Source organism: Schistocerca serialis, chromosome 1, assembly GCF_023864345.2.
Source record: "Schistocerca serialis cubense isolate TAMUIC-IGC-003099 chromosome 1, iqSchSeri2.2, whole genome shotgun sequence".
Lineage (NCBI taxonomy): Eukaryota > Metazoa > Arthropoda > Insecta > Orthoptera > Acrididae > Schistocerca > Schistocerca serialis.
The window spans coordinates 222,423,506-223,398,680 of NC_064638.1; the positions used below are offsets into that span (position 1 = coordinate 222,423,506).

At 43.0% G+C, this 975,175-nt stretch overlaps 1 protein-coding gene, 1 non-coding gene and 2 pseudogenes across 4 annotated transcripts; 2 read left to right on the forward strand and 2 right to left on the reverse strand.

The window, feature by feature from the left end:
• Positions 1-372,009: 372,009 nt before the first annotated feature.
• On the forward strand, positions 372,010-969,211 carry LOC126466320 (uncharacterized). Of its 3 annotated transcripts, none has more exons than XM_050096378.1 (10): positions 372,010-372,030; positions 909,970-910,111; positions 927,328-927,478; positions 929,480-929,532; positions 930,948-931,127; positions 935,940-936,147; positions 938,104-938,251; positions 939,185-939,356; positions 955,346-955,553; positions 966,220-969,211. In XM_050096378.1, the coding sequence occupies exons 2-10, from the start codon at positions 909,992-909,994 to the stop codon at positions 966,369-966,371; spliced, it is 1,392 nt and encodes a 463-aa protein (XP_049952335.1). In that variant the 5' UTR covers positions 372,010-372,030; positions 909,970-909,991; the 3' UTR covers positions 966,372-969,211. The 3 variants fall into 3 exon arrangements, with proteins under 3 accessions (XP_049952335.1, XP_049952333.1, XP_049952334.1); XM_050096376.1 differs by lacking the exon at positions 372,010-372,030 and adding an exon at positions 536,448-536,572; XM_050096377.1 differs by lacking the exon at positions 372,010-372,030 and adding an exon at positions 845,848-845,973.
• On the reverse strand, positions 763,920-764,037 carry LOC126429814 (5S ribosomal RNA; annotated as a pseudogene).
• On the forward strand, positions 906,707-906,824 carry LOC126419834 (5S ribosomal RNA; annotated as a pseudogene).
• On the reverse strand, positions 958,921-958,995 carry Trnas-uga (transfer RNA serine (anticodon UGA)). The gene has a single exon. It is a non-coding gene; the product is annotated as a tRNA-Ser (tRNA).
• Positions 969,212-975,175: the final 5,964 nt, after the last annotated feature.

The following is a 975,175-nucleotide window of genomic DNA, read 5'->3' on the forward strand; positions in this document are numbered from 1 at the left end:
ATTATCGAGTGGGCACTTATCGAAGCACATGCTCTGACAATTCTATCTTGCATATCTTCAGGTGTAGTTGGAACGTCTTTACAAACAATGTCTTTTACGAATCCTCACAAGAAAAAATCCAGAGGCCTCAAGTCTGGCGAACGAGACGACCATGACACATCTCCTCCGCGTCCAATCCAACGATTTGGGAATTGTCTCTACAACTCATTTCTAGCCAACAGCGAAAAATGTGCCGGACTCCCATCGTCTTGATACCACATTCTTTTCCTTGTTCCTAAAGGTATTTGCTCCAATAACAGAACTAATGTTTCTTGCAGGAATGTGGTGTGCTTCCTACCATTAAGATTTCCTTCGATGAAATAGAGGCCTATAATTCTGTCCTCCAGAATCACACACCATACACTAACCAACCACGGTTTTTGGTGTGCAACTTGCCGCAGCCAGCATGGCTTTTCAGCTGCCCAATAATGCCTGTTATGCAAATAAACATTTCCATGGTTCGTTAATGTAGCCTCGTCAGTAAATAAAATCAAATTAATAAATGTGTCAATCCTCTGAATCTGAAGTTGAGTCAAATTGTTCAAATGACTCTGAGCACTATGGGACTCAACTGCTGAGGTCATTAGTCCCCTAGAACTTAGAACTACTTAAACCTAACTAACCTAAGGACATCACAAACATTCATGCCCGAGGCAGGATTCGAACCTGCGACCGTAGCGGTCTTGCGGTTCCAGACTGCAGCGCCTTTAACCGCACGGCCACTTCGGCTGGCTGGGTTCGTGTTGCTGCTCGTTGTGTTGCCGAGGCGAAGAACAGCGAGTGGAGTGCTTGGGGAAGACGGATCTGATTAGTTTTCCTGGACTTCTAATTACTATTTATTGCGTTCAGTTTTTCACTATTTGTTCAACCAGCGGTATTTTTCCTGCCCCGTGGCCACCAACGCCCCAGTTACCTGCTCTGGGGGCTAGTGTATGTAACAGCAGTGTACGTTTCCTCGCCTTGCCGCTGCTGTCCAGTGAGGCGTTTACGTTTCACAGCTTTCTTGATTGTAGGGTGGCTGGCGATTCTTCTACTCTGGTGGTAGTGATTCCTTTCTCGTTCCGGGCGCTCTAAGCGCAGTATTCTGCGGGGGGAGTCCAGACCGCCGGTTCCGGCTTTGGCGTATTTTTACATCTTTGCACTTGGCTTATTGGAGATCAGGTAGCCTCTGAAAGATTATCATTAGTCATTCGTTAGACTGCCACTAGTCTGAGTTACCATCTTGTGAAGGGAATGCAACTCTTGGCTGCCTATCTCATCTCTCCCGAAAGTATTTTTGGCCAAACCTACTCAGAGGTCGATTCCTGGTGCACTGTCTGTGACTGGACGTTGTGTTTTATTACTGTATTTGCTGTTTTATTACTGTATTTGCTGTTTTATTGTATGTTTCAATTTTTTTATATAATTGCCATTCTTGGCGTTACAGCAGGTTTAAATGGTTGTGCTACCACCTGTTTGGTGATCAGTTGCCTGTCTTTTTAAATTAACCTTTGCTATTGCATTGCTGTTGAACAGTATGTTTGTTAAAATATTTTATTATTGCCCTTCTTGGCGTTTTTGGCCTTCAGCCATGACTGTGGTTACTTGCCTTAAAATTCTTATTGGATGACATTGACTTGTTTTCAAAACATTATTTTTTGTGTCTGTATTTTATGCTCATTTTGCAAATTCTAACGCACTGAAAGCACTATTAATTACACAGTTGTTTACTCCTTCATTAATATTGTGTGATATCTTATTTATTGCTGAATCTGGAGTTACCGTTTTAAAATAAGTGTGTGTAATTGCAAAAGGGAGCCAACAGTAACTGATTACGGCTCCGTCCACAATCGTAACCGAATCCTGCCTTCCTTGACTACCAGGTCTGAGCTGTGATTCCTGCAATGTTGGAACGTGGGGACGCTCTCATTCGAGTCGTCCCTGTAAACGCCCTAAAATTTTCTGTACGTAATTTTGTTACACGCGGTACATATGAATAGAGAAGACAGTGAAAAAAAAACTCTTAGTGGTTGGGATTTCAGAGCAGAGGAGCAGAAGGGGTCGGGACCAGCCCGCACGTCGCTTATTGGCACGCACTCCTGAGCGTCGCCTATTGTGTTGCGACAACGTGCGGCACGCACTGGTCAAGGCTTCAGCTTCCTCACTCTCATTGTCCATGCAGTCGTTGACAACGCTCTCTCCCCATTCTGGGCTGTGGTGTGTAAACCGTAGGACAAGTGAACCATTCTGCGAGGCCTAAAGTAATAAGTACATATCCATATAGATTTAGCCGATTAATTGCTCGGAATACACCACTTCCATTCTTACAGATACAAAACTAAGAAAGATATGCTCGTTCAGCTCACAAATTTCGACGTGTCTACAGTTTGTCTTCTGCTGTTTTTGATTCCGGTCTGCTTGTAGCGTGTAGCCAGGATGTTACTCGTAAACACCGATTTCGTCGAAATTTATGTTGTATGTAGGGCTTGGTCAGAAATGAAAATCACAGAATCGCGTTTCGAAAAGGCAGCATTTCTGATGCCGATCGAGTGAGGCATGAGCCATTCATGTCAGCGAAGTTTCGAGGCAGTGATTGGCGCAGAGGAAAGACTACAGAATAGTAATCAGAGATTCGTAGAGTCGAATCCCTATGTGGAAAACTTCATTTTCAGTTTTTATGTTACTTACACTGAAAATAAACCGAAATAATGGTAGGTATATTATATTTAGTAATATTTTGATAAAAGGTTTGAGAAGAAAAGCCAAAGAAACATTCGGTGTTTCAAATAAATCTCCAAGAAGCAGTTGTACTCACAGCATCCATGAGGCCTCTGCAATAACTTCCCTAGAAGGATTTGTACAGGACATCGTATTCCGTTGCTTTTGTTTTGAACTTGGAACAGCCCTCGGTACTTACACGAAGCCGGCCGCGGTGGCCGAGCGGTTCTAGGCGCTTCAGTCCGGAACCGCGCGACCGCTACGGTCGCAGGTTCGAATCCTACCTCGGGCATGGATGTGTGTGAAGTCCTTAGGTTAGTTAGGTTTAAGTAGTTCTATGTTCTATGGGACTGATGACCTCAGATGTTAAGTCCCATAGTGCTCAGAACCATTTGAGCCAGTTACACGGAGCAATAGGTTGCCGGAGCAGATAAAATCGGCCCATCGACCATTGAGGAAAACGACTACCGAGCTCATTCAGTTGCTAGGTCTACAAGAAGTAACGAGAATCTTTAGAGAATATTGCGAGAACACAGGGAGAATACTGTTTTTCTATAGCAACTTTAAAGCAACCATGTAATTGTAAAAATGCAGAGTTTATAATGTGTGAAAGATGCCAAGAAAGTTATTGCTTTCCGCATTTGTTTTATGAATATTGCTCCAACAGGTGTAAATCAGCAACTGTAAAATAATAAAAGTATCTAATTTTATGTACTAGGGTCTTATGAACGTCTTACAATCCTTTCCTGGAAATTTATCTGTAATCTCAAATTTTCCGTTCCTTTCCCTTTCAAGTCTTTTATGAAAATATTAATAAACCCAAGATATTGAGCATATTTGTTTGCACTGTAAGCAACGTAAAAATTAAACATCAAAGAAATAAAGTTTAAGAGTAACGAGTAGATCTCACGACCATCAGAGTACCGTTCTGTACACTTTCCGCTGCTCCAAGCGCTACATCTGAACATCGCTAGTACAAATACGTCATGCCGCACCCGACACACGCAAAAGCTATTTTTGTTTTAAACTCTTGACAGTCTGGCGATCTCACTTTTGACAATTTCGTTTCTGGCTGAGCGTTGCATATATCATAAATCTGAATGACGAATACACGCGGTCCCGTTATAAGCAGAATTCGACACCCACGCATTTGTTTTGTGCACTTAACGTACAGGAGAAGTAACTTCGTTGATCATGAAGGATCATTAACTCCAAACTTCCGAAATGATAACCGCTTTAAAATGCGAACTCCGTCCCCGAGGACCCACCCCTCGCCCCCTGAACTTTCACAAGTGTGCCGGCCGATCCTTCGATTTCGCGAGATCCAGAACGCTCCACGAAATTATTTAACTTTGCGAACTTTTAGCCAGTCAGAATCAATAGCAGACTGTTGGCCATATTACTGACCACGTCCTGCTCCTGCTTGAAGCGCATCTGTGAAGTGCCGCCTCGTGACAGGACTGTAATAACTTTTCTGCGACTGGTGTTGGAAACACAGGTCGTTACAGGGATATGACTCAGCATTAAAATCCACCTAATCAACTCTCATCACCACCCATTGAGGAGGATTAGGGAAAACTGGTGCATCATCTCAGATCGAACGATAATCCCTTTTCCCGTGCAGCGGAAAACTGAAGTGATTACAACAGCGAACATGGCTAGCAGCTAGGAAGTTACAGGAAGACTTCCGAAAACCAGTTGTCTCAATACCACACCAGCGCTCATTAACAAAATTACGATCATATGTGGTATCAAACGAAATCTGTGAACGGACTGAGGATTTCTTGGCAGAGAGGACGCGGCGTGTTATCTTGCCTGGAGAGTCATCAACAGAGGCAGAAGTAAATTCAGGCGTGCCGCAAGGAAACACACTAACAGAAAAAAAATCGCGACACCAAAAATAATTAATGTAGAGCAATTAAACTTCGGGTTTACATTTGTCTACGTTACATATTTAAGTGATAAACAATGCAAGATCTCGGGTTAATGCAAGCGCGAGATAACCCATTGCAACTGTAAAATGTTGATACATTAATAACCGTGGTAACCCCCACAATATTGAATGAAAGCACGCAAACGTGCATACATTATGTTGTACAGGTGTCGGATGTCACTTTGTGGGATGGAGTTACATGCCTGTTGCACTGAACAGAACTCTTTTTATGGACGTGTATGCTTAGGAAAGTATCTTAGAATACCCTGTCTCACTGTTCAAAATCGTGTTGGCTGAAAGTCTTGGATGTTGGTCTTGTGTTAGTATGCCTCAAAACTTGTAATATGGAATGTTAGACTGAATTTCTTCAAATTCTACTCAGCGAACAGTCCAGCCATCAAAATAATGTTAAATATTGACCAGAAAACCAGAGACTTCTTCGCCTTAATCCTCCAAAGCCATTACACGTGCATTATGCGTTATATGAAAGTCACAAGTTCCATTGTTTATAAGTCATGTGGACAGAATTATCTAAAAGCAAAAGAACCTTTTTATTGATGTTAGGTACGTTTGATCACAGCATAAGGTTGGGACAAATTGGCACCAGAAAGTGCTTCGCATAATTTCTGATGTAACATTTCACGAACTGTTTTGTGCCTGAATAAAGTTCTTAGGTGATGCGCCGTTATGCAACACTTAGTCTCTGATCAAGATGTAACGACTAGTTTTAATTCTTTCTATTCCTTAACGCTGGTAGTTTCATTGAAACTTCATGCGTAATATGATGAACATTCTGCTTCTAGTATATCTTCTCAGAAATAAAATCTATCAGTTTGTACGTATCTGACTTTCATGGACAAAAGTGAAAAACATTCACGATCATTATCAGGGAACATAAATTAAAAAGGTTACAAATTTCGTTTGACGAACCTACTGGAGTTGTCGTCCAATAGCATACCATATGTGGTCGATTGGAGTAAGATCTAGTGAGCGAAGAGGCCAAAGCAACATCAACATGTCGATACTCTGTAGAGCATATCGGGTTACAAGGGCGGTACGTGGCCGAGCGTTATCCTCATGGAAAACACCCCCTGAAATGCTGCTAATGCGTATTAGCACAACAAGGTTGGCTGGTTGATACGGGGGAGGGGACCAGACAACGAGGTCATCGGGCCCACCGGATTAGGGAAGGATGGGGAAGGAAGACGGCCGTGCCCTTTCAAAAATGGTTTAAATGGCTCTGAGCACTTTGGGACTTAACGTCTGAGTTAAGCTACTTAAACCTAACTAACCTAAGGACATCACACACATTCATGCCCGAGGCAGGATTCGAACCTGCGACCGTAGCGGTCGGGCGGTTCCAGACTGTAGCGCCTAGAACCGCTCGGTCACTCCGGCCGGCATGCCCTTTCAAAGGAACCATACCAGGCAGTTGCCTGAAGTGATTTGGAGGACTCACAGTAAACCTAAATCAGGATAGCCGGACGCGGGTATGAACCGTCGTCCTCCCGAATGCGAGTCCAGTGTGCTAACCACTGCACCACCTCGCTCGGTAGCACAACAACTCGAACCACTAGGTCGACGTACGAATTTGGTCAGTATGCGTGGGATAACTACGAGAGTGCTCGTGCTGTCATACAAAATCGCACCTAATACCATAACGCCAAGTGAAGATCCAGTGTGTGTTGCACGCAGACAGGATGGTGACAGCCCCTCAACTGGCCACCGCCTAACAAACACACGACCATGACTGGCACTGAGAAGCAGCTTTCATCAGAAAACACAACAGACCTCCAGCTTTCCCACCAATGAGTTCTCGAGTGACACTATAGAGGTCGCAAATGGCGGTGGTTTGGTGTCAGTGAAATGCACAGTACAGGGAGTCTGGCTCAGAGCTGTCCTTGAAGTAATCGATAATCGATTTGTAACAGTTCGTTGTGCTACTGTGGTGCCAACTGCTGCTCAAATTGCTTATGCAGAAGCAGTACGATGCGCCAGAGCCGTACGCCGAACAGGCGGTAGTCACATGTGGACGGCCGGGACCCGGTCTTCTTGCGACGTAGATTCTGGTGACTACCACTACTAGCGCCGGCCACTGTGGCGGAGCGGATCTAAGTGCTTCAGTCTGGAACCGCGCAACCGCTACCGTCGCAGGTTCGAATCCTGCCTCGGGCATGGATGTGTGTGATGTCCTTAGGTTAGGTTTAGGTAGTTCTAAGTTCTAAGGGACTGATGACCTCAGATGTTACGTCCCATAGTGCTCAGAGCCATTTGAACCATTTACCACTACCAGCAGTCTTGTACAGTGGTTGCATTCCTGCCAAGTCTTTCTGGAATATCGCTGAGAGAATATCCAGCTTCTCGTAGCCATATTACATGACCTCTTTGAAACTTCGTGTGGTTCTGATGAAGGTGTCTTTGGCGAATTATAGGCTTTCTTGGCTAACATCAACTCGCCACGTCAAATATCAAAGGTAACTCATCAACGTACCATCCATTAGGAATCTGGAACGCACTCAATGACTGTGATATGACTTTCAAAATGATGAAGCAGAGCAATCGGTCGTCCTTTCCTTTCACGCTGTATTGAAGCAAATCTAGATTTCTGCAAGTAATTAGCCATTATCAATGCAGTATTTCAGGGTTTTAATACATGTACTAATAAGTCAGTCCCCTGTTTTTCGGGGTCTTGCCAAAGTTCAAAGGTAACTAAGGCTGGGGACCGTAACGGCCACTGATTTCCATCTTGATAGCGCCTCCCGTATGCGACTGGCACGAAATCTGAAAAAACACCATCTTTCAGATGTAGAAACAGACCTACCAACTTTCGTTTATATCGTACAACTCCTGTTTGGTGTTGCGATGTTTTTCAGTTTGTGTATAAAAAACACTTGCTGTTCATGTCGCAAATGAGTGATCTAACACACAGTATTAAAATTAAGAAACTTCCTGGCAGTTTAAAACTGTGTGACGGACCGACACTCGAACTCGGCGGGGCGTGAGTCGTGCTTGGGTTGCTCAGTTGGTAGAGCACTTGCCCGCGAAAGGCAAAGGTCCCGAGTTCGAGTCTCGGTCCGGCACACAGTTTTAATCTGCCAGGAAGTCTCATATCAGCGCACACTCCGCCGCAGAGTGAAAATCTCATTCCAGTATTAAAATTAACCTTAGACATTTTTCCAGATGATGTAGTTTTCTGGTACGATATAGTATTTGAAAAAAAAAATGCATAGATATCCCAATATGCGTTCCGTCAACTCAAGCGCAGTTACAACTGCGTACTCAACGCATGGCGCTGGCGGGTTCACAGACAGGGAAAGTGTACTTTCGACAGTAAACCCCTAAAGACGACCACAAGATTCTGCGCCAGAATATCGTCGCAGCAACTGACTGATGTCCGGCAGTTCGCTCGAAACTTCATGGAACAGTCCAATCAGATCTTGACTAGGTTTCAAAGTGATGCAAAGGTTGGCAACTTGCTGTAAATATTTGCTAATGTAAACTTCTGCACTTCGGAAGGAGCAAGAACACATTGTCCTAGAACGAGTCACAGCTGGACTCAGTCAACTTGTACAAATACCTGGGTATAACAGTTTTTAAAGACATGAAACGATCCTACAAGCTAAGCTGCTGACAAAGAGGTGGTGCACTTCGGCGTATCACCAGGATATTGGGAAGCTGGTGCGAGTCATCATAGAATATTGCTCAACTTCGTGGGATTTGTAACAAATAGCACTAATATGGGATATTCAACATATACACTCCTGGAAATTGAAATAAGAACACCGTGAATTCATTGTCCCAGGAAGGGGAAACTTTATTGACACATTCCTGGGGTCAGATACATCACATGATCACACTGACAGAACCACAGGCACATAGACACAGGCAACAGAGCATGCACAATGTCGGCACTAGTACAGTGTATATCCACCTCTCGCAGCAATGCAGGCTGCTATTCTCCCATGGAGACGATCGTAGAGATGCTGGATGTAGTCCTGTGGAACGGCTTGCCATGCCATTTCCACCTGGCGCCTCAGTTGGACCAGCGTTCGTGCTGGACGTGCAGACCGCGTGAGACGACGCTTCATCCAGTCCCAAACATGCTCAATGGGGGACAGATCCGGAGATCTTGCTGGCCAGGGTAGTTGACTTACACCTTCTAGAGCACGTTGGGTGGCACGGGATACATGCGGACGGGCATTGTCCTGTTGGAACAGCAAGTTCCCTTGCCGGTCTAGGAATGGTAGAACGATGGGTTCGATGACGGTTTGGATGTACCGTGCACTATTCAGTGTCCCCTCGACGATCACCAGTGGTGTACGGCCAGTGTAGGAGATCGCTCCCCACACCATGATGCCGGGTGTTGGCCCTGTGTGCCTCGGTCGTATGCAGTCCTGATTGTGGCGCTCACCTGCACGGCGCCAAACACGCATACGACCATCATTGGCACCAAGGCAGAAGCGACTCTCATCGCTGAAGACGACACGTCTCCATTCGTCCCTCCATTCACGCCTGTCGCGACACCACTGGAGGCGGGCTGCACGATGTTGGGGCGTGAGCGGAAGACGGCCTAACGGTGTGCGGGACCGTAGCCGAGCTTCATGGAGACGGTTGCGAATGGTCCTCGCCGATACCCCAGGAGCAACAGTGTCCCTAATTTGCTGGGAAGTGGCGGTGCGGTTCCCTACGGCACTGCGTAGGATCCTACGGTCTTGGTGTGCATCCGTGCGTCGCTGCGGTCCGGTCCCAGGTCGACGGGCACGTGCACCTTCCGCCGACCACTGGCGACAACATCGATGTACTGTGGAGACCTCACGCCCCACGTGTTGAGCAATTCGGCGGTACGTCCACCCGGCCTCCCGCATGCCCACTATACGCCCTCGCTCAAAGTCCGTCAACTGCACATACGGTTCACGTCCACGCTGTCGCGGCGTGCTACCAGTGTTAAAGACTGCGATGGAGATCCGTATGCCACGGCAAAGTGGCTGACACTGACGGCGGCGGTGCACAAATGCTGCGCAGCTAGCGCCATTCGACGGCCAACACCGCGGTTCCTGGTGTGTCCGCTGTGCCGTGCGTGTGATCATTGCTTGTACAGCCCTCTCGCAGTGTCCGGAGCAAGTATGGTGGGTCTGACACACCGGTGTCAATGTGTTCTTTTTTCCATTTCCAGGAGTGTAGAAAGGACAGCACGAATGGTCACAGTCCAGCACGAATGCTAACAGTTTTGTTTCGACCGCGAGAGAGCATCACAGATATGTCGAAAATCTTGAATTAGCAGATACGTCAGTGTCGACTTTAACTATCCCTCGGAAATGTATTTACTAAGTTTCATCTGCCAGTATTAAGTCAGGTTTTAGAAATATATAAGGGAATTCTGAAAAGCAAAGCCTCCTAATTTTTGATGTGAAAATTCTTATAGCTTTATAAATAAAACAAATTTTGTTAACATTCTAAATCTTTATTCTTGATGATTACATATTTAATTGTCAAAGTAGTGTCCCTATCGACGAACATATTTCTTCCAACGAGAAACCACTATGTTGATATTGTCGCTGTAGAATGTTTTAATTTTTGACGGAGGTACGTCATCACTTTCTCTTGCCCTCTACACAACTATCAAAGAGAAGTCCTCTATGGTATTTTTTAAGTTTTGCATACATGGAAATCGGATGGCGCCAAGTCGGCACTCAATGGTGTATGATCGATGAGAGTGAACCCAAGGCGTCGGATTGTTGCAGATGTCGCAGCGCTCGTGTGTGGTCTGACATTGCCATGCCGATGGAGAGGGCGCTCTATGTGTGGACGAACATTTTCTGCGGTTAGAAACTCGATGGTAGCACGCTGTTTCTGAAGCAGCGATATAGCTACGCTACACACCGCTATCACCCACCACGATTCGGAGCCCTCGGAGGGTCAGATCATGCGTCAGGAAAGCGGGAAAGTCGACCGATATTGAAAACGGAATTAAAAAATTTGGAGGTATTTCATTTCAGCAAGGCCTGGTACTACAGCTTGGTACTCATCACTCCCGTAGGGACTGTAAAGTCAAGATCAGAATAACTACGCCACGCACAGTGACAATTAAGAAATCATTACTCCCTAGCTCTATACACGAATAGAATGGGAAGAAACTCTAATATCTAGTACAAGGGTTAGTCAAAAGCTTTCACTTAACACGTCGAAAACATGAATTTACGTGCGCAATTTCTTGTTTGTATACAAGATGCTGAAATGTCTGTGGCCCACTACCGTAGTACGCCTCTAAAGGAGCGGAAAGAAAATGGTGCAGCCCACTGATAAAGCGGATCATAGTGGGAGAAATACTTTACAGCAACAGCGAAAAGACTGCAGCTGTGTCTGGCCAAGCCAGGCAGCTACAGATTTCATCTGGATTTTTCCTGACACAGCTGGTGACGAATTACGCTACTCTATTAATTGGCGACACCATTTTGTTTAAGCTACGGTACCGTGGCGCTGGGATTCTAATGTGTACCAGGAATGCAGACGTGTACCTGGAAAAAAACAAATGTCTAATTACGTAACTTTATTTTTCGAAGTGATACGCAAATCTTTTGTGAAAGCCCCTAATTCAGTATGGAGTACACTCTATCATCCATTTCATAGTGGTCTGGAGAGTATAGGTGCGGGTGTATATTTATTACAGATGAAGAATATGCACGAGAAGCCGGTGTGAATGCAGACCGAATGACGTAGCGAGTTGCACCGAGAATGCAAGGCTCAACAAATTCTCGGCGCTCGACACATCAGATCTCCTCTCGCAAACTACTTTTTCAGACAGCACACTTGTCAATTGAGCTATCCATTATTGCCTAACGGAGCCACTAACAAGATGACCGTCAGACCTGTTAATTACGGATCTTGATGAGTCTTTGATATGTTGTAGAGGGAGCTGTCCTGAGTATCTGGCTAGCGGCTTTTCATGTGACTGCCCCTAGTTTTCGAGAAAATACATGTCCGAAGTTTCTTTCATACGTACCTCCTACACCTGTAACGCTTACATTATTTAGACCGAGCGAGCGTAGCGCAGGGGCAAAAGATCACACCTACCGCACTGGCTGTGCGATCCTACCTTTTTTTCCAATTTCATTGTACATAATATTATTAATTAGAAAATTTCACGAAAAATGACGAAAAATTATTAAAAAATAATCATTTTCGCCAAAGTAATTTCATTAATAAATCAATAAATGCAGCAAACTTTCTTTAAATACATATATCCCGTTCCTCACAGAATACATTACAGAATCGGCTTACATGCTATCGCTAGCAGCGCTAGAACGGGGAATTCCGGATGGCATTTGTCGCAGAAGCAACCGAAACACAAATTCGTAGATGGTCAATCACATTTAACGAGACATATTTCCGTACAAGCACATGCATTTTTCAGATGCAATGTCAGATAACACAGTTTAAATGCGAAAAGAATGTTCTATCTTCGAGAGTACACAAGTAACTGATCATACCGGAGAAAGAGGGTGCACTAAATTGATGCAGAACTGTAGAATGTCTTTTAATGAAATCTTCCACCGAAGCGAATTCTCTATTAGTCTTTCGTAAGTCGGGAAAATTTTAAATTTTTTTTTGTGAAAATTTTAAACTGCCTGCAAAAATAAAGAGCAAAGGTTTTGGAAAGTTACATTTGCAGGCATAATTTTTACGGAGCAGGTACATGCTTTGTCTTTCATCAAGAAAGATTTGATTAAAAAATGTTTGATGAGTGTAATATTAGTATCTGTTTCGATGGCTTAAATAAACTTACATTCGATAATCTAACCATGCAGGTTCATAAAACCCATCTGTGTAAAAATTTCTTAGATCGTAGCTGAGCAGCGACCACCTGATATTTCAAAGAATACATTACACGGCACGGCGCGGAATACAAATTGTTCATAAATTGTATCGATAGGGATATTTTGTGTTTCTTATTTTTTGAGAGCTGAAGCATTGTAATCCTCTTCTGTTACCACAGTCGTGATATTTTTTAAAGACGGCGGACGCCTATACGGCGTGGTCCGCAATCACTAATTAGTTATTATAAAATATTACTATTGTTTAGTGCTATGTAAGAATTTATGTGTGCAGCTAAGATGAAGTATCGAGGATGTTAAAGGACTTTATTTATGGAAACAGCCAGAAAGATAGAAAATTGAAATTGTACGTAATCTATTGTTAGCAATACTGACTAAGATAATTAAATAAGTTATTGTGCTCTCAAATGCAATAGTGCCTACTTATTACTTAAAGTATTTTTATGCTATCCATCTCCTATTAATAGCAACAGAAATAACGGTGTTTTTATAGTTTTCATACAGCTACCAGGGAGCGACTGCATGTTGGCAAACGTCGTAGGTAAGGCGGAGGAGGCATTGCTATTTACCTTGTTTGTGATTTAAATCCAACTTCTTTTAATGTGTGGTGTAGTATAGCAAAGAAAATTTCCAGCTCTGTCTGGTCCCTTAGGTTTCCCTGTTCTTAGTTGCTATCTCTCATATCCGGTCGTGATCGAACATGATCACGACACAAATAAATTAAGTGGCAAAGCGAACTCTGTTCTTGATCTTGAGAACGCTACGCCTTCTGCAAACGATTTCAGGTGACATATAAAATATGACATACAGTACTTAAATTTTTTGAAAAGTCTTTGCTCTTCCCGCAAAGAAGTGGTGCAAAACTCACAACAGATTTCTGAATCTTCACAAGAGAATAATGGTGTAATCAAAACATAATTTAAAAAAACACCACATGAGGCTGCCCTCCCAAAGAACCAATCATGTAAAGAAGTGTTTCTTGTCCAACGTACGGTAGAATGACAGATTTTAAAAAACTCTTCGTGCAGCCCTTCCGTGAATTTCCCTGATTTCGTTCAGGTCACAGTTACTTTTTTTTTTCTTAACTCGTCAAGTGTTTTTGAACATTCCAACCAAATTTTTCGGGTAGCACTTCCATAATAAAAAAACACAAGGGAACATCTTTTCTGATGCAGTTATAGTATTCTGTGCTGTGAAGCAATGACTAACCTTGTACAAATCGGTTTTCGACCCTTGTTCCGCAAGGGCTCTGTTGTACGTAGATTGGTATCTGCAGCTGCTTTGATCGGTATTTATTACATAATCAAGATAAAAATTAGGGATGAGTACTTTAATCTGTATCTGGAATCCTTCAGTAGCTGCTAATACTTCGTCCATCTTTGAGAAATCTTTGAAGATGTCCAAATATGTGAAATTTATGCTAAGAACCATAAACAGAATATATGTTTGAAGAAAGTTTGCTGTAATGGGAGACTTATTAATGAAGTTAGTATGGCGAAATAATGTTTGACTAATTTTGCATGATACATACTCTTTGAAGGTATTCGGTACGATAAAATGGATACCCCAGGCAGGGTTTGAACTCTCGCCGCCAGTATGGTAGTCATAAACCTTAGCCATTGCGCTGCGCTCGCTCTATACACTGTGAAAGTTAGGGGTGTAGGAGATAGACGTAATACTTCCAGATCGAATTTCTCGAAAACTAGGAACTGTACTGAAAAGCCACTTGCCAGATACTTAGAATAGGTACCTCTTCAACGTAGCTAAGATTCATCAGAAAGGGAAGAAGGAAGGAATAAAGATTGGGTTTAACGTCCCGTCAACATCGAGGTCAATAGAGACGGAGCTCTAGCTCGAACTGTGGCAATGATGGGGAAGGAAATCAGCCGTGCCCTTTAAAAGGAACCATCCCGCCGGGTGCGATTTAAGGAAATCGCGAAAAACCTAAATCTGAGTGGTCGGACACGCGTTTGAAAGACTCATCAGAATACGTGATTAACAAGCCTGTTGGACCCCTTTAAAGCTGGAACTCTTTCCATCCTTTAATATTGCTACAGTGACATTGCTGTGTATTTTTCTGGGCTTAATGTGCCAGATAGCTACAATAGCAGTTTTTGTTTCTGTCTCATTTTCGAGCACTACGTCAACAATATCGTTGGGGCTACCTCTTCTCCAGTGCATTTCTTAGCGAGTCCCTGTGATGGAGTTCTCAGTTACGAGCCGTAGAGTGGTGAAGAAGGCGGAGTATCCTACGATGGCAATTTGTGAACTGTCCGCCACAGAAGCGCCAGCCATCCGTCTCAGTAAGCGTGCCTCTGAGGGAAGGGTCGGCCCACCGAAGTGGCAGTCTGGAGGGGATCAAAGATTGATCCTGCAGCAGCTGCTGTTGTCAACAGTACACCCCCAGGTTCGTGGCTGCTTTGCGGTGCCTTGGTTAGGGTTGGGTTGTTTGGGGAAGGAGACCAGACAGCGAGGTCATCGGTAGGTGCCTCGGTTACACCGGAGCGCCTGAAACCGAACGAACAGTCGCAGACAATTCACTTGTGTTCACTACCAGCCGCTTGTAGGTGTGAACAAGCGTTTATGCTTCAAGAAACGGAAGTGAACACAAGAGAACTAGACCCTGCGTTATAATCGACATATAGATAACGCTCGATACATCGCCAGTTAAAGTTGCCATCAAAACTAAGGTAGTTTGTAAGCATTATTTTGCTTGGCGAGCGCGCTGTGTTTGCCGAAGCAAGCAAAGTGGAATAGGTAAAGGAAAAAAACGTTGCCATGGATCCAATGCACTTGTCACTGAATTGCAGTTACAGCCTTCCTTAGCATTATTCGGAAACCTAACGCGTATGACAATTGACGCTTTTCACTGCCTTCTCTTAGCAACAAGCCGAACACTAATTACTGACGAATAAAATTATCTGAAAGCATTTACACTGTTATTCTCATCAATAGGAGACAGTTTAGTTAGAAGTAGTTTCTCATTTCAATAGCTGTTGTGTATCTCCGATAATTCTTGAAGTGTGCGGTGACATACGTAAATTACTCAGTGATTATAATAAAGTATCTATAAGGAAGATAATGTCAGTAGGGTATTAATACTAATGTTCTCACGTACTACCTATTAACGTAGGCTATAGATAAAAACTGCTGTACAGTTCGGATACGAGCTAACGTATTCGAAGGAAAGACGATCTTAATTTAGTTCAATTTTTCATCAGAACGTCCTGAAATAAGAATGTTGCATACTTGACGTAATTACAGCTGCCTCTAACATAAGCCACTTGAATGAACAGGTCTTTCGTACATTTTTAATTTCACAACTATCAAAATAACAGATACATATTCGTGTTTGTTTACTTTCAAGGACAATTATTGTACTATTCCTTTTCAACAAATAGAAGTCCAAAAACTGCACCCTTTCCAATCCGCTCCCGCCTGATGGAAGCAGATAATGAATTGATCGTCTTTGTCGCGTCCACAGTGGGGCCATTGAGTGCTTCGGTAATTTTCTACGAAGCATACATTTCCATAAGGTATTTTTTGCTCTGGATCTCTTTGATCACTCAAACATCTACGGTTATCTAGATTCTTCAGCAAAATTACGTTATCTTATAACTAAAGCAAACTTTCAATAACGAAAGAATTTCGCACCAAAACAAAAGGCTAATGCCTTCTGTATTACTAGCGCAGAAGCGGACACCACGCGAACTTCCTTTGATGGTTCGCTGAGAGACCAATAACCAAACACGAGCTAGTATATGCGAATAAGAACTAAACACGACCGAATGCTGTTCGTTCGTGCTCACCTATCACTTACACCAGGCATGGACAATCTTTGGTTTTATTTCAGTACCCTCTTAACCGACAGTAGCGCTCTTAGCGCATAAAATCAGAACTACACCGTCCGCGACTTTTATGTTTGTAGGGAAATGCATTGTTTGTTTTGCGAACAAACGACAATGCTTACGAGCTAATATATCTTTATCTCTGGCACTACGGTTGTTGGAGTACACGAGCGCTTCTCTATATATTAATGTTGTGAAAAAACAGTTATGGTCCTTCAAATAAACAGAATGATTCAATTCCATTAAGTCCGATTGCCTTCTTGCAAAATAAGAATCCAGAGCCCCCGGAATGATGCTCTTTAAATACTGTACTATACGAAGTGTTTTTAATTTCACCATAATGTGGTTATCACACTCTTTCCATATTAGAATTTTCTGTTTTGTCATTACAGCTTGCTTCCTTTCTTCTTTCTCTACTTGTTTCTTTGCCTTGCTTCCACTGCATAGCCTGCTTCATATAATATCCTCCACGTCTCTTTCTTTGCTCCAAAGCATTAAATCTTCATATATATACACTGTACCAGTATTATTCCGTTTGTATCAGATGAACCTGGACTGGTTGAAGTATAGGGTGGGTAAAACGGAGAAGAGGTGCCTGTCTGAAGGTGTCTGAAATATTTTCCAGAGCAGTTTAATTTTTCGCACCCTCTAAATACGAATACAAAATACGAGGAGTGGAAAAGAACCTAGCTCAAGGAAAATGTTGACATTTGAGATCAACCAGAATAGATTGGAAAACAAGAGGGCCGTCATTAATTTTACCGACGTAATAGTTCGGTTTAGTGTAATGAGAAACATCGCGTAATCTTTAGTGGTTTCCAGTCCCTGCAGAACGTTAGATGTTCTTGGTGGATATGTATGTGAATAAATGAAGATAACAAAGCGTGATATCGTATTGCGCTGAGAACTCCTGAAACTCAAAAAATCTTAAGTGTTCATCTTCAAAGAAACTGCAAAACTGTTACGAAAGCAAGTTTAACTTTTCTTTCGGCAGCATTGCATTCCGATTCGCTCTCAGGTAAAGCTGTCAATTTATTTATTTTTATTGTTCCCATTGAACATAGTGACCCTAAAATGTGCTCGTTTCTTTATAATTTGCATATGGCATCCACTGTCCTGTTTCCTGTAAGTGGGCGAAAACTATAGGGATTAATCTGATAACACTTCGTGCTCCACAACTGGATGGCGTAACATGTCGCTGCTTACGTTAGAATACTGTAAAAGTTAGCAGTTGCCTAATCGACTTATGGGATAATCATGCAGATCCGTGTTTAGTCATTATCTGCTCGTTATAGTTACTTAGCCTAATAGCAGCGCACTCGTGTTTGGTGGGTTGCATAAGCGAAGGCGTAGCTGCTGCTCCCTCCTGCTCATGCCTTGCAACTTCGCAACTCCATTGCTTGCTTCTTAGCCATTTTTTTCTTTATGGTTTGTGGACAAGGAAAGGTTCTTTTTAAGTTCATTGGAAGGAAGCTTATTTCCTTTGTGAATCATGGGCTTCTTTGTTATTCCAGACAGCTCACGTTCCGCGGTTAACGTTTTTCTTTCTTTTTCCCTTTGAAAAACGATATTGCGTTTATCATTCAATTTTAAGTAAACAGTATTATTCACACTGATGTTTTGTTACTATAAAAATATATCTATTTCTTCTTCGTCTTTCTTCGCTTTAATTTCATCCATAGCGTGTTCTCATTAGACTGTTCATTCCATTCAACAGTTCCTGCAGTGCCTCCTCACTTATACTGAGTAAAGCAACATCGTCAGCGAATCTTATCATCGATATCCTTTCATCCTGAATTTTAATTCAACTCCTGAACCTTTCTTTTGTTTCCATCATTGCTTCTTTGATGTACAAATTTAATTGTAGGGGTAAATGATTATGCCCCTGTCTAACACTCTTTTTAATTCGACCACATTGCTCTCAGATTTCCATTCTTTTTCTAACGATTCTTGTTCAAATTCCCTATAGCTAACTTCCGTTTCGTGAGAATTCCGAACATCACGTACTTTTTAATTTTTCGTATGCTTTTGTATGTCGGCAAATCCTATGAACGTGTCCTGATTTTTCTTAATTATTGCTTCCGTTATCGAGCACAACGTCAGTATTGCTTTATATAGCATCTTTAACTTTCCTAAAACCATCTGATCGTCATCTAACAGTTCCTCAATTTTCTTATCCAGTTTTCTGTCTATTATTCTTGTTAGCAGCTTGGTTGCATGATCTGTTAATGTGATTGTGTGGTAGTTGTCGCACGTATTTATACTTGCTATCTTCCAGATTATGTGGATGATTTTTTTCCGAATTTCTGATGCTGTGTCTCCGGACTAATAGATAGTGTTTTCTTTGATAAAATATATTGACATATGACTGCATATTACTGTATTTTTCTTCTGTACAATCTAGACTTCAGCTTTTACGCTATTATCGAGTACAATGTTCTTAGACCACAGGTCTTGGCTTTACTTGCTTTGGGGTGTTTATCCAGATGCAACGTGTTGATGGTCTAAGAACGTTGTATTCCATAACGGCCTGAAAGCCGAAATCTTCATTGTACAAAAGAAAATAGAGGAGTATACAGTCAAACGGCGGTGTATTCTTTCAAAAAATACTGTCTTACTGTGGATCAACACCATTGATAACTTCTTTCATAGGTAATAATACGAACCAGCTTGAATAGACGTTTGGATACTACTTCCATCAATGATTTTAGAATCAGAGTTCCGGAGGGATGTTATCTATGCCTTATTTTATAGCAAGCCATCCAAATCCCTATAAGCCACTGACTCTAATACTGGATCCTCTGTCTTTCATATCTATTCTTATTTAGTCTTCTCTCATGCCATCAATCAGTTTCTGCTCCTCGTAAAAGCATTCAGTGTACTCTTTCCACCTATCCGTTCTCTTCTACGCGTTCAACAGTGGAATTTCACTTCGTCTGTATGTGTTGATGGCTTTACTTTTAATTTCACCGAAGACTGTTCTGACTTTTCTAAATGCGGGATCAGTCCTTGCGACGACCACTGCTTTTTCGATTCCTTCGAATATTTTCTGCAGGCAATTCTCCTTGGTTTCCCTCCATTTATTGTCCATTTTATTCCTAAGTTCTTCTGTAACCCAAGGTTACCTTCCCTGTACCTATATTTCTCTGTCCAACTTTTGTTCTTGGCCTTTTTGTAGATGTAAGTTCGTCATCCAACATAAGCGCGAGAACGTCACGGAGATTCTCATCATACTCTAGTGGCAGACGCAACTAGATAGTCGTTATGCATCATCATACGGTTTACTGTGAAAATCCCGGAGTTCAGACCGAGCGAGGTAGCGCAGTGGTTAACACAATGGACTCGCATTCGGGAGGATGGTGTTCAAACCTGCGTCCGGTCATCCAGATTTAAGTTTTCCGTGTATTCCCTCAATCACTTATGACAAATCTCAGGATGATTCCTTTGAAAGGGTATGGCCGATTTCGCTCCCCACCCTTCCCTAATCCAAGCTTGTGCTCCGTCTCTAATGACCTCGTTGTCGACAGGACGTTAAACACTAATGTCCTTCTCTACCTTCTCCGGGGTTCAGGGAGTGTAGAGCACCCACGAAGCAGGTAGCTTACAAAACCGTCCTTTGACAGAAACCTGAATACTGCTGCTCAGTGATGAACAGAAAAAATGGAGTATATCCAAAGAAGAACAGTGCGTTTGCTACAGCTTCACTTAGTAAGCGGAAGAGACTCACGGAGATGCTCCTCCAACTCTATTTGCAGACGTTACAAGAGAGGCTTGTGCATCACCATGTGGTTTACTGTTAAAAGTTCCGAGAGCGTACGATCATAAAAGGGTCAAACTAATGTATTGCTTCCTCATGCCATAGCTCGCGACAAGACTGTGGAGATAAAATTAGAGAGATTCCAACTTACACGGGGGTTTACTAAAAGCTGTTTCCGTGCACCATTCGACACTGGAAGAGTAAACAAGGGTAGAAACACAGTGGTACACTAAACTCCCCCCCCCCCCCCCCCCCCCCCCGCCACACACGGTAAGGTGGCGTGCAAAGTATAAATTTAGATCTAGATCTAGATGTTACTATGATTTTATTATATTTATATAATTTACATATTCATAATCCACTACAAAGTGTACGGGGGGGGGGGGGGGGGGTAGGGAGGAGGGAATTGCATAATAGTTCTTTTACTTCTTTTACTCCTTGCGTATGTGACTATGGTTAATGGCTGTCTTTGTAGGTATGTACATAGAAGTAATTTCACTTAACTTGTTCTTACACAGTTCAAGCAAAATACAGGACGATGAGTCAACTTGTACCCATTGTGAAACACAGGATAACGATGTCCAGACATAAACATAATGGTAAAAGAACGTCGTCTTTCCTTTATCATCTCCGTAACACTTTCGCGTAAATACAGGTTCCTTAGAGCCCTCACACGGGCTATCTTTTTCGCTCTGTACGAGATTGATTTGTGCGTCCTATCGTTGTACGTGGAAATCTAACCTGTAACTTGTAGGTCAACGGAATAAACTGTTGATTCTTTTATAGGAACAAGTAAAACATTGACAATGTAATTTCTATTATTTGAAGCTTTTTTCAAATACCGGCTTCTTGTCAGTTATATTATGAAACGTCCCCTTAGAAAAATTAATGAATTACTGTGTTGATAAACCTCTACGTTATTTGATTTTCAAACAGCTGAGCAAAACTGAACGTAATCAGACATTTCTCTCTTTGCTTATTCTGAACATCACTAAACTGACATACAATATTTTTAACGCAACGCAATCTGACTTTCAATAATCCCTGCAAAGGAATGGCCCTGACTAACAATAACCTATACCTTGCATGAATCACATACCTCACAAAAATTTTCGTTACTTGAACTACTGCAATACAGCGAGCGCCAATACTGCCAGCTAAATAAAAGATTCTAACTACTGAAGGCACTAACTACTGATAGGCATAGTTGGCAAATGAAAGATTTTGATAGAGAACAAACAATGTATTTACCTTAATAGTGTTCAAAAGTCATTATATATATATATATCAGTTCATGACATCCAGTCTTACAAATTTACTCTTTCTGATGGACACACATCCAGATCTTCCACTCTCAAAATTCTGCCATCTCTCTCCCCACATCCACCACTGTTGGCGGCTCGCCTCCAACTGCGCAACGCTACGCGCTGTTAACAGCCAATTGCCCAACACTACAATAGCAAATTCCAACAATGCAAACCAGCCACAGACTGCACACAGCACAGTCAGTGATTTTCATACACAGCGCCACGTGACGTTACCAACATAAAAACCTAAACAGCCTACTTACAATATCTTGTAAATATCGTTGACACAGTTGTTTCGCGCCTGTAGAAGCGCTTCTGTTTTAAATAAGTCTTTTGAAATAAGAAGTGTCGTAATAAATACGTTACCTGACTTAAATGAGTAATATGTATTAGCCTGGCACAAGAAGCTTTTATTAACGGGTTAAACAAGGACCAAGTCCATTGTCAACTGTTTACATCAGATGTGATGGTCGAATCCGAGTAGTGTACGCTGTTTGGCACCACGCACAACGCGACATGCAACAGAAAAATATCGTGACTATAAAACAATGTACAAGTTAATTATAAAATTGACCACCTTCATAGGCCACTGACGAAGCTGCAAACTGTTACATCATGAACACCATGTACATTTTCGTCGATTGCTATCAAATTCGTAATCTAGTATTTCCGCGCGTGTGGATTATGTTGATTAAGATGAAATATATTCGCAATTGCGAATATGGACTACCAGCAGCTGCATATTGCAATGACAACAATGAAAGTTTGTGCCGGACCTGGACTGGAACCCAGATTTACCGTTTATCGCCAGCGGTCACCTTTAGCACTTCGGCTATCCGCGTACGCTTCCCGGGTCGATCCCAACCTCCATATATTGCTGTACGGCCACGTTCTGTATTCGCGCACTTCCTGTAATTCCCGCACAGGGAGAGACTTTAGTATTATAGTCTCGGCCTGTCTAAGCATTTTTTGTTTTTTGTTTTTTGTTTTTGCAGTGTCTGCTCCTTTGCGTTTCTGAAGGTCACAGCGAAAGACCACAAAGATACTGAAAAAGACACACACTCCACAGTGATATTGGGAGTTTGGATCGGTCTGGGAAGCGTACTCGGGTTAAGGAAACCGCTCGCGTTGAGCGGGAAATTCACGTTCGATTCCCGGTTCGGTAGAAATTTTCGTCTGCCACTAATAAAGTGTACAGTAAGTTTGTTAATTCGTATCCTCTATTTCATACAGCCGTAGATCGTCTGTAGTGTCTGCACCTTTAGATAAGCGTGCATGTATGAAGGACGTTGCATAGTACTTCACACACCATGAAAATTACAGTCTCTGCAAAATTGCATTAGATTACTGTAAGATCCATAATTGACATGTTATGTTTACCGCTGACACCTTATCGTCGACAACAGAGCCTTGCATGATGTGGATCTAGAATTAACTGGGGCACTGAGTGGCTTATTGTGGTGACCATCGATGAATTTTGTTCACGACAAACGATGGCAACGTGTCCACAGACGACCTGGTGAAAGGTCACAGCAAGCAGCTGTTCTCGAGACTCATACGTCTTCGATAGTTGGAATCATGGCGTATGGAGCGACTGGACAAGGGGACTGATTTGGTAATTGTTGAATGCTCATCAGCAGGTAGCAAGAACGATAAAACTTGATGTCATACCTCTGATTACCGGAATGCTAAAACGTACACTCCAGCAGCATAATTCAGTTAACTCCAGTGCTCTTCAGATCACAAACGTCTTGAGGAATGTGCGGATCCTTGTAAGCCTGCCGGTTCCATGATTTGTCGTCCACAGAGCATGTCCGAGAAGCGATGGGAAAACACTTCCAGCCAAGGACTGACAGCTCGCGTTTCAGACGTAACAAGAAATTCCTCAAGATGACGTTCGGCGGCTGTTGGGTTCCTCGCCACAATGTTTACTAGAATTTTCGTGCCTCTGGGGACGGAGGAACTGCCATACATCTACTAATGATGACAGACATCAGTTCCGACTGGCCGACCGGAGTGGCCGTGCGGTTCTAGGCGCTACAGTCTGGAACCGAGCGACCGCTACGGTCGCAGGTTCGAATCCTGCCACGGGCATGGATGTGTGTGATGTCCTTAGGTTAGTTAGGTTTAAGTAGTTCTAAGGGACTGATGACCTCAGATGTTAAGTCCCATAGTGCTCAGAGCGTAGAACCGCTCGGTCACTTCGGCGGCAAAGCCGAGCAGAATAACTGCTTGCGTAAGGGCCACAGGTGGAGAAATGCGGTATTGAGTTTCTCAGTTTGTGAAACTTTTAACCTTGAATAAATCATCCAATTTTTCTGAAATTGTCATCATTTGCTTTTATGTAAATGTACATCACATCCGGTGTATTTCCTTCCCCTTCTGAAAGATCATTCGCGGTGCGTCTTTTTTTATCTTTTAAATTTTTTAAAAGTGTATTATCGATGAACAGGTATATTTACAAAAGCATGGTACACTACTTCATGCTTCTCGGTATATCATGACAATTACTCACCCTGGCAAGCCAGTATGGTTTAGGCCTAATAATATCGATCAGAGGACATGTAAACAAAGGTTACACCGTCGGATCATGTTCCGACACTGGCAAAAACCCCAGGGGTATCCTGAATTGTTCCTGCTGCTGCTACTATCCGGGCAACCAGATCCTTGTTGTGAATAAATAGTCGTATTAGATCTCCTAAGCGTTCGTGTTGTCTCTTTTTTTTTTTAAATACTGTACTTGTTTTCACGCGTAAGATTTATTCGCCATTAATGTGTTTGATAATAGTCGTTATTTCTGAAAACAGAGACATATAATTTTACAGTCTGCGAAGTTACAGGGTATACCTGTGAGGGAGCCAGAGTTACTTTGGACTACGTGCGCTCTCCGGAGGTGAGACAGGAAGCAAGGAACTCTGAGAGCGTCCTTATGGGCTGAGGTCATTAGGCGGCAGCCTCTGAGGAGCGTTAAGTGGACAGCCCTAAAGCTTCTGCCGAAGGGTGCAGGGCATAGGATGGTGCAGGGGGAAACAGCTCTGCGCACGCCTGCAGGGCACGTCAGAGGCAGGGAGGGGCTTCCCTCCCCCATAAACGAGATCACGGAAATATCGCCTTTTAGACTGAGCTGAAGTACCACATTTATTATCGCCCCTTTGTGTGCGACAGAAGCGCTGAGAGGTCGCTCTAATATCTGCGAGAGGGAGATAACACGAGGCGAATATATTTTTCACGTCGTTCCCCGCAGTCAGAAAGCTATCTACTGTAAGTTCTCTCTACCCCCCTACGCATTTCTTTCCAAGAGCACAATTCACGTCGGTTAATGGTATAACTGCATTTGTCAGGCATTTCACTGTGGTACATTTCCGGAAAAAGAAATTAATACTGATGTTTAACGAACTTTGCAGCGTTTTGTGCATTGAGATGGGGTTGAAATATTTGTTAGCTTTCCATAATTAATTTTCCACTTAGCAGCGAAGGTGCTATAATGTGAACCTTACTAACAGATAACAACTGTGTACCAGACTGGGGATCGAAAGCGGAATTTCACAGGGGTTCATTTGGATACATTGCTAGAGATTGAAAAGTAGTTGCGAGATACTGGCAGAATTGAAGGTGCGAAGACGGGTCTATGTGTTGTCCCAGCAGGTTTTAATTCGTGTGACTATTATATGTAAATTGAAGGTGGAGGGGGGAGAAGGAATAAAAGGGAATTATTGATGTGAGCGGAATCCGAACTTTACGCGGAAATAGCAGCGACGAGTGAAAACGAGTGCCAGACCGGGATTCGAATCCAGGACCTCCTGCTTACTAAGAAGTTGTTTTAACCAGTGCGCCACCCGTACACATTGTTTATCACGAGTGCACGAACTATCCGTGCACGCCTCTCGGCCGACCAACATTCCCACCTAGCGCTACCTATCCTCAGTCCGTGTCCATGTCCTCCATGCTCGCTACTGTGAGACTCCCACAGGAGATCAGACGTAACCCTGCATCCGCACTGAAGATGGATATCTTGCACATCGAGGCGAATGAGTTATATGAATGCGTGGTGTCTGCTCTTTCGGACATGTCCGAAAGAACAGGCGCAACGCATTCATAAACTACTGGCCATTAAAATTGCTACACGACGAAGGTGACGTGCTACAGACGCGAAAGTTAACCAACAGATAGAAGATTCTGTGATATGCAAATGATCAGCTTTTCAGAGCATTCACACAAGGTTGGCGCCGGTGGCAACACGTACAACGTGCTAACATGAGGAAAGTTCTCATACACAAACAGCAGTTCACCGCCGTTGCCTGTTGAAACATTGTTGTGATGCCTCGTGTAAGGAGGAGAAATGCGTACCATCACTTTTCCGACTTTGATAAAGGTCGCATTGTAGCCTATCGCGATGGCGGTTTATCGTATCGCGACGTTGCTGCTCGCATTGGTCGAGATCCAATTACTGTTTGCAGAATATGGAATCAGTGGGTTGTGGAGGGTTATACGGAACGCCGTGCTGGATCCCAACGGCCTCGTATCACTAGCAGTAGAGATGACAGGCATCTTATCCGCATGGCTGTAACGGATCGTGCAGCCACGTCTCGATCCCGAGTCAACAGATGGGGACGTTTGCAAGACAACAACCATCAGCACGAACAGTTCGTCTACGTTTGTACCAACATGGACTATCAGCTCGGAGACCACGGCTGCGGTTACCCTCGACGCTGCATCACAGACAAGAGCGCCTGCGATGGTGTACTCAACGACGAACCTGGGTGCACGAATGGCAAAAGTCATTTTTTTTTTTCGCAGTGGTTAGCACACTGGACTCGCATTCGGGAGGACGACGGTTCAATCCCGTCTCCAGCCATCCTGATTTAGGTTTTCCGTGATTTCCCTAAATCGTTTCAGGCAAATGCCGGGATGGTTCCTTTGAAAGGGCACGGCCGATTTCCTTCCCAATCCTTCCCTAACCCGAGCTTGCGCTCCGTCTCTAATGACCTCGTTGTCGACGGGACGTTAAACACTAACCACCACCACCACCGTCATTTTTTCGGATGAATCCAGGTTCTGTTTACAGCATCATGATCATCGCATCAGTATTTGGCGTCATCGCGGTGAACGCACCTTGGAAGCGTGTATTCGTCATTGCCATACTGGCGTATCACCCGGCGTGATGGTACGGGGTGCCATTGGTTACACGTCTCGGTCACCTCTTGTTCGCATTGATAGCACTTTGAACGGTGGACGTTACATTTCAGATGTGTTACGACCCGTGGCTCTACCCTTCATTCCGATCCCTGCGAAACTCTACATTTCAACAGGATAATGCACGACCGCATGTTGCAGGACCTGTACGGGCCTTTCTGGATACAGAAAATGTTAGACTGCTGCCCTGGACAGCACATTCTCCAGACCTCTCACCAACTGAAAACGTCTGGTCAATGGTGGCCGAGCAACTGGCTCGTCACAATACGCCAGTAGTGTATAAAGATGGGAACATTGTCCAGGAATGACCATGAGTCCGGCACACGGCTTTAATCTATTAGCAACTTCTGATATTTAATTTTGTTCTTCTCTAATCGGAAATTATTCATGTTGTGGCCACTGACAGTTACAAATATTCAGAGCTAGACGAAGGATTTTCCTCGATCTATCTCTATCAGCCAGTGAATGCGCATAGCTATGGAGGTCGTTCAAAAAGTAAGGTAAGGTGTATTCAGTAAATCAACGACATACACAAGGAACTATACGTTACTTTCCTGCGTAGCTGGTATGGTTGTCTAAGCATTTGTTCCATTGGTGAACCAGACCTTAAATCATCGTAAAAGAAGTTAGGGTCCAATTTTAGGTATCACTTAGCAACAGCTTCCTAAACATCTTCATTTGTTCTAAGGAGGAGACAGGCCAGTTACTTCTTTAACGGTCCAGTCAAAACAATTCGGTGCGAGATAGGGTTGTATGGGTGGTGTTCCAATGCAGTCCATCGGAAACACCGATCCATTTCACTGCAACCGAGGCCGAAAGCAACCGCGTTCGTCTCCTACGAACCGACTTCTGCAATGTATCAAGCATAGTGTCAGTAACTGACAACATTCAGTCTCTCCACGAGTGAGTACATTAGCCAGCAGCGCACCCTGGGTGTCACGGATCCCGTTGATTTGAGCTTCTCATGGGGCGGTGAGAAGGGTGAAAGGTGACAGACAGACATGACCGGAAGCGCTATGCACCGACAGGTGGTGCGGAGCGACGGGAATCCAGAAACAGTGGAGCTTAGCTTGGGATGAGGTAGCGAGTGGAGCCGTCAGTGTAAGCAACAAACACCTGAACCTCTGCTATTGGCGAAAAGTTTTTTGTCATCAGTCTTCTGATAACACTTTCGATCTACTTCCTCAATTATTTGCTGGATGTACACAAATCCCTGTCTTCCTGTACAGTTTTTGCCCTCTACGGCTCCCTCTAGTACCATGGAAGTCATTCCTCATGTCTTAACAGATGTCCTATCATCCTGTCCCTTCTCCTTATCAGTGTTTTCTACATATTCCTTTCTTCAGCGATTCTGCGTAGAACTTCGTCATTCCTTACCTTATCAGTCCACCTAATTTTCAGAATCCGTCTGTAGCACCACATCTCAAACGCTTTGATCCTCTTCTGTTCCGGTTTTCCCATAGTCCATGTTTACCACACAATGCTGTACTCCAGACGTACGTCTTCAGAAATTTCTTCTCAAATTAAGGCCGATATTAGTGGACTTCTCTTGGGCAGGAATACCTTTTTTGCCGTAGCTAGTCTGCTTTTGATATCATCCTTGCTCCGTCCGTCATTGCTTATTTTACCGCCTAGGTAGCATACTTCCTTAACTTCATCTACTTCGTGACCATCAATCCTGATGTTAAGTTTCTCGCTATTCTCATTTCTACTACTTCTCATTACCTACGTCTTTCTTCGATTTACTCTCAGCCGGTACTGTTTACTCATTAGACTGTTCATTCCGTTCAGCATATCATGTAATTCTTCTTCACGTTCACTCAGGATAGCAATGTCATCAGTGAATCGTATCATTGATATCCTTTCGCCTTGAATTTTAATTCCACTTCTAAACCTTTCTTATTTTTCCATCATTGCTTCCTCGATGTACAGATTGAACAGTAGGGGCGGAAAGGTACATCCTTGTCTTACACCCATTTTAATACGAGCACTTCGTTCTTGGCTGTTGTACATATTGTATATGACACGTCTCTCCCTATAGCTTACCCCTACTTTTTTAAGAATTTCGAACATCTTGCACCATTTTACACTGTCGCAAGCTTTTTCCAGGTCGACAAATCCTATGAACGTGTCTTGATTTTTCTTTTCTTTAGTCTTGCTTGCATTACTAACGGCAACGTCAGAATTGCCTCGTCCGTGCCTTTACCTTTCCTAAAGCCAAACTGATCGGCATCTAGCGCATCTTCAATTTTCTTTTCCATACTTCCGTATATTATTTTTGTAAGCAACTTGGATGCATGAGCTGTTAAGCTGATCGTGCGATAATTCTCGCACTTGTCAGTTCTTGCCGTCTTCGGAATTGAGTGGATGATGCTTTTCCGAAAGTCAGATGATATGTCGCCAGACTCATACATTCTACACACCAACGTGATTGGTCGTTTTGTTGCCACTTCCCCCCCCCCCCCCCCCCCAATGATTTTAGAATTTCTGATGGATTGTTATCCATCCCTTCTGCCTTATTTGATATTAAGTCCTCCAAAGCTCTTCTAAATTCTGATTCTAGTACTGGATCCCCTATGTCTTCTAAATCGAATCCTATTTCTTCTATCACATCAGACAAATCTTCCGCCTCATAGAGGCTTTCAGTGGCGAAATGTACGGACCGTGAAATAAGTGAGGGGCAGCAGCTAGTCTGACCAGATACTGCAAGTCAGTTAGTTGCATGTTCCATAGATCACCTGAACGATTCTTTTATCGAAATGATGTGAAGACCGCCGGCGAACACCACATATTATTCTTACTGCTCAGTTTTGCACAATCAGTACTTCCTTTCCAAGTGATGAGTTACTCCTGTTCATATCCCATATCAGTGGTTGGTGTGACTCGTCGTTGTTTTCTCAAAATTTAGGGAGAATCAGTTTTCAGAGACCTACTTATAGTGCCTTTAAAATGAGCTGCGACTTTTGACAGTTCAGTACGCAGCGAATGGTGGGTAGCGTAGTTGCCATCGTGTGCTGAACGCGGAACCTGTCAAGCTCGCTTGACTGCGTGAACAGGAAGCCGGCCGATCTGCAAAATTTCTCAAACAATTGTAAAGAAACTATTCGGGAATAAACTCAGATTCTCGCACGCCTTATAGCTTTATTCGTCAGCTTCATGATGAACTGCCTTTCATTTCGTTAATGGTCATAGTTAATGTGATATTTCGATATCGGGGAGACTACTGCGCGAAATTATAGAGTTTGTAGTGAAAAATATGGATAGCCATAAATTTGCGTTCGGTGAGTGTTAGATCATGTGTAGCTGCGTAAGAAATTTAGATAACATATTGAATTATTGTTTATACTACGAACATATCGCTGTCTCCAATGTCGAGAAACTGCAATTTATGTAAAGGGCGCTGTCACGAATTCACGCGCCAGTGAGAAAGCCTGAATAAAATATTAATAAATCCCTCATATCTCATAAACGGTCTGAGATACCAAAACAAGATTTTGGCAAATGGTACCGTGTAAAGAGGGGAGTATTTTGCCGTATGAGTGATATGCGAAACTTCCATATCTAATGCGATATTCAAGGAACTGCAATTTCTTGGACGAAATAATGTAACACTTAAGGACCTTCAATAGCTGATGAATCGAGATTTGTTGTCGATTTTGCAACAATGTAAGTGAAGAAGTTACAAGTTTATTTTAATACTGAGAATGGGCTTTCTCATACCTATTGACCTTGACCCGTCTTGAGCTCAGTTTTTAGTTTAATAGCACACTGTTTTAGGATTCTGTCACAATTTCAACTGCATTAGAATGATAGTGAGATGAATATTTGTAAACTCTGCTGTGTCTAGATATGGGACAAGAGAAGTTACATATTGTATTGTATTGAACTGAGGACCCAGAAACGGCGGACAGGCTTCGTCCCCACCGTAGACTCATTGGTACACAACCCCACAACAGGTTACAGCAGTCTTCTCACCCCAACGCCGCCCCAAAGCGAATGCACGGTTATTTTCGGCCCCCAGTAAACAGGCAGAGCACAGCTTATTGTGCTTGTCCGAGTACCAAAAAATTAATCTCATGAATTCAATGTAGCAAAAAATTATTCTTATTATTATTATTATTATTAATATTTTTTATTATATTATATGCAGAAGGTACCAATTCAGCTTTTTGAATGTCAAGTGGAAGGTCATTCACATATATAACGATCAGGAATCCACCCAAAATTGAACCCTGCAAGAATCTGTTTCAGATTTATTCCCAATCAGTAAAATTTCCGACCTTTCTAACTTTGTTTGAATTGTTCAGCGCAACGTTTTGCAGCCTGTTCCTTATGTTGATTCAAACCAGTTGTATAAACCTTAAATTTTCTAAGAGTTAACATGATCTATATCATGAAATGGCTTGAAAATATTACAAAAATACCGTCTGGTGACATTTTATTATTTAATGCGTTTAATATTTGGTGGGTCAATGTGTAAATAGCATTCTCAGTTGATTAACTCATCTAGAAGCCAACAAGTTGTACGTTAAGTAGTTTCTACTTAAATGTAAGATTACTTTTGAACACATTACTTTTTAGAATATTTTGGGAAAATATGTCAGTAGGGAAATTGGACAATAATTATTTTAGTCTTTCTTATCGACTTTCTTATAAAGAGGCTTCGCAATTGCATATTTTAACCTGTCTGGAAAAATTCCCTGCATCCGTGATGCATTACATAATTACATTACTCAGAACATTATTTATTAAGTTAGAACAATTTTTCAGAATTCTGTATGAAATTCTATTAACACCATATGAGCTTTGGTTTATTTACAATTCCACTGATTTTAGTAAACGACGTTGTGGCTACTTCTAGGTGCTTAAATTTTTGTATAATGACATTTTTAGTATATTCTCTTGCTACATCAACTGAACCATTTAACCCTGCTCTTGCTGCTACATTTAGAAAGTGAGTATTAAAAGCACTTGCAACTTCCGAATTATCAGTCTCAAGAGTATCATTAATATAATTGTTATGATATCGTGTACACTAACTGACTGTCATGTCCCTGTTTAACATCCCATATAGCATTAATTTTACTATCTGCCTCATTAATTTCTGTCAGGATGTGAGTACTTCCGGGAATTTTAATGACTGTCTTGCATGATATTTTAATCCCCTTAGTTATCCATGGCTCAATTTTTTTAAATGGATTTTTTGAATAACTTTCTAGGAAAGCTGCTTTCAGATATTGAAACAAATTTGCAGTGGAGTAGATTAAATTTGACATTAGCATCTCTTTCTAGCTATAGCTCATCTCTTACTGCCTGTAGAAGATGCATTGCTTATTTCCATTACTTCTGCATCATGATCAGGTATTCCATTAACTACTGAACTCATACACATTGTTTAAATGTTAAAAACGCGGTCCGACTATCTTGCTGCAAATGTGTTGGAAATTTTGCCACTGAAATTGGATTGGAACACCCAAATAATTATTCCAGATTATTTCCCCTGCCATATCTTTTAACGAATCTACACTGAAACCTCCACAAACCACTAAATCTTTCCTTGTCCGACGAGTGCCTCAATAATGCAGCTAGATTTATTGTAAAAATGTGGAAGTTTCCTAGAGAGGGTCTGTAGACTTGTTTCATTACAAGAGAAGTATTCTTCAGTGACAACTGCACACGTTTCTAGGTTCTGATCTACACAAAAACTGCCTGTATCAATATTTTTGACTTTTTGTCCAACTTTTACTTATGATGCAACTCCTTCTTTTTCCAAATTCACTCTATGAAAAAGTGATGCTAGTTTGTAATTCATTATGTTTAACTTTTCTATCCCTGTGGTTAAATGCTGTTCAGAAAGGCACAGAACATCTATCACTTCCGATTTTTTCAGATCTTCTACCTTTTTTTCAGCCCCCTTAACATATTTTTCTTTTCTGGTTTTCCGCAGCCGAATGGCAATTGTAGACTCTCGGGGCCTGATAATATCATTCTGTCGAATACTCAATGGAAGCAAATTATTTCACGGCCACATAAGTAAATACGAAATACGAAATACGAAATACACAGTGGAACGACATGAGAGAAAGAAACGAGATAAGGAAGCGCATCTAACCATCCGCTTTGTTGATGTAATAGGAGATGCGAATGTGCCTATCATTTTGTCTTAGGCCATATTGACGAATAAAGTGTCAACTTATAGGGCTTGAGCTCGTAAAAAGCATTTACCCAAATCCCTCTCATAAAAAAAGTTGACTCCAGGTTAGTGCTGCAGAAAACAAAATTTACACAACTCTGTTGGTATCAGACTTAACAGATGGACGTACAAATTACGTGCACTAAAAAGAATTTTAAAACGTGCATTAATGCATCACAGCAAGCTTCTGTCCTTAAGTGTTGAGGTACATATCACCTGGTCAGATGATGCAATTTTAGAGATTTTTTTGGCATTCAAATAGCAACTACAAGATTTGAAAAACTCTCATAAAACATAAAAACTAATAGAACACGCACAATAAAAAATATAGAAACAGTGAATTCTAGAGTAACACATACGGCTTACTTAATAAAACTGAGCCTTAAGTACAAAAACTGTTCCGAGCTCTGAATAACAGTTTATAAATCCATAAAGGTTGAATGGCAGTAAACACAATAGAACCCGAGTAATAATAGCTCGTGTACGTAATCCCCACAAACCCTGTTATAATTTAACAAGTAAAAATTTTTCCTTTAACATTTTGGCAGGGTAGCTATAAGCATTGCAATTGAAATCACAATCGTCGCCTAACAGCGTTGCAACGACACAGAAAGAACAAATGACACTTCACAAGTTAAATAAAAATTAGGAGCCCAGTCTTGCATTGACATTGCTCAGAAACCCAAGTCCTTCCATCGTAGTAGTTAGGAGAAGTGCTTGTCTTGTATTGTTCCTCGGTGAACTACATTTTCTTCTGTGCCACACACGCGGTGCAGTGAAGGAAGAAGACAGATGTTGGGTTTGTATGCGCATCTGCGATCGGCCTGCCACCAGCGGAATCCCTCAGATCACAGCGTGTTCAGGCTAAGGTCCCCTCCAATGGTACTAATCTGAGCAGTGTGGCGTACACTGCAGCACACACTGAGAGCGAGACTGCGCACGCAGTACACTTAAAGTGGAGTATTCCGCGCATTCTAGAGGGATGTTAGGTTAGAACGTGCAAAGATACAATAGTGCGGCGAGATCGATAATCCACTGAAATGGCAGAAGTCACGGGATACCTCCTAATATTGCGTCAGCCCTCCTTTTGCCCATTGTAGTGCGACAAGTCGACTTGGCGTGTGCCCAACAAGTCGTTGGAAGTTGCCTGCAGAAATACTGAACTATGTTGCCTCTATAGCCGTCAATAATTGCCAAAGTGTTGACGGTGCAAGATTTTGCGGGCAAACTGACCTCTCCATTATGTAACACAATTGTTCGATAGTATTCATGTCGGGTGATATGGGTGGTCATATCACTCGCTTGAACTGTCCGGAATGTTCTTCAAACCGATCGCGAACGATTGTGGCTCGGTGACACAGACCACTGTCGTCCATAAAAATTCCATCATTGTTCGAGAACATGAAGACCACGAATGGCCGAAAATGGTCTCCAAGTGGCCGAACATAACCATTTCCAGTGATGTGTTCAGTTGGACCAGATGATACAAGGCCTTCCATGTAAACACAGCCCACACCTTTGTGCACCCACCACCAGCTTGCATAGTGCCTTGTAGCAAAGGCACTCTTGTCGGTCGTCTGCTGCCATAGCTCTTTAACGCCAGATTTTGCCGCACTGTCCTAACGCATCTACATTTACATCTACATTTATAATCCGCAAGCCACCCAACGGTGTGTGGCGGAGGGCACTTTACGTGCCACTGTCATTACCTCCCTTTCCTGTTCCAGTCGCGTATGGTTCGCGGGAAGAACGACTGTCTGAAAGCCTCCGTGCGCGCTCTAATATCTCTAATTTTACATTCGTGATCTCCTCGGGAGGTATAAGTAGGGGGAAGCAATATATTCGATACCTCATCCAGAAACGCACCCTCTCGAAACCTGGCGAGCAAGCTACACCGCGATGCAGAGCGCCTCTCTTGCAGAGTCTGCCACTTGAGTTTATTAAACATCTCCGTAACGCTATCACGGTTACCAAATAACCCTGTGACGAAACGCGCCGCTCTTCTTTGGATCTTCTCTATCTCCTCCGTCAAACCGATCTGGTACGGATCCCACACTGATGAGCAATACTCAAGTATAGGTCGAACGAGTGTTTTGTAAGCCACCTCCTTTGTTGATGGACTACATTTTCTAAGCACTCTCCCAATGAATCTCAACCTGGTATCCACCTTACCAACAATTAATTTTATATGATCATTCCACTTCAAATCGTTCCGCACGCATACTCCCAGATATTTTACAGAAGTAACTGCTACCAGTGTTTGTTCCGCTATCATATAATCATACAATAAAGGATCCTTCTTTCGTTCGTCGTACGTCCCACACTGATTTCTGCGGTTATTTTACGCAGTATTCTTGTCTGTTAGCACTGACAACACTACAAAAACGCGCTGCTCTCGGTCTTTCAATGAAGGCCGTTAGCCACTGCGTTGTCCGTGGTGAGAGGTAATTTCTGAAATTTGGTATTCTCTGCACACAGTTGACGGAGTGGATTTCCGAATATTGAATTCTCTAACGATTTCCAAAATGGAATATCCAATGCTTCTAGCTGCGAGTACCATTCCCCGTTCAGAGCCTGTGAATTCCCGTCATGTGGCAATAATCACGTCGGAAACCTTTTCATATGAATCACCTGAGTACAAATGACAGCTTCGCCAATTCACTGCCCTTTTATATGTCTTATTTACGCAATGCTAACGCCGTCTTTACATGTGCGTATCCCTGTTGAATGACTTTTGTCACCTCCCGATAAACGGCTCAATCTTCTCCCTTTTTTTAAAAAAGAAATGGAAGCTGTCACTGCGTTACAATGATTCTTTACAATGTTCACGTTAACCTGAATTGTATGAAAAGGACTAGTTTTTACTTGTAGCCTAATTTCTTACCAAGGGGCTAGCTAGAGTAAAAATTTTAACAACCTAGCAAGGTCCAAAAAACGTGTCCAAGGTTATTCACACTGGTTTTGGGCGCCAAAATTTTTTGGCATCTCCAATGCGCAATTTTGCAGGATGCTTACCCCAGTGATACCTCCCAGCTTCTCTCCGCTGTGCAAGATCCAACATGTTTCGCACGTCTCCAGTTTTGTCGGATAATGTCTGGATTTATCTATTCTGGATGGAGCTCATTAACAGACGATAGGTTTGATGTATATGAATAGCATTATTCCATCTGTATTTGATGTAGGCCTATTGAGGTCCTCCTTGATTTTCATTATGGTTTTTATAGATTCCCAGAAGTCCTCCAAGGGAGGAGTCATGAAAATACCTAGGAGTGGGAGGGACAAATAGCTTGGAGAGACGAATTTTTTATTTTCCATTATGAGCGTGATACCAAAAATGTGCTTTATTAACTTGGCAAACCTGAACTTCTTCATAAGCGAGAAGCCTGTGTTTAACACAGTGTACATCTGGATCCAGATATTGCGTTTCCCTTAAATTACTGAATAGGTATTTCGTCTAATGCCGTCCAAACCAACGCCCCACCTTTAGTATCCTGTAACACCCGCGGATTTGTGCGATTGACCTCAAATATATGGCTCACGGTATCCGCGATCTGATTACCTGATCCCGTTGTATGACTTACTGAAAAGAGAAAGGCAGAAAAGTGGGCAGCCCAAAGCGCAATCCTACCGGTTTTGAGAGACCTGGCAAACACCTGAGTGTCGAACATGAATTCCTTGTGTCAAGGCTAAAATTTAAATTTCTCCAAGTCGAATAGTACCACAAGCGCTTCTAACTCGGAGACAGAATATGTCAGTTCAGCCACAGCATACACGATGCTCTTTTGTCAGCGTCATGCTCCTGGAGCAGTACAGCTACAGCCACAAAATTGTAAGCATTGGTTTGCACCGTAAAGGCACTTTCAAAATCTGGAATAGCCAAACCAGATGCACTACTTGGTGCAAGTTCAAGTGCATCAAAGGCCGCCTGCTGACTATCAGTCCACTCAAAAACTTTACCTTTATGGTGCAACTGACTCAACGGCGCGGCTAACTGGGCAAAATTAGCACACCGATAAATCGAAGTATACCTTTCTTTTAAATGAAGGGACATTCTGGATAGCCTTAGTGCGCACTTGATTCATTCTCATGTCAGCAGCAGAAGCTAAATGCCCTAAAAAGGAGATGATGATGATGATGATGATTGGTTTGGGGGCGCTCAACTGCGTGGCCATCAGCGCCCGTACAACTTCCTAATTTTTACACAGTCTATTCTTTTTTTGGTAATCCAGTCTAGCCACTAACACGAATGGTGGTGGTGGTGGTGGTGGTGGTGATGATGTTGATGTTGATGTTGATGTTGATGAAGATGATGACGACAACAAAAACACCCAGTCCCCGGGCAGAGAAAATCCCCAACCCGGCCGGGAATCGAACCCCGGACCTCGCGATCCAGAGGCAGCAATGCTAGCCACTAGACCACGAGCTTGCGGACTCTAGAAAGGAGATTTCATGACAGGCAAGATTAAATTTAGATGGTTTAACAGTTAATCTCACTTCTCACAAACGAACCAAAACTTAGCTTGAGTGGCCTAAATGTTTCTGAGAGGTTTTGCTATGTATCACGACATTGTCAAGCCATTTAGAAACATATATATACTTAAACTGGCCCAAAACTAAATTCAATAAATACAAAAGAACCGCTGCGCCTGTAGGTAAACCAAATGAAATTTGACTGAGTTTAAATTCAAACTTGAAGATAACCTTTTAACTGCGAACACAATAATCTAAACTGACTTACACCAGATAGATGGGTGTAACATAAAGTGAGGTGGATGACCTAATGACAACATCGGCAAGTAACTTGTCAATCTGACGTGACTCTTCCGTTTCAGAAGGAGAGAAACAATAAGTTGCTTGGTGAACGGTTATGAGGGTAAACTAAATTTGATGTTAAATTTTATCAGTAACTTCCAATCTATCAGTCAATATATATGGAAACTGACTGAGAAGCCTTAATGTTTGTTTGGTTTCTGCTTCTTTCAAATGAACAAATCAAAATTAACAGAATTACCGTGAATGTTGTTAGTGTTTTGGGTGACGCCATGGTTACACAATTTATAAAAATCAATGTTAAATGTAAAACCTTGTCATAGTAATTACAAGAAAGTAACTACCTAGCAACACACTAGTGGAGAAAACCCTTACAGCAAGAAGATTTACTTCACGTGACAAACCGTGAATGCTTACACGATCACGTACCCAGCCGACCAATAGCAACACTTGCCCATTCACGGGGTGACACTAATAAGTGATTGCAATAGAGAGGATTACATGTATCTGAATTGGAATGCTTTAGAATCTCTGTGTGTGCAGCGATCCTTGATAACTTCAGTACTGAGAAAGGGACAGCAGTCAGTCTCTAAATAAGTCGTTAATTGGAGAAGATCTAGATTTCGACTATTACATATTCATCATCGGTGCTAACAAATACAAGGAAGGGTGGAATCAAAAACATATACGAAATACATATCTAATACACAGATACAGGAATCCATAAGTAAGTACGTGGAAATAAGATACCAGTTCCCAACAGGTGAAGTAGGTCTCAATGTGTCAGAGTACAAACAGTAATACATGATACGGGCATGCGTCTGACTGGCAGATAACTGAAGCCTTAGCTTACATCACCGCAATCGGCATGTACATACAGCTTCGAGGACCTGTGGTAACCTGTATTGGAGTATATATCGAAAAAATTTTATTTCAATATTTTTATAAAACCATTTTTAACAAAACCATAACTGGTAAGTGGAGCTTATAAAAGTGTAAGCGCAGGGTTTACAAATTAATAAAAGTATGATCAACAAAAACAAACGGCCCTTTTATTACATGGGAGTAAAGAAAAAAGGACATGCAGCGTCCTCTACAGAAATGAGATACGACAAATGCGCGATGCATTTAATATTAAGGCTAATTGATTGAATCCATTCAAAAAAATTCATCCAATAAAAGATTTAAAGTATATGAAGATGCTTAAAATAATTTAAAACTAAGGAATGTATATGGCGAGATAAATTAACGTAAAACCATGCCGTATGGGACTCGAAGCGCCCTCTCTAGGCTTACGACACAATATGGCGCAAATCAAAGCAATCTTTGTTTTGTAACATAACATTATTTTTGCTGTCAGTGGAGGAGTGGCTTCCAAACAGGAGGGATCTGTAGTCATAGCAATACTAAACTGCAAGTACACAGGCTGAAAGTGTAGCTTGTAAAACCCATTTGAAAGGAAAAGCACTGGCTGACCACTACATGAGAAGAAGAAATTTATAGTTCTGTCAAGGAGTTTTTGCGACTTACAATATTTCAGTGAAGCGTCGCGCAGAATATCAAAATTGTAGGTCTCCTAAATCATATTTGTTTGAGCCAGACGTGACTTAGTTTTCGTCCCTGCAGATTTGTGGTGGCAGTAATAAGTTAGCGATAACGGACGCTCCGATAACCAAAGACAGTCTAGAGGTGTCCTAGTAAGAACACGATAGGTAGTTAAAATACGACTGCCAACGAGTGAACGAAGTTTCTTGTGCCTGGGTACGCTTATGTTTCTTTGTTATCTGTGATATGCGCTACACGTGGCGAAGTAAAATATATTACGTGGTGAAATGGACGACAACGTGAGAAATGGCGTGGAAGGAAATACTGTGCTGGCTGTTGCGCAGTTAGCACTTAGCTCAAGATCATATGCATAGCCTCTTTGGTAAAATACAGGGTGTCCCACTCAAACCTCCCTGATTTAAAAGACCCAGGGAAAAAACCACAGTAGATACAATGAAAAATGCACCATATTGTAGAGCATCTCAAAGAATTGATTTATCTTATCATCAGCACACCTCTGTATGTAAACCATTTGTAGCACGAAGAATATTGAGTCTATATTCAATTTCTTGCCAAGTTCTTTGTAACATTTCCTCTGTTATTGTTGAAACCACATTAATTATACGATTTCGCAACGTAGGCATATCTTCCACTTTGGTCGCATACAAGCGGTCCTTCACGCGGCGGAGCTCCATCTTGTTGAAAAATGATGTTGGGTTCCAAGTCTTGTATCTAAGGGTACACAAACTGCTCCAACATGTCCAGATACACTGACCCATTCACTATTTGTTCAGCAAAGAAGAACGGTCCAACAATCCTGTCGTGCATTAGCCCGCACCAGATGTTTAGTTTAGGGCTATCACGAACATGTTCAATGACAACGTGCCGATTTTGCGAACCCCAAATCCGAACATTATGCCTATCAACCCTTCCTGATAGATGAAAGGTTGCCTCATCTGAGAATAAACATCTTTCCAGGAAGCTGGCACCCATATCAATATGCTGCAGCATATCTGCAGCAAATTGTTGTTGGCGTGCTTTGTCGTTCGACGTCGGATGTAGCAGAATTTGCACTTTGTAAGCGCACATACGAAGATGCTGGTGAGCTACATGATGCAATATTGACCGAGGTACATCAGGCTGCCTAGATGCCTGACGAATTGACTGACGTGGGCTTCTGAGAAACGTTTGTCTCATGTCCTCCACTGTCTTTTCTGAAACTCCGTAACGAGCACCGCCAGAATGTTTGAGAACAATTCCTGTTGCCAGAAACTTCCTATGCCATTCCTTAATTGTTTTCACATCAGGTGGATCGCATTAATACAAACGACGATAATTTCTTTGCGCAGTAATCGGCGATTTCGTCTGCAAACCACACTGGTGCTTGCGCGCACTGCTGTGGAGTCGCCATTTTCACTTCATGCGACAATGCTGCACTCTGGGGACGATACTTGGCACTTCTGACGCAGGATTATAAATTCTTTGAGATGCTCTACAGTGTGGTGCATTTTTCACTGTCGTATCTACTGCGGTTTTTCTCTCCTGGGTCCTTGAAATCAGGGAGGTTTGAGTGCGACACCCTGTACTATTTGTGATGAATGTTTCCCCCTTGTTTTCTTTTCTATGTAATTCAATAAAAAATATTTACCTATTACTTCCGCTGAACGTTAACGTCAGTCAACTGCATTTTGTACTTCGCCGTGAAAATACTCACTTCGCAAACTCAGTTACACCCACAGCTCTTATCTACAGACAAAGAGAATAAAGTACATCATGTGGGAAAATTGAAGTACTGCTGAGCTTAGAGAAGATACCAAACTGAATACAGCTCTGTAGTCTGTTTGCTTTATTTTATTTATGTCACATATCAGCTTAGGTCGTCCACTATACATGAAATTACAAATTTTGATCATAAAATTAACAAACAAGGAAATAAAAAAGAATCTGAGCTGACACTATAGATAAGCAATGTCTTGTGGCACTCAGCGAGGGGAAAAAAAGAACGAGGCCTCACTGGAGATCGATATACCGGATAAAGCAGAACAAGACGATAGTCTTCTGTTAAGTGTCCCTCTCAGGCGTGATGCAATTTTTAATAAGTGGTTGTCTTTTACAATTGAAAACACGTGCTTTTAATTTCATCTAAACATGCATTGCTTGGTCGTATTGGCATGTTACGCCTCTTTTTAAAGGACGGCAAATGTGTCACTTTTCTCTAGAATTATACTGCACAGTAATGTTAGTGATTCTGTTGCCTGTCTTCCGTCGAACAATATGCCTTCACTTTATTCTGTACTTTTTAAAACATCCATAACTGACTCCAGGTTTAATTTCTGTGTAATTTCAGTATTCGTCTAATAATCTAGGAGCAAATTAACGGCTACATGTCATAGAAACCTCGTCCCCAACTACTCAGTAAGTCTTATTTAGTCAGGAGCCCTGTTTTTTCATCCGGAAAAAAATAATGGAAGATCAATAATTTTGTATCGTTTGAGTAGGTTTTCCTTTCGTACGTTACGTTTAAAGGGGACTACACAAACACCAACCGACAGACTGACCGACCGACCGACCGACCAGCTTCGTGTGCAGCCTACAGACGTTCCGACCGACTTCAGTCAGCGATTGTAGTACCATTCCGTTCCTATCGCTGGTTGGAAATTGTTAATACTAAACTCGATGAGTTTATGTCTGCCGACAGGCCTCTTGGACTCACACAGAAACAAAAACATGGATTTTCATTGACTGTTTTAGAGGTATCAAGGCCAAGAAAAGCGAAAGAAAGCTGTGGGAAAAGAAGTAGCTAATGCAAGGAAAGAAATTCAGCCACGCCCTTTTAATTAGGAGATGGAAGCCAATTATTTTCGTAAATTATCTAAGGGTGGATGTAATATTCTTTTCGGAGCCGCAGAACATCATGAAACCACTCTTAACGAAATAGTATGCACATGTGTGATTGCAGGCTTTCTCGGCGTCTTTCAGCTATAACATCTTCTCGGGTTATCAACAAAGCGGCATTGTCGTCTTGTCGCAACGTTTCAATGGATTCCGTATCCATCCTGGCACTTCGCCTGAAGGTGATAGATACGGAATCCTTTGAAACGTTGCGACAAGGCGACGCCACTCGACTGATAATCCGAGAAGATTTCATAGCTGTAACAGAATAGAGGGTTTGTAAGTTGCGAGGAGAGGCTGTTAGCTACATCACAATTTTTACCCACTGCCAGAAGTTAAGAGGACCTGAATTCAATGTAGTCGTAGCTCCACAATTATTACCTAAAATGATTCTTGAAACAAGGAATGTCATTTACAGCTGCTTGAGGAAATAAGTCATGGTAAAACAAAACAAATAAGACTAATGATGCTCATGAAATGTGCGTTAAATTGTTTTTTATGTAGCATGAAAGGTGCCTCTATAATTTTAGGGAACTCATTTCAAATTAGAAGAAAGAGAAGTGGGGAGGGGCACATTAATAAAAAGGGGGAAAGGTACATAAGAAATGAAACATTTCGCAAATATTATAACTGCAAAAAAGTCCTACAATGTGCGCTTCATAGAAAAAGGCGTGGCGATAGGCTGGATTTTTCCTGAAAATGAATGTACAGTTCTTGGACTGTCTATGTCTCGGTATGTATGCTTTATTTCCGATTCATATTGGAAATGAAGTCTAAAAACTAGTCGATCTGTATTTCAGATTTTTATCTGTATAAATAAAAATCAGTTGCCGCATATAGGAGAGATCATAACCTGAGAACGGCTTGGCTGATTTGGTTGATTTTTTTGTGTGTGTCGTGTCCGTTTCATGCAAGATGAGGCCCAATCGCATATTGCTCTTGAAGTTCACCTGATTCTCCGAAACACGTTTGGAAATGATCGAATTATCAGCCTGTCATTTCCAAATGCTTGTCCGGCACGATCACCTGATCTCATTCCCTGAGATTTCTGGTTGTGGGGCTACCTGAAAGAGAGGCTTCACCAGTGGAACATTCACACCTGTGCTGATCTGAAGTGCAGCATATCAAGAGAAGTAGCCAGTATATCAATGGACATGCTTCGTTGTGCTGTGCAGAATGCAATCCTGCACTTTCAGACTCTTCCGGACGCTGATGGGCGTCACATTGAGCCCCTTTTGTAGCAGTAATGGTACTAGTATGTTATGGTATGATCTACTGTAGCAGCACATTAAATGAGTTTCAACTGAGTCTGCATTATCTCTCTTCCCCATGTCCTTGACATTAACGATACCAAGTTTGGTCCTCGTGTGGTAATTAGTTTCCGTGTTAAAACATGTTAAATAGGGAAGCTTAATTATAATCACCCGTTGTATATATGTATGCAGTATATGAAGAGGTAACGTTGTTACCGAAAATCTCGAAAAGTTCTTGACTGATTTACTACAAATTTTTACACGACACTCTAACCAATGTCGGGACAGAGTAGCCTATGTGTCTGTAATATATAAAATAAACACATACATACGTGATGTATGTAGGGGAGGCGTAGTTACCACAAATCTCGGAAAGTTCTTGACCAATTCACTTCCAATTTCTACGTAATACTCTAATAAACATTTGGACAGACATAGATTATGCCTTTTCGTAATACATGCATTTGACGTATATAAATATATATTATGTATATAAGGGGGAAACGATGTTGCCAAAAAATCTCGAGAAGAGCTTGACGGATTTACATCAAATTTTTACACGATAATCTACTGAACATTCAGACGGAAATGGACAGAGAAAGGGGGAGGAGGAAATCGACAGAGAGATTGGGAAAGAAGGAGATGTGTGGAGAGTAAGTGGGGATGAGAAGATGGGCAGGGAGAGGGAAGGGGCAAAGAATTACGGATGTATATTCAATTCCTATACATATTTAGCAATTTTGAAGCATTTCCAGGTTCGCTAGTTTCCAATAAGGGAAAAATCTAATGTCACTAGTTTGGCTTGTACATTTCGTTTTGGAAAACTATCGGAAATAAAACCTAAAAAACGAAGTACAGAAGGTCTATGGACTTCTATTCATAAAATATGTATCTTTTACTCTGTCTACATGCCACGTTGTATCATTACGGATTCGTTAAAAAATGGAACAGAATTAGTAGGGCAACTCCGGCGTCACCCCACTTTGCTGGTTGCCTACATTCAGGGGCAAGAATACCTTCAGGGGCGAACCTGTTCTCTTTTGATTGACAGGTCCTTAAGCTACTATTCTGCTAAGAGGATTATGACCCTCTGAGGATAATCTTACCTTTTGATTGACAGGTCGTTAACGTATTGTTCCTGCCCCTCCTCCTCCCTCTCCCCCCTCTACCTCCCCCATCCCTCTGAGAATTTCCATCCCTGATACAAGCACACTTTTGATATTTGATTGACTAATCAGTTAAATCGATCAATTAATTACCTCCTCTGGGAAATCTCCCAAACCATCCCTTCTCCTCCACCACCTCGAAATTTTCTGGGAAAAGACTCAGTTGATTGGCTATTTGAGGGAAATCGATTGCAGTGTATAGAATAGTGCTTAAACAATTTAGACTTGACTGGTTCTCTGCACTACACCAGGACAAAGAAGGAGGAAGGAACGGGTCTACCACATGATGGGATAGTAGAAACAACAACAACAATTAACTGTGCAAGACAGTGTCCACAGCACGGTACTGAGAAGCGCTAAACACGACAGACACTTAAACCGTGATCCAATCTGTAGTAATAAGTTGTCATAGAACTTCTAAATTAGTTCACTATGTTCGGAAGGCCTGGTAGGTGTGGTAGGATAGAGACAACAGCAAATACCACTGCAAGCTGCGATGTATTGAGAAACACTAAACACGACACACTTAAACCACAATCCAGTCGGTAGCAGTGGCTGTCATGGCTAGATGTCAGAGATTGTTGAAACACTTGCACATCCCGCATGCTCAGCTCCTGATTATCCGCACGAAGCACGCCTCCGGCGCCGACGCTCAGAGCTCGTTGGAAATTACCGCCGCGGCCGCAGCTGTAGTCTCGGACGCGCATGTATACCAGAGTGCACCATCCCCGGCCATGGAGGGCATCCAGCGCTATTGGAATGGTACGAATTCGGATGTTATCAATAGGTCCAGCGCAAGCACACACCCATATTGAATCTTCTCACACACAACACAGACGTCTGCTTCTGTCGCGCTTACGAGGGTTGACTGAAAAGTAATGCCTCCACCACTGTAACTCTTTAACAGTTGGCAGCATTCGTATGCGGAAGGTACTGGATTATTCCGTAGCCTCTTCTCTACAGCTCCTGTTGGCTGGAAGCCTTAGTATTGAACAGTTTTGCTGTTACAGTGTAAAGTATGGAATCTTGTGCAGACTATCGGTCAATGCGATTTAAGCAGCGTGCAGTCGTTGAATTCTTGACAGACGAAGGTGTCACCCCAAAGGAGATCCATCGGAGAACGAAAGCAGTTTATGGTGATTGTGTTGATGTGAGTACTGTGCGTCGTTGGGCGAGTAAGTTTAAAGATGTTGAGGCGGGAACATCTGACGTGCCTGACAAACAGCGTTGGACGTCCCTGTCAGCAACCACCGAGTTTGACAAGTAAAATGTTGACAGATTGATTTAGGACGATCGTCGTATCATTCAGAGATAAATTGCAAGCACAATCGGCATTTCACAAGAACGGGTGGGTCACATTAATGCTTTGCTTGGCTATTTGAAGATCCGTGCACGATGGGTACCCCGCATGCTGACTCCTGAAGTGAAAGCCCACAGAATTGAAATTTGCCAGAAACTCCTCTCGCGTTACGAGAATGAAGGTGACGCTTTCCTCCATATTTGTGACAAGAGACAAACGCTTCTCATGAAGACGTTGGGAGAACTGTGAGACTTTGGTTACGGAAACAAGAGTGTCGACTTCTTCCGTGAAGGCTTCAGAAAACTTGTTCATCGTTGGCAGAAATGTATCCGATTGGCTAGTGATTATATGGAAAAGTGAATATTGGTATTTAAGGATTATTTCTGCGTTTGATTTATTAAAATATTCCCATCCAAACCCAATTAACGAAGGTGGAGGCATTACTTTTCATTCAACACTCGTAGTAGTTCTAACCCTCCAGATTAAAAAAATCTACTTTACCCAAACCGGGGCAGCGATGCTGTTGACCATACACTCTCACGTGAAATGTAACTTTCTCTGTCTTACACGAGTTATTTTCGAAGACAGAAGAAATCGAGGCATACACGCGTTCTCACAACGCCAAAGTATCGTTACTTCCTGCAAAAATATGTAACAGTATGGCAAAGGCTACATTTCCTCTGAGTATTTTCTCATCAGGTAGGAAAAAATATTTTCTTATCTTTTACGTCATGCATCGCAGGAGTAGAATATTAAACTCATTTTTAGCTCATGACAGAGTGCTTAGGTATACTTCTATCACAGGACGCCTCCTCACTTTTGAACACCCTTAATTTAACCAAATGCCTCGCCACATACGAAGTGTCTCAAAGTAAGAGCGCAGAAGTTGAAAGTATCTGGTTTATACTACGAATCACTTTATAAATTCGGTGATACATCTGATTTGATTACGATGCTGTTCTGTCCCTGCGTCGGTGAGAAATTGAAATATCGCTAAAAGATATCTCCGCAACGAAAACAACGCCTGTTTACCGCTGCAAGTCAAGAAACGTATTTGCTGTACACTAGTCATCGCTTCCAACCGACTGGCGGCACTTCATTGATATCAAATTGATGGACTAATTAATTAAATTGATGACGAGAGTCACTTTTCATGGCGAGTAATATCATCAGAGTTTCATTTCTTCGGCAAGAACGTTCGTTGTGATGCCAACGTGCCACAAACACGTATCTCCGGATTTTGTTTGCTTTCCTTTGCACATGAAATCACATTTAGTTGCTCCCATATCCTGCTTACACATAAAGGGGTTGGACAAAAATATAGAAAAACCAAAAAGCATTGCACATTACCACTCCTATTATGGTGTAGGAAATCTGCTAGCATTCAAATTCACCCACACCCTGTTACTTCAGGTGATGGGAGCTGTTTATTTCCTCCGACTCGCTAGACAGGCTTAAACTTAATCATTGCTTCATTGTCAATAATTAGAGCCTTGTGGCAATGACACTACTTTCAGTGATTGACGACTAGACTGGATAATGTACTCCACGTGCAGTTTCTACACTGCCTCCACCCTGCTCTAAAGAACTTCTGACAATCTCCACATAACAAAACTGGAATATCCATCAACGTCAATAAGGGAAAATTCACTCAGAAAGGTTACCCCCACATCTCCATGGAAGCAACGCATTCCGTTCAGTTGCCTCTTGCATTTAAAGAAAATATGAATCATGTTTTTTCGTCTTCGTCATTACGTTTTCCTCAAAAACTGACATTTCAGCCATTTCTTATTGTCAAACAGTAAAGCAAATTCTTACTTCTTCTTCCAGGTGCGTCTGTTTCCCCTTTTCTTTTGTTATTCAAGCTTTTTTTCTACCATAGTTTTTTCTTCCATCTCCTGTGTGTCACGAACATTGCTGTCACAGTCCGCAGTCTAAACCTGTAGAATCACACAACGTAAATCAAAGCCATCCTGGCAACAGACGGTCCAATCGGGACCGATCGATCGCCGTGTCATCCTGCACAAATGGTGTCATTGGATTCTGCAGACAGTTGTTTCGGAATGGATAAGTACAGGTTCCGAAAGGTTTTCAACGGAATATTGTACTACTCTTCCTGTAAAATAGTAAGTACAGGTAAAGACGATGGAGGTGGATACTGATTACGCACCCTTCTTTCCAAAGTATACCGTAAACGCTGAATAATATGAAGATCTCGTGACTGTGGAGGGATAGACAGTTGATCCTAGTGCTCGTAAAACCAGTCTTAGAAGACGTGAGCTGTATGAGCAGCGGCCCTGTCGGAGCACAGCATCATCACTGGGGAACAAAGAATGTGCTATGGGATGGACCAGATAAACCAAAAGTGTAACATAATCCTTGGCAGTAATGCGAACTTACAGGGTAGCGATTAGACTCATTGTAGCGATTAGACTCATGGAATATCACGATATGGCAGTCCAAATCATCGCCGAATTCCCATCATTTTTCACACTTGGAACGTAAGTTCGGCCGCAAGTTTGTAACAGAGTGACACAAGACTCATCCACCAAAATAAGATTCTTCCATTGCTCTACAGTCTGGGTTTTACGGTTTCGGCACCACGTTTTTTTGTTATGGACATTTGCTTCACGTTTGAGTGGTTCTGAAATTTAAACTCGCCCTCCAGTTCCCAGTTTGCGGAACTCGCTTCGTGTTGTTTCGGTGCTGACAGGGGCCGCGAGTGCGACATTCAGTTCTGCAGCGCCTTTTGCAGCTGTCTTATTTTTCGTCACAGTCCTCTTCGATGAACGTCTATCACCATCACAGAACGCATATTTTCGTCCGCGTTGTGACTTGGCAGATGATGTTCTTTCAATTTCCCTGTAGACGATATAAACTATCGATACGGTGCCTCTCGAAACTCCAACCTCTTCGGTTTCCGTGGTTACGAACAGTTTCCCAACTTTCGAGTCGCGAAAGCTCCGACTAAATGTAATCACAAAAACACAGAACACTGTTCTGATGACAGACCCCTGCTACGTATTGGGGACATTGCATAGGTGCCGTTCGTGGTCGAATACAACAGCGCATCCAGCACACATGGCTAACATCTGCATCTGTTCAAATGGCTCAAATGGCTCTGAGCACTATGGGACTTAACTTCTCAGGTCATCAGTCCCCTAGAACTTAGAACTACTTAAACCTAACTAACCTAAGGACATCACACACATCCATGCCCGAGTCAGGATTCGAACCTGCGGCCGTAGCGGTCGCGCGGTTCCAGGCTGAAGCGCCTAAACCGCTGAGCCACACCGGCCGGCTCTGCATCTGTGTTCAAATATGCATTTTCTCGCGGTGTTTTCATATTTATGTCGAACACCTGCAACAGGTTTTCAGTTTTTATGGACGAATATTCATTGTGGTGTCAACACGTCAGAAACGCGAACGTGTGAATTTTGTTGATTTCCTTCGTACACGATATCACAATGAATTAAATCCCACATGTTGTTTACATCGCAATGAAGTTTTTCTTTCTACTCGGCGTAAGTAGAAAACATTTTATGATAACTCGCACAGATGGTGACATAGAGATTGGTTCCTGTAGTCGATGACGGCAGAGATTATAAAGTGAACAGCTAACCAGAAGCAAAGTGGAGAGCGTCGTGGAAGTCGTCGTGAGCGTGTGCAAGCAGTCCATGGAATGATTGGATTGTCATACACAGGGAAGGTCCATCACTCAACTACCAATGCCACTTACTGAGGGATTCAGAGTATAGCGAGAACGGCCGGACAAGTGCGGAACCGCAATGTTTACGGACAATGTCCCGTCAGTGAACAGCTCACGTGACATGCCCGCGGCAGCTGCGACCAACTCCACGGGAGCAAACTGCGGTTGTAAAATGAAGCTTGAATATCTCTGACTTCTCCCTGTCGATAATCAGTCTGGTTGGGGAATCTGAATCGCGATCGGATACTAAACGCAGGTGTTACATAAAAGATGTAGTCCTGATGATGAACCTGTGACTTCGAAATTTACATTGGTGTAGCAAAAACGCTACACAAAGGCGGGTAGTTTGATTTTATTCTTAAGGTTTCGCTGTCTCGATTTTGTTAACGAGAGCTGCTGTGCTACCATTAAATCTTGGAGTTTTTTAAGCAATAAGTAAACATTACACCATTGATTATTAGCCATTATTAGCTATTTCGGCACAGCTCTTCATTAGTTTCGCTTTCTGACGACGAATACATTCATAGAAAAGCTTCAGGAAGTGTATACTGCACAGTAACAACCAATTACTGTTTTTCTGAGTCGCTACACAATGCAAGTAAGTTCGATGAAACGGCTGCTGAGTTTATATTTGCGAATTAAGGGGAGTTGGAACGCTCTATCCCGACAGTGTTAAATTTAGTGCCTTGGCTTCCCTGTATTTCAGGAATGACTGTAGCTTTTGATATGACAGGACATTAAACTGTATGTTCCGAGTTTACTGAACTACAATAATTGCATTTCAGCCACTGCTTTCGGAAATACAACTTTTTAGTTACACAGTTAAAATTTTGTGTTCTTTTATTGTACGTTATCATAAATAATTTTAATTATATGTAACAATATGTTCTTCTTTTAGTTCAGTAGACTCAAAAATGGTTCGAATGGCTCTGAGCACTATGGGACTTAACTACTGAGGTCATCAGTCCCCTAGAACTTAGAACTACTTAAACCTAACTAACCTAAGGACATCACACACATCCATGCCCGAGGCAGGATTCGAACCTGCGACCGTAGCGGTCACGCGGTTCCAAACTGACGCGCTTAGAACCGCACGGCCACACCGGCCGGCCAGTAGACTCAGGATGTGTTAGTTATTACTTCCTGAAAATACTATCTTCTACATCTACATACCTTCAAAAACGACGCGCGATTAGCCAGTCCATGCCATCTCCTATTTTATTTTAATACTTTCCACCGCTTTTTTCCTGTTAGTCCAAGTTTTCCCGTTTTGGTTTGCTTCTTTAGCTTTCTCTTTCAGTTAGGTTCCCAGTTAGTTTTCCCCTTCTTACTTTCCCCGACTCCTTTTGGGAATGGTTTTTAATCCGAGGCCTGTTTGCACGAGGAAAAAGGGACTGATGACCCAATCAAACATGAGATACTTGAAGGCGTTGCGATTTGTATAAAACGCATAGGTAGGGGCAGCTTTATCACCTTGTATATACTTCTGAAGCCAACTTATTATGTGTGACAGAAGATATTTTGTGTATCAGCGTCACTTTCTTCCTTTCCCGTTCCACTCGCTAATAGTCACGAGAAGATCGATTGTTGGTAAGTGTCCGCGTGAATTCGGATGTCTCTAACTGCACCTTCGTGGTCTTTTTTGCGCTATGTATACGTAGAAGAAAGCAATATACTGAATTACTCAGATAAAAATGTACACTCACGAAATTTTAGCAGACATGCTGTGATGTTCAATGTCTCTCTTGTAGCGTCTTCCACTGGAATTAAATAAGCATCTCCATGATGAATTCGCATTTACTAAACGAGTTTGTGTCGAAACGTGGTTAGGTTCGTCATTTTTGCATGTCGGGGAAGCGTCCCGCACTGAGGAGAAATATCCAAGTATCAGTCAAAGGAGGATTTGGTAAGATATCTCCCTTGTGTTTAGACTACACGTCCTGAGGACTCTTCCAAAGAACATCAGTTTGACATCTGCGATTAGTTTTCTGTGGTCCTTCCACTTAAACTCGCTCTGTGCTCATAGCAGTAGATCCTGAATGGATTCACACTGCCTCCAGTGGTTGATAAACAATTGTGTAATTAATAATAGGTCCCTCTGGATGCTTATGCACAGTTCACTCTATTTGTTTGCGATACGTGTCAACTGCTAATACCTGCAAAAAACGTTGATCCTCGGCTTAATTCGACGCATTTCGCTACAGTTTCTAGCTTCGTGACTTCCCTGTATGTAACGGCCTCGTCCACAAACAGCATCGAAGCTTCCTTTGCACTGCTTGTGTGTGATGTTAAACAGCGTCGTTTAGTCGCCTCTACAGCTAGGTTTTATGCAACCCGCAGTGCCTTCAAACGCCAAGTGCGAGTTTTTCATATTCTGTCACTCGCTATGTGTGTACTATTGGTCCTATAGAAAAAAATGAACAGGACCTTTTTCTAGAAAATTTAATGCAGTCAAATTTTGTAATGGAATATACAAGGGTTGTTCAGAAAGTAAGAATCCGGTAAAGCTTTGCACAGATCTGTTGGGCAGTGTCTCTAGTATGCCCGTCGATCGTGTCGCATCGCTCTTTTCAGCTTTGAGTGAACAGTGAGCACGTAAAGATGCGTAGGGAATAGCGTCTCTCGCCAAGTATGAGGGCCTGGTTAGAGATTTCGCCTGTGTCATGCAGCCCACATAACACAAGTGTCGAGCAGTTCCTTCTTCATGCCAATTCTCGGCCGCACGCTGCAGGGGGAATGAAGACGCTCCTGCAGCGTTTCCGATGAGAAGTGGTTGATATCCCACAATACAGCCTGTAATTAGATCCCCATGGGTCTCATCTCTGCTCACAAGAACCGCTGACTACGGAGACAAAACTTTTCCAGAGACAACGAGCTGCAGACCAGTGCAGATAACTGGCCGAAAGCACAGCGGCTGCTTTCTATGGCCAGGATATTGGAAAGTTGATACAACACTACGACAAAACTCGAAATTAGAGCGGCGACTACGTAGAGAAGTAGGTGGGAGGTGTATCTAACTGGTGCAAACAAAATGTTTCTGGTTTTCACTGTGGTTTCCATTTCGCGACCGATCGGAACTTACTTTCTGGACAGCCCTCATATTTTCAATCTAGGCCACGGTTTTTCAGTTATTCAAGAAAGTCGTGTATGAAAATCACTGTCGTACATTTTTCTCGAATAATTCGAAAATTAAGGCCTCTAGCGAAAACGTATCCTAGTACGAAATTGAACTACATTAAATTTCCTACAAAAAGGTCCTGTTCATTTTTTCTATAGGACTAAAAGTTTGCGTGTAGCCAAGCGAGAGCATATGATAATCTTGTGCGTGTATTCGGTGGCGTTGCAAGTTGCATAAAACCCATTGATAGGGGCAGCTGAATCACCATGTACACAGAAAAATCACAACGCTAGAAAACTGAAGCAAAATTCAGAAAGAATGCAGTAGCCTGGTGCAGGGATTAGCAGTTGTTACCTCAAATATTACCTGACTTCGTGTGAAGGGGATTTTTACATATCCTGAGGAGGTTTAATTGGAAGTCAGGTTTCTCAGGAAAACAGGGATAATCCAGCATAAATCGGGATACCTGGCAACCCTGTCCACCATATCCGTGTCGCTCGCAGACGTTGTGGACCTACGCATCGCTGCTGAGCGCAGAGCAGGGAGTGCCACGAACCGGCAGCGGAACTTTTCACCCGCAACCATTGCGTGCCCCGGGAGAGCGCCTGCAGTTACCTACGGGACGCACTGGGCTGTGCTGGTCTGTCGGTCACGTGTCGACAGTAAAATGCCACTTACGGCGCCCACTTGCTGCTCAACGGCCGTAATTTGCTCCACAGGTCACCGCGTTTGTGAGGTTACGGCGCGAGTCGTGACGGAACAAGCGACGCCTGCCCGCGTTATTCACGCTTCCTGCCGCGTCAAGAAACCCCGATTCGACTGCGCAGGCGTTCGCCAGTGTCGTGGAAACTACCTGTTTCGCTTGAAAGGCTGCCGCACAGTGTAAACTTCTGAACGTAACGTGGAATGCCAACACCTTCTGAAGGCTCAGTTCATTCGCCAGTGTTTAGTGCGGCACTCAGACAGTGACACGTTCCACTCATCCGTATCCTGGAACAACGGTGGCACGGCCAGAATCCAGGCTCTAACAGCGATGTGCAGCACATGAGGCCAGTTATGTCACCTACTGTTCCCCGGATTTACACTACTGGACATTAAAATTGCTACACCGCGAAGATGACTTGCGACGGACGCGAAATTTAACCGACGGGAAGAAGATCCTGTGATATGCAAATGATTAGCTTTTCAGAGCATTCACACAAGGTTGGCGCCGGTGGCGACACCTACAACGTGCTGACATGAGGAAAGTTTCCAACCGATTTCTCATACACAAACAGCAGTTGTCCGGCGTTGCCTGGTGAAAGGTTGTTGTGATGCCTCGTGTAAGGAAGAAAAATGCGTACCATCACGTTTCCGACTTTCATAAAGGTCGGATTGTAACCTATCGCGATTGTGTTTTATCGTATCGCGACATTTCTGCTCGCATTGGTCGAGATCCTATGACTGTTAGCAGAATATGGAATCGGTGGGTGCAGGAGGGTAATACGGAACGCCGTGCTGGATCCCAATGGCCTCATATCACTAGCAGTCGAGATGACAGGCATCTTATCCGCGTGGCTGTAACGGATCGTGCAGCCACGTCTCGATCCCTGAGTCAACAGATGGGGACGTTTGCAAGACAACAACCATCTGCACGAATAGTTGGACGACGTTTGCAGCAGCGTGGACTATCAGCTCGAAGACCACGGCTGCGGTCACCCTTGACGCTGCATCACAGACAGGAGCGCCTGCGATGGTGTACTCAACGACGAACCTGGGTGCACGAATGGCAAAACGTCATTTTTTCGGATGAATCCAGGTTCTTTTTACAGCATCCGTGTTTGGCGACATCGCGGTGAACGCACATTGGAAGCGTGTATTCGCCATACTGGCGTGTCACCCGGCGTGATGGTATGGGATGCCATTGGTTACACGTCTCGGTCACCTCTTGTTCGCATTGACGGCACTTGGAACAGTGGACGTTACGTTTCAGATGTGTTACGACCCGTGGCTCTACCCTACATTCGATCCCTCCGAAACACTACATTTCAGCAGGATAATGCACGACCACATGTTGCACGTCCTGTACGGGCCTTTGTGGATAAAGAAAATGTTCGACTGCTGCCCTGGTCAGCCCATTCTCCAGATCTCTCACCAACTGAAAACGTCTGGTCAATGGTGGCCGAGCAACTGGCTTCTCACAATACGCCAGGCACTACTCTTGATGAACTGTGGTATCGTGTTGAAGCTACATGGGCAGCTGTACCTGTAGACGCCATCCAAGCTATGTTTGACTCAATGCCCATGCGTATCAAGGGCTTTATTACTGCCAGAGGTGGTTGTTCTGGGTGCTGATTCCTCAGGATCTATGCACCCAAATTGCGTGAAAATGTAATTACAGGTCAGTTCTAGTATAATATATTTGTCCAATGAATACGCGTTTATCATCTGCATTTCTTCTTCGTGTAGCAATTTTAATGGCCAGTAGTGTAATCGGAAACGTTTACTGACACACCTGGAATAATCCTCTGCTCTGCTACACCATCAAATCAGTCTAAATAAGGGGAGGCAGTCTTGCTTTCACCCACTTGACAGGATTAAACTTCTCACTGCTTCAGTGTCAATACTGAAAGCTTTGTGGCAACAATAAGGAAAAAAGTCGCTCAGAAATATTACCCTAAAAATTTCCTCGGAAACAACGCGCTCAGTTCAGTCGCCTGTTGCATTTAACAATAAACTGAATCACCTCCTTTGGGTCTACGCAATTACTTTTTCATCAAAAATTGACATTGTAGCAATTTCTGTCTGTTGAATAGTAAAGCAGATCCTCCCTTCTCCCGGTTGTGTTTCTTTTCTCTTTCCGTTTGTAAGTCACCCTTTCTTTTTCTTTTCTTCTCTCTTCATCACTTACGTTCCACCGCTAGCTTTTCGCTTTGTCTTCGTTGTCTCACCTCCATTGTTGCCACAATCTGCAGTCTTAACTTATACATACATACTACAAAAATGGATATATGTATATATAGGTTACTGTTTGGAAATCATCGCTGTGGGGCTAGGAACCACGTACCTATCAAAGCGGTGGGAGTGAAAAACCAGTGTATCCCATGCCATGCGAATACCCATACTTTAGTCGTCCAGTATTCCAGAATGAGAGCACTTGTTAGAACAAACTTTCTGAAACTTTTTCTCGTTAACGACACCCGTAAAATGATGAAAGGAACAAAGTTTATCGCTTGCTAGATTTCCGCTGTTCATATAGTAAAAATGCCGCATCAGGCAGGACGTTTTATTTTATTACTTGCTTACTACTAACTCTGTTCGAAACATATTTCGCAGACAGTGGTCACATATACCACAGGATGTACCTGCAAAATTATATCATTGTAAAACACATAGTTCAGGAGATAAGCCAAAAACATTGAGCTGCGTGAAAATGAAAGCGCAGGGCGAAATTCGATAGAGATACATGTCAAATATGTGAACAAATACGTATAAAGTATGTTAAATACATGGGCAATATATTTGACAGATGTGTACGCGCTAACACCACGGGTGAAGAGCTCATCCCTACCTCCCGGAACGATTTCGTACACATATCAGTCAGAATCTGGAAGGAAAGAAGAACTACCAGCCTCCTATTGGGAAGAGCGTAATAATGTAGAGAGAGAAAGGTTGGGGGCAGGGGGGGGGGGAGAAGGAAGAGACGGACAGACGGAGAGGAGGAGGATGGCGATGGGCACCGACGGGGGGAGAGTAGGAGATGGACAGAGAGTGGGTGAAGGAGATGATGGGCACAGAGAGAGAGAGAGGGGGGGGGGGGGGGCGAGGATTAATAAAAAACTGAAATAAATGCTTCCTCGTGCAGTTCCGGGTACTCAGTAAGGAGATATACAGGGTGTTACAAAAAGGTACGGCCAAACTTTCAGGAAACATTCCTCACACACAAATAAAGAAAAAATGTTATGTGGACATGTGTCCGGAAACGCTTAATTTCCATGTTAGAGCTCATTTTAGTTTCGTCAGTAAGTGATCAAATTGTAAATTTTCCCAGTCAACATGTGTGGGCTGACGACAATCCGCACGCAATTGTGCAATCGCGTCATCAACACAGATTTTCTGTGAGCGTTTGGGCAGGCATTGTTGGTGATATCTTGATTGGGCCCCATGTTCTTCCACCTACGCTCAATGGAGCACGTTATGATGATTTCATACGGGATACTGTACCTGTGCTGCTAGAACATGTGTCTTTACAAGTACGACACAACATGTGGTTCATGCACGATGAAGCTCCTGCACATTTCAGTTGAAGTGTTCGTACGCTTCTCAACAACAGATTCGGTGACCGATGGATTGGTACAGGCGGACCAATTCCATGGCCTCCACGCTCTCCTGACCTCAACCCTCTTGACTTTCATTTATGGGGGTATTTGAAAGCTCTTGTCTACGCAACCCCGGTACCAAATATAGAGACTCTTCGTGCTCGTATTGTGGACGGCTGTGATACAATACCTCATTCTCCAGGGCTGCATCAGCGCATCAGGGATTCCATGTGACGGAGGGTGGATGCATGTATCCTCGCTAACGGAGGACATTTTGGACATTTCCTGTAACAAAGTGTTTGAAGTCATGCTGGTACGTTATGTTGCTGTGTGTTTCCATTCCATGATTAATGTGATTTGAAGAGAAGTAATAAAATGAGCTCTATCATGGAAAGTAAGCGTTTCCGGGCACATGTCCACATAACATATTTTCTTTCTTTGTGTGTGAGGAATGTTTCCTGAAAGTTTGGCCGTACCTTTTTGTAACACCCTGTGTAATATAAGCCAGCGCCGTTCTACCATAGACCACCGGATCGAGACCGACCGACCGCCGTGTCACGTTTCGCTAGTGGCGTCGTTGCATACGATATGGAGGGGTGGGGGTCACCACACTTTTCTCCAGGCCGTTGTCGCTTTAGCAGTCCTGGTGCTGCTACCAGTCGCTCAAGTAGCTCCTCAGTCGGCATCACGAGGCTGACAGCACTTCGAAGCATCTCATCAAAGAAAAATTCCTGTCAGTTGTGGGAATAGAACTTGGGTCCCCCATATGGCAGCCATCCTCCTCCTTAACCCTACCATACACTTGCCATAGAAAAGGCCTCAGTCGGCCTGAGCTTGTAGCTCGTGACTGTATTGTCCTCACGGAAGTTATCCTGAGGCGTCTTCCAAACTCCTTACGTAAACCGTCGTGGTAGAAGATGAGCTTCCATGAGAAATATAGAAATAACTTCCCCGTGTAAATGAATAAAATAATCTCTTCGTGGGAGGAAAAATAAATAAATCTGCTCTTGGTAAAGTAAGAAACGTCATCATGGAAAGATAAGACATCGTATCAAATTATGCTGGGAAGCGACAGGAAAGAAAACTTTTCTGACAAAACCAATAGCCACTCCTCTTAAATAAACAGTTAAAACATCTCGGAAAAGAAACGCAATGCAGAGACTCTTTATGAGAAATCGTGCAACTATCTTTTGCAAAGAAAGCAATAAGACTCCCCTCAAACAGTAAAAAAAGAAAGTTGAAAAGAACGTCAGTGTATGTCTTCTGGACGAAGACAACAGCGCACCACCTGCAAAAGGACCATGCCAAGTAGAGCACTGTGGTGTTGAAACCAGTCTTCGGACTGATGAAAGTTTATTTTTATTTTACTACTGCTTCTATGATGTTTGTCATAACTACAAGAATTTCTAACAGCTAGATTCCATAACAGTTTTAAGACACATTGTAATAAGTGGCCAACAACTAATACAATGTAAAATGTGAAGAATTACTGTTTAGATTTGTCAGATGGTCTTGGATTCCTAGTCTTGTCAGTAAAAATTAAGTACACAAGCTTTGTAACTGGCTCCCTCCACTGGTCATCTACATCCGCTGAACTACTACAGCAGTAAGCATTGTGCACTGACGTCAAATTAAGAACATCAGTTAGTCGTTTACAACTACCATAGTCACAGTGACTCGCCGCTAGTTTTCATCCAGCTAGCAAAAGAGTATGCAGTATATACCTTTTTGAAATTTGAATTGCTTCTGTTTGTTGCTGTAGCACGAAATCTGTACTTCCTTGGACGTGCATTCCAACTCAATCTTATTTGCGTCTAGCGCCCTCTACAAGTTTAAGAACCAGTAAGAAGAATTTCGGAACAGTATAAGCCCCTTTCATTGTTGGTGGTATAACGACATTGATTATATTATGAGACCGTATTGTTTATATCTGCCGCGCAGGATTAGCCGAGCGGTCTTAGGCTCTGCAGTCATGGACTGTGCGGCTGTTCCCGGCATGGGTGTATGTGTTTGTCCTTAGGATAATTTAGGTTAAGTAGTGTGTAAGCTTAGGGACTGATGACCTTAGCAGTTAAGTCCCATAAGATTTCACACACATTCGAACATTTTTTTGTTTACATCTGTACATGGTGCATTACGAAATACAAAGGACGCGGTGCAATTGTACTTTCATTAATGTACAACCAGAGCAATACACATTTTATGTCAGTCACTCACCTTTCAACGGTACACAGTCTGCAGCCGTTCACTATACGCACTCCAACAGTCCGTACCTGTAAGTGTTAGTTAGCTAAGTAGGTAGCGAGATGAGTTCCGAATTACTCACCGCAAGTTCGTTTATATTCCGAAAATCTGTCAATGAAATAACCAGTTCCTCGGAATAATCACTATTCAGACGTTTGTGACCAGAAATAATTCTTATTTCTTCGTTACTGTACGCGTGAATATTTTGCGACTTAGTACTCCAATAAATTGTGTAAGTACTGTCACCGTACGTCAGTAAACATGTTTATACACAAGAAGCACAGTTCAGATTAGTAATGTTTCTGAAGTTTCTCAGGGACCCTCACAACGATCCAGATAATTCATGTTCGCATCTGCATAAATACTGTGGACAACAACTCTTTCTATGTGTCAGTCAGTACAGTAACACTTATGTAAAACTATTATTGCCCGATTATTCGCAATATTCAAACCACATTGCAAGAAATCATAGAAATATTAATACCACGTTCGCGACTTAAATTACGAGGTTTTTCAATATGTAATACGAAACTTTTTTTCTGGAAGCAGGTTGGTTTTATTACCCACTCTTTTGGCTATAAAACTGTAGTTTCCAGTATAATTTCTGTTCAATGCGACGCCTTTGCGCCACCTTACTAGGGGTGCCTGTGTGCCCGCACGGTGCCAGTCGAGTGATCGACGTCGGATCCAACGTCTTACTGCATCAGTAACTTCCCATAATCCACGTACTGCTTTCCTCGGAGTGAACGCGTAAAGACAGTCGAATGACGTTCTGTGAGCTGCTGTCGGGTGCGCAGACTTGGGTGAGGCCTTGCATTGTCTTCGTTTGCATTTTCGTGGGGACGAACACGCTGAAGTCATTTCTTCAATTTCCTGAGGGGTACCATAATACACTTCAGTGTTGATCGCTGCACTATGAGGGAGGTCATCGAACAGAATAACACATCAAAGTCCCAGAAGATCGTCGCCAGGGCTTTTCCGGCTTAGCTTGCGGCTTTGAACTTTTTATTCGGAGGAGAGGTGGTGTGGCCCCACTCCCTGGATTGTCGTTTCGGAGAAAGCATATTTGTGACCTCAGCTGTACTGTTTTATGTTTATGCTCTACCAGTTTCTATTGTAACAACCATCTTCAAGTAGAAAAACAATGTACATCAATGGATCAACCAAATATTTTTCTCCTTGAAGATGATTGTAACAGTCGAAACCGGTAGAGAACAAACATAAAATTGTACAGCCGATGGCACAAATATGCTTTTTCGCAATTATTAACAACTGTAGACAAGCACCTATGAAAAGCTCGACTGCCGTTTTGTTTCCGATTGTAAGTGATGAACCTACGTTCGACAACAAATTGCTATAATCGGCCTCGTAACGCGCAAGCAATTCCGCACAGCTGGTCCTTCGTTGCTCTCTGTGGTCTTCTGTTAGAAGGCGAGTAACCCGGCGAGCACACGCCATTTGAGTACCCCCAACTGGTGGACGAGTGAGTCAGCGCTACCAACAGAGATGTCGAGCTGAGTAGCGAGGTGGCTGACTTAGATCCGTCGATCACCTCGAATGAGACTGTCCGCACGTTCCAGTGTCGCAGGATTCTCAGATTTGCGCGGGAAATCGGACAGCTTTGCGCCTTGTTGCGATGATGACAGACGCCTCGCCCAACAACGCTCAGTGGTGTTTCTCTGCTTTTCTGCCAAACAAAAACTCGTTGTCAGCTTTCTGCTTGTAACGCACTTCCGTTACAAACATCATCATGAACTTCTGATATACAGGGTGGTCCATTGATCGTCACTGGGCCAAATGTCCCACGAAATAAGCGTCAAACGAAAAAACTGCAAAGAACGAAACTCGTCTAGCTTGAAGGGGGAAATCAGATGGGGCTATGGTTGGCCCCCTAGATGGCGCTGCAATGTGTCTAACGGATATCAACTGCGTTTTTTAAAATAGGAACCCCCATTTTTTATTCCATGTTCGTGTAGTACGTAAAGAAATATGAATTTTTTAATTGGACCACTTTTTTCGCTTTGTGATAGATGGAGCTGTAATAGTCACAAACATATGGGTCACAATTTTAGACGAACAGTTGATAACAGGTAGGTTTTTTAAATTAAAATACAGAACGTAGGTACGTTTGAACATTTTATTTCGGCTGTTCCAATGTGATACATGTACCTTCGTGAACTTATCATTTCTGAGAACGCATGTTGTTACAGCGTGATTACCTGTCAATACCGCATTAATGCAATAAATGCTCAAAATGATGTCCGTCAACCTCAATGCATTTGGCAATACGTGTAACGACATTCCTCTCAACAGCGAGTAGTTCGCCTTCCGTAATGTTCTGACGCATGTTGTCAGGCGTTGTCGGTGGATCACGATAGCAAATATCCTTCAACTTTCCCCACAGAAAGAAATCTGGGGACGTCAGATCCAGTGAACGTGCGGGTCATGGTATGGTGCTTCGACGACCAATCCACCTGTCATGAAGTATGCTATTCAATACCGCTTCAACCGCACGCGAGCTATGTGCCGGATATCCATCATGTTGGAAGTACATTGCCATTCCGTCATGCAGTGAAACATCTTGTAGTAATATCGGTAGAACATTACGTAGGAAATCAGCATACATTGCACCATTTAGATTGCCATCGATAAAATGGGGGCCAATTATCCTTCCTCCCATAATACCACACCATACATTAAGCCGCCAAGGTCGCTGATGTTCCACTTGTCGCATCCATCGTGGATTTTCCGTTGTCCAATAGTGCATATTATGCCGGTTTACGTTACCGCTGTTGGTGAATGACGCTTCGTCGCTTAATAGAACGCGTGCAAAATTCTGTCATCGTCCCGTAATTTCTCTTGTGCCCCGTGGCAGAACTGAACACGACGTTCGGAGTCGTCGCCATGCAATTCCTGGTGCATAGAAATATGGTACGGGTGCAATCGATGTTGATGTAGGATTCTCAACACCGACGTTTTTTGGATTCCCGATTCTCGCGCAATTTGTCTGCTACTGATGTTCGGATTAGCCGCAACAGCAGCTAAAACACCTACTTGGGCATCATCATTTGTTGCAGGTCGTGGTTGACGTTTCACATGTGGCTGAACACTTCCTTTTTCCTTAAATAATGTAACCATCCGGCGAACGGCCCGTACACTTGGATGATGTCGTCCAGGATACCGAGCAGCATACATAGCACACGCCCGTTGCGCATTTTGATCACAATAGCCATACAGCAACACGATATCGCCCTTTTCCGCAATTGGTAAACGGTCCATTTTATAACGGATAATGTATTACGAAACAAATACCGTCCGCAATGGCGAAATATTAAATGATACCACGTACTTATAGGTTTGTGACTATCACAGCGCCATCTATCACAAAGGGAAGAAAGTGGTCCAACTAAGACATTCATATTTCTTTATGTACTACACGAATATCTAATAAGAAATGGGGATTCCTATTTAAAAAAACGCAGTTGATATCCGTTTCCCCTTTCAAACTAGACGAGTTTCGGAGTTTTTTCGTTTGATGCCTATTTCGCGAGATATTGGCCCGGTCACTATCAATGGATAACCCTGCATAGTGCCGCCACCTATCGGAAGCTCACGAAACCATAGGGGCGGAAGCGGGAATATTCGACGATGTCCAACAACAAATTCCGCATTTTATTTTGTCAACCAAAAGTGGCGGAGGTAATGTTGCGCTTCTTATTGAACGCCCCTCGTGCGTTAAGGCCCTGTCTAGTTACTTACGCGATTCCAGGCACACGCAGACTGCCTCCGCCCCTCATCTCCGTCCTGGCGACAGCGACCAGCTCCAGCGAGAATCTCTCAGATCAAATTACAAGCGTTGGTGTGCGGCTTAAATGTTCAGATTCTGCGTAGGGTGGTGTGTGAATACGCTCACAACACCATGTAAAAAAGTTTGGTTCCTTAGAAATTCACACACACATATCCTATTTGTGATACTGCTATAATTTTCTTACGCCGGGAACTAACGATGGCCCAGGCGTTTGACATACCCAGGTGACAACAGCTTTATATTTGATGTTACAATGTTCATTTTGTCAGCCAGTCATTTCAGTAATAGTCCACCCCTGTTTATCTTTTTGATAATAATAACTTACTTTCCTTTCGTAACCGAATTTTATGCTTGTTTTTGGTCAAATATCTTTCAATTAATTATGGTAGTCTCTTCATTATGCTAAAAAGGAAATTATTGTTACAATAAATATATTCTTAACGGTAAATATTTTATTTTGAACCATTTGGAATTAGTGTGTTCATGTTACCAATTTTAACCACATTATAATGAATTAACCTAAAAATGTAGCTATGAGACATTACATATATAAATCATTTCCTTGTTAGACAAATGGAGATGTTTAAGCCTGTAAGGTGCTACGTTTCGTTAAAAAACTGGAAAAATATTCTGTTTGCGAAATGCGCGTAATAGGTATTGTTATCTGCAAGAGAAGTGGCATTTATGTTAAAGGCATAATTTGATACACGGCACCCACTTTATTTCAGATGTCTAGCCTCTTGTAGGGTTTTGAAATAGGCATCCTGATACTGTTCTCTCTTGTGTACATTAACTCATCGGTTGTCTGTAGGAATTGCCCCTACAGTAAGAAAGGCGGCACTTCATTTTCAGTACTGATCTTCAAACATTTTTCGTGTATTTCGTGAGTTGACGACATTCTGACAAAGTATGAGAGGAGCAGGAAATGCCACTGTTACATTGATACCTTTACTTAAGCAGGACAGCAGCTTGCATAACGTACGGGCGAGGTGGACCTCCTGCGGAGTTAGGTCAGCAAACTGGTAACCCTACACGCCGGCCCTTGCTGGTCGCGGCTCTAGCTTCGGCGACTGTTTCCGTAATCTCAGCAAGGTCAAGACTGGTAGTTGAGTCGGTTCTGCATGCGGGGCAACGAACAATGGCAGATCGGTTTCGTAAGAGACAACAGCAGAGTCTAAAACGTGTCGCTTGATTGTTATGACGATGTTAGTGAACATTTTCCAAACAGTAAGCTTACACCACGCATATATTTTCACCATCTACAGACCAGTGACATACAACTCTTTATAAAGGAATTAATTTACGAACTAATTAGCAACATTGTGTCCAATATGGCTAATGATTGAATATGGCTAATGGTTCCATTCGATTACATGAAGACAGTGAAAATTTCGGAACCGGGTATGCAGACAGCGCGCCTTCATTTCAAGAGAACTGCTTTGTGCCGTCTTGAAAGATATCTTCAAATAATTAAATTGGGGCGATGAAGGAACACGAATAAACGGATCTTATCTGAACCATCTTCGATTTTCGAGTGCTTGCTTCAGATTCACAAACAAGAAGTTCAGCAAAGGATGGATCAGCTGGCAGCAAAGGATGGATCAGCTGGATAAAGCAAGTATGACAGTAACGTTTCAAATTTAATTACAGTAAGAGCAAAAGAAAGAACAACCAGTACACCATAGAAATGTAGGAAAGATTAATAACGGCGTTACACATTATCTGTTCAGTAGTATCTGAACACTTATTAGTGTCCATCCTTCGTCTTTGTGACGTCTTGAATTCTGCTGGAGACGCTTTCAATGAGGTGTCTGAAAGTCTATGGAGAAACGTGTGAAGGCATTGCTAATAACGCATATAAAATTCTTTTCGCGGTTTTCTTTAGATTTCTATTCTTTCTCTTTTGTTCATATGGGCATTTCTAATTGTGATTATGTAACATTCTACTGTGGTTTTTAAATGTAAAGTGTAATTGTGATTATTTCGTTTGCCAGTGGATAAATATGTTTCTTGCTTTGTACCTGTGGTAAAGTTTGCAAAGTTCTCTTTTGGAATATTATTAATTGTGAAAAATGCAGTCAATAACATTTATAAAGATTTATGTAATTTACGATAACGATATAACATCTATAGATAGGGGACAGCGATAGTGATATCTATAGTCGAAAGGTTGTTGTGTAGTAGAGGGGATGGTGGATGGTGTGTCTGTGAAGCGTGCGCGGAATAACAGTAGTGTTTTATGAAGAGCATACGTAATTGTATGGACAGTGATACCGAACTATCAGATTGTTAATTCTCTTTACCACTGTGGTATGTAATGCCATCACCAGCGAACTTCAAGAGCAAATAAACCGGACTGTGACAGTGCCGCTAACAATAGTTTGTTGGGGCCGACACGAACAGTGCTTTTATGCGAATGAACTTTGCTGGTATTAGTTTTGGGTGGTGGAACTGTTGTCTATCACATTCTATCAAGCGTGAGAACGAAGACTTTAATTAACTGTGCAATATAAATGACTTTCAATGACGCTGTCGAAGTTTGAAATGCGAGAACTGAGTGGACATTGTTTACGGTGTGCTTCACACACAAGAACAATTCTATGAACTGTGTATTTGTGGCTAAGACTATATGAATGTGACGAACTGTGCAATCATGGACGATAGCGTCACTGACAATGCATAAAGTGTAAAAGCGAGAGATGTCTACGTAATGTACTTTGAAAGAGAGGACATGTCAACAGCGGTCGTATATTGGCGTCTTGTGGTTTGTTAATCACCACGGAGTTAATGAAACAACTGTGCCGGAACCTTATCTGCGTTTCGCCGGAGAAGATTAACCAGCGGAACTGCCTGTATCCTGCTCTCATCATCGTAACCCGCCGACATCGTGCTGCCCAACGCAACGCTTCGTATGCAACAAAAGGTTAAGAAATTTCGCCGAACGCTGTCCCCTGACCTAGAAACTTTCTTTCTCTATTAAAAGTCTAAGAATTACAGACTCTATTCAAATAAATTCTTTGTTTAGTTTATGTTTCCTTTCTGCTAACGAAAATAAAATTACAGTCAGTGAATTAAAAGTTGCCTGGTAGTCGTTGTTGAAACACCAGTAAATATAAACTTCTTCCTCTCATTAGAACTAATTCTCCTTGCATGTCAAAATTATTGTAGTTATTTTATGTAGTTTTATGTATTGTTATGAGACTAGATATATGACAGTGACTAATAAGAGTATTTTGTCGCGAAAAATGGCGTCGCGCAAAAATTACGGCGACCGCCATAATTGCTTGCTTTCTGACCAATAACGTAAAACTTGCTATTCCCGTATTGGTGCATTTCCTGACGTGAGCGTGAATTATAAATGTCAGCTGTCAAATCACGTAGGGACTGTTTACACAGTAATAAAAGTTATTGATATTGTACTGCTACGAGTCGTAGTATTAAGAGACACTGGTTATATTAGAAAGTGGGTAGATGTATGGTGAACCCAGTGTTCATGCAATTATTAACAGTATTGTGTGTGATTCACGAAATTTTGTCACTTTCTCTAATTCCTTTCAGATATTGTCTTAGATGTCTTTGAAGTTTCAGAGAATATATACACAATTTTGTCGGTTCAGGTTAATTTCAGAGCAGTTTCTCGTGAATATTAGAGTTTTCAGTTCATGAACAAAGTGGGATCGTGACCAATTGAGAAGTATAACAAAGAGTGTGGTTTTCCAACTAGAATTTAGGATGACTTCACAGTCCAGATTTTGATAATTATTTTTCCTGTGGGTTGAGGTCATCACAAACGCCAGCTCAGTATTCCTCAAGATCCAACCGGAGAAGGTACTGATTTTGGATGTTGGGGCATGGGGCGAAATAGACATTCTAACTCATCCCAAAGGTGTTCCATTTTGTTCAAGTCGCGACTCTGGACTGGCCAGTCCATTCCAGGAATTATTGCCCATAAACCATTGCCTCACAGATCTTACGTTATAACAGGGTGGATTGTCAAGCTGATAAAAACATCTCAACATCTCCAAAGTTTTCCTCTACTGTACGCAGCACGCAGTTACTGTAAAATATGTTGATATCCTTCCGAATTTTGCGATATCTTGAAAGCAGTGAGGGGACCACACCCTAAACACGAAAAGCAGCCCATACTGCAACACCAGTTCCTTCGTACTCCACTGTTGGCACCACATGATGGCAAGTAATGTTCTCCAGGCATTAGCGAAATCCAAGCCCTTCCTTCGGATTGCCAAAGGGAGCAACGTAATTCATCACTTCAAAACATACTTTTCCAGTCATCCAATGTCCAGAAGCGTCACTCTTTACACCATCTGAAGCTGACCACAGGAATGAGTTTATTATAGGGCTCTGCTCGACCTCTTACACTCCGTTCCTGCCAACTCCTTACTGAAAGCATTGTTTTAACTGGGCTGCCGGTAACACTTTGGAACCCACGAGTGGTTCCTTCCCCAAATTTAATGCGATATTCAAACAACATCTTCCGCGGTCCCTGACCTCCAGTACCTACCTGGTCTTACTTTAGCTGTGACTAGTAATTGCCCCATACCCATCCCTGTAGTCAAACTATCCTCTTCGAATAAGGCTGGAAGTTCGTTTTCAAGAAAGTCTTAGATAATGGGGTCCTGCAACAAGATGCGCCAATACAACAGGCACAATCAACTGACTATCTTTCATACTATACCAAACATTAACAAAGGAGCGTTCTTGCAAATGTGACTGCACAAAGGCACTTGAAAATTAGCCAGCTGTAAAATTCTAATCGTCTACTTTCATCTCCTTCTCAAAAGTACTGGACTCGCATTAGGGAGGACGAAGGCTCAAATCCACAACTGGCCATCCAAATTTAGATTGTCCCTCATTTCCTCAAATCGCTTCAGGCAAATGCCAGAAAGGGTTCTTTGAAAGGGGGCGCCCTATTTCCTTTCTCCTTCCGTGCAACAATCTCGCGCAATTAAGCGAAAACACGTGTTCAGCGGGTAATGCAAAACACTTTTCTTCCGGCCAGTTTTGGTTGAAAAAAAAAATGCGGACTTTGCCGTGGGACGTCGTGGAATATTCTCGCTTCAGCCCTTATAGTTTCATAAAGTTACAATACTTGGCGGCACTATACGTAGGTCTCCAAACTGGCTTGTGTAACGGTAGTGCGTCTCAAGCAGTTGGCAGAAAACCAAATCACTGTAGATATTCACAAGTGCTTGCAAAATGCCTGCGGAGACCTGGCAGTGAACAAAAGCACGGTGAGTCGTTGGACGAGGCGTCTATCATCATCGCAACAAAATCGCGAAAACCTCTCCTATCTCCCACTTGCCGCACAGAGCTGTGACTTCTGCAGTGTTGGAACGTGGGGACCGATGGATCACAATCAAACATCCCACTGCTCAAGTAGACGTCTCTGTTGGTAGTGCTAGGACACTCTTCCACCAGTTGGGGTATTCAAGGTGTGTGCCAGATGGATTCCTTGACGCCAAACGGAAGAGAAATGGTTCAAATGGCTCTAAAACTTAAAATCTGAGGTCATCAATCCCCTAGACATGGAACTACTTAAACCTAACGACATCACACTCAACCATGCGCGAGGCAGGATTCGAACCTGCGACCGTAGCAGCAGCGCGGTTCCGGACTGAAGCGCCTAGAACCGCTCGGCCACAGGGGCCGGCACCAAACGGGAGAGCATAAAGAGCAACGAAGAACCATATGTGCGGAATTGCTTGCGCTTTACGAGGCTGATCGTGACAATCTTTTGTCGAATATCGTCTCAGGTGATGAAACGTGGGTTTATCATGTCGAACCGCAAACAAACGGCAATGCATGGAGTGGCACTACACCATATCTCCTTCGGAGAAAAGATTCAGAGCCGCGCCCTTAGCCGGTAAAATCATTGCGACGGTCGTCTGGGACTCTAAAGAGGTTATTCTGTTTGATGTCCTCCCTCAGGGTGCAATGATAAACTCTGAAGAGTACTGTGCTACCCTCAGGAAGAAACGACTTCAGCGTGTTCGTCGCCACAAAAAAACAAACGCACTTCTCCTTCTCCTTGACAACGGAAAGCCTCACGCAAGTCTGCGCACCCAAGAGGATCTCACAAAACTTAAAACTGTCGTTAATCATTCATTCTACAGCCCGGATCTTGCACCCTCCGACAACCATCTGTTTAGTCCAATCAAGGATGCACTCTGCAGAATGCAGTATATGGGTGATGGGGAGGTTTACGAAGTAGCAAGACGTTGGTTCCGATCTTGATCATTAGAGTTATATCATGCTTTCAGTAAGGTGGAGTGAGGCCGTCGCGTTGATCGGGGATTATGTTGAAAAATAGAGCTGTGTAGTTAAAAGTGCGAGGAATAACATGGCGTATTGGAATGCTGAATAAAACCAACCTGCTTTCAGAAAAAATTTCATTACTTGTTGAACTACCCTAGTATTTTACCACATTCTCTACAAAGGACAGCAGCGTTTCCAGTACAAAACCCGCAGACATATATCATATCGACATGCTCAGTGTTTTTAAAGGCGCGCGAGAGGGTAAAACGATACGTTATAATTGGCCGACAAACCATAATCACAGCTGTAAAATTCAGGTATGTAAACTCGGGTACAACTTCACAACTTGATCTTCGAAATAAAAATGATAATCGATAAATAAACATACAGCATCTTCAATGCCAGCAATCTGTGTAAACTGTTGAATCGGGTGCAACCAATTACCATCTTCTGAAGTATTTTCTATTGCTCTTTAAGTATCTCACATCCAGCACGACCAGTGTCTTACTTTGCTCAGTAACTTCCTACTTGGACACTGCTTCACCTACCGGTTGTTGTTGTTGTGGTCTTCAGTCCTGAGACTGGTTTGATGCAGCCCTCAATGCTACTCTATCCTGTGCAAGCTTCTTCATCTCCCAGTACTTACTGCAACCTACATCCTTCTGAATCTGGTTAGTGTACTCATCTCTTCGTCTCCCTCTACGATTTTTACCCTCCACGCTGCCCTCCAATACTCAACTGGTGATCCCTTGATGCCTCAGAACATGTCCTACCAATCGATCCCTTCTTCTAGTCAAGTTGTGCCACAAACTTCTCTTCTCCCCAATCCCACTCAATACTTCCTCATTAGTTATGTGATCTACCCGTCTAATCTTCAGCATTCTTCTGTAGCACCACATTTAGAAAGATTCTATTCTCTTCTTGTCCAAAATATTTATCGTCCATATTTCACTTCCATACATAGCTACACTCCAGATAAATACTTTCAGAAACGACTTCCTGACACTTAAATCTATACTCGATGTTAACAAATTTATCTTCTTCAGAAATGCTTTCCTTGCCATTGCCAGTGTTCATTTTATATCCTCTCTACTTCGACCATCATCAGTTATTTTGCTCCCCAAATAGCAAAACTCCTTTACTACTTTAAGTGTCTCATTTCCTAATTTAATTCCCTCAGCATCACCCGACTTAATTCGACTTCATTCCATTATCCTCGTTTTGCTTTTGTTGATGTTCATCTTATATCCTCCTTTCAAGACACTATCCATTCCGTCCAACTGCTCTTCCAAGTCCTTTGCTGTCTCTGACAGAACTACAATGTCATCGGCGAACCTCAAAGTTTTTATTTCTTCTCCATAAATTTTAATAGCTACTCCGAATTTTTCTTTCGTTTCCTTCACTGCTTGCTCAATATAGAGATTGAATAACATCGGGGAGAGGCTACAACACTGTCTCACTCCCTTCCCAACCACTGCTTCCCTTTCATGTCCCTCGACTCTTATAACTGCCATCTGGTTTCTGTACAAATTGTAAATAGCCTTTCGCTCCCTGTATTTTACCCCTGCCACCTTCAGAATTCGAAAGAGAGTATTCATGTCAACATTGTCAAAAGCTTTCTCTAAGTCTACAAATGCTAAAAACCTTCCTTAATCTAGCTTCTAATAAGTCGTAGGGTCAGTATTGCCTCACGTGTTCCGATATTTCTACGGAATCCAAACTGATCTTCCCCGAGGTCGGCTTCTACTAGTTTTTCCATTCGTCTGTAAAGAATTCGTGGAGGAAGTTGAAAAAGTTGGACCCAACGACATCTTGACCGACGTATTATCAGTACCTTGGAGAGGTTGTGAATCCTATCGGATACCCATGCGAGGCAAGTAGTGTTCTGTGGAGAGAAGGTAAAGGCCTGGAAGCTGGATGGCTGCATGCAGTGTGTGTGTGCGCCCTTGAACACTGGGCTGGTGTAACGCGACCCGCTCAGTGGGACGCCGGGCGCCGTCTTCTCTGGTGGCGCCGACACAACGGGTTCTGCGCGACACGTCACCTCTGCGCCGTCTCGTCTGGCCATTTGCCAGACGGCGCGACTCTGCTCAGTGGAACAGGGGTTCCCAAACTTTTCTTGTGAGAGAACACTCTGAGAATCCTGATACTTTGATGGACGTCCTTATTTATTTTGAAGATCAATAAAACTTTTAAAAAATTAAAAAATGAGTAAAACTTGTTTTATACTTTAAAAAAATCCTTTATTTCCAATCATAATAATCATACAACAAGGATAACCCACCACCTTAGTGATTAGTGGGTCTTAATATTCTACAATGTCATCTATAATTGCAGCTACTACATTGTTGTAGAATTTTTGAGTTGTAGAATTTTGGAACACGTATTATGTTCGAGTATAATGACTTTTCCGGAGACTAGAAATCTACTCTGTAGGAATCAGCGTGGGTTTCGAAAAAGACGATCGTGTGAAACCCAGCTCGCGCTATTCGTCCACGAGACTCAGAGGGCCATAGACACGGGTTCACAGGTAGATGTGTTTTTTGACTTCCGCAAGGCGTTCGATACAGTTCCCCACAGTCGTTTAATGAACAAAGTAAGAGCATATGGACTATCAGACCAATTGTGTAATTGGATTGAAGAGTTCCTAGATAACACAACGCAACATGTCATTCTCAATGGAGAGAAGTCTTCCGAAGTAAGAGTGATTTCAGGTGTGCCGCAGGGGAGTGTCATAGGACCGTTGCTATTCACAATATACATAAATGACCTTCTGGATGACATTGGAAGTTCACTGAGGCTTTTTGCAGATGATGCTGTGGTGTATCGAGAGGTTGTAACAATGGAAAATTGTACTGAAATGCAGGAGGATCTGCAGCGAATTGACGCATGGTGCAGGGAATGGCAATTGAATCTCAATGTAGACAAGTGTAATGTGCTGCGAATACATAGAAAGATAGATCCCTTATCATTTAGCTACAAAATAGCAGGTCAGCAACTGGAAGCAGTTAATTCCATAAATTATCTGGGAGTGCGCATTAAAATGGAGTGATTTAAAATGGAATGATCATATAAAGTTGATCGTCGGTAAAGCAGATGCCAGACTGAGATTCATTGGAAGAATCCTAAGGAAATGCAATCCGAAAACAAAGGAAGTAGGTTACAGTACGCTTGTTCGCCCACTGCTTGAATACTGCTCAGCAGTGTGGGATCCGTGCCAGATGGGGTTGATAGAAGAGAGAGAGAAGATCCAACGGAGAGCAGCGCGCTTCGTTACAGGATCATTTAGTAATCGCGAAAGCGTTTCGGAGATGATAGATAAACTCCAGTGGAAGACTCTGCAGGAGGGACGCTCAGTAGCTCGGTACGGGCTTTTTTTAAAGTTTCGAGAACATACCTTCACCGAAGAGTCAAGCAGTATATTGCTCCCTCCTACGTATATCTCGCGAAGAGACCATGAGGATAAAATCAGAGAGATTAGAGCCCACACAGAAGCATACCGACAATCCTTCATTCCACGAACAATGCGAGACTGGAATAGAAGGGAGAACCGATAGAGGTACTCAGGGTACCCTCCGCCACACACCGTCAGGTGGCTTGCGGAGTATGGATGTAGATGTAGATGTACATATTAATTTGCAAGACTACAGACAGTATTACTTGGGTTAATGGGCAGACTATTTCTAGTGTTAGCATTACTTTCTAATAACTACTGGTGATTTGTGTTAACTACCTGCAGCGTTACATTGTGTGCCAGTGTTAGTATAAACCTACTTGAGTGCCTGGCTCATAGAGCTAAACACCATGAGCGTGCCCCTGACACAAGGCAGGCAAGAAGTTTATTGTCGCTGCAGGTTTCTAATCTACTATCCTATTCTATTCTAGTAAAACTACTACCTAATCTACGTCATCATCGGTGCATACGTCAAGTCCGTGAAATAGATCACCCCAATCCCCTAGTCCTGCACGTGGCGGATTCCAACTGTTTAGTCGACCTATCCACGAACAGGCGGTACAGGATCGGGGTGCTGGACCCGATTGGTGATTAGCAACTAGTAGCGAAAGTCTCTCAAGAATATTGTCAATACTTTTCGCGATACCTCGTTGGCTAATGTATTCAGTGTTTGAAGGGTCTCTTCTTGTCTCAGTAGGTCGTAAGTGTTGTTACTCTGCAGTTGTTGTCGTAGTGCGGTTGCTACATCATCGAAAAGGGGGCACTCGTAAACCAGTTTTTGTTTAAATAATAACTAATAACACAGAAATCACAACATTTAAAACAATAAGAAAAAATATCCGAAAAATCTCCGTGTTGTTAAGTTTTTCGCGGAGCACTTATTCACATACCGCGGAATACCGTGTTCTGCGGAACATAATATGAGAAACTCTGCATTAAAATTGCTGTTTCCTTGCCTCTCTGTCTCCTGCTGTCCTCTGCCAGTTGAAGCCTGCGACATACTTAAGTTGTTTATTCAAGCGTTCGGGTGTTCTGCGTTGTGGTCTTCGTCTTTTTCTGGGACTCCACTTTGGTACTGCCTTTGCCCATCTTCCGTCGCTTCTTTGTGGAATATGTCGTGCTCGTTTCCTGTTTAGAGGCTTTATCCTTTTCATAACACATTTGCTCTTGTGTTTTCACTTTTTTTCATCTTTCTTAGTGAGACCTAGGGGTGACCTTTTCATATCTCTACAAGCTGCTCGATGTAAAAGCGGTTGGGTTCCTTCCATAAGCCCTCAAAAGCAGCTTGATTTGATGGAAAATTTCAGGTTTCAAGTATGCCTGGAAACAGATTACATTTCCATTATAAACATACTCATTAACGTGTTTTAGACAGGTTTTGTCTAGTATTATTTGTCTTGCAGCTACTAATTTGTTGTCCATAATATTTGTTTTGGACAGATTCATCTTAAGGCCCGTTTCTTTTTGGGCAACTGTGTGATAAATATTTTACAGACGACCGCATTTCTATCACATTATTGGTTTCGAAAATTATGTCGTCTGCATATCTCAAGTTAACGAATCTTTTACCAGTTATTCTAATTTCCCTTTCTCTCTAAATATTTTCGGACATAGCCATCTCAAGGACTGTTGTAAATAGTTTCAGGGATGTATGGTCATCCTGCTTCATGCTTCTTGCAATAGAAAATATCCTCGTGTGTTTTCCTAAGCTGATAGACTATCATAGCTGTTACATGGTACGTTTCTGTACCTTTTTTCCGCACCTTGTTCTGTCAGTGCTTACGTAACTGTAGCGTGGCAGACATAATCAGTATACTTATCAAAGTTTATAAAAGCTGTTTTAGCGGCATTTTATGTGGTTCGCCTAATTATTCATACAGGGTATGCATAGTTGTACTATAATCACTGCATAATTCAGCCTGTTCTATGGCTTGTGCGTTTTCCGCAATTTCATTGATGTGATTTGTCAAGACTTTAGTGAAAACTTTGTGCGTGACAGGGAGTAAACAGGTGTGAGTGAGAGTGAGAGTGAGAGTGAGAGAGAGAGAGAGAGAGAGAGAGAGAGAGACCTGGATTAGTGTAATGCGTTAATGGCAATAAAAGCAATGAAGATGCGAAGTTATGAAATCACATAATTCAGAAATCCTAAACCTGCAATGTAATGAACATGTAGTAACAAATGAATGTCTGTGCCAGACGGAGATTCGAACCATAATACCCTTCTTTCTGGGAGCAGTTACGTTAACCATTTGGATATCTGCACTCAGAAAGCGCAGTTGTTAAGACGACTGCCCGCAAAAAACAGGAAATCCCAGAGTCGAGTCCCCATCTGGAATAAATAGTAAATTGACAGAACTTGTTCATTTTTATTTTGTTTGAAACATCATCATACATCTGGACATAAGTGCACTGAAGAGCGAAAGAAACTGGTATACCTGTCTAATATCGTGTAGGGCCCCGGCGAGCACGCAGGAGTGCCGCAACACGACGTGGCATGGACTCGGCTAATGTCTGAAGTCGTGCTGGAGGGAACTGACACTATGAGTCCTGCAGGGCTGTCCATAAATCCGGAGAGTAGAGGGGATGGAGATTAGCACGTTGCAAGGCATCCCAGATATGCTCAATAATGTTCATGTCTGGGGAGTTCGGTGGCCAGCGGTAGTGTTTAAACTCAGAAGAGTGTGCCTGGAGCAACTCTGTAGCAATTCTGGACGTGTAGGATGTCGCATAGTTCTCCGGAATTGTCCAAGTCCGTCGCAGTCCACAATGGACATGAATGGATGCAAGTGATCACACAGGATGATTGTGTACGAGTCACCTGTCAGAGTCGTATGTAGATATATCAGAGATCCCATGTGACTCAAATTTGCACGCCGGCCGCGGTGGTCTAGCGGTTCTAGGCGCTCAGTCTGGAACCGCGCGACTGCTACGGTCGCAGGTTCGAATCCTGCCTCGGGCATGGATGTGTGTGATGTCCTTAGGTTAGTTAGGTTTAACTAGTTCTAAGTTCTAGGGGACTGATGACCACAGATGTTAAGCCCCATAGTGCTCAGAGCCATTTCAACCATTTTTTTTCAAATTGCACACACCCCACACCATTACATAACCTCCACCAGCTTGACAGTACCCCGCTGACATGCAGGGTCCATGGATTCATGAGGTTGTCTCTGTACCTGTACTCGTCCAACCGCTCGATACAATTTGTATCTAGACTCTTCCGACCAAGCTACATGTTTCCAGTCATTAACAGTCCAATGTAGGTGTTGATGAGCCGAGGCGAGGCGTAAGACTTTGTGTCGTTCAATCATCAAGGATGCACGAGTGGACCTTCGTCTCTGAAAGCCCAAATCGATGATGTTTCGTTGAATGCTTCGCACGCTTGATGGCCCAGCATTGAAATCTGCAGCAATTTGCGGAAGGGTTGCATTTCTCTCACGTTGAATGATTCTCTTGAGTCGTCTTTGATCCCGTTCTTGCACGATCTTTTTCCGGCCGCAGCGATATCGGAGATTTGATGTTTTAGCGGATTCCTGATATTCACACACAGCCGTGAAATGGTCGTACGGAAAAATCCCTACTTCATCGCTACCTCGGTGATGCTGTGTCCCACCGCTCGTACGCCGACTATAACACCACGTTCAAACTCACTTGAGTTTTGATAGCCTACCATTGAGGCAGTAACCGATCTAACAACTGCGCCAGACACGGGCGTTGCCGACCGCAGCGTCATATTCTGCCTGTGTACGTATCTCTGTATTAGAATACACATGCCTATACTAGTTTCTTTGGCGCTTCAGTGTAGATTCCGCGTTACGAGATAAGTATAATAGGATGTGGAGATAAGCATACAAATCATCACAGCCTATTTACGACTGCTGCGGGTTTGAATGTCACTCCGATGCATCAAACCCAAAACAGCATAAAGGCAACTAATTCCTTGCTATCATAAGATAATGATGAACACACATAGCAAAAATCCTGATGGGGCAGCAATTTGAGCCCCGGTAGCGAAAGATACAACCAGTGCAGTAGGAAAATGTGTGGCAGTAGTAATAGTTACTAAGGCTGGCATAACACTATCAAGTATCTTGGTCAAATATCTTTGTCAAAGAAATTTGATGGTGTAATAGGGAACTTTGTCAAATGTCGTCTGTCGTCAAATAAATTTGATCAAATCTATAGCGAGGCCCTAGAAGTCGCTTGTCTTCTGTACATTGCAATGTGGAGCGGTAGCATCGCTGCAGCGCTCTGTCATCTGTAGTGTTTTTATAAACATGCCGGTAAATACAATTGGTGTGTACCGTCAACTGCAAAATTAATAGAGATGTATGAAACTGATGAGGCGCTTTACAACGTGAGGCACCCTGAATGCAAAAATAGATTAAGAAGATTGGAGACCTAACCTAACTCAACCTAGCTCTCTCCTGTAGCAAGGAATCGGAGTGTTACTGTGAGCCTGTCTTCTGCAAATATAGCAGTTCTTAAGTGAGTATTGTGCTTTTTAATGTGAGGATACACTTCACTGAGCACATACTGAAATGTATGCTCATCCGTTCTTAAGTAATTGATGTACGACTTGATGGCCTCCACTATAAGCTCACGTAACAAGTTTTGTTGAATGCTTTTATCGTGTCGTAAAACCCACGGCTTCATCCAGGTACGTTTCCTTCCCCCCCCCCCCTCCCCCCCCCCCCCCCCCGCTTCTCTTCCTCATGTGATGTGCACACAGTGCAATTGTGGTACATGCAACTGCTGCCATTAATAACAAGTTGTCGTTGTCAACCATCTTGAACTTTGACGAAAAGTATGACTGTGTAATACCCCTTTTTAGCGCCACGTCAAAGATCTTTGTCAAATATATTTGACGGATATTTGATAGTGTAATACTGGCCTAAGCAGAAAGCAACAAATCAAACGTGCGGCCGTAAAAGCCTTTAACAGTGGGTATGTAGCGTCACCGCCATCGTCACCATCATCAGCCATTTGACATGCAATGATGGATATAGGCCTCCTCTACGGTTTTCCGTTCCCAGCCATACGAACTCAAGTTGTTCTGTATGTTTTCTAATGTAGTCTGCTCGCTTCTATTAGGTATCGCTTTTGAATTACGTCTTGTGTAAGCACTCCACTAGTATACTGTTTGGACTGTGCGGCTGATCCCGGCGGAGGTTCGAGTCCTCCCTCCGGCATGGGTGTGTGTGTTTATCCTTAGGATAATTTAGGTTAAGTAGTGTGTAAGCTTAGGGACTGATGACCTTAGCAGTTAAGTCCCACAGGATTTCACACACAGTTGAACAGTATACTGTTATCAATACTACGACGGTTAATATTATTATTACAAGCATGCGCTATCAAAGACTGGGAAAGCGAGTAATAACAGTTCGCTTCACAACTCCTTGCAGTTTATCATCACATACTAGTCGCTATGATTACTACCTTCAGAGTTGAGTATTATGGAAAAGTAGAAATTTGTGGTAAGGTCTTATGTGACCAAACTGCTGAGGTTATCGGTCTCCAAGCTTAAGCACTACTTAATTTATCTTAAACTAACGCTAAGGACAACACACAGCCATGCCCGAGGGAGGACTCGAACCTCGGACAGGGGTGGGGGGAGGAGCCTCGCGGACCGTGACAAGACCCCCAAGACCGCGCGGTGAAGATTATACAGGGTGTTTCAAAAATGGCCGGTATATTTGAAACGGCAATAAAAACTAAACGAGCAGCGATAGAAATACACCGTTTGTTGCAATATGCTTGGGACAACAGTACATTTTCAGGCGGAAAAACTTTCGAAATTACAGTAGTTACAATTTTCAACAACAGATGGCGCTGCAAGTGATGTGAAAGATATAGAAGACAACGCAGTCTGTGGGTGCGCCATTCTGTACGTCGTCTTTCTGCTGTAAGCGTGTGCTGTTCACAACGTGCAAGTGTGCTGTAGACAACATGGTTTATTCCTTAGAACAGAGGATTTTTCTGGTGTTGGAATTCCACCGCCTAGAACACAGTGTTGTTGCAACAAGACGAAGTTTTCAACGGAGGTTTAATGTAACCAAAGGACCGAAAAGCGATACAATAAAGGATCTGTTTGAAAAATTTCAACGGACTGGGAACGTGACGGATGAACGTGCTGGAAAGGTAGGGCGACCGCGTACGGCAACCACAGAGGGCAACGCGCAGCTAGTGCAGCAGGTGATCCAACAGCGGCCTCGGGTTTCCGTTCGCCGTGTTGCAGCTATGGTCCAAATGACGCCAACGTCCACGTATCGTCTCATGCGCCAGAGTTTACACCTCTATCCATACAAAATTCAAACGTGGCAACCCCTCAGCGCCGCTACCATTGCTGCACGAGAGACATTCGCTAACGGTATAGTGCACAGGATTGATGACGGCGATATGCATGTGGGCAGCAGTTGGTTTACTGACGAAGCTTATTTTTACCTGGACGGCTTCGTCAATAAACAGAACTGGCGCATATGGGGAACCGAAAAGCCCCATGTTGCAGTCCCATCGTCCCTGCATCCTCAAAAAGTACTGGTCTGGGCCGCCATTTCTTCCAAAGGAATCGTTGGCCCATTTTTCAGATCCGAAACGATTACTGCATCACGCAATCTGGACATTCTTCGTGAATTTGTGGCGGTACAAACTGCCTTAGACGACACTGCAAACACCTCGTGGTTTATGCAAGATGGTGCCCGGCCACATCGCACGGCCGATGTCTTTAATTTCCTGAATGAATATTTCGATGATCGTGTGATTGCTTTGGGCTATCCGAGACATACAGGAGGCGGCGTGGATTGGCCTCCCTATTCGCCAGACATGAACCCCTGTGACTTCTTTCTGTGGGGACACTTGAAAGACCAGGTGTACCGCCAGAATCCAGAAACAATTGAACAGCTGAAGCAGTACATCTCATCTGCATGTGAAGCCATTCCGACAGACACGTTGTCAAAGGTTTCGGGTAATTTCATTCAGAGACTACGCCATATTATTGCTACGCATGGTGGATATGTGGAAAATATCGTACTATAGAGTTTCCCAGACCGCAGCGGCATCTGTTGTTGAAAATTGTAACTACTGTAATTTCGAAAGTTTGTCTGCCTGAAAATGTACTGTTTTCCCAAGCATATTGCAACAAACGGTGTATTTCTATCGCTGCTCGTTTAGTTTTTATTGCCGTTTCAAATATACCGGTCATTTTTGAAACACCCTGTATTTACGGTTGTTATAGCAATTTCAGCGCTTAAACAGCTACATCCAGCTCTCCATAAGGACCTCACAAGCCACTCCATAGTGCTCTGCGGAAGAGCCTTTGTTCTATTGCTGGTCATTCCCTTTCCTGCTCTACCCTGAAATTGAGCGGCAGAAAAACGACTGTGTGCCTCTGTATGAGCTGTACTTTCCCTTATTTTGTCCTGGCAGCAGGACTATCCTGCAGTTTGTCCGATTTTTCTTCTTCTCTTCAGATACTCCGATCTACGCTTCTACATCTATATGGATACTCTGCAAATCACAGTTAAGTGCCTGGCAGAGGGTTCCTTAAACAACCTTCAAAATAGTTCTCTATTATTCCACTCTCGGACAGATCTTCCGTGCTTCTCAAACTTCCCTTATTTTATTATGATGATCACGTCTCCCCTCGTAAATCAGCCTCAACAAAATAATTTCGCATTCGGAGGAGAAAGTTGGTGGTTGAAATTTCGTGAGAAGATCCCGCCGCAGTGAGAAACGCCTTTCTTTTAGTGATATCCACCCCCAATCCTGCCACATTTCCGGCACTCTGCCCCCTACTTCTCGGTAATACTAAATTTTCTGCTGTTCTTTGAATTTTCTCGGTGTAGTCCGTTAATCCTATTTGTTAAGGATCCCTTACCGCGGAGTAGAACTCCAAAAGAGTACGGAAAATCGTAGCGTAGGCAGTCTCTTCAGCAGATCTGTTGCATCTTCTACGTATTCTGCCAATAAAACGCAGTCTGTGGTTCGCTTTCACCACAATATCTTCTATGTGTTCTTTCCAAGTTAATTTGTTCTAAATTGTAATTCCTAGGTATTCAGCAGAATTTACGGCCTTTAGATTTGACTCATTTATCGCGTAACCGAAGTTCAACGGATTCCTTTTAGCACTCATGTGGATTACCTCACACTTTTCATTATTTAGGGTATATCGCTATTTTTCGCACCATGCAGCTATGTTATCTAAATCGTTTTGCAATTGGTTTTCGTCTTCTGATGACTTTACTAGACGATAAACGACATCATCATCATCTGCAAACAACCTAAGATGACTGCTCAGATTGTCTCCTAAGTAGTTTAGAAAGATAAGGAAAAGTTGAGAGCCTATAACCCTTGGGGAGCGCCAGAAATGACTTCTGTTTTTCTCGATGATTTTCCGTCAGTTACCACGTTCTGTGACCTCTCTGATAGGAAATCACAATTCAGTCGCATAACTGAGACGTTATTTCATAAACACGCAATTTGATTACATGCCGCTTCTGAGATGCCGTGACAAAAGCCTTCTGGAAATCTAAAAATACGGAATCAATTTGAAATCTCTTGTCAGTAGCACTCAACATTCATTGTGAATAAAGAGCTAGTTGTATCTCACAAAAGGATGTTTTCTAAATCCCTATTGACTACGAGACGACAAACCGAACTTTTCAAGGTAATTCACAATGTTCGAACACAATATACGTTCCAAAATCCTGCTGCATATCGACGTTAATGATATGGCCCTATAATTTAGTGGATTACTCCTACTGCCTTCTTGAATATTGGTGTGACCTGTGCAACTTTCCAGTCTTTGGGTCATTATCTCTCATCGAGCGAATGGAGCATTTCCGTAGCTCTCGTACCGATCAAACCAACCAGTAACCAACCTAGTAACATGCTTCTGATTTGCTTCGATATCCTCCTTTAATAACTAGAATCAGCCTTTCGCTGTCTCCTCAGAACCCAGCGTCCCACATCACAATCTTCTGTCTTCTGCTCTGAAGAATAATAGGCTACTTTTCCTCCACAGATATTCAGACACCTCAATGAAAGTTGAACGGATCTGTGTTTACATCTACATACATACTCCGCAAGCCACGCAATGGTGCCTTTTGGAGGGTCATTTCCCTTTCCGATTAACTTGCAAATAGAGCGAGGGAAAAGCAACTGTCTGTATGTTTCCGTACGAGCCCTAATTTCTCGTATCATACCTTCCTGGTCCTTAAGCGAAATGTACATTACCTGCCGTACAATCGTTTTGCAGTTAGCTTCAAATGCTTGTTCTCTGAAGTTTGTCAATAGCGTTCCTCGTTAAAAATGTCGCCTTCGCTCCGTAATACTTGCGTGCTGATCGAACCCACCGGTAATAACAAGTCTAGCAGCCCGCCTTTGAATTATTTTCCATGTCCCCGTTTAATCCAACCTCCTATTGATCCCAAACACTCGACAAGTATTTAAGAATGGGGCACTAGTGTTCTGTACACGGTCTCCTTTACAGATGAGCCACACTTCTAAAATCCTCTCAGTAAGCAGAACTCCCCAACATCCGCAATCCATAAAAGCTCATTCCATTTCATATCGCTTTGCAACGTTACGCCTCATATTTAAACAACGTGGCTGTGTCATGCTCGACTCTACTAATGCTTTATTCGAACATTACCGGATCATTTTTCCTATTGATCTGCATTAGCTTACATTTTTCTTCATTTATTGCTAACTGTCATTCATCAAACCAATTAAAAATTTTATCTCCTGCAGTCACTCAACGACGTCACCTTCCCGTACACCACAGCATAATTAGCAAATCTGTACACTTCAGAATTTCATGCTGTTTGGAAACAGTATACGAATGTAATTAATGGAGGTGACTAACTTAAGCAGGATACCAGTAAAACTCTAGACGAACATTACAGGAATATGTCTCCTGCAAATTCGCATTAACTTACTTTTATCAACATTTAAAGGAAGCTCCAATCATAGCATTCATTTCTACTAAGTATAAATTCTGTCAAAAGTATCCTGAATCAACCTATAGTCACTCGGCGTCGACACATTCTCGTATGTACAAAACATGGAAAACTTATATTTTATCTACTTGTAGTTTCTCTCGCAGTGTAGGGGGGATCTGTTGGCCAGAATTTGGCTCAGACAAACCCACTTACAGTTATAATAATACATAAGTTACTTAGAACTTACGGAAGTTGGACAAAGAGGTGAATATACAGGGTGATTCAAAAAGAATACCACAACTTTAAAAATGTGTATTTAATGAAAGAAACATAATATAACCTTCTGTTATACATCATTACAAAGAGTATTTAAAAAGGTTTTTTTTCACTCAAAAACAAGTTCAGAGATGTTCAATATGGCCCCCTCCAGACACTCGAGCAATATCAACCCGATACTCCAACTCGTTCCACACTCTCTGTAGCATATCAGGAGTAACAGTTTGGATAGCTGCTGTTATTTCTCGTTTCAAATCATCAATGGTGGCTGGGAGAGGTGGCCGAAACACCATATCCTTAACATACCCCCATAAGAAAAAATCGCAGGGGGTAAGATCAGGGCTTCTTGGAGGCCAGTGATGAAGTGCTCTGTCACGGGCTGCCTGGCGGCCGACCCATCGCCTCGGGTAGTTGACGTCAACAGCGCCTCAAGCGAACAAATGTACAACTAAATGAAACTTTATAGCTCCCTTAATTCGCCGACAGATAGTGCTTAGCTCTGCCTTTTGTCGTTGCAGAGTTTTAAATTCCTGAAGTTGTGGTATTCTTTTTGAATCACCCTGTATATTTATAATAAATAGGACAAGACATAGAAATATATCAGTAGGAACAGTGAAGATTTATTGTACTGTCTCGCAACTTATCATGACCATGTAGCTCCACTGAAGGACCGAGAAAGTGTAAATTAAATGAATATAGTAGAGAGCTTAACAAAATTGCAGGAACTGTACGGAGTGTTCAAAATTGTCGCTTAATAAGTGGTATAAGCACCGCCGAAAAACACACTACCTCATATTTCTCTGGTCTCAGGAAACTGGGGTGAAATGTATCACGCAGTGTATAAAAGTGATTTGATATTCCGGCAATGGTTTAGATAAATCATCAGATCGAAACAGGAAAAACTTCAAGACCACCGTGGCTCGATGAGTAAGAATTTCTCCCTTCAGGGTATGTGGCCATGATCGTCCTCCAGCTATACAGGGAGTCCCATTAACCTTGACCACTCTACATAACTGTTCCTCCAGATGCAAATGACAAAATGTTTCAAGCAAATGTCCTTTAGTAGTCAGAGGGACATCAATCAGCATGATTTCCTTCGTTGTAACTCTGTTTTTTACAAAGATATGAACAGCGGTATGTCTTTTTGAAATGGCACCGTGTGTTTTTTATTCCGTAATTCATTTCCTCACCTAAAAACCTATTCAAAACTGTATCACAGTGTAACATTCACTGAAACACAACGTTATTAATTACATAACACAACACTGACGTTGACGCTCCCAGCGCTTAGTGCAGGTACTCGGGGTAATGGAACCCATCCACGTGCTGTCGTTGACAGAGGTCCAATGTAAACATAAGTCGAATGCACACCCATCATTCCGCCAACCATCGTCAGTTGAAGAGTTGTGTGAGTAGAATGTAGACCAACGAAGAGAAGGTAGAAATGCTACTCATCTATGGGGAATGTAAGTCAGCACAACAGTAACTGCAGTACTGTTTTCTTATGTACGGGCACATTTAGTACAATAGTTTAGCCATTTTAAATACTGTTGTGTAGAGTAGATGTACAGTAAAGGCTGTCCTTCCTACAAACAGCATCGACATAACGTTTCTTTTATTGTTGTTGTTGAAAGTAGGCGAAATGCTACGCAGGCAGCGGAACTGTACAGAGAGCGATATCCTGACAAGAACCCAGCTTCCCGACGGATGTTTCCTCGTCTTGTTGCGACGCTTCAGGAAACGGGAAGTTTCAACCCACGACAACGTAATCGTCGTAGCACTCCCACAAACGAAGCTGCCGAAGTTACTGTTCTCGCTTCCGTTGCTATGAATCCACATGTGAGCAAACGACAGCTTGAACAAGAGGTTGGCATTCCTAAAACCAGTGTACATCGTATTCTTACAAGTCACCGGTTCCATCCTTACCATGTACACCTACATCAAGAATTGCATGGGAATGATTTCCAGAATCGTGTACAGTTCTGGCAGTGGGCACAACAGCAAATCCTCGCCAATCCGAAATTCTTCTCCAATGTTCTATTTACCGATGAATGTTGCTTCTCAAATAAAGGACAGGTGCCACGCGGGATTAGCCGAGCGCTCTTGGGCGCTGCAGTCATGGACTGTGCGGCTGGACCCGGCGGAGGTTCGAGTCCTCCCCCGGGCATGGGTGTGTGTGCTTTTCCTTAGGATAATTTAGGTTAAATAGTGTGTAAGCTTAGGGACTGATGACCTTAGCAGTTAACTCCCATAAGATTTCACACACATTTGAACATTTTGAAGGGACAGGTAAATACAAGGAACATGCATTATTGGTCCAGCGACCACCCACGATGGTTTAGACAGGTGGAACATCAGCGTCAGTGAAGAGTTGACGTCTTGTGTGGGATGCTTGGTACTACAATTATTGGCCCTTATTTCATCAATTGTAGTCTAAACGGCACAGCATACGCCTACTTCCTCAGACGAATTCTTCCTCCTCTTCTGGATGAAGTGCCGCTAAGAACCATAAGGCTTATGTGGTATCAATACGATGGATGTCCTGCACATAATACCTTGCGTGCACGTCGTGTTCTGAACCGAAGGTATCCTGCCAGATGGATTGGTCAAGGAGGAACAGTTATTTGGCCTGCTAGGTCTCCTTATTTAAATCCTCAGGACGTTTTTCTTTGGAGATGCATTTAAGACGTTGTCTGTCGCAGAGGACATGCAGGAATTTATCGTGCTTGCTTGTAATTCTCTTCAGCAGGCAACAGTGGAAGCAGTAAATAACTCTTTCATTCAATGAGTGCACCAGTGTATCAGAGTCTAGGGTCACCACATCGAGCACCTTTGAATGTTCTACTCCAGGGCAATGGTTTCAACTTGGATGTTAGTGTCCGCGATTATCTGAACAACACGCACTCTCATCGTTGAACTGGAAGGGGAGATCCTGTCCCACGGCCAGCGCGATTGCCGGTTTCCACACTTATGGACATTTTCTGCTGGTGTTACGTCAAGAGGTCGGTGTTTGAAATCCCCGTAGAAACGGAAAAGTCCTGCTTGCTAGTGTCCAAGCTGCGTGTCTCATGGTACAACAGACACCAGGGACCTTGGAGAGAGTGTGGCAGAACTCCATGCGCCATTGCCATGCATGGATTGAGAGTGGCGGTCGTCACTTTGAACATTTGTTGTGAGCTATGTTGTTGTTATGTGATGTATGCTGTGTATGTTCACAACACAATTAATATGTATTTCCGACTATTGGTTCCGTACCGCAATAAAATTGGTTGTGGATCCACTATCACCTATTTCAGTTTGACCCAAAAGATTTCATACATCCTGTATAATGGATAGGACAAGACATAAAAATATGCCATGTATAGACTGGGAGGGTCATGTTATCAAAACTGGTGCCAGAGACAGGGATTCATATGACATTGTTCCGGATGTCTTGTCCGAAAATAACCCTGAGTGGATAGTTAGAGAAGCAGCTCGTGAGGGTGATCATAGAACCGTGATTGCATCTAAGACAACGGTCTTACAAAGATTATTAAGAACGGTAGGAAGGTAATTTTTCTTAACAAGAGCTGTAGAATACAAATTTCAGAGTATTTCAGCAGTCAGGATCAAATATTTGGTTATGAGGACGAAGATGTCTCGAGAACAAATGGAAAAATTGAAAGGCATCGTGCAGTAAGGCCTACACAAGTATGTTTCGAGTAAGGTCTTAAGGAATGGGAACGACCCACTATGGTTTAATAGCTGTGTTTGCTCTGGAAATAAAGAGAACTTCGTCTCAGGTTCAAGAGAAGTAAAAACTTAGCTTACAAACAAAAGCTGAACGATGCGAAAATGAGCGTAAAGAGAGCATTAAGAGAAGCTTTTAATGACTCTGAAAGTAAAAGTTTGTCATTGGATCTGAGTGAAAACCCTAAGAGGTTTTGGTCGTATATAAAATCGGTAGGTGGGTCAAAATCACCTATTCATTCACTCAGTGACCATACTGGTATCGAAACGGAAGATAACAGAGAGAAGGACGAATTACTAAATTTGTTCATCCAAAATTGTTTCACCGCGGAACGTCGTAAGACGATCCCTCCTTTCAACCGTCGTACGAAAGTCGAAATGGCAGATATTGACATAATCGATCGCGGAATAGAAAAACAACTGCAATCGCTTAGCGGTGGAAAGGCGTCAGGACCAGATGAGATACCTATACGATTCTACAAAGATTATGCGAAAGAACTTGCTCCATTTCTAGCAGTAAATTATCGTAGGGTACCTAGCAACTGGAATAAAACGCAATTCATACCCGTTTTTAAGAAGGACCGTAGGACAGGTGCGTACAATTATAGACCTATATTTTGACGTCAATATGTTGTAGAATACACGTTTTATGCTCAAGAATTTTGACGTTTTTGGAGAATGAAAATCTCTGTAAAAATGAACATGGATTTCGCAAACAGAGTTCCTGCTACACTCAGCTCGCTCTGTTCGTCACCGAGATCCAGAGCCCCGTGTTCCTTGACTTCAGGGAAGCATTTAAGACGTCTCGCGCTGTCATTTAGTGAAAAAAATACGAATTTATCAAGTATCGGACCAGATTTTCAACTGAATTTAAGACTCACTTGCAGACAGAATTCAAGACATCGCTCTTAACGGAACAAAGTCGACAGGTGTAAGGTTATCTCCGGAATACCCCAAAGAAGTTTGATAGGACCGTTACTGTTTAAAAAATGGTTCAAATAGCTCTGAGCACTTTGGGACTTAACATCTGAGTCATCAGTCCCCTAGAACTTAGAACTACGTAAACCTAACTAACCTAATTACATCACACACATCCATGCCCGAGGCAGGATTAGAACCTGCGACCGTAGTGGTCGCGCGGTTCCAGACTGAAGCGCTTAGAACCGCTCGATCACACCGGCCGGCGTTACTGTTTACAATATACATAAATGATCTAGTAGAAAGCGTCGGGTGCTCTTTAAGGCTGTTCGCAGATGATGCGGTCGTCTATAACAAAATAGTAATGCCAGAAGATAATAACAATTTTCAGAATGACCTCCAGAGAATTGATGAATGGTGCAGGCTCTGGCAGTTGATACTGGACGTAAATAAATGTAACATATTCCGCATACGTCCACAGGAAAAAGAGATCCACTGCTGTATAGCTACACTATTAATGATAAATCGCTGGAAACAGTATCTGAAGTAAAATATCTAGGAGTAACTATCAGGAGCGACCTTAAGTAGTATGACCACATAAAACAAATACTGGGAAAAGCAGATGCAAAACTCAGATTCATGGGAAGCATCTTAAGGAAACGTAACTCATGAACGAAGGACGTGGCTTATAAGGCGCTTGTTCGACCCATTCTTGAGAGTATTGTTCATCAGTGTGGGATCCCTACGAGATAGATCTGATAGAAGAGATTGAGAAGATCCAACGAAGAGCAGCACGTTTCGTCACGGAATCGTTTGGTCGGCACGAGAGCGTTACGGAGATGCTCAACAAATTCCATTGGCAGACGTTACAAGAGAGGCGTTGCATCACTGAGAGATTTATTATTGAAATTTCTAGAGAGCACTTTCCGGGAGGAGTCGGACAACATATTATTACTCCCCCCCCCCCCCCCCCCCCCCCCCACATACGTCTCGTGTAATGACCACGAAGAGAAAATTCGAGAAATTGGAGCCGATACAGAGGATTACCGACAATCATTCTTCCCACACGCTACTCGCGATGGAGAAGAATTGGAGGGCTCAGTTAGTGGTACAAAAAGTACCGTCCGCTACCCACCATTAGCTGACTTGCGGAGTATGATGTAGATCGAGATACGAATACTACGCTGATGTCTGATGTAGATCACATAGGCTCAGTTGTGGGGAAAGCAGGTTGTAGTCATCAGTTTATTGGTAGAATACTGAGGAAGTGCATTCTATCTAGAACGAAGATTGCTTACAAATTACTTGTGCAATCCATTCTAGAATATTGTTCAAGTGTGTGGAACCAAATAGAACTAACAGGGGATATTAAACATATGCAGGAAATGGTAGCATGAATGGTCACTGGTTTGTTTGACCCATGGGAAAGAGTTACAGAGATGCTAAAGAAACTGAACTGCCGGACTCTTGAAGATAAACGTAAAATATCCTGAGAAAGTCTATTAACAAAGTTTCAAGAATCGGCTTTAAATGATGTCTCTAAGAATGTGCTACAACCTCCTACGTATCACTCACATAGTGATCATGAAGAAAAGACAAGATTAGAATAATTACTGCATGTAGAGAAACATTCAAACAAGCTTTCTTCCTGCACTCCATACGTGAATGGAACGGGAAGAAACTCTAGTAACGGGTACAATGTGATGCAACCTCTGCCATACACTTCATGGTGCCCTTTTCAGAGTACTGATGTAGATTTGAAAGTACATCACTAAAAACAGTGAAGGCTCGTTGCACTGCCTCACAATTTATCATGGCCATGTAGGTCCACTGAATGAGAAAGTGAAAATCAGTTGGATACAGTACAGAGCTACACAAAATTGCAGAAATTGTTGGTACTATTTAGAATTATCGCCTAGAACGTGGCGCGAGCACCGTCGAAGAACTCACAGCCGCATGCATCATTGGTCTCAGGAACACAGCTGGAGAAAAATAAACATAAAACTCGCTTGATATTCCGGCAGTGTTTTCATAAATCAACAGATCGGAATAGGGAAAGCTTTAAGGCCAGCATCGCTCGATGTGTAAGAATTTCTCCCTTCACGCTATGTGGCCATGATCGTGCTCCAGTCTATACAGGTATTCGTTTAAACAGTTGCATGGAGGCTTAATTAAATATTATGCAAATAATTTTAATTTTTTTTAATTTTTAGTAGCTAACTGTCCGATTACGAGGTCTCGTAAACGGTTGGCCCTGACTAGTATTTGTACGCAATCTGACTGCATAGAATAACAACAAAGAATGAAAGAAGATTTTCATTAACACAATTAATTAATTAAGTCCCCAGCAACTATAAAACGTACGAAACCAAAACACAAGTGTAATTGTTCTGTGTGTGGAAGTGTGATTCAACGTACACATCTGGCACGGTTCTTCTTCAATAAGACAAGAAATTTTAAATACCATTTATACTGAAGTAATTAAAAAAAATAGAAATACTATAATTGCGTAAGGAAACCAGAATTACACTCTAATACAAGAACACAAGCCAGATGCTTTGTTGACTGAACCTGTAATGACGCATTATTTAAGACATTGAAATAATAAAAAGAAAAGGGAATTTTTTTACCTTCATATATATTGACGAAAAGCACTCTGATCATTACCATATCTCCATTCGAACAACATCTGCTGTCTAGCCCATCAAACAACTGCATAAAACATGGAACAAGCACTCCCTACTACAACATCTCAACACCGACTCACTACTACCACATCTCAACAAGCACTCTCCACCACAACTTCTCGACAAGAACTGCCAGTGGAGGCGGCGGAATAAAACTCTTTGGCGCAATCTCTGGCGCTGTGGCTCAGTGTAGCCACCTTTCACAGTTCTTAGCAAAATGAAACTGAGATTGCAGCATAGCTACACTGAAACAGGAACATGAATGCAGTAAAGCTATACTCGTTACTTTCTTATGTATTTGGCGACCGCTTGCTGCATGCAGTACCCCACCAAAACAGCGCGCGCGATCCAGGAAGTAGAAAGACATTGGCTTTTCCATTCACATCAGAGCAGGGAAGACGCCAACAAAGATTGCTAGCACGACGTATTTGAAGTAGTTAGTGGACTCGAGCGACCGAGGACCTATTTGCTACACAGAAAGGAGGAAACCTACGGAGCGCGAATGGATGTAAACTTAAAAATCCTCAAAATGATTAAAGGAATGAAAAGTAGACCGGACGTGCGCAGTACATTCTTCATACTCACAATAGATTCTGATATCACTAAATTACTTATGTCATTGTTCCTAACCATCACTACCCCGAAAAGACGTGTTCGCATCCGATTTTAATCAGCCTTTCCGATTAGCTCGTCAGGGACTGTGAACTGCGGAAATAGTTGGCCACCGTGTTGCGAAGTCATTATGTTCCCAATTTCCTGCCCTTTATTCTGGTGCGCGAGCGGACGATTCGCAGCGGAACTGATTAGATGTGATTTTGCAGTCCCGCATCGCTTGCCGATATTACAGTTCATACGGCTTCATATTCCTGCAGGCGCCACGACAGGAAACAATGACGCAAGCGCTGACGAGCCCTCCTCCGCGGCGGCAGCGGCGAGCAATTCGACCGCGAACAGCGGATCGGGTCGATCAGGACTAATGGACCAATTAACTGCATAATTACCGGCGCCAGAACAGATCATGCTGCAGCCCCGCGTACAGCCTACCTCCAATCCATTCCTCCTCCCCCACATTTCCTCCTCTCTCATAAACAATAGGACACAAACACACACACACACACACACACACACACACACACACACACACGAAAAATAGGGAAATCAATTAGCGTGCGGTTTGTCCAACGTGACACAAATTTCACACACGGTACAGTGTGCGGATCTCACCTACGAGTTGGCTGCAGAGAGTACACGTGCGTGCGTGCTCTCGTAGCTGTTGTTACGCGTATACAAAACCTTCGTTCCGCTCCTGCAGTGGCCAGTAAACATAGCTGCCGCTGCCACTCAGTGCTTGTATATTAAACAGTTTGTGTTTATGTGTCTGCACGACATTCCTGTATCTTTCGTGTTCGTTGTTGTTTGGATATTTTTCTTTTCTGAAGCTAACGACTGTCATCAATATCCGGAAGTGTAGCTCCGTGTGTGAGTAGGGGAAGTCTCCGAGCAGCATGACGGACTAGTTTACCCTTTGAAGAATAAAACTTCGCAGTCGCTATGACTTGATGGAGCAGTGTTACTCTGAACCTTTCTTTCGTCCTCGTCACTGTCCCTGGGTAAAGAACGAGCGCAACACTTACTTGCTAATGTTTCTTCTTTTTTGTGAGCGAGGATTGTGCGTTCCCAGTATAGCGTGGAGCCGTATTTCTTTTTTTTTTTTCCCTCAAGATGTTCGGGTTCCTAAAATAGGAGAGGTCGTGACAGACTTTGTAACTGCTTAAACTTGCTGTGAAATATCCTCCTCATGGCCAAAGTGTAAAGATGTGTACTGCCACAACCACTACTTTTGTATATCACACGAGAACACTTCACAGTAATAATAATGATAATAATAATAACTCACTCAGTGTTTACACCGAGAGCCACGTGATTTTATAACAGCCGATGTTTTGTTTTGCAACCAAAGTGTTTCTTTTGAGAATAGGTGCAGATACGTTACTATATTTTGTTAGGCGTAGATATAGCTGAAAGATTAATGGAGCATTTTGTGACAGGTACCAGACGGTACATCAGCAGCTCCATGCACCCGCTTCTCACGTCATCTCGAACTTCTGGTATGAGGACGGTTTTATAGACCGAAACCAGTTACCAAGAATAACAAATTTAAAAAGAATTATTGCGAACTAGACAGTTTTTTTATTAAAATATTAAATACGATCGTTATTGTTCCACAATAACTTCAGTTCTGTTTTTGAATCAGCAGTCTTCTGAATGGTTTGATGCAGTCCTCAATGAATTTCTCTCTTCAGAGTTGCACCTGCACCCTACGTCCTCATTATTCGTTCGATGTGTTACAGTCCCTGTTTCCGTTACAGTTGTTCCCCTCTACAGGGCATTTTAGTACCATGCTAATTATTCCTTAATGTCTTAGCAAGTGTCATAACCTCCCTCACTGACTCGCAGAGAGCCTCTTCATTCCGTGTCATATCACTCCACTTAATTTTCAACATCTATCTGTAGCACCACATCTCAAATGCTTCCTTTTTTCCGGGTTTCCGGCAGTCCATTATTCACCGCCATACAATACTGTGCTCCATATACATATTTTCGTTATTTTTCTCCTTCTTCGGTTTACTCTTAATCCGTACTCGGTACGTGTCAGACTGTTCATTCCATTCAAGTAGTACCGTATTTCTTCTTCACTCTGGAAAACTGCCTGTTGGCTTTTGTCTCGGTTCCTTCGGCCGACATTTATTTGTTAATTTTTCAGACGTTTCGCCAGCACGGGTGGCTACATTGTCAAAGATTCACTCTCCATTACTGGTGGTGAAAGTTTTGACAATGCCAGCCAATCGTGCTAGCGACACGTCGGCCGAAGAAACCGAGACAAAAGTCAACAGGCGGTTTGTCAACAAGTGGCCACGAAAGCCTTAACAGTTTTGTGCTTCTTCACTTTCAGTAAGGACTGCAGTGTCATCAGCGAATCTTATCGTTAATTACCCTGAATTTCAATCCCACCTTTGAACCGTTATTTTATTTCCGGCATTGCTTCTTCGATGTATAGATTTAACAGAGGAGGAGAAGGGGTGCAACCCTGTTTTATTCCCTTTGCAGTCTGAGTACTTCGTTCTCGATTTTGCGCTCTTAATGTTCCTTCTTCGTTCTTGTAAATATACTCCTATACTATCCATGTTTCTCTATAGCTTACTCCTACTTTCCTCAAAATTTTGAAGATCTCGCACCATTTTATATTTCCAACGCTTTTTGTACGTGAAAAATCAATTAACGCGTCTTGATTTCAATTAAGTCTTGCTTTGAATATGAAGCGCAACGTCAAAAATGCCTCTCTTGTGCCTTTGCCATACCTAAAGCAGAACTGATTTTCGTCTTTCCATTCTTTTGTGTATTATTACTGTCAGCAGCTTGGTTGCAAGAGCTGTTAATATGACTAGGCGATAGTTTTCGCACGTACTTGTCCTTCCTATCTTCTGGATTGCGTGGATGATATTTTTTGGAAAGTCCGATGGTACGTCTTCAGCTTCGTATACTCCCTATCTTGAATAGCCGGTTGTTTTGCCACTTGACCCAACGATCTTTCAATTTCTGAAGGCCGTCCGCTGTGGTCGAGCGGTTCTAGGCGTAGATCCCTCAGAGTGGTTAGTGGGCCACATCGTCCATAAACAGCCGTTTTCAATCTATCCCAGGCATGTTCGATAGGATTCATATATGGAGAACATGCTGGCCACTCTAGTCGAGCGATGTCTTTATCCTGAAGGAAGTCATTCATAAGATGTTCACGATGGGAAAAGACGAATGCCTCGCCAATATGCTGCCGATATGGTTGCAACATCGGTCGGAGGATTGCATTCACGTATCATACAGCCGTTACGGTGCCTTCCGTAACCACCAACGGCGTACGTCGGCCCCACATAATGCCACCCCAAAACAGCAGGGAACCTCTACCTTGCTGCACTTGCTGGACAGTGTGTCTAAGGCGTTCATCTTGACTGGGTTGCCTAGAAACTCTTCTCCGACGATTGTCTGGTCGCAGGCACATGCGACACTCACCGGTGAAGACAACGTGATGCCAATCCTGAGCGGTCCATTCGGCATGTTGTGGGGCCCATCTTTACCGAGCTGTATGTGTCATGATTGCAAAGATGGACCTCGCAATGGACGTCGGGAGTGAAGTTGCGCATCATGCAGCGTATTGCGCACAGTTTGAGTCTTAACATGACGTCCTATGGCTGCAGGAAAAGCGTTATTAAACATGGTGCCGTTGCTGTCAGGGTTCCTTCGAGCAATAATCCGTAGCTAGAGGTCACCCACTACAGTAGTAGCCCTTGGGCGGCCTGAGCGAGGCGTGTCATCGACTGTTCCTGTCTCTCTGTATCTCCTCCGTGTCCGAACAACATCGCTTTTGTTCACTCCGAGACGCCTGGACACTTGCCTTGTTGAGAGCCCTTCCTCGCAGAAAGTAACAATACGGAGGAGATGGAACCGCAGGCATGATTGAACTACAGACGACACGAGCCGTGTACCTCCTTCCTGGTGGGATGACTGGAATTGATCGGTTGCTGTCGTACCCCTTCTGTGTAATAGGCGCTGCTCATGCACGGTTGTTTACATCTTTGGGTGGGTTTAGTAGCATCTCTGAAAGCCGGACTTTGTGGCCCAGCGGTTCTAGGCGCTTCAGTCCGGAACCGCGCTGCTGCTACGGTCGCAGGTTCAAATGCTGCCTCGGGCATGGATGTGTGTGGTGTCCTTTGATTAGTTAGGTTTAAGTAGTTCTAAGTCCAGGGGACTCATGACCTTAGATATTAAGTCCCTTAGTGCTTAGTGCCATTTGCACCATTTTGAACATCTCTGAAAAGGGAATGTGTCTGTGATACAATATCCACAGCCACCGTCTTTCTTCAGGAGTTCTGGGAACCGGGGTGATGCAAAACTTTCTTTATGTGTGTACAATAGTGTTTAATTGGGTTGGCCAGTACCACGCCACATCATGGATATGTTCATGAGAGAAGGGATCATCTATCCATATCAGAAACACATTCTCACTGTAATAATTAGGTATATGGACGTAAAGCATCAATGCACGAATTATAGCGTGAGGGTAAGGTGGCAGCAGCTGGAGATTCTGAACCCGCTCGCCCTCTGTACTCAGTATTACAAAAGTTAAATTAAAAATTAAAAAAAGACACAAAAGACTCTAGAAACTCAAAAATAGTATGTATTGTCCCTTTAAGTTTAATGTGAGTAGTAACATTTTTATCAAAGAGTCGTCGCGTCGGAGGACCGTTAAGTAAGTAAGTCGTTAAGTAGGCTGTTTAGGTTTTTTTATTGGTAACGCCACCTCTGTATGAAAATCACTGGCTGTGCTGTGGGCAGTCTGTGTCTGCTTTGCATTGTTGTAATACTCGCCATTGTAGTGTTAGGCAGCTGGCTGTGAACAGCGCGTAGCGTTGCGCAGTTGGAGGTGAGCCGCCAGCAGTGGTGGATGTGGGGAGAGAGATGGCGGAGTTTTGAAATTTGTCATGAACTGCCATATTTATATATGATGATATCAAGGTAAATACATTGTTTGTTCTCTATTAATATCTTTCATTTGCTAACTATCCCTATCAGTAGTTAGTGCCTTCCATAGTTTGAATCTTTTATTTAGCTGGCAGTAGTGGCGCTCGCTGTATTGCAGTAGCTTGAGCAGCGAAGATTTTTGTGAGGTAAGTGATTTGTGAAAGGTATAGTTTAATGTTAGTCAGGGCCATTCTTTTGTAGGGAATTTTGAAAGTCAGATTGCGTTGCGCTAACAAAATATTGTGTGCCAGTTTAAGCACAGTCATGTATAAATTGTTCAAAAGGGACGTTTCATATGTCGACCCTTAGCCGAGGATACCTCACTGGAATCTTCTGATTTTTTCTTGTAGTTTGTGTAATTAGTGTAGCTATTGTTTATTGCTAGCGCATAATTGTAGAGAAAATCTCCTTTGTAGTTGCAGTCTTTCATTGTTGTACAGTAAAACAGTTGTGGCATGCATGTAGATTTTCACCAAGTATTTCGCAGCTGCAATTAACTAGATATTATTTTCAGTGCTATGTTAATGTGTTCTCTTATTTTTGATCTTCAAATTGTGTTTTTCTGTGTTGTCGTGTGAAATACTGTGATAATAATGGCGTGTGAAAAACGTAATACTAGGCTCCAAAGTAAACTGAGAAATGACAGTGAAAATGAAAGCAGTGTGTTAGCGCCACCGAGTACTGAATTAACTGATGTTCAAAGTAGTAATTTGGTAATTGTGCATAGGGAAATGGAGCGGGCTGCAAACAATGGTGTAGACAGTGAAACAGGTAGTGAACAGGGAAGCATTATCGATCGATCGGTCGGCAACAGCTCGCCTAAGGAATCCGAAATGACAGGACACAATTTCGCAAATACTGTAGATTCAGGTTTTGGGTCATCACCGTTTTCTCAAATAAGTCAAGACACATTTTCTGCTTGTCAAAATGTGAATGTTGCCGGTGCAAATGCACTGCCGAAAAGCGTAGAGAAACAGATTCCAGACACTAATACATTATTATTGCAATTAATGCAACAAATGGAACAAAATCAGAGACAAATGCGACAAAATCTTAAAAAGTTAGACACAGTGGAACAAAATCTTAAAAAGTTAGACACAATGGAACAACATCAGAGACAAACACAGCAACAGTTAGACACAATGGAACAAAATCAGAGACAAACACAGCAAAAGCTTCAAAAGTTAGACACAATGGAAGAAAATCAGAGACAAACACAGCAAAAGCTTCAAAAGTTAGACACAGTGGAACAAAATCTTAAAAAGTTAGACTCATTGGAACAACCACTTGAACAAACACGTGAAGATTTAACTACTGAGTTACATAACATTGAATCGAAATGTCAAAAAGTCTGTAATGACGTAAAAACACAAATTTGTGAACATTTTCAACCTATTTTTTCGCGGCATGAAAATGCATTACAGAATCACGATGCAGCCATAAAAGAACTGCAAACCATTGTTCATGAAAATCATGAGACCTTGTGGGCTAAAATTGACTCAGTTGCATCTACCGATTCGGTTACGCAACTTGCAAAAACTCAGGAAAACTTAAAGGACACAGTAGATTCGATTTCAACACAAATGGACACTCTGAAACTTGGTTCAGAAAAACACATTGAGGAAATGTGTTCACTATCGGAGAAAGTAGCCGAACTTTCGGATCAGGTCACTAACTTATCTACAAAGGTAGATGATGATCTGAATGACACAAGACCTGTAGCCTTCACTGACACAGAAGAGTATGAACAAATTAGAAAATTCAAACAGAATCAAAATCAAATCAATACACAGTACAAAAGACAAATCCGGGAAGTACAAGATCAGCTGACACAGGTAATACAAGAATTACGTATTTCAGAGGATACTCGCGCCCCAATACGGGAAGAGGGACACAGAAATACGGAACAGCCACAAAATAATATCACAGGGCATTTCGAAGTTATGAAAGAAATTGGCAATGTGCACCGAATTTTGAGATGGAACGGCCGACACGACCTAACAATGACCGATATGCGACTCGGCGACATGATGATTTTGACTATAAGCTGTTCATTACTACACGTAAATTCAAAATATTTAAGAATTCCGGCAACGACATTCATCCACAAGCATGGCTCCATCAATTCTCGCATTGTTTTCCTCCCAACTGGTCATTAGAACACAGATTAGAATTTATGTGTGGCTACTTGGAGAATGAACCAGCTGTAAGAATGCGATCGGTAATTCACGATTGCCACAGTGAAGGAGAGTTTTACCATGCCTTCCTCTCAGCATATTGGTCTCAAGCTACACAAGACCGAGTAAAACATGGCATCATAATGATGAAACATTTCGAACAATCTGAATTCTCCAGTCTTGTGAAATATTTTGAAGACATGTTGCACAAGAATCAGTACCTGTCAAACCCATACAGCCCCTCAGAACTCATCCGCATTTGCTTAATCAAATTACCTGAACATTTACGACATATTATTTTGGCAGGACGTTGCAAAGACGACATTGAAGCATTTCAGGGACTCTTACAAGAATTAGAAATTGACACTGACAATCGCGGAATGCGAAACCAGGAACACAACAATTACAGGTCACATCCGTCGCAATTCCGCAATGAAAGAAGTAATAACTTGACACGACAAGGCTATTCTCACAACACAAATCGTGACCAAAACAGACACCACCCATATGGCAACCGCTGGCAGAGTAATAATAGTTACAGAGAAAGATCGCATTTCTGTAGTAATGACTATCACAGAGACAATCAGAGAAACAGACAATATGGGAACCAAAACAATTATTATTAAGGGAGGCAGAATAACTTCAGACGCAACAGTTCGGCACACAGTTATGATTCAGGGAGAAACTCTCCACCACGTGATGGACAAGGAAGAATCTACGGAATCTACCGACATGACGACAGACGATATATTCGTAACGACAGACCTGAATTGCATCAGAACTGGCGGGATTCAAACAGAGCAGGGCACTTTCGACAACGTGAATTTGTAGAAGTTAGGTCTCCTAATCCCAATAACAACGCGCGCCAACAAAGAGACAGACAATGACTCGCGCCGCAGGCACCCACGTGCGCTGGCTGGCTCAGAGAAAAATAACATAGACGCTAACCGTGAGAAAAATTCCAGTATTCTTTACCGACGTATACCGCATGACAATTGCATTCAAGTTCAAACTCTGAGTACTATGAAGATGCAACAATGTTTGAAGTTAAATATCCAGTCTAGAACCTAGGGAACATTTTTAAACAGAAATTACGATTGCATTGTTATAGTGAACAGACGACACAGTGTTGTATTTGTACATTCTTGCTTGTTAGTTGCACGATTACGTAACGACTATAAGGCTCACATACTTAGAACATATACTGGCACTGCTAATGAGATTTTCATGCAACATTTTGGTTTACTTGAAAATACATTTGGGATTTAAAGTACTTTTTGTGAGATTAAAGATGACTTAGTATTTGGTTTCTTTGACAGCTACACGGTTATATTACGACACTACTAATGTGTGACATAATTTACATTGTTGCTTTTGCGGTGTATCTGTTTTATATCTGCACAGTTTTTCTGTTTTATTCTGGAAAGTAAAACAGGTTTTATTAGTAACTTTTGTGGTATAGCTACAAGGAGACAGCCTTTTCCATAGCACAACAATACGTTACAGCACAGTACTTTCATCATCACAACAATAAGCGTAATAACTAAGATATCTCTACGCAAAGCATTTCACTTTTGTTTATCATGAGGTAAGTACATTGGCTTCTGCAGAACTTAGCTTTCGGAGGAAAATAACTACGACACTTCCACAGAGATTATCTTACAACAAGATGCACATTTAGCGCTACAGGACACGCATTTCAGTGATTAATTTTGTACTTAAAACATTTATTTTTAAAGATTTTTGAATTACAAAGAAAGTTTTCCGTGATACATTTCATTCCATTGCTGTAATCTGTAACACCTGAGGGTATAATTACATTAATCCTCAGGGGGGTACACGCCTACTTTGTGTACCATGTGTGTGGCAACCACAAGGAACCCTAGCTAATATGGTATTTGCTTATACAACTTTACACATCGGTACCATATTTCTCTAACACAGAATTACACAGCTATCTGATCATTTAACTGAGAGATAAACTTTTTTTACTACATCAGTGACACATGTTTACACAATTTCACAGTTGGGTAACTTCACACTTATGAAATTGTATTTTGTCTGTACTTTGTGAAATGCTCATATTTTTCGGAACCATTGTGATACTATGAGAGCTTTATATGATGTATTTGGTATGAGATCATGATTTTTAAAGTACGTTTGAGGCAGATGACACTTTTGACATGAGCAGAGAATTTTTTTAGGTTTTGAAATTATTGGAGGAAGCTACGACGATTTTGAGAGTTGACTAAGATGTTATGATATTATTACGACGACGATGTGTATTATACTGTTGAGGTATGTTTATGATTAATAAGATGATGATACCGTATATGAGGAGTTTGATTATGCTACATATTTCTTATGATGAAATACTGAAGAAGTGTCAACGAATAAGGTAAGGAATAATGAGTAGTGATTAGGGACTCTGATTTGTGAAAAAGGTTGTTGGAAACCAAGAATCATACTTTAAGAGTTATGAAATGTGTGTATATGAGTGAATGTATCACAATGCTGGTGAAAATTTTTTGGACACTGTTATATTTATAGGGTTTTGTTTCTACAGATTTGCAACGCTAATTCTTGACCTGTGAAATATTTTTATGTGAGACTGTCACTGTAGCGCAAACTGCTGTCGTAAATATTTCCGTAAGAAAGTTAAGTGACCACCTGCACGTAATGCGTCGCGGGCACCCACCTGGGCGACAGCCGCCCGAAAAAAAGCCATTAGCCTTTCAGTGGCACAGGTAGAAAAAAAAAAAGGGGAGGCCATTATAATGACAAGTGTCTTTCTACGAGAGTTGGGAGCTACTGACTTATGAAATGTCACATGACTATTGAATTATATTTTTATGCTTTGCTTTTCGTAGTTGCTTATTTCACTTGATATCTGGTTTCCAGCTGTGTTGCAGCATTGCTTTTATAAAATAAAATGCATTTGCTAATGTGAACACTTTCTGTCAACAGATCTATTAAATAATAATTTTGTAATCCACATTCTTTAAAAAAGGAGCACTTGGAAAGGAAGGAACAATAAGAAGGGACTAGTAACAGTAACTGTACACATAATTTTCTTTTCAAGTACATGGTAATATTTTTTTTACAATAAGTTGTTGTGGTGCACCACTTTAATTACTTAGACATTAAGATGTGATTATACATTTGCCTTATCTGCATTGTTATCTTTAGTGTACTATTTTTTCTGCTTGAGCTATGTCATGTTTAGACATAAGCTGCTGTTTGCCAGGCATAGTGCTACTGAACTTGAATTTGTGTTACTCTGCTAAGCCAGATTTATTTTTTTTTGTTTGCTGCTCATTGCCTTATATTCGTTGTAATTTATGCTGCTTGCTTTGCCTTTTGTATTTTTTATCATTGCTGTTTGTATTAATTGTTTTGTGCTGCTGCATTGCCTCGTCCCTTAGTTTAATATCTGAGCTCAGTAGATTTAAGTTAGCTTAAGAGGGGGTGGACTATATAAGAAACGAACTATGGAGAATAGGGGAAGAATGCTTTGAAAGTTACATGAAAACGGTTTGGGCCTAAATGAGTATTGTACAATGAGCCATATTTATTTTGAAAGAAATATGAATAGAATACAGAAAGCAGGTATAGATAGGACTTTTTGGGAATAATGACGAATGAAGGGAGATCTCCGAGAAATAATGCAAAATACTGCAGTACAACAAACCCTGTCCTTTCTTTTTGTGTTATCCCACTATATGTTTGTGTACCCTTGTGTATTTTTCTTCCTGTCTCTGTGTAGTTTCATAGAATTTTTTCTTCTTTTAATATTAAGCTACATTCACTATGATGAGGAATACTGTTATCCTCGAATATAATTGGCATTAATAATATGTTATTTACTTTGTAAAGATGTTAGACATTATTAATTCCGTTCTGTTTAATGCTCATGTGTGAAGTTGATGTTTCAAAAGTTATTGTGATCTTTTATGTATGTACTCATGTCATAATTCCACTGATGCATATGTTAGTTCGATTCTTTTGTAAAGCCTGTACTACAAATGTTATCTGTATAGTTATGTTTTTAATGATGTATTTTGTACCTTTGTTATTGTATTCTTATGTTATAAAATTGTAATTATCACCAGTTCATGATATTATTAACATGTAAGTTACATTTCACTGCACACGTTTCCGTTGGTCATAGTATATGGACAATATGTGAGAAGTAGGGACTGTTAGTGTTTGCACGTGTGTTAATAATCCTGCAAGGGACTGGATAACAGCATTGCTGGTTCTAAGGACAATTCCAAAAACTTTGTGAGTGCACAAGTGGTGGTTATGGACTTGCTATATTGTCTGCAAGACTCTTCGATGGTGATTGTGCACCTGCACATTTGCAACAGATGGCTGCTGGCCGTCTCTACAAGGACTACAGTGGGTCTACATCTTTGATGATCCATCAATACCATTATCTCTGCAAGGACTACAGTGGGTCTGCACCTCTGATGATCCACCAATATCATTATCTCTACAAGGACTACAGTGGGTCTGCATCTATGATGACCCACCAACGCCATTATTTCTACAAGGACTGCAGTGGGTCTGCACCTCTGGTGGCCCACCAATACCATACTCTCTACCAGGACTACAGTGGGTCTGCTCTGTGATGACCTACCTACCAATACTCTTCAAAATTTCGACTGACTCTGCTGTGGGTTTGCTCTGTTGTGGCCCATTATCTGTCAGCATGTCAAGAGTCAGCACTGTCTTTCCGTTGGAAGGACAACGCTACTTCTTCAAGACTGCATGGAAATCCACTACTTCCGTGTGCATTTTCTTTTACTGCTCAGACTTTGAGAAAAACACTGCTATTCTACTGTTATGTACGATTAGGACTGTCTTTATGGACCGTGAGAAAATTTTAGCTTTTGACCAACATTGTATCAATAAGTGTGTGCATTTGATTTCTTTGTTATTGTAATTATGAAAAATTTTTTTTTAAAATCTGTATTGGCCACTGCCCAATCCAATTTGTAAAATTTTTTGTGGGGAGCATGGGGGCTATGTAAGTAGGCTGTTTAGGTTTTTTTATTGGTAACGCCACCTCTGTATGAAAATCACTGGCTGTGCTGTGGGCAGTCTGTGTCTGCTTTGCATTGTTGTAATACTCGCCATTGTAGTGTTAGGCAGCTGGCTGTGAACAGCGCGTAGCGTTGCGCAGTTGGAGGTGAGCCGCCAGCAGTGGTGGATGTGGGGAGAGAGATGGCGGAGTTTTGAAATTTGTCATGAACTGCTATATTTATATATGATGATATCAAGGTAAATACATTGTTTGTTCTCTATTAATATCTTTCATTTGCTAACTATCCCTATCAGTAGTTAGTGCCTTCCATAGTTTGAATCTTTTATTTAGCTGGCAGTAGTGGCGCTCGCTGTATTGCAGTAGCTTGAGCAGCGAAGATTTTTGTGAGGTAAGTGATTTGTGAAAGGTATAGTTTAATGTTAGTCAGGGCCATTCTTTTGTAGGGAATTTTGAAAGTCAGATTGCGTTGCGCTAACAAAATATTGTGTGCCAGTTTAAGCACAGTCATGTATAAATTGTTCAAAAGGGACGTTTCAAGTGTGAATCTTAAATACAAGTAAACCACCTAGGTAGATCTCAAAACGACAGTATCTAGTCATTGAGTCTAAGCCTCAATTAATTTACTCCGAAAAGTTCGCATTGTAGACACAACCGTCAGCGGTGCCTGCCCTCACGCGCCTGCCCCTTCGGGTCGCCCTACTTATATCACGCCCCGCGCGCCACATACCGCGCGACTCGCGCTCGCGGTCTAATGATGCGTAGCTTAGTACGCTATCATCACACCACTGCAGGACATACACCTCACAAGATAGTTTACTGCTTGAAACTAAGATCGTACGTAATTACGTAAAAATGTGGTATAAAATGAATAGGTGAGTCTATTCTTCAACAATGTTAGGCTAATTACAGACATTGATTTTTCATATGTTGTAGGATAAGAAATTATAACTCCACTGGCTGTTTTGACGTGTGGATGCGGGACGCGCAGGACTGGAAGAGAGGACGCCAAACAGAAGAGGCTTGCACCCAGCAGTAATGAAAGTATGCTGTTGGGCAATGTTAACTTCTTATTTTTTTATTTACTTAGCGTTCCCCCGACGCGACTACGCTTGAATCAAAATATTACTCCTTATATTACATTTTTTTACTTTTTAGAGGTTTTTTGTGGCAGGATGTTTTTCAATTTTTTATTTAAGTTTTATTTCATGCTTTTTAAACTTCATATTTTACTAGTAGACACGGTACGGGTGGCATTCTATCTCCACATTCACACAAACACTTTCCGGGACGTAACACGAAATTGCGACGTGAGATATTGTCCCGCCGAAATCGTCACATTCTGACAATAGACGTATTTTCATAGATATTATTACAGTTGTAAGATTTTGACATTGCAACATCGCACGTGCGGTTTTGAGTTTCGACCTGAAATTATTATCCCAACGTTTTTCTTTTCTTTAATATTTTGTAAATAATTTCAGATTTTTTTAGTTCTCACTTGTAGCTCTTACTATTAATTAAAATGGATTAAACAGTACTATCGTATTTACCATTGTCACTTATACGAATTATGTGCTTCTTTTTTTCAATTCATACGTTCATTGACTATGTTTTAGTATGTATTTACCTAATTCAGATAACATAAGCAATAAGCAGGCGTGATAATTCTACATAAAGTCGGAAGAAAGTGTGGTGCCTTTGCGTTCTCTTGCAATAAGCCGCCTAAACTATTAGGGTAAACTTATTTGATTTAGTACTGAATTTTAGACTTCAACAAAAACTACAAAAAAGCGTGCGAAAACATATGTTTATCTTTTACAGTTGACTCACAATCACCTTTTTTCTGCTTTGTAGTTGTTGAAATTGGTGCCTTCAAAAGACAAAAATAATCATTATTGTTGGTCAACCACAAAAGATAAACATATGTTCCCGCGGACTTTTATTTAGATCTTTTTGAGCTCTATCATTGTTACTACGTAACTCGATATAACTCTTGTGTAGCGTATATCAATATTGCGCTGGCGGAAAACGTTTTACTTGATTAAGGTGGTGAAATTTAAACGGCTGAACAGAATTTTCATGTAACATAGCTAAGAACCATCCCAATTAAAGAAGCTTTCAAATAAAGAAAACTGCGTTAAAATCGGACCTTTCGTTTCGGAGCTAGGATGCCACAGGCAGATACGCACGTTAAACTTACGACATCCATCTGTTTGCGTCGGGGTTCAAAATAGAAGATACAGTATCTTTCTACATCACACAAGTCTTGTCTGGCAGCAAGTATTAACATTTCATTAGCCCAGCAATAAGTGTTCTCTACCTCAACGCTCTAAAACTTAGCTGTTTCTGCCAGAGCAGGAAACTTTCGCACGAACGATATTTTCTAAAGCCATGCTGATTTGTGGACAGAAACTTTACATCTGGGGTGTGACTATTCGAAATGATCTCAAATGGAATGATCAGATTACACAAGTAACGGGTAAGGCGAACTCTAGATTGCGGTTTATTGGTAGAATCCTGAAGCGATGCAGTCCTTCGACAAAGGAAATAGCTTACAATACGCTAGTTCGTCCAGTTTTTGAGTATTTTTCGTCTGTATGGGATCCTTACCGGTTGGCTCTGATTCAAGAGATTGAGAAGGTCCAAAGAAAAGCGACAAGATTCGTGACTGGTGCATTCAGCCATCGCGAGAGCATTACAAATGTCATAGAAAGTATGAAGTGGGACACACTTGCAGATAGACGACGAGCTAAACAGAAGGGGCTGCTCACTAAATTCCGAAATCCAGTCTTCGCCGAGGATGTAGAGCATATATTATTACCACCAGCTTTCAAAACGCGTAATGATCATCATTCAAAGATAAGGGAAATAAAGAGCTCGTACTGAGGCGTTCAGACAGTCGTTTTTCCCTCGCGCGATCCGCGAGTGGAACAAAGGGGGGGAAATATGACTTTGGCGCTAATTGTGCCCTCCGCCACACACCGCTTGGTGGCTAGCGGAGTATATATGTAGATGTAGATCTCAAGGAATTTCGTTATATTCGACGGTGCATTACACTGGCGCTGCGTTGCATCCCATAGAATTTACGGCGAGCCCAGTCCATGGAGAGGACGTCTAGAAATAGGAATAATTTACCTCGAACAACTTGAGAACTACGAAAATGAAAGATATACAGTACAGTAAATGCTAAAATCGAGTATTTACCGGCGGGCTTAGCAGCGTTAAGTGCGTAGTTCAGTACAGTCGCTGACAGTCATTGCTAGAAATGAGTAAGAGGTCTCTACCTAGAAATCAAATGGTTCAAATGGCTCTGAGCACTATGGGACTTAACATCTATGGTCATCAGCCCCCTAGAACTTAGAACTACTTAAACCTAACCAACCTAAGGACAGCATACAACACCCAGCCATCACGAGGCAGAGAAACTCCCTGACCCCGCCGGGAATCGAACCCGGGAACCCGGGCGTGGGAAGCGAGAACGCTACCGCACGACCACGAGATGCGGGCACCTAGAAATCGGCAGGGGACAAGTATCCCCTCTTATAGGCTCCTGCGAACGTCCATCTACCACACTATAGCAACAGCAAAAAAACATTCGGCATTACCTTGCCAGACGGTGTTTGGGTATTCCCTATTTTCGGCCGTGGTGAATGCACAGGTTTCCATCGCCTTCTTTGCTCCTTGATCTTGAAGTGATACTAATGTACCCTAGCCCTTGTTCTTGCTCATTAGGCAGCTAAATATACTGTCCAATCACATTAATGTGACGACCTGTGGAAAAACCTCAGCTGCAGCGCGGATGGCTGCGAGACGTGCAGGAAAAGTCAATGAGGTTCTGGAAGGTACCGACAGGTATGTGGAGCGACGCCAGCTTCAGCGCCGTGGTCAGCTGACCTAGGTTTCTCGTTTGAGGATCCATGAGGGTCGAAGTGGCCCTACAGTGTCACGACTGAGATTAAATCCGGGGCTTTTGGTTGCCAGGGAAGTACAGTAAACTCATCCTGTGCTCTTCGAACCACATTCGTGCACTGAGAGCATTCGTGCCGAGGAAAAACGAACTGCATGTAGGGGCGGACATGAACCCCAAGGATAGATGCGTACTTGGATTGATCCATTGTCCCGTCCAGAACGACGAGGTCACCTGGGAATGCCATAAGAAAATCTCAAACCATAACTGTTCCATCGTGATTGTTTTCAGACATTTCATCCGTACAACCTGACAGCAACCTGTCCGATGGATCATAAAGCGTGACTCATCTGAAAAGGCCACCAGTCGTCATTCAGTGGACGTCTTCGTGCGTATATTTGGGAATAATTTTTTTTTTTTTTTTTAAAGTCCAGCCTGTGTGGCCGAGCGGTTCTAGGCGCTGCAGTTAGGTTTAAGTAGTTCTAAGTTCTAAGGGACTGTCACCTCAGATGTTAAGTCCAATAGTGCTCAGAGCCATTTGAACCATCTTCTTGCGGTACTGGCGTACAAATTCCAGCCTTCGTCGCTGATGAACACTAGTCAGTGCGAGTGCATGAATCAGGCGGCTCATGCAGAGGTCCATACGCAGCAACGTTCCCTGAACTGTCGTTGAGGAGACACTGTTGATAGCCCCCTGATTGAGCTGGGCGGCCAGTTCTCAACAATTGCCACAACACATTTCAGCAGCCGTCGTTCACCCCTGTCATCTATAGCCCGTGGAGCTGCGCCGGTTTTAGATAGCGTCATTTCGCCACCCCATGTGTACTATAACCGGGGTGGCAGGTGAACAGTTTAAAAGCTTAGCCGTTTTGGAAATGATTCTATCTTGGCTTGAAAGCCAATGATGGCGCCCTTTTTGTCACCAGATAAATCGCTCCGTTTCCGCACTGCGACAAGGACTGCACCGTTCCCCGCCCCCACCCGTAACATTTTATGCAGCATTGTACCCCTTCGAATGCGGAAAATGAACTACCACATGATAGTCCATTGTACCAATCTGCTGCACCATTTTGTTTTCGTTCTAGTCCCCTGGCGGCTTGCTACGGTACTTGGCTTGAGGATTTCAGTGTGTACCAGCACCTACAGTCATGTACCTGCAAAAATCAATAAATAAATAATATAGATAAGGCGACTGACCTCTAATGTTTCGAGAGTACCGTCAGGCTAAGGAATTACAGTTTCTTCGGAGAAATATGGTTTATAAGACTTCGCTCGTTAGTTTCCTGGATGTGGAGACATACCGTGGCCAGCACTGCGCAGAAGCCCGATACAGATGCGATGAATAGCTCCTGTAACAATCTTTGTAATCTTATCTTCCTTAACTGATATTGATCACGCCAATTAATGATGTCAGAATGGATTTAATGATCTGAGAGTGACGCCTGCTCTAAAAGGCACCTGAATGGCACTTCGATCCTATACATGGCGCAGTCGGTCAAGAGTGCCTCGTCGTGTCGCTATTAAACAACCGATGGCCATGTGCGGGCGACATTAACGGGCTATGACGCCACTATAAAGCCATCATCTTCAACATTCTTTCATTGTCACTTCTGTTTACGACCACTTACAGGTACCATATTAGTCGGCCAATTATTCAGCAGTAGGTCACCCGTTTCTTTAGCGCTCGAAATCTAAGCGCATCGTCAGGACGTGGTAGACAATGTATGGGATGAATTCACGTTTTAAATATTGTGAAGCTTTTCACTTGATTGCAGGTTTCACCACGCATATCAGGAGATCCTTATGTAGTCACAACCATCTGTCCACATTCACCGAGTTTTGGTTGAAATGTGAGAAGAACGTATTGGTTCTGCCCGGAGCAAGAAATTTGTGGCGGTTGTTTCCGATTACCTGCATGTGACCTTGTGTGTCGTGATACAGAGTGACAAGGACATGTGCTTGTGCAATATTATGAATGGATATGTGGCAAGAGGAAAGGACAGAATGTAATTTGCCGCCGACAGGTATCTCATCTTCCCGGACATTGCGCCTTCGCAGCCTCTTAGAAAATCTATCCAGGCTGGCCGGTGTGGCCGAGCGGTTCTAGGCGCTACAGTCTGGAACCGCGCGACCGCTACGGTCGCAGGTTCGAATCCTGCCACGGGCATGGATGTGTGTTTTGTCCTTAGGTTAGTTAGGTTTAAGTAGTTCTAAGCTCTAGGGAACTTATGACCTCAGATGTTGAGTCCCATAGTGCTCAGAGCCATTTGAACCAAAATCTGTCCAAGTCCATTAGGTCGGCAGCATGAGGGTAGCAGAGTAATCAAACCCCTTCATGGCCAAGACGCCCTTACCTACAATTTATTTTGTTAAATTATATAGAATATTTTCATTACACATCCTCTTTTTTTATTTAAAGCCCCTGCAGAGGATGCTTCATGTATGTAGCAAGTAAATTCTTTTGAAAATCCACCTTTTATGGGTATATTCACAAGGGTTTCCATGAAACCTACGGTAGTAACCGAAGGCAACATGACACCTGTGGATTACGAGAACATTATTGCGAGCCACCTGCTTGCCGGCTGCACACCCACAAACCACAGGCTTATAATTTACGGGACATGCGTGACTTGTTCGTAGATATCGGGAGCCACACACAACGGAAACCCACCGAGGACGTGTAGAAACCACACCACGCAGAATCGCTACCGCTTTCCGTTCCAAATTTCGATCAGCACACTATTAAGCAGATGATCATACTGTTTCGGATCTTCATTGTACCTCTCCATAATGACTATGATTATGAATATACAGCGGAATTCTTTTCCACCCTGTACAAACCCTGGGGATTGATCGATGAGACGAAACGGAACAAAAAAGTTCTAATGAACTTATGTCCGGAAATGCATGGTTTCCATGCTAGAGACCATTTATTCAATCATACATTGTTACAGAGACTGCGGTCTAACACTCGTTGTTGCATGCAGTTACAGTTACAGCATGTGTAAAACATGCTTTCTATGTGCCTCAACGCATGTGTGTACGAGCCGCAGCATTTTCTGTCTCACATGTTAACATCGGCCACGGTGCATCTGAAGAGCGTCAAAGGCAGCACGAATAAGCTACAACAGTGTCTCCACATCTGGAATGGACTCTGCATGCACTGTACTTTTGAGATGGCCCCATAACCAGAAATCGCACGGGTTGAGATCCGTTGAACGAGTAGACCATGCAACTGGACCCGCTCATACGATCCATCGACCAGGCAAGACACGACTGAGATGCGTCCGGACGTTAACGGAGAAGAGGGCTGGAGCACTATCATATAGCAGCCACATAATCCTTGGAGTCGTCAGTGTCACTTCTTCCAGCAGGGGATACAACATCACTCACAAGAATCGGCGATAGTTCCTGCCTGTTAGACGAAGTGGAAAGAAGACTGGTCGCAAAACGCTGTCGCCAATTATCCCGGCCCACATATTCCGGCTGCACCGATGCTGATGATTCGCTTTCACCATACCATGGGGGTTCTGCATACTGTCCCACAGATGCTGTTATGAAAGTTGAAAATATCACTGAGCGTAAAGGTGGCCTCATCTGTGAATGAGATGGATGACACAAATCCTGGAATCGGGTTTTCCTAGTGAAGAAAACAGGGACGAAATTACACCCGACGTGGACAGTCTGTCGGTAGTAATCCCTGGACACGCTATAAGTGATAAGGGTACTAACAGTTATCATAGAGAATGTTCCACACGGTTCTCTGGCTAACCCTGTACTGGCAAGCCAACTTCCTGGTACTGACACGGCGGTCGCCTTCCATAGTGTTAATCACATTTTTCTCCAAGTCTGGTGTCCGAACATTTCGGGTACGTCCTTCATGATTTTCTGCTTCCTAAAACGACCCTGTCTCAACAAACGGAGAAACATTGAATGCTTTGGTGGTTGTCGGCGGGGATAGGTGTCCTGAGGTAACCTTGTTGCCCGACGCCCGTTGCCATTTCCCCTACCCGTAAGTAAACACCATGTCGGCACCATACGGAACCATAGTGTGTAATGCTGTACCACATCCATTACAAGGTGAGACAGCAACAGAAATGAATCGGGCACAACATTACCAATTACTATGGCAGTAGAGGGCGCTAGGGCATGAGGTATGAGGAACAGTACCATGCTTACTTTAACTGTGGCTGCATGGCACAGCGCGTGTTAGACTGCAGTCTGTAACAAAGTGTGACTGAATAAATGGTCTCCAGCATGGAAACCATGTATTTGCAGACATAAGACCATTAGACCTTTTTGGTTCTGTATCCTCTCATCCATCAATCCCTAGAATTTTTACACGGTGGAAAAAATCATCCTATATACATGTAATACACACATTATGCAAAAATATCCCTGACAACAAATTCTGTTTCCAGATTCGAATATCTTATGGTAAATTTGTTTAGAATCCCATACATTCATATCGGAAATACGCTGAATCATTGTCCTAAGCGCATTGCCTGCAGACATAAGGAATATAAGAACGTTAGATATATTTAAGACAGAGTTAATAAAGATTCTAATCTCTAATAATTTTTATTACATGGCAGAATACATAAATTATTCACATTCACACAGGATTGTTACTTCCTTTTTTCACGAAAACATACGATATTTTTGCGGCATCTTCCACACAAGGAATGTTTCTGCTGTTGCCTCTCTGTTTTAATTGTTTCAGACTGTCGGGTAGCCAGAAATATGATCTAGTGAACAATGAAAAAACACCACATGTGTAAAATTCAATGAACTGAATCAGAAAACCACGAGATTGACGAACTCTTAATACCTAAGCTAAATTACTGGACAAGTATCAAAATAAAAATTAAAATATTAAAGTTGCTAACAACAGCAACATTTAAACGAGCTTATTAATTTATTCAAAGCTTAAATACGCACATGCATCCTACAATAAACAAAGTTAAAAAATAAAAACTGCAGTAATACTACGTACGGAAAGCAAAAACGAATTCTTTACACAATGTTGGTTAACGTAGTACAAGTATTACAGCATTACTTACTGGTTGTGAGACAAGGGACACATGGGGTGGACTGCCCACGAAGACTACGTCCAACATTGAGAAAACGTCATAACTAACATGAAATATGCAAAAGAAAGGTTCACAAGGACGTAATTAGATCGCTGTAGGTGGAGGTGTTTGCTCTTTATCATTTCGGCATGGATTTAGCCTGACCGTGTTACCGCGTGGCAGACTCACAGACAAAGGACCAAGTTCCAAAAGACTGCTTAATGGATTAAAAAGGACGAAAATTCCTAAAGAAATCTTGTGAAATACTGTGATCAATTACATGTATGAGTTAGTAACTAAACGACTCATTAGAGACTAAGTGTAACAAACCATAGATGCATGTGGTTGCATTTTGCAGTGGCTAATACGCTTCTCACGGAACTGCACTCAGAACTTAAAAAGTAAATGAAAGACATCAATACTCAATTGTAAAACATTTTATATGGGGCTACACAACTTGAAGAAACAAATTAAGCTCAACTGCATGTCAAAATAACTCACCCTTACCTGAACTGACAACTCTTATCGAATAGCATAATTTTGTCCAGTGGCCTGAATTTGTAGCGCAGTGCGTGTTTCGAGCAGCTCTTCGTCTGCTTATCCAGTACAATCATGGACCTTGTGTAACAAGAAATTTAATTCATCCGACCAGGCAACACATTTACAGTGGTTCACATTCCAATCTCAATGATCCTGTACCCACTGTTAACGACGACGCAACGATATCTTTGGGTCAGTATGAGAGCACAAAGGGGTCGTATCCTGGGACGTCACTTGTTCGACAATGACTGCGGAATGACGTGCTCCCAAACGCCTGTGCGTACACCAACATTGCATTCTGTCGTCAGAAATGCCACACAGCGTCATCTATCCACTTTACAGAATGGGCTAGTATATGATCTCCACGTTCTGTGATGAAGCATGGACATCAAGCACCTTGCTGTTCCATTGTCCTTCAAACACTTTCCATAGTTGCTCACGACAGTAGTACGCGAACGGTCGACCAGCTTCGTCTTTTCCAATTGCTGGGCCATAACTACATAACTACCTGCTGTCGAAATTGCTTATGCCAGTGGATTTCACTGTTTCTGTCCATGGCATCGCCAGAATAATCCTCCGTTTGTCCATCCTCTGTTTCTATACTTTGCTTACGGCATCACGGATCCGCAACAACGCTCGTTTGCACTCCGGAGACGCCACGTACTACTGCAAAATTAATAATTTACTTTTTTCAGCCAAGAAGACAGTAATTAAGATCTAACGCACTAATTTTTTTATTTTTGAGGAAAAGGTCAGTTTCAATTTTCATATTCAAAAGCAACACCAAATGACAGATTTATCTAAATCATTTAACACTAGGAAGGAAATAGGACCTGGTAAGCGTAGGGAACAGTAGTTATAATTAATTTTGCAGCGGAAAATTTCGAGACTGCCTGCCTGTTTGTTCTTTTTGTTCTTATCAGGAATACTTAATAATTTTTCTAGTGGGCAAAGAAGGGTCATTAGAACCTGTAATTTAGTGGATTTCTCTTATTGCCTTTCTCGAATGTTGGTGTGACATGTGCAACTTTCCAGTCTCTGGGTAGGAATCATTCAGCGAGCGAGCTGTTGTATATGATTAAGCATGGAGCTATTGCATCTGCATACTCTGAAAGGAATCTAATTGGTATACCGTCTGGAACGGAAGACTTGAATTAAGTGATTTAAGCTGCTTCACTACTCCGACGTATATAATCTATTTCAAATTCTGAAGATGGCAGGGCTAAAATACAAGGAGTGAATGGCTATTTACAATTTGTACAGAAACCAGATGGCAGTTATAGGAGTTGAGAGGCATTAAAGGGAAGCAGTGATCGACAAGGGAGTGAGACAGTGTTGTAGCCTATCCCCGATATTATTCAATCTATATACTGAGCAAGCAGTACAGGAAACAAAAGAAAAAATTGGAGTAGGAATTAAAATCCATGGAGAAGAAATAAAAACTTTGATGTTCGGCGATGATATTGTAATTCTGTCAGAGAGCAAAGGACCTGAAAGAGCAGTTGAACGGACTGGACAGAGTCTTGGTGGAGGATATAAGATGAACACCAACAAAAGCAAAACGAGGGTAACGGAATGAAGTCCAATTAAATCAGGTGATGCTGAGGGAATTAGATTGGGAAATGAGACATTTAAAGTAATAGATATGTTTTGCTATTTGAGGAACAAAATAACTGATGATGGTCGAAGTAGAGAGGATATAAAATGTAGACTGGGTATGGCAAGAAAAGCGTTTCTTAAGAAGAGGAATTTGTTAACATCGATTACAGATTTGAGTGTCAGGAAGTCTTTCATAAAAGTACTTGAATGGAGTGTAGCCATGTACGGAAGTGAAACATGGATGATAGAATAGTTTAGGCAAGAGGAGAATAGAAACATTCGAAATGTGGTGCTACAGAAGAATGCTGAAGATTTGATGGGTAGATCACGTAACTAATTGTGGAGGTATTGTATAGAATTGGGAGAAGAGGAATTTGTGGCACAACTTGAGTACAAGAAGGGATCGGCTGGTAGGACACTTCTCAGACATTAAGATATCACCAATTTAGTATTGGAGGGAAGCGTGAAGGGTAAAAATCGTGGAGAAAGACCAAGAAATGAATACACTAAACAGATTCAGAAGGATTTAGGTTGCAGTAGTTACACGGAGTTAAAGAAGCTTGCACAGGCCTTTTGCATATCAAAAGGGCTGTCTTCAATGATGGCTGATGAAGGTGCTACGGAGGCCACGAAATGGCACGAGAGGCAACTCTGATGACTTGTTCATGGTAAAGTGGTAAGTGCAGAATGTGTTAGCAAGAGCTGGCTGTACTAGACGTATAATATACACTTCTACTTCTTGATAAGTTAATGAACACCAAAGCAACAAATTACAATACGCAAGCATTTAAAGTTGTTCAGATAAAAGGCAGTTATTTTATGGGTTTTCAGCAAGCAACTAAGGTTCTGCCTCACGAACTGAAATCATCCCACCTGAGGTAATTCAGATAAAAAAGACATTTGGTGAAATAGAGGGATGGGAAATGATGAGGGTATTGAAAATAGTGTGCCAATGTGAAGATTTCAAAACGATTACATTCATTGTGATCACTGGTGCAAAAGGCTGTCTTCAGAGAAGAAAAGATATTTCAAACGTATGATGAAATATTTCCTGAGGTACAGAAACAGTTTACACTGAACTGTGCCAGACTGAACAGTAAAATGATTACTAGGGATAGAAATTGTTTGGTGGACTTAGACGATTTAGCATTTCAGCGGAAATTTATTAAGAAAAATCAGTGTTTATTTATTTTTTTGGATCATGCCAAGTTATAACTAGCTTTCCTAAAGTCAATGAGCAAAAGTCGGTACGAAGCTAGTGCACGTTATTTGAATAAAGTTTATTCTGAATAACCTAGGAAGTACATGGTGTTACTTACACCCTTTATCATGATAACCCTTCAGTTGTTTCGTTCTGATGTGTGTTTTTACAATTAGAACCCATTTCCTTTAAACAACCTTCCCAAAGTATTAGTTTTGATTTGTCAATTTTCTTCAGATCTTTATCGTTAACTTCCAGTGTAATAAACTGAATTAATTGTGGGCATTTTTTAATTTCGTAGGTAACGATTTCCTTATTCGTTTAGTTTGGATGGCAACAATTATATCAGATTAACAGTGCCACTTTACTCTGGTAGAAACACATCCCACAGATTCTACACAGGAAATATTCTACAAGAGACAAAAATGAACTGCAGTACTGGCTCATTTTTTGTCATTTTTCTATAACTGTTCATGTGGAGTAAATGCTACGGAGCGAATATAATGAGAATACTGACACATGTAAAATTATGACATGCTCTGATGTGATGAACGTATTAATACAGAAAAAACTGTTATGTTTCTTGAATTCCAGTCAGTGTTTCTTGAACTTCAGAAACATAAGACGAGTTCCGTAACTTATAAACTGACTCCGAGAAGAATAACAGTAGAAAGATTTCTTGAGGCTCTTAACTAGAGTTGGTAATCAATGAACCGCGTACATGTTCATGAAGACATTGTGAAAACGAACGTTTGCAGCAGCAGATGAGTACTGTCACGTCAGGACACCAGTGGAAGCTCACATGTGATTTCTGGTCGCTTCTTCCTTGTACTGGCCAAAGCGCCCCGCGCACCACTGCGGCCTCGCCCTTGAGAGGCGCTGCCGGAAGGAACTAAGCCTCTCGCTGTGTGTGACGTGCCGCGAGAAGTTCTCTTGTCTTCGTCCAGCATATGACCCCCAGTTGCCACAGCCGCCGTTCCAGCACCACTTGCTGTCAGTTGCTGTTCCCTTTAAACTGATGAAAATTTCTCGTCTCGAGAAGTGGGCGAAAAATCCTTTGCAGTGTAAGGTGTCAGGCAAATCCAACACCTTCCATGAAAACCCTGACATGATAAGCAAATCCGGCAGTATGTCACATAGCTCCGAATAAATCCTGAAATTGAATTAACCAAAGTAATACGATCAACGAGTGAGCAAATGGAATACCACAGACTAACACAAGAACGCCTAAATGCATGTCATACCTTCCCACCGTGAAACAGACGCAGTTCCGAGGGAAGAAACGAGAACAGAAGCCGAGAGCAGAACCGTGTTAAGCTAGAAGGCCCTACGATAAGGGACGGACACCCACATCTCCTGCCGACCACCAGGACCACCCCCCCAGCCCATGTCAAAAGATAGAGCCCTCCAGAAGAACAGTATAGATCTTACGATAACACTAAAAGGGCCACACCAGCTGCAAGTTTTAGCGTGAGACTTTTTCGCCACTCTGTTACGTTGCAAACGTTAAAAACATTGCCCCACCACGAAAAGTATAGCGTTTCTCATTGGATAGACAGAATTTTGTAGGCGGAGCTTAAGGTTAACATTGAGACCCTGATTGGTCAATTGAAAACATGGCCAGATAGCTTTTTTTAAACCAACTTCGGTAAATTGTAGTAAGGAGAAGTTAGAGAGTTGCTTCCGAGACGGCGAGCTGGATGGAGCTATGCCGCCCGCCGCCCCCTGACACTGCCTAACTAACGACAAGGTAATGAACGCACGCGATGTCGCATAACAGCGCATAAAGCTTCACTCAGAACTGCAGAAGTCTCATCTGTTACACCCTCTTTTTACGTAATACTAGTGTCGATCGTCAATTAAATCTCATGGTGTTCACATTTGCTACTTGAAGTAAAAATCTGAAACGTGATGATTTTTCTGTTATATAATTATTGAGAAGCCACGTCAGTCACTGTAATTTACGACAAGTTAGATAAGTAATTAAAGATAATTGAGGGTCACTGCAGACCATTTTGATAGTTTTCTCTCTGGTGAAACTTAATTTAAACCTAGATTATAGATGTGATATGGCATAGGTCATCCTTCGATCCATTGTAGAACTTGGAAACCCATTGAGGGAATATTCGTTCACATTTTTGTTGAACGCAGTTGGTTTTTATCATCCCGTATTAAAACATTTCCTTTTACCAATAGTGGAATTTATAAACAATGTTTTGTGAGTAGAATAAAATTTCCAATGGTAAACTTAACTGCTTTTTCGACGTTATTTTACCAGGTAACTAAAAATAGGAAAGCCTTGAACCCCTTCCACTAAATTTAGTTAGTATTAAGATTCTTTTACAGAGCGTGCAGTGGAGCTGACGCTGAAATCATTAAGTATTTGTTTATATCATCGCTAGTCTCACTGAACTTTTTTGAACTCTACACGTCATGTGTGGTCTGGCGTCTCCTTACCAGCAACAGGTCCCAGGTTCAAACTAGTCAATTCCCTAAAAAACACGCTCAGAGCGTCGTTGCGCGAAAGTGGTAGGGAGATACGATATAGAACAAACAGCCACCACGCAGAATGTTAGAGCAATTTACTTAATGAATAACGGTAAGGCCTGTAGCATAGTCTGTAAATTGAAAAGCGAGCAGCGCTTTCGGAGACAGAGTGAGAGCGGGGGTGGGGGGGGGGGGGGGGGAGGGAAGGAGAAGTGCTGTTGTCAGGAAGAACGAGACCGTTACAACTGCTATACAGGGTGACTAAGAATTAGTTTCCCGTCAAGCAATGCAGCGCAGTATACATTCTGTACGTGTTCATTTGTCCCGAACGTAGTGTCTTTATCATTAAACGGCCAAGCGGAGCACGGTCTTAATTGCAGGCTGCCGATCTGACGGTTTTCAGGGGCAACAAATATTTGACATTCAGTATTTCCCATAATTATTGACAGAATTCAAAAACTTAAAATGTTGCCATTATATACTCATTAAGAGGTATAATCTTACGCAGCGTAACTCAGGACGCGCAAATTGTCCAGATCATATTCAACAAACTTTATGCAGAATTTCAAACGTTTACGGAACTTTTTCTCGCTTACCCTCCAAAAAATGGTGAAAGGGAAAAAGTTTATCGTTTACTGCAATTTTGTTTTTCGTGCAATAGAACTTCAGCATCAAGCATGACGTTTTAATTTACTATTTAAGAGTAACTGTACTCGCAACACATTTTACAGACAGTGTTCACATATCCCACTGAATGCAACTACATTATATCATCGTACGACACATAGTTCGGGGAAGATGGAGTTTTATACACCAGAGATCGATTCTATGTATACAATAGTGTTACTTAGTAATTCGGTATTGCCAGCCCGATTAGCCATGCGGTCTAACGCACGGCTTTCCGTTTAGGGAAGGAGCGCCTGGTCCCCGGCACGAATCCACCCGGCGGACTTGTGTCGAGGTCCGGTGAGCCAGTCAGTCTGTGGCTGGTTTTTAGGCGGTTTTCCATCTGCTCTGCGAATGCAGGCTGGTTCCCCTTATTCCGCCTCAGCTATACTATGTCGGCGATTGCTGTGCGGTTCTAGACACTTCAGTCTGGAACCGCGAGACCGCTACGGTCGCAGATTCGAATCAGCGGAAGTTTATTTAGAAAAATCAGTGTTTATTTATTTTTTGGATCATGCCAAGTTATAACTAGCGTTCCTAAAGTCAATGAGCAAAAGTCGGTATGAAGCTAGTGCACGTTATTTGAATAAAGTTTATTCTGAATAACCTAGGAAGGTTCAAATCCTGCCCCAGGCATGGATGTGTGTGATGTCCTTAGTTTGGTTAGGTTTAAGTAGTTCTAAGTCCTAGGGGACTGATGACCTCAGATGTTAAGTCCCATAGTGCTCAGAGCCATTTGAACCATTTGAATTTGATTGCTGTGCAAACAAGTTCTCCACGTACACGCACACCACCATTACACTACCACGCAAACATAGGGGTTACACTCCTCTGGTGTGAGACGTTCCCTGGGGGGGGTCCACTGGGGGCCGAACCGCACAATAACCCTGAAAGAGTGGTTCGGTGTGGGGCCGCGGAGGGGTGAAGTGAAGTGGACTGCGGTAGTCGTCGTGCGGTTGTGGACCACTGAGGCTGCGGCGGGGACGGAGGCTCTCCGTCGTTTCTAGACCCCCGATTAACGTACAATACAATACATACAATACAATTCGATATTCCATGTAGTTTTAACGCAGTTATTGGAAAATTTGGAAATATGTCTATGAACTTCATCGTCACTGACTTAAAAAACGTGCAACGCAAGTGTTGGTATAACGTCTTGAAACAACCTGTAGGTGCTCCTGGGACGATGGAAGAGAGAGTGGGGACTTACCTGCACGTTCTTCAGCTTCCAAACAGACTTAGTTACAAGGATAACAAAAGAATGATAAAAACAACAGACAGAAACTGTTTAGTTTCCTGAGAATCAAACATCTATAGGCGTTTAAGAGCTTCCATTCGTTTAAGTGATTGCATGACGAGAAAGAGGACGAAAACACAGGCCATGTTATTACATACGATACAAGCTCTATGCGTGGCGCTGCGACGAAGTAATACCGGCAAGCTAGGCTCCTGTCACCGCATAAGCTCCGATCCCTTCGTCAGACTCCGGCACGTGGTGTATCGTTTTCAGCCAAACTAGACGTGTTATGAGCCACCTTAGAAAAATGTCCGAGGAGATGGCCGTACCACTTCGCAATTTATCCTGCTGAGTATGTTGCTTCTGCTCACACAAATGTGCACTGTGCCATGGCTTGCTCATGCCATGCGTTGGATGAAAACCTTGGTTGCTCTTCTGTGTTTAGTCTCACGCAGTTATCGCGATTATGCTGTTATCCTCTCTTTCCACGGGCGGCAGCAGTCGTGTGTATCGATATTCGCACCTTGGACTATCTTTGGTCGGTTGGTGTGGAGCAGCGAGGATATCTCTGGGGTGCATGGTTTGGCCGGGGCCGCTGGTGGCATCCAGGCGGTGTCGGAGTGTGTGGTGCTATTCCCATTGCTACGAGGTTCGCGGCTCACCCACCCTGGACATGAAAGTGGAGTTCTGACATAATCTACCAAGTCACGACTGTTCACCTTGTGTCGTTTGGAGTTCGTTGTCGGCTGTTGGGATATTCCCGCGAGCAACAACGTGTGTTTTCAAGTAGGCAAATTTTAGCCACCCTCTGGTGGATTCAAAATGGTTCAAATGGCTCTGAGCACTATGGGACTTAACTGCTGAGGTCATCAGTCCCCTAGAACTTAGAACTACTTAAACCTAACTAACCTAAGGACATCACACACATGCATACCCGAGGCAGGATTCGAACCGGCGACCGTAGCGGTCGCGCGGTTCCTGACTGTAGCGCCTAGAACCGCGCGGCCACTCCGGCCGGCCCTCTGGCGGAGTTTAACTGTACTTGGTTATTTGAATTGAAGTGCACCAGCGGAATCTTCTGCGTCGTGGCCGTTAACTTTCCAGTTACCTGCCCTGGACGTTGATGTAAATTCAGGCAGTGTATTTTCCTCATCATGTTGTCGCTGTCTAGCACAGTGTGTAGTTTGACAGCTCAATGTACAATTGGTTGTGGGCTCCAATACCTTCTACGTTGTTCCATTGAACTCCCGCGTGCTGGTCGGGTGAAGTGGGGGTTATCTTGTCGCTGTGTCCGTTGACTGTCTGTCCGTTGGGTTGTCGTCGGATCGACAGTGGTTGGGCCGACTGCTTTTCTCACCTAAGTGAGCATTAGTGTTTGAATTCCAGGCCGACCCTCAGAACTTCTGAGCGCCCTTGATTGTACTGCCCTTTCTTGTTTGTTCTTGTTGTTTGTACTTGTATGGCTTCTAGCCGATTTTTAGATTACGGTTGTTTTGCACTTAAGGCGTCAGATGGTTTGGGTCTTCAGCCTAATTTAAGAACTGTTTTACGTAAAGCCTTTGGCATTTTTAAAATTAATGTTGGGCCTTAAGCCAATTTTGAATTTAAGTTGTTTTGCTTTTAAAGTGTCAGATTCTTGGGGCCTTCACCCGATTTAGAATTAAAGTTGTTCTGGTCTTAAGGTGTTAGATGGTTTGGGCCTTCAGCCTAACTGAAGAACTGTTTTACGTAAAGCTTTTGGCATTTTTAAAATGAATATTATTGAGTCTTAAGTGTTGGGCCTTCAGCAGATTTTGAATTTAAGTTGTTTGCTCTTAAAGTGTCAGATTCTTTGGGCCTTCAGCCTAATTAAGGAACTGTTTTAAGGTAAGGCTTTCCCTTTTAAATTTCTGATTTTGATTGAGCTTAAAGTTCTTGATAAAAGGTTGTATGTTCGAGTATAACTGACAGCCGGTTGTTTTGGCCCCTTTCCACAACTTAAACTACCTGTCCTGTCCTGCAGGTTTAGCAGGGCGTCTCAAGTAGCACATCCACTGACCAATTCAGATACTTTGATTTTGCAGTGTCTGTGTTATTCTGATTACGATGAAAATCTCTGTAATCAATATTTCCTAATCTGATAGCATACTTGATTTGAAAAAAAGCATACTTCACTTGAAAAAAAAAAGTGTTGCCATAAGTGAAATGAAACCAGGGAAGGCCTTGGATTTGATGATGTTCTTCGTAAATTCATAACATAAGGGACGATCAATAAGTTGTCAATCAGCCAAAATCGCCATGCGCGTTGAGGTAATCATTCCACCGACGCACCAGATTGAGGGTACCCGTTTGGTAAAACACCGTGTCTTGATGTGTGAAGAGTCCATAACTGCCTGCCGCACGTCTTCGACCGACAGGTATCTTCGACCTTTCAAGGCCGTTATCAAGAGACCAAAGGAGTGATAAATGTTTGGGAAGAGATCAGGACTACAGGGCGGGTGCTCGAGTGTCTTCCAACTGAGTTGGCGTAACTTCTGCGTTACGACATTTGCGATACGCTGAAGTGCGTTACCATGAAGCGGCAGCACCGCCTGTCGCAGTTTTCTCGGACGTTTCACCTTAAATGCACGCCGTACTTTCTCCAGCGTTGCGTAGTACCGTTGTCCACTGATGAGAAACCGGTTTTCGTGAAATCAATAAGCAGTGGGACCTAGTAATCAGGGTGACCATCACCTTTCCAGCAGGTGGCTGGCTCTTGAACTTCTTGGGATGAGGGGACGATGGAAGACACAAGTGCATCGCCGATGCTTTTGACTCCGGTTCTCAGTGGTGGCACCAACTTTCGTCGCCTGCAACAATGCGCTCAAGGGACGTGTTGCTTTCAAGATTGGCACAGACCAGGTGTTTCAGGCAAACAGCCATCTGGTTTGCTTTTTGTTGGGCATTCAATTCCTGGGGTACCCTTTGGCTGCAGACCTGATGATAACCTAACTCGTGCCAGACAATGTGTTGCACACTACGGAAGATGATGTCGAGATCCTTTGCTCGCGCACGAATGGTTATGCGGCGGGCCACCCTAACCACATCATCAACAGCCCGCTTGTTCTTGTCCGTAATGTATAAGGCTGGCAACCAGCACTGATCTTGGCGCACCATTAGACAACGGTGGTTTTCGACAGACGCGCTGTCCCCATACACATTCTCCATTCTTCAATTGATGTATATCGGTGTTTGCAAAGAAAAGAATAACACCACATTGGTCCTGTTTGGACTCGTTCGGTAATGACGTCGCTGTAGTTAACGTCTCCGCATTTACCTCACGCACGTCGTAAAGACACGAATATCATGTTATTCTCTTGCCTTCATGTCGGTGCTCATAAACCCGCATCGTAGTCGCGGTACGTTGCATAGTCGCTGCAGCAACGCCCTCAGGCACTCCCTTATACATTCCAGCTGGTGAACCAGAGAATGGCTGAGTCAGTTTTTTTTTTTTTATACAGAGATTGGTTAAAGTTCTTCCCTGTAATCAGTTTCCTAAGTACCTTGGCGTCATACTGGACCTCACTCCATCGGCCGGTGTGTCCGAGCGGTTCTAGGCGCATCTGTCCGGATCCGCGTGGCTACTACGGTCGCAGGTTCGAATCCTGCCTCGGGAATGTATGTGTGTGATGTCCTTTGGTTAGTTAAGTAGTTCTAAGTTTAGGGGACTGATGACCTCAGATGTGCTTAGAGCCATAGTGCATAGAGCTATTTGAACCATTTTTTGGACCTCACTCTGTCCTTTAAACGACTACACAATCCACACAACCCAATCCTGTATTAAGAGTGTGGCGGCAGGTAGGGAGCATATCCTCCTCCCCTGGGCCTTATAAACGGGAATACTGATCCATTGCAAGGTTGAATAGAAGCTATGTAAGGTAACGTCAAATTGCACGGTGTGTATCCTCAGTGGATGCATCAAAAGTACACTTCTGCAGTGGTTGCACGCACTAAGCCATACTGCCCCACCTCCGCTCGCCAGAAAAGGCATATTGTGGTCCGTCAGTTGAATAAAATTCAAAGTGATCCACAAGAGACAGTCCTTAAGGACATTCCTCACATATCATTCAGTATGTTGAGATCAAGGAAACCCGAATTAGTCGTAGCCGAGCTACTGTTAGACAGCGACTTCAACATCAATGCAATTCAACGGCCCACTTCTGACACCAAAGACCTATTGGGGTCAAACTTCCCTGTCGACGCTGAGAAGCTCTTAACTGGTTTCGAACACCACATGGTGTTTGCTAGGACCTTCTGTATAAAAGGGACATAACTCAAATCCTCAGTGTAACTGTAGTTCTCTGTGCTACGAAATGGATCATATTGTGATGGCGGCAACATCAGAGCCTACGCAGGACCAAAAACATCTATACGGACTGAAGTTCCTAGCAGTATGGCTTAGACATCAGTACTTAAGGATTACGTTTACCGTTCGTCTTTCTGAATCCACAGTCTATTTCTAGTCTACATTTATTGTCCATTTTAATGTTCATTTCTGTAATTTTTTGCTGTTCTTTTATTGCTAATTTTAACGCTCATTTAATTGCTCTCCTTCCTGTACACGTCATTAATCCTTTTATTGCCTCCGTTTACAGCTAATTTTATTGGTCATTTTACAGCCTGTTGCATTGCAATATGTGCTGTTCATGTTACTGTATATTTTATATCTGTTTCATCTCCGAGCTGCTCCTTCCTAAGCGGGCCTTTTCATCTCTGAATAACTATTGCAACATACATATTTCTGAATCCGATTACCGTATTCATATTTTGGTCTCCCTGTATGGTTTTTACCTCCCACATTTTCCTCCAGTACCAAACTGGTGATCCCTTGATGTCTCAGAATGGGTGCTATCAACCGATCGCGTCTTTTGATCCAGTTGTGCCACAAATTTCTTGCCTCCCCAATTCTACTCAGTACCTATCCATTTGTTATGTGATCGACCCATCTAATCATCATTCTGTAGCCCACATTTCGAAAGGTTTTATTCATTTTTATCTAACCTGTTTATCGCTCATGTTTCACTTACAGACATGGCTACACTTCAGACAAATACCTGCAGAAAAGACTTCCTAACACCTAATTCTATACTCAATATTAACAAATTTCTCTTCTTCAGAAATGCTTTTCTTTCCATTGCCAGTCTACATTTTATATCCTGTCGACTTTGTCCATCGTCAGATATTTTGCTGACAAAATAGTAAAACTCATCTACTACTTTAAGTGGCTCGTTTGTTAATCTGATTTCCTTAGTATCATTTGATTTACAGTCCATTATCCTTGTTTTTCTTTTGTTGATGTTCATTGCTAATACGCATAAAATTCGCCGTACTCATTTTCTCAGCTCCTCATCTGGAGTAATTTAAATACCCAATGTATCATACGTGCCCACATTTTCACGCTAAATGAATTTGAAATTTACCAGAAAGTCACAAAAACAATTATTCGAGTGGTCAAAAAATGAATCACTTGCCTTATAATAATCTTATAGAAAAAAATATATTTCACCATACGTTTCATCTAAGAAGGGAATTTTCGGTAACAGTAAAAACTTATGCTCCAAATTTTTGTAAATGTTATAAGCTGCAAGCCTTTGTCAAGATTCTCCATCGTCACATAATTCTAGAAATATAATATGGATATACGGGAATGAGAATTCTGATGAAGCAAACTTTATTTCATAAGGTACCATACACAGCACAGTAATAGAACACATGTAAAAATATAACAGCCCGGAATCGGTATGCTAATCAGGCAAAATCGTCGTGAGCATTGAGGCAATCTTCCCACCCATACACGAGGCTGAAAACTCCGTTTGGTAAAACACCCTGTCCTGGTGCGTAAAGATTTCTGCTACGCATCACCGTTGAACCGTCCGACGGGAATCGTCGATCCTTAAAGGCCGTTTCTAAGGGACCAAAGGCGTGATAATTGGATTGGCAGAGATAAGGACTATGGGCGTGGGGGGAGGGGAGGGGCGGGTGGTGTTCCAGTGTCTCCCACTCGAGTAGGCGTAACTTACGCGTTACGACATTTGCGATGTGGGGACTTGCGTTGTCATGAAGCAGCGGTACCCCTTGTCTCAGTTTTCTTGGACGTTTCGCGTTAACTGCACTCTGTAATTTTTCCAACGTTGCGCAGCACCGTTCCCCAGTGATGGAGACACCAGGTTTCCTGAAATGAAGCTGGCCTCCCAGATCGACCGGCTTCTTGTGTAGAATAGCGAGCAGCACGGAACATGGCACACAATTCCAGACATGCTGGTCCATACACGTTCTTCATTTCCTGATGGAAGGCTACCGGTATTTGTCCTTCGGCAGCCAAGTAAAGAATAACCGCACCTTGGTCCCATTTGGACGCGGTTGGTAATAACGTCGCCATAGCTCACATTTCCGCATTTCCTGCACGCTCGTCCAAAAGACACGAATATCACACTGATCTCTTGCCTACATGTCTGTGCTTATATACCCGTATCGGAGTCGCGCTACGCTGCAACAACATTCTCAAACGAAAACTTTTTTGTCGGCTCGTATAATGATATACCCTGTTTTCAATCTTTTGTCCAGATGTGTACACTGAGCAGTTGCAAGTATGATTTCGAAGAAAAATTCGGCTGTTTCTTAGCTTATAAAATGAAACATGAACTTTCTCACTTTTAAAACAACTGAAGAATGAGCAAAAAAAACTGACGGTTAGTAGTACAGCCTGGTACTGCAGGGAGTGTTGAGTACCGTGCTCCACCTTCTCTATATATTCTCTACCTCTTTGGTATAGTTCATCACATGCATACTCCGCAAGCCACCGTACGCTAGGCGACAGACTGTCTATATGCGTCCACACGAGCCTTAACTTCTCTTGTCTTCGCGTTCTACAGTCAGCCGCAAATGAGAGTCCTCTAAATTTTCTCAGAAATAAATGTAGATCTTTCTCCAGGGATTCCCATTTGAGTTTACAGAGGATTTCCGTAATACTCAGTGTCAATCGAATTTACCTGTAACAAATACAGAAGTACGCCTCTGAACTGCTTCGATGTCTTCCTTTAATCCTTCTGTTGGGTATCCTAAACACTCGAACAGTACCCAGGAGTGGGTCTCACTAGTGTTCTATACGAGGTCTGTTTTATAGACGAGCTACAGCTTCCTAGAATTCTCCTAATAAACGAAAAGCCTATTCGTCTCCCCTATAACCGACCACATTCCATTTCATGTCGCTTTGCAGCTAAATATTTAATTGGCCTGACTGCGTCAACCAGCAAACCAGTGATACTGATTGACTGTTTTTCCTAAAAAAGCAAGGCGTAATTAATATAATTTTGATATATAATTATAAATCACAAAATTAATGTGACATTTCGGAAACTAATGTATCAATATGCGTTCAAAACCATGCCTACCTCGTTTGACAGTAATACAATGAACATTAATAATATGTAAGTCTTGCTGCATAGGAAGCTAATTCGTGAGCTGCCGAACGAGGAAACAGAATTGAATTAAAGCTCATCCCTTCTTGCCTAGCACGCTAGGTGACATGCTTGGATTATTACGGTCCAGCTGCCGTATACTTACCATCGTTTTGCTTCTATGTTCAGTGTTTGCTACCGTAGTCTGTTCCAACAACTGCAATGCTCTGTAAAATTTCTTTTCTTGATCGCATCATTAACTTAGATTTTTCTACATTTAGAGGAAGCTACTGTCCGTCACACAAAATAGAAACTGATCTAAGTCATCCTCATACAGTCGAATTACCATACTGTCACACATACCACAGCGTAATCAGGAAAGAGTCGGAGATTGCTGGTCATCCTATCCATCAGATGGTTACTGTACTGAAAACTAATGCCTCCGAAATTTTTATGTGAAAACTTTTAAAGATTTTTAGTTAAAACAAACGTTAGTAAAATTCTACATCTTTACTCTTCACGTTTACATATTTATTTCTCAACATAGTCACTCCAGCGATGTATACATTTCTCCCAACAAGAAACAAGTTTGTTAATACCGTCACTACAGAATATTTGACACAACCTCATCTATGCTTGCACTAATTCATCACTTAGGTTGTAGCCTCTCCCCGATGTTATTCAATCTGTATATTGAGCAAGCAGTAAAGGAAACAAAAGAAAAATTCGGAGTAGGTATTAAAATTCATGGAGAAGAAATAAAAACTTTGAGGTTCGCCGATGACATTGTAATTCTGTCAGAGACAGCAAAGGACTTGGAAGAGCAGTTGAATGGAATGGACAGTGTCTTGAAAGGAGGATATAAGATGAACATCAACAAAAGCAAAACAAGGATAATGGAATGTAGTCTAATGAAGTCGGGTGATGCTGAGGGAATTAGATTAGGAAATGAGGCACTTAAAGTAGTAAAGGAGTTTTGCTATTTGGGGAGCAAAATAACTGATGATGGTCGAAGTAGAGAGGATATAAAATGTAGGCTGGCAATGGCAAGGAAAGCGTTTCTGAAGAAGAGAAATTTGTTAACATCCAGTATTGATTTAAGTGTCAGGAAGTCATTTCTGAAAGTATTCGTATGGAGTGTAGCCATGTATGGAAGTGAAACATTGACGATAAATAGTTTGGACAAGAAGAGAATAGAAGCTTTCGAAATGTGGTGCTACAGAAGAATGCTGAAGATTAGATGGGTAGATCACATAACTAATGAGGAAGTATTGAATAGGATTGGGGAGAAGAGAAGTTTGTGGCACAACTTGACCAGAAGAAGGGATCGGTTGGTAGGACATGTTCTGAGGCATCAAGGGATCACCAATTTAGTATTGGAGGGCAGCGTGGAGGGTAAAAATCGTAGAGGGAGACCAAGAGATGAATACACTAAGCAGATTCAGAAGGATGTAGGTTGCAGTAGGTACTGGGAGATGAAAAAGCTTGCACAGGATAGAGTAGCATGGAGAGCTGCATCAAACCAGTCTCACGACTAAAGACCACAACAACAACAATTCATCACTACCAAAGTGAACTCAGGGGTTCTCCAAGTTTTTGAAACATATGAAAATCGCATGGAAAACTGAGACTGATCGATGACAGTAAACCCAAGGCGTCGGATTGTTGCAGATGTCGCAGCGGTCGTATGTGATCTGCCATTGACATGCTGTAGGAGAGGTTGTGTGGACGAACTGAAGTTCTAAGGTACTGTGCCTCTTTCATCACACAGAATCATTCTGCGTAATGGAATAGGCACAGTACGTAATAATTTCATAAACACGGCTACGGTGCAAGAGAGGCGTAAAACACAAATAATACTGGTGCAAATATTTGCACTTGACAAATGAGGATAAATTCTCGAAAAGTGTTGTGCTAAGCATGATGTAACACGTAACTAGTGCTGTGTTTCATCATTTAAATCGTGAACGACACAGCTGCAGGCTTCCTAAAAGCATCGATCATAATGAATTAAATTAAGAATGTTTGTCAACAAACTTTGACTCCACGGTTGCGTGACTACGGTATGACCTAAGGTTTAACTGTAAGTGATGTGCAGACTTTATTTGCCATTTCATTGACACTAAAACCTGATGCCGTTCAAAACCACCGTGGATTTTCTACACGTTCATAATTATTGAGGGCATTTTTGTTGTGTTTCGCTTTAAATGAACCAACAAGTTTCCTGTTACCAGTCGCTGTTTATTTATCTCCACGACGCGTTTCAAAGGTTTAAACCTCCATCATGAGGTGGATTTACTTGTTAATATGATATTTGTGTGTGTGTTGTGTCACGATTTTTTGGAGGAACTTGTGGCACTGTCTCCAGTGGTCACAGGCTCCTTTCACTGTCGTAATACATCACATGTATACTGTCAATTTTGTAAACACACACACACAAATGTCATATTAACAAATGCAAATCCACCTGATGATGGAGGTTTAAACCTTTGAAACGCGTCGTGGAGATAAATAAACAGTGACTGGTAACAGTAAACTTGTTGGTTCCTTAAATGTCAATAACAGTAACGGTAAAGCCTAATCTAAAATGTTCGCATTTAAACTGTTTCGCATTATTGAGGTCAAGCATCATCAGTGGTCTGTGATTAAGTTATTTACTTTCTGATTTGCTTTAAGATCGAAAAACAGTTTCTTAACAGTATGTTGATTTGCACTTATGGTGATTTCCGTTTGATTTCTCGCTTACGTCCTGAAATGCCGTCTGCTAGCACATCGTTTCTGTTTGTCTTTTTTAGACACAAGTATTTGTGCTCTAATTTTTAGTTGTTCTGCAGCACTATGCGTTTCTTATGTTTTGCACACCACGCTTTTTCGCACACCTCTGTTGACTGTTTGTTTTTATATTTCTAAGAATCCAGTGGTGTGCGAAAAAGACCACTGATGATGTTTTAACTCAATAAAGCAAAACGCCTCTGGAAAATAACCACGCATTTTTGTAGTTGCGACGACAGAACAAAAATACCCTCAAGAACTGTAAAGCAACAACGGACAACATATCCAAACAAATGAAGTAGTTCATAATTATTATTCGATATCTGGGATGAACACGGCTGAAATGTTTTATGAGAGAAATTTAAGGACATTCCGCTTGTTTGTGACAACTGTCACAGCACTTATGTCGTTATTTTATTTTGTTGTCATAAGAAGAGATAATAGCCAGTACTTTTTTGTTTTTTACTGCCCTTGGTCGTATCACCGTGCCTTTGCTTTAATAAATTATTATGTGATGGCATTGCGGAGTAGTTTCAGAGCACGCCAAGTGAATTTATTCGAAAAACATTGCATTTGAGGCTATGACATACAGGAAATCAACGATTTATCACATTATGAAATATTTTTAGGGACGGAATTCTTTTTCCACTTTCTGGTACCACACGTTTAATTTTTGTCCACGTTTAGGAAAACTAAAATATTAATCGCACATATTCACTTTTCTCGTTATGTGTAGGTACAAGAATTACAGTTTGCTATTGTAACTATCGTAAAATAATTGTAACGGTTTGAATATGAGGAGGTAATGACTCAGAAATCGTATCTGCAGATGAAAATTGCTCGAAATGCGTGTTTATTTGAGTGATTTATTGGAAGCACGCTCCCACACTAGCGGATGTCTCTAGTACTTCTCTCGTAAATGTATTGCCATACAGTCGCGTAAGATACTACAGTATAAAGGCGGCCGAACCCCGAAGGGGGTATTCCGGCCAATAAATCTCACACGATCATTTCATTTTCAACTGTTTATTACACTGTTTCTTGATGTCAGTCAAAACACAAATCTCCTCGTACTAGTAAGATAGCCATAATGCTTACATGTTTCGTTTATTCATCTTGCCAGAGCTACACGACACCCACACTGCTGCAGACAATTAATAAATATGCACCATTTGATGGTGAATCGCTAGGCGGCTCGAAATCGGTAATGGAATAATAAAAAAATTGAAGAACAAAACAAAAGGCGATTAGTTGCAGTAATTTCTAGAAGCCTTAAGCCATAGTTACACCTTTGTGGTAATTACATGTGAAGAGGAACTTTTCCTCTTGTGTTTCGATTTTCATCCGTAGCAGCCAAAATTAAGCACCAGTACTGTTACTAAGACATAAGTGTGTGGAAACTGGGCAAATACGTGTAGTATTAAAGTTTCGGTCTTACAATAAGGTAGTCAGCAGCGCCGTATCAGCGTTACGTGACTATTTCTGCTTGTTCTAATCGACATGGGCTCTAGGCTGTAGTAAATCAACAGATATTTCTGCGCTATGAGAGTCACTAATCTGCCAGCGCGTGCGCTAGGAGTCGGGGAGAGGGCAGGGGAGGACCCGCAACAGCTGTGGTTCGATCGGGAGGCGGGCACAGGCGGCGACCTTGAACTTGGAGCCGGTACTCCCCGTTACGTAACAAGCTTCACGTCACCGCCGCTGTCGGCGCTGATGTAGGCGCCGCCCTGACCCGCCAAGGCTGCCGCAGAGTGCGGGGAGCTTCATGTCCCAGGCGCTGTTACATTATTTGTTTAGTCATTAACAAAGAATTTTACAATTGTACAAATACAAACTTAATCCATACATGTTCTAAAATTCGATCTAAGTATACAGGGTGGTCCATTGATAGTGACTGGGCCAAATATCTCATGAAATAAGCTTCAAACGAAAAAACCACAAAGAACGAAACTCGTCTTGCTAGAAGGGGGAAACCAGATGGCGCTATGGTTGGCCCGCTAGATGGCGCTGACATAGGTCAAACGATTATCAACTGCCTTTTTTTAAAATGGGAACCCCCATTTTTTGTTACATATTCGTGTAGTACGTAAAGAAATGTGAATGTTTTAGTTGGACCACTTTTTTCGCTTTGTGATAGACGACACTGTAATAATCACAAACGTTTAAGTACGTGGTATCACGTAACATTCCGTCAGGGCGGACGATATTTGATTCGTGATACATTACACGTATTGAAATGGACCGTTTACCAATTGCGCAAAAGATCGATATCGTGTTGATGTATGGCTATTGTGATCAAAATGCCCAACGGGCGTGTGCCATGTATGCTGCTCGGTATCCTGGACGAGATCATCCAAGTGTTACGTTATTTAAGGAAACAGGAAGTGTTCAGCCACATGTGAAACGTCAACCACGACCTGAAACAAATGATGATGCCCAAGTAGGTGTTTTAGCTGCTGTCGCGGCTAATCCGCACATCAGTAGCAGACAAACTGCGCGAGAATCTGGAATCTCAGAAACGTCGGTGTTGAGAATGCTACATCAACATCGATCGCACGCGTACCATATTTCTATGCACCAGGAATTGCATGGCGACGACTTTGAACGTCGTGTACAGTTCTACCACTGGGCACAAGAGAAATTACGGGACGATGACAGATTTTTTGCACGCATTCTATTTAGCGACGAAGCGTCATTCACCAACAGCGGTAACGTAAACCGGCATAATATGCACTATTGGGCAACGGAAAATCCACGATGGCTGCGACAAGTGGAACATCAGCGACCTTGGCGGATTAATGTATGGTGCGGCATTATGGGAGGAAGGATAATGGCAATCTGAATGGTGCAATGTATGCTGATTTCCTACGTAATGTTCTACCGATGTTTCTACAAGATGTTTCACTGCATGACAGAATGGCGATGTACTTCCAACATGATGGATGTCCGGCACATAGCTCGCGTGCGGTTGAAGCGGTATTGAATAGCATATTTCATGACAGGGGGATCGGTCGTCGAAGCACCATACCATTGCCCGCACGGTCACCGGATGCATGTGTGTACCACATCTCCTCAATCGGTTTGAAACAAACTTTGTACATATAGCTCTTACTGTCTGGAAGAATGGCCCTTATGTTAAGAACCACCTACTATCACAGTGGTGGGGCGTGGGTGGAAAAGGTGTAGCCCATGACGCGCAATTACTAGATTTTATAGATCCATTATTCGAGAATGAGATCACTTAGAGACTTGCAGCAACATTTATGCATAGTTTCAAACGTTTACGAAGCTTTTCTCGCTGACACTCCCCTTATAATACTGAAAGGAAAAGAGTTTCCCACTTACTACAATTTCGCTGTCCATTCAGTAAAAGCACCGCATCAGGCACATATTTAGCACACAGTATTCACAAAACCCAATGAAAGTGCCTGGAAAATTATATCACTGTACGATACATAGTTCGGGAAAAATTAAGTCACAACCACTGGCATGCGTGTAAAGCTGCCGCATCATGCATTACGTTTTAATTTACAACTTGTTTGCTACTAACTCTATCCCCAACACATTTCGCAGGCACTGCACCGCTGAATGTAACTGCAAAATTATATTAAAAAAATTGTTCAAATGTTTCTGAGCACTAAGGGACTAAACAGCTAAGGTCATCAGTCTCCTAGAACTTAGAACTACTTAAACCTAACTAACGTAAGGACATCACACACATCCATGCCCGAGGCAGGATTCGAACCTGCGACCGTAGCAGTCTCGCGATTCCAGACTGACGCGCCTAGAACCGCACGGCCACAACGGCCGGCTAAATTTATATCATTGTATGATACATCGTTCAGGAGATACGACGTCATAGACATTGAGTTGCGCGTAAACGATACTACAGAGTGAAATTCGCTAGAGATACACGTGAAATATGTTTACAAGTATATGTGAAATATATTAAATATGTGTGAAATATGTGTAACATGTGCATGCACGGATGAAACCATGGGTAAAAAGGCCCTCTGAAACACCTGTATCGATTTCAACCAAACTTAGTACACATATTACTTACTCTCTGGAAAGAAATATTGTCAGGGTTAGAACCACCAACCTCGTATTTTTGTGGCAGTGATGAGTAGTTAAGGACAGAGGAGGAGAAGATGGAGAGATAGAGAGGGGCGTGGAGGAGATGGACACAAACAGAGGAAGGGTGGACAGATAGAGGGGGTAATGTGGAGAGGGAGAGAGATGAGGGGGGAAGGAGATGGACAGAGAAAGAGAAGAAGAGGAGGAGGAGGACAGAGAGAGGGGAGGAAAAGCTGAACAGACAAAGCAAAGAGGAAAAGATGGACAGAGAGAAGTGGAAGAGGAGATAGCCGAGAGATGGGAGAAGTGTAGATGGAGAGAGATAAGGAGAAAGTGGAGATGGACAAAGAGAGGGGGAGGAGATGGGCGGAGAAAGAAGGAAGATGAGGTAGCAAAAAAATGGGAGGAGACGGAGAGATGTAAAGAGGAAGAGGAGGAGATAGGCATAGAGTGAGGAGTGGAAGGAAAGAGTAGTACAGGAGGAGATGAACGGACAAAGAGGGAAGAAGGTGGTGGATTGCTCTCCTACAGTTTTACGTCCATACATATGTGAACTATTCCTTGGTGCCTGATGTGTTTTATCAACCGATCACCACTTTTAGTCAAACTGTGCTATAAATTTAACTTCTCTCCAGTTCCATTCAGCTCTCTTTCTCTTCTGATCTGAATTGTTCAGAGTCGAAAAAATGGTTCAAATGGTTCTGAGCACTATAGGACTTAACATCTGAGGTCATCAGTCCCCTAGAACTTAGAACTACATTAACCTAACTAACCTAAGGACATCGCGCCCACCCGTGCCCGAGGCAGGATTCGAACCCGCGACCGTAGCGGTCGCGCGGTTCCGGACTGAAGCGCCTGGAACCGCTCGGCCACAGCGGCCGGCTGTTCAGAGTCGACGTTTCACTTCCGTACAAGGTTCCGTACCAGACAAATACATTCAGAAAATACTCCCAAATATTTAGATTTGTATTCAATGTTGAGAAATTTCTTTTTCTCAGAAATGTTTTTCTTGCTATCACCAGTCTGCGTTTTTATCCTCTCTAATTCGGCCCAATCTAATCCAACCATCATATCTGATTTAATTCGTCTAAATTCTGTTAACTTTGTTTTACGTTTGTTCCTGTCCATTGTTGTGCCTATAATTGATACCAGATGGCATGACCAACTAAGGCCACTCCAAACATCTATTAAATGCATAAAACGTAAGCATATTTATTTACACTGTGCATACTGTACTTGAGAATGTACATAGCTTAGATTTCTTGATTCTCTGTTCCACGCTGGTACACATACAATCAGTCCGAACTGTCTCTATAATAATATTGCTCAGTGGCTAACAGTGTGAATCACAGAACACCAATAGTGTCGTGCTAATTCATAGTTGTTGTCTTACTCCGAGAACGGGGAAAGGGGGGGAGGGAGAAGGGAGGGAGTCTTAATAAGAAGCGCTGACGTTTACATGCAGCGAGAAAAGGCGAGGACAGCGTCCTCTGGTGGCGTCTGTAGCGACACCAACAGGGAGACGGCGGGCCCTGGCTCCCCATTGCATGTTGACGGCTTGTTCAAATACAAGTACGGCCACTTACATAGAGGCATACCAGGAATTACCTTAGAGTCATTACGAGAAACTCAAGGTTTCAGCGAAATGAAAACGACTAAAACAAACACGCAGTAAACAAACACACATATCAAATCACCAAACTTGAACCACTATCCGTAAAGAAATGAATTATATCGACATAGAATTAGATGTCAACGAGACGAATGGATTAGCTCAAATGAGGTCTCCGACAACTGATCCCTTTGACATTAACGCCATAGACGAGGTAAATGAACAATAATACGTGCATAACACATACATCACACTAAATGATGAAATAGTAATACATAGACAAATTACACTGGAGTTCAAAATTAAAACAGCAAACGGAGATTTTGTAAGGCTGCTTTTATTTTTCCACAAAACGGTATAAACGGCTGATAGTAAAATAGAAACAATGTAAAGAATACAGAATGTAAACAACTGCTAGATGAATAACTGTGGAGAAAAATGTTCTTCGTTTTTTCCAACTTAACGGATTTGCACACACACATTCCGAGAACTGGTTAGTGTGTTCAGTATGCGTTGTGATCATCTCTGGCAGCAATATACGCCTGACAACGACGGGACAAGCTGTGACTGACACTATCAGTCTCATGTTGAGGCAATAACGCCCATTCTTCTTGCAGAGCTGTTCGCAAGTCTTGCTGGCCAGGGTAGTTGACGTACACCTTCTAGAGCACGTTGGGTGGCACGGGATACATGCGGACGTGCATTGTCCTGTTGGAACAGCAAGTTCCCTTGTCGGTCTAGGAATGGTAGAACGATGGATTCGATGACGGTTTGGATGTACCGTGCACTATTCAGTGTCCCCTCGACGATCACCAGTGGTGTACGGCTAGTGTAGGAGATCGCTCCCCACACCATGATGCCGGGTGTTGGCCCTGTGTGCCTCGGTCGTATGCAGTCCTGATTGTGGCGCTCACCTGCACGGCGCCAAACACGCATACGACCATCATTGGCACCAAGGCAGAAGCGACTCTCATCGCTGAAGACGACACGTCTCCATTCGTCCCTCCATTCACGCCTGTCGCGACACCACTGGAGGCGGGCTGCACGATGTTGGGGCGTGAGCGGAAGACGGCCTAACGGTGTGCGGGACCGTAGCCCAGCTTCATGGAGACGGTTGCGAATGGTCCTCACCGATACCCCAGGAGCAACAGTGTCCCTAATTTGCTGGGAAGTGGCGGTGCGGTCCCCTACGGCACTGCGTAGGATCCTACGGTCTTGGCGTGCATCCGTGCGTCGCTGCGGTCCGGTCCCAGGTCGACGGGCACGTGCACCTTCCGCCGACCACTGGCGACAACATCGATGTACTGTGGAGACCTCACGCCCCACGTGTTGAGCAATTCGGCGGTACGTCCACCCGGCCTCCCGCATGCCCACTATACGCCCTCGCTCAAAGTCCGTCAACTGCACATACGGTTCACGTCCACGCTGTCGCGGCATGCTACCAGTGTTAAAGACTGCGATGGAGCTCCGTATGCCACGGCAAACTGGCTGACACTGACGGCGGTGGTGCACAAATGCTGCGCAGCTAGCGCCATTCGACGGCCAACACCGCGGTTCCTGGTGTGTCCGCTGTGCCGTGCGTGTGATCATTGCTTGTACAGCCCTCTCGCAGTGTCCGGAGCAAGTATGGTGGGTCTGACACACCGGTGTCAATGTGTTCTTTTTTCCATTTCCAGGAGTGTATACCAGAGATCTTCGCAACAGCGATCGGCAACCCTTCAGGCACCTCAGGCACGGGTGCAGCCTACATGGCCCCTGCATGCCTCAGCGTCACGCACTCGCCCTGTCACAGCGACGGATGAACACTAGGTGGCGGATCGGCTCTAGCAGAGGCCACTACTTCTAAGGGACCGATTGGCATCCGCCACACACGTGACCCGAAAATAGTGCCAACGCCGGCCGCTTAGATAGCCTCTCCTACCCTCTGGTGGATGCTACACACCGAATCGTCTTAGGACCTTCTCGAAGCGCATCCTAGGGACCGATGCCGCTTTACTCAGCATTCATCGTTGTTTTCCTTGGTATAATTAGACTATATCCAGGATACACGTTTCTATCGCTACGCTAGTATTATTCAGGACAACTTCATCGGACTTAGAATATTTCACATAGAAGTGTAATTGTCTGTGAAGATCCTCATTTTGTTACTTGTCAGACTCTGGAATCGCCATACTGTCAGGCCTTCTTACCTGTGAGACATGAAACTGTGATTTTATTACCATCGTCCGAAGCAGAAATTCCTTTCCTTGATCAATAAACTTTTGTAAACTGCGATCACAGTGTCAGTGCGAGCGACACATCCATCGATGTTTTATTTTTTAATTTCCACGAACCTAAAAATATTTTCCAATCTTTACCTTGTGTTCAGTATGAAATTTTTAGGATTAACTAAGCATTACACTTCTTTAACCTCGTTTGACGAACCTTACTATCAACGACCAAAACGAAGGTGATGGAATGTAGTCGAATTAAGTCTGGTGATGCTGAGGGAATTAGATTAGGAAATGAGACACTTAAAGTAGTAAAGGAGTTCTTTTATTTGGGGAGCAAAATAACTGATGATGGCCGAAGTAGAGAGGATACAAAATGTAGATTGGCAGTGGCAAGGAAAGCGTTTCTGGAGAAGAGATATTTGTTAACATCGAGTATATATTTAAGTGTCAGGAAGTCGTTTCTGGAAATATTTGTTTGGAGTGTCGCCATGTATGGAAGTGAAACATGGACTATAAATAGTTTGGACAAGAACAGAATAAAAGCTTTCGAAATGTGGTGCTACAGAAGAATGCTGAAGATTAGATGGGTAGATCACATAACTAATGAGGAGATATTGAACAGAATTGGGGAGAAGAGGAGTTTGTGGCACAACTTGGCTAGAAAAAGGGATCGCTTGGTAGGACATGTTCTGAGGCATCAAGGGATCACCAATTTGTTATTGCAGGGCAGCGTGGAGAGTAAAAATCGTAGAGGGAGACCAAGAGATGAATACACTAAGCATATTAAGAAGGATGTAGGTTGCAGTAGGTACTGGGAGATGAAGAAGCTTGCACAGGATAGAGTAGCGTGGAGAGCTGCATCAAACCAGTCTCAGGACTGAAGACCACAACAACAACATTATTAATGTATGATCTAGAAGCCCGTTTTATAGTACACACAAACCAAAAAGGTAACTGAGCGAGGCGGCGCTGTGCAACTGGACTCGCATTCGGGAGGACGACGGTTCGAACGCGCAACCGGCCATCCTGATTTCGGTTTTCTTTCCATGATTTCTCTAAATCGCTTCAGGCAGATGACTTGATGTTTCGTGTGAAAGGGCACGACCGACTTCCTTTCCCATCCTTCCCTAAACCAATGGTACCGATGGCCTCGCTGTTTGGTCCCACCAACCAAAACTGAACTGTACATTTTAATTCCATGGTACGAAATACTGTTTTAAGTTTTTTTTGTTTGATTTTTCTCGGTACGTGTAAGTTATGTACGGTGCTTTTACCGTAACCATGAATAGAGATATTAGTCTGCTAATTATTGTATGTAGATGGAGTTATATGATGTAGGTAGAATCTTTACCTCTTTACACAAATTTTTACAATGAATCTAATAATTGTTTTAGATACGTTCTTGTGACACATTCTTATCATTTGGATATTGCTGCCATTTTTGTGTCCTTGGTCGACAGTAAAAAAATATCGGAGGCAAGGACTGAGTGCATATAGGGATAGTAAGTGACTACGATGCACTTCCTGTGACAGTGATCACAGGACTCTGTAAGAGCATAGCACGCTCTTTGTTAGTATATGGGCTTGCAGCTTCCATTTAAGCTGACAGACGACGCATTCATCGCATGTAAAGCAACTATGATTCGAAACAGAAGTCGCCTTCTTTCGTTACTGTCACGTGACTTCTGAATGTTCTCCTGATCCGCGGTCACATTATAGAACAAGCATCACTTTCGATATTTCTCACAGAGAGGAGACTAAGGAATACGGAAAGACGCACACCGTATTTAAGTGCAACAGCACCGATTAACTGGAGGTTACGGAAAAAGGTGATATAATACTGCAGTGCAAATAGAATTTCGACCAAAAGTATTAGTATACATCATCCCTCAGAAGATCCTCTTCGTTGGAGTGGAAAGAAATGTCTAACAGTTATTTCATTCACTTCAAACCCAACTAGGTTATCGAAAGGCCACTGAATACTTTGGCAAGTCGCCCAATAGTTGTACACCGTACATCAGATTCCTATCCACACAGTGGAATAAATCCTTCACTCGCTTAGACCGGAGCACGTTTAGACACGGAGCACGTTTGCAAAGAACACTTTCCTCGGGAACCGTTCTTGGTAGAGCGTGACTATGGAAGATTTGCAGTACCATCTGCTGCGGGCTCTGACAAACTTCACGGCATCAGCTAAGTGAACGTCTTAGCGCGAAGAACATACCTGTGGTTTTGTCCAAGGTGAGAAAATTTTGTTCCTCAAATATCGGAGCTCCTACGTAGCGTACCTTTTAGAATTGAGAATAGATAAATATATGTTCGTTTACAAGAGAAAAAAAAAAGGTTCAAATGGCTCTAAGCCCTATGGTACTTAACAGCTGAGGTTATCAGTCCCCTAGAACTTAGAACTACTTAAACCTAACTAACCTAAAGACATCGCACACATCCATGGCCGAGGCAGGATTCGAACCTATGACAGTAGCGGTCACGCGGTTCCAGACTGTAGCACCAAGAACCGCTCGGCCACCCCGGCCGGCTTTACAAAAGATTATTGTGCTTTACGAGCTATATTTGCGTGATTTGAAACCCTGAAAGTTACTGTTGTAGTTTCGAAAGTAAGTCCAACATGTCGATGAGGCACATTGACGCACTGTTTTGCTTTGCCATCGTAACTGATACCCCAGTTAAGGGATCTTTAAGACGACAGGAGTTGAAAACGGAATCTGACAAAAAGGGAGGAGGAGAATAAAATGTATAAATTGCTAAAAAAGAAGCTATTTGAACCTATATCTATATCAAGCAGAAAGAACTAATTCCATTAGGGCAAAGACACGCCGGCTGGAGTGGCCGAGCGGTTCTAGGCGCTACAGTCTGGAACCGCGGGACCGCTACGGTCACAGGTTCGAATCCTGCCTCGGGCGTGGGTGTGTGTGATGTCCTTAGGTTAGTTAGGTTTAAGTAGTTCTAAGTTCTAGGGGACTGATGACCTCAGAAGTTAAGTCCCATAGTGCTCAGAGTCATTTGAACCATTTGTCAAAGACTCGTAGTGCTAGAAATTTCTAAAAGCAAGAACAAGGGAAAATATGAATAGGCCTGCTTTTGATGTCATCATTAGTGTTCTGTTCAAAGGCAGGTTTTCACATGATAAGTCTCGGCCGCTTGCTCTCAATCTCCTCTCACATTCTAGTCCTTACAAATCTTCTGTTAGCAAGCACTTCCTTCTGAACGAATGCCTCATCCAATTCTTCTTCCTCTCTCTTACAACCTGCAGCTATCTGATCAACATGATGAAAATTGTCTTTATATTTAGTGCTTGAAACAATAGAACCAACCAAAAAGAAGTTTAAAAAAAATGGATCTGGTGCCTTAGTTATAAAAGATAGGGTCACGATGTTTGTGCCATGGGAAACACATTTTTAGTGTGCATAAATTACAAGTTGGACAGCGACGATGAACGGGCCTGTAATTAGGGTTCAAACTTATATGTAGGTCATATTATAATAACAAAGTTTGGAATTTCACCAAAAAATTTGTTTACTGCCAGTATAATATTTGTATTTTATCACGTTAATTGGTGTAAGTAACCCTGCAATTTTCTTTACAGCCAATAAAATACATTCTGAAAATTTTAGTAGTGTGTTTCGTGTGCGCATTGTGTCCTGTGATACGTGTAAACGTGCCCCCATAGATGCGTAAACCTACTGCATAATCGGGGCAGCTTTACGCACTCGACTGCACCAATACCAAATTATTTTGCACTGAGCTAGAAGTATATATATCAAGTTATACCATAATACTCATAAAACAAAATAGTTTTAAAACTTAAGAAGTTCCGAAAAGAAATCTGCTTAAATGTGCTCCGGTCTACCTTACAGGGCGCCCCCCTATGACACTACTTGACTGATGTAGCTGTGTGTTGGATCATGTTTAGAACCCAGCCTCTTGTCCTTGGTGGACAGTACTCCCACTGACTGAGCTATCTAGGTAAGACTTGCCTTTACGGCTGCGATTCTTCAGGAAGTGCTGCTAGTCCAAGAAGGTGTGCAGGAGAGCACCCGCCAAATGTGAAAAGTAACTATATGTTTTGTGGCTTGCGGAGTATGTAGGTGGATGCAGATATAGGTATGGACTGGATTTGGTTTATGATCTGTCTCGTCTCTTAGTCGCTTACTATCGACGAACACGTCTGGACAGATATTTCACACTGTCACTTTACTGTGCCTAATCCACGAATATACTTTGTCTAACGAACAGTGCACGTTTCGCTTTACCATGTACGATAACGTTGAAGAATAAAGCTTGTGCTTGAATTCTGTCAAGGCAACACATCAGTGGCCCATCATGTTGTCAGAACTTTTGGTGTGATACACTACTGGCCATTAAAATTGCTTCACCAAGAAGAAATGCAGATGATAAACGGGTATTCATTGGACAAATATATTATACTAGAACTTACATGTGATTACATTTTCACGCAATTTGGGTGCATAGATCCTGACAAATCAGTACGCAGAACAACCACCTCTGGCCGTAATAACGGCCTTGGTACGCCTGGGCATTGAGTCAAACAGAGCTTGGATGGCGTGTACAGGTACAGCTGCCCATGCAGCTTCAACACGATACCACAGTTCATCAAGAGTAGTGACTGACCAGATGTTTTCAATTAGTGAGAGATCTGGAGAATGTGCTGGCCAGGGCAGCAGTCGAACATTTTCTGTATCCAGAATGGCCCGTAAAGGACCTGCAACATGCGGTCGTGCATTATCCTGCTGAAATGTGGGGTTTCGCAGAGACACGGGTCGTAAAACATCTGAAATGTAACGTCCACTGTTCAAAGTGCCGTCAATGCGAACAAGAGATGACCGAGACGTGTAAGCAATGGCACCCCATACCATCACGCCGGGTGACACGCCAGTATGGCGATGACGAATACACGCTTCCAATGTGCGTTCACCGCGATGTCGCCAAACACGGATGCGACCATCATGATGCTGTAAACAGAACCTGGATTCATCCAAAAAAATGATGTTTTGCCATTCGTGCACCTAGGTTCGTCGTTGAGTGCACCATCGCAGGCGCTCCTGTCTGTGATGCAACGTCAAGGGTAACCACAGCCATGGTCTCCGAGCTGATAGTCTATGCTGCTGCAAACGTCATCGAACTGTTCGTGCTGATGATTGTTGTCTTGAAAACGTCCCCATCTGTTACTCAGGGATTGAGACGTGGCTGCACGATCCGTTACAGCCATGCGGATAAGATGCCTGTCATCTCGACTGCTAGTGATACGAGGCCGTTGGGATCTAGCACGGCGTTCCTTATTACCCTCCTGAACCCACCGATTCCATATTCTGCTAACAGTCATTGGATCTCGACCAACACGAGCAGCAATTTCGCAATACGATAAACCGCAATCGCGAAAGGCTACAATCCGACCTTTATCAAAGTCGGAAACGTGATGATACGCATTTCTCTTCCTTACACGAGGCATCACAACAACGTTTCACCAGGCAACGCCGGTCAACTGCTGTTTGTGTATGAGAAATCGGTTGGGAACTTCCCTCATGTCAGCACGTTGTTGGCGCCAACCTTGTGTGAATGCTCTGAAAAGCTAATCATTTGCATATCACAGCATCTTCATCGTGTCGGTAAAATTTCGCGTCTGTAGCACGTCATCTTCGTGGTGTAGCAATTTTAATGGCCATTAGTGTAGTTTTAGACCATTCATTAGGAAAGCAGATTTTGATAGATGTCAACACATCCTTGATATTCTTACGGTAGAGCTACTTTACTGAAATGTCTGCAGTACGGCTTGTACAATCTTGTCTCGTGGGAATATTTCAATATGGGTATATTTTGCTGTTACAGGTGGGTTCCCGATATCCAGCTCTACATTACGCAGAGTTCCGGAATCCGACTGCTATTTCAAAGGTATGGACGCTCGCATGAAGGCCTATCAGTTATTTTGTTCCCATGCCATAACATCAAACAAGAGCCAACCTCCAGGTATACTGTAGCAGCGGAAAGCCGTTGAGTCTAATGTTCGAGCTTTCTGAATTCTCTGCATCCAGTCTAAATCAACACAGTCGTGTGCCTTGGGAGCTTGTTAATGTTCAGCTCGACGATTATGGTCCACAAATTCAGCAAGTTACGAACTGTCTTTTTGCACGACTACAAGCGTAATAATTTGTTGTTTAACACACAAACCTTCACGATATCCTGAGAAATGACTTAGTGAGTAATATGTAGAAGAAAAATACATTTCTTGGTTATTACACATTGTCTGAATAATTTCGATCATCAAAACCAAAAGGAAATGCATAAAAATGCTTTACTCTATGGAAAATACTCTGACCTAGGAACGATATAGGAATAATTTATCAATTACAAAGTGTTCTTTACGGATAACGTTCGCAAAAGTGTTATGCAGTCGTCCGAGTCACGTAATTGCCTGTGTTAGGCAGTTTAGAAACCAGTATCCTGATAATGAACGACACTGTGTGTTGTCACAAATTTGAAATATAAAAAGTCTTCATCGCAGAGTTCTTCATTAAGTGTTACGCGTTTCAAAATTTCACTTCAAAATTTGTCTTGCTTTCTACGGTCAATGCAAGCGCCACCTGCTGGCCATCGTTTACCTCTTAGATAGTTTAATCGTCACTCTCAGTCTAGCAATGGTTCTATTCGATAGATGACAGCACTGTCAAATATCCCTACATGACATGAGATTTGTACTGTATTCAGTTTATGTGCTCACTTTCGTGAGCTTTGTACTAAGGTTCGATTTTTATATAAGTACGATGCCGTTTGGAATTTCTGTGTATTGGAATAATTATATGCACTCTTACGTATATATTCTGTCATTAATTTCTTGTGCACTTCATTCCACAGCCTCAGTCTGATGATGAAATTTTGAAGCGCATAACGCTTAATAAAGAACTGTGCGATCAAGACCGTTCTGTATTTCATATTTGTGCCAAATCTGAACGGTTGCCTCCTCTACTACGGACGTATTTCTAGATAAAGTAATGGACTATGTATTGTGTAGCAATGGTAGTCAGACGTCGTGACTGATAGGAAACACTCGTCGAAAATAATTGGAGTTTTTCTCAAGTTTAACATTCCAATTTGGGTTGAATATCGCCCTTTTCTCTTGAGACATGCGATACACACGATTATTGCAATAACGAAAACAAAATAATTTTCTCAAATTACATAAGAGAATCTTTGTATAAAATTATATAAAATACGTAAGCAACAATCAGAAAGGACGTAAAGGACAGAGACTATACCCGAAAATAAAATCAAACGTACGTCTACGTCATACTTACGAGAAGCTAGTCCATAGAAGACTACCATCAGGTGAACTCACTGGCGTCAGTATTATTTAAATGTTAATTATTTGTTTTAATTTTGGTCCAAAATTGCAGTTATAAGAGTTGAAGGACATTAAAGCGCCAGAGAAAAGTCTTTAGCCTATCCCCGACGTTATTCTGGCTGTACACTGAGCGAGCAGTAAAGGAAAACAAAGAGAAATTTGGGGAGTACAGGCAGAAGAAATAAAAGCTTCGAAGTTTGCCCCTGACACCGTACTTCTGTCACAGACGGCACATACTTGCAAGATGAGTTGAACGGATTGGATAATGACTACAAACAAGTTGTAAGCTGGACACCAAGAAAAGTAAAAAAAGTTTAAAGAAATGTTCTTAATTTAAATCAGCTGATACTAGATTGGGAAATGAGAGGCTGAAAGTTGTAGAAGAAATTCTATTACGTGGCTAGCAAAGTTGCAGACGTTGGCAGAAGTAAAGAGGATATAAAATTTAGACTGATAATAGCAAGACAAGCCTTCTTGATAAAGAAAATTTTATTAGCAGTAAAGATAAATTTATGTTTAGGAATTATTTTCTAAAGATACGGATATTTTGAAATGTGGTGCCACAGACGGACGCTGAAGTTAAGATGATTGATCAGTGAATAAATACTGAACCGAATTTTAGAGGCCGGCCGAAGTGGCCGCGCGTTTCTGGTGCTGCAGTCTGGAACCGCGAGACCGCTACGGTCGCAGGTTCGAATCCTGCCTCGGGTATGGATGTGTGTGATGTCCTTAGGTTAGTTAGGTTTAACTAGTTCTAAGTTCTAGGGGACTAATGACCTCAGCAGTTGAGTCCCATAGTGCTCAGAGCCATTTGAACCAATTTTAGAGAAAAAGAGTTTTATGACACTATTAGCTTAGCGCCGACTGCTTCGCTCTGTAGACTGTGTGGCCTGCAATGATTTTTTGTTTTTATTTCATCGAATTTTTATGTTGTCCACACATTTGCAACATCTAAGATATTCACGCTAATTAGGCCATATAATCATGGTCTTTTCCGAATGTACTTCTGATCAAAATGCGAGTCTGGTAGATGGAGTCCAAAGCTTTTGTTGATCATGCCTTTTGCGTTCATGTAGAGATATTTCCATAGCAACTTCCATCCATTAACAAACATTTCTTTGTAACTGGCCGAGAAGGAAATACCAATTTTCATTAATTTAGGTTTAAATTTTTTTATGCAACGAAATATTTTCTCTAAAATTTATAGCCTCTTAGGGGTTAAATCTCCAGCAACCCTGAAACACGTAATTTATTTTTTCATTTCTAACTGAGAAGTCAAATGCCAATTGTCATAGGTGTAGCCTTAAAAAATCCTTTAGTAGTTCTTTAGTAATGATATATGTTCAATGAAGCTATCACCCATTATTTCAGCCCCATAGGGTTACATTAAAAAAATTCTGAAACAAGTATTTCTTTATTTCTCACTGAGAAACTAAATACCAAGTTTCGTAGGTTTAGCTTCAAAATCGTCTTGATAGCTCCATTTAAAAAAAAAATTTTAAAAATAAAAAAAAAACTTAATATCCCTTTTCACCCCCCCCCCCCCTTAGGGCGGAAATTTCGAAAACTCCCTTTTTCTTCAATGACACCTGTAGTGTAAGATCCACACCACATTTCAAATTTCTTTCCTTAGCGGCTTGGGCTAGACGATGATGAGTCAGTCAGGATATTGCCGTTTAAACGTAGAGATCTGACCAAAGAAGCGGTAGGTTTATATGACAGATTCTGGAAGATCAAGGAATAGTTTATGTGGTGTGTGTGTGTTTGTTTGTTTGTGTGTGTGTGTGTGTGTGTGTGTGTGTGTGTGTGTGTGTGTGTGTGTGTGGTGTGTGCGTGCGGACTAAGGTCCTGGTACAAATGGTAGAGCGAGACCATGTTTTTAATACAGTAAACAGATGTAATTGGATGAAAGGTGCAATATCTACACAGGCACGAAAATCATGCACAAGATGAATTAGCATACACTGCTGCTTAAAACCAGTCTTTGAACTCACGACCTCTGCAAAAGCAGCCACTTTCCCTTCCTAGTAGATTCCACACCTGGGCCCCATTTTTCTCGAGATGTGAATGTCTTTAGGAGAGACGATAAGTGTGGCGGGCTACTTGTTGGTCGACCCTCCGTCCAGGCCCCGTATCATGTGTGCACAGGGTCGGCCGGGGCAGTGATACAGGGTTCCCGGCCACCCAGGATGTCGAATGGCGCTGTCTCCCTGCCCCTACCAGAGAGAAGCTCATCGCTTCCCTGAGGCGACTCGGCCGGTAGATCTTGCCACTTACGTCCAGTTTCTAAAAGATTTGTGATGTTATCGGCATTTATTGGACGAGACTTCAGCGGAAAGTCTCGAAACGAAAGGGTGTGGTGGTCAGGCAAGGGTCTCGTTTTGTTGTAGAAATAAAACAGGGAAAGAGATGGCGATACCGTTGTGATTTTATACCTTCTGGTGCCACTGATGACATTGTCACCATAAGAACCATAAATATGAGCATGTCTGATATAGTCACTGTCTTATTTTCAAGTGGAGTGCGCTTCTCAGAACCGCAGCCAATCGGCGAAGGACACCTCTTTGTAGTAGGTCCTCAGCGGTTAAGAAGTGTCACAAGATACAAATGGAGTAGGTTTAGGGAGCGACAGAGCTTACCCTTCTAAGCATCCAATACTGTCAGAACCTTTCATCCGATCTGATTCAAGCCGCGAGGAGTGGCCGCACGGTTCGAGGCGTCATGTCACGGACTGCGTGGCCCCTCCCGCCGGAGGTTTATGTCCTACCTCAGGCATGGGTGTGTGTGTGTGTGTGTTGTTCTTAGCATAAGTTAGTTTAAGTAGTGTATAAGTCTAGGGACCGATGACCTCAGCAGCTTGGTCCCTTAGAAATTCACACACATTTTGATCTGACTCATCCATCCTCATTCATATTTCCTTAAATTACTCTAACAAGGGAACATTCCCAGGTGTAAATAATTCATCTAGATGAAGCTTGGCGGGTATATAGAAGGGTCAAAATAATGCAGTACATACTTCTTCATTTTTGCCCAATTTCCCTTTTAAGGGGTAAAACAAACCCCGAAAGATAATTTAGCTTGTTACGTATGGAGAGAATATGTTTGAAACCATGATACATAAAAATATGTTTCATAGCAAAGTATAAATATAAGCAATGTTCTTGAAAATTGTTTACATAACTTTTGTAATAATCTGAAATTTTGAAGAGTGCCCCACCAACATTTATTAACTTTTATAAATAATTATTTTACAACATAAATTGAAGAAGCTTTCACATCGCATCCATCAGTCCATTTTTCGAAAATAAGCCGTGCACAATGTACTGTGGGGAAAAATTCTTTTGAGCGTCATATACCTGCGGACAAGGACTTATTCATCTAGTGATCCCAAAAGGCTCAATGAAACAGGTACAGCCGTTGGATTCGATGTTGGAAGGACATTGTGAGAAGATTTTCAGATCTAGTTCGCTGAATGACTGTGATATCAGCCTCCACTTGCTGAATGACTGTGTAATCAAGCTGCAGTGACCAGTACATGATCAGTTTTCTTCGCCAAGGTTTTCCAATATACTGAAATATGCTTCATACAAATCAGGATATTTAAAGGATCGTCGGCCACAATTTGCGATTCCTGCTGAATTTTTTTATATTGTGTTGCCGTCATCTGTATTACGTGAAGAAATTTCGTTCTTTTCATGCGCATAGTGTTTAAAAAAGCGTTATGATTTAAGTAATCTTTAGAGATTATCATCACTGTAATGATTTTGTATCATGATAATGAATTACTCATTATTTGCAATTGGCAAAATACACGTACGTGAAAAGGAAAAATAAAAACAAAACATGAATGTAAAAAATAAAAAATTAGAAAATAAATGAAAGATATGTAAAATAAACAATTAGAATAACAATCAATATTTAGATATTTTAATTAGATATGTTGCAAATACTTCGACAGCATGTTGTGTACAGCATATTTTCCAAAAATGAGGTTTTAGAAAACCAGCTGTATTACACGTGAATGGATGTGGCTCGAGGGCTTCTTTAATTTATGTCGTAACTAAAGTTTTTATTTTTCGTAATTAGTTAACGGTGGTGGGGTGTCTTGCAAAATTTCAAATTATTACAAAAGTTGATTCTACAGTTGCAAGACTGTTGCATTTCTACTTCTATGTGAAACATTTTTTTTTTATATTTCAGCGTTAGAAGATACTCCCCCTGAACCTAATATGCCAAATTTCTTTTTGGGGTGTGATTTACCCCTCACAAGTGAAACTGGGTAAAAACGAAAAAACACGTATTGCATTATTTTGACCCCTCTACATATCCGCCAAGCTTCATCAAGATCGTTTGTTTACACCTGGGAATGTTCCTTTGTAAGAAAAAAACAGAACGAGCAGAGCTATCAGATAGTATTCACTGAGCATGTTATTGGCACGTACACTCCTGGAAATTGAAATAAGAACACCGTGAATTCATTGTCCCAGGAAGGGGAAACTTTATTGACACATTCCTGGGGTCAGATACATCACATGATCACACTGACAGAACCACAGGCACATAGACACAGGCAACAGAGCATGCACAATGTCGGCACTAGTACAGTGTATATCCACCTTTCGCAGCAATGCAGGCTGCTATTCTCCCATGGAGACGATCGTAGAGATGCTGGATGTAGTCCTGTGGAACGGCTTGCCATGCCATTTCCACCTGGCGCCTCAGTTGGACCAGCATTCGTGCTGGACGTGCAGACCGCGTGAGACGACGCTTCATCCAGTCCCAAACATGCTCAATGGGGGACAGATCCGGAGATCTTGCTGGCCAGGGTAGTTGACTTACACCTTCTAGAGCACGTTGGGTGGCACGGGATACATGCGGACGTGCATTGTCCTGTTGGAACAGCAAGTTCCCTTGCCGGTCTAGGAATGGTAGAACGATGGGTTCGATGACGGTTTGGATGTACCGTGCACTATTCAGTGTCCCCTCGACGATCACCAGTGGTGTACGGCCAGTGTAGGAGATCGCTCCCCACACCATGATGCCGGGTGTTGGCCCTGTGTGCCTCGGTCGTATGCAGTCCTGATTGTGGCGCTCACCTGCACGGCGCCAAACACGCATACGACCATCATTGGCACCAAGGCAGAAGCGACTCTCATCGCTGAAGACGACACGTCTCCATTCGTCCCTCCATTCACGTCTGTCGCGACACCACTGGAGGCGGGCTGCACGATGTTGGGGCATGAGCGGAAGACGGCCTAACGGTGTGCGGGACCGTAGCCCAGCTTCATGGAGACGGTTGCGAATGGTCCTCGCCGATACCCCAGGAGCAACAGTGTCCCTAATTTGCTGGGAAGTGGCGGTGCGGTCCCCTACGGCACTGCGTAGGATCCTACGGTCTTGGCGTGGATCCGTGCGTCGCTGCGGTCCGGTCCAAGGTCGACGGGCACGTGCACCTTCCGCCGACCACTGGCGACAACATCGATGTACTGTGGAGACCTCACGCCCCACGTGTTGAGCAATTCGGCGGTACGTCCACCCGGCCTCCCGCATGCCCACTATACGCCCTCGCTCAAAGTCCGTCAACTGCACATACGGTTCACGTCCACGCTGTCGCGGCATGCTACCAGTGTTAAAGACTGCGATGGAGCTCCGTATGCCACGGCAAACTGGCTGACACTGACGGCGGCGGTGCACAAATGCTGCGCAGCTAGCGCCATTCGACGGCCAACACCGCGGTTCCTGGTGTGTCCGCTGTGCCGTGCATGTGATCATTGCTTGTACAGCCCTCTCGCAGTGTCCGGAGCAAGTATGGTGGGTCTGACACACCGGTGTCAATGTGTTCTTTTTTCCATTTCCAGGAGTGTACTTACCCGAGCAAATCTCAACTCACTGCACAAGAACCAAAATTTTAAGTAACTTGGAGAGGCGTACAGCCGACACGTCTTTCACGATATATCTGAAAGCGGTTCCGGCAGACAGGTAATGTATCTGCAACGTTCCCTACAACCTACATTAGTTTTGTTTATTGTATGGTGACGAGCGTGATTATATTTAATTTCTTTTATTTTCTCCTGCAAAATTACGATTATAATTACAGATAAACAATTCTGACCGTCTTAAACAGACATCTTTAGATCTAGTTAATGCTTATTACCTTTAAGTAATGTCTGAATTGGTGCGTACATTATTATCCCTTATCGCTGTAGCGCAGTCAACGATTGGTGTTAAACTTTCAGCTACGCCTCACTCCACCTTTAGTTAGGGCTAGCCAGCTGGGGAATTGGACGGCTATAATGAGAGAAAGCATAAAAGGTAAAGCTACGAGAGAATGTGGGCTCGGTAGGAATGAGACACCTTGAGTCCTGTTAGAAATTACACCTAGTGAAAAATACGTTTTAAGAATCGCAAGAAGAGAGGGGTACACTTGGAAAAAGGCCTGGAGGCAAGGGAAGGTACTAGGTGGATTACAGGGTATTGAGAAAGACGTTCTGATACGAGATCTTAGTTTGTAAGGCGTTCCAGGAGCAGACGTAGACTCGGATCACAATTTTGGAATGATGAAGATGATCGTCAGAAAGAATCAGCGTCTAAAGAACTGAGATACTAAGTATCGAGAAACGGTAATCGACTCTTGAAGTTCTCTGAGGCTGTAGAAACTGCAATAGTGAATTCCACAGTACGCATTTCAGTTGAAAAAGAATGGTCATCCCTGAAAAGGGAAATAACAGTTGAATGGATAAATATAAGTACAAGGAATGTGGCTACACAGAGCAAGAGAAGAAATACTTCCGTGAGAAGAAAATACAATAATGTTCAAGAAAAGAAAGCAATACAGGAGTATAAGTTACAAGTAGTGAATGTGCTTTGAAGCTAAACCAAGATTGGTGGAGGAATCGGTCGGTGAACTTGAAAACGTGGTAGTCGACATTAGAAGCGAAAAAGGAATTCCAGAGGAGAAAGCAGAAAACTGGAAAGAGTACAATGAAGGGCTCTCCGAGGGGGAGGAATTCACTATTGACCGTTTAGAAGAAGAAATGATTGTCGATTTGGAGGCCTTACGGGAATACAGTAATAGAATTCAACAGTTCTTTCCAATACACGCAGTCAAACAAGGGAGAAGGGATAAATAACATTCCTTTGGAAATTCTAAAGTCACTGAGGTTAGCGTGCAGAATCTGTGAGACTAGAGACATACCACAACGTCTTCGAAGAATGTCACGCACAGAATCCCGAAGACATGAAACGCCGATAAATGCAAGAACTACTGCATTCTGTGTAACAGTTTTTTTTAGCTGGTACAAAAAAATGCATGTAAGTCTTGTTGAAACTAGAGCCTGTGGATATTGATCCACAGGTCTTAAATGTAATTATACGTAAATTACATTAATGTTATTTTTGACAGTAGGAGGCATGTATATAAATCTGAACTTCTACAGTCACCCCACATCAAGTGCAACTTAACGCTTTCAGAGAGCGCTAGGAAGCGCACACCGTGTAAACTTTTAGAAAGTGAGATATAAACGTGATTAATGCCCTTCTCTCTCTCTCTCTCTCTCTCTCTCTCTCTGATCTTGTTTTTAATCGTATATATTGGCAACTAAAAAAAGTTAATACTAACAGTTGTAAGCAAACGTTTAAAAGCGAACGTCACGAGACAGAACATAACTATGCGTACAGTCTATTCAGATGAGTTAGACATTCCAGAATGAAATTTTAAAGCTGTGTGCCGGACCGAGACTCGAACTCGAGTCCTTTGCCTTCCCGAGTTCGAGTCTCGGTCCGGCACACAGTTTTAATCTGCCAGAAAGTTTAGAGTTAGACATTTTTATGAAATATGCGACACTAGCCCACACAGTGCAAGTTTTAAACGTAAATTAATGACGACTGAAAGAATTGCTTGCCAGAAGCGCGTGTGTGCTAATTGCAGGATGGACTCTGCGAGAGGACTTCCCGCTGCCGCATCCTCTTCGTCCTGTGCGCGATGTTTGTCCTTCGTGTTCATAATGCGGCAGGCAGGCGATGCGGCATCCGATAACGGGCAGCACGGATGTGGCTCGCAAGGTCGCACGTAAGGAGGATGCGCATCCTTATCTGTTCTCACCATCAGGTGTTGAGGCATGTATAACAGATACTGAATGGAACGCTCAAGGGCGTTGAAAACGAGTTCCAGTCAAATGCGCCCCAATAGGAAACTTGCCCCGACCGTAGCGTACAAGTCTGTGAGTACCTGTGGCACCCATGTGAACCAGCTGTCCACATGGAATGAGTCAGCAGAAGCGGTGTCGGAACGTAAATCTCAATTTCCACTTCGGAGAAGAGTCGTGTGAGTTGGTGCAGTAGTTAAAGAGCCCTCCACATTATACGTGGGAGCTCAGCGAGTGATGAAACGTGCTAACATGTAAATGCTTCGTGTGGACTGCAACGTTCTCCGTTATTCGTCGAGGTCTGTACTACACGTCTTTATCGGATGTTAACCGTTGAAACAGTAACATTTCGAAGTATTTACTAATCTTTGGCACATTTGTTTCTTTTCTTAACAGTAACTAATAAAGCAGTCTTCAATCCGAAGGGCCTTTGGAACGTCTTGCTGACACTCATCCTATTGGAGGTGGTATTCCCCTCCGATTCATAACTTTTGGGCTGACTTGTCCCACCAATTATAGAGGACCTAAGTTAACGTGGATTCCGAAACACGGCGAAACGTTCGGTTTTTCAGGTCATCTCGGTAATTTAGTTGTTAACGACATTGGCTATTAACGCGGAGGTCCTGGATTGGATTCCCGATGGCCACGTCAGACTTCTCTGTCGCGAAAAGATATGGAACATGCTCCGCTCAGTTTCATAAGGTCTAATGTGAAGCCGGTTGATAAAATAATCTTTGAAGTTCCCTGGCAGGCCGTGAAATGAACGTCGAATAGAAAGGCTTACAAAGGGCTGGTAGCCGCATGTCATCTGTTTATTTATTAATTTTTATTACCCTAGTGGCGACGGAAGTGACACAATCGTAGGACCCACTGCGGACTAAACGCAAAGTATTGGATTTTGAATCTGTTACTTACCTACTTAGTAACCGAACAACTACTTACCTTAAGTTGCTTAATTTGCGACGATGACCCAAATACACATTAATTTTCCAATTTACAGTCCAATATTAATTCTCTTTACAAAGTGTTACAGTAATTTTCTTTACATTATTTTGCTATGAGCTACATAACTTCATCGGGTTGTTTCCAAGTTTCGCAAAATTAATATTTTAGAAAACAACTGCTCGGTTTAGAAAACAAAAAATGAGAAAATATCTTTATTTAACATTATACGTTTATCATATGCGAAGTGGCGTTGGTTGTAGGCCGTCCGGTGTGTCCGAGCGGTTCTAGGCGCTTCAGTCTGGAACCGCGAGACCGCTACGGTCGCAGGTGCGAATCCTGCCTCGGGCATGGATGTGTGTGAGGTCCTTAGGTTAGTTAGGTTTAAGTAGTTCTAAGTTCTAGTGGACTGATGACCTCAGAAGTTAAGTCCCATTGTGCTCAGAGCCATTTGAACCATTTGATTGTTATAGTTTATCAGTACTATGTGTTAGCGTTAAACCAATTTAACGTGCTTCACACAATTCAAAAACACGTTTCATCATTAGTTGAATTTTCTCATTATGAGAGTACTGAAGAGCGACCTACTTTAACTGGTAAAAATCAGTCAACAGTCTTAGCTGTCATCTTCAGATGACAAACATGTTTTGTTGTCAAGCATGTTCATTTTATGCTGAAATCATGCATAAGATGTCAAGTGGATAAAACACAGCACATTATAAACGTTTGTCATCGCTAAAATATTTAAAGCCACACAGCGTCTTGTCCAAAACGCCACGTCCATAAAATATTTTAGTGATGACAAACGTTTATAATGTGCTGAGTTTTATTGGTCCAAATGGCTCTGAACACTATGGGACTTAACATCTGAGGTCATCAGTCCCCTAGACTTAGAACTACTTAAACCTAACTAACCTAAGGACATCACACACATCCATGCCCGAGGCAGGATTCGAACCTGCGACCGTAGCAGCAACGCGGTTCCGGTCTGAAGTGCCTAGAACCACTCGAAGAGTTTTATTCACTTGAAATCTTGTGCATGAGGTCAGTGGTTTACAACAAAAAATATGCAGGACCTGAAGATAACAGTTATGACTGTTGAAACCGGTTGTCTTGGGAAAAAAAAAGAATTTTGTGCTATCTTGGCTTTTGAATGGTTTTAATTCTTATCATCAGGTTATCGTCATTCAGCTCGTATGGCTAAAACATTAAAACTCCAACCACATTTGCTGAGTTTTGCCAGTCTGATGATGACAACTCTCTCGTGAAACGCATAGTTGACTGCTAATAAATAGTACTGACGTCTTTGTTCTCTGTTTGATCGTGACTATAACTTTCTGATTACAACTTTATTAGAATCTGTGTTACATCATTTCCCTTAGCCTTTATGTAGCGGGGGTGACACCTTCGGCTGTAGAACTTGCTTTAGTTAGAATTGATTTCAGTGTTACACCGCTATCAGGCTCATGTACGATAACCGGTGGCCTTGTTGAAACCGATTAATCATCACCATTCATCTCATAAAGGGGCGAAAAATCGATGTCCGCTACACTGAAACTTCTCGACGGCAGCATAGTTACTGTACTTGCTGATGTACTGCGGCCGTTCACATATAAGCAGAAAAGAAGTTTCAGCACAGCGGATATGGGATTTTGGCCCCACTCTGAGTTGTTTAGTGATGATTGTCTGCCATCGTAGGTGAGCTTGAAGATGGTGCAATGTGACGCCGAAGTTAACTGCGAAGAAAACACGACGTGTAAACACAGTTAAAGGGCCGGCCGCGGTGAACGAGCGGTCAGCCCGGAACTGCGCTGCTGATACGGTCGCAGTTCTAGGGGACTGATTACCTCAGATGTCAAGTCCCATAGTGCTCAGAGCCATTTTTGAACAGCTGAAGGTGTCACCCCCACTACATGAAGATTGAAGATACTGTAGCATCTGTTGTTGCATGATATATCGAAAATGGATGTACATATAATCTGTATGAGACTGTAGCTGTCTGACACAGTAAATTAGAAGCACTGACCACAAAGGAACAGGTTATATACCACCGTCGCTTTGTCTCTCGCTCAGAAATTACGTGACAAATCGTATGGAGTGAACTTGTCACTGTGATCTGCGGCCGCAGCTCTGTCAAGTGGGGAATAGACGATGTCTGCCACATTAGTCAATAGCGTGCAGTCTGCCTAAACGTTCACCATTTGAAGTACATTTGACAACGTGATGGCTTGATGTTTTGCTCCGGCACAGTCGTAACACTCCGTGGGGATGGCTCACAGTATCTGGACGCTGTTATTTGGTTACTGGTTATATAAAACTGTGTCTGTACCAAAGAATTCCTACCAAACGAACCTGATCTCCGCAACGACAGAAACGTTTTTCCCAGTGGTACTCAATACTGTAGGAACGCTACTCTCCGCCATTAGTTTTTGAATGTTAACCAGTCTTTTATTTGAAACTTCCTGGCAGATTAAAACTGTGTGTCGGACCGAGACTCGAACTCGTGACTTTTGCCTTTCGCGTGCAAGTGCTCTACCAACTGAACTACCCAAGCACGACTGACGCCCCGCCCTTACAGCTTTACTTCTGCCAGTACTTCGTCTCCTAACTTCCACCTTCTCACTAGGATTTCTACTTTCAAAACCTGATTTATACAAGAGTCATTAATAGCTATCTTTCGCAGCGGATGGATTCGTCTTTCTGTCACCTGGTAAAAGGTACTATTAGATGAGCAACTCAATTAAGAGATAGCTGCTGTGACAATGAGTGAGCGCTCCCAGTGTGAAAAGCGTACTCCAGCGATGTCACCTGACTGGTGTGTTGGGACGCCAGTCGGTGTCAGAGCGATCAAGGCGTTCAGTACGCGTGCCAATGGGTTTCGTCAAGGCCTAGTCATTGGAGCCCGGTGCATGCGACGCTCCACCTCTGTGCTGTTGAAGATCAAGGCCTTTGGCGTACTGCTTACCAAGGATCCATCGTGGGTGCTACCGTGTAGGCAACAGAGTTTTCGTAAGGGGATTCATGTTCAAACAGCTAGTAGACAGGCTACATCAGTGCTGCTCAAGCTCAATGCGGGACAGCAAGCAATTTTATGTACTCCTGGAATAAGCGTTACTTGTACTCGTATGTTGTTGTTGTTGTGGTCTTCAGTCCTGAGACTGGTTTGATGCAGCTCTCCATGCTACTCTATCCTGTGCAAGGTTCTTCATCTCCCAGTACCTACTGCAACCTACATCCTTCTGAATCTGTTTAGTGTATTCATCTCTTGGTCTCCCTCTACGATTTTTACCCTCCACGCTGCCCTCCAATACTAAATTTGTGATCCCTTGATGCCTCAGAACATATCCTACCAACCGATCCCTTCTTCTGGTCAAGTTGTGCCACAAACTTCTCTTCTTCCCACAACAACAACAACATACGAGTACAAGTAACGCATACTTCCTCATTAGTTATGTGATCTACCCATATAATCTTCAGCAATCTTCTGTAGCACCACATTTCAAAAGCTTTTATTTTCTTCTTGTCCAGACTATTTATCGTCCATGTTTCACTTCCGTACATGGCTACACTCCATACAAATACTTTCAGAAATGACTTCCGGACACTTAAATCTATACTCGATGTAAACAAATTTCTCTTCTTCAGAAACGCTTTCCTTCCCATTGCCAGTCTACATTTTATATCCTCTCTACTTCAACCGTCATCAGTTATTTTGCTCCCCAAATAGCAAAACTCCTTTAGTACTTTAAGTGTGTCATTTCCTAATCTAATTTCCTCAGCATCACCTGACTTAATTCGACTACATTCCATTATCCTCGTTTTGCTTTTGTTGATGTTCATCTTATATCCTCCTTTCAAGACACTGTCCATTCCATTCAACTGCTCTTCCAAGTCCTTTGCTGTCTCTGACAGAATTGCAATGTCATCGGCGAACCTCAAAGTTTTTATTTCTTCTCCATGGATTTTAATACCTACTCCGAATTTTTCTTTTGTTTCCTTTACTGCTTGCTCAATATACAGATTGAATGACATCGGGGAGAGGCTACAACCCTGTCTTACTCCCTTCCCAACCACCGCTTCCCTTTCATGTCCCTCGACTCTTATAACTGCCATCTGGTTTCTGTACAAATTGTAAACAGCCTTTCGCTCCCTGTATTTTACCCCTGCCACCTTTAGAATTTGAAAGAGAGTATTCCAGTCACCATTGTGAAAAGCTTTCTCTAAGTCTATAAATGCTATAAACGTAGGTTTGCCTTTCCTTAATCTTTCTTCTAAGATAAGTCGTAGGGTCAGTATTGCCTCCCGTTTTCCAGTATTTCTACGGAATCCAAACTGATCTTCCCCGAGGTCGGCTTCTACCAGTTTTTCCATTCGTCTGTAAAGAATTCGTGTTAGTATTTTGCAGCTGTGGCTTATTAAACTGATTGTTCGGTAATTTTCACATCTGTCAACACCTGCTTTCTTTGGGATTGGAATTATTATATTCTTCTTGAAGTCTGAGGGTATTTCGCCTGTTTCATACATCTTCCTCACCAGATGGTAGAGTTTTGTCAGGACTGGCTGTCCCAAGGCCGTGAGTAGTTCCAATGGAATGTTGTCTACTCCGGGGCCCTTGTTTCGACGCAGGTCTTTCAGTGCTCTGTCAAACTCTTCACGCAGTATCGTATCTCCCATTTCATCTTCATCTACATCCTCTTCCATTTCCATAATATTGTCCTCAAGTACATCGCCCTTGTATAGACCCTCTATATACTCCTTCCACCTTTCTGCTTTCCCTTCTTTGCTTAGAACTGGGTTTCCATCTGAGCTCTTTATGTTCATGCAAGTGGTTCTCTTATCTCCAAAGGTCTCTTTAATTTTCCTGTAGGCAGTATCTATCTTACCCCTAGTGAGATAAGCCTCTACATCCTTACATTTGTCCTCTAGCCATCCCTGCTTAGCCATTTTGCACTTCCTGTCGACCTCATTTTTGAGACGTTTGTATTCCTTTTTGCCTGCTTCATTTACTGCATTTTTATATTTTCTCCTTTCATCAGTTAAATTCAATCTTTTGTTACCCAAGGATTTCTACTACTTGATCCTCTGTTGCCTTCACTACTTCATCCCTCAAAGCTACCCATTCTTCTTCTACTGTATTTCTTTCCCCCATTCCTGTCAATTGTTCCCTTATGCTCTCCCTGAAACTCTGTACAACCTCTGGTTCTTTCAGTTTATCTAGGTCCCATCTCCTTAAACTCCCACCTTTTTGCAGTTTTTTTAGTTTTAATCTACAGGTCATAACTAATAGATTGTGGTCAGAGTCCACATCTGCCCCTGGAAATGTCTTACAATTTAAAATCTGGTTCCTAAATCTCTGTCTTACCAGTATATAATCTATCTGATACCTTTTAGTATCTCCAGGGTTCTTCCATGTATACACCCTTCTTTCATGATTCTATGATTAAGTTGTGCTCTGTGCAAAATTCTACCAGGCGGCTTCCTCTATCATTTCTTAGCACCAATCCATATTCACCTATTACGTTTCCTTCTCTCCCTTTTCCTACTACCGAATTCCAGTCACCCATGACTATTAAATTTTCATCACCCTTCACTATCTGAATAATTTCTTTTATTTCATCATACACTTCTTGAATTTCTTCGTCATTTGCAGAGCTAGTTGCCATATAAACTTGTACTACTGTAGTAGGTATGGGCTTCGTATCTATCGTGGCCACAATAATGCGTTCACTATGCTGTTTGTAGTAGCTTACCCGCATTCCTATTTTCCTATTCATTATTAAACCTACTCCTGCATGACCCCTATTTGTTGTGAAGAAGTCTTGTTCCTCCAGCCACCGAACTTCATTAATTCCCACTACATCTAACTTTAACCTATCCATTTCCCTTTTTAAATTTTCTAACCTACCTGCCCGATTAAGGGATCTGACATTCCACGCTCCGATCCGTAGAATGCCAGTTTTCTTTCTCCTGATAACGACGTTCTCTTGAGTAGTCCCCGCCCGGAGATCCGAATGGGGGACTATTTTACCTCCGGAATATTTTACCCAAGAGGACGCCATCATCATTTAATCATACAGTAAAGCTGCATGTCCTCGGGAAAAATTACGGCCGTAGTTTCCCCTTGCTTTCAGCCGTTCGCAGTACCAGCACAGCAGGGCTGTTTTGGTTATTGTTACAAGGCCAGATTCGTCAATCATCCAGACTGTTGCCCTTGCAAATACTGAAAAGGCTGCTGCTCCTCTTCAGGAACCACACGTTTGTCTGGCCTCTCAGCAGATACCCCTCCATTGCGGTTGCACCTACGGTACGGCTGTCTATATCGCTGAGGCACGCAAGCCTCCCCACCAACGGCAAGGTCTATGGTTCATGGGGGGGCGGGGGGGGGGGGTGCTCGTATAACAGAAAGAAAACTGATAAGAAAAATAAATATTTAAGGGCCTAGCAAGTGAAGCTATTGTAGTTTGCTACGTTTCAGACTGTACACTAACGTGTTAGCTTCGGTGGTGATGATAAGGTTTTATGGACGCACGACAGCGAGGTCTTTAGTGCGCGTACTAAATGGTTATGAGACAAGTGTGGAAGAATATCATAAAATTACTAAAATGTGAACTGCAAATGAAAACGTAAAAAATGTTCCCGAGACTTGAACACACACACACACACACACACACACACACACACACACACACACACACACACACACACACACAAACGAAAAAGGAAAAAATCGGCGGAAAGAATTGAGACAGCAGACACCTGCGGCTGGCTGATCGTTGGAAGAAAAGGGTTTGAGCCAGACTCTAGGCAACACAATAAAATCTCCAGCCTAAAAGCTTAGGCCACAGTCGACGAACCGCAAAATTTTAAAAGTTTGACCACACCAGTGTAATCATTAGACAAAACAGAGGACGGATACTCTCATAAATTCGTTTCTGCCCGCTTACACGAAATAAAATACTAACTTAAAATGTGGCGTACAATGACTTGCACGCCACAGGCATCATAGACAGAGGGGTCCTCTCACCGGAGTAATATGTGAGGGGATAGTGCCCAATACGGGGGCAGGTGAGGGGCATCTCATCTCGCTGGAGCTACCGTCATGAGGGTCGCGATGACGGAAGACCTGGTGACACCAACTGCACCTTATTGTCGGTCGCTGCCACCCACTCCTCCTCCCACAACTGCATGGAACTGCGACCTACCAGCGAAAACACAGCCTCCAGGGGAATGGCGCGTTCCGTTGCTGTTATGTTTCCTGCAGGCCTCCTTGTCGGCTTTACCGACCTGTTCATTTCCCCAGTTCCCACGCGTCCTGGTACCCAGCACTATAACACCTTCTTCCCCCGCCGCTGTAGGAGGTACAATTGGTCACTTGTCAAGTGCACTAATTTCTCCTCTGGGTACATCTGTCTCAACGATGGCAGGGCGCTAACGGAATCAGAGCAGATGAGAAAATGTGTGTCCTGAAGAAGGTTCGACTGCTCCAGTGCCTTCAGGATCTGCAGAAAATACAGTTTGACTATGGCGAAAGCGAATTCCGAAGACATGGTAGGAGAAGGTGACTAAATAGCCGAGGGTCTCACCTTGTTGGCAGCCATCTAGACGACGGGTGGTTTGACAGTTCTGCTACATTTCCATGAAAGAATGGAACATTTTTATTGTGGCTTCATGGTTGGTGACCTTGATTATTTCAAGGATCGTGAGAAGTTTCAAGTGGCTCTGAGCACTATGGGACTTAACTGCTGAGGTCATCAGTGCCCTTGAACTTAGAACTACTTAAACCTAACTAACCTAAGGACATCACACACATCCATGCCCGACGCAGGATTCGAACCTGCGACCGTAGCGGTCGCGCGGTTCCTGACTGTAGCGCCTAGAACCGCTCGGCCACCCCGCCCGGCACGATCATGAAAAGAATTTCGAAAATATACAGTGTACAGTTCATTGTTGACAGCCGTCTGAACTGGGCGGTGTGTCGACTGCAATTGAAACTGGAGAAAACCGAGTTTCATGCTGTTATTAATTTAAAGGGTTCGGCTGCCGCACAAATCAAAACAGAATTGGATGAATCCGCGGATTCTCATTCAAGGCCGTTTCCTTGTGGATTATTGAAATTAGACGTGGTCGACAAGCACTGAGGACGTAGCTAGCTGTGGCCATCCAATAGAGGTCACCGCGAAGGAAACAATTGACGAAATCCATGATGCAGTAATGCAAGACCGCCGAATAAAAATTCGTGAGATTTCTGAGACAGCAGTCATCTCAGCTGAGCGAGTGTATCTTATCGTGCACGGATAATTGGTTGTGAAGAAGCTGTGTGTAAGGTGAGTGCCACAACTGCTCACAATTGACAACATTTCAGCACAATGTCTGGTTATGTTTAATCGCAATCCGCAAAACTTCTTACGTCGATTTGTGACTGTTGACGAAACCACTATCCATCACTACACACAAGAGTCAAAGCAGCAGCCAATACAATGGCAATGCCTGGTGAAAGTGCATCGAAGAGGGCAAAGCCCATTTTGTCACCTGATAAATGGCCACTGATTTTTTGGGATTCCCAAGGAATAGTCCTCATAGATTACTTCGAAAAAGGCTTCATTGTTAGATCATTGAAACATGTGTTGGCTTAAAAAAGGACCAAGGTCGGCACGCAAAAAGTGCTCTGTCGCCAGTATAATGCATCATCCCACACATCAGCGATAACAATGGCGAAAGAGCACGAATTTGGCCTTCAAATGGCTCCTCATTAACCCTATTCACCTTACTTAGCCCAAAGTGACTTCTTCCTGTTCCCTAACCTGAAACTTTGGCTTGCTAGGAAGAAATTTTCATTGAATGAGGAAGTGATAGTTGCAACCAACGAGTATTTTGCAAAGTTTGACAGAATCTGTTTTTCTGATGGGATGAAAATGATGGAGTATCGCTTGGTCAAGTGTATATCCCTCAAAGGAGACTACGTCCAGAAATAAGAGTGGTTGTTTACGAAACAAACATTTTTTCTTTCTTTTTTTGCCAGACTTAACAAACCACCCAGTTGTAAAACTGTGATGTCTGTCTAAAATATTAAAAAAATCAAAGATTTGGATTGCAGTCTTCCTTAAAATTCGCCAAATCTAAAATAATTCAGGACCTCTGTAAGGGCCAAGGTGGAGATCTGCTCCAATCTTGGTGTAAAATGTTAAAACCAGCCACAACCATCTGTAAAAGGGAACCCTTCGCGCGAATCTTATAGGGTACTGTTGCTCCGTTTCGAGAACGAAAGTGCCTTTCCGTTTGTGGCCGAGCAACACTGTGATATGCAGGTGTGTATGGCGTGGACAATGTTCTATAGGCCTGTCGTGAGGAGTCGTTTCCGGATGCGAAGTGGTGGCTCACGGAGCCTCAGCACAGAGGCTCGCAGGCCGTTGTGACCGAGCGGTTCTAGGCACTTCGGTCCGGTACCGCGCGACCGCTACGGTCGCAGGTTCGAATGCTGCCTGGGGCATGGATGAGTGTGATGTCCTTAGGTCTGTTAGGTTTCAGTAGTTGTAAGTTCTAGTGCAGTGATGACCTTAGATGTTAAGTCCTGTAGTGCTCAGAGCCATTTGAACCACAGAGGCTCGCCAGGAGGCAGGTGCGAAAGGCCTCAGAGGGCAGCCAAAGTCCTTCTACGAGGGCAGTTCAATAAGTAATGCAACACATTTTTTTTCTCGGCCAATTTTGGTTGAAAAAACTGGAAATTTCTTGTGGAATACTTCCAAACATTCCCGCTTCGTCTCGTATAGTTTCATTGACTTCCGACAGGTGACAGCGCTGTACGGAGCTGTTAAAATGGCGTCTGTAACGGATGTGCGTTGCAAACAACGGGCAGTGATCGAGTTTCTTTTGGCGGAAAACCAGGGCATCACAGATATTCATAGGTGCTTGCAGAATGTCTACGGTGATCTGGCAGTGGACAAAAGCACAGTGAGTCGTTGGGCAAAGCGTGTGTCATCATCGCCGCAAGGTCAAGCAAGACTGTCTGATCTCCTGCGTTCGGGCCGGCAGTGAACAGCTGTGACTCCTGCAATGGCGGAGCGTGCGAACACACTCGTTCGAGATGATCGACGGATCACCATCAAAAACTCAGGGCTCAACTTGACATCTCTGTTGGTAGTGCTGTCACAATTGTTCACCAGTTGGGATATTCAAAGGTTTGTTCCCGCTGGGTCCCTCGTTGTCTAACCGAACACCATAAAGAGCAAAGGAGAACCATCTGTGCGGAATTGCTTGCTCGTCATGTGGCTGAGGGTGACAATTTCTTGTCAAAGATTGTTACAGGCGATGAAACATGGGTTCATCACTTCGAACCTGAAACAAAACGACAATCAATGGAGTGGCGCCACACCCACTCCCCTACCAAGAAAAAGTTTAAAGCCATACCCTCAGCCGGTAAAGTCATGGTTACAGTCTTCTGGGACGCTGAAGGGGCTATTCTGTTCGATGTCCTTTCCCATGGTCAAACGATCAACTCTGAAGTGTATTGTGCTACTCTTCAGAAATTGAAGAAACGACTTCAGCGTGTTTGTAGGCACAAAAATCTGAACGAACTTCTCCTTCTTCATGACAACGCAAGACCGCACACAAGTCTTCGCACCCGAGAGGAGCTCACAAAACTCCAGTGGACCGTTCTTCCTCATGCACCCTACAGCCCCGATCTCGCACCGTCGGATTTCCATATGTTTGGCCCAATGAAGGACGCAATCCGTGGGAGGCACTACGCGGATGATGAAGAAGTTATTGATGCAGTACGACGTTGGCTCCGACATCGAACAGTGGAATGGTACCGTGCAGGCATACTGGCCCTCATTTCAAGGTGGCGTAAGGCCGTAGCATTGAATGGAGATTACGTTGAAAAATTGTGTTGTGTAGCTAAAAGATTGGGGAATAACCTGGTGTATTTCAATGCTGAATAAAACAACCCCTGTTTCAGAAAAAAAATGTGTTGCATTACTTATTGAACTGCCCTCGTACATCTACATCTACATGATTACTCTGCAGTTCACACAATCATACTATCTCCTTACCATTCCACTCCCGAACAGCGCGCGGGAAAAACGAACACCTAAACCTTTCTGTTCGAGCTCTGATTTCTCTTATTTTATTTTGATGATCATTCCTACCTATGCAGGTTGGGCTCAATAAAATATTTTCGCATTAGGAAGAGAAAGTTGGTGACTGAAATTTCGTAAATAGGTCTCGCCGCGACGAAAAACGTCTTTGCTTTAATGACTTCCATCCCAACTCGCTTATCATATCTGCCACACTCTCTCCCCTATTACGTGATAGAAAACGAGCTGCCCTTTTTTGCACCCTTTCGCTGTCCTCCGTCAATCTCACCTGATAAGGATCCCACACCGCGCAGCAATATTCTAACAGGGGACGAACGAGTGTACCGAGCGAGGTGGCGCAGTGGTTAGACACTGGACTCGCATTCGGGAGGACGACGGTTCAATCCCGCGTCCGGCCATCCTGATTTCGGTTTTCCGTGATTTCCCTAAATCACTCCAGGCAAATGCCGGGATGGTTCCTCTGAAAGGGCACGGCCGACATCCTTCCCTAATCCGATGAGACCGATGACCACGCTGTCTGGTCTCCTTCCCCAAACCAACCAACCAACCAACGAATAAGTGTAGTGTAAGCTGTCTCTTTAGTGGACTTGTTGCATCTTCTAAGTGTCCTGCCAATGAAACGCAACCTTTGGCTCGCCTTCCACACAATATTATCTATGTGGTCTTTCCAACTGAAGTTGTTCGTGATTTTGACACCCAGGTACTTATTTGAATTGACAGCCTTGAGAATTGTACTATTTATCGAGTAATGGAATTCCAACGGATTTCTTTTGGAACTCATGTGGATCACCTCACACTTTTCGTTATTTAGCGTCAACTGCCACCTGCCACACCATACAGCAATCTTTCATAAATCGCTTTGCAACTGATACTGGTCTTCGGATGACATTACTAGACGGTAAATTACAGCATCATCTGCGAACAACCTAAGAGAGCTGCTCAGATTGTCACCCAGGTCATTTATATAGATCAGGAACAGCAGAGGTCCCAGGACGCTTCCCTGGGGAACACCTGATATCACTTCAGTTTTATTCGATGTTTTGCCGTCTATTACTACGAACTGCGACCTTCCTGACAGGAAATCACGAATCCATTCGCACCACTGAGACGATACCCTATACGCCCGCAGCTTGATTAGAAGTCGCTTGTGAGGAACGGTGTCAAAATCTTTCCGGAAATCTAGAAATAAGGAATGAACTTGAGATCCCCTGTCGATAGCGGCCATTACTTCGTGCGAATAAAGAACTAGCTGCGTTGCACAAGAACGATGTTTTCTGAAACCATGCTGATTACGTATCAATAGATCGTTCCCTTCGAGGTGATTCATAATGTTTGAATACAGCATATGCTCCAAAACCCTACTGCAAACCGACGTCAATGATATAGGTCTGTAGTTCGATGGATTACTCCTTCTACCCTTCTTAAACACTGGTGCGACCTGCGCAATTTTCCAATCTGTAGGTAGAGATCTATAGGTGAGCGAGCGGTTGTATATGATTGCTAAGTAGGGAGCTATTGTATCTGCGTAATCTGAAAGGAACCTAATCGGTATATAATCTAGGCCTGAAGACTTGCTCGTGTCAAGCGATTTGAGTTGCTTCGCAACCCCTAAGGTATCAACTTCTAAGAAACTCATGCTAGCAGCTGTTCGTGTTGCAAATTCTGGAATATTCCGTTCGTCTTCCCTAGTGAAGGAATTTCGGAAAACTGCGTTCAATAATTCCGCTTTAGCGGCACAGTCGTCGGTAACAGTACCATCGGCACTGCGCAGCGAAGGTATTGACTGCGTCTTGCCGCTTGTGTACTTTACATACGACCAGAATTTCTTCGGATTTTCTACCAAATTTCGAGACAATGTTTCGTTGTGGAACCTATTAAAGGCATCTCGCATTGAAGTCCGTGCCAAATTTCTCGCGTCTGTAAATTTTAGCCAATCTTCGGGATTTCGCGTTCTTCTGAACTTCGCATGCTTTTTCCGTTGCCTCTGCAACAGCGTTCGTACCTATTTTGTGTACCATGGGGGATCAGTTCCATCTCTTACCAATTTATGAGGTATGAATCTCTCAATTGCTGTTGCTACTATATCTCTGAATTTGAGCCACATCTCGTCTACATTTGCACAGTCAGTTCGGAAGGGATGGAGATTGTCTCTTAGGAAGGCTTCTAGCGACAATTTATTCGCTTTTTTAAATAAAATTATTTTGCGTTTGTTTCTGGTGGATTTGGAAGAAACGGTATTGAGCCTAGCTACAACGACCTTGCGGTCACTAATCCCTCCATGGTGCACCGCGAAGACGTTCGTACGGACAGATGCACTGTGCCCCGACAGTTAAGTCGAGAACGCACTGAGGCACTGTATAACCGGAGTGTTAGCCTCATGGAAGCGGAGAGGCCCAATACGCCATACTAGATGTCAACAGACGTCGCAGCGCTGATGAAATGCAGCGCTGCGTGAGATATGCGTGGTGACCTCGCGCAAAGCAAGGCGCGGCGGCCAGCCTGCAGAGATGATCTCCGCAGCAGCTGGGGATGCGCGCGCACCGCCTGACGCAACACCTGCCTGGCTCCGGGCTGCCCCAGTGCGCTCCGCTGGCGCGCCTTCCTCCCGCCCTTCTCTCATTTTTTGTTTTTGTTTGTCTGTTATTCCCAGCTGGCCTCGGTTGTGGATACCTATCTGCCACATTGTTTACCCAGGTTTCCCAGAACCGCTGCATTCTCAGTAAGAGGACGGCGCAGTAGGTGACTTTCACGGTCGCCAGCTCAGGGAGTGTTTCTTCAGTCACGGGACTTGTTCTTCCTGTCCTTTCTTCTGATTTTGCAGCAGACCATCGGCATAGTTACTTTCCTGTCACGACTTCAGAAATTCTAGTGGCGGTAGTGATTGATAGTGAAGAATGCAGACGTAATACACCTACTGCGACCTATCGTAAGTTGCCATAAAACAGGGATAGCAGCTTCAGCAGTTCGAAATTGCAGATCTTGAAGAGTAGCCGGCACAGGTGGGACAAAAACAAGGTATTCTATGCACCCCCATAGATAAAAATGGCAGGGGTGAGTTCTGGTGATCTAGGAGGCCACCGACGATGTAACGGCGATTTTCTTCTCCTTCTCTACCAATCCAACGTGGTGGGATTTTGTTGTTCAGGTGACGGATTTTCATGAAGTTATGTGAATGACTTTTTAAGTTGCAGAAATACCAAGTTTTCTAGCGTGTCCACATTAGAGATTCCTAGAACAGGAACATGCACGGATATTTTCGACATTTTCTCCGATGTGCGTGCACATTAGGCAATTTTCCGTTTACAGATGCAGCCGCCTTCTATGAACTACGGATGCTACTCATAACTTTGCTTATGAGGCGACGGCTCTTCGTGGAATTGCCGACAAAGTGCAATTTGCGCATTAACAGCGGACTCTGATATGCTAACCGCAGCCCACAAGACGAGGTAGTTCCTGTGGTCTCGTAATTTTTAGCAAGCAACAGCGCCTCTGCGACTTTGAAATGAAATTCCGTGCGGAATGCTAAAAACTTTAAACTTTACTCTGTCCAGTTTATTTCTGCTTATCGTAATTTCCTTCTTTCTGAAAAACTCTGTACACAAAAACTTCGTTTATCAGGTCCTAATTAATCTCGATTTCCAGGTTATCCGGATTTATCTTCTGTTTCCCTTTCCTTTTTTTTATAATGTAGGAAGTTTCGGTATACTGTTAGTAGCCGGCCGCTGTGGACGAGCGGTTCTAGGCGCTTCAGGCCAGAACCGCGCTGCTGCTAGGGTCGCAGGTTCGAACCCTGCCTCGGGCTTGGATATGTGTGCTGTCCTTAGGTTAGTTAGGTTTAAATAGTTCTAAGTCAATGGGACTGATGACCTCAGATGTTAAGTCCCATAGTGCTTGGAGCCATTTGAACCATTTTTCTACTGTCAATACGGGGCGGTATACCATATGTACGGCTGTCATGCCGGCACTGCAGCTAGCATAGAGGTCGCCGATTCCACGTCTCCAGTTACAATTACTATGGTCAGTATGTATCTCTTCCTTGCTTAAGAAGTTGTACTGGTATTATTTCGTTCCCATATTTTGAGTGTGCGTGGGTGGAATGGATTCGAAGCAGAAGAAAATGGCTGCTACGATGGGCAAAATGTTGGGAGCACTAAACAGAAAAGATAGAGAGGCACCGTTGAAAAACATAGCTGCAAATTACTGTGCAGGGACATCAACTGCGCCACACTACAAGAAGAACAAAAAACAAAGTGAAGACTCATGCTTCAAAATGACGATTAAACGCAGTTTACAGAACTGCGGTACAATAAAGAAAGCAAGAAATGAAACACTGTATGAAGCATTATTCATTTGCCGCAGTGGAAAAAAAAATAGGAGCACGGTGTTCCGACATCCCTTGGAATCCTGCAGGAAAAGGACACTAAACCAGGAAGCGACCTGTTTCCGATCCTAGCTTAACAGCCACCCAAGGTTTGTTGGAAAGGAAGTCTCGTTGTGGCAAACACCAGTTTTTAGTGACGGTTGAAAGTTTTTTGGGGGGATACAGTGCCTTCAGAAAACTTCAGAAAAGAAAGAAAATTTGAATTTAAGTGAGTGAGTTTTTGTACTTATAGTCTGTCCAAAATTACATTAGGGTTGACAGCGATGATGGAAGTGGAAGGGGAGAGCTCACGAGGCAGGCCCGGGCTACTTTCCGCCAATATCACACTACCTGCAGCTGCAGCAAATCTCCGAAGTTGCCAAACCTTTACACCACACCAAAAAACTTCCCGTTGCAGAGGGCTTCCGTTGCAACCAGCTTGCTGCTCTGTGTGACCGTAGTCCGCTGTGACTTTCTGTGTGTCCATCTTTACTTTTGGTAGGAGCTATTCCTTTATTCGTTGTTACTATTATTCGTTGGTTCTGTTGTTCACTGTGTGCTGCTGAACAATGTTAGTGGGAAGCTCGTCGAAAGTTACAAGTGGAAGAGTTCGATGTTGTTCTCTTGGCCAGGTGACTGCCATACGAGGACTGTCAAGAGAAATGGTTTTTGCGTTACATGCCTACTTTTGTAACGAAAACTTAATGGTGGCTCGCTGCTCTCCGTTATCGAAGTGATCAACAGAACTGCTGCAGCTTTGAATGTAAACAAAGACACTGTTGTGAAGATTGGGAAACGAATGATCCACAGAGAAAAGGAAGCTGAGGAACCAGCTTAACAACCCTGGGAAAAAAGGACGAATGGATAAGCGAATTACTAATATCGATTCTTTTGCAGAGGATGCTATTCGTCGTCATGTTAATCATTATTATCGCAGGAAGGAACGTCCGACATTGACTTTCACTGTGGACATTTCTGTGGCCGTAAGCTGTTGATGGAGAGGGAAAATGTAGCTGCATGGCAATGCGATTTTTAAGGGACATCTGTAGTATCAATATTGACGAAGTGCTGTGACTTAACGAAACGTTGATCAGTTTTGGCCTCGTTGTCAAGCAGGGCTCGACAGACGACACAGCTAAATGATCAATGGCAGTGTCCTCTGGCGAGGGGCAGACTCATTCTTCTTCATGCAGTCACCTCGTCAGGTTTTCTCCCAAACAGTCTCCTGCTTTTTAAATCAAAGAAACAGGAGAGTCTCACGAAGAAATGAACCATGTTACATATTGACGAAGTGCTGTGACTTAACGAAACGTTGATCAATTCTGGCCACGTTGTCAAGCAGGGCTCGACAGACGACACAGGTAAAGGAATAATGACAGTATCCTCTAGCGAGGGGGCAGACTCATTCTTCTTCACGCAGGCACCTCGCAAGGTCTTCTCCCAAGCAGTCTCCTGCGATTTAAATCAAAGAAACACCCCCGAGAGTCTCACGAAGAAATGAAACATGTTACATCTATGAAGTGGTTCAATCTTGGAAAACCGTCAGCAATCGTTCTAGGTAATGGTCCTTGCGATTCAGTTGTTGTTGACAAGGGACCTACCATGGCAAACCGATAAGAGGAAATGATTGATTGGCTTCATTGTAATAACATAGATGTAAGAGACGACCTTAAAACGGTCGAGCTAATGGAAAAAATATCCCTTCATGAGACACAGTTCCCCCTACACGAAATCGACGAACTGACAAAAAATCATGTGCATACAATCATTATGCTACTACATTACCACTGCCATTTCAACCAAACAGGGTTAATATGAGCCCATATGAAAGGTTACGTTCCCAGGAATAATAAGAAATTTACCCTCTCTGCAGTTGAAGCACTCACAACAGAAGCTGTGAGGAACGTCGCCGCTGAAGATAGGAAGAAAACCGTGAAGCATAAGCAGAGCATTATGGAAAGAGCATGGCAGACTGAAGCTCTTTTGGAAAATTCAGTGGAAGAATGATAATTTCATTAAATGACAACAGTGACAGTGATAGTGACACTTCAGGTCCGCAGCTCGTGGTCGTGCGGTAGCGTTCTCGCTTCTCACGCCCGGGTTCCCGGGTTCGATTCCCGGCGGGGTAAGGGATTTTCTCTGCCTCGTGATGACTGGGTGTTGTGTGATGTCCTTAGGTTAGTTAGGTTTAAGTAGTTCTAAGTTCTAGGGGACTGATGACCATAGATGTTAAGTCCCATAGTGCTCAGAGCCATTTGAACCATTTTTTTTTGACACTTCAAGAATCCGTCAGTCCGTCATAGCGACGAGAGTGGTATAACTGCAGTTTTTCCATTATCCCCGGATCCAACAACGTTGTTTGGAGTATGCCGTTTACACCTGTAAGTACCTGCATGACAAAATTATATCGTCGTAAGTTCCTAAATTTTAATAAGAAGGCCTTTTTTTTCTTTTTTTTTTCTTGTGCCTTTGCCCCGCAGAGTTCGCAGGGTCAGCACGGCTACAATCGGATTTGGCACAATTAGTGTGAAGGGGTGGCCGGATGCCCTTCCTGCCGCCACCGTGTACCCCCCAGGACGGAATCAGTGTAACCCAGCTGTGTGTTTCTAGTGTAAATCATGAAATAGTGCGAACGTGTTTTCAAATGTGTGCGAGTCATGGAACTGAGGTGGGACATGGGGACCAGCCCGGTATTCACCTATCGGGATGTGGAAAACCGCCTAAAAACCAACTGGCGTGTCATTTAATAAGAAGGTCTTGATAGCAACTAATTATAAAGGATGTTCATCTCAGAAATTCAGCATGTATCACAAAAAATAAATATTACTGGTTACAGTATAACTGCTGTAATACAGAGGCCCTCTTATTTCTACCATTTTTGTTCTTTCTAAACAATAGAGTTTGGCTTACTTCAGATATTTTTTATCACCATGATAAACACGTTTCATCTTATTTTTCGCTGTGTTAGAATTAAGTAGAGGGATCACAAAAATTAATAACAGTTTCATCACAAACATAACGATGTGTTTCTCTTGTCTAAATTGTACGGGCGCCGGATAGGAAGTTGACGCGCGAGCGGACCATTGTGTGTCATATTTCACTTAAATTATCTCGCATAACAGATCTTAAGACAGAGTTCTGGTTTTTAACACATTAAACTATGATGTGTTCTTAAGATTTCATTCCCATAACATATTCACTTAACTCAAATACCAAAAACGTTTCCTGCGTGTGGAAAATTCATGAGAAAACGCACTTTCATAAATTGTCCTTATATCACCCTAATAATTTGTTGGCGCAGGTAAAACTAAAATCAAAACATAGTGTAGCTCTTCCAGAACACATTAATGCAATTTCCAGATTTATAAAGTGAATAATTTGCCTGTTTGGGCGAGTTGAATAAAATGTGAGCTTGTGCGTGTTTTCCGTGCGGGACGTGGCAACTTTGTTCCGCGCCTACACCGGCTCCTGCCGAAATGTCAATCCTCAAGTAATTTTGGAGAAACTAGACTACAGTAGAATATATCCGGGTTATCGAGATTTTCGGAAATCCAGATTACAGTCTAAAGTGGGTAAAAGAAGTCCTTGTACATTTACTCTCCCAGCGCCTGAAATGAGTCGACTGGACAAGTGATACAATTTCGATATGACACAAACCCAAGTGAATTATTAATCTGAAAAAGTCACTAATACTTATAGAAACAGATAAATTCTTGACTATAATGCATTAGTGACTCCTGCCTGATAATTCGCAGCACCTCCTTTCACTTGATGATGGTGGCGACTCGCCGTGGCACGGGCTCAAGGTACACCGAAAGCGCTGAGGAGCCATCTTGATCTCAGCCGCCAGTACACTCCGTTCACCGAGAGAAGCTCTCAGGCGGCTGGCAGCGCTTTTGCTGGATAAACTCGTCAGCTTTGAGCAATGACGTCATACCAGAGGCAATATTTGAAAGCAGCGGATGATATTCGTAAACAAAGGAATGTAGCGTGCGATAAAATTACAATCACAATTCACGCTATTATTTTCTTAGGTACGAATTACATCGAAACGAACTGAAGATAACGGAGATACACAAGAGCAAAACAAAAGAGAAATATTTATGCGTGAAATAAATTACTGTCGTAATTCATGCGAATAAGGAAAACACAGAGAACCCTTAGATAATATTCATTACAGCATAGCGTGTGATGAAGTCGTAATATTAGAAAATAGCGTTAACTTATAACAATAATTATTGAATCTAACGGGTCTGTCACCGGCGAGCGGGGGTTTTGGCCGGGGGAGAAACTAAAATGTAATACGAAAATGAAACATACAATAACATAACGAAATAAATCTCGGGTGAACAGCCTGGTATGAGTGTGCATAGGACACAATATTTCGGCAATGGGCCACATTGCCATCAACAGGTGCGCACCTGATGATGGCAACGTGGTCGATTGCCGAAATATTGTGTCCTATGCACACTCATACCAGGCTGTTCACCCGAGATTTATTTCGTCATAAAATAAGCCTGGAGAAATTGAAGAATCATATAATAACATACATGAAAGTAGCATGAAATTTGGAGAAACTGACACAGCAATCCTAAAACAAAAGCCAGTACACAAATAACAAAATTCACAAGAAGTAACAGGTATTGGAATCTATAGTTAGAATCGATCTATATACGTTAATTCTGGTTACCGATTCCGATACTGATTACTTTTTCGCAGGAGTCCAGAGAGAAATTACAAGTTCAGATATCCTATTACATTTCAGTGCAAAAATGGTCTAAATAACACATCGCGCAATGGTTGGAATCGGTAATTAGAGTTGACCTGTATAGCTTAATTCTAGCTCCCGATTCCAACATTTGTTACGTTTTCTGAATTTTCATTTGGGATATTTCAAGTAGGACTTTCCTTTTGGCACTTTTTATTGGTAGAAGTTTATCATTACAAGAGAGAGAAAACTGAAATGTTATGTAGCGGAAGATTTCTTTTCCCAGTTCCTCTCAGCTCCGTTGCAATGCTTTGACAAATCCACGGTTTGCAAACTTTTTATGATTTTTTCCTGCCTTTTATATACGAGGCCTGTTCAGAAAGTAAGCTCCGACTGATTGCCAAATTGAAACCACAGTGAACATCAGAAATGTTTTACTTCTAACAATTAGCTACACCTTTCAGCTACTTCTCTACGTAGTCGCCGTTCTGACTTAGACTTTTGTCATAGCGTTGTACCAACTTTTCAATAGCCTCATCGTAGAAGGCAGCCGCCAGTGCTTTCCGCCAATTCTCCACGCTGGCCTACACCTCGTTGTCTGTGTCAAAATGTTGTCTTCAAAGACAGCGGTTCATGTGACCAGAGATGAAACTCAGGGGGAGACAATTGCGTACTGTATTGTGGGTAATCTAACATTTCCATTTGAAAACGATGCAGGAGCATCTTCATTGCCCCTGCAGAATGCGGCTGAGAATTGTCTTGAAGAAGAAACAGCACGACAGTTATGTAATGTTAGCTGCATAGCTTCAGGCGAAATTTCTCACCAGGCCCTCGTACTTGGCGGCAGACACTATTTTCTAGACATCTTTACGCACTCACTGCGAGCTCAGAAATGAGAAGAGCGACGTGATGCTAACTGGGGTTATACTAGAGACACTACCCAACACATCTGTGCAAAGCTTTATCGGATTTTCAGAGTCGTTTCCATTTCGCGACCGATCGGAGCTTACTTTCTGAACGCCCCTCGTAATAAGAACCTCTGATAAAAATTTGCCGCCAATATAATCTGTTATTTTGAATAAGCCTCTGTGCAATACTCGGTGTAGAACACTGAAGATCCCATAAATCCTCTAGTTACACCTGGTACACAAGGAATCCGTCGTCCCTGGCGTAGGCATCGACTGGAATCCATTCGTATGCGTGGTACAGATGAAAGGATTTTTTGTTCCTTTCTATAAGGACAAAAGCTCTATCATATATTAAGAAACAGTGGCCTGTAACGAGTAATTTTAAGTCTACAGCAATGGAATGTTTACCATCGATCAGATTTTGGAAAATTGTCCTAATATTTTGAAAATCATACTGGAACGGCGAGATGTCAAGTGGTTGCTACGTGCAGTCACCAAGGACCCTCACTACGGACGTGGGTGGGTGTTACTGACGGTGTTGCCGAACTGAGGGATCTTAGGGGAATTGTTTGCCGTTTTGTTCGCGCATGTGTCATACCGAACGACTGCAAGATCACGCCACAGAAGGTCGCTAAACAGGACGGCTGAAAAACCATGAACACCTCTTGCTGCTTCGGATCGCAAATATCGTCGAATGGTTTTCAAGGGTGAAGTAAGTACACATAATGAAAATTGTAAATTTTAACGTATTATCCGAGAGCGTAAGCGATATATCGATTACGAAGATGTGCGTGTGACAGAACGCTGCGAGGTAGCTTCAGCTGAGGCAGAGTATGTGTAACAAAGAACTTACGTTAGGCCGCGCAGTAGCGATAAGTGGCTGCTCGGAGTAGCAGGAGCAGCGCGTCAGAGGCTGGCAGTGTCTGTTTCGATGTTGCGTAGAGGGCAGACGCTTAGTATTAAATATTCAATGTAACAATCTCAATGTGTATTAATGATTTATGAAAGAAATAAGATTTGAAGTAAAATTAACTAAGAAAATGCTACAAATAGGAGGCCTATTATGAAATTTTGATGAAGAGTCTTTCTACACATTCTTACATCGATCTACAATAAGGTAATTAACATTCATGTATTTATGAGTCCACCCCGATAGCTGAGTGACAGCCGGCACGGTAGGTTAGCGTGTTCGGTCAGAGAGCTGATTGGCCTCTGTAATAAAAAAACTGAGTGGAAGGATCAACAAACGAACGAGAACGGATGTCATGTGACGTCCGCAACGACCAAACACAAAACAAACAAAAAATGGTCAGCGTGACGGGGTGCCGCCCTACGGGTCCGGGTTCGATTCCCGGGCGGGTCGGAGATTTTCTCCGCTCAGGGACTGGGTGTTGTGTTGTCTTTATCATCATTTCATCCCCATCCGTCGCGCAGGTCGCCCGATGTGGCGTCGAATGTAATAAGACCTGCACCAAGGCGGCCGGACCTGCCCCGCAAGGGGCCTCCAGGCCAATGATGCCAAACGCTCATTTCCATTTCCATGTATTTATGAGCTTGCTGTGGAACGAATTTGAATGAGTCCAGCTTTGTGTGTAACTCCAAGTTTTTTATTGTATTTTCTTGTAAAGGTAAGACGGAAATGTAATTTTCCTTATATGGCTTAACAATCGCTATTCACCTCCACAATATAATAAGATATTCAAGTAATATATTACATTCTCCTTAGTCAAGTTCTGCCTCGAAATTTCAAGTCGTTTTTATTGAAACAAATTCTAAATGTGTCTCAGTCAAATATCTTGCATTTTGGCTTTTGCAACTATAGTTAGTATAGTAGTTCTTTTCCGGGCGGGAAGGAGCGCCTGTTTCCCGGCACGAATCCGCCCGGCGGATAAGCGTCGAGGTCCGGTGAACCGGCCAGTATGTGTATGGTTTTTAGGCAGTTTTCCATCTGCCTCGCCGAATGCGGACTGGTTGCCCTTATTCCGCCTCAGTTACACTATGTCGGCGATTGCTGCGCAAACAAGTTCTCCGCGTACGCGTACACCACCATTACTCTACCACGCCAACATAGGGATTGCACTCGTCTGCTGTGAGACGTTCCCTGGGGGGTCCACCGGGGGCCGAACCGCACAATAACCCTAGGTTCGGTGTGGGGCGGCGGAGGAGTGAAGTGGACTGCGGTAGTCGTCGTGGGGCTGTGGACCACTGCGACTGCGGCGGGGACGGAGCCTCTCCGTCGCTTCTAGGTCCCTGGTTACCATACAATACAATACATACAATAGTAGTGCTGCGAGCAGAACAACTGGTTATCCAAGGCGAGACCAATACGAGGTAAGAAATTTATTTCACACAGTTTATGGATTTCGCACAGTTACCACTTTTGTACTTATTCAGATTTGCTGGGCCGTAGTAAGATCTAGTAGATCTGAATGTACTTACCCCTAATTTGTCATCATCGCGCACAGGTTTTAATTAGTTTGGGTCTACCGGTGTTGCTTTCTTGCTAGTAGATGGACTGTGTAAAGACAGGGTCAGGTAAATAAACAGATAGGCAGCCAAAATCTAGAGTATTTCTTACAAAACTACAAAGACGCTGCATCTAATAAATGTTCTCAGCGACTTCTCGCGTTAGTTCTAGAAGTACATGGCGCAACTGAATTAAAGAATATTTTTTTCGAAACCCTGTAATCATTTCCCACTGCGACGTAAAAGTTTGGAACATGGTTCAACGTGTCAGCTCTTCTTTTGACGCCTCCGCGATGGAGGTTAGAACAGCAACGCCCAGTGTTTAAATCATGTAGTTTTCTTATGTGTGGTCGAGGAGAACGTTCCACACACACCGCCGCTCAAAATCGCCACTAAAAGGTCTCAGTGACATAAAGGGCGTCAATGAAACCGCCCCTTCCCTAACGAAGAAGAGTTATATTAGATACGCAGCCAGCACACCACTTGATATAACTGTTCTCCGTCAGACATAAACTGCATACCTTACTTAAGACACAAACGTTACGACGACCTTTGTGGGTCCACACTGTACACCAGAGCTACAACCGCGGTCGCACTGTACTGCAAAGGGCGCGGCCACGTTCAATGTGGTTTCTGGCCCACGATGTCTTTAGAGAAGGTATGAGACGTCCATTGGTTGTCAGCAGTGTCCAAGATCGTCAAGAACGTTGTTCTGTTGCTCATTGCAGTGGTTTTCGACCGCAAAATGTGTGGGAATTAATGCCCCAAGGGAAAGGGCTGTTTCATTGACGCCCTTTATGTCAACCTCGGAGGCCTTAGTGTCAATTCTGACCGGTGGTGTGTCTGGAACGTTCTCCGCGACCTAGGCTGACCAGACGTCCGGATTCATCCGGACATGTCCTCCTTTTTAGCTCTTTGTCCGGGGTCCGGGCGGATTTTTACAGTGTCCGGCTTTTTCGCAAAGTTGAGCGTAATACATTTAAATTTACAATTCGTCCCGTTCTGTTGCTCATTTCTTAAATACTTTAACTATTGGCACAGCCTTCGTGATAAACACGCACAAAGGCGGTGTTAGTAGGTGGCACCAGGATCGTCGATGTTATCGTTGATCGACCTATAAGCGAATGCGAATATCGATTATTTAATATTTTCCTTTCGCATCTTCGCTTTGTATTGGTTTGGCTTCCTGTAGTGCACATGTGATTTGTGAGTGTAATTTTTAACCGAGTGAGTTACGTAAAATATTTGGCTATGCCTAAACGAAACTGTACATTTTCTGATGTCCTTTCCTGCAAATATCGGGCTTTCAAGAAAGGGAGAAATGAATTTGATGCGGAAAGTAAGATATGTGGAGCTGGAACGTACGTCTCAGTGGACAATAAAGGTAAGAAAGAACTCGACAAATTAACTGTCATGGTTTTATTTCATTGTTTCATAGTCATTCAGTTTATTTGTAGAAGTATCAATAATTTTTAAGGAATGTATGTATGTTATGTATATAAATAATAAACTCATTTATTAAAATTGAACGTATATTCGATGGGGAATAGTGCATATGAGGATACCACCCATCAGCTTTGGACAAATCACATGAAAGTAGCCAATCAGGAGTGGAGTTTAGGCAGCCGTCTTTGTTAAATCTTAAGACTCCGCATAGATATAAAAACAATTGATGCCATACTGTCACCACAATCAATGTTTTTAATTTAAAATAAAAAAATGTTGCTCTGGGAATCACCATCGGACCACCAGTAACAATTAACTACTAGTTTTACCCGTAATTCCCGGCAGTCACTTGACTTGTCCAAAGCTGATGCGTGGTAATCTCATCTGGAGTTGACCCGTTTGATGTGTCCTCTTTTCTCTTCCTTTGTCCTCCTTTCTGAAGCTGTTTGTCCTCCTTTTTCAACAACTGCATCTGGTCACCCTATCCGCGACCACACAAAAAAAACTTCATGATTTAAACACTGGGCGTTGCTGTTCTAACCTCCATCGCGGAGGCGTCAAAAGAAGAGGTGATACGTTGAACCAAGTTCCATACTTTTACGTCGCAGTGGGAAATGATTACGGGGTTTCGAAAAAAATATTCTTTAATTCAGTTGCGCAGTGGACTTCTAGAACTAACGCGAGAAGTCGCTGAGAACATTTATTAGATGCAGTAGACTAGCCTCCAAGTGGTGTACCCCGGGCAACGTAACTAAGTTACGGCTAAATAGTCTACAGATATAGGCTGCTGGACCTCTGGTGGTTACAAATTACCTTAGGATATCCCAGCTGTTAGAGGATACATAGCAATGAAGCAAAACAGTTCTACCAAGAACTACCTGACAAAGGACTTAGGGAATACCCTCCGGCTCTTACAGCTAAACATAGAGGGAACAAGCAGAGCAAAAAGTGAGTATCTCACTCAAATATTGATTGAAAACAAGGTGGTCGTTGTTCTACTACAGGAAACCCAACTTCATTCCAGGTGTAAGCTCCCTGGCTACACGTTAGCTGCTGCGACATACCATGCAAGTTACGGATCTGCAACATATATCAAGAATGATGTTGAAGAGGTAACAGATGTCCAAACAAAAACGGAAAATAACATCCATAACATCAGCTGAAAGTCGCCAACACAGAGATTGTGAACATCTATAAGCCCCCAGCACAACCATGGGTAAATGAGGCTGCTCAAAATATTCCATATCCAGGAATAGTAATTGGAGACTTCAACAGCCATAACACACAATGGGGCTACAGAACCACGAATGAAGATGGTGAGAAAGTATCAGAATGGGCTGAAATGGAACGCCTTTTCTTACTATTTGACGGGAAGGACAAAGGGACATTCCGCTCAGCTAGATGGGCTCAGGACTACACTCCCGATCTCTGTTTCGTTACCACTAACAACAAAGGATTACCCTTGCCGACAGCAGGAAGGTGCTCAGTGATTTCCCTAGAAGCCAACACCGACCTGTACTGGTGAAAATTGGACTCGAAATCCCAGTTGTGAAGTCTATACCAAAGCCACGATGGAACTTCCAAAAAGCCAATTGGGAAAAATTCTCTGAAGAGGTTGATCATATTATTCAATTTATTCCACCTAAATTTAGGCCCTACGACCGCTTTGTTAGACTAATTCATTCCATTGCCAGAAAACGTATTCCAAGAGGCTACAGAGAGAACTACATTCCTGGATGGAGCCCTAGATGTCAAGAATTGTATGACGAATTTAAAACGACTCGAGACACAAAGGTAGCAGATGAATTGATTTCGGCCCTAGATTCAGCTAGGCAAAAGAAATGGATGGAACTAACTGAAAACATGTCTTTCAACACTCGAGTAAGAAAGCTTGGAATTTATTAAGAAAGCTTGGCAGTGCCACAAAAGTTAATACCTTATCAGACAAAATAAATCCTAACAAAATAGCAGCCAGGATTGTTAATATAACAAGAACACCAAGCAACAACAACAAACAGAAAGCCAAAGAAATAAAACATGAGCTAAAGTCTGAAATGTCTCAAGCACAGCCTTCCGAATTTGCACAGAAAATCTCTGCAGCCGAAGTTGTTTCAGCCCTAGATACTCTGAAATCTGGTAAAGCGGCTGGTTGTGATGGTATATACCCGGAGTTCCTTAAACATGCTGGCCAAGGTGCAGTGCAGTGGCTAACTGCACTGTTTAATGAAATTCTCGCAACAGGAAGACTGCCAAATCTTTTTAAGAAAACTAAAATAATTGCCATCTTGAAACCGTCAAAATCTGGTAACAATCCTGAAGGCTATAGACCCATTGCACTTCTAAGTGTCTGCTATAAACTGCTGGAGAGAGTACTCTATAATAGAATTGCATCAACTATCCTGAAACGCATTCCTGTAGAACAGGCTGGCTTCAGACGAGACCGCAGTTGTAGCGATCAAGTGCTAGCGTTGGCAACATACATAGAGAAGGGCTTCGAAGACCTGAAGAAAACAATGGCCGTGTTTATTGATCTAACATCAGCGTATGATACAGTGTGGCGGAAAGGCATGCTTCTTAAGTTCTTAAGAATAATTCCATGTAAAAGAACTGAATCCTTCACCTTCCATCTGAGTAATAGGCATGCTCGCTATAAACCGCAAATTTCCTTCAGAAATCAGTTGCTGTTATATAACCCATTCCCAAAATATCTCGGCGTGACCTTGGATCGTTCGTTAACATGTAGAAAACACCTAACTGAAACAGCTTTAAAAATGAGAACCAGAAACAATATATTACACAAACTCTCCGGAACAAGCTGGGGAGCTAAGGCATCAGTACTCAAAACAACTGCCCTCTCACTTGTATACTCTGTTGGGGAATATTGCAGCCCAGTATGGCTGAACAGCGCTCATACAGCCATGGTAGACACGCAGCTGAATGTAGCCATGAGAAGCGTATCCGGGACAATAAAATCCACACCCACAGAATGGCTACCTGTTCTGTCTAATATTGCACCACCGAAGTTATGACGTCAAGCAGCGTTGAAAAGGGAATGGGAGAAATGCTCCAAGAATCCCGCTACACCAGGACTGTGATGCCACTCAAAGGCAACGTCTTAAGTCCAGGAAACCCTCCTAGAGACTTGGAAGGAGGCTTACTTCTGAAGGATTCCAACCAGAAACAGCATGGCGGGAAGAATGGTTCGCAGCCAATCCCGATTCTGCAAGTCTCAATGCTGATCGTACACTAGTCCCTCCTGGATTCCACTTACCTAGGGGGTCGTGGACCACCCTAAATCGCATACGCACCAAGCACGGAAGATGCCAGGACTTGAAGCGTAAGTGGGGAATGGCTGAAAGTGCCAAGTGTGACTGCGGACACCAACGACAAACAATACACCACATAGTCACAGAGTGTCCCCTACGGAAATATGCTGGAACTCTGATCAGCATACATGAGGTCTCTGAGGAAGCAATCTCCTGGATGGATACTTTAGATATTAACCTATAGTTTTTATTACAACTTGAAGCTCTGTTTGTCAATATTACTGTTTATAAAAACCACATTTTCTCTTTTACATGTAACTCATCCTAGTGATTTTATCCATATGTATATTATTGATTTATCGATCTAATCTAAGACTTTTATTACCATAAATGAATGTAATCTATTTTATTTGTAGTATATGCATATTGTGTTACCAGTAACATCATTGCTGTTCAATTCAAGTAATGTATCCTTGATGCCAAACGAAATAATAAAAAAAGCTTCTTTGTAGTTTCGGAAGAAATACTGTAGATTTTGACGGCATATCTTTGGTCTCTGAAGTTATGGAGATAGTCGTGTGTCAGATATCTTATGATTACGTTTCACATTGGTCTGTAACCCGTTAAACGCCCCGTTCGGAATGTATATTCTCATTTCTTGATAATGTTTTACACATTAGCATATTTTCCGCACATTTGTTAGCGTTCAAAAATGGTTCAGATGGCTCTGAGCACTATGGGACTTAACTTCTGAGGTCATCAGTCCCCTAGAACTTAGAACCTAACTAACATAAGGACATCACACACATCCATGCCCGAGGCAGGATTCGAACCTGCGAACGTAGCGTCGCGCGGCTCCAGACTGTAGCGCCTAGAACCGCTCGGCCACCACGGCCTGCTTTGTTAGTGTGCAAGAGCTGAAAGGAGGTGGGGCTCAAAGTATTGCAGTACGTAATACAGATTGCCAGCGATTGATGGTGTAAAGTGAACGTCGCAGGACAGGACGTGATGGAGCGCAACAAACCTACGGGAACAGCAGCAGCTATAAAGAAAAGCGTGATTTCCAGAACTCGCCCGCCGAGCAAGGAGAGCAATCTCGAGCTTCTTACGTACTGTTCTGGACAATACGCCGGCAGACAAAAGAACGTCCGCCGAAGCGCCACTAATAGCTACGACGTTGCGTTGCCTAACATCCGGTTGTTGCAAGGACTGCATTCTGAGGCACCTGGCAATGTGTGAAGAACAATACGGTAACAGACAGTTCGCTTTATGTGCAATGACAGCTGCGACAATGAGAAGGAAACTCCAGCTTCATTGTTTTGTAGATTACGGCTGAGGAAAGAGGATGGAATGTTAGTGTCGTTAAAGACCACGTACCAGTAACTCAGTCTGAACAAGTTGCGATACTGAACATCTCAACTGCTGAAGGAGCTGGCTCTCATCGTAAGTGTTTTAGGAAAACCCTACAACCATTCCAATCCATCCTCGATATAGTAACAACATCAGGAAACGTAGCTTGCTAAATAAGAATTGCAAACCAAAGCATAACTCTACAAAGAGGCAGATGTTGCAGAAAGCACATTGTATTTTTGAGTTGTAGTAGGCAGGATTTTCCTGAAGTACCGTATCAGAATCTTAAAACATGGGCTCTGGCGACATCCTAAGAAATTTTATTAGCATTTATAGCAGTCTATGGCACAAATATTAGTATCCATACACTTGTTGATGACTTAGGAACACAAATAAGTAGACCAATAGCTAAACGAAAGCCGAAATGTTCAATTTGCGTCTTCAGATATAGCTTAGAAAGGAAAAGCATGGAAATGTTAGCACAGTTTAGTTACCATACCACTATAGCGATTATGGAAATGATAATCTGTACTGTCCGCAGCTCGTGGTCGTGCGGTAGCGTTCTCGCTTCCCACGCCCGGGTTCCCGGGTTCGATTCCCGGCGGGCTCAGGGATTTTCTCTGCCTCGTGATGACTGGGTGTTGTGTGCTGCCCTTAGGCTAGTTAGGTTTAAGTAGTTCTAAGTTCCAGGGGACTAATGACCATAGATGTTAAGTCCCATAGTGCTCAGAGCCATTTGAACCATAATCTGTACTGCTGGCGCTAAAAGTCAGTTGGGACCACCAGTAGTGGGCCAATGGCGGTGTCAGCGGATTTTGTTAGTGCAGGTTGCACACATTCAGTGGCAAACTTGATTGGTTTATGGTCCCCTCAGCTTAACATATTATTCTGTTAATTGATTTATGACCTCCTGGAGCTAATTCATCCTTCTCAGAAACCCCCACTCTTCCCCATACCTCCTCCTTCCCCACCCTTCTGGGAAATCCCCTCACTGATGCAGGCACACCTCTGATATCAAATTAATTGATTACTTAATTAAATCGACAAATTATTAACTCCTCCTCCTCTGGGTAATTCTCAAGCTGTCTCCTCCCACCACCCACTCCTCCTCCACTCCACAATCTGGAAATTGGCTGGAAAAGGACTCAGTCTGTGCCTGACAGGAAGGATCTTATGACAGGCAATTCAAATCAATGTCAGTTTCATAGCAAATGACATATTGTTTATTTATAAAATTCAATTCAAAGAGGTTTAATCTCTTTTCTTTGTTGGAAAACATTATTCTTTGTTGTTTTGGAAGATGCAGGTCTTGTAAAATACTTCAGAAAGAAGTAATTTAATCGACTGCTTTTTTTGTCTGATCACAGAAGGAATAATGTCATGAAATTTATGTCAACATAGTTCATCACACGTAATTAATCTGTTAAAAAAACTTCTGACTGCATCTTCGCACCAACTGCAGGGCAAACATGCCGGCAGGGCCATATTGTGGCCATGCACTGGCTGCTTTGATGGGCCACACCATGTGCCAGTGTCCAAGAGACCACTCTACACCCACTTGTATTAACATGAATCAAGTGGCCACTTTCTGTTGCATGTCACTGCTGGGTCTGCACATGCCATCGGTCACAGCTGGACTGAACCAAAAACAAAGCAGCGTTTTCTTGGGAAAGCCCCAAGCCTTCCCATGCTGAACACTGCTGCATGCAAAAAAACTCTTCCAAGGCAAATGCCTAACTGGGAATCGATCTAGAACTACTACTGAAGTCAATAAATTGGTTGACTTATTAATTTCTGGTCATGTGATCGTGATGTGGGGGATATAAGGCGGAAGCTGTAGCTCACAGTCTCAGTTGCAATCAGTCTCTGGAAGAAGAAGAAGAAGAACTTTGAAGCGTCAACAGCAGCCAAGATCCTCATCTGCCTCTCCATCACAGAAGAAGCATCAAAGTAAGTACTCATTAAATGTCATTTCTACTACTAGTGCGTGTAGTGGTTTCTCTTCTTCTTTGCAGAGTTCCCTTTCTTTGTTCAACTCCACGTCACTGTCTGTGGATGCCTACTGTTTCTTCTTCTTTGTTCAATGACCTCTGGTGTGTCTGGACCAGCAGTGACGTCAAGCATGTCTGGAGCAGCTGCAGTTACCATCGGCTCGACGGGACCTGCAGCAAACTCTGGCCTGCCAGGACCAGCAGTGGTAGCAGCACCAAGGATCCTACAGCACACCTGACCAGCATGTTGGAGAAGGACAATGAGCTGGTACTCGTAATATCCATCCTGATCACCAAATTGTGTAATGAAGACACCCAGCAAGCCACAACTCTCAGAAGAACTGTGCTGGGGACCATACACCATTCTGTGTGGGTCACCACTGGATTACAACAAATGCACCATCCCTGAACATCCCAGTGTTACTCAAGGACAGAGTGTTGATGTGATGGTTGAGAAGCTGTCGATTCATTCTAGTGCTCTACTGCTTTTCACTTCAACTTATAATTTAACAGATAGCTCTTCAGAATGTTTAAATATTGGTATAGAAGCATCAGTGGACAGTGACTGGCTAGTTGTGTTAGAGTTTAAAAATGCATTGAGAATTGTTAAAAAACACTTTACGGAGTTGGAATGGTATGAACTGTCTCGTGCAGAACATTACCTCAACCAACAGATGACCTCTGAGTATTCTCCACCTCCAGACATTTACTGCGCTAGCCTGATGCTATCTATAACATCATTGTATGATGGTGTGACACTTATGATGTGGAGGCCATTCATTTATCTGCAACACTCCACCATTACAAACTTGTCCCTCATATGGATAGTGCTATCACTTGTGCTGGGAAGACTGAACCGTGGGCTGCTGTGTGTTCAAACTGTGTATAATGACATCTTGAACTATCTCCATGTGTATGATTTGCATGCTGATGATTTAGAACAGTGTATCAATACGGTGTCAAACTAAAGGAACATTCAACCATATGAGAGGAATACATGTGGAATTTATTATTTGCAAGAAACAGTTGTTCAGGAAATACTGTAAACAATGCACCAGTAGTTTTTTTTTGTTGATGTAATGCAGAATACGTATGTATGTTGCTGAAATATATATATATATATATATATATATATATATATATATATATATATATATCGCACATCTTCGTTGTTTTTCTTATTTATCTGCCTTGTCATTATGTAATATAAAGTGTAGCCATTGTAGCTCAGTCGATAAGATGACTGCACTATATGGCTACAGATATTTTGCCACAAGCATTCATTTTTCTCTAAAAGCCAATCACACACCAAAATCTGATGTAGTTAGTACCATGGCCATGTGGGTGAAGTATCAGGACTTTGTTGCAAGTGACTGGTCCTGTGATGGTAGACTGGAACAAGAAGAAGAAGAAGAAGAAGAAGAAGAGTGGGGTATTCCTACCAGATAATAAACATGCTGTAATTTTTAGGTCCATCCAACTGCGGCAAGACAAATGTTCTCATGTCACTACCAACACATCCAGATGGAATCCACTTTGAGCATGTATGTGTACCAGGTGTGGAAGTATGAAACCAGAATTTGGTTGCAGTAATTACACATCTACTGTTTGAAACTGACAAACAATATTTTATTCAAAATAATCCGACAGGCTGTGAATGCCACGCAAAAAAAAAGGCAGTTCTTCTTTGAAGCAAACCGACCAGCGAGCCATCTTCGTACATTTTCGTTGTTCAGCGACAGCGTGTCCCAGTGAGACAAATAGATGATAATCGGAGGGAGCCAAGTCTGGAGAACAAGCCGCATGCCCCAGTATTTTCCAACTGAACTCCTCGATCGTTTCCCTGGCCCGTTTTGCTGTCTGTGATGGGGCGTTATCATGGAGAAATATGACTTTGTGTTACCTTTTTCCATGTTCCTATCGTTTTTCACGTAATACTCGATTTAAAGCGATCATTTGGTGTTTGCAGCGAACAGTGTTAACGATTTCACCAGGTTTTAGCAGCACCCTTCTGATACTACCAAACACAGAATATTGTATTCTTTCCAAAGCGATTTGGCCTTTCAGTGGATGTCAATGGTTTGCCTAGATCCACCCATGATTTACGACGCTTAGGGTTCTCAAAATATATCCATTTTGCATCACCTGTCACTGTTCGATGGAGAAACGTCTTACTTTTGTATCTGGCGAGCAGAATTATACAAGTGGTCTTTCGATTTGCTTGCTGTCTTTCATTCAGTTCATGGGGAACCCATTTTCCCACTTTCTGCACCTTTTCCGCAGCTTTCAACCGAAGAGAAACGGCTTTCTGCGTCACATTCAATTGCTCCGCGAGTTCCTGTTTAGTTTTAGTATCATCTTCATCCAATAAGGCCTGCAATTCGTTGTCTTCGAAATTTTTAGGTGGTTTCCCGCGCTCATAGTTTCTCACGTCAAAACCAGCACTTTTGAATTTTTTTAACCAGTCGGAACACTTTTTTTCCAAGAGCATGTTCGCGGAAAGCTTCGACAAGCATTCGATGCGATTCTGCAGCAACTTTCTCCAAATGATAACAGAAAACGAATGCTGTCCGCAAATCGTAGTTCGTAGGCACAAAATTCGACATGTTTATAGGTTTGAACCAGATACCGATATATGGAACTTGGGTTACTGTGCATATAGAGTGCGACTGTACGTAGATAGAAAATTTCAGTCTCTCAGACACAAAATTGAAGAGCTAGATACGTATGTCCAGACCCTTTTGAGACTGATCCATGAATTAGATTCTAGGGTTAAGAAACGAGAGATTTACACTTGCATCATTGGAGAAAGAAAGAAGACGACTTAACTGCAAAGGTTGATAGAATTGAAAGGAAAGCACATGACTTAACTGTAAAGGTTGAGCGAAATTTATGTTAGGTGCAGCCTGCGAAGCAGTCCACTTAGTATGTAGCAACACGTCAACTAAGCATAAGGTCATTACTGCACAGAAGGCTATTCAAGTGAGGTTACAGTTGCTAAGGTTAGGACATCTGGAGTGAAATCAGACACTGTGAGAAATGTTTTAACCAGTTAGTGAATCTTCAATGAACTATCAGCGAAATTATGCAACAATGACGATGTTGTTATTACTGGTTTTATTAAGCAGCACAACAACGCTAGGAGAGACAAAAAAATCAGTGTCAGCAGTGAAAAACCATACATGTTGGGCACGCAACCTCCAACTTCAAATAAAAAAAACAATACAGATTGGGGATAGGGAATTTCAAAGAATACCAGGTCCACTGAACCTCAATTTCCTAAAGTCCTCAAACAAAGTTACATTTTCACCCAAAGATCTGGAGATGTATGGTGAAATACTACAACTGACCCGTGTACACAGGAAAGCAGGAGACCAATGCTGTGCAAAATACAGAGACATTATAAAACGATAGTTATTAGACGGTCAGTACAGCAGAGGAGATGATAGTGGTATTGGTCATCAGTCAGTCCCCTCAGTGTAGGTGCTACGATGACCCCAATGAGATAATAGATCGACTATGACTGCTCATGGAATCAACTGCTGCGGGCAGTACTGCTCATTCGAATGAAGATTGTCTTAATAATTCAGAGTGTAGAGAGAGAGGTATAATCGAATGAGTGTGGAGACAGTAATTCAAGAACTGCAGAAGCCAGCATGCAACATATACAACGTATACCCCCATAGGCATGTTATGATTGAAGGTTTGGATAATTTACGGCAGGCTGATCTTGTAGATATGAAGGAATATTCACAGGCGAATAATGGGGTCTAATATATTTTAATGGTTACTGATATATACTCCAAATCCGCCAGGGCATTACCTGTTAAAACAAAAACAGGCAGAAATTTTGCAGATGTGTTTGTTGCTGACAGGGATGCCTGGACAACCTCCGAACTGATCATAGTAGGAAGTTTTACGATAGGTATTTCAAGACTGTGATTCAGCAGTGTGGAATACAGCGCTATTTAACATTCGCCCATCTGAAGGTTAGTATAGTGGAATGTCTGAACGGAACAATAAAAGGTCAAATGTGGATGCATTTTAATCTTCACAGATCATACAAAAGGACAGATATCTTCCCATAAATAATTGCCCTGTATAACCAAACTGAATATAGCGCAATAAAAATGAGACCAATCGATGTTTATGATAGTGTACTCATGGATACTAACATGTTAAAATGCTGGATCTACATAAACAGAAATTTAATGTGGTTGATTTGTATATATCTCAAAACACAAGACAAAATTTGAGAAGTCATGCCTCCCAAACTTGTCGAGTGTAATATTCACAGTCTTGTTTCCAAAGTTCAGAGGACAAAACCCAGAACTTACATCTTAAAGGATAGCAGTGGCACTGAAATTTCAGGATGCTTTTACACCAAGGAAATGCAGAAGAGCTCAGAACCACACGTTTGTCATAAAGCCTGATATAAGACGTTGAGGGAATAGAGCAATAGTTAAATGGCTTTGTTTTCCTGGAACATAAAACAGCTGAAGTGGTACTGACATTTTGCTATAAAGCGTGAAGAAATTCGCGCACTAGGACTTCACAGCGCGATAGCTGACATACTAGCAATACAGAAAAGTCTCTTGCTAAATTCCGTCCTGCTCATACTTCCTGCGGTTAATGTACGTTAAAAACTGGCAATTTGGCAACACTGTAATCACATATATGGTAACTACCTGTGTCAGCATATAGGTGTTGTGATGTGCATTTAGTGCAGTGGAAAGCGTTTTGGATTAGCATGCAGGAGGTGGAAGATTCGATTCAGGGTCGAGGTGTATTTGTTTTTATTTGCTAAATGTAATCTGTGTGGTATGGTATCTGGCAAATTAATTGTCATGCAGAGGTTACAGTGGGCATGTCTATTTCTGACTTGCCTGACCACATTTTTGTTATGTTCACCATTACAAAATACTGTCCTATGCAAATGTTGGATACGTGTGGCTTATGAAATGGTATATACTACAGCATTACATTTCAGATTGGCAACTAAAAACAAATACTCATCAACCCAGAATTGAACGCTCAGCTTCTTACATGTCAACCTAAAACGCTATCCACTGCACCAATTGCACAGAATCCCACCGATCTGCTGACAGAGATAGTTACCATACATGTGATTAAACTGTTATCTGCCAGTCCTTAACGTCCGTCTACTGCCGGAAATATGCACAGGACGAAATTTTGTGAGAGACATTTTTGTATTGCTAGTACCTGAGTAATCGTGCCTTGAAGTATTAAGACACGAGTTTTTATTCCCCATGTGTAATGGGGTGCTCAGAGCACAACCAGTACAATAGTACAACATGCATGATAGTAGATGCATTATAGGAGGTGGTGGTATCCGTGACAATCTTTCTGTCGAATTGCACATTCCAGGGTGTGATTACTGAGAATGGGGTACAAAATTTCAAAAACGATTGGCTTATGGAGAGAACCGATTTACCTGCTTGATGAGGCGTATTTGGAACATGACAGTGCATACGCATAACATAAAGATCTCCCAGGACCTCAAGCTGCACATCGAATTTTAGCTGCTAAAGTCGAGGCAATATGTGCAAGAAAGGAGACTGGTGTAAAACAGTTCGTTATAGCATTTGTAATTGATAAAACCAAGCATGTTAAAATTAACAAAAAGGGCAGGAGTGTTAAAAAACAGTATCCTGACAGTGGTCTATGCAGTCAAAAGTGGAGGTTCTGCCAATACCCAAGACATCAAATGAAATGCAGCCCTGAACCACTTGCCGGAGGGAGGGTGGCCCATGAACGCCAGAGTGGCGCTGAGGTGGCGGCAGCACGAGCACCAGCTTCCTGCACAGCCACTAGTGCCGGCCTTGCCTGTGAGGCATGCCTCACCGGGCCCCACTTTGGTGAATCAGGTTCCGCCACCCCCTGGTACCAGCGCCACAGCGTATTCTGAGAATTTTTCTCAGATGCAATGGCTGTGGAAGAGAGAGAAAAACGAAAATTAAGTATAATGTCTCAGACATTGCCAGTTGGTGCCGCTGCTGCTGCTGCAAGGAAAGAAGGAACATGGATTATTATTATTGTAAGTAGAATGAGTACATGTTTATAAATTACCTATTTCGCTCTAGTTCCTCTCTCTAGGTCATCCAACATGTCCACACATCTACAAAAGTCTCTCTCCATCACCTCCACCCACTACAGAATTTCATACTCAGCTGAGCTGAGAAGTTTAATAATCAAAATATAAACACAAGCAAAAACTATGATAAAAGACTTATAGGAGATCTGTGATGGCTCCTGCTTATCCCTGTGATGGCTTCTGCTTATCCCTGCCACAGCTGTTCCTCTTCTTCTGCCTGGAAATCATCTGCAATAACAACAAAGAATATGTGCCAGATTCCATATGTGATGAAATTTTTTCAAACAGCAAAATATTATGTATATATAGTACCAAGAAGATGAAAAAATATGTGCACTTGCACTGCTGATGCTACTGCTGTTGCTGGCTTTCAGCAGCCAGCTCACCAATTATTCTTTGCAAATATACTGAAACAATAAGACAACATATATTCTGTACAACAAAATTCTTAGTGAATTTCGAAATCATGTACAACAGCAAAGACACTCTGACTGACCACTAAATAACAGCAGCATATTACATAGAGAGAGAAGAATATACACTACTGGCCATTAAAATTGCTACACCACGAAGGTGACGTGCTACAGACACGAAATTTAACCCACAGGAAGAAGATGCTGTAATATGCAAATGATTAGCTTTTCAGAGCATTCACACAAGGTTGGCGCCGGTGGCGACACCTGCAACCTGCTGACATGAAGAAAGTTTCCAACCGATTTCTCATACACAAACAGCAGTTGACCGGCGTTGCCTGATGAAACGTTGCTTTGATGCCTCGTGTAAGGAGGAGAAATGCGTACCATCACGTTTCCGACTTTGATAAAGGTCGGTTTGTAGCCTATCGCGATTGGGGTTTATCTTATCGAGACATTGCTGCTCGCGTTGGTCGAGATCCAATGACTGTTAGCAGAATATGGAATCGGTGGGTTCAGGAGGGTAATACGGAACGCCGTGCTGGATCCCAACGGCCTCGTATCACTAGCAGTCGAGATGACTAGCATCTTATCTGCATGGCTGTAACGGATCGTGCAGCCACGTCTCGATCCCTGAGACAACAGATGGGGACGTTTGCAAGACAACAACCATCTGCACGTACAGTTCGACGACGTTTGCAGCATCATGGACTATCAGCTCAGAGACCATGGCTGCGGTTATCGTTGACGCTGCATCACAGACAGGAGCGCCTGCGATGGTGTACTCAACGATGAACCTGAGTGCACGAATCGCAAAACGTTATTTTTTCGGATGAATCCAGGTTCTGTTTACAGCACCATGATGGTCGCATCCGTGTTTGGCGACATCGCGGTGAACACACATTGCAAGCGTGTATTCGTCATCGCCATACTGCCATATCACCCGGCTTGATAGTATGGGGTGGAGTTGGTTACACGTCTCGGTCACCTCTTGTTCGCATTGATGGCACTTTGAACAGTGGACATTACATTTCAGATGTGTTACGACCCGTGGCTCTAACCGTTCGTTCGATCCCTGCGAAATCCTACATTTCAGCAGGATAATGCACGACCGCATGTTGCAGGTCCTGTACGAGTCTTACTGGATACAGAAAATGTTCGACTGCTGCCCTGGCCAGCAAAGTCTCGAGATCTCTCACCAATTGAAAACGTCTGGTCAATGGTGGCCGAGCAACTGGCTCGTCACAAAATGCCAGTTACTACTCTTGATGAACTGTGGTATCGTGTTGAAGCTGCATGGGCAGCTGTATCTGTACACGCCAACCAAGCTCTGTTTGACTCAATGTCCAGGCGTATCAAGGCCGTTATTACGGCCAGAGGTAGTTGTTCTGGGTACTGATCTGCATTTCTTCTTGTTGTAGCAATTTTAATGGCCAGTAGTGTATATACATCACAGTTTGTGATGTGGTCACCAGTCAATAGATCCTACCAATGTTGCTTGGGAGTGCTGGGATCACTCGCTAGTTGTCCGCAGCTCGTGGTCGTGCGGTAGCGTTCTCGCTTCCCACGCCCGGGTTCCCGGGTTCGATTCCCGGCAGGGTCAGGGATTTTCTCTGCCTCGTGATGACTGGGTGTTGTGTGATGTCCTTAGGTTAGTTATGTTTAAGTAGTTCTAAGTTCTAGGGGACTGATGGCCATAGATGTTAAGTCCCATAGTGCTCAGAGCCATTTGAACCATTTGATCACTCGCTAGTTGTCCGTAGATGTGGTCACAAGGCATCTGGACACCCTTAAAAGTAGACACATTGTCATGAGGGGTCCAGCAAAGTGCAGTAATGGAGTTATTTTTGTAGCACTGTGCGTTTGCTTGGACTTGTTTGTGGTTGCGAGTTAGGTGGATTTTTTCTGTAATTTTTCTGGAATATTTAGGTCATTATTAATTTTGTTTTTTGTGATACATTATTCCCATCGCCAATCTGTAGCACTGTAATAGGAGCAGGACATCATTCTTGATGTTTAAAGAAGCGGAGAGCTAGTGCTTCCTATCAACTCTGTGTGCTGTGGGCACAGCTGCACAAGGTTTGCCGTCACCTGACACGTTGTTAGGGAATGAGCACAACTTCTGGTGTGCGACACGAGCTAGCGGTGTGTGCAAGCCCCTCCCAACTTGTGCATGCGAGAATACATGAAGTGGCCAGCATGTCTGGCATGTGATCAGTGTGAAGACATAGTCAAAAGATTTTTAACAGTGTAACTACATGCAATGAGTTGTGCTGACATCCATTTCATGACGCTATTCCTTGCGCAATCCGAGAAAAGCGATCTATGTAATGACTTCTTTTCAATGTATTTTTAAAAAAGGCAGAGACAATGAATTTTTCCCACCAAATAAATAGAGATCCAACCACTGTGAAATGAATTTTATAAATAAAAATTATATCCTTTGCTGTGTGATTAACACTGATCTGAATTTCCTGTAACGTGATCCATCCTCTCCAGCACAGACTGAGTCACCAATTTTCAGAGGGGGTAGCGCCTGGGAGGTAGGAGGAAAGAGCTCCCAGTTTCCCAGAGGGGGAGGGGTTAATTAATTTATCGATTTAATTAGTTAGTCCATTAATTTTATGGCAACCATGTGCTTGTATTGGTGAGCCACTTACCCAGACGAGTGGAGGATTTGGGGGGAGTGAGAGGGGTGGGAGATTTCTCAAAGGGATGGATTACCCCCATGGGGTCATAAATCAGTTCACAGAACAATAGGTTAAGGAGAGGGGGAGGGGGTCATAAATCAATCAAGTTTACCCATGAATGCTTGCAACCCACACTAACAAAATGTGCTGATACCGCCATTTCCTCCACTGCTGCTGCTAGTGGTCAAACAGGTGCCTCGCCACAACCACGAATCATCCAGGATGTACACAGACTTAGCAAGTAAGTTAACTTCTTTCTCTTCTTGAAAGCCATCAAAATTTTGTGTTTTATTCTTAAAAAGTTCCTTGCTCTTATCTCTGAGTCTTTGATGTTGTGTCTTTGCAGCACTTCTCTTATTTATGTTTTTCACACTAGAGTTGACTTCATTTTTGAGAAATACTTAAGTACTGGTTACATTATACTGGTTTAATACATTCGGTAGAAGTGTGAAATGAAGATTAAACTCTGCTTTACCATTAATTCTGATATTTCTGTATATTTTAGTAATCGCCTCGCCACACCTCGTTTTCCAACCATCTGCAATTTAATCATTGTTTACCCTTCGTGGATATGGACAGAGTCCGGTCAGATGTTTACCAAAGAAAAATCACCAAACAACCGTATCTTTCCAGAAGTTGTCATTTTATTTAAACAACCAGTTTCAGCATCTCATTAATACTATCTTCAGGTCCCTATGCACTCAATGTATAGAGAATCAGATATATCGGTTTGTTATCAAGGCATCGAAGCACACACTCTACAAAAAATTCACGGAATCCAGGTATTGACGTCTCCAGCTATGCATGCATCGATGTACCAGATTCTCTACACATAGAGTGCATAGGGACCTAAAGATTGCGTTAATGAGATGCCGAAACTGGTCGTGTAAATGAAATAACAACTTCGGAAAACATACGACTGATTGGTGATTTTCCTTTTGTAAATATCTGCAATTTGTGTTGCAGCTTGTGAGCAGCCGTTAATAAATTCCTCTGGGGAGAAAAATACATTCCTGAAATACCATGAAGCCAGAGGAAAAAGTTGACTGGAATTTATAAGAAATACCGCTGCTTACGTCAGTTCAGCTGCCATGCTGATGATGTGCTTTTGTGTCGATCGAGCATTGATCTGAAGGTAGGAAATGCTGGATGTTAAGTTGAAGGTCGCTGTTGCCCTCTTGGCATGTTTCTTTAAGACAAAAGACTAAAATCCTGTTGTATGGTTACAACAGTCGGCGTTTCAGAGTTACATCCCTACTCTCCAATACACAGTGAAGTGCGTGGGAGAAGGTACTTTCCATCGTACGAAGTATCAGATTTTTTCCCCTTTCCATTCACGCATGAAGCGCAAGATGAATGCTTGCTGAAATGCCTCTGTGCATGCTGTAATTAGTCTAATTTTTTCTCTGCGGTTGCTACGGGGTCGTACGTAGGGTTATATATCTAAATTCTGCTCTTGATTTTGGTGCTTGATATTTTGTAAGCTATTAGGTTATTGTTGGTGTCTTCCCAAGCAGGTTTTTCAGCATTACCCATATGTGGAACAAACCTGCGACCTTTCATGTTGTCCATCTTCGAATACGATCAATATCTCTCGTTGAGCCTATGTATTTCGGATTCCATTTAGGCGAGCAATATTGTCGTCTGGGACACAAGAATGTTTTGCAGACAGACTGCATTTTGCCAATATCTTACAATGAACTTAAGTCTGACATATACTTATGTGATCGTTCCATATCATGCCCCTCATGCCCCACAAATCGTTAGGCATTTGTATGAGTCATAGGATACAGCCAGGATCGACCAGAAAGTAATGCACCACATATTTTTTCTTTGACAGCTATTTGTCGAACACAATGAAACATACACACAAGAGAGAACGACGTTTCTTGTAGACTCCCTCGTTTCCACGCCATCTCCTTCCCGTTCTATGGCCTTCCTCCAGCGTGACACAAACGCTCCTATATCCTGTCGGTACCACTTCTTTTCCTAATTACGAGGCCATTTATTCACAGTGTGAATCACTTCCTCTTCATCTTCAAAAACTCTTCCACGGATGGCATCATTTATGGCCCAAACCAGTGGAAGTGTGAGGGAGCGAGGTCATGGCTATATGGTGCATGAGATAACACTATCCACACCTGTTTCGTGATGTTGTATTCATGTCGAGTCTCCAGCCGGAACATACCGTCACCTAGACACAATATTTCGGCGGTCCCCCTGGCTGCCATCGTCAGGTGAGTAGGCCGTTGCTCTAACTCGCCGGAACTGAAATTAAACACGCCGCGGCGGCTCCTTTATACACCTACTGTGGGTCCACCGCGCGTGCGCGAACTTAATTGCCCTCTAGCGCAAGGAACAACGGCGCACCCGTGGTGAAAACACTGTAGACAGCTTTTGGTGACCGATAAAAGTCTGTTGTTTCTTAATGTCAAACGGAACAGGGTTCCAACTCTTACTTAAAGCATACCCCTGATTCCTGTTTATGATATTGTCAGATTTCAATGGTCTCTTTCACTACACAGTCCCAATACCGAGACGCAGGCGCAACCGCTTGTGTCTCATCGTACAACATTTTATGGCCTTCAGTTGGTTCAAATGGCTCTGAGCACTATGCGACTCAACTGCTGAGGTCATCAGTCGCCTAGAACTTAGAACTAATTAAACCTAACTAACCTAAGGACATCACACATATCCATGCCTGAGGCAGGATTCGAACCTGCGACCGTAGCGGTCGCTCGGCTCCAGACTGTAGCGCCCAGAACCGCACGGCCACTCCGGCCGGATGGCCTTCAGTAAGACAATGTTCCGCCAGTGCAGATTTTTCTGGCTGAAATAAACGCGTGTGGCGATAATGCTCCACGAAACGATCCTGGACCGTACAAATCGTTAGTCCAATATAAGCTTTCCCGCAATGGCAGGCAATTTTGTAGACCCCCCCCCCCCCCCCACGGCTTTCTTAAATCCAAATCATCCTTCACTGAGGTCAGCACAGCTCTGGTCTTAGCTGGCGGACGGAATACACTTTTAATATCAAATTTCTTTAAAATTCTTCCTATTTTTGAAGATATGCTGTCCGTAAAAGGTAGGAATGCCACCGATTTGCTTGTATCTTCTGTTGGTTCCCACGAAGGTCCAATCTGTAGAGCTCGACGGATCTGATTGTCAGTATAACCATTCTGCTTGAACACAGTCTTCAGATGATCCAGTTCGTATCTCAAACTGTCTGCATCTGAGATAGCGTAAGCTCTTTTTACTCATGTACGTAGGACCCCATTGTGTTGGAACGATAGATTACAACTTGATGCATGAAGATATCGGTCCGTATGCGTGGGCTTACGACAAACACTATGTCCTAATGTCCCATCATCTCTCTTGTAGACCAAGACATCTACATCCATCCTTTTTAACTTTCATCGTGAACTTAATATTGGGATGCAGACAAATAAAATGGTCTAGGAAACGACCCAGAACATCCCTCCCATGTGGCCATACCATAAAAGTGTCGTCGACGTATCTCCAGAAACAAGTTGGTTATAAGAATGCCGTCTTCAGTGCCATGTCCTCAAAATCTTCCATAAACAAATTGGCAACTATGGGGGATAATGGGCTATCCATAGCCATTCCGTCAGTTTGTTCAAAGTATTTGTCATTAAATAAAAAATACATGGACGTCAGCACATGGCGACAAAGCTCAGTTGGTTCCTCCTCCAATTTTCCAATAATTAACTGCAAAGAATCTACAAGAGGAACTCTGGTACACAAAGACAAAACATCAAAACTAACGAGCAAATCCGTGAGACTGAGACACAAAGACATGGCAAGCCGTTCCACAGGACTACATCCAGCATCTCTACGATCGTCTCCATGGGAGAATAGCAGCCTGCATTGCTGCGAAAGGTGGATATACACTGTACTTGTGCCGACATTGTGCATGCTCTGTTGCCTGTGTCTATGTACCTGTGGTTCTGTCAGTGTGATCATGTGATGTATCTGACCCCAGGAATGTGTCAATAAAGTTTCCCCTTCCTGGGACAATGAATTCACGGTGTTCTTATTTCAATTTCCAGGAGTGTAGAAATGGACCAACATCAGGTGGCACAGATCAAAGTCACCACCGATTGCGATTGAAGTACCGCAGTGACAATTTGCAGTTTTGCAGTGACGTTTGAAGGAGCTCGTGATATCGGCACAGAATGAGGTTGGAGAGATGCTGAATTTTTGTGTTTTTGTAGGTACTTACGGTACCATTCACTCGAATCGTGAATGACAGAACTCCACCTGTAACAACAGTGGAAACGTAGTTTGTCTTTACTGAGGCTTACCTTTCGATCTTACTAACACAATGTTAAAAATTTTGTGTTCAGGTGAATAAAAGCAAGCTATGTTTTTCTCGTACTACTTTCACCTCAGTTTATTAAGGAACATCGCAAAATATTAGATCTACATTTCAAAATCTGCGAAAAAAATAGCACATCTCCTCCGGGCATATCCCAGCTAACTGAGGACACAAGGGACAAACTCAGTTACATTAACATGCAGCTAAGCCAACCAGCAGAAGGAAAAAACTGTCTCAAGTGACTCATCCTGTATATGACAATATCAGCAAGAGAGAAGAGTTTTCCGTACTATAATTCATCTATCCGCTATTACAACCCGTTGTTAGGTGACTCACCACTTAGCTGTCCAAAGCAGCTGGCTCTAGCGGCGGTGATTTCCCCCAAATGGGCATGGTGGCACGTCTAATGTCAAGTCTCTAGACAGCCTTGAGACGGAGAGCCCCATGCGCTGGCTACACACAAAATGTGATCAAATGCATTGCTGTCGTATGTATTGCCCATCCTTAGCTTGACTGTCACAGCGACGGGCATTACAAGTTTTACTAATTCCTAGTAACGACAACAGAAACAGATACCAAGTAGATCGTATTTTGGTGGATAATACAGGGCTGCATCGAAAAACTCTCATGGACTACCAGGAGCTAACATTAATGGATATCACGTGTTAGTCATAATGCAAACGGGCATAACGTTGACAAAACTGAAGAAAGTATGCAAAGTAAAGACTTGGAATAATAGAAAAAGAGATGACATCACTGGGAGAGATGATAGCCCAAACCATAAAAGAATACAAAAGAAGGAAGGAAGAAGTAGATGAAAGATGGGCAGGAATCAAAAGTGCTGTAACCAAAATAGGACAAGAAGAAATAGGATACCTCGACGGAAAGAAAGTAAAGAAACCTTTGGTAAAAGAGAGGTGATAAAGAAAATTGAAGAGAGAGGAAAATATAAAAATAAAGGAGATGACAATAGTCAGACAATGTACAAAACAGACGACCTGGAGATAAAAGGGAAATATGGCCTTATTTTATAAGAAGATGCTGAAAGTTGCTTCGGGTAAACTGACAATGACCGTAGGGGAAAAGAAACTGATGACGCATATGGTAAGACACTGTACAAGGGGGAAGAATTAAAAAGTAAACGGAAAGAGTGCATGAAAAACTCGTACAGGACAAAGGAGAATACAGATGTAACCATTGAAATGGAATATGAGAGAGAAGCAGAGGGAGAAGGAAATGCAATTCTGACCTTCGAAGTAGGAAAAACCGATAAAGAAAATAAAGAGAGGAAATGTGCTGGATTGAATAATCTTCCTGTAGAATTAGTTCAATATGTGGATGAAAAAGTAAGTACAGAAATGACGGCTTAGCGCAGTGCGATATAAGAAACTGCTACATGGCCGTAAGACTTTGTCAGGACAAGGATGGCTCCAAACTCCAAACAATAGGATGCCAAGAAATACTAATATACACAACAATAATATCTAGAGGGCACTTAATCGTAGATTGTTGTGTACAATATAGTAGAACATCGAGGAAGAGTAGTTTGGTTTCAGAAAAGGGAGAGGCAAAATGGATGCTACTGGACCAACTACAATGACTGGTGAAAGATACAAAGAAGGAAGAAATGTACAGAGTTTTCGCTTCATATTACTGAAAAAGGGCCTTTGACCGAGTGAAATGGGACAAATGATAAAATTCTAAAACTGAAGACGGTGAACTGAAAGGACAGGAGACCAATAAAGAAGTTAAGAGCAGGCAGACAGCACCCATGACCGTAAGATATGGTATAATGAGCCGGTCTGAAACAGAAAGAGGAAAGACGGAGATGTTGTCTCTCACCAGCTCTGTTTTCCATATACATCGATGACTTGATAATGATAATGCTAGAAATAGAGAAGGATGAAGTAAGCATCAGAGGCCATAAGATCATCTGCATCAGATTTGCTGACGTGATTCTCTTGCAGATGTAACAATGTCTCTTCAAAGAACGCTATCCTCGCGTGAAGAAGCATTGGAAATGTACAGAATGAAAATCAACATCAGAAAAGAAGATGATGAGAAGTACATGACATGGTTCGCTTGCAGATGTAACAATGTCTCTTCAAAGAACGCTGTCCACACTTTAAGAAGCATTGGAAATGTACAGAATGAAAATCAACACTAGAAACGAAGATCATGAGAAGTACATGACGAAGAAGATTTGGAAAAGAAAACAACTGAATGGCAGTTTGAATATGTTGCACAGTACCTATATTTGGGAAGCATGTTAACTGATCATTGGACATGTGGAAACGAAACAAGATCAAAAATTGCAATGGCAAATAAAGCTTTTCAGAAAAAAGATATTCTTATTACGTAGAAAACTTCGGTAGAATTAAGGAAAAGTTTGAGTGAAGTGTTTTTCTGTACAGCGGTGAAAGTATACACTGAAGAAAAGAGAAAGATACAAAACTGAACCATTCGTGATGCATGTTGGCGGAGAATAAAGGAAATAAAATGTATGGATAAAGTGAAAACAGTAAAGGACTGAAAGAATAGAGGAACAAAGTGATGTGTTGGCAGAAGAGCCAACACCGTGTTGCTAGAGGAGGCCGAAATGCACGCGTTTAAGCTCACGCAGGCTGGCGTGAGGTCTGGAAAATGACAAGGAATTATAGTAGCCAAAAATAGTACATAGCTTCTGGAATACTTAACTTTAATCCATAATTGGATAACATCGCTCTTGATGATACATAATTACAATCTCAATATAAACGGGTAATGGCGCCTTGCTAGGTCGTAGCAAATGACGTAGCTGAAGGCTATGCTAACTATCGTCTCGGCAAATGAGAGCGTAGTTTGTCAGTATAGCATCGCTAGCAAAGTCGTCTGTACAACTTGGGCGAGTGCTAGTAAGTCTCTCTAGACCTGCCGTGTGGCGGCGCTCGGTCTGCAATCACTGACAGTGGCGACACGCGGGTCCGACGTATACTACCGGACCGCGGCCGATTTAAAGGCTACCACCTAGCAAGTGTGGTGTCTGGCGGTGACACCACACAAATAACTTTCCTAAACCTGGTTGAGAAAAGGAAAGGAGACTGAGTTGGACCAATTAGAAGAAGCAAAGGAATTCTAACAGCAGCTCTGGAAGGTACACTGAAAGGCTACAAGGAAACAGGAAGGAGAAGAGTAAAATGCTGGATGAACTGAAAAAAGTAAGATACCATGCTACGAAGCAGTTGATCTCGAACAGGATCGTGACCGAGCGGGTCTAGGCGCTTCAGTCCGGAACCGCGCCGCTGCTACGGTCGCAGGTTCGAATCTTGCCACGGGCATGGATGTGTGTGATGTCGTTAGGTTAGTTAGGTTTAAGTAGTTCTAAGTTCTCGGGGACTGATGACCTCAGATGTTAAGTCCCATAGGGCTCAGAGCCATTTGAATCATTCGAACAGGATCAGTTGAAGACAGCAACAGTGCCAGGTACCTGCCAGTAGGCGTAACACCTTATGATGGTGACAGTAACGCGACACTCAGCACTATTTAAATCACCTTGGCAGGAGGGCTGATCACTCTCTAATGCAGCAGATAATCCAACTGCTCGCTAGTGTATGGCTTCAATAAATTCATATGTTCCACCCAATAGGTTATTTTTCGAAATCACCTGCAGCAAGTAGTAAGTAGGCTGTTTAGGTTTTTATATTGGTAACGCCACGTAGTGCACTGTATGAAAATCACTGGCTGTGCTGTGTGCAGTCTGTGGCTGGGTGGGATTGATTTAATATTCGCTATTGTAGTGTTGGGCTGTTGGCTGTTAACAGCGCGTAGCGTTGCGCAGTTGGAGGTGAGCCGCCAGCAGTGGTGGATGTGGGGAGAGAGATGGCGGAATTTTGAGAGCGGACGATCTGGACGTGTGTCCATCAGAAAGAGTAAATTTGTAATATTGGATATCATGGACTGATATATATATTATCACTTTTGAACACTATTGAGGTAGATACATTGTTTGTTCTCTATCAAAATCTTTCATTTGCTAACTGTGCCTATCAGTAGTTAGTGCCTTCAGTAGTTTGAATCTTTTATTTAGCTGGCAGTAGTGGCGCTCGCTGTATTGCAGTAGTTCGAGTAACGAAGATTTTTGTGAGGTAAGTGATTTGTGAAACGTATAGGTTAATGTTAGTCAGGGCCATTCTTTTGTGCGGATTTTTGAAAGTCAGATAGGGTTGCGCTAAAAATATTGTGTGTCAGTTTAGTGTTGATCAGAATAAGTAAAGAGAGTAATGTCTGAGTACGTTCAGTTTTGCTCAGCTGTTTGGAAAGCAAATTATGTAACAGGTTTATCAGCACATTCATTCAATAATTTTTCTAAGGGGACGTTTCAAACTACTAGGTTAGTGACAGATGTAAGTCCATACAATATACATGGTGTAACAATGCGACACCTAAAAGCTTCCGATTGCCAGTAGTTGCGCAGTTTTTGCGGCAGTAAACTGCTGCTACAACTCATTCTCGTGCAAACTGTGAGGTAAAGTCTCTGATAAAATGTTTACGATCGCACATCACGTCGCGCATCGACAGACGGTCATGAGTGCGCAGAAGCCGCGTTGTTAGTGAGGCAGTTTACCGAAGTCGTCAAAACTTCCATCACGGGGAGACGCCGCAATGGGCAGCTCAATCAATGACGACCTTGTGGGACAGGTGCTGCAACGTGTTATATAAAACGGAGCTTCACGATCGCGGATCTCTGTACCCACTTTCCACAGGCACTTCCAACCTAGAAATTGCAATAGATCGTAAAGATGCTAAGACACGGGATATTGAGAGCAGTTGTAGCGTTGATCCACGGAATTCTCCCCCACGTTCGGAAGGAACACACACATTTTGTAGGCGTCACACTGGTAGGTTTCTTTTTCCAGTTTGCTCCCACCGATCGCCTTTTTTTTTTTGCTCCTGATGAAATCTCGATCTGTTCAACATTTTCACAGGGTCAAACTAGAGCAAACTGCTTTTCACATCAATTCCAATTCCACTGTGCCGGCTTCTCGTACAGTGGGATCAGTATTTCGCCTCAGCCATAGATGTTTCTCTGTTCCGATGGTAACGATAATGTGTAGCATCTCAGGGATTGTTGTATCTGTCCCTCTAAATGTTTCCAGGTTTCTTTCGATGATAGTCCTACGGAAATTAAACTGTCTCAGCAGACTTCTTTAGTCCTTTATTTATAACATCATTAGCCCAGCTTGGACTACGTTGCATATTTTTCTTCAAATTGTTTCAAATTTTTATCAGCTCATCTCTTATACATCTACACGTAGCTCCAAACATTTAGGGTCAAAATTGTGTACATATTAGTGTATTATACAAAACTTACTGGTGTAAGGAACCAATTAATCGAAAACAAATGTTTGGTATTTTTCTGAACGTAAATAGCTTATTCCTCACAACAACAACTTAAGCTCTTAGCAACAGCTCATATAACTTTTTAAAGCTCTGTTTGTGGCTGGTTGCTGTTTCAAATTATATTTCCCATTCGCGGTTGGAAAGGTAGTCGGTACCACTCATTACTACGGAATTCCTCTGATTTTTACCCTGACGACGAGCTATAAATTGGAGGACTCAGTAGATTTCTTGACTAGTATTTGGACGTGTCTTCTCCTTTTTCCTGACCTTTATCCCGTATCTCCACGGAGTCGGCTAGTTAATTTGGATGTGGCAAATGTTCGTGGTAGAGGGTGGCCGGTTGCTCTTCCTATTTCCACGCTTTCTCTATCTATGGGCGACGGCGTGGCAGTGGGAACATTCCCGCTTCATCATTTCAGTGGCTTCAAGACCAGTTTTACTACGTTTGAGTAAAAATGTGTGTGGTGTACATGTAACTGAACACGCCACAAGAAGACGACCACTTCATGTCAACAAAGTGAGTGATTATTTTTTAAGGAAATTACGTGAACAGCAGACTAACCAAAGAAACCAATATTTCTGCACATTACGTTATACTTTCCTTTCTTGGTCTGAATAAAAATGTGTGTGGTTGGATGTACCTGAACACCATCAGCGCGTGTAAGACAGCAATTTCATATGAATATAGCAAGTTATTATTTTTTTAAAAGTTACATCGACAGAAGACTAACAAACAAAGAACCTATTCCTTCATGTTAGGTTAGTCTTCGATTTCTCCGCAGATGACCACAGCCCATGCCAAGACTGTAGATGGCAAGTTTAATATCTGTCTGTTTGCCATTGTAGCCTGAGGATGAGGGTTGTGCATCGAAACATGTTTCTTCGTTCAATCATTTAATCAACCAAAACCTGTGGCTGTCAACTGTCTCTGAAAAACCTTCTCATGTTAAATGACCTTGTTCCGTTTGTTAATAGCCTACTTTTCTGAACTTTCACGTACAGCCTCCACTTCCTCCCTGAGATATTGGGATGCTCCAGTCATTATACATATTTAGCAGTGTTGGGAATATTTTACGAATAATTTCTTGTCAAATACTCACAGCAAACATTACTTGCGTCTTACGCCCAATGTTATCTCATTCGCAAGATTTTCAACATGCGAATTATTTTTCAGTGGGGGGAAGTTTTTTTTGTGAACTTAAACATGTCTATGGTTAACGTAAATAGTTTAATATGCAAATACGGAAACGCTGTGCGGTAACTACTCTCTTATCGACTTTGCTAGATTTATGAACTGCTACTTCTGTTTCGCAAACAATGTGAACACGAACTGTGCCGACAAAATTTCCGAGGCCGCTCGGAAATACTTTCAATTTTGGTATATGGAACTCGGTAGATCGTTGCAAAGTAATTATGTTATTTTTCCATTTCTGATCCACATTCATCTTTGTATTATCTGTATTGAACTGAAAATATTTGCACAACAGAGCAAAGGTTGACAGACTGCACTGTCTAACTTGTTCTGAAACGAACTTTTTCCGTTCACTTGTAAAATTTGGAGTTCACAACAAGCGTTCATTCAGTACTGCCCCCCGAGGACAAAGTGATCCTTACACCAAAAAAATCCTGTTCAGGCTTCGAAATTTTTGCAATGAAGGTGAGATCCGCCCAGTGCATACTCATTCGTACTTACGGTAACAACTGCTGAGATCTGCATTTGCATCGAATGGTCATGATGAATCCGTTTTTGTGACGCAGACATGAAAAGGGGGTCGTGATACGAGGGCAGTTCAATAAGTAATGCAACACATTTTTCTTCTCGGCCAATTTTGGTTGAAAAAACCGGAAATTTCTTGTGGAATATTTTCAAACATTCCCGCTTCGTCTCGTATAGTTTCATTGACTTTCGACAGGTGGCAGCGCTGTACGGAGCTGTTAAAATGGCGTCTGTAACGGATGTGCGTTGCAAACAATGGGCAGTGATGGACTTTCTTTTGGCGGAAAACCAGGGCATCTCAGATATTCATAGGCGCTTGCAGAATGTCTACGGTGATCTGGCAGTGGACAAAAGCACGGTGAGTCGTTGGGCAAAGCGCGTGTCATCATCGCCGCAAGGTCAAGCAAGACTGTCTGATCTCCCGCGTGCGGGCCGGCCGTGCACAGCGTGACTCCCGCAATGGCGGAGCGTGCGAACACACTCGTTCGAGATGATTGACAGATCACCATCAAACAACTCAGTGCTCAACTTGACATCTCTGTTGGTAGTGCTGTCACAATTGTTCACCAGTTGGGATATTCAAAGGTTTGTTCCCGCTGGGTCCCTCGTTGTCTAACCGAACACCATAAAGAGCAAAGGAGAACCATCTGTGCGGAATTGCTTGCTCGTCATGTGGCTGAGGGTGACAATTTCTTGTCAAAGATTGTTACAGGCGATGAAACATGGGTTCATCACTTCGAACCTGAAACAAAACGGCAATCTATGGAGTGGCGCCACACCTACCCCCCTACCAAGAAAAAGTTTAAAGCCATACCCTCAGCCGGTAAAGTCATGGTTACAGTCTTCTGGGACGCTGAAGGGGTTATTCTGTTCGATGTCCTTCCCCATGGTCAAACGATCAACTCTGAAGTGTATTGTGCTACTCTTCAGAAATTGAAGAAACGACTTCAGCGTGTTCGTAGGCACAAAAATCTGAACGAACTTCTCCTTCTTCATGACAACGCAAGACCTCACACAAGTCTTCGCACCCGAGAGGAGCTCACAAAACTTCAGTGGACTGTTCTTCCTCATGCACCCTACAGCCCCGATCTCGCACCGTCGGATTTCCATATGTTTGACCCAATGAAGGACGCAATCCGTGGGAGGCACTACGCAGATGATGAAGAAGTTATTGATGCAGTACGACGTTGGCTCCGACATCGACCAGTGGAATGGTACCGTGCAGGCATACTGGCCCTCATTTCAAGGTGGCGTAAGGCCATAGCATTGAATGGAGATTACGTTGAAAAATAGTGTTGTGTAGCTAAAAGATTGGGGAATAACCTGGTGTATTTCAATGCTGAATAAAACAACCCCTGTTTCAGAAAAAAAATGTGTTGCATTACTTATTGAACTGCCCTCGTACATTTCCGAGGCAGAGACAACGTCACTGTGCACTCCAGTAGTTTTCATACAACAGAGAATAGTCCCCAACTAACATGAAACGACTGTCTGCAGTTGTTCTACTTTTGGTGCATTTGTGTTCCCATAAACGTAATAACTGTACAAATTCCTCCTCAGTACGCCAAAAGGGCTGTCCGCTGAATGAGCACCATAATCTTCCTCTTAACCGCCTTTGCTAAATAATGGTGCTTTTTGTCTGCGAATCTAGATCGATTAATGCATTTTCATGTATTACGTCATATCGACTACTGCCATCATGAAATAGAAATAAAAGCCGTATATTTTATAGCAATTACAATGTTTTACGGCAGTCAGTGGTTTTTACTCCTGACGACGATGGCGGATATGGCCATCGAAAACTCGAGAATTTTATTGGAACTGACGCGGCGTGATTACATTGCCATCGAATGATCTAGGATTTTATTCGAACTGTCGTGGCTTGAAAACCGAAAAGATTTCATTCAGACATGTCGCCGCGAAAGACTCCGAAGACACTGCGTTTTCTACAACTTCTAAGTATTGATTTGATGATAGCGGTAATGCAAACGTCATAATAAATGAAAATGCGTTAAGCGATCTAGATAGGTTTATTCGGAAAAACACAAAAATGATTGCAGCCTCATTTGGGGCATTTACTATTTTTATTAATAAGACATCTTTACATTTAAAGCAACCGCCCCATGACGTTGGCGACTATGGTACCCAATTACAAGGCAGGCGACCTTTCATCGTTTGTTTATTGCTTCTGTGCGTTTCTGCGGCAGCAATATTTTGGAAGTGGCTCTCTTAGCGACAAATAGGCATTCGGGGATATGCTCTTTTAGCGTCTGGCGGTCGGTGTGGCCGAGCGGTTGTAGGCGCTTCAGTCTATTCGTGAGGTATATAAACGATTTCGAAGACAATCTAGGCAGCTCTCTTGGATAATTTGCAAATTATGCTGTCATCAGAGGGTAAAAATGAACACAAAATGATTTACACGCGGTATCTTCATGGTACAAAAAGCAATAGTTGAGTCAGCACGAAAAATTTGAGGTCCTCCACATAAATTCTAAAACATTTCTGTTACGTTTTGTTTACAAGATAAACACACAAATTTAAAGATTGTCGATTCATCTAAATATCTAGGAAGCGCAATTACGAACAACTTAAATTGGAAACACCAGATAGAAAATGTTGTGGGAAAGATGAGCAAAAGTTCATCTTTTATTGACACAGCATTTAGTAGGCGCAACAAATCAACGAAAGACACTGCCAGCATTACGATTGTTCGTTCTCTTGGGACTATTGCTTCGCACTATGGGAAACTTACCAGACTCGATGGACGACATGAAATACGTTTTAAAAAATGTAGCTCGTTTTGTATTATGGCTAAATATTGGAGACAATGTAAAGGACATAGAAAAGCGACTTCGGGTTTCAGTTAGTAAAACAAAAGCGTTTTTCGTTGCGGCAAGAAAGTTTCACGAATTCTGTATCACAAACTTCTTTTCTTCGAATTCCAAAATATTTTATTGGCTCACTCCTACGTAGGAAGAACTGACCACAATAATAAAGTAAGAGAGCTATAGAATTCGCGCGGAATCATTTAGATGTTCATTATTGCCAAGTCTGATAGTAGTTAATGTAAATTATTGAGCTACGATGTATTCGATCGTTCTCTCTGTCTTTGACCACGTCACAAGGTGGCTAACTAGGCTTGATAAAATCGAAGAGTGGGTAAATATCAAACGAGAGAATCTCTTATATATGAATGTGCTAGTAAACAATGAGTCAGGAAAACTATCTGTCATATGTCGCTACTATCGTGTTGACCACCCATCCCTTTGGTTACCATTCGATGAAACGTTCCATCCTCGGAGCTTCCGTGGTACGGCACGAAATCCCACCCGCAGCTACGGTCAGAACCCACACACTTTGTGCGACTACGGCGTACGTGACCCATTACGCGACGTGTTTCTCCGAAGCGTTTATTGGCGGAATCACATTAATTCTCTGCACTGCTGCACTTATTAAATCGGTGTTTATAGGTGTCGCCGTCCTTGCTTTGTCACGCGAGACAGGGTTAAACCCGTCACTACTCCTTAGTCAATAATTAAGACCCTTTAGTTGTCTATCATCAGAAAAATCCCAAAAGATTCCATTAGGCGAACATAACATCCAGCTGGCTGCTAGAAACCTTACGGAACCGCGCTGCTGCTACGGTCGCAGGTTCGAATCCTGCCTCGGGCATAGATGTTTGTGATGTCCTTAGGTTAGTTAGGTTTAAGTAGTTCTAAGTCTAGGAGACTGATGACCTCAGATGTTAAGTCCCATACTGCTTAGAGCCATTTGAACATTTTTTGCTAGAAACCTCCACCGACAGTATCCATAGTAACAAAACAGGAAATAGTTCAAAGCAGCAGGTAACAACCATACCAAAGTACTGCACTTCAAGTCTGCACAAATGTAATTTATTGGTTTCAATAGAAACCTCCTCGGCCCCGTCATTTTTATCAAACAAATACCAAGATAACCAGAAAGTAGTTAAGCAGAATTCCACCTTTTTTTTTTTTTAAACAAACAAATCTTGCCTACATCTTGAAACCTCAATTGCAATTACTGCACGTCGTAATTTCTGACAAACTTTCCTTAAGTGAGATTCAGTCAACATTAAATTCAGTCAGTGTGGCCTGGCGCAGCTAAAAGTATTACGTGAGGTAAGAGTGGATTCAGCGCTAGACTGACTTTAATACGTTCATATATTGTTCTTCATTCTGCAGAAAACATCAGCGTGCCGGGTGTGTAGCACCGCTTGCTCCTTGATGATTATGTATATTCTTACAAGTTTTTGCTAAAATTGACACTTCATTAAGTCGTTATATTTACATCACGAGAAGCTCGTTTCGGCGTTTTTGCGATTTTCAGATGATCCTGCAATGATAGTTCATTTTTTTGTGATATTATACGAGAAACGTATGTGGCTTACGCCTAAATTAGTAGTTGTTTGTTCTACAATTTATGCCACAGTATATTATGCTACAAGAGTATACAGGTTATGATTATGTTAATGGTTGTTTAATTTACGTTCAAATATAGTGTAATATAAATGTATATGGCTTACGTACATATCAGTAGTTGTTTGCTTGACGTCTTGCAAGAAGCCACGAAGTTTGGACCATGGGTTTACTTCAAAATTTGTACACCTTTATTAGACTATTAAACCAACATAACGTGCAAGTAGAAAGATGCACCACACTGGCAGTTCGAGAAAATCGCAAGACAAGACTTACACGTCTACTATGTAACTGATATACACTCCTGGAAATTGAAATAAGAACACCGTGAATTCATTGTCCCAGGAAGGGGAAACTTTATTGACACATTCCTGGGGTCAGATACATCACATGATCACACTGACAGAACCACAGGCACATAGACACAGGCAACAGAGCATGCACAATGTCGGCACTAGTACAGTGTATATCCACCTTTCGCAGCAATGCAGGCTGCTATTCTCCCATGGAGACGATCGTAGAGATGCTGGATGTAGTCCTGTGGAACGGCTTGCCATGCCATTTCCACCTGGCGCCTCAGTTGGACCAGCGTTCGTGCTGGACGTGCAGACCGCTTGAGACGACGCTTCATCCAGTCCCAAACATGCTCAATGGGGGTCAGATCCGGAGATCTTGCTGGCCAGGGTAGTTGACTTACACCTTCTAGAGCACGTTGGGTGGCACGGGATACATGCGGACGTGCATTGTCCTGTTGGAACAGCGAGTTCCCTTGCCGGTCTAGGAATGGTAGAACGATGGGTTCGATGACGGTTTAGATGTACCGTGCACTATTCAGTGTCCCCTCGACGATCACCAGTGGTGTACGGCCAGTGTAGGAGATTGCTCCCCACACCATGATGCCGGGTGTTGGCCCTGTGTACCTCGGTCGTATGCAGTCCTGATTGTGGCGCTCACCTGCACGGCGTCAAACACGCATACGACCATCATTGACACCAAGGCAGAAGCGACTCTCATCGCTGAAGACGACACGTCTCCATTCGTCCCTCCATTCACGCCTGTCGCGACACCACTGGAGGCGGGCTGCACGATGTTGGGGCGTGAGCGGAAGACGGCCTAACGGTGTGCGGGACCGTAGCCCAGCTTCATGGAGACGGCTGCGAATGGTCCTCGCCGATACCCCAGGAGCAACAGTGTCCCTAATTTGCTGGGAAGTGGCGGTGCGGTCCCCTACGGCACTGCGTAGGATCCTACGGTCTTGGCGTGCATTCGTGCGTCGCTGCGGTCCGGTCCCAGGTCGACGGGCACGTGCACCTTCCGCCGACCACTGGCGACAACATCGACGTACTGTGGAGACCTCACGCCCCACGTGTTGAGCAATTCGGCGGTACGTCCACCCGGCCTCCCGCATGCCCACTAGACGCCCTCGCTCAAAGTCCGTCAACTGCACATACGGTTCACGTCCACGCTGTCGCGGCATGCTACCAGTGTTAAAGACTGCGATGGAGCTCCGTATGCCACGGCAAACTGGCTGACACTGACGGCGGCGGTGCACAAATGCTGCGCAGCTAGCGCCATTCGACGGCCAACACCGCGGTTCCTGGTGTGTCCGCTGTGCCGTGCGTGTGATCATTGCTTGTACAGCCCTCTCGCAGTGTCCGGAGCAAGTATGGTGGGTCTGACACACCGGTGTCAATGTGTTCTTTTTTCCATTTCCAGGAGTGTATGTGTGCGAAGGTGCCAGCTGTAAGAAGTCATATAGGTAAGTGGTTAGCGTTCGCGTGTGCAAGAAGATCGTGAACAAAACGACGGGTCGAATCCCGCTGACATTTATTTTTTAATCTATATTGTTTTATCACTGGTCGCATTATTTAATTTATGTGACATATGAGAGGCAATATAATGAAAAAAAAACTATGCGCATTTTCATGAAGTTTAGCGAATTTCATATTTGACTATTTACTATTTGTGATTAAATTTTCAAGGACGAGGGACGGGCTTGGAAAGTCCAAGTCAAACCTTGGAAAGTCCAAGTCAAACTTCGATAAATAATGATGCGACGGGTGTTATTCACAATCAGTAATACAGAAAGTCGCAATGTGCCACACCACAAGAGTAATGTACAATTATTTGTCGGATGTGCTCTCGACATCACATGTCACAGAATGGTATTTGTCATACAGACGTGGAAAACATAAAATGAAACTTCGTGCAAATACACGTGATTTTATTTCATTATATTACCTCTCATATGTCATAAAAATTAAATAATGTGACCGTGATGAAAAAATACATTAATAATTAAGTTTGAACCGTCACCTCGCACATGTTTGTTATACGAAGCTCGAACGCTAACCATTTGACCGTCATGAAATCTAACGTCCGGAACCTACGCACAGATATATAGGGTGTTACAAAAAGGTACGGCCAAGCTTTCAGGAAACATTCCTCACACACAAATAAAGAAAAAATGTTATGTGGACATGTGTCCGGAAACGCTTAATTTCCATGTTAGAGCTCATTTTAGTTTCGTCAGTATGTACTGTACTTCCTCGATTCAACGCCAGTTGGCCCAATTGAAGGAAGGTAATGTTGACTTCGGTGCTTGTGTTGATATGCGACTCATTGCTCTACAGTACTAGCATCAAGGACATCAGTACGTAGCATCAACAGGTTAGTGTTCATCACGAACGTGGTTTTGCAGTCAGTGCAATGTTTACAAATGCGGAGTTGGCAGATGCCCATTTGATTTATGGATTAGCACGGGGCAATAGCCGTGGCGCGGTACGTTTGTATCGAGACGGATTTCCAGAACGAAGGTGTCCCGAAAGGAAGACGTTCGAAGAAATTGATCGGCGTCTTAGGGAGCACGGAACATTCCAGCCTATGATTCACGACTGGGGAAGACCTAGAACGACGAGGACACCTGCAATGGACGAGGCAATTCTTCTTGCAGTTGACCATAACCTTAATGTTAGCGTCAGAGAAGTTGCTGCTGTACAAGGTAACGTTGACCACGTCACTGTATGGAGAGTGCTACGGGAGAACCAGTTGTTTCCGTACCATGTACAGCGTGTGCAAGCACTATCAGCAGCTGATTGGCCTCCCCAGGTACACTTTTGTGAATGGTTCATCCAACAATGTGTCAATCCTCATTTCAGTGCAAATGTTCTCTTTACGGGTGAGGCTTCATTCCAAATTGTAAATTTTCATAATCAACATGTGTGGGCTGACGAGAATCCGCATGCAGTTGTGCAATCACGTCATCAACACAGATTTTCTGTGAACGTTTGGCCAGGCGTTGTTGGTGATGTCTTGATTGGGCCCCATGTCCTTTCACCTACGCTCAATGGAGCATGTTATCATAATTTCATACGGGATACTCTACCTGTGCTGCTAGAACATGTGCCTTTACAAGTACGACACAACATGTGGTTCATGCACGATGGAGCTCCTGCACATTTCAGTCGAAGTGTTGGTACGCTTCTCAACAACAGATTCGGTGACCGATGGGTTGGTAGAGGCGGACCAATTCCATGGCCTCCACGCTCTCCTGACCTCAACCCTCTTGACTTTCATTTATGGGGCATTTGAAAGCTCTTGTCTACGCAACCCCGGTACCAAATGTAGAGACTCTTCGTGCTCATATTGTGGACGGCTGTGATACAATACGCCATTCTCCAGGGCTGCATCAGCGCATCAGGGATTCCATGCGACTGAGGGTGGATGCATGTATCTTCGCTAACGGAGGACATTTTGAACATTTTCTGTAACAAAGTGTTTGAAGTGACGTTGGTACGTTCTGTTGCTGTGTGTTTCCATTCCATGATTAATGTGATTTGAAGAGAAGTAATAAAATGTCGACGTAACATATTTTCTTTCTTTGTGTGTGAGGAATGTTTCCTGAAAGTTTGGCCGTACCTTTTTGTAATACCCTGTAGAAGCCACAACAGATGTTTAATATTTCTCTATTTCTCTTTCTATTTTCTCGGGATTGCTAGAGTTGTGCACCGTATTACTTGCCCATTATGTTTCTTTAATGTCCTGATAAAGATGTACAAAGTTTGAAGTAAATCTGTGATCCCAGCGTCGTGGCCGCACCTTATTACGTCCATTACAATTACAGCAGTTTCGATAGTTTGAGGTGAACGGGACTGGGAGCGCCCCGAGCTACTGAAACGCGGACTATCGAAGTTTGTGCTAGAAAAAGAAATAAAACGACTTTGAAAAGAATTCAGGAATCAAAATACGAACTTTATTGAAACAAGTGTTTACATAGGCATTTACAATGGCAGCATAAAGGCTGTATCTTAATCTGTTAACAGTGTACTCCGTGAGATAATGGTAGAGTGTCTTTGGTCTGGTGAAACTGCAACGATTCCGCGTGACAATATCACGCCAGCGACCGAAGAACATGCCGTTGGTTCGTATCGCCTCAGGCTGCTGTTCCACGTAGCGCATGGCAGCCTCAAGAGCAGGCCCGTATATAGTGGTGGAGGGAGGGGGCCAAAGCGGGGTATCAGCCTCGGGGCGGCAATTGCAGGGGGCACCAAATTCATGTTCTTGAAGAGAAAAACCTTGTTTTAGAAAGCGCTACCACCAAGCGCACGTTGGTGTGTCCATTGTTCATATGCTTTTGAAACGCATCCCTGTTGGTTTTTGACATCTTTGAACACATTCTAAGTTCGTGTTTGAACGCAACATAAGTCGATTTTTGAATGAATGCGTAGTTTACATGATGTCTCTGCCAGGGAAATACTCGTTGCATCTAGGAATAATAAACTTTCCCACAGGCATAAGGGGACAGAGGTATACGAACTGAGCCGAATAAACCTGAACGAGTGAATGCCAATTGCTGTTTGCTTATGTGGTTGGTTGGGTGCGCGAATGAGAAGCGTTGTTGTAATTATTAGCGAAATCCATAGATTCAGACTACCAGAGTGAAAACAAACGACTAACAGGAACAACAGGTAAGAAAGATTGCATATTATCTTCTCGGTGTATACAAGAAAATGAAATTCTAATATAAAATGTTTGCCAGATCGCTGCACAACTAAGGGCCAATTGTACAGTCCCCGGTTAGCAGCCGCTTAATTCTGTTCTCGGAACAGCGCGGGAAACACGTTGTACGAACTCGTAATATCGCCTAACCGGAGGATAAACGCACAATAATTGCACCGGCGATTCTGGTAAGGTCAGTGAAGTTAACCGGAGAATAAGCTTTGACAATGGCGGGAATAGTTACAGAATTAGTGATGACAAGATTGTTTGTTAGGACTAGGAAGGAGAAGAAACGGTGACAACACAGAAATTATATCGGAGAATATGACGAACCCAAATTTATATAAAAATTTAGTACTGCTGCTAATTTTCGATCTAATGCTTGGGAAACTGGAGCATGTAATTGAAATGTGAAACTATTTTCTAACATAAAACTTTTTGCTTGCGATAGGCATACTAGGCAGTTGGTATAGCTACTTTGTGACTTACATTCTGTCGTGTGTTACGTAAATGGGGTAGGTCAAAATGACCAATTGTACCAAAACAGTCTCGCTTGTTTGGAGTGCGTTGCAACTGCTGCAACATTAGAAAGCCCTTTTGCGTTTTATCTAGCAGACAGTGACAAAATAGACGTAATCAAATCGAGAAAACACACCAGTGTTGGGTACTGTTCGTATTACCAGTATTTTTACGTGCTAGGCAACGACATTTTGATTTTTCGTACAGCAAACCGTTTGACGAACTTTGGTGCGGTAATAGATTCTTTCGCAGAAAGGAAAGCACGCCGTGTAAGCTGTAACAAAATTAGAGAGAAAAAATGCTGGGACGTAATGGTTGAAGAAATATGTCCTGTTTAGCTTGTCGCTTGTCTTTACTGGTTTTATGTTTCCTAGATTTAATTTTATCTCACACAAAAGAGAAAGTTATTAGCTAATAGGCAATAAAGAGTGCAACTTTCCTGAGGAGTTCGTAGTCTCCCGATCACAAATAAACTCACCCAGTATTAATTGTGAGCTTTTTAAGGGAGTAGGATGTCAAACCGGCCAACTGGGAGCATGAGAGACAATACAGAACATTTTAATTTCCACTGTTCTGAAAATAGGTTTGAGGTCTTCCATTACAGAATATGCGTTTGAATTCCACAGAGCGAAATAACAAGGACGTACAACAGAAAAGTACTGTGAGAAGAGGCGTGGCACTGCACTAGGGCACACTTAAAACCAAATAACATGTCTTATATTTCCTCAAGATATATGGTTTATACAGGGTGATCCATTGATCGTGACCGGGCCAAATATCTCACCAAATAAGCGTCAAACGAAATAACTACAAAGAACGAAACTTGTCTAGCTTGAAGTGGTCCAACTAAAACATTCATATTTCTTTACGTACTACACGAATATGTAATAAAAAATGGGGGTTCCTATTTACAAAACGCAGTTGATATCCTTCGTTCTTTGCAGTTTTTTCGTTTGATGCTTATTTCGTGAGATATTTGACCCGGTCACTATCAATGGACCACACTGTATATCAAACTGCTCAGAAAGATGTGGGCTACAAAATGAACATCTTAAATTTTTGACGCCCTATCCTAGACGCTCGAGGGGGTGGCGCAACAGGCATGTTTTTGCCCCAGTTCGTAAATATCGTAGATACGGGGCTGCTGAAGAGAAGCGTACACATCATTGTGACTCGTCATCGGTACAGTCCCATTACTCCCACGTTACGGTGGGGCGTCAACCATGTCAGTTATAGAAGAGTCTGTAACTTCCAACTAGTCATCTGAATTTATCCACTCAGTTTATTTCCAAATTTTCTCCCTCTTCGCAGCCAGATAACCTTTTGATTAAATTACACAACGGGTGATCATCCTCATCGTCAAAATCTTCAGTTTCTACTTCCCTTCAGAATTTATCTCCATGACACAGAATTGTATGTGATTTTATCTCGTTGCAAGATTCACTGATCCAGTACACAACGTCCTTCAGTCACTTCCTTAAAACTCATACGATTCGTTCATTGTCTTCGCAATCAAGAAAGGTTGTAGCAGTTGGCAACGATACTTTTTGTTGAGGCATTTCAGAACACCCTGACCCATTGGCTGAATCAAACTGGTAACGTTTGATGGGAGAAACAAAGCACGGATCACGTCGCACTGCAGTTCTTCTACTTTTGGATGTGAGAACAAATAAGTTCAAAAACAATTCTTGAAATTTTTTAAATTCATCCAGGCATTATTCTGATGCTTGTAGATGGCCGAAAGGTTCATTCTCGAATGCTCTTGGCTTGTAAGATTTTCCAATAACAATCACTTTCAGTTTGTGGTTTCCAGATGCATTTGGAGCCGCCAAAACTGGGAACCGCTCTACTTTTTTTGTGCCCAGGAGCAATTTATCTTCACATGAAGCAAGTGTTTTTGCCGACAACATTTTGAAATCTATACTGATTTCGTCGCAGTCGTAAATCAGTTCATTAGATAAATTTACTTCAGTTATGATTTTTTCAAACTTTACCATAAATTCCTGAACGTCTTCAGTCTCCAGAAGGTTTTCTCCTCCTGCGTCTAGTTGACGCACCAACACCTTTTCTTCCACTTGTCGAGCCAGCCCACACTAGAGGAACAACTATCACCTCCTTCCTGCAGCTAGTTTCCTTACAAAAACCAGGTCTTTATCCTGCAATATTAGGCCAGAAAGGGAATCACAGTTTTGCCTTTGTTACGTAAACAACATGAACAACGCCTCACTTGTTTTTTTAAACTCTTGCTTCTTTGTAGATTTACGGTTAAGAGATACCTGGTAGCATTTCTTTGAAGAAAACTGTTCCAATTTAAATCAGTTTTTTCGAAAGAGACCAACAGTAACTTCGCCGACACCATATTCTACATTAAGTTTTTTTATTGTACTTACTTTCTCAAAACGTTAGTGCTTCTAGCTTGACACTGAAAGGCATAGAATTTCTCTTCTTTTTGCAGCACTCATTCTTAGAAAGTGAACGTACAAAAACAATCAACAAAGTTAACGAAATACAGCACTGTACCGTATCGACAGTGACAAACTTATAACACCACTTTCAGCGAAAGGTTTGCTTGAGCAAACTGGAGAAGCGTATGCATGAGCTGATTGGCACAGACACAACTAAAGTGAGTTGTGTGACAAATGTTGTGCTAACAGCGCGTGGGGAAACGGATCCGGGATCGATACACCGTACAATAGTTTTTTATTTTTATGTTCTTGTGGGATAGTCGTAATTCCGAGACTCGAAATGTCAAGATTCTACTGTATTGCGTCCTGGAGCGTCTTTTTCATTATCTCTCAGTCTTTGTGCTGCTGGTAATTTTTGTATGTGATAACATTTATACTTTTATACTATACTATACTATATTGAAACACAAACTAAACAGCCAATAACAAAGACATATATAAAACACACACACACACACACATACATAACTCATTCTCAGCTCTCAAACGCAATCTTCAGCTACTTGGCAATAACCACGCATTTCGCTTAGTAAAATTTTAAAGAATTACCACCGAAAACAGGTTTTCATAAAAACTTGCACTTGGAGTTTAATATGGAATGCTCGGGAAATATGGAATACAATGATAAAAATGCGGATAATCAAATATATTTGGGAAATTTTTTTTAACAAAATACAATCTAAGGTTGCTGTTAATTCAAATTCTTAAAAGGATTGCTCATCAGTAAAAGAAAGAAATTATTTGATCTGATAAAAATCTTCTAAGTTTATTAACTTCAAAACAAAGCTATGAAAAATTGTTCATGTGGTAGACGTGTGGAGTTTGAAGTTTATCTATTTGCAGAATTCACAAATGTAATCTTGGTTCTCAGCTCTAGCACAACTACATTTTACCGTGTATTCCATTTTGATCGACACACCATTACCAAAAATCGAGCAACACATAACGTTCTACCACTTTTTTAGTTGAAAAATTACGTTGTTTTAATCGTTGATGGACATTTTGAATAATTTTTGCGTATTTTTGAAGACATACTTGCATAAATTTTGTCAAATAGTTCAAATGGCTCGGAGCACTATGGGACTTAACTTCTAAGGTCATCAGTCCCCTATAACTTAGAACTACTTAAACCTAACTAACCTAAGGACATCACACATATCCATGCCCGAGACAGGATTCGAACCTGACCCCGTAGCGGTCTTGCGGTTCCAGACTGTAGCGCCTAGAACCGCTCGGCCACCCAGGCCGGCTAAATTTTGTCAAAGAGGAAAACAATTTCTCTGCACCGTAACTCATACGATGCCTGGAAACGAACTGAAAGCGCTGCAGCGCATCACGGGAACGTTTTAAGTCGCTCATGAACCTTCAGATTGTGAGCTTCACTCGCCGGAAGAAAAAACACGGTATTTCTTATTGCCCGACTATTCCGTAATGCCAGAGGTTCATGTACATATATTCTGGCATGCGTTGTAGAACAAACAACTACTAACATAAACTTAAGTAACATACTTTTATCCTATAATTTTTCAGAAACTTGTGCCATCACTGCAAGGTCACGTGAAAATGGTAAAAATTGCCGAAAAGAGCTTGTTCTCATTTAATATAACGATTCAATAAAGCTTTAATTGCAGCAAAGACTTGAATGAATATATATATAACATTTCCTCCTTCGACCCTAATATGCGCTGCAGGCCCATCAGAAATAAAATTTCTTGATCATTGTTTCGCCCATCCGTTGAATCCTCATTGGCAGCCCGCCACGTTGTTGTTGCCCAGTGCGTGGCGCTACACGGCGTCTCGTGCACTCTTTGATGCTGACTTGAAACATATTTTTTACGAACAGCAGTTAAAGGATTTTTCCACTTCTTGTCGCCCCTTTACCAATTTCAGTATCGAGCTGCTTCCAGCCGGAGCCTCTCAAAGGTTATTTCCAACAGGTACCGAAACATACCTGGCATCAGGGAAAAATCATTAGCCTCGAGCCAGTACAGGCCGTGACCGCAATTCATTTTTAATTTAGAGAAGCCGAGCGCTTCAGCTGCACTCTGAACAAAAAGCCCGATCTCTGGATACCGGAAACAGGCTGTGGAGCCCTCAATAACGAAGAGGAAGAGCGCGTTAACGAGTCCAGGAGGGATATATTACATGGTCAATGATTGGAAAAAATTCAGCGTCAATCGGAATCTGGAGAAAGTCAATACTTGAAACGACTCAAATCCCGATAATGTTTTATTAAATCGTAATGCTGCAAGACTATACATCCTTACACGGAAAAACAACCTTTCGCTTGTTCCGTTTGCTCTGCGTTAGACTAGTAGTTGTTGCGCGGACCAGGAACACAGTCCAGGAGGCAGAGAGAGAGAAAGGCCAGAATCTGGAAGTAAGTCTGGAGGCCTCGGCGGGCAGGTTCGGCCCACCAAATTGGTGTCGGCCTAGTTTGCCGCTCAATTAGGTGCAATTTGAGCGCCGCCCCCGTGTCACGCAGCGCTTGGGGAGGGGGGGGGGGGGGGTGAGGGGCGGAGAGGGGGCGGAGAGGAGGAAGTCCCGCTACTCAGCCGCCCACACACCTAGCAGTGAGACAGGCCACAGCTTGTTCCCTGTTACTCTGCCCACGACCCGCATAGCACGGCGCATCAATGAATGTCATTGTCACGAATGTACACAATACACAATCCGTTCACAGCGTTCCCGCAATGATTTTCCCAGTGAAGCTTCACTAGCGCGTCGTTGAGCGCTTTTTCAGGATATCTTTCCAAGCGACAGTTAATTTGGCCGTACGTTTAGGGTATGTAGTTTGTAAGTCCGGTTCCACCCAAGATTGTAATGCAAATCCTGGAACTGCAAATTCTCTTCCAGATTTTCCCAGCCGAGAACGCCACTGCCTCACTAATATCTCCCTTGGTACTGGCTGAAAATAAATAGGCTCTGCAGTCGGTTGGAACTCGAAAAGACCGTAGCACCCTTCGGGGAATGAAAACTATTAATAAACTAGTGGAAAAACGCTTCTGTCAGAGCACACAAGAGGCAAAAATGTTGCTCTATAAAAGTGACAAGAAAACGGGAAACCAATTGCCGCAGCCCTCATTCCGCTTACACACCAAAAACATGTGAACATATTCAGTCTTTTTCAACACAGAACATTCTAAATACTTTTACCAAATCTACACTACTGGCCATTAAAATTGCTACACCACGAAGATGACGTGCTACAGACGAGAAATTTAACCGACAGGAAGAAGATGCTGTGATATGCAAATTATTAGCTTTTCAGAGCATTCACACAAGGTTGGCGCCGGTGGTGACACCTACAGCGTGTTGACATGAGGAAAGTTTCCAACCGATTTCTCATATACAAACATCAGCTGACCGCCGTTGCCTGGTAAAACGTTGTGATGCCTCGTGTAAGGAGGAGAAATGCGTACCATCACGTTTCCGACTTTGATAAAGGTCGGATTGTAGCCTATCGCATTGCGATTTATCGTATCGCGACATTGCTGTTCGCGTTGGTCGAGATCCAATGACTGTTAGCAGAATATGGAATCGGTGGGTTCAGGAGGGTAATACGGAACGCCGTGTTGGATCCCAACGGCCTCGTTTCACTAGCAGTCGAGTCCGCTCCTGGTAGCTGAGTGGTCAGCGCGACGGAATGTCATACCTAAGAGCCCGGGTTCGATTCCCGGCTGGGTCGGAGATTTTCTCCGCTCAGGGACTGGGTGTTTTGTGGTCCTAATCATCATCATTTCATGCCCAACGACGTGCAAGTCGCCGAAGTGGCGTCAACTCGAAAGACTTGCACCAGGCGAACGGTCTACCCGACGGGAGGCCCCAGCCATACGGCATTTCCATTTTACTAGCAGTCGAGATGACAGGCATCTTATCCGCATGGCTGTAACGGATCGTGCAGCCTCGTCTCGATCCCTGAGTCAACAGATGGGGACGTTTACAAGACAAAACCAGCTGCACGAACAGGTCGACGACGTTGCAGCAGCATGGACTACCAGCTCGGAGACCAAGGATGCGGTTACCATTGACGCTACATCAGAGACAGGGGCGCCTGCGATTGTGTACTCAACGATGAACCTGGGTGCACGAATGGCAAAACGTCATTTTTTCGTATGAATCCAGGTTCTGTTTACAGCATCATGATGATCGCATCCGTGTTTGGCGACATCGCGGTGAACGCACATTGGAAGCGTATATTCGTCACTGCCATATTGGCGTATCGCCCGGTGTGATGGTATTGGGTGCCATTGGTTACACGTCTCGGTCACCTCTTGTTCGCATTGACGGCACTTTGTACAGTGGACGTTACATTTCAGATGTGTTACGACCCGTGGCTCTACCCTTCATTCGCTCCCAGTGAAACCCTACATTTCAGCAGGATAATGCACGACCGCATGTTGCAGGTCCTGTACGGGCCTTTCTGGATACAGAAAATGTTCGACTGCTGCCCTGGCCAGCACATTCTCCAGATCTCTCACTAATTGAAAATGTCTGGTCAATGGTGGCCGAGCAACTGGCTCGTCACAATACGCCAGTCACTACTCTTGATGTACTGTGGTATCGTGTTGAGGCTGCATAGGCTGCTGTACCCGTACACGCCATCCAAGCCCTGTTTGACTCAATGCCCAGGCGTATCAAGGCCGTTATTATCCGGCCAGAGGTGGTTGTTCTGGGTACTGATTTCTCAGGATCTATGCACCCAAATTGCGTGAAAACGTAATCACATGTCAGTTCTAGTATAATATATTTGTCCAATGAATACCCCTTTATCATCTGCATTTCTCCTTGGTGTAGCAATTTTAATGTCCAGTAGTGTATCTTTGTAGTTCATACTCAGCATCTCCCTCGCACTGACATTGTCGATACAGGGTGAACATAAAACCGAAAAACTACTGGGACGGATTCCTGACTTAAATTGAGGAGAAAAGGTCCTATGAACATGCATCGTTGCCACAGCAGACGGTACTGACGAATAATAATTTGATCACGTGTTGTATGCCCCTTTTGTGTTGAACGCTGTGTGCTTGACGTTGCGTACTGCAGCAGCACAATGGTCCGGTATACAAGTCAGGAACAAGCCGAGATGATGTCTGTTTACGGCCAAGCAGATCTACATCTACATCTACATCTATACTCCGCGAGCCACCTTACGGTGTGTGGCGGAGGGTACTTATTGTACCACTATCTGATCCCCCCTTCCCTGTTCCATTCACGAATTGTGCGTGGGAAGAACGACTGCTTGTAAGTCTCCGTATTTGCTCTAATTTCTCGGATCTTTTCGTTGTGATCATTACGCGAGATATATGTGGGCGGTAGTAATATGTTGCCCATCTCTTCCCGGAATGTGCTCTCTCGTAATTTCGATAATAAACCTCTCCGTATTGCGTAACGCCTTTCTTGAAGTGTCCGCCACTGGAGCTTGTTCAGCATCTCCGTAACGCTCTCGCGCTGACTAAATGTCCCCATGACGAATCGCGCTGCTTTTCGCTGGATCATGTCTATCTCTTCTATTAATCCAACCTGGTAAGGGTCCCATACTGATGAGCAATACTCAAGAATCGGACGAACAAGCGTTTTGTAAGCTACTTCTTTCGTCGATGAGTCACATTTTCTTAGAATTCTTCCTATGAATCTCAACCTGGCGCCTGCTTTTCCCACTATTTGTTTTATGTGATCATTCCACTTCAGATCGCTCCGGATAGTAACTCCTAAGTATTTTACGGTCGTTACCGCTTCCAATGATTTACCACCTATGGCATAATCGTACTGGAATGGATTTCTGCCCCTATGTATGCGCATTATATTACATTTATCTACGTTTAGGGAAAGCTGCCAGCTGTCGCACCATGCATTAATCCTCTGCAGGTCCTCCTGGAGTACGTACGAGTCTTCTGATGTTGCTACTTTCTTGTAGACAACCGCGTCATCTGCAAATAGCCTCACGGAGCTACCGATGTTGTCAACTAAGTCATTTATGTATATTGTAAACAATAAAGGTCCTATCACGCTTCCCTGCGGTACTCCCGAAATTACCTCCACATCTGCAGATTTTGAACCGTTAAGAATGACATGTTGTGTTCTTTCTTCTAGGAAATCCTGAATCCAATCACAAACCTGGTCCGATATTCCGTAAGCTCGTATTTTTTTCACTAAACGTAAGTGCGGAACCGTATCAAATGCCTTCCTGAAGTCCAGGAATACGGCATCAATCTGCTCGCCAGTGTCTACGGGCAAATAGGGCGAGCTGAGTTTCACATGATCTCTGTTTGCGGAATCCATGTTGGTTATGATGAAGGAGATTTGTATTATCTAAGAACGTCATAATACGAGAACACAAAACATGTTCCATTATTCTACAACAGATTGACGTAAGCGAAATAGGCCTATAATTATTCGCATCTGATTTATGACCCTTCTTGAAAATGGGAACGACCTGCGCTTTCTTCCAGTCGCTAGGTACTTTACGTTCTTCCAGCGATCTACGATAAATTGCTGATAGAAAGGGGGCAAGTTCTTTAGCATAATCACTGTAGAATCTTAAGGGTATCTCGTCTGGTCCGGATGCTTTTCCGCTACTAAGTGATAGCAGTTGTTTTTCAATTCCGATATCGTTTATTTCAATATTTTCCATTTTGGCGTCCGTGCGACGGCTGAAGTCAGGGACCGTGTTACGATTTTCCGCAGTGAAACAGTTTCGGAACACTGAATTCAGTATTTCTGCCTTTCTTCGGTCGTCCTCTGTTTCGGTGCCATCGTGATCAACGAGTGACTGAATAGGGGATTTAGATCCGCTTACCGATTTTACATATGACCAAAACTTTTTAGGGTTCTTGTTTAGATTGTTTGCCAATGTTTTATGTTCGAATTCGTTGAATGCTTCTCTCATTGCTCTCTTTACGCTCTTTTTCGCTTCGTTCAGCTTTTCCTTATCAGCTATGATTCGACTACTCTTAAACCTATGATGAAGCTTTCTTTGTTTCCGTAGTACCTTTCGTACATGATTGTTATACCACGGTGGATCTTTCCCCTCGCTTTGGACCTTAGTCGGTACGAACTTATCTAAGGCGTACTGGACGATGTTTCTGAATTTTTTCCATTTTTGTTCCACATCCTCTTCCTCAGAAATGAACGTTTGATGGTGGTCACTCAGATATTCTGCGATTTGTGCCCTATCACTCTTGTTAAGCAAATATATTTTCCTTCCTTTCTTGGCATTTCTTATTACACTTGTAGTCATTGATGCAACCACTGACTTATGATCACTGATACCCTCTTCTACATTCACGGAGTCGAAAAGTTCCGGTCTATTTGTTGCTATGAGGTCTAAAACGTTAGCTTCACGAGTTGGTTCTCTAACTATCTGCTCGAAGTAATTCTCGGACAAGGCAGTCAGGATAATGTCACAAGAGTCTCTGTCCCTGGCTCCAGTTCTGATTGTGTGACTATCCCATTCTATACCTGGTAGATTGAAGTCTCCCCCTATTACAATAGTATGATCACGAAACTTCTTCACGACGTTCTGCAGGTTCTCTCTGAGGCGCTCAACTACTACGGTTGCTGATGCAGGTGGTCTATAGAAGCATCCGACTATCATATCTGACCCACCTTTGATACTTAACTTAACCCAGATTATTTCACATTCGCATTCGCTAATAACTTCACTGGATATTATTGAATTCTTTACTGCTATAAATACTCCTCCACCATTGGCGTTTATCCTATCCTTGCGGTATATATTCCATTCTGTGTCTAGGATTTCGTTACTGTTCACTTCCGGTTTTAACCAACTTTCCGTTCCTAATACTATATGCGCACTATTTCCTTCAATAAGAGATACTAATTCAGGAACCTTGCCCTGGATACTCCTGCAGTTTACCAATATTACGTTAACTTTTCCTGTTTTTGGTCTCTGAGGACGGACGTTCTTTATCAACGATGATAATGTCCTCTCTGGTAAGCCGTCAGGTATTTTATCGTTTCGCCCAAGGGGGGGTCCCTCTAACCTAAAAAACCCCCGTGTGCACGCCACACGTACTCTGCTACCCTAGTAGCTGCTTCCGGTGTGTAGTGCACGCCTGACCTGTCTAGGGGGGCCCTACAGTTCTCCACCCAATAACGGAGGTCGATGAATTTGCAACCATTATAGTCGCAGAGTCGTCTGAGCCTCTGGTTTAGACCCTCCACACGGCTCCAAACCAGAGGACCGCGATCGACTCTGGGCACTATGCTGCAGATATTAAGCTCAGCTTGCACTCCGCGTGCGATGCTGGTTGTCTTCACCAAATCAGCCAGCCGCCGGAAGGAACCAAGGATGGCCTCAGAACCCAAGCGGCAGGCGTCATTCGTTCCGACATGTGCTACTATCTGCAGCCGGTCACACCCAGTGCGTTCAATAGCTGCCGGAAGGGCCTCCTCCACATTACGGACGAGACCCCCCGGCAAGCACACCGAGTGCACACTGGCATTCTTCCCCGACCTACCCGCTATTTTCCTGAGGGGCTCCATAACCCGCCTAACGTTGGAGCTCCCTATAACTAATAGGCCCGCCCTCTGTGACTGTCGGGACCTTGCCGGAGAATCGGCCACTGGCCCAACAGGCGAGGCATCCTGTGGTGGCTCGGAAACGATGTCATCACCACTAGGAAGCACCCCGTACCTGTTGGAAAGGGGTAAGGCAGCTGCCACGCGGCCAGATCCCACCTTCGCCTTTCGGCCAGGCACGCGCGAGCCCACCACTGTCCGCCATTCACCCTGGAGTGATGGCTGACCGGTAAGATGCTCACTGCCTAGGTTTTCCCAGAAAAACTATTTAAAAGCTAAGCGCAGCAAATAAGTACAAAAACGCTTTATACAAACAGTACTAGCTGCTGCTGGTGCTCTCGCTCTGGCTGTCACAAGACAACTGCTGATTCAAGTGACTAGTGGCTAACGGCCGCGAAACAAACAAAAGACGGTTTTAGGGCGCTTTCTGTTCTAAACGATCAAGAAAACACTAAGAAATCTAACACGAAAACTACGTAAAGTTTTATCAAGAAATGTTAGTTACTATGCAGAGCAGATAAACACAAATAGAATCCCTTCCTTAGTGGAAGGTCGTAAACGAAATGCAAAATAAATGCTTTATACAAACAGTACTCGCTGCTGCTGGTGCTCTCGCTCTGGCTGTCACAAGACAATGATCGAAACGATCGAGAGGCAGCACGGCTATACCGAAACAAGTACCCTCAGAGACATCACCCTCATCACATAACAAGTCAAGCCCTTTTTGGGCGTTTCTGTGACTGTGGGTCCTCCCAGGGAGACGATCGTGCAGGGCCATGGCGTACATCAGATTTGGAGGGCCGGGTTCTACAGGATATTGAGAGGAACGTTAGTACGAACTCGAGGCAAGTCGCCCGCCAACATGGTGCAAGCCAAAGTGTGTGTATCCTGCAAGACAACCGCTGCTATCCCTATCACCTGTAATCCCACGGTGGCTACTTTGAACATCTGTTGTGACATGGATGCGATGCACCTCTGTAACGTGTTCTCGGACGATTTGTCATCATTGCTTGCATACTGTCCATTTCCGAACACATGCTCATAAGATATTTTTTTTTTTCATTTCCAGTCAGGAATTCACCGTGCAGTTTGTAGTTTTTATTCATGTTCACCCTCTGTATGTCTCTCTCCCACTGCCTCCTTTTTCTCCTATTGATTTACAGTGTGTTCCACTGCCGCTGTCTCATTTAGACTGTCTCCTTCTGTGTTTCTTTCCCACTTCCACTGTCTCAACGATACCTCGTAATCCAAAAATCCTGGGGCGGGGGTCCAACTTACTTTTTCCCCTAGACCTTCATATTATAGTTCGCTGCCCAAGCCTAAATACGGTCTCCACTCATCTCTCTTATTTATTTCCACTGTCTCCTCTACGTTTTGTTCCCACTCCTATCTCCATCCATCTGTCTTTCTCTTTCATTGACACATTCTCTCAATGACCACTGCTATTGTCTTCATTCATCTCTCTGTTTCACTGCCGTATTTTCTCTCCACCATCACTGTCATCCCTCACTTTCTCTGTCACTGGCACTTGTCTCCCTGTCTTCCGCCGCCATTATCTCTCTGTTAATCTCTTTCAGCACAAAAAGCATGAATATGTCTGCATATTAAAATGTTTGGTGAGGCAGGCGGAATGAGGATTGAGGCAGCTGGTCCCCCCTTTTCAATCACAATCTATTGTGGACGAACATATTCACCTTTTTTCTGCATCGAAAGGAGCATTTTTTCGCTGGTTCTCTTCTTTTCACCTGCAACAGCAGGATGTGCTGCTTATATAAAATGAACTCTATAGTCAGTAAAGCCGTAGTACAGCGTCAAAATGGTGTCTCCATATGAATCGCGTTACAAGCAGCGTCCTGTAATTGAATTCTTGTGTGCAGAAAAAGGAACTGTGGTGGACATCCATAAACGTTTGTGTCAAAGTATGGCGATGCTGCCGTTGATAGGAGTACAGTTGGGCAATGTACAAAGAAATTTACAGCCTCAGGAAATTCAGAAACAGAGCTCCTTGATTAGCCACGCTCGGGACGTCCTGTCACAGCCATTGCTCCAGACATGCTGAGTCGCGCGGATGCCATTATTCGTGCCGACCGGCGCTTCAGAACTCGACAATTGGCTCTATAGTTGTCGGTCAGCATTAGAAATGCGTCTGCAATGATCGAGACTCTCGGATATTCAAAGGGGTGTTCAAGATGCGTTCCACGAATGCTCACAGCGGACCACAAGATTCAATGAAAGACCATTTCATCTGAATTGTTGGAGCGTTTTGAGACCGACGGAGAGGCCTTTCTGTCACGGATCGTTACGGGGGACGAAAGCTGGGTACAGCACTTTGCGCCGGAAACAAAAAGGCAGTCCATGGAGTGGCATCATCCCCATTCACCACAAAAGGAGAAATTCAAGACAACCTCCTCTGCCGGAAAAATCATGGTGACTGTCTTCTGGGATTGTGATGGCGTCATTCTTGTGGATGTGATGCAAGGATGATCAACCATCAACTCAGAGGGATACGTGAAGACTTTGAATAAACTTAGTAACTGTTTGCGACGTGTACGAAAGGACAAGAATCCAGCAGAAATCTTGCTCCAACACGATACTGCACGCCCACACACAAGTCTGAGAACCCGGGAACACATCGCCAAATTGGGTTGGACATCATTGCCTCATCCACCCTACAGCCCAGACCTGGCAGCCAAGGACTTCCATATCTTTAGGCTGCTTAAAGATTCTCTAGGGGAAACACACTTTGAAGATGACGAGAGTGTCAGTCATGCAGTGAAAACATGGCTACGCCTACAAGACAACAGCTTGTACCAGCAGGCAATACATGCTCTTCCACAACGTTGGCGTACGCCATAGAACGTGATGGAGACTACGTAGAAAAATAGGACATGGACAAGACATGTTGACGTATATTGTCACGAAATTTTGACTCTTAATAATAAATATGTTCTGAGAAAAAAAATGTGGGGCATTACTTTTTGAACGACCCTTGTATAATACGCCACGCATCACTGATCTACGTGTACATTCGGTGTTCCGTGCGTCATTGAGAGAGCCACATACACAAGCGAGATACCGCTGGCAAACTAAGAGCCAGAATCGTCTGAAAGTAGCAACTGTCCTCGACTATGCCACAAACGAATTGCCAAACAATTCCAGCGCCATTGTATCATGACGTACTGATATGGAAAATGTGCAATATTCAGCAGCAGTGGCAATTATTCTTAGTATGGCAACGAAAGTAGTTAAAAATGGAAGTTTAGATCTATTAAACGTCTTTTGGAACGCTTTTCTAGGATGCTGTCCAATGAGAAATTGTTCAGACCTAATTATTTATTGTTTACTTAAAATAAAACCTTATGTAGATTTCAAAAAAGCATACGACTCGGTAGATAGAGAAACATTACTGAAAGTATTGGAAGAATTTGGGGTCGATACGAAAACAATTCAAATTATCAAACAGACGCTAACAAACAGTAAGGCCAAAGTTAAATTTATGGGTGAAATTTCAAGGAAGTTCGAAATTAAAACAGGTGTTAGACAAGGTGATGGTTTATCCCCAATCCTCTTCAACTGCGTACTGGAAAAGATATTGAGAATATGGAAAGAAGAACTCAAAGGCACCAAGAATGACATCAGAATTGGAACAAAAAAAGAAAAAATAGAAGTGGACTGTTTAGCTTTTGCAGACGATCTGGCAATAATTACAGAAAACGAAGAAATAGCTCAGAACTACCTGGAGAAACTACAAGAAGTTTCGGCCAGAGCTGGACTGCAGATTTCATTTGAAAAAACCGTGTATATGTCTAATCATAGAAATAACAAGAAAAATCTTATTACTAAATACGGCAATATTAAGAGAGTAGAAAAATTTAAGTATTTAGGTGAAATAATTCAAGTGAATGGTTTAGACAAGAGTGCAAACCAGGCGAGAGCAAGGAAAATGGAATTTGCTTTTCAAAAAACCAAAGACATATATAACAAAAAAAACATTTCGATTCAAGCTAAATTAAGACATTATAAAACTGTCATTAGACCAGAATGCCTGTATGCATCGGAGTGCCTAACTCTTAACAAAAAGGGGGAAATAGAAAACATGGAAAAGAAAGAAAGGAAAATTTTGAGAAAAATATTAGGACCGAGAAAGATTGGAGAAGAGTACAAGCTAAAGAGTAATAAGGAAATATACAAAACTATTGAGAAAGTGAGTGAGGCAATGCGTAAACGCAGACTAACGTTTTATGGTCACCTGTCGAGGATGGATGGAAACAGACTAACAAGAAAAGTGTTTGAACATAGTAACAGGAACGAAAAAACCAACAATAAATGGATACAGATGGTGAAAAAGGATTTGGCCTATTTTAATGTCACCCGTGAGTCAATCAGGGACAGGGAAAAGTTTAGACAAATAGTGAACGAAATTAAGTGTTTTCCAGAAGAAACGAAACTAAAGAATAATAACAGGAAATGGTCGGAAGAGCGGAGGAGGAACCACTCGAAAATGATGAGGAAATATTGGGAAGAGAGAAAAAAAGATCAAAAAGCCGGGCAAGTGAATTGTTGAACGTGGTCCAAAGATGGCCGAAATCGAAAGAAGAAGAAGAAAACCTTACTGAAAGTGTCGACAATTCTGGCGCAATCTGTGATCATTTCATTAATTACCTTTAAAGAAATGTATTTTTTTCTGATTCATCTTTGCCTGTCTCATTTTTATCATGTTCCAAATAGTTGTCATGTTGTTGCTGGAGGAACCCACTTTTTCTTGGAAATACGTACGCGTTGATTCTCTAATGATTCACTTCTTACGTTGTGTTTTTCGGTTTCATTTTTCTAAGTTGCTTTTGCTCTCTGGGGAGCTATAATTTGAAATGTGATGTCCTTTCTCCATGTGACTATAGTGAAACGAAACAAAACGATGCAACCACGTTTAATACATAGACAAAAATGTGGAATTCCAACATATTCGTCAAAACATATAATGATGAAGAATGACAGTTTCCGTCAGGCTGTTATTTTAAAATAGTACTTTACTCTCTGTCAAGTAATAACGTATCTGGATACACAATTCTCATACGTCGGGTGAAACGAAAGTCACACGACATGCACAGCTATGCATAGCTCGATCGTTGATATACGCGATCCAGCCATGCATTACTGTGCATGACATGTGACTTTCGTTCTATAAAAGATATAAGCACTATATATCCACATCTATTACGCACTTGAGTGTGAGGAAAGCTCCAAAATAGCTGGCAGTGCACCATAAATTACGGGTTTAAAACACTAGACTGCATGAAACTGCCTTTCTTCCACTTTATCAAGACCGTCGTGAACACCAAGAAGTCAAAATGTAATGACGTTAACAGTCAGCCATCTCTCCAGCCTGCAACGCTTTTTTTCCGCAGTCATTATCCGTGCTTGCACTGTGAGGTTTTTCCATGCACTATGTGAAGTGGAATGTCGCAGTAGCTAGTTCCCCTTACAGCTCTTTTTGGAGGTGATAATTAAAACACAATGACTGCCCTTTGTAAAAGATATAGCCTTGTAAATGTTATGACTAGACGAAACTACAGTCGTCTGGTCGTAACTGTGGGGTCTTTGATTGCTCTGAGAGATCAAAAAAATGGTTCAAATGGCTCTGAGCACTATGGGACTTAACTTCTAAGGTCATCAGTCCCCTAGAACTTAGAACTACTTAAACCTAACTAACCTAAGGACATCCCACACATCCATGCCCGAGGCAGGATTCGAACCTGCGACCGTATCGGTCTCACGGTTCCAGACTGTAGCGCCTAGAACCGCTCGGCCACCCCGGCCGGCTCTGAGAGATCACTCATTGGAACTACAACATAGAAACAGTAGCTCACTTTATTACATGAATGAACAGAAAGATTTATTTAACTTGATACAGCTCTTTGCCACTAGAGTGCTTGATTACTTACAACTGTCGTTGACTATTGAGGCATCACTTGATGAATACGGTCACAAATTCTCCCCTTGAAGTTACAAAGATTTACAAAAGTACATTTCCATCTGTTACTTGAATTTACTCTTTAGTCCTACTCGATTACATTGACTGCTTCAGCTGAAGTCACAAACCGTGGCAGAGCCTTCCATGCGTAGCTCTACATTGATCTCTGTGCGATGGTGCTGACGTGCTGAGAGAGAGGGCGTGTCTTCTTCAGCCTCTCCCATTCCTCATTGCGGATTGCAGCTAGACATCGTTAATATCTTTGGTATCGAAGCACGTTGTCGACTGTTGTGTGGCACAGTGGTCTTTGAAAAGTACCTCAGTAAATAGTGTGTGATGACCAAAATAATGATGGCTGGTTGGTTGATTTTGCGGAGGGGCCAAGCAGCGAGGTCAACGGTCCCATAGGATTAGGGAAGGAAGTTGGCCGTGCTCTTTCAAAGGAACCATTCTGGCATTTGCCTCAAGTGATTTAGGGAAATCACGGGAAACCTCAGTCAGGATGGCTGGACGGGGATTTGAACCGTCGTCCTCCCGAATGCGAGTCCAGTGTGCTAACCACTGCGCCTCTTCGCTCGGTAATGATGGCTCAGCAGGGTGTGGCCTACAGTTTGCTGATCACCACACCTGGTGATCGAATGCCATACAAGAAAGAGCCATAGTCGAAATGGCGTAAGAAGATCCCAGGAAGCTCAGAGCATTGTTGCCAGCTTTCAGTTGTGAAGTGGTAACGGCTGCAAGCGAAGAAATAGCCGTCTGCAGAGCTGTTACAACTGAGGCGTTGTCACAGACACGTTTAGAAAATCGCATTACGTTTTTGGTTGATGTAGGCTACGAATCTACCGCATCCAGCCCAATGCGACTTACCGCCGACACCGTATTTACTCGGATCCAAGCCGCACTCGAATCTAAGCCGCACCTGAAAAATGAGACTCGTAATCAAGGAAAATTTTTTTTACCGAATCTAAGCCGCACCTGAAATTTGAGACTTGAAATTCAAGGGGAGAGAAAAGTTTTAGACTGCACCTACAAATCGAAACAAAGTTGGCCCATTTTAACATGAGACAAAAATTAGGTCGAATGAATGAAGAGACAGCAACAGTAGTTTGGTTCGAGTCGTAAGCTTAACAGTTAAACTTTACCAAGTAGCCATTGCTATGTGTCAGGCGCTCCGTCCGTATTTATACGGGTACCCTTCCTTTTTCACGTGCTTCATCTGGTTTGAATCGATTGCTTATTTTGCTTTGATCTGATAAGTGCCGTTCTCTTTGTTATAGGTGTTTACATCACTCTAAGCTGAAAATGCATTATTGTACTGTGTCACGCATTGTTTGTCGCATTCTGATAATGAGTGTTTACGACCTGTCGCCACTGCTATTTGTTGTTACTTACACTGCTACTTTCTTTGATGATGGTCAGCAAGAACCAAATAATAGACTGCGTATGATAGAAGATGTTCTGAACGAGAGTTTACCGAAAAATGTTTCTCCGTTTGAAAATCTTTGCAGACGCCTCTTTAGAACATTACATTCTGCACAGAAATTACAGTCATCTTAGATTTAAAAATCTAGTCAGTTGCTATGCTTCATTTCTGACTGTATCACTATTCAGTATAAGAATAATAAGAATATAAACATGACATGATATGTATATTGTCGGCCGGAGTGGCCGACCGGTTCCAGGCGCTTCAGTCTGGAACCGCGCGACCGCTACGGTCGCAGGTTCAAATCCTGCCTCGGGCATGGATGTGTGTGATGTCCTTAGGGTAGTTAGGTTTAAGTAGTTCTAAGTTCTAGGGGACTGATGACCTCAGATGTTAAGTCCCATAGTGCTCAGAGCCATTTGAACCATTTGATATGTATATTTTTCCGCGTTTGCTGTTGTCTCACCCTAGTTTTGTAGTTCATTAGGCAGACAGGATTTAAATGAGATAGCAGCAAACACGAAACGATACATGGCATAATGTTTACATTCTTCAACCTTTTCTTTTAATTTATTTACTGGCGCAGAGGTTTTGGCGCCAGTATTTATCTTTGTGCCTCCAAAGCATGCCTGTGTAGCGCTACATATATTCGACGGCAGAAGTTAGTTGTGCCGGCACCTACCAACATTTTTCAGAACTTCCGCTTACTTTGCACTCAATTCTAAGCCGTAGGCGGATTTTTGGATTACAAAAACCAGAATAAAAGTGCAGCTTAGATTCGAGTAATACGGTACGTGTTTCGCACGCAGTGGCAAGTGCGCGGAGTACTGCAAGCGGCCGGCACGCGACCAGAAGGCGTGGCACATGCAGATATTGTAGTGCAGATCGGTACTCGGCTGCGATCCGCTCGTCGCCAGATACGGCGTCACTTCCGGCATCCCGCATCGGCGGCAGGTCTGACTTCCGGTGCCCCGGTCTCGCCACGCCGCTACGCACTTTCCCCTGACCTGCGCTCGCGCCGCCAGCGGCTCGTGACGGAATGCCTGTGGCCCTCCCACGCCACGCTTCTCGTGCTGTCCCGCCTAGGGCTGTGCATACCTGTCTGTGGCGACTTTCCAGACGTAAACAACAGACAGCTCTAGATTTCCCCGGTTTCACGTGCTCGCAGGTACAAAATATTTTTCACCTGCTCTTACAGCAGGACGCGTTAGATGTTAAGCTTGGGTTGCACCTGTGCTATCCAAAGGAATGAAAGTCAGAGAACGAGCATACTCTATGATGCAAAAACTGTAAGCGAATGCGAGCGAACAACATTTAGTCCTGTTGGGTCAGCATTCGCAGGCGCTGGTTGTCGGTCTTATAGCGAATTATCAGAGGAAGTTAGAGTGCTCTGTAGTTCGGAGTTCGCATCGGCGTGAACAACATTGATAACGTTCGTTTTCACAGTTTCCCGTTTTTCTCATGTGAACCAGTTTTGTTACTATACGAGAGTCGTGTGAATAATTAAGTGGTGAGAAGGGATTATAATGTTGCTGATATAAGACTATAGATATCATAGGTGCTTAAAAGAACGATAGTAAACATAAATACACACAACGAAGTTAAGATCTCCTGAAGGCGTTAGACAAGGGTGCTATATGTCCCTAGACCTACTCAGCATCTACATAGAACACGTACAAAATAAGTACAAAGAGTGCTGTTCTGCACTCATGGGTAGCACAGCGCGTGTAGTACACGTCCACCGCGGCGCTCGGGGCCCATATCACAGCTACGACACCTGAAGACGGGTTTGTAACAGCCCGAAACCAGTCGTGGGATAACAAAATGAAATTTACAACTGAAGCGGTATTTTCAACCTCTAGTTATCAAAAGTATTCGGATACTTATTAGTGCACATTATTATGGGAAGTGCCCACATTTTACCTTTAAGACGACATGAACGGAGCTGGACGCTTTCAATGCAGTGTCTGCATGTCTGTAGAAGAATGGCAACCAATTCATCCTCAAGAGCAAAAACAAGGGAAGATGGATTTTGCCGCTTGGGGTCTGGAGAGAAGTCGATATTCTAATTCATCCCGAAGGAGCTCCATCGGATCCATGTCGGGATACCCGGCAGGCCGGGCCATTTAGAAATGTTACTGTCCACAGACCATTGCCTCACAGATGGTGCTTTATGACAGGGTGCACTACCATGCTGATACAATCATCGTCTCCGAACTGTTCCTCTAATGTACGCAGTAAGAGGGCTATAAAATATATTCATATGTCAAAAATCCGCCTCAGTTCCGAAATTTTACTGTTATTTACCCAGGTTTCAGGTAGAGTAATCTAGCCTTCTTCAAAAGCATAATATAAACTAATATATGGCAGAATAAGACACGGTAAAATGTAAAAAGCTGAAGTACCGTGGTACCATGTCAAGCTACGTTACTCAGAGCCCCGGCCCCACTTCGTGGAAAGCGGTCGGTTAGCCGCGGATGCTACGTTGGAACTCAATTTATTCATGTATTTTTGCGTTACTTTAAGCACCGTAAGGGTTCCACGGTTTAACCACGAGAAGGACCTCTATACCGTAAGACAAATACCTCTGTACTTCACTATTGGCAGTAAATATAAAGGCACTAACGGTCTCCAGGCATTCGCCAAACCCAAATCCAATGCCCCCACTCCAAGCCACTCGTTTCCAGTCATCCATTGTCCAGTGACATCGAGGTTCACGCCATTTCAAGCGTCGCTTAGTCACAACTACAGAAATATGTGGCTGATGATCAGCTCTCGGCCCTTGTACTCGATTCTTTTTAACTCCCTACGCACAGTGTTTGTGCTGTCTGGACTGCAGGTAGCGCTTTGGAACCCACGAGCGATTCCATCCGCTGATTTCATGCGATTATTGACAACCACCCTTCGCAATAATCGACGAGCCCTATCCGTCCGTGCATTACCTTTGCCTGGTCTCGGTTTAGGTGTGGTTGATCATCCGCGTTCCCACTTTAGTCACACCATCAACAGTCGACAGTGGCAACTGCAGGAGTGTTGAAAGGAAAGGTTCGTAATGGATTTGTTACTGACTGAAGTGACATTCAGTTTATAGTCCAACTTCGAAGTCGCTGAGCTCTCCTGACTTATCCGTTTTGTTGTTATCGCTTCTCTACTCCGCGTCTCCTTTTATATTAGCGCATCTGTCTCTCGTGGCACCTAATGGTCTAGTCCGCATTATATAGGGCTGACCGGACACTTGTGATCAGGTAGTGTAAATCTCCAACGAGAAATTATGGACACAGTTGTGGCATAATTAGAGGAAACAGTGAATGGAGATCATACACATATTTAAGAAGTAAGATAACTGAAAAAGGGTGAAGAGAAGAAGAAATTAAACACAGAATTACTGAAGGAAAAACAATGTTCATGAAAAAAGGAAAAATAATTTTGTTCAGGCAAAATAAATATTCGTAATTAAGTGTGAAGAAGGTGGTTAACAGCCGCATCAGATACGTCGGTGTTATTGTTAGATTTATTTGTTTTCAAGTAGATTTAAAGTCTTTAATTGCAGATTCTTTTGATCCTCGTTAAGAATAATTATTGGTAGTTTTAATAACTATGAATTGATGAGGTTGTATAGGAGAACTATAGAACGAAGAAGACACGACTGGAATGGTCCCACAACCAGTTCCTTGTAAACATCCTTGAAGGAACTTTAAAAGGAAAGATAACCAGAGGAAGATGTAGACATAATGCAGGAGACTTTAATTATGGAGAAATGAAGAAGTTAGCTTCTAAGAGATCCAGATGAGAAACAGCCAACTGGCTACCATTTTGGCTGATCAGGTCCATGCCATGGTATAATTTTTGTTCCTCAATGGTGATGTTGTGTTACAAGAGGACTGGGCCCCCGTTCACACAGCTCGCAACTTTCAGGACAGGTTTTGTGAGCACGAGGATGAACTGTCGCATTCCCCTGGCCACCACAGTCAGCAAATCTCAAAGGAATTGGCCGTGTGTGGTCTACTTAGGAAATAAGGGTTCGTGATCGCCGTTCACCTCCATTATCGTTATTTGAACTTCATTGTGCAGTAATAATGGTATAAGATTCCGTTGAAGACTAGAGAAGACTGTATTTATCCACTCCGAGACGACTGCAACCTGTAGTGAATGCCAACATGTTTCCTACGTCGTATTAGGCATCGATGTGTGTCGCTTATGTTCCCATATTTTTGTCCAATATATGTATCCATTAAGTCGATTAATGCAAAATGCAAGAAAAAATTCGGAGTTAGAATTAAAATCCATGGAGAAGAAATAAAAACTCTGAGGTTCGCTGATGACATTGCAATTCTGTCAGAGACAGCAACGGACCTGGATGAGTAGCTGAACGGAATGGACAGTGTCTTGAAAGGAGGATATAAGATGAACATCAACAAAAGCAAAACGAGGATAATGGAATGTAGTCGAATTAAATCGGGTGATGCTGCGGGAACTAGATTAGGAAATGAGACGCTTAAAGTAGTAAACGAGTTTTGCTATTTGGGGAGCAAAATAAATGATGATGGTCGAAGTAGAAAGGATATAAAATGTAGACTGGCAATGGCAAGGAAAGCGTTTCTGATGAAGAGAAATTTGTTAACATCGAGTATAGATTTAAGTGTCAGGAACTCGTTTCTGAAAGTATTCGTATGGAATGTAGCCATGTATGAAAGTGAAACGTGGACGATAAATAGTTCGGACAAGAAGATAATAGAAGCTTTCGAAATGTGGTGCTACACAAGAATGCTGAAGATTAGACGGGTAGATCACATAATGAGTAGGTATTGAACAGAATTGGGGGGAAGAGAAATTTGTGGCACAACTTGACTAGAAGAAGGGATCGGTTGGTAGGGCATACTCTGAGGCGTCAAGGGATCACCAATTTAGTATCGGAGAGCAGCGTGGAGGGTAAAATACATAGAGGGAGACCAACAGATGAATACACTAAACAGATTCAGAAAAATGTATGTTGCAATAGGTACTGGGAGATGAAGAACCTTGGACAGGATAGAGTAGCATGGAGAGCTGCATCAAGCTAGTCTCTGGAATGAAGACCACAACACCAACAACAAATGCAAAATTAAAAATATGTGAAAGACCGGATCAATCTCATCGCTTACGGTCAAGATAACTGTAAATATGTGACTTTGCTATAGAGTTTTTACTGTAGTAACCGAATGGAAGGAAGTCTCTCTCCAACACTATACCGCTTCTCCAGAAAACTAAACTACCTGAGAAAAAAAGTTAAGCACGCGCAGAAGATATGCTCGGAGACAATGTAACTTCGTACCATCAAGCGCTAGTATGTAAATGATTTGGGCTGCAATTCTGTAGTACAGGTAGAACGGCGACCAGAGTGCATTAGTGTAGTTCATGTTTAAGTCTTATAATGTATATGATGAACATGAACAGCTTCAGATGTCGAGTGTTCACTGGAACTGGAAGAGAGATGCTGCATACTCGTCTTAGACAGCATTATCAACACTTAAAGAGTTTGAAAGAGCCCTCAACATGGTTCTCTATTTAGTCAGCAGGTCGAATCGTCCAATACCCATATTTGTGGGGCATTCGGAAGTGACAGTGTCCTGATGTTGGAATGCATGTGAACGTGAAGAGAAGAATACTCGTTTCGATTGTCCGCGTGTGACCACCACAAGGGAGCATCGCCTTATTGTGCACCAAGCACGTCCCGTTCACATCTGCTCCTGCTGTACGAGAACAAGTGACGGGTCCCTTTGAGTTTCTCTGTCATCCTGCACCATGGGTCGGAGACTAGCAGCAGCCGGACTTGCAAATTACCGTCCCGTGCATAGGGTGCTGTTAACATCACTACACAAACGGCTGCGTTTGGATTGCTACCGTGTTCAGCGGCTCCACCCCACATGACCATCGTCGGCCACTGTGGCGGCTACCTGGGGAGAAGCCCCATTCTTCTGTTCTTTCGTAGAGGCACAACGGTGTTACGCCTGGTTTCAGGGCGTAGGGAGCCATCAAGGTACGACTTTAGGTCGCGACTGATAGATTGAGGGATCTCCGCTGGCACAAAGGTAGTTCATAGACGTTCTGTTTCCTTATGTGTTATTTTTATTTATTTATTTATTTTTATTTACACGTCAAGTTCCTTAGGACGAAATTGAGGAGCAAATCTCCAAGGTCATGGAACGTGTCGGTACATGAAATTACAACATATTAGTAATAAAAACAAAAATAAAATTTTTATCACCCCAACAAAAGTTAAGCTATAAGCTTAAGTAAACGTAGTCATCAATATAACCTAAAAATCAGCTTAATTTATCAAGGAAGTCCTCAACAGTATTCGCGACTGCTACGGACGCAGGTTCGAATCCTGCCTCGGGCATGGATGTGTGTGATGTCCTTAGGTTAGTTAGGTTTAACTAGTTCTAAGTTCTAGGGGAATAATGACCTCAGCAGTTGAGTCCCATAGTGCTCAGAGCCATTTGAACCATTTTGAACCTCAACAGTATTGAAGGATTGACCCACGAGGAAGCTCTTCAGTTTCGATTTGAAAGCCCGTGGATTACTGCTAAGATTTTTGAATTCTTATGGTAGCTTATTGAAAATGGATGCAGCAGTATAATGCACACCTTTGTGCACAAGAGTTAAGGAAGTCCCATCCAAATGCGGGTTGGATTTCTGCCGAGTATTAACTGAGTGAAAGCTGCTTATTCTTGGGAATAAGCTGATATTGTTAGCAAGGAACGACATATATATATATATATATATATATATATATATATATATATATATATATATATATATACAGGGTGTTTCAAAAATGACCGGTATATTTGAAACGGCAATAAAAACTAAACGAGCAGCGATAGAAATACACCGTTTGTTGCAATATGCTTGGGACAACAGTACATTTTCAGGCAGACAAACTTTCGAAATTACAGTAGTTACAATTTTCAACAACAGATGGCGCTGCAAGTGATGTGAAAGATATAGAAGACAACGCAGTCTGTGGGTGCGCCATTCTGAACGTCGTCTTTCTGCTGTAAGCGTGTGCTGTTGACAACGTGCAAGTGTGCTGTAGACAACATGGTTTATTCCTTAGAACAGAGGATTTTTCTGGTGTTGGAATTCCACCGCCTAGAACACAGTGTTGTTGCAACAAGACGAAGTTTTCAACGGAGGTTTAATGTAACCAAAGGACCGAAAAGCGATACAATAAAGGATCTGTTTGAAAAATTTCAACGGACTGGGAACGTGACGGATGAACGTGCTGGAAAGGTAGAGCGACCGCGTACGGCAACCACAGAGGGCAACGCGCAGCTAGTGCAGCAGGTGATCCAACAGCGGCCTCGGGTTTCCGTTCGCCATGTTGCAGCTGCGGTCCAAATGACACCAACGTCCACGTATCGTCTCATGCGCCAGAGTTTACACCTCTATCCATACAAAATTCAAACGCGGCAACCCCTCAGCGCCGCTACCATTGCTGCACGAGAGACATTCGCTAACGATATAGTGCACAGGATTGATGACGGCGATATGCATGTGGGCAGCATTTGGTTCACTGACGAAGCTTATTTTTACCTGGACGGCTTCGTCAATAAACAGAACTGGCGCATATGGGGAACCGAAAAGCTCCATGTTGCAGTCCCATCGTCCCTGCATCCTCAAAAAGTACTGGTCTGTGCCGCCATTTCTTCCAAAGGAATCATTGGCCCATTTTTCAAATGCGAAACGATTACTGCATCACGCTATCTGGACATTCTTCGTGAATTTGTGGCGGTACAAACTGCCTTAGACGACACTGCGAACACCTCGTGGTTTATGCAAGATGGTGCCCGGCCACATCGCACGGCCGACGTCTTTAATTTCCTGAATGAATATTTCGATGATCGTGTGATTGCTTTGGGCTATCCGAAACATACAGGAGGCGGCGTGGATTGGCCTCCCTATTCGCCAGACATGAACCCCTGTGACTTCTTTCTGTGGGGACACTTGAAAGACCAGGGGTACCGCCAGAATCCAGAAACACTTGAACAGCTGAAGCAGTACATCTCATCTGCATGTGAAGCCATTCCGCCAGACACGTTGTCAAAGGTTTCGGGTAATTTCATTCAGAGACTACGCCATATTATTGCTACGCATGGTGGATATGTGGAAAATATCGTACTATAGAGTTTCCCAGACCGCAGCGCCATCTGTTGTTGAAAATTGTAACTACTGTAATTTCGAAAGTTTGTCTGCCTGAAAATGTACTGTTGTCCCAAGCATATTGCAACAAACGGTGTATTTCTATCGCTGCTCGTTTAGTTTTTATTGCCGTTTCAAATATACCGGTCATTTTTGAAACACCCTGTATATATATATATACTACTGGGCCATTAAAATTGCTACACCACGAAGATGCCGTGCTACAGACGCGAAATTTAACAGGCAGGAAGAAGATGCTGTGATATGCAAATGATTAGCTATTGAGAGTATTCACACAAGGTTGGTGCTGGTGGCGACACCTACAACGTGCTGACATGAGGAAAGTTTCCAACCGATTTCTCATACACAAACAGCAGATGACCGGCGTTGCCTGGTGAAACGTTGTTGTGATGCCTCGTGTAAGGAGGAGAAATGCGTACCATCACGTTTCCGACTTTGATAAAGGTCGGATTGTAGCCTATCGCGATTGCGGTTTATCGTATCGCGACACTGCTGGTCGCATTGGTCGAGATCCAATGACTGTTAGCAGAATATGGAATCGGTGGGTTCAGGAGGGTAATACGGAACGCCGTGTTGGATCCCAACGGTATCGTATCACTAGCAGTCGAGACGACAGGCATCTTATCCGCATGGCTGTAACGGATCGTGCAGCCACGTCTCGATCCCTGAGTCAACAGATGGGGACGTTTGCAAGACAATAACCATCTGCACGAACAGTTCGACGACGTTGCAGCAGCATGGACTATCAGCTCGGAGACCATGGCTGCGGTTACCCTTGACGCTGCATCACAGACAGGAACGCCTGCGATGGTGTACTCAACGACGAACCTGGGTGCACGAATGGCAAGACGTCATTTTTTTTGGTTGATCCAGGTTCTGCTTACAGCATCACGATGGTCGCATCCGTGTCTGGCGACATCACGGTGAGTGCACATTGGAAGCGTGTATTCGTCTTCGCCATACTGACGTATCACCCGGCGTGATGGTATGGGGTGCCATTGGTTACACGTCTCGGTCACCTCTTGTTCGCATTGACGGCACTTCGAACAGTGGACGTTACATTTCAGATGTGTTACGACGCGTGGCTCTACCCTTCATTCGATCCCTGCGAAACCCTACATTTCAGCAGGATAATGCACGACCGCATGTTGCAGGTCCTGTACGAGCCTTTCTGGATACAGAAAATATTCGACTGCTGCCCTGGCCAGCACATTCTCCAGATCTCTCTCCAATTGAAAACGTCTGTTCAATGGTGGAAGAGCAACTGGCTCGTCACAATACCCCAATCACTACTCTTGATGAATTGTGGTATCGTGTTGAAGCTGCATGGGCAGCTGTACTTGTACACGCCATCCAAGCTCTTGTTTGACTCAATGTCCAGGCGTATCAGTTCTCGTTGAGAGGGGGGGGGGGGGGCGGGGGGGGGGGGAGAGAGAGAGAGGCCAATGTCGAAATACCTCGTGCAGCAGTATTGTGGTGCCATTTATAACAGGTCAGTGATTGTCCATACATTGCACGTGTGTCTGTGAACTGTCTGCGTGATGTTGAGGTATCCTATGAGCAGCGAGGTCCCCAGATATGTCCCTGAGAGAACATGTGTGGGGCCAGTTCGGACGTCAACTTCGTTCTAGGGCCAGTATCTTGGATAGCAAGCACCACTAACAACGCAGCGGACCTGCCTGCCTTAGAAGTGGATACAACAGCTTTATGGCACCCTTCCTAAACTAATCAGCGGTTGCATCCAAGGCAGATGATCGAGCGAGGCGGTGCAGTGGTTAGCACACTGGACTTGCATTCGCGAGGACAACGGTTCAAACCCACGTCCGGCACGCCCCATTTCCTTCCTCAAGCTTGACACAATCCGACCTTGTGCTCCGTCTTTAAAGACCTCGATGTCGACGGGGTGTTCAGCCCAATCTTCCTCCCTTTCCTTCTAAGACAGAAGAGGGAAAGTGGGCTCATACTGCCAAGTTCTTTGTAAACTTAATTACGTTTTGTTATCACCAAAGAAGCATCACATGACCTCGCAATCCATTAAGTTTCGTCTCCTCCTCCACATCTTGGCGTTTCACGCTTTTTGTGTGGCAGTGTATACCGCATATTTTATCAAGTTGTCTATGAATATTTTTTTTAATCGTTTGTTATAATCTTCCTTATACAGTATGTACTTTATTAAAATCTTCGAGTGCTACGCATATGTCACTGCAGACGTCAAGAGCTGTCTGAGATTTATATGCGAAAGACGTTACGAGGGTTCAAAATGTCCGGTTTATGTGTTTTCGGCACAGCTCGGCGAATTTCGAATGAAAAAAGAATGGACGCTGTCTGAAGCAATCCGTTATAATTAGAATGAACATCTTTGTTTATAATACACTGTTATTTAAATTTATCAATGTTATATGGATGTTGTTTGAGGTCTGAGACTTTATTATAAGATTATGTTGAATAATTTTATACTGCTGCAGGCACTTTTTACTAATATTTTATTAGCACAATGCATTTCGGCAGCATGCTGCCATCATCAGTTACTTATACATCAGCTGATAGGTTATGTGCAGTAGCTGTGTGTGCCAGTGAGATTAAGAATGGAAGCATAAATATTTTTTTGGCGATTTCATTTTCTGGCACACAGAGAACAGTAACAGGTAAATCACAACTTAGCATCTACACAGACGTCTGTTTACAACTTTCCAAAGAGTTTTAAAACTTTACCTGTTACTGTGCTCTGTGTGCCAGGAAATGAAATCGCCAACAAAAATGTTTATCTTTCCATTCCTAATCCAACTGGCACACACAGCTAATGTACATAACCTATCAACTGATTTATAAGTAACTGTGTAATGCACCTGATGATAGCAGCATGCTGCCGAATTGCATTGTGTAATAAAATATTAGTAAAATGTGACTGCAGCAGTATAAAATTATCCCACATAATACACTGTTATGGTAGTGATATATGTTTTACTGCCGAAAGACGATTTTTCGAACGTTGATAAGAGCCCCAGAAAATACCCTCAACTCCCAGACAGAGAAGGCATAGTCAATTTTGATTGTTTAAGTGAGTTATTTTTTATGAAAGTAAAAAGCTTTTCATTTGTGAAAACAGTTTTATTAATTGTAAGGGTATTGCACTGGATAATGCTGGCATGTTGGACCCTAGATAGTATCAGGAGGCCTTTTGAAAACTATTTGTAACAGTAATTGTGACTTATATGATTCCCAAACAACGTGTATTATTCTGATTATTGTAGAATGAAGGCTTTCACGACCGGGTGACATGGCTGTTGATATACTTTCCGGGATGTGAGGTCGTGGTCCAAGAACTTTTCTGCTCCTTACGTTTCGTCCAGGACTGCGCTGGACTTCCTCAGAGGCGCTGCTCCGCTGAGTCTTGCCGACTGGCTGGTCGGGTGTCTGAGAGCGACTTATATATTGTGAGAAAGGGGGGCGTGGTTCAGGTGACACGTGATGAGCAGTGATAATCCATAGCAAAAATAAGGTTGACTATCGACTACCACCTTGTCAAAGATAAAAATTGTTAGCAATTTTGTAGAGCCACTGTCCATATATCGCTAAGTTTCATAGCCTCCTCTTTCCTATTAAAATTGTCGTGATGTTTGTAAATTTCAATAGCTTCTCTATATAGCCGTGGATAGTAATTTAACGTTGTAGATAAAACTTCGGTATCCGAAAACTTCACTTGGTGGTTGCCTGGTTGTAGAGCATGTTCCGCTACAGCTGATTTTTCTATTTTTCCAAGTCGACAAAGACTTTTATGCTCTTTCAGTCGCGTGTTTACGCTTCTTTTTGTAGTACCAATATAAACTTTACCACAGGTACATGGAATTTTATACACACCACATGTCGACAGGGGAGGGCGTTTATCCTTCACAGATCGTAGTACTTGACTTATTTTCTTTGTTGGTTTAAAGACAGGTTTTATGTCATGTTTTCGTAAAATCTTACCGATCCGATCTGTTACTTTGTTAATAAAAGGGAGAACTACTGTATTTTTCTGTCGTTGTGGTTCATTCTTATCTATTGGTCTTCTATTCCTTGGACGCAAAATTCTATTTATCTCTTTTCTTGAGTAGCCCTTTTTTTCAAAAGCCTGCTTCAGATGTTTCACTTCAGCATCCAAATGTTCAGGTGTACATATCCGTTCCGCTCGATCGACAAGACTTTTTATGACACCTCTTTTTTGTTGTGGATGATGATTAGAATTTTTATGTAAATATCTGTCCGTATGTGTTGCCTTCCGAAAAACTTTATATTCCAAGCTTCTATCGGACCGTCTCATAACTAAGACATCCAAGAAAGATATTCTGTTATCCTTTTCTATTTCCGTGGTAAACTGTATTTTTGGGTGAATTTTATTTAGATAATCAAAGAAATCGTCCAAGGCCTTTCTGCCATGGGGCCAAACCACAAATGTGTCATCTACATATCGATACCAACGAGATGGTTTTGTTATTAGCTTTGTCTAGGGCTGATTGTTCATATTTCTCCCTCTAGTTTTTCAATAAAATGACGCGAGTCTTTTATAGAGGGACTAACTCTGGCCCCTGAAGATATTCTTGTAAGTTTTGACATTGTGTCCTTATTCACAATGATTCCTGTTAACGAAGTTATGATTTTCATAGAGGATATTTTTCCAGAAGATTTGACTGTTCTTTTCAGACATTGTCTTACATCAAGTCAGTTCCAGTGGGATAATGAATTTTATGAACAACTTGATGGAGTAGCAATGGGTAATCCATTAGGCCCTGCGATTGCCAATCTTTACATGGAGAAATTTGAACAATCAGCCCTAGACAAAGCTAATAACAAACCATCTCGTTGGTATCGATATGTAGATGACACATTTGTGGTTTGGCCCCATGGCAGAAAGGCCTTGGACGATTTCTTTGATTATCTAAATAAAATTCACCCAAAAATACAGTTTACCACGGAAATAGAAAAGGATAACAGAATATCTTTCTTGGATGTCTTAGTTATGAGACGGTCCGATAGAAGCTTGGAATATAAAGTTTTTCGGAAGGCAACACATACGGACAGATATTTACATAAAAATTCTAATCATCATCCACAACAAAAAAGAGGTGTCATAAAAAGTCTTGTCGATCGAGCGGAACGGATATGTACACCTGAACATTTGGATGCTGAAGTGAAACATCTGAAGCAGGCTTTTGAAAAAAAGGGCTACTCAAGAAAAGAGATAAATAGAATTTTGCGTCCAAGGAATAGAAGACCAAAAGATAAGAATAAACCACAACGACAGAAAAATACAGTAGTTCTCCCTTTTATTAACAAAGTAACAGATCGGATCGGTAAGATTTTACGAAAACATGACATAAAACCTGTCTTTAAACCAACAAAGAAAATAAGTCAAGTACTACGATCTGTGAAGGATAAACGCCCTCTCCTGTCGACATGTGGTGTGTATAAAATTCCATGTACCTGTGGTAAAGTTTATATTGGTACTACAAAAAGAAGCGTAAACACGCGACTGAAAGAGCATAAAAGTCTTTGTCGACTTGGAAAAATAGAAAAATCAGCTGTAGCGGAACATGCTCTACAACCAGGCAACCACCAAGTGAAGTTTTCGGATACCGAAGTTTTATCTACAACGTTAAATTACTATCCACGGCTATATAGAGAAGCTGTTGAAATTTATAAACATCACGATAATTTTAATAGGAAAGAGGAGGCTATGAAACTTAGCGATATATGGACAGTGGCTCTACAAAATTGCTAACAATTTTTATCTTTGACAAGGTGGTAGTCGATAGTCAACCTTATCTTTGCTATGGATTATCACTGCTCTTCACGTGTCACCTGAACCACGCCCCCCTTTCTCACAATATATAAGTCGCTCTCAGACACCCGACCAGCCAGTCGGCAAGACTCACCGGAGCAGCGCCTCTGAGGAAGTCCAGCGCAGTCCTGGACGAAACGTAAGGAGCAGAAAAGTTTTTGGACCACGACCTCACATCCCGGAAAGTATATCAACAGCCTATTCTGATTATTACAGTTTGGTAACTTAAAATACGCAGCCAGCCGCCAACATGTCAGTCAAGGTAACTGGTTACTTAACGTTTGCGACACTGTGCATGCGCGGCTTTCCGCGTAGGCCTCGCCACAGATAGCGGTTAGTTGGCGCCGGCAACACCAACGCTTCCTCCCCAGGCTGTCTATAATGGAGGTTGGAGCCTGCCTTATGCCCCAGTACATTTTATCATAGACGCTCGCACATCCGTGAGTCAGAAGTTTTAAATACCTGGGTATAACTGTCGGGAATGGCTTTATCCGGTTTAAATAGAACCTTTAATCTTATGACTTAAAGCACCTGAAGATGCATATTTAAGGTGCGAAACCGGTCGTGTTCTCCAATAAAGAATTCTAACAGTCACAGCGTTCTTGTTTATTCAAATCGAAATAAACATTCGTACAATCATTTTGAAAATCATTCTTCATTCTCAGGTTACACCGCAAATAGAAATCTATGTGCGGTACATCTGGTACCCATGCTGCTCGCTCATGACACCACTCCCTCTCTCCACGATTCCACTACTGTTACTACTACTACTACTACTACTACTACTACTACTACTACCGTGCAAGGCCACGGCGTGACTCAACTGTTACATACCAGCTTGTCCACGCTTTTCTCAATAATGCAGTCTCTGGAAACAAGAGACTGTATCTCTCATGTGCTCAGCATGTAAAGATATTTAAAGTGGCAATATTCCGAATAAACTGATAATTTTCACTGTATTTGCATTCAAAGATGCACCAAGTGTTAATATACCAAAATAACTGTGATTTAATAGCATTTCATGTAGTGTGCAAGCCTTGCGACGTGTTGTTCTAACAGTTGAAAGGAAATTAGTAATTACAAATGAACTAGAAAATTTCTCCAGCTTATCGGATCGGCTTTCAAAGAGAAAGAATTAAAAGAAAAGGAAAGAAAAGCTGTCGAATTTAGCATCCAGAGATGATAAGCTCGCCGAATCGTCACGGCATTGTGCTTGAAAACTTCAACTTAGGCGAAATTAGACAAAGCTCTATTATTTTAGATCCAGCAGAAGGGAGCAGAAAGTGTCCCGTACCAAATTTGATGTTAATAGAGGAAGCAGTTCCATGAAGCTCTTAATTTAGCGCTTCATCGGGACGTCTCACTCGATTAAATATCGCTACGGGAGTCGAGAAATTGCTATTCAGGGCGAGAGATCTAATGCAACAAAGGAGCAGCTGATGCTTTTTGCAATGAACTGTTCAGTTATATCGAACAGGTTTTCCCGTTTCAGGTTAAACCACTATGAAAGTTGACTGTACTGGAAGAGTGCACCCTCTTTACCCTCTTGCACTGAAGGAAATGTTATTGAACACAAGTCTAGTGAAGAAATGCCAATTGTTATCGTCTGCGCAGATTTATACCGGTAACCCTATTTGAAATACTTGATTTTTAAATGAAACCGTCTTTCCCTGCTGTCACTTACTTTATAAATTAAGTGGCAGCGGAAAAGGCGGGTTTATTTACAAAACAAGTATTTCTATGCTTGCTGCGGAGGATAACCAAGTAAACAATCTTGCTTAACACTATTTGATGCTACTCGTTAACGGTAAATCTGAAAAAACCGTGCCAACACGAAGGTGTAACGAATTTACCACTTTATTACATGCATCAAAGAGGAGCCTGGCTGGACAAAAAAAAAATGGTTCAAATGGCTCTGAGCACTACGGAACTTAACATCGAAGGTCATCAGTCCCCTAGAGCTTAGAACTAGTTAAACCTAACTAAGTGCATCACACACATCCATGCCCGAGGCAGGATTCAAACCTGCGAACGTAGCAGTCGCACGGTTCCAGACTGAAGCGCCTAGAACCGCTCGGCCACCGCGGCTGGCTGGCTGGACAACACAGTCTTCAATATTGTATCCACTCTGTATTTGTTCCTGCTGTGTGTACGTATTTCGAGGGGAAAGGTTTATCTGATAGAGCTATTCTTATAGTGGACAACGTGATATCTTCCTATAGTTTATTTTAAATAACATTAATTCCAGCCCGCGATAATACAGTATATTCCCAAAACCAATACTTCCATGGATAAACGTATCTCTCAGTGGTTTGTTGTCCAGGGTTGCAGGTCCACGGTACCACATGTTAACTGAGGATTGTTTTTAGGCTTCCGTACCTCCGTGGCTAAAAACGAAACACATATAGGATCAGTTTGCTGTCCGCCCGTCTGTCTGTCTGTTCCACTGTTAAGACCTCTGATTCTCAAGCTGAAATTGATGTCACATGGTAAGCTCTACGATCCCTTGGCTGTGTGAAAAACTGAAACCTCTAAGTCATTGCAGTCAAAAGATACAATCAGTTATACAACATATTTTGATACTTCCAATTACATTGATCAAAATCTAGAGATGTGCTGTTTATGTAGATGTCGTGCCAGGTGGGCTAACAGTAAATCGCGTGCCTGAAAATGGAGAGATTGCTGGATTGAATTTCGGTTGAATCACAGATGTTTCAGTCTTCGTTTTAAGCTGTCCTTTATCTCTCAGCTACATAAGGAGTCGTCAGAAACGACACGTGGTTCGGATCCCGTGTTAAACTGCAGGTTGGATAAGGACGGGAGGCTTGGGATATAAAAGTCGACGAAGTGGCGTTCCATTGAAAGACTTACACCAGACCACTGAGCCACACGAAATTATTTTTAAGATCTTGTTTGCTGATTTTATTGGAGCGATTTGTGATGCCATAATCATGGCGTCAGACAATTCCTGCGTCAGAATTAGGACGTGTCTAATGAACCAGACCTATTTGCTTGGAATTTTAAGCCATTCTGATGGCAAATTATAAAACCGCCGCGCGGTTTGAAACGCCGCTTCTGGGATGAGGAGATACACTGGCCTAGAATCGAATCAGCTCGACGGATTAAAGAGCAGGGTCGGTTTACCTTTCAGCCTGGAAGTGGCTTTTAAGCACTTTCCCACATTTCACTAGAGGTGTACCTGGCTGGTACCAAAGTCCCACCTCAGTTACACAACGAGCTGAAGACCAGCGCAGAGAATTGGCGGAAAGTACAGGCGACGACCTTCTGTAACGAGGGTATTGGACAATTGTTACAATGCTATGATAAATGTCGAAGTCGGAACGTCGATTACGTGGAGAAGTAGCTGTAAGATGTTGCTAACTGTTTCAAATAAAACCTTTTTGATTTTCATTGTAGTTTCCATTTCGCGATCGGACCTTAATAAACGAATAGTCCTCATATGAATGGAGGATAAAATCGCGTGGAATTGAATCACGCACCGTGGGAAACTGGAAAACCAGAGCAGCGAAGCGTTTGAGAAGTGGTGCTATAGCAGCATGCTGGAAGTTCACTGAAAAGAAACGAAGATGTTTTCCACAGAATCGGTGAAGAAGAGATACACATCTGATCAAAAGTGAGTGGTGAGTGTTCATCGGAGGTGAGGGTATCATCTGGAGTGCCACAGGGAGGTGTGGTAGGTCCGCTGTTGTTTTCTATCTACATGAATGATCTTTTGGATAGGGTGGATAGCAATGTGCGGCTGTTTGCTGATGATGCTGTGGTGTACGGGAAGGTGTCGTTGAGTGGCTATAGGAGGATACACATGACTTGGATAGGATTTGTGATTGGTGTAAAGAATGGCAGCTAACTCTAAATAGTAGTGTTCGCTTGACACAGTCACGTCGATTAAATATTTGGGCGTAACATTGCAGAGCGATATGAAGTGGGACAAGCATGTAATATCAGTTGTGGGGAAGGCGGATAGTCGTTTGCAGTTCATTGGTAGAATTTTGGGAAGATGTGGTTCATCTGTATAGGAGACCGCTTATAAAACACTAATACGACCTATTCTTGAGTACTGCTCGAGTGTTTGGGATCCCTATCAGGTCGTCTTGAGGGAGGACATAGAAGCAATTCAGAGGCGGGCTGCTAGATTTGTTACTGGTAGGTTTGATCATAACGCGAGTGTTACGGAAATGCTTCAGGAACTCGGGTGGGAGTCTCTAGAGGAAAGGAGGCGTTCTTTTCGTGAATCGCTACTGAGGAAATTTAGAGAACCAGCATTTCAGGATGACTGCAGTACAATTTTACTGCCGCCAACTTAAATTTCGCGGAAAGACCACAAAGATGAGATAAGAGAGATTAGGGCTCGTACAGAGGCATATAGGCAGTCATTTTCCCCTCGTTCTGTTTGGGAGTGGAACAGGAGAGAAGATGCTAGTTGTGGTACGAGGTACCCTCCGCCACGCACCGTATGGTGGACTGCAGAGTATGTATGTAGATGTAGAAAAGTAACATATTAGTTGACTTTAATATTGTAAGAGTCCACCCTTCGCCCTTGCGACGAATTTTAACTCTGATGGGGATACTTTCAGCGATGCATTTAAATGTCTGTGCAATAATGGCAGCCTATTATTCCATCAGAGCCGAAACCAGAAAAGGGAGCGATGTTGGACGCTGCAGTCTGGAGCGAAATCGACGTTCTGACTTATCCAAAATGTGCTTCATTGGTTACACATCGGAACTCTCGGCAGGACAGTCACTTTCACGAATGTTCTTGTCCATAAACAGTTGCCTCACAGATGCTGCTTTACTAGAGGGTTCATTCGTACTGTTCCTGTACCACAATCAATACAGAAAGACATAAAACCTGTTCATTTCTCTCTGCATTCAGTGTTTTCTTAAGTGTAATTGGGGGACCACACTCCAGTCACGTAAAACTCGCCCAAACCGTTACACCTACCTCCTCCATACCTCGTTGTTGGCTCTACATGATGACAGGTAACGTCCTCTAGGCCTTCCCCAAACCCAAATCCTCCCATCGGATTCCCGCAGGGTATAACATGATTCGTCACTCTAAATCACTCGTTTCCAGTCATTCACCGTCTCGTAGCGTCGCTCTTGACCCCACCTCAAGCGTCGCTTAGCACTGACTGTAGAAATGTGTGACGTATGAGGACCTGCTCGACCATTCTACCCCATTAAGTCCGTATGCACAGTCATTGTGTTAGCTGGACTAATGGTAGCACTTCGGGACTCACGAATGACTCCTTCTTCTGATTTCATGCTGTATTTTACAGTCACCCTCTTCAATGCTCAACTGTACGCATCCCTCAGTTCATGAGGTCTGTCTGGCCTTGCTTAAGCTATGTTTGGTCCTCACGTCACCAACAACTTTAGAATGGTTAAATGATGAACTTCGAACTCAGGTTACTTCCAGTGACTAGCCCCCTTAGCAACCGCTGATATCTCCTGACTGAAACGTTCAACTGTTATTGCTTTTCCGCGAGACCGCTACGGTCGCAGGTTCGAATCCTGCCTCTGGCATGGATGTGTGTAATGTCCTTAGGTTAGTTAGGTTTACGTAGTTCTAAGTTCTAGGGGACTGATGACCTCAGATGTTAAGTCCCATAGTGCTCAGAGCCTTTTTTTGTTATTGCTTTTCAACGCACAACACAATACTCCTCGCATCATTTTATCGTGGTCAGTTCTGCATTACATAAGTCCGTCCGGATACTTTTGATCAAATGGTGTATATGTAACACATTAACTAAAAGACAGGTTAGGATGACAGTCTATGTCTTATGTCAGGCAATATTTTTTGTGGTTTTAGAGACATCTGTAGAGTGCAAAAACTGTAGGGAAAAGAGAGATTGAAATACAGAATGAATACTAAGTAACGGGGGCAAACTACAGGGTGTGCTTACTGACAGGAAAAGAAACAAAAGAACTCAATATCAAGACAAGTCTGGATATGGTGAGTGAGTCTGCGATAAAGCTATTAGCACTGGTACAAAACTGAAAACATTGTAGGGTGTTAATTAATCATTAACCTAAACAACTGTCGTAGATGGGCTAGAGAAAATCCTCCGGGAACCGTTGAATCGTCTCAGCAGTAAAGCTACAGCGTCAGTGTTTGGTCAGTTGTTATTGACGACCAGCCCCATGCACCATTCGTTTCGCCAAACGGTTTAATGGATACGTGTATGTACGTGTAATTCCCGCAGAACTCTGTACCTGTCTTGACGGAGAATGCAACTTCAGCAGTATGACAGATAATGCAGCTGATGCTTGATGGAGCACCAGGCCATTCTGTAACATTGTACGTCAACACCTCAGCATCTTCTACGGAGATGAACTGAACGAGGACGCCCTTGTGCCTAGACATCTCCGTCATCGGACTTGAGACCTCGCTGATTTTTACTTGTGACTGCATCTGAAAAGTTTCATGTATGCTGACCAAGTTTGTTGCGCAAATCCTTGAACAGCGTTTCTTTTTAGCCTGTGGCACTGTTCGGCTACAACATGAGACGATCGAAAGAGAGCAGCAATCTATAATGCGACGTATGAACACATGCGCTGAATCGTCCACGACAGGGGCGTCTTCGGAAACTCACGAACAGAGACAAAAGGAAGATAGTTCGAATAGTTAAAAAGGACCCGCAGACAACGGTCCGTGCTATAGCGGCAGAACTGGCAGAAGCGTTGGTACCGAAGTTGGTGTTAGACAAGAGGGAAAATCTCTGAACAGCGCTGGTTACATTGCCAGAGTGTCAAGGCGCAAATAGTTCGTCAGTAAGTGTAACGAAAACGCGGATGGTTTTTTCAGAAGAATTTGTCAGCAAGGATGTGAGTTTACGGAACAAGATTCTGTGGAGTGATAAATGCAAATTTACTTTGAGTCATCTGAATGCTGTAGCAGGTTCGAATCCTGCGTCGGGTATGGATGTGTGTGATGTCCTTATGTTAGTTAGGTTTAAGTAGTTCTAAGTTCTAGGGGACTGATGACCTCAGATGTTAACTCCCATAGTGCTCAGAGCCATTTGAACCATTTCTGAAGCCATGTGGATGGCCGCAGTTTATTGTGACGTAAAACAAACACAGAGTGGGAGCCCAAACATATGCAAACAACCATGAAACATGGAGGCGGTAGTGTGATAGGCGGCAGTGTGATAGTGTGTGGATGCATGTCTTCCAGAAGTGTTGGCGAGCTTGTCTTTATTGAAGGTGCCATGGACAAATCTGTCTATCTCGACATACTCAAACAAAATCTGACGAAAAGTTCAGGGAAGTTGGGTCTTGGAGGTGACTTTTATTTCCAACAAGACAATGGTCCTAAGCATACGGCGGAAACTATCAAATTTTGGGTCCTATACAACACGCCTCATCGCGTCGTTACCCCACCACAGTTTCCGGACCTCGATCCCATCGAAAACGTCTGGAATGAACTGAAAACGGGACTACACGAACGACATGTGACCAGTTTGATGCATTTGCATGCCTTAATAGAATTAGAATGGGTGAATATCGGTTCGGATATAACTAAAAAGACTATTTACTCCTTGCCACAAAGAAAATTTGGAAATTTGTGGTAAGATCTTATGGGACCAAACTGCTGAGGTCATCGGTCCCTAAGCTTACACACTACTTAATCTGACCTAAACTAACTTACGCCAAGGACAACACACACACAGCCATGCCCGAGGGACGACTCGAATCTCCAACGAGAGGAGCCACGCGAACCGTGACAGGACGCCCAGACCACGCGGCTACCCCGCGCGGCCCATGCCACAAAGACTGAGGACTGTAATACAGAGAAAGGGACGCATTACCAAACACAAACTGCTTAGTGTCTGAATACTTTTGCGCATTGTATATTTCGTCGAATTTTTTTCTTTTTTTTACGTAAGGCGTGTTTTGTTAGTTGTTTTTCTACACATGTTCAGACTGACATGTATTATACATTTGTAAAGAATAAAATATATGTTTTGAGTAAAAAAGACATTTAAGGATTACTTCTATGATTACTCCCAGTGTCTAAATACTTTTATCTGCCTCTGTATAATGGTAGATGTGCCAGTTCTTCGTGGTGACACTGTATCTTGGTGGGCCGCACCAAACCAACCGATAGACTGACGACATGAAAGAAACGTAAGTGCTACATACAGTCATGGAAATAAGTATTCATACACTAGAGCGTGGAAAAGTAAACTGCCTTTATTGACAATACGAAACCAAAAACACTAATTGTATATGCACTATACACATTGGCCAGTCGCCAATGCAGCTATGCTGGTATATAGAACGAAAATGAAGAAGCCTTACGAAACAAAGTACAAAAACGTCTGCCAAGTTCTCTACTGCGCTGGGAATTAAGTATTCATACACCAACAGAAAATGACACTACTAACAAAGCCAGAAGATGTTTAATACTTCGTATGCATACCCTTCCGATGTATTACTTCTCGCAACCTCCGTGACGTGAAATGGACCAATTTTCTTGTAGTTTCCGACGTGATACCTTCCCATTCTCGAAGGAGAGCCTCTTTCAAAGAGGCCTTACTACGGATGTTGTATTTTCTCACTCGTGTTTCCAGCTCACTCCACAAGTGTTCGATGGGATTCAGGTCCGGACTCTGAGCTGGTGTTTTAAGAGTGTGTGGAGTGTTGTAGAGCAACCAAGCCGGACAATTTGCGCCGTATATTTGGGATCATTGTCCTGTTGAAAGTAATAATTTCAAAGAAGACCTAAGACGTCAACACTCTGTTGTAAGTTCTGTTTGAGAATCTTCATATACACGAATCTGTCCATGGTACCTTCCACAAACACTAATTTTCCGACACCGGAGGCTGACAAACAGCCCCATACCATCACTCTACCACCTTCGTGCTTCACCATGGGTTGAATGTTGTATCTCTAGCGGTTCTAGGCGCTCAGTCCGGAACCGCGCGACTGCTACGGTCGCAGGTTCGAATCCTGCCTCGGGCATGGATGTGTGTGATGTCCTTAGGTTAGTTAGGTTTAAGTAGTTCTAAGTTCTAGGGGACTGATGACCACAGATGTTAAGTCCCATAGTGCTCAGAGCCATTTTTGAATGTTGTTTCGGTCGAGGTCTGTATTCGGTCTTCTCCAGACCAAGATCCTACCATCATTGTGCAAGATATTAAATTTGCTTTCATCACTAAACAATACAGTATCCCAGAAGTCTGCTGTCTTGAATACATGCTGTTTCGAGAATTCCATCCGCCACTTCCTGTTGTTTTTGCTGATGTAGGGCTTTCGTCTCGGGACCCTGGCTCTGTAGCCTGAAGATTGAGAATGGTACGAACTACCCTTGGAGTGATGTCCTTTCGGAAGTGGTCATGTACATATGCGGGTAGTACCGACGCTTTCGTTTTCGGTTTTTTTTTTTTTTTTTTTTTTTTTGGTGATTCTTAGTAGCATTCTGGTCTCTCTTGTTGTAAGCTTCTGTGGCCGTGTCGTTCACTGTTTATTACTACATGCCTGTCCTTATATCGCTTAATGATAGCTTGCACAGTCGCTCGGCTTCGTCCTAGGATGTTCGCAATTTCGGCATACGACTTGTGTTGAAGATATTGGGCGACAACGATGTTTCGTTCCTCAATGGTCGTTTCCTTCCCCTTGCGGCGCATTCTGCTGTTCCACGGTACCCATGTCCGACTCGCTGTTGCTTTACGGCTGCCACACAACTACGCAAGTGTGGCATACACTAGAGTCCTGCGTGACCGAATAAGCGGGCACAAAATACGAGACGGGGCGAGCACACCCTAACTGGATAGGCTGCCCGCACTAGTTCTCGTGACCGAGCGTAGAAGCTGTGACCGAATACGTAGCACGAAACTTCAAACATTTTACACGTGTCATTATCCATGTGAGTCTATAGCCAGTACGGGCTTCTCATTTGTGGTGTGTCTCTCTCTGTAATCATGCAGCGCGACGAAGCCAGTGCGGTAAGACGTAAGGCTGAAACCAATGTTTACACATTGAAGGAACGGGAAGGTCCAAAAAGTCAAGTAAGGAGAACATTTCTGTTAGTTGTAGACGAAAACCGTGCGTCTACTGGGTACGTATCGTGCATAACCTGCTCCACATTATTGTGTTTCCAGCCGGGAACCACCCATTTAAAGAAACACAGTTGCAAGAAACCTCACAAAGATGCAGCTCCTTCAGAGATACCAGCAATAATAAAAAGTAGTATTACAGAAAAGTGTGTTGCAATGTATGCCAAAGATATGAGACTTTCAATGCTGTTTCCGGTTAAGGTTTCAGAGAACTAGGCCAAAAAATTAATTCATCTAGGTGCGCATTATGGAGAAGTTAAGGTGGCAGATGTCATGCCACGTCCCTCAACTATAAGCAGACATGTCAAAGAACAAGCTGATGCAATACGAAACAGCATAATGCCTATCAATGAAAGGAAAAATATATCTTCTGTTTGGAAATGAGACTCGTCATCTATCAGCGATTGTATTGAAATATCATTTTACTTTCCAAGTGCTTTATGAATTTAGCTATGTCACGTACCCGCTCTTGGCAACGTTACCTTTGTATTAAAAGAGAGAGAGAGAGAGAGAGAGAGAGAGAGAGAGAGGCGTTGGATTTGTACAGTACAGTACAGTGCAGCGAGCTGGGGCGAGGCGAGGTGAGACGTCATGCTCGGTTATCCGCGTGTCCGGAATGCGGACAACAGACATGGGGCGAGTACGTGACCGAGCCGAGTCGTGTGGGGCCGGACATAAGCGGCTCGGTCGCCCCGTCAACAGGCGAGCAGTGACCGGTCAGACATTATGCGTTGCAGCACTCCGGGGCTGCGTCAGCCGTTTGTTTGGTCCGCTGTATGAATACATTTTGACCTGTCGTAGACCGTGCGGAGTGTAACATATTTTATTTTTCCCGGAATAGATACGGGAAGCTTCATTACCAAGAGCATGATTATCTGACGCTACATCATCGTACTTATTCGTATCGTCGCTGTGGTTGATTTACTGTCCCAACACACCATCGTAGTTTGTCACCACCTACTGTATGAATACTGATTTCCATTACTGTATGCTGCGACGAGGGACGCACCCGCACTTGTGCAGAGTGTGCGACGCACGCGCCGCCCCTCGACGCCGTGGTTCCCGCTGACGGCGCAGGCGGCCGAGAGCCTGCGTCAGCGTCGGCGTCGGCGTCGGCGTCGGCGTCCGCAGAACCACCGGCTGCGCTGCGGCGTCATCGCGGCGCGGTCGAGCGCTGCGGCCACGGCCAGCTGCACTTCAAAGGCTGCTATCAACCTGCGCGCCAGCCGTGTGGCGGTGCCGCCAGCTCCGCTCTGCCCGTAACGGGAACGCCGCGACATAACAGGCCTCCAGCCACTGTTGTTTTCCCCACTGTCAGCGCCTGCCTGCAGCGTGGCCTCGTACGGAAAGTTTCGTCACTGGTTCCGTTTGCGCATCCAAACGCCAGGAACTCGCGGTTTACAAGAGGATCGTACGAAACTGGCCTCGCCGATTTTATTCATATCGGCACGGCGTGAAGGGCTCGACTATGACTTCAACATACGTAAACAGGACGACACAACTCTCAAATGTTATCGGGAAAGGCGCTCAGACCGGAACCGCGCGACTGCTACGATCGCGGCCGGCCGGTGTGGCCGTGCGGTTAAAGGCGCTTCAGTCTGGAACCGCGTGACCGCTACGGTCGCAGGTTCGAATCCTGCCTCGGGCATGGATGTGTGTGATGTCCTTAGGTTAGTTAGGTTTAATTAGTTCTAAGTTCTAGGCGACTGATGATCTCAGCAGTTAAGTCGCATAGTGCTCAGAACCATGCTACGATCGCAGGTTCGAATCCTGCCTCGGGCATGGATGTGTGTGTGATGTCCTTAGGTTAGCTAGGTTTACGTAGTTCTAAGTTCTAGGGGACTGATGACCACAGATGTTAAGTCCCATAGTGCTCAGAGCCATTTGAACCATTTGTTATCGGGAAAATCGATTTTTGAGTGGGAATGTATGTAAAACTAGCCAAAAACGTTGAAATTTTGTTTTGCCGCCATATGATTCTGTATTATGTTAGAAATACTGTCTCCAGTTTTCAAACTTTAACTCGTACTACAGAGTAGTAAAAGCCACCTTGTTTGAACCAATGCGCAGTGCCACGCCCCCTTTTGTATACAGCTCTGTCCATTTTTGCGATATTTCATTGGTTCAAATGGCTCTGAGCACTATGCGACTTAACTTCTAAGGTCATCAGTCGCCTAGAACTTAGAACTAATTAAACCTAACTAACCCAAGGACATCACACACATCCATGCCCGAGGCAGGATTCGAATCTGCGACCGTAGCGATCGCTCGGCTCCAGACTGTAGCGCCCAGAACCGCGCGGCCACTCCGGCCGGCGATATTTCATTATTTCCTGCACTTTCTACCATCAGAGGAGACATCTGTACACTTACGATGCGGTTAATTACGATTTATTAAAGAAATGGACACACAGTGGAACACACAACCCAAACAAAACGTTCATTTAGAAGAGACGTGCAAAGACAACATTTTGCTCACCTGCTAATCTTAAAATATCCTCGTATGTATAGTCTGCTATTCCATAACGGTAACACTGAAAGAGTCAGGACCCTTGTGAGACTAGGATTTGATGCGATTGCTTCACTGAAGAAGATGATGTGCGTATTGCTAGTTTTTGAAATGTCAGTGAAGGATATTGGCAAAATGGCAGCATAAAAGGATCGGTCTAGATGGAAAGAGGTATAAAGACCAAATGTGTAGTTATGGATAGCTTAAAGGTACTTGTTTCTGGCAGAAATCCTAATAAAATCTTTGTCCTGTATTTCCTGCAACTTGAATTTTTCCTTGTATGAGGAATATATTCTGCTGAACAATTGCAGATAAGGAAATGAAATTTGCTGCAGACTTTGTAGATGCTGTAACACCACTATCTGTGGTACAAAACTTTTCAAAGTGCGTTACTGTCGAATTTGTTGAAATTTTTTGAAATAAAAATTGCTGTGTGTCATACACATAAATTTAAAATAATGTCTCGAGAGTTCTTAGACTAATATTAAAAAAGTACCACATAGATCGCCGGCCGGTGTGGCCGAGCGGTTCTAGGCGCTACAGTCTCGACCCGCGCGACCGCTACGGTCGCAGGTTCGAATCCTGCATCGGGCATGGATGTGTGTGATGTCCTGAGGTTAGTTAGGTTTAAGTAGTTCTAAGTTCTAGGGCACTAATGACCATAGATGTTAAGTCCCATAGTGCTCAGAGCCATTTGAACCATTTTGTACTACATAGATCTGTTTATCTAATTACTAAGAATACCCTACCACATTTTGAAAGTGATAAACACAGTAACCTTTGAGAAAATGTACCTCACGAGACAGTACGTGACCTGAAAGTATCCAGAACGTTCTAATAAAATTACGCAATAAAAAAATTAGAAAATCCATATCATATACAAAAATGTAATGACAACATGTGCAAAATTTGATTCAATTAGCTCTCAAATAATAAAAGTTACGTTAGTTTATACGTATCCATTCATTTACTCGCTCGTCCTGCTTTCAAATTTTTGGCGTGTTTATTCACTTGTTATGGTCACTAGTATTCAATGATGACGCGTCCGAGCGAATAAACGCTTTGTTTCATAAGGTTTTTTTAAGTTTTTTTTCATTCGCACGTAATGCTAACAAGACATATCCGCGGTACGACACGAAATACGGAATTGTGTGATGACCGAGAGTCATTTATGAATGTAAACCAAGTTTGTATTGCAATAGACACATCGAAGAAAACAATGCACATGCAAAAATTCGGCATTCATTACAAATGCTTCATGTCCCAGTTATCATTATTTTCCACGTTTCTATGATCAGGATCATCATGATATTGCAGTGTTCCATAGGTTACACATCATACTTGCTACAAATGACAGTACTGATTTGGCTGAAAGTTTTTGTGTATCCTTTTTTATTTCCAATCTACTTACGAAATTTTTTTTCCTTTATTTTCAGGACAAATATTATGTGGATAATGAGGAGCGGCTCGACTACTGTCCCCTATTCTTTTAAGCTACCTTCGCACAGACATTTTGTTAGCTTTACGACTGATAGCCCTTTGGAAGTAAAGAGTTACCCCCTGCTTTCATGCGATTTCTTACGACCAACCTCCGCAGTGGTTGACGCTCCCTGTCCGTTACTACAAGAGGCCTGCGTGATCTTGGTTTGGCTGCGTTGGTCCTTCGTGTTTCTGCTTGACAATCACATCACCAACAGTCGACTTGGCCTGATGTTGAAGGCTCGAAATGTCTCTGATCGATTTGTTACAAAGGTGACGTCCAATGACTAGTTGACGTTCGAAGTCACTGAGCTCTCCCGATCTACTCATTGTGCTGTTACTACGTTTCCACCTGACGCGGCAGTACTCTTCGCTTCCCTTTATACTGACAGGTCAGCCTAGTGACATCTAGTGGTCAATTTCTAGTTCCTTTTTCTGTGACGAATCATCTCCTGTTGTGTGTCCCCGTACTTAACATTCAGCCTTTGTAGCAGAACTGTTTTACTTCTTCTATTACGTCATCTACAATTTTAATGTTTTGAAGGTGTTATACCACTGGCCATTAAAATTACTACACCACGAAGATGACGTGCTACAGACGCAAAATTTAACCGACAGGAAGAAATGCTATGATATGCAAATGATTAGCTTTTCAGAGCATTCACACAAGGTTGGCGCCAGTGGCGACACCTACAACGTGCTGACATGAGGAAAGTTTCCAACCGATTTCTCATACGCGAACAGCAGTTGTCCGGCGTTGCCTGGTGAAACGTTGTTGTGATACCTCGTGTAAGGAGGAGAAATGCGTACCATCACGTTTCCGACTTTGATAAAGGTCGGATTGTAGCCTATCGCGATTGCGGTTCATTGTATTGCGACATTGCTGCTCGCGTTTGTCGGGATCCAATGACTGTTAGCAGAATATGGAATCGGTGGGTTCAGGAGGGTAATACGGAACGCCGTGCTGGATCCCAATGGCCTTGTATCTCTAGCAGTCGAGATGCCAGGCATCTTATCCGCATGGCTGTAACGGATCGTGCAGCCACGTCTCGATCCCTGAGTCAACAGAAGGGGACGTTTGCAAGACAACAACCATCAGCACTAACAGTTTGGAGACGTCTGCAGCAGCATGGACTATCAGCTCGGAGACCATGGCTGCGGTTACTCTTGACGCTGCATCACTGACAGGAGCGCCTGCGATGGTGTACTCAACGACGAACCTGGGTGCACGAATGGCAAGACGTCATTTTTTGTGATGAATCCATGTTCTGTTTACAGCATCATGATGGTCGCATCCGTGTTTGGCGACACCGCGGTGAACGCACATTGGAAGCGTGTAGTCGTCATCGCCATACTGGCGTATCACCCACCATGATGGTATGGGGTGCCATTACTTACACGTCTCGGTCACCTTTTGTCTCATTGACGGCACACTGAACAGTGGACGTTATATTTCAGATGTGTTACGACCCGTGGCTCTACCCTTCATTCGATCCCTGCGAAACATTTCAGCAGCATAATGCACGACCGCATGTTGCAGGTCCTGTATGGGCCTTTCTGGATACAGAAAATGTTCAACTGCTGCCCTGGCTGGCACATTCTCCAGATCTCTCGCCAACTGAAAACGTCTGGTGAATGGTGGCCGAGCAACTGGCTCGTCTCAATACGCCAGTCACTACTCTTGATAAACTGTGGTATCGTGTTGAAGCTGCATGGGCAGCTGTACCTGTACACGCCATCCAAGCTCTGTTTGACTCAATGCCCAGGCGTATCTAGGCGACAGGTGGTTGTTCTGGGTACTGATATCTCAGGGTGTATGTACCCAAATTTCGTGAAAATGTAATCACATGTCAGTTCTAGTATAATATATTTGTCCAATGAATACCCGTTTATCTTCTGCATTTCTTCTCGGTGTAGCAATTTTAATAGCCAGTAGTGTATTTTAGTGCATAATTTTTTTAGCTCCTCCTACTTCTTCTACTGGCCATATTCAGTCGCCAAGACATGGAACATCATTTGTGTGTCAGTTGTGTGACAGACATCTAGCAAACGATGCAAGCAATTGTGCAAAGTGGAGTGCGAGTATAAATTTCGAAAAATCCTTCATTTCTGATGCACTATAAGGCTATCGCAAGTGTAGCCTATTTAATCTGACTCAATGAGACTGTTTGTGACAGACTTTAACCTCCTCCCTCCCCATAGGACCTAACAGCCTAAAAATGTTTTTGGTCGATCACGAAGATCACCACTGAACAATATTTGCTGATGCTCGATGGCGGAAGCTGGACCCTACAGACCTTGCGGAATGATCAGGTCTCTGCCACTAACAGGAGAGTTGATGCCGTAGCAGCACGTTCGACGCCGGATGTTTTGATTACTTCCGGCAATACCGGAAGGCGGGAAGCGTGCACGGCCGCCGCTCATGCGGGTCTTCATCTGCGTCTGGTGGCAGGCTGCGCATAATATGTGCAGATATGTTTATTCCTCTCCATGGACGTACCGTACTGCGTTGCCACTGAGCTGCAGACACATGCGAATCTTACGAGTATCAACATCTGCTCTTACACTGAAGAGCCAATGAAACTGGTACCCATGCTCAAAAAATGTTCAAATGTGTGTGAATTCCTAAGGGACCAAACTGCTGAGATCATCGATCCCTAGACTTACACACAAACTAACTTACGCTAAGCACAACACACACATACCCATGCCCGAGGGAGGACTCGAAACTCCGGCGGGAGTGGATACGCCTGCCTAATATCGTGTAGGGCCCCCGTGAGCACGCAGAAGTTCCGCCACACTACGTGGCATTGCATCGACTAATGTCTGAAGTAGTACTGGAGGGAATTGACACCTTGAATCTTGCAGCGCTGTCCGTAAATCCGCAAGAGTACGAGGGGGTGGAGATCCCTTGCCCAGCGGAAGTGTTTAAACTCAGAATAGTGTTCCTCGTGCCATTTGTAGCAATTATGGACGTCTGAGGTGTCGCATTGTCCTTCTGGAAGTCCGTCGGAATGCACAATGGACATTGTAATAGTTCTTTATTTACGTGACTATTACGGCACTCCAACCCCAGTTCTCGATACCAGTAATGCGAAGTAACAGACACATTTTTGTGACAATATTCACATTTGGTTTTATTAATGTATAGGTACTTCGATGTATCGATATATTACAGTGATATGGTTCTTGTGTGTATTCATTTCTGTGAGACTGTCATAATCTTTGACTTACTTGTAACCGTTTTGGCGCGAATGCGCAAAGAGCAGTCTTTGTTTCACTTTGCAGAAGTTAAGTTGTTATTTCACTTTGTAAAAGAACAGTCAAGCCTTGTGTTTGGTTGAAGTGGAAATTAAATATATGAAGATTGATACAAAACTGTTTTCTTGATGATGGGGCTATTAAGAAGAAGTATACGTGAATTTACAAGAAGTTTAATAAAAATGTGGATCGTGAACACCAAGTCAAAAATTATTTCTACCATGCCACTGTTCTGATCTGGGATTGTTTGATCATTAAGAATTTTCTGAAAAACGCATTTGTTAGGTCTTCAAATATTGCTAAAATACAGATCTGGACCTTCTAGCAGTCAAAGTGGAATCACCCTAGAATCAACAAGATGAGCCATAAAAACTTCGACGAAATCTACGTGGGAATCCATTCAAGATAAGTGCCAAAACTAATGACTTCTTTTTTACAGTGACTTCATTATTTCCATTCTGACGATACCATCCACAGTCAATAACTTTGTTGTTGCCCGATAAAGCGAACATATGCTGCGTGAGCAACATTATTAATCTGATTTCTAACCTACTTTGCAAGTGGTGGTATTGTTAGAACATGAATGGAAGCAAGTGATCAGACCGGATGCTTACGTACTTGTCACCTGTCAGAGTCGTATTTAGACGTATAAGGGGCCCATACCACTCCAACTGCGCACGCCCTACACCATCACAGAACCTCCGCCAGCTTGAACAGTCGCTGATGACATGCAGGGTCCATGACTTGTGAGGTTGTCTCCATACGCGTACACGTCGATACAATCTGAAATGAGTCTCGTCCGATCGGGCAACATATTTCCAGTCGTCAACAGTACAATGTCGGTGTTGACGGGCCCAGGCGTCGCGTAAAGCTTTGTGTCATGCAGTCATCAAGGTACACGAATGGGCCTTCGGCTCCGAAACCTCATATCGATGAAGTTTCGTTGAATGGTTCGTACGCTGTCACATGTTGATGGCAGAGCATTGAAATCTGGAGCAGTTTGCGGGAGGGTTACACTTCTGTCACGATGAACGATTGTCTTCAGTCGTCGTTGGTCCCGTTCTTTCAGGATCTTCTTCTGGCTGCAGAGATGTCGGAGATTTGATGTTTTACCGGATTCCTGATATTCACGGTACACTCGTGAAATGGCCGTACGGAAAAATCCCCACTTGTGACTCTTGAAGTTTTCCCGGCGTGCCGGCCGCGGTGGTCTCGCGGTTAAGGCGCTCAGTCCGGAACCGCGCGACTGCTACGGTCGCAGGTTCGAATCCTGCCTGGGGCATGGATGTGTGTGATGTCCTTAGGTTAGTTAGGTTTGGGTGGTTCTAAGTTCTAGGGGACTGATGACCACAGATGTTAAGTCCCATAGTGCTCAGAGCCATTTTTTTCCCGGCGTATCGAATATTCCACAAGATTTCGGGATTGCAGCCGGATCTCATCGACTTCTTTCCACGATATTTCGGCTGACAACCTTACAGCCATCTTCAGGCGAGTGTTTGACACTGGAGATTGCTAGTGCAAGTCGCTCTATTTATACGTAAAAGTGCCGCAGGCGCGCATGCTCAAGTTACCGTAGCATGCGCGCCACCTGTCGATTCCAAGGCCCTCTACAATATTACTGCATCTATGGAGCGCAATGGAATGCGTGAAAAAAGTAAAACATGCACGCAGAAGTGTCCAAAACAATAAAATTTCAATATTAAAATTACTTGTCGCTCGACGTGTCAGAAGCCATAAAAAGTTTTCTTTTGGTTGAAATTAAAGAAATCAACGGGTCCCAGGCCTTATTCAATAAAAAGCCGCCATCACGATTAATGAGATTATCCGCTAAACGTATTTCCACGGATTCCTTCACAACTGAATCCCAGAAGGATCTCGATGGGGCCAAGATTTTCGTGGCCGAATAATCCATAGTATGTCCTGTGGAAATACAATGTTCGGCTATAGCCGACTTACTTGGCTGTAAAAGGCGAGTGTGGCGCTCATGTTCAACGCAGCGGTCGTGTACTGTGCGTGTGGCTTGACCAATGTAGGCTTTCCCACACTCGTAAGGTATTTTATAAATTCCAGCCTTCCGTAATCCCAGGTCATCCTTGCCAAGAAGTTTCATATCAGTGCACACTCCACTGCAGACTGAAAATCTCATTCTGAAAACACACACCAAATCCAGAATTTTGAAGACACAGCACTAAGATTTTGTACCTCGCTATGCATGAAATTAAGACATTTACTGCTAAGTAAGTATTTATTTATTTTTTTATTCAATTTAAAAATTTATATGTACAAAAATTTCTATGTTTAACCTCTTTGCACTTTGTAAAGAGGTACTGGCCCCTCATTGGCTGGCACAAACAATCGTTGTGCGAGCTTCAAGAGACGAGACCACTCACGAAAGGCACTTATTCTTTAGCCGGCGGACGCAGAAAGCTAGTTCACTTCATCAGAATAACGGAAAACAGTGAACAGTAAGAGTAATGCTGCAAGAATAACACGATTTGCCGCATTCCTTTATCCAAAGGCTGGCCGAGGGAGATGTCGCCTGTTAAGTGTGGGTCATTAATGTGACGGTCCATATTTCCACTATTACCGACTCAGAGCAGCTACAAATTGAGCTGTCAACGCCATCGCTGCAGATACAGATTGAAATGAGCATCTCGCGTGACGGTAAGCTTAGCCTGTTTCGCCTTGCCGCCCCGTGCCAGCCACAGCGTTTACACGAGGAATTCGCGACGTTCATAGCTCTCAGAACATTAGTCAAGAAACCGCTCAGAACTTGTACATGCCAGCGCGCTCCACCTGAACCTTCTCTTGCCGAACTTTCTCCTGCGACAGTTGCCGTGTAACGCTGTAGCTACAACAACGAAACATTTAAAGTCGGTGTGACCACACTGAACGTAATTCCTAGTGCAATACGTCCAAGGTAAAGCCGGCCGTGTTCTGTAAGAAAAACGTTATGGCTTTTTAGTGTCCACTCTTTCGATCTTCCCATGACGTGACGGGTGCGGTAGTCACAGCTTCTTTCCGTGACTTTCTAGAGCCCGCTCTTTCGATCTTGCTATGATGTGAGGGTGCGGTTAACTGTCACAGTTACCGTTGTAATGACCGAAAGTTGATACGAGGCCAGTTCAATAAGTAATGCAACACTTTTTTTTTCTGAAACAGGGGTTGTTTTATTCAGCATTGAAATACACCAGGTTATTCCCCAATCTTTTAGCTACACAACACTATTTTTCAACGTAATCTCCATTCAATGCTACGGCCTTACGCCACCTTGAAATGAGGGCCTGTATGCCTGCACGGTACCATTCCACTGGTCGATGTCGGAGCCAACGTCGTACTGCATCAATAACTTCTTCATCATCCGCGTAGTGCTTCCCACGGATTGCGTCCTTCATTGGGCCAAACATATGGAAATCCGATGGTGCGAGATCGGGGCTGTAGGGTGCATGAGGAAGAACAGTCCACCGAAGTTTTGTGAGCTCCTCTCGGGTGCTAAGACTTGTGTGAGGTCTTGCGTTGTCATGAAGAAGGACAAGTTCGTTCAGATTTTTGTGCCTACGAACACGCTGAAGTCGTTTCTTCAATTTCTGAAGAGTAGCAGAATACACTTCAGAGTTGATCGTTTGACCATGGGGAAGGACATCGAACAGAATAACCCCTTCAGCATCCCAGAAGACTGTAACCATGACTTTACCGGCTGAGGGTATGGCTTTAAACTTTTTCTTGGTAGGGGAGTGGGTGTGGCGCCACTCCATTGATTGCCGTTTTGTTTCAGGTTAGAAGTGATGAACCCATGTTTCATCGCCTGTAACAATCTTTGACAAGAAATTGTCACCCTCAGCCACATGACGAGCAAGCAATTCCGCACAGATGGTTCTCCTTTGCTCTTTATGGTGTTCGGTTAGACAACGAGGGACCCAGCGGGAACAAACCTTTGAATATCCCAACTGGTGAACAATTGTGACAGCACTACCAACAGAGATGTCAAGTTGAGCACTGAGTTGTTTGATGGTGATCCGTCGATCATCTTGAACGAGTGTGTTCGCACGCTCCGCCATTGCAGGAGTCACAGCTGTGCACGGCCGGCCCGCATGCGGGAGACCAGACAGTCTTGCTTGACCTTGCGGCGATGATGACACACGCTTTGCCCAACGACTCACCGTGCTTTTGTCCACTGCCAGATCACCGTAGACATTCTGCAAGCGCCTATGAATATCTGAGATGTCCTGGTTTTCCGCCAAAAGAAACTCGATCACTGCCCGTTGTTTGCAACGCACATCCGTTACAGACGCCATTTTAACAGCTCCGCACAGCGCTGCCACCTGTCGGAAGTCAATGAAACTATACGAGACGAAGCGGGAATGTTTGAAAATATTCCACAAGAAATTTCCGGTTTTTTCAACCAAAATTGGCCGAGAAAAAAAATGTGTTGCATTACTTATTGAACCGCCCTCGTATATCTACATCTACATCTACATCGATACTCTGCAAATCACATTTAAGTGCCTGGCAGAGGGTTCATCAAACCACGTTCACACTAACTCTCTATTATTCCAATCACGTACAGCGTGCGGGGAGAACGAACGCCTATATCTTCCCGTGCGAGCTCTGATTTTATTATAATGATCGTTTCTCCCTATGTAGGTCGGGGTAAAAAAAATTTTCGCATTCGGTGGAGAAAGTTAGAGATTGAAATTCCTTGAGAAGATTCCACCGCAACGAAAGACGCCTTTGTTTTAATGACATCCACCCCAAATCCTGACCGAGCGAGGTGGCGCAATGGTTAACACACTGAACTCGCTTTCGGGAGGACGACGGTTCAAACCCGCGTCCGGCCATCCTGATTTAGGTTTTCCGTGATTTCCCTAAATCGCTTCAGGCGAATGCCGGGATGGTTCCTTTGAAATGGCACGGCCGGCTTCCTTCCCCATCCTTCCCTAATCCGATGGGACAGATGACCTCGCTGTCTGGTCCCCTTCCCAAAATCAACTAACCAATTCAAATCCTGTATCATTTCAATTACACTCTCTTCCCTATTTCGCGATAGTAAAAAACCGTTCTTTGATCTTTGTCGATGAACTCCGTCTGTCCTACCTGGTAAGGATCCCAAACCGCGCAGCAGTGTCCTAAAAGAGGACGGACAAGCGTCATGTAGGTAGTCTCTTTAGTAGATCTGTTACATTTTCTAAGTGTCTTGCCAATAAAACAGAGTCTTTGGTTAGCGTTCCCCACAACATTTTCAATCTGTTTCTTCCAATTTAAGTTGTTCTTAACTGTAATTCCTAGGTATTTAGCTGAATTTACGACCTTTAGATTTGACTGATTTATCGTGTAATCGGAGGTTAACGGATTCCTTTTAGCACTCACGTGGATGGTCTCACACTTTTGCATCATACAGATATCTTTTCTAAATAGTTTTGATCTTCCAATGTCTAAATCTACATCTACATGGTTACTCTGCAATTCACACTTAAGTCCCTGGCAGAGGGTTCATCGAACCATTTTCATACTACTTCTCTACCATTCCACTCTCGAATGGCGCATGGGAAAAAGGAACGCCTAAATCTTTCCGTTCGAACTCTGATTTCTCATTTTATTATTATGATCATTTCTCCCGACGTAGGCGGGTGTCAACAAAATATTTTCGCATTCGGGAGGGAATTTTGGTGATCGAAATTTCGTAAATAGATCTCGCCTCAAAGAAAACCACCTTTGTTTCAGTGACTGCCACCCCAACTCGCGTATCATATCAGTGACACTCTAACCCCTATTGTGCGATAACACGAAACGAGCTCCTCTTCTTTGCACTTTTTCGATGTCCTCCGTCAATCCTACCTGGTAAGGATCCCATACCGCGCAGCAATATTCCAGCAGAAGACGGACAAGTGTAATGTAGGCTGTCTCTTTACTGGGTTTGTCGCATCTTCTAAGTGTTCTGCCAACAAACCACAATATTATCTATATGGTCTTTCCAATATAAGTTGCAGGTAATTGTAATTCCTAGGTATTAAGTCGAATTGGCAGCCCTTAGATTTGTACGATTTATCGTATACCCAAAATTCATTAGATTTCTTTTAGTACCCATGTGGATGATCTCGCACTTTTCTTTGTTTAGTGCCAATTGCCACTTTTAGCACCATACAGAAATTCTCTCTAGATAATTTTGTAATTGGAATTGATCGTCTGATTATTTTACTAGATGGGAAATTACAGCGTCATCTGCAAACAATCTAAGGGGGTTGCTCAGATTATCAGGCAGATCATTTATGAAAATCAAGAACAGCAGAGGGCCTATGGCACTACCTTGCGGAACACCAGATATCACTTCTGTTCTACTCGATGATTTACCGTCTATTACTACGAACTGTGACCTCTCTGAAAGGAAATCACGAATCCAGTCACACAACAGAGACGATACTCCATATGCACGCAATTTGATTAACAGTCGCTTGTGAGAACCAGAATCAAAAGTCTTCTGGAAATCTAGGAATATGGAATCGACCTGAGATCCCTTGTCGACAGCACTCAATACTTCATGGGAATAAAGAGCTAGCTGTGTTGCACAAGAACGATATTTTCTGAATCCGTGTTGGTTATGTATCAATAAGTCATTTTCTTAGAGGTGATTCATAACGTTCGAGTACAGTATATGACTTTACTAGTCCATAAATGACGACGTCGTCTGCAAACAACCTAAGATGGCTGTTCAGATGGTGTCCCAAATCGTTTATATAGATGAACAGCAAGGGGCCTGTAACACTGCCTTGGGGAACGCCAGAAATCACTTCTGTTTTACTCGATAACTTTCCGTGAATTACTACTAACTGTGACCTCTCTGACAGGAAATCACGAACCCAGTCACGTAACTGGGACGATGTTCTATAAGCACGCGATTTCACAACAAGCCGCTTGTATGGTATAGTGTCAAAGCCTTCTGGAAATCCAGAAATAAGGAATCAAATTTGATATCCCTTGTCAATAGCACTCAACAATTCGATTGAGTAAAGAGCTAGTTGTATTTCACATGACCGATGTTTACTAAATCCTTGTTGTCTGCGTGTCTTCAAGATAATCCATAATGTTCGACTACAATATACACTCCTGGAAATTGAAATAAGAACACCGTGAATTCATTGTCCCAGGAAGGGGAAACTTTATTGACACATTCCTGGGGTCAGATACATCACATGATCACACTGACAGAACCACAGGCACATAGACACAGGCAACAGAGCATGCACAATGTCGGCACTAGTACAGTGTACATCCACCTTTCGCAGCAATGCAGGCTGCTATTGTCCCACGGAGACGATAGTAGAGATGCTGGAAGTAGTCCTGTGGAACGGCTTGCCATGCCATTTCCACCTGGCGCCTCAGTTGGACCAGCGTTCGTGCTGGACGTGCAGACCGCGTGAGACGACGCTTCATCCAGTCCCAAACATGCTCAATGGGGGACAGATCCGGAGATCTTGCTGGCCAGGGTAGTTGACTTACACCTTCTAGAGCACGTTGGGTGGCACGGGATACATGCGGACGTGCATTGTCCTGTTGGAACAGCAAGTTCCCTTGCCGGTCTAGGAATGGTAGAACGATGGGTTCGATGACGGTTTGGATGTACCGTGCACTATTCAGTGTCCCCTCGACGATCACCAGTGGTGTACGGCCAGTGTAGGAGATCGCTCGCCACACCATGATGCCGGGTGTTGGCCCTGTGTGCCTCGGTCGTATGCAGTCCTGATTGTGGCGCTCACCAGCACGGCGCCAAACACGCATACGACCATCATTGACACCAAGGCAGAAGCGACTCTCATCGCTGAAGACGACACGTCTCCATTCGTCCCTCCATTCCGCCTGTCGCGACACCACTGGAGGCGGGCTGCACGATGTTGGGGCGTGAGCGGAAGACGGCCTAACGGTGTGCGGGACCGTAGCCCAGCATCATGGAGACGGTTGCGAATGGTCCTCGCCGATACCCCAGGAGCAACAGTGTCCCTAATTTGCTGGGAAGTGGCGGTGCGGTCCCCTACGGCACTGCGTAGGATCCTACGGTCTTGGCGTGCATCCGTGCGTCGCTGCGGTCCGGTCCCAGGTCGACGGGCACGTGCACCTTCCGCCGACCACTGGCGACAACATCGATGTACTGTGGAGACCTCACGCCCCACGTGTTGAGCAATTCGGCAGTACATCCACCCGGCCTCCCGCATGCCCACTATACGCCCTCGCTCAAAGTCCGTCAACTGCACATACGGTTCACGTCCACGCTGTCGCGGCATGCTACCAGTGTTAAAGACTGCGATGGAGCTCCGTATGCCACGGCAAACTGGCTGACACTGACGGCGGCGGTGCACAAATGCTGCGCAGCTAGCGCCATTCGACGGCCAACACCGCGGTTCCTGGTGTGTCCGCTGTGCCGTGCGTGTGATCATTGCTTGTACAGCCCTCTCGCAGTGTCCGGAGCAAGTATGGTGGGTCTGACACACCGGTGTCAATGTGTTCTTTTTTCCATTTCCAGGAGTGTATACTCGTTGTCTCAAATGTAATTACGGTAGCGTTTTGTGTAATTTCGCGCGTAGCTCGTTTTTTTTTCAAGGGATCTCGTTGTATCTGTATTATTTTCAGTTATCAGCATTCCTTTGCCTTTTTATGAACATTACAACGTTCAGAGTAAAGACCCTTCGACTGTCATAATTTTATCAGTAATCTGTCAAACTATTCATTATAAAGTTCCCAAATTCACTGTCCTCCAGAAAAGTTCTCTCGCTCAAATCTTTCTTGGTGCCAAGAGCGAGCTGAAATCCGAAGTGGAAAGCTCCGAGACATTTTGCGAGTCGTGCAACGTATATCAGAAAGACAGATTAGAAGCCATAGGGGGGGGGGGCGGTGGGGGAGTGTTCATTGCAGTTGACAAAAGCATTGTGTCCAGTGAGGTCGAAGTTGAGTGTGATAGTGAAGTTATCTGGTCGCGTATAGCAGGTGTAGGTGAAACCATGGTAATCGCCGGACGTTTTTACCGTCCACCCGATTCCGCAGTGGAAGTTCTAGAGACATTCAAAGACCGGTTACGGCCAGTAGTGCGTAAATACACAGATAATGCAGTACGAGTTGTAGGTGACTTTAACCTGCCGAGTATAGACTGGGATGTCTATGGATTCATTGCGTGGGCTACCGACAGACAGTCATGCGAAATACTTTTGAACCCGTTTTCTGAGAACTGTCGTGAGCAGTTAGCTCGGCAGACCAAACGCAACGGAAATATCTTAGAACTTGTAGCTACAGATAGGCCGGACGTTATCGACAATGTCAGTGTAGAAACGAGGATTAGAGATAATGATGTCATTATAGCATCTGTGATTACGAAAGTCAGGAAGGTTATGTGAGTGTTTCTTCTGGATAGAGCAGATAAGCAATTATTAGCATCTCACTTAGGTAGTTTAAATAGTTTTTCTGGGAAAACCTAGCGTAGTTTTCGCGTCTCGTATTTCAGTGAGTGTTTCTTGATTATCAGAGTAGCTCATCAGAAGATTATCTTGGGAATTTGTCACCGTATAGAGTAGGGTAAACATAGTCATGTGTAGGGACTGTGGTTGTTGTGAGCGGACGCAAGGAGAATTGGCCACTCTTCGGGGGCAGGTGGAGGCTTTGTCTGTTAGGCTCATCGAGCTCGAGGCGCAGGCGTCGGCTCGTAGTGGCGTTGGGGCAACTGTGGTGAGACCTATGCCTACTTCGGTGGCCTTGGAATCACATGGAACCCCTGATGTCGCTGCGTCTTCCGGCAGTGAGCATCTTACCGGTCAGCCATCACTCCAGGGTGAATGGCGGACAGTGGTGGGCTCGCGCGTGCCTGGCCGAAAGGCGAAGGTGGGATCTGGCCGCGTGGCAGCTGCCTTACCCCTTTCCAACAGGTATGGGGTGCTTCCTAGTGGTGATGACATCGTTTCCGAGCCACCACAGGATGCCTCGCCTGTTGGGCCAGTGGCCGATTCTCCGGCAAGGTCCCGACAGTCACAGAGGGCGGGCCTATTAGTTATAGGGAGCTCCAACGTTAGGCGGGTTATGGAGCCCCTCAGGAAAATAGCGGGTAGGTCGGGGAAGAATGCCAGTGTGCACTCGGTGTGCTTGCCGGGGGGTCTCGTCCGTAATGTGGAGGAGGCCCTTCCGGCAGCTATTGAACGCACTGGGTGTGACCGGCTGCAGATAGTAGCACATGTCGGAACGAATGACGCCTGCCGCTTGGGTTCTGAGGCCATCCTTGGTTCCTTCCGGCGGCTGGCTGATTTGGTGAAGACAACCAGCATCGCACGCGGAGTGCAAGCTGAGCTTAATATCTGCAGCATAGTGCCCAGAGTCGATCGCGGTCCTCTGGTTTGGAGCCGTGTGGAGGGTCTAAACCAGAGGCTCAGACGACTCTGCGACTATAATGGTTGCAAATTCATCGACCTCCGTTATTGGGTGGAGAACTGTAGGGCCCCCCTAGACAGGTCAGGCGTGCACTACACACCGGAAGCAGCTACTAGGGTAGCAGAGTACGTGTGGCGTGCACACGGGGGTTTTTTAGGTTAGAGGGACCCCCCCTTGGGCGAAACGATAAAATACCTGACGGCTTACCAGAGAGGACATTATCATCGTTGATAAAGAACGTCCGTCCTCAGAGACCAAAAACAGGAAAAGTTAACGTAATATTGGTAAACTGCAGGAGTATCCAGGGCAAGGTTCCTGAATTAGTATCTCTTATTGAAGGAAATAGTGCGCATGTAGTATTAGGAACGGAAAGTTGGTTAAAACCGGAAGTGAACAGTAACGAAATGCTAGACACAGAATGGAATATATACCGCAAGGATAGGATAAACGCCAATGGTGGAGGAGTATTTATAGCAGTAAAGAATTCAATAATATCCAGTGAAGTTATTAGCGAATGCGAATGTGAAATAATCTGGGTTAAGTTAAGTATCAAAGGTGGGTCAGATATGATAGTCGGATGCTTCTATAGACCACCTGCATCAGCAACCGTAGTAGTTGAGCGCCTCAGAGAGAACCTGCAGAACGTCGTGAAGAAGTTTCGTGATCATACTATTGTAATAGGGGGAGACTTCAATCTACCAGGTATAGAATGGGATAGTCACACAATCAGAACTGGAGCCAGGGACAGAGACTCTTGTGACATTATCCTGACTGCCTTGTCCGAGAATTACTTCGAGCAGATAGTTAGAGAACCAACTCGTGAAGCTAACGTTGTAGACCTCATAGCAACAAATAGACCGGAACTTTTCGACTCCGTGAATGTAGAAGAGGGTATCAGTGATCATAAGTCAGTGGTTGCATCAATGACTACAAGTGTAATAAGAAATGCCAAGAAAGGAAGGAAAATATATTTGCTTAACAAGAGTGATAGGGCACAAATCGCAGAATATCTGAGTGACCCCCATCAAACGTTCATTTCTAAGGAAGAGGATGTGGAACAAAAATGGAAAAAATTCAGAAACATCGTCCAGTACGCCTTAGATAAGTTCGTACCGACTAAGGTCCAAAGCGAGGGGAAAGATCCACCGTGGTATAACAATCATGTACGAAAGGTACTACGGAAACAAAGAAAGCTTCATCATAGGTTTAAGAGTAGTCGAATCATAGCTGATAAGGAAAAGCTGAACGAAGCGAAAACGAGCGTAAAGAGAGCAATGAGAGAAGCATTCAACGAATTCGAACATAAAACATTGGCAAACAATCTAAACAAGAACCCTAAAAAGTTTTGGTCATATGTAAAATCGGTAAGCGGATCTAAATCCCCTATTCAGTCACTCGTTGACCACGATGGCACCGAAACAGAGGACGACCGAAGAAAGGCAGAAATACTGAATTCAGTGTTCCGAAACTGTTTCACTGCGGAAAATCGTAACACGGTCCCTGACTTCAGCCGTCGTACGGACGCCAAAATGGAAAATATTGAAATAAACGATATCGGAATTGAAAAACAACTGCTATCACTTAGTAGCGGAAAAGCATCCGGACCAGACGAGATACCCTTAAGATTCTACAGTGATTATGCTAAAGAACTTGCCCCCTTTCTATCAGCAATTTATCGTAGATCGCTGGAAGAACGTAAAGTACCTAGCGACTGGAAGAAAGCGCAGGTCGTTCCCATTTTCAAGAAGGGTCATAAATCAGATGCGAATAATTATAGGCCTATTTCGCTTACGTCAATCTGTTGTAGAATAATGGAACATGTTTTGTGTTCTCGTATTATGACGTTCTTAGATAATACAAATCTCCTTCATCATAACCAACATGGATTCCGCAAACAGAGATCATGTGAAACTCAGCTCGCCCTATTTGCCCAAGAAATTCACAGTGCCGTCGACACTGGCGAGCAGATTGATGCCGTATTCCTGGACTTCAGGAAGGCATTTGATACGGTTCCGCACTTACGTTTAGTGAAAAAAATACGAGCTTACGGAATATCGGACCAGGTTTGTGATTGGATTCAGGATTTCCTAGAAGAAAGAACACAACATGTCATTCTTAACGGTTCAAAATCTGCAGATGTAGAGGTAATTTCGGGAGTACCGCAGGGAAGCGTGATAAGACCTTTATTGTTTACAATATACATAAATGACTTAGTTGACAACATCGGTAGCTCCGTGAGGCTATTTGCAGATGACACGGTTGTCTACAAGAAAGTAGCAACATCAGAAGACTCGTACGTACTCCAGGAGGACCTGCAGAGGATTAATGCATGGTGCGACAGCTGGCAGCTTTCCCTAAACGTAGATAAATGTAATATAATGCGCATACATAGGGGCAGAAATCCATTCCAGTACGATTATGCCATAGGTGGTAAATCATTGGAAGCGGTAACGACCGTAAAATACTTAGGAGTTACTATCCGGAGCGATCTGAAGTGGAATGATCACATAAAACAAATAGTGGGAAAAGCAGGCGCCAGGTTGAGATTCATAGGAAGAATTCTAAGAAAATGTGACTCATCGACGAAAGAAGTAGCTTACAAAACGCTTGTTCGTCCGATTCTTGAGTATTGCTCATCAGTATGGGACCCTTACCAGGTTGGATTAATAGAAGAGATAGACATGATCCAGCGAAAAGCAGCGCGATTCGTCATGGGGACATTTAGTCAGCGCGAGAGCGTTACGGAGATGCTGAACAAGCTCCAGTGGCGGACACTTCAAGAAAGGCGTTACGCAATACGGAGAGGTTTATTATCGAAATTACGAGAGAGCACATTCCGGGAAGAGATGGGCAACATATTACTACCGCCCACATATATCTCGCGTAATGATCACAACGAAAAGATCCGAGAAATTAGAGCAAATACGGAGACTTACAAGCAGTCGTTCTTCCCACGCACAATTCGTGAATGGAACAGGGAAGGGGGGATCAGATAGTGGTACAATAAGTACCCTCCGCCACACACCGTAAGGTGGCTCGCGGAGTATAGATGTAGATGTAGTTCCAGTAAGATGGATGCAGAGGGATTATGAACAACAGATTGTAAATCGTGTTCTTCAGAGTCATGGATAAAGGATGAAAAGACCCACCATGGCTTAATAACTACATTCGGAGGATTCTGAGGAAGCAGAGGCTACGCAAGCTCGGTTCAAAAGGGGAAGCACAAATGATGACAAGCGAAGGTTACTAGAGATTCGGGCGTCTATCAAAAGATCCATGCGCGAAGCATACAACAGCTACCACCTCACGCCTTATCAAAAGTTCTAGCAGAGAACCCGAGAAAATTCTGGTCGTATGAAAAATACAGTAGCTAAGCGGGTCTAAAGGTTGCATTCAGTCCCTTCTTGACCAGTCTGGTATGGCAGTTGAAGATAGTAAAACGAAAGCCGAAATTTAAATTTCACGTTCAAGAAATCGTTCACTCAGGAGAATCGAACAAACACACCGTCATTTGAGCATCGATTAGACTCCGTATTGTAAGAAAGTGAAACACCTTCAGCCGTCCTTGTGTTGTCATATGTTGAGTAGCTACCAGTTTCGGTCCTTCATTGCACCATCTTCAAGCCTTAGCTGATGCTGAAGGAGTTTTGACGATCCATATACAGGGTGGTCAATAGATCGTAACCGGGCCAAATACCTCACGAAATAAGCGTCAAACGAAAAACTTCAAACAACGAAACTCGTCTAGCTTGAAGGGGGAAACCAGATGGCGCTTTGGTTGGCCCGCTACATGGCGCTGCCATAGGTCAAACGAATATCAACTGCGTTTTTTTAAATAGAAACCCCCATTTTTTATTACATATTCGTGTAGTACGTAAAGAAATATGAATGTTTTAGTTGGACCACTTTTTTCGCTTTGTGATAGATGGCGCTGTAATAGTCACAAACATATGGCTTACAATTTTAGACGAACAGTTGGTAACATGCAGGTTTTTTAAAATAAAATACAGAACGTAGGTACGTTTGAACGGTTTATTTCGGTTGTTACAATGTGATACATGTACCTTTGTCAACTTGTCATTTCTGAGGACGCATGCTGTTACAGCGTGATTACCTGTAAATACCACATTAATGCAATAATTGCTCAAAATGATGTCCATCAACGTCAATGCATTTGGCAATACGTGTAACGACAACCCTCTCAACAGCGAGTAGTTCGCCTTCCGTAATATTCGCACATGCATTGACAATGCGCTGACGCATGTTGTCAGGCGTCGTCGGTGGATCACTTTCCCCACAGAAACAAATACGGGGACGTCAGATCCGGTGAACGAGCGGGCCATGGTACGGTGCTTCGACGACCAATCCACCTGTCATGAAATATGCTATTCAGTACCGCTTCAACCGCACGCGAACTATGTGCCGGATATCCATTATGTTGGAAGTACATTGCCGTGCTGTCATGCAGTGAAACATCTTGTAGTAACATCGGTAGAACATTACGTAGGAAATCAGCATACATTGCACCATTTAGATTGCCATCGAAAAAGGGGGGCCAATTATCCTTCCTCCCATAATGCCGCACCATACATTAACCCGCCAAGGTCGCTGATGTTCCACCTGTCGCAGCCACCGTGGATTTTCCGTTGCCCAATAGTGCGTATTATGCCGATTTACGTTACCGCTGTTGGTGAATGACGCTTCGTCGCTTAATAGAACGCGTGCAAAAATCTGTCATCGTCCCGTAATTTCTCTTGTGACCAATGGCACAACTGTACACGACCTTCAAAGTCGTCGCCATGCAATTCCTGGTGCATAGAAATATGGTACGGGTGCAATCGATGTTGATGTAGCATTCGCAACACCGACGTTTTTGAGATTCCCGATTCTCGCGCAATTTGTCTGCTACTGTTGTGCAGATTAGCGGCGACAGCAGCTAGAACACCTACTTGGGCATCATCATTTGTTGCAGGTCGTGGGTGATGTTTCACATGTGGTTGAACACTTCCTGTTTCCTTAAATAACGAAACTATCCGGCGAACGGTCCGGACACTTGGATGATGTCGTCCAGGATACCGAGCAGCATACATAGCACACGCCTATTGGGCTTTTTGATCACGATAGCCAAACATCAACACGATATCGACCTTTTCCGTAATTGGTAAACGGTCCATTTTAACACGGGTAATGTATCACGCAGCAAATACCGTCCGCACTGGCGGAATGTTACGTGATACCACTTACTTATACGTTTGTGACTATTACAGCGCCATCTATCTCAAAGCGAAAAAAGTGATCCAACAAAAACATTCATATTGCTTTACGTACTACACGAATATGGAAAAAAAATGGTGGTTCCTATTTAAAAAAACGCAGTTGATATCCGTTTGACCTATGGCAGCGCCATCTAGCGGGCCAACCATAGCGCCAACTGGTTTCCCCCTTCAACCTAGACAAGTTTCGTTCTTTGAAGTTTTTTCGTTTGACTCTTATTTCGTAGTATATTTGGGCCGGTCACGATCAATGGACCACCCTGTATAAGGTAGCCAACAATATATGGAGAGGAGATGTTTGTGTCGGTGCTTGTGATGTACTGCCACCCGTCCTCCACAGCGCCTCGTTCCATTCCCTACAGCGTGTGTGAGTGTCACTGCTGGAGGAAGCGAAAGCGGTGGGCGCACTCTCTATAACCAGGCCGCTTAGTACACAAAGCGTATCGCTGCGTCCCATCTGGAGGTCTCTCAGGAAGGAGACTATAATGCAATTCGGCCGTTTGTAGCGCAGCGAAGTGCCTTTCCGCTGAAGACTGCCAGTTCATTTCCCGTCGGATGCCCCTGGGCATCACTGTTCGTTGGGTCTAGGCTGCAGCCAAAACGACTTGTCGACACACTAACGACATTTCAGCATTTCATCTCTTACAGGTTACTAGGTTACGAGCGTGTACATGTCAAAACAACGCTGCCCACAGAAATCGTCAATAGTGTCATAATAATAAAATACAGTGAAATTGTAGGTTCCAATACCGAGCAAGGTGATGTAGCGATTAAGATACGTGGCATGTATTTTGGAGGAGCGAGGTTTAATTTCCCATCCGGTCGTGCGGTCTATGTTTTCGGTGGTTTCCGTTAAACGCTTTTGGTAAATGACGGAATCGTGTCTTTGAAAAGACCACAGACAATCTACCCTTTTATGCGTAACAGAAACATTGTGGTGTAAATACATTGAATTTTCCGCTGTTTTCATAAGTCTGAGGTCGACTTCAAGCACTCATCCTACGTCAAATTAATTGCTTTGTTCACCATAATTTAAATTTGCATGTAATAAAACTAACTTCTGATGTAACATAACAAAAAATTGCTGCTTGAAATGATCCATCGCTTTTCATACCAGACACTGCACTTACATGTACTATGTCAGCTTTCAGCGTGCCATTCAAGTTTTGCGTTTGGTTTTCTACTTAGAAATGATACGTAACACTACTAACTTTTACTGAAAGAACCTCCTGTTACTGTCAGTAATGTAATAGGTTTTGTGGGCGGTGGTTCCATTGAACTGACCCTATAAAGCCTGAAAAGGAGACACTGACAATCTTAATTTTTGACATATTTAAAAAAAAAGTTTTTACAAGCAATTGACATATCTTAGTCGAAGTGCTAAGCCAAAATACTTCGATTCATATAACAAGGTTCTCTTAAAAGATGGTATTTTTATTAATACTTACTAATTAAAACATCGATAATAATACATCGGCAAATTTCTAGCCACTTTTCTCTAAAACAGTCCGACATAGATTACCGCTCTTTAATCAGATTAAATACGTACATAACAAACAATATTGTGCTCAGTTTTTGTATTGGTGTTTTTGTAGTGATTTCGATTTTTATGAGTTTTCGGCCTCAAGAGAGCCTGATTATTTGCGACCGAATAGAACCAGCTAACAACATTGGGATACGCAGATTTTCTTTTTAATGCCTTCAATCTTGTATAAAGCTGGCCTTTACAGCCACCTGATAATTTAAATTAAGATATTTTGTAATTATTACACATAGCTTGATTGTCGCTATAACAGTGACGTCATAAGCCACCTCTACCGAAGAACTGACGAGGACACAGTACTGGGAGAGTGACGGACGGAGATAGACAGTGGTCGATCTGACAGCAACAGCTGTGTATCGTGACAAAAAATAAAAACACCTACAGCCGTCCTTATGATTTTATTTTATTTTGTCACTACCAGTTTCGACGCTTAATTGCGTCATCTTCAGGCTGTTTTGATGCTGTGCAGGTTGATACGATCCCCATGTATAACCCATCAGTTGCCAGCATTACTGGATTCGCAGATGGAGTGGAGTGCTGACACATTATCTGCGAATCCAGTAATGCTGGCAACTGATGGGATATATATGGAGATCGTATCAACCTGTACCGCATCAAAACAGCCTGAAGATGACACAATGAAGCGTCGAAACTGGTAGCTACAAAATAAAATACAATCGTAAGGACGGCTGTTGGTGTTTTTATTTTTTGTCACAATAGTAAACGGCCGCCGTCCCAGAGACGTCCTGCTAAAAGGATGGACATACAGCAACTGTGTATCGTTTCACATGGCGCTCTATTTTCATTTCGAATAACAGTATTGTAGCAAAACACTGGTGGCTGTCATATTGGAGTCACAGAAGTTATTTGTTCTTGATTGTACTGGAAATAAAGAAAAAACAGACATTCCATAAAGTTGTTGTTCTTTATTCCAGCCTCCATATTATCCCAGATATCAAATTCAGCCGTGATCCTGTAACTCTGGACGAAACGACCACAACTGAGATAAAAATATGCATGAGAGCTGTGGATTTAGTCATCTACTAATCAGGAAGCTTGATTAGATACCAGAAAGTAAACATAGGTAGATCTCAGGAATTCCGGAAGAATTCTCTGAACATTTATATTTGTTGATGTGAGTGCACATACGTAGCTCCAAGCGAGGCGGAACAGCGGTAAGACACTAGACTTGCATTTGGAAGGACTTTGTTTAAAATCACCGGCTGGTCGCTGAGATTTAGGTACTCCTACACTTGCTGAAATCGCTCAAGATAAACTCAGGGGAGATTTCTTTGAAAATGACGCAATCGATTTCCTTCCCTAATCAGAGCATGTGCTTCTTGTCTGATGAGCTCATCGTCACTGCAGCGTTAAACCCTAATTTTACATCCTCCCTTTATCGACAAATACATAAGCTGTCCGAGAATGCATTTGTCGAACACACAGAAGATAGGTACCAGTGGCCCATGGTATTCTATGTACGCAATATGATGCCTGTCAAAGATAAGTGATGCACGAAGAAGGTGAAGAGGAAAAAGAAATCATCACGGATGAGATGGTATGTCATGTTATTTAAGTGACTGCAGAATCGAGTCTACTTCTCAGTGTGACGTTGCATCCCATGTGGACTGCATCCATGCATTGATTCGCTTGGGAAGGGCGACATAACGTCGTACATATTCTTCTGAGGCGAGATGGCCCACAGCTGTGCAAATGGTCTCATTACCTAGATACTGCCAGGGGGACGGAGTTGCCGCTGAGCTGGTCCCGCACATGTTCTATCGAGGACAGATATGGCCACGGTAGTACCTCGGCATCGTGCAGACAGTTCACAGAGGCACGTGCCATGCATGGACAAGCGTTGGCTTGTTGAAAAATGGCACCACGTTACCCTGGCATGCGAGGTAACTTATGAGGATGCAAGATGTCCGTGACGTAGAGTTGTGCCACCAAAGTTGCCTCGATCACAATCAGCCGTGACCTAAAGTCGTACGAGATCACTCCCCGCACCATGACGTAACAGCACTGTTGTTGTTGTTGTGGTCTTCAGTCTTGAGACTGGTTTGATGCAGCTCTCCATGCTACTCTATCCTGTGCAAGCTTTTTCATTTCCCAGTACCTACTGCAACCTACATCCTTCTGAATCTGCTTAGTGTATTCATCTCTTGGTCTCCCTCTACGATTTTTACCCTCCACGCTGCCCTCCAATACTAAATTGGTGATCCCTTGATGCCTCAGAACATGTCCTACCAACCGATCCCTTCTTCTGGTCAAGTTGTGCCACAAACTTCTCTTCTCCCCAATCCTATTCAATACTTCCTCATTAGTTATGTGATCTACCCATCTAATCTTCAGCATTCTTCTGTAGCACCACATTTCGAAAGCTTCTATTCTCTTCTTGTCCAAACTATTTATCGTCCATGTTTCACTTCCATACATGGCTACACTCCATACGAATACTTTCAGAAATGACTTCCTGACACTTAAATCAATACTGGATGTTAACAAATTTCTCTTCTTCAGAAACGCTTTCCTTGCCATTGCCAGCCTACATTTTATATCCTCTCTACTTCGACCATCATCAGTTATTTTGCTCCCCAAATAGCAAAACTCCTTTACTACTTTAAGTGCCTCATTTCCTAATCTAATTCCCTCAGCATCACCTGACTTAATTAGACTACATTCCATTATCCTTGTTTTGCTTTTGTTGATGTTCATCTTATATCCTCCTTTCAAGACACTATCCATTCCATTCAACTGCTCTTCCAAGTCCTTTGCTGTCTCTGACAGAATTACAATGTCATCGGCGAACCTCAAAGTTTTTATTTCTTCTCCATGAATTTTAATACCTACTCCGAATTTTTCTTTTGTTTCCTTTACTGCTTGCTCAATATACACATTGAACAACATCGGGGAGAGGCTACAACCCTGTCTTACTCCCTTCCCAACCACTGCTTCCCTTTCATGTCCCTCGACTCTTATAACTGCCATCTGGTTTCTGTAGAAATTGTAAATAGCCTTTCGCTCCCTGTATTTTACCCCTGCCACCTTTAGAATTTTAAAGAGAGTATTCCAGTCAACATTGTCAAAAGCTTTCTCTAAGTCTACAAATGCTAGAAACGTAGGTTTGCCTTTCCTTAATCTTTCTTCTAAGATAAGTGGTAAGGTCAGTATTGCCTCACGTGTTCCAGTGTTTCTACGGAATCCAAACTGATCTTCCCCGAGGTTGGCTTCTACTAGTTTTTCCATTCGTCTGTAAATAATTCGCGTTAGTATTTTGCAGCTGTGACTTATTAAACTGATAGTTCGGTAATTTTCACATCTGTCAACACCTGCTTTCTTTGGGATTGGAATTATTATATTCTTCTTGAAGTCTGAGGGTATTTCGCCTGTTTCATACATCTTGCTCACCAGATGGTAGAGTTTTGTCAGGACTGGCTCTCCCACGGCCGTCAGTAGTTCCAATGGAATATTGTCTACTCCGGGGGCCTTGTTTCGACTCAGGTCTTTCAGTGCTCTGTCAAACTCTTCACGCAGTATCATATCTCCCATTTCATCTTCATCTACATCCTCTTCCATTTCCATAATATTGCCTCTCCAAAACACTGGAAGAATGGGACACCTCCCTAGGTAGCCGCCGTACTCGCCGACGGTGGTCCGTCCGGGTATTCCGAAACGACATTTCATCACGGAACGCAAGGCGATGCCCTTCATCAGCAGTGCATCCTTCCCGATCAGAGCACCACCCCAATGTGTTAACGGCAGCCTATTCATATAACGGTAATTCCCGAGTTAGACTCTTACTAGTTGACGACTCCATTCCTTGTTCTCCGATGGCAGACGTAGTTGTGAAGAGGTTACATTGTGCTTGGTGCATAATTTGGGGATCGACTTCCGTATTGGTTAGACATGGTCGCCGGCCGCTGGTGGCCGAGCGGTTCTAGCGTTACAGTCTGGAACCGCGCGACCGCTACGGTCGCAGGTTCGATTCCTGCCTCGGGCATGGATGTGTGTGTGTTGTCCTTAGGTTAGTTAGGTTTAAGTAGTTCTAAGTTCTAGGGGACTTATGACCTCAGCAGTTGAGTCCCATAGTGCTCAGAGCCATTTGAACCATTTTTAGACATGGTCGGGCGGAATCTTGACAAGTATAACTGTCCTCACCTTCTAACGCAATGCAACATCGGGCCACTGTCACTTCCGAAGGCCCCAGAAATCTAGATGCTGCACGATTCGACCAGCCGGCCAAATGCAGGCCCATAAGAATGCCTCTTTGAAACTTTGCCAGTTGCTGATAAAACTGTCTCACACGAGTGTGCGACATCTCCGTGTCCTTTACAGTCATCCCTTAACATCTGGAGCTGGCCACACCCCTAATGCACCCTACCAGGCGTGGTAACAACATTATTGCACTCCGAAGGTCGTTCTAACTTTCACAAAGAATCGCAGCTCTAAAAATTTTAAACATGGCTGAAGCAGCAACTGTTGAAAATCTTCACGGTAAATGATAGCAGCCAAACAGTTGCAGGATAAAGATTTATTGAAATCCATGACCACGGTTTCGGTATATCTAAATATACCTTCATCAGAAGCAAAATACACTAAAATCACATCCTGCAGTGGAGATACATAAAACAATAGTGCCAAAGACGTCGTCAGTGTATATCTATTTATATAAGAATATACAGCCTACAGATACAGGTTAACTTTATCGTTTACCTAGGTTTCAACGTTAGTAATAACGTCTTCTTCAGAACATAAAATATTATTTAAATTTTTGCCTAAAACAAGCCATGTCCTACGTCAACTTTATAAAACTTGATGCATAACCATAAGGTTTTGTCACTTCTATTAAACAAGCTGTAGCAAGTTCACTTTAAGCCGGTTGTATGGGCCAAGAGACTAGAGACACGATTGTTTTATGTATCTCCAATGCAGGATGTGATTTTAGTGTATTTTGCTTCTGATGAAGGTATATTTAGATATACCGAAACCGTGGTCAAGGATTTCAATAAATCTTTATCATGCAACTGTTTGGCTGCTATCATTTGGCGCGACCTAACGGTCGCAGGTTCGAATCCTGCCTCGGGCATGGAGGTGTGTGATGTCCTTAGGTTAGTTAGGTTTAAGTAGTTCTAAGTTCTAGGGGACTGATGACCTCAGATGCTGAGTCCCATAGTGCTCAGAGCCATTTGAACCATTTGAAGCTATCATTTACCGTGAATCGCAGCTCTAATTATTTACATTCCCATCGACGGTGTGTACGTGTACAGAGCTAAATTAACACCCGACAGTGTCTTTTTTGCTTATGTAACGTCCAAGGTTGTTGCATCTTCTGTCACACCCGTTAGTTTCAGTATCATAATTAGTCATTTGGTGTATAGACTGCTGGCCCAGAAGCGAAAAACCACCTACAGTTCTGAGGCTAAACAACTTTCCCATCCACTTTAAGTTGAAGAGACTTGGCATAGTCTGCAGTTTCTTTGCGTTTTCGATTTAATTTTGCACCTTAAATATAGGTGTTTTCAAATCTTTTGCAGCAATCTGTCGTTTGAATAAATGGATGGCCAAGTGAAATCCATGTCTGTTCCACAAGATCCCATAATGGTAAAACGAACTCTTATAATTCTTGATTACTGTGATTCAAAACGTCGCACCAGACGCTGAACCAGACGATCAGTCGACATATTACCCTGGGCCGTGATTCTATGCTGCTGTTAGCGACTGACATCGATTCTCCACAGTACTGCTACAGCGCACTGTTGACACGCGTGGAATTCCATTGTCTTATTTACATGTAAGTATCATTGACACACCTGGAATTCAATTGTGTTATTTACATGTAAGTTTTTTTCGAAGTGAGGGGAAAAGAATTAGGTCTGCCATTTTACTGTCATTCTAATTTAGGAGAAACACGTAATTATTGAGATGCCTCTGTAAAAGAGGATTTTCCTTTGAGTTGGTACTTGATCATGAGACACTGCCGCCAACATAATATCTCCCTGGGGCGGTGTGATTGTAGTATTTGCTTGACAAATAGTGTATCGAGTATCTGGAATGAAGGTAAAACGTATAGTGCCAGAATAATTTCCTGTTGATACAACAGAATGTATTCATCTTTCAAGTCTGTTGATAAGTTCGGACGATATATTATCTTATTCTGTTTAACTGGCATTCACCCAGGAAATTTTCTGGGCAACTGGAGCTAAGCTTCGTTCCACATCGTATACTCAAGAAGTAAAGAGGAAAATAGATCGAAGACATAACTAAAAATCTACTTTTAATAAACTTTAATTGCGCTTCGACTCTTTCGTGAAGGGAGTAGTCGTTATGCATAAACAACATAGCTTTAATTCCAGCTCATAAAGGGGGAGGAAGACCGGGAGCTACCACAAAACATCACGCTTTGGGAACGTACAGCCTGTGCCCAAGGCAAAACAAAGGGGGAGAAAGAACGCTGAGAAGTGTTGCACCTGTGCCAACAGAAGGCGGCTTGAAAGCGCTGGAGCTCAGCTTGTCCGGGAACTGTTCGCTGTAAATAACACTTTGGATGCCAAAAATACAACGTGTTTTTCTATCATGTCGTTAAGTAGATGAGACCGATGAAATACAGTGTAATACTTTTCAGTGGTTGTGGAGAAAAAACAGATTTATGCACAAGCTAAATGACTTGATTTTTGAGATACAAGTACTAGAACAATCTCTCTGGAGAATCAGAACGCAGACAAGATACTGACACTGTGGTTGAATAAGGGTACAGCGTTACACCTGACCACTAGCCGAAACTTATCTGGCTAGCCTCCAACAGATTAACCAATTAAATGCACAAGCCTGCATTTTTAAAATTTTTGTCTGGTAATTTCTCAAAAATAGGCGTTCCAGAATTTATTTGTAACGCTCATTCTGAAAATTACTTTGCTTTTCTTCTGTCACGTCAGGATTCTTCACCAAATAAGATCTGATATTTTTTTGGAAATTTAAGTAATCAGAGCACAAATATTAAAATAAAATTTAAATAAATTTCTATATTTTTACTGTTATCGTTTTCTTTTTAGGCATGTACTGCAATCACTACAAACAAATGTCTTAGAAACATTATGGATACTCTGCTACATTCAATATTCAGACTTTCTCATTTTTTATTTCCTTGCGTTATCTTCATTTTTTGATTGGCCCTCTTGAACATCCAACAATAATCGGCCATCATACTGTGTTTCCTCGTTCCCTGGTAACTCTTGACGAGGGTTCTTCCTGTTTTTAACTATAATCTCTCAGCAGTCAATACGTGACTGTGAAGTGGGCCGTTACTCTCGGTCTACAATACAAGGTCTTGAAATTTTCCAACACAGTGTTGATAATGTTCTTATTATATGGGTTTTCCTATTCCCCAGAATGCTTTCAGTAACAGACCTAAAGCCCTCTATGCATCGTTTTCCCTATCATTCGCTGTATTCCCAAATTCGTGATCCTCCATCAGTTTGTAAATTTGAGGACAAACATAAAATTTCAGGTTTCAGTTTTTTTCACTAATGAAGTTAAATTTCGTAGAAAGATGCTTAAAACGCGATGCATCTTGTGGAGGAACCCTTACAAACTGCTCCATCTATTTCAGTTCGATATGTAATTGTGATAGTAATATTTTTGTAATATATAAGCAGCCTGAACTAAGACGCTTTTAGACCCACGTACAAAATGTCTCCAATTTCGACAGAGGTTTACATTCCAATTCTTTTGCTTTATCCAAGTACCCTACTCACACAAAAAAGGCATTTTTGTGTACCCAGCTTACTGTCCTAGTAAAATTTCTATGATTAAAAATAAAATATATTTTACTTCATTATAAAACTATACGTGATAGGAAATGATTAAGAACAGTTTTGATATCAGCATAAAAAATATTTAGTAACACGTAATTACTTTGGAACATCTGATATCGCCAGACTGATGATGGAGGAACATGGACAATGGGATTACAGAAATGACTGTCGGAAAGCGTAGCACCGTCCTTCACCATCATTTCGAACGTCACCAAAGACAACGGCACCATTGGACTCTCCCTCGGGAAGAGCGGAGTACCAATCTCTGTTCAACCAACCAGATTTAAATTGTTCTAAATGTGTTAAAGCGAATGCCGGAACCGTTCCCTTGACCGGAGCGCGAACAATTTCCGCAGACATGATTGTCCTAAGAAGAAAGGAAGGCAAATTGTGTCCCATCAAAGTCGAGGTCATTAACGATGGAGCTCAGCTGGAGAAAACTAGCGACAAAAACAGCGTTGATACGTTAAAAGAACAGTCCTGGCATTGTCTAAAATTGAGGAAATCACAGGAACTGCAACTGGATCATATGATGAGAATTTCAACCCCTCCCCTTCCACACGCACCGCTCTGATCGGTAATTAGCAATCGTTTCTCCGTTATAACAAATCATGGTGTGAAAACGCATTCCGCTTTGCAGGCCGGCGTAGCTTAGAAACAAAGCACCCTATTTTTCGGTGAAAATGATGACAGGATGTTTCGTCATATGAGTGAAAATTTCGATTTTTAATATTTAGCAGCCAGTGGCTTAGCATGTGGGAGGAGGCAAAGGGGACGTGGCCCAGGGCGGTAAAGATGTGAGAGCGACTAGGCTGAATAATCTTTACCTATAATATCAGGCCATGGCAATTATCTCAGATAATTGTACGTCATCGACGCTACATTGGCACATATGCAGAATTTCAAGGCAATTGGACAAGTGGAAGTGGTTTAGAATATATCTAAATATACCGTAATTTACGGCTACTTGAGGCTGGGAGTTATCTTCTGTCCAAAAAGGAAAAAGAAGTTTAGTCTGTTGTCAGAGAGATCAGTTACTGATGTGAGAGTATTTTTAGTACGGAGAGAGTTGTTAGTTCATATACTCGCCACAAGAGGCTAGTTTGTCACAGTGAAAAATTATTGTTTCATTTACTACACAAATTTCCGTCTGTACACGCACCTTCAAAGGAAACAGATTGTTAATTCGTGTTATTTTTCAAATTTCACATTTTTTACAACTTTGTCCATAGTATTGTAAGTTCAATGTAATTTATGGAGTAAATCATACAAACAGGATGATTTAAAAATTTATCAACATAACACGCTAAAGTGGTCTCATAGGCTCAAATAACCCTGAATCACATGTCTAACCCTCAACTGTGATCTTAATGAGAGCTCAAGTAACCCATAAAATACATTCAGTTGAGTAACCACACTGCTGTTTCTAATTTAGTTTATTAGAGGTTTTCCTGGTAATTAACAAAGAGATGTTAATAACCAGAAAATCTTTTAATAAACTGCATTTAAGAAACAGCAGTGTAGGTACTCAAATGAAGCCATTTTATGGCTTAATTAGATGGTGCTGAAAATTAGATGGGTAGATCACATAACTAATGACGAGGTACTGAGTTGAATGGAGGAGAAGATAAATTTGTGGCACAGCCTGACTAGAAGAAGGCATCGGTTTGTAGAACACATTCTGAGGCATCAAGGGATCTCCAATTTAGTACTGGAGCAAAGCGTGGGGGATAAAAATCGTAGAGGGACACCAAAATATGGCTACAGTAAGCAGACTCAGAAGAATGTAGGTTGCAGTTGTTACTGAGGGACGAAGAGACTTGCACAGGATAGAGTAGCATGGAGAGCTGCATCAAACCAATCTTTGCACTGAAGACCACGAGAATGACCAAATAGATGATAAGGGTGCTCTAATCAAATGCTTGGGGGTCACCAACAAAGCCCGAAAATGGTCGACTACAGGATATTTTGTCCCAGAAATGGGAAGACATTGTTGGAAAAAATAACTCCAAAACTTGTAAAGAGAGGTCTTTTTACGGTCATTTTGAAGCGCAACATACAAATGCTTAAAATGTAACTAACTTTTGAAAATTTTATTTCTCAGTCGTTTCCCACAAATTCATGCGCATCATCCATTTGCTGCTATTGATCAAGCTTAATAATCTTTTAAAGCAAACCATTTTTGTATTTTTTTTTTCTTTTGTAAGTGCAAGACAACCTTTTAACGTGAATTTTCAGTCCTACTTCCTCAATCACTAAGAAAAAGGACTGGGCCCAAGTTAGCCAACTGTAACATGGCACAAAGTAAATTAACTTCTTAGTAAATTAAAGCGTGTAAAATAAGTAAGAAATAAGAGATGTTTCCTTGCAAATATTCTGTACTTTCGGAAAGACTCAACAACTCATACACGTGACGGTGAGGAGGCGACATTTAATTTCTTCAACTTTTTTCTTATTTAGAAGAGCGGTGCAGTGTTGATACGTTTTATTTTATACTTTGATAAAGTTTCATGTCGACCTAAATTTGCCGTTAGTTATTAAAGTCAAGTCTGTTTGTTTTATAGGATTCTTAGAACATATAGGAGTGTTACGTAAATGTATTTTTTTTAACTTTTCAGTGGTTTTAAGGTTTTATCGACGTTGAACGTTGTTTATTCGTTTAATGTACTAAACTACAAGTAATTTAATTTTATAAATGCGTAACCCTTTTGTGTTATTACACCCCACCTAAACATGACTAGCGTAAGAGAAAATGGTGCATCGTATCGAAATAGGAAGTAAGCCAAGGAGGAAAGTAACAGAAAAAATGAAAGGGCTATACTAAAGTTTGTGAAAGTTTCTTCAGAGAAACCAGAACCTACGCCAAGGCCATCAGGTGTGGGTTCCAGAAACGCTAGTTCAAAATGTTCAAATGTGTGTGAAATCTTATGGGACTTAACTGCTAAGGTCATCAGTCCCTAAGCTTACACACTATTTAACCTAAATTATGACAAACACACACACCTATGCCCGAGGGAGGACTCGGACCTCCGCCGAGACCAGCCACACAATCCATGACTGCAGCGCCTTAGACCGCTCGGCTAAAAATGCTAGTTCTGCCAAAAACTAAGAAGAAGCTGAGGCATTACAAGTACCCAACAACGATAATTTTCTAGGACCTGAGGCATCAGAATAAACTGTAGCGATGTCAATTGGTTCATACTTTGTCGGGAACGATACAGAAAAATGGCCTGAAAATATAATTTCAAACATGCGAACGCTATATGTACGGTGAGGTCCCGAAATCTGTCAGCACGTTAGTAGAGACTCCGGTAATTACCCTACAGTGCCAGGCACTGTTCAATAAGAGTGAGACAATGAACCTGTCATACTAAAAGTATTGTCAAAGAGACAGCTAATGCGAGAAATGGCGAAAAAGTTTCACTGACTAGGATCACTCATTATGCTTTTTGTGTTGTCGTTTGTCTGAGAACAAAACTCACCGAAAATTCCATAATCATAAACCATGAGAGATGAATCAAGTGCTACACACAGCATTTGTTTTTTGTAAATGGTAGGAGAATTCGAAAAGAACAAACAATTGATAAAAAAAGAGCATTAAGTCGCGGCAAAAGAAGTAAAAAATGGCATGAAATTCTAACCAGAATGTTTGACATGAGAAGATCCCTGACAAAACAAAATTCGGCGTTACATGGGCACAGGAAAAATAACAAGTGGTGTTAGAAGTGTTTTTAGAACTCTTGCAGTACCATCCAACTCTCCGACAAAATTTAGTAAGAATAAGAATGGGCTAAAAAATTTCACTTATTTATATGTTACCAGAAATTCAAACTGAGTTTCCTGAAATTTTAGGGAATTAGGTTACCCAGAAAGTTATAGGTCATATACAAAAGGCCAACTGTTATTCCATGATATTCGACAGTATCTCGTATATTTCGCACAATATTAAACAAGCCAAGTATTACCATGCATGATGATTAAGAATCGGATATTCGAGTAGTGGAATTTCACTGAAACGAAAAACAAAACAGCCGAGGGTATTAGTGAGATGATACTTAGCTCGACGCTGATGGACTCTATGAATTGTAGAGGGCAAGATTAGGATAATGTTTTTGCATTGGCCGGAAGATAGACAGGTGGGCAGCAACGAATAAAATTTATCAATCCTAATCCCGAATTTGTGCCCTGCTCGAACCGCTCATTGAATCTAGCTTGTATGAATCATACACACATCAAAAAAAGTTTTGCATCACCCCAGTTCCCAGAACTTCTGAAGACAGACGTTGACTGTAGATATTGTATCACAGACACAGTTCATTTGCTGTTCAGAGATGTCACTAAACCCGCCCAAAGATGTAAACAACCAAGCATGAGCAGCGCCTATTAGACGGAGAGGATCCGACAGCCAATCAGTTCCAGTGATTCCACCAGGAAGGAGGTACACGGCTCGTGTTGTCTGTAGTTGAACCATAGACAACGGTCAATACCGCGGTTTGATCACGTCCGCATTGTTACTGTCTGCCAGGAAGGGCTCTCAACAAGGGAAGTATCCAGGCGTCCCAGAGTGAACCAAAGCGGTGTTGTTCGGACATGGAGGAGATACAGAGAGGAACTCGCTCAGGCCGCCCAAGGTTTACTACTGCAGTGGATGACAGCTTACGGATTATGGCTCGGATAAACCCTGACAGCAACGCCGCCATGATGAATAATTCGTGTAGCCACAGGACCACGTCTTACGACTCAAACTGGGCACAACAGGGTGCATGATGCGCAACTTCGCTCCCGACGTCCATTCCGAGGTCCATCTTCGCAACCACGACATCATGCAACGCAGTACAGATGGGCCCAACAACATGCCGAATGGAGCGCTCAGGATTTGCATATGCCTTCAACCAGACAATCATCGAAGACCTGTTTGGAAGTAACACAGTCAGACTGATCGCCTTAGACACACTGTCCAACGAGTGCAGCAAGGTGGAGGTTCCCTGCCATTTTGGGGTGTCATTATATGGGACCGATGTACGCCACTGGTGGTCATGGAGGCGCTGTAATGGCTCTACGATACGTGAATGCCATCCTCTGACCGATAGTGCAACCATATCGGCAGCATATTGGTGAGGCATTCGTCTTCTTGGACGACAGTTGACGCCCCCATAGTGCACATCTTGTGAATCACTTCCTTCGTGATAACATCGCCCGACTAGAGTAACCAGCAAGTTCTCCAGACATGAATCGTATCGAACATGCCTGGAATAGATTGGAAAGGGCTGTTTATGGACGACGTGACCCACCAACCACTCTGAGGTATCTACACCGTTGAGGAGGGGGCAATGTGGACCAACAGTGCCTTGATGAACTTGTGGATAGTATGCCACGACGAATAGAGGCATGTATCAGTGCAAGAGGACGTGCTACTGGGTATTAGCTGTGTACAGCAGTCTGGACCACCACCTCGGAAGGTCTCGCTGTATGGTGGTACAAAATGCAGTGTGTGGTTTTCATGAGTAATGAAAAGTGCGAAGTGATGTTTATGTTGATCTCTATTCCAATTTTCTGTACAGGTTCCGGAACTCTCGGAACCGAGGTGATGCAAAACTTTTTTTGATGTGTGTGTAATTGATTGGCCTCGATGGGCAATGAATCCACCAGTTTTATTGCGGATGCACAATTACGTTTAACTCCCGCAGGAATCTCAAAGTAGCGAGTATGAAAGGAGCTGGATGTGGACTGCGGATAGGGGGCACAGGGTGGGAGTGTGGGTTCAAATGGTTCAAATGGCTCTGAGCACTATGGGACTTAACATCTGAGGTCATCAGTCCCCTAGACTTAGAACTAGTGAAACCTAAATAACCTAAGGACATCACACACATCCATGCCCGAGGCAGGATTCGAACATGCGGTCGCAGCAGCAGCGCGGTTCCGGACTGAGCGGCTAGAACCGCTTTCTTCCCCATGTCCACACACCGATGTGAAATTCTGATTGCTCCTAGAGGCAAAAGTCTGAAGAGGGCTCAGGATACACGTTGGAGCGCTAGAAGCGATGCAATAAACATGACACGAAATCACTACAAAGAATTTGTGACGACGATAGAGAAGCGAACAGAAACAGACGAAAGCTTGAACACACGAACGGACGAATGTAGTTGATGGTCTTGATGAATTGATTTTAGTTTTTATGTTTCTTGGGTCTCTGGCAACTGGTGCTGCCTGAAGTGAATGATGCCCAAAATTATTTGTAGACGGAGTGCTTTAAGGTACACCAGCGGGCTCAGAAAAGAAGCGCCTGACAGAAGTTGTTGGAAGAGAAACTAAAGGAATTCATAGACGAGACTTTAATTTATGCTGAAAAGCTTGCGTGAAGAACTTACCATTTTCATTGATCCTTCAAGACGAATTAGGAGGAGGTACATTTCTTGTGACGGAATTAGAGAAGCCGGATTATAGTACTCAGCCGATTTAAAACGAAAAATGATTTCTTCATTAAATAGCGTGACTGGTGAAATTCGAAGAAGGTTCCAGTAACTTCAGAATTTGGCCGAAAAATATGCCTCCCGAAGGCTTGCAATAACACTAAACGTCGTTGATGAAGACTGCAACTTCGACCAAACTGCTGAAGATAGAGCAAAATTTGAGTGCTTGCGTCTGTGGGCTTTCGCAACTACAATAGACAGTAAGAAAGAAATTATTTTTGAATTCGATCCGTGCTACGGCCTTTTGAAACCATGTTTGCTAGGTCGATATGCAAGAGGATAGTATGGGGGAGAGGGGGTGCTTACGTTGGATCGGCTGATGTCATTTGACGTCTATCCTACGCCTCTGACCTCGTTCGAGCTTCATTCTCGTGTGTGCGAGTGTTAGAGCAACATGACTGAGTATATATTTGCAGAACACACCCACATGAGCGTTGTGATTCGGACGCTCGCGGTAATGGAAGAGCTGCTCGTCGCCTTTATCAAGATCGTTATCCGCAACGTCCGACTCCATCGTATACCCTTTTCGCCACAATTACGCAACGGCTTCGAGAAAGCGGTACCTTGGCAGTCAGCAGGCGCGTCTGTGGTGTTCCAAGGAGAGGCCGCACACCCGAATTGGAAGAGGCCGTGCTGCATCACGTTGAAAGCAATCTGTCAATGAGTACACGAGTAATTACACGTCCAGTGGATCTTGTTCCCATCACCGTCTGGTATGTACTGCATTACAAACAACCATACAACCTCCAAAGACTACAGTCACTAATACCAAGCGATTTTGCACAACGCGTTGAGTTCTGTACGCAGGTTGTGCACCGCTGCATCCACGATTCCCTAACATTTCCACGGCGGATTCTCTTCACAGATGAACGTAAATGTACTAGGCATTGTGTTCTCAATTCTCGAAACAGCCATGTCTAGCCAGACGAAAACCCGCATGCCATGCATGTCTATTCCAAATATGGTATCAATTTGTGGACAGGTATTCTGGATGGTCACTTGATTGGACCATACATGCTTGCACCAAAGCTCGCGGGTTCCGTCTACTTGACTTTCCTGCAACAAGTATTGGACGTGTTGTTGGATGCTGTTCCATTAGACGTCCGTCAAGGCATATGGTGTCAGAATGACAGCGCATCCGTTCACTTTCCACGTCATGCTTGGGAACATCTGGACCAATGATTCGGACACAGGTGGATAGGCTGAAGCTGTCCAATCGCATGGTCTCCACGATCACAGTTAGCAAACCCTCATTTGAAAAGCACAAAAAGAGTTTAACTGTAAAAATAGTTTGTGTGAAAACTAATTTAAGTTTTCTGTTTGTTTCTTTGGATATTAATGAGTGGAAATGTGTCCGCCCCCGCTAGCTGAGTGGTCAGCGCGACAGAATGTCAATCCCAAGGGCCCGGGTTCGATTCCCGGCTGGGTCGGAGATTTTCTCCGCTCAGGTACTGGGTATTGTGTCGTCCTAATCATCATCATTTCATGCCCATCGAAGCTCAAGTCGCCGAAGTGGCGTCAAATCGAAAGACTGCACCCAGCGAACGGTTTACCCGACGGGAGGCCCTAGTCACACGACATTTATTTTGTAGTGGAAGTGTAAAGTAAATGATGTATTTGGGTCATGTCTAACAAACTGGTAGCAAACATATTGTAGCACCGAAACGGTACCTTTCTGGACAGGTGTTCCAATTCAATTTATCTATGCACCACCCTCTGCAAGTCCTAGAAGTCTGTAAGAGGAATTTTAGAGCACTCTGTATAATTAAAGCGATGATGGCCAGTGATCCATTCAGTGCAGAAGCACACCAGGCTCAAACTCTTGCTGGAATCGGCGAGATGTCGCGAGTAATAGGGCTAATGAGCAGGAGTACTACAACGCTAATATGTGGTGTAAGTTGAGAATTTCCGTCTGACAGGAGGCCTGCTAGTATCATTTGTGCCATGGTAGTAACCACTTTGTCCGGGTTGCGCATCTGCCTACTAAGACGAAGACCTGGATTCGAATCCCAGTCTAGCACAAATTTTCAAGTTGCCCAGCTGGGATAGATCAACGCCCACTGCCAGGTAAAGTCTTTAATTCCTTCGTGCCTTAATAGTTACAATGGTTATTATATATTCCTCACCGCTGCCATAAGTAATGCCAGTTGTGAGAGGAACTTTTATAAACTAAAAATGATTAAAATTAAGCTGTATAAATTCCACGTTGAGATTAACGAATCCAGAGATTTTGGCAATCAAACAAGACGTACACATTAATATTCATGAATGTATTAAAGAGTTTGAGTTGAAAAAGACACACAGAATAAAATTTTAATTCAAGAATCCATTTGAAATATAACAGAGCATCACAGATTTTTTTCCTTAATTGTAAAAATAGGAAGGAGTGGCAGATTTAGGGTTCGCACCGAATGGCAGAAATCCACGCTACGCCACCGTTAGTGGGCTACCATTTTAGGCTGTGTGACATAACGCTGGGTGTAAAATCCTACACATACCGACATTACTTTGAACGAACAAACCGTCGTAATACAAATCTAAAATTTCGCTTTCTCTTGTGTACAGAAAAGCTATCGACGAATAGATATTCTGAAAATAATCGAAAAGTTATGAGCCATTTATCAAGCAACTCAATATTCACGGAGCTGCCACCGCCTTTCTGTTGTCACAAACGACATGGCAGAAGAACATAAAACTAACTAATTCATCCAAGCATTGGTCACGTAGTAAAAGTATCATGCAACTGCTTCATCCAAGCGCCAAAGAGGCGTAAAAAGCGCGATTCGAATGCGGCGGTTGTGGCGGCAGAAGCAGCGTGACAGTAGCCGCGCGTCTGGCCAATGACACTCCTTTAACGTAGATGAATGGCGCCGTTTCGAATGGTGCGCCTGATGTAGTGCCACAGCAGAGGCATCAAAGAAGGGCACGATTGGACTTTTCCAAAAGCACCTTGTCTCAGTGGTGAGAGTAGATGGACGCTCTGCGGAGGATCCAGATTCGATTCCCGTTGCAGCTAAGGATTTTTTCTCGGTGCGGGGACTGTATCGTGGCGCACTCAGCCTCGTAATGCCAAGTACCTGCCTAATTGAGAGATCTAAGCAATGACAAAGGCCAGGAGGGTGATGGCCTAACCCCATGAACCTCAATTTCGCGTCCACATGAGGCTGCGTGGCAGAGGATGACACGGCGGTAGATCGAGGGCCTGGTCGCGAAGTATCGGTTTTGTTTCTCGTTTCATAGTCGTCAGCATTAACCAGGAAGTGCCCCGTATGACTGCTTGTTCTTAAATCCGCATGCTGCTGCTTGTTATAGCCCCAGGGATTTCCAGGCCAAGAAATTTCTAAAGGTCGTTCTTTTCTTAAAAAAAAAAAAAAGTTTGACGTAAATTATTGACTAAACTAATTTCAAACAAAAGAAATGGAAGAGAAATTTTCGTATACAAAGAATAATCTGTACATTCTGCAAGCGACGTTTCCAAATGCAACGATGTACAGTTATACCGATGCAGCAAATAAGGCGGAATGCATTGTGCCTCTGGGTTTGGGAGGAGCTACGTAATTTTGATGGAGTAGCGAAGAAGATGACGCTGACATAGGACAGGACAGGTCGAATGAAGGCTTTGTAGATGTAGTAGATGACAGATGAATGAAATTCCACCGTGTAGTCCTTAGTCGTATTTTTATGTGAAATTGCTGTTTCATGGTTATTAGCTGAAGTTGTAATCGATGAGTAGTCCCATGTATCTTCCAAACAACTTCATTGGTTCCCCTTTATTTTACTGTTACTATGTGCCTCTGTGCGTACACCGACACAGCTTCCCTCCCGCATCCCCCTATCTGCAGGTCTTAATGATTTTCGACTCTACTCTTGCACACAGTCCACTTCCTCTCTTAACACTTCTGCCCCAGGCCCCAAATTCCAGACTATGAAGCCTGTCCTGGCATATTCCCTCTTATAAACTCTTTCCAAATCCTTCCAATCCATTAGCAAATGTGAACTATCTTCCCTCCTTTTCCATTATTCCCCTACTCATTTTCCGTCTGAAATGGCGGCGCTTTACTCAGAACGTTAAAGCCTCTCACACAACAAATCAACCTCTCCTCTTGTAACTTCTTTCACTGTGGAGTTCCTTTCCGTTTCGCAAATTGCAGTGCTTTTTCCAACATCGTAGCTTTAAAATAGACGGCAGCTACCTAGCGCATTTCTGACACCATCAATGTAAACAACCTGTTTTAATAATTTCAAAACACTTTTAATTTTTCATCTTTCTTAAATTTTTTATCTCAGTTTTTATTTTAAATTTGTGTTGGCTGATGAACTGCACTCATGAGGGGCGAGGGTATGATCTAACAATAACTGAAAATGTGTTAATGTATTAGATTGCTACACAGAGGCATAAAACAACATCAAACGGAAATCACAACTCAGATATGAAACTACTGTGAAGCGTAGCATCTGATGAGTGCTCACCTCTACAGGCAGCGTGCTTATGTATGCTACTCAAGCAGTGCGGCATTCGGTTCACTAGCATCAAGGACACAGCCAAAGGCGTGTGGGGTCCAGGAGTTCCTGACTTCCCCCTCCCCTATCGCCCAAATGAAATTGAAAGATTCTATATTTAGGGTCCAGGGTCCGAACCGCCTCTGCCAACTAAATGAGATTACTAGAGATGGAATTATATGAATTTGCATGTTGCATATGCAGCTGCGTTTTTGGCTCCTTGTCACCGGTTACTGCATATTTTAAGTAAAAACTAGTGACGATGCGTATTTTCGCTCTATGTTTACAATGTAAGTAGGCTGTTTATGTTTTCTTGTTGGCAACGTTACGTAGCGCTCTGTATGAAAATCACTGGCTGTGCTGTGTGCAGTCTGTGGCTAGTTTGCATTGTTGTCTGCCATTGTAGTGTTGGGCAGCGGCAGCTGGATGTGAACAGCGCGTAGCGTTGCGCAGTTGGAGGTGAGCCGCCAGCAGTGGTGGATGTGGGGAGAGAAATGGCGGAGTTTTGAAATTTGTCATGAACTGCTATATATATTATGACTATTAAGGTAAATACATTGTTTGTTCTCTATTAAAATCTTTCATTTGCTAACTATGCTTATCAGTAGTTAGTGCCTTCCGTAGTTTGAATCTTTTATTTAGCTGGCAGTAGTGGCGCTCGCTGTATTGCAGTAGTTCGAGTAACCAAGATTTTTGTGAGGTAAGTGATTTGTGAAACGTATAGGTTAATGTTAGTCAGGGCCATTATTTTGTAGGGATTCTTGAAAGTCAGATTGCGCTGCGCTAAAAATATTGTGTGTCAGGTTAAGCACAGTCATGTATAAATTTTTCAAAGGGGACGTTCCAACAATATTTTAAAAATTTAGACGAGCAGTCTCTAGCTCCATCTAGTTTTTTTTATGTCTCACAGATTGATCGCGTCCTAGAACTGCGTGCAATCGCTAACTGAGAGACCACTGCCTGGCGAAATCATTACAGAAGAGAAACAGGAACAGGCAGACAGTGAATGCTCCTGCGCCCACGCCCCCGGTTAATCCCCTCCGCTGTCATACTGTACGCGTCGGCAACATTTAAACTACGCAAGCTTATAGTCGCACGTCCATTGTTTCAGTTTAGCTTTCTATTTACTTGTACACAGCTGAACGTGTTTACGACGTGTAGTGTGTAACGTGTTGTGCGTCATGGCGCCCGAAAGAAAAACGTCGTTTCGTGGATAGCTGACCATCCTGGAACATTTACATATGACGGAATTGTTTTATATTGTTGAGTTTGCGAGAAAAACGTTTCGTGCAAAAAAAAAAAGTTTCAAATAGACCAGCTTGTCACACGTCTTCATATCGCAGAGGGGTTGGATTGGGTTGTTAGGGGGAAGAGACCAGACAGAGAGGTCATCGGTCTCATCGGATTAGGGAAGGAAGTCGGCCGTGCCCTTTCAAAGGAACCATCCGGGCATTTTCCTGGAGCGATTTAGGGAAATCACGGAAAACCTAAATCAGGATGGCCGCACGCGGGATTGAACCGTCGTCCTCTCGAATACGAGTCCAGTGTGCTAACCACTGCGCCACTTCTCTCGGTCATATCGCAGAAATGCAGAAGAAAGGACCACGAGAACTACTTCCGACAACAGCAAGTCGCAGTAGTAGGGATTTGTCCAAAGGTAACCAAAAAAATCGGGTTTAACATGGATCTACGTGAAGCATTAATTGCTAGCAATATTCCTCTTCACAAATTTACAAACCCTATTCTCAAAGGCTTACTCCACAAATACTGTTTAAATCAAAATATACCAGATGAATCAATATTGCGTAAAAATTACATACCGACAATTTACGTAAATGTTCCGGAAGAAATACGCAATGAACTCAAGGACAGCATTATCTGGACTTCAATTGACGAAACTACAGAGACTTGTGGCGGTTACATTGCAAATTTAATTGTTGGTGCTTTAAAAGAAGAACCTTTTTCCTATTTAGCGGCCTGCAAAGAACTTGAAACAGTAAATCATCCTACGATCGCCAGATTTGTGAATGAGAGTATTAGAAAAATATTTCCAGAAACTTCTCTAGATGAAAGGGTGTTTGTGTTTATTTCAGACGCTGCTCCCTATATGATCAAAGCAAGAAAGGCCCTCCGAGTATTTTATCCCAATTTCATTCATAAGACGCGCTTTGCTCAAGGAGTACATCGCCTTGCTGAAGAAGTACCTTCCACTTTTGTGAATGTAAATAAATTGATTTCATCCACAAAGAAAGTGTTTCTAAAGGCTCCTGCTCGAATCAGTACCTACAAAGAAAAACTATCAAATGTGCTTTTACCTACTTAACCAGTGGTAACTCGTTGGGGTACGTAGGTCGAAGCTGTGGTGTTTTACAATGAATATTTCGAGGCCATTACAGGAGTAGTACACGACTTCAAATAGTGCAGAGGCTTTGGCACTTTCTCAGTGCAAGAAAGAGTTTAATGTTTCCGGTATTAAAAAGACATTGCTTTGATTAGCACTCATTTTTCCCACATGCCTGCAAGTATTAAAAAGCTTGAAACTAAAGTTCTGGCTTTGAATGAATCTATTTAGTTAATGAATAAAATTATTCTAGTGAACTTCTCATTGCAGGAGGTATTCCCAACAAAACTTAAAGAAAAGTTTGAAAACATTTTAAACAATAACCCAGGCTTTGAACCCTTGTGCTATATTAATAGTTCTGTTAATGGCACGGGTGAACTTTTACCGGAAACAGTTAAGTGCCTGCCGGCCGGAGTGGCCGTGCGGTTCTAGGCGTTACAGTCTGGAGCCGAGCGACCGCTACGGTCGCAGGTTCGAATCCTGCCTCGGGCATGGATGTGTGTGATGTCCTTAGGTTAGTTAGGTTTAATTAGTTCTAAGTTCTAGGCGACTGATGACCTCAGAAATCGCATAGTGCTCAGAGCCATTTTTTGAACCAAGTTAAGTGCTTACATAGTATCCAAATTCAGATACTGCCCAGTTACCTCAGTTAATGTAGAACAGTCCTTTTCTGCTTATAAAAATGTTTTGAGTGATCGAAGACAGAATCTTACTACCGAACATTTGGAACAGTACTTGCTCATTTATGTTTACAATAGTAGAAATATGTAAAATAAATTGTAAATATGCTTGGTCCAATAATCTTAATTAAAAGTTAAAGTTGTTCAAAAGATTTCATGAGTGTATGTTGTTTTTTTAAATAAAATATTACGGAGTTTTTGAGCGTGCACCTCTGTATGCGATATATCCCGAAGTTGTCCCTCTATATATCGACTGTTTCGCTGCGACTCACTCGCATCGCATCCGCTTGTTATCGTCAATAATAGCAAAAAAGGAACAATTCTTGGAAATTTTGCAAACTTTTAGAATAATTACTATTAAAAACAGTCTTGATCACGATTTATTTTACAAGGTGACCGGTTTCGACCACTACTGTGGTCATCTTCAGACCTACAAGATGTATACAAAGCACTAATTAGAGGGCTACATGCATTAATGAAAATACATAGAGTTATACGGCTATAAAGCTATAAAACGTTGAATTACCACTGAGTAGGAACCCCTTTCTGTTGGAGAATCACAACTGGAGAAACCAGTGCACGTCTTACTTTATATAATGGAGGCTCCACCCACTTCTGACTGCATGACGTCATTATTAACCAATGAGTTATAAGTCGAATTACAATTTAAAATTTCTTAGTTAAAAGAACATTGTCAAGAATTAGAAATAAATATACATTAAACTTAGCTTATTTAACAGCTATTGTCAATTAAAAAGCGTTAAAAATATTTAAAAATGTAGGAAAATGAACTTCAGTTTGGCAGTACATGGGTTGCCCTCTCGTGGCCTGTCAGTGAACCATTTGGAACCACTGGTTGCTATGGTGAAGTTAGACGCCGTTGCAAAGATGAAGGAGCAAGCTTTTTCCACTGAAGTTGTTGTAGAGTCGATAGTTGAACTAGTGGTTGCCATGGTGAGGACAAACGCCGATGCAAAGATGTGGCAGCAGGCTTCTTTCCAATGAAGTTGTTGCGAAGTGGAATGGAAAAGACTGTGGCGTCAGACGATGTATTATTGAGCAGCAACTTGTCTTTATTGAAACGAAAAGAGTAAGCTACAATAATCTGTAGCTGATATATATAACTCATGCTGCACAAATATGCTACGAAGTAGTTGACCGTATATATGAAATATTATCTATGAAGTTAGTATGTAGATTACAAGTGCCATTTTCTTTTATAAGGCATTGCTATTCCTCAAGTTACATACCAGTCATATAAGCAAATAAAATTGAAAAAATTTTAAAATTATAAAATTATTAAATTATGAGCCATTGTCAATAATAAAATAAAACGATGTGAATTAGCAGTCTAAAAGCATAAAAGCAATAATTCTAAAACAGATAGTCAATCATAAAATAATGTTTGGTAAAATACAATTACAATGTAAAGATAAAATATTTGCTAAAAGTCTTAATAATTTGAAAGACCTTTTTTTAAAACAAATACAGAAGAGTAGACATTCTAAAGCAGATCATCGAAAAGCTCAAAGAAATGTTTGTCTTTGAACTGAAGTTGTTCGTTTAAAACAGATAATGGATTACTTTTGTGAAGTGAAAAAATTTCAATTTCTTCTAAGGTATTTAGCAGTGGTCCTTTTGGCACAGTATGTAATATTTTCAAATTGCTAGAAATGCAACCCTCAGAATGATAGTATTCATCAAGATGTTGACCGAATATTGATTTGATACGTGCAGCACCAGTACATTGTTCTCTGAAACGTGTTAAAAAGTTTCGGCCAGTTTGGCCAATATACTGTTTCTCACAGTCATTACATATTATTTTATAAACACCTGACTTTTGGTATCTATTTGAGTCTCCAATTGTGTGTTTCAGTTTCATCTGTAGGGGGTTATTAGTTTTAAATGCTATTGCCACGCTTGTGTTCTTAAATAATTTATTTATTTTATCTGAGATAGGTGCCATGTATGTCATTTGTGTAAATCTCTTCTTGGAATTTATAACAGCATCATTTTTTTCTTGTAATTTTTTATATAACAGATCAACCTGATGGGAATTATAATTGTTAGCAACTGCTATCTGTTTTAATGTATCAATTTCCTTTTAGATTGCATCATGTTGGAGAGGTAATTTCAGTATCCTATGTATCATAGTTTTAAAAAATGCCATTTTGTATCTTAATGGATGGCATGATGTAGCATTTATTATTACGTCAGTTGATGTGGGTTTTCTATAAATAGAAATATTATGTCTTCCATTCTGTTTTGTAATTGTGAGGTCAAGGAAATTAATACTATTTTTACTTTCATGTTCTACTGTAAATACAAGTTTTGGATGTAAATTATTTAAGTTGTTAGCGAAAGCATCAATTTCTTCCTTAGAGCCGTTATATAATAGCAGTGTGTCGTCAACATATCTTTTGTAGTATATAATTTTATTTGTTATTTCTGGATTATTTTTGAAAAATTGGATTTCAACATAGTTGATGAAGATATCTGCTATAGTGCTAGCCAGGGAATTTCCCATTGCAAGTCCATCTTCTTGTATGTATATTTTATTATTAAATGAAAAATAATTAAAATCTAGAGTAATTCTTAACAGTTCAATGAATTCTACTATTTCTTTGGGGCTCATGATTTTGTGATGCGTTAAGTTATCATTAATAATAGAGATAGTCTCTTGAATAGGTATATTCGTGTAAAGATTTGTGATGTCTAACGATGCAAACCTTGCGTTTTTTGGAATATCAACATCATAAATTGACTTAGTTAATTCGAAACTATTTTTAATACTATAATTTTCATCATAAACATAGAAGGATTTTAAGATTTGATTGAGCTTTTTGTTTAGGTTGTAAGAGGGACAGTTGGTATTGTTAACAATTGGACGAATTGGTAAGTTTTGTTTGTGTAATTTGATTTGCGATCTCAACTTAGGTAAAGTGGGGTTCATAACTTTAAGTGTTATTTTATCTTTAGGTGAAAGTAAAGAGTCATTATCATCAATCAGTTTTTTAATTTTTGTTTGAAATCTTGAAGTCGGGTCTTTATTAACCTCAGTTATTCCATTAGCGTTAAAAAATTGTAAAGTTTTAGAAACATAATCATCTTCGCTAACAATGACTAGAGTATTCCCTTTTTCTGCCTTGATTTCAATAGCTTTATTAGTTATTAACTTCTGGTTGATTTGCTTTACAAGTTTTAATTCATTATTATGTTTATTTTTATCTTTTTCATTAGTAATAACATTCTTAGTTTTACATGCAATGTCACATATTTCAGACCTACTAAATTGTGCATGTTTTGCAGCGATCTTTACATCAGCAGTCACACATTTAATATTTGCATTGCTCAATTGTGGAGCTAAATTATATTTTAGGCCTTTGTTTAAAAGTGTTGTCTCGGCAGGAGTAAAAGAAATTTTGGTTAGATTGGTTACTCTTGGATGAAAGTGATGTACATTTGGTGAAACATCTTGTGAACACATATTTTGGTGACTAACAAGGGCTGCAATTTTCTTATTATGCTTATTAAAAATAGTTTCTCGCACTGCATTAATTTTCTCATCTGTAAAGTTAAGTAGCTGTGAAAATATTAATGGTGACAACTGAATGCTAGTTTTTAAATGTAAATTGTACATTTCAAGATTTAATGCATCTTTTTCTTTATATGCATCTTTAATTTCAGATCTGATCCACAGAATGCTACTCTTCTGTCGTATAAACTTTTCTATATTTGATCTGGTATTAAAACTAATTTTTACATAATTAGGAATCACATTATTCATCAGGCATTGTTTGTTAAAAGATATTTTGGTATTAAGTTTCATAATTTCAGTGTGTAACCCTCTAAACTTCTTGTAATCTCCCAATACCTGACTAGGCAATAATTGAATTACTTTTGAATGCATTATGGGAACAGCAGTGATCAATGTCTTGTAAATAATTACTATTAAAAACAGTCTTGATCACGATTTATTTTACAAGGTGACCGGTTTCGACCACTACTGTGGTCATCTTCAGACCTACAAGATGTATACAAAGCACTAATTAGAGGGCTACATGCATTAATGAAAATACATAGAGTTATACGGCTATAAAGCTATAAAACGTTGAATTACCATTGAGTAGGAACCCCTTTCTGTTGGAGAATCACAACTGGAGAAACCAGTGCACATCTTACTTTATATAATGGAGGCTCCACCCACTTCTGACTGCATGATGTCATTATTAACCAATGAGTTATAAGTCGAATTACAATTTAAAATTTCTTAGTTAAAAGAACATTGTCAAGAATTAGAAATAAATATACATTAAACTTAGTTTATTTAACAGCTATTGTCAATTAAAAAGCGTTAAAAATATTTAAAAATGTAGGAAAATGAACTTCAGTTTGGCAGTACATGGGTTGCCCTCTCGTGGCCTGTCAGTGAACCATTTGGAACCACTGGTTGCTATGGTGAAGTTAGACGCCGTTGCAAAGATGAAGGAGCAAGCTTTTTCCACTGAAGTTGTTGTAGAGTCGATAGTTGAACTAGTGGTTGCCATGGTGAGGACAAACGCCGATGCAAAGATGTGGCAGTAGGCTTCTTTCCAATGAAGTTGTTGCGAAGTGGAATGGAAAAGACTGTGGCGTCAGACGATGTATTATTGAGCAGCAACTTGTCTTTATTGAAACGAAAAGAGTAAGCTACAATAATCTGTAGCTGATATATATAACTCATGCTGCACAAATATGCTACGAAGTAGTTGACCGTATATATGAAATATTATCTATGAAGTTAGTATGTAGATTACAAGTGCCATTTTCTTTTATAAGGCATTGCTATTCCTCAAGTTACATACCAGTCATATAAGCAAATAAAACTGAAAAAATTTTAAAATTATAAAATTATTAAATTATGAGCCATTGTCAATAATAAAATAAAACGATGTGAATTAGCAGTCTAAAAGCATAAAAGCAATAATTCTAAAACAGATAGCCAATCATAAAATAATGTTTGGTAAAATACAATTACAATGTAAAGATAAAATATTTGCTAAAAGTCTTAATAATTTGAAAGACCTTTTTTTAAAACAAATACAGAAGAGTAGACATTCTCCAACAGAAAGGGGTTCCTACTCAATGGTAATTCAACGTTTTATAGCTTTATAGCCGTATAACTATGTATTTTCATTAATGCATGTAGCCCTCTAATTAGTGCTTTGTATACATCTTGTAGGTCTGAAGATGACCACAGTAGTGGTCGAAACCGGTCACCTTGTAAAATAAATCGTGATCAAGACTGTTTTTAATAGTAATTATTTACAAGACATTGATCACTGCTGTTCCCATAATGCATTCAAAACTAATTCAATTATTGCCTAGTCAGGTATTGGGAGATTACAAGAAGTTTAGAGGGTTACACACTAAAATTATGAAACTTAATACCAAAATATCTATTAACAAACAATGCCAGATGAATAATGTGATTCCTAATTATGTAAAAATTAGTTTTAATACCAGATCAAATATAGAAAAGTTTATACGACAGAAGAGTAGCATTCTGTGGATCAGATCTGAAATTAAAGATGCATATAAAGAAAAAGATGCATTAAATCTTGAAATGTACAATTTACATTTAAAAATTAGGATTCAGTTGTCACCATTAATATTTTCACAGCTACTTAACTTTACAGATGAGAAAATTAATGCAGTGCGAGAAACTATTTTTAATAAGCATAATAAGAAAATTGCAGCCCTTGTTAGTCACCAAAATATGTGTTCACAAGATGTTTCACCAAATGTACATCACTTTCATCCAAGAGTAACCATTCTAACCAAAATTTCTTTTACTCCTGCCGAGACAACACTTTTAAACAAAGGCCTAAAATATAATTTAGCTCCACAATTGAGCAATGCAAATATTAAATGTGTGACTGCTGGTGTAAAGATTGCTGCAAAACATGCACAATTTAGTAGGTCTGATATATGTGACATTGCACGTAAAACTAAGAATGTTATTACTAATGAAAAAGATAAAAATAAACATAATAATGAATTAAAACTTGTAAAGCAAATCAACCAGAAGTTAATAACTAATAAAGCTATTGCAATCAAGGCAGATAAAGGGAATACTCTAGTCATTGTTAGCGAAGATGATTATGTTTCTAAAACTTTACAATTTCTTAACACTAATGGAATAACTGAGTTAATAAAGACCCGACTTCAAGATTTCAAACAAAAATTAAAAAACTGATTGATGATAATGACTCTTTACTTTCACCTAAAGATAAAATAACACTTAAAGTTATGAACCCCACTTTACCTAAGTTGAGATCGCAAATCAAATTACACAAACAAAACTTACCAATTCGTCCAATTGTTAACAATACCAACTGTCCCTCTTACAACCTAAACAAAAAGCTCAATCAAATCTTAAAATCCTTCTATGTTTATGATGAAAATTATAGTATTAAAAATAGTTTCGAATTAACTAAGTCAATTTATGATGTTGATATTCCAAAAAACGCAAGGTTTGCATCGTTAGACATCACAAATCTTTACACGAATATACCTATTCAAGAGACTATCTCTATTATTAATGATAACTTAATGCATCACAAAATCATGAGCCCCAAAGAAATAGTAGAATTCATTGAACTGTTAAGAATTACTCTAGATTTTAATTATTTTTCATTTAATAATAAAATATACATACAAGAAGATGGACTTGCAATGGGAAATTCCCTGGCTAGCACTATAGCAGATATCTTCGTCAACTATGTTGAAATCCAATTTTTCAAAAATAATCCAGAAATAACAAATAAAATTATATACTACAAAAGATATGTTGACGACACACTGCTATTATATAATGGCTCTAAGGAAGAAATTGATGCTTTCGCTAACAACTTAAATAATTTACATCCAAAACTTGTATTTACAGTAGAACATGAAAGTAAAAATAGTATTAATTTCCTTGACCTCACAATTACAAAACAGAATGGAAGACATAATATTTCTATTTATAGAAAACCCACATCAACTGACGTAATAATAAATGCTACATCATGCCATCCATTAAGATACAAAATGGCATTTTTTAAAACTATGATACATAGGATACTGAAATTACCTCTCCAACATGATGCAATCTAAAAGGAAATTGATACATTAAAACAGATAGCAGTTGCTAACAATTATAATTCCCATCAGGTTGATCTGTTATATAAAAAATTACAAGAAAAAAATGATGCTGTTATAAATTCCAAGAAGAGATTTACACAAATGACATACATGGCACCTATCTCAGATAAAATAAATAAATTATTTAAGAACACAAGCGTGGCAATAGCATTTAAAACTAATAACCCCCTACAGATGAAACTGAAACACACAATTGGAGACTCAAATAGATACCAAAAGTCAGGTGTTTATAAAATAATATGTAATGACTGTGAGAAACAGTATATTGGCCAAACTGGCCGAAACTTTTTAACACGTTTCAGAGAACAATGTACTGGTGCTGCACGTATCAAATCAATATTCGGTCAACATCTTGATGAATACTATCATTCTGAGGGTTGCATTTCTAGCAATTTGAAAATATTACATACTGTGCCAAAAGGACCACTGCTAAATACCTTAGAAGAAATTGAAATTTTTTCACTTCACAAAAGTAATCCATTATCTGTTTTAAACGAACAACTTCAGTTCAAAGACAAACATTTCTTTGAGCTTTTCGATGATCTGCTTTAGAATGTCTACTCTTCTGTATTTGTTTTAAAAAAAGGTCTTTCAAATTATTAAGACTTTTAGCAAATATTTTATCTTTACATTGTAATTGTATTTTACCAAACATTATTTTATGATTGACTATCTGTTTTAGAATTATTGCTTTTATGCTTTTAGACTGCTAATTCACATCGTTTTATTTTATTATTGACAATGGCTCATAATTTAATAATTTTATAATTTTAAAATTTTTTCAATTTTATTTGCTTATATGACTGGTATGTAACTTGAGGAATAGCAATGCCTTATAAAAGAAAATGGCACTTGTAATCTACATACTAACTTCATAGATAATATTTCATATATACGGTCAACTACTTCGTAGCATATTTGTGCAGCATGAGTTATATATATCAGCTACAGATTATTGTAGCTTACTCTTTTCGTTTCAATAAAGACAAGTTGCTGCTCAATAATACATCGTCTGACGCCACAGTCTTTTCCATTCCACTTCGCAACAACTTCATTGGAAAGAAGCCTGCTGCCACATCTTTGCATCGGCGTTTGTCCTCACCATGGCAACCACTAGTTCAACTATCGACTCTACAACAACTTCAGTGGAAAAAGCTTGCTCCTTCATCTTTGCAACGGCGTCTAACTTCACCATAGCAACCAGTGGTTCCAAATGGTTCACTGACAGGCCACGAGAGGGCAACCCATGTACTGCCAAACTGAAGTTCATTTTCCTACATTTTTAAATATTTTTAACGCTTTTTAATTGACAATAGCTGTTAAATAAGCTAAGTTTAATGTACATTTATTTCTAATTCTTGACAATGTTCTTTTAACTAAGAAATTTTAAATTGTAATTCGACTTATAACTCATTGGTTAATAATGACATCATGCAGTCAGAAGTGGGTGGAGCCTCCATTATATAAAGTAAGATGTGCAGTGGTTTCTCCAGTTGTGATTCTCCAACAGAAAGGGGTTCCTACTCAATGGTAATTCAACGTTTTATAGCTTTATAGCTGTATAACTCTATGTATTTTCATTAATGCATGTAGCCCTCTAATTAGTGCTTTGTATACATCTTGTAGGTCTGAAGATGACCACAGTAGTGGTCGAAACCGGTCACCTTGTAAAATAAATCGTGATCAAGACTGTTTTTAATAGTAATTATTTACAAGACATTGATCACTGCTGTTCCCATAATGCATTCAAAAGTATACTTTTAGAAAATAATCTCAGAAAGGCCCATTCCTAACCTGTATCAGAAAGTATTCAGAAAATGATATCACCTTTCTAAATGTACCGATTTTTCGCGTGGCCGGCGCTCTTCCTCGTAATTGATATGCACAGGATCGACTTTTAGATATAAAGCACTACCATGATTTTTATTGTTTTATATTGCACATTTCGACACTTTTCATGCATTTTAAACATTTTCGTGAAAATTTTGATGCATATTTTAAAGTTTTTATGATGCATATAATACGGTCTTTGGAGATTACCCACGACATAGTTTCCGAGAAATGAAATTGAAAGATATTTTGATCGTCAATCATATGACGAAAAGAGGACATTCAATATCGATACTCAACAAGGCGAAAGATAGATATCGATAGCACTACCGGCCGTTACCCATCCCAGCCAAGACCAACTACCATTCGTTGTTAGGCCTCAGATGAGCTGAGTTATTGTTATGTTACTCACTTCGGTTCTTACTTGCAGTTGAATTTAATGTAAGTGCCACCGTTTATTGCTTTTCTGCCGTGGGCTGTTGTGATAGTTTCCAACACAGAGGTAACCCGATTCTGATTCGTCCACTAGCGATATGACAAGTTAAAAATATGTGCGTACTACTACTGAGCCTAATTACTTATCTACAGCAGTTTAATGTTAGCACTAGAATCGTTATTTGGAGCATGGTAGAGCTTTGGTGTTGCAGTATTTCAGTACCTCATAAGGCAGCGGAGCATTAAACATCATTACAAATAACGTCAAATTAATATCACTGCATAAAAATACACTTGGAATTGTCCGAGTCGCCCAAAAGTTGCATTGATCAAGAGAAACAGTGTCTAAACGGCGATAGTTGCATTTCTTTAAAAAGTTTGCTCAGTATTCTATCATTAGTTGCCCAAACGGCAAAATATCACTCAATCCGGTCGCCCTGGCAGTAGTCAGTTATGAAAATCAGTTCGGATATGAAGCGATTGGGAGTGGTTTGTGGAGAGCGGAAGAGGAATGTGATGACAGCACATTCTATAGTTTTTTTCGTTTCTAACAGATTTTTTTCAGCGGACTGCTTGAATTCTTCCGAGCGGACTGCGCCCTACATCCCTACCCTACAACCCCCTCCCCCCCCCCCCCCAAACTTCTTTAAAGTTTGTTTACTCTCATGTGTTAGTATAAACACTGAAGCCATAATTTCCACACACAATTAACTCTTAAAATATGCATCCATTCCGTCTTTTGTTGTGACGCATTTTACATGTATTTTATCTTATTTTAAGTTAATTTACAATAGCGAGTTTCTCCAAATTCTATACCGACGAGGGAAGCTCTACTCTTTGAGTTGCTGAGCTGTCAGTTCCTGGATTCAGGAGGCGAGGTGATTCGAATCCTCCGCCGGCAGCTTAGAAAATAGTTTTGCGTGCTTTCCCATTTTCAACTGAGGTATATTCCGAGGCTGGTGACTTAGTACAGGCCACAGCCAACTCATTCCGAATATCTTTCTTTCCTGACAGATTCCAATTCCCTTAAAGATGCAGTCCCACTGCTTAAATGAAAATACCCGCATTCAAATCAAGCTGAACATCTTTCCGGGTACTCCCAGCACTAAAACCGATGTTGTTGTTGTTGTGGTCTTCAGTCCTGAGACTGGTTTGATGCAGCTCTCCATGCTACTCTATCCTGTGCAAGCTTCTTCATCTCCCAGTACTTACTGCAACCTAAATCCTTCTGAATCTGCTTAGTGTATTCATCTCTTGGTCTCCCTCTAAGATTTTTACCCTCCACGCTGCCCTCCAATGCTAAATTTGTGATCCCTTGATGCCTCAGAATATGTCCTACCAACCGATCCCTTCTTTTTGTCAAGTTGTGCCACAAACTCCTCTTCTCCCCAATTCTATTCAATACCTCCTCATTAGTTATGTGATCTACCCATCTAATCTTCAGCATTCTTCTGTAGCACCACATTTCGAAAGCTTCTATTCTCTTCTTGTCCAAACTACTCGTATTTATCGTCCATGTTTCACTTCCATACATGGCTACACTCCATAGAAATACTTTCAGGAACGACTTCCTGACACTTAAATCTATACTCGATGTTAACAAATTTCTCTTCTTCCGAAACGCTTTCCTTGCCATTGCCAGTCTACATTTTATATCTTTTCTACTTCGACCATCATTAGTTATTTTGCTCCCCAAATAGCAAAACTCCTTTACTACTTTAAGTGTCTCATTTCCTAATCTAATTCCCTCAGCATCACCAGGCTTAATTCGACTACATTCCATTATCCTCGTTTTGCTTTTGTTGATGTTCATCTTATATCCTCCTTTCAAGACACTGTCCATTCCGTTCAGCTGCTTTTACAAGTCCTTTGCTGTCTCTAAAAAAACTATAAAATAAATAAATAAAAATCTAAATTCTCCTCATTTAGGCTAATGCATTTGTCTATTCTTGATCACTTCTTCATCTCGTATCCAGATTGTAGGAAGAGGAGTGTGAAATGACCTTGGAGGCTGAAGATTGGAACATAACTGCTTCTGAGCGGTTTGTGAAAATACAGCACTCCTGAGCAATGAGGTAATATCTCTGATTAGTGAAAATTCCGAAATCATTGTCGAATAATACGGTTTATAGTTCAGTATGGAAATTTTCAGAATAAATCAAAATCACGATCCTTGTTGCTGTTCCCGTTAACAAATCGGACCACACCCCCGACCACCCCCACCTCCCCCCCCTTTGATAAAATCCCGGCTGCATCCTTGCTAGTAGCAGAACTGTGACAGATTATATCGTGTCAGAAGAATTTCTTGAATCACTTGGAGATATCACCTATTTCCTTTTGTAGTGCTTCCAGTGTGTTGTGAGTAACCTTCCTTTTACATTCCCTCCTAAATATATTAAAGAGAGTCGGCGAACAGGCCAAAGGGACCATCCAATGCTGATCTGCCGCTGTGGCATCCTCTGCTATATGCCCTCGTTTGGATGCCATGTGGAGGGGCATGGTTTCACCACAAGGCTCTCCTGCCCTTTGTCAAATTACTAGACCTCTGAATCGCTACTTCTCATTCAAGCAAGCTCCTTTGGCTTCTCGACGCTAAGTGCATCCTGTTCCAGTCCTCCCACCAAGAAAAATCTCGGGAAGTACCGGGAACTGAACCCGGATCTTCTGCATGGCTATCAGACGCACTGACCACTCAGTTACGGAGGCGAGGCCTTATTTCATTAATTGTTGTTGTTGTTTTTTGGGGGGGAGGAGACCAGACAGCGAGGTCATCGGTCTCATCGGGTTATGAAAGGACGGGGAAGGAAGTTGGCCGTGCCCTTTGAAAGGAACCATCCCGGCATTTGCCTGGAGCGATTTAGGGAAATAACGGAAAACCTAAATCAGGATGGCCGGACGCGGGATTGAACCGTCGTCCTCCCGAATGCGAGTCCAGTGCGCTAACTACGGCGCCACCTCGCTCGGTGCAATATTTCATTAATTCTACGACCTTCAGAACACGTATTTATTTCTAATCGAGACAATTGTGCCTGATTAAATCTGTCTGACTCACGTCAAGTGATGTAGTTCTGAGTAATGCGGTCTACTATCTACAGTCAGATTAGTCACCAACGGGCGTTAAGGCATCCTGGGTGTGACAGGAAGTCTCTATTGCCCTTTCTGTAATCCTCCCGCGCAAATGTCAGGCAGATGTTTCAAGCGGGTGGGTGACACCACTGCGGCAAAAGTAAGTTTAGTAATGAGAAAGTTACCTCATTGTGACATTCAGTAGCGTTTTGCGTCAGCTGGTTTGAACACGATAAGTACGTGGGACAATGATTGATTCCTCTGTCGATATTAGTTGCCGAGGAATAGACTACTACGTTGCAATCCGGCACAACCTGGTCATATTGTAAATGAAGTAATCAACCAGGAGGCGAAATTTTTATCTAACGGAAACGTATGCAAGCAATGCCTTCGTTGTATACAGCGTGTCGTCGTAGCATCTCCGGCGATCTTGTTATCCTACGACTACATTTACTGTGTTCTGGTCTGATGTACCACGTATCTCTATTGAACAAGTTTATTTAATTAAGGTGGCTAAATATGACGTCATGCCCTGAAAATTTGCCTGGAATGCGGAACAACCCAGTTATTAAGTCTGTTTTTGTCTTCTAAACAGGAATGTTAATAAATAATTACACACCTAATAGGAATACGTAGCAAGATGGAGCAGTTGTTAAGACACTGAAAAAGTGTTTAGATCGAGTGGTGGATTTAATCCCTAAGCATTCAATCTAAGTTTGGTCCTGGAGTCCTTTTGGAAAATATTAAATTTGCTGCACCAATGACCGATCTCTACCTGATGGACTTACTTAATGACTCTTTACAGGAAAGGAAAATATCTGCCTGCTTGAAGACGGTCAATGTAGGAATTATTTAGAAATCAAAGGACGAGGCCTCAACAGACCCGAAATCATACAGACCACTCTGTCTACTGAATGTGCTAGGCAAGGTCCTGAAGAGGCTGCAGTCACTTACACAGCTTCCGGGCCTCAGTCCACATCAGTATGAGTTTAGACGGTACAACTGTATCGACGATCCAGTAGATAACTCAGAACACACAGAACAGGTATGTGGTGGTAATATTAATTGACACATCTGGCGCTTTTATCGATCTTCATATACCTGCGCTATTCGCAAAGTTAAGCCAAACGCAAATCCCAACACCTTTATAAAACAGCTTTCTCGACTATTGCAGAGACATAATTGAAGAATGGTGAGCGGGCCACCGAAGGGTTGTCAAGAAAATCACCAACAATACCCACAGGGGTCCGTATGTGGACCCATATTCTGGGACATTGGCTATTGAGCCGCTGATAGACAACCTAGACAGAGATGATAGAGGTTGTAATTGTATCGAGAAACTCAAGAAAAGGCTACGCAGCTCTTCGTAGACATCAATGAATGGCTTAACAACAATAAATTAATAATTACAGCTAATAAAACGGTGTACGTACTACTGAAAAACGAACTTAGAAGAAACCCCAGCATCAAGCTAGAAAAAACAACCTTTCCACGCAAAGAAGTGACAAGATATGTAGGTTTACACATTGACGACAAACTGAAGTTCACAGACTGATGACGACAAAGCAATGATAATAACGCATAAATTTGCAAGACTAAATACTACAAAAGACATACTACTCATAAAGGCAATCGGTAAATATCATATCACGCTGTTTGAATCCATAGTTCGCTTTGCAACGAGCGCTTGTGCGCATCGACTGAGGCTTGCAACACATAAAATTATTGTGAGACGTGGCCAAAGGAGCATGCTCAGGATGTCTAGTGCCTTCGGCACAACATCGATGGAGGCACTATGCGTAGTGATGGGAATGTGCCCCATTGACATCACCATCCGTCAAAGAGCAGAAGCGTGCTAATAGAAGAAAGGCAGACGCGACAAGGCATTAGAAATTATGGGACGGGACACCACAGAAAGGTGCCAGCTAAACCGCTGGCGAAATTGTACCTGGCAGAGAGAATGGGATTTGACAAAAGGGCATCGGCTCTACACCTTTTCCCCGAACATCAAGGAACGAATGAGGCTAAAACATATAGATCGCGCACTTGGCTTGGTCCATGCTCAGAACACTTCCATCGGTTTGATCTCAGACGAAGCGGAGAGCTAGAATCTCCTAAACATGTCACTTTACACCAAGAAAGACTCACACATATGCGACCCCGAACTGAGTGCGACAACATAGGAGAAATTCTACGATGGCCGGACGATTGGTGCATAATGAATGACACAACAAATAATACGTCACTCACGTTACACAAATTATCGAAACAAGAACAATCAGGCACAGAAGTAAGAGCAAACACACAAACAACGGGGACAGGGTACTTGGAACGACGTACACAGACACAGACTCGGGAGACTCAGATGATGAAACATAAACGAACAGTGAGATTAACATTCGGACCTAGATATAAGATAAGACTAAATTAAAGAAAACAGAAATGGATACAATATTTTAATATACATAGAAACGTCTTGAATAATAGACGTGATGTAAATGATTACTAATCTTAGGTGAAGTAATGCCTGTAATGTAAATGGTACGATTGGTTATTAAGTTTAGATAAGGTTTTACCTTACAGACAATACAAATATCATGCACACAATAAGTAGAAATAAGAAGGTCAAATATGAACAAATAATTTACCGATCATGCCCTGTGTAAAGCACATATTGCCTGTAACAAGTGTAGTATAAGAGTAATCCAAATACAGGTCTGTACACACAAATTTATCAGATGAATATTAAAGATATATTTTGTACGCTACCTCGAATGAGAATGGCTCGACGAATTGCCAAGTCTTCAAACCCGAGGAAGCTAGGTGGTGGGATGTCCACTACAAATCTATGTACTTTCTTACCATCTTTCATTTCTCCTTCTTAACTGCAATAATTGTGTTATTTCAGAAAAATTTTCCGAATTTATATGTTACAAAGTTATAATATGTCATAATCCATTTTCTATCTTTCTAAATTCCTATCTTCTGTTCAAAAATCGTTAACTTTAATATTTTCAAATCTTAACTACTTTTAAGTATGTTCTTACTTAAAGCTAAAATATTATTAATTCTTATTACAAATAAGAAATATCAAGTAAGTCTCACATTCTGTACATGTACAATTTAAAATGTGACATTTCTTTGTTGCAACTACGTGGCGGATGATTTGTAGATGACCGCAAATAAAATAAAAATAATACAGGCGAACTTTTCAACATGTAATATGCCAATGTTTGACTCGCATCCAGTAGAGGACTTTGGGATTAGCAGCTTCAGTGCTCTGTGACACGTGTTAGAAACTGAAAGGGGACTGTCGTATTTGCCATGACGATTTTCAAGTAGTTTTGTCTATAAATGAGAATGAAGTTGCAAATTTGATAAATGTACTCAGCCTCTGTAATACGGCGTTCTTTGGCCAGAGAGATTACTTCATTTGGAAGAGAGTACTAATGTGTGTTGGACGGTGGGGCTATGTACTTGTTTTGTTGGAAGCTGATCTGCCTTGTAGTGGAGGCTGCATTATTTAAAAAGGATTTTGTAACAATATGTTTTGAGGGAAAACACTGAGGAAATTAGATGATATGAATGGAAGAACGACAAAAGCCAATTTTTAATAATCCAGTCTTTTTGTATTTGTAACTATGTAGATCTTTATTCTTAGAACACTGCGTGTGGTAGGAGTTTGCTGTAGAAATTTTATAATGAGACATATGGTTTTGTCTTATTGTTGAAACAAGTGTCAAGGAAGATAACTGTACACGAGAAAGTTATTGAGGAATGTTTTGTTAACTTGTCTAGATGTGAGAACTTTATGAAAAGGTGTTGTTTTTATGGCTTCATGAAGCATACTGAAACCCGAAGTCTTTGTTCTCTTTTATCAGCCGTTAAGATCAGTCCCGCATTGGCATCTTTTTTCATTAAACCTTGCCGGCCGAAGTGGCCGTGCTGTTCTAGGCGCTGCAGTCCGGAACCGCGAGACCGCTAATGTCGCGGGTTTGAATCCTGCCTCGGGCGTGGATGTGTGTGATGTCCTTAGGTTAGTTAGGTTTAACAAGTTCTAAGTTCTAGGGGACTAATGACCTCAGAAGTTGAGTCCCATAGTGCTCAGAGCCATTTTAACCATTTCTTTAATAATTCTTTTTCCACACTCGCATTGCACATCGCGAGTTGTGTTCTGAGAAGCATTTTTATGAAAATTAATAAGATACTGTCTTGCATTGCTCGTCGCAAGTACGCAAATGAAATTTGACTTTTGATTACCTCATCATTATCCTAATAATGACAGGTTGCAGAGCAGACGAGCGTTGCGTGCGCGCAGGTATTCCAATACATTTAATTACCACCAAAGTCCATGTCCCTTATAAGGCGCAGTGATTGTCAGAGTGTTTTTGTGAAAATATCAGCGTCAGTTCTGAGTCTTAACGTTAGTAAAAGATTTCAGTAAAGTGGCTATCATGTGAATTTTCAAGCAGTTTTATCGGAAAGTCGGATGCTTTAATTTTTATGTTCATTTGCACTGAAACTACAATAACAGTTCTGATATAGTGATTGTTTATAAGACTAAGATAAAGATAAACTATATTCAGGGCCAATATTTTAATACGAGTAATATGTTTTACAGTCAGATGACACATGTAAATTTCACTGAAAACGGATTGTTTTTTCGTGGAAGAATTCTTTGATGTACCGGCTAGCCTGGATTTCGCATCAAGTAGCGTGAGCTCCACATATTTCCGTTCAGAATTAAATTTTCACGTATTTCTGTTGCACTGCACCGAAACTTGGCACATTCTGATATCAAAATAAGTTTTATCAATTTTCCACATACCGACTTCAGACTTACAAACAGGAGTTTACGTTTGACACATTACTTTCAAAACTAATGACAAATAACACTCTTTCGCACAGCAGTTGCTTGTTATAGGCATGCCAGACGTTTATTTATCAAATGAGAGCAAAGTATAAAAACTAATTCCACTAGTTTGGCTGGCCACAACGCAAGTGGAATAGTTACAAATCTTGCAAAGCCAAGTCTATGTCCTCCCAGTCCACTGATAACAGGTGTGGTGTCCTACCCAGTAAACAATCGAATCGGTGCTGCTAAGCAACAAGCAAGTTTGTGCCACGTTTGCTAACACATGCGGGGTATTACTGTTGGAAACCAGTTAGAATGCAAAATTGACCATATTTATCATGGAATAACTACATGCTGTGATCAAGGACGACCAAGTGCCGAAAATTACTATTCCTTTCATCGTCATTGTTGTTAGATTGTCTTTAGTGTATAATTCCTGTGCCAGTGTATGGTTGGAGGAAACACAAACACCATTAAAACAGACGACTGGTGTCAGACACGTGAAATACTTAGTATGTGACTGATATCCCTATCTTCATAAATAATGCTATACCAGTATGTTGCGTAACACGCTAGCAGTCGTCTTCTTTTCGAGCGCCGGCTGCTGTGGACGAGCGATTCTAGGCGCTTCAATCCGGAAACCGCGCTGCTGCTACGCTCGCAGGTTCGAATCCTGCCTCGGGCATGGATGTGTGTGATGCCCTTAGATTATTTAGGTTTAAGTAGTTCTAAATCTAGGGGACTGATGACCTCAGATGTTAAGTCCCATTGTGCTTAGAGCCATCTAAATCATCTTTTCGTGCCTTTCAGGAAGGAGCAAAGACATAATTTGTTATGTACAGATGTGATAAACTCAGCTGCTATTTTCGTTTATATTTTGTAAATCAAGAGTTAAATTCAAAATGGTTAAAATGGCTCTGAGCACTTTGGGACTGAACATCTGAGGTCATCAGTCCCCTAGACTTCGAACTACTTAAACCTAACTAACCTAAGACATCACACACATCCATGCCCGAGGCACGATTCGAACCTGCGACCGTAGCAGCAGCGCAGTTCCGGACTGAAGCTACTAGAGCCGCTCGGCTAGAGCGGCCGGCAAGAGTTAAGTGTATCGCAAAAGTACTCGTTCTTCATCTACATCTACATCTACATCTACATTGATACTCCGCAAGCCACCCAACGGTGTGTGGCGAAGGGCACTTTACGTGCCACTGTCATTACCTCCCTTTCCTGTTCCAGTCGCGTATGGTTCGCGGGAAGAACGACTGTCTGAAAGCCTCCGTGCGCGCTCTAATCTCTCTAATTTTACATTCGTGATCTCCTCGGGAGGTATAAGTAGGGGGAAGCAATATATTCGATACCTCATCCAGAAACGCACCCTCTCGAAACCTGGCGAGCAAGCTACACCGCGATGCAGAGCGCCTCTCTTGCAGAGTCTGCCACTTGAGTTTATTAAACATCTCCGTAACGCTATCACGGTTACCAAATAACCCGGTGACGAAACGCGCCGCTCTTCTTTGGATCTTCTCTATCTCCTCCGTCAACCCGACCTGGTACGGATCCCACACTGATGAGCAATACTCAAGTATAGGTCGAACGAGTGTTTTGTAAGCCACCTCCTTTGTTGATGGACTACATTTTCTAAGCACTCTCCCAATGAATCTCAACCTGGTACCCGCCTTACCAACAATTAATTTTATATGATCATTCCACTTCAAATCGTTCCGCACGCATACTCCCAGATATTTTACAGACATAACTGCTACCAGTGTTTGTTCCGCTATCATATAATCATACAATAAAGGATCCTTCTTTCTATGTATTCGCAATACATTACATTTGTCTATGTTAAGGGTCAGTTGCCACTCCCTGCACCAAGTGCCTATCCGCTGCAGATCTTCCTGCATTTCGCTACAATTTTCTAATGCTGAAACTTCTCTGTATACTACAGCATCATCCGCGAAAAGCCGCATGGAACTTCCGACACTATCTACTAAGTCATTTATATATATTGTGGAAAGCAATGGTCCCATAACACTCCCCTGTGGCACGCCAGAGGTTACTTTAACGTCTGTAGACGTCTCTCCATTGATAACAACATGCTGTGTTCTGTTTGCTAAAAACTCTTCAATCCAGCCACACAGCTGGTCTGATATTCCGTAGGCTCTTACTTTGTTTATCAGGCGACAGTGCGGAACTGTATCGAACGCCTTCCGGAAGTCAAGAAAAATAGCATCTACCTGGGAGCCTGTATCTAATATTTTCTGGGTCTCATGAACAAATAAGGCGAGTTGGGTCTCACACGTTCGCTGTTTCCGGAATCCATGTTGATTCCTACATAGTAGATTCTGGGTTTCCAGAAATGACATGATACGCGAGCAAAAAACATGTTCTAAAATTCTACAAGAGATCGACGTAAGAGATATTGGTCTATAGTTTTGCGCATCTGCTCGACGACCCTTCTTGAAGACTGGGACTATCTGTGCTCTTTTCCAATCATTTGGAACCCTCCGTTCCTCTAGAGACTTGCGGTACACGGCTGTTAGAAGGGGGGCAAGTTCTTTCGCGTACTCTGTGTAGAATCGAATTGGTATCCCGTCAGGTCTAGTGGACTTTCCTCTATTGAGTGATTCCAGTTGCTTTTCTATTCCTTGGACACTTATTTCGATGTCAGCCATTTTTTCGTTTGTGCGAGGATTTAGAGAAGGAACTGCAGTGCGGTCTTCCTCTGTGAAACAGCTTTGGAAAAAGGTGTTTAGCATTTCAGCTTTACGCGTGTCATCCTCTATTTCAATGTCATCATCATCCCATAGTGTCTGGATATGCTGTTTCGAGCCACTTACTGATTTAACGTAAGACCAGAACTTCCTAGGATTTTCTGTCAAGTCGGTACATAGAATTTTACTTTCGAATTCAATGAACGCTTCACGCATAGCCCTCCTTACGCTAACTTTGACATCGTTTAGCTTCTGTTTGTCTGAGAGGTTTTGGCTGCGTTTAAACTTGGAGTGGAGCTCTCTTCGCTTTCGCAGTAGTTTCCTAACTTTGTTGTTGTACCACGGTGGGTTTTTCCCGTCCCTCACAGTTTTACTCGGCACGTACCTGTCTAAAACGCATTTTACGATTGCCTTGAACTTTTTCCATAAACACTCAACATTGTCAGTGTCGGAACAGAAATTTTCGTTTTGATCTCTTAGGTAGTCTGAAATCTGCCTTCTATTACTCTTGCTAAACAGATAAACCTTCCTCCCTTTTTTTATATTCCTATTAACTTCCATATTCAGGGATGCTGCAACGGCCTTATGATCACTGATTCCCTGTTCTGTACATACAGAGTCGAAAAGTTCGGGTCTGTTTGTTATCAGTAGGTCCAAGATGTTATCTCCACGAGTCGGTTCTCTGTTTAATTGCTCGAGGTAATTTTCGGATAGTGCACTCAGTATAATGTCACTCGATGCTCTGTCCCTACCACCCGTCCTAAACATCTGGGTGTCCCAGTCTATATCTGGTAAATTGAAATCTCCACCTAAGACTATAACATGCTGAGAAAATTTTTGTGAAATGTATTCCAAATTTTCTCTCAGTTGTTCTGCCACTAATGCTGCTGAGTCGGGAGGTCGGTAAAAGGAGCCAATTATTAACCTAGTTCGGTTGTTTAGTGTAACCTCCACCCATAATAATTCACAGGAACTATCCACTTCTACTTCACTACAGGATAAACTACTACTAACAGCGACGAACACTCCACCACCGGTTGCATGCAATCTATCCTTTCTAAACACCGTCTGTACCTTTGTAAAAATTTCGGCAGAATTTATCTCTGGCTTAAGCCAGCTTTCTGTACCTATAACGATTTCAGCTTCGGTGCTTTCTATCAGCGCTTGAAGTTCCGGTACTTTACCAACGCAGCTTCGACAGTTGACAATTACAATACCGATTGCTGCTTGGTCCCCGCATGTCCTGACTTTGCTCCGCACCCGTTGAGGCTGTTGCCCTTTCTGTACTTGCCCAAGGCCATCTAACCTAAAAAACCGCCCAGCCCACGTCACACAACCCCTGCTACCCGTGTAGCCGCTTGTTGCGTGTAGTGGACTCCTGACCTATCCAGCGGAACCCGAAACCCCACCACCCTATGGCGCAAGTCGAGGAATCTGCAGCCCACACGGTCGCAGAACCGTCTCAGCCTCTGATTCAGACCCTCCACTCGGCTCTGTACCAAAGGTCCGCAGACAGTCCTGTCGACGATGCTGCAGATGGTGAGCTCTGCTTTCATCCCGCTAGCGAGACTGGCAGTCTTCACCAAATCAGATAGCCGCCGGAAGCCAGAGAGGATTTCCTCCGATCCATAGCGACACACATCATTGGTGCCGACATGAGCAATCACCTGCAGATGGGTGCACCCTGTACCCTTCATGGCATCCGGAAGGACCCTTTCCACATCTGGAATGACTCCCCCCGGTATGCACACGGAGTGCACATTGGTTTTCTTCCCCTCTCTTGCTGCCATTTCCCTAAGGGGCCCCATTACGCGCCTGACGTTGGAGCTCCCAACTACCAGTAAGCCCACCCTCTGCAACTGCCCTGATCTTGCAGACTGAGGGGCAACCTCTGGAACAGGACAAGCAGCCATGTCAGGCCGAAGATCAGTATCAGCCTGAGACAGAGCCTGAAACCGGTTTGTCAGACAAACTGGAGAGGCTTTCCGTTCAGCCCTCCGGAATGTCTTTCGCCCCCTGCCACACCTTGAAACGACCTCCCACTCTACCACAGGTGAGGGATCAGCCTCAATGCGGGCAGCATCCCGGGCAACCACAGTCGTAGTCCGATCAGCGGATGCGTGGGACGAGCTGGCCGTCCCCGACAAACCCCCATCCGGACCCCCACAGTGATGCCCATTGGCAACAGCCTCAAGCTGTGTGACCGAAGCCAACACTGCCTGAAGCTGGGAGCGAAGGGATGCCAACTCAGCCTGCATCCGAACACAGCAGTTGCTGCACTGAAAATTGGCATATTGCCAATTTTTATTTTTGCAGTTACTGTAATTATTATAGTTATAATACCGACAGTTCTCCTTTATCAGTGAGAATTCATTACCATAAGGGATTCACATTGTCCTTACTTTCCCAAAGTGTTTCGGGTTGTAGTGAAATTGCGACTACAGTCTCAAGAGACAAGTTCTTACATATTTATGTTCACCTCAGCTAGGGGCTAGAAACTGTGTGGTCTCTGCTTGTGCTCACAAAAGAAGTAAGGAAGTAAGAATTAGGGTAGAAATACTACCAGCCTGGGTGGCCAAGCGGTTCTAGGCGCTACAGTCTGGAACCGCGCGACCGCTACGGTCGCAGGTTCGAATCCTGCCTCGGGAATGGGTGTGTGTAATGTCCTTAGGTTAGTTAGGTTTAAGTGGTTCTACGTTCTAGGGGAGTGATGACCTCAGAAGTTAAGTCCCATAGTGCTCAGAGCCATTTGAACCATACTGACAATCACTGTGCTATCAAAAAGCAGCTGCCTCAAAGTCTGGTAACTACCGTATATTTCCAAACCGTTTGCATAACTATTTCTATGCTACTCCATCATAAGGAACGAGGTTTGTTTTCGTATTACTAACACGCTTTCCTTCTTTAATTTTATGTAAGTAATGTTTACACTAATTTTTTCATTATATCAGAAAGTGCCCAGATTTTATCAAGATTATTGGCGCACTGACAGAAATTTGTCATGGAAACAGAATGTTTCCTTGGTTTTGTAATGTTGACGGCAAGAATTCAAAAACAATTCGGAAGGGATTATTAAAATTATGTTAGACATGATCTGTGTGTTGTAATATATCCATGATTATACATTATAAATGTCGTTCAGCATATACAATCAGAAGAAAGGTAACGATTGTATTTACTTTATGCTGTGATAGGACAGACTGCCTGGTGAGTAATAACGGAGATTTCCTGTGAACTATGTCTTGTGGTCTGGCATAATGTAATGGAGTAACTTATATCGAACAAGACACAGACTTTGCTCGCAAACACTTGTGCAGGTACCAAGGAAAATATCTTTCTAGACTGGGCTGTAATGTCCCAGAAAAAAATTTAAATAGGTCTAATCTCCCATTCCGTTCAGCGTTTATCGAATTTTTTCCTTGTTCGCAAGACAAATGCCGCACTAGAAATATCCTCTCAGTTATTCCCGACTGGGAATCTCTTTGTCGCTTTGGAAAGAAGAGAATACTACTTTATTCATTGCACAGACGTCAGCTTAAAAATGAATGATTGTTAGCCACTTACTGAGGCCCACTGAGAGGCCACAACTGCAAGTAATTCTGTACAACAGCACTACAGTCACGTAGCGTAAGCTTCTCAGATATTCTCGAGCGTATCCTGGCAACGTCATCGGAAAGGGTTTTCCACGTGTTGCTGTGGCGATAGGTGTTCCAGCTGTAATATTTACTGTTACATGCAGAAAACAACTGTTATTCTGCCTAGGTTAAAAATAAGCAGCTTCTTCGCAATGAACTCACAATAGAAAGTGCCGATTTGCAGCTTCATTAAATTGGTATCTTAAAGGGAAAAAACGGAGTCTGTCAAGAAAAATATAACGTAGTGCTGTAACCCAGAACGGTGAGTTGTGAAAAGAAAAGTCGGGACTGGGGCTGATTTTAGTGTTCGGTTTATGAACTTAGTAAGCGGCCTGACTTCCCTCTCATTTGCTGACAATCATATGAGCATTACGAACCGTTTCTGAAGTATTATGCAAACAATAACGTCTTCTCGGCTGAGAGTTGTACAGACAACAGTTTAGATAGATTTTAAACTTCTCATGTGATTTTATTTTTATGGACGATGGCTGTATAATTTGATATTACTGATTATTTGTTTCATGATCAAGCTTAAAATACAACGTTACACATCGCAAGAATTCTAAAATGGTCATTTTCATTATGCGCGAGAGTTATTCTTTTCTTCTTTGTTTTCTGTAGCAGCGGCTGTTTGCTACTTCCCACGATGCTATTCACGATTGTCATTAACGCAACAGGGGTGGTTTTCAGAAGTCATTGACCTCGATCGAGGATAGCTGTTCAATATTTTAGCACATCTGTTTGAAATTCTGGCAGGGCGTTCCAGATTCTGTGCACTGGCAAGGAACGCCCATTGCGAAAACAACCACACCCTTCCGCGCAGTTAATGGAGTTATGGGTTCCCGCTGGCAGGAAAATAAACGACGCTTTCTACCCGATTGCAATTCTCTCGTCCGATGGCTTCTTTAGAAAATTCACAAATAGTTAAAGTATTGTTTAAAAGGAAACGTTCAACTAAAGAATATGCGACTAATATTATAACCCAGAATATCGAACTTAAAAGAATAACACCTTTAACTCCGTAAAAAAAAAAAAAAAAAAAAAAAAAAAAAACTAGAATAATTTGAGAGTAAGTAGCTGATATGCGCCCTCTTATTCCATTTCCTGTTAGCCGTCGCCTAGTTTGTCTTAGCAAGTAAGAAACCTGCAATAGGTAGTGTCATAACAATCTGTAGTGACCGTCCACTGAGAAACGATACGTCTAGTAAAGAATGAGCACACATTTACGAAGCACAATTTTTATGAGACACCGTTCACTTACTTTATACGGGAGCCTCATTAATTGTGGGTAGAGCAAAGCAGGTAGTTTCCATGTACTACAATATCCGATGCTGCACTGCCCTGTCGACTCATGAAACCGGACTACCTCCCAAAAATGTTATTGTTTCTAACATGCTCGTATGTCGGCAGACACAATCCAGCCCTTAATCTAGGAGGGAGAGAGTTTACAATAAACAGTTTTATTGTCGGTTGTGACAAAAGAGTGTCAGAGTAACATCAACAGTGCAAATACTTATTAAATATCTTACAGAGTGTTTTATTCAGTTGCTGTCAGACGGTCCATAAGTGAAACTTATCAATATACCGTAGTATTACGCGCAACTGAGGAGGACAGGACCACAAAAGTTGAAGATCTTACAGAGTTACTAATACTCTCAAATTTTTGACTGATAAAAATTATACATAGAGTACACAATTATAAAGTAAAAAACCTTAAAAACTCGATAAAATATTTATTTAAGGCAAAATTCAATTTTAATCAACATTTTAGCCCTTCCATCGGGAATACCAATAAGTAAATAATTGCTGGGTGAATATGGATAGGTAACTTTGTGCGTGTTTCTTCCAGCGTAGGACGCCTGGTACAAATAACAGATTACGCCACACTCTTTCTCGCGATCCTTCCAAAGCCTGAATCTAAAAGTATGTGTATACAGGAAGACGAACGATTTCGCAGACCATAAAGGCCTGAAGAAAGGAGCGGTTCTAGGTGCTACAGTCTGGAACCGCGCGACCGCTACGGTCGCAGGTTCGAATCCTGCCTCGGGCATGGATGTGTGTGATGTCCTTAGGTTAGTTAGGTTTAAGTAGTTCTAAGTTCTAGGGGACTGATGACCTCAGAAGTTAAGTCCCATAGTGCTCAGAGCCATTCTACAGTTAGCCAGGTACGTTAACGCGACCCGCTTACGAGACGGGGATTTACACCGGCACGTGTTCGAATCCGCCCAGCGGATTAACGACGAGGGTCGGTGTGACTGCCAGCCAGGATGTGGTTTTGCGGCGGTTTACCAGAGCCCACTAAGTGAATAGCGGGATGGTTCCCATGTTCGGTCTCAGATACAAACATTTAGAGCACTTGCACACATAATTTACTCTGTATGCAGATAGACTGGATGCGCTGCTTCTGTCCTGGATGGTGAGGTGGAGACTACCGATTCTCGGCGTTTGCTCTCCTTAAACACTTACTCAGAATCAGCATCACCTAAGTTTCTACAGATTTCTGTTGGACAAACGTGGTATTAAATGTCACTGCAACTGTCACCAATACGTTTAGCGAGCTCCAGCACTAATATCGTTCGTTATCGATTACGAGTCTCTCCGTTTCTACTCCCATTTTACCCTCAGAGAATCTGTCATGTGTTACTCCCACAGTAGTTTTTTTTTCAGCTAGTGCGTCACATGTGTTGCAGGTTTGGTGAAATTGGACCAGACATTCTAAAGTTATCCGTTTCTCAGATTACACACCATTCCCAATCTCATGCAGTTACCCAAGAGTTTCGGGATGTCTTACGCTAAAGTTTTTTTTTCCGGTAGTGGCTGAGTGAAACAGCTCGATGAGCTCGAGAGCTGTGATGGAACATACTCACCCACTCATATCCACGTATAATACATGGTGCAAAAAAAAAAAAAAAAAAAAAAAAAAAAAAAAAAGAGAGAGAGAGAGATAATAACAGATAATAAGATCAGAACCGGCTGGTCCCGGCAGAGGTTCGAGTCCTCCCTCGGGGATGTGTGTGTGTGTGTGTGTGTGTGTGTGTGTGTGTGTGTGTGTGTTTTTGTCCGTAGGATAATTTAGGTTAAGTAGTGTGTAAGCTTAGGGACTGGTGACCTTAGCAGTTAAGTCCCATAAGATTTCACACACATTGGAACATTTTTAAGGTCAGAATAGGTAAGGGGACGTAAACTGAGTAAAATCTACCACATAGCCAAAAGTGTTCAATTTTCCTATTGTGGTACTACGGCAATAGATCGAGCGTGCGGAAGTGTCTTAACTTTCGTTGACTCAATAACACTTTTTATGCTAAATAGTGGAGTTACTGGTTAACTAACAGAAGTTATTTGTTTAAGCTGAACACTGAAAGCAAAGGAAAATCTAAATTCATATCCACGACTAATTTCGCTACTTTCGCTGTTAAATGTAAATGTCGTGTGTAGGGCCTCCCGTCGGATAGACCGTTCGCCGGGTGCAATTTGTTCTATTTGACGCCACTTCGGCGACTTGCGCGTCGATGGGGATGAAATGATGATGATTAGGACAACACAACACCCAGTCCCTGAGCGGAGAAAATCTCCGACCCAGCCGGATATCGAACCCGGCCCCTTAGGATTGTCATTCTGTCGCGCAGACCACTCAGCTACCGGGGGCGGACAGGTACCCTGTTATACACTGATTAATATTTGTCTTACTACCTTTCCTGTACAGGGGTCAGACAGTAGCTTATTTCGGTCTCTTACAAAATATTTCCTGTGATGATTAAAAACAGGAAATGATGAACAATACAGGTAGCGAAAATAACTCAGTATTTAAACCAACGTGTTGGAATACACCCTACCTGACCAAAAAAAGTGAAGGACCCAGAAAGGGGGGCTGAACGAAATAAAAAACTTCATTCATTGATGGAGTCAATTTGAGAAAGAACTTGTCAGTAGGAGCGCATTTATCAGTGTTACGTCGCACCCCGTCTGTCCCTGATGTATGCACTGATTTGGCAGCCGCTGTGTGCTCTCCTGAAACAAACTGGTCCACAACGTCCGGATTTGGTTCCACATATTTTTCTATTGGGAACAGGTGACGACCTTGCTGGTGGTGGGAGTAACTCAGAACCGCGCAGACAGTGGCTTGTGAACACGTTCAGTGTCCTGTACATATGAGATCACGATATTGTCATGTGAGACGCAGGATGCCTGTGACATACCGCTGAGCCGTTAGAGTTACATTACTACTACCAGCCGCTACCACATATAGTACATAGTGGCTCCCAACACCTTGCTGCCAGGTTCCCAACGACCGCCTCTGACCAATACGACGGAGCATCGCCTTATTGTGCCTTCATGTCTACGCCTACCACACGAGAAAGATTGATGGACACTCTGGAGTATTTTTTGTCATCTCACAGCATTGATAGGAGACTATGACCAGGCGGACTAGGGAATTACCGCCACGCTTAGGCTGGTGTTAATAACATAACACGAACGGGTGCGTTTTTGAAGTGGTACTGTGACTGGGAAGTATGGTCTGCTGATGAATGCTGACGTATTCTGTTTAGCGATGAAAAGCGGTTCTGCACTTCCCTGGATGAACATTGTCGGTGTGTATGGCAGCGACCTTTGGAGAGATCCCACTCTTCCAATACACTACTGGCCATTAAAATTGCTACACCAAGAAGAAATGCAGATGATAAACGGGTATTCATTGGACAAATATATTATACTAGAACTGACATGTGATTACATTTTCACGCAATTTGGGTGCATAGATCCTGAGAAATCAGTACTCAGAACAACCACCTCTGGCCGTAAAAACGGCCTTGATACGCCTGGGCATTGAGTCAAACAAAGCTTGGATGGCGTGTACAGGTACAGCTGCCCGTGCAGCTACAACACGATACCACAATCCATCAAGAGTAGTGACTGCCGTATTGTGACTAGCCAGTTGTTCGCCCACCGTTAACCAGACGTTTTCAGTTGGTGAGAGATCTGGAGAATGTGCTGGCCAGGGCAGCAGTCGAACATTTTCTGTATGCAGAAAGGCCCGTACAGGACGTGCAACATGCGGTCGTGCATTATCCTGTGAAATGTAGGGTTTCGAAGGGATCGAATGAAGGGTAGAGCCACGGGTCGTAACACATCTGAAATGTAGCGTCCACTGTTCAAATTGCCGTCAATGCGAACAAGAGGTGACAGAGAGGTGTAATCAATGGCACACCATACCATCACGCCGGGTGATACGCCAGTATCGCGATGACGAATACACGATTCCAATGTGCGTTCACCGCGATGTCGTCAAACACGGATGCGACCATCATGATTCTGTAAACATAACCTGCATTCATCCGAAAAAAAAGTTTTACCATTCGTGCAACCAAGTTCGTCGTTGAGTGCACCATCGCAGGCGCTCCTGTCTGTGATGCAGCGTCAAGGGTAACCACAGCCATGGTCTCCGAGCTGATAGCCCATGCTGCCGCAAACTTCGTCGAACTGTTCGCGCAGGTGGTTGTTGTCTTGTAAACGTCCCCATCTGTTGACTCAGGGATCGAGACGTGGCTGCACGATCCGTTACAGCCATGCGTATAAGATGCCTGTCATCTCGACTGCTAGTGATACGAGGCCGTTGAGATCCAGCACGGCGTTCCGTATTATCCTCCTGAACCGACCGATTCCATATTCTGCAAACCGTCATTGTATCTCGACCAATGACAGTAGCAATGTCGCGATACGATAAGCCGCAATCGCGAGAGGCTACAATCCGACCTTTATCAAAGTCGGAAACGTGATGGTACGCATTTCTCCTCCTTACACGAGGCATCAAAACAACGTTTCACCAGGCAACGTTTCAGAAAAGTAAATCCTGACGAGGAGGAGGAAACAAAATGAAACTTGCATGTGATGTTATTTAAGTAATTACAGAGTCAGATTACAAAGAATTTGGCAGTTTGAGCCCACTTATCAGCACGACGTTGCTCCTCTTCTGGCCTTTTGTTGGGAAAGGTGTCATTCAAACGTTGTACCCTTTCCTGAGGCAAACTGCCCACAGTTGTGTATCGGTCCTTCATATCCTGGATAAGGGGGCTGGCACGTAGTTGATGTCTGAGTCGGTTCCACATATGTTCTATTGGGCACAGATCATCGTGGTCACGCGAGTACCTCAACATTACGCTGACAGTTAATGGACACAAGTAGACACAAGTGGCATCCCGATTCTATCAGAGAAGAGTTACTAAATGAGTACGCAGGATGTCCGTGCAGAGTTACCTCAATCACTACAGGGCATGGCTTCCGACACCATGATGACAGAAGCAGCATTGCTTGCAAAATACACTAGTGGCCATTAAAATTGCTACACCACGAAGATTACGTGCTACAGACGCGAAATTTAACCGACAGGAAGAAGATGTTGTGATATGCAAATGATAAGCTTTTCAGAGCATTCACACAAGGTTGGCGCCGGTGGCGACACCTACAACGTGCTGACATGAGGAAGGTTTCCACCGATTTCTCATACACGAACAGCAGTTGACCGGCGTTGCCTGGTGAAACGTTGTTGTGATGCCTCGTGTAAGGAGGAGAAATGCGTACCATCACGTTTCCGACTTTGATAAAGGTCGGATTGTAGCCTATCGCGATTGCGGTTCATCGTATCGCGATATTGCTTCTCGCGTTGGTCGAGATCCAATGACTGTTAGCAGAATATGGAATTGGTCGGTTCCGGAGGGTAATACGGAACGCCGTGCTGGATCTCAACGGCCTCGTATCACTAGCAGTCGAGGTGACAGACGTCTTATCGGTATGGCTGTAACGGATCGTGCAGCCACGTCTCGATTCCTGAGTCAACAGATGGGGACGTTTGCAAGACACCAACCATCTGCACGAACAGTTCGACGACGTCTGCATCAGCATGGACTATCATCTCGGAGACCATGGCTGCGATTACCCTTGACGCTGCATCACAGACAAGAGCGCCTGCGATGGTGTACTCAACGACGGACATGTGTGCACGAATGGCAAAACGTCATTTTTTCGGATGAATCCAGGTTCTGTTTACAGCATCATGATGATCGCATCCCTGTTTGGCGACATCGAGGTGAACGCACATTGGAAGTGTGTATTCGTCATCGCCATACTAGCGTATCCACCGGCGTAATGGTATGGGATGCCATTGCTTACACGTCTCGGTCACCTCTTGTTCGCATTGACAGCACTTTGAACAGTGGACGCTACATTTCAGATGTGTCACGACCCGTGGCTCTATGGTTCTACCATTTATTCGATCCCTGCGAAACCCTACATTTCAACAGGATAATGTACGACCGCATGTTGCAGGTCCTGTACGGGCCTTTCTGGATACAGAAAATGTTCGACTGCTGCCCTCGCCAGGTAATTCTCCAGATCTCTCACCAGTTGAAAACGTCTGGTCAATGGAGCAACTGGCTCGTCACAATACGCCAGTCACTACTCTTGATGAACTGTGGTATCGTGTTGAAGTTGCAGGGGCAGCTGTACCTGTACCCGCCATCCAAGCTCTGTTTGACTCAATGCCAGGCGTATCAAGGCCGCTATTACGGCCAGAGGTGGTTGTTCTGGGTACTGGTTTCTCAGGATCTATGCACCCAAATTGCGTGAAAATGTAATCATATGTCAATTATAGTATATTTGTCCAATGAATACCCGTTTATCATCTGCATTTCTTCCTGGTGTAGCAATTTTAATGGCCAGTAGTGTAAAAGAGAAATACGAAACAGGACACTGAGGGACAAAGTAACGAGTCAGTTGCTGCAGCAGAGTCCTCAGAGAAATGTGCGACTCCCCCTCTGCGTAGCTTTTGCGGCAGATCTGCAGCAACAGCCTGCAGAAGCGGCGACGCAGAAGTGAGGACCGACGCCAGCCCCCGCGCCCCTCAGCGTCAATATCAGGGCCGCGGCGCGTCACACACTGCGGGGGACGCCTCGATTAAATTCCCGCTCCGTCGACTCGGAGCCACCGTCTCTTCGCGCCTTTCCCTCATCCCCTGCCCAGTGTGCGCTAGCGATCACGCCAGTGTCAGGAAACAGCTCCCGTTGCTTGCTAAACACAAAGTATAGTTTCAGGTGCACGTCACGAGGTGCAGCTGCGTTCGACCGCATTACGACACTCGTGATTGTTTTCCAGTCTTTTGTGGTCATAATGCTTTTGTTTCCAACCCGCAGGGATGTGTGAGGTGGTTTCAAACTCCCTGGCTGATTAAGACTTACTTTTCATTATTTTGGCTGGTTTGATGCGGCCCGCTATTTTTCCCTAGTTTTCATCTCTACATAACTATGACATGTTCCTTCCTCCCAGCGGGATGTTTACTACTTCCTCGTTTCTTACTTTACCTTCCCAGTTAGGTCTAACTTCTAATATTTTTCAACAGCATCGTATTTACATCTACGTCCATACTCTCCAAACCACAGTGAAGTGCATGGCAGAGGACAGTGTCATTATTATTATAATTATTATTGTCTTCATTTTTATTTTCACCCGATTAGTAATATCGGCACCAGCAGTAATATGAGTATTTTCACTAATAACATTATTAGGTCTCAGTCATTATTATTTACTCACATTGTCGCTATGGATACTCACCATTTTATTGCTAGTAAATAGTAATAAAATTATTATTACTATTCTGATTATTACTACTAAAAAATAATAAATGATTTGAGTATCCATAGAGACGATGTGGGTAAATAATACCGACTATGAACTACTTTAATATAACAAATTGTCTTTTAATAAATCATGTAGAAAATGTACTGTATATGTGAAACTCTGGTCCGATGTAAGAGGGCCTGATGGTCATACTCAGTTCAGGTAAAATAAATAAATAAATAAATAAATAAATAAAAAATAAATAATACTTAACACTTCCCATTGTACCAATTTACTTACGAATCTATCTCAGCTGAAAATTATGTACAGAATCTGATGCGGATTACGTCGGGCTCTGAAGCTTCGTACAATATTTATTATTTTAGCTATTTCTCGATGCTGCTGACAGTAATAATACTCACCTTTGCAGTGGTGCGAGAAATGACGTTTGAAAATGGAGTTCACCATTTCTGTTTTTACTTTGTTACCTTAATCCTATGTCAATCGTGAGTATGTGGATCACAAATTGCCGCGCCACTGACTGCACAGTCTGAGAGGATATATGAAGTCATTTCAGTGATTACAAAATCAGTCAGATGTACAAAGAAATTGGCAGATTTTGTCCACTTATCCGTATAACATTGTACCCTCTCTGGCCTGGATCCAAATATTGATTCGGTTGAAAATGATTTCATAAGGCTGTTGTATCCTCTCCTGATGCCATCTGGGCCACAACTGTTGTATCACACCTTGATATCCTGGAGCTGGCTTTGCACATGCTCTACCGGAGACAGATCTCGAGATATTGATGGCTAGGGGAGTACCTCAATTATTTCAGGTAGACAGTTCATTGAGGCGCGTGGTATGTGTGGATGAGCGTTATCCTACTGAAAAGTGGCATCAAGATACTGTTGCGTGAGAAGTAAAGCATGAATACATAGTGTGGTATCGATAGCTACGATGCCACAGCGTAGGTGCGCGTTCTTATGTTGGCACTACGAGAGCGGAAGATCTTCGCCGACGACAGCGCCCTCTAGCCGGCGCTGTGCAGCTCTACGAGCGCCGCTCCAGATTCAGCCCAGTTGATCACGAGCAGACGACCGACCAACATTGTTTCATTTTCATAGAGGGCGAGCCTGTGTAACTTTCGTGAGCTTTGATACATCCGGCTCCGCACCTACGTGCTCCTCAGTGCAAAGTTATGTATTCACGTATATGATTGTGATGAGATACAGTAAAACCACTTTTACTTTAATTACAGTACCAAGAGTTCTACTTCACCTGCTCCTCCTAGCTTCCTACATTCGGCCTACCTTTCAGTTTTCAGGAGCAGACCCACGCACCGCCTTCCAGGCGGGATACAAAACATAGGATTTCCATAACGTTTCTTTACTAAAAGCCATGATCTGAAGATATAGTTGATGGGTCCCCACACCCGTCGCCGAGAGTAACATTGTCGTACCTCTCCAAAACACTGGAAGAATGGGGCCTCTCCCCAGCCCACAGCCAAACTCAACGACAAAGCCATCCAGGGTACCGCAGAATTGCAATTCATGGCTGAATACAATGCGAGGGCATTCATCAGCATTACATGCTTCCCATTCACCATTGCAAACGCAGCCACTTCTGTGCGGTGTCAACGGCAGCCAACGTATGCGACTACAATTCCTTGTAGCCCGATTAAAATTACTTCATAGCTGACGTCTATCACTAGCTGCTAAAGTGTTGCCACATCGGCTACCGGCTGCCACTGCGGTATAGGTGACACACAGACACGAACGGTTACTTCACAAATGATGTAAACGTGTAACGCGGAGCAATGTTGGAAGAACAGATACCATTGGTGATCTTGCAGCTCTCGAAGAATGAAATTACAATGAAATCCAGACCTTTAGGTGCTGACAAGCGTTGATAACTATCAGCGGGGACAATTGAAAATGTGCGCCCCGACCGGGACTCGAACCTGTTATCTCCTGCTTACGTGGCAGACGCTCTACCCATCTTTTTTTTCATTTTGTTCGGTATTTTTCGTTGCGTTTGATCTGGGCGGACGCCACAAGATATCCGTTTAAGTTGATCGTTGATTCCTATACTCAGTTTTCTTATTACAGAGGGCGGGCAGCTCTCTGAGCGAACACGCTGAGCTACCGTGCCGGCAGCTTTTTTTTACTCTGTATTGTTCGTTGAATTTGTTCATGGCGGACGTCCGATGACACTCGTTCAGGTGGTTCGTTGATCCGTTTACTCAGTTTTTTTATTACAGAGGGTAGCTAAACCCTCTGACCGAACACTCTGAGCTACCTTGCCGGCTCCATGTGAGCCACCGAGCACACAGGGGATAGTGCGACTGCAGGGATCCATCTCTGGCACACTCCCCATGAGACCCGTCCATACACTACACTTGTAGTGCCACTGCCCACTTCACTCATTACTCGCGGCAGCCAATCTACCGATTCCCGTAAGAGTTCGGGCAATGGGAGTGCATCCGCACTGAAGAAGATCATTGGCCAGTAAGCCTTATTTATATGAAGATGGTATTTGTTCTTTCGGAAATGGTGATATTGCATCTCTGGAAGAATGAAATTACCATGAAATCCAGACCTTTAGCATGACACAACTTGACTAAAAGATGGGGATTGATATCTGGTATCAGTTTGATCGTAGAGGAAGGTTTGTGTGTATGTGTGTGTGTGTGTGTGTGTGTGTGTGTGTGTGTGTGTGTGTGTGTGTGTGTGTGTGTGTGTGTGCGTGTGTGTGTATGTGGTGTGGGTGGATGGGTTGGTGTGGGGAGGGTTAAAACTGCAGATGGAGACCAGGGTTTGTCTAATCAAGCTCGATTGGATGTAGGTCGCAGTAATCGTGTAGACATGAACAGTTTCTACAGGATTTTCAAGTGTGGAGAACTCCGCAAAACTAGTCTTCGAACTGAAGACCACAGTAACCATAAATATAATTTATTCTGGTCATCTATAACACAGAGCCATCCTATATGTACTGAGTGGTGCTGAAAGTCTGAAGTCCCTGGGAAGGTGATACTTAAGGAATGCAGTGAGCATGACGTATTTCATCCTGAAACTCTACTTCAGTAATTTGAATTAAATAATTGTGGATGTTAGGACGCACCATTACAAAATGCGAAATGAATTTTGCAATTTTTTTAAGTCCCGACCTAACGGTTCAAAATAACTTGTTCAAATTTACAATGGTCGTGGAATCATACAAACGTATCTTCTTAAATGCTTTAGAACGCATATGAGAGTGCCAATTTTTTGTTGCAGGTGAGTGGTTGCCATCCAGAGCTGAAGAATGAACTGCTGTCCCAAGAGTGGCGGTATGCTACAAACATTGTTCTCATAGGTACGTTAACAACTGTGTACCGGCAACATCCCTCTAGGGATAAGGTCACGATAGTACCATTCCACTTATATCATATTTTACTGGATTGAAAGTGATCCTTGTATAATCAAGCCTTCATAAAATCATGCTCCAGTGAGCAGCTAACCATACTAGACCTCAGATGGAATTGCTACCAGCAGGCGACTGAGTAATTCCACAACAACTAAGCTTGCCATTTAGGTGCCCGTCAGACTACATACTCTTACATTAGCCAGCCTAGATTATCACGCTAACAAAGGACGAACGCATTGGATCATCGCCACTTCATGGCGCTTAGCTAACAGGTTAACTAGGAGATCACCTGTAACTAGGAGCAAAACTGAATTGTTGCAGATGAATTTTATGCAGATGACAGGACTCCGGAGTAGTCTGATGCTAAAGTAAAAAAAAAGATATAAGACGGAAAACAACGTGTGGCCTCTCCGCAAGTACACTATCTGATAAAACGTATCCAGACACCTATTAGAGGACTTTAACATAGGGTTTGTTCACCTTTCGCCTTAGTGACGGCTTGAATCCTACTGGAGACACTTCCAGTGAAGTGTAATGGCACTCATTCTGTGATGTCGTCAGTCATACGACCACACCGCCGCCTGAGTGACCGATCCACCGGATGCGATTCTCTCGATAAACGGAACAGAAGAACGGCTGTGTTAGCCAAAGAGCACACAGCCAGTAGCAGTACTTACGCTCGCCGCGAGGCGCCGCTAGGCAACTTTATGTGCAGCAGGAGAGTAGTGCAGTTGTGCCAGTCTACAGTACGTAGCCGCGCTCAGTGGTCAGCCAGCGCCGATGTTAGTCATCGTCTGCAGCTCAGTCACTGCTGCCATCAAGTCTTTGTAGCTCCGTTTCAAGTTAGTGTTCGAATTCACCGGATTCGACATTCACGGTTACTAGAGATTACTTCGTCACTGCAAGATTTGTGACTTGTAAAATATGTCATTCTACAGACGCTTAGTCCAGTCGCGTCGTCTATAATTGTCAACCAACTGATCATGGATTACAGCAAAGTTAAGTAATAAATACTTTCTTATTTCGTACACCTGCTAATTAATTGTGTTTTCCTGTTGTAGCTACCAAGCCGTCTTTGCATAGTACGAGGGCAGTTCAATAAGTAATGCAACACATTTTTTTTCTGAAACAGGGGTTGTTTTATTCAGCATTGAAATACACCAGGTTATTCTCCAATCTTTTAGCTACACAACACTATTTTTCAACGTAATCTCCATTCAATGCTACGGCCTTATGCCACCTTGAAATGAGAGCCTGTATGCCTGCACGGTACCATTCCACTGGTCGATGTCGGAGCCAACGTCGTACTGCATCAATAACTTCTTCATCATCCACGTAGTGCCTCCCACGGATTGCGTCCTTCATTGGGCCAAACATATGGAAATCCGACGGTGCGAGATCGGGGCTGTAGGGTGCATGAGGAAGAACAGTCCACTGAAGTTTTGTGAGCTCCTCTCGGGTGCGAAGACTTGTGTGAGGTCTTGCGTTGTCATGAAGAAGGAGAAGTTCGTTCAGATTTTTGTGCCTACGAACACGCTGAAGTCGTTTCTTCAATTTCTGAAGAGTAGCACAATACACTTCAGAGTTGATCGTTTGACCATGGGGAAGGACATCGAACAGAATAACCCCTTCAGCGTCCCAGAAGACTGTAACCATGACTTTACCGGCTGAGGGTATGGCTTTAAACTTTTTCTTGGTAGGGGAGTGGGTGTGGCGCCACTCCATTGATTGCCGTTTTGTTTCAGGTTCGAAGTGATGAACCCATGTTTCATCGCCTGTAACAATCTTCGACAAGAAATTGTCACCCTCAGCCACATGACGAGCAAGCAATTCCGCACAGATGGTTCTCCTTTGCTCTTTATGGTGTTCGGTTAGACAACGAGGGACCCAGCGGGAACAAACCTTTGAATATCCCAACTGGTGAACAATTGTGACAGCACTACCAACAGAGATGTCAAGTTGAGCACTGAGTTGTTTGATGGTGATCCGTCGATCATCTCGAACGAGTGTGTTCGCACGCTCCGCCATTGCAGGAGTCACAGCTGTGCACGGCCGGCCCGCACGCGGGAGATCAGACAGTCTTGCTTGACCTTGCGGCGATGATGACACACGCTTTGCCCAACGACTCACCGTGCTTTTGTCCACTGCCAGATCACCGTAGACATTCTGCAAGCGCCTATGAATATCTGAGATCACTGCCCGTTGTTTGCAACGCACATCCGTTACAGACGCCATTTTAACAGCTCCGTACAGCGCTGCCACCTGTCGGAAGTCAATGAAACTATACGAGACGAAGCGGGAATGTTTGAAAATATTCCACAAGAAATTTCCGGTTTTTTCAACCAAAATTGGCCGAGAAAAAAAATGTGTTGCATTACTTATTGAACTGCCCTCGTAGAACCCACGTTTCCACCTCCTTGGCTACCTCATATTTGCCACCTCATGTTGATGGACTCGATTATGGTGGAAGATCGAGAGCCATCACATTCACCCTCAATATCCGAAACCAGAGAACATATTGATGTTGCACGCTGGGGACAAGAGTGGAATTTGAGTTATAATTCATACCAAAGCGTTCCACTGGGTTCACGTAGCGTGTCTTGGCAGGACTGTACATTTCAGGAACGTCATTGCAACTTCCCGGCAAATTAAAACTGTGTGCCTGACCAAGACCTCATACTCTTAGCAGCACACAAAATCCAGTTTAGTGGTCGAATTTCTGTATGCGCCTCAGAGCAGTCAGATAGTGGACTTACTGACTTTAGAAGTAATGAGATCCTTAACCCTGCCTCATGCGCAAAACGAGACTGGCGATCCTTATTTCAAGTGATTTCAACACTGTAGCAGTGTAGAAAATTAGTCAAGATCCGCCAATAAACGCTTCCGAGGGAGATGTTAAATTGCATAATTCGTCTCGCGCGCCACACGTAGCTAAAGGCGCGTACACACTAGGACAACGAACAGCAGAGACTGGATTCAGCCGAACGTTGGTCGCCAATGCATTGACGTTCCGCTTCTCGTCCACCCAAACGAAGGGCTTGGGACCAACGGATATGGCCATGTGAATCGCTGTTGGCTCTGTTTACTTGTCGACGTTTTTTTGTTGTTAGAAAGCAGCGTTTTAATGACAATTTCACCAGCAGATATTATGAGGGAAGAAGAGGATTTAGCAGTCGTTGCATTTATTTTACTGCAAGAAGCTTATCGTCAGAAAAAGAAAAAGGAGAAACGACGCTGGTGGACGACGTCTCTTTTAAAAAGTAGGAAAAAGTAAGATGGGACAAAATTAATGTCTACGTTAAAGATGAAAAGGAATATATTCTATTTCACAATTTTTCCCTAATGAAAGCTACAGATTTCGGATTGTTAGAGAATTGTGTAGGCCCTAAATTTCCCGAAGATAATACCTCTTTTAGAAAACCGTACCAGCAGCAGAAAGTGAATACAGTGTCACAAATTTCCAGACAACCGGTTGCAAATAGAATTTAAAATTCTTTAACTAGTTTTCAACGCCAACTATGGGCGCCGTCTTCATAAGAAACTGTTACCTTACGTGTTAATCACTCTTGTCCTATACCACTGTAGTGTCCTTAATGGCATACTTATATACTGTTTTAAAATATTGACTTTACCTATTAATGTCGCTCAAATTTCCTTTTAACCACATGTAAGGTAACAGTTACTTCTGAAGAAGGCGCCCCTAGTTGGCGTTGAAAACTAGTTAAAGAATTTTAAATTCCATTTGCAACCGGTTGGCTAGAAATTTGTGACATTGTAATTAATTACTGTTGCTGATCACAGCGATGTTCAAAACATTAGAAAGTTAATAGTCACTCGAAGTTTTGTTTGTTACTTTTAGTCATTCACTGCGAATAGATGTCAATAAAGATAACATTTTCTTTTTCACATCTTGCATACCACTTTCTAATATCACTTCCTAATAGCTCTTCTTTTCATGTTGTTTTTACAATCCCAATTCCTGGGGGTCCATAAACATTACCCGTTCACGATGAAACTATCTTTAAATGCTCTATGCATATTCAATCTTACACTCGAGTATTTTTAAACGCAATAAATATGCACCATTATGGGAGCAGACATTGGATGCAGGACAAACAGGGATTGTTGAAATAAACAACCAGCTATAAATTCCATTGTTTTTGATGGTGCTTTTGTTAAATTAAAGAGCAAAACCGATTAATAAAACATACTGAGTGCGACTTGTGTGGCCGAGCAGTTCTAGGCGCTACAGTCTGGAACCGCGCGACCGCTACGGTCGCAAGTTCGAATCCTGCCTCGGGCATGGATGTGTGTGATGTCCTTAGGTTATCTAGGTTTAAGTAGTTCTAAGTTCTAGGGGAATTATGACCTCAGATGTTAAGTCCCATAGTGCTCAGAGCCATTTGAACTTCTCAATCAAGTAACTCCTTAGTTTGCCTCACAAGGGCTGAGTGCATCCCGCTTGCCAACAGCAATCGGCAGACCGGATGGTCACCCGTCCAAGTGCTAGCCCAGCCCGACAGCGCTTAACTTTGGTAATCTGCACTGAACCAATCAACATTTGACCTGGCGTTCACACTAGAAGAGGGGTACAAACGCCAACCAACCGCCAACGCCTTTATGTTAGCGTCAGCAGAACGAACCACAACTAAGGCGAGCTGCTTCATTGGCTCCCATTTGCCGCCGTACACACTAAGCAAGTTGTAACGCCGGAAATGCATATCCTCCTATTTCCATCTATTGTACTATAATTTGTTTTCCTTATTTTTGTTACCTGAATATATGACATTTCTGTGTCTTTACATATTGTAATTGTTTTACTATTTGTATATATACACTCCTGGAAATTGAAATAAGAACACCGTGAATTCATTGTCCCAGGAAGGGGAAACTTTATTGACACATTCCTGGGGTCAGATACATCACATGATCACACTGACAGAACCACAGGCACATAGACACAGGCAACAGAGCATGCACAATGTCGGCACTATTACAGTGTAGATCCACCTTTCGCAGCAATGCAGACTGCTATTCTCCCATGGAGACGATCGTAGAGATGCTGGATGTAGTCCTGTGGAACGGCTTGCCATGCCATTTCCACCTGGCGCCTCAGTTGGACCAGCGTTCGTGCTGGACGTGCAGACCGCGTGAGACGACGCTTCATCCAGTCCCAAACATGCTCAATGGCGGACAGATCCGGAGATCTTGCTGGCCATGGTAGTTGACTTACACCTTCTAGAGCACGTTGGGTGGCACGGGATACATGCGGACGTGCATTGTCCTGTTGGAACAGCAAGTTCCCTTCCCGGTCTAGGAATGGTAGAACGATGGGTTCGATGACGGTTTGGATGTACTGTGCACTATTCAGTGTCCCCTCGACGATCACCAGTGGTGTACGGCCAGTGTAGGAGATCGCTCCCCACACCATGATGCCGGGTGTTGGCCCTGTGTGCCTCGGTCGTATGCAGTCCTGATTGTGGCGCTCACCTGCACGGCGCCAAACACGCATACGACCATCATTGGCACCAAGGCAGAAGCGACTCTCATCGCTGAAGACGACACGTCTCCATTCGTCCCTCCATTCACGCCTGTCGCGACACCACTGGAGGCGGGCTGCACGATGTTGGGGCGTGAGCGGAAGACGGCCTAACGGTGTGCGGGACCGTAGCCCAGCTTCATGGAGACGGTTGCGAATGGTCCTCGCCGATACCCCAGGAGCAACAGTGTCCCTAATTTGCTGGGAAGTGGCGGTGCGGTCCCCTACGGCACTGCGTAGGATCCTACGGTCTTGGCGTGCATCCGTGCGTCGCTGCGGTCCGGTCCCAGGTCGACGGGCACGTGCACCTTCCGCCGACCACTGGCGACAACATCGATGTACTGTGGAGACCTCACGCCCCACGTGTTGAGCAATTCGGCGGTACGTCCACCCGGCCTCCCGCATGCCCACTATACGCCCTCGCTCAAAGTCCGTCAACTGCACATACGGTTCACGTCCACGCTGTCGCGGCATGCTGCCAGTGTTAAAGACTGCGATGGAGCTCCGTATGCCACGGCAAACTGGCTGACACTGACGGCGGCGGTGCACAAATGCTGCGCAGCTAGCGCCATTCGACGGCCAACACCGCGGTTCCTGGTGTGTCCGCTGTGCCGTGCGTGTGATCATTGCTTGTACAGCCCTCTCGCAGTGTCCGGAGCAAGTATGGTGGGTCTGACACACCGGTGTCAATGTGTTCTTTTTTGCATTTCCAGGAGTGTATATTTATGCATTTATGTCGCTGTATAATCGGTTTGTTTCGTAAATATTATTTGTATTTTTACGCTGGGTCTTGCCTAGGAAAAACTGCTATCGAACGATTACATCGATAGGTCGTGTGAAGACTCAAAATGTGTAGGATCTTTGGTAGTGTTAACTCTGCCGCGTGGAGCGCGGGCAGAGTTGTGGGAGTCTGGCGGGAGTAGCGTTGGAGCAGGTGTGTTGTGTGACGCTCCCGCGAGTTGCCGCGCTTTCGGGGTTTGGCAGCATGTAATTGCGCTCGACTCGCGATGATAGTTTCTGACATGGTGTCGTGGACGGGAAGCATTAGCTGGCGCACATCAAGAGCCCGTTTCGCCTGGTGACCGTGTCGAGAAGAAGGCGCGCCAACATCCAGCTTTTGCAACAGCGACGGCCGACAATGAGTGACTGTCGCCACCTCCTCGATCGACGGCTTCAAACCTTCAATCAACCAACAAGGAAGACTAAAAGCACGTAAAGTTTCAGAACTGTATGACAGACCTCAGCTTTTCAAATTGTTCCATTTGCCTCGCAAAATTACAGCAACTTAGCATGAACCTTTGTTGCTCATTGTCCCAATTGCATTGCCAAGCAGGGTCCCTTCCTTTTCCGAAATGAACCCGAGTGTCGTTGAAATTCAAACGCCAGCATAATTCCATTTCACTGCTTTAATTTCAAAGTTCAATTTAAGTATTCATAGCTGGCTACAATAGTTAGATTACACAAGCACAAATTAAGAGTGCGAGTTTTGTTACCGTATTTTAGCTTACCTGTGACTGCAGCTCAGCTTGGTACGTACTAAATTTTACTATTGTTAATTGTTCAGAATCGTTTAATTCAAGTTCAAAGTTAAATCTCTTCTTTCTAAATTGCGTAGATTCAAGTAGCTTTAGAAATGATTGTTGAGGTAGTCCAAGACTAACTGTATTTCGATGTGCTTCAGAAAGAAAGCTCACTATTAACTTCAGTCACTAAATTAACTTTCGATTTTCCGGTTTCATTAATTCTTTTGCTAAATTAAGTGTAGCGAAATTTATTACTTCTGACAAACTTTCAGTTTTCACACTACACGTGTCAACCTTCAGTTGCCACGCTTCTAGTGCTAATTATATGTGTAATAACCTTTCCTTTTCAGTTATTATAGTAATTGTCCATAGGACTGGTGACCGTAATTTCCCCCAAATCTCAAATATCTAATTACCGCTAGTTGATTGTTAACGTAACGGCAGCACATTTACTTTCTTTATTAACTTTATCCCTATTTCAAAATTAATTTCCACCAGTTTCACTTGCATTTTTCCTTTCATTTAGATGTAACCCTTTCCTCCCTCTTTACCGACAGGTTAACTTCGGTGACGATTGCTTTTCCAAAATTCCCATTAGGTACACGCGGTTTCATTTTTCACTGTCATTAAGGTCGATAAGTGAGGGGGAGGTTACAAAGTCTCGGTCAACGAAGCGGTTGGCAGTCATCCGTTGGCCTGGTCTGTGCGCGCGCCCAAAGAAAATGCGACGTCTAGCCACGGCAACAAGTGGGAGTTGGCGCGTCGCGACAGAAGCTTCGAGGACGACAGGAGCGTTTCTAAGTACGTTACGACTTCCCGCTCTCGGATAATAAAAGCAACAGCAGACAACACGCGGTCAGGATGCAGCTGGTAGAGTGCGCCCGCAGGCGTGGCGGGCAGAGAAGGTGCTTTCACTGCCTGCCAGCGGCCCGGTCTGACATCCTCCCGCCCGCCCCGGAGAAAGTCCGCCGCCGCCGCGTTTAAACCGGTGGCCCTAGAGGAGTGACTTTTACGGCAGTAGCGGCCCGCCGCCTGGCTGCAGCCGACACTGACAGTGAGACAAGCTTCCATCACGCCGTCTCGCCATCCCGTCGCGTTTCTTGTGCCCCGGGGGAACGGAAGCGTGTGCGGCGCAACAAGACGAGCCGCGGCGAGAATTACAAGCGACCGAAGTCGGAAGTAAAAGCCGTATATCTGCTTTAGGAGGTGACTCGGCATACCAACAACCACAGAACTCGATTCGCTAATTTGATTGCTACTGATATAGAACCCTAACGAAATGTAATGATGTGTGAGCACTTCTTTATGGAAGCGACAGATGCCTAATGATAATGAAGGATGGTAGATGCTGACAGGTCAAAAGTGGTTCAAACGGCTATGAGCACTGTCTGACTTAACATCTGAGCTCATCAGGCCCCTAGAACTTAGAACTAGTTAATCCTGACTAACCTAAGGACATACACAAATATAATGAATTTCCTTGAGTCAGAGAAGTTGCTGTCCATGCATCAGCACGGCTTTAGAAAGCATCGCTCCTGCGAAACGCATCTCGCCCTTTTTTCTCATGATATCTTGCGAACCATGGATGAAGTGTATCAGACGGATGCCATATTCCTTGACTTCCGGAAAGCGTTTCACTCGGTGCTCCACTGCAGACTCGTAACTACGGTACGAGCATATGGGATTGGTTCCCATATATGTGAGTGGCTCGAAGACTTCTTAAGTAATAGAACCCAGTACGTTGTCCTCGGTGGTGAGTGTTCATCGGAGGTGAGGGTATCATCTGGAGTGCCCCAGGGAAGTGTGGTAGGTCCGCTGTTGTTTTCTATCTACGTAAATGATCTTTTGGATAGGGTGGAGAGCAATGTGCGGCTGTTTGCTGATGATGCTGTGGTGTACGGGAAGGTATCGTCGTTGAGTGACTGTAGGAGGATACAAGATGACTTGGACAGGATTTGCGATTGGTGTAAAGAATGGCAGCTAACTCTAAATATAGAAAAATATAAATTAATGCAGATGAATAGGGAAAAGAATCCTGTAATGTTTGAATACTCCATTAGTAGTGTAGCGCTTGACACAGTCACGTCGATTAAATATTTGGGCGTAACATTGCAGAGCGATATGAAGTGGGATAAGTATTCAATGGCAGTTGTGGGGAAGGCGGATAGTCGTCTTCGGTTCATTGGCAGAATTTTGGGAAGATGTGGGTCATCTGTAAAGGAGACCGTTTATAAAACACTAATACGACCTATTCTTGAGTACTGCTCGAGCGTTTGGGATACCTATCAGGTCGGATTGAGGGAGGACATAGAAGCAATTCAGAGGCGGGCTGCTAGATTTGTTACTGGTAGATTTGATCATCACGCGAGTGTTACGGAAATGCTTCAGGAACTCGGGTGGGAGTCTCTAGAGGAAAGGAGGCGTTCTTTTCGTGAATCGCTACTGAGGAAATTTAGAGAACCAGCTTTTGAGGTTGACTGCAGTACAATTTTACTGCAGCCAACTTACATTTCGCGGGAAGACCACAAAGATAAGATAAGAGAGATTAGGGCTCGTACAGTGGCATATAGGCAGTCATTTTTCCCTCGTTCTGTTTGAGAGTGGAACAGGGAGAGAAGATGCTAGTTGTGGTACGAGGTACCCTCCGCGACGCACCATATGGTGGATTGCGGAATGTGTATGTAGATGTAGATGTAGATCACACACATCCATGCTCGAGGCAGGATTCGCACCTGCGCACCTGCATAACTGCGGCCGGCTTGCTAAGAGGAAACAGATTACATTACACTGCTATGCAAAACTTAAGGAGGAAGGTGACTTTCGCATGATGTGTCACTAGCAAGTAACATAGCTCGATGAAACTTGGACCATACATAGAGAACTGCTACAGTATAGTACAAAGGTAACTAAATAAAAAGGCAATCTGGCGAACAGAAATTACGCTTTTATTCAAAGACAATAAATAAACTGAACTTAGCGCGATGTGTGATGGCTCCCTGGGCATTAAAAAAGGCGGGACATGGATTTAATAGCGTGTATGATCACCACAGACGGCAGTGGATGCTTTGCAAAGCGCTCCCATGCCAGCCACTAGGTTCGTGAGAAGTGCTTCTAGAAGAGCGTTCCATTAGTCCAACTGCTGGATCCTCGCTAGTGCTCGTGGACGTGCTGCAATACGCTAGCCCCACGCTTATCACAAGTGCTCTATGGTGAAGAGGAGTCCAGTCCATTCGCCGAATATCCTCTCGTTCCGAGAGCTCCAATTGCGCTGCTGAATCTGGTTGCACATAGTCGTCCTAAAAATAAAGTCAGAGCCGAATACATTCCTGAAAAGATGTACATGGGAAGGGAGAACAGTGTGACAATAATTCCTATAGGTGAGTGTACCGAGTTCAATGATTTGGAGGCCAATGCGCCCACGAATAATTATGCCTCCCCATAACATAACACATGGACGACCAAAGCGATAGGCAATAGTCCTAGGTGCATTTTCCCACCTCTCACCATGTGAGGCTACGTCCAACATTGTCGAACATGATTGTTTTCGTGGTACAGGAGTTGTCGTGTAGGGAGGCATAATATTGCACTAACGTATGTGTATGCGCGTGTGGTCATCAGTCCGAAGACGGCTTTGATGCAGCTCCCCGTGCTACTCTATCCTGTGCAAGCCTCTTGATGTCCAAATAACTACGGCAACGTACTTCCTTCTGAATCTGCTTACTGCGTTTATCTCGTGGTCTTCCTCTGAGATTTTTATCCCACAGTTCCCTCTAATACTAAATTGGTGATTCCTTGTGTCCAATCAACCGATCCCTTCTTTTGGTCAAGTTGTGCCACAAATATCTTATCTCCCCAGTTATGTCCAGAACTTCCATATTAGTTTATGTGATTGACGCATTTAATCTTCAGCATTCTTCTGTATCAGTCCAAAAGCTTCTATTCTCTTTTTATCTAAACTGTTTACCATCCGTGTTTCATTTCCGTACACGGTTACACTCCAAACAAATATATCCAGAAAGGACTGCCTAACATAAATCTATATTCGATGTTAACAAATTTTTCTTCTTCAGAAATGCTTTGCTTGCCATTGCCAGTCTACATTTTATATCCTCTCTGCTCAAAGGTGGCCGAGCAACTGGCTCGTCACAATACGCCAGTCACTACTCTTGATGAACTGTGGTATCGTGTTTAAGCTGCATGGGCAGCTGTACCTGTACACGCCATCCAAGCTCTGTTTGAGTCAATGCCCAGGCGTATCAAGGCCGTTATTACGGCCAGAGATGGTTGTTCTGGGTACTGATTTCTCAGGACCTATGCACCCAAATTGCGTGAAAACGTAATCACATGTCAGTTCTACTATAATATATTTGTCCAAAGAATACCCGTTTATCATCTGCATCTCTTCTTGCTGTAGCAATTGTAATGGCCAGTAGTGTATAATGTTGTGGATACATTTAGCGATAGATGTGGATATTATTTGCGAAATTTATTGCGAATAGAATTGGTCCAGGGGTTTAGGAGGCGATGTGGAATACACACACACACACACACACACACACACACACACACACACACACACATATATATATATATATATATATATATATATATATATATATATATATATATATTGTGTGTGTGTGTGTGTGTGTGTGTGTGTGTGTGTGTGTGTGTATGTATGTATATATCCGCAATTGCGATTATGGACAACTATCAGCTGTATAATAGAATGGCAGCACTGAAAATTTGTGCTGCGCTGGGACGCGAACCTAGAGTTACCACTTATCGCGAGCAGACGGTTAGCATTTGGCTGTCTGACCATGATTCACTGCCCGACCCAGACTTGCATATGTCGTCAACAACCTGCCTCATGGTGAAGCGACCACTCGCGATGATCGGGAAATCCGGATCGAGTCCCGATCCGGCACAAGTTTTCATTGTCGTCATTCCATTATATAGCTGATAGTTGTCCATATTCGCAATTGCGAATACATTTCATGTATTTCATAACGGCTGTAGTGCCTGTCCCTTCGGAAACGCATGAATGTCCAAAGGATCATTGCATCGTAATTCGGAATAACACAAGCAATGCAGTATCACTTTTTTATAAGGGTATGTGTCTGTGTAGGAACAATATGAATGCGTGCAGCCGAAAACCGTAGCGCATGGACGCTTTTATCTAGCTTTGGATACCAAATGGCAGATGATGCTCCTGCTGCAGCAGAGCATGGTGACGTACGAAGACGGCACGAAGGGGACAGCAGGTCCAGCGAGAGCCGCTACAAGTAATGAGGTGCGAGCCCCGTGAGAACTGCGGCGACAGGGCTGCAGCTGCGTGTAACGCGATGCGTGCTGCGTCGCCGGCGTGCGTGCGTGCGTGCGTGGGCCGGCAGGCGCCTGCGCGGCTTGTCCGGCGACCACCAACTGGGCGCTGAGCACGCGCTTTATTACGGCTGCAGGGCAGCACTCACTAGCGCCGCGTCTGCACGTGCGCCTGGCACGCTATCTCGCCGAAAACTGTCAGCGCTGCGTACTTAGCAACCGCTCAGGTGATCATGATGTGGCTGATGTACCACAACATGAAATGTGCGAGGGCTATTCCACCCCCCCCCCCCCCCCATCCCCCGCCCGATCGGTCGCAAAATGAACCACAGTACGTTTTTTCTCTGCCAATTTCCGCTGAAAAACTGCAGAATTAGTTGTGGAACATCGTGGAATATTCCCGCAGCACCTCCTATACTTTCATGAAGTTCCGATAGTTATTTTCAGCCATAATGGCTATGTTTGTGAACCGTGACTGTGTGGGACAATTGTTTGTTTCAAGTTTCTGCAACCAGTCACTTTTTATTTTATGCTTAATCTAACATAGTGCAACGCGTTTCGAACATGTTTTGTTCGTCTTCAAGCGTTTGTACATGCATACATACGTCGAGAAATGTTACATAAAAATAAACAGTCTTAAACTAGATTTTCAAAAAATGGCTCTGAGCACTATGGGGCTTAACAAGTGAGGTCATCAGTCCCCTAGACCTTAGAACTACTTAAACCTAACCAACCTAAGGACATTACACACATCCATGCCCGAGGCGGGATTCGAACCTGCGACGGTAGCGGTTGCGCGGTTCCAGACTGAAGCGCCTAGAACCGCTCGGCCACGCCGGCCGGCCGGCAAACTAGATTAATCTAGAACACTTTGTTTTTATACTGTAGCTGCAGGTGTAGCATTTGGGGGGGAAGGAGGGTGGCAGTGTATATCTAGAAATCGGTGATGTCTTCTGCTGGTTTTCTTCTTTGTTGTTGACTATGTATATCACAGCCTGTATCGGATGCAGATAGATTTGCATCAGTTATGTGTTACGAAAATAGGGTGAAAGGCTTTTATATGACAGTTGACCACTTAAAGTTACATTGTAATGTCAATCAACAGCTCCGCCACTACACCAGTGATGCAAAAAAATGGTTCAAATGGCTCTGAGCACTATGGGACTTAACAGCTCAGGTCATCAGTCCCCTAGAACTACTTAAACCGCAGTCGCGCGGTTCTAGACTGAAGCGCCTAGAACCGCTCGGCCACTCCGGCCGACCAGTGATGCAAGTGAAGCAACAAGATGATGTAACTGTTAGGTCATCAACTGTCATATAAAAGCCTTTCACACTATTTTCGTAACACGTAACTGATGCAAATCTATCTGCATCCGATACAGGCTGTGATATACATAGTCAAAAACAAAGAAGAAAACCAGCAGAAGACATCACCGATTTCTAGACGTACATTGCCACCCTCCTTCGCCCCAAATGCCACACCAGCAACTACAGTAAAAAACAAAGTGTTCTAGATTAATCTAGTTTAAGACTGTTTATTTTTAAGTAACATTTCTCGGCGTATGTATGTATGTACAAACGCTTGAAGACGAACAAAACATGTTCGAAACGCGTTGCATTATGTTTGATTAAGCATAAAATAGAAAGTGTCTGGTAGCAGAAACTTGAAATAAATAATAAGTTCCGATAGGTTTCGGCCCTATACGTAACCTTCAAAATAGCGTCTTACTGTAAGGTAGGGGCGTTCCAAACAGATAGCTGTCACTGAGTTTCCATTGGCGGAAAAACAGAGCATCACCGAAATCATAGGCTCTTGCAGAATGTCTATGGGGAATCTGGCAGTGAACAAAAGCACTTTGAGTCGTTGGGGAAACGCCTGTCATCATCGCAACGATGTCGCCTAAACCGATCCGATTCCCAGCGTGGTGCCCTGCAGGCCGCACACAGTTGTGATTCCTGCAATGTTGAAACGTGAGGACACTCTCATTCGAGGTGATCGACGGATCACAATCAAACACCCCACCGCACGACTGGTCGTTTGTGTTGGTAGTGCTGAACACTCGACCACTAGTCGGGGTACTCAAAGGTGTGTGCACGCTGGGTTCAAAAATGGCTCTGAGCACTATGGGACTTGACATCTGAGGTCATCAGTCCCCTAGAACTTAGAACTACTTAAACCTAACTAACCTAAGAACATCACACACATCCATGCCCGAGTCAGGATTCGAACCTGCGACCGTAGCGGCCGCGCGATTCCAGACTGAAGCGCCTAGAACCGCTCGGCCAAACCGGCCGGCCACACTGGATTCCTCGCCGCCTAACAGAAGACCATGAAGAGTAATGAAGGAACAACTGTGCCGAATTGCTTCCATGTTACGAGGCTGATCGTGACAGGTTTTTGTCAAACATCGTCACAGGCGATGAAACACGGGTTCATCACTTGGAAACAGAAATAAAACGACAATCCATGGAGTGGCGCCACACCACATCTTCTCTGAAGAAAAAATTCAGTGCCGGACCCTCAGTCTTAGCGAAGGTATTCTCGAACTCTGTAGGGGTTATTCTGTTTGATGTTCTCCTTCATGGTGCAATGTTCAGCTCTGAAGTGTTTTGTGCTACCCTTAGGAAATCGAAAAAACGGCTTCACCTTGTTCGCCCCTACAAAAAAGTAAACGAACTTCTCCTTCTCCATGACAACGCAAGGGCTTACACAAGTCTGTGCACCCGAGAGGAGCACCAAAACGTTTTTGGGCTTTTCCTCGTCATCCACCCTACAACCCGTATCTAACACGTTCGGGTTTCCGTCTATTTGGCCGAATTAGGGATGCACTCCGCGGGAAGCAATATGTGGATGATGGGAAGGTTATTGATGCTGCAAGACGTTGGCCCCGACGCCGACCACTAACATGGTACCATAGGGCAATACAGGCCCTCCTAGTAAGATGGCGTAAGGCTGTCACATTGATGGGACATTACGTCGAAAAACACGGTTTTGTAGCCAAAAGAGACTGGAATAATGTGGTGTACTTGAATCGTGAATAAACCAATCCGCTTTTGGGGAAAAAATGTGTTGCATTATTTACTGAACGACCATCGTATTTTAATTGCAACATTTAGCCACTTCTTCTAGATACTTCTTTACACAGTCGCCGTTTCGACATACAGTTTGTTGTTCCGTGGTACCAGCTTTCAATAGAAGTCAGCCGCCTGTGCTTCCGGTCAATTTCCTACTCTGGTCTGCTGCTCTTTGCCCGTACCAAAATGCTGTCCCCCAAGGCAGCGTTTCATGTGAGCAAAGAGATGAAAATATGAGAGAGCCAAGTCCGGGCTGTATAGTAGATGATAAAACACTTTCCATCGAAAACGCTGTAGGGGCGTCTTCGTTGCAGCTGCAGTGTGCGGCCGAGCATTGTCATGAAGAAGGACGATGTCTGATGACAACATTTCCCTTCGCTTGTTCTGAATTGCTCTTCGTAGACGTTGAAGAGTCATCTTGCATCAGGCTGCAACGATGGTCGTGTCACGTTCCATGAATTCAATCAACAAAACTTCTTTTCGGCCCTTGCACATGTTAACCATACACTTTCTGATGGAGAAGGTTCGCTTTTACTTCTTTCATTTACTGAAAGAATCAGAATGCTCCACTGTCTGGACTGCTCTTTTGCTCCTTCATTTCCGGAATGGACCCATGTCTCGTCCTCCTTGTTCAAAAAATCTCCTTTATCATAGTAGCGCTGGAGAAACTGCTCATTCGCTGTGTTTTGTAACGTTCCGAAAGTATCTTGGGAGACCATGTCACACGGGGTTTGTCTCTGATTCACAATAGTGTAGAGAGAGGAGTTTGAAATTTCGGGAAACAAATCACTCAATACAAAACTGTGAAGCAGCGATTTTCTAGAATCGCCTAATCCATTCGCTGAACAATACCATCGGTTGAGACTCGCTTTCTTCCCTGACCGCCTGCTCCACGTACGTCTATCCCTCCTGCTTCAAAGTTTCTGCACGATCGCCGCACTTTGTTGTCACGCATTGAAGTTTTGCCATACACAGTATTTATCTGTAGATACATTTCGGCTGCACTGCACCCCTCATTGTGAAGAACACGAATGACAGCACGCGCTTCACACTTATAAGGAGGCACTACGGTTCTAGTCATCACTCTGTGCTCACTCTGTGCTGAGAATTAAAAAAAGGACGTGGTGCGATCGACCGGCATACTAGAAATACTACGCAGCTCATCTGTGCAAAGCTTCATCGGATTTTTACTGTGGTTTTAACTTTGCGACCTATCAGACTTTGAAAAAAAAATGAGCCCTCCTGTAACTCTTTGTAGCAGCCATTACTGATTTTAACGTGAGTGTATGTACACTCAGAAATTGATCTCTGACGATACAAAGCAAATTCTGAAAATACAATATCTCTGATGTGAGTGCGTTTGTCTTTTACGGATGCGAGACCGCTATGCGTCCAGAACTCACATTTTTAGGCCTTAATCTTCGTGAGACACGGACGCAGAACTCTACTGCTCCCATAGCAGCACACCTTAAGTTGTAAATAGAAATATTTTGTGCTGACGTATTCATTGAGGAACGAGTCTTTAATGTGTCAATGTCACTCTTGACAAGAATGATTAAACATGGTAAATTACTAGTGCATCGAATATTCACTTTAGAATACCTATGTTCACTCATTGTCATTAATATTTTTTATATTTTTATGTGATATGCACGAAATGTGTATTTAGAATCAGATGTGCCGTGAAAGCACGCTGTTAAGCTGCTGCGAGATAAATTAGTAATTAGTGCACAGTACCTGTGGTAGTTAAAGATACTACGAATTCGCGGTTAGAAATACAAAGGCTTTCATCACTATTATTTATTCATTGAAACAAGGATGTGAATCTGTATCACTGTACTGATCATCATCATGTGTTATATTAAATCTATTTTATTTTTCTTGGACGCAACATCGTCAAAGCCAAGCCCGGCGTCTGAAGTAACTAAACTTCCACTAGGTAATAAATATATTTCCTCTTTGAGTCTGAAAACTAATCTGTTAGATGACAATCACTTTGGCCTTCGGAAAGGTAATGGCACCAGCGAGGCAATTACGACGTTGCGATTGATAACTGAAGCAAGACTTTGTTGTTGTTGTTGTTGTGGTCTTCAATCGTGAGACTGGTTTGATGCACCTCTCCATGCTACTGTATCCCGTGCAAGCTTCTTCATCTCCCAGTACTTGCTGCAACCTACATCCTTCTGAATCTGCTTAGTTTATTCATCTCTTGGTCTCCCTCTACGATTTTTACCCTCCACGCTGCCCTCCATTGCTAAATTGGTGATCCCTCGATGCCTCAGAACAAGCCCTACCAACCGGTCCCATCTTCTTGTCAAGTTGTGCCACAAACTCCTCTTCTCCCAATTCTATTCAATACCTCCTTATTAGTTATGTGATCTACCCATCTAATCTTCAGCATTCTTCTGTAGCACCACATTTCGAAAGCTTCTATTCTCTTCTTGTCCAAACTATTTATCGTCCATATTTACTTTAGAATAATCAAATGCGCTCGTAGAATGTACCGAATGCTTCTGTACATTGGTTGAAGGTAGGCGGAGAAGTGGGCGACGCGAACCTAACCCATGACGTAATAAACAGCGCAGACTATCAGCCCTGTTGCAATGGAGCCGAGGAGGTCGCAGATCCGTCCTGCAATGCCATTCGGATGAGGTGTCGATCTTCTTGCGGGGTGGGCTGGGTGGTGCGAAATGACTCATTTCGTAGTGTTCTACGGCCCTCCGTGAACCATACGCCACACACCCGTTGCACTGCCGAAACACTTCGTCCCGCAAGAGCAACAATTTCCCGGATGGATGCATCACATTCTCTCATGCCAATAATGCGCCCTCTTTCTTGATCATTGATCTGACGGTACGGTTCGCGCGTACGACTGCGAGGCACCTTGTACGTCTGCTCAAGTCGCACTGATCCATTACCTTCGATTTTATAGCGACAACAAAAGCCGCCGGCACATTTTACTGGTAGCTGGTGTTGGGCTGCGATATCGTTGTCGACCTCGATTCCGCGAGCCGACATGGCTCAAATGCTAATCATTTTTGCAGAACATACTAATGTACTTGTCCTACGAATATGAACGTCATATCTCTAGTCGTTCAACGAGTGTATACAGTAAACACACACAACCAACAAAAATAAACAGTGAATGTGAAGTGTGCAGTTAAGCTGTGTTCGAAAACTGCCTGAAATCGTACATCGTGGTGTACGCAGGCTAGCTTCCAGTAGACGATAAAAATTCACATTCTGCGATTGATGGTAGCGTGGGCCCGCGTAAATAGCGGGCTAGCAGCAGAGGAGCGGGTACCCTGGTGCTTCGCGCCGCGGGGTAAAACCACCCATTTGGCCGCGGTAGGCGATAGTGGAAAGGTAACGAATACGGCGGGAACAGCCGCCCTGAAATATTCGCTGTACAGATCAAAAAATAAAAAAATAAAAGCTTATACCGCCGGGCAATAACAAAGTATATTAATGTAAAGAGAAAATTAAGATGATATAGCCTGGTTGGAAGTTTAACATGTGAAGCCAAGCTGGGGACTAACATTTAATTTTCGATATGTTATTTATGGATTCTCCCGTTGGTTCTTGGTAGAACTTGAATAACAAGTACACTGATTTTTGTTTATTTCTAATTAGTTTTCGCTCTATTAGGCCATCTTCGGGAAACAACTGACTAGCGTGTGCAAGAAACACTGCTACTTAAGTAACCAAACATTATATATACACTCCCCTTGTACAGAATGTTGTGCACCAAATTTGTTCTTCAACATTGAAACTACATTTTACGCAGTGAACAATATTAAGTGCAATAAGTAACTGAACTATGCAGTATTACAGTATTACAAATTAGATGTCTGTTATCCTGTGCAAGCTTCTTCATCTCCCAGTACGTACTGCAACCTACATCCTTCTGAATCTGCTTAGTGTGTTCATCTCTTTGGTCCCCCTAACGATTTGTACCCTCCACGCTGCCCTCCAATCCTAAATTGGTGATCCCTTGATGCCTCAGAACACGTCCTATCAACCGATCCCTTCTTCTAGTCAAGTTGTGCCACAAACTTCTCTTCTCCCCAATTCTATTCAGTACCTCCTCATTAGTTATGTGATCTACCCATCTAATCTTCAGCATTCTTCTGTAGCACCACATTTCGAAAGCTTCTATTCTCTTCTTGTCCAAACTATTTATCGTCCATGTTTCACTTCCATACATGGCTACACTCCATACAAATACTTTCAGAAAAGATTTCCTAACACTTAAATCTATACTCCATGTTAACAAATTTCTCATCTTCAGAAACGCTTTCCTTGCCATTGCCAGTCTACATTTTATATCCGCTCTACTTCGACCATCATCAGTTATTTTGATCCCCCAATAGCAAAACTCCTTTAATACTCTAAGTGTCTCATTTACTAATCTAATTCCCTCAGCATCACCCGACTTCATTCGACTACATTCCATTATCCTCGTTTTGTTTTTGTTGATGTTCATCTTATATCCTCCTTTGAAGACTCGGTCCATTCAGTTCAACTGCTCTTCCAGGTCCTTTGCTGTCTCTGACAGAATTACAATGTCATCGGCGAACCTTGAAGTTTTTATTTCTTCTTCGTGGATTTTAATACATACTCCGAATTTTTCTTTTGTTTCATTTACTGCTTGTTCAATATACAGATTGAATAACATCGGGGAGAGGCTACAACCCTGTCTCACTCCCTTCGCTACCACTGCTTCCCTTTCATGTCCCTCGACTCTTATAACTGCCATCTGGTTTCTGTACAAATTGTAAATAGCCTTTCGCTCCCTGTATTTTCCCCGTGCCACCTTCAGAATTTGAAAGAGAGTATTCCAGTCAACATTGTCAAAAGCTTTCTCTAAGACTACAAATGCTAGAAACGTAGGTTTGCCTTTTCTTAATCTAGCTTCTAAAATAAGTAGTAGGGTCAGCATTGCATCACGTGTACCCATGTTTCTACGGAATCCAAACTGATCTTCCCCGAGGTCGGCTTCTACCAGTTTTTCAATTCGTCTGTAAAGAATTCACGTTAGTATTTTGCAGCCGTAACTTATTAAACTAATAGTTCGGTAATTTTCACATATGTCAACGCCTGCTATTAGATGTCTATAATGCTAAAATTTGTAAGATCTTGATCCACTGATTGAAAAACTGTCATACTGAACACACTTCATTTATGTTGTGCCCCAAACATGCTTTTCAACATTGTAAACTACACTTTACGCAATGGACAGTACTAATCACAATAATTAGAATACACAGAATTAAGATATTATACGTACAGGGTTATGATTCCATAGTTTGTGGGGTCGTGACATTGGTTGAGAACTGTCTAACTGAGCACTAGTCACTGAAATTGTGCAACAAATATATTTCACATTGTGGGATTACAAAATGGTTCAAATGTCTCTGAGCACTATGGGACTTAACAGCCTAGGTCATCAGTCCCCTAGAACGTAGAACTACTTAAACCTAACTAACCTAAGGACATCACACACATCCATGCCCGAGGCAGGATTCGAACCTGCGACCGTAGCGGTGGCGCGGTTCCAGACTGAAGCGCCTAGAACCGCTCGGCAACACCGGCCGGCTGTGGGATTACAGTTTACGCAATGGCCAATATTAAGCACAGTACGATTAAAATATACAATATTACAAGTTATGTTGTTGTAACGTTAAAGTTTATGACGTAAGCAAGGTAAGGAATATAAAATTCTATCGTGTCTTAATTTTGTGTAACAGTATGTCAGTGTGACGTTTTCGATATGTGTCTAACGCTATCGTGGTCTTCTGCTCTTCGTAACTTCTTGTAAAACCAATTTGTTGTGTCAACTTGTGAATCAAAAAAATAAAAGCATTTAATAAACTTTAGCTATTTTAAATACAAACTACGTGAATTGTGTACATTATTTAAAGTGATCACCATTTACAATATTGCCTGGGTTTATTTTAACTATGTTGTCAGCACGTCGATCTGTTGGTTGATGCGACGAGCGTTCCCTCTAGACGAGACTCGCAAAGCCAAATAACTTTTTTTAAAACTCCATCCACATATCTAGCACCCATAACTTTCCATCAGGATACTTCGTTTTATGTAGTACAGATACAGGCAAGTACCCCACACCAAAAATATAGAAGCAACAAAGGAATGACAGAAAACACAAAAAAGCTGACATGAGTTGCCCTCCACTCTGGCTAAAGTCCTTACTCATGAGTTCTCTCTTGACATGCACTACCGTCTCATCTCTGAGAGTGGTCGGCACAAAAAATTATCACCCTGCAGTCTTCTGAGTTATACCATTTAGGAAATAAGGATCCCAACAATAAACAGAAAGCTTTCTGACTGCACAGAAAATATATATTGATGCAAGCAGCGAGGGAATTGTAGTAAGTGAAAGAACTAATAGAGAAACTGTTCTGAATGAACAGAAAAACTTATTTTATATACAATGTTTTTAGACGACTATCCCACGTTTACTAAATAAAGCGGATTACATGTTACGAGTGGCTATGGAAAATTTTACTATACATGTAAATGTAAAGTCAAATAAATTGATGTCAAAATGTGTGTAAGAAGATGTTGTTGTTGTTGTGGTCTTCAGCCCTGAGACTGGTTTGATGCAGCTCTCCATGCTACTCTATCCTGTGCAAGCTTTTTCATCTCCCAGTACCTACTGCAACCTACATCCTTCTGAATCTGCTTAGTGTATTCATCTCTTGGTCTCCCTCTACGATTTTTACCCTCCACGCTGCCCTCCAATACTAAACTGGTGATCCCTTGATGCCTCAGAACATGTCCTACCAACCGATCCCTTCTTCTGGTCAAGTTGTGCCACAAACTTCTCTTCTCCCCAATCCTATTCAATACTTCCTCATTAGTTATGTGATCTACCCATCTAATCTTCAGCATTCTTCTGTAGCACCACATTTCTAAAGCTTCTATTCTCTTCTTGTCCAAACTATTTATTGTCCATGTTTCACTTCCATACATGGCTACACTCCATACGAATACTTTCAGAAATGACTTCCTGACACTTAAATCAATACTGGATGTTAACAAATTTCTCTTCTTCAGAAACGCTTTCCTTGCCATTGCCAGCCTACATTTTATATCCTCTCTACTTCGACCATCATCAGTTATTTTGCTCCCCAAATAGCAAAATTCCTTTACTACTTTAAGTGCCTCATTTCCTAATCTAATTCCCTCAGCATCACCCGACTTAATTAGACTACATTCCATTATCCTTGTTTTGCTTTTGTTGATGTTCATCTTATATCCTCCTTTCAAGACACTGTCCATTCCATTCAAATGCTCTTCCAAGTCCTTTGCTGTCTCTGACAGAATTACAATGTCATCGGCAAACCGCAAAGTTTTTATTTCTTCTCCATGAATTTTAATACCTACTCCAAATTTTTCTTTTGTTTCCTTTACTGCTTGCTCAATATACAGATTGAACAACATCGGGGAGAGGCTACAACCCTGTCTTACTCCCTTCCCAACCACTGCTTCCCTTTCATGTCCCTCGACTCTTATAACTGCCATCTGGTTTCTGTACAAATTGTAAATAGCCTTTCGCTCCCTGTATTTTACCCCTGCCACCTTTAGAATTTGAAAGAGAGTATTCCAGTCAACATTGTCAAAAGCTTTCTCTAAGTCTACAAATGCTAGAAACGTAAGTTTGCCTTTCCTTAATCTTTCTTCTAAGATAAGTCGTAAGGTCAGTATTGCCTCACGTGTTCCAGTGTTTCTACGGAATCCAAACTGATCTTCCCCGAGGTTGGCTTCTACTAGTTTTTCCATTCGTCTGTAAAGAATTCGTGTTAGTATTTTGCAGCTGTGACTTATTAAGCTGATAGTTCGGTAATTTTCACATCTGTCAACACCTGCTTTCTTTGGGATTGGAATTATTATATTCTTCTTGAAGTCTGAGGGTATTTCGCCTGTTTCATACATTTTGCTTACCAGATGGTAGAGTTTTGTCAGGACTGGCTCTCCCACGGCCGTCAGTAGTTCCAATGGAATACTGTCTACTCCGGGGGCCTTGTTTCGACTCAGGTCTTTCAGTACTCTGTCAAACTCTTCACGCAGTATCATATCTCCCATTTCATCTTCATCTACATCCTCTTCCATTTCCATAATATTGTCCTCAAGTACATCGCCCTTGTATAGACCCTCTATATACTCCTTCCACCTTTCTGCTTTCCCTTCTTTGCTTAGAACTGGGTTTACATCTGAGCTCTTGATATTCATACATGTTGTTCTCTTATCTCCAAAGGTCTCTCTAATTTTCCTGTAGGCGGTATCTATCTTACCTCTAGTGAGATAGGCCTCTACATCCTTACATTTGTCCTCTAGCCATCCCTGCTTAGCCATTTTGCACTTCCTGTCGATCTCATTTTTGAGACGTTTGTATTCCTTTTTGCCTGTTTCACTTACTGCATTTTTATATTTTCTCCTTTCATCAATTAAATTCAATATTTCTTCTGTTACCCAAGGATTTCTAGTAGCCCTCGTCTTTTTACCTACTTGATCCTCTGCTGCCTTCACTACTTCATCCCTCAAAGCTACCCATTCTTCTTCTACTGTATTTATTTCCCCCATTCCTGCCAATTGCTCCCTTATGCTCTCCCTGAATCTCTGTACAACCTCTGGGTCTTTTAGTTTATCCAGGTCCCATCTCCTTAAATTCCCACCTTTTTGCAGTTTCTTCAGTTTTAATCTACAGGTCATAACCAATAGATTGTGGTCAGAGTCCACATCTGCCCCTGGAAATGTCTTACAATTTAAAACCTGGTTCCTAAATCTCTGTCTTACCATTAAGAAGATAAAGACAGCAATTAAATAAAACAGCAATAAATCAAGTATAAACTCAGCTGGAAGTTCCTTCTGTGATTAGCTTGTCGATGTCTTGCTCTGGAAATGATACTTTCAAAGGGAGCTTTCTTCATACACATACTTTGACTATTAAAATGAAGTCACTCCTTGCATCATGAGCTGCACGAGAACCTCGCCATGATAAACACGCCTCGGACAGGGCACCCAGCTTAGTAGAGATGCTAAAGTTTCTGGCAGTTTAACGGGTCAAGTGGCAGAACTGCTATCGTAAAAGTGACGGCGCCCAAGGACTTCCTAAGTGACTCTGCGTTCATTGGGTGAACTAGTGCTGGCTGCATCTCTGTGTGTAGATAACGCGCAACAAAAAAAGAACGCATTTCAGCCCGAAGACTACTGTGAGTATTGTGTGTCTGTGGGAGTCGATGTCGAGAGTCTTGGCACAAGTTTCTTTTTATCGCTTAATTTTTATATTTCACAGTTTTACAAGGTTTCGAGAAAGAGAAGCCACACTTCAGGGCTGTAATAAGTTTGTCATCAGAAAAGAAAAGAAACTGAAGAAGACAAACTCTGGCTCAATAACGAATTCATTTGTTATATTGGTATGGTGTGTGAGCAAGTCTTTCGAATGTTCCGTTGGAACTATGTTACAGTCAAATATTAGAGTTGCAGGCAATGGTTTGAAACCGAACGCAAGCGTTCGAAACTGGTCACCATTAAAGATTATGAGAAATTGTGACGAAAAACTAAATGTTGCAGTTACACAAAAGATGCTGACTTTTATGGAGCAAACAAAATAAAGTCCAAAACTTTATTAAATGTGAAAACAGTAAAGCAAGTAACAAACTTCAAATACTTAGAATGCAATATATCACATGGAGACGACATTGATTTTCGATATAAGATAGAGAATTTGAACTTAATGAATGGTAATAGTAGATGAAACCGACAAAAGAAAGTAAGAAAAGAAGTACTTCTGAAATTTTATAGAACACTGTCGTTTCTGTTGTACTGTATGGAAGCGAAAGGCGTCTAACTAAGAATCCAGAGTGCCGAAAAAAAATTTCTTGGACGTGAACCAGGATACACAACACAAGATCGAAAGGAAAATACAGAAAGAAGAGCAGAGGTTTGATTACTATCCACATCTAAAAAAGAGAAGACCATACGAAGGGAATGGAAAGATTACGCCAGTGTGATGGAAGATGACAGACTGCAACAATACCATACAAATATAAACCAGCTGGAAAATTATACACAGGGAGACACAAAACCATACGCAAGGACTAAGACTAATCTCAGTAGGTAGTCGTAATACGTAAAGCAAAATAAGTGCAGAAGATGCGAAACCAGGCAGAGAGTTAAATCCCAATTCCTACACGTAGGGTATTCCTTCAAAAAGCATAAACGAGATCTATTTCCAACAGACGGATCACAAAGGACAATGTAACCTATTCTCCGTTCATGACACACCTCAGAGAGATCCGGACTTCAGTCCTTAATGTAGACGCACCATATACTGATCAGGAACTGCACTTCATCATCTCATTTGCCTTGACGTGTGAATATGGGAGAAATTTGGTTTTCATAATCCAATCAAAACAACGAAGCTTTTTCTCTCTTTAATGACACTGATAAATTTTGGCACTTGCATGCTGTAGAATGAACCGCAGCTAGGTGAAGAACTACAGCTGAGATAGACACTACAGAAAATTGTGGGCCTACAACTATAATATTCGAAACCATTCAAATTGAGTAGTGATTTTCCAGAAACTGAGACCCACAGAAGACGGAATATAGTTCCCAGAAAAATACTTGGACATTAAAAAGAGAGAAACACTTTGCGTTATGCGGAAGGTGTAGATATAAAAACTTTTTTTTTAATTTTTTGAATAAAACAACCGACACAGTGTTTTCGTATTTCACTGTAGTTTTGAGTTTCGTCAGAGTTGTCCCACCTTCATACACTACTGGCCATTAAAATTGCTACGCCAAGAAGAAATGCAGATGTTAAACGGGTATTCATTGGACAAATATATTATACTAGAACTGATACGTGATTACATTTTCACGCAATTTGGGTGCATAGGTCCTGAGAAAACAGTACCCAGAACAACCACCTCTGGCCGTAATAACGGCCTTAATACGCCTGGGCATTGAATCAAACAGAGCTTGGATGGCGTGGACAGGTACAGCTGCCCATGCAGCTTCAACACGATACCATAGTTCATCAAGAGTAGTGACTGGCGTTTTGTGACGAGCCAGTTGCTCGGCCACCATTGACCAGACGTTTTCAGTTGGTGAGAGATCTGAAGAATGTGCTGGCCAGGGCAGCAGTCGAACATTTTCTGTATCCAGAAAGGCCCGTACAGGACCTGCAACATGCCGTCGTGCATTATCCTGCTGAAATGTAGGATTTCGCAGGGATCGAATGAAGGGTAAAACCACGGGTCGTAATACATCTGAAATGTAACGTCCACTGTTCAAAGTGCCATCAATGCGAACAAGAAGTGACCGAGACGTGTAACCAATGGTACCCCACACCATCACGCCGGGTGATATGCCAGTATAGCGACGACGAATACACGCTTCCAATGTGCGTTCACCGCGATGTCGCCAAACACGGATGCGACCGTCATGATGCTGTAAACAGAACCTGGATTCATCCGAAAAAATGATTTTTTGCCATTCGTGCACCCAGGTTCATCGTTGAGTACACCAGCAACGCCGGTCAACTGTTGTTTGTGTATGAGAAATCTACAAACTTTCCTCATGTCAGCACGTTGTAGGTGTCGCCACCGGTGCCAACGTTGTGTGAATGCTCTGAAAAGCTAATCATTTGCATATCACAGCATCTTCTATCTGTCGGTTAAATTTCGCGCCTGTAGCACGTCATCTTCGTGGTGTAGCAATTTTAATGGCCAGTAGTGTATCTTAAATGCATGAAGACGGTAACTACCCCCTAGCGTTGGCTGGTGTGCACATGACGTCATCGTGACGATGTTGCTCACAAAATAATAAAACACAATCTCTGTGCCGGCCGCGGTGGTCTAGCGGTTCTGGCGCTGCATTCCGGAACCGCGGGACTGCTACGGTCGCAGGTTCGAATCCTGCCTCGGGCATGGGTGTGTGTGATGTCCTTAGGTTAGTTAGGTTTAAGTAGTTCTAAGTTCTAGGGGACTTATGACCTAAGATGTTGAGTCCCATAGTGCTCAGAGCCATTTGAGCCACAATCTCTGTTTCCTCATGCTCAGTCTGAGAAAGGAGTGGTAACGTCAATCAAGATGGACAGCAGAAAAATGTAAAGAGTGTTACTGCTGAGTTTGAGAAGTTTTTGTCCTTTGTACTCGCCTTTTTCAACTACGCAGAGTCGGCTTTTGCTATTCATGCGGCGCCATCTATCACTTTGATAGGCGGCTTGGCTTAGCTTCTACATACGAGGGTTGGACCTTATTCACAACCGATACAAAAGAGTTACTTGTTTGCACCTGTTACTGTCCTTCAAAGAAGTCAGCAGCGTTGTGCAGAACCCGTTGCCAGCGATGTGGAAGGCGTAGTGTACCGTTAGCAGAGCCTGTTCCGTTGATGATACGAATGGAGCGGTTTACTGCCTGTCGAATCTCTGGAACAATTCTGAAGCGAATGATACGAAGCCAAAACTGAAACGCCAATTCAACGAATGGCGTCATTATGGGTCGCCGCGAAAGTCGAAAGTGCGTTAGAGCCCCAATATGGTGAGAGTTATGGTGATTTTCGTGTACGTCTGTGATGGTATTATCCGTTCTCCCATGGAAGACCGTCAATGCACACTATTACTGTTCGTTTTTGGAGCATCACCTGCGACCAGTCTTGCGAAAGAAGAGGTGACACTTTCTGCGCAACGCACTCATCATTTTGCACGACAATGTGCGGGCGCATACAGCTCACGCTGTGGCTGCTCTGTTCGGTCGATGGGACGGGGAAGTACTGTACCATACACTATAGTCCCTGGACTTAAGTCCTTGTGACTTTGATTTGATTCCGAAGATGAAGGAACTACTTGGTAGCATTCGCTTCAGAACTGTTCCAGAGATTCGACAGGCAGTAGACCGCTCCATTGGCACCATCAACAGAACGGGCTCTACTAACGGTATACTACGCCTTCCATATCACTGGATATGAGTTCTACACAACACTGGTGACTACTTTGAAGGACAGTAACCGGCGGAAACATGTAACTCTTTTGTATCGATTGTGCATAAGTAGTTGCCACTATTTAAGTTCCAACCCTCGTATCACTTTACGTATTCATCAGACACTTTTCCGCGGCACGGCATTCAGGTCTTAGTGTTATGTGGCCGTACTGTCTCAGCCTGGGTTCTGGGAGTTTTTCATTTATGCCTTATGAGAACGATTTTAAAACTACTGGTCAAAGCATTCTGGAGAAGTGATTGCAAAAATCAGTAACTGAAAACGAAAAAAAATGAGTGTATGGGAATGAAATTTTAAATAGAGTTTATTTTTCATGCAACTCGATCGAAGATGGTGAACATAGCCCAAAAAAGAAATCCGAAAAGTTGCAAAAAACGGTTCATCTTAAATAAGTAAACATCTAAAGCTCCGATCGAAAATGTTGAGCGAGAAACTTGAAGGGCTGAAAAAAATCTATCGATTTCTTTTTTATAAGTATGGATTGCTTTCTTACGCATTGTGATGTTTCGAAAAAAAGTTAAGGGTCGGGTTCTCTTTAACACATTAATATTCACGTTCCCATACTTTCTATTTACTGTAAGTATAGCCTACGGTAAGTCAAGAAAGTACTTTTTCAAAACGTAAAAACCTTAGTTATTTTTCGAGATGCATCTATTTTTTTTTAAAAAATGCGTTTCTGATAATTGGCTACTTATTCTCTGCAGATAGCCCTACACTAACTGTTATAGGTTTATTTTCTTCGCAAAGAGTTGTGTTACCGCGCTATTAAATAGTTTTTACGATATTTTTAATTGTAAGGATCGCAAACGACTTCGAAAAACTTGCACAGTTGGTGGGTGACTTTTTAACTAACTATATCAATTTTTATTTTATGAAAACAGGTGTTAAAGAAACAAATTGCTGATATTTTATCACGAATTTTAAAAAAAGAAATTTTAAGATAACTTATAAAAAATAAACAAATAAAATAAACACTAGTCGATACAGTTAAATTTTACAGCGATGCTCTTGATGGAGGTTCATGTTGAATAGAAATACATTCAAGAAATAAATATAATATGTGTAATCGATGTTTACTATTAGTAACTGAATGATAAAGTGAGGCGTGCAAACACAGAGTGCGTCAGCTCGAGCGGACGGCGGAGTGGGGGGAACCGGCGCGCGGTCGCCCTGAAAAGTGTAAGTTTTTCGTTGTCGTTTCTCGATCCCTACAACTAATAAAATCGTACGAATTGTTTAATAGTATGATCGCACAACTCTCTTCCAGGAAAATAAGCCTAAAACCATTGCTATAGGGGCTATCCTCTGATAAGATCTAGCAAATTCGCGAGAGCGCCTGTTTTTTGTAATCGATATATCTCGAAAAATAATTAATGTTTTTTTTTATTTTTCAAACAAGTTTCGTTTTCAACTTACCGCGGATCTAATTGCAGTAAATAGCAAGTATGGGAACGTGAATGTTAACGAGGTAAAGAGAATCTGATGTTTAACTTTTTTTTTCGATATATCACGCAGCGTAAGAAAGCAATCCATACTTATAAAAAAGGAATCAATAGATCTTTTTAAGCCCTAATACTTTCTCGTTTAACATTTCTCGCTCGGGGATATAGATTTTTATTTATTTAAGAAAAACAGTTTTTTGCAACTTTTCGGAATTTTTAGGCCAAGTTGGCCAACTTGGACTGAGTATCATGAAACTATTTGAAATTTAATTCCCTTTACGCTCATATTTTATGTGTTGAGATAACAATTTTTACAAATTTAACTATGCTGTCACAGAATGCTTGGACTATACCTCCGAATTCATCGCACTATTTGTATTTCAATGTTACTCCTCGGGCCCTTGATGCTTAGACTTCACTGTCAGACAATAGCACTGGCCTTACAGCTATTTTATAAATTTTGTCTTTGGTTTTTACGGGTTTTTTGAATTACACAGAAACTCTGAAAGCATATGCGACTTTCGTCAATCAGATGTTATTCTTCGAGACGTATGTTTCAACTGATCCGTTCTCTGATATTACTAATCCCAGATAATTGAAATTTTTACCTCTTGCAAGTGTGACGTTATGAAGCTTCATACGCTGACTAGGGTAAGTAAGAGCAATTTATAACAGGCATCATGGGCGAGAGCGAAAAAAAATCAGTAATCACAGAGCAGCAAAAGAAAGTGAATATAGTGACTGCCCCAAAACCATGAATAATCTTAAAGGTCGTACTGACTGGAAACAAGCCAGACATAGACAGAGAGCACAACGCTGTCTCCTGCTGCTCCGTACTCAGCCGTAGGCTGTGAAAGGTATCGCAGGGCGGAAGGAGAGGGGAGGGTGTGTTACGAAGCCTGACCGAGCCAACCCCGGGGGTTCCCCAAACGGTATCGACTTTTTGGGTCATCCCGGGGGCTTCCAGCGTCGGCAGCGGATGGCGCGCTGGACTGGCTGTCTGGCTGTGAGTGCACTTAATTGTGTCCAGTGGTTCGGTAGCGCTGTGTAGGAGGGGACGCGGACAGCCGCTTTGTACGCCAGTAGCAGGGACGGGCGAACAGCAGCCGTCGCTCCGTCTGCAGACGGCGACCACTTTACTCATAACAGGTATGTGAAAGAGCCTCACTGTTACCTTCTTTCCTTCGTTAGGATGGCGACCTGACTAGGTGACCTGGGAAACCGGGATTCCTCAGGGAAATTAAATTCGCTGAAATAATGCGGTAAATATCAGGGAATTCTAAAAGATTTGTTTGAGAGTTCTGAGAGACTGCTTAAGGAGTAATATTCGTTGACAAAAAGAAATAAGCTGAATCATTTTGCTTCAAATCACTCCGAGATTCTGCTTCCGAAACAGTCGGTCCTGAGGTCGAGTAAAGAAAGGTGAAGAAGTTCACTGAATTAATGTAATCAAATCACACGTTAATTTTATCTAATAATAGTCTTCTTTGTTGCGAGAAGTAACAGTTTACAATAAAGCAAATGTACCTAGGTGATTCAGAAAAAGACAGACATCAAAAGTAAATTGGGTATATATATTTCGTATTTCAATAAGAGGGAGTTGTCTTTTACCAAAATCAAGGTAATTTCCAATTGCCTATTGAAGTCGCGGAGTCCAAACGATACATATCGATCATGCGACTCTGGTGCGGGCGTTATGATCAATTGTTTGTGATCGTAATTCTTATCTGTTTTCCGTCGTTCCCTTAAGTTACATACCTCCGCGAATTAAGGGCAAAAAGAGAATTGTTCCCATAGCGTACACATCACATGACCTTTCACATGACGACAACACTGACGACGAGTAAGGTAAGTCATCTCCTTTGTAATTACAAGTATTTTTGTAACGGTCTTCTTTTGTCATTGCTGCAGTGACCACCGTAAACATACTCATAACGCCCGCCACCAGAGTCACATGATCGATTTAGGATCGCACGTTCGATATGTATCGTTTGGACTCCGCGACATCGTTAGGCAATCATTCTTGGAAATTACCAAAATCAATTTTTGGGGTTATGAGCTAGTAACCTCCACAAAGCATATGACCAGTGATACACACTGTAATTATTTGGGGACTATTTGAAATTTTTTCTGTCATGGTACCCTTTGGGGACTGCAATGTCAATAAATGGTCAGTGTGTAGTGAGAGGTCATCTGTCATTCAACTATCACTGATTGTATTTTACAATCTGGATCTGGATGTGTAATAGACTCTGCGAAAGTAGTTCCCTGACAGTCGCAGTGAACTTCAGGCAGCTGCTTCGCGCGCCCACGTCGACCAATCACTTAACGCGATTTTGTGTACGTCCCTATGGCAACGCCTCACTGTTGTCATGGTTCTACAGAAGACAATTATTTTGTTTCTTCGGCTGCCGTTCGCGCTTCGCAGTTGAAAACTGGTCACAGGGCGGCCATCTGCCAGGGAATTTCTTTTGTTCACTCTACTGTAGGACATAAATATTTTACATGTCTCTTCCACCGAACAAAATGTAACGAAGTACTTAGTGAAGTAGGTCATTCTTTGTGCTTAGTGGAGAGCAGGGTGACACTCGTAACTTTGAAATTACGAAACAGCTTATTTCTCACAGAAAGTTACGGTTCATATTTACTCTGTACATGAATAATTCTTGAATACATGGTTAATTGAAGGTAATATCCATAAATCAGTTGAGTTACTTAGTTGGAAGGTGTATGACAATGAACCGAGTGAGGACAAAGTTGAATATAGTCAGTGTAATAGACTACGCCAAAGTTGCCGATGAGATTACGTCGATAATTATTCTAGGCTTTGTTAGCAGCGTGCAGTGAATATAAGATACATAGGCGAGATGTCTCACTGAATTTTCTGAGTGTAATATTTTAGTTCTATGTAAGTACGAGATGGCAATAGAAACAAATTTGTGGTTTAGGCTATTTTATAGCGATCATTGTTATCGACAAACTGCAGGGAATTCATCTGTCGTTATCACCTAGATCCTTAAAACATCTTCGTTCCAGAAATGGTACGTAATTCCTGCTATACACGCTTAAGTTTCTACAGTGTTGGAATTCTTGTGATCCTTATTATGCTCTCGATTTATTTAAAAAGAAAACACATTTCAGCGTGCCGGTAGTCCTACCCCACTGCTCTAAAATTCCACAATACACTTCTCTCTTATAAAATGCATCCTTTCGATGTGATGCAAGGTTTTCTTCCCACTTACCATTCTTGTTACAATGTTGCAGCACTTATTTCATCTGTAAGGGTTAACGCCACTCGCAGTGCACTAACAGAAACGTATATTTTCCTTTTCCCTGCACGATTCTCCAGCAAATTAACATGCTTTATTGTACGTACTGCATTTCCGATCCTGCTGTCTCTCTCTCCAGACGTCTCTGCACGTCACTACTTCAAGTATAAAAGAAACCGGAAGCTAGCAAAATCAGTCGCCTGAGCTTGCAATATGAGAAGTATCAGCCGTCACCCTACTCATAACACCTGTTTTGTAACATAAACCGTGTTGATATTCGTCAAAAATATTTTCTTCGATCTTCTAATGACTCGAAAATTTCTAAGCCCATCAAAAGCAACTTTTGTCGAACGTAGCACAATAGTTTTGTTCTCCCAATTTCCGTGAATTTACGTCAGTAATTAATTTAATCGCAGTGTGAAACAATTACAATTTTAATGTGTAAAGTATAGGGAAGTAAATGAAAAGACTACTAAAAATCCCTTTAATAATGGTCATCTACTTAGTTCAACCGCTGTAGCAAATAGACCGCTCCTCAGACGTGTATTCTGAACTATCTTCAAGTAATAAAAAAACAGAGAAAAAGTGCTCCTACGGGAGCACAAAAAAGGCTAATATTTCCCTGTTTTAAAAGACCCTGACTGAAACGTGGGCACAAGCTGCCTGAGTCTATCTTCCTCAGCACCCAGAAACCGATAACGGATAAAGACTTTTGAGATAGGAAGATGGCACTTCTAGATAAATACCCGTAGAATATACTATTGAAATTTGTGCAATTTGCTGCGGTTATTTAGATTTCACCTCACAACGGATTCTACGTTTTCACGTGAGTATTTCGCGCATAGAAGTAAGATAACTTTGAACCTCTGTATCTCGGAATCGGATAAAGATACCAAGAAAAACGTTCAAGGTTTTTTTAGATAGGAATCTTGGGAATGTATCGTAAGTAATTCAGCCATTCATTTGCTGTACGTAGCCGTCTTGGAATCCGCGGCTCTATTTTGGTACCGAGAAACCATATTTTTTGGGTTTTCTCAGGAACCGACCATGAACTAAATGATGCCTCCATAAGCCCGTTAAAGCGCACCATAGAGTACATATAATGCAAAAATAACCAACGTATTTACTGCAGTTGCCAAATCTGGAGGAAGTGTGTTCAAACTTTGACCCTGTACGGTATACAAATGGTCTCTAGCCCAAAGGCTATCCAAAACACTTGAACCAACCTGTTACCATTAGAATCCGAGGTATGAGCTCCGGAAAAATCCCATTTTTATTCGCGGTGTTTTGGAACGTGCATACCGATGTTGCACACCCGAGATATTATGTTTACTACACTACTGGCCATTAAAATTGCTACACCAAGAAGAAATGCAGATGATAAACGGGTATTCAATGGACAAATATATTATACTAGAACTGACATGTGATTACATTTTCAATCAATTTGGATGCATAGATCCTGAGAAATCAGTACCCAGAACAACCAACTCTGGCCGTAGTAACGGCCTTGATACGCCTGGGCATTGAGTCAAACAGAGCTTGGATGGCGCGTACAGGTACAGCTGCCCATGCAGCTTCAACACGATACCACAGTTCATCAAGAGTAGTTGCTCGGCCACCATTGACCAGACTATTCAGATGGTGAGAGATCTGGAGAATGTGCTGGCCAGGACAGCAGTCGAACATTTTCTGTATCCAGAAAGGCCCGTACAGGACCTGCAACATGCGGTCGTGCATTATCCTGCTTTTGCAGGGATCGAATGAAGGGTAGAGCCACGGGTCGTAACACATCTGAAATGTAACGTCCATTGTTCAAAGTGCCGTCAATGCGAACAAGAGGTGCCCGAGACGTGTAACCAATGGCACCCCATACCATCACGCCGGTTGATACGCCAGTATGGCGATGACGAATACACGTTTCCAATGTGCGTTCACCGCGATGTCGCCAAACACGGATGCGACCATCATCATGCTGTAAAAAGAACCTGGATTCATCCCAAAAAAAAGACGTTTTGTCATTCGTGCACCCATTTTCGTCTTTGAGTGCACCATCGCAGGCGCTGCTTTCTGTGATGCAGCGTCAAGGGTACCCGCAGTCATGGTCTCCGAGCTGATAGTCCAGGCTGCTCCAAACGTCGTCGAACTGTTCATGCAGAGGGTTGTTGTGTTGCAAACGTCCCCATCTGTTGACTCAGGGATCGAGACGTGGCTACACGATCCGTTACAGCCATGTGGATAAGATGCCTGTCATCTCGACTGCTAGTGATATGAGGCCGTTGGGATCCAGCACTGCGTTTCGTGTTACCTTCCTGAACCCACCGATTCCATATTCTGCTAATAGTTATTGGATTTCGACCAACGCGAGCAGCAATGTCGCGATACGATAAACCGCAATCGCGATAGGCTACAATCCGACCTCTATCAAAAGTCGGAAACGTGATAGTACGCATTTCTCCTCCTTACACGAGGCATCACAACAACGTTTCACCAGGCAACGCCGGTCAACTGCTGTTTGAGTATGAGAAATCGGTTGGAAACTTCCCTCATGTCAGCACGTTCTAGGTGTCGCCACCGGCGCCAACCTTGTGTGAATGCTCTGAAAACCTAATCATTTGCATATCACAGCATCGTCTTCCTGTCTGTTAAATTTCGCGTCTGTAGTACGTCATTTTCGTGGTGTAGCTATTTTAGTGGCCAGTAGTGTAGTTTACAACTGAATGCAGTATTGAAGTTACGTATGTTGTCAGGTTCCACCCGATGCGACAATTCCAATCTTGATCGCAATGCTCGTACTTCTGCAGCCTCCACCTTCGGTCTTAGCATATGCTTAAGACATCGAAATATTGTTTAGAAAAATATCATTAAATCTGTTACAATTCGAAAACATACCATCAGTTAATCACGCCGAGAAAAACATACGAATTTTAGGCACATTGTAAATAACAACCTACATTCAGAGACTTTTCTTTTGCTAGTTTAAATGTATCCTACCAATAGCGCTTGGATAACAGTTACAGGTACATCATTACATCTCGGTGTAAGAGTTCGTCGGTGGCTGGCGAGTGACGGAATGCCATTCTCGCGGTAACCTTTATCCAGATGTCTTCACTGGGCAAGAGACCTGGAGAACATGCGTGCCAAGGCAACAGTCAGTCGAACACTCTGTGTACTGAGATAGGTCAAGACAGCAAGGAACACATACTGTCTCATACGATCTTGTTCAAGAATAACGTCATGGGGATCTCGAAGATAGGGCACAGCCAGTGAACATAAAACATCGGAAGTGTAGCCACTGTTGTCAGAACTGTCGGCTACGCGAAGCAGAGGTGATCGTGTTGCTAAGACGACGACAGCTCATACAGTCATGCATGCAACTGGGCCAATAGGACGAAGGCGAATCAGTCCTGGCAACGCTTGTTACCTTCGAGACCTGCACACATACGGAGACGTCTATTCTGCTCTTCTGCAGAGAACTGGGACTCGTCTGGAAAGACGACGTGGTACAACAGCTGTCGCTGGGCGCACCACGGTTGAGGTGCCTGCGTCTTCTGACGTGTCAAGGAAAGCCGCAACTAAAGTCGTCGTACTGACAGTTCGTGGTGCTCCTTACGTCGTCGCACTCTCCGTGTGGATACTTGTTCCACAAAGAAGCCGATTAACTGATTCAAGGCATTTGATATAGCTACACCCTCTCGCACGATCGAAGGAACAAAATGTCTTCTTGGCCGCTAGTTCGGTAAGACTTGGGATCTTCCATGGCTTTTAGTGTAGCTCTTCTGAACCGACAGATTCTGTATTCGCTTGGTAGTAATTGAATCCCGACGAACGTCAACATCAATAACGCGGTTCGAAAAGCACGTTCCAGCACGTTCTAGTAGAAGTATCTCCTTCTCACACAAGACAATGTCACCACTGAAACGGGAGGGACAAAAAGTGGAACATTTGTGGAAAAAGCTATACGGGTGACGACAGTTTGTGCTGTCGAGACGAGCCTACCACAAAAACTACAAAGTGCAGAAATTCGCCTGAAGGGTCAGCGACCTGGTGACTTAATCGACATCCAATCTAATGCGCCGTGCGAGTTGGATAACATCTAAGACGGCTTTTTCTGATCTCTCGTGTTGTTGTATGAGCGTCCTAGTGTGTTGTACTCGAGCGTAGCAAGACTATGTAGAACACCTGAAGCATTATGAATACCGTCTTAACTCTCCTCTAATTTTTAGTAATCGCCTAGAAACTTTTCGGACTGACGGAGTATGATTACTTGCTAGTAAAACACCAGTTGTTGTTGCGGTTTTCAGTCCGAAGATTGGTTTGATGCAGCTCTCTATGCTGTTCTATTCTGTGCGAGTGTCTCCACCTGCGAATAATTACTGCAACCTACATCTTTCTGAATCTGCTAACTGTATTCACCTCTTGGTCTCCGTCTACAATTTTTACTTCCCCACTTATAACATTATTTGCTTATGGTCCATTTAAAATTTTATAAATTTTTTGCTTTATAATTTTCACATATTGGTACTATAATTTCTGAAGATGTAAAGTGTGTTATACTATAGTTTTGAAGTTCTGTACATTGTACGTGAGTAATGTATGTAAAATACTATGTTAAATGTTTATTACGTTAAATAATTTTCTGATGGCATTTTGTATTTAAAATATTTGTGTGTATAAATTGTTCATGGTGATGCAAATTTGACAGTTTAAGAAACGGTCACGCTTAGGAACAGTGTAAGAAATAGCTATTATGTAAAAGCCAGTGTGATTTCGTTTGAAACGAAAGTGGCTTTGGAGAGTGGAAAAGGTGGCAAGGGCGTACTGGCGTGCTACCTAGAGCAAGCGCGGGAAGTAAGTGACAGTCTGTAGGCAGCAGTGATCGAGGTAACACCTTTGTGGAGCAGGACAAGCTTTGCCTGCAAATTTGCACAAAAATGCTTCGGATGAAGACTGCAAATGGCTTATGGGGATAGCTGCGAGTTGTTGGGCTGCTGTATGTAAAACTGAACGACGCCAAGAAGAGAAGTTGAGCCCATACAGCAAGATACTTGCAGGCCGTACTGTGGTTAGTGTAGCCGTCATAATTGTTCGCTATACCCAAGCCTACAGCCACCAGATAAGATTTTTTTTTATATTTTTACTTTTGTACAGCGTGAAGCATTAATTTAATCCTCCGTGCTGCCACGTTGATGTGTATGTGATAAGTGATAGTGAAGGTTTTGAATCATCTAGGGAGATACAGTACCTGCAGTCGGCTATACTGTCAGCACAGTCTATGAGCCAGATGTTTTCCTTCCTTGTAGCAGCCACCAGCCAAGGTCGGAAGCGAGTACCCCACTTCGGCAGCATCCGTGCTGCATGCGCCCGCTCATGGACGTAAATTTGCTTTTCGAATATTGGTGAGGGGTTATTGTTTTGTGACAGGCTTTGGCTCTAGTTGTTTTTTATTGTTGTACAACATTTTTACCATGAATTATTTAGTAGAAGTATGCATGAAGATCAACGTTTTTCATTGAATCAACATACAATATGATAGGTTACCTATTTCATCTACTCGTATATTGTTACATTCATATCAGCAGTGTAATGCAAATAATTATTGCTACTACCTACCTATTTTATGATAACTGCACCTACTATTTAGATTTACCTATCTATGTCTATTAGTCTTCACCGTCGTATGTTGTACCTAGGGCGAAACGTGACACTTCCGATGAAGAGATCAGGAGACTTATAGAGCAGTTGGACGCTGACGAGAAGAGGCGGGTTCAAGAAGGGACACTGAGTAGTGAAGAAGCCATAAACGGCTCAGATGTTGAGGATGAAGAACAGTTCGTGGAAGTAAATGAGCGTGACAGCGGTTCAGAGGTTTCTGAAGAAGAAGCACTGAAATGGAGATTGATGAAATGGAGGATTTCTTTTTTTACATCGGAAAAGACAAGGAAACTATTTGGTGCAGCAAATCCCCAGTAAAAGCTGCTTCACGAATATCATCAAAATTTTTCCCCATCCAACGCGGATTTCCAGGCATACTCCATTGATGCATTTCTCAAATTTATAGGTTTGATATTGTTAATACAATTATAGACTGTACCAACGCTTTTATTGCGAACAGAAGGGACGAAGTAAAATACTCCAGATATCGGAACTGTAAGGACACTACACGGGATGAGATGATGGGTATTTTGGGTCTTTCATTCCAAGTTGGAGTGAAGCATGGGAATCGTGCGAACTGCAGAGAGCAATGGAAAGATGATGGAACAGGTATGAGGATCACAAGGACGACATTCAGTTACAAGCGCTTCCTGTTCTTACTTCGATCAATGAGGTTTGATTACCTGTGCACGAAAGTGGAGAGAGAAAAGACTGACAGGCTCGCAGCCGTCTGCAATATTTATGACAGGGTTTTGGCCAGCTGTAGGAATAATTACAGTCATGGTGCAGTCACAATTGACGAGATGCTGTCCGCATTTAGAGGGTAGATATGGTTCTGTCGAATATATACCTAGCAAACCGGCCAATTATGGACTGAAATATTATGCAATATGTGACAGTAAAACATGTTATACATCGAATTTCGAGGTGTAGTGTGGAAAGCAGAGGCCAGGCCCTAGGGATGTATCAAATAAACCACACGATGTAGTTCAAAGACTTTCTCAAGATATTCAACGTTCCAACAGAAACATTACAATGGACAGCTACTACACTATTGTGCCATTAGCTCAAATCCTTCTTGAGAAAGGATTGACTGTCATTGATAGCCTCAAAGCCAACGAAAGAGAAATCCCTCCTGAATTTATCTCAAAATCATGGGAAATCGGTTCATGTATTTATGGGTTTCAGTAAGATAAAACACTTGTTTCCATCCATACCAAGTGTAGGAAATGTGTACTCCTTCTATCGACTATTCATGACCGCAAAGTTACCGATGAAATGACGGGTAAACCACTGATCAACACCGATTATAATTCCACCAAGGAAGGTGTCGATACAGTCAATAAAATGTGCGCTGCTTACTCAAATGCACGGCAAACAAGGAGATGGCCTCTGAGGATTTTTTTCAGTTTTTTGGACCTGGCTGGCATAAATTCACAAGTGCTGTTTCTCCAAAAAAAAACTGAATTCACAATACGCTGTCGCGACTTTCTCAGTGAATTAGCGCTCGAATTTTAAGAGGCTCATTTCAAAATAAGGGCTCAGATGGGCACATTTCCAAAAGATATCTGACTGTTTCTTGTAACATACCGCGAGCCGTCCCAACCAATTGCAGCCCCAGACGCTGCAAAAGGAAATGGACCATGTCATCAGTGTGGAGGAAAAAAAGTGCAATCGTACAACTATCACATGTAATGATTGTAAACAATTTGTTCGTAAGAAACACTCACGGCATATTGCAACGTGTAAATATTGTGATAGTTTGAAAATCCTGCATATTAATGTTTCCTATTTAGCTCGATTTTCAAGAGAGAAACTTACGAACCTATAAATTATGTTCAGACGGGTAGTGGTCTATTCAGTTACTGTACTCTTGCTCAACGTTGTTTATTCTGATAATGTTCTCAGCGTAAGCAGTTACCTACTATTTTTCCTGTCAAATTCTGGTTGTATTTTATTATAAGTTTGATTTGTAATCTTGTGAAATTGGCTGTATTCAAAAGGTGTACGTTCTTTCTTTCAAAAGGTTATGTTACCACCGATAACGAAATATATTTTCATTTTAGTTACTTGCGTTTGATATTTTATAGTTTACTGAGGAACGATTTCTAGTTTACATTGAAGAAATACATTATACTGAAAGGCTCTAATATGCTCAAGAGCCAAATATATAATTCAGTTCGATATTGTGATTTGTTTCTAATGATTTTACCTATCTTACATCGAAAACAGGACTGCTACAAGAGTGAAAAAGCCGATTTTCTGGAGGTAGCAGTCAGTGCTACATGCGTCCGCTCTTGCTAGTTTCACAGGCTCGTCCACCGGAGGGTTAAACCGTGTTGTAATAATCATTTTTGAACTTAAAAAAGGCTGGTTCACCCTGTTATTTCATCCTACTCATGCACCTATAAAGGGTTCCTTCCTGGTGTTTGATTAATCCGAGTATCCTGTTTTACAAACTTATGAAGTGCCAAGTTAATATAAAGAGGCACCATTTAAATTGTTTACGTGTTTTCTTAAATATTGCAAAGTATTATAGTAAAAGTTTGCTTACGTAAAATTCAGTCAGAGTGTAGCCAAGTACTAGAATCTGTTAAATGACTATACAGAGTTACTAAACTGGCGATCCCTTGATGTCTCAGAATGTGTCATATCAACCAATCCCTTCTTTTGGTCCAGTTGTGCCACAAATTCCTTGTCTGCCCAATACTTTTCAGCACCTGCATATTAGTTATGTGATCTACCAATCTAATCTTCAACATTCTTCTGTAGCACCAGATTTCTATTATCTTCTTGTCTAAACCGTTTATCGTCCATGTTTCACTTCCATACGTGGCTACACTACAGACAAATTCTTTCAGAAAAAACTCCCTAACAATTAAATGTGTATTGGATATTAATAAATTTCTTTTCTTCAAAAATTCTTTTCTTGCCATTGCCAATATACATTTTATATCCTCTCTACTTCGGCCAACATCAGTTACCTTGCTGCCCAAATAGCAAAAATCATCGACCACTTTAAGTGTCTCGTTTCCTAATCTTGTTTTGCTTTTGTTGACTTTCATCTTACACTCTCCTTTCAAAACAATCACCAGTGGTACAAGGACGACCCATTACGTCCAATATCGGAGAGCCATGGCAGTCGTGTCAATATGTAAGGGAAAAATGAATTGAAGTTTGTGTTAGTGCGGGGGGCACTCAGCTTAGGTAGTTCGTGCAGTAATGTTGACTATTGTGCTGTGGTGTAATGGTTAGCATTACTCCCTAGCAATGAAAAAAGACCCGGGCTCGAGCCCCGGTCGCACTACAAATTTTAATTCATTTCGTCTGCTTCGATCATAATCTTCATTCCGTTCAACAGCTCTTCCAAGTCCTTTCTTGTCTCAGACAGAATTACATTGTCACTGTCAAACCCCAAGGTTTTTATTTATTTTCCCTGAACTTTAATCCCTACTCCAACCTTTCTTTGGTTTCTTTTACTGTTTGTTCAATGTACAGCTGGAATAAGACCCGGGAGAGGCTACAACCCTTCTCAACTACTGATTCCCTTTCATGCCCCTTGACTCTTATAACTGCCGTCTGGTTTATGTGCAAATAGCATCTCACTCCTCTGCTGTCTTCAGGATTTCAAAGAGAGTATTCCAGTCAACATTGTCAAAAGCGTTCTCCAAGTCTACAAACTATAAGCGTAGGTTTCCCTTTCCGTAACCTATCTTTAAAGCTGCCCATTTGTCTTCTGCTGTATTCTTTTCCTTCCCCTCTTCTCTACAACCGTTACCTAATGCTATATCTGAAACTATCAGCAGATGCTTCGTACATTATACAGTTATAACTAAGATCTAATATGAGCTGTTTTTTTTCTAGCTTATTGTACAAAGGAAATGCGCAAACAACTCAGGTAGCAACCAATGACCATCACTACGTCATTAAGAGACTGTTTAACAATGAACGTCATTAAGAAGAAAGGAACAAACAAAACTGAGAATACCAAACAAACTAGGATGATGATTGCAGTGATGCCCTGTTGCTGTGATTTCCCTTCAAAGATCCTTCGAGTAACATCCATTGCCGACACGGGAGCTGGTGTCGAGAAACACCTTGTCGAGCAGTGATGTATTGTGGCTATAAGTGCACTTGAAAAAGCAGCCGCTAGTGCTGGAACGCAACTTAAAACCGGTCATAAGGCTGGCGTGACTGGGCGTACATTAAATGGCTCCCACAAACGTACTGACTTCCGTACACAAGCGAGTGCTGCAGCGCTCTCGCTAACTTCAGCAGCTAAGGAACAGCAGCCACAGTACGACAGCAGCGGGTGCGGTTTCGTCTTATACAGTAGACCGAGTCACTGCTCACAGAGGCTACGCGAATGAGGATAACTACGGAAGCGCAACCCTACGGCTGCTAAGAGGACAGTCGTTGACTAGCAGTGGTTCACTTCTCACAAACAACCAACATTCAGATGTGGTTTCTTAGTGGGAAACTCGCTGCGTAATCTTTCTTTCTATACAGACTGTGGGCGGTGTTACTCTTACCTACTTTTGGCGGTTGCGCTGAAATGATAATGATCTGCATATCCAAGCTTATCTACTGCATGCCAGTTTGACGTTTTTTGCTTATTCAAAAAATGCCTCTGAGCACTATGGGACTTAACATCTGAGGTCATCAGTCCCCTAGAACTTATAACTACTTAAATCTAATTAACCTAAGGACATCACACACATCCATGCCCGAGGCAGGATTCGAACCTGCGACCGTAGCAGTCGCGCGGTTCCCGACTGAAGCGCCTAGAAACGCTCGGTCACCGCGGCCGACTTTTGCGTATTGTCTTCATGATGTGTCAGGTTTAATGCCTATATAGCAGAAGATGGATAAAAATTGTTGGAATGGGCACAAGTCACTGTGGTTGACTTATTCGTTAAGGCTTTGAATTATACTCTGGGAAAAGGGACGTAATATACCATTCAGTTTGCTGCTACAACCAACATAACACCAAAATCAATCTTTCAGTATGCTACGTAGCGCGCCGCTGGTGTGAAACTTCTCCTGACAGGTAAAATCTGTGTACAGCTCGAAATCTTGTCTCTCGTGAGGATTGCTCTTATCAATTGAGCTGTTATCACGCAACACTAACGACTCCCCCTCACAAGTGTAATTCCTGATTTACAGTTTTTTAGCTGTGAGGATGTATGGTGAGTCGTTCTTGTCTAGCTCAGTCGGTAGGATGGTTTGATTATTGTAGATGTGATATTATTGAAATATTATTTCTTTCGTGTCATTAACTAAAGTAAAAAATGAAGGCTACCTGCTGTCACAATATTTATCGTGCAGTATGATTTACAAGCAACCACAAAATCCTGACTTGTACCGAACGAAATAATAGTCGTCGGCACAGTGCTGGGTAGAAGGAAGAGGCTGAGTTGATACCACAACACATACAAAACAGCAGATCACTTTATTATAACTAAAACAAGTGAAATCTTAACTTTAAAACAATTCATGTCCACATTTTATTCCAATTGACAAAAATGTTACATTTTTACAGTTTAAGTTTATTTCTTGTGATTATTTCAATTTGACAAGAGCTTTTTTGCTCAGATGTTTTTTACCTATGGTGTGATTACATGCAAGTACACTGCTTGTACAGTGTTGTTGTTGTGGTCTTCAGTCCTGAGACTGGTTTGATGCAGCTCTCCATGCTACTCTATCCTGTGCAAGCTTCTTCATCTCCCAGTACCTACTGCAACCTACATCCTTCTGAATCTGCTTAGTGTATTCATCTCTTGGTCTCCCTCTACGATTTTTACCCTCCACGTTGCCCTCCAATACTAAACTGGTGATCCCTTGATGCCTCAGAACATGTCCTACCAACCGATCCCTTCTTCTGGTCAAGTTGTGCCACAAAGTTCTCTTCTCCCCAATCCTATTCAATACTTCCTCATTAGTTATGTGATCTACCCATCTAATCTTCGGCATTCTTCTGTAGCACCACATTTCGAAAGCTTCTATTCTCTTCTTGTCCAAACTATTTATCGTCCATGTTTCACTTCCATACATGGCTACACTCCATACAAATACTTTCAGAAATGACTTCCTGACACTTAAATCAATACTCGATGTTAACAAATTTCTCTTCTTCAGAAACGCTTTCCTTGCCATTGCCAGTCTACATTTTATATCCTCTCTACTTCGACTATCATTAGTTATTTTGCTCCCCAAATAGCAAAACACCTTTACTACTTTAAGTGTCTCATTTCCTAATCTAATTCCCTCAGCATCACCCGACTTAATTTGAATACATTCAATTATCCTCGTTTTGCTTTCGTTGATGTTCATCTTATATCCTCCTTTCAAGACACTGTCCATTCCATTCGACTGCTCTTCCAAGTCCTTTGCTGTCTCTGACAGAATTACAATGTCATCGGCGAACCTCAAAGTTTTTATTTCTTCTCCATGGAGTTTAATACCTACTCCGAAATTTTCTTTTGTTTCCTTTACTGCTTGCTCAATATACAGATTGAATAACATCGGGGAGAGGCTGCAACCCAGTCTTACTCTCTTCCCAACCACTGCTTCCCTTTCATGTCCCTCGACTCTTATAACTGCCATCTGGTTTCTGTACAAATTGTAAATAGCCTTTCGCTCCCTGTATTTTACCCCTGCCACCTTTAGAGTTTGAAAGAGAGTATTCCAGTCAACATTGTCAAAAGCTTTCTCTAAGGCTACAAATGCTAGAAACGTAGGTTTAGGTTTGCCTTTCCTTAATCTTTCTTCTAAGATAAGTCGTAAGGTCAGTATTGCCTCACGTGTTTCAGTGTTTCTACGGAATCCAAACTGATCTTCCCCGAGGTCGGCTTTTACTAGTTTTTCCATTCGTCTGTAAAGAATTCGTGTTAGTATTTTGCAGCTGTGGCTTATTACACTGATTGTTCGGTAATTTTCACATCTGTCAACACCTGCTTTCTTTGGGATTGGAATTATTATATTCTTCTTGAAGTCTGAGGGTATTTCGCCTGTTTCATACATCTTGCTCACCAGATGGTAGAGTTTTGTCAGGACTGGTTCTCCCAAGGCCGTCAGTAGTTCCAATGGAATGTTGTCTGCTCCCGGGGCCTTGTTTCGACTCGTGTCTTTCAGAGCTCTGTCAAACTCTTCACGCAGTATCGTATCTCCCATTTCATCTTCATCTACATCCTCTTTCATTTCCATAATATTGTCCTCAAGTACATCGCCCTTGTATAGACCCTCTATATACTCCTTCCACCCTTCTGCTTTCCCTTCTTTGCTTAGAACTGGGTTTACATCTGAGCTCTTGATATTCATGCAAGTCGTTCTCTTATCTCCAAAGGTCTCTTTAATTTTCCTGTAGGCAGTATCTATCTTACCCCTCGTGAGATAAGCCTCTACATCCTTACATTTGTCCTCTAGCCATCCCTGCTTAGCCATTTTGCACTTCCTGTCGATCTCATTTCTGAGACGTTTGTATTCCTTTTTGCCTGCTTCATTTACTGCATTTTTATATTTTCTCCTTTCATCAATTAAATTCAATATTTCTTCTGTTACCCAAGGATTTCTACTAGTCCTCGTCTTTTTACCTACTTGATCCTCTGCTGCCTTCACTACTTCATCCCTCAAAGCTACCCATTCTTCTTCTACTGTATTTCTTTCCCCCCATTCCTGTCAATTGTTCCCTTATGCTCTCCCTGAAACTCTGTACAACCTCTGGTTCTTTCAGTTTATCCAGGTCCCATCTCCTTAAATTGCCACCTTTTTGCAGTTTCTTCAGTTTTAATCTACAGGTCATAACCAATAGATTGTGGTCAGAGTCCACATCTGCCCCTGGAAATGTCTTACAATTTAAAACCTGGTTCCTAAATCTCTGTCTTACCATTATATAATCTATCTGATACCTTTTAGTATCTCCAGGGTTCTTCCATGTATACAACCTTCTTTCATGGTTCTTAAACCATGTGTTAGCTATGATTATGTTGTGCTCTGTGCAAAATTCTACCAGGCGGCTTTCTCTTTCATTTCTTAGCCCCAATCCATATTCACCTACTACGTTTCCTTCTCTCCCTTTTCCTACACTCGAATTCCAGTCACCCATGACTATTAAATTTTCGTCTCCCTTCACTATCTGAATAATTTATTTTATTTCATCATACATTTCTTCAATTTCTTCGTCATCTGCAGAGTTAGTTGGCATATAAACTTGTACTACTGTAGTAGGTGTGGGCTTCGTATCTATCTTGGCCACAATAATGCGTTCACTATGCTGTTTGTAGTAGCTTACCCGCATTCCTATTTTCCTATTCATTATTAAACCTACTCCTGCATTACCCCTATTTGATTTTGTGTTTATAACCCTGTAGTCACCTGACCAGAAGTCTTGTTCCTCCTGGCACCGAACTTCACTAATTCCCACTATATCTAACTTTAACTTATCCATTTCCCTTTTTAAATTTTCTAACCTTCCTGCCCGATTAAGGGATCTGACATTCCACGCTCCGATCCGTAGAACGCCAGTTTTCTTTCTCCTGATAACGACATCCTCTTGAGTAGTCCCCGCCCGGAGATCCGAATGGGGGACTATTTTACCTCCGGAATATTTTACCCAAGAGGACGCCATCATCTTTTAATCATACAGTAAAGCTGCATGCCCTCGGGAAAAATTACGGCTGTAGTTTCCCCTGGCTTTCAGCCGTTCGCAGTACCAGCACAGCAAGGCCGTTTTGGTTATTGTTACAAGGCCAGATCAGTCAATCATCCAGACTGTTACCCCTGCAACTACTGAAAAGGCTGCTGCCCCTCTTCAGGAACCACACGTTTGTCTGGCCTCTCAACAGATACCCCTCCGTTGTGGTTGCACCTACGGTACGGCTATCTGTATCGCTGAGGCACGCAAGCCTCCCCACCAACGGCAAGGTCCATGGTTCATGGGGGTGGGGGGGGGGGGGCTTGTACAGTATATGGAAGTATTGTACAGTATATGGAAGTAATACTATTAATTATATTGTATTATTGAGCCATGTCATTATATTTTCTAGGTAATCCTATGTAATTTTTATTCTGATGAAGACCGTCTTAGAGCTGTCGAAACCATGGCCAGTTTGACAACAATTTTATGCAGCCGAGGTGACTATGTAAGTGGGCTGCTTCTGTGTTGGCAGCGGTGTGTAGCGCTTTGCATTGGATCTCCTACTACGCTTTCTCTGTAAGAGACTGTGGCTGGTTGGACTCGTTGTTGGAAGTTAATCGTCAGTAGTGTTGGGCAGTTGGAAGTTAGTCGCCAGCAGTGATGGAAGTACTGTTGTGTAGTTGGAGGTGAACAGCCAACAGTGATGGATACTAAATGTGAGAAGTTAGCACTGATGGAGGGTAGAGGTCTGAAGCGTTAGCGCAGGCTAACGATCTGTACACGCTCGACTTGGAGATTGAATATTATTCATGATTATATACCTTTGTACTAGATGTCAATGACGATTTACATTCGTGTCTGAACTGGATGTAACATTATTAAGGTAAAAGAAATGCATTATTTGGTTTGCAACAAAATCTTTCCTTTGCTTACCATATGCCTATTAGTAGTTAGTGACTTCAGTAGTCAGAATATTTTATTTAGCTGGCAGTACTGCAGTAGTTCGCGTAATGAAGATTTTTGTGAGGTAAGTGCTTAATGAAATGTATAGGTTATTGTCAAGATTGCTTCTTATTCAGGACCATTCTTTTGTATTAATTATTTGAAGTTAGGTCGTAATTTTCTGAGCAGTCAGATTGCGTTGCACTAGAATATTGTGGGTCAGTGTTAACATGATAAGAAAAACCAAAGAGAAAGTAGGCTCAGTACGTTCAGTTTTACTGAGCTGTTCCAAATAACGTAGAAGTTTCATCTTATCAGTCATTCAGCAATTTAAGTACAGTTTCACACATTTAAATAAAGAAGTTTCAACTATAAGTACAATATGTAATTAAGTTAAAGCACGATTGCTGGACTTCAACCTATAACAATGTTTAAAATTTCAACATAACGTATCACTTTGCACTGTATAAGATAGTAGTTTCTGCTCTCAGTGTACAGAACAATGGTTCAAATGGCTCTGAGCAAAATGGGACTTAACATCTGAGGCCATTAGTCCCCTAGACCTTAGAACCACTTAAACCTAACTAACCTAAGGACATCACACACATCCATGCCCGAGGCAGGATTCGAACCTGCGGGCGTAGCAGTCGCGCGGTTCCGGACTGAAGCGCCTAGAACCGCTCGGCCACCGCGGCCGGCTCTCCGTGTACATTTGGCCATAATTTTTACTATGTAGTTACTGTCTAACACAGCTGTCGCACTGCTGGCTATAGTGAGACGATGCTCTCGTCTTCGGCAATGATTGCAGATTGGTGTGAGCGGCACCCTGTTCTGACGTAACCAAGGATGTTGCAGCGGTAGCGTCTGGAAACTCTTGAGGACGTGTCTACGCCGATGTCCCTCATTCATCGTTGCGTTGTTAACATGCCGAAGAAAATTAAGTACCTACAGTCGTCGGCTGAGTGCATAAATACAACACAATTTGCGCGAACTTGTTACAGGCTACTAAGCGATTTCAACACCAGTTCGTAAGGAACGTATATCCATTAGCAACCGCGATGAGCACATTTTCGCGAAATATCTGACAGCAGTTATTTTCATTCAGCAGTGAATAATGAGCGTCCCGAAGTCTCCCGCTGTTGTGTGTGGAAATCGGCGGCGTTTGCGTTAATGCTGAGAGAAGGGCCGGAGATGAGCGCAGGAAACAATTTCCGACAGCGCAGGTTGCGAATGCGCAGGCGTAATGACAATTTAAATGGCTTTAAGGAGTTATTTTCCGCTGAACACAGAGAGGATTGCAATGCAACGCGACGGTAGGATCTACGATCTGCTGCATGTAGTTGCTAGTTAGACGAGCTCCATAGGAAACCATCAACTTATCGGGAGAACAAACCTGTTTCCGTATGTCACTAGGACACGTCTAAATTTAGCTTCTTTGAAGTTCTTGTCGCTCCTAAGCTAATACCTCGCGATGTTCTGTTATGAAATCTGCATCTTCTGTAATGTTAAGGTCACAAATATGTCGAAAGTAGCGAAAATATTGAAATCCCGATTTTATTTACAGCTGTGCTATTTTCAAACAAACACAAGACCGTCCACTTTCCGGAAACCTGGAACAGCTATCGGAGATACCTTCGTTAACTGCAGGGGAGATTGAAGTCAAGATTGTTGTTGTTGTCGTTGTCAGTTCAGAGATTGAAGTGATGCAGTTCTCCAGGCTAGTCTATCATGTGTAAGACTCATCTTTGCATAAATACTGCAACCTACATTCATTTGAGCCTACATACTGTATTCAAGTCTTGGTCTCTCTCCAGAATTTTTACCCTCACACTTCTTTCAATCACCAGACTGCCGATTCCTTGATGCTGGTAGACTGATGCTGGTAGACTGTGTGTCTATAAATTGTTCTGTCTTTAGTTAAGTTCGCCAAATCTTGCTTTCTCAACCAGTCCGACTCAGGATATCCTCGTTAATTATTCGAGCTATCCATCTGTTTTCAACGTTGTTCCATAACACATTTCTAAAGCTATCCTCTTATCGTCTGAACTGTGTATCGTACACATTTCATTTCCGTACAATTCCACACTCTAGACAAATGTTTTCAGAAAACATTTTGTAACATTCAAATTTATAGAGGATCTTAAAATATTTCTCTTTTTCAGGAATACTACTTCGGCCATTGCCACTTAATTTGCTACCCAATTAGCAAAATTCATCGACTGCTTTTGGAGCCTCATTTCCTAATCGAATTTCCTCAGCATCATCTGATTTAATTCGACTACATTCCATTACCCTTTTTTTACTTTTCTTGATGCCATCTTGTAACCTCATTTTCAAGAGCCTATCCGTTCCGTTCAACTGCTCTTCCGTCCTTTGCCATCTCTGACACAATTACTATGTTACTGGTAAAACGTCAAAGTGGGAGTAGGCGACAACCATTTCTCACTGGCTTCTCAACTACTGCTTCTCTTTCTTGCTCTTCGACTCGTTTTACTGCGTCTTGTATTTTTCCCTCTTGCCTTCAGAATATCAAAGAATGTATTCCAGTCAGCTTTGTCAAAAGCTTTCTCTATTGGTTCAAATGGCTCTGAGCATTATTGGACTTAACATCTGAGGTCATCAGTCCCCTAGAAATTAGAACTATTTAAACCTAACTAACCTAAGGACATACACACATCCATGAACGAGGCAGGATTCGAACCTGCGACCGTAGCAGTCGCGCGCTCCCTGACTGTAGAGCCTAGAACCGCACGGCCACAAAAAGCTTCCTCTAAGCCTACAAATTCAATAAATGTAGGTTAGCCTTTTAATAGAAGTTGTAGAGTCAATATGGACCAGAGAGTTCCCGCATTTCTCCGGAATCCAAATTGATCTTTCCCAAGGTCGTATTCGAGTAGTGTCTTCATTCATCTGTAAATAATTCCTGTCTGTTTTTTGAACCATGACTTATGAAGCTGGTGGTTCGGTAATAATCAGACCTGTCTTCACGGGACTTATCTGGAACGGGGATTATTAAAAAAATGGTTCAAATGGCTCTGAGCACTATGGGACTTAACATCTGTGGTCATCAGTCCCCTAGAACTTAGAACTACTTAAACCTAACTAACCTAAGGACATCATACACATCCATGCCCGAGGCAGGATTCGAACCTGCGACCGTAGCAGTCGCCCGGTTCCGGACTGAGCGCCTAGAACCGCTAGACCACCGCGGCCGTCTCTGGATCAGAAGAAAGGACAGGAATATTTTAGTGGCAGCATTGTTGAAGAACTGTTCTGGAGTGTGCATGCAGTGACTTGAAGAAATCACAGGAAAGAATGAGTAGCCGGGCGGGTATTTGTACCCTGCGATTCCAGTGTCGTAACCAGCACGCTACCTCGCTAGATCGTAAAAATCGTAGGGGGAGACCAAGAGATCAATACACTAAGCAGATTCAGAAGGATGTAGGTTGCAGTAGGTACTGGGAGATGAAGAAGCTTGCACAGGATAGAGTAGCATGGAGAGCTGCATCAAACCAGTCTCTAGACTGAAGACCACAACAACAACAACAACAACAACAACAACCTCGCTAGATGTTTAACTCAACTCATAACTTATATTAAAGGCCACCCCATCGATTACAAATACAAGTTACCAAGATTTAGCAAAATCCTCCAAGGTGTGAAACAATATAAGAATTTTCTTCCAACTCATACGTGATGATGACCTGGTGGGTTAGGTATTTCTATATAAAAAAGCTCTTGATTCAATAGGGCACTGATAGGTACTAAAGAAAGTAACGAGAATATAGTAAACACAGTCAGATTTGCGATATCACTGAGTACTTCTTAGAAAGAACCATGAAGCACGTTACTATGGATGGACAGATGCCCAGAAATACAAGAGTAATTTGGGAAGTTTCCCAAAGATCATCAGTGTTCACTGATTGTGTTAACCGCCATCTCAGACTAAATCGTAATAAATTAATCTCATCTGTTATAACTGCTCAATCTTGTGCTGAATCTTTGCTGTTATAATGTAGATACTCGCACTTAAACAGTTTCTCTCTCCTATAATTGCTGTTGTCATTACTGCTGAATGTTAGCCATTCGCTAACTCCACTACTGGTTTCTCATTAGCAAACTGTTACGCTCGATAACATTGCTTCTCCAGCAAGGTCTGTTTAAACTGCCTAAACTATATACATTCATACGCTCACTCATTCATCATCATCATCTTGGACAGTTTCCAGCCACTGGCTGGGTCTGTCGGGAACACAAGCCTCTCCATCGTGTTCTGTCTTTCCACCATTCCCCCTCTTCCACCTTCGCTGACTCATTCATTGACATATATCACAGGCACGTACACTATGTGATCAAAAGTATCCGGACACTCACAAAAACATACGTTTTTCATATTAGGTGCATTGTGCTGCCACCTACTGCCAGGTACTCCATATCAGCGACCTCAGAAGTCATTAGAGAACGTGAGTGAGCAGAAGGGGGCGCTCCGCGGAACTCACGGACATCGAACATGGTCAGGTGATTGGGTATCACTTGTGTCAGACGTCTGTACGCGGGACTTACACACTCCTAAACATCACTAGGTCCACTGTTTCCCGTGCGTTAGTGAAGTGAAAACGTGAAGGGACACGTACAGCACAAAAGCTACTGGCCGACCTCGTCGGTTGACTGACAGAGACCGCCGACAGTTGAAGAAGATCGTAATGTGTAATAGGCAGACAGCTATCCAGACCACCACACAGGACTTCCAAACTGCATCAGGATCCACTGCAGTTAGGCGGGAGGTGAGAAAACTTGGATTTCGTGGTCGAGCGGCTGCTCATAAGCCACACATCACGCCGGTAAATGCCAAACGACGCCTCGCTCGGTGAAAGGAGCGTAACCATTTCGGTGGTGTTATGGTGTGGCCGTGTTTTTCATGTAGGGGACTTCCACCCCTTGTTGTTTTGCGTGGTAATATCACAGCACAGGCCTACATTGATGTTTTAAGCACCTTCTTGCTTGCCACTGTTGAAGAGCAATTTGGGGATGGCGATTGCATCTTTGAACATGTTCATAATGCAAGTCCTGTGGCAGAGTGGTTACACGACAGTAACATCCCTGTAATGGACTGGCTTGCACAGAGTCCTGATTTGAATCCTATAGAACAGCTTTGGGATGTTTTGGAACGCCGTCTTCGTGCCAGGCCTCACCAATCTACGACGATACCGCTCCTTAGTGCAGCACTCTGTGAAGAATGGGCTGCCATTCCCCAAGAAACCTTCCAGCACCTAGTTCAACGTATGCCTGCGAGAGGGAAACCTGTCATCAAGGCTAAGGGTGGGCCAACACCACACTGAATTGCATTGTTACCGATGGGTGGGGGGGCGTCACGAACTTGTAAGTCATTTTAGGCAGGTATCCGGGTACGTTTGATCACATAGTGTATGTAGGATAAACTTATAGTACAATTGAAGTATATGGTATTGAGAATCAAAACGATTGTGCCTGGAGTCGACGTACTTGAAAGATTCTGAAATAGTTTATAATTTTGATTTAGTCGGCCACACTCAGTATAGCAAACTTAAGCAACGAAACATTCAATATTTACTGTTAGACATCACATTCCAAAATTCAGATCAATAAAGTAAATGCATTGTTACAATATCTATTTCAAAATTTTCTTATCAAACGAGTGCTTTTTTAAAAATCTTTTCGTTCTCCACTCCTAGGAGGGGAGCAGGTAGTTCGATATTCGACCCTTTAAAAGTCTCGGTTCTGGTCAGTCAGTTATCAAACTGATAGTAGGGCAGATAGGGGATCCTAATTGAGAATAAATGGAAAGGGCTAAGCATTTGTGGCATTCGCCTTATAACAAAGGGAAATCTCTTGGTCGGAACCAGCACGATTTGAGCCATAATGGTGCATTTATGGTGCATCGTCCTTCGTTCAGAACATTAACCTAGCCAAGTATTAAAATGTAGTGTGTGTGTGTGTGTGTGTGTGTGTGTGTGTGTGTGTGTGTGTAAGTGTAATATGGCTTAACCTAGTTTCGCCTGCGAGAAAGCATTCTGTTCTCTCGATTTCTAACCAAACGCTTTAGCTTGTTGTACCTTGCACCACAATAAACTCTATTTATAATTTTGCTTATTACGTTTCGAAATTTCTACAGCATAAGCTACTTCTGAATTTTTTTTTAAATTTAAATAGCCCGCCGCTGTGACCGAGCGGTTCTAGGCGCTTCAGTCCGAAACTGCACTGCTGCCAGGGTCTCAGGTTCGAATCCTGTCTCGGGCAATGATATGTGTGATGTCCTTAGGGTAGTTAGGTTTAAGTAGTTACAAGTCGACGGGGCTGGTGACCTCAGTTGTTAAGTCCCATAGTGCTTAGAGCCATTTGAACTATTTTTTTTTTTTTATTTAAACAGTAATTTTCACAACGACAGTCAGTAGTAATGTCGGAGTTCGTACTGTGCAAATCCACAACGTTTATGTTATTGTTTTGATTCTGTGACCAGCTATGTATCTTCTTACCTCGCCGATGCCGCCAGCTGCTGCGATAAAACATCACGTTTTCTCTTCTCCTCTTTCGCCACCGTAGGTGAATGTGGTTGTTAATGCAGATTGCAGTCTTCGGCAACAATTTTGGAACACATTACATTGAAAATTCTGAGTCACCAATGTCTTGTTCTTGAAGTCCATCCAAAAATTTGGTGCAAAATAAAATTGTAAACAATTCCTGAGAACTGCTGTATGAGATTTTAATCGAGCTCCTCGCCAGATCATGAGGGCCCAAGGGATGTCTACCGGCCGCCGTGTCATTCTCTGACATGCGGTGTCATGCGGATGCGTACGGAGGTGCACGTGGTCAGCAGATCGCTTTGCGGCCGTTTCGGAGACTTTCAAGACCGTGGAGCTGCTACTGATCGGTCAAGTAACTCCTCAATTGGTATCACCGCAACAATCAAGGGCAAATCCGAGGGAGTGCCGGGAATCGAACCCGGTTGCTCCACTAGGCAGCCATCTATGCTGATCACTCAGCTACGGAGTCATGCTGCTGGAGAAAATTTGCTGTGTAATTTTAAAGAAGACTCAGTATTACGGTAGCAAATATCAGATGCATGACCGTGTATTTGTTTCATAACATGGACATTTAAGAGCGAAGTCGCTTCACGCAAAACCTCGTATTATCTGAGTTTCCTAATTAAGCTGTTACCTCGATTGTTCATGTGGTATAGTAAATAATCATATACACAGTTCATCCACCAGCCACAAGTCCGTTCACACACAACCTCTCTCTCCAACAAGATTAATAACACTTAATGCTAACCGTTTCTTCATCATTTCTCCAACTACAATTTGCTACAATGTCCATCACCTGCAAAATTTCGCCAGCTGGGGTGGCCGAGCGGTTCTAGGCGCTACAGTCTGGAATCGCGCGACCGCTACGGTCGCAGGTTCGAATCCTGCCTCGGGCATGGATGTGTGTGATGTCCTTAGATTAGTTAGGTTTAAGTAATTTTAAGTTCTAGGGGACTGATGACCTCAGAAGTTACGTCCCATAGTGCTCAGAGCCATTTGAACCATCTGAATTTTGAAAAACTTCTAGTATTTCACCCGGATGCTGTTCGCCATTACAGTAATCCTGAATGTCATCTATTCATTCTTGTCAGCAAATAATCACCAGTAAAATGCCTCTGTCCACTGGTCAGGTGTCGTCCATCTAGCCCAGCTTCCTATAACACAGGGGTGGTTAAGAACTCGGCTCACAAACCCTGCCCTGGCACGAGTTCCATAGAGCTCGACCTGGCTGGTACATTCCCCACTCACGCTGTATCGACACACGGAGTGAAAGAGGGGAAACTGCAATCGCTCCACATTTACAGTGAGGTGATAAAAGTCTTGGAATACGAAACTTCCTGGCAGATTAAAACCGTGTGCCCGACCGAGACTCGAACTCGGGACCTTTGCCTTTCGCGGGCAAGTGCTCTACCAACTGAGCTACCGAAGCACGACTCACGCCCGGTACTCACAGCTTTTCTTCTGCCAGTACCTCGTCTCCTACCTTCCAAACTTTACAGAAGCAGAGTGAAAATCTCAGTCTTGGGATACCTTCTAATATCGTGTCGGACCTCCTTTTGCGCAGCGCAGTGCAACAACTCGGAGTAGCATGGACCTAACAAGTTGTTGGAACCCACCTGGAGAAATATAGAGCCTTGCTGCCTGCATAGCCAATTGCTAAAGTATTGCCGTTGCGGGATTTTGAGCAAGTACTGACCTCCCGATTATGTCCCATAAATTCTCGATGGGATTCATGTCGGACGATCTGATTTTGCGAAATCTCTCGCTCAAAATGTTTGAGAATGCTCTTCAAATGAACCGCAAACAATTGAGGCCCGGTGGCAGAGCACATCGTTGTTTGTCAAAATGAAGTGCATGCACGGCTAAATATAGTCTCCAAGTCGCTAAACATAACGATTTACTGTCAATGGTCGATTCAGTTGGACCAGAGGACCCGGTCCATTATATGAAACACAAGCGCACACCGTTTTGGAGACACACCAGCTTGTACAGTGCCTTCTTGACAAATTTGGTACGTGACTTCTCGGGGTCTGTGGCACATTCGAACCCTACCACGAGTCGGGACTCATCTGACCAGGCCAAGTCGTCTACGGTCCAACCGATTTGATGACGAGCCCAGGAGAGGAGCTGCAGCCGAAGTCGTGCTGTTAGCAAAGGCACTCACGCCGGCCATCTGCTGCCACAGCCCATTAACGCCAAATTTCACAGCACTCTCCTAACGGATACTTTCGTGGTACGTCCCACACTTATTTCTGCGGTTATTTCACACAGTGTTGCTTGTCTGTTGGCACTGATAACTCTAAGCAAACGCCGCTGTTCTCGGACGTCGGCCACTGCGAGGACCGTCGTGAAAGGTAATGCCTGAAATTTGGTACTCCCGGCACACCCCTGACACTGCCGATCGCGGAATACTGAACTCCATAACGATTTCCGAAATGGAATGTCCCATGCGTCTAGCTTCCCCTTCTATTCTGTCTGTTAATTACCGTCGTGCGGTCGTGATCACGTCGGAAAACTTTTCACATAAATCACCTGAGTACAAATGACAGCTCCATCAATGCACTACCCTTCTTCACCTTATGTACGCGACACTACTGCCATTCATATACACTGAAGAGTCAAAGAAACTGGTACACCTGCCTAATATCGTGTAGGGCCCCCGCGAGCACGCAGAAGCGCCGCAGCATGACATGGCATGGACTCGACTAATCTCTGAAGTAGTGCTGGAGGGAACTGACACCATAAATTCTGGAGGGTTGTCCATAAATCTCTAAGAGTACAAAGGGGTGGAGATCTCTTCTGAACAGCATGCTGCAAGGCATCCCAGATATGCTCAATAAGGCTCATGTCTGGGGAATTTGGTGGCCAGTAGAAGTGTCAGAACAGTGTTCCTGGAGCCACTCTATAGCAATTCTGGACATGTAGCGTGTCGCATTGTCTTGCTGGAATTGCCCGAGTCCGTCGGAATGCACATTGGACATGAATGGATGCAGGTGATAAGACAGGATGCTTACGTATGTGTCACCTGTCAAGAGTCGTATCTAGACGTATAAAGCGCCCCATATCATTCCAACTGCACACGCCCCACACCGTTACAGAGCCTCCACCAGCTTCAACAGTCCCCTACTAACATACAGGATCCATGGATTCATAAGGTTGTCTCCATACGCGTACACGTCCATCTGCTCGATACACTTTGAAACGAGATTCGTCTGACCAGGCAACACGTTTCCAGTCGTCAAGAGACCAATGTCGATGTTGACAGGACCAGGCGAGGCGTAAAGTTTCGTGTCGTGCAGTCATCAAGGGTACACGAATGGGCCTTCGGCTCCGAAAGCCCATATCGATGATGTTTCGTTGAATGGTTCGCACGCTGACACTTGCTGATGACCCAGCATTGAAATCTGCAGCAATTTGCGGAAGGGTTGCACTGCCGTCACACTGAACGATTCTTTTCAGTCGGCGTTGATCCCGTTCTTGCAGAATCTTTTTCCGGCCGCAGCGATTTCGGAGATTATTCCTGGTACTCACGGTACACTCGTGAAATGGTCGCATGGATAAATCCACGCTTCATCACTACTTCAGAGATGCTCTGCCCAGTCGGTCGTGCACCGACTATAGCAGACTCACTTAAATCTTGATAACCTAACATTGTAGCAACAGTAACCGATCTAAAAACTGCGCTAGACAGACACTTGTCTTATATAGGCGTAGCCGACCGCAGCGCCGTATTCTGCCGGTTTACATATCTCTGTATTTGAATATGCACGCCTATACCAGTTTCTTTGGCGCGTCAGTGTGCGTACATATCACTATCCCCTTACTTTCGTCACTTCAGTGTAAATGGCAGGGCAGTCGCACTGCATAGGACTTGGTTTAATATTTCACATTTTTCAGAAACATAGATCGCAAGCTGAACAAATTTTCAGTATTAATTAATTATTTATGGTGCGCTGAATACATAATATAATTTTTCTCTGGCATGAACTGTCGACAAACGGACAGACGACAGACGCAGACAATTTGACAGATGTTCGTCCTCACGTTGGCACGTAATCGTGGCTTATTTAGTTTCGTAAACACAAAAACGCCTTTCACACACACATTTTGGTCAAGCTTAGCGAACTGGACTGTGTTTGTCACAGTGTGTCCCTTGTAAGATAAGATTTTGTTTTAAAGTGCATCCCCATCAAATCAGAAAAAAGTTTTTCTCGCCTTGCAATAAATTACTGTGGACGGGGCATTGTGCAAACAAGTCCACTTAAAACGTGAGGTCTGTAATCTGCTCCGGATGTTCTAATTTTCGATCCTGCACTCCGTTTCCTTCATAAATTTAACAATAGCGAGTTTAAAAGCGAAAAATCGTTCTACGCATGCCCCTTGACTTAACCAACGTACTTTACAGTAATGTGTAAAGTCTCCAACTAGAAACAACACCAAAAATTTATCAATCACTGCATTGTGAGGACACTGGAGCTCAATACACAACAGCAACGCCCGTCATCGGTGGCGAATAGTGGCAGTTTGACAGCGAAGTGTAGCTAACAATGTAATAAGAAATTTTTGATCATATTTTTCTGTGCAGTCCGTTATTATGGGCCACCATGAATTACAAACTAATCGCCATAAAACGAGAGATAATTAGAAGCCGAAGTACCAAACAATTATTTTTCATTTTTTGTACACTCGTGAATTCATTAAACCAAAAATTCTGTATTAGAAGCTATGTACCGTTAAATAATAAACCTTAAATGCTGCATTATGGCCGCAACAAACCAGTTGAAAGACTGACGACTCCATAAAAAAGTTTAAGAAGGGAGAACAGCTTACTTGTGGAAATTATAGATTCTGATGTTTACTGAATACAACCTAAAAGATATTTTCAGGGGCGCTGACCAAAATGGTAAAAAAGTGTGCTTATAATGTCCTCGGAGAATACCGTTGTGCTCGCTTCCCACGCCCGGGTTCGATTCCCGGCGGGGTCAGGGATTTTCTCTGCCTCGTGATGGCTGGGTGTTGTGTGCTGTCGTTAGGTTTAAGTAGTTCTAAGTTCTAGGGGACTGATGACCATAGATGTTAAGTCCCATAGTGCTCAGAGCCAATAGAATAGAATACCGTTGTGATCTCTGGTCAAGTAGAGGCACTTTGTACCAGTTGTTTGTTTCACAGACAAATAATGGAAAACAATTTATGATTATGACGTAGTTCTCTATCTCCTCTTTGCTGATTCTGCGCAACCTTTTGACAAAGTGAACACAGCAGCTTTGTAGAAAGCACTAAAAGACTTGCACATCTGTGAGACAGTAAGAACGGTAGTTGCTTTAACAACGAAGGACACAAAGGCAAAACTGAAGATGAACAACAAAATGACCAAGTATTTCAACATTACAGCTGACGTGAAATAGCGTGGCTGTCTCTCGCCGCAGTCCTGATTAACCTAGCACTGCATAGTCTGATGCAATATGTCGACAGGGAGATATATATGCTCATGTGGAGATGATACTGCAGTTGCGACAAGAGAGATAATCGCCCTTAAAGAAACATACGAAATATTGTATGCATAAGGTACAAATACTGCACTTACTGTAAACGAAATCAAGACAGAATACACTGCCCCAAAAATGCAGTACCCTTAAGGACGGAATGGAGCCGGCCGGAGTGGCCGTGCGGTTCTAGGCGCTACAGTCTGGATCCGCGAGACCGTTACAGTCGCAGGTTCGAATCCTGCCTCGGGCATGGTTGTGTGTGATGTCCGTAGGTTAGTTAGGTTTAAGTAGTTCTAAGTTCTAGGGGACTGATGACCTCAGAAGTTGAGTCCCATAGTGCTCAGAGCCATTTTTTTTTTTTTTTTTTTTTGACGGAATGGAGTGTTACCAGGGCATACTATATGCGTACTGATGGGCTATATGGTTAATGATTCATCTGTCACGGTCATTGGCGACCATATGGTGCTCAAGCGGTCTGTCTTTGCGCGCTGTGTTTTGGCTCTGGGGGAAGTAAATTTGCTGAATTTAGAGGTGAACAGTGTTTGCAACATTCATTCTAGGAAACTACCATGCTCCGCAGACGAGTACGTTCTCCTGTTTAACACCTTCAGGCATTTGAATTGGATCGCATTGTGGGCCTTTGGGAAGCTGAGTGGACTGATTGCTGTACATGTTGGGCACAATGAATCAGTGCTGTGTCGCTGCTTTCAGCACACTCTTCGACCAGGCTCTGAACTCGTGCGTAGTACAGAGGTCAAGATCGACACGTTGTGCGAGCAGCTGTGGCCGACCGAACATTATCCAGGGAAGAAATCCAGACACACGTTACACCAGCTGTGTCGCCAGTGACCACAGGGAAGCGTCTGCTCGCAGAAGGACTAAGATCACGTGTGTCTCTCCCTAGGCTACCACTCACACTACGACATCTCCAAGCACGGGTACTATGTATCGTGAAAGAGTCAACTGTAGTGTTGAATCTTTCTCCATTCTGTTCAGTAATGGCAGTAGACTCTGTAGGTACGCGAGAGATGGAGGTCCCCGTGTGCGGCGTAGACTTCATGAGCTGCCTATTCCAGAGCGCGCTCGCCAACGACACACGGGTTCCTGATGTGCTGGGCCATCAGTTACAGAGCGCGTTCACGTCTGGTGTTTCTGCACAGTGAAGTGACCAGTGCCCCAAACATCCATGTCTTGCGTTTCTGCAAGGTGAAGTAAGTGTTTTATGAAGATTTGAGAGCAGTTTCTAGTTTACTTAGCTTATATTGAGTTGGCTCCAGTTATTCTGGTCTAGGGCTCTGATTCTTGAAGATGTCACATGTGTTCCTCACGGTTGGTTTGAACTATATAAATCTGAAGTTTGTTGTTGCAGCATTTTTTTACGTAAATATTTTTTCTCACATTTTAGTACATCATACAGTATTTTGAATTTTCACATTAACAAAGCCGAAATTACATTGTTCGTACAAAAATACGTCCGGTCATATCAGAGGCATTCTTACGACCCTCCCATTCTTCGGAAATAACAATATTCCAAAGGGTTTAGAATTTTTCTTAACAAAGAATTCCTACTATTTACTTACGTTATTAATTTCGATTACTATTTCATAAATGAATCCAGAAATAAACATAATAAACATTACAGGATTGCGTAATTAATAAATTTTAAGTGTGCCAATAATTCGTAATTACAAATGTTTCTAAAAAATAATTTTAACTGTACATTCAGAACTAGTACTTATCGATTATAACATCGAGACTAAAATATTTTATAAAGTAATTCCTTTTCATAAATTTTAGCTTGAAATATAACATACTGTGTATAAAATTACATGAATGTTTCCAGAAAAGCAGCTGAGATAGTATTGACCTCTCCAAAACTCGAAAAATAATACTGATATCGACAGCTATTGTTGAGGAAAAGTAATGCTAGAGGAAGATGTCCCGTTACAAGCCTCCTTTAGATATTTAATCAGCAATAAGGATCAATATCACTCCTGCATTTCTTCTAATATTAGCTACCTGTCTTCCATGAGCTTTTCTTCGCAGTCTTCTCTTATTTTTTGAAATCCGAAAAAGAACTTTCTTCGGCCATCTACTATTCAACTTCCTGGCTTCTATCCAGCCCACATTCACTTTTTGCCATCACTTTCATAGTTACGTCTCCCATTGTAATATTCTGATATTTATTTGCTTCCCTCTCTTTCCCAGTAATTCGCAAAGTACATATCTCTATTAGTCGATGGGCCACCTTTAAGTTTTGAATGGTTTTCGTGTTAAAAGGTGACGTCTAACTCTCATGAGTAGAAACTTTAGTATGAACGTTTTGCTAACGTTGAGTTTGATACACATGTAAAGCTTCACTTTAAAAATTTATTTATCTTATTAATACCGTAGTACTTAAGGTCAGCTTTACTCTTCTATTTATTGCAACTGCTGGTATCCAGTGGTGATAATCACTTGCCATCAGTAATGCATTCTTATAGTAAAAAATTTTCCAGATTTGGATTACTGATCTGAGTTCCACGACCAGTTTCAGTGGCTAAATAAATATTTTCAGGAAGTGTAATTTGAACCAAAGAATAATTTCTTAGGCCTTGCAAAGGCAACAAACTATAAACTGATTTTCATACGATAGAGCCGTGTGGGGTAGCCGCGCGGTCTCAGGCGTCTTGTCACGGTCCGCGCGGCTCCTCCCAGGTTCGAGTCTGCATTGGTGTGTGTGTTGTCCATAGCGTAAGTTATTTTAAGTTAGATTCAGTAGTGTGTAAGTTTAGGGACCCATGACCTAAGTAGTTTGGACCCATAAGATCTTACCACAAATTTATTTCATACGACAGAACCGGCCCTGTTTTAGCGAACCGTCTGTCGTTAGCAGCAATTATTACTGAAATAACTCTTTCGAATGTCGATTCCATTCGCCGCAACTGATAGGTGTGATGGTACACTTTCAATTGCGGGAACAACGAAACCAAAAGTGAATTACTAAATGAACTTGATACATGTCTTCCGATGTGTAGTGGCGGACCTCAGAGAAAATATTAAAAGGTATTTAGAAATGAGCAGAACCAAACACACTATTTTTTGTTTAGTCAAAAACTTAGAAAACATGTAGGTTTCAGTTGTTCGAAAATTAACTAAGTATTATTAGTAATTTGCCACTTTCAAAACATTTTTTAAAATCCCAGACTTTGTCTAGGGTATTCGACGACATACAATCTCACGCATGGGTAAGGATCTCAGAAAGACCAGCACCCGCAGCTGCTAACGCATCTCCTGTACGTTGCTGCGCGCGTATGATAAAAAACAGATTTCGGTATGAATGAGAAACCCGACAGTAAATCATAAGGAGTTGTTTACGACAGCTTGTTTACATAAAATCAGCGTCATACGCGTGGCGCCATAACGCAGACAGTGGCGCAGGCGGCAGACGAACTCTTGTGTTTGGTGTTCCTCGCGCAGTGCGAACGCACAAGGCCGCGAGACCGCATTGTTCATTGTTCATTTGCCTTTCACGCCACAGTGCCACGTCGTCATCGTAATGGCTCCGTTCCGGTACTTCTTAGACCACGCCGTCGTAAAGTGGTTTTAGAGATCCCCTGTGTTACCACTATAGCTGAAAGTTCTCTGCTTCCCTTTCCAAGAGACCATTGTTCCAGTGGGAAGTTGTGCCAGTTCCCTCAGAAAAAAACATTTCACTGGCCTATGATAATGAAAGTTTACGTATAGGGCCGGAGTTCGCTTTTCGCTGGCTCCCAGAAGTTTGTGTTTCGCAGTCAGGAACGTAGCAGATTGCCCTTGATACGATAAAAGTTCATTGAGTTTCAAAAATGTCAAATGGTTACTGTCATTAATTGTTATTAAATGGCTATGTCATGTGTGTGTGACATCTTATGGGACTTAACTGCTAAGGTCATCAGTCCCTAAGCTTACACACTACTTAACCTAAATTATCCTAAGGACAAACACACACACACACCCATGCCCGAGGGAGGAATCGAACCTCCGCAGGGACCAGCCGTACAGTGGCTATGTCATGCTATGACGAGTGAAACTGCTCGGCTCTTCCTGCGAGCTGGGTAGAAAAATAGACTCTAATCGACTTAAATAAATACAGCTACAGCAGACTATTGGACTTTTCACTCACTTTTAGTTTTTGATAGTTTTAACACCTCTACGTAAACACCTGTTATACTGTAGGAATTTGTCAAGCAATTATGTATATCTAACTAAAATGAGTAAATGATATACAGGGTGGTCCCGAATTCATGGTACAAACTTTAATGGTAGGTACAGGACATTGTAACAAGGATTTATTGTATAGGAATGTATAGTCGCAGGTGACGCGGTGAGGCGTAAACAGGGGAAAGAGAAATGGAGTGATCGGTTGGTGTCACTGCCGGTAGAGGGCAGTAGATGAACATGATGTATCGCAGTAGGGACAAGCGCCATTCACAATTGTGCTGCCGTAGACGATGGGTGACTTTACGTATGCAGAAAAAGCAGACATGCATGACATGTACGGCCGTGCAAATGGTAACGCCAGAGCTGCGTTACGAATGTATCGCGCGGAGTATCCTAATCGACGAATGCCGGATCATAGAATTTTTCAACGGTTACATCGTCAACTTTGTGAAACAGGTACGTTCGACGTCAACAGACATGACGCTGGTCGATTAAGAGCTGTACGCACTCCAAGACTGGAAGAACGCATCTTGAACATAGTGGCTGATAGACCCGAGTCAAGCACAAGAACTGTTGCGCGTGACGTACATGTGAGTCATCAGACTGTATGCAGAGTGTTAAATGAAAATCGCTTACACCCCTTCCATTTTCAAAAAGTACAAGCATTGAATCCGGCAGATTATCCTCTTCGCGTGAACTTCTGCCAGTGGTTGTTGCAGCAATGTGCGTTGCAGCCGGATTTCGTAGGTCATGTGCTATTTACAGATGAAGCGACATTTTCACGCGAGGGTGTCTTTAATGCGCACAATTCCCATGTGTGGGCAACAGATAATCCACATGCAACGCGTCCACATGCGTATCAACAACGTTTCGGTATTAATGTGTGGGCTGGTATTGTGAACGACTTTTTGATTGGGCCATACTTACTACCCACGCGACTCTGTGGCGAAAGCTATCTTATTTTTCTGCAAGAAGTGTTACCAGAACTGCTGCAAGATGTTCCGCTCGCCATTCGTAACCGCATGTGGTTTCAGCACGATGGAGCGCCAGCACACTTCAGCACTGCTGTACGGAATTACCTGAATGCCACGTTTGGTGCTAGATGGATTGGGCGTGGTGGACCAGTCCCTTGGCCACCCCGATCTCCTGATTTCTCTTGCCTCGATTACTTTTTATGGGGACATCTTAAGAGTCTTGTTTATGAGACTCCAGTTGACTCAGATGAGGATCTCGTTGCTCGCATATCTGTAGCTGCTGCAGGTGTGCGTGAAATACCAGGCATCTTTGAACGTGTACGCCAATCGCTGCACCGACGCTGTCAAGCATGTATCGCTCATGGTGGACGCAATTTTGAACACTTACTGTAAACATGACACTTGTCAACAACGATTTCAATAAAATCTTTCGTTTTCCTTTCGGCCGTTATTTCCCCTGTTTACGCCTCACCGCGTCACCTGGGACTATACATTCCTATACAATATATCCTTGTTACAATGTCCTGCACCTACCATTAAAGTTTGTACCATGAATTCGGGACCACCCTGTATTTAAGCATATATTAACATTGAGGATGCGTATGTATCGAGTCATGTTGTGCATGGAGCGTAAGGGTAGGCGACTGTCTGACACACGGAAGTTTGTGTCGATCCTGGAGGCGTACTCAGATACCCGAAGTGGTTAAAGCGACGGTAATCGGGAATTCCGGGTTCGAGACCCAGTCTGGCCGAAGTGGTTAAAGCGACGGTAATCGGGAATTCCGGGTTCGAGACCCGGTCTGGCACAAATTTTCATTTGTCACAAACTGCAGATGTCAATCCTCATTCGCAAAATGCGAATCAATTTCGTAACAAAAGGAAATGACTGATAGTGGTACAACCCCCCCCTCCCCCCCCCCCCCCCACCATGCACCATAGCGCGGCTGGCGGAGTATGTACGAGTGTATAGAAGTAGATTCAGATGCCGGTCGGACGTGGTCGACCAGAACAGTAACTTAAGTGTATGTCTGCCCCCACATTCCCAAACAGCCCATCACTGGAGGCTGTCACATCCCAATGACCTACAAATCTGAATATTGCATGATTCGACCAGCTGGCCAACTGGAAACCTAAAATGAGCCTCCTTTCAAACTCTTTTAGGAGCTGAAAACACTGTCTCACTCAAGTATACGGCCGGCCGCAGTGGCCGAGTGGTTCTAGGCGCTTCCGTTTGGAACCGCACAACCGCTACGGTCGCAGGTTCGAATCCTGCCTCGGGCATGGATGTGTGTGATGTCCTTAGCTTAGTTAGGTTTAAGTAGTTCTGAGTTCGAGAGGACTGATAACCTCAGATATGCTTAGAGCCATCTGAACCATTTTTGAACAAGTATACGACGTCTTCGTGTAATTCAGTGATCAGTTAACATGGTATTCGCATCCCATATACACCCTAGCAGGCTTGGTAACAACATTCAGCATGAACAACACTAATTCACTCTGGAGGCAATTCTCCCTGTCACAGAGAATTGCGACTGTAATGATTTACATGATTGTTAGAGTAAGAATCCTCTTCAACCACCTATAATTTATTGTTTATTGCACCACTGATTTCGAAGCCTAAAACTTCATCTTCAGGTGCCCCAAAATAATTATGGAAATATAAATGTGTGTCAGTCCTGTCAGTCAGTCATGAAGGGTCACACCAACGCCGAATGAATGCAAGGACCGTAAGACCAGCAGCCGGTGCGCGTTCCACGAGAATCGACAGGGAAGTCTTATTTACGTACGGTACTTTTATGTCGGTTGTGTGTACGTTGCAGCTGGGTCATCATGGTCGGAGAGTTATACACATAGTAGGTCACAACGATACTGCAAAGTGGTAAATTTGGAAGTGAGCATGGAGAACCAGCTCCTCGACCGTCATGTAATCATTCAGGCGAAAGAAATAGCAATAGGTTTATTTAATAGACATCGTATAGCGGCTGAAGACGTTATGTCGTTGGCAAGTGATGCCTTCAGGCAGTCAAGCCCGCGCGAGTAGAACACCGGTGGTTTGCTGGGTGTGTACAGATGCCACCAGTCGGAGTTGCTTGTGCCTGAGGCCTTGCAGCCAAAGCATCACCAACAGTTTGCCGGTAGAAAATGCAAGTGTTGCTCAACACCAACAGCCGGCGACAGTAGGTCTGGAACAAGGCGTCCTAGGGTGCAGTCTGTGAACCAAGAACCTACATCCTACAGTCAGTTGAAGTCAGCCAACAGTAGGCCCCACCTGGAAGGTACCATTCCAGCATCAGGTCTGTGTACAGCCCTTAGACTCGTGGCTGGTGGAGGCAGTACCAAGTAGTAGATGACTCACATGGGATCGACGACTGGCATGAAGTACTGCTCAGGATAGGCTGTTGTCGATGACAGATACTGCACGGCTGGAGAACGCGATCGTTCGACTTGGCCTTGTTGTGAAGGTCGTCACTTTTTATCAAGTAGAACACAAAATATACCTATCGCCATGGACAGGTATGGTGTAATCCAGGTCACCACTGTGGCAGCCTGGTGATCAGTCCCTGGTGTGCCAACAATTTTCTAGCCCCAGCAGCAGATGCAAGGCTAGACATGAGGTAAACAACTCACTTCCGTGCTCAAGTGCAGACTTTAGTCATGTCAGATCAGCGTCTTTCCAGTTTTTGTCGCTGGAATGTGGTGGCAGTGTTCTGGTTTGCCGGTCTGCAAGTTAGTCTCGAAATGTAATGACTTTCTTTATTCCCCTTTTTAGAAGATCCGGTTCTGTGATGAACGTGTGGTTGCTATTCTGTCATTCTGCGCAACAGATTAATCTGAGATGTACCCTTTACCCTGTGGCTCCTGCAAGATGCAATTTCCACCCCCACACTACAACAGAAGTCAGACAGACTCTCCTAACGTTCTAAAGAGAAATGCCTGAAAAACTTTCGGCAATAAATATCTTCTGGAGTCGTCCGCTGTAAGGAAATGACACAAAAATTCACAAAATTTCTTACGTAACTAGTGGGATACTTGGGTACTGGAGTAGTGCTAGTTAGTGTAAGAAAAACACAAAACTAACGAAAATTATAATTTATTTTGCTAAAATTCTGAGAAATCACAATGGCACCTTTAGTTATGAACTGAACAAGTTATTTCCGGGTTCTTTTTGGAATCTGAAGTTACCTCTCAAGGATAGGATTCGCTAATGAAATTTCTATACAAAGTTTAAGACTGTTATTGACTCAGCAGAATGGCTGAGAGCCGCGCCTACTCAACATGAATAATTATCCGTTAGAATGTTGCTAGGTACGGTCGAGGCTGTCGAGGCTGTGGAGGAAATATGGGGCTCGCAAGAGCTATAGCGCACAATACCGTAAGCTGCGATGACTACTGTCTGCGCCGCTCGCTGATGACAAATAATATAACTCTCGTTCTATCTGGATTGACCTTCGCCAATCAAACTCTCCCTACGCCTCGATGAAGTCAAGGATTCCTATTCGCCCCTAGTCTAACTATTGGCGTGGTACACCGGTCAGATAACCAGTCCATCGCAATGCCACTCAAAAATTCGCTCGCAGGAGTTTAGCTATAACTCTGTCCGTTCACACCGCACAATAAGTGTGGCGGCCAACACAGTGAACAACGCTTAGTCACAAGGACTCAATATAGAGTCGCACTCTGATTCACTCTCTACAGAGGTGCTCTCCCAGTGAAGTACTGAGGAGAGACTTGTTCTTCGCTCTTTGAGTACACGTACGAGCGCGCACGCTCTCGTTACATGTTCTCGCTCCAAGAGCGACAACAGAACGGCCCCCCTCCACGCCAGACGTGAAGGGGTATGTCTTTCGGTCTCTTCCATTACTCCTTCAGCTCAAGGCGTCAGAAATATCGTCTGCCAATCAGCATTGCTCTTCTAAAACGGGAGAATGACGGTTCGTTTAAGGCGACCAATCCGGAAATCTCTAGCATCGGCGTTTGGCGTTTGCTGTCTCCCTGTGAAAATCTCTGAAACTGCATGCTGTTTGTAAAGAATGCGTAGGTTGGATGCTCCCACATAATGTAGCGGAATTTGCTTTTAAGCTGAACACGGGGTCGTTCTTTCTTTCACTCGGGCAAATGCTGTCCGCTCCATGGGTGGTCGAGGTTGACTTGTTCTCTGAAGGAGCCAGCATCCCGTTGTGCGGTTTGCGTCCCTCGAACTAAAAGCTCCTGTGACCGTCGTGTCTGGAATGTATGTGTGTACGCCAGCCTCGAGTATTTCAACCATGGTGCGCTTACTTGTTATTTGCATATCGTTTACATGAATTCATACAACATTGACTTTATCTTATCGAGTTTGGGTTTGAATGAAGCGTCTTGATGTGTGCGGAATATGATTGTGAGGGCGGAATATGTAAGCAATGAAGGTCAGGAGACCACGACGTCTTACAGGGTCCACCAGATCACAGACTGATATTACTTCTGAAAATTACTTAACAATACATCTTACATTTATGTACACTTCCCATTCTATTTTTTATTATGCTAACCCATCCAGTTCACAATGTTCGATCAATGGCATGCTTAATGACTAATTATTTGGTAAAGATGACACACTCAATTGTTATATGTTTTATAGAGAATTAAGGAGGGAGAGGGGATTATCTGCCAGAAATAAATATAAGCTACAGAGATGAGAGTCCCAGAGAAGATGGTACATGAAGTTGAAAATCCTATTCCACGACTTTGTGGTGGTAATTTCGCCATATTGTTGCACATGCTGCAACATTTGCTCCACACTTACATGGCCCTTCTGTGCTGCTATCAGCTAGTCAAGAGAGTTAAAGCAGGTTGGATTCTTAGGTACTGTTCAGAAAAGTCAGGTTTTGGGTAGATACTATGTCTACAGGTTTGGCAGGCCAGTATAGTAATGGATATGTTATGTTTAGCATCGTAGCCCCTGAATTGTTGCAACAACATCACAGATTAATTAATGACCTATATAAACTACATCCTCAAAATAATCAGTGATAGATTAACAGTTATTTTCTGTACACATTATCACTCAAAATACCGCAGTTACTTTCTTCATCATTTGTACATCATCTCATACTTTTATTCCTATGGTACATGACAATAAATACATGCACAAAAAGTAACTCTACTACTTAATGACCTCAGCAGATACAGCAGTGTGCATGTAGCCTACGCAGGTGCAGCTGGTTTCTCCTTCTTCTTTCTGTAGCCAACTCTCTATCTTTGAGAGTGCTCCTGGTAGGTGCAGTCATCACAATACCGGATGATAAATTTCTTCACTTCCCCTTTCGTCCATTTGTGTTCTATGGGTTTATCAGTGCTACCTACCGACCTACATGATATTCCTGTAGCTTAACATTCCATTTCCTCATCCTCTTTGGACTTTTAACAGCACTAACGTATCACAGTCATTAAGTTTCTCTTCACTGACCCCACAGCGCTGATGGCGTTGTATGCCGGTTCACTACATTGCTCGATGTCGCTGGTTACTACTGACGTCAGTTATAGGGGGACAGCATGGTCTGAATGAGTGTTTCAGACGCCTTAGTAGATCGTGATGACGTTTCAAGATTGCACGGAGACCCAGCTCCTCAACCGTCGTGGGATCACACAGGCAGTGGGAATAACAAAAGGTTTATGTAACTGAAGTCATATAGATGGCATGCGAAGCGTTCAGTTAGCCGACGTCATGTCAGAGCAACACCTGTTGCCACCTGACTGTGCACAGACGCCAGCAATCGGAATCACTTGCGTCAGTGGCATTGTAGCTGAAGCAGTTCCAGCAGCTCACCATTAGCAAAGGCTTGCACACACCAGACGCTTACAGCTGGCGGCAGTTAGTCACAAAAGATGTGCTCTCAGATGTGGTCTGTGAACCAAGGAGCATGGAGTGGTGACCTGGAGCGGGCTGAAGTCGGCCAGCAGTGGACTGCCAGCTGGAAGGCACTAGTTGAGCACCCAGTAGCATCAGGGCAGCTCGTAGACCGGTGGGTAGTGGAGACAGTGTCTGGTAGTGGTCGAGACTGGAGACCCACATCGGGTCGATAACAGGAATGGAGTATTCTCAGGATAATCTGCGGCTGCCAACAGGTACCGCTTGGTGATAGCGGGCCATAATTATGGCGATTCGTTCTGGCTCAGTAGTGACAGGACAGCACTTTTGATCACGTAGAACACGGAAGCGGTACAGCGCCAGGCGTAATGATGTAATCCAGATCACCATTGGAGTGGCCCGACCCTCGTGTTTATAATTAAACTGATGGTGCTCCGACTGCTGAAGTGCGAGTTGCATACATCGCACGATGCTGGAACATTCATTAGTGGGTGTGCTCGAAGATTATACTGAAGAAGAATAATAGTTTCACTTCCTGCCACCAGGTGAAAGTACGGCACTGCAAGTAGTCACAGTGTGTTATGGGTGCAGGAAAGAGGAGGAACGAACAAACACATGATAACGGTGGCTCTGCCAAATTTATTACGATATAGTTACAAGATACCGGTGGTCAGATTGCTCTCCCGATTCAGCAAACTGCTGCATCCGTAACACAGCATAGCCGCCAATTGCTTGCAGCATATCCAGTGTAATCAGAGAGATGTGCTTGATACGCAATCCTTCGGATCAAGAAAAATCCAGATATGTCCCTCATAGACACGATCTTTTAGATACCCCTCATAACCAGAAGTCACATACGTTAGGATCTCGAAGGCCATACGTTTTGAAATTGCTTATAGATGATGCGATCGTTACCGAAGGTTTTTTTAAGCAAATCTTTCATCTGTCAAGCGACATGTGATGCATTTTTGCAAAGCTGGAATCACATGTTGCACATGGAAGCCCTTATGAAGTTCAAGTGTCACTTAACACCTAACAGGCCTGAGAGCTGTCATCTACTCGAAGGAAAACGAACCAAAAATGAAGGAGCTTGTGCAACCACACCACACAGTAATACAAGCGGAGTGCAGTGGATGTTCCTGCAGAAAACGTGGCCGAGTAGAACCTCATATGCGACGGTTCTGTGCATTCACGGAACCGTGTACAACAAAATGTGCCTGGTCCTCCCAAAGAATATTCCTGGCCACATATCATCCACTTCCATGCATTGCAAAAAACGAAGGGCATAGTCATAGCGTTGTAGCCTATCTTGTGGCTTCATTTGGTGCAATTGCTGAATCTTGTAGGGACGCCAGTACAACATCTGAGGCAAAATCTTTTGAACTGTTGACCACGGGAAAGATAGTTTTCGTGACACAACTCGAGAACTGGCTGCAGAATTTGAAGCATTTGCTGCACGATCAGCTATAGCTACATCAACTTCAACAACAACAGCGTTGGGGATGGGCCGCTTCCCTCTCCCTGCTGCACTACCTAAGTTACCTGTTTCTTCAAATTTCTGATCATAATTTTTAGCTCATTAATTGATACGGTGCCTCTTCCCTTCTGTTTTTGTTGACGATATTCCCGCAATGCAGCACTGCCATTGCTGGCGTCTTGATAACACAACTTTACCAATTGTGCATGATCCTCCTCCTCAACGGTTATTGTGTATCGGACGTAAAACTTCACCCTTCTTAATTCTTACAAAATTACTCACTTCACAAAAGAAATCAACACATGTCGCCAAGCGACAGCCGGCCGCTGTGGCCGAATGGTTCTAGGCGCTTCAGTCTGGAACCGCGCTGCTGCTACGGTCGCAGGTTCGAATCCTTCCTCGGGCATGGATGTGTGTTATGTCCTTAGGTTAGTTAGGTTTAAGTAGTTCTAAGTCTAGGGGGCTGATGACCTCAGATGTTAAGTCCCATAGTGCTCAGAGACATTTGAACCATTTTAGCTAAGCGACAAACAGCATGCTGTCGACATAAAAGGAAACATTTCACGTTCTAACTGCTTACAGCGCCATATTCTCCCCTATGGGCTGAAAGTGGAACTGTTATTTTTGTAGCATACTCAGCGAGCGCACCGATTAATGAACATATCTTATAACTTTTCAGCATATTCCGATGAATACAGGCCGCACTGCAGTACTCGGAGCACCGTCAGTTTAATTATAACCAGTATCGTGATGTGCCTCCCATATTCTTGTCCCGGCATTACCGGTAGGGCGCGCTTCAGTAAGTTACTTGATGGCAGACCTTTGTCTCGTCAACTCAGCACACTTCCAGCGAAATGCGGTGTTAGCGTTCTCCCTCGCCTGGCCGCAAGATACTGACGCCAGTTTGGATAGGGTGGCATAACAACATGAACTTACTCCCCTCACGTCTCCAGGATGGTTTACTTGTTTTGTCAGGCAGAGCTTTTGCTTTTAGATACGTCAAAACAGAGATCGGATGTCCGGCAGTTTTTTGAATTGTAGTGTAGCACCAAAAGCAAGTTGTATCGTCATCAGTCCGTGGGTACATATATACGCACTTAAAAATACACGTCGCAAAATTAATAACTAGTTTTTAACGCTAAATCGCATCACACTCCACTTGCAGTGCCATTTAGGATGATTTGAAGGTATGACTCGGCAGAATGACAAGGATGTCTCTAAATGTAGCTACGAAGATTGTACATCACGCCCAAGAACCGTGTATAAGTGTGTTCTTAAAAAAATTGCTTTTTAAAAATTGCGTGAACAAGCATCTTAATATGTGTTATCAATTTTTTTCTTCTAGTGATTAATACCTGAAGGACTGATATGTATAACTTAAAAATTTTAAAGAAAATGAAGATTAAAACAATATAATTTAGAACGTAGTTATGTATATTCCGTATATATAGCTTGTGCGGGCAGTCCGATGCTGCATGTGAAGGAAAGTGTGATCTTCACGGTTATTTAAAAAAATGGCGTCAAATGTTATTTTAAAAGTGAGGGGCAAAAAAAAGTGCTGTATAAGAGCAGCGTAATTCATGTAGAACTATTATTTTGGCACAACAAAAAGTGCTTTGTTTCATTTGAAAAAACACATTTATTACCTGCATTTCGGTAGTTAATAAGTTTTCGATAACGTGCTATTCGCTATTTTATAAGGCCGTAGAGACTTTTCTTCAACGTTAAAACAGATCATTTGTATTTACAGCGTATGAATATTATGAAAAGGAAAGATGCTGTACTCTGTGTGGGAGATTCGAGGAAGCGACACGACCTCCGAAACCACGGAGACTGGCTGTTTGAAATTCCCTCGTTCTCAATCAGCCGGAGGTATTCGGAAGCTCCGATTAAAATAGCGTAAAAGCTGGAAAAAGCTGCTCGGTTACCAATATTGATAAAGGTGTTTGGCTTGAAGATTAATGCATGGGAAAGTGAATGCTACTGTTTAAATTTAAAGAAATAGTTCAAGTGGCTGTAAGCACTATAGGGCTTAACATCTGAGGTCATCAGTCCCCTAGACTTAGAACTACTTAAACCTAACTAACCTAAGGACATCACACACATCCACGCCCGAGGCAGGATTCGAACCTGCGACAGTAGCAGCCGCGCGGTTCCAGACTGAAGCGTCTAGAACCACTCGGCCACAGCGGCCGTCCATGGAAACGTTCGGAGGTGCAATTTACACAGCAGTGGCTGTAAAACGGCTGGTAATAATATTCAACTAACCAGTTTCGAATTCACTGCAGAATTTTTAAATAAGAATTTGCTCACAATTGCGTACACTACCACGTCCAGACAGTTGACATGAAAGTTTTATAGATGCGTTGCTCCGTCAAACTGTAAAATATCTACTATGATAAAACCGATTCTTCGGACACAATTACAATGACCTCCTTCTGGGTCTACTGGTGTATTTCGTTGTCTACTGTCCGCTATATTTCGTCACGACTACTCCACTAAACACAACATTACGTCACAATGTTAAAACCTTTGATATTATTGGTTTCCTATGACGTACCACTATACCTCGTAAATTGATGTCCCCTGAGGAAAACAAGAACCCACACACCACTGACTGCACACAAACCGATAGCTGTATGTGGCGATAAACCACAGATCCTCACTCCCTACACTACAGGAAACTAGTAGCAATAAAATTTTCCCATTTCTTCCGTCAGCGGAGACAAATAATATCGACCATGGACAACAAGTACACCATTAGACTGAAAGAAAAGGCACTGTAAGCGTGGACGAAACGTCGGTGCCGGCCGGAGTGGCCGTGCGGTTCTAGGCGCTACAGTCTGGAACCGAGTGACTGCTACGGTCGCAGGTTCGAATCCTGCCTCGGGCATGGATGTGTGTGTTGTCCTTAGGTTAGTTAGGTTTAATTAGTTCTAAGTTCTAGGCGACTAATGACCTCAAAAGTTAAGTCGCATAGTGCTCAGAGCCATTTTTGAAACGTCGGTTTTATCCAATGATAATTATTTCAGAATATTACCCGGCAGCATACGCAGAAGGCTTTCATGTTATCCATTTTGTTTGTCTGCAAACAGTTGTCCGTTAGAGAGGCACATTATAGAAACCGTCGTAACACGTGCTAACGCCACACAACAACGTGCGTAATACAATATCCAAACTTTGATGAAACAGCTTTGACTGTATTACATCACAATACGGCTCTTAACGTCGTGCGTAAAGCCTCGTAAAATGCCGCAGAGAAGTGGCGTTGTTGCGTAAAACACGCACACAGTGACGATGAACGCGATGAAATATAAGCGTATCCACGAGCAATAAACAACACACTACACAAGAAAAGCCCAAGAAATAAACTACGTAGTATACATTACATGTGATTGATTGCGTAACAAATAGAGAATGGATCACTGACGATGGATGATAAATGATGGATGGAGAGGGTTGTATGGGCGCACGACGGCAAGGTCTTCAGCGCCCGCTCAGTAACAGATTGAGACGGGTGTCAAGAAAAGACTCAGAACAGTAAGATAAAACAGAACATAAAACATAGGTAACAACCTCGGAAAAATATGGGCCTACCCACACCGAAGCGTGGGACGAAGCATTCCGCCAACAGTAAAACATGGACAACACAGGAAGAAAGTGGTAGAGGGAGCTAAAACAATATAGCAAATGGAAGTGGCTGGCTGACCGCAAGGAAAAATGGAGGAGCCAGCCACTGTGCAATACACTAAAACCTCCAGCCTAAAAGTTTAGGCCAGAGTCCAGACACGTCACGAAACTTTAAAACCCTAGACACATACTTGTTGTTGACTTCACCAACCCCAGTTTATCGGCCGTCACCGCCAGCCATTCTTCCTCCCACAACTCCATGCACTTCTTGTGGAGTGCAGAAATGACAGACTGCAAGGGAATAGGACACTTGACAACATCCTGCTCTCTGATCACTGACGATAATACACAAGTAGACTTGAAACATAAATGATGAGTAACTTACAGTAGTCGGTATTTAATACAACTAGTTACTCAGTCGCAGGGAACAGACTGCCAAGGCACTAACACAGTACAGTAAAACAAAATTATAAATAAAGTCTTTACGTTTGAGTATGAAATGATAATTTTAATGAAAAATGGGTGCATTCATCGTTAAATGTGTGGTAAGGTAATAGATGTTTTATGTTGAATATCACAGGGGAGAACAAACATTTTACTGTACTGTGGACCTGGACTTCAAATTTTTGCATAAGCTAACATGTTACAGAATTTCAGCGATCTCAACAGAGCATACACAAAATGGTGATCCCTTCCTTTGAAAGAATGCCGTTGTCGTCCTCCAATCAAGTATGTGGTTACATATATATGTGGTTACATATATATGAACCAATGTTATGAGGAGACCACTCTTCGGGGTCACGCCACCATCTACTCTGTTTTTAATTTTGGAGAGAAAAGAGAGGGATGGATACAGCTCCTGAATGGTTTGATTCAGCCCGCCACCATTCGCTGGCTCTGAGCACTATGGGACTTAACTTCTGAGGTCATCAGTCCCCTAGAACTTAGAACTAGTTAAATCTAACTAACCTAAGGACATCACACACATCCATGCCCAAGGCAAGATTCGAACCTGCGACCGTAGCGGTCGCGCAGTTCTAGACTGTAGCGCCTAGAACCGCTCGGTCGCAACGGCCGGCGCCACCATTTCGTGTATTGCTTCAATCTTTTCTTATAAGAGAAGTACTTACAGTTAACGTCCTCAGTTATTTTTTCTGTTTTCCAATCTCTGTCTTTCCCTACAGTTTTATTCTGTGTAGCTCCCTCTGGTATCATAAAAGTCATTCCCCAGCGTCTTAACATATGTCCTATCATCATATGTGTAGCGTTTTCCACAGATTCCTTTCCCCTTCATTTCTTGCATTAGTAGTCTGCTTAATTTTGAGCATTCTTGAGACAGTTTGATTCTCTTCTCTTTCTTATTTCCTCACAAACTATTATACATTCTATACAATATTGCACTGCAGATTTGTATTCTCAGACATTTCTTTCCCAACACATGAGTTATGTGTGCTACACTTTCGGTGAAGAATAATATTTTGTCTGCGTTGGTCTTTTTTATGCGCTCCTTGCCTCCAAGGTAGCAGATTGCCCTAATTGACTTCTTCCGGGTGGATATCACATCCACAATAAATTTAAAGTGTGGTACCGTTGCCAACAGGTTGTTGTTCTAATGTAGGAGTTTACTAAGCGCTACTGGTTAGGTTCAAGCCTAGCTCTTAGTTAAATGCAAGACAGATGTAGATACATCAGTCTCTTAAGTTTTATAAGTCAGATTCACATGCCATAGGCACTTCATACATAGCATTGTCGTAAATATATACGCCCTCGGAACAAGCATCCGCAAATAAGCACACACACATAGCTAAACAAACAAACACCGTCTGGACAACCGCATTTATTACCGACTACCGGTTTCAATTTGCGCTACAGATCAAAAAAATGGCTCTGAGCACTATGAGACTTAACTTCTGAGGTCATCAGTCCCCTAGAACTTAGAACTACTTAAACCTAACTAACCTAAGGACATCACACACATCCATGCCCGAGGCAGGATTTGAACCTGCGACCGTAGCGGTCACGCGGTTCCAGACTGTAGCGCCTAGAACCGCTCTGCCACACCGGCCGGCGCTACAGATCATCTTCAGGTCTAACGTCACGAAGTGCACTTTGTCAACAACATGCACGTGTCTGACATGAGATCCTGACCAATACTAGCAGCAATACCGCAGACCGTTAATACACACGTCTGATAGACCACTACCCTGCTGTCGAATTCTGACGCGAGGTGGTAGATGATTATCATTCTTGGATGAGCCACAACACGATCTTCTCACGCAAAACAAACATTCATAAACAATTGCGGAATAAGAAACCTGCATAACTTTTCATTACATTCAGAATGTCGATGAGATTACTCCTACCTATGAAACAGTAGTGCTCTGATTTATGTGAAAACTCGTAAAGCTTTTCAAATAAAACGAAGGTAGGAGACGAGGTACTGGCAGAATTGAAGCTTTGCGGACGGGTCGTGAGTCGTGCTTGGGTAACTCAGATGGTAGAGCACTTGCCCGCGAAAGGCAAAGGTCCCGAGTTCGAGTTTCGGTCCGGCACACAGTTTTAATCTGCCAGGAAGTTTCATATCAGCGCACATTTCGCAGCATAATTAAAATCTCATTCTGAAAACGACCTTTATTGACATTGTACACCTTTATTGTTCACGTCTGCATATTTGCAGCCTTCTGCGCTAGAGGCTCCGAATTGCAGCGTGTAACATGTAACGTAACAAGGTCGGTGCGTGAGAAACAGCTTGCTGTAATCGAGCTTATAATTCGAAGAGTTCATCCACACATCGCCTCTTTAGCATGATAATAGCAGACCATACACGAGCGCTGCGGTATCTGCAACAATACAACGCCTTGGATCCACTGTCACCTACCATGCTCCGTACAGTCCCGAAATGGCCCCATCCGATTTTCATCTGTTTCCAAAACCTATGGAACACTTTCGAGGACTTCACTATCATAGTGATGAAGCGGTGCAAGCAGAGGTGAAGTTGTAGCTCCATCAACAAAGTCAGACATTCTACAATGACGACATCAGGAAACTGGATTTTTGCTTTGAGAAAACTGTACATCGCTAGGGTTAATATGTTGACAAATAAATATAAAGACCTGAAGAATAGAGATGCAGAATGTTAATAACGTCTGTTTTATTTAAAAAGATTTAAGAGTTCCCACATAAAAAATTCCGAAGGACTAGTTTCTAGCACGCCATTACACTTTTTGCTGCTGCACTGAAGTGCTAATCGTTTGCATATCCAAGTATGTGATACGCATCATTACAATCTGGTGTTTGTCGCTGCCGTATTCACTGCCTTGTTATTTTAATTGCCAGCAGTGTATTATTCAGTACATGCGCTCTAACTGTATGTATTTTTTGGAGTAACGTAATGCCTCTATGAAATAATTTTAATTGCTTCATCACTTTTTACTAATATTTATTAGCATGAGGCGTTTCAGTATTACCTAGTGCACCACAGTTACATGTACGTTACATTAATCTGAAGTGTGACGAGAATTATTTTCTGTGAGTCCCAGCGGCGTCATGTAGTGAAATTTAAGCCTGTATAGAAAGATTAATGTATTTTAGTGAATACCTTAAGTGAGTTGTCTGTTTAAATTAATTCATTACTGTATTTACTACCATTGTTGCTGGACACACAGATCACATTAATACACATCATAATTACTTGAAACTATCACGTTCAGATGTTAACATGCCGAAGACGCTTAACTGCTAAGCAAAATTGATTGAAATTACTAAGGTAGTACAAACAAAGAAAATACAATTTTTCTTATATAAGCATATTTATGTCATGGCACAACTTAAATCATAATGGTTCAAATGGCTCTGAGCACTATGCGACTAAACCTCTGAGGTCATCAGTCGCCTAGAACTTAGAACTAATTAAACCTAACTAACCTAAGGACATCACACACATCCATGCCCGAGGCAGGATTCGAACCTGCGACCGTAGCGGTCGCTCGGCTCCAGACTGTAGCGCCTAGAACCGCACGGCCACTCCGGCCGGCACTTAAATCATATGATTATTTGTTATTTCGTGGTTATTCAGTAATGATAGGACATTTTTTTCTTCAGTTGATTCATTCTATTAATAAAACAAGCGTTCCACACTCAAGAAATTTCTGAAGAAATTAACATTGTTACTTTCTAAGTTATGGCTTAACAACCTGTTATTGGTGCTGTGCCATTAACGAAAATTTCTAATTCTTTATACAGACTGATTCAGCTGCTCCTGATTCTTGGTTTTTATGCATACCACAACGCCTTCATATATCACATGCAAGATATTCACAATATCTCGCACTCTACATAAAAACTATTAGTCCTGTTTTGTAAGTAAAAAACTTCTTTTCTTGCTGCAATGTATTTAATTTCTCGCAGACGTGTTTCGCCTTTTTCACTGTTAAGGCTTAGTCAGTGGGATACAATTTTGTTTTGATATGCATTATTTATAGATTTCAAAACAGTTCACGTCTCGTTTTTAATATAAATAGCTGATTACTTACAGTTCTTCGTTTTTTTGGTCGGCATTTGCGTTTCTTCTCACCTGGTCACATGCTGGAGGTACCACTACAGCTCTATTTACGAAACACGAGCATGTTTTTATGTTTCGAACTTTTTTCTTCCCACTTTTCATCTTGTTTGTCCTTATTTTTGTGATGCATTATCAGTCTTCTGTCATTAATTACAGGTATTTGATGGGAAACTGTGATTTCATGACGTAACTACTGTAGGGCCCCCCTAGACAGGTCAGGCGTGCACTACACACCGGAAGCAGCTACTAGGGTAGCAGAGTACGTGTGGCGTGCACACGGGGGTTTTTTAGGTTAGAGGGACCCCCCCTTGGGCGAAACGATAAAATACCTGACGGCTTACCAGAGAGGACATTATCATCGTTGATAAAGAATGTCCGTCCTCAGAGACCAAAAACAGGAAAAGTTAACGTAATATTGGTAAACTGCAGGAGTATCCAGGGCAAGGTTCCTGAATTAGTATCTCTTATTGAAGGAAATAGTGCGCATATAGTATTAGGAACGGAAAGTTGGTTAAAACCGGAAGTGAACAGTAACGAAATCCTAGACACAGAATGGAATATATACCGCAAGGATAGGATAAACGCCAATGGTGGAGGAGTATTTATAGCAGTAAAGAATTCAATAATATCCAGTGAAGTTATTAGCGAATGCGAATGTGAAATAATCTGGGTTAAGTATCAAAGGTGGGTCAGATATGATAGTCGGATGCTTCTATAGACCACCTGCATCAGCAACCGTAGTAGTTGAGCGCCTCAGAGAGAACCTGCAGAACGTCGTGAAGAAGTTTCGTGATCATACTATTGTAATTGGGGGAGACTTCAATCTACCAGGTATAGAATGGGATAGTCACACAATCAGAACTGGAGCCAGGGACAGAGACTCTTGTGACATTATCCTGACTGCCTTGTCCGAGAATTACTTCGAGCAGATAGTTAGAGAACCAACTCGTGAAGCTAACGTTTTAGACCTCATAGCAACAAATAGACCGGAACTTTTCGACTCCGTGAATGTAGAAGAGGGTATCAGTGATCATAAGTCAGTGGTTGCATCAATGACTACAAGTGTAATAAGAAATGCCAAGAAAGGAAGGAAAATATATTTGCTTAACAAGAGTGATAGGGCACAAATCGCAGAATATCTGAGTGACCACCATCAAACGTTCATTTCTGAGGAAGAGGATGTGGAACAAAAATGGAAAAAATTCAGAAACATCGTCCAGTACGCCTTAGATAAGTTCGTACCGACTAAGGTCCAAAGCGAGGGGAAAGATCCACCGTGGTATAACAATCATGTACGAAAGGTACTACGGAAACAAAGAAAGCTTCATCATAGGTTTAAGAGTAGTCGAATCATAGCTGATAAGGAAAAGCTGAACGAAGCGAAAAAGAGCGTAAAGAGAGCAATGAGAGAAGCATTCAACGAATTCGAACATAAAACATTGGCAAACAATCTAAACAAGAACCCTAAAAAGTTTTGGTCATATGTAAAATCGGTAAGCGGATCTAAATCCCCTATTCAGTCACTCGTTGACCACGATGGAACCGAAACAGAGGACGACCGAAGAAAGGCAGAAATACTGAATTCAGTGTTCCGAAACTGTTTCACTGCGGAAAATCGTAACACGGTCCCTGACTTCAGCCGTCGCACGGACGCCAAAATGGAAAATATTGAAATAAACGATATCGGAATTGAAAAACAACTGCTATCACTTAGTAGCGGAAAAGCATCCGGACCAGACGAGATACCCTTAAGATTCTACAGTGATTATGCTAAAGAACTTGCCCCCTTTCTATCAGCAATTTATCGTAGATCGCTGGAAGAACGTAAAGTACCTAGCGACTGGAAGAAAGCGCAGGTCGTTCCCATTTTCAAGAAGGGTCATAAATCAGATGCGAATAATTATAGGCCTATTTCGCTTACGTCAATCTGTTGTAGAATAATGGAACATGTTTTGTGTTCTCGTATTATGACGTTCTTAGATAATACAAATCTCCTTCATCATAACCAACATGGATTCCGCAAACAGAGATCATGTGAAACTCAGCTCGCCCTATTTGCCCAAGAAATTCACAGTGCCGTAGACACTGGCGAGCAGATTGATGCCGTATTCCTGGACTTCAGGAAGGCATTTGATACGGTTCCGCACTTACGTTTAGTGAAAAAAATACGAGCTTACGGAATATCGGACCAGGTTTGTGATTGGATTCAGGATTTCCTAGAAGAAAGAACACAACATGTCATTCTTAATGGTTCAAAATCTGCAGATGTAGAGGTAATTTCGGGAGTACCGCAGGGAAGCGTGATAGGACCTTTATTGTTTACAATATACATAAATGACTTAGTTGACAACATCGGTAGCTCCGTGAGGCTATTTGCAGATGACACGGTTGTCTACAAGAAAGTAGCAACATCAGAAGACTCGTACGTACTCCAGGAGGACCTGCAGAGGATTAATGCATGGTGCGACAGCTGGCAGCTTTCCCTAAACGTAGATAAATGTAATATAATGCGCATACATAGGGGCAGAAATCCATTCCAGTACGATTATGCCATAGGTGGTAAATCATTGGAAGCGGTAACGACCGTAAAATACTTAGGAGTTACTATCCGGAGCGATCTGAAGTGGAATGATCACATAAAACAAATAGTGGGAAAAGCAGGCGCCAGGTTGAGATTCATAGGAAGAATTCTAAGAAAATGTGACTCATCGACGAAAGAAGTAGCTTACAAAACGCTTGTTCGTCCGATTCTTGAGTATTGCTCATCAGTATGGGATCCTTACCAGGTTGGATTAATAGAAGAGATAGACATGATCCAGCGAAAAGCAGCGCGATTCGTCATGGGGACATTTAGTCAGCGCGAGAGCGTTACGGAGATGCTGAACAAGCTCCAGTGGCGGACACTTCAAGAAAGGCGTTACGCAATACGGAGAGGTTTATTATCGAAATTACGAGAGAGCACATTCCGGGAAGAGATGGGCAACATATTACTACCGCCCACATATATCTCGCGTAATGATCACAACGAAAAGATCCGAGAAATTAGAGCAAATACGGAGACTTACAAGCAGTCGTTCTTTCCACGCACAATTCGTGAATGGAACAGGGAAGGGGGGATCAGATAGTGGTACAATAAGTACCCTCCGCCACACACCGTAAGGTGGCTCGCGGAGTATAGATGTAGATGTAGATGTAGATGAGTTCGCTATGTATCGCATCCTGTTTGGTTTATTTACGTACATGTTGCCAACCTAATGAAGTATATGATGAAAGCGAACGTCTATTCATTTCTGTTATGTTTACATCTCTCTCTCTCTCTCTCTCTCTCTCTCTCTCTCTCTCTCTGTGCGTGTGTGTGTGTGTGTGTGTGTGTGTGTGTGTGTGTGTGTGTGTGAGAGAGAGAGAGAGAGAGAGAGAGAGAGAGAGAGAGAGAGAGAGAGGAGAGTCTATATGCATGGATTTTTTGTGGGGTGGCGGTGTTTTTGGTTTTCCATTGTGAGTTGTAGAATGTTGAATATTAATGTAATACCTGTTAGAGAACGGTTGAAAGTTTTAGTGTTCAGCTGATTTGAGTTTTGGTTTAAATGTTTCGTGGAGAGGTTCATGGACAAATGAGTGGATAGAGGTTTCGTGGAATTATTGTAATTATAATAACAGTTCTCTGTTGTAGTGTTGCTCTGTTATTTTGTCTATTAGTATAAACAATGAGTTGTTTGGCATGTGTACTTGACCATTCAACAGAGTTTTCTTTTCTGATTCAGTATGCTGTATGTGGTAATATTCATGCAAGGCTAGGGAGAGTTTCTTATTATTGATTCTAATTCTTTTTATGTCTTCGTCTCTAGTGGTTGGTTTGTGATTGTATTCTCTTATTTGTTCTATAAATGTGGAGTGGCTTGTCCCATACTTTCTATGTGTTCTGTGAATGTGTAGTGGCTTGTCCTGTACTCTCAGGCTCTCATGTGTCCTTTGTATCTGACATCAAATGTTCTGCTCGTTTGTCTGTATCTGCTACCACAAGTCCTAAACTGTATTGATATGTGCCTCCTTTCTGGTACATCTCTATGTTTATGTTCAGTTTTGGGTTGTAGTTTTGGACAGAATTGTCTGTTGTGTATCCTATGTTTATTTCTTGTCTTCTTAAAATATTTGGTGATTTTATGTGTGAGCTTTTGTTTGTGTGTCTTTGTTCACTGTCTTGTGTTTTCTGTTATATTTTCCTGATTATCCTGTGTAGTTGTTATGCTAGTAAGCGTCTGTGATTGTGTTTGGTTCTGTTGTGAGATTGTCAATGGTTTTGTGCTTTCTCCTTTTATTTCACTTAAAATTTTGTTATTTGGCTTTGTGACTATGTTACTACAATAACCATCGTTTGGGCTCTCTGTATTATTATGCCAAATTCTTTTTGGCAGTTTTCTTTGTGAGTGGCACTGAATTGAGTCTACTGAGCATGTGTCAGAGTGCTGCTTTTTTTGTGAGTGTGGGTGGCTTAAGGATTGGGGAATGATAGTCTCAGTTGCTGCTGGTTTATGGTAAATTTTAAACATATGCTTATTGTTCTGTTTTTGATTGTTATATCCAGCGAATTAATTTGGTTATTCTGTTGTCTTTCCATTGAGAATTTTATATTTTTATGTACCTTGTTGATGTCTGTATGTCATGTTTTAATTTTTGTTTGTGTTTCAACTATTAAGCAGAGGATATTATCCTTATACCTGAACCAATATAATATGTTGTATTCTTTTGTTACTATTTTTTTGAAAATGATCTGTTCAGTGTTGTTTACAAAAATATATGCTATGGCTCCTGACACTGGGGACTTCATTGGTACCCCATCTTCTTGTAAATAAAATTCATTATTAAACTGGAATTAATTTTGTTCTGTTTGAGCTTTATTAATGGAATTCATTACTCTGTTCATCAGGGAGTTGACCATGTGTTTTCAGGTTCTTATCTATGATTTCTGTTGCTTCTGATATTGATATGCTGGAATACATGCTTTCTATGTCAAAGGAGAGGAGTGTTGCTGTGTCTGGGATTTTTGAATCTTTTATTTGTTGTATTAGCTTTGTAGAATTTTTAATGTTTCTGTCTTCTTGTACTTTGAAATTACCAGGCAGTAATTTTAACATGTATCCTACAAGCTTGTAGGTGGGGGATTTTCCTAAATCCTTCATTGGCCTCATGCTTCATAGGAAGATTCAGGTTGTGGATCTTTTGTTGGCTTCAGAGGACACGTGCAGCAAGATTCATCTGTGTCAGCTTTCTTTTATCTGTTATTCAGTTTGATGTGTGTATTTTTCAGAGTGTTTTTTACATTTTTCTGGACTCTTTCTTGATTCTAATTTTAATTTTATAATGTTATTTTGTGAGATGAATTCTTGTGCTTTCTCAGTGTGTTGCTCTTTGTCCATAAGTACTACTGTGTTCCACTTGTCTTTACTTTTGAAATGATGACTTTTCATTTTGATATTTTTTCCTACATTTTCAAGTATTCCAGATTCTGTGTTTGCATTGTTTTTGTGTTGTTGTTTTTTCATATTGGTTATTATATTATGGATTTCTTTTCTTCCTAGGTTTCTTGTTAATCCAATGTTGAGAATGCCATTTACTGCTTCTATAATTAGATTTTCCATGTAATCTTCCTCTATTTATGAATTTAGATTCTATTTTAATCTTTTCTCCAATTGTTGTCTCTCTTTACTTTTTATTTGTGTGTCTGAAGCTTCACTAATCTTGGATAGAATTTGTGTTTCTTTTTGTTGATTGTGTATAGAGTTATTGTGTTGTGATTTGAGTTTTTTGAGTCGACTAATCTTTCTTCGGTGAACTGTTTTTATTCTCTGTACAGCAGTTTCGAACTTGTTGACCAGATGGGAAAAAATCTTATTAATGGTGTTTGCAGCTTGCCAATGTGGCTTATATAATTCGTAATTTAGCTTTTGCTTTGTAGGGTACAGGGATTTGTTTTCAAATTTTAATCATATTTTCTGAGCAGCATGCATTCCTTTTTTAGCACTGGGTGAACTGTTTTCAATCTATACAGTGGTTACAGTAGAAAGATAGTCACAAAGCTAAACAACAAAATTTAAAGTAAAACAAAAGCAGAAAGCACAAACCACTGACAATATTACAACAGACCCAAACATAATCACAAACATTCAGTAGCATTGCGACAATATTCAATAATCAGGAAAATATAAGAGAAAACACAAGATGATATACAATGACATACAAACATAGACTCACACATAAAATCACCAACATTTTCAAAAATCTGGAGTAAATATAGCATATACAACAAACATTTCTATCCAAAACTATATCCCAAAAATACAAAAAGCAGAGATGTATACCAGAAATGTATATATCAATTATAGTGTAACATCTGTGATGGCAGATACAAAGACAAAGAGGCAGAATATTTGATGTCAGATGCAAAGAACACACGAGTGTCTGGAAGTCTGGGGCAGACCACACCACATCTGCAGAACGCCTAAGAGAACACAATCACATTTCAATCACTAGAGTAGAAGAACACAAAAATAAATACAATCAACAATAAAAAACACCCCCTAACTCTGCAATAAAATTACCATATACATAATACCAAAGCAGAAATTAACACATATGGAATACCAATGCAGGAAAGAAAACCCTGTTGAATGATCAAGTACACATGCCAAACAATTACTTGTTTATACTCAGAGATAAAGTAACAGAGTAAACTACAACAGAGGACTGCTATTATAATTAGAATAATACCACAAAACTCTGTTCCATGAACTTCTCCACAAAACCTTTAAACCAAAACTCAAATCAGCTGAACAACAAAACTTTCAACCATTCCCTGACAGGTATTTCATTCATATTCATCATTCTACAACTCATACTGAATAACCAAAAACGCCGCCAACCCACAAAAAATCCATGCGTATGTACTCTCTCTCTCTCTCTCTCTCTCTCTCTCTCTCTCTCTCTCCTTCTCTCTATCTCTCTCTCCCTCCCTCCCTCCCTCCCTCCCTCCCTCCCTGACGCACACACGCACACACACACACACACACACACACACACACACACACACACACACACACTCACACACACACACTCAAGGGTATAAATGTAACGGAAATGAATAGCCGTTACTTTTAAACAGATACTTCATTAGGTTGGCAACAAGTGCTTAAAAAACCAACCAGGATGAGATACATAGTGAACTCACAGTAGTTATGTCTTGAAATCACAGCTTTCAATCAAATATATATAATAAATGACAGAAGACAGACGGTGTATCACAACAATAAGTACAATCAAGATGAAAAGTGTCAAGAAAAACGTTCGGGACATAAAAATATACTTATATTTCGTAATTAGAGATGAAGTGCGATCTTCAGCATGTGCGCACATGAAAGGAAACGCAGTTGCCAACCGAAAACGTTAAGAACTGTAAGTAAAAAAAAAAAAAAAAAAACCTGTCCGTGCTGCGGAAGAGGACCACGCAAACAAACTCGTTAATAAAGTTAAATTTTGTACTGGGATATATGTTCACTGGAGGACACGGTTTTCGAGTTATTCAAGAAAAACGCATTTGACGGTCACTTTTCAACATTTTTCCTGAATTATTCGAAAATTATGGCCTCTAGCGAAAACGCATACCAGTACAAAATATAACAACAATTTTGTACATGGCCGTTATTCGGCAACCGTTTACTAGTCTCAACATAGGATTAAACATCCAAACGGTTGCACACAAACTGTAGGTACATTGACCTAGGTTTCGACACATATTACGGGTGACCTCAATAGAACGAATGTTGCTAACTCAACAATGTATCTTCCGCTTATGTGCAGCCGGTTGGCTATTCAACTCTATATTGAAATTTAAGTACATTACATTTCCTAAAAAAATATCCTGTCATTTTTTCGATAGGACTAATAGTTTCCTTGTAGCAGGTCAGAGAATATGAAATGCTTGCATGTTGTACTTGAAGGGAATGCAAATTGCATAAAACCAAGCAGTAGGGGCAGCTGAATTATTCTGTATAAGTCATCCGGTGTCCCTTGTCCATTTTATGTAATAAATTAAGATCACTCACATTCTGGAATGGGTGACCAATGTACTTACTGTGTGTGATGATTGTTGGTTTAATATAATTGTTTGTACGGTAGGCACTTCTGTGTTCATTGTATGTTTTTTGGAAGTTCCTCCCAGTTTGACGTACATACAGGCCTCTGCGTGTACGACAAACTATTTTAGAAAGGCGTGATTGCGTTTGTTTATCTATCCTTGCGTTCGTTTGTACCCTGGTGTATGTGGATGTGTGTTATGTGTTGTGAAAGTAATGTTAACGTTGCGTTGTCTGAGATATCTGTTTTATCCGAATCTAAGTACCACTACCTCTGACTTAAGTCTGTAAAGGTCGCCATGTTCTGTAATTTATATGTAACTTAACGGCCCGCGAAGAAAGTCAGAAAAATCCACGTAGAACTGAAATTTCCTTCCCGTCAGCGAGCGAAGATCTGCACAAGGGCGGCCACATCAATACGAACGCACAGTGTAGATACTATTCGCGCAAACCAAGTTGATACTCGGTACGGTGGCTTGGCTGATGGGCGCTCTCTGTGCCTTTAGTACGACGCGAAATGCTTTTACGGTTGATCTGGCTTATTTCAGTTTTGTCTGTGCATCAGCAAATACACAAATTTTCAACTTTAGTGGATCCATGAACATTCCGAAAAAAGTAAAATCAGTGATGAATGCCGTGTGTTTAATGAAGACTGAACAAACACGTATTTCTTTCTTGAACCGTGGAATAAAGTAGCGTGTTTATTGTGTCAACGATAGGTGTGTTTACGGGATAAAATCTGAAATGAGATTACGAAATAAAACGTAGAGAATTTGGCTGCAAGCTTTCCAAGGAAAAGGAAGAACGCACAATAAAAAAATCTGCAGAGTGTGTGAAAAGGCTGAAGAAGCAACAAAATCATGTACAAAGCGATCAGCACTTCAATGTGGCGCCACAGAAGTAAGTTGCAGGGTAGCACTAAGCTTGCTAAACGCAACAAACCCTTTCCGAATGGTGAGTTCATTAAGCAGTGTATACTAGTGTCTGTAAGCGTATTGTGGCCTGGAGTTACTCAACTTTATCCGAAGAATTATAGAAAATTTTGGCTTCACAGAGAAGTTACTTGGCCTGGAATCAATTACAGATAAAACAACTAGTCATAACTGCTGTGCTGTGAATTGTGTGGAGAAAAGTGGCTTGTCCTGGAACGAAATTGTAAGCGTTATAACAGATGGCTCAGAGCTATCAATGAGAAAAACGTAGACATGGTAAAGATTTTAAAAGATTAGTTAGAGTCACAAGACACATACAGTGATATCTTTTCATTGCATTTTGCATCAATAGAGCATTTATAAAGCTGCACTGGTCTTAAAGCTTTTGGTAGATCCTGTTGTTGGTGACGTGAAGACATTTCAGATCTCTTTTTGAGGGTATGAGGGAAGAGTATGAAGCTCTAATTTACGAGAACAGTATTATGTGGTTGAGTCTGGGCAAAGTTCTAACAAGACTGTGGGTATTGCAGAATAAAATCATCTTATTTCTGGACACGAAGAAATTATCTCATGAATGTATTACAAAAATAGGGTGTGAGGAGTGGAGATATGGTTCAAATGGCTCTGAGCACTATGGGACTTAACAGCTGAGATCATCAGCCCCCTAGAACTTAGAACTACTTAAACCTAACTAACCTAAGGACATCACACACATCCATGCCTGAGGCAGGATTCGAACCTGCAGCCGTAACGGTCGCGCGGTTCCAGACTGTAGCGTCTAGAAGCGCCCGGCCATCCCGGCCGGCAGTGGAGATATGAAATGATGCTTGCAGCTGATATATTTGAGAAATTTTATGAACTGGATGCGACATTACAGAGAAAGGGGGTTATTTGCACATGAAATGCAAACGCATGCGAAGCAGGTGAAGCAAAATCAGGTCTATTTGTAAGGCAAGCAGGTGAAGGCAGTTTCTTTTCTTTCCCTCTACTAGCAAAACAAAAAGTGCCTGAAACTGTTTCTAGTAAGATTAGGGGGTACCTGCAGAGTCTGGACTTTATGAAAACTAGACTCAATTCAGTTTACTGTCTTATCCCATCACTGTTGATAGTGGCACTGTACCTGTGGAGCGGCAGCTTGAACTTGATGATAGGCTATCAGATCACAGTGTCGAAGGAATGATTAATGCTGTGACATTAGTTGTCTTTTACAAATATTTGTCAACTGAAAAATTTTCATGTGTGAAGAATTTTTCTGGGAAAATGTTCTCCGTATTTGGGCTTATATATGTTCGTGAGCGAAGTTTTCTTTTTCCTTGAAGTTCAACAAGAATATATATCGATGCTCTTTGACAGACACAAACTTTGCAGCCTGTCGACCGTAAACTCACTGGGGATTACAAAAAAAAATTGTAGAAAAGTGTGATTGGATACATCTGTCTCATTAAACTGGTTCTAAAATTAAATGAGCTTGCAGATGTAGATGATATGAAATTAGCAAAATAAGTAAACCGAATGAAACTACGACTGTTTAATTTATGTCTATTGATTTTTATCGTACATTTTTCTGAAATGCAAAATTAACTAACGAATGCAATAATTTTAGTAGGTGGGGCCTTCCGCTAACCTCCGCTTGCACAAAGTGCCACCCGACCCAAAACAACTGCCCAATCCTGTCTCAGAGACAATCCCGCCGGGAGCTGAAGAGACACTTCAACACTGTTGGCGACATTAGCAGCTCGCCTCGGGTCGTAGTAATTTTCCTGATCATGCCGTTGTAATAGGGGTTTACTTCAACTTGCCAGGTATAGATTGGGAGTGTTATGCCATCAAAACTGGTGCCAGAGACAGGGAATCGTGTAGCATTGTTCTGGATGTTCCGTGCAAAAATTACCTCGATCAGATAGTTGGAGAACAAACTCTTGAGGGTAACATCTTAGACCTCCTGGTAACAAACAGACCTGTACTTATCAATCCAGTTAAAGTAGAGGAAGGTATCAGTGATCATAAGGGTGTGACAGCATCTATGACGACGGGTCCTACGAGGAATGTTAAGAAAGGTAGGAAGATATATTTGCGCAGCAAGGGCGACAGGATACAAATTTCAGAATATCTCAGCAGTGAGCATAAAATATTCTGTGATGAGGGAGCAGCTACAATCGCTGAGTAGTGGAAAGGATTCAGGACCAGATGATATACCTATAAGATTCTATAAAAATTATGCCAAAGAACTTGCTCCCCTTCTAGCAGTAACTGCTCGTAGATCGCTTGAGCAATGAAAGGTACTTAACGACTGGAAAAAAGAGCAGGTCATACCCGTTTTTAAGAAATGCCGTAAGACAGATCCACACAATTATAGACCTCCATCGTTGACGTCAATCTGTTGTAAAATTGTGGAACATGTTTTATGCTCCAGAATTACGACGTTCTTGGAAAATGAACAGCTGCTCTATAGAAATCAACAAGCATTCTGCAAACAGAGATTTTGCGAAACTCAGCTCGCTCCGAGATCGACAGCGCAGTGGACAACGGCGCTCAGGCTGATGCCGTGTTCCTTGATTTCAGTAAGGCATTTGACACCGACCCGCATTGCCGTCTAATCAAAAAGAAATACGAGCTTACGGAGTATCGGAGCAGACCTGCGATTGGATTCAAGACTTTCTTGCGGATAGAACTCAACACGTCGCTCTTAACGGAACTAAATCGACAGATGTAAAGGTAATATCCAGAGTACCACAGGGAAGTGTGGTGGGATCGTTGCTGTTTACAATATATATAAATGATCAAGTAGAAAGCGTCCGATGCTCTTTAAGGCTATTCGCAGATGATGCAGTTGTTCATACCAAAGTAGCAACGCCAGAAAATAGTAAGAATTTGCAGAACGACTTGCAGAGACTTGATGAATGGTGCAGGCTCTGGTAGTTGGCCCTAAACGTAAATAAATGTAACATACTGCGTATACATAGGAAAAGAAATCCACTACTATACAGCTACACTGTTGATGAAAAATAGCTGGACACAGCTTCTGCTGTAAAATATCGAGGCATAACTATCCAGAGCGACCTTAAGTGGAATGAGCATATAAAACAGGTAGTGGGAAAAGCAGACCCAGATTCAGATTCATCGAAAGAATCTTAAGTAAATGTAACTCATCCACGACGAAGTAGCTTATAAGGCGCTTGTTCGCCCGATTCTTGAGTATTGTTGATCTATCTGGGATCCCTATCAGGTAGGGCTGATAGAGTAGATAGAGAAGATCCAACGAAGAGCGGCGCGTCACGGGGTCGTTTAGCTGGCGAGATAGCGTTACGGAGATGCTAAACAAACTCACACTGGCAGACGCTACAAGAGAGACGTTGTCCATCACGGAGAGATTTACTATTGAAATTTCGGGATAGTACTTATCAGGAGGAGTCAAACAACGTACACTACTGCCCATTAGAATTGCTACACCACGAAGATGACGTGCTACAGACGCGAAATTTAACCGACAGGAATAAGATGCTGTGATATGCAAATGATTAGCTTTTCAGAGCATTCACACAAAGTTGGCGCCGGTGGTGACACCTACAACGTGCTAACATGAGGAAAGTTTCCAACCGATTTCTCATACACAACCATCAGTTGACCAGCGTTCCCTGGTGAAACGTTGTTGTGATGCCTCGTGTAAGGAGGAGAAATGCGTACCATCACGTTTCCGACTTTGATAAAGGTCGGATTTTAGCCTATCGCGATTGTGGTTTATCGTATCGCGACACTGCTGCTCGCGTTGGTCGAGATCCAATGACTGTTAGCAGAATATGGAATCGGTGGGTTCAGGAGCATAATACGATACCCCGTGCTGGATCCCAACGGCCTCGTATCACTAGCAGTCGAGATGACAGGCATCTTATCCGCATGGCTGTAACGGATCGTGCAGCCCCGTCTCGATCCCTGAGTCAACACATGGGGACGTTTGCAAGACAAAACGTGCAGCCCCGTCTCGATCCCTGAGTCAACACATGGGGACGTTTGCAAGACAACAACCATCTGCACGAACAGGTCGATGACGTTTGCGGCAGCATGGACAATCAGCTCGGAGACCATGGCTGCGGTTACCCTTCACGCTGCATCACAGACAGGAGCGCCTGCGATGGTGTACTCAACGACGAACCTCGGTGGACGAATGGCAAAACGTCATTTTTTCGGATGAATCCAGGTTCTGTTTACAGCATCATGATGGTCGCATCCGTGTTTGGCGACATCGCGGTGAACGCACATTGGAAGCGTGTATTCGTCATCGCCATACTGGCGTATCACGCGGCGTGATGGTATGGGGTGCCATTGGTTACACGTCTCGGTCACATCTTGTTCGCATTGACGGCACTTTGAACAGCGGACGTTACATTTCAGATGTGTTATGACCTGTGGTTCTACCCTTCATTCGATCCCTGCGAAACCCTACATTTCAGCAGGATAATGCACGACCGCATGTTGCAGGTCCTGTACGGGCCTTTCTGGATACAGAAAATGTTCGACTGCTGCCCTGGCCAGCACATTCTCCAGATCTCTCACCAATTGAAAACGTCTGGTCAATGGTGGCGGAGCAACTGGCTCTTCACAATACGCCAGTCACTACTCTTGATGAACTGTGGTATCGTGTTGAAGCTGCATGGGCAGCTGTACCTGTACACCCCATCCAAGCTCTGACTGACTCAATGCCCAGGCGTATCAAGGCCGTTATTACGGCCAGAGGTGGATGTTCTGGGTACTGATTTCTCAGTATCTATTGCGTGAAAATGTAATCTCATGTCAGTTCTAGTATAATATATTTGTCCAATGAATAGCCGTTTATCATCTGCATTTCTTCTTGGTGTAGAACTTTTAATGTCCAGTAGTGCATTACTCCCTCCCACATACATCTCGTGTATTGACCACGAGGAGAAAATCCGAGAAATTAGAGCCAATACAGTGGCTTACCGACAATTATTCTTCCCACGCCTTATTCGCGTGTGAAACTGGGTCTGAGGGATCAGATAGTGGTACCGAAAGTACCCTCCGTCACACACCCGTAGGTGGCTTGCGGCGTATGATGTAGATGTAGATGTAGGCCGGGCGGGTGAGGGAGGGTTCTACGCGCTCCTGAGCAGCGTGCTGGCGAGGCGACGGTGGAGAGCGTGCCCGCGACCTGTTGGGGCGCTGCAGACAAGTGCGGGCGGCACGCACAGCCACGCTGCGCCGTGGTGTGTGCTGTGGGCGTGGGTGAGGGGAATGCCGAGCAGGCCGAGGTGTGGGAGGAGATGCCGAGCAGGTGGCCAAGGCCGCAGCTGGCGGCTCTGACGCAACGCCACGCTACGTACGACACGAACGTGCAGCGTACGTGCCGCGGCACACACGGGGCACCGAGCAGCTGTACGCGCCAATGACGCCCCTTTCATATCTGAGGTTGTCACCTGTTCGTTTACCACGGAAGCATCCATTCCGACCCAAGTTCGCTGCCCAGATCTCACGAGGTGACCCTACACTCTGGCCATCTCCATTTTTTTTATTTACGCAGCAGTCGAGGGTCAGTGTCCGGACATACATTTCCTGAAGCACGAAAAAATACTCGAAAAGATCGATTCTGGAAATTTCCGAGTGGTGTCAAGTATAAAAAATTTCGAGCCATTAACGGAGCCAACAAAAGAAGCATTTAAACGATGTGTTCAAATTATTCTCTGGACAGCTCTGCTGTAGCTCGAAATTTGATAATGGTTGATCACAATAAGAGAATTTCAATTAAAAAAAAAAAAAGAGCTAGGTTATGTAGTTATTTAACCTCCAGGTAGCTGGTTCGATTGTCGCTTGACGCCATCTTCTTCTTTATTATTATTATTATTTGAATTCTATATTTATTTTCACATTAAAATTAATAAATACTGAATCTAAATTTCTTGCTAAAAATGAAATATTTTTGTATGTAATTACTAATCCGATAATAAACTAAAGTATGGTGTATAAGTCTGAAACGTGTTATTGACTTTTAATGTCATGTTTTCATTTTTTGTAACCTCTGGAAACAAGAAAGTATTTTATTGTTTTTTCGATGTTTCGCATTTTTATGCCAAATTCCAATTTCCTGTGCTTACTTTTTATTCTTATCCAATTAGTGACTTGAAACAAAACGTATTATTTTTATTAGAAAATTACAATTCAGTGTAAATAGCATTTCATTTTCATAATAAATCTTGTCCTTCCGGTCTTTAGTCCAGCGGCTGGTTTGATGCAGCTCTCAAGTAATCCTGTGTAAGCCCTTTCCCACCTGATTAACTACTACAACCATCATACAGACATCAAAAAAAGTATTGCATCATCTCGGTTCCGAGAGTTCCGGAACCTGTACAGGAAATTGGAATAGAGATCAACTTAAACATCATTTCCACCTTTTTTATTGCTCATGGTTAAAATGGTTCAAATGGTTCTGAGCACTATGGGACTTAACATCTGAGGTCATCAGTCTCCTAGACTTAGGACTACTTAAACCTAACTAACCTAAGGACATCAGACACATCCATGCCCGAGGCAGGATTCGAAACTGCCAACGTAGCAGTCAAGTTATTGCTCATGAAAACCACACATTGCACCTTGTAGCGCCATACAGCGAGATCTTCAGAGGTGGTGGTCCAGACTGCTGTACACACTGGTACCTCTAATACCCAGTAGCACGTTCCCTTACATTGATGCATGGCTGTATTCGTCGTGGCATACTATCCACGAGTTCATCAAGGCACTGTTGGTCCAGATTGTCTTCAACAGCGATTCGCCGTAGATCCCTCACAGTGGTTGAGGGGTCACGTCGTCCATAAACAGCCCTTTTCAATCTACCCGAGGCATGTTCGATAGTATTCATGTCTGGAGAACATGCTGGCCACTCTAGTCCAGCGTTGGTGTTATCCTGAAGGAAGTCATTCACAAGATGTGGATGATGGGGGCGCGAATTGTCGTCCATAAAGACGAATGCCTCGCCAATATGCTGCCGATATGGTTGCACTGTCTGTCGAAGGATGGCATTCACGTATCGTACAGCCATTACGGCGCCTTGCATGACCACCAGCGGCGTACATCGGCCCGACATAATCCCATCCCAAAACAGCAGGGAACCTCCGCCTTGCTGTACTCGCTGGTTAGTGTCTAAGGCGTTCAGCGTGACCAGGTTGCCTCTGAATAAGTCTCCGACGATTGTTGAAGGCATACGCGACACTCATCGTTGAAGAGAACGAGATGCCAGTCCTGAGCGGTCCATTCGGCATGTTGTTGGGCCCATCTGTACCGCGCCGCATGGTGTCGTGGTTGCAAAAATGGATCTCGCCATGGACATCGGAAGTAAAGCTGCGCATCGTGCAGCCTATTGCGCACAGTTTGAGTCGTAACACGACGTCCTGTGGCTGCACGAAAAGCATTATTCAATATGGTGGCGTTGCTGCCAGGGTTCTTCCGAGCCATAATCCGTAGGTTGCGGTCATCCACTGCACTAGTAGCCCTTGGGCTGCTTGAGCGAGGCATGTCATCGACAGTTCCTGCCTCTCTCTCTCTCTCTCTCTCTCTCTCTGTCTCTCTATCTATCTATCTATCTCCTCCGTGACCGAACAACATCGCTTTTGTTCACTCTGAGACGCCTGGACACCTCCCTTGTTTAGAGCCCTTCCTGACACGAGGTCACAATGCGGATGCGATCGAACCGCGGCATTGGCTGTCTAGGCATGGTTGAACTACAGACAACACGAGCCGTAGACCTCCTTCCTGGTGGAATGACTGGAACTGATCGGCTGTGGGACACCCTCCGTCTGATAGGCGCTACTCATGCATGGTTGTTTACATCTTTGGGCGGGTATAGGGACATCTCTGAACAGTGAAAGGAACTGTTTCTGTGATACAATATCCAAAGTCAACGTCTATCTTCAGGAGTTCTGGGAACCAGGGTGATGCAAAACATTCTTTGACGTGTGTAATAAAAATGGTACGAACCCCACCACATCATTGTCCTGAAATCGTCTAAATTTGTTACCTTCGATTGTAATTACGTGAAATAATTTCCATTAGTTGCCAACAACGATTAACTTTTATAATATGGTTAAATTTATGTGATTTGAGCACTGACTTAGCTCACAAAGGAAATAAAATTTTTCAGGTCAACTTATATTTCACATTTTTGTTGCCATTACTGCTTCGAGCCCACGATACGGAATACTCTGAATTCCTCCTTAGTACTACGTACGGCGCTGGCAGCCCCTATGCTGCACCTGCTGTGACTTAACTGCTGACGAACTGCGTCCGCTGCACGCCACCCAAGGAGGAACACCAGCAAATGATATAATACAAACTAAATACCTGAATATGTACAGGATATCATCCAAATACACTCCTGGAAATTGAAATAAGAACACCGTGAATTCAGTGTCCCAGGAAGGGGAAACTTTATTGACACATTCCTGGGGTCAGATACATCACATGATCACACTGACAGAACCACAGGCACATAGGCACAGGCAACAGAGCATGCACAATGTCGGCACTAGTACAGTGTGTATCCACCTTTCGCAGCAATGCAGGCTGCTATTCTCCCATGGAGACGATCGTAGAGATGCTGGATGTAGTCCTGTGGAACGGCTTGCCATGCCATTTCCACCCGGCGCCTCAGTTGGACCAGCGTTCGTGCTGGACGTGCAGACCGCGTGAGACGACGCTTCATCCAGTCCCAAACATGCTCAATGGAGGACAGATCCGGAGATCTTGCTGGCCAGGGTAGTTGACTTACACCTTCTAGAGCACGTTTGGTGGCACGGGATACATGCGGACGTGCATTGTCCTGTTGGAACAGCAAGTTCCCTTGCCGGGCTAGGAATGGTAAAAGGATGGGTTCGATGACGGTTTGGATGTACCGTGCACTATTCAGTGACCCCTCGACGATCACCAGTGGTGTACGGCCAGTGTAGGAGATCGCTCCCCACACCATGATGCCGGGTGTTGGCCCTGTGTGCCTCGGTCGTATGCAGTCCTGATTGTGGCGCTCACCTGCACGGCGCCAAACACGCATACGACCATCATTGGCACCAAGGCAGAAGCGACTCTCATCGCTGAAGACGACACGTCTCCATTCGTCCCTCCATTCACGCCTGTCGCGACACCACTGGAGGCGGGCTGCACGATGTTGGGGTGTGAGCGGAAGACGGCCTAACGGTGTGTGGGACCGTAGCCCAGCTTCATGGAGACGGTTGCGAATGGTCCTCGCCGATACCCCAGGAGCAACAGTGTCCCTAATTTGCTGGGAAGTGGCGGTGCGGTCCCCTACGGCACTGCGTAGGATCCTACGGTCTTGGCGTGCATCCGTGCGTCGCTGCGGTCCGGTCCCAGGTCGACGGGCACGTGCACCTTCCGCCGACCACTGGCGACAACATCGATGTACTGTGGAGACCTCACGCCCCACGTGTTGAGCAATTCGGCGGTACGTCCACCCGGCCTCCCGCATGCCCACTATACGCCCTCGCTCAAAGTCCGTCAACTGCACATACGGTTCACGTCCACGCTGTCGCGGCATGCTACCAGTGTTAAAGACTGCGATGGAGCTCCGTATGCCACGGCAAACTGGCTGACACTGACGGCGGCGGTGCACAAATGCTGCGTAGCTAGCGCCATTCGACGGCCAACACCGCGGTTCCTGGTGTGTCCGCTGTGCCGTGCGTGTGATCATTGCTTGTACAGCCCTCTCGCAGTGTCCGGAGCAAGTATGGTGGGTCTGACACACCGGTGTCAATGTGTTCTTTTTTCCATTTCCAGGAGTGTATAATTAACACATCTCTGTATTAATTAACTATAATAAAATCAGTTAATGACATGCTTCCTCTTATAACGTGGGAACAGAAAATTTCGCATCTCAGATGCTTCTGGAAAACTTTCTGAATTTCATTCTGCCAAATTCAGTACTCTCACAACATCCATCTTCTTTTAATAAAGTTGTGCCACAAATTTATTTTCGTCACAGTTCTATTCGGTACCTTCTCATTAATTACGTATCTACCCGTCTAATGCTCCGCATTCTTCTATCGAACCACATTTCCAAAGCTTCTGGTATGCCTCCGTAGCGCAGCGGTAGTGTTAATGCCTACCACGCGAGGGGGCCCGGGTTCGATTCCCAACAGGGGACTGGGTGTTGTGTGTTGATAATCATCATTTCTTCTTCATTGACACGGAAGTCGCCGAAGTGGCGTCAACTAATAAGACTTGCAATACGGCGGTGGAACCCCGAAGGGGATATCCCGGCCAATAAATACCATACGATCATTTCATTTCCAAAGTTTCTCATCTATTCTTGCTTCGACTGCTTAAATAGTCGAAAGAAATGTTAAAAATGCACCTGGCGAAAATCGAATCAGCGACCTCACGATAACGCTACGCAGTTTACCACATACAGCTCTGTTAAACAGTTCAGAATTTTTCGCCCTCAACAGAGCTCGAATTTCCAAATCTTCAAAGTTGAGTTTTTCGGGTGGTTTTGAGAAGTGCACTCTACTGATTTTGGACATCAACGTCGAGGTATTTACCTTCAAATTCTAAAATTATGAAGAAGACCTATAAAAATGGAAATGTCGTGTGGCTACGGCCTCCCGTCGGGTAGACCGTTCGCCTGGTGCAGGTCTTTCGATTTGACGCCACTTCGGCGATCTGCGTGTCGATGGGGATGAAATGATGATGATTAGGACAACACAACACCCAGTCCCTGAGCGGAGAAAATTTCCGACCCAGCCGGGAATCGAACCCGGTCTCTTAGGATTAACAGTCTGTCACGCTGACGACTCAGCTACCGGGGCGGACAAGAAGACCTATGAGAGCAGATACTTAACGTCTCGTCATCAGATACGTGGAGTTGTGTCTTCCTTGTCCTCGAGAAGTTTGAGGGACGTTCATTGCTGTCACCCACGTGGTTCAGGTGATTTGCGAAGCGAATTGACCCATGAAGCCACCGGAGTCTAAGTACACGTTTTTTATGCTTAACAGCGACATTGGAGGAGCACTTCGGTGTTCGTATTTCACGCAGAAAGTTCTCCACTCTGCTAAGTAGATGAGCTCTGCCAGCCACTGTTACGAATGAATATTTGGTGTAGTAGTTATTAACATTTAGCATTGTGTGGAGAACAACACATTTGATTATGGAGTACAAAACAATTTAATTAAATGCCTACGTAATTGCCTTTGTCTTCTTCTGGCCGGCCGCGGTGGTCTAGCGGTTCTAGGCGCTCAGTCCGGAACTGCGCGACTGCTACGGTCGCAGGTTCGAATCCTGCCTCGGGCATGGATGTGTGTGATGTCCTTAGGTTAGTTAGGTTTAAGTAGTTCTAAGTTCTAGGGGACTGATGACCACAGATCTAAGTCCCATAGTGCTCAGAGCCATTTTGTCTTCTTCTGTTGCGACAGCCCTTATTTACCGGCACTGAATTCTCAACATCAGTTATAATAATAATAATAATAATAATAATAGTAGTAGTAATAATAGCAACACTAATAATTTAGTCAGCCTGTGATCATTTTGTACAATTAATGGAGCAACTAGTTCTTAAATACGTATGCTATAGTAGAACTAAACAATATAACACAAAAGGAATTATGTACAAAACCAGAGAAAATCTTATGTTCTCATATCACTTCTATATTCATACATTTATTCCTCTCTCACCATTTAACCAAATAATTTCACTCACAGGGTTATTGTTATATTTCTAGGTATCCAGTTGTATGGACTGTCAGAGAAGCAGCAGCAACGTTCTTCATACGATAGACGTATAACAAATCATACTTTTTCTTCAATAAAATGGCAGACTTGTTTTAATATGAATAATTTATGATTTCCTCAATGTTACAGAAACTGTTAGATATTAGCATCATTTCGAACTATTTCTTAAATGTACCTGTAATATTTATATGATTTATTTCTGCAGTCAATGCAGTGAAGTGTATTTTATTTATATGTATGGTGTTTGTTTTTTTTTGTTTTTGTTGTTTTTTGGGCTGTCCGAAGGAACACACTACACATATAAATGAATGCGCCTTGACGACAAATAATGATACACTCAGTGCGGATGCTCTCTTCATTCGACCTCTTGCAGGATTCAGGTTAGGCTGCGAGCAGTGAGGATAATGGACAGGGAATAATACGTATGCAGCTGTGTAGTGTGCGACATATGGGAATTAGGTTGGACAGGAAACGCGCTCAGATAGGCGAAGTTCTTAAGGCGACCTGTCGCGATAAGCGGGGATTCCAGGTTCAAGTCCCGATCCGGCACAAATTTCCACTTATAGCTACTGGATTTATCTTAATGGCGTATTGCAGCTGATGTCGAAATTTCTTTTTGGTCAAGTTTGTTTTAGGTCAAGAAAACATACTTTCCTCGTATGGGCCCTTGCTACGTAATTATATATGAAAATCAGTAGTACTTCTAGTTTCATAACTGTGGAATTATGCGTTTAATGCTGAAAATTGCCTATGTGATTACACACAAAACACATATTCTTATATACACTCAGAGATCGGAGGGAGTCAGTGAAAGAGCAACTCCAATAGGGCCGTGCCTGATCCGGGGAAGGAAGTGGCAAACAAGGCGCTTGCTTGACGTATTCTTGACTATTGTTCATCACTCTGGGACGCCTGCCATCTAGGATTGATCGGAGAGACGAGAAAATCCGCGCGTTTCGTCACGGTATCGTTTAATTAGCACGAGAGTGTTACAGAGATTCTCAAGAAACTCCAATAGCAAACAGGCGTTGAGCATCACGGAGAGGTTTATTACTGAAATTTGGATAGAGTACTTTCCGGGAAGGCCAACGACATTGCCGCAGTGGTAACACTGGTTCCTGTCGGATCACCGAAGTTAAGCGCTGTCGGGCTGGGCTAGCACTTGGATGGGTGTCCATCCGGTCTGCCAAGCGCTGTTGGCAAGCGGGGTGCACTCAGCCCTTGTGAGGCAAACTGAGGAGCTACTTGATTGAGAAGTAGCGGCTCCGGTCTCGGAAACTGACATACGGCCGGGAGAGCGGTGTGCTGACCACATGCCCCTCTCTCCATATCCGCATCCAGTGACGCCTGTAGGCTGAGGATGACACGGCGGCCGGTTGGAACCGTTGGGCCTTCATGGCCTGTTCGGGAGGAGTTTAGTTTTAGTTTTTTGCTTTCCGGGAAGAGTCGGTCAAAGCATTACTTCCTCCCACATACATGACGCCAAAAGACAAGGATGAAAAAATTCGAGAAAATAGAGCTAATACAGAGGTTTACAGACAATTAATCCTCCCACGCGCCATTCGCGAGTGGAACACACAAGGGGGATCAGTCAGTGGTACGCTGTGAGGTGACTTGCGGAGTATTGATGTAGATGTAGGTGTAAGGGACTGTAGTGTTCAAACCAGTCATCAGGTTAATTACAGCAGCATAAACGCAAGAATTAACGACTTCTGTTTAAATCTACTTAACACCATTTCCCCCTGAATGTCTTTCTTTCTGCTTTAGTTACTTCATTTTCCCTTTCGTTACTTACCTTTATGTAATCTATAGGAGCTGAGCTTGGTACTCAAAAGGTTTTCGCAGTTTACAGATTTTTAGTTTCTTCATTTTTCGCAGTACCACATTTTGCCTGAAGACTTGTGATTTGGACAATATCTGTTTTTTCTTTTTAACATTCAGCATCTTAGAACCTCTAATTATTTAGAAAAATCAATAATAACGTGTTAAATTTATGAAAAGTAGATAAAACAGTTAAAACTGTAGGAGAAATATTCATGTTTCTCAAACTGTCATAGGAAATATTAGGCACATGTTGGTGGAAGACATTAAACAACCAGATTAATTGATAAATAAGTAAATCTGTCATTAACCCAAACGTTGGCCTTAACCCCCAGTGCTTTACTAAGCTCTGTCCTGTTCAATATGGTATGCCTTTCGCTTGTTCTGATCTCTGAGCTAACTTACCCAGCCCGTTAATGAGACTGAGCTTAATGTGTACTCCGAACGGAACTCGGCATTTTTCACATACACAAATTATTGTCGGAGTTCAAGAAGCACCCTGTTTTGGTCATCATTCACAAAGTTGGTTGGATGCAGCCCGACACGACCTCCTCTCTTGTGTCTATTTCTTCATCTGAGACTAGCACTTGCACCTAACTTCCTCATTTCTTTGCTGCAAGTACACTGGTGTACAAAATTAAAGCAACAAACGTAAATTTAGCAATGTTGCGTTTATTTTGCCAGAGAGCAGTATAAACAGGTGATAGCAAAGTAGAAACAATGTAAATGATACAGAAACTAAACAACTGCAACATGCAAAACAGTAGATGAAAATATTCTTCGTTTTTTCCAACTTAACAGATGTGCACAGACATTCCGACAACTGGTTAATGTGCGCACTGTGGGGCGTGGCCACCTCTGCCACCAGTACAGTACTGACAACGACGGAGCATGCTGTGAATAGCATCATCAATGTCATGTTGAGGGAAGGCAATAACGCCCATTCTTCCTGCAGAACCGCTCGCAAGTCTCACAACATGGTTGGTAGATGTTGATGTGATGCAATCCATCTCCCTAGTGCGTCCCAGACATGCTCTGTGGGGTTCAAATCGGGAGAGCGTGCAGTACCTTCCGTTTCGAAGAAAGCATCAACCATTCGTGCTCTATGAGGTTGCGCATTGTCGTCCATCAGTACGACGTCTGGGTGCACACCACCTTACAACAGCCGTACATGAGGTCGCAAGACCTCGTCACGGTGCCTAACAGCAGTTAAACTTTCCGATTCACTCGTACAATTTCTTGAAGAGGTGTTCGAGTGGTCAACATAATCCCTTCCTACACCATTGGGGATCTTCCTCGATTATGGTCTCTTTCCACAGTTTTTGGGTCCCGCAATTGTATCCCACGTTCCCTCCAGATACGAATCCGTCAAGAATCACTCCCCAAACTAAATAGGAATTCACCTATGATAAGAACATTGGCCCACTGCTCGTCCGTCCAGGTGGCATGTCGACGACTCCTATCTGGAAGTTCCTTTTCTGTGAAAATGTGTTAGCGGTACACCTGCAGCAGGTCTCCGTCAGTAAATGCCACTCTGCCGAAGCCTTCCGTCCTCCGTTTGCTTCGATACAACACGTCCAGTAGATGATGCGAGGTCAGTTGTCAGTCTCTAAGGCGGTACCGTCGTGCTCTTACAGCCAATAACAGTCCTCTCTTTCTGACGTCACACGTGGTCTCTCCTGGCCTGGTCTTCGGGACACAGTTTCGGTCTCTATAAACTGTCGCCACATCCTAGAAACGAAGAACGATTCACGTTAAGCCATCGAACCACATGAGTTTGCTATTATCCTGCTTCTATTCTTCCTATGGCCTCCCACTGTAGCTAGTCTGGTAGACGTGTTCTCCATGTCTTACTGCATCGTCTGTGACTGTGTGCACAATGGTTGTGGACGTGGAACTACACGGCAAAAACTACTCCGTTTGATAGGTGCCCTGACGTCATCGTTGGCGTGGTTTTCCGTTGACTGAAATGCGATCTTCCTTGCAGGACACGATAGTACCACAAATCTATTGACAGTTTGTATGATTATATAGAGAATTAGACACAGGACGAGGAAATAGCGGTTTGCTGCTTTGATTTTGAACACCAGTGCATTTCAGTATCTGTCTTACCCTAAAATTTTTCATCTACAGCTCCCTCTAGTACCATGGAAGTTATTCCCAGATGTCTTAACACGTGTCCTTTCATCCTGTCCCTCTCCTTGCCAGTATTTTCCTCATTTTGATTTCCTCGCCTACTCCGAGAAGAACTTCCCCTTTCCTCGTCTTATCAGTCTGCCTCATTTCCAACATCCTTCTACAGAGTGACTTATCAGAAGTTTCGGGTCTCATCATTCCCGGTTTTCCCACTGTTGACGCACGTTCTCAGAAATTTCTTCCGCGAATAAAGGTCTAAAGTTAACACTAGTAGAGTACTTCTAACCAGGAATGCCCTCTTTGCCCGTGCTGGTTTGGTTTTTTTGTCATCCTTTCTTTGTCCCTCTTCACTTCGTCAACTTCTTGGTCCCCTATTTTGATGTTAAGTTTCTCATTCGTCTCATTACTTCTACTCTTCATTACTTTTGTATATCTTCAGTTTACTCTTAATCCATATTTTATGCTCAGTAGTCAGTTCATTCGTTCAGTATGTCCCGTGGTTCTTGCTAGCTTCCATTGAAGACAGCAATGTTATCGGGGAATCTTATCATTGATATACTTTCGCCCGGAATTTTAATCCCACTCTTGAACCTTTCTTTTATTTCCGTCATTGCTTCTTCGATGTATAGGTTGAACAGTAGCGGAAAAAGACTATATTCCTGTCCTACACCATTTTTAATGTGAACACTTCGTTCTTCGTCCTCCACTCTTATTGTTCTTCTTTGTTGTTATATATACTTCATATTCAGTTTTTAGCTATAGCTATAGCTTTCTGAGGACTTCTAACATCTTGCACCATTTTACATTGTCAAACCCTTTTCCTAGATCGACAAATCCTATGAATGCGTGTTGATTTTTCTTACATTTTGCTTTTATTAGCAAGCGCGACGTGAAAACTGTCTCTGGTTGCCTTTTCGAAATGTTCAAATGTGAGTGAAATCTTATGGGACTTAACTGCTAAGGTCATCAGTCCCTAAGCTTACACACTACTTAACCTAAATTATCCTAAGGACAAACACACGCACCCATGCCCGAGGGAGGACTCGAACCTCCGCCGGGATCGCCTTTTCGATTTATGGAGTCTAACTGATAGTCACCTGAGAGATTCAGACTTTTTTTCCATTGTGCTGTACACACTGAACTGAAACAAGCCATGGGATACCTCCTAATATCATGTCAGACCTCCTTTTGCCCGTCGTAGTGCAACAAATCTACGCGACATGGACTAAACAAGTCGTTGGAAGTCTCCTGCAGAAGAATTGACCCATCTTTATAGTTGTTACCGGTGTTAGATTTTGTGCACGAACTGACCTCTCGATTATGTCCCATAAATGTTCAATAGGATTCATGTCAGGCGATCAGAGTCGCAAAATTATTCGCTTGAACTGTCAGTTGGACTCTAGACGACTGGAAAATAGTGGCCTGGTCAGATGAGTCCCGATTTCAGCTGGTAAAAGTTAATGATAGGGTTCGAGTGTGGCTTAGACCCTACGGGTTCACGAACCCAAGTTGTCAACAAGCCACTGTGCAAGCTGGTGGTGGCTCCAGAATGGTGTCGGCTGTGTTTACATAGACTGGGCAGGGTTCTCTGGCCGATCTTTGACTGCAAATGGTTATGTTCGGCTACTTGGAGACCATTTGCAGCCATTCGTGGACTTCATGTTCCCAACGATGATATTTTTATGGATGGCAATGTTTCATGTCACCAGGCCACAGTTGTTCGCGATTGGATATACCTTCTTTAATTCAACACTTGTCACTGGTGTTACATGTGATGATCTTTTAGAAATTAAAGTCTTTTATGGATAAAAACCTGATGTCAACGTGGTACTCTCCAGTGTGTCAAAATGACATTTCGTCATTTGCTTTGTTAATTTTCATTTCTTAATAGAAGTGGAGATATAAAATGTAGACTGGCAATGACAAGGAAAGCGTTTCTGAAGAAGAGAAGTTTGTTAACATCGAGTATAGATTTAAGTGTCAGGAAGTCGTTTCTGAAAGTATTTGTATGGAGTGTAGCCATGTATGGAAGTGAAACATGGACGATAAATAGTTTGGACAAGAAGAGAATAGAAGTTTTCGAAATGAGGTGCTACAGAAGAATTATGAAGATTAGATGGGTAGATCACGTAACTCATGAGGAGGTATTGAATAGAATTGGGGAGAAGAGGAGTTTGTGGCACAACTTGACAAAAAGAAGGGACCGGTTAGTAGGACATGTTCTGAGGCATCAAGGGATCACAAATTTAGCATTGGAGGGCAGTGTGGAGGGTAAAAATCGTAGAGGGAGACCAAGAGATGAATACACTAAGCAGATTCAGAAGGATGTAGGTTGCAGTAAGTACTGGGAGATGAAGAAGCTTGCACAGGATAGGGTAGCAAGGAGAGCTGCATCAAACCAGTCTCACGACTGAAGACCACAACAAAAACAACAACAACAATAGAAGTGGCCGGTAATATTCAAAGTTTCCCGTGACAACATTTCATGCACATCATAAAGCGCGTCTACCTATGAAGCCGAGATTTGCTATGCGCCGATGAAGTACCATTTGTCAACGAATTTTCGAACGGAAGGTACACCGCCCGAGTAAATAATTCAGCATTGCCATCCATGGTAACGAATGAAGATTGGGTTAGCAGTTAACGGTAAACCTCCGGTGAGCGCTGAGAGTGGATTTCAGAACAGTCCAATGGAAAGCTCCTATCATTCCCGCTCCGTCCTTTCGCTGCGCATCCCCTACTTGCGGGCAACATATTCTGTGTAGCCCCTGTTCCGAGAGGATCACAGATTCAGCTTCGTTGGCCTCTGGGCAGACTAGACGTTGGCCACTGGCCAGCAGCGTATCCCCTTTCCCCAGATAATGCGTAGCCTAGGAATGCACCCATTCACCAGTTGAGCGTAAGCGTATTTGTTTTTCATTAGTTAACGGAAGTGACTGGAGTCTTTACTTTTATAATACCTAGTCTTACCAGTTTCATCCACACACACCAGGCTATTATCTGTGGAAGTGCTTGCCGTTTTGCATCCCAGCAAACTTACCAGCTTCTCCGAACCACAGGTTATTCTATCGTCGCAACAGTAACTGTATTTGCGCGAGTATAAGGTATAACAATTTTAAGGAAAAATCAGAATTGTAAAAAAGCTAAGCTACAAAATCAAATGACGAGGAAAACAATAAAAACAATGACAAGTAAAGGTGGTCTCAGCTGGGTTGAAAACCACAACATTATAAGAGGCATGGTTGATGACCAAATGTGCCCTAAGACAGTTGATCCTATTGAAGGTTTAAGGCATTGCCTTCCTCTGGCTCACCGATCTACTGAAACACGGACTAAAGTGATCTTGACGTAATTCTACGCACAAAACATTGCCAGAAATAAAAGTAGTTGTAAGTGACATAGAGATCGTAGAACTGAGCCTAAGAATTTCATCTTACAAAGCTTTATAATGTGCAAGCATCTGATAACGGAGTCTGACATGAGCTATCAATATGAAGATCTGAAGAAAAAGAGATGGAAAACCCATATTAGCATACCTCACGAAGCAAATCATTCTGAAATCTTTTCACATAGTGGTGCTCTTTCCCTACTTCATTGCAATATATTTTAATTATAATAAAACACTGAAGCAAACGTATATATTCCTACTTAAACTATGTATTCTTATTTTTAAATAATTTCAGTGAACCACAACTACAATAACACATTAAAGTGGACCTTAGTTATTCGGATGTGAACTGTATTTACTACTTTTGCGTTCGTTTTAGTGACCTGATTATAAATCAGTTAAGTGGAGCTAAATAACTTATTGAGGGAATGGAACGAGTTAAGAGAAAAGCGTTCCACTAACAACAAGTACACTATCCGAACGGTATCTGAAGTAAGTGACAGTTCGACACGAAAAGTAGTCTACATTGCTTCTTTTCATTCACTCATGACGTATGGTATTATATTTTGTGGTAAGCCCATTCTCAAAGGATGTTTTTGGCTCAGAAACGGGCGGTTCGGCCAATAAGTGGTGTAAGTTCGCGAACTTCTTGTCGACCCCTGATCATTAGAATAGGTATTCTGACATTGGCCCCTCAAATATATATATATATATAGATATATATATATATATATATATATATATATATGATGTCGTTTCTTGTTAAAAGAATTAGCAGCTTTCACTTAGTCAATATTAGGCAGAAATCCAATCTCATTTGTATCACTCTTCCTTGACTCTTGTGCAGAAATGGGTGCAAAGGTACCACAAGAATTCAAAAATATTAGCAGTAATACATGCGCTTTCAAATCGAAACTGAAGAGTTTGCTCATGGGTCGCTTCTTATATTCTGTAGAGTTCCTTGTAAAAATTAATCCGATTCCTGTGTTACATTGTTGATTGCATTTACATAAACTTACGGCTTGTCTTTTTTTGGTTTCATAAACATTTATTTTATCTGTTATCACTTTAATGCTGCAACTTCATGTACTGACACGTTCCATGACGTTGGAGATTTGCTCCTCAATTAGGTTCTACGGCGTTCTAGACGTGTAAAATAAAAATAAATAAATAAAAACGCGTCAATTTATCAGCGCACCTGACGACGACGACATTTCTGATCGCCGACATATTGTGCCCGTTGAACACTAAGAACTGGTAGTACACCCGTAGGCTGTTCGACCAAGGCATCTAAAATTTATCGCTGACAGCGCCCAGCTGTTGCGGAGGACTGTTGCACTCGTTTATTGTAGACTGATGAACACTTTTTGAATAGTATTTGGAGAAACACTCACTATTAAACCATTGCTTCCCTGTCTCGTTTTCACTACAAGGATACTGCTTTTCATTTTCAGCATAATTCTTTACTAGTACTTAAAATAGTAACTGTCAACCAGCCATTACCGGTACTAAAAATATCATTCGCATTGTGAAGGGACAGATCAAGATAAGATGGATAGTTTTTAAGACGCACTCAGTGATGTAGTTGTTAGAGTAAAGGACAAAAAAATGGTTCAAATGGCTCTGAGCACTATGGGACTTAACATCTATGGTTATCAGTCCCCTAGAACTTAGAACTACTTAAACCTAACTAAGTACATCACACAACACCCAGTCATCACGAGGAAGAGAAAATCCCTATCCCCGCCGGGAATCGAACCCGGGAACCCGGGCGTGGGAAGCGAGTAAAGGACAAGGACAGTGTTCTGCTCATGGGTGATTTTAATGCCAGGATTGGAAATCGAACAGAAGGGTATGAAAAGGTTATGGGTAAATTTGGAGAGGATATGGAGGCAAACAGGAAGGGGAAACAGCTGTTGGATTTCTGTGCCAGTATGAGCTTAGTAATCACAAACTCCTTTTTTAAACATAAGAACATTCACCGGTATACTTGGGAAGGCAGGGGAACCAGATCTATCATTGACTGTATAATAACAGATCAGGAAGTCAGGAAGGCTGTGAGGGACACACGTATATTCAGGGGATTCTTTGATGACACTGATCACTATTTAATCTGCAGTGAAATTGGTATTGTGAGGCCGAAAGTGCAGGAGGTCAGGTCCATGTGTAGGAGGATAAGAGTGGAGAAACTTCAGGATAAGAAAATCAGACACAAGTACATAACAGTGACCTCAGAAAGGTACCAGTTAGTTGAATGTAGTCAATTGCAGTCACTGGAAAAGGAATGGACAAGGTACAGGGACACAGTACTGGAAGTGGCCAAAGAATGTCTTGGAACAGTAGTGTGTAAAGGTAGGATGAAGCAAACAGCTTGGTGGAATGACACAGTCAAGGCAGCCTGTAAGAGGAAAAAGAAGGCGTATCAAAAATGGCTACATACTAGAACTCAGGTAGACAGAGAAAGTTATGTTGAAGAAAGCAACAAAGCCAAACAGATAATTACAGCATCCAAGAAGTAATCTTGGGAAGAATTTGGAAACAGGTTGGAGATCTTGGGTCAAGCTGCTGGAAAACCATTCTGGAGTGTAATTAGCAGCCTTCGAAAGGGAGGTAAAAAGGAAATGACAAGTATTTTGGACAGTTCAGGAAAACTGCTGGTGAATTCTGTTGATGCCTTGGGCAGATGGAGGGAATATTTTGAAGAGTTGCTCAATGTAGGTGAAAATACGATCAGTAATGTTTCAGATTTCGATGTACAATGGGACAGGAATGATGACGGAAATAGTATCACATTTGAGGAAGTGGAGAAAATGGTCAGTAGATTGCAGTGCAATAAAGCGGCTGGGATGGATGAAATTAAGACGGAACTCATCAAATACAGTGGAATGTCAGGTCTTCAGGTCTTAAATGGCTACACAGGATAATTGAAACGGCGTGGGAGTCGGGACAGGTTCCATCAGACTGGACGAAAGCAGTAATCACACCAATCTTTAAACATGGAAACAGAAAAGATTGTAACAACTACAGAGTTATCTCTTTGATCAGCGTCGTGGGTAAAATCTTCACAGGCATTGTTGAAAGGAAAGTGCGAGTATTAGTTGAGGACCAATTGGATGAAAATCAGTGTGGGTTTAGGCCTCTTAGAGGTTGTCAGGACCAGATCTTTAGCTTACGGCAAATAATGGAGAAGTGTTTCGAGTGGAACAGGGAATTGTATCTATGTTTTATAGATCTAGAAAAGGCTTATGACCGGGTTCCTAGGAGTAAGTTATTTTCTGTTCTACGTGATTATGGAATAGGAGGCAAACTTTTGCAAGCAATTAAAGGTCTTTACATAGATAGTCAGGCAGCAGTTAGAGTTGACGGTAAATTGAGTTCATGATTCAGAGTAGTTTCAGGGGTAAGACAAGGCTGCAACCTGTCTCCACTGTTGTTCATATTATTTATGGATCATATGTTGAAAACAATAGACTGGCTGGGTGAGATTAAGATATTTGAACACAAAATAAGCAGTCTCGCACATGCGGATGACTTAGTTGTGATGGCAGATTCTACTGAAAGTTTGCAAAGTAATATTTCAGAGCTAGATCAGAAATGTAAGGACTATGGTATGAAGAGTAGCATCTCCAAAACAAAAGTAATGCCAGTGGGAAAGAGATATAAACGGATTGAGTGCCAAATAGGAGGAACAAAGTTAGAACAGGTGGACGGTTTCAAGTACTTAGGATGCATATTCTCACAGGATGGCAACATAGTGAAAGAACTGGAAGCGAGGTGTAGCAAAGCTAATGCAGTGAGCGCTCAGCTACGATCTACTCTCTTCTGCAAGAAGGAAGTCAGTACCAAGACTAAGTTATCTGTGCACCGTTCAATCTTTCGACCAACTTTGTTGTATGGGAGCGAGAGTTGGGTGGATTCAGGTTACTTTATCAATAAGGTTGAGGTTACGGATATGAAAGTAGCTAGGATGATTGCAGGTACTAGTAGATGGGAACAATGGCAGGAGGGTGTGCACAATGAGGAAATCAAAGAAAAACTGGGAATGAACTCTACAGATGTAGCAATCAGGGCGAACAGGCTTAGATGGTGGGGTCATGTTACATGCATGGGAGAAGCAAGGTTACCCAAGAGACTCATGGGTTCAGCAGTAGAGGGTAAGAGGAGTCGGGGTAGACCAAGGAGAAGGTACCTGGATTCGGTTAAGAACGATTTTGAAGTAATACGCTTAACATCAGAAGAGGCACCAATGTTAGCACTGAATAGGGGATCATGGAGGAATTTTATAAGGGGGACTATGCTCCAGACTGAACGCTGAAAGGCATAATCAGACTTAAATGATGATGATGATGATGATGACTGACATTGAAAAATTAAATACACATGCTACCGGAACAGAGGGTGTATCAAGCATAGAAGAAGAAGCAACTCCTTTCAGTTTATTTTTAGCGACTCCGACTCCCTGTTGATGTTCTCATTAGTCTTGACTACTGGCAGTGCCCCTCGACGTCTACGACGTAATAAAAAAAAATCACAGCAACCAAAACCTTCCGTCCTCGTATTGTTCAACTTTGCCATATTCGTTACTGTTTAAAATTGTTGCTGCCCACCGACTTCTTCGGTAGCCTAAACGGCAGGTCACTGACCGTCCTTTCAGTACTGCGTTGTATGCAGACGAGATAAACTAGGCAGTACTCGTAACTGATACAGATATGCGCGTCGCATTACCTTGCGATTTCACCAGAAAAAGGTTTCGTGTTTGTATAATATGACTACAGCTTTAATAAGTACAACACTAAAACAGATCCATTCAGTGGAGAATCTGCGTATCGGGCATGACTTCTCGAAGCCTTCACAAGGAAAGGAGCTAGTAAATCGTGACCTTGTTGCCACAGCATTCTGTCTCACTCAGTGATCGTTGCCAAAATTCGAGGCAATATAATCTCGTGTGGGCCAAGTGGCAACGTAGAGCTTTGCTGCGGTTTCTTAAGCTGACAGCTGACTGACGCAAGACGCATAGCCAATGCTTCCGAATCTACGTTATGGAACGCAATAACCCGGTGAAAGCAAGAGAGTCTTAGAAGCCGTATTAAGCACAGTGGCCGGCCTACTTATTAAAGAATTTGGCTTAACGACAAAGAAAAGAAAGATGAAAGTAATTAGGAGCAGTAGAAAGAGAAAAGTCGCATGCAATAAATCTGGCAGGGATAGGATAAGCTGTGTTATTTAATAGTCGAAGGTAACCAACTACAGTCACAGCGAGTGAGCAATCGGAACAGCGACAGATCCCGTATCAGTCTCCGGGTCCGCTCTACCAGAGACATGGAGTCGCTGAATAACAAAACGATTTAAAGGACAGCCGAATCCGTGTGCGCGCTGTCCGCACGTACAGCTGTTTGCCTTGTGTTAGCTGGTGCACGCTGCAAATTGCCCGCTCCGTTACGTAAATGCCTCGCGCCGGATGTGAGCAGGCGGACCCAATGCTGCAGGCTGTCCCACAAAGCAGTCCGCACGGCAGTGATCGGCCGCCGTCCCAGCAGCTGGGATAACCGCGTCTCAAAGACTCACTTCCAGGAATTGGAAACTGCACAGCTACAGCCTTTCAAATCCGCTGGCTTCCGCGACACTAACGGAGTCGACTGATTGCCAGAAGTACTGTGTGTTCTACGCAAAGTGGCCACCCCAAAATACTTTATAAACTTTTTTTATCCGTTATGAAAGGCTTGTGAAACGCTGCGACTATAAAATTAGTGAGTTTGTTTATAAAATAAATTCTGCTCCCGTTGGTCGCAATTCTCTCTTATTTATTTGCTGCGCGATTTTTTTATTTGTTGTACGATTTTTTGCACGACACGTTTCGCTAAATCGTTCCCATTTTCAAGGCTAATTTTTCCGTGTGTTATGGCATTTAGACTTGGTGTTTACGATGTGTGAGGAGCTGCAGTATTCTGTTGCCTTAATGTAATATTTATAAACAGGCGCAGCTTTGTGGTTAATGATGGATCTTCATGGAGACTTTGCAAAAAAGTTTACTTGCAGTTTTTCCATTAGTCGACTTACGCAGAAACTCAGTCCAGGATGCGGCAAAAAGACCTTGTATTTCAAAAAGTAGTTGCAAACAAACAAAAAAGAAACAGAGCAAGTACTTTCATTTGTGAACAACAAATATTGTGGCATTTTACATTAGTTTGTTTTAAAATTTATGTCCGGTAAATGACGTCGTCCGTTGTTGACACACTGACGAAGTCTTTTCCTGAAGTTGTCCGTAGTTCTGTGGAATGACAGCAACTTCCTGGGTGATTGCCTTCTTACGTGCTTGCAGAGTTACGGGGCTATGTTTGTACACTTGAGCCTCTAAGTTTCCCCAAAGAAAAAAAATCACAAGAAGATAAATTGGGTGAACTTGGGGGACAGCCGATGTCTCCTCACGAAAAGAGAAGACATCCAAGAAACAACGCTCTCAAAATTCATAGAGAACACCGAGAAGTGTGAGCTGTGACTCCGTATTGTTGCAAACACACTTCTCCCTCTTCGTGGTCTCTAACAAACTCTTTTAGCTTACGTCTTTAGCATGCGACAGAAGTAAACAGAATTAACCTTTACCGTTACGATATCTTCACCGAAAAAGGAGGGACTCCACGTACGTAATTCAGCAACGACGCACCTAACTGTCAACCGATAGCTGTGAAGTGGTCGTTGGCGAGGTTCCTACGGGTTTTCTGCTGCCCAGTAGTGGAAATTTTGTTTATTTACAGTATCTGACACGTGGAAGTGGGTTTCATCAGAAGAAATCAGAACAGAGCTTGGGGGAATGTTTTGATAAATTTCTTCCCACCACAGCTCTGCGAGTTTCAAAAACTCTCTTCACTGACTTCATTCCTGGGTAACCATCATTTTGTGGGGGTTTATGTGAACATCTCTGTGCAGATGGTGCTATCCGATAATCCCATGTCAACAGCTTGTTTAAGTGCTGAACATTTTGGAGACTGATGGACGGACAATCTCACACGCGTCACATTTTCCGGCATTGTTACAGTTCGAGGTCGGCCAGTAGATTTTCTTTTCGGTGGAGAGTGTGATGCTCTAAAGTTTGCTACCCAAATTCGAGTAATTCTTCTATCAGGAACACAATCACGTCGGCAAGTATGAACCGAATGCGAAATGCTTGCTAAATGGTAACCACCATTATAAATGTACTCCTCCACAAAAAAGACACGAAGCTGACCTAGCGAAATCATTGCGCCTGTTGAAAATTACACATACACAGCTATCGATTGTTACCTCTTTTTGCCGGACTCTGTGTTCAACGTAAGTCACAAAACTTACAGTGCACGTTACAATGAGTACACCAAACGTTCAATAACAAAGTCACAAATATATTTTACATATAGCCAACAGAGGACACGCTATACATCGTCCACAGATTATGTATATACATCAACTCCACTTGAGGTTACTGGGTGAAAAGCGGGATAAATGAAAGACGAAATAGTCTTCATTTCACGAGGAACTCTTCAGAGGAAATATCGAAGAGTATACTTCTCATGCAACCACGTTTCATAAAATTACAGTAACAGAATTTTAACATTAACGGGTTAACGCCTGCTCTAGACTTCTCGAAGCGCAACGATCTTAAACCATACCCATCCATGTTGCCACTGTGTAGCGCTCCATTACTTAACAATGAAACTCAGAATCTCTCTGTGAAACGACGCAGAAGCGAGTAGAAGTCACTTACGTAACTAATTTCCTAGTACTGTGGTGCAGGGCTTCCAATGTGTACTGGGACTTGTAATCTATCCCCTCCTTCCTACTTCCATCTGCTGTCCACATTAAAGCCTTTTATGAAGATATGAGAGGAACGAAGATTACAATAAACTTTCTAGTTTACTTAGCTTGTCATGTTGAGCTGGCTCCAGTTCTTCTTGTCTACGCGTCTGATTCTTGAACCTTAAATTGTCACATCAGGTCCTCACGGTTGGTTTGAACTAAATAAATCTGAAGATTGTTATTAGCAGCATTTTTTTCACGTGAATATATTTTCTCACATTTTAGTATATCATACACTCCGTCTTCAGGCCACGAGTGGCCTACCGGGACCATCCGACCGCCGAGTCATCCTCAGTGGAGGATGCGGATAGGAGGGGCGTGGGGACAGCACACCACTCTCCTGGTCGTTATGATGGTATTCTTGACCGAAGCCGCTACTATTCGGTCGAGGAGCTCCTCAATTGGCATCACGAGGCTGAGAGCACCCCGAAAAATGGCAACAGCGCAAGGCGGCCTGGATGGTCACCCATGCAAGTGCCGACCACGCCAGACAGCGCTTAACTTCGGTGATCTCACGGGAACCGGTGTATCCACTGCGGCAAGGCCGCTGCCAGTATATCATACAGTTTTTTTGATTTTTCACATTAACAAAGCCGAAATGACTTTCTTCGCGTATCAGAGGCATGCTTACGTCTCTCACATTCTGCGGAAATAACAATATTCCAGAGGTTTTACAATGTTTCTTAATAAATAAATTTCTACTACCTTTAATTTTCATTATTATTTCATAAATGAATCCAGAAATAAACATAGCAAACAGTGCAGGATTGTGTAATTAATAATAGAAATTTTAAGTGCGCCAATAACAGGTAATTTCAAATGTTTCTAAAAAAATTTGACTGTACAATCAGAACTGATTCTGCCTCGGTGCCAGTGATGGCCGTGTTGTTTAGAAGGAAGCCAGCCAGGGCCTGCAACCAACCTCTCCGCGGCAAAGACACAGTGGATCTACATAGTTGAGTTACGGCCTCGGGTGAGATTTCGTACGACAGCACGAGCACTCTTATGGTTATTCCACGCAGCCTGACTGCAAATTTGTATGCTAATGGAGTAGTCGACCAACTAAGTAACGCTCGCCGACATACCACTTCTGTAACCCAAAACGCTCGGCAGAGTGTCGACGTGTTGCGTTGGCCCCCTCGGTCACTATATCTGTCTCCAATCGTGCACATATGGGACATCATAGGATGACAACTCCAGCGTCATCCACAACCAGTATTAACCACCATGTATTGACCGGCCAAATGCAACATTCGTGGAACCCCGTGCCACAAACAGACATCCGGCACCTGTATAGTCTGTCTGTAAACTCAAGAGCGAACAGCGCCTTATGTGGGGGAAGTGGCCTATCCCGGAAGAACGCTGCCACCGGCCTACGGCGGCACCCAAAATGTGTTGCCCGTTACCCGTCTAGCGGTTTGGATAGGCGTGCAGTGATATACGTCGTTTCTGTTGGTGGGATTTTAGTTACCAGTGTCAGTCAGTTAAATTTGTATATTTACTGATATACTTCGATATCCGGAAGTGATGGATAATCGTCTAGAATTGCAAGAAAATGTGCAGAATACGAGGAAGCGGAGGTATTTGCGGAGTAACGAGCGTTCGATCGTCTCTAATGTTATTACAGCGTGTATTAAAGAGGCGGCCCAAAAAGAACTGTTGGCTAGTATTACCAGTCCCAATCAAAGGGCTGCAATTTATGCAAATATCAGCCTCGCCTAATAGGACGCATAAGTAAGGAATGGAAAAATAAGCCGCATGGTTTACTGGAATCGCCACGGAGGAAAACTAATAATTTTGGGAGGAAACCCATCGTTATAAACAGTTTAAAAATCACGTGAGGCCTTTGGTGCTTATGGAACACTAAATCTCTATCTCGATCACTCTTCACCTGATGCTGAGACATATTGCTTTAAATATGTGCACAATACCTATTCTAAACACTGCTGAAATTTTCTTCGAAATATGTACATCGATTCTGGACTTCTAAGCAAAAAGCTTGGCATACTAGGTGCGTTCACATATTAATTTTTATTTTTTGATAAGAACTTTATTTGTTAATCTACAGCAAGTCTCTTCAAAATATTCCCATTATGTACTATACACTTGCGCTAGTGCTTTTTCCAATTCTCGAAATTCTTTAGGAACTGTTCCTTCGGGGTAGTTTATAGGTCTCTTAACTGTGCATTTTCAATCTCATTCATGCTTGTAAAACTGCTGTCCTTTAACGTCTGCTTTGAAATGTTTACACCACTTGTATGCCTTTGGTTCACTCATAAAAGGCTCACCAAAAGCAATATTTAACATTTCTAAAAATTTCATACACTTTATTCCATTCCTATAACAAGATTTAATACAGATTCTCTAATCTGTTTTTATACAAAACAAATAATCGTCGATGCTACCAAAACACATGTAACCTTTTTGACAGCTGACAACAGAGTAAATACCCAATATGCATAACATTGTACACGTACTTTTGAGACATGTTTACGACGACAGGGACAAAGAAGTAGTGCAAATCGGACTAATACAACACACAAAATTATTAATTTCTGCTTACTTTTTAACACTCTTCGTGTTGCAAGTCCTTCAAAGAAAACTTCTTACTTTTAATAGAAACACAAAGTAAGAAGAAGCCATAAATTCTACAGATTTATTGCGCTATATGGGATCCGTTTCACGAATAGCAATAGGGGAACATACATTCACATGAACAGGCACTCGGTTCTATATTTGTAGTATAATACTTACTTCCATTCTTAATATTATGTACTCTATAATGTCGTGTTTCGGAAGAAGCTATCGTTTTTTGTATCCCTTATGGTCTTAATGCATTTGTCTAAAAATGAACGCAGCCGAGACGTATTTGTACACGGTGTCGCCACAGATTTAAAGCGCACGCCGCGGCAGGGCCGGCACTACGTTGTGGAACAGCCTGTAGAAGAGCCTCGTGACGTAGCTGGGTTGGCAGAGAGGGGACTCGCTAGCTCGCTCTTCAGTTTACCGACAGACTATACAACACAACGCATGCACGTTTGCACGCTTGCATTCAACATTCTGGCGGTTAAACAGGTTATTAATGTACCAGCATTTCACATTTTGCAGTGACTTATCTGGAGCTTACACTAACTTGTCGTTTTGCGTTATTAATCACTTAAATACATTACCTAGACAGTCCGCCCCCGGTAGCTGAATGGTCAGCGTGACGGACTGTCAAACCTCTGGGCCCGGCTGGCTGCCCGCCTGGAAATACGTGTGCCGCAGGTAGAAGAGGATTTCCCGGCCGCCCCGCCGTCGCCGGCCGGCCACGAGAACGACCCCGCACTGCGCCCGCCGCATGAGGTGGACGCCGAGCTGCAGCTTCTTCGCCTTGGCGAGCATAAAACTTTGTACCTTTAACGTTTAAAAATCGGAAAATCATGGCAACGCTCAATCGTGAAGACACGATCCAGTGCACATTTCATAGGAATTTGGAGAAGCCGACTGCTTTCGCCATCCACAATTGGAAAATTGATGACGTAAAAGTGCCGATAGAGGACATTCTCGGAATTCAGTTGGACTTTATTCTGTACGCTCTGATTACAAAAATAGGAAATCCCGCAGAAATTGACAGACTGGTGAATACAAATGGGGGAACCTGGAAATTTAAACACAGGGATGGGTCAGTAAGCAACGTTCATATGCAGCCTTCTGGCTACGGGATCCGTAAAGTCAAAATCTACAATTTACCGTTTGAAGTACCGGACGAGGAAATCATTAAGAGCTGTAGGCTTTATGGGAATGTAACAAGAGAAAAATGGGGCAGTGCTTATCGAATACAGGTGGACTCGGGCGTCCGAACGGTAAAAATGGACCTCAGAAAACATATCCCGTCTTTCATTAACGTTTGTCCAAATGGTTCAAATGGGTCTGAGCACTATGGGACTTAACATCTGAGGTCATCAGTCCCCTAGAACTTAGAACTACTTAAAACTAACCTAAGGACACAAAATTGTTAAGGCTTTTGTAGCCACTTGTTGACAAACTGCCTATTGGCTTCTGTCTCGGGTTCTTCGGCCGACGTTCATCTAATGATTTTTCTGACGTTTCGCCAGCACGAGTGGCTGGCATTGTCAAAGCTTCACCCTCCGTTGCCGGTGGTGAACTGGAGCCGAGCTCGCGGCCGCAGACTATATGTACCTGGCGCGCCAACGTCCGAGGGCTTCTCCGCGGTCATTTCCGGTGTGGTTCTCCTCTTGCTACCTGCGACGGTCGTGCACTGCAGTACGGGAAGCCAGGATTCGTTTACCTTAAGGCTTTCCTCTTTCTTGTTGAAACTGTTGGCGTGTCTTTGTATTTCTACAGCTTCTCTGATCAAGCGCGCGTGATAGTGCTTCTCTACAGCCAGAACTTCCGTGTCGGCGAATTTTATTACGTGGTCGGTCTCATTCAGTGCGTGCTCTGCCACGGCCGATTTCTCCACCTGCCCCAACCTGCAATGGCGCTTATGCTCTTTGATGCTGGTGTTAATTGATCGTCCAGTCATTCCGACATAAACTTTTCCGCATGTGCATGGTATACGGTATATTCCCGACATTGCAAGTGGGTCTCTTTTCTCCTTCGCCGTTCTAAGACACTCTTCGATCTTCCTTGTCGGTTTGAAAATCGTCTTTACGCCATGTTTGCGCAATATACGGCCGATTCTGTACGTCACTCTATCGGGTACGGCCTTTCTGCCATACATTCCCAGAGCACACCTTTAAAAATTCGAGCCCTCGCGGACTTCCTACGCCACAGAAGAACGGACGTTGCACTATCGCAAGAAGTGGTTACGTTTAAAATAAACCAGATACCAGGATATCCGACAATCACAAATATAGACCCAGAATCCCAATGCGGTACGGCAATAATGGTACGGAACGGGATCGATTTTGGCGGGACTAAAATGTTGTCAAGCGGCGCTAAACATAGAAGAGACGCTCTTTATCAACATATACGCACCGTCTGGCACAGACAACAAGCGAGCAAGAAGCACCTTCTATAATGAAGAAGTAGCCGAACTGCTGATACAGAACAATAACAACATCATCATTGGAGGAGATTTTAAACTGTGTCGCCGCAGCTGAAGACCAAATACCCGTACCAAACATATGCCCAGAGCTGCAAGAACTGATCCGACGACTGAAAATAGAAGATTCGTGGCGCCTTCTCCATCCAACACACACTGAATTTACATACCACCACAAAAATGGTAAAAGCAGAATGGACCGTATATATGTCACCAGAGCAGCAACTAAAAATGTAGCGCACGTCGAAGTCTATTCTGTCATCTTTTCGGACCATTGCAGCTACGAATGCAGGCTGCATCTCCAGTATGGAAAGACCGTGGGCACAAGAAGCACGTGGAAGCTAAATACGGAACACCTGCAGGACGCGGAACTGCGCAAGCAAATAGCGGAATCGTGGCAAGAATGCCTGGCGCAGCGCGCACGCTACCGCAGGACGTCCAAGTGGTGGCTGGCAAGAGCGAAGCCAACAATGCTCAGCCTGTTGATAAAATAACAGCACGGAAAAGTCATTCTGGAGGCGAACCACGGTCGAGTTCTACCATCGGTGCCTGAAAGACGCACTCGACGCACCAGCAGACGACCAGCAATACCTGCCGAGAGTAAGGAAAATCAAGGCAAAACTCCTTCAAATTAAGAAACAGCAAATAAGAGGCGTCCTCACCAGAAGCAAAACATACGGTGAGGTGGATGAAGATCCACTCACCATGCACCACCTAAATAGGGAAAGGGAGAGAGCCGCAGGAAAGTGCGTAAGTGAGCTTCAGGACATGCAGGGAAAGACGCTCACGACGGAAACGGAATCAACAAAACACATCGAGGACTATTTTCGAGACACGTTCCGTCGAGAAGCGACAGACGACCGCGGCGACTGCTGAAATTCTCCAGCAGACGAGGAGCGTGCTCACAGATGCGGACAGAGCTTTGGTGACAGAAAATGTCGACGTGCATGACATCAAAGAAACGATGAAGACCAGCGCCAGAGGAAGAGCACCCGGCGCCGACGGCATACCGCTCGAGTTCTACTACGCATATTGGGACGTGCTAGGAGTGCAATTCACGGAGATGGTGGATACTCGATGGGGCGGAAATTCCACCTGGGCTGACCGAAGGGACCATAACCCTCATCCCTAAGAAGAGAGCCGCCCGCCGCATTGAAGAGTTTCGTCCGATTACGCTCCACAACGCCGACTATAAAATAATAGCGAAATGCATCGCAAACAACCTGACATCGGCGATGAGGAAAGTCATCAGTCCGTGGCAAACATGTGCGGTACCAGGGAAAAATATATTTGATGCCACATGCACCTACAGGGACATAATAGCACAGGCAGCCACCACCAGAAGCGCAGGTGCCATAATTTCGGTGGACTTCAACAAAGCCTTCCACAGGATCGATCACAAATATCTCGTATAGACACTAAACAGACTCGGGTTTGGGCAAAAATTCATCACAATCATCCAGAAGATACTAAGTACTGTGAGATCGACAGTAATAATCAATAGTTGGAAAACAAAACAGATAAAACTGGACAGATCCGTGAGGCAAGGCTGTCCATTGTCAATGGCTCTGTCCGCTAAAGCACTGGACCCACTGCTGCGGAAACTCACAAATAACATCAGAGGATTGTCCGTAGAAGACAAAGCAACAGCATGTATAGCCTACGCTGACGACCTAGGCATCTTTATTGAAGATCAGGTAGATATTGGGAGTAGAAACTATCATGAACACATTCCAAAAAGCGTCAGGCGCCCAAACCAACCCCAGAAAAACAGTGCTACTGCCGATAGGGAATCAACAACTCAAACCAGACGGCCAGTGGTACAAAATAGCAGAAAGCCATAAAGTTCTTGGAATATTTATACAGTCTTGTCCACTTAGAATGGCCGCATACAACTGGAGGGACTTGCTACACACCATAAGAGGTCTCTCGAAACAGCACGCGAACCGGCAACTAACAATCCACCAGAAAACAGACCTGATAAACACGACGATCCTGTCGAAAGCATGGTACCTGGCGCAAATCTTAAGCATCCCGACAGAAATTGCGCGAGCACTAACGAGCGCAGTGTACTACCTGTTGTGGCGTCGAAATATATTCAAAGTGGCGCAAGCAACGTGCTCGCTGCCAACGAAAGAAGGGGCATTAGATCTAGTTGAAATAAGACCAAATGTGCAGCCCTTCTACTAAAACGAACGATCGCCATCCAGGACAAAAAGCCCTGACAGTGTCACAGCCAAGATAATTGGAAGATACAAGCCCGCATCAGAAGAAGCGCCGGTCGACACGAGGCACTTTCCCTTCAGAATGCGACACGTCAGGCTGCACTACGCCAACAAAACTTACGTTCTGGACACCGTGGCGAACCCCAGCCACAGAACACCCAAGAGAATATACTGGGCCCTCAGGGGGAAGCCGGCAAAAAACAAAATTGAACACAAATTCCGCAATACAGTTGGAAACAAATATGGGGATACGTCTCGGAAAACGTGTTGCCTAAACATGCGAAGGAGACATGGTACAAAATAGTTAACAGAATGGTACCAACCAACCAAAGACTGGCGGAGATAAAACTCGTCGCAAGTGACAAGTGCGACGTATGTGCCATGACCGACACCCTCGAGCACCGATTCACCTGCGGGAATGCCATCAACATATGGAAAGCGTGCCAGCAAATGGTGGCCCGCATCAACAGAACGGCGCCGGGAAGCATCACAGTGGAAGCAATCACCGCCCCAGACTGCAACCCATTTCCACGACCCAAGCGACTGGCGACTCTCTGGATCCTCGCCATGACGGCACACGCCATCGTAGCGCGGAAGCAGACCGACCAGCTGGCCTTCCTGATGGACCTCTGGGAGGAGAACAAGACGGCCCAGCAGCACAGGCGCTACCGCGAGAACTTCAGAAACTTCCTGCAGATTCCACTGCAGACAGCGATCACCAGAGTCCTCCCCAGCCTGTGACCCTCAGCACCGCCACCAGCCACCTCACCACACTCACCACAAGAATAACGTGTGCAGTGATAGTGAATAAGTGCAACAGAAAACATAAAGTGCTTTCTCCTCTCGCCTCAAATAGTGAAGTATAGTAATATAAGGTATTTCTTCTTAGTGAAATCAGTGATACAAAGTGCTTCTCACCATGCGAGGTGCCGGGGCTAGCAGTGTATTTAACACTAAATTCTTCTAGAATCTACATATGTAAATGATGCTCTAAGCCCACCGCCCCCCCCCCCCCCCCCCTATTCTAACTCCGACTTTTGCTGTTGCACATGGATTAAAAAGAAACGCGAACTGACTGTAATGACCCTGCAAGTGGTGTAGAAAAGAGTTTGGCACCTGCAATAATTTAATTTGACAAATAAGTTAAATAAAGGAAAGTTCCATTAACGTAGTGAGAAATGATAATGTTGTTCTACCGATTAACAGAATGAAAGTTCTGTCCAAAATAACAATATGATTTATTATGACTAATTTCAAAATAATAAACAAAACACATGAAACATTTACAATACATCAAATTGGCTCAAATTGGATATTCAAATAAATGCTGCAAAGATGAAGTTGTCCCTAAACTAGATTGTGACATTTATGACGAAGTGTATGTGGAGCCAATTCCTTGCAACTCAAATCTTAAGAGAAACACACAGCCAACCCAACATTAATTGCTGCTACAGTACTGAGAACTCAGACAATGAACACCCAAGACAGAACAAAGTTAGAAAAGACGAATAGGCGCGCTCTGCTGAGCTCTGATTATCACCTAGCAAAATTGCCTGCTTTGCTGGTGCTGCGGACGTACATTACCAAGCTGTCTTCTTAACTACAAGGACACGATCTGGCGTACTGGAGGCGATGGCTGGTTGCTTCGACGTCCCGTCATGGTGATGACAATGTCGCGAGTATAGCCCGAAACAAATTATCCTGGTCTGGTTGTTCCAGACTAAAGACTTCCTAGCAATGTAAATGCGCCTCTGAGGGAGACGAAGAAGGCTCGCCACACAATCACTGACAGTACAGTGATTGATTTTAACATGCGAAGTCACACAGTAACTCCGGTACAGTCAACTTTAGCCAAAACTGCTCAAGACAGACAACATAGGCCGCTTGTATGCAGAACGCTCAATTGCCAACTGTACTCGCAAAGATACGTTGAAGTCGATACTTCAGCAACTTTGTCAAACAGTTACAATTAAATAAAAGTATATTAGACAGCCACCGGAAGGCAGGGTGTCCAGAGCAGCGAGAGCTCACTCTTGTAACCTACTCCGACTGAAAGGCGAGAGCTGACCTACAAGAGCACCCATACAAAACCGAACACAGAACATTCCCGCCCCCACGACAGTGGCCGTGGTTAAACGTTCCAATCAGCAACGTGAAAACCGGCGGAAAATTCCACTCTATTGCTGAAGCACTACCATTCCACCAATGGAGATTCTTGGCGCCAATTTCTGCACCGATTATGCTACGTCACGGAGCTATGCCCTGAGCAAGCCAATCGCAGTTACGATTTTGCAGAAAATGCGGGAATTTGCCCGCCAAGACTGCCTGGAAACACAAGTCATTCCCACGCCTCACTGGCAGCTGGCCAGAAAGTGTTTTCGCAAAGTTTCTGCGAAGTAACGGAATCTCTAGCCCAGCCGCTCCTTCAGGCCCCTGCAGGCGTGTCTCCGCCGCTCTTATGACAATGTCGGCGTCTGGAAAGCATTCACTCGACTCCCTCACACCCGTCGGATTAACCCCTTCAAGATCAGCAGAGCCCGCCTGTCGCCGGACCACCCGGGTGACGAGAGAGGCTGCATGGGAAGTCCGCGTGTGAAGGAATAGCGACTTTTCACTGCATGCAATTAGAGAGGAAGATCGAATTACTCAGACTAAGATAGAAATATGAGAGGGGGCTCATGCCACCTCTCAACCAAACATCTGTCATGCTCGCAGCCAAAACAGTGTCAAAAGTATGCCCAGTAGTACTACCAGTTTTTTTTAAATTTTTTTTCGTTATTTGCACTATATTGTCTAGGAGACAATCATTACTTAGTGGAAAGTGCCAACTACTCATATTTTTTTAAATGATTTCCTTTACTATGTGCCCTATAAAATTATATTGTTTACTCACACTCTCCTTTCTGCTTCTCTTATATAATATGACAAAATTTTCTCTCTTCTTCAATTTATGTATAATCGGTATATGTAAAAAAAATTTCTTCCACTTCTGCTCCATCTATCATGGTGATGTTTCCCTCATACTGTCCCACCTAACAGTGCAAACTAGAGGAAGAGATCAAACCAGAATGCACAATGTGCCTGTGGCATCACAAGTGCATGACATACAGAAACATGAACTCAAAAACAATTTGTCGATGCTACATATAAATTATTATGCCTGTCCTGCAATGTCTACCCAAAAAAAGATGACAAATGGCTATGTAAAAGGGTTCAATTAACAACAATAAGAGAACAATAAAAAATGAAAAATATAAAAACGAAAACCTATAAAATGACAGTAATATTAACCAACACTAGGAATATGAAAGGTTAATAGAATAAAATGTCTTTTTTTTAATGTATCGTTGTTAATATATTTAAATAAATATATATGGTTACTCCGCCACTGCCGGTCCCAAGCCCGGGGCCTCATCTCGCAAGTGATGAGGAAGGAGGAGGGGGAGGAGTAACACCTCGTAAAAAAAAAAAAACCTGGGTCCATCTGGCTCCGGATGGTAGCACCCTGTGAGGGCCCCTGCATAGGGTTACATGCGAAGCCCCAAAATCCAGACACGTCTGCGTGGCAGCCACCGGTACTCTGGTCAGCGTCTGTTGGCTCTGTGAGCTCGGCTGTAAGTTAATCTTCTGGAACTCAAAACTCCAGTCGAAATTATGTGAGATCCTTCGTGATTTCACCACCAATACCTCAACACAAACCAATAATCATGACAGAACAACGGGAAAGAATCCACTACCCTGGGCCCCAGTCAGTAAGACTGGGTAATAGACCTGATCATCGGATTCCAGGGGATCAGGCATGTCATGAAGAGAAGAATCGGAGCCTCTCAAAAACCCTCAAGATGAAGAAAGTATTTTACATGGAAACACTCAACACCAACACACTACTGAGGCCAGGTAAACTGAAACAATTAACAAATGCCATGGATAAATACAACATCAAAGTTATGGCAATACAGGAAACACGATTTGCAGATGAGAACCACTTTTATTCTGAAAATTACAGGATATATAAGGGGAAACCAGCCATAACCATCCCAGGAAGAAATCTCAAACTCTTCGGAACTGGTTTTGTAGTACATAAATCGATACTGGACTCCGTAATAGATTTCACCTCAAAATCAGAAAAAATGTCGACACTCACGATAAGATCTGGAAACAAAACCTATACATTAATCAATGGACATGCCCCCACAGACAATTATAACAAGAAGAACCCAGAGATGATTGAGGAATTCTGGGAAGATCTGGAAGAAACTACCAGCAAAATCCCCAAGAATCACATAAAAGTGTTACTAGGAGACTTCAATGCCCAGTTAGGCAAGGAAAGAAAATTCAGAGACACGACAGGGAAACACACGGCCCACATGAGAACAAACAAAAATGGAGAGAACTTGATAAACTTCTGTAGAAATTTTGATCTGAAAATCATGTCAACGCAATTCCAGAAACCACACAGAAAACTTGTAACTTGGAAATCCCCCAACCATGCTCTAAGAGAATTTCAGATAGACCACGTAGCAATATCCACAAAAAACACCAGAGAAATAATGAACGTAAGAACAAGGAAAGGAGTTTTCGAATCTGATCATCACCTTCTCCAAATTAAAATAAAATTTATACCCAATAGACAAATCAAGAGAACCAACAGATCTTTCAGAACAGAAAGAAATAATAGAAGAAATTACGAAAATAAACAGCAACAACTGGACAGAACTGTCAGAAAAAATAAAAGAACTGATAAAATTGGGGCAGCCACCGAGAAAAAGGAAACACCGATGGTGGAACATGACATGCGACAGGGCCATAGAAGACAGAATACAAGCCTGGAAAAAATTTAACAGCCATAAAACACAAGAAAAATGGGAAAACTTCAACAGGATACAGAAAAACACTTCAAAAATAATCCGAAGAGAAAAAAGAGGTTACGAAAACAGCAGGTTGAAGGAGATAGAAGAAGACTTCACCAGAAACAACACACGAAATTTTTACAGAGTATTCCGAGAAAATTTGACAGGATATCAGCCAACAAGCTTATGCTTCAAAAGACAAGATGGAACACTGGAGACAAATCCGAAGAAAAACTGTGAAATATTAGCCAGATACTTTGAAACGTTACTTAACTGTGATAAACCAAAGCAGAGATTACAGTTTACAAAACCAGAACCCAACCGGGACTCCGAACCCCCAACATATGAAGAAATCGTGAAAATAATAAAATCCTTGAAAAATAATAGAGCACCAGGAGAAGATGGACTGATTGCAGAAATCTGGAAATTAGACCATGAAAAAATTACACCCAAAATTCATAGTGTAATCAAAAACATCTGGGAAACAGAAAAGATACCAGAAGAATCGAAGTCAGCCCTAATACACCCCCTCCATAAGAAAGGAGACAAAACAGATCCTAATAACTATAGAGGGATTTCGTTACTGCCGGTGGCATACAAAATTCTATCAAAAGCTCTGTTAAATCGCCTAGAACCTCAGATAGATCCACAGATCGGAGAATACCAAGGAGGGTTCAGGAAGGGAAGATCATGCAGTGAGCAGATCTGGTGTCTGAGAACATTATTAAGAACGAGAAAGTCCAGAAACACCACAGTAACATTTGTTGATTTCAAGAAGGCTTACGATTCCATAGATAGAGAAACACTTTTTAATACACTAGAAGAAATGAAGGTAGACAATAAGACCAGAAAACTAATTCAGGAAACATTAACAAATACAAAGTCAAAAGTGAAGTTGATGGGCGAGATCTCAGAATCTTTCGAAATCAAGACAGGAGTGAGACAGGGAGATGGCCTGTCACCCATTTTATTTAACGCTGTTTTAGAGAAAATTATCAGGACGTGGGACAAAGGAGTCAATGGGGTAAAGATGGGGAGAGAGAAAAATAGAACCGTCAACATAAAATGTCTGGCCTTTGCCGACGATATAGCCATCATTACAAATGACAGAAAAGAAGCCAGAGAAGCCCTAGAGATATTGCATGAAATCGCAGCCAGAACAGGATTACAAATATCATATAAAAAAACCCAGTACGTGGACACAAAATCTGCAGACAGAAGCCCATTGATAACAAAGTACGGAAAGATAACACAAGTAGAAAGTTTCAAATACCTGGGAGAGATTATACAGAAAACAGGACTGAATTCAACAGCCAATGAAGAAAGGGTTACAAAACTACAAAAAGCATACAGACTTACCTGGAACCATTACAATAAAAGAAATATTTCTGTCAATGCCAAATTAAGACATTACAAAACAGTAGTCTTACCTGAGGCCTTGTATGCCTCAGAAACAACAGTAATCAGAGGAAGAACTAAAATCAAAGAAATGGAAAAGCAAGAGAGGAAGATTCTGAGAAAGATCTATGGGCCAGTTCAGAGACGGGGGATCTGGATAAAGAGACCAACAAAGGAATTGTACAAACAGGCAGAGACAATTGCAGACAATATCAGAAAAAGAAGGGCAAAATTCTATGGGCACATTCATAGGATGAATGAAAATAGGCTGACCAAGAAGATTTTTAACATAGTGGTGACGAATAAGGTGAAAACTAACTGGGTAAAGGAAACCACGGAAGACCTCAAAAATCTAAACATCTCCACAGAAGAAATATCAAACCGAGGAAAATACAAAGAAAAAATCAACAAACAAAAAATTCGAAGAAACACCAAAAGAGAAGAAACCAGGAAAGAAGTGGACAGAAGAGAGGAAGAAGAAACACAGTGAATTTATGAAAGGTTTTTGGGAAGAGAAAAGAAAGAGACAGAAAAAAGTGTCATGAATTTGAAATGTACCAATTTATGTACCATATTGTCATTGTGAATATTGATTGTGTTTTAACGCTCTCCTTAATGGGAATTAACGATAATAATAATAATAATATGGTTACAAAAAAAAAAAAAAAAAAAAAAAAAAAGGTTCGATTCCCGGCTGAGTTGCGGAATTTTCTCCGCCCAGGGACTGGGTGTTGTGCTGTCCTCATCATCATCCTCATCGACTGCAGTTCGCCGAAGTGGCGTCATACGAATAAATAAATAAATAAATTGCCTAGACACATGTATTCCCGAAATTTCATTACTCTACATTAAATATGTATATCAAATATAACAAATATATTAAATATCAAAAGAGAAATTCGGAATAGGTATTAAAGTCCATGGAGAAGAAATAAAAACATTGAGGTTCGCCGATGACATTGTAATTCTGTCAGAGACAGCAAAGGACTTGGAAGAGCAGTTGAACGGAATAGACAGTGTCTTGAAAGGAAGATATAAGATGAAAATCAACAAAAGCAAAACGAGGATAATGGAATGTAGTCAAATTAAGTCGGGTGATGCTGAGGGAATTAGAGTAGGAAATGAGACACTTAAAGTAGTAAAGGAGTTTTGCTATTTGGGGAGCAAAATAACTGATGATGGTCGAAGTAGAGAGGATATAAAATATAGACTGGCAAAGGCAAGGAAACCGTTTCTGAATAAGAAAAATTTGTTAACATCGAGTATAGATTTAAGTGTCAGGAAGTCGTTTCTGAAAGTATTTGTACGGAGTGTAGCTATATATGGAAGAGAAACATGGACGATAAATAGTTTGAACAAGAAGAGAATAAAAGTTTTCGAAATGTGGTGCTATAGAAGAATGCTGAAGATTAGATGGGTAGATCACATAACTAATGAGGAGGTATTGAATAGAATTGGGGAGAAGAGGAGTTTGTGGCACAACTTGACAAGAAGAAGGGACCGGTTGGTAGGACATGTTCTGAGGCATCAAGGGATCACAAATTTAGCATTGGAGGGCAGCGTGGAGGGTAAAAATCGTAGAGGGAGACCAAGAGATGAATACACTAAGCAGATTCAGAAGGATGCAGGTTGCAGTAAAAACTGGGAGATGAAAAATCTTGTACAGGATAGAGTAGCATGGAGAGCTGCATCAAACCAGTCTCAGGACTGAAGACAACAACAACAACAACATTAAATATTTTTTTGGATTTGCGACTTTTTTCGGTTAGTGAATCTGACATAAATGGTTGTATCTTTTGACTGCATTGATTTAAAAGCTTCAATTTCTTACACAGCCAAGGGAGCAAATATCGTATTATAAAACATAAATTTTAACTTTTCACTTGTACTTGTTCCTGAGAAAAAGGGCTTTTAGCAGTCAGAGAGACAAACAGGCAGACGGACAGCAAAATGATCCCATAATGGCCCCGTTGATTCTACTACTTCGTTGTCAATTTGCTAGTTGTACATTATTGTAGTGCTATTGTAACTTAAGCAGAAGCATACTTTCAAGAGTACTGAGCTTTTCCAATCTTTGTTGCAGTAGAGGCAGACAGCACACTCCCTCTTCTTTTCCTTTTTGCCTTTTCTTGTTTCTCTGTAGTCGGCATTGCTTTTGGAAGTGGTCACATGTGGTGGCGGGATGTACTTTCTTACGCCATCACTCCCCTCCTTCAGGAAATCTACACCATGTGATCAAAAGTATCCGGACACCTAGGTGAGATTGAGTTAAAAGTTCGGGGCGGCCTCCATCGGTAATGTTAGAATTCAGTATGGGTTGGCCCATCCTCAGCCTTGATGACACCTTCCACTCTTGCAGGTATACGTTCAATCAGGTGCTGGAAGGCTTCTTGGGGAATGGCAGCCCATTCTTCACGGAATGCTGCACTCGGGAGAGGTATTGATATCGGTCGGTTGAGGCCTGGCACGAAGTCGGCGTACCAAAACATCCCAGAGGTGTTCTTTAGGATTCAGGTCAGGACTCTGTGCAGGCCAGCCTATTACAGGTAGTTATTGTCGTGTAGTTACTCCGCCACGGGCCGTACATTATGAACCGATGCTCGATCGTGTGGAAAGATTCAATCGCCATCCCCGAATTGCTCTTCAACAGTGGAAAGCAAGAAGGTGCTTAAAACATCAATGTAGGCCTGTGCTGTGATAGTGCCACGCAAAACAACAAGGGGTGCAATCCCCTTCCATGAAAAACACGACCACACCGTAACACCACCGCCTCCGAATTTTACTGTTGGCCTTACACACGCTGGCAGATGACGTTCACCGGGCATTTGCCATAGCCACACCCTGCCATCTGATCGTCACTTTGTGTACCGTGATTCGTCACTCCACAAAACGTTTCCTCACTGTTCAGTCGTCCAGTGTTTACGCCCGTTACACCAAGCGAGGCGTCGTTTGAGATTTACCGGCGTGATGTTTGGCTTATGAGCAGCCGCTCGATCATGAAATCCAGGTTTTCTCGCTTCCTATCTAACTGTCATAGTTCTTGTAGTGGACCCCGATGCATCTTGGAATTCCTGTGTGATGGTCTGCATAGAAATCTGCCTATTACACATTACGATCCTCCTCAACTGTCGGCAGTCTCTGTCAGTTAACAGACTAGGTCCGCCTGTTCGATTTTGTGCTGTACGTGTCCCTTCACGTTTCCACTTTACTTTTTTTTTTTTTTTTTTTTTTTTTTTTTTTTTTGTAATCAATCTACTGACTGGTTTGATGCGGCCCGCCACGAATTCCTTTCCTGTGCTAACCTCTTCATCTCAGAGTAGCACTTGCAACCTACGTCCTCAATTATTTGCTTCACGTATTCCAATCTCTGTCTTCCTCTACAGTTTTTGCCCTCTACAGCTCCCTCTAGTACCATGGAAGTCATTCCCTCATGTCTTGGCAGATGCACTATCATCCTGTCCCTTCTCCTTATCAGTGTTTTCCACATATTCCTTTCCTCTCCGATTCTGCGTAGAACCTCCTCATTCCTTACCTTGTCAGTCCACCTAATTTTCAACATTCGTCTATAGCACCACATCTCAAATGCTTCGATTCTCTTCTGTTCCGGTTTTCCCACAGTCCATGTTTCACTACCATACAATGCTGTACTCCAGACGTACATCCTCAGAAATTTCTTCCTCAAATTAAGGCCGGTATTTGATATTAGTAGACTTCTCTTGGCCAGAAATGCCTTTTTTGCCATAGCGAGTCTGCTTTTGATGTCCTCCTTGCTCCGTCCGTCATTGGTTATTTTACTGCCTAGGTAGCAGAATTCCTTAACTTCATTGACTTCGTGACCATCAATCCTGATGTTAAGTTTCTCGCTGTTCTCATTTCTACTACTTCTCATTACCTTCGTCTTTCTCCGATTTACTCTCAAACCATACTGTGTACTCATTAGACTGTTCATTCCGTTCAGCAGATCATTTAATTCTTCTTCACTTTCACTCAGGATAGCAATGTCATCAGCGAATCGCATCATTGATATCCTTTCACCTTGTATTTTAATTCCACTCCTGAACCTTTCTTTTATTTCCATCATTGCTTCCTCGATGTACAGATTGAAGAATAGGGGCGAAAGGCTACAGCCTTGTCTTACACCCTTCTTAATACGAGCGTTCTTGATCGTCCACTCTTGTTATTCCCTCTTGGTTGTTGTACATATTGTATATGACCCGTCTCTGCCTGTAGCTTACCCCTACTTTATTCAGAATCTCGAACAGCTTGCACCATTTTATATTGTTGAACGCTTTTCCAGGTCGACAAATCCTATGAAAGTGTCTTGATTTTTCTTTAGCCTTGCTTCCATTTTTAGCCGTAACGTCAGAATTGCCTCTCTCGTCCCTTTATTTTTCCTAAAGCCAAACTGATCTTCACCTAGCGCATTCTCAATTTTCTTTTCCATTCTTCTGTATATTATTCTTGTAAGCAGCTGCGATGCATGAGCTGTTAAGCTGATTGTGCGATAATTCTCGCACTTGTCAGCTCTTGCCGTCTTCGGAATTGTGTGGATGATGCTTTTCCGAAAGTCAGATGGTACATCGCCAGACTCATATATTCTACACACCAACGTGAATAGTCGTTTTGTTGCCCCTTCCCCCAATGATTTTAGAAATTCTGATGGAATGTTATCTGTCCCTTCTGCCTTATTTGAGCGTAAGTCCTCCAAAGCTCTTTTAAATTCCGATTCTAATACTGGATCCCCTATCTCTTCTAAATCGACTCCTGTTTCTTCTTCTATCACATCAAACAAATCTTAACCCTCATAGAGGCTTTCAATGTAATCTTTCCACCTATCTGCTCTCTCCTCTGCATTTAACAGTGGAATTCCCGTTGCACTCTTAATGTTACCACCGTTGCTTTTAATGTCACCAAAGGTTGTTTTGACTTTCCTGTATGCTGAGTCTGTCCTTCCGACAATCATATCTTTTTCGATGTCTTCACATTTTTCCTGCAGCCATTTCGTCTTAGCTTCCCTGCACTTCCTATTTATTTCATTCCTCAGCGACTTGTGTTTCTGTATTCCTGATTTTCCCGGAACATGTTTGTACTTCCTCCTTTCATCAATCAACTGAAGTATTTCTTCTGTTACCCATGGTTTCTTCGCAGCTACCTTCTTTGTACCTATGTTTTCCTTCCCGACTTTTGTGATGGCCCTTTTTAGAGATGTCCATTCCTCTTCAACTGTACTGCCTACTGCACTATTCCTTATTGCTGTATCTATAGCGTTAGAGAACTTCAAACGTATCTCGTCATTCCTTAGTACTTCCGTATCCCACTTCTTTGCGTATTGATTCTTCCTGACTAATGTCTTGAACTTCAGCCTACTCTTCATCACTACTATATTGTGATCTGAGTCTATATCTGCTCCTGGGTACGCCTTGCAATCCAGTATCTGATTTCGGAATCTCTGTCTGACAATGATGTAATCTAATTGAAATCTTCCCGTATCTCCCGGCCTTTTCCAAGTATACCACCTCCTCTTGTGATTCTTGAACAGGGTATTCGCTGTTACTAGCCGAAACTTGTTACAGAACTCAATTAGTCTTTCTCTTGTTTCATTCCTTGTCCCAAGCCCATATTCTCCTGTAACCTTTTCTTCTACTCCTTCCCCTACAACTGCATTCCAGTCGCCCATGACTACTAGATTTTCGTCCCCCTTTACGTACCGCATTACCCTTTCAATATCCTCATACACTTTCTCTATCTGTTCATCTTCAGCTTGCGACGTCGGCATGTATACCTGAACTATCGTTGTCGGTGTTGGTCTGCTGTCGATTCTGATTAGAACAACCCGGTCACTGAACTGTTCACAGTAACACACCCTCTGCCCTACCTTCCTATTCATAACGAATCCTACACCTGTTGTACCATTTTCTGCTGCTGTTGATATTACCCGATACTCATCTGACCAGTAATCCTTGTCTTCCTTCCACTTCACTTCACTGACCCCTACTATTTCTAGATTGAGCCTTTGCATTTCCGTTTTCAGATTTTCTAGTTTCCCTACCACGTTCAAGCTTCTGACATTCCACGCCCCGACTCGTAGAACGTTATCTTTTCGTTGATTATTCAATCTTTTTCTCATGGTAACTCCCCCTTGGCAGTCCCCTCCCGGAGATCCGAATGGGGGACTATTCCGGAATCTTTTGCCAATGGAGAGATCATCATGACACTTCTTCAATTACAGGCCACATGTCCTGTGGATACACGTTACGTGTCTTTAATGCAGTGGTTTCCATTGCCTTCTGCATTATCATGTCGTTGATCATTGCTGATTCTTCCGCCTTTATGGGCAATTTCCCACCCCTAGGACAAGAGAGTGCCCTGAACCTCTATCCGCTCCTTCGCCCTCTTTGAGAAGGCCGTTGGCAGAATGAGGCTGACTTCTTATGCCGGAAGTCTTCGGCCGCCAATGCTGATTATTTATCAAAATTTAGACAGTGGCGGGGATCGAACCCGGGACCGAAGACGTTATGAATCAAAGACGCTACCCCTAAACCACGGGTACAACTTTCCACTTTACTATCACTTGGAAAACAGTGGACCTAGGAATGTTTAGGAGTGTGGAAGTCTCGCGTACAGACGTATGACACAAGTGATACCCAAGCACCTGATCACGTTCGAAGTCCGTGAGTTCCGCGGAGCGCCCCATTCTGCTCTTTCAGGACGTCTAATGACTACTGAGGTCGCTGATATGGACTACCTGACAGTAGTCGGCAGCACAATGCACGAAATATGAAACACGTATTTTTTGTGAGTGTCCGGATACTTTTGATCTCATAGTGTATGTACCACAATTGTCTGTATCTAGTGGAGTTCTCATGTATAAGTGGGATTACGTCTTGTAAGTGGTTGCGTAGTGTTTATATGAGGCAGGACGTGTATAGCAGACCGTTATTGATCTAGTGGGGTGTGGTAAACCGCCTAAAACTGCAACCAAGCTGGGCACCTCACCCGCGCTCGTTAACCCACGAGTCGTAATTCGGTTGGGGCATAGGCAGACAGCACAGTGCAGAAAATCGATGGAGATTCGACTGTGATCCACCAGCGCGCATTCTCCCTTCGGTTCCTGAACTTAAACATCTGAGACCTTCCTCCAGGACCTCCGAGAATACTTACGGCTTCTCTTTCCGATCTAACTTTCCCACTAACCTTATGAAATCTAACGGAAGAAAAATATTTTGCAAGAGCATTATTCCACAGCTTCCATGTACTTCAAAAAATACTTTGCGAGTGCATCGAGCAGTAGTCAACCGCGCTGGTGGAGGAATGGAGAACGCCCTACACACGAACTCCTCACCAAGCTTGTAACCAGCATGGGAAGGAACACGTTGCAGAACATGCATTGCCGTCCGTTGTGGTTACACTCCTTGTTAAGAACTGTGTCCCGCTTTTTGTAATGCCCAGAGGACTATCATAATGGCGATGACATCAGTGTAATTATTGTCTTTGAATAGAAATGTGTAAGTAGGCTGTTTATGTTTTCTTATTGGCAACGTTACGTAGCGCTCTGTATGAAAATCACTGGCTGTGCTGTGTGCAGTCTGTTGCTAGTTTGCATTGTTGTCTGCCATTGTAGTGTTGGACAGCGGCAGCTGGCTGCTAACAGCGCGTAGCGTTGCGCAGTTGGAGGTGAGCCGCCAGCAGTGGTGGATGTGGGGAGAGAGATGGCGGAGTTTTGAAATTTGTAAGACTGGATGTCATGAACGGCTATATATATATTATGACTATTAAGGTAAATACATCATTTGTTCTCTATTAAAATCTTTCATTTGCTAACTATGCCTATCAGTAGTTAGTGCCTTCCGTAGTTTGAATCTTTTATTTAGCTGGCAGTAGTGGCGCTCGCTGTATTGCAGTAGTTCGAGTAACGAAGATTTTTGTGAGGTAAGTGATTTGTGAAAGGTATAGGTTAATGTTAGTCAGGGCCATTCTTTTGTAAGGATTATTGAAAGTCAGATTGCGTTGCGCTAAAAATATTGTGTGACAGTTTAAGCACAGTCATGTATAATTTTCCTAAGGGGACGTTGCAAATGTCATTTCTGTTCGTCTCATTGGGTATTTCGTATAGTACCTTCTGTGCCATGTATGTACGTCTTTCTGTGTATGGTCTAAGCTACGAACTACGTTACTAGGCAGTGACATATCACGCGGAAGCTACTTTCGTCCTTAAGTTTTGAACAACAGTACACTTCTCATTCCTCGTTCGCCTGAGACTATAACAGTGCAGGTTTGAGTTCAATGAATTAAAAGTGAAAAGCTGACACACAAGAATTAACGATCTCTCTTCTTTCTTGATTACAGCATTCGGAAGGTAATAATTACTGTTCTCAGAAATTGATACGTCCGCTCACATGAACAGTCATCACAGAAGTGTTTGCCTTTCGATAAATTTTTATATTCTTATTAATTTATTATCTCTGAAAAAACAATAAATTAATAAGAATATAAAAATTTAACGAATGCCAAACACTTCTGTGATAACTGTTTATATGAGTGGACGCATCCATTTCTGAGAACAGTAATTATTACTTTCGGAACGCTTTAATCAACAAAGAGGAAAGCTTCTTAATTCTTGTGTATCAGCTTTCAGATAAAGCAAACAACCTAATCGAGCTGAAAAACCACCAGAGCAAAAAAAAGGACTGAGACCCAGGACAAGAATCGGGATTAATTTAAGGAAAACATGTGAAAGGGAGGCCCAACTTGACGGGCCTTTTACCATTCCCAAACAAACTTTTTTTAATCTAATAACCGTTCTATCATAAGCCAACTAACAGTCACCAAGATTCTTGCCAAGTACATACAAAGATAAGGTTTTCAAATCAAAATCGCATGCTTAAGAACATTTGCATTCTACATAAAATTACAAATGGCACTCGGAGAACATGTCAACTGTGCAATACAATGGTAGCCCAATTACAAATTAATTAAATAAACCTGTGGCGGCACTCTGTTCCCGCAACTAGATCTCAACTGTGGGCTAATCCCTTAACAGGAATTGAATATAAGTTCAACAAACATTGTATAAAAGACATTACAAAGCATACATCTCCACTGGTTATTCTGCTCTCATACAGGCAAGATACGACGAAGCTGCCCAACGGCTACCCAAATGTAACGCTGAAGCAAAAGTAGTACTTCACTGATTGGCCACAAGCCTGTTCCACGTAAGTCACCTTAAGTACTAAAAAAATTACGAGGCCCCTAAACCACAATCAAAATGATAGTGACAAACCCTTAATTTTTTTAAGAAATTATTATTATTTATTTTATGGCCTTCATTGGACCACTGTAGTCAAAAATACAAAGTTCTAAACAAGTTGTTACACATGGATACAATTTGGTTCGACAATAACTTAATATATTTAGGTAATATAATTATTAGAGGCTATCCTGATATGAAAGGTGTTTTGCTCTTCTGTTTGCCCAATATTTCTTCATTCTTTCAGATATTTTCTTTCTTTCTTCATCTGAGACAACTCTTCCTGTACTCCTTTTATTGATTTTCATTTGTAGTCTGGTTTGCGGGTCTTGCAGTATTCTGGTTTTCTCTGTCTTGTTTTTTAGGTCATCTACTGTAATTTGAAGTTCTTTTATATCTTCCTTAATTTCTGTGATCCATTTAATGTCGCTCTTGTTATTCCACAATTTTTGTATTATTTTTTTACTAATTCTGTTTTCTGGAGTTCTCATCAGATGTCCAAAGAATGAGATGCGTTTCTTCCTGATTGTGCTCATGACTGGTCCTATTTTCTTATATACTGTTTCATTTGATGCTATTCTCCAATGTCCATTTATTTTATACTGTTTATTTATACATGTCCTAATTATTCTTCTTTCTATTTTTAGTATTCTGTCAGTTTCTGCTGTATTAGTTGTTTTGAAGATAGTTTCAGCCGCATACGTTATTTCTGGTTGTGTAACTGTTTTATAGTGTTTTAATTTTGCATCTATAGATAGGCTTTTTTTGTTGTATGTAGTTTTGGTAATGTAATTTGCATAGTTCAGTTTTTTTATTCTATTTTGCCATGATGGCTTCTCATTTAGATTGTATGTTATTATTTCGCCTAAATATTTAAATTTATCAACAATTTTGATTTCCTGTTCTCCTATTGTAATTTTGTTTGCAAGTGGTGGATCAGTTAGCATAATCTCCGTTTTTTCAAATGATATTCTAAGGCCTACTTTCTCTGTCATTTCGTGTAGTGATCACACTTGTCGCCTGGCTTCTTGAACGGTGTTGGCTAGGAGAGCAAGATCCATCATTTTTTAAGAAAATCAAGAAACTCAGTGCTCATTTTGCCCACAGGATCATACACCTACCTTGGAATAACATAAACACTGAGTAAATTACTTCCTAATCCGGTGACACTCCCAACGCGGAACGACACCAAAAGGATGACAATAAGTTACTCAACTCGAGACTGGAACTCCAGATCCATTAGAAGCGCGTGTGATCCGGGAACACCTGGGCCTCGTGCGATAACGGGAAAGCGGCCGAACCAGAAACATGGTGGTGGTGGTGGTAAGTTCCTATGGGACCATCTCGGCATATTTAGCAGACCACAGCTGACTGACGGAGTTCGTAACCAGGTAGCATGCTACGGGAGCCGCTCCTTGCTCGCTAAATTCGCCGGTAGCAACGGTCAACGCTGCAGGAAAACGCGAGCCTCCATAGCCTTAAGGTCAAATGATTCAAATGGCTCTGAGCACTATGGGACTTAACATCTGAGGTCATCAGTCCCCTAGAACTTCGAACTACTTAAACCTAACTAACCTAAGGACACCACACACATCCATGCTCGAGGCAGGATTCGAACCTGCGATCGTAGCGATCGCGCGGTTCCAGACTGAAGCGCCTAGAACCGCTCGGCCGGCCCCTTAAGGTCAACGGTTTCAACTCGCTACAGCGTCAGGATGGCCAGTACTCAGGCACACCCATCCAGCCCCGTGTCCCACACCACTCACTACCAAGCAGCCACAAAGGGAATACGTAACCAAGCAAAAAAGCAAAGATGATACAACGAGGGCCAGAGTCGATGGAATGCACGCACACGTGGCGCCAGTAGGATCTCGCGCGCACCCTGCGCTGCGGCTCAGATATTAAAAACAGGATCTTTTCTGAAACTGTAAAACCCACCTCTGTACAGCGATGATCAACCCAGAAGCGCTCTAATCAGTAGAGACATTTACGCTCCACCACAAAACATTAAAACAGAAATTAGAAGTAAACGGACGGAAAATTATGAGAAAAATCTTAAAACCATGAATAAAAGGTGGAATATATCTCCTTAAACCCAGTGCGGAAAATTTTCAGTCATTCCTAAAAATGACAGGTATATTGCATATTTGAAGACTCCATGCCATATTCACGCTACGCAAGAATGGACCCATACAGGCTAACACATCAGATTCACACATTTTTGAATTAGAGTACTGGACCCAACTAGTATCAACAAACAGACGTTATGACCGGCAAATTTACAGACCAAAATGCACTCAGGAAAATCACATTAAAATTTTTAGACAGCATTATTTCGATGGAGCAGCAGTCGGTGTGAAATACTGTAATCCAGTATAACTGTCTTGTTTCATCTGGTTGGCAACCGCTTTAGATCTATAATTCAGACCATCTTCAGGCTATAGGCACCATGATGCAACTTTCAGCAGTGTGGAGTGTCCATAACGAGGCATCTCTCTTTGTGAAATTGCAAATAAAATCTTACGTCGCTCTGTCCACGAGCGAGGCAAACACTAACAAACTTCTTGATAAAAACTATGGGATGAATTGTTTTCTTATTCTCGTTAAACGTCAGAAACTGTTGGTGCTTTATTAAGCTTTCTTCCTGCATTAGATTGGTCAACGTTGGCAGGGCGGTTTTATGCCTCTCATATTCCTGCTCACTTCATCGCTGGTTTCTTGCCTGTCACACTCCACTTCCGGCAAATGAGGGCTAACATCTCCATGAAACATGGATTCAAATCATGTTGAGGCAAAGGTATATTCCTATACTGTAATACAGGATGATCTACGTTCCTTTACTCCAATCTTTTATTACTTTTTACACCCTGTTCAGATTCTCAAACCTGACATCCGTCTTTACCACGCTGAAAACTTGGACTGAACTACACTCCTTATATCCACTAATTCTTTTTTCAAACCTTAGCAGGTCTTCCCCTTCCCAAAGGCTGCTTCGACAGTTGCATTCTCCCCTTTTGTTTTAACCTCCTCCTTAATAACACTTCTCAAACCTTCTTCAATCTAATCCACAGAGGTGGTTAACTGCTTAACATTTTCCTCTAAATCGTTCTGGGTTAAATGCATGTTTGCCACATCTGTGCTCCGCTGATACACAGTCTGTGTTAAATCTTTGCCGCGCGGGATTAGCCGAGCGGTCTCAGGCGCTGCAGTCATGGACTGTGCGGCTGGTTCCGGCGGAGGTTCGAGTCCTCCCTCGAGCAAGGGTGTGTGTGTTCGTCCTTACGATAATTTAGAGTAAGTAGTGTGTAAGCTTAAGGACTGATGATCTTAACAGTTAAGTCCCGTAAGGTTTCACACACATTTGAACATTTTTGTTAAATCCTTGCAACTACACTACTGGCCACTAAAACTGCTACACCAAGAAGAAATGCAGATGATAAACGGGTATTCATTGGACAAATATATTATACTAGAACTGACATGTGATTACATTTTCACGCAATTTTGGGTGCATAGATCCTGAGAAATCAGTACCCAGAGCTACCACCTCTGGCCGTAATAACGGCCTTGATACGCCTGGGCATTGAGTCAAACAGAGCTTGGATGGCGTGTACAGGTACAGCAGCCCATGCAACTTCGACACGATACCACAGTTCATCAAGAGTAGTGACTGGCGTATTGTGACGAGCCAGTTCCTCGGCCACCATTGACCAGACGTTTTCAATAGGTGAGAGATGTGGGGAATGTGATGGCCAGGGCAGCAGTCGAACATTTTCTGTATCCAGAAAGGCCCGTACAGGATCTGCAACATGCGGTCGTGCATTATTCTGCTGAAATGTAGGGTTTCGCAGGGATCGAATGAAGGGTAGAGCCACGGGTCGTAACACAACTGAAATGTAACGTCCACTGTTCAAAGTGCCGTCAATGCGAACAAGAGATGACTGAGACGTGTAACCAATGGCACCCCATACCATCACGCCGGGTGATACGCCAGTATGGCGATGGCGAATACACGCTTCCAATGTGCGTTCACCGCGATGTCGCCAAACACGGATGCGACCATCATGATGCTGTAAACAGAACCTGGATTCATCCGAATAAATGACGTTTTGCCATTCGTGCACCCAGGTTCGTCGTTGAGTACACCATCGAAGGCGCTCCTGTCTGTGATGCAGCGTCAAGGGTAACTGCAGCCATGGTCTTCGAGCTGATAGTCCATGCTGCTGCAAACGTCGTCGAACTGTTCGTGCAGATGGTTGTTGCCTTGCCTACGTCCCCATCTGTTAACTCAGGGATCGAGACGTGGCTGCACGATACGTTACAGCCATGCGGATAAGATGCCCATCATCTCGACTGCTAGTGATACGAGGCCGTTGGGATCCAGCACGGCGTTCCGTATTACTCTCCTGAACGCACCGATTCCATATTCTGCTAACAGTCATTGGATCTCGACCAACGCGAGCAGCAATGTCGCGATACGATAAACCGCAATCGCGATATGCTACAGTCCGACCTTTATCAAAGTCGGAAACGTGATGGTACGCATTTGTCCTCCTTCACACGAGGCATCACAACAACATTTCACCAGGCAACACCGGTCAACTGCCGTCTGTGTATGAGAAATCGGTTGGAAAATTTCCTCATGTCAGCACGTTGTAGATGTCGCCACCGGCGCCAACCTTGTGTGAATGCTCTGAAAAGCTAATCATTTGCATATCACAGCATCTTCTTCCTGTCGGTTAAATTTCGCGTCTGTAACACGTCATCTTCGTGGTGTAGCAATTTTAATGGCCATTAGTGTAGTTTGCAAAGCGCTGATCTCGCTACGAATACTAGTTACATCTCCCATGATATTTTCAGCAAGAGCTTTGTCCCGAGTATGAAATATACCATTTAAACTTGTGACTATTTCTTCTTCACGACTACCTAAAGCTTCATTTGACTGTCGTATGACTTGTCTCTCCTCTAACACTCTTTGCTTTTCTTCCGGCTGTTTCTCAAAAACGACGAGAAGTTGCCTTTCTCTAATCGCCTGTCTTTCGTCTCTTTCCGTCTCTAAAACTCTTTGTTTTTCCTGTCGTTCCTTGTATAAACTCTTCGTTTTTCCTGTCGTTCCTTGTCTCGCAATCCCTATTTTTGTAACAGCATGGCGATTAAATCTTTTTTCTGGTTTTATTATTGACAAAGAATCAGTTGTTGTTGCCCACTGCCCGTAATGTCTACCACATTACTGCAACATAACACTGTAAGTGCACTCTCGCTTGTAACTGAACCTTGTTCAGAATCCAGTGTGGCTAATGGCGTACTATGATCTTCCGTTCCTTGCGTATAAGATTCAGAAGTCTCCTACCACGCATTTTATTACTATCAGGTTCTTATACTGTCGTGGTATCCCGTACATGGAATTTCTTCCGCGTCGGCTTTATCTTTTCTTTTTGGGTTGACCATTTCACTGTACTTCAGTAGCTCGATACGCACTAATACAGAATGTTGCACAAATGCATCCCTGAACATAAATGAAGATGCTTGCCAAGTGTACACATGGCGCTGTTTTGGGAAAAGCGACAGCTGTTCAATGTCCTTCAGTACGTTGTAAGTATTTGTCGTGCTCAGATCAGTGTTCTGTGTAGTTATGTGTTCATTATGTCGGAGCTTACTGAATCTGAAAGTAGGCAAATTGTTGGTGGTCGTATGGTTCGTGCTGCCGTAGCAAAGGGAACCGAAGTGTTTGATGTTTCAACAGGCACTTTTTTTTTAGTCTTATGGGACTTAACTGCTAAGGTCATCAGTCCCTAAGTAAGCTTACACACTACTTAACCTAAATTATCCTAAGGGCAAACACACACACACACCCATGCCCGAGGGAGGACTCGAACCTCCGCCGGGACCAGCCGCACAGTCCATGACTGCAGCGCCTGAGACCGCTCGGCTAACCCCGCGCGGCTCAACAGACACTGTATCGAAGATTTATACCAGGTACAAGGAAAGCGAAAAAACATCATCCGCTAATTCACAACGTGCAGGAAAGTGCGCATTGAGTAATCGTGACGAACGGTCAGTGAAGAGGATTGTGAGGAAAACCAAGAGGGCGGTATGTGCTAAATTCGAGCACCAAAACAACTCGAAGGGCGCACGCTAAGCTGGGACTTGCAATGTGAGCATCAGTGATGCAAATGTCCGTAACAGAAAAACGTGGTGCTGAAGCAGTAAAACCTGAAGTACGGAACAAAGGAAGAAAGTAATTTCTTGCACTCTGTTCCTGGTTTGGCTGAATTTACGTTCCAGGAGTGAGACGTAGCGGGGGTAAGCTGATGATTTTGGCAGCCATATCGTGGTTTCCCATGGGTCCCATGAGTAATCTCCAAGGTCGCTTCACTGCCACGGATTATGTGACCACTTTGGCCGATGAGGTCCATGGGCTGGTGATGCTGTTTTCGAATATGAAAGGGCCCCTGTTAGCACAGCTCGATCGTCCAGAAGTGATTTTGTGAGCACTAGGATGAGTTATCGCTTTTCTCCTGGCCACCAGAGAAGCCAGACCTCAATATGGTTCAAATGGCTCTGAGCACTATGGGACTTAACATCTATGGTCATCAGTCCCCTAGAACTTAGAACTACTTAAACCTAACTAACCTAAGGACATCACACAACACCCAGTCATCACTAGGCAGAGAAAATCCCTGAACCCGCCGGGAATCGAACCCGGGAACCCGGGCGTGGGAAACGAGAACACTACCGCACGACCACGAGCTGCGGACTGACCTCAATACTATTGAACCTTTGGAGGGATGCGTGCATGATCGCTATCCACCTCTGTCATCATTATTTGAACTTGCTACTATTTTACAGGAAGAATGGAGTAAGATTCACTTGCAAACCATACTGGACCTGTATTTATCCATTCCGAGACGACTAGCAGCTATTTTTTTAATGCCAACGGTTTTTCTACTCTGTATTAGGCATGGTAATATGTGTTTTGGTGTTTCCATTCTTTTGTCCATACCTGAATACAAGTGTATATTCCAGGCCTGTTAGTTTGTGCCGGCCGGGGAGGCCGAGCGGTTCTAGGCGCTACAGTTTGGAACCGCGTAACCGCTACGGTCGCAGGTTCGAATCCTGCCTCGGGCATGGATGTTTGTGATGTCCTTAGGTTAGTTAGGTTTAAGTAGTTCTAAGTTCTAGGGGACTGATGACCTCAGAAGTTAAGTCCCATAGTGCTCAGAGCCATTTGAACCATTTGTTAGTTTGTACGCCGCTGCATCTTATGTACATTGATGTACTATACAGGGTGTTACAAAAAGGTACTGCCAAACTTTCAGGAAACATTCCTCACACACAAAGAAAGAAAAGATGTTATGTGGACATGTGTCCGGAAACGCTTAATTTCCATGTTAGAGCTCATTTTAGTTTCGTCAGTATGTACTGTACTTCCTCGATTCACCGCAAGTTGGCCCAATTGAAGGAAGGTAATGTGGACTTCGGTGCTTGTGTTGACATGCGACTCATTGCTCTACAGTACTAGCATCAAGCACATCAGTACGTAGCATCAACAGGTTAGTGTTCATCACGGACGTGGTTTTGGAGTCAGTGCAATGTTTACAAATGCGGAGTTGGCAGATGCCCATTTGATGTATGGATTAGCACGGGGCAATAGCCGTGGCGTGGTACGTTTGTATGGAGACTGATTTCCAGAACGAAGGTGTCCCGACAGGAAGACGTTCGAAGCAATTGATCGGCGTCTTAGGGAGCACGGAACATTCCAGCCTATGACTCGCGACTGGGGAAGACCTAGAACGACGAGGACACCTGCAATGGACGAGGCAATTCTTCGTGCAGTTGACGATAACCCTAATGTCAGCGTCAGAGAAGTTGCTGCTATACAAGGTAACGTTGACCACCTCACTGTATGGAGAGTGCTACGGGAGAACCAGTTGTTTCCGTACCATGTACAGCGTGTGCAGGCACTATCAGCAGCTGAATGGCCTTCAAGGGTACACTTCTGCGAATGGTTCATCCAACAATGTGTCAATCCTCATTTCAGTGCAAATGTTCTCTTTACGGATGACGCTTCATTCCAACGTAATCAAATTGTAAATTTTCGCGATCAACATGTGTGGGCCGACGAGAATCCGCACGCAATTGTGAAATCACGTCATCAACACAGATTTTCTGTGAACGTTTGGGCAGGCATTGTTGGTGATGTCTTGATTGGGCCCCATGTTCTTCCACCTACGCTCAATGGAGCACGTTATCATGATTTCATACGGCATACTCTACCTGTGCTGCTAGAACATGTGCCTTTACAAGTACGACACAACATGTGGTTCATGCACGATGGAGCTCCTGCACATTTCAGTCGAAGTGTTCGTACGCTTCTCAACAACAGATTCGGTGACCGATGGATTCGTAGAGACGGACCAATTCCATGGCCTCCACGCTCTCCTGACCTCAACCCTCTTGACTTTCATTTATGAGGGCATTTGAAAGATCTTGTCTACGCAACCCCGGTACCAAATGTAGAGACTCTTCGTGCTCGTATTGTGGACGGCTGTGATACAATACGCCATTCTCCAGGGCTGCATCAGCGCATCAGGGATTCCATGCGACGGAGGGTGGATGCATGTATCCTCGCTAACGGAGGACATTTTGAACATTTCCTGTAACAAAGTGTTTGAAGTCACGCTGGTACGTTCTGTTGCTGTGTGTTTCCATTCCATGATTAATGTGATTTGAAGAGAAGTAATAAAATGAGCTCTAACATGGAAAGTAAGCGTTTCCGGACACGTGTCCACATAACATATTTTCTTTCTTTGTGTGTGAGGAATGTTTCCTGAAAGTTGGCCGTACCTTTTTGTAACACCCTGTATACTGATCCGTAGGTGTGGAAAATGTTTAATTTCACGTTTATTTTAAAGTAAGCTTTGTCAAACAGAAGAGATACGTTTTTAAATTCTGTGTTTGTGATCCGGTTTTCATGTTATCTTTTGCAGTTTCTGAAGCCCCGGTCGTAAATGAAAAGTAATAATTGCGGCAGATGGAAAATAAAATAAATTATGATCACATCCAGTTGTAAAAAATTTGGCGTTACAGTTGCTGTTTGGGCATATGCATTCTTCTTCACCGGTACGCCACGTAAGAGACGTCTCTCGTTGCGGATATCGTACAGGAGGATTTGTGGACCTTTCCACGACCTTTCTGGGCCAAAATTTTACAAGCGCAGTTTACAAGACATTGAAACATGCGATCCTCCGGACCTGGTGCGTTCTTAAATCAGGTGGCTACCGTCTGCCTGCTGTTTGGGCCGAATCCCACGGCGCCTGCCATTGTACAGCCTGCTGTGGAATGTGCTTGCCGGGCGCAGCGTATTTGTCGCCCTGAATACCTGCGGTGTCGTACTCTGCGGTCGTTCCTCCGGCACCCAGGTGTCAACCCGACACCGCAAACAACACTCGTTACCGTAGCGACCAGTGTTCCGCGCCAGATGCTTCGGTAGTGGACCCTACAAAGCAACTTTCTGTTGTGATTTGCAAGAAGAGCTACTTGGGGGCAAACTGTAATCTTTCTAGCATAGAGCACCTTAATATACATATCGAGATCTAACTAGCTTCATTAATTGATCTATTGCCTGTGATAATGCGATACGTTGCCATAAGTAGGCAATGAACGTGCTGACAAGCTTGCCAAAAGCGTTTAACAACTCATACCCACTGTAATATCAGTTCCGCACTGTCAGTACTATTGATGCACTGAATGAATGAACGAACGGCTTGGAGTAAAGGCAAGAGCAGAATGGTCATCGTTATCAAACAAGAACATTAACTTAAAAGCGTCATGGTACTGAGCTATCCAACGGCACATGCCTCAAAATTCTTAATTCTGGCCTTGAGCAGAAGGAACTTGTCACCACTGGTAGATGATAGAAGAGCAGGACGCATGGCCACCAATATAAGGATTATGATCCTGCCCCCCCACCCCACCCCCCAAAAAACATAAGTACTGTACTAACCATTGATGTAAACAAACTGTTAGTGTCATATTAAAATATTTTAATTTTTTATTGTTATTACCGGTAAAAATCATACACATCTGTGGCACAAATATGCAGGCTATATTTCGTTTGACGAAATAGTTTACTGGTAAACGACCGGAAGTCATTGTCCAATGGACTCTATATTTCGGCAAGTGATCACGATGCCATCGTCGGGTTGCTGATAAATTGACAGCTCAGATTTCTTTCACAGTGTTTGCGTTGCGTTTGGGTTAGTTGTTTGTTGCGGTACTTTTTATTGACTTTCTAGCTGTCTAGTAGTATCCCTTAGTGAGTCTAGTTTGTTGTACATACTTGTGGTAAACTTTCGTATGGTGTATTTTAAGGTGTCTGTCCCTACTTTCCCCAGGATGTTTTCCGTTGTTGTCCGCGGCGGTGTATCCGGGAACCAACGTAAGACCTTATTTTGGTCGATTTATAGCTGGTACAGATATGTTTTGCTTGCTGTTCCCCAGAAAATGTGGCCAAAAGAGTTTTGGTAGGACTATCGCATTGAATATGTTTGCTTATTTTCCATATATATTTTCTTACTTAGCAAAAACTGAATGAAGAGTTTTTGCTTGCCAAGTGCCTCGTATTTTCTTTTCCTGGATTTGGTGATGGAAAATGAGTTTTTTTGCCTATCTGTGCTGCTCTAGGATTTGTCGACCTGGAAAAAGCGTTCGACAATATAAAATGGTGCAAGCTGTTCGAGATTCTGAAAAAAGTAAGGGGAAGCTATAGGGAGAGACGGGTCATATACAATATGTACAACAACCAAGAGGGAATAATAAGAGTGGACGATCAAGAACGCTCGTATTAAGAAGGGTGTAAGACAAGGCTGTAGCCTTTCGCCCCTATTCTTCAATCTGTACATCGAGGAAGCAATGATGGAAATAAAAGAAAGGTTCAGGAGTGGAATTAAAATACAAGGTGAAAGGATATCAATGATGCGATTCGCTGATGACATTGCTATCCTGAGTGAAAGTGAAGAAGAATTAAATGATCTGCTGAACGGAATGAACAGTCTAATGAGTACACAGTATGGTTTGAGAGTAAATCGGAGAAAGACGAAGGTAATGAGAAGTAGTAGAAATGAGAACAGCGAGAAACTTAACATCAGGATTGATGGTCACGAAGTCAATGAAGTTAAGGAATTCTGCTACCTAGGCAGTAAAATAACCAATGACGGACGGAGCAAGGAGGACATCAAAAGCAGACTCGCTATGGCAAAAAAGGCATTTCTGGCCAAGAGAAGTCTACTAATATCAAATACCGGCCTTAATTTGAGGAAGAAATTTCTGAGGATGTACGTCTGGAGTACAGCATTGTATGGTAGTGAAACATGGACTGTGGGAAAACCGGAACAGAAGAGAATCGAAGCATTTGAGATGTGGTGCTATAGACGAATGTTGAAAATTAGGTGGACTGACAAGGTAAGGAATGAGGAGGTTCTACGCAGAATCGGAGAGGAAAGGAATATGTGGAAAACACTGATAAGGAGAAGGGACAGGATGATAGGGCATCTGCTAAGACATGAGGGAATGACTTCCATGGTACTAGAGGGAGCTGTAGAGGGCAAAAACTGTAGAGGAAGACAGAGATTGGAATACGTGAAGCAAATAATTGAGGACGTAGGTTGCAAGTGCTACTCTGAGATGAAGAGGTTAGCACAGGAAAGGAATTCGTGGCGGGCCGTATCAAACCAGTCAGTTGACTGATGAAAAAAAAAAACTGCTCTAGATATTTCACCACGTCTCTTCAAAGGATATCTTGGGCATTTAATACAAGGGGATCATTCAACATTGACCGTTATCTGGTGAAGTACACTGCAATTGTTTTGTCTGCATTCACAGTTTGAGCGTGACGTTTCTACAGGTATTCGTGCTGGCAGCACTTCTGTTGTTTGTTGTGGGATAGCTCCTTGATTTTCACAATCAAACGAAGTACGGTTCCCATGCTAAATACTAAGTATGTAGCCGCTGTCACGACTGATGAGTCGTTCCCTTAGTCAAACCTCGGTAAGTTCTTTAATGAAAGAGAATAAACGTTATGCGTCTTTGTCAGAACCTTAATATGTTATATAATCGATTCCGTGTGATTCCGATAAGCGACTGTCGACTTGTTTTGCTGCTGCAATCTGGTGTGCCGTTGCGTTGTCGACAGCAGTATTTGACAGCGCGAACCCCGTCTGACCTGTATGTGTCTTACCATAGCGGCAGGTTATCTGTCAGACCCTGGATTTCCATAGTCTGAGGCGATCGTGTTTTAACTGGTGGGAAGAAGTCTTTTCTTCACTTCGTATTTCCGGAGAGCTCTTCCTATCTTTCCGGATAATGGGCCACAAAATAGTCACGTCCTGAGGCTCCTTTTCTGTTTCCACCTGTTGTACATTGGGTGTTGGACGTGGGGCTCACCGAATTTACCACTCAGAGTACATTTGTTTCGGAACACCGTCTTCAGATGTTCAAGTTCTTGGTTGAGTCTTTCACTGTAGTGTACGAGCTCTGTGCACCATAGTTTTAGCACACCGTTCCTCTCTGCGTGGTGATAGCGGCTGTCCGTGTGTAGGTATAGGTCGGCGTGAGTCTTCTACCGGTGCATGCTGTGGCAGCCCAACGTGCCGTCCGCTCTTCTTTTTACCAGGGCTTCCGGAAAGGGAAGCACTCCATCCATTTCGACTTCCGTGGTGAAATTAATATTCTGGTATACGGAAATGAGATGTAAGAGGTGGCATTGAACTTATCTCCTCCATGTAGCCATAAGACGACGGTGTCGTCTACATACCGGAAGAGAAAATGTAGGTTTCCGTTGGGGGTGGAATGTTCCGCGTACTTGATAGCAACAACTTGTGAAAGGGGTTCCTCATCGCTATTCCTTTGTCTGCTGGAAGTAACCAAGGTCAAAAAAAATTATGCAGCTGTCAAGAAATGCCTAAAAAGGTTGGTCGTGTCTGCGTCAAATTTCTGGCCATTAAGTTCCAAGGATTCTGCCAAAGGGACCCTAGTGAAAAGACAGAACGTCGAAGCTAACAAGGATATCAGAATTACTAAACCTGAAGTTGTTAAGGCTCCTAACAAAATGCACGGAGCGGTGAATATGATGTTGATATTTGAGAACTTTTATCATTGCAGCGCGTCAGCAATCGTGAATAATTTAATGATTATAAAGAATCCGCCTCGATTGCAAATAGAAACCGGATGTTGGCCTATGTTTCGGCGCTGATAACCACGCCTCTTCGGAACACACTTAAACTACAAACTGCCTAATGAGGCATGGTCCAACATTAATACAGAACGCCCAAAAGGGCAAAAGACTCGCACAAAATGTAAAATAAACGGTACGTGTGTACAGCTATTGACATGGTACTGTGTATTTTACATTTTATGCGGATCATTTGCCCTTTTGGGCGTTCTGTATTAATGTTGGACCATGCCTCTTTAGGCAGTTTGTAGTTTTAGTGTGTTCCGAAGAAGACGTGGTTATCCGCGCCGAAACCTAGATCAACATCCGGTTTCTATTTGCAATCGAGGCGGATTCTTTATAATAATGTGGATATTTCTCGACGTAAAGGCTAAGCATATGCTTCAACTATCTAGGGAGTGAGCACGTCGTGGCACCAATGTTGCTAACAATGGTGCGTAGCAGCGTTCCATTTTTGTTAACCGTCGGAAGTCCATAAAGTCTCGGTGGAACAGGTGCTCTCTCGTATGTTTCTAACATCTTATTCTGGCAAGCCGGATTCTTTGAGAAGCGCCATGGTATTTCTCTCTTCCCCCTTGGTAGGATCATTGTCGATCCGCCGGTATTCACTGTCTTCTCGCAGGCCTCGCAGCTTCTCAGTGTAACGCTGGTGAGACAAGACTACAGTTGCGGTGTCTTTATCGGTTGGTAAGATCAGATATGCGTATCTTCTCTTAGCTCCCGTACGGCTGCCATCTCTCTGTTAGAGATGTTTGATTACTTAGGTTTTGTTCGTGCGGGAGTCCCACAAGTTGCACTTCTTAAACTGCTGTGGGTGGAAGTCGTGCAGCTTCCTATTTCATTGCGTTGGTGACGTTCATGGTAGGTGCAGATATACGATTGGTGCAATGTGGAATACTTTCCTACGGACTGAAACCGCCTCCTCATCCAGGTGCTTGGACGTGATATTTGCGGTACACTAACAGCGAACATCAGAATGTATCTTTTTGAAATACGCTTGAATTTTTATGTCTGACGTCCAGCGGTCTTTCTTCCACTGTGGTCCATGCAACACCGTCAGTCCATTCGCACGTCCATGGAATTACAACTGAGGTGCAAGAAATAGTTTGGCGGGCGCCTTCTAGTCCCTTCTCGGATATAAACGAGAAGTTCATGCATTTACTAACCAACTTACTCAACTTTATGACAAATATGCCCTCATATCGCAAAAGTAAGAAGGACATTTGCACCTTGGCTAACTGAAGAACTGAAGCAGCACATGTATCTCAGAGTTGCTGCACATCGGTCATACAGACTGAGTGTCACGCCTAAAACTCATATCGCATTTATTTATTTATTTGCAAAGAGTCAACAAAGATAATGACTTTTGAAAACGTCATTCTTGTTTCACATAGTTTTGAGAATTTCTTTTAAAATACAAATAAAATACGATAGTTGGAATTTTAATAGTGGCAACTATTTATTTACAGCTCGTACAAAATATATACGTGTTTCAAAGTTTTACTGACCTTCAAAGTAGTCACCAGCATTGTGTATAACCCGTTGCCAGCGACGTGGAAGTCGTAGGATACTCTTAGCAGTGCCAGTTGTGTTGACAGTTCGAGCGGCGTCGTCTATTGCCTGACGAATTTGTAGCAGTTCTGAAGCGAAGCCGTGAAGTGATTCCTTCAGTTTAGAAATAGAGTTGAACATACAAGGGCTTAAGTCAGGGGAGTGCAGTAGGTGGTATAGCACTTAGCAGCCCCATCAGTCAAACAAATCAGTAACAGCTTACACTGTACGTGCTTGAGCATTGACCTGCAAAATGATGATCAGGTCCTGCAGAAAGTGTCATCACTTCTGTCTCTATGCTGTTCATTTTTGGAACACAACCGACGACCAGCTTACAGACAGAAGCGATGACACTTTCTGCACGACCTGACCATCATTTTGCAGGACAATGCTCAAGCACGTACACTGCAAGCTGTTACTAATCTGTTTGACTGATTGGACTGCTATGTGCTATACCACCTACTGTACTCCCCTCACTTAAGCTCAACTCAATTTCTAAACTGAAGGAAACATTTCACGGCATTCGCTTCAGAACTGCTACAAATCCGTCGGGCAATAGTCCGCGCCGCTCGAACTGTCAACACAACTGGCACTGCTAAGAGTATCCTACGACTTCCACATCGCCGGCAACGGGCTATACACAATGCTGGTGACTAAGTTGAAGGTCAGTAGAACTTTGAAACACATATTTATTTTGCACGAGCTGTAAATAAATAGTTACCACTATTAAAGTTCCAACACTCGTAGATAGTTCATATAAACTAACAAAACTTCAATACAAGCACACAAAAGAAAATTTAAAGCCGTAGAAGTTAGTACACAAACAAGATATATCCAAGTTCTAATAAAAACCGTAATATCACATGTTGTGAACTGAAAATTCAGGAAGTGAGTATAAAGATTGCTTTGACTGGAATAATTCAAGTTTCCTTTGAAGATATTTCCATCATGCGCACCAGATTTGGTCATTGATGTATGGGCTGTAGTCTGTTATTTTTAGATTAGTTATTTGACTAAAGTAGTTATTTCAACTTCTATATTGTGCTCATGTATGTCATTGCATTTTCCAGAGTCTTTTTGGTGATGTACAAAAAAATAAGATTTCCAAATATAAGAAAAAGGAATATACTGTAAGATGCTTACGTTGTACAAAAACCTCTCCACAAGAATCATGATGACCAAAACCAAGCATTATTCTAATTGTTTTCTTCTGCAACAACATTAAGCCCCATAATTTAGTAAAGGATATATTGTTCCATGGTAAACAGCTTTGATAGTTGGGTTAGTAACTATTTTTGCTTGGTGAGTGAGTAGATCCACTACTTGTCTTCCCAAATACACAGTTAACATGATTTGACCATCACAAGTTTTCGTCTAAGTATGGGCCTAAGAATTTACAGCTATTAGCGTCCGTTGCTTCAGTTTCACATATATCATCTGTAGAAGTGTGGCTAGAGTTAACAGTCTTAAATGACAATAATTGCGATTCGTTAACATTTACATTTAGATCTCGTTCCTGAAAATACTTAATTATATTTATTTCTGCATCTGTTGCAGAAGATGTAAGATCACAGGTATTTTTGTCAGAAAACAACAGACATGAGTCATCTGCATAACTCATTAGTTTGGAGTTCTGTGGCTGGGTGACATCTTTCACATAAACTAAGAACAGAGATGGGCTAGGGATTGACCCCTGGGAGACACTCGTTTCACTCTTACACTAGACGACAGGCACAGTTCAGTCATTAATTTGATAGGTTAGCTTTGTGCACTGTTTTTGGTTGGCAGGCAGTTCGTTAGCAGTAGTATTGCTGAAATGTTTACGCTATATGCCTGAAGTTCAAAACCATCGTACAATATGCGTTAGGTGAGTATTTGCCAAGCAAGATCGTAAGAGATGGAAAAGAGCCACCATGGTACAACAACCGAGTTAGAAAACTGCTGCGGAATCAAAGGGAACGTCACAGCAAACATAAACGTAGCCAAAGCCTTGCAGACAAACAAAAATTACGCGAAGCGAAATGTAATGTGAAGAGGGCTATGCGAGAGGCGTTCAATGAATTCGAAAGTAAAGTTCTATGTACTGACTTGGCAGAAAATCCTAAGAAATTTTGGCCTTATGTCAAAGCGGTAGGTGGATTAAAACAAAATGTCCAGACACTCTGTGACCAAAATGGTACTGAAACAGAGGATGACAGACTAAAGGCCGAAATACTAAATGTCTTTTTCCAAAGCTGTTTCACAGAGGAAGACTGCACTGTAGTTCCTTCTCTAGATTGTCGCACAGATGACAAAATGGTAGATGTCGAAATAGACGACAGAGGGATAGAGAAACAATTAAAATCGCTCAAAAGAGGAAAGGCCGCTGGACCTGATGGGATACCAGTTCGATTTTAAACAGAGTACGCGAAGGAACTTGCCCCCCTTCTTGTAGCGGTGTACCGTAGGTCTCTAGAAGAGCGTAGCGTCCCAAAGCATTGGAAAAGGGCACAGGTCATCCCCGTTTTCAGGAAGGGACGTCGAATAGATGTGCAGAACTATAGACCTATATCTCTAACGTCGATCAGTTGTAGAATTTTGGAACACGTATTATGTTTGCGTATAATGACTTTTCTGAAGACTAGAAAACTACTCTGTAGGAATCAGCATGGGTTTCGAAAAAGACGATCGTGTGAAACCCAGCTCGCGCTATTCGTCCACGAGACTCAGAGGGCCAGACACGGGTTCACAGGTAGATGCCGTGTTTCTTGACTTCCGCAAGGCGTTCGATACAGTTCCCCACAGTCGTTTAACGAACAAAGTAAGAGAATATGGACTATCAGACCAATTGTGTGATTGGATTGAAGAGTTCCTAGATAACAGAACGCAGCATGTCATTCTCAATGGAGAGAAGTCTTTCGAAGTAAGAGTGATTTCAGGTGTGCCGCAGGGGAGTGTCGTAGGACCGTTGCTACTCACAATATGCATAAATGACCTTGTGGATGACAACAGAAGTCCACTGAGGCTTTTTGCGGATGATGCTGTGGTATATCGAGAGGTTGTAACAATGGAAAATTGTACTGAAATGCAGGTGCATGGTGCAGGGAATGCCAATTGAATCTCAATGTAGACAAGTGTAATGTGCTGCGAATACATAGAAAGAAAGATCCATTATCATTTAGCTACAAAATAGCAGGTCAGCAACTGGAAGCAGTTAATTCCATAAATTGTCTGGGAGTACGCATTAGGAGTGATTTAAAATGGAATGAGCATATAAAGTTGATCGTCGGTAAAGCAGATGCCAGATTCATTGGAAGAATCCTAAGAAAATGCAATCCGAAAACAAAGGAAGTAGGATACAGTACGCTTGTTCGCCCGTTGCTTGAATACTACTCAGCAGTGTGGGATCCGTACCAGATAGGGTTGATAGAAGAGATAGAGAAGATCCAACGGAGAGCAGCGCGCTTCGTTACAGGATCATTTAGCATTCGCGAAAGCGTTAGGGAGATGATAGATAAACTCCAGTGGAAGACTCTGCAAGAGAGACGCTCAGTGCCTCGGTACGGGCTTTTGTTGAAGTTTCGAGAGCATACCTTCACCGAGGAGTCAAGCAGTATATTGCTCTCTCCTACGTATATCTCACGAAGAGACCATGAGGATAAAATCAGAGATTAGAGCCCACACAGAGGCATACCGAGCATCCTTCTTTCCACAAACAATACGAGACTGGAATAGAAGGGAGAACCGATAGAGGTACTCAGGGTACCCTCCGTCACACACCGTCAGGTGGCTTGCGGAGTATGGATGTAGATGTAGATGAAGTTTCTTTATTAATAGGTCATGTTTAACTGAGTCAAATGCTTTAGTAAGATCAAGGAATATGCCTGCTGCCAGATTTCCTTCATATAGGACACTACATACCTATGTAAAAATTCAGAGGTTGTTGTAATGGTGCTGTAGTTTTTCCTAAAAGCATGTTGTGTTTCAGTGAGTAGATTATTTTTTGTGAAGTAGTCACTGCATAACATATGCAAAGAATTTGCTAAATATGGAGATTAATGAAACTGACCTCAAGTTTTCAACCTGTTTTTTTTGAAGTCTTTCTTATATCCTAGTTTAACTAAGCACATTTTTAGCGAGTTTGGGTAGATGTGTTTCCTAATACAGCAGCTAATGAGATAGGTAATGGGTTTAACTAATTCTTTGCGACACTTCTTAACTAGGGAACTAGATATATCATCCCAGCTTAGTACTTCATCTTTAATGTGTTGATAATTAGACTTAATCCAAGCTCACTTACAGTTCTGAATTCAGAGGTTGCACCTTGGTGTGAGCAACTGTTTATCTGACCCTTTTGGCCAGCAGGTTGAGTTGGGGTAGCGGATGAAGTGATGAAAGATGTCACATAATTTTCTTGGATCTTCTATTAATTTTCCTCACGCAGTTAGCTTATTTCCTCCATATTCACATTTGACATTGTTTTTCGCTATGATTAATGAGTTTCCAAGATGCTTTAGTCCATTGTCAGATTTAATGACTGGCCGGCCGTGGTGGCCGAGTGGTTCTAGGCGCTGCAGTCCGGAACCGCGCGACTGCTAAGGTCGCAGGTTCGAATCCTGCCCCGGGCATGGATGTGTGTGATGTCCTTAGGTTAGTTAGGTTTAAGTAGTTCTAAGTTCCAGGGGACTGATGACCTCAGATGTTAAGTCCCGTAGTGCTCAGAGCCATTTGAACCATTTGAATTTAATGACTGAATCACTTTGAACCTTTTTCCTGAAATGCGAAAGCTCTGTGTTAAGCATTTCCACGACTTTGTAATACTTTTCCTTGAGAATGATAACTTTTTTGAGTTATAAGGTAGGAAGAGGTCACGAACACTCTGGTTGAGTTTAATCAGAGTAGTAGGTAGTTTCACCTTCCGATTCTTTCTATGTGTTAGAGTTTTTTTAACATCTTTAACTGGAAACGATGATTATAGTGTCTCAAAACTGTTTCATTTGTAACTTCTAATGTGTTTATACCCAGATGCTGAACAGATTGACAATAGCAGTCCGAGTAGTCAAATTCTATGTTGCTGTGCTGAACACTGTTTGTAGCGTGTTTATTGATTATGGCATAATCTATCCCGTTGGAGTTATAACTGTCACGCTTGTATCAGTGTCTACTCTAGAACGAGATTTTCACTCTGCAGCGGAGTGTGCGCTGATATGAAACTTCCTGGCAGATTAAAACTGTGTGCCCGACCGAGACTCGAACTTGGGACCTTTGCCTTTCGCGGGAAAGTGCTCTACCAACTGAGCTACCGAAGCACGACTCACGCCCGGTACTCACAGCTTTACTTCTGCCAGTACCTCGTCTCCTACCTTCCAAACTTTACAGAAGCTCTCCTGCCAACCATGCAGAACTAGCACTCCTGAAAGAAAGGATATTGCGGAGACATGTATAGCAGATGTGTGATTTTGTGTGGGTATGTTCCAGTAATATTGTATCCATAATTTGTGTTACTTAGCATGTTGGATAGTGGGTTCAGAGCAAGGCAGAACCAGAAAGGACTTAATGAGTCTCCTAGGTATATTCCACGCTTAATCTGTATTGGCTGTGATGTGATATTATTTGAATTTGTTTGGATATTACGTGTGGTTTTCCAATTTTTCATTACTATGTTTAGGAACTGTATCAATTTAGGATCTACTTTGTATATTTCCAATATTTGTAGTAACCATGAGAGGGGTACACTACCAAAAGCTTTTTGGTAATCAATGTATGCATAGTGTAGCGACCTTTGTTTAGTTTTAGCTTGATATGTCACCTCTGCATCTAATATCAGTTGCTCTTTACATCCTCGTGCTCCTTTGCAACAGTCGTTTTGTTATTCATTTATAATTTTGTTCTGTGTTGTATGTGTCATTAATTTCTGTGTAATGACTGAAGTTAATATTTTGTATATTGTTGGTAGGCATGTTATGGGGCGATATTTAGCTGGGTTTGCTGTGTCTGCTTGATATTTAGGTTTCAGATAAGTTATTCCATGTGTAAGTGTATCAGGGAATGTGTAAGGGTCTGCAATGTACCTGTTAAATAATTTAGTTAGATGTGAATGTGTTGAGGTGAATTTCTTTAGCCAGAAATTTGCTATTTTATCTTTTCCAGGGGCTTTCCAATTGTGAGTAGAATTAATTGCTTGGGTGACTTCATGTTGCAAAATTATCACTTCAGGCATTTGTGGTATCATCTTGTATGTATCTGTTTCTGCTTGTATCCACCGTGCATGCCTGTTATGTTGTACCGGGTTTGACCATATGTTGCTCCAGAAGGGTTCCATGTCTGTTACGTTTTGTGGATTGTCTATTTTAATGTGTGTGTTATCTATTGTCTGGTAAAATTTCTTGTGGTGGTGTTGAATGTTTGGTTTTGTTTCCTTCTATTTTCACTTTTTTTGTATCTTCTAAGTCGTTTGGCCAATGCTTGTAATTTCTGCTTCTTTTCATCTAATTGCTCTATCACTTCTTGTTGTGAGATTTTACCTAACCTTTTTCGTTTTTTTTTCTGACATTTCATTTCTTATAAGTTGTGTTAGCTGTCCGATGTCTCTTCTCAGTTTTTCTATTCTGATCTGTAGCCTGTGTTGTCATGTTGGTTTTGTGGGTTTCTTCTGTGTGTTGGTTGGTTCTGATCTCTGCCTAGTGTGTATATTTAGTGTAGTGAGTGCTCCTATATAAACCAGTAGTTGTAACTCTTCCATAGTTGTGTTTTCATTTATTTTGTTGTGTATGATTGTGTTTATAGTTTTTATTGTTGTTTCGACGTGTGGGTTATTTGGCCGTCTATGCAAGAATGGTCTAATGTCTGTATTTGTGTCTTTGTATTCTATATATGTCGGCTGAAATTTTTCTTCTATATCTAACATGTGTGTCACTTCGTGTTCTATTTGAGCTTGTTCTGGTGGCTGTCTTAAGATTTCGTTTTCCTCTGACTGTTTAATTGATGCGTGTTGTTCTTTGTTTGTTTGCTCTGGGATGTTTGAGTCCATTACTGTATTTTCTTCTTCTTCTGATTGCACATTATTTTGTTCCAGTATTTGTTGTACTTGTTGTTTGATGTTTTCTAATTCTGACTGGGGTATCCTGTTATTTTTGATTATTACACGGATCTGATCAGCTAGTCGTTGTTCTGTTAAAAATTTTAATTCTGGGTATCTGGTAATAAATGTTGTGTATACTTGTGATCTGTATCCAGTTGTGTTGGTTCCTAGGTTTGTTGCTTGGTAATAACAGAACATGAGGTGTCGATTAACTTCATCTGACCATCTCATCCTCTGTCTTTGTTTTCCTTCTAGGGTGGTTGCAGGAAGCATATCCTGCAAAACACCTCTATTTGGATTTGAATCATTTTCCAGTTGGCTAGCAGTGTCGTTACCATTGTGGGCGGGCATAGGGTTCAAGCGTCGTCTCCGACCATGACGGCGCTTGTCCGAGGCTTCTTTAGTTCTGTCCTGAACCAACTAATCACACTAAAAGGGGGGTTAGCCCTATTAGTGGTTTGTTCTTTTCGTCGCCTTTTACGACTGGCAGAACATACCGGAGGCCTATTCTTTTCCCGGGCCTCCACAAAAATCATTGATATTATTATTATTATTATGATTATTATTATTATCATCACTATTAGTGATAGCAGCAAAAGTACAAGAACTGCTAATATTAACTTTATTAGTTTATAGTCAGTATTATTTACTCGCTTTGCCACTTCAGACGCTCAAATCATGTTAATACCATGTGTTTAATACTAGTTCTCAAATTAAAATTGTTATTTCTTAGATAACTAAAATGTAAAGAAGGTACTGCATATGTGAAGTCCTGGCCCGATGTAAGCAGAGCAGGTTAAATAAATAAAAATCAACTGAACTGGATGGCCAGTTCTAGACAGAGTTTGCACAGTTTTCTGTTAGCCGAGTCCAAGCACCAGCTAGTAAAGCATACTCTTAGCCGTATCGTGGCTAGGCTGGCTGGAACGTTTCTTGATTCTTCTGGCTGCCGCTAAGTCGGTGTGTTGCATTACCCTGGCGAAGTTCGACGTCACTCGTTCTTCAAGAATCTCATAAGAAATACAAAGGCAATCAGCGAACGGCAGCTTGATGTAATACATATCCCCGTAGAGATGTGTGATTCCTCAGCATCTTCCAGCGTAATTAATATTTTTTGGGGCGATGGGAAACAGCGAAAACCTGCGACCTCACCTTACCCAGAACCGAACCCTGAATCCGCCGCTAATGAAGCAAAGGCACAAATCATGTGTTAGCATCTTAAGAAAGATAATAGAATAACGGCGCGATCAGCTACGATTCTCCATTGCTGACCCAGGTATTAAGTAACAGTCCCATGAAACCGTACGACTGCCGAGAAGGAAACACGTGACATTCTCGGAATTACTGTAAGCATCTCCAGTGGAACGTCGTAATATTAATACGAGATATCAGTTCACTCTTCTGCAAACCTTCCTCGAAAAAGACGCACTGCGGTGTTGACAATTTTCCTGGTAGGCTTAGCGCACTTTTTTCCTCACGCTCTGGTGAACGCTGTGGAGGATATCTGACAAAACTTCTGAAATAACCAGCATCACGCACCAACAATTATGTGTCGAGAACATCTGACAAAACTTTTGAAATAACCAGGATCACGCTCCAATTACTGTAAATTATATTATAAACATGCCCAAGTAAACTGCTAAAACAAAATATTTGATCAGGTGAACATTCTTAACTGAGGAACATATTAACAGAATAAAATATCCGCTTCAGTTGTTAGTAATTTCTTATTTATGCGACCGGTTTCGAAGCGTGAAGTTTCATCTTCAGGCGCCACCAGATAATTGTGGAATTACGCATGGGAGCGTAGGACCAGCAACTGTGGCGCCTGTCTCGACAGCACGACACAGTGCTAGTCGTGCAATAAAAAGAAATTAGGAAACTGAAACGGATTTTTTATTCCATTAATCTTTAATGATTATACACTGAAGCGCCGAAGAAACAGGTATTCAAATACAGAGACAACAGGTGACAGGTGACAACGGCGCTGCGGTCGACAACGCCTATATACAACAACACGTTTCTGGAGCAGTTATTGGATCGGTTACTGATGCTGCAATGGCAGGTTATCAAGATTTAAGTGAGTTTGAACGTGGTGTTATAGGTGGCGACGAGCGATTGGGCACAGCATCTCCGAGGTAGCAATGAAGTGGTAGATTTTCCCGTTCGACATTTCATGAGTGTACCGTGAACATCAGGAATCCGGTAAAACTTCAAATCTCCGACATCGCTTCGGCCGGAGAAAGATCCTGCAACAACTGGACCAACGACGACTGAAGAGAATCGTTCAATGTGACAGAAGTGCAACCCTTCCGCAAATTGTTGCAGATTTCAATGCTGGGTCATCAACAAGTGTCAGCGTGCGAACCATTCAACGAAACATCATCGATATGGGCTTTCGGAGCCGAAGCCCCACTAGTGTACCATTGATAACTCCACGACACAAAGCTGTACGCCTCCTGGGCCCGTCAACACCGACATTGGACTGTTGATGACTGGAAACATGCTGCCTGGTCGGACGACTCTCGCTTCAAATTGGATCGAGCGGAAGGACGTGTACGGGTATGGAGACAACCTCATGAGTCCATGGACCCTGCATGTCAGCAGGAGACTGTTCAAGCTTGTAGAGGCTCTGTAATGGTGTGGAGCGTGTGCTGTTGAAGTGATATGGGATCTCTGTTAGACACGGCTCTGACAGGTAACACGTACGTAAGCGTCCTGTCTGATCGCCTGCCTGCATTGTGCATTTCGATGGACTTGCGCAATTCCAGCAGGGCAACCTGATACCCCACACGTCCAGAATTGCTGCAGGACGGTTCCAGGAATACTCTTCCGAGTTTAAACACTTCCACTGGCCGCCAAACTCCCAGACACGAACATTAATGAGCATATCTGGGATGCCTTGCAACGTGCTGTTCAGAAGAGATCTCCACCTTCTCGTACACTTACAGATTTATGGACTGCCCTGCAGGATTCATGGTGTCAATTCCCTCCAGCACTACTCCAGACATTAGTCGAGTCCATGCCAGTCGTTAAGTTGATGAACACTGCAGCATTGCGCTGCTTAATCAGCCTGTTTTAATCCCATGGAAACTCTCTGGGACCATTTCGAACAGAGGATGAATCGTAGCAACCAGCATCCGGGACGTTCGGTACCTATGCGGGATCTAATCACTAATGAGTGTCTTCAGCTGGAGATGACAAGCATAAAGAAACGTGCCGACTGTTCCTCGCCGAGTTGAAAACTTTATGTATGTTAGAGGCGGTGGTACACGGCATTAGCGCGATGTCTGGTGGGGATGGCTAGTTTTTAGTCCGTTGGTTTCTTTTACTGGCTGCCATCATCACCTCGGTAGTGACGTAGAAATCCTGATCTCCAGGCACTGAGGGAGTCTCCACGGCGAAGTCGCAACATCTTGTGGAGTGAGTGCGGATGACGCTGTTGACGGAAATATGTCCGCCGAAAGGGGACGTTAATCTCTGCAGCGACCTTGCTGCAGAAAGCGAGAGGCGGTCTCTCCCTTGCATCCATTTCCATAATCCGCTCTAAGAACGTAAACACAATCCTACACTCACTGCAGACAGCCAAGCGTCACAGACGCACAAATGAAATACTACACGGCGGTAAAATGAGAACAGCTTCTCATTATCTGGAAATGAAGGTGGGTGACGACCGTAGAGTTCGAATTAATGGCTAGGCATTGGAGGTAGACGATCCACCATGTACCACACCCGCCACGGCAGTTATTCAAAAGCATAATCTCTCTGAAGGTGTGTTTGAACACAACATCGCTCAGCAAAATGTGATTATTATGACTGTGGTGTGCCCATGGCTGCATCTAAATTGAAACGCTAACAGTCAGTTATTCAAATTGTTGTGCGGATAAATATGACTGTAATACGAAACATAGGAAATTTAGCATAAGAAACAGAAACCAGTCACCGAGCGAGGTGGCGCAGTGGTTAGCACACTGGACTCGCATTCGGGAGGACGACGGTTCGATCCCGTCTCCAGCCATCCTGATTTAGGTTTTCCGTGCTTTCCCTAACTCGTTTCAGGCAAATGCCGGGATGGTTCCTTTGAAAGGGCACGGCCGATTTCCTTCCCAATCCTTCCCTAACCCGAGCTTGCGCTCCGTCTCTAATGACCTCGTTGTCGACGGGACGTTAAACACTAACCACCACCAGAAACCAGTCACAAATATCTAGCTAGTTGATGTTCTCGCAAGTTAAATATATTATACAATTAGTAGGGCCTTTCATGTGCACCACAAACAAGATATAATTCTGCTATTTGTAAACGAACTTACCTTCACTTGTCATGTGAAGCGCAGCAAAAAGAAAAAAAAAGTAGAAACATTCGATGAACATTTGGGGCTGTACTGCAGAAGCAGACGCAATTCTTTACTAAGAACGTGGAGAAATTTCGTGGTCTTAAATTACTGTATGTTTTGCTTAGTCTATATTTACACGCCGGCCGGAGTGGCCGAGCGGTTCTATGCGCTACAGCCTGGAACCGCGCGATCGCTACAGTCGCAGGTTCGATCCTGCCTCAGGCATGGGTGTGTGTGATGTCCTTAGTTAGTTAGGTTTAAGTAGTTCTAAGTTCTAGCGGACTGATGAACTCAGAAGTTAAGTCTCATAGTGCTCAAAGCCATTTGAACCATATAGTTAGTTACACGTGCAGCTGACTTCCTCAGACATCGTGTGTGTATGTATAAATTGTAGGAGTATCATTTCTGCCCTTTCTATTTCATTTTTCGAATGGTGTACGGGAGCACATACTATATGCGTGCTACTGTACACGTCAGAATGTATAATATTTTACCGTCGTTTTTATTATTCAGGATAAGTTGTTACCCGCTGCTTCCCTCGCACATCAGAAATTTTGTTATGATGAGTGATGGCGAGTAAGTAATTTAGTAATTTTACGAGATGTCTGAGTATATAGAGATGTAGAGACGTCAGTATAAAAAATGTATGCAGCGCTGATATGTAGGTACATAATGAATCGATTCATATTACTTTGCTGTATGTCGAATCTGAAAGCATGCATCTAGAACTGGATGTAAGACCATCTTCGTTCCATTTTAATTTATTATATTGCCTACATTTTTTATACATTCCCGTATAAAGACTAATTTATGATTAACATAGTCACACTCGGCTGCAGGGTGAAAATCTCATTCTGGATTAACATAGTCAATTAATAGATCATAATCAAATGTATCGTCACTAAAAGTCCCTCACGTTCCATATGTGAAGGTACGACTGTCTCTTTGTCGTACAGCCTTTAAATGGTGCCGTCATTGCGAGTCTTCAAGCATCTTGGAAGCCACAAGAGATGCATGGCGCTCAGAGTCTAAAATGCGATGGGCTCGTGACTGCTTATTGGCGCTGTAGTTCTTAATACCACCTGACCTTCTGCATCAAAGTTCCGGCGGACATGAGATTGCTCTGAGGTTGTTGTATAGAGTAAGTTTTGCAACTGGAACTCTCTTAGAACCATGCACTAAATCAGATTTACGTTTGCGAGTATTACTATAATAGTTTCAAGTTCTCGTGCTTACCATCCGATTTTATTGTTCTATCTGCTCCAAAACTCTCCAGCAATGCCAGGTTGTGTTGTAACTCAATATCTTAAAGCACTCGCAAAACAAAATTGTATTTGTAATGCTAGGGAATAATCTATAAACGCTAAGAGTCGCCGACCATCGCGATAGCATCATGTGCATACCACTCATGTATACCAAATTAAAAACCATCCACATCATATTAAAAATGTTAATAATACCCAAAAGGCTACCACTTTCTAAAGTAGCCTGTGCTCTTCCTCAGGATTCAAACTACCTCTTCAACAAATATCATCAGTATCGGTTCAGCGGTACAGTCGCGAAAACGTGACAGACAGAATTACTTTCGCAATGAATAATACAGGTATTAGTACGGAAGTATGGATTAAACAAGTTGAGAACTGAATAAGCATTGTGCTGATTACGTTGAATCATATTATGTAGAGCATATCAACCGATAAAAGCATTTTCATAGATATGATACACTTCAAAAATGTAACTAACCTAAGGACACCACACCCACCCATGCCCGAGGCAGGATTCGAACCTGCGACTGTAGTGCCTAGAACCGCTCGGCCACCCCGGCCGGCTTGATTTATTTGTCATGACAGATTACAATATAGTACCACGTATTACAAAACCTTCAGTAGTGCAAAACATACATATAAATTGTAAGTAATTACGGTATTAATATTTGCATGGGGGCTTAATTATTAATAAATTAGAAAATTATTTTTATTTTTCGTAGCTGTATGTCCGATTACGCTGTGTCTCGTAAACGGTTGGCCCTGACTAGTTTTTGTCCGCAATCTGACTGCATGGAACAACAACAAAGAATGAAATGAAAATTTCCTGTTAACACAATTAATTAATTAAGTCCCCAGCAACTATAAAACCTACGAAACCAAAGCACAAGTGTAATTGTTCTGTGTGTGGGAGTGTGACTCAACGTACACATCTGGCACGGTTCTTCTTCAACTAGACAAGAAATTTTAAATACCATTTATACTGAAGTAATTAAAAAATAGAAATACTATAATTGCGTAAGGAAAGCAGAATTACACTCTGATACAAGAACACAAGCCAGATGCTTTGTTGACTGAACCTGTAATGCTGCATTATTTAAGACATTGAGATAATAAAAAGAAAAGGAAAATTTTTTTTCTTTTACCTTCATGTATTGACGAAAATCACTCCAATCATTACAATATTTCCACACCGACTCGTTACTATCACATCTCAACAAGAACTTTTCAGTATCACATCTCAGCAAGCACTGCCTACTACGAGTTCTCCCCAAGCACTGCCTGTGGAGGCGGCTGAATAATACTCTTTGGCGCAATCTCTGGCGCCGTGGCTCAGTGTAACCACCTTTCATATTCAATTATTCATATATTACTCATATATTACTCATTTTCTCCCTGTGAATAATCATAATCGTCTCATGGCACTTAAAGGCTTAGGGCTCCTCCTTGCGTTCACCATCTCCCAGGTGAAGGAGAATTCCGCGCGAAGAACAATCGTTAGCTTCTGCATCAGTTGTCCACCCGAACTCGAGCTATCAAAATGGTTCAAATGGCTCTGACCACTCTGGGACTTAACATCTGAGGTCATCAGTCCCCTAGACTTAGAACTACTTAAACCTAAATAACCTAAAGACATCACACACACCCATGCCCGAGGCAGGATTCGAACCTGCGACCGTAGCGATCGCGCGGTTCCATACCGTAGCGCCTAGAGCCGCTCGGCCACCTCGGCCGGCCAAAATGTTGCCTCCGGGCTGGATTCGAACCGGTGACCTATGGCTTTCTACTTACGGAGACTCTATAGCCCATGAGCTATTCACGCAAATGAAAATGCAACACTGAAGTTAACAAGAGACGCATGACACTCATCGGTTGAAATGTGATGGGCTTTTGACTGATATTAGTATAGAAGTATGGATTAAACATATAGAGGGCTGTATAAGCGTTGTAATCTTTACATTGACTCGTATTATGTAAAACATATTAAACATTAAAAGCAATTTCACAGTTAACATGATAAAGTTCAAAAGTCAAAGAATAAGAAGTTTTTTCAAAGAGCGATTATTGTTCCATATTTCGCGTTATATTCTTCAAATCAATAAATATGTTGTACTAAACACTTTCTCAATTAGCCTATGTTCTTAGTCAGCGCTGAAGCTATCGTCAAACCAAATTTTATCAAAATCTGTTGTGAAAGCGTAATAGACAGGACTACTTTAGTGTGTATAATATCAGTATGGATTCCTCCGAAGATAAACTGCTTATTCCATTTGTACACCAATACACGTTCTGCCTTTTTTTAGCAAGGCGTCTTCAAGTTGGTGGCCATGAATGTTACGTTATTTTCGACTTACCGCTTTCTTAGGTTCACAACAATTCACTGAAATATTTTATACAGTACGTGACGAAATGAAAATGTACTTACAGTGAAATGTCTAATTCGTTATTTCAAAATCATGTAGCTTTCCTTCGCGTGGAAAACTGGTTCAATGTTTCCATATCTGTCTGTAATTTCGTAACATAACATTTCACCTGCCGTTTTCGATATCTAGCGGTGTTTCTTTTTCCTTTTTTTTAAGTGGTGTCAACTATCCATTCTGTTGTTTTCCCTTGTTTTTGTCTGCGCGCGTACGACCGGTTTCGGGCTTGTGCCCATCCTCATATGTTTATACATTCATGTACATGTTTATATTGCTGGAGATCAATATAGCGTATATGTTTGTATGTAAACACAGTGTATGTCACGAGTGCACGTCGCAAGAGTGAAATATGTAGCTAAATTTTATAAAACTGAAACATCGACGTGAAAATGATAACAAATGTACAACTAAGTGAAAAACTGTCGCAACAACGTAATTATAATAATGATGCTTCATCTTTATTGATCGGCAGAAATATAAACATGTACATGAATGTATAAACACCTGAGGAAGGGCACAAGCCCGAAACCGGTCGTGTGACGAGTAAATAATCTTTATTGCAACTGGTAGCAGAAATTTTTCTACACCGTATGAAGGAACAGTCACGGAGTTCAACAGCATCCACTATGAGTAAAATTCATTTCCTTCCCCGTACCACTTACAAACAGAGCGAAAGAAACACGACTGTCTATATGCCTCCGTATGAGCGTAATTTCTCGTATCTTATCTTCGTGATCCTTAAAAACTAAACCCGCCCCCACAGGCCATGAAGGCCCACCGGTACTGACAGGTCGCCGTGTCATCCTCAGCCCACAGGCGTCACTGGATGCGGTATGGAGGGGCATGTGGTCAGCACACCACTCTCCCGGCCGTATGTCAGTTTGCCAGACCGGAGCCGCTAATTCTCAGGAAAGTAGCTCCTCAGTTTGCCTCACAAGGGCTGGGTGCACCCCGCTTGCCAACAGCGCTTGGCAGACCGGATGTTCACCCATCCAAGTGCTAATCCAGCCCAACAGCGCTTAATGTCAGTGATCCGACAAGAACTGGTATTACCACTGCGGCAAGGCGTTGGCTTTCGTGATCCTTACGCGAAATATATGTTGGCGGCAGCTGATTTGTTCTGCCGTCAGCTTCAAATGCCAGTTCTCTAAATTTTCTCAATAGTGGTCCTCGAAAAGAAAGTCGCCTTCTCTCCGGGGAATCCCATTTGAATTCCCGAATCACGTCCGTATTATGTGCGTATTGTTCGAACCTGCCGTTGCAAATCTAGCGACCCCCCTCTGAATTGCTTCGATGTCTTCTTGTAATCCGATCTGGTATGGGTCCCAAGCTCTCGAGCAGTACTCAAGAACAGGTCGCACTGGTGTCCTATGTGCGGTCTTCCCTACAGATGACCCGCACTTACCTGAAATTCTCCCAATAAACCTAATTCGACCATTCGCCTTCCCCACTACAATCCTTATATGCTCGTTCCATATCATATTGCTCTGCAACATTACACCCAGGTATTTAAACGACATGACTGTCTTTCTTACCCATCTACATTTAGAGTTAGCTGCCAGTTATTACACCAACTAGAAATTTTGTCTAAGTCATCATGTATCCTCCTACAGTAGCTCAATTTCGACACCTTTCCGCATACAATAGCATCATCAGCAAACAACCACAGACTGCTCCCCACTCTGTCAGATAATTTATTTTTATAAATACACTCCTGGAAATTGAAATAAGAACACCGTGAATTCATTGTCCCAGGAAGGGGAAACTTTATTGACACATTCCTGGGGTCAGATACATCACATGATCACACTGACAGAACCACAGGCGCATAGACACAGGCAACAGAGCATGCACAATGTCGGCACTAGTACAGTGTATATCCACCTTTCGCAGCAATGCAGGCTGCTATTCTCCCATGGAGACGATCGTAGAGATGCTGGATGTAGTCCTGTGGAACGGCTTGCCATGCCATTTCCACCTGGCGCCTCAGTTGGACCAGCGTTCGTGCTGGACGTGCAGACCGCGTGAGACGACGCTTCATCCAGTCCCAAACATGCTCAATGGGGGACAGATCCGGAGATCTTGCTGGCCAGGGTAGTTGACTTACACCTTCTAGAGCACGTTGGGTGGCACGGGATACATGCGGACGTGCATTGTCCTGTTGGAACAGCAAGTTCCCTTGCCGGTCTAGGAATGGCAGAACGATGGGTTCGATGACGGTTTGGATGTACCGTGCACTATTCAGTGTCCCCTCGACGATCACCAGTGGTGTACGGCCAGTGTAGGAGATCGCTCCCCACACCATGATGCCGGGTGTTGGCCCTGTGTGCCTCGGTCGTATGCAGTCCTGATTGTGGCGCTCACCTGCACGGCGCCAAACACGCATACGACCATCATTGGCACCAAGGCAGAAGCGACTCTCATCGCTGAAGACGACACTCCATTCGTCCCTCCATTCACGCCTGTCGCGACACCACTGGAGGCGGGCTGCACGATGTTGGGGCGTGAGCGGAAGACGGCCTAACGGTGTGCGGGACCGTAGCCCAGCTTCATGGAGACGGTTGCGAATGGTCCTCGCCGATACCCCAGGAGCAACAGTGTCACTAATTTGCTGGGAAGTGGCGGTGCGGTCCCCTATGGCACTGCGTAGGATCCTACGGTCTTGGCGTGCATCCGATCGTCGCTGCGATCCGGTCCCAGGTCGACGGGCACGTGCACCTTCCGCCGACCACTGGCGACAACATCGATGTACTGTGGAGACCTCACGCCCCACGTGTTGAGCAATTCGGCGGTACGTCCACCCGGCCTCCCGCATGCCCACTATACGCCCTCGCTCAAAGTCCGTCAACTGCACATACGGTTCACGTCCACGCTGTCGCGGCATGCTACCAGTGTTAAAGACTGCGATGGAGCTCCGTATGCCACGGCAAACTGGCTGACACTGACGGCGGCGGTGCACAAATGCTGCGCAGCTAGCGCCATTCGACGGCCAACACCGCGGTTCCTGGTGTGTCCGCTGTGCCGTGCGTGTGATCATTGCTTGTACAGCCCTCTCGCAGTGTCCGGAGCAAGTATGGTGGGTCTGACACACCGGTGTCAATGTGTTCTTTTTTCCATTTCCAGGAGTGTAGTAATAACGGTCCTATCACGTTTCCTTGGGGCACTCCTGACGATTCTTTTGCCTCTGATGAACACTCGCCGTCGAGGACCACGTAGTGGGTTCTATTACACGTATCTGTGAACCTATCCCGTAGGCTCTTACCTTCGATAATAATCTGCAGTGCGGCACCGTGTCAAATCTTTCCGGAAATCTAGGAATATGGAATCTGCCTGTTGCCCTTCATCCACAGTTCGCAGTATATTGCGTGAGGAAAAAGCAAGGTGAGTTTCGCAGTAGAGCACGTGCAATTCGACAGATGAAGCCTATGCGCAAACTTATGTCCCGCACAACTTGCAAGCTGCAGCTAGGGAGTCTACAAACTATAATATTAACAGATTATGTCAGTAAAACCAGTAATGTGACGAATTCTTGTGTTCAAAGTCAACAGTTTCTCACTACAGTACTAAATAAACAAATAGTTCTTTAAACAAAGGATCAACCAAAGCAAAATCAGATCGATCACAAACTGACACAAGAAAATTTCATAAACCAGAAAAGGAGTAAAAACGTAGTGTAGTGGACAATGTCACTTACTGTGACTTTGACAATTTAAAATAAAAAGCACGTATCACGTGAAAATCGTCAGTCCCCTGAGAACGTGTTCGGCAATATCATCGACTGGCAAGACTCAAAGGAAGAGCAACGCATCTGAAGATGTCCAGTGCAGTTCTAGAGAAAACGTTAGGAACGGAACAGTTACGTGGACCACCACCCTATACACCGAAAGGTTTAACAGTAGCACTGTCGTGAAAGCCTTCAGTCTACCAATACCACCTTAAAATTAAATTTTCTTCCCCTTCTTCCAAGTCTTTCCGAAGTGGTGACGAGTTTGAAAGAAGCCGTAACTATGCTTCAGTCTCTTTATTGAGAGACGGGAGTTGCTAATGGTTCCTGAAACCCTCTTAAGTACAGTTTTTAATGTGGCTTTTGGTTCTCCGTTTGTCTCTCCAGACAAAAGTTCAATGGCACAGCATATAATCACACGCATGTGATTAAAAGCACTTTACCTGCACCTGTGGTGTGTGAAGGCTGCGGTGCCGTACTATGTACGAGGCCGTTCATAAGAAATGCAACACATATTTTTGTGAAAGCAGACTGGTTTTCTTTTGGGTCGCAATACACCATATTATTCAGCAATCTTTTGCCTACGAAATCACATTTTTTCAACTTAATCTCATTTCAATCCCACGGCTTTTGCCACCTTACTGCGAGGGACTGTATGCCCGCATCGCACCACTCTACTGGTAGACATTGGAGCCAACGTCTTATGGCATCAGTAACCTCCCCATCAGCCTTCATTGGGCCAAACCGATGGAAGTTGGAAAATGCGAGATCCGGGCTGTAGGGTAGTTGAGAAGGAACACATTTTATGAGGTAGGGCCAACTCTCGGATGAGCAGACCTGTTTGAGGCCTTGCGTTGTCATGAACAGGAAGAAATAGTTCGTTTGCACTTCAGTGATGGCGAACACGCTGAATTCGTTGCTTCGATTTTCTGAAACTATCACAATATACTTCCAAGTTGATCGTTGCATCATGATGGAGTCCATCAAATAGTGCCAGAACACCGTCGCCATGAACTTATCCGCTTTGGGTACGGCTGTGAACATTTTCTTCGGAATAGAGGTACTGTGGCGCCACTCCATAGACTGCAGTTGTTTCTCTGTTCGAAGTGATGAACCCATGTTTCATCGCCTGTGACAATATTCGACGAACAATGTCATGATCAGCCTCGTAATGCGCAAGCAATCCCGCACAAATGGTCCTTCTTTACTCTTTACGATTTTCTGTTTGATGGCAAGGAAGCCAGCGGGCACACCTGTAAGTACCCCAACTGGTGGACGAGTGTGTCAGCACTACCAACAGAGACGAGCAGTTGAGCAGCGAGATGTTTGTGATACGTCGATCACCTCAAATGAGTGTGTCCGCACGTTCCAACGTTGCAGAAGTCACAGTTGTGTGTGGCCGGCCGGCATGCGGCAGATCGGACAGGTTTGCTCTACCTTGTTACGATGTGACATACGCTGCGCCCAACGACTTTCCGTGCTTTTGCTCATTGCTGGGACTCCGTAGACATCCTGCAAGAGCCAATGAATATCTGCAATGCTCAGGTTTTCCGCCAAGAGAAACTCAATGACAACTCTCTGTTTGGAATACACCTCCGTTAAAGACGTCATTTTAAAGGCTATGCGTAGTGCCGCCATCTATCGGAGCTTCATGAAACCACAGGAGCTGAAGCGGGAGTATTTCACGATGTCCCCAACAAATTCTGTATTTTTTTAACTGAAACTGGCCGAGAAAGAAATGTTTTTCATCACGTATTGAATGCCCCACGTAGCACGTAGATAGCAACGAGAATGCTCAAAGTGTGGAGAAGAGCTTTTAATATTATTACTTGGAGAATAATGGGATTTGTGAACACATACTTCGATCTCTGTCTGCTATGTAACTGCGTACCGTAAACGGTGAATTGATTGTCATAGTCACTTTGTCGCCAACTTTTTTTGTTTTCAGTCCTTTGAAAATCGTTGATGTCGCCAAATCAGGCAACTATCTCTGGATCAATATCAGTCGAGTTCGCTCTACGCATTATGGGACTTAACAGCTGAGGTCATCAGTCCCCTGGACTTAGAACTACTTAAACCTAACTAACCTAAGGACATCACACACATTCATGTCCGAGGCAGGATTCGAACCCGCGACCGTAGCGGCAGCGCGGTTCCGGACTGAACCAGTCGAGTTGTTCTCAGTAGGATTACACATGAAGAAGCAAGCTAAGCGTAAGTACAAGTCGTCTCTTTTCAAGGTAGGTGACGAATAGATTTGTTACGTCACTGTGGTTGATGAAAAATATTGCGCAATCAACATATATTATTCGTCTATACAGTGTCATGCTATAACTTGCTAGCTTGCAGAACAACGTCGAATTAAAATTGCTTGGAATTTTCCATACTTTCGTAACATGAAATTTTACAAGCGCAGGTTTCAAAAACCTGTTTGAAGGCGTTTCTGAGCCAACAAATTCTAGCAGCGACCCCCAGTAAAACTGCATATTTTTCACCTACTACTTGGCAACTGTTAAATTCCTTTTTGTTAGAAACATTTACAGCCGATTAATCAATTACTGTATTTCTTCTCTCTACACTGTCATTCTCAAACATATTTATGTCATCAGTTACTATGATTGTGACTTTTTAATATGACACTGAAAAGAGCACGCTTTCACTTCGTGAAGCGAACAATGCGGTGCTGCTTCGTCGTTGTCTGTGAATATAAATTTATCTTCGTTTGCAGTTTCGGCTTTCTACAGTGTGAGAAGGAAAAGAAATTAGAATACGTAGAGCAGAGGTGACTACTGTTAATATTTTATTTACAATTTTTTTGTGAGGACTTCCTCTGACTTTACAACTTGTAAAGACAAACATTTTATTTGATAAAAACAGTTTTTCTTATCTCAGTAAATTCACTCGATGTGAACAATCTATCACCAGCTCTCGCTAAACGTAACCTTTCCTCTCCTCAATGTTAAGCCGACAAATATTCAAGAACTTCACATTAATAACTCAACTCAAAGTTATCCAATTCCATTAACATTAATGATAAAAACATATCGCGGAAATAATAGGGGTCATATGTGAACGTTGCTACGAGAGACGATGATCTTCGGCACAATGCAATGTGTGTGAATTCCTAAGGGACCAAACTGCAGAGGCCATCGGTCCCTAGACTTACACGCTACTTAAACTAACTTATGCTGAGCAGCCAAATCAGAGTTTCTAAGCACAGCCTTCCAAAATGCCTTCCCAAAAGAAGACGAAGTAAATAGTCCAGAATTCGAATCGAGAACAGCTGCCAACATGAGTAACGTAGAAGTAAATATCCTCGGAGTAGTGAAGCAACTTGAATCACTTAATAAAAGCAAGTCTTCTGGTCCAGACTGTATACCAATTCGGTTCCTTTCGGAGTATGCTGATGCATTAGCTCCGTACTTAACAATCATATAGAACCGTTCGCTCGACGAAAGATCAGTACCCAAAGACTGGAAGGTTGCACAGGTCACACCAATATTCAAGAAAGGTAGTAGGAGTAATCCACTAAATTACAGGCCCATATCGTTAACGTCGATATGCAGCAGGATTTTAGAACATATATTGTGTTCGAACATTAAGAATTACCTGGAAGAAAACGGTCTATTGACACACAGTCAACATGGGTTTAGAAAACATCGATCCTGTGAAACACAAGTAGCTCTTTATTCACACGAAGTGTTGAGTGCTATTGACAAGGGATTTTAGATCGATTCCGTATTTCTGGATTTCCGGAAGGCTTTTGATACTGTACCACACAAGCGGCTCGTAGTGAAATTGCGTGCTTATGGAATATCGTCTCAGTTATGTGACTGGATTTGTGATTTCCTGTCAGGGAGGTCGCAGTTCGTAGTAATTGATGGAAAGTCATCGAGTAAAACAGAAGTGATTTCTGGCGTTCCCCAAGGTAGTGTTATACGTCATTTGCTGTTCCTTATCTATATAAACGATTTTGGAGACAATCTGAGCAGCCGTCTTCGGTTGTTTGCAGACGACGCTGTCGTTTATCAGAAGATTAAAACAAACAGCAAAACGATGTAGAAAAGATATCTGAATGGTGCGAAAAGTGGCAGTTGACCCTAAATAACCAAAAGTGTGAGGTCATCCACATGAGTGCTAAAAGGAAATCGTTAAGCTTCGGTTACACGATACATCAGTGTAATCTAAAAGCCGTAAATTAAACTAAATACCTAGGTATTACAATAACGAACAACTTAAATTGGAAGGAACACACAGAAAATTTCGTGGGTAAGGCTAACCAAAGACTGCGTTTTATTGGCAAGACGCTTACAAATGTAACAGACCTACTAAGGAGACTGCCTACACTACGCTCGTCCGTCCTCTTTTAGAATACTGCTGCGCAGTGTGGGATCCTTACCAGATAGGACTGACGGAGTACATCGAAAAAGTTCAAAGAAAGGCAGCACGTTTTATATTATCACGAAATATGGGAGAGAGTGTCACAGAACTGATACAGGGTTTGGTCTGGAAATCATTAAAAAGAAAGGCGTTTTTCGTTGCGGCGGAAGCTTCTCACGAAATTCCAATCGCCAACTTTCTCCTCCGAATGCGAAAATATTTTGTTGACACCGAACTACATTGGAAGGAACGATCACCAAGATAAAATAATGGAAATCAGAGCTCGTACGGAAAGATTCATTCTTTCCGCGCGCTATACGAGATTGGAATAATAGAGAACTGTGAAGGTGATTCGATGAACCCTCTGCCAGGCACTTAAATGTGTTTTGCATAGTATCCATGTAGATGTATGCTAAGAAGAACAGTCACACACATGCCCGAGGGAGGACTCGAGACTCCGGCGGGATGCGCCTCAAACCGCGCGGCCACTGCGCGCGGCACAATGCATCTTGTGACGAGATATTTGACGGCGCAATGCGCCCTGTAAGGCGTTACTCGTATCGAACAAACAAAACAAGTTGTAACAGGGGTTGTACATCTATCGGGTATACGATTACAGGGAGCGAGTATCACAGACTATTTCGTAAAACTCCAACAACTTTTCATTTCCCTACAGAAATAACAAGGTGCTGTCTTTGTACCAAATAGATATTTCGTCAAGATCTAACGATATTGTTTAACTTTTACCGTTCATAATTTCCTCGTCGACAGCTGCATCCCCTGTGGAAAGCTTGAAACAGCAACTGGTACTATTCCCTAAGTCGTCTTTGTATAACATGAACAGCGACGGTCCTCTTACAGTCCCTTGAGGCACACCAGCTACTATTTTAGCCGATAGCTATCCATCCAGGATAACGTGCTGCGTGCTGCCTGTCAAGAATTTTTTTTTTTATCCAGTCACAGACCAGGGAGACGAACGGGCGTAAAATTTGTCTCAAAGATGAATCCATTGTCTGCAACACTGTGCTACTTCGCCCGACGGGAAGAAAAGTTGTTTCTCCTACATCAGCGAGCGGATCGCATTGTCCCGGAAGGCCTCCGTCTCCCGGAGGGAAGACTGCGATTGACGACGCGATGGCATAATTAGCGATTACGGCAGGCACGGCGTCCTTGCACGTCGCGGACTTTGTTTACCGCCGCTATCAGCACCGCCGGTGACTGCTTGGCACCGCTTACAGCTTTGCCACTTGGCTCTCCTTCACTGCGCCGTGATTAAAATTGCAACACCAGGAAGGGTAGGAAACAACGAAGGTTTACTTACTGTGCGTTCACTGTTTAGTGGGAAGAATGCATGTATAAATTTGTAGGAGAATTGAGAGTAATTACACTCATGCTCATAAATTAAGGATAATGCTGAAACAACGCTCTGGTGGGCGGTTTGCGGGTTTAAATCACCTCGGGGTATGACCATGCGGTACATCTGACCTGCGGTCGTCGCACGGTGGCGCTGGCAGCAGTCCACATACGCAAAGGTGTGTTGGTGCATCTCAGAGTACGGTGCAGCGAGTAAATGTGCAGACGTTTTCAGACGTACTAATGGTGCCTGTGTGTTGAAAATGGCTCAAAGAACACATATTGATGACGTTATGAGGGGTAGAACACTATGGCGACTGGAGGCTGGTCAAACACAGCAGGTTGTAGCACGGACCCTGCATGTGCCACAGAATGTGATCTCAAGATTATGGCAGCAGACATGAAATGTGTCCAGGCGCTACAGTACGGAACATCCACAGTGTACAACACCACAAGGAGACCGATATCGCACCATCAGTGCCCGCAGACGGCCACGGAGTACTGCAGGCGGCCTTGGTCGGGACAGTACCGCTGCCACCGGTACAGTTGTCTCCAGACACACAGTCTACAGACGACTGAACAGACATGGTTTATTCACCCGGAGACCTGCAAGGTGCATTCCACTGGCCCCTGGTCACAGGAGAGCCCGTAAAGCCTAGTGTCAAGGACACAATACATGGTCATTGGAACAGTGGTCCCAGGCTATGTTCACGGACGAGTCCAGGTATAGTCCGAACAGTGGTTCTCGCCGGGTTTTCATCTGACGTGAACCAGGAACCAGATACCAGCCCCTTAATGTCCTTGAAAGGGAACTGTATGGAGGTCGTGGTTTGATGGTGTGGGGTGGGATTATGATTGGTGCACATACACCACTGCATGTCTTTGACAGAGGAACTGTAATAGGTCAGGTGTATCGGGACGTCATTTTGCACCAGTATGTCCGCCTTTTCAGGGGTGCAGTGGGCACCACCTTCCTGATAACGCACGGCCCCACCGAGCTGCCATCGTGGAGCAGTACCTTGAAACAGAAGATATCAGGTGAATGGAGTGGCCTGCCTCTTTTCCAAACCTAAACCCCGTCGAGCACGTCTGGGATGCTCTCGGTCGACGTATCGCTGCACGTCTTCTAACCCCTACGACACTTCAGGAGCTCCGACAGGCACTGGTGCAAGAATGGGAGGCTATACCCCAGCAGCTGCTCGACCACCTGATCCAGAGTATGCCAGTCCGTTGTGCGGCCTGTGTATGTGTGCATGGTGGTCATATCCCATATTGATGTCGGGGTACATGCGCAGGAAACAGTGGCGTTTCGTAACATATGTGTTTCGGGATGGTTTTCTCAGCTTATCACCAATACCGTGGACTTACAGATCTGTGTCGCGTGTGTTCCCTATGTGCCTATGGTATTAGCGCCAGTTCTGTATAGTGCCACGTTGTGTGGCACCGCATTCTGCAATTATCCTTTATTTATGAGCACGAGCGTATTTATTTGTATTTTCTGCAACTTTTCTTTGTTTTATGTTTCATTTAACATATTGCAACGCGTTTCGAGCATGTTCTGCTCATCTTCAGGCATTTATACATACAGAAAATTGTTACTTAAAAATAAAATGTCTTAAACTAGATAAACATGGTACTTTTTGTTTATTGTTCGCTGTTGGTATGGGTGTTCGGAGGGAGGGCGAACAGTGGTTGGCCAGAAATTAATGTCCAGTGATTTCTCCTGCTGATGTGGAGCTGTGTCTCGTTTTTTGCTTTGATTGACACCAATAAACAACGAGACAGTTCCATACCAGCAGAAGATATCAATAAACATCAACTCCTGGACTTGACCCCCCCCCTCTCCCTCCACAATGGACTCGCATTCGGGAAGACGACGGTTCAAACATGCGTCCAACCATCCTGATTTAGGTTTTCCAGGATTTCCCTAAATCACTTCAGTCAAATGCGGAGACGGTTCCTTTGAAAGGTCGCGACCGACTTCCTTCCCCATGCTTCCTTAAGCCAATGGGACCGATGACCTCGCTGTTTGGTCCCCTCCCCCAAATCAACCAACCAACCAACAAAATGTCCCTCCAAATACCCCAACAGCTACTCCAGCAATGAACAGTAAACAAAAAGTCCTACATTAATTTAGCTTAAGACATTTTATTTTTAAGTAACGATTTTCTCCCTTAAGGTGAGCAGAACACGCTCGAAACCCGTTCCAGTGTGTTAAATGAAACATAAAACAAATAAAAGTGCCTGGCGGCAGACACAGTTCCCAAACGTAGACAGTATAGCCATTCAGAGTGAAATAGTACACAAACCTGTTGCTTCTGTTAGTAAGAAAGGCTCTAAGCGGCTGGATGTCGATTCCAACTAACAAGGGGAAGGTCTCAGAAGCGGCCAACCAGTTAGGCTCCTATTTGGTAGGTCACCTGTGTACAGTCTAAAATGAAATACTCTACGGTATTTTGGCTCAACTACCCACACTGAAGTTCATAACGCGCATTCGACTTAAACATTGACGAGATCGATAGGTAATGGAAAACACAGCATTTTGCATCCCCACACATTGGATCGGCAGACGCATACTTTCATAGAAATCAAGGAAAGAAAATATATTTCTTTTTTATTTATTTATTTATTTATTTATTTATTTTTTACTCTTGCTGATGTACCCATAAGGTAAATGCTGTGCAATGAAAGCGCTGCTGGTGTAGCGATCAAGGCATCTGACTTAGGAGCGGAAAACCTCTATTCGATTCCCAAGTGCAGTTCCTTTTCCCTTTTGTATCTTTTTCTGTTTCAAAACTGCTAGGAACTGGAGGGTTAATAAGGTAAGTGGACTAAATCAGTGAGAAATAACAGTAAGGTGGCAAATAAATTTCCAAGTTTCGGTTGAAAATAGACTTGGTTTACATTTAAAAATATTTATTTTCAGGTAGCTAATCGTGATGTGCACCATGCTTATGGGAACATTGCCTTAAAAATCGATGCTGAAAGTGATCATGAAGTAAGATGTGAATTGTTATTGTATTCGCACGGTTGTGCAAATTGCCTGCTGTGTTTCCAGAAGCAAACTGTTATTTTCACGCCTCGAAACAAAGTTTCTAATTTGGCGACAGAAATAAACATCACTTGTCTGACACTCAAGCTTGCAGTTCGGCAGTATTACTACTACCGTACATGTCGGTTGATCCTGGCCATACAGTTTGCCCGTACCAGGAATACAATATCACACAAAAACTGTTATCAGCGACGTACTGATTTAAAATGTTCTCAAGATGGCGCTGTCGTTTATCAGCAATGGTTCAAATGGCTCTGAACGCTATGGGACTTAACATCTCAGATCATCAGTCCCCTAGAACTTAGAACTACTTAAACCTAACTAACCTAAGGACATCACACACATCCATACCCGAGGCAGGATTCCAATCTGCGACCGTAGCGCTGACGTTTATCGACTCATAACGTCATCAGAAGATCAAAACAAATTGCAAAACCATTTAGAAAAGATATCTGAATGGTATGAAAATTGGCAGTTCACCCTAAATAACGAAAAGTGTGAGGACGTCCACGTGACTGCTAAAAGGAATTCGTTAAACTTCGGTTACACGATAAATCCGACAAATCTAAAGGCCGCAAATTCAGCTAAATTCCTAGGAATTAACGAACAACTTAAATTGGAAGAAACACACAGAAAATGTTGTGGGGGAGGTTGACCAAAGATTGCCTTTTATTGGCAGTACACTTAGAAAACGTGACAGATCTACCAAGGAGACTGCCTACACATTGCTTGTCCGTCCTCTTTTAGACATCTGCTGCGCGGTGTGGGATCCTTACCAGATAGAACTGACGGAGTACATCTAAAAAGTTCAAAGAAGGGCGGCATGTTTTGTATTGTGGCGAAATATGGGGGAGAGAGTCACTGGAATGATACAGGATTTTGGCTGCAAATCGTTAAAAGAAAGGCGTTTTTCGTTGCGACGTAATCTTCTCACTAAATTCTAATCACCAACTGTTTCCTCCGAATGCGAAAATATTTTGTTGACACCGACCTACATAGGGAGAAACGATCACCACGGTAAAATAAGGGAAATCAGAGCTCGCATGGAAAGATATAGGTGTTCCTTCTTTCCGCACGCTATACGAGATTGGAATAATAGAGAATTGTGAAGGTGGTTCGATGAACCCCCTGCCAGGCACTCAAATGTGATTTGCAGAGTATCCATATAGATGTAGGTATGTTTTGTAAATGTAATTTGTCAATTTACCGGACTTGTAGCAAGTGACGTAAAGTTTTTTAACAGTTGGTCAAACGATTGACCTCTTTTATAGTATGTAATTGCGCGAAGACTGCATTCGTTAGAAGTTCTTGGTGCCACGAGTATCTTTGCTTTAAAAGTTTATATGACAAGTACCACCCATTATATGAATGCTTTTCTTCTGTTCTTTTCAACATCACACATGTGATTACATTTTCACGCAATTTGGGTGCATAGATCCTGAGAAATCAGTACCCAGAACAACCACCTCTGGCCGTAATAACGGCCTTGATACGCCTGGGCATTGAGTCATTGGATTTCGTGTACAGGTACAGCTGCCCGTGCAGCTTCAACACGATACCACAGTTCATCAAGAGTAGTGACTGGCGTATTGTGATGCGCCAGTTCTCGGCCACCATTGACCCGATGTTTTCAGTTGGCGAGATATCTGGAGAATGTGGTGGCCAGGGCAGCAGTCGAACATTTTCTGTATCCAGAAAGGCCCGTGCAGGACCTGCGACATGCGGTCGTGCATTATCCTGCTGAAATGTAGGGTTTCGCAGGGATCGAATGAAGGGTAGAGCCACGGGTCGTAACACATCTGAAATGTAACGTCCACCGTTCAAAGTGCCGTCAGTGCGAACAAGAGGTGCCCCATACCATCAAGCCGGGTGATACGCCGGTATGGCGATGACGAATACACGCTTCCAATCTGCTTTCAGCGCGATGTCGCCAAACCGGATGCGGCCATCATGATGCTGTAAACAGAACCTGGATTCGTCCGAAAAAATGACGTTTTGCCATTCGTGCACCCAGGTTCGTCGTTGAGTACACCATCGCCGGAGCTCCTGTCTGTGATGCAGCGTCAAGGGTAACCGCAGCCATGGTCTCCGAGCTGATGGTCCATGCTGCAACAAACGTCGTCGAACTGTTCGTGCAGATGGTTGTTGTCTTGCGAACGTCCTCATCTGTTGACTCAGGGATCGAGAGGAGGCTGCACGATCCGTTACAGCCATGCGGATAAGATGCCTGTCATCTCGACTGATAGTGATACGAGGCCGTTAGGATCCAGCACGGCGTTCCGTTTTAACCTCCTGAACCCACCGATTCCATATTCTGCTAACAGTCATTGGATCTCGACCAACGCGAGCAGCAATGTCGCGATACGATAAACCGCAATCGCGATATGCTACAATCCGACCTTTATCAAAGTCGGAAACGTGCTGGTACGCATTTCTCTTCCTTACAGAGGCATCACAACAACGTTTCACCAGGCAACGCCGGTCGACTGCTGTTTGTGTATGATAAATCGGTTGGAAACTTTCGTCATGTCAGCACGTTGTAGGTTTCGCCACCGGCGCCAAACTTGTGTGAACGCTCTGCAAAGCTAATCATTTGCATATCACAGCGTCTTCTTCTTGTCGGTGAAATTTCGCGTCAGTAGCATGTCATCTTTGTGGTGTAGCAATTTTAATGGCCAATAGTGTATATGGACGCCCGTCAGCAGCTGAAGATATTATACAGTATATAGTTCTAATTTCGTTCTAGACGGCTGCAGGTCATCAATGGTGTCTGTCCTTTTGGACATGTGAGAAAAAAGAGACACCATATCCATATAAGCAAACTTCCGTATGTCGTTACCCGTGAGTCGGCATCCTGTACTCTTACATCCATTACGTATATTCACGCACGGGCGAGATATTGTACTTCACAGTCTCTTGCCCGGTGGCGGCGGATAAATAGGAAATTGCAGTGCCTGTGTTATTCCGAATTACGATCCAAATTCCTTTGGACATGCATGCATGTTTCTCGGAATTACGATGCAAAGTTCCTTTGGAAATGCAGGAGACCATCATAAATCGCGGTGACTTCAATGTAATTATTGTCTTTAAATAAAAGTGTCATTTCTGTCCGTCTCATTGCGTATTTCTTTCAATTACCTTCTGTACTATATTGCACCAGTTCTTTCTACATACATACATCGTTTTATGGAGCTATGGTAACTGGCAGTGTCCGGCCGCTGTGGACGAGCAGTTCTAGGCGCTTCAGTCCGGAACCGCGCTGCTGCTACGGTCGCAGGTTCGAATCCTACCTCGGGCATGGCTGTGTGTGATGCCCTTAGATTAGTTACGTTTAAGTAGTTATAAGTCTCGGGGGCTGATGACCTCAGATGTTAAGTCCCATAGTGCTTCGAGCCATTTGAACTGGCAGTGACAAATCATGGGGAAGTTACTCCCGTCTTTGTTCTGCTCACCAGCGTATACACTCTTGGAAATGGAAAAAAGAACACATTGACACCGGTGTGTCAGACCCACCATACTTGCTCCGGCCACTGCGACAGGGCTGTACAAGCAATGATCACACGCACGGCACAGCGGACACACCAGGAACCGCGGTGTTGGCCGTCGAATGGCGCTAGCTGCGCAGCATTTGTGCACCGCCGCCGTCAGTGTCAGCCAGTTTGCCGTGGCATACGGAGCTCCATCGCAGTCTTTATCACTGGTAGCATGCCGCGACAGCGTGGACGTGAATCGTATGTGCAGTTGACGGACTTTGAGCGAGGGCGTATAGTGGGCATACGGGAGGCCGGGTGGACGTACCGCCGAATTGCTCAACACGTGGGGCGTGAGGTCTCCACAGTACATCGATGTTGTCGCCAGTGGTCGGCGGAAGGTGCACGTGCCCGTCGACCTGGGACCGGACCGCAGCGACGCACGGATGCACGCCAAGACCGTAGAATCCTACGCAGTGCCGTAGGGGACCGCACCGCCACTTCCCAGCAATTTAGGGACACTGTTGCTCCTGGGGTATCGGCGAGGACCATTCGCAACCGTCTCCATGAAGCTGGGCTACGGTCCCGCACACCGTTAGGCCGTCTTCCGCTCACGCCCCAACATCGTGCAGCCCGCCTCCAGTGGTGTCGCGACAGGCGTGAATGGAGGGACGAATGGAGACGTGTCGTCTTCAGCGATGAGAGTCGCTTCTGCCTTGGTGCCAATGATGGTCGTATGCGTGTTTGGCGCCGTGCAGGTGAGCGCCACAATCAGGACTGCATACGACCGAGGCACACAGGGCCAACACCCGGCATCATGGTGTGGGGAGCGATCTCCTACACTGGCCGTACACCACTGGTGATCGTCGAGGGGACACTGAATAGTGCACGGTACATCCAAACCGTCATCGAACCCATCGTTCTACCATTCCTAGACCGGCAAGGGAACTTGCTGTTCCAACAGGACAATGCACGTCCGCATGTATCCCGTGCCACCCAACGTGCTCTAGAAGGTGTAAGTCAACTACCCTGGCCAGCAAGATCTCCGGATCTGTCCCCCATTGAGCATGTTTGGGACTGGATGAAGCGTCGTCTCACGCGGTCTGCACGTCCAGCACGAACGCTGGTCCAACTGAGGCGCCAGGTGGAAATGGCATGGCAAGCCGTTCCACAGGACTACATCCAGCATCTCTACGATCGACTCCATGGGAGAATAGCAGCCTGCATTGCTGCGAAAGGTGGATATACACTGTACTAGTGCCGATATTGTGCATGCTCTGTTGCCTATGTGCCTGTGATTCTGTCAGTGTGATCATGTGATGTATCTGACCCCAGGAATGTGTCAATAAAGTTTCCCCTTCCTGGGACAATGAATTCACGGTGTTCTTATTTCAATTTCCAGGAGTGTATTATTCGCCAAATAGAGGTGACGACTGAGACGCGCAACGAAATAGACTGCTGCGAATATTTTATCGTCTGCGCAAACGGAATGAATGTTTCAAAGGGCTAGAGAGCTGAAGCATCATCGGTAACGAATTGAACTCGCTCGCTGCAGGACCACTGCACCCGGCTTATGGACGCAGTGGCCGAACTGAGTTCCGCGTTGAGTGCGGCCGCTCGGCGTCAGTGAAAGTACCGCGGCTTGGCGGGAGCAGCTGTCCACCAGGAAGCCGCGGGCCGCGCCAAGGCCGTTCCCCCAGCGGCGGAGCCTATCACGGGCTGAGAGGGTCCCACGCCCGTATTGACTCGGCGGGATCGCCCTGACTCACATCCTCTCGCCAGATTTCGCCAACTGGCAGCTGACGGAAGCGAGGGAACCGGGAAGAGGCGTGCGGCGCGACGGTCGTGGGGCGGTAGTGTGGTTTTGCTGCGTTTGATAACTGCACAGTATAGCTGCCTGTCCGAAATGTGCGGGTGCATAATGTGGACGCTGGGTCAGATTTTGGTTGTGGCATGACTCGGTATTAGATCATCTTCTGTTTAACCTTGTAAGTAAGCTGTTGAGGTTTTTATGTTGGTAATGCCACGTAGCGCTCTCTATTAAAATCGCTGACTGCGCTGTGTGCAGTCTGTGGCTGGTTGGACTAGTTGTTGGAAGTTATTCGCCAGTGTGTAGTGTTGGGCAGTTGGATGTGAATAGCCCGTAGCGTTGGGCAGTTGGATGTGAGCCGCCAGCAGTGGTGGATGTGGGGAGAGGGATGCCAGAGTTTTGAGATGTTAATATGAGTGGACGATCTGGACGTGCGTCCCTCAGAAAAAGAAAATTTGTAAAGCTGGATGTCATATATAATGACTTTTGAACATTATTAAGGTAAATACGTTGTTTGTTCTCTATCAAAATCTTTCATTTGCTAACTATATGCCTATCAGTAGTTAGCGCCTTCAGTAGTTAGATTCTTTTATTTGGCTGGCAGTATTGGCGCTCGCTGTATTGCAGTAGTTCGAGTAACGAAGATTTTTGTCAGGTAAGTCATTCATGAGGGGTATAAGTTATTGTTAGCCAGGGCTATTCTTTTGTACGGATTATTGAGATTGCATCGCGCTAAAATACTGTCTGTCAGTTTAGAAATGATCAGAATAAGTAAAGAGAAAACAGCCTCAGTACATTCAGTTTCACTCTGGAGTTTGAAAATCAAGTAACATAGAAGTTTTACCAGTACATTCATTCTTTACATTCAAAGCGGAAGTTTCAACCTTTAGTCTTCTGACTAGGCTATGGTAAACTCATAGAAACTCTAAAAACTAAAAAAACCTAACTCAGTCCGAGCAGGCCGTTAAGGCCCAACGGTACTGACCGGCCGTCATGTCACCCTCACCTACAGGCGCCACTGGATGCGGATATAGAGGGGCATGCGGTCAACACACCGCTCTCCCGGCCGTATGTCAGTTTAAGAGACCGGAGCCGCTACTTCTCAATCAAGTAGCTCCTCAGATTGCCACACAAGGGCTGAATGTAGCCCGCTTGGCAACAGCGCTCTGCAGACCGGATGGTCACCCATCCAAGTGCTAGCCCGGCCCGACAGCGCTTTACTTCGGTGATCTGACGGGAACCGGTGTTACCACTGCGGCAAAGCCGTTGGCATAGAAATTCTACCATGCTGATAACATGACAGCAAATTCTACCGTGCTGATAACATGACAGCAGTCAAATAAAACAACTAGAAGCAAGGGAACGCGTTCCAATAATAACTCCTTAAAATGTGAATGAATAAGGAGGGCTGAAGGTCCGCAGGTACATTCAAAACAGAAAGAACACGACCTCCATAAAATGTATAGGAGTATACGTATAATCGTAAGTAAGGCAGGTAGATGCCGGACTGAGATTCACCAAGATTCCTCAGGAAATGTAGTCCGTCAACAAAGGAAGTAGTTTACAAAACCTTCGTTTGACAAATACTTGAATATTACTTCAAAAAACTTGAATATTACTTCCCACCCCTTTTCTCCCCTTTCCCCCTTTAATCCCTCTGTCACCATCTCTTACCCTCCTCCTTCCACTCAGCAATCTTTCCTTTTCCCTGTGCCCCCCCCCCCCTTCCCCTTAACCATCCATCTCGCCCATCGTCTCAAATTTTTAGCCCTCTCTCTCTCTCTCTCTCTCTCTCTCTCTCTCTCTCTCTCTCTCTCTCCCCCTCTCCTCTCCTCTCCTCTCCTCTGCTCTCCTCTGTCCTACCCTCCCTCTCTTCGCTCCTTTTTTCTGTCAGTTTCGTTCATATAGTTATGAAGCCGTATTCTATTCGGAATTAACAAGGATATGAAGTGCTCACTTTCAGGTTTTGTTTATGTTGCTAAATCATTTAAGGTGAATGCCGATCCCCACCTTATCCAACGCGAAATATTTTTTCATGTGTAGTTATCTTACCGACGACTCTGTCTCTTGTTTTCCTTTTTTCCTTTCGAAAACAGTTGATACGCTTAAAGTGTGAGACATTTAAACAGGACTACGAAATGTGGGACCAAATGAAAACTTAAACTGAACAGTCAGAATTTTCTGTATCCGAGATATCCTGTCCAAGCACTGCCAGATGCGGCAACTGCCAACAGTTGAAATTAGCGGTGTCCTCAAGGCGCTGTCGCAGTTTGAAATTCAGTATCGCCTTTCAAGGAAAGTTCTTCAGGAACTTGTGATCGTTGGAGAATGGGGAAGCTGTATTGAGCACAGTTCGCAAACACGTCATTGCCCCAGCGAGCTTACACACTGAATCATCACAACACACTCTGCTAACTAGAATGGCCTCGCGAAAGGTGTCAAAGGTCTGACAGGCAGCGTAGCGCCTTTGTCGTAGTATCTAAACAGAACCCTGCACTGGAGAAACCACTGCCCTGAATGAAGGTGTTAGTACACACTCTAAGGAAAAAAGAACGAAGCACCACGAAGGGATTAGTTGAATGGGACGGAAATATATAGATGTGATGTATGCGTACAGACTAACGAATGATTACAATTTCAGAAAATGGTTCAAATGGCTCTGAGCACTATGCGACTTAACTTCTGAGGTCATCAGTCGCCTAGAACTTAGAACTAATTAAACCTAACTAACCTAAGGACATCACACACGTCCATGCCCGAGGCAGGATTCGAACCTGCGACCGTAGCTGTCCCGCGGTTCCGGACTGAGCGCCTAGAACCGCTAGACCACCGCGGCCGGCAATTTCAGAAAATTTGGATGATTTATACAAGGGAAACAGCTTCACAAACTGAGCAAGTCAGTGACGCGTTGGTCCATCTCTGGCCATTATGCAAGCAGTTATTCGGCTTTCCATTGATTCAAAGAGTAGTCGGACGTCCTCTTAAGGGATATCGTGCCAAATTCCGGCGAATGGCGCTACAGATCGTCAAAATCTCGAGCTGGGTGAAGGACCCCGCCCATTATGCTGCAAATGTTCTCCATTGGCGAGAGATCTGGCGATATCACAAGAGAGTAAAATGCCTGCAGCATACCGGCTGGACGTCAGAAAAAAGATTAACAAGTATCGAACTAGAAATCCCAAGGAAAACGAGATCTCTAAAGACTATGGAAGATGTCGCTAGACGCCGATCGGAGCGGGGGGGGGACTTGAAGAAATCACTGAAGTACTGTACTTCTGTTGGAGCAAACGAAGGGGGAATACGCTGCTGTTTATTAAAAGACTGACTGAAAAGTCAGGTACCAGCATTTTTTCGCTGATTCTCTTCTTTTCCATCCTACATCTCACTGATATGAAAACAACTTTATGGGTCAGTAAAACTTTAATAGTTTACTTATGTCAAATTGAAATAACACAAAACCATATAATTTTATGCCTTAGACCGGATTTTATGTGACGAGAATTTTACATGTGCTTCAGTTCTACAACAACGTGGGGTTCCCAGAACCATTCTGATAATATCGGAGAACTTTACAGCAAATTTTTCCGTGAAACGTCACTTTATAAAGTAGAGTTTCAGCTCGCACAGGATTTTACGTGTACTAATAGGTTACCTTTGAACTTTGAATGTCGGAAACTGATGAAGATATTACGAAAATTTTCAAAGCTGTTCGGGACCGTGATCTTAGGAATATCCCGTAAAAATTTCAGCCATTTGCTGCGCATAGTCGCCTTGGCACCAGCGGCTCGATTATGGTACCCAAAACTATGTTTTTCTGGTTTCCTCAGGAATAGCCCATATACTAAACGTGCCTCTGTAGGCCCCTTAAAGCGGACTGTAGGCCCCATCTAATACAAATGGACCCAGTCGACTTTCTCCATTTGCTTAAGATGGAGGAAGTGTGTCATATTCATACTCTGAGCATGTAATGTAGGACGGTTATAGAAAGGTGAACGTTCTGTTTGGTATACAAATGGTCCCTGGCCCAAGGGCCACCCTAAATCTTTGACGCTACCGTTCTATCACCTTGGGCTGGGGACCACTTGCATATGCAACAGAGCAATCGATTTACTTTATCTATCGTACAGTACAGGCTCGAGTTTGAATATTACACACTTCCTCCAGCTAAGACAAACGCAGCAAATCGGTTGGTTCTTTTTGCATTACGTGCGGTCTACGGTGCGCCTTAAGAGGCTTATGGATGCACCAGTTACTTCACGGGAGGTTCCTGAAAATACCCGAAAACCATGGTTCTGGGGTACCAAAACCGAACCACGGATTCCATGATGCCGATGCACAGAAAATGGCTTAAATTTTTACAATACATTCCTAATATCCCGTTGTTCAACAACTTTGAAAATTGGCGTGATATCTTGATCTCTTGCCGAGATACCCAGGTTCAAAGTTACCCTACAAAATGGTTCAAATGGCTCTGAGCACTATGGGACTCAACTTCTGTGGTCATCAGTCCCCTAGAACTTAGAACAACTAAACTAAACCTAACTAACCTAGGGACATCACACACATCCATGCCCGAGGCAGGACTCAAACCTGCGTCCGCAGCGGTCGCGCGGTTCCAGACTGTAGCGCCTAGAACCGGTCGGCCACCCAGACCGGCTTTGCCCTACATGTATATGTAAAATACGCAGGCAAAATCCAGTGTGAGGCGAAAACGTAGTTTATAAATTGACGTAGCACGGGTAAATGTGCTGTAAAGGGTCTCTCATACAAAATTTTTGAGCACACAAAATCCGGTCTGATGCATAAAAAAAATGTTTCAAATGGCTCTGAGCACTATGGGACTTAATATCTGAGGTCATCAGTCCCCTAGAACTTAGAACAACTATAACCTAAAGACATCAAAGACATCCATGCTCGAGGCAGAATTCGAACCTGCGACCGTAACAGTCGCGCGGTTCCAGACTGTAGCGCCTAGAAGCGCCCGGCCACACCAGCCGGCGGTCTGACGTGTAAAATTATATAGTTTTGCGTTGTTTCAATTTCACGTAAGTATACTATCAAAATTTTACAAGCCAATAAAGTTCTTTTATCCGAGTAACATGCCCTGTAATGGCAGGGAAAAGAGCGGAACCAGCGGAAAGATGCTTCTATCGCAGCGCAAAAGAGGTGAATATACTCCTGTTTATTAAAATACTCTGACACAAAGGTGGGGTACCAGCTGCCTCATTCTACGTTCTTCATCACCTTAAAAAATTTTCGCAAATATTTTGGCACGTGAAGATAGTCGTCCTTTTATATGCTGAGAGGGGAGACAGTGCAGTGGGGAAGAGACATGGGTTGTGGTATATAAAGAGTGAATGATACCAGGGCAGTGTCTGACAAAGAGATACACAGTGGCAGTGGAACATGGTTGACAGCTGTCGCATGCGTACCGTTATCGGATTCATTTTTCACATCCGACGTTAAGGACCGAGAGAGGGCGGTGCCTCAGAAAACAATGAAGCGCTGGTCGGTCGACATTGCCAACCACACAAAACTGTTTTCGTGACCATAGGCGCCATTTGAGGACGATATTATGGAAATGGAAGAGGATGTAGATGAAGATGAAATAGCAGATATGATACTGCGCGAAGAGTTTGACAGACAGATCTAAGTCAAAACAAGACCGCGGGAGTCGACAACATTCCATTAGAACTACTGACAGCCTTGGGAGAGCCATACCTAACAAAATTCTACCATCTAGTGAGCAAGATGTATGAGACAGGCGAAATACCCTCAAACTTCAAGAAGAATATAATAATCCCAATCTCAAAGAAATCAGGTGTTGACAGACGTAAACATTACCGAACTATCAGTTTAATAAGTCACGGCTGCAAAATACTAACACGAATTCTGTACAGACGAATGGAAAATCTGATAAAAGCCGACCTCGGGAAAGATCAGTTAGGATTCCGTAGAAATACTGCAACACTTGAGGCAATACTGGTCCTACGACTTATCTGAGAAGAAAGATTAAGGAAAGGCAAATCTACGTTTCTAGCGTTTGTAGACTTAGAGAAAGCTGTTGACAATGTTGACTGGAATACTCTCTTTCAAATTCTGAAGGTGGCAGGGGTAAAATACACGGAGCGAAAGGCTGTTTACAACTTGAACAGAAACCAGATGGCAGTTGTAGGAGTCGAGGGGCAGGAAAGGGAAGCAGTGGTTGGGAAGGGAGTGAGACAGGGTTGTAGCCTATCCCCGATGTTATTCAATCTGTATATTGAGCAAGCAGTAAAGGAAACAAAAGAAAAATTCGGAGTAGGTATTAAAATCCATGGAGAAGAAATAAAAACTTTAATGTTCGCCGATGACATTGTAACTCTATCAGAGTTCCAAGGGAAGGGCAGTTGAACGGAATGGACAGTGTCTTGAAAGGAGGATATAAGATGAACATCAACAAAATCAAAACGAGGATAATGGAATGTAGTCGAGTTAACTCGGGTGATGCTGAGGGAATTAGGTTAGGAAATGAGACACTTAAAGTGGTATAGGAGTTTTGCTATTTTGGGAGCAAAATAACTGATGATGGTCGAAGTAGAGAGGATATAAAACGTAGACTGGCAATGGCAAGGAGAGCATTTCTGAAGAAGAGAAATTTGTTAACATCGAGTATAGATTTAAGTGTCAGGAAGTCGTTTCTGAAAGTATTTGTATGGAGTTTAGCCACGTATGGAAGTGAAACATGGACAATAAATAGTTTGGACAAGAAGAGAATAGAAGCTTTCGATATGTGGTGCTACAGAAGAATGCTGAAGATTAGATGGGTAGATCACATAAGTAATGAGGAAGTACTGAATTGAATTGGGGAGAAGAGGAGTTTGTGGCACAACTTGACTAGAAGAAGGGATAGGTTGGTAGGGCATGTTCTGAGGCATCAAGGGCTCACCAGTTTAGTGTTGGAGGGCAGCGTGGAGGGTAAAAATCGTAGAGGGAGACCGAGCGATGAATACACTAAGCAGATTCAGAAGGATGTAGGTTGCAGTAGGTACTGGGAGACGAAGAGGCTTGCACAGGATAGAGTAGCATAGAGAGCTGTATCAAACCCGTCTCAGGACTGAAGACCAGAACAACAGGCGTCATTTACGTGTGACAGTATGTATCAACAACGTGTGGGCGGCAGCAGAGAGAGAGGGAGTGGTGGTAGCAGCTAGCCAGCCCACTGGCCGGGGTGTCCCCCTCTGAGGCGCGCAGCTCCTCCGCGAGGCTGACCTTGCATTGCGCCTGCGTCGCGCCCGCGGCGGCGGCGGCGGCGGCGGCGTTTATCTGTCCGGGCGCTGGGTCCCCTTAGTAGTACGCACGCCGCCGGCTCCGGCGCTGCCTCGCCCTGATAACGCCGCGTGTGTCCGGCGCTGCAGTCGCCTTCGATTCGTCCGATACGCTGCACGCGTTTCGCCTCTCGGGTGTGACAGCAAGCAGCGAAAGTGGCATCGCCGGGAGAGTCAGCGTGGAGGTCGCGCTTTGCAAGTGGTGATGGTGGACGGTATTGAGTGATTTTCGGGGTGAGCTATTGTGATTAACTAGTGCGACGAGATATTCGCGGAACAGTGTCATCCGAGGTAGGGGCTAGTAGGCAGTGAAGATGCCGGGCCCGACGGAGACGTCGACGACGAACACGACGACGACGACGATGACGGCGACGGCGCTGAGTGCGAGCGCGGCCAACAGCCCGGCGGCCAGCAAGCGGCCCGCGCGGCGCGCCAACTCGGTGCGCTTCAGCTCGGCGGCCGGCGTGGCGCCTTCGCCGGGGGCAGCGGCGGGCGCCGGCAGGCCAGTGTGCCGCGCGCTCTCGATGAGGCAGGAGCGCGAGCGCGACAGGGACCGCGCCGGCTCGCCGTGCGCGCGCCGCGGCCGCGCCGCCTCCGCCGCCCCCGGCCTGGCCAACGGCGGGCCGTCGCCGCGCCGCGCCGCCCCCGGCGCGGCCAACGGAGCGCCCTCGCCGCGCCGCGCCGCCGCCCCCGCGGTCAACGGGTCGCCCTCGCCGCGACGCACTACCCCTGCCAAGGGGATCGATACCCCAACGCGCACGCGCACCCCCACAAGGTGAGCCCGCCAGCAGCTGACTTTTCCCGCCAAATCTCTGGCACGCGCTGCTCCTCTGCCGTGATACCGACGCAAAGACTCCGAGACGAATATTCGATATGAGTCGACGGCTTTGGCCCCATGACGTTGTGTTACTGGCTACTGTCGCGTCACCTTTTCGTGTTTTCAACCACAGTTTTGTTATTAGCTGACGAGCCAACGTATTTGAAAGCAATATATAAATAAAACTGGTTGTGGTGACACACTGACCTGCAGCTTCGCCCGAGGTATATGTTAGGTTGGAAGGTAATTATATGGTTGTGAGTTAGCAAAACCAACGAATGTGATAGTAACAAAACCCTGATTATAGTGACAGGCCGGCCGGAGTGGCCGTGCGATTCTAGGCGCTTCATTCTGGAACCTTATGACCGCTACTGTCGCGGGTTCGAATCCTGCCTCGGGCATGGATGTGTGTGATGTCCTTAGGTTACTCAGGTTTAATTAGTTCAAATTTCTAGGCGACTGATGACCTCAGAAGTTAAGTCGCATAGCGCTCAGAGCCATTTGAACCATTTTGTAGTGACAGATTTCTCTGTATCTTCAACATTTCGCGGCCCTGTTAGCAACTGTATAAATATTAATTTTAATTTTAATAATGAACAGCCTCAGTTGCACCGTTTACCTAGAAATTTACCTAGCTTTCAGTCGGGATAACCCAACCTTCTTCAGAATAACAGTATCTATCGTTTGTTCATAGTGGACATCAAGCTAAAACTACAAATTCATAAATTATCGTCAGAATGTAAAATTTATCTGGCATTGTGGCCGAGGCAGTGCCAGATAAATTTTACATTCTGATGATAATTTATGAATTTGTAGTTTTAGCTTGACGATGTCCACTATGGACAAACGATAGATACTGTTATTCTGAAGGTTGGATTATCCCGACTGAAACCTATGTAAATTTCTTGGTAAACGCTGCAACTGAGACTGTTGACAATTAAAATTAAGATTTCTCTGTACCTTACTGCGTTTGAAAAAAAATCGCCAATAACATCACGTTATAGTCGCCATATTGTTTACGAGGTTTATCGCATGTGTCCTATGTCACTGGCCAAAGTCGGCGATTCGTACCGTACATTCCTCTGCATCAACCACCGCTCTATTTGCTCCATGCAGTTTCTTTTGAGCTTAATTCCAGGTTGTAGCTTGTAATAAAATGGTGCATCAAACACGGTGATACTGCTGTCCCGTTTAAACAGTCACGTAGCTACGGCCACTATTATTTCTATTAGTTTTCTTAGACAAACGTTGTGATGACTTAGTGATCCGTGCTCATATATGCTCCGTTATCGGACGAGAACTTCCTCGCTCTCGTTCATTTTGACTCAAAAATTTATTTCTTGTCTATACGCGTTTATACTGTTCAATCGTTGTAAACATCTCTCACAATGTTTCTTGGCCGATTGCTGTGTCAGAATACGCTAGGATTAAACATATTATCGAGGCTCGTACGACACGATTCATGAAGGGTTTACATGTTTCGTAAGAAGACTGCTATATTATTCTGTTTTATTGTGCAGAATTTTGGGGTAACAGACCTATATCCTTTTCAGAGGTCTAGGTTAGGTTGAAAGGTAACAGACCGTAAGCCAACGAATATGCACATTATGTTGTTACATTTACGTCTACGGTCGAAGCCCCCTTTTCTCCGCTGGGATCAGGTATTTTTAATTTCGATCCAACAACCCCGAACTACCAGCTACAAGTAGTTTGTTTTGAGAATAACTATAGGTTGCAAACAGGCGTACTGAACAATGAGACACCGCTTGTCCATTTTGATTACTGGCGTAACCATACGTATTATCATTGTTATCATCATCATCATCATTATTATTATAATTATTTTTACTATGTTTAAAGAAGGTCGTAGTGAAATACCGACCCCTGGCGTAAAGTTAGTGTACTGAAGCCAACGGATGTGTCACGAAAACAAGCTGCTGCTCTTCCAAATGAAGGCTTTAAGTTTGATCAGAAGCTTTGCCAGAGGTTTAGCATGTGTTCGAGGGTTACAGTTCATCCCTCAAGTGGCATCTTTTACTTTCCGTTGTTAGTGTTCTTACCGCGAACAGTAAAAAGTTATACCCAAGAGCGGCATATGCCACTTACAGAATTTATAGAGGCTGTGTCCACGTGTTACAACAATTAATGGCATCAGTTTAGTTGTGCATTGACGAAGCCAACCAAAGTGTCAGTTTTATATACATGATGATTCTGAACTACACAGACAGAAGTTCGGAGTTTGTTCAGGGATATTTACTGAGTATAAAATTTCATGTGTCATTCACTTTCCATTACAGTAATCTCTGTGACGTGCATAAGGACTTTAGTTGCTCAATATTTGCCCGATATAGAAAGCTCCGTGAATTTTAAATGTAGATTTTAACGCTAACTGCGTGACCGCAACTGCTCTGTAAAAGTTTCTGTACGAAGTAGCTGAGTTGTTATACGGCCTGGCAGCCCTTATCGTAACGCCGGCACGTATGTGAAACGACAAAAAAATTTTCTTATGCACAGATTTTCCTTTTTGGCAACATAGGTGTAGGCATGCATTTTTTCTATGACTAATCTTATGTCATGTCATGCAGTTCGTAAAAATTGGTTGTTTTGGGGTCTCAGTAGTTAAACTTCTTCACTAATTTTCTTGGATTATGTTTAGAGCTTGGTGTTCTCCTATTCTGTGTTTACGTCGTACACCTGTCATTCTTTACCGCTGTTCTTACTCGTTAGTGGACTTACTATATATTTCGGCGAAGATATTCAAATAATCTCATTAACTTTGAGCAAAAGTTAGAACAGAGTCTTAGTATGCTGTTTTACAAATAACGTTACGCCGCGACAGAACTGGCCAGAATTAGTTATTTCAAAGTCTATGACAGGTAAATTTACTTCAGGCTTTCTAAAGTGGTGAAAATTACAATGTTTTGTATCATGAGCCTTAGCCAACCGTCGATGTTGGCCTTATTCTGCCCTTCACAGTTAATCTTGTACATCGCGTATAATGTTTCATTGTTACGGTTTAGCCGCTGTCCGTAATTAACATTTAGCAGCTATTGCCAGTTGCATAAAAATATATATAAGCTGCCACGTTACGTCAACGAAACCGGATATTTTCGCAAAGTTGCTTTCGCTCTAGAATATTGTGCGGGGAATACCTGGAGAACATACATGTATTTACGAAACATCGTCTTTATATAAGTGTATCCCTCGAAATGCTGAACTCATTGAGTGGCTTGATATGCACCAATGATTTACTGTTTTTGTCGAATTTGTGTATCAATATTTTTGCCGATTGAATTTCTTTCTGCGCCTCGTATCCCTATTTTCAGAAAATATGCCATGCGAATACTTATTTCAATTTTGTCATGAACATTCACTGCGTTTTCCTGTCATCCTTACCAACTGTGAAACGTCGCCGGGAAAGTGTAACATAGATACAAACAGGTGGCTATTTTGAGATGAGAATTTGTGCGTGTAGTCACCGACTGCTCTTTACGGTATATTACACAACAAAAGATGTGCGCTAGTCATGTTTACATTGATTCAGAACCGCAAGAGAGTGTATGTTTAAAGGTATATTTGTATTTTTTGCGTTGCTGTTTTCCACTTTTATTGTTTTTGGTTTCTTACCCAAATAAAATAATCGGGACGGAATATTTGCTTAGAGTAACTTAATGCGTGCCTTACGTGTGCCTTTATTCTCTATAATTTTCTATCAGTTGTTCTTTATGTTTAGTAGTGAAGTGGTGCTATTTTTAAGCCATATACTCTTTTTGTTCCTGAGCAAGTTAGTTCCTGTCCCTTTAAACTCGCGCGCTGTTGTGGTTCGACCTTCGCTACTCTGTCACGCTTCGAAGTCAGCTGTTCTTGCGTCGCTCGCTAACCACGCCTGAACTCATTACGACATTTCACTTATCGTGTCGAGGTAGTCATCATGTTTGTCGCTCAGTAAACATGCTACATTCGCAATCACTTGTTCATCAGCTACGCTCCGCTCATAGGACACTTTCACTCTCGTTGTCTGTTCACTGCTATATTTTCCACGTAAAGTTGCATAGATCTCAGAACGTAAACATCGTAACATTTATTTATTTACCCAGTTACGTGGAAACATACGAGCCGAAGCTACTCCGTCATCAAAGGAGTCAGTACATAATTTACAAAATCTGATTAGAAAATTTGTACACAAAACAATTAACGAATTAATAAAATTTTGCGGAAGTATACGAATAAATAACACATTTCAGAGAAATATTCTCTACCACCACGATGAACTCACGTAAAGAATAGCAGACATTTAAACTTGGATCTGAATACTTGGCATTTATCACTCAATTTTTGTTCAGTTTTACTGGAAGCCTATATAAAATGAAAGCCGCTTAATAGTTCACACCATCCAGTATAGCGCTTGGGAAAGTGTTGTCCAAGTACATGTCGTTTTTCGGTCTAGTATTCTAGTCTAGTATTACAGTTCCGTCGGAGTGAGTCTATACTGTCAACAAATAATCTCATGATGGTATATGTATGGGAATGATAGAATTCAGAGGCATCTGAACAACATCCTACACGAAGTTCGCGAACTGGTGCTGCAGATCAATCTGACAATCCTTTCCTGGGCAATGAGTAATCTTGGTGAGTGCACAGAATTGCTCCAGAATAACTATAACAGCATGCGAGGTAATGTAGCGACATAAAGGTAATTGAACAAGCCTTCGCGTTTCAGTGTCAGAGACAATGAGTCTCTTCTTTCAGTGAAGACAGCAGCATTCAGTTTCCGCACAAGATCTTGAAAGTGATACATTCAGGAAAGTCTTCCACCTACCTTCAGTCCAAAGAATGTTAAGTTGTCCACATCACTGACTAGTCACCACAGGTCAATAAAATTTTCAGTTTACAGGAGATCCGTTTCAGAAACTGTATGCACTGCGTTTTGTAGTCGTTAAGCATTAACCAGTTATCTGAAAGATACGTGCTGATGCTACTGTCTATCGTGCAAGCTACATAATTTATATTACGTTCAAAGTCTTTCACAATAACATTTCTCGTCTGTAAGGAAAAATAGTTCAGTCATTTGTCATACTTGGTAGCATTTTATCCACAGATATCAGGAAAAGCGAACCCAGAATAGAAACTTGTGACACTCTCTCTCTCTCTCTCTCTCTCTCTCTCTCTCTCTCTCTCTCTCTCCCCCTCTCCCTCCCTCCCTCCCTCCCCCCCCCCCAACTACCCCACTTTACACGACTCAATCAGATTTTAACAGCTTCCCAGTTTGTTGCCACTGACCGTCTGCTAGCTACTTTCCAGAGACGAAGTGAACCAGACTACGAATACTTAGTAAGCTTGTGAATTACACTGCAGGTTAGTTACACAAGGAGAGAAAGGAAGCTCGACAGAGTCCATTTTTTCCCTATGTTCCCATGTTGCATCGTTCATTATATATACCGAGCATCAAAAGCAAGTAGTGGAAAATGCAACGTATTACGTCGTCTCGTATGACAAATGATTGTTTCGTACCAGAGGACCGGATGCTGCTCACTGAAATACCTGCGTCTTGTCTGTGCGGTGGCGGCTATTGATTACCGTGACCGTAACATTGCGCGAGATTGCATCTGTCAAGGGCGTACTTCCGACGCGAATCTTTGCCCGGAATAACGAGTGTCTGTTTTCAGTTTGGACTGAAGTATATCGTGTTTACTTTCCAGTGTGTCACAGTCAGCGAAAGCGGTAGGAATACATTCGAGGCAACACGTCAAGCCGGGATTGAGGCAAGGTTTAACGCGAAACGCGTACGACGTAAAAATTCTGCCAATAACCGGTATGAGGCGGCACAGTTGTAAAACTAAGGACTCGCATTCGGGAGGACGGTGGTTCAGATTCCCATCTGCCATGAAGATTCAGGTTTTCCGTAATTTCTTTATGTCGCTTAAGGGAAAAGACGGGACTTCTTGAATCATCAGTCTAGGTTTGATGCGGCCCGCCACGAAATCCTCTCCTGTATCAACCTCCTCATCTCAGAGTAGCACTTGCGATCTACGACCCCTAGTATTTGCTGGATGTATTCCAATCTCTGTCTTCCTCCACAGTTTTTACCTTCTATAGCTCCCTCTGGTACCTGGAAGTTACTCCCTGATGTCATAACAGATCCTATCACCTTTTCCCTTCTTCTTATCAGTGTTTTCCCTATATTCCTTTCCTAGCCGATTTTGCTAGGAACCCCCTCATCCCTTACCTTATCAGTCTACCTAATTTTCAACTTTCTTCTGTAGCACCACATCTCAAATGCTTAGATTGTCTTCTGTTCCGGTTTTCCCATTGTGCACGTCTCACTACCATATAACGCTGTGCTGCAAACGTACATGCTCAGCAATTTCTTCCTTAAATTAAGGCGTGTGTTTGTTGATATTAGTAGATTTCTCTTGGCCGGGAATGCCATTTGTGCCAGAGGAAGGCTGCTTTTGATGTCCTCCCTGCTCCGTTCATCGTGGTTTATCCACTTTGTGATCACCAATTCTGATAAGTTTCTCACTGTCCTCACTTCTGCTACTTCTCATTACTTTCGTCTTTCTTCGAGCTACTTTCAATCCGTATTATGTCCTCATTAGACTGTTCATTCCATTTAGCAGATCCTATAATTCATCACTTTCACTGTGGATAGCAGTGTCATCAGCGAATCTTACCATGGATATCCCTTCACCCTTGAATTTTAATTCCACTCTTGAAACACTCTTTTATCTCTGTTATTGTTTTTTCGATGGATAGTTTGAACACCCTTTTTAATACGAGCATTTCGTATTATGTCTTCCACTCTTATTGCTCCGTCTTGGTTCTTGTACGTATTGTATGTTACCCGCCTTTCCCTGTAGCTTACCCCTATTTTTCTCAGAATTTGCAGCGTTTTACATTGTCGAACGGTTTTTTCAAGATGACAAATTCTCTGAACTTGTCTTGATTTTTCTTTAGTATTACTTCCATTATCAACTGCAACGTCAGAATTGCCTCTGGTGACATTACCTTTCCTAAAGCTAAAGCGATAGTCATTTAACTGATCCTTAATTTTCTTTTCCATTCTTCTGTAAATTAGTCTTGCGAGAAACATGGATGCATGAGCTCCTAAGCTGACTTCTCGCACCTGTCACCACCTGCAATCTTCGGAATTGTATGGGCTGGTATATCGCCCGCCAGACTCTTACAGTGGTCAGCCAGAATATTATAACCATTTACATAAGTCACCTAATGTCCATCTCTATCACGAATAACAGCGGCAACGCGTCGTGGCATTGAAGCAGTGAGGCCTAGGTAGGTTGCTGCAGGGAGTTGGCACCATATCTGCACACTCGAGTCGCTTAATTCCTGAAATTTCGGGGTGGGAGGCGATGAGCTTTGACGACACGTTCAATCATATCTCAGATGTGCTCGGTCGCGTTCAGATTTGGCGAGTTGGAGAGCCCAGCACATCAACTGCAACTTGCCACTGTGTTCCTCGAACCACTGCACCACACTCCTGGCCTTGTGACATAGCACGTTATCTTATTGAAAAATGCCACTGCTGTCTGGAAGAGGTGTGCATGGACTAAAACCAGTGTACGATACTCCTTGGCTCCCCTATTCACGTGTATGCCCATGTGGATGTTCCCCAGAGTATAAAGGAGCCGCCGCCAGCTTGTCTCCGTTCCGCAGTGCAGGTTTCAAGGAGCTGTTGCCCTGGAAGACGACGGATTTGCGGGCTCTGATCGGCCTACAGAAGAAGGTATCGGGATTTATCAGACCATGCAGCGCTCTGTCACTGTTCCAACGTCCGGTGCCGATGGTCATGTGTCCGTTTCAGTCGTAGTTGCCGATTACGTGGTGTTAACATTTGTACATGCAAGTACTGGCGGCTGGGGAGGCTCATCGTTAGGAGCGTTCGGTGCACTGTGTGTTCACACACACTTGTGCTCTGCCTAGCATTACAGTCTGATGTTAGTTTCGCTACAACTCGTCGCCTGTCCCGTTTTACCAGTCCGCCCAGCCAACGACGTCCGAGGGATGGCCACCAAGCCCCACAACGTCTGGACGTGGTTTCACCTTGGTGTCGCCACGTTTTGAAGACATTCTCCGTGGCAATCCTCGAACACCCGACAAGTCGTGGAGTACCCGAAATGCTCGTGCCGAGCCTCCGGGCCATCACAATCTGGCCTCGGTCAAATAGATCGCGCACTTTCCCTATTCTACACATGGAGAGCACCGTAACGGACATTACATGCACCATGAGCGTGTCTGACTAGCAGTAATTGCTATCGATAAGTCTGTGGCCCTGGCTGATTAGTGTATATTCAACACACCAACTTGGATAGTCGTTTCGTTGCCACTTCCCCAGATAATTTCAGAAATTCTGATGGAATTTTATCTATTCCTTCTGCTTTATTTGATCTTCAGTTTTCCAAAGCTCTTTTAAAGTCTGTTTCTAATATTGAATCCCCTGTTTCTTCTGTATCGACTCCAGTTTCTTCTTCTATCACGTCATCAGACAAGTCTTCTCATAGAGGCCTTCAATGTACTCTTTCCACCTATCTGCTCTCTCCTCTGCATTTAACTGCGCCATTTCAATTGCACCGTAATGTTACCACCCTTGCTCTTAATTTCATCGAAGGCAGTTTTGACTTTTGTATATGCTAAGTGAGTCCTTCCGACAATCATTTCTTTTCGATTTTTTCACATTTTTCATGCAGCCATTTCGCCTTAGCTTCCCAGCGCTTTCCATTTATTTTTATTCCTAAGTGACTTGTAATTCTGTATTCCTGAATATCCCTGAACGTTTTTGTACTTTCTTCTTTTATCGATCAACTGAAGTATTTGTTCTGTTATCAGTAGTTTCTTCGCAGTTACCTTCTTTATACTTGTGTTTCTCTTTCCAGCGTCTGTGATTGCCCTTTTTAGAGATGTCCATTACTCTTCAACTGAACTGCCTACCTGGGACTGCACGACAGATTTCCTTCCACAGTCCGAGCGTGTGCTCCATCTCTAATGACGTCGTCATTGACATGACGCTAAACCAATCATATATTAAAGTTTCTTACCGTTCCAGTTACGGTGCATGCGAACTGTAATACAAACCTGACTGAAGTACATACCGCTGATTGAGCCGTTATAAGTTTATACACATGAATCTCAATGTATCGACTTTGGGGGGAGGGGGAGGGAGGAAAACATTCGTGTCATTCACCCAGAAAATCGTTTATAAATATTAGGGGTCTGTTAGTGTCAAAAAGCCTGTGATCAATCAGTTCAAACTGCTTCCTGTCTTTTTCATCAGTCTTCTGACATGTTTGATACGGCCTGTCACGAATGTCTCTCTTGCGCCAACCTCTTCATCTTAGAGCAGCTCTTGCACACAACATCCTCAGTTGTTTGTCTTCCTCTACAGCCCCCAAGTACCGTCGAAATTATTCTTTGCGTCTTAATACACATCCTGTCGTACTGCTCCTCATTCCTGTAATATTTTCCACATGGTCCTCTCTTTGCCGATTCCGTAGAAATCCTCCCCTCTTCTTACACATCCACCTAATATTGAATATCCTTTTTTTGTACCGCGTATCAAACGCTTCGATTCCCTTCTTTTGGCGTTTCCCACAAACCGCGATCCACTTTCATACAATGTTAGACTCCAAATGTACATTCTCAGAAATTATTTCCTCAAGGTAAGATCAATGTTTGATTCTAGTAACCTTCCATTGGCCAGGAGTGACCTCTTCCCATGTGCTAGTCTTGCTTTTCACGTCCTCCTTTGTTTCGTCCGTCATGTGTTACTTTGCTTCCAAAGTAGCACAATTTCTCAGTCTACTTCTCCAATTTTGATGTTAAGGTTATCACTAATTTCATTTCTTCTACCCATTACTCCAGTATTCCTTCGTTTTATTCTCAATCTATATTTTTCGCTTGTTAAACTTCATTCCATTATACAGGTTCTGAAATTTTTCCTCATTTTCGTTGAGGTCGGCCATGTCATCGGCAATGACAACAGCGAGTTATACTCTCACTCGAGAACCTTTCTTTCACTTTCGTTATAGCTTCTTCGATTTACGTATAGATAGAACATAGGGGCGAAAGGATACATCTCTACTCCATACCCTTCTTTATACAAGAACTTCGCCCTTGGTCTTCCGTTCTTATTGTTCCCTCTTTATTCTTGTAGATATAGTGTGTTATCCATCTTTCCCTACAGCTTACATCTATTTTCCTAAGAATTTCGACTATCTTGCACCATTTTACGTTCTCGAATGCCTTTTCTAGATCTCCAAATTTTTGATCGTGTCTTGACTTTTTTAAAGTCATGCTTCCAGTGTACAGCGCAACGTCAAAAGTGCCTCTCCCTTTCTAAAGGCAACCTGATGGTGATCAGTGTGTCCCTGATTTCCTTTGAAATTCACATGGATCTCGAAATCCATCAGTGCATGCCGTAAAACTGTGTTGTTAATAATTTCATTCGTAGACAAGTTTCAGCTTGCCAGCAATGTGCCAATAAATCGACACCGGCCTTGTATTTACCTGCTGCTTGATCCCTTCCTTCACAGCCAATGCTCAGCGGTCTGGGCTTCGTGTCGATTCGGCGCGCAGTTTGTCAGTCGGGAATTGTCATGACAGAAAGACTCCACTGCAGAGTGAAAAATTAATTGTGCTAACAATGTGTATGCCATGACTGAGGCATTTCTCCGCGATAGCCTTCCTTTCCTGAGAATTGGTCCAGCGACCTTGGAGGGAGAGCTTATGCTTCGTTTACATAGTAGGATAGAAGTGTCGATGCGTCTGGAGTCATGCTTCTATATCTCATTCGATAAGGGCATTGGTTTTGGCATACAGTTTTAACTTCACGCGGAAATTCCATTTCGCATCCCAGCGCCCTTGTACTTCCAGGTATTTGCATGAGAGTATTGAGTGCTAACTGAACTGCGCATATAAAAGCTAATAATTTTTTATGTTTCATTAAGTAATAGTTGTCTACATTAAGAACTGGTTGTCAGTTTTTCGCATAAAATATTTAGTAAATATATGACTACATGTTTCTAACACTATACATTATGTACCTGATGTGTAACAGGAACATTAACGTCCATGACACACTCACCTGCACCACATCACAAATTACTTGTGTGACTAAGAACGATCCTCGATCCGGGGCGAAGTGCTGCATTCTCCCCGTCGACAAGCTGACAATGCATTCACAGACTGTTGTCAGATTAAAATTACTTGATAGATGACGCCTGTCACTTGCCACTACAGTGTTGCCGCATTAGCTGCCGGCTATCGCCGGGTTATAGGTGATACACAGATAAGGCAGGTCACTACACAAATGCTGTTTATGTGTAACGTGGAGCAATGTTGGAAGTGGCAGCCGCGAGGTATGTCGAAAATGAGGTACGCTCTGTCGACAGCTGATTTTAAGCGAACGATGACTGAACTGCGGCAGACGACGCGTTTTGTAACCCTGAATTTAAATTCACCTCCTAAGGTAATAATAAACTGGTGATGTGCAAATATCCGAGAAAACGGCGGTCAAAAAATTTGCGACAGAACTGAAATCACGACCGCATCGTACACGGCGACTAAAGTTAACCCTTAAGATCAAACTAAAGACAGAAAAAATTCAATTTCGGCGCTAAAAAACAAACTGAGATTTCTCTCTGTCACTGGTTACTCGAAACTATCGTCACACTGGCTACACGGACTGCCGTATTTTCAACCTATGAGCAGTCCTCTTTGACACTTGGTTGCAAATTATAGGCGGCACAGGCAGATTCCACACGGAAAAAAGATTGATTGGAAGCAAAATGAGAGCAAATAAGAAAGTCAATACAATGACCAAAATTGAAAAGACAAAGATTTGTAAAAAAATTAATTTTAAACCAATTAAGTGAATAGAAATTTAAAAAAATTCGATTCAGTGGACAAGATCCGAACCTACGACCTTCTAAACGTGAAGAAACTACGCTGAACATCGCGCTACACCACAACACTGCGCAAAGTAGTTACAGATAACTGCGTGACCCAGTCGCAACGATGAATTGCAGCCTTCAAAGGCGGGCGGTGTGGCCGACCGGTTCTAGGCGCTTCATTCTGGAACCGCGCGACCGCTACGGTCGCAGGCTCGAATCCTGCCTCGCGCATGGATGTGTGTGATGTCATTAGGTTAGTTAGGTTTAAGTAGTTCTAAGTTCTAGGGGACTGATGACCTCTCTGTCTGTCTGTGTGGGGGGGGGGGGGAGGAGGGGGGGCGACTCAGGATCCAAGCACATCAAGAAAGAATGCCAGAACTGGAAGTTAACTGACCAATTATTGAGGCAGTCTGGCAACGGCAAACGCTTCGGGCCTGGCGTCGAGAGCTTTGCTTTGAGGAAATCAGCTCCAATGCATAAAGGGGCAGCTACCAAGCGACCAAGTAATTTTAATTGGTCTATAGGCTTAGGTATCTCGCAGGAATTAATTTTCCTTTGTTGCTGCTAGTGCGGTTCTTACAGCCCTCGAAACTCCAGGAACGTTAGGACCACCGGCTTGCTGCTGTGTGTGGAACGTAGATGCAATTAGTGAAGAGTATGGGTTGAGTTCCAAATGAGCTCTGTTTTCAGATTACGTGTTAGTTACTAGGGAGATTGTTACTCAAATGGATCATCACACTTAAACCCAAAATATATTCTACATGAACTAGAGATGCGTGATACAGGATGATAAGTTCATCAAAAACAATATTAGTCAGCCACTTAAAGGAGCAAACGGTTCGCTTAGGAGCGCGGTAGTTGATGAGGAACAGCTACCAAGAGGTCATGACCGAGCACTACTGACGGTAGTCATGGAAGTGAAGTAATGTGTATGTGCCTCTAGATCGGAATAAGCGAAGTGAAACCAGTCGCTGTGGAGACGTAAAGGAGTGGCAAGAAGCTCTTTGAACGCATCAATGACCACACCGTCAATGTAGTTTCCTGATTTTTTTTGGTGTATCAACGCGGTGCGGCCTACGTGGCTACAAAGACTGGTGTACCACTCCAGCTGTACAACATGGCGTCAGAGCATTGGCCATAAAGAGTTCATGACCGACAGTGACTGGAGACGAATGTTACGAGGAACGTTCAAAAAGGTCTCGGTTGAAAAATGTGAAATTTGTTGTGGGACATAGTAGAATATTTCTGCCTCAGCCCCTGTAGTTTCATGAAGTTCCGATAGGTGTGCGGCGCTATACGTATTCTTCAATATGGCGTCTGTAAGGGTGGTGCGTTACAAGCCGATAGCTGTCATTGAATTTCTTTTCACGAAAAACCAAAGGCGCTAGCTAAGGCAGGGTTTGCCAAGCATGAAGACAAGCAGTAGAAACTATCTTGTTATGCCCAGAATGGCTTGCCACAAAGGGCAACGTTACGGGGAAATGGAATATAGTCAGTGTACCGATGTGCTGTAAAGGTGAAGCGGATGACAACCCAAGAAGTCCTGCTATGGAATGAAACTGCGCCCCAGACCATCACTCCATGTCTTCAGTGAAGATATCCTCTTTGCATTGAGCCCCGATGACCAGCGGACACGTGTCTGGAGACAATGGTGACTATGGAAAACGCATAGCACTGTGAATGGTTTAAAGACAGTTCTGCATGCACTAAGCAAGTGTTTCAGTGTACCTTCCTGAAATCTACATCTACATCCACATCCATACTCCGCAAGCCACCTGACGGTGTGTGGCGGAGGGTACCCTGAGTACCTCTATTGGTTCTCCCTTCTATTCCAGTCTCGTATTGTTCGTGGAATGAAGGATTGTCGGTATGCTTCTGTGTAATCTCTCTGATTTTATCCTCATGGTCTCTTCGCGAGATATACGTAGGAGGGAGCAATATACTGCTTGACTCTTCGGTGAAGGTATGTTCTCGAAACTTTAACAAAATCCCGTACCGAGCTACTGAGCATCTCTCCTGCAGAGTCTTCCACTGGAGTTTATCTATCATCTCCGTAACGCTTTCGCGATTACTAAATGATCGCAAAAAGCACTCACGATATGCCGGGAACAAATATTGTGGTCAACAAACAAATGTGCTTACAAACTACTCCCGTATTGATTATACAGGGTGGTCTATTGATCGTGGCCGGGCCAATTATCTCACGAAATAAGCGTCAAACGAAAAAACTACAAAGAACGAAACTTGTCTAACTTGAAGGGGGAAACCAGATGGCGCTATGGGTGGCTTGCTAGATGGCGCTGCCATAGGTCAAACGGATATCAACTACGTTTTTTTTTTTAAATAGAAACCCCCATTTTTATTACATATTCGTGTAGTACGTAAAGAAATATGAATGGTTTAGTTGGACCACTTTTTTCGCTTTGTGATAGATGGCGCTGTAATAGTCACAAACATATGGCTAACAATTTTAGACTAACAGTTGGTAACAGGTAGGTTTTTTAAAATTAAAATACAGAACATAGGTACGTTTGAACATTTTATTTCGGTTGTTCCAATGTGATACATGTACCTTTGTGAACTTATCATTTCTGAGAACGCATGCTGTTACAGCGTGATTACCTGTAAATACCGCATTAATGCAATATATGCTAAAAATTATGTCCGTCGACCTCAATACATTTGGCAATACGTGTAACGACATTCTTCTCAACAGCGAGTAGTTCGCCTTCCGTAATGTTCGCACATGCATTGGCAATGCGCTGACGCATGTTGTCAGACGTTGTCGGTGGATCACGATAGCAAATATCCTTCAACTTTCCCCACAGAAAGAAATTCGGGGACGTCAGATTCGGTGAATATGCGGGCCATGGAATGGTGCTTCCACGACCAATCCACCTGTCATGAGATATGCTATTCAATACTTCAACCGCACGCAAGATATGTGCCGGACATCCATCATATTGCAAGTACATCGCCATTCTGTCATGCAGTGAAACTGTTGTGTCTAGACAAGACAGCCTAGACACAATGAGAGGAAGCCTAAAGGCACGCGCTAAGTTAAAGCAGGATGGCGTGAGGTCTGAAACAGGATACGTAATGAATGCTATAAAAAAAAGTACGTAGCTTCTGGAATACTTAACTTTAATCCATCCTTTTGGTACATCTGGAGATTGTGGCGATACAAGTGAGACTCTTTAGATACATGCAATGTTACTAATGGCGCCTTGCTAGGTCGTAGCCATGGACTTAGCTGAAGGCTATTCTAACTATCTGCTCGGCAAAGGAGCGAGGCTTCGTCAGTGTAGTCGCTAGCAAAGTCGTCCGTACAACTGGGGCGAGTGCTAGTCCGTATCTCGAGACCTGTCTTGTGGTGGCGCTCGGTCTGCGATCTCTGACAGTGGCGACACGCGGGTCCGACATGTACTAATGGACCGCGGCCGATTTAAAGCTACCACCTAGCAAGTGTGGTGTCTGGCGGTGACACCACAGAAACATCTTGTAGTAACATCTGTAGAACATTACGTAGGAAATCAGCATAAATACACTGCACCATTTAGATTGCCATCGACAAAATGGGGGCCAGTTATCCGTCCTCCCATAATGCCGTACCATACATAAACCTACCAAGGTCGCTGATGTTCCACTTGTCGCAGCCATCGTGGATTTTCCGTTGCCCAACAGTGTATATTATGCCGGTTTACGTTGCCGCTGTTGGTGAATGACGCTTCGTCGCTAAATAGAACTCGTGCAAAAAATCTGTCGTCGTCCTGTAATTTCTCTTGTGCCCAGTTGCAGAACTGTACACGCCATTCAGAGTCGTCGCCATGCAATTCCTCGTGCATAGAAATATGGTACGGGTGCAATCGATGTTGATGTAGCATTCGCAACACCGACGTTTTTGAGATTCCCGATTCTCGCGCAATTTATCTGCTACTGATGTGCGGATTAGCCGCGACAGCAGATAAAACACCTACTTGGGCATCATCATTTGTTGCAGGTCGTGGTTGACGTTTCACACGTGGCTGAACACGTCCTGTTTCCTTAAATAACGTAACTATCTGGCGAACTGTCCGGACACTTGGATGATGTCGTCCAGGATACCGAGCAGCATACATAGCACACGCCCGTTGGGCACTTTGATCACAATAGCATGGGCGTACCCAGCGGGGGGCAGGGGGAGGGAGGCAGCTGCCCCCCCCCCCCACCCCCGAGAAGATATTCGCAGTTTTTCACTAGTTTACTGTTTTATTTAATAAGAAATGCTGCATGTTTTCTCGGATTGTACAAATGCATTCTTGTATTTAAAATGTTTATTAAAAGCAGTTTTTCACTCGTTTACTGTTTTATTTAATAAGAAGTGCTGTATGTTGTCTCAAGTCCTTGTTTCCTGAGACTAATATGACCTGCCCCCCCCCCCCCCTCCCCCCTAGTTCAGAGCCTGGGTACGCCCTTGCACGATGGCCGTACATCAACACGACATCGACCTTTTCCGCAATTGGTAAACGATCTATTTTAACACGGGTAATGTATCACGAGGCAAATACCGGCCGCACTGACGGAATGTTGCGTGATACCACGTACTTACACGTTTGTGACTATTACAGCGCCATCTGTCACAAAACCAAAAAAAGTAGTCCAACTAAAACATTCATATTTATTTACGTACTACACGAATATGTAATAAAAATAGACGAGTAGTTTTTTCGTTTGATGCTTATTTCGTGACATATTTGCCCCGGTCACCATCAATGGACTACCCTGTATGATTTATAATGAGGAAATGTTAGTGTGTTACTGTGTAGTGAAGGTGCCGTCGTTTATATCAGAAATACCAGAAGAACTGAACACGGAACCAGCTCGGTGACCAATGGTGAATATTCATACCATTACTCACTACGTCGCTGGTATCTCTAGCCTATTGACTTAAAACATTCAAATGGTATTCATACTTATCAGAGAAACTATCCTCGGTGTATTAATACGAGTGAAATCGAGTTTTTGTATTAAAATAACAAACAGCATTTAATACAATTGTTGTCTATTTACCGCTGTGCTTGAAGGTCTAAGAGTTTTGCGAAATCTTGACGGCCAAACGGGAACCGATCGTTACTTCTCCTCCAGATTAGCCCAGTACCTTAACACTGCAGCCCGCCCGGTTGGCCGTGCGGTCTAACGCACGGCTTTCCGGAGCGGGAAGGAGCGTCGGTCCCAGGCACGAATCCGCCTGGCGGATTTGTGTCGAGGTTCGGTGAGCCGGTCAGTCTGTGGATGGTTTTTAGGCGGTTTTCCATCTGCTTCGGCGAATGCGGGCTGGTTCCCCTTATTCCGCCTCAGCTACACTATGTCGGCGATTGCTGCGCAAACAAGTTCTCCACGTACGCGTACACCACCACTATTCTACCACGCAAACATAGGGGTTACACTAGTCTGGTGTGAGACGTTCCCTTGGGGGGGGGGGGGGGGGCAACGGGGGCCGAACCGCACAATAACCCTGGGTTCGTTGTGGGGCGGCGGAGGGGTGAAGTGGACTGCGATGTTCGTTGTGGACCACTGCGGCTGTGGGGGGGACGGAGCCTCTCCGTCGTTTCTACGTCCCCGGTTAACATAACATAACCTTAACATTGCGCTTTCCACTTTTATTATATGTCTGAGTAATCGCCCTTTGTCAGCACAGAGCTGCCTTATATTTCTAAAAAAGATTTCGCAGTTTATGTGAAAAGCAATCTCCATTGGTTGCTAAAAAAAACTTGCTTCATAAAGCGTTAAGTACTGTATTACTAAATCTGCCTCGTCACCGACAACGGCGTCGCAATACCGTGGCACCCAAATTTGTCCGACTCAGTCGAGACTGCACGGCGTTAATCTGTGCCGAAAGCGCGCAGATAATCATACGTGACAAAATACAGGCTTCAGTGTGATAACCTATCGGTGCTTGCACGATATGATCCATTCGCAGTCAAACGACGAATCAATCCGGAAAGAATGTTTACGGCATAGGCTTTTGATAAGAAACATTCTAAAGTCTGCAGATAAAATACGATAACGAAGAGTCATCGGCGGATCTAGGATTCATATTGGTTGACACATTCTTACCGGATGACTGTCGTCGAAAATCAGGTGTTTTCCCTGATAAACGAGGACTGCGTCCGCATTCGAGTTTGAGGAAAAGGAAAAACTGAAAATGTATTTTGCCGCTCTTTGCTTCAATGCTTGAAATCAAACCAGGCAGTTGGTTAGAACAAGTACTGTATTTTGAGTTACTGATCAGTTTCGAGAACGCTTCTTTTCAAGGGCACAAATGGATGTAGATATATCCTCCTAGTAAGTATAACGGTGAGGCACCTAAGACAGGTCACGCCAAACATATCCAGAATGAACAAAATATGTCGAGGTCCGGCTTTCGCCAAGTGATAATGGTCAGTATGACGACTTTCCTGACGTTCACAAGTAATTTTTACCGTTTACAGTCGCCGAATTAAGACATCGGCTTGGTTTTTTCTAATGGAACTACACTCCTGGAAATGGAAAAAAGAACACATTGACACCGGTGTGTCAGACCCACCATACTTGCTCCGGACACTGCGAGAGGGCTGTACAAGCAATGATCACACGCACGGCACAGCGGACACACCAGGAACCGCGGTGTTGGCCGTAGAATGGCGCTAGCTGCGCAGCATTTGTGCACCGCCGCCGTCAGTGTCAGCCAGTTTGCCGTGGCATACGGAACTCCATCGCAGTCTTTAACACTGGTAGCATGCCGCGACAGCGTGGACGTGAACCGTATGTGCAGTTGACGGACTTTGAGCGAGGGCGTATAGTGGGCATGCGGGAGGCCGGGTGGACGTACCGCCGAATTGCTCAACACGTGGGGCGTGAGGTCTCCACAGTACATCGATGTTGTCGCCAGTGGTCGGCGGAAGGTGACGGTGCCCGTCGACCTGGGACCGGACCGCAGCGACGCACGGATGCACGCCAAGACCGTAGGATCCTACGCAGTACCGTAGGGGACCGCACCGCCACTTCCCAGCAAATTAGGGACACTGTTGCTCCTGGGGTATCGGCGAGGACCATTCGCAACCGTCTCCATGAAGCTGGGCTACGGTCCCGCACACCGTTAGACCGTCTTCCGCTCACGCCCCAACATCGTGCAGCCCGCCTCCAGTGGTGTCGCGACAGGCGTGAATGGAGGGACGAATGGAGACGTGTCGTCTTCAGCGATGAGAGTCGCTTCTGCCTTGGTGCCAATGATGGTCGTATGCGTGTTTGGCGCCGTGCAGGTGAGCGCCACAATCAGGACTGCATACGACCGAGGCACACAGGGCGAACACCCGGCATCATGGTGTGGGGAGCGATCTCCTACACTGGCCGTACACCACTGGTGATCGTCGAGGGGACACTGAATAGTGCACGGTACATCCAAACCGTCATCGAACCCATCGTTCTACCATTCCTAGACCGGCAAGGGAACTTGCTGTTCCAACAGGACAATGCACGTCCGCATGTATCCCGTGCCACCCAACGTGCTCTAGAAGGTGTAAGTCAACTACCCTGGCCAGCAAGATCTCCGGATCTGTCCCCCATTGAGCATGTTTGGGACTGGATGAAGCGTCGTCTCACGCAGTCTGCACGTCCAGCACGAACGCTGGTCCAACTGAGGCGCCAGGTGGAAATGGCATGGCAAGCCGTTCCACTGGACTACATCCAGCATCTCTACGATCGTCTCCATGGGAGAATAGCAGCCTGCATTGCTGCGAAAGGTGGATATACACTGTACTAGTGCCGACATTGTGCATGCTCTGTTGCCTGTGTCTATGTGCCTGTGGTTCTGTCAGTGTGATCATGTGATGTATCTGACCGCAGGAATGTGTCAATAAAGTTTCCCCTTCCTGGGACAATGAATTCACGATGTTATTATTTCAATTTCCAGGAGTGTATATAATTTTTCTCTGACGTTTGAAATAAGCTTTTAGGAGAACTTCAAGGACACAACATTGTGGAACTTGATCAAATAACAGCGTCGCAAACTACTGTTCCGCCGTCTCGAGAATTTCTTCCACAAACGTCTGTCCTATTACACCAGATACGAACCCGTAACTCAGGTGTGGGTCGTGTGTTTACTGTCATGACTATCACACAACGTGCTCAAAACATTGAACTTGAGTATTTATACACGCTGCTCAAGTTGTTTGGCGACATTCGCCGTAAAAGTTATCCACTTTTTCGACTGTCGTATATACTGTGAATGTCCCAATAGCTTTACGAGCAAGTTATCTAACTGTTAAAACAGCAGAATACAGATAAACACAAGAACCATACCTGAGCCGGTCTCTGTGGCCGAGCGGTTGTAGACGCTTCAGTCAGGAACCGCGCTGCTGCTGCGGTCGCAGGTTCGAATCCTGCCTCGGGCATGTCTGTGTGTAATGTCCTTAGGTTAGTTAGGCATAAGTATTTCTAAGTCTAGGGTAGTGATGACCTGAGATGTTAAGTCCTATAGTGCTTAGAGCCATTTGAACCAACCATACGTGAGTTATGTGTTTTCTTGCATTGGAATTGTGGAATCTCTTCTCCTGACGTTGATTTGCGGCACTGTTATTTCGATACTGTTTTAACAAATCCCACACACTGCTATGTCACTGAAGTTCTCTGAAAAGCTTCTTTCAAACGCTACAGGAAAAGTTTATAGTTCCATTAGAAAAAGAACCTAATCGATGTCGTAATTTGGCGATTATAAAGGATAAAAAATACACATGAACATCAGGAAATTCGCCATATTGTCCGATATAACTTGCCGAAAACCACAGCTCGTTATATTTATTCATTCTGCATATATCTGAGGTCGCCTATTAACTGCTTCACCGTGTACTTTAAAAATCACACGTCATGCTCATTACCGAGCGAGGTGGCGCAGTGGTTGGTTAGCACACTGGACTCGCATTCAGGAGGACGACGGTTCAATCCCGTCTCCGGCCATCCTGATTTAGGGTTTCCATGATTTCCCTAAATCGTTTCAGGCAAATGCCGGGATGGTTCCTTTGAAAGGGCACGGCCGATTTCCGTCCCAATCCTTCCCTAACCCGAGCTTGCGCTCCGTCTCTAATGACCTCGTTGTCGACGGAACGTTAAACACTAACCACCACCACCAACAACAACAACCACCACCACCATGCTCATTTGCTGGTGACATGTAAATTTGATGTATAAAATGAATGTTTGACTATCAGCAGCTATCGACCAGTATCGGTCACAGACAATCTTCAGGTATTCTACCCAAAGATACAAAAAAATTGCATATAGTATACAGGAAATGTTACAAATTCTTTTCCAAGGAAGTGCAAAATATACATCAATACTTACAGGGTTCAAACAGTTTAAGCCACATCACATCTGTCATTACTTAAATAATGGCCACTTCTCATGTGTAGAGCATGTCATGAATTCCAGTACACAACACAGGACTTTTAAATGCAAACATATTAAAAACAAGCGTAAACAGAGAATTACTGAAGAGAAGACCAGAGGTATAAGTATTAAAATTGTACAAAATACCGAGGAATTGGTCAAAAATCTTTAAAAAGTACACTCCTGGAAATTGAAATAAGAACATCGTGAATTCATTGTCACAGGAAGGGGAAACTTTATTGACACATTCCTGGGGTCAGACACATCACATGATCACACTGACAGAACCACAGGCACATAGACACAGGCAACAGAGCATGCACAATGTCGACACTAGTACAGTGTATATCCACCTTTCGCAGCAATGCAGGCTGCTATTCTCCCATGGAGACGATCGTAGAGATGCTGGATGTAGTCCTGTGGAACGGCTTGCCATGCCATTTCCACCTGGCGCCTCAGTTGGACCAGCGTTCGTGCTGGACGTGCAGACTGCGTGAGACGACGCTTCATCCAGTCCCAAACATGCTCAATGGGGGACAGATCCGGAGATCTTGCTGGCCAGGGTAGTTGACGTACACCTTCTAGAGCACGTTAGGTGGCACGGGATACATGCGGACGTGCATTGTCCTGTTGGAACAGCAAGTTCCCTTGCCGGTCTAGGAATGGTAGAACGATGGGTTCGATGACGGTTTGGATGTACCGTGCACTATTCAGTGTCCCCTCGACGATCACCAGTGGTGTACGGCCAGTGTAGGAGATCGCTCCCCACACTATGATGCCGGGTGTTGGCCCTGTGTGCCTCGGTCTTATGTGGTCCTGATTGTGGCGCTCACCTGCACGGCGCCAAACACGCATACGACCATCATTGGCACCAAGGCAGAAGCGACTCTCATCGCTGAAGACGACACGTCTCCATTCGTCCCTCCATTCATGCCTGTCGCGACACCACTGGAGGCGGGCTGCACGATGTTGGGGCGTGAGCGGAAGACGGCCTAACGGTGTGCGGGACCGTAGCCCAGCTTCATGGAGACGGTTGCGAATGGTCCTCGCCGATACCCCAGGAGCAACAGTGTCCCTAATTTGCTGGGAAGTGGCGGTGCGGTCCCCTACGGCACTGCATAGGATCCTACGGTCTTGGCGTGCATCCGTGCGTCGCTGCGGTCCGGTCCCAGGTCGACGGGCACGTGCACCTTCCGCCGACCACTGGCGACAACATCGATGTACTGTGGAGACCTCACGCCCCACGTGTTGAGCAATTCGGCGGTACGTCCACCCGGCCTCCCGCATGCCCACTATACGCCCTCGCTCAAAGTCCGTCAACTGCACATACGGTTCACGTCCACGCTGTCGCGGCATGCTACCAGTGTTAAAGACTGCGATGGAGCTCCGTATGCCACGGCAAACTGGCTGACACTGACGGCGGCGGTGCACAAATGCTGCGCAGCTAGCGCCATTCGACGGACAATACCGCAGTTCCTGGTGTGTCCGCTGTGCCGTGCGTGTGATCATTGCTTGTACAGCCCTCTCGCAGTGTCCGGAGCAAGTATGGTGGGTCTGACACACCGGTGTCAATGTGTTCTTTTTTCCATTTCCAGGAGTGTATTTTCGTCATATGGTATAAAAATATCTCGATGACAAGTTTCTTCCCAAATGCAGAGGACTGGACCATATTTGGTGTAGTGTCATATGTAAACAGAAAAACCGAGTTGCTATCCCCGGAATAACAACGATCTTAGAACATAGGGTAAAAATTATTACAGAACCCTAATGTTAAGCAGTAGTATAATCATTGCTTATACTCGATGAAATATGTATAAACAAACGTCAGTTGCATGATAAACGTAATGAAAATAGTATCCATAACATAAAAACAAGCTAAAATACAGTGTTCAGAAATAGGTTGAAATGTCATCCAGCGTTCATTTGCATCTAAATTACACAGTGAACAATTACTGTAAAATATTGACTACATTTAGAGGAAAACATATTAAAATAAAGTTTCGTTAAAGTGCTTCATTAGAAGCCTTGTACATCAGTAATACAATACCATAAAAAAAGGGAGGGGGATAAATAACCACAGCATAACCAACCATGTGCCCAAATTTGGGTTTAGGGAACATTGATAACACATGTATATGATAGTGGTAGTGATGAGTAACATTCTTTAACTAAAGAAAACTTTAGCTAAAAGGCATTAGAGGCTCATCCACGAAGGATACATTTTGAGAGTAGATTGGAATTCATGACATGCTCTACACATGAGACGTGGTCATTACTAAAGTAATGAGAGATGTGATGGTGTGGCTTGAACTGGTCCAACCCTATAAGTATTCATGTATATTTTGCATTTCCTGTAGACTGCACGTAACTTTTTTTTTGTGTCTTTGGTAGAATGCGTGATGATTGATTGTGACTGAAACATGTCACCATTTGGGTTTTAAACTTAAAAAAAAAAGCAGCTGATGATCAAACAAGCATTTTATACATTATTTGACGTCTGTTAATAGTCACCTTCCAGAAATGTAATTCTTAATCCATACTTACTTAGAAGAATGTGTTCACATTCATTAATACCCTTGAAAATGAACTAAAGCACGAAACAGGCCAGTACTGCTGAATAAGGTAGTTGTCCCAAACAGACTAATTGAAATGATGTCTTCCGCTGAGTACAGCCCTGGAGAATATGGAAATATTATGGACTGATGTTTCTGCAAATGGGGTTTGGTAAAGGACAGCATGTACTAATACTACTACGCCAATTTCATCATTTTCGAATTTCGTTGGTAACGAAACACAGTGACGATGTTTACATGCGGCACAACAACAGTGGTGCTAAATAAAGTAGTTGTTCCAGACAGACTAATGGAAATGATGTCTTCCCCAGAGTTCATTGATGGAGAATGCGGACATATTATGGATATGTTTTTACAAATGGGGGTTGGCCAAGGACAACGTGTATCAATACATCAGTACTACAGTGCCGACTTCATCATTTCCGAATTTCGTTGGCAGGGGAACACAGTGACCATTTTTTCATGCGGCAAAACTTCCGGTAGACGAAAACCGAATTTTGGGAATCGTTTTTTGCTGTCGTCTTTACATGTTGAGGCTTGAACTGGTTTTGCTAGAACGGTCAAATATCGCTTTTCTGATCGTTAGTTGTTCTACACAAATGGCGTGCAGTAGTCAGCTCTTGCGTTTTCTTATTTAGCACACTGACTGTTTCTCTGAAATTAAATATTGGAGATAGACAAATTCCTTCTCGATCTTATATTTCTGCTCCTCCTTCACTGCACAAAATCACTCGGTCCACATCAGACGAAGATTTTTAAAAGCAAGGCGTAAACTGTCAAACCAAGCACATTTCAAAAACGATTGTGTGTTTACGTGGGAGCGAAAATCGATTGTGGAAGTGCATGCCCGGCACCTAGAACAGCGTATTCAGAATCGATTTTGGAGTGTTTGCGTGAACAACCAGAAGCGGCACTGGGATATCGTTTTACAAAGTCCAGTTTTAGGAGCCCCATGTAAACATGGCGAATAATTCTAGTCGGAAAACGTGATTGGCCAGACCGAATCACATATCACCACTCTTACGTCTGGGTTGATACGTAATGCCACGACTTCGGATCATGTGCCAGTCACATCTAGGAATAGCGCTGACGCCGTATGTTAATTATTTTCCAATCGCTACCCTCCACTTCGATCCACCCAGTACCGTGGAAATAAATGTAAGCTATGTTAATAAACGACCGTCCAATCTGTCACTTCTTCCAATTCGTGTTTTTGACAGACACTTTTCCTCGCAGATTATGTGGAGCACCACTTCTTATTTCATCAGTCCACTTAGTTTTCAGAATAATTTTGTAACACAACAAGTGGCCGTGCGGTTCTAGGCGCTACAGTCTGGAACCGAGCGACCGCTACGGTCGCAGGTTCGAATCCTGCCTCGGGCATGGATGTGTGTGATGTCCTTAGGTTAGTTAGGTTTAATTAGTTCTAAGTTCTAGGCGACTGATGACCTCAGATGTTAAGTCCCATAGTGCTCAGAGCCATTTGAACCATTTTTTTTTTTCCCGATACGTATACAGCACCAGTATTAGGATCTCACTATGGTATTCCATTCACGTGTGCTTCAGTAGACATTCAGTGTGGAAAGATCTCCGCTTCTTACGTCAACTGCTGGTTATAACGAGCTTCATTTTCACTGCAAAACTAGTTAGCTCTTTCAACAGTTCCATGACATCGCTTTTGATGCGACGATGAACCATAATGAAAACATTCTTGCATATAAAAAATAAATAAGAAAAGAAAAAGCAGAGGGGTCATATATACATGAGGCGCCGACAGACTCCTAGGAATGACTGCAGAAGTAAATTTCTCGGTGAAGTAGTCTTTTTCACCCTGTGACGTCAGCAGCTGGTGGCAGCGCGGTCGTGCTATGCATTAAACATGACGGGTCGTGGCACAGTGCGCTCATCGCTGGACCGTCTACCGCGACGCCGCAAAAGCGTGTCACACAGTGAATACACCGGATGCGGCGCTCACACACACACACACACACACACACACACACACACACGGTGCACTGTTCAGTTTCGCGTGACTGCCGACAGGTGTCCTTGTCATTGTCACCCTGCTGGGCACGTAGCGAGGACAAGGTGACGGAAAACACTAGCTGTTGCGTAATTTCGCGACACTGCGCTTCCGGCGACATTTCCGAGTAATTAAGGGGTGCAGGGGACGGTGAAGAGTTAACAAGGTTATTTTTTATTGCAAATTATATTTGGCTGAATCTGCAACAACAGCTTTAACACCATGAATATTCAAGTGGTATGGAAGAAAACACCTCGCAGACGAAAGAGCGACTGTTGACGTAGGTATAGCGTCAACCAACAGTTCATTACTACGGGTCGCGCGCGCTTGCGAGAGAGAGAGAGAGAGAGAGCATGAGAATATAAGAATACTGTCCCACGTTTAATAGCAATCATTCGTCTACCTAATTCACAAGGTAGATTGAGAAATGATCTACGCTACTCAATGATTTTCCGTAGTGGACTTCTATTTGAATATTTCCTTTTGCAGTTATGCAGCTGTAATGTGAATCCACCAGAAATGCTTTCCTTGCATATTTTTTATTTATTGCTATTGGTTTCGAGTATGGCGTATTTTCAAGCTGTACCTAAATGTAATCAAGTTAGTATATCTACATATACAGGGCGGTTCATTGATAGTGACCGGGCCAAATATCTCACGAAATAAGTATCAAATGAAAAATCTACAAAGAACGATACTCGCCTAGCTTGAAGGGGGAAACCAGATGGTTGGCCCGCTGGATGGCGCTGCCATAGGTCAAACGGATATGAAATGCGTTTTTTAAAAACAGGAACCGCTATTGTTTATTACGTATTCGTGTAGTACGTAAAGAAATATTAATCTTTTAGTTGGATCAATTTTTCGCTTTGTGATAGATGGCCGCTGTAATAGTCACAAACGTATAAGTAAGTGGTATCACGTAACATTCCGCCAGTGCGGACGGTATTTGCATCGTGATACATTACCCGTGTTAAAATGGACCGTTTACCAATTGCGGAAAAAGTCGATATCATGTTGATGTATGGCTATTGTGATCAAAAGCTCAACGGGTGCGTGCTATGTATGCTGCTTGGTATCCTGGCCGACATCACCCGAGTGTCCGGACCGTTCGCCGGATAGTTACATTATTTAAGGAAACAGGAAGTGTTCCCAGCCACATGTGAAACGTCAACCACGACCTGCAACAAATGATGGTGCCCAAGTAGGTGTTTTAGCTGCTGTCGCGGCTAATTCGCACATCAGTAGCAGATAAATTGCGCGAGAATCGGGAATCTCAAAAACGTCGGTGTTGAGAATGCTACATCAACATCAGTTGCACCCGATCCATATTTCTATGCACCAGGAATTGCATCGCGACGACTTTGAAAGTCGTTTACAGTTCTACCACTGGGCACAGGAGAAATTACGAGACGATGACAGATTTTTTGCACGAGTTCTTTTTAGGGATGAAGCGTCATTCACCAACAGCGGTAACGTAAACCGCCATAATATGCAATATTGGGCAACGGAAAACCACGATGGCTGCGACAAGTGGAACATCAGCGACCTTGGCGGGTTAATGTATGGTGCGGCGTTATGGGAGGAAGGATATTTGGCCCCCATTTTATCGATGGCAATCTAAATGGTGCAATGTATCCTGATTCCCTACGTAATGTTCTACCGATGTTCTGCATGACAGAATGGCAATGTACTTCCACAATGATGGATGTCCAGCACATAGCTCGCGTGCGATTGAGGCGGTATTGAATAGCATAATTCATGACAGGTGGATTGGTCGTCGAAGCACGATACCATGGCCCGCGCGTTCACCGGATCTGACGTCCCCGAATTTCTTTCTGTGGGGAAAGTTGAAGGATACTTGCTATCGTGATCCACCGACAACGCCTGCCAACATGCGTCAGTGCATTGTCAATGCATGTGCGAACATTACGGAAGGCGAACTACTCGCTGTTGAGAGGAATGTCGTTACACGTATTGCCAAATGCATTGAGGTTGACGGACATCATTTTGAGCATTTATTGCATTAATGTGGTATTTACAGGTAATCACGCTGTAACAGCATGCGTTCTCAGAAATGATAAGTTCACAAAGGTACATGTATCACATTTGAACAACCGAAATAAAATGTTCAAACGTATCTACGTTCTGTATTTTAATTTAAAAAACCTACCTGTTACCAACTGTTCGTCTAAAATTGTGGTCCATATGTTTGTGACTATTACAGCGCCATCTATCACAAAGTGCAAAAAGTGGTCCAACTAAAACATTCATATTTCTTTACGTAGTACATGAATATGTAATAAAAATAGGAGTTCCTATTTAAAAAAAAAACGCAGTTGATATCCGTTTGACCTATGGCAACACCACGTAGTGGGCCAACTATAGCGCCATCTGGTTTCCCCCTTCAAGCTAGACAAGTTTCGTTCTTTGTAGTTTTTTCGTTTGACGCTTATTTCGTGAGATATTTGGCCCGGTCACGATCAATGGACCACCCTATATAGACACAAATGTTTAATATTTGATTGTATTATAATTTTTTCAATAAGATCGTAAATGCTTCTTTTAAATATGACGTATTTTTGTCTCGTTATATTTCTGTATAATTGTTACATTATCGATCTGTGTGTCAGGGATAGGGTTTGCTTTTAAATTTTTATCTATCACAGATAATTCGGAACAAAACACAATCCTAAACTTTATGTATGATATAAATCGATTTTCATGAAAGACTAACATTTAAAAGCAAACCATATCTCTCACATATAACTGGAGAATGTAACAACCATGCAGAAATATAACAAAGGTACATCATATTTTTTAAAAAAAATAGTGTCTCCCGCCAGTTAAAGGTGCCTGCCGTGAGATTTCGCCTGATGTCATGCAACCCCACATAACGTAATTGTCATGCATTTCCTTCTTCATGACAGCTGTCGACCGCAAACTGCACGGCAATGAGGACGGTCCTGATTTTCGATGGGAAATGTTTGATCACCCACCATACAACCAGACAACATTTTGGCATAGGCAACAGAGCTATAGTCTGCCGTAGAAAATTGTCAGAAATCACGGGAGGCTGTCTTCTATGACGAGGATATTGGAAAATTGGTACAACGCTACGACAGATTTCAAAGTCGGAGCGGCGATTATATAGAGAAGAAGCTGGAAGGTGTAACTAACTGTTGCAAATAAAAGTTTGGATTTACACTGTTTCCATTTGGGGACCGCTCGTTCCTTACTTTCCTCGTAGATATATGCGGTGATAATAGAACTATATTTAGGTACCACTTGAAAATGAGCTCAGTTCGAAACCGTTTGCAATAAATATAAAATATAGTTAAAAAAGTAGCTCTGGTGAAGTAACATCACTATACATTGAATAATATTTGCCTTTGAATTGTTTCTTTTATATTCATATTATATTAAGGACATATGTTGAGCATCAGACTTACAAGGAGAGAGCGCCTTCTCGTCATTGCCGAATTAGTCCACATTCATGGTACAGCTAGGGCGTGGTGAGACATGAAAGTGCCCCAAGTGGAAACTCCAGATGGCCAAACGTTTTGGAAATACAAGGAGTTTTGATACGGACCTTTCACCATTTGAACCTTACAAATTGTCCCTAAAACAGTGTGTATAGGAAGCGGTGATTGGCTCAGCGGTAAGAGATTGGATTCCCTATGAAAAGGTCTCAGGTTCGACTCTGCCAGGGGGCAAATGTTTTTGTACTCCTTGGCAATGCGTACATTGCAGGTGCAGACGGAGTAGAATACATGTTAAAACCTATTGGTAGCAATGGCTGAAAGTATTATTTGAAATGAAGAGAATGGCGCAACAGAGGATTTCGTGGCAGTCGGCATCAAACCAGTCAGAAAACACATACGACTAAAAATAATTTACAGTACTATAAAGTAGCTGCATATAGCGATGGAACTGGGCAACTGTCGAGAAAGCAATGCTGGCGGACGACGATTTTATAGTTATCTTGTCGAAGTATTCATGAGATTTATTCCTCCCTTGCTAAAAGCAAGTAGGCATCGCAGCATTTTGAATATTTTGGTACTGGGCCCTGGAAATCAATATTGACAGACGTAGAAGACTGTGACTTACTTGAGACTTTTCACTTGATGTGTTGCATATTTAGGATCCTGTTACCTAGTATTATAAAACACGTCGCACATTTTATGTTTTGTAATATGATAACCTAAATTGTTCCTTATTCCAAGCAAATACTGAATTCACCATTTAAAATCGAAGTAATAATAATGAGATAGAAAGGAAAATTCAAGTTAATGAACGGAAACGGAGGGTATTGCATAAGACTGTCACTAATTTGTTGAAACTTAAGTAAATTTGAGGATGACAGGAAAGATTAGAGATGAGCTGTAGATTCTCGCGGGTGGTGGGTAAGAGGGTAATACATAGAAATGTAGGTCCAACGTTGGTTTTTGTTGTTATTAGGCCATATGCCAATATCTACCTACACAGTTTTTACGTGACTCTAGGTACGATAACCTGTCACGGCTAGATTATGCCGGTTCTCTCTCGTAAGAATAGTCAGGTGAATTTTCTCTGGAGTTTGGGCAGATATTAGCGTTTTGATTTTTGCAGTGTGACGCTGGAATCAGCCCACACACATACTGACCATCACGTCTTTCAGGCGACACCTGAAGTCAAGCGCCGGTTTGTTTCCCATTACGAACAAAAGGCTTTTTAGGGCAGAATTTTACGGACCCATTCGATAGAGTGGTACCAAATTAGCATAGTGCGACATTCGTTTTATCGATATTTATTAAAATGGAGAGTGAAACACGAAGAATAACTAGTACTCCAGCAACGAAAGCAGCGCCCTGGCCAGCGCTGACTTCTATCGCCACGCAGTAGCGCTGCTCAGTCGCTACTAGAGTACTATTCTTCATGTCCCTATTAAACCATATCGATTAAACAGGTATCACCGATCTATGGAAGGACCCCCTAAAATTATGCTTTAAAATTTTTTGTTTGTAACTGGAAACAAACCGACGCTTTCCGTCTACACTGGACGACACACGAGAGATGTGATGAGCAGTATTCGTTTGGGCTGAATTCAACTAAACACTGCAAAAACTAAGTTGAAAATATATGCCAAAACACCAGAAAAATGCGCTTGACGACTCCTAGGAGAGACACCCTGTATCCTAGATCAAAAAAGTTATCATAGTCTATATTGTTACTTTGGTCAGTTTCCCCATCTTCCTTCGATGTGTCTGTTATGTTGATTCTGTGCTGTATCCTGGGTCTCATGTCAGGTCTGTCTTGTCTATCGTTCACGTGTTGAAGGTGCAGGGCCTCCGATATCGAGTCTGTCGTGTTGTTGATTTCATGCCATGCTGTTTTGCCTCTAATCGAGTTGTACAAGTCCTTGCTACGTGTGCCCTAGTCGTCTGGCCTGTGTGAGAAATGTGCAGAGTATTGCGATGCGCTCTGGGGAACCTCCCTCTCTCCGTATGTATATTCTTCCCTTTCGCTGAGATGCATGCGGTGTAAATGCGTTGTTTTAGAGCCGGGTGCAGTCTGGAAGTGGGCCATGCCTATGCTTCCTTAAGGTCTAGAACGCTGACTCTCCCTAGCAGCAAGGTCGGCGAAAGCTCCGACACGAGTACTTTCAGTTCATAAATCTTTTGATGAGCGCCGACAGCCACGCATTGCAACCGCGTGAACATACCGGAAACTGGCGACCTATGCCGCCTGTCATGGCGCATGCGCCGCCGCTAAAGGTCACCGCGCCGGCTGTATTAAATCGCTGCGATGACGCAACAGTGCCTCTTGAACTGCCCCGCGGATCCCGGTGCGACAGCGACAGGTTTCTGTTGGGGGCCGGTATCAGTTTACCTGTGCGGCGTCGGCCTGAGGTAAAAGCGATCTGGCCGCCTCACTCAGCGTCGCCCCTGCAGCACCGGCCTGGACACCTCGCGATCAAACGCAGCTGCCACACGTCTCTCGCGCCCGCTAATGATCCAGTCATTTCAGCACGCCGCGAAAGACATATGTAGAGTAGGGCTGTAAAAGTAATCACCTCACCTTGCACCGATTCTATTCGGTATTGTCTAGACACGTACCAGCTACAAAGTATTCGTTACTTCGTTACTGTTGTACCCAATACACACACATATACTTTTTTGCTTAAATAAAGTGAACCTCTTATAGATAAACGCAGAGAATTTAACCGAGAAACCCCTTTGACTTTTATCGACCATGAGAAGGCTTCTGAAGTGTGAAACTGTCTTCGGCAGATTACTATTCGCGCAGTCTAAGATGACACTTGGCGCGGTGGCCGATGGGAGCGACTGAAGTGTGTCAGCTTGTTAGCACGAACGGTTCGTCTGAATGCAGACATCCTTACCACCTCATAGAGGTGGCGAAAAGTATAAAAGTAACGCGTTGTAAGAAACAAAGTTAGGAATCAGTCAGAAGAAACCGTTATTAACCGAGGTATAAGACAGGGGTGTGGACTACCACCAACTTTTTTGATTAAGTACATTGACTCCATTCGTCATAAATGTAAAAGTAAAATAAACATAGGAATAACGATAGCGAATGATGAGACCTGAATGTGCTTCTGTTCGCAGATGATGTCTTTCTTACTCAAAAGAATGAAGATGACCTCCACAGATCAGTTAAAAAAGCTGAACGAAATATGAAAGGAATACTATTTCAAAGTTTCTAGTAATAAAATAAGAATAATGGCATTCCGAGGAAAGTATGCAGTCACATCAAAAATTGTTTTAGGTAATGCACTTTTGGAATAAGTGTCTCGAATCTATTACTATTTCTGTTTTGATTTAGACTGCGGCACTGAGAAGACCACAATGAAATTCCATGAATGCCCGTATCTTATGGAAGTTTAAAGCTGGCTTACCACAAAAAAATAAATTTAAAAAATAAAATAAAATTCAACACGAGATATGAGCTTCCTGGAAACGACGAAAGACAACACAAGAAGAGACACGCTTAGAAATGAAGATATTAGAAGAATTAAATAACGTCAACATGAATAAAAAAACTGAATAATATCTCGAAAACTGGAGACACCTCATGAGAATGTCAGGTCATAGATTTCCTCAGAATATCCTCAGCTATGAGCACAATGGGAAAAAAGACATTGAAGAACTTAGGAAAAGATTTTGTTAGTTATCTCAGAATGGGCAATATCCTAATCCTTGAAAGGAAGGTGTAGATATGAAGGTGTAGATATGAAGGTGTAGATATGAAGGTGTAGATATGAAGGTGTAGATATGAAGATGATAATGATGCTAACATATCAAATTGTGGGCTTACTCTTGCTCGAGAATGCACCATTGAACAGTTTGTCTTTCTTGAAGAGATACACTACGTGATCAAAAGTATCCAGACACCCCCAAAAACATACGTTTCTCATATGAGGAGCATTGTGCTGCCACCTACTGCTAGGTACTCCGATCAGCGACCTCAGTAGTCATTAGACATCGTGAGAGAGCAGAATGGGACGCTCCGCGGATCTCACGGACTTCGAACGTGGTCAGGTGATTGGGTGCCACTCGCCATACTTCTGCACGCGAGAGTTCCACACTCCTAAACATCCCTAGGTCCACTGTTTTCGATGTAATAGTGAATGGAAACGTGAAGGAACACGTACAGCACAGAAGCGTACAGGCTGACCTCGTCTGTTGACTGACAGAGACCGCCGAAAGTTGAAGAGGGTCGTAATGTGTAATAGGCAGACATCTCTCAGACCATCACACAGGAATTCCAAACTGCACCAGGATTCACTAAAAGTACTATGAAAGTTAAGTGGATTTCATGGTCGAGCGGCTGCTCATAAGTCACACGTCACGCCTGTAAATGCGAACGACGCCTCGCTTGGTGTAAAAAGCATAAACATTGGACGATTGAGCAGAGGAAAAACGTTGTGTGTTATGAAGAATCACGGTACACAATGTGGCGATCCGAAGGCAGGCTGCGGCTATGGTGAATTCCCGGTGAACATCAACTGCCAACGTGTGTAGTGCCAACAGTAAAATTCGGAGGCGGTGGTGTTATGGTGTGGTCGTGTTTTTCATGGAGGGGGCTTCCACCCCCCTATTGTTTTGCGTGGCACTATCACAGCACAGGCCTACATTGATGTTTTAAGCACCTTCTTGAATCCCGCTGTTCAAGAGCAATTCGGGGATGGCGATTCAATCTTTCAACACGATAGAGCACTATGGCCGAGTGGTTACACGACAATAACATCGCTGTAATGGACCGGCCTGCACAGAGTCCTGACCTAAATCCCGTAGAACACCTTTGGGATGTTTTGGAACGCCGACTTCGTGCCAGGCCTCACCGACCGACATCGATACTTCTCAGTGCAGCACTCCTTGAAGAATGGGCTCCATTCCTCAATAAATCTTCCAGCACCTGATTGAACGTATACTTGCAAAAGTGGAAGCTGTCATCGAGGCTAAGGGTGGACCAACACCATACTGAATTCCAGCATTACCGATGGAAGGCGCCACGAACTTGTAAGTCATTTTCAGCCAGGTGTCCGGATACTTTTGATCACATAGGGAACATCTTCTACACACTGATGAACAGTCGGCATGGCTGAATTGACGTTGATGATAACAGCTGAAGCTGACTCGTTGTCATATCGAAATAATTCCAGATTGAATCGCCAAGCCACTGCCTCATATACAGGGTTTCCAGAATGATATTTTCATTCTGCAGCGGAATATGTGCTGATATGAAACTTCCTGGCAGATCATAACTGTGTGCCGGACCGAGACTCGAACTCGGAACCTTTGACTTCCGCGGGCAAGTGCTCTACCAACTGAGCTACCAAAGCACGACTCACACCCGTCCTCACAGCTTTACTTCTGCCAGTATCTCGTCTCCTACCTTCCAAACTTTACAGAAGCTCTCCTGCGATCCCGAGTTCGAGTCTCCGTCCGGCACACAGTTTTGACCTGCCAGGAAGTTTCATATACAGTGTGGTGTCACCGCCAGACACCACACTTGCTAGGTGGTAGCTTAAATCGGCCGCGGTCCATTTAGTACATGTCGGACCCGCGTGTCGCCACTGTGTAATCGCAGACCTAGCGCCACCACCAAGGCAGGTCTCGTGATACGAGAGAGCACTCGCCCCAGTTGTACGAGAACCTAGCTACCGACCAGATGTACGAAGCCTTTCTCTCTCATTAGCCGAGAGACAGAATAGCCATCAGCTAAGTTAATGGCTACGAACTAGCAAGGCGCCATTAGCCATACAGTGATTGTACTTAAAGTCTCCTGTGTATCGTCAAGATCGATGTACCACAATGATATTAAAGATAAGTATTAATCAAGCTACGTACTTGTCTTCCTAAAATTAATTACGTATCCTGTTCCAGTACTTCACGCCCGTCTGCGTTAGTCTAGCTTGCCTTTTCAGCCATCTCAACTTCACGGTGTCGGCCCAGCTACCGACACAACATACAGGGTGTTCGGAAAACCCCGTGACAAGCTCTTAGGACTTGTAGAGGAGAGTGAGCAGAAAATATTTTGAATGGGAACCGATATCCGGTAACATACAATTTACGAGCTACAACCTTTGCAAAACATGTTAGCTACACCACCACTTTTATGGGAAATCGTGATTTGGCGCAATACTTGTACGTCATTTTATTAATATAACTCGTTTCGATTAAACAGTGCAACCATCTTAAAATATAAAGAAATTCCATTAATAATAGGACATACGTCCAAACATGACCATTTGTACCAAGTTCAACGCTATGCACTGTCCACTCACGTTGCATAACCACCTGTCAAAAGACTGAATAACCATCTTCTGCAGCACGGACTGCTGCGAGAGGTGCAGGAAGAATCAGCAAGGTTCTGAAAGGTACCGACAGGCATGCGGAGCCAAGCCGACGCGTGCCGTGGCTAGTTTCTCTAGATATCTGCATTGAGAATCCATGGCGTGAACAGCCTGATACAGGTGGCCTGCAGATTCTCGATTGGGCTTAAATTAGGGGAGTCTGGTGGCCAGGTGATTAAGGCAGACTTACCCTGCACCAGGACGAGTATAGCACGCAAGTACGCTGCAGGCTGTCACGTTGCATTGTTCTGGTGATAGATGTCATCATGCCGAAGAAAAACAAACTGCATGTAGGAGTGGACATGGTCGCCGATAGAGGCATATTTGTGTTGCCTTCTAGAATAACGAGCTTACCCAGGGAGTACAAAGAAAACATTCTCTAGAGCATAACGCTCTCTCTCCTCTGGCCTGGACTCTTCGGACGGCTGTTTCAGGGGCGAAAAGTCAATGGCCACGTGTCCGCTGGAGCAAAAAACACGATTCGTCTGAGGACGCCATATGTCGCCATTCCGCGGACGTCTAGCTGAGGTATTGGTGTGCAGATTCCAGGTTTCGTCGGCGATGACTAATAGTTAGCATTGATCCATGAGCCAGGTGCCTACTGTGGAGGCCTATAAGCAGCCACGTTCGCTGAATGATCCGTGGGGAGACACTGTTGGCAGCCCATTGGTCCATTTGAGCAGTCAGTTGCTCTACAACTACACATCCATTCGGCGGTACACATCTCCGCTGACGTCGTTCGCTCCCTTTCATCTATGACATAAAATTTTAATTACATCGAGACCCTAAGCTGCCGACAGGCGTTGATATACATCGACGGGACAGTTGAAAATGTGTGCCCCGACCGGGAGTCGAACCCGGGATCTCCTGCTTACGTGGCAGACGCTCTGTTCATCTGAGCCAGCGAGGGCGCACAGGATAGTGCGACTGCAGATATTTATACCTTGCACACTCCCCGTGAGACCCACATTCCCAGCGTAATGTCCACACACTACATTCGTAGTGCCCCTGGCCACTACACTCATTACTCGCGGTAGTCAATCTTACTGAGTCCCGTAAGAGTTTGGGCAATGCGTGTGCATACAGAAGTAGGTCAATGGCCGGTTAGCCTTAACTATATGGAGGTGGTATCTGATCTTTCGGACATGTCCGAAAGAATATATACCATCTCCATACCTTTCATACTCGTACTGCATCGCAGCTGCCTCGTCGCCGATTTTGCATAGCCCCATTTGCCATGCTGGGTATTCTTATTCTTCAACCACGGCGATTCGCCAACAGTTTGCAACCTTCGCTGTTTCGAAAGTACTTCCACCCTTGGCATGAAAGCCAATAATGACGCCCTTTTGCCGATAAGATAAATCGCTGCATTTCCGCATCACGGCAAGCACTGCATTGTTTCCGCTTCTCCCCGACGCGCTTTGTGTATCCTCCACTGCTAATGCTGCCATCTGCCGTATGTGAGTGATTGTTCTACGTTGGTGACGAACATCGGCGCTGGTCACATTAATGTGACTGGACAGCGTACAGTGACTATATGAAAATTATAGAATGCAGGAAAATCGCAGATTTGTACGTAAGACAATATGTTAACACGCGAAGAACAAGGCCGAGTTGAAAGTCTGTCGCTTGCTTTGTACCTCGAGACGGCCGGTTGTGTGACCGAAACTCCTTATTTTAATACTTTGTCAAAGAGCTCGGTGATTTTTTTATCTAAAAGCTGCACCAAACGGCCGCCTTAAATATTTATTTATTTAGCTTATGGCATGACATACTACATTGGAAACAGCATGAAAGAGAATATACATTGTTAAAGTATGGGATACAAACATAATAAAGTAATGTAAATTGAACATTGGTACATAGCAAATGTAAAACTATATTACAAAACAATAAGATTGCATAAAGTTCAGATTCCAGTATTTTCAGCAATCACAATTCTACACTTAGATTCTTCAGCCACTCCACAGCTTGTGGTGCTGCCCTCAGGAAGTCGTCATCAGTGCCGGTGAACGCCCTCAGTGGACACTCGCTGACGACGTGGTGGGTGGTTTGTTCTTTGGCACCACAGTCGCACACAGGGTCGGGTCTCAAGTTCCGTCTGTACATCGAGGATCCGCATCGGCCATGACCTGTCCGTATTTTGTTCAGTGTTACCCATGTTTTCCTCGGGAGGTGGAAGCCCGCTGGTTGGTTGGGAGTCTCAAATAAAGTATGCCCTCTTGGATCGGCTCTGTTTCTCCAGTCCGTTCGCCAGATTTCAACGCCATTGTAGTTTTCGCTCAGAAGTTGCTGTGCAGTCTTCATAGGAGGATTTCTGGATTTGAGTCTTCTAAATACAGTAAAGTCCTGGTGGATTGGCAGGGATGTATTACTGGAGAGCTTTTTAAACTCTCTTACGAATATGTTGCACCGTCGTATATAAGGCGGTTCGATGTTACTGAGGACTGGTAGCCAGTAGAATAGAGTAGATTGGTTTTAATAGCTAACTCGTGTCCACGTGGTATACCCTGGGCAACGCTGTCAAGTGGCTAAAGAGTTAGAAACCTAGCCAATCCGGACTGTCTCACGACCTCCAGGATAACCGGACACAATGAAAGCCGCCTTAAATATAACGTGAACAAATGATGGAGAAAACTCGAATGTTAAGCCTTTAAACTGGAGCTTCGATCAGAAACGCGCGGGACATAGTTTTTCGTATAAATATTGTATCTGAAGGTTGGTTGCTGTTATTAAATCACTTTCTCGCTAGCAAACGCTACAAAACACGTCTACGTCTGCCAGTGAAAAAACTGAAAGTTTGTCTTTAGAGGTGACTCCCACCAGCCGATCGGCTGAAGAACGAGGTAACCGGCCCCGCTGAACTTCCGCCGTGGCTTTTATCTACCGCCGGCTTGTGTTGGCAGTGATTGCGAACATGAAATGTTTTTGCGCGGAGATAAGGCGGCAGTAAAGATTACGGCAGGCTGCAACCGCTCCCTACAGCAGCCCGTGACGCCACAGCCACCGGCTTCTTGTCGACCGAGGCAAGAATATTCTCAGACCGCAAAACGCTCGCCACCTCACTCTGCCGACCTGCCCAGCTTCCCAGCGGGGTGACAGCTGCTGAATGAGAACCACTCCTGCTATGAAGAGAGCCTTTGTAATCACCAATAACCAAGTTGCTAATTCTCGGAAATCAACAGACGCTCGATTAAGAAGTAGCAGATTCCACGGCTGCTTACACAATCTCATTAGATTAGATTAGATTTACTTTCATTCCAATTGATCCGTAGCGAGGAGGTCCTCCAGGATGTGGAACATGTCAGAAAACAACAATACATGACAAATATTTACAACTAAAACAAATAAGCTAATGTACCATCCCACAGGTCCCAAGTGGAATGATCGTCATTTTTTAATGAACACTATATGAAAGAGTTATTTTACAAATACTAATGCACTGAATTTAAAATTAAAAACTTTTTTATTTATTTATAAGGTAATAAACATGTAATACAACTACTATAATACTTATTTACAACGAACACATTACTCCACTGAAATTGTGCAGAAGTTATTACAAATCAGTTGGTTTTACTGAGAAATTCATCAATGGAGTAGGAGGAGTTGGCCGCTAATAAATCCTTTAAGCTACTCTTAAAGCGAATTTCATTGGTTGTTAAGCTTTTCATGGCTGCTGGCAAGTTATTGAAAATGTGTGTTCCTGAATATTGCACACCTTTTTGTACACGACTAAGTGACTTTAAATCCTTGTGAAGATTATTCTTATTTCTAGTATTGATTCCATGAATTGAACTGTTGATTTGAAAAAGTGATATATTTTTAATGACAAATTTCACTAAGAAATAAATATATTGGGAAGCAGTAGTTAGTATCCCTAGTTCCCTAAACAGGCTTCTGCAGGATGTTCTTGAGTTCACACCACATATAACTCTTACTACATGTTTTTATGCCCGGAAAACTTTAGCTGGGCGTGATGAATTACCACAAAAAGTAATCCCATATGACATTATGGAATGAAAGTAAGCATAGTATGCCAGCTTTTTCATTTTTATATCCCCTATGTCTGACAAAATTCGCATTGCAAACAGAGATTTGTTAAGACACTTCAGCAGTTCTGTGGTGTGCTCCTTCCAGTTGAATTTATTATCTAGCTGTAATCCCAAGAATTTAACACAGTCCACTTCTTCTGTCTTCCTGTCATCGTATGTTAGACATATACTCGTGGGTCACCCATTACAAGTCCTGAACTGCATGTAATGTGTTTTTTCAAAGTTCAATGACAAGGAATTGGCTAGGAACCTGTGATTAATGTCCACAAATATTTTATTAGCTGATCTTTCTAAGACTACACTTGACTTGCTATTTATTGCAATGTTTGTATCATCGGCAAACAAAACGAACTTGGCATCTGGTATGTTACTGATGAAAGGTCATTGATATACACAAGAAAAAGTAAGGGCCCCACATGTAATTAGTTCCCAGTTGGATGATGCTTGATACATATCTCTTTCCTAATAAACGCCCTTTGTTTCCTGCCAGAGATATAAGATTTGAACCATTTTGCAGCATTTCCTGTTACTCTATAATATTCTAATTTACTTAAAAGTATATTGTGATTTACACAGTCAAATGCCTTTGACAGATCACAAAATATAACAGTTGCCTGGAATTTTTTGTCTAATGAATTAAGCACATTTTCACTGTAAGTGTAGATAACCTTCTCAATATCAGAACCTTTTAGAAATCCAAACTGTGACTTTGACAGAATGTTATTTGAGATTTGGTGGTTATAAAGGCGACTGTACATTACTTTTTCTAAAATTCTTGAGAATGCTGGCAACAGTGAAATTGGGCGGAAATTTGATGCTATTTCTTTATCTCCCTTCTTAAACAGTGGCTTAACTTCAACATATTTCAACCATTCAGGAAATATTCCACTGATAAACGACTGGTTACACAGATAGCTTGCCCCCCAGGGGGTCCACAACTCTTTTGTGGATACGTGCGTAGTGAGCACGGGACCCATAGCTAATGTGGCCCTCCTTCCTTTCCGGGCTGCATACCCTCCCTTTCCGCATCCTTCCCTGTCCCCCATCTTCGCCCTCCCCCCCTCACCTCTTTCCTTCCCTTTCCCCCCCTCTGGGAGTATGGTTTGTGCCTACGTCCGGAGACGGACGCTCGAAACTGTTACAAATTCCTTGCTTTCTATACTTGCCAGTCTTCGTCCTTCCTCTGTCCTTCTCTTTTCCTTCCCTCTTCTCTTTGCCCTTTTCTCCGCTTCAGCGTTTGAGACCCCTCTTCTTTCCTTTCCCTTTCTCTTTTTTCCTCCCTGTGCGTGTCTGAAGGCTGACCCACGCACTTCCATGCGTAGCCGGTGACGGGGTAACGCGTAATTCCCCACCCCGGGTAGACAGGTAGGACACGTACGTACCCCCTGGTAACGGCCAGGCCCAGGGAGGGGTGATTACCCGAGCTGATACCTTCCGAAAGTGCCGATTGGTCCCTCCGTCCGTTTGTCGGGAGGTGTGACCTGAGGTGTGAAGAATCACCTAAGGCGGGAGTGCCCTCAGAGATGGCCCCCACAAGGGAGGAGCGCGCCATCGGAGACGCCGGTAATCATGGGGGATTCTTCCTCACCTTCCACTATGTCTGCTCACAAGCGTAAGTTCACTGAGTCTCAGCCACAGACAGTTCTTCCATCGTTGCCACAGTTCCTTGTTTCTCGGTCTGACGAAGGTCACGACTTCTCCATGGTCAACCCTTTCTTTATTCAGAAAGATGTCGACGCAATTGCAGGTCCTGTAAAATCTTGTTCCAGATTACGGAATGGCACCCTGTTGTTAGAAACAGTCAGTGCCCTCCAGGCACAAAATTTTGCTGCGTACATCCCTACTACACACCTTCCCTTTCCGGGTGGAACCGCACCGTACTTTAAATTCCTCACGTGGAGTCGTTTATACACGCTCCCTCGATGAATTGTCTGACGAAGAAATTCAGCTCTACCTGTCGGACCAGGGCGTAACGGCTGTTCATAGGGTTATGAAAAGGGTTGACACGAACATCATTCCAACCCGCACTGTCTTCTTGACATTTGACAAAGTTCAGCTCCCATCGAAAATCAAAGCAGGCTATGAGATAATTTCCGTTCGCCTTTACGTCCCAAACCCTACGCGTTGCTATCGGTGTCAGCGGTTCAATCACACCAGCCTGTCCTGTTCCAATCTGGCCAAATGTGTTACGTGTGGCTAGGATGCCCATGAGGGTGCTTGTCCACCTCCATCCCCTCGCTGCATCAACTGTATGGGTGACCACGCTGCTTCTTCTCGAGATTGCCCCGTTTTTAAGGACGAAAAGCTCATCCAGGAAATTAGGGTGAAGGAAAAGGTGTCGACCTTTGCTGCTCGAAAATTATTCGCCAGTCGACAGCCCACCGTGCCTCAGACAGGAAAATACAGCACTGTCCTTGCTTCTCCTCGGCCAACAAAAGAGGCGGCCACGCAGACTTGCGACCTCACCTTTAGTGCCACGGTCGTCAGATCGGCCAGCACAAAGATCGCCTGTTCAACCTCACCACTTTCGCCTGCCCACTCTCTGGCTCACCCTTTGTCGGGTTCGCTAAATCTCGAGCCCAAAAGTCAGACACCAAGACTTCGAAAAAAGAGCATACTCGTGAAGAGTTTTTACGTACCGAAACTTTCCAACCATCGGTTCCTCCTTCATCTAAACATCATACTTCCAAGAAGGCTACAAAGAAACCCAGTTCCTCTCCTTCTCCACCAAGGCGTGTCCCATCTACAGCAACACCTGGCAGAAATCGCCCTCGGCCGTCTTCTGTGTCGCCGAGGCGCACTGCTGGCGGCCGATCAACCGGCCGATCGCTGGTGGCAGGAGCTGCTCCTGACAAACCTATGGATCAGGATCTTCTGCCTTCGGCTGAATGCCATTCCATGCTGTCGGTCGCAAGCTCTGAGCAGTCGTTGAGTTGACAGAGACCTTGATCACATTCCTACATTTTCTGTTCACCCTATGTCCATTATCCACTGGAATATCCGCGGTATTCGAGCCAATCGGGATGAATTGTTGATTCTCTTACGATCCTACTCGCCGGTCATCTTCCGTCTTCAGGAAACACAGCTGCATCCCCATGACCGCTTTGTTCTCCCTCATTTTCAGTCCGTCCGATATGATCTCCCCTCTGTTGTAGGCACTCCAGCACATGGAGGACTCATGATTCTTCTCCATGAAACTCTCCATTATCACCCAATCCATTTAAACACTTCCTTCCAAGCTGTCGTCGTCCGTCTTTCCCTTTCCGGATACACGTTCTCTCTTTGTACTGTATACATCCCATCGTCCACACCAATGGCACGAGCTGATCTTCATCTTCTTGGTCAGCTTCCACCCCCCTATTTGCTGGTTGGGGACTTCAATGCCCACCACCCGCTTTGGGGATTTCCACATCCTTGTCCACGTGGCTCACTATTGCTAGACGTCTTCCACCAAGCGGATCTAGTTTGCCTCAACACTGGGGTCCCTACATTTTTGTCTGCCTCCACGACAAATTTATCTCATTTGGACCTTGCGGTCGGTACTGTTCCGCTAGCTCGGCGCTTCGAATGGTTCGCCCTTGATGATACACACTCGAGTGACCACTTTCCATGTGTCCTTAGACTGCAGCCTCAACTGCCATACATGCGCCCGCGACGCTGGAAGTTTGCCCAAGCTGATAGGACACTTTTTTCGTCTCTAGCGACATTCAATGACTATCACTTTCCCAGCGTCGACGATGGGGTCACACATATTACCGACGTTATTCTTACAGCTGCGGAACATTCAATACCACGCACCTCCGAATTGCCCCGGCGCCCCCCCCCCCAGTTCCTTGGTGGAACGAGGCATGCCGTGATGCAATACGTGAGCGGCGACGTGCTCTTCGCGTTTTCCGCCATCATCCTACTTTGGCCAGCTGTATCCGCTATACGCAGTTCCGAGCGCGATGCCGTCGTGTCATCCGCGATAGCAAGAAGGCAAGCTGGAAATTCTTTATTAGCTTATTTAACACCTTCACTCCCTCCTCGGAAGTTTGGAGTCGGCTTCGATGGTTCTCAGGCGCACCTAGTTTCTCCCCGGTCTCTGGGCTCACTGTCGCGCTTGACACATTAGTGGACCCCGTCGAAATTTCTAACTCGTTGGGTCAGCACTTTGCTGAGATTTCGAGCTCTTCAAATTACCCGCCAGCGTTTCTCCTGAAGAAACGTGCAGCGGAAGTGCGACCTCTTGCATTCTCCTCTCAAAATCGCGAAAGCTACAATACTGTTTTCTCCATGCGGGAACTACAACATGCACTCTCTTCTTCTCGCTCCTCCGCCCCAGGACCGGATGGTATCCACGTCCAAATGTTGCTGCATTTATCAACCCATAGTCTGCGTTACCTCCTTCGCCTTTATAATCGAATTTGGACCGACAGTACTTTTCCCAGACGATGGCGGGAAGCTATCGTCGTTCCTGTTCCGAAACCTGGAAATGACAAACATCTCCCCTCTATCTATCGCCCCATTTCTCTCACGAGTAATGTCTGTAAGGTTTTGGAGCGTATGGTGAATTACCGTTTAGCGTGGTGGCTGGAACCCCGCAGTCTTTTAACACCGGCCCAATGCGGATTCCGAAAGCATCGTTCTGCAGTTGACCATCTTGTTGCTCTCTCCACTTATATCATGAACAATTTTCTCCGGAAACGCCAAACAGTAGCAATATTTTTTGATCTGGAGAGATCATACGATACCTGTTGGAGGACAGGCATCCTCCGCACACTGTTCTCTTGGGGCTTTCGAGGTCGGCTGCCCCTTTTTCTTCGCGAATTTATGGCAGAGCGCACCTTTAGGGTGCGGATGAACACTACTTTCTCCCGTACTTTCTCCCAAGAAAACGGGGTACCCCAGGGCTCCGTGCTGAGTGTTGTACTGTTTGCCATTGCCATCAATCCAATTATGGATTGTCTCCTTCCTGATGTCTCGGGCTCCCTCTTTGTGGACGATTTTGCGATCTACTACAGCTCTCAACGGACCAGCCTTCTTGAACGTCTTCAAGGATGTCTCGATCGCCTCCACTCTTGGAGCATCGAAACCGGCTTCCGTTTTTCTCCTAGTAAGACCGTTTGTGTTAATTTTTGGCGAAGTAAGGAGTTTCTTCCGCCCTCCTTACATCTAGGTCCTGTCAACCTTCCGTTTTAAAACGTCGCTAAATTCTTGGGTCTTATGTTTGACAGAAAACTGTGCTGGTCCTCCCACGTTTCCTATCTTTCGGCTCGCTGTCTGCGATCCCTTAACACCCTCCGTGTCCTGAATGGTACCTCCTGGGGAGCGGACCGAGTGGTCCTTCTCCGCCTCTATCGCGCCTTAGTGCGCTCGAAATTGGACTATGGAAGCATAGTCTACTCCTCTGCTCGGCCGTCTATTCTTCGGCGTCTCGACTCTAGCCACCACCGTGGATTACGCTTAGTGTCTGGAGCTTTTTACACCAGCCCTGTGGAAAGCCTTTATGCTGAGACTGCTGAACCTCCGCTGTCCAATCGGCGAGCAGTCCTTCTGAGTCGTTATGCTAGCCATCTGTCTTCCATGCCTGCTAATCCAGCTCATGACATTTTTTTCGACGCCTCCTTTGATGTAGGGTATGCAGGCCGCCCCTCCTCCCTACTACCACCGGGAGTCCGCTTCCGTCAACTGCTCCATTCTCTTTCCTTCCGCTTTCCTAAAACCTTCTTGACAACTTGGGGTACAGCACCGCCTTGGCTCCGTCCCCGGATCTGCCTGCTCCGTGACCTTTGTCGATTTCCCAAGGATGGTACCCCTTCACTTGTTTATCGTCGCGCATTTGCTGCTCTATGTGCACAAATGACGGACGCCACATTTATTTACACCGACGGCTCGAAAACATCGTTAGGTGTAGGGAGTGCCTATATTGTTGGCGACACCCCAAATCACTTTCGGCTTCCCGGCCAGTGTTCGGTTTATACTGCGGAGCTTTACGCTGTTCTCCAGGCTGTCCACTACATCCGCCGCCACCAGCGGATACAGTACGTTATCTGCTCAGATTCTCTCAGCTCTCTCCTCAGTCTCCAAGCTCTTTATCCTGTGCACCCTCTGGTCCACCGGATTCAGGACTGTTTGCGCTTGCTCCACCTGGAGGGCGTCTCGGTGGCATTCCTCTGGCTCCCGGGACACGTTGGTATCTGTGGAAATGAGGCGGCCGATATTGCAGCCAAGGCTGCAGTCTCTCTTCCTCGGCCAGCTATTCAATCGATTCCCTTCGCCGATCTACGGAGAGTTCTATGTCGACGTGTTGTTCATTTATGGCACGCGCATTGGTCGACACTTACCCATAATAAATTGCGGGACATGAAAGCTCTTCCTTGTGCTTGGACCTCTTCCTCCCGAACGCGTCGTCGGGAGGAGGTAATTTTAACTAGACTCCGGATAGGGCACTGTCTTTTTAGCCATCGACATCTTTTAAGCGGCGATCCTCCCCCACTCTGTCCCCACTGCTCTCAGCTGTGGACGGTAAGACACCTTTTAATTGAGTGCCCCTATTTTAATCCGTTACGCTCCCGTCTACAGCTATCGCCTGATATATCGTCGATTTTAGCAGATGACACGCGCTCAGCGTTCTCAAGTTTATTAGTGCCAGTGAAATGACGTCAGTCATTTGAAGCTTTTTTTTGGGGGACAACCAACCCCTTTCTGTAATGGATTTTTAATCCTTCCTTCTGCTTTCAGTTTCTCCAATTTTATGACTTTCGTTCCCGTTGCTGCTGGTTTTCAATTTCGGTTTTTTACTGTTTCCTAAGTCACGGGCTGGGCGCTAATGACCATAGCAGTTTTGCGCCCTAAAACCAAAACAAAACAAAAAAAAAACAGATAGCGTAATATGTTACTTAGCTCAGAATCACATTTTTAATTAACTTTGTTGATATTTCATTTACTCACTAGATGTTTTTGATTTTAAAGATTGTATGATGGACATTATTTTCATTGTCAGAATTTGGGTCAACGAGGGGGACAGTGGCGGCTCGTACATAGTTTTATCAGTGTGCTATAATGTAGTGCCTTGTCGCCTCTTGACGTGCAAGGTAAGTAATCGTAACTAAATTCAATGTGTTGATTTTATATAGTGATGATATCATACATGATGATATAAATTGAACTGCTTTTATAATTAATCGCTTAATATTGCAAAGAATAAAATTTAAAAAATGATGGCAGCAGTGGAAAGCGAAGCCAATTCGACAAATCGCTAGTAACCTACGGAATTGATATGTGTACCACTGCTCGAAAATCCCTCATACTCTACGCTTAGAGAACTTAAGAGCCGTTGGCCTGTTACGCGTCCTTTACCGCCGACCCTCTCACTGCTACGGACAAGCTACTTCCCTATCTCGGCGAATACAAAAGTTTAAAGCATTCATCATAAAATGTATGTGCCTCTTTAAACGCTATCAGTTGCAGAATATCTCGTTTCCATATCTTGAACCGTTTATGAAATATGACGACTGTTATGACCACACGATTTCCGATATACAGCGGAAGCAATGGGCGAGCCATGCACAACCGCTTACCAGAGACAAAAACCAGCATCTCGAGAACAAAATATCACTGGGTTCTCAGTTTTAAATAAAATTTCGAAACGCAGTGTGCTGCGTCTTCCGGTGCTCGCCTCGCAACATTGCACCCAGGGAAGTAACAGGGGAAACTAAAAGCAAGACCACATACTGTTCCCAGCATGCGTAGCAATCAAGTGAACAGTACTTTAAGCTCCCAGTACAAATACCCTCGCCGGCCGCGGTGGCCGTGCGGTTCTAGGCGCTGCAGTCCGGAACCGCGGGACTGCTACGGCCGCAGGTTAGAATCCTGCCTCGGGCATGGATGTGTGTGATGTCCTTAGGTTAGTTAGGTTTAAATAGTTCTAAGTTCTAGGGGACTGATGACCTAAGATGTTAAGTCCCATAGTGCTCAGAGCCATTTGAACCCAACAAATACACTCATTAGAATTACCTTATTCGGCCCGTTCCCACCGTGAAATGATATCAAACATGAATCAAATTGATGAAAATGAGAGGCGACATGCAAAAGAAGGCGTGGAACCTCTCACCCCCGCCGGTGTTATCTTCGTTTACAAGTCAATGGAGGCATTTTATATTTCTACTGTTGTTGTTGTTGTTGTTGTTGTTGTGGTCTTCAGTCCTGAGACTGGTTTGATGCAGCTCTCCATGCTACTCTATCCTGTGCAAGCTTCTTCATCGCCCAGTACCTACTGCAACCTACATCCTTCTGAATCTGCTTAGTGTATCCATCTCTTGGTCTCCCTCTACGATTTTTACCCTCCACGCTGCCCTGCAATACTAAATTGGTGATCCCTTTATGCCTCAGAACATGTCCTACGAACCGATCCCTTCTTCTGGTCAAGATGTGCCACAAACTCCTCCCCACATTAGTTATGTGATCTACCCATCGAATCTTCAGCATTCTTCTGTAGCACCACATTTCGAACACTTCTATTCTCTTCTTGTCCAAACTATTTATCGTCCATGTTTCACTTCCGTACATGGCTACACTCCATACAAATACTTTCAGAAACGACTTCCTGACGCTTAAATCTATACTCAATGTTAACAAATGTCTCTTCTTCAGAAACGCTTTCCTTGCCATTGCCAGTCTACATTTTATATCCCCTCTACTTCGACCATCATCAGTTATTTTGCTCCCCAGATAGCGAAACTCATTTACTACTTTAAGCGTCTCATTTCCTAATCTAATTCCCTCAGCATCACCCGACTCAATTCGACTACATTCCATTATCCTCGTTTTGCTTTTGTTGATGTTCATCCTAATCCTCCTTTCAAGACACTGTCCATTCCGTTCAACTGCTCTTCCAGGTCCTTTGCTGTCTCCGACAGAATTACAATATCAGCGAACCTCAAAGTTTTTATTTCTTCTCCATGGATTTTAATACCTACTCCGAATTTTTCTTTTCTTTCCTTCACTGCTCGCTCAATATACAGATTGAATAACATCGGGGAGAGGCTACAACCCTGTCTCACTCCCTTCCCAACCAATGCTTCCCTTTCATGTAGTCTACTGTAAGTGAAGTAATTGTGTTGTGTTAATGTACCTGACTCTAAGAAAAATTGTTGTCTGTGTGTACCATGCAACCTCCCAGAGTTTGTCGATTTAATTAATTTTCATCCAATGAAATCTCCTTCTATAGGATTAAAAAATCCTCACAGAAAACTGACATCACAGCGAAATATTTTCGTTGTTTCGTGCGCACTCGCAGTGTTTGTCGGTTTAAATAACTTACACGCTGTACACTTCAATAATGGTGCTGCCTCCGCCGGCCGAGGAGTGCATATCCGTGGTAGCGACCCGTCGCTTGCCGGCTGCACCAACCGCGTGGCTGCCTCTGGCGGAGGTTCTCGGAACCAACCTCTGAATTGGGAAGTGACACTTTCGGCGTGCTGTCTGTGGCGACCAACACCGCACCCTACGTTTCAAACATTTCTATTCTTTCTGTTTCTCCCAGAGTTCATGATTCACTCGTGCTCCCTGTTGCGCGCCACACGTACCTTCTCAGAAATTTTCTCCTCGAATTGAATATCTGATACTAGTACACTTGATTTAGCGACAGATTGTCTCACTACCTATATTAGTGTGCTTTTCGTGTCCTTCCCCTTCTGTCAAGCGTAATTTTACGTTGAAGGCAGCAGAGTTTCTTCACATCAACTACATCGTAGTCACAAATTTTGATAAACTTATTGCCAATTTTGCTTCTCCTACTGCTCATTACTTTTGTCTGGTTTCTGTGCACTCTCAGTCCATTTTCTTTACTCCTAGCCTCTTTATCCCATTCAACAAATCATGTTATTGTCTCTCGTTTTCACTGTTGATAGCAACATCGATGTATAGATTGTGGAAGTGGTGTAAGACTACATTCCTTTCTCACACCCTTCCTAAACAGAGCACTTCGTTCTTGGTCTTCCATTCTTATTATTCCCTCTCGGTTCATGTACATATTGTACATTGCATAGTTTTACCAAGAATTTCAAACATCTTGCTCAATTTTACATTGTAGAACGCTTGGTTTAGGTCGACAAATCCTACTAATGTATCTCCATTTTTTCTCAAATCTTGCTTCCATTACCCAGCGCAACAGGAGAACTGTCTCTCTGTCCTAACATCAAACTTATCGCCATCCACACTCCGTCTTCAGGCCATGAGTGTCCTATCGGGACCATCCGACCGCCGTGTCATCCTCGGTGGATGATGCGGATAGGAGGGGGGTGGGGTCAGCACACCACTCTCCTGGTCGTAAGATGGTATTCTTGACCGATGCCGCTACTATTCGGTCCAGTAGCTCCTCAATTGGCATCACGAGGCTGAGTGCACCCCGAAAAATGGCTACAGTGCATTGCGGCCTGGATGGTCACCCATCCAAGTACCGACCACGTCCGACAGCGCTTAACTTCGGTGATCTCACGGGAACCGGTGTATCCACTGCGGCAAGGCGTTGCCCTATCGCCATCCAACAGTTCCTAATTTGTTTCCTATTCTTCCGTACATTACTCTTGTCAGAAAATCGGATGCACGAGCTGTTAAACTTATAGTGCGATAGTCTTCCCCTTGCCTCCTTCTGGATAGTGTAGCTCTACTACACCTTACGCCCATCATGAACTGCTTCTACTCTAAACTGCGTCGTAATCTGCAATACATTTCCTCAACAGCTGTTTCAAGAAGAATCAGCCCACATCTCATTGACTTGTACTATTGACGGGATAACTACGTTCTCCTGCTTCGTGTCTTATGTTTAATATACAGAGCACAGTGAGTATAAAACAGTTATTATGTGACGGTTTCCTAACCCAGTACCCGTTTGAGCGCCATCTCTGATGACTTCGTCGCCCACGGACAGTTAGACCCTGATCTTACTTGTTGAGAAGTTTTACAGAATGCCTCTACTTTTCCGGCGAGAAAGGCAAACTTTTAGGAGTGAGAACTGACGTAAGGTCGCGTGATTCTCGTTAATGTTCAAAAACAAACGAACTCGTTAACTATCTTGTGATATTTAGGTGTTGTGTTATTTAAAATTAATCCATTTAATTAACAATAAACAGGATGTAACTAAATTCCCTTTACAGACTTTGAGGGCAGGTTCATTACACAAAAACAAGAAAAAAGTCAAGTAAACATAAGCTCTAAAGTGCATACTTTAAGAGCTCTGAGCACTTGTTCATCATCGCTTGCATGAAACACACCTCTTCTATTGAGCAAGTTCTCATAGCTCTTAAAGTATGCATTTTAGAACCCATGTTTACTGGCATTTTGTATGTAACGAACCTGCCCTAGAAGCCTGCAAAAGAAATTTGGTTACACCGTGTATAGTATGAAGAGAAATAAGTGACAGTGACATAATAATTACATAATTATTGGGTATTCGAGAAGAATTACAGCTAGAGCAAAGATATTGGCAAAGCTCTTTTGACGTGAAAGTTTCTTCCCTTGTGCAAAGTGCTTCTGATGTTCCCCTTGGCGCCTTTGTAGGACTGCTGCTCAAACAGGCGGGTTATTTCATTACTGCTGAGGCCTCCCCGTTTCCATTTTTCTCCTTTCTGCAACTCATCGCTTCGGTTTTTGTTCTGTTTACCTGAATCGAAACTTGTTTATAATAAGAGCTCTTTCTGTGACATTCAGCAGACTCCCATGCTCCAGTGAACCTCAAATACAGGTAAAAGAGGTAACTAGAACACTCGGTGAAGAATCAGTGAGCGGATCGAATTGCAGTAGAATTGAGACTGACGCCTTGGCCTTGTGGTAATGTTACTTAAGAAGCCCTGCACTTTCAGCGTCGTTAGGGAGGGAAGTGTCCTGCTGGTATTAGATAACCCGCGAGGACGGATTCGGCCTTGGCTTTCGTTGAGCAACATCTCACAATTAGTGCCGGAGAACTTGAGGCCAACACAGGAAGTCTGTCGGGGACGTATATCGGATGCGATTCTGTGGTCACTAGCGACCTTTTCAGGAGATAAGGAGACGGCGCACTTCGATACCCTTCCCTCGCCGGAAGCGTAGACAACAACAGTGAAATCCAATTCTGTGCAACCGCTAGTGAGCCTGATTTAAAATGTGCAGTAGCTGCTGGCACGGAGCCACACAAATGACACTACTGTGCTGTACGGTGTGGCGGTAAAACAATGAAGCTAAACACGCGCACCTAGCCGTCTGATGTTTTCCGCCAGTGGATGCCGATTATACGAGTAATTACCTCAAAAGCGCCAGTCTGCAGTAAAACACGAGGTAATAAGCTATGGTACACTATCATATTGAGCGCGGTAGCACAATTTCCTGGATGGCAGGCTCGTATAAAACGTCAAAAATTACTCAGACAGTTTTGTAATATGTATCCTCTGGAGTGGTATCCAAACTTTTATGGTGCGATATCGAAATAGGTTATCCGACGTGCCCAAGAATCTCACAGATACAAAATTCGTAAGACACTATATTATACGTGGCAGAGGGAATGTATCATATCTACTAAGCGTCTGGCTCGTTCCAGTCGCGTATGGAGCGAGTAATAAGTGATTTTTTTCTATGCCTCCGCCAGCAACCTATACTTTTTGGTCAAATGTTTGAACGGAGCGGAAAAAGACTCCCAAGAAATTACACTATATATTTGTACGAATTTTTATAGCCCAATCAACAAGTGGGGTAATCAACAAATGGGCTAGCAAACAGACCAGCGTGAGGTCTAGTTTTACAAAAAAACAAAAAGATTTGGAAGTAATCAGGAAATGAAGAAAACTTATTGATCTGAGAGAAAAAGTGAAACATTTTACTAACAGCTCCATCCTGAACAAAACTTGAAAATTTAAAAAATGAAAAACAGCGGTCAAATGTTTTGTTAAATGATTTCTCTAAAATAAGAAATAAAATAGAGTAGAGAAACATGTGACGTGCCTTTGAATCATGTTCGAATTCAGGTACAGAAGATGTGGTACCAATTGAACATTTAAAGCTCAATTCTTAACTTACAATCTTAGAATTTTAAAGAGCACTGGAGAATATTTGTCTGGTGGGCTATGTAGGCAGTGCAGTCTGCATTTGTGTGGCTTTGAGGTATTACTACAGTAGAAAGTCCAGCTGTTGAATATTTCACCGGCGGAGTTACCATTTCTGTGAGTTTCATTAAATTGTCGATCGGCACAAAACATTTGACACTTCTTTATCAATTATCCTTTTTTTATTTTTTTGTGTTTGGTACCTATGCGACGTGTTCAACGGAGGAAATGGAATATTCGCGCTACAGGGCTTTATGGAGTGGAGGTGGTTTGCTTCTCGTAAAGCGGACGTTCCGGCATCTACTTTCGCCGTGGGAATGGGAGCACATTTTTAATGTGCCGCAACGGAGTGTTTCATTATGAGTGCGAAAAATTAATATGTTTATGTATGAGCATATTAACTAAACCTATATTATCTAAATTAGAATATATATATATGCATTACATCTGTATATGACATGTTGGAATTTACCGAAATGGATGATGATCGAAGTAAGGTTTCGTACCTGTTTGAAATGAGACTCAAGTTTTCTTCGAACTTATGAATTAAGTCCAAAAAGCTGCTTCTATTTTGAGATATTTATTTAATCATGACAGGCCTGTTTCAGCACTATTGCGATCATCAGGCGACCTGAAAGTAATGGTTTTATTATATACTATTTTCTAGGGCAGATGGTAGCCTACTTGTCATATGACATTGACAACCATACATTTATGGAGTTCTTGACTTACCTATAACATAGCTGGTTAAAAGACGTAAGAAAAACGCTTGAGTGGCTAATATGAGTGGCATATATGACAAGTAGGCTACCATCTGCCCTAGAAAATATTATATAATAGAACCATTACTTTCAGATCGCCTGTTGATGGCAATAGTGCCGAAACAGGCCTGTCGTGATTAAATAAACATCTCAAAATAGAAGCAGCTTTTTGGACTTAATTCATAATGTCTTTAAACGATTTACATCGAGCTGCGGGTCCATTGGAAACAATTTCTTCGAACTGTTCAGCAACTGTATCATATGAATCGGGGGGGGGGGGGGGGGGCGGTAAAAGGAACCAATTATTAATTTATTCCGCTTGTCAAGTATAATTTCTTCTCACGCTAACTCACAGGAACAATCTGTTTCAATTTCACTTCAAGATAAACTGCGCCTAACAGCAATAAACACTCCACCACAAACCGTATTTAATCTATCCTTTCTTAACACCGTTAGGCCCTTCGTAAAGGTTTCGGCTGAACTTATCGTGGACTTTAGTCAGCTTTCAGTACCTACAACGATTTGAGCTCCAGTGAATTTTGTCACTGCTGTCTTCAGAATTTCAGCGAGTGTAATCCAGTCAAAATTTTACTTCTCCTCAATCCTCCTCCTTCACATCTCAGAACAGTTCCTTGACCAATCCGTCAAATGCGTGTCAGAAGGAAATTGGATGACCAGGTTATCAATCCGAAGCTAAGTCCCAACATAAATTACAATAGAAATCGGAGACGCAGCCTGTCTTGAGAAAGCGACGCACGTTTCCACAACACATACGTTTGGCTTGGTGCTTCGCAGTCTGCCAACTGGGTCTGTTTGCAAGTGCAGCGGTCCAGCCAAGTGGATCGCACTTGGCTTCCTTGAAACGAAGAAAGCTCTGGCAGCTCAATCCAAGTTTCCCCGACCTTGCCTACTACCATGGTTCCAGCATTACTTGTTTTTCGTAAGATATGGAGGATTTTTCTGGAAATCTTTTCTTTGTATGAGATGAAAATTATTTTGGCATCTTTCAAAGAAAGAAACATTTTCTTAACTTTTCGGGTTTGTTTACAAATAGCTTTTCTGCTGCCATTTTCCTTTATTTATATTTTGCGCGCCACGTTTCGGGAAATTATTCCCTATTTCAGACACGTTTTTCCGTGTGGACTATGCCAGTTCTTCATAATGTTTTTGATGGGTGAGGTTCTGCATTTTCAGTTGCCTTTACTGCAGTGTATGAAAACGCGCAACTTTTAGTTGATTATCGATGTTTATATATAGTTAGAGGCGAAATTTGGAAGAACTTGTACTTCGTTTTGTTGTTGTCCGTTTGCAGAAAGTGTCGCACATGTTACACATCACATAAAATTTTTCAGTGCACGTTATACATCGAGAATAACGAACGTACATAAACAAACAGTTAAAAAGATGTTTTCAGATGTAATCAACAGAGGTAATACTACAGGTCTTCCGCAGAGTACAATATGTTATTGCACAAACGGTGTTTATCTTAACAGTTATTGTGCTTATTTCTGTGTGTTGCGATTTTTATTGAAGTATACAGTCGAAGCATCTGAAGAAAATCACTGATTCAATTTCAAGTTCTTCGTTTAATATTTTTATCTTCAAATTTTCTTGAAATGTGAATATATCTCGAGCTCTTCAAACACATCCATCTTATGCCCTTTAGTTAGTCGGTGGAACACTTTAACATTTCGTTCTACTTTTCGAAATGGACGTCCTGTACTGGCGTGTGTGTGTGTGTGTGTGTGTGTGTGTGTGTGTGTGTGTGTGTGTGTGTGTTTTATTGGAGTGCCTGTGTAGTTCAGAAGAATGCAGTTGCGGTGCAGTGTTGTTCTTGTATCGTTCTTCTTAACAACAGAGGTACTGCAATATCGTATTTATTCGTGTACACTGGGCAAGCGCCTTTCAATTAAAATGTCTCTCCTGTACAAGAATATGTATAATGAATGTACGAGTGTCGGTTCCAGACACATGATTGGAGAGATATGTGGATTTGGTTCTGACCGTGAGTCTTGCTCGGATAGTCTATGGTTCCGGCACGGTAGCTCAGCGTGTTCGGTCAAAGGGTTAGCTGCCCTCCATAATAAAAAAACTGAATGAACGGATCAACGATGAACTTTAACAGCTGTCATGGAACATCCGCCCCGAATAGGCGAACAAAATGAGATCAGAAAAAAATGGTAAGGCGACTGCTTCTGATATGCGAAAAATCAAGGTCCGAGTCCCGGTCTGGCAAAAATTTTCATTCTCATCATTCCATTATACAACTGATGGTTATCCATATTCGTAACTGTGAATACATGTCATGTACCGTGTAAAATGGCGGAATGTGTAAGGAGATGTAAACAATTTGCTTCCTTGCCTCAATGGAGACAAATATTGAGATGTTTCCTTAGACAATAGCGCTGTCCACTACCGCCTCCCATCCTACAAGCCGAGGCAATCGCGAAATGATCTGATTTTCCGCGGCTGACAAAACTAACGTCAAACGTACCTACCGTCTTCTCTCTTCTTTTAGCACCACCACGTTGCCGATGGATAATGACGACGCCTCCTTCTTCTTCTCCTCTTCTTCTTCTTCTTCTTCTTCCGTGTAATTTTCCCGTTTCTCTACACCATCGGCACTGTCGTGTGAGTTTGGCAATGGTAGTGGCAGCTGATGGCCGTATACCCTTCCTGGAGCCACCGCAACTGTTCTGGCACTCCACTCCTTTTCTCTATCGTCAGACATCATCAAAAACACCCTGTGAGTGCGTTAGCGTCTATAGAATAAATGATTGGAGTTAGGAGTTGACCCTTATTCTATGACCGAGAACAACGGTGTTTAGCTGAACACAAACGGTTTTAATTCAAGATTATTGTCAAAGAAGTACACTAATTTACACAGGTTGTAACATGACAATTTAGGACAGTTGTCAAGATAATGCATTTCGTCCTGTTTAATCGAAATAACTCTGAACACAACAATATCAAATTTTAACCAGAAGGTTCCCTACAAAATTATCCTTACCAGTACATCATGAAGCTGGCTAATACTACGACAAATCATCCGATTCCAGGTCTAAGTTCGGCACTATTTAGGATGACAATAAAGTCTACAGAGGATGGTTAGTTTTCGTGGTAAGCTGAGAAAAAGATTACTCAAGGTTACTTGAGTTCACAGTGGACGCAAGCTGATGCACCAACAAGTTTATGCCTCTCCTAGCGGTATTTACCTTAGCTGTGATGAGCTGTCTGCTGCATGGCTGCTCTCGTCCTCTGAAAGTTCTATAAAAGCTAATCAAAATCTTTGTTGTTGTATCAGCAGAAAGTCCTATGTTCCTCATTAGGCGAGAAAACATGCACTCATCCCTAGTCTTGAAATATGGCGATATGCAAGTTCATGGTTGGAGCTGCGTTCATACGAGGGCCGTTCAGAAAGTAATCTCCGGTTGATTTAAAAAAATACACCAAGTTAAATAAAAATATTTTAATATATACATCTTACAACTACATTTTTGCACTATTTTTCTACATAGTCTCCATAGCGATTGAGGCACTTATAGTATCTCTTCACAAGCTTTGAAATTCCTTCTGCATAAAAATCACCCGCTTGTGCCTGGAGCCAGCCTGTGACCGCATCTTTGAGCTCTTCATCGTCATCAAACCGCTGTGACCCGAGCCATTTCTTCAAATGCATGAAGAGGTGATAATCACTTGGCGCCAGGTCTGGGCTGTAAGGTGGATGGTTGATAACGTCCCACTTGAAGGACTCAAGAAGGGCCGTTGTTCTGCGAGCAGAGTGAGGACGGGCGTTATCGTGCAAAAAAACGATACCGGAAGTCAGCATACCACGGCGTTTGTTCTGTATAGCCCATCGTAACTTTTTTATTGTTTCACAGTACACGTCTTGATTAATGGTCGTACCACGTTCCATGAATTCAACCAACAACACCCCTTTGGCATCCCAAAACACCGTTGCCATCAGTTTTCTGGCAGAAAAATCTTGCGAGGCTTTTCTTGGTTTGGTAGGCGAATTTGAATGTGCCCTCATCTTTGATTGTTCTTTTGTCTCAGGGTTCACGTACTTAATCCAAGTTTCGTCACCGGTCACGATTCTGTTTAACAATGGTTCTCCTTCGTCCTCATAACGTGACAGAAAGTCTAATGCAGAGGCCATTCTTTGAGTTTTGTGGTGGTCGGTAAGAATTTTGGGCACCCATCGTGCACAGATCTTACGGTAACCCAATCTTGCTGTCACTATCTCGTACAACAGAGTCTTAGAAATCCGTGGAAAACCAGTAGACAACTCCGACATTGAGAAACGTCGATTTTCACGAACTTTTGCATCAACTGTCTGAACGAGTTCGTCAGTCACCAATGATGGTCTACCACTCCTCTCTTCATCATGAACGTTTTCTCGTCCACTTTTAAATAAACGTACCCATTCACGGACAACTCCTTCACTCATAACTCTTGGTCCATACACGGCACAAAGCTCACGATGAATAGCTGCTGCAGAATATCCTTTGGCTGTAAAAAACCTTATGACAGCACGCACTTCACATTTGGCGGGGTTTTCTATTGCAGCACACATTTCAAACTGCCACAAAAACTAAACTAGCGCAGGTACGACGTTCACTCGACCACGGCTTGATGCCGACTGACCTGTTGAGTGCGTGAACGCACAGATGGCGTCGCTACTCCCCCCACAACCCGCACTGTGACCAATCGGAGGTTACTTTCTGAACCGCCCTCGTATTACAATGCCCTCTCAATTCTCGCAAGAACAATTAACTAGATAGCTGTTTCGTTCCTCCGCTGTTGGAGCTCAACGACGCTACAGCTAATATCTAGCTGAATGTCAGCCGAAGTGAACACAGTGTGTGATGCGCCCTGTTCTGCACTCGACGCTGGTTCAGAGGAGAGTCCTAGAAATTTTCGGTGTTGTGTCTCTCGTAGCAAAATTGCCCACCCACTTGGGTCCTTTCGTGCTCCACATCATGGCTTTTTCTGACCAATAGGAGCGTTCCTTTAATCTTGCGGAAACTATCTCTGCCAATCGCAAAGGGCCTACCACCAAAGTGCGTCGAAATTTCGGTACTTTACTCCTTCCTAGTTCATGTTAGCCAATCTGACATTTTGTGCCCGCTCCAGACGCCTAAAAGTTACTCGCTTAAATCATGAGCGTACCACGCACAGTTCACGCGATCTACTGCATTACTGGTCTGTTTGTATCCATCTCGAAATTCCCCGAAGCAGTTTTCTGAAGATTCTCTCCGTACCACGCGGCTGGCTCGCTACCTGTCCTCGTCAACGAGTCACCCATCGTGTTCGTTGTCCCTCGCCTGTAGGTCACTTTAAGAGCGTTCCGTTGTACTCAGGCCATGACGTCGCAACTCACATCTTCTTCCAAACTATAACGTTTCCTCCAGCAGCTTTTTTCTTCTCTTGCTCATTGACATGCAGGATTTAGGTTTGTTGTGTTAATACCATCGACTGAGTGTCATCCCTTTGCATTGCATACTGTAGATTTTAATAGGCAAATCTGCTCATTTTCGCCAAAGTATGTCAGGTGACAAATTGACCTTCCCGTTTCGATGTATAAGATTTCTCATGTAAGGTGCAAAATTGACATTCATTTAAATTGCTACCTTACACTGTTTGCCTCCAGAGTAAGCCTGAATGTCCACTGGGGTATTCATCTGACAAACAGGTTGTCTGGCAGGTAGCACTATTACGGCAAGGACCAGTTCCAGAATATTTTTCCACACAAGCGACTCCCCCCCCCCCCCCCTCTACTTTTCTCTCGTATATTCTCAACTGTGTCAATTTTCGCTACTAATTGCGATATGCACAGTATACAGATCATGCATTTGGGCACCAGGTTTGCTGCAATTGGCCATTTCTGATTGTGGTACATCCTGTGTGGAAATGTTACAGTTGTGGCGCCCGCAGCACCCATCTCAGCTTGGCGTCACAAGCGGCAGGTAGTGTCGCTTGGACCTAAGACCAGTCTTGGCAGAGCACCTTCGAGAAATTTTTTTCACACAACTCAACATATCATTTGGTGCTCCCGTCTCTCTCACCCCCCTACCCCCACCCCACCCCCAAGGCTTATGTTTCATACTAGTAGACTTCTCTTGGCCAGAAATGCCCTCTTTGCCTAGTTTTATAGGCTTTCACGGGGGTATCAAATTAGTGGGGCGTCTGTTACATAAAAATTAAAGGGGGGGAGTGGGGCTAAAATATGTCCGTCTGATAGTAGTCAGAAGCAAGATAGAATTACGTAAATAAGCATCAAGGAAAGCGAATGAAATACTTATATTTGTTAGAAAGGTTCTGGGAACGTACAGTGTAATGAAAAAAACATGCAAAATGCTACTACGAATAATTCTATCATTCCAGTGTTTGGCGTCCTTATCAAGTAGGCATGACAACCGACAGTGGACGAACTGAGAGACGCCCTGATAGGATCGTGACAGGTGAGTACAACCTATAAGAAAGTGCAGTAGATATGCTCAGGGAAATTAAATGGTAATCTTTCAAAGAAAGACGACAGAGTTGTCGCGAAATCCTGTTTGCTAATTTAGACAACATGGTGCGACCATTATGCTATACATAGTCATTTTTCTTCGGTCAGTATACGAATCGATAATACTGGTTATAATGTGTCGTCTCCCATACAGTGCGCAGTAGCTTGTGGAGTACACACGCAGATTAAATGTCAACATTTCTAGGTCAGTTGTCGAAATGTTGTTTACAAGAATGGTGGCATAGACACTGGGAAATACAGCTTATGAGACGTCGCCTTAATGCTACGGATAAAAAAGTTTCAATTTTACAGTGTCTGCAAATCGCCAAAAATAATATAGTTTCAGTTGGCAACTAAGGAAACCGTACCAGTGTTTTTCCCCGTGTTAGTATTAAAAGTGCAGAAGGGAGGAGGATGAGGATTACCTAAATGAAATGTATTCCCACTTGCGAATATGGTCAACCATCAGTTGTATAATGGAATGACGACAGTGAAAATTTGTTGCGGACATTTGTTGCGGACCTGGAACAGAACCCGGGTTTCCCGTTTTTCGCGAGCGGTCGCCTTATCTTTAGACGGCCAGACCCAAACTTCCATATGTTGTCAACCATGCGTCTACAGCCTGCACTCGTAAATCCATTATGCGTATTCTCGTACAAGGGAGACTTTTTAATAGGACGTTGCTTGCCCGTAGTCGGCGCATGAATACCTTCCTGCAGTGCCTGTGTTGTTCAGTACGATGTTTACGTTCCGTCGGACACCTCTGCAATATCATCTATTACAATGGTGAGCTGATGCACACTAGAATATTGTTTTAGAATGAAGATAGGTTTTTTTCCCCTCCTGTGAAACAGGAGGTATCTTCAGAACGAGCGACGTCCTTTTCCCGACCTTCGTCTCCTCCTAGGTCACAAGTGATTGTTATCTGGCGGATGTTGGGCAACTCTTTCTTTCGTTGTGCGGCCTGTGACGTTGTGCCGGGAACTGTGTTAGCGACGCGTGACGGTCACGGGTCGGTGTTCATGTACTTCGAGTCGTCAGCTGCCAAGCAAGCGAAAACAGTTTTCTTTTCCCAGTGAAAGATAAGTCGTTTGCGGGAGACTGATCGTTTGCCAAACAGCCAAGTAATTACGGTGACCACGGTTATATTTTCAGCCCACTCGAGAAGTCATCGAGCCTTAATGAAGAACATAGCAAGATTGAAATACTTTGAAAATAAATTATAGCGTCCAAAGTTTTCAAGACAATGCAATTAAATTTGGCACAGGTGTTAAGTTGAAAAAAGAGTCCAGGAACTTTTAGAGGTTTTTGTTAACAACGTTTCTCCTTTTTATAGTAAATAAATATTTATGTATTACATCTATTTAACAATATATAGCCGATGTCTGTCCGAATGTTTCTTAGAGCATCGTGTAAAAATTTGAAATAAATTGGCGACGAACTTCCGACATTTCTGCTAACCACGTTTCCTCTTTATGTATTACATATATATTTATGTACTATACGTATTAAGAATATGTAGCCTATGTCTATGCGTATGTTTATTAGAGCATTGCGTAAAAGTTTGAAGTAAATAAGTCCAGAACATTTCGATATTTTTGGTAACGGTGATAGTCAATGACGTGTCTTTATATAAAAAGTATAAATAGATATATATGTTTATCTGTTATATATTTTTAAGAAATATGCAGTCTGCGTCCGTCCAAATATTTATTAGAGTATCATGCGAAAACCTCAAGTAAATCGATTACGAACTTTTCGAGATTTTTGGTAACAACTTTAAAGAACGACTTGCTTTTATATAGTAGTATAGATTTACAGTATATACCATATAGGTTAAAAAATGTCGCCTGTTTGAATTTTTAATAGAGTATCCTGTAGAAATCTGAAGTAAATATGTCAAGAACTTTGAGATGTTTGATAACAGAGTTAAACTTCAACTTGTCTTTATATAGCAGTATAGATTAGAAAATGCGTTAACCCAAGTACATACGCCCACGCGCAGCAAAAGAATGCGGAGAAATTTTGCTGTTCGGGCGGTACTTTTGCACAACGTTGTCCGGTGAAATGCAAAGAAATCTGCAACGGCCAGAAGGAACATGCGCCAAGGGCTTCTTTCTACGTGCTCTCTCCTTCAGCGGGATTTACTGTGATGGAGCGTGAACGTGAATCAGAGAGCAGCAACTCGCGTACGGAGTCAGTAGGAAGCAGCCGGAGTTCAGCATTCCGCTCGCCAGCTGCTGGAGTTCCAGGCATCGTCCATCTTCAGCGCTACTACGGCTGCACGCTCTCTGCTCTCAGGTAGGGGTCATACCTCGGAGTCTTCTGAAACGTTATTTCCGGGAGACGAGCCTAGCCATCATCACAAGTTCCATTCTACTATTCATAGCCTGCCAAGATAATTTATGCTATTCGCTTGAGTACCTGTACACGTAAAGTGCGTAGTTCCCATATGGCAGTGGAGTACCAAAGTTTCTGCAATGGATATTACATCAGGCTATAAAATAAAAAGATATGAAACATTTCGCTATCGCATAGGATTGGGAAAAATCTAGATCTGTGACAGAAACGTTGAGTACATTTTGTAACATGTTACAGTATTAAGGTCCCACGGAGGTTAGAGTCCTCCCTCGGGCATGGGTGTGTGTGTTTGTCCTTAGGATAATTTAGGTTAAGTAGTGCGTAAGCTTAGTGACTGATGACCTTAGCAGTTAAGTCCCATAAGATTTCACACACACTTGAACATGTTTGTACAGTATTAAACTAATAGGATTTCATTCGAACTGACTCCACCTTTGTAACCTGTAATTATTTATATTCTGTTCACCTCAGTAAAAAGCAAATAAATAAAATCGATGAACTATGATGTTTCGACAGTGTGTAAGATAACCATTCAGAGGTGTCAGTTGAGCATTTACCATACCCTTGAGATGCTGTGAGATCTAAACCCGGTGACCTTACACATGAAGTCATGTGAAATAAAAATGCGAAGTAGTGCAAAGGATAACTAATAAAATATCTGAATTAAACTGGAATGGTCCAGTTAAACATAAAATATGGGTACAACAACTCACATAGGTAGATTGATAAAGGTTTTCATCAAGATACCAAATAGAACTAAAGATCGCTATAACAATCAGATTTATTGCTAGATGTGTTAATGTGATTCTGGCCACAAAATAAACTATATAGGTAATTACAATAGGATACAAGGATGTAAAAACATGTACAGAAGACCTTGGCACAGATGGTTGGGTTTGAGACAGAAATGGTACTAAAATTGTGCCCACGAAAATCGCCAACGGTTGCTGAACAAGTTGACAGCCTGAAGAAAAGACCCCACTAACGCCAACCAGTTCTCTCACCTAGCTATATGGACTAATTAAGAAAAACGTAACTTTGACAAGAAACATAAAACTTCGTGGTCCCTTCATTACGACGTATTCGGAAGCGGTCCGTGCTCACCACCCTGCTGATACTCGTGTGCACAGGATGGCTGCAGTTGTGACAGAGAATTGTAAGTTCAGACCCGATATCCGTGATCAGCTCTCAGGGAAAGGCATCTTCCTCTGCAGTATTAAATTGTAGTCATCTCTCCATAAAGATCTAGGACGAAGAGGTGTATTGTACCATGCCCTATGATGAAGGGCCTTTCTCTTTCGCTCCACAGAATCTAGTTGGTTTTCCTGGCACCAGAGTCTCAGCAGCCAATAGAATTATACTGTCCAAACTGTGATCAGTGAAGAGTGTATAACATTGCAACAATTTTTTTTTTTTTTTTTTTAATGGACTTGTAGTCCGGGGTGATAAGTTACACGGTCTATTGCGGTCTAACTGTGTCGGTGAGGCAGTAAATTTCCACAGGGCAGTGATTGCGTCACTGCAATTCACTTTGGAGGTGTGGCGGTGGGACTTGTAGTCCCGTACCACCCTCTGACGGTGATAGTACTACATGAGTCAGGCAGAAAAATTTTGCCTAACATGGGCAGGTGAAGGTGTGGCAGTGGGACTTGTGGTCCCGTACCGGGGGTGTGTGTGTGGTTTCGTGTTTTATCAATAGAAACTGCTGCGCATATATAACTGCGAGTGTCTAACCCCGCTACTAAAGTAATTGTTATGGGCCTCCATACAAAATTTCTACACACGTGGCCTCCTTGGCCCCCAACGGACTTGTCCCATTCTGAGCGCGTCTTATCTTTTCTGGAAGGCATCCTTCAAGCTCATCACACACTGAAAGTGTACAGTGTGCTGGACGGTCATGATCTGCCATCCCACAGCACTCGGTTACCAGCATGTACCAGACCGAATGCTCGCCTTCAGCAGAAATATTTTTGTGGTACGCACGCCATGCTCCTCTCGGAGCTAGCCACCCCGAGCTGCAAAAAGCACTACAAAGACACGTTACCATACAGAATCAAAGAAAACAGAAATACTAAGATTTGTAATCATTGCTGTTACATTTAATTGTGTGTATATTTTTATGCGGTGTTAATAATTTAAATAGACTGGAAAGCCTCGTCTGAGTAATGGTGAAGGAGAAGTTTTGGAAAGAGACTGTCCCATAACACCCTTATCAATACCCTTGTGTACTGTGTATTGAACCGGGGGCCTAGAAACGACGGAGTGACTTCGTCCCGCCGTAGCCCTCCGTGGTTCACAACCCCACAACAGGCCACAGCAGTCCACCCACCCCTCCGCCGCCTCACACCGAACCCATGGTTATTTTGCGGTTCGGTCCCCAGTGGACCCCCCCCCCCCTCCGCCTCTTTTTGAGAGGACAGAGGACACATTCTGAAACATCAATAAATTGCCAATGCGGTAGTGGGGCGAAGTGTGTGGGTGGTTGGGAAGAGGGGGCGGATAGAAACTGTAGGGAGAGTAAGGAATGAATACAGTAAGCAGGTTCAAATGGATACAGGTTGCAGTGGTTATTCGGAGATGATGAGGTTTGCACAGGACAGACTAGTGCAGAGAGAGTTGCATCAAACCCGTCTTCGTACTGAAGACCACACCAACGAATATTCTATACGGTTTTTTCCTATTATCTAACAAATGCATCTTCCATTTACGGTATAGCCACCTTTGGGAATAATTGTACAAACCATGTTTATGGTTATTCGATCACATTGTTCACGGAGTGGAATACTGCACAATATAAAGTTAACCGAATGGTAGGCCTATCTAGTCTGTGGATTTAGAATAGCCTATTTTTTGCGTTCCTAACATGGCTTTATAAGTAAGGGCACCAGCGTACGCTACAACAATGACTCTCGACTAAGAGGTGTTTTAATAAATTGTCTACATTCTGACGTATAGTTCTTGATCTTTCAACCACTTCTTTAGGAATGAAACTGTTAGACATGGTAAATAGCGCTCAGTCCTTTAGATGTGGTGGATAAACTCGAAGTCTCTCTTGATGTTACAGGAAATGAGGATGTCTTCCAGAAAACAAGTTTCACCTTTTCACTTCGTTTCGGTTCCTTACTGACAACGAGACAGGTAAAACATTAAACTGCACAAGCACTCAAACCTGGAATCCACGCACGCATCTGACCCATCACTTAAAAGTCGGAGTAAGGCAATGGCACATAACATTCGCTAGCTTTTTTCCCCGCACATCCGAGACAAACAATTGCGAATATGCTCATCATTGAGTCAATCACTGTGTCACCGACTGCATATAGAACAAAACGTAATGTAACACACTTTGAAGAGAGTTATCTTTTTGGAGCAGATAAGTTAATCTGTATTTCTCAGCTGCGTTATCGGATAGGTGAACTTCCATCAAAAGACAGAATGTATTAAGTTTAGCTGGACACGAGAAAATTATTATAGCGATATTTTCATATATGCGCACTGAAGACTTGAAAGATGAACCGTTAATTTACATCGGTTTCTCTTTATGTTGCTTCAAGATAAAACTGCAGTGACGTCTGTTGAGACGTCTAGTGGAAGAGACTAGCATCTAAATATAAATTTGTAGGAACGTGACACAAGGAGCTCAAGAGGATTATGCTGACGCCAGTATCATTAACCTGCATAGTCCACAAGCTCTAACGTAAGTAGCGGCTCGCTGAGGGAACAACAGCTAACGAAACGTAATCTCTCACACAACGAAAGTGGTTGTTGATTCACGCCACACCTCGCTGCAGACAGCGTGTACACTGCAAGCATGTAACGGACTGCTAACGTGGCATCTGACCAGCTGTTTCAGTCTATAGTGCGAAGTAGCGCGTCACTAGTGCAGTCATTCAGACATGACGTCACTGGGCAGCTGATGATGAGCTCATTAACACCTCAGCACAAGCACCTCGTAGTTCCATATATCATAAAGAGAGTACATTATCACATGTACGTCATGCATTGAGCAGTTTCACTCAGTGCGCTAGCACGACTAAGTACTGACAAATACAGACCGTACAACGTCCTGTATTAGTTCTCGACAACGTCTTTTGCACTCAGATTTTTGTATTACTTGAAGAAATACAGCTACCAGCCACATTTTATACAACTTTATTCATGACAAGACGCGTTTTGGGTTTTCAGATATCTTCAGCTGGTTACGTTTGAACATTGCAGACGCCCTGTATAATCAACAATTCTTTTACTTATCGCATTCCTGGAGTCTTACATTTACGTCTAATTTACAGTTAGGTGCACTTATTTTATTGTGTATCTTGTAACACTGTTTCGCATTTATACATATAACATACATACTTTTAGGTTCGTTAGTACACTGGAGCGTTGTAGCAACCTCCACGTGGCGAATTATGTTTACTTACAGCTAAACTCACACACACACACACAGTCTAATTACAATTTTCCTGTATATTCGGAAGCTAATCCTGAAGTCATTTGTGTTGTTGCCTTAATTTTGTTGACCTCCATATTTGATACAGGCCTCTGTATGACTGAAAAAATGAATGTTGTCGTGTTTCGTGCTTAAAGTACTTCGTTAGTGTAGGAACAGGACACCGTTCATTTTTTCACCTTTAGGGAGTTTGGTATGAGGTTCGAAATTAAGTCTACAAGCACAACTGAGTTCAGTAGTAGTGTTGGAATACACACGGGAACTGTAATTTCACTGTAGGTGTATTTTTCAATGTAAACTAACACGTAAGTCGACCACATGGCAAATGCTGGGCTTCGTGAGAATAGTAGTTATTTAAAAGTTGTGCGTTACGTATACAAACACAAAACACGGAATTACAAAATACGGAATAAAAATACGTACGCCTAATTGTAAATTAGACGTAAATATACGACTCTGGAATCGTGGTAACTAAAGGAATTGTTGTTTTGGAACGGACAAGTGCGGCGAAAGTAATACGCCTTAATCGATTCGAGGAAACCACAGGAATCTTTAATCTAGATGTCTCCTCTCCAAACGCGAGTTATGCATCACACGTCTCTCGGTCAAATGATCCGTACCATGTAGATTTCAACCAAATAAATTGGCAGAGGTTGAAAATACCGCTTCATTTGTAAATTACTTTATTTTCACACGACCGGTTTCGGACTGTGATAAGCCCATCCTCAGGTGTTGTAGCTGTGCTGTGGTCCCCGAGCACCGTGTGTACCAGGCGCGGTGTGCTACCTATGAGCGCAGAACAGGGCAATAAATTGGACATGCATTGAGTTTGTTATTTCTGCTCACGTTTGACCACCAGAGAGGAGTAGGTACGTAAACATTCGCAATCCGCTTCTTTGATAATCTGACGGTGGCGAAACATCAGTGCAGAAAATCGCAACTGGTGTCGGGTACACAGCCACCACACTGAGGTGTCTCTTCACTTAAGTTTAAAATTGGAAGTGTTTCACTTGTCGATGTCACTTCATTTGAAGTCGACGTTGCTCTGTCAACATTAGCAGCGCCGATTGTTGTCTCTCCCTTCTTTCTCTCACAAGAAGGTGACCACCTCTACTCAGACAACATTGAAATCTTCTTTACTACAATTGTAACTAATTTTGATTAAGTACTAACTTTACTGTTCTTATGTTTGTCTTAGAACATCTACATCCACCCACACAGTCAATAAATCAATATGAACTGCATAAATCAGCGCACTTCCCATTGCACCACATTTGTATACATAGCGCAGGAAGAATGATTGCTGTATTAGCCCATCTAGTCTTCGCTATCCCTCTTGGAACGTTAGGTAGCGGACTGTAGTGTATTCGTAGATTCCTCTCTTAATTTTGGTTCTTGAACTTTGTAAATAGGTTTTTCAAGATATTTGACGTCGATCTTAAAACGCCTGCCATTTTATGTTTGGCAGTATTTTCCGCGCCGCTCTTCCGCGAGTCAAATTAACCTGTGATTGTTCGTGCTGCTCTTCTCTCTATTGGTTCGTGACCACTGCATTTCATGTCCCCATAAGTTGTACTCTGCATATTATCTTAAATAACTTAAGACTATCTGTCTTTGAATACAATAGGTACTAAAAGTAAAAAAAGTGGTTATGGCTTTTTTTTCATCAACGTGTAGCACTGGTTGCTGTCCTGTTTCGCACTCGAAAGTTCGCCTCCTCTCTAGTTACAGTAGTGGTATCCTCCAAAGCATCATGCGGTGTCATTGAGCTTAGACGTTAAACTGCAAAATGACTTATCACTTATGGGTCTGCCAGAAGTAACCAGGTATATATGCAGAGGTTTTGCGCAGTTGTCTCGTCAAAAGTCAACTTGTATAAAATTATGGTATAGATACGAGGTAATGGTTTCAGAAACTGTATGTCTTTTGTGGTAGACTAAATTAAAGAGAACGTTGACTGTGAGACAGCACCAAGAAACGTAGAATACTTAATGAAGACGTATTACAAAAGGTCAGAAGTGAAATACATGGACAATCATTTCTAGAAGCAAAAAATGGTTAGTGGGAAGAGTGCCAAGGCTCAGTAGAAAAAAAAATTGTCTCATTGACATAATTCAGCAGTAGAGGAGAAGCGCGAAGAGGACATATTATTGTTCGAGATAATGATATGAATCATAAATACTCGAAACGTCGGGTGTAGTAAGTACGCACAGATGAAGTGAGCGACACAGGACTTAAAAAAACAAACAAAAAAAAAACTGACTAAAGACTCGTAAAAATATACTTATGTTGAGGTAATAGACAGATTGAGAGCTGCATGACGTGTGTGGAAGTGCTTGCTTATGTGATTTACTGTCTGTACACCTAATGATACGAAATGTCTTCCGTCTTTCTCAACATGGTGCCTCCTTCGGATGGCAGAAGGTGATATTGCCGCCTCCTCCTTCGTTTGACTACGTGCATTCAGAACAAGATACTGATGCATAACAAGTCGTGGACAGACGATAAATTCAAATCTGTAGATAATTAACAGAGCAGTCTGACAAACAGCCTCTCGAATGATAAGATTCGTTCCAAAACAAGGAACCCGTGGCTGTTGTGATTTGAAGAACCCGATAAGAGCTGTCATCAACCATTTAAAGTGACTAATTGAATTACGATGTTTGCTTCGACGCTGCCCAACTCGAGGATTCTATTCTTACATGATGACTATTCGCAATTCTTGTACATATATATTTAAAGCATTCCAGTCAATTCTAAGGGGGTTTCAGTGACGAATTGCCATCGAAGTGTTATACTGGCACTGTAGCGTGCGCCTCTAGATAAGCAGGTTCACATCCCACTGCTGAATAGTGCTTTTTATTAAAGGTGTTTTTCTACAAGAACAGCGAAATTTCCACGTGCTAACAACACTGTTGATGCAAACAAATGTCATTTTATTTTTCGTGGATCATCAGTCTTCTGTGCGGTTTGATGTGGCTTGCTGCGAATTCCTCTTCTGTGCCAATATCTTCACCAGAGTAGCATTTGCGCCCAAAATACTCGTTGTCTTTTATTAAGGAATGTCTAATATTCAACAATGTTTGTTCATAGTCATTGTGTTCAGGTTACACGCTTCTTATGCTGTTTCGTTTCTGAAAATTAATTATGGTTTTAAAATACTCCCCCTTTTGTAAAACACAATGTTCTTTTTTTAGTTATTGTTTACGCACACATTTTTCTACTGCTGTATCTTCAGTGGGTCTTAATATTTTCGTAAAAATATCATAAAAAGTTGATTATTCTTCTATTGCAAGCTTAGACACATGTCAAATGGTTCAAATGGCTCTAAGCACTATGGGACTTAACGTCTGAGGTCATCATTCCCCTCGACTTAGAACTACTTAAATCTAACTAATCTAAGGACATCACACACATCCATGCCCGAGGCAGGATTCGAGCCTGCGATCGCAGCAGCAGCGCGGTTCCAGACTGAAGCGCCTAGAACCGCTCGGTAACAGCGGCCGGCGATCTTTTTCGACCCATCCATTACTTCTGATAGGTATATGAAAACTTATTTACTTTTATTTATTATTTTACTTTAGTCTCAATCTAGATACAAGACAAGACCAAATGTTGCCTGTGAACTGCTACACTGATCAGAAGGACCATTATGACCACCTACCTATAGCCAGTATATCCACCTTTGGCACGGACAACAGCGGCGAGGCGTCGTGGCATGGAAGCAATGAGGCCTTGGTAGGTAGCTGGAAGGATTTGGCACCACATCTGCACACTCAAGTCACATAATTCCCGTAAACTCCGGGGAGGGGGAGCCACGAGCTCTGACTCCACGTTCAGTCACACACCAGACGTGTTCGGTCGGGTTCAGATCTGGCGAGTTCACATAAACTGGAACTCGCCACTTTGTTCGTCGGACCACTCTATCACACCCACGGACTTGTGACATGGCGCATTATCTTGTTGAAAAATGCCACTGCCGTCGGTATACACGATCGTCATGAAGGGATGTACGTCGTCTGCAATCGGTGTACGATGCTCCTTGGCCGCGGTAGTACCTTTCACGAGCTCGACTGGTCCCATGAATGCACACGTGAATGTTCCCCAGAGCACAATGGAGCCGGCCGGCAGTACAGGTAACAAGAGGCTGTTCCCTTGGAAGACGTCAGACTCGCTCCATCGCATCGGCATGATGAAGAAGGTATCGAGATTCATCAGATCATGAAACACTCTGCCACTGCGCAACGCCCAGTGCCGATGGTCACGTGCCCATTTCAGTCATAGTTGTCGATGGCTCATGGATGGGTCATCGGCTGCGAAGGCCCCTCGTTAGGAGCATTCGGTGCACTGTGTGTTCAGACTCACTTGTACTTTGCCCAGCATTAAAACATGATCTTAGTTCCGCCTGTCCTGTTTTACCAATTTGTCCAGCTGACGACGTCCGACTACGACTGGACGTGGTCACACCTTGGTTCCGCCCCTTGTTGAAGACACTCACCGCAGCACTCCTCGAACTCCCGACAAGTCGTGCAATTTCCGAAATGCTCGTGATGAGCCTCCCGGCCATCACAATCTACCCTCGGTAAATCTCGTATAGATGGTGCGCCTTCCCCATTCTACACACGGACAGTACGCTCACTGATGCTAATGCACCGAGCGTGTGTCTGACTAGCGGGTAATTCCTCGCCACGCGATGCTGCTGTCGCATTTTTATTTTATTTTATTTTATTTTTATTTTATTTTTTTTTTTTTTTTTTTGGCTCATCAGTCTACTGACTGGTTTGATGCGGCCCGCCACGAATTCCTTTCCTGTGCTAACCTCTTCATCTCAGAGTAGCACTTGCAACCTACGTCCTCAATTATTTGCTTGACGTATTCCAATCTCTGTCTTCCTCTACAGTTTTTGCCCTCTACAGCTCCCTCTAGTACCATGGAAGTCATTCCTTCATGTCTTAGCAGATGTCCTATCATCCTGTCCCTTCTCCTTATCAGTGTTTTCCACATATTCCTTTCCTCTCCGTTTCTGCGCAGAACCTCCTCATTCCTTACCTTATCAGTCCACCTAATTTTCAACATTCGTCTATAGCACCACATCTCAAATGCTTCGATTCTCTTGTGTTCCGGTTTTCCCACAGTCCATGTTTCACTACCATACAATGCTGTACTCCAGACGTACATCCTCAGAAATTTCTTCCTCAAATTAAGGCCAGTATTTAATATTAGTATACTTCTCTTGGCCAGAAATGCCTTTTTTGCCATACCGAGTCTGCTTTTGATGTCCTCCTTGCTCCGTCCGTCATTGGTTATTTTACTGCCTAGGTAGCAGAATTCCTTAACTTCATTGACTTCGTGACCATCAATTCTGATGTTAAGTTTCTCGCTGTTCTCATTTCTACTACTTGTCATTACCTTCGTCTTTCTCCGATTTACTCTCAAACCATACTGTGTACTCATTAGACTGTTCATTCCGTTCAGCAGATCATTTAATTCTTCTTCACTTTCACTCAGGATAGCAATGTCATCAGCGAATCATATCATTGATATCCTTTCACCTAGTATTTTAATTCCACTCCTGAACCTTTCTTTTATTTCCATCGTTGCTTCCTCGATGTACAGATTGAAGAGTAGGGGCGAAAGGCTACAGCCTTGTCTTACACCCTTCTTAATACGAGCCCTTCGTTCTTGATCGTCCACTCTTATTATTCCCTCTTGGTTGTTGTACATATTGTATATGACCCGTCTCTCCTTACAGCTTACCCCTACTTTTTCAGAATCTCGAACAGCTTGCACCATTTTATATTGTCGAACGCTTTTTCCAGGTCGACAAATCCTATGAAAGTGTCTTGATTTTTCTTTAGCCTTGCTTCCATTATTAGCCGTAACGTCAGAATTGCCTCTCTCGTCCCTTTACTTTTCCTAAAGCCAAACCGATCGTCACCTAGCGCATTGTCAATTTTCTTTTCCATTCTTCTGTATATTAGTCTTGTAAGCAGCTTCGATGCATGAGCTATTAAGCTGATTGTGCGATAATTCTCGCACTTGTCAGCTCTTGCCGTCTTCGAAATTGTGTGGATGATGCTTTTCCGAAAGTCAGATGGTATGTCGCCAGACTCATATATTCTACACACCAACATGAATACTCGTTTTGTAGCCACTGTCCCCAATGATTTTAGAAATTCTGATGGAATGTTATCTATCCCTTCTGCCTTATTTGACCGTAAGTCCTCCAAAGCTCTTTTAAATTCCGATTCTAATACTGGATCCCCTATCTCTTCTAAATCGACTGATGTTTCTTCTTCTATCACATCAGACAAATCTTCACCCTCATAGAGGCTTTCAATGTATTCTTTCCACCTATCTGCTCTCTCCTCTGCATTTAACAGTGGAATTCCCGTTGCACTCTTAATGTTACCACCGTTGCTTTTAATGTCACCAAAGGTTGTTTTGACTTTCCTGTATGCTGAGTCTGTCCTTCCGACAATCATATATTTTTCGATGTCTTCACATTTTTCCTGCAGCCATTTCGTCTTAGCTTCCCTGCACTTCCTATTTATTTCATTCCTCAGCGACTTGTATTTCTGTATTCCTGATTTTCCAGGAACATGTTCGTACTCCCTCCTTTCATCAATCAACTGAAGTATTTCTTCTGTTACCCATAGTTTCTTCGCAGCTACCTTCTTTGCACCTATGTTTTCCTTCCCAACTTCTGTGATGGCCCTTTTTAGGGATGTCCATTCCTCTTCAACTGTACTGCCTACTGCACATTCCTTATTGCTGTATCTATGGCGTTAGAGAACTTCAAACGTATCTCGTCGTTCCTTAGTACTTCCGTATCCCACTTCTTTGTGTATTGATTCTTCCTGACTAATGTCTTGAACTTCAGCCTACTCTTTATCACTACTATATTGTGATCTGAGTCTATATCTGCTCCTGGGTGCGCCTTACAATCCAGTATCTGATTTCGGAATCTCTGTCTGACAATGATGTAGTCTAATTGAAATCTTCCCGTATCTCCCGGCCTTTTCCAAGTATACCTCCCCCTCTTGTGATTCTTGAACAGGCTGCTATCGCATAGAGGGTTTATTTCGATAGTAGGTCAGTGGTCGTACTGTTCTGGCTGATCAGTGTATATATGAGTATAACTTATAATATTTTAACAAAAATCAGGTATGTTCGTGTCATTAAGTAGTGTGGTGTTCATGGGTAACAATTTGCTTCACGAATAACAACAACAATTATAATAACAATAATTGTTATTATTTTAAAAGTCTACGTATCACCCAGCGGCCATCTTCTGGCATACTGATATAAGCTGATCCGGAATCCAAAAGGCACATGCTACTGCTCCACTGCACTGTGATACATAGTTCAATCACAAATTTTGTACTTTATAGTTGGAGACTGCACTGTACTATACAAAACTACGTTACTGAGCACTACATTACACCCCTACACTTTGTGTCAGAACTAAACTCTTAGATTTCCTTATTTTGTGTGGTAGTTAGACCCTGGCGTAGTTAGTCACAACTCAATACTCGCAGAGGCTGAGCTGCTGTACCATACAAGGTACAGAGATCGGGAGACGGCCGTCAGGGTCCCAGAACATCCTCCCTGGGCCTCCCCGAGGCTCATCTCCTCTGCTTCCGGAAGTTCAGCGTGTGCCACGGCTCGTCATTCCTTATTATGTGTAGACTGCTGCGTTACCGAAGACATTCCTATCCTGGTCTGGTCTGTAACACTTGTCTAATGGCACACTCCTAGACGATGTGCTCCGGGGTGTCGATTGCTCCACATTCCTCTACATCTACATGTCTACTCTGCAGTTCACACTTAATGGCCTGGCAGCGAATTCATCGAATCACCTTTTCAGATTATTTCTCTACCGTTCGATTCTCGAACAGCGGGCGTGAAAAACGAACACTTAAATCTTTCTGTGTGGCATTTAATTTCTCTTATTTTATTACGATCATGATTTCTTTGTAAGTTACTCGGCGTATTTAGAGGAGAAAGTTAGTGACTGAGATTTCGCGATCTCACCGCAACGAAACGCCTTTGTTTTAATGACTGCCGCCCCATTTCGCGTATCGTATCTGTCTCCTATTTCGCTATGAAACAAAACTAGCTGCCTCCTAACTTTTACGATATCCTCAGTCAATCCTATCTCATACGGATCCCATATCGTGCAGCTATTATTCCAGAAGAGGTCGGACAATCATGATGATGTAAGCAGTCTCTTTAGCAGATCTGCAAATTAAATGCACACAGTTTCAAAGAGATGATTCCACTTTAAGTTGTTCGCAATTGTAGTACCTAGGTATTTTGTTGAACTGACATCTATAGATTGGTGTGATTTATTGTGTAACTGAAATTTAGCGAATTTCTTTTAGCATTCATGTGAATGACTTAATACTTTCCATTACTTAGTCATTTGCTACTTTTGTCGTCATACAGATACCTTTGCTGAATCATGTTGTAATTGTTTTGATGTTCTGATGACTTTACTGATGACAGTGTCATGTGCAAACAGTCTAAAGAGCGCTGCTCAGATTGTATCCTAAATCATTTACAAAAATTCAGAACAGCAGAGGGCCTACAATGCTCCACTGAGGTACGCCAGATAAGATTTCTTTTTTATTGGATGACTTTTCGTCAGTTACTACGAAATGTTATCTTTCTGACAGGAAATCAAGAATCCAGTCGCACAACTGTGACGATATTCCAAAGTCACGCAATTTGACAAGAAGTAGCTTCTGAGCAACGGTGTCAAAAGCGTTCTGGAAATCTAGGTATGTGGTATCAACCTGAGATCCCCTTCCGATTGCACTCATTACTTGGTGTAAATAAAGAACTAGCTTTGTTTCACAAGAATATTTTTCTGAATCTGTTCTGACTGTGTCAATAAGTCGTTTTCTTAGAGGTAATTCATAATGTTCGAACTAAGTATATGTTCCAAAGTACTACTGCATATCGACGCCAGTGATACAGGTCTATAATTAAGCGGATTATTCCTATTGCCTTTCTTCAGTTCTGGTGTGACTTGTGCAACTTTCCAGTCTTTGGGTATGAATCTTTCGTAAAGCGAGTTGTTGTATATGATGGTCAAGTAAAGAGCTATTGTATCAGCATACTTCAAAGGAACCTAATTGATATACAATCTGGACTGAAGGACTTGGCTTTATTAAGCGATTTAATCTGCTTCTTTATACTGTGGTTATATGCTTCTACGTTACTCATGTTGACAGCTGTTCTTGATTCGAATTCTGAAACATTTACTTCGTCTTCCTTCGTCAAGGAATTTCGGAACCGTATTTAGTAACTCCGCTTTAGTGGCACTGCCATCGGTAAAATTACTTTGCAATCATGTAGTGAGTGTACTGACTGTGGCTTGATGCTGGTGTAGTTTGGATTTTCTGTAAAATTTCGAGACAGAACATCGTTGTGGAAACAATTAAAAGCATCTCTCATTGAAGTTCGCATTAAGTTCCGAACTTTCTTAAAACTTGGGTAGTGTTGGAGATTTTGCGTTCTTTTAAACGTGGTGGGATTTTTTCGTAGCTTCTGAAAGTGTTCTCACCCGTTTTGTGTATCTTCGGGGATCAGTTCCAATTCTGATTTAAGTTATTTAGTACAAATCTCTCAATTGTCGTCGATACCATTTCTTTAAATTTAAGCTACATCTGGTCTACGGCTACATAGTTTGGAAGGAGTGACGACTGTCTCTTTGGAAGGTGTCAAGCAGAATTTTTATCTTTCTCGTGTGTCTACGTTGCGTTAGCCTGTGAAAACTACACTTCAACCATTTTTCACAGAAATAATGACTAACGAAAAGATCTGCGGTTATTTTATGCTGGGTTAGGTCACACCGCCATTACATCTACACAGACAATCTTACAAGACCCTTTTCCGTCATCAAAAAGTTGTCGTAATACTGGTCTCAGGTATTGGCTTCACCCCAACTCCACGTACATGAAATTCGGTGTACGTATACTGATGTAAGACATGGCAGATTTAAAAATAGGTTCCGATCAAGGCTCAAGCCTAGATCGCTGGCTTTCGCGGGCAACGTTGTTATTGTCTATACTCTCTAGGCATGACTTCCATAATAAAAGAGAAATTTGTACAACATGGCTGCTTTGGGCGTTGAAACAATTCAACAGCTGCACTTGAAAATTTGTGACTGGACCGGCACTCGAACCCGGTTTCTCCATTTCTCGCGAACCATCACCTTGACTGACTCGGCCATCCGAACACGTCTTCTGTCGGACTCAAATTCTCAAGTGCTGCTCGTCAATGACGTTGTGAGCCCATTCATTTTGCCCTTTGCTTGCAGCCTCATTGTATTCCCGCAAGAGGATGAACGATCGTCTGCATCCGCTTTGAAATAATCGTATTGCCCATCGTGGCTTATCTATAAAATTATGTTTGTGGTAGCTGCTTTTTCGGAGATGTACGAAAAACAGACATCGCACATGTGGTAATTGTTGAACTATGTGAAATAAAACCGTCAAAATTTCTACTCGTTTGCGTTAGGATGTTCAAACTGCACGGTTGGCCGCGGGGCATGACGGGAATTAGTATGCCCATTGTTGTTTGGTTTAGCGACGAAGCCCACTCTCATTTGGATGGGTTCGCCAATAAGCGCCGGCTCCAAGGTGCCATCCGACGAGTCTGTTACTTCCAGTTTTCTCCCTCCAAAACGCGGTTTATGCATTTTTGTCGTCGAACTAAAGTATATCCCGATCCAGAACTTTATTTAGGCGACCATCTCCTCGATGTTGTAGCACAGTCCCGTTTCTTGGCCCTTATTTCTGATAACAAGTTGACATGGCTGCCCCACATTCGCCGCCTAAAGGCTACATGTATGCGGAAGCTTAATGCTCTCTGCCTCCTGACCCACACATCTTGGGGTGCACACCGTTCCACTCTTCTCCATCTTCACTGTGCTCTGGTCTTGTCCACACTAGAGTATGGTAGGTTATGGCTCAGCAGCTCCTTTCACTTTGAAACTGCTTGACCCTGACCATCATTGTCGGGTGCGTCTGGCTATTGGTGCCTGTCGCATTAGTTCCGTTGATAGTCTCCTCACAGAAGCGGGGATTCCCCCTCTGCACATACGACGGAGCTAACTCCTTGTTTCTTATGCAATCGCCATTCGCCAATTCCCTGACGATCCTACGTATCCTTTGCTCTTTGCCAACGAGGGATATCTCCCTCCTAACACCTGCGCATGGGAGGGATTGCTGGTTGGCATGCATCTCATTACCATCAGTCGGGATCTCCATCTCCACTCACTGAACTGCACCCAGTGTCTTTCTTCACCCCCCCCCCCCCCAGCAACTGGATAGTGCCTAGTAGACCACGGATTAGGGGACCTTTCTATTCCAGGGTTCTAAGGTCTCTGTCGCTCCTATGGTTTACCGACGTCTTGTATGTGCCATCCTTGCAGAGTTCCAGGGTGCCACCATCTTTTACACTTATGTTTCTAAGGCAATCGATAAGGTTGGATACGCTTTCACGTTTCCTACTGGCTTCGGACACCATTTATTGCCGGCGTCACGTCGTGTGTTCACAGCAGAGCCTCTAGACATTCACAGGTCCCTCCTTCTCGCTTCTCATGCCTCCCTCCACAGTGTTTTAATTTGTTCAGACTCCATGAGCAGCCTACAGGCTATCGATCGATGCTACTCTCGTCACCTTTGGTCTCTGCTATCCATGACCTCCTCTCTGCCCTTGCGCGTGCCGCCTGTTCAGTCGTCTTTCTCTGTGATCAAGTCATGCGACCATCGCAGGGAATGGACTGCCTGACTGTTTGGCTAGAGAAGCAGATACTTACCCGCCATTTCCTTTCATGATTCCAGCTACGGATATACGGATCTACGTTAAATCTCTCTCTTTGCCCGAAAGTGGAATGCCGTCTGGAGCACTACTGCTCATAGTAATGAACTGCGCACAGTCAAGGAGTCTACTGCAGTTTGGCGCTCTTCCTTCCGCTCCTCTCGGAAGGAGTCCACTGTTTTATGCCGTTTACGCATTGACCATACCAGGCTCACCCATTGTTTCCTACTACGTAAGGACCCACCCCAACAATGTGCTTGTGGAACCAGACTGATGATATCTCACATATTGGTGGAGTTTCCCCTTCTTTCGGCCCTTCGTGTTAAGTATAGTCTTCCCGATTCCTTAAATTTAATATTAGCAGACGATCCACGGATGATTGAACTGGTCCTCAGTTTCCTCCGTGAAAGTGATTTTTATTTTCAGATATAAGGTTGGAGCAGGGGCAGGTAGGTTGTGGTTGGGACTTCTTTTACAGTCTTCTCGGTCTGTGACCCCATGACCACCCCCCTTTTTGTCCAGTTTTTAGTTTTAGTCTCACCTTTCACGCCTTTACTGTGTTTATGTTTAATGACCATTATTTTATAATTTGACTCCCCTGACTGGATCGGTCCTCTTTTAGCCGACCCTCTTTCTTGTGTGACTAATTTCGGAATCGCGGGATTGATGACATCGCCGTTTGGTCCCATAAGCCGTCTCAATCAATTAAACAACATAGATCACAAATAAAATAAGTCTTCAGTATTAATTGATTTCTTTTTAGCGCGCTGAAGACACACTATAATTTTTATCTGATACAAACTGTCGGCGTATGGACAGAAACAGACAATTTCACAGAGTTTCGCACTGAGGTTGCCACTCAATCATGACTTTATTAGCGAAAAAAGTCTTTCACACAAACATGTCGATCGAAATATTGTAGCACTTTTCCAATCTCATGGAGACTCGGAAAATCGACCTGAGAAAAGGAATGTGAACGTCCGTGACAGTTTTAACATAAAAAGATTTGTAATGAAAACAGGACAATCAGTTACATCTGCACATGCACAGGGGTACTTTCAACTGAATTGTCAAACGGTCTCGAAAACAGCTCGAAGACAGTTGTAAGACTGCCAGCGTCCTCAAAACCTTTATAAAACTACCATTGCAATTCTTGCAAGGTCACAATGAATTCTTCAAACCTTATGCTTCCTTTAAGGCCAGTGAGCTAAGGGAACTGGTTTGCCTTTGTCGGGTTTTCTTTTTAAATGCGCCTCCTACTGATTTAGAAAGAAGTTACCTTGCAGTGTCTTACAGTGGGCAGTGTGTAGTCAAGTCCATCAAAATACGAAGTCTGCAATCCATTTTGGATGCTCTTATTTTCGTTCCTGTACTCCTTTTTCCTTCATAAATTGAAACAACAGCGAGATTTAAATCGAAGAGTCGTTCTAGGCAACGTACTTTGCAGTAATATATGAAGTCTCCGTGCTCTTCCTTCATTTCTATTGAAAACTGTTGAAAACTGAAAAGGGAATAATGTGAGCGATTGCAGAAATTTTACTGTTCTTACTTTCGATTTCTTCAGGTGCTCCATGCCTACAAATTTAGCAGAGAGTGCTTCTTGTTCTACAGAACCATGAATCCCATCCGTCGATGGTTATAATTTTTTGCTCTATCATTGTCATCTAAAAGTTTAAATTCTTTCTGCGTGGTATTGTAATGTCGCTTCGTAGCAAGTAAACAGTATCTGTTGCTAATGCGGATTGAGAATTCTCATCTCTCTTCTGTCATTACCATTCATTTGAGAGGATTGTGATGATTGATTCCTAGACTGCCTCTTTTCTTGTGAAAGTACTTCATAGCGTGGACAAACAGCGCTGACACCACGGCCCTGCCCAACTCAAGAGTTGTGCTGGTCGCAAAATGCCGCACCACAATGCTAAATGAAATGTCGCGCTGTTCGGGGTGCTTGCGAGAAGAACCGAGAAAAGCCGAATAACAGTCCGGGCCATGGCCGGCCCGCGGCCCGCACAAACTGCTTGCGTGTAGTTTGGCACGCCGTGGCCGGCACTAACCAATCGAATGCCCCGGAAATATTCCCGTAACGCTCCCTCCTTGTTTACTTCATGACGTTTCAGGGCATACGCGCCAACAGCCACCTGTCCTGTGGAGTACTAAACATGATTTATATGAATAGACCACCTGTCGGCACTTGGTGGACATCCAGTTACGGTACTGGCTTGTAAATTCCAGTCTTCGTCATCGAAGATCAGCAGTTACCATGACTGTATGACCTAATCGCCTACTGCCACGTTCTATACGCAACAACGTACACCGAACTGTGGTTGTGGAAACATTGTTGGTAGCTCCTTAGTTCATCTGGATGGTGAGTTGATCAACAGCTGCACGTCTATTCGTCTGTACACTTTACAGAATCAGCCGTTTCGCAAATACTTCCACCTTTTGTCCGAAATACAATGATCATGCTCTTTTGGATGCCAGATAAATCGCGTCGTTTCTACATTGCGACAACGAGTGCACTGTTTCCCGCGTCCGCTGACACTTCATATACCACACACTGCTAGTGGTGCCACATGCCGTTGGTTGGTTGGTTGGTTGGTTGGTTGGTCGGTCGATATGCGAGAGGGGACCAAACAGGGTGATCATTGGTGCCGTCAGATTAGGGAAAGATGGGGAATGAAATCGGCCGTGCCCTTTCAAAATGGTTCAAATGGCTCTGAGCACTATGGGAATTAACATCTGAGGTCATCAGTCCCCCTAGAACTTAGAACTACTTAAAGCTAACAAACTTAAACCTAACAAACTTAAACCTAACATCACTCACACCCATACCCGAGGCAGGATTCGAACCTGCGACCGTAGCAGTCGCGCGATTCCGGACTGAAGCGCCTAGAACCGCTCGGCCACCGCGGCCGGCGTGCCCTTCCAAATGAACCATCCCGGCATTTGCCTGAAGCGATTTAGGGAAATCACGGAAAACCTAAATCGCGGTGGTCGGACTTGGGTCTGAACTGTCGTCTTCCCGAATGCGAGTCCAGTGAGCTAACTACTGCGCCACCTCGCTCGGTCCACCTGCCATCTGTGAGTGGCTATGGCACGTTGACGTCGAACATAGGTGGTGGTCACATCAATGTAACTGGACTGCATATTATATACGTTAAGCCATATTACGGTGTGTAGCGGAGGGTACTTTGTGTACCATTCTCACTGTGGCCTTCCCACCCTTCTTTTCCACTCATGAGTGGTGTGCGGGAAGAAAGATTGTTAGTTCAAATGGTTCAAATGGCTCTGAGCACTACGGGACTTAACATCTGAGGCCATCAGTCACCTAGAACTTAGAACTACTTAAACCTAACTAACCTAAGGACATCACACACATCCATGGCCGAGGCAGGATTCGAACCTGCGACCGTAGCAGTCGCGCGGTTGCGGACTGCGCGCCTAGAACCGCTAGACCACCGCGGCCGGCAAAGATTGTTAGTAAGCCCCTTTGTGAACTCTAATCACTCCAACGGCACCTACAAAGTTTCTTCGCGAGATATACGTAGGAGCGAGTAATATATTGGTTGACTATTTTGGCAACGTGCGCTCTACAAATTTTAACAGTAGATCACAACGCGATGAACGTCGCCTCTCTTATTGTGTGTGCCAAGCGAATTGCTTCAGGAGGTCAGAGTAACTTCCACGCTTAATAAATGAACCTGTTCTTCTTTGGATCAACTTTACGTCCTCTATCTTTTCTGGTACATCTGCTAGACAGACGACAGTATTCAGATGTTGGTCGAACGAGGGTGGTTTTGTAAGTTATCTCCTTTGTGGGTGGTTTACACTTCCTGAGGATTATTACAATGAATATGTCTGGCAGCTGCCTTTTATGCAGTTACTTTTAAGTTGTCGTTCCACTTTATTTATTTATTGATTTATTTAACCTGACAAGATTAGGGCCATCAGGCCCTCTCTTACATCTAACCAGGCATTCTACTTATTTTCCATTCATACGTTTTAGTAGGCATGTTAAACTACATCTAGTACAAAAAGTGAAATAAACAATTAGAAAGGTACACCTGGAAAAATACATACATATATAGAGTTTATATTCGTAGATCATAAGTACTGTTATAATTAGACATTATTGAAGAGACAAATTTTAGATAGGAGTGCTGGCAGCAGGGAGTATGAAGGAGACTCATGGTGAAGGGAGGAGAAGAATAGACATGATGAAACATAATGAAGGAAATATAAAGGAAAAGAAGATTGCCTGGCTAATAGAGATAGATGAAGGGGAAGGCATCTCAGAAGCAAGATAGAAGACGCTAGCTTTGCTATTTGACAGATGAGAGGATTGGCCTGGTACATTAATTTTGTGGAGAACTTTATGAGGATGATAGTAGGAAATGCTTCAACTTCTTCTTAAAAGCAGCAGGAGATTGAATATTGCGCAAGGTAAGGGGCAGTTTGTTCCAGAGGCGGACAGCGGCAACTGAGAAGGAGTTTGCAAAAGTTTTTGTTTTGTGAGTGGGCACAGTTAGGATACCAAATAAGAGTGACCTCGTGTTTCGATTATGATGGCATGACAGGTTTTTAATCTCTGAAGCAAGGTACTGGGGTGCTTGCGCGACGAGGAGTCTGTGAAGTAGACATAGTGTGGTAGTCACGCAATTTGTCCGGCCGCAACCACTTTAGCTCGGCGTATGAAGCACTAACATGATCATATCGGCGAATGTTGCAGGTGTAACGCACACAGGCATTCATGGTTAGCTCTAGCCGTCTTTTGTTTTCACTACTCGTGCCTTGTTGAATCACATCACAATAGTGGAGGTTCGGTAGAACGAGTGCTTGCACGAGCTGGCGTTTCAAGTCCTGTGGAAATATGTTCCGAAACTTTTTGAGAGCATAGAGACAAGCAGACGTCTTTCGGCACACTGCGACTGTATTCTCCGCCCAGTTGAGATGCTCATCCAAAGTTACACCCAAGTTCTTCACTGTTTTCTGATATGGTATTGGAGTACCGTCGAGTAGAATAGGAGGTAGCCGTTCACGGAAATCTGAACTTATTAATTTCTGATGGGCTATTAAGATTACTTGCGTCTTTTTTTGCATTTAGTTTAAGCCCCAGGCTTTTCGCCCATGTCACTACCGAAGACAGATCATCATTCATCTGAACGATTGCAGTGTTTACGTCTTCAGGTCTGACGCTTAGGTAGAGCTGGAGGTCGTCGGCATAGAAATGATATTTACAGGAGGACAGAACCGACGAAATATCGTTGACATATAAAGAAAACAAAAGTGGTCCTAAGACTGATCCTTGTGGCACTCCCGAGGAAACATGTTTCCAGGAAGATTTTTCATTTAGGTGCAGACAACACATTGCTGTCTGTCTTTTAAGTAGCTTTCAAACCATCTCATTGCACTATCAGAGAAATTAAGCTGTTGCATTTTTCTGAGCAATATGTCAAAGTTAAGTGTCAAAAGCTTTGCTGAAGTCCAGTAGCGTCAATATTGTTGCCTTTCGATTGTCGATGGCACATTTCAGGTCATCTGTTACTTTAATTAGAGCAGTGTTTGTGCTGTGATGTTTACGGAAACCGGATTCAAATTTGTCATATAGGCTGCATTCATGCAAGTGTTCAGTGATTTGGTCATGAACAATATATTCGAATGCTTTGGAAACAGCAGGCAGTATGCTAATTGGTCGGTAATCACTAGGCAGTTGCGGGTTTTCGATCTTAGGGATGGGTCGAATTATGCTTCTTTTCCATGCAGTGGGGTATATTCCGTTCACTAGGGAAAAATTAAATATGTCAGTTAAGACAGGTACTAAGATATCGGGAACATTCTTAATCATGGTTATACCGATACTGTCGTTGCCTATTGCATCAGAAGAGATTTTCATTATTGCTTTTCTTGCCGTATTTGTTGTTACATGTTTTAGATGGAAGCTATCGTTGTTAGTTATCCTGTTTGGGGATTCTTGTGGACGGTAATTATCAGCCGTGCTGGTATTCAGAGGTGCAGAGAAGAATTCATTTAATTCGTTAGCTGACACATGAAAAGTAGTTTCCGATTTTGCCTTTCCGACCCCCAAGCTACGGAGATTCTTCCATAGAGTCGTGGGCGTCAGATCGCTGCATACAAGGGAGCGAGCGTGTCTGATTTTAGCATTGCGAATGCATTGTTTCACTCTGTTCCGTAGCTTTCTGTATTCTTCGAAACGCTCGGGTTTCGGATCTGCCTTGAAACGCCTGTGGGCAGCATCCCTATTAGTCATACAGTACGCATACACACAGATATGTAATGAATGTGATTGCTTCCAGTGATTGATCGGCAGTCGTTTGATCGTACAGTAACATACATTTCTGGCCGAGCGGTTCTAGGCGCTTCACTCCGGAACCGTGTGACTGCTACGGTTGCAGGTTCGAATCCTGCCTCGGGTATGAATGTGTGTGATGTCCTTAGGTTAGTTAGGCTTAAGTAGTTCAAAGTTCTAGGGGACTGATGACCTCAGATGTTGTCCCATAGTGCTAAGAGCCATTTGAACAGACATTTCCACCTATTTGTTACTTTTTTGTATATATTTGAATGGTACCTGTTCTGTTGCCCATGTCCGACGGAACAGACACCACTATTCGTAATGACGCGGCTAGTACATAATTATATATGAAACAGATAATGGGGAAAAGAAACGGAAGTGGTGGGTGAGAAATCGTGACTTCCAGTAGCCGAGGGCATTGTGGTAATGCAGTGGCGAAAGTTGAAAATTTGTATCAGACGAGGGACGCTGCGTTGCACCGCGCGACAAGTTGGCAAGCACCCTGTCCGGATGGCCGAAGCGGTTAAGCAACCGTCATCAGCAGCGGTAAATCCGGGTCCCGGACTGCCACAAATTTTCAACCTTCGCCATTGCGTTGCCACAATGCCTTTTGCGGCTGGAAGTCACGAATTCCCTTCGATCGCTTCCCTTGCTTTCCCCATTCTCTTTCATACATACAATACGTTTGTTTAGACTGAAGGTCAGCTGCCGCTCCTTGCACCAAGCGTCGATATTAGATAGATCTTCCTGCATTTCGCTACCATTTTCTAGCGTTGCGCCGGCCGCTGTGGCTGAGCGGTTCAAGGCACTTCAGTCCGGAAAGCGCTGCTGCTACGGTCGCAGGTGCCCACTCACAAAACAAAAACTTTTGCGAACTCCTTCTCAGTTGCCGCTGTCCGCCTCTGGAACAAACTGCCCCTTACCTTGCGCAAAATTCAATCTCCTGCTGCTTTTAAGAAGAAGTTGAAGCATTTCCTACTATCATCCTCATAAAGTTCTCCACAAAATTAATGTACCAGGCCAATCCTCTCATCTGTCAAATAGCAAAGCTAGCGTCTTCTATCTTGCTTCTGAGATGGCTTCCCCTTCATCTATCTCTGTTAGCCAGGCAATCTTCTTTTCCTTTATATTTCCTTCATTATGTTTCATCATGTCTATTCTTCTCCTCCCTTCACCATGAGTCTCCCTCATACTCCCTGCTGCCAGCACTCCTGTCTAAAATTTGTCTCTTCAATAATGTCTAATTATAACAGTACTTATGATCTACGAATATAAACTCTATATGTATGTATTTTTCCAGGTGTACCTTTCTAATTGTTTATTTCACTTTTTGTACTAGATGTAGTTTAACATGCCTACTAAAACGTATGAATGTAAAATAAGTAGAATGCCTGGTTAGATGTAAGAGAGGGCCTGATGGCCCTAATCTTGCCAGGTTAAATAAATCAATAAATAAATAAATAAATAAATAAATAAAGTGGAACAACAACTTAAAAGTAACTGCATAAAAGGCAGCTGCCAGACATAGTCATTGTAATAATCCTCAGGAAGTGTAAACCACCCACAAAGGAGATAACTTACAAAACCACCCTCGTTCGACCAACATCTGAATACTGTCGTCTGTCTAGCAGATGTACCAGAAAAGATAGAGGACGTAAAGTTGATCCAAAGAAGAACAGGTTCATTTATTAAGCGTGGAAGTTACTCTGACCTCCTGAAGCAATTCGCTTGGCACACACAATAAGAGAGGCGACGTTCATCGCGTTGTGATCTACTGTTAAAATTTGTAGAGCGCACGTTCCCAAAATAGTCAACCAATATATTACTCGCTCCTACGTATATCTCGCGAAGAAACTTTTTAGGTGCGGTTGGAGTGATTAGAGTTCACAAAGGGGCTTACTAACAATCTTTGCCGGCCGCGGTGGTCTAGCGGTTCTAGGCGCGCAGTCCGCAACCGCGCGTCTGCTACGGTCGCAGGTTCGAATCCTGCCTCGGCCATGGATGTGTGTGATGTCCTTAGGTTAGTTAGGTTTAAGTAGTTCTAAGTTATAGGGACTGATGACCTCAGATGTTAAGTCCCATAGTTAGAGGTCTGCGTGGATAAGAAAGTGCAATCCGCATCCGCACCGCATCCGCAAGGTCCTAATCCGTAACCGCATCCGCAGCAATTAATCCGCATCCGCAAGTTCCTTATCCGCATCTGCATATATTTAAGTTTTGAATGAGTAATTAATAGTAATAGACAGTAGTACTTAGAATTATGGTATGTAATGACATAGTTATTGTTTGGGTGCCACTTCTGCGACAACTTAACTACTTTTGACTTCTTAAATCACAGGAAATGCTGCATACCTACTCTAAAGCAGACCATTCCAAACAGGAAAGCAATGGCGCTCCAGAGCACACACAGTAGCGGCTCGGATCTCGTGAGATTGGAAACGCTATTTAAAAAAATAAAATTCTATGTAATAGTATTAAATGATGAAAATACGTGTACAGAAACAATTATATTTCGCTGCTCTTGTGCCAAGGCAGCTGAAAATAACAATGGTTTTAAACTGTTACTAGCAGATTAAAACTGTGTGCCCGACCGAGACTCGAACTCGGGACCTTTGCCTTTCGCGGGCAAGTGCTCTACCAACTGAGCTACCGAAGCACGACTCACGCCCGGTACTCACAGCTTTACTTCTACCAGTGCCTCGTCCCCTACCTTCCAAACTTTACAGAAGCTCTCCTGCGAACCTTGCAGAACTAGCACTCCTGAAAGAAAGCTGCAGAGTGAAAATCTCATTCTGGAAACATCCCCCAGGCTGTGGCTAAGCCATGTCTCCGCAATATCCTTTCTTTCAGGAGTGCTAGTTCTGCAAGGTTCGCAGGAAAGCTTCTGTAAAGTTTGGAAGGTAGGAGACGAGGTACTGGCAGAAGTAAAGCTGTGAGTACCGGGCGTGAGTCGTGCTTCGGTAGCTCAGGTGGATAAGCCGGCACGGTAGCTCAGCGTGTTCGGTCAGAGTGTTAGCAGCCCTCTGTAATAAAAAAAACTGAGTTAACCGATCAAAGACGAACTTAAAACGGATGTCTTACGACGTCCGCCCCGAGCACATAGAACGAACGAAAATGAACAAAATGAGAATTAAAAAAAAAAAAAGTTGGTAGAGCACTTGCCCGCGAAAGGCAAAGGTCCCGAGTTCGAGTCTCGGTCGGGCACACAGTTTTAATCTGCCAGGAAGGTTCATATCAGCGCACACTCCGCTGCAGAGTGAAAATCTCATTCTGTTACTAGCACATTGCATCGTTTACCGACAGTTTTTTTGTACTCACTGCTTGGATGTGTCAAATTTTGAAGCCATTCATGTCAGCTGATGATTATATTATAGCTTACGCGTTCAGCCCTCGTCATTTCCAGGTGAAAATATTTACAGTATTAGGCCTACACTGCAAAACGCTGGCGCACCTGCGCAAAAGTTAAACTGCCAGCAATAATTGACGTTGTCTGGAAGAAATAACTCGTTTTCCGAAGAGTGACAACAAAATCAGTGGTTATAGAAATTAGGAGTGGTTGGATGTGGTAGCAGTTCCTTAGCACTCACTGCACCGTACTTGGCCCCCACATAATACGAAACTGTGCCGTCTCGAGAAACCCAGATCCACACGCAACTTTGAATGGTAAAATGTCGTTGCTGACAAGATTGATAAGATTTTCTGTCGCGGCTGTCTTCAAATTTGGCGGGACTTCAGGAACTTTCACGTCTCTCTTGGTATTTAAATAAATAATTATGCTACTTTGTCGAGCCTCACACGAATGTTTTAGCAAATTTGAAGTTCCACTTTTGTGTCCAGTGTAGGAATATACATTTTTACATGCAAAACAAGCCACTGTATCTTTTATCTTTTCGTTGCCATCAAATACGTATGCGAATTTTTTCCAAATTGGCGATTTAAATTTGTTTTCCTTCACTAATGAAAAATCACCTTTTTTCACCTTACACGACATTGTATCCATCGATACGGTGTTCATTTGAAGAAAGAACTCTCACTGATATTTGCTACACAGCGCTAACTGAAGGCAGCGGAAAACTGCAATGGGCACCTGTCTGGTAGACAGTGGGAAGGTTTGCCACCCAGAGAGCACTTCACAAGCCACACAAAAGACACGGTCGTTGAAGCGGATTAGGCACTGGTCTCTTGGGTACAGCTACGTCGGTCGTAGCCAGGGGCTAAGGACAACAGACATCCGCTCTACCCGGGCCCTGCAAGATTCCAAGAAAGACAACAGACTTGAAGTTTTGAACTAACATTGCAACATACGTACTGGGCAGATGCCTTGCTCATTATCCGCAGATGACCCGCGGATATTCGCGCCGGTCGGATTTTATCCGCCAAGTAATGAATACCGCGGATATCCGCGGATATATCTGCGGATATCCGCATCCGCGCAGACCTCTACCCATAGTGCTTACAAGGGAACCTCCCCATCGCACCCCCCTCATAGTTATTACTTGGCACAGTGGATAGGCCTTGATAAACTGAACACAGATCAATTGAGAAAACAGGAAGAAGTTGTGTGGAACTGCGAAAAAATAAGCAAAATATACAAACTGAGTAGTCCATGGGCGACATAGGCAACATCAAGGAGAACGTGAGCTCAGGAGTGCTGTGGCCCCGTGGTAGCGTGAGCAGCTGCAGAAGTAGAGGTCCTTGGTTGAAGTCTTCCCCCGGGTGAAAATTTTACTTTCTTTATTTTTGCATAGTTATTATCTGTCCGTTCGTTCATTGACGTCTCTGTTCACTGTAATAAGTTTAGTGTCTGTGTTTTGCGACCGCATCGCAAAACCGTCCGATTAGTAGACGGAAAGGACGTGCCTCTCCAATCGGAACCGAAAACATTTGATCGCAAGGTCATAGGTCAACCGATTCCTCCACAGGAAAACACATCTGATATATTCTATACGACACTGGTGACGGCATTTGCGTCACATGACAGGAATATGTTGTCGACCCACCTAACTTGTACACTTGGCGAATGGGTACAAAGATTCTTCTACCTTGCCCGATTTAGGTTTTCTTGTGGATGTGATAATCACTCCCAAAAAAGTGATGAAAACATAAGAGTTGGTCACATAAACTGAAAATAAAAAATTAAAGTTCTCACTCGATGGAAGATTTGAACCAAGGACCTTTCGTTCCGCAGCTGCTCACGTTACCACGAGACCACGGCGCTCCTGCGGTCCCAGTGTCCTGGATGTTGCCTATCTTCCCCTGAACTACTCAGTTTGTATATTTTGCTTATTTTTTCACAGTTCCATACAACTTCTTCCTGTTTTCTCAATTGATCTGTGTTCAGTTTTTCAAGGCCTATCCACTGTGCCAAGTAATAACTAAATCTGAGGGGGGTGCGATGGGGAGGTTCCCTTGTTAGAGCCATTTGAACCATTTCTAGCATTGCGAGTTCTCTATATACAGCATCATCATCCGTGGAAAGCCTCACGCAACCTCCAACGTTACCCACTAGGTTAGTTATATAGACCGCCAAAAGTAATGGTTCTATAACAATCATTTGGCGTATACCCGAAATTATTTCTTTGTTTCATAGTGTCCGCACCTCGTGATCTAGATCCTGTGTTCCCGGGTTCGATACCCGGATCGGAGACTTTCTCCGCTCGGGGACTCGGTGTCTATGTTGTCCTCCTCATTTCATTTCATCGTTATCGAAGCGCAGGTCGCCGAAGTGGCGTAAAATAAGAGTACAAAGATGTGCACTAGGCGGCCTTACTGCCCGAGAGGGTGCCTCCCAGCCTGTAAAGGCATACGATCGTTACATTTTTTTGTCTGAAAGTTTCTTTTAAATAAGAACGACGTGCATTCTTCTGTTTTGCTAGGAACTCTTCAATCTCATCAGAAAGTTGGTCTGATATTCCGCGCAATGTGGGTCTGTATTGAACGCCTTCCGGAAGTAACACGGCGTCAACTTGGGCTGTGTTATTCGCTACCTCGTGCGTCTCGTGGACGAACGAAGCGAACTGTGTTTCACGCCATCGTTGTTTGTGGAATCCATGCCGACTCCTACAGTGCAGATTTTCGGTCGCCAGAAATGTCATAAGCGATCATAAATACTGCTCAAATTCAGCAGAAAATTTTCATCACAGCAGTTTGTTAATCGCATTAATTTGAACAACGTTAAACGATCAAAGAAGCAAGTTGCACTTAAGCAGAAATAGTGATGAGAGCATTGTCGCAATACCCTCGCAGCCGCGCGCGGAAAGCTAGAAGCTGATCGTGCATCTCGCAAACCGTGTACCACGAAGCGAGAGAAGTGGCAGCGGAGGTTGTTAAGGACACAGAATGTGTTGCAGACCGGCGCGCGCGGTCGATAGGCGTTTGTAACGAGGAAGTGGGGGAGGGGAGCAGGGCTGCCCCCCTGTCACTGCTATTTCGGACACAAAAGGGCGCTGCGAATGCGCAGATGTGAGAACATAAGCCAGCTGCAGGGCATAGGGCACTCCAGTCGCGGCCGGCCTGGCGACACGACGAAGTTACGACTGGCCTGCACTCTCACGCAACACCTGCCTCTCCGCCTTCGCTTATGCATTCCATTTGGCGTCACCTGTGACGGTGTTGGCTCGATAATGAGTTTCCTGCGGTTGCATAACACGGCGAGGAGAACGAAGACCGCTGCGGCCTGCACAGGCCGGTAGCGCAATATGAGAGCGTTTCTGGCTGCTACGTTGCAATGAGGCACATCTAACCGAATATCAGCCAACTGCGGAGGTGAATAACTGAGTAAAATAACAAGGACTCTCGTGAGTGTGTGAATAGCCCCTGCGAATTAAATTCTGTCTCTTGACAGAAGAGAGAATAAAGATTTCAAATTCTGTCGGTAGATGCGGGTAGCTGTGACGTGCTTCGAACTACCGTTTCTTTACGGAGGTGTTGAAGGAAATGCAATTTTTACAAGTTGTTTGTGGTGTTGGGCGACCAGCTTTCTCTGAAACTAACATGTACTGGCGGAAAAAAGTCGCAATACCGAAAATTAGTTACATCGAGTAATGAAATTTCGGGAATGTTTTTTTCCGGGTAACAGTTATAATACAGAAAGATCACAGGTTAACGCAAGCGCGAGATACTCCATTGCAAATGTGAGGTGCTGGTACATTACTAGCCGGTGTAACAACCAGAATCTTGAATGCAAGCATGAAAACGTACATACATTGTGTCTTGCAGGTGCCAGATGTCTGTTGTGGGATGGAGTTCCACGCCCGTTGCACGTGGTCGGTCAATGCAGGGACAGTTAATGCTGGTTGTGGATGACACTGGCGTTGTCAGCCGACGTTGTCCAATATGTGCTCTACTGCAGATAGATCTGGCAATCGAGCAGGCCAAGGCAACATGTCGATTGTCGAAGTGTTCGTAATAACATTCCCGAATTTACTGCTCTCCAGGAAACTTGCGCTCAGATTATTCTTGGGACCAACAGCTGGCTGAAACTCGAAGTGAAAGCTCTGAGGTATTTAGCCAGCCGTGAAACGTTTATGGGAAAGACAGAATAGAGGCCATAGAAGGGGGTGTGTTCATTGCAGTTGACAGAAATATTTATTGAGGTCTAAGTTGGGTGACAGTGAAGTCATCTGGTCGCGTATAACAGCTGTAGGTGAAGCCCAGTTAAGGTCGGGACACACACATCCGGGCCGTGTCAGGGCCGAGCGTCGGACGAGTGACGGCCGTGCTCCGGTCCGTTCCTGCAGGGGCCACACATGACCGGGGCACGTCCGTGTCTTTGTTGTTCCTTGTAGGGATTCGGACGCGGTGATCTGTGTTTCTGTTTGTGAAAGCTGTAAAACACGTTCACTAATTTTCGTAATAGTGAATTAGGCCTTATAGCACTTAGACGAAGAGGAAAAAGAACGAAGGCAAACAATACGCTTAGCGTCCCAAAGAGTAAAACTTTACCCGGAACTGATGTTGAACTTCCAGTAGTAATTGTAGGCGATGAAGCTTTTCCTCTCAAAACATACTTGTTGCAACCATATCCTTGTAGGAACTTAACAAATGACAAGGCTATATTTAATTATGGTTTGAGTCGGGCAAGAAGAATATCCGAAAATGCATTCGGTATATTGCAACAGAAATTTCGAATATTTAGAAGAATCCTTCAGGGAGATCCTAATAACCTTACAATGATTGTGACGGCTGCGTGTGTACTGTACAACTTTATCCAAAAAATGGAAGGTTATAGGATGCCCGAACAGAGGATGGATCAAAAGGAAAATGCTGATGGATTCTGAAGATCATCAAATCTTCGAAACCTACCTCGAATTCGTGGGAGATCAACAGATGCTGCATTTTCTGTACGAGAACAACTCGAAAAATTCCTGAATTCTCCACAAGGGACTGTGGAATGGCAAGAACATGTCGCCTTGGCGATATAACGATGACATAAACCAAACATCTGTTTGTAAAATAAAAAGTAAATAAATATCTTTCGGGTATTAAAACTTGTATAGATTTTATCTTAACTTTGGCTTGTAGATCTGTTGCAATTTTCTTCCAAACTCTTTGTACTCGATATTCCTGTAGTTTTCACTTCCCTGATCGTAAAGAACAGGAAACTTACGAACTTCTTCCATTAGTCGTTTCACATCCATGTTTTGTACACAGAACAGTCTTGCGCAGTTGCACAGCTCACAAGACAATTCTACCGTCAGGCCGTGCCCGTCACGTGAAAAATTAAACACGGCGAATCCCGCCCGGCCAGGCCCCGGCCCGTTGAAGTTCCCCGTGCACGGCCCGGTCAAGTGGGGCCCGCTGCATTTGTTTTTAATGATGTATTTCGTTGTCCGGGTGACGGCCGATACTCGGACGTGTCTCGGCACGGACAAGGTCCGGACATGTGTGTGTCCCGACCTTTAGTTGTTGGATGTTTTTGCCGGCCACCCTATTTTTCTGTGACAGTTCTAGAGTCATTCAAAGAAAGTCTACGGTCAATAACGATAGAAAAGATATCTGAATGGCGCACAAATTGGCAGTTGACCCTAAATAACGAAAAGTGTGAGGTCATCCACATGAGTGCTAAAAGGAATCCGTTAAACTTCGGCTACACGATAAATCAGTCTAATCTAAAGGCCGTAAATTTAACTAAATACCTAGGTATTACAATTAAAAACAACTTAAATTGGAAGGAACACACACATCCACATCTACGTCTACGTGATTACTCTGCTATTCACAATAAAGTGCCTGACAAAGGGTTCAATGAGCCACCTTCAAGCTGTCTCTCCACCGTTCCACTCTCGAACGGTATGCGGGAAAAACGAGCACTTAATTTTTTCTACGTGAGCCCCGATTTCTCTTACTTTATCGTGATGATCATTGCTCCCTATGTAGGTGGATGGCATCAGAATGTTTTCGGAATCTGAGGAGAAAACTGGCGACTGAAATTTCATGAGAAGATCCCGTCGCAAAGAAAAACGCCTTTGTTTTAATGATTGCCAATCCAATTCACGTATCAGTCTGTGACACTATCTCTCCTATTTCGCGATAATACAAAACGAGCTACCCTTCTTTGTACTTTTTCGATGTCATCCGTCAGTCCCACCTGATGCGGATCCCACACCGCACAGCAATACTCCCTGCTCTCAGCTGTGGACGGTCAGACACCTTTTAATTGAATGCCCCTATTTTAATCCGTTACGCTCCCGTCTACAGCTATCGCCTGATCTATCGTCGATTTTAGCAGATGACACGCGCTCAGCTGACCGCGTTCTACAGTTTATTAGTGACAGTGACATGACGTCAGTCATTTGAAGCTTTTTTTTGGGGGACAACCAACCCCTTTTCTATAGTGGACTTTTAAGCATTCCTTCTGCCTTTAGTTTCTCAAATTTTCTGACTTTGTTTCCATTGCTGCTGATTTTAAATTTCGTTTTTTTCCTGCTTTCTACGTCACGGGCTGGGCGCTAATGACCATAGAAGTTTTGCGCCCTAAAACCACAAAAAAACCACAACCACAGCAATACTCCAGAGTAGGGCGGACAAGCGTGGTGTAAGCAGTCTCTTTAGTAGACATGTTGCAGCTTCTAAGGGTTCTGCCAATGAATCGCAGTCTTTGGTTTGCTCTACCCACAATATTATCTATGTGATCGTTCCAATTAAGGTTATTTGTAATTCTAATCCCTAAGATTACAATAAGAGAGTCTCACAGAAATGATACAGGATTCGGACTGGACATCATTAAAAGAAAGGCGTTTTTCGTTGCGGCGGAATCTTCTCACGAAATCCCAATCACTAAGTTTCTCCTCCGAATGTGAAAATATTTTGTTGACACCGACCTACATAAGGAGAAACGATCACCACGATAAAATAAGGGAAATCAGAGATCGTACGGAAAGATATAGGTGATCGTTCTTTCGGCGCGCTATACGAGTTTGGAATAATAGAGAATTGTGAAGGTGGTTCGATGAATCCTCTGCCAGGCATTTAAATGTGATTTGCAGAGTATCGATGTAGATGTAGAATAACGCGTAAATACCAAGATCAAGCAATACCCGTTAGAGGCGACTTCAATCTGCCGAGTATAGACTGCTATGTGCATGGATTCATTGCGGGGAATACAGACAGACAGTCGTGCGAAACACGTTTGGTCACGTTTTCTGAAAATTGTCTTGAGCAGCTAGTTCGGCAGCCCACACGCAATGGAAAAATCTTAGACCTTGTAGCTACAAAATAGGACGGACCTTGTCCGCAGCTCGTGGTCGTGCGGTAGCGTTCTCGCTTCCCGCGCCCGGGTTCCCGGGTTCGATTCCCGGCGGGGTCAGGGATTTTCTCTGCCTAGTGATGACTGGGTGTTGTGTGATGTCCTTAGGTTAGTTATGTTTAAGTAGTTCTAAGTTCTAGGGGACTGATGACCATAGATGTTAAGTCCCATAGTGCTCAGAGCCATTTTTTAGGACGGACCTTATCGACAATGTCAGTATAGAAACGGGGGTTGCCGATCATGATGTGATTATAGCAACTATGATTACGAAAGTTAATAAATCAGTCAAGGAGGCTAGGAGAGTTTTTCTGCTAGATAGAGCAGATAAGCAGTTGTTATCACCTCACTTAGACAGTGAATTGGCATCACTTTGTTCTAGTGAGATGGATGTAGAGGAATTATACGCAAAGTTTAAACAGTTTGTAAATCGTGGTCTGGAGAGTTGTGTGCCTGAGAAGTGGATAAAGGATGGAAAAGACCCACCATGGGTTAACAACGAAATTCGGCGGATGCTGAGGAAGCAGAGGGTGTTGCACTCTCGGTTCAAAAGAGAACGCTTAAATGAGGACAAGCGAAGGTTAGTAGAGATTCGTGCGTCTGTGAAAAGGTTTATACACGACGCATCGACATCCACATCGATACTCTGCAAATCATATTTAAATGCCTGGCAGAGCCACCTTCACAATTCTGTATTATTCCAATCTCGTATGGCGCGTGGAAAGAACGAACACCTATATCTTTCCGTACTAGCTCTGATTTCACTTATTTTATCGTGGTGATCGTTTCTCGCGATTGGTCGGTGTCAACAAAATATTTTCGCATTCGAAGGAGAGAGTTGGTGATTGAAATTTCCTGAGAAGATTCCGTCGCAAAGAAAGGCGCCTGTCTTTTAATTATGTCCAGCCCAAATTCTGTATCGTTTCAGTGACACTCTCTCCCATATTCCGCGTTAATAAAAAACGTGCTGCCCTTCTTTGAACTTTTTCGATGTACTCCGTCAGTCCTATCTGGTAAGGATCCCACACAGCGCAGCAGTATTCTAAAAGAGGACGGACAAGCGTAGTGTAGGCAGTTTCCTTAGTCGATCTGTTACATTTTCTAAGTGTCCTGCCAATAGAACGCAGTTGTTGGTTAGCATTCCCCACAATACAACTACTACCACCGTCGCACCTTAGCAAAAGATCTGGCGGAGAACTCGAGAAAATTCTGGACGTATGTAAAATCACCAAGCGGGTTTAAGGCTTCCAGTCAGTCCCTTGTTGACCAATATGGCACGGCAGTTGAAAATAGCAAAACGAAAGCTGAAGCTTAAAAATTTCACGTTCAAGAAATCGTTTCACACAGGAGACTGGTATAAAAACATACCGTCATTTGACTATTAGGCAGACACCCGTATTGGCGACATAGTAATAAGCATACCTGGGGTAGAGAAACAACTGAAAGATTTGAAAGCAATTAAATCACCATATCCGGATGGAATATCAGTTCCATTTTACAAAGAGTACACTACTGCATTGGCCCTTACCTAGCTTGCATTTATAGTGAATCTCCTGCCCAGCACAAAGTCGGAAGCAACTGGAAGAAAGCGCAGGTGACTCCAGTATATAAGAAACGTAAAAGAACGGACCTGCAAAATTACAGGCCAATATCCCTAACTTCTATGTGCTGCATAATCCTTGAAAATATTCTCAGTTCGAATATAATAAACTTTCTTGAGACTGAGAAGCTTTTGTCAACGAATCAGTATAGTTTCAGAAAGCATCGCTTGTGCGAAACTGAGTTTGCTCTTTTCTGACAAAAAACCATGGATGGAGGGCAGGCAGATGCCGTATTTCTAGATTTTCAGAAAGCATTTGATACGATATCCCATTGCTGGCTGATAACGAATGTGCGAGCATATGGAATCAGTTCACATATATGTGAGTGGCTCGTAGACTTCTTAAATAATGGAACCCAATGTGTTGTCCTCGACGGCGAGTGTTTATCAGAGACAAGGGCATCGTCAGGAGAGCCTCAAGGAATGTGGTAGGACCGCTGTTATTCTGTACACACACAAATGATTTGGCTGACAGAGTGGGCAGCAATGTGCGGTTGTTCGCTGATGATGCCGTGGTGTACGGTAAGGTGCTGAAGTTGAGTGATTGTGGGAAGATACAAGACAAGTTAGACAAAATCTCTAGTTGGTGTGATGAATGGCAGCTAGCCATAAATGTGGAAAAATGTAAGTTAATGCGGATGATTAGGAAGATCAAAACTGTAATGTTCGGATATAGTATTACTAGTGTCCTGCTTGACACAATCAAGTCGTTTAAATATCTGGGCATAACGTTGCAAAGCTACATGACGTGGAACGAACATGTGAGAATTGTGGTAGGAAAGGCGAATAGTTGACTTTGATTTATTGGGAGAATTTTAAGGAAGAGTAGTTCACCTGTAGTGGAGACCGCGTATAGGACGCTGGTGCGACCTGTTGACAGTCTTAAAAGCGAAGTGTAAAGATGTATTGAAATTAAATATATTACCTTTTCTCAGTCACAGAACCGTTTTATATCAAAATTATCACTACTGCTTTATCAACACATTCACTACCATTTTTTACTTACACTATGTAACACTCCGGTTTAATCTACTTACTTATCCCGCTCGATCGAGATCTGATAGCAGCCCAAAACAGACATTAATTAATGTGACCGTGTACCTAATGGGGCTGGCAATCGGATTGGACTGCTACGGAGTTGTTACATTCCATTTTGTCCTTCTCGAATGCTGTAATAATAAAATGTCTGCTGGCAAGAAGAACGACAACACAGCTTCATTAATCAACAACCTACATTCATCACAAAAACACCAAAATAAGGAGACAGCCACTGCCTTCGTCGTACAGAATTAATAATGGCTAATCTCAGCACAGGCCCTTTCATTATTCATTAGCATCACACGCAATTTCAATCGCCGTAATCCAACACTGCAATCCAACACTGCAATCCAACACTGCAATCCAAATGATGCCGGCGCGGTAGACGCGTAATTACAAATATCGGCACAAAAATATCGCTGAATCACACTAGTAACTATACTTTTTCACTTTCCCGTATATTTCTAACACAAAGGGGTTAAACCGCGGCGATGGCCACTCCCTTTGTCGGTACGGTCTTGCATTCCAGCAACAGACCTCCATCCGGCTCGGCCCGCCGCGCGTACCACACACTACTCTCTCAACACTCACTCTCGCAACCCGACACACACTATCAATTGTTTGTCCTGTCGACCTGTGCTGTCGCAAAACTTATAGTAAGGGCCTACGGACCCCTTACAACTACCACTCCCCTTTTCAGGCGTTGCCTTTGTCATCAGACGGCCTTTTATCTTCGCCTCGGTTAACACAGTTAACCCACAATCAGTTCAAAGTCGTCATCCCTCACGAGAAACACTAAGTAACCAAACAGCAGCTAGTCATGAATTACCAGCGACAATAACACTAATTCATTTAAATTATGAAATCAGAGCTACTTTTCTTCGTGATTAGCAGCGGTTTTGGGGATTTTGTGTTTTATGTTTAAGACGGTGACTTCGGACTTACTGTGGGATACTTATGGCGGAGAAAACGTCATCTGGTGATAACAGTAAGTGTCGAAACCAGTAGGCTCAGCGGTAATAAATAACACCTTCGTGAATGATAAATGGTAGTGACTATATGAAGTACTTAACAATTGTTGTTCTGGCCTTTAGATGGCAAATATAAATATACTGCAGTTTTGCCACTGGGGAAAAAACCGATCCCCTACAGAAAATAGAGCGACCTTGGAGGACGAGATGTAACAACTGTTTCTAACTGACGTTAATGGACGACTGCATTTCTTACCATTTTTCATGTAGGCCACCATTCCACAAACACTCATTATGCGAAGGACCTATTCGGTAACAATATTCATTTTTCTAAATTCGGCGTTAACTATGTATAAAGATCCATAACTAATGACAAAATATTACAGTAAAGGCTACAGAATAGTGAAGCACCTCACACAACGAAAACATCACCTCAAGATGGGAACAATTTCCCGAAGCGCGTCGTGTGGGAAATAAATGAAAGAAAAATGTGACTGGCAGCTGGCAATAACTCATCATCGTTGTCACAATCGCAGGGTTTCATCAACCATTTGTAATGGGTAAACTAAAAATGTCCTTCGGGTTTTATTAAGACATGGCCTACTGTTAAGTTCCACAGCGTGAAAGAGCAGTGTTAGAGCACTAGGGCTTACTGTGAAATTCCGAGAATGCCGCAGCCTGGCATTTCTGAGTTCTCAACCTTCTGGTGAACAGCAGTGAAGGCCGCACCGATGATCATCTGATATTCCATTAACTACAGCGGGTCGAAGCGAAACATCAAGAGAAAATTGTTACTGTAGAAGTAACTCCATAACACTGAATGCAACAGGTGTGGAAACACAGGCCGAAAAATCCAGTACCCTGATTTCAAGCGAAGAGGGAATTTGCAGTAAAAATTACAGGTTTCTGCAGATGAAGGTTTTGAAAGATGAGGCAAACGCATCGCAACGTTAACACTGCCAAGTCGGTACAGATCTGGCACACACAAACGCTTCTTGCGGTCTTTTTTGTCGTTTTTTTAAAAAAAGAAAGGAGTATTCTCTGAACTACCTTTGTCTGTCTGCAATATGCTCCTCCTCCTCCTCCTCCTCCTCCTCCTCTTCTTCCTCCTCTTTCTTCTTTTCTTCTTCTTTCTTCGTGGCTTCCATTGAATTAAAATAAAATTCTGCGCATTGTCTACGTCATCACACTTTGTCCTCCCGCATCATAGTGGGTCGAGTGATTATTCTGAAGTATCTCTCAAATGATAATCATTCGAATGATTTACCTTTGCAGTTGGATCCAAATCATGTGCATGCACACTATCAGTTTGCATGCCTGAAAATAGATCTGGAGATATATATACATAATAATGTATTTCTGTGTTATCGGTATAGGCCAAATATGCACTCATTTTTCAATGAAAATCTTTTTTCCGTTCAATGCACCACGTCTTAACGTTTTATATATCGAAAAGATACAATTAAAGGATTCTTGAAAGCTCTGGAAAAAATTACTTCTGCTATAACTTTTTCTTATATTCAGAATTTTTGCTACACACAGTTTCGCTTTACAGAGGGGACAGGTGAAAGTTGAGGGTCGCAAATATGGTGAATAGCGTAAATAATCTTCTGAAGTAGTTTGTCAGGTGTATAGCCTTGCATGGAAATGAGTCATGAATGATAAACAATACGGAAAGGAAGAGAACAATCTTTCGAAGAGTGATGTTGCAGCAACCAGTCTTCTGACTGAAGACCAGAATACACAGGGTTAATATATCAACAATTCGTACTTAGAAACCTCGATTTTTCCTATTGTCTTTGTGAACAGGTACATAGTTTTGATGAAAGATTCTTTTCCCTTTTGGAATTCAGATATCATCTTGCTTACTCTTTCATCGTGGTAGTCCAAAAGACTTTCATTGCATACGGCGTGTGGTATTTAACGCTTTTTAAGGTAACCAACAAAATGAAAAAAAAACCTTGTTCATTAAAAAACAGGTCATAAGCCTTCCTGTACATGAAATAGATTTTTACTATTTTGTGGATTGCCATCGGCCTACGCTTTTCATTTCTGTTGCCAACAGATGTGGCGTAGTGACCAGACACTGGACTCGCCTTCGGCAGTACGTTGGTTCAAATCCCCTTCCGGCTATCCAGATTTAGGTTTCTCCTGATTCCCCTAAATTGATTAAGGAAACGTTCTGTGCAACACCGATACAAAAATGAATTTTTTACTTAATTTTCATCCCTGACCTATACAGATTATGCCTACAGTCCGCCTGTGCAGCTGGGTGGTAACATGGTCGCCCCCCACGCAAGCGGGCCCGGGTTCGATTCCCGGCCGGGTTGGAGATTTTCTCCACTCGCAGACTGGATGTTGTGTTGTCCTCATCGTCATTTCATCCTCATCACCGGCGCGCAAGTCGCCCAATGTGGCGTCGAATGAACTAAGACTTGCACAAGGCGGCCGAAATTCCCCGGATGGAGGCTCCCGGCCGACGATGTCATACGTTCATTTCATTTATGCCTACAGAGGGATTTTTTATTGTGAAAGTATTTTAGAAGTGCTGAATGGAACAGTGCGCCGTCCAAAATACTGGCTGCTGCAAGCGATCGATGAATTAGTTCAAGAAAAGATTCGACCAATATCCGAATGCCTGTCCAATGAAAATATGCTTAAAAGATGCACTTATATCAGTGCACAAAACGACAACGAGAGCTGCAACGTGTGCATATGGAAGCTGGCAGCAAAATATCATTGTGAGGGAAAAAATGTTGAAATCGCAGCATATCTAGCTGCAGATATATTCAACGAAGGTTGTTAATCTGTTATGAAGACCATGACCCTTTTAGTAATCGTCAGATGGACGAACAACAAAATCTTCACGGAGTTATCTGACAGGAAACGGGTCATGCCGCGGAGCAAGGAATGCTTCAGTTTGTTGAAAGAGACCGAAATGAAAAAGAAGATACTGCACCGAATTCAGAACAAGATTATGCTTGAGAAAGAGTAAGGATGCCTCTATGGTCCTGGGCTTTCTTTTTTTTTTTTTTTTTTTTTTGGTTACTCCAAACTTTAAACGTTTTTCTCGCGACAACAATTTTCTGCGCGCAAAGAGCCTCGACAGATTAACCGATTCATTTGATTTTTTGAAATGAAAGATAATTAAATGCAGGGGGCCTTAGCGAAATCTTTTTTTATTCTACGTTTAAATATTTTTTAAAAACTTGAACTCAGAAAAACATTCCAAGAAATTTACATGTTTTGAAAAAGCTGCCGTCCTTTCGAGGTATTTTTCATATCCTCTCGGGACGACCCCCAAAATTCATTCTAATTTAAGAATTTTTCTATTTTTGTAGGCTTCAGAAATAGTGACGAGTGTGTACAAGACTTCGCGCAAGCAAGTGCGAGCCGCGACGCGCGTACTTTTTAACAAGAGCTTCAGCCGCCATTTTTAATCTGTTATTAGAAAAACGTTTTTTACAAACACTAATGGATGTATACTGAGTGGTAAAACCTCAATTTTAGTAAAAGCAATCCTTGTATGAACCTTCTCTTAAGATGGCTCCTTCGAAAGGACATGGCCGATTTACTTCTAAAACACGACCACGTGTGCCTTCTACAACGACTTCGTCGGCAGCACGACGGTAAACACTAATCATTCTTCCTTATTTGCTATTTCGCTTCTGGCGTGGAGTGATGGATCCATTTTTCACCCAAGCAACGAGCCGCCGCACAGCTATGGTTGGACTGTTCTTACCCATTAAAAAAAAAAAAAAAAAAAAACTCGAAGCATCGCTGAGAATTTTTCACATTTGCTGTTTTTCAGCATTCAGTAAATGCAGTACACACCTTGAACAAAAGTGTAGTGTAGTTCGGTGTTTTTATTTCAAGAAAATCATTTATAGGTCCGTATTTTGCATATTTTTAATAGGGTCGGGACTGGAACTTTTTTTGTAGCTACCTACAAGTCGGCATTCGTCTTCCAAAATATTAAAAATATCCGATACCTTCCAGGTCTAGCCCTTTCCCCCAACAAATGTACCGTATGCTTCCATACGATGTGCCTACAATTTCAGGTATTTGAGACGCACTGTGTCTTCAATCATCCAACACAAAATTGTACACTTTCTCGATGTTTTCATGGCTGGCTGAAGCTTTGGTGCGTTCATGTTCAACGGAAAGCACGGATCATTTGAATGATGGAGCAGTCTCCCTGCAACGTCTACTATGGACGACTGGCCGTAAGCAGTAGGCGTTCAAAACGGGGAAATTCATGGCAGCGCCGAATCCAAATTGTCCGTCTGAACGAAACACACAGCAACACTCCTTTAAAAAACCGTAAAAACCTATTCCACAAATAAAACTGTTACATATGATTCCGCTACGTGTACTAATATAACAGAAACAATATCATTGAGATCATCTTCGCCGGCCATTGTGGCCGAGCGGTTCTAGGCGCTACAGTCTGGAACGGCGCGACTGCTACCGTCGCAGGTTCGAATCCTGCCTCGGGCATGGATGTGTGTGATGTCCTTAGGTTAGTTTGGTTTAAGTAGCTATAAGTTCTAGGGGACAGATGACCTCAGAAGTTAAGTCCCATAGTGCTCAGAGCCATTTGAGATAATCTTCATCTTTGTGCCAAACAGAGATTTTATAATATGGCAGCTGTTTCATTATTTATTTTGACGCTGATATATTTCTTGTGCCATTACTTACTTAATAACTTCTTGCTAACGTAGAGTCCGTATCGCGTCTGTTGCGCCGTACTCACAGTCAGTCACTTGTAATTGTCTAACGCATCTGCTGCACCGCATTGAACAACTGATTGAACCTCAGTAGTAAAACAAGCAGTCAGCTGAAATAACACATTTCTCCGCCCCAGCGTACAGTACTAGTCGATGCTAAACTGGCAGTTAACATACATGGTTACAACATTCTTGAAAAATGTAATCTTCTTACTACAGAAATTTGTCTATATCGCGAAATCCGTGTACGTACGATTAGTTTCGACAAGTCAGATTGTTGCCATCTTCGGATCATCTGTATACACAAACCGTTGTGCCACTCTACCTAGCGAACTGTCACTTAGTCATGGACATATTGGGAACAGCTTGTAGAATACGCTCCAGTGTAACATAATACACTACGCAATAAAACCATGGTTGTACCAAACATGCACAGAAGTTGTGTTTGGCACTATCGTGCTTTTATTGTACAGTGTATAAAGGTATACTGGAGCGCTGGTTGGTTGGTCTGGTGGAGGGAACCAAACAGAGGTCATCGGCCCAGGGAGGGATGGGGAAGGAAGTCGGCCGTACACTTTCAAAGGAAAGCGATTTAGGGAAATCACAGAGAACCTACCGAGCGGGATGGCTCAGTGGTTAGCACATTGGGCTCGCATTCGGGAGGACGACGGTTCAAATCCGCGTCCGGCCATCCTGATTTAGGTTTTTCGCGATTTTTCTAAATCTCTTCAGGCAAATACCGGTATGGTTCCTTTGAAATGTCACATCCAATTTCCTTCCCACCCTTCCCTCCTCCGACCTTGCTGTTTAGTCCATTCCCCCAACCAACCAACAACCAACGGAAAACCTATACCGGGATGGCCGTACGCGGGTTTGAACCGTCCTCCCCCCGAATGCGAATGCAGTATGCTAACCACTGCACCACCTCGCTAGGTTGAAGCGTATTCTACGAGTTTTTTTCCAGATACGTTCATGACTTAATGACGGTTCACGACATAGAGTAGCAGAATGGACTGTGTATGTAGATGGTCCGAAGACGGCAACAATTTAACTTGCCGAATCTAGTTGTACGTATGTATCACGATGTGGGCAAATAACCCTCTCTAATATCGCTCTCCTGCTGACAATGTCGGGTATCCATCTCTTACGTATCTCTTTTCAAATCTCATCAAACATGAGCTGACATTGTGAGAAAAATATGTATCTCCTCTTAGGAATTTAGCGTTCTTCCGCCCTCCGAGGAGATTCCTGCTATGTGTGGCGCTTAAGGTGGTGACTATTAGGCGCCTTCGTTTCGGTAGCCGTGACTGCGTTTGGCCATAGAAGGCACCATCGTTCTCTGTTGACAGCCTGAACATGAAAAAGTAAAACAAAACATTTTTGACAGTAAAATTGCTTCGAATTAACCACTACTACCATATCTTTTCTTATAGAGTATCGCTCGTCAGTTACAGAAAACGTCATTCTTTGGCCGCAACCACATCGGAGTGGCGCGGAGCAATACTGTTTCCAACCTTGTTCACACATTTCCGAACTTCCAGCATGCTGGAGTAGCTGTGGGTCAGCAACTTCTGTTAATCAGTACAACGAAAAACCTGTCCAAAGTTGCAAATTTTACTTTTTTATTCACTCGATGGCTTGTTTCCGAAGATGGTATTTCCGAAGGTGTGAAAACCATGTCAAAAATGCGCTAGGAAAAGTTACAGCGCATACAGATAACTACACTCCTGGAAATGGAAAAAAGAACACATTGACACCGGTGTGTCAGACCCACCATACTTGCTCCGGACACTGCGAGAGGGCTGTACAAGCAATGATCACACGCACGGCACAGCGGACACACCAGGAACCGCGGTGTTGGCCGTCGAATGGCGCTAGCTGCGCAGCATTTGTGCACCGCCGCCGTCAGTGTCAGCCAGTTTGCCGTGGCATACGGAGCTCCATCGCAGTCTTTAACACTGGTAGCATGCCGCGACAGCGTGGACGTGAACCGTATGTGCAGTTGACGGACTTTGAGCGAGGGCGTATAGTGGGCATGCGGGAGGCCGGGTGGACGTACCGCCGAATTGCTCAACACGTGGGGCGTGAGGTCTCCACAGTACATCGATGTTGTCGCCAGTGGTCGGCGGAAGGTGCACGTGCCTGTCGACCTGGGACCGGACCGCAGCGACGCACGGATGCACGCCAAGACCGTAGGATCCTACGCAGTGCCGTAGGGGACCGCACCGCCACTTCCCAGCAAATTAGGGACACTGTTGCTCCTGGGGTATCGGCGAGGACCATTCGCAACCGTCTCCATGAAGCTGGGCTACGGTCCCGCACACCGTTATGCAGTCTTCCGCTCACGCCCCAACATCGTGCAGCCCAGCCCGCCTCCAGTGGTGTCGCGACAGGCGTGAATGGAGGGACGAATGGAGACGTGTCGTCTTCAGCGATGAGAATCGCTTCTGCCTTGGTGCCAATGATGGTCGTATGCGTGTTTGGCGCCGTGCAGGTGAGCGCCACAATCAGGACTGCATACGACCGAGGCACACAGGGCCAACACCCGGCATCATGGTGTGGGGAGCGATCTCCTACACTGGCCGTACACCACTGGTGATCGTCGAGGGGACACTGAATAGTGCACGGTACATCCAAACCGTCATCGAACCCATCGTTCTACCATTCCTAGACCGGCAAGGGAACTTGCTGTTCCAACAGGACAATGCACGTCCGCATGTATCCCGTGCCACCCAACGTGCTCTAGAAGGTGTAAGTCAACTACCCTGGCCAGCAAGATCTCCGGATCTGTCCCCCATTGAGCATGTTTGGGACTGGATGAAGCGTCGTCTCACGCGGTCTGCACGTCCAGCACGAACGCTGGTCCAACTGAGGCGCCAGATGGAAATGGCATGGCAAGCCGTTCCACAGGACTACATCCAGCATCTCTACGATCGTCTCCATGGGAGAATAGCAGCCTGCATTGCTGCGAAAGGTGGATATACACTGTACTAGTGCCGACATTGTGCATGCTCTGTTGCCTGTGTATATGTGCCTGTGGTTCTGTCAGTGTGATCATGTGATGTATCTGACCCCAGGAATGTGTCAATAAAGTTTCCCCTTCCTGGGACAATGAATTCACGGTGTTCTTATTTCAATTTCCAGGAGTGTATCTGTAACTGTTCGTTGCGCATTTTTGACATTGTTTTCGCCTCCTCGGAAATATCATTTTTTGACTATGTTAGGATAATTTGAAAATTGGTCTCCGCCCGAAACTAGTCATCGGGTGAATAAAAAAGTAAAATTTGCGATTCTGGACTGGTATTTCGCTATACTGATTGTTTACATAGTCACTAATTGTCTCGCCATCGACGGGATGCTAAACCCAAATCTTCCTCTCCATCAGTTCCTTTTTTGCACAGAGTACATGGCGCTCACCTCCGTCTGTCTTGCTAGCACGCAAACTTATTTGGGCGGAGCTGCGGTGAGCTTTGTCGGGAAGGCCATCTCGTTACGTGAACAATGAGAGTGCACAGCCCCCGTATTCAAGTACCTCGACAGTGCCTAACAAGTTGCAGCACGAAGGCACGTTTAGCCGGCAGTGGCTCGCTTGTGTCCTAGATGGAGGCACGCTGAACGGCGGGGCAAGCGCTGCTGAGAGCCCTTACCTCTCTCTCCTCTGGTTACGTGATCCGTCAGCACAGCTGGAGCACACCTGCTGCAGCTAGCCGCGGCAGCTGACTAGCGCGCCGTTCGTAATTAGCGCAGCGGACGGAGTACCTCGCATGGAACAGTTCCTGGTCAGGCCGTGAAATCGCAGATTACTACGCGGGACGATGCGGCCTGGTCACACCAACATTAAAAAGTACTTTCGAGCCCGTGAAGAGGACATGAGGACGGGCATTATCCGTACCATCCTCTGTTACTTTAATGATTGTATTATCCCCGCTCTTACTGGTGTAAATAAGAGAGAGAGAGGTTAAAGTCCGGTTGATGTCGTGGTAACTACCAGTTACAGACGGAGCATCTGATAAGCAGGAAAAGGACAGGAGGGCAAATATGTAGTGAAATGTACATCAACAATTATGTAAACGTAAGCTTTCGCGGCCGTTGTCACTGTCAATAAAATTCTTCTGGGCTGTTGACCGCATAGTCAATGTGTAAATGTTTCGGCCACTATTGCGGGCGGCCTTCCTGAGGGTTTTGTGCTGGGCTGATTGCTGAATGAAAGAGATTTTAGATCTTACACTACTGGCCATTAAAATTGCTACACCACGAAGATGACGTGCTACAGACGTGAAATTTAACAGACACGAAGATGATGCTGTGATGTGCAAATGATTAGCTTTTCAGAGCATTCACACAAGGTTGGCGCCGGTGGCGACACCTACAATTTGCTGACATTAGGAAAGTTTCCAACCGATTTCTCATAAACAAACAGCAGTTGACAGGCGATGTCTGGTGAAACGTTGTTGTGATGCCTCGTGTAAGGAGGAGAAACGCATACTATGACGTTTCCGACTTTGATAAAGGTCAGATTGTGGCCTGTCGCGATTGCGGATTATCGTATCGCGACATTGCTGCTCGCGTTGGTCGAGATCCAATGACTGTTAGCAGAATATGGAATCGGTGAGTTCAGGAGGGTAATACGGAACGCCGTGCTGGATCGCAACGGCCTCGTATCAATAGCAGTCGAGATGACAGGCATCTTATCCGCGTGGCTGTAACGGATCGTGCAGCCACGTCTCGATCCCTGAGTCAACAGATGGTGACGTTTGCAAGACAACAACCATCTGCACGAACAGTTCGACGACGTTTGCAGCAGCATGGACTATCAGCTCGGAGACCATGGCTGCGGTTACCCTTGACACTGCATCACAGACAGGACCGCCTGCGATGGTGTGCTCAACGACGAACCTGGGTGCACGAATGGCAAAACGTCATTTTTTCGGATGAATCCAGGTTCTGTTTACAGCTTCATGATGGTCGCATCCGTGTTTGGCGACATTGCGGTAAACGCACATTGGAAGCGTGTATTCGTTATCGCCTTACTGGCGTATCACCCGGCGTGATGGTATGAGGTGCCATTGGTTACACGTCTCGGTCACCTGTTGTTCGCATTGACGTCACTTTGAACAGTGGACGTTACATTTCAGATGTGCTACGACCCGTGGCTCTACCCTTAATTCGATTCCTGCGAAACCCTACATTTCAGCAGGATAATCCACGACCGCATTTTGCAGGTCGTGTATGGGCCGTTCTGGATACAGAAAATGTTCGACTGCTGATCAGCACATTCTCCAGATCTCTCACCAATTGAAAACTTCTGGTCAATGTTGACTGAGCTACTGGCTCGTCACAATACGCCAGTCACTAGTCTTGATGAACTGTGGTATAGTGTTGAAGCTGCATGGGCAGCTGTACCTGTACCCGCCATCCAAGCTCTGTTTGTCTCAATGTCCAGGCGTATCAAGGCCGTTATTACGGCCAGAGGTGGTTGTTCTGGGTACTGATTTCTCAGGATCTATGCACCCAAATTGCGTGTAAATGTAATCACATGTCAGTTCTAGTATAATATATTTGTCCAATGAATACCCGTTTATCAGCTGCATTTCTTCTTGCTGCAGCAATTTTAATGGCCAGTAGTGTATATAGTATTTGGTAAGGTACTTGACGGTATTAGGGGTTAGGCGTTATGTACTGGTCTATATATTATTCCTTGTCATTGGCGGATAAAAGACGTGCGTGATAGGTGTTTACATTATTTCTTGCCATTGGTGGAGGCAGGCGAATTAGAAACGGACGGTGGCCGTGACGCAGCGGTGTTTACTTGTTGCCAGGTGCGGGCTGCGGTGTGCCTGAGCTCTGTGCACGTACGGCCATCGCCGCCTCCCGCGCGCCTATGTGAGTTACTTCTTACGCGTTGCTCTCCCGTAGCGTTGTCACTGCTGGCAGCCAGGACGCCAGAAACCCATACCTGACCTCTCTGTTCATGTTGGCTGGTCACTTAGCCATTTCTATCGCCGCTCTAATCTTTCTCTTCAGTGTAAATGGCGTTTTAGCCAGTATGCGGTCTTCATGGAATATTCCCTCTTTATCGCACTCATTCTGATGTTATGTCACCGCTGACTGGTGCTTTGTCCCAGACGGATATAACTTTCATTTTTTGCAGTTCGTGTGCTGATCAGCCGCTCCGTCTCGCCCACGTTCGCAACCTACTTCGTAGACTCCTGTCGGTGTTAAGCTTGTCGACCGCGTCTTTCGTTGAGCCTAGAACATCTTTTATTGCTCAGAAAGATTGGCTTGATGACGGCTCGGCAGAGAATTTTGCTCAGACGTTCAGTGACCTCTTGTACATACGGTAATAGGGCTTCTCCTCTTCCCTATTTGCTTCTTCCTCTATCATCATAGTTTTGTGTCATATTCTTGCCATTACCATTGGCTCCAAAAACGATCAGAATTTTCGTAGTTGTGGCTTCAGGTGTTCGTCGTCGCTGATCCTGTGAACGGGAGAGCAACGGGTAAGGGCGGACGTCTTCTGCATAAGATGATGGTGTGAGGAGGCGCGGATGTACCTGCCTGTTCTGGTGGCTTTTCTGTATACTCTGTTGGCAAGTTTACCGTCAGGCTTTCGGTAAACTTCCACGTCAAGGTGTAAGTAGGCTGTTTATGTTTTCTCTATGTAAGTAGGCTGTTTATGTTTTCTCTATGTTTTTTTGAACCAAGTTTCAGAGTGTCCATTTGTGTTGCAATCGTGTCTACTGTGACCTTTAAGTTTTCCTGAGTTTTTGCAAGTTGCATAACCGTATCGGTAGATGCAACTGAGTCAAATTTTGCTTGCAAGGTCTCATGATTTTCATGAACAATAGTTTGCAGTTCTTTTATGGCTGCTTCGTGATTCTGTAGTGCATTTTCATGACGCGAAAAAATAGGTTGGAAATGCTCACAAATTTGTGTTTTTACGTCATTACAGACTTTTTGACATTTCGATTCAATGTGATGTAACTCAGCAGTTAAATCCTCACGTGTTCGTTCAAGAGTTTGCTCCAATGAGTCTAACTTTTTAAGATTTTGTTCCATTGTGTCTAACTTTTGAAGCTTTTGCTGTGTTTGTCTCTGATTTTGTTCCATTGTGTCTAACTTTTTGAGATTTTGTTCCACTGTGTCTAACTGTTGCTGTGTTTGTCTCTGGTGTTGTTCCATTGTGTCTAACTTTTCAAGCTTTTGTCCCATTTGTTGCATTAATTGTAATAACAATGCACTGGTGTCTGAAACATGTTCCTCAGTGCTTTTCGGCAGTGAAGTTGCACCGGCAACATTCACATTTTGAAAAGCGGAAAATGTGTCTTGACTCATTTGAGAAAACGGTGAGAACCCAAAACCTGAGTCTGCAGTATTTGCAATATTGTGTTCTGTCATTTCGGCTTCCTGAGGCGAGCTATTGCCGACCGATCGATCGATAATGCTTCCCTCTTCACTAATTGTTTCACTGTCCACGCCATTGTTTGCCGCCCGCTCCATTTCCCTATGCACAATTACCAAATTACTACTTTGAACATCAGTTAATTCATTACTCGGTGGCGCTAACACACTGCTTTCATTTTCACTGTCATTTCTCAGTTTACTTTGGAGCCTAGTATTACGTTTTTCACACGCCATTATTGTCACAGTATTTCACACGACAACACAGAAAAACACAATTTGAAGAGCAAAATAAAATAACGTAGCAATGGAAATAATGTCTAGTTAATTGCAGCTGCGAAATACTTGGTGCAAATCTACATGCATGCCACAACTGTTTTACTCTACAACAATGAAAAACTACAACTACAAAGGAGATTCTCTCTACAATTACTCGCTAGCAATAAACAAAAGCTACACTAAATACACAAACTACAAGAAAAAATCAGAAGATTCCAGTGAGGTATCCTAGGCTAAGGGTCGACATATGAAACTTCCCCTTTGAACAATTATACACGACTGTGCTTAAACTGACACACAATATTTTGTTAGCGCAACGCAATCTGACTTTCAAAATTCCCTACAAAAGAATGGCCCTGACTAACATTAAACTATACCTTTCACAAATCACTTACCTCACAAAAATCTTCGCTGCTCAAGCTACTGCAATACAGCGAGCGCCACTACTGCCAGCTAAATAAAAGATTCAAACTATGGAAGGCACTAACTACTGATAGGGATAGTTAGCAAATGAAAGATATTAATAGAGAACAAACAATGTATTTACCTTGATATCATCATATATAAATATAGTAGTTCATGACAAATTACAAAACTCCGCCATCTCTCTCCCCACATCCACCACTGCTGGCGGCTCACCTCCAACTGCGCAACGCTACGCGCTGTTCACATCCAGCTGCCGCTGCCCAACACTACAATGGCAGACAACAATGCAAAGCAGCCACAGACTGCACACAGCACAGCCAGTGATTTTCATACAGAGGTGGCGTTACCAATAAAAAACCTAAACAGCCTACTTACATAGAGAAAACATAAACAGCCTACTTACATAGAGAAAACATAAACAGCCTACTTACATAAAGATTTTTGAATTACAAAGAAAGTTTTCCGTGATATATTTCATTCCATTGGTGTAATCTGTAACACCTGAGGGTATAATTACATTAATCCTCAGGGGGGTACACGCTTACTTTGTGTACCATGTGTGTGGCAACCACAAGGAACCCTAGCTAATATGGTATTTGCTTATATAACTTTACACATCGGTACCATATTTCTCTAACACACAAATTACACAGCTATCTGATCATGTAACTGAGAGATAAACTTTTTTATTACATCAGTGACACATGTTTACGCAATTACACAGTTGGGTAACTTCACACTTATGAAACTGTATTTTGTCTGTACTTTGTAAACTGATCATATTTATTCGGAACCATTGTGATACTATGAGAGCTTTGAATGATGTATTTGGTATGAGATCATGATTTTTAAAGTACGTTTGAGGCAGCTGACACTTTTGACATGAGCAGAGAATTTTTTTAGGCTTAGAAATTATTGGAGGAAGTTACGACAATTTTGAGATTTGACTGAAGTGTTATGATGTTATTATTACGACGACGATGTGTACTATGCTGTTGAGGTATGTTTATGATAAATAAGCTGATGCTATATGAGGAATCTGATTATGCTATGTAGCTATTATGATGAAATATTGAAGACGTGTTGATGAATATGAATATGTATATGTGTAATAAGGTAAGGAGTAATGAATAGTGGGTAGGGACTCTTGACTTGTGAAAAAGGATGTTGGAAACCAAGAATCGTACTTTAAGAGTTATGACATGTGTGAATCATGTGTGAATGTATCACAATGCCACTGAAAATTTTTTTTGACACTGTTATATTCATAGGATTTTGTTTCTACACATTTGTTACGCAAATTTTCGACCTGTGAAATGTTTATATGAGACTGTCACTGTAGCGGAAACTGCTGTCGTAAATATGTCGGTAAGAAAGGTAAGTGACCACCTGCACGTAATGCGTCGCGGGCACCCAGCTGTGTCAGACGCCTGGAGAAAAATCCATTATTGCGAGCCCTTTTCAGCGGCACAGGTAGAAAAAAATAAAAAAATAAAAAAGGACGCCATTAACCTCGCTTCTGACATTCCTTTGTAGAAAGCATCGCAAAAACGACACGGTCGAACTTGAAAACATACGATTACACTGAAATGCCTAATGAAATGACGAGAAATATTTTTACATCTGCACACCTGATTATGACAAGCGTCTTTCTACGAGAGTTGAGAGAGTTTTACTACTGACTTACGAAATGCCACATGACTATTGAATGATATTTTTATGCTTTGGTTTGCGTAATTGCTTATTTCATTTGACATCTGTTTTCCAGCTGTGTTGCAGCATTGGTTTCATAAAATAAAATTAAATGCATTTGCTAATGTGAACACTTTCTGTCAACAGATTTATTAAATAATTATTTTATGATCCACATTCTTTAAAAAAGGAGCACTTGGAAAGGAAAGAACAATAAGAAGGAACTAGTAACAGTAACACATAATTTTCTTTTCAAGTACATGGTAATATTTCTTTTTACAATCAGTTGTTGTGGTGCACCACTTTAATTACATAGACATTAAGATGTGAATATACACTTCCCTTATCTGCATTGTTGTTTTTACTGTAATATCTTTTCTGCTTGAGCTATGTCATGTTTCGATATAAGCTGCTGTTTGCCAGGCATAGTGCTACTGAACTTTAATTTGTGTTACTCTGCTAAGCCAGATTTATTTTTTTTTTTTTTTGCTGCACAGTGCCCTATATTAGTTGTAATATTGCAATTGCTTTGGCATTTGTATTTTTGTCATTGATGTTTGTGTTACTTATTTTGTGCTGCTGCATTGCCTCGTCCCTTAGTTTAGCATCTGAGCTCAGTAGATTTAAGTTAGCTTAAGAGGGGGTAGACTATAGAAGAGAATGAGTTGCGATGAATTGGAAGAAATGCATTGAGAATCTATACGAAAAAACGTACAGAAAGCAGGTATAGGTAGGATTTTCTTGGAAATAAATGTTGAGGTAAGAAATGTGTGAACATATAAATACAGAAAGCATGCTTAGATAGAATTTTTTTGGTGGAAACAAAGGATGAAATAAGAGGAAAGATATATGAAGTTTTGGGTTGGACTGCAGTACCACATGTTACACTGAAAACGAACCCTGTCCTTTCCTATTGGTGTTATCCCACTATATGTTTGTGTACCCTTGTGTATTTGTTTTCTTCCTGTCTCTGTGTAATTTCATAGAATTTTTTTCTATTAATATTAAGCTACATTCACTATGATGAGGAATACTGTTATCCTCGAATATAATTGGCATTAATAATATGTTATTTACTTTGTAAAGATGCTAGATATTATTAATTCTGTTTTGTTTTAATGCTCATGTGTGAAGTTGATGTTTTGAAAGTTATTCTGATCTTTTATCTATGTACTTATGTCATAATTCCTGTAACACTGATGTATATGTCTATTTCTACTCTTTTGTAAAGCCTGTACTACAAATGTTATCTGTATTATTATGTTCTTTAATGATGTATTTTGTACCTTTGTAATTGTATTTTCATGTTGTAAATTTATAATTGTACAGACACCAGTTCTTCAAATTAAGTTACATTTCACTGCACACATTTCTGTTGGTCATAGTATATGGACAATATGTGAGAAGTTGGGACTGTTAGTGTTTGCACGTGTGTTGATAATTCAGCAAGGGACTGGATAACAGCATTGCTAGTTCTAAGGACAATTCCAAAAACTTTGTAAGTGCACAAGTGGTGGTTTATGGACTTGCTATATTCTCCGCAAGACTCTTCGATGGTGAATGTGCACCTGCACAATCGCAACAGATGGCTGCTGGCCATCTCTACAAGGACTACAGTGGGTCTGCACCTCTGGTGGCCCACCAATACCATTATCTCTACAAGGACTACAGTGGGTCTACATCTTTGATGACCCACCATGCCATTATTTCTACAAGGACTGCAGTGAGTCTGCGCCTCTGGTGGCCCACCAATACCGTAATCTCTACCAGGACTACAGTGGGTCTGTTCTGTGATGACCTACCTACCAATATTCTTCAAAACGTCGAATGACTCTGCTGTGGGTTTGCTCTGTTGTGGAGCATTACCTGTCTGCATGTCAAGAGTCAGCACTGTCTTTCAGTTGGAAGGACAACAGTACTTCTTCAAGACTGCATGGAAATCCACTACTTCCATGTGCATTTTCTTTTACTGCTCAGACTTTGAGAAAAACACTGCTATTCTACTGTTATGTACGATTAGGACTGTCTTTATGGACTGTGAGAAAATTTAAGCTTTTGACCAACATTGTATCAATAAGTGTGTGCATTTGATATCTTTGTTATTGTAATTATGAAAAATTTTTTTCAAATCTGTATTGGCCACTGCCCAATCCAATTTGTAAAAATTTTTGTGGGGAGCATGGGGGCTATGTAAGTAGGCTGTTTATGTTTTCTCTATGTAAGTAGGCTGTTTATGTTTTCTCTATGTAAGTAGGCTGTTTATGTTTTCTCTATGTAAGTAGGCTGTTTAGGTTTTTTATTGGTAACGCCACCTCTGTATGAAAATCACTGGCTGTGCTGTGTGCAGTCTGTGGCTGCTTTGCATTGTTGTCTGCCATTGTAGTGTTGGGCAGCGGCAGCTGGATGTGAACAGCGCGTAGCGTTGCGCAGTTGGAGGTGAGCCGCCAGCAGTGGTGGATGTGGGGAGAGAGATGGCGGAGTTTTGTAATTTGTCATGAACTACTATATTTATATATGATGATATCAAGGTAAATACATTGTTTGTTCTCTATTAATATCTTTCATTTGCTAACTATCCCTATCAGTAGTTAGTGCCTTCCATAGTTTGAATCTTTTATTTAGCTGGCAGTAGTGGCGCTCGCTGTATTGCAGTAGCTTGAGCAGCGAAGATTTTTGTGAGGTAAGTGATTTGTGAAAGGTATAGTTTAATGTTAGTCAGGGCCATTCTTTTGTAGGGAATTTTGAAAGTCAGATTGCGTTGCGCTAACAAAATATTGTGTGTCAGTTTAAGCACAGTCGTGTATAATTGTTCAAAGGGGACGTTTCAAAGGGAAGGCACCTTTCTCTGCTACTATATAAGATTTAAAGTCTCTCTCATTCAGCAGTCAGCTCAGCAGAAAGACCTGACGAAGGCCGCTTGCAATAGTGGCCGAAACGTCGGACAATTTTATATATTGACAATGCGGTCAACAGCGCAGAAGTATTTTATTGGCATCGGCAATGATGTTACGTCTGGTAGGTTAGGAAGAGTCAGGTCGCCAGGTGTCTTCTCACTGTGCAAGTAGCCTGTTTGTATGTTGGCAGCACTATAGACTGTTTTAATATCGCTGACAGCGCTTGACGTCTCGGCAAAAGATTCAGTGGTTGGACGGACTAGCAGTTAGCGAGTGGACAAAGAAATGTATAGACATGATATTTTTACTGGAGACCCTGTGTTCGTAGGACGTGAATTGTAAAGCGAGATGAAATGATGTGTTTATAAGAAAATATTCAAGGAAATGTGTGATGATGGATGTTTGGTTGGGTAATATTTGGGCAGTAGAATTATTGACAACTACATAATTTTTGGAACTTGATGTCATATGAAAAGGTAAAATTTTCTGAAACATTGCTCTTCAGCAAATCTTTCTTTCGCTAACCATATGCCTCCCAGTAGTTGGAGTCTATATTAGTTAAAATCTTTTTATTCAGCTGGCTATAGTTGCTACTTGTTTTAGTTGCTGTAGTTCGTGTTACGAAGATTTTCTGTGATGTGAGTCACATATGTAAAAGAATGGGATTTGCACTGTTGGGGTTCGTGGCTGAAATGAGTTTAGGCAATTAACAGAGTTGCAGGTGGTTTCATATTTATTTAATTTCTTTTTTTTTTGGATTTGTATTATTATTGGGATTTCTTGCAATTCTGGGCCATTCTTTTATGGTAATTATTGGAAGTCATGTTGTCAGTGCATTCCAGTTCGCTTGCGTTGGGCTTATATTCTGCGAGTTGAGTGCTAGTCAGCTAGTTGCACGATCCGAATATCATACTCACTATAAACGTGATGATGTTAAACATGTTAATTGCAGAAACACATAAGGAGCAATCAAAAAGTTCCCGTTTGAAGTCGTTGATGCAGCGTATATGCAACGTATGCTAGTATATAAGTACCGACATGCTGGCAGCGGATCAAGGTGGCATTCGTGTTTTACTGAAATGCGTGCGGTAAATGCGGAAACGTGAATTGCGGCAGCGTTATTACCTAATGCGCCACCGAGCGAGGTGGCGCAGTGGTTAGCACACTAGACTGGCATTCGGGAGGCCGACGGTTCAAACCCGCGTCCGGCCATCAGGGCATGGCCCACTTCCTTCCCCATTCTTCCCTAATCCGATGGGACCGATGACTTGCTGTTTGGTCCCCTCCAGCAAATCAATCAACCAAATGCATCCATAAAGGACCAACGCGCTGTTATTGTTTTCTTGGCTGCCGAATCACAGACAGAGGTAGACATTCATTGGAGAATGAAGAATGCGTCTAGGGCAGCATGTCTGTCGAAGAAGACCGTTGTGGAATGGTGCACCAAGGTCATGACAGCGCACGTCCCCACATCGGAAATGTCGCAATGCAGAAGTTGCACCAACTCATGTGGGAAGCATAGTACCTGTTCTCCACTCCTGATCTCTCCCTATGCGATTATCACGCCTTCGGTCCCTTAAAACAGGCCTTGAAGTGTCGAACGAGGATGTGCATCAGGCAGTTACGGACTTCCTCAAGCAGCAGGAACGTTGTTTAACCAAACGGGTATCTTCAATCTGGTGGGATGATCATCTCAATGCTCACGAAGATTTTGCCTGATTGACATTCTGGTTCCGGACTGTACGGCCTTGGTATGGAAACTTTTTGATCGCCCGTCGCTCCTATAAAACGCATTTTTTTAAAAAAATTGAATGTATGGCTATATGCTGGCTACTTACGGTTTATTTCTATTCAAAAGTTCCTCTATGGTATAGTAGTATGCTGTTAACTGAAAATATGTGGACGGAATTGTTAAAAATCAAACATTTAATTTCTATCGGTACTTACGAAATATGGCTGCAGTACATTAGGACTTTGTTTTTATGAAACAGATCTGATGATGGTCATTAAAGACCGAAACCGGTAATCTGTTAAACAAAAAGATTGTGACCATAGACGTAAATTAAAGGAAACCTATAATTACGAAATAGTTTTATAACAGAACATTTCACGGCTCTCTGTATCAAAGTTCAGTTCATTAAAGGGAACCGCATATCATTTTTCCTTGTAGTGTTGTACTTGCGAATATATCTGTTACTCTCAAACTCAGATGGGCTGTTGGTAACATATTTCGTAAATGAATAAATGTATTGAGAGGCCACGGTTAATATACCCAGCTGCTTAACTCATTCAGATTCGAAATATTAAAAATTAATTTTTTGTAAATTTTCTTGTTTATATTAGGTTATGAGACATACAGTGACGCAGAACAGCGTGAAAAACAAGTTTTACACAAATTAATTGAACACACAAGGGGTTGTTTCAAATGGAGCCACTGCGCATTTACTGTCGTTACTTTTGGTGAAAGGGTAAAATGCAGTTCCTTTCCGCAGTTAGGCATAGGGCTAGTAGACAGAGCACACTTGCATCTGCTTCAGTGAGGCAGCTCCTTTGTGCTACAGTGTACACAGTGTCTTGAGGTGCCATGTAATGATAGATGCTTTGCTTGTGTTGCATGTTTTTCAACCGGAACAATAGTTGTACTTTTTTTATTGTGGTTCTTTGCGCTCTCTCTCTCTCTCTCTCTCTCTCTCTCTCTCTCTCTCTCTCTCTCTCTCCCCCTCTCTCTCTCCCCCCCCCCCCAACAATGCACGACAATATTGATTTCTAAGACTTTTATCCATTGTTACTGTACCACATGTAGCGATTATTTGTTCTCGTTTCTGTCTAGCCACAGATACTCAACCACCCACGCAATGGGTACAAAAAAGCACTAAATGTATATACCATCTGATGATGAGTTGCTAGGCAGCTCGAAACCGGTCATGGTTAAATAAAATACATCTACATAAAAGGCGACTGGTTGCAGTAATTTCTGAAAACCTTAATATTGATTTCTTTCGTCGAAAATCGAGATCACTGTCTTTAGCTAACACATCATTTCTACTTTCAACTGCTACTATGAATCCGAGCCGGTGTCAGAAGAAATCCCTTCCAACAGACCCTAGAGAATTTCGTCTTCCTTTATCCTGCAAGAGTACATCGTGTGCAACTGAAAATACAACATCGTTTCACAGTCACTCATGTTTCCCTTAGAGCTGCAGTTATTTTAAAACGAACCAGCGCAATAATAACGAAGATAAATACATAAATTTAATTATTATCGCAATACACACAGTATAAATTTGAAATGAACAGTTCTCTATACGTAATCCATGAGCAAAACGTGCCTTACAGAGACAGGTTCGATCACAATTTTAAAACAGGCAGTCGTGAACCGCATACAAAAATGGCTCCTACATTTGCTCATCTAATTGCTAAGATTGGAATCATATGAAGTAGTGCACGCTGGAGTCGCTAAAGGGCAGCATATACTGGAGACGTAAAGGACGGCTACAGATGCAGCTACTGTGCATATGCCATGAAACGAGAAACTCCTCGGTATCTTCAAACGGAACACATTGACTGAAAATGTTAAAGAGGTCCTGCAAGATGGAAGAGTGTGAACCCACACATAACTGTAACCTGTTTCTTTTGCACAATGAAAATTTTTCCTTAAGAAAGAAGTTACGTCAGATAATTACCCGTAAGAAGTTATTAAGTGGAAATATACAAAATAGGTTAACTTCATGACATTTATATTCTCAAACGTGGTAATAAAAATGGAAAAAGTAGCCAACATTAAACAGTTTAGCAGGTCTATTACACAATTTTTCCAATTCAGTTCATCATCAAACTTTCTACTTCGTTTTCAAGTAGTAGCTGAATTGTAACTCTTCAGGCTTTCCCGGCGAGATCATGACATGTGGAATAATCGGGTCTACAGCCGGATATTTGTGTCGCTCTGGCACAATATTTCGGCCACGTAACTCGTTGCCTTCTTCAGGTGCTACGTGAGACTGCCGTATTGGAGATAGCACCTGAAGAATGCAACGAGTTACGTGGCCGAAATATTGTGCCAGAGCGACAGAAATATCCGGCAGTATACCAGATTATCCACATGTCAGTAGCTGAATTGATAGAAATTGAATGCCATTGTCCAGTACTGGTTACTTTTCGGTCGCTACCTACTTTAACTAGCAGACAACGTACTGTATAATGCATCTAATTACCCCAATAAATAAGATAATCGTCTTACTTAGTCGCTTCCACTTCCATAAATGTTGGCACACTAAACATAATATCTCCTGCTAACTAAAGTTGCCCCCCCCCCCCCTGCGGGTTCGGGGGTAAGAATAGGCCCGCGGTATTCCTGCCTGTCGTAAGAGGCGACTAAAAGGAGTCTCAAACGTTTCGGCCTTATGTGATGGTCCCCTTTTTCCGAAGAGCGAGCCGATTGGGGAAGGGCGCCTTACTTGGTGCATTGTGTCCATCTTGCGTTGAGAACTTTCGCCAGCTTATTCGTCGTTGCGTTGCAGTCCTGCCCGCTCTACATCTCTTGGGCATGGATACGCTCCTGCGTGCACTTTATGCTAAGCAATGTGCAGGGCCATTTTCTGCACTGACGGCGACCATGGACCACATGTTACCTAACATCCAGCACGGTAGCCAGTCCATTGTGGTGGGGCCGACATGTACCCTGTTGGTTGTAGCCCCCTGACAACACAGGGATCGCTCTACTGATGCCTGCGCCGTTAACTCCCCACGTATGCCAAGGAGTAGATGCCCATCTCCCTGGGGCATCGGGACTCCCGGCAATGGCCCTCCTGCCAGGTGGCCTTTGCTGTGGCTGGGTGGCGCCCGTGGGGAGGGTCCTTGGTCGGAGTAGGTGGCATCAGGGTGGATGATACGCAATTAAGCGTGGCACGTCTTCTCTTGCTGGTGGCCAGCCACCAGCAGTCTCTAAGCGTTCGAGGGCTCATTTTAAAGCTAACGTTTATAACCTCAAATCGTTCCCCTCCCTGGCCACACCGTGGGAGGAACGAAAGGCAATGAATGACAGTGACGTGTATTCGCCCAGGTATCTCGTCTGTACCAGAGCTGATGGTGACTCGTTTCTATCCGTGAAGCCTCAGTTCTTTGTAGAGCATAAGTTTGGGGAGGTGGAGGGCTTGTCCAAAATGCGATCTGGGTCAGTTTTGATAAAAACGGCATCCTCTGCCCAGTCACGCAGGTTACTTGCTTGTGACAAGTTGGGGGATGTTAACGTTACCATCACCCCACATAAGAGTTTAAATATGGTCCAGGGTATTATTTTCCATCGGGACCTACTTTTGCAGTCTGATGACGAGCTGCGCGCCAATTTAGAGCGCCGAGGTGTACATTTCGTCCGGCGCGTTCATCGGGGTCCGAGGGACAATCAGGTAGCTACTGGTGCCTTCATCTTGGCCTTCGAAGGTGATACGTTACCAGAGAAGGTCAAGGTGATGGTCTGCCGATGTGACGTCAAACCCTATATCCCTCCGCCGATGCGGTGCTTTAAGTGCTGGAAGTTGGGTCACATGTCCTCTCGCTGTACTTCTAGTTTCACATGTCGAGATTGTGGACGCCCATCTCATCCCAATACTCCATGTGCTCCGCCTCCCGTCTGTGTCAACTGTGGAGAGCCTCATTCACCTTCCTCGCCGGACTGCAGTATCTTACAGAAATAACGCAAAATCATGGAATATAAGACCCTGGACCGACTGACCTACACTGAGGCTAAGCGGAAATTTGAACGGCTACATCCCGTGCGCATTATGTCATCTTATGCCTCCACTGTCACTCCTGCTCCAGCTCCTTCAGCTGCAAGATACACAGTTAGCTCTCAGAGTCAGAGGACCTCACCTGCCCCCTTGACGATGGGGCCCCTTCTCTCGCTGTTGCTCCCACACCATCTACCTCGGGAGCAGCACCCACTAAACCACTGGGGACACCAGTCCCCACTTCTAAGCCGGAGAAGCGTACGTCTTCTTCGGCTTCTCTCCCTCGGAAGGGATCCCTTGGGTCACTCCCTTCCCAGGTTCCTACCAGCGGCACAGCAGACGCCAACCAGTGGCTGAAGAAGCCACAGGTCACTGGTCGACGGGCTTCGCGATCCTCTTCAGTCCCGGAGACTGACTCCAATACGCCCTCTCAACAACGACAACCAAAGGAACAGCGAGAGAAAACGACTTTGAAGACCCGTAAGACCAAGACACCTGCTGTGGCACCTACTCCACCGCTACCTAAAAGCTCTGCGTCTGAGGATGAGGTGGAGATCCTTGCGTCCGCTGAGGACCTCGATCTCGCCGGTCCCTCAGACGCAATGGATAGCACTTGCACGGGTGCTCCATCGGAGGCAGCAGGTGACCCAGCGGCGTAATCTGCCTTCCCAGTCCCGTCACGCCTTTCTCAGACATGGACAATGCCATCCTCCAGTGGAACTGCAGCGGTTTTTTCCACCATCTAGCTGAGCTCCGCCAACTTATCAGCCTTCACCCTTTCTTCTGCATTGCTCTTCAGGAAACTTGGTTTCCAGCAATGCGAAATCCTGCCCTCCGTGGCTATCGGGGTTATTATAAGAACCGGGCAGCTTATGAAAGGGTGTCTGGTGGCGTCTGCCTCTATGTCCTTCACACTCTGCACAGCGAGTCTGTCCCTCTCCAAACACCTTTAGAGGCTGTCACTGTTCGGGTGTGGACGCCACAGGCTTTTACCGTCTGCAGTCTTTACCTTCCACCGGATGGTGATGTCTCACAGCATGTCCTGGCTGCGCTGATAGCCCAATTGCCGCCAACTTTCTTGCTACAGGGCGACTTCAACGCCATAACCCTCTGTGGGGTGGGTCAGTGGCGACAGGTCGAGGCGCCACCGTTGAGTATTTATTGTTGCAGCTCGATCTCTCGATTTTAAATGATGGTGGCTTCACACACTTCAGTGTGGTGCATGGCACATACTCCGCCATTGACCTTTCGATCTGTAGCCCTAGCCTCTTACCGTCTGTCCAATGGAGTGTGCATGACAACCTGTGTGGTAGTGACCACTTTCCGATCTTTCTGTCACTACCACAGCGTCACTCTTCTGGGCGCCCTAGCAGATGGGCTATGAATAAGGCTGACTGGGACTTGTTCTCCTCCACTGCCGCTATTGAGACTCTCTCTAATGATGACATTGATGCGGTGGTTCAATCGGTCACCACCGGCATCGTTACTGCCGCCGAATCTGCCATTCCCCGTTCTTCTGGGTCCCCTCGGCGGAGGGCTGTGCCTTGGTGGTCGCCTGAGATCGCTGAAGCAATTAAAGATCGCCGGCGGGCGCTCCAGCGTCACAAGCGACATCCCTCTATAGACCACCTTATCGCCTTCAAACGGCTGCGTGCGCGGGCCCGCCTCCTTATCCGCCAAGGCAAGGAGGAGTGCTGGGAGCGGTATGTGTCCACCATTGGCATCCATGTCACTCCATCGCAGGTCTGGGCCAAGATTCGACGCGTTTACGGCTATCGGACCCCTGCCAGCGTCCCTGCGCTCTCACTGAATGGAGCAGTTTGTACTGACTCCGACGTCATTGCAAACCGCTTAGCAGAGCATTTTGCTATGAGTTCCGCTTCTGCGAATTACCCCCAGGCCTTCCGCTCCATTAAAGAGCGGATGGAACGTCGGAGCCTTTCTTTTCGCACAAACACTTCTGAATCCTACAGTGCTCCATTCAGTGAGTGGGAATTGCACAGTGCCCTTGCCGCTTGCCCTGATACCGCTCCCGGGCCCGATCGCATCCACTGTCAGATGCTGAAACACCTTTCAGTGAACTGCAAGCGACGCCTCCTCGACCTTTACAACCGTCTATGGGTCGAGGGTGAGTTTCCGTCGCAATGGCGGGAGAGCATTGTCATCCCCGTTTTGAAACCGGGCAAGAGCCCTTTGGAGGTGGACAGCTACCGCCCCATTAGCCTCACCAACGTTCTTTGCAAGCTTCTCGAACGGATAGTAAGCTGGCGCTTGAATTGGGTACTGGAGTCTCGGGGCCTTCTGGCTCCGTCTCAGGGTGGGTTCCGTAAAGGCCGCTCCGCCGCCGACAATCTGGTGAGCCTGGAGTCGGCCATCCGTACTGCCTTTGCCCGCCGTCAGCACCTGGTCGCTGTCTTTTTCGACATGCGGAAGGCGTACGATACGACATGGCGTCATCACATCCTTTCTACGCTTCATGGATGGGGTCTTCGGGGCCCTCTGCCGATTTTTCTCCGCAATTTCCTGTCGTATCGTACCTTCCGCGTGCGAGTCGCAGCCTCATATAGTTCCTCCCACGTCCAGGAGAACGGCGTGCCGCAGGGTTCTGTTTTAAGTGTCTGCCTGTTTTTAATAGCCATTAACGGGCTCGCTGCGGCCGTGGGAAATCCTGTCTCCGCATCCCTGTATGCTGACGACTTCTGCCTTTACTACATCTCTACTGGCATTGCAGCTGTTGAACGTCAGCTACAGGGCGCTATCCGCAAGGCGCAGTCTTGGGCTGTAGCTCATGGGTTCCAGTTTTCGGCAGCCAAGGCCTGCGTTATGCATTTCTGCCGGCGACGTTCTGTCCACCCGGAGCTGCAGCTTTCTCTTAACGGCGAACTTCTTTCAGTGGTGGTTTTCGATGCCCGGTTGACTTGGCTGCCTCATATCCGGCAGCTCAAACAGGCGTGTTGGCGGCATCTCAATGCTCTGCGATGTTTGAGCCACACCCGCTGGGGCGCCGACCGATCTACCCTGTTTCGGCTCTACCAGGCGTTAATCCAGTCTCGTCTGGATTATGGGAGCCTGGCTTATGGCTCAGCTTCCCCATCTGCTTTGCGGGTGCTAGACCCAATCCTCCATAGCGGGATACGCCTTGCCACTGGTGCTTTCCGCACCAGCCCTGTGGACCGCATACTAGTGGAGGCAGGTGTCCCTCCACTGCGGTTACAACGCCAACAATTACTGGCTGCTTGTGTTTTTAGCTTGCCCGGGCATCCAAATTACCGTGTCCTGTTCCCGCAGTCAGTCGTCCATTTGCCAGACCGTCGGCCCCGGTCGGGTTGTCCGATCGCCGTACGCGTCAAGGAGCTTCTCTCCGGGCTGGGGTTTTTCCCTGTTCCACCTCCTTTCTGGGCACCTCTGCGTACACCCCCGTGGTGTGTTCCTCGCCCTTGCCTTCGGTTCGACTTGGCACATGGCTCGAAGGACTCAGTCCCTCTAGAGGCCTTCCGCCGCCGCTTTTATTCCATCCTGGCCACATATCAGGGCTCTGGAATTGTTTACACTGACGATTCGATGGTTGCGGGTATGCGCTAACTCTAGGGGACCATTCCGAACAACGTTCCTTGCCGGATGGCTGCAGCGTTTACACTGCTGAGCTGGTCGCCATCTTTCGTGCCCTAGAGTATATCCGCTCCTGCTCAGGTGAGTCCTTCGTTATCTGTAGCCATTCCCTGAGCGGTTTACGAGCTCTCGACCAGTGTTTTCCTCGTTCTCGTCTGGTGATGGCTATCCATGAGTCCCTGCATACTCTTGCGCGTTGCGGCCGCTCTGTGGTCTTTGTATGGACCCCCAGTCACGTCGGTATCCCGGGCAATGAACGTGTTGACCGCCTGGCCAAACAGGCCACCAGTGAACCCACCCTGGAGATTGGCCTCCCGGAGACTGATTTGCGGGCAGTCTTCCGCCGCGAAGTTCTCTCGCTTTGGGATACTGAATGGCGCAATCTGCCCACGCCAAACAAACTCCGTTCTCTCAAGGCGACGACGTGTGTGTGGCAGTCATCCATGCGAGCCACTCGCAGAGAGTCAGTTGTTCTTTGTCGGCTCCGCATTGGCCACACCCGACTGTCTCACAGTTATTTGTTGCGTCGTGAGGACCCGCCTCTCTGTCGCTGTGGGGCGGTTTTGACGGTGGTGCACATTTTATTAACTTGTCCGCTTTTAACTGTGCTCAGGCAGACATTTGCGCTGCCTGAACGCTCCCTGCCCTTTTACTAGATGACTCTGCCATGGTGGACTTGGTTTTGCGTTTTATTCGGGCAGGGGGTTTTTATAGTTTAATCTGAGTGTTTGTTTTTTAGTGTTGATTCTGGCTTTTAGTCTCTGATTTTAAACTGAGTTTTTAATGTGTTCTTGGTGGTTGGCTTTTCCTCTTTTTTTTTCTCTATGGTCGGCCAACCACCGTCACACTCTGTGTGTTTTAATTTCTTTTGTCTGATCTCTGTCGGAGTGTTTCTCGTTCTGTGTCGTCTGACGTCTTTCCTGCTGTTCGTTTTTTATTCTCTTTGGGCGGTTTTAATTTTTTTGGAAAAAGGGACCGATGACCATCGCAGTCTGGTCCCTTTAATCCCATAAACCAACCAACCAACCAACCAACCAACCAACTAAAGTTGGCAGAGGTCAGAAAACAGTTACACATTGTTTGATGTCACCTGACTTTCTCGATTCCGCATCCCACATCACTCATCTCGCTCGCCTAGAGCCTTCCTACAGTGTGTGTATAACATCATGTGTTGTTCAATCGGTGATATACTTCACGTTTGATGAGGCCTTATGACAATCAAATTCGGAGAGAATCTCTAAAATTCGAAATACCAAAGTTCGAGGTTTCTGCATACCTACATCTACATCTACATTTATACTCCGCAAGCCACCCAACGGTGTGTGGCGGATGGCACTTTACGTGCCACTGTCATTACCTCCCTTTCCTGTTCCAGTCGCGTATGGTTCGCGGGAAGAACGACTGTCTGAAAGCCTCCGTGCGCGCTCTAATCTCTCTAATTTTACATTCGTGATCTCCTCGGGAGGTATAAGTAGGGGGAAGCAATATATTCGATACCTCATCCAGAAACGCACCCTCTCGAAACCTGGCGAGCAAACCTTTCGTGCAAGTGTAGTCCATTCTATGTCCGACAGACATACATACTCCGAAAGACACTGCAAAACACATGACGGAGGCTATTTTGTCCCAGCATTACCCACTCCCTTCTTACATCAGTTCATACTGGGCCATGGAGAAACAGTTGATTCTATGCCTCTATATGTGCTGTACTATCTCTTTGTTTTCATGATTCGTGAGTGAAAAAACGTGAGGCGACAGAACTGTTATTCTGCCTAGGGACTTAAAATCTTTTTTGGAACGACCATGATTAAAAATCATATATGCTCCACAAAACTCTTTCCACGTTGTTTTCTTGGTAAACCAATGAGTTTTCGGGTTCACAGGGTGTATTTCTCTATAATGTTTCATTCTGTTCTTAGCTCTTCTGACACAGAAAAGCCCAGAAAAATATAAACTGTTGCTTGAGGGTATCTTCACCGATCATAGCGTAAGGTCTACCCTTCACCCCTTCACCCCTTCTCGTACCGGAAACGATACTATGCAGAGAGAGTGAGCTGAATTGTTAAGCTGTCGACATTGGAGAGACCTGGGACGGAACAAAGCCGCCCACACGGCAGATAGCGAGATAACCTCGGCTCGCCCTGTTCTGTTACCCGCATACCAGACCGTATCACTCACGTACCACTGGAAGAGCTACATGGGGCGTGACCGGCCTTGGGGCTGGCTACGAATTTACGCCCGCAAATGCCGTCCGCTCCCCGCGACCTTTCACACGCCCGCTCGCGGCAGCGAATTTCCTGCTCGGCATTCCGCGAAAGCCAGCCAGCGTCGTTGTCACGCCGCACTTAGATATTACCAAGTGTTGTAACACTGAAGCACTTGGCTGTTATTACGCTGAAGTGCGCTAACAAGGCGAGGAGCTAGAAAGCGGACAGATCACACAAATTGAACTGCAGGTAATGTAGATGGCAACGTCAGAGGATCGACAACTTCATCCACATTCTGCAAAACACCTTATGGTGTGTGCGATAGAAGCAGGAAAGTGCCTCATGTACCAGTTCCCAAACCGTTCGCGAATGCTGTTCAGCTTTCGAGTGAGTTCGAAACTGATATTCACCGGTTGTACACTGATGATACGAGGGCTATCCAGATAATAACAGATGTTTGTCTGTCGCGGCGGAAGGTGCAGTAACGTTCGTACAATCAGTACACATCCGGCGGTGGTGGCTTGTCGTCTGTCTCTACTGCTGTGCTTTCTGTGACGTGTTAAAATGTGCGCTGCAATAGAAAATGCTGCCACTTGTGAGATGCGTTTTTGTTGGTAAAAAACTACGAAACAGTGAAGTCGAGAGAGACAATGGTACATTTATTTTCGAAAATAGCCGTACCAATGAAACTTTCTGGGAGATTAAAACTGTGTGCCGGACCGAGACTCGGATTCGGGACCTTTGCCTTTCGCGGGCAAGTGCTCTACCAACGGAGTTACCCAAGCATGACTGACGCCTCGTCCTCACAGCTTTACTTCTGCCAGTATCTCGTCTCCTACCTTCCAAACCTTACAGAAGCTCCCCCGCGAACCTTGCAGAACTAGCACTCCTGAAAGAAAGGATATCGCGGAGGCATGGCTTAGCCACGGCCTGGGGGATATTTCCAGAATGAGGTTTTCACTCTGCAGCGGAGTGTGCGCTGATATGAAACTTCCTGGCAGATTAAAACTGTGTGCCGGACAGACACTCGAACTCGGGACCTTTGCCTTTCGCGGGCAAGTGTTCGAGTCTCGGTCCGGCACACAGTTTTAATCTGCCAGGAAGTTTCATATCAGCGCACACTCCGCTGCAGAGTAAAAATCTCAATCTGGAGCTGTACCAATGTTCGCGATGAGGACCGCGGTGGTAGACTTGTCCTATCACTGACGAACTGGTGGTGAAAATCAACGACAAAATACGTGAAAATCGTCGTTTGGCGATTACGGCACTGACAAAGCTGCGTCGGGGAAAACAGCGCAAAAGTTTTGTTTTTTCACAAAAATGCTCTCCACACAAGGTCAGTCGTACCCGAAAACTCCTACGGGGTTTTGAGTGCGAGATGTTAGATCGCCCACCAAACAATCTGCAATTGGCACCGAGCGATGACCAGCTGTGAAGACATGGGTCGCTAACACAAGGTTTTGATACGGACGTTGAACTGCATACCGGCATAAACCAATGGTTTGAGAACGCAGGCGGCAGATTTTTGCAGAGACGGTGTTGAAAAATTTGTTCCGCGGAATAGTAAGTGCCTCAATTTGAAGGCCGATTACGGAGAAAAATAGCTTAAGAGTGTACCTTTAAGGGGGACGTTGATGAAAAACACACTACTTCAAAAATGCATCAAATCCACAGTTTTGAAGATTTGGCAATGAAATTTTGTACTACGCCTTACATGAAAGTAACACATTCACATATAAAATCCTTAGAGTTTATATATATTCAACTTTTTTTTAATGAAATTTGAAGCTTTATTTTCAAAAAATTATGTGTGTCCCTTTTTCTCAGAAAGTATTCAAGAGATATCTACAAAAATTTCTCTGTTTCATCTCTTTATATGTTGTAAGCTTTTGTCTTGAGGTTTCTGGAATAGGTCAAATAGATGTATTTTCATAATTTTTAATTATAATTCCACAAGTACAATTTAAAATTCATGCAAAATTTCAAGCACTTTGCCCCATATCTCAGCTTGCAATCAGAATTTCAAAATTTGCTCTTGAGGTAACGTTTATTAGGTTTACAGAAATATGTGTACAAAATATCATAATTCTAGCATTCATAGAATCTGAGGAAAAGGTGCATAAACTTTAAAATACAAACTTTTCAGGACACAGTTCAACCTAACTTTTTTCCATATGTCATTTTTTCAGAAGACACCACATTTGTAATCTGGGTCGTCTTTCCCTTCAAGGCTTCTCTTCTAGTTTCTTGTTGTCTGTCTTCTTTCCTTTACCAGGTCTTCAACTGACTTTTTAGCTGCAGAGGCGCGCTGTAAATCTCTTTTTCTCAGGATGTCTTAAGTAAAATTTCCTATCTTGAAGCCCATTCTTTCTAATACCTCATCCTCCCGACGTTCCCATCATTAAATACAGTAACTGCATCATAAGTTGCAATTCTGACAACTGTAGCAGATGCAAATGTGTTTTTAGGGCATCGTTTCCATATGAGTTTATAAGATACGGAACAGAGTCAAATATGATCTATAAAACCAAATAGTATGTATCACGGCCTTCTAGATGCATCCTGCACACCTTTGGTTGAAAGTAATACATAGAATCGTTGTTCACTGAGGTGGTCTTGAAGTTCTGCTTCAAAACGTGTGGTGGCAGGGATGCCGCTTCACACTTTCAATTAATTTTCAGGCACTTCGAATGCGATTTCAACATTGAACTTTGGGAACTTATTGTCCATGAGTTGTACTAACGAATAAAAAATAAATCGAAAATTGATATTTTTGGTCAATTTCATCAACGTCCCCCCCCCCCCCTTAAAATGTGGATCTAAAATTTGGTTTTTCCATATTGCAAATTTTTTATTTCAAAACGTCTACTATTTTTTGGATAGCTCTCGTACACAATACTAGGAGTACTTTCCACTGCGAGATCGACTGCCGGTTGGGGGCGTTTCGAGCACTTGTCAGCGTAAGGAAAGTACTGTATGTAAGCTGTACAGAGACGAATAACGACGAAATTCTAGCAGTGACATGGGGCGCGAATGGGAGAATCCACTGACAAAAGCAACTTCGACAAAAGGTACATTGTTGAGGCCGCCAACTAGCAACGAGCAACTCGGAAACGGCGAAGTTGGTCATTTGTTCGAATGCTATAGTCGCGAGCGTGTGTGTGAAGTCGCTGATGGACAGTGAAACTATGAGTGGCCGACAAGCGTTCGGGCGTCCACGTCTCTTGACAGGATTAGATGTCAGAGGCTTTGCCTGCTTTGTAAAGCAGTATAAGCAGCGATCTGTGGTAGATCTAATGACAGAATACAAGGCTGGTGCAGGCACAGGTATCTCGAAGAACACAGTTTGACACACATTGTTGGATATGAAGCTCCCCAGCAGGCGATCACTACGTGTTACATGTTGGCCCAACGAAATGATCATGTGCAGCGGGCATAGTATCATCGAGCTCGCACAGTGGATCAATGTCGCTTGATCAGATGAATCATACGTCTTGTTACACCTGATTGACGGTCGTATCCACGTGCGCCGTCGTCCAGGCTGCTCGGAAAATGCATCTCGTCACAATCGTGAGCGAATGGGGCAATGTTGTCCTTTGGGTTCATTTACATGGGCTTCCATGGGGCCTGTGGTGGTAATCTGAGGCACCAACACAGCTGTGGTCTACGTGAATATTATTGCGAACCACCTACGTCTCTTCATCTTTCGGATGGCGATAGCATTTTCTAGCATGATCTCTCACAGTATCAGAATACAGTAATCGTGGTACTGTGGTTTGAGGAGCATGATAGTGAGGTCACACTGATTTCTTGGTTGCCAAATTCGCCTCATCTGAATGCGATGGATCGCATATGGGACACAATCGGGCTCCAGTTCAGCAGCCACACGTACCATACGGTAGTTTACCGGAAATGAGTGACTTAGAGCTTTAAACACGGCTGCGTAGTTCAGTGACCGTTTTCAAATTAAATTTAAAGCAATTGCAGCCATCGCTCACAAAAATTAAGGCTTTTGACCAGGTTTTAGCACTTCCATGAGTGCCTTCGTTAGAAATTAAATATTCAAATTGTCCTATGACAAATAAAAATTTATGGGAATTTTTTTAAATATAACTAACAGAGAAAGAAAGAAACAGTACTTGCACGTCACGTATAAAATAAATATTAAGTGAAAAACCTTCAGTACAATGTTTAAAGTAGAATGCGTGGAAAGCAAGCCACTAAGGGCTGTTCGCCTATGTGTAGCTTGCTTTCCACGAATTCTACTTTAAAAATTGTGAAAAAGCTTTTTCGCTTAATATATATTTTATACGTGACGTGTAAGTACTGTTTCTTTCCTGTACTTTTAGTCAGTACTTACACTTTTATATAAAAAAAATTTCCCATAAATTTGTGTTTATGTTATAGGCCAATATGAATATTTAATTTCTGATGAAGACACTCATAGAAGTGTTGAAACCTGGTCAAAAGACTTAAATTTTGTGGCCGAGGGCTGTAATTGTTTTAATTTTAATGAGTAGCTTGCTCACTGACATCTGGCCAACATAGCCCCGGAAAGCTACAAAGGCTTTGTTGAATTCATGCAACAAGGAATCGCTCTCTAGTGGACAAACAGACCATTAAGCGGTGGTCATAATGTTTTGGCTCCCTACTTCATGTAGGAGCAAGCAATGTGTTGCTTAGATTTTCTAGGACCTTACGTTCTCAGATCATTAACTGTAAATCACACCACGATGTGTGACAGCTACTGCATCTACAACTACAGTTGGATAAGCATCTTCATGACGCTCTCCCGCTAACTAAAAGAACCAGTGACGAAACACTCAGCATTTCTGTTTGTCTTCTATATTTCCTCTATGCTTCATACGGTGTCAAGGTGTCAGAATGGGGAGCAGTACTCAAGTTCAGGTCGAACGAGAATATTGTAAGCTTCCTCCTGGAATGGACCATACGTTCTTAGGAACCTTTCGATAACTTTGTCAGATATTACATAAGGCCCAGAAAAATATCGAAACACTGCAAGCACAACACATTCCTACGCCTAATATGGTGTAGGAATATCGTTGGTATTCAAAACAGCTTCCAGTCGTTTCGGAATGTATAAATGTCGGTTCTGTATGGTTTTGAAGGGAACCATTTACCATCTAACCGGCAAAATAAATGCAAGTTCAGATAAAGGTGCTCCATTCTCTCCGAAGTAGACCACAAAGGTCCAATAATATTGAGATCTGCTGACTGTGGTGGCCAGGCGAGACACGACGCTTTATCCTCAAGCTGACAAAACCAGTCCTGTACAACGCGAACTGTGGGAACAGTCGTCGTAGAAAACAGCATCACTACTGGGGAACAAACATTGTATCACGGGACGGACCTGATCAGCCAAAATGCTCACAGAATCCTTCGCGGTAATGCGCTCTTGCGGAATAAGCAGACGACCCATCGAATACAGATATAATGTTGTCCAAATCATCATCGAACCGCCGCCATTTTCCACGTTTGGGGACCGAGCGAGGTGGCGCAGTGGTTAGCACACTGGACTCGCATTCCGGAATACGACGTTTCAATCCCGCATCGGGTCATCATGATTTAGGTTTTCCGTGACTTCTCTAAATCGCTCCAGGCAAATTCCGGGATGGTTCCTTTGAAAGGGCACGGCCGACTTCCTTCCCCATCCTTCCCTAATCCGACGAGACCGATGACCTCGCTGTTTGGTCTCTTCCCCCAAACAACCCAACCCCCACGTTTGGGTCGTAAACTCGGCCAGAAGATGAAACAGCGTAACACAAGACTCATGCGAGCAAATGAGTTTCTTCCATTGCTCAATAGATCAGGTTTCATGGCCTCGGTACCACGTTTCCTGTTACGTGCATTTGCATCACTGGTGAGCGGTTTTTGAAGTCCTGCAGTTCCCAGTTTACGAAGCTCTCTTCCTGTTGTTTCGATGCTGACAGGGTTCGTGAATGCGACATTCCGTTCTTTAGGCGCTCTTGCAGCTGTCGTCCTCTTAATCGCAGCTCTGTTCACGACAACTCAGCATACATTTTCGTCTGCGTTGTAACTTAGCGGATGACGATTTTCCGCTTTCCCTGTACGCGGTATAAATTTTGAATAAGAATCATCTTCATACACCAAACACTTCGGCTCCCTTCGTTAGGGAGGCACCCGCCTACGAACACAAACAGTTTTCCGATGTAATGCAGTCATAATTACACAGAACACTGTTCTGACCACGACTGACACTTGCGACCTAGTGGGAACATTGTAGAAGGGCCGTTCGTTGTTAAATACAACAGCGCAACCTGCAGGCCTGACTGTCATCTGCATTTATGTTCAAGCAAGGTTTTCTTGCGGGTTCCATATACACTACTGGCCATAAAATTGCTACACCACGAAGAAATGCAGATGATAAATGGGTATTCATTGGACAAATATATTAGACTAGAACTGACATGTGATTACTTTTTCACGCAATTTGGGTGCATGGATCTTGAGAAATCAGTACCCAGAACAACCACCTCTGGCCGTAATAACGGCCTTTGATGCGCCTGGATGGAGTGTACAGGTACAGCTGCCCATGCAGCTTCAACACGATACCACAGTTCATCAAGAGTAGTGACTGGCCTATTTTGACGAGCCAGATGCTCGTCCACCACTGACCAGACGTTTTCAATTGGTGAGAAATTTGGAGAATGTGCTGGCCAGCGCAGCAGTCGAACATTTTCTGTGCCCAGAAAGGCCCGTACAGGACCTGCAACATGCGGTCGTGCATTATCCTGCTGAAATGTAAGGTTTCGCAGGGATCGAATGAAGGGTAGAGCCACAGGTGGTAACACATCTGAAATGGTAACGTCCACTGTTCAAAGTGACGTCAATGCGAACAAGAGGTGAGAAACGTGTAACCAATGGCACCCCATACCATCACGCTGGGTGATATGCCAGTATGGCGATGACCAATACACGCTTCCAATGTGCGTTCACCACGATGTCGCCAATCACGGATGCGACCATCATGATGCTGTAAACAGAACCTGCATTCATCCGAAAAAAATGACGTTTTGCAATTCGTGCACCCAGGTTCGTCGTTGAGTACACCATCGCAGGCGCTCCTGTCTGTGATGCAGCGTCAAGGGTAACCGCAGCCGTGGTCTCCGAGCTGATAGTCCATGCTGCTGCAAACGTCGTCGAACTGTTCGTGCAGATCGTTGTTGTCTTGCAAACGTTCCATCTGTTGACTCAGGGATCGTGACGTGGCTACACGATGCGTTACAGCTATGCGGATAAGATGCCTGTCATCTCGGTTGCTAGTGATACGAGGCCGTTGGAATCCAGCACGGCGTACCATATTACCCTCCAGAACCCACCGATTCCATATTCTGGTAACAGTTACTGGATCTCGACCAACGTGAGCAGCAATGTCGCGATACGATAAACGGCAATCGCGATATGCTACAATCCGACCTTTATCTAAGTCGGAAAGGTGATGGTACGCATTTCTCCATCTTACATGAGGCATCACAACAAAGTTTCACCAGGCAACGCCGATCAACTGCTGTTTTTGTATGAGAAATCGGTTGGAAACTTTCCTCATGTCAGCACGTTGTAGGTGTCACCACCGGCGCCAACCTTGTGTGAATGCTCTGAAAAGCTAATCGTTTGCATATCATAGCATCTTCTTCCTGTCGGTTAAATTTCGCGTCTGTAGCACGTCATCTTCGTGGTGTAGCAATTTTAATGGTCAGTAGTGTATTTGTCCAATGCCTGTACCTTTACTACAAGTAGTTTTATGTTAGCCTCATTTGGAAACGCTCAAATGCGTACTGCCAAACATTTATTGAGTGTGTTTCCGGTGATCGTTTGGCAGTCGTGTCATCTTACGATAACGGGTGTTTCTATTTATTTAAGCACATTTGCTTAGGCTGACCGTCACAAGTGCTGATGCCTGCACTAAGTGTAGATCTTTTGCAGATCTGCCTACAATTCGCTGCAATTTTCTAGCTTATCCATACACAATGTAATAACGTCTATTGTAATTATGCTTTTCTCGACAACACTGCCGCAACTGTTGCAGGGTACAACAAGGGATATGAAGAACAACGATAATCATCATTACATTTGAACGCCATGAGAGGCTAGTCATCCTCATTTTAGTCCATTCGATGGATGGGTAACGTGCTTTATGAAAGATCACACTTTTCGTGTTTAGATGGGTGCCTTAGTAATAAAAATGAAATAGTTAAAAAAATAAACATTGTTGTTTTATATAAAAATAAACTGTCTGAATGAAAGAGACCTACTCAGCACCTCCATCAAGCTAGAACCTAACTAAACAAGTAGAAAGATTCAGCCCTTTGCACATTTGTTTTGCACTCATAATTTAGCTCAGCTGGAGGAGGAAGTCTAAAGAAATCGGACCTAGCTTAATCAAAAGAATAGTCCTGGAGTTTGAGTTACTGAAGCATCCAAAAATCTAAAACAGGACTGAGCTTTGAACCCAGTTTCCCCCCCCTGCGGGTCAGGGGATTAGAATAGGCCCGAGGTCTTCCTGCCTGTCGTAAGAGGCGACTAAAAGAAGTCCATCCCCCTCAAGGGGGTAGTTAGCGCCTGCGTCCGGAGACGGACGGTCCCACGACCTATATTTGTGGTCTTTTTGGTTTTTCACTTCTCGTTTCTTCCTTCTTTGGTTGGTTCCTTTCTTTGTTCTTCTCCATCTCACTGTCTTCCTTACTCTTTCCCTTGCCTTCTTCTCCTTGCCTTCTTCTCCTTGCCTTCTCTGGTCTCCGCCTCGGCGTTTGAGACAGTCTGTCCTCTCTCTCTCTCTCTCTCTCTCTCTCTCTCTCTCTCTCTCTCTTCTTTTTCTTCTTCTTCCTTCCTCCCTGTGCGCACCTGAAGGCCGACCCACGCGTTCGCACGCGTAGCCGGTGTCGGGGTGGGCGTAATTCCCCGCCCTGGGTAGACAAGTAAGGCACGCACGTACCCCCTGGTAAAGGCCAGGCCCAGGGAGGGGTGATTGCCTGAGCTGATACCTTCTGACCATGCCGATTGGTCCCTCCGTCTGTTTCTCGGGAGGTGTGACCTGAGGTGTAAACATTCACCTAAGGCGGGAGTGCCCTCTGAGAGGGTCCCTACAAGGAAGGAGCGCGCCATCGGAGACGCTGGCAATCATGGGGGATTCCTCCGCAATGGATTTCTCTTCTTCTCTCTCGACTTCTGCCCACAAACGGAAACATGACCAGCCCCCAGTGACAAAAGTACTACCGCCTACCACACAGTTCCTCGTCGTTTCTCGATCTGAGGATGGAAAGGATTTTTCCTCTGTCAACCCTTTCGTTATCCAGAAGGGCGTAGATGCCGTAGCCGGATCTGTCAAATCTTGTACCAGGTTGCGTAATGGTACCTTGTTACTAGAAACTGAGAGCGCCTTTCAGGCACAAAAACTGCTTCGGGCCACACTCCTGTACACGTTCCCTGTCCGGGTGGAGGCTCACCGAACTTTGAATTCGTCTCGTGGTGTGGTCTATACTAGATCCCTCGACGGATTGACTGACGAGGAGATTCAATCTTTCCTCGCTGAGCAGGGCGTGACGGCTGTCCATAGGGTCATGAAAAAGGTCAACAATGACCTTGTACCGACCCGGACACTTTTCTTGACCTTTGATAGTGTTAAACTGCCATCGCGCATCAAGGCGGGCTACGAGGTTATTTCTGTTCGCCCCTATGTCCCGACACCTACGCGCTGCTACCAGTGTCAGCGTTTCAATCACGCTCGACAGTCTTGTTCCAATGCGGCTAAATGTGTCACTTGTGGCAGGGATGCCCATGAGGGTAACTGTCCACCTCCGTCTCCTCGTTGTGTGAACTGTCAGGGTGACCATGCCGCATCCTCCCGCGACTGTCCCGTCTATAAGGAAGAACGCTGTATCCAAGAAATTCGGGTCAAAGAGAAAGTGTCCACCTCGGCTGCTCGCAAGCTATTGGCTAGTAGGAAGCCCACGCTGCTCCCAGTGGGGCAATACAGTACTGTCCTCGCCTCTCCTCGGACTATCAGGGAGGTGGCAACCCAGACATGCGATCTGACCTTCAGCACCACGGTCGTCCGTTCGGCCAGTGCTAAGATCGCGCGGTCGACGTCTCCTCTTCCTCCCATCACCCCACAGACACCAGCCCCTTCATCAGCTTCTGCTAAGACGAAGACCCAGAAGTCAGATGCACGGGCCTTCAAGAAGGAACCATCCCGTGCAGACTTCCTACGTACCTCGACCTCCCAGCCATCGACCGATACATCCACCAAACGACCTTCCAAGAAGGCTCATAGGAAGCACAGTTCTCCTTCTCCGCCACGGCGCATTTCTTCTCCTGCGCCACCCAGCGGTTGCCGCCCCATCCGTTTCGCCTGGCCGCACCGCTGGTAGCCGAACATCTGGCCGTTCACCGGTGGAGGAAGCTCCCCCTCCCGGCCATCTTACCAAGATGGCCGATGAACCTATAGAACCAATGGACGATGACTGTCCGCCTACTGATAGTGGCGGCAGTACTCGCTCGAAGCCAGGCCCTCAGCGGCCTTCGAGGTGACCCCTTCTTTCATCTTCCTTTTCTTCTTACGATGGCACTTATTCACTGGAATATTCGCAGCATTCGCTCCAACCGAGAGGACTTGAAGTTGCTGCTCCGCTTGCACCGTCCGCTCGTCGTAGCCCTCCAGGAAACGAAGCTACGCCCATGCGATCAAATTGCCTTGGCACACTACACCTTTGTGCGTTTTGACCTACCCCCTGTGGTAGGTATCCCGGCTCATGGAGGGGTTATGTTGCTGGTCCGGGATGATATTTACTACGATCCCATCACGTTGCACACCGGCCTGCAGGCAGTTGCCATCCGCATTACTCTCCCCACTTTTACATTTTCCATTTGTACCGTTTGCACTCCATCGTCGTCTGCCATTACCAGGGCAGACATGATGCAACTTATTGCTCAGCTACCTGCACCATTTTTGTTAACTGGAGACTTCAATGCCCACCATCCCCTTTGGGGCTCTCCAGCATCCTGCCCGAGGGGCTCCCTGTTAGCAGACCTTTTCAACCAGCTCAATCTTGTCTGCCTCAATACTGGCGCCCCTACTTTTCTTTCGGACACATCTCACACTTATTCCCATTTAGACCTCTCTATATGTATTCCCCAACTTGTACGCCGGTTTGAGTGGTATGCACTTTCTGATACATATTCGAGCGACCACCTCCCGTGTGTTATCCATCTCCTGCAGCATACCCCCTCTCCGTGCTCATCTAGTTGGACCATCTCCAAAGCAGACTGGGGGCTCTTCTCTTCCAGGGCGACCTTTCAGGATCAAACCTTCACAAGCTGCGATCGTCAGGTCGCACACCTCACGGAAGTCATTCTCACTGCTGCTGAATATTCCATCCCTCACCCTACTTCTTCTCCACGTCGCGTACCGGTCCCCTGGTGGACCGCAGCATGTAGAGACGCTTTACGTGCTCGTCGACGTGCTTTACGCACCTTTAAACGCCACCCTACAGTGGCGAATTGTATCAATTATAAACGATTACGTGCACAGTGTCGTCGTATTATTAAAGAAAGCAAGAAAGCCAGCTGGGCTGCTTTCACAAGCACCTTCAACAGTTTTACTCCTCCTTCTGTTGTCTTGGGTAGCCTGCGCCGGCTATCTGGCACTAAGGTCCACTCACCAGTTTCTGGCTTGACGGTCGCGAATGACGTCCTTGTGGCCCCTGAGGCTGTCTCCAATGCCTTCGGCCGCTTTTTCGCAGAGGTTTCGAGCTCCGCTCATTACCACTCTGCCTTCCTCCCCCGCAAACAGGCAGAGGAGGCTAGGCCACCTAACTTCCGCTCCTCGAATCGTGAAAGTTATAATGCCCCATTCACCATGCGGGAACTCGAAAACGCACTTGGCCGATCACGGTCCTCCGCTCCAGGGCCTGATTCTATTCATATTCAGATGCTGAAGAACCTTTCTGCTGCGGGTAAAGGTTTTCTTCTTCGTACTTACAATTGCATCTGGATTGAGGGACATGTTTCCGCATGCTGGCGCGAGTCTAGTGTTGTCCCGATCCCTAAGCCGGGGAAGGACAAGCACTTGCCTTCCAGTTATCGACCCATCTCGCTTACCAGCTGCGTCTGTAAAGTGATGGAGCGAATGGTTAACTCCCGTTTGGTTTGGCTGCTCGAGTCTCGACGCCTACTTACCAATGTACAATATGGATTTCGTAGGCGCCGCTCTGCTGTTGACCATCTGGTTACCTTGTCGACCTTCATTATGAATAACTTCTTGCGGAAGCGCCCGACCGCGGCTGTGTTCTTTGATTTGTAGAGGGCTTACGACGCCTGTTGGAGGGCGGGCGTTCTCCGCACCATGCATACATGGGGCCTTGGCGGTCGCCTCCCTCTTTTTATTCGTTCCTTTTTAATGGATCGACATTTCAGGTTACGTGTGGGTTCTGTCCTGTCAGACACCTTTCGCCAGGAGAATGGGATGCCACAGGGCTCAGTTTTGAGCGTCGCTCTCTTCGCCATAGCGATCAATCCAATAATGGATTGCCTCTCAGCTGATGTATCAGGCTCCCTTTTCGTGGACGATTTTACCATCTATTGCAGCGCGCAGCGTACGTGTTTCCTGGAGCGCTGTCTTAAGCGTTCTCTTGACCGTCTTTACTCCTGGAGTGTCGCCAATGGCTTCCGTTTTCCTGCCGAGAAGATGGTCTGTATTAACTTCTGGCGCTACAAAGAGTTTCTCCCACCGTCCTTACGACTCGGTCCCGTTGCTCTCCCATTCGTGGAGACAACAAAATTTTTAGGTCTTACATTTGACAGGAAACTTAGCTGTCTCCACATGTGTCATATTTGGCTGCCCGTTGTACCCGTTCTCTAAATGTCCTCCGTGTTCTCAGTGGTATGTCGTGGGGAGCGGATCGAACCGTCCTACTTCGCCTATATCGGTCGATCGTCCGCTCCAAGCTGGATTATGGGAGCTTCGTATACTCCTCTGCACGGCCATCCATCTTACGCCGCCTCAACTCCATACAACATCGGGGTTTACGACTTGCGATCGGAGCGTTTTATACTAGTCCCGTCGAGAGTCTTCATGCTGACGCTGGTGAATTGCCACTCACCTACCGGCGCGATATACTGCTTTGTCGGTATGCCTGTCGGCTACTGGCAATGCCCGACCACCCGTCTTATCGTTCCTTTTTTGATGACTCTCTCGACCGTCAATACGGGTTGTATGTCTCTGCCCTGCTACCCCCTGGAGTTCGCTTTCGTCGCCTCCTTCAACATCTTAATTTTTCACTCCCTGCAACCTTTCGAGTGGGCGAGAGCCACACGCCACCTTGGCTCCAGGCTCAGGTTCGCGTTCACCTTGACCTCAGCTCGCTCCCAAAGGAGGTTACCCCCGGTTCAGTCTACCACTCCCGTTTTGTCGAACTTCGTTCGAAGTTCATTAATATGACCTTCATTTATACAGATGGCTCTAAGACCAATGACGGGGTCGGGTGTTCTTTTATTGTTGGGGCACAAAGTTTCAAATACCGGCTCCATAGCTATTGTTCGGTCTTCACAGCTGAGCTCTTTGCCCTCTATCAGGCTGTTCTTTACATCTGCCGCCACCGACATTCTGCATATATCTGCTCCGATTCCCTGAGCGCCATCCAGAGCCTCAGTGATCCGTACCCGGTTCACCCTTTCGTGCACCGGATCCAACGCTCTCTTCAGCAGCTGGTGGACGTCGGTTCTCCGGTTAGCTTTATGTGGGTTCCTGGCCATGTCGGTATCCCTGGGAACGAAGCTGTAGATGCCGCGGCCAAGGCTGCGGTCCTCCAGCCTCGGACAGCTTCTTGTTGTGTCCCTTCGTCAGATTGTAGCAGGGTCATTTGTCGGCGCATTTTATCGCTGTGGCATGCCGATTGGGCTGCACTTACAGACAACAAGCTTCGGGCCTTGAAACCTCTTCCCGCGGCTTGGACGTCCTCCTCACGCCCTTCTCGGCGGGAGGAGGTAGTTTTGGCACTGCCGGTTCAGCCATCGCCATCTGCTGACGGCTGCGCCGGCGCCGTTCTGCCCATGTGGGCAATTGCTGACGGTCCGCCACATTTTAACGTCCTGTCCGGATTTTAACACACTGCGTCTTGATCTTGGCCTGCCATGTACTCTAGATGCCATTTTAGCGGATGACCCACGAGCAGCTGCTCGCGTTCTTCATTTTATCAACTTGACAAACCTCTCTAAGGACATTTGATTATGCTGTTTTTTTTTAATCCTGTGCCTGTCAGTCTGTCTTTTATCGTGTTTTCCGTTTCGTTGCTGTTTTAAACTTGTGACTCGCGGTGCATTCCTAACGTAGTCTGGGCGCTAATGACCGTTGAAGTTGTGCGCCCTAAAACCACAAAAAAAAAACAGTTTCTACCGAAACTGAGCTCAAAGCCATTATCACAACCTCGCTGGACAACACTCTTAGAGGTATCAAGCTGGCCGCCTTACATCGTGGTACCGTTCCAAACTGTTTCATAAATTTGGGGGAATTCCCCGTGCAGCGATAGACACGCTGTGCGGTCGAGGCGACCTTGCGATGCGCGGCCCACGAACGGCTTTTACATAACGCCTGTGGGAGCTACGATGCAGGCGTGCTATCCGTCCTTGGCAAACGCGCGCTATCTATGTGTAACATCAGGACTCATCCCGCGGCATTCACAGAGGGCACCAGAGCGCAAACACAGGAATTTACCGCTGTCGGTGGGTTGCGCAATCTCCACCGGTGTGTTGTGATGTGCACCTCGAACCGTACCTATGATTCTATTGAAAATGGAAAAAAAAAAACATTTTCAATAGAATCATAGGTACGGTTGTAAGTGCACAACACAACACACTGGTACCAATTTTAAATCTGTATAATGCCGCAAGTTCACAAAAGGGAAATCTCCCGTTATGGATAATATAAATCACTTTTCGAGTGGAAACAGGGAAAAAAACGAAAGTCCCGTATGGACGACATAGTATTAAGTAGCCCTGGTGTAGAGAAACAACTGGAAGAATAGAAAACAAATAAGTCACTAGGTCCACATGGAATTCCTGTTTGGTTCTGCAAAGAGTACACTACAGCGTTGTCCCCTACCTCACCTTGATTTATCGCGCATCTCTCGACCGGAGCAAAGTCCCGAGAGACTGGAAAGAAAGCACAGGGATAAGAAGGGCAAAAGAACGGAACCGCAAAATTACAGACCAATATCTTTAAAATCTGTTTCCTGCGCATTTCTTGAACATATTCTCATTTCGGATATAATGAACATCCTAAGGATCAAAATGCTTATGTCCAACAACCGGCACGGTTTTAGGAACCATGGCTCGATCGAAACTCAGTTTGCCCTTTCCTCACGTGGGACCCTGCGAACTACGGATGAAGGGCAACAGGCAGATTCCATATTCTTAGGTTTCCGAAAAGCATTTGACACGATGCTCCACTGATTCTAACAAAGGTACGAGAATATGGAATAAGTTCGCATACTATTATTTTCTGTATACATAAATAATCTCGCGGACAAAGTTCCAGCAATCCGCGTTTCTTTCCCGATGATTTTGTGGCGTATGGGAAGGTATCGCCGTGGAGATAACTTACACAAATATTCTAGTTGGTGTCATGAATGGCAGCTAGCTCTAAACAGAGAAAAATGTAAGTTAATACTTATGACTAGGAAAAACAAACGCATAATGTTCGTATACAACATTAGCTCAATCCTGTTTTGCGCAGTCACGTCGTTTAAATATCTGGGCGTGACGTTGCAAGGGGATATGAAATAGAACGAGAGTGTGAGGGTTGTGGTACGGAAAGAAAATTGTAGACTTTGGTTTATTGAGAGAATTTTGGGAAAGTACGGTTAATCTGGAAAGCAGACAGCATTCAGGACGCTTGTGCGATCTGTTCTTTAGTACTGCTAAAGTGTCTGTGATCCATACCAGGTCAGATTAAAGGAATACTTCGAAGCAATTAAGAGGCGGGCTGCTAAGTTTGTTACCGGTAGGTACGAACGGTATGTTACGCAGATTTTTCGAGAACTGAAATGGGAATCCCTGGAGAGGAGACTACATTTTTTCGAGGAACACAGAGAAAATTTAGAGAACTGACGTTTGGAGCCGACTGCAGAACGGTTGTACTGCCGCCAACAAGCATATCGCATAAAGACCACGAAGATACTAGAAATGAAGGCTCGTACAGAGGCTATTTCCGAGTGGAACTGGAAAGCTAATGAATAGTAATGTTACAAGATATCCTCCGCTACACACACCATGCGGTGGCTTGCGGAGTATTTATGTAGACGTAGCTGTAGATGACGAATTATCAGAGCCTCTCGGCCAACCCGGCCGGCCACACAAGAGAAAGCTTAAATTTTGATGACTGCACGTGGATTTCAATCGCAGTCTTCCCGAATGCCACTACAGCAAGCTAATCACTGCGGTACCTTGCACAGTAAAAATGGAAAGGGAAATGAAATGAAGCTAATGATGAATAAGGACACAGAGTTCGTTACACGCACTCTGCTTTTGTTTTCGTCTACTGAAGTTGCTGAGAAGAACGGTGCGCCACTGTCGCGCATTTATTTCTCACTTCCACGAAACGGCTCTCACCAGTTGACGTTCGTCTGTAATATTTGCTTCAGCTCGGTTCAGTGTTGTAAGTATCCAACACCGAATGACTTAATCTTTGTTTCACTTAATTGCGTTGTTCCGTAGAGACAAACGCTATTAGAGCTGTGAATGCTATCCTTCAGACTGGTGCAGTTATATACATCACCTGTGCCACTGAGAGATAGAGCGTTCCAGAAGAACTCAGTTGCTGAATTAAGAAGTGTGCAGAGTGGATTAGGCAAAAGCTAAGGCGTGGCCCTGGTAAACGGGTCCTTGGTGTTGGGTGTGGCAAGAGAGGATTTCCCAACTACTGAACTAAAATCATGATACAGGTGGACCTAAGTTTGTTATAATCACACTCAGTGTATGATTTTTTAAAGCTGTCAGCCTTTGTTGCTATTATTGTTTTTAAATCAAAATCGTGACGTATGTACTTCCCACTTCTTCAGACAAATATTTCACAAATGGTGCATTTCTCAGAACTGAAATTTCTTGGATGCTGTGCCAGAAGTGACGTTCTAAGAGCTGATGTATACAAATTGTTGTTATTATTTTTATTGTTGTTGTTATTACACTCTCCAGTAACATTGGATGTGACCACCTGTCAAAAGCCTGAATAACCACGTTGTGCAGCAGCGGACCGCTGCTCGTTCAGGAAGAGAATCAGTCAGGTTCTCGAAGGTACCTACAGGGACGTAGAGGTATGCTGACTCCAGTGCTGTGGCCAGCTGTGCTAGGCTTCTCGGTTGAGGATCCATGGAGCGTCCAGCCCGATCGAGTTGATAGCACAGATTCTCGACTGCGTTTGAATCCGGGGAATTTGGCGGCCAGTGGAGTACGGTAAACTCATCCTGGTGCTCTTCGAACAACGCACGAAGACTGCGAGTTGTTTGACACGTTGCATTGTTCAGCTGGTAGATGTCATTGCTACGAGGAAAATCAAACTACATGTAGGGATGCACATGGTCCCCAAGGATAGACGCGTACTAGTGTTGATCCACCGTCCCATCCACATTGACGAGATCGCCCAGGCCATGAAAAAAATACTCGGAGCATAAAGCTTCCTCCTGGTTGCAAGGTATTTGCTCTACGACACTTCACGCCGTACGCGCAACCGGCCACCTGTCCGATGAGATGTAAAACGTGATTCATCTGACAAAGCCGCCTCTCGGCACTCAGTGGACGCCCAGTTGCATTATTGTCTTGCAAATTCTAGTCGTTGTCGTCGCCGCGCGGGTTAGCAGTGCGCTCAGGGGCGTCTTGTCGCGGTTCGTGCGGCTCTCCCCGTCGGAGGTTCGAGGCCTCCCTCGGGCATGGATGTGAGTGTTTTCCTTAGCATAAATTAGTTTAAGTTAGATAAAGTAGTGCGTAAGCCTAGGGACCGATGACCTCAGCAGTTTGGTCCCGTAGTCCTTACCACAAATTCCGTTGTCGTCGATGAACAGCAGTCAGCATGGGCGCATGTTCCAGGCGTCTGGTGCGGAGTCCCATACGCACCAATGTTCGCTGAAGAGTCCTTGAAGAGATACTGTAGTTAGCCCCTTGATTCATCTGCGCGATCAGTTGCTCAACAGTTGGACATCTATGCGCTCCTACACATTTCCACAGCCTTTATTCGCCTCTGTCATCTACGGTGCGTGGTGTACCACCGAACGGTGTCCATGGAGACGAGACCCACGTCAGAGCTTAAGTCTTGGTGTTGACTTAGTACTTATGTACCGCATTTTTAAAATGTGACTACGCCTATTCAGACTGTTTTAGTTTTATTTCTGGACCACGCCGTCCTAGATAAATTATAGATTCAGGTATATCTTCTGAAGAAGGCTCAATTATTTGGGCTGAAACCTAGGTAAAGGTTGGTTTCATTATCGCAATCGAGTCTGATAGTTTCTTACATATTAGATTATCACGATTGCTAACTGTGCTGCGATGTTGAAAGCACACAAATCAGCACGTAGTTCTGTACAGAATTTTTGTTTAAAATTATATGTAAGGGAAAACGAATATTGGTGGGAGAAAAAGCTTGTCTAACGGTTTAAATGCGCTGCTATCGTAGTTAAAAGTAACTGCGGAAACGAAAACGAACTGTACATTTTCACAGTACCTCATTTGCTTTCTCGCAGTTGTATTTCACACAAAACCTGTACATTGTTGCTATTAAAATTGTTTCTTGTAAATATTTGAGGTTAATCTGTCAGGAGCTTTTCAAGATTTTTGCTAACAATATTACCTTATTTTATATACATATGTTTACGTTCGACAAATAGTGCTGCATTACGTAATATAAAAAATGGGCGTATTCGAATGCAACGTTGTGTCAAAATTTCGAAGCAATCTCCGAAGAACTTCCATAGATTTAACATTGTGAACAAACGAACTGTAGCAATCAAGATTGCCGTCAGCTGCAGCAGTGTGTGTGTGTGTGTGTGTGTGTGTGTGTGTGTGTATCGGGTTGTCAGTGTTTACGCGCCAGCCGCCAGAGGCGCTGCGTTTGGTCATCGAGAATTTCTGTTAATTCCTTGCAACGTTCTTCGAAGTCAATAGAGTACATAGTTACGCATTATTATTGTAAAGAGAGGGCCCTACTTACATGTAGAACCTCTATTAAGCTACTTTTCCTTGGAAGATACTTTCGTTTCTTGTGATAAAAAAAAGATATTTTTCCACGATGCGCGAGAGTTGTATTTCGTGTATCAAAATGCAAAATTAAGTCGTTCGAAAGGCTCATGCATAGCCTTTCCGAAAACAGACCATTCACATTTATGTAGATAAAATATTTTACGTATTATACTTTTAATTGTTATTAAAATCATACGCTTCTGTGGCTCGTTAACAATGTGTGTGGCGCCAAGATTTTATATTTTTTAGGGAGAGGTAGGGGGCTGAACAGTAATAAACTGTCCTCCACTCATCCACTGCTAGAATGGAACCATGGTCCTGCACTTGCGGCTTTAGGGTCAGGTAACAGTGTGAGCGTCCCGACCTCGTGTTTTCCAGTGCCGGACGCTGTGGTCGGCAGCTAGCTGCCGTTGATCCTGTGCGTCGCTCTGACAATGGGGAGACGTGCTTCCATCGCTGCGAGGGCAAAAACAGTTGCTGCCCCGTTATTCGTCGTTCCGCTCGCTCTCAGGGCGATCCGCTGTCCGCCCCCGCCTCACTGCCGACGAACGGTTACTTTCCAATTACCGTGGGGGCTGCTGCGTGCCAGCCGTGTCCAGCCGCCTGTGGCACGAGCAAGTAGTGCATATCACTCGGCCGGTCAGGCCCTCACTGCTAATCCGGATCGGCCGCATTACTCCAGCAGGTGGCCGCACGGTCGCAGCAAAAAGTGGAGCAGTTCCACTGCTGATTCGTCATCTACGTGTCCAAGGCTGACGATTAACCAATTAACCAGAAACTGGATTCTCCCACGGAAATGCTAGCGTCAAAAACAAAGATAAAATAAGGTGCGACTTACACAGATATTGTTTATACACAAGATACCAAAATGATCACATATAGAGCATTTACATAGGACAGTAATACTTTTTTTTTCATGGCCATCTTCCGCACCAGCTGTTAAAATCAATTGTTATTGGTTTCTCCGTCTTCGGCAGATACACATCCAATAAAGCTGTCACAGCTACACTCATTCAGGACATAAGACATTCCTTTCCTACTTCATAAAATAAAAAAAGGCCACAAACAATCTGTATGAAGAACTGGAAATTTTCACTCACAATAGAAAACGTGAATAGAACACACTAAATGAAAAAGCTGAGACACAGCCACTGAGCTTCTTTAAAAACTTCGCGGGTACACTAGATGGTACACTTTTACTCTTTCCACTTCCTGAGGGCCGGCCGTTGTGGCCGAGAGGTTCTAGGCACTTCAGTCCAGAACCGCGCGGCTGCTACGGTCGCATGTTCGAATCCTGCCTCGAGTATGGACGTGTGTGATGTCCTTAGGTTAGTTAGGTTTAAGTAGTTCTAAGTCTAGGGGACTGATGACCTCAGAAGTTAAGTCCCATAGCGCTCAGAGCCATTTGTACCATTCAAACCACTTCCTGAGGGAAGTTGATAAAAGATAATTGCCAAAGCACCATACAGAAACAATAAGAGTTAGATTATGTTGATAGTAGGTCTGCAAGTTTTATGTGTTTTAAGTTTTATATTTTTTTATATTTGTGTCTTTACTGTCATGTATTTGCAGTAGTAACCCTTTTAACAAGTTGTACACAACGAAACAATTTTTTAATTCTTTTTTGTATTATGGTCGACAATGTAAGTTAGTAATGAATGGTCTCTGAGGCAAGGCACTATACCTTGACGTCGTTATAACCTTTGATTTGTCTATGTTATTAATTCATGTTCTGTGAGACAAATTAAGTTTAAAATGTATGTGTATAACGAACCGCAGGGTTCTGTGCACTGGAACAGATTGTGATTCACTATCACCTTTTAAAATGTATAACCTTAGTACTAGATTAAGCTAACAAGCGCCTTTGCTACGTTTTTGTAGCAAAATAAAATCACAGTAAACAATTGGTTGCATCTAGCCAGCAAAAACGTAACGTAATATCTTTTTTCCACGTGAAGATGAGAGTGTAAACTTTCGAGACGCGTCGTGGCATGAAATAAAGAGTGCCTCACACAGATACTCGTTTCAATTGAACTTTCATTGTCATAAACAGTCGCAGTTCCTTCCAACAGTCCAACATGGATGACGTAAGGTCGTTGAAGTAGTACCTACATGATGCCCGTCGGTGAACACCACAAGTTATCCCTCCTGATCGCTTTTGTACAATTAATGCTTTTTTCTAAGTGATGGCTTACACGAAAAAATGATTCCGGAGACATTACTGAGTGGAAACATGCCTAATATGCAAGGAGTTTCGTTCCTTTTTTTCCAAGACTAGCAGTTATTCGAAGAACAAATGTAGCTGAACTTGATAGTTTGAGAAGCTCAGTAATATGCTTCTTCTAGTTCAATTTTTCACCAATATGTACACCGAAAACTTTAGATCATTCTGTCTTACCTACCGACTGGAGTTCATGTGCTCCATAATTGTTGGTAAAAAGCCACTTAATAATTCTTTGTGAAACATCTCTTCCGCGCTTTCTCCCTAAAGGGATTTATTGTACTAGTATCGTCTGCCGAAAGTACTAATTGTGCATGTTGAATGTTAAGTGGAAGCTCATTGACATATACAGGGTGAGTCACTAACTGTTGCCAACAAGGATAACTCCGAAAGTATGATAGCTGAAAAGTTTGTAGCACAAAAGTTGCCTGGGAGAACGGGGGGCGATAATATGATGTTGATTTTTTTGTTGCTAGGTGGGATCGCTTCACAGATATGAAAGTCAACTTTGTTTGGTTTCTTTTTTTTTATGGGATGCTATAGTTTGATACTTATTTTCTGATAGCTGCTATCTAGACGAATCCGATGATGTGTAACAGTAAGGTCTTTGAAAGTCAACGAAGGTCAAAAAGGTGGCAGGAACGTCCATTTACAGAAGGTGTTCGAAGCGATGACCATTGGTATCAGCGCAAATGCTGCAATCTTCTTCTTATGGACTCAGTGGCATTCCTTATCACATCGAAGCACATGCTCTGACAGTTCTCTCTCGCATATCTTCAGGTGCAGTTGGGACGTCTTTATAAACAATGTCTTTCACGAGTCCCCACGAGAAAAAATCTAGAGGCGTAAAGTCTGGTGAACGAGCCGGCCACGACACATCTCCTCCGCGTCAAATCCAACGATATGGGAATTATCTCTGCAACTCATTTCTAGCCATCTGGGAAACATGTGTTGGACACCCATCGTGTTGATACCACAATCGGTTTCTTGTTCCTAAAGGTATTTCTTCCAATAACAGGCCTGATGTTTCTTGCAGGACTGTGGTGTACTTCCTACCATTAAGATTTCCTTCGATAAAATAGGGGCCTATAATTCTGTCCTCCAGAATCTCACACCACACCATACAATCACTGTCCACGGCTTTTGGTGTGCAACTTGCCGCAGCCAACATGGGTTTTCAGTTGCCCGGTAATGCATGTTATGCAAATTAACATTTCCAGAGTACGTGAATATAGCCTCGTCAGTAAATAAAATCAAATTAATGAATATGCCATCCCTCTGAATCTGAAGTTGTGCCCATCGGCAGAATTCAATGCGACACATACAATCCATACCAGTTAAATCTTGGTGGAGACTGATACGATAAGGATGATATTTATGGCGATGCAGAACACGAACACTACTACTATGGCTCATGCCAGATTCCGTTGCCATTTGACGCGAAGTAACACAAGGATCTCGGGCCAGAATGGCAAGAGTACCAGTTTCCGTTTCCTCGTTAGTAAATTTCCTTTGCCCGATATGTTTCCGGTGCGTTAAAGATCCAGTTATCAATTTATCATACACGCATTTAAATGTACGACGTTTAGGGTGGGTACGTTGGGTTTATCTTTCAGCGTATAAGTCTCTAGCTCTCACTGAATTTCGGTGGCATTCTCCGTAAATGAGAAGCATATCGACTTGTTCTTCGAAGGAATACACTATTCACATTCGCTTGATTTGACGATACTAGTCTTAACGTTCCTATTAGTGTTGTATAACAAAACCATCGAATGGTGTTTACATGTCAATGGCACGTTAGATGGATACGTCGTATTCGGCGAATATTTACTATTTGCACAATATACGAGAGAAAATTGTCAGAGCATGTGCTTCGATAAGTGAGGAAGTGATAAGGAATACCACTCAATCCATGATAAGAAGATTGCAGCACAGCACTGATACCAGTGGACGCCACTCCGAACACCTTCTGTAAATGGGCGTTCATGCCACCCTTTTGACCTTCCTTGACCTTCAAAGACCTTACTGTTACACATCATTGGATTCTTCTCGATAGCCGCTATCAGAAAATAAGTACCAAACTATAGCATACCAAATTAAAAAAAAAAGAAACAAAGTTGACCTTCATATCTCTGACACGACCCCACCTAGCGAAAAAAAAAAAAAAAAACAGCATCATATTATGGTCCCCCATGTCTCATGCAGCTTTTGTCCTACAAAGTTTTCATCTACTATCATACTTTCGGAGTTGTTCTACGTGGCAATAGTTTGTGACTCACCCTGTGTAAGGAATAGAAATTGACCGAAAATTGAACCCTGAGGGGCTCCTTTTGTGACATCTCTGCAGTCAGTATCGCCGCAGCAAACCATTTGCAGTATGCAGATGAGCTATCCGTGCGTAGCAAAACCGTGGTCCAATTGTTCCTCTATTTTCTCCCACACCAGTTGGATTTCAGAGCGTTTTTATCATTATAACGAACACATTGAAATGCATTAAGAATATACGTACTATTTGTGTATTTATAATTTCTTTTGCATTACCAGCCAAATAATAAATCGTTTGTTGCTACCGCCACTCATTTTGCACTCTGGGATCGATTCTCAGTCATCATACTGCTGTCCGCCCCAGAACATTTCTATTTAGATTGTCGTCCGCGGTTATTCTTTCAGAGAAACCGTAGAGTTACATTAATCTGGAAAGTGTATTTTATGCAATTATTTCAGCTAGATATACAGGCACAATCAGTGGAAGTAATGAGTCCTGTGTAATTAACTGACCTCAGACGAAGGCCGACTGGGAGTATTATCACAGCCGGAAGGTGAAGAGTCGTCAAAATCTTGTTGTAAACCTTTCGAATACTGATTTGAGGTCAAAATCAATAAAAATTATCCCTTATGAATGCGTATATTTTATCTCCATCGCTGGCTCGGCCTAATCAATGCGTGAACCACTTAGTAGACAGCAAAGTTTTAACTTTGATACTTTGCTGTGAATGGGTGCCACTATCGACGGCTTTTCTTGGAAGTTAATCAACCAACAGCAAACCAGGAAACGCCAAATTTTTCAGTAATTCTGCCACTCTGGTCAATCGCCTGCTACATCTCTCTTCATCTTTTCAGTTTTAAGAAGAAAACTTTAGATTTTTTATCATATTTATTTTGACAAACCTAATTAAAGCCATTTGGACCTGTTTGGAGCTCTCTTCATATGCACAAATATCGTTCTACTATTTTCTTCGTGCACGATTTCAGTAAATTTAGTTTCCTGTGATGTCACATGAATTTAGGTCGACAATTAAACATTATTTCGTTGTGCACAGCTAATGAGAAAGAATCACAATAGCAAGGTTCATACCAAAAACTTCATACCAGAACTAGGAATCATTTCAGATGCTTTAGTTAAAAGATTAATACAAAATAAAAGTTTTCTTTTAAAATAATACTTTGTCCAATAAATGTTAAAATCAAACTTTTTTGCGATCTAAATATTTGCTTAATGTTCCCCAACATGACTCTTAAGTATTTATTTATTATTTTTTTTTTGTTTTGTTTCAGGTACGAACACCGTGTGTCTCATGTGCTAGCAGTGCGAGTGCGAGAATACAGTATTACGTGAGTAGACTGTTGAAGATTACTTCGTAATCCCACGCCCAAATACAGGCTGACGGACTACATACACACATCAAAAAAAGTTTTGCATCACCTCTGTTCCGAGTTATTTGGAATAGAGATCAACATAAACATCATTTCCGCCCTTTTTATTGCGCATGAAAACCACACATTGCATGTACACACCGGTACCTGTAACATCCAGTAATACGTCCTCTTGCATTGATGCATGCCTGTGTTCGTCGTGGCATACTATCCACAAATTCGTCAAGGCACTGTCGGTCCAGATTGTCCCACTCCTCAACGGCGATTCGGCGTAGATTCCTCTGAGTGGCTGGTGGGTTACGTCGTCCATAAACAGCTCTTTTCAATCTATCCCGGGCATGTTCGATAGGATTCATGTCAGGAGAACCTGCTGGCCACTGTAGTCGAGCGGTGAAGTTATCCTGAAGGAAGTCATTCACAGGACGTACATGATTGGGGCGCGAATTTTCGTCCATGAAGACGAATGCCTCGCCACTATGCTGCCGATATGGTTGCACTATCGGTCGGAGGATGGCATTCGCGTATCGTACAGCCGTTACGGCGCCTTCCATTAACACCAGCGGCGTACGTCGGCCCCACATAATGCCGGCAAAAACAGTAGGGAACCTCCACCTTGCTCCTCGCCGCTATGCTGCCGATGTGGTTGCACTATCGGTCGGAGGATGGCATTCGCGTATCGTACAGCCGTTACGGCGCCTTCCATTAACACCAGCGGCGTACGTCGGCCCCACATAATGCCAGCCCAAAACAGTAGGGAACCTCCACCTTGCTGTACTCGCTGAACAGTGTGTATAAGGCGTTCAGCCTGACCGGGTTGCCTCCAAACAAGTCTCCGACGATTGTCTGGTTGAAGGTGTATGCAACACTCATCGGTGAAGACAACGTGATGCCAATCTTGAGCGGTTCATTCGGCATGTTGTTGAGTCCATCTGTACCGCGCTGCATGGTGCCGTGGTTGCAAAGATGGACGTCGCGAGTGGAGTTGCGCATATGCACCCTATTGCGCACAGTTAGTCGTAACACGACGTCCAGTGGCTGCACGAAAGCATTATTCAACATGGTGGCGTTCCTGTCAGGGTTCCTCCAAGCCATAATTTGTAGGTAGCGGTCATCCACCGCAGTAGTAGGCCCTGGGCGGCCTGAGCAAGGCTGCTCATGCATGGTTGTTTACATCTTTGAGCGGATTTAGTGACATCTCTGATCAGTCAAAGGGACTGTGTCCGTGATACAACATCCACAGTCAACGTCTGTCTTCAGGCGTTCTGGGAACCGGGGTAATGCAAAACTTTTTTGATGTGTGTATATTCATCGGTGAACAGCGAATGTTGAGAAAAGTCGTAGTGACAAATTGGCGCCTTTTCGACACAGTTTTTAGCAAGGAATCTCACATTGTATCAACGCGTATTCCTATATTAGTCTTCTTCTATCAGTGCTTGTTGAAACATTCGTTAGTTAAACATCTTCAGAAACAAGGAAAGGATAAAACGTTGACAGTTTCTGGCGATTACAGGTGACTTCGATCGTTTTTAGTAAGATGTGTATTTGCAGTTTGGCTTCAAGAATACAGCAGCATCAGAACAGTCTGATTATTCGCTTGTATCTGAAGGCCTATCTCTCAGCATTCAGACTGCCCACATTCCAAATATTAATCGAGAAACCTAGTACTTCCTTTAGCTTATAACTTGAGCAGAAACGACTGTTGCGCGTTTTTTTTTTTTTTTTTTTTTTTTTTCTTGTGTTGTCGCATTTCACTTTTCACTGTAGTTTTAAGTGAGGCTAATATAGAACACTGAAGACACATATACTTAGTTAATGTATATGAGCTCCTTGTAGAACATTAGGTAATAAAATTGAACCAACATTTTGACGTTGTAATGTAACATTGCGTGTGCGGGTGCGCTCGCTACAAAACGATGACAGATGTTCGATCCTCACAATAAAGCCACCTGCTTTTAAGTGTAGTTGCATGAGTAGGACCAAAATATGTGTTCATTAATGTTAACACTAAACATGTAAATACTGACTCGTTCCACATCATTTCGGTAAAAGAATCGTTCAAATGATCTGTGGAACATGTAACTAACGAACTATCGTAGCTCCTCAGGAGCGTTAAAGCCTACATAAAGTCAAAGGGGCCACAACCCACATTAATGTCCACTGATTGCTGTCCGGGCGCTTTTGATCAGATAAGCTACTTAATAATAAATAACTGTGAGCATGTAAAAATTTATTCTAAAGAAATCATATAAATAGGCATGCTGCCATATTTTCCGCCTAGACTGTGCAGTATAACTGTAAAACCGAGCCGCGGGGAGTGGCCGAGTGGTTTGAGGCGCCATGTCACGGATTGCGCGGCCTCTCTCGCTGGAGGTTCGAGTCCTCCCTCGGGCATAGGTGTGTGTGTGTGTTGTTCTTAGCTTAAGTTAGTTTAAGTAGGGTGTAAGTTTAGGGACCGATGACCTCGGCAGTTTGGCCCCTTAGCAATTCACACACATTTGAACATTTTTGTAAAACAGACACGTTCCATATCACAGCGAGAGTTCGCAGTTATGGTGCACGGAACACTCGAACAACGAAGCTACATCCTTCGTAGGTCGCTTCGTGACTATTCCTTCAATGAACATCAGCCTGGCATTTGTCCACCTGCGATTACTTTTATGTGGTCATTCCAACTTACAAGGCATTGCTCGCCTACCTCATTACTTTCCGACGTTACCAGGCACTTTTGTTCCAAAGGCTTACGACGCGCAGAAAGCGCACTCATCGTTTTCGTCGCCCAGTGCATCGTCAGAGCTGTTGAGTCCTTTTTAAGGCCTCGTAAAGCGCGGAGCTGCAGCGCTTGCCGGCTGTCTGCTGCACGCCGTGATTCCGGGTGGGGACAGCGCGCCCGGGTCGTCTCCATAGCAACGGCCGCTCCCCGCGCTGCTCCCTGGAGGGTCCCCCACGTAAACGGCACGGCGTACGCCCTCGCAGACAGAACTAATACCAGGCGATGCTCCCGCGTCTGGCGGCGGTGGAGCGGACAGCTCTCCGATTCCTTCCCCCTTCCCCCTTGCCACCCACCCGCATCACCCTCTCTGGCTTCGTACTTTTCAAACCTACCCCAATAACGGTGGTACGGCGTCAGGCACTGCTGCCGCTTGATTTTATTCATTTGGTTGTCGAAGTAGCTCTTCCGCAACATACAGTAAGTTATTGACGATTTGACTGGGTAGTCTTTCCCGGCTTGGTAATGCGTGTTTTGTGTGTCGAGTTTGCAGCTCAATCTGACACAATATTTCGGCATTCCGATTAGCCGCGCCGGCCGTAGTGGCCGAGCGGTTCTAGGCGGTTCAGTCTGGAACCGCGCTGCTGCTACGGTCGCAGGTTCGAATCCTGCCTCGGGCATGGATGTGTGTGATGTCCTTAGGTTGGTTAGGTTTAAGTAGTTCTAAGTTCTAGGGGACTGATGACCGCAGATGTTAAGTCCCATAGTGCTCAGAGCCATTTCTTTCCCATCAGACGTTCATAGGTAGTTTCTTTTCTTTTTGGCGATCCTTTGTGATGTCAATGTGAAACATGCGAAAACAATTACATTACTACCATAATAACAAACTTCCGAAAATGCTGAGGAAGCGAAGACTGTTGCACGGTCAGTACCAGAGAAAGCACGCAAATGACAGGCATAAGTTAGCAGAGATTTGTGAGTTTGTATAAGGTCGATGCGCGAAACATACAACTACTTCCACCGCTATAACTACTTAACAATAGAACAGCCGCGCGGTCTAGGGCGCCTTGTCACGGTCCGTGCGGCTCCCCCCCCCCCCCCCCCCCCCGTCGGAGGTTCGAGTCATCCTTCGGACATGGGTGTGTGTGTTGTTCATAACGTAAGTTAGTTTAAGTTAGATTAGGTAGTGTGTAGGCTTAGGGACCGATGACCTCAGCAGTCTGGTCCCGTAAGACCTTACCAGAAATTTCCAAATTTTTTTAACAATAGATTCTGGTTCTGAGTAAAATCGCTAAGCGGGTCGAAGGCGTCTATCTAGTCACTTGTTGACCAGTCTCGTGTGACAAAAGTAGACAGCAAAAGGAAAGCTGACGTTTTAAATTTCGCCTGAAGGAAATCATTCACGTGAGAGGATCGTACAAACTAATGGTTTGACCATCGCACAGACTCCCGTATGAAGAACGTAGAAATAGACATCACTGGCGCCGAGAAGCAACTGAAAGAAGTGGAAACTGCGACTTTATCTGGCGGTTTTCTGTTCAGTAGTACCGCTGTAACCAGTGGTACATGCAAGCAAACTAATTGCGAATTTATGTGATGTTGCTTGTACTATGCACGGCTCTGTTCAAAAGGAATAGCTCGAAGTAGTTATAGGGTCTAGCCGCATGTCTGCTTCCATGCCCAGCAGCTAACCCACTGCAAATAATAATATGTAGTTGTGATCCTGCGGTCAAATAGTCTATGCATTGGCTGCACTTGCGAATTAATAAAATACACTGAAATATAACTTCCAATCACCAACTTCCTCCCCTGAACGCGAAAATATTTTGTTGATGTAGAGCTACGTAGGGAGAAACAATCATAATAATAAATAAATGAGATCTTAGCCCACGCGTAAAGATATAGATGTTAGTTTTTTCTGCGTGCTGTTCGAAAGTGGAATAACAATTTGCACTGGCCGTGCGGTTAAAGGCGCTTCAGTCTGGAACCGCGTGACCGCTACGGTCGCAGGTTCGAATCCTGCCTCGGGCATGGATGTGTGTGATGTCCTTAGGTTAGTTAGGTTTAATTAGTTCTAAGTTCTAGGCGACTAATGACCTCAGAAGTTGAGTCGCATAGTGCTCAGAGCCATTTGAACCATTAATGAATAGTATAATAAAATAGATTCTATTATAACGTCTGTCAATGATGTACGCGCCAGAGAATAATGCTGACTCATGTATATACATGAAAGTGTGAGCTAAACGGAAAGTGGTCGTACAATGTTCAATTAAAATACGTGCAAAAAATAACCGCGTCCAGTTCGGTTCGAGAATGGTACCAGAATCCACAAATTAAATAGAGAACAAAGACTCGCGAAAACTAAGTCAATTTCGTGATCAAAATACACTTAAATATTTAGTAGCTCAAAAGAGTTCAGCTTTCAACATGTTGATACACGCGAGATCGGAAAGGTTAAAGAATCGTAGTGGCCTTGCACCACCGACTGTCAGTCACCTATACGACCGAACCATGCACATTACCTTAGGCAGGTCAGCCTTCTTCCAGCACAAACGAAAAAGTGTCTCGAATCGCTCTCTCAAGCTCTTCCCTCGAAATGAAGTCTGTCTCCACTTGGCACCAGTGATGCTCCACTATTGCCTGCTTTTCCATTGGCTGAAGCTAATCGCCACCAAAAATACATTGTTCTATACATCTACGTGACTGTTCTGCGAACCACACGTAAAAGGCTGGCCGAGGGTTACTGAACCACCTTCACAATAATTTTGTTTTTCCACTTTCGAACAGTACGCAGAATAACCTAACATCTATATCTTTACGCGTGGGCTAAGATCTCATTTATTTATTATTATGATTGTTTCTCCCTACTTAGCTCTACATCAACAAAATATTTTCGCGTTCAGGGGAGGAAGTTGGTGATTGAAAGTTCTACGACATGATTTGATTCAACTTGACATCTTTCCCGATTAAACTAATATACCATAACGATATTTAAATAAAGAAATGTTACAGACGTTCGGTCACATTCAGAATATGCAAAATAAATACAAATAGACTTTTGTACACAAAAAAAGCCAATACCAACTTTTCAGACGAGGTATCTGAAAAGACACTTGATTCATCGCTATCAAGCTCACAAAATATTGCCTCTTTTTGGTGTTATTTTAAAATTTAATTACAGAGAATTCGTTATTGAAATGACTTACGAAATACTGATTTCGATCAGAGAGAAGATGGAAAATTGTTTGTACCGAAGCAGCACTCAGCCAAAGAACCCTGGCCCATTTGCACAGAGCTTTTTGGACAGTAATTTCCCCTTGGCTCAAAATGCGAATGGAATATGAAGGAACGTAGATAGCATGGGTAAGAAGTATTCTCCACCATGTAATGAGATACGCACACTCAGTAGTTAAATAAAACTTATGCAGAAGTTTACATTCCGATTCGGACCAGTAAATTTTGTGTATGGTAATAGATTCAACTTTCTCTGCCTCGTGATGACTGGGTGTTGTGTGCTGTCCATAGGTTAGTTAGGTTTAAGTAGTTCTAAGTTCTAGGGGACTGATGACCATAGATGTTAAGTCCCATAGTGCTCAGAGCCATTTGAACCAAATAGAATCAACCAACGAAGTGCAATTCGTCGCCATCGTACCGAAACCGTGTGCATTGTGCTTTTAATGCACCATTCAATAAAACCAGCTGCGTGAATTCTCCTGCCAGGAGCCAGCAAACGCTAAAAGAACACAAATACACATCCGGGGACATTAACTAGAAAAGGAAGTAGGGATCAAACGTAAGCGAATACATGTACAGCAACTTTGACGCGTAGAGCCTACAAAAGTTCACGTTATGATCTAGAGAGCTGCCAACACGATCACATGAACAACGGGAAATTAGGGGGAGAGGAGAGGGGGCGCTTGTTTCTGGTAGTGTTTTCGAATATTCGACTCGCGAAAAACAGAGTACAAGTTGGAATACAGAAATTTTCGGTTCTTGAGTTAACCAACACTACATTGGAGTTCGTCGAGCATTTAGGTTACGTTCTCACGCAGACTAACCGAATCGGTGAGGAAGCGTTTAACAATTTTTAACCCCCCCCCCCCCCCTCTATCCCAAGCGAACGATCATTGCTTACAACCCATCACAGTGATGTAGGAGACGTCAAGACGAACAATTTGATATAAGAAACTTGCGCTCTATCGAGCCGGCAAATAACCTCACATTGACCTACAAAAGCTATCAAACCTAAAGTGCACACGCTTCGCGCAAGATTTTCAATATCCTCACGCTCTCTTGCATCACCGGCTTAGTCGACTGTTTCGTTAAAACTATTAATTTAAGCTTCCCCGTGAGGGAAATGAAATAAAAACGACTTTTGCGGACGTTGTGCAAAAACTAATTACGTTTACAGACAATGTAAACAAAAATGTAAATGTTCGTTCAGACTAGTGTATCTCCGTAAGTTCTTGACCGATTGCTTTGGAATTTTGACACAACGTTGCATTCTAATACATGCGTGTTTTTAGGGACCTAATTCTTACTTACACACACACACATTATGTGTATATATATATATATATATATATATATATATATATATATATATATATTATATATTACCAAAAAATCGCAAAATGTATCTCTCCGATTTACTTCAGATTTTTACACATTACTGTAATAAACGTTTGGACACATACAGACTGTACTTCTTAACATGTAAATATACATACAAAGTATATAGTACTGAAACGTTATTAACAAACAGGAAAGTTGATTTACGGGTAATTTATTTGTGTTTAGGATACTACTACAGAATCTGAATTTTCAGTAAGCATAGACAAGGCTCAAGGGCTGGACAGAGGGATAAGAGGAGACGTAAACAGAAAACGGGAAGGAGGAGATGGACAGACACAGGAGGAAGAAGAAGGTGATGGACGAAGAAAGGGGTGGGGTAAGATGGACAGAGACAGGGAAGGGGAGGAGATTAGGACATATATCCAATTCCCATACTACTACTTTTCTTTCTTTTCAATTTAACCAGTCTGAGTTACAGTACAGAAGTACAGCTAGTTCAGTGTAAACTTAATCCTTACAGACGCTTTAGTTTCGTTGTAAGAAGACCAGACAAAATGATTTAATCGTTAATATTTTTTGTTCTTAAAATTCACAATATTTTGTGATGAAACTTTCACAGAAGTCAATTTTACGTTTTGTAAGTGCAAGAACAAGGGGTTTTTGATATTCATTGGCTATTTTAGCTAAATTACTTGATGGTTAATAGTTCCCAGTTATATACAATGCATATAAGTAATCTAGTAGAAAGCGTCGGAAACTCTTTTAGATCGTTCGCAGCTGCTACCGTTGGCTACCAGGAAGCAACAACGCCAGGATACCAGTATCGGTTTGCAGAACAACCGCGGCAAGAAAACTCGAGAAATTGGAGTTAATAAAAAGGCTTAACGACAATCTTTCTTCCCTCGCGCCATTCGCGAGTGGAACAAGGAGAGGTGGGTAGGTACTAGAAGTATCCTCCATCACACATCGTTAGGTGACTTCCGGAGTACGGCGTTGATGTGGTCGTAGATACTGTAGTCACAGTATCTAGTCGTGTATTTACGCGAACTATTTTAGACTACATTTATTTATGTTGAATGTCTTATCCCAAACGGCGGCCATTTTCGATTCTCTCCGCATTTCTCAACAGTTTTTGAACGGCACGACCTCCCCGCACACAACTGCGCCGCCTGCAAACATTTCTAGAGACCTTCCAACGATCGCCGTTTGAAGACGTAAGAGCTCATTCCTTTTCCACAGCCAAGATGCCGACGCCGTCGCCTTTACAGAACGACTGTGATACAAGAGAAGGGTTAGTTCCGTGAGAAACACATTTGGACGAAGAGATTGTCTGCCTATTTAGCTGCCATTGTCATTTAACTAGAGGGAACAGAACGCTTTAGCCATTCTCATTGTCTTAACTTCCTTTCCCAGAATGAAATTACCGAATCAAGTCGCATGCAAATGAGTATTTTAATAGCCAGACGAATGCCAAGTTCCGTACTTCATACATCCACCGTTACAGCGGGGGGAATGTCTGTTCGACAACGAACAAGTACCGACAATACGTGTAGTACAACAGTATCTACATATTGTTTTCTTTGGTTTTTTCCTGTTTTTCCACAGTTGCACGTATACAAATTGTACAGGTTAATTGCCGTCTTTAGCAACTGTAATAAAAATCTTATTCAGACCAGACGCGTTTCGCATTATTTTAAAGTATCTTCAGTGGTCAGGTGTGTTGTTTATTCCATTTTTCTTCGTCTTCCATGTGTGTGTTAAGTATTCCATTTGCACAGAGAACTTTCACTGCAATTCACACATTTACGATTCAGAACACTGAAAACGCCTTAAAACAAAGCGAAACGCCTGGTCTAAGATTTTTATCACACTTGTTAAAAGACCGCAGTTAACCTACACACAACAGTATCTGTTTCTGACTCTAATTTCCCTCGAGCATTTAGTCTGTTTTTGTTAGTATTCTAGATCAACATTTCTGAAGTCCCTTCCATATTGAACTCCCTGAAATTAAATTTTAATATGACTCAGCCATTAAAAACGTAGTCCGCATTTTATGCAAAAATGCCTGGCGAACATTTCTTTCTTTTTCAGTTAGCCGATAAAAAACCATTACTGGATTCAGGAGGAGCCAAATAATAGCGAAACAAATTTTAAAGGAATTGCTAAGAACCTTGCTGTAGTAGCTCATTCACATAGTGGTAAATATCAGGATGAATTTCGTACAGTTACATGAAATAAATGGTTCAAATGGCTCTGAGCAGTACGGGACTTAACATCGGAGGTCATCAGTCCCCTAGAACTTAGAACTACTTAAACCTAATTAACCTAAGGATATCACACACATCCATGCCCGAGACAGGATTCGAACCTGCGACCGTAGCGGTCACGCGGTTCCAGACTGAAGCGCCTAGAACCGCACGGCCACACTGGCCGCCTTACATGAAATGTATTCGCTGTTGCGAATATGTACAATCTCATCAGCTGCATAATGGAATGATTACAATGAAAATGTGTGCTGGACCGAGATTCGAATCCGGATTTCTCGCTTGTCGGAAGCCGTCGCCTTATCATTAGGCTATCCGAGTACGAGTCACGGCCAGTTCGAAATTTCCAAATGTTGTCAACCATGTGTCTACAACCTGCGCTCGTACATCCATTATGTATATTCCCGTACAGGGGAGACATTTTAATTGGAAGTCGCTTACTGGATGTCGGCGAATAAATACAATATTTCAATGCTTGTTTTGTTCAGAAGTACGATGCAATGCTTCTTCATACATACATACATACATACATGCATGCATGCATGCATCGAGTTGCTTGCCAGCTGGTGAAGCGTTTCACCACCACACCTCAGTACACGAGGACCACCTCTCGGTCAATGACCAACGCTGTTACTCTAACGCCGGCCGCTGTGGCCGAGCGGTTATGGAACCAGTCCGGAACCGCGCTGCTGCTACGGTCGCAGGTTCGAATCCTGCCTTGAGCATGGATGTGTGTAATATCCTTACGTTAGTTAGGTTTAAGTAGTTCTAAGTTTAGGGGACTGATGACCTCAGATGTTAAATCCCATAGTGCATAGAGCCATTTGAACCATATTACTCTAACGAGGCAGGTGGTGTGTAAGGCACCTGGGGTGTCTGCTAAAGAATCCCAGTCTGGTTCCAGAGATACTGACCGCCTAACTAGGCTGACGCACTGAATCGTCCACTTCTCCGCGAGGCCACCATTGCTTAACTGTCTTGACAGGACTACGTCCTTGGTCGTCCAGCCACAACACTGATGGACCCCTGGTCGAACTGAGACTATACGAGCCCCCAATCCACCAGGAGAGTACCGACGTTAGAAGCCAACATCAGATATCGAGGCTCAGAACGTCTACGCTTCCTTCTCTCGCCACGGCTTGGCAGTTACCGCAGCTGCCTCGCTATCGACATAGCAGGTCACAGTGCCGCGCCAGCACCTGACACAGACGTCGCCACTCTGGAATTCCCATAATGCAACGACGCCCCATTACTGAGCCATGCTGGGCGTAACATCTACAGGCATTTTCGTGACTGCTCGTCCATGGGTTCGAGGCCTACCCCTTCTCCGGTTGCCGGACATAGTCATGAGTCTTCAGTAATAAACTGTTTAGAAATAACTGAAGGCTTAAACTGCTTTCGATCTACCCGTGACTTGCGCTACCCACCTACCACCACAAAATAACCCCACCACACAACATTTAAAATATCACCTCCAACCGACAGAGCCCACGACTAGTTTCCTGCTTCTGCGGGGGCTGGCAGCCGACTCCATGACTTCAGCAGCTCCAAAGTTCTCGAAGAAATTGTTTTCGGCAGTCAAGCCTTTCAGTCAGTCAGTCTCCGGAGCAGAATTTGAACACTTTCATTGCCCATTTCCTGCACCCTGTATCCTTTAGGAAAGACCTGCTTTCTTCCAGGGCTTTTATTAGTTCGTTCGTATCCAGTTCCGGAAATCAGCTGCCATCCTGGGAAAAATCACTTACCGCAGAGCCAGCCTCCTAAGACCAAACCACAGTACATTTTGGACGTTACCGCAGAGCCAGCCTCCTAGGACCAAACCACAGTACATTTTGGACGTTTACGGAAAACCATCCCTCCATCCCTAGGCGATAAAAAGAACGTCCCTGCCCCCCCCCCCCCTACTGGAAAAAGACCCGGTCCCCCACGTACCGGAATTCGGCCTTGACATACACAATAGTGAACTGTGCAAGCAGTGATGCTTTACTGTCTTTACAAAGATTTGGGACACTCTCCTTACTTCTATGCGCAGTTGCCAAAGTTGTCATGTCTTTCTGAGAGACCAACGTTCTTAAGACTGGAATAGTGTGTTCTACCTAAAAGACTTAAGGTAAAGCATTTATTCCAAGTAGGGCAGCAGGTGCTTAAATTCCAGCCTGACTATCTGATTTTGATTTTGCCTCTTTTCTGAAACCATTTCCCTTGTATAACTATTTCTACACGGAGGATAAAGCAGTTTCTTTCCTCATCCTTTGTTCAGGAGTCGCGATTTCATGATTAATGGGCGTTAGAATATACTACTGGCCATTAAAATTGCAACATCACGAAGATCACGTGCTACAGATGCGAAATTTAACCGACAGGAAGAAGATGCTGTGATATGCAAATGATTAGCTTTTCATAGCATTCACACAAGGTTGGCACCGGTAACGACACCTACAATGTGCCGACATGAGGAAAGTTTCCAACCGATTTCTCATACACAAACAGCAGTTCACCGGAGTTGCCTGGTGAAACGTTGTTGTGATGCCTCGTGTAAGGGGGAGAAATGTATGCCATCACATTTCCCACTTTGATAAAGGTCGGATTGTAGCCTATCGCGATTGCGGTTTATCGTATCGCGACATTGGTGCTCGCGTTGGTCGAGATCCAATGACTGTTACCAGAATATGGAATTGGTGGGTTCAGGAGGGTAATACGGAACGCCGTTCTGGGTCCCAACGGCCTCACTAGCAGTCGAGTTGACAGGCATCTTATCCACATGGCAGTAACGGATCGTGCAGCCACGTCTCGATCCCTGAGTCAACAGATGGGGACGTTTGCAAGACAACAATCATCTGCACGAACAGTACGACGACGTTTGCAGCAGTATGGACTATCAGCTCGGAGACCATGGCTGCGGTTACCCTTGATGCTGCATCACAGACAGGAGCGCCTGCGATGGTGTACTCAACGACGAACCTGTGCACGAATGACAAAACGTCATTTTTTCGGATCAATCCAGGTTCTGTTTACAGCTTCATGATGGTCGCATCCGAGTTTGGCGACATCGCGGTGAACGCACATTGGAAGCGTGTATTGGTCATCGCCATACTGTCGTTATCACCCGGCGTGATGGTATGGGGTGCCATTGGTTACACGTCACGGTCACCTCTTGTTCGCATTGACTGCACTTTGAACAGTGGACGTTACATTTCAGACGTGTTACGACCTGTGGCTTTACCCTTCGATCCCTGCGAAACTCTACATTTCAGCAGGATAATGCACGACCGCATGTTGCAGGTCCTGTACGAGCCTTTCTGGATACAGAAAATGTTCGACTGCTGCCCTGGCCAGCACATTTCCAGATCTCTCACCAACTGAAAACGTCTGGACAATGGTGGCCGAGGAACTGGCTCGTCACAATATGTCAGTCACTACTCTTTATGAACTGTGGTATCGTGTTGAAGCTGCATGGGCAGCTGTACCTGTACACGCCATTTAAGCTCTGTTTGACTCAACGCGCAGGAGTATCTAGGCCGTTATTACGGCCCGAGGTGGTTGTTCTGAGTACTGATTTTTCAGGACCTATGCAACCAAATTGCGTGAAAATGTAATCACATGTCAGTTCTAGTATAATATATTTGTCGAATGAATACCCGTTTATCATCTGCATGTCTTCTTGGTGTAGCAACTTTAATGGCCAGTATCATAGAACGTACGTTCACTTATATTTTCTTATGCGTTTTTGACCACACATTATATATGTAATTAAAACTTTGGCTTGTTTCTGGCTCAGGCAAGCAGAATAGCAAGAAAATTAGAGCTGTGCTCTCAGATGAAGGAAGCTCTTTATCGTACTACCGGACGGTACCACTCACGTTATCGGCTTGCCAGTCGCATCTGGCTTCCTGTGGAAGCTGCTGCATCCGCCTCCGACGGAAGAGACGTGAGTGGGAGGCAGCCGGAAACATTGATGCGAATCCTTCCTGCTTCCGCAGTCAAGTGACCCCGTTAGACTGACATTGTGTGGCACATATAGCGACAGGCAATGTAGGTGCGGCCCTTTGAGTACCGGATGTTTCGACTGACATCGTGCCATGTATATTGATACCGATTGTGGTGTTGGGGGGGGGGGCGAAAAATGAGTAGTTAGCGGTTAACGTCTCGCCGACAGCGACATTATTAGAGACGGAGCGCAGGGCTCGTTCGTCGCGTGTTGACAGTGGAAATCAGCCGTGTTCTTTTCACAGGAACCATCGCAGTATTTGATACTGCAGTGCCTGTGTTATACCGAATTACGATGCAAAGTTTCTTCGAACTTGCATCTATGTCCGAAAGAACAGGCACTTTGGCGACTGCAGCCGTTATGAAATACATTTATGCATTCTCAGTTGCAATATGGATAACCGTCAGCTGTATAGTGGAATGATGACAGTGAAAATTTGTCCCTGACCGGAACTGGAACCTGTATTTCCCGCTCATCGCGACCGGTCGCCTTACAATTTGGCTACCTGAGCACGACTCAAGGCCAGACCCAGAGTCCAGGTCCGGCACAAATTTTCATTGTCGTTATTCCATCACACAGCTGATGGTTATACATATTCGCAACTGAGAATACATTTAATGTATGTCATCGCAGTATTCGCCTCAAGCGAAAATCTTGATCACTGGACGAGGATTTGAACCACATTCCGAATGAAATTCCATTGTCAACCTCTGTGGCAGTAATGCAGCGAACAGGACATCAAAGTTTGTGTCAGCTGACTTCAAGAATGTTCAAATGTGTGTGAGATCTTATGGGACTTAACTGCTAAGGTCATCAGTCCCTAACCTTACACACTACTTAACCCAAATTATGCTAAGGACAAGCACACACACCCATGCCCGAGGGAGGACTCGAACCTCCGCCGGGACCAGCCGCACAGTCCACGACTACAGCGCCCGAGACCGCTCGGCTATTCCCGCGCGGCTGTCAGCTGAGTGCATGTTCATACCTGATCCGTTCTTCCTTAATGTCGGGGCAGCTGTTGTAAACGAATCCAAGGGATAAGAGAGGGTAGTGGGAGTGAGATATACTTATGCTTTTGGAGTAAACCATGTACGTCTTTTGTACAATTCAGGTCAAAAATATCAGTACGTAAATTTAAAGTCAGTTATCGCTCAAGATCATTAATATTCCTGTCAGTTAAATTAGCGACATATTTTCCTCCGTGTTTCCCTCACCCTGTAGACTATTTGCTACTTTTCATGTAGCGTAAACAGAATCCAAGCTGCGTAGTGTAGCACAAAATATATAAGACGCTTAACGCTCAACCTGTATTCCGCACGAATGGTGCTCACTGACGCGCTCATTCTAAGTTTCCCATTAACTTCACCAAATGGCAGAATAAATCTCCCAACAACACAAAAATTGATGTCGTGTGCCTTGACTTCGTCTTCTTCTTCTTTTGGTCTTGACTGCCTGAGAACCATGTTAATTCGGATCAAGTTCATTTCTTCTTGTATTTCATCTTGTCTATTGTACTTTCACTCTCACATTTCGCAACCTTCTTCATTCTCCTGTCCACGATGATTTTGTCTTGGGTATAGTTCTGCCCTTGAAACAAGTGATAGCCTAAACTTTTAATTTGAAAATCACCTTGTTGTAAATCGCTGTTTTCTAGGTAATTAAATCTCTCCACCCTCCGAATTTTCCCTCCTTATGTTGTCATCTATCTACACTCATGCTCATAAACTAAGGATAATTGCAGAATGTGGTGCCACAAAACGTGGCACTACACAAAACTGGTGCTAATAGCATAGGCACATAGGGAAAACACACACGACACAGATCTGTGTGATAAGTTGAGAAAACCGTCCCGAAACACACGTGCTACAAAACGCCACTGTTTCCTGCGCATGTACCCCGACACCAATATGGGATATGATCACCATGCACACGTACACAGGCCGCACAACGGGTTGGCATACTCTGGATCAGGTGGTCGAGCAGCTGCTGGGGTATAGCCTCCCATTCTTGCACCAGTGCCTGTCGGAGCTCCTGAAGTGTCCTAGGGGTTGGAAGACGTGCAGCGATACGTCGACCGAGAGCATCCCAGACTTGATCAATGGGGTTTAGGTCTGGAGAACAGGCAGGCTACCCCATTCGCCTGGTATCTTCTGTTTCAAGGTACTCCTCCACGATGGCAGCTCGGTGGGGCCGTGCGTTATCATCCACCAGGAGGAAGGTGGAACCCACTGCACCCTTGAAAAGGCGGACATACTGGTGCAAAATGACGTCCAAATACACCTGACCTGTTACAGTTCCTCTGTCAAAGACATGAAGGGTGTACGTGCACGAATCCTAATCCCACCCCCACACCATGAAACCACGACCTCCAAACACGTCCCTTTCAAGGACATTAAGGGGATAGTATTTGGTTTCTGGTTCACGCCAGATGAAAACAGAGCGAGAATCACTGTTCAGACTATACCTGGACTCGTCCGTAAACATAAACTGGGACCAATGTTCCAATGGCCATGTACTGTGTTCTTGACACCAGGCTTTACGGGCTCCTCCTGTGACCAGGGGTCAGTGGAATGCACCTTGCAGTTCTCCGGGCGAATAAACCATGTCTATTCAGTCGTTTGTAGACTGTGTGTCTGAAGACAACTGTTCCAGTGGCTGCCGTTAAGGTCCAGAACAAGGCTACCTGCAGTACTCCGTGGCCGTCTGCGGGCACTGATGGTGAGATATCGGTCTTCTTGTGGTGTTGTACACTGTGGATGTCCCGTACTGTAGCGCCTGGACACGTTTCGTGTCTGCTGGAATCGTTGCCATAATCTTGAGATCACACTTTGTGGCACACGAAGAGCACGTGCTACGACCTGCTGTGTTTGACCAGCCTCCAGTCGCTCTAGTATTCTACCCCTCATAACGTCATCAATATGTGGTCTTTGAACCATTTTAACACAGTCACCATTAGCACGTCTGAAAATGTCTGCACACTTACTCGCTGCACCGTACTCTGACATGCACCAACATACCTCTACGTATGTGGACTGCTGCCAGCGCCACCGTGCTACGACCGCAGGTCAAATGCACCGCATGGTCATACCCCGAGGTGATTTAAATCCGCAAACCGCCCAGGAGAGCGTTGCTTCTCCATGTATCAGCATTATCCTTAATTTATGAGCATGAGTTAGGAGACGCCTTGAAGTTTCTCATAATATACTACTTCTTCTCGATTGAGTTCTGTAAGACTGATTCAGCCGTTAGTCTCTGTAGTTGCGTGGTTTAGTTAACAGCCTCTTTTAATGATTACGCCAACATCGTTTGCAAATGCCACACATTCTACATGTTTTTTCTTGGATACCAATCATATTCTACCCATTCCTCTCATTTCTCGTCGCCATTCCTTGATTACCTTCCTACCAAGAGCCAGTTAAAGAGCAAAACGAACAGTTCGTCTCCATGTTTGAAATCTTGAAGGTCTCTGAAAGATTTCCTCTGAACTTGATCTTTGACGTTGTGTTGCTTAAGGTCTGTTTAATTAGTTCACTGGATTTTCTATCCTCCAGAAATTTTGACAGTGTTCATCTATCTACTTAATCATATGCCTTCATGAAGCCTACGAATGTGAGCACAAAATTCTTGATCCTCTGTTTTTGATATGCGATTACTAGTTTAAAATTCAAGTTTTGTTCTTTGTATGATATGCTCTTTCAGAAGCCTCCGTGTTGTTTCCCTATTCGTGAATTTAGTGGCTTTCCACTCTGTTCAGAATTACTTTTAGGAATATCTTGTAACTCGCTGGTATTAGTGATATTCCTTTGTATTTCCAAATTCTGACTTTCTTCTTTTATGATCCTTTTGTAAATCCCTGGCTCCTAGGTATTCATATCCCTCCACCTGACCGAGCGGGATGGCGCAGTGGTTAGACACTGGACTCGCATTCGGGAGGTCGACGGTTCAATCCCGCGTCCGGCCATCCTGATTTAGGTTTTCCGTGATTTCCCTAAATCACTCCAGGCAAATGCCGGGATGGTTCGTCTGAAAGGGCACGGCCGACTTCTTTCCCCATCCTTCCCTAATCCGATGAGACCGATGACCACGCTGTCTGGTCTCCTTCCCCGAACAACCAAACCAAACCTATCCCTCCACCTTCTGAATTTTTCATCCTTATGCTGTCATCCATTTAGGAAATACTTTGATGTTTCTCATATACTGTCTCTTCTCTACAGGGACCTGTAAGCTGCGTTCTAGAACATACTCTTAACTTCTCTTAAAGCCTTCGATTCATAGTATCACTGGCGCATCTTTTTTTTCGGTATATCAGTTAAAGTGCACTATCGGATTAAAGGCTTCTTGGCTAACACAGTTTTGGAGGTCAGTGGGGAAGCACCTTCAGAAGCAAAAGCAACGTGGGTCTTAACACGTAAAGTCTGTAATCTGTACGTTGCTATTCGCGGACGACGTAGGGGAAAGTTACATCATTAGAAAATAGTTGTCATACGCTTGTAAACAAGGCGAGCAACACCTGACAGAACGCATGGCTGCTAGTATGTGCTTCACTGACTATGTAACTTTTGCAAACGTAAATGAGGGTTGTAGTCTATCAAGGACGTCATTCAGTCTGTACAGTGAGAGAGTTGTGAAGGAAACCAAGGCGAAATTTCAAAAGAGAGTTAAAAGTTCAAGGAGAAGAAATAAAATTTTGTAGATTGCCTGCCCGAATACCAAAACTCATCTTCCACTATTGTGTGATTTCTTCGGCATCTCCTGACGTAATCCAACTACATTTCGTTACCTTCATATCAGAATTGCAAGAGATCGCAACGGAGAACAGTTTAAGGGAATGGAAAGTGCCTTGAAAAGCGGTTGTGACAGGAACAGAAAGAAGGGTAACGAAATGTAGTCTGTTTACGACAGGAGATGCCGAAGAAGTGACACAATATTAGCAGACGAGGTTTGGTGTTTGAGCTGCAAAATAAGTGACGACGGCCGAAGTACACAGGATAAAATGCAGACTGGTAATAGCGAGAAAGTAATTTTGAAACAGAGAAATTGGTTAACGTGGAATATAAAATTGTATATCCTAACATCGATAAAGGTAGAATGAATTAAAATCTGTGCCAAGGACGGGACTTGAACCTGAGCCTCCTGTTTACCGGGCAGATGTACTATCCATTAAACTACCCTAGCATTGTAGCTAACACAGCTGCATGGTATTTGTCTGGAGCGTGGCCTTTTACTAATGTGAAACTTGGAAGATAAACAGTTCAGCAGGAATACAACAGAAGCTTTCGACATATGGTGCTACAGAAGAATGCTGCAAATTATATGGAGTAATGGAATAACTAATGATAAGTTGTTAAATAGAACTGAAAAAAAGAACAGAAATTTGTGGCATGATCAGACTAAAAGAAGGGATCTCTTGATAGTACTGGGACACATCCTGAGACATAAAGGAATAGTCAGTTTGACTGGTTCAAATGGCTCTGAGCACTATGGGACTTAACTTCTAAGGTCATCAGTCCCCTAGACTTAGAACTACTTAAACCTAACTAACCTAAACATATCACACACATCCATGCCCGAGGCAGGATTCGAACCTGCGACCGTAGCGGTCCTGCGGTTCCAGACTGTAGAGCCTAGAACCGCTCGGCCACCCCGGCTGGTAGTCGTCAGTTTGGTAACGGGGGGAACAACTGTTGAGGGAGACCGAGGCTTAAATACAACAAGCAGCTTCAAACGGATGTAGCTATTGGGTGATGAAAAGCGTGGCACAGAATAGAGTACATGCAGAGCTCCATCAAAAAACAACAACAACAACAACAAGTGAATTCGCTTGTCCGTCTTCTAATTTCAGTACCAAATAGTGTAATTGCAGGTACCAGATATTCGGTTGCAGCATTTTAAATTAAGTGTCATTTCAGTCACGATGCTGTGCGCTGCAGGAATTCCACAGCTAGGTGTTACGCAAAGAGTGACAGGCAACCCTGAGCCTTGCACGTATAACGGGCCCGGCGTTAAATCCGATAAGCGGTGCCGCTCAAACACTGTTGACTGCCGCCGCCGGCTGCGCGCGAGATGGAAAGTGCAGTCGTCCGGGACATGTTACGGCGCCCAACAAAAAGCGGGACAGGTTACGGCGCCCAACAAAAAGACGCCATAATTAATCTGTTAACAGCGAAACCAGTCTCGCGTGGTTGCGCAACGCGAAAGTGTCCGCCGACAGTATCCTGATTCGAACAGCGGACGTCGAGCCGCAAGCTGTTTACTTATGCCACACAGTCGAAAGATTCTCGATTTTAAATGGAAAGCGAACGGTGAAACCTTAAAGTGTCACTGCCGCGAGGTTTCTTAATTAACATCAACACAGTAAAAGCGTGGCTAAGTTTGGAATTTACTTTCCTTTTCTTCTTTTGCGGCGACTTGCGGTCGCGCAAAGATCCACGTGCACTCGATTCTGCAGCCGCAGACAACGCGCTCAAACCATCGAGCGGCACACAAAGCAAATTATAAAACGTATTACACAACTTATTAGTTAAAAGACGTTCATCGGCGGATCCAGAGCAATTGCAAGCACTGCTGCAGTATTAAGACATTGTTTATGTGGCAGTTCGAAATGGGTTGTATATACAGCACTTCCGTAATTACTCAAGACAACAAATTAAAATGTTTTTTTCAGCATATTGTTTCTTTATGGGATGTATACACAATACTTCCGTAATTACTCAAGACAACAAATTAAAATGTTTTTTAGCATATTGTTTCTTTTTGCGATGCCGAATTCAGTGGTGGAGTCAGTTTTTCCATCATGTCACATTTCAGACATACAAAATAATAATAAAACAGTAAAGATTATTATACCCTTGCCTTATACACAGCCGTCCGCTGTGACCAAGCTGTTCTAAGTGCTTTAGTCCGGAACCGCGCTGCTGCTACGGTCGCAGGTTCGAATCGTGCCTCGGGCATGTATGGTGAGATGTCCTTAGGTCAGTTAGGTTTAAGTAGTTCTAAGTTCTAGGGGACTGATGACCTCAGATGTTAAGTCCCATAGTGCTCAGAGCCATTTGAACCATTTTGAACCTGTCTGACTGTATACGACGCTAAAGATTGTCCTTCAGTTTGTAAGACGTAATTAAATTATTTTGAAACAAATCACGAAGTTGCAGGTTCGAAATTACGTCAAATTAAAACGAGCGTTAACCATCTCATTTAACTGCACTGCCGTGACTGACGCCCGAACAACAGGGAACTTGACATGAATCGAGACTAGCAAATAGTGCATTGATAATGGTTAGGTACTAGCCGAAATCTGGATTTGCGTAATAAACCTTCAAAAAAAGGAAGACTGATTGCTGCGCTCTATAATTTATAAATTATATGTTTTTCTTAATGCACCGAGCAAAAGACGAGAGCGACAAAGAGTTTAAATTTCACGCGATTAGCGCTCTAGATCCTTACAATCATAGTTACGCGATTGCGCGACTCAGTGGAGAGGACCTTCGTTTATTATTCCCAAACTACTATCGGATGCACGGGCCCATTATCAGCGTCATCTGCATTACTGAAAAAGTATCTTTCAAAATATATTGACCTCACGTATACAGTGTTTAATAATAGTTTGTCACTACATTTTCATATATTTCATTTGCTTTTTTCTCAGCGTATACCGAAGACGTTTGCCTACAACATTCATATAATTAGCTAACCATGTTATTGTTTTAATCAGGATGTAATAATGACTGAGTCGTTTATGTAATAGATCATATAATTTCATTTTAAATTATCTGTGTTAATGGAATATGTAAACAAAAGAACGTATTTAAATTAAACACTAGACGTTTTGTGAGATTTTCGATGAATTTTTTCGTTTATTAGGGCCATCTGTTCATTCAGAATTATGCCAGGATGTTTCGTCATGTGTGTGCAAATTTGTATTTCTTCTTAAACATTTAATCAGCAACCTCTTTCGATGGTATTCAGAACTGACACGCATTGTTTTACCTCACGTACATAAAATATCAAAATGATCATCATGTTGTACATAACGCCACATGTACGATCAAAACAGCAATCATAGTTCAAAGTGTTAATGTGTTACGTAAGTTTAATGCTAATTTATTTGGAGATATGGGATGACAATGCTTTTCTTTCGTAAGGCGTTCCACTAGTCTACCGAAACAAAAATCTATAATAATCATTCATTATTGAAGGATTCTAGCGTTCTTGAGAGCGATGTTCCATAGTAAAAGATGTCTTGATGGAAGCGACCACCCTGTTTGTACACAACAGCAGTGAAGTTTTGCTGAAAATAAAAACAGAATAACAAGCATAAAAAAGTGTGTTTTCATGATTTCGAACACACGGCTATTTTTGCAGTTTTCCTATTTGTGTTACGATAAACAAACGTCCTCTCCACTGGGTCTCACTGATCTTAGGAAAAACCTGTTTTCCAGAGACTGGAAACCTCAGTCAGTTTATTATGAGGCTCTGCAAAATTCTTTCTAAGGCCTAACTTAATAGGAAACGGTATTAGTACGACGTGGTACAAGTAATGGTTTGGTCCCAACACTATTCTTTCCTGCAACATACATGTGTGTCACAGGCCATTCCTTGACACTACAGTAGGTTGAATAAAAAAAATATCAAAATATTTAGTCCTTACCTCTATATTGCGCAAATCTGGATAACGCGCTGCAGTCTTGCGTGCCGCTGTGCTAAAGCTGAAAATTAGTATATCTACACAGAAACACTTGAGGTGCAATGAGTTCTCTGTTAGTTGCAAATTGAAGTATTTTCGGAACACACTTGCTTCCTTTTCTACTTCTGAAAAAAATCATGATCAGTTAAAAATTGTAAGAGAAAGGTAGGTGAAAACAGCACTGCAATAATAAGAGTGACTTCAAAAAAAAATTACCTTGTAATTCCTCTTCAGACGTAAATAAAAGATTCCATTACAGTTCCTCCTTCTGAGATCAATTACCATTACATAATCATCTTAATTAAACACACAGAAAAAATTAAGACTTTACATTTGAAACGTAACATTACAACTACTTCCTCACTTCAACACAGCTAACCACTATCTGCTACTGCTCGTACGCGCACACCAAAGATGTTAACCTAACCCAGCGATACAGCTTACAACATCGCTGCTCGCTCTCATGTATCAGCTCGAGAGCGAGGATATGACATTATTATACAATCGATTAATACTCAAATGAAACCTATCAACTTGATATCAGTTCGTATAGAGGAGATAATCTGCGACAATGTGTTGCATATACTACTGCTGTTTCCCTGGCTGTTGTAATTGTTAGTTTCTCCGTGTTCAGATGGTGATGATTCCGTAACTGTGTGTTCAGTTAGTGGAAAGCCGCACCATTTGTTAATAGGAACATTAGTAATATGACGATGGGTTTCGGGCTTTGCATCAGGCTATTTTCAAGTGATCTGAGAGTTGTTTTATTGATAAGTTCTTGCTCCGGCATTCGCACTAAGACTTAACATGGCCGTTCGCGACGCTTGGCTTTTCTCGAACGACTCGAGAAATCAGCTTTGTCGGCGAGCTCAGTCTCAAGATCTCATTAGCAGGCTGCTAAATCCTACGCCGTCATCACTCTTTACGCAATCAGCGCTGGTGGCAAGGTCGTTATGAACTGCACTCCACGTCTGCAGCAATTAATCTCTCTGCTTGCTTGCATCTTTCCCCATCGCTTTGCGAAGTCATTTTCCGTGCAAGACTGTTAGTTAGGCCACTGGAAAGAGAAGGGAGGCCAACCGTGAACCTTTTAGCACATTTTAAAATTTCGACGCCTCTGACTCCACTGTCAAACAAGAGTTTTGCAAGGGAAGTTGCCTATACATTAGCATTGCTCGCTGCACTGAGACCTTTGCCCTCTCACGACTGTACGTCATTCTTAGCCGGCAGACTTCGTCAGAAGCGAAAATAGCAACCGGCGTACCTCGAGGTAGTGTGGTAGGACCGGTACATACGTAAATGACCTGGCAGGCAACTCTTTCTTATGAAATACAGAGAGACTTGCAAATGACCAACGCCTGATGCAAGTAAATGTCATGTTATGAACTCACAAAACATCGTTTCAACCTGACTTTGATTTCAAATTACTATTTTATTCAGCACAACTAGTTAGTTTCAAGCGTTGCTCATTCTCGAGTGCTCAACGTACGTGGATGTGATATAAAACATAAATAACATGTCATACACAGTTACACGTAACATGGTCGCCAACGCAGATGACCTCGGAATACATTCACGACAATTCTGTGTTTAGCTGTGCATGTGATTTATGGCCTTTCTAAACCATACATATGGCTAGTTGGCAGTTTTAAACGGTAGACGTTACGAATGCCAGTATTGTTCGTTAAAGAAGTCTGCGACTCGTATCTACTCGTATTCCATCCTGTACAAACTACATTTCTGCGCCATCGCTAATGACCTTGAGTTCGACGTGGCGTCATACTCTGATCATCCACCCGTATGCAAAATGTTCATTACTTCCACAATATGCATTTGCCAAAATGAGGGCGATCTGTAATATAATGAACTCTGGAAAACCCCAAAATAGCCAGGATCGCTAATAAAGTAGGCCTATTTAAATTTACTTAGATGACCGGTTTCTGTAAGACTGTGTTTCTGCCTTCGGATCTTCATCTTTAGTTCATACAATCTCCGTCATCCGCGCTTTGTACCGTCTATATCATAAATGTATGTTTAAGGATCGTGTGACGCACTTCATGTCGGCATGTCGTAATTAAAACAACTCCAAGTAAATACTTTACTTGACTATTTGGAGTTTTTCCATAGATCATTTCCACAGTAGTTTCATCTGTTTGAACTTAAGTGACAGTAATCCTGTTGCCCACATAGGGTCTCGAAACGGAATCTCTGCTGCTCCATTCTCAACTGAAATTGTCGGGAAGGCTTAAATAAAAGATGCCACCCGTAAATCAGTTACAGGATGACATCAGACCATTTTCTTTGTTGCAGTCCTCTTGTAAATAGCTTCAAGCTGTAAGAAATAAGTAGTCTGAATATTGGATTCGGGTCGTGACGGACTAGGAAGCCACAGCTGTAAGAGTTGCTAAATACATCATCCCGGCTCATGGCACGGACGGCATCATTCAGTCAATGTATAATGATGTTACAGTAAATAATCTCATTATCCTGTCGACACAGGCAACATATGGCCTTCAGTCGGATGGTTTTAGTTTTTTGGCTGGTTATCATACAAACGGAGCAGTACAAGAAAGAATTTCGCCGCCTAAGTTAGTTAACTCATTAAATCGATGCGGCCTTAAGTGGTAGCTATTTCGGATCCTGATGGTGCATATTTTCATTACCAGAATTGGACGGGCAAACTGAAGTCTTGAGCATCAGACTGTCCTCCAACATCCTGGGTAAAATCCTAAATCGCCCCGCTCTTCGTATGGTATTGACAGTGGACCGTCCACCGGATGTAAACAATATGCTCGGAGCCATGGGCAGAGAAGTTAGAAAAATGGTTGCTGTGTGCTAGGGGTAAGATCTATCCCCCTCTCCCCCAACCCCACCCCCCACCCCTATCTGTTTCACTTCCTACTCACTCGTAGGGAAAAAAGCGTTCCTCATAAGCATCCGCGCATTACAAATACACCCTCACCATTTCGTAAAGCAACTTTAAGAAACCTCGATAAGGGGCTACACTCTTCATGAACTGATCAAAGCGCGCGACACACACACACACACACACACACACACACACACACACACACACAGAGAGAGAGAGAGAGAGAGAGAGAGAGAGAGAGAGTAGAGCAGGCGCGGACCGACTGCCCTGCCATCTAGCGACGATACGTACTACTGTCTGCCTCTCCGCGACCGATGCTGTATTCCACGTCGACTGTTCCTGCGAATTGTAATAGCTTTGTGAGTGGCCCTCTCACCGGAGACCATGGTGAATATTTTCGTATTCCGATCTTCAGTCCCGTATGCTACCAAAGCGTTCGAGGATATTTTATTATTATTCGAATTTGGCCATCTCAGAACCACGTAAAACAGCCAATTCATGAAATTATATTCTTTCCCCATTTTTTCTACTACTTCCAAGTACTTCATTCTTTCATTTTGGTGTTCTCTTCTTTCTTTTGTGCACGTCTCTCCTCTCTTCTTTTGTATTTTCTTTTGGAAGCCCTTGACTCTTTGCACCTTTTCCCTGAATTCATGTCTGTTTTCTGTATCTCTGTCTGTTATTCCGAACTCTCGCCTTCTATAAATCAAGAAATTGAGTTTTCGGATTATGCTCAAAGAATTTGAATCTTTTTTTGACAGCCTCTTGGTATCCACGGTTTTTAAGTGGCTATAGAAAATACATATATTATAAACTGTCATGTTGCTTCTCAGTTTCCAAATTCCATTTTCATACTTCTGACAAAAGATTTTGAATTGCTAATCTTCTTTCTCCAAATTATTCAACTATGCAGCTGTGTTTATGGCGAGTATTCTGAGGTATAAAGACATTTAGTTGTAATTATCGTTTTGTATTAATAGATATGTTGTTTATTAAGTAAAACCCCATTTCCATTTATGTTAACTGCTTTGTCCAGAGCATTTCTGTTTCTTTTTCCTAAATATTTAAATTCCGCAACTTTGTTTTCCACTTTTCGATTCCATATATTTTGCTGCACTTAAACGTTGGTCATGTATAGGTTTTTTTCAAACGAAATTTGTAAGCCAGATTTTTTTCTGTTACCTCTTGGGAATGTTTACTGCTAAGGTAGCGAAGTCAGCAGTAGAAACTAAGCAGTCACCTTCAAAGTTCTCTCTCTTTCTTCCAATTTTCACTTTATGTATTCCTTCCTCTTCTGTTCTTTGTCTCCATTCTCGTACTATTTTATCCAAAACGCAGTTGAATAATAATGGAAATAGTACATCCTCCTGCCCTACGCCAGATTTAGTTTTCTCAAAGATTGACACTGTTCTATTGTCAGCACCAGTTTCTTAAAGGGCACTGAGTAGCGTATTTTTATCGATAGAACTAAAGGGTTTTTAAAAACTGCCAAAGAAGACATAAAGATTTTTACGTTTAATATCTTATAATTTTACTTTTAATATCTATTGAACAAATGTCTTCCTTTCCTGAACTCTCACTGGGATTCTCCTTATTGTTACCGCATTTGATTTTCTAATCAATTTTGCAACGCTTTTTACGGGGTTTTATGCGCCACTAGGGGGAGAGATATCACTCGATAATTCTTTACATTTTCCCCCCCCTTTTTGTGTAACAGATGAAAATGCGCTGTTTTACTTCCTCTGCTATTTGAACAGTCTCAGAGATTATATAGTTGTGTAGCTGTTTTAGAATTGTATACCTGCATTTTTCACCATTTCTGCAGTCATTTTGTTTTTCCTCGTTTTATTGAATTACCTGAAAATCTGGCAGTTGTGATTTTTCAGATTTATCTTATGGGACTTCCTTTGGGAATTTCTGTTTGTTTTTCACAGTTTAAAGTTTCTGTGAGTATCTTGCCAGAAATAAACATTTTTTCTTATTATTTAGCGCTTATTTCTCTTTATCACCTTTGAAACACAGATTTGATGGTTCGGTGGCTGATATTTTTGCAAATCAGATCTAAATTTTTTTTTAGAAGGAATTCGTGTTATTGTTTTGGAGGTCCTTATGCAGTTGCAAAAGTTGGTCCTTCTCATGGTTTCGTTTAACCGATTTTACACGGACTCAAGTTATCAACAAGGCACTGTGCAAGCTGCTGGTGACTCCACAATGGTGTAGGTTGTGTTCACATGGAATGGACTGGATCCTCTGGTTCAACTGAACCGATCACTGCCTGAAAATGGTAATGTTCGGCTACTTTGAGACCATTCTCAGCCATTCGTGGGCTTCGTGTTCCCAAACAAAGATGGAATTTTTATGATGACAATGTTCCATTTCACATGGCCACTTTTGATCGCATTCGGTTGAAGAACATTCTGGACAATTCGAGCAAATGATTTGGCCACTCAGATCGCCCGAGATGAATCCCAAGGACGGCTAGAGGGGCAGCATGGCTCAATATTTCTGCAGGGGACTTCCAACGGCTTGTTGAGCCCATGTCACGTCGAATCGCTGCACTACACCGGCCAGAAAGAGGTCCGACGCGGTTATAGGAAGTATACCGCGACTTTTGTCACCTCATTGTCAAATAAATTTACCACGCCGAAACCATTTAACTTCATTTTAAAAAAAAATTATTTGACAAATTTTACAGTTCTTTAGGAAGCTTATTGAAAAAGCAGTCTGTAGAACAGTTCACACTTTTCTGTAGAAAGAAGCGCAATCCAAGTAAAAATAGTTTTTCTGCCGAATATTAGTTGAGTGAATTCTGCAGCTCCTTTCAACACATTAGGTTGTGATCACACTAGTCCGGTCTAAGAATGCAGAGTTTCTACAAAATGCTGTATCACAGGACATAATTGACTGAAAGTAAGCAAAGCCAACAAGCCCTTGAGTTTTGGTGTCATTGACGACAGTGGAGACAATTCTTGTACTGGAAGTACCAACATGCAGAATGTGTAAGAGATCCTGAATATGCTATGTTCAAGAAAGCTTTACATCTGTCTTCAGTTCTAACACTTTAAAATATATGAACTGCCTGATTATGTGATAACGCTGTGATGATAAAATTTCGCTTTTACAGGAGCTCTGTCTCAGAAACACTGTCCGTTCAGCTATTGTGAAAAAAAAACTGTTGGTATGAAGAAAAAGAGTTTTAAGTCTCTGTAATTTCCTGCCAATTTCACCATAGCGATTATGGATAATGCTCACATGTTGGTCAACTTACATACGCTGATCAGTATAATCCTACGTTTCGCGACAGTGCAGAGTAAATTCTGTAATTTATATTATTTTCTCCACATGAAGGAATATTACGTTATTTCTCAAGAAAACTACGCGTATGTAGACGTGCAGTGTGCTTTTTATTTTCTCATCTAATTTCCGAAAAATCTAATTTAAATTTCACTATTTGAAGTTACTTAAGCCGGAATCCATTATGCGTGATACCCCAATAAATTTTAATTTATGACAAAAGCTTACAGCTCCAGCAGAATAGTTTAAAAAAAAAATCAACAACTTCAGAGGCTGTAGAACCCTAAAATAAAGAAACTGACGATTAACATTACATTTGTAACATACTGTTTCAGAATAACAGTACATCATGACTATTGTGGAAATTCGGCTATTATACTGGACTAATGATAACTGGGATAACATGGTGTCCCTCGGCTATGACGATCGTTCAAAGGTGCGGAACACGTGACGAAATAGTCCTCCTCCTAGCGTTCGGTGAAGTCCTGTTCCAATAGGAAAAAGCAGGCAATTCCTGGAATGCGGAAGCACTTTCGCGGCACATTTCCTAATTTCCATGCTCTGTTAATCTGTATGATTAAAAATTATCACGATATGACCATAAAGTAAAGGTCGAATCAGTATTCTACAGAAGTGACCATCCAAACAGTTGACAGATGTCTTACAAGGGAACCTCCCCATCGCATCCCCCTCAGATTTAGTTATAAATTGACACAGTGGATAGGCCTTGAAAAACTGAACACAGATCAATCGAGAAAACAGGAAGAAGTTGTGTGGAACTATGAAAAAATAAAATATATAACCTGAGTAGTCCATGTGCAAGATATGCAACATAAAGGACAACGATAGCTGCTGAGTGCCGTGGTCTCGTGGTTAGAGTGAACAACTGCGGATCGGAAGGTCCTTGGTTCGAGTCCTCCCTCGAGCGAAAATTTTACTTTCTTTATTTTCGCAGAGTTACGATCTGTCCGTTCATTCATTGACGTCTCTGTTCACTGTAAGAAGTTTAGTGTCTGTGTTTTGCGACCGCACCGCAAAACCGTGCGATTAGTAGACGAAAGGACGTGCCTCTCCAAGAGGAACCGAAAACATTTGATCGCAAGGTCGTAGGTCAACCGATTCCTCCACAGGAAAACACGTCTGATATATTCTTTACGACACTGGTGACGGCATGTGCGTCACATGACAGGAATATGTTGTCGACCCACCTAGCTTGCTCACTTGGCGAATGGGTAAAAAGATTCTTCTACCTTGCTCGATTTAGGTTTTCTTGTGGATGTGATAATCACTCCAAAAAAAGTGATGAAAACATAAGAGTTTGTCACATAAACTGCATCAAATGAATGCAACAGTTTCAGAGTCGCACAGTTTTCCCTGTGCTCTGTCAAAACATATGTTTTTTTACGTTTTCAAACGTTTCCGTGCGTAGACCGTCAAATTCTGTATATGTCCAAGCAAATCTGAACATGTCCTGGAATTTTGGAGAGCGAAGTTGATTATGTGTGAGTGCCTGAACTTTGATAATTATCTGAAAATAAAAAATTAAAATTTTCACCCGATAGAAGATTTGAACCAAGAACCTGTCGTTCCATAGCTGCTCACGCTAACCACGGGACCACGGCGTTCGTAAGCTATCACTCTCCTTGATGTTGCCTACCTTGCGCATGGATTACTCAGTTTGTATATTTTGCTTATTTTTTTCATAGTTCCACACAACTTCTTCCTGTTTTCTCGATTGATCCGTGTTCAGTTTTTCAAGGCCTTTCCCTGTGCCAACTTATAACTAAATCTGAGGGGGGTGCGATGGGGAGGTTCCCTTGTTAGAAAACACAATGGTGTTTTAACGCACTGCCGTAGAAAGGGTCGTACTTTACTGGCGGCAAAAAGGGAAATCCTGTTATGTCCAGAATCCCTTTAAACCATTTGTAGTTTAGATGACGTAATGTGACCGACTGTATGGATTTTCTCAGCAAGATGGAGGAAAATAGCACCCCACCATGTAATTCTGGCGCCATTTCATGCATAGCTCGGTAAGATGGTTCAAATGGCTCTGAGCACTATGGGACAACATTTGAGGTCATCAGTCCCCTAGACTTAGAACTGCTTAAACCGAACTAACCTAAAGACATCACACACACATCCATGCTCGAGGCAGGATTCGAACCAGCGACTCTAGCAGCAGCGCGGTTCCGGACTGAAGCGCCTATAACTGCTTGGCCACGAAGGCCGGCTGCTCGGTAAGAAAATGACGGAAAAGGCACTGTGCGTGTGATTTTTAAGATAAAGCTGAAAGTCCAGGAGTACTCAAATATTCCTTATAGACTGGAAGATCTGCAGCAGAAAACTGAAAACATTGTTGCCATATTTCAGGTCGACACAATCTCTCTCTCTCTCTCTCTCTCTCTCCCCCTCCCTGCCCCCCTCCCCACACCCACCACCTCTCCCTGCCTCTCTGCTTTAATGCCATCGTATGAGATATGCAACGGACAGAAACCATTTGCGCTGTCTGTGAATCATGTAAACTCTATTTCTGTTATTGTATGTAAACTGTTTGTGTATCACAGAGACTGGGGAAAACCCAAGCTTTTGCCAGAAAGAACGTGGAAAATTAACTAAAAATCACACTCAGCCTCATCGGTGTACTAGAACTACGGTCGTTTATCAGTCTCGTGGATTCGCTCCTTTTTATTGTTACCTCCGTGCCCTTCAGCTAGCGCGTTGCTGACTGGTCGGTCAGCTGTTAGATCTGCCTTACAGTTTCATGTATCATCCAGAGCGCTCTAGCGACCTCACCGATGGCTGTTACCAGTGTGGATGATTCTCGTCGCCGGCCGTGGTGGCCGAGCGGTTCTAGGCGCTTCAGTCTGGAACTGCGCGACTGCTACGGTCGCAGGTTCGAATCCTGCCTGGGGCATGGATGTGTGTGATGTCTTTAAGTTAGTTAGGTTTAAGTAGTTCTAAGTTCTAGGGGACTGATGACCTCAGAAGTCCCATAGTGCTCAGAGCCATTTGAACCATGATTCTCGTGTTCATTGATTGGGGTCACATTTTGTGTTGGACGTATGAAGATTTTCCACGTCACTTTTATTTTAGTCATCCTGACGCTCTGGGATGGCATCGTAAAATACCAGATTTTTGGAATTTGAGCGTTTCTTGTGTTGCTCTTAGCTGTTGGTGCCCTACATTTGTGTGTATCTAGAGATTTTTTCACGATTACAATTGTTTCGCCCAGAAATACAAGAAACAACTGCTCTTTCTAATTATTTTTTGTATAATATAAATCTTTTCACCAGCACTATGTGTATTATTTGTTTCTACAAGTCGTAAGGTGCTGACGTCACTTTAACTTGCTAATAAATAAAATAATAGTGCTTAAAACGAAGTTACGCCGAAATTTCCATAAGATTGAAAAATGTTTTAAACACGTGTCAAGGTTGACATTCTAGGAAATACCCACAATGGCAAGTGCTTCCTTATGTGCACAACCTGCGTTACAATGCAGCATTCTGGGAACGAGTTCATGAGATGCAAATTTGTCTGCTAGTCCTACTCCCAGTAAAGATAGCTCCGCAGAACATCATAAGGAAACCTAGTGTTCTTCCTCAGAATGTTTTCAGGTCAGGAATTTCATTTTAGTGAGTACTTACATGAAAGAGGCAAATAAAGCTAATACGCAGAACTCTCCCTGGTACGTTACTGTGCCTTCTTCGAATATTTCGCAAAATTTCTGCGTTATTTCTGCTGCAGTCTCTTTTAGAGCGACATATGGGAATTGTCTGTACCAATAATAAATCTGTAAACCAGTTGTGTCTGTGTCAACCCGCCAATCTCGAAAACTATTAGAGGAATTTTCTTGGGGTTTTCACAGGTAACTTGAGCGTAATTTTTGAGAAGATTTCTCTCGGAGAAAATCGTCGGCCTAGCTAAAATTAAAACTTGAGCGGAGGTTGGGGCAACTTAAAGGCTTCATTTCGTCACAATTGGATCACGAAAGAAAAAAAGACATCGTAATTTAAAGTTTTACGAGTCTGCCCAGCTTAGTAGTCCGGATGTTTCCCTTAGTAACGGCGTAATACACCAAATAACCTATACATGGCGTTGTAAGTTTCTTATTCCATCAAAGAACCAATAGACGACTTTGTTAGTTTGTTTTAGAGGAAGGGTTGGTCGGTAGTTTACAAAAAAATGGTTCAAATGCCTCTGAGCACTATGGGACTCAACTGCTGAGGTCATTAGTCCCCTAGAACTTAGAACTAGTTAAACCTAACTAACCTAAGGACATCACAAACATCCATGCCCGAGGCAGGATTCGAACCTGCGACCGTAGCGGTCTTGCGGTTCCAGACTGCAGCGCCTTTAACTGCACGGCCACTTCGGCCGGCTGGTAGATTACATCAGTGACACAAATAAGCGCTGCAGTCTCATCTTTACGAATACAAACCAACATTGTGCTTTCTTGATTATGATATACGAGTTTACTGATTGAGATTTGAAACTTAACGAAATTGTTTTGCTTCTTTCGATAGGTGTAGATTATAATTGATACGAAAAACGAATTTATTGACGAAGTGATGCTATAAAGGGATCCGCACACGTTCAATATTTATTGACAATACTGGTTTGTTAAACCTTAACTATACCGAAGCGACCTCACACTATCAATAACACTGACCAAAGTTTCAGTTAACAGCCGCGGCTTTATAAGGTTAATATGTCGAACACTCAAAAGAAAGTGTTTGCTGCAATTACAGGGTGATTTTTCCCACCGTGTACAAACTCTACGGATTGATCGATGAGAGGATACGGAACAAAACAGTTCTAATTTCCGGAAATGCATAGTTTCCATACTAGAGACAGATTATTCAGTCATACTTTGTTACAGATACTGCGGTCTAATAAGCGCTGTACCATGCAGCCACGGTTACAGTATGCATGGTTTCCTCCTAGATGGTGGTACTGTACCTCATACGCCATGCCCTACGGCCCTCTCCTGCCATGGTAATTGGCTGTGTTGCGTCCGATTCACTTGTCTTGTTGATTCACCTTGCAGTGCATGTGATGCAGCGTTGTACACAATGGTACCGTATTCGAATCGAGAGTTTGCCGACATGGTGTTTACGCACGGAAAGGCAAGTGGCTACAGGTGGCGGCAGCAAGGCTGTTTCAGGAGACCTATCCCCGTCGACAACAACCACAGCATTCGATGTTCGCAACAGTATTTCGCAGTTTGTTTGAGACCGGTTCGTTTCAGGAAGCAGGAAATCATGAAGGACGTACCCGAATGTTTCTGACACCAGACTTGGAGGAAAATGTGATTAACACTGTGGAAGGCGACCGCCGTGTCAATACGAGGCAGTTGGCCCGCCTGTACAAGGTATGCCAGACGATCGTGTGGTACATTCTCCATGACGATTGCTACTACCCTTATTACTTACAGCGTGTGCAGTGCTTACTAGCGACAGACTTTCCACATCGGGGGCAGTTCTGTCACTGGTTTCTTCACCAGGTAACCACAATTTCTGGAATCTGTGTCGTCCATCTTATTCACACATGAGGCCACCTTTATGCGTAGTGGTATCTTCAGCTCACATAAGTCATTTGTGGGACAGTATGCAGAGCCTCCATGATGTAGTGACCGAATCATCAGCATCGGTGGAGCCAGAATTGGTGACTGTATAGTGGGACCGGTCGTCCTTCCACTTCGACTAACAGGCCGGAACTGTCGGCATTTCTTACGGGTGACTTTGCCTGCCCTGCTGGAAGAAATGCCATTAATAATTCGAGGGGTTACGTGGCTGCTATATGATGGTGCTCTAGCCCACTTCGCACTTAACGTCCTGACGTATTTCAATTGTGCCTTCCACGGCCGATAGATTGGACGAGGGGGGTCCAGTTGCGTGGCCTGTTCGTTCACCAGATATCGACACGTGCGATTTCTGGTTACAGGGCCATCTCAAAAGTATTTTGTATGCAGAGTCCATTCCAGATGTGGAGACACTGGAGCAGCATATTCATTCTGTGTTTGACACTATTCGGATGCAGCTTGGTCGATGTGAACGTGTGAGACATAACACGCATGCGTTGAGGCACATGGAAACCATTTTCAGCACATACTGTAAACGTGGCTGATTGGTACAGCGCTTATTAGACCGCAGTCTCTATAACAAAATATGGCTGAATAAATGGTCTCTAGCATGGAAACCATGTATTTTCGGACATAAGTTCATTATACCTTTTTGTTCCGTTTCCTCTCATCGATCAATTGCTAGGGTTTATACACGGTGTAGAAAATCACCCTGTAAATTCACCATAGCTTGGATCTAATAATGATTGAAAAAAACTCGTTATATATTAAGTTACTGACAGATCAGAACCACGGACTCGAAAAACTTCATAAATTATTTTCCAATGAATCCTGCATCGTACGACAAGTTATAATTGTTGATACTAGATAAAACAGCGAAACAAAATACGTTAATGAGAACTAATGGCGGTCGATGAGAGGTTAGGAGTAGCTTTGAGATTTCTGGTGATATCCAGTTCATTCTGATGCTCCAAATTTAGTTGTGTAATATCAGCAAACACAATTAGTAACATTCTGTGTAAACCTGTGTAGCAATATATCTAGCTGGCAAAGATATGTTCAGGAAATTTACGTAATATATTTTTTTACGTTTCGTAATAATTTGGTGAAGCTGACATGCGTTTCACATTTCTCTTACTAGCCATCGCAGATATATGATGTACTGTTCGAAGCGGAAGCGTTTTTCCAAATTTCTGTGTAATTCACCAACCTGTGCATTGTCACGATTCGGTCTTGAATGTCAATGATTCTTGTGTCGAATTGTCGCTATTGATGAAACGTGGGTTAGAGACTGTGAATCAGAGTTGAAATCACAGTCCAATGAGTGGTGAGCTTCAGACTCTCCACGTCCAAAAAAAATTCGATTCGCACAATCAAAGCTCAAGTAAATGATGATTTTTGCTTATGGTCACCAAGGAATCATCAGGACAGATAGTCCCACGTGGGACAAGTGTCGCGGCAGTGTATTATCGGAACTTCGTGGAAAACTTGCGCAGAAAAATGCACAAAACCCGAACCTCAGTTGCTCGAGGCTGGGGCATTCATTCTCCGCGACAATGTTTGCCCACATATCGGCCATGTCGTAGCCCAAAAACTGTGGGATAGGGATGGGAAGTGTTGCCCCCATCCTCCCTACAGCCTGGACGTGAGTCCACCAGATTTCGACTTGTCCCAGAAGTAGAAAAAACCTATGCGTGGATGTCGTTATCTATCTCTGGGAGAGATTTCTACCACCGTTATACGAGCTGGTAGACAGATGAATGGAAGTGGTGTTCTGGATGGAATAATAGAGCTCCCGAGACGTTGGGCTTCAGTCCGCCAGTGGCATTTGTCAAGAGAACTCGATCGCAGAGACGGAGTTACATATTTATTTTTCATTCCCGCAAATATCTAAATCATGTGCAACGAAACGACAAACTTCTTTCGCTCCAGTGTTTTTCTACCGCCCTGACCTACGCTCCGAGCGACTTCTCTATATTAAAAATACGGCAAGATTATTATTATTAAGATTATCTAGAGTAGCGTCATCAACTGTGAAAAATGTATTTTATTTGTTCATGTTGAATGTCATACAGTTACGCGGTATATGTTAGTTATCTCACTAATGACGTATATGAAAGTTGCCATATACGATACGAAAAGGGAGCTATCTTACTCAAGACTGCTCCGTATCTCAAACGCAAAGGTCACAAGCTCGGATGTGACTTTATCATCTCCCATAAAGCGTAAAGGATGATAAGTGAATAAACTGAAATAGCTTACACTAATACGCATTAAAGATTCTGGCCGCCATAAATTTTGTTAATGTTTCAGAGTCGACCTTCGACTTTTGTAGCTACGTTTATCAGACTTCGGTAGAAAAAATTCGTCGGCTGAACTGAACATTCAGATAACTATACGATTGTCAGTACAGCAGTGAGTCGAGTGAAAACGGTAAATATTTTTAAAAACATTTTTGAGCTTATGTGATGAGAAGTTGGGTAATTTTTCGATTTCATATCCCTACATGTAATTCAAGTTCGCCTTTGCTTAAAATGTGCCTGAATTACTGCAGAAACAAATTCCTTTCGAGGATCTTCAAAAGCACCCATTCACTACACTATGTGTCCTCTCCAACAGAACTTCATGCTGCGAAATATTCAATTTGGTAATCGCTCGGGGAAGATCTGCGAGGTACATTGGACGCGGAAGATACTCAAGACTTCAGGTTTGTAGTTGTCGCAGATGATGTACGGTCCTAATGTCACGTTCGAACACAGCACCTGCAGAAAACAATTCACGGCATTTAGATTTGATTGTAGACCAAACATAATTTCTTGAGAAACTCTGAATATGTTGATCTACAGTATATTCGCGACTTGTAGTTTATAAATATTTTAGTGATTTTTGGTGCTGATGATGCTGTCACTCAGCGAATGCTGATTAAAAAAAAGAATCCCTGGGCTTACAAAGGAATTTGGTGTAACCAAACAATTGGAGGATTACGCGGAAACAGTAGATCCTATGGAGTCTATTAAGACCATAACGGTCAATGTCTGAAAAATGCTTTATCACAGGGATGGGTTTTGACCCTGCTCCTTTTAACATCTAATGACCAGCTAATTTCGGAGTACACTAAGGTTTAGCTTTGGCAGCTTATGTCGGGTCCTTTGAAGAAGTGGAAGTCCACCTGTAAGATGCTTTCAAGAAGAGTAGTGTATTTATCACAATAACAATCAACTTCGCCCAAACCAACACAACTGTGTGAGTAGGTACATCACAAACTCTATTTCTCGTGGCTAGTACAACTGGATGCCAAACCATATCCAGAATATTTAGTTGTCTCAACTGATCGCAGCTGCCGGCCGATGTGGCAGAGTGGTTCTGGCCGATTCAAAAAATGGTTCAAATGGCTCTGAGCACTATGCGACTTAAATTCTGAGGTCATCAGTCGCCTATAACTCATTAAACCTAACTAACCCAAGGACATCACACACATCCATGCCGGACGCAGTATTCGAACCTGCGACCGTAGCGGTCGCTCGGCTCCAGACTGTAGCGCCTAGAACCGCAAGGCCACTCCGGCCGGCTGGGCGGTTCAGTCTGGAACCGCCCGACCGCTACGGTCGTAGGATCGAATCCCGCTTCGGGCATGGACGTGTGTGATGTCATTAGTTTAATTAGGTTTACGTAGTTCTAAGTTCTAAGGGACTGATGAACTCAGATGTTAAGTCCCATAGTGCTCAGAGCCATTTGAACCATTTTTTTGATCGCAGCTTTATTTACATCCAGCATTCCCGTAACACAAAACTTAAAGTAGAAACCAGAAATAACCTGCAGTACGTAGGCCTCTCAGTCACGAACTTGAAGAAAAACGGCATTATCAATCGTTCTTCTCTGTGTTAGAATACGAATGCTGTGTCTGTTACATGTCTGCCACGTCAAAGAAGTCGACAAGGCAACAAGTGAGATTTGTAGACTTGTTAGTGTCCGACGCTCTTATCATTAGCCAAAGTATATATATCCTGCGGCAGGTAATGCTCCCTTAGACATCAGTCTTGATGTTGCTCCCAATGTGAGAACAACAAACCTGGTCACGAAGCCTAGCCATACATTGCATGTACCAACCGTCCAAAGACAGAGGTCCAGTAAAAGCTTAAAGGAAACCGGCAACATCCTAAAAACGACTCCTTCCAAAGCGGAAATGGAAAAAAAGTTATAAACAACCCTCATTGATCTCAACCATCCGAATATCTCCCTCTGGTTGCCAGTAGAAGTGGACCGCATGGTGTTGTGGCGTAACAAGACAGCTACGCCACACTGAAGTAGCCGAAAGGCACGCGTTAATCTCACGTAGGCTAGAGAGAGGTCTGAAACAGGATACGAAATGAATGGTAGCAAGAAAAGTACGTAGCTGCTATAATACTTAACTTTTAATCCATCATTTGTATACAGCATTCCTTGATGATACAAGTGAGACTCTATCTTAAAATGGTTAATGGCGCCTTGCTAGGTCGTAGCCATTGACTTAGCTGAAGGCTATTCTAACTGTCTCTCGGCAAATGAGAGAAAGGCTTCGTCAGTGTAGTCGCTAGCAAAGTCGTCGTACAACTGGGGCGAGTGCTATTCCGTATCTCGAGACCTGCCTTGTGGTGGCGCTCGGTCTGCGATCACACAGTGGCGACACGCGGGTCCGACATTTACTAATGGACCGCGGCCGATTTAAAGCTACCACCTAGCAAGTGTGGTGTCTGGCGGTGACACCACAGATGGCCTCCACCCAGTCACCTGCGCTGTGGAGTTGGAAGATCTAGATGCAATCTCCAAAAGTGGCGGCTTCCAATAGTCACCAACTGCGACTGTGCAGAAGTACAATTCATGGACCGCTTTATCTGCTAGCGGCTCTGTCCCGCATCCTCCAACAAAGAAAACCTACTTCAGACAGCTGCAGATGCATATGAGACCGCTTTTGGTCATCCATGGTATAATCAGTCCAGACATGTTTACTTTGATTACATGAGTTACGCAGTCCGCAATTTTTTGTTTTCTTTGTATTGATGCTTCAGACGCGGATAAAAAAAAATCCTTACAAGGGAACCTCCCCATCGCCCCCCCCCCCCCCCCCTCAGATTTAGTTATAAGTTGGCACAGTGGATAGGCCTTGGAAAACTGAACACAGATCAATCGAGAAAACAGGAAGAAGTTGTTTGGAACTATGAAAAAAATAAGCAAAACATACGAACTGAGTAGTCCATGTGCAAGATAGGCAACATAAAGGATAATGTCAGCGCCCGAGCGCCGTGGTCCCGTGGTTAGCGTGAGCAGCTGCGGAACGAGAGTTCCTTGGTTCAGGTCTTCCCTCGAGTGATAAGTTTACATTCTTTGTTTTCGCAAAGTTATGATCCGTCCGTTCGTTCATTGACGTCTCTGTTCACTGTAATAAGTTTAGTGTCTGTGTTTTGCGACCGCACCGCAAACTTCCAGTTCGGAAAATATTCATTGACCTTGTTATTGAAGTCGCGAGCTATATTTGCTGGATTCATATTGCCCAGGGAATACATCTCACGTATTTAATGCACTCTCGTCCAAAGTAACGAACAGTCAACTGCCAGCCACGGAACCTCGTTACCAGGAATACTCTCTCTTCCGTGCGGTGAAGCCGACTGACGTCGTGTGTTTCGATGTTTGTTTAGGTGTAGCGTCCCCTTGCTACGGAGCAGTTACCTCGCATCGGACGGACGGACGGACAGATAATAATTGTCTGAAAATAAAAAAATTAAGCTTTTCACTCGGGCGAAGACTTGAACCAAGGACCTCTCGTTCGGCAGCTGCTCACGCTAACCACGGGACCACGGCGCTCGTGTGCTCGCATTATCCTTTATGTTGCCTATCTTGCGCATGGACTACTCAGTTTGTATATTTTGCTTATTTTTTTCATAGTTCCACACAACTTCTTCCTGTTTTCTCGATTGATCTGTGTTCAGTTTTTCAAGGCCTATCCACTGTGCCAACTTATAACTAAATCTGAGGGGGGTGCGATGGGGAGGTTCCCTTGTTAGTATCTGTCAGTTCGGCATTAGTGCGATGGTTGAAGAACCGAATTGTGTTCTGCGTTTTTGTACGTTAATGGAATATACCTCACAATGCACTTATGTCTTCTCAGTGCAGTGACGTTAGTCAGCACTCAGGAAGGGTTGTGTAAATTCTGATGCTGACTATGCGGTCCTGACGAGTAAGGAAATAAAGCAAAAGGAGGCAGAGACTCAGATCTAGTGCTGGTACATATCTCCTTCCTCCAACAGAACTCGAAGTGGCTGCCTCTGAACTGAGCATCTCTGCACTAATCTGAGTTAACCACCTCTGCTATGGTGTACCTTTCATGCACCTCACGATGGGTTGCAAAGTAAAGATGTAGATGTACCACACCCTGGGGACGTGCGCGAAATATCTGTAGATTTACTACTCCGAACTATATTCTCTGTTTCGAAAGTATAGATGTTTCAAATCGAAATGCAGGTCCCAGTTTGATAGTCGCATCTGATATTACTGCAGACGTCCGGCTCGGCTATTGTCTGCGTGTTAAGAGGGATGGGTACATTCTTCACCTGACGTGACGGCTGCTATTTCCTCACATTATCTTCTTCCAAGAAGCCACTCATCCATTCACGTCTGTTTCTCAGGCCTCTCTCGTGTCTGCAGGCCGGTACGTGTTGAAATAGAGGCTGGAGAACCGCAGTGGCGAACCCTCAATCTTCCGTGCCAGAAATGCGGCGTGTCAGCACGCGCCGGCTGGTGGTAGCTTCCGCTTCCTGGCGAGTAGATGGCAGCACCGGCACACTTTCCTCTCCGTAACTGTTGCGTGCTGCAGGATGCTGGCTGGCTCTGCTACCATTATCCCGTCACGGCGGGCCCGTCTTTTTTTTTTTCAGCAAGGGTAGCACAGTTAGCCAGTGCCATTTAACGGGTGTCGGTGTCAGGGGCCACCGTTTGCCTGTAGGAAACGAGTCTAGTAACTAGCACGGGTTTTAAGACTGTAAGACAGCTACAGGGCGTGCTTCGTGTTGCCAAGTCTCGTTTCGCAGCACCAGGTTTCCGCAGGGTCATTATAGAGACGGTCTGCTTTATTTAAAAACAAGTTAACCGGAGATAATTCTAAACTCATGCTGTTTATAAATGTACAGTATCAATTAAAAGAAGCAAACCGGCTCAAAACTAACGCACTATATATTATGTTCACATAATTCAACTGAAATGTTTTCTTCTGGATATAGAACTCTACATTTTTTAATGTGTATACCTTCCTTTGCTATTAACTTTTAGATCGTAGTACCATTCTCAAATACTCAGCATACTTAAAGCGTGAGTCTCTGTATAGAGATACAAGTTTTGGGTAGTTACATTGCAACAGCATTTCAACACTGTTGTTGTTGTTGTTGTTGTTGCCTTCAATCCATAGACTGGTGTGAAGCAGCTCTCCATGCTACTTTATCCTGTGCAAGCCTCTTCATCTCCAATACTAAAGTGGTGATCCCTTGATGTCCCAGTGTGTGTCCTATCAACCGTTCCTTTCTTTTATTCAAGTTATCCACAATTTTTTTTTCCTTCTCAGGTCTATTCAGTACCACTTCATTGGTTACATGATCTACCCATTTAGTCTTCAACATTCTCCTGCAGCCCCACATTTCAATCTATATAATACATAATAAGACATTAATCTCTCAAAAAATAGCTACGTTAATTGCTAAGTAAACAGCTATAATTCTTCATAGGGATAAAACAGGAATGAAACTACCAGGATGGAATAATGATTATACCTGTGAACCAAACAATCTTAAGTAAAATGTATAAACAACATACGTTGTTCAGAACATGGACATCTATTTGGCTTCGCTGTAAAAGTCGTAGAATGCATCGTATGCTCAAGATCAAGTGCAAGACGGGCTAGCTTGTAAAACGGCGTGATTGACATATTACAAGGTGTAACGTCCTGGTGTGCATGGCAGCTAAAATGAGATGTTCACACGGAACGAAAATGCTGAACAATGAAGCATACGGGAAGATCTGTTGCTTCTGTGTTAGTTGTACCTTAAGAGTCTAAGATCGGTGAAGTATATTGATCAGTTTTGTCAATTAGTGAAGAACCCAGTACAGCCGTATATTTCGTCGCTAAAACTTGTCAAATGGCTCCAAGCACTATGGGACTTAACATCTGAGGTCAACAGTTCCCTAGACTTAGAACTACTTAAACCTAACTAGTTCTAAGTCTAGGGGACTGATGACCTCAGATGTTGAGTCCCATAGTGCTTGGAGCCATTTGATAAATGGGTACGATTCAGTACTAAGGAGCGTTTCTTCGCAGAATTAAGTTCACTTCACGTTACACACTATAAATTTGAAATGAAAACCTTTTTTAATTGTCGGATTTATAGCAATGTTCCCATGTCGTAATCTTACAAGAAACTGTTTGCGCGACTGTTCGACCTTTTCGTATCTGAGGTCGAAGCTGTGTCTCGAGTTACACGATTTACGGGTATATTCAATATTACTTTACTTTTCTGTCGCCTGAACTCTTCGTGTATTTAAAAGTGATGTCATCGCCGAGAATATTATAAAATTGTGTACGAGGCGAAGTTCATGTTTTTTACGAGTGTATTCAGTATTACCTTACTTTTCTGTTGCCTGAACCCCCTATGAATTTAAAAGTAATGTTATCTCCGAGAATATTGTAAAACTGTGTACTAGGAAAAGTTCATCTTTCTTTCTGCAGAAAAGCCTCCACAGTTTGTTACTAGAAGATATTTCTTACGTGCAATTTCCCCGCTCGCGGTAGCCGCGTCTCGTCTTGCCAGGGTTCGCGCGGCTCCCCGCTTCGGAGGTTCGAGTCCTCCCTCGGGCAAGGGTGTGTGTGTGTTGTCCTTAGCTTAAGTTAGTTTAAGTTAGATTAAGTAGTGTGTAAGGCTAGGGACCGATGACCTCAGCAGTTTGGTCCCATAGGAACTTACCACAAATTTCCAAAATTTACGTGCAATTTCGTCGTTATTGCTGTACTTTACAAGCGAAGCTGCTTGTACGAACACTGTGTCTTAAATATCGTCTGCAACGTAATAGAAAAGGTTGCAATAATGATTCCATTATTTTTCTTTACGATTCTCTCGATTTGTATTCGTAAATACATATAGACTAGATTTTGTTTTATTTTTTAAAATTGCTGTTCCATTAACAGATATTCCGTATGAAACAAATTAAAATCTCCGGCCATACCTCAAAATTTAGCTTCTTCGCCGTTTCCTTAAATTAACTTAGATCTGTTGCTGTTACTTCTACAAACTTCTTAATAAATGAAATAAATTTCCTGTACCCGTCCGCGAGCAAATTGAATATTTGGGAATAGAACCGTCGGAATCGCATAATGTACAAGGGTCATTCAATAATTAAAGAGACAAATTGGTCTGGAGAAAAAACGTTTATTTTTACAAAATAATACTTTTCCTACTTTTCAACATAATCTCCTTGAACATTTATGCCCTTGTTCCAGCGGGCTACAAGCTTTTTTTTTTTTTTTTTTTATTCTGGCTGCAAAGAACTCTTTATCTTGATGTTTGAACCAATTTCCCACAAACTTTTTCACGTCCTCGTTGTGTTGGAACCTCTTCCCACGTAATGCCTCCTTCAGTGCACCAAACAAATGGAAATCACTAGGTGCTAAATCGGGACTGTAAGGGGGATGAGGCAGTACTTCTCAGCCCATTTTGTCGATGGTTTCACGGGTTAGTTTAGCAATATGCGGACGTGTGCCGCCTTGCTGGAGAATCACACCTCTCCTCTGAGATTCACGACGTATTTTTCTCATAGCTGGTTTCACTTTGTTTAAAAGCAAATCCGAGTAGCATTGGTTGTTCATTGTACGCTGCTCTTAGAGATAATCACGAAAAACTCGACCTTCAGCGTCCCAGAACACCGTCAACATGACTTTTACTACTGATCCTCAGGTTTTGAATTTTTTCTTGACAGGTGAGTTGGTGTGCTTCCACTCCATGCTTTGTCTTTTTGATTCTGGTTCATAATAGCCAGAACCCAAGCTTCATCACAAGTTAAAATTTTGTTGAGGTAGTACATAACGTTCCTTTAGCTCTGTGCACATTCTCAACCTTGTCTCCTTGAGTAGCTGAGTTGAACCGTACCAACTATCATTGCCACAGTCACCCGGCTGTCGACACGAATAATGTCATCAGTCCGACTTTCAAGTGAGGGAGTCGAAACTGCAACTGCAACGGCCAGAACGGTGTTCGTCAGTCACTGAGTCGAGACCGTTTTTGAACTGCTCTACCCACCTGTAGAAATATGCACGATTCATACAACCTTCACCATAAATTTTAGACATTCTACAGTATATATTCATTGGTTTCTCGCCTTCAGCAAGTAAAAAACGAATAACAGAACGTTGTTCAACTAATGTGGACGTTTCAAGCGGACTCGCCATCTTGAAATATATTTTTGAAGTTATAAACAAAACAATGTTAATACATCAGCTCATCAGGGCTCATCCCAGTGATGCCAACTTAGTCTTAAAAGTACCGAACTTGCCCTACTAATAGTTTTTTCCCCAGACCAATTTCTCTCTTTAATTATTGAATGACCCTCGCACTTACGCCTTTGTTATTAAAAAGGACGATGCAATGTTCTTTCGGAGATGCATGCATGCATTTTCCGAAGGAACATTGCATCATACTTCTTAATCACACAGGCACTTCTGTTTCGCATTTATTCACCAACACCACGCCGTCGACTCTAAATAAATGTGTCCTTTAATGGACGGAAATATACTTAACGTACTAGTGCAGTTTGTGACACATGGACGACGACGTATGGAAGTTTGGGTCTGTCTGTGATTCGTGCGCGGATAGCCGAAGCTGTTAAAGCAACCGCTCTCGTGAATCAGGAAATCCTGGGTCGGGTCCTGGTCCAGCACAAATTTTCGTTGTTGTCATTATAATATACAGCCGATGGTGATTCATGTTCTCAGTTGCGAATACATTTTCAGTACTTAATATATGTATATATTTATTACATCGTTTCGGCTATTGCCATCACCAGATCTGCAAATAAAATTAAAGAAACGTAAAGAGCGACAAGCGTGCATTACGCATCAAGCTACAAAGGATGACAAGTTAAAAGGTTAGTTTTTAAAAAAGTTCACTCTCCAAAAATTTTCAACATAATTCAGGTGTCAATTGACAACTTAAGTCAAAAAATTATGCAGAGGTATAAGTTATAGCAGAAAGTTGGCGTTAATGTTGGAGACGTTGCCTCCATTTTTTTTCCTTCATGAAAAGACAGTCTTTAAATTACAAAAATTCAAGGCCCAATTATGAAAAGGAATTGTGTAAAGTTAGCTTCTCAGATTTAGGCTGTTAGACCATATGTTCGCCTGTATTTCACTACAAATATTCATTGAATATGCTTCACAATTATATATATATATATATATATATATATATATATATATATATATATATATATATAGCAGCCGTCCTAAGTGGTGGTGTTATTATTCTCGTCGTCGTCGTCGTCTTCGTCTTCAGTCCGAAGACTGGTTTGATGCAGTTCTCCATGCTACTCCATCCTGTGGAACACCCTTCGTATCCGAATATTTACTGCGACCTACATCCTTTTCAACCTCCCTACTGTATTGGTCTCTTCGTCTCCCTCTATGATTTTTAATCAGCACACTTCTCTCCAACATTAAACTGGTGATTCCTTGATGTCTCAGAATGTGTCCTTCCAATCGATCTCTTCTTTTAGTCAAGTTATCCCACAAATTTCTCTGCCCACAATCTACCCATCTAATCTTAAGCATTCATCAGTATCACCACATTTAAAAGCTTCTATTCTTTTCTTGCCTAAACTGTTCATCGTCCACGTCTCACTTCCCTACAAGGCTACGCTCCAAACTCCTTCATAAAAAGCTTTCCAACACTTAAATCTATATTCGAAGTTAGCAAATTTCTCTTCTTTGGTAACGCTTTCCTTACCATTCTACATTTATATTCTCTCTACTCCGACCCTCTTCAGTTATTGAGCTGCCCTCAACGCGAAACTCATCTACTACTTTTAGTGTCTCGTTTCCTAATTTAATTGCCTCAGCATAATCTGATTTAGTTGTACTACATTCCATTACTCTTGTTTCGATCTTGTTGATGTTCATTTTTCAAGACATCCATTCCGATCTATTGCTGTTCCGAGTCTTTTGCTGTGTCTGACAGAATTACAGTGTCATCGGCAAACCTCAAAGTTTTTATTTCTTCTCCCTTAACTTTAATTCCTACTCCACATTTTTCTTTTGTGTCCTTTATTTCTTGCGCAGTGTACAGATTGAATAACATTGGCGATAGGCTGTCTCAGTCCCTTCTCAACCACTGCTTTCCTTCCATGCCCTTCGACTCTCATAACTGCGGTATGGTTTCTGTACAAGTTGTAAACAGCCTTTTGCTCCCTGTATTTTACCCTTGCTACGTTCAGAATTTCAGGGAAAGTATTCCAGTCAACATTGTCAATAGCTTTCTTTAAGTCCACAAACGCTATAAACGTAGGTAAGTCTTTTTAACCTACCTTCTAAAATAAATCGTAGTGTCAGTATGGCATCACGTGTTGTTACATTTTTCCGGAATCCAAACTGATCATCACATGTTTGATCCTCTGCTGCCTTTACGATTCATCTCTCAAAGCTACCTATTCTTCTACTGTATTCCTTTTGCCTGTTGAATCAGTCGCTGCGTAATGCTTCCTCTGAAACTCTCAACAGCCTCTGGTTCTTTCAACTTACCTACATCTCATCTCCCCAATTTCCTACCTTTGTGCAGTTTCTTCAGTTTCAATCTACAATTCATAACCATTAAATTGTGGCCAGAGTGCACATCTGTCCCTTGCAGGTTAAAATATGGCTCCAAAATCTCTCTCTTACAATTATATAATCAATCTGATGTCTCCTTGTGTGTGCCACGTATACAACCTTCGTTCATGGTTGTTAGACCGAATGTGAGCGATGATTAAATTATTCTCGTTGCAAAATAGCACCAGGTGGCTTTGTCTTTAATTTATTTCTCCAAGTCTATTATCATCTATTTATTTTCTTCTTTTTCTCTTCCTACTACCGAATTCCAGTCCCCCATCACAATAAATTTTCCCCTCCCCTAACTATCTGAAAAATTTCCTTTATTTCATCATAAATTTCATCAATGTCTTCATGATTTTCGCGTTTATTTTTGTTAGGATAATGTGGTCACCATGCTGTTCGTAGTAGCTCACCCTCATTCCTATTTTCTTATTGATTGTTAGATAGAGTACTGCATTACCCATATTTGATTTTGTACTTTCAACCCTGTACTCAACTGACCGGAAGTCCTGTTCTTCCTGACAATGAACTTCACTAATCCCCATGTGCTGTAACTGGCAATGGTGGTACTATAGCGGTGTTACTGACCTCAGAAAGTTAAATGTATGGTACAAAATTTATTAAAATCGACTCCTGAGTAAATTTTCGTAATACGCGTATTTCATTAAAGGTGTGTACAGTTTCCTGTATACTACTGGCCATTCAAATTGCTACACCACGATGATGACGTGATACAGACGCGAAATTTAACCAACGGGAAGAAGGTGCTGTGATATGCAAATGATTAGCTTTTCAGAGCATTCACACAACGTTGGCGCCGGTGGCGACACACACAACGTGCTGACATGAAGAAAGTTTCCAACCGATTTCTCATACACAAAGAGCGGTTGACCGGCGTTGCCTGGTGAAACGTTTTTGTGATGCCTCGTGTAAGGAGGAGAAATGCGTACCATCACGTTTCCGACTTTGATAAAGGTCGGATTGTAGCCTATCGCGATTGCGGTTTATCGTATCGCGACATTGCTGCTCGCGTTGGTTGAGATCCAATGACTGTTAGCAGAATATAGAATCGGTGGGTTCAGGAGGGTAATAAGGAACGCCGTGCTGGATCCCAACGGCCTCGTATCACTAGCAGTCGAGATGACAGGCATCTCATCAGCATAGATGTAACGGATCGTGCAGCCACGTCTCGATCCCTGAGTCAACAGATGGGGACGTTTGCACGACAACAACGATCTGCACGAACAGTTCGACGACGTTTGCAACAGCATGGACTATCAGCTCGGAGACCATGGCTGCGGTTACCCTTGACGCTGCATCACAGACAGGGGTGCCTGTGATGGTGTACTCAACGTCGAACCTGGGTGCACGAATGGCAAAACGTCATTTTTTCGGATGAATCCAGGTTCTGTTTACAGCATCATGATGGTCGCATCCGTGTTTGGCGTCATCGCGGTGAACGCACATTGGAAGCGTATTCGTCATCGACGTACTGGCGTATCACCCGGCGTGATGGTTTGGGGTGCCATTGGTTACACGGTCACCTCTCGTTCGCGTTGACGGCACCTTGAACAGTGGACGTTACATTTCAGATTTGTTACGACCCGTGGCTATAACCTTCATTCGATCCCTGTGAAACCCTACATTTCAGCAGGATAATGCACGACCGCATGTTGCAGGTCCTGTACGGGCCTTTCTGGATACAGAAAACATTCAAATGCTGCCCTGGCCTGCACATTCTCCAGATCTCACCAACTGAAAACGTCTGGTCAATGGTAGCCGAGTAACTGGCTCGTCACAATAAACCAGTCACTACTATTGATGAACTGTGGTATCGTGTTGAAGCTGCGTGGGCAGCTGTACCTGTACACGCAATCCAAGCTCTGTTTCACTCAATGCTCAGGCGTATCAAGGCGGTTATTACGGCCCGAGGTGGTTGTTCTGGGTACTGATTTCTCACGATCTATGCAACCAAATTGCGTGAAAATGTAATCGCATGTCAGTTCTAGTATAATATATTTGTCCAATAAATATCCGTTTATCATCTACATTTCTTCTTGGTGTAGCAATTTTAATGGCCATTAGTGTATTTTCTTGAAAGCCCTTGCACAATGATTTTATTTCGTGCATGAGAGAAATTCTCCCGACGTCTTTTATAGTCACAATGTTGTAGCCCTTGTTTCTTGGCCGTGTCAACTAGATTTTGAAATAATGAACTTTTTTCTCAGCGTTGCTTAATGAGAAGGATCAAACTTTGTTTCTTTTCAGACTGTATTCTTGATATACGTGCAGCATCGGTACATTACAACAGATACTCTTTTTCATATCTATGGTAAATTAAATTCTACTAATTATTTATAAAAAACTTCCATAACGTTCATGGCAGAAATTCAAATCATATACAATAAAGTTCGTAATACTTTATATGATACCACGTTTTTTTTTAATGCGGCGCAAACTACAATGTAATCTAATTCTAATAATAATTATTCCATGATCAAATCATTTATAACATTTTTCAGACTAAACGAAAGTAAAGTTTAAAATACTGTTATTTGTTTTTCTTTTTTTGCATACTTATTACTGATTTACCGTTTAGTGTTCGTCAAAAAGTATCACATAATTGTAGTCGTTAGCCTTCAGCAGGCGTTGTACGATTCAACGATACCGTATACCCGCTATATCTAACTTTAACTTATCCATTTCCCCCGTTTCTGCATTAATGAGATACTGTGTTTATAAATGTTGTAATAGTTGCTGTTAAAATTACGCATGGCCGGATAAATAAAATATATGTCAGCAGACTACCGTCGAATTCCTTCCCAATCACTGTCGAACTGAGCTAATTTCAAGTATACGATGACCTAAAACTCGGTGACGTTTCGGCATTCCTTTTTCTGAATAGTAATTTGTTTCTAAGGGACATAGGAAGGATGAAGGAAGGAAGGCGGGAAGGTAATGACTTAATATCCCGCCTACGGTGCAGTCATTAAAGATGGACCACAAGCTCTGATGGGGGAAAATTTGGGGCAGGAAATAGGTTTCCGTAGTTTCCATAAATCGATTAAACTACGTTCGGATGGACGGACGCGGATTTGAACCGCCGTCCCATCGAATGTCAGTCCAGTGTGCTCATCATCACGCCACCTCCCTCGGTGCGGTTCATATTAACTAGTTAACTTAGAGTTTCACACCCAAAGAATGAGTGTTGAGGGACAGATGCACTGACCATGCATCGCCGTCCAGGGCAAGATCCTGGTGGTGGTGGTGGTGGTGGTGGTGGTTCTTTCCTCGGATTTGCTGTGAAACGTGAAGTATCTGTGTCGTGTGGATGACTGAGATGAGTGATTGTACAGCGGAGTGTTGTGTTTGTTTTGTGGATGAAGGGAAGGAAGAAGTGAAACCCCTTAACAGGCGTCACATAGCGAAAAGCACCAAAGGGGGCGCCGATCTTGACATTTGCATCCGACGGACGGACCACCGTCAACAATGTCGTATTGCCCCCACTTGACGTGACGCAGCGGAAAGCTTTGGACACTTCTGCAAAGAATGGTGATCAGGAAGTTAGCGCCACCGTTTCTGACCCCTTTGACGGTCAAATACTGATATTTAAAATATCATCCATTAATGGAGTTAGGGCTAGATAAATAGAAAGAACCAGAGGTTGTAGAGAGTTTCATAGGGTGCGTTAGGAAACGATTGACAAGAAAAGGGAAAAGAAATACTGTAGAAGAACAATGGGTAGCTCTGAGAGATGAAATAGTGAAGGCAGCAGAGGATCAAGCAGGTAAAAAGACGAGGGCAAGTAGAAATCCTTGAGTAACACAAGAGATATTGTAATTTATTAGTGAAAGAAGAAAATATAAAAACCGCAGTAAATGAAGCGGGCGAAAAGGAATACAAACGTCTCGGAAATGAGATCGACAGGAAGTGCAAAATGGCTAAGCAGCAATGGCTAGAGGACAAATGTAAGGATTAGAAGTATATATCGCTAGCGATAAGATAGATGCCGCCTACAGAAAAATTAAAGACAGACACCTGTATAAATATCAAGAGCTCGGAGGGAATACCAGTCCTAAGCAAAGAAGGGAAAGGCGAAAGGTGGAAGGAGTATATAGACGGCCTATACAAGGGCTATATGTACTGAGGGAAATTTTATGGAGATGGAAGACGACGTAGATGAAGATGAGATGGGAGATGTGATACTCCGTGAACAATTTGAGAGAGCGCTGAAAGACCTAAGTCGAAACAAGGCCGCTGGAATAGACAACGTTCCATTAGAACTAGTGATAGCCTTGGGAGAGCCAGCCATGGCAAAATGAGCAAGATGTGTGAGACGGCCGAAATACCCTCAGACTTCAAGAAGAATATAGCAATCCCAATTTCCAAGAACGGAGGTGCTGAGAGGTGTGTGAATTGCCGAACTATCAGTTTAATAAGTCACAGTTGCAAAATACTAACTCTAATTCTATACAGACGAATGGAAAAACTGGTAGAAGCCGACCTCGGGGAAGATCAGTTTGGATTCCGTAGAAATGTGGGCACACACGAGGCAATACTGACCCTACGACTTATCTTAGAAGAGAGGTTAAGGAAAGGCAAAGCTACATTTATAGTATTTGTAGGCTGAGAGAAAGAGATTGACAGTGTTGACGGTAATACTCTAAAGGTGGCAGGGGTAAAATGCAGAGAGCGAAAGGCTATTTATAATTTGTACAGAAACCAGATGGCAGTTACAAGAATCGAAGGGCACGAAAGGGAAGCAGTGGCTGGGAAGGGAGTGAGACAGGGTTGTAACCTATCCCCTATGTTATTCAGTCTGTATATTGAGCAAGCAGTAAACAAACAAAAGAAAAATTTGGAATACGGATTAAAATCCACAGAGAAGAAATAAAAACTTTGAGGTTCGCTGATGCCATTGTAATTCTCTCTGAGACAACAAAGGATTTGGAGGAGCAGTTGATCGGAATAGACAGTGTCTTGAAAGGAGGACACAAGATGAACACAACAGAAGCAAAACAAGGACAATGGAATGTAGTCGAATTAAATCAGTTGATGCTCAGGGAATTAGAGTTGGAAATGACACACGTAAACTAGTAGATGAATTTTGCTATTTGGGCAGCAAAATAACTGTTGTTGGTCGAAGATGAGAGGATATAAAATGTAGACTGGCGATGACAAGGAAACAATTTCTGAAGAAGAAAAATTTGTTACCTTCGGGAATAGATTTAAGTGTCAGGTAGTCTTTTCTGAAGGTATCTGTATGGAGTGTAGCCAAGTATGGAAGTGGAACATGGACGATATACATTTTAGACAAGAAGAGAATAGAAGCTTTTGAAATGTGGAGCTACAGAATAATGCTGAAGATTAGATGGGTAGATCACATAACTAATGAGGAGGTATTGAATAGAATTGGGGAGAAGAGAAATTTGTGGCACAACTTGACTAGAAGAAGGGATCGGTTGATAGGACACTTTCATATGTATTAAGGGATCACCAGTTTAGTATTGGAAGGAAGCATAGAGTGTAAAAATCGTAGAAGGAGACCAAGAGGTGAATGCACTAAGAAGATTCACAAGGATGTAGGTTGCAGTAATTACTCGGAGATGAATAGGCTCGCGCGGGATAGAGTAGCACGGAGAACTGCATCAAACCAGTCTTTGGACTGAAGACGGCGACGGCGACGACGACGACGACGACAACAACAACACCGGGATTCGAACCATCTTACCTACGAAACGAGTGCCACTGTACAAGGTTGCGTTAGCGGCTTTGGCAACAGAGGCCGTCACTTTCCATATCGCGCATTCAGACAGATTCAATGAAATAAAAAATAAAAAAAGATGTGTCTCATCACTTCTTGGAGAACGATTGCTGTATGGATATATTATCAAATTTTACGTCATTTCGAAAGTATTCTTTCAGGAACTCGGCAAATTCGGAGCAGTTCCGAGAACCTGTCTTCGCAGAGATAAATTACACGCCGACAAAAACTTGCGTACGACCTCCAGCGTTTACTTAAGAAAACCAGATGCGTAGAGATTAGAGTGGAAAGCTTCAGGATAAATAAAATGTCTGACGTTACGCAATGTTCCATTGTCTTCTATGAGATGTATTTTACCGGCTTAGTGGAATAATCATTTTGCTGACAGGTCTTCGCTGGTGTGGCGAACACATCTGAACACGCCTCCAGGACTCATTAAATTCTAACTGCTGAGGTCATCGGTCCCTAGGCTTACACACCACTTAATCTAACTTAAACTAACTTACGCTAAGGACAACACACACACACACACACACACACACACACACACACACACACACACACACACACACACACACACACACACACACACCCGAGGGAGGACTCGAACTTCCGATGCGGGGAGCCGCGCGATCCATGGCAAGGGGGATAGGACCGCGCGGCCTGTTCGGATGATCAGAATGATTAAGGCGACTGCACACGATGGGCAGGAGATCTGCATCGGAAGCAGATCAGAAATAATTTTTCTGTTTGTCACATACATTCCTTTTATTTTTCACTGCTAAAAAACTTCAGTGCAATACATGATCAAAAGTATTGAGACACATATTAATGGATATAAATATGGAGTGTGTCCACCCTTCGCCTTTATGACAGCTTTACTGGCGACATGTTCAATTATGTGTCTCAGTGTCAGTGGTCTGAAGCGAAGCTGACGTTCCATTGGGTTAAGGTCGGGGCTATGGGCGGCACACTCAATCCGTTAGTCCCCAGATGCTACTTTATTACAGGGTGCATTGTCATGCTGATACAGTCACTGTCTTCCAACTGTTCCCCTATCATGCGCTGTACACAATGATGTGAAATGTGTTCGTAATCTTCCGCATATAGCTTTTTCTTAAGCACGTTATGCGGGCACACTATAACCACGAAAAACATCCCAATACCGTAACACCACTTCGTCTGTACTTCACTGCTGGCACCACATATGATGACAGGTAACATTCTCCAGCCAGTCCAAAACGTCAAACCGTTCCATCGGATTGCCACAGGCTATAATACAGTGATGTCGCTCTTTACAGAGCCTCAAGCGTCGCATAGCACTGACTCCAGATATATGTGGCTTATAACCAGCTACTCGACCTTCGTACCCCTTCCCTTCTAACTCTTTAAGTACTGTCATTGGACTACTGGTAGCACTTTGGAATGCACGGGTGATTCCTTTCGCTGATATCATGCGGTTCCTTCAACCACCATCCGCAGTGCTCAACTGTTCCTTTTTGTCAGTGCATGAGGTCTGCCTGGTTTTGGTAACAGTCGACATGGGCAACTTCAGAAGGGTTGAAATATCCCTGATGGAGTAGTTACTCAGGTGACATCCAATGACTAGTTTACAGTCAGTCACTGAGCTCTCCTGACCGACCCATTGTGCTGATACTGCTTGTCTACTGACAATAATCCCCGCCTCGTTTTATACTGGCGGGTCCGCCTCTTGTGACATCCCACAGCTCGTGGTCCGGTGGCTAGTGTTGCTGCCTCTGGATCACGTGGTCCCAGGTTCGAGCTCCTGCCAGGTTGGGGATTTTCTCTGCCCAGGCACTGGGTGTTTATGTTGTCCCCATCATTTAATCATCAGCATCATTTTTTAACGTGGCTAAAAGATGGGGAAGATTGGGACATTGTATGGGCGCTGATGACCACGCAGTTGAGCACCCCACAAACCAGTCATCACGATCATCGTGTTGATCGTGTTGTGATGATCGTGATGATCATGATCATCTCGTGACATCTATTGGGTGACTGGATACTTTTGGCGAGGCAGAGTGTGTCCAAGGTAAATGCGGCCACACATTACTGATACACATATTCAGTCACAGAGAAAACTGTATTGCATTTAAAATCAGAAAATATTTTTAAAAATTAAACTCCTGCTCAAAGTGGTTGCCTTATCCCTCTATGCAGTTTTGTGCTGGTGAAATAACATTAAACTCACTTGAAGCAGAACTTACACGCACGCCGTCTTGTCTAGCTGGACGAAGCATTAATACCTTTCAAGTTCCTTAAACTGAGAATACAAGTCCTGGAACACTGGAAGATAAACATCTGAGTTTACAGTGATTTCAAGGCTGTGGACCCTTAATTCGAGTACCAGATCCGCTCTCCAAACTTAAATTAGAGTGTGGAAATGTCAGACTTTCTTCGTCCTAAATCTCACATTTGTCTAGAGAATAAAAAATGTATCTCTTTTTTTACGAAACTTAGTCGCATCAAAGCAAACGGCCTTGCCGCAGTGGTAACACCGGTTCCCGTCAGATCACCGAAGTTAAGAGCTGTCGGGCTGGGCTAGCACTTGGATTGGTGACCATCTGGTCTACCGAGAACTGTTGACAAGCGAGGTGCACTTTGTTTGTGAGGCAAACTGAGGAGCTACTTGACTGAAAAGTAGTGGCTCCAGTCTCGTAAACTACTTATGCCCGGGAGAGCGGTGTGCTGACCACAAGCCCCACCATATCAGCATCCAGTGACGCCTGTGGGCTGAGGATGACACGGCTGCCGGTTGATACCGTTGGGCCTTCCAAGGACTGTTCGGTCGGAGTTTAGTTTATTTTAGTTTAGTTGTATCAAAAATTTCTAAGGAATTCAGGTACCACGGAATTATTCTGCACAGCTCGTCGCTGAAAAAAAAAATCTAGTTGGATAACAATTTAACAAGAATATTCTAGGTGCCATACTAGGGAACTGACAGATTCTAACCGCTAATAAGAAAATTTGTTTTTCAGGTGCCATTAATACTCGAGGAATGTTTTTTTTCTAATAGTAGAATTACTGAAGTTCAGCAGTAATATTTTAACTATCGGTACTAGAACTGTTCTAAATAATAAACAAGCACCGTTTTGATTACTTCTTTTATTACCTGCTACCGATTTCAGTCTACGCTGCCTATCATTTTCAGGTCTGGCGCCTCAAAGTACAATTCGGCAACTAACGTAAAATACAAAGGTTGTATTTTAAGTTCACTGACAAACTGCACTTTGGTGTGGCAGACCTGAAGATGATATGCAGCGCAGACTGAAATCGGTAGCAGGTAATAAAAAAGTGATCCACTCGGTGATCGCTTATTTACTATAACAACACCGATCTCGGTTTCCTGCGACATGGCGTCAGTTATAAAATAGTGGATCTGTCGTCAACGAAATTCATTTCGCAAACCTATTACAGTTTTTTTTACAAGAAAAAAAGACGTTCTATCAACTGACTTCTGTTTCTTACACAACTTCGTTCTTCGGATCAGAAGTTGCAATATTTACTGCGGAACTTCCCTGTGGGCTCGAGGAAGAGACTGCAAGATAATTAATAGTTCTTTCTGTTTTGCATCAGACAAACTTAGCTGGTCTTTCAGACGGCATTCATAAGTCATAACCTTTCGCTTTTAAAATAGGTTGATATTTTTCCAATCTTCTGTTTCAGAATAATACTTTTTGGTAGCTATTTGAGATAGACGACCATGATATACTCTGGTCATACTGCATCTGGAGATGTTACGCATCTGCACTGATAACAATGTTCCGACATCATGTTCAAAATCAAATAAGTCAGTTGTATGCATTGGAATGACACGGAAGGGATTCATAGGTTTTGCTTTCTCAACCATGACGTATCGTACTCAGAATTTCAGAGGGAAGCACTGCTTGGCACGAAGACCATACGTCATCTGGTAATAGATGTTTGAAACATTTTCTCCATGATTTGGACTTGCAACAAATATTGAGGCATACCGAGAACACAGCTACAGTGGAAACGCATTTGGTAAAAAAAAGTGCCACTTAGGACGTATTATATTTCCACTCTTCAGTCATTTTTTTTTATGGTGATGAGGCTTTTGATGCACAGTGGGAGAGATTTCAGCGGACCAGGAACTATTAGTCTGGCTGGTCGAATGACCATAAAGGAGAAATCGTGTGATGCCTCATAAACTACAATGTCGGGTAAAGTAAGTCATGCACAGTCTTTTCCGTTAGCATCTTGCAACACTTAAACCTCTTTCCTTATCAGCTGGTAGTAATACCTGAACACGGGAAACGCATCAATGTTTCAGGTGTAAGGACGTAGGTAAAGAATGACAAAATCTACAATTGACACCAGTCTCTTGTGGAAACCACTTGACAAGGGGACCAAACGGCGATGGGAGCTTTTTAATTTTTTATATTTGTTGCACATGAACTTCAAAACTCAAATACACGAGCACCTCTCCCATGGCAATTCGATGCAACTCTCAAGAATACTCGAGAAAAGTGACTTTGGAGTTTTCCTACCATTAATAACATGCTAAACTAAAATGGTGGTCTTTCGACAGCAGCGCGCCTATGTAGTGGAGTGCTCACCTGATCCATGGGGATCCAGGGTTCGAATCCTGGCGCAATGCAATTTTTAAACAAGTTTGCATGTTTTATGAGCATTTACTTGAAGCGTATGACGTATGTATTCGAACTGAAAGGGAAAAAGAAAAAATTACCGAAATGACACTCTACTTAGCGATTACTAATCTAGTGTGCTGTATGTATTCTTCGCTGCACGGAAATGCTCGTGGAACATGCACCTCTGTTCAAAAATTCGATCTCACCTGAAACCGAACCCAGGCCCCACACGCAGCAAGCGAGCCCTACCACTCGCCGAAAAATATATACCTCATTTTAGCGTATGAAACATGGCTGGAAAACTTCAAAGTTGACTTTCTCGAGGATGGTTGAGAGTTGCATGAAACTGCTTTGAGAGTGGTATATTTTAGTTCTGGACTTCACGTACCATAAATATAAAGATTACAAAAATCCTGTTGCCTTTTGGTCCCCTTGTGAGATGTTCTTTTCGGGCAGACACTAATTTTCTGCAAAATGTTTACAGCCACGTCAAACAAGACATAGTGTATCTAATGCTGGGCATATCCATATATGATCGAAAGTATCCGGACATCCTTACGTAACGCTGAATTAGCCTCTACATGTCGCATGAGATGGACCCGCCTGTATAAAAAGAGTACTTATTGGTAGTAAAGAAGCAGTAACAGCAAAATAGGTCGGTAAGAAGAGGTCAATCAATGACTGGTCATTGACTGTCGCCTGAATAAAAAATCCATGCCTGAAGTTTCCCAAGTCGGTTGTTCATGTGACTGTGACGTGAAAACGCGAAGGAACAAACCAAGCCAAGCCAAACCAAGACCAGGCACACCTGATGTGCTGGTGGACAGGGACGGTCGAGCATTGCTGGTGGTGGTTGTAAGAAATCACATAAAATCGGCAGAAGGAATCACTCGTGAGTTCCGAAGTATTAGCAGCTATCACAGTCACTGTGCGCAAGAGTTAAAAAGAATGGGGTAGAGTGGCCGGGCAACTCCTCAAAAGCCACACAGTTCTGCAGGCAACGCTAAGCGACACTTGAGGAGGTGTAAAGAGCGGCAGTGGATGGCTGGAAACGAGAGATTTGGAGCGATGGATCACGTTATGCCCTGTGGAAATGTGGTGGAAGCGTTGGGTTTGGCGAATACCGGGAGAACGTTATCTGCTATCGTGTGTAGTGCCAACAGTAAAATACGGAGGAGATGGAGGTACGGTATGGCATCGTTTCTGTGGTTTGGATGTTCCCCTGTTACTGTCCTTAAGAAAAGGCAAAATGCGGAACAATGTGTACTGCTTACAGTAGAGGCAGAATTCGGAGACAATTATTGTACGTATCTGTGTGACAGTGCACCCTGTCAGCAACAGTGAGGGAATGGTTTATGGACGATAGCATTCCCAAAAAGGACTGGCCTGTCTAGCGTTCCAACCTGATCCCAGTGGAACATGTAGCGTTGCTCTTGGGGGACGAAAATAAAAAGAATTGTTACTTTTCTTTTAATGTCGAAAAAGTGAATATTTTGGTGGGCCACTTGGCAACAGAATCAGGGATTTATAACGCTATTATAGTAACATACGTTGACCATTAAATACCTGAATAAGAGCAGCATATTGATATATATATATACACTCCTGGAAATTGAAATAAGAACACCGTGTATTCATTGTCCCAGGAAGGGGAAACTTTATTGACACATTCCTGGGGTCAGATACATCACATGATCACACTGACAGAACCACAGGCACATAGACACAGGCAACAGAGCATGCACAATGTCGGCACTAGTACAGTGTATATCCACCTTTCGCAGCAATGCAGGCTGCTATTCTCCCATGGAGACGATCGTAGAGATGCTGGATGTAGTCCTGTGGAACGGCTTGCCATGCCATTTCCACCTGGCGCCTCAGTTGGACCAGCGTTCGTGCTGGACGTGCAGACCGCGTGAGACGACGCTTCATCCAGTCCCAAACATGCTCAATGGGGGACAGATCCGGAGATCTTGCTGGCCAGGGTAGTTGCCTTACACCTTCTAGAGCACGTTGGGTGGCACGGGATACATGCGGACGTGCATTGTCCTGTTGGAACAGCAAGTTCCCTTGCCGGTCTAGGAATGGTAGAACGATGGGTTCGATGACGGTTTGGATGTACCGTGCACTATTCAGTGTCCCCTCGACGATCACCAGTGGTGTACGGCCAGTGTAGGAGATCGCTCCCCACACCATGATGCCCGGTGTTGGCCCTGTGTGCCTCGGTCGTATGCAGTCCTGATTGTGGCGCTCACCCGCACGGCGCCAAACACGCATATGACCATCATTGGCACCAAGGCAGAAGCGACTCTCATCGCTGAAGACGACACGTCTCCATTCGTCCCTCCATTCACGCCTGTCGCGACGCCACTGGAGGCGGGCTGCACGATGTTGGGGCGTGAGCGGAAGACGGTCTAACGGTGTGCGGGACCGTAGCCCAGCTTCATGGAGACGGTTGCGAATGGTCCTCGCCGATACCCCAGGAGCAACAGGTGTCCCTAATTTGCTGGGTAGTGGCGGTGCGGTCCCCTACGGCACTGCGTAGGATCCTACGGTCTTGGCGTGCATCCGTGCGTCGCTGCGGTCCGGTCCCAGGTCGACGGGCACGTGCACCTTCCGCCGACCACTGGCGACAACATCGATGTACTGTGGAGACCTCACGCCCCACGTGTTGAGCAATTCGGCGGTACGTCCACCCGGCCTCCCGCATGCCCACTATACGCCCTCGCTCAAAGTCCGTCAACTGCACATACGGTTCACGTCCACGCTGTCGCGGCATGCTACCAGTGTTAAAGACTGCGATGGAGCTCCGTATGCCACGGCAAACTGGCTGACACTGACGGCAGCGGTGCACAAATGCTGCGCAGCTAGCGCCATTCGACGGCCAACACCGCGGTTCCTGGTGTGTCCGCTGTGCGGTGCGTCTGATCATTGCTTGTACAGCCCTCTCGCAGTGTCCGGAGCAAGTATGGTGGGTCTGACACACCGGTGTCAATGTGTTCTTTTTTCCATTTCCAGGAGTGTATTTGAGATCACTCGGAAGAAACATTATCATTTCTGTGTATTTTTTTATAGTCGCGATGTAGTCATACCCGGATCAACACTAAGGGACCACAAGATTTATAGACTTTAAAAGAAATGCAACACTACACAAAAAAATTGGTTCAGAAATAATAGGAAAACGATAATGTTCCTTCTGCCTCATGCTGCGTTCGACCCATCAGCGTGATCGTAATTTCTGATGATGAAGTAACACAAAATAATTATAATTCAAGTAAATAAGGAAATGGAATCATCAAGGTTAATTTACGAAAGTAAGCACACTTATCTTTAACACACTTTTTTTTTAATGCTACGTACCTTTTCATATTAAATTACAATAGATGACCATAATGGTTAAATACTTTATACATAACAGTCAAAATGTCCTCTTGATGCTGTCTGTTCGTAATCTGTTACCAGAAACTACATGCTTTCTGACTGAAAAAAAATAACATTTAGCATTTTCACTCAATATTTTCACATAGAGTATAAAATACAGTTGCGGAACGCAGCAAGTCCTCGTCCGCCTCTCATGGAATACAAACAGTAAAAGGTGAGGCGCCAAAAGCCTCATTTGTCTTGAAACAACAGAATTCTGTTTTATACCATTAATCGATGAATGTACATAGAGATTTACTGGCACCGCGCAAGAATGGCAAAGATAAAGAATAATAGATTCTGTCGCTGCTATGCGATGGTTCATTTCTTTTACCTTACAATTGTTCGATAACTTTAGGCCATCAGGCGTTTACTATTGAGCGTATATTAATGTTTGTGAGGCGAAAATCACTAATATTACAAACATCTTTCCGATGACTTAGAACATCGACGTCGCTCTAGACCCTAGAGTTCAACAACCTTCTCTGGTTTCGGCCCTTGAGGAAGAGTGGGCTGCCATTCCTCTACAGACACTCAGACGTCTCGTTGAAAGAGCCACTGCAGAGTTAAGAGCCATAAGGGAGAAGAGTGGACGCACTACGCAAAATTGTTCATTTTTGATGAGATAGTGTATATCGCCATTGGACTCCTATTTTTTTTTATCAGTTCCCAAACACCAGTTTTTTTTATGACCACAGAACTTCGAGAATTGTTCATGAAAAATTTTACGAGTGTGCGTAAATGAACCGGAACGAGTCTAACAAGGGAACCTCCCCATCGTACCCCCCTCAGATTAAGTTATAAGTTGGCACAGTGGATAGGCCTTGAAAAACTGAACACAGATCAATTGAGAAAACAGGAAGAAGTTGTGTGGAACTATGAAAAATTAAGCAAAATATACAAGCTAAGTAGTTCATGGGAAGATAGGCAACATCTAGGACACTGGGACCGCAGGAGCGCCGTGGTCTGATGGTAAAGTGAGGAGCTGCGGAACGAAAGGTCCCTGGTTCAAATCTTCCATCGAGTGAAAAGTTTAATTTTTTATTTTCAGTTTATGTGACAAACTCTTATGTTTTCATCACTTTTTGGGAGTGATTATCACATCCACAAGAAAACCTAAATCGGGCAAGGTAGAAGAATCTTTTTACCCATTCGCCAAGTGTGGGTCGACAACATATTCCTGTCAAGTGACGCACATGCCGTCACCAGTGTCGTATAGAATATATCAGATGTGTTTTCCTGTGGAGGAATCGGTTGATCTATGACCTTGCGATCAAATGTTTTCGGTTCCTATTGGAGAGGCACGTCCTTTCGTCTACTAATCGCACGGTTTTGCGATGCGGTCGCAAAACACAGACACTAAACTTATTACAGTGAACAGAGACGTCAATGAACGAACGGACAGATAATAACTATGCAAAAATAAAGAAAGTAAAATTTTCACCCGGGGGAAGACTTCAACCAAGAACCTCTACTTCTGCAGCTGCTCACGCTACCACGGGACCACAGCACTCCTGAGCTCACGTTCTCCTTGATGTTGCCTATGTCGCCCATGGACTACTCAGTTTGTATATTTTGCTTATTTTTTCGCAGTTCCACACAACTTCTTCCTGTTTTCTCAATTGATCTGTGTTCAGTTTATCAAGGCCTATCTACTGTGCCAAGTTATAACTAAATCTGAGGGGGGTGCGATGGGGAGGTTCCCTTGTAAGCTTCAACTGTAAACAGCATTCCACTAACAGAATACTGCACACTTTGCTTGAGAGCGCGGAGAACGACGATTAGAGATTCTCAGCACTTTCAAAGCAACTAATAAGCTGCGACGTTTCACATCGTCCGTCACGTGATCGGAAGATCGTGCACGCAGGAAACAGTAATAAAGTGACAAATTTACTTATATAGCGGGGCTTGGTAACGTTGTCAGTGAACTACAAACGCGAGGAAATGCAATTTGACAACCCGCGAGTGGGCACATGAGACACACAAAACGTGAACAATGGGACTTGGTATTTGTTCATGCTGGAAACCATTATGGTGTCTACGGAACCTGTTGGGAAAACATCCCAGGAAGAAGTGCAGGCCCATCGCATCTGATCGATGCTCTCGGATATGAGACGACGCTCAGTTTATGGCTGTTCTGCACGTCAGCTTTCTTCCTGTATTGTCGTCTGCGTATTAAGCCATCAGGAATTAATATATTGAAAAATCCGCCTCGGTTGCGAAAATTTTCTGGTCTTTACCTAGGTTTCGGCTAGAATAATCTAGCCTTCTTCAGAAGCATAAAATTACTATAACGTGCCAGAGTAAGGCACAGTCAACATTAAAAATTAAAACAACTGAAGTCCAGCCCCGGCTCAGATTATTTGGAGCTCAGATTATTTGTTGATGTGATAAAACCTGATCACATTTAAGAATCGCCTTTCTATCAGTTTGTCTTTCTGTCTCACAAGCTTAATTCTTTCAAATTTCGTTCCTGCGGAGTACAGCCTCAGCTGTGCGACTGGATTCGTGATTTCCCGTCGGAAATGTCACTGTTCTTAGTAATTGATGGAAAGCTATCGAGAAAAACCAAGGTGATATCTGACGTTCCCTAAGGATATCTGACGTTCCCTAAGGATGTATTATAGATCCCCCATTGTTACTAACACGTATAAATGGTATAGGAGACAATTTGAGCAGCCCTCTTTGATTGTTTGCGAATGATGCTGACGTTTACCGTCTCTTAAGGCCATATGAAGATAAAAACCAATTTCGAAAAGTTGGAAATTTGTGGTAAGGTCTTATTGAACCACACTGCTGAGGTCATCGGTCCCTAAGCTTACGCACTACTTAGTTTAAGTTAAACTAACTTACGCTAAGGAGAGCACGCACACACACACACACACACACACACACACACACACACACACATGCGCGAGGGAGGACTCGAACCTCCAACGGGGGGAGCCACGCGGACCGTGACAAGGTGCCCTAGACCGCGCGGCGCCAATTTAGATAAGATACTGTATATGTATGATGCGAATAGTGGCAGTTGACCCTAAATAATGAAACTTGTAATGTCATCTATACGAGTACTAAAAGGAATCTGTTACATTAAAGGCTGTCAACTCAACGAAATACCCAGGGTATTACAGTTACTAACAATGTGAACAGAAACGATCTTACAGATAATGTTGTGGGGAAGGCGAACCAAAGACTGCGTTTATTGGCAGAATACTTAGAAGGTACGACAGATCTACCACAGAGACTGTTTGTCCGTCCTCTTGTAGAGTACTGCTGCACGGTATGAGATCCTTAAAATATGCGAGTGATAGAGGACATCGAAAAAGTCCTTTCGTACTATCGTGAAATAGGGAAAGGGCATGACGTATATGATGAGGGATTTGAGCTGGAAATCATTAAAGCAAAGATGTTTTGGTCACGGCAAGGTCTTATCACATAATTTCAATCACCAACTTTCTGCTCTGGATGCGAATATATGTTGTTTACGCTTACCTACATAGGGAGCAATGATCATCGAAAGAAAATAGATAAGAGCTCACTCGAAAATGTTTAAACGTTCATTATTCCCGTTTTCAGTGTTGAATGGTGGTGATACAGTCTGAAGGTGGTTCGATAGTTCGATTAGAATACTCTGCCAGACATTTAAGTGTGAATTGCGGAGTACTCATGTAAATACAGATTTATTTCGCTATAGTTGCGTTTTCTCTGTCTATGCACTGTCTCCAACTTTCCGACGAGCTCCTGCATTTCTGATTTAGTTTCTTTGTATTTCCTGTTCATTTACACTACTGGCCATTAAAATTGCTACACCAAAAAGAAATGCACATGATAAACGAGTATTCATTGGACAAATATATTATACTACAACTGACATGTGATTATATTTTCACGCAATTTGGGTGCATATCCTGAGAAATCAGTACCCAGAACAACCACCTCTGGCCGTAATAACGGCATTGATACGCCTGGGCATTGAGTCAAACAGAGCTAGGATGGTGTGTACAGGTACAGCTGCCCATGCAGCTTCAACACGATACCACAGTTCATCAAGAGTAGTGACTGGCGTATTGTGACGAGCCAGTTTCTCGGCCGCCATTGAACAGACGTTTTCAATTGGTGAGAGATCTGGAGAATGTGCTGGCCAGGGCAGCAATCGAACATTTTCTGCATCCAGAAAGGCCCGTACAGGACCTGCAACATGTGGTCGTGCATTATCCTGCTCAAATGTAGGTTTCGCAGTGGTCGAATGAAGGGTAGAGCCACAGGTCGTAACACATCTAAAATGTAACGTCCACTGTTCAAAGTGCCGTCAGTGGGAACAAGAGGTGACCGAGACGTGTAACCATTGGCACCCTATACCATCACGCCGGGTGATACGTCAGTATGGCGATGACGAATACACGCTTCCAATGTGCGTTCACCGCGATGTCGTCTAACACGGATGCGACTATCATGATGCTGTAAACAGAACCTGGATTCATCCGAAAAAATGACGTTTTGCCATTCGTACACCCAGGTTCGTCGTTTACACCATCGCAGGCGCTCCTGTCTGTGATGCAGCGTCAAGGGTAATCGCAGCCATGTTCTCCGAGCTGATAGTCCATGCTGCTCCAAACGTCGTCGAACTGTTGGTGCAGGTGGTTGTTGTCTTGCAAACGTCCCCATCTGTTGACTCAGGGATCGAGACGTGGCTGCGTTACAGCTATGCGGATAAGATGCCTGTCATCTCGACTGCTAGTGATATGAGGCCGTTGGGATCCAGCACGACGTTCCGTATTACCCTCCTGAACCCACCGATTCCATAATCTGCTAACAGTCATTCGATTTCGACCAACGCGATCAGCATTGTCGCGAGACGATAAAACGCAATCGCGATAGGCTACAATCCGATTTTTAGCAAGGTGGGAAACGTGATGGTACGCATTTCTCCTTCTTACACTAGGCATCACAACAACGTTTCACCAGGCAACGCCGGTCAACTGGTGTTTGTGTATGTGAAATCGGTAGGAAACTTTCCTCATGTCAGCACGTTGTAGGTATCGCCACCGGCGCCAACCTTGTGAGAATGCTCTGAAAAGGTAATCACTTGCATATCACAGCATCTTCTTCCTGTCGGTTAAATTTCGCGTCTGTAGCACGACATCTTTGTGCTGCAGCAATTTTAATCGCCAGTAGTGTATAATGATCCGATGCACACTCACCCTACACATTCTTATACATGGTGCGGTAGCGAATGCATTACTACAAAAATATATGCAAAATGAATAGGTATATCGAGGTGCGGTTTTCGCTAAGTTGTAGCTGTAAATGTACTGAATTTTCTGATGTTCGCAGGTAATTTTTAACGCTTATAGAGCTGCATTATGACACACTTTTTTGTCAATGGAAGTATATACTTTTTCCTGTGGCATTTAAAATAGCCTTCGAAGAAGACATCAGTGACAGTACCTGTGCCGAATATTATCAAATATGAACATAAGTGCGCAGTAAAGCACCAACCAGCAGCCAGGAGGAAAGGTTCCACAAACGTAAGCCGTATTGTACCAAATATTTGCAAACAAGTAGCTCAGGAACGCCGTTGATGATTGCTGTCATCATGGACTGTATCAGTCGCAAGAAGAATTTCTTTGATACTATGCCCATTCCTCCGCGGTTTCTCTGACATAGCCGTTGGAAGAAAGAGCGTGTCTCTTTATACTGAAAGCGATGCCGTTTATTCAGCTTAGGATCTCTGGATTAAGAAAAGTATACAACGACAAACATGAGAATGTGGCTGTAGTAGTTAGCGAATCATATTATGGTCACTTAACAGGCCTAGACAATCGACGTGCGAACCGAACAAGACTTTCGGGTCTGAGATTATACGTAGGCAGCTGCAAAACACGTTACAATTTCGTTAAAGAAGGTGGCAGAGACGAAACTGCATGATTACATATATGTAGGACGTTTGTCAAGAATAAACGGGATACGGTGACGGGCAGCACGTTACACATGAGACGATTACAGGTCTTTCCATAGAGCTGGCAGTTAAAAATTCTGTTTGCTACGTATTCTTAGTTAAACGGACATCCCTGTTACCATGACGGGCTAAAATGGAAGTTGCTTGTCTTGCTTGTAAGGCATAGACCGCATCGAAGGTCGAACTTCCCTGATGGGTCCCACGAGTTGCTCGAGCGTGTAAAGGGGGAAGACGCAACAAAATTTCATATCGTCGGAGCGTGACTTCTCATTCTTTTTGTTCCGCTGCGTGACTTCATTTCCGTCTTCGGAAAGCTGTGGGCTACCTTCTCTCCCACGAGGCCGCTGATTACAGCTTCCATGGTCAGTAATCGCAGTCTCTGCGTTTCAGTTTCACCGCAGATATGCCGACGCCAGCGAAGGAGTCAATTTTAACTGCTCGAATTTTACCTTTCAGACGGTTTATATTTCTCTTACAACGTCCCTGATTAATTAACTTGCATTTCGTAGGTATTTCGAATACCATCTAACACAGTTATCAGTCTACGACCTAGACTTCGTTTCGCACAAAACAGGCTGCCTGGTAATCGTGATACACTGCAGTAAAACTCTGTCTACAGGAAACCCAGAACATGTCCTCACTCTAACGATGCACCACTCAATGGTCTTAGCGTGGAACGACATCTGTAGTTTGCCTTTCGAAGTTCTCCCGTATATAGATTGTATATTCGGGTCTATCGTTCGCAACATTCATCAGCTCTGCCACGTAAGCTGGTAACTATTTCATACGTAAGTCTCCATGTGGGGTGGTTTTACAAAGACCGATGAGTCTAAAAGTAATCACTAATGACAGGACGGAGGAAAAAAAAAACATCGATAAACTAACCGTTGATTCATTTCTGGAATGCTCTACTGTGTCACTGACTTAAACGCAAGACGTAAACTCCCTACGCGCGACATTTCTAGATGGCCCAGCCGATAAGTCGCGCTGATAAACCGTGCCGTACTTTATGACAAAGTATTTTCCACTTCAGATATGGACTCACAATTTGTTAATGGCCATGGCTTGAACATGTAAGTAAACACGATGGACATAACTTTAGAAAACTAGGATACATAATGCTAATAAATTCTGACACTGAGCTCAACATCGATAATGGCTTCAATTCGGCAGGGAAAAGTCCAAAAGTTTCTTTAGGTATACCATATATAGCCATAGCCATTCACTGACGATTAGATTTGTTACAGCCAGCAAATTGCACGGATGTTGACTTGTACAGTCGTGGACAAAACGAGGGAGACCCTTTGGCCTTTTCGTTATGCCGATCCGCACAGCATTAAAGTCTGCTATACAGTATAACAAGCATGGCGAAAAAATGCTACCAACATACTACGCACAGGCGTGAAATTGAAAAACTATCCGAACTTTGTCAGACTGTTTTCAATCATGTGTAAGACTATATTAATGCCGATTAGTGTGTTAAACACAACCGTAGGTATAAGATATAAATGAAAGAAGAAACGTTAATTAGTATGAACTGTACTAATAAAAATAAATTTCAGCTTATCGAGATAACATAACTGTTTTAGTAAAACAAAGAACCCCAGATTGTTACGAATTAGCAAAATAATATGCGCATTCGGCCGCGAAACGGTCTGTGTAAACGTTCAGACCAGTCATACTGGCAAATTTAGCAATGCGTGAAAATTCATAGCGAAATTCAGTTAAAAATTATTCAGTGCCACTCTTAAGTCAATTCAATTATTGACAGAAACGGAAAAAGTAGGCAATAACAAGTATTAAATTCTACAAAAGTTTCATATTGACATCTACAGGGACCGGCCGGAGTGGCCGAGCGGTTCTAGGCGCTGCAGTCTGGAACCGCGCGACCGCTACGGTCGCAGGTTCGAATCCTGCCTCGGGCATGGATGTATGTGTTGTACTTAGGTTAGTTAGGTTTAAGTAGTTCTAAGTTCTAGGGGACTGATGACCTCAGCAGTTAAGTCCCGTAGTGCTCAGAGCCATTTGAACCATTTTGAACATCCACAGGGCGCCGGTACAGAATAAAGGTAGCAATACCTTACCAGATAAAACTGACGGAGGACGTCGAAAGTTAAAGGAAAGGTTGCACGTTTTGAATATACGTTGCAGCGAAATCTTTCCACGAAATTCCAGTCACCAGCCTCCTCCTCTGAACGTGAAAATACTGCCTTTTGTTGGCGGCAGCCTACATAGGGAGACATGTTCATCGTAATAGAATAACACACATTTAGAGGTCGCACTGAAAGACTTAAGTGTTTCATCTACCTGCGCGCTATTCGAGAATGGAACGGTTGAGAAATATTCCGAAAATGGTTCGATGAACCCGCTGCCAGACACTTAATTGTGAATTTCCGGGTTGTAATGTAAGTGTAGGAGTAGACCTCGTCAGATTGCCACCATACTCGCCGATGATGGTCATCCGTGTTAAACCAGAACCGTGACTTGTCGCTCAGCGCGACGCCATTCATCAGCGTTCCGTGCTTCCCGGTTACAACACCCCAAATGTAGCCGTTTGTGCTGAGTGTTAATGGCAGCCTCGCATGAGGCGGTAATTCTCTAGTTCGGCTGATGCTAGGCTCCGACGAATGATGCGGCATTGCACAGAATCTTGCAGGGAGTCCGTTACTATTTCTTGTATGGCATGGTCTGGTGAGAATGGGTTACGAATGTGCTTGGTGTAAAATACGGGGAGGCTCTCTCATTGTTGTCAGGCGTGATCGACTGGAATCTTGATGACACCTATCCTTCACATCACGTTCCCGTGTAGTCCAACATCGGGCCACAGTAACATCTGAATGCGCCAAGTATGTGGATACTGAAGGAGTCTACCAGCCGGGCAAATGGAGATCCACAATGACGCTCCTTTCAAGCCCTTTAAGCGGCTGATAACGGTGTGTCACACTAGTACGGTGGAACTCCGTGTCACTGACAGTGATCACTCAACATATGACGCGGTTCAACCTAAATACGTGTCTTACCAGCCGTGGTAGCAGCCCTAACCACGAACAACACTTATGCACTCTGATGGCCGTTCTACTTGTCACAGAGAAATGCAGGCCGCGCGGTTTGAGGTGCTATGTCACGGACTGCGCGGCCTCTCCCGCCGGAGGTTAGAGTCCTCCCTCGGGCATGGGTGTGTGTGTTGTTCTTAGCATAAGGTAGTTTCAGTAGTGTGTAAATCTATGGATCGATGATCTCAGCAGTTTGGTCCCTTAGGAAATTACACACACATATTTACAGAATTGCAGTTCTAGTCACTTACAGACTTACTGGAGGTGTGTCGTGTACGAATGGGTGCTTCATCCTTTTTTTGTCAGGCAGTGTAGAAAGAAAAGCAGCATGTTTCCTTACGGGTTCGCTTGGTAAGAGCGAAAATGTTACTGAGATGTTTCGCGAACTCCAATGGAAAACGCTGCGAGATGGGTGTTGCGCATCACTGAGAGGTTTGCTATTAAAATTCTGCGAACTTAGGTTTCAAGTAGAATCTAATCAAATAATTAGTTCCCCCTACCGACACCTCGTGAAACTACTATGTCGGAAAAGGCGCAGAAATTCGAGAACATACGGAGTCTTGTCTGTAGTACAGGGCAGTTACAATTAAATTTTCGCTAATTGACAAGAGTAAAGGGAAAACTGTTTACTGTATGTGTACCCAACTGTACAGGAATGATGTTCAGACTGTGCGCTGCACAATTTGCGATGTTGATGACTTGCCGTTAGGCGCCGGTACTGGTAATGGAACACGGACCCCAACGAGTAAGGACATACAACGCGATCTGCTTCGCCAACATGTGCTCCCTGCTCTACGGGAAAGAGACGCTTTGAATTCAGCTGCTTTTGATGCAGCTCCACCTCACATTGTCCGTGATGTGTCTTTGTTACTCCGTAATACGTTTGGAGAAAACGGAATCATTGGCCGGTCGTTCGAAATTACGTGGCCACCAAGATCACCAGATTTGAACTCGTGTGATTTCTGAATGTGGGGTCACCTGGAGGGCACGGTTTATTAAACGGACGCTAACACACGTTGCAGGTTGACGATGAGCATAGCGAGGGAGGTAACCAACATCTCACCTGAGATGTTTCGGGCAGCAGTAGAGCAGTGACTACTGCGGTTCCAGGCTATCTTGGATGCATATGGTGCCGGCCGAAGTGGCCGTGCGGTTAAAGGCGCTGCAGTCTGGAACCGCAAGACCGCTACGGTCGCAGGTTCGAATCCTGCCTCGGGCATGGATGTGTGTGATGTCCTTAGGTTAGTTAGGTTTAACTAGTTCTAAGTTCTAGGGGACTAATGACCTCAGCAGTTGAGTCCCATAGTGCTCAGAGCCATTTGAACCATTTTTTTTTTTTTATGCATATGGTCGTCACACTGAGCAATGTTTCTAACCTAGAACGTAAATATGGTAAGCAATTAACAAACGTTATCCATTGATGTGGAAATTAAAATGTTTCTTTCAGTAGTTTTTTCTCTCCCGCAAGTTTCCGCGAAGATACATTGGTCTACGATCACTCGTTTCTAATGGTGGCCCTCTCAGTTAGCGAAAGTTGAATTGTAACTGCCCTGTGGTTCTTCCCACTTACCACTCGCAAAGGGAACGGGAATAAGAAACTGTTTGCCGGACCGAGACTAGAACGTTTCAGTCTGCCAGGAAGTTTCGTATCAGCGCACACTCCACAGCAGAGTAAAATTTCCATTCTGAATAGTCGGGTGTAGCTTCCACAGTGATTGAAGAGATGGAGCTGTCAATTACTATTATTTTGACGGCGAAGAATTAATAAAGTTTGTTTTTTACTTCCATATTCAAACACATGTCTTTATTTGTAGAATGAATATTTCTCCCTGCAGCAATGTGTTCGATGACACATGACCATGACCACGTTGTACCTGACCTAGTCTCGAACCTAGAGCCTTGTCTTTCACCGCAAGTACTTTTGATGACTTGCGCTATCCAGACACAACTGACGAATCTACCTCACAACTTTACTTCCGCGAATACCTCTTCTTTCAGAAAGTCGCAGAAGCTCTCCTGCACACCTTGCGGGACCAGCACTGGTGGAAGCAAACAGACTACAGAAAAGTAGCTCAGCCATACCAGCACAGTTTCGAAACAGCATCCACTCTGCTGCAGGGTGAAATATTTATCCTGGGCGTGAAAGCGGGCGACGGACCTGAAGCTGTGTGGATGAGTCGAGATTCGTGCTGGAATAGCATTGCTCCCGAAAGGCAATTTTCCGTGCTCGAGAACCGGTCAGAGGCACAGTTTTAATCTGTCAGGAAGATTCAAGAAAACTGTATATATTGCTTCCCATTTAAATTGCTATCAATTTCGAAGACTCAGGGTTGCAAACTCTGGCGTATGGATATGATACCGAGTATTTGGCTACTTACATGTGGGATGTAAGATACATTGATAAAATGTATCCGGAACCCTCTATGTAATGAGGAATTGAGCACTGGTTGGGTGCCAAGGGAGGCAGGTCATCTGTATGAAAGGAGGCAGGGTGTATTGAGTTGTCTCTAGAGCAGAGCAACTAGTCATTGGGTGTCATCTGACTAACAGATCCATCAGGTACATTTCAGCCCTTCTAAACCTGTCCGACTGTTACCAAAATGATGGAGACCTTATGCACTGACGAAAAGGGGCAGTCGAGCATTGCGGAGGGTGGGCGTAATAAAATAGCGTGAAATCAACTGAAGGAATTACTCGTGAGATCCAGCAGTCCAGCTAGCGCTATGGCTGTGTGTAGGGATTTAAAATGAACGAGGTACAGAGGTTGTGCAGCCAGTCATAACCCACATATTTCTGTATCACTGATAAGCGACGCCGGCGGTGGTGTAAAGAGGAGCGCCGCTGGACAGTGGATGGCAACAAACGAGTGTTTTGGAGTGATGAATCACGTTGTACCCTGTGGCAGTACGATGGAAATGTCCGGATTTGGCGAGTGCCTAGAGAACATTATCTACAATCTAGTGCAGTTCCAGCAGTTCAAAATGGTTCGAATGGCTCTAAGCACTATGCGACTTAACATCTGAGGTCATCAGTTCCCTAGACTTAGAACTACTTAAACCTAACCAACCTAAGGACATCACATACATCCATGCCCGAGGCAGGATTCGAACCTGCGACCGTAGCAGCCGCGTGGTTCCGGACTGAAGGGCGTAGAACCGCTCGGCCACTGCGTTCCAGCAGTGAAGGAGATGTTGAGTATGGGAGTCCTTTCGTGGTTGGTTGTAGTCCGGCGGGCCAAAGTGGCCGTGCGGTTAAAGGCGCTGCAGTCTGGAACCGCAAGACCGCTACGGTCGCAGGTTCGAATCCTGCCTCGGGCATGGATGTTTGTGATGTCCTTAGGTTAGTTAGGTTTAACTAGTTCTAAGTTCTAGGGGACTAATGACCTCAGCAGTTGAGTCCCATAGTGCTCAGAGCCATTTGAACCATTTGGTTGTGGTCTCCTTATTGTGCTTAATTAAATGCTGGATGAGGTAGGATGTGACCACATTTTATAGCATTGTCTACCACATGCATTAGAACAACACCTTGGAGACGGTGATTTTGTATGATCATGAGGGTGCGCCCAGTCTTAAAGCAGAATCTGTGGGAGAAATGGACTGGCTTGCCCTAAGTCCTGACCTGAACCCATTGGAGCCTCTTTGGGATGAGTTGGAACGTCGACTTCGTTCAATACCCCAGGTCCCAAAGTCACAACCGTTTGTGGTTTCGGCTCCTGAGGAAGAAGGGACTGCCTTTCCTCCACAGACATTCAGACAACTCGTAGAAAGAGTCCCCAGCAGTGTTCAAGCCGTCATAAGAACTGTCACAGCCCGTGTTAATGTCCACTAATACGTGCCGGGATACTTTTGATCAAAGCAAGCACTCCGTCTTCAGGCCACAAGTGGCCCATCGGGACCATCCGACCGCCGTATCATCCTCAGATGAGGATGATCCGACCGCCGTATCATCCTCAGATGAGGTTGCGGATAGTACGGGCGTGTGGTCAGCACACCGCTCTCCCGGTCGTTATGATGGTTTTCATTGACCGGAGCTGCTACTATTCGGTCGAGTAGCATCACAAGGCTGAGTGCACCCCGAAAAATGGCAACAGCTCATGGCGGCCCGGATGTTCACCCATCCAAGTGCCGGCCACGCCCGACAGCGCTTAACTTCGGTGATCTGACGGGAACCGGTGTACCCACTGCGGCAAGGCCGTTGCCATGTACTTTTGATCAGATAGTGTATTAATAAGCTTTTTGTGTATATTCGTTTGGCAAACAATCATCCCTTCCGCCTAGAACTAGATATTTAGCCAAATCACATCATAAAAGTGTAAGATTCAAATTCGTCACGTCGTGAGCTACAGAATTAGTGAAGAGACCTTTTATGGTTAACAGAAGTTCATTAAAGTTCAAACACAAACTGGAAGTGGGATATATAATAGATATTTTTGGAAAGATTTACGCAAGGAGATGAAATGGGAGGAGAGGCGGAGGAAAGGTGTGACACCACAGTGCAAAGTCTCTCCATCAGTCAGCTGTTACTGAGAGGATAATCTGAACGCGTGCAACGCCTACCACATAAACGAGATATACGAAGGGATAAGTGCAATGCTGTATTAATATGTGTACCTAATCGTTATGAGGATCAAAGTTGTGAAACATTCTAGACATAAAATACCAGGAAGTCGAAGTGTTGTATTGTATTGTATTGTGTTGTATGGACCTGGGGACCTAGAAACGACGGAGAGGCTTCGTCCCCACCGTAGCCCGCAGTGATACAGAACCCAACAGCAGGCTACAGCAGTCCACCCACCCCACCGTCGCCCCACACCGAACCCAGGGTTATTAGTCGAAGTGTTACTATAGCGTTAAGTATTGCAGATGTCCATACATGTGGCATTCTTGGAAGATAATGTATTGGCATTAATTCAACATTGTTCTTAAGGCAATCAGAGTTCAATGCGTGTAATTTCTGAGAACAGAACACAAGTAATAAAGTGAAAATTGTCCTATAAAACTTTTTACATCTCCACAACCAAAATCGCTCGCTGCCCCGGTTGCAGCTGACCACGAACATGCGTCGGACAAGAGCGCGCTGAACAACACCACAAAATCATGCAACACAAGGGCACCATTTCTACCATTCAAAAGGAATATGATGGTGTTACACAAAGTACTACCCGAAACATATGGCTTGCGCAAGACAGATGTGGACACGAATATGTATGATGAATTGACGTTTATTTGATAACCCGCGACAAAGCTATGTTTGCCAAGGTATTACGGTTAATCCGCTGGGCAACGCCCTTATTATATCAAGATACGATAGGCGGATTCTGCCGAAATTTCGGCAGGAGATGAATGTACCAGCTTCGCCCGGAATTAACACTTTGTGACGACATTTATCTGTGGATGACGCACTTTATCGTGGCGCGGAGCTTGTAAAACGCGAAATAAAACGCGAGCGCGGAGCTGTGGACACGCAGTGATAAGAAAGGAGCTCTAGCCTCTGAAGTGTTAACAGCGCCGACATAGCTGCAGTACATTAAGGTAAGGCACGTTGTTCTACCAGCGGACAAAGAGTGATACTCCTTTAATGTGATGCTGTGGTACCCACGCGATCTTCCTCCCGTAAAACACAAAATGTCTGTTCCCTGCGAACCACATGGAGAACAACGCAAGATTTGCCAAAATAATTTTCCTCTATTCTTACTCCGTTCAAAAATGAGATGTGATAATTATTACTGTCTGCATAATTATGTAAACGCCCATATTTCTCTAATTTATCCCTCTTGCTCAACACGCGAGATGAGTCGGAGTAAAAAAAAAGTACAATTCCTGACTCTTATTGGAATGCCTCTGGTCCCGGCGGAGGTTCGAGTCCTCCCTCGGGCATGGGTGTGTGTATGTTCGTCCTTAGGATAATTTAGGTTAAGTAGTGTGTAAGCTTAGGGACTGATGACCTTAGCAGAAAGTTCCATATGATTTCACACACATTTGAACATTTTTGGAATACCTCTATAGTCTGAAAAACTTTACATAAACTCTCCTGCGAACCTTGCAGAAGGCAAAGGTCCCGAGTTCGCGTCTCGGTCCGGCACACCGTTTTAATCTGCCAGGAAGTTTCATATCAGCGCACACTCCGCTGCAGAGTGAAAATCTCATTCTGGGGACTAAAGAATTGGTTGAAAGAGTGATCTAAGTGACCTCATTCTTAGACGAATTGGAGTTGCTCAGGATTCATTCTTGCGGTTCGATGACCTCCCTCGGGCATGGGTGTGTGTATGTTCGTCCTTAGGATAATTTAGGTTAAGTAGTGTGTAAGCTTAGGGACTGATGACCTTAGCAGAAAGTTCCATATGATTTCACACACATTTGAACATTTTTGGAATACCTCTATAGTCTGAAAATAAGGCTCTCTGAGATGCACAACGCCTTCCTAGCACTGTATCCCAGTGGTCCAATGGACTTCGTTGAGCATTTCCATGCCTCTATCATGCAGTCAGAACAAATGTGCGACGCAGCGTGTAGCTATTCTCTGAATCTCTTTTTCTCTTCTCTGTTAATTGAGGATACCAGACCGCCTGACAGTACTAAAGAATTGAAACTTCCTGGCAGATTAAAACTGTGTGCCGGACCGAGACGCGAACTCGGGACTTTTGCCTTTCGCGGGCAAGTGCTCTACCAACTGAGCTACCCAAACACGATTCATGCCCCGTCCTCACAGCTTTACTTCTGCCAGTACCTCGTCTCCTACCTTCCAAACTTTACATAAACTCTCCTGCGAACCTTGCAGAAGGCAAAGGTCCCGAGTTCGCGTCTCGGTCCGGCACACCGTTTTAATCTGCCAGGAAGTTTCATATCAGCGCACACTACGCTGCAGAGTGAAAATCTCATTCTGGGGACTAAAGAATTGGTTGAAAGAGTGATCTAAGTGACCTCATTCTTAGACGAATTGGAGTTGCTCAGGATTCATTCTTGCGGTTCGATGACCGAGTGGATGTGGCGAGTCTAAGGCTGCGTTCATAGTGGCACCGACAACGGTCATCGGACGTCTTCGCCAGAGGTCGCCCACAACAACGGTCGACAGCGTGGTCACAGTGCGTCTGATCTCCTTTGCCAGGCTTTTTCGGAGTCAAAGACATTGAGTTAGGTTAGAATCTACGCTATGTATGAAGTAGGATAGATATTAACCTCCTCGGGTCGCGTAGATCCTAAGACGCCTCTGTGCTAGGAGACGGGTGAGCACCTACAGCAGTTGACCGGCGTTGCCTGGTGAAACGTGGTTGTGATGCCTTGTGTAAGGAGGAGAAATGCGTACCATCACGTTTCCGACTTTGACAAATGTTGGATTGTAGCCTATCGCGATTGCGGTTTGTTGTATCGCGACATTGCTGCTCGCCTTGGTCGAGATCCAATGACTGTTAGCAGAATATGGAATCGGTGGGTTCAAGAGGGTAATACGGAACGCCGTGCTGGATCCCAACGGCCTCGTATCACTACCAGTCCTGTGTTCAAATGTGTGTGAAATCTTAAGGGACTTAACTGCTAAGGTCATCAGTCCCTAAGCTTACACACTACTTACCCTAAATTATCCTAAGGACAAACACACACACCCAGGCCCGAAGGAGGATTCGAACCTCCGCCGGGACCAGCCACACAGTCCATGACTGCAGCGCCTTAGACCGTGCAGGTCCTGTACGGGCCTTTCTGGATACAGAAAATGTTCGACTGCTGCCCTGGCCAGCACATTCTCCAGATCTCTCACCAATTTCAACTGGCTCGTCACAATACGCCAGTCACTACTCTTGATGAACTGCGGTATCGTGTTGAAGCTGCATGGGCACGCCATCCAAGCTCTGTTTGACTCAATGCCCAGGCGTATCAAGGCCGTTATTACGGCCAGAGATGGTTGTTCTGGGTACTGATTTCTCAGGATCTATGCAGCCAAATTGAGTGAAAATGTAATCACATGTCAGTTCTAGTATAATATATCTGTCCAATGAATACCCGTTTATCATCTGCATTTCTTCTTGGTGTAGCAATTTTAATAGCCAGTAGTATATATATATATATATATATATATATATATATATGTTGTGATGGATAGATTGAAAAGCAATCTAGGCTGTTGGCTGATAACCCTTAGTGTTAGAGGATGTATGGTCTTTGAGTGTCTAAGAGGGTTACAGGATGTTATAGACAGAGATATGAATGCCATCTTGTTCTAAATATGGAAAAATGTTTCATGGAGATGAGTAAGAAAAAAATCGTATTTTGTAATTCAATGGCAGGGGTGTACTGCTTGACAGTCATATCGATTAAGTATCTAAGCGTAACGTTGCAAAGCAATATGAAATGGAAAGAGCCACTAAGATTTGTGGTAGGGAAGATGGGAGGTCGACATCGGCTTATTGGGAGATTTCTAGGACAGTATCCAGTATCATACCGCGTACAGAACACTTGTGCGACCCATCCTTGAGTGCTGATTTGCTGTTTGGGATCTCCACTAGGTCGGAGTAAAGGAATATACTGAAGCAACTCAGAGGTTACTGCTAGGTTTGTTACCGGCAATATTACGGAAATGGCCCTTGACCTCAAATAGAAATCTCTGGTAGAAAGACGACGTTCTTTTCGCGAAACGTAATAGAGAATTTCGCATACAAGCCGTGAATGAGCTCTTACATATAGACAGACGTTTTCCACTTGCATCATTTGCTATTGGAGCAGAAAAGATAATTAGTAATGCGAAAAGATACCCTTCTTTATGCACCGTATAGTGACTTGCAGAGTATGTATGTAGATCTAGATTTATTACTAAAAAGAAAAGGTAATTTACTAAGTTTGTCGGACACTTTTACCGAGAGAGGAGACAGGTTAGTGGTGAATGATGTTACGGCATCAAATCATAGCCAACAGGGCAGTACAATGAGCATTTGAAAGATTGTAGGGACAAAGATTGGAATATTTGAAACAGGTTATCGGGCACATTGGTTGTATTAAGTACGTAGAGGGAAAAATATTATCAAAGATACCAGAAAATGAAAGACACTAGACCAGATACAAGCCTGAAATGTAAATTTAAAGCTTCCTGCCGTTTCATTCATGGATACAGAGGGCGAAGGCTGACTGCTTGTGACCCGAGCAGCTGTTATTAATCTAATTTTATCCTGACGCTCCCTACTGGAAGAATATGGAGGGAACTGACGACTATTCAGGGACACTGCTCCTTCCTTCGCCCTACGCCACCTTCCCAAAATGGGTGTTACAAGCGGTGCCGTTCTGATTGGAGTGGGTTGTATTTTGTGTACGTATTATCGGGTTTGTGTTTCCTCGGAACTGCGGTTGTACACTGGCTGACTTGAAAGAGTAGCGTGTCTGCATAAACTTTATCATCAGCTGGAGAAAGCTGGTGCAAAGACCTACAAAATGTTAAACCAAGGAGTTACGTGAAAGATCTTTTCACGAGACACAAAATTAGTTCTCAGAAATGATACGTACGCAAAGGTACAGGTATCACATTGGAACAACCGAAATAAAATGTTCAAACGTACCTACGTTCTGTATTTTAATTTAAAAAACCTACCTGTTACCAACTGTTGGTCTTAAATTGTGAGCCATATGTTTGTGACTATTACAGCGCCATCTATCACAAAACGGAAAAAGTGGTTCAACTAAAATATTCATATTTCTTTACTTACTACACGAATATGTTATAAAAATGGGGGTTCCTATATCCGTTTGACCTATGGCAGCGCCATCTAGCGCGCCAACCATAGCGCCATCTGGTTTCCCCCTTCATGCTAGACAAGCTTCGTTCTTTGTAGTTTTTTCGTTTGATGCTTATTTCGTGAGAGATTTGATCACCCTGTATAAAAGTACAAAGTTCAATGAACAGTTCTCCATTCCTATTTGTAAGTTTATGCGCTGTCCATCGCCCCACCAGACTTCGAAATTTTTTTTCTCTCGTCCTATCTTTGCATTAAAGTTTCCAACTAGAAGTTTAATATTAGTATTCGGTGTGGTCGTTAACAATTGCTCAAGTTCACCCCAAAATTTTTCTGTTAGTTGGAACAGGAACATTTAACAGTTTGTAGATTTTTTTTTTCAAACTTAATCGTTAACAATGCTATTCGTGCGGAATTAGATGAAAAATCCTCAATGGAATCCAATATTCTATTGTGTGTCAAGAAACACATCCCGAAATGGGAAACATTTTCTTTTGACATTTCTCCTGGAGGTCCTTTATATCCTCCTGATTCGATCGGATCCTGATCAGTATTACTGTTGAAGGGATATGATAACTGTTAGATGTTTCAACATATCGACTTTTCATAAAGATTGTTATTTACTGTTGCAAAATATGAAAAAATTACTGGTTTGTTAAATTTTATCCTATTCTTGTGTGAAATTTGTTACATGTTTGTTTATTCAGTGCATCATTAGGCGCTCCGACTTGCCTTATTCCACTATGTGACACATTAATTTAAATTAATGTTAATAATACAAGATTGTATAAGATTTCTGTTGATAAAATCCACTTTTAAATAGATTTGAAATGCTTATTTATTTTATCAATAATTCAATTCTATCTCACCATGTCAAAGAATAATGACGTTACATGCTTCTACAGTAACAAAAAATAAAAGAAATAAACAACATAACACTGGATTTGAACATGGTATCTCCACGCTGCCGATTCATTTTTTCACTGTGCCAGGGATTCATAAAACGGAGTCGAAACTTCAAGTGTCATTTTCTCGGATACTATTGAGTGTGTGAACCTAAGCCAAAATGGTGTCCTTTTTTTTTGTTTTCATCCCTTTTTCACTCTGCGAAGTTTCGTCTGTGTCGCTCCTTGACACCTATGGAAGGTTCCCCGTCTTAGAATTCAGGGATGAATTTCCGTCTCTCGAAAGTATACTGCGGCGTGAGCACAGTTTCGTGACTCCTGTCGGTAGAGGAATTCCCAGTTTGACGATTCCCATGTAAAGTATGGCCTCCCGACTCGCGTAGCTCGAAGATGGTTTAGATTTGCTACTTCTGAGGAGAGATCCTCACAATATGAGCACATTAGTACTTTGATTCTGTAGAGATGTGCATGATAACACAGCTGTTGATACCGAATTCGTGTAATTGATGTCGTATGTCGCCGTGAAAGTATTAGTTTTGAACACCGCGTTCTTTTGGATATGCTTTGTTGAATCCATGCAAAAATCTGTCCTTCAGTCGACTGACAGGCTTCTCAGAATCGGTGCAATCATCAAATGCCCCTTTACCCTCAGAGGATACGAGATCTGTCTGCCCACAACACAGCGTGGGCAGGCGTGTTCAACACAGAAAGCTACGACTAGTCCTAAGTAACGCTCACGCTATCGCAACAGACGCTGTTACATAAGACGTCATAACGACTGTAAAGTCGTTAAGGAAGACAGTGACACAATACGATCATTATCCCCGCTCGAGAGATCTGACACTGCTGTGAAGGCACGCTGTTAGTGCTTCTTGACGAGGACAGTTTTCTAGTTTCGGAGTCTTAATGTTACTATTGCCGAGTGATATGAGCAGCAATTTTTTTAGCTGCTTAACGGACGCTTAATAATAAAACGCATCTACTGTCATCTACAGAGTTTCTGCCTTGCCAAGGTGAAGAGGTTGGCACGGAGAGGAATTCGTGGCGAGCCGCATCAAACCAGTCAAAAGACTAATCCCCCCCCCCCCCCAAAAAAAAAAATAAATTTAAAAGACCTTACCAATAGACGTTTCAAAGTCATCTCTTCATCATCAAGACTATAAAGACCTTCACTGCAATGACGACATGCCAGACACGGGTTGACATCACAGTGAAGGACAACTGCAGTCCAAATGATAAAAAGCTGACTTCGGAATGTAAACTAGTGTGGCAGAAATACTTTTGGAAAGATAGTTTATGGATTAAGTTTCCATGCATTTCACTGTCTTGCCAAGAATAGCCACTAAGGCAACCATGACATCTGCTTAAACTTTCTGCACATGAAGTTATGAGAACTACACGATTTCGGGAAGAATTCCGAACGTCGCCGTAGTTTGGGATTACAATATTGGAATAAAGGAAAGAGGCACCTTACTCTTTCTCTTGCTCTTGTACAATTAGATGTGTCAGTACTGTTTTGTTAGACTATTCTACCATGTTGCCTGGAGCCGAACACCGAGCATTGTGAAATGTAATATGTTTCGCGCAGTCATATGTTTGTTGAACAAGAGCACGTTATAATGTTATATGTCCCTCACCTTCCAGTGGTACATAGGTTATGATCACTCACTGTCCACGCTGCCACAGGTCGTATCTGAAAGTGGTAGTTATGTTGGTAGTAATGCGATTTTTGAACATCACCCCCACAAGCTTAAAAATACACTCCTGTATATCCTGAAGGACCTTTAATGAAACAACCATTAGTACTGCACGTTTGGAAACGGTTTATCACAGGTATGGGTTCAGAACTTATTATTAATTAGTCACTATTGCATGAGTCAACGGGCATGGCACGGTGGATACACAGGTTCCGGTCAGAATACCAAAGTTAAGCGCCATTGGGTGGCCAATGCTTGGATCGGTTACCGTCTGGGTATCTTGCGTGGTGCTGGCAGCTGTTCCCTTTGCCGGTACGGGTGAAAGGAGGGACGCCAACGTCCTGGATTAAATACCAAAACCCTCGGCAGTATGTCATGAACTGAGGGTTTACGATATTGCTGATGGTAATCTGTCCGTCGGAGGGCCCCTTGATGCTATTCGAGAAAAGTGTGCTATGTGCCAGCACTGAGTTTGTCCCTTCTCTCATAACCATCCAACAAACACACACACACACACACACACACACACACACACACACACACACACACACACACACACACACACACACATCCACCCTTCCCCACGCAAGTGGCACAGTTCGGTCTGGTAGTATTACTGAAGTGATACTGTCACAAATGTCTGGATAATAAATCATAATAGCATGTGCTGGTTCAAATGGCTCTGAGCACAATGGGACTTAATATCTGAGGTCATCAGTACCCTAGGCTTAGAACTACTTAAACCTAACTAACCCAAGGACATCACACACATCCATGCCCGAGGCAGTATTCGAACCTGCGACCGCAGCAGCAAAAGCGCGGTTCCAGACTGAAGCACCTAGAACCGCTTGGCCACAGAGGCCGGCCTAATCGCATGTGCATAAACACTACAGGCGACTGCAATTTTGCTTATTATTGGATACAGCACTCTTCTATAGGTACAATACTTCGTCGGATTCTTCACAACATTCAGGCCGTATTTGCAAGAGAGCTTACATTAGAGGAAGCATTACGACGTTCTATTTAACTCCATTTTCATTCCGATACTGCGCTGTCTGGTAAGGGTGCGGGAGGCACCAGTCACTGCCTGACTCCAGTCTGTGCTGACGACAAAGCCCACCTTCAGGGGCGATGTGTCGATTCGAGTTCTTCGCTCCGGCGAACTACTTACACGTTCATATAATGAGTAAGATTCGATGACAGTACGCTCAAAAACGTTTCGCGACAAACAGGTCAGTTTATCCTCAGATCAAAATACGTAATTTTTGCTTAAATACATTGCGCCTGCTTTAATCTCTTACTAAATAATAGGTTAGAAGTGCTGTTTTGGAAGTCTCTTATATAATCCGTTTCTTTTTATAGTCGGTTGGTAACTGGATATAACCTTACGATTCTACCTAAATGTGATCCCGTGCGCAGACTGTTGTTAACATGGCGGCCTGCGAAAGGTTGGCCACTCTTTGTCTGCGTAGAGTCTCTCCTTTAATCCCGTACACATACTGTAATCGATTAAGACGATGTGGCGTGGGGTGGAAGTGAGGGACGTATTTTGAGGAGAACGATACCCCCTCTCCGTCTCAAACCGCACGGTTGCTTGCGAAGTACAAAAATGCAGAAACGCCTTGCACTGGTCATCGTTTATCAGGAAATGTTTTTCTGATAGCTGCTGCCAGTTAAATTTTAGGCTCCCCAAAATGATGAAGTTTTTGAACTGGCTGTGGAACTGCAGTGCTTACAACAGACGACCACGAGCAGAGAGCCGACTAGCGTAAATGGGAACAAAGTGATATATTGCGGTAAGTGTAATTGCAGTGAACACACTGCACGCTCACTGCAGGGGAACAGACGGGCTAGTCAATGCCGATTTCCAGATGACATCAAGCCCCCTCCCCACTCTCTCTCTCTCTCTCTCTCTCTCTCTCTCTCTCTCTCTCTCTCTCTCTCTCTGGCTCTCGGTCCTTCCCCTTCCCTCTCTCTCGCTCTATGTTCCTCCCCTCCCCTCCCACCCTCTTTCCCTCCCCCACCACTCTGGCTCATGAATTCATGCAACACTCTAACCGTTAAAAAAGTTAACTTCCTATGTGTTTTCAGAAATAAAAAAGTTGATAAATTATCATTAGCACACCTCAATACGAATCATATACGGTATGATTTTTCTAATCTGCATGAAACTATTCCTGAGGGGATAAGGTGCAAAAATGGTTAGATGACGTATGAACTGGAATACGTTCCAAGGGAGAATAGATGCACTTGAATATGGAGATAAAAGATCTTCGACATTGCAGGTTTCGGTGACGATCATTTGCTCCTACGTAGGTGGGTGCCAACAGAATGTCACTCGGAGGACAAAACTGGTGATTGTAATTTCATGAGAAGATACCGTTGCAACGAAAAACGCCTTTGTTTTGATGATTGTCACTCCAATTCACGCATCATGTCTGTGGCACTGTCTCCCCCATTTCGCGATGATACAAAACGAGCTGCCCTTCTTTGTACTTTTTCGATGTCATCCATCAGTCCCACCTGATGCGGATCCCACACCCCACACCCCACAGCAATCTCTTCAGTAGACCTGTTGCACCTTCTAAGTGTTCTGCCAATGAATCGCAGTGTTTAGTTGGCTCTACCCAGAGCATTATCTACGTGATCGTTCCAATTTGGCTTACTTGTAATTGCGATCCCTAAATATTTAGTTGAATTTACAGCCTTTAGATTTGCCTGACTTATCGCGTAATCGAAATTTAGCTGATTTTTTTTTAGTACTCGTGTGAATAACTTCACACTTTTCTTTGTGCAGGGTTAATTGCCACGTTTCGCACCATACAGATATCGTATCTAAATCGTTTTGCAATTCATTTTAGTCACCTGATGACTTTACAAGACTGTAAATGACAGTATCATCTGCAAACAATCTAAGAGGACTACTCAGATTGTCTCCTATGTTGTTAATACAGAACAGGAGCAATAGAGGGCTTATAACACTTCCTTGGGGAATGCCGGATATTAGTTCTGTTTTACTCGATGACTTTCCGTCTGTTACTACGAACTGTGACATTTCTGACAGAAAATCACGAATCCAGTCGCACAACTGAGGCGATATTCCATAGGCAGTTCGGTTAGAAGACGCTTGTGAGGGACGGTGTTGAAAGCTTTCCGGACATCTAAAAATATGGAATCAATTTGACATCCCCTGTTGGTAGCACTCATTACTTCATGAGCATCAAGAACTAGTTGTGTTTCACAAGAACGATATTTTCTGAATCCGTTCCTCGAGGTGCTTCACAATGTTCGAACACAGTATATGTTCCAAAACCCTACTGCAAATCGACCTTAGTGATATGGACCTCTAATTCAGCGGATTACTCCTACTTCCCTTTTTTGGTATTGGTGTCACTTGAGCAATTTTCCGGTCTTTAGTTAAGGATCTTTCTAAGAGCGAGCGGTTGTATATAATTGCTATTGTGTCAGCATACTCTGAAAGGAACCTGTCTGGACCGGAGGCTGTAGTGTAACGACGTAAGTTTTGTATAAATGATTTTTCTTTTGACATGTGACCATGTGCAGACGTCGTCACCTACGTCAGTTACAACACACTTCAAAATTATTTAAATTCTTTTTAAGTTGTCTCTGAATGGCCCTTGAACGAAACAAAACTGTAATTAAAACATCATCATTTGAGTCGTATGCGCAGAATAACGTCACTCAGTCCAATTGGTTTGCGCAAACTTTTTCAATTTAGATGTCGTTTGTTTCTTCTCGGAAATTATATTAATGCAAGTGATCTGCTTTAATAAATATTAGAACCACATTGAATAAACTTTCGAGATTCAAACTCGCGATGAACGTTGTAAAAAAATTAATAATCTTGTCAAATAAATTACGTAACATAATTCTTCATAAATAAATTCTCGGAACACGTATTTAAACTTTAGTAGCATCCACTGGTTTATTATCTTCCTACATATAGACGTGAACCTGAGCCTTGACAAGACAGAACTGAACATTTACAACATGATTAAACTTTCTATGACGTCATTGTTGTAGAAACATTACAAATTCTTAATTTTCAATTTTTAGAAGCACGACGCAACAACTCTGTTTCAGGATCTTCTGTTGCTCTTTGGCTGTCGATCCGCGACGTATAGTGGCCAGCAATTTTCTCTCTGGTCCTGGCAGTGAAGATGCTGTCACCGTTCGTTGCGCCGCCCTCTCCGTACATGAAACATAAAAAATAAATACAAACTTTAGACAATTCACAACCATTACAAATATTACAAAAAATACATAAACAAAACTAAATTAAACTTATATTCACCTGCAAACTGGGCTGACACTGGTGGATGGGTGACGCTTCAATTTCGCGTCCCGCTACAATGCCTTGCCTTTATTAAGTGATTTAAGCTGCTTTGCTACACCGCGGATATCTAGTTCTATCTTTCTCATCTTGGCAGTTGTTCTTAGTTGGAATTCAGGAATATTTACTTCGTCTTCTATGATGAAGGAGTATCGGAAAACAGTGTTTAATAACTCTGCTTAGTGGCACTGTCATCAGTGACTTCACAGGTGTTATCGCGCAGTGAAGGTATTGATCACGTCTTGCCACTGGTGTGCTTTATGTAAGACCAGAATCTCTTTGGGTTTTCTGTCAGATTCCGAGACAGAGTTTCGTTGTGGAAATTATTAAAAGCATCTCGCACTGAAGCACGCGCTATACATCGCACTTCTGCAAAACTTTGCTTATCTTGGGGATTTTGCGTGCTTTTAAATTTGGCTTGCTTTTTTCGTTGCTTCTGCAACAGCGATCTGACTCGTTTTGTGTACCATGGGGGATCAGTACAATCACTTCTTAATTTATGCGGTATATATCTCTCAATTAGCCGGCCGCGCTGGCCGAGCGGTTCTAGGCGCTTCAGTCCGGAACCGCGCGACTGCTACGGTCGCAGGTTCGAATCCTGCCTCGGGCATGGATGTGTGTGATGTCCTTAGGTTAGTTAGGTTTAAGTAGATCTACGTTCTAGGGGACTGATGACCTCAGATGTTAAATCCCATAGTGCTCAGAGCCATTTGAACCATTATCTCACAATTGCCGTCGATACTATCTCTTTGAAAGCATTCCACAGCTTTTCTAAGCTTACGTGATCAGATCGGAAGAAGCGGAGACTGTCTCTCAAAAAGGCGTTAAGAGAATTTTTTCAGCCTTTTTAATTAGATATACTTTGCGTTTTCTTGTTGATGGCTGTGGGTGTTGCGGTATTCAGCCTAGCAGCAATCGCCTTGTGGTCCCTAATCGCTTTATCCGTCATGATACTCCCTATATGTCCAGGGTTATTTCTTGTTAAGAGGTCAAATATGCTTTCGCAACCATTTACGCTTCGAGTGGGCTTAGGGATTAATTGTTCAAAATAATTTTCTGAGAAGACCTTCAGTACAATTTCGGGTGACGTTTCATGCCTGCCGCCGGCTTTTAACGGTTAATTTTTCCAGCATATCGCGGGTAGATTGAAGTCACCACCGACTATAATTGTAAGAATGGGGTGCCTATTTGAAATGAGACTCAAGTTTCCTTTGAACTGTTCAGAAACTATACTTTTGAGTCAAGGGGGGGGGGGGGTGTCGGTAAAACGAGTCAATTAATATTTTAGTCCGATTGTCAAGTATAACCTCTAACCACACCATTTCTCAAGAACTATCTACTTCAATTTCACTACAAGGTAAACTGTTTCTGACAGCAAACTGTATTTAATCTATCCTTTCATACTGTTATGTCGTTTGAAAAAATTTCGGCTGAACTTATTTCCGGCTTTAACCAGCATTCCGCACTTACAACTATTTGAGCTTCACTTCTTTCTATTAGGGCTTGGAGCTCTAGTTTTTTTCCCAAGACAGCTACGACAATTTACAACTGAATTACCGATTGTTGCTACAACTACCTTACTGTGTTTTACCTGTCCCCTTTAAGATGAACGCCCTTTCTGTGGTTTCCTGAGACACTCTAACCTAAAAAACGTCCCACACAGCCACCGCTACCCGTGTAGCCGCTTCCTCCGTATAGTGGACCACTGACGTGTTAGGCGGAACCTGAAAACTCACCACGCTGCACCAAAGATTCCCAGACTGTTCTATCGACGATGCTACAAATGGTAAGCTCCGTCTTAATCTCGCAAGCAAGACAGGCAGTCTTTACAATTTCCGCTAGCCGTCCGAAACCAGAGACAGTCTCTTCTGAGCCAAAGCGACACATGTCGTTGGTACCGACATAAGCACCCTGTACTCTTCATGGGATCCGGAAGCAGCCTTTCCACATCCGGAATGTCTCCTCCCGGTGTGCACAGAGACACACTCTGGCTTCCTTCCCCTCCTTGGCGACCAATATATACAAGCCATTATTGCACGCTGGACTGTCAGTTAGTTTTACCACTTTCACTGTAAATGCATTTAATATTTCTGCTACAGAACTAGAATGGTTTTAATACTTCGTATTAAGCTATGATTTAAAGGCTTATGGTTAGTAACATGCTGTCTAGAGCAGATACGTTAAAATGAAATCATTTCTTTGTTGGGTATTTATTCCATTCCCAATTGATTGATCTAGTGTCAGGATTGTCGTAGTTAATGTTTGCTTGCAATAGTAAGTTGAATCTTGTGAGTAATTTGCAGCGTAATCATTTCTCTATTTTAGTGCCATTTAGAGAGGCGAAGAGGGCTTCCGAACTGTTATGATGAAAGTCTTTCATCACTGTTAGTTTCAATAGTACACAAGAATTCAGATTAACGTCTTCCCTGTAATGCGTATTGATTTCAAGTTTTCAAGGCAGTTTGGTCAAGTTGGTTCAAATTGGGTAATGATTAAACTTTAAAATTCTTTGTCATTGTTTGTGAAATTTACTAAATTGAAAGTGAAATAAAGTCTTGTGAATCTTGTTTTCAATTACAGTTTTGTGGCCTGGTACCTTCCGCTCACACAAATCCTCACTAACAGTACAGTTAGAACATCAGCATGTTCCATTTTGCCAAAGATGAGATTTTAATATGACTTTGCTTACGCATCAGACATATATGCCAAATTTCAAAATATTATTTAGGTTGTTGCATACATTGATCACTTTCATCTCAAACTAGTTAAATTTCTAATATTGAAGTGCTTTATACTAATAAGCTTCTCATGTATTTTCTTTCATCCTTTGCAGGTAAATGAACTTTAAAATGGGAACCAAAAGAGGTATTTGGCTGCTAGAAAAGGTGCCTAGTGGTGAGTTTTTAGGAGCTCGGCTCCCATCAAAAGAACAAGTACTTTTAGTTTTTATTTACAGTCGAAATGAAGGAAACGCTTTCGGGTGCTGCTAAATCTACCAGTACTAAGCTATAGGAAATTTGGAGGAAAGCAAATATCTGTGCTGATATTCAGAAGCCGTATAGAGAATACTAAACCCGATCAAAAAGAAATCAAAAAACAGTAGATGTGAAGCAGCAGATTTGGAAAGGCGATCTCGTCGAGTTATCTGACATTTCCCGGCAAAATTTGATGGACATGACTAGGTATCAAAAGATGATAAAGATTTTCTTAGGTCACAAAGAGAAGATCATATGATTTCGTCAATAATGGAGTAGACAAGATTTAGTTGAGGAAAACCATCAAGTGGCCCTGACATCCAGTTTTTCCGGACGTTTCAAAGTCGAACAGAATTTGGCGTTAAATGACAATTGGAGAGCGATCATAATGTACATAATTTTTATTTATTGGCTTGATCCTCCAGCTTCCTTAGTAGAACTACCGGTTTCGGCTGTACAATGCCCATCTTCAGATTCTGCAATAGAAGTAAAAGAAAGTACATTACTAGCTACTACCTCAAGAGATTAAAAACAAATGACAAAAGGTTATAGTAAAAATAGGATTTACGTCTCATTCTGCTGCACTGCAACAAATCATATGTAAGATACAAAGCGATCGTAGGGGTCTTCTATGCATGCATAACGTACCAATAAATATAAAAAGTGAGTTCAAATGGCTCTGAGCACTATGGGAGGTCATCAGTCCCCTAGACTTAGAACTACTTAAACCTAACTAACCTAAGGACATCACACACGCCCATGCCCGAGGCAGGATTCGAACCTGCCACCGTAGCAGCCGCGTGGTTCCGAACTGAAGCGCCTAGTAAAAGGAAATTCATTTAAAAATACAGTTCTTTGACGTATTCTCAGTTAAATATAAGAAAGCAAGATTAAAAAAGTTTAACCATATGAAAACGGTAAAACTGATTACAGGAATCAATCTAAAATTGAATACATTGTCAAGGCTGTAAGACCAGCTAATAAAGTAAGAATAAGTAATAAACTTCGAGAACGTGCGTATTGACCTGTTTCTCATATTCCAGTTCATATTTTGATTAGGAATAAACTGGAATATGAGAAACAGGACGATACTCACATTTCGAATTTTGTTCCATTTTCTTCCTTTATAAGACTGGTTTTAGAGTCCTGACAATGCTGAATGAATTTTATCCATAGTGGATGCTGTCGAACTCCGTGACTGTTCCTTTATGGGGTTGTAGAAAAATATCCGCTACCAGTCACAATAAAAGGTTGTTTATTCGTCACACGACCGGTTTCGGGCTTGCGCCCATCTTCAGGTGTTTATACATTCATTTACCTGTTTGTACTGTTGGAGATCACTGTATAAATAAAAAAAAGTTGCTGGTGACTACACAAATACAAGTGGGACAATTGTAAGTGGTAAGGCAGCATTTGACGAAAATATATCTGTACTTACAAAAAGATGAAGCACCTTTATTACAGTTATGCTGTTATGATAGTTTTGCCACTTAGTTACACACTTATGGTCAATTTCACGTCCATATATCAGGTATAGCTCCATATTACACTATTATGCAGTTGCAATTATTTTCTGGACGTATCCTAATCTCTGTCTTCCTCTACAGTTATTCCCTGACGTCTCAACAGATGCCCTATTATCTTTTCCGTTCTTCCTGTCACTGCTTTCCATATATTTCTTTTTTCGACGATTCTGCGGAGAAACTGTGCCACTGTTACCGTATCAATACACTTAATTTTCAACATTCGTCTGTAGCACCACATCCCAATGCTTTGACTCTCTTCTGTTCCAGTTTTACCACAGTCTGTGTTTCACTACAGTATAACGCTGTGTTCCAAACGTACATTCTCAGAAGTTTCTTCCTCAAATTAAGGCTTATGTTTGAGACTAATAGACTTCTCGTGGCCAGGAATGCCCTTTTCGCCGGGACGAGTCTGCATTTTATGCCTTCCCTGCTACGTACATCACGGGTTATTTTGCTGCCTAGACAGTAGAATTCCTTAACTTCACCTACCTCGTGATCCTCAGATCGATGTTAAATTTCTCCCTGTTCTCATTTCTGCTGCTTATTACTTCTGTCTTTCTTCAGTTTACACTTAGTCCATATTCTGTAATCATTAGATTTTTCATTTCATTTTTCACTTACACTAAGGACAGCATTGTCATCAGCTAGTCCAATCGTAGATATCCTTTCAACCTGAATTTCTTTTATTTCGGATGTTGCGTCTTAGATGTGCAGACGAAACGTAGGAGCGAAAGACTACATCTCAGTACCTGTAGTTGAGAAAGTGTCTTGATGATCCCTTCGTTGGCATTCCCCCACTCGGATCTCCGGAGGGGAGTGACAATGGGGAGCTCACCATGAGAAACAGATTAAATTGTGGAATAACAGAAAAAAAGCTTCGAAAGGTGCTAAAAGTTTTGCAACAGACCACGATCCTCTCTCTCTCTCGCTCTCTCTCTGTCTCGCTCTCGCGCTCTCTCTCTCTCTCTCGCTCTCTCTCTCTCTCTCTCTCTCTCTCGCTCTCGCTCTCGCTCTCGCTCTCTCTCTCTCTCTCTCTCTCTCGCTCTCGCTCATGATAGCGAGCGTTTATGGGCACTCTGTATTCTAACGTTATTTTAATGAACAGTGAAATGTCACTCTATTTTTGATACAAATTTTTCGGTGTAGTACTGCAATCAGCAGTGGCCAAAAACTGTGAGATAGTAGCACACATATTTGGCGCGAGACACTGACCGCGTATGAACCGTTACGGACGCCAGTTGGCTCTCCGCCTGCGTCAACTGAGACAACAGTATTTTCTGAGGAAAAATTGGTCGCTTCACTATTATTACACAAGGACAGACGTCGCTTTACACGCATCAAACCGTACATCGTTGTCCCGCTGCTGGCAGGAGGATAATCCCGCTAGGCTCTCGCGTCCAAGTACGCAGTTTCACACCTGACTGCGGTTGCTCACTCCTTCAAATGTAGAAATCTGTATGCTTGTTTTGTCGGGGAAGACACGGACTTGTGTAATGACTCTGTCGTACTCGATTCACATCCTTCAGAAAATTCACGCTTACGTCGGTCGTACACTTCCATCACATTAGTGCATTCTAGTGGCAGAGAGAAGAATTTTTCAGTTGCCTATCGCATCGCAGTCCGCAGTAACTAGAAGCTGTACGAAGCGGCACGTTATTTTCTTCTTATTTCTCATAAGAATGGCCATTTACGAATCGCGTGTCATTATCTACTTCATCCCACTTTAAATTTTCTTTTACTAAAATACTCATTTACGTTGTAGCTTTATTTTCAGTTCGCTTTAATCCAATTCGTTCATCCCGTTCTACCACGTAAGCCCTATAGTTCTCACCCTTTTTTCCTGAGAATGATTCCAATAGCCAATTGTGTCCTCTCTGATCCCAACGAAACTTCAACTCGCTCTCCCAGACAATGAGATCCATCCGGATATTTATTCTGCGTACCAACTTTAACTTCAGATGGCTCTGAGCACTATGGGACTTAACATCTGAGGTCATCAGTCCCCTAGAGCTTACAACTGCTTAAACCTAACTAAGCTAAGGACATCACACACATCCATGCGCGAGGCAGGAATCGAATCTGCGACCGTAGCAGTCGCGCGGTTCCGGACTGAAGCGCCAACTTTAACCCTTGCCACGTATCCCAACCCACATCATGGTTCCTCTCTCCTTTTCACTGTTCATGCATCACCGTCCCTTTTCTCCTGTTACCACTACCGTACCCAAACTCCTCCTCACCCTCTATCTTTCCCACATTCTGTACTCCCTCTATCAACCTTCATCTCAATAGTTTTCTTATCTAACTACTCACATCCCTTAACCATGTGGAACACATTCACTCCTCCCCAAATACTTCTCACCCTTTGTAGGTACTCCAGAATTTAAGTGAAGGTGCAGTGCTTCAGTGCGTTTCCACAGAAGAATTTCGCCATTCTACGATGGTTTTTTTAAAAATATATGTATTTTCCGTCTTTGATTTATGTATTAAATAGAAAAATAATCCTAAAATTATTTCTCATTCTCGTTATAATTTTCAGTTCGCTTGGCTGAAGAGAGGGATATTGTACCGCTAACAGCCCACCCCTTGAAAGAGACATGAAATAACAACGGGAAAAAATCTGAGAACACTTCTTGGTGTTTCGCCATCTTCGTTGATATATTATTTATTACTTAGTCTTTTTGGGAGCAAAGTACAATTTATTTTACCAGACATACTTGATGATCTGTTTTGCTATCCTACTGTCATTCTTTCTGTGCAAATGATTAAAAATACTAATATTCTAGTCACCTTCTTTTGTTAAGTTTGGGTATTACGAAATACTACATCGTTATTTATTAATTTCTGTATGTCTTTTTGGCAGTTCTACATTATAACTATTTAACAACGACACCTTGCTAGATGCGTATTTAAGAAATTCAAGGTAGGGGAAAGATAGACATACGAGCTCTGATAGCACCATGCTTACTATAGCATGCAAACCAACATTCTGACTGGGGACAGTATGACTTGAGAGTTAAAACTCAAGACATAACTATATAAAATAAGCTACAAATTCTGAAAACATAGGTGAAAAAAGAAATCAAGGTATATCTGAAGTACCTACAGCAATCAACAAACAAAGCTTAGTCTGAATTTGAGAAATTTCTTATTTTGAAACACGTAATAAAACGATGAATACTTCCGAAAGTCGATTTTTTTTCTGGAAGATAAGCATATTATCGAAAAATTATCCAACGTTCAAAGTAATTCTGCAGAGTGTTGCGCCGTGAAAATAAATGCAAATAAATGTTATTTGTGTTTCCACTTAGAGATGTTTTCTTTCTTCCATGTAGGTGGGATGTGCACGGATGTCAGCTGCTGAATACTGACGAAAGACAATTTCTTTTGCTTTTCCTTCATCTTGTAAACTTGCTTCCAAAATTTGCTATAATAGTTCTTCATACTTTGTGTGGCTTCGGCCTTTTCAGTTTCGTACAATTCATTATTTTTGCTCCCGTGCTTCGATAACAAATATGACGTACAAAATTACAATGCAGTAGCTACCAGTTGCAATATAGTATTCCAAGCTATGTTGTAACTATTGTTAAGTGTAATTATTTCCAACACCCCGAAAAATAAACGATAACTGGTTACTGCTTCTCTTAGAAAACTCCTCAGACAAAAAATAAAATTTAAATTCTCAGTCCATCTCTGTAAATTCGGGTAGTCACGTATTTGCCACAATTCCTTTGTTTCTCGGTGATTTCATAAAGGCTAGGCGCATTTCCTGTGGAAAGCTGTCGTATCACACTGACAGATTTGAGGATAACTGCCATGTCACTCACTGTAGAACGTGAGATCCATCTTGGACGCAGTATTGCGCACTTTTTGACATTTCCTGACACAAGAAGGTGGTCGCGTTATCACTTAGCGCGGCTCACAGTCTTAGCGATGGTAAAGACACGCACGACAAACAGGATTTTCAGTTATCTGTTACATCTTGTAAAACGCGGCGTGCGTCTCTCGGTAAGAGTATATGGCGGTGGAATTTCGCGTGTTCAGGAAGTTAGTGTGAGTCTTTTTCTTTTCTTGAGCTGTGAAGTTTCGAGTAGGGCATCGACCTTGCTTTACCGAGAATGCTTAGAAAGTCGCACTGCAGGTTTCTAAAGGACAATGCATGACGACCACTGGAGCCGAAACTTGAGTTGCAGCTATCTTTTTTTCGCCCAAGGCGAACAGGTTGGACTTGAAATAACCACAGTTGTTGTTGATATACAGGGTGTCCCATTTATCTTCACCATCCTAAATAACTGTCTGTCCAGATGCAAATTGCAAAATGTTTCAAGCAAATGTTCTTTAGCCGCCAGGGGGGGGGGGGGGGGGGCGGGCATCAATCAGCATGATTGCCTTCGTTGTAGCTTTGTTTCTTAAAAAGATGTGAACAGCGGTATGACCTTCTATTTTTTATTTGGTAATTCATTTGATCTCCTAAAGACTTATTCAAAAATGTATCGCAGCGTACCGTTCACTGAAACACAACGTTATTAATTACATAACACAACATTGACTTTGAGCCCGGGTTCGCAAACTCGTCCACTTGCTAGAGTTGTCAAAAAACAAATGAAAACCAAGTAAAAATATAACACAAAATTGACTTTGACTCTCCTGTACCATTGCCCAGGAGTAGAACATTCAAAGGTGCACAAAGTGGGCCGCGCGGGAGTAGCCGAGCGGTCTCAGGCGCTGCAGTCATGGACTGTGCGGCTGGTCCCGGCGGAGGTTCGAGTCCTCCCTCGGGCATGGGTGTGTGTTTGTCCTTAGGATAATTTAGGTTAAGTAGTGTGTAAGCTTAGGGACTGATGACCTTAGCAGGTAAGTCCCATAAGATTTCACACATTCGAACATTTTTTTGCACAAAGTGGTGACCCTGGGCACCGATACACCGGTGCACTCGTTGAATGAAATTTACTGCTTCCATTGTTGCCTGCTGAAGAGAATTACAAGCTAGGACGATCCGTTCCTGCATGTCCTCTGGAGTAGTTGGAATATCGCTATAGACAACGTCTTTAATGAATCCTCAAAGAAAAAAGCCCAGAGGATTTAAATCAGGAGACCTAGCAGGCCAAGTAACTGTTCCTTCTCTACCAATCCATCTGGCAGGATACATTAGGTTCAGAACACGACGTGCACGCAAGGCATTATGTGCTGGACATCAATCGTGTTGATACCACATAAGCATTCTGGTTCTTAGCGGCACTTCTTCCAGAAGAGGAGGAAGAATTCGTCTGAGGAAGTTGGCATACGCTGTGCCGTTTAGACTACCATTGATGAAAGAAGGGCCAATAATTGTAGTACCAAGCATCCCACACTAGACGTTCTCTCTCCATTGACGCTGATGTTCCATCTGTGTCAGCCGTCGTGGGTTGTCGCTGGACCAATATTGCATGTTCCTTTGTTTGAGAAGGAACATTCATCGGTAAATAGAACATTGGAAAAGAAGTTCGGGTTGGTGAGGATTTGCCGTTGTGCCCGCTGACAGAACTGTACACGATTCTGAAAACCATTCCCATGCAATTCTTGATGTAGCTGTACATGGTAAGGATGGAACCGGTGACGTGTAAGAATACGATGTACAGTGGTTTTAGGAATATCAATCTCGTGTTCAAGCTGTCGTTGCTCACATGTAGATTCACAGCAACGGAAACGAGAACAGTAACTTCGGCAGCTTCGTTTGTGGGAGTGTTACGACGATTGCGTTGTCGTGGGTTGTAACTTCTCGTTTCCTGAAGGGTCGCAACAAGACGAGAAAACATCCGTCGGGAAGGTGGGTTTTTGTCGGGATATCGCTCTCTGTAGAGTTCCGCTGCCTGTGTAGCATTTCGCCTACCTTCAACAACAACAAAAGAAACGTTATATCGATGCAGTTTGTAGGAAGGACAGCTTTTACTGTATGCCTAATCTACACAACAGGATTTAAAAGGACTAAACTACTGTAGTAAATGTACCCGTACGTAAGAAAACAGTATTGCAATTATTGTTCTGTTAACTTACATTCCCCATAGATGAGTAGCATTTGTACCTTATATTCGTTGGTGTACATTCTATTCACGCAACTCTTCCACTGACGATGATTGACTGAATAACGGGTGTGCATTCTACTTATGTTTACATTTGTCCTCTGTCAACGTCAGCACATGAATGTGGTCCATTACCCAGAGTACCTGCACTTGTAACGTTGTGTTTCAGTGAATGGTACACTGTGATACATTTTTGAATAGGTCTTTGGGAGAGGAAATGAATTACCGAATAAAAAATACAGGGTGTCATTTAAAAAACTCATGCCGCTGTTCATATCTTTGTAAAAAAACAAAGCTACAACGAAGGCAATCAGGCTGATTGATGTCCCCCTGACGGCCAAAGAACATTTGCTCGAAACATTTTGTAATTTGCATCTGGACAAACAGTTATTTAAGGTGGTCAAGATAAATGGGACACCCTGTATAAGGTGTCTCAAACCTTAAGGGCCAAATTGAAACAGAAACCGATTATATCGAGATAGGCAACCAATGGTCGGAAATGCACATTTATTGTGTTATGGACATACGTAGCGTACACCGCATAACAACGTGGCTCATACTGACTGTTCAAAGCGAGGACTGCCAGTCTCAATGCATGTATTGCAACGGCGCATGCAGTTCTCCCTTACTCTCACAAAGATTCCGCGCGTCTGTTGTACAATGGAACAGTCTGCGGGTGATAAACAGCGTGCACCCCTGAACCCCTGACCACCAAACAGACGTACTGTTACATACTTTACACAACGTAATTCATAGCTCGTGTCGTGTGATGGCCGCATGCATCGCACCGGCGCATCAACCTGCGCCGCAGGCACATCACTATCGCTGGTGTCGCATGTCCACTGCATCAGACAGCTTGTGTTGTGTACATAGCGGATTGTGTTACTGTGTACAGTGTATCACGCGCGGTCGAACATGGAACGTTAGTCGTCAGGTGAGTTGGCAGAGAAGCATTTAATGTACGCTGCGGGAGGATGAAGTGCCAATGAAGCAGTAAGAATGTACAGAGAACGCTTTCCCGATAGCTGTCATCCTAATTGGAAGAAGTTTATATCGGCAGATACTAACTTATGATAGACGGGGTCGTTCACGCCACAGAGAACTGACCAAGGTTGCCACCAAAGACATGTTCGGTAGCCAGACTTTGAGGAGATGGTGTTAGATAGTGTGGCCCGCCACTCAGCAATAAGCACCCGTCAACTTGCCCGTGAAACGGACATTTCGAAGGATGGAGTATGGAGAGTACTGTTGGAACTGGTATTACACCCCAGTGACAATGAGCGCTTGGAAGTAGTGGGACCAACGGATTTCGAGCCCCCGCGTTCACTTCTGTAGTGTCGAGCTTCGTACAGTTTGAATCGCTCACGGATGAGGCCTCATTGATCTGTGATGTTTTCAACAGTGCAGACTGCCGTGTCTGAAGTGAGGACAATCATCGTGCTACCCCATCCGTGGCCACCAGCAGTGATTCTCTGTCAAAATACGAGCAGGCACTGTTCAATATAATCTTATAGGACATAATTTGCTGCCTCCCCGTTTGACTGGTCCACGTTACCAGGTGTTTCTGTGAGATGTGCTGCCACCGTTCTTCTAGACTGTATCCCTTGTTTTTCGCGAAAGAATGTGGTTTCAACACATCGGCGCTCCAGCCCACTTCGAAATTAACATCCGCGAGCACGTGAATAACACTGGAAAGGGAGATTCTGTCACATAGGCAGCGCGATCGACAGATCTCACACCTCTCATCTTTCATCTCGGAGGTTGCGCCAGAAGGTGGTGCATCAATCCACGTAGAAACGCTAGGGACCAATCTGTCTCGCTCCTGGTACAAGGGACACGAGGATGTCACAGAACGTTAGCAAAATAGCCCGAAAGTGATTTTGTGAACTTTCTACCAAGCACTTCGATGCGAATGGCAGAGCAGTACGTAGATGTAAATGTAGATATGGTTATTTATTTGATATAAAATCACTGACTCGATTGAAAGCTCATTCTACGTTTCAGGTTTGCAATTGACTGGAAAAATAGGAAATTTGTGGTAAGGACTGTGGGACCAAACTGCTTACACACTACTTAATCTAACTTAAACTAACTTACGCTAAGGAACACACACACACACACACACACACACACACACACACACACACACACACACACACACACACCCGACGGAGGACTCGAACCTCCGACGGCCGGCCGCTGTGACCGAGCGCTTCTAGGCGCTTCAATCCGGAACCGCGCGACTGCTACGGTCGCACGTTCGAATCCTGCCTCGGGCGTGGATGTGTGTGATGTCCTTAGGTTAGTTAGGTTTAAGTAGTTCTAAGTTCTAGGCGACTGATGACCTAAGAAGTTAAGTCGCATAGTGCTCAGCCATTTGAACCATTTTTGTAGTCGTCATGTTGGCTGCTGTGTTACCGCGTTGTACTTAACTCTGTTTCGTACTGCGTCCTGTCTCGTGATAAGTGTACGTAATTGTTGCAATTAGAATGTTATTGAACATGTCAATACATAAGACGATTCCAGTTCGATTACAAACAACATTTAAGCGATTTTTAAGTCGGTGCTTGGCTTGTGCTTTCGTGGAAGCATGAAGCACAGGTTGAGGTGTCTGCATTGCGTACAGCAGGAGTGGCCTGTTTTCCCCGCACGGCCCCTCACCCCGTGGCATGTATGTGGCTGACCAGCTTCGTTACTCCACTCCCTCCAGACAGCCCTGGCAATCAGCCAATTTACAATTAGTAATACTGTAAACATTTCGCCTTGCATTTGTGATGACCACAACTCTTGGCTGTGTGTCAAAACAGGTACAGCCATTACTTTATATTATTTTATTTTTGATAACTTGAGAAAGTTTTTGCATAGTGTTCTGTGTACTGTACCGCACATAATCTGCTTTTTATTCTATTCCGCATGTCATATTCAAGTTGATAGCTGATATTGCCATGTAAGAAGTTAAAACGAGAAATGTTAACATTGTAGTCTTTCCATATTTATTCTAGGCAATATGCTGCCCTTTACAGACTCTCTTCGCTCTCTTGTTAATTTTTTTGGTCTTCAGCGCGACGATTATCCAATTTAATTATTTGGTCCTATTTCAATGCCTCACTTGAGTTTGATTTTCCATTCTCTAGCAGTGTAGGTAACCCAGATACTTAATACTCTGGGCAATATGCAACACACTTGTCTCGCACCTCAATTGTTATCGTTCCAGTCTTCACTCTGCCCATATTTCTCGTAATTTTGTTTCTTGATACAAGCTATCAACAACTTATATTAAGTACTTGAGGTACCCTTGTCTTTCTAAAATACCCGAAGAAATTTGTCAGCTGACGAGATGGTTCTTCACTCTACGAAGCTGGGCTGTATTCAGCCTCTAGGTGTCTGTTCTTTTAATTGCTTGACGGAAGGTTAACTATAGACAGTTGCGCAGGTATTTTCACAGCCTGCTCATTGTGAAGACTTCTTACTGTTCCTGAGGAAGAGGATGCAGTCCATGTTTTCCGTGAGAGCCTCAGATGACGTGGAATTACAGCAGTCTTGTTGTAGTACCCACGGGAAATAGCCAAGTTTTGTGAGCTTGAAACTGGTCGCCAAGGGCATGACAACAGCCAGACCTTGGAGGGAGCTTACATAAAATGTCAGAGGTTCCTAAACGCATCGAGGAAAATACTGACCAGAGGTGCCAGGGTGGCGACGATCGCATATAGCGCTAATGCTATAAGCTGTAAAAACAAGAGTGATATAATTGTAGACAAGGCAATTATACATCATGAAGAGTTCATACGCAACTCGGAAGCAGGACGCTCCAAGAAGTGCCAGAGTAGGAAGTTGGTAGTTGTGTCAGCACGAAGAGCCGAAGATAGTGGCAGGGCTAGGAAGAGTTATCTGCAGTAGCTGTGGCGCAGCTGATGGATCCTAGTCGTTTAGCTAGGGACTTCTACGTGTCGTGTCATGAGTGCGGGCTCAGTTAGTACTGAGAGATCCATTTTAGGTGCTAGTCAGTCACCGTCTCTTTGTAAAGACTTGATTCTTTTCGTGGATACAATTCCTTTAGAGCGAGTACATCGGGAGATGATACTGTTTTCTGAATAAAGTCAGATGTCGTAAAACACTCGTAGCGTTTGTCATTTCAGTACTTACTCCAAGCCTTACCTTTTGTAATAAGGTAATTTTAACAACAGCTTCAGGTGAAGATTCCCTCTCACTTAGGCCAACCGACTATTTTCCTTGTTACCGAATCCTGTCGGCCAACCCCGGGCAACTCTCGCGTTTGGGTCGTGACACTGTTTCACGAACTTGGTGAAGACTACATTGGTTATCAAACTCTGTGAAGCCCTATTAGCGATGCATAACCACAGAACGTGCACTTGTGATATACGGTCGCTACAGATATCCATATATAACACTGACCCAATGTAGCTCAATTGTGTAAAGAAATTTACCATTACAGCAGTTTCATTATAGAAGATGCTAGCAGCTTTTGTTAAACGTTCTGTAAAACACAGTAGTTTCCACACACATAATTTGTGTACTTCGTTGCAGCACTGTTGGTTTTGATCTCCTCCTCCTTTATCAAGTGCCTCAAGTACTTGATAATGGCCAGGAAGTACAAAAGGTATTGTGCTCCAACGTCAGGGTAAAGGAATTCTTTGGATGTACAGTGATGCTTTTGCAGAATCATTTAACTGCAATACTGGTTAGCAATACAGAATTCAAGATGAAAGAATATGATAAGATTCGATATCCTCATTGAAAGTGGAGAAAAATTACAGAGTCTGTTGAATGAAATGAACAGTCTAATGACGTAAGTAATGAGAAGTAGCAGAAATGGGAACAGTGAGAAGTACGGGAAGCTAAGGAATTTTGCTACTTAGTCTGCAAACCCGTTAAAAGCAAACTAGCACTAACAAAAAGGGCATTCCTGTCCAATAGAAATCTGCAGCTATCCGACATAGGCCTTAACTTGAGGGGAAAAATTTCTGAGAATGTACGTTTGAAGCATAGCATTGTATAGTAGTGAAACACGAGCTGCGGGAAAACCGGAACAGAAGAGAATTGAAGAATGTGAGAATAAGGTGGGCTGATAAAGTAAGGAATGAGGAGCTTCCCCACAGAATCGACAAGGAAAGGAACACATGGGAAACACTGACAAGTAGAAGTGTTATCTCTTGAGACATCAGAAAATAATGACTTCCATGGTACTAGAGGGAACCGTAGAGGGTAAAAGCTCTAGAGGAAGACAGAGACTAAATATACAACCTAGCAAATAATTAGGGACGAAGACTGCAGGTGCTATTCTGATATGAAAAGGTTGGCAAAGGTGAGCAACTCGTGGCGGCGTGCATCAAACCAGTCAGACGATAGTAAAAAGTGATTTGTAATAAATACAATAATTTGAATATTGGCTGTACGAATATGCTAACTGTGTGGTGCAAGCAGAAGACCAATAAAAAAAAGTATTTATCGCTACTAAACTGAGCCTCAGACTATGCCAACGCTTTCAAACATGCGATAGCAATAGGCACCGTTCAGAAACGTCATGTGCTTAAAACGACGCCACCATGAGATACGGGACTTTTGTGGGTCAAGACCTGACATTATTCGAACAGCTATGCAGTAGGCAGAACCTCCAATAACTGTTGGTTTATTACAGGCATAAACGTCATCGCTGAGGCTTTATGACGCAACGACACGGCGTACAAATTTTATTGAAAGGCTGTAGCAGTAATCTTCGTGGTAATATACCTGGCATCGAAATGTCAGTTTGTACGAATGGAAACTGTGTAATAGCCACTTCAAAGGTTATCTTAAGAGCAGCAACAGCACTCAGTCTTCAGGCCACAAGTGGCCCATCAGGACCATCCGACCGCCGTGTCATCCTCAGTTGAGGATGCGGATAGGAGGGGCGTGTGGTGAGCACGCCGTGCTGTTATGATGGTTTTCTGTGACCGGAGCCGCTACTATTCGGTCGAGTAGCTTCTCAATTGGCGTCACGAGGCTGAGTGCACACCGATGGGGCCTGGATGGTCACCCATCCAAGTGCCGGCCACGCCCGACAGCGCTTAACCTCGGTGATCTCACGGGAATCAGTGTATCCACTGTGGCAAGACCGTTGCCATTTATCTTAAGTGCACCATGGAAAAATTCTGATATTTAACTCAATGTCTGAAAGTCAAAGCTGATTAAACAATTGCAGAAAAACTTTCTACAGGAAAAAACACTGCGTAAAGTAGGAAGTACCACAATAAAATGTGTCTATATTTACGAGGACGTGCTGGAAAGAAATTCCTCCGAACTTTTAAAGTGAAAACTCTTAAAAGTTTTTAAATAAAACAAACGTTAACGTTCTACATCTTTATTCTTCATTTCTACATATTAGAAACCCCCTGCCGCTAGAGGGCTCCGAATTGCAGCGTGTAACATGGCGGTGTGTAACTTGCATTTGCCTGTGCGTGAGAAACAGCGTGCTGTGATCGATTTTCGAATTCACAGAGATCGTACACACACATGAGCTCCTTCTCCTTCAGCGTGACAATGCCAGACCACATACGAGCGCTGCGACATCAACAATCCGATGCGTTGGGTTCACTGTCATCCATCATTCTCCATACTGCCACGATATGGCTCTATGCGATTGTGGCCTGTTTCCAAAATTCAAAGAACATATTCGAGAACATCACTTTGACAATGATGAAATGAACACTAAGCAAAGTCCAAGTTGTGGCTCTGTCAATGAAGTCAAACGACAGTATCAACAAACTGGTCTCTCGTTGGGAGATACGCGTTCGTTGCCAGGGTGACTATGTTCAGAAATAAATGTACAGATACGAAGATTAAAGACATAGAATGTTAATAACGATTGTTTTATTTGAAAAACACTATAAAGTGCGCTCCTTAACCGAGAAATTGTTGCTTAAGACGAATTTCTGATTTGTGCCTCCTGGGTTCACATTTGGAGTGTGACTTGAGAACTACAAATAACTTGGTAAGTATTAACTACCTTAGAAAAGTTTTAGTACAACAGATTTACAATCAAACTGTAGAATAAAGTAATTCTAATCTAGTAGAAGCCAACCTCAGGAAAAATCAGTTTGGGTTCTGAAGAAACAATAGAAACACATTAAGTATATTTGCCGTGCTGGAGGAGACGTGGGAACACGAAACGCACGTAGGAACGTTGTCGAACGTGATCGATGTGGTGCTCCAGGCTTTATGGTCAGGGGTGGCCGTGGCTTAATGTTGGACGAGCGTACTGACCTTCAAATCTTTGAAGTGATACACTTACCTTTCAACGTTATTGTGGTACTGTACTCCTTTCCCATCTGCGTATTTTCAAGGGTACATTCAGCCCTGATTTCTGTTTTGTGGATGCCAGTCCGTGACCGCATCGAACAGCCCAAGTGGAGGAGCTCTCGGAACGAGACGATATTCAGCGAATGGACTGACCTGCCCATTTCCTTGACTCAAATCCCGTGCAACACGTGTGGGATGCATTGGAGAGAAGTACTGCAGTACGTGTACATGCACCAACGACTATCCAGCATTTGTCAACAGGACTGTTGGGGATTGGAATTTGCTGCCACGAGAACTCCTTACCAAGTTTGTGGCCAGCATGGGAACACGTTGCACGACACTCATTGTCTTCCGTGGTGATCATACACGCTATTAAGAACCACCTCTCTCCTTTTGTAATGTACAGGGAAGCAGCGTGAAATGCGGTGACTTCAGCGTCATTTCTGTTCGTTCAAGTGGTTCAAATGGCGTTGAGCATTATGGAACTTAACTTCTGTGGTCATCAGTCCCCTAGAACTTAGAACTACTTAAACCTAACAAACCTAAGGACATCACACACATCCATGCCCGAGGCAGGATTCGAACCTGCGACCGTAGCGGTCGCGCGGTTCCAGACTGGAGCGCCTAGTACTGCTCGGCCACATCGGCTGGTTCTGTTCGTCTCATTGGATATTTCTTTCAGTTACCTAATGCACTATACTGTAGCAGTTCTTTCTAAGTACGGTGCAAGATCCATAGAGCTATGTTACTTCGTAATGACACATCACGCAAAAGTTACTTTTGGCTTTAAGTTTTGCGCATCAGTGTAGTTGTTAAGCTGCGCGTCCAGTCGTCATTGGTTTCTGTCGCCCACATAGACACGGCCTTCACTGTAGACTGGTAAATACGTTTCCAGTACGTAGTCAAAGCGTTAATGTACGTTGACTTATTTTTCTAATTAATACTGAAATATGATGTACCTTTATTTTTCTGACATGCCCAATGTGAATAGTTCAAGGGTTATATAACAATGATCGTGAATATTACCGTAGTAGATATTGCGCCACTCAGTGGCATTTTTTTTTTCCGAAGATGGACGTCAGAGGCCATTCTAATTTCTTACGTCAAGATCTGCGGACTCGGAAGTTGCTATCGCCGAGCACTAGAAAGGCAAGTGTTCACTCATCGGCCCCAGATCTTCACCGATCATGGCAGCAATCACCAGAAATGAAAGGGCACTTTCTTTCGTGACTCAATAAGCGAGAAAGCAGCCGTTCAGTGAGAGGTTGTAACAGGTAAGTGGGGAGGTGATAAAAGGAGCGGGGTTACCACTGGATACTCGACGAGCAGACAGTAGCTTTCACATATAATAGCTCTTGGTCATGCACGCCACTGTCGAGGAGGTAAGAGCATGTGCTCTTGGTGTGATGACGGCAGACGAGTGTAGACAGTAAAAATCTCTCTATATCTGAGGTCTTACAGCAGTCGCGGCTCGTGCAAATTTTACCAATGTGCTGCAATGTGCTGGCCTGTACCCTTTTGACTTGTGAGGGTCACTCCAAAAGAAATGCACACTAGTTTTTTTAAAATCCATCTTTTATTCTACATGTTTGAAAGTTTTACAATGTGTAGATACATCCTTTAGGAACAATATTTTCATTTCTCCACATAATTTCCATCCCTCTCAACTGCCTTACGCCCTTTGGAACCAGCGCTTGCATACCCGCACGGTAAAATTCTGGACCAACCTGTTTGGCAGAGTGCACAAGGGAGTCATCATTTTCAAACCTTGATCCACAAAGAGAGCCTTTCAGTTTCCCAAAGAGATGATAGTCACATGGAGCCAGGTCAGGACTGTAAGGCGGGTGTTTCAGTAATGTCCATCCGGGTTTTGTGATCGCTTCCATGGTTTTTTGACTGACATGTGGCCGTGCATTGTTGTGCAACAGCAAAACATCCTACTTTTGCCGATTGGTCGAACACGACTCAGTCGAGTTTGACGTTTCTTCAGTGTCGTCACATATGCATCAGAATTTATGGTGGTTCCACTTGGCAATGTGTCCACAAGCAAGAGTCCTTTGGAATCGAAAAACACCCTTGTCATAACTTTTCCAGCAGAAGGTGTGGTTTTGAATTTCTTTTCTTGGGTGAATTTGCATGATGCCACTCCATTGATCACCTCTTCGCCTCTGGTGGTAAATGATGGAGCTATGTTTCATCACCTGTCACATTTCTTCCAAGAAATTCATCTCCACCATTCTCATACTGTTCCAAAAGTTCGCTGCATACCATTTTTCTTGTTTCTTTGTGAGGCACTATCAACATCCTGGGAACCCAACTGGCACAAGCCTTTTTTAACGCCAACACTTTCAGTATTCTGCAAACGCTTCCTTCCCCTATCCCAACGTAGCGTGACAATTCGTTCACTGTGATGCGCCTGTTAGCAGTCACCAATTCGTTAACTCTCTGCACATTGTCTGGAGTGTGTGCAGTACGATGCCTGCCGTTGCGAGGACAATCCTCAATATTGCCGTGCCCGCTTTCATTACGTAACCTGCTTGCCCGCCGACTAACTGTACTGCGATCGACAGCAGCATCTCCATACACCTTTTTCAACCTCTTGTGGATGTTTCCCACTGTCTCGTTTTCACAGCACAGGAATTCTATGACGACAGCACGTTGCTTCTGACGAACATCAAGTGAAGCAGCCATCTTGAAGACATGCTGTGACGGCGTCACTCACGGGAACAGGTTGAACTAAGTTTGAAAACATACGGGAAGGATGTATCTACACACTGTAAAACTTTCACACATGCAGAATGAAAAATGTATTTTTACAAAAATAGTGTGCATTTCTTTTGGAGTGACCCTCTTACAAATGTAATTATAACTAAATTGAATATATTTATTTTACGTGTATAATTTGAACTTTTTAAATATATTTAAACTTCATAATTAATCGTTTAACATTGCGAGGAAAAAAAGAAAATGGAAAAAGTTATGGTAACAGCGGTCATCAGACCTGAACCGACAAATTGCCAGTCGGTGTGCTTGACCACTGCGCTTCCGAGCCAAAGCGTAAATGGCTACTTAAATATATTTCACCCTCCACACACAGATCTTTAGAGGGCGTTTTCACCTTTTCCTATGGACAACTCAGGCGAAATATTCTTTGGAACTTCGAAGGAAACTGCTTCTACTCACATAGGTTGAGCATAACACACACACACACACACACACACACACACACACACACACACACACACACACACACACACACACACACACACACACGCGCGCGCGCGCGCGCGAGGCAGGACTCGAACCTCAGACGCGGGGCTGCCGCGCGAACCGTGGCAAGACGCCTGAGACCATGCGGTTACCCCGCGCGGCCATGAGCGGAGATCTGTGGCTAATATGACGACATGGCATAATGCTGGTACATGCACAAGTGTTTCGGGAGCACACCGTCCATCGCACGTTGTTGAACATAGGGCTTCTCAGCAGACGGGCCATGTTGACTCAACGACATTGTCAATTACGGCTGCAGTAAAGCGGGATCATCGAGGTCGGACTGCAGATCAAGGGATACGTGAGTTCTGGTCGGATGAGTCAAATTTCTTGTTGGAAAAGTCGATAGTCGTGTCCGGATACGCCGTCATCCAGGCGAACAGCTGCTGGCCATGTGGGGGAGGGGGGTCGGCTGTATTGTGTTGTGGGGGATAATAACCTAGATCTCCGTGGGACTAGTGGTAGTAATCGAAGGTACCATGACAATAACGGAATGTGTGAATATTACTGAGGATCACTTACATCCGTTTATGGTTGATGTCTTCCCTGACAGACAGCAGGGTAATTGTCAGTGTCCTAAGTACAAAATCGTGCTACATTGATTTGAGAAGCATGATACTGATCTCATATTAATATCTTGGCCATCAAATTCGCCTGACGAACCACATGGAACACAACTCTGACGCCATCGGGCGCCAGCTACACACCCACAAACCGCTGGACCTAATTTATTTATCGGAAATGCCTGACCTGTGCTTGGACATCTTGTGCCACATACCTCTAAAAGTCTATGTCTTATCTGTGCTACGCGGAACCGTTGCTGTTTTTCGTTCCAAAGATGTGCCAACGCATAATGAAGCAGTTGATCATAACGTTTTGTGTCAACAGTGCATGTAATGCTCATAGTTCTTGTGATCAATAAACACTCGTGTAACGGAGACGAAATTATTTCGCCATCATAACCATTGTTCTGGGCTAGACAAGAACAGCTCAGATAGGTACATAAGGCAGAGAAAAGGAGACAAATTCAATCTTCGTATTTCAGTACACCCTTCCAACATACACGCAACTGGATCACAACATTTGTGCAGGATAATGCCGTTAATCATAAACAAATGTTTCCATTGCGCAGTGTTTGACATTGTTGTTTTGGCGATTGCATCTTTCAACAGGATCAAGTACCTGTTTATAATGCAGGGTCTGTGGCGGTGTGGTTACACGACAATAACTTCCCTGTAATGCACTGACCTGCACAGAGGCCTGACCTGAATCCTATAGAACACCTTTGTGATGTTTCGGAACGCCGACTTCGTGCCAGGCCTTAGCGATCTACAACGATACCTCTCCTCAGTGCAGCAGTACTCCGTGAAGAATGGGCTACCATTCCCCAGTCCAGCACCTGATTGAACGTATACCTTCTAGAGTGGAAGCTGTCATCAACGCCAAGGGGGGGGGGGGGGGGGCGCAACACCAAATTGAATTCCAGCGTTACCGATGGAGGGCGCCAAGAACTTGTAAGTCATTTTCAGCCAGGTGTCCGGATAGTTTTGATCACATAGCTTACGAAATATTCCTCCAGATGTACTATACGGCTGTATTCAGGATTTCGTCACAGGACTTGACTTGGCGTAATGAACTGGGCGATATCGTCAGCTGTAGAAGTAATACTAGGAGTAGCTATAGGGCCACTAATGTCCACAATGTGTAGAAAAATGATCTAGTAGATACTGTCGTAAATTTCGCGAAGCCGTTCACAGTTGATGCTGTTGTGCATGGAAGCGGCAACACCAGAATACACACTGGACTCGCATTCGGAAGGACGACGGTTCAATCCCGTCTCCGGCCATCCTGATTTAGGTTTTCCGTGATTTCCCTAAATCGTTTCAGGCAAATGCCGGGATGGTTCCTTTGAAAGGGCACGGCCGATTTCCTTCCCAATCCTTCCCTAACCCGAGCTTGCGCTCCGTCTCTAATGACCTCGTTGTCGAGGGGACGTTAAACACTAACCACCACCACCACCACACCAGAAAACTATTGCGGAATGCTGGTAGACGTACAGAGATTCGGCGATTGTGGGAGAAACTGGCTGTTGATCCTCAACGACTGATTTCTGTCACAGCCTCAACCCCGTATAGATCGAGATCTCCTCCTCGTCCTTCACGTGCATTAGAATTTTTCACCTTTGTTGGGAGTCTATGCAGTAAGCTGGAAATAATAACAATAAAAAACCTCTAATCGGTTATTTCGAAAACTAGTTATTTTTAGAGGTTTTAGGCCAGGTTAAACTGGAGACGAAACATCCAATAGAACCGATAACCGGTTGTTTCGGCGATAACCGCCATCCCTGCATCAGAGTGTGCGAGTGAGAAGACGTGGCAACCATACTCCGAAGGCGAAGTGCGCGTTAAGTACGATTCTTACAGGCAAAACGTTTAAACGTCTTGCAAATTCACCTTGGATTTCTAGCGATGTATGGACCAAATCCAATATCGCGACTAGTTGTTATGAGATGATGCCAACAATTTAACCAAAGCTGCTCAGACGTGGGTGACGCTGACTGAGAAGGAATGAAGATATTGCACCACACGGTTATTATCTTTGCGGCAAGCTGAAAGAACGACTGGGGGAAAATGTTCATTTTCCAACGATGAGAAGTTCCACACAGCGTTTCTCGACTGGCTCCGTGGCCAAGGAGCAGATTTCTACCGTCGAAGAACTGAACGGCTGATAGAACGTACAGACCGTTATTTAGAGACTTGGTCACAATGTTGGAAAATATCAGTATCTGCGTCACTGCCTGCAATAATAATGTGTAACTTCCTTTCTGAAGCCCCGTCGAACGTCCCCCCCCCCCCCCCCCCCCCACCCCCCCACCCCTGACCAACCCGGAACGATGATTCTTACTCTGCCCGTTGTCAACTGATTCCACAAATTTACGCGCCCCTCTGTACAGAAGTAAAAAAGACAAACATAAGTGGAATTAGCGACTTCAGTGTGTTGCGACGCAGTGTCCAGAGTCTGCAATTATCTGCAGAGGTTTTAGTAAACAGCACGAAACTTAAAACGCTAATGGCGGGTCATACACTGTTTTTACAAGTTTTCCGTGTGGAAGGGAAATACGTTCACCGCGGCGGCCAGACCAAAACAGGGACGAGTAAGAATTCTCTTCACGCAACTGAACCAACGGAAGTAATTTTTAAAAGAACTTCTTATCGCCTTCTGTAGACACTACACGTATGAATGTTTACGTTCTTATAGCGGTTGACAGTTAAAACGAGTGAAGGAATCTCGGCGTGTCAAACGTGGAGGGAAACGCTGAAGGTAACAAACAAGAGATATCATGGCGGCAGCTTTTGATGTCCATGCCTCGCTGAGGCAACAGCACCTCGTACCTTTCCTAAAGCAATTTAGATAACATCACCACACTTTGTGGATGTGTGCCACAGATTACGGAATGTTGTTGGTTAGAACGCGGCTTACCTGACTAGCCCTCCGAGACTTCATAGTCCTGTGAACTGTTATAAGACTACGGCACGGGTCATCTTTCGCGATTATTACTGCGGATTTCTAAGCGTCGACGACGTAAAACGACGCTCCTGCTCTTAGTATGCGTTCCACGAACATATCTACATCTCTACTACGCAAACCATCTTACGGTGTGTGGCAGAGAATACTTTGGGTAACATTGTTATTTCCCCGCCTTTCCTTCTTTGTTTGTAAATGATGCGTGAGGGGGAGGACTATCCTATGCATTCTTAGAGTTCCAATTTGTCCGAATTTTCCGTTTTGATCATGTTGTGAGATTTACGTTGGATGAGGAAATTTGTTACCTGTCTCTCTTTGAATGTATGCTGTCGAAATTTTAATATCAACCTCCCCTTGATGCACAAAGGCTATGTTTGAACATTGCAATTGGTGAGATTCTCCAAAAATGGTTCAAATGGCTCTGAGCACTATGGGACTTAATATGAGGTCATCAGTCCCCTAGACTTATAACTACCTAAACCTAACGAATCCAAGGACATCAAACACATCCATGCCCGAGACAGGATTCGAACCTTCGACCTTAGCAGCAGCGCGGTTCTGGACTGAACCGCCTAGAACCTCTCTGTCACAGCGGCTGGCTGAGCTTCTCCGCAAGCTCTCGCGACTACTAAACGAACCCAAGACGAAACATGATGCTCTTCTTTGCCTCTTCTATTATTCATAATCGGTAAACACTTCAGTCTGAAAAGAATTAGTCAAGAATCGATCGAAGGATTGTTTGTAACCCATTTCTTTCATGAATGAGTGAAGTTTCCTCAGGATTCTGCCTTTCAGTTCCAGCTGTCAGTCTTTTATTACAATTAGATTTAGATTTATGTGGTCGTTCCACTTAAGGTTACACCGGACGGAAACGGCTAGGTACTTTAAGGGTGTTAAAATTTCCAGCGGTTTAACGCCAACAGTGTAAGACAGAGACGGCCACAAGCTCTGTACGTGTGAGGATTTCTCTCGCCTGATTGCACACTGAAATTGTTCATGGGAAAATTTGAGTAGTCTTAAATGAACCTGTGAGGCTGTAATAATCAACTAGAGACACGATTTCATTCACAAAATACGACATTCTATATTTGAACAACACGGAGAACGACGATAAGACTTTGCGATCACTTTCAAGCAACAACGTACGGCAAAAACTGCAACTAACCATGCCTTCACGTGATCGGAAGATCGCTCGAACGGGAAACAATAAAATCACAACGTGTTATTTACAGAATGGAGCCGCTTTTACATAGGCATGGAAAAGTAATGCCTTCGAATTTTTACATTAAAACTCTTATAAAATTTTTAAATAAAAAAAGGTTGAAACTTTCCTGGCAGATTAAAACTGTGTGCCGGACCGAGATTCGTACTCGGGACATTTGCCTTTCGCGGACAAGTGCACTACCATCTGAGCTACCCAAGCACGACTCACTTCCCGTCCTCACAGCTTCACTTCTTCCAGTACCACGTCTCCTACCTTCCAAACTTCACAGAAGCTCTCCTGCGAACCAAGCAGAACTAGCACTCACTGCTTGGTTTGCAGGAGGGCTTCTGTAAAGTTTGGAAGGTAGGAAACGAGATACTAGAAGAAGTGAAGCTGTGAGGACGGGGCGTGAGTCGTGCTTGGGTAGCTCACATGGTAGAGCACTGGCCCGCAAAAGGCAAAGGTCCCGGGTTCGAATCTCGGTCCGGCACACAGTTTTAATCTGCCAGGAAGTTTCATATCAGCGCACACTCCGCTGCAGAGTGAAAATCTCATTCCGAAAACAAAAGTTATTAATTTCTGCATCTATTCTTCATTTCTACATACTTGCAGCCCTCTGCCGCGAAGGGCTCCGAATTGTAGCGTGCAACATGGCGGTATGTAACGAAATTATGCCGGTGCGTGACAAACAGCGTGCTGTAATTAGTTTCGAATTCGAAGTGTTCGTCCACACACAGAGCACCCTCTCCTTCACCATGACAATGCGAGACTACACACGAGCTCTGCCAGATCTGCAACAATCTGACGTCATGGGTTCATTATCATCGAACATCCTCCAATATAGTCCCGAAGTGTCTCCATCCGATTTTCATATTTCCAAAACTTAGACAGCACATTCGAGGACTTCACTTTGATAGTGATGAAGCGGTGCAAGCAGAGGTGAGAATATGGCTCCTTCAACAAAGTCAAAAGTATATGTTATTTAAAAACCTTTAAGAGTTTTCACATAAAGAGTTCGGATCCCTTACTTTCGAGAACGCCCGCCTAGCTTGCTGTGCTGTTGAATTGTCAGTAGCTATAGCACTTACTTCCTCTATTACTCTGTTACTACGAACATTTCAATTCTTATTGAACTAGTAGTGAAAGCTTAATGATACATTTTACTATACCATCAGATTAGCGAATACTTTGTATAAATACCGACAGCACAAATATCGAACTAAAATACCGATATTTTTATAAAAAATTTGGAAATGCCCTGTTTCAAATTTCTCCTTCATCCGTTGAAGATGACCGTAGTCATTCCCATCCGCCATTCCTATGAAAACACCTACAGCAAGTAAGCATACTGATACAGCTCACAGTGTCCATAATCGCAGGTGGAAGCACGAACAGCAATCGTTTTATCACAGAATGTAGGCTTTCACGGCCTGTACTGACTTCACTTAGAACTTTAGGGGTGATAGGCTTTGATCGATGCATAAAACTTTCCCATAACTTTTGATTTACGACTGCGAGAGACATCTTCAATGGTCTGAAGACGTCTCCTGCAGTCTGAGATGAAACTTTAGGGGAAAGCTTTATTATACATTGACTGCGACTTATCAGCCCGGGAGTTTAAAGTAAGGATCAGTCGTTTTGTTACCTTTTAAAGGCTGCAACAAGCAAAGCAAGAGTACTGCTGGCATACTATGCACAGGTCCACACACTAGTCCGATATGGGATCGTTTTCTGGGGATACTCAACTCACAGTGTAAAGGTTTTTAGAATGCAAAAAAGAGCTCGAAGAATAATTTGTGGCCTTAGAAAGATGGAGTCCTGTAAATCCCATTTTACTGAGCTTGATGTTCTTAATGTTCCAAGTTTATTCATTTAAGAAATTATCTTGTTTACTAGGGACTACCTCCTGAAAACAGGCAAACTGCTACAGAGCAAAAATGTACACAGTTATAGTACCAGAGGGAAATCAAATATACATCAAAAATGTTACAGGACAACCACCTATCAGAGGAGCATATATAACATTGGTGTCATACTACACAATAAGATACCAGAGGAAATAAAAAATGCTACTCATCCAATATTTAAAGCTAAACTAAAGGCATTTCTAATTAAGCACTGTTTCTCTTCTGTCAGAGAATTTATGAATACGTAAGAAAATTAATTGTAGTAGGTACCTATTTGTAATTTGCCTACTACTATTTTGCTAATACTATGTATTATTGTAACTTATCTTTGACCTGTCCAATATAAATTGTACAATTTGTGCTGTGTGATAAAACTGGACCAATAAAAAATCAAATCAAATAAAATATAGCACTTGGAGAACGGCTTTTAAGGTCCGAATCTGACCGATCGCGTAAAATTCTACAAACAAAAATAATTGCAATCTAAACAACAACAGGCGAGTTGGAGCCAGGTCTCTACCCAAAATAAAGAAAATTCGCTCTTTCATCCATTCCGGTTTTGCTTCTTCGCTCTTGTCATGGTTTTATTGGTAACTGATCAGTACACTTGGTATCCTTTCTATGGCGGTATATTTACATTACTGGCCATTAAAATTGTTACACGACGAAAATGACGTGCTACAGACGCGTAATTTAACCGACAAGAAGATGATGCTGTGATATGCAAACGATTAGCTTTTCAGAGCATTCACACAACGTTGGCGCCGGTGGCGACACCTACAACGTGCTGACATGAAGAAAGTTTCCAACCGATTTCTCATACACAAACAGCAGGTGACCGCCGTTGCCTGGTGAAACGTCGTTGTGATGCCTCGTGTAAGGAGGAGAAATGCGGACCATCACGTTTCCGACTTTGATAAACGTCGGATTGTAGCCTATCGCGATTGCGGTTTATTGTATCGCGACATTGCTGTTCGCGTTGGTCGAGATCCAATGACTGTTAGCAGAATATGGAATCGGTGGGTTCAGGAGGGTAATACGGAACGCCGTGCTGGAACCCAACGTCCTCGTATCAGTAGCAGTCGAGATGACAGGCATCTTATCCGCATAGCTGTAACGGATCGTGCAGCCACGTCTCGATCCTTGAGTCAACAGATGGGGACGTTTGCAAGACAACAACCATGTGCACGAACAGTTCGACGGCATATGCAGCAGCATGGACTATCAGCTCGGAGACCATGACTGCGGTTACCCTTGACACTACATCACAGTCAGGAGCGCCTGCGATGGTGTACTAAACGACGAACCTGGGTGCACGAATGGCAAAACGTCATTTTTTCGGATGAATCCAGGTTCTGTTTACAGCATCATGATGGTCGCATCCGTGTCTGGCGACATCGCGGTGAACGCACATTGGAAGCGTATATTCGTCATCGCCATACTGGCGTGTCACCCGGCGTGATGGAGTAAGGTGCCATTGGTTACACGTCTCGATCACCTCTTGTTCGCATTGACGGCACTTTGAACAATGGACGTTACATTTCAGATGTGTAACGACCCGTGGCTCGACCCTTCATTCGATCCCTGCGAAACCCTACATTTCAGCAGGTTAATGCACGACCGCACCCAAAGGCGTGTAAGATGGAACATATTAAAGTTCCCGGTATGTTTAACCAAATACGAGGAGAAACGGTAGTTGTATAGAGGGAGTCCCAGTTGAGAATAAATGGGGGTGAAACATTTCAATTGTCCCACAAAAGATTTTAATAAAATGCCCGTGTGTGTGTGTTCAAAATGGCTCTGAGCACTATGGGGTGCTCAGTCCCCTAGAACTTAGAACTACTTAAACCAAACTAACCTAAGGACATCACACACATCGATTTCCGAGGCAGGATTCGAACTTCCGTCCGGAGCAGTCACGCGGTTCCAGACTGAAGCGCCTAGAACCGCACGGCCACACCGGCCGGCCTGTGTGTGTGTGTGTGTGTGTGTGTGTGTGTGTGTGTGTGTGTGTGTGTGTGTGTGTGGGGAGGGGGGGGGGGAATTGGTAGGAACGAGTGGACATGCGAGGGACTGGTGCTCCTGGTTGCAGAAAACTGTGGCGGCTCGCGTTGTGGACTAGTATTGAGGATGTAACGGCACGTGGGGCCAGTCACGCACAGCGCACGCGGCCGCCGGCGAGTGCGTGCGACGCGCGTGCGGCGGGGCGGTCTGCGAGCCCACGCGCTCTTAAATGAGCCGGCGCCGGCAATTAGGCGACGCGGCAGGTCTGCGGGTCAACAGCCGCCACTGCCTGCAGGCTGCAGCGACTGTTCCAGCTCCACCATCTCACAAACCATTAGTACGACTATCGCCAAATAAAGCACCCAAACAAAAAGCCTGATACCTTTGCTTATCTGCGCAGGTCCAGCAGGGAGCAGAGAATGAAAGACCAAGCCTTATCGAAGTAAAAAAATAAGTAACTTTTGCGTGAAACAAATATGAAACGTCTGGTGCAAATCTTTCTACACTACTGGCCATTAAAACTGCTACACCAAGAAGAAATGCAGATGATAAACGGGTATTCATTGGACAAATATATTATACTAGAACTGACATGTGATTACATTTCCACGCAATTTGGGTGCATAGATCCTGAGAAATCAGAACCCAGAACAACCACCTCAGGCCGTAAAAACGGCCTTGATACGCCTGGGCATTGAGTCAAACAGAGCTTGGATGGCGTGTACAGGTACAGCTACCCACGCAGCTTCAACACGATACCACAGTTCATCAAGAGTAGTGACTGGCGTATTGTGACTAGCCAGTTGCTCGGTCACCATTGACCAGACGTTTTCAGTTGGTGAGAGATCTGGAGAATGTGCTGGTCAGGGCAGCAGTCGAACATTTTCTGTATCCAGAAAGGCCCTTACAGGACCTGCAACATGAGGTCGTGCATTCTCCTGATGAAATGTAGGGTTTTGCAGGGCTCGAATGAAGTGTAGGGCCACGGGTCGTAACACATCTGCAATGTAACATCCACTGTTCAAAGTGTCACGCCAGTATGGCGATGACGAATACACGCTTCCAATGTGCGTCTACCGCGATGTCGCCAAATACGAATGCGACAATCATGACGCTGTAAACAGAACCTGGATTCATCCGAAAAAATGACGTTTAGCCATTCGTGCACCCAGGTTCGTCGTTCAGTACACCATTGCAGGCGCTCCTGTCTGTGATGCAGCGTCAAGGGTAACCGCAGCCAACTGATACTTCATGCTGCTACATACGTCGTCGAACTGTTCGTGCAGATGGTTGTTGTCCTGCAAACGTCCCCATCTGTTGACTCAGTGATCGAGATGTGGCTGCACGATCCGTTGCAGCCATGCGGATAAGATGCCTGTCGTCTCGACTGCTAGTGATACGAGGCCGTTGGGATCCAGCACGGCGCTCCGTATACTCTCCTGAACCCACCGATTCCATATTCTGCTAACAGCCATTGGATCTCGAACAACGCGCGCAGCAATGTCGCGATACGATAAACCACAATCGCAATAATTTACAATCCGACCTTTATGGAAGTCGGAAGCGTGATGGTACGCATTTCTTCTCCTTACACGAGGCATCACAACAACGTTTAAACAGGCAACGCCGGTGAACAGCTGTTTGTGTATGAGAAATCGGTTGGAAACTTTCCTCATGTCAGGGCGTTGAAGGTGTCTTAACCGGCACCAACCTTGTGTGAATGCTCTGAAAAGCTAATCATTTGCATATCAGAGCATCTTCCTCCTGTCGGTTAAATTTCACGCCTGTAGCACGTCATCTTCGTGGTGTAGCAATTTTAATGGCCAGTAGTGTATTTGACGCTCCTTTGGCAACTTGCATGTCAATGAAAATGAGAGGAAATAGTTAAGACAACACAAACATCCAGTCTGTGAGCGAAGAAAATTTCCGGCGCTGCCTGGAATCGAACATGGGTCCCCAACATCTAGACTACGGACTCTGGCTACAGTGGAAAAAAAAAAACAGATTGTAAAACCAAAATCCGCTGTTGGATAACATTCAGTACCCTGCAGGTCTGCCATGTGCATAGAGGTTTGGGCTCTCCCTTTTGGACACTCCCTCCCATGCTGGTCTAAATACTCTTGTTGGAGTCTGCTTCTCCCTTCGACGGCAGCCCTCCGGACGTGGTCAATTGTGTGAGGTGGTTTCCTGCGACGACGAGCTGTGAGTGCCATCTCGTCCCAAGCACGCGCAGTGAGATTCATGTCAGCAGATATCCCAGGCCACTCCATTCACTTTCTTCCTACCTCCTGGAAGGACGTGTTCGTGAGGTGGCCACGGTGAGATCCACATATTACTGTAGATAACGACGAGAAGTGGGTACCTCATAAATATGCCCATCGGTATGTGGTTACCTCCACACATCCGCAGGCGTCACACAAACCCTGCACTCGTCGGTGAAGAGAAGCAGACGCCACCGATCCAGGTTCAGCTCTAGAAGTTCCCTTAACCACAGTCATTGCGCACTATTGCGATGGGGAGGTAGTATTTTGTTCCTGATGGGCAGCTAAAGGCCAGATTCGTCGCGTAGAGGCGGTTACGCACTCTGAGTCGACGCAGCCACCCAGCCTCCGAAGGCAGCCCACAGGTCCACTGCTTTCTGGTGGCGGTACCTACGAGCGTCACTCCAAAAGAAACGCACACTATTTCTGTAAAAACACAGTTTTCATTCTGCATGTGTGAAAGTTTTGCAGTGTGTAGATACATCCTTCCCGCTTGTTTTCTAATTTAGTTCAACCTGTTCCCGTGAGTGGCACCGTCACAGCATGTCTCCAAGATGGCTGCTACACTTGTTCGTCAGAAGCAACGTGCTGTCATAGAATTCCTGTGCTGTGAAAACGAGACAGTGGGAAACATCCACAAGAGGTTGAAAAAGGTGTATGGAGATGCTGCTGTCGATCGCAGTACAGTTAGTCGGTGGGCCAGCACGTTACGTGATGAAAGCGGGCACGGCAATATTGAGGATTGTCATTGCAGTGGCAGGCCTCGTACTGCACACACTCCAGACAATGTGCAGAGAGTTAACGAATTGGTGACTGCTGACAGGCGCATCACAGTGAACAAATTGTCACGCTACGTTGGGATAGGGGAAGGAAGCGTTTGCAGAATACTGAAAGTGGTGGCGTTAAAAAAGGTTTGTGCCAGGTGGGTTCCCAGGATGTCGACAGTGCCTCACAAAGAAACAAGAAAAACGGTATGCAGCGAACTTTCGGAACAGTACGAGAATAGTGGAGATGAATTTCTTGGAAGAACAGTGACAGATGATGAAACATGGCTCCATTTTTCACCAGAGACGAAGAGGCAGTCAATGGAGTGGCATCATTCAAATTCACCCAAGAAAAAAAAATTCAAAACCACACCTTCTGCTGGAAAAGTTATAGCTACGGTGTTTTCGATTCCGAAGGACTCTTGCTTGTGGACATCGTGCCAAGTGGAACCACCATAAATTCTGATGCATATGTGACGACACTGAAGAAACTTCAAGCTCGACTGAGTCTTGTTCGACCAATCGGCAAAAGCAGGATGTTTTGATATTGCACGACAGTGCACGGCCACATGTCAGTCAAAAAACCATGGAAGGGATCACAAAACTCGAATGGACAACACTGAAACACCCGCCTTACGATCCTGACCTGGCTCCATGTGACTATCACCTCTTTGGGAAACTGAAAAGCTCTCGTCGTGGAACAAGGTTTGAAGATTATAATTCCCTTGTGCACGCTGCCGAACAGTGGCTCCAACCGGTTGGTCCAGAATTTTACCTTGCGGGTATACAGGCGCTGGTTCCAAGATGGCATAAGGCAGTTGAGAGGGATGGAAATTATGCGGAGAAATGAAAATATTGTTCCTAAAGGACACACTGTAAAACTTTCAAACATGTAGAATAAAAGATGGATTTAAAAAAAAAATTGTGTGCATTTCTTTTGGAGTGACCCTCGTAAGTCCAAAGGACTGAGTGACCCTCGTATATGCAATTTTCCTCAGGTCATTTTTATTAACCGCGAGAAACCAGTTCTTCAGCGTTGCATATCTCACGACAGGAACAGAATGTTCGAATGACGTCTATGAGGTGGACGGCAATTCGTCAAACTGCCGTTCTGACAGCCGTTCTTGTCGTAAAGTGGCAATGCGCGCACTTTTCCACAAACTTTGTTGAAATCTTTACATGTTCGACCAGGAAAGATATTTATAAGCAGAAAACCGTACCCGGGAGCACCTGGGAACCTGGATCTGGAGGAAGAAAGAAGGTACTATGAATCTGCTAACTAGCATACAGAACATTGATACGTAGTGTAACACCCTCGCAAGACAATGAATAAAATTGCCTGTAGAATAGAAATCATGCATTTCCGGACTTACTTTGTTAAACCTACACAACTGGCCATTAAAATTGCTACACCACGAAGATGGCGTACTACAGACGCGAAATGTAACCGACAGAAAGAAGGTGCTGTGATATGCAAATCATTAGCTTTTCAGAGCATTCACACAAGGTTGGCGCCGGTGGCGACACCCGCAACGTGCTGACATAAGGAAAGTTTCCAACCGATTTTTCATACACAAGCAGCAATTAACCTGCGTTACCTGGTGAGACGTTGTTATGATGCCTCGTGTGAGGAGGAGAAATGCGTACCATCACGTTTCCGTTTTTGATAAAGGTCGGATTGTAGCCTATCGCGATTGCGGTCTATCGTATCGCGACATTGCTGCTCGCGTTGGTCGAGATCCAATGATTGTTAGCAGAATATGGAATCGGTGGGTTCAGGAGGGTAATACGGAACGCCGTGCTGGATCCCAACGGTATCGTATCACTATCAGTCGAGATGCCAGGCATCTTATCCGCATGACTGTAACGGATCGTGCAGCCACGTTTCGATCCCTTAGTCAACAGATGGGGACGTTTGCAAGACAATAACCACCTGCACCAACAGTTCGACGACGTTTGGAGCAGCATGGACTATCAGCTCGGAGAACATGGCTGCGATTACCCTTGACGCTGCATCACAGACAGGAGCGCCTGCGATGGTGTAAACGACGAACCTGGGTGCACGAATGGCAAAACGTCATTTTTTCGGATGAATGCAGGTTCTGTTTACAGCATCATGATGGTCGCATCCGTGTTTGGCGACATCGCAGTGAACGCACATTGGAAGCGGGTATTCGTCATCGCCATACTGGCATATCACCCGGCGTGATGGTATGGGGTGCCATTGGTTACACGTCTCGATCACCTCTTGTTCGCATTGACGGCAGTTTGAACAGTGGACGTTACATTTCAGATGTGTTGCAACCCGTGGCTCTACCCTTCATTCGATCCCTGCGAAACCCTACATTTCAGCAGAATAATGCACGACCGCATGTTGCAGGTCGTGTACGGGCCTTTCTGGATACAGAAAATGTTAGACTGCTTCCCTGGCCAGCACGTTCTCCTCTCACCAATTGAAAACGTCTGGTCAATGGTGGCCGAGCAGCTGGCTCGTCACAATACGCCAGTCACTACTCCTGATGAACGATGGTATCGTGTTGAAGCTGCGTGGGCAGCTGTACCTGTACACGCCATCCAAGCTCTGTTTGACTCAATGCCCAGACGTATCAAGGCCGTTATTACGGCCAGAGGTGGTTGTTCTGGGTTCTTATTTCTCAGGATCTATGCAGCGGTTCTCGAATGACTTCGTGGTGAAGGAGCGGATTTTAGTCTTCGGGAAATCGAACGATTCGTAGAACCTTCCGATTGTTTAATTAATAAGTGAGCTTACGGCTGCTCAATTTAGGAGCTACTCGACCGAATAGTAGCGGCTCCGGTCACAGAAAACCATCGTAACGACCGGGAGAGCGGTGCGCTGACCACACGACCCTCCTATCCGCGTCCTCAGCTGAGAATGACGCGGCAGTCGGATTGTCCCGATGGGCCACTTGTGGCCTGAAGACGGAGTGCTTGCTTTTACGGCTGCTAAGTCGAGCAACTGTTTCGATTTCCTGCACAGTATTTTGGACACCGTCCCGGTCGTCTTCTTCAGGTGTTGCGGGTTTTGCAGTAATTTGTTCTCGGTGCATGGACTCCAACCAGAGTATTGTTGGTCTCACGCCGGAATTTAGAGCCGCGTTCGATTCCCAGTGTCCACTGAGCCCTTTGATGCTATTGTAGGTAAGAAATCAAACCGACATATACTTAGACACATTTATTTTACGTGGATTAACGTCGGAAGTCAGCTCTAACCAAAAAACGAAAAATAAAGAATAAACGTCAAATCAGAGAAATCAGCTGCTCGTCCAAAGAACAAACAATGCGTCGGTGTCGTGTTCACGCACTCTTTTGTTTTACAGATTATGCACCGATACTACGTGATTCCCTGAGTGTTTGCTAACTTTGATGACTGTGACGGTCGGCGAGAGTGTAATAAATCCAGATGCAGAGTTTCTGGACAGCATGATTGAGGAGTCTATCGAAATACAGATGCCAGAAAGCCGAATATACAGGGACATAGGTTTCAATTTACATACCACTTAGGGTCGGGCACTCACGGAATCTCTATGCAGTTACAGATGTAGAAGATGAATTAACCCACTACTTTGTTTCGAGCGCTCCTGTGCGAGAAACTTTCAGAAAATAAATTGTGACGAGAGACGAAATCAAATAAAAGCTTCATTACTAATCGATAATTAATGCGTTATTCATGGCTATTCACACTCCATTACAGATTTTTCAACGTACTCGCATCGGAACGAACGAAGTAAGACTTGGCTTTAATTTTTGCGATTACTGTACATACGGGGGCGTCCGGAAACTTTTAAAATTGTTTAAATAAAACAAAAGTTATTGTCATTACACATTTCACTCTTCAAGTCCACACATTTATTTCTCACCATAGTCACCCTGCCGACAAACATATTTCTCCCAACGAGAGAGCAGTATCTTGGTACCGTCGTTGTACGATGTTTGACATTGTTGACGGAACCATAACATTACCTCTGCTTGCACCGCTTGGTCACTATCAGAGTGCAGTCCTCGAAGGTGTTCTCCAAATTCTGGAAACATAAAACTCGGGGTTACGTCGGGAGTGTATGGAGGATGATCGATGATAATGAAATTAAGGCGTCGGATTGTTGCAGATGTTGCAGGGCTCGTGCGTCGCTGGCATTGTTACGTGAAAGACAGGGTGCTCCATGTGTGGACGAACTCTCCGAATCGGAAACTCGATGACAGGACTTTGTTTCTCACCCGCCGACACAGTACGTTAGACACCTCCATGTTACACACTACAATTTGGAACCCTCTAACGACAGAGGGCTACAAATATATAGGGATGAAGAATAATGGAAAATTTGTTTCATACAGAAAATATTTTCAGTACTCTCTGGTGTACACTGATGTGACAAAATGTGGGGGATACCTCCTCATATCGTGTCGGATCACCTTTTGCCCAGTGTATTCCAACAACTCGACGTGACAAGACTCCAAAAGTCGTTGGAAGTCCCCTGCAGAAATATTGAGTCATGCTGCAACTATAGACGTCCATAATTGCGAAAGCAGTGCCAGCGCAGTGTCCCATATCGGGAGATGTGGGTAGCCAAATCATTCGCTCTAATTATCCAGAACGTTCTTCAAATGGTTCAAATGGCTCTAAGCACGATAGGACTTAACATCTGAGGTCATCAGTGCCCTTAGAACTACTGAAACCTAACTAACCTAAGGACAACACACACATCCATGCCCGATGCAGGATTCGAACCTGCGACCCTAGCAGCAGCGTGGTTCCGGACTGAAGCGCCTAGAACCGCTCGGCCACAGCGGCCGGCAGAACGTTCTTCAAACAAGCCGTGAACAATTGTGACCCGGTAATTTGATCCATTCTCAGCCATAAAAATTCCGTTGTTGTTTGGGAACATGAAGTCCATGAATGGCAGCAACTGTGCTCCAAGTAGCCGAACGTAATCATTTTCAGTCAATAATCGGTTCATTCCCTGTAAACACCGCTTCACATCATTATGCAGCCACTACCAGCTTGCAAAGTACCTTGTTGACAACTTGGGTCCATGACTTCGTGGTATCTGCGCCACATTCGAAACGTACCATCAGGTCTTACCAACTGAAATCGGGACTCATCTGACCAGGCCGCGGATTTTAAGCCGTCTAGAGTCCAACCGATATATAGTCACGAGCCCAGGAGAGGCGCTGCAGGCAATGTTGTGCTGTTAGCAAAGGCAGTCTCATCGGTCGTCTGCAGCCATAGCCCATTAACGCCAAATTTCGCCGCACAGTGCTAACAGATACGTTCGTCGTACTTTCCCACATTTATTTCTGCGGTTATTTTACGCCGTCTTGCTTGTCTATTAGCAATGACAACTCTACGCAAACGACGCTGCTCTCGGCCGTTAAGTGAAGGCCTTCGGCTACTGCGTTGTTCGTGCTGAGAGGTAAAGCCTGAAATTTGGTATTCTCGGCAAACTGTTGACACAGTAGATCTCAAAATAATGAATTCACTAACGGTTTCCGGAATCGAAAGTCCCGTGTGTCTAGCTCCAACTACTATACCGCGTTGAAAGTCTCTTAATTCCCGTCGTGCGGCCATAATGACGTCTGACACCTTTTCGTGTGGATCACCTGAGTACAAATACCAGCTGCGCCAATGTACTGCTATTTTATACCGTGTGTTCGCGATGCTAGCGCCATCTGTATTTGTGCAAGTCGTTATCCCATGACTTTTGTCATCTTAATGTGTAAGGAGTGTTTCACAATCTTTACGACAAACCTCTATGGATGATAGATCATGTCACGGAAAACAACTTTTGTTCAAATGTAAAAGTTCACTGACGCTTCCCAGTGATGGTAGGTTTAATTCAGTATACAGGGTGTTACAAAAAGGGACGGCCAAACTTTCAGGAAACATTCCTCACACACAAATAAAGAAAAGATGTTATGTGGACATGTGTCCGGAAACGCTTAATTTCCATGTTAGAGCTCATTTTAGTTTCGTCAGTATGTACTGTACTTCCTCGATTCACCGCCAGTTGGCCCAATTGAAGGAAGGTAATGTTGACTTCGGTGCTTGAGTTGACATGCGACTCGTTGCTCTACAGTACTAGCATCAAGCACATCAGTACGTAGCATCAACAGGTTAGTGTTCATCACGAACGTGGTTTTGCAGTCAGTGCAATGTTTACAAATGCGGAGTTGGCAGATGCCCATTTGATGTAAGGGTTAGCACGGGGCAATAGCCGTGGCGCGGTACGTTTGTATCGAGGCAGATTTCCAGAACGAAGGTGTCCCGACAGGAAGACATTCGAAGCAATTGGCGTCTTAGGGAGCACGGAACATTCCAGCCTATGACTCGCGACTGGGGAAGACCTAGAACGATGAAGACACCTGCAATGGAGGTGGCAATTCTTCGTACAGTTGACGATAACCCTGATGTCAGCGTCAGAGAAGTTGCTGCTGTACAAGGCAACGTTGACCACGTCACTGTATGGAGAGTGCTACGGGAGAACCAGTTGTTTCCGTACCATGTACAGCGTGTGCAGGCACTATCAGTAGCTGGTTGACCTCCACGGATACACTTCTGCGAATGGTTCATCCAACAATGTGTCAATCCTCATTTCAGTGCAAATGTTCTCTTTACGGATGAGGCTTCATTCCAACATGATCAAATTGTAAATTTTCACAATCAACATGTGTGGGCTGACGAGAATCCGCACGCAGTTGTGAAATCACGTCAACAACACAGATTTTCTGTGAACGTTTGGGCAGGCATTGTTGGTGATGTCTTGATTGGGCCCCATGTTCTTCCACATACGCTCAATGGAGCACGTTATCATGATTTCATACGGGATACTCTACCTGTGCTGCTAGAACATTTGCCTTTACAAGTACGACACATGTGGTTCATGCACGATGGAGCTCCTGCACATTTCAGTCGAAATGTTCTTACGCTTCTCAACAACAGATTCGGTGAGCGATGGATTGGTACAGGCGGACCAATTCCAAGGCCTCCACGCTCTCCTGTCCTCAACCCTCTTGACTTTCATTTATGAGGGCATTTGAAAGGTCTTGTCTACGCAACCCCGGTACCAAATGTAGAGACTCTTCGTGCTCGTATTGTGGACGGCTGTGATACAATACGCCATTCTCCAGGGTTGCATCAGCGCATCAGGGATTCCATGCGACGGAGGGTGGATGCATGTATCCTCGCTAACGGAGGACATTTTGAACATTTCCTGTAACAAAGTGTTTGAAGTCACGCTGGTACTTTCTGTTGCTGTGTGTTTCCATTCCATGATTAATGTGATTTGAAGAGAAGTAATAAAATGAGCTCTAACATGGAAGCGTTTCCGGACACATATCCACATAACATATTTTCTTTCTTTGTGTGTGAGGAATGTTTCGTGAAAGTTTGGCCGTACCTTTTTGTAACACCCTGTACACCCGCTCTGGGGCGAGATTTCACTTAAGCAGCTGGGTCTTCTAACCAAGTGTGCTGCATACAACTATCCCAGTATTTTTAAGAAAACCTTAAAACTGAGTGTTGCTAGGCGGAGAAATATATTTTGATAGCGAATGAGGAACTTCAATTTTGCTCGGCGTACTGCCATTCGCGTGTAGCTGGTGACTGTATGATAGGCAACACACAGTGCATGCGAATGCCGCAGAATGCTTATGCGCTGCTGCCTGTCAGGGGTATATCCAATCTTGTACGACGCCTACTGTCGCTGGAAACAGTCAGTGAACATCCCGTCTCCAACAATAATTGCTCCCCATGACGTGATCTATCAACCCTAACAGTTTGTTGTAAAAACTTTAAATCACCTTGTATAACTGAACTGTTTGTTCGCCTTGCGCACAATTATTTTATTAATTTCTTGATGCGGTCTGGCCACTGACCATCTTAAAAAATACATCAAATAATTTGACAAAAAATATCTCGTCAATGTTGCTGGTACAAACCAAAAGTGCATTAGTGCGGAAGTAACAACTCAGCTTATAGTGTCCGAAAGTAGACAACCGGTGATTCCTGCTAAACCATAATCCGACCACGATACTACCACACTTGCCTTCCCACGATAAATAGGTACAGTGGCGATTAATGAAAACGCATGTCACTGTGAATGGTTTCAAGACAGTCGTGCACATACTCTTTAAGTGGTTCAGCGTGTCCTCGTGAAATATCACGATAAAAACTCAAGATAAGCAGACCGAAGCGCCTTCACTCTCATCCGCAATAATATTGTGGTCGACGAATAGGGGAGAAAAGTGTTGATAAACATTGACTTCCTGAAGGAATGTTTTACAACTAACACTAACTTCCGGTAACTAAGTAAGCGAGTGTATTCACTAAATCTCTCTCTCTCTCTCTCTCTCTCTCTCTCTCTCTCTCTCTCTCTCTCTCTCTCTCTCTCTCTCCCCTCTCTGTATGACACGTACAAGAATTTTGTATAGTATTTGTAATTATCAAATAATGAAACACGTAAAAAATTTACAGATTACGTGCAAGGAAAATTGAAAAGTTCTCAGAAGTCATTTGGGAAGATTAAAAATGAAATATTACAATAACGCTTCAGGTAACAGAAGGAAACTGCGGAATAGGGAAAAGAACTGTAGAGTCATGACGGAATCCATACCATGTTTGATTTCCCTGCAGCTTTTTAAGTTTGGACTAAAAATGCCGACTCTTCGATTTTTATTTTCGTTAGTAGGCGTTGTCACTACAATAATAAAAGCGCAAATTGTTAGCCGCAACCCGAAATAATTTTTCTTCTGTTTGTTAGAGCAAAGTAAACGCTGGTGAAAAGTTTTTTTTATCAATAGTGCGTAGTCGGTCGGAGATTTTGACACTTGTTTGCTGTCAGGCTGTGTTGTACTGATAAGGTACTTCCGCAGGACAAATGAAACGCGATAAGGCACCTCTTGCTAATGAGACTTTCATGTCCTTGACTACAACTATACCTGCTGCACGCGATGCTGGAATCTACGTAATTGCAGCGAGACACATGGCACCTGCGGGACGACTCTCACTGCAGCATCTTTAGCTATTATTTATTTGTATGTTCATTTATTTATTGATAGACTTCCGCTTCAAAAATGAAGCATTGTAATGGAGTGGTTGAGGGATTGAACTCGCATTCGTGAAGGCCATAGTTGAGAATCCCTACCGTCCATCCAGATCTAGATCTACACTTCGTGAAAACGTTCAGGTGAATGTCGGGGTGATCGCTACGATAAGGACTTTCTTCCCCATTCCTGTCCAGCTCGAGTTTCGTACCGAGCGATGTAGCTCCGTGATTAGCACACTGAACTCGCATGGACGACGGTTCAAACACGCTTCCGGCCATCCTTATTTAGGCTTTCCGTGATTTCTCTAAATCACTTCAGGCAAATGCTGGGATGATTCGTTTGAAAGGACACTGCCGATTTCCTTCCCCATCCTTCCCTAATCCGAGCTTGTGCTCCGTCTCTAATGACCGTCTTTAATAATCTCCTTCTCCCTCGAGTTTCGTCCTTAATGACCTCGTTGTCTATGGAAACAAAACATTCTTCAAAAGAAAACATTTGGACCTCACGTCTGATTCTGGTGGAATCGCGAAGGAAGTTGGTAAGGCTGTTATCACCAAGGCAAAAATCTTCTTTAACAGTTATTTGCTCCAGATAAACTATGATTGATTTCACGAAGTTTGATTTTGAGAAAAGTCGTTTGCAGCTGTATAAGGGGAAAATATTTGAATTTCTGAATCTTTCGCACAGAACGCTCGAGAGCTGTCAAGACACACACCAGATCGTCACGTGCTGAAGTGCACGAGACGATCATATGCAGCATTTTGCCGATTTGTGATTTGATAGTAAACTATTTGACTAATATGTAAGCGTAGGCTTCCGCGGCCGTTGTCTTCTTCAATAAAATTCTTCAGGGTATCAGACGGCATCGTCATAATTTTAAAATGCGCCAACGTTTCGGCCAGCGTTGCAGCTAGCCTTCATCAGGGCCTTACGTTAACTGCTAAATGAACACACTTTGTTCCTTAAATAGCTGCACGAGAAAACCGTGTCGTTACTTGATTGGCTGTAAAAGGAGGAAGAGGAGGGGTGAAAGGTATGCTTTATTGGTGTTTCCTTTATTATCTGTCATTGGCTGAAATAGCTGTTTTCTATTGGTCTTTATATTAATCCACCCCATTGGAGGAGACGGACGAATAGCGAACAGGTGATGGCTGTGACGTCACACTGTTTCCATGCTGTCCAGAAGCCGGCTGCGGCGTGCTATTGCTTTGTGTGCTCGCGACCACTAATAGTGACTAATAGTGTTCAACTACGTTAAACTGAATCGCGTATGTTCAACAGAACATCGGATGTATGCCGAGGAAGCGTGATAGGAGCTCTAATTTTCTCATGACACACAAATCATGTATCAGATACTATCAGCAGCGCTATAAGATAGTGCGCTGACGATGTTGTTGGAATATCCCAAAGAATTGCGTAGAGACTTGGATAAAATTTCCACTTTGGGTAACTAATGGGAGCTCTCCTTAAGTATGGAAACATGTAAGATAATTCCTGAACAAAGAGGTAGCACCCGATGGCCTCCGTGTTCAAGATTAGTACGGAACGTATTATGAACGTCACACTGTGTAAGTGCATGACCTGACAAAAAACGTGGAATACCGAAAGGACGTGTTTGGATATCAATGTAACTTTGTACACGTACACACTACCGGCTGGTATGTAAGAGGGCTTCTGGAAATTAAGGAACAGGCGGTCTCGAAATGGGAACCACAGTGAAATAGTTATTTACACCTTCCAGGTACTCCTCCACATAGTCGCCGTTCCAATTTGTCGTAGCGTTGTACCAACTTTCAATACTCTCGTCATAGAAGACAGCATCTTGTGCTTTCCGACAATTTTCTCCGCTGGACTACAGCACGTTGTCTGTGCCAAAATGCTGTCTTCATAGCTAGCGGTTTATTCGAGCTGAAATGAAAACTGGCGGCAGCCCTGCCCGGACTGTATGGTGCATGATCAGACACTTCCCATGAAAAACTTTGCAGCAGCGTCCTCATTGCCACTGTGTGTGGCGAGAGCTGTCTTGAATAATGAAACGCTTTACAGTTACGTTATGCTGGGTTGCATGAAATCAGGCGAACTATCACGGCGGGCACTCACACTTGCTGGGAGACACTAGTTTCTAAGCGTATTTACGCGATTGCTTTGCGGTCAGAACTGAGAAGAGCGACGTAATGCCATCTACCGGCGTAGTAGAGACACTGCCCAACACATCTGTGCAAAGCTTCGTTGAATTTTCAGTGTGGTTTCCATTTCGCGACTGATCGTTCCTCACTTTCCAAACAGCCCTTGTAAATGATTAAAGTTGCAATTCTCTGTGACAAGCTGAATGGTCACCAGAGTGAATTAGTATGAGGGGCATTTGAAAAGTCCGTGCAAAAATAAAAACTACTTACGTGTTTGGTGTAAACTTTTTTTATTTTTCGACACAGTCTCCTTTTAGACTTATACACTTAGTCCAACGCTGTTCTAATTTCCTAATCCCTTCCGAATAATAGGAATTGTCCAAGTCTGCAAAATAGCTATTAGTTGCTGCAATCACCTCCTCTTTGTCCCGCCAGCCATTTCTCATTTCTTCAAATTGGAGAACAAATGGTAGTCCGACAGAGCCAAGTCTGGAGAATAGGGGATGGTGGGGGGGGGGGGGGGGGTGAAACGATTTGGAATCCTATTTCCATTAATTTTGCTACTACAACTGCTGAGGGGTGTACTGGTGAATTGTCGTGATGGAAAAGGACCTTTTTGCGGTCCAATCGCCGGCGTTTTTCTTGGAACTCTGTTTTCAAACGGTCCAGTAACGATGAATAATATGGACCTGTAATAGTTTTATCCTTTTCCGGATGGTCGATGAGGATTATCCCTTGCGAATCCCAAAAGACAGTCGCCATAACCTTTCCGGTCGAAGGAACGGTCTTCGCTTTTTTTGGTGCAGATTCTCCCTTGGTAACCCATTGTTGTATAGCTTCCTGAACAGCTGCAAACCATCCTTGCAACACTTCACACGATTCCGTTTTTGGTCAAGCGTGAGCAATCGCGGAACCCATCTTGCGAATAGCTTTCTCATGTCCAAATGTTTATGCAAAATATTATGTACCCGTTCATTCTAGATGCCCACAGCACTAGCAATCTCACACATCATAACTCTTCTGTCATGCATCACTATATCATGGATTTTATCAATGATTTCTGGAGTCGTAACCTCCACAGGGCGTCCAGAACGTTCAGCATTACTTATGTCCATATGGCCACTCCGAAAATTTTGAAACTACTCATAAACTGTTCTAATCGAAGGTGCAGAGTCAGCATAATGTTTATCAAGCTTCTCTTTAGTCTCCTGAGGCGTTTTGCCTTTCGTAAAGTAATGTTCTGTCACCACGCGAAATTCTTTTTCTTCCATTTTTTGACAATCACTCAACTTCCTTGATTCACACGAATGCCAAACACAAAGAAATAGGCCAATATGGCCGAAACTTGGTGTGCGCTCTTTCCAAAGATGCTACTAACTAAACATGACCTCGATACGCGTCGGTGGTGCCATCTCTCGGACTTTGCAGGGACTTTTCAAATGCCCTTCTTATTGTTGGTACTTTATGTTAACACCATTGATAGAGCTTATACAGATAAGAAGTGTGGATAGCATCAGATGTAGATGATCACTTGGAAGGACACGGAGATGCCGCCAACCCGTGTAAGACGGCGTCGTGAACACCGGACAGTGCGTAATAGGTGCCCCGTTGTGGATTTGCGTTTAGCTGGTTCTGGTCGACCACGTCTGAACAGCACAAGGGATTCTTCTGTCCATCTCAGCGTAGTTACAACATGGTTTATGGTAACGTGCACTGGTTGCCGCAGAAACGAAGCAGGCGGTTAAGGAGGTAACTGGCAGCGGAGAACGTGGAGTAAAGGAATGAACAAAACAAGTCCAGGGTGTAGCAAAGTTTTGTTAAGCGTATACAACAATACAGACAGCAATCCAGATCACTAACGTAAATCAGTCAAGGTCAGAACTCAATGGTGCTTAATTAAACGCTTCAGTGACTAGCGAGAGATTGGCCATCAATAGCCGGGCTGGGGTTTTTAGCGGCGTCACCTGACATTCTTGCTGCGGGCTCAAGTTGCGGCTGTCGCTTGGAGCCCGAATGTCGCTGACGTCCTTATCGATACTCGGACTAGGCGCGGAATACGAATAACCGTCGGGTATTCAAGGTACGATCTTTGTATCACAAGACAGAGCCACATCGTAACTCTTTCACATCTGCGCCTGCCATCGGAGAACAAGAAGTGGTGGACGTTTGTGTCATCCCGCACAAGTGGTTGGAGAGTAGCAGCAGTCGTTAACAGTGCGAGGCAAACAGCTGCGGTTGGAGTGGTGTCATGGGCGGCTGATGAATGGCGTCGCACTGTATTCAGCGATGAATCGCAGCTCCGCAGTACCTTGGATGACTGTTGTTACCGAGTATGGTGGCGACCTGGCGAGAGCTGCCGTTCTTCCAATGATTTGAGAGCCACAGTGGTATTATACCTTGCGTCATTTTGTGGGGAGCCATCGGGTATGACTTCAGGTCACGGCTGCTAGTAACTGAGGGAACTCTGACGGCAGAATCTACGTCCTGATGCGTTACCTGTCATGCGCCAGTATCATGGTCCCATTTTTCAACAGGACAATGCTCGTCCACATATGACACGTGTCTCAAAGAACTGTCTGCGTGATGTTAAAGTACTCACGTGACCAAGGAGATCCCCAGGTCTGTACCCGATAGAACATGTTTGGGACGGTATCGATCAACTTTGTCCAGTGCCAGTGTCCAGGATATCAAGGACTAGTTACAGCACTTAATGCATGAATCCAGGCGAGAAGGGAAGCAACTTCATACTGGTAAGTGGGCTGATACTGCCAAGCTAATTTTAAATTTGATTCGATTTTGTAATCACTGGAATAACATCACTCACTCACTCTCAGCCCTTGAAGGATTCTTCTGCTCTTCCTCTTCTGGGTGGTTCACTTTTTTTTCTTAGATCAAATTTGTGTGAATTCCTAAGGGACCAAACTGCTCAGGTCATCGGTCTCCCTTGTTTTTTGTTAGGCTATGAAATGGAACGAACACGTAAAATTGTAGGGAGGCGAATGGAAGACTTGATTTTGGAAGGGTTATGTGAAACTGCAGTGGTTTTGTGAACTACATAGAAGACAGTACTTACAGTATTGAGACCAATTACAGAGTACTGTTCCAGCGTCAGGAGTTCTCATCAAGCAAGGATTAAAATCGGAAATGAAACGGAGACAGGCATTGTTAGGATCGCAATAGTTCGTTATGCCCGTACTAGCTGTTACCCACGGCGGCGCTCGTACATTCATAGTTTTGCTATGATGAGAGACGGTGACCAACTAAAGGCAGCCCGTCTCTCTGTTTGTCGTACAGCGTTTAAATGAAGCCGTCGTCGTGAGTCTTCAAGCGTCTCAGAAGATATTAAGACGCGCGTGACGCTCAGCTTCTTAAGTGCGACGAGCTTGTGGCTGTTTTAATGTCTCTCTAGCTCTGCATCCTAGATCGGGCGTGTCTGAGATTGCTCAGGGGTTTGTTGGATCGAGTAACTTTCGAAGCTAGCCAGTTATGGGTCCTGGGAATTCCAAGACTTTAGAGGATGTTTTAAGTAGTGAAGAGTACAGCAGTCGGAAAAAATATCGTTTTTTTTAACTTGCTGTGTTGAAGATGGCGACACAGTGACCGAAATCTAGATTTGCAATAAACATTTATTGCGGCTGACTGCTGTTCTCTCTACAGGAAATAAATGCAGTCGCCGATTACATTAGTCCCATCCGTTTTAATTTTAACAAATTACAATTTTTCGTGTGATATAACTGCAGATTAACAATTTTCGGATTTTTTTTTTCCTTTACTCAAACTTTGAAACCTTGCTTCTTGCTAAATTTTATGATTCTAAGTCAGCGCGAAGTGTCCTATAGGTTTTGATGAGTGAGTCTGCGAGTATCAAAATATGTGACATGAATGAATTGATTTAGAAGCTTACATTTTTTTACAGCGCCAAGCAACCGTAGATTTTATAAATTGCATATTGATATGTCCACCCATTCCTGAGGAAAAGGGTATTTAACAGCCGGACATATAGACAGACAGACAACAAAAAGGGTTTCGTTCTACGAACTGAGCAACGGAACCATAAAAAGATGTTCCATTCCCTAATTTGTTTTAAATTGAAAAACATCCTACGTTCTTCTTCAAGCGTCCTTCTAGCTGCCTCCATACTAAATTTCATCAAAATCGGTTAAACTCTTTATTTGTCAAAACGTAACAGTCAGAGCTATTTACGCATTCGTAGCAGGGATGAAAGTTTAACAGAGATGTTCGGATCTTAATCAGAAATGCTTCGAGGAAAGATGACGCATTTTTCGCGAATGCCTGTTGGAAGAAAGAAAAATTATGGTTTAACGTCCCATCGACGACGAGGTGATTAGACATAGAGCACAAGGATTGTGGAAGGATGGGAAAGGCAAGGAATCATCCAGGCGTTCCTCTTAAGATATATAGGAAAATCGCGGAAGCCCAAAATCTGTGTGTGAACAGGGGGAGAGGGGGGGGGGGAGGGAGGGAGGGATTGAATCGCCGTCCTCCCGAATACGAGTCCATTGTCTTCCCCTGAAATCCTTAGTTCAGAGCGATTGTCTTAGTGGAAGACTGTGCAACCATTCTGCTGCTAGCATGTACGTCTCGTAAAGGCATTGCGAGAGTAAGAGGTCAGGGCTCGTACAGAGGCATACAGGCAACGAAGTTTTGCTAATACTGGTACAAAGGAATCTCCATCACGCACTGGGGACTAGCTTGCTGAGTACACATGCAGAAGCAAATGTTCAGGCTGTTTACATAGTAGAGGACCCGATTTTATAGGTTTCGGGAGAACTTATTACAGATGAGATATGAAGTTGGTAAGCTTCCCACGATTCGAATTTTGCATTCTGGCCACTTGCTCCGGCCAATTGAAGATCGTTCAGAGTTTGAATTCTTTTCACGGCCTCGACTCCAGCAATGCGTTTTGGGATGCATTCAGCATAAGCCACCCGCGTACACCTTGAATAACAAAGACGGAGGGGGCCCTGTGGCACGCTTATTTTACTACGTATAGTTGGCAGCAGCCGTAAGTCGACATGATACGCTTAGAAATGAACGTCAACATTGTCCTGCAGGGCTTTATGGTCCCTGTGGGTTTGATATTCGCTGATACGATAAAGCATGAAGACGTACAGGAAGGTCAGACTTTCTCTTCTACGAAAACCTAAAGTCGTATCGAACTGTTTGCTAGGAGACGACGGGAAGTTGGTTCAGCAATTGCAATTCACATCGAAGGATATGCAGTAATTTATCATTTGTATTAATTTATCCAATGTGTAGTTCGCGAAGTACAGCAGTGAAAGAAAATTGTTATTTTGCAGAGGGGAGTGCACCATTCAAATTGCGGTCCATGTTTTTAACGATCTACTAAATGAAGATATAAAGCTGTATTACGTCAATTGAAGATGAGTGAAACTCCGAAACGCGTATTAGTTTACATAAAAATATATAAAAAAGTGGCTGTGTGTTGTCTTCTTTAAAGTAATAACGGAAAGATACAACTGGTTTGCTCTGTTCTGAAGTACAAAAGACGCGTATGAGTAGGAGTTAATGCAACAAAAAAATAGGTAATGTCGATGTAGGCAAACACTCTGGCCGGCCGCTGTGACCGAGCGGTTCAAGGTGCTTCAGTCCGGAGCCGCGCTGCTGCTACGGTCGCAGGTTCGAATCCTGCCTCGGGAATGGATGTGTGCTATGTTCCTTAGGTTAGTTAGGTTTAAGTACTTCTAAGTCTAGGGGACTGATGACCTCAAATGTTAAGTCCCATAGTGCTCAGAGCCATTTGAACCATTTTAGTGCTTAGAACCATTTTAACTATTTGTAATCGCATTACACTCTGAAGGGGTCAAATGATAATCACTGTAGTTGCAGCGCACGACGCGTTTACAGTAGGGCTGAATCGTCCGAGGGTGCCAGCACTGTCTAACGTTTTCAAGAACGTCGTTCTGTTGCTGATCGCATTACGGACCGTAGTTCTCGATCTTCCCCAGTGGAAGGTGTGGTTTCACTGACGTCTTTATGCCACTTTTTGGGGCTTTCCCGGGTCGATTCACCTCCTTATGGCTTTCATGTCGATTCTGAGCGGTAGTGTGTCCGAAACAAAATGTTTTCTTGGCCGCCCATAAGGAAACCGTGTGATTTCAACACTGGGAGCCGCGGTTCTGACTTCCGTCACTGAGGCGTCAAAAAGAGGGATGAAATGAGGGTAAGACGGAGTGTGACGACCTTTCCTTTGTATGACGTGCCCACGATGGCGTTGGGCAGAAATGGAGTGAAATTTGGTGGCAATGTGACATCATTAACAACTTACACCTCACATGAGCTACTGAGCTGCAGCCTTTTCTTTTGTTGTCGACACTTCGTTGTTCTAAGCGTCGCCAAGACTTAGGGCGACGACGCACTGCTCCACGCATTTGCGGCATTACAAAGGAAGGTTGTAGGCACCTTTGAGCCAAATTTCAAACTATTGTGGGGTTTCCAAAAAGTGATCTTTCGCAGTATATTAAGCTTCAGATGCCTTGCCTGTGACATAAGGTACGATTTTGACAAAAATATACTAATTGAAATTAATAAGTTTGGTAATGTTTGCAGAACAGTCAGTAGGTATCTAAAAAAAAAAGACTAATTTTGAAAGCCGCACGGAGTGGCCGCACGGTTTGAGGCGCCATGTCACGGACTGCGCGGCCCCTCCCGACGGAGGTTAGAGTCCTCCCTCGAGCATGGGTGTGTGTGTTCTTATCATAAGTTAGTTTAAGTAGTGTGTAAGTTTAGGGACCGATGACCCCAGCAGTTTAGTCCCTTAGGAATTCACACACATTTGAACATTTGAAATTTGGAAAGCGAATTAAAATTCAGGGAGAAGAAATAAAAACTAATGTTTACCGATGATACTGTAATTTGTCTGGGACAGCAAAGGATTTAGAAGAGCAGTTGCACGGAACGGATAGACTATTGGGAAGAAGTGATAACATGAAGACCAACAAAAAAAAAAAGCTTAATGGAATGTAGTTCAAATAAAATAGGTGATGCTGAGGTAATTAGGTTAGAACATGAGAGACTAAAGGTAACAGATAAGGTTTGTTGTTTGGGCAGCAACATAGCTTATGATGGCCGAAGTAAAGAGGAATAAAAGGCAGACTGGCAACTGCAAGAACAGAATTTCTGGAAAAGATAATTTTCCTTAATTTCCAATATAAATGCAAATTTAGGAAGTCTTGTCTGAAGGAATTTATTTGAAGTTAAGTCTTGTACAGAAGGAAACGTGGGCGATAAGGGGTTTAGACAAAAAGAGAATAGAAGGTTTTGAAAAGTGGTGCTGCAGGAGAATGCTGAAACAGATCGAGTAACTGATGAATCATTAAAATATTTGTCAGTTTTGATATGTAAGGAAGAGGGGGGGGGGGATCTGTAGCGGGAGACCAAGGGATGAATAGAATAAGCAGGTTCAAATAGATGGCCGCTGCAGTGGTTTCGTAGAGATGAAGACGGTTGCAAAGGATAGGATAGTCTGGAGAGTAGCGTCTAACTAGTCTTTGATGACCAAAACAAAACAATAACAATCGAGACTAACCCCCTACCACCATGATAATACGGGTTAAATTGTTGGTGGTACTAGAAAGGTATATCCAGAATAATGGGATGGGATCTCCAAGAGGTATCACGAGGTGAAAAAGGCAGATTTAATTAGAATAATGATACTGGAAATGAACCAAACGTGTGTCATGTAAAAGTAAAATTAAAAGAAAACAATTTAAGGTGGAATGAGCATTTGCAAAGAATGGACTCTGAAATGGTACGAGCACAAATGACTCAAAAATAAAGAAATACACACTAAAATTAAAACGATACCCTCGGAGAGCAAGGGAAGATGGGTAACCTGTAAGATAAGCAGGCTGAAACTGCAAGGTAGGAGAAACAAGATGATTTTCAAAATTGTCGATGTGGAATCCTTTTGATAGATACTGACAGAGAATTTCGACGCAGTTGCCTAAGGCGGAACTAGTTGTTTTGTATACCCGTTGCAATACAAAACGTTGGAAAGTCAGGAACTTCATTTTTAATGAGTGAAAGTCGATATCAGCTGCACTGCGTTAATTTAAAAAAAAAAATTATAGTGCTCTATCCAGCCATGCGACGATCTTCAGTGGCTCTCGATAAGTATCTAACGCCGGTAAAGAAAAAATATGTAGCCACTGCAGGAATGTCGAGAGAGGTAAAAAAGGGCGACACACATGCTACCATTCAAATGAATTTCCTGAGAAAGAAGTGTGCCACATGAGTGGTGCGTGCAAGTAAGGTACATTAGAGTTTCTAGTCGCCGTCGAGAACGATAAAGAAAAGGAGGAGAGAAAAAGTGTTAGTGGTCGTTTTGATGGGATCGTTTCGGCATTCGTTTCTGGTAATCTAGGAAAGGTACGGTAAATCTAGAATAGTGTAGCTGAACGTTATTTGGACCCCCACCCTGCCGTATACTTGAACATTGATCCCGGCCCTATATGCAACACGCAGGCGGCGCAGTGTCTGGGCGTAGCCGACACGCTGTCGCCAGTAGCAGTCTGGCGGCGCCAAGAAAACGCCCCCGCCACTACTGCTGCTACTGCACTGCAGTAATAAGGGATTGCAATCCAACTTTTGTAGTTCTCTGCACAAATACTTCTGTGACTATTCGAAATCCTCAGCCGTTCTGGGACTCCACATAAATCTACCGAGTTCCCTGTATTGTCTAATTCACAGTCTTCTTATGGTAGTTTCGGAAATTACGAGGCCTGTTCAGAAAGTAAGCTCCGATTGATTGCCAAATTGAAACCACAGTGAACATCAGAAATGTTTTACTTGTAACAATTAGCTACACCTTTCAGCTACTTCTCTACGTAGTCGCCGTTCTGACTTAGACTTTTGTCATAGCGTTGTACCAACTTTTCAATAGCCTCATCATAGGAGGCAGCCGCCAGTGCTTTCCGCCAATTCTCCACGCTGGCCTACACCTCGTTGTCTGTGTCAAAATGTTGTCTTCAAAGACAGCGGTTCATGTGACCAGAGATGAAACTCAGGGGGAGACAATTGCGGACTGTATTGTGGGTAATCTCACATTTCCATTTGAAAACGATGCAGGAGCATCTTCATTGCCCCTGCAGAATGCGGCTGAGAATTGTCTTGAAGAAGAAACAGCACGACAGTTATGTAATGTTAGCTGCATAGCTTCAGGCGAAATTTCTCACCAGGCCCTCGTACTTGGCGGCAAACACTATTTTCTAGACATCTTTACGCACTCACTGCGAGCTCAGAAATGAGAAGAGCGACGTGATGCTAACTGGGGTTATACTAGAGACACTACCCAACACATCTGTGCAAAGCTTTATCGGATTTTCATGGTCGTTTCCATTTCGCGACCGATCGGAGCTTACTTTCTGAACGCCCCTCGTATATCGGCAATCAGTGAACGGAAGCTGTAAGCTGACTATTGTGTTTTATGAATGCGCAGCGTTATCTATGGTACGTGAGGCTGAAGTTCCGCAATTTTTAGTTTCTCTAACATTATCGTCAGTGAGGGGAAGATTTTCCCGCGATTTCAAATTGAAGTCATAGATTGTTTTGTTACCTTTTGCCCATCCAAATTCTAGATCTTTCTGATTATTAATTATAGAGAGGATTACAATTCAGCAAAAACAAAAAAATGCGTGGTTCTACCGCACGGAATTGGATAAAGCCCCGAAGTGCGGATCATTGAGTTAAACATGGATACGTAAGAATGAATGCGTAATAAAAACATTTAAAATAATCTTGTGCAACATTGCTGTGCTGTAGCCAAGTTACCAAACACAATATTGAACTTAAATACCTCATAAATTTGAACATTATACTTAAAAATACTTCTTTAAAAAATAATGCATTCTTCTCCACGAAGAGATTCGACAGTTTCATTATCAAATCGTCAGTGTCAATGAATGGCTCTTCTTGTGGCTCCTAGAAGTCTTTTGTAAGTAGCCTCCCTCTTGGTTTAATAAAATTATCTTGGCCACAAAGAGCTACAATGAATTTCCGGGTTTTCCCTGCTCTTTTAGTACAGCCAAGTCATTAAGTGACAGGAGAATCTGATTGGCCATACAGCCATTTCAGTAGTGAAATGCCAATTGTAACGATACGAATGCAATGATGACACAACACCCAGCAGAAAAAATCTCCGACCCGACCGGGAGTGAACCCAGGTCCCTTCGGTTAGCAGTCCGCAGCACCAGGCTGCTCTTCTTTTTTGGATACTTCTTCGCTAAATAGTAAGCCCATAGCTGTATCTAAGCTACTGTCATGATGTGAGAAGTCCGAATCTGACTCTGAAGAAGAAGAAGAAGAAGAAGAAGAAGAAGAAGAATCACCTGGCTGTCTGACCTGCTTTCTTCCCTTTAGTGGCACTGATATAATGAAATCTAGCATACGTTGTTTTGTTACTGTAGCACTCTCTCTTCTCTCTTTGACACGTCTTTCCTTCTCACTAACAAGTTTTTCTTCTCCCACGCATTCTTCTTGTATTCGCTCTTTATTTGGTGTCAACGTTAGAACAACAGATTTCAAAGCTCTGTCACAACTTTTCCTCTAAATATTTATTTTAGACAGCGAAATTATATCTTCAGGTGAGATAATCATATACTAGTAAAACATAAAACACTTACTGGTGGCCAACCCCACGTTATTACCATGTTCATATACTAACAACTACTAATAAAACAAGAATATAAAGTTACGTCAACTAAATCTGTCAATCACAGATTCATAATGTGCCCGTTATTACTAAAAACATTTTTTAATTACTCAAACTGTGAAGTTATTGTAATACCTCGTAACAAGTCCCTACTAAACAGGAAGTGTTGAAATATCATACGGGAAAGGTCATAATCAACATCGTCTTGAAAGTGGGAAGTCTGCTGGTAGGCAGGTGTGTGGGTAGGTAATGTACCAAACTATAAACTGTGAAGTAAGACCAAAGAAGACGACTACAGTACATACACAGTAGATCAGATACAGATTCATTTAAATCAGAACAACCAAAGACATACACACCTCTTTATGACACATAGCCGTTATTGAAGGATAAGACAGCAGAAAGTGTGGCCTGCAACCAGAAAAACAACCTGTAAATTGGACCTACAATAACGGACAAATCCACTTGTCATGTAGTAAATATTGGGTTAGGTGAGGAGGATATGAAGATAAATTAAGAATATACGCTAGCTGCAATTACGAGAGAATTCGGTATCTCACAAAATCTACATCAGTCAACGTGAACACCCACTACAAACGAAAATAACTAGGAAAATGTTTGTTTATGCAACAAATTTGGTGACAATGGAAGCTGACGTAGAATAAATGATTTCATAAAGAGGCAAGACTAAAAGACATGATTAAGTAGTTAAAACACAGTCCTCGTATTGGGATAAGCAGGACTGGCTTTGGTCTTCGCTTGTTTTCCGAAACCTCTTCGGGCACATGGCGATGACTGAGTTCAGGAAGCTACTGCTCCATATCTAAGATATCACAGCGTTTGTGATGATTTTTCTTTCTTATCTTTCGATTGAAAACTTATACGAGTGTATAAATGTCAATAATTGGGTGTTATTCGACTCCAGGGACTAGCGTTTAGTTACAGCATACCAGTTGTAGTATACTTCTTTAATGACGGACAAGAGCACTTTTCTGTAAAACGGCGTTGTTCATAAAATTTATGATCTGAGCTTGAAAATCACAGGTATTACTTACGACATGTAGTGATAATGTGAGATGCCATCGGTGACCGTTCATTGCCCACTGCTGCAGCTTGTCTTCTGAAACAAACACCATCCATCCTGACTATCGGCGACACATTCTTTAATACGTACTTTCGTTGTTCCCTGTATTTTGCTGGACGCATTGTCTTGCAGCGGTCCTTCTGGTTACTTCTTCAATGCTGCAGCTCGCCTTCGCTGCGAGGCCGTTTCTTGTGACAAGATTTTTAAAAAATGTTCTTTCTCGTGTAGTCAAAAGACTAGAAGGTTTTCTATCTTGCACTTTGATCTAGGTCTTCATCTACATCAGTACTCCGCAATCCACCTCATCGGATCTGACTGAAGGTATAATGTATCAGTACCAGTCATTTCCTGTTCCGCTCGCATATGGAGCGATGGGAAAACGGCTATGTATTCGTCCCAGTGCGAGACCTAATTTCACTTATCTTCCTCATCCTTTCGCGCAACGTACGTTGGCGACAGTAGAATCGTTATCCAAACTTCATCAATAGAGTTTCTTCGCGATAAGAACATCGTATTCCCTCCACGGATTCTCATTTCAGTTTACGAAGCGTCTGTATAACAGCCGCGTGTTGATCGAACCTACCGTAACACATATAGCAGCCCGCCTCTGAATTGTTCCAGTATCTTGCTGTAATCCGGTGGGGGATTCCAAAAATTCGAGCAGTACTTAAGAGTGGTCGCATAAGTGTTGTATACGCGTTCTCCTTTGTAAATGAGTCAAACTTTCGTCAAACTCTTCCAGTAAACAGAGTCACTCCCTACCCGCTTTGCAACGTCACGCCTAGGTATTTAACCGACGCGATGATGTCAAGCAACACACCTCTAATACCGTATTCGAATATTACACGATTTTTTCCCCTACCCTTCCGAATTTACATTTTTCCACATTCATCACACTAAATAGATATTCTGTCCAAGTCATCTTTTGTCCTTCTACAGTCACTCAACAAACGATACTTTCCCGTACAACGTCGGCAAACAGTCTTACTATGAAGTATGATGAGGATTGGTTCTTTGATACTTCAGATTTATTTGGCATGGAGGTCCTACAGAACAGGAAACGATGCATCCACAGATTCTGTAACTGTATAATATTCATTCTGATGGCATCTGCCTTTCTGATTCTCAACGCTAAGAGAGCATTAAGCTTTAGCAAATCGCGTCTGCAAACTCTAGAATAAACTGCTGTGTCTGCCACAGATGAGAGAAAGCAACGAGTAATTGCAGAAAAATAAGCTGATGTTAAAAATTTATACAAATTGGTAAACAATAATTTTCAATCACTGCAAGTAGAGAAAATTAGAAAATTGTTCACAATAGCAGAAAATGGATACTAATGGTATACGGCCGCGAATTACTGGGCAGTCGCTAATTCTGAATGCACACGATATACCATTGAAACCAATGTCGTTACTACGCTGTTTGTTCACAACGAGTTTCATCAGACGTTACGTAAATCTTATATAAAGGCAGTGCCGTCTGTCGCGTCAGAAACAGAAGCTAATCTATTTCAGTATATTAAGACAATTTTTAAAATAAATATCAGCATTTCGGTTGCGTATTTATTCGTATTATTTTTCCTCCCCCCATGAACCATGGACCTTGCCGTTGGTGGGGAGGCTTGCGTGCCTCAGCGATACAGAGGGCCGTACCGTAGGTGCAACCACAACGGAGGGGTATCTGTTGAGAGGCCAGACAAACATGTGGTTCCTGAAGAGGGGCAGCAGCCTTTTCAGTAGTTGCAGGGGCAACAGTCCGGATGATTGACTGATTTGGCCTTGTAACATTAACCAAAACGGCCTTGCTGTGCTGGTACTGCGAACGGCTGAAAGCAAGGGGAAACTACAGCCGTAATTTTTCCCGAGGACATGCAGCTTTACTGTATGATTAAATGATGATGGCGTCCTCTTGGGTAAAATATTCCGGAGGTAAAATAGTCCCCCATTCGGATCTCCGGGCGGGGACTACTCAAGAGGACGTCGTTATCAGGAGAAAGAAAACTGGCATTCTACGGATCGGAGCGTGGAATGTCAGATCCCTTAATCGTCCATGTAGGTTAGAAAATTGAAAAAGGGAAATGGATAGGTTAAAGTTAGATATAGTGGGAATTAGTGAAGTTCGGTGGCAGGAGGAACAAGACTTCTGGTCAGGTGACTACAGGGTTATAAATACAAAATCAAATAGGGGTAATGCAGGAGTAGGTTTAATAATGAATAAAAAAATAGGAGTGCGGGTTAGCTACTACAAACAGCATAGTGAACGCATTATTGTGGCCAAGATAGACCCAAAGCCCATGCCTACTACAGTAGTACAAGTTTATATGCCAACTAGCTCTGCAGATGATGAAGAAATTGATGAAATGTATGACGAGATAAAAGAAATTATTCAGGTAGTGAAGGGAGACGAAAATTTAATAGTCATGGGTGACTGGAATTCGTCAGTAGGAAAAGGGAGAGAAGGAAACATAGTAGGTGGATATGGATTGGGGGGAAGAAATGAAAGAGGAAGCCGCCTTGTAGAATTTTGCACAGAGCATAACTTAATCATAGCTAACACTTGGTTCAAGAATCATGAAAGAAGGTTGTATACCTGGAAGGATCCTGGAGATACTAAAAGGTATCAGATAGATTACATAATGGTAAGACAGAGATTTAGGAACCAGGTTTTAAATTGTAAGACATTTCCAGGGGCAGATGTGGATTCTGACCACAATCTATTGGTTATGAACTGCAGATTGAAACTGAAGAAACTGAAAAAAGGCGGGAATTTAAGGAGATGGGACCTGAATAAACTGAAAGAACCAGAGGTTGTAGAGAGTTTCAGGGAGAGCATAAGGGAACAATTGACAGGAATGGGGGAAAGAAATACAGTAGAAGAAGAATGGGTAGCTCTGAGGGATGAAGTAGTGAAGGCAGCAGAGGATCAAGTAGGTAAAAAGACGAGGGCTAATATAAATCCTTGGGTAACAGAAGAAATATTGAATTTAATTGATGAAAGGAGAAAATATAAAAATGCAGTAAACGAAGCAGGCAAAAAGGAATACAAACGTCTCAAAAATGAGATCGACAGGAAGTGCAAAATGGCTAAGCAGGAATGGCTAGAGGACAAATGTAAGGATGTAGAGGCTCGTCTCACTAGGGGTAAGATAGATACTGCCTACAGGAAAATTAAAGAGACCTTTGGAGAGAAGAGAACCACTTGTATGAATATCAGGAGCTCAGATGGCAACCCAGTTCTAAGCAAAGAAGGGAAGGCAGAAAGGTGGAAGGAGTATATAGAGGGTTTATACAAGGGCGATGTACTTGAGGACAATATTATGGAAATGGAAGAGGATGTAGATGAAGATGAAATGGGAGATAAGATACTGCGTGAAGAGTTTGACAGAGCACTGAAAGACTTGAGTCGAAACAAGGCCCCGGGAGTAGACAACATTCCATTAGAACTACTGATGGCCTTGGGAGAGCCAGTCATGACAAAACTCTACCATCTGGTGAGCAAGATGTATGAGACAGGCGAAATACCTACAGACTTCAAGAAGAATATAATAATTCCAATCCCAAAGAAAGCAGGTGTTGACAGATGTGAAAATTACCGAACTATCAGTTTAATAAGTCACAGCTGCTAAATACTAACGCGAATTCTTTACAGACGAATGGAAAAACTGGTAGAACAGGACCTCGGGGAAGATCAGTTTGGATTCCGTAGAAATATTGGAACACGTGAGGCAATACTAACCTTACGACTTATCTTAGAAGAAAGATTAAGAAAAGGCAAACCTACGTTTCTAGCATTTGTAGACTTAGAGAAAGCTTTTGACAACGTTAACTGGAATACTCTCTTTCAAATTCTGAAGGTGACAGGGGTAAAATACAGGGAGCGAAAGGCTATTTACAATTTGTACAGAAACCAGATGGCAGTTATAAGAGTCGAGGGGCATGAAAGAGAAGCAGTGGTTGGGAAGGGAGTGAGACAGGGTTGTAGCCTCTCCCCGATGTTATTCAATCTGTATATTGAGCAAGCAGTAAAGGAAACAAAAGAAAAATTCGGAGTAGGTATTAAAATTCATGGAGAAGAAGTAAAAACTTTGAGGTTCGCCGATGACATTGTAATTCTGTCAGAGACAGAGACTTGGAAGAGCAGTTGAACGGAATGGACAGTGTCTTGAAAGGAGGATATAAGATGAACATCAACAAAAGCAAAACGAGGATAATGGAATGTAGTCAAATTAAATCGGGTGATGCTGAGGGGATTAGATTAGGAAATGAGACACTTAAAGTAGTAAAGGAGTTTTGGTATTTAGGGAGTAAAATAACTGATGATGGTCGAAGTAGAGAGGATATAAAATGTAGACTGGCAATGGCAAGAAAATCGTTTCTGAAGAAGAGAAATTTGTTAACATCGAGTATAGATTTAAGTGTCAGGAAGTCGTTTCTGAAAGTATTTGTATGGAGTGTAGCCATGTATGGAAGTGAAACATGGACGATAACCAGTTTGGACAAGAAGAGAATAGAAGCTTTCGAAATATGGTGCTACAGAAGAATGCTGAAGATAAGGTGGGTAGATCACGTAACTAATGAGGAGGTATTGAATAGGATTGGGGAGAAGAGAAGTTTGTGGCACAACTTGACTAGAAGAAGGGATCGGTTGGTAGGACATGTTTTGAGGCATCAAGGGATCACAAATTTAGCATTGGAGGGCAGCGTGGAGGGTAAAAATCGTAGAGGGAGACCAAGAGATCAATACACTAAGCAGATTCAGAAGGATGTAGGTTGCAGTAGGTACTGGGAGATGAAGAAGCTTGCACAGGATAGAGTAGCATGGAGAGCTGCATCAAACCAGTCTCAGGACTGAAGACCACAACAACAACAACAATTTATTCGTTTAGTAACCAGAGACATACATGTACGAAAATTACATCTTTAAGGTAAATTATAAATCTAATGAAACAATGGCCAAATAAATATGTAAAGTAACACATTTTAGATTCATTTGGCGTGACTTTTGTAGAATGATATCATGATACGGAACTTAAACTTTTGCTTTAATTTTTAAAGTAATGTCTTCAAAGAAACTGCCAGTTACCGGTCTCGTTACCACTGGACAACAACGCACAATAATGCAGTGGTGAATATAACTGGTTCGAATCGTTACGTTGGAATTTTTTTTTTTACGATTATTGTCTGGAGAGGAGGAGGAGAGTTCCTGACTATACCAGCCTGAGCGCCAAGGTCTCATGAAGTTTGCGATCATATCGCCTGAATGCGGTAATTTTGAAATTTAAAAAAATCTGTACATCACAGTCCGCTGCTGAACCTGTACTACATAACGTTTTTTATGAAATCCCTTACTGCCTCTAAAGCCAAAGTGGTGTCTCTTTCAAGAACGTAAACAGAACATACCCTGAAGACTATAGCTGAGAAGTCATTTCGCTGTATACCATATGTTGTAATTTTAAAACAATAGACTGCAATTTATAACAGATTAGCGAACCAGGCAATGATTTACAGTTACTAAATATATATTGGATATACGTCCTAATATCCTTCTCCTACCTCTCTCTGCCCATCATCCACCTCCCCCTCTCTATGTCCATCTCCTCCCCCTCTCTCTATGACCTTGAGCATTGTTCATAGCTTTTTTTTTATTTGAGTAATCAGTCTTCTGAGTGGACTGTAGTTCCCTCTGATAGCATGGAAGTCATTCCCTTATGTCTTAACAGAGGTTCTATCATTTTGTCCCTTCTCTTTATCAGTGTTTTCCACATATTCCTTTCCTCTCCGATTCTGCGCAGAATCTCTTCATTCTTACCTTATCAGTCCACTTAATTTTCAACATTCGTTTGCACCACCACATCTCAAATGCTTCGATTCTCTTCTGTTGCCGGTTTCCCATGATCCATGTTTCACTACCATAGAACGCTGTGTTTCAAATGTACAGTCTCAGTAATTTCTTCATCCAAGTAAGGCCTATGTTTGATACTACCAGACTTCTCTTTGCCAGGAATGCCCTTTTTCCCAGTGTTAGTCTGATTTTGATGTCCTCCTCGCTCCATCCGTCATTGGTTATTTTGCTACCTAGGTAGCAGAATTCCTCAACTTCATCTACTTCATGAACATCAATCCTGATGTTAAATTTCTCGCTGTTCGCATTTCTGCTACTTCTCATTACCTTCGTCTGTTTTCGATTTACTCTTAATCCATATTCTGTACTCATTAGATTGTTCATTCCATTCAGCAGGTCATGTAATTTTTCTTTACTTTCACTGTGGATAGCAGGGTCATCAGCGAATCGCGTCACATATCCTTTCACATTCAATTCTTAATTCCTCTCCTGAACCTTTCTTTTATTTCCATCTTTGCTTCCTCGATGTGTTTATTGCGGTTGCAAACAAAAACCTGATTGTGTGTTGAAGTTGCTTAAAATGAGTGGGTAAATCGGTTAGGATCACTGGGACATGGAATATGAGAGAGGCTGCTCCAGCTGGTGCATCTATGAAGGTAGTAGCTTCAGTGACGGTATTACACATAGTTTAAATCTGCGAACGGGTAGGATTACAAAATCACAGTCCATATCAATATTCTGATCATGATCAGATAAGCTGAAAATACAGCTTTCCTGTTTCCTGTTAAAACTAACAGCGAAGAAAAAAGAAAGAAAGAAACAATGCAACGTCGTAACTAAAACGAAAATATATAGCGGAAACAAGTTGTGTAATAATTTAAATGCCTGCTATCATAGTTAAAACTGCGAGAAAGAAAATGAAATAGCACATATTCACAGCACAGCATTTCCTTTATCGCTGTCGGTTTTTACAAGACACTTGTACACTGTTCTTTTAAAAAGTGTATAGCTTATGTCCATCTGAACATTTGTTAGATTATTGTGTAAATATCTGAAGTAAATAGTTCAAGAACTTTTCGAGAATTTTGGCGACAACGTTAAACGTCTTGTTTGTGTATAAAAGTATAGATTATTCGTGGAAGATGAACATTTGGACTTGAAAGATTGTTCGGTATTAAACTACTAATACACACAGAGAGAATAAACCTGAAATTTTTATGAACTTTGTAGATGTCCAAAACGCTTTTGATAACGTTTCAAGAGGTCGTCTTAGGCGAAACTGGGAAACGAATAATATTGCAAGTCTCAAGGGAACGAATCCGTAATATTAGTTATGACGACCGCCCGTACAAGGAATTTCCAACTATCCAGGGAGAAGGACAAATCTGCTATGCATTCCCTGCGCTATTAAATATTTACGTAGACGGCGTTTCGAGGAAGTAGATTTTAGTTGAGTACTGACTCAGTCTTGCATGCCATTTTACACACCGACAACTGATAGTTACACAAGGGTCTCAAAATGATAAACAGAGTGCAGATACAAATTACACGCAGTCTGGAAAACGTGGTTCACATCATCCACTGTGACAAACAACGGAAATTTTGAAGATAATTTGTGGCCTTACGTCGTAATAACCGAGGAAGTAACACATTGTTGCATGGTCTGAGAACGTCCAAAGTCAGTTGAGTACATACTCTGTGTTTCAGGCAATAATTTGCTTTCTAATGACAATGCATGTGGAATATTTCTTTAGTCAGACGAAATAGTCATTACTGTGAGCGTTGTCAACATCTAAAATCAATCTGATTTTTATACTGAGGTTCTGTAACTTTTAAACGACGGTACAGCACTAGATTGCAGTTCCTACTGCTCGGAATAGCAGAAGATATGAGATGGACGACGGCATCAAACTAGGCGAAATTAGTGGATACAGGAAGATTACGAAGAAATCTGTCCCCATATTTCCACGTAACTACTTCTGCCCACATATAGCCATTCAAACAAACATTTAAGTGTCTCCCCTCAAAATGGCTTTCCAAGGTTTGGATTCTTCAGTTCAACACTATCTCTGGGACAATCCCTTTCATCGTTTTTGCTCATAACAGAATACCGAAAACATCATCATTGAACTTCAGTACCGATAAACAACTTTCTTCATTTTAATTTATATCAGGAAAAATTCTTAATTGATGCATTTAAAAAATTTTAAATCCATATGTGTCTTAAGCAATATAAGGCTGAAATGCTGCTAACATATGTCTCTGACTTTGAGGTACGAGTACTTGGAACTTGACCAATCACCAGTTTGAACGTTGTTTTGAACACGAGGATGTTCCACTAGGGATGGGCCGATTGGAGGTTATAGGCTCTTGGCTTCATCCAGTCTGTCATCTGGTTCACAAAGCCCACAGTTAACGCAGAATCGTAAACACAGTGTAACTCAAATATTTCACTTGCGCACATTTCTGCCTTCGGTGAGTCTAGTTGTTGTTGTTGTCGTCTTCCATCCGAAAATCCGCTTGATGGCACTCTCTGCGCTGTGCTCATCTCTACATACCTACTGCTTCCTACGTGGCAAACGGTTATTGAAAACTATATGTTATCATTACAATCACATTATGGCCTATTGCTAATGCATTTAAAAAGTCCTCTGTGAAGATAGGTTTTCTTACTAAGGAAAGAGTTGGTTTGTGTCTTAATCACAAGTTTGAAAAGCGAGTCTTGTCAAGACTATTATGCTGGGCAGTCAGGGCGTAATTTCAATATGCGTTTCCGGGAGTACACTTTTACTAGTAATATGAGTGCGTTAGAATGTCATATTAGAGACAATAAGCACTTATTACAGATTTTACTGTGTTCAAATTACAGCAGCTTTGAAATGCTGCAGCTACGGCCATATTTAATACAATTTGAGTGCTTTATTATACTTTTTAATAAGCGCTAAGTAATACAAGAATTATGCCTAATGTTATAGTCACCAACGCAACGTGCGTGTATAATTGTTTACCATGAGCAACGTCGAGCTCCCTACGTCAGCAGGACTCCAATCGTGTTGCAGAATGTAGTAGGAAGTGATAAGATACTTTGTATTGATTTTAATAGTTATTTTACTAAGCTGTACTGCATTATTGCAATGTATTCCTTTTAACATGTCTTATGTCGTTGTTTAATGCCACAGATCTGAGGATGGAGTTCTCCTGGTATGCGTCTTGAGACAACAAATAAAATTATTTTAGCGATCAAGACAAGTGTTTTACCGTGTAGTATTTCGTGTAAGTTGCCTGCTGGTGAAATGGTTTTGTCATGGGTAGGTACCTCAAGGATCTCGTAATTCCGAAGAAACGTCGTCTATTCCATCTCCGTTCTTTCGACTAACGCATTTCAATTCTTCTCGCAGTGTCTCATCCCCGACGTCAACCTCCACAATTCCCTCTTCCCTTCCCATACTGATATGTTTGTTTACTTTGAATAGACACCTCTACATTCCCCCAAATTTTCAGCTTTCCCTACTGTGTTTGATACTGGCTAGTCATCTGATACCTTAATATTCATACAGATGCTTTGCTTTTCTCCGGAGGTCCTGCAGGAGGAATCTGTCGTCTCCTTTGCCATGCATGCTTCAATAGCTTCGTGTCTCATGCTTTACATTTTGTATTTTCTATATATCTCATTTCTTAGACGCGTGTATTTTCTATACCTTACTTCATTTGCGGCATATTTATATTTTCTCACTTCAGTATTTAATTCAACGTCTCTTGTGTTACCCACATATTACCAGTGGGTATTGCCATTTTGTCTATTTGCTGCTCTGCTGCCTTCACAATTTCATCTTTCAAAGCTACCCATTCGTCTTCTGTTCGTCTTCCTATCTCCAGTTCCTGTCATTCGCTGCCTAATAGTCCCCACTCTCAACAACTTCCGGTTCCTTAAATTTATGCGGGTCCCAGGTTTCTTTCTGCAATTTCTTTGGCGTTCATAATCAGTAAATTAAGGTTAGAGTCCACAGCTTCCCCTGGAAATGTTTTGTAGTTTAAAATATGATTTCAGGATATTTGTATTGCCGTTACATAATCTGTAACAAACCTTTCGGCGTCCTCTGGCCTCTTCAATGTATATAATTTCCTTTCATGATTCGTAAATCAAGTGTTTGCAGTGATTAAATTGTGCTCTTTACAACATTCTTTCAGGGGATTTCCCCCTTTCCTTCCTTTCCCGTATTACTTTTTCCTTTGTTCTCGTACCATCCAATTCCAGCCCGCAACTCAATTAAATTTTTGTCTCCTTTAAAAGGCAGAAATTATTGAAACGTTACAGTAACGGGAAAAAGGATTATCAGGCCAGGCAAATAACTGGACTGAACATTTATTAAATAGCACAGCTCTACATAATTTTTAATCAGTAGACAACGTCGTCACCAGCGAAACCCTGAAATTGAGGCTTGGTAAGCGGACAGTAGACACACATATGTTGGAGAATAATACTAAAACAAACAAATCATTCGGTAAGTAGAGTAGCGGCGGCGAAATGGTGGAGGTTGGAGGGGTGTAACAGTGTAATTGGATGGGCGAATTCTCTACCCGCACACGTATTCCGCGACGTTTGTTTTGTTGTATTAACTGTTCTCCGTAGACTTCTAGCGTTAATTCTCTATGAAAACTGACTGTTATACAATATCCGCTATTGCCTTGGTCAGGAAAGCACTGAGTGTCAAGGGAGCAATGGAATTACGCAAATATTGTAGTGCCCACAACGATCAGAGGTTATACTGACGCCAACGACGAAAAATCACTCGCAGCGTGGCACCAACGTTATCTTTGGTCGCAATGGACTTTACCATATTAGTTTAGATGGTTCAAAATGGTTCAAATGGCTCTGAGCACTATGGGACTTAACATCTGAGGTCATCAGTCCCCTAGAACATAGAACTACTTAAACCTAACTAACCTAAGGACATCACACACATCCATGCCCGAGGCAGGATTCGAACCTGCGACCGTAACAGTCGCGCGGTTCCGGACTGAAGCGCCTAGAACCGCTCGGCCACCACGGCCGGCTTAGTTTAGATCCATGCAGGTATAATAAGGGGATGCGGCGCTTCAGCCTTACGCTACACATAGCTTTAAAGACGGCGCCGCCGAGCTAGTAGCCCGCAAAAATTAGCAGACTACTGTGTACACACAGAGAGAGGCGGCGCAGTGGTTAGCACACTGGACTCGCATTCGGGAGGACGACGGTTCTATCCCGTCTCCGGCCATCCTGATTTAGGTTTTCCGTGATTTCCCTAAATCGCTTCAGGCAAATGCCGGGATGGTTCCTTTGAAAGGGCACGGCCGATTTCCTTCCCCATCCTTCCTTCACCCGAGCTTGCGCTCCGTCTCTAATGACCTCGTTGTCGACGGGACGTTAAACACTAATCTCCTCCTCCTCCTACTGTGTACAATTGCTTCAGATTATTAATTTCTGTCGTGTCCACGCAACAGTTCTTTCAAACGGTTAACATTAAATATATTGCTTTCGTGATTAACATAGTGTGAGGAAGGCATTTTCAGACTTTCCTGGTCTTAAAGGCATATTTGATTCGGTAATAGGACGCATTTGGCCTCATTAATATAACTTTCTTTATGTAAAATGTTTCGAATGACCGAGAAGCGAACTAGGTAATGTGACAAAGCTGCTTTTGTAATCCAGCATTTTCCTTAACATGGAATGACGAACTAACGTTCCGTCTAGGTGTGTCACCTTCCCGGAACTCCTAAGAACATATTTAGCTACGTCTGGACACTTTGTAACATTTCCTCCTCACAGCGCTCAACCAGAGCGCTCATCGAGCTGTAATGATAGGAAATCTAAAGCCAAATTACAGAAATAAAACCATTGCAGTGAAAGTAACCTGTGTTTATCAAACCACGTTTATCAGGAACTAATGCTTGGGGCTCCTAACATGGCGGACGTCGGTTTCAAGTTTGTGACGTCAAGACAACGCCCCGTACTATACTCCCATGGTTACAAGTGTGCGATTCCTTAACTTCCTTGACCATCACTTGCTTTCCTGACGAAGGCAATCGTGGTAGTTGTTGAAAGCTCAAAGTTTTCATTCCGAATTATTGTGCCATATGCACCGAGCACAGTTAATATTAATGTAACTACATGATTCCAGAGAACTTTTCAAGTTTCAAACATCAATGACGTATATGTGCAGACTGAAGCGACGAACGAAACCTCGTACCAAGTCTGGGATATGAACCCAGGTCTGTTTTCCTCGCTTCTGTCTGCATATATGTTATTGTTGTGGTCCACAGGCCTCTTTTGCCTCCGAGTAACTACAAATACATCGTTCTGAATCCGCTTGGCTCTCTCCACGATTTTTAACCCCCCCCCCCCCCCCCCCACACACACACACTTCTCTCCAGTACTAAATGAGTGATCCCTCGATGTCTCAGAATGCATCCAATGAACAGGTCCCTCATTTTAGTCTAATTGTGCCACAAATTTCTGGTCTCTCCAATTCCATTCAGTGCCTCCCAGTTAGTTGCGTGGTTTACCCTCTAATCTTCAGCATTCTTCTGTAGCACACTTCAAAAGCTTCTATTATTTTCTAAATTGTTTATCTTACATGTTTCACTTCCATACATGGTTAGACTCGATACAAATAATTTCAGAAAAGATTTCCCGACACTTAAATCTATGCTCGATGTCAGCAGATTTCTCTTCTTCAGAAACACTTTTCTTGCCATCGCAAGTCTACATTCTATATCATTTCTACTTTGCCCATCATCAGCAATTTTTCTGCCAAATAGCAAAAAGCTCATCTACTACTGTAAGTGCCTCGTTTCGTAATCTGATTCCCTCAGCGTCACTAGATTTAATTGGACTACATTGCAAAAAATAGTGCAAATGGCTCTAAGCACTATGGGTCTTAACATCTGCGGTCATCAGTCCCCTAGATTTAGAACTACTTAAACCTAACTAACCTAAGGACATCACACACTTCCATACCCGAGGCAGGATTCGAACCTGCGACTGTAGCAGCTGTGTGGTTCGGACTGAAGGGCCTAGAACCACTTGACAACAGCGGCCGGCAACTACATTGCATTATCATTGTTTGCTTTTGTTGTTGTTCATATTATATTCTCCTTCCAAGGCACTGTCCATTCCATATAAATGCTCTTCGAAGTCCTCTGCTGTCTCTGACAGGTAAAACTCAAGGTTATTATCCCTCCCCACTTAACCTAATTCCAACCCCAAATTTTTCTTTGGTTTCCTTTACTCCTTGCTCAATATACAGATTGGATACCTACATCATAGTTAATGCAAAATTCTTTACCCGACTCCAAGAAATGCGGAAAGGCGCGAACATAACAGAAGCTATGAGAATGTCATTAAGAATCATATACGAGCAACGCGAGAGCATTTAACCGAGACCGTAATGCGTGGAAAAGTCTATAGAGATCTTTATAAAGCAGTTGATGTGACTGGGGTGATGGTAATGATGTAGAGGTCGAAGTGGAGACGTGCGTAACCTCCAACGAACGGGGCTCCCCGAAAGGCTGGGCGGCTAACAATGGCTTGTAGCAGCAGCGGCGACGGCACAAACGCCAGCGCCGGCTTCGGCGCCGGCTTCGGCGCCGGCGCGTGTGTTGGCCGCTGACACACTGTCCCTCATAAGCGCGGTGCGTGCAGCCCTTCAACGCCAGCAGGTGCGCTCTGCCAGACGCCACGCTACGCCGCCAGTGAGTCGCCGGCGCGGTGTCGGAGCATGCGCACTGCGGGCGTCGCGATGCTTGATCGAAGCGGTCGCCGTCACACACCAGCTGTTGGCCAGTAGTACGCTAGATTGCGCCCAGACGGGCACGGAGCAACCAGCACGCCGACGCCAGGTTAGTCGTCATTGATCCCCGTTGGGGATGTTGTCTCTGCTTGAACAATGTCGCCGTCTCGAACGTGGAGGGCTACTGTTCACAAATTTTCAGTTACCGTTCAGAAATTCGATGTGGTCACTCCCCCGCCAAACAAATATTCCGTGAAGACATTATTTGAAGTTGTTCCCCGAATTATGCAATTTTTAGCACCGCGATAAGAGTAACTGAGAACGATAAGGAATACATTTACAACTACTATCTAACCGATATTATCAGTTATTCATGTAGGTATCTGTAGTCAACTTCGATAATTCTAAAATAAGTCTGTACGATTAGCAACGCGGATTGTTCGACTCCAAAATACACGTTTCAAAACATGACATGTCAAGCATCTCCCGTAAGCTACGACATAATAGGGACATTAACGCGAAGGAAGCCATCTAGATCGCCCAAAATATTTTCGTGTATTACCACTTGGCTAGCGGCATCAAAACTTAGAAATAGTTGAAGTCTGTGTTCACAGACAGGTGCAGTACGCATAAATTTTATGTCCGCTGACTCTAAACTTTATTTTACAAGGTCTATGTTTTGATTTGGTGATTGAAGTAGCCGAAACTTTGTAATACACGAAAATATATTGAGCGAACTAGACAGTTTTCTTCGCAAAGTCGATGATTGTATTCTCATTTTTCGAACTTGCTTCCTTTATTAATAAAGTCAAGGAAGCAGTTATTAACGAGAACTTCATCAGCTTGTTAGGTATTGTGGTTCTAAGATTATACCAAGAACATGTCATGTTTCTTGCTCTTGGTCAATCAAAGTGGTTGGGAAAACCAAAAGTATTAGCATATGTAATGAATGCTATTGCACGAATCTTTCGTCTTTACCGTCGTGCCACAAGTGATAGGGTAGGCTGTGAAGTCAGTTGGTCAACAAGAGTAGTCTGTTTGAACGAATCATCTTGTAAATTATCTTCAAAACCTGCATTAATTCAAAGTAATTACGCAAAACTTTATTCCGGAATGATAGAAAATAACGGTCTATTGTTTTGCTGCTGCACTATCTCGCTTGTAGATTTGATCCTTTTGGCTGCTTTTCGTTGGCCTCACAAAGTACACGGATGTAGAGCAGCACGAATACTTGCTGCTCTTGTAGTACTGGTATGCTCCACATCACATTTGGTTTATAACTTCCTATACGCAGTGCGCGAGAAAAAACTGTTCGTGGTTCCTCAGCCTTCAAGTGTAGATGTTCTCATCTGCTTCTGCTATTTTCTGTTTCGGAAGCATGGAACCTGAAGAAAAATACACATAGAGTGCCTTACTTGTCGTATTGAATCACTCTCATATTTATTATGAATATATAACGGCAGCGAAGTGATCGTTGGTTAAGTTTCGCCGGTTCTCGAAATTTACCGCTTTGTCCAGCCTTGTAGAGAAGAATGGATTGACGTGTTCTCAGGCCATCAAACAGATAGCGTGACTCTGCCTCGCAACATTTCTCGCTCTATCGTCTGTTCAGTGCCGTAGAATTCTCACGCGTTGGAACAATGGTAGAAGATACAATGCAAGAGCGTGTTGTAAATAGCCTCTCTCGTAGATAAGAAGCGTTATTTTGTTATGGTTCAGTATAACTTAAAGTGCTTGTTCGGTAAAGTGTAACTCCAGATCATGCATTTTCGAGTAATTACTTCAAAATACTTGGTTTTCTCTTATTGTAATCCAAATCATAACAGAAAAATTTCAACATTCACATAACGACAGTACTTGGCCATTTTCTGCTTTTCCTTGAGTGTCCTTGGAGATCGCTGACTTTAGGTTTAGGAGAGTTTTTAGGAGAATAAATTTGTCTGAATACACATCCTAATTGCGGCTTTTATCTAGATTAATTTTTGAGTAAAAATACCGCAATTTGTAACGACTGTTTATTTGCAATCGATCAGGTTATAGCATTGATTTTAGCATCAAGGAACAGAGCTACTACGGAACGGGAGACGACAGATGTTTTTAAGGGATAAATATTGTCGCTGCTACGCATTGTTCGCTCTTCTGTCTTTTAAGTGCTTGGACCAGCATCTGCTTTTTAAATGGTTGGACCGGCAGGGAAAGACTTTTTCTTATCAGTGTTAGGACCAGAATAGACGAAGATACGCGAAGAAAGTATCATCCGAACTCACACTGGGTGTGATTTGTTGTTGTTGTTGTGGTCTTCAGTCCTGAGACTGGTTTGATGCAGCTCTCCATGCTACTCTATCCTGTGCAAGCTTCTTCATCTCCCAGTACCTACTGCAACCTACATCCTTCTGAATCTGCTTAGTGTATTCATCTCTTGGTCTCCCCCTATGATTTTTACCCTCCACGCTGCCCTCCAATACTAAATTGGTGATCCCTTGATGCCTCAGAACATGTCCTACCAACCGATCCCTTCTTCTGGTCAAGTTGTGCCACAAACTTCTCTTCTCCCCAATCCTATTCAATACTTCATCCTTAGTTATGTGATCTACCCATCTAATCTTCAGCATTCTTCTGTAGCACCACATTTCAAAAGCTTCTATTCTCTTCTTGTCCAAACTATTTACCGTCCATGTTTCACTTCCATACATGGCTACACTCCATACAAATACTTTCAGAAATAACTTCCTGACACTTAAATCAATACTTGATGTTAACAAATTTCTCTTCTTCAGAAACGCTTTCCTTGCCATTGCCAGTCTACATTTTATATCCTCTCTACTTCGTCCATCATCAGTTATTTTGCTCCCCAAATAGCAAAACTCCTTTACTACTTTAAGTGTCTCAATTCCTAATCTAATTATTTACGGAAAGCTAAATTATAATGACTGGACTGGTACTTGAACACTATTTTGACGGCGAGCCTGTTGGTCTGACCTGTGCATCGCAATGTCCTGTCGGTAGATGACGCACAAAAGTTAAAAAACTTTATTAGAGTATCGTTCTCCGGTAATATTGTGTACCGAAACCGGCTATGAATATTCATGTTTATTTGTTGGCAACTGGCAACAATAAACTTGTTGTGGCCGGCCGCGGTGGCCGTGCGGTTCTAGGCGCTGCAGTCCGGAACCACGGGACTGCTACGGTCGCAGGTTCGAATCCTGCCTCGGGCATTGATGTGTGTGATGTCCATAGGTTAGTTAGGTTTAAGTAGTTCTAAGTTCTAGGGGACTGATGACCTAAGATGTTAAGTCCCATAGTGCTCAGAGCCATTTGAACCATTTGAAACTTGTTGTATCATTCGATATCAATACCGGACGCATTAAAGCCACACCAAAAACGTTCGCATTTGAAGTCTCCATTTTCTATAAACACTAAACCTCATTGACTGAATGTACTGATTGTCTCACGAGGAATAGTAAATATCTTAGGAGGTATTCCATACAATAGGTGTCAAAATTTTTATGTTTTTAAAGATTCAGTTGTTAGAATGTAATCACAACTACTACTCACAGAATGTGTTCTGGGAGGCAAATAATTGAGTTCAAAGCTGATTTTCATGAATTTCACCCCAACTTCAATGCACTCTCGAATTCCCTTGACAGTGGCGCGTGTAGCGTTTCTGCGCTTGGTTGGGAGTTACGTTATGAGGGCCAGCATTACACGTATTTAGAAAGATGAATTCGTCTCTTATGCTTACCTTTTCTATTGTAGACTTCGCCTTCCAACCATCCCAGCAGGCAAAAATCTATAGGGGGGAAGGTTCGGGCACTTTGATGGCCAAGAAACGTGACAGTTTCTGCCAATCCATCTTCCGATGAAAGTTAGATTTAGATGATGCCTCACCAGACACAGTAAATGGGCATCCGATGAGGCTGGAACCTCGTTTTGAAAGAAGTCTTACGAAACGATGCAGCAACACGGACTCACTCAGCTGATTCTCTATCATACAGCACGTGAAGCACTATTGAAAATGTATCTCCACAGACATGTCGGTATTTATCGAACCACCGATGTGAGTTACGACTGTTACTGATACCCTCACTAGTGAAAGTGGCTTCGTCAGAAACAAGACTAATGGCATAACTCGGCGATTTTGGACTGGGTAACAACAAAGCAGGTGTTGACAGATGTGAAAATTACCGAACTATCAGTTTAATAAGTCACAGCTGCAAAATACTAACGCGAATTCTTTACAGACGAATGGAAAAACTGGTAGAAGCGGACCTCGGGGGAGATCAGTTCGGATTCCGTAGAAATATTGGAACACGTGAGGCAATACTAACCTTACGACTTATCTTAGAAGAAAGATTAAGAAAAGGCAAACCTACGTTTCTAGCATTTGTAGACTTAGAGAAAGCTTTTGACAACGTTAACTGGAATACTCTCTTTCAAATTCTGAAGGTGGCAGGGGTAAAATACAGGGAGCAAAAGGCTATTTACAATTTGTACAGAAACCAGATGGCAGTTATAAGAGTTGAGGGGCATGAAAGGGAAGCAGTGGTTGGGAAAGGAGTGAGACAGGGTTGTAGCCTCTCGCCGATGTTATTCAATCTGTATATTGAGCAAGCAGTAAAGGAAACAAAAGAAAAATTCGGAGTAGGTATTAAAATTCATGGAGAAGAAGTAAAAACTTTGAGGTTCGCCGATGACATTGTAATTCTGTCAGAGACAGCAAAGGACTTGGAAGAGCAGTTGAACGGAATGGACAGTGTCTTGAAAGGAGGATATAAGATGAACATCAACAAAAGCAAAACGAGGATAATGGAATGTAGTCAAATTAAATCGGGTGATGCTGAGGGGATTAGATTAGGAAATGAGACACTTAAAGTAGTAAAGGAGTTTTGCTATTTAGGGAGTAAAATAACTGATGATGGTCGAAGTAGAGAGGATATAAAATGTAGACTGGCAATGGCAAGGAAATCGTTTCTGAAGAAGAGAAATTTGTTAACATCGAGTATAGATTTAAGTGTCAGGAAGTCGTTTCTGAAAGTATTTGTATGGAGTGTAGCCATATATGGAAGTGAAACATGGACGATAACCAGTTTGAACAAGAAGAGAATAGAAGCTTTCGAAATGTGGTGCTACAGAAGAATGCTGAAGATAAGGTGGGTAGATCACGTAACTAATGAGGAGGTATTGAATAGGATTGGGGAGAAGAGAAGTTTGTGGCACAACTTGACTAGAAGAAGGGATCGGTTGGTAGGACATGTTTTGAGGCATCAAGGGATCACAAATTTAGCATTGGAGGGCAGCGTGGAGGGTAAAAATCGTAGAGGGAGACCAAGAGATCAATACACTAAGCAGATTCAGAAGGATGTAGGTTGCAGTAGGTACTGGGAGATGAAGAAGCTTGCACAGGATAGAGTAGCATGGAGAGCTGCATCAAACCAGTCTCAGGACTGAAGACGACAACAACAACAACAACAACAACAACAAAATTTCAATCGTCATTTTCATCTCCTCCTCCAACTCGTTGAATCCGCAATAAGTGGAAATGATAGAACCGTTGCACGCCTAATGTTTGTCGTATTCTTGTACGTGGAACACCGATACGTTAAAAGGATTAAGTTTTGCTAATCGAATAATGTGTTCTAATTAATTCACATTCTGTTCACTTCCAATTCAGATGAAATAGGACTGCTGGACACTGTGTCAGTCACATTCCATTTAGTGGAATCACGAGTGAATCTGGTACTCTGCGGTTGGGAAATAGTCTACCTTACTATAAGCAGCATTAATGTTTCCATTGCTACCTTCGCAGGTTCGAATCCTGCCTCGGGCATGGATGTGTTTGATGTCCTTAGGTTTGATGTCCTGATGAGCTCAGATGTTAAGTCCCATAGTGCTTAGAGACAATCGAACGTTTCCATTACAAAGCACGTACACAAAAACCATATGCCGCACTCAGCATTTTTAAGTACGTGCGGCATGGTTAAACAACGAGGTAGAATTAGGCAATTGGTCACAACAATAGTGGAAAAATTGAATAATGTAAACTTAAACACAACTTCACAGCATCAACATGAAAGCGGGAATGACACTCAACAAATAAATGCTTAGTAATTGAAGCACCAACACACGAAATGAAAGCTTCTCTCTTGGTCGCCTGATATATGGAATGTTAATTAATCTGTTCTAGGACCACCTAAAGTATCTACAGCAGGTGCAAATATGGGAAATCTATTTTGTTATTGACATAAAGGTACTTCATTTTGGAAAAATTGTAGATTTTTGACCTTCATGAACAATCATAATGTCCCGTCACATATGTGATCATCTTTCAACGGCCTGGATAACCATGTTTTGCAGCGCACGCCGCTGGAATAGTGCCAGTGCGGTTCTGGAAGGTTCCGATCGAGATGCTCGTACAGATTCTCGATTGGGCCTTAATCAGGGGAGTTTGGTGGCAAGGATGCTCTTCGAACCACGGCCGCACACTGCAAGCTGAGTTACACGTTGCATTCTCCCACTGTAGATGCCATTGTGCCGAAGCAAAACGAGCTGCATGTAGAGGTGGACGTTCAGTTGCGATATTGGCGTGCAATCTGCAGCCTTCTTCGCCAGTGAATAGCAGTCTGCGTGGGTCATGTACCCGGCGTCTGCTGCGGAGGCCCAAATGCAGCAACGTTCGCTGAGCGGTCGTTGAGGAGATAGTATTGCTAGCCACTTGGCTCTTCTGAGCGGTCAGTTGCTCAACAGTTGAACGTCAATTCGACTTTACACACCTCAGCAGCCATCTTTCGTCCTTGTCATCAATGGACCGTGGTGCACCACAGTTGCTCAAAATGGCTCTGAGCACTATGGGACTTAACATCTGAAGTCACCAGTCCCCTAGAACTTAGAACTACTTAAACCTAACTAACCTAAGGACATCACACACATCCATGCCCGAGGCAGGATTCGAACCTGCGACCGTAGCAGCAGCGCGGTTCCGCACTGAAGCGCCCAGAGCCACTCGGCCACAGCGGCGCTGGTTTTGAATAGCACCATATTCCAGGCATTGTATGCTTTATCCACGGAGGCACGCGCACTTTTTACAGACTGTCTTTACAGAAGTGCTTCCACCCTTGGTCAGATGAATCGCCCTGTTTTCGCATTACAACAACGGCTGCGCTCTTTTTGCGTCCTCCCGTCCTGATAGTGCTGCCATCTGCCGCCTGTGAGTGGTTATTGCAAGTTGACGTACAGCACTGGCGGGGTGTGGCCAAGCGGTTCTAGGCGCTTCAGTCTGGAACCGCGCGGCCTCTACGGTCGCTGGTTCGAATCCTGCCTCCGGCATGGATGTGTGTGTTGTCCTTAGGTTAGTTAGGTTTAAGTAGTTGTAAGTTGTAGGGGACTGATGACCTCAGATATTAAGTCCCATAGTGCTCAGAGCCAAGCCAGCACTGGCGGTGGGCACATTAATCTGAATGGACCACGTATAACAAGTTCACTAAAAAGGCGAAACGATGATTAACATCAGTTATTTCTGAAACTTCCTGGCAGATTAAAACTGTGTGCCCGACCGAGACTCGAACTCGGGACCTTTGCCTTTCGCGGGCAAGTGCTCTACCATCTGAGCTACCGAAGCACGACTCACGCCCGGTACTCACAGCTTTACTTCTGCCAGTATCTCGTCTCGTACCTTCCAAACTTTACAGAAGCTCTCCTGCGAACCTTGCAGAACTAGCACTCCTGAAAGAAGTGATGTAGCGGAGACATGGCTTAGCCACAGCCTGGGGGATGTTTCCAGAATGAGATTTTCACTCTGCAGCGGAGTGTGGGCTGATATGAAACTTCCTGGCAGATTAAAACTGTGTGCCCGACCGAGACTCGAACTCGGGACCTTTGCCTTTCGCGGGCAAGTGCTCTACCATCTGAGCTACCAAAGCACGACTCACGCCCGGTACTCACAGCTTTACTTCTGCCAGTATCTCGTCTCCTACCTTCCAAACTTTAATCTGCCAGGAAGTTTCATATCAGCGCACACTCCGCTGCAGAGTGAAAATCTCATTCTGGAAACATCCCCCAGGCTGTGGCTAAGCCATGTCTCCGCTATATCCTTTCTTTCAGGAGTGCCAGTTCTGCAAGGTTCGCAGGAGAGCTTCTGTAAAGTTTGGAAGGTAGGAGACGAGATACTGGCAGAAGTAAAGCTGTGAGTACCGGGCGTGAGTCGTGCTTCGGTAGCTCAGATGGTAGAGCACTTGCCCGCGAAAGGCAAAGGTCCCGAGTTCGAGTCTCGGTCGGGCACACAGTTTTAATCTGCCAGGAAGTTTCATATCAGCGCACACTCCGCTGCAGAGTGAAAATCTCATTCTGGATTAGGTATTTCTGTTCGAAAAGCTCATAAAATCGCACTATAATAATTGTGTGCAAGTATGGATCCTCTCCCAAGAAAGTACAAAAATTCTTTAAAGGTGTTTTGATGAAAGTGAATGGTAGCCTGGTCTAGAAAGCGTTTAAACCGAATGTCAAATCGTAAGGCTTGCTGTCGCCCCGCTTCTGCCCATTGGCCAGCCCCTAATCTTGCAAAAATTTAACGACCGTTTCTTAACAGCACTTCTGTCAAGGGAGTTGCTCAACTGAACCTTATACGGCGTTCCAGTGGTGAGAGTGCTGCTTTGGGTATCTGAGTGGAATTTCTCTTCTTAATATTGGCGACTGAGACCGGGTGAGATGATATAGTTGCTGAACAGGTCAAAGAAAACTTGAAACTCATTTCAAATAGGTGACCCACTGATATAACTTTAGTTAGTGGTGAGTTCAAACTACCCTCGATATGTATGTGGGAAAATACATGTTTTAAAGAAGGTGGCAGGCATAAATGATCGACTCAAAGCGTACTAAATGCTTTCTCCGAAAATTATTTTGGACAATTAGTTCAGGATGCCACTCGAAATTTAAATGTTTGCGAAAACATACTTGACCTCTTAGCAGCAAATAATCCGGACCAAATAGGGAGCATTATCACAGATACAGGAGTTAGTGACCACCAGGTTGTTGTAACTAAATTGAGTACAATAACGTCCAAACCCATCAAAAACAAACGCAAAATACATCTATTTAAAAAAGCAGATAAAAATTCGTTTCTTTTCTTCCTAAGAGAGAGTCTACACTCCTTCCAATCTGACTATTGTAAGCGTAGACCGGATGCGGTTTAAATTCAGAGAAATAGTACCGATGGAAATTTAGGAATATATACCAGATAAATTAATAAGAGAATGTACTGACCTCCCCCGCCCCCTCCCTCAAAAAACGATCAGAACACTGTTGCAGAAGCAATGAAAAAAAATGTGCATTTGACTAAAGATGTGCTGCTAAAAGTAGACTAGGATCCTGCTTTCCAGATATCATTAGTCGGTCGCTGTGGCCGAGTGGTTCTAGGCACTTCAGTCCGAAACCGCGCTGCTGCTACGGTCGCAGGTTCGAATCCTGCCTCGGGCATGGATGTGTGTGATGTCCTTAGGTTATTTGGGTTTAAGTAGTGCTAAGTCTAGGAGACTGATGACCACAGATGTCATCTCCCACAGCGCTTTGAGCCATTTCAACCAGACATCATTTTGAAATTATTTTGGACTATGACAATCTCCTTTCCTTCCGCCGTTTCCCGTTCCCTACAGGGTCAGCGTTGTTATACAGGGTGTAAGGGGTATTAGTGGCTATGGACGGTGTACGGATAAACATTACATGAGTATTTACGTCATTTGCAGACTAATAAGTATAGCTATTACTACTCGGATGGTTTTAAGTTGGGTAGTACCTCGTTGTACATGCAGCAAGAGCAAGCCATTAATGTTCACTTTCCCATCGGTGGCAGGTCAGGTGTTGAAGTGTGGACCCAAAACGGTTAGTTTATACTTACAGACGTAGTTCACTTAGTGATGCAGTTATGAGCGTGCAGAAAACGTTGTGTCTTAAGGTTTGTGACGTGCTTGTGATAAGGTTGTTCGACGCAGATAAAAAACAAGCAAATACAGATGTCTACATATTAGCGTACCACGTTAAAAAATATCTGCACCTATACTCATTGCAACCTATAAATCAGTTTTGGCAATGTAAGTGGCATACTGTGGCCAGATGCCCTTCCTGACTCCACCAATTGACATGGGAAGGAATCTGTGCACCCCAAGTGTACGTCGTGTGTGGATCTTATGGTCAACAGTGATAACGTTTTCTAACCCTTTCCGTAGAATGTATTTAAGGCAGGACGTGGGTACCAGGCCGTTATTTACCTTGTCGGATGTGGGAAACAGCCTAGAAATCACATCCACGCTGGGCGGCTCACCAGCCCTCGTCTATCAGCGATGCGTTTCAAGTCCTCCCCATGCATCAGAAGCACCTTCCACGAATTCTTCTCCTGTGCTAATCTTTCTTCCCAGCGTAGCAGTTGCAACTTACATCCTCAACTATTTGGTAGATGTATCCCAATCTCTGTCTTCATCTCTGGGATATTCGGACTAAACTAATCAGAATGGCGTGGAAAGAAACTGTTTTCATAAACCTGTCTCAGGTTCGCAGTCCACAACAAACACCAGTTCATACAATAACCGACGCCGCAGCGAACGTACTTGAAATAACGGTTCCAATTGCTCACTGTTGTCTTCCAACAAGCGGCTACATTTACAGTGCTGGCCACCAGGCAGCAGCACCTGCCATTCCCCCTTGGGGAGGGATGCCCATATTTACTTCTCTCCCCCTTTTTACACCCTCTACTATTCCTCCTAAAAAAACCTGTACAACATCATTGTTAATTTGTACTATCTTCCTTTCAGTGGTTCATTATAGGTTATAATAGTCTTTTTGTAACTAATTTTCAGGCCTATACAATAAAAGTAGTACAATGTCAACAGCAAAACGAAGATGGTTTTGTTTACGTTTCATTGTCTGGAGACATCCTCCAGAACTGATAAAATTAGTAGTACTAATTGGGATTGCCTTAATTACGTGGTGGTCAGCACTGAAAAGTGTGTGCGGTCAACCAACAGATTACCCGTATTTTGTTTCGTTTTAAAATGCTGCAATACCGTCGTGCAGTAATACGCACCTCGTAAAACAAGTGAGTGTCAATTAAACCGTCGATATTTAAAGTAAACAATGGACTAATAAATCTCAGAGAAACTTTAAATTCAACGGTTTTATAGTGGCCGTTACTGGCTTAGAAAATTTAGCGATTCGAGAGTTTTCGCGGAATGTTAATGATTGCGCCTATCGTGTTGTGTACACAGTCGTACCGAGAATTCCGTTTCACCAAGTTTCTACAATGAGTCAACCGTTTCCCGCCAACAGTAGCGACAGACACGCTTGCGCCGAGCCGGCGAGCAGCGTGCCTCGCGCGGTACGAATAGAAAACGGGACTGCGTGACAACATTCGGCACGCTCAGGCCATGGCACGCCGCTAAGTGAGAGTTTACTAATGAGGCCGCCACGAGGAGACTCAGAGTAATTACACTGTCCTACTGTCGTTACCCTACAGGGCAGGTCTTCCTCCGGAACGGCAGCCTTGACCGTGGAACGGCCAGTTGACAAATCATAAGCCAGTCTTTCATTGTTAAGCAACAAACAATTTACGTTTGTTGGTAGTGTAGTACACCCTGGAGCACTGCAACTTAATCAGATGGTATGTTTTTTACACAGTAAATACCAAAACATTTCTTGTAATGCGTACCCAACAGCGCCAAGGGTTTTAAAGGAATTAACATTACCACCATAAGCTGCTTTTAGTGAATAACACTTTATTGACCACTAGTTTCGGCCGGAATTTCCATTTCCAGATCGACGTATATAACAGAAAGAATACCACAAGAAAAGGTGGAAGTGTACAGTTATCTTTATTTATAAAGTCTTTCGCTGCGTTTTTCTGTCTGTTTGTATTCTCAGGAATTACTATGCAGACCCTCATAAGCTTGTTTGTCAGTTTCCTTTTTCTTGCCACGAGTCTGTGAAATAAGCCGGTACACGCACCAACAAAGTTTGTAAATTTCACCTCACTTTTGAAGCTGTTCGTGTATGCCGTATTTTGACACTAGTGGGAATGGCTGCACTTGCAGATAAAGCATTTCTAACACCGACTATGGCACCGTGTTTAAAGAAGAAGAAAACAAGACGTTGCTCAATGAAATGGTTCAAAATAAGAGAGAAATACTCACATGAAAACCTGTTTAAGCAAATATTACAGTCTTAACGTGATGATTGCATCAACATTCTGTGAATGTACAGAGACATTTTTAATAACTTGTTTAAATTTATTTCTCCCCCACACTGAAAAAAGAATACACAAATATGAGAATGTTTTCTCTTGTACTTGGTCCTATAATGTCAGTACATTAAAATATAACAGCTTGGGAACATATGGTCTACATCGTCCGTGAAACAACCGGAGAACTTAGGTTTTTTTTTTGTTTGTTTTTATTGCACTGCCGCTTGTATGTTGTGTGTGGAAGATCGATTTTCATTTTAACCTTTTCCTGCGTAATATATGGTTGGAAAAGATGACACATCTACCAATTTGGTAATCGACAGTGCTATTTTGTTTTTATCCTTGATCAGGGGCGGTGGCAAGGGTGGATGACTGAAAACGAGAGATTTGGAGTGATGAATCACGCTGTACTCCGTAGCAATCCGGTGGAAGGATTTGGGTTTGGAGAGTGGCTGAAGAATGTTAGGTGTCATCATGTGTAGTGCCAGCAATGCAGCATGGTGGAGGTGGTGTTTCGGTATGCGGGTGTTTTACATGGTTAGGGTGTGGTCCCCTTATTGCCCTTAAGAAGACGCTAAATGCAGAAGGATATGGACACACAGGCAGCACTGTGTACTGCAAACGGTAGTGTAATAGTTCGGAGACGATAATTGTTCGTAGAAGCATGACAGTACACCCTATCAAAACACCATATGTGAAGCAGTGGTTTGGGTACAATAACATTCCTGAAATGGACTGGTCTGTCCAGAAACCGGATCTCAACCCAGTGGAACAATTTTGAGATGAGCTGGAACGTTGACTTCGCTCCAGTTTTGGGGTGAGCTGGAATGTCAACTTCGCTCCACGCTCTAGCGTCCAACATCACTACTTTCTCTGGTTTCGAATCTTGAGGACTGACATTCCTCCACCTACATTCAGACACCTCACTGAATGTTTCCCCGGCAGAGTTCAAGTCATCGTAGAAGCGATGGGTGTACGCACCCCATATTAATGTTCACTAATAGGCGTCTGGATACTTATGATCAGATATTCAGATAGTTTATATAGAAAATTGCACCTGGGAGTACCTAGCACTGCTGCGAACGGAATCGAGTGTGACCAGTGGGGGACTCGCTTTTATTGAGGTTAAAGTCCACCGATCAAAAGTGGAAAAGGCTGAAAATATTATCAGGGTAGGGGAGAGAGATGGGGATTAACGGCGGTCATTAGTAGGCTGGTTTGACTGGCCCATTATGAATGTTGAGTGCCCAGTGCGGCAACAGACGAAGGCAGTACGTTAGCAACTAGAAGGAAGAGGTTAGCAGTTCTTCCTGCAGGGGCAGAGAAGCGGAGAGGGGAAAGGCAGGTAACTCATTAGTGTACGGTTGGCAGGAAGGAATTCTGTTGCTGGAAGATTTGAGGACACACAATTTTCCTTTGTTGTAAATAGTTTCATGTAGATGCTGCGAGTGTGATGTTGGTACTGAATTTTAGGTAAGGCTTACACAATAGTGTGAGTAATGTTAGGGATCAAGGAATTGCTGGAGAGGTTTTCATACAATATATTGACGTTTCCTTCTTTACTTGGCAGTCTAGCCTATTATTTGACGTATTTTCCGTGTGTTTCTGATGTCGCTGTCTTCCAGTGTGGCCGCCATCAAAATCACTAACAGCACACCTTAACGAGAGAGGTGTAACAATTGTATAACACGGATTTCGCTTTCGGGAGGGTAACAGCTAAAGTCCTCTTCCGGTCTTCCAGAATTACGTTTTCCGTGGTTTTGCTAAATCGCGCCGGGGTCTGGTTCCTCTTCGTAAAGACACGACCAATACGTCCCTTATCCTTCCCAAATACCAGCTTGTGTTCAGTCTCTAATAATCTCTTCATCGGCAGGACATCAAATCCTAATCTTCCTTCATCCATAATGAAAAAAGATACCGTCTGGGTCAAGCTTTAGTATAACTGCTTCTGACGTTTGTTACGGTTTATCCTCAGATCCATCGATCTTTCTCCGGCTGACGAGCTGCGCTTTGCAGTAATTGCAGTAACTGTTAAATAATGCATCTGATCTCGAACAATCGTCCCTACTCCTTGGTGTAGATAGTGTAAATAGTACTCACACAGAAGAAAAGATTCACTTTGTCTAAGGCTATGTCATTTACTTAACTGTAGTCTTTTTCTTCTTCTTCTTGTTCTCATCATTATTATTATCATTTTTATTGTGTGAGTACTCCCAAACTACAGTACCGGTATTAGGAGGAGGAGGAGGAGGAGGAGGTAAGAGTGGTTAAGTCTGTCATTCAACAGCTCTGTGAGGTTAGGCAGCGTAGTAGAGAAGGGAAGAAGAGAAAGTCTGAATGGGTTCATCAGTCGTGCGTGGTCGGATCAAATAGCTCTCCTGGAGAAAGACACCCGCTTCTGCAACCTATACTCTATACGGCGAAAAAAGATGAATATCAGTTAGCTGCACTGTTGCCAGCTTTCAATCGGGAAGTGCAAGCGACTGTCACAACACAGACTGAAAGCCACAGTCGTCTCATAACCTCAGCAAGGAATTGCGGTAGCCATTACAGAACTCTTTGTATGCTCCACACTGATTTGCTCGCAGTTTTCTTACTTTTGGAATGGCTGAAGAAGACAATTTAGGCCCGTCGCAGGTTTCGAGTACGACTTAAAGACCCAGTCAAGAACCGACGAACACAATTACTGTGTGTCAGTTCTGCTTACGCAGAAACACGGATCTGCTGTTGTGATGGCTGGCAACACTGCAAGCATAGGAAGACAGTGCCGGTTCCCCAACGCAGCTCCTCTTCCCACGCCAGTCCAACGTGAAGTTCTCGTTTATTTACGATCGCGACCAGCCACGTTAAAATTTTCACCCTATAACTGCTTTGACTTACGTAACCAAATCGTTAAAATTTAAAATGTTAAATGCTGCATTTTCATGATCAATAGAGTTAAGGATGTCAACGGCCGTGCGGCAGTGAATACACAGATTCCCGCCAGATCACCAAAGTTAAGCACCGTCGGGCGTGGGTGGCACTTGTATGGGACAACATCCGTGTCACCAGGCGCTGTTGACATACCGGGGTGCTATCAGCCCCGTGATGCTAATTCCGGAGCTATCGGGTAGTTATAATCAAAGCGCAGCTACTCACAGAGGTCCAGTGTGAACTGTACTTATCACCTATGGCAGCGATATTTCGTAGATATTCCAGTGCGTTAATGCGGAACCGATTTACGCTAGAAAAAAAAAAATAGTTCCAATTTTAGCCACCAGATGCAAATCTGGCGCTATGAATGCAAGGAAGACGTTTAAAAATGTTTCCGTACATAATCGATTAGGAATGGGACGTGGATACGAAAGGCCAAATAAGCGGGAAAGGGTTAACCGAATAGTAGCGGCTCCAGGTCATGAACATTGACAACGGCAGAGAGATGTGTGCTGACCAAACGCTCCTCCAAATCCGTATACGATGACTGCAGTCGGCTGAGGACGGGGCCAACGAGATATAAAGGCCCTGCAACGAACTTGTCACACCAATCGGTGTGAGACCTACGAGAAAGACGAAGAGAGGCCTGCGCTCGCTCAACTCAGCAGACAAACTACGTTTCCGCATCTGTTAATTCGTAACTAGGTGTGTACGTACAAACGAGAATTTCATCCTCTACTTGAATCCGCTATTATTAGTCCTACAATGATCAGAAGTCCATAGCCTACTTATAATTTGTTACGGCTGTACTGGGGTACAATAAAATTAAAATTATGCCAATATCAGTTGCATAACGTGTCATTGTATGAAATGCTATATGCTATAAACAAGCCGTTACACCATTTACGACGAATACTGATCTTAAATAAAATTTTGTTGTAGTACTGTCAATCAGTAAGACTTCATAGTAGCAGATTTCAGTAGAAGATGCAATTCTCGTTAGTACGTACACGCCCAGCTGCCAGTTAAAAGGTTTAGAAACGCATTTTGTCTACTGAGTTGAAGGAGCGAGCGAGCGAGTTCAGGCCTACCTCCGTGGCGTACGCGCCCTGGCCTGTCCTCGTGGGCCTCGACTCTGTGTGCCCACCACACTTTACGAACGCTCAGCTCCGTACAGGGCCAACGAGAAATCAGTATTTAATTGAAAAGGTACCCACCTCAGATCTTAACTTTGTCGTGTGCTATCGAGAACTTGCGTGCTTTTAAACGCGCAGTCAAGAATTACTAAAGTCGCCAGATATAGTTACTCGCTCCCCGGCGGAGACGGCTGCTGGCATTCTTCAAGACCTGCAGTGTCACGTGCTATGACGTACGTACCACGGCCTGTCTTTCTCGTAAGCCTCGCTGAGGATGACACGGCGGCCAATCGGTAACGTTTGGCCACCCGAGGCCAGTTCGGACGAGGGGAGAGAATAGAATTAAGGATAAGTGCTGTGTCAGACACATTGCAAATATGACCGAGACGAATGAGATTGTTCGGCATGGTCCATTCCTGGGATGTCTTGGAACAAGTGGCTGGCCATTCGTGTGACCGTCGAGTGCAGAATGGGAAAGACGTACGATAAAAGTTACCATTTGCAGTTATAATGAAATAGCGTGTAACTGTGCTACCCTTACCAACGCAACGGAACACAAATCTGATTGCGTCCTGCGAGTGGTTTCGAGAAGGCAGCAGAGGTGAGATCGTGCAGCATAAGGTTAACAGGCACAAGAGTTGAAGCTGGAATTTTGAACTGAAGCTTAGGACAGTCTGAAGGTGCTTCAAAAGAAGCACTTTGTTTGATATAACAAATTATCAAGTGCCATATAATGATTCCACTGGCGTTTCTATTATTCGACCGACAACTGAAGATATGTTAAGAGAAGAACCGACTGCTACTAACATTCTGTTAGAACTCTGAGGGTCTCAGGCGAGACTTAACGATGGACAGCGGAGCTGCGGTCTTCCCTAGGCAGACGTCACAGGCTCTATAGTCTCCAACTGCTGACTTCTTACTCACTCTTATAGGACTCCCAGCCTTCTACTCTGACGACAGACACGCACTGTCCATCAAATCGTTTCCTGCTATTGACAACTTCCTCGCAAAGCTCCTTTCTTCTGTCATGTGCGATGAACAGCTGCGTTACTTCAAGGACTTCGCCAACAGACATTATTCCGCAGCAACACAGAAAACGGGCCACAGCAAGACGCTCTAACCGGGTCCTTTGCTGGTGACCTTTGCTCCGACTTCTATACTGCTGCTTGTCATAAGAGATACGCATACGTTTCGTGTACGCTATAGAAGAAAGAAACCGCTTATGATCACTATGTATTTTTTACTTTGCAGCCAATTACAAGTCGAGATTTGCCTTACTTTTTTTAATTTACTTCTGGGAAGAAGGTGGTCCCTTGTATCAGACAAAAAATACCCTACGAGGCTAGGGACAGATTTGAATCAATCACAAGCGAAACTACGTGTTGCATTGTTGTTTGTTGAATGGCGATGCTGCTTGTGCGCCCATGAAAGCGTGATCCTATGTTCAGCTGAAAGGGCGCTACTCACGAAAGTGTAGAGCGGTTTCTTTTCTTTAAATCGCGTCAGACATACACAGTCACGACTATCATTCAACAAAATCTATCATTTTTTTCTTACAGCCGTTACTATACATACGGAAACGTCTGTTTCGGTGCTTCAAATTTAACGTTTCTTCTGCAGTCTCAAACAATTCTGGCAGATGACTAAGTGTCGTCTACGCTAGACACTCCTTACTAGCAACGTGCTGTAACTAAATTCTCGATTATGAAAAAAGAAATCATAGTAAACATCCATTAACGTTTGCGTGCAGTGCATGGCACTGATGCAGCTGATAGAAGTGCTGTTGGGCCACGGGCAAACAGAGTTAAGGCGTCAGGAACTTCAGAACGGCCACGTTCGGGTCGTCGTGTCACAGCCACAACTCCCGAATGGTTGAAGCGCACGGATACCCTTATTCGTGCCGAGCGGCGCATCACATGTCGACAACTGGCACTATAGCAAGGGTGAGCACTGGAAGTGCGAGTGCATTGGTTGACTCTTGGATATTCAGAGGTGCACTCAAGATCGGATCCATGAATGCTCACAATAGATCACACGGTTCGAAGTAAAAACGTTTCATCTGAACTGTTGGAGCAGTTTGAGATCAATGGAGAGGCCTTTCTGCCTCTGATCGTTACAGATGAGGAAACATGGGTGCACCACCTTGAGCCGGAAAGAAAAAGACAGTCATTGGAGCGAATTCACCAAAAAAGAAGACATTCAAGGCGGATTTCCTCTACTGACAGTATCAGAATGATAGTCCTTGGTATAGCGCTGCTGTCATTCTGGCAGATGTTTCACTTCCGTGCATGGCTACACTCCAGACAAATACGTCCAGAAAAGACTTTCGGACACTTAAATCTATGTTCGATGTTAACAATTTTTTCTTCTTCAGAAATGCTTTTCTTGCTACTGCCGGTCTACATTTCATGTCCTTTCTACTGGGGTCATCATCAGCTATTTTGCTCATCTACTACTTTGAGTTCCTCGTTTCCTAACCTGATTCCCTCAACATCACTTGATTTAATTCGACTGCATTCCATTACTCTTGTTTTGCTTTTGTTGATATTCATCTTATATCCTCCTTTCAAGACACTGTCCATTCCGTCGGACTGCTCTTTCAAGTCCTTTGCTGTCTCTGACAGAAATACAATGTGATCGGCGAACCTCAGCGTTTTTATTTCTTCTCCCTGTACTTTAATTCCTGTTCCAAACTTTTTCCTCTGCAACTACTGAAAAGACTGCTGCCTCTCTTCAGGAACCATACATGTATCTGGCCTCTCAAGAAATACCCTTCCGTTGTGATTGTACCTATAATAGGGCTATCTGTATCGCTGAGGCATGGAAGCCATCCCACCGACGGCAAGGTCCATGGTCCATTGGGTGGGGAAGGGAGGGCGAGGGGGAGATAGAAACATAGTGCGGTACATGTAAAATGTATGTTAACAGTGTCACCAAATTCCATCTATAAATAACGAATGCGTTCCGAGAAAAAATTGTGGGACTTCATATATTAACCGACCCTCGTAACTCGGAGGGAGCTTCCCTAATTGATAACGATGCCTTCTATAAGATAACTGCTGCTGCATCCTGCTGATATCCGTCGGTATGTGGTAACTGTAACACTATGTGGTAATTATTACAGCATTATGGAAATAATACCCTTCTTAACACGGACTTGTCTTTCATCATCTTCGCCTCCCAACCACCCCTAGCCGCCCCCCTCCGTACTTGTTTTACTATCGCAAGAGTTTTGTGTTATACGATATTAAAAATCTTGTCAAAGACTGTATATCCAGAGATTTTTCGACCTAGCTATTTTCGATGTGTTCATATTTTTATTAGCTACAGGCTTATCTATGTTGCTTCAGTGAAATATTTCGGCAAACAATAGGTATGCTTAACATATTTTTATTGGTCCAATGCAGGACAAATTACCATTTTCCTTGGGTCCAACTCAAGGTATATTTTTGAAATTACTTATAAGTCTTAACAGTTTACTGAAACTTTATTTATGCAATTGTATTTTTCGATAAGAACAAGCCGGCCGCTGTGGGCGAGCGCTTCTAGGCGCTGCAGTCCGGAACCGCGCTGCTGCTACGGTCGCAGGTTCGAATCCTGCCCCGGGCATGGATATGTGTGATGTTCTTAGGTTAGTTAGGTTTAAGTAGTTCTAAGTCTTGGGGACTGATGACCTCAGATGTTAAGTCCCATAGTGCTTAGAGCCATTAGAAATACAAATGACGAATTAACGTTAACAATAATTGCCTCGGTTTTGGTTCAAGCCGATGAAAATCTGGACATATAACCGTTTAATATGTTTCGATGTGCCGTCTGATGTTTTGAAATAGAGACCGTGTCTAGCAGTGTCGTATGGAAATGTAGCCTCTTTAGCAGCACGCTCCAGATCATCGTTATTGGCATCTTTAGGTTTCAAAAATCTCTTATCTTTGGTGAAGCACGTGGAGATTCTGTGTAATGACAGGAGATGATAATATAGGCCCAGGCTGTCCGTTGCTTTTAAAGCCTGGGCTGTCTTGTTAGTAGCCCCTAAATATTAGCAGACTACTGTCGTATCCGTGCAACAGTTTTTTTAAATGGAAAATGTTGCAGAGCTTTTGTTAATAACGCAGCATTGCGAAAGCATATTTGGACTCTTTCCGTTCGTAAATGAGTAGCTTGATGCAGTAATGCGACGCTTTCCACCTCGTTAATGTGACTTTCTTTTTGTTATTCGTTTAGAATAACCGAGAACGCCGCGTCTGTAATCCAATATTTTCCTCCACACGGACTAACGAAACTGATGTTTTTGGGTAGTTTTCAATCATTCCTTTTCACAGCGTTCACCAAGAGAGATTATCGAGTTGAATTGACAGGATGGCTACAATCAAACGACAGTAATAAAGCCATTAAACAGCACAACCAAAAGTTATGCATATAAATGAAAAGTCGCTTGGACGAGTCCACGTAAGAAAGAAATGGCCCCTTTACGCTTTAGGCTATTATCAGAATGATTAGTTCACCCGTTAATGACGAAATGTGGCATTTTTGATCAAAACACTTGCACCAGACCCTAATTTTTTAAAAATTTTTAATCCTGTTGCAGGTTAACATTACACAAGTTTTTTTTTTATTTGGTTTCAGGCGGAGCCCATTTGACCACACACAATTATTGCACTTATCATACAAACAGAACGTGCGTCTGATTTCATTACAAAATATGAAACACAATTAAACGAGATAAGGAGGCAACAAAATCCATTAGTCTTACTTGCACCATTACAAAAAAGCCACGAAATTTTATGATAAAATGCAATTATGTACACACGTAATGAATGTTAAAGATCACAATTTGTGAAGTTTTCTTTTACGAAGACGAATGAAATGGCAAATACACGTGACAAAGAACGTATTCATGGAACTTAAGAGCTAAACCAAGAGAAAAATAGCCCTTAATTTTCAAAATATTATACAGTGTAGCTGTTCTTGAATGATGGTATTTATCACATTCTATGAATATATTTACACTGTCCGCGACAGTAAGTCAGGAATCAGTTTTAAGACGGAATGAATCTCGTTTTATTGATTTCATCTAACCTGCTAGGGTATTTACAATTTCTCTTTTTGCGAGCGTCCATCTTAAGAAACCGGCAGTGGCATGCAATCTGTTGCTGAACCGCCCAATACCTTGTGCCTTTGATGTTACAGTCTACATCCATCAACTTCGATTCCGTTTTTGTTTGTCTGTCGAGTGTACTGCGAAAATCACTAAACACAGTTTCTTTTGCCCATTGCTAAACGATGAGACAAAAAACGAAGACACTCTGAAGCAGTATACACATTGTTGCCAAATGACAACAGTAAGTGAAAAGTTGTGGCCCGAACGGTAGCAACGCTTCCTCGTCGACGTCAGCGCTTGCTCCAAGGTCGGATGACACAGGCACGGCCGCGAGAGCATGTAACCCTTTAGTGACCAGTGGGAACTATAGGTCCCACTTATTTGTTTTCGCTGTAAGTTCAGTGGTAACCCGTATTCCCACTTCTAACTTGTGCTGTCAGCTCTGTTAGAGAATGCTAACTACATGTAAATTGTCAACGGGTGTGCGAAAGCGGTTGTATTTCTACCTTGTTAGTCAATCAATGCAGAAGCGCAGTTTCCGCGTGAAAACGAGCCACTGTTTCGACCGCCACAGCCTTTTTTGTACAGTGTGCTTTCCTTTTGCGTGTGAAGTGACTTGTATTTATCTACTTTTACATTTGTGAGGGAGATAGTATTCGTGTATATTTGCTGGATTTGACTGAAAATTACGTAAATATTACAAGGTAAGTTAGTGGGAATTATTTTTCCCACTGAACTTGGGTGAAGTGCAATGCATATGGCTGTGTAATTGGCATCCTACGTAGTTATTGTTTGTTTCTTATTGTTTAGAATGCCTGGACTGATGGCAGAAGATGTTTTCAGAATTTTGTATGCTTTACCAGAAGATGTAGAAGATTCAGATATCGACGCTGACTCTGATGATGATTTTGACTCACCAAATACTTCACAGATATGCTGAAAAACAATTCTAGACTTAGAAGGGAGAATTCGAATTTTCTGTCAGGTCATGTGTTGCTGCAGTGAAGTGGCAGGATAGCAGAAGTGGCAGGATAGCAAACCTGTTTGTATACTATCAAATTACCACAATCCAAACACATTACAACTGTTTTGAGAAGAAACACAGATGGAAGCAGAAGTGAAGTAAGTATTCTGCCCATTGGCTGTGGCAGAGTATGATAAAATACACAGAGTATGATAAAATACACAGATGGAAGCAGAAGTGAAGTAAGTATTCTGCCCATTGGCTGTGGCAGAGTATGATAAAATAATGGGAGGAGTGGGTAGATTTGATCACCTGCGTGAACGGTATACCGTAGGCTATCGTTCATGGAAGTGGTGGCACAGACTGTTTTTCTTTCTTGTAGATTTGGCAGCTGTCAATTCCTACATCATGTGGAAGCTACAGGAGACAGAAGCAGACCGGCTAACATTTAGATTGCACTTGGCGAGGCAGCTTATCTCTGGAATCTCAGGTCATAAGCGAAGAGGAAGCCCTGTTCATTTTCAAACACCAGAAAGGGGGCAGGTCTGGAGTGCCAGATGAAGTTCGTCTGGAGAAAGTTGGAACTCATTTGCCTACAAAAGGTACAACAAACACAAGATGCAGCCAATGTAGCACCAAGAACAAAGAAAAGAACAAAACTAATGTGCAGCAACTGTCGGGTACCTTTGTGTGTAGCACCATGCTTCTCTAAGTTCCATAGTACATCACCTTAGTGAACTCTAAGGACAATATGAACAAATACTAAATGTAATGTTTAACATGCTTTTTGTACTAAAAAAAGGATATACATTTTTTTTAATTAGCAAGAGAAGTTACTCCAGAGTTCGGTGGGAACAATAGTTCCCACTAATTTTTTTATACTCGTAGGCTAAACTCTCACTTTTAAGATTTAAACTAAGATTTTATGAATGGTTCCTTAGCCCAATAAAGTGTTCATAAAAAGTCTACAACTTATGGAAATAATTTGGTCACTAAAGGGTTAAAAACGCGACGGCGGACATACATGTCAAACTGCCATAAAATCCTCAAACCCTGGATGTTTCTGCAACCCCGGACAGAGGGCTAATCCCGGCCGTATGGTAAGCCCAACAATAAGTCGACATCTTGCAATAGGTAAAATGGGCTCTGTGCGATGTTTACGAAATAAAATGTAGGACAACTCGCCTCTGCGTTCCACTGGGAGAAAGAACTACTGCTAAAATACGGCGTATTCGTTTGCAGTTCTTTGAAATGTTATGCAGTTCTTTGAAATGTTATCGACGGGGCAGCAACATCGCTGACACTGCGTCGGCTGTGCGATGACGGCGCAGATTCGCTGAACTTGGCTTACATACGTCAATGAACGTGCCTGCGTATAATCTAATCTGCAGGCTATTGCAGATGAGCTGGCCAGCCAGACAGGGCCAGAGGGTTGGCGTGCTTGTTGCTTACCAGGACTGTTCCTTTGAAAAGGACGCTGCCGATGTCTTGGCCTAATCCGAGATTGCGCTCAGTCACTATTGACGTCGCCGTCGGCGGGACGTTGAACCTTCATCTGCCGTGAGCTTTAGCGGAGCCACGCGAGGATGAAAGAAGCCTTACGCTTGCCGGTCACGCGGGCGGCCATTGACTGCTGAGTCGCACATGGCCACAGGTGACGCCCTTCAGGTGGATTCCCTGCTCGGCGCCGTGAGATTGGACTTCTGACCGACGCCCCCCCCCCCCCCCACCGAAGTCAGTCTCTCTCTCTCTCTCTCTCTCTCTCTCTCCCTCTCCCTCCCCCCCCCCACCATTTCTCCTATCTCCCTCTCAGACGTACCAACGAAGATTGTCAAACGTAACCTCACTTCTGAAACAGCTGTCGCTGTGCGTATGGGGTCGGTTTTTTTTTTTTTTTTTTTTACTGGGAATGGCTAAACAAGGCCCCGGATTAGACAACATTCCATTAGAACTACTAACAGCCTTGGGAGACACAGTCCTGACAAAACTCTACCATCTCGTGAGCAAGATGTATGAGACGGGCGAAATACCCTCAGACTTCAAGAAGAATTTAATAATTCTAATCCCAAAGAAAGCAGGTGACAGATGTGAAATTTACCGAACCATCAGTTTAATAAGTCACGGCTGCAAAATACTAACGCGAATTCTTTACAGACGAATAGAAAAACTAGTAGAAGCCGACCTCGGGGAAGATCAGTTTGGATTCTGTAGAAATATTGGAACACGTGAGGCAATACTGACCCTACGACTTATCTTAGAAGCTAGGTTAAGGAAAGGCAAACCTACGTTTCTAGCATTTGTAGACTTAGAGAAAGCTTTTGACAATGTTGACTGGAATACTCTCTTTCAAATTCTGAAGGTGGCAGGGGTAAATTACAGGGAGCGAAAGGCTATTTACAATTTGTACATAAACGAGATGGCAGTTATAAGAGTCGAGGGGCACGAAAGGGAAGCAGTGGTTGGGAAGGGAGTGAGACAGTGTTTTAGCCTATCCCCGATGTTATTCAATCTGTATATTGAGCAAGCAGTAAAGGAAACAAAAGAAAAATTCGGAGTAGGAATTAAAATCCATGGAGAAGAAATAAAAACTTTGCGGTTCGCCGATGACATTGTAATTCTGCCAGAGGCAGCAAAGCACCTGGAAGAGCAGCTACACGGAGTGGACAGTGTTTTGAAAGGAGGATATACGATGAACATCAATAAAAGCAAAAGGAGGGTAATGGAATGTGGTCGAAGTAAATCGGGTGATGCTGAGGGAATTAGATAACGAAATGACACACTTAAAATGGTAAAGGAGTTTTGCTATTTGGGGAGCAAAATAACTGATGATGGTCGAGAATATAAAATGTATACTGGCAATGGCAAGGAAAGCGTTTCTGAGGAAGAGAAATTTGTTAACAACGAGTATAGATTTAAGTGTGAAGAAGTCGTTTCTAAAAGTATTTGTATGGAGTGTAGTCATGTATGGAAGTGAAACGTGGACGATCAAAAGTTTGGAGAAGAAGAGAATAGAAGCTTTCGAAATGTGGTGCTGCGGAAGAATGCTGAAGATTAGATGGGTAGATCATATAACTAATGAGGAGGTATTGAATAGAATTGGGGAGAAGAGGAGTTTGTGGCACAACTTGACTAGAAGAAGGGATCGGTTGGTAGGACGTGTTCTGAGACATCAAGGGATCACCAATTTAGTATTGGAGGGCCGCGTGGAGGGTAAAAATCGCAGAGGGGGACCAAGAGATGAATACACTAAACAGATTCAGAAGGATGTAGGTTGCAGTAGGTACTGAGAGATGAAGCAGCTTGCACAGTATAGAGTAGCATGGAGAGCTGCATCAAACCAGTCTCAGGACTGAAGACCACAACAACAACGGGAATGGTTATCAGTGAAGACATGGCATTTCTTGCATTGACTTTAGCGCTATGTATGTGGGGCGTTCAGTAAGTAATTGCGGCCGGTTTCTGTTCAAAAAATGAGGAATTTGTTGCAGGACATCGTGGAATATTCCGCTTCAACCGCTACAGTTTCATGAAGTTGCGACTGGTGATAGGCTGGCGGCGCTATATGCAACCTTCAAAATTTCGTCTGTAACGGAAGTGCGCTAGAGAGATATCATTGAGTTTCTTTTGGTGGAAAACCAGAGCATTGCAGATAATCATAGGCGCTTGCAGAATATTTACGGAGACCTGGCAGTGAACAAAAGTACGGTCAATTATTGGGCAAGGCGTCTATTACCAGCACAACGACGTTGTACAAACCTCCATCCCCGCGTCCAGCCGGCCGCACGCAACTGTGACTCCTACAGTGTTGGAACGTGCGGACACTCTCACTCGAGGTGATCGACGGATCACACACCTTGCTGCTCAACAGGACGTCTTGTTAGTAGTGCTACCACATTCGTCCTCCAGTTTGGGAACTCAGAGGTGCGTGCCCGCTGGTTTTCTCGCCGCCTAACAGAATACCACACTACAGTCTGGATCTCGCATCATCCATCTGTTTGGCCGAATGAAGGATGCCCTCCACGGGAAGCAGTATGTGGATGATGTGGACGTTATTGATGCAGCAAGACGTTGGCTCAGATCTCGACCGGTAGAGTGGTATCATGCGAGCATACAGGCCTTCACACTGAACGGAGATTATATTGAAAACTAGGGTTTTGTAACCATAAGATTGGGAAATAATTTGGTGTATTGGAATCCTGAATAAAACCAACGTACATTCAGAAAAAAAAATATGGTGCATTACTCATTGATCGCCCCCTTGTATAAAGAAGAAAAGAAAGGACGACGGTGGTACAGACAACTGTTGAAACGGATAAGGAAATACACCCATTAAAATTTTCTAAAGGAAATATTACACTCAGAACCCTGATAATTGCATCAGCTTTCTCCGAATGGACAATCAAACTTTTAAGAAACTATCTGTTGGCTTCTGTCTCGGCTTCTCCGGCCGACGTTTGTTTGATAATTTTTCGACGTTTCAACAGTATGAATGGATGGTAATGTCGGAGCTCCTTCCTCTGTTGGTGGTGGTGGTGGCGGTGGTGGACTAGAGGGTGAAACTTCGAGAATGCTAGCCATTCGCGCTGGCGAAATATCAGAAAAATTATCATTTAAACTTCGGTTATCAGGCAATTTGTCAACAAGCGTCCACGAAAGCCTGAACAGTTTTGTAAACTTCTAATAACTTGTTCGATCTACTACACATTCACATTGAAAAAGAAGACACACTTGGGCGAAAATCTATTCTCTTGTACTCCTCCCGCTAATGAAAGTTCATTAAAATAACACGCTATCGGAACATATAGATCGTCCGTGGAAGAACCGGAGAGCTTGAATATTTTATTTACTTTTCCATTTTATTGCATTATCGCCTGTATGCTGTCGTAGAATATTGATTATCTTCTTACGTCTTCCTACGTAATATACGGACGGGAAACACCTCCACTATTTTGGTAAGTGCCAGTGCTCTTTTCTTTTTATCCATATACTCTCCTAATCGTGGTTTCCACAATTGTGGAATGTAGTGAAAACTCTTTCTTGCTAAATATTCGCGAAGAAAATTTCAACGCAAACGACGTCCAACATTTTACCAAATCGGCTGTCAAGCAAAATCTGTCTCGAACACGTCAAACTCTGTGTTTGACCAAGACGTCTAACAAAGCCACTAACTGCCAAACAATTTGACAAACTATTGGAATTTGACAAATTGTTTGATCGTTTACAGGGACCTTTACCCTGGTGGCTCATAAAAGTTAGCTCCTTTCCACTGAACTGCTGAGATGCGGGGGCGGATGCCTAGCCTCAGCTGTGCGATATAAACAAAGTGTAAACTCAGCCAAAGCCAACAATCCACATACGCGCCAATATATCCCCAGTGGTGGGCGACGGTAACGATTAGGAACAGCGCTGGTCGACAAGCGCTCTGCCCGTCATTGCACGCTTTTAGCTTTCTTCGCATTTGGGCCGCGCCTGCAGTGGAACACTGCAGGATTTCTACGCCAGTCTTGAGGCGGAACACTCCTTTCTTACTGTTTTATCCATCGTAATGGCTATGGATTAAATCAGCTGGGATAATACACAGGGTAGTGTAGAATAGCTCCATTGCTGATGATTTAGCTAAATACAAGGAATACTGTAAAATATTAAAGAAAGTAATTCAGACATCCAGACAAATGCACTACGAGAAGAAGATAGCAATGTCAAGGAACAAAATAAAAACAATATGGGATGTAGTGAGAGAGGAGACTGGTAGAGCTGGCCGGTGTGGCCGAGCGGTTCTAGGTTCTTCAGTTTGGAACCGCGCGACCGCTACGGTCGCAGGTTCGAATCCTGCATCGGGCATGGATGTGTGTGATGTCGTTAGGTTAGTTAGATTTAAGTAGTTCTAAGTTCTAGGGGACTGATGACCTCAGATGTTAAGTCCCATAGTGCTCAGAGCCATTTGATTTGAAACCTTCTAAAGCAGCCAAGTCGACAGTTGGTGGTATGACTATATAGTGGAAAGGCGAAGGAACTACCACAGCTAAACAAAGACCACGCAGTCGTCATGTTCTGATTGACAGGGATCGTCGATAATTGCGAAGGATGGTTGTAAAATATCGCATGAAATCAGCGGGAAGAATCACTCGTGAGTCCTGCCAGTCCAGTTAACACAGTGACTACGCGTTGGGAGTATGGTGACCGAGCACATATTTCGGTAGTCATCCACTGGACAGTGGATGACTGGAAACGAATGATTTGGAGTGATGATCACGCTGTACTTGGTGGCAATCTGATGGGTGTGGATCCGACAAATGCCTGGAGAAGAAGTTTATTTGCTATCATGTGTACCGCCAACAGTGAACTGAGGAGGTTGTGTTACGTTATGGATGAATCTTTTTTTCCTTTCGCTGTGGTCCGCTTATTGCGCTTAAGAAAACGCTAAATGTGGAAGGAAATGAACACTTTTTACAGCATTGTGTAGTTCGTACAGTAGAGGAGCAGTTGGAATGCATCCTTTCTTAAAACATCATCAGTGAGGCAATGGTTTGCGGACAATAACATTCTTGAAATGGAGTGCCCTGCCCATAGCCTTCACTTCAGTCCAGTGGAACATGATCGGAATGAATTAGAATGTGGAATTCGCAGTATACCACAGTGCCTAACATCACTGCCTTCTCTGGTTTCGGCTGTTGTTTCGTAATTAGCTGCTGTTCCTCCACAAACATTCAGATACCTCATGGAAAGTGTCCCCGGTTGAGTTCAAGCCGTTAAAAAGGCGATCAGTGGGCATACACCATTCACTAATAGGTGTGCGGATACTTTTGATCAAGTAGTGTAGTCGACCTGAACGTACATTATGAAGAGTGAATAACTTTTGTAAATCCCCGTCGCCAGTTTTGTAAAGGCCTCGTCGCTACTGCTGTGGAGGCAGAGTTGCCACTGTTGTTACGGTAGGCAGAGTTACTGAGTTCGTGAAACGGCTTCTGGTGCAGTACACAGCTCAGACAGTTTCTCCCTGCCACTGTTTCACAGCTATGCCCCAGGATCAGGTAACAGGATAGGAGAATGAAGATTCTGCAACACTTCAAGAAATTAGTAACGAAGTAACACAAATGACTTAATAGGTTTACTTATCTTTGTAACTACTTGAATAAGGAAGTCTGCAACAGTGCTTCTAATACACTCATGCTCATAAATTAAGGATAATTGCAGAATGTGGCGCCAGACAACGTGGCACTATACAAAACTGGCGCTAATAGCATAGGCACATGGGAACACACACGACACAGATCTGTAACTCCACAGTATTGGGGATAAGTTGAGAAAACCGTTCCGAAACGCATGTGCTACAAAACGCCACTGTTTACTGCGCATGAACCCCGACATCATTATGGGATATGATCACCATGCACACGTACACAGGCTGCACAACGGGTTGGCATACTCTGGATCAGGTGGTCGAGCAGCTGCTGGGTTATAGCCTCCCATTCTTGCACCAGTGCCTGTCGGAGCTCCTGAAATGTCCTAGGGGTATGAAGAAGTGCAGCGATACGTCGACCGAGAGCATCCCAGACGTGGTAGATGGGGTTCAGGACTGGAGAACAGGCAGGCCACTCCATTCACCTGATATATTCTGTTTCAAAGTACTCCTCCACGATCGCAGCTCGGTGGGGCCGTGCGTTATCGTCCGTCAGGAGGAAGGTGGGATCCACTGCACCCATGAAAAGGCAGACATACGGGTGCAAAATGAAGTCCCGATGCACCTGACCTGTTACAGTTCCTCTGTCAAAGACATGCAGGGGTGTACGTGCACCAATCATAATCCCACCCCACACCATCAAACCACGACCTCCAGGACATTAAGGAGATGGTATCTGGTTCCTGGTTCAAGCCAGATGAAAACCCGGCGAGAATCGCTGTTCAGACTATACCTGGACTCGTCCGTGAACATAGTCTGGAACCACTGTTCCAGTGACCATGTACTGTGTTCTTGGCACCAGGCTTTACGCGCTCTCCTGTGACCAGGGTCAGTGTAATCCACCTTGCAGCTCTCCAGGCGAATAAACCACGTCTGTTCAGTCGTCTGTAGACTGTGTGTCTGGAGACAACTGTTCCAGTGACTGCGCTGAGGTACCGAGCAAGGCTACCTGCAGTATTCCGTGGCCGTTCTTCTTGTGGTGTTGTACACTGTGGACGTTCCGTACTGTAGCGTCTGGACACATTTCCTGTCTGCTGGAATCGTTGCCATAATCTTGAGATCACGCTTTGTGGCACACGGAGGGCCCGTGCTACGACCTGCTGTGTTTGACCAGCCTCCAGTCGCCCTAGTATTCTACCCCTCCTAACGTCATCAATATGTGTTCTGAACCATTTGCAACACACAGTCACCATTAACACATCTGAAAATGTTTGGTCACTTACTCCCTGCAGCGTACTCTGACATGCACCAACACACCTCTGCGTATGTGGACTGCTGCCAGCGCCACTGTGCGACGACCGCAGGTCAAATGCACCGCATGATCGTACCCCGAGGTGATCTAAACCCGCAAACCGCCCACCAGACCGTTGTTTCACCACGTATCAGCATTATCCTTAATTTATGAGAATGAGTGTACAGGGCGTTACAAAAAGGTACGGCCAAACTTTCAGGAAACATTCCTCGCACACAAAGAAAGAAAATGTCATGTGGACATGTGTCCGGAAACGCTTACTTTCCATGTTAGAGCTCATTTTATTACTTCTCTTAAAATCACATTAATCATGGAATGGAAACACATAGCAACAGAACGTACCAGCGTGACTTCAAACACTTTGTTACAGGAAATGTTCAAAATGTCCTCCGTTAGCGAGGATACATGCATCCACCCTCCGTCGCATGGAATCCCTGATGCGCTGATGTAGCCCTGGAGAATGGCGTATTGTATCACAGCCGTCCACAATACGAGCACGAAGAGTCTCTACATTTGGTACCGGGGTTGCGTAGACAAGAGCTTTCAAATGCCCCCATAAATCAAAGTCAAGAGGGTTGAGGTCAGGAGAGCGTGGAGGCCATGGAATTGCTCCGCCTGTACCAATCCATCGCTCACCGAATCTGTTGTTGAGAAGCGTACGAACACTTCGACTGAAATGTGCAGGAGCTCCATCGTGCATGAACCACATGTTGTGTCGTACTTGTAAAGGCACACGTTTTAGCAGCACAGGTAGAGTATCCCGTATGAAATCATGACAACGTGCTCCATTGAGCGTAGGTGGACGAAACTAAAATGAGCTCTAACATAGAAATTACGCGTTTCCGGACATGTGTCCACATAACATCTTTTCTTTATTTGTGTGTGAGGAATGTTTCCTGAATGTTTGGCCGTACCTTTTTGTAACACCCTGTATAACACAAAAAGGGCCCTCAATGGCTAAGTGCAAATAATCGTAGGTAAACGCACTACATAGCAAATGCAATTTATAACAACTCTGTATACGTCTAAGAGTTCCCCAACGACGTTCCCTGTCTTGAGCGTAGGTGGACGAAACTAAAATGAGCTCTAACATGGAAATTACGCGTTTCCGGACACATGTCCACATAACATCTTTTCTTTATTTGTGCGTGAGGAATGTTTCCTGAATGTTTGGCCGTACCTTTTTGTAACACCCTGTATAACACAAAAAGGGCCCTCAATGGCTAAGTGCAAATAATCGTAGGTAAACGCACTACATAGCAAATGCAATTTATAACAACTCTGTATACGTCTAAGAGTTCCCCAACGACGTTCCCTGTCTAAGCCAGCCCTGGACGATGATCCGTCATCAAGTGGGCGAGCACTGCTCTTCTATCTTCCGAGTAGGCTTCGTCCGCTGTTGTCCGGTCATTGGTGGATTGTACTCGTCCGGCAATTGACCGAGGCGAAGTCGTTATCTTTATCCTCAGGACCCCCGTGGCGCAGGTGGAACGCGCACCAAATGGTCAGTCTCTATGGCACTGGCACCAGCTCGCATCTTCGCGCCTCTGGCGCTTTTGCCCTGGCTGTGTCTTGTTCGGACGACACTGCAATAACATCATTACCGGGGCCGGTTTAAGGCCCATGCGACACAAGCCGATGTTTGGAGCATCGTGCTGAGAGAGGCACTAGGGGGAGCCACAACTGCACGATTTCTGTACAGGACTTATCACAATTAGTAGCGGCTACTTGGGCACCAACCAAGCTGAGAAACGTCCACGTGCAAGATATACGCACAGTTTGTATCAGATCTGTTAATCGCGGATTTTGATGAGCCATAGGTATGTTGTAGAGGGATCTGCCGTGAAAAGCTGGCTAGCGACTTTTCATGCGACATCCCATAATTTCTGAGAAAATCGATGTTGAAATTTTATGCGTACCTCTTATTTGCATAACATTAAACACTTATTTGGATTCGACCAAGCCAGCGTAGTGCGTTGGCTAAGGTTCGTGGCTACCACGCTGGTGGTATGGGTTCAAAACCTACTCATATTTTTTTATTTAATCATACATAATATTATTAAATAGTGTATGTCATGCAAAATTATTCAAACATAGTCATTTTCGCCATGCAGCACTTGCGTAAACTTCCCTGACTTCATGCAGGTCACAATTACACTTTTTAATTTATGAGCAAGTCGTCAGCTCTTTTTTGAACAGTCCGACCTTTTCCCGGATGGTTCTTACACACCAGAAAACGTAAGGGAATGTCTGTTCTGACGCAGATTCTGTATACTGTGCTGTGAAGAAACGGTTTTCACTTTTTGTCCCGTACGACGATTGGTATTGACAGCCAGTTTGATCGGCGTTAGTCATATAAACGAGGTCGAAATAATACATGAATACATCCGTCTGTATCTGGAATCCTTCCACAGCTGCAAATACTTCTGCGTCGTTGAGAACTCTTTGGAGCTGTCCAAATACAATATTTGGAATTTTAACTACGAACCACAAACAGAATATGCATTTGAAGAACGTGTGCTGTGGTGATTGCTTTATTAGTGAAATTACACCGGCGAAAACGTCTATTTTAGAATAATTTTGTATGACATATACTCTTTGATGATGATCTGCACGAAGAAATTAAAAAAAAAAAAAAAATACACGTGCCGCGTTTGAATCCCTACCGACAGCGCGGTGGCCTTGAAACTGCACTACGCTGGCTCGGTCGAAACAAATTTAACTTTACGGATATATAAAAGGTACGCATAAAACTTTAACATCGATTTTCTCGGAAACTACGAGTCGTCGCATGTAAAACCACTAGCCACGTACTCAGAACGTGTCTCTCTACAAGACGGGTGTACAACTCGCGACCCGCGGACTGCTTGTGGCCCAGAGCAAGTATCAATGCGGCCCGAGAAGTGATCGGTAATAAAAATAGAAATCTAAAAACATAAAATTCCGTTAATGTAAAGTTACGATAAGTTGAATATTTTCAATTTGAAACTCCCACCACACGATGCTCTTCTTTCATTCGTATACCCCGTTCATAATGTTTCCGCCCGTGCTGTACTTCAACCCAGAAAGTCCCAGTTCTCGTAACAGGCCAGTCGGGCAACCAAGAAAAATTATGAGGAAAAAGCTTTAAAAATGGTTCACGTTATTCAAATCGTTGTAAAGATTGAATTTTGTAAGAAGAGGAGTTTGAATCGTTGCCACAGTGGCCGCGTGGTTTGAGGAGCAATGCACGGATTGCGCGGCCCCTCCCGCCGGAGGTTCGTGTCCTCCTTCGGGCATTGATGTGTATGTTGTTCTTAGTATAAGTTAGTCTAACTTAGTTCAAGTAGTGTGTAAGTCCAGGGACCGATGACCTCAGATGTTTGATTCCTTAGTAATTCACACACATTTGAACATTGCCAATTCCAGGAATTCATCAGAAGTTTGCATGCTGTGTGTGATGATGCCGTGTATTTTACAGAAGTAAGGGTGCTCAGTCGAGGTCAGGTGTTAAAAATTTTACAGCATAATTAATGAAATGAAATCAAAAGCAAAGTCTTTGCCAGGACTTGACGATGCCAACTCTGTGACAGGTCTAGAATTTTGGCAGACGTGACTGTTCATTTAGGTGACCTAAACAGGAGTCTTCAGCTTAGGAACGCATTTGCCAGTACAATGTTTGTGAAACTGAAATTATGGAAAGTACATTTTTTTTTCATTTCAACACCTTGGCAAAGCGCGGGATGAAAGAAGCAGGCATAATTTTCGATTTGATGCAAGAATTTGAAAATCTATTTCATGATTTTCGAGAAAATAAGCAAATCTTTTGTATTTATGCGACACGATTCAGAACAATATAGATACGTTGCCAAAGATCTTCAAATGGAATGCGTAGAGTTGCATGCAGTCTGACATTCGACTAAAAGAAAAATTTGATCTTGCATCTTTGTTCATCTTTTACAGATCATCTACCCAGAGACAAATATCCGTTGTTGCACAATCATAAATTGTGTATGTCATCTTCGTTTGGAAACACGTACGTTTGTAAGAAGGTATTTTCAATAATAAAGCACACAAAGAGTAAAATTAGAATCAAAATCTTAGATGAATACCTCGAGAACACCCTGAAAATTGCAGTAACTTCGATCGATCCTTATTAATTTCTCAAATTCAAGGACAACTGTCACATTTTCTGTGGTTTGTTATTACATATAAAATCGTTAATGAAATCTCATATATAAAATGTCAAATTAATTCAGTCTTGCTTTTGTATAATAAAGAAGCATGTTTTCTCCTCGTCGGCGGTTGTTGTTAATGTTAACTACATTATTGGTGACCCAAAAGCACTCGTCTTCTTACAATGTGTGCCAGGGAAGCTAAAAGGTTGAACACTCTGCTTTACATCGTGTCTAACACCAGTCGAAATACGTGACTAACAGGTCTGCTGGTCCTCATGTGAGTGGAAACGATACAGTTTTGCGCATCTGGTCAAGCGTGCGATTACGTATTATGGCCACCTTGGCTTCCCAACGCAGTTAAACCCACTCTACCCTTGACATCCGACGGGCAGTAACGCCTGTGGCAAGCCTAGACCCTATCGTGCTGGCCGTGGCTCGACAGTGTAGTCGGGTGGCGGGCTTTCACGGCCTGCAGCGTCGTTACGCTTTTTCCGCCTGCTCCGCTGCCATGGCGGATTGTCACGAAAAGCTGGCAACAGCGATGCGGCGAGCAAGAATAATGTTCCGCAGACAATGCGACAAAGCGCTGCACAGCAGTCTGACCTAGTTCCCGCAATGCAGAAGCAGAAGAAGTCATAACCAACTTACTCCGCCATTGACTTTCAGTGGAATGCTTCTTCCAAGTAATGTAATTCTCTTAGACCGCCAGAACTTGTGCCACGAGACAACTTTAAAAGGCGCCCAAGAAAATGTTTGTGTTGTTAATTGCAAATGCTTCTTTCTTTTCGTTTGCATCCTGTAGGAACAGCCTACACAAATAAATGGGGAGGGACAGAAATACTGTTAGTTGATATTTAACGTTTGTACTGTTACAGACCTGGACAAGTGTAGGTGAATGAGCTTGTCGAAGCAGCCATTCTCATATTCCTTTGAGATGTTTAGCGAGTCCAAGGAAGACTTAAATTTGGCTGACCACATAGGCTTCCGCAATGGGGTGCCGACCCAGCTATCCTCTCTCGGAATCTGGAGCATAGAGGTTTTATCCATATTTTATTTGGATAACCATGAATTCCCTGGGCGATGGTAAATTCTTTGTGTCACCTTAAAATTTACTTCTTACGGCATGTCTCGAAACAGACAACTCATTTCCGTCAAAAAAGCTAATTAAAATTTCTGCGAACGCCCATGGATGGGCAACAGGCATGCAATCCTTAACCGCCTTGATTACAAGTCACTCAGTTCACTGAGATGCAAATGTTGCTTTCACGGAGTTACAACCTGTCAGTCCGTTTGAAAACATTTTTGACACTGGCTGATACATTAACAAAATGGTTCAAATGGCTCTCAGCACTATGGGACTCAACTGCTGAGGTCATTAGTCCCCTAGAACTTAGAACTAGTTAAACCTAACTAACCTAAGGACATCACAAACATCCATGCCCGAGGCAGGATTCGAACCTGCGACCGTAGCGGTCTTGCGGTTCCAGACTGCAGCGCCTTTAACCGCACGGCCACTTCGGCCGGCGATACATTAACAATGTTATGTAGACAATAACAATTTCAATTTCCACACCGATCCCTTCAGTATGTACAGTCTATACCTATAGTTATCGGCACATAAATTCCCGCCGCATGGTCGTGTGTGTGTGTGTGTGTGTGTGTGTGTGTGTGTGTGTGTGTGTGTGTTGTCTTTAGTGTAAGTTAGTTTGTTACATTAAGTAGTGTATAAGCCTAGGGACCGATGACCTTAGCAGTTTGGTCTCATAGAACTTACCACAAATTTCCATATTCCATAAATTGCCTTCCTCCCTCTTCTTCGTCCGCAGCTCGTGGTCTAGTGGCTAGCGTTGCTGCCCCTGGATCACGGGGTCCCGGGTTCGATTCCCGGCTGGGTTTGGGATTTTCTCTGCCGAGGAGTGGGTGTTTGTGTTGTCCTCCTCATTTCATCATTATCATCATTCGTGACAGTGGCAAGATTGGACTGCGTAAAAATTGGGACTTTGTACGGGATGACCGCGCAGTTGAGCGCCCCACGAACCAGACATCATCATTCCTCTTATTCTCCGGCTTCCTCCTTCATTCCACACCGCCCCCCCCCCCCCCCCAAATCTCTTTCTCTGCGCCATCCTTCGAATCTCGAAGCAATAATTTCTATTGCAAGTTATTTCAGCGCTACGACGAATTAAGGTATAGATTAATGTGTGAATTAGCTGCTAGAAACTGGATCAAATGTCTGTCGTTAAACTGCTGCGAAGTATCCACACTTATTCAAACTGTTTTTAATGCAGTTGAATTTTGGAAAAAAGACAGTTCCTCAGTTGTAAATAGCTGTTGTATGTCTTCTGTTGTTACCCTAACCTTACCTAGTACACTGCAGCGTATGACAACGACAGAGAATTCACTCTGAACCCCGGACAAAGAGGCAAAGTCTGCTCGAAACTATTTTCCAGCCTTGCATTGTGGGTATGCAAACTACAGTTCATTAGAAATTGATTTTTAGCAATAAATACCGTTAAGGAGTAATTGTAATGGGAAATGAGTGTAATAATTGCAAGATTTTTGAAGAGACTTCAGTAATCTCCGTCAACTAATTCGGTTAACTATTGTACACTTACTCCTCGCTTTTGCTGAGTAATCGTTTTGTCTACTTTTGCTGCATCACGCCAGATGATAACTCTGCAAGACAATACGTAATGAACGCATACAAAGCAACCTGATATCTTATTGTAATAAATACAGTGTGAGATACTTCGAAGTGCAATGTGATGATTTGAGCTTCTTGATCAGTTTGATTACGATTTAGACTGTAGTCTGGACTCCAAGGAACTTTACACGTAGTGTTCCATTCACTACGTCAAGAATAATACCTTTTTCTGGTGCCAGCAGGTCATTTTTATTTGTCTCACGATATTAAGAATAAACGCTCGTCGCGGTACCAACATATTCCTTGTAAGGTTTGGAAGATGAGGCATCCTATCCATGCCTCCATGCGAGGCAATAGAGGCCCTAGATTACCAACATGGTAACTGCTTTTGAATCAAGTGTTAAAAAGTGTGTTATTCATGAAAAATCAGTTATTTACGATCAATGAATTGTGGTAATTGTGTGCCCAATCTTGGCCCTCTCAAAAACCCTGGTATCCGTTATTAGGATACTGACTTCGTTTGACATTTGACCGCACTGGTTATAGAGCTGACAACGACTTTTGACGAACAACGTGTGGTCATTACTCGCGAAACGTTCGTAGAATAATTTTCTTCCCCCAACACTTGTGCAGCTAGAGTACATTCTCCGTCTCCGATGACCTCGACGTCGACGGGAAGTTAAACATGAGGATGGTGCCCGAGGTGGACAGTTGTGCCCTAATTTTCTTCAATTTGAACTTTGCAGTCATGACGCGACCTGTATGTAGGAGGCAGCAGTATATTTCTTGACCCCTCAGAGAGACAGTTGTCTAAATGTCAAGAGCAATCCTCCTCATCAAAGGCAATTTTTGTGTTTAAGAATCTTTCCCTGAATCTCGCTGGCTGTGCATTTGTTGCTCTGGCGATACGAACTGCCGATATATCACGAAGCTCAGTTCTACAGCTATATCCGTAATCCACCTTACGGTAACAGAGGGTCCTTCAGGTGCCGGTCGCACTGTTATTTTCAATATTTCGTGCTCCACTCACGAACGGCGCAAGGGAAGGACAACTGTCGGTGAAAGTTCATGTTAGCTGTAATTCATTTTTTTCCCGTCATCGTCATTTCTTGAGATCTGTGGAGAAGGAACGCAAAAGTTTCCCCGACTCTCTTTCGGAACGTATGCTATCGGAATTTCAACAGCGAAGCACTGCGTAATGTATAAAGAAGGAAGGCAGGAAGGTTAGGGTCTAACATCCCATCGACAACGAGGTTATTAGAGGTGGGGGACAAGCTTGTATTTGCGATGGAAATGAAATGCGTACTTTTCAACGAAAGGATCAGACAACAACCAAAATTTAGGGGAAATGATATCAGTGTTAAGATTTGCTGATGAAGTTGTTACCCGCTGTTAAAATGAGGAATAATTACCGGCCATGTTGAATCGGGTGAAGAGTCTTTTTTATGTGCGTCATCTGACTGGTCTGATGCGGTCTGTCACGAATTCCTCTCCAGCGCTCTCAAAGTAACACTTGCACACCACGTCCTCGGTTATTTGTTCTATGCATTCCAATCTGTGTCCTCCTCTGCAGTTTTTATCCTCTACAGATTGCTCTAGTACCATGGAGGTTCCTTTCTTCGCCGATTCTGCGGAGAACATCCTTTCTTATCAGTCCACATGATTTTCAACATTGTTCTGTTTTCATAATGTGGGAGCACAGTCATAACATATTTTCTTTAAAGTCGGTACCGCCATTATACTGTTTTTTATTTGCAGTGTTACATTTACACGATCATGATTTCGGCTTCAAAGTGCTATTATCAAGTGTTTTTCACAAGTGTTATACAGTGCCTAAGATGGCATACTGTCTTCTCGGTTTTGACATTGTCCGTGATTCACTACCATACAGTGCTGTTGCTCCAAACGTAGACTCTCAGAAACTTGTTCCTCAAATTAAGGTCCATGTTTGATACTAGTACACTTCTCTTGGTCAGCAATGCCCGTTTTGTCTGCTTTTTATGTTCTCGCTACACCCGTCATGGGTTATTTTGCTTCCAAGGTGGCCGAATTCCTTATCCTCACCCGCCCTGTGATCACCAATTTTGATGTGAAATTAGAATTATATTAATACCTTCAGCTGCTAACGGTCGTTGATATATATCAACGGGGACAGGTGAAAATGTGTGCCCCGATCGGGACTCGAACCCGGATCTCCTGTTTACATGGCAGACGCTCTATCCATCTGAGCCACCGAGGTCACAGAGGATAGCGCGACTGCAGGGACTATCTCGTGCACGCATCCCGCAAGACCCACATTCTCACCTTGTATGTCCACACACTACATTCGTAGTGCCCCACCACAACACAGTCATTACTCGTGGAGGGCATTCTTACCCAGTTCCGTAAGAGTTCGGGGAATGTGCATCCGCACCGTGAGGAGGAGCTCATGGCCGGTGTTGCCAGAACTATATACTTATATGGATATGGTGGTTGTTCTTTCGGACATGTCCGAAAGAACAGACACCATACCCATATGAGTATATAATTTTGATGTGAAGTTCCTCGCTATTCCGATTTCTGCCCCTCCTAATAATTTTTGTTTTTTTCCGGTTTATTTTCATTCCATATTCTAGAACTTAGTACTACTTAAACCTAACTAACCTAAGGACATCACACACATCCATGCCCGAGGCAGGATTCGAACCTGCGTCCGTAGCGGTCGCGCGGTTCCAGACTGTAGCGCCTAGAACCGCTCGGCCACCCCGATTCCTGTCTTACACCTTTTTAAGCCGAGCATCTCGTTTTTGGTCTTGCAATTGTGGCTACTGACCACCTAATATGGATTTAAAGTAACTCAAAATATTGAGGAGCAACGGCTTTATGATAGTGAAACACTAGATATCAAAATTTGGGACCGCGTAGTCGATGAAGTGAGGGAATTTTACTATCTTGGAAGCAAAATAACGCATGGCAGACATCTATCATTATCAAATATATGTCTCACTTTGAAAAACAGATTTCTGTGATTGTTCGTCCAGAGCACAGCTTGTACGGAAGTGATTACATTAGATTTACTTTCATTCCAATTGATCCGTAGTTAGGATGTCCTCCAGGATGTAGAATATGTCAGAAAAACAATAATACATGGCAATATTTACAACTCAAACAAATAAGCTAATGTACAATTCCACGGGTCCCAGGTGGAATGATCGTCATTTTTTTAATGAACACTGTATGAAAGAATCATTTTACAAATACTAATGCACTGAATTTAAAATAATAAAGTTTTTTATTTATTTATAAGGTAAGAAACCTGCAATGCAACTACTATAATACTTACTTACAATGAACACATTACTGCACTAAAGTGGTGCAGAAGTTAGATTGTACTTACACACACACACACACACACACACACACACACACACACACACACACACACACACACACATTATTTACAATGAACACATTACTGCACTGAAATTGTGAAGAAGTTTGATATATACAAATCAGTTGGTTCTACTGAGAAATTCATCAATGGAGTAGGAGTTGGCCACAATAAATCCTTTAGGCTTCTCTTAAACTGAATTTCATTGGTTGTTAAGCTTTTTATAGCTGCTGGCAAGTTATTTAAAATGTGTGTTCCTGAACAATGCACACCTTTTTGTACAAGACTAAGTGACTTTAAATCCTTGTGAAGATTATTCTTATTTCTAGTATTGATTCCATGAACTGAGCTGTTGGTTTGAAAAAGTGATATATTTTTAATGACAAATTTCATTAAGGAATAAATATATTGGGAAGCAGTAGTTAGTATCCCTAGTTCCCTAAACAGGCTTCTGCAGTATGTTCTTGAGTTCTTACCACATATAACTCTTACTGTGACTTTGAGAAAATCGCAAAATTGGAGAATCGAAGCGTCTGAGATACGGTTTTACTGGAGGATGGCGAAAATTATGTGGACTGATAAGATGAAAAGTGAAGGGATTATCTGGAAAATTGACGAAGAATGAAATAATTGGGAAACACTAACCCGAGGAAGGGACAGGGCAATAGGACATGTGTTGCGACATCCGGGGTCGCCTGCATTGTTTCCACAGGGAAAATATGAAAGGCAAGACAAGGGTCAGAATATAAACAACAAACAGTTAAAGATATCGTATGTGAGTGCTACCGCGAAATGAAGAGGTTGTTACAGGAGAGGAAATCGTGGCGGCCTGCGTACACCCAGCAGAAGGGTGATTAAAAAAAAAAGCTGGACAGCAAAGCGTAACGCACAATTTCACAAAGAATTGGCTCAGCAAGCAATATAGTTGTAACTAAGTGTATTTTTCCTACGCTTGTCCTTCTTTAATAGGGAACAGTTTGTTTGTTGAAGCTGGAGAAGGATGTACCACTTACGTTGTATGGCCATAAAGTCCACACCGCAGGTAGATGCCGCTCTCGCCGCTTTGGTTGCCCCCGCATATCGGGCTTAGAGATTGCTTATCGGCACTTCCGGCTCTATGTGGTCCACCGCCGCCACTGTATCTGGAACAGCTTCCCGGAGCCCAGGTACCTGACTTGCAAAGCAACACTATTTTGTGTTTCATGACAACTTCGTTGCTTCATAATTTCACTCTTACCAGGCGTAAAGGTCAGTAAAGATGCCGCATTGCCATAGCTATGTAAGGACACCGATACACGTAACGTTAGAGACATGTTTGTAAGTTACCAGTCTGGTTTCGAGTGTAATTGAAGAGGTTATTTCTAAATTATTTAGAGAAAAAGTAAAGGCTGTCTTCAGGGATGAGGAGGAAGAAGAGTTGTAGTTGGTGGAAGGAAGATCAGATGTGTAAGATTTACTGATGATACATCATAATTAGCCGAAAATGAGAAGATACTCATTAGCAGTTTGAAAAAAGTATACGAGAGTTGTGAACAATAAGGTCTAATCACAAATGTTAAACAGACAAAGGACCGCTACGGTCGCAGGTTCGAATCCTGCCTCGGGCATGGGTGTGTGTGATGTCCTTAGGTTAGTTAGGTTTAAGTAGTTCTAAGTTCTAGGGGACTTATGACCACAGCAGTTGAGTCCCATAGTGCTCAGAGCCATTTGAACCATTTGAACCAAAAAGACAAAGGCAATTATGACAGCCTGGGGGAAAAGCAAGCTGAATATGATAATTGGAAGGGAAATTATAAAGGAAAAAGTAGTTTCCAGGTATGTAGGATGCAGGACAAGCAGCCGTATGACATGCAAAGAAGAAGTGGAAACAAGGTAGCAGTGGCAAAGCAGTCCTTTTATCGAATAAAAATGTAGATGTACGGGAAGTGGAGCTTAAATACAGTTTAAATTTGATGTTGATGATGTGCTGCAGAAATGGAGACTATAAATTAAGAAAACGAAGTACCACTTACATTCTAATAAATAATATATAATGATTATATTTTTGCTGGTAAAGCGGTAATAATTGTTTACAGTGGAAAATATCTTCAGGAAGCCGCTCGCGAGCTCCAGTTGATAGTGTGGTCCATAACCTTGGTATTTGGAGGAACAAGACTGAAGTCATCGCGTTTGGACAACGTACAGGCAGCAGGGTATAAGCTGGTATCCGAAAACAGGCAAATCGTTTAGCTGAATGAAACAAGGAGAACTACTTACATTAAGGGCACGCATTAAAAGAATTTTTAAAAAATGGAAATATTGTAACGAAATTTTACTTGGTTATTTCTCTTCCCCTCTTGCCTGTAACATTTATAGCTGACATTTCATTTCCTGTCAAGATCACGCTACAAATAAATACTTTCACAGGAAAGATTTGCTAGAAATAATATAAGGTTTTGAAATCTATATCTACATACGCACTCCGCAAGCCACCATAAGTTGCATGGCGGAGGATGCCTTGTACCACTACTAGACACTGTTTCACTTTCAAATGGAGCGAGGGAAAAACGACTGTCTGTGTGCATCCTTACAAGCTCTTACCTTGTCTTCGCGGTCTTTAGGCGAAATATGCGTTGGTAGCAGCAAAAATGTTCAAATGTGTGCGAAATCTTATGGGACTTAATTGCTAAGGGCATCAGTCCCTAAGCTTACGCACTACTTAACCTAAATTATCCTAAGGACAAACACACACACCCATGCCCGAGGGAGGACTCGAACCTCCGTCGGGACCAGCCGCACAGTCCATGACTGCAGCGCCTGAGACCGCTCGGCTAACCCCGCGCGGCTGTGGCAGCAGAATCGTTCTGCAGTCAGCCACAAACGCCGGTTTTCTAAATTTTGTCAATAGCTTTTCGAGAGAAGAGTGTCACCTTTCGTCTACGGATTCCCATTTGCGTTCTCGAAGCACCTCCCGAATACGCGCATGTTGATCGAACCTGCCATAACAAATCTAGCAGCATGCTTCCTGAAGATCTTTTAATTCTGTCTAGTGGGAATCCCAAACACTTGAACAGTACTCAGAAATTTGTGTTCTATAACTGGTCCCCTTCATAAATATGCTACACTTTCCTAGAATTCTTGTAATAAATTGAAGGCGACCTTTCATCTTCCCTACCAGCGACGTTATCTACTAGCTCCGTATCATATCGTTTGCAACTTTACGCATAAATAGATTGACTGTGCCGAGCAGCACACCACTTATATTGTGTTTGGACATTACAGGAATTTTTTTCCTATTCATCTCTATTAACATACATTTTTCTACATTTAGAGCAGGTTGCCATTCATCATATCAAATATAAATTCTTTCTAAATCTTGCAGTATCCTCCGACAGTCACTCAACGATGACACTTTCCCATACACTACGGCGTCATGAACAAAGAGTCGCAGATTGCTGCTCGCGCTGTCCGCCAGGTCATTTATGTTTATACGAAATAGGAGCGTTCCTATCATACCCTTGTCTCTGCTGAACACTCGCCTTCATGAACAACTCTGGGTCTTATTAGTCAAGGAGCCTTCGAGCCACTCATATGTCTGAGAACCTATTCCGCATGCTTTGACCTCCATTAGTAGTCTGCAGTGTGGCACTATGCCAAACGCTTTCCGGGAATTTAGTAATATGGAATCTGCCTGTTGCCCTTCATCCATGAATCGATGGATATCGTGCGAGAGGAGGACAAGCCGAGTTTCCCCACGAACGATGTTTTCTAAATACGCGCTAATTCGTGGAAAGATGTTTTTCTGTAAAAAGGAAATTTATTATCTTCGAAAGGTTAGGCGCAAGAATTTTGCGGCAAATCGATGTTAAGGATATTGGTTATTAATTTTTGCGGGTGAGTTCTTTTAGCGTTTTTTTTCCGACGATTGGCACTTAGTGCTGAGCGAGAGATTCGCGATAAATACACGGTAAATATGGGGCCAGTGCCAAAGAGTATTTTCTGTTGAAGATTAGATGGGCAGATCTAGCGACTATTAGAGAGGTGCTAAAGGAAATTGGGGAGAAAAGAGTTGAGTGGCACAAGTATGACAGAACGAAGTCTTAGGTTGATAGGACACATTCTGAGGCATCAAAGAATTGATAATCTGGTAATTAAGAGAAGTGTGAGGGATAAAAATTATAGAGACAGACCGAGACCTGAGTACAGTAATCAGATTCAAATAGATGAAGGATGCAGAATGTGCAAATATTTGCATAATATTCACTGGCGTGGAGAGCTGCGTCCAGCCAGTCTTCGGACTCATGATAACTACAAATACATTCATACTCTTTTGAAGAGAGGTGTAGATCATGAGGAAGAAAAGGAACCTAGCTACGTGGCTCAATGTTCAGGAAAGTGGACTCCCACTCGGAAGTAGCAATATACAACTTCCACATTTAGGCCTTCCTTAATGTTCCTAAATTAACCCGAATTTCGGAATGGTTTGTGCGAAATGATCACGTCCAGTCTCTTTACCACTCATTGTCATCTGCAGACATTTGATCCATCTATAATGAACTCATCGTAGACGGATTGTTGAGCACTGGTCTCCCTTTCCATCTTTAACATACACCAGAAAAGACATTTTCAGAAGAACCAAAAAAAAAAAAAAAAAAAAATATACGGAAGAATGAATACAGAATTACGGATATTTATTTTAAGGTATCGAATACAGTACCCTACGAAATTCCAGTGGAATCCAGTAACTTCTTGAAGGTGTCAGATTCTTACTCTATCTTTTTAACAAAATACACGTTACAGATTACCATGCCCAGTGGCTAGTATCAACTTTTATTCCCTTATCAAAAAAAGAAATTACGCGAAAATATCACGATCATAGACTTGAGAGCCATTCCTTGAAGGTTCCCATGTTCGATTCCCGGCGGGGTCAGGGATTTTCTCTGCCTCGTGATGACTGGGTGTTGTGTGATGTCCTTAGGTTACTTAGGTTTAAGTAGTTCTAAGTTCTAGGGGACTGATGACCATAGCTGTTAAGTCCCATAGTGCTCAGAGCCATTCCTTGAAAATACGTCTCAAAGCCAGCCATGAAAGCTTATAAAAACGCGAGAAACTCATTGGTGAAACACATTTCGGATGTAGGAAAAGTTTAGGTACAAGAGAAGCCACAGTTACAGTAAAAGTTCTAGTGCAAAACTGCTATGATCAGGATAAAAATGTGGGCCTTTGTTTTATTGATTGTGAAAAAGCCTTCGATAGAGTAAATCATAAAACTTTCGGAAATTTTCAGAAAAACTGGTATACACTGAGGTGACAAAAGTCGTGGGATAGTGATACGCATTATTTGTGCAGATGGCGGTAGTACCGCGTTCGCAAGATATAGAAGTGCATTGCATTGGCGGAGCTGACATTTGTACCCAGGTGATTCGTGTGAAAGGTGTCCGACGTGGTGATGGCCACACGACGGGAATTCTTGAACGCCGAATGATAGTTGGATCCAGGCGCATGGTACATTCCATTTCGGGAATCGTTAGGGTGTCCAATATCACGAGATCCACAATGTCAAAAGTGTACCCGACACTATCTGTCACCACGGAACACGCAGTGTCCGATGGTTTTCACTTAACGACGGGGAGCAGCGGCGTTCGCGTAGGGTTGTCACTGCTACCAGACAAGCAATACTACGAGAAATAACCGCAGAAATCACTGTGGGCCGCGCGACGTACGTATCCGTTAGGACTGTGCGGCGAAATTTGGTGTTAATGGGCTATGGCTGCAGACGACCGATGTGACTGCCTTTGCTAACAGCATGACATCACCTGCAGCGCCTCTCATGGGCTCGTGACCATGTCGGTCGGACTAGACGACTGGAAAACCTCGGCCTGTTCACATGAATTTCGATTTCAGCTGGTAAGAGCTGATGGTAAAGTTCGAGTCTGGCCCAGACCTCTCAGAGCCATGGAACCAAGTTGTCAACAAGGCACTGTGCAAGTTGGTGGTGGCTCCATGATGGTGTGGGTTGTGTGTACATGGCTGAACGATCGTGACGCAAAATTATTATATTCCGCTACTTCATGTCCCTAACAGCGACAATGCGCTGTGTCACCTGTTTGTGAACACCCCGGACAATTCTAGCAAGTAATTTGGCTACCCAGATCGCCCGATATTAATCCAAACGAACATATCTGGGACATAATCGAGAAGTCAGTTCCTGCACAAAATCCTGCGCCGGCAACACTTTCGCAACTATGGACTGCTCCAAAGGCGGCATGAATAAATATTTCTGCAGGGGACTTGCAACGAGTCGTTCATGCCTCGCCGAGTTGGTGGACTGCACCGGGAAAAAGGAGATCCAACACGTTATTAGGAGATATTCCATAGTTTTTGTCACTTCAGTATAGACCAGAAGTACATCCGATGTACAGAGAATTTATATTGGAATCAAAGAGCACAGGTTAAGTTTGATAATGAGGTCACCGACGTGGTTAGAATCGGTAGAGGAGTCCGACAAGGTTGCATTCTGTCACTCATATTATTTAGTTTGTACTCTGGGAGTATTTTTCAGGAAGCACTTGGAGGTATGTAAAAAGACATAAAGGTTAATGGAGACTTCAACATCATCATTCGCTATGCTGATGATTCGGTATTTTTTGCTGATAATTTAGATGATCAACAACTCGTCAGTATAGTAGATCACTGCAATAATCTAGGTCAGAATATTAACGTAAGAAAGACGAATTTTATGATTGTCATGCGACAACCCGACTCCTTTACGTATACGTCCTTACTACAAAGAGTAGATATCTTCAAGTACACGTGGTACGGTGGAGAACAGACATGGAAATAAAGCGTCGCATAGAGAACGCCCGTAACTCCTACATAAAATTTAAGAAAATTCTCACAAGTGTTCGATTTGTAAGATGCTACATCTGGTCTATACTTCTGTACGATTCTGAAGGATGGACACCAAATATAACAGCGAGAATGATCGAGGCCTTTGAAATGTGGATTTACCAGAGTGCTTAAAATACCGTGGACAGCAAGAATAACTAATAACGAAATACTGGGAAGAATACTCGAACAGAGAAAACAGTTAACAACTTTTAAAAGAATGAAAAACTGTATACCTGTGACATATCACACGGAACATCAAAAACAGTGCCCCAAAAGAAGTACACCGACAAACTTTAGGGACAAGTTCCATATACAGAAGTTAGTAAAAGCGTCTAGTGACCATGGACGCTAAATTGCATACCTTAAGAGATATAAGCATTTGCTCATCTTCACTAATATGAAACAGATGTTATCTACCGAAAGGTATTTGGTTTCCGTCTTTTGGGAGGAGGAAATATTGAGCAAAACAAGAAAAAAAAACTTCTAGCAACATGGGTCTACAATGCATACCTTAAGAGCTATGAACACTTGTTCCTCTTCACTAATGCTCATACCTCTTAAGGTATGCATTTTAGAGCGCATTTTTTTCTTGTTCGGGTGCATACCATCTCCTCTCAAAATATGGAAAGCAAAGAGTATGCAATAGAAGAAAAGTTTTCGTCGTTTCGAAGACGAATAAGTGTTCATATTGCTTAAGGCATGCGCTTTAGAGCCCTTTACGAGGTATGCTTCCTTGTTTTTGTTTAAGGAATCTGACACTAAAGTTCGTCGATTTTTGGGACACCCTGTATAAGAAAAGGGCGAAGAAGATGATCGCGATCAAATGAGGCAATGCTTCTGACTACGAAGTGCAGAACAAATATTAAATACTGCGTTTCATAGAACAAAGACGCATCGTGTGGTCGCCAACATCTATTTCTGGATAAGAAGAAGAAGAAGAAGAAGAAGAAGAAGAAGAAGAAGAAGAAGAAGAAGATGATGATGATGATGATGATGATGATGATACAGTGCTACAGAATAAAATGGATGCAATGGACTACAGTCCGCAGCTCGTGGTCTCGCGGTCGCGTTCTCGCTTCTCGAACACGGGGTCCCGGGTTCGATTCCCGGCTGGGTCAGGGATTTTCACCTTCCTCTAGATGACTGGGTGTTTGTATTGTCCCCATCATTTCATCATTATTCATGAAAGTAGCGAGTATGGACTGAGCAAAGGTTGGGAATTTGTACTGGCGCTGATGACCGCGCAGTTGAGCGCCCCACGAACCCCTCATCACTATGGATATATGATTAGCAAAAAATGGGACGAAGACCATTGGGGCGCTGAGAGAAAGTCTGAACAACCAAAAGCGCAATATGTAAAGGAAGTTTTAGTTTCTACAGTTGTTTGGCATTCTCTGTATTTAACCTGAGCAATATTTTTAAAACCACCGTCTCACCGTTTGACTAGAGCAACAGTACGTATGATTCATAAATGAAATTGTTAGCGATTTGCCAAAAATCGGCGACATGCCACAGCGAAACATCCGGTAGTCCTTGGAAATCGCGCAGCTGTTGTGAGTTTGTCGGTGTAGCTAGTTCCCGCCAGTTTAACCAGCCCCGTGCAATCAAGTCGCGTTCGTTCGCATCAATTTCGCTGATGATGGCGCAGTGGGGATCGCAGAAGCGAGTTTGGAAGGCCGCCAGCCCAACAATACAAACAACATTGGCGGGGGGCGTGTCTAGCGCGGCTGTTGCAGGCATCTCTCCAGACGCTTTAAATCTGCCCGTTCAGTATGCGGCAGTCCGCGCCACGTGTCTGTCAGCTTTGGTACTCGTCACCAACTGCTGCCGTAGCTGGCTGCGTCGAGAGACAGCGAAAGCGCCTTCACCAGTGGCGAGAGGACTGGAACATGTGTGTCTCACATCTTCAGGAGGTGGACAAAAACATAAAAAAACCACAAACGCATTGCCATGCACAACAAGGGGTGGGAAACACGTTGTCATTCACAACATCTGCCACTGGTCTCGAAATGAAGAAATACATGTCCTGTATGGTTTTCAGCGGAATCCTATAACATTCTTCCTGCAAAACAGTATCAGCTTCAGGTAACGATAATTGAGGTGGGGAGCAATCAGGCACCCTTTTTTCCAAAGTAGATCACAAAGGTCCGATAATATTGAGATTTGGTGGCTGTGGTGGCCACGGAGACGCGACGCTTCATCTTCGTGCTCACAAAACCAGTCCTGGAGGATGGGAGCTGATGATGCAGTGTTCCAAGATGACAGGGTTCCTGATCTCCACTGGAGAGCAAACATTATACCATGGGATGGACCTGATCTGCCAAAATAGTCACATGATCCTTGGTAGTAATGCGATCTTGCAGAATCACAAGGGTCACTTGGACTACCTCGACAAGGATACCCGAATCATCACCGAATTCCCGCCTGGTCATCTCGGCGAGAAGTTGGGGTCCAATGTCCAACAAGACTCTTGCAACCAAATAACTTTCTTCCATTGCTCCAGGTTTTGTGGCTTGGACATCACGTTTTCCTATTTTGGACATATGCATCACTGATGAGTGGTTTTGGAATTCCAGCTCACCCTAAAATTCCCCACTTCTGGAGTTCGCTTCGTGTTGTTTTGATGCTGACAGGGTTCGCGAGTGTAACATTCAGTTTTGCAATGACTTTTGCAGCTGTCTTCCTCTTATTTTTCGTCACAATTCTCTTCAGTAACTATCTGTCGCCGGCTGCGGTGGCCGAGCGGTTCTAGGCGCTTCAGTCCGGAACCGCGCGACTGCTACGGTCGCAGGTTCGAATCCTGCCTCGGGCTTGGATGTGTGTGATGTCCTTAGGTTAGTTAGGTTTAAGTAGTTCTAAGTTCTAGGGGACTGATGACCTCCGATGTTAAGTCCCATAGTGCTCAGAGCCATTTGAACTATCTGTCAGGTTCACTCAACATACACTTTGATCCGGATGAAGTTTTTTCGCTTCCCCCTAAGTGCGTTATGGATCTTCAGGATGGTGGCTCTCGAAACACTGCGGCTATCTTGGTTACAGAAGCACGCATCATAAATGTACCAACAACGTGCCCATATTAGAATGCACCGGGCTCCGACGTAATGCATCTGCAACTACAGAGAATACCGTTCTGACCATAACTGACACTTGCAAAGTACTGAGGACATCGCTGCGGTGCAGTTCGTGGTCGTATCAAACACAGCAAAACGCAGACTTGGCTAGCATCTACATTTATGTTCAAGCTCGCATTTCTCGCAATGTTTTCGTATTTTCGTCCACCCCTGTGTTATGCGTATGTTCAGCCTGTTGTTCCGCGTCGACCCTGGTATCGCGATGTTCACCTATCCAGATGCGTGATATCCAAGTTTTTCAGATGCTTTTCTCAGCAGTGGGATCACTCTGATTCCGTTCTTGGTCTGCACTAACACTACAGTGGGTGAAATCAATCGCACCCTCTTTGCATGTGTAAAATAAGGTAGGCACAGACAATCGTTTCTGCAACACTTCCGTTGTCTGAAAGTAGAGTTCTCTACGAGTGCTGCCATTCTATTGTCATTGAGTAATCCCGTATATACTGAAGAACTTTTAAAATTTTTTAAAAGCTACCAAGATATCTTTGTAGTAATTACGCGGCTCTAGGACCTTTTAACTGTTGTTTCATGTTAATAAGAATTTTATAACTGTAATTATTCAATGTAGACACTGAAAAGTTGTATTTCTATTGTTTCTATCATTTCCGTTTAATTTCTTAAATTTGTGATGTCAGAACAATTAACTCTGTTAAACTACCGTGTAGAGTTTTACACAGCATGCTTCACATCGTTGACAAATGTATACGGGCATACTTATCTTTGTGCCAGAACATAATTTTTTATCGTAGTGTTGTTATGTTGGTCTTCGACTTTAAATTCCAAAACCTATTGTAAAAATCTCACATGCATGTAAATCAACAGCAAGCTTATAAATTCCTTCGTTAAACTTATATTTCTATCCTCTCATATTATGTCGTCAGTTTATGTTTTGTAGTGTGTGTCAGTTACTTATATTTTGCTTGATTAAATGGTTGTTAACTGCCGAAGGCCAAATAAAGAGAAAAAAGGACGAGACACTACTTCTTAATGCGTGAACTGACACTTATAAACGCTATGTAAGCGGGAGACAGTGTGCTATATTGCTACTGTCATTGAATACCCACCTCATTGTAGAAGCCATGGGGCTCTTAGTGCAGTAGCTCTACGTGACGTTGACTCAACAGGAAAGGCCCCTGCAGAAATATGGAGCCATGCTGCCTCTGTAACTGTCTATAATTTCGAAAGTATTGCCGGTGCAGGATTCTGTGCATGAACTGACCTCTTGATTATAACCCATAAATGTTCGATGGTCGATCTGGGTGACCAAATCATTCTTTCGAATTGTCCAGAATGTTCTTCAAACCAATCGCTAACAATTAAGACCTGATGACACGGCGCACCATCATCCACAAAAATTCCGTCGTTGAAAGGTTGCAAATGGTCTCAAAGTAACCGAACATAACCACTTCCAGTCAACGATCGATTTAGTTTACCAGAGGACCCAGTCCGTTCTATGTAAACACAGCCGACACAATTTCGTAGCTTGCACAGTGCCTTGTCGACAGTTTGGGTTCATGGCTTCGTGGGGTCTGTGCCTCACTCGAACCCTACCAGTAGTTCCTACCAACTCATTCCAGTCGTCTAGGATCCAACCGATATGCTCACGAACCCGGAGAGGCGATGCGGGCGATGTCCTGCCGTTAGAAAAAGGACTCGCACGGTCGTCTGCTGTCATAGACCAGTAACGCCAAATCTCGCCACACACCCTATTCCACTTCGTAATTGAAAACGGAAACCACGTGTGTACGTTTACCTCACCCCTCATGGTAATGTACATGTGCGTCAGTGAAAAAGACCAATGAAAAGGTGTTAGCATGTGGACGTATGTGCTTTTCCAGTCTCTTCTGTACCTAAGGTCCATCACCGTTCCCTTTGGATCCATACGTAATTCGGTGCTCTCAGACACACACGATCGAACAGCGGAGGAGTGGTACTCAAGCGTCAACTTTAGGTTACAATATCTCCGGATGTAATTCACATTTTACAATGCAACAAACGGCACTGATTACGTATTTGTTTAAATGTTCAGATGTGCTAACAAAACTAACAGGGTTCCATTTAAAAAAAAAGTAGGTTTGTGTTAAACATACTTCCATGCATTTTTTTATGGTTTGTATTAACCAATTACACTAGCCTCTCTCCTCACGTTCGGTCTGTGGAATCGATTCGTCAGTATTTGATGTGGTTTACGAAATATATCCAGCGGTAACGTTAGGTGACTCACCCTATCTATCTATCTATCTATCTATATATATATATTATACAAATTTGGCCGTTAAAGACCGTGAAAACAGTTATTTCTTGCGCTTCTGGGAAGTCTTATTTCTCTCAGTTTACACTTCTTTCATTCTTGCGCTGAAGGCGGCTTTTCTCTCTTCAGACCATTTAGTTCCACAAGTCTTCTTAATTTTCACACCGAAACCCGTGAATGAATTCAGTTTTTTTCTAAAAAGGTTTCTGTTAAATATTGTTTCCTGATCTATGTCCATTTCTTTTAGATCTCTTTCTGTGTTGATAAACCATAAATTTTTATTTTTTAGATTTGCGATGTACGAAAATATTTGTTTTGTAAGCCTATTCGGGTTCATCCTCATGATGTGAGCATAAAAGGAGCATCTTCTTTTTCTAATTTCGTCTGTAATTTTGCTGCACTTCGTATACACTTCTTTGTTGCACTTCGTATACACTTCTTTGTTGCTTTTTAGTCTGTATACAGGCTTGCCTTGATCATCTGTTATTTTCCTGTGTCCAAGAATTGTCCTCACAATTCTTCTTTCACGATTTGCTATCTGTTCTGCGTATGTAAAATTTGCCAGTGTTTCTGATGCGTATAGTATCTGCGGTCTAATGACAGTCTGGTAGTGTCTGAGTTTAATGTTTTTGGATATACATTTTTTTTGAATACATTTGTCTGCAGTAGTGAGTTGCTGTCTCTAGTTTTTGTATTCTAGCCCTGCAGGCTGGATGACCTTTTGCCACAGGCTGAATTTGTTCTCCAAGATATTTAAAATGTTTAGATACCTGTATTTCGTAGTTATTTTCTTTGGTGGATTTTTGATATTTGTAATGATTTCTGTCTTTTCAAATGAAATTTGCAAGCCTGCTTTTCCAACAGTTTCTTTAAGTAATTCTATTTGTTTTATTGTGTCTTTTTGTGTGCAAGCTAAACAGGCGAGATCGTCAGCGAAGGCAAAACAGTTGGTTTCAATGGCTTTGTAGCACTTCCCTCCAATTTGGACTTTCTCAACTCCATGTTTTTGCGTGAGTTTTCTCCATTCTGCTATGACTTTATCCAGAACACAGTTGAAGAGTACCGGGGACAGCGCATCTCCTTGTCTGACGCCGGTTTTGACCTCGAAATGCCGTGAAATTTCTCCTTGGAATTTTACTTTTGATGTTGTATTTGTTAATGTTTCTTTGATTATGGTGATTATTGTTTCATCTATTTCATATTCTCGAAGTGTTTTGATGAGTGTGTCCCTATCGATTGAGTCATAAGCTTTTTTGAAATCAATTAATGTTATGAAATATTTCTTGCTCCTTGTAGATAAATAATTCATTGTTGTTTTGAGGTTAAAAAATTTGTTTGGCGCAGGATCTTCCTGGTCTGAAGCCAGCTTGATATTCTCCAAGTTTTCCCTCTATAATTGGTGATACACGATTGAGCAGGGCTTTTGATAGAATTTTGTATGGGACTGGGAGAAGCGATATTCCACGATAGTTGTTAACATCCCTTTTGTCACCTTTTTTAAACAAAGGGTGAATTAGGGCAGTTTTCCAGTGACTTGGGATTTTCTTGGTTTCCCATACTTGTTCAAGTTCTTTGTGTAGTGCTTCTACTGATGTTTCTCCCCCAAGCTTGAGCATTTCTGCTGTAATTGTGTCTTCTCCACATGCTTTCCTGTTTTTGATTTCCTCTCGTGTCGGAGGTGTTGAATGTGTTGGTAATGTTTCTGGTTGCGTAAAACTGAGAGTCTGGATGGGTGTTTGGCAGTTTAGGAGTGTCTCAAAATATTCAGCCAGGATTTCACAGTTTTCAGTATTGTTGGTGGTGAGAGTCTTATTATTTCTCATAAGGTTTAGGCAAGGGGACTGGTATCCTCGGAGTTTCTGGTTGAATGTTTTGTACCAAGCTGCCGTGATGCATTTCTTGAAATTCTCTTCGATTGAGTCCAGTTGTTGTTTTTCATATTGTCTCTTGGTGTTGCGAATAGTTTTCGAGGCTTTCTTTCTGGCTTGCTTAAATTCATCAAAGTTGTTTTCAATTTTATGTGAGTTCCACTTTTTTCAGGCTTTAAGTCTTTCATGCAGAACTTCATTACAGTTGCTGTCCCACCACGGGTGTCTCGGTTTGCTCTTTTTTGGAAAGGTTGTTTCTGTTGCCTCAATCAAGTTGTTCTGAAATTCTTGGAGGTTTTGTGAAGGGGAGAATGTCTTTAGTTTTTTCTGAAAATCCTTGAGGTTAGAGTTGGACTTAAGGTTGTAATTTCTCAGGGTTGTAAGATCAAAATTTATTTTATTTCTGTTTCTATATTCACCGTTTCTGCTTTTCTGTTTGTTTTGTGGGATCAGTTTAGTTTTTATTTTCGTGAGATAGTGATCGGAGTCGAGCTTTAGAGATTTTCGGACACGTGTGTTCAATATTTCTTTTTCACATTTGGAGGAGATGGCAACGTGATCTATTTGAAATTCTCCGATACTCTTTATCGGAGATACCCAGGTTTTTTGTTTTCTGGGAAGATGTTTAAAACGTGTTGACATTAGCTTGAGTTTAAACTGCTTACAGAGCATAATTAACCTTTCTCCATTTTTGTTGGTTCGTTTGTGTGCGTGAAAGTTGCCGACAATATCGCGGAATTTCTTTTCTTTTCCAATCTGAGCGTTAAAATCTCCTAGAAGTATTTTTGCATTGTTTTCTGGGATTTCTGATATATGATCCTTAAGGTTTTCCCAGAATTCATCTGTTTCTTCCCTATTTTTAGCATTATTTTTGTCATTTGTCGGAGCGTGAACATTGATTAATGTGTATTTTTATTTGAACATCGAAAAGTGAGGAAAGATGTTCTCGATGATGTTGACCAAAAATGTTCGACAGAGTTCAGAATTTTTGTGTTTACAGCAAAAGCTGTGCCAAGCTGAGGGCATTTCTTCATTACAATTTTTCCAGGTTTTCCTTTAAATATTCTGAATTTGTTTGATTCAAATGTGTTTTCATCAGTGAAGCGAGTTTCTTGTAGCGCCACAATTTGTATATCTTCCGTGTGTAACTGGTCTGTAAGGTGCTTAAGTTTTCCCACTTTGAGAAGGGAGTTTATGTTGAGAGTTGCTATGTTGAAGATTTTTCTGGGTTTAATCTTGTTGGATTTGCATAGTGTTGCAGACTCCCCAGAATCAATGGGTCTGCTTGCGTCGTTGCCGACGGTGGATTGGCCACCTGGGGTAGTTTCGTTATTGAAAGACATTTCCATCATGCGTTAAGGGGCTCCGGAACGCCCTATACTTGCAATGTTAAAATAACGCTTATAAATTACATCTTTCCTCACAAAGTATTTGAGGTAGGAAGTTGAACTTTTTACAGATTATTTATTGGAATATGGGCTACAACTTAACGCAGGGATTTTACAAAATTTTAGTTCAGTTATTAAAGACGATTTTTTTTCAATTGTAATGAAAATTCACAACTTTTTTTGCAATTTTTATTTATATATTCAAAAATATACAGTTTTTTGGAAAAAGGCTGTGTTAAATTATGCAGAAGGTACTGTGTAACATTTACTGAAGGTTTGAAACAAATATGTTTGGAAGATCCTTAGAAAACATGTAATTAGTATGAGAAAATAAAAGTTTTGGGAATCGAGCGACAAAGATTGGATTAACTTTTTAGTGCATTCCAGGTCCATAGGATGGATTATCTTCATCCTCTGCAAACTCCTCCTCCAGCTTCCTCTTGTTCCTCCTCCTGTTTACTCTTGCTTGTATTTCTAGACTCTTTACAGCCCTGTCTGCAGCCCGAAGACGTTCCTTGTCTAAAGCAAGCATCGCTCGTACCATGTTGTTTACAGTAATAACACATACCTTTGGCTTTCCAACATTTCTCCTTTTCTTAAAAGCCTTCAGAGGATTTCTAATAACTTTACTTTTACTCATTATTATACTTCAACAAAACAGAGACTCAAGAAACAGAATTAATTACGAATATTTTCGAGATAACGACAGAGTAAATAAACATGAAACAATCGACAATCACACCAGCGATATATACTGAACCATCACAGGTTAGCCACAACACGTACTTTATCTCACATCACTAAAATGTACCTGATGAACACGGACGTTATTAATAGCACCATTTGACAGCAGTTTAACAGCGCCACAGTGGGTCACGCCCATGTAGAACACATTTCAAAAAAAATTTAAAAATAGTTGTAGTCTTCGGAATTGAATAAATTATATATCTATTAAAAGGTAATTGTCTGCAGATTCAGAAAACGCAAAAAAGTAAAAATTGAACTTTTCATGATTTTTGAGCCTTAAGATTGTAACTGTTGAAATTCTTCAAAGTTGGGGAGATTACTTGCGTAACCTACCAGGAATACGACTAACGTTGTTAGCGTTAGAAGGTTTTCTTGAAACAGCCGCCTCTAACATGAGGAACAGACGCTGCCCACAAGCCGCCCAATCTGGGTACAGACGCTTGCAGTTATAGATTTTTGGTTCCTCCGCTCTCTCAGCCGTTGGGAGTTAAAAATTCCTCATCCACCTGAAAATAAGCGCCTAATATCCCGCAAAAGCCTGCTTAACAGCATTAACTGAGAAATCTAGGAGTCCCGCAGGGACCGCAAAGAGAAGATGAATTACAGCGCACAGAGAAGCATCCAAGCAATAATTTTTCTCCAGCTCCATACACTAACGTAACGGCAAGAAGTCCCTAATAAGTTCTTCAGTGGGAAATACCCTCTTAGCCTCTGATATCAACTTCGCAGTACTTTGCGGAGTACAGATGTAAACATAAACGTAGGTGTCGATGTAGATCCCTGCACTTAGTCTGTGATGACAGGTGTTTGAGCGAAGGAACGTAACATTGGGTGTGTCGCAAGGAAGTGCAAAAGCACAGTTAATGTTCTCAGTATACGTAAAAGCCTTATCAGATACGTCAGCAGCACATTCAGATTGTTCACTGACATCGCTGATGGCTATAGGAAAACAACGTCACTGGATTATTGTGAGCTAGTACAAGACGACGTCAGCTGTAGTTGCACTTTGTGTCTGAATAGATGTTAGAGAATGGGCATAAAGAAGAGGAATTAGTCTACAGCCTTAGTCGTTCAGATCTTCAGTCTATCACTTGTTAACATTAGGGAAGACAGTGACACGTTAAAACATTAATAGAGAAGACGAATGGAAGACTTTAAATTTGTCGGCAGGATTATGTTTTAAAATCACTGACTTCGTTGGGGAAACTGATTACTAGAAACTAGTGTACCTATTGTAGGGTACTGCTCCTGTGTTTCAGATCCGTATCGTATAGTAGTGGTAACAGACGACGAAGGAATTTAGGAACTCCATGACACGAATGCAAGCGGTCGGCATAGCCCACACGAAAAATTAACAGAGACGCTCAGTGATCTGAAATAGGAATCACTGGAAGAAAAGCGATGTTGCCGCGAAATCCTGTAGTGTAAACTTAGAGACCGGGAACTCGAGACAGGCTTTTCTGTATCCTGCTTCAGTCCTAGACTTCCTGCTGCAATCATGAGAACAACGTGAGTCTGGCTAGGACACGTACGCAGGCATACAGAGAGTATAATTTTTTCCTGCTCTCCGTAGCGGATAAAACAGTACAGGAAATTGTTGTCACAGGTATGAAAGATACGTAGACGTACATCTCAGCTTAAATGTTCCAGCTGCGTACGATGTCTTAATCGAAATACCATTTGTATAGTGAACAGCTACGCCCTCTCGACTTGTACATTGTAAAACTCACCTGCCTGTTCGCAAGACTCATTCAGAGAGGATGTATGTTTTTAGCGAGTAGAATTGTAATGAAACTCAGTGCGCAAATTATGTGACTGAGATGGATGTAACAGCGATCTCCTTGCTAATAAATCTTTTTTTATGATCCCCAGCTTGTACGTATTGAATTTTTTCCCCGGTTGCATCCAGTCGACGGTTTACCAAACACCTACCGATGATCAAAAATTTAGTGCTCCAAGTGCAAGATCTTGAGACAGTATGTACGAACCAGATGAAATCGAGCGAGTCCGAACTCACTATGGTGGCAAAGTAAAGCTCACATTCAGCCCGAAAGTGCTGTTATGAACTATTCGTGAAATTCACCATGACAATTGTTTTCAGCATTACCTTCAACTAACGCATTGCGCGTGACTGTCTCCGTAACGAGAAAAGTAAGCAATTTTTATTAGAGCTGAGAGTAATCTGATCCGTAAGTGATGCGTAATGTTGTCTGTGCATGTACCTGATCATACGATTTCTCTGCACCCCTCGTATCTGCAGTAAACGATGCATCACAGCGTAACATGGGTAAAAGTAGCTCTCGACCAGTGTTTTCCTCGTTCTCGTCTGGTGATGGCTATCCATGAGTCCCTGCATACTCTTGCGCGTTGCGGCCGCTCTGTGGTCTTTGTGTGGACCCCCGGTCATGTCGGTATCCCGGGCAATGAACATGTTGACCGCCTGGCGAAAGAGGCCACGTGTAAACCATCTCTGGATGTTGGCCTCCCAGAGACTGATTTGCGGGCAGTCCTCCGTCGAAAAGTTTTTGCGCTTTGAGACGCTGAATGGCGCGATCGGATTACACCCAATAAACTCCGTGCCATTAAGGAGACGACGACTGTGTGGCGGTCATCCCTGCGAGCCAACCGCAGGGACTCCATCGTCCTTTGTCAGCTCCGCATTGGCCACTCCCGGCTAACACACAGTTATGTACTGCGCCGGGAGGACCCTCCTCTGTGTCGCTGTGGGGCAGCTTTGACAGTGGCCCACATTCTGTTGGCCTGCCCCCTTTTAGCTGTGGTCAGGCAGACATTTGCGCTGCCTGATACGCTCCCTGCCCTTTTAACAGACGACTCCACTATGGCTGACTTAGTTTTACGTTTTATTCGGCAGGGGGATTTTATCATTTAATCTGAGTGTTTCTGTTTTATTTTATTGTTTTGTGTTGATTCTGGCCTTTGGCCTATGATTTTCAACAGATTTTTTTTTAATGTGTTTCTAAGTGGTTGGCTTTTCCTTTTTTATTTCTCTGGTCGGCCAACCACCGTCACACTCTGTGTGGTTTTAGTTCGTTTTGTCTTGTCCTTGTCTCAGTTTCTCTTGTTCTGTATCGTCTGTGATCTCTTCTGTTCCTCGTTTTTATTCTCTGTGGGTGTTGTTTGTCTTTGGAAAAAGGGACCGATGACCATAGCAGTCTGGTCCCTTTAATCCCCCAAACCAACCAACCAACCAACAAATACATTCCATTAAGCCTTGGTCCCCAAACAGGCCGTTTGTTAAGTAATGTTACAAGTAGCCACTGTGTTCTGTATGGAAATATTGTCCTACACTCTCCAGTCACATTAATGTGACACCTGTCAAAAGCCTGAATAAACTACTTTGGCAGCGTTTGCAGAGTCAACGAGATTGTGGAGGACACCGACAAGATGGTGGAGCCAAGCCGACTACATGAGAATGCAGGCTTTCTCGGCGAATCTCGATGATAAAGTCTTTTCGGGTTGACAGCCGAGTCAAGTCAATGCGTCGTTTTCCGGCAACGTTTCAGCAAGTTTCTTACTTGCCATCTTCAGGCGAAGATGGCAAGTAAGAAACTTGCTGAAACGTTGCGGGAAAACCATGTATTGACTCGGCTGTCAACCCGAGAAGATTTTATCATGCCAACTACAGCTTCGTGGCCAACGGCCTTGCCGCAGTGGTAACACCGGTTCCCGTCAGATCACCGAAGTTAAGAGCTGTTGGGCTGGGCTAGCACTTGAATGGGTGACCATCCCGTCTGCCGAGCGCTGTTGTCAAGCGGGGTGCACTCAGCCCTTGTGAGACAAACTGAGGAGCTACTTGACCGAGAAGTAGCGGCTCCGGTCTCGTAAACTGACATACGGTCGGGAGAGCGGTGTGTTGACCACATGCCCCTCCATATCCGCATCCAGTGACTCCTGTGGGCTGAGGATCACACGGCGGCCGGTCGGTACCGTTGGGCCTTCATGGCCTGTTCAGACGGAGAGAGACAGCTCCGTGGCTAGCTGCGCTAGGTTTCTCGTTTGAGGATTCATGGTACGAACAGCCCGATCGATGTGAGACCGCAGAGTCTCGACTGGCTTTAAATCCGGACAGCGGATTAAGGGAAACTCATCCTGGCGCTTTTCCAAACACGCACGTACACTGCGAGGCCGTGTGATTTGTTGCATTGTCCTGCAAGTAGATGCCATTGTGCCTAGGAAAAACAATCTGCATATAGGGATGGACATGGTCCCCAAGGATAGACGCGTACTCGTGTTGATCCATCGTGCCTTCCAGAATGACGAGATCACCCAGGGACTGTCACGAAAACATTTCCCAGACCATAAGACTCTCCTCTCCGGCCTAGATCATTCCGACAGTTGTTGCAGGATGTTTGCTTTCAGACGTTCCAAGCTTAACACGTCAATGCCGTCTGTCCTATTAAACGTAAAAGGCGATTCATCTGAAAAGGCCACCTATCGTCCCTCAGTGGAAGCCCAGTTGCGGTATTGGCTTGCAGATTGCTGCCTACGTTCCCAATCAGGGCGTATGAACCAGGCACTAGCTGCGGAGGCCTGTACGCAGCAACGTTCGCTGAGCTGTGTCGTTGGTCCACCTGGGTGGTCAGTTGCTCAACAATTATACGTCTATTCTCCCGTACGCATCTCCGCAGCCGTCAGTCACCTACGTCTTGGATCTTTGGGTAGCGCTATTTTGCCATGAACGGTATACTTTAACCGCGTGCACAGTTTACGAACTTAGCCGTTTCGGAAATGCTGCCCCTCTTGGTCTGGAAGCCGATGATCATGCCTTTTTGGGCGCAAGAAAAATCGCTCCTATCCTGCATAACGACGGTGACTGCACTGTTTTTTTTCCTCGTACCCCGGACGCGCTCTATATGCACTTTCCATGCTAGTGGTGCCACCTGCGAGTGGTTATTCCATGCTGACGTCGAACATAGGCGGTGGTCATATTAGTGTGACTGGACCATATACTTAGTACAAATGTTATTGAAATGTAAACATTTCGATTAAGAACCCATCTCCTTGAGCTAAAATTTCATCCACGACCCATGATTGGGGAATGTAATACTCGTACATACATGCTGAGGTACCGGACCATTTTCTTCTGGCGTTAAGATAACATGTAGCTCGCCAATATGGTTCGAGATGGATAGGTGTCTGTGACTTCGCCTCCACGATCGCCTGACCTCAATCTCCTGGTTTTCCAGTATGGGTTAACAAACTGGAGAAGAGAGCGTTGTACAGTCTTGTCAACAGGTACGACTGTATAGTACGCTGTCACAAGCAGTACAGTTACATATAACGTGCTCAAGTAGTATTGTGATTAAGTTATGGAGCACGCGGGTAAAATTTTATCCCGTGCCTGTTTATGCTACACTCTATACTTTTCGTACTGCATCTCGTGCCCTCTAATGTGGTCATTGACGTGCTGGGTGGAGGGTGGGGAAAGTCACAGTATTCTAGCAGAACATTGAATACCCCTTCCCACAAACATGAACTACACCACAAAATCTGCCGAACTTAGTCATGCTTCTGTTGCCCTGTGTTACTGAAAGCAATCCAAACGTAATAAAATGTAAGAGCTCTGTTTAGAAAATAACAAATCACTTTTAAATTATGCGCCAACGCATATATTTAGTGATATGTGGTTGGCAGCACTGCCTTGTGTATTACCTCCTTCGTAACCTCCTGTTTTCTTAGTGATGGTATTTCGTTTAGTTTTCATGATATTGCTTTTTTGAGTGCAACATTTAACGACGATTTTTGAAGTGTTGTGTTCTGTGGAGGAACGATGTAACGTCAAATTTTGCATGAAACTGGGGAAAATTTTTACAGTAACGTTTCGACTTTTGAAATAAGCTTACGGAGATGACGCTCTAAAGTGGCTCTGAGCACTATGGGTCTTAACAGCTGAGGTCATCAGTCCCCTAGAACTTAGAACTACTTAAACCTAACTAACCTAAGGACATCACACACATCCATGCCCGAGGCAGGATTCGAACCTGCGACCGTAGCGGTCGCGCGGTTCCACACTGAAGCGCCCGAACCGCTCGGCCACACCGGCCGGCAATGACGCTCTGAGTCGTACACAATGTTACAAATGGTTTTCACGTTTTAAAAGTGGTCGTCGGTCAGTTGGCGGTGATTCTTGATCAGGAAGGCCTTCCAGTTCAACTGATAACTCACACGTTCATAAAATCGACGATCTGGTGCGGGAAAATCAGCGATAACTATGTTGCAACGGTTGCCGGTACGTGAAAAAAAAAGACACCAAAGTTGTGGCGCGACAGCTCATGCACACTCACATTTGTCAGTTCGTCAGTTTGGTAACAGGAGTCAGATGACTGATGTGCCGCAGCCTCCTTAATTGCCAGACTTGACTCGTTGTGATTTCTAGTTACTTACGAAATTAAAATCTGTAGTGAAAGAACGCCGTTTTCAGAGTATTGGTAACATCAAAGCAAATGAGACTATCCCGGATTGGTTCGCGTAATGAAAACACCACTGAGATCAGTGTGTGAATGGGGGACGGGGGGGGGGGGGGGTGAGGACTTTGAGGAGGACAAGGACTAACAATCTGTCAAATTAAAAATATGTATCTACGTCTCAATAAAGTTTAAAAATAAAGTTGCTTTATTTTATCAACAGACCTTGTATAGTTTACTGTCACATAACTTAACGCTATGGACTGGTGTTGCTAGAACGTAAACACATTTCAAGCTTCTTCAGCATGTAAGGATTCCAGTGACGCCAGTCGTCATACATACTATTGGCTGTAGTTCCGATGGAGGGGGAGGGGGGGGGGGGGGTTCCAGGGAGGAGATCGTGCCTTCCACCTGTTCTGTTCCATAGTAAATGCCACATTTGTCACGTTGATTGCGTCATAAAGTGACTGGGATGTGTTTTGGTGTTGCAGGTCCTTGCGGTACACAGGGATTATGGACCTGAACATGTTGCCGAGCACTACGCATGCGCACGACTTCCACTCCGGGCTCAGCCGGGTCGTCATGGTGCGCAAGACGGAGCAGCGGACATTTGCTTCCACCAGGAGCGGAGAGGTACGTTTCTGCACGGGCGCCTCTTCTGCTGTGACGGAGCTAGTGTTACGCGGATGTGCATACAAATAGTTCTGTGATTTCTGTGTTGTACGCTCGCAGGTAAGTCTCACTTCGCAAGAAATCAATACTTTGTTTCCTTCCTTAACAATATGCTCATGTATCTTGCCTGCGAACGTCTGGAAAAATACTAACAACGGTCATAAAGCTTGCACGGCTCTAACTTTTAGTACTATAAAAACTGTAATACTATAGGAGAATTTCTTCCTGAACATTTTGATGTACAATTAATAACATGATTTCTCACGCTGACTTATTGCAATACTTTTTGTGAAGATCAATAAATTACATTTTGATGTGCTGGTTCACATTTGGAATCTTTGCCTGACTATCTTTCTTAGGTGCGTGAAACTTTACGTACACGTAAAGAGTATGTCTATCTAAAAAGTAAACTACAGTCATGTCTTTAAATTCTTCATTTGTGTGGCCATATTGTCCGTATTGCTTTACATTCTTGAGAGGATTTTTGTTCTGCCGTTGCAACTACAAAAAATGCGTCTCTTTTTTCACCAGATGCGTTTCGCTTTATTGATGTAAAGCATCATCAGTGGTCTGTAATTAAGTTGTTTACATTTTGACTTGCTGTAAGATTGCAAAATGGTTCGTTAGCAATATATTGGTTTTTACTTGCGGTGATTTCCGCTTAGACTAAAACTATAGGTGTCTAAACAAGAACAACATCAATGATGTGCCAGCTGACGGCATTTTCCGTAGAAAGCGAGAAATCAAGCGGAAATAACCATAAGTACAAACCAACATATTGTTAACGAACTGTTTTTCGATCTGAAAGCAAATCGAAACGTAAACAACTTAATTACAGACCACTGATGAAGCATAACCTCAATAAAGCGAAACGCGTCTGGTGAAAAAAACAGGCATTTTTTGTAGTTGCAATGACAGAACGAAGCCAGCCGGTGTGGCCGAGCGGTTCTAGGCGCTTCAGTCTGGAGCCGCGCGACCGCTACGGTCGCAGGTTCGAATCCTGCCTAGGGCATAGATGTGTGTGATGTCCTTAGGTTAGTTAGGTTTAAGTAGTTCTAAGTTCTAGGGGACTGATGACCTTAGATGTTAAGTCCCATAGTGCTCAGAGCCATTTGAACCATTTTTGAAACAGCGGTCAGGTACAAAAGTAAACATACGCTGTGATGTTCGTTACTTTCAGGCCCAATTTAATATTTTGTATTGCCACCTTCTGCTTCGATCACAGATTCCAAAAGTCGACGCATAAATTCCACCATTTTTTTTCGTGTACGCACGTGTAAAGTTATTCCACTCTTTCACTAAGGCTGCTTTTAAATCATCTTTGCTTTTGATGTTGTATTTTTTTATCCTACACTTTAGTTCGCCACAAAGATGCTCAATTGGGTTAATATCTGGTGGCTGGCAAGGCGAATGCAACTGTTTTGGTACATTGTAAAGAAGCCATTCTTTTACGATAATGGCCGTGCGCTTGCTGAAACACACAGTCTGTTCTTAGTCCCAGTTTCTCCGCAGATGGCTTCAGATTCTCTTTTAAGATGGTGAGATACTTCCGTTTATCCATAATACCTTCAATAAATACTAAATTCCCAACTCCAGCTCCAGACATGCAACCCCACACAAGAATATTTCCACCACCATACTTCACTGATGGGACAAGATTTCTCTTCTCCCAACTTTCATTCCTGTTTCGCTACATCATTTGCTGTCCATCACACTGGAAGATGTTACTCTCATCCGTGAAAAGTTCTGTATTCCAAAATGTGGAATCTTTATTTCGGCGCAGAGTTGCAAATTCTAGGCGCTTCTGTTCATTTACCCTTCTTATGAACGGTTTCTTCCTTGATGTTCTACTTCCAAATCTGAGTATGCAGGAGTCTTCGTACTTTATTTCCACTAGTATTTGCGACATCAAATGGCAGCTCCGTAGCTGTAATTCTGGGATCTGTATTGACTTTTCTAATTATGTGTCGGCGCCCCGTGTTAGTTAATTTCGGTGGTCATCCTCATTTAGCTTTGATTTCTACACTTCCTTGATCCTTGTAATTTCTTATTACGCTCTGGACACTTGCATGGCTCCTCCTAACAATTTCCACAGTGAGAAGCCCTTTTTACTGAGCTCAATAATATTTTTCCTCACCTCCACTGGTATTTCAGTTCGTTTTGAATCCATTTTACGCGATCGAATTATGTATTGCAATACACGTCTATTGTATCAACAAAACACCACTTGCACCATGCCCACTGCAACGTCTCTCTCGCAACTAACGACAGACTCGGAAGTGTATGTTGACTTCTGTAGTAAACAAATACTGTTGCATCTATCACGCTTGCAATGCACGGTAGCTGTCTGAAGACCTTGGTTTATGTTATGGACGCAGGCAGAGTGTTGCACGTCTACCTCTGTGCATCCAGGTTGTACGCACCATGCTACAAAATGGGGGTATATGTATACTTCAGTGACGAACTGTATATCAATGTAAGACTGTTTCACAGAAACGATGTTACTAATAATGATACACATCTACTATATTACTGAATGACTAACCGAGGATATGTTCGCAGCTGCAAGTTGCCTATCGAACTTCTTCCAGGGGTAACAGAAACTTGATGTTCAATATTTCATGTAATTATCGACCGAATTTGAAAATTAAAATGCTGTCGTGGTATACTCGTCCAGAGTAAAAATTTGACACGATAAGACAAGTGTTACAGTTAGAAACTACACACGTCTTTAGGCAGCGTAACTTACGGAGTACAAATTACCCAGACTATATTTATCCAATATTTGAGAAAGAGAGGTCTTAGCGACTTCTAACAAACTTTAAACAAACCTTTTCCCACATGGACGCTTAATGTCATATCTTTAGTCATTTGTAATCAGACAGTTGAAGCACTTTTATACATTGAAGTTCGAGTCTTTAAAGGATCGGTGGTGGAGATTCACTGATGTAATACTAGAACATCAGATTAGTTGTTTTGAAAATCAGTGATTGGATTACGTTGTAAAGAACAAACTGAGTTGTCTACCCTACTTCGCCATGTAATTTCAGAGCGCTGACCTCATTGGTTGGTTTCAGAGCTTAGGATGACAGAGATGGAGCCACGTGCGGTTTTGTGTCTCTCTCTGTGGTAGAAGAGGTTAACCAAGGACAGTGACAACTAAACTCCATGAAACGGTTCTGAAAGATTCAATTTACTCCCGGATATGTCGCTTATAGACACCTCTGTTTCCTCTTCAGCAGAATAGCAAAAAAGAGACTTTTGCCAATATACTGAACGTCTAAGAAGAGTGATATCAATACTTCGATTAAAAAAAAGAAGTCTTGGCAGATAGTTACCTGCAGCTCCATGAAACTTAACAAATGTGTCTTCTACCTATGCGGATTACTTTGAAAGAGAATCATGGTATTTTGTTTCATCTATTTTCTAAGGATCATGGAGTGCAAATGGTTCAAATGGCTCTGAGCACTATGGGACTCAACTGCTGAGGTCATTAGTCCCCTAGAACTTAGAACTAGTTAAACCTAACTTACCTAAGGACATCACAAACATCCATGCCCGAGGCAGGATTCGAACCTGCGACCGTAGCGGTCTTGCGGTTCCAGACTGCAGCGCCTTTAACCGCACGGCCACTTCGGCCGGCCGGATCATGGAGTCATTAAACAAATTTTATAGCCATACCTTGCACTTCATCTGTTGTAAGAAACAAATGTCAACACAAGTGTTGAAATGCGAAAATTTCGTATTGCAAAAGGTGGTATATTCCCTTCAGTTTTTTCAAAACCACGAAAAATTTATCTAACTACACTTTACCAAGAACAGCTGTGGGATCTGGATTTCGTAAACTGAAATCACATCACTCAACTCCATTCACCCTTTTTTTTTTTTATTACCAGACTAGACTTTTCGCTGCAACTTCACTCGCATAAGTTTTCCCTCTCTCTCTCTCTCTCTCTCTCTCTCTCTCTCTCTCTCTCTCTGTTCCCTCACTCCTCTCTCTCTGTCCAGCTCCTCCCCCCGCTCTATCTGTCTAACCCTTCCTCTGTATATCTCAACTTCCCCATCAACATACTTTGTGCATATGTATCCTCTGAAATACAGTTCAATGAAGCAGGTCAGTACTATTCAACCAACACACCTCTCATGCAGGGGAACCTACATGCTGCAGCCCAGAAAACCGTTTGTTGCCTCTTACATGTAGGCTGCACTGCGAAGCAGGTTGATTTGGCAAATGCGTACTGTTTCTGCACAAAATACGTATCATGAAGTGGAGCCCATATGCCAGGGGCTGAAAAAACACGTTTTTGCCGTATCTCTACTCCTGTTGGAGCTAGGAGGTTATAAATCCCACAAAGCTGATACTCGCGAGGCATGCTTTTACTGTACCAAACTTGGTTGAAATCGACGCAGAGGTTTGGGAGCAGATTCCATATATACTCTGCTATATATATAACTTTGCTCTGAGCAAAACTGAAATGTGAATGTTCTTGGTTTAAGCTTTGTAATGAAAAATCAAGACTCTTTTCTTTCAAATACTCAACGAGTTCATCTCCCAGTTTAGTGTCAAAAAATGGTATATATCTTGCCAAACCTTATGAGATGACATCATTGTGTTACATAGGAAACGCTTTTCCATAGAGCTGTAGCAGAACACCAGTAGGAGCCAGTTCGGTTTACATTTATTTACAGCATCAGTTGCTCGCTGCACTGAAGTCTTTTCCAAGGCAGGTAATCATTTTTGCGTTCATCTTATCAGAACAAACGGTTAATTCGTTACTTTCCACACCTTACTTTTAAAACAAAATACAGTTGGAATACATTTTTATTCTTTTTGTCTGTGTTTATTCTACTAGACAGAATGACTTAGTCAAGCGTGTCTATTTATGCAGGTACACAATATGTAATTCTTTCTTCCTTTTCTCTAGTATTTATCTTGTACAGTAAGGTGTCTTTTTTCAGAAATTAGCAAATTTTATTATTTAACTTTGTAGATGGATGTTTTTCCTAAGGCCACAGTCGTCAAGGTAATCTAAGGGAGCAGTCATATGCGTCTCTGTCTATGGGTAGTGTAAATGTCGCTCTGCATGTAATCTTATTTTAAGTATTCAGTTTGTGTATCGTATACTCTGAGGCGGAGTGTGGGGACCAGAGCAGCATTTGCCTAAACGAGCGTGCAAAACCGACTAGAAACCATTCTCAGGCTGGCCAGTGTAACAGACTACGGTCGTTAATCCACCGTTAATCTTTCTCCCTGTCTTGCGAGCTAGCGCGCTGCACATTACGCTGTATGAACACCTCAAACTGTGTGTCGTATCTAGCCAGGGAATAAACAGTAGCTTAAACGAAAGATCGCTATTTCTTGTTATAATCTCTTCGTTGGTTGCATACTGCAAAAAGCAGTCCTTCAATACTTTTTTTTTTTTTTTTTTACCGCATCTATAAGTCTCGATTGATCTGATGGTTTTGTCTTCTAATCCTCATGAACCTCTTAGTGAATCCACGAAATTCTTCGTTCTTATAACCATTTTTTGCCAGTTTTCTATCCTTATCTATGAACGAATATCTACTTTGTTGTGAAGCTTATTATTTCGTCCATGTCTTATAAATATCCTGTGGTTTCTTGTATCCTGTTAATCTACAAAATTTCTCATTTCATTTATCCAATTAATCACAAACTCCGCTAAATTGGTCATAATCTATTATTTTTCAAATCTTAAAAAAAGTTAAAGTAATGTGAACACACATTAAAAGAACGAAAATCAACTCAATGGTACAAAAATCAACTCTGTGGCAAACGTGCGAGCCACCTACAAAATTTCTTTGATGTGTGGTCCACCAATGAAACGCCCTTAGCACAGAAATAGTAATATCAACTTCTCCATCCATAGTAACAAGTAGTATCCAAGGGCATTCCATATTGACTTCCACGTCATTTTCCCCATTATTCATGGTGTGGCATTTGATTCATCATTACAGTTGCAAATACAGAGTGGAGAAAAATTGTCACGAAATTTTAACTCTGGATAGCCGATGACAGTAGGAACGAATATTACTAATGTTGTGTAGGTCGACAACGCACAATTTTTAAACTACGGAGACTTGGCGCCACCCTCTCCGATTGGCCGCGGGATTGCCCTGTTGCCGCATGCTCTGGACAACGCATGACCGCGAATACTTTGCCTGCCGGAGATCGCGATGTATCCAAGGCGTCTGGGCATTGACGGGGCGAGGGACGTTTGTATGTGTGAACCAAGCCCCTACCACGCCGTAGCGGGGAAGCGAGGCAACTGTCCCCCAATTGAAGCAGCTGATCGCCGCCATTTGCAGGGATGAATCTTAGTACTAGGGTTGTGATTTGACGTATGAGACGCAACAAGAGCAAATTGAAGCACAAATTAAACACATGTTTGTTTAAAAAAGTACTGAGTATTCGAGTCTCTTTGAAAAGTATACTTAAATGAAAGAAGTTTCCTAATTTCCGAAATACGTCTGCATAGAGACGCTAAATTTAAGAATGTAAGGCTCTTTCCTGACAAGGTGAAGCGAGTTTACATAGAGTTATTTGCATTAGATAATTACATGAAGATTTTAAAGTAGCAGACAGTACGATTATTATTTAATTCACGTAATTTTCCTGTCAGGTCCGTTTGCTTTTTGCCGGCTACTGTGCACATTTTGCACGCTTACTTTTGTTTGGCACAGTATTGTCCACACTCGAATTTTGGTATGATTAATTGTAATAAATACCGTAGGAATTTCATTCGCACATTAATTTTTAACACTGTTAGCACCTCTGAAAGTGGTTGAGTTTCAAACATTTAATCAAATATTTGACCATTTACGAAGTATAATCACCACCTGACAACACAGATTAAGTATCTAAACGCAGTTATTCGAACTACCTACGATTCATACTTAATATATATTTGGTTGCCTTGGTAACCTGGAAAAGGAACGTCAAAATTATACAAACTGACAGTATTTCCACACTATTTAACCTAGGCCTATATTGCACGATTTCCAGGACACTATACCTTTTTCAAATGAGTTGGAAATCCAAATACTGTCGGTATAGCACCGTCCTTCAGTTGACGTCTATTTACATAATTTTCCATGTAACAATTCTCTTCAAAATGAAGAGAGCACAGCAAATGATTTGCTGTCGGTTGGAAGTTCTCTCTCCGAGTAGCAACTATCCATTTCAGATTTAGAAAATCATTTGTAAGGGGAAACCTAAACAAAAACAAACGCTCATGATGTATTATTTCTCCATGAAAATGCTATATACAAGTAACAGAAAGTAACAAACAACCAGAAATGACTGACCTGTGAAATGTAACATTGTTTCCGTCTTCGTCTTTGCTTCCATTATACTGTTACAATTAAAAGCAGCACACGAACGAACCCTGTTTACGCACCGTTTCCCTGCAAATGGTGGCTTCTACCACGTTCAATGTGGGGACGCGACACTAGCGCCAATGCGCGGTCTAGTTTTTACTTAGTAAGTCTATGGTGTGAACGGACAACCATAGCGCTGCACGCCAACCGACGAACGGCAACAGGGCAATCCCACAGCCAACTGGAGCGCATGACGCCAAGTTTCCACAGTTTAAAAATGGTGCGTTGGCGACCTACACAACATTAGTAGTTTTGATTCGTACTTGCATCTGCCATCCTGTGTTAAAATTTCGTGACTCAATTTTTGGCCAGAAAGTAATGCACCACATTTATTTTTCTTCAACAATTGTTGATTGAACACAGTGAAACGTACACACAAGAAAGAATGATGTTTCTTCCATACTCCCAATTTTTCCAGTAATCACCTTCCCATTCTGTGACCTTCCTCCAGTGAGACACAAGGGTGCGTATGCCCTATGGCTACCATTCCTTACTCTGGTCATGATGCCCTTTCTTCAGCGTGCGTGTCACCTCTCTGCCGTCCTCAAAATTACTTCCACGAGTGGCATAATGGCTGACACAAGTGGAAGTCTGAGGGAGTTAGTTCAGGGTTGTTGGATGGATAGGGCAACAGTGTTCAGTCCTGTTTAGTGATGTGTTCTGGAGTTCTTAAACGTGTGAGGCCGATCTCTATCATAGTGAATCAATCACCTGGGTTGTTATGGCGCCGAAGTGTCTGGAAGCACTTCTTGAGTTTGATTAATGTGTTCACATATGCTACGAAGTTAATGACGCTGCCCCTTGGCATAACAAATGAGCACATCACCAAGCTGCGTCTCGTAAAGTGTGACACCCCTGGATGGTCTCCTCCAACGCTGCAAATCTTGGAGCTCTGCCGAACCGCCTTCTCGTAATGGCCTCACCCTCTTTGCCCAGCTACTAACTGTACTTCTGTCGACTGCAGATGCTCCATAAACTGCCACATACGTTTGTGAATATGCCCAACAGTTTCTTTCTCCAGAGTGAGAAATTCAATGACGCTATTTTGAAACATTGCTGCAGCTACGCTTTCTGTCGGAGGTAATGGAAAATTTTGCGCGCGCACTCCGGCAACTTAAAATAATGCTTACCTAAATTTCGCATTCGTACCATTGTTGTTAGATGACAAAAAAGGTGGTGCTTTACTTTCTGGGTGATCCTCGTACTTTTTTTGAGGTGCAGGAACTTGGTAGCGGATGGGAAATGTGCGTGTTACGTAAATCTGACTCAGAGTATGTATTTATAATCTCCGACCGAAGGATAAATATAAGTATCGTCACATCATCTTACGTATTCTGTCCATGCGGTGCAGACAGATGATGTAAGCGGTCCCTCTAACCGACACCCCCGGGATAACAAGGCCGTCCAGCAGTGTTAGTGACGTCACACTAAGCGGCCCATAGCCGACGCAGCAGTCCACGGACACCTCCGTACAGACGCGCCTGATGCTAACGATCTTCTGTCCGTCATACAGAAAGGAGCGAACTATAATTTGAACCAAAGACCAAATTATATATATTCTTGTAAACAGCATAAAGGTTCATAACGAAATACCGATTACATATACGGGCAGGAATAAGTTTAATCGATTGAGGAACTTTGCCACTATTTTATAATTGTCAGAACACTATTTAGCTTTAAAACTCGCATACAGGTGGTGACAAATGCCAACTGACAGCAGGACTTTTTCAAGCTATTACACTCAAAGTAAATTATCTTAAATACTGTCATACATAGCAAAACCCTCACAACTTTCGTTTACAATAAGGTAACAAGAGTTCGCTTTATCTCATAAAACACATGACTATTGTGAATTTACTCATATGTTCATGGTGACAGCTCTTTTCAAGAATTTTTACAAGTGTATCCCCAGTAATAAAGAATGGACACAAAAGATAGATATCAAATATTCTCCTTTTAACATAGACATCACTGAACACAAGATTCTGTCTTGCACTATGATACTAAGGGACTGCTCTTTCCTTTAAGAAAAGCCTGACAATTTGAAGTTCACTCTGCTATTGAAGATACACTTCTTGAAACAATATTAAAAATGTTATGAAAGGTAAGGAAATGAAAAACAACCAAGTGCATTACATGTAAGAATGTGAGCAAAAGGCTGAGGCTCTCTTTACTTGCCATTTTCAATCTCTCTACAGCTTTTCCACGTAGAAATCACCAACTGCAAGTCTCATTATTGCTGTCTGTTACTAACAAAGTGCTTTTCTATTTAGAAAACCTGACAATTTGATGTTCATTCTGGTACTGAAGATAAGCACTTTTCAGAGGAGTTCTAGAACCTATTCCTGCCCGTATATGTAATCGGTATTTCGTTATGAACCTTTATGCTGTTTACAAGAATACATTTAATTTGGTCTTTGGTTCGAATTATAGTTCGCTCCTTTCTGTATGACGGACAGAAGATCGTTAGCATCAGGCGCGTCTGTACGGAGGTGTCCGTGGACTGCTGCGTCGGCTATGGGCCGCTTAGTGTGACGTCACTAACACTGCTGGACGGGCTTGTTATCCCGGGGGTGTCGCTCTAACCCCACGTAAACTTTTCATGGCATGAATATGCAATGAACGTACGTCAGATGTTCGATTCAGCGTCACGACTCACGAAGCGAGAGGTTCCCTCTTTGTTTTGGCGTTCATGGTGGGGGTAAGTGCGAGATAAGGGGCGGAAGGAAGCATCGAGGATGTCAGGTGCATATTCAGTCTCAATTAAGAGGCTCTCTTAGAGAAAACTGTCATGCATGAATAAAATCCGGGATCTCACTTGATGGTATTTGGGCGATACTTGCTTACAATGGATTGCAGACGTTAAAAATTTTAAAACTAATTACAAGCTGCACTTTGCGCTAAGGTTTCCTCTCAAGCAGTCACAAAAACGTCATTCTTACGTCACGAATTACCGACTAACTCGCAAGTTTAACAACTTGTGTATAAGATTAGGTGGTATATTAGTGTATTGTGTGCAACTGTACAGAAGGTAATATATCAGACAAGCCGTGCTTCTGTTACACAATTTTGTTTTTTCGTAGACTGATTTGCTCGTATAGCTTCTTCTTGGTCATCAGTGACGGTTTATTAAAATAGCAAAATGTGGAAACACACATACTGTACTGTCCGGGCAATACACAAGGAGTTTAGATTTTTTTTAATTTTATTGCACATCCACTTTTATTTCGTGTGTACCTGTCGATTTTCTTCTTAACCTCTTCCTGCATAGACCTAATTAGTAATATGACTAGTAAAAGTGAGACATCTCTACCATTTTGGTAATAGCCAGTGCTGTTTCATTTTTATGCTTCATAGTAGCTTCCATAGTTGTGGAAACTCACGATAGAGGGAGATAAATTGTAATAAAACTCATTTTCAGCAAACATATGCGGCGAAACATAAACACAAATAATATCCGCCATCTCGTAAAATTTTTTGTCAGTCAAAATATTTCAAAAACACGCCCTGCGTTTGACAAATACGTCAAGCAGCGCGTACAGTGTCAAATATTTGGCAAACTTAGTAAAGTTTGACAAATTGTTTGATTGTGTACGGGGGCCTCACATTAACTGACAACTGTCGCGGTAGAAGGGCACATGGTTAAAGAGTTAAAATAAAATGAAATTGCGAAATGTTGAAGAAACAGCGGAGCCAGCCCATGCGACGAGACAGACACTAGGAGAGAGAAATACTTTTTGGATTTAGGTAATACCATATCATCAGTTGGGTGGTGTAAAACAGCGGTGCATCTGACAGTTGGCAGCGTCCGTTCTTTTTCGCGTAACGACAATCAGTTACTGACTGCATTACACGTCTGCTCTTAATTCAGATGAAACTTCTGGGCGGATTTCGCTAGAGACACGAATGACATGTACTGTATGTACAAACATGTGTGAAACTTGTTAAATGTGTGTGTGAAATGCATGGAGGGCATTAATGACAGCTGTTTAAAGCGTTCCACAGTGGTGAAGGAGAACTAATGACAAACAGTTTAAATGACGCTTGAGGCCTATCAACCCGGGGAAATAACCCGGAATTGGCCTACTAAAGCCAACTAAACTACAAGCACATGCGAGCCACATCAACGTTGAATATCCTCTCACGCCGCTGCAGTATTTTAAGTTAGTAAGTTAATCTTTTTTGAGAGGGTAATAAAGAAAAAAATACTTTTGCAAACATTATGCAAAAACTAAATAATTTTAAGCTATAAAACTCACAAAATTTATATGTGGATGACCAAGACGCTGGTCTAAGAGGACAGGAGGAATTTCAGAATCTCGCGCGGCGATAATGCGCTGTAGGCCAGTTTGAGGTTATTTCCCGGCTTGATAGACAAGTGTCTTATGTCTCGACACCTCCTACACCACCACTGTGGCACATTGTAAACAGTTGTCGTTAAACCCAGTATATGTGTGAACTATTTGTTTACGGGGCGAAGCAGGGGGCAAAAATATTGTTCATCACAAAGCACATTAATAAACTTTTTCACATATGACGTAATGCACAAACATCATTGTCATCTCACAGATGGTTTTAACTTAATCAGGGTGAGCAATCGTTTTTAAACGACGTTGGCGATGGTCGCTACTGTCTGATACGATACTTACCTCTCGCTCATAGTCGTCCGAATTTAGTAGCAAAAAGCCACTTCACATACAGCAGAAACACACAATTATTACTTACGCTCACATTTTTCGCAATAGCCTTCGCTTACACGTGTACAGTTGGGTCTTGTTGTGTCCCAGTACTGTAATAACATACTTACCACTAACCGGATAACACGGTTCGATGTCGCAGTTCGCCTATCCAAAGGCTTGTGGAACAACAGAAATTTTATTTTCAATATTTCATATAACCGTTGACCGAATTTAGAAAGGCCGAGCGGTTTTAGGCGCTTCAGTCTGGAACTGCGCGACCGCTACGGTCGCAGGTTCGAATCCTGCCTAAACCTGCCTCGGGCATGGATGTGTGTGATGCCCTTACGTTAGTTAGGTTTAAGTAGTTCTAAGTTCTAGGGGACTGATGACCTCAGATGTCAGTCCCATAGTGCTCAGATCGTATGTTAAAGATTTAAAGCAGTAAGACAATTTTATTGTCAGCAAAATCGATTTTCGGTCACTTAGTGACCATCCTCAGTGCTGTAAAATACAATTAAAATTGGTAGGCACTGGTATCAAGCCATAACCACAAGCTTAGAGCGATCACAAACTCTGACAATAAAACAACAAAATACGGCCAATGCTGATTTTCCTTCCAATTGTAGTAAGACAATTATTAATAGTTAGAAACTACAATTATTAATAGTTAGAAACTGTGTATACGGGGTGGTCAAGAATAGTCAGAAAAGCTTGTAAGGGTGTTGCAGAGTAGGTAGTGCTGAGAAACTATTATTAAGAAAAAGATTCGATACGTCGCACCGTTTCCGAATTAATTAGTATTGAAGTTAGTCAATCAGGCCGTTGCGCGCCCAAATTCAAGCGCCCCGCCAGATACAATTGATGGCCGTTGTTCCCGTAGGGTAAATGACACCGTTTCTACCGGACCTCTTGAATTTGCACGCGCTATGACATGATTGGTCAACTTCAGTGCTAAATAACTCTGAAACAGTCCACCGTATCGAATCTTTTTCTTATCAATAATTCCTCCTTTTTCTCAACAGTAATTCCTCAGCATAACCCACTCTACAACATCCTTATACGCTTTCCTGACTCTCCTGACCACCCAGTATGTCATATGGCTGCATTACCTCACTAAGCCCAAATTTCCTCGAATATGCTCATCCAGTGCTTGATAATGAGAGCACCTGGCGACTTCCAGCAAACTTTAAACATAATTTCAAACATTTTCTAAGCTCTTTCTCGCTTAAATGCTTAACATTCAAATGTTTAACACATTAACTCATTTGTAACGTAAGCTGACGCCTGGAGATGTTTTGTATATTGCTGTTCGATTCTTTAAGGAATCGCTCAAAGTAAAATCGTGAACGGGTGCAACCATGTTTGGTTCCCTGCCGTCGTGAACCCGTTAAGCAGCGCTTCTCTTGCTGGAGGGAATGTGGGGAAAGCAAGCGACAACACATATGTGGGTGGTACATCCCAGCAGGATGGCGATTGTGTGATTAGAATTCAGAAGCCATCCGAAATGGTTCTTTGACTTTTCGTTGTAACGAGGACACAAATGTCCGACGTTTTGTTCCCCTTATGCTGGTGCCACTGATGATTCACCCCATCATATTCCTCAGTTGAATTACAGGTGCTGTTGCTTTTGGCCGAATATTGTTACACGAGTCATGCCCTCATTCCTTCCACCAAGAGTCCAGAATCGAAGTCACTGAGTTTCCTTTGTAACTTAGAGTGTCGACACGAGAATCGCAAATACTTGGATTCTCACCGGTTTCTGTTCTACCGGCATACCAATAGTGTGGCATCCAGGTGATCTTCCAGTCTATCAGTTTATCACTCGTTTCAGGTTTTACAATGGTTCAGTGTTCTATCGATACCAATTTTCTGGCCTGCGGGATTAGCCGAGCGGTCTAAGGCGCTACAGTCATGGACTGTGCGGCTGGTCCCGGCGGAGGTTAGAGTCCTCCCTCGGGCGTGGGTGTGTGTGTTTGTCCTTAGTATAATTTAGGTTAAGTAGTGTGTAAGCTTAGCGACTGATGACCTTAGCAGTTAAGTCCCATGTGATTTCACACGCATTAATTACCATAGGCTCCCTGCATCATTTGGTGTCTTTGTAAGGATTTTCTTGAGTTTCACGCAAAATTTAATGTGGATGTGTTGCTCCTCTATCTCTACCATCATGAAATTCGCAAACTGCGCGACACAACGTTCTACTCAATACAGCACTGAACAATAATGAACAGACATACAACAGTGAAACTTCCTGCAGCTACACGTTAAACACGGGCGTCTGCAGGGATACCAACCGCATTTATACCCGCAAATATTGGGTCTGATATGGACAGCATTTAACTGGATAACTTACGTTTTGTTAGTGTTATAGCTGCAAAAAAAACTGACTGACACAATTCTGGACTGCACAACAATATTGTTCAAGGCATAGTAGGAGTTGCTGTGATTAATAAAGATGATAAAAGCAAATTAAGACAGTGGGAAAAAGATTTCAGCTTGAGGGACTGACAAATGAGAGGAACAAAAATTAAAAGATATGGAGTATTGAAATAAGCACTGGAGATAGGAGGGATAGCTGCATGTGTTAGCAGACCACTTCCACGATTTGAAACACTAGATGCAATCGCTGGGGTACACAGTTTCCATCCTGGGGTGGGGCGGGGGGGAGGGGGGTGGGTGAGGGGCGAGAGGGTAAGTAAGGGTACAGTATCAGGGAATGCATCCAGTCACCATCGACTACTAACATTGCCAAATTCAAATGAACGTTCCAATCTGTGAAGCTATGGGATAGAACTAGGAAAAAAAGGAGAAGACTGAAATAAGAATCAGCAGTGGGCTGTACAGAATTTAAAGACAATGATAGTGGCTGCCTTGAGTGGCTGTGTTGGGAGAAGTCCCAGAACAATCATTGGCACTGGCGATGAGTATACGGGTAGAATCTGTTTGAGACATGAGATTGCTGCAGATTTACGTAATGAGAACTGCTGCTCAGAATGAAGTGGTTCTGAGCAGAATATTTGTCCTTGATGGGGAACTGTAACTCCTGGAAGCGTGAAGCATATGGTTGATCAAACTCTCTGGCTGGGGGTATTCTGTAACACATTAATAGTAAAGTAGCCACTCAAGGTATTGATGTTACCATCTTTGATAAGCTGGTCGCACTGCTAGCAAGCCAGAGAAGTGCCTTCCTTATCTGGGAGCAAATAGAAATAGTACAAGGATGTCAATGCATCAGATGTGAATATATGTGCAATTTAATAGCCTAAATTATGATGCAGAAACATCTAACAAAGAAGGCTGTCATCATATTTCAGTTGGACACCTACAAAGCATAAATTCCCGAAGGATTATTGATTTTGCTAATTTTGTTATTGTTCTACATCTGTGCATATATATGAGACTCTTCACCTAACAGTGAGCTGTATGTTGCTTCTCTAAGATCTTCACAGTGATTCTCTCTCCTATGCCATATTTATCATCTTGTGAAATCTTTACAGCATTTGACTTCTTACAAGTGTTCCTTACAATAAGGGTGAATGGTATGCAGGCGAAATAAAAATGTGATAATATGATACTGCTGATACTGTTTTGTGAGTCATCAATATTTCACTGCAATTTTTATGAAAGTGTTCATATTTTTCAGCATTTTAAAGTAAATAAATGTTTCTATAATTGTAATAATAATGCTCACAAATGGTACAGTTTTGAACAATGTCCATCAATACCAGAATTTGTGTGTTTGAAATACATTTACTTTCATACACTATGTGATCAAAAGTATCTGGACACCTGGCTGAAAATGACTTGAAAGTTCGTGGCACCCTCCATCAGTAATGATGGAATTCAGTATGGTGTTGGCCCACCCTTGGCCTTGATGACAGCTTCCACTCTAGCAGGCATATGTTCACTCAGGTGCTGGAAGGTTTCTTGGGGAATGGCAGCCCATTTCTCATGGAGTGCTGTACTTAGGAGAGATGTCAATGTCAGTTGGTGAGGCCTGGCTCAAAATCGGCATTCCAAAACATCCCAAAGGTGTTCTATAGGATTAAAGTCAGGACTCTGTACAGCCTAGTCCATTACAGGGATGTTATTGTTGGGTAACCACTCCGCCACAGGCTGTGCATTATGAACGTTCGATCATGTTGAAAGGTGTAATCGTCATCCCCAAATTGCTCTTCAACAATGGGAAGCAAGAAGGTGCTTAAAACGTCAATGTAGGCCTATGCTGTGATAATGCCATGCAAAACAACAAGTGGTGCAAGCACCCTCCATGAAAAACATGACGACACAGTAACACAACCACCTCCGAATTTTACTGTTGGCACTACAATGCTGGCAGATGATGTTCACCAGACATTCGCCTTACCCACACCCTGCCTTCAGATCGCCACATTGTGTACCATGATTCATCACTCCACACAACATTTTTCCAATGTTCAATTGTCCATTGTTTTTGCTCCTGACATCAAGCAAGGCATCATTTGGTATTTACCACTGTGATGAGCAGCCACTTGATCGTGAAATCCAAGTTTTCTCACCTCCCGCCTAACTGTCATAGTACTTGCACTGGATCCTGATGCAGTTTGGAATTCCTGTGTGATGGTCTGGATTGACATCTGCCTATTACACATTACAACCCCCTTCAACTGTCGGCGGTATCTGTCAGTCAACAGATGAGGTCGGCCTATACGCTTTTGTGCTGTACGTGTCCATTCACATTTCCACTTCACTATCACATCAGAAACAGTGGGCCTAGGGATGTTAAGGAATGTGGAAATCTCGCATACAGACATATGACACAAGTGACACCCAGTCACCTGACCCTGTTCGAAGTCCATGAGTTCTGTGGAGTGCCCAATTCTGCTCTCTCACGATGTCTAATGACCACTGAGGTTGCTGATATGGAATATCTGGCAAAAGGTGGCAGCACAATGCACCTAATATGAAAAAAGTATGTTTTTGGGGGTGCCTGGATACTTTTGATCACATAGTGCATCAGTATTTAATGGTATTTTTTACTTTTTCCATGTTTCTGTTTATTCAAAAATCCTTATGGTGGTTTATTCAGAGATCCTCATGGTGGTTGCTTCTGTTTTTTTTAAGGAACCAAAATTTGAAACAGTTACAAGAGAGACTGTGGAGACCTTCATGGGACACCGTCCACAAAAAGTGATTACTTCTGAAAAGAGAGATGTTATCAAAGGAATGCCACAGGATCTACTTGCCTCACTTCCTGGCACACCTTCGCAAAATGGTATGGAATGATTCCTAATTTTCTAGCCTTGTATTTGTACTTTTACATGTGTGTTTTCCTTCATGCACATGAGTCACATCACAATTATTTTTACATGCACATATGGTTATCATAAATATATATCTGGCACTGATTTTGATTATCTTTTAGTCTTACCATTCTTTTCATCAGCAGATGTGTATGTTGGCCTGGTTGTGTGATTCATAATAATTCTTGGGATGACAGTTCCTTTCATTTGTGCTGTGTGGCAACACATATAATTCATACTAAAATTCTTAACATAAGAAACATAGGGAGAAAGCATCAATTACAAAATTACTCAAAAAAATGCACTATGTTGCATCTGTGGGTTTTCTATTAACTCCATACATGTTATAAAAATGGATGTATGTACACTGGTCAGCCAGAACATTATGACAACTGACCTAATATTGATATAAACCTGTCCAGGCAATAGCATCATCAGCTGGTGAGGAATGACTGCTAGTCAAACACACACTTGGTGCATGTAGAATCAGTGAGCATGCTGTCTGTTTGTAGAATGGGGAGGTGTATGATCTATCTGTTTTTGACCAAGGGCAGATTGTGATCACTGGAGGCTTGGGATGAACATTTCAGAAACTGCATAACTTGTCGGTTGTTCTAGGAGTACTGTGGTGAGTGTCTTCAGCATTTGACAATACCAAGGAGAAACCATGTCCAGATGTCATGGGGTTGGGTGGTCACCCCTCATTACAGATGTCAGACATCGTAGGTTGGGCAGACTAGTAAAACAGGACAGGTGGTAAACTGTGGTGTAACTAACATAATAATTTAAAGCTGGGCAGAATATAAGTGTGTCTGAACACACAGTGCACCGAACACTCCTAATAGTGGACCTCCGCAGCCAACAAAACCATGCATATGCCAGTGATAACAGCAAGAGATTGGCAACTGTGACTGAAATGGCCATAAGACCATTGACACTGGACGTTGGCACAGTGGCAGAGCATTGCATGCTCTGATGAACCCAATAACTTCTTATGCTCTGGGAAACATTCATGTGGGCATCCTTGGGTTCAGTGGAGCTCATGCATGGCACCATGGTGTCCAAGGAGTATTGTAGACTGGTTGCAGACAATATACACCCCTTCATGATGATCATGTTTCCTGATAGCAGTGGCATTTTTCAGTGAGATAATGCACCATGTCATAAGGCCAAGAGTGTGATGGAGGGGTTTGAAGAACACGGTCACGAGTTCCAATTGATGTGCTTGCCTCCCAAATCACCAGATTGGAACCCGATTGGACACAGCTGGGCTGTGTTTGAATGTGGCATCAGAGCTCATTGCCCTCTCCTCAGAATTTATGGGAATTAGGTGACTTTGGTGTGCAGATGTTACGCCAACTCTCTTCAGTGACCTACCAAGCCTCAAGGGTTCCTTGCCATGACATGTTGCCTCAGTTACCTGTACCAAAGGTGGACATACTATTTGGTAGGTGCTCAGAATGTTCTGGCTCATCAGTGCACGTGTGTATGTTCAACATGGTACTCATATCCCTTACTGTTAGGTAACAATGACTGTGGGGATACTAACCATCTACCTATCACAGTTCAGGATATAAGACGTCATGAACACTAAAATGCACGAAAAACTGCCACATTGTGCATGATATTTAAATTTATTACTTCTTTCCTACTAACTGTATTCACAATATATTTCACAGAAAATGCCTACATAAACTGCTGAATCTACATACACAAATATGTCGTAAACACTGAGTAAGAAAGTCCCTGATACCTAGCAACCTTTTTGACAGTTTTCAATTGTGACACTCAAATGGCTGTAGGCAAAAAGCAATAGCCGTCTTCAGAGCTAGGAAGAGCCGTTGCCATAGAGATCTTTACAAACAATTTGTGTACTGTACTTACGCATTTGTATATTATGCATAGCTTGCTGTATTTTCCTGGCCTCTACATAAGCAATTAAAAAAGCTGTGTCTCTGTATTTTATTTTACAGGAACTTCAAAATTTCGTTCTCCTAGTGTATCTCCAGATATTCCCTCACCAAAGGTAAATTTACAACTAAAGCAGAAACACTTTAGTAGTTATATAAATAGCATTTGACTGCTGTGCTTTCTGTGCAGTACAGCTCATGACTACATGAAAATGTAGACTGGTATCAAGGAGCCATATACAGTTTGTAAACATCTGCAATATTTCAGTAAAAGGCAATGAAGTTTGGCCTACTTTAGTTCTTTTAATACATTATGTAATCAAAAGTATCCGGACACCTATTAGTGAACAGTAGTATAGGGTATGTTCACCCTTTGCTTTTATGATAGCTTAAATTCTGCTGGGTACATTTTCAATTAGGTGCCTGAATGTCTGTGGAGGAATGTACATTTTTCGTCAAGATCTGAAACTAGAGAAGGAGAGTGATGCTGGGCACAGGGGTCTGAAGCTAAGTCAACATTCTAACTCATTTTAACAATTGCTCAATATTCAGGCTGTGACTCTGGGCAGGCTAGTACATTATAGGATTGATATTGTCCACCAATTATTGCCTTCCAGGGTGTATTGTTACACTGATACAAACTATCATCATCTCCCGACTGTTCCTCTACTATACGCAGTACACAATGCTATAAAAAGTGGTCATATCCTTTCACATTTAGTATTTTCTTAAGCACAATAAGAAGACCATAACCTAACAATGAAAAATGTTCCCATACCATTACACCGTCTCCTCCTTACCTCACTGTTGGCAATACACATGATGGCAGTTAATGTTCTCCAGGTATCCGACATACCCAAACCCTTCTGCCAAATTGCCACAAGTTATAGCATGACTCATCACTCCCAATCAATCATTTCAACCACTGTTCAGTGGTGCTGCTCTTTACACAACCTCAAGCGTCACTTAGCATTGACTACAGAGATGTGCGACTTGTGACACACTGCTTGACCACTGTACCCCACTGTTTTTAACTCGCTATGCACAGTCATTGTGTTAGCTGGATTTCTGCAGCAGTTTGGTACTCGTGAGTGATTCTTTCCACTGATTTCATGCGATCTTTTACAACCACTTTCACAGCGCTAAACAGTCGCTGTCCATCGGTATATGTAGTCTGCGTGGTTGTGGTTTAGCTATGGTTGTTCCTTCATATTTCCACTTCACAATCACATCACAACAATAAACTTGTGCAGATTTAGTGTGGTTGAAATGTCCCAGTGACTAGTCCAAGTTCAAGGTCACGTAGCTCTCCTGACTGACCGAGTCTGTTGTTACTGCTACTCTACTGACAACACAACACTTGCTGCATCCTTATACTGGTGGTTCCATCCCTCAAGACATCTGCTGGTCAATTTCACATTACAGAGGGCTGCCCGGATACTTTTGATCAGGTAGTGCATGTATAAGACAGAAGCAAATATATATGATGTGAATTATGACACAATTAATACTATCATCAATTTTGTTACAGAAAGCTGAAACACAGCTGAGTTTACTGAAATCAAGATTGAAGCCTGTTAGTCCAACAACAAATGGTGCAGCATCAACTGAATCTATGGAAAGTGATGCTGATTTTGCAACAGATTGTCTTAATGCCCATAATGAGTACAGAGAGAAGCATGGTGTTCCACCCTTGAGGCTAAGCAAGAAGGTGATTTTAACTCCTTCAAATAAAAGAAGGCAAATCAATCCTGCTGGCAAAACTGATTAAAAATACTTATTCACTAATATGAAATGCTTAAAGTAGTCTTGTGGCATTGTTGGCTGGATGACATTCATCTACCAAACTGGAAAGATTGTATCAAAGGAAAATTCCGTTGAGAAAAACTTATGTGAGGCATGTGTGCAATGTGTAACTCATTTTGCCCATCTTTCACGTGACAGTAGTAGGTACTTATGTGTAACTATTTCTGTCCTAATACAATGCACTTCTTTAACATTTTTTGAGAAATCAAAGCCTGTTGAATATCATATGGGAGCATCTATAGCATCAGCATTACTGGCTGAGGCAATAGACTAGATGTTAGCCCCTACTGCATTTGAGACTTGTCATTCTTTGTTATTATTCTTCAGTTGTTGTTGGAGGTCATGGTAATGGCTCCATTTTTAAAACACACTAAATGAATCTGTGCAGTGTACAGAAATAAACAAGTCTCCTGAGTGGTTCACTAGCAAATAGACCAATTCTAACATTGAAATGACATATTCTGTAATGCAACAGGTAGGAAAGTTGCCAACCACAGCCCATTCCACAAATAGTGGACACAGCTACTTTCCGTTGATGCTCCGAAAGAATTACTAATACATTGTACATTACTCAAAGCAGGTATAGAACAGTATCACTTCACTGTGATTTGTGCATGAATAAAGGTTCATTTTTATAAAGAATCTTTATTATATCTTGCCATGAATGTACCACTATGATACCATTATTCATATTGTTTTCATTATTGTTGTTGTTGCTGTTGCTTTTCCATTCTGAAGAAATGTAATTCATTGTGGTGATGTAAGTGTTTGGTGGAAGATTAGACTTGAGTGCAGCATGGGCAGACTTGCATTCTGCCAATTCAGCCAGTTGCACATAATCTCATGCACTATTCCACAGCTACTTTTCTCATGGTACTGAATAGGATCATAAAACTTCAAATCTCAATTCGCATAAATGCTTCAAAAGTATTTTCTACATCTAAGTTTGTACTACAGTCACGTGAAAGGTGAACAAAGTTGGTCACCCAGTTTGTATATAGTTCTCTTGAGAGTGGCATGCCCTACTTTTCTAATCTTCACCAAACTATCCTTCTCTTTTCCCCAAGGTTTAGCTGCAAACTGGGATAGTTTCTTGTACTTAATTTCTTTGTATCATTAATACAAGAAGTTTACCTCCTGAAATTAGGCAGTGACCCTGCCATTCTGTTTTATGATTTTAAAAATTGGAAATATTTTCTTTTATTATTCATTGTTACGTCCTCCTTAAAAAATATTGTACAATAACTCCAGCTATTTATTAACAGAGGCTATTTGGAAATGCTCAACTTGGACATACCCATTTTGAATTCGGGTGGTAGAAGTTTTTTACCACTGGTACATTAGTTGCAGGAGGGTAGCAGTAACTGGGGGGGTGGGGGGGGGAGTGAACTGGTTAAGTAAAGTTTCTGATCTCTAGGTTGTACACCCTGTGTAAAATAGCAAACCACTCTGTAGTTTCTCATGAAGTAAATACACATACATGTTAATGGCGACCACTAAACGTACGCACCACAAAATTATTGTAATCCCAGATTTATGTCATCTACAAAATCTGGTTAAATATGTTTTGTTCATATATGACATAGCTGCTTTCACAGGTAGCTCTGCCTCTGTTCAGACAGGATAGGCCTTAACAGGTCTAGAGCAGGAAGTGCTGGATGTGTGGATTGGGTAAATCTTGCAGTAGGTTTGCCACAAGGGTATGAACCTATGGAGACAGGTTGGAAAAGGAAGTGGCATAGAGATGAACTAGGATGTTGTGTAGGTTGGGTGGGTAATGGAACGCCACTTGAGGAGTGTGGGAAGGATATGTGGTAAGATGTGCCTCATTTCAGAGCATGATGATAGATAATCAAAATCTTGGTGAAGGATATTGTTCAATTTTTTAAGCCCAGTGTGGTAGTGGTTGACAATGGGTGCTCCTTTGTAGGTGATTCTTGTGGTGGTAAGTGAGCCGGGGCTGTGAGAGGATAGGCTGCAGGAAATTTGTTTGCAGACTAGGTTTGGGATATAGTGCCTGTCTGATTCCACCTTTTCAAATATCCTTCAACAATGGAAAATGTTTTTTCGAACTTTCAAGATATGTATATAAAGCATCACTGCTTTGGAATGGCCAGCTCTGGGAGAAGGTGCACATAATGGATCCATTAATTTCCCACCTATCCATGCATCATGGGTGATATCATTCAGTGTATCTATAACAAAGTGACTGAAATGTGTTGGAGCTCCATTATGCACAAACCACATGCTTTCATGTATTTTCAGGGGCGCATCCTGTAGCTAACCTGGAAGTGTGTTGTGAATAGACATTTTAAGTAGCACCTATAAGATGAACTAGTAAAGCACATGAACTTACCACAGACAGTTCTGAGTAGTACCAGTCCACGCATCAAACTGCAACTGGTGTCTAATTCAATTGTATGATGATAATGGAAAATCCAGGATGGAATGTGACAACATTGTGAAAAGGAAGTTGCTACTCGCCATGTAGTAGAGATGGTGAGTCGCAGATAGGCACAACAAAAAGACTGTCACAAATATAGCTTTTGGCCAGTAAGGCCTCTGTCAAAATTAGACGACAAATGCACACATACACACTCTCATAAACACAACACACACACTGAGTTTTTGTTGTGTCTGTATGCGATTGAGCATCTCTTCTGTAAGGTGAGTAGCAATTTTCCTTTTCACAATATTTTACCATGATAATTTTCATCTGCCAATAATTAATTGTCAGTCAGGGAAATATGCTATTCCATCTCTTCCAAATGTTGTCTCATCTCAAAATGAGACTGGACCATGGACCAGCAGATAGGGCAATAAATCACTGGTGGAAAGTAGTTGTATCATTGGTTAACAGCAGGTGAAAGTTGCTGTATAGATCGAATCTGACACAAATACGAGGGTTGGAACTTTAATAATGGCAACTATTTATTTATTTATTTATCTATTTATTTCTCTGCGCTGTTCATTTATGGAACACAGCCTGTGACCAGCTTAGAGACAGAAGTGATGACACTTTCTGCAGGACCTGACCATCATTTTGCAGGACAATGCTCAAGCACATACAGTGCAAGCTGTTAATGATTTGTTTGACTGATGGGGCTGCTAAGTGCTATACCACCTACTGCACTCCCCTGACTTAAGCCCTCGTGAGTTCAACTCGATTTCTAAACTGAAGGAAATACATCATGGCATTCACTCCAGAACTGCTACATATTCGTCTGGCAATAGGCTGCACCACTCAAACTGTCAACACAACTGGCACTGCTAAGAGTATCTTAAGACTTCCACATTGGTGGAAATGGGTTATACACAGTGCTGGTGACTACTTTGAAGGTGAGTAAAATTTTGAAACGTGTATATATTTTGTATGAGCTGTAAATAAATAGTTGCCACTATTAAAGTTCCAACCCTTGTATTTGAAAGTACCATGAAATACCCTCTCTGTAGTACCGTAAGATGTATTATGTGCGATGACAAGAAGTTGTGTACTGATATTTGGCTTGATCTTGATCAGTAGCCTACAGAATGTGGTCCTTCTGTTATGTGTACAACTAGGTCTTGGTATATCTCCTTCCACTGTTCAAAGCACTACAGACTCTGTCTCAGGAATATGATGGTAAGCAGCAGCAGATGTTGCACGACTGTGCTGCCTTCTGTCTGGAAACATATTGTGACACGGCTGTGCAATCTAACATACATTACCATTTTCAGCTTTACATAGGTTCACAGAATGACAAAGGAAATTAGTCCAGCCTCTTTTCATGAAACATATTTATTAATCATAACATGCATATTTCATAACAATGACAGCCATTTTCCTAAATATTTATACAGCCACTGGTAACAAGACGCCACTTACGGTATTAAGACTGTCATAAACCTTATAACAAAGATGCCTCAAAAACAGACTGATGGTATATTGACAATACAGAGGGACCTAGAGAAAGCATGTATTTGCTGGCTGTGATATTGTTGCACTTGCTCTCCTATGGGCATTAAAGGAAACATGAGGTGATGTCACAGTAAACAATTACTGTGGTAATCAAGGAAAACACATATTGTGAATACTTCGAAGACAGTTGTGCATATACTACCAAGTGGTTCAGCATGTCCTCTTCAGATATCTTTATAAAAAAAATCACAATAAGCCAATCAAAACACCATCACTCTCAGGTGAAATAATATTTTGATCAGCTAATAACACAGAAGCAACTTGTCATTATTTGCACTTATCATCAGTATCTGTGCTGTAGAATGAAGCTATGAGGACATGTTTCTAGCGAATTTTGATTTCTACCACCCATCTACTCTTCTGGTAAGGTAACTTATATTTTCTCCATCTGATCAAATATTTGCATCTTTTTTCCTCATTCTACTCCTTGTGTTTGTCACATAAGTTACTAAGTTAACTGAAAATATTTTGATTTAGTCCCTGACTTATTTGATTATACAGGCTTTGTCAATATGTAAATGAAGTAAAGCAATGTTCTGTCAAGTAAAGTAAACCTCTGAGCTTAATATTTAGAGAAGTAAAAGGAGTAAAATATATCCTTTACATAAGAGCAGAGAGAATTTCCAATATCTACGGACACACAACTCTGTTCAGGGGAAAATGAATAATTCTGTACACACCAGCCTCCTTCTGAAATTTGCATTGTCTCCCAGTCAAATTTGTTATTGCTGCTAAAGGTTTCACTGTTTCCTCCTACAGCTGTGTAAATACAGTGAAGAATGGGCCAAGCATCTTGCCCAGAAAGGTCACTCAGAACATCGACAAAACTCTGATTATGGAGAAAACATTTTCTGCAGTTGGTCATCTAGTGGAGCTCACAAAGTCACTGGGAGAGAGCCTGTTGATCATTGGTACAGTGAAATAAAGGATCATCCTTTTGGGAGAGAACCACGTGATTTAAAATCAGGTAATTATCCTGGAATGAATTTCATAAGAAGAAAAATTAAGAGTAACAACATGACTGTAGTTTTGAGGGTCAGAGCACAATTGGCAGATTGAGTGTTTCTGTTGTATTTAAGTAATATTCAAAAGGACTCTGGAAACTTAATATTAGTTGTATGAGTTTCTGAATTTTAAGTTTTGTTCAGCAAACGAAAAATATTTTGATTGTGCGTTTGTTGTAAAAAATGCATAATGAATATATTATTCTTGAAATTGATACTGTAGATGTGAGTCCTCAGAATTAAAATGTATATATTAGTAAAATTTATATTTCAGTAACCTCATTCAGAAAAGTTATCTGAGGTAAAGCACACTCCCAAGGCTTATTAGAGAGTTAACTGAGAAAAATGGATCATCAGGGAACTCACTCTTCTTTTTTTGTGTCAACATTCTTCTGACTGGTTTGATGTGGCCCACTACAAATTCCTCTCCTGTGCAACCTCTTCATCTCAGAGTAGCACTTGCACCCTACATTCTCAATTATTTGTTGTATGTATTCCAGTGTCTGTCTTCCTCTACAGTTTTTACCCTCTGGTACCATGGAAGTCGTTCCCTGATGTCTTAACAGATGTTCTATCATCCTGTCTCTTCTCCTTGTCAGTGTTTTCCACATATTCCTTTCCTCTCTGATTTTGTGCAGAATCACCTCATCCCTTACCTTAACAGTCCACCTTATGTTCAACATTTGTCTGTAGCACCACATCTCAAATGCTTTGCTTCTCTTCTGTTTCGGTTTTCCCACAGCCCATGTTTCACTACCATACAATGCTGTGCTCCAAACATACATTCTCAGCAATTTCTTCACCAAATTAAGAACTATGTTTGATAATAGTAGACTTTTCTTGGTGAGGAATGCCTTTTTGCCAGTGCTAGTCTGCTTTTGATGTACTCCCTGCTCCATCCATCATCAATTATTTTGCTGCCTAGATCGCAGAATTCCTTAACTTCATCTACTTCATGACCTGTAATCCTGATTTTAAGTTTCTCGCTGTTCTCATTTCTGCTACTTCTCATTACTTTGGTCTTTCTTCAATTTACTCTCAATCCATATTCTGTACTTATTAGACTGTTTATTCCCTTCAGCAGATCATGTAATTCTTCCTCATTTTCACTGAGGATAGCAATGTCATCAGTGAATCATGTCCTTGATACCCTTTCACCTTAGATTTTAATCCCACTCTGGAACCTTTCTTTTATTTCTATAATATCTTCTTTGATGTACAGGTGGAATAGTAGGGGCAAAAGACTACATCCCTATATTATGCCCTTTTTAGTCTGAGCACTTCATTCTTGGTCATCCAATGTTATTATTCCCTCTTGGCTCTTGTACATATTGTGTATCACATGTCTCTCCCTATAGATTTTTCTCAGAATTTTGAACATCTTGCACCATTTTACATTATTGAACACTTTTTCTATGTTGATACATCCTATGAACTTGTCTTGATTTTTCTTTAGTTTTGCTTCCATTATCAACCACAACATCAGAATTGCCTCTCTGGTGCCTTAACATTTCCTAAAACTGAACTGATTGTCATCTAACGCATCCTCAATTTTCTTTTTCATTCTTCTGTATATTATTCTTATCAGCAACTTGGACACTTGGGATGTTGTTAAGCTGTTTGTGCAATAATTCTTGCACTTGTCAGCTCTTGCAGTCTTCAGAATTGTTTTGGTGATATATTTCCAAAAGTGGGATGGTATGTCACCAGACTCGTACATCCTATACACCAGTGTGAACAGGGGTAAAATCAGTAAGGCTATATGTCATACAGATTACCTTTTACTATCATTACATTACATTTTAAATTATTTTTAGAATACATCTACTTTAAATGATATTATTTGTTTGTTTCTTAAAATTAATTACCAGAGGTGATGTATGATTTACGTGATTAAAAATATCTTTAAACATTTGCAGGGCACTTTAGCCAGGTTGTATGGAGAGACAGTGAGGAGCTAGGAGTAGCAGTGGCACGAAGTCGCAATGGCCAAGTTTTTGTTGTTGCAAACTATTCGCCACCAGGCAATTTCCTTGGAAGCTTTGCTGAAAATGTACCACCACTGGGGTATGTACCTAGTCAAACCTAGAAATTAGAATTCAGTAACTTCTGTTCATATAGCTGATAGTTTTAATGTTTCTGTTTATCATTTCCAATTAAAACAAACTTGAGCAATTTTTAGATGTTACTTCATTTGAGTAGCTGGATCTCTTCTATGATTCTGAGTGCTCAAGTTATGTTAAGTATGAGATATCCATATAATGAAATCAAGTAACAAAATAGAGAATTACGGACATCATATATTGCAGCCTCATGAGTTGGGAGTATGCATTCCTCCTATGTGAGAGAGAAATCTTGTCTAGTTAAAGAAATATACCATATCATTTTATATTAAAACTACAGTTCAGATTCAGACATACCTTAGGACATGCACTATACATGACAAACAATATACTGAAGTCTGGGAAATTATATTAAAAATTACTCAAAACAGAAACAGAGTTGGTGGCAATTCAAAACGAATGGCAGTTCATGGAAGTTGAACATAATTGACATGAAGATTATTGTGGGAGAAGCAATGAACTTAAAATAAAAATTTTATTGTCTAAACTGACTAAGTCTGAGAAAGATTTGCTTCTTAATGAAATCAGTTAATTATATCATGTCTCCAGTTGTTTGTGCAAGACATAGGCACTAAAATAGAATATGCTGAAATGTCATCCACTACAGGCTTTCCAATGGCAAGCAGACTGCAACTATAGATGAAGACATAGGTGTAGACATTGATCTACAGTCATCTAAGATACCATGCTTCTTTAGTTTCATGTCAAGGTATTCGTGTTAATAAAGCAGCTTTTTTGGTAGATCTATGTGGATGATTTTCCTTTTGAAGCACAAGTATTTCAGAAGCCTAGTGTGACAACTTCCATCTTCGTAGTTTGTATTTATAGTTTTGAGTAAAATATGAACTGAATAAAGTTTTGTAATATTTATTTTCAGAGGATTCCCTAAGGACAAGGCTAAGAAGACTCCAGTAAAGTATGGTGCTGTTGTTAATGGATCTGCTGTTAATGGGAGTGCAAGTGATGAAGACTTTGCAGAGGAGGGTCTAAGGATCCACAATGAGTACAGAAGAAAGCATGGGGTACCTGATTTGAAATTAAGCAAAGAGGTATTTTATGGCACTTTGTCTTACTGATTACTGAAAGTCATATAAAATGTATGAGGGTTACTAAGTTCTTGTCAAATATGAGCAGCTCATCAAAAAAAAGTAAGATTTACTTATGAATCATAGTGACAGTTGGCCAGTTAGCACTATCATTTTGCAGGCACATTACTCAGACTTTTGTTGTCAAGTAACTTACTGCATCTGTTTTTGTGATGAACCATGCACAAATGATGATGTATCAGTGAAAAAGAAGCACAGAATAAAAACAGCCACCATCTGTGAAATTTGGGCAATGATTTTTGCTTCTTTTTATTTTTTTTATTTTACAAATATTTTTAATGACTGATGCAGGCTTTCACTGCCAAAACTGTGAATTTATGGGACCAAAGTGGTTTTAAACTCTCAGCTCAGCTGAGATCAATATTCATTGAAAAATGTGGATAGCTGTCAAAAGACACTGAGGAAGTGGTAGAATCAGGAACTTGTGACAAGCCGAAGCTTTGTTTCAGTCCACTGGTATGTTGGGATGGAGTAACTGGTAGTACACTATCCATGAAAGCAGAAATCTGGGTTTGAATCCCTTGCAGCATTCAGTTTTAACTTACAATATACAGTAACTGCAGGAAACGATCTACTTAGAGTAAAAAAATTAATTCTCAAACAACTTCAAATGCTTGCCATCCATGATAGTTGGTAAATTTCTACAGTAAAGTTATATTCTGTACTCTCCCCATTTGTCTACCCTGCACAGAATAATTTGAAGGTTATATTTTAATGTCATGCAGTATAAAATAAACAACTAAAACTCTAAGATGAAGGTCTAACATTGATAGATTGTGAATCTATTTCTGTCTCATCAGTGATAAAGGACATTTGAAACTACTATGTTTTTAGTCATCTACGCATTTTCAGAAAAATTAGTGTTTCTTTAATTAGATCAACACATTGAGAAAAATATGCTTAAAGAAAAGGAGAAATGAGATAGGTGGGGAAAAAAAGAGCAAACTGTGCAGATTACATAAGAACAGTGTTTGTAGATGACTGTATAAAAAGATTTAGTTAACAGAAGACATTTGAACCACAAGAATGATAGGATTATTGTAAAATTTTTGATGAGTTTTGGATGGCAATTTCCATTAATAATATAAGTTACATATGAAATAAGGGGATATTGTTTAGGTTGTAGTCAAACTATTTGCAATGTATGATTGTTGCTCCACAATAGAATTAAAATTAATGTGATAATTCAGTCTCACATAGATGTTAGTGATTATCGAGGCAATGCAAGTCAGAGATGGGCAAACTTGTCCATCTTTAGGAAATAGTTCACTGGAGATAATTCTTTTTTGGAAACTGTTCATTTTTACTTGTTCATCATTACTTTCTTTATCTAATTTTACATAAATCCCATGAAAAAATCCTGTACACACAGTTATTACCTCTACATGAAAAATTTGTTGTTGATCTAATGCAGACAAGTTGTTTACTTCAATTTCCTTGGCTGACTGTGTTCTCAGAACACATCATATTAACCAGGTAAAGTGACTGGCCAGTGACTGAAAGCCAGGCAGAGAGAGCCCATCATAAGCTGATCAGAAGTAAAAATTTTGCAACCTGTTTATGACCCAGTGTGAACAAACCCAATCACTTATGAGGGAAGATTATAGTCATAGCAAGTACAGTGTTTCAGTATGTTTACAGAAAATGATCTATATTTGTATGGGCGTTACTAGCATGAAATAACTGAAAGTAAACTATCACCTGTCAAACCAACATTAGTGCTTTTCTTTAACAATTTGTGGATGTGTAAATTAACTACACATCAAAGTATCATACTATGTGGGAAGTGAAGATTTATTCAGAAAATTAACAGCCTCAACACAGGAGCTGAGAAACTGCATACTCAGATTAAAAGGTTTGTATCATCATAGTCTTCTATTCTCTTCTTGTCCAAACTATTTATCATCCATGTTTCACTTCCATACATGGCTACACTCCATACAAATACTTTCAGAAACGACTTCCTAACACTTAAATCTATACTCGACGTTAACAAATTCCTCTTCTTCAGAAACACTTTCCTTGCCATTGCCAGTCTACATTTTATATCCTATCTACTTCGACCATCATCAGTTATTTTGCTCCCCAAATAGCAGAACTCCTTTACTACTTTAAGTGTCTCATTTCCTAATCTAATTCCCTCAGCATCACCTGAGTTTATTCGACTACATTCCATTATCCTCATTTTGCTTTTGTATATGTTCATCTTATATCCTCCTTTCAAGACACTGTCCATTCCGATCAACTGCTCTTTCCAGTCCTATGCTGTCTCTCACAGAACTACAATGTCGTCAGCGAACCTTAAATTTTTTATTTCTTCTCTGAATTTTTCTTTTGTTTCCTTTACTGCTTGCTCAATATATGGATTGAATAACATCGGGGAGAGGCTACACCCCTGTCTCACTCCCTTCCCAACCACTGCTTCTCTTTCATGTCCCTCAGCTCTTATATTTGCCATCTGGTTTCTGTACAAATTGTAAATAGCCTTTTGCTCCCTGTTTTTTACCCCTGCCACCTTAAGAATTTGAAAGAGAGTATTCCAGTCAACATTGTCAAAAGCTTTCTCTAAGTCTACACAACGTGCTAGAAATGTAGGTTTCCCTTTTCTAAATCTAGCTTCTAAGATAAGCCGTAGGGTCAGTATTGCCTCACGTGTTCCAACATTTCTACGGAATCCAAACTGATCTTCCCCGAGGTCGGCTTCTACCAGTTTTTCCATTCTTCTGTAAAGAATTCACATTAATATTTTGCAGCTGTGGCTTATTAAACTGATAGTTCGGTAATTTTCACATCTATCAACACCTGATTTCTTTGGGATTGGAATTATTATATTCTTCTTGAAGTCTGAGGGTATCTGGCGTGTCTCATACATTTTGCTCACCAGATGGTAGAGATTTGTCAGGACTGGCTCTCCCAAGGCTGTCAGTAGTTCTAATGGAATGTTGTCTACTCCTGGGGCCTTGTTTTGCTTCAGGTCTTTCAGTGCTCTGTCAAACTCTTCACGCGGTATCATATCTCCCATTTCATCTTAATCTACATCCTCTTCCATTTCCATAATATTGCCATCAAGTAGATCGCCCTTGTATAGACCCTCTATATACTCGTTCCACCTTTCTGCTTTCCCTTCTTTGCTTAGAATTGGGTTTCCATCTGAGCTCTTGATATTCATACAAGTGGTTCTCTTTTCTCCAAAGGTCTCTTTAATTTTCCTGTAGGCAGTATCTATCTTACCTCTAGTGAGATAAGCTTCTACATCCTTACATTTGTCCTCTAGCCATCCCTGCTTAGCCATTTTGCACTTCCTGTCGATTTCATTTTTGAGATGTTTGTATTCCTTTTTGCCTGCTTCATTTACTGCATTTTTATATTTTCTCCTTTCATCAATTAAATTGAATATTTCTTCTGTTACCCAAGGATTTCTACTAGCCCTCTTCTTTTTACCTAATTGATCCTCTGCTGCCTTCACTACTTCATCCCTCAAAGCTACCCATTCTTCTTCTACTGTATTTCTTTCCCCCATTCTTGTCAATTGTTCCCTTATGCTGTCCCTGAAATTCTGTACAACCTCTGGTTTAGTTAGTTTATCCAGGTCCCATCTCCTTAAATTGCCACCTTTTTGCAGTTTCTTCAGTTTTAATCTACAGTTCATAACCAATAGATTGTGGTCAGAATCCACATCTGCCCCTGGAAATGTCTTACAATTTAAAACCTGGTTCCTAAATCTCTGTCTTACCATTAATATAATCTATCTTAAACCTATTAGTATCTCCAGGTTTCTTCTATGTATACAACCTTCTTTTATGATTCTTGAACCAAGGGTTAGCTATGATTAAGTTATGCTCTGTGCAAAATTCTACTAGGTGGCTTCCTCTTTCATTTCTTACCCCCAGTCCATATTCACCTACTATGTTTCCTTCTCTTTCTTTTCCTACTATCGAATTCCAGTCACCCATGACTATTAAGAAGTCGAAGATACGCACAATGAAAAGACTGTCACAAATAAGCTTTCGGCCAGCAAGGCCTTCATCAAAAATAGAGCACTTATTTCTAATAAAAAAGGAGTTTCTTTCAACAATTTAATGTGAGTGACAAGTTCTTCAAGACAGATTTTCCACATTGGCATGTAAATGAGGATGTCAATGCTCTACACTTAGTTACTAAACAAGATGTTTAAATTATGTGATTGAGATTGGCATCAACTTCATGTAACACTGTAACAAATAATTCACAAAAAAAGGAAAGGAGACTAGATATACTTCAGGTTGTACCAGAGTATCCCAATATGGTTCCAGGCCAAAAATGACCCATTAATGAAGAATAACTATTTTTAAATGAAAATGTGATTTACTCATGATATCTGCCTCAGTCACTTAGTAAATGGTAGATTTATATCTTGTGTTATTAAAGTTAATATAACAATAGAGTATTAATAACTAAGTTGAAAGTTGAAAGTAATACTTATTTAAAGTCGGTACTGCCATTAGACTTTATTATTTTTTTATTTTATTTTATTTTTTATTTGCAGTGTTACATTTACACGATCATGATTTCAGCTTAAAATGCCATTATCAATTGTTTTAATGTTATACAGTGCCTAAGATGGCATACTGTCATATTTAAAATACACTATTAGACACATTGTCTAAGGTCAATATTTCTGGTAAAATCCTACTGCTATGTTTTATCACTGAGTGTACATCACTGAGTATACCATCTTGGCTGAATGGCAGTTGGCTAAGTGTCAAATTGTCTTGGTCAAAGATATTCCTGCTTGTAACAGGAAATTCCTGTTTGTAACAGGAATTTCTTTGACAAAGACAATTTGACTGTTTGCCAACTGTCCTTTAGTCAAGATGGTATACTCAGTGATAAATCTTAGCAGTAGTATTTTACCAGAAATATTGATCCTTAGACAATGTGTCTAATAGTGTATTTTAAATACAACAGTATGCCATCTTAAGAGCTATACAGCATTAAAACACTTGATAATGGCATTTTAAGCCGAAATCATGATCGTGCCCAAAAAAATAAAATAAAATAAAATAAAAACTCTACTGGCGGTACTGACTTTATAGAAATATATTATGACTGTAGCCCCACATTATGAAAAATTATTGAAAGTAATAGTTTCTTTACTAAAAAGATGCTTTTCAACAATATCTCTTAGATACAAACTAAATACAATTTTATGCCATTCTACAATTTTTCAAATGGAGAAACATTGCTTCCCTTTCTCCTACTGAGTCAAAATCAGGAACAACTCATTTTTTTGTGCAAAGTAATCACACCACAGGTAGCACAAGGAAGCAACCAAACTTGAAAAATAAGAACCTTCCTAAATGTCCTGTTTTATTTTTGGAAGAAATGGGAAAATCATAAGTTTTATGTAAACTTCCTTACACTACAATTTGAAAATGGTTACAAGCTACTTTAAAAACTGGACTTTATATCAAGCAGATGTAAGCCAAAAAGGATCTATGAGTAAAAATTATATAAAAAAAAACACTTGCCTTGATGTAGGTATGTGTTCAACTGCTGATCAAAATGATAGAGATAAATAGATTTGATTGTTGTTGCCGGAAAAAAATTTATACATTAGACATAACTTAATTTTTGTATAAATTATATAATTATAAAAAGTTTAAATGGAACATGGAATGTGTTACTACCCAAAAAAGAAAGAGACTGAGGTGGGAGCAAGACGGGCTACAAGTGTTCGAGGAATGAGATCAGCCGTGCCTGAAGTGAGCAATGAATGACCGTTACTTAGAAGTCATTCCTTGGTCATTCTCTTCACTTTAGTGAACCACTCCTTTGGATCCATTCATTTGCGAACAACCCACCTCTAGTGCACATACTTGTCCAACACTTCTTCCTTGGCTTATATATCTGCCCTTACAGAAATTTTTTTGCAAAATTCATAACATACATCTCTCTCTCTCTCTCTCTCTCCTCTCTCTCTCTCTCTCTCTCTCTCTCTCTCACACACACACACACACACACACACACACACACACACACACACACACACACAAACACACACACACACACAACAAGTTATCGTGATTCTGTTTTCACCCAATTGAACCGTGAAAAAGTAATTACTAAATTGCATGTGGTCTTTTTTTTTTCATAGGTATATTAATTACAGAAGTACCAAGTTCACTTCTTCAAATAGAGCTATGATAATTTCTGCTGCCAGTACTGTAGTTTCCCTCTACAAAATTTGATTAGCAGCTTCAAAAAATTTGAAGTATTTAGATCTTAAGATTGATTAGTTTGGAATATAAATCTGATTGCTGTCTTTTACAGAAGTTCGTGTTGTTATATAGAACAAATGTGTCAGGCTGATGGTGCACTCCAGCTGAATGCAGCTAAGAGAATCTACTTAAAAGCAGAATAGTGGAGAAAAGTTTAATTTAAAATTAATAATAATCACACTTGGCTACAAGTGTTTGCACAAACACACCAATTGGAATGCACATGTTTGCACAAACACACCAATTGGAATGCACAGGGCATGGCATCCAAGGATGATTCATAAGTTAACTATGGTCCCAGTTCTGATCTAGTTTCTGCCAGAATCTTGAAAGAAATGTGCACATCAAAAACTGAATCAATTTGAAAAACAGGGAATTTAGTTACAAAGATAGTTTATATGTCTTGAGCTTAATGTAAAAATACACTCTTATATGATCAAAATCAACAAAAACTCTGTCCAAACAGGCCTCAGAAGACCCAACCACTGTGTCATCCTCTGACAATAGGCATCACTGGATGCAAATATGGAGGTACATATGGTCAGCACCCTACTCTCCTGGCCAGTGTCAGTTTTTGTGACCAGAGCCACTACTTTTCAAACAAGTAGTTCCTCAGTTGTCCTCACAAGGGTAAAATCAACAAAAAGGAAATGACAAAAGATTGAGGTTGATCTGATTCCTCAAAATTTCATTTATGTCATCAAGTACTTGAAATACCCACCATTTAGTCTCTACTGGAGCACACCTTTGCAGTTGCTGATGCAATGACTTCTGGATAGACTTCTTCTGTATTGCTGTGAATTATTATGGGTGGAGGTTACACTAAACAACCGAACTAGGTTAATAATTGGCTCCTTTTACCAACCTCCCGACTCAGCAGCATTAGTGGCAGAACAACTGAGAGAAAATTTGGAATACATTTCACATAAATTTTCTCAGCATGTTATAGTCTTAGGTGGAGATTTCAATTTACCAGATATAGACCGGGACACTCAGATGTTTAGGACGGGTGGTAGGGACAGAGCATCGAGTGACATTATACTGAGTGCACTATCCGAAAATTACCTCGAGCAATTAAACAGAGAACCGACTCGTGGAGATAACATCTTGGACCTACTGATAACAAACAGACCCGAACTTTTTGACTCTGTATGTACAGAACAGGGAATCAGTGATCATAAGGCCGTTGCAGCATCCCTGAATATGGAAGTTAATAGGAATATAAAAAAAGGGAGGAAGGTTTATCTGTTTAGCAAGAGTAATAGAAGGCAGATTTCAGACTACCTAACAGATCAAAACGAAAATTTCTGTTCCGACACTGACAATGTTGAGTGTTTATGGAAAAAGTTCAAGGCAATCGTAAAATGCGTTTTAGACAGGTACGTGCCGAGTAAAACTGTGAGGGACGGGAAAAGCCCACCGTGGTACAACAACAAAGTTAGGAAACTACTGCGAAAGCAAAGAGAGCTCCACTCCAAGTTTAAATGCAGCCAAAACCTCTCAGACAAACAGAAGCTAAACGATGTCAAAGTTAGCATAAGGAGGGCTATGCGTGAAGCGTTCATTGAATTCGAAAGTAAAATTCTATGTACCGACTTGACAGAAAATCCTAGGAAGTTCTGGTCTTACGTTAAATCAGTAAGTGGCTCGAAACAGCATATCCAGACACTACGGGATGATGATGGCATTGAAACAGAGGATGACACGCGAAAAGCTGAAATACTAAACACCTTTTTCCAAAGCTGTTTCACAGAGGAAGACCGCACTGCAGTTCCTTCTCTAAATCCTCGCACAAACGAAAAAATGGCTGACATCAAAATAAGTGTCCAAGGAATAGAAAAGCAACTGGAATCACTCAATAGAGGAAAGTCCACTGGACCTGACGGGATACCAATTCGATTCTACACAGAGTACGCGAAAGAACTTGCCCCCCTTCTAACAGCCGTGTACCGCAAGTCTCTAGAGGAACAGAGGGTTCCAAATGATTGGAAAAGAGCACAGATAGTCCCAGTCTTCAAGAAGGGTCGTCGAGCAGATGCGCAAAAGTATAGACCTATATCTCTGACGTCGATCTCTTGTAGAATTTTAGAACATGTTTTTTGCTCGCGTATCATGTCATTTCTGGAAACCCAGAATCTACTATGTAGGAATCAACATGGATTCCGGAAACAGCGATCGTGTGAGACCCAACTCACTTTATTTGTTCATGAGACCCAGAAAATATTAGATACAGGCTCCCAGGTAGATGCTATTTTTCTTGACTTCCGGAAGGCGTTCGATACAGTTCCGCACTGTCGCCTGATAAACAAAGTAAGAGCCTACGGAATATCAGACCAGCTGTGTGGCTGGATTGAAGAGTTTTTAGAAAACAGAACACAGCGTGTTGTTATCAATGGAGACACGTCTACAGACGTTAAAGTAACCTCTGGCGTGCCACAGGGGAGTGTTATGGGACCATTGCTTTTCACAATATATATAAATGACCTAGTAGATAGTGTCGGAAGTTCCATGCGACTTTTCGCGGATAATGCTGTAGTATACAGAGAAGTTGCAGCATTAGAAAATTATAGCGAAATGCAGGAAGAGCTGCAGCGGATAGGCACTTGGTGCAGGGAGTGGCAACTGACCCTTAACATAGACAAATGTAATGTATTGCGAATACATAGAAAGAAGGATCCTTTATTGTATGATTATATGATAGCGGAACAAACACTGGTAGCAGTTACTTCTGTAAAATATCTGGGAGTATGCGTGCGGAACGATTTGAAGTGGAATGATCATATAAAATTAATTGTTGGTAAGGCGGGTACCAGGTTGAGATTCATTGGGAGAGTGCTTAGAAAATGTAGTCCATCAACAAAGGAGGTGGCTTACAAAACACTCGTTCGACCTATACTTGAGTATTGCTCATCAGTGTGGGATCCGTGCCAGATCAGTCTGATGGAGGAGATAGAGAGGATCCAAGAAGAGCGGCGCGTTTCGTCACAGGGTTATTTGGTAACCGTGATAGCGTTACGGAGATGTTTAATAAACTCAAGTGGCAGACTCTGCAAGAGAGGCGCTCTGCATCGGGTGTAGCTTGCTCGCCAGGTTTCGAGAGGGTGCGTTTCTGGATGAGGTATCGAATATATTGCTTCCCCCTACTTATACCTCCCGAGGAGATCACGAATGTAAAATTAGAGAGATTAGAGCACGCACGGAGGCTTTCAGACAGTCGTTCTTCCCGCGAACCATACGCGACTGGAACAGGAAAGGGAGGTAAAGACAGTGGCACGTAAAGTGCCCTCCACCACACACCGTTGGGTGGCCTGCGGAGTATCAATGTAGATGTAGATGTACATGCTTCAACAGCACGATGATGAGCACGGATTTAGTCTTTGAGTTTACTCCACAGAAAGAAGTCTAGAGGTGTCAAATCAGGCAAATGTGCCAACCAACTGATGGTGTCTTCACTTCATATCTGTTTACAATGAAAGAACTAAGAGAGTGCTTTCACAGCCAGAAGCAGTGAGCTGAGCACTCATCATGTTGGTACCATGTACATCTATGTACACTCCTGGAAATGGAAAAAAGAACACATTGACACCGGTGTGTCAGACCCACCATACTTGCTCCGGACACTGCGAGAGGGCTGTACAAGCAATGATCACACGCACGGCACAGCGGACACACCAGGAACCGCGGTGTTGGCCGTCGAATGGCGCTAGCTGCGCAGCATTTGTGCACCGCCGCCGTCAGTGTCAGCCAGTTTGCCGTGGCATACGGAGCTCCATCGCAGTCTTTAACACTGGTAGCATGCCGCGACAGCGTGGACGTGAACCGTATGTGCAGTTGACGGACTTTGAGCGAGGGCGTATAGTGGGCATGCGGGAGGCCGGGTGGACGTACCGCCGAATTGCTCAACACGTGGGGCGTGAGGTCTCCACAGTACATCGATGTTGTCGCCAGTGGTCGGCGGAAGGTGCACGTGCCCGTCGACCTGGGACCGGACCGCAGCGACGCACGGATGCACACCAAGACCGTAGGATCCTACGCAGTGCCGTAGGGGACCGCACCGCACTTCCCAGCAAATTAGGGACACTGTTGCTCCTGGGGTATCGGCGAGGACCATTCGCAACCGTCTCCATGAAGCTGGGCTACGGTCCCGCACACCGTTAGGCCGTCTTCCGCTCACGCCCCAACATCGTGCAGCCCGCCTCCAGTGGTGTCGCGACAGGCGTGAATGGAGGGACGAATGGAGACGTGTCGTCTTCAGCGATGAGAGGCGCTTCTGCCTTGGTGCCAATGATGGTCGTATGCGTGTTTGGCGCCGTGCAGGTGAGCGCCACAATCAGGACTGCATACGACCGAGGCACACAGGGCCAACACCCGGCATCATGGTGTGGGGAGCGATCTCCTGCACTGGCCGTACACCACTGGTGATCGTCGAGGGGACACTGAATAGTGCACGGTACATCCAAACCGTCATCGAACCCATCATTCTACCATTCCTAGACCGGCAAGGGAACTTGCTGTTCCAACAGGACAATGCACGTCCGCATGTATCCTGTGCCACCCAACGTGCTCTAGAAGGTGTAAGTCAACTACCCTGGCCAGCAAGATCTCCGGATCTGTCCCCCATTGAGCATGTTTGGGACTGGATGAAGCGTCGTCTCACGCGGTCTGCACGTCCGGCACGAACGCTGGTCCAACTGAGGCACCAGGTGGAAATGGCATGGCAGGCTGTTCCACAGGACTACATCCAGCATCTCTACGATCGTCTCCATGGGAGAATAGCAGCCTGCATTGCTGCGAAAGGTGGATATACACTGTACTAGTGCCGACATTGTGCATGCTCTGTTGCCTGTGTCTATGTGCCTGTGGTTCTGTCAGTGTGATCATGTGATGTATCTGACCCCAGGAATGTGTCAATAAAGTTTCCCCTTCCTGGGACAATGAATTCACGGTGTTCTTATTTCAATTTCCAGGAGTGTATTTAAAATGGTACTCCATCTATGAGACGTGCTAGCACTTCTGTAAGAAATGGTATCGTCTGCTTATAAAGGTTTCTTTAATCAAGTAATGAGCAATCATGTAGTCTCCAATGAACCTGCACCAAACATTCACACTCCACTACCTCTGATGTTCAACCTGTGGTTTCCCCGTGGCCCAATAAAGCATATTTCTTACATTCATCTTTCCATGATTTGCAAAGGTAGCTTCTTTGGTAATGTGAATTCTTTGTAAAAAGAACCTAATGTCCTGCAGCCACATCAAAACTGAGCTACTGAATTCCATGTCTGTTCTGGAATTGCTCTGGTTAATCTGCTGGTGAAGCGACATGACATGGATGGAACTGTTTGCACACTAAATGTGAACAGTGACTTATTCCAGAGGCATTTGCAATTTCTGTAGGGTTAACTCTGGAATATGACCAATAGGTTTCAGAAGATTGTGATGATTTTAATCATCTTTAGATAACTTTTACAAGGATGTTGGACATTTTGTTCACTCCACTCATTACAGGCTTTCCACTTGTGCTCCAATAACAGTTTTGCATATCTGCTGACTTACCATTCTTGTTAACACTTTCTGTTGGGATACCTTTGTGCATACAATTTACTATGCTCTTTGCATTCCTTCTGCATTATCCATAACAAAGTTGCATATCTAGTTCCCTTTGGTTTGTGATTGATATTTACTTTTTTTAAACTAATTATCACCTACCATGCATGATTAACACAGACAGAAGAAAAGCTACATCAGCTATGTGCCCCTTTTATTCTCATATCATGGCAGTGCAACACTCTGTTTTCTCTTTATCTGAGGTGACATATTTCCTTATTTGGGTATGAAATTGCAAACTTTCAAATGTGTTGGTCTCATCTTTTGTGATTATATGCAACTCTCACTGAGTTCAACAGCTTGTGGTAGTAAACAGCATCGATTGTGCATCGCTCGTGCAAAAAATCAATGAGCGAACTGCCTGTCGGTCAGGGAAATCTGGTGACAGTCAAGTCTTGGTTTTTACTGTGGCTGTCTTCCCTTTCATCCACATAATGTCTTGTTTTGGCTTTATAGTGTAGTGGAGGCCCACATTTCATCACAGATAATGATCTGACTCAAAAATGCATTCACTTCTTTTGCAGACCTTGCTGTAAGCATCTGACAGGCCTCCAAACGTCTCAACACATGACCTGCAACCAAACAACAAGGGACCCATCTGGCACAAACTTACAGAACTTTGTGGTTTTTTACTTATTTTCATTTTCTTGTTGTTGGCTGCTGTTTGCCATGTCTAGGGGTAGTTTCTTGAGGGTGAAATGTTTCAACTTTGCGAGTTCCAAATCACTAGATAAGTAATAAGTAAGCATGTTGCATTATCTTTGTTTGCGCTTTTTTTTTATTGTGTCACAGTCTTCTATATCACACTGACTTTACAATCCCCACTTCGATAAAACAGAAAATTTCATTATTATTGCCAAAAATAAAAGCACATCCGATTCCATCAGAGGCAAGCCCACCACACTAACTTGTCCTGTGGTACTAACAATATTCCAAAGAGTTCACGGAACCAAAGAGTTCACGGAACCAGATAGTTCACGGAACCAGAGAGATTACAAACTTTCTTGACAAAAGAAGAATCATCACCAAGTTATATCATTATTTTGTAAATCAATCTAGAAATAATAACTGGCATCAGATTGCGGAATTTTAAGTATACCAGATATTTTGTGGCTTCAAATATTACTAAAAGAAGAGTAATTTTAACTGTACATACAGAGTTAGTACATATCAATCACAACAAATTAATTTCTTTTTATATATTTTAGCCAGAAATATAATGCATCACATACAAAATCAAATGAAATTCATTTACCTAAACAGCTGAGATAATGTTCACCTGTACAAGATACAAAAATATTCCTGGTATCGGCTATTTCTATAAAAGAAAAGGAATGTTAGAGGAGTGTGTCTTGTTACAATAGCCCACTCACCAAATTTGGAAACAGTGTGTTTACAATATTTTGTGGCAGATTATAAGGTTTGCCAATCGGTGTACAAAAATAAACCAAAAGATAGATTGCGGGTGTATAGAAGTATCTGATACATAAAATATACAGAAAACATAAGGGGAAAATCTATTAAACAAGTCATAATCTATACATATATATCAAGATGTGGTATTCAGATTTTCAGATCTGTGGAACATACTGTCACAAGAATTGATACAAGGTCAAAACAGTGCAACACTAAACTATGGAAATAGGTTCAGAGACAACGTAAATTACTAGAATTACAAATTGTAAGTTTACATCTATAAAATCAAAGTTTCAAAATCTAAAAGTACAACGAGTGAGCTGACTTGAAAAACTCACGACGGGTACAACCCTGAAGAATACACTCAATCAGTTAACTGCTCATTAACTGCACTAAATTTGCTATTGGTACCCATCTTCATTTCCTCCAATTTTGCCACAATCAACTGCAAAATATTGGTTTTCACTGTTTCTTTGCTGAATGCAATTTCACTTGGTTCAAACATGTCCTGCCCAAGTCCTACAACTTTCACTTCTACAGCACTACTACCCTCGTCTCTCTTCATTTTTCTAGCAATCAAACAAGTCCACAAAACAAAATTGTTTGTACTTATCTTTTCTTTTTGATGTCCCTCATCGTAGTTGTAAAGTCCTCTTTCAATTCATCTGATCCATCATTGTTGATAGTATCTTGCCACTGTTGGTGGGTAGCTCTCGGTCTTCTTTCTTTGAGTGGTTGGAGTTTCAAATAAACTGCATTTGGCACAAATCTCTGTCCTTCCTTCTTCTGCAACAGACAAGACTTCATTGTCAATCAACTGTTCCTGGATGATGCCCGCAACTGTAATCTTACCCTCTCACACATCACCAGTAGTTTTTCAGGTTCTTCATAGAAATTGATTTATTTCAAAAGCATGGAGAGGAGTAAGATGTACAAATAAATTTTTTGATTATCTTCATTTTATCATTGTTGGCTACAGTTCATTACATCTAGGGGTAGATTCTTGAGGCTGAAATTTTTCAATTCTGTGAGTTCCAAATGACTATATAAATAATAAGTAAGCCTGTTACATTATCTCTGTTTGCTCTTATTTTTTTTTATTATGTCACTCTTCTATATCGCTCTGACTTTACCATTCCCACTTCCATAAAACAGAAATTTACATTGTTATTGCCAAACATAAAAACACATCCAATTGCATCAGGAGGCTGCCCACCACACTAACTCATTCTGTGGTACTAACAATATTCCAAAGAGTTTACAGAACAAGAGTTGACAGACATTCTTGACAAAAGAATAGTCATGACCAAGTTATACCGTTATTTTGTAAATGAATCCAAAAATAAATTTAATAATTAGCATCAGATTGCATAATTAATAACAGGAATTTTAAGTATGCCAGATATTCCATAATTTCAAATATTTCTAAAAGAAGAGTAATTTTAACTGTACATATAAAGTTAGTATATATTGATTGTATCAAATTAATTTCTTTTTATACATTTTAGTCAGAAATATAATGCATTGTATATAAAATCAAATGAAACTCATTTAGTTAAACAGCTGAGATAATGTTCTCTTACACAAGATTCAAAAATATTCTTGGTATCAGCTATTTCTGTTAAAGAAAGGTAATGTTAGTTGAGTGTGTCCCACTACACCTTGTGTATATCAAAAGAGGCTATATATTGTTTAGTGAGGAGTTTCTTAAAATTCATCTGGATGAAATCCAAATTTAATATATCGGTATCGGACAATGTCTGAGGTGGACAGCTTGAAAGTAGTTATTATGTGAGAAGACTTTTCTCCCTCTGTCATTAATGAGCTGTAGTTTTTATCTAAATCATCGCACTAAGTGTTTACGCACCTTAACTGATTTCACACACCACCATTAACTCCCTAAATACAAGAGAAGTTAAAATGGTGTTACCTGAATAACACCAAATCAGTTTTAATGTTGTGTAGGTTTCATTTCTAGTGGGAAATAACTCTTTCTCCTGCTATGTGACTACAGAGACTGGAGAAGCAAACTTTACAAATTAAGAGCAACTGTTATTTTTCAAAATTAACATAAATGACTCGAATGTTTAGTGTCTGAGAGCAAAAGTTTTATGTTCTACTAATTTCTTAATAATTTAATTAATAGCTTGTAACTCTGTTAACTGCTTGTTGTCCCACTCATAAGTTTTGTAACTTTCATATTTATGACATATGTTCCAGAAACATTTCAGAACTGTTGAAAAGTAATTAACTTTGAGTATGAAGATATGCAACAAACATTAGATAAAATTATTGCAAATGGACAATCGACTTTTTTAGAAAAATTAGCCAGTCATATTCTTTAAAGTTGGGGTTTACTTTTGGAGTTGTGATGTTTTTGTCACTTGATCATTTGCAGCACCATCTCCCCCACTCTCTCACCGAAGAAATGCAACTAAAGAACTGGGTTTAGAGAAGGATGTGCTCCTATAATTTCCCCCTTACATAAACTGTTATCTATGAACTTTGGCAAATGCTGTGACAAAATATGAAATTGTATGATTGTACACTGAAGTATTTCTAAGAAATAATTTCTTATTAAAGACTTTGTTATGTACAGACATAAATGTTTTGAATATTTTATTAACTAAACAATAATTTCTTTGTTTTTAGTTGTGTGAATATGCTACAGAATGGGCCAAAACTTTGGCAAAAGAAGATAAATTTTGTCATCGCCCAGATGGAAAATATGGGGAAAATATATTTTGTGTGTGGTCCTCAGATGCTGGAAAAAATGTTACAGCACGAGATGCCTGTCAGAAGTGGTACAAAGAAGTCAAAGATTTTACGTTTGGAGTTGAGCCAAGAATGCTGAAATCAGGTATATTATAAAAGGACCTCTATATTCACCCTTGATGAAAATAAAGATTCATTAAATTATTGTATTCAATTAAGTACTGATTAAGCAACATAATACTCATAATTTGCACTTTCTGTGGATAGCTTGTCTTCAGTTCATTGATTTTCTTTCTTTCCCTTATAAAGTGCCTTATTATCTAGGAATTAAAAGGCACCATGGTTGAATTTTGAATATTTTTGTTTGCCTGGTTTCTCCAAGGTTTCAGTAAATCATGGTCATTACTGATACGGTAAAAATTATATATGTTTATGCTAATTATACTGACAGCTATAAGGGTAAGTCAATTATTATCTGACAAAGTAATTATAAAATTTTATTGTAATCAAATAAGAAACTTACAAGAACATCATTTTTTGGCATAGTCTCCTTGCATTTCAACGCACTTGGTCCATCATTGAGCTTCCTGATGCCCTCATAAAAGAGGGTTCTCGGTTGAGCTGCGAGCTAGGAATGCACCACTTCTTTCACTGCTTGGTCCGAGGCAAATCAGTGGCCCCTTAATGCCTGTTTGAGTGGACCAAACAAGTGATGGTCAGTAATGATCCTGTCTAAGAAGTTGTCCCCTTTGTTACCATAGCAGTCCAAATGTTTCTTGCAGGTGTCGAAGTACGTTTGTTTATTCAATTGTGTGAGTTGTTTTGGGATCCATCTTGCATGAACTATATGAAGTCTGTCATGGATGATTTTGTGGTCAGAACCATGACTAATTTACAGACGATGTGTTGCTTCATCAATAGTTAATTGTCTGTCTAAGAGAATCATTTCACATGACTGCTCAATGGTTTCTTCATTTGAAGTGGTAAACAGTCGTCCGGCTCCTTCATTGTGCGTCACTGGTGCGATCATTTCGGAATTTTTCAGTCCATTCATAGACACTTTGTTGTGGCAAAACACTGTTCCCATACTGTACCGAAAATTTTTGATGAATTTCAGCCCCTGATGTGCCCTCAAACCACAAAAAACAGATCACTAAATGTTGCTCTTCTTTGGTGCAAATAGACAGTGGAGCAGCCATTATTAAGAGCATGGCAGTGATAATGAAACTAACCTAGCAGCTTGAAAATTGCAAAGATATAACAACAAATAAACAAAGCATGCGTCATCAAAGTAAGATGACATTACTACCAAAATAAACAAAAATATAACTAAATTGCTGATAATAATTGACTTAGCCTCATATTTTAAAAGGTGGTGTACTGTACTTGTAAGATCCTTGTATGAACTAAATGATGCCTAAGTCATTATTTTTCTGCACACTTTTTGAGACAAATTAATTATGCTAATCGCGATTGATACTTTTTTGATACCTAGCTTTAGAAAGTTGTAAGGTTTGAAACCAGTTATTGTTTGAGATTTCTGTTGAGGTTTTCAACATCTGGAACCAAATATTGTTCTCTCCACTGTACTAGCAATGTGTCTCAATTTCCTAATTGCTAAGACGAGGGTCATTCCAAAAGTAATGCTTCCTATTTTTATTCATGGAAACTACAGGAGATAAATATAGGGGTGGTGTGTCTTATTATTTATTAATATATAATGGATGTATATTAATGTACAAGAAAGCTAAATATGCCTACCAACATTTAAACTTCCTACCCCAGACAAAAACTACGAAATTGCCAGACATCTGGGTCAGATCATATTATTTTCCTGGGCACACACATTTTTTAGACACGTTTTTAACCTGAACCCCAAAACAGTTACCAAAAACTACTTTAAGCAACACCAAATTTTAGCAATTTGTTGGTGGAGGATCCCAATTCTTTTTGTTAAGTGATATTCTATTCCCCCAACCCCCCTCTCCGGTCATTAGCCCACCCCTCCTTGACCAGCTTCTAGAATCGCCCCTGGATACATAAATCACACACAGCACAGCTAAATAGAGCCATATTTCATCATTTTTCCACATAGTCACCACCATTCATTATGCACGTTTGCCAACGATGAACCAGAGCCTGCAAGCCGTACTTGTAAAATTCAGAACTAGCAGAGGCTAACCACTTTATCAACCACATCTGAGCCTTGAAAATGTTTGCCATGTAGTCCATCTTTCAGAAGCCCAAAGAGATGGAATTCTGAAGGCGCTAAATCAAGACTGTGCAGTGGATGTTGTAAGAAATTCCAGCCAAATTTTGCAATGATTTGCATGGTCACAAAACTGGTGTGGGTCCTGGCATTATCACGCTGCATGTGCAAGCTGGTCTTCCTCTCTGGCCTTACCCTGGAAATTCAGAATTTCAGCTTAGTCAGTGTCATCTTATAACGTAATGAACTGACAGTTTTCCAGGCTCCAGGACATCCAAAAGAACCACACCCTGGCTATCCCAGAACACTGTGCACATCAGTTTGCCTGCAGATGGCTGTGTCTGAATTTCTTCTTTGATGGAGAATTCTCATCTCGCCACTCCATGAACAGTCTGTTGGATTCTGCCTTGTAGTGGTGACACCCTTCTCATCTCCAGTGACGATGCTATTCAGCAAATTGTCACCTTCAGCTTGATATTGGTCCAGCAGGTCCTGACAAATTTCCATTTGAGGAGTTTTTTGTTCTTCCATAAGCATTCGTGGAACCCAACTCGCACAAACTTTGCAATAACCAAGATGTTGCAACATTATTTCCAAGGCATTACACCCAACATTCAGCTTTGCACAGAATTCTCTGGTTGTTGTCCGCCGATCAGCGTGGATGAGTTGATCAAGATGCTCTTCACTGGAAGGGATGACAGCTGTTCAGGGTTGATTGTGCCATGGCGGCTTGCCATGCACACCCTTTTCACCACCTTGAAAATAAATTACCCATTGCCTCACATTGCTCATGTCTATTGTATCATCTCCATTCAGCTTTAGCAAGTGTGTATGGATCTCAGTCAGTGCAATTTCTTCAGCAATAAGGAATTCAATCGCACATCACTGTTTTATACACTCCCCTGCTGGTGCCAACTACCACAGAACAATGTAACCAGCTGAAAATGAAAGAGGGAGGTTCAAGCATTAGCACTAGACCAGAGACATCTTGAATGGACATCCAAAGTCACCACAAAAAAAGTAGGAGGGATTAATTTTGGAATGACACTCGTATTTTATCAGATTTTTACTCAAAATGCAGGGTGACCTAAAAATCTGTTAACATTTGAGATTCAGTACTTCACAGAATAATTTAGGTAGAGAGGTAAACACTTACACCCATGCTTGAAATGACATGAGGCTTTACTGAAATAAAAAAAAGTGCACAAAATGACCAACAGATGATGTTTCATATGATATAGAAGGAATAATTGGCACAACAACTGATTTTTAACAATGAAACTTCCTGGCAGATTAAAACTGTGTGCCCGACCGAGACTCGAACTCGGGACCTTTGCCTTTCACGGGCAAGTGCTCTACCAACTGAGCTACCGAAGCACGACTCACGCCCGGTACTCACAGCTTTACTTCTGCCAGTATCTCGTCTCCTACCTTCCAAACTTTACAGAAGCTCTCCTGCGAAACTTGCAGAACTAGCACTCCTGAAAGAAAGGATACTGTGGAGACATGGCTTAGCCACAGCCTGGGGGATGTTTCCAGAATGAGATTTTCACTCTGCAGCGGAGTGTGCGCTGATATGAAACTTCCTGGCAGATTAAAACTGTGTGCCCGACCGAGACTCGAACTCTCGGTCGGGCACACAGTGAAAATGCCATAAATGAAGCATGTGAGAGGAGATACAAATGTCTAAACAATGAGATTGACAGGAAGTGCAAAATGGCTAAGCAGAAATGACTAGAGGACAAATGTAAGGATTTAGAAGCATATTTCACTATGGGGAACATAGAAACCACTGACAGGAAAATTGAAGAGGTCTTAGGAGAAAAAAGCAGCAGCTGTATGAATATCAAGAGCTCAGATGGAAAACCAGTACTAAGCAAAGAAGGGAAAGCTGCAAGGTAGAAGGAGTATATAGATGGTGTATACAAGACAGTTGTACTTGAGGGAAATAGTATAGAAAGGACAGAGGACGTAGACAAGGATGAGATTGGAGATATGACTCTGTGAGAAAAATTTGACCGAGCAGTGAAAGACGTATGTTGAAACAACGCCCCAGGGGTAGACAACATTCTGTCATGACTAACAATAGACTTGAGAGAGCCAGCCATTACAAAACTATTCCATATGGAGCGCAAGATGTATGAGACAGGCGAAATATCATCAGACTACAAAAAAATGTAATAATTCCAATTCCAAAGAAAGCAGGTACTGACAGATTGCTACTTCCTATAAAGAAGACACGTCAAGTTGCAGTCGAGATGGTGTCCAGTGGAGTGTGCAGGGACTAGACTGCCAACAGGTACAGCATCAGGAGGTTGTGGGGCAGCAAGGATAATGGAATACATTCGAATTGTGAATTAGATTAGGAAATGAGACACTTAAAGTAGTAGATCAGTTTTGCTACTTGTGCAAAGTCAAGATGATATAAAATGTTGACTAGCAATGGCAAAAAAAGCATTTCTGAAGAAAAGAAATTCGTTAACTCAAATATAGGCCTAATAATTAGGAAGTCTTTTCTAAAGGTATTTCTCTGGAGTTTGTCATGCATCTAGTGATCTTACTGGCAAGGGCAGTTGTTGTTCATCATGAAGAGCATGTTGCATTGCAGCAGCTGTATGTGGATGTGCATTATACTGCTGAAAAACCACATCACCTTCCTAATGAAGAAATTGCCTTCAGCATGTGGTCACTGTCTGCAAGCAGATGGTTTCCAGTGGCTCTGATGACACAGTGGATGCAATAAGTGCTCAGATTTTATCCCTGATTGAAGTTTGGCCTTCCATCATTGCCTGCACAATGCATCTATCTTGATGTTCATACTGTGTAGAAGTCCAGAATCTGATCTGCAGGTGTGGGAATATTCTGTAGACCACAGCTGAAAGTTGTGACAACCATGAATATGTTGTGCCCAACATATCCATTGATATGCCCATCCAACTACTTGTAGGCTCACAATGTGATAACACTCAAATGATTGATGCTGTTGAACAGGAGTAGGTACTCATCAGTGGGGCATTGTAGTATCCACCTCTAAACTCAGCAGAGTTAATGATGTATTGTGGCTATAGTGAAATGAGCAAGGGAATCAAATCATGTGGTTTTATAATTATTTATTTATTAATGTTATGACACACTGGTCCACACTAGGTTGAGAAACATCACTGCCAATTGCTGCAATCCCAAAAAGTCTCCCCAGTGCTTCTCTGTCATATTCTTTTAACCAAATTGCTTTTAATGATTCCTCTCTCTTTGTCTGACTGCCCAAGATTTCCCTTGACCAGATCCTGTCCTCACTTTTTGTTCAAATTCAACATACCAAGATTTGTGTCCTCTCCTTACATGTTGTTTCAGATCATTATGGCTTGAAGTGTGAGCCCTAATTGTTGATCTTTTAGGCAAGCACAATTTACAGTCTACAAGTGTTTGCTCTCCCAATTTGGATACAAAATTAATGTAACTACTTTAATGCAACCATAGATATTCATCAGTTGTAGAGCTAGAATCTGATTCCATCATGTAGTTTAAAGTCAATCCACTAAACAAAAGTGGTGTGTAACCTGATCTCAGTTAACATACAATCATAAACAGCCAACACCTAATTATTCTCACTCATGCTTGACTGTTTGCATTGATCACGTGCAATCGATTTTAGCCACACACCTACTTGCCCCGAACTTGCCACAACATGATTTTTGAAGATGGTAATTGATGATTAATGGTCATGTGCCCAACTATGCTGAAAAGACATAGTTTCTGTATGATTGAAGTGATCCATGTAACTTTAATGGGGGTTCCTGAACAGTCTTACAGTTGCACATACATCTGCAATAAATTTCGTTTTGGGATGTCAGTTTTGATACCTATTGAAGAAACCCCATACTTCTGTTCAAGTGCGACTTGAAGAATTTCAGGTTGACTTTGATCACTTTTGCATTCATAATCACCTGTAATATTACAGATAATTTGCAATTTTGTAATGGATTGTGATTCAGTGCAAAGTGTAGCATCTGGTGAAAATTTTTCACAGCATGACGAAATTACAAAATTCCTGTGAACACAATTCAGGACTTACATTAATCCATTTACAGGTGAATCACAGGGGTAGGGTGGCATAGACATGGCCTTACACCATCTGCAACTACATCTACATCTATATTCTGCAAACTACTGTCCCATTGTACCAGTTATTAGGGGTTCTTCCTGTTCCATTCATGTATGGAGTGCAGGAAGAATGATTGTGTGAATGCCTCTGTGCATGTAGTTATTATCCTAATCCTATTCTCATGATCTGTATGTGAAGAATATACAGGGGATTGTAGTATTATTCCTAGAGTCACCATTTAAAGTTGGTTCTTGAAACTTTGTTACTAGACTTTCTTGGGATACTTTACACCTGTCTTCAACAGTGTTCAGTTCCTTCAGTATCTCTGTGACACTCTTCCATGGATTAAACAAACTTGTGACTATTTGTGCTGCCCTTCTCTGCAACCCAAGACCTATGATATTCCCAAACTGGGACAAAAACTTGAGCGTTTCAGATAGGACACCAAGAATTAAAAAAATTGATGTTTCAAAATTATGTTCATTTTGTACTGCACATCTTTTTGGTGAGTTTGATATATGAAACGTATGTGTTTGATGAAATGTAAGACATGTTATTTGGTCTTAAGTGTGCCAAAATGCAGTGGCATGCCTCTTCACACAGCATTCTTCTATTGCATGCACTGTATTTTGCTCTGTGGAATCCAAACGTGTATGTTTTGTAATGGAAGCCATAAAAACAGTGGAAATGAAAATGGTCATTTTATGTATGTCATTTATATAAATAACACTACAGAATATGAATATAATAGAGGGAAACATTCCACATGGGAAAAATATATCTAAAAACAAAGATGAAGAGACTTACCAAACAAAAGCGCTGGCAGGTCGATAGACACACAAACAAATACAAACATACACACAAAATTCAAGCTTTCGCAACAAACGGTTGCTTCATCAGGAAAGAGGGAAGGAGAGGGAAAGACGAAAGGATGTGGGTTTTAAGGGAGAGGGTAAGGAGTCATTCCAATCCCGGGAGCGGAAAGACTTACCTTAGGGGGAAAAAAGGACAAGTATACACTCGCGCGCGCACGCACACACATATCCATCCGCACATACACCAGATGTACCCTCTCTCCTCATGAAGCAACCGTTTGTTGCGAAAGCTTGAATTTTGTGTGTATGTTTGTGTTTGTTTGTGTGTCTATCGAGCTGCCAGCGCTTTTGTTTGGTAAGTCTCATCATCTTCGTTTTTAGATACACTACAGAATATAATTCATAAAGTACCAATATCAAATGCCTATTATGCCTACTACAAGCAAAAAGTTTTATGTTAGGAAATAGTTTCACATTTAATTCATACACTCCAATTCCTCAAGCATGAGATTGGAAAGTAGTGTTAGTTCAAAATTTTTATATAAATTTGGGATTGTCATATTCTTCAGTATAATCTGTGTGATGTCCATGTTCCTTCTCCTTTCTCTTTCTAACAAATGATCTTTTCATTACTAATTCCATAATCAAGTAAGTTGTGAAAACTTATTCTCTGGTTAACTTCACTAACCAGTTCAGTTATCCCATGTTTATTCTCCAGTTAGACATTATTACATGCCTGTACAAAGCATTTTCTTAAAACAGAGTTTAAGGAGCTGCAGACTAGGGATCACCTTTAGTAGTATGACAAAAATTTTGTGTCATAATTTCATTTTCTCAGATATACCAACAAGATAATATGTAATCTTTCTTACCTGTTATTCCTGTTAGTTGTTTATTCACATTCTGATAGTCTGAATCTATATATTTCACTAATGATTAAAATAATGTTTATCATTTGCATACCCAATCAAGCACATAAACAAACAGTGATTGCCATTCACCTGTTTGAGTTTATTCGGCTCAGCTTGTGTGCCCTGTCACCTTTAGTCTGCATGAAAGATTTTTATTTCTAGATGTGATGGGGATTCCCCTGGCAGACATCACATACACTGTGTATACATTCAAAAATCAACTTAAGATTCATTCAGAAATCAATTTAAAAGGTGTTAAAAAATGTTCAAAAACCAACATGAATAATCGCTAGACCAATGTGTGCTAGATGCTAGGCGCTTTTAGTATGTCATGTGAGAAAAGTGGGTTTCACATGATCATTGTTTTTTCCAGAATTCATGCTGGTTGGCACTGAGGAGGCCATTCTGTTCAAGATACCTTATTCTACAACAAATCAATGTCAAGGATATTGAATGGTAGTTTTGCGGACCCCTTCTACAACCCTTCTTGTGGACAGGTGTGACCTGAGCTTTTTTCCAAAAACTGGACACAGTTTTTTATTCAAGGGATGTGTGATAGATGATAGTTGGAAGAGGGCAACTTGGTCACCAATTCAGTATAGAATCTGACAGGGATTCCATCAGGTCCTGGAGCTTTGTTCAGTTTCAACAATTTCAGTTGTTTCTCAACATCACTGACACTAATACTGATTTTATTCATTTTTTCAGTGGTGCGAGGATTAAATTGAGGCACTTCTCCTGGGTTTTCCTTTGTAAAGGTATATTTGAAAATGGAATTAAGCATTTCAGCTTTTGCTTTACTGCCCTCAGTTTCAGCTCCTGTCTCATTTGCTAGGGACTGGACACTTCACTTTGGTGCCACTAACAGCCTTTACATATGACCAGAATTTCTTTGGGTTCTGTGAAATATCATTTGGCAATATTCTGATACAGTAGTACTATCTCTTGACAGCCAAATGCTTGTCATTCAGCATCTTCCTATCTAAAGCCCTACGCTTTGCTTTACGCCTATTATGCAGCAGTCTTTGTTCCTTTAGAAGTTTCTTTACAGAGACTGTGTACCATGGAGGTTTCCTCTCACTATGGACTGTTCCACTGAGTACATATCTATTCAATGCATGGTCAGCTATTCTTTTAAACTTGAGCCATAGTTCCTGTACATGCTCTTGCCCTGTGCTGAAATTTTCAAGTTTCTCATTGAGATATGACACTACTGCTGTTTTATATAGTTAACTGTTCATTTATATCTTTCTGCTTGGTTTAGTTGTCCTTTGTACTTTGGTAATCATTTTTGCCACAACTGCAACACAGTTATTGATACTAGTTTCCATCTGGACATCATCAAAGATCTGTTTGTTGCAATTACTTGTAGATACAATATGTTCCTATCATGAGTGGGGTTCCTAACCATCTGTTTTAGGTAGTTTTCAGCCCACCACTAACAAAACTGTAATTTTCCCAATTAATTGTTGGATATTCAAGTCTCCAAATGCACTGGGGCTTTCTCTAAAGTTTTCTATTACGCCAGGAGGTGACTCTGGTGGGTGAGAGATGGATCAATTATCATTTTATGCCTGATACTGAGTATTGCCTAGACAATCCCACATGCAGCTTCGAGTTTCTTGTCTACTGCAACAAATACATAACTTCCTTTTTTCATTTACCTGTACTTTTCAGATACACTTAAATTGTCTCAAAAATCTCACTGCTATCAATTTCAGGTTTCCATCAGCTGTCTGTATTATGTGAGCTTCACTGCTTTTCATGAATACTACAAACTCTAGTACTTTGTCACAAATGCTTCAGCAGTTTACCATTACGGTTTTAACACTCTGACCTGCGGGAGGCATTTCTTTCAATATTACACTTATCTACAGCTATCATTATCTGGATTGGGTGGAAAGTTGCCTAATCTAAAAAAAAACATATGTGCACCCTGCACAATAGTAGAGTAGCCTCTGATGTGTAGTGTTCACCTGAACCATTTAGGGGGCACTACAGTTCTCAACCTTATGATGCAAGTCCAGGAAATCACAGCCTGGCTTGTCACAAAACTTTCAAAGACTCTGGTTCAGTCCTTCCACACAACTCAGAACCAAAGGCCACAATCAGTTCTGGGGACAGTGTTGCAAACTGTGAGCTTCATTGAAACTCCATGCGCAAGGCTGTCTTCTCAACAGTCTCTGCCAGTTGCTGGAGTGACCCAAGTATGACCTTGGAGCCAAGATGACAGGCACCATTTGCCCCCAATGTGTGCCACAATCTGCAGTTGATTGCATCTTTTTTCTCAGTACCTGCTGGACAGCCTCTTTAGTGTGTTGAATGAGGCTCTCAGACATACACACTGATAGCACCTAGCATCCTTCCCTGTCACTTGCTGCCATTTCTATAAGGGGTACCATCATTTGCCATATGTTTGAACTGCTGTTGATTAATAGACCCCTATCCTTTTGTGTTTGCCTCCTCTTGACACCGGACATAATAGGTTTTCCCAAAATAGATGTAGTGACTCCCAGTGATTCAGTTTCAGTTTCAATGAGACAGAGTACCTCAAACTTGTTGGTTAATGTGTTAATTATAATTATCATGTAATAACAGATCACATTGCTTATTATGAGAGAATGATTACATTGCCTCATAAAAGTTTGTAGTAGAGTCATTGTCACTAGAATTATTTGTAGTTTATTTGAAATCCACAAAAATGAATTAAAATATATTTTTGTCTTATTGTGACAGGAACATTTAACACTTCATAGTTTTTTCTTCTCATTTAGGTCACTTTTCACAAATGATATGGAGGAGCAGCAAAGAACTTGGTATGGGGATAGCACGCTCCAAAAATGGAAGAGCTATAATTGTAGCAAATTACAATCCACGTGGAAATTACATTGGCCAGTTTGTGAGCAATGTACCCAAACCTCTTTGAACAGTCCATTGTAATGAGAATATAATTTATAAGTAGTTTTGTAAGACAACTGCAAGAATTTTCCTCTTTGTTCCAAATGTGCAGTACAATTATACATCATTCCTCATAGCTAATTCAGCTAAGATTTTTGTAAACAAAAACTTATTTTGTGAACTGTATGTGCATACTGCAAGCTGTTTAGAAATAGTACTCACAGAGCTTGCCCATGCACTTTGCAATTAGAAATATATATTTTTTATCTTTCTGTTTTTAGCCAAACAGACCAACATCAAAGTTGTCGTTTTGTGATATTCATCAGTCTAAAACATCTTAGTTCAGCATTTAAGCACTAGATTAGTGTATAATTTTGTTAATTTAATGATTATTCTATATAGTTAACGTGAATAAAATCAAATCATCTCCACAGAGGATAAGTTGTTTATCAACACTGTGGCCATGTATGCTTTAGGAAGTTATTGCTCTTTTTTTCATGTACATTAAAGAGCCAACTAGCAGCACTTCTAGCTTTAATTGGAACAGAATGCTTCCAAAATTCTTGTAACTATCTCAGTTAACCAAAGAATATATGTATTTGAAAATAGTACACAGTTTTCTCAAACATACTAAATATTTGCATTTGTTGATTTTTTTTGTGGTGGCAAAAGAAGTAATGTTCTCTTGAGTACTGTCATTTGTAAGTGTGAAGAGTAAAGACTTCTGGAAAAGTCGAACACTATAAGAGACTGTGGATACTATTTCTCTGTTGTAAGATGATGGTGGGGATGAATTAATTATTAAAAGACTGAAGATTATTTGTGTTTTGGCAAACCAAAGAACATTATTGAAGGATTTTGTTATGGTTAATGTCAGTAATACTTTTGTAGTAGATAATTATAAAAGAAGTTATATATGTTGTCTTGCCAGATAACACATTAAAATGCTGTCATACATTTGTATAATTACTATGTGTGAGTCTTTGCCACATGTGTAATAATGCAGTCTGTGCTTGGAACTTTATTTCAATCTTTTTTCTTTATAAATGATTTTATTAGGATATTTTATAGAGTACCATACATGTTGCTTGTTGAGCTTCTAATTTAAGTTTTTTCCCATTTTTTAAAAAGTTTTAGAGCAGTATGCCAAGTGTAGGTGTTTACACAACCTACAACTCACTTCATGGATATTGACAAGGTGAACTGCATTTTGATTTAGTTACACTTAAAGAACCACACCCGTACTCCAGATACCAACTTCAGAACCTAGGCAGTTCCTGACCAGAAACAATTATAGTTTTAAATACAGTGGAAATCAAGAAGAATGTTAAAAGATGTGACTCTAGATCCAAATTCAGTCAGTTTCGAGTTTTTACTCTTGTTAAACAATATATTTTACAGTTTCAAATCTCTATGTGTTTACCCCTGCTCATGGCGGTATGCAACAGCCAAAATTATTTGTCAGGAGAATGAGCAATTCTCTGCTTCAGACAGCTTATTGATTTTACAGTGTGAACAAACAGTTCGCCACTAGTACAGTACTTTATTGCCAAGACTATGTCAATATGTGTTTCAGTTGCTTGCTACATACTTCACTTGTATACAGAGCGATGTGAAAACCTCTTCAACATTTGCAGTTCTTGATGTACACTAGATCCCTTAATCTATAATTTTTCACTGTTTTGATTGTTCATTTCTCAGGGAGAAAATATTGTGTGTGGTGTGTATGTGTGTTTATGTTTTTTAAGTGATTTCCTTTCAACACGTATTTGGTATTTTTCATCCTGGAGGTAGGTACTGGTCAGCCATAATGTCTCCTTGTAATTCTACAGTTTTCTATTTTAAAGTTTTCGTTTTTATACTGTTATTATTTTCTTCTGCCACTTCATCTCTGGCCAGCAAGCAAGTTTTGACGTTTAACCTTTGCAAATCTCAGCAACCATATGTCTTTTCCATTTCATACTGATGTTTGAGACTGCTGTACCTGACACTATTTGATATGCTTCCAAAAGCAATAAAATTCAACAAAAAATTAACAACACAAGTACATTAAGTGAAGAACAGTTTACCTGAATTCACGCAAGTAACATAAAAAAATCATAATCATAAAAAATCATAATCATTGAAGAGAAATAATAAAGATGATTTTGTACTATTGACTCTCAAAACTTTTGCTGTTCAGTCCTATGTGTCACCTATATTGTTGTTTTATGAAATGTATAAAACATATTAGGTACAGAAATTTTTCTTCTTTTATAAATTTTGTCTTAGTAGGCACTGAAAATGAAGCAGTTGTGGGGATGTAGTTTTAAAAGAGAAAGTAAAGAACTCTAACAGTTATTTGTGTGTGACATAGTTTGATCTGTGATTGTCAAAAACACATTCCATGAAACATTCTCATAACAGTTTCTGTATTCCATTATTTTATTTTTCAGAAATCAGACATGTATGGTCTTAGGTAATGGTCTTAGGTAATTTGTATCAGATTCAGTAACTTTGCTGGGATACTAAGCTCACTCTGTAAATATTGTTTTATCTATTACTTGCAATTTTGTTTATAAACTGCTGATTGGAAATACAGTAAACAATTTAGAAGTTAATGAATAAAATATATTCCACTTCAAAACAAAGTGTTTCAATTTCTTGTTGAGGATTTGGAAGACTGACTGACTGGCCAATTTCTCATGCACATTCTGCTGAACTATCAGTAATGTAAGTTTATGGAAAAGATGTAAATACTTGTATTATGTGTATACAAAATTTCTTAACTTTGTTGTCTGTTATACTGCTGTTAAATGATATTTTGTATTTTAAGAGCCTGTACAATAATTTTCTCATGTAAATTATTAAAGTATTACAGAAACAGTCTTTGGCAGTTTGAGTTACAATACTCTGATCTTTCTTTTAACTGGTAATCATGAAGTTTAAAATGGAAGAAGTCAGTACATCTCCAAACACTGACACTTTTTATAAATTCTATTTTTATACATCCAATAAACAAATGTTTTATATTTATTGCACATGGAGGACTGTACATGTAACCATGTGACATGAATACATGTGAAACAGATCTAAATATAAATTTTTATTTGCCATCCGGGATCACAGGAACTCAGACAAATTGTTAGAGAGAGAGAGAGAGAGAGAGAGAGAGAGAGAGAGAGAGAGAGATAAATATCTATGTAGAAAATACAGCTAAAGGCTTTGCTCATGGGTACTGATAATAATTACAGATTTTACTGTCGAGGAAAAATCACCAACTTTACCTAGTATTTTAAGCACAGGAAAGCAAATCTGCAAGATATCATGCAAAAAATTCAGGCCCTTATTCTCATGGTACACAGTTATGACCTTCTGAAAGTACAGCTTTTAAACAGACACATGCATCTCTTGTTTGTCATTTGCCCTGACCCACTTGTCTGCTTAATCCCCAAGCACAAAGTATTGTACAGCAGAGTAAGAGGTTTGTATTGATAACGACCACAAAACATCAAAGGTTGTTGCTGGAAGACTGTGATTAACAAGTCACCAACCAAGCATTATCTAAGGCACATTTGACTCCCAATGTGCACAGAAGCAAGGGAGGAATAATATTTTACTCGCTTATCATAAAATAAAACCTATAAAGACTGAAGTAATACATAGGAAATAGTCTCCCAATCTTGTTGGTACATGGCATGTAGAGTTTCTGAAAATAACTTGGACCCCAAACCTCTCTGCCATAATAGTTGCTATTCAGATTTCCCTTGTTATACATCAAAATATTCAACATATTCAAAAATACACGTCGTCTCAAATGGTGACCAAACTATAACACTTTGCACACATCTGCAATGCAACTGAACAATGTACACTGTCAAATTGCAGCCATTGCGGTAGCTTATAACACATATGTGGCCATTACTCACTATGTGGTGGGAGAGGAATAATTCAGAAACTGATTGCAGACAGGCATTTGGGTTTCTTGGACAATGGACATTCTGGGAAATACACTCCTGGAAATGGAAAAAAGAACACATTGACACCGGTGTGTCAGACCCACCATACTTGCTCCGGACACTGCGAGAGGGCTGTACAAGCAATGATCACACGCACGGCACAACGGACACACTAGGAACCGCGGTGTTGGCCGTCGAATGGCGCTAGCTGCGCAGCATTTGTGCACCGCCGCCGTCAGTGTCAGCCAGTTTGCCGTGGCATACGGAGCTCCATCGCAGTCTTTAACACTGGTAGCATGCCGCGACAGCGTGGACGTGAACCGTATGTGCAGTTGGCGGACTTTGAGCGAGGGCGTATAGTGGGCATGCGGGAGGCCGGGTGGACGTACCGCCGAATTGCTCAACACGTGGGGCGTGAGGTCTCCACAGTACATCGATGTTGTCGCCAGTGGTCGGCGGAAGGTGCACGTGCCCGTCGACCTGGGACCGGACCGCAGCGACGCACGGATGCACGCCAAGACCGTAGGATCCTACGCAGTGCCGTAGGGGACCGCACCGCCACTTCCCAGCAAATTAGGGACACTGTTGCTCCTGGGGTATCGGCGAGGACCATTCGCAACCGTCTCCATGAAGCTGGCCTACGGTCCCGCACACCGTTAGGCCGTCTTCCGCTCACGCCCCAACATCGTGCAGCCCGCCTCCAGTGGTGTCGCGACAGGCGTGAATGGAGGGACGAATGGAGACGTGTCGTCTTCAGCGATGAGAGTCGCTTCTGCCTTGGTGCCAATGATGGTCGTATGCGTGCTTGGCGCCGTGAAGGTGAGCGCCACAATCAGGACTGCATACGACCGAGGCACACAGGGCCAACACCCGGCATCATGGTGTGGGGAGCGATCTCCTACACTGGCCGTACACCACTGGTGATCGTCGAGGGGACACTGAATAGTGCACGGTACATCCAAACCGTCATCGAACCCATCGTTCTACCATTCCTAGACCGGCAAGGGAACTTGCTGTTCCAACAGGACAATGCACGTCCACATGTATCCCGTGCCACCCAACGTGCTCTAGAAGGTGTAAGTCAACTACCCTGGCCAGCAAGATCTCCGGATCTGTCCCCCATTGAGCATGTTTGGGACTGGATGAAGCGTCGTCTCACGCGGTCTGCACGTCCAGCACGAACGCTGGTCCAACTGAGGCGCCAGGTGGAAATGGCATGGCAAGCCGTTCCACAGGACTACATCCAGCATCTCTACGATCGTCTCCATGGGAGAATAGCAGCCTGCATTGCTGCGAAAGGTGGATATACACTGTACTAGTGCCGACATTGTGCATGCTCTGTTGCCTGTGTCTATGTGCCTGTGGTTCTGTCAGTGTGATCATGTGATGTATCTGACCCCAGGAATGTGTCAATAAAGTTTCCCCTTCCTGGGACAATGAATTCACGGTGTTCTTATTTCAATTTCCAGGAGTGTAGATACCAACATAATAACAAATATGCCACCACTCCACAACAGACAATGTCATGCTGTCAATACTAACACATCCACAACTAAACTACTGCAGTTCTATTGTGGATGAAGCTGCACTGTTTCTTGTAGGCACATGAGCAATTTAACAATCAACTCACCCAGTGGTTACATTATGTGATTTAGTACCTGCTGACAATCTCTTAGTCACAAGTTCCACATGTGCATCAGTGTCAGAGTAATATAGCCGGTACAAATTGTAATGCTACATCGTGGCAAACCCATTTCCTGAAGCGTCATTGATCTGTTCTGTTCAAACTCAGAGATGGGCAGATTTCGTACCTGGTATTCGTTCAGTGATAGCCTGGCATGACATTAACATTTCTGGCCACACAAGAAGTGTACTTCTTCAGTCTGCCATTAATTTAGGCCACTGGTTCAGATTTACGTAATTTTCACAAGTATGGAGAAAAATAGACATAAATATGAAGAAGGAAGCAAATAGTAGAAAATAAATTCTACAAGCTGTTGAAGTTGAGTGGTTGATAGGCACGTAAACAAGACTTTCAGATGACTCCCCGTTTCAGAGCTAGTGGAATACACACACACACACACACACACACACACACACACACACACACACACACACACACATCATCTTCACTAACTACATTGTGCCAGCACAATTCCCAGCCTGACCAAACTGCAATGGCAATGCAATGCAGTGCAGTGCATCTGGTCGGGAAGGTGTATTTGTACAGGTGCATGTGTATTCTGTTAGTTCTGAAGAATGATTTATCCAGAAACTTAGCCAAGTTCTCTGTTTTGTTTATGTGCCAATCAGTCACTAAATGCCTAAACCATATGGTGATTTGTTACCTTTACTCCTTCCATTATTGGAACACTGAAGGAAAAAAAAAAAAAAAAAAAAAAGTAAACACATATGAACAAATGATGGAAGTAGTGAAGGCATGGTTGAGTGTCAGACAAGTGACAAGGGCTTTTAGCATACTCTTAATCTAAGTAATTTGCAGGCACTGAGCATAAACTTAGAGCACATTCCTGACTACAAAATTCTGGAACTATAGAGATGGCTAAGATGGCATCAGAGATCTGCTTTTGAGCCATACTAGTGAGAAATTAAGCTAGTTTCATAAAAGCTCAGTAGTTACAGTGCAGAGGGTTGGAACTTAAATAGCGGCAACTATTTATTCACAACCGATACAAAAGAGTTAAATGTTTGCACCTATTACTGTACTTCAAAGTAGTCACCAGCACTGTGTAGAAATCATTGCCAGTGATGTGGAAGGTGTAGTATACTGTTAGCAGAGCCTGTTCTGTTGATGGTGCGAATGGAGCGGTTTACTCCCTGTCGAATCTCTGGAACAGTTCTGAAGCGAATGCCATGAAGTGGTTCCTTCATCTTTGGAATCAAATCAAAGTCACAAGGACTTAAGTCCGGGGAGTATGGTGGTTGGTACAGTACTTCCCAGTTGCATTGACCGAACAGAGCAGCCACAGCTTGCACTGTATGTGCCCGCCCATTGTCGTGCAAAATGATGGGTGGGTTGTGTAGAAAGTGTCACCGCTTCTTTTGCAAAGCTGTTCGCGTATGATGCTCCAAAAACGAACGGTAATACTGTGCATTGATGGTCTCCATGGTTCCTGTTTCAAAAACATAGTGACACCGTTACGTTAGACCGCTTGCTCACAAGTAACTGTGTTTCCCTTGATTGTGCGCACGCTGGTGATTTGGGACGGGCGAGTCCGTTTGCTCAGAGGTAAGGTAGGTATGTCAACAAGGTGTGCTATCAGCTACAATAGTAGATTCCGTTCATAGTCTCTTCACAGCAGTGTTGCCACTATTTAAGTTTCAACCTATGTAATGAATGCCTGATAAGCTGAGGAGGGATTGTTTTACTTGGAAAAGTCAGCAACATTGTCAAAGTGTGGGTATTAAGATTCACAGTAATCTTGGTGGTTACTAAAGTATACAGGGTGAGCCTGAACTCTAGTGATAAAATGTATGATATTATCCAGTGACATTTTTCAAAAATTTTGATAATCAAAGTCACAAGGACTAATAACATAATTATAATATAATAACATAATTATAATTTATTCATACTCATACTAGCACTTAGGAAACCAGATATGGTAATGAGAACATATATGAATCAGAGGGCTACAGGATCTATAAAGCAAAACTGGCTATGAAGAATAACCAGAAAGTCACTATGCTTGGAACAGCATTTCATGGTCAAACTGAATGTAACACAATCCTAACAAATATTGCATCACCATAGGAGCAGTAAACAAGGGCTATACCATCATAAAGGCACCTACTAACAATAACAGAAAAAAATCCAGAAAAAGTTGAACAATTTTGGGAGACATCAGAAATACCAAAGCACCACATAACACTACATGTAGGAGTCTTCAGTGCACAGATCAGCAGAGAAGAGAAATACAAGGTGATAGTAAGAAAATTTCCTGCACACAAACAAAGCAATAAGAATGGGGAAAGACTCCTCAATTTCTGCAGGCAGTTACCAAGAAGAACTAGTCTTCTCTTACCACACATTGGGGTGCATATCATGTGGATCAGGTGGCAATAACCATAGAAAACCATAGAGAAATCATGAACATATGGGTTAGAAGAAGACTAGGCATAGTTTCAGACAACTTTTTAATGGAAATCAAATCAAAGCAAAGAAAAAATTTCAACCTTGAGAGGCAAACACCAAAATATAAAAAACTTCATTTCTGTCAGACAAGAGGAATGAATTTGTTAAAAATCTTCACACATAGAAGATGAGAAATTAGAATGAAGTCAGAGAAGCAATGATAGAAACGGAGAAAAAACTAGAATAACTATGAAGAAGGAATCATAGGTGATGGAATGGAATAAGATATGTAATAAAGTGATAGAGCATAGATTAACTGCTTGGAAAAAATGGAACTTCTGTAAAAAGAAAAGACACTGGATCACACACTGAGATCAGAAAATAGACATCAAAAATTATTTGAACAGAGATATGGAAACATGACAAGAAACAAGTAGAGGAAATAGAGATAAATTTCAGACAGAACAACACTAGAGACTTCAACAAAATTTCCAAAGAACAAATAACAGGTTACAAGCTGATGAGCCTACACTTCAAAGATTCAACAGCCAAACTGATTACCAATGACAAAGACAACTGTGAGTTACCAGCAAAGTACTTCAAAAATCTTCTAAACTGTGAGGAACCAACATAATGAATAATTTTCAGACAGCCTCAAAAGGAAAACCCACATTCATAACCAGCATCACTGCATCAAATTGAACAGTACATTGGCCAGCTGAAAAACAACAGAGCACCAGGGGAAGCCGAGTTATTGGCTGAGATGTAGAAGCAGGGAGGGAAGTGGGCAGCTGAAAC

Coding starts and splice junctions, on each gene's coding strand:
- LOC126466320 (XM_050096378.1), top strand. CDS start 909,992: ATGGACCTGAACATGTTGCCGAGCACTACGCATGCGCACGACTTCCAC. Junction 910,112..927,327: donor CTTCCACCAGGAGCGGAGAG/GTACGTTTCTGC, acceptor GTTTTTTTTAAG/GAACCAAAATTTGAAACAGT. Junction 938,252..939,184: donor GAAAATGTACCACCACTGGG/GTATGTACCTAG, acceptor ATTTATTTTCAG/AGGATTCCCTAAGGACAAGG.